The sequence below is a fragment of the Myripristis murdjan genome, chromosome 14 (genome assembly GCF_902150065.1).
Source record: "Myripristis murdjan chromosome 14, fMyrMur1.1, whole genome shotgun sequence".
Lineage (NCBI taxonomy): Eukaryota > Metazoa > Chordata > Actinopteri > Holocentriformes > Holocentridae > Myripristis > Myripristis murdjan.
Genome location: NC_043993.1, coordinates 18,068,703 through 19,191,202, shown reverse-complemented (window position 1 = coordinate 19,191,202; position 1,122,500 = coordinate 18,068,703). Strand labels below are relative to the sequence as shown.

General features: G+C 41.6%; 22 protein-coding genes and 1 long non-coding RNA gene across 37 annotated transcripts in view; 9 read left to right on the top strand and 14 right to left on the bottom strand.

Annotated features, from left to right (window-relative positions):
* The first annotated feature begins 15,764 nt into the window (after positions 1-15,764).
* med13a (mediator complex subunit 13a) lies at positions 15,765-100,220 on the top strand. The gene is made up of 30 exons (XM_030068017.1): positions 15,765-16,169; positions 25,346-25,580; positions 38,530-38,698; positions 59,079-59,224; positions 65,383-65,583; positions 65,781-65,975; positions 66,139-66,301; positions 67,651-67,761; positions 70,675-71,427; positions 74,017-74,233; positions 78,430-78,460; positions 78,943-79,064; positions 79,539-79,623; positions 81,138-81,349; positions 82,010-82,206; positions 85,470-86,392; positions 86,948-87,115; positions 87,715-87,938; positions 88,365-88,554; positions 88,878-89,310; positions 89,716-89,947; positions 90,730-90,921; positions 91,773-91,996; positions 93,096-93,238; positions 93,381-93,539; positions 95,152-95,340; positions 95,917-96,059; positions 96,160-96,324; positions 97,303-97,403; positions 98,503-100,220. Exons 1-30 carry the CDS (start codon positions 16,104-16,106, stop codon positions 98,633-98,635), a joined length of 6,522 nt encoding a protein of 2,173 aa, XP_029923877.1. The 5' UTR covers positions 15,765-16,103; the 3' UTR covers positions 98,636-100,220.
* A 2,418-nt stretch (positions 100,221-102,638) lies between these two features.
* ints2 (integrator complex subunit 2) lies at positions 102,639-133,492 on the top strand. The gene is made up of 25 exons (XM_030068878.1): positions 102,639-103,005; positions 103,711-104,027; positions 104,226-104,364; positions 105,890-105,992; positions 107,327-107,440; positions 109,480-109,610; positions 109,943-110,113; positions 111,551-111,768; positions 112,293-112,418; positions 112,675-112,746; positions 114,164-114,278; positions 114,759-114,827; positions 115,535-115,669; positions 116,470-116,646; positions 119,465-119,576; positions 120,361-120,465; positions 120,891-121,055; positions 122,156-122,357; positions 124,264-124,389; positions 125,174-125,375; positions 127,189-127,470; positions 129,893-130,000; positions 130,236-130,341; positions 130,655-130,831; positions 132,777-133,492. The coding sequence occupies exons 2-25, from the start codon at positions 103,735-103,737 to the stop codon at positions 132,956-132,958; spliced, it is 3,630 nt and encodes a 1,209-aa protein (XP_029924738.1). The 5' UTR covers positions 102,639-103,005; positions 103,711-103,734; the 3' UTR covers positions 132,959-133,492.
* A 177,679-nt stretch (positions 133,493-311,171) lies between these two features.
* On the top strand, positions 311,172-645,030 carry auts2a (activator of transcription and developmental regulator AUTS2 a). Of its 9 annotated transcripts, none has more exons than XM_030069010.1 (18): positions 311,172-311,726; positions 394,319-394,531; positions 459,797-459,898; positions 536,102-536,131; positions 608,398-608,446; positions 630,410-631,010; positions 633,072-633,364; positions 635,531-635,769; positions 636,856-636,900; positions 638,246-638,341; positions 638,525-638,596; positions 639,010-639,039; positions 639,859-639,930; positions 640,289-640,427; positions 640,706-640,786; positions 640,886-640,969; positions 641,882-642,122; positions 642,329-645,030. In XM_030069010.1, exons 1-18 carry the CDS (start codon positions 311,457-311,459, stop codon positions 643,578-643,580), a joined length of 3,909 nt encoding a protein of 1,302 aa, XP_029924870.1. In that variant the 5' UTR covers positions 311,172-311,456; the 3' UTR covers positions 643,581-645,030. The 9 variants fall into 9 exon arrangements, with proteins under 9 accessions (XP_029924870.1, XP_029924867.1, XP_029924865.1 ...); XM_030069007.1 differs by having other exon boundaries at positions 640,286-640,427; XM_030069005.1 differs by having other exon boundaries at positions 640,286-640,427; positions 641,870-642,122.
* Positions 640,197-647,789, bottom strand: LOC115371562 (uncharacterized). Its single transcript, XR_003929374.1, has 2 exons — positions 647,670-647,789; positions 640,197-640,825 (listed from the first exon to the last, which is right to left on the bottom strand). It is a non-coding gene; the product is annotated as an uncharacterized LOC115371562 (long non-coding RNA).
* Positions 647,790-658,805: 11,016 nt separating this feature from the next.
* On the bottom strand, positions 658,806-700,565 carry cxadr (CXADR Ig-like cell adhesion molecule). The gene is made up of 7 exons (XM_030069198.1): positions 700,351-700,565; positions 673,995-674,164; positions 668,926-669,130; positions 663,106-663,261; positions 662,173-662,295; positions 661,509-661,647; positions 658,806-659,341 (listed from the first exon to the last, which is right to left on the bottom strand). The coding sequence occupies exons 1-7, from the start codon at positions 700,400-700,402 to the stop codon at positions 659,056-659,058; spliced, it is 1,131 nt and encodes a 376-aa protein (XP_029925058.1). The 5' UTR covers positions 700,403-700,565; the 3' UTR covers positions 658,806-659,055.
* A 1,533-nt stretch (positions 700,566-702,098) lies between these two features.
* Positions 702,099-707,913, bottom strand: btg3 (B-cell translocation gene 3). Its single transcript, XM_030069744.1, has 5 exons — positions 707,812-707,913; positions 706,399-706,605; positions 705,462-705,599; positions 703,490-703,679; positions 702,099-702,836 (listed from the first exon to the last, which is right to left on the bottom strand). Exons 2-5 carry the CDS (start codon positions 706,569-706,571, stop codon positions 702,630-702,632), a joined length of 708 nt encoding a protein of 235 aa, XP_029925604.1. The 5' UTR covers positions 706,572-706,605; positions 707,812-707,913; the 3' UTR covers positions 702,099-702,629.
* A 1,370-nt stretch (positions 707,914-709,283) lies between these two features.
* c14h21orf91 (chromosome 14 C21orf91 homolog) lies at positions 709,284-730,546 on the bottom strand. 2 transcript variants are annotated; one of them, XM_030068803.1, is made up of 5 exons: positions 730,357-730,546; positions 728,050-728,183; positions 715,520-716,023; positions 714,234-714,296; positions 713,109-713,278 (listed from the first exon to the last, which is right to left on the bottom strand). In XM_030068803.1, the coding sequence occupies exons 2-5, from the start codon at positions 728,174-728,176 to the stop codon at positions 713,109-713,111; spliced, it is 864 nt and encodes a 287-aa protein (XP_029924663.1). In that variant the 5' UTR covers positions 728,177-728,183; positions 730,357-730,546. The 2 variants fall into 2 exon arrangements, with proteins under 2 accessions (XP_029924664.1, XP_029924663.1); XM_030068804.1 differs by lacking the exon at positions 730,357-730,546 and having other exon boundaries at positions 709,284-713,278; positions 728,050-728,176.
* Positions 730,547-738,799: 8,253 nt separating this feature from the next.
* ripk4 (receptor-interacting serine-threonine kinase 4) lies at positions 738,800-749,135 on the bottom strand. The gene is made up of 8 exons (XM_030068802.1): positions 748,851-749,135; positions 745,868-746,159; positions 744,312-744,460; positions 743,429-743,478; positions 742,261-742,419; positions 741,945-742,051; positions 740,996-741,236; positions 738,800-740,838 (listed from the first exon to the last, which is right to left on the bottom strand). Exons 1-8 carry the CDS (start codon positions 749,030-749,032, stop codon positions 739,589-739,591), a joined length of 2,430 nt encoding a protein of 809 aa, XP_029924662.1. The 5' UTR covers positions 749,033-749,135; the 3' UTR covers positions 738,800-739,588.
* A 5,818-nt stretch (positions 749,136-754,953) lies between these two features.
* Positions 754,954-772,968, bottom strand: prdm15 (PR domain containing 15). 4 transcript variants are annotated; one of them, XM_030068105.1, is made up of 24 exons: positions 772,885-772,968; positions 771,969-772,008; positions 771,765-771,858; positions 771,493-771,646; positions 770,599-770,751; positions 770,377-770,479; positions 770,155-770,238; positions 768,973-769,179; positions 768,143-768,343; positions 766,227-766,321; positions 766,040-766,127; positions 765,751-765,918; positions 764,234-764,328; positions 763,968-764,099; positions 762,601-762,741; positions 761,487-761,650; positions 760,825-760,904; positions 760,098-760,217; positions 759,851-759,982; positions 759,630-759,713; positions 759,059-759,234; positions 757,922-758,002; positions 756,868-757,089; positions 754,954-755,723 (listed from the first exon to the last, which is right to left on the bottom strand). In XM_030068105.1, exons 2-24 carry the CDS (start codon positions 771,997-771,999, stop codon positions 755,184-755,186), a joined length of 3,345 nt encoding a protein of 1,114 aa, XP_029923965.1. In that variant the 5' UTR covers positions 772,000-772,008; positions 772,885-772,968; the 3' UTR covers positions 754,954-755,183. The 4 variants fall into 4 exon arrangements, with proteins under 4 accessions (XP_029923965.1, XP_029923964.1, XP_029923966.1 ...); XM_030068104.1 differs by lacking the exon at positions 772,885-772,968 and adding an exon at positions 772,630-772,743; XM_030068106.1 differs by lacking the exon at positions 772,885-772,968 and adding an exon at positions 772,471-772,606.
* Positions 772,969-773,372: 404 nt separating this feature from the next.
* c2cd2 (C2 calcium dependent domain containing 2) lies at positions 773,373-792,875 on the bottom strand. 2 transcript variants are annotated; one of them, XM_030068110.1, is made up of 14 exons: positions 791,875-792,875; positions 791,334-791,429; positions 789,443-789,562; positions 784,229-784,330; positions 783,556-783,672; positions 782,606-782,717; positions 780,350-780,458; positions 780,074-780,138; positions 779,820-779,935; positions 779,506-779,674; positions 778,088-778,329; positions 777,358-777,625; positions 777,047-777,083; positions 773,373-775,934 (listed from the first exon to the last, which is right to left on the bottom strand). In XM_030068110.1, exons 1-14 carry the CDS (start codon positions 792,154-792,156, stop codon positions 775,754-775,756), a joined length of 2,016 nt encoding a protein of 671 aa, XP_029923970.1. In that variant the 5' UTR covers positions 792,157-792,875; the 3' UTR covers positions 773,373-775,753. The 2 variants fall into 2 exon arrangements, with proteins under 2 accessions (XP_029923970.1, XP_029923969.1); XM_030068109.1 differs by lacking the exon at positions 777,047-777,083 and having other exon boundaries at positions 791,875-792,874.
* Positions 792,876-792,909: 34 nt separating this feature from the next.
* Positions 792,910-794,478, top strand: atg101 (autophagy related 101). Its single transcript, XM_030068111.1, has 2 exons — positions 792,910-793,627; positions 793,717-794,478. Exons 1-2 carry the CDS (start codon positions 793,376-793,378, stop codon positions 794,119-794,121), a joined length of 657 nt encoding a protein of 218 aa, XP_029923971.1. The 5' UTR covers positions 792,910-793,375; the 3' UTR covers positions 794,122-794,478.
* Positions 794,479-796,104: 1,626 nt separating this feature from the next.
* zbtb21 (zinc finger and BTB domain containing 21) lies at positions 796,105-815,063 on the bottom strand. The gene is made up of 3 exons (XM_030068866.1): positions 815,054-815,063; positions 803,593-803,685; positions 796,105-801,639 (listed from the first exon to the last, which is right to left on the bottom strand). The coding sequence occupies exon 3, from the start codon at positions 801,635-801,637 to the stop codon at positions 798,575-798,577; it is 3,063 nt and encodes a 1,020-aa protein (XP_029924726.1). The 5' UTR covers positions 801,638-801,639; positions 803,593-803,685; positions 815,054-815,063; the 3' UTR covers positions 796,105-798,574.
* On the top strand, positions 806,223-829,482 carry umodl1 (uromodulin-like 1). The gene is made up of 17 exons (XM_030069152.1): positions 806,223-806,298; positions 806,520-806,762; positions 806,993-807,133; positions 807,228-807,355; positions 808,380-808,566; positions 809,451-809,585; positions 810,919-811,107; positions 811,359-811,616; positions 812,296-812,408; positions 812,681-812,900; positions 813,522-813,659; positions 813,755-814,704; positions 814,934-815,094; positions 826,143-826,379; positions 827,806-827,965; positions 828,278-828,362; positions 829,295-829,482. The coding sequence occupies exons 1-17, from the start codon at positions 806,223-806,225 to the stop codon at positions 829,480-829,482; spliced, it is 3,609 nt and encodes a 1,202-aa protein (XP_029925012.1).
* Positions 829,483-852,727: 23,245 nt separating this feature from the next.
* map6a (microtubule-associated protein 6a) lies at positions 852,728-871,326 on the bottom strand. Its single transcript, XM_030069575.1, has 4 exons — positions 870,310-871,326; positions 858,478-858,694; positions 858,050-858,264; positions 852,728-853,231 (listed from the first exon to the last, which is right to left on the bottom strand). The coding sequence occupies exons 1-4, from the start codon at positions 871,014-871,016 to the stop codon at positions 853,084-853,086; spliced, it is 1,287 nt and encodes a 428-aa protein (XP_029925435.1). The 5' UTR covers positions 871,017-871,326; the 3' UTR covers positions 852,728-853,083.
* Positions 871,327-873,609: 2,283 nt separating this feature from the next.
* Positions 873,610-886,125, top strand: mogat2 (monoacylglycerol O-acyltransferase 2). The gene is made up of 6 exons (XM_030069099.1): positions 873,610-873,710; positions 875,344-875,522; positions 883,818-884,022; positions 884,495-884,669; positions 885,107-885,306; positions 885,971-886,125. Exons 1-6 carry the CDS (start codon positions 873,617-873,619, stop codon positions 886,123-886,125), a joined length of 1,008 nt encoding a protein of 335 aa, XP_029924959.1. The 5' UTR covers positions 873,610-873,616.
* Positions 886,126-891,311: 5,186 nt separating this feature from the next.
* dgat2 (diacylglycerol O-acyltransferase 2) lies at positions 891,312-901,884 on the top strand. Its single transcript, XM_030069827.1, has 8 exons — positions 891,312-891,689; positions 893,825-893,953; positions 894,275-894,382; positions 894,772-894,842; positions 897,478-897,682; positions 898,389-898,563; positions 899,795-899,997; positions 900,314-901,884. Exons 1-8 carry the CDS (start codon positions 891,650-891,652, stop codon positions 900,466-900,468), a joined length of 1,086 nt encoding a protein of 361 aa, XP_029925687.1. The 5' UTR covers positions 891,312-891,649; the 3' UTR covers positions 900,469-901,884.
* A 1,026-nt stretch (positions 901,885-902,910) lies between these two features.
* uvrag (UV radiation resistance associated gene) lies at positions 902,911-1,005,979 on the top strand. The gene is made up of 16 exons (XM_030068716.1): positions 902,911-903,219; positions 907,611-907,728; positions 908,216-908,250; positions 910,141-910,302; positions 912,258-912,332; positions 912,446-912,531; positions 921,074-921,179; positions 925,619-925,745; positions 934,719-934,803; positions 939,858-939,945; positions 940,420-940,480; positions 943,755-943,920; positions 957,734-957,809; positions 984,706-984,797; positions 996,919-999,947; positions 1,005,969-1,005,979. The coding sequence occupies exons 1-15, from the start codon at positions 903,115-903,117 to the stop codon at positions 997,760-997,762; spliced, it is 2,226 nt and encodes a 741-aa protein (XP_029924576.1). The 5' UTR covers positions 902,911-903,114; the 3' UTR covers positions 997,763-999,947; positions 1,005,969-1,005,979.
* A 48,711-nt stretch (positions 1,005,980-1,054,690) lies between these two features.
* On the bottom strand, positions 1,054,691-1,066,234 carry wnt11 (wingless-type MMTV integration site family, member 11). The gene is made up of 6 exons (XM_030068896.1): positions 1,065,992-1,066,234; positions 1,063,790-1,063,988; positions 1,061,415-1,061,659; positions 1,059,243-1,059,520; positions 1,058,365-1,058,657; positions 1,054,691-1,055,773 (listed from the first exon to the last, which is right to left on the bottom strand). The coding sequence occupies exons 2-6, from the start codon at positions 1,063,870-1,063,872 to the stop codon at positions 1,055,599-1,055,601; spliced, it is 1,074 nt and encodes a 357-aa protein (XP_029924756.1). The 5' UTR covers positions 1,063,873-1,063,988; positions 1,065,992-1,066,234; the 3' UTR covers positions 1,054,691-1,055,598.
* Positions 1,066,235-1,073,949: 7,715 nt separating this feature from the next.
* On the bottom strand, positions 1,073,950-1,089,441 carry LOC115371185 (uncharacterized). The gene is made up of 11 exons (XM_030068371.1): positions 1,089,089-1,089,441; positions 1,086,831-1,086,948; positions 1,085,008-1,085,115; positions 1,084,869-1,084,905; positions 1,082,826-1,084,621; positions 1,082,646-1,082,676; positions 1,080,510-1,082,287; positions 1,080,337-1,080,385; positions 1,078,395-1,080,184; positions 1,076,289-1,076,325; positions 1,073,950-1,076,142 (listed from the first exon to the last, which is right to left on the bottom strand). Exons 1-11 carry the CDS (start codon positions 1,089,193-1,089,195, stop codon positions 1,074,614-1,074,616), a joined length of 7,380 nt encoding a protein of 2,459 aa, XP_029924231.1. The 5' UTR covers positions 1,089,196-1,089,441; the 3' UTR covers positions 1,073,950-1,074,613.
* Positions 1,089,442-1,091,717: 2,276 nt separating this feature from the next.
* On the bottom strand, positions 1,091,718-1,096,937 carry thap12a (THAP domain containing 12a). 2 transcript variants are annotated; one of them, XM_030069218.1, is made up of 6 exons: positions 1,096,812-1,096,937; positions 1,095,729-1,095,808; positions 1,095,036-1,095,153; positions 1,094,221-1,094,319; positions 1,094,062-1,094,098; positions 1,091,718-1,093,783 (listed from the first exon to the last, which is right to left on the bottom strand). In XM_030069218.1, the coding sequence occupies exons 1-6, from the start codon at positions 1,096,812-1,096,814 to the stop codon at positions 1,091,961-1,091,963; spliced, it is 2,160 nt and encodes a 719-aa protein (XP_029925078.1). In that variant the 5' UTR covers positions 1,096,815-1,096,937; the 3' UTR covers positions 1,091,718-1,091,960. The 2 variants fall into 2 exon arrangements, with proteins under 2 accessions (XP_029925078.1, XP_029925077.1); XM_030069217.1 differs by lacking the exon at positions 1,096,812-1,096,937 and having other exon boundaries at positions 1,095,729-1,095,931.
* Positions 1,096,938-1,097,796: 859 nt separating this feature from the next.
* Positions 1,097,797-1,102,565, top strand: si:ch211-266i6.3 (cytoskeleton-associated protein 2). Its single transcript, XM_030069219.1, has 7 exons — positions 1,097,797-1,097,982; positions 1,098,644-1,098,705; positions 1,098,856-1,099,691; positions 1,100,322-1,100,655; positions 1,100,758-1,100,818; positions 1,101,401-1,101,746; positions 1,101,933-1,102,565. Exons 2-7 carry the CDS (start codon positions 1,098,661-1,098,663, stop codon positions 1,102,186-1,102,188), a joined length of 1,878 nt encoding a protein of 625 aa, XP_029925079.1. The 5' UTR covers positions 1,097,797-1,097,982; positions 1,098,644-1,098,660; the 3' UTR covers positions 1,102,189-1,102,565.
* Positions 1,102,566-1,103,823: 1,258 nt separating this feature from the next.
* stt3a (STT3 oligosaccharyltransferase complex catalytic subunit A) lies at positions 1,103,824-1,113,889 on the bottom strand. The gene is given in 24 exon segments (XM_030069116.1): positions 1,103,824-1,104,205; positions 1,105,144-1,105,259; positions 1,105,596-1,105,784; positions 1,106,376-1,106,478; positions 1,106,597-1,106,713; positions 1,107,129-1,107,317; positions 1,108,166-1,108,309; positions 1,108,551-1,108,554; positions 1,108,744-1,108,775; positions 1,108,777-1,108,811; positions 1,108,814-1,108,843; positions 1,109,207-1,109,359; positions 1,110,075-1,110,252; positions 1,110,869-1,111,033; positions 1,111,142-1,111,248; positions 1,111,345-1,111,393; positions 1,111,395-1,111,436; positions 1,111,639-1,111,710; positions 1,111,712-1,111,788; positions 1,111,951-1,111,995; positions 1,111,998-1,112,071; positions 1,112,164-1,112,224; positions 1,112,842-1,112,962; positions 1,113,792-1,113,889. Coding segments are annotated over 23 exon segments (2,109 nt in total). The 5' UTR covers positions 1,112,930-1,112,962; positions 1,113,792-1,113,889; the 3' UTR covers positions 1,103,824-1,104,166.
* Positions 1,113,890-1,114,994: 1,105 nt separating this feature from the next.
* The window catches only part of ei24 (EI24 autophagy associated transmembrane protein), an 8,608-nt gene continuing 1,102 nt past the window's right edge, over positions 1,114,995-1,122,500 (bottom strand). Inside the window, exons 2-11 of the mRNA XM_030069373.1 lie at positions 1,122,128-1,122,264; positions 1,120,762-1,120,907; positions 1,120,538-1,120,598; positions 1,119,754-1,119,820; positions 1,119,518-1,119,642; positions 1,118,880-1,118,999; positions 1,117,352-1,117,463; positions 1,117,132-1,117,243; positions 1,116,690-1,116,764; positions 1,114,995-1,116,589 (exon numbers count right to left, since the gene is read on the bottom strand). Coding sequence (XP_029925233.1) covers positions 1,116,427-1,116,589; positions 1,116,690-1,116,764; positions 1,117,132-1,117,243; positions 1,117,352-1,117,463; positions 1,118,880-1,118,999; positions 1,119,518-1,119,642; positions 1,119,754-1,119,820; positions 1,120,538-1,120,598; positions 1,120,762-1,120,907; positions 1,122,128-1,122,169 — 1,023 coding nt within the window. The 5' untranslated portion in view covers positions 1,122,170-1,122,264 and the 3' untranslated portion in view covers positions 1,114,995-1,116,426. The remainder of the gene's footprint in view (positions 1,116,590-1,116,689; positions 1,116,765-1,117,131; positions 1,117,244-1,117,351; positions 1,117,464-1,118,879; positions 1,119,000-1,119,517; positions 1,119,643-1,119,753; positions 1,119,821-1,120,537; positions 1,120,599-1,120,761; positions 1,120,908-1,122,127; positions 1,122,265-1,122,500) is intronic.

The window sequence follows — 1,122,500 nt, the reverse complement described above, 5'->3', positions numbered from 1 at the left end:
CTAAAGAAGAATACTCTTATTTTTATTGAGCAAAATGATGTCAGCTGAAGACATGAACAACTACTGGCTCTCACAGAATAGCTGACTGAGAAATCCTGGTTTGTGAAGGCAAAGGAGGATGCAATCAGATGTTTCTAGGGGTGTGAAGGAGAAGTAATGAGTGGTGTAAAGAATTATTGCATCCCTGGAGGAATCGGTCAAATCCAAACACTGCTCCCTGGCACAGAATTTGCAGGATTTGTTTGGAGGCGTGTGCCAAGGAGAAGCCAGAGTCCTTGAATGGCCCATGTAAGACCAAGGGGGAAAGTGGTCACGCTCCTCCAAGGCACTCTATATCCTCCTGCTTACAATAAAAGAAGAAGTCAAGAAGATGGATGGCTGTTTGTGCCACTGATGCAGCAAAAGAAAACATGGTGGAATTCAGCTTGTGCTCCCCGGGTTTGTTCTTAGTGTTTCTAAATGTTTTGTTCATCAACCTTTGTGTGTATCGACTGTATTCTCTGAATGAGCAAATTACCAAATGAAAGCCATCCAACAGTAATGCAGCTACACGGGGAGTTTCTATTTCGACCAATATTCATCGTTTTCTTCTGACTAAAATCTATACAATAGCGGGTACCTCAGGGGCTGCCCGTTTTTCTACACGACTCAGCTAGCAATTGCAGTGTCTTCTCAGAATACCAAATTGTTTTTTGTTTTTCAAATGTGACAAATGGGGGTTGGCAAAAGGGAATTTAAAGTTCCTTTCTCTCACCTAATTTTTATTTTCTCTTGTGTACTTTCAAGGCCTCTGCTGGCATTTGGGAGCACCACAGCTACACCATATTTCTAAATGTGTCACTAAAGATGATAATCACTCAATTACAGTATGATTTGACCTTTGAAACTTGTGTTGGGTAGGTCTTTTGGGGTTTATGGAAATGACCTGCTAATTCTGAAGGATCAGCTTTTCATTCAGATATGTGAAAGTAGGTCTTTGCATTAAATGTTTTGAGAGTTAAAAAAAAAAAAAAAAGTATATGCCAAGTCTCTTTAAAATTTGCACCAAGGCTTCTTCGGCTCACATGTTTAAAAATATGTTTTGCTGAGGTCAAGGGCCGAAATGCGAATGACTGCGGGCATATTGAACATAGTGGAATTAATTCAACAAGTGAAATTTTCAGCCATTTCCCGAGAGAAACTTTGTTATTTCAGCTGTGTGCCTTGATTTGAATGCAGCTTGTTCAGGAATTTGTCTTCAGTTATCAAAGTTATTGCATGCAACGAACGAGGAGGCTGTTTACACCAATAAAGCAGACATCGCCCATGTCACATTCATGGATTATGTTGCTGATGAGGATGTCAGACTGGAGGAGTTGGTTTGTCCAGAACAAAAAGACTACATCCACCCCTTTAAACAAATTTCCCCTGAATCTCTTCCGCAATGAGCTTTCTTCATCTATTTTCTGCCATTTCCTCAGGGAAATAAAGTATACATTCTCTTTTCAGTAGAAACTCACATCTAAAGATATATTCTTTCCAGTGGGAAAGTGACTCCCCCCTAACACACACATAAAGAAAGAGGGAGCCCCCCTACAGGAAAAGATCTAAACATACATGTTAATTAGTGCAAATCTTTGCTATATCCATTAATAGCAAAACAGTAACAGCAAAACAACATGCTAACCTGCTCCCAAACCTTGCACATCTACATTCTGCTGACGTGAACTTGAGAAAGTGCTGTCATCAATGCTCAATCTCTCCTGTCATTCCCTGTTTATACAGTTACACTACTAAAGGCAAACAAACTGCAAGATTTTGGCCCATTGCCAAGCTGTTGTAACATCATTCCCAGGTGCTGATATTTTGAAAATGGTTTAAGTGTGTATTTTTCCTGGGTGCTGAACCTTCCACAAGTATTTGAGTAATTAGAGCCTCAGCTGTTTTGGATAAGGCTACTAAGAAATTGCACTAGCTACCTACTTGTGTGTTGTGTGGACAGTGTTTCAACTGGCATAGTGGTGAGTAGATAATGAAAAAATATTATTTTTTGGTATAAATATTCAGTTAACATCCCTGAAGAGAGCTCCATTTTGCAGCATAAATCAAGGAAAAGATGCAAAAAAAGTCTTATGTTAAAGACTGGTAAAAGCTGTGTCATAGCACTTTGTCTAACATCCAAGAAGACAGACAATTTCTTTTCTCCTGTGACTTAGCAAGGCCCTTAGAAGACAGAGCGGGGGAAATTTTGACCCTTGAGCATTTATTTGTAATCTCTGTCAGTCCAAGTGATAAGGAGAAAGCAGGCGGGGAGGACGTATACAGGTCTATCAGTGTTTACTTCAGTGCCGATCTGATGAGAGACACCCATACCTGCTTTACTCGCCCGACCTTGTCAAGCGAGAAGCGAGAGGGCCTATCAGCAGTGTTTTTTGAATTTGGTGTGGAGGTCAGATCCCACGCGCCGTGAAGGGTTAATTGCAGGCTCGGTGAAGGTAGAGCTCTCTGACTCTCAGCGGGAGCTCACCCTGATGAATTCAGGTAGTGGATGTTGAGCATGCGAGGCTCCCCCGCCGTGAGTGATGGTTGAAAAACATGGAAATTGCATTCACAGGCTCACTGGGAGCTGCCTTCTTCCTCCCTCTTAATCTGCTCCCATGAGGGCTGCATTAAAACCCCAGGGTCAAGAGGGGAGAGCTGCAAGAGTGCACCCTACGCTCCTGGGTGGCCCCGCTTGTTCAAACGGAGCGTATTACAGCTTCTTTTACCGGTCTGGTTACTGGAAAGACACGCTGAAAGTGTACAAATTCATTGCTGCACCAGTTTGCTGAAATACTGCACCACTGTCAGGCTTTAATTTAACACAGGTTACCTGCCAGTCATTGTTGGTCACTGCTGATATGCTGAAACAAGGGTATCACAGTTTGGGATTTTTTATTTGTTTTATTTTATTTTTTTTATATAGTTTTGTAATTCTAGTTTAGTTTTAGTATTTTTGGTAGGGATGGTATTTTCTGCAAGGTATGATCATTTCAGGGCAGATAGTTGGTATATGTTTGCATCAGATATATACAACATTTTTTGGGGCCAAAAAAAGAGAGAAAAACCTATGTATTTTTACCTCCACAAGAAAAAGACAACTGATAACACTTCATTTGTGTTTTGTTTTATTTTAGTTAGTTTTAAAAGGACAAGATGGTATGACTGTTTTTAACACCTCATTTTTGTCTTAGTTTTATATTAGAGTAATAATAACCATAGCTACCTAACAGAGCTCGTAACCCACTTGAAAGACTTTGATTAGTCGTGGGTTTTCAATGCAGCTTTTGTTGCCTTTTCATCCCTCTGATCATGCAAAGGAATGTCTGCCAAGAAGCGCTTGTATGAAAATATGCCTTCTTAGTTTTATCTACAACAATTGCGGAAGAACAGGCTGCAGAGGTTGTTGCAACACTGTGATAACTGGAGGTTAGATGTGGGTTGGGGAGATTTTTTATAACCACCAATTTGAAGTCCAAACTAAGTACATGCTGTTATGCCAGAAGCATAGTATAAGAAAAATGTTAAATCCAGTGTATTAACTTTTACTCAAAGTAATAGATTATATTACAATTTATTTTCATGCTATATGAGGAGCTCTTTGGTTCCTGCTAACTTGGGTTTTACAACATTACAATAACATTTGATTGTATCCTCAATAAAACTCACCAGTCCAACTGTAAAATACTCACATTATGTAGTTCCTCCTGATAGTTACAAGGTGTGATTATTGGTAATAGTGAAGGGGAAATGCTGTGATGTTGCTGTCAGTGTGAAAAGGCCACAGAGAGAAAGAGAAACTGACCCACCCTCAGCACCCCCATCACCCCCCACTTATGTCCCACTGAGGCCAACTCTGACTCATCAAGACACACAAAGTCATGAATCAGAGAGAAAAGGGCAGAGTGAATGCTGAATGGTGTGTGTGTGTGTGTGTGTGTGTGTGTGTGTGTGTGTGTGTGTGTGTGTGTGTGTGTGTCTGTGGGCAAGCAGGCAGGCAGGTGGGGGGCATCTGAGAGCACAATAAAGGGGTTTTAATATGTCCTAAAAACCACATCAAGGCGCAGCCTCCGAGGCTGGCAATACTGGACGATGCTTATCTATAATCAATATGAACACAAGGAGATTACAGTGGAGCCTCATCACCCGACATCTATTGTAACATGGCCTCAGGAAACATATTGATGTTGTCTGTCATACCTGCCGTGTGGGGAGAAGCTCACTGAATCCAAATGACTGAGCAGGGTTAAGCTTGAGATTGTGCTTTAATGGCAGTAGTTCATTCAATACCAGAATAAAGTGAAGGCAACCTGTTGCGTTCACCCCCCACCCCCCAACCCAACCAAAGCTTTGTAAGTGGTATTATGAAAGCTCTCAAACATGTAAGGGCATATCTGATTTGCAAACCAAATAACCTCAGTCAAAACAGCCTCTCTCTCAGTTGTTCACAAGTGGAGTATATTAAAGAACTCCTTGACACTGAATAATATCACTTACAGTATGTTTACTGCTGTTTTCAAGCAGCCAAGGGCAGTAGATAAATGGACAGAATGAATTACCGCATGGATCTGCAGGGGTTTCAAGATCAGGTCCGTGACGTCTTTAAGAATTAATATTTCTGCCATTGTGTAAGAAAACTACAATGGTGTAATTTATTTTGTTACTTGACTTGGAAGTTTACATACTCATTTATGGGTTGAGTTGAATCATTTGAAGATGACATGGGCATCAACGAAAGAACAAGTGCTCATTGTCTGTAAAACTGAACTGAGACCATGTCCAAACTGAGACGCTGAGCTGATGTACTGTGCATCCCCCTTGCAGCTGGAAATGGTGCAAGCTGATCACATACATTATATGTGATGACTCCAACCATATAGCCCCTCAGAACAAGACACTCCACACAGTAAATATAAGACACAGATGCAGACATGCATAATGCATGAGTGTTGCGCAAGTGTTCACATTGCAATGTGAGTCTGCATGTTGAAGGCTTTTATGGCATATTGCATGGTGAATAACAACAGCAAACACACATTCATACTCATACAGATGCATATGTACACACACACACACACACACACACACTGACAGGGCAATCTCATCTCTGCTGGCAACACAGAGGGATGTCTCCTCAGCAGCTTATAACCTATATCAGACAGCCTGCTTGGCTTGCACTGGGCAGGTAATGACATACACACAATAATATTGCATACATTAAGGGAAATGAACACACCAGTAAAATATAAATTTTATTCAGTGTTAATAATAAGAAGTCATTATTATGCTGTTCTATACATCCAGAACAGATGTATTGAACTAGCACGCTCTGTATCTATTGATGAATGAGCAGTAGAGGCTTTCTGTCAGTATTCTCCATTGGAAGGAGGCTGTTTACAGAGACCTTGGATGCTGCTCTTGGTAAACTTATTGACCAGTAACTAATATGTTCAAATAAGCCCTGCTCATAAATATTGATTGAAATCCTATAAAATATTGACAAGTGTGCTGTGCTGTATCCTTGGCCATGTGTTTTTGTGTTTTCTCTTTTGCAGCTGCACAGAGGGAATAGTGGATGCAGGGATGGATGAGTGGATGGATGCGGGAATGGGATGGTGTGTAGAAGCAGAGATAAAATGATCTTTGCATGTGTGGTATGTGTTGCAAGAAGTCAGGCCTGGTGCATCATGCCCTATGGGAAGCCCTGTATTTAGGGATTGGCAAAGTGGGGAAAACTGTTTAAATTAGTGGGACAAAAAAGCTCCCTTAATATGATATGGTTAAATGAAATAACAGCTTCATTTATTTAATAAGACATTTAATCTAGTATAGAGTCTTAAAATACCACCAACCTGCCAGAAAAGTGCTAATTTATCTTGTTTCATTTCCTAAATGTGTAATTTAGTGGATTTGACCCGACTTTTTTTCCACCTTCTGCTTGTGAGTTTACTTGGCTTAGGGTGCCACACTGGAGTTTCAAACCTGACATTTATAAGCTGGAAATTGAATTGAGATGCGGACCTCATGAGGTAAGTGACTCAAACAAGGGCTGTTCTGTCTCACATCTGCTGTTTGTTTGAAATAGGAGGCAGCGATATCCATCAATCACGGCGATACTTTAATTTACACGTTTCTGCAAGTGTTGCATTTCTCCAGCATGATCGTCTAATGTAATGAGCTCTGATGCAGGAAGCTGAAGGCGAGGCTGGAGCGGGCAGAGGGTTGAGTTGGTGTAGGGTTGGGTGGGGGGTGGAAAAAAAATCCCAGCTAGCACAAGGACCGGAGGCCAACTGGATGGGAATCAGGCGCCTATCAATCAGCTGAAGAACAGAGGAGAGCACATGGGCTCTGGAGCCTCCTCCATCCCACACACAGCCTCCAATTAAACAATTACGGGACAAGGCTGCTCTAATTGGAAACATGGCTGGTCCTACAGTACAAGGGTCTTTACTACATCAACAGCCCTTCAGCCACCCTTCCCCATGCCACTCAGCTTGCCCTTGAGTTGAACTCTAACGCCCCCGTCTCTCTCTCACTGCCCCCTCCTGCGCCCTCCCTCCCTCTCCCATTCTCTCTGTCTCTCTCTCTTTCTGTTTCTGATCTAATTGCAGCAGTCTGTATGGATGGTGAGAAAACTGCAGCGTCTGCAAACCTGGATGTATTTCCTTTGGCTGCTGTGTCCTTTATCGTGGCACCGACAGCCATAATCCAAGGGTAAGGATTCAGGATCACACTGCACCAACATCCTACTGTACATGTGTACTCGCTGTATGACATTTGGTGCACAGTCTGTTTTCTTTGCGGCCCCCGGGTTTAATTTCCCTCTTTTGCACCACAGAAGCTGTTATGATGAAAAGTTATTTATATTGCAGAAATACTCTGCAAAAGTAAAAACAAATTCGGCTTGGTTAATAATCACACTTTTCTGCAAGACAGTTCAAGTGCTCCTTCGTTGGTCGGTGTCACTGAAAGAAAATGACAAAGCACCATGTCATGGAGGAATGCCGGGCATGTTGTAGCCAGTCACCCAGGTCAGCCTCCTGACAGCAGGCCAGTTTTATGGTTTCGCTGACTGCTGCTTTTGATGGTGTAATTTCAACAATGATCTCATTCTCTCTCTCTCTCTCTCTCTCTCTCCCTCTCTTTTTCTGTCTGGTCTCGAGGAGCTCTGTGCTCAGCTTCCTTCCCAGTGGCAGGCAGTCAGAGAGAGGTGGGGGTGCACATTTCATTAGCTTTCAATTCATATTGAATTTATTAATCCCATGCTGGTTCTGCAGGGTGGAAGGCTGCTTAAGGAGGGGGAAAATATCTTCGATATAGACACCTTTTTCCTCCATCTGCTTGCAATGTGTGCGCAAAAGTGTATGAAAAGGAAGGGAGGGAGGGGAGGGCATGGAGGAGGGATGCGGTGAGTGGGGCGTGGGGGTGGGGGGTTGGAGGGGTGCGAAGGAACCAGGAAGGCGGGAAGAGAGAGAGAGGGAGAATAACAACGAGAGCCTAACAACAAGGGCTTGTGAAAAGACTGCAGCGGGAAAAAGTGTGTCAGATCATTTACCAGCGGGGATGCACGACGTCGTCTTTTCAGAGGCAGCAGCCCTGCAGAAAGGCTCTTGTCTAGTCAGCAGTGCAACAAAGGCGCAGCTACGGCTTTATTTGTGTGCCTGGAATGTTCCTGCACAGGCCTCGTGCGCCGGGCAGCACCCGTACAACTTGCCCCCAGCGTCAGCAGGGGAGGAAACATGGCGCTAACCTCAGACAGACCTCACCCAAGCATTGTTAAAACAAGCAAGCTGCCAGGCACTTCAGACCATTTAACTGCAAAAGTGACTCAACAAAGAGCGGCTCTCAGCCCTAGCTGCCTCTGAATGACACTGTCTGACGGGGGTTTTTCAGACCCTGGCCCTGTGACACTGCAGGTCTCGGAGCTGGGCTGGAGCAGTGTGTGTCCAGGCGAGGACAACCACCCTGGCACTTGCTGTAAAGATGGGGAGCTGTATTGGGATTGGCAGAAAGTGCTGTTTATTTTCTTTTTGTTTGTGCTGTTTTTTTTTGAAACGCCAATCCCTTGCTGACCTGCAACACTAACAGGACATTTGGCTGATTTGAGCACTTGGGGTAGAGAAGCTGCATTGCATGTCCCCCCCATGAGATGGAGGGCAGAGGACACCAAGGCAACTTTAGATTGGTAGTAGACCGAATAGTATATCATCAAGTTGGAAGTAGATGGGTATAACATGGCAAATGACTAATTTCCAGCTGCAGTCTCTGTCTTTAATTTTTTTTCATGTCTTCCATATATTGAGAACTGTCCAATGTTAATGCTCAACATTTACTGTTCAACTCAGTGTTGATGCTCAACTCCATATCAGCCTATCCAGTGTAAATACTCAACGTAGTATCAATAGACAAAGAGATGACTTAGGGTTTGGGTTGCTAAGTTGAATTTTAACATTGTACAGTGCAAAAAATGTGTTACCCCCTAAATTTGGGAGCTGCTTCATTAACGTAAAACCTTTCTCCTACCGCTCCAACACCTCCCAAATCACCCATCTACTCATCCTTCTCCTACCATCAGGCCATCATAACAACACCTAGCAACTCTCCACCACGCATCAGTGTCAGATATTCCATTTCATTCATTAATTTATAATCAGGTTCCCTACACAGGTTCCTTGATGGGAGTTTCCACCTCAAGTTGTAACAGCGTTTCAAAAGGAGCAACATTTGTTCTGCGGGGAGATAATCAAGGAGAGGTGACTCTATCTTTAGAAATGAGCATACATCACCTTTTAATGAGGATGGGGATTTTTTTTTTAATCAGGCTTGCTACTCTAAGTGGATAGTGAAATTTCCCTTACTTTTTGGAGTTTGTTCATAGTCATGGAGGTAGGGGGATAGGAGGTGGCGGCTCACTGGTTAAGGGCAGGTGCCACTTGATGGGCCTGGGTCCTGATGGCAGCATCCTGGGTTTGGGTCCGACATCGGCTGTTTGCCGTGTGTCGTCCCCTCTCTATCCCCTGCCTTTCCTGTCTCTCTCAGCTGTGGCTGTCAAGTAAGGCAGAAATGCCAGAAAAAATCTGTCTGTCACACACACACACACACACACACACACACACACACACACACACACACACATATATATATTAAAAGGATATATTAAACATGATGTGTCAAGGCTTTGAGCCAAGTACAGGGAACTCATGTACATCCTCTCTTCCTTACACCATAGATTACAATACATTCACATAGACCATCTATTAACAAGTGTAATTGCAGATAAGCTAAACACTGTAGTAGTTATTTTTCATGGAAATGGCAACAGTGCCACAATGACACAATGATACACAGTGAATCTCCCATTCCAAGTGACCTGCAACACATTCTCTTCTAAAACTCATAAAACACCATTTTTTAAAATGTCTGGCCGTTAACCATACATTGCAAGAGCCCATTAAATTCTGTGCATGATATTCTCTTTTTCGCCCACTTTATGGGTCAGATTTTATTGCCATTGCTTGGCTTGCTTGCTGACTCCTTCATATGTTTTGATTTTGAGATAAATGTTTGATTTACTCTAATCTCTTACTCTTTTCTTTCTTTTCTTAGGACTCAGGTTACAGACTTTACAGACTTTACAGACACTGTTTGGCCAGAGCAGCCTATAGACTGTGGTACATGTGTCACATCGCTCTCCTGACTAATGCATCTGCCAAAAAGTATGCTTTCTCTTCTATATTCTGTTTTTCAGTTTTCATCATTTTTTTCTGTTCACCATCTGCCAAGGTTTTAACCACAGTGTGTTATGAATTAATTTTTTTGAGAGAAGAATTGACTCCTGGACCAAACTGACCAGCGGTGAAGAGCTGAGGTTAGAAAAGCAGAGCTGTTACTTTCTGGCAAAGCTGCAAAGCCTGTGTTATTAAACTTGGCTGGTCTTCATTTTGCTCAGGAGCCCCTGAGACACTCTGAAGCACTCAAGACCCACTAAGTTGTCTCAGCGCTTAAAAGGTCTTCTCCATCTTGTCTTCTTCCTTTAATCTACATCTCCCCTTTAAAGTCAAAATGAATTTAATCATGGAAATTCATCAAGGCATTGTGGCTTTTACTTGGATCCACCTGATCAGGTCTATTTCATAAAAAAAATGCTGGTGTATATATTGTTTTCCTCCCGTGTTGATTTCAAAAGGCCTACTTTAAAACCACCAAAAGGACAGAAAGGAAAATAAGCACTTGAATCTCATGAGATCGTATTTCTCAGGTCAGCCTTATGGGTTTTAAAACATTACTTTACTGAAATGCAAGCACAACCTTGGCTCTGAGATGTTTTCATTCAAGATTTTTAATAACTTTGCAGTCAGGTTGAAGTGCCATTATATGGGCAAATGAATGGAATAAGTGCTTGTTCTCATTATTTTCAAAAGCTCTCCTCAATCCATCATCACAGGCTTGGTTTGTGAATGCTCTGAGCTTAAACAAAAAGGCTCAATGAACAGTGTGTGTGTGTGTGTGTGTGTGTGTGACAGACAGCAAGAGAGAGAGAGAGGGAGAAAGAGACAGAGACAGACAGACAGACAGAGTAAGAGAGAGTGAGAGAGAGTGAGAGAGAGAGAGAGAGGGGCAGAAAGCAAGATATCTGTGTGTGCTTTTTGTGTGTGTGGGGGCTGGAAGGTGGTCCACTTTATCTGAACATGGCACGCTTGTTGACCCACTTCATAACTATTCCTCCTCTGCACAGGCTAAGAAAGCGATATTACCACTTAGCCTTTGTAAACAGGAGTTATGCTGTTGAACTGTAGACCTTGGAGCTGCGCTCTTAAACACTGGATGCCTCAGCTGTGTCTGTCAGCGCAGCGGAGGCTTCCCTGCTTGGATGGTCAATTCTATTGATTTAGAGAAAGCTTTTCAAATATGTCACGTGACCCTCCAGCAGCAGCACTGCTCATTCTATCTCTGGTAGGTCCTATCTAAGGTCATGCCACAAACACACACACACACACACACACACACACATGCATCAGAGGCACGAGCCACACATTCCTCCACACTGCATTCTCACCATGCATGTTTGATGCTCCACTATTTGGTAAGAATGAGCTTGTTAAATGATAGCCTGGTCCAATATCCTGTCCCACATGTTACTGTTTTTCTGCCTTATCTGACCACAGGCCCTCATTAAATTCAGGCCATGTCCTCTTTCTGGCTAAATCTCAGATTTATTATTCACTTTCTCCAGGATTTAGTCACACAACAGTGAGACAGGGCCCTCTGACAAATGCTCTTTTAGCAGAATGGCAGGGACCACAGAGCATGTCAAATCAAATGTCACAAGAACAGTTGGCCAACTCCAAACTTACACTTTGGTTTCCTGCATGTTCGTGAGTGCTGCTTGGATAGAATATATATGACACAATGTCTCTGTGGAACTTAGATAAGAGCGAGCTTCAGATAAAAGAGAGAAAACCATCAGTAGATATGATAGCGATCTGGTATCCCCATTAGTTACTCTGCCACGACAACTGTGCTCATCGGCGGTGCTATTAGATGTTTTTTTTTCCTTTAAACAATCTTATACAGATGCTATCATGCCACAATTGTTTTTCATATCAAGGAGAGCAATGATAAAGCGTGGGAAGCACTGAATGTGAGATTATCAGTCATTCCTATGGGGAGATTTAAGGTTGAGCAAGCTGCTCAATCCTCCAGGATCAGATGAAAGACAAAGCTGATTTCTTAGGGCCTTTGAGACTGCACAATACAAGCACAAAACTCTTGTTATACATTGTGCTGGCTATGGATTCAGCAGTATGACAAAGTGCTGTCATAATTAGTTATGTTGTAACAAATCTATGCGAGATCATAACATTTGGATCTGGGATGTTTGTTTCCTGTCATAGGCAGATGGTTCTTTGGACTGAGAGCAGTCTGAAAAAAATTGTGGAGCTTGATGCCATGGTTCTGTTTTAATCCCTACACAAACAGTGGCAATGCCAGGGCATTTCAAAGGGGGTGGCCAGGCCGGGACCAATGTTTTTTTGTCTGGTGGCATAACGGTATGTGACTGTGTAGGTTTGCTGTGATGGATTCCATGTCTCAAATAAAGAAATATGTTGGAATAAATCTGGAAGAAATTCGGTCCACCACACAAATATGAACTCCACCAAAGCATGTTGACAAAATATGTTTCCTATAATTGCTTGGAATAAATTGCTTTCCTTACCCAGTGTTGTCATTTTTTTCACTTTGGTACATTATCACTCTTTAGGCCACCACACCTCCATGACTTCATCCGGGTGCAGGAGCAGCCAACTATTCGCTGGCCTCAGGATCCACTGTCATCACCAGTTTTACAGCCTGTTTTTCCCAGTTCTCAATATCAATAATTGCAAACAGAAAAATGTACTCATGATCCTATGTGATATTCTAACCTTGGACACAGAAGAATGTCAGGGTGAGAGATTTTTTTTTTTACAGTACAGCCACTATGAATGCATAAGCATTTAAAGCTTATTAACAGAAACTACAAGGTGGCAATGACTTATTAAAGTAACTGTTGATATTAAGAGAGAAATATGGTGTAATGATGGGATTACATGGTAGAAGCTATGGGCTTACTACAAGGTCTTTAAGAAACTACCAAATAAAGATAGCTTAATATGGCAACTTAATTACTCATCAGAGAATGACAGGATAACACAGAAGAAATTATGGGCCAGCAAGGCCTACCAGTTAACAGCGTTTTTTAAAAACAAACTACCATGACTAAACACAGCTTATAATTAGGAAGAATGGCATAATGATGGGAAAATGACTTCCTTAAAACTCATTAATAGCACCCATAAACCTACAGCACTTAACTGTGGAAAGAGTGGGAGAGATAGGGTGGGTCCGAAACTGTAAAAGTGAATAGGCAGTTCTGTCTGAGTGAAATTAGTTAAAATTCCTGCCTTCTCCAAAGAATTGACTGTACAAAACTGAGCATTTGAAGCAATGTGAGTGCTAAAGAGTGCTCAGTGCCAAACATATTGTTAGGTTAGAGATCATCAAGAAAAAAAATGAGATGAAAGTGATGAAATAGGGAAAACTAGGTTAGCCTGTTCTCTGACCATGACTGACAGTTTTGTATTAAGATAGTGTATCAATAAGATCATCATGATAATTATCTCTTTAGGCTATAATAACAGTGACTGTTAATACTATTTGCATGTCCACCAGCAGAGGAAGACCCTTGTAGAAATTCAACTGGCCACAGAGGCCCACTGAGATAATTTACCTTATGATGTTGGGTGCTACAAAGTTTAATGCACACCAAAACATGTACTGAGCAAAGAAATGGGAAAATGTTGGATTTTATGAGGTTTATCTATGTTAGGAGGTTTCTCTGTAACTGAAGCTCTTTTGGCATGGTCAGACAGCAGCTTGGATGCTCACTGTATGAGGTTTGGGTAATGCTCTCAGTTTTGAAATAATTTGTAGAAAAGAATTATGCTCAACTCCAAGAGCATAAAATCCTGGAGATTAATAATATAAACGATCCACTAAGAGTCTGGAATTATTTTGAGGAGAATGTTGGCTGCAGCCAAAACTTGGGAGAAAAAAAATGCAAATAATACCCTAATGCCAAACTTCAGTTCTTTGCTGAAGATATTCAATTTTCCTGCCTCTGGCATGAAACAATGGACGTCTACTACACTTCAAACAGTATGTAATCACCACTGGATAAATTATTCTACAATCTTGCTCAGAAAACATAATTTACATGCTCCGAAGTGTTGGATTGTTGCATTGCCATGGTGCTGAACAAATACTAACCGACTCACTGCACACACAAGGAGGCCTATCTTTATAAACAGCGTCATGGTTAAATGAAATTAACAAAAATTAGCAGTGCAACTAATTTAACAATGTGAAATACTATTTTCCACTGAAATAGCATGATGTTTAGAGAGACTGTCCTTTAACAAGAAGACCTGTACTCACTCCACCATGACTGCAAGTAAAGACCCTGCTGAAGTGTTCTGGAGCAACACATCGAAAACATGCAGGAGTGAGGTGAACAAGAAAGACATGTTTCTTCTTGAGGAGACCAAAAATCATATTAAAGAAGAATACAAATACTTGCAAGACTTGATGAAGTTGAAATAGCAATTCCATACACAAAGTCACAGTTGAGTGACCTATAAAGTAGTAATGATAAACATTAAGCATTACAGTTAGACCAATGATGCAGCACTAAATAAAATGTCGATAAATTATGACATGCAGTTGGTGATGATCATCGGACACCGCAACCATCAATATCACAAAACACTATTAGTTCATGATTTTTACCCTCCACTACAGAACTCACAACCACCTCACCATGATGATGAAATGTATTTCATTCATTGCGGACTTGGTTAAGTTGCCCATCAAGCCTTATCACAGGGTAATGAAGGATCTCAGGGAGCTGCCTTTATTTTGTTTATCGGGATTAAAATAGGTTTGGCCTGTGAGCCTGCGGGTTTGACATTTGAATGTTGCCTATTGGGACACTTGAACAGAAAGTTTTAATTTCTTATCTTTTACATGTGACCATAATTTTATGCATGGTATGACTTGGCTCTTTTTTTTCTCCAACTTGAATGTATTTTGACATAATGAAGGCAAACAAACTTCACGGCCAGATTTACAAGTTAGAAGCACACTTAGCAGCACACTGCTTCTAATCTGTGAACCTGCCAGCAAAGACGGCAGATCTTTATTTTTCTGTTGCTATATTCTCAGTATATGCACTTAATGTAATTGGTTCTAGTATTGTCTTCAATAATGTGCATTTGTTGCATTCTTACAATCCTCTAACGGTTATGTTTGTCATGATGCTGCTCTTCAGGTCAGGTCTCTTTTGAAATAATAAGATTCTTCATTCCACTGGGGCTAAACCTGATTAAATAAAGGTTAAATGGGAAGTAATCAAATAAAATATAACAAAACAAAGGGCGCATCACTGCACCCCTGGATGCATGATTCCTTTTCAAGTGCACCACCACATGCGCTAGGTGGTGCACTGTGTAAGTGAGCAAGTTTACAGGGTTTGATCATTAGTAACAAAATCTGTTGCTCAGTAGCGCCACTTGCGCTGGCCTAGCGGCAATACCTATCAGTCTTGTGTTATTACAGCCCCTCATGACCACGACAGTGTCAAGGCAGCTAGGATAAAACATACGATTTCCGGTTATGACTTTCAAAATAAAGATCCATATTGACAACATTGTGGTGGAACGATTGGGGAGTAAGACACAGCACCAAAGAGAGGATACATAAGTTATTTAGGGGATTTCCTTCTAAATTAAAATAAATTGTTGTATATTAGACAGATCTTGACTGCATTGCGAATTCATATTCATAAAGAGGTCAATTCCGCGCCTTTATTTTTAAGGTAAAAATGCCAATTTTCCTGTGTTTTTCTGTGTGACGCTGTTTAGCTTGACTAAGCTTTGACCACGAATGAGCCAATAGGCTGTGGAAGGCAGAGTTGTCCCTGTGGCCGCCATTAAAGAAAGGAATCCATGAATTCAAATGGAAACCAACAGGAACCGAGACTGAAATAATGGTCGAAATAACCACACAAATATAGAAGGATGGCAGATTTCGATAGGTTTTTACGGGATGCACTTCGTTTTTAGACTGAATTTTTCGATGGAGGAGTGAGACGGGACGTTTTAATTTTTTTTTTTTTTTTTTTTTTTTTTTTTCCTTTTTTTAAAGCAGAGACCGTTTTAGGGCTAAGGGGGAGGGGGAGAGTTGCTTCTTTGCTCTCCTTTTCTTTTTGTTTTATGAACATTTTTCGCTCCCTTTAATTTGTTTCCCCCCTGTGTGCTTTTGAGATGCCGAAATAGAGATCGCAAGGTGTCTGTTATACGCTTTTTATCTTTGACGGGGGAAACTGCAATCGGAAGGTTGTTGAATTAACTATCCTCCAGCCAAATGTTACAAAAATATTTCTCGTTGATTAAGCCTGCAACATCTTAGAAAACACAAAATCCGCAGTTGTTCTTTATTTCCCGGGAAGTGAGACGATGGAGAGTTGGATCTCGCAGTGAAAAAGGATGAGTTCTTGTTTTGTACCAAACGGGGCCAGCTTGGAGGATTGCCATTCCAATCTATTCTGTCTGGTAAGAGATTTAAAACTAAAGGAAAGCAGCCATTTTTAACTAGCTGAACAGTGGCTAAGCTAACGTTAGCCACACAGGCATCAGTTGATAGTAGCTTAGCAAGGCTTACGGCCCTGTCTGGCTGACATCATTTCAGGACAACAATGTATCCCAGTTCGCTAACGTTGCCCTGAAGCCCTGTTTTAGCACTTTCTCACCCGGTCGCAATGAGTTGTGTGTTTATTATTCAGTTTCCATCACATTTCCACATTTGCTGGACTCGCAGACCAAACACGTTAACGTTAACTCGCTTGTAAAGCTTCAATTACTTCATTTCGCAGCGCAGGGACAGCAACACATCGCTGTTTAGCACGGAAACAAGCGTTGTGCATTTTACTGCCAAACGCCGCTTCAGCACAAGTGTTTCCCAGTGAGTTGGTTGTTGTAGCACTTTCTCACTTCAACCCCCGACGCCTTGTTTATTATTAACTTGTTATCTGGGCTCTATTATATTATGACAGTGTGCGTTCGCTTATCAAGCGGTGACCCGTAAACCAAACACTTGATCCTGCACTTCGTTTTGCAGCGACTTGTTAAGTTAGACTGGATAACCATTGTGCATTTACTGCCAAAACACTGGCTTGTGTGAAGGCATTGGATAATAATTCTGGACAAACGAAATGTCAACTTAACCAGCTTGACGACACTTGCACACTTGTCATGTCAGTCTTGCCAAAAAGCGTGTTTGCAAGCAGCAAGTATGTTACACGCTTGTTTGTGGTAATAGTTGTTCCTGTTTTACGGACTCAAATTGTTTATGTAATGTACCGTCGTGTTGTCGGACAATGGCCGGTCTTGTTTATTGGGGACTTCATTTTATAGTGTTCACACCAACTAGGACACAGGCCCCGGGCTGATTATATAATCTCTGGCATGCATTCCTCGGCATTACAGTCATCTAGGTAGCTACATGTCTTTGATGCTTTCGGGTCAGGGGAGCCTACAAGTTGGGATGTCGCATGTAAATCGTTTCTCGGTGGTGTTAGAGTTAAATTGCACATCTTTTCATATTGTACATGCTGTATAAGTGCTGTCAGTCGCCGGCAGTTAAAGTTACCCTAAATAGTTGTGGTTGTGCTCCTCCCCACTCCGAGAAGTTCACCCGTTTTCTTTATTCCTTGTCAAAGAAATGGAGCTGGAGCTGTGTAGTGCACAGAACAAGACAGCACAACAAATGTAAAAGGTGTTCCTTTTAGTGTACTATTTCTTCCTTGGTCGGATAATCGTCAACATGGTCTGTGGATGTTTGTTGTTGCAGTTAATTGGCTTGTCAGCAGGCTTAGGCTACAGTATTGAGTCAATTGTAGGTTAGCGCAGGAGTGTTATGCTACCTTCATGGGCTCCTGTAGTACCAAACAATAACAAATAATAAGAAAATATAACTTGTCTTTTTTTTTGGTTGTTATTGTTACAAATGAAGTGCCACTGAAGTACACTGTGTTGCAGTGGCTTAATGAACAGGGAACATGAGCATTTAATGATGTTTTAATTAATATGTACATGGGAAATTGCAACTAAAAGTTAAACAAGAAAACAATATAGAGACTCCATTATTACTAATTTTAAAGTAGACTCATTAAATAACTTGTTGATAAAATGTAGTGTTTTTTTTTATTATTATTATTTTATATGTTGACACAGTTCCTGTGATTTCTGGCTCCTAAAGGTCTGCCGTTTAACTGTGTTAGTTTGACGTGCTGAACTTGTAATTACTATGTTTACGACTGCACTTGAAGGCAGCAGAGGCAACAGTGGACAGGCAAGGTAGGGGCTGGTAGTTGTAGTGCTGAGCCTGTCTGACTGACATTTTCCTGCACATTGAGACTAAGCACAACACCACTGCTGTTATGACTCACTCATTGAACAGACTCCACTTTGTGGTTTTATGGTGAAAGAATGCGAACACATTGTGGTACCTTTTTCCCCCCCTTCATTTTTCAGCGGCGATGGTCCTCACTGGACATGGATAATTTTGTTTCACAGTTCAAAGCGTGTTGTTGGAATTAGCCTTCCCCAGAGTGTGAGTTCAGTTTAACTGCTTGTCTTGTTCTGCATCTATGACAGACCTTTCATTATATTGTTAGTTTCAGCTGCTGTTCTTTTTTATTGTCAGAGTAGGTTCTGAACTTGCCAGCAAGTATTTAGCAAATCAAGGGCAGTGATGAGATTAAAAGCTGTACAGTGCAGTGATATGTGCTGTGCAATAAGGATAGCAAATGAAACTAGCGGAATTTGCAATCCTCTCAACCAAAAATGCAAAGAGACACTTGTTAGTTTCACACTTGCACCTTGACAGTGTTTTAACAGAGCGAGGGGTGTGATAGAGACGTGGAACTGGAGGAGCATCTGTGAGATGATTTTAGCGGCTTCACCTGTTGCTTGTCTCATAACTTGAAAGGCAGGAAGACAGCTGTTTGAACACAGAGCTTTCCATTGAGACCAAGAGCCCTCAGTGGCCAGAGGGAAGGTGAGCAGCTGGCAAAAGCAAGGGTCATACCCCCCAAATACATGCCGCCTTAAGAAAACTTCCTGCCTGCGTCAAATGGCTTTGGCCTTAGATACCCCTTCCCAAATGCAGCAGTGTGATTTTGGTCTCCTCATAGAAAAGTAAAATTTCTCATGACCTGCAGGTGCACACATACCTGAGCATTTACTTAGATGTAAACTGCAGACACGAAGCAGCGCAATACAGCATGTGACTGCATTCATCCACACATGCACACACACATGCACACAGCTTGCATGTGCAACACACATGCATGGGAAAGCATGAAAGTTGGAAAGAAATAGACAGATATCCTTGGCACACTCTTTCTGCACACAGGCTGCCACTAATTTATTTTGAAAGGACAGACAGAACAACTGCAGAAGGCACATTTATCCTTGATAGAGCAATCTGCCTCTTGGATATTGTTGATGAGGAATGGAGCACTGACGTGTCCAATCTTTGGCAGAGGGACTGTTCCAGCTATGCCTCTTAGAGCTCAAGAAAATGTCAGGACAGAAGATAATACTTTAGTCAATAGTAGGGATGTAATGATACATTCAGCTCATGGTTTGGTTTGATCAACACTATTGGGTCACAGCTCATATAATAATATTTTTGAGCAAAATCTGAATGTAGACAGTTAAAAATAAAAACAAACGGTGAAAACTATAAACATGATAATTTCAGGATTCTGTAAAGTACAGTGAACACTTTTGAAGACCTTTTCAGTGCTAGTTCAGTTACAATCTAAGAATAATTTTTTAAGTCTATAGAGTGTCAAAAAGCAGTTTAAAATAATAAAGCAAAACTACTGTCCTGAAGGTCTGTGCAATGGGGGAAATTCTTACTAGAAAAGTAGGACAAAGAAAAACAGCTGTTTTAACACCTCTGAAACCAATAGGCCTAATTAAAGCTCACAACACACACACACAGCATTTAACCAAATAGGCAGGGTGTACAAGATGCACGTTGCCAGTGTGACCTGAACAGCAAGCCTCTACTAGGGCTGGGCAATAAATCAATTAATCTGTTTGTGACAAGTGAGAGCTTGTGGCTTTAAGAGTAGTTTTTAAAGAGTGTATTTTTTCTCTCCCCTAAACAAGCCTGGTAGGTTTAGAAATGAGTCCTTAAAAATTGGCTAACCATTCAGCCTCAGCTGCAACAAGCACTGTTTCTCATCTTTAGGGGAATCCTTGTTGCTTGTGATTGCTTAACACAAAGTATGCTAAAATGTTAGCATGTGCACTGGGCAGAGTTATATATTGAACGCACAGAGATGATTTTTGCACCAGCTGTCTTGTCACATATTGGGTACAGTAACCAGTAGACCAGTCACCCAAAAAGTCTGTGTGGTCCTTTAGCTGTTTTTCCACCACATGGTACTACTAAAATCCACTGTACTCGCTTATGATACTGGGTACTTTTCTGGATTTCATTTTCCACTGCAGATAGTAGCCCCTCAGTGTAGGTGGTCGCCATATTGACACCTTGAGTCTTGTCAAGTGATTAAATTTAGTTTAAGAAGAGGCTTAAGGCAGCAAGACAAAAGACTACTGAAAAACAAACCAAAAAAAAACAGAGTTTGGGAAATCCTACATCTGCACTCAGATGTGCAATGATGATGAAATGATGCTGTGATGATTCCAGTGACGCCTCTCAGTGATCAGTCAGTGGTTTGCAGTGTTTTCATGTCACCTTTTAGTATTGGCTCAGCTCGCTAGGCACCATGATGGAGGTGATACCAGAAAAAACTATCAGGTACTATCCACAATTTCTACCTGATGGAAAGCCAAAAAACATGCATTGAAAAATCAGCTTTTGAAAACTGATAGCGTCCACCGTTTCAGATTTGCCCACCTACCTGTTACAAAGTCTGTACAGTAGTGAGCTCAGCTGGGCTCACCAGAAATGTGGTGACCCAAAACCTAAAGCCTTGCAAGCCCGGAGGTCACTAGTGTCCAGAATCACGAAAGAGAAAAAAGAGAGTTCCGAATCTCATTTCTTACATATTGTACAGCAGCTGAAATTATGAGCTATTTTTTAATGCCACATTGCTTGTCAGTCTAAGTAGCATCAAATCAACTCTGTACTTACTGGTAATGACCTTGTAACCTAGTCAGTTGTGTGTGCTAAATGTTTCTTCACAGAAAACCTTGTTGTGGGCTATAGACTAAAGCCCTTAGAGCAAAAAGTCTTTGTTTCTTTGTAGACAAAGATTTGCAGCATGAATTTAATGGTGCAATATTTTCTCATTGCACATATGCAGTGTGAGCGCGTTGCTGAGGTACAGTCAGTTGCTCAGATTGTAATTGTCTTGAGTTTTAATGGTCTCGTTTTCATGTAGGGAGGGATATGAGACATTTTAATTTATTAAATTCACCACACATTTCTTATCGTCCTTCACTGCTGATTCGCTGTTATAAGAGATGAAAATTATGTTTTCGTTAGGCAGAACGCTCCTCTGTCACCATGACAACTGAGAGAGATGGGGTCAAAGATCAAGTCAGCTGAGGTCACAATGATCCGCACAACAACAGCCTTGCTTGACGTATAGGCTGAATATCTTTTGCGACCGACCATAAAATGTGATTTTCACTGATGGCAGCCACCGCAAGTTGACAGATGATAAATTGGCCATGAAGGTGATGTTTTAACTGCAACAATTTAGCCCTGGAAAAGTTTAGATAAAAGAATAGAGACGTCATTTTTAATTTAGGTGATTTCGTGCAATAACTGTTTTATGTTATGCATGTACATAAAAATTTGTGGTGAGTTTGGGAACAAGGCATCTGATTAACGACAATGACTGCAGATTTTTTCAGGACAAATGTATTGGATTGATACATGCTTGCAATAATAAACTACATTTAATAATTGAGTATATCATTGACTAACTGAGGATAATTGCCACAGACTATAACATGGGGCCTTTGGTTATACTTTTCGCCACCATTGTAATTGCTATAATGGATTTTTTTTTTCCCTGGGCCACATATTTTTAGGGCAAAGAACCACAATGTATTCAGTTGCCTACTTGGCAGAGAAGCAAACAGATAATGCTCACAAAAAGCAAATAAGAGACTAATAGAACTGTTACAGGCTGAAAAAGCCCTGAAATATACTTCTGTAAGCTGTTGTATTTTTTATATCTTAAGAGCTGTCAAGTTGCAACAAACAATTATATAATTATTGATTAGTCTGTCAGTTATTTTCTCGATTAATCGATTTGTTGTTTAGTCCATGAAATGGTGAAAAGTGTTTCCTGCAGGCCACACTGATGTCTTCAGATGTCTTGTTTTGTCCCAACTAACAGTCCAATAGCCCAAAGATATTCAGTTTACTCTCCTAGAAGACTAAAGAAACCAGGAATTGTTGAAAGATGAAATCACAGAATTTGGAAATTTTCATCCTAAAAATGACTCAGAACGATAAATTGAGTATCAAAATAGTTGATGATTAATTTAATAGTCGACTGCCACTCGATTATTTGACTAATTGTTGCAGCTCTAAACAGCACACACGCATTTCAGTCAGTACTTGACAAATTAAGCAGTGACTGCTTCCTGATAAATCCCAGAAATAGAATGGGTTAAACTTTTCGCACCCACAGGAAGTGGACAGTTGGTTCAAGCTGCCCCTTGCGTATAGTGCTACTGAAGGAGACACGGATAATAACAAGCATGTCAGTGTTTTTTCTGCTTACCATTTTAGAAATGACTTAATTTAATCTTCTCATGGCCACAGACTGCACTACAGTGAGTCAATTTGAGAGAAGGCCATATGGCTTCATGTTGCTTGTTGGAATGGCCTGCACAACAGTACCACCCCACTTAAATAACACCAGCACAGATAACTTGCGTGGTTTTGATAGGGAAGCTCTAGAGGGATGTCTAGCTGGAGAGAGCAGTTTGCATTGCTCAGTTTCTTTTTTTGTAAATCAGACTTCTTTTTTTTTATTTTTTTTATAGGCAATTAAAAATGTTAGCCAGATAAAGAGGCATTTTAAACCTTCCTGGATATGTGGATGTGTGTTTGAAGCGTAAAACATAAGGAAATGCCCCCTATCCCAACAAGTCATATATTGCCATTTATGATAAATGCATACATTTTTCTACATTGCTCCATTAAATTTGGCCTATAATATGCAGTTAAGTGGACATCCCACTTGTCATAATTGTTGGTTTACTGTCAGTTAGTCAATTAGGACTATAGGGATACCTCAAAACAAACTAGATTCATTAGGAGTATGTCATTGCACTCACTGTTGGTCTACCACAGCTCTGATACTGTGTTTTTAGGCTAACAAGTACATTTTGCATAAAACAACTATGTGCTGAATTGGCTCTAGAGGGGCAACAGTTGCTTAAACACGTGCTTATTTGAATTGGTGCCATGTAATGCACACCAAGGCAAGCCAGATCTTGATGCCCTGACACAAACTTGATGCCTGACTGTCTGTTTGCAGCAGATAATTGTGTCTGCAATTGTGGAACTGATATCTTAGAGAAGGAGACAGTTATTGTAGAATTTGTAACACTTAGTAGCCCTCTATAGAGCAAGAGTCAAACAAGCAGCTGCTACTGGGGACTGGAGACGGTCAGGCCAAAGTGGAGTGTGCTCTGTGGCCACTTGCCTTTCCTCATTGCTTATGATCTGGTTTCACACTGAACCGTTACACCCACCCCCCGTTTGCATTATGTGCACAGATGTTTCCTAGCTAGATGCAGGTGTAACATGCTACACCACACACACTCCCGCAGGAAGGAGTAGCCTAACTGCTGTAGCCCTGTCGTTGAAACACAAGCCCTGCTCTAGTGTTTGCAATTTGAATTTAACAGTAAGAATATATGCTCCACATGTGAAACAACTTTTGAATCTCTTAAAAACCAGATTGATCATCGCAGATAATGATTTTATGATCATGCACCCAGATGACTAGGTGAATAATGGTGAGACTACAATGCAAGCTTATGCGTTTGCATGCTTGCTACCCGCTGTAACACTAAAGTGTGGTTATGAATAACAAATTGAACATAAGCTTTGCAAATATTGATAGTGTAGCCACACATCTACTTTATAACATTCCCTGATCCATATGTTGTTGTATATTGTTTGAATAGGAGTTAGCCTATAAATATTGGCAATCATTGTGTATATATATATATGTATATGTATATGTATATGTTTTGCTTTGAATTAGTCGTGATTTCTTCTTGTGATGTACCCTGCCTGGCCTGTATGTGACCACTGTGTCTAATAGCTAACTAACTTGTTGTGATCCAGCTCCGCTCCAGTTGACACCACAGAATGCTGTGTTTTGACAATCCCTAACCCACCCCCGCCCCCACTACCACCATCATGATTAACACCGCAAATCTCCCAGCTTATCCCTAGCCAGGCGAGAGACCACTGCTTCGCCACGACCACGAGTAATCACTCGCTCAGGTTCAGCGCCTCTCCACTTGATTTGAGATATCCCCTGAATTGTAAAGGATTAATTGGTTGGATGTGGAGAATGACAGCTTGCCAAGTCAGCCTGAACAGAAGAGGACTAAATGACATGAAAATGAGTAGTACATGCACTCACAGATTACTTGAAATGTCTACAAGGATAGATAGAGGACTGAGATGGAAGTGGAAGTAGGTGATGCAGACCTAAGGCGTGTGTTTCTGTGTGTGTTTAGGTCGACATGGTTAGCCTGTTGCTGCTTAGGTGATAAGCAGCAGTGCTAGCTAGCAGTGGAGCGTAATGTTCCTGCTTTAACACTTAATAACCCTGCCAGCGAATTACTGCCTATGAGGCTTTTTCCTGTGTGTTTTGTTCTCTCTATAAAAGCCAGACAGCGTTTATAGAAAGGCAAAGCAACCCCCCCCCACCAGCACTCACCATTAATGAGGATTAAGGTGGTGAGATCACATTTACTAGCATTAGGTTGTTTTTTTTTTTTTGTTTGTTTTTTTTGTATATTGGTGTTTCGAACATGTTGTTCATGATAATATTGAAAGCACCTGAGGCATAAGCACACAGATTTTTCTTTCTTTCTTTTTTTTTTTTTTTTTTTTGCAAAAACAAATAAATGTAGAAAGTAAAGAGACAGAGTTCTGCAACATCATTCAGTATGTTGAGAAAGGCAGAAGCTGGAACATGTCCATCATGTAATAAATCAAGAATCTTTTGTTTAGTGGCTGTAGTCTTTTTGGAGTGTGGACCTCCATCCCTTTTACTTTCTAATTGTCATCTTTGGAGAAAAAGCACACTATGATGAAACCTTATTGCAGCGCGAGGTAGAAAGTGGTTGCCTCATCAAAAACAAACATGTTCCATTTTGCACAGGGGCCTTTTTCTTTTGTATTTTGACACAATGCTGCTCCATTGTCAGTTTTTCTTTCTATCTTTCAATCATTGCTCGCATTTCTCTTACACTTTGCTCTTCTTTTCACCACTTCTGGCTGCCCGGGTGTCTCCATTCTCGTCACAAGTGGTTGGTGGGACAACTGCTCCTTAACAGAGGATTAATACGTGCTCTTTAAACTCTGCTCAGCACATGTTTACTCCAGGGTGCTTAGTGGCTCCTGAAGCAGCGGCTCACACACTCACACATTCTCTTTCTGTCTCTCCCCCTCCCTCCCTTCCTCCCTTGTACCGCAGGCTGACCTGACAGGGATCAAATGGAAGAGGTATGTGTGGCAGGGTCCCACCTCTGCGCCCATCCTCTTCCCGGTGACAGAGGAGGACCCTATCTTATGCAGCTTCAGCCGCTGCCTGAAGGCCGACGTGTTAAGCGTGTGGCGGCGGAGCCAGCGGCAGGGCCGGAGGGAGCTCTGGCTCTTCTGGTGGGGGGACGACCCCAACTTCGCTGACCTCATCCACCATGAGCTTGCAGGTGGGGGCACCATGACACACACATAAGGACACACAATTCTAGTAAAAAATAACTGATATAAGTAAATTGTCTTCATGTCAGAGTTGCAAGGTATTCGGTGACTTGTTCACGGACATTTCAGCTGGGCAGATGCTTTCTGACACAGAGGCAGGACCGGACAGTTACTTTATGAGGCCACCCTGCTGCCTATGATAGTTAGGTAGTTGTCACAAAGCCCAATTATATTGTGCTCAGTTGTATTGGCATATGGGGTGATTAAAGGGGAGTTACCATATAAATCCCTGTGACAATGGGATTTAATAGCTTTCAATCCATTTCTATGCAGATTCTATGTCACCCAGTTGTCCCTTGGTTCTCTGGCAAGAAAAAGTCTATGAATATGGAATTCATCCATCCCTCTGATGCACCTTTTGTAGCATTCACTCAAGGTTATAGAGATAGTTAAAAGAGCGATGGCTGTAAAAGATAATAGGGAATGGAAAGGGCTCTGAGCTTTTGTGGAGGAGGCACTTGAACATAGTAGATCTCCCTGTCAAGATAGGTTATTGGTTATACAATGAAAAATAATACATTTTCACTTCTTGATTGTCAGGCAGACACGGGGGAGATTCCCTGTAAGTGAGAGCTTCAGGGAGGTGTTAAAGTCTATGTAATCTGAAGCCTCCCAAATGCCCCCCTTACCCTCTGGCTGAATGATGAGCTAGCCAGCCTGGCTGGTACTGCCAACACCTGTAGGGCAACTCCCTTTCCCTGGAGATACTGGGCATCACGCTTCACCTCATGTTTGTGTGTGTGTGTGTGTGTGTGTGTGTGTGCGCGCGCGTGCGTGTTCACATTCGCGTGTGTGTTATCATATCACAAGTGACTCCTGCCCTCCAGCAGATGAAGCAGCATCCTACAGTTTGCACTGGTGAGGTAGAACAAGTAAGATGATGTCACATCTTGCCATTCTGCAAAGGATGAACAAGAAAGGAATAAGATATAAGACTCTGAGCTCTCTTAACTGAAAAACGAAATATGCAGGAGCAGCCATGCAGAAACGAGGCAAACGCATCACTATGGTCTTGTGCACTTGCACCCCACCCCACAACTATTTTCTCTATTTCCCTCTTCAGCAACGGTAACATTAGTGGTAGACGATGGGGAAGGCCATCTTTATTCATGCTCTCTGCCATTGAGATTGAACTCTGGAGTCTGAGCCACTCACAGCTGGTCTGTGGCCCTCCTTCATTATGGGACATTGTGCCTGAAGTGGACTCAAAATGGGAGCTAAAGGCTGCGCTGGGCAGCTCATTCAGGCCTAACGGGTCCTGGTAATAACCTGAAGCGCCTGGCTCAGACCTTCTAATGGAGTGTGCTAGATTTCAAGTAGGAGGGGGTGGTATGGGGAATCTATATTTGGAAACTGTTGGAGTCACTGCTGTGTTCTCACTTCAGCTTTGGGGAGATTAAATGTGATACCTTTTGTGTTTCGGGGGATAGAAATTAGATAATTGAATATTGACTAGAAAATCTGTGCTGTATTCTTCTTGTAGGTTTTTACAAAACAAAATGATGAATCATCATGTTCTTGCACACCTTTTGGTAGACCTTGTTTATAATTTTAAGTAAACCAATATTAATCAGCACAGCTATTCTTTTATAGGACTGTTCTTAGCCTGGACAGTCACTGCCACTTGACACCTAAGCACTTGATTACAAAGCCTTCAATCTCCCTTTCCCTCATGTTCCTAGTATAAGTGTTTGTACACTGGGACTCAACTGTGTCTTGGTGTGAATGGTTCCCAGCTGGGCGGTGTCGTAATCTATGTTTCCTGTTTTGGAAGCTGCTGCTCCCCTCTCTCTGATGAAAGACGCCCTCCTCCTCTTCCTTGAGCGATTCCCCCTCCCAGAGCTGCTCTGGGGTGCTGCCAGTGAAGTGGAGCAGAGCAGCCTCTCTGGATGGATCTGAGGTCAGCCAGAGGGTCTCTCTTTCTCCCCCTTTTTCTTCCAGCCCTCCATCTGCGGCTGTTGATTTGTCTGTTCAGGATGGTGTGCCCTGAGACCTGAGCACAGAGTTGGGGAAGAGGAGGATGGGTTATCAATACCTCTGCCTATTTGGTCTTAGCTGTGAACCTGTGTTGGAAAGTGCGCCTGGGATGCCATGTGAATGTAATGATTTATATGATAGGATAGAAAGCCAGCAGCATTCTGGGTCCTGAGGACTAGGACTGAAGACCACTGTTCTAGCAGTGTTTGTGTTTGTGTGCAGCACAAGACAACCAGGCTGATGATTGACAGCGTGCTGTATTGGGTGAACTCTCCTGGGTGCTCTGACAGTCGAGGTGAGAATCGACAAACACCAGCTAACACTGGCAGCATTGGCAGTGTGGGCAGTTGCAGGACTGGCCCAGCCCATGCACTCAACTGGAATGTCACAACCATTGTCGCCTTTTGACTGCCATGCTCTTTTTGCCACCAGCTTGATGGATTTTTTTTTGCCTTTGGTCCTACCCTGTCTAGGGAATTTGAAAAAGCCTTCTTTTCTTCTTGTGTTTTCAGTCTCCTTTTTTGTGGTCTTTAGTGCAATGTTGGCGGTAAACATGAAAATCCGCTCTTTTCCTTTCATGTCAGCAGCTGAAATGGCGCTTGCTCACCCACCCCCCTCCTCCCCGCCACCACCACCCTCATTAGATTAGCGGCCTGTGAAAGTCTTTTAATTTTGAGCAAGTGCCATTTCTGTATACCAGTGTGCCAGTAATCCCTTCTCTCTAGAGAGATGAGGAGAGAAGGAGTGAGCTGGAGAGAGGGAAGGGAGAGTGAGAGTGGTGAAGGGTGGAAAACTTGAGGGATCTTTTAACGTCTGACACTTAATCACCATTGAAGGGATGTGAGGGTGGTGTGTGTCTGTGTGTGGTTGCTGTTAAAGGGTGGGGGTGGGGGTGGGGATGTCAAGGGTAGCAAACCACCAAGCCCCTGTTTTACACTATTGGACATCCCGCCTTGCTCTTTCAAACACAACACTTGAGAAAACCAATTCTAATCTTCCTTTGGCCATGCACAGAAATTATTCCCAGCAAGTGAACACCATTGCTAAATTAAACTGCTTGCCTTCCCCCTCCCTGTGGTACTGCATAGGCATGCATTCTTATGCAAATAGGATGCTCTCCTCATCGTCCTCTCCCCTGAATAGCTGGTGGAGTCTCCTGACCAGTGGCATCCAAAGTAAAAGATAAATGGCTGCCTTTTCCTCCCCTCAAAGACCCACTGATCTTTTTTGCATAGGAATTAGGAACGGATGTGTGTCTGCGAGGGTAATTGCTCCGTAGTACGTTTCTCCTGAGTTCCTACCACTTGTCTGCCCTGGCCCATCTTCCCACCCTCCATAACTCCCTTTCCTTGCCCTGCCAAGTCCCACTGAGGCCTCTGCTGTTGTCAGCCTGGCACCATCGTTCTCCCTTGGGTCTTTCTTAGCTCACTATTCCTTCCTGTGCTACTCTCACCTGCAGGTGACTCGACTCCAAAGTTGCAGTCTCGTCTCTGCAGGCTCGCTTTGGATGCTTTGCGCACACCCTTCTGTTTTTGAATAATATTGGTGGAGAAGAAAAAATCAAAAGTAAACAAAACTTGAGGATAAGTGTATCTGGAAACTTCTGAGCTGTATGAATATTTAATCTCAGTGTCTTTTGTCATGAAAGTATATGGGGCATCTATCCCTGCATGTTCCCTGCCTTAAAACAAGGTGCCACTTGCATTATTAGTTTGTTGGTGAAAGGTTAAAAGTGAAAAAGAGTGTCATCAGTGGACCAGAATGTGATATTAGTGTGAAATCTCCACCGCGGTCTCTTGGGCCCCAGAACTGAGCAGCACACAGATCCATTCATTACTGGATGTTGGGTCAGATCTCTGAGGAGAGAACGGGAGAGAAAGAGATGATGGGGGAGGAAAGAGGAGGAGGAGTGCATTTGAAATGTCCATCTCTTCCACTGGTTGATGATCAACAGATTGTTTGGGATCCATCCAATGATTGAGGGAAGAAAAGCTCAATTTAGCATCTCTCTGTGAGCTTGTTTCCACAGTGATCTCCTGGCAGTTGTTGTTTTAGCTGGTATGCAGTAATTCTTGGAATTTTTCTGTCTTTGCCAAGTTCTTTGGATTTTTTTTTTGTTGTTGCCTGACCACTCTCTTCTGTGCCTATTTGAATCAGGAGTGGAATCAAAACAACCGTGCTATGCACCTCAGGGCAAAATAACCAGTTCCAAAGGGCATATTTCAGTAGGCTGTGGGGGCTGTGCTGGCCAAAATTTTCAGTTTTTTTGCAGGTCAACCTATTTTTTTCTCTCCTTTCCACTGAAGATCCTGCTACTTCAAAATTAATGAACTACTGTCATATCTGTGAGAGAAGCTCTCTCTGAACTACTCCTTGCAGAATACATTTCTTTTTGGTCAATAAATTTCTACAACATCTAAAATATCCCTTGCCAAAATGTTCTGCAAAAATTGCTATAGTTTTTGGATTGGCCTTTGTTTGGCTATATACAGTATGGAACATGACTAATGGACCTTTTGATCACATGCCGATATAGGTTACATACTTTCCCCCCACTTGTACTTATTTCCTTGTTACATATTGGAGATAAAATTTAATTATTATCTTGGACCCTTTTGTGCATCTGAGAGCTTAATGCTTATGCTGTAAGTCTTGTCAGAACTTTGTGAAAAAGTGTGTGTGTGTGTGTGTGTGTGTGTCTGTGTTTGAGTGTGTGTTTGAAAGGGACCGGAAGCCTTGCATCTTTTCTTGGCCTTGACGTGAGCTTGAATTGATCAGCCTGCAAGCCTGTTGTGAAAAGTGATGCACCTCTTTCCAGCTCTACATAAAAATCATGAGACAATTTCCTCTTACTGTCAATACAGGAAGCAATTTCTGAATATAAAGTTCACATTTTAAGTACTCTTTCAGTTGAAATGGCTGCAAAGCATGTCACAGGACATCACAGTGCATTTAAAAACGCAAGCAGGCCCTCTGACAAGTGTGGCTATTACAGTGTATCATTATTGACAAGTATATTTTGAAGTCACTCAAGCAAGTATTTTTATTTGTTGTGTGGCACACAAACATGTTGCACATGGTAGACTGCAAATTCAGTGGTAGATAGCCTGACATTGAAAGCTTTGATTTTGAAACGTGTTTTGTATTTTATTCATTAGTTCATATCTATTCAATTTGTGCTGCCAGCATTTGTTCTTACCTTTGTTTCCATTAGCACCTGGTGTTTCTCGCAGGTCCCCCACCAGTCACATGCATTCAGACACAAACCATCTGAGTTGCCTGTATAGTTTTTAAGCCTTAATCTGTTTGCATTGACTGATTTCTCACACAATGAAACTGTGCAATTGTAGTTGGCTGTAACAAAGCCGTCCTCTTCCAGTAAATGTCAAGCCAACAGTTGAACGGTTGTCATCATTATTCTGGTCTTTCTCTTGTAATATCCAAGTTTAGTTAACATCCCTTATGAAACATTGTTTTAATGGGATTTCTGCTTTCTTGGAGAGTGACAGGAGAGATGACATGCAAAAAAGATTGTGAGACAGATTCAGTCCCACCATGATACAAGGCCATTGTATGCACCGTAGCCAGTGAGCCAACAGGAAGCCCCAGGCAAGGATTCTTAAAGGAGAAATGCCACTCACTTTCAGAACTTATAAATGTTATTGACTTGGACAGCCTGTTCAGTATTTGCAAACATGGAACATCTCTGTCCAACAACTAGAAAGTGCAGAATGAAGACTCTAGTCTGAAGGTGTGCCTGAAAATGAATTGGAAACTGACTTTGTGGACCCATTCATGATGCTGATTTGAGCTCCAGTTGACATCCAGTTGAGCTTTACATTGTATTCTTAGTATCAAATATAGTATTGCATTATTTTGAAGTAGCACATTATTGGTCTCAGTCACAGAGCAAAGCATGCACCGTTGTCCTAGAAAATATCCCTGGCAACTGTCATTATCACCCTTTCCATCTTTTTCAGCGAGCTCTCTTTAGAGCTGTGTATTGGTATTGTATCACCAGCTAGGGGGGCGGGCCAAACTCTTTTCTCTTGTCTGAAACAACAGTGAATGTTCTCGGACCTAACTGCGCTGGGGGGGATGGGGATGACATATTTCAAGGCTGAAATTCAGCTGCATTCTTCCTCTGAGTGCCAGCACGTCCCACAAGTGGAGTTGTGCTTTGACTCTTACAAATAGAATTACACAGCAAATAGATGGAAAATTTCCGCCACTGAATACCAATGTTTGGTTTACGGCTGAATGCAATAATCGCCTTTATTAAGTACACATCTTTTCGGTTATGTTTTCACAAATATAGGCCTAAACAACCAAATTAACAAACTACGTTTGTCTGAAAATATAATTTAATTTGAGAAAAATAACCAGTCTTTGTGTGATTTGATGACCAAATGAGTGAGCTAATTTCTTATGTTAATCAAAATGTAGTATCTTTCAAAAAAATGTAAAAAATTAAAACAAACAAACAAAAAAAAACAGGCAGACTGAACATCTGGCAGTTGTTTTGTGAAGAAAAAGAAAAATATCTGTCAGATCTCGACCCTGTACATAATTACTGGATTGTGCCATTCAAGCTAGTGGACGGAAACATACCTCTATGGAATAATAGTTCAGTGGATTATTGATGTATGTGCTGCATATAGGCTAGTATCATCTTGTATTGTTTTCAGCAAATTGCATGTTTTCATTTTTAATACTGTTCCAGCGCTACCGATCAACCCTGGAGACACTCTTTATTTTGCTGGCGGTTTATTTGGCCCACACTTTATTTTCAGTTGGCTGTGGTTGCAGAAGGGCTGTGGATGTGTATCAAAGATAATTAGTCAGTGTTACACTCTGTTAACCTTGGCTCAGGAATTGAGGTGATTCGTGATCACCTTCGTTTTTTTTTTTTGGGGGGGGGGGTGTTAAAATGGTTCTAAGTTTTCAGGCATGCAATGCAGAGAATGATGAATAGATGAACTGGGACTGGCTTTTAAGAGGATGAAGTGGAGGAGGGCGATGGCTTTTGTGCTTGGGGATCCATTTTCCTGGGCTAATCTCCTGCCTGTGAACACCCCCACCCCCCCACCCCCTCCACCATCTCCCTCACTCTCTCTCCCTCTTGCTCTTCTCTGATGGATCTCCATTCTCCATTGGCTGGCACAGCGTGGAGACTCTGCCATGCATGCAGCTCTGGCCCATGGGTGCAATCTCTCTCTCTCCCTCCCTGTCTATCTCTCTTTCCCTCTCTGCTCAGGAAATATTCATTAATTAGTAATGGAGACTTTACAGAGCACCAGTGGTTCTCCCTCTTTCCTTGCAGATATGGGAGAGTGGGAGGAAGAGGAAAGGAGGAAGTGGAAGAGAGGAGAAAAGAAACTTTTGGCCAGGCTTGGTAGAATCCCCCTGAGCACCGTCGATCACAAGGCATTAATCTTGCTGTTTAATGACCGACTGCCACTCTAATTGCTTGTACACTGAGACCAGCTACTGGAGGGACCACCTCTGAAAATTCCTCCTCAGCTTTATACCCAACTCCAAAACTTTCTTGCCTGTAGGACGTCGGTATAGGTCGCAGAACACCTCTAGTGCCATTTTGTGGTTTAGAGTATTCCAGGGCTAAGCAGGGCACCATCACTGCATCCCGTGCCTGCTCAACAAAAAATGTTGTGCTCTTCGGTGTCATAGAGGTGATTGCTTGCTAGTTGTGGATGTGAAAGACTTGTAAGCATTCTTAACAGAGCTGCTGTGGGCCTGAGTAAGAGCTCTTATAAAGGTCAGCTCATTTGGGCCTGCGACACAGAGACATGAAAGTGTCGCAGCCATCAGCTGAGCCCATAAATCTGTGTCTAAACGAGGCCACTCATCTTTCTCCCAGTGCACTGACCATCACACATTGTGCCCCACCATCCACACACACACACACACACACACACACACACACACACACACACACACACACACACACACACACACACACACACACACAACCCCAGCTTGGTTAACAAGCTGAGGTTTTCAGCAACAGACTTGAAGGGTTTGCCAGTGTATGTATGAATTTTAATCTAGACAGTCTTCCTGTTTGGCTTCAGCTCACCCAATATTAGACTGTAACTAGGGCTGGATAATTATGGCAAAAATGACAATCCTAAACCTAAGTCCTAAGAGCCAGTGTCTCAGTAGGCCATGCTTTAACCAGAGGACCCTCGCTCGAGCCCCTGCAGTCTGCTCTGCTGAAGTGTCCTTTGGTGGTGCTCTTTAGCTGACCTCGACCTCTGACCTCCCTGTATATATATGTGTGTGTGTGTGTGTGTGTATATATTCATTCATTCATTCATTCATTCATTCATTCATCCATTTAGAGGAATGCCATGAGTAGCTGCTGTTCAAGTCGTCAAGATATTTCTATGGCATAGAGTAATGTCAAGAACCAAGGCTTTTGTTCCAGCCTTTGTTCCCAGAGAACGCTAATGGCACTCCCTAAGGAGGGTAGCAAGATGAGCGTATGATGTTCCAAGTGCAGAGAATAAGAGCATTCAGCGATGTTCATTCATTGCATTGATATGAATTCTTCCAGTTCCAGTTCAGTTCTGCACTGATCTGCTACAATAAATAGAATGATTTGCTCTGACTTTGGCCTGAATTGGTATGTAATGCTTTGAGTTGAGGCATTCACATTTCTTAACAAAAAAAAAAAAAAAAAAAAAAAAGGACCTACAGTTGCATATTTTGGTAAATTGCAGCTTAGTAGGGGAGATCCGGTATGATTGTAGCAGGGTTATGGCTGTAGCAAGGATGTTATTCAGGATACATGAGAGTCAGAAAATCACAGCACCAGCACATGACAGGTGAGAGTGGCAATATTTTCAGTACTTCAACACATTTGAAGTTGAAGGTATAGTTCAAGTAATTTGGTGGCCTGATTATTTTTCTTTTTTGGGAAGCAAAAGGATGCTCTAACTTCTGCATCTGGTAAATGGATTTAAAGTTTTGGCTAAAAGTACTGAATCGCTGACTTGATTTTTGGTTTACAAACTATAATTCAATTAAGTTCTTAAATAGAACCATCAACTTGAATCTCTGTTGCTCCAAAGATTCATAGCCCTACCTTTGACTGATAGTGTCCCGAGTTCGTCCTGGGGATTCCTCCTTGTTTCACAGCTAACCACCGCTTGTCCCAGTGCAGCAAGACCCAGCCCTTCCCTTGTCATCTCTGTTCTGCCTGAATTCCTTATGCTGCTCAATGCAGATATTTTGTCACATTTTTAAGCCATGTTGCTGTCTGTCTAGTGAGTGAGCGTTAGTTTGTCTACATCCGACAGCGAAAGCTGGATTTCGTCTGCACTGCAATGTTTGCGACTTTGTGTCTGTCTAAAGCAGAGAGTGTCGCTTTTCTTCTGTCTGCAGCAGGCTTGCAAGACCGACATGAGGTCGTTAGGAACACTTGATGTAAACCAGACGCCTGTTTCAGTGCCACTTGGCACTAGAGAGAGAGAGAGTGAGACTGAGGAGGAACAAGCGACAGGGAGGAGGAGGAGGAGGTCCGAGGCAGATGTGATCTCAACAGAGAAAAGCAGATGGGATCTCCATGGCTATTTGTGTAAAAGTAGGTTTAGGGGCTTTCCTGTCAGTTTTATAGAAAAGTCATCATCAACAAAGCACTGAGATAGGACTGCTGGCTTAACCACAAAATGCAAATTGCTTTCGATGTCTCTCTCACCATAGATAGGATCCCTCCTCCCCTCCTGTCATTTTCCCCTTTCCTCCACATGTGTTATCAGACCCACTGATCTGTGTCTTCTCAGCTTGGGTGTGGGGATTAAGCCCATGTTTTTGTTTTCCTTTTCACTTAATTTATAAATTGTCAGAGCCTGGGCAAGCTGGCTTTCTCTTCATGATGACTTTTTGCCCTCTGCGCTGCAGTGTCAGTTGGAGTCAGGATGGTCAGAGCTGCAGCTAAATCGCTCAAAGTCGACATGGACTTTTCTCTCCTATGCATTATATCTACACACTTTCTCGAATAGTCAAATGCTTTTTCCCTTCTACTGTTTATATAATAGTCCTTTTTCCCCAACTGCTGTTCATTTTTAATGGGAAATGGCTGATTTCCTTCCTTTTCCTTGCCTTTACCCTGCTTTTCTTTGTTCCTGATCTTATCCCCGAATACGTGTATGCACCTGATGAATTAGTTTGTTGCTCTATAAATCATTCGGCTTGTAGCCCCCTTTGCTCTGCAGTTGGCCTGAGGTTGTTTTCCTTTGGCTCGATGCGAAATGCTTCTAAAAGCTGGCTCTACTTTCTGTGTGCAGGATGGCTGTGGTATTTTAAAGTGCATTTCAAAATGGTGGGGGTCGGAGGGGGGTTTCTGCATGAGTGTCAAGGGACGTTTTTGTTTTTATTTTTAAGTTGGAAGAACAAGGTCAGCGTGACTCCATCGTGTGTGTGGATGATTTTTTTTTTTTTCCCAAAAAAGTTTAAGTTAAAATCGCTGCTCATTATATTCTACAATGCTCCAGCAATTGTTTACAAGTGTGCCCTTGAAGCTTAGCTGGTTCTCTGCTTAAATTCATGAAAAGCATATAAGCTTTCAGCATTCCCTTAAACAAGCCTTTCAGCCCTGCCAGTCTGGCACAGAGCCCACAGTGTCTGTGTGTAGCTAGGAGGGAAATCAATGCAATTTCCTATTTTGATAAAGGTTGAACTCATCTAAACTTAGAACACCTTTAACTACCTTCCCACTACAGCAGCAACCCAGGATTTCACTTAACAATTCAATAGCTTTTGATTAACCTGCATTTGCGCTGTATCTCTTCTGCGCATGCCAAGCCTTCATGGAGGGCGGGCTGTGTGTGGTGTTTATTTCACATGGGCCGAGGCGCAGATGATGCTCTCGGGGAGATGTTTGCTGGAGACTTGACTGAAAGGAGCTTAAGTGCTGTAAGATGTGAGCAGTGGCTGTTAATGAGATTAGCCTAGCATTCAGGCCAATGCAGAATGTGATCCAGAAACAAACCCCTGTATTAAAACTGGACATGTGGAGACGCAGAAAGCACCTGGAGCCTGCACAGCCTCACAGCCTCACAGCGCACAGCAGCAGGTCTCTACTTGACTCCTTGCACGCGCGCGCACACACACACACACACACACACACACACACACACACACACACACACACACACACACACACAGTCTCTCTCAGTGACTGCACTCCCTTTTGCATGCTCATCTCTTGCTTGCAGTCTTTATGGAGCATGACTTTCAGATGTCACTTCAGATATGACTCACTGTTTTGCATTTCAGGAAATGTGAATTTTCATTTTCTATACACAGATGTGTTGTATTAGTTAGTAGTTCCTTGAAAATACCTTGTCAGGCTTCATCTATCTGCCACGTCATGGTACACTTGCAGTGATTACTGCAGATAGAAGAGCCATACCCAATAATCATTGTTTCCTTTCAGTCCATACAGTAGCTCACAACTGACTCTGCCTTTCTTAGAAGGCTTGTTTGACTAGAAATGCAACCTGACATTATGATAATGTGACAAGTGGCAAATTCTCATTTGTGTAGAACTGATTTCTTTCTGTATAGTAATGTAAGTGAAGATAGTTGTATGTGAATTTGAATCAATGTGTTGAAACTTTGTGTGTGTATTTAGAGTGTGTTTGTGTGTGTTCATGCAGCTGTTTCCTTAGGGGGTTAGAAACACTTCCACCTGCTGGTTCATCTCATCCATTAAAATTATTTACACAACTCATTGCTTTCATACTTAAGCCACAAAGCCTCTTAAATCACTTCTGTGGAGCATTACAGTATGATGGAATAATGGTGGTTTTATCTAATCAGAATACCCTCATTAATATAAAATAAATCTGGGAATGTGTGGCAATGTGAGAATGAATGAAGAAAGAGTTTTTAGCAACAGCCAGCAGCTAATGTAAGTCACTCTGTTTGTTTTGTTATTACCAAAAAATAAACACAAACCACTGTGCATACAGAGTTGCATGATACAGATACAATTCCTCCAAGGTTCCAAGACAGCCCTAGATTGGCAAATGATGCAAACAGAGTTTTACTCAGCAATTCACAGATTGTTTGTATTCTGCTATTTGACATCATCAGTTTAAAAAAAACATTTTCCCCGCTATCATATATGTTGTTCATTAACATTGATTGATGTTACACAATCAAGAAAAGGCCTAAATTACAGTTCTTTGATTATGCCTGTTCATAAACCATGGTTTTCCGTGGCTTTCTGGAGGGCTTAGATGTGGTGTTACTGTGGGGGGTTGGGGGTGGTGGTGAGTGGGAAAGTGAGAGAGTGTGTGTTAGGAGAGTGGGAAAGAGAGAGATACAGTATGTTTGCATGTGTACACATGCAAGCACGTGTCTTAGCAGCTTCCCTTTGATCAATAAGGTAAGTCTGAAGTCAGAGCTTACTTGACTGTTGTTTTCCCGAACATTAGCAAAGGCAGAGCTACTGGACTGCGACCTCAGTGGTCGCATATCAAACCTGTTCTTTTTGGAAAGTCCAAGTTCATATTTGACTTGATCACATAAATGCTAGGGCACCCCTAGGATGCAGTGCATCCACAAAGGCAAAACGTTTTTTTTAGGTAGATTTTTTTAGTTTGAGCGTTCCATATTAAACAACTTTTGTTTTTTCTCCATGTTTCCTGTTCAGCCTACTTGAGCACTGCACAAAAAACATAGGTGGTGCGCGTAAGACTTGCAATTGCAAAGAAAACACAGTAAAAATTGTACAAGTGACTGCACAGTCTACAGGCCTGGTTTAGGCTATCACTTGTCACAACAGATACAATAAAGTAACCTGTACTGATCTGCTCACTGTTTATCACAAATTACATGTTGTTAATGTGTTTGTCTTCCCTGTTTGTCTCCCTCTCGCTCTCCTTCCAGCCGAGGATGATGGCCTTTGGGAGAATGGCCTTTCCTACGAGTGTCGCACGCTGCTGTTCAAAGCCATCCACAACCTGCTGGAGCGCTGCCTCATGAACCGCAGCTTCGTTCGCATCGGCAAGTGGTTTGTGAAACCCTACGAGAAGGATGAGAAGCCCATCAACAAGAGGTAAGGCAGCACATCTCCATTTTCTATTTACCCCCGTCCCCCCTTTTGTATATAAATTCCTATATAAACCTGTTGGATGGTGATGCGGTCGGGTGCAGTTCAGCAGGTTGAGCACTGTAGCAACACAGAGGTGGTTAGATGTTTTATTCCCTGGTGTAGCTCAGTAGGTAGAGCACGGAGCTAACACAGCCCAGGGTAAGGGCTTCTGTTCCCACCGGGCCACACTTGATAAAAATGTATGCATTCTCAGTAGTGCAAGGTGCTCCAGATAGAGGCATACACCAAATGGCATACATGGGACAGTATATTATAGCTGCGATATCAGAGTTTTTAAAGAGACTGAATGGGGTGCTGTAGTGCCAGAGTGCCAGCTCTGTCCGTCCCCTATCTCTCCTCTTGCTGCAAGTGTGTTTATGTACGGCCGAGCCATCCTCCACCTCCTCTCCACTATCTGCTGAGCTGGATTTCGTGCTGTCGGTGTCTGGGTTTATTGATAAGAGATGGAGACACTGGCAGTGTGGAGAAAACGACTGCAGCGGCCCTAGCCACACACCCACGCCCACCAAGCCCAGCAGTCCTTTGCCTACTTGGGGACCCCCTGTCTGTCTTTTTAGACTGTAATATTATATGTCAGTGAAGTGAGACTTTGCAGATTAAATATATGTATGTATCTAACAACTGCAGAACTACAGAATTAGGTGAGGAGGTGGCAAAGCACCTTGTAATAGAGAAAAAAATGTTCTAGAAAACAAGGAAGGGAAGCGTTGTTTTTATGTTGTCTGGATAGCTAGCAGAGTGGATACTCCCAGCTCTCCCCTGTGTGTTATTGTTTCTGTCCCAGCAAAGCATCGGTATTGTTGCCAGGTTTCCCAGGAAATCAGGTGACCATGGGGCTATGCAGCGACATAATCTTGTGTGCATGTGTTTTTGTTTGCAGAGCACTGGCTCTGTCCAGGATAGAAATGGCCAGAGCTGTGCTATCTGCGATCTGGTTGATGTTATCATCACCAGGCTGTGGAGTGGCACATCAGAGAGCTGGCCAATTTTAGGACATGGCATCGATAGCCACAGACACCACCTCTTAGTCCTCAGGACAAGTATGATAGATTTTCACTTCGCTGGGAGAATAACGGACAAACAAATTGGCAAAATAATAGTCCCTTCTTGTCATTTTTTGAAGTTATATTCATCCCCTCTATTTAGCTCAACTGCCTCTCTGTGTACACTGTACACTGATCACAGAGGGCCTCAGTCAAGGAAGACAAAACAATGGTCTTTCCTCAGCTCTGGAATTCAATGGCCACCCTCTGTTCTGTCTATCTGTCTTTTTCTCAGCTCTAGAATTCACTGGCCACCCTCATGTCTGTCTGTCTTTCTGTCTTTTTCTCACCCTCTCTCCCAGTCTCCCTGTGTCTCTCCCTCCTTCCGCTCCCCTACACTGTCACAGAGCAAACTGGGCAGGTTATAAATAGTGGCACAGCCACCCAGAATTTGAGTTGTCGTCGAGGATGTTGTTGTTTTTCCTCTCCCTTTGGTTTGTTCCGCTGTGCCCCAGCCTCGCTGGGATTTCGACAGACAAAGCGCCGCAAAGCTGTGACGGAAATTCACAAGACCCCTTTTGTGTTTTTTGATGTCGCTAGCGCCCCCAGACCAGCTGGCCTGACAGTGAAACATTTCCTCAGCTGTTACTGATGCAAGATCAGGGTGTTGGGAATTAAAGTGGCTCATGTAATGTAATTTTTTTTTATCTTATGCGGGATGAAGGGCCCTCCACCCCCAAGATACATTTTGTTAGAGCTATGTACTTAGCATCAACACCACAACTCAAAGTTGCTATGGTGTGTCTCCTCTGTGACCCAGAGCCTCTCTCTTCTACCTGTGTGCCCTTCTCACCATGGAAATGCTCTAGTTTGTCCTGCAGAGCATCTACATGGGTCCCAGTAGCTTTCATGTCAATACTCACACCTTATATCATCCTCAGTTGCTTCCAGATGCCATAAGGAGTGGGTTTTAAAAGTTCCAGGAATTTCCTTCTTTTATTGTCCAGTGAAAATTCTATGTTGTTTCATGCTTGACATTAGTCAGGCCGTGTCGAGGATGCTTGTCTCTCCCTCACCCCACCCTTTCCTTCCCAGATCTACTAACCACTAGATGATTAGGTAACAGTGTTTGCTGAGATCTCTGCTTATCTGTCCCTCAAAGCACATTGTTTGCCTTTCATCAGAGAACCTGGGTAAACCTGTTAGGGAGCACTAGGTTGGGCAGTGTCTGTGGTCCCCTTTCTTCTGCATCACCTATGAATGTCTTTTGCAACAAATTCATTCATCAAGTATGTAACTCTGTGCTCACATGCTCATGCGGATTGTATTTGTGCAATGGAGGTTTTAGCCTTAGAGTAGAATTGTACTGGATTGCATAGCTTAAAGGGTAATACCACTCAGTTTAATAATGTATGTGCACTTTTGTGTCTCAGTACAGTCCATTCGGAAACATGAACAAACCTCCCAAAATCAGAAATTAGACAACCAGAGCTCAAATCTGTGATTTAAAAAAGATGTAACATAGAGCTGCCATAGAAAATGAAGTGTGGTGTGTTGAAAATGAAGTGTGTTTTTAAGCTGTGGTGGCCCCTAATTGCTGGAAAACTGTCCAACACAGCAACAAAAATTGTAAATACACTGAATCATTGGGCCTTATTGCTGAACCTGTATACAAACAGTAGAAATTGGAACTACATTAGAACAGCCCTTCTATCATGATAAGAAGTGTCCAAATGAGGGCTAGCTCTGTACTGTATCATCTACTGAAACAGATTTTGGAATAAGCCCATGAGCAAACGTGGGTGCCTTGGATTAGTAGGTAGTCAGTAGAATACTATATTATGAAGATCTCATAATAAAAAGTTTGTTGTAACCATGGATGATAGTGATGCTAGCAGGCAGTGGAGATCATTTTGAGGGCAATGCTGTGCTGTAAAAAAAACAAAAACAAAAAAACAAAGAAGTGAACACTGCATACAACAACAAGGCTACAACAAGGCTAATGGCTCTACAACACAGTTATGTCACTATGTTGACATGATGTGGACTGGATTTCCTTGAAAATGACTCTAAGTATCCCACATGAATTTACAGTGATCAAAGGTGCTACTACACCACATTACTAAGCAATTCAGTATTATGAGTTTATTTAAGTATGTATGCATGTGTTAAATTGCTTGTAATGTGTTCATATGGGTGAGAAAATGTCATGATATGTAGATATATCATAGATATCAGAAATATTCCACAATTAAAGTGATCAGTTCTTCTGTATTTCCCCACTCTAGATTTAGGTTATTGCTTGTTGTTGATGTTTTTAACCTGAACCACAAACCTCAGGCTGTTTGTGTGATACTTACATCATCTATCCCTCTCCACTCACTGTGTTGTGTCTGGCTCATTACATGGCTTTGGTAATTCTTCGTCACATGCTGAATCTACATTCTGGTGGAAAGTTGGACCTCACATGAAAGCCTGTTTCCCTGCCAAGTGAGCCAAAGCACCAGTGGGACTGTCTGCAATACTTAGAAGTATTGTATATTTTTGTATGCTGCTGCTCTAGCCTATATGCAGGATACTTTTTTTTTGTGCCACGTACTGTGCCTACAAACAGACATTGCTGACAGAAGTTTACTCTTCCCAACTTTTTCCTTATTGTTGTGGTGAAGACAAACCCAGTTTTGCATTATTTTGCAAAATGGATGCACGCACACACTCAGTTGTCCAGCTGCTCTTGTTGTCTCCTCTTCCTGTGAAGATAGTACAGTGAATTAGCCAGAGTTTTCTTCTCCTGTCTGTTCATTTTGGAGTCTGGAAGAAAAAGAAGTTATGCCAAATTTAGGTTTGGCTGAGCTATTGCAGTTCCCTGCTTTGCCTCATATTCATCTCCATAGCAAATAATGTTTATTAAGTCCTGCAGTATATAACCTAGGAGACATCTTGAAGTTAAAAATAGAAAATTAGCAGTCATGCAGTGCTACTTAATGGTTTAACAGATTTTTTTTTATTGTATCAGTGTGCATCAGATGCTCAGACCTCTTGTTTATCAAAATCACTTTGACAGTGAGAAGGCAATCCGCCGTTATGGTTGACTGACATCCTGCAGTGCTGACAGTACAGCTTTTTTGTTTGTTTGTTTGTTTGTTTGTTTTTTGTTTTAGAGGCAACAGTGTGAACGCAGCAATATGTCTGGATGTATCTGACAGTGATTTTCTTTGTCTGGGAGTAGAGGCGGCTCCAAGTTGTACAGCCTGGTTGTTTCTGTGAATCTGGTGCTGCTAGGTAGACTCGCTCCAGGAAACAGAGAGGGAGAGAACATGAGGGAGGGAGGGAGCGAGTGAGTAAGGGAGAACTCCTCCTGGTTGTCATGGCAGCAGGGAAATGCACCCTGGGATCGTGTGTTTCCAAGGTGAGGGGGGATGCTTGTGCTCTATTGGTCAGCTTAAGTCAGACATTTTTTTTTAGTTAATTTATTTAAGTCATTGACGTGCTACTAATTGGCTGTTATAACTGCTTTGATGTTTCAATTTGATCAGGACAAAACATCCATCTATACTCGTTTGCATCTGTTTGCTATGCATCCTGTAGCTATACAGCATTTACATTGTGTACATTATGTTCTAACAGTGATGCATCTTGCATAGTGTTAGATTACTGCTGTACTGTATTTAAATATGTATAGTCAATTGTGCCTTTTGTTGCTGTTGTCTGGTGTGGAACATCATATCAAATCAGGCTGTAATGAAATGAGGCCAGTGCAGCTCAGCTTGTGTTACAAGACGAACAGTAATGAACAAGTGCAATGCACGGTGTTACACAATAGGACGCATGCCTGCATCAACACATGTGACATGCGAGTCTGCATTGGAGTGCACTTGTCTGCATGTTTGAGTGTAGGCATGTGTGGGTTATGTAGCTGAGCGCGCTCTTTTTTCTCTGGTTTCGGCCAGATGATGGGAGGTGAGTGTGTGAGTCCTGGCGCGCTGTGGCGGGCGGAAGCAGAGAGCAGCGCTCTGTTAAGTAGGACAGTGCAGGATAAAGGGCCGCTGCCTCCAGTCTGGGGCTAAAGCGCTAAATTTATCCTCTCCCTGCTCCCAGCGCAACACAAACACACAGGCAGACAGGCACACAAACATGCTCGTCAACAATCGGCATGCAACCAAGTCCACGCTGATGTCACTTGTTGGAGACAGTCGGGTACACAAGCTTCTCAGGAGAATAATTGGTGTAGCGCACAGAGGCACAAGAATGTAGTCGAGCAGAACTGCATGATTAACGTCTAGCATGCGCACAGACGCTAGCACCCCTGATACAAATATACAGGAGCACCCAGCACCTCTCCTAAATACACCCCCACCCTCTGGTCTTCCCCACACTCCATCAGTCTCTGTAGCAACAGGAACTCTGGGGAGACTGGTCTGCGGGACCATGTGACCCAGCTCTCTGGATATATCATGTTGCCAGAGAGATCCTGTCCAGAAGATAAATATGGCTCTTAAAGGAAAATACCAGTCTTTTTCATTGGTATGGGTCACTTCCTTAATTGCTGCACCGCTATACATTATTAATAGGCGGCTTCCCATTGCATCACTTCAGTGCTACAATGTAAGGCAAAGTTCCTTTTTTTAATTCATGTTATTTGAATTATTTTTAGTTAGTCATTTTAGTTATCAGTCACACTGTGTTAATAAAGTACCAGGTACCTGATTTTTGTTTTTTTGGTGACGCATAATACATAAATGTTGTCAGCCTCAGCAAAAGCCATATTGTCTTTGTTGATTGCATTAGTTCAAGTGACTCGAATCCAGGAACAGGCTGCCAATTGCTAAAGTTACTGGCTGAAATAAATGAGGAAGCGATTTCTCCAGATAAATTGGCACCACTCAGTTGACAAAGATGGATTACAGCTTTACATCAAGGAGAATGTCTGTGAACAAGGTATTAGATGGCGTCCCTAAGTGAACAAGATCCCATGAGCGGCTGAAGTTAATGTGACTTTGATGTACATCTCGCGACACACCGCGCACATTTTAACGATAATCTCGGACTGTTTGAAGTAGTGGGGAAATAAGAGACGATCAAAGAACTCCTAACACCTGATGGTAAGACTATTCCACCCGTTTCTCCTCTTTAATGCCTTCTCCATTTCCTCTAATGGCAGCTAGGGGGCTGAGAGAACTTAGAGTTCAGCTTCCATTACTGAAGTTACACCACATCATTACTGGCCTTTTTAAGTTGTGTGAAATATTGTAGGAATACTGCAGAGAGTTCCAGCACTGGGGATAGCCCACACTGGTGTCAGCGGTGGGATTCTGAGTCAGACTAAGAACAACAACAAGGGTGGCAAACGTGACTATTCATGGAGGGAATCCTGTGCCCTCCCATTTCCACTGCTCCCTCTCAATTTCCCTGCTATTGCCTCTCCCGCCTCCTCAGCCACTCTACCCAGCATTCCTCCCATTCCTCCCATCTTCCCATGTGACCAGAGGCTGTGGCAGGGAACAGGGCTGAGTGCAGGCCTGAAGAAGTCGTCATAGTTAATCCCTCAGGCCTAAAACTCCCTCCCTGCCTGCCAGTCTCCCCCTCCCCTCCTCTCCGTGTGTTTCTGAGAAACTGCGATTCCTGTGTACTGTCTTTAATCCAGAGGTTTGGACAGATGGCCCCATTTAAAGCTAATCCCTTATATGGTGTTAGGCCTTTCACCTCATCGCTGTAGACTAAAAGGCAGCTGCATTGTACCCTGAACTATCTCCAGTGTTAACGGATTTACTGGACCCTTTGTCCAGGGCAAGGTAAACTCAGGTGAAACTGTCAAATTGTGCTTCTCCAGACAGCCAACTGTAAGCTGTACTTAAAATACTTGAAATGTGTAATAATGAAGCCAGAGAGGCCTAAATACACAGGTGAGGGTTGCAGCCTACCTAATCAGTAGTTTGAGCTAAGGATTAGGTGTCTGTAGGTGATGTGGCCTTTGTGTACTCCTGCTGGCCATGTTGTCAATAATCAACAGTGCATACACTTTGCCTGCCATCGGCTAAAGCAACTAGTCACTGGAAGTTCATTCATTTTCTTCAGAGCTGAGCAGCCAAAAAGAAGCTTAGCCAATGTGACAGTGTTGGACTGTTTAGTCTGTGTGGAAAATTTGGGCGCTGTCAAAGTTTGTTGGGGATATGGGCTGCCTGCAGCCAATCAAAGCATGTCTGCAGGTCTGGAGAACTTCTTGAGATCAGCCAGAGTTGAGGCCTTAAAAAATGCCTGGAATAAGTTAAATGTAGCATTAGATGTGTTTTATAGGTCTTTAAATGTGCCGTTTTTCTACTGAGAAAGTCTTGCAGATATATATTCTGGACGGTCTACAGTTGTTAATTTTCACTTTTATCTCATTCGAAAGGTAGGGCTGAGTGATATTACAAAATCCAATATCACAATTTATTTTACTGCGTACCTCAGTATTGAAATTGTGACCATAATGTAGGGATGACTATTGGTGATTTATAACGTTTTTATAAGCAAGAGATTTTTGATAAACTGTCATTAGTAATGTAGAAATGATAACCAAGCTGGTAGAGGCAAATACAGAAATACAGTCTTAATAAGTTCAGAAAAGTGCATCCCTTTACTGTAATGCAGCCTTTAAAACCATGTAAAGACAGCTATGCCAGATCACCATATTACGATATCCAAAATTTCATGTAGTCTCATATCATAATATTGATTATATCCATATACTGCCCAGCCCCACTGCAGAGTAAACTTTAATGTTAATTGTAGCTGAAATTAAGATGTCTCAGATTTAACCTGATCAAACAAAGACATCAGACTTTTGTGTTTCCTGTTTAGTACCACCATAAACCATCTCCATTTAAAAAGAAAAAGGAAAAAAAAAAACCTTTCTGTCCACCTTACCTTTCTGTCCACCTTACCAGCATAAGTGGGCCTCTGAAGTCTCAGTAAGGTGAAATGGGAACTTTCAGATGATAAATCTTAGTACATATTTAGGTTTTAATTACCAGCAGACCAGTATGGTTATACATTTTCATTGCACCCTGAGCTATATCTTAACATGATATTTCATCTAATTTCAGTAGACAGAGACATCAGGCTTCTGGTATTCATCCTGACAGACATTAATTAATATGTCTGCTAAAACAATAGAGATTACGTCCTCCTGTCAATCCCGCATGCTATTTTGTACCCCTGGTGTACTGTAGTTGACATGAGGACAGCTGTCTAGTTGGCCCTGTGGCATGTACTTTTCATCTGTGTACAGAACGTATCTCAGTCGGCAGTCAGAATTTAAAAACCACAAATGATTGTAGCAGTGACTGTAACATGATTTTCAAAAAGTGTTTCAGCTAATTTGCAAGAAAAATGGCAAAGTAGGCCCAGCCTTTGTGAGCTAACTGCAAAAGCTCAGCTCTAATCCAGGATGAGGCTGACTAATTGGCCATGGCTCTGGGTAATGAACCTTTATTATTACAACTGCACAACTCACATTACTAATGGCATGATGACCTAATGACTCAATATAAGCATGGCTTAAAACAGTCTTAAAATTCCATCCGTCTTACATAGCACCATTGATAATTATAATAGGTTTGGTTTTTCACTGGCATTTCATGGAGCGCCTTAAACACTACATGATTTAAGAATACCACTGAGCACATTTGGGATTACAATATGTATTTTGAATAGAGAGCACCTGTTTTGACAATTAATACCTATCAGGCTGCAGTGTTTGAATGAATGCTTTGTTTGTGAGAAAGAATTGACCCAGAAAGATAATCATGTGTGCTAATGAATATAATTATTGAAAATATTTTTCTCAGGACAGAGGTAGTATTTGCCTCAGATTGAGTCACTTGCTTTTTAGCTGACAGCAGGTGCATTAGAGGAACCCTGGTGTGTGTGTGTGTGTGTGTGGTGTAGCCTAAATGTGGAGGGAATTAGGAGCTGACTTGCTGTCAGTGTTATGTCAGTATTATCTTTAGTCGGCTCCAGCTGTATCTAATGTGTGTCTATGATAAACTCGCACCGGATCGGATTTCTCCTCTTTTTGTGGAGTTGTCGTTATATCTGTTTCCATTTCTCTCTCCCTCTCAAGTTTAATCTGACATATATAAAGTGGCTCGCCCCCTCTCCATTTGTGGCAGAGGGAAATCAATTCAAAGTAATAGAGCTTTGCGTGTGTCTAAGTGAATGTGCTGGCTTTAAGAGTTTTAGTGGAGTGTTTCCCCTAGCACCCAGTCTCCTGTGTGAGCTGCGTGCTGACGCTGTTGCGACTCGTAGGTGTGTGTGTGTGTGTGTGTGTGTGTGTGTGTGTGTGTGTGTGTGTGTAGAGAGTGTGAGTGTTTCCTTGGCAGCAGACAGTGCTGTTGTCTCCCAATGGTCAGGTGGTCAGACAGTAGGGAAGATGACATCACCCTGGAAATATCTCCTCTAATCCAACGCAGCTCGCCTTTTCTCTCTGTCAGTCTCTTCACGCCAGACCAAATATGGCACCTACATATTAAAACGAAAACACGGTGCATGTTCATTTTTCATTGTGTTTCTGGTCTCACAGTCTGACTATCTTCCTCTTCAGGCTTCAGCTCAATCCATAGCATGTGTCGTGAGAGGTGCAAGTCAAATTTGCATTGCCTTGCACCACACAGATATCTTGCTGACAGGCAGCTATGTCTATCATGTAAACAATCATATGCAAACATATAAGCTTTGCAAACGGCCTGGTGCTGCTGGCGTGCGGAGAGTTGGCTGCCTTGCTTCTTCCAGGCAACAGTTTGGAGTTAGATCCAGCATTTAATTAGGAAACATTGGTGTCGACTGATGTATCATGGGCAATTTCAGCATGTCGGACAAAATTTAGCATAAGGAAGTGCATTATGGTCAGTGGCAGGCATTCTTAGTTTTTCAGGCTGGTCTCTTTCTACTTCTGCTGTAATTTTTAGCCTTATTAGCCCTCTGCTGCTACCATAGGTCTGGTTTTGTTTCTGTTCTACAAAGTAGGCAGAGCACTGCTACTGTGCCACATTAGTCCAATAATTAAATGTGGAAAAAAAATCAAACAAATTCAGATGCATCTCCATAGTATCCGTTGAAGTTAAAAAGACATAGCCTCCCATAGTTGCCACATGATGATGTATCCCACTGCTTATCATTTGACCGTTGCTACAGGCAACTAGTTTGTTTTCTAGCAACATGTAGTTGTACAGGAGTACGAGTCTCTCATAGTTTTTGCTTAGCATTTGTACTTCCAAATCTTTATAAATATAGTTGCCTTGCTGTGCAGTTTACTGTCCGATAATGCCTTTATGTTCTTTGCATATGAGACAAAGCAATGTGTTGATTTCTTCATCTGTCCACCTGTTGATATTACTGCCATTCGTTATGATGGCAGCTCTCTGTCTGAGGTCAGGGGTCAAAAAGCAACCAGTCCTCTGATTAAATCTTATGCACATGTCCTGTTTTTATTTATGTTTTCATCACCAATTATTGTGCTTTTTTGAATCAATAAAAAGTTTATCCACCTCAAGTGAACGTGTAAACTTTCAGGTCCATTTTGGGAGTGTACTCAATGTTTGCTGTTTCCATAAAGCATTTTTTAAAATTCAGTACAGCAAAATGCTCATAATAAAAAAGTAGGGTTACTGACATAGACTGATGAAAAAGAGCTCAATGTCTGCACATTGAAAAATTCAGGCTCCCACAAAATTTATCTGTACAATGTTGTGACCCACAGGGTCTCAGTCAGGCAAAATCTTAAGTGAAGGTGAGGTGTGAGGTGAGACAGGCAACGTATGACCTCACACATCACTAATTAGGCATATCACACTCAAAATTTCCCCAAAACAGAGAATTGTTTACAAAATAACAATTTTCAATATGTACACAGTAAGTATAAGAAATAAATGGCATATTTAATGCAGACTGCACGTCTTTGTTATTCTTTTATAGGCTATGTCATGCATGTTAACAGCGTTTCTAATTATTGTTTCAAAATTGGTGCTGGAGATCTGATCAGTATCATGGATGAGCTAGGTGAACTGTGTATTGACTAACATGGTAAAAATGAACATAGAAAAAAAAGACAGGTTGTGCTTGCGTTTTTGAGAATTATTATAATAATATATATATATATTTTTTTTTTAATGGGAGAATAGTTTTGGGTGGTGTCTGCTAGTTGGCACTTTGCCCAGAAGTTGACTAGTTTGTTTCTGCCACATGGAGTCAATAAATCAGAGTAAGATTAGTTATTAAGTTTAACTTGAATTTTTTTATTGGACCTTATGACCGGTGAGATTTTTATGTTTCAGACTTTGACAGTTTTTGCCAGTAAGAAAGAAAAAAAGTAATTGCTGGCTAACGGAAACCCAGGTTCTAGCTTTCACTTCTGCAGTCATTGTTAGAGCATTTTAGTATTGTTGGTGCATCAGCTCATAGATGAAACATTGCTTCATCTATCAGCTAATATCAAACTTATGCCACAGTGTGCCCGAGCCAGCATTTCCTGTCACAGAAGCAGCATGTCCTCTCAAAATATGTTTATTTACCCCATATCCTCATAACAAGGCGTTGCAAATAGAAATGCAATGCACCAGGGCTGATTGCGGTTGTTATTGTGCTGAGGAAGTGTACAGCAGCTAAGCGGAAGCTCAGTTCTTGGAGCACGGCCGGCCAAAGCCCAACAAATATCTGTGGAATGTCACAGCCCTCACTGCTCCCTCCTTCCCCTTTTCTCTCGCCATGTCCGCCCTATTCCTGCCAGCCACTTCAGTTTCCATGTCTTCAGTTTCACTTTTGATTTACTGTAAATTGAGATTCATATTCTCGTGAGTGTGTGTACACGCGTATCAATCTGCCTGAATGTGTCTGTGTGTGCTCCCGTCAGAGTTAGAGAGAGTTAAAGAGAGCTTATGACTGTTTTGTGATGATACAGTATGTCCAGTAGGGAATGATAAGTGACAGACTAGAGCCATGTTAAAAGCTTTGACAGAATTTGTGTGGAGTTTATCTACATGATGATAAAACACAGAAGCGGAGTGATTAACAACACAGTGGTACAATACTGTAACAACAACCTAGAGGAGATGCTGAGCAGAAGCTGCAGATGAGATAAAATTCCCCAAGGAGCTTGTAAAAACATCTCTCCTCAAAACAAACAAAACAACAACAAAACGATCAAGGTGACAACTTGAAGACAGAAAACAGAAACAACATATTGCAGAGTAGTAGTACACAAATGAGCTCCATAAACGGACAAGGGAAATACAAAATTAAAATGTCCATAATGCAGGGAAATGTTGTACAATTTGGCATTGCAACCCTAATCTCTATATTAAAAAAACTTATGCCGAATGATTTATAGCAACTCAGGCAGCAAGGGAGGAATCTGAATGATCTGTCCCCTTAGGTTTTACATGGGTTCCATGACAGCAACTGTTTTCATTGCCATTAGCTGTGACAACATCAAGCCGCAAATCCATCTGCTGGCAAGCCTGGGTACAAATAACACATGGAACATATTGAGATGTAGATGCAGATTGAGATATTGTTTGCACAAACACAAAAACAGTTTTTTTCGTTCCTTGTCCTGCATTTGTCCTCCATCTTTGTCATGAAATGCACAGGGTTTGTGGCAGACATTGTAAATAAAAGCTTATTCTTAATGAATGAGACTGCTTATAAAAAATTACAGATGATTCGGGATTGCTACCTATGTGCTGGAAAATGTGGACAGTGTCCAACACAGTTTGGCTGCAAGTCAGACTAAGCAATTTGAAGACATCACTTTGAGCTCTGTTCGTTTTTTGATACTTAATAGATGAAACTGTTAAACGATAAAATGATCAGTTAGTTAATTGACAGTGAAAATAATTATGATTTGCCCTGGGTTTTAATGTAGAAGAATGCTGTAGGTTTGTATTCTGTACATGCTCTTTTTCATCGCGTTAATGACAAGTGTTGAATGCAATGTAGTGTCACTTGGAAGGAAGTGTCTGCCTTATCATACCTTACATATAAAGACTGTTAAAAAACAAGAAAATATAATATAATATAATATAATTCACTTGGATCACAGACAGAAATAAAGAAAATATGATTTATTTCTATCAAGTAAGGCATTGTAGCTTACACTAGTCTCTGTAAATATGATCTCTACGTGGTTTATATAGTGTGATGAAACAGCTGTGCGACGTTTCATTCATGATTTATTTTCTATCGGGAATCAGATCTAGGCGAATCTTGCTGCTATGGTTCGATGTAATGCAATGTATCCAGTGTACCAGGGTCAATTGATTTTAACGGCAACATTCACTCGGTGGCTAATGGTGTAGCTGGGACATTGGTGTTGGTGCAGGTATAGTTAACAGGGTTTCAGATTTAGTAAGAACGAATATATTCTGCTCATGGCCAAGAAACACCGATTATTGTACATGGTTTTATGTGATTTATTTTTGGCGAGATTATTATCAAATTATTTTTTGTGTGTGCACAGAATATGCCTTGAATTTTAAGATGATCAAAATTTCAGCGAGCACAGTAAACCGCTGATGAAGTGAAATGGCTGTTCACCTTGTGCGGCGTGCTACACAGCTGACCGTCCAAGTGACAATGATAGAGGCTGTCAGCCCTGCTCGGCTCTCTCCCTCCCTGCGATCTCTCCCGGCTGGCGCACAGGTTGCCGCTGGCCTTCGGCACCTCATTTCCATGGCATGCCAGCTGAAGGCAAATGTGCCCACCTGCCCTCCTTTGTATGTGGCCCTGCTCCAAATCCTCACTGGATTATCTTATTGTCTCCTTATCCAGCCAAAGGCCACCAAACATTTGCATCTGAGAGGTGGAGCAGGGAGTGTCTCGGTGGACGATCCGAGCGCTGCGCACGTACATGTGTGTGTGACAGGGAGGAGAGAGAGAGGAAAAAAGAAAGGAAAAAAGAGAGCAGATCAGAGAGCGGCCCAGTCCATTTGCCTGTTAATAGATGAAGAGCAGAGGAGCTGCGAGGGAGAGGAAAGGTGGAGACAGAGAGGAAAGACGATTAAAAGATCTCGTTGCTTTTTGTCAAAAGGCTACAATGGAATTTCCCTCCTCCTTGGTGCTCTTTCTCAACATGACAGAGATAGAGACAGAGAGCGAGAGGCAGATACAAGAAAGTGAAGGGAGATGCTGCTAATCTATGTAATGAAGGCAATACAAAGACAAGTAGCAAATTGTTTTGAAGGCTGTATAACCCAGTATTTTGGCAGCTTTACAGCCCCACTGTATCACATGATCTTTTCTCTCCATTGTAATGTTAACTTTGCGTTTAATCCTTCCAATAATAGAGCAAACAAACGAGATGAGGAATATTTAGCCGTTTAGAGAGGGATTTTTGTGTCCATTAGCCCATGCAGAGGTCAGTACACAAGTGACTCACACTGCGCCGCTGACAGGTGGTGTTTGTACACGCGCACGCTGCAGTGATACTCACAACATTGGCCATTTTTGTTTTTTTTGTTTTGCCTTTTTTGAAGTGCAAGTGGTGTCTTACTGCAGGGAAGATTGCTTTATAAAAACCCAGACATTCTCAATGTACTATAATTGTGTAATGTAATTACAGAGCCATAATATGTCATAGTTTTGGGGACCCCCAGAAAATCCGAAAAGGGCTCCATGTGTCAAAATGAGAAGGAATTTATATGTTATTTAATTTGATGGTAAGACACCAAGTAATCTACGAGAAAACATTGGCAAATTGGGGTGTGTGGCTCTATGATGGGCATCAACATGAATATGTTTGGAAACCAACGATAGAGTCCACCACATTGCTAGTTGTAGAGAGTATAGGGAAATACTGCATGTGATTAATCTGCATGTTTTTAGCTTATCCATGCCTACGCTTGCCCTGCATGCCTTACCCTAGCACACACACACACATACGTACCCGCTGTGTTTACCAGCTGCTGTTTGTGTGTGTGTGTGTGTGTGTGTGTGTGTGTGTGTGTGTGTGTGTGTGTGTGTGTGTGTAACCTGCATGCTGGGGTGTATGCGCTCGTGTTTGCCGAAGCAGCAGGCCGCGGATGTTTGCAGAAGAATTGGGTTTGGCATGGCATGATGCTGTGTGTTTGCATATGTCGCACACGTGGACAGCACAATGGATGCTCCGGGGACTGCGTCCCGCAGTCGGACGGACCCAATAGGATTGTGCTGCAGTTCGCAACAGTGACAGCAACGCTAAATCCAGACCCTTTTGTGTACACCAGGGTGTGTGTCAGTGACGACAGAACGTGTCAGGTTGTGTTGTTGTTGACGTTTTTATGTTTACTCAGCTAAGTGCTAACCAAACACCTGTTGATGCCTGAGCCCTCTCCTGTCAGCGATCACTTTACGACTCGGCAGTCCTAAACTAAGCTCTCGGGGGCTTTTATCAATACCTGACTTTGTCTTTTCCAGAAAACTGAGCTGAATTGGGAGATTAAGAATTTTGCCTCTCTATTCCCCGCTCAAGATTACCTTTAATAACCTTTCCAGCCACATGATCTTGGCAAATTCCTTTCCATGCCCTTTTCCATTTCTTTGATAAGACACTTGGAATAAGGCAGGCCTGAAGAAAGCCGCTGCAGGAATATCGCCAGAAGTGTTGCTGTATCTGTGATGCTGGCAAATCAAAAACAATCAAGCTGAAAGAGTTTGAGTCTTTTCAGAAATGCTTTTCCGCAGCTGCAGATTCGATGAATTTATCCATGTTGAATAAAGCTGAAGTAAAGAATTACTGACTGGCTGATATGTTGGCACATTGCTTGGGAAGAGCCATAGCCTAGTCGCTGTTGGCTAGCAACGTGATCATCAGCAGTCAGAGAAATCTTTCAACGTGCAACAATTTCCATGAGAACAGCTGGCATGTGTGTTAATCTTCTTAACCAATCAGCTGACACTGAAAGAGCAATCTGTACAATCAAATTTGTTGAAAAGTGAATTGAGTCTGATTTGATATCATCTGTGTGTGTGTGTGTGTGTGTGTGTGTGTGTGTGTGTGTGTGTGTGTGTGTGTGTGTGTGTGTGTGTGTGCGCGCGTGTGCGCGCGTGTGCGCGCGTGTGCGCGCGTGTGCGCGCGTGTGTGCATGTGTGTTTATGTCTTGATGTGTCTCAGGCTGTACTTCTGCCTGGCGAACCACAGATGGCAGCCCTCCACCTTCAGCTCAGTGGTGTTCTGCAAACGCAGACATGTGTGTGTGTGTGCGTGTGTGTGAGAGTGTGTGTTTTGTCAAGTTTGCTTTGCTCGTGAGAGGAGAGTGGTAGACTGCAGTTCTGTTGATGTCTGCAGAATTCAACAACACACCTTGTCTCTCTCTCTCTCTTGCACTCTGTCCCACTCTCCCTCTGCCCTTCCCTCCATTAATCCTTCCCCTTTTCTGTTTTCCCTTTTCCTTCTCTTCTTTGGCTTGACTTAAAATAATTCATCAAGTTTTAGGGAGAACAGAATGTTGGTCAGTTTACCCCTTTAGTTATGACAACAGAGGAACCAATTTTAATTGTCCCTGGTAGATTATTTGCTGTGGTGCTCCATCCTAAATTGGTAAGTGTATAATTGAGTGATAATAAACAACTAGAATTATCGATAGAAGAATTATCTATAGCAGTGAGAAAATGAGAACTTGAAGCAGCTCTAAATCTCAGGGTTAAGTAATTTTAAATATGTGGCTATCTGGCAGTTTTTTATAGAACAGTGGTAAAAGTAGAAGTAGAAAATATTCACTGTTATGACGCATAAAGGACTACATTCCCTGTTTTCGTGTACCTGAGCATGGCGGTCAGTAATAGGTGCACGTCAAGAAATTACAACACCATGGATGAATACAAAGCTGCTCTACTCAAATAAACCTGGCTATATTCAGTTTATGAAATTCAGTTCTAAAAGTTTCTGAATCAACGAGCTAGATGATAAAAACTTATTAAAGTGTTTCATTACTAAATAGGCCTACTCAGTCATATTTTTTGGATAATTACAGTTGCATGCAAAACTGGATCTGGTTACAGGCAGTGAACTCATGATACAATGTGGGTCATGATACATGGCTCATGATATGGTTAGGGTTAGGTTGTTACATTGCAAAATGTATAAATAGAGCACCTGGGTAGACTAATAAAATCTACAATGCGTTTTTATCCAATTTCAACAATTTAATTCAAAATTCCCATGCCTGTTAAAGCAGAATGAGGTCAATGTACATACTTAAATACTTTTTTTGGTCAGCTCTACTCAACACAGTGTGTGTCACGGAGTACTACAGTAGTTGATCTACTGGGGACACACTGAAGATGCCACATGACTGGCATCGTTATTTTCATCAGAAAAAAGGTGAAATTGATCAGTGTACCATCCCCAAAAAAGCATCACATACCCCCACCCCTGCTAGCCTTTCTCACATAAGGCCCACTACAGTCGTGGGCCGCCTCGTCCCCTCAGCTCCATGCTGTGGTAATGAGGAGGAGGTGGGGTGCATGCCTGCCTGCCTTTCCAGCTTTCCTCCACCTCCTGCACCCTGTTCCTTCTCACACACACACACACACACAAACACTCTCCATGTGGTTGGCTGATGTGCACCGCCCCTGGACTGGACTATGTTTTTCACCGCAGCACACACACTGACATACACAGAACACAGAGTCATAGGAGCCTAGTGTAATTTATAACCTCAGCACCAGAGCAGTCGTGACACACCTCCCAAACAAAAGGCGTCTCTGCTCGCGCTCTGCCAACATGTGGCCTAAATCACCAGTTGTGTTTTCACACCCTCACCTAGCTGCTCACCGGTATCTCTCTGCTGTCCGCTCCTTCTTTCACTGCTCAGATGACTCCTCATCCACTCAGCAGCCTCGGATTAACTACTGTACCCTACTTCTATAACCATTTGCTCCTCGACAATGCTTTTCCCTATCTTTTATCCTACCTTTCCTGCTACAGCTGCCCAGCTGATCCTGTATTTTTGTGTAAAGCAGCTGATTCTGTCAGCATATTGCCAGTAATGAATCAAATATTTCAATGCACTTAAAATCCCATTAGCTAATAATGGTGATAACACAATAATAGAAATTTCCATTTCGGTCATAATTATACAGCTCTCTTTCCTATCGGTTTCTCCTCAAAATGACGTTTTACTTCAGTCTAGCTCCACAAGCCTTTAAAATGAATGCTATTAGTTAAATTATTAGTTAAATTGAAATTAATGCTGTTCAGTTAGTGGTTACAAATATTGTACATGGACCTGTGCGGTCAGTATGTGTGATTATGCATACCTTGTTACTCCTGTTTTTACCAGCATCTGTGTTAAGCTACCTGCCCAGGCATAGCAGATGAACTCATTTACAGAAATGTTTTTAATGTGCAGTGTCCCCATCAAATAAATGAATAAACTTAGCTAAATTGAAAATGAATGCTATTACTTAAAATGCACTTCTGATTTAAAAAAAAAAAAAAAAAAAAAAAAAAAAAACTTGGATGCCACTGGATATTTCCCATAGTTGTTACCATTGTTAGTAACAGTGCCAACATGTGCCAATGCCTTTGCCAAATCATTATCATTAAAATCCTGCTGGAGTGACAGTACAAATCTTTGAGCCATTTGCATAAATATTGGTGGAACGCTAAGCTGAGGATGTCTAATTCCTTCTCTCTCTCTCTCTCTCTCTCTCTCTCTCTCTCTCTCTCTCTCTCTCTCTCTCTCTCTCTCTCTCTCTCTCTCTCTCTCTCTCTCTCTCTCTCTCTGTCTCTCTCTCTCTCCCTCTCTCTCTCACTCTGACTCACCTTTATTAGCCTGCAAGCTCCCAGCTATAGAATATGAACATAACACACTCATAGCCAACCACTGACTAGCGCTGTTAGCACCGCCTTGTTTTCCAGCAAAAAAAAAAAGGCATGTAAGATGAATGTCAAGCTCTGCAGGGCTTACAGCATCTCTCGACTATGTAGGTGGCATTATCTTATTGAAGTGCGCTCTCTCCCTCTCTCTCTCTCTACCTCTCCATCTCTCAGTCTGCCTCGCTCTCTCTCGCTGCTCCTTTTCTTTCTCTTTAATCCTCTGCAGAGTAGGTGTGCCAGAGAGAGGGAGACGGAGACAGGGAGAGAAGACTGATATTTGCTTAACCAAATCCTCAGAGGAGGCAACCCTCTTTGATCCAGTTCCAAATTCACCGCGTCTGCTTTCATTTGGTCATCCGTCAGTTGCTCTGTCTCTCTCTCTTGCACTCTCTCTCGCTGTCTGTCTTTCTGTGCGTGTGTGTTTATGTTAGACGATACCAGGCTGAGAGAGAGGGAGAGGAAAGCCTGAAGACAATGGGCCATTTTTTTTTCTTTTTGCCCCGTTCCTCCATCCCTCTGTCCTTCCGTCTGCCTCATCCTGGCTTTTCCCTTTTCTTCTCGGACTTGTTGCTTTTGTTGTGCACAGTTGAGGTCAGGCTGGCACTGGCAGGCATTGTTGTAAGCAGAGGAGTTGCTGTGTGTGTGTGTGTGTGGCAGAGAGGGAGAGAGAAAGTTACTGTTGTGATCTTATTTGCTAGAATGCCAGGGTAAGTCAGGGCTTGCCCCTTTGTTTTACACACAGGGTGCGATCAGTATTAGATAGAGACACAGACACACACACACACACACACACACTCAACATGAACCACCTGTCAGTGTTGCAGTGTGAGTCACTTGCGTCCTGACCTCCTCACAGGCTAATGGACTCTCTCAACTCTCAAATATTCCATGACATTTGTTTGCTGTATTATTATTTGATTAAATGCACACTTTATTATCATTTATTTATTTATTGTCATTACACTGGAAAGCTGCAGCGGTTTGTTTGTTATAGTCCACAGCAAAACCAAAATGCACGGCTGTCCAGCCTTGAAAACAATTTGATACAGACATATAACGTGTCTCTGTGTCACAGATTAGTGGCATCTTGCTTTACTCGCTCATGTCCGTCTCTGGCTTTATCTTTCTTATCAAGAATCTCTGTCATGTCGAGACAGAGTATGGAGGAGGTAGAGATTCCACTGTAGCCTTTGACAAAAAGCCACAGGCTCTTGTAATCATATTTTCTCTCACTCTCTCCGCCTTTCGTCCCCCTCCCAGCTCTTCTTTTCTTCCTCTACAAGCAGGAAAATGGACCGGGCTGCTCTCTGATCTGCTTCCTTTTCTGCAGCACTCACTTCACTGCCTGCACTCTATCGGAGCTATTCACTGCAAAGCTGTACATCTATTCGCAGGTGCACATTAAAGTGATATAATGCCAAATGACTCATCTTGCGCTCTCTTTCCCCCCTCTCTTTCTCCATGTGTCTCCCTCTCTCTCTCTCTATCTCTCTGCCTGCAACAGTGAGCACCTATCCTGCGCCTTCACCTTCTTCCTGCATGGCGAGAGCAACGTGTGCACCAGTGTGGAGATCAACCAGCACCAGCCTGTCTACCACCTGACCGAGGAGCACCTCACCCTGGCTCAGCAGGCCTCCAGCCCCTTCCAAGGTGAGTCTTAAATTACACATGACGGCATTTGTTAAAGGAAAATAGCCAGTGTATGAAAACGGGAATTGGCTACTCAGAATTGGAATCATTTATTGGTTGCCAAGTATATTGGTGCCAAAAAACACATTATCAGAATGCTAAAATCAAACAAAAGAGAAGTTTATTAAGGCAATAACAAATTAGAAATTGTAATAAAAAAAGTATTAAAGCCTAATAAAGTGTAATAAAGTAAGGGTGCATCATTGCAGTGTGCTTCTAGTGCACCTTTCTTTTGTTTTTCCGCAGCTAACTAGCTCAAAGTTAATCCACTGTGACATTCTCAGTACAGCTACAATAATGTTTAATAATAATAAGAAAAAAAAAATCAGCATTCTAAAACAGAAGTGTAAGCTGTCTGGTTTCAATGTCAACCCCTAAAAACAAATCAGAACAGACTTCTTTGTAGAGTCACTCAATTGGATTTGCAGTGTTGTTAAAAAACATACAGGGTGAAATCCAGAATAGAATAGGGAGAACTCTAGGGAGTGAGCATGGTGGTGAAATGCACACAAATTTAATAAAAAAAAAAAAAAAATGTGATGCCAGATTTTGTGATACATATGGATCAACAAACACCCAAATGCGTCACCACGTTTTTGTATTGTAGCTGCTTTAGTGGATTATTTTGAGGATGCCTTCAAGATGTATTGTTTCCCCCAAGTTTCATTAAAATTTGATAAGTGGTATCTCAGATATTGCGTATGAAAGAGAAACGGATGAATAAGCAAATGGAGTCTGATCCATGTTTTTTGTACCGTTCTAGAAAGTTCACTGAGAGTTTGATCAGTGGTTTCTGAAATACATTATATGACAAACAGATGGATGAATAAGCAAAAGGACACTTTTTGTGCCATTTAAAGGTTCACTTAAAGTTAACAGTTGAGTGCAAACATAAGCAATGTCATACAAAATTACAGATATGTATAAGATGGTGTGTTCATACATGTGTCATACCTCTGGAAAAACACCTAATGCATCTACTGGAAGGCAGGTGTTTTCCAGGTATCAAAGATCCCCTTTACTTCAGTGACTTGTTTGAGTTTGCTAAGCAGTGCACACAGCATGTAACACCAAGGAGATGCTGTGGAACGTAGAGTAAATCAGGTCTTGGAGTAGTGTACTCTCAAAACGGCCCCAAATAATGTTTTTTTTCTCTCTAATCATAATGTAAATGTGAAATGTTGAATGCTCAGCCTGCACTTTGGAGTGTAATATTTTGAATGAAATCTATTAGTAAGCTGGATGTGCTGCGCTCGAGGCTGTCGCCAAGATAATGTGTATGCAGCGTTCTGTTAGGCTATCTTTATTACAGATTGGCATGGTGCCCATTTACAAAAAAAAAAGAGAAGAAAACCCGTTGTATTCCTTATAAATTACGGCAAGTATAGTGATAAAAATCTGTGCCTCTAATGATGTTTCATCATTGGTATTTTATTCATTGCTCCTCTCCTCAAACACCATATAATCACATCGTTAAGCGTTTTGCTTGCTTTGTCACCAGCACAAAGAGATGGTAATCACTATGTACATGCAACTATTATTCTCTATAAACACATTTCCAAACAAAGTTATTGACATTCATTTATTTGCTTAAGGAAACAGTTTGCTTCCAGAGAAAACTTACGGGACCTATAGAACCCTGTTGTTGGCTTTACAACAAAATGCCACCTACGCCAGGGTTTGATGGTAGAAGCATTTCAGTAGCATATGAGTCTGAAATGCATACTACTAAAAAGACATGCGATACAGCCGGTGCACGAATTTCCTATGGTGATTCTCTTCATTTTTTCCATAAAACTTTCAGTTTTGGAACACATGCTCCTTGGAAAAATTGTCACCTCTCATCTATGGCAACACACAGCTCGATTTGATTCAGCCGTCCCCTCTATGTCCCCTCCTGCAGCCTAATAACAGTGATCACTTATCTGATTCACCACACTAACTCCTGTGAATCCAAACCCTTTACTCTCCCTTTCCATTCCTCCTTCTGTCCCTCGTTCCCCAGGGGCATGGTAATAATACCACTTTTAGTTAAAGACTGGTGCTGCTGACAAAAATAAAAGTTGTAAGTTGCAGTATGGATTCAACGTAATGAATCTTATTCCTGTAGGGCTGACAGGTCGATAGCACAGCTCCCCAGTCACTATCTAGCAGATACTTACACATAGCACAATCCTATTGGTCAGGAAATCTCAGCTTTTGCTTAAAAATCTTAGCTCTTAGGTTTCACTCAGGTAGTCTTGAACATTTTCATGTTGTGTACCATTTGATAAAAATCAGGCAGTGGGATTCCCATATGGAAATTTTAAAAATATTTTTTAGATATTTGATTGTGTGACTCCCCACACTCCATGAGGAGATACTAGAGGTGACAGTAAAACCCATGAATAAAATTATTCTTGTATATTCACCAGTTGGGATAATTTCTAGTAGGTTTGATTGATATTATATTAGAATGAAATTAAATTATTCCTCATTTGGCTCGAGGACCCAGTGGAACCCCCTCAAGGACCTTGGGAGGTACTGGCACTTTTTGAGAGTCACCAATTTCAAAATAATAATAATAATTAAATAATAATAGTGTGAAATATAGTATAATACCATACAGTATAATACCAGGTAATTCCAGATCTGCAAATTTTCATGTTTTATTTTAAAGAGCAACTTGTTTTGACAACTCTTGGATTTATGCAGCCTTCTCAGGATTAGTGACATAAACTCAAAGAACTCATGGCTGTCAAGCTACAAAGAAGATAGTTTTTGCTATTGAAAAGTTGACATTTTAGAGATACAATATTTTCACTTGACAGCAGTGATGTTGTCACAATATGATTTGATATGCTTAACAATACAATACAACCACAGTGTGATGTACTAAATAAAAGTTAAGTGACAACAAAGTGTGATTGTGCAGAATTACATACATGTCTGAGCCACAGATCTTTCTAGCCATGGCACTGACTTGCCAAAATGTAGTTTATAAATGATGTCTGTCACAAAGTCTAAATAATGTAATTTCAATGATCTACAAAAGAGTAAAATATTGTGATTATTTTTTTCTTTTTTTGCCCCACAATTTAAATTTTTGCATTGTGCTATATTGAATTTTAATATATTGTGCCATGCCTGTGCAGCAGGCAAGTGTTTCCTTGTGTGTATTTCACTGGCAGTTCAGGGCTTTTTTTGTATTCGTTCAGGATAGTGTGTGTTCCTGCGCAGGTGTGTGTTTTCACCCCTGCAGTTTATCTCTTCCTGGCTGGCCAAGCGTAGCGGCGAGGAAGGGCTGACTTCCATCCCCCTTCATCCATCCATCTCCTCCCTGTCCTCTCCTCCTCCTCCTCCTTCTCCTCCTCTCGCTCCCCCTCACCTCTGCCAAGCTTGGTTTACTGTGTGGCAGAGCGCTCCGGCAGGCAGCCCTCTCCAGGATGTGACCTCATAAAAGGGCGCAGAGTGAATGTAATGAACTCTCAGCCCATTACACTGATCTGAGCACATTTGACATGTCTTCAGGGAGCCAGAGATAGACTCACAGACAGAGGGAGAGCAAGGGAGGGAGAGCGAAAGAATGGAGGGAGGGCAGGGGAGGATGGGGTGACAGTGGGGAAAACAGCAAACCATTTCCATAATTGTGCTGAATTTGATCTCTCTCCCCCAACTGGCCTCGGGTCTTTATATAGCGTGTGTTTGTATGTGTGCACACGCATTTGCTTTCAGCGAGAAATGTAGAAACACAAGAGAAAAGGAGAAGGGTTGAATCTAATTAAAGCTAATATGATCGGCCAAAGCTGGAGGTTGTTGTATACCACAACATAAATAACCCCAGTTGTGTTATTTATTTATTTTTTTCCACATCAGTTTGTTCTCCCTCAGTAGACAGTCCATTTGTGCTGAGCTAGTGGATGTAGGTTGCAGTGAAGTATTTGGCTGGGGGGGATTCATACATGGTGTTGCCTTAATAGTAATAATGAAAAAGCAACACAAGAGGCAGACAGCATGTTTCACGCTTTAGCTACTAAATAAACACTCTTGTATTAACAGTTTTCTGAGTGACATTCCATTAAGTCCTTTTGACAGCATAAAAAATATTGACTTCCTAGGTACCAAGCTCTGTGCTTTTTACTCATCGCCTGAAATAATTCAGTGGTAGTTATGCTCAAGTTAACACAGCGCTCCAGCTGTGCAACCCTTTCCACTTATCTTTCAGTCCCACCAGAGTGTCACATCCTGTTAAATGTTTGGGATTTTTTGAACATTTGATTTCTCTTAAATATACAGGCCAAAAAAATCCCAAACCTTCCATTTAAGATGTTTTAGGACACTGTGTGACTCCAACCCCACCCACATGTCTTGCCTGCAGGTCATCCTTTTCAAAAAAAAAAAAAAAAAAAAAAAAAAAACCAGCACCTGAACCCTTCTCTCCTGGTTGCTAATGCATCTCATCTTCCTTTTCTGTTCTGTTGTCTCCTGCCATCTTCTCATCCTGGAAGTTCCTCTCTGGCCAAGCCACAGGATCAATACTCAGGGACAGAGGCCATCCAGTCAAGTAATGACACACTAGAAGAGCCGAGCGCAGAGGGACATTAACAAATGGTCACTCATGCACCCACCCAGCCACTCTGCTCGTAGCACCATTTATACCACCCCCCTGTTCACATAGCTTTGTGCGGAAGAGAGAGAGGCAGACAGAGTGCACGCATAGCAGGCTGTCCAAGCGTGTAAATATCCACCCTGAGTTTATATGCATATGTCTTGTATGCTCATATGTGTTATGCATGTTCATCCATGGCACTGTCTGCACTCTCTGATGGATGTAAGTCTGTTCTATAAGCAGACTAATGGGCTCTGTGTATGACTCCCACATGGATGTGCAGTGAAGTGTGTTAGCTGTGGAGTGGTCCTTTTTATAAGGCTCTGTTTATGGGCTCTGAGAGGCCACCGCTTGCCAATAATTGGCGTCTGTATTGCTCTATAAGTATTTGGCGAGTCAGATGGGACTGGCTGGTTCCAGTGGCGCTCCAGAAAGGTCAGAGCTCTGCTGTTTTGGCTGGAGATTGAGGGATGACACGGGAAGGGGGAGGAGAGGGGACAAAGGAAGGAAGGCGAGGAATGGAAGGAAAGAAGGAAGAAAATGATGAAGAATATAGAAAGGTGGCAGTAGAATGGTATAAAGTAGGAAGTGGAATCAAGAGGGACAAGAGAATGATGAGGTGGGAAGAAAGGAAGTAGGACTGAGAATAGAAGTGGTGGAAGAAATCCTCTGTTAGCAACTTTACTGTTATCTGCTGCCCCTACTCAGGTGCTGTTGCTATTTCTGACAAACTTTTACAATGGTTGCCACCGCAGATGCTACTATCTGCTTCAGCAGTTCCCCTAAACCTGCTTTTTTTTCCCCTACGTTGTCAAGCGTCAAACCAATGCAACAAAAGCCCTGCTCCAATACTCTTAAGTGCAATGTTGGGCCAGTGTTGGACGTTTTGTAACAGCAACATCTGAGGGAATAAGTGGATACTACAGACTAGTGCAGCTTGGTGGATCGCTGCGTCAGTCATTATTTCACAAAGGGTTAGTTAGAACCTTAGGGGTGGAAGAGGGCGGCTGAAAACGGGAGGGGAAGAACAAAAAGAAATCAAGGAAGTCGGGGGCGTAAGAAGGGAAGCAAGAGTGTAAGTCGGAAAAGAAAGGGAAGTTGGAAGGTAAAAAAGGATCAGGAACATGGGACAGGTGGGACACAGTGGGACAGGTTCTTTAAAACCTGATAAACTGAGGTCTCAGTACAAGGCAGTTAAAGAAGTAGTTAGTTGGTGCCGGGTATGCAGACTTTAACCACCCGCGTCCTAGTTGACACTCGTTTACACTGATGTGACATGTGATGGGTGGGTTATAGGGCAAGACTACAGGGCTATCTGTACAACAGTGGAAACACGCATGCTTTTTGTTCTTACAGATTGAGGCCACAGGCAGCACCATCTCGTGTGAAGATAGCCCTAGTTCACAGTGGCACGACAGTGAAAAGCTGGCTAATGCAGGCTTGCTCTTTTCACTGCCCAACCCTTCAGACTGATGCTGACCAAAATTCTCTTTTCTTCTCCCAATGCTTCCTTCCTACCTTTCTCTCGCAGTGATCCTGAGTCCTTTTGGTTTGAATGGGACGTTGACTGGCCAGTCGTTCAAGCTGTCGGACCCACCCACCCAGAAGCTGATTGAGGAATGGAACCAGTTCTATCCCATCAGCCCCAGCGCCAAGGAAAGCGTGTTGGAGGACAAGGTGGAGGACATGGACTGGGAGGATGACTCGCTGGCCTCCGTGGAGGTCCTTGTTGGTAAGCACCTCCTTCTGCCTGGAGAACTCCCTCAATGAATGCAGTGTTTATCCGCCCAGATATATTTCTATCACAGCTTTGTTTTTTGTTTTTTTTTAATATCTATAAATGGTCACTTTAAATGTGTGGGTCTATGTTTTGTTGACTGCTTTGGTTTTCTGGCTAACACTGTACTGGCCCTGTTTCGGTGTGTCCAGGTGGTGTGCGGATGGTTTACCCAGCCTGCTTGGTGCTGGTGCCCCAGTCTGACATCCCTGTTGTGGCCCCTGTGGGGTCCTCCCACTGCACTGCCGTTTACTCGGGTGGCCACCAAGTGCCTGCTTCCCAGCGAGAGCCCGCCATCTCTTCGGTCACCCTTACCCCTCCCACCTCGCCTGAGGAGGCGCAGACAGGTACTGTTAAACACAACATAAAATTCAAACAAGGGAGAAACAAGATTTTACTGAAGCATATAACATCCAGCCTCAGGTTAAAGCTTGTTCTTCAGTTGATCGTGTCATTAGTACTGCTCATTGTCTGTTAACCGGTTTTTTAACCTTGCTCTACACTCTGCAGTGGACTCTCACTCAGCCCAGAAGTGGGTGAAGCTGTCGTCGTCATCTGATGCCTTCAGTGTGGACAGCACCAGCCACCATGGAGGCAAGATCCCACGCCGGCTAGCCAGTCAAGTGGTGGAACGTGTGTGGCAGGAGTGCAATATCAACCGAGCCCAGAACAAGTATGTTTGCAATTACTTCTGAAAAGTAGCATCAAATAATTAGCTGATGTTAACTGTACTACAGACACACATGGCCAGTACCGAGAAGACTTGCTTGGCTAGACTGGGCCAAGGTTACTCTAGAGTAGATTGAATCAGGTGTGATATTTTTAACCTGAGCAAATTCTGTCCAAACTCAAACGAAACCCAACCACCAGGATAAAACGTTGAACCTGACCCATCTGAAGCCCAGGAAAATTCTGCCTGAGACCTACCTACCTAAACGATGCATGGATTTTTAAACTTGACATTAGGCTGTGTTAGTCAAATCTATCTTAAACACAATCCAAAATTTTGTTTAACTACCATTTCAACAAAATCTTTCATCAATCCATGCCTTAAGGAAATACATATCTAATATCTATTAACTTTTAAAATATAGGAAAAACTTGACATCTGAAACCCAACCCAAATCCTAAAAGTGTGGCCCAGCCCATACAATTGAAATTTTTGTTTGTCTTAACCCGATGGGACCCAAACAGTTGTCAGGTTCTCAGGCTCCCATCGCCATCACAAGCTCTAGCCTAGAGCTTACAGAAAAGAGCCTGTGACTCAGAGGTCACCGGTTTGAATTCCCTCCATTGCATGCTCACTTGACTATCGCTTGATGAATAAATGATTAAAAAAAACAACAACAACTTAGTAGTGTATCATGCAGGCCCATTCAAAAGAACGCGTTTATTAAAGCAAATACACCTCCTGGCTACACATCTATCATGTACACACTGAAATGACTACTTAAATGTCAAAGCATTTTCTATGAGTCTTCATTATTTATACATAAACTGGACAGTAGAAAACGGAGAAACTAAATGGTAATAATCATCACCAGTAATTAAAGGGTGAGCTTGTAATTTTTGTCCTTTGGTCCTTTGTATTTTTCACCATCAGTGAAACTGACACATTGGGAGCACCTCAGGATCCACTGCCCCATGACCAAGCATGGAGTGCCAGTTGTAGTTAGCTGTTGGCTTGTCAGCCCAAATATCATGGCTCCAAGCGGGCCTATGAAACCAGCCTCAACACAAGCTTTTAACATCAACCACCGTGCACTACAGGCAAATGAGTTGGGGTTGTACACATATGAGGATTTGTGTTGTAATTTCAGACTGAAGGTATAAGTTCCGCTCTGCCAATCTGTTTTGTTGAGAGAAATACTGTTGTATCAGATCATCCATGGCGTCTGAAAGGGGGGGTGCCCACACCATCTCATTAGCACCGCATGGAAAAGAGCTGAGAAAGTGTCTAGACTCTCGATCAAAACCAGTCATCAGTGGAATTGTTTTTGATAGTGTTTTTCTCCCTTGCAGGCGCAAGTTCTCAGCCACAACCAACGGTACCTGTGAGGAGGAGCTGACTGAGAAAGTTGGAGCCTGGGATTTTGTGGAGCCCTCGCAAAGGTCATACTGCAGCTGCTCTAGGTAAGAAGCCTACCGTGTGAATGTATGTACAAGTGTTGCTGATATATGAACGCTCAAAGACTTTTCAAAGGGGTTGTACGGAGTCTACAGAGCTCTGAATGTTGGCAGAGAAGCTCTTACTCAGCGAAATGATGTCTGCAAGCTATATCTGCGTCTGGAGTTTGACAAGCGTATTATTCATATTTTTGAATTTATCACTATATTGTACTGGTGACAGCTGTGCGAGGGCTGAAACCTCAGCTTGGTTGTGTATGTCTGGAAGTCAGACATTTTTATTCTCACACTGATGGGAATAATTTCAGGGAGAAAGAATAGTTTGACCTCTGATGGAGTACTTAGAGACATGGTGGCAGTAAAATAAATGTGTGTGTGTGTGTGTGTGTGTGTGTGTATCTGCAGGTTCCTTATGTTGACAAAATGAGCCTGGGACATGTGCACTGGGTTAATATGTGGCAGTCTAAATGTTGCCTGCCATTTAATCTGCCAGGAAGGAGACTGACACACTCATATAGTTTGCTGCATGTTGTCTATAGGGACATGGAGAGGGAAAGTCTGCAGTCAGCACAAATACTATCCTTTTTCAGTTTGCACACACATAAATGTGAGCACACATGCCAGCATATAATTTGCAGTTTGACACCTTACACCTTAAGATTGCTTGCTACTTTGTGTACATTCTTGCACCTGCATGCATGTAATTGTTGGGTATTGCCTGAATCCAGCCCCGTGCAGAGTTCAGTTTGAATAACATTTGCACTCTCTTGTTAACCACATTTTGAATTAATGGCTCTCTTTGGGGCCACACTGCTGCATTCATCAGTGATTCAATCATGGCTTACATGCCTCAGTCGCCAGCAGAGATCTCTCCCCGGCCAAATACAGTTGCAAACTGTTGCTCTCCTCATGTGGATGCATGTAAATATAAGCCAGTGGCATCCAGCCTGCGTTGTCCAATCAGTGAACTTGTTGCCTGTGTGGTTGGATTGCGTCCTCAAAGGGAGCCCAAGCAAAGCAATAAATTGAGTTTAAGGTTTGTGGTTAATGAGCAAGTACAACCGAGAAATGAAAACATGCGTTTCAATGGGCCGGATCCAGGCAAGCATGGCTTTGCCTCGATTAGGGAATTCTTCACATTAGAATGCCTTTCCACCTAGGGAGACAAGTGGCCAGATTTGGCTTACAGCAAAGAGCAGGGCACATCAGGCCATTGGGCTACACTGATGGGCTGCGAGCACCCTTCTAGTGGGCCACAGAATGCCATGGGTATTAACCCTAAGCCAGAATCCTGCACAAGTCCAGTTTTGCAAACCTATGTCTGATCTAAACCTGCAAAGCTCAATACCGCACCCAACCTGTTAACTAGCAGTTTTCTGCAAATCAGTTATGGACCTGACGCAACCTGACCCGTTGGATAACCTGTGTTTGTGGATCAAGGCCTGTTATTGACCTGTTTTTATTTATTTTATTTCAAGGACTTTTATTGTTCCAGTTAGAAAAATATATTTTATAGTGAATGTATTCGAAGTATTCTAATTGAATTTTTTTTTAAATTATTTATGGACACTGTTGATTTTATGACCTACTAGAATTTCAGTTCATAAGAAAAACTGGTAGTAGTTTCAGCATATTAATAAACAAAAGAATAAATTTGCCAAAAGACCTTGTGAGAAATATTTTCTATTGGGCCCTGACACATTAAATCATGAATAGGTGGGCCTTAAGGTGGAAAAGGTTGCGAACCCCTGAACTAGAGCATGCTAATTTGCTGGGAGGCCACCTAGCATTTTGCTTACTCTAAAATGGGAATCCGTGTTTAGTGCCAGCGTTAATGGTCATTAGTTTGTAGATGGGAGCCTCTCTGTTTATCTTGTCATGTAGTTGTCATGACACAAGTGCCCAGGACTATGAAGAGGCATATCCTAGTTGTTGACACCCTACTCTCTAAGCACAGGAGTGGGCTGAGTGGTGACCCTGCAGCAGAGAGAGGGTGAAAAAAACACTGATGCTAACCCAAGAGACTCAGTGGTAGTAGTAGTAGTAGTAGTAGTAGTAGCAGCAGTAGTACAGGGGGCAGCCTGGGAAGAAGTGGTGGAGTTTGGGTGCCTTGTAGAGAACTGTGAAAGGGCCTGTAGTGTTTTTGTTTTTTCATAGACAGGTCAGGTGGTCAGACAGTTTTGTTAGGGCAACAGAAAGCTCCTGATCACCACAGTCCAGCCATTGCACTTTGTGACTGTGGAACACAATCAGAAATGGCACAGTCACAGTCCTTCATTTGAATTTGTGGTAGAGTTAGTGAAATGGAGAGGTTTGCACAACACTTGGTTTATTTTCTTTATTGATTTTGTTGTTGTCTTTTCAGATTATTTATTTATTTATTCATTTATTAAATTGCTGTTGTCACGAATTTGCTTAATGCAGCTTTAAAGTCCTTGTCTCTTTTTGGCAGCTTTATTGCTGTGGCATAAAATGTAAAGGAAAAAAGCGAATGTATCGGCACTAAATAGCTGCTCTGTTTGGTAATTTTATTAGATACAGTTTTAATTATTGAGCAGATTATGAATGCTCCATACCATTTGGTGATTAGATGTTCGTGCAACTTAATTGTTGTTTGTTGTTAAGCATTACTCACTAATTAGTTTGAGATGGATTAGTGGGGCGGCCATGTTGCAGGTGAGAGTAATTGAGGTAATTGATGTTTTCTGGAAGAAGCAGATGTGAGAGTTTAGAGGAAGATTTTACAGAAGCTTGCACAAGAGATCTGATCGGTATGAATATGAAAAAGACTCGTTCCGCATCTTCAAGTTTTGATAGATTGTCTCTGTCTTTGGCATATTTCTCAGCTGCTGTTTTCCTTGGCATTAGCGGTGCTTCCTAGTCCCTAACACATTGCCCCGTTTGTCTTCCACTCCGCAGATACAAGTCAATGAAGCAGCGAACAGGCAGCACCCCAGGCCAAGCCCAGTCAGTAGGCCAGCCCTCGCAGCCTCCCACCAAACACAAAGCGGGGGGAGAGAAGCCAGAGAAGGGTGACAAGCAGCAAAAGAGACCCCAGACGCCCTTCCACCACCGTAGCCTGACCAGCGATGACACGTCCATGGAGACAGAGGCAACGGCAGGCCAGAGGCTAGCCATGCGGGGTCAGGATGGGGGGCGATTCCCCAGCATCCGCCCTGCCGATGTGTCTGCCATACAGAAGCCCCCTCAGCTGCACAGCGGAGGGGTCAGCGCTGGTCCATCAGAGCAGACAAGCTCTCCCCAGCCCCCGCCACTCAGCCCCCACCCCTGCGAACGTGGCGAGGAGCCTAGTGAGGGCATCAAGAACCCTTCCACCCCCAACAGCCAGCACTTCTACCAGCCGCCCCCGGAACCCTGCTTAGTAGGGGTGAAGGGCGGTGAAGAGCCAGGGGGGCCCGAGGGTTTGACTCAGCACTTCCACCCCCACCACCCCAACCCCCACCCTGGGGCAGCAGCTTACCCCGAGCCCCCGGAGCCCACTGTGTACGTGGGTGCAGCGGTCAACCTGGAGGAGGACAGCTCCCACGCCCCATGGAGGTTCTTCAACCTGCCCCGCAGGAAAGAAGCCGAGCTGCCCACACCGCTGCTGCCCGGTGACAAGCTGAGGGATGAGGCTACAGCATCACAGGACAACCTGGTCTCTGTCACAGAGTGAGTGATACCCGTCAATCAGTGTTCAGTGTCCGCCCTCTGTGTGCCCTCTCCTGCACACAGAGGGTGGTACAGGCTGCAGTCATTCGCTGACTGACTCACTAGTTTGGCATCCAAGCCCTCCCACCTTTCCCCCTCTGTAACACAGAGCGGTCCAGGCCTCTTTTGGAGAACTTTCCAATAGTCTAGAAAAAATTGTTTTGAAAGAGTAATGATGCAAAACCTACCCTCTCCCACTTTTTCTCTCATACTCTCTCTCTCTCTCTCTCTCTCTCTCTCTCTCTCTCTCTCTCTCTCTCTCTCTCTCTCTCTCTCTCTCTCTCTCTCCCCCTCTCCCCCCAGCTCCTGAATGTTCTGGGTATCGCTTAGCTACACACATCATGTTAATCTCTTGCTATGTGCCCTTTTGACATCATACATCACCAATGTGCAGGGACAGCACTACGCATTGATTCCCTAAAAAACACACACAGACACACACATACACACATGCACAGACACGCACACACCAGAGCTACAGGAGAATTAGAGTAATAGCAGGGTTAGATAAAGATAAACCTCTGCATTTGTAATTGAAGTTAACTCTTTTCAGCGTATTTGTTGATCGAAATATTATTTTGTAACTTATTCAGGACTGTAACTTTTGAACTCGCACAACTGATAGAAAAGCTATCAGCATGACACACACAGTGCACATAGGAGCCCTATTGGAGAGGCTATCGTGCAAAGAAGAAGCTGTTGGCATGGAAGGGAGTCACAGATAGAGGGTAGGGGTGTTGTGGGGGGGTGCTTGTCCAGTGGGCGGGCTGACAGGGTGACTAGCAGGCCGTAGGGTGGCCACAGTGGGAATTATTGGTGGGGTTATGCAATCCCAAGGGGCCAGCCGCTGGGCAGGGCTATTCTGGTGCGCTGTAATCCTCCCGGCCACAGCTCTGAACGACGGCTAATCTCTGGCCCGGGCCACTGCGCACCGTCGCCTCGCATCAGAGCTGGACAGGCGCGACGAGAGAGGAGAGAGAAATACTGAGAAATCCAGAAGGCAGGGAGAGGGGAGGGGCGGTGCATAAGTCGGGTCAGTCCCTCCTCTCTTGCCAGGCAGCCAGTTGTTTGCTTGTTTTCCCTCCCTCCCTCCATCTCTGTGTTATATATGAGGAACAACAAGTAGGCCACAGTCGTGGCTACGAAAGAGATTTTGATGAGCCACACACCAGGGTGACAAGTGATGACTGGGTCAGTCTGTAGTCTCTGAGCAGTCGCTGCTGGAGTCACCACATTTCCACAAACCTGCCATAAATGTAATTGTTAGACAGCAAACAAGATGCATCCAGTCCTGCTATGTCAGCTGTCAGAATTGTTTGCACTCACTGCCATTTCTGTTATTGTAGATAAGGGTGTTCCAACACTGGCATCTGATACAGGGCGAGTTCTGGGCTGAAACAGAGCAGTTTCAGAAAAATGTTTTCATACTGAAACTGAACAGAGAACCATTTGCAAAACTTGATTTTGTTTTTCCTGAATATAAACTACTCATCTCCATCTTTGTTGTCTGGTAACTGATTAGACCAGTACACTGTAAAGGCCGTTAATCAAATTTTAGTCCTTGGAATTGATCTTGGCGAGAATAAGTGAGAATAAGTGTGTTTTATGAACTGTAGGTATTTGATGATCACCCAACACTGAGGGTTCATACTAGGGTCGCGCATCTCTGGTCTGTGGCCAATACAATACATATCTCGATACACTGCCAACGATCCAGTACATTAAAGATACATAAGCAGCAACTACCAGTGTGATGCGATACTATTCAACCCCCAATTGCGATGCAGTGCAATTTAGCGATTTGATTCAATACAATGTGATGCAATTTTAATAATTTAATAATTATGACCTTTCACAAACGGGTGTTTTCGGTCGTTTTCAAGTGAATCCGAACACCCGGGGTCTGGCAGCGGTCTCCACATTCAAACCATATCACCATCGCACTTGTGTACATTTTGCAAATTGCATTTGATTTGTCAAGTTGTCCGTCTCTCTTGAGAGACATTCAGTTTGTAGTTTGGTGGTGTGTGTATTTGTTCCACCTCAGCCGTCCTCGACGCATATGAGTTTGTTGTGACACGCCGCTAAACCAAAGCAGTGTCAGCTCTGTTAAAGATCGACTGGTTCAAAAACAAACAAAAAAAAGAGGATGAAACCACTGTGGTTTTCCTTCAGTTTGTGTTCATGCTTCAGCTTGTCTCAGTCTAGTGAATGAAGTTAAATCTTAGAGCTTATTTTAGCCCTGTGAGAAAACCAGCTGCAAATTTTTGTTTCGGTTTGGACAGGAGTTATAAAATGAAAAACAAGTACCTAGGTGTCTATCACTTATTTATTCTAAAGCGACTCAGATAACACCGTTTGAAATATAGACTGAATTTCACAAAGTATATAGTGGTAAAACAAGCTGGTAACCCTAAAAAATACTGTCTTTTGGTCATGGACATTTATGGGAGAGGTCATGGTAAGGTCATTGAAAACCATTAGTTACAAGAGTGCGTGAACCCTGAACACTACTCCACAGTCCTCACGTCTATGTTCCCCCGTCCCCAGGCTGATGTCCACATCCAAATGGCCCCTGAAAGTATCGGAAGAGCGAGTGCAGATGTACCGGGCCAGGAGGAACCAATACCTGTCTGCCGCCATAACTGACGGAGACCATGAGCAGGAGGTCGACCCCTATGCCTTTGAGGAAGGAGATGTCAAGTTCACCTTCTCCAACAAGAAGGATAAGATGGGTGGTGAGCGTGAGCCAGGCAAGAAACACAAGGTAAGAAAACCAGGTGGTGGAGTGAGAGTACGTTTCTCAACACAGGTTCACTGGCTCTCTGGTTCAGTTCTAGCAATGGACAAGGACTCTATTGTGCTGCAGTTTTGTTTTTTTGTTTTTTGTTATTTTTTACAACATCGACTCTTTCTGCCTGCTTGCTCATTGTAAATCACCTCGGACAAAAATGTCAGGTAAATGCGTGGTAAAACTTAATTGTAAGGCAGTGTTAACACTGTTCTTTTCTTTTTGATAGAAACTGGGCAGCCTTGACTACATTCTTTTCACTTAAAAGGACATGTTGTGTCTTTCTTGGTATCTGACACATTCCAGTCAACACAGTAATGCCAGAACAGTACAATACAACACAAACAAGTGCCCTTTATGGAGCAGATGATGATCTGATTGAATTTTTTTTTTTTTTTTTTTTTTTTTTTTTTTTTGCATAAATAGGCATATTAATGAGGAAAAAGCAATATTCTTTAAACTAAAGTAACTTCAGCCTGGGCCTCATTTTTTTGCCATCATGGCAAAAACCTCACATATCTTTAGCTCACTTAGAGCCGCTCTGTCCAAGTAAACACTCAGATGGTCAACACAGTCTCCAGCAATTGAGCCTAGAGAGCGATACAAACACACACTGCTGTTACATGTCTTTAGATAGCGGTGATTGACCAATTATGCCATGATCTTTCAGTTTTAATAGTTCATTTTATACATAAAGCATTGTTCACACATGTCCCAGAGTTATTCATTGCGGCCGGTCTTCTCTTGCAGTTGCATCATTTCAGAAGAAGTGACGGACAGGTATTTTGTTAGTTCAACTTGAAAATGTTAAACTTATTAGAATGCCAACAATAATTGTATGATTTCAGAATGAACCATAAACAAACTGTAGCAGATATTTCTTACTTTTCAAGTATTTGATGCAAAGTTGGAATTAAACTTCTTACTCACTTCTTTGCTACTTAAATTGTAACTCTGGAAGTTTGACAGTGTATTTTTGCCAATCAGCAGGTCATATTTATAGAAAATCCAATATAAATGGAATGCAGCATCAACACTCTACTTGCCAAATTGTTTGCCAATTAGTTTACATGAGTTAAAATGACATATTTAATACCACACTATACTCAGGTTTCAGGCAATGGATAATCTGAAAATGTTATTTAAATCACTGTCGCTTCAAATTGTGTTTGCCTTCTGGGTGTCTTTGGTAGAGCAGTGCTTCTGCAAACAGGGGAATAAGTGATGAAGTTCTAAACATAATTGTGATGGCAGAAATAAAGGAAATAAGTCTCAGGTTGAAAATAATTGAAATTCTGCCTAAACCCTACCCATGCGCATATGCCAGAAATGTTTTCATAATTAATTCACCAATTCCCTTAATTACTTAATCAGTTCATAGGCATAAATGGCTATGTTGAATATATCATGCTGATTATTACAGAACATTAGGCAGCCTAAGTGCCTTCCCGTGGATGTTGCTGTAAACTTACACCTACCTACGTACCACCTACCTATGCCTGCCTCTTATTGTCCTAAGTCATCCCACAACAAAACACAGTCCAAACTGAACTTTTGTCATCTTTAGAAAGTGCTCCGCTCTGCCTAAAAATAAGCTAGTCACAGTGCCTTTTCCAAATTGGGATTTCAATTTGGAAAATCTGGCTTGCAGACACACCCCATTGGCTGTGACAAAAAAAAAGGGGCTCCCAATTTGAAAGCAGTTCGAAGAATTGTGTGAACAAGGAGGGTAACCAGTTCATCCACACATTCCACACAGGTTGCCTGAGGTGCAAAGGGGACAACAGGGCTGATTCTTCAGCTCAGGGAGCGGGTAAACTAGAAAATAGGCCATCGGCATCCTCAGCAATACTGCACTAAAAATAACGGCATGACTGCTTTCCATGCGGGTCCTTTTTCTCTGCCCACGTCTATCTGAACAGGAAGTCAGCCCCCATGTTCCCATTGTTACCTGAGCCCAAGGGGTCGCCATTTAGTTAGCCTGTCTAATTTCCTCCGAGTTGTTTTGTTTTTCCTATTCGACCTGCCCTCTCCCCTCCCTGTACTCCCTTGCTCTGCTCTCTTCTGCCTCTGGGGCTGTTGTTTGAGTGCCTGGCTGTATTTCCAGACCGGGGCCACCTGTTAGCCGGGGATTGCCCCCAGCATTTAGAGCAAGACTTGGTGTGTTCGTGTTTGTTCATTCTCTTTCTCCAGCTTCATCTATGCAATAGCCTTCACGAAGCCAGAGTCTATCCGCTGTAACAAATCTAGTGCAACTGGAGTATTATGCCTAAAAAAGGTCTCTCCCAAGACTTTCCCTCTCTTTTTTTTTTTTTTTTTTTTTTTTTTTTTTTTGCTGGTGAGGTCTGAGCTGCCGCTTCCTTCCCAGTGTGTTTCAGAATTGAAGGGTGAAGGCAGCTCCCAGCGGAGTGGAGAGTCCCCAGTGGGTAGTGAGTGCAGTGGAGCCCTTCCACTGCTTGCTTAGGTGGTGTGTGCACACATTATTCCCTCTCTCTCCTGTGCAGTGTTTGACTTGAGTGTTGCAGCCTTGTTCTTCCTTCCTTTTTTTTTTTTTTGATTAGCTGGTCAAGGTTGTCCCCTAACCAGAGGGGCACAGATAAAATCCCCTGTGTCTAAATATACCAAAGCATCTTTGAGCAAGATTCATAACTGCCTGCTGGCTGATGCTCCACGCAAACCAGCAGCTACTGAGAGATTTTCCCCCTTGATGGATGAATAAAGTTTATCAAGACAAACGTGCAGGACACCAGTAATCCTCACCAATCCTCTTTGTTTATTCTTTATTTAATATTGTCTTATGCGAGTTTGGAGCTTGGCAAGCTGTCAAGAAGCCCCGACCAAGAACCTCTTTGTTCCTCACCCAATAAACTACTAAACCACTTACCAGCAGGTCACCTCAGAGCACAGAGACCTACTGTGAACATATGAGTGCATTTCCAGTGATCAAAGTGCGAAAACTTGAAGCCGCCGAAGGCAACTGACTTCGCTACAGACTGTGTGACGTCTGTACAGCGATGGTATCGTCATCTGATTGCCATACCCACATTATCCCATTGCACAGAAGTGGTAAGCCTGTTTTGGAGCCTGCTGCATTAAGTGGCTGAGCCATGGTTGGAGATGGCCTAAGATAGACTGAGGAAAAAAGCCAGAGAAGGAAAAAGGGGGGTGCTTTCATTCAGGCAGCCTTGGAGTAAAATAAGTGCACTGAGGCAGGGTTACAATGTCTGTGTGAACCCATATACACACGCACATTCTTTTCCCACCCAAGGCTAGGATATTGATATGGGGTGAAGGCATCATTAGCACCTATAGGTTGTGGCCTTGGTGTGGATGCTTTGCTTTTCTGTGGATTGGTCCTTTAAGGGAGACAGATTAAAGCCTGTGTTAGACAGAAAAAAAAGCCCTGGAGCATACTGAAATCAATGGGTAGAACATAACATTCCCATTCCCCAGCAAGAGCAGCACAGCACACTGTGTACACACAGCCCATCATAAGAACACATAGTCTCACACACACACACACACACACACACACACACACAGAAGGCCAACCCCCCGCCTCCCAGATATTGACTTCTGGGTGGCAGCATAAAAGGCCATTTCTTGGATCATGATTTTCCTCAGATCTACGTTGGAAATCTCATTTGCCTCTGCAATGGCAAATGAGATTTATTATTTTGATTTTACTTTATTTTGATTTCATTTTATTTACTTTGAGTAGCGCCAAAAATAAGTGTGTTTTCCTTGGAGAGAGCGGCCTCCAGGCACCCCTGTAATTGGACTGGCTTCGTTCTCTGACTGCCTGTTTGTTGGCACTTCTTGTGCTGTGTAGTACTCTGCACCTTCAGTGTTTTATCCCCAGTCAAGTCAAATTTATTCATGTAGTTCTTAATCACAGTTCCAGTCTCACAGGATTTGCCACAGCCACATTTTAACCTGGTAAATGGAAAAAAAAAAAACACATTGTCAACAGGATTTTCAAAAACACTATTTTCTGTCTCTTTGTGTCATATTTTTTTTTTTAGTTGTTGATGTTGTTGTTAAATTCATCTGTTTGGGCTATATATCCTCAATGTGATTTGATCATATATTGAATGTTTGATAAATGTGATCAGGTTGGTCGTGTGTGATCTCTTCATCCCCTAATCCCATTTTCTCTTCTTTCCTCTCAGGGAGAAGATGGAGGAGCAGGTACATCAGATGGTAAGGCTGTTTTCGCACACAGTGGTCTCGCACATAGTCATACTGCCAGCCTCGGTAGCTTTGGACAGTGAAACCAAAGTCTGCACACTTTATCTTGGTTTTCACTCAGAGCCATTAAAAACTAACACAGACTATTAAATCAAACTAGTCAGCAAGGCCACGTAGTTTATCAGTTGAGTCCTTCCTAAAATTCCCATTCTATTATTTTTCCCTTTCAGTAAGAAGTTTGTCATGTCACAAGTGTTTACATAATTGAATTTGGAGGAAAATGCACTTCCTGAATTGACTGAATAAAGTGGTGGGTTCAAGCCGATACTGGTAGTTGGTTAGCGTAACATAGCTCCAAGCTAGACTTTTTCCCTTACATTGATTTTGAAAAATGAATATCAGCCCCAGGAAGACTTCTCCAGATTACAAAGTGTGAGATGCCAAACAATTCTACTACTAATTGGTACCCTGTATGTGTGTTTCTGTGTGTGTAGATGCTCAGCGGGCGGCTGCCCACAACCGCATTGCTTCCACCAGCCTGATCCACGAGACGGACCTGGTGGTCTCCATCAACGACCTGGACAACCTCTTCAATTCGGATGAGGATGATCTGGCGGTCAGTTGGGGCCTCGACTCGCCCTGTAATGAATATCCCATTAAACAGATTGCAGCCTGGCAGCAGCACATGTGTGTGCACGTCTGTTGCAATTTGTACTTGTGTGCCAGTCAGAGCGATGTCTCCACGCTGCCCATCATCAGCTGACAGGTCGTCTAATAGTGGCTTAGATTCCAGACGGCTTTCCCCAGCCTTGAAATGGAGAGCCTCCAAACTTCCACTCTGTCACCACAACAAACAGCAGCACACGACCTGCTGAAACCCAAAGGGCTGCATGTGCGGCGGGGATTGGAGCGCTGAAAAGCACACAACCAAATATGCGTACATAGGATGCTTATAAAATGTATGATACCCACTTTAAGGCCACGTAGGTGTGAGAAAAAAAAATCAAGGTGAATTTCAGGCAATATTAGTTGACTGATCCTTTTTCTTACCTAGATGGTCAGGTGCTAAAACACTTTTTTTTGTCCACAGCCCAGGCGAGCAGTGAATGGAACAGATGACAAATTTGGCACCAAGGAACCAAAGCCAGCCACTCTGGACCCTGTGTCCTGCATCAGTATGTATCTCTGCCGCCATCTCTTCCTGATCTTTCTATCTGTCTCCTCTCTCTGGGCACTGATCTGCTGTGTGTCTGCCTTCCCTGTGTCTACAAGGATGGATTTACCCTGTGCGTTAGTCTAGAATCAGATTTCCCAGGCCTCCGAGCCCTGAAAATTACGAACAGTACACTGACATGCTGCCGGAAGCCACTTGAGTTTTAAATGCAGAATTCTCTGTACACTATTTCAGCTAAGTGGCATGGCATCATATACTTTAATCCACTAATGAAATTTAAACCTCAAGCACCACTGATGCTCAGCCATTGCTTTTGCCACCTAGTGGTGGAGAGTATGGTTGTACTTGGTTTGTTAGTGTATCCGTGTTTAGCTCATAACTGACAGCTTAGAGCCTTGGGGCTGGAGCTGCTGTCTTGTTATCTCCTCTGTGACTGTTAGGCAGGCTTTCTATGCAAACAATGAAGGCTTGCCTTAAAGTTATACTCAATTTGTGGCTCACAAGATATCAACAATTGAAAGATGTGCTTAGGCAGAGTTGTATCAGGCAGCATTTACTGTGAAAGTAGGGGAATTTTTTTTCAGTTTTGAGTTCAGGCGTGCAAAAGCAGGATTAAAGACGGGTTAACATTTCCCTATGGGGTCAAGCAGTGTCAGAACAACTGTACAGCTTCATATAAATAAATATATCTCAGTTTGCCCTTTTACTATGAATTCTGTTTGTACAGCTCCCTGGATGAATCTTCCTATTTCAAGTTGTACATATTTTTGAGAGCTTGGTGTGTTGAATATCCACAGACATACGGTTATCTTTACATAAAGCCTCTATGTCAGGAAACTAGTCAGTGTAATATGTCTACAAATTATGTAAAAATATCAGAAGTGGCAAAAAGGTTAAGTTGCTCTGTTTGTTAGTCACATTTCAGCCTAGCAGCCTTTCCAGACCCTGTAAATCTTCTCTCTAATGTAAAGCCAAAATTGCCTGGTGAAAATGCCAAGGTAACTGTTACAAACCATGCTAACATTTTGTCAGCCACAGGCGAGATATGTTCGTCTCGTCTAATGAGTATTCATCTGTTTTTGTATGGTAGCTGCCCATCACACCACAGCTGCTTATCATATTTCAAGGTTTGCTTGCAAAACAGCAAAAAAAAAAAAAACAGCAGCAAGCATCTTGGCAGAAGCTGCTGTTATGACCAACAAAATGTCAACAGTCTAGCTTAAAATTATATATTTTGTAAAGCCATGCACGAGACAGAAGATGATCGTGATATGAGATGTTTTGTGTCCTGATGAAATGCCGTGTTTAAAGCAGTGAAAGCACATCCCTTCAAATCTGTCTGTCCTCCACACCAGCACGTCCAGAGGTGCTAGCAGAGTAGTAAAAGCTTCAGTTATGACAGTCCTTTTTTGATGCACTGTTTATGGATTACCAGTCTACATTTATTGCTGTGTAAATGCTTTGAAATGGGAATCGCTCTTTCTCTGATTGCCCTTTCTCTCTCTCCCCCTCCAGGTTCAGCAGACCTGCACCAGATGTTTCCCACACCTCCCTCCTTGGAGCAGCACATCATGGGCTATTCCCCCATGAACATGTGCAGCAAGGAGTATGGCAACATGGAGCCCAACCCGGGCATGACCACGCTAGATGGCACCGCCTCCCTGGGAGGCCATTTCAAGATCGAGGTGGAGGAAAGTTTCTGTAGCCCCAAACCCTCTGAGATCAAGGTGAGGCCACAGTCAATAAATCTGCCCAGTGTCAAATACACCTAACTGATCCAATCGATTGTGTATTTACTGCCAGTACTACTGGATGTCATAAGTCAAAGTAATATATATCATCCTCCCTGTGCTGATTTTGCGGCAGCAGGGCAGCCCAGTGGTCAGAAAGACTGTCATTCACACTAAAGATCTACGTTCGATCCCTATGTCAGTAAGAATCTGCCTTATTGAAGTCTGCTTGAGAGGATTCCCACGGGTCATGGAATTTCTGGAAAGTCACTGAATTTTGAAGAATTCAATAAAATCCTGGGACAAGCCATGGGATATCGTGGAATTTTGTCAAGTTCAATTTAAAACAAATTAGTTACTAGTTATCTTCTAAATGCAGTATATATTATTTATATTTTTTTTCCATTGTTACGTTGTGTTTACTTCCCCTGTTTTACACTTAAAATAAGATATTGAATGACTAGTCATTTTTTGTACCCTAGCTTGACCAAGAATTAGAGTCCCTACCAGCTTCTGGGCTGCTGTTCTGCAGCCGACCTTGCACTCTGACCTCCTTAGAGGAGGGCAAGAGCAAAGACATTTTCTCTGCAAGGATCAATAAAGAACCTCATAATCATTTCTCTCCTTTGCTGTGTCTTTTTGCTCTCCCTCCTTCAGGACTACTCATTTGTGTACAAGCCAGAGCTGTGTCAGGCGTTTGTGGGCTGCTCCATGTTCGCGCCCCTGAAGACGTTGCCCAGCCAATGTCTTCCACCCACAAAGCTACCAGAGGAATGCATATACCGACCGAGCTGGACCATGGGCAGAGAGATGCTCAACCCCATGCCTGTCATGAGCTTCCTCAACAAGGACAGGTAATGTTACTGCACAACAGTATGCTGGCACTTTTGTGTAAACGGCCAATTTGTACTTCTACAAGACTACCAGGACTGTAATTGGCCTGCAAGACTGCTTTGTATTTCTTTAGTGCTTTGTGTTGATCTCCACTGACAGTAAAGACGACATTTAGCTGGTCAAAGAGATACGAGACAAATATGTTCTGATGTTCATTTGCACGCCACTGCAAGCTCAGATTGTATTGACAGCAAGATGCCACTAAATGAGAAGTATCCCTAAGCGTTGGCTTGGACAACACCAGTTGTCAAAGAAGTTACTGTGTTTCAGAAAATGTTGATATGATTGCTTTTTATTTGTGATTCATTAGCGCAAAAACTTATTTATTTAGTTGGGTGCTTGTCTAAGAATGGAGTTGTTGTTGGGTTGTTGTTGTGGACTGGCCATAGTAGACAACACTGAAGCTGCTTTGTCTGAGCATAGCTTGACTGCAGCACATATAAGAAACCTCCAGTGATTACAGTGTGCAGTGGCATCCAGGCCTCCTTCACCCTTCCACAGCCCTTAGTTCTGGATAGCTTGTTTCTATCCAGGAGGACTGTGCCGTTTGACTGGTCTCTTTTTGAAGCCTGTGGAACCAATGGAGATTTTTCAACCTGTTTCAAAGATTTCTCACAGTTTACCATGCTGATGTGTGCAGAGGGGTTACTGAGGCAGCACTCTAATTTAGACTTACAGAAGGCATGCCAGGACTGCACTGGCTGGTGTGCAATTTGTGTCCAATGCATATACTCTCACTCTCCAGTCTTTCTCTGTCCACACACACACACACACTGTGGTCTATCCCCAGCCCCCTTGCCCCCCCCAGCAGGGTGCTTCATTTCTCATGCACGGCTGCCTCAGGCGGAGCAGGGAAATGAGTGTAAAATGCCTTCTTGGTTGAGGATGAGGATTATCACTGGAGTGGTGAGATGGGCCCCACGGCGGCTCCATGCCACCTCTCTGCTAATAGCAGCTTGGACCAAAGCTATCCTAGGAACTAGTTTGGCCACTGTCCCTCTAAACTGTAAACTACGCATAGCATGCACATTCCCTATCAGTTTACAGTATTTTAGGGTTGGGGTGTTATTTGAAGGAAATCAGCCTCAGCATTATCCCAGATTGTTTTTATCAGGCCTAAAGATGCTTATCGTATTTATATTTAGCTTTCTGCTCCTGTGAGATGTGTTGACCTAGGGACATGAAATTTGCCAGGCTTATAGCCTGGAGACACTTAATGCGTAAAGATCTCAACTTGGTTTCATGGTGGTCACTGCAATAGTAGCTTCAAAATATTTGTGTTGAAAGTGCAGAGCTTCATCGCCAAACAGCCTAGAGTCCCCAACGTTGATGGAGAAGTTGCACTGTTCACAATTTGCAACTTTGCCATGCTGTTCTGGAAAACATCGTTTTTTTCCCCCCTAACGCCTCAATAGTTTTTGACCCATGTAAACATAAACATCCCATGTATCTTGATGAAGACAACTGCCATTGGTATGCTTTTTAATCTTATGATATAGCCTCACCAATAAAGGCTTTTTAATTTCCATCATCAAAGTTGCCTTGGAGTGTTTTTGCAATTATGCATCCATATTTTCTAACCCTCTCTTCAAAGAGCACCTTTCTTTTCTACAGCCGTAAGTAGGGTTCCCTACTCTCTCATTTAAAAAATGTAATCCTGGTGTTCAACACATGCAGTGCAAACTGTTTTCTTTTTTTTTTTTTGGACAAACAACATAATTGTCATAATCAACTGATCACATGGTTTGGCTGAAGTTTGTGTTTTAAGAAGTGGTTTGGCTTGTGCACATGGCCAAATATAATAGCAGGGCTTGCTCATAATTTTTCATGTAGATGTAAAGAAAGAAATGTTTTTCACCATGGTTGTCTGCATCACCTATAGATCAACATCAAGCAAGACTTCCAGGATTTTGTCTCTAAGGAATGTTTTTTACTTGCCAGGATAATCATGATTGTTTGGCTATATTTCTGCCTAATGGTAAACTTGACGTTATTTTCATGACATTTCATGATATAGTAAATAATATACAATATGGCATGAAAGGAAATTTAGAGGAGAGCAAGCCATAAAGATTGTGTCATGTTCAAAGTGCATTGTAACAAGTATGTTGTGTGATCCATAGCCTGCAGAGCCACCAGGTTACCTAAGACGGTCGCAGGTTTTAGCAGTAGCATGTAAGTGATTGCACAGAAACTAAATGCCTGGTTAATGTGGACCATGAGGTAATTAGCCTGGCCACAAAGTCCCAAGAGTAAATGGTAGTAACACGATAATCTTGTCCTCGTGCTGCAATTGCATCCCGATCCCATCCTCAGCCTGCTTTGGCTGCAGGTTAGAGAGGGAGAGGTGCTGGGACTTCCTGCTAATGGGGCTCTGCCAGAAGTTGTTCCCAACATATCGCTAGCTAGGGACACGATGTGCCCCCCTCGCCCTGCTTCTCTCCCTCTCTCCCTCCTCACAGTCGCTTGCCAACCCAAAAATAGGCCTTACCTCAGAGGGACGCTTGTTGAAATGTTTGTAGAGTGTCTTTCTCTCTCCCTCCATCTCTTTTTCTACCCTGTTTCCCATTCTCTCTCTCCCCCCTGCCTGTTCTCTCATGTGCAAACATGTGTGCAGTCATGGCCCACTCTGTATTCCTTTTGTAGTTGATGTTGTTTTGTCCTACTGCCATATGACTTGACCTGTCTACAGAAATGCAGTGATGCACATGTAGTGAAAATGCACTATTTACGTTTAAGGTAATGCACTGAGTGCTGCTCTTTTTATTATTATTATTATTTATTTTTTAAAGACCTGGGAAATAAAACTGTTTTGTGTAGTACTGCTGGGTCTCTGTTATTTTCATGTTACAGCTCTGCAGATGCATATACTATTTTTCAGACCATGGACCCTCATTTGTTAATAATTTGTTCCAGTGACCCCTATCTGAGAAGATCTTTGTTATCTTTTCATGCTGTACATGAGGAGGTAGTAGTGGTGAGAGTGAAACCTCTGTTTCAGGAGTGATTTCATATAAATGATCATTTCCCTGAATTAAATAATAGTGAAATTGTTAGTTATTTTGTTTGTTTTGCTGGAGATCACAGGACGTTTCCCAAAGATCCCTACATTTCCAGGGCCTCTTTTCAAGAACCTCGAAGGGCATCGTCAGATACACATATTTTCTGAGGTTCTTATATAGGTAATTCTTACTCATATTCCTTCTTTGCTTTCTTTCTCTAGTAACATCCCCAGTGTGGGCAGCACTATGGACCAGGACTACAGCCAGAGTTACACACCCCAGACCCACACACCCTTCATGTCCAACAGCGCCCCGCCAAGTAACAGTGGCGCAGGCATCCTGCCTTCACCCGCCACACCACGCTTCTCCGCCCCCACTCCACGAACACCACGCACCCCACGCACCCCCAGGGGCCCCTCCAGCGTCCAGGGCTCACTCAAGTATGAGAACTCGGACCTGTACTCACCGGCGTCCACACCCTCCACCTGCCGACCACTCAACTCAGTAGAGCCAGCAACAGTGCCCTCCATCCCCGAGGCCCACAGTCTGTATGTCACCCTCATCCTCTCGGAGTCAGTCATGAACCTCTTCAAGGACTGCAACTTCGACAGCTGCTGCATCTGTGTGTGCAACATGAACATCAAGGGGGCCGATGTGGGCGTGTACCTGAGTGACCCTGTTGGTGAGGCCCAGGAGCCCTGCAGCTGTGGATTCAGTGCCGTGGTCAATAGGCACTATGGCAACGGCTCCGGCCTCTTCCTAGAGGACGAGCTGGATATCATCGGCCGTGGCTCAGACATAAGCCGCGAGGCAGAAAAGCGCTTTGAGGAGCTGCGGCTCTCCTCGCTGGAGAGGACTGGCGTCGGGAGAGGGGAGCGCATCCCAGACGAGCTCATTCTCCTCCTGCAGGATCAGTGCACCAACCCTTTCTCACCCATCTTTAACCTCGAGCAAGACATTGTAACACGGGGGCCAGGCGGGGCCCCAGTGCCACCCTGTGTGAGGGTAGACGAGCGGGATTACCACAGCGACTGCTACATGGCTCTGGAGCACGGCAGACAGTTCATGGACAACATGTCAGGTGGCAAGGTGGACGAGGCTCTGGTCAAGAGCACCTGCCTGCACCACTGGGCCAAACAAAACCGTAAGAAAAATACCATACAATACTACACAAACAGTGGTTTTTAGGCTTTTTTCCAAGCACAGAAATGACTAATGCTGATTTACAAGGCCCTGTTGAAAACATAGCAATAACTGGAAGAAGCTTTAGCCTGTAAATAGTCATTATTCCACTGGAAAAAGGGATTCATTGCAAAAAGTAAAACCATGATAACTTCATATCAAAAGTCACTTCCTAGGTCATGTTTCTAACAGTTTCCTTGAAGCAGGTACAAATCCTAATTCCTTGACGCTTGTCATTTTCATCAGTGATCTGCCTTATTTTGTCTTGATTTACTTGCTATGAGAAGAAATTTGAAAGCATGGGAAACAAATATTTTCTTATGTCATTAGCAGGTTCCATTAGCTGTTTAAAGAAGGGAAAATGTTTTAATACTAAATATGAGACTAAATGACTTGCTGAAGTAGACACTTTCTGCTATGTAGTTGGAAAACTGAAGCCTCTACCCAATACTTTTTAGTAGCAACATTGCTTTCTCTGATCTGTCCCTAACTGTCCTCATTCTTATCTGTTCTCCAGCAGTGGACGTGAGTGCGCTGTGCTCTCAGGATGTGCTGCGGGTGCTGATGTCCCTCCAGCCTGTACTGCAGGACGCCATCCAAAAGAAGAGGACAGTGCGGTCGTGGGGCGTACAGGGACCCCTCACCTGGCAGCAGTTCCACAAGATGGCTGGACGGGGTTCCTATGGTAAGGCTGGGAACACAGGGTACTTTGTCTGCTTGACATGTGGTCTAGCTAACCAATTTTAACTTTATAGTCAAAAACAATCAAAAACAGTGGAATAATCCAGTGATTTCATTACTACATTGTAAGGAAAATACTCCATTAATACTAATTTGGTCATTATTGTCATCAGTGGCCAAAGAAATAAAAACGTATTAACCTTATCTTCCAATACTGTTTGAGGGTCCCCATCAGTTGTGTGCCCTTAAAATCATCCTAAATTCCTCCTCGCCATACGGTGCCAGTGTATCTATGGTGATGGTGACATTTGTTGTCTTTGGGTAGAAAAATTCTGTGGATTTTGTCAGATCAATTGGTAGTGTATTCGCCCTCTGCTGTGGTCCAGATGTCAGCGCTGTTAGGAGAAGCTGCCAGGGTACTTGGTGGCCTTGCAGTCTGGTGCACTGAAAGGAGGGGGGAGTTCGAGTTTCTAGCCTTTGTTCACATTTTTCTCTCTCTCTCTTTGTTCCTTTCTGCTATCTTCCCTCACACTCATGCTCCCCCATTTCTGCTCCTCTTCCATTATCATCCCCTCTCTCCTCCTCCCCCTCTCACTCCCACAGGCACAGATGAATCCCCAGAGCCTCTTCCCATCCCTACCTTCCTGGTGGGTTATGAGTATGACTTCGTGGTGCTGTCTCCATTTGGCCTGCCCTACTGGGAGAAGCTGTTGCTGGATCCGTTCGGTTCCCAGCGGGACGTGGGGTACCTGGTGGTTTGTCCCGACAACGAGGCCCTGCTCAGTGGAGCCAAGAGCTTCTTCCGAGACCTCACTGCTGTCTACGAGGTAGGGACTTTGAACAATGGCGCAGACGCTTGAGTGTCAGTAGTGTCCAACTCATAAAATATTCCACCATTAACCCCTAAGGTTGTGCATATGTGTGACCTCTAACAGTCATCAAATTCAATAACATGAATGACTTAAAAATCTAATTTTTTTTTATTGAAAGAGATTTGAGTAGAATGGAGCTGCTATTGGAAATAGAGGTTGATTTGCATGTTTTTTATTTTAGAAAACTCCCACACACTGTACCTAAATAGTAACATTTTGCTCTTGATCAGATGAATGGAAAAAAGTGTTTAAAGCTGTGAATAGACTCAAGGCTCCAGTCTTCACTGCCATCCACTAGTTCACTCACTCACTCACTTACTCATTCCAAGGCCGATGTCTCATTGTCTTTTCCTATTTGTATGTTTCTCTGTTTTCTTTCAGTCCTGTCGACTGGGCCAGCACCGGCCCATTTCCAAAGGCCATCCTGACGGCATAGTGCTTGTGGGCAGCACCGCGGCCAAGAAGCTGGCGGAGCAGCCAGTGAGCGACTGGTTCCTAAAGGCTGCCAGTGGCAGCAGTGACGCCTTCACCAAGCTCAAACTCTATGCACAAGTGTGCCGCCACGACCTAGGTACGTCTTAATGACAGGCCAGTGGTGAATTGGTGTGTTTTTGGCCACAGTTTCATTCCACAGGTTCTTACATGCTTTTGTTGCTGAATGCTTTGTTCAGTCAGCTCTTTGTTCCTGAATTGCCACCTTTGGCTGCACTTGGTTTAGTTGTTGTAAAAAGCCTAGCCAAAGAACTTTGACTGCTTGAAAATTAGAGGAGCTTTAGAGTTTGATAGAGAGATCAGTGTAGAGCCAGTTGAAGTGGTAGCATTTTCATCTTTTTTTGTGATGCTGATATTAATTAAAATTCAACGGGCTTTCTCTGTTTCCCTTTCACCCTGTAGCTCCATACCTCGCATCACAGCCATTGGATGGCTCCCTTCTCACACAGCCCACCCCTCCACCTTCATCCAGCCAGTCATCATCCACACAACTACCCAGCTCTTCCTCCAGCTCAACTAGCCAGCAGGGCTCAGCGACCTCTGGCGGTTCCTCCCTTCCCAACAGCAGCAGCAGTGGTGGAAGCGGTGGGCCCGGAAACAACTCTGGTTCATCCAACAGCGCCAACAGCCTGGTGGCACCTTCAGGCCAGCCAGGCAGTGGGATGCAGTCTGCCAAGCCCAGCTCTTTCCCGCCCTTTGGGAGCATGAGCGGCCAGAGCCAGGGAGGCGGCCCCCAAAGTGGACAGCTGGGACAGCAGGCTGGTACCCAGAATGCTGGCACCTCAGGGGACAACTCCAGCAGCCAGGCCCAGGGACCCGTCGAGCCTCCAGAAAGGTAGCGCATGACGTCAAGCACACGTGCCATCAACTTGTGAATACCCAGTTGATGGGTTGCATCAGTACTGTTGCCAAGCTATGAGCCACAAAACACCATAGTGATTTGAAAACTATCTCTTTTATGTCTTAAAAAGACATTAAGTGGTTTATTACTTGAAATGATGGTTGAAAGTTATGCTAAATAAATCTTCTATTTTTAATGTGATGATATTATAATTAAATGTTTGGCTTCTGCAGAGCAATGTAGTCCTTGAGCAGTAGCTATGCAAAGTGGTTGTTCAGTAGTACTTAAGTATTGGTATGAGTGGGAATTTTCAGTTAGTGTATTTAAATTAACTTTGTATGTGTAAGGTATTTTATAAAAACTGACCGAGTTAATTCCTTCTCTTTCTACCTTTCTCAGCACCTTGGAGCGAGAGAAGGTTGGTGTGCCTACAGATGGGGAGTCCCATGCCATCATGTACCCCCCAGCCATTGTGGTTTACATCGTTGACCCTTTCAGCTACGAAGATGCTGAGGGGGGCCCAGGCCCCGTGCCAGCCCACTCCAGTGTGTGGACGCTGGGTCTGCTGCGCTGCTACCTGGAGATGCTTCAGTTCTTGCCTGCACACATCCGTAACTCCATCTCTGTACAGGTATGTGCCAGACTCATTTTAAGACATTGAATTTTCTTCTGATCAGGTTTTCTTTCAGTGAGATGAAGGTCGTCACAGTAGTGATCATTTAAGAAATTATCATCATCCTACACTAAACTCAAATGAGATGAGTCCAACTGATTTATCTGCTGGCTGATGTTATTGGCTAGATCAATACCAGCATATATGTTGGTTGACATGCAAAAGAAGATGGTACATGCTGTAGTAAAAAGCCCTTGGTTTAATTTAAAAACAGTGTTATCATTAAGTAGTTTGTCCAGCAGACTCCATTGTTTACAATACTTAATATAGTACGTGAGTTGGCAGAGTAGCAAATCACAGCTGAGCAGATGGTTATATGGGTTGTGAGGCCAGGAATTGTATTAATAATAGCATATTGTCTTTATTATGATTCTTTAAAAGTCAATGTACTTGAACAACTTGAAATATGTAATAACTGTTTAAAAAAAAAAAATTCAAGTTGTTCTTTTGTGACACTACTTGATGCCGCTTCTGTACCTTGACTGGCAAAAGACTTCTGGAGCTTCTGTGATAAATGCCATTTTGAATAGAAGAATCATTTCTTCCTCCATTTGGTAGATGTGTGTGTGTGTGTGTGTGTGTGTGTGTGTGTGTGTGTGTGTGTGTGTGTGTGTGTGTGTGTGTGTGTGTGTGTGTGTGTGTGTGTGTGTGTGTGTGTGTGTGTGTGTGTTTGTATGTTTGTGCACGCATGTTTGTTACTTTGCCCTGTCTTTGACAAGACCTTTATCTGTTTACCTCAGATCATCCCCTGCCAGCACCTGCTTCAGCCGGTCCGAGGTGAGGACCGCCACATCTATGCCCAGCACCTCAAGTCTTTAGCCTTCTCGGTCTTCACACAGTGCAGACGGCCACTGCCTGCCTCCACCAACGTCAAGTCACTGACAGGCTTTGGCCCCGGCTTGGCCATCGACACAGCGCTCAAGAGCCCAGAGGTAAAGGCCCTATCTGTTGTTGCCACAGTGGCACTCTGACTGTTTTGATGTAATGTGCTCATTGGTAAGAGCAGCAGTGAGTGTTAGCACTCCCTTGCAACCTCTGTTCAACTCATTTGCTGGTCAGTAGGAGTGACCTCTTCAGGTGTTGGCATTGGCTCGCTGGTGCCGTCCTCTGATCGATAGGCAAGGAAACAGAGGCTGACAGTGCGCCCTTGCAGCGGCGTTTCAGCTCCCGTCAGCCCTCCAGCTAGACTTGACCTGACCTGACCTAGCCTTCTGCCCCGTCTCTGTTCACTCTGCCAGAGAGAAGAAAAGAGAAGGCAGTTAGATATAGAGCTTGTAGTGCTAACCGTCCTCATGTTTTTTTTCCCTGCTGGAACAGCACCAAGGGAACTTGTAACCCTCTGCTTCTCTGGAGTTTTCTTTCCATTATCTGCTTGGCTAGTTCCCTGAGCCCTCCCTAATGGGATCTCGGCTCCAGGTTTAGACAGAGGGGCGCTTCAGACCGGGACCCAATTCAGTTGACTTCCTCCTTCCTGGCCAGCTCTACCTTTCCTTCCAAAACAGTGGCAGACCTTGAGCTGCTTTGCTGGGATGAATGGGAGTAACTGGAATTTGGATGGGACAATGGGAACAGCAGAGTAGATATTTTGTATGTGTTGCTAAATATGAACTCAGCGGAAATTGGGAATTATTTCCTATGGCTGTGAAGGTCCAGCAGCCAATCAAGCGTACCCAAAAATTTACGTATCTGGAGCATCTCCAATTTCTATTCATTTGTACAAAGCCATGGAACATTTTATCCTTAAATACTTTATTCTAATATCTTCAATTCTCTCTGTCTGCAGAGGCCGGAGTGTCTGCGTCTGTACACACCTCCATTCATCTTGGCACCGGTGAAGGATGAGCAGACAGAGCTGGGGGAGACGTTTGGTGAGGCACCCCAGAAGTACAACGTGCTGTTTGTGGGGTATTGCCTGTCTCATGACCAGCGTTGGCTCCTGGCTACCTGCACTGACCTCTATGGGGAGCTGCTGGAGACATGCATCATCAGCATTGACGTGCCTAACAGGTAGGACTGCCAGCGGCAGCATCGTTACTGCCACTTCTCACAGGCGCTCTAATAATACCATCCACCAGCACCGTCATTACCATTGCCAGGAACCACTTAGTCAACACCACCTGTCATCACTATTATCACCACCACCACAACTATTCACATCATTATTGATACACTGTGCTTCATCCATCCCATCATCTGCCATCAGGCTCCCCAGGCTCTGGGACAGCCTTCCTGAGGGGCTTAGCCAAGCTGAATTAGTATCAGCTTTCAAACTACTCCTTAAAACGTATGTTTTTTTTGTTTTGTTTTATTTTTTTATATAGGCTGTTTTTTGTATGATGCCCATTACTTTTTCTATTTCACAGCTACACTATTTGTACCCGCTGTTCTCATCTAATCATTATTATTAACATCATTACGTCATCGTCATCATCATCATCATCAAGTGACACTGTTGTGTTTTAAGTAGATTTTTTAGGGGGTTGATTTTTGCTTTAATTGACCGTTAAAGCACTTTGTAAATTCTAACATTATTCGCATTAATATACATTTGGAAAGCTGTTGTCACAAGAGCTAATTGTGGGCTGAAGTAATACCCATCTGGCAATTGTACCCCAAGGCAGAAGTACATTAGGAAATCAACCAAGTATACCATATGTACACTTGGGATTTTGGAAAGTCTGTTCCAGACAGGGAAAGTCAGGGAATTAAGTAAATTCTTGGGATAAGTCGTGGAATATCATGGAATTTGTCAGCTTCAGTTTAAAAACTCAGTAACCACTTATTCACAATATGTAATATATATTTTCTACTGTTTTTATGTGCTGTTTGCTATCTTGAAAATAATACTTTGCATAACAACTTTTTTGTTCCAAAAAAACAGAACAGGATAATGCAGCTTAATAAGACCTCTGAATCTTGAGTGTGTTTAAATTTTTACTCAAGGAAAACTACATCATGTAACATTCACAATAGACTGAAATTCAACATTTTTGTTACATAAAAATGATAGGAATGCTGACTTTATTTTCCATTGTGTGTTTCTTAAAGTATGTGCTCTCCATGCCCCTGAGCAGTGGTTTTTAAGTGTTCAATTCCTGTTCTACAGGGCGCGGAGGAAAAAGGGCTCAGCTCGGCGGCTTGGCCTTCAGAAGCTGTGGGATTGGTGCTTGGGGCTGGTGCAGATGACATCACTCCCATGGAGGGTGGTGATTGGCCGACTGGGCAGGATAGGGCACGGAGAGTTGAAAGGTGAGAGTGGAGGTCATGTTAAAAAGCTTTTGGTGAGGGGAAAAAAACAAACAAACATTCTGTACTTCGCAAGATTTCTCACACAAGTGTGGTGCCAGTCATTCATGTTTCTCCCTTTTCTTTTGCCTTCTCAATATTGCAGATTGGAGTATTCTGCTGAGCAGGAGAAACCTCCAGTCTCTGAGTCGCCGTCTGAAGGAGATGTGTCGCATGTGTGGTATCTCTGCCTCCGACACTCCCAGCATCCTCAGCGTGTGCTTGGTGGCCATGGAGCCCCAGGGGTCCTTTGTCATCATGCCAGGTAAGCGTGTGTGTGCGTTACATGGGTGAGGGAGATCATAAATCCACTGTTAAAATCTGTTTTAACCTACACTTTTTATCTGGCTTGTGTTATTCCACTTGGAAAGGCAGCTAGCCCTGATGTGTCTCTTGATCTGTGTGTGTGTGTGTGTGTGTGTGTGTGTGTGTGTGTGTGTGTGTGTGTGTGTGTGTGTGTGTGTGTGTGTGTGTGTGTGTGTGTGTGTGAGTGTGTGTGTGTGAGTGTGTGTGTGAGTGTGTGTGTGAGTGAGTGTGTGAGTGAGTGTGTGTGTGTGTGTGTGTGTGTGTGTGTGTGTGTGTGTGTGTTGCATGATGGATGGCAGCAGCATATCACAATGCATGTCCCCTCCTTGTCTGGAGCAGATTGATGGCAGGGAAGATCATGTACCTCTCGCTCATAAAGCACTGCCTCTCAGATGCCCATTGATCTCAGTGCAGTGTGATGGAGAGCCAGATCAATGGGTTTATTTTGGGAAACGGGAGGTGGGGATTGTCAGTGCATCATACCGGGATTGTGTCGAGAGGTGCTGGGCTGAGGACATTTCCTTCCTCAGGCTGAAGGAGATTAGCATGGCAGCGTTGGCCACAGATACATAAACATGCTGAACTGTGACTGGGGGGTTTTACTTTACCATAACATAGGTTTAATGCCAAGGATTCTTAAAGGGCTGCACTGACATTTAAAATTTAGTTTGTGTGTTGCTTGTGAAGAAAAACCCTTTCAACATACTGTAGAACTGCACAATTGTTTACCTTGATTGCATACAGTTACTTTTTTGTGCATCAGCAATAAATACTTAATTTCCCTTTGAATGCTTGCCATGGCTTAAATAGAGGTAATTTTAGCCACACTTGTGAGCATAATGTTCCAGTTTAAGATGTGACATGCAGGAACCGCTCATTAATATGTTGCCATGAAGTTTTTGTCTTACTCATTTTAATGTGAAAGAACTGACTGATGGTGTTGCAAAAAATAGCCCCGGTAATCGTTTTCATGCCTCTGTTCGGTTCCCACATGCTTTTGTTTGCTCTAAATTCCTTTCTGATACACAGCAGACGAGACGCTATGACATCAAAAGCTGTGGGGAGGGGGAGCAAAACAAATGACAAGGGCTACAGAACAGCACCGTCGGCTGTTACTACAATTCATTATATATTCAGGGTTGGTTAATGAAAAACAGTATGATTAGGTTCATCTGGGGAATAGAGCAAGCTGGATAGAATGGGGCTTATATAACTTTCTTTTTTCCCTTTTTTTTTATTGATTACTCATTCTTTAAAAAGGGGGGGAGCGAAGGGGAAAGGAAAAATGATAATCCGGTATGATTTCTTTTGCATTATTTAGTGGTTTCAGTGATGTTTCAATACAACAAACCACCTTAATGAAGAAAAACAAGTTCAAGTATGCTAAGGTATTTCTCTGAGGGTTTGACATCTTTGGCTCAAATATGGAGTCATCACTCCATCAGGGATCTGTTGGAATGCAGCATCCATAACAGAATGATGGTAACAAGAATCCTGAAAGCTTTATATTTGCTTTGGCTCCTCTGATTATTGACCCATCACCCCCACCTCTTCTGTCTGCCTCCTGTTAGACTCAGTGTCAACAGGCTCGGTGTTCGGCCGCAGCACCACTCTCAACATGCAGACGTCCCAACTGAGTACGCCCCAGGACACTTCGTGCACCCACATCCTGGTCTTCCCCACCTCTGCCTTTGTTCAAGTGGCCAGCTCCAATTACACCAACATCGACACCAACATCGACATTCTCAACGCCACCACCGGTCAGTAGATTCTGTGCTTATTGCCTGGTATCCTTTTGGCGTTTAATTTACTCTCAGTTGTCCTAGCTGCCACTGAGCCTAAAACAAACTTGTTGATGTTAAGAGAACAAGCTGAAAATAATCCCCCCCCCCTCCTCATCTTCAGTGTTTGCTTTTCAACCTTTCCTGTTTCCTTTTCAAGTCCATTTAGACTCAGTATTGTAGGTTAGGTTGCACTTCCATCCTTCCATCTGAATACATCTGTAGCACCCTCAAGCCTTCACAGTTTATTTCCTCTGTGCAGATACAATTGCTACCACAAATGTCAAGCATGGTCACTGAAATTCCATGTATACAGTAGCAAATGGCAAAACTGACCCGATAGTGGCATTGAAGGGAAGTCCTTCATTCCTGAAATTTTTACTGAGCAAGTTATTGACAGAAGCAACAGTGATATTGACTGGAGGGGGAAAATGTTAGCAGAAAGTGTTTGAGATGAATTTTAGAATCGTTTGAAACTACAATAGAAGTCACAATATTTAAAATTTTTGTCATAGCGCTTCCAGGCTTTTTTAACTACTCTGCTGTCCCCTCCAGATGGGTCTGACGCTATCGGGATCTTTGACCTGCTGGACCAGGAGAATGAGTTGGTGGACCCAGACATCATCAACATCTCACCCACCACCTCACCAGTGCACTCCCCCGGCTCCCATTACCATCACGGGGGCGATGGCAGCAAGGTGAGATGCAACAGCAAACTGGAAGGAGGTCTTGTACAGTCTGTCAGCTAGTAATGTTGCATGGAACGATGCTGATGTTGATCTTCCTCTCTTGCTGCAGGGCCAGAGTACGGACCGTATGGAGTCTCATGAAGAGGTTCCTAACCTCCTGCAGCAACCTCTGGCCCTCGGTTACTTTGTCTCCACAGCCAAAGCCGGCCCGCTACCCGACTGGTTCTGGTCAGCCTGCCCGCAAGCTCAGAACCAGTGTCCACTCTTCCTCAAGGTACCACACTCACTTACATAATGGCTTTCTGTCTTGTAACTCGCCTGTTATGTTGTGTTTATGTCAGTTCAGTTAAACTTTACTTAGGATTCCACAGTGAAACAAAAACCTGACATTTGTTCTAACATTAACTGGTTATAACCAAGGTGTTCACCAAATGAAAGTTTACACAGTACTTAATCAAAACAGGTTGCACCAGACAAGCTTGTCATGATGCTGAACTTGGCAGTTACCAAATATTTACATCTAGGTACAGTTGTTACTTTAATAAACTAGAATAATACAATAATACTGCTAGCTATTATCTAGCATTCATATACCAACAGTAACAACGTTTTTTTTTCTCTGTTAACTTTGACCACAAAGTGTTGTAACTGGACTAGTGAATTCCCCATCTCTCAAGACTAGGCTAGAGTTACATTACATGACCAACATTTGCCTGAAACACAAATTTATTTATGAACATACACACCCAAAAAATAGCAACCCATACCTGTAGCAACATAGAAGCGGATAATTGTAGCTGAATGTAATGGTAGTTATCTGTCATCAGCCCACATATAAATCTAGAGATGTAATAAATGGTGGATGCTCAAAATGTTTTTAAGAAGTACTGACCGAAACACAATATGATCTCAGTCTTCTGTGTGCAAAGTACAATATGTTTTAGTTAATGTACCACAAAACTGTTTTGTAAAATTGATCTCTCTTCTTTGGCCCTATGGTAACAAAACTTTTAGTTTATCAGGTATGTACGTGTGTCTGTAAACAAATGGCAAATAAAAAAAAGGTCCCAAAGTTTTTAATTAGAGCCTGTGCACAGATCCTGTGCCTCTGTAGTTGTTGTAGTGACTCACCGCTGCTGTCACTCAACTATGAACAGGACTACAATTATTTAGATGAGACGAAATAAAGGTTAATAACTTCATTATGCTGCCACTGACACCCTCTCATTTCCTGCTGTCTCTCTCTTCTTAGGCCTCTTTGCACCTCCATGTGTCTTCAGTGCAATCAGATGAACTACTGCACAGCAAACACTCCCACCCCCTTGACTCCAATCAGACCTCAGACGTACTCAGGTAAATACAGCAGCTCACGCTCCCCTGGTGAATGGAGTGCTTGTTTAGTAAATACCTTTAAGACTGGATCTATAAATGGAACATGCCCCATCCCTACATGCTGAAATACCATCTCTTCACACTTTGTTTACAAAGTGATTCAAGTGAGTTAATAATGTGCAGATTTTACTCAGGGTGAAATGGCCCCTCCAGTGATTTCATGACCTCAGTCCTTGTTAGATTCCTTTCTTAAACATTTCAGTGATGTGTGATTGCCTCCACCAATGATGATCTTAATCAGAATTAGTGTTACCTGTACAACAGGTATAACCACACCAGAGGATTCAGAGCAAGGGAAGAGGTGTAACTCGGGTTTAAATGAAAGAGAGGTGATATTCTCAACAAGTTAGCTGCTGCCGCCCATGTATGAAGTTAATGTTCGCTCTTCATGCTGTGGACACAGTTCTGTTACTTAAATATATCCTGTGACAGTCAGTGTCGTATATTGTGCATTGTTATTATGACAAGAAAATGAATCCCTTTCACGTGATAATTTTACACCAAAATGTTTTAACTTGGCTGTTTAAAACCACAGGCCTACATCATCAAATTGCCCTCAGAAGATATTCGTTATATATCACATATTTCAAATATTTTGCTCAAACAAATGAACTTTTTGTACTTTTAGTGTGACAAATTGCTGCTGTTCATGTAGGAGTCAAGGTGATTTGATGGAATAATCATACAACATTTTCTGAGGTTAACTGCATCAGGAACAGTTTTGAAAATGACAGAGGTCATGAAATGATTGGAACGAGACTTCAAACAGGAATTTCAAAATGTGCTTTTAGTCCGGAAGTGGATTGTGTAGATTTGTAGTTTGTAGAAATGAGGCTAAGAAAGATCTGAAAAAGGCTGACATTGTTTATTTGAGTCATATTCTTTAAGAACACATATACATACACCCAAAATTTAGATTTTCAAATGAATTTTTGATTGTACCTTTGAAAACACACACACCCACACACGTAGGTTTGGCATAAAAATGAAACTGCTTTGCAAGATGTCAGTGTGTCTTGAGTGTAAATCTCTCTCCTCTTGTGAATGTGCTGTTTGGCAGATTTGTTCTGGAGCAGTACAACGCCCTCTCCTGGCTGACGTGCGACCCGGCTACGCAGGACCGGCGCTCCTGTCTGCCCATCCACTTTGTGGTGCTCAACCAGATGTACAACTTTATCATGAACATGTTGTAACCAACAGCCCGTCACTGGAGGGAGGGAGACGGAGCATTAAAGAGACGAGGACAAGGATGACTCCAAAGGGGTTTTATCAAGACAGAGGAAAAGAGCAAGAGTCGGACAGGAGCACAGAGCTGGATCGTGCACCGGGACTGGATTTAGACGGCTGTTTGACACCCAAGGAGACAAAGACACACACACAGATGAGGAACAAGGAAGATGGGAATGCCAGAAGTTGAGCCGCAATTAATTGAAAGTGAGAGAATGACAGATTGGTTGTCATGGCATCGAGCCTGGCAGCACAGTCACTGGCCAGTCTGTATTGGAGAAACACGTCTGTATTTGTAAAGTTATTGGAAGAAAAGGGACATATTTGATCAAGGAAAAAAAACTCAAGAATGGATCTTTGGTTTTAAGACCTGAAATTCCTTTTTATTCCTTTGGATGAAATTGTATCCAAATGAAATGCCTGCATCTATCTTATTTATTGTAAGTTTTTAAATGTATAATTTGTCTTATTTCTTAACCTCTTTTATATATAAAAAAAAAATGGAGAAGGTTTATATTACCTTCCTGCTTTAAAGCAATTGGTCTAAGATATATGTAATCGTCTTAATTAAAAAAACAAACAGGAAAAAAATCCCACAAAAATGAAATAAAGTCGCAGTAGGTTGCTTTTAGAGTATTATTTTTTTGTAATGGAGACAGAATATTTGTATTGTCACAATGTACAGAAGAATTAGAGTGGAGAATTATGTTCCATGCCTTTGAGCATGAAGGACTTACAGCAAAGCTGTAGCTACAGAGGACTTGTACAGCGATGAACTTCACTGTGTTCAAATAAAGAGGTACATTGTCGTATATAGTATTTTATACCACACATTTAGACACAAAAACCAAACGGCAATATATATAAATAATTATATATGAATGCCATGCCAGCAATTGGTGGCGTGGCTTCTGTTTTAGGAATAAAGTGCGTCAACTTATTTCCCTGTGCTTGTGTTTATTGCTTTGGGGAGGGGGATTGTGATGTGCAATTGGACAAGGACACCAATAGTGGAGTGGAAGGAGAACTATTGGCATCTCTTGGAAGTAGCTGACCTCAGGTTTGACCTTTTTTTTTTAATGGAGAGAAAGAATAAGAGATCTAGAATGTCAGAGCAGTGGTCTTAATAATGGCAGACATGCAGTGTCCTTTTTAGCACATCCCTTTAGTTTACTGTACCTCTCCTTACTGTGATTGGCTGAGGTCTGGCTCTCTTGGCACCATTTTCTGATTGGTTATGGATGCATTTAGACCAATCCCATTTTACTTTAATGTGAAAGTAAATGTGTGGTGTAAATGAACTTTAACCAGCTCCAGATGGCTGCCCATTGGATATGCAGTGTTTGTGCACAGAGGAAGATCTACTGTCTGGATCTTCTCCTGTTCAGAAGGAAACTGTACTTTGACTATTGAAAATCCATTGGTATTGCTCTTTACCTTGCATTCTTGCCAGCATCTTGCTGGCTTGAAAAATCTGACCATTAAAATGTATGTGGTCCTCTTTTGGGTGTAGATACATACATTCAATATTTAATAAAACCTGAAAATTTACATTCTGTTGTTAGTCCAGTTCCATGTTATTATCTCTTTTGGGAAATAATGATTGTTTTCAATCTATTCCCAGATGTTAAATTAAAGTTCTGTCTTAACAGTGATGCTTTTTTTTAATGTCAGTCTCCAACTTCATATAAATAAAAATCTGCAAGATTTTATTTCATTTTAACGCCACCAGCTGCTCCTGCTATAGGTCTTGGAGTTTGTCTGGAATTTTCCATGCTCTCTTTATTCACAAGTGGGAAAAGCATTGAAATGCCCCTGCATAATAATTTGAGTCAGATATCTTACTTGTAAATTGTTGAAGTGCCCCGGGGCCAGGGTTGTGTAGAATAGTAATCAGCAGCTGGCAGTTTCATACATTTGACTATTTTCAGCATTTCTCCTTGCTGTCAGCAGCCTTGAAATACACAGAGGTCCTGCTCTGGTGTTTATTTTCAACAACGGCTGTCAATGTGCCCTTGAGAAAGTATACTGGGATTCACACTGGCAGACAGCACGACAGTGACTGGGCAGGTGAAGCTCTCCAGCAGCTATGAGAGAAGTCAAAAACGGCTATGAATCAAAGGGCACTTAGATATTTCTTCTGCTTTGGCCTCTTGTACATTTGCAAAACCAGCTGGACCTTGTCACAGGCACTATTTATACAGTGCACTTTAAAGTAAGGTGAAAATGTGGGATGTTCAAGTGGCTCAATAGGCAAAGGTATGCAACTTCTACATATAATCTTTTGCTGCCACACCGTGTGACTAATGTGTAAATGCTGCAAAATATACATGTGTATAAACAGACACACTCAGTGGCCACTTTATTAGGTATACCTGTACAATCTAATACAAGTCAATGCAAATGTTATGCCATAAAGATTACTTTTATGATGCCTAAAATGCACATGGTTTCTTTATTAAATTAAATTTACACATCCTCCACAATGTCAACACAAACTGAACATTATAAACTTTCTTAAACGAAGAATTTATGGCAGAGCTGTTGCATAAAGCAGCCACTGTGTATGTGTGTAAGAATGCAGTTCGAGACTGATTTTGTGGACTCACGGTGCTTCTTAATTTACATCAAATATACATCATTCTTTGCAGCACTAACAAGTAGCCTATAAAAGAAAGGTCCACACCCCAACAACAGCATGGATACCATTAGGCCATTTGGATCAATAATCTGCTTCAAATGTGGCACAGCTCCACAATTTATCTCCCTGGCCTTTTGTTTTGGGAAAGTATTGAGTAACTTTTACTAATCAGCATAGATGTGGCCTTGAGTCACATGGCTAGAACTTGACTTGGACTCAAGTCACAACTTTGATGACTTAAGACTAAATAAAGAAAGACTAGTGACTCGACTTTGAGTTGAACGTGATTTCTACTTCACATGGCCTTGAGCATTTTGACTCGGAAAGACTTGACATTAGCCTACGTTCACGAAAGCCAAAGGTTAAAAAATTAATCCATGTTTGCAGGCTCCCTATTTACCAGCTAAAACTTATCAAACCAGTCAACAATGAGCTTTGTCTAGCATTAGGTTAGGCATCTGTTATTTAAGCATGACCAACAGTAGCCTAAAATGTTGTGTTGGCATTTTAGGACCTTTTTTATTCCCAAGTGAATTGACAGTTACAATTAACTAGTCGGCTATGTTGAAATGGAAGGGTGCTGTAATGGACCACGTGCAAAAATTTTTGTATAAAGGGTAGGCAGAGGAAACAAACATTATTAAATTAAGATTGGTAACGAACACATTATGACTTGTTAAGGACTTGACACTCACAATTTAGGACTTGGGACTTGACTTGGACTTGTCAGTTTTGACTTGGAACTTGACTGCCTTTACTTGGGGCATGAATTCCAAGACTTCAGACTTATTTGTGACTTGCCAAACAATGTTATTGAGTTATTGAGAAACTATGGACTACATGTTGTTTTTTAATCCTTTTTTATCCAGGGAAGGTTGCTGCCTTTTTCCTCTCGGGAAAAGTCAGACTTATACCTTGTAGCCACTCAGCAGTGGTTAGGGGTTAGGTGCCTTGTTCAAGGGCGTTCCAGTTAAGGCCTTAACAGAATTTGTCCCCTATGTTTCAATTCCATTAAACATTTTCTCTTTTTTCTGTGAATGGCTTGGTCAGAGTGGGCTTGGGGTTTTTCACCCGATGACACTAGATTTAAAGTTAGGTCTTTCCAAAAACTGCTACCACCAGAAGCAGGTCTGTCACTCATTTTTGTTGTCCCCAGATCACTGTTTTAGAAACCAGCAGGGATAATATGGAAACTACTATATTGTGTTATTACCAATGAAACAAGGTTTCCATGGTGTCTCGATGTCAGCCCGGTTCCTGTCTTGTTTCAGCATGCTTGCACACTGAAGGTGTCCAGACAGGGTTGGACTGTTGATAATGCCTTGAGTCACAGTGTCAGTGCAGGAGGCAGTCACTCAGGCGGGCAGTGAATGAGAGCTGCACGCCAAACCGCACAGGCTAGAACATTACTCCCCAGTTTCACCGATGTAATGTTAGCAATCATCGCAGCTACAGATAAAATTCAAATATACCACGGAGCTACGGACACTGTAGAAGCCAGGCTGTGAATAGGATTTAATAGACATTTCCAAAGCCCCATTGGCAAGAGCTAAAATAGGAGTAGGCTTCACACTGAACGGCTGTCTTAGGACTCCCCTGTGCAGGGTATCGGTATCTTACCCAACCCAAGCCCGAGGTCGAAAGGCCTCGACGCGTACAGTTTACAAAAAAATAGTAAATATCAACACAAACGAGGTAAGACAATTTTCTGAGTTTTGGTTTTTATTTTCCACACAACAGTAGAGACAAGCTAGAAAGTGTGGATAGTATTGTCTGTCAAGTTAGCCTAGCATTAGCGTTAGCTAGCGGCTAACTGTTAGCATCGTGCTAACATTGGTTGCAGAGGTAGTGTATAAGTGAAGTGTCAGCTAACGCTAAGCACTAGCGAACGCTATCGTTAAATTGTTGACGTGGTTTCAAAAGGGAAATGTCAGGAATGAAATACTGCTGAATAGTACTAATGAATCGACGTTATGTTTGGCTTGGGGACACTAAACTTAACGTTGACTGGCCTCCAAACCCTTCCTGTCCGGTGTAACGGTAGCTGCAGCCACTATCGCCTCGTTAGCAACGTTATCACTGCTAAAACTTTTCCCTCTCGGCGAACAGTAATTGACATCTGCTTTAATTAACCCTGCCAGCAGTCTAACGTTACTCCATCGGAAAACATCGAGGTACAACAAGAAATACATACTTTTCATGTTCGCATGTTGCTGACGTTTATTTCTGTTAAGCGAACTGTGTTTGTATTTGGTATTGGTATTGTATAGTTGAGTTAATTCCGTACAGTTGCACATGTCCCACAAGATGCCCAGATTAGGAGATGGCCCAGTTCATGTGCTGCTGTGGCATTAGATTTTATACCATTTTCATTATGTGTCCAATCTTTGTTCCCTCAAGGCTTCAGTACAGCTGCACACAGAGATGGCAGACAGCACAGGGCTGCAGTTTGTCAGCCCTTACGCTTTTGAAGCCATGCAGAAGGTAGATGTCGTGCGACTGGCTGCCCTTAGTGACCCAGAGCTGAGGCTGCTGCTGCCCTGCCTGGTGAGGATGGCACTGTGTGCCCCAGCGGATCAGAGCCAGGCCTGGGCCCAGGACAAGAAACTCATCCTCCGACTGCTGTCTGGAGTGGAAGCTGTCAACTCCATCGTAGCTTTGCTGTCTGTGGACTTTCACGCTTTGGAGCAGGATGCTCGAAAGGAGCAGCAGCTCAGGTACAGTCATGCTTAAACATGATGACATGAGTAATTTCACACTTTACTAACTTTTAGATATAGGAGAAGCTTTCTGTTTTGTTGATGGAGACACATAACACATTCAGTACTGTAAAGATAAGGATGTGAACTAGCTCATCCCTGTTTTTTACAGTTGCCATTCTTTTGAGGATAACAGTGTGATTTCTGTCCTCTCAGGCACAAGGCTGGTGGTTCTAATGGAGAGAGCATCCTGGTGTCTCAGCTCCAGCACGGCCTGACTCTGGAGTTTGAACACAGTGACCCCCTCAGGAGACTCCGCCTGACCCTCAGTGAACTGCTGGCTATCATGAACAAGGTGCAGAGGAAATTCCTGCTTAATTCAGTGAATTTGGGTTATTTATGATTTAAATAACATTTGTTCTGCAGATTTTAAAATAGAGTTTAGAAAGTGCTTTAACAGTCAGAAAAATCCATCCATCATCATGCTTTTAAATTAAGTAACAACAGCAATATATTACAAGATCAAAGAGATAAGAAAAAGGTGGTACTAAAAATGATAAATGAACTAGATAAAAAGGTTTCTATAAAAAAAAATTAACAAGTGATGTCAAAATGATTCTGATTCTGCAAACTTAAGCACTTCAGCCTTAGTCATTACAAAGCCTAAGGGCCCTTATGGCAAAAGGCCAGACAGGCTCCGTTTAAGGATCTGAGGCTGTACACCTGCTCATAGGGAGACTGAATGTCTATAATATAGCTTGGGTCCAGATTTAACTGATCTTTAAAAGTGATGAGTAGTATTGTAAACCTATTAAGTAACTATCAAAGATATTGAAGGAATTGGGTTGTTTTGTTTTGTCTGTTTTTATCTGCTGACCTGTGCTGCTGTATTTTGTATAGGGGTGTAACAATTCTCCAAATCAACTGTTTGGTTCAGACATCGATTTTTGAGCTATGTTTTGGTTCATACCTCCTTTTTTGGGTGGGAATTGGGGTGGTGGTGGTGGTGAATATTAAAAATCAACATTTTATTGTATATTTTCAAGATACAATAACATGGATTCATTATAAGATATTGCTTAGAATTAGTGTAAGGAAGTTACACACATTGGAAGTGCCTCTCTAATATCTATTTCACATTGCTGTGAAAACATTTCCAAATTTCTCCTTCAAACAACTGTATTTATTCAAATTTCTTGCCAAAAACTAAATTTTATTAGATTACATTTGAACACATCTTGATAACATAACAATTTACCTTCGCCAAATACTTATTTTTACTGAACAGAGTTTGAACACATCATAATGTAACTCAATGCAACCTCTAATGGTAACCCCATCCACATTAAAAATATGGCATTTACAACTAGCACAGTCAAATCACATTTGTGTCAAAGCAATTATCATTCGTGCACTCCTCAGCAGATTTATAATGCATCACAAGGACCACAAGATGGAAAAAGGAACCGCGTCGCAAGACCGTGGATGTTTGTATCGCGGTTTCGGTCTCAGTTTCAAAATTGTTACGCCCCTTATTTTATATAAGCTGGAGATGTAAAAGCGACTTATGATTGATGCTAGAATAAACAGAAGTAGAGTAGTCTAAATGTGAATATTTAAAAACATTTATTTTTTTCAATTTCTGAATGATTAAAAAAGGCTCAGTTGTGGAAATGGTTCTCAGATGAAAGGAGCAGGATTGCACAACTTTATTTGTTAATCAAAGCTTAAGTATCAGAAATTACTTCCAGATATCTGGCAGCTGGCCTCATATTGACTGACAGATGATTCATTTCTCAGCACTCTAATTGTCCTTTCATCTTCAAGTACTTGCATCTTCACCCTAACAAGAAGATTTGATTGATTACATTGTTTTTTAGGTGGCGGACTCAAATGGAGAGTTTTTCTTGAAGTCCTCTGAACTCTTTGAAAGCCCTGTCTACTTGGAAGAGGTTGCAGATGTGCTCTGTATTCTACAAGCAGGTACACAGCCTCCCATCATGTTGTTAAGTTTTTCCAAGAAATGTCACAAGGATGGTGTTGAATGTAATGGCTATTACACACAAGTGGCCTCTTGTAAAGTTTGAAAATTATAGGACACAGAAAAGTGTAGTCTGGAGCTCGATAACAGGGTTGGCTTTAACAGTTTGTGGTCAGAATTTTATTTAGCTCTTTTAGCTCTTCCTTCACAAGTGGGGATAACATGAGCATGTGAGAGTTTGGGACATAATACTTTACTAGAGATGCACCTACCTTTTTTCTTGAGGCTGATTCTAAAAGCCAGTGTTTCCTAACCATATGAGCTGATATGCATTTTTGCTCTGCTGGCAGGCAGAGCTTAAAGATGGTGGTGTTGGTCTTTCCTAAAGAGACCACATCAGAATGGTCCAGTTGCAGAGCAGCCAAACTGCTTTTACGGGACAATGTGAGACACGTACAAGAGACAACGTGACTTAAATAGGTTTATTTAAATACCCTCATTCACACAGCGATTTCTTTTTAAGTTGCTGTACACACAGAATTAATAGCAAACAGCAAAATAATATTTGTGATTTATGCTGGAATGTTTGGAATGCTATGAGGCATTCCACATAGCTCTCTCTCTCTCTCTCTCTCTCTCTCTCTCTCTCTCTCTCTCCAGTCAAAACAGTTCAGTGTGCTATATGTGTAAAGATGTCATTCATCTTGTCAGTGCATCATGAATGTAAGCTGTTTACAATAGACCTATAGAAAATGAGGAATAATCTAAAAATGTGTCATAGAACACTTGGTCCAACAGTATGTTTTACACCACCAGAAATTGAGACGAATGAACAAAATTACTCCTAAAAATCTCTCAGGAAACCTTCATGGGTTGTTGGAAAAATATACTTGATTGACTTGATTGCTTATGTGAAAAATTGATCTCAAGTACATATGGTTTGTTGCAAAATCCGGTTACATAAGTTATATGCAATAATGTTGCCTGCCAAACCCATCTTAAGTGGACATTTAGTATTTAGGTAGTTTCAGTTGTCTATAAAATTAGTCTTTTCTTGCGCATAAACACCTGGCGATAAAGCAGTTTTGATCTATATTAATTTTAATCTTGACCTACATTAAAGAGAAGGCAAAACACTGTATGACAACTAGTAATTACAAAATAAAGAGACGGCAGCGGTAATAATAAAAATTAAAGCACAAACTGAAATAATAAAGTAACAAAACCCAAAGTGAACATGAGGGTAAGGTGAGTTTTAAGAGTGATTTCAGGCATATCCTCTCTTGCTATCAAAATTAACTGATCTCTGAGAACATGTTTATTTTCTTTTCCCTAGAGCTGCCCTCTTTGCTGCCCATCGTGGACGTGGCAGAGGCTTTGCTGCATGTCCGCAATGGTGACTGGTTTCTGTGTCTGCTGGTTGCCAATGTTCCTGACAGCTTCAATGAAGGTAATTGAGCTGTCTCACAAGGCTGCACACAGTGTCAGCTGATAATAAGAGGTAGAGTCGCTGGTTAATTGCCACCACTAGCTTCATGTGGTTTGTAAGCTGATCCACTGTGGCAGAAATAGGTCTTTACTTAACATAACAGAGGAGGCTGTGAAAGCCTCTCTATAATTATAGGCAGGCAATTACAGACTTTTCCATTCCCATGTTTTCTGACTCAGTTTAGCCCTTTTCCTCCTAACTCCAGCCATGCTCCTGGCCCAGGGGTATATGTATTCGTCTTTGATTGATGATGAACATTATTGTCTTGCTCTGGCCCATGGAGAGTGCTCCTTGTGCTTTGAGAGACACATAATAAGGAAATGCCTGCTGTCTCTAGTACCTTCTTATCACATAGAGGGTCAGAACTGAGTCAATAGCTTATTTGTGTGTGTGACATTGCAGGCAGCGTCAGGTAATCCTTTTGGCTTTGTTACTGGAAAAGACCTTGTTTTATTGAATTGAAAGTGAGATAAATTGATTTTAGAGTGAAGTGCTGGAAATGGCTCTGTCTAGAAGCATCAAGGTCTGTCATGTCGAGCGTGATCTGGTAACTAGGTCTAACTCCGCTGAATCTGTTATGGCATATGAAATTATCCAGAAGTGGCAGAGATGGAAACTAATATCATTTCAGTGCATGTCATAGCCTCAGCCAACCATAAACATTTTGTCTTTAAACTGTCAGCTGTGGTGAAGCACAGGCAAAATGAGATGTGGCTTTGGAAATGTTGTTTTCTGATGGCGGTTTAATCTTATTTACAGGCAAATAAATGAGTCATGATTTTACGGTTTAGGGTATTTATGGAAGAACATGACTGGGCCATGACATTTGAGATATGATGTACTGTCAGTGTGCTACAGAAAAGCAGGAAATCCCCAGGCAAGGATTATATTACAAAAAAAACAAAAACAAGGCTGACATAAAATAGAGGGGGAAAAAAGTGGTGATTATATGGGTCATGGGTCCTTACACTGTTGGAGAATCAAATTCAGTGATACTTAATAGATCGCTGCAGATTAGCCTAATTTACACATTGTTATGTTTCCACTGTTAAATCCCTTTTATAATATTATATAATATATTTTACAACAACCAGTTTAGAGGGTCAAGCTGCAATTTGTACATTTCTATGAAATCTAAAAATAGAGAGGTAAAATAGTGGATTCATATCCAGGAACGGTACAAAGTCAGCATGCCATACTAACAAGCTAACAGTTATTAAGGTTTGCTGAGCCTAGCGGAGGATAACAGGTGCAGCTGAAGAGTCAATCAAAAGGGGACAGGAAGAATAAAAACTGACATTGTGTTCTGATTGGATTGTTCCAGTCTTACATGTGAAAGCAACTTTCAGTCTCCAGCAAAATGATGACTGCTGATAGGCCTCTCTCTGCCATGAAAAGACCTCAGATTCTCACAGTTTCATGATGATTTCTACACCCAATGATGACAATATAAGAATTATAAGAAAAGCTATATATTTTACTTTACCATCCCTTAAATCCTACAGGAAAAATATTGTTAATTGATGGTGAGTAGAATAATTGTTGGCAATCCAATTAGCCAAAAGTAGGGCGCAGTTTTCAAGGACTGCATTGCCTGCATGTGCTCACCCCTTACCCCTCCCTCAGCTGGAGCCCGAGCAACTGTTTTTTGCGATGGGAGCATTGCAGAAAAACTGTCATCCTCGTATTATTTATATACCACCGCTAATATTGACTCACAGTTGTGAGATTATATTAATGGAGGAAGTAAAATACTTTTAAACAAGCTAGCTAAGTATAAGTTGTGTCCTACGTTCCATACATCTTAGAGAGAGTTACTAGTTATATGCTGCACTTTTGGGTTTTGACTCGAATGCAAGATTTTTACTTCACTGTAGCTGGAGGAGAAAGTGGTGCTTCAGTTGTTTCTCAGTTTACTGTAGCATTTTGGAGTTCTGCCAATGCTTAACTGCATGGAAGCTGCAGGTTGAAATGCATTCTTCAAAAGGATTCATCTACAGTTTGCAGGGGTCTGATCAAGAACGGAGAGCGTCAAGACGAAGAGAGTGTGAGCGGTCGTCGCAGAACTGAAGCCCTGAGGCAGCTGTGTCAAATGAACCCCTCACAGGCCCTCAACATCAGAGCTATGGTGGTCAGTTACACTATAAATATTATCCCAGAGCTCCAAACTAAGGCCAGGCTCACTATTGGTACATAAATCCATTTAGTTTATTAATTTCAAATAGCAGAACACCACACTCACTGCTGCTACTTTCTATGCAGATGTATTACAATGCAGATGTTCCAGTTATACTACTGTGCTAGATTTTAGTGATTATTCACATGTTAACTAATTTTTTTTTGGATGGTTTTTACTGTCTTTAACGGTCTACTGATATCTGTTTCCCCAAAGTTTCCCCTTCTGTTGGTCTCCTAACCAGTCCTTGTCTGTCTGTCTGGCTGTATGTTCTTGTGTAAACCCAGGTGGAGGAGTGCCACCTGCCTGGTCTGGGTGTGGCTCTGACTCTGGACTATAAACCAGACACAGCAGATGAGGCAGTCAGTCCCTTAGTCTCTTATGTCAGCGGCCTCTTGCTGGGCACCAATGGCAAAGTCCGAACCTGGTTCAGCATGTTCATTCGCAATGGACAGCAGGTGAGGGATCACTTTGTGTCGCATTTAATATTAGCCATTACTGTCTATTTGCTGAATCATGTCAGTGAAACAGAATAGAAGTATAACAGTCACACTTTTAGATTGTATGTTTACATGCACACATTAAACTGGTCATTGAACAGTCAGGAGGAGACAGTTCTTTGATTAAAACAGTTACATGGTTTGAATTGTCTGTAGTTTTCCTGACTAAACCTGTTTTATATGGATAATATTTGAAGGTTAGTTTAATTTCGTGTAGTGCTGGTGCAACAGATTGGGGGGCTTGTCAAAAACAATAACATTTGCATGACAAATCCCACAGAGAGGAAAACAACAGTTCCCAAGAACAGACTGTTACCACAGTCTTCCTTTTTAATACATAATCCTCATTTCATTGTTTAAAACTGACACATCCTGACATTGTGTCTTAGTCAGTTTGTCAAGGCCAGTCTTGAGAGTTGCTGTCTTCCTCACCACGTGGGATTTTTCACATGTAATTCAGTGAGGTCCACCTCACTATCAGACAAAAAACATTGAGCATTTTGTCATTTCATCCCACTTTTGGCTGTAGCACGTCACACACAACTGTCACTGTATTGTACACATATTCAGCAACACATAGTCACTGCACCTGGGTCAGCTTAGTCTTATGTTTCTTGACATATGCCCTCATCTAACAACAAAAGAAAATTGGGAGTAGATGTTTACATGTTCAAATACATCAAAAGCTTGAGTTGTTTTACATAAGGTTATGCTAGTTGTTTTACATAAGGTTATGCTTACACACATTATGACTGTGCTGTCATTAAAATAATAAAAATAAGTTCTAGCATGACATGCTCTATAGTGGTAGTACTGTCTTAATCAAGTTAAGCTTGGATTATTGATATGCATATAAATATACTTCTATACTCCCATACACTGTCATGCTTTCATTAAGGGCATCATGTAGCTGCAGCATATTGGGTTCAGTTCCAGCCCACACTATCATCTCACAATCCCTCTTGTCTCTAAACTTTCATCAATCAATAATGGTGAAAAAGCCCAGAAAAATCTTTTCATAAAGCTTCAATCTGACTGCTGTCCAATTTGAAGCTAATTTTTGAAATGTCACAAAAATAAAATGCAAATCACATGTCCTTATATCAGCTGGCATTTCATGGAGGTTGTGGAGGGCAGATATTTTACTGTCAGTCTGTAACTGCAAATGTCATCATTTATTCGACAAATGTGTTTCCATCCATTTATTGTTTTTCTTTTATTGACAATAACCCACCCTCTCAGTACTGCCTCTGCAGTGCTGAGGAAATATTATTGAAATTTGCTATTACCATTCAGCTTTTCTCATTCAGTGCATCATTATTTGCATACAAGCACTTGAATGGAAACGCAGCAATTGACTCATTTCCTTTCCTCCATGTCCCTCCACCTTGCCAGCGTAAGAGAGAAAGCAGCTCTGTGTTGTGGCAGATGCGCAGGCAGCTGCTGCTGGAGCTGGTGGCAATTCTGCCGCGCTCACGCAGCACCCATGGGCCCAACGACAGCGACATGGAGGATGTGGGGTCAGGATACTCTGGCCTCAGAGAGGAATATGTAGTGAAGGCCAGCGCCCTCCTCCGACTATACTGCGCCCTCATGGGCATTGCCGGCCTCAGGTAGATAAAAGAAGTTACAGCAGACTGCCTGTAGTCAGAGCCTTAGGAGTACAGTACTTGTTGTGGTTATAATTTGTTGTTTTAGATTGAGTTAGATTTTTACATTTAAAATTACATTTTTGACTCTGTTAACCCATAACTAAGAGGAATAACTTAAATGTTAAATGTTGCCATAATTTTTATTGCTTGAAAGTACACTAGAAGCTAAGTCTACAGATGTTGTAGCAAAAGGCTCATTTGTCAAATATATCTTGGCTTGAGAAACTTTTCACTAAAGTGAAACTTTTACTGTTTTGTTTTTTGTTTTGGTTGTTTTTTCTGAATTCCTAAATTATTAACTGCTTCTATGTCAGATAATTTTCTCAATGAAGTTAATTAGTTGTAAAACCACAGCTGTATGTAACCCCCGAGCTAATAGATGAGATATATTTGATTATGTGGATGACAAAACTGGCCGCTAAGGGCAGCACGTGTCTAAAAGTGAATGTGTTCAATCGACATAATCCTTCCCTGTCCACCTCCAGGCCTACAGATGAGGAGGCAGAGCAGCTCCTCCAGCTGATGACCAGCCGGCCTCCAGCCACTCCTGCCGGCGTTCGCTTCGTCTCCCTGTCCTTCTGCAAGCTTCTGGCTTTCCCCAATCTCGTTAGGTATGTAATCCCTGGCATCATTTATTTGTTACTGTTTGAAGCCTTTGTCTTATTCTCAAAACAACTTGGGTTGGTTTCATTGCCACTGTTTAAGTAACAAGTGGTCCCATGATCTTCACATTTAACTTCTTGCCAATGCCTGTCTCCTGCTGAGACTCTGTGTACATCCTTTGGCATCTAGTGCTGTTTTACACAATATGGAGTGTGAATAGTGTCTTCTCTATGTGTGTATGTGTTTGTGTGTCTGACTGTCCAGCACCCCAGAGCAGGAGCAGCTGATGGTCATGTGGCTCAGCTGGATGATCAAAGAAGAGGAATACTTTGAGAGGTGAGCAGAAGCTCTTCATATTTTCACAATGACAGCAGACATTGTGGTCTTGACTGTGCTATGTAATTGCAGTAATACAGTGGGTTTATGTAACAAACCATGGTTTAAAACAATAAATTTACAATGTCCAGAAAGCAATAAAAGGTTACTGTAAGATATAGCAGGGCTTAAGGTGGCGTTCAGACAGAATGCTACAGTCCAATGATTTGCCGCAGCATTGTCCGGCAGTGTGGGTGTGCCACCACATGGCCGTCTGTCTGCTCTCTGACCCTTCACTCTGGTTGGCGGCTTACACGATTGATGGAGTGTGACATTTGGTTGTGTACGGCAAAAGTCAAATCTGGCTCAACTTCTTGCCAGACAGCCGCTGTGTTTTTTTGCCTCATAACCCTGCTGCACACACTACTGGACTACCCCCTTTCAAAATAAATAGGGATAGTGCCTTTTTGCCAGATTCTGTGTGAAGGAGCCCTCAAGTACAGTTTTCATGGAGACACAAGCTATTTTCCTGTTCCTAGAAGTCTAAACAGACACTGTCTCAGAATAATGAAAACTCTGCCTATTTTGACTGTTTCTACTTAACATGACAAAATAGTGTCTATCCTGTGTTGTCTTCAGCATTGTATTATTGTCCTCACCAGGTTTCCTATTATTATAGGAATCAGGCACAGTGATCTGGTTGGATTTATTGTAAACGGCTGTGGATGAGCACAGCAACTACAGGCTTTAATAGAAACAGACTTTTTGAGCCATTTGATGTTTGCTCATTAGGTGTTTGTTCTTCATGGAAAAAAGACAGACATCAACTTAAAACAACATTTGCAGGCAGGCTGGCAGGCTTTTGTTTGAAGTTAATAAGCCCTTTGAATAAATTATAACTGTAGCAATTCAATGTAGTGTGTGTGTCTTTAGTCCATAAATCATTAAGTTATCACTACATCAGTAGCAGTGCTAAGTGGATATCGGGGGGACAATAGCAATGCTAGGCTTGTAGAGGACTGTGTGTGTGTGTGTGTGTGTGTGTGTGTGTGTGTGTGTGTGTGTGTGTGTGTGTGTGTGTGTGTGTGTGTGTGCGTGTGCGTGCGTTTGTGTGTGAGAGAGACTAAATGCCCTTACTGGGCCCACATACCCAACATGCCTTCGCTGGTTAGGTTGGTTAAGGTTAGGGTTAGCCAATCAGAGGCACAGTACGGGCGGGTCTTCCCTCAAGGCATACTGAGTATTCAGGCGCAGCAAGGGCATTTAGTCTCTCCATGCCTCTTTCTATGTGTGTGTATGTGTGCTTTCGTGTGTGGGTTGATGCAACTAGCATAATCAGTTTATTAATATTCTGTCCTGTAAGACACAGGATTAACGACAAGTCTAAATCTCCTCTCTCTCTTGCCTTGCATGTATATGTGTGTCCTCCTCCTCCCAGTGCTGCGGGCGTATCTGCTTCTTTTGGAGAGATGCTATTACTGGTTGCCATGTATTTCCATAGCAACCAGCTCAGCTCCATTATTGAGTTGGTGTGCTCCACTTTGGGGATGAAGGTAAAGTGGAGGGTGGGAGGGAGGCAGCAATCAATACATCAGTCTGGCTGACCAGCTACGGGCCCCACTCCTCCACTGCAGCAGTGGCACATATAAAGTCTATATTACTGATGAAATACTTACAGCATACACATATCTACAAATACACTCCATACCCTGTAGCCAATTTGCTGTTTTATTACTTATTAAGTGTACTATTGTTTCCTGCCTGTGTGCTAAGTAGTTTTCCTGTCTCAGTGTATTTTCCACTAAGATGTGTAATGTAATTGGATTTAGAGCCTGTTTGTTTCTACCTCCAGGGCAATCCTATCAATTCAGTGTTGTGCCTGCCATGTAGAATTTCTCTTATGAAATATGAAAGGAGGGAATTACTAAATGCTAGTGCTATTGCCTGCAGGCTGTTCTCACTCATAGCAAAACCTCACAGCTACTTCTGTTGATGTTCTTGATCTTTTTTCGACAATGTTGTTCCCCCCACAGATTGCCATCAAGCCCAGCTCTCTTAGCAAAATGAAGACCATCTTCACACAGGAGATTTTTACTGAACAGGTACATAGACTACAAGTCCAGTTTTATGTATTTATATCCACAGGAATCAGCAAGCCTTACTGTATGCAATTTGATTCCCATTGACATTTCTCATTTTTTATGTCTTCTCATTTTTCATGTCGTGTGACTTCAATGAATTTCAGAAATCCATCTAAAGGGCTTCACTATTGTGTAAACCTGTTAACACTTTATTTATTCATTTATCCATTTATTTATTTGTTTATTTATTATAATTGAAGGATTGCATTATTACATTACTTATAACCAGCATAACAGAGGAACATTTTGTTATCTGATGCTGCAAGGATAATTTTAATCTACTCCCATACAGTGATATGCAGCTATTTAGCTTCTGATCATCAGGCACTGCATGCACTGACATTTTATAATTAAGCACTTTGTTGTGTAAGTAGTGCGTCTATGTATATACTGTATGTAATATGCTATAAGCAGTGTTTTCTCATGCTTGAGTTGTTAATGTCAACTTAGTAAGCCTTGCATCACTGTGCTCGCCACACAAGAAATTAAGGCGGCTGATAAACTAGCGAGCCAGTGAAATGAAATTGCATTCAAAGAAACTGACAAATACGTTTCTTCATCGACACAGGTACACCCTGACTATACAGAATCTGTACTTGTTCTTTCTTTGATATCTATTGTTGATTTGTTGATGCCATGGTGTGTATTGTTTACATTGTGTACCCCAGGTGGTTACAGCACATGCGGTGAGGGTTGCAGTGACCAACAACCTGAGTGCCAACATCACAGGCTTCCTGCCCATTCACTGTATCTACCAGTTGCTACGTAGTCGAGCCTTCACCAAACACAAGGTCTCCATTAAGGTAGGAGAGCTGCACTGCATGGCTCATGACTGATTTATAACCATTACTTAGGCATGTTGTCTTTGTCTTTGTTTTTTTTTTTTTTTTTTGAATGACCCTAAACATAGCCACAGGACACATTACAGTACATTACCATAACCCAAGCTCCAGTTAGAGAACATCACCAATTTATTTCATGGAGCATGAAATAAAATACAGTTAATCTGTATTGCTTGATAATTACAGAACAAATCCAAGATTAGATGCTTTAAATGCACTGTGCTGAACTGAGCCGCAAGGAATGTTATGGTATGCTTTAGCCACCAGACAACACATTTATACTTAAAAGTGTAATCTGTAGATACAATACCACTTAATACAACATTGTCACCTTACTCCTGACTTTGTTTACAAAATTTGTTTCTCACAATTGACCATATGCAGCAGTCAAATACGGCACATGTCCTCTAAGGTTGGAAAAAGCTGGATTACATAATGCTTGTCAATAGTGGAGTATAATCATCCCATGAACACATTACAGCACATTAGTATAACCCAGGCTCTATTTAAAGTACGTCACCAATTTATTTTATGGTGCATGAAATAAAATACAGTTGATCTGTGTTGCTTGATTATTTTATACCAACTCATGAAGAATAAACAATGAAAATAAGTGGGGATATACGTCACTGCAAAATTTCAATGATGAAATATATTGTGCATCTTAAAAACAGATCTGAAGACCTGACAACATACTGAAATGTTAAATATGTTTTTTAATAACATTGCCCTCTGGTGCTGCTGTTGTGCCTATCTTCCAGGATTGGATCTACCGTCAGCTGTGTGAGACCACCACGCCCATCCACACCCAACTAATCCCCCTTATTGATGCGTACATCAATTCTATCCTCACCCCGGCTTCCAAGGCCAACCCTGAAGCCACCAACCAGCCAGTTACCGAGCAGGAGATCCTTAATGTCTTCCAGAGCTCCGCTGGGGTGAGTCGGCCCTAACACTTCTCACAGTAGAACGATAATCAAATCAAATCAAAATAATCAAAAACACTGTTAAAGAAGCAGCATTTAGTCTAGCATCTTGCATTTTTAGGTTCATTTTGTTGTTCAGTGGTGTAACATGCTAAATGGTATTTTTGAATTGTGACAACCACAAGTTGTTATTGAGGTTAATGTAGCACTCACTGGTTAGTCTGGTGATGCCAACCAATGATAGAATGATTAGACTAAAAGTGTCCTAGCTAGCATTCACCAAGGGAGTGTTTCTGTGATTCTTACTTTGAATTTGGGGAGGCGATCCACTTACTTTCTTTTTTTTTTTTTTTTTTTTTTTTCTTTTTTTTTGGCATTTCTGCTTTATTTGACAGTCATGGTTGATGGTAGTCATGGAGATACAGCAAATGGCCTGAGGTCAGATTCGAACCCAGGATGCTGCAATCAGGACTCAGCCTTAACATGTAGTGTGCTCTTATCCATTGAACCACCAGGGTGACTTGTCTGTTGGGTTTTAAAAATTAAATTATACATATACTAGCTCAAATTCCATTTTACTCTAAATCAACCAAAGACAAATTTAATTCACAGCAAGGACGCCTTAAAGACCATCTAACCACAATGACACAGCCCAGTTAGCATATGAAAATCATATCACAATATTGGTCTCTTTCTTTCCCATCTTATACCTGTCTTCCACATTGGTGCGCCCACTAACAATTACACATTGCACAAAGCATGCCACTATGGGTGAAATATTGATGCTTGATCCACCTGTTACGGGTAGATGCAGTTGTTGTTTGTTGCTGATACAGTGCAAACATTTGTTCTTGTTCCCGTGAATGATTGGCCAAACAGATAATAAGGTGTCATGTTGAGAATTTTACAGTACAAGTACATTGAACTCATACAGGGAGAAATCCATTGTGAAAGAAGCAGAGATACCAGTTTCTCCACTGTCAGTAGCCTCAATAGAGTAAATGCAATGCAACCAAAAGACATGAAGCAATTTTGAGCTACAGGTGGGACTCTTTTATCAACTGGAAACTCCCACTCATTCTAGGAAATTCAGTAAATCAAACTGAAGCAGAAGCACAAAAGGCAGGTTGAGAGAAAGTGAATACACCAAAAAAAGGAAAAGGCAACACTTCATCACAGAATAGCTCCCGGAGTGCATTGGGTATCATGAATTTGCTGATATCTGACAGTGTTACGGTGGTGAATTTTTCCTTTCAGTAACCATAAGTCATGCATCAGTCTGTTGTATTGAGGGTTTTGCAGTCATGGAAACCTGGAAAAGTCATGGAAATTTTTGACAGTGATAGTAATCATGACAAGTTGAGGTAGAATGTGACAAGGGAGAATAATGAAGATATTTTTATTTCCTCAAAATCAGCTTGTATCATTCTAGGAAACCAGCCAGTCAGAGTCAAGAGATGTGGTGGTTGCTATGAGACATATTTTATTTGCCTTGCGATACAATCATGGAAATTTGGTATGTGCTTATGGAAAAGTAATGGAAGTTTTGCCATTTAATTGACAAATATGTATAGAAACCTTGTGTATTGGTATTTCAGCAGCCAACAGTGAGACAATACTAAATACTAAATAATCTGCTGCAGCTAGATGTAAGATTTTGGCTGTTCGGCATTTATGAATTATCACAAAGTGTTCAGTCTTTCCGACAGAATATGTAGTAAAGTCCTCAAACCAAACACTGTATCAAAAAGGCAAAATAGGTATATAACTGATAAGCTGATCAGTTCAGTTCTTTGGGAAGTATCTGCGGTGCAAATCAAGATCAGGTGGGGTGGGACGGATAGTTATGAAAGGAGCTCCTATCAAGTCTGAGCCGTAATGCTCAATATTTTCCAAATTAAGGGTTCTCTCTCCCCCACTCTCTTTTTTCTTTAACTGTTTTGTACACACCACTCCCATTCTCACTCACACTTACACTCACTCACACTCTGTTCACTCTTTATTTTTCACTCCCTCTTTTTCATGATAATCAATATCCAACAATGGGTGGTCATTTTGTGAACTGCTCTGCCTTCCTGTACGATGCCACTGTTGGCATTCTTGTTAAAGAATTAGGCTGCAGCCGAATTCTTCCAAGTGTGTTTTGGGGGAAAACAGCATGCATGAGGAAAAAAGTAGTGCCGACGCGATTAAACAAATTTTTATGCATAGGATTAGAACCTGGGATCTCTGACAAACATATGTTGTACCAGTTGAACTAAACTCAATTGGCACAACAATTGGTTCTCAGTGGTAGGTGATGAGTGAAGAGGCAGCCAGGCTCAGTGTCTGTATTGTCATCCTGCAGTGATACAGGCAAGGCAAAGTTTTTGGAAATTTTGGCACCAACTGACCAACAGAGTGACTAACACTTAACTAGCTGCTGGTTGCAGCTAAAAATAATGACATGCCACTAGTCTGTGTCAGGGTCTAGGCCATCCTTTCTCTGTGTTGACTTTAATACCTTGTTTCGCTTGGCTTCTGTGCCACCCTTGACATATTTTATGTAATTATGATGTATCAGCAGCACTATATTGATGATCTGTCACATTGTTTTAGCTGCTTGTCATCAGGGGGTTTAGGAGTTCTGAATTTTAAGTGCAGTGATCAGATTACAAAAAATGGAAAACTTAAATGTCTGATAATGTCTGATACATATGGCAGTGAAATGATTCATTTGCTCTGTTAAAAGATCACATGTTAAAAGTCATCTCCAAGTGATGTGGAGTCCTGCACTGCTTGACTCTGACCTAAAGTGTCCCCCCCTCTCTTTTTTTCTGTTGGTGTGCAGGGGGAAGGCGGCCGAGGAGGACGTGCGCGCTACACCATCACCACGCAACTCCTCATCCTCTATTACATCTTGTCCTACGAGGAGAACCTCTTGGCCAGCACGAAGCAACTGGGTACGCACAAAACAATGACTTAAGTCCCGTACCACATGGCACCAAGCCTGGCCTCCCTCTACTGTTGACTGGTTTTCTTTTCCTTTCCTTTCCATTTCTTATTTTCTATTTTCATTTTCTCCCTCTCCGAGGTGCTTCCATTGTCTTCTCCTCTGAAGAATGTATGCTATGTTGCAGATGGAGAGACTTTGTCAGGGAGCCAGAGGAGGAAAGGCTACTTTTGTCCTCTGTTAAGCTGTAGGAAATGCACTCACTGTGGATGTGGAGTGATTCATCCTTTTCTCTCTCGGCACTGACTGTTGGCTCTTTGTCAGCCCTCCATTTATTCTCTATGGAGTGGCCAAGTACAATGGCTGCAGGAGCTAAGCTAACTAGGACAGCTGTAGGTTAGATTGAGCATTAGCAGTTAGCCTAGTCACTGTTTATTCTCTCCCATGATGAGCTCTCCTCTTGCCCTTCATTAGACCAGATTTATGTGAGTGTTTATGCCCATCTCTTTAATTGCTGTGTTTACCCAAGTGCTCCCGCAGCCTTCAAGGAAGGAGTAATGATGCCCATCAGCAGTGGTAATGAACCCACGTCAATGAAAAATCACCTCCGCTCCTCCATGCATTGGCACAGGGGTTTTAGCATCCTTCCACAGCCAAATAAAACATGCAGTGTCTTCTCCTCCTCTTGCTTTATGTTCTCACTTTTTTTGATTGGTCCTCTTTCATTTCCTATTCTCCTGTTTCTCCGCTTCTCTCACCTCCTTGTCCCCTCTCTCTCACCTTTTTTGTCTTAGCTCTGATGCAGAAGAAGCCAAAGTCCTACTCAGCAGCCCTGATGGACCAGATCCCCATTAAGTACCTGGTTACCCAAGCACTGGGACTACAGCAGGAGCTCGGGGGTGAGAAGCGGTGTTGACATACACTTCCATCTCTAGATACACTGTTCAGATTCAACAGTATATACAATATTAATTGTACTGGAGCTCTTCAGTAACATGACAAGATTAGAGCTATAGCCCAAACTTCATTTTGCTGCACTGAAAATATCTTTACTTTTCAGAAATGGGTTAGTTGGATGTGTTCACTGCTTTATATCAAGTGTTTTTCCATATTTCCCTTGGTTTTTTGCCTTCTTTTTCTCTCTTCTTTCTGTTTGCCCTCTCTCCCTTTACTATTTTCTTCCTCTGTCTCCTCCCCAGCCACATTTCCCCATTTCCTCAGCTTCGATCAGGAATCCAAATGAGCTGTCATTCCCCAGTGGAAATGAAATCTTATGTGTCCAAAAAAACAACTAAACCCTCCCTTTTTTCTTCCCTGGCCCCAGGTCTGCACTCAGCCCTGCTGAGGCTGTTGGCCACCAACTACCCCCACCTCTGCCTGGTGGAGGACTGGATGTGTGAGGAGGAGGTGACTGGCACTCTGCCTCTGCTGAGGAGGATGATGCTCACTAGCAACACCTGCAGATACACCCAGAGCCAGCTCCACCAAGGTGAGGAGGTCAGGAGGAAAAGAGCAGGGGTTCTGGAGAAATGGGTTTGGAGAATAGTTCCGAATTCCAGCTGCTGTGCCTCTCTTTGAAGAGTAAATGCTTTGCAGAAGTCTAAAACTATAATATGAGTTTACAATGTACTTAAGAGCTGTAATCTGTATGTGTAATGTAATCTGACTTTTCCAGTAATAAATTGTTATTTTATTCATCTGGTTACTTAAATTGGCAGTATTACGGCGGTAGGAGAGGGTTTCCTCCTCCCCAATTAGCTTAAATAGAAAATAATTAGAAAATAACTGACATGCTAGCTGAATGCAAGATTTTGCCTATTTTCAATACAGGGGTTAAACAGTCATTAAAATTTGCATGATGTAAAAATTATGTATATAACAATCTTCCCATCAGCTAACCCATCAGTCAGTAGTGTGGGTGATGTAGAGCAATTTATTAATTCATATTTAAGCGGTTAATAAAAAGAGGAATTAGGAATTGAAAATTAGAGTTGGGACTGATCCGATCCAATATTGGTATTGTGTGCTAATACGGATGTAATTCACTCATTGGATATTGGACTGATGTTACTCATCCACATACCAATCCAGGCAGAGTACAGGTTAATCCTTGGGGATACATGCTGTAATTGAGGTCTAAGTATTCGATAGAGATCCATGATAAAACGTGACAGTATAACAGTTGATCAGTTTCACACACTGCTTTGCATAGCCTGTGCATTATAGCCTATGCAACTAAAATATGTAAAATATTTTGTTTGTACCACTGTGCCTACACACACTTGTTGTTGTTGGCTTGCAGTGTTACCTTTCCGTCTTTGTGGTTGTTAGTTTTGTGACACTCCTTCTGTTTTGCAGTGGTGCATTTTAGAATAGTCATGGCAGTCATCAGTGCCTGCCAAAAACACTGAATGTAATTTTAGTTCAGGTATATGTTCTGTACATTGACAGTCTAAATCATGTGTTTCTGCTTAGTCTGGATATGCAGGGATGTGGTTCTATTCACTGAACCAAAACTCTTTATGAATGAAACCAACACAAGGCATAGTTCCAGCCTATTAAGACTTATTCAACTATTTATTCCCCCAGCCTTCCAGAAGTTGCCATCCAGCAGTCCCAGGCTAATGCGAATCCTTGAACACCTAACACTGCTGTCACCTGGAGACCTGATTCCGTACGCCGACGCCCTAACGGCCAGCATGGCTCTGCTGCTGGAGCCTGCCGTGCCTCGCCGCATACTCCAGACCCTCAACAAGCTTTGGATGGGCCTCAACACTGTAATGCCCCGCAGGTAGTGCCCTAGACAGGCAGAGATGTGGTTCAGGCCAGAGGCACGTGAGTCATACCTGCTGCTGTACTCTGTGGCTGCCTTAAATGGGAAAACCACTGAATGTCTTTATCAGGGTGTCTGCAGATCCTGGAAAATGTCTAAAAACATCTTAAATCATATTATCTAAACTCAAAGCCTTAAATGGTTGCAGCTAAATATAGCATTTTAAGTCTTAAATCCCGTTTTAGAAGTGATGCGCTGTTTTTCCGGTGAGAAATCAGCTCAGTCACACAGACCTATATTTTCAGTATCTCTGTAGTCTTAATTTTTTGTTTTAATTTCAGTTGTGACATTGGTCTTGCACTTCACTCTGACTAACACTGATTAGGTTTTAAGTTTTTTTTTTTTTTTTAATTAATGAATGAGACACTCTGTTATTAATTTATAGTCTTTTTTTAATCAACAACATTATTCCTGCCCATGCCCCGGACAATTCAACTTGTATTGCTGAACATTCACCCTTCACCCTTGGCCGAGAGTCTGTCCTATTTACTTATAGTTGATGTAATGCAGAGAGAGTGCACCGGTGAGAAAAGAGCACCTGAGCAGATGTCTTGTGTCTCCTACGTTTGAGCTTTAATAGTAATACCATAAATTAATGGCATAATATACACTGAATCCTCAAAACCAATTTAAACAGTACTTACACACTATCTTGACTTTACTTATTAGATGTTGGTTCTGTCTGTTTTTTTTGTTTGTTTTTTTTTTAAGCTTTGGGAAAGTGTTGTGCATCCTCACAAATATTGATTTAGGAGGCCTTAGCCTGAAGAAAAACATAAATATGAATTCATAAATTAAGTGATATTCCCCTGTTAAGTTGCTGGTAGTTTGATTACTGTATGTCTTCTCGTTGAAAGGTTAACAGTAGTACTTTACTTGATGTCGTCTCCCCTAAGGCTGTGTAAAGTTGCTGTGAGACTTGGTAAATGGATTAAAAGAAGACCTGTGGAGCACAATTGTTGCCCTTAACCCCAGGCTGCTTGCTCAATGATTATTGTGTGAATAGATCAGAGGTATTGAGCCAGGCAACTCCGTCAGCCGGCCTGAACTCTGTGGACACAAGAGGGTGACCCTTACTTTGCACCGAGGCCCACAGGAGCGCAGTTACCAAAGCACAGAGCAGACATTTTATCGATTCAGAAAAGGGGAAAGAGAAAGGGATCTGAAACAACAGCTCAGGGCAGGAAAATCGAGGGAGACTCACCATGGGGGAGATGTAAGCCCCCCTCCCCTCCTTTCCCTCTCCCGGTATTGAATGTTGTGCAGGGGCCAGAGGGGATGCTCTGGTGAATCTGGGAGCAGGGCAGCAGCGTCAAATCTCACACAGATCTACTGATTCATGTCAGTGTGCAGGCTGCAGGAGGGCGAGCAGCTCCAACTGTATCCTGCTGCTTATAATTTAGCACTGGTCTGATAAGAGAGATTGAGGGTGAAATGCCACCACAGGAGTTTTCTGTGGGTAACTGAATTATTGAAGTAATTAAACCACTCCTGCAGTGTGTTGTATAACATTATATTAGTTTTTATTAGCAGCTGAATAATCAGATTCCAAAAAAAGTAGAAATGTGTTTGTGAAATTAATGCCTGAACTTTGTGTCAAAATAGAGATTTTGAATCATAAAGATAAAGCAAGGATGTCATTATAGGCTCTATTATGCTTTTAAAAAAAAAAAAAAAAAAAGCTATTTCGTGACAACATCTTTTTTTCTCAAATGGTAGGCATTTAATTTTGAAATGGAAGTCTTGAATGATGAAGCTTCTGAAAGCCAAGGATAGAAAATTGAAATCCAAATCGGATATTATCTCCACTTATTAATTCTCAGTGTGATGTGTGTGGAGGCTTCAAGTTGTGTCTGTGTTGCAGGTTGTGGGTGATGACAGTAAATGCCCTCCAGCCTTCAGCTAAGCTCCTCAGGCAGCAGAGATACAGTCAGAACGACCTGATGGTGGATCCTCTCATTGTGCTGCGCTGTGACAAGAGGGTATACAGGTAACTAATGGGGGATCTCATAGACTAAGACGGTTTGACAGAAAAGTCGGGATTGCTCTGTTTTATTTTTTTACTCAATAATATTTGAAATATATGTGAATGTATAAGTTGCCTCAAATTATTGCCATCCTATATATTTCACTCAAATAATAACACGTGTTGCACAGTGTGAACTGGACAGGTCTTTTAACAATTAATACCAGTTATTGGCAAAATTATTATCATGTTGTCTGTGTTATTGTCGCTACTGCAAGTTCTTTAATTTTGAGTTTAAATTAGTTTTATCTTCCATTTGTTGGGGACAAATTGTTGTTCTGAGTGATGAAAAACTATCCCAGCACCAAATTGGTGTTAAAGTTGAAAATTTTAACGGAACAGTACAGCACACACTGGAGAGATCAGTCATTTTCATCCAAAGTAAGACCAGGCAGACCCGGTATGGCCATCCTATCTGAAGGCCAGCATATCAAGCTGGTCTTCAGATGGGATGGCCATTATTAGATTGAACAGTATATGTATCCAAGATACAAAGCCAACAAGTAATAACCTACTACAGTTAGTAGTAGTACTGTCAAAAGACAACTATCAAACTGCTGCCATTGGGAGAGCAGTTTAGCAGTTTTCAAACATCTTACTCAGTGACAAAACAAGTCTAAACATTTAGCACTGGCTAAACAGTACCAAAATTCTTTTCCCTCTCTCTCTGTCTTTTCCTTAGTGTAGGTTTGTAAACTAAACTGTAACTGTGTCTGCATCCTAACATACAACTTGTTTTTCTCCCCAGGTGCCCTCCTTTGATGGACATTGTCCTTCACATGTTGAATGGATACCTTTTGGCCTCCAAAGCCTACTTGCATTGCCATCTGAAGGAAACAGCAGACTTTGACCGGCAGAGCCAGACAGTCTCCAACTTGGGTCTGCCTGGACAGCCAGACACACCTGAGGTCACCAGGGAGGAGCTGAAGAACGCTCTGTTGGCCGCACAGGTAAATAAGCTAAAGGAAAATTTCACCCTAAAACACCATTTAATACCTTGGATTGGCAATTTGCATTGCATCTCTGATGCCCTTTTGTTATTTTAGCATTTTTACTGTATTTTACAATGAAAGGGATTCTCACCACAACCACCATGGAATGTAATAGGAAAAAGATATTCACCAATCTGAGACAGAAATGTGAGCTCTCAGGTTTCGTTGTCAACCCCTAAAAATAAATCAGCAAGGTCCTCTTCATAGGCCCACCAATTCGCAGCTATGTTAAACAAACACACAGAGATATAGAGGAGGGAGTGCTTCACTTCATTAATCCATAAAGCGCTATTGTAGCTGTGCTGTTGAGAGCTGCAGCTGTTGGTGTATGGCAAGTTTACCAATGAAACTAGAAGAGTGCACTCAGGAGAGCGCAGATCTCCACCTGGTGTATCACCCCTTGTCTGGACTATAGGCTGCCCTATGTGATGAGTGCAGCTTGGGATAGACTCAGCAGCCAGTTGTATCATCGAAAACTTTTCAGCTTACAAATTAATTTGTAAAATATTACTTATACAGTAAAAATTACTGTATAATTCAAATGAAGTACAGTATAGTAACATATACTGTAAAACTCCCAAAGCCTCTTGAGTTTTGCTGTTCCTTGTCTGAGCTGTTGATCTCTCTCTAAGCTGCTTTCTGGCGGAGATGTTGTCACCTTATGTATTTCACTGAAAGGGACAATGAATTCAGGGTAATCAAAGCAGTTGTAAACAATCATAATCCAATGAAACAGAGCCATGTGGACATAGTTTTGAGCACTCAAGATCTATAAAATTCATCAAAGCAGCTGCATTAATATTTTTAATTAAAGGGAGATACACCTGACGGAGAAGGGCACTGTTCTGGTTGAGTACTGGAATATAGTCAAGCTCAAATACAGACATAAGCTGAATATGAGCTGGGTCTGCTATGTGCTGTACGTTTTTTGCATGAGAGAACTGTAGTGTGTTTCACGGGCCATGTTATTAGTACTAAATATTGCATCACTTGCAAATCTAAAAATGTCTTTAATTTAAGCTGGCACCAGCTTCCCAGAAAGCATCACATGGGGTGTTGTAGGGGCCACGTTCACTGGCGTCTCTGCGTGTCACAGTGGTGACTTTGAAATGGCTATACAGCCAGCTGTAAACAACAAATGGGCACCAGAAATGCAATGAAAGTAGCCTGTCCCTGATAATGTGTTTTAGGGTGTAGCTTTAACCACTTTATACACACCACTCACATTCTCACTTTTTACTCTCTCTCTCTCTCTCTCTCTCTCTCTCTCTCTTTCTCTCTCTCTCTCTCTCTCTCTCTCTCACTCTCTCTCACTCATTCACACACACACACACACACACACATTTGCATACTCTCATCTCATTCTCTTAAGAACAACTCTTATTTGAATATTTATATCATGGTATGGGGTGGGGGAACACAGTTTAGCTAAATGAATGTAAAGGAGAAATTTTAATGATCCCTGTAGGGAAATCGGGTCTTTGTAACACCAAATAGTGAGAAAAGGATACAGCAAAGAAAAGCAGAACATAAATAGAGGGTGAGGAATACGGAGTATATACAAGTTCATTGCAAGTGGGGGTTTTATATGTAACAATTTCAGCACTAGAATGTGTTAAGGAGAATATATGAATGAATGTATGGTGGAAAATATGGATTTCAATATTATTACAGTATGAGATCTAGCAGCAGTAGAACTTCCTAAAATATGCAGTGTTTCCCTTCCATATCTAGCCATTATAACCCTCTGTACCCCTCTGTGTGACCTCAGGATAGTGCAGCTGTCCAGATCCTCCTCGAGGTTTGTCTGCCCACCTGTGAAGAGCAGCAGCTGGGGGCCAACACCGAGAGCTTGTTGAGGAGCATGAGGAGCACCACGCCTGGGAAAGTGAAGCCAGGCTGTCTAGGGCCGGTGACTAGGATGGGCGGGGATGAGGCTGAGCCAGAGGGAGGCCTGCTCAGCGACCTCAGGGAAGTCCAGTGCCTCATCTGCTGTATGCTGCATCAGATGTTCATCGCTGACCCCAACATTGCCAAGCTCGTCCACTTTCAGGTGATTACTGGGAAAGAAACCTTCTTTTGGAGTGGTGGAACTGCTGGGAGGGGTCTAGCAGAAAGAAGACTCAGACCAGCAGTGCTATATACACTGTACAGTACGCCTCTGTACAGTACACTGTACTGTACAGAGGCAAAGTACTAACCACTTGTAATATAAGGCAAAGTAGTAACCACATGCAATGTGGTGATTTGAGTTTTACCTGAATTAATTAACCCTCCTGTTATGTTCAAATTTACAAACATCTTTTATGTTTGGGCTCAATTTGACCCCAGCAGTTTAAACCTCCACAAAATTATTATAATTAAAATAGTTACCAAAGTTTATGTCAGGTACTTTATGTTTCTTTGTTGACGACCTAAACAGCCCTTTAAATAAAACATAACCCCACCCCCACTTATACATCCAGTATTCCTATTATGTGACTATGGAAAAATATGTCACCATAAAATCTCACTGATTGACCTAAAATTGGAAAGAAATATTATTTTTTGGTGTTTTAATGGCTTTATATTATTTCTAAGTACAGATTTTTGTTATTTATAACCGATGCGTTACAAAGTGTGTACAGGACATTGAAAACGTATCATGTGAATTTCATGTTTACCCGGTAGTACCCATTACATTAGGAAAAGTCATTAAATATGAAGCAAAAAAAAAAAAAATGATATTAATCATTTATTTAGAGACGTTAAACATTAGCTGGGGTCAAATTGACCCCAAACATAACAGGAGGGTTAATTTATTTTTTCATAGGCTTTCATAAAACGCATTAAGTTGCAGTTCTGATAAATAACAGCAGTACTAATCAAAGCAGTCATAAACAATCATAATCAAATGCAACAGAGCCATGTGAACATATTTTTGAGCACTTAAAATTCATTAAGGCAGCTGCATGAAGATTTTTAATTACCAGCCAATTTGAAATGCCAACACAGAATGCATTGCTACCATGCGGGTTTGTTAGAATGATGAAACAACCTACTGTTGTTTCTTGTTAAATAAGCTCATATAACTTTTTTATGTTAAACACATTAAAGGTGAATGATAAAAGTATAAAAAAAATTAACCAATAAGGCCTAAATGGGCCTAATTCCACTGTCCCTTTCAGTGTTTCCCCTAGATATGTATGTTGGTTTGTTTTGTAGAAGAGCAGCACGGTCTGGGCCACCTTCTTTTTCCCCAGCTGCAGCAAGGCTACTAAATGACTATTGATACATGATGGGAACATTACAGGTGGCAGTGCGTCTGTGTCCCCCTCTCTTTCTGTCTGTGACCACTAGGGGTGTAACAACTTTGATTAGGTTATCTTCATCCCTGTTCTTTCCTGACTCGGGGCTTGTAGGCTGACTTGGGTAAAATGCAGTGTTCTTGGGTTGGTAGGCGGTTCGTGTGTCATCGCAACTTGTTTTCCTCGCCTGACTGGGTAAACAGTCTGTACTGTGGGAATATTTCAAAATCATTATATTTCTCATGGGTCTCACTCCTCAGTCAACTAAGGGGACAGCCAGTGATTACTAACAGTAATGGCAAGAGAAGAGACGCCCAGTTGTAGTCAGCCTCTCTTGACACTGGTTGGAGTCGCTGCAGGTCCCAAAGTTTACACACTTTCTGCAGTGTTTTAGACAAGCCAGCCACTTCTCGTTCTTCTCGTGTTTTCTCTTCCTTCCTTCATCTTGCTACCATAGTTTACTACTTGTGTGGTCAAATGATGTGTTTGTATCACACTCATTATTGTGCATGTGTTCCACAGTCCATTGTAAAAACTGCTTTTCAAATCAGAAAATCTCAGTTGACTGAAGTGTCTTTAAGACGGATGATGTGATGCATCGACTCAGGAGACAGCCTTAATTATGTTGATTATAAATGACTGTACAGTTTCTTTCTTCCTGTTAAATTAAAAAAGCACTACTCCATTCAGAAAGTAATGTTTTCATGAGTGTACCATTTTTTTGTGTGAATAGTTCAGTGGATCGTGCCAAATTGCAGTCACTTGGTCTTTAAGAGCCAAGTTGACCTCATTAGTCATCAGATTTTGTTAGAGTGTTAGTCGTAAGTGACTACAGCATTCCCAGAAGAAGCAGATGGCCATATGGTGGACTTCATCAAACCAATCCTTCCTCTCTGTCACACTAATCCACCCTTGTCCACACTGCCAAGCAATAACTGCCTGTGTGTGTGTGTGTGTGTGTGTGTGTGTGTGTGTGTGTGTGTGTGTGTGTGTGTGTGTGTGTGTGTGTGTGTGTGTGTGTGTGTGTGTGTGTGTGTGTGCGCGCGCGCGCATGCCTGTTTAAAATAAGAGTTTTGGTATATATGTAAACAACAGCTCTGTCAAATCTTATCCCAAACTTGTCATTCCACTCTTTTATTCTAATTTTATTTCCTTTTCTTTTTCTTTGTGTGTCTCTCCCACTGTCAGGGTTACCCTCAAGCTCTGCTGCCTCTCACTGTGGCAGGCATCCCCTCCATCCATATCTGTCTGGACTTCATCCCAGAGCTGCTGGCCCAGCCCCAGCTGGAGAAGCAGGTGAGCCCCCCCGAACCCACACACACATACACACACATACACACACACCAGTCCTCTCCTCTGCTGGCTTGGAGTCCTCGAGCTGCCCTGGGCTTGTGCCAGCACCGTTCATATTGTCATTTTCTTAAAGCAGCTTTACCAGATGCACTCTACTCTTTCGAGTATTTGCGTATCTGCTGAAAATCAAGTTTTAAAAGATTATCTCCAACTGTTTTGGATTTGTGTGTCTCCACAGATCTTTGCAATCCAGTTGCTCTCATACCTGTGCACCCAGTACGCCCTGCCCAAGTCCCTCAGTGTGGCGCGGCTGGCCATCAGTGTCATGGGCACCCTGCTTACAGGTCAGCCAGCAGCTCCTCACATTTACACGTTTGTGTTTTCTGCTCTATTCTTTGGTTTGTTCCTGCATCGAGCAGCAATAGACCCAAGCAGATTCACTACTCATCCTTATCCTGTGTGAAACATACTGTTATCAGCTGTCTTAACATTTTCCCTCTCCTTTTATATCAGGCTGCCACCTTCTGGTTGCTGTGTGTTAGTGCAGTATTTTTTTTCTGTATTACACAAGAGTACAGCTTGTACCAGCCTCCCTACTGCTATATTTAGTGTTTTACACAGTTCTCATGTGTATGTGTTTCCCTGTCCTTGTTTTAGTGCTGACCCACGCCAAGCGCTTCTCCTTCTTCATGCCCACCCTGCCGTGCCTGGTGGCCTTCTGCCAGGCCTTTCCTCCACTTTACGATGATGTGGCAGCCCTACTGGTGCAAGTGGGGCAGGTCTGTGCCTCTGATGTGGCCACCAAGGCCAGGGACATTGACCCTCTCATTGCCCGTAAGTACACTTAGCCCCATTATTATTATAGTTAGGGTTAGGGTTATAGTTATAAAGTTAAACAAGTTTTCTTGTATTTACTGCAAGTCAAATTTCTCAATATGTCAGTATATCCACCTTTGTCTTAGTCACAGCTTGTACTCTCCAAGTGTTTGCAGAAATTGAAAATCCACCTCTTATGCAGCCGTCTCCTCACAAAAGGTCTGAAATTTTAATGTTTTTATTCATTTATTGGATCCCCATTAGCTGCTTCCATGGGAAGTTAGCTGTACTTCCTCAGGTCATACATATACATTACAATACAGATGAGATTAAAAACCGTTCACTCTGTGCTGTTTCAGAGCACCACAAAGAGTCTTGTCATGTTACAGTGAAAGTCAGCACTCCTTGCGCTTCCTTGGACTTCAAATTGACTTGGCATAGTTTTAATGCATGTTTAGTGTCGTTAGCTGCGTTTCCATAAAATATTTTCAAGTGACTTTACCACACAAAAAACAAGCAAATTTAGATGCATTTCACTAACATGTGAATAAAATGTAGGCATGGGCATTTGTTTGCTGGTTTTTCAAAAATGGACAGAATCTTGTCTCTGGTCTAAAACCTGTCCACCTGTACCTGTTGACAAGTCAGATGTCAAAGAGCAACAGATTTTGTGATTAAATCATGTCCTCTTTTATTTATCAAATGTGCTACCATTACAAATTAACATTGAGGGTTTTTTATTATTATTATTATTATTATTATTATTATTATTTTTAGAAAGTTGTAGTCGTGTTTCCATGAAGCGTTTTTACTTAGTTATTCATTGTTTGGCCTGTGGTAAATGTTTACACTTGTTTTGAATAAGTAGTTTGTAAATTGCACTTGGCAAACTGCTTTCCCACAAAGGTTTGCCAATTGTCTTTTGACTGTACTACTAACTGGAGTAGGTTGTTCTTTGTTGGTTTTGTTTTTGGATGCAGGTGCTTTTCTCTCTTGAGATGTTAGCTTAATAACACTGGTCCTGAGATAGACTGACCTCCTCAGGTTTGCCTGTTGTTGCTTTGGCTGAAAGTAATTTGGTCTGAAAATCTCTCCACTGTTTGTTGTACTATCGTGTTTACTTGCAATTTTGTGCAAATAGAAATAGTTTTTTCAATACTCAGCAGAACAATTTAGCCACAATTTGCCCCAACTCTCCTGAAACTGATATTTTTACTTTATTTTGTCAGCAGTGACATTAACACAGTTTAGTCAGGGTGCCGTAGTAGTTGTTAAAACACCTGTGCAATTCACCATATGTATTATGAGCATAAATATGAAAAACTTGCCAAATGTTGTATATGTAATATTACTTTATAACATTATCTTGAAAAGAAGTATCACCTGAGTGTAAAAAAGTTTCAGTTTTTGATACAGAAAAATGTTCTTGGCAGTTGTTCTTGACTTTTGGAATGACACTTTCTCTAACTATACAATGTTTCTGTATGTACAGAAACTGTGTAGGTGGTTTCTACAGAATAGGTTGTACTATATATAACTTCACCTTATGGAATATAGATAACAATGTAGATAATATGTACAGAATGTGCAGATTCAGAAGTGTGTTACTAGCTGTCAGCTTTATAAAACATGTACGATGGAAGTACCATACTGAAGAAATGACAATGTGCATTGTTGTCTGCTCTCATCTCACGGTCATGATCAGACAATATTTATGTATTGAGGGAGCATATGTTTGAGATACGACTCCCATACAGAGGATGCATAAAAATATGGACACACCAGAAGCTGTGCAAGCAAACATCGTATCAGTCCAGCATGCAGGAATGTAAAACAACACAAACATGCAAAAACTCCATATGAAACATCAGTTAGAAGTATGCAGGGCCATGCAAATGCATGAGCGGTTTATCTGTGGTGATATCAGCCTCTCACCCTCGGCCCTGTCCTCCCGTGTACACAGGTCTACAGTATCTGAAGGAGAAGCCACAGGAGGTGCTGTCTCCAGGCGGAGGCTCCTCCAAGCTCAGTTTACCCCAGAGGACGGCGGAGGAGCTGGTAGGAGCCGACCCCGACGTCCAGCTCTGCTACCGTGTAGAGGCCACTTTCATGGACATCATCAGCTCCAGCCTCCACGGACTATAGAACAAACACACACCCAGGGGAGGGAGAGGAGGGACTGGTCTCAAACCGACAACTAAAAGCACTGCCTGTGAAACACATTCACACTCCCGGAAGGTCTACTGTCAACACAGATCCATTCGTCTCACAAATGGATGGAGTAAGACTTGTCGTCACCTTTGTCAAGGGCTTTGAGATGATGTCAAGCCAGGAGTGTATGCTCATGATATTTCATGTCTGCGATGTTGCATGTCCACTCTAGCCTGTTTAGTCTGGACAGAAGCGAGCAGCAAAAGCCACTCTACTCCATCAGCCTTGTAATTAGATGATGATGAGCAAGGTATTTAGGAAATGTATGTTCTTTGTACTCATTGTCACAATTTGTAGAGATTGAATAATTTTAAATGGGTCTGTTTTCTTGACCTGTACATACATATTTTTGTAAGTTTATAGTGTTACCTTTTTGTCAGCTGTTTAAAAAAAAGGCTAAGCTGTTCTTCAGATATGTAGAGCTTTTGTACTGTTTTTGTTTGTAATAAAACAAAGAAAATGTTTGGATGAAGAGGTGTACATTATGCAGTAGGATAGATTTGTAGTGGATCTCCAGCAGATTTTGCTCCGCTAGACTCAGTTTTAGTCCTCATTTGATGAGTTGTGTGAAGGGTGTGTATTCCACTGCATAGAGGTCTGGTGACAGACACCCACTGGTTTGGCTCCACATCACATTTCAGATTATTTGTGCTCTGCTGTACTCATTATGAAGCCCACAGCAAACATGGAGTTACTGTAAGTCTTAAAAAACAACTTATTGCACATATCTGTCTCTGTTCCAATTACCAGGAGGAGGAGTGTTTGTTTTGGCACACTAAACATTTACCTTGCATGTAACTGATAGTTACACCTGCCTGACAAATAATACGGCTTCATCAGACTGTGTGTGTGTGTGTGTGTGTGTGTGTGTGTGTATATATGTGTGTGTGTATATATATATATATATATATGTGTGTGTGTGTATATATATGTATATATATGTATGTATATGTATGTATATATATTGAGATCCAGCGAAATTGCTTTAACAAGAAAAGTTTTGTTTGTTTTTTTTCCCCCAGATTTTGTTTTTTAGATGATATAAACCTTGTGGGGGTGAGAGCTTAGCCTTCCCTGTAATTGTGCCATCCACTGCAGACCAATTATTTCTATCTTTGGGGAACAAATGGTCAGGCTTGGAACTTCATTGCCCAGCAAGAGTGAAGGCACAGAGCGTTTGCCTGCTGTGGAAAGTAGCTACTGTCTCACAGGCAGTGGGGGCACCTCATTAGCTATACACACTGTTGTCCAATCAGAGCACTAATTTTCTTTCTAAATCGGTTGAGTGTTTGTCACATTCCCACAATGCTGACAGTTACAATGCCTTTATTCTGACAGGTCCTCCACTAAATTCTGCCATGAAATCGAGAAATGGAGTTGTCATTGGACCTGGACCTTGAAATACTCTGTTGGTGTGTATTCTTGGTGCAAACCAACTAAGTTATTATCTGGAGAGCTCTTTCCTGAAAACATTTGACAACATGCTTCATTAATTAGAAGTTTCTTAATAAGCTGTATTTAATTGACAGTTCATTTACAGTTCATGATTACTTTGATGAATAAATGTATAAATATTGATGACTAAATCAAGAACTGCCAGCTATAAACACAAGGTCCTGACTGATGTATCAGCCAATAACATGTAACCCTCTGATGCTTTTAAAATGAATGAAAGGGGAATTAGCAGGTTAACTAACTTGCAACCATTTAGTTACAAGGAAATTACACTATAATGTTAGTATGAACACATCTCTTCCCAAAGGTGGAAATGTAATAGCGAACAACATCCTAATGCTGTTAAGACACTAATACTGATTTCATCGCAGTACCAGCATTTTATGCTGCTTCAAATATTAACATTACGGTCACAAAGGGGAAAAGAGGTAAAATCTCAAAACAAATTCTTTTTCATCCCATCACTTTCTCTCCATTTACAAGCTCAAACTTGTCCGAAGCACTTTACTCGTCGTGAATGTTAGTGCTACCGACAGATCTCACCCCTCTACAGCTTTTCCAAACATTTAGATGGAGACTGAGTTGGAGGCCAGCTTGGCTTGTATGCAGCAGGGTGACGCTGGCCCAAGGCTGTGGAGAGCCAGGTTGTTAATGGTGCCTCCTGTAGCCCTTTGAAGACATGCTGTGCCCAAAGCGAAGTGCTGCTCAAAGCAAGAACAAACCAAAGGTCACTCCCAGTGGTTCAGACCTAAATGGACACACAGGAAAACAAACTGGAGCACAAACAACACTAATGTGGGGGAAATGCCGAGGCCATGGCCAAGAAGCCTCAGTCAGCTTCAATCCACTCAACTGGCCAAGATGATGGAAATATCCACCACCATCCCTTTAAGGATTACATGTAGAGTTTTTAAGTGAGGTCTAAATGTCCATGACAAAAAACTGAATTTCACAGCACATAAAGAAAAACACTCTTCTATGGTATACTTCTACAGTACAAAAATGTTCAAGCTAATCACTCGAGTGAACCACTGTAATTTCAAGCATTTAATAATCACTATCACTTACTGACTTCACTATTGGAATCCCATAATCACAGGGAGTGTTGTACCTGAAACCAGAATTTATTATCATTTCAATGGCTCTGCAATAAGTCACAACTAATCTTCACAAGGCCTTTTAAAAACCATTAATGCAGATTTAATTTGTTAAAGCTTGCTATATTCCCATGGAGATGTTCAGTGTAGGAATTCCTCTCACTGTCACAGAGTAATATAAAAATAATAATCCTTCGCCTAAAAATTCAGGCCTAATTAAAATATATATTTACAGACTTGAATGTTGTTTGCTTATTTACATAGCCATGAATCCATCTTATTGTAGCTTTAGAGACAGATGCACCCCCATCCAAGTGGAATTATACTTTATCATTCAGCAGAGGGCAGTCTTGCCACACCGAACACCTCAGTCTGACAGTTCATCTTGTCAGATTAAACTTGTGCTCAGTGAGAACCTTCAAAAGTCAGACTGGAAGAGCCTGACAAGGACTAGTTAGCAGTCCAGGGTGCAAACAGGTGTTGTCAAGGCCTGTCTATATTCAGATTTCAATCTCAATGCTTAAATAATGGTTTAATAATGATTTCTGGAAAAAAAAAAAAATATTGTGTAAATTTGAATTGTTGATATTGACTTTTCCTGTAAACACTGACAGATGGAAGAGATGATTAAACAAAAGGCCTTTCCGCCCCAGCTGCCACCCCAGTTTTGGGCAATCAAAAAAATTTCTTTCATATGAGCTTTTGTGTATCTTCTTAACCACCGTCTTGGCCAGTTTTAGCCAAGGCCCAAATTAAAGACTTCATTGCACTGCCAGACGAAGAAAAGAGAACAGTTGTTTTGTGAAAGGACAGCCGCACCTTTGACACTGCTGTAAACTTAATATATCAGTGTCACAAAGGTTATTGTAGAACGTGATGTTAAGAAGATGCAGCTTTGCAGTGCACATCGTGGGCATTACAGGTTTAGATTATTGTGTCATATGTAACATAATGCAAATTATATGAGTTAGCAGCAGTGTTTAGGAAACCTGTTATATTTGAATTTGAATTTTAGTAGTTGAATTTACAGCATTTCACAAGTAACATATCCCAAAAAAGGGTTAATAATGTAAAAAAAAAAAAATAAATAAAATGAAAATAGCAAAAAAAAAAAAAAAAAAAACAACATCATAAGGGTTGGACCTGGCTGCTGGTCTGTTACTGATTCTATTATTAATTGTGAGTGGTACAGCTCTTGGTGCTAGTTTGGACTCTCTCTTTCTCTTTTTGGACTCTGTCTCTTTCATTGACAGGATTTCTTCATATTTCTTGTTATATGTTATGTTATTATAAGTGCACCTCCAATCCAAGTAAATTAAACTAATGCACATTAAGGTTGCCTGATACATATTCAGCATTTACATTTTAGGGCTTTTGCTTATATATGTCCATTCAAAATGAGTGCAACAGAATAAGGATCATGTACATAAGAAGATACGTACAGGGACAAGAGAGAGACCACATTGCACAGATAATTATAAGAAAGTCGTATTTTCATAGATATATTGATAGATTACATACGTCCAATATATTTTGTTAGAAGACAACGCGCTCTGGGACCAGGTGGCTTGGCTCCAGAGAGCCGAGCGCCTCGCTGTATTGAAGCACTCTGCAGCAGTTTATTGTGCTGCTGCAGTTTCCTGACACTGTGAGAGACGCCTGAAGCAAGTGGGGGTGAAATCACAGAGCTGTTTTGTTTTCACTGGCGTCGCCGCTGTGTTTCTAACACCTAGCACACAAATTACACCCCTCCCCCCCCCCCCACCACCAACCTCCTCTTCCCCTCTCAGCAAACTGCAGCAAAATGAGACAGAGAAGGAGACAGAGGGACGGGGTCTACTCATTTCAAGATGATGCTCTCTATTAAAACAAACAAGTATGGGTCTGTTTTGCTGCGAAACGGGGGAATTTCTGAGTGGTTGGGTAGGGTGTCTCCAATTAAATGCATGTCAGTGAAGCGTGTTGACCTTTAAGGAGTGTGTGACCGCTGCTGCAATCATTTGCTACCCGGGAAAGCCCTGATGATGACATGTTTTGTAATGAGACTCAACGCTGCCACGCCTATTTGATGATATTTCAATATGTCAAAGTGAGCTGCGAAGGTGCACAGAGAGGAGCAGATCTGTGCGTAGATGATATTTCAGGTCAATCAGTTTAGGCCTGTTGAGGGGATTCCTGCACATGAACTCAACTCAGACACATTACAAGGCTACTGATCAAGAAATAGCTGAGCTGATATTGACAGAACGGCTCTTGAATTTTTTTCCTCTTTCAACAAGCTGGATAAGAGGATCGCAGCTTGAGAGCCATGCTTTACGGCGCCCGTTTGTCATATTAAAACGAGCTACAGTGAAAATCATACTGTCAGCACACCGGCACCGCTTTTGTAGCTATTTACAGCCTCACACAATCCAATTAGCATCACTCTCTCTGGCTGTAAACACTCAGTTAGCTGTAACTCCATTTGGAGAGAGTTTAAAACACATCTCCACTCTGCTGGCTGACGAGATGTCTCTAGGCAAGTTCGGAAAATTGGATCTCACAGCCCTGTTGAAAAGTCACCCTAGCACCGCTTTAATTCTCCTTTATAGGAACTTAAAATGTGTCTGCGGCGTTCAAAAGTGTCTTTACACTGACCTCTTTGCCACTCCTTTTCTTTATGAATACAGCATGTAACTTTATGGCTGCGGAAGTGACCTAAATTTCTTGTTTACAATTGCAATTTCATTTAGCCAAGTGGTAATAATTGAAATTCAATACAATGGGCTGCCTGTAGACACTGAGCTGAATTTTTTATTTGCAGCACAACTTTTTCTTGCAAGTTAGCCAAGGATGTGTAAACACCAGGCTTATTGAACGTGCTTCCACAATAATGCCTCTCTACCTTTTTTTAGACATCTCCCCGAGGGAAGCACTTAAATGGTGTTTTTAATGCACTTAGCTAGGTGGACACACTACCTCAAGCTCTTTCAATTCACATTGCAGGTCTATTTGCCTCTGTTTACTTGGTAGCAATAAAAGCTGAGCCCTTAAGAGGCAGTAGAAATCCCACTTCAGCTCGTTACAAGAGTCATTGAGGTTAGCAGAGCATTCTCTCCCCAGTGGCCTCACAAGCTCTTTGAGAGAGAGGCACTTCAGGTATAATACAGTACAACACCCACATACTGCTATGACTACTGCTAAGCCGTCCACAAGGACATTGTTTGTCTTTCTAGTGCTCTTAGGGTATTTGACATTTCAAACCTGATGTTTTAATTTGGAAAAAAAAAAGGTCTCCTGTCCTCCCAGTGTTGTTTTATGCTGCAGCGGCAAAAGCAGCAGATCTCTGCAAAACATTTTCCATCTTGGAATTGTGGGCTCGGGAACATGATCGTTTCACCAGGAGCCATAACCTGAGGTTGATTTAATATATCACAATATGCCAGCTACCTCTGTCTGCCTGTGTGAGTGTCTGTGTGGGCTGCCAGGCGCTGATATGTTGAGTGGAGAGTTTGTATTGGCAGGTCTGTCACACTGCTGGTGTCACATGCTGAGAGGAGAGGAGAGGCCTCTGTTGGTTTACAACCTTGTAGAGAAGAGCAGTGTGTGTGTGAAGATTTACACTGAATGCAGGAGTGTAATGAAGGGTAAACACAGCTCAAGTCAGTTTACACACTGTTTTTAAGCTGACATAAAGCCTCATGACATGGATTCGTCGTACAAATCACGCTAAGTCGAAGTGGTTTAAGTTATATGAATATATTTTGTTTGGGAAACCATCTCTAGCTGTATTCATTTCTATAAACCTTAATGTTTTCCAAGTAATATTAATCAAATGTCATACCAGTAGGCTCATGCATATTAGGCAATATTGTCTTAAGGGACAATTTGGTTTTTGGATTCATACAGTACCTCAAGTAAAGCATTACATACAAATCTTTTTTTTTTTTTTTTTTTTTTTTTTCTTTCAGGAATGACATTTTCTGTTTTTGCAAAATAACTCCTCAAATGATATTTTAAGGGGAAATATGCATGATTTAATACATAACTGAGATATAATTGGTTTGATTGAACTGGTTGTTTGGTGGTCACTCACTGGAGGCTATAGTTTACAAACCTTTTTATTTACCTCTCAATCACCCGCTGACTGTATATTTGCACTGGGCAGTTTTGGTGGGTTTTTGCTTTACTCACATTTCCTCAGTGTGTAAAGAACCTTGTTGTGCCTGATCAAAGAACACAGAAAGACAACTGAGATGGTGGGTTCTCTCAGATCTTCCCTCCGCCCCGTCTTCCTCGGCTGGCAGAAGCTGAGGGAATTGATTACATGGAGCAAGAGCACTTTGTCAGGCCTGAATGTATTTTTCACAATGTGTTGCAGGGAACAAAGGGACACCATTAAAAGCTTTCGTAACACCCTCCAAAACTTTTGATTTCCCCCTCGGTTGAGCAGAAAGCGTCGGAAAGACGGCAATTGAAAATTAATTGGCAGCGTGTCAGCGGCGTATTTACATTTTGTTCTTTTAAAGATGCAATTAATTACAAGAGATGAAGAAATCTGTGGAGAGATGAGATGTGTTGCGCTCGTTGCCCTCCTCCCTACAGACCCTCCTCTGCTCTGAGGGAGTGTAGGCAGGCTTGCCAATTAGCTGCAGACTAAAAAAGACCCGATGCTCCCATGTTTCGGCAGGTAAAAAGGCCCGAGATTTAAATTGCCTGGCATGAGATATAACAGACAGGCAGTAGCATGTGGTTGGCATACTCTGGTGCTTCAAGCTACACTGGGAAGATATTACAAAAATGTTCCCTTTCAAGAGTTTTGTAACTCAGAGAAACTTGTATCGCAAATTAGGTGCAGGGCAGGCCTCAGCTATAAATAGCGAGTGCAATTCATTAAGGGCCACCATGCAATTTTTTTAATGTCAGCTTTTGTAGCCAAATAAGCTTTATTTCAGTCTACAAATAACAAGACCGAACCATCACCTTGTGGATTCTCACATGCAGCCCATCAGTCTTTCATCATCAAGGGAATCGCACCAAACATTATCTCATTGATATCCCAGATTAGTCTGTGGCTTTGATAGAGACTTGAGCTAAACATAATATGGTAGATTGTCAGCAAAAGGAATGCAGCCGTGCAAGCACTCTGTTCATCTGCTGGTGGAAGTTCTTTGTTGATAACATCCATTCGTCTGCATGCATTTTTCATATTTTGATTAAACCTAAGGTCTGGGAATTTGAATGCTTTTCAATTCCTAACACTTCATTTTCTCCTGCAATCTCCCTTTCTAAAGCGTTCAGATAAACGGACTCCACGGTGTGAATTTTTATGTCTAGTGCTTTTCCCTTTTCCTTTGGGGTGCCCCGGCCTGCCCTCGCGCTTATTGTAGTCCCAAAGTAATGGATGATGGTTCAGCTCGAGACAGGCTCGTCTCCCCAGACATTCACTGTGAGCACAAATGTGAGCAACAGTGCCAAAGAGAGACCCTTGTCACAACAAAGCAGGGGTGAGGGGTTTCCTCTTATGCCAAGACATGAAGCAGAGCTGTCAAAAATGCCCCGCAGCAAAATGCTGAGTGTTTTTGTTCCTGCCCCTCTCCCCCTAGCGACCACAAACACAACGACAGAGCCCAGGAGGTGCTGCAGAGCTCCTTTAAAAGAAACATATGCTTTTGTACTGGAAATACATTAGTCATAAGGAGGAGAAAGAGGAAGAGGGGCGGGAGGGGTGGGGGTCCAATTGAAGTTTGGCAATAACATCTCAAATGCCCCACATTTCCACTCTGGCAATGACTATGGAAAAGTTTGAGAAGAAAGAGAAAGTTTGATGGAAGAACATAAAAAGGAATAATGCTAGGTACCTCGGGAGCTTGCTCGCCTCGCGCGTTTCTGTGAAGAGCAAACAGGGCCTTTTAAAAACCTTGTATAATTGATTCTACCCAGAGGTAACCCAAGGCAATCACCTAGCTAACCAAAAACGCACTCTAAAGCCCTGTGTAAAGCGGGCCTGTTTTTGTACCATGCTATTGCTCTCCAGTCCCTCTCCAGTTACTGCTGCTTTCATCTGCAAGTATGAATAACTGCGAACTGAGGCAAAGCTGAATAAACATTGTCTGAATAGGTGATTGATGGATCAATTTGGGTCCCTCGTTTCCCCGCGCTGGTGGTGGCATTCACATTGATTATGTTGCCTGTGGTCGCTGGCCAAAATACAGTCCTTGAAATGAGTATGTCTGCTGGAAAATGTCCAGAGCTGCCTCAGCCAAACAGATGGCTCCCAATGCTGCAGTCATATCCATATTAATGGCATGATTACAATGCATTATAATCGAGAGATCTTGTCATTAATGTTGTGATTTAAAAAGCAATTATGGGTTTTGATTATCCTCAGCCGCAGCAATACAGTGTGAGCTGCTTGGCCGGTGGGCCTATGGAGATGGCAGACTGATTCCCTCGGAGGAGACACTGGTGGGACTCTCCTGACTGACTGACGCCAAACAAGCTGAAATAGCATTTGCATAATGATTTAGGGGAGAGGGGTCAGAAGGTGAAAGTGGCTCAGAGGAGAATAAGAGATTGGTGATATAGGCACGTTCACGTATATCTGTGAAAATGAATGCCCTGTGATCGTGTGTGTGCATTTGTGTGCATGTGCTCATTTTCAGCGGACTGAAATAACAGTCTGGCAGGTCGGGTCCAGTCAGGGTCTTAGATTCAGATCCTTGATGGTGGTAATGTTAGACTAAATAAGGGTATGGCTAAGAATATCAGCTATTCAGCCAAACTTATAAGATTAAGAGCCCCCATTAGTGCTACAGGAGTACATGTAACACACTTCAACAGCTCTTGGCAACACACAGTATCTAGCATTTCAAGGCCCATTTTGTGGTTGGAAGTATATTTTTTTCATCCCAGTGTGTAACCAGCATAGAGAGAAATCACGTCACATTATAATCCTATCAATGCGGTTACAATGGATTTTTAAAAACTGTCATAAACACCAATGGCAAATTTAACCCTTTCACACATAGCGGCCACTACAGTGGAGAGCTGTTTAAAGTCATTTTTTCCTAAATGCAATGGTTTCTATGGTGGAATTGCATATCAGCTGTTAGAATGCTCTCTGCTGCCCCCCCCCCCCCCCCATTGAGGTTTATGCAGAGACTGTCAATTCTTGTTGCTGAAAACATATTAATACTAGTATCATGACATGGTAATACCAGTCTTGCATCCTTAAAGAAGTATGGAGACTCACAAAAATGTTCAGGCCCTAAGAAGAGTAAAAACACATAAGAGAAAAATCTTGACTCAGGCTTTCATAATTCATGCATCAAAGGGTTAACTGTCCGATTTAGGTGTCATCCTGTCGGAATCAAAAAGCAAGGGGGAGAAATTCCCTGTTGAAGAGGAAGGCATTACAATTTCTGAAGCAGTTCTTAATGAAATGCAGCCACAAGATGTGAGGGACCTGCTGTGTTCAAAAACTTACAGAAATTTAGGCAACCTAACGAGACTGCCCCACGTCAGTGACACTGACCTACAATATGAAATGGTTTTTTTCTTGATTCCAAGAAAAAAAAAATTTGACAGGATAGTAAAGTAATTGGGTTTAACTAACAAATCTCAGTCCTCAATTGGTGAATTTAAATTAAAACATGCAAAAACAAAGATCAGTAAACTCTGATTTCCATACTGGCCTGGAAGTGACACTTGTGTGAGCATTTTCAGCTAGTGAAGGAACTACTATGTGCTGTTTCTTTAAAGCTTCAGCAAATCAAGAAACCTAGCCAGGATTGCTTCTTCAGGGTTTTGCCGTTTTTGGACTTTTTGTGAAATCATGGCCTCTCGTGTTTCCCCCTAGACTCCTAGGCTGAGTTTTTGTAGTTTGAGTTCTGTTTGCGCTCTGTGTGTGTCTGTTTCTTTGCTCCTCCACACCTGCTCTGAGTTTAGGGTCATTAGTCCTGGCCCGCTCCGAGTGTCCCAGCCAATGAGCTTGCGTCATGCTCTCCAGTCACATCACCTGTGTCTAATTAGCTAATTGGTTCAGTCACTTTTTAAGTCTCGCTTGTGTGCCTTGTGTTCCTTAGTTCCCAGTATTCTTCACTGATACCTGCATTTTCTCCTGCATTTGGTGCACTTGCTTGTCTGCAGCTGACAGTCCTAAGTGGCCATATTTCCTAAAAATGCTACCTAAGTAGGATGCTTCCTTGTGAATGAGACAGGGTCTTGGTGTTAGAGTAGAGGTCATGGCTCTCGCTTTTTCTCGACCGCAAAAGCTCTCACTCCCTCTTGCTATTCTTCTTCACCTGTATGTAAAACCCACAGCTGGAACACACGTTTCCTGGAGTTTGCAAAAGTACATTATAGAGAGATGATATATAACAGTATATGAGCATCTTGAGGGAGGACTTTTTTTTTTTTTTTTTTAAGGTATTAATCCTGTAGGTGTGTGGTGAATCATTTCTATGATAAGAGAAAGTGTAGCAACCAAACCAAAACCTTCAGCTCAGTCAACAGGGTGACCCCAAACCAGCATTAAGGTCATAAGCCTATCCTTCGCACCAAGTAATCTCACGAGATGGATAAAGGATAAAGGAAGCAGAGGGAGGAGAAGGGGAGTAAGTAAATGTAAGACACCGTGTTGCTCTTTCAAAAGCATGTGCTTGTTTAAACCCTTGCAAAAGGGCGCAACCGTCTTCCCTGATGAAGAGAATCAGACGGTTGGCGGTGTAGGAATTTGATCCCATCTCCTACCTTCGCTCTGTTATTACCTCAGGTGTGAAATCCTCCCCTCCTCACGCCGGCGAGCCAAGCGGGCGTGCTCAGCTGTGAAATTGTATCTTCTCTACACCCCACCCCTCCATCTCCTCATCCCTCCTTCCTCCCCCCCTCCCTCCTTCCCTGCTCCCCTTCCTCTGACAGGGTAGCAAAATGCTTTCTCCTTGGCTTTAAAAAATGCAGCGCTTCCTGTTGTGAGGCAAAGTCAGTCTGCTCCACAGCTGAATAATCAGGAGCCTCCCTTCTATGCAGCTCTCTCACCGGTAATAATGAAGGGCTCAGAAACCACAGAAAACACCCCGACATGCCGGTAGGCCGCTGTCACCAGTCGAGATGGCTGACTTCTTGCATTACCAGGGCAAATGGGCTAATGTAGTCTTGTAACAGTGCTCTGTGGAAATTATTCCCACGCAGCGCTGAAAAGATCCGTCTGGGGACATTTGAATGAGATGTAATGAAATCAGTGCAAAAAAGGTGCCATCTGTTAACATTACAAGGTAGTTTAAGCACATTTTTTAGGTGCACTCCGTGTTGCGCTGAGCTGGTGTAACGAAGTGGCTTGGGGCCTGCTAGTCTAATCCTGTACAGGTCCTCAGTGGCCTCTCACATGTCTTGACAGCGATGTCCTACTTTCTCCGTGGCTTCCCCTGTGAGAGCAGATTGCTCTTCCACACCTCTCAACTCTGCCAGGGGGGCAAGAGAGCAGCAGTTTGCCTGGAGCTCTCTGGTTCATACCGTGCCAGCCTGAACGATGACACGCTCCTCAACACTGCAGACATAATTTGCCATTATTCATGCAGGATATAAAGGGTACAAATCAAATCAGAGCTAATCGTGTTAGTGATCATGCGCAAATTTGTTGCGGGGTCAGGTATAAAGGTGACATGCCATACAGCAGATAGCAAAAATACATCATCGGCATGCAGCCCACACAAGCACTCTACATACAGTAATATCCACGGGTAAAACAAAATACAAAGCGATGTTTTAAAAAAATGTGGGCTCAATTTTAAGGATACTTTCTGAATAAAAATAGGAGGAGTATGAATAATAGATGTACGAGGTGTGAAATCAAGTCTTTAGTGGCGATGATTCACTAAGGTTCAACCTCGAGTGTGTATCATTGTTATCACAAGTCTGATTTACCACCTGATCCTTCTGGAGCGTTTTTCAAGCTATGCCTTGGATCCCACTGGTGGGTCTTTGCCATATGTGATTCACTTCCTCGGCAGCACAAAATACTTGGTGGGCCATAAGTTATAAAACACCTCCTCCAGTGAGTCTCTGAAGCCCTGTTCCACTGATAAATAATATCTTTGCATTTACTGTATTACAGTGAAAGATCCGGGAAGGCATTTTGTATGTGATTATGGGAGAAACAGTAATGCAATAGGAATTTTGATGGAGTATTGTCAGCAGCACCAAATTACACATAATCAAAGTAAAGGGTGTAGAATCATACTGTATGCAGCAGACACCAAAGGCATGTGCACTTACTGGAAAGCTTCCTTTATAAAGGTTATATAAGAATAAAGAAAAAAATCGGCATTAAAGAATACGGACAAAAACAGAACAAAACGTAAATGCTGGTAACAAGTTTCCTTTTAACCATAACCGTTGGCAATAAAATCATGACAAAGCATGATCAAACAATAATCCACAAAGCCTTGCTTGTCTTTATTATTGCAGCATCTTTGGTGCTAAGCAGCGTTAACGTTACATTTTTGTGCTTAGATTTTCTGTAGATGGGGTTTAAATTTCTCTAGGTGGCACTCTTTTTTTCATCTGTTCAGCAGTGGTAGCATGCTTACTACCCAGTTCTTCTATTTACTCCAAACACGCTGTGAAAAACTTCCAAAAAAAAAAAAAAAAAAAAAAAAAAAGGCATGGCTTCGTGTCCACTGGAGGATTCATTTCACAAAAGACCTAATACAGGGTATCTAGAACAGCAGATGTAAAAGCTTTTATGAAATGGTTCTTTGTTGTTCACTATCGTGTTAAATCAACTGGCAGCAAAGTGCAGCAAAACAGACATTTATTTATATGAAAATGTCACCCATTATTACTTTAATAGGGAATATCAGTACATTTGGAATGCGTCTTTGACCTTGGTATGAACCGACATATTCTCCATCTGATTTACTGGCGTAACTTATTTTTGTGAGAGCACTGCAACGAGAGCCTCGGCCCTTCATGAGAGAATTGTGTTTCCCTTCCTGCAGCCCTCTGTGGAGCAAAGCTGAGAATGGGAACGCCTGTAGAATAATTCAACAGGACCGTGGGGAGAGCCAGAGAAAAGACAAAGCTCTCCAGTATGATCTCTGAGGACCCTGCAGCAATCCACTGTTCTCCTCCCGCCATTGCTATTACTGACACTATTGATTATGGCCCTTGGAATGATGATAGCATTCGGCTCTCCCCCTCCAGCGGAAGCCACAATCACACCGCCGTGTTGCCCAAATGATAGACTGTCTGGGAAATGAAAGAGGAGGTGAGGGCTGGAGAGGGAGAGATAAGGGTGATTGAGAGAGATAGGAGAGGGGAGGCAATAGGAGGTGGTGGTGGGAGGCGGGCATTAATATGGCTCAGTTAGTTTTTCATAGCAGCTGAGGAATGTACTCTGTGTCGGCCGTATTAAAATATGGGCCATGGTGTCAGAGTTGCGTTGGAGGCAGCGGGGCCGCGGCTGAAACATGAAAATGGCGTAATTGCCTCTTTGCCTGTTTGAATTGCTAACTAGGGAGCCTGACATTTTCAAATGGTCCTGATTGTAGAGAGGTCAGAGCACCCAGGGAGGCACAGCCAAGGTTTTTATGTTATCGGTTGCTTTTAAATGAGACAAGGGACAGCCTGGTTGTACATATGGAGAGAATAAAAAAAAGAAAAACACTGGAATATCATCTGGAATGTCTATTCTGTATAAATAACATTGTGAAATGTTAGCACACACAGTCATCCACATGCACACACATGCACACGTACAAACACACACACACTGCACATCACATCACATGCCAGGTGGCTCCTTGATTTAATTAGCACAGTGGAGTTCCAATTAGCTGCAATGGTAAATCAGATGGTGCTTTTCATCATGGCGTAGAGCTGATAGGCCCAGTAGGACAGTATTTTCTGTCGACTCCAGGGAAGACAGTGGATCAGATCCGGCCTTTGGTGGAGGATTATGGAAGGATTATAGGTAGATTTCTCTCTTACAGACTTCTTCTTTATCTGTCCTTGTCTTTCTGAATGCATTGTTTGACCTAGATGCCGCAAAGATCGTGAGTTTTGGCCTGATTGTCCAAATTACAATGACAAAACAAACAACCAAAGGTGTCATTTATTTCATTTGTGTATGATTTATACAATGTTACTGACACTGTCCTTTACCTGTGCCATAATACTAAGGTTTCTCCAAAAAGTCTGAGGGGTTTTTGACTGTCTTCATGAAGGATAGGAAGATTATTAGGCTCTAGTTTTTCCACACTGGGTCCAACTTCTTTGTCTCCCCAGAAACCTGTATCACTTACTTGAAATCTTTTTCATCCTCGAATTTCTAAAAGGCTTTGGCAGAACGAGGAATTTTAAAATCATTTAGGAATTCTGCTAATAACTAACAGCTCCTTAAAAAAACTAGTACCCCCTTATTTCAAACATCCTATGGCTGTACTAAAAATAATTGATCCTGTTGCCTTCCAGAAGAGGAGGTTGATTTCCATTCTGCTGTTTTCTCCTTATAGTTTTAGAGAAAGTGTTTTCTTCACAGCTATTGATTTATGAATAGAAACCGTATCTTTGAAAGGTTTCAATCTGGCTTTGTAGTGCTCTGTAGCATGGTGTCTGGTCTTCACAAGGCTACAAAGAACCATCACTAGTATCACTTGCTGCTACTTCCTTTCTTTTCTACGTGCATTGGTTGACATAATAGACCATGACATACTACTAAACTGACAGCTTGGAGCACACTGTTCAGAGCTGGTTTTGTTCATACTTGTCATCTAGAACCTGTTCTCTACTTGTTGGAAATGCCTCCTCTTCTTCATCCTTGATGCTGTATGGAGGCTCAGTTTTTCAGCTGAGTACTATCTCAACTTGCTCTTTGAAACATTATTCAGAAATATAGCATTTCATTCCACCGTTATGCAGATGACACACCACTGTATACTCCTTTTAAACTGATGATTCCAGTAGGTAAACCAAACCCAAAGCCTGCCCATAAGGTTTTAACTGCCAATGTCACACAATTTGGTCAGACCAAACAACAACAAATCAGTTTTTTTCCTATCACCATTAGTGCCTATGAAGAATCTAAATCCATAAGTATTTCCTACAGTCAGAAGCTATTCTATCTGTTCTACTGCAGACTTGCTTGACAACCAGAAGGATATAGACTCCCACTGGTTTTAAAGATTGATTACAAACAACTTGCAGAGTCTTACTTGTGCATCAGCTATCAGTAATGTATTTTTTCCTACATAATGCCACCTTCATAGAAGTTGTGATGAACTGAATGTGAAGAGGTTATTGCACAGCTTCAGACAGACTCCTGCTGCTCTGCCTGAAGTTCAGCTTTACCTTTTCATTGCCAGAGGGAAAATAGTCCCATTGAATGCAATAGTTACCTGTGTAGCAAAGCCATGTTAGGAAAAAATTATAGAAAATAAAAATAATAGAATCTGCCAGTGCAGCTATATATCTTTGAATTTGTGGAGGTCGGGCAAACTTACAGACAGTATAGCTTTTCAACGTGGCAAATTCAAAGGCTTAGACTTATCACAGGCATTAATGGTGGTAGGAAATACATAACATTACATTGTATCACCCTTATCATCCTATCGGCTTCCCATCAGCCAGCGCTGAAAGCAGTTAAAAACCTGAGTGTGATGCTTGACTCTGACCTTTGCTTCAACGATCATGTCAAGAGTGTTGTTCAGTCATGTTTTCAACAGCCCAACATCATCTCAAAACTAAAATTCTTTCTGCTCTTCACAGACCTTGGGAAAGTTATCCATGCCTTTATTTAATCTTGGCTAGACTATTGTGAATCTCTCTACTCTGGCCTCAAAAGAGATAGCTCTCCAGCCACTTTTCAGGTAGTACAGAAACGTATCTGAAAAGCTTCCAGCACACTCTCAGAAACAGGACCATATTACTCCTATGTTAACTTGTCCTCACTGGCTGCCAGATAGTTTTAGATTTTTAATTTTTACTGATAATTTGAAAGGCTTAAGGAGGTGTAGATCCCAGCTACTGTATGTCTTCAACATTTTAATTCAAGCAGACATGCAGCCTGAGGTCATTAGGCGAGGTTCTGCTGGTTGTTCCAAATTCCTGGCTAGAGCGCTAAAGGTTACTGTGCTTTTGGGTCCAAGGATCCTTGGCTGTGGAACATCCCGCTTGAGAATCAAATCTTAGTCAAATCGGAGATAGTCTGTAAAGGGAGATAATCCACATACAAGAATGTGCGAGGCTACCATCACCATTTTGACCTTTTTATTTATCTTGTTTGATGACGATGACAATGATGATTAATATTAGGAATCATAAACAGTTACTGACTAAGCAGCTACATGACTTCTCATTGACTTAGTCACACATTCACAATTTATTCACACCCAGGAGCTAACCAGAACAAATGTACTCTAGTGGTGGCCACTGTCTATCTCAGCCTCAGAAATATGGGTGTTAAAGGCACCTTGCTGGTTATTGCTGAGGGAGGGAAGAATGTTTTTAATTCACTTTCCCAATCCATTTTTTAGCAGCTGGTCTGTAATTCAACCCTGACAGCAGCAGGAATGATCTCCCCTGAGTCAATCATGTTTTCCTAAGAGAGACAAGATCATCTCCACCCAGACTGGAGTCCCCACTGAATAAACCTGAGCCTGTCAGTCCAGATGAGCTTTGAGTGACAGCTCAGTGTGTGTTCCAGTAGCTTTGGTGACACACTGACAGTGTGCCACACACAGGGGCAGTCACTGTGTCTCTCAGTTAAAACGGTGATACCAAGGTCTGTTCACCTGATTGAGCTGCCAGCGCCCTGACTGCTTGTGATGTGTGTGTGTGTGTGTGTGTGTGTGTGTGTGTGTGTGTCACTAATTGAATTCTGGGACCTTGGTGCGATGAAACTGTGTTCACGGTCTCTGTAACCCCGCTCTGCATTTATCATTATGAATCAGGCCAGCGTGTAATTGCTATTTTGACACATACCTCAGTGCGCCGACTCTCCTCTGATTTCCTTCATCCACACTCATTTTGTCCATATTTTCATAGCTCGGGGCCTGTCGTTATGGAGATGAATAGTGGCATAGGGGAAGAACATACTCTAACATGACAAATATAACCTTTATAAACATTAGTCTATTTGCATGCTGGTCTTCTCTGAAATGCTGTGACAGCAGAGCTTTAACCAGATTATATTACCATCGCGCTCGGTGGCAATCATGTGTTACTCAGGGTGCTGTCTGTAAACGTGCTTCGGGTGTGTAACTTTGAATATTAACATGATAATCCATGTCTGACACAACACAACAGTGATTCAACCTATTTCCAGTTCATGAAAGCTTTACATTTGCTGTTCTCAACAATCAAGGACCTGGTAGCTGTTTTTTGTGGAAAAACCTTGGTTGCATATGAAGTGACATGTAATAAATTCCTAGTTTGTTTGGAGTAAATAGAAGATCTGTTAAGCAGTGGCAGCCACTATGGCTGAGCATCCAAAGAAAAGAGTACTGCCTGCAGAAACTCAAACTTCAGCCAAAGAAAGCTAAGGAAAAAGACATTACAGTGCTGGACACAGTGTTTGATTGACAGGTGAAGTTGAGTGCACTTTAAAACACCACAGAAATGGGCAAAAGGTGCACTATGTCAAATTGCCAAGGGCCAATTTAACTGAGGGTGTTTAGACTCCAACTGAGGCCTAGTTTGATCTATGTTGTTCTCAGCATCAGCTTGACTCACTGATATATTATGGGCTTATTCCACATTTTTTATTAGTAGAATTTAAACATCCTCACTTAAATTGACCCTTGGCAATTTTGCATAGTACACCTGGAGGAAAAAAACACTTAAAAAAAAAAAACTAATTTAATCTGCTACAAGTCTTAAAATCTAAATGTATCTAAATCTTCTTTTAAAATCGGTGGAAAAAATAAAACTGGGAAGAGATCATTTCAGTTGGTTACAGGGTAAATGAGCTTGTATCAAGAATTTTCTTGAATGTAATTTTCTTGATACTAGAGCAGTGGTACATATTATATGTGCAAAATCTAAGACATTCCTAAAGAAAAGAGACATTGAAGTGACAAAAGTAATAATCTCACACTATTAACAGAATTTTGACATGCTTTAAAAAACAATAAACAAACAAACAAAAACACAGTAAACTTGTAAGTCTGAATATGGGGCTAAATAAGTTGTTAAGATGGACATTTTTGCAGTAGTGTAACATATGCAGTGAGTGTTTGTGTTTGTTTGTGTGTGTGTGCGTGCGCGTGTCTGTGTGTGTGCGTTTGTGTATGCTATCCAGGTTCTCATCGCCAGCCCTAGTGAGGCCCATCAAAGGACCAGATGAAAGGCTGACCCAGAGAGCGCCGCTCGGCTCGCCAATCCAAACACTGGCATATGCTGCGGGGGCTGCTGGCTGCAGCCGCGGTGAAGGCCAAGCAGATGGAGGGCGGCCTGGGAAGGTGGCGACAACAAGGGGGGCGAAGGGGCTGGAGGAGAGGTGGTGGCACCTCGGTGATACTGGGGCCTCTGGTATGACTGAAACCTCTCTCCACCTCCCTCCATCCCTCCCTCTCTTGCTCTCTGTTCTGTATGTGCATTTTCATACACACCTGCTGTATGGAGCTAGCTGAGCAGCGGCGGGTTTCCAGATGTTCTGCTTTGCATGTGGGTGACGCTATAATGAGCACCGCTACTGTTTTTCTTTGCTCGTCAGGAGTGGTAGGGCGCAGATGTAAACTTTCGTCGTATTCCTCTACGTGATTGCTTTACGTAAATGTTGCCCCCCTTTGATTGCCCCTTGCCTAAATTTAAAGAAAATATAAATTTAAAAAACATCAGGAAGATAGGAGAAGAAAGAGTGGAGGCCAAATGGATGCAGGGAATCTTGAAAGTCTGGAATCTGAAGTCTAATGGTTCAGTCACATCTGAAATCAGTCACACAGTACACCGAATCAAGAAATGTGTGAAGAAGGAAGGGACAGTTTGTCATAGCAACAGCATTTCCATACCTGCACTGGTGCCAGACTTTGGTGCCACTAATACAGAAGTCCATGGGATCAGCATGGAAAATCCCACTTTAGACACTATACCTATGCCAGATGAACCTTGACAGGATAGAGACTCAGTTATATAACACACTCTACATAACATAGACTGGTGTTTTTGTCCAGTGTACACATTAGTGGTCCTTGCTATTGATCTTAAAGCATCAGGAGTCTGGACGTAATGTTAGTTTAAAATGTAGAATCCAAATATGAGCTAGTTAGCAATAGACAAATTACTCATAATACGGACACCTCGCGGGGACACTAACCTGTTAAATAAGGGAAAAAACAGAGAGCACTGCACAGAAGTTTTCGCATTTGGCACCCAAATTTTTATTTGTATTATATGCATGTTGTACCTTCCCCTATACTGTCTGTGGTTGTGTAGCACTGCATAGTGGGACTCTGCGAGAACCAAGACTTTTCCACTGTGTTGCCCATCAAAGAGATCATTAAAGTGAGTTTCTATTGTCTGTATGCACCAGTTTACACTCTGACCTCTGTATACGCATGCTATTGATGTGAAATCATTATGATGCCGGATGAAATTGATTTTATTTGCTGTTTGCATGGGTTTAGTGCTAATGTGACTGCACTATAAGTAACAGGGATTTCCTGCTTGTACTAGACTTCTACATGCATGCTTTCTGTCAGCACAACTGGACAATGACTCCAGGGTTTCTGGTCTCCAAATAGAGGCATGTGTTTGGGCTTTCCCTATGACTCATACAGCAGTAATTGACATAAAGGAAAAAGCTAGTCTTAAACACTTTAACAGCTATTGTACATTGTACCTCTGGGGCTCCTTTGTACTGTGTTGGTGTAATTTTCTTATTCTGACAGGTAACTGGCTGGGACAAATGATGTCATACTTCCACCAATGCTACGGTGGAGACTGATGGCACAGAGGGAGAGCGACCAATTTCTCTAATGCCCCTTTTCCACCAGAAAAAACCTGGTGCTAGTTCGGAGCTGGTGCTAGAGCCGGTGCTTAACTGGTGCCAACGAAGAACCGGTTTGCTTTTCCACCGGTCAAGAGCAAAGTGGAGCAAATTCAGAGCCACGTCATGACGTCTTCGGAAAACGTGATGACGGGTGCACGAGACGCTCGCTCAGAATCACAATAACCATCATGAATGAATGAAACTTTATTAATCCTTTGCAGGAACTTACATTGTCACGCCAGCTTCATCACTTCAACACACATAAAACTGCACACTCATACTATACAGTGGCTGCAGCGTCTCTGTCTCTGTCCGCCCGTCCTGTCCTGAAGCCGGTGAAACTGATCAGTGAATCGGGGATGATGTTCGTGAGCCGCGTCTCAGTCAAGCATATAATGCTGTTTTCCCGATACAGTTTCTGGCCCCGGGTGGAGCAGGATCTGGATTTATTAGCGATGCAAATACTGCGTGTGTCTTTACAAGCCTACATTTTAATACAGAGGCGAAAAACACAATTATTGCCGGCTACCTGTCGGATTCGTGATCGGAACGAATGACAGCTATGTTTAGTTATAAAACGGGTGCTTCTCATCCTTAAATGTAATTTGCTGAGCCGCGTTCCATGCCGTTGTAAAATCATTATAACCCGCGGCTTCTCGGGGATTATAGTTTATGTTTATAGCGTTCGCAGTTCCTGTTTTGTTTTGTAACCCCGCCCACCAATGACGCGGTGGGCCGCATCATCAATTCTTTCTCTGGCTCCTGTTTAGCCCCTGCTCGGAGTCGGTGCTTGCCTAGCACCAGTTTGGAACCAGTTTGGCACCAGTTTGGCCCCAGTTTGGGCGGTGGAAAACCAAAAAACTGGTGCTAAGTCAGGCACCGGCTCCGAACCAGCCCTGGTGGAAAAGGGGTATAAGGAAGCTATAGGCTCAATAGTCCAAAATGCAATTTGGCCACAAGACATGTTGCATTTTGAGTAAGATCCATGCTCCACCTCTCACTTCACCTCACCTGTTTTGTTTGTTTGAATATTTGTACATTTGCATTTTGATTTATTTGTTTGAAGACATTTTATCACACTGACCTTGAATGACAGAGCTCCTGCCATAAAGATATATAAGAGATGAACATGAGCTTTACATTTATTGGGATGCAGTCAAACATTTTGTATCTGTATGGTACATAAACATCAAATTCAAACAGACTTGTCCTTTAAGTTAAAAAAAAAAAAAAAGTTACAAAACCACATTCTGTATCAATTTCTTAAATGAATATATTCAAATCTATAATGACCAAATGGGCTTCAGATTCCGGCTGTAAAAACTGATATGATTTCTCAGATGATGTACAACACATTAATATGAATTACCCTTGTTCAGTGCCATTAAATGTCCATTTAAAGGTTGAGAGGAGGGGATGGGCAAAAATGGGCGATGTAAGGATATTAGATGGGGTGAAAATGGGCAATCATGAGTGATACCATTACCACATAAAGTGGTAGGTTGTCAAAGATGGATGAGTACCCCATACCTGTCTGCTGGCTAATATACTGCCAGAGGCGGGTTTGTCCTTTACCATAAACCCAGGTATGTAAAATCTATCTCAAAAGGTTCTTGCTAAGTTGTTGCCTTGAAAACAGTCCAGTAATGACTCTCAAAGACCCTGAGTTTCAAGTAACATCAGTCACCTCAAAAACACTGTCTCACTTGGTCAAATTCAGGACAAAAATCTACCTGTCAAATGCACTGTGCATACAGTGAAAAGAATGTTAAAGTTTTTTCACAGACTTTTTGACAAGTGTTGGAATTATGCTGTTTTTTGTTCAGGGGAAAGAAGCTTTCCTCAATTTTTCAGCTAAATCCTACTCTCAGCTACAATCGTGTCTGTTTTCCGGTTGCTTTCCAAAAACTCATATTTAAATGGATTAGTTAGTTTCCCCAAAAAACTATTTCGGTGAACAAATGACATTCTGCTCAAACTTGCTGGCTCAAGTGAGCTGGCATAGAAATTACATTTGTATGGTACTTCTCTTTCCACAGCAGCTTGGGTCTTTTGGAAGACACAGCTGTGTGCATTTGCCGTTATTTTTTTATTCTTATTTTTTTGGCTACCTGTTGGGTCTCTTATTGGAACTTCCCTTTACAGAGTTGAACATTTCTTCCTTTTTTTTTTTTACTTCAAGCCAGAATGTGGAACTCTGCCTCTCAAAGTTGCTTCTGTCTCTTTCCACTCTTTATTAAAAAAGACATTTAGCATCACTTTTAACAATTTAAAGTTATGATAATGAAATGGGGGTGGTTTTGTCTGCAAAAGGCAGCCACTCTGTGGCTCTGTCTCAAATGCAAGGATGCTGACCTCATATTTAGGTGTCATTTCGAGGTAACAAGTAGAATTATTTAAGGCTGCATCCCTCTCTCTCTCAGATCCCACAAGGCCTGGCTATGTCAATGAAGAAGAGGAAAAATAGAATTTTTCTAACATCACTTTAAATGAATTGCGAACAGATGTTCCCGAATTTCGTCTGTTCCAAGTTTCCTCATATATAAACTCACATTTGTGAAAAATGACACACATCTGAAAATGTGTGAAAAGTCATCACGTCAATTAATTTTAGTGTGGCCAGTTGTTCCTGAAAAACAGCTGAAATGACTTTTGTCGATCAGTAGAAACAGTGAGTGATGGGATGAAGGGAGATGCTGTGCTCCTAGTTAGTTTAGCGTCATACTTGAATAGAGAAAATAAAAAATGGTGAACGTTGCATTGGGTATTTTTAATGGCTGACCACAAGCCATGCAGCATTTCTGTTTTGCTCCTTTGTGCACTGATTCTGTTGCCAGATATCAAGAATGAATTGTCAACTTGTTGCTCCATTTCCATCTTCAGGTGAACAAATATGCTTTTTTCACGTGCTTGAGATGAGAAATGAACTGTGTAGATGTCTGATATTGGCAGTTCTATGAAAATTGATGGCAAATTGACAATCTGCTCGGGCGTTTTTGGAGTTGAGAACATCCACAAACCGTCCGGCCACACTCACAGACCCCGCTCTCCAGAAACTGATCTCATAGACAAGTGGCTTTATTTACCTGTTGACAGATGGTTTCTTAAAATATTACAGTGAGGTGTGCAGTTTGTCTTGCTCTTTGGGGAGGGGCAGTTTGTAATGGACTGATTGAACTCACCTGGAGTTAACTGTGGGTGCTGTCAGGGCAGGCTGTGGAGCCAAGCACCCGTTTGCTCTCTCTGGGAAGCGGTTCATGGTGACTTTTACTGTCGCCAGCGGTGAAGACAGAACGACAGGGCAGCTGTTCTAGTGTTAGGAGGGCAGGCCAGTTGTCCTCTGTAGGTAGCCGGGTAGGGAATAACATTAGGGAGTGATTTAGCTGTCACCGCTTCCTGGCCAGGGACAGTGTTGGCCCGCCGTGCTGCTGGAGGGCTCCATCCCTTACTGAGCTGCTTCACTGGGGCATCGGATGGCACCTCCAGCTTAGACCCCAGGTGGCTTCACATCGACTACAGCAGTTGAGTGATAATGCGTTCTCTCTTTTGTGAAATGTTTGCCTTTTGTGAATTGTTTGCCTGTGTTTTGATAGTGTATGCTGGGTGTTAGAGCTACTGGGGGTCAAAGTGGTGTTAGGGAAAAGAGCAGTATTCCTCTTACCTGTACTGCCTGAGGCCTTGAAGTAATAAGGTAAAGCCAGCAGTTCATTCTGCATGCTTGGTACTGCCCCGCCAAGGTGCCAGCCCAGGACAACTTGTTTTACATACGGTATAACTTTAAATAAAGTTGAAATGGTATTTTTGTACTAAAAGGTGTGGTGGTCATTTTCAGCGTCTTACCTGGGTTAAAAGGATTTAATTATATTCTTGGTGCAAACACTCCCACCCAAACTTTTATACAATATCATAGCCCAAACGTTGTTATAAAATGAATAGGAACCTGACCACAGATCAATAATAATAACAATAGCAATACACCAAAACCGCACAGGAGAACAAGGTGGACAATCACAGGTTCCCATTCGTTTTATGGACATTTGAGCTTTGATGTTTAACCATTTGTCAACAGATGTCTAGACAGATGTCTTGTCTACGAGACTGTCTCTGGACAGCAGAGTCTGTGAGCATGCCCGGCATGTTTGTGGAGGCTCTAACCTCAAAAAATGGAGATTTGCAATTTTCCATCAATTGTCATAAAACTGCCAATATTTGACATCTGCACAGCTGATTTCTGCCTGGCCAGAAATTAATATAATGATGAAATAGCATACAAAAAATAGGGGAAAAAAAGGAAAAACAAATGGATAAAAAAATAACGTTATTTCCCTGTTTCTCTGCTCTTTTATACTTGGCCTTCGTGTCTATTCGGACTCACAAGGCATGCTGGGTAGAAGTATGTCATTAGATCCTCCAAGTCTCTGTAACTCTACTGGAGGAATGGAGCTCCATATAATGTACATACTGGGATACTGTAGCAGGGCTGCAAGGCATAAAGCCCTCCTTACAAAGACAAATGCACATTTGAGAGCTGAGTGGCACAGGAGAAAAAGATCACCACACCTTTTTTCCATCGAGATGTGGAAAAAACTCATGAGACATTTCTCGCCATATTCTGGAGAAGTGTGTGTGTGTGTGTGTGTGTGTGTGTGTGTGTGTGTGTGTGTGTGTGTGTGCGTGTGGCGTCCACCAAGAAAACAGAACAGGGCTGAATGCTGGACCCCTAAAGTGAGGGGGTCCACTGGCTCTGGTACGCTGTGGAGGGCATTTTCCTGGCATGGTTTAGAGCCACTTGTGCCTTAACTAGTGATCTGTAACCAGCGGTGGAGAGAGTACTACAAACCGCTACTCAAGTACTATTACTTTGCTGAACTTTTACTTAAGTAGAAGTTGAAGTACTGCTGAAAAATCGACTGAAATATAATTAAAATGTAGCTCATTTGAAGTGTACTTGGAGTAAAAGTTACTTTTTGAAAACAGTAACTGTGTCACGTGTGATCTTTTCCATGCAGTTATTAAAGGACATTCTTTGACAAAAAGTAGAAACAACAAAGTCAAACCAGATTCCTCTTCTCACCTTTGCTGACTCAGCGTTCATTGTGAAAGGTTCTACAATCTGTCAATGATCATTAGTACTCATTAATCATGTGTACATTTGTAATGGATATGATTTAAAACGTGGCGAAGTCCAGTACTCAAGCACAAATGTACTTCAGTAAAAGTAAAATTACTTGAACATGAGTAAATGTAATTAGTTTCTTCCTCCTCTGTATGTAACTGATTACATTTCAAAAGTAGCCTTCACAACACTGGTCAAAACCCAATCACACAGCACCTCTGCCAGTTTTTCACATTTCAGTGTCGTTATGTTCAGTTCAGCTACATCAGCATCTGCATCTACTGTCATTACTAAGATGGCCCCAGTCATCAGATGAATTTAGATAGGCCATGAAAAGATAATCTTTATTACTGTAATTCAACTGTTGGCTTAACCTTTTAACAGGAACATTCCTAACTAGGTACAAAGGTGGTAGGAAGCTTCCTCATAACCGAGACATCTCAACACAGCCAGTGACACCTCAACCAACATAATCCCATTAAAACCACAAACAGCGGCTGCTGGCCATATGAAGATGAAGGATGCTAGATTGCCGCATCTGAACATGCTGAGGCAAAACTTAAAGAGGAGCAGACGAGCCTCGAATAATCACATCTGTGGCTACTTCCATTTTCATAGCTATCCATCTTTGATAGCAGAGCCGCGGCTTTGTTTTGACCAGGAGGAGTGGAAAAGCTTCTCTATCAAACACAACGGTTGCTCTCTAAACACAACCAATTAGGATGACGGATGACTTGTGCCTCGGCGAAATTCCCACGAGAGACAAGAACATACAACTCAAATAACAACACAAACAAAGAAAAACAAAGAACGACGACGGGGAGCAAAGTGGAATATTTTTCATCTTGGGAATTTTTGTGCTTTGATTCCCTCCCCTTGGTCGATTGTTCTTTATCACGCCTGACACTCTGTTCTATTTGAGGAGATTTGTAGTGCAGGTTTTGATGCATAATGGATGGGGGCTGACTAGGAGCAATGCCTTGTGGGAAGATGGAGGGGAGCTGGGGAGGGCGTGCCGCTGTTGCTGATTGCCTCTTATTGAGCACAGGTGCCCTCGGGACCGGAGTCATGAAGCGCTCAGCATGCAGAGGCACTATACCATGCCCTGCCTCACGATATGACCTACATGTGTTACACACAGTACATCAGCAACCAAGCTATTACGTCCACCAAGGAGCTCCTTGCCCTAATTTGCAAGTCAGTAAAACACTATCATTCCTTTTTATTTCAGCAGCCCTGCACCTGAGACCTTGTGATTCTCCAGGAGAGCTGAGCCTGCTAGTAAACAACACAGGGATCAAACTCCAGAAAACCAAGAGCACTCTGCCAATCTGTTAAGAAAACTCATTAATGAACTCTCTGTACCCTGGGGGTACAGTGGCAGAATGACAGAAGAATCTTCATTATTGTTTTTTTTTACTGTTTCTATATTTATAAATGAATATTCCTGGGTCAAATGCTGCCCTGAGGTGATGCATGCAGAGCCTGGTAGATAATTGTGGTGAATGGCAGCACATTATCACGCATTACTGTGTTATAAATAATTAATAGATCATGATGCAAATATAAACCTAGGATGCACGGCAAAATTTGACACGAGATTTGGGATGAAATTACCAGCCTCACTTTATTCTAACCCCTCTGCTGCCATGTCGCCCTCCTTTATCTCCCTCCTGTCTGCTTGCATTTTCTTGCTTTCGTGGTGTTTTTGTTGGAGCTGCCACGGCCTACACAAATACTTTTGGACTCTAGCTCTGCTAAAAAAAAAAGGGGGAGTTATGTTCAGTGATGACAAGAATTGATTTCCAATTTCCTCCACAATGACTGCATCATTTCCAGCGACTCAAGCAATTTGGCCTACATTACAGAGGCAGCCCGGGGCTGTAGATCAGGGTGACAGCTGTCTTCACCTGAGGCCCCGCTCACTGAGATTAGAGAGAGAGAGAGAGAGAGAGGTAGATTTAGTCTGTTTTAAGTCTTGTCACTAGTACTGCCCATCTCAGAAACAGGCCTTGTCCTGTAGCGAATTCAAGAACTGCACCCTGTTAACAGAGAAAAAACACATTTGCGTCTTTTGCATTTGCACAAGGGTGTTGCCTATGCAGTATCTGTGTGTGTGAGTGTGTGTGTGTGTGTGTGTGTGCAGGTGATGATGTACCGTTTCATCCTCGCTTTTACTGCTTTCATATGGCGTTTTCCGGTGGCTTCTTTTCTTGAAATGTATTTGTTATTGGGGTGCTGATGGTGTAAGAGATGGAAACGCACAGACATGACATTGATTTGTACATGTGACAGCGCAGACCAGCTGTAGTCACTTGAAGGTCTTATTGAGGTGAACAGAGCTGGAGAATGAACCTGACAGCAACCACTGAGGGAATCGAGAATAAACACCTTCAAATAAAGAAGTGCAGTTTGGTCGTTTGTCAGCTGACCTTATGGATTAGTCGAGAAAATGTAACTCTACAGTTTATTGGCTCATACAAAATCATTATGAATGACATAGATTTAAGTATATCCTGCAAGTAATTCCTGCAGAATTTTTAAAAAATCAGCCCTTGAGGGAGTAAAAAACAAGAAGTGATTGATTTCATTATTGAACCTTGTGTATTGTTGACTTCTGTTGCATTTTTAATTGTATGGTTTGGTCTCAAGGTTATGAGACATTTTCTACACACACGTATTTTTGTGATCTAAACCACCGCTGAGTCTCCAAGCCGTGAAACCACAGGATATTAAATGCTGATTTGGAAACAATATTTTTAATCAATAGGCGATCTATTAGTATGTCTTGTGTACTGGGTGCCAATGTGTTTTTGCAACTGTTCCTACACCATCAGCACTCCTTCTTTCAGCAGGCCCATGAGTTGATGATGAAGGTTTGGGAGGAGAGGTTCTTTACATAGCCCTCCAAACTCCAAAACTCAGTCACAAAATTTGTAGAATTGATCATTTCCCATCTAGAATCATCATCACACTTTGGGTACATTAAAGGACCATACCTGTCCAAATTGGCTTCTTGTCAAAAATTGTGATTGTATCTGTCTATCACAAATATCAGTTGCATAAATGTGTAGAGAATATGCTTTGGTAGCTTAGAAGTCAAAACTAATTTATTCCCATTCACTCCCATTCATTTTCACAAGATATTAAAAACGGCTCTCGCTCTCTCTCTCTCTCTCTCTCTCTCTCTCTCTCTCTCTCTCTCTCTCTCTCTCTCTCTCTCTCTCTGCCAATTCCAGCTTGCAAATAGTCATCACATACTTTTACAACTGATGTAAACCAATACGCTTATGAAAGTAACAATTCACTGAAGCACTCAAAGTGGACCCATAAACCACCTCCAGCTTTGAATGCAGAACACATTTGATGTTAATGTGCAAATTTTAAGTGATTATAATAGAGTAAATTTGTATTTTTAGCAAAAATATGCCCCACCCAAGTATTCACAATTTGAAATTACCTATGTATAGCAACTCTGTAGTTTCATGGAGCAGTTTTTCACATTTTGATAGTGAATTGGGGAAAAATACTTAACTTCTAAGCTACCAAACCATTTTCTGTACACACTTATGCAACCAATATTTATGATGGGCAGATACAATCACAACTGTTGACATAAAGTCAAACAAGGACCAAAATGATCCTATTTTATTTATGCAACCGATACTTGTGACAGACAGATACTACCAAAATTATGCTATTTTGGTCGAGATGATCCGTTAACAAGTGGGCATCTTGTTTGTATTCCTCCATCTCCCCAAATGATATAGAGTACAGTCTAGTGGAGGCATTTCAGTACATTTATCCATAATGTAGCATTGCCTTCACTCTGCTGTGCCAAAATATTGTACCACTACAACCACCTCAGACCCCTCACACTGTTTCTCCCACTTTAAAAATAAAAGTCCCAAAATACTGAACCAGGATATTGTGTGTGTGTGTGTGTGTGAGTCTGTGTCAGGGTAATGGGGAACGGAGTGAAACAGCCTGACTGTATTGTGTTAGAGATTGTGTGTGTGTGTGTGTGTGTGTGTGTGTGTGTGTGTGTGTGTGTGTGTGTGTGTCAGTATGCGTCTGATTGGGGGCTTTATAGTAAGCAGTGACAGTGATAGGTGGAGGTGTGTGTGTGTGTGTGTGTCTGACTTGTGAAAAGGGGAGGTGGGGTGGAGGGGGTCAGCTGCTCGTCAGCAATCAGCCTCCAACTGTCAGCTCTCCACCAGCCTCCTCCACTTCTGCTGTCAGCTCTGCAAATGTCAAACAGTTAAGAGAAGCAGGTCGGTTTTTACAACTGCCACAGACAACACAAGCATGTTTCCTGAGCGGGTTTTTTTTTTCTGTTTTATTTTTGTCTTTCGGTAACTGACACATGGAAAACAATGCTGCAGAAGAAAGTAAGAAGGAGAGCACTGACACCAGATGTGTTTGTCTGTATAGGTGCACACATTCCCAGCTCTACAGTTGCCCTAGGGTTCGAAGTTGCTGTGCAAAAAAAAAAAAAAAAAAATCCTGTAAAAAGTGACAAAACTCAATCTCTCGAAGGTCTCTTTCTAGAGTTGTTCCCATGAGAATCCTTCACTGAAGCAGCGAGCAGACTCGGATCACGCCACAGCGAGACTAACTGGGACTGGGGTGAGTGTCCCCCCATTAGAGAGCCATCATCATTCAATTTACACTACACATTATGTGTTAAATTGGGTCCCTATAAGGTGACAGTGGTTCCTATTAGGCATGGTGTGGGGACGGAGCTTTATCATAGCGCTGGTGCAGAGGGATAAGTGGGAAGCCATTTGTCAGCTGTAAAGCATTGCTCACAGCAGTTTTAATCAAAGATCACTTTGTCCTTTTGACAAATGGTCCAGTGGTGGGGTGTTCAACACCGAAAAGGACTACGAACGTGTTAGATTGTGCAAGTTGTTTTTTATGTCTTCCTATTTTAGCAATTACACACAGGAGAAACAGTGGCAGTGTATCACTGCTGCTGCTGGATGATAACCTTGTATCTTTGAATTGCCCGGTTTTCAGAAATTACACTGAGAAAAACACAGGTTTCCGACTGATGGGCATGCATTTTCACACTGCCAATTTTAATTTTTTAATTTAACAGGTCATTTACTCGTTTATTGTTAACATTTAATTGCCAGTCGGATGAGATAATCCCACATGTTTCCAGTGTAGTTTCAGTTGTTTCAGGATTTCTGCTGGAAACAAGTATAAATATGTTGAAATGCAGGCCACCAGTATGAAGAAAATGACACTTGAATCAAGAAAATTCTGGAAACAAGTTCATTATCACTGGAAACGTGGAATTATCTCATCCCACTGGCAGATTTTTTTGCTTTTTTATCTAGTACCATGCCAGAAAGTGCTCTGAGCATGTTTTGTGATACCTTAAAGACATGAAAGTTGCTCCACCTGCTGCATATAGGACCATGTAAATCTTAATTTTAAGTAAAATCACTGCAAGTTCTCCAGCCACAATAGCCATATGCTGTTTAGACGCTGTGCAGAATGGTGTGAAATGAATGTATTTCAAGTCTCATCGCAGCAGATATTTTGTTCTACTAAAGCAATCACTGTAGCATATCAGTGCCTTTAGTTTTGGTACATTTACATGCTTCACATGGAATTATAATGAGATGACAGCAGAGAGATTTAGTTCACCCACCTTATGGATCACAAAGAGGATGTGATATAATTAAACTAATCCCGAGGTGGCTGTTGCAGCTTATAGGAAAATTCATTACCTCTCATTGAACTGGCAATGGGTTTACAAATTATTTCAGCGAAAACATGATGCTGATGTTTTAAATGCTTCATAAAGCCACCTTGTTTTTCTTGAGTAAGGCATTCTGCTTTTTTGTACACATGCCAAATTGAGCATCCTGTCGTATCTCGAAAAGAATAACATGGCGCACACATGCTGCTTGAGATGCATTGGTTTCATTCCAGGCCTTCAGAGCCTTACAGTATTCATATGAGCATCGCACAACAGTGAGAAATGAAACAGAATATGAGCTAAGGAGTGACATACAGAAAGGATTTGTTTCCCCAACCTGCTCATCGAACTATTTCTAGTCCCTATTCCCCCAAAGACACTAGGTTCTCCATTAAAGTCCCCGCCCACCCATGTAATATTTCAAATGGCTGAAATTCTCTAACACTATTGACTGATGAGTTAGCTAATCCAGAGCATGTGGCGAATCAATGTAGAATGTAGTGTCTGGATGAATGAGAAGCACTGCTCAAAGTGTCTAGGTGCTTTCTGGTGGCCGTGGCCTGTGATTAAGCGCAGAGAGGCGAGGCGGGGGGGAATCAATAGTTGAATTCATCCCCCAGATCACAGGAATGTATTAGCGTTGTTAAACACATTCCACTTAAGGCGGCAGATGAGCGCTTTTCAGACACATAAAATGAGTCATCGTTTAAACCATCTTTTAATAGTGTGTCTCCAATAGCCATTAAATGCTGCCAGACCGTCGTTAAGCTACGTCTCATTTCTTGTCAAATGGTCTTGTCAATGGCATTGATTCATAGCTGCAGACGTCTCCTCCGGGAGCGAGGCTCTCAGCTCGCAGGAAACCACTGAGGGCTCTCATCAATTTAAAGTTAGGCGTGCTTTGACCTCAACTTCCCTTACCCCCTTCACACATAACCACACACACACACACACACATACACCACACAGAGTAATTTAGAGTGTAATAGGAATAGTATTACTCACACAGCAAGCACCAGGAGCAGCTCATCTAAATGAGGTCCCACAGCAGGACTCAGGAAATGATCTCATGTTTTACTCAGGGCGGTCTACACACACTCTGCGTGTCTGAAATGTGTTCATTACTATATGAACACAATCCTAACAGCAAGTCCTATGCATACTAAGCATGCTGTATACTGCTTCATGGAGGGATGTAATGAGACATAAAGCCACCTACAGTGAAGTCAGTGTATTGATCTTTTCATGTGTGGAATAGTTTACCTTCTGTTTTGCAGTATGCTTAAGCAGGCTTAGTGAAACCTGGCCTTGGCCACAGGGTGGGGATGTTTGCCTATAAATATCTCCTGGATTACACTTTACCACAGTGTGCAAGCTGCCATCAACACCTTAATACTGAGGTTTCCAACTACACGAGTGAGCATTCACAGCTCCTGCTTGTTTTCCTGTGTATAATGGTGAGATTCTCTCTTTCTGACACACTCACACTGCATTTTCAACTTTCCTTCTCCAATTAGTGAGTTACTCTAAACCTTAAAAGAAGATGGAAAACAACAGAAGCCTCCTCCTTAGTGCCTACTGTTGGGCTGCATTGCACCAATCCAAAACCTGGATTTAAGTTGTATTAAATAATCCTGTTTGCTCTGAACTTGGAATCTACTTTAAAAGATAACCATGGTTAAATTTCAATCCTCCATTGCGATTTTGGTTTTCTATTCCCTTAAACTGTTAAATAAATCAAAATTAGGGATTACATTTAAAGACATTAATAAGTCATCAAAATGACTGGTGGATGAAGCAAAATGAAAGAGTTACTCACAAGACAATAAGACTCAATAGAGCTAATTTTTTCAACCAACTCATACATTTTCTCAGAATTTGAGAAACTGATACTTCTTTGATGTGACATCACTAGCGACTGTAGTGAAGCTGTCACCATGGCTGCAAAGTAATGGTTTATCCTTTAAAATCCTTGTGCCGTGGTGTTACAGTGTAGGCTACTTCGTTATTATTGCCAGCATATTTTGTTCCAACCCAGTTATTACTAATTTTGGTGCAACCTAATCTTAAACTCTTTCCTCTATTGGTCCCAAAACAGATGCAGATGTCTGCTGCACACACATCCACACTTTCATCTGAGACTCCTGTGCTGTTGTAATCGGTCCAATGCACCCACCAAAACAGTCACTGGTATTTATGGTGCTTTGCCACCCAGGCACTGAGGGTAGTAATACAGAGCAGTGGGAAAACCTCTGGTCCCACTGATGATTCATTGACTCCATGGCCAGTGCCTAAGTGCTCCCCATTTCTCTCCTCCTCTCACTCTGAGCTCAGCCAAACTCCCCGTGTTGCCGTCACAGTGCATGCCAAACAGTGCTCTAAAAGTCTCGACAGAGCATGACAGCCATGGGTCCAGACGCTCCGCTGCCATTTCCCAGCCAGCCACTCTCGGGTATATGCCTTAATTGGCTCTTTTCTTGTGTGGCGACAGGTCCGCCCCTCTGCTCATAAGTCTTAAGTACAGTGAAGCATTAGGATTTGTAAATTTGCTCATGCAAAGCGAGTCTCCCAAAAGCTCTTCCCAGAGAGTGCCACTGATCTTTCCCAGGGTTCAGTTCAAAGGGAGAGTGAGCACCGGCCAGATGGATGCAAGGGAAGATCAGGCGTGCCAGAAGAGCTTGCTTTCTCTCCCTCTAAAACTCTCTTTCACTCTCGACCACCTGCCCAGCCAATACTGCCAATACAATCCCCTCTACCCCCGCTTCTCCTCCACATGCAGCGATTGTAACCCATATCACTGGCTGCTTCATTTCCCGGGTATTAGAACAGGTTTTGACCCAGGGAAGGGATTCAGTCTGCGCTCGCAGTACAGAGATATCTGATCTATGAGAGTTGCCCAACACAAATGTGCCATTATCAATAAACTCCAGTGAAAGATATAAGTGGGAGAAAAAAGAAATAGTTCTGTGTAAAGAGGAGAAAGACAGAGTAAGAGACAGATACAAAGATATGACTGTTGCCAAGCTTGTTGAAATCAGAGGCAGAGCCTTAAATCAAACTGACTAGTTTATTGCAAGGGAGATAAGATGGATCTGCCTGCCAAGACACGTCTTTACAAACTCCGCTCTGATTCTGAAGTACCTTTAGTGCCAGACAGATCAATAGCCACTATACCAACAGCCTTTTGGCACCAGTCGCAAATTCTACAACAGAGAATATCCTATTACCCACTGTTAAAAGTGGATCAATATTTTAAGTTTTTGTTCTTTTTGCTAAGTGCGTGCCAATATGATGTTTCTTTTATATGCAATTTTACAGTGTATAAAAGCCACAGAGCAGAAATAGAGGATTGGTGTAGCAGAGAACGTTTCAGAAAAGCCTAATCTCATCACTGGCATTGGTAGTTGTTTAAAAACAGCACATGCTTAGTTAGCAAGGATGCCAGGTTTGCTATAACTGCTGCATCAATCAGGTGCATTGGGATGGATCTCCATATATAGAGATCATAAATCTTTCTACACTGCATCTACACACATACACACAGGAATGTGAATGGCACACTGCATGTCTACACACACCTACTCATGCATGCTCACTATGCTTACATACAGTATCTACCTGTGTCATTGTGTCCTCCCCCCATTAATCTTGAGCTGTTCTGTGTGTCTGGCAGACATAAATCAGCATTATCTGAACCACCCTGCATGATTCCAGCCATTCACTTCAGATCTATTCCCTGGACAGCTAATTGAGATTGAATGAGTTGAAATCTACTGGCTTTGATGGCTGAGCTGATCCAAACTGGCCTCTTCATTTCCCTCCTTTGGGGCAGCGGAGACTGATCAACTTGGCTTCATGGTTCTAAGAGTAGCAATATCATGTATCTCTTCTCTGTGTAGCATTTGTTTTGAACCCAAGGAGAGAAAACAGCCAACATCAGGCCTCAATAACAGCCACTTACGAATGACAACCTAAGCTAACATGAAGTGGAAACGCTAAAAGACCATGATAGAGGGGCAGAAATAGGATGTGTCTCATTAAGCTTCCAATCCTCTTGGTGGTCAGCCAAGTTAAGAACATTTCTAATTAAGAACCTATTTTGTCCAAAGGGTTTCATGAATTTAGATAACCGAACAAGGAAACATCGCATGACTAGTACAGAATTTCCCACAGCAAGGTGCCACTGGTTTCCATGGTAATCAAGCCTTTCGTAATGCACCTTAATGCAATGTAACGTGACGGAACATGATAAAATGCCACATTACATGACAGAACAAGACACAACATGATGTGATGTGGCATAATGTGAAGTAATCTAATATAATTCCAGTGTTTTTCCGTAACAACTGGACAAAAATGAATTGGTGTGATTAAAATGTATTGAGAATGTCAAGTTTATATCTAGGAAAACCTTTTCTTTAAGTAGGATCTTAATTTAAACTGATGTTGGAGAAATTTTGTCCTCCTGCTTCTTAATTGAAGTTGACAGACACTGTAGGATTTCATATTCTGCTTATAGAGCCACTGGATGCTTCTCTCAAAATTGAACAAAAAGAAGTTTGCTTAAAATAAAGCTTCTTATTTGTCCTACCTGAATGAAACAGTCATACAAACTAAAACTTTCTACTACTTTCCTAGAAATGACACCTAAACTTTCAAAGCTAAATGGTTCCGGTGTTGTGCCATAAAGCAATATCCTTTGTGTTGTAAAGCACTGCAGCAGAATTACTGTGGGACCAAGTGGCCTACCATGTAAAACGCAGTGTAAACGCTGGTAGATGCTTCTAATCTTCTCAGTGATGATCTCATATATTTACAGCAATTATACTAACGTGTCAAAATAAATGCAGTCGTGATTTATTCATCTGTTAAAATGCTACACGCGACACCTTTAAGCACAGCCCCTTAGGCAGCAAGGCAGCAGAGGAGTGAGCGAGGAATGGAGGACAGGACGTGCGGAGGGCTTTACGTGCTTCAGAGGTTTCAACATCCTAATTAGAATCCATTGTCGGGCCTGTGCTTATTAACTCAGCTTTCCTTCCTTTAAGGGGAAATGTTGCTTCCTCTCTCTCTCTCTCTCTCTCTCTCGGCCTCTTTAATCTCTTCCTCTCTGCCTCTGCTGTGCTGTGCTGGGGAAGGTATTGCGTAGGAAGATGTAGCAGCTGAGTGAGGAATATAGCAGGGGGGCAAGGCTGTTGACAGAGCGAGTTATCAAAGGAAGTTGTGTTGATTAGGCAGGAAACATGCCTCACCTTGCACGGCATTACATTATTTATTTGTACAGCTGAAGCCTCTTTCTCGGGGCAAACACGAACAGTAGTATGTCATTTTGGTTTGTATCTTACCTGAATAGCTGATCATCTGTGTGGAGATATGCAGGTTGCCACAAGCATCGTTCCAAGTCAGACATTTTCAGCTCCACACTCTTGTTAAGCGCTGAGGATTAAGTGGTTTTTCAAGAACGACTATACAGGCATACTCTCTTTGAAGCTGGAGATGAAGTTCTTGAGAGATTTGCCACCGACAGTAGCAAAGAAAAGTGATGAAGGCTGGAAAACACATGAATGGGAACAGCCACTTACCAGTTCTGCCCTTCAAAATTAGGGTTTAGATTTCATTGTAGCAAAAATTATAGTGTCCATTAATCCTATTAAATGATATACCATCCACTTCTGAGACAGCAATAATGTTTCTGGGGTGAGGAGATATATTTCTTGGTGCTCACTGCTCATACAGATACCCCTCTCTGGCGTTGTGGTGCAGAGAATGCAGTGTTAAATTCCAACATACCACATTGTCATAAGCATGATATCAGGTGTGATTTTGTACGTCATTAATGGGATATTATCTGAATTTTCCAGGAAGACTGAAAGCCACTAGGGAATGCTGCTCTGGGGATGTCCTCCCAACTTGAACAGGCCAACGCCTCTAGCTTTTTCCTGTGTTGAGTAAGAAGTGGGATTGAGGCTGGCAACATAACTGTATGTGTGCAAGTGCAGGTACAGTATTGTTGTGGTTATGAGCTGAGAGAGTGACAAATAAGCAGACAGTGCCGACAGACAGATAAATGAACTAACAGACTCGCAGGCGGGCTGTTAAAATTCTCCCTCTTTAGATCCCTTAGCAGTGATCCGTGAAAGATGGAGACGGGATACGGGACGATGCAGTCAGATATCATTGTGACAGTGTGCTGCTGATTGATGAGGACTCTAACCCGGCGAGCTCTTCCTGCTGGTCTGTTTCCTGTTGGGGTCAGGACCAGGCAGCAGACAGCCATGATGGATGGCCAGCCTCTGACCAGCTGATCGACTAAAGCCAGATCGCACTGAGTTTCCCGAAAGGATCTTGGGAGTGTGATAATGTAAGGATGAAGTTATAGGATGATACTGTAATTTAGTGTGGTTCATTAAACTGAAAATAGTCTATGAACCAAGTGAAACTTGCCTACATGGTTTATATCTCTAATAGGCATAAAATCAGTACCTCTAATTCTAGATAAGTGGGATTTATAAGATAATCACCAACTGGGTTTTAAGCAGTGAATGTATAGATATGATCACTGTTTATGACTTGAAAATTCATTTCCATGCCTGTGCCAATTTTTTTATGATGGTCATAGTTAACTATATGCAGCGCTGGGTATTAAATTAACTGTAAAACCTTGATCATATAATTAGATTATGAATTAAAATATCCCTAATCAGCCAAGGATACCCTCTAGAGAATGGGTAATACAGTACATAACATGACATTGGTTCACCTTTATTACCCTTATACCTCTTAACCAATTTATTATAACTTCCAAAACTTCATATTAATGATTGACATTAGTCAAAATATAACTGTGATTTCTGAAAAACTTTTTTGCAATCTCATTAAAGGTAATTCGAGAATTACTGTTGCTACCCAACACTGTTCATCCCATTATTGTAGTTGAGTCACCAGATCTCAAGTCTTGGTCGAATCGTGAGCCTTCAGTGCCCAAATCGAGTCTGAGTCACTAATGTTGAGTGTGAGTCATGTTCCCATTACCCTGCGTCTGAGTCCAAGTCACGTCAAAGTCCAGTCCACATTAACTGGGTCTGAGCCCAAGTCACCTTTCCATGTTTGAGCTGATTGTCATGCTGGGCTCGGAGCTGCTCTGCAAAGGTGTAAGTTAAACAACAGTGACAACAAAACAAGAAATATTGTTGTTGTTGTGTTTCAAAACATATTGATAGCCACAAATAGTGCAAATTTGGCTGACAGAGGACAGCATACAGTGTATTCAATGACCTCCAATAACTTCACCAAAGCTATTCAAATGATAATATTAGGAATAGTTGGGAACAAAATGCTGGTAGCACTATGGGGCACAACACTCTGGGAGTTTCCTTCAGCATCTTTGCATGCTGCACGCTGTGAGCAGGTGAGAGGAAGCTGAACACATCTACGCTTGTATTGCAGCATACATTATAAAACTGTAAGAGGCATCAACATCACTACCGCTCCCTCGTTTGGGAAGTAAATCCCTACACCTCTGTATGACAAAGAAGAAAGAAGAAAAGAAAAGAAAAGAAAAGAAAAAAATGTTTGGGTCCTCAACTACAGCTTCCAAATCCAAAGTTAATGCCAAGTCCAAGTCATCAGTGCTCAAGTCCAAGTCAAGTCACAAGTCATGAAAAAAAACCCTCACTGGGCTCAAGTACTACAAATCTGTTTCGTCCTTAACGTCGCATGTTGTCTGACAATGTGTGGCAGACATGTTTGGCTGTCCAAATAAAGACAGTTACATGCCCAATTATGTGATATGGTGTGTGTGAGACATTGAAAATAAAGTGAGATATGTTTGGAGCCGCCGATCAGGCTGTCATTCACTGTTTGGCTCAGTGCATCATCGTCAGCCTAATCATTTCCCCTTGGCAGCTGATTGCTTTTTATTACATACACCTCACTAATAATGCAGGAGAGGCTGTCCACACACACACACACACACACACACACACACACACAGTATATCAAAGAAAGATTTCTGTTGATGTCTGACAGCTGCGTTCGTTTCGGGATCATTCCACCGTGTTGAGTTTCTGTCAGAGGAAACGGAGAGAAAGCATTTGATTTCACATGCAGTGTGGGGAGGAAAGGAGGGTGGAGAGGGACTGGAATGAAATTCATTAATTCCAGCGATTTGCCAGTCAAAGCTTCTTTTTTTCCAAACAGACAGAACATAAACAAACAAAATCATGTGCAAATGAGTCCAAATGAGATGTGACAGTTCTATTGGGCTTAATTTATTAGCAGTGATTATGCAGGCCCCGCTTTCCACTAGCAGCTAGCAGAGATGACTGAGCGTAAATAAAAGAAATCAGCTGCTTTATGAAAAGTGGATATTATTAATAGTGATGGCTAAAGCTGGTGGCATGATGAGATTCATTTAAGCGCTGATATGCTCGGGCTTTATGAAATGAATTGTATTTTTTGTGGCTTTGAGCACTCAATCCAAATTGAAGGCGAGCTTTCCAAGCCCCGCTCCAAATGCTATTGTCACAGCAGGGCGTAAATGGACAATATGAATTTTAATGCGGCATTTAGGGTTTTTAGATAATACAACGCAATGTGAGGCCAGCTAGATGGTGAGCTGTGTAAAAGTTGTTTCTGCTTCAGATGACTGGTCGAGGACATATGATTAAAAAGTTTTCCAATTCGCCTCACACTGAGAATCATCTCATTTTACCTTGTAATATTAAGTTTAACCTTAAATCCTTGTCATTTTCACAGTTGTTACTGAGGTTTCAGTCACTCAACCTTCTTCAGAAAATTCATTAAAGCTGAGAATTAACAAGCTGGTTTGGTGTTGCACTGAAATGGAGCGATGTTTAAACTGAGCCACTCCCTTCCAACAGCGAATTGGAGAAACTGTGAAGACGTACAGATAACAGCACCATGTGTAATGCTTTAGGCCGGCAGTCCTCACCACCATACTGTAGCACCATGACAACTACAACAGATCTTCATCCAACTCTCCTATGAGCTGTCAGTGCTCATTTAAGGTGAAAAAATTGTGACGCATAGAGACCATTGCGATCACAAGCAGTTTATCCACCATGCAAAAATATACAGGAGCGTATCTGTGGTGACAAACAGGTACACGTTATACAAGGGCAACAGCATCTCACATTCAGAGCAATGTTTTAAGACATAAAATAAACAGTGGATTAAACATCTCAGTTCAGGTTTATATACATTAAGCCTCCTATCACTCCTGAAAGCTTTTGAGAGCGATGGTGAGCTTCCAGCAGTGTACTGTGGGATAATTTATACTGATCTGAATGGGGAGCAAAGCCAGCGTAGTGTAACTCCCAAGGCCAAACTAGCACAGCACACAAAGACTTATGCATATACATATAGCACGTTATGTAAAGCTATTTGATTAACATTGCAAATGCGTTTAGGCAGACAACTAGTCATGGTTCTACCTGTCCCAAAGTTTGTCTTCAGGCTACAAACAGGCCCACAATCCCCCTCCGCCACACACACACACACACACACACACATCCTATAATCTAATATTACCCACTTGGGTTTACCGCAAGTCCAAGAGAGAGACAGACAGAACAAAGAGGAAAGGGGTAGGGAGGGGAAAGACATCGATTATGGTGTGTTTACACAGTGCTGACAGTTTGTCGTTAATCTTCTCAGGTGGTGTGGAGGAGCAGATTTCATACAGCATTAGCATGGAGGGGTCTCACCTGTCACATAGTAAACCAAATTCACTGACGCCCATAGGGTCAATATTCGAGCCGGGCGGGACTGCTGTGATGCTGCACTGCTGGGACTCATTTAATCAACCCTGTGGCTGGAGCTGTCCACACCGCTCTGTTGGGAATGAGGCTGATTTCTCCAAGGAGCATGCTCTGCTGCACAGGGGTCAAAGGTTATGGGGGCTGTGGCAGGTTTGCAATGTCATTTGGTCACACAAAATGGTGGATGACACACTAAATAGGCTGTTTAGCCTATTTGGGAAAAATTACTCATGAAACACTGAGGGCTTTTTCATTTTATTTGCTGAGCTGTGTTTATATCAGTAATTGCATTATATTTGATCGGCACACTGCTGTTTGCCAATGGAGGGTAAAAAAGATTAAACCATCAACCAAAGAATTACAAGTGTCTCTTTATATCGGCATCACTTCACAGTCAAAAAAGATTTTTCAGAGTCTGATTTCATACTGGGAGATTTTCCGTTATCTGCACAGGTTTGTTTCACAAGATGTTCAATTTGCCAGATTTGCATAATGTGCATGTTGGAGATGAAAACAAAAACAATAGACAGAACAACAGTTGAAGAGCCTTAATTAGGCCTGTGAAGATGCTCCATAATTGCTGTAGCTGCGGTGTTAATGTAAACAGAGTGTGTGTGTGTGTGTGTGTTTGTGTACATGTGTTTGTGTGTGTACATGTACAAGCAAGGCGAAAATTTGGCATAATTGTGGACATTTAACAAGTTTGCATTATGCGCAATTCTGATCATTAGTCAAGGCACATGCACCCTAAACTTGTGCCTAAAAATATATTAGCTGGCTACATAATGTTATGTAAAACAGAGTCTCTCATTATGAATATGAAGATGTTTTATTCAACTAATAAATTTAAATGTCAGCAGCGTGTCTAATTAAAATATGCATTTTCGTTTAGTTTATCTCTCGAACCAAAGAGCCATCAGGCTTTTGTGCAGGTTTTGTGCTTCCATTTCTACCTGCTTTGCAATGCAAAGGACACTGTAAACACACCAACTGTAAACACAAGGATCAGTAAACACAACTGGCTGTACAGTTTGCACATATATGGTGCATTTCGTGAATTCCCTCATGTTGCAACATAACGAGGTTTTTCCACCAGATATCCTCGTCTTTTTCATAAACCTGGGTGTACTATGTCACGCTATCACATATTGTCCACATTTCAGAGAGAATGCAGCGTATTGTAAACACATTTGCATTACGTGCACCAAATTTCCGAGTTTCAGTGAATGCAGCATCTGATGATGGCCAAACGCGAAAATTCCTGCGCGCCAGTTTTTCTATACACAAATATGTTTCCGCATGTGGCTTGCCGTGTGTTTATAACTTGAGTGAGTACCATTACCATGTGAATCTACACTTTGTCTCGGTCTCTTTAACCCTCCTGTTATGTTCACATTTTTGAACATCCTTTATGTTTGGAGTCAATTTTACCCCTGCAGTTTAAACTTTCACAAAATTATTATAACTAAAATTGTTACCAAAGTTTATGTGTCAAGTACTTTATGTTTCTTTGTTGATTACCTAAATAGCCCTTTAAATAAAACATAACTCCCCTCCACCCCCACTTATACATCCAGTATTCCTATTGGAAAAATATGCAAATCACCATAAAATCTCACTGATTGACCTAAAATTGAAAAGAAATATTAATTTTTGGTGTTTTAATGGCTTTATATTATTTCTAAGTACAAATTTTTGTTATTTATAACCGATGCGTTACAAAGTGTGTACAGGACATTGAAAACATATCATCACCTCAATTTCATGTTTACCCGGTAGAACCCATTACATTAGGAACACTCATTAAATATGAAGCAAAAAAAATGATGTTAATCATTTATTTAGAGACGTTAAACATTGGCTGGGGTCAAATTTGACCCCAAACACAATAGGAGGGTTAAGTATTTACATTTTCACATGAAGCACTGCGTTGCACAAACTAAAGTGGGCAAGGTTTAGCTAGCTAGTCAGTAGCTCTATAGGCTGAATTTGACAGGCTTTACATCAGACATGCCTTTGTAGGACTTGGGAAACAGTGTAAAATTGTAACATTGACAAGATAATACAATGGTTATTGGAAAAGAGTGGGAAAGAGAAGAGGCTTTTCATAACTGGGTTCACAGAAGTCTTGTTATGTTAGCTTCCCTATGTAGATAGTTGATATTAAAGATGGTGTAACTCATTTGATATGAATATAGAATAGGGATTTGTGGGATTGTGATTTTCCTGTAGGCAGGAGGGTCAGCTGCTTCATCAGCCCTGCAGATGAAGCTCTGTATACTCCAAGTTAGCATCACTAATTATATGCCTTTAAATTAACTTTAGTCATCATGCTGTGTTTTTCTTGGTCACAGGTAACAGCCGCTCTGCATCCCACCTCCGTCCTGGGATCCCTCCAGATTCAAGGGGCAGCTGTCAGTTGAGAAACCGTAACATCTTGATACATTTGTGCTTCTTCTAGGATTTCTCCCCATATGATTTGTGGAGGAAAATGGTAAGTCGAGAACCAAACCCTGGCAACAAAATTTGACGTTAACTGCAGATGTTTTGGATCGCTGAAAAGTGTTCTGTAACCAAAGCTCATTGTAGCACATCACAACATGATGTCCTGTTGTTTATATTTGACTGGTTATCTGCAAGAACAAGAAAAACACAGCATCAAAACAGCAACACAGGCCCTGAAATGCAAGATAAATTGCCCCTAGCAGTTTTTTTTTTAAAGTGTTTTTGTCCCTGCTTGTAATCATTTCAGATGTTTTTAAAATAGCTGTAGGTTGCACTTGCCTCAGTGAATACCATCCTCCAGAGCAAAAGTGACAGACATCCAAGCCAGTTCTACAAAAGACCTTTTTGGAAATTTAAAAGGTAGACAGTTGAAGTCTGCATTCGTACCTCCAAATGTGTGATGATTCCAGATGTATTAAATAGAGCCTACAGTAGAAGCAATGCGTCTTACAAAAATAGTCCCATTTCAAAACAATAGAGCGAGACCAAAGGGATATTAGCCTTTCAATTAGCTCTTATTCTTCTTTTGAGTCTGAAGTTCTTTTTCAAGCCATTCACGGTAAGTTAGTGATGAGTGTGTTGCAGAGGCCTTGAAACCCATTACATATTCTGATTGTGTCAATCTAATGCACTAATTGAATGCTATCCCTCAGCCACTTTTCATCAGCGAAGAGCCCACGCTGGTGAACTGATTTGGATATAATTTGCACAGCGAGAGCTTCAATCGCAAGAGACAAACATTTTCCCTCTCATTAAAGAGCACATTAAAGATTATCTTCTCTAGTTGCCACAGTGACTCTATCTAATAAGATTTGCTGGAAGTGTGCAGAGAACAATTTCCCTCTGTGATCCAGTGAGACTTGTATTTTCTCTCCTCTCTTCTCTCGCCTCTTTGCTCCTCTGCAGTAAGTGAGTCTAAAGAGACCTCTTTGATCTTGTCTCATTTCTCTCAATACTCCAGACTGAATTTAAATCACAAGGCGGACTATTTTAAGAACAAAGCTGCCGTCGTGCTGAACAAGGGGAAAGAAGAGCTCACTTTTATTTCCCCAGCTATCCTGTCTGAATGAAATTTGCTACACAGTAGGGGAAGCACTGCTTATTAGTGTATGCTATTTGAATTCATAACGTGATCATGAAAAGTGAGCCTTGTGGACATACTTCAAGTGTGACAGGTGATGTTGGCTTGAGACGGTCCTTTGCTAAGAATGGTGTAATAAACTGTCTCGGTGAATTTTTTAGTGTGTGTCTTCTGACAAGTTTTCTACACGACTAAATGCCTAGTTTGAATTAAGAAAACACGCAAGCAGTTGAAACAGAGCATGTTTTGATCTACAAGAACAAACCTGGTCTGAATAAAAAGCTTGTGAGGATATAAAAGCCATTTGAAATGCTTTATCTAATATTCCAGTAACCAAAATGTTATTTTAAATGCTGCAGATGCCACTTTTCTGCGCCTAAGTGGCTGCATTATTATGAATCTTCCCGGGGTTCTCTGTAAGATGTGGCCACAAGTGCTACGATTAGTTGGGGAAAAAAGCCCTTACCCAACTATAATCCACAAAGTTAACCAAGTGAGTGTATCTTGTCCAGACATCTGGTGAGATTCATAATAATGCCAAGTGCACCACCCAGTGCAATCACAGTAACATAAAAAAAACTAAACTAAACAAAACAACAAAAAAAAAAACCAATAGTGTAACCAACTAGCCAGAGCAAATTCATGTAATCGTCTTGCTGACTACAGACACACATCCGTAAATTTTACTGTCCTGTAGCTCAAAATGGCCATGGTGATTATAGGGTTGTTGATATCAGTGATTGAATGTTGCTATAATTTAACTACAATGGCTGTTGGAATTAATTATATGTCATTATGTCTATCAGGGCCCTGCGATGGACCAGCAACCTGTCCAGGGTGTTTCCCCTGCCTTCCGCCCAATGAACGCTGGGATAGGCTCCAGCACCCCTCGCGACCCTTACGAGGGTAAGCGTTTTGGAAAATGGATGGATGAATGGATGGATGGATGTCTAGCAGGTGAACTCACATTCTTGCTCTGCTCCAGGTGTTCTGCTCTATAATTGTATCTTATGTCCATTTGCAGTTCTATAAAATTTTTTCCTGTGTACGTTTATGAATTTTTAGTATCTGACAGCTAGCTATCCACTTGAACACAAGACAAGGAGCAAGTGTTGCTGATACGTGGTGGCAGGGTTGCTGGTGACATGACTTTGGTGGAGAGAGAGATCAACTGTTGTAATTATGTTAGTCTAATGTCAGCTTTCTGCCTATATCAGTTTTTGTGCATGGTTCAAAAACTGAAGAAAGTATATTGGAGATTATTGTATTGAAAAAACAAAACAAACGTCTAAGTATCATGAGACTTTGTTTGCAACAGAGCTTATTTTGTTAATAAAAACTATAAAAAGAACCCATGATCAGGGTAACTTCTGGGTTGGCCAACAAAAATATGTCAAGGCATGGAGGGGCGGAGTTTTGGGCTATTCCAGAGGATTGTGCAAGAGGGAATACCTTCTTCCAGTATTTTTGAAATTCCTGCTGGTTGCTGGTACAGGGTGCTGGAGGTCAAAGATGACTGAATACCCCTTTAATTAATTATGGAACTGTTGATAGTTACATAGTGCACATATGTTGGAATTGCCCTTACATACTCTTTTTCTACTGCAGCTTTTCTATGCAGCCATTTTGTGGATAGTTTTATGTTAAAGGCTGGATCACCTGGATCAGCTGTGCTGCTCAGGACCTGGAGCCCTGCTGGTTTTGTCCTGTACATGGTGGTTGATTACATTCACCTGGTGCCCCAGGTCCCATTTAGCTGCTGATTGCACAAGGCGAATGTAATTAACTACTAGCTGGAGAAGAAAACAAGCAGGGCTCCTGCTCTTGAAGACCAGGATCGAAAACCAATGCCATGAATATAGATTTTTTTGCAATGAGCGACCCCATTGGCAATTTAGCTCCATCCTTTCCTCGTTCGGCTATACAGCAACATAAACATAAACAGTGTAATTTTTTTCCCCCGAATGAAATATTCTTGTACAAGCATTAGTGAGCGGTGGTGTATGGAGACTTGATAATGCATCCGTCTGGTTTCACCACAGGCCTGGGACAATCCTCAAGATCCTCTTAAGACCTATTTGGATGGGATTAGTTTTTCAGGGGGATGTCAGATAATTTTGTGTATCACAGACGTCCTCAGTGATTTTGACACTGGATTTGACCATGTCTGTGTTTTTTATGAACAACCTCGGTGATTATTACAGAGTAAATTACCTATTGTGTATCGTCAAAGTCAGAGGTCCTCTGATAAATTTAGAAATCTGTAGGGATGTCCCGATCACGTTTTTTTGCCCCCGAGTCCGAGTCCGAGTCATTTGATTTTGAGTATCTGCCGATACCGAGTCCCGATCCGATACTTCTATAAAACCAGGAAATGATATGTTATTAATGATTGAACAAAAATGATAGGAGGATGTATCAGTAATTATTTCACCTGAGGGTTGACAGAGTACTTTTTGCTGTAACAATATGTTAAATTATTATTTGTTTTAACAATGTAAATTGCTTATCAAACAGACCTAACAATTCAGCTACCAATGAATGAGCAGTAGTATGCATGTGATAACATAGATCGAAAAATAAGCCAAAGTGATACCTCTTCTCTGAATAGACAAGCTAAGCCAGTGTGCTGCTGTTAGCCAGCGAAAAATACAGCGGAGTGGCACCTCTTCGCTTTGTTTCACAATCTATGTCAGTGCGCTGCTGTAGCTGGAAAGTTTATCTGCCTTTTGGAGTCGGTTTCCGTTTAATTTGGCTAATTCCATGATTCTGTCCGTGATAGTAGCAGCATATCACCAGAGCCCGTCTACTGTATTAGAGTTTCTCTGATATCACACACCTCAGCTTCAAAACAAACTGCTGCGTGCTGCCGTGTTCCGCGCATGCGCTGGTCAGTGGTGTCTGTCACAGACAGACCCGGCCTGTAAACGTTGGTATTTTATTCTCATTTATTTTTTATCACTAATAGCCCATATATTGAAAATGTGATTAAAAATAATAACAATAAATATACATATGTATATATATTATTTATCCGATACCTGATCGGGACATAACGTCTGAGTCCCGATCGAGTCTTCAGTCATGTGATTGGCCCCGATTTCCGATCACATGATCGGATCGGGACAACCCTAGAAATCTGTGCATGGAATTAACAGACAGGTACATTTTGTCCTAAATTTTATAGCGCTATTTGATTATTTATTTCTTGTTGAGTGCTTCTAGAGCCCAACTAACATATCACAGGATTATGTGTGCACCCTGCTGTATGCTGCTCTGACAGTCTGATGTCATGGACATATGAAACTGGTCTTTTGCTGATTTCACTCGCATGAGTACCCTAACAATACCTACCACTTATACCACCTGTTGGAAGTCTATCTTGAGACTTGAAAAAAAAAAGCAGGAAAAATCTTTGAGGAGAGCCAATCTTGCAAGTTGTCTACATGGATAACTGTAGCCTACTGACAATTTCAGGAATCCACTCCCAAATCTGTGATACTGGGGAGAAATTACCGAGATTCTGATCCTGTTGGAATGTGTACATGAAATACACACGTACTATGTCAGTAATTTAAATTTATACATTGTTTTCTAAATTAATCCTGTCAGAACAGGGCTTCAGAGAAGTTTCCTTTGGTTGTGCCTGATAACTGTTTTATCCAGCCATTGAACCAACAGCTCGATACATTTCATATAATTGAGGCAGGATTTTGACCACTGCTACCAGTTGGTGTTATTGATAGCCTACATATAAGGTGGATGTCATCTGTGTAAAAGTGAAAATTTATTTTTATCTTTTTATGATGTCCCCAGGTGGGAGCATGTATATTGAAAATATTAATGGATCTAAGACTGATCCTTGTGGCACGCCATAGATAAGATGAGCAGTGAAAGATGAAGCATTACCAATTTGACGGAGAATGTTTTGTAGTGGAAATATGATTTAAACCAAGAAAGGGTGGAGTCAGAGATGCCACTGTACTTCTCGAGGCGACTGACCAAAACCGTGTCAAATGCAGCAGTAAGGTCCAGGAGTATCAAAACAGTCGCCAACTTCAGATGCAACCAGGAGATTGTTCTGTGCCATGAGGAGATCTAAAACGAGATTGAAATTTCAATTGCAATTCATTATCAGCATTTAAGTGAGATGATACTACGTTGTCTAAGAGAGGAATGGTATTTTGGAGATTGGTCTGTAATTTCTGAGATCCAGGGGATCAATATTAGGTGTCTTTTAATAGTGGTTGGATAATGGCATGTTTGAAATAAGAATGAACACAATGAGTAGCCATTGAACTATTTATGATATGTTAGATGTATGGGCCAAGGAAGTAAAGACCTGTAATAGGAACTTAGTGGGTATGATATCTACGGGACATGATATGGGTTTCAAGTGTGTAATTATCTCTTTTAAGGATGGAAGAGGTAGTGGTTCAAAGTAGATGATATGAAGAGAGTTCTGGCGAACCAATGATGGGACCAATGAAGGGTCACCACCCCGCTGTGTATATGGAACCTAATAAGAGAAATTTTATTGATGAAGTGCTTTAGAAATTCATCACATTTTTCAGGGGAAGATTCAATCTCATGGCTAGCAGGGGAGCTGGTGACATGTTAAATTGCATTGAATGAAACTCTGGGGTTACGGCACTTCTGAGAAATGAGATCTGAGAAATAGGATGAACTTCCTTCCTTAACCACTGTTGCAGATGTATTCTCTCAAATTTTCTAAGTTACTTGTAGCTTATTTGCCCTACATGATTGTTCGGCCTTTCTACAGATGTGCTTCAGTGCCTGAGTGTGTTCATTAAACCAGGGCAGGGCTTGAGATTTATATTTCTTGTCTCTCAGAGGAGCAATAGAGTTTAAGATAGCTATAGAAGTACTGTTAAAATTACCAACTAGCTCCTCAGTGGTCGGAAGAGATGTAAGAAAGGTGCTGCAGTTTGTGGTAGTGGTAAAGTCTTCACAAAATTTGACCGCAGACTTGTCTGCAGACTCACTCAAGGAAGCGAGATCTAAATGAGGTGCATGACTAGGAGGCAATGACAGACAACATAGCCTTAAACATAAACAATTTTCAGAGTATTCATAATAACTGTACATGGATGTAGTACAGAGTGAAATAGTTATAAATTAAGAATACCCAACTTCTTAGTTGTGGCAATATATTCACCAACTTGAGGTCATCATTTACCCACCTTTTAATTGAGTTATTATTAGCATTTTAACAAAGTGCTCTTCACTTAAGAATGATTACATTTTTTATTTGTTTAAATTACCTTCATTCAGTCATAGTGAATCACTAAAATATTATCTCTTCATGTTAATTTGTAATTTTGTTCACCTTCAGCACAGTAGCTGGTATTTGTAATGACTCATTCAAGGTGTTCTGTTGCTGAGAAGTCAGTATCAGTGTTGTAATCAGCTCTACATGCATTAGTAACACTGTCGGCATTTAAAGGTTTTCATCCGTATGCCTTTGCCTGTATGGAAAGGCTTGCTCCTATTTTTCATGGTTGCCCTTTTCAAAAAAGCCAGCAAACATGCCATGAGAAAGGTCAGAGCGATCTGAATAACATCAGAGATCTTCACAGCCTCCTTCCCTGTCCTTTTTTTCATCCAAAGAAAGACATCCCTCTGCTCTGTTCCCCCACAGGTAAGCCTTTGAAAGGCAGACACTAGATCTGCAGACCAGTATTGCAATGGAATAAACTGTCTTTCTGTCTGACTCAACGCCTGGACTGACTCTTGTGCACCTCTGCTGCATTTTATTTTGCTGACTGACATGATATTTCCTCGCAGAGTGTTCTGGACAGTAAAAACAGAGAATCTGTCAAAGGTTGAAGAGATTGGGATTTAGGTTTGACAAGGGATTCCAGCTGAAAGCCAGCCTCACAAAGCCTCACTCATAAAAGTGAAGCCCCTCCTCTCTCCCCCCAACTCAAGTGTTGAACAAGCAAGATGCATTTCATGGCTCTTTCAGATACAGTGGGAGCTACCAGGAGTGACAGCTATGCAATCATCTAGATCTCCTCACATGGGGGCAGTGTTGCACCACCTGTCTCACTCCCTTCCTCCTCCACCTCCTTTGCCACCACTTGCTGAAGTGCTCTTCATCTGCCTTTACTGCAGAGGCATGCAGCAGGCGTCCTCTGCTCTGAGTCTCCTTATTTCCCCCCTTCATGTTGCTTCTGATAAAACTCAACCACAACAGTCAACCAGAGCCAACAGCCATTTCCACATACAACACCAAGAGGGGGGTGACACCAGTGTCTGTAGCATTGACCGTTTTCTTTCTTTTTTTCCTTAAGGAAGATACCAGTACAGTATGAATACTTTGGGTAGGAAGTTGCTGATAGCAGGTGATTTGTGCCAACATTTAATACCTAGAAATTTGTCTATTTCACTGCCAAAAAATGTCCAGGTTACAAGTATTAAGTGTTTTTCATAGATGTGTAGTCCTGGCAGAGCAGAACAACCCCTGAAACCTTATTTAGACTGTTTCTATCTATCTACTATCAATCTCTATCTATCTACACTATATGGACAAAAGTATTCGGACCCCTATACATGTATGATATCTCATTCTAAATCCATAGGCATTAATATGGAGTTGGTCTCTCCTTTGCAGCTATAATGGCTTCCACTCTTCTGGGAAGGCTTTCTACAAGATTTTGGAGTGTGTCTGTGGGAGGTTTTGCCCGTTCATCCAGAAGAGCATTAGTGAAGTCAGACACTGATGTTGGACCAGAGGGCCTGGCTTGCAGTCTCCATTCTAGTTCATCCTAAAGGTGTTGGATGGGGTTGAGGTCAGGGCTCTGTGTGGGCCAGTCAAGTTCTTCCACACCAAACTCACCAACCATGACTTTATGGAGCTGCTTTGTGCACTGCGGCTCAGTCATGCTGGAACAGAAAAGGGCCTTCCCCAAACTGTTCCCACAAAGTTGGAAGCAGAGAATTGTCCAAAATGCCTTGGTAAGCTGAAGCATTAAGATTTCCCTTGACTGGAACTAAGGGGCAGAGGCCAACCCCAGAAAAACAAGTGTGTTACATTATCCCTCCTCCACCAAACTTTACAGTTGGCACAATGCAGTCAGGCAGGGAACGTTCTCCTGGCATTCACCAAATCCAGACTCGTCCATCAGACTGCAAGATAGAGAAGCGTGATTTGTCATGGTGGTATGCTTTACACCACTCCATCCAACGCTTGGCATTGTACTTGCATGCAGCTGCTCAGCCATGGAAACCCATGCCATGAAGCTCCAGCGCACAGTTTTTGTGCTGATGTTAATGCCAGAGGAGGTTTGGAGCTCTGCAGTAACTGAGTCAGCAGAGCGTTGGCCACTTTAACGCATTATGCACCTCAGCGCTTGGCGACCCCGCTCTGTAACTTTACATGGTCTGCCACTTGGTCCTGAGCTTGGTGGCTGAGCTATAGTTGATCGTGGACTATCTAGGAGGGTGGAAATTTGACAAACTGACTTGTTGCAATGGTGTCATCCTATTACATTACTATTGCAGTACCACGCTTGAATTCAGTGAGTTCTTAAAACAACCCATTCTTTCACAAATGTTTGTAAAGGCAGACTGCATGGCTAGGTGCTTGATTTTATACACATGTGGCAATGGGACTGAATGACGCCCCTGAATTAAATGATTAAGAGTTGTGTTCCAATACCCTCCATTTAGTGTATCTCTGATACAACTTCTGATCAAAATGTCATATTAGAATTAGTTCAGGATAAGGATCTCCCTTGAACAATGAATGTATATTGATGAGTTATAATTTGTAATCAAATAAGCTAACATATTGAACATGTTGTAGACATGACACTATATGACCCATATGCAGTCTTTAATAAAAAACCAATATTGACTCAATGCATTGGCAAAGAGATGTGTTGGTCGAATTGCAATAGAAGTTGTCTCTTTTTATTCCTTTGCCCTCTCTCCTCTTACCATCTTTTTTCCTTTCATCCATCCATTTTTCATTTTGAAGGCACTTGTATCTGGAGGAAAGTTTGTCTGAATTTCTCCCCAGTAAAGTAGAAAATGCCGCATGCATTCTCCCCTTACACGGGTCTGTTCCACAGGTGGCAGATACTTGCGGCAGAATGAGTATAGTCTGTATCAGCCTATCACAGCAGGGCACTTTTCTTACTGGTTCACAATACCCATTGATTTGTGAGCTGATGCTGTGCTGTTCCCTAGGCAGTCTGAGACATTTCTCCCCTCCCCCCCCCCCCTCGCTCTCTTTCACTGCTTACTCACCCACAACTTGGCAGCAGTCATTTGAGGACAACTGCTGCGTGAGAAGTCAGCAATACATCGCTGGTGGGCGGGGTGTTGTTTCATTAAACATGACCTCGCTGCACCGTGGAAGAGGCAGTTCATATGGACAGCACATACATTTATTTCACCAGTGCTAGAGGGAGAGAGACTCAAACAAATTGATTTTGAAAAAGCATTTACCGCTGTGAATCTGAATCCTTGTGAGAAATCTTAACTTAGCAAAACGTACTTGGCATAAAACAGGCAATATTTCCTATAACTCCTGTGTGACTTGAGATGAATTCCCTTTGTTTCAGTCATTTGAATACAATGATTACATCATGTTTGTACTTTATATCTAGTTTATGTAAGTCTGTTTACAAAGGAACATTGTGTTCTTGCATTTCTGTGTGTTTCATGACTATGTAATGCTTGATAAAAATCAATAAGGGGGAGATAAATGACATGGGAATGGTGTAGATTATCCCGGCTGTGCTTGGAAGAGACAGCTCAACAACACAATGTTATCATTTAAGCATTGCTGGCTCTGTAGCATCCTCTTAACTGATGTTTGGCCGGGCTGGAAACACAATGTGGCGTGTGCTGACCTTAAACCTCTGCATGTAACTGCACAAAGGCATTCCTGAGGAAGAAAAAATATCATTACAGTGCAGGATATTGGAATGGGCCATCTTCTACTGGCTCTGAAGAAAAGCGCTATGCCTAATCCACATTTTATTTATTCTCATTTAGACAGACCTCTGCTGATGCCTGGCCAAAAAATAGCTTATTTTCCTGCTGGTAGAGACAATTCTGTTCCTTTTTCTCATTTTCCCCCCTCAGTGTTTCCATCTATAATAGTCTGGTCAGGGCAGCTGAAACTCCAGGATCGATGGAGGGATTTAAAGATTGAAGACATTGAAGACAGACTGAAGGAAAGCCAAGATCAGAAAGCCTACGTGAAGTGAGGGCTCGGTTTAATAGCTGTGCTGTATATCCAAGCTGCAGTGAGGGGCTGACAGCAAAAAAGCGAGCAACTGATAGCCATAACTCCCCCACCCGCCCCTTTCCCTTCCCTCTCTTCTCCACTGTCCTTCCATCAGTTCTTCATTCCTCTCTTCGGGGACCCCAACATTCCTGTGGTGAAAAGTCACTTCTGGATCCCATTTCCTCTCAGTCTCTGTGGAAAGCACATGCAGACAAACACACATGGAGATTGTTACCTGTTCAAAAGGCCGTGTAATCCAACCAGCCTCCTTTAGGACTTTGCTTTTTCCCCCCCGACTGTGAGACATGGGTTATTTCAATCAAGATTCTTTCTAACCGCTGCGGCGATGTCACTCAGTTGTAGAATTTAAGGTTTGTGTATTTAGAGTTAGATTAGTAATCCTGACCTTTTCTAACCTCAAAGTATACTGACATTATAGATCTGGTTTGGAGGCTTCAGTCATTCAGAACTGAAGAATGGAAACCTGAGAGGATTTTCCAGATGGGATGTCCAGGACAGAACAATACCGAGGGACAGTGGAACGGTTAAATCTTCCCCTGGCCGATGATCAAATCCCAAGCTTTGAGGCTGCCTGGTGGATAGGGAGACCCACAAGGTCATCTGTTTTATTCCCACATCAACCCATCCTCAGACAAGTCTGTTGAAGTATCGCTGAACAACCTGCTTTAAGATTTCTGACTGGAAAGGAATGCTAGCTTAGTGTCATAAATGTAATTTCAGGATAAGACAGAGAATCTGGTATTAACTGTACCTTAAAAGACTGCCTACTTTGATAGCCGCAGATACAGAACATTATACGGTGGGTTTTTCAATCAAATCTTCAAATTTGAAAATTGAGGGGTTTTGATAATATGTTGTGTAATCTTTGTTATCCCTGCATGATTTCCAAAATGGTTTGCTGTGATGTAAAACTTGGGTGATTTGTAGTAAGTGGGCCAAACATTCAAAATCGCTGCTATGGTCCTTTAAGCCTGCAGTAGGGACTTTCCTGTTCTGGATGATTTTTTCTCCCTCTTGTGGCAGTAAATTAAATGCTGCTCCAAACATACAATTGCAGGTTGCTCAATCTTTGAATCCTCACATGCAAAGATAATCAGGGGAGAAAAATTGTCATACTGGGTAATTATCCATGCTCTAATTTAAATAAGGCAATTCCAATAGAAATTGTCAAGTGTTGCTGACGAGAAATAAATCACTAAAGATCAACAGTGCACCAGCACCAAAATGTCACCACAGACATTAGCTTTGCAATGTCAGTGATAATGGAAAATACAGTGAATTTTATCAGTGGTGACAGGCTTAATCTTAATGCGACAAATATTTATCTATATGTAAGAGTTCCATACTTTGTTTGACTTCAATCTCATATACAAATTTGACAGATCAGGAAAATCTTTAATCACACACAAAACCCATTGCATCCATTCACAGTTAGGCTGCAACAGTATCTGCAGTGAAAATCCTGGACAGTTTGTGCTTCTGTCTCACCTCCATGATTATTACTACCCTGTTCACAGTTTGATCACTTGCTCAGGTCACTTACTGCCCATTTAATCCTCTTCAATTAAAGCATTAGAAGGTGGAATGAAAACTAATAGACCTCTTGCTCCTTCAGGACAAGAGTAGCCCATCTGCTTCCATAAAACTCACCCCATATAAAAACAGTCCTCACTGCTACCGTGGTGTCGCAGCTCAAAGCCCATTATTATCCTTCCTCTCCCACCCATAATATAAAACAGCTGTTGTTTTGAGAACTCATATTTTGTGTGGGGTTTGCTAATTAGCCAAATAACATCATCATATCGCGCTTGGTTGCCATGGACCAACATAATCAGTTAGCAATCCGGTTGGGATGCGCAGAGCGGTATGCATGTACAGAATGTGCAGGTGTGACATGCTGATTGCAGGTGGATGTGTCTGCATGTGTAGATTGGATGGTGCTGCAGTAGCTGTTGGGGAAGCAGAGAGGGGAGACTCTTTATAACTGAGAGGATGTAAACCAGGCAGCTGATTGCACTAGATATTCTCTAGTATCATCATGCCTGGCACTCTTCTTTACAACCAAAACATCAAAATGACAAGCATTACAAGATGTTTACACTGGAAAAAAAAAATCCATCATTTAATTCAGTACAAAAATCAAATTTTTCTTGAAACAAGTGGGGGAAAAAATGGTATGTGAAAATTGCACTTGATTCTAATGCAGTTTGAATTCAGCTTTACTTGAAATAGAAGTGCAATATCTTGAAATGCCCCCCCCACCCCCCAAAAAAATGCTCAAAAACAAACTTGAAACAAGATTTACATTGGAACAAGTGACATTATTTAACCCCACCGGTTGATTCCTTCACTTATTTGGGGGAAAATAACATTTTAGACCCAATACCATACTAAATTACTTGTTGAGCTGAATACTTTCTGCAGTGCAAACACAAAACTGTTTGTCTGTCTGTATCCCCCACCCCTCTCAGGATGTTTCCCTTGCACTTAATGCCTGTCTCACTATCTCTCACTGCACAGTGTTTTGTCCAGAAAGCCAATTTTCCCCAGGATATGGTGGCTTCAGGAGACCAAAGAAAACCTTTACCCAAGCTAATCCCTTGCACCTCCAGGGACCCTGCTTTTACATGTTGAAGCACCCTGATCTGATAAACCCCCTGCAGGCTTGTGTTGTATCTCTCTAACTCAGCACAGCACACTCATGGCACCCACCCCTCCTCACCTGCAATGGATGGAGTGATTATGACTTTCCCAGTGGAGGGAGAAGGGCCGATAGAGCAGTAATTCCCAAACTGGGATCTTGGAAGCTCCAGGGTTGAATGTGTCCCCAGGGAGGCCCCAGCAAATTGTCACATAATTTATATAGTCCACTATTATATCACACTCTATAGAAGAAGGTGTTCTCCCCATCTACAGGATAGACAGTTATGGAATTGTGCATGAAGTCTTATCTAACAACAAGGTGGGGTTCCATAGGGCAAAATATCATCAAATGGCAGTCTGTGATTTAATGCTAAACTGTTTTTGTTCAGTGGAATGAAAAAGTTTGAGAAGATGTGACTTAAACCCTGTTCAAATGTGATTAGTTTTGAAGAGAGGTGTCAGGTAATTTTGTTTATCAAAGCCCTGTTTGGAAGGGATTAGTTTTCCAAATGAAGATTGAGTTTTAATTGCCAGCATGGGATGTTTGTCATTTCATGTGCCCGTTTGGATGGGATTAGGATCACTGCAGTTTCTCCACAATATCACAGAGATGGAATGGCTACCTGAAGCTGCCAATAGGGTCATGCATCTCAGCAGCTTGTGAGGTCGAGCTCCCTGTACTGCAGACTCCGCTCTGTAAATTTTCCTGCCTTTTGCCAGTCACATGCCTGAATTTATCAGACACGTGTTTTCATGACCATTTTAGACTGCTATTAGAAATATTAGGCCCCATTTAAAGTATACATATATGTGTGTGTGTGTGTGTGTGTGTGTGTGTGTGTGTGTGTCTGTGTGTGTGTGTTTTCTTTTTGAATTCTCCTGCAGTGCAACTAAGGTACCTTTCACCAGAATATCTGTGGAGAAATTATAGAGAATCTAATCTTAAAGGGTACATGAAAATAGATCTCCTTTATTAGTTAGTAAAACTTGGACATCATTTAGAAAATGAATCCTGTCTGAACAGGAGTTTGAAAGAGAGGACAGAATTTCACGTTTGAATGTGTTTATTAACATAGCCAAAAGACGTTTCCAACCTTATCAAGTGAAGAGAGGAGGACAAGTGACCTCAAGTGTACGTGTTGGATTCAGTGTGGTGAGGAAGTGATCCCTGCTTTATTCACCACCTCCACTGATAGTGACCTACACCCTCATGATTTAGCTCTTGTAAATGCTGGAGATATGGATCAGTATTTGAAAAAGCACTTTGTCCTCCATCTTCTTAACAGTTCTCATGATCTTTTGACCTCAGGAGTTTGATGCCTCAGTGTACCTAAAGGATGCAACAGCCCAAGTCAATGTAAGACCTGAAGTAGCACTGTACAACCATTAATCATGTAGACTCTAATAGAAGTCTTGTTACATACCAGAGATTTTACCTGTAATTGCCGTTCTGTTATAAAAGACTATACTGCATTTCATTTTGAAATCAAATTTCTCATTTTATAAAGACTAAAAATATGACATGACATGACTGTTTGGTCTATAAAGAGATGCCATAAGGATAACCTAACACCGAAATAGTGCAGCAATTTGATGTCATTGACAGTAGAAGCTCTCAAACAGGAAATGCCTGTTCTTATTGAGCTATTTACATATTTTTTATGTTGGAATTACCCGTTTAGACAAATTTATTGCTACCAGTTACTTAGCAAATCCAGTCTGGCAGCAGTTCAGCTATAGATGTAGAGCTGGCTACCATCCAACTTTGCTATTATAACACTATCAGAGGAAATATCCCTCCCTCTTTTATTGGACATAAAGTCCCAGCAAAAATTAGGAAACCTTTATTGCAGTTCACAGCAATCTCCAATATGGATATGGTTGACATTTGTCTATTTTCTCTGTTGAGAGTTTAAGCGATAGATTATAACCACTTAAGCTAGTTATACAGAATATTTTTTTTTTAATTGTATGCAGTGATAATTGACCTGATGACTGCCTCATGATTATTTTATCCAGTATTTTGATAAGAGGAATTATTTGAGTTTTGCACCAATAAGCTTGCTTTTCTAGCGCTCTTTTATGGTCATTCAAGTTATATACAGACTAAAACACTGTAGCTAAAACCAGATTTTAAAGGAGTAGGGGGGCTTTCTGTTAAAAAAAAAAAAAAAAAACAGGTTGTTCCTAGATTTGGCATTGATGTTGTAGTCCTGGATGTGGTGGCAGTCCTTGTTGTCTCACCAGGGTGTGCTGAGAGAAAAGCAAGCGAAACATAATTGGCTCCAGTTGCTTTGTCACAACTGGTCTTCGTCAAAAATCAACCAATCGTTTATTAATTTAGAAATTTAGAAGCTGGGCAGGCCCTGTGGGGTAGCAAACACTAGAGACTTTAAACAACAGCTGTTCTGTGGTTAGCTATGGTGACTGAAAATATCCGTGTGTTGATGCTGTCGCTAAGGAAAACAACTGTCATTAAGCAACAATGCTGGTGGGTTGTTCCACAATCAGCTTACTGTAAACACCTTCATGACAAATATATTGTAAGAGCCAGAGATGAATTAGTTTTTTCTTATGAGGATAAATCTTGTATGATGTAAACAAGTCTAGCATTTTAGATTTATCATACACTGCATTGTTTCAGGGACTATCTTGTCTCATTATCTATTGTATAACTAGTTTAACTTCAAAAACAATAAAAACATGGAAAATTCACTCACGAAAACCACACAGTGTGTTGAATGTGGCAAATGTGTAGTTTTCCCGTGGTAGAATGACATGTTATGGAGGGAGGGAGGCAAAGTCAAGTTCTGAACAGAGCAAATTTATTTCCGGTTTCTGTAGCCACCCCCCCAAAAGTGTCAATGCTTGAAGTCCCTATTGTTAATGCCAGAGAGGAGGGCATGGCCACCTATACTACCACTCAATGGTTCATTAATACTGAATGAATGTCTCCCAAACAGCTTGTTAGAATCAAGCTGCAAAGAGCAGCTGTGGGAAATAAGTTACCTAAATAATTTCCTCACAGTTTTCTGTCACTTAAACATCTTCATCATATAAAATTGGCAAAAAAAAAAAAAAGATGACTGCGCAGATGAATCCAGGTTAAAGTTGTCATTCCTTACTGATTTCACCGACTTCAGTAAGGAAGCAATGATGGAGATGAAGGGGAGGACACAGTTGAAGAAGCATTTTTAAGTTGTGAGACAGGGACGGTGCAAAAGTTGGTGCAGCTCAATTTTCGGAATGTGTTACGAATGTTTTATACAGGCAGTGTGTTTACTGCAGTCATTCTCTTGGCACGACACTTATTTTCTTTACAAATATTGTAGGCAGTCATTGCAACACAATTGCTCTTCCATTTGAACAGTGGGTAGTAAATCATCGGGAGAATTTTCCATGGCAACCACGCTGGTTAATGGTTGTGCTTCAGCTTAATGGTGTGCCTGGTGAGAGAAAGAGAGAGAGAGATGATAATAGGAAAGTCCTATGAATAATCATTAGATTAATGTCATCCACATCCACTGCATGTCAATAAGTGTGAAATTAAACTTGACGTCTCTTTTAGCAACCATTAACAGTCAGTCCAATTAGAGAATTGGACAGGGAAATGTCTCATTCTTTAATTTGTTCGATTCCAAATCAATCTGAGCATGAATTGGTGGATGAAGGATGTGTGTGTCAGGAGATGCCTGCTGTTGTTTCATTGTTACAGCAGTAATGATGTGGCATTATCCTGACTGCAGCTTGGAATATAGGTGCCTGGGTGTTTTGTGCCCGTCCGTGTGTGCAGTGTGTACTTTTTCTCTGCGCTGTGTGCAGACGGTGTCTCCCAGTGTAGACTGCAGACTAATCAGGCCCTGCATACTGATCTTCCTGGTTTCTGCCTCTCATACAAAGCTTAGCCCTCCTTCATTGTCACAACATGGCCTGTTGCTCTCAAAGTAATGATCTCTCTCCCTCTTTCTTTCTCTCTCTGTCGCTCTCTCTCTTTCTCTCTCCACTTTTCTCTCTCATAGCTGCACTTAGTTTTTCCAGTTCTTGTTTCTTGTCTCACCTCTTGCTGCACTGACATGAAGCAGAACACGCAGTGCTCAGCAAGCCAGTCTGACAAGTGCTGCTGCTACAGTACATGAGAGTCATTCTGCTCAAATAAATGGCACAAATAAAAACCCTTCAGCAGTCACTGCATTACACTGTAATTTGTGAATTCCTTGTCCCACAGATTAATCACTGATTTTGTCATCATTTGGGTTTGTTATACACAGTGCTCATAAATGCACTGGTAATTTATGAAGGGCTTCATTCTTAGTGCAGACATACTGTTGCTTTTGTTGCCTTCATACTCACTATTGAAAAAATATAATCTTAATGCTATAACGCTAGTTTGGGAGTGTTTTAAGGTTGCAAAAAGGGTGTGGAGTAAGAAAGCATACCTAGAGGTGATAGACTGTTAGATTTGAGGCTTCTCTCCTGATTTCATCCCAGATTAAAATAATTATACTGATTTCCCCATGTTCCATTCACTGAGCTTGCCAGGTGTAACTGGATGTGGTGAAATATGTACTGTTGATGCAAGAATGTTTTATTTGTTTGTTTTTTGGAGGAAATGATGCTTTCTGGACGTGCCAATGTTGCAGATACATGCAAATAATGGTTCCTGTAAAGCTTCCGAACAGTCTCAGTTCATGTTTTATTGTGTTGTTTGTGGATCATCAGTAGGTCTTCATTAAGTGGCAAGACATGATACCAGTTTTCACAATGCTGATTCTGACCCTGTTTAGACTGTGGAGTCTCTACCAGTCTCTACTGTCTAGAGAATATGAATAATATTTACATTTGTTTACCACACAGTTGCTATGCAATAAACAGTTACACAGTTATACCCCCCACCCCACCCCACCCCATTTGCTATCAAATGTTGAGAAAAGTGCTACATAAAGCTGCAATCATGATACACAGCATCTAGTTGAACTTACTTAATTTCAATCTGCCACCCCCCCACCCACACACACACACACACACACACACACACACACACAACATCAACAACATCACAGAAACACAAGCTACTGCTGTAAATGAGTTTACTTGAGGTGTGAGGCATGGCGAGAGCTCTTTGGAGGTGGACAAGGCATGCTGATAACACTGACACTTGAGTTATGTTCTGTAGCACTTCAGCAGGGGTTTCAGATGTTTTTAGCCATCCCTTGAAGCAGGAAGCAAAAACAATTCTTGGAACCTCTGCCTGGACTGTCCTCCATATTTCTGTGTGAAATAACATCAAAAAAATAAAAACTTTACACAGTATTGCCTTGCAGAAAAAGAAAAAAAGATGTCAGTTAACTCTCCCCTGATGTGCCTTCAGACTTTCATCCTCTTTTTCCCCTCCTTCTCATCCCCCTGTCAGTTTTCTTTGGCCACAGGCATTCCACCAAGCAATACAGTATTGAAGCATGCAGGGCACCACAGATGGCTAAGAGTAATTTAATAAACCACAGTTTATGATGTCGTTTCCATCATTTCCTCCCCTGCTCCCCTCATATTGATTGGTTTAAAAAAAAGCCCTTCCCCCAGATTCTTCCATGTTTGCCATGCGTGCAACAATTGTGTGCTTAAGGTGGGCAAGAATATTCATTTTAAAGGGACTTGGGTATAAGACAAATAGTTTTCATCAGCGTTACCCCTGTGTAAAAGCACCTTAAAGCACATAGGGATATCAACAGCCCCCACTCTTCATTGTCAGCATCTTTGTTTCTAATACATGCATATTCATTTTTGGGACCTTGCCTAAAATAATATCTCTTATGTATAAACCATCACCAAACATTTTGATGAAAAGCAGTTCTAAATTAAAACAATCTGTTTATTTTGATCTCTGATGAGAACATAATTGGCAGTCCAGAACCACAATTGTGTGCGGCAAATTACACTTTGATATAATTATGCATAATGCTTAAAAAAAAAAACAAAAAAAAAAAAACACTCCACTACTGTTATACTCTGTGAGTAGATCAGCTCATAAAAACTGATACCTTTGAGGCAGAAAAAAATGTTTAGACTTAAGAATCATTAGTTTTGGCAAGACCTGAAAATGAAATGAAATTGGATTAGGACCTCAATAATAGTGAGAAATGGTCATGCTAATAACAGAGAGTCAGGCCAGTGAGATTGCTTCATACTTGTTGGTGCACTGTATATGGATGTAAGGTAAACTAACCATATTATGGCAAAGTGACATAACACTTTAAGTGAAAATATTGAGTGGAGCTGGGTCTCTCTCTCTCTCCCTCCTTCTCTCTCCCTCTCTATGAACAATCTCTCCCACCCACACACTTCTAACTGTTCCTAGAAGAAACGACACCATTGGGTGTCAGTGACCTCAGGAGCATTTGATTTGCACTCCCCCTCTCTCTGGCTGAGAGAGGGGCCAAAAGTCAAACAACTTATCAACTTGCTACTTGACACTAACTCCTCAGGTGTTTTGTCTCTGTGAGGTCAGCAAGTGCTGCCATCTCCCTATTCATTAGTGCTGACCTTTTGCTGGTTAAGTGGGGTCACAGAGGAGTAGAATGAGTACAGATGTGTGAGCGCATGTCCACTCACACTATATAAACACATCATGGTTTGCCCTCTGTTGTGTGGGCAGCACAGTGGATGAGCTTAGAATGAATAGCTAAAATCATCAGCATCCTGGTCTCTTTTAGCAGTCTGGCTTTTATTATAGACTCAAACAGCAGTCCAGTCAGGACCCTTTAACACTGAACAGGCCAAAGGCACACTCCACTTGGCGCTGAGATTTTACAGTTTCCAACACTGCAGATGCAATGGTCTCATCCCTCCATGACCTTTCCTCGCTATTTGTCTGTGCTTTTAGAAATCCAAAACCTCAACTTGGTAACTAAACAGTTTTTGCAGTTTTCTCTGCCATTTTTTTCATCATTAGATTTTACTAATGAAACCATTAACATAAACTGATTTGTTTGATTTGGCTGTACATCTTGTATTCCAGATATAATGTTTCAAAACTTCTTTTTTTTTAGGCCAAGACCCTGAAAACATGGTCATGTATAAGGACCTTGATAACCAGGAGACATGGTGATGCTAAAAATGGAGAATAGGTTTCATAACTTTGGCATATAAGATGAACCACAAAACTAGGACTGATATGGCCAAAAGCAAATATAATATCTTTGAACAAATACTTCAGTACTTCAATACTACAGTGTCAATATTGTGATGATATTGTAGGGATGACTATCAGAAGTTTAATAAGATATGTCCACCCAAGAGAGCTGTGATAAACAGTCATTAGTGATATGGGTATGGTGACCAAGCAAATAATAGAATAGCTAGAACATTTCTAATAATTTCAGAAAATTGCATATCTTTACTGTAATGTCGCTATTAAAACCAGGAAACAACAACAGTTATGCCATATCATGACATTATGATATCCAAAATCCAAGCCGCTAACTAGTTTCATATTATGATCAATATAATATTGATATATTGTCAAGCCCCATGCATAGCCGTGCATATTTAGATGTGATTAAACAATTTGAACCTCATGGTACCGCTTACAAAGCGAGTCAATCAAACACATACACTAATGGTAGTACACAGGAAGAGAGACTGATTTGCCTGCTAGCAGCTAGTGTTTTTTTCTGTGGAGGGAAGGACAGAGAAAGGAGGGAGGTTTGAGGAGTTGGCCCTGTGTAATGGCCTCGACCCAACCACCTGGCCTGATTTTACAGAGTCATGATGAGGTGAGAAAGAGAGAGAGACAGAGAGAGAGAAAGTGATATTTCCTGGCCTGGCCAGACATGACTGATAGGAGATGGAGATAGTGTTGATAGAGGGTAATGATTGTGATCTCTCTTTCTCTCAGTCTGGCTGGGCCTGTGTCGGGGTTAATAGAAGTCAGGTCAGGGGGTCTGGGGCTCCTGTGATGGTCATCTGGTTATCTGGGCTGACTCATTGTGGAATGAATGGATGCTGATAGTCTGGTCACCTACATCACTCCCTGCCGTACAGGTGTCTGGCTTGGTGGTTAGTGGAGATGCCATGTCCAAACAGAACAGAGATGAAGGGCATAGAGGTGTTGCAGTCGCATCACAAATCTGCCAGAAACCACAGCAGACACCGGCATGGGGGTCCATTGCAGAGCTGCCTGTGTGCACATATAAATAAATATATGGCAGATTATCAAGTGTACAAATGCAAATTCGATGCCTGTGACCTTGTGGAGAAAATTCTTCCCAAGTTGTCTCAGACAGAGTGATCTTCTCGTGAAAGTGAGCACAGAGAGCCTTCCTTACGGCCCAAGATGGACTGTGTGCTTGATGTCACATGTGATTAATCAAGACGCACAGCTGTTCGTTTTCGCAGCTGTTTCAACTGGCTCTGCTCGTACGCTGTAGCACTGCCCTGATGCGATGTGTCATAGCTGCAGTGGATCTTGGGATGTGTCGACGGTCATGTCACCGTCTGAAACATCCTTGGCTGGCAAGTGGACTTCTAAAGGACCTTCATCTGTCCTCTGTCCTTGCGTTCTTTTGTTTTGCAATCCTGCTTTGGTGGTTATTTGTTACGTAACAGGTGTCATGGAAGAATGCACCCCAAACAATAACTGTTGTAGCTTGAACACAGTTATCTCAGTGCAACCTCAGCCAAAAGTTGTTTTTCTGAACATTGTTTGCTTGCTAATAACTCAGCAGAATAATTGAGCAAAGCAACTGATGTTAATAATAACATGTGACTGCTAGCCATTGCTGACACTATCTTCTTTGAGATGCAGGTACTTGTTGTACCTATTCTGTTAGCCTGTTACTCTAACCCAGTTTTGTAAGTTTGACTGTCTTTGCTGGCTGTTTTTGTACTGCTGCCTGATTGGGCTGACTGCGATGTAAGAAAAGAAAATTGATACGCTCCAACAAATATGGCCATAGTATTGTATAGAACTGGATGAAACTGCCAAAATTATAGCTTCAGGGGTTACCGTGACGTTGAAGTCTTCCACTGGTCAAGTGTGTGAATTCACAGGTTAAAGTTCACCAGGGTTGAACTTTTGTTTGGAACGAGGAGATGAAATTTCTCAGCAGACAGATACACATCCTTTTTTTTTTCCTGCCCTCACGTTTGTTTGAATTGGCATTAATAGAACTCAAAAGACAAACCTGACTGCCCCTTTACCCCCTATCGACTCCTGTCTGCAGTAAACAGAAATTATTCTGGTCTGTGCCTGTGTTTGCATCCGAGTCCTAACAAAGTCAGGCTATTTTGAGAAGCTTAATGCTGTGAAGCTTAATAACAGCTGACTCAGCTAAAAATGCTGCGGCAGAGCAGGCAGAGAATTAATGATCATTTTCCACAGATGTTTTTTTTTTTTTTTACCTACCTTTTACCAATGATAATAAACCTTATCAGGATAATTGTGTGATATCATTTTAAGTCACTGATGAGTTCAAGATATTTCAGTTAATATTTGTAATCTTGCCAGCTGCTATTTAAACAAAGTCTTCATTAACCTAGCTTTGATTTTTTCACTTGAAGTAGACTGCACTTGACCGTTTTCTTCTGTTTCCCGCTGATTGCACAAGTTTGACGTTATCTTACCCACAGATGATGAGTGGCTTGTTATGGTGGTTGATGGTCACATGCTATTCTTTGATTTTCATTTACAGAGAAGGCACACCGAGGCAGGTTAGCTTTTCTCTGGCTTTTCTCCTTTGTGGTAGTGGGCTGGCCAATATATTGATAATATATTGATATTGTGATATTAGCCTTATTATCTTCTGGAATTTTGGATGTTAGATATCATAATGTGGCATAATTGTTGTTTTTTCTTGGTTTGAAAGGTGCATTGCAGTAAAAGGATGAAATTTTCTGAACTTGGAGTGCTGTAGAGCTTAGAGGTGAAATCCACATTACTAATGATTGTCAAAAATCTCACGGTTGTAATTATCTTATGAAAGCACAAATAGTCATCGCTACAGTATCCTCACAATATTTATTGTGTATTCAGTAAAATATATTGTGATATATGACTTAGTCCATACCGCCCAGTGCTAGATTAGGTTTTACTGCACCTATTTCCAGCTTGATGCTCGGTCTGCTTTGCCTTCCCATTAGGTGCTCTGTTTAAAGGCAGCTATATTAGACTATGAATAAAATGCAGTGGAGGTGTGCTGCAGCATGCTGTTTGACGACCTCTAAATTCAAACACATTAGAGAAATTAGGCATCCACTTCAGTGAATTCAGATAATTTCCTGTAATAGTGATGTCAGGAAACAAAATGTCTTCATAGGATGAGGGAACGCAGGTGTAAATGTGGTTAGCTCCTAGTTACACTGGTAGCGAAGCAGAAAATCAGCACTCACTCTCTGTATACAGCACCTAAGCACAGAGTCCATGGTACTATTACATTTTTTTTATCCACCAGTGTGCTGAGCATTCCTCTCCTGTCTTATGTCATTAAGAAAACAATTACTCTGCTCTCCATACCTAATCCAGGCCCACAGGCAGCAGTCACAGGCGCCATATGGCATCACTGAGTACTGTATATCATCAAAACATTGATGTCAGCCTGCAGGCATGCTGTCTACATTCTCCCTGTTCATATACTCTCATCTTAGAGCAAGACTCTTGACTGTGTTGTATGTTAATGTATGTACTAACACATGTTTGAAAGATGGTGCAAAACAGTTTCAGTGCTGTGCTATATGTTCCTGTATATACTGTAATGTATTAAGACTGCCACAAAGACAAAATAAAATAACTGAGGCAGCATGGCCACAGCAGCCTGGTGAATAAAACATATCTCATAAAATAGAAAAATACAGCCCTCGTTATTTTCTCCTGAAATCTGTTCCGTCGACATAATTTCCCTTGTTACAGATGTCTAATATCTTATTTTAACACAACTATGAGAGGTATCAGTCGAGCCAAAAAAAATGCATGACTAATACAAGGCCTCGTATCACAGAATCAATTTTAAATCAGTAACCTTTATACAAACAGTTGGAACATATTGAGAGCAAGAGCTCATTTACTGGTGTAAATGAAAATATCAAGATGAGAGAGTGCATCAGCAGAATAGGAAAATCCTTCAGTGGTGCTAAGTGGTTTTCTGTAAACCTGCGTATGTTATTCTTATGAGATCGGGTTTGATTTTGATATTGTACAAGAGATATGAGGTGTTACTGTAACAGGAGTGGAGTGTTTTGTTCTTGTCTCAGTAATTTCATTTCTGATATAATAAAAGTGGATGTGGATTAAGCTGTTTTTTTAGGATTTTATTTACAAACCCTATCCATATGTTGTGTCCTGTCTTGGAAATTGTCTAAAACCAGCGCAGTACAAAGTGTTACAGACAAATAATAGCTGATGTGTTTTGTCAGTTGAATTCACTGTATCATTGGTCGGTGATGCAACTGTATGACCAGACTTATCACACTTAGTAGCAATTATATAGGTCAGTACAATCTTCCACCCCCTGTACGTCTTTATGAAGGGCGAGTGTGTTGGCTGCTGGCTGACTTCCATATCCTTGGGATGGTACCAGGGAGAATAGTCAAATTAAAGATTTGAGTCAAGGCTCTAACTGTCAGATGGGAAGAGATTTTCAGAAGGTCCAGAACAAGGTTATCAGCTTATGTATTTTGTATTTCGCCATCCATTCTACATAATGCGTCATACACTTAACAGCAAAAAATACCGAGGGCAGTATTTGTATATTCCCCTCTCATATGTAATAGTGCAGGATTGCCTACTCTTTTATTGTAGTATTGAAAGGGATGAACATAGGCTGTTGAGTGACATAAAATACTGTTGAAATGACTAAGTTCGGATAGTGCTTTGGAAATAATGCAGGCTCTTTGTGTAACATTTATTACTGGGCTTTCTTTTATGTAATGAACCAGGACTAATTCGGATGTTTTCTTATTGCTTAAGTGGCTTTATATGGCATTAAGAACTCAGAAGGGTACCTGTGATTGTTTTCGTCCTTGAGTCTTAATTTTTTTTTTCTCAATGTTTAGCATGCTGGCTGGAGGTAAACATGGATGAGAAATAATGTGGACTCAGCAGGGAGAGGAGATATAGAAAATGCCAGTCAGATTACAGTGATTTAATTAACACAGACAAGTTTATGTATGACATTCACTAACAGAAAAATCTTGCATACGCTATTTACCAAAAAGGTGGAAAACTTGAAATTAGATTCATTTCATTTTTTTCCTGATCTTACTGTATAATTGCATGAATTATCCATATAGCAAAGTGAGAGCATATGCACGAAGAGGTTATACAGTGTGGTATCACCCACATTACACTTGCAGAGCAATTATTGCATATCAGAAATAAGCTATGTCTTTCTAAATGCAACATATTGTCTTCCTTTGCCTGCCAAACTGTGCATCATCTTTCTGAAATATGTCCTATGGTATCAAAGTGCTTTCATGCTCATTTTCATCATTTCCTGGCAATGTCAGATTTCACTGTTGGATTGTCTGTTTTTTTTTTTGACAAGCTATAAACCCACCATTATCTGCTTCTCTTCCCTCTTCATTTCTCCTCTCCAGGATTCACGAGTGTTCCCCAGTGAGTGTTGTTTTCACTGAGTAAATAACAGCTTTAGTGTTGATGTTCCTTTTAGTAGTGGGTAAAAAAAGCATTAGGCACAGTTTATTTTATTTTATTTTATTTTTAAAATCTAGTTTGATGAAATCTTGGCACTGTTTTTGTTTTAAGATATTGTGGAAGATTTGTATGTGTTGGCTCAGAGACAACATCATCTGATTTTTCCTCAGCTCTCTGACAAGGGACCCCAAGGAGTGTTGGTAGGGATTCATACGCTGGGAGCCCAGGGATCAGAGAGCTCCAGCTGGGCTCAGCAGCCCGCCGGCTCCCCTGTGACAGGCGGCGTAATAGCGAAGCCAGTTAGCTCTCTTCCCTAGATGTGTCCTTCAGTCCCACAGGGTCTGCTCTGGTGAGAGATGGAGTGAGAGAAAGAGAATGAAGGAAAAGAGAAGAGATTTCAGAGCCACAGTAGATCAGACCTCCTCTCATCTTGTGGTCTGGTGAAATGTTTCTGATTGGTGGGGAACAGAGCTTACTCTCTCTGGGTTGCAATGTGTGCTGTGTATGCAGGGGAGGTTGGCTCCCCTGTTGGCCCTTTGAACCAGTGCTTACAGATGGCTGGCCCTAAGCTCACCGCTGGGTGCTGGTGTTCCCTTTAACTGTGGTGGTTAATGAGCGGGCCTGTAGCCCCTGGTGATGCTCTGACCGAAGAACAAAGCTGGTAGTAATTGGCTGACTCTAAAGTGCTTGTGTGCAAAATAGGATTTGATTGGAAAATTGGTCTTTTGAAGCAGACTAAACACAAAGTTTGTTTACAGCATTGCACAAATTAAACCAAATGAATGCTTTCTTGGACTGAAACTAGCGTGTTTGCGCAATAGGTCCAGATGAGGGGTAGGCAAAGAGCAAGTATCATTAGCTGTAATAAAAATATCCCATTCCCATTTAGCTTTTGCTGAGCTCTCAAGAATCCAATTCCCACAGCACAAATGAAATATTCAGTAATGCTTTCAACTCAATTATGGGCAGTGCACCACTGTATCCCACAAGGTTTTGGTGGCATGGTTCCATGCAGGCTTTAAACTCCTCCATCAAGTCTACTGAAGAGAGCCATCCCACCTGGTTCATGCCTCACTTTGGCAATAATACTTGTCAGGGCCAGTGTCTGCTCCTCAGCCTGTCATAAAGGGTCAGCCCTGACCACAGAGCTAAGAGGATCTCCTCTCCTGCTCCCAGGCACCGTGGAGAGAGAACTTCCCTCTTATCCTCTAAAGGCTCATCAGATAAGATGCGGGCAACGGCACCAGAGAGTCTCTCCCTGGAGGAAAGGGATTTCACTTTCTTGTGCACTTTCCCCTCTGCTTTCTCTCTCTCTCTCTCATTTCTCCTGTGTGTGTCTCTCTCTTTCTGTCTCTCAGTCTCTCTCCAGCTGGCTGAGGGAGAATTCAATCCTCCCAGGGGCCTAGGATAGAGACAAATCTCAGTAGTTCAGAGTATAAACAGTTCCTGTTAACATTTGAGATTGTGGGGCTTTGGAGCCTCAAGGAGTTCAGTTTATATTTGAAGAAAATGGTTCCTAGTTGTACTCTGTGTTCTTAACCAGTGGCTGCTTTTATCAGGGTTCATGGATTATTATGTGATCACAAATTGCTGTGATGTGCAGAATTATTTATGGAGTATGTTAGGGCTGAATGATACAGCAAAAATCATATTGCCGTTATATTGATAGATGCTGATTGTGATATGATTCATGATTTTTCCATCAACAATTTGATTTTGAAAATCAAACTGTGTGCATTCGATTGTTTTGGAAAATAATTTGGAGCACCACATTTTGTCACACATTTTACCTCTATCAAAAAATCTCACCCTCGGTGCATGATTTGGTTATTGCACTTGGCTATATTGGGATTTCGGAACTATTTCAATTAATTGCTCAGCCCCACTGCATCAGTGCCTTTTAAATTGCTACTTTTCCATTAATACTGAATACCTGAGGGATTCGCTAATCATATGCTGAAGTGATTTTTTAAAAATGCATAAATGACAGAATTAAAATGATATATCCTCAACAAGCTTTGGCAAAGTATTGGCTCTTGCATCAACAGGAGGCTATGATTGCTCCACTAATTGCTCAGTAATGAACATGGAACATCAAGTTCCATGTTTTCTACGTTTATGTGTTTACCTACCTAAGATGATAGCACAAGGAGCAGTTACATCAGATCCCATTCGTTGGTAAATGTCTCCACTAGATTTCTCTTGTAACTTTTGTGTGTAAAGGAGCTGACAACCAGGGAGAGACCATGTGACAGCTTGGAGAGACAGCAAACAGGAAGAAATTGACCCCACCGGGGCCGTCACAGGCTGACAACTCATGGCAGCAGTATCCAAGTAGATTTGCTACACCCTTACTTTTACAAATACACATAAAGGAAGAATACCCCTTGAGTCTGCAACAGCAGGGGTGAAAGATGACTCACAGACAGCAGCAGACAACGGCATGGTCATGATAACAAATAGGATGAACACAGACCCAGGATCTAGCAGAGTAGCTGGGGAAAGAAACTCCATGTCTTCTGCTGTGGATAGAAGAAAGTAACAGCTCCAAAGGGGCTAAAAATACACCTGGTAAAGACATGTTTGACAATCCATGGACCTTACAGAGGTCTTACAAGGGCCTTGCATTAATTTTTGCCTTGTGATTTAAGTCTTGTCAGGTCCAGTTTATTTATAGTCTACTTTAGCAAACTTGTTTTGCTGGAAAAATAATGTAAAAACAGACAAACACAAGGTTAATCAGAATGAAGAAAGAGGTTGAGCAAGGATAAAAACTGAGATTACTGGACAATATCAGACACAGCACAGCACAAGTAAGAGAATGATAGGTTAAAGCAAAGAGTTATGATAAGTTATAGGCAGTGCTGAATAAATAGGTCTTAACTTTGGGTATAAATACTGTGACAGTTTCTTATTCACTGACAAGTGCAGGAAGCTCTGTCATCAGTGATTGTCTTTTTAATGGATGGAGTGATGAAGAGTCCTGCATCCTGTGAGCAGAGAGTACAGCTATACATCAGGATATCTTTACTCTTGTCACTGAGGAGGTGAGCCTGAACACTGAAACAGAAAAGGATCAAAAAGACAGTGAGGCCAGTTAGTGAAGAATATAATATTATTGACAAAGGAAAAAAGATCAGAGAAAATTTAGAGCAAAATGGGCGGGGGTTACACTGAAAAAGTGGGGTTATATTAGCAATACTTTGAAACAAGCATTAGCCAATTTATTGTGGTCATTTGAGGATGAACAGAAAATGTGAGATATTAGTAGATATTATGGAGCAAGGCAGTTAGGAATAAACAGATTAAGGGAGATGGCACTCTCAGGACCAAAGATGTGAAAGGCAGGTGCAAGAAAGGAGGAACCAACGGAGGAACTCTTCAGAAAGAAAGGAATGAATTGAGGATAGTCTGGGTGTTTGTGACATGACACCAAGCAGGAAGGATTTATATTTCAATACAAAAACAATATTTGTCTACCATGTGACTCCTGAATGCTAGATGGAAAAATTTGTCTTGAGTGTGGATAGGATCACAAACTACTTGAAAAGAACAAGACAGCTACACTGGGTTTCTGAGGGTGCTCAGAATACACAAGTATGATTTGACATAAAATCCGTTTTGTGAAAACACAGAGAAAGAGAGATCTGTATTTTTGGACTCTTGAAATGTATTGAGTTTAGCCCCACAGAGCCTTTTCTGGGCGGCATTTAATTTCTTTAGAGAACCAAACATTGTCAAAATCTTGGCCTACCTCCAAAGTACACAGCTATGGCTTGCAGCACCAGAATTTACCACAGCATGGTAATTTTAGGAAAATAGCATAATGGCAGGGTGGACAATCTCCCATTTCGCATTAACTGTAGTTTTCACTGTGGCAATAATCATCATGGCATTAAAACATTTGTGAGTTGGGTCATGCTGCAGGGTGGGCTTTGCCTTCCATCACTCAAGGCACATATGGATGACAGTCTGTCTTCAAAACTAGCAGGGACAAAATAACAGCCAAGAAGAATAACCTAAAATCAGCTAGGATGGCAGTAAAGTCATGAACATCAAGAAGTGTCTATTGTTAAGGGGGGACAGAGAAAAGATTGAAAAACTGTCTGACAAAAGGCTCTACATTCATGAGGAGGTAATTCCAACAATAACTGAGAAGCCTGTCAAAAGTTTAAGGAAATGGCACAATGTGAACTTTAAATACAAGAAGATAGTACAAAGCTCTATAATGAGTTCTAAAACTGCTTCTAAATTAGTTTTAAAATGAGCAGAATCAAAGGTTAAGGCGAGACATACATCAGTTATGGAGTGTGTTGAAATAGCGCCGTAATGTATGACATAGGGAAAGTAACTGAAAGGAGTAGCTCACCCAAAAATAAAAATTTTGTCATTATCTACCCACCATTATGTCAACTGAAGCAATGGTAAAGATTTTCTGTGGATATAACACACAGCAAGTTTGGTTGTGCTTATCCATAGTAACCTTCTCCAGAACAACTGGAGACCATTTTTTAGAACTCCGAAAAGGGCAGAAATCACCATCAAAAATGATTGCTTTATGCATCCAAAAGTCCAATATTTATCTCATTATTTCAGAGTTCTGGGTCTAGACTTACAGCAGAGCCCTACTGGCCTCATGTGCATCCTGTAAGTCGGAAAATGAATGTTGTAAACACCAATTGCCATGCATCGATTTACTTTTTAGTCAGAAATAACAATTAACCCTGAAAAATGTTACATTTTTGGTGGCTGTTTGAAAATCCAAGTGGTACAAAGTCACTTTGAGGAGAGATGACAATCTTTGGTTGAAAATGTGTCACACCGTGGGTCTCAACAGGAGGAACTAACATGAAACTGCTTGATTTTGTTACACATCTTCAATATGTTTTTCATTACTTTTATAGCAACCTATGAGGTGTCCACTACAAAAAAGGGGAAAAAAAATTAAACCAATATAACCAATAGTGAGTATATAACAGCTGGGGAATTGAAAATGTGTCTTTGCCATTTGTATTTACACTTTATTGGGTCGTTAAAGCATGTCAAGATACAATACTAAATTTCTGAAAGAATTTGATGGCAGCATCTCTGTTATGGCCCTGCTACTGTAGTGATGGCTGGCACGGTGCAGAACAAGGGAGGAAAATATAATAGATGATGAGGTAAATATTGGTGCAAGATTTTGCTTGTATAATGGTGTTTTTAATAATTTTATGGGCATTGTTTACATTTTCTGAAGCTGTAAAGAGGCAGTGTCTATTCACCACAGTTGTTTTGGAGAGGGCTGATATTGGGCAGCAATAGAAAACTTGCTGTGTGTTATTTTGAAGTAAAAACTTCACTAGCTTCAGCTGACATCAGGGTGAATAGATTGTTATGATATTTTTCTTTTGGAGTGGTGGTTATTTCTTCAGCCAAGGAGCAAAGGGAAACAACATTGTAGTGGCAGCTCATGAGAGGCGTGACATCAGCCATGTCATTCAGGTCCACGCAGTCAGAAAATGTACATAAAATTTCTGCCCTGCTTTTCTACGCACAGCTGTTAGAGGACAAAGCCTCCAAGCAGAGCTGGAGAGTCAAAACAGATGAGTGGCCAACTAAGGCAAGCTTGGAGACTCGGTGTCAGAGCAACCTGGGAGTCTCTCTTCCATCTGTTCAGATCAGTCTCATTAAGTCGAACAAGAGGCCCTGCGCTCTTCCACTCAGCACTTTCTCTCTATCTCTCATAGCCTACTACTGTCCAGGGGCAATGATTACATGCAGCTTAACCTTGTAGAAAATGACATTAGATAATGCATAACTATGGTAATGGCTCGGCCACACGGTCCACTGGTTGTCAGTTAACCCTGGCCCAGATGAAAGCATGAGCTAACATGTGTACATGGGCAATGGCTTGTGGTTTGTGCAACTCTTTTTTCTTCACTGGTATATGCATACATTGTCAGGTTTAATGCACGTCTTTACCTGTTTTAAAGTGAAGGAACAAATCTATTACAGGGCTGTACAATTCAAGAGTTTTCATGCTGCAATAAAAAAATAATGTGTTTTTGGTCTCTGTGTGTATGAGATGAGGTTGCACAGTATTGTGCACATTGCTCCAGTACAGTGGAGGGGAATAAAGCTTAATTTATCATGTAATGGAAACCATGTTTGTAGTGACAGGAATCAGCAGCATGCCACAAAGGGTCACAAAGATGCACCCTGTGCACCCTCGCAGCAAAGAGAGTTGAATGGTTGCTACTGTATGTGGTTTCTGAGTGAGAACAAGTGGTCTGATTAGTCAGCTGTTCACAAAGTAGGAAGGCAGGACAAGTGAGTGCAGGAACAATGTTTGTTCACAGACAAAGCCAGGCATCAGAGCAGTCTGTCTTGTGTACGATGAACAGAGTCTTTGAAGAGGTCAGATGCTGCCAGTGATGTGGATGAATTGATTCTCCCTCTGGGAATCCTTAGTGAACTCTAACAGGAGCAAAATGGAGGAGATAGAGAGGGATGTGATTGCAAATGAACTTGGGATGTATTGTAATTAGCCACAGGCTTTGTACTGAAATTTTTCTTTTGAAATTCTATTGATCCCTCAAGGAGACATAGCAGGTTCAGTTATGAAATGGCTCCACAGGAGCTGGAAGGGATTTGCCGTCTTGCTCAAGGACACTTCAGCAGGATGAACGCTTGCCGTCACAGAGGACTGAACCAAGGCCTTCTCCCTCATCAGTACATTGCTGTGATGCAAAGTTCGGAGAGTTTGTTTTTTTGGGGATGTGTGTATTCAAGCTTAGGTTTGTCGCATGAATTGTGTGCACTGGTAGGTTGCAGAAATTGTAATAAGAAAGGCTGGGTCCCCCTGGAGAGTGGAGGAAAGAGTCAGAGGAACAAATCTGAAATCAGGTGTCTCCCATACATCTCAATAGGGTTTAAGAGTGAAGAGTGGGCTGTTTCAGAATACTAAAGCATCAACAATACTCAAAGGTGTGTTACTTATGGATGGAAACAGAGTACAACACTTAAAATTTCAAACAAGAGAACCATGGATGATTTTTCACTGCATCTGGTCTGTTAATATAGGCTACAAGTGTGGATATGGAAAATGAAAAATACACTCTATTTCAATAAATGGCAGCAGTTTAAAGAATGAAGTGACACCTCAAAGCAGGTTTGCTTAGAAAAAAGACAGGACTAGTGTAATAAATGGAAAACTGAAATGAAATCTTAGTTAAAGATGATGATGCAACTAAGGAAATTTTGTGAAACAGAAGACAACTATTAGTGCTTACAAGAATTTAATTTTTGAAATTTACACCCTCACATACAAAATATTTATATGTTTATAATATGTATAAATATTTATAAGTCAGAAAAAAGACTATGTAAAACAAAATAAAGCCCATAAATGCATTTTGAAATAGTTTGTAGTGCAGTGAAATGGACAAAAAGGCAAACTGAGTTCAGTACTTTTTCCTGCAACTGTATGCAGTTGTTCTGACAGAACAACTTTATGGATTAAGTTTTCCAAATGAAAACCATTGAGTGGCATCAGTACAGATATCCAGCTTAGGCAATATTTGTGATTGCCTGTTTTAGGACTCAAATGGATGTGTGCATGTTTTTCTGTCTTGCAAATGAAAATATTCCACTCAAGTAAAATATTGCCTTAAGCAACATTTAGAGTCTGGCAGCATCGGAGCATGATTGATTAGCATGGCTTTGACCCTTGCACGTAGACCAGCAGCTTGGTACAACTAATAAAGCAGTTGGAAAGGCTTGTCTGGTTTCAGTGCCTGTAGACACCTGGCTTCCCACCCAGCACACTGACTTCAGCCAGGGCTGGAACCTCTGCCAGCTGCCCAGGAAATACAACCAGCAAGCATCGAACGAGCTCTTTGAGACTTTGTTGGTATGAAAGGCTTGCGCTGCACAGTGAGAAACTCTCAAGGTCTCAAGGTGAACATCATGCCTGCCAGCCCATTTGGAGCCAGTGGAAACTTCTAAAATCCAGAGGCTGGAGTGAGTGAATACATATGCAAAAAGCCTATTCAGAACCGGTGCCTGTGGTGGAGGCACCATTGGTGTTCTCCAAGTTTTAGAAAAATCCAAAAAAGAAAAAAGACCACAAGGTAAGTTTGAAACCACCATTTATTTTTCTTGTTAACAGCAAGAAGTTTTATTTGTTGAGGGGATCTTAGAATGTGATGATTCTTGCAAGAAATATTAAAACTTTATTTTAGTGAAGCATTTAGTTACATTGAGGGGTTTCAGCTCACCCTTGCATGTGTTCATTGGATGGAGACAATGCAGGATTGGACACATATATGCACACACACACACACACACACCTAAGCATGCACACGTAGGCATGGTTTGGGCAGGCTGCAATGCAGAAACAACACAGCAAAGTGAATGGAATTTTTTGCTCATTCATGCCTGACCCCTCACATATAAATCTGAGCCATTTGAAATTTTATATTATATATTTTCAGAGCTGTGATCCAGCTTGGACTGGGCCGTATTTAGTGGTTTTTATGGCGATTGGATAGCCATGAAGACCTCTTAAAGCAGTGAATGATGGGACTGTTTCTGAATACTAAGCACATTGAGGAATAGGTTAAATACTTCTGCAGCCCCCAAAGATCATATAGGGATAGACCCATCTCACTTATATTGGCCTTGGATTAATTATGTTCTTCACCACCATAATAGAGCAGTCTAAATCTGCAAATGAAATAATTAAAGGGTTCTTTTCTTTTATTCATTCAATTAGTCTTTCATTTAGGCATTTTGCAAATGAAGGTATTATGTGTCCCCAAGTTTCTGCTGTGACTGAATAGGTGCAGTGGATAAAGTGGTAATAGTTTATTAGCCTGGGTTTCGGTTGAAAGTGTGTGCCACGTGATTATCTAAATGCTGTTTCAGAGGTTTTTCCACCCTGACAAGTAGAAGTGGGCGATATAGACTTAAAATATTATGACAGTATTTCATGGTAATATGTGGTAACGATATTCAAGGCGAAAAAAGGTCCAATAACTACAGTGTTTCCCACAGAATGACACTGTACAATGGGGGCTATAGCCTAATTTCTTATTATTCCTTATTTCATCATCTTAATTCTAGTTAATCCTCTTCTGTATTTTAGTGTTTTTACCCTATTTCAGCCTGCTCACCTTGCTTGCCCCCCCAAACCAAGAAACATAACTTGTGAGCTGCGTTTGTTGTTAATGGCATATCAAAACCGTCAAAAGTAGTGTGGTACTGAATGACACTTCCTTTGTCCCATAATCTGTCATAGCGAGGCATTTAAGATGCCATAAAGGTAACAAATTTTGATACCCAGTTCCACTAATAACATGTTTAAGACTGTGAGTCTGGGTAAACAAAAGTGCTGGTTACATGTCGATGGTCACGATGGTGACCACAAAAGGGGAGGGGGGATAATGTGAAACTAATGGCACTAATGGGAAACCCTGAATGGGTTTAATTATATTTGGGCATCTGTTAATATACCTGGGCGGAGTGGAAAACACTAAGCTTATTCATTGTCAGAGGCTGATGCTGCTGTGTTTGTTGGTGTGGTTTCAGAACGCTGTAGGCTGTGCAGTAGGGTATGCAAATGCATCAACATGTCATCATGCTGCTATATCGTTGACATCATGATGCCACTATTTTTTTTTTTTTCATGAACAAATTCATACCGTCAGTATCATGAACAATATGCCCTACTGACAAGAACACAATTTGTTAGAAAACACTGAATTCTTGTTACTCTTTAGCATAAAATGATCAAATTAAAAAATTTATAGGCAAAAATATAGTCATGGAATCAATCCTATAATTCAAACAATACACCAATATAATCCGTTGTGGAGGCTGCAGCTTTGCAAGAAGGAGAACTTTCATGAGTTGGCGGAGGTTCACTCAGTAATGAGTACACTCCAGTTGCTGTATGTGGTGTAGAGGAGCCAGCGTTGATGTTGGATGATCTCACTGTTACATATGTTAGTCATCAATTAATTACATGTTGTGGACTGCTAATGCCATAATGATGAAGAGGACACTGATCTGTTGCATTTTTTTTTCAGTAAAAGAACAGGCTGACAGTATAGTGACATAAATTTTTAATTGCCATACTATGTAATATACAGAATGGAAACACCACCTGCAAATTCCAGTTACAGGTTTCAGTTGTGCCCTCCTCTCTGTCCCCTGCCCCCCTCTCTCTTTTCTGTCATTGTGTCTGTGGTAGAGCAGTTTTCTAATCAAGGTTTAATTAGAGAAGGGAAGCTCAGCGTCTCCCCTCTTAATGATCGACAAAGCAGCTAAATTGTCATGCCTGTGGAGTCTCTAATGGGAAAAGTTGAGGGGCCCTGGGTGGCAGTGCAGCCAATGAACCAACAGCCTTGCAAGAGGGATCATGAATCTTCACTGTGAAGCAATTACAAAAGCTGCCGGAAGGACACTCTTTAAGCATTTGTCCTCATAAAAGCCACGCACAACTCTTAATTGTTATTTCAATTGACTTTGTGGTACACTGTTTTTGTAGGCACCTACCCCTCATTGAAATGTGGACTGTTAAAATCAGAGGAGATGGAGTGAGGTGGAGGGAAAGGACTATGGGATGGTCTCCTTTTTGGTTGAGGAGTCACATGAAACAATGTGACAGATGTGGCTGGAGTGGGGCTAATATCCACTGAATGCCACTGCACTTCGGGTAATGCAAAGTAGCTTGACATTTAAGGAGTGGAGACTGCATGTAATTGGAGCTGTGGCCTTTCTGTGGCTACTCTCCTCCCACTCTGTCAGGGCAAAGCCAACAGGGCACCACTCTGTGAAAAATACAGAGCTCACTAAATGAACAAGTAAGAGCCAAGTCAGGTTAAACTGGTCACATACCTGTTCTTAATAAAAAAGACAGAGCAGAATATGCTGCGACACTGGCAAGCAAGTTACAATGACAACGTGATTTTAAATTATGTGCATTTTTTTTTTTTTAAATCTGCTTTTTGGTGGCTCTTGGCTGTCAGAAATCTGCAAAGCTTATGGAAGATTAAAGAATTTGCTATTAAGACAGATGGACCAACACGCCACTCTTAATGGTTAACTCCGATCAAAATCTCAATTAGGAGGCTGTTCACTTAAGACTTGGCTTTGCTCTGTCCTGTTCAATTTGTCAACCCACATGAGTAAGAACAAATGTAATATCCGTGACATCATAAAAGAGCAATAAACTGACATTAAATGGCATATTCATACATGATCTTGCTCGTAAAATGACTGTAGATTGATTGTGCCTCTCAGAGAAGAAAGGGCAAGGGGCAGCAAGAATTTACTGCCTTAATGACCAAGGTGACATAACACTGTTCTTTCCCCTTGTCCGCAGGCTACCTCTGCCCATATATCATCCCTGGAAAAATGTACCAAAGTGCCAAGTGAGCAAATCAAGGACAATGATCACAGTGATAGCTAAAGTAATAACTTCATGGATGACATTGCACACACTAACACACTGAGACTGCAGGCCAGGATCCGCAGGACGCCGGTCCATCAGCCAGTGTAGTTTTCCTTAAGAACGTGTACCTCCTGTGTTACATGCAGTTTTGTTTTGCCAATATGGAAGGAGCCCGATGGCAGTATTACGTATACAGATTTGGACACTGACGTTCAACATGAATGATTACTTGACACACAGTTTAAAGCAGCGTTCAAAATGCCTGCATAAGCACCTTCTTGAAACTTAAGTTGACTCGTAACTGAATTTTTTATGGAATACTGAGTCAACCTTTAAGCCAGTTTTCATACAGCAGGCTAGTCATGTAATATTTATGACATGTTTGACAGAAATGAATAGTGAGCCAATTTACAAGGGAGAAATTTAAAAATAATAGCCCACTGTGATAGCTAGCTGCAATGGTTATGATAATATGTAGCTTGCATGACCAAACCTCACTGAGACTTCGGCACCACAACGCAATTATGGGCTGCGGCTGAGAGCAAGGTAGCACGTAATTGCACAGATTTTTACTCAGCTATGGTGCAAAATGCATGTAAAAAAAAAAACACCCATCAGGCATTTTGATGGCTTAACCTTTAGAGATTGATTAATTAATTAATTGAGATGATATCAGACAGATATTTAAGTTTCAGTTTCACAGAACAATACTTGTAGCAGCTATGGACTACTATGGACATGATTTTAACTTTTTTGCTTCACATGAAAGCATCAAAATAATTTACTTGAGATTTTATTTATCTGTGCAAACTTTGATGGTAAGGTAAAATGCAGTGTTGGGATCAGACATATTTGGCCCAAAGCTTCAAATGAACATTCAGCTGTTTACTGTATATAAAATGTTATCCACTATAGAAAATTCTTTATTTTGCTTTGCAAAACCTGACCACAGAGTCTTTGCAAAGTATGCTGTGGTCACTCTCTTGATCTTATTTGGAACCAGTTGCAGCTGAACGCCTCAGAAGAAGAGCCATACCATATGTTTAAAGTTTTCTGCTGAATATTGTTTTGAGAACTCATTATCCAGAGAATATGAGTTGGCATGTTGTGTACATTCAAACAAAGAGACGGTAGAGGCTTTCTGCATTTACTCTCCAAATAATTTAATGTGCAAATGCACTAGCTGTGTAACATTTTTCAAAGCGGACTCGTATGGCTTTTATTTTGAAGGCTTCAGTGCCTATGAATGCACAGAAGCAGCTCTCTGCTCACTGATGCTTTATGAAACTGCTGGGTAAAATACACAGTCATTTCCTCTGACTGTCTGGGTGGAGGGGTTGTTAGAGTCCATGACCCTGTAATTCCCCCTCTCTCTTGGAGCAGCCCACCCAATTACACTTTTACAGACTGCTACAGACTCTGCTTGCTTGGCTCAATTCTTCTCAATTTCTCCTGTCTGTCAATATGAATTGAGATCTTGTGCGGATGGCCCCATTGTGGCAGTCAAAATGATATATTATATTCAGCGAGTGTCATATCAAATTACCTGCGAGGAAACAGCTCATATAGCATGCCAATAAAACGTTGACTGTGTCCCAAGGCTGTCACTACAATGAGTCCAAAGGGACTCTGGTAGGAGGATAGATGAACTCTGAGGACAATAATGAGATGTTCTCTGTATAAAGTGTAGTGATCTCCGCTCTGTGTAGCCGTCACATACCTACACCTTCTCACTATCAAATGAAGTGGCTTCAGGCTAATAAATTAAAACAACAGGCAGTACACCCTCCCCACCCCCGCTCCCCTCCCAGCCGTGACCAAATCAATAGTGTCCCCTCTTGGCTGACAGCTTAATCGCCTGTACCGCCTGACCCAACAAAATAAAAGCCCATTGTGCTGGCCCAGCACTTTTTCTCCCCCCTCTCCTGCTCTGACCTTGCTAAAGCCAATAAACTCCACCCCTCCCTCTCCGTCCCTCCTCAATCTACCAACATGTTGTCTCATTCAGAGGACGGAGGCCAGATAACACATGTAATAAGTGCGTCCATCCACTCTATCGATGGAACTGCCGGTCCAAAGTAGATATTAATAAAAGAATGGGTACTTGAGAGAGGCTGGGCAATGATTTTGCTGGACACAGATATCGATAAGAAATTCAATAGAGACTGTTGTCAGAAAAAATCAGGCCCACTATAGCTCCATTGTCTACCAAAGGTCCTATGGCATGCTTCGCCTGATAGCAAGACAGAAGTGACCCCAGTGCAAAATCGATGCAACCGCAGCATTCTTAGAGCAAGGCTGTTTTTTCACTCGACTGCCTTTTTGGAAAACACAATCCAATCTGGCTTTATTGGCTCCACAGTAAGTGTTAAGGTGATTGCCGCTGATTTGGTCTGTTAGCTAATGGACCGCCGCGCCCTTAATATGTTTACTTTCTTTAAGATGGCAGCACTTCTCGTCAGGGCCTCCTGATTTGTGTTTAAACAATGACAAATTTGTGAGTATATGACCTGTCTTGCATCAAATTATCATCTATGCATGAGCGCGGGCACACTGAATCATCATGCGCTGCTTGTTTTGATGACACTCAAGGGTCCCTGAAGTGTGATGGATTAACACACGTCATGAATGCAATTGAGTCCACAGACAAAAGTGCAGTCCGATTAAAGATGTTTACTTCCCTCCGTCCGTCTGCCCACCTTACAGTCTCTCGGCTTGTTCTGCTCCAATTAATGCCACACTAATTCTATAAACATTACAACAGCCTTAATTAGGCCTGCCTGTAATCTCAGCACCGTGAAAGGGTAAAGAAACACTCCACGGTAATGACACCATATCCTGGTGGTAGCGAGTGAAGTGGAGCGATTAAATTGAAATATGATCCCAATGGAAATGAGCATGGGTCTGAAAATATTTATGATCCCCATTGTGTGCAAACAGCTGTTTTTTATTGTTATGTTTTTCCTGTTTTTGTAATTACATATGACCACGACCTCCAACACTGTTGAGAAGCACTGATATGCTGTACATGGGTGCACGCATGCCTTCAGAGATGAACAAATATACAGTAGACAACAAGATGTAGTGTCTTGTTAGAAATACTACAACAAATTTGTCAAAATAAATTACTTTTGGAAGAAATATGTTAATTATATATACAGATATGGTGTGTTTTTAAAATACTGAAAGTATTATCAACATCATGATGTCAGACTAGATGTTGTCTGATATTTTGGATACTGGAATATGGTGATATGACAAAAGTGTTATCTTTTCAATTGTCTGATCTTATTAGACTGTTCTTGCTGGTCTTTTATTTGCCTTTACCTGCTCGGTCATCATACGCACATTGCTACTGACTGTTTATTAAAAATCTCTAGTCATCCCAACGATTTCATTACAATCTCAATATTGATGTATTCAGTCAAAGCATTTGTGATATTTGATTCTGTCTGTTTCACCCAGCGCTAATGCCAAGTTTAAAAAGTGTCTGACACAAAAGAAAGGTATGAAACCAGTGAGTTATGTAATTGTCTTTTTGCCCAATTCGACTAGTCGTGTCTCTTTACATGGAATATGCTATTTAATCCAAGCCTTTGGTCCTGTATGCAAGGCTTTGAATGGTTGCAGAATGAAAACCCAACAATATAAAGGCATGTGGGTCCTGATATTGAATGCACACTAGAGATTAGATGCCCCTTGAGTAGATTGTGCACCATCACACTAGAAGTCTGCCTAGTGTATAAGTGTACTTATTTCTGTGGTCACAGTACATGCCCAATGGTGTCGTGAAGCATAGCTTATCGGTGAAAAAAGGTTTTGCTTATCGGTCCTCTATGCTAGCGGTGAACTATTCAGGTAGCTCCAAAGGGGCATTTTATCTATTTTGTTATCAAACACTGAGGAGAAGTAATTTGGAATGTGAAAATACCAAGCTGAATGCTCAAATGATCAGAGTTGTCTTTTTTTCAGTATTTGCAATTTTTGTCGTGCAAAATTTTAATTCCAAGAGACAAAAAGTGCTTCAGTATGTATTTAAGATAAACTAAGTATGCATAGAGTTATTGTTACAAAAGTGTAGGATCATTGTATATATTTTCAAAGTCTCACTGATGCTTATATACATAATTTAAGAAGTAAGTAACTGCTGTACATTGCTATTGAAATTCAGTGGAACCCTTTATATGAGGATTGTGCAACCTGTGGAGATATTTTGTCTACTTACACATGTACAAAGGAAGGTTTGGGGTGGCACATGTTTGCACTATGAAAACTCTGGCTGCTCACTGGGCTGTGTGGTAAAGTGGGGTATGTGGTCAATGACATGGAACATGTTTGACGGGGTAAACAAAGTGAGTGGTTTGCCTGGGAGCAACTCTGGCCAGAGAGTATCTGCTCCTATTTTCTACTTTAATTGAATTGAGAGACATAATATTCCCTCATTATCCTGGCCTTTTGCCGTTCAGAGTCAATTTAAGTCTTGTTTCATAATTTATCTGACAGACATACAGAACGCATTCAGCATATACCGAGGAGATTCTCCCATGTGTTGTCACCCAAAGATCTTTTCATAAATTGCACATTGCATATTCATCAGTCAGAATTTGCCTTTATCTCTCAGGAATATCTTTTCTGAATAAAATGCACTCACTCTCCTCCTTTCCAGCTGGCTTGTTCAGTCTTATATCAGCTGAGACACAGGAAGGGTTTTCATGCATAGCACATTGCCCTCTGCTCTCTGCATGTTAATTCACCAAGGTCACTGAAAGTCCGTAGCATGTGCTATTTTGATCTTATAGTCCTCCAACAAGACTGGCCATCCTTATTAGGGAAAGCGCAGCTCTGGTGATCATGTGGTGATTAATATTCATGAGCTCAGAGGCAAGCAAGAGCCTCTGACTGCCTACCAGCTATTTTACCTGAGCCTACATGGGTTTTTATGTAAATGCCTTTCCAGCTCTGTATACATTATTGAGATCAACTGGGAAAGTCAGAGGACATATGCTCCCCCACAGATGTTGTTAAGTCTTAATGGGGATAGTGCTTAAGGTCTGTGCTGTCACATTAGTTTTGCCTGCATGTAACAAGCTCCTCACATCCTTTAGTCTACGGCTCAATAATCTTTAAGTGATACTCCACTCAAGGAGAAGATTTTCATTTTTTAACGTTAAATTGTACTGTAAGTTCACCAACAGTCAGCCATTTACATACGTAGGCTGCTCTGACTGACAGACTCTCTGTCAACCCATATATGAGCTACAGGGATGATGCCAGGACAATAGTACTTTTTTCTGTGCTTTTCACAAAGCGTTGGTAAGTAGTTGGGGGAAGAGCTCTGACATTAATGTTCACAAAATTGAGATATGTGTCTGATAACAAAACAAAGATGTAAAAAATGATTTTCCACCAAACGGAGACATCATCATATCCTTACTGGAGGTTTATGGAGCACGACAAATCATCAGGCGAGTGTGTATGGGCACAGGTCTATTCAAATATTAACACACCAGCTCAATAGCTCTCTTAATTGCATGAAATGTCTCACTCTAGCTCTTAATAAGACATTCATATCTAAAATGGATAGTAATGGCCTCAGGGTATGGTACAGAGATCCAGGACCTGTCTTCATCTCCACTGAATGACTAAATTCTCTTGTATGATTCAGAACCTTTTTCAAATTAATATTCCTGTTGCTCTTGCATGGTATTACATATATATTGCACTGTAAGGTTATGTTTCTTACTATGCTACACAAATGAGAATTTAAGTGCAGTATACCCATTTGAGTTTGAACCACATCACCAGCATACTTAACCCTGAAATCATCCCTTGCCTGCACAGCACTGTCTGTATGCATTTCTCAGATGGCCCAGTGATATGATCATGGCCTGAGGCAATACAGTTGTATTTCCTGTTTGTCTATTGCTTTCGCTATTCACCGACATAAACCTAAAGGTAATTATCAACACTACAAGGATAAAGGGTAATATCATCAAATCATGCACCACATTGTATTTCATCATCATATTTCATCATTTCTCTTTCTGCACCTTAATGCATCTGTTACCTTTTCTGTCATTTGTAATTGGCTGACATTACCGCTGTGTTGTGTTTACTGCTGGTGGGTTAATGGGGAGCAAATGATGGACTAGCACACCTTTTTCCAGGGCTCACTTTACAACTGGAGCATGAATCTCAGTTTGTGTCTAGGTATGATTTAACTGGATTGCAATTATACCTGACATTTAAAGCACATCTTTAGTTATGCATTAAAGTCAACGATTTCTCTTTGCATCTCCACAACTGATGTTCCAAAGCATGTCAGTTCCTCTTGTAATACTCAGCTCATAATACAGCAATCACGTCGCCTCGCTTATCCCTCATCCACAAGTATCCAGATGACCCATTTTTGAAAAGCACGCCAACGTTACCGCTGACTAACACGTGTGATTTGCGTGCAAAATTATAGCCTATTATTTCTTTTTATACATTTGGTATGCACTTTGGCGTCAATGTGGTCAAATACATTTCTAGCCATCTCCAGAGGCGGTGGGATCTTCAGTGTGTCTTCGAGGCTTTTACAGTTGCAGTCGATGCATTTTGCTCTTATCAGATTACAATCATGTCACCCAGGATCCATGCACAGTTATGCATCTCTGTGTAGATAAGAGCGGCGGAGTTGGCCTGGCCCCTTTGACTCCTCACCTCCTCTGATTCCCACCTCTGTGTCTCATTATAATGCTGAAAGGGCCACAGGAACAAGCTTCAGCTCAGGACCTGCTCTTTGTCAGATACAGGCTTTGGATAACACATGCAGCAGTGGGTTGTCTTTTTTGTTATGTTCCTTTGGGTAATAAGAAATAAAATACAAAGAGATAGCATGTGGCCTCCTCACTTTGTAACAACCTTCGCTTTTCACAGAAAAGCCTTTTATTTTCTCAGGGGTTTGATCCATTGTTAGTTCATTGTTGTCTGCTGCACATTGGGGGATGTCTTTGTACTGATTTGCAATTGGAGAGTCATTTTCATGCTGGGTGCTGTTTGTGTCAGTGTTGATGCTTGAGGCTAGGGATTATTGGTTTTTGAATTTACACCAAAAACTCTCTTATAAGTGGAGGGAATCGTTTTCACATTATGCTATCTAGGGTCAACCAAAACACAAAGAGGAGTTTAACTGTGGTTTTCTCTTGCCTGGAAGTGTAGATTCCTCAAATTTTGTTCACCCTGATTGTTTTGTCTCATACTGTCTTTTCCCATCTTACTTGGTTTACATTTTGACATTTCCACACCTTCTAATGCAATTTGATCCTGTTGTTTGCTTGTAATGTTCATGTTCGATATTAATTATGCTGTCTTTGTCAGTTTTTTTTTTTTTTTTTTTTGAGATCATTTAAATTTCTTAAAAACTCCACAGTAACTTGACTCAACATGCGTCTGTTTCCAATCTCGTTCTCTGTCTCTACCCCCATTCCCTGTGCATTAACAGCTCTCCTGACCCATAATAACAAATCTTTAAAGTCAAATGGCCCGATGACACTCAGATCCATGACAGCAGTAGAGGTAGCCACAGATGAACAGTCAGACTGACATGTTCAGTCCATATCAAGAATCCTCTGGCAAGGCGTTTTCCCTGTGCGTCAATGGTGCCAAAGTCACAGCTCATTAGTTTGGATTATGGAGCTCTGCCAGTGAACAAGTCTCTTTCTCTGATCTAATCTGACTGCAAATACAGTACTGAGATAAATGCCAAGGCTTATTAGGAAGACTCCTTAGACAAGATGGTGTTTTTATAATTTCATGATCCTCAAAATGAATTTGTTCATTTGTTTTTGAAGGCAAAATGCTAAATTGTATGATGGCTTTTACTGTATACAGTGGCCATTGCATATGTGCTGTTCTTCATGTACATACATAAGAAAGATACATAATAGCTCCTTTGTTACTATAATCATTAGCATAGCAACTGCTTAAGTGCTTTATGGGAATTATCAGCACAGTTAGAAAGCATCTCTGATCAAACAGATGGTTTGCATGAAACTACCCCTAGTATAATGTAGGTTTTTAATTTCAAAGTTGAGTGAACAGTTCCAGAGCAGAGAATAAACCCATATGCCAAGAAAATCACCTTGAGTACTGACAGTTATGAGTCTTTGCTCTTTTGATTCTACCTTTGAGAGAGGTTTCACATTTAAAAACAAAGTGATATGATTAACATACAGTAGGGCTTCTGGGAGTGGGCTTGTGCTTTAATACCCTCCCATTTAGACCAATTACAGGTGCTCAGAATATCTCAGTTTTTCGGCATGAAAAGCGTGTGAACAATTGGAATATCAGAGTAGATTAGTAGAAGCAGCCACAGACTTCATTTTTTGGTTGTTTGTTTTCCTACTCAAAGCCTCATTAAAGTGCTCTCACGGTTGTTTTTTGGCTAAGCTGCCACCGTCAACACTCCTGCACCCAATACGCACTTTTTTTTTTTTTTTTTTTTTTTTTTGTTGTTTTTTAAAATACTGAACGCCAGGTGAAATCATCCTCGTCTCACTCTCCTCATTTTTCCCTAAAGGATTTCACACAGCCGGCTAGGAAGTACAGTGCATCGCTTAATTAACCTTCTGAATACTGTGTTAAAACGCTTAAATTCACGGTTGAAGTTGGCTGGTTTTGCTACTGTGACACTAACTGGCTTCAAAGTTAACATTATATTGTGTAGAGGAGGGGACATTCAAACATGCTATCCTGCAGGGCTTGCCTGTTTTTTGACATTCAACACAGCCTCACCCAACATAAAAACAGCACTTAAACGCTCACCCACATTTATAGTGACAGTTACTATGATGGGAAAGGCTTTCAGGAGGACTTAACGCATTTTTATCACCCATCCTCTGACATCCACTGTGTCAACAGGTGATAGGGGGAAGCATGCTACTGTAGGCTGCAGATTGGTGAGGCAGCTGGCATAGTCCCATGGGTGCTCCTGCTCCACCTGGCATCTCTCTGGGGTTCCACCTGCTGTTCCCGGAGAGAAGACAGAGTGTTGCCATGTATTGACTCTCAGTCAGCTCAGTGCAAAAGATCAAATTGCTGGTACAATCTCCCCGACTTAGAGGGGGCAGACACTTAGTTGGGTTCATTAGTTGCAAGTCACATAAGTTATCCTTTATTAATCCCTGTAGGGAAATTTGTTCTCTGCATTTGACCCATCCTAAATATTAGGAGCAGTGGACAGCCACTGTGCAACGGGAACCAGCTCCAGTCCTGAGCAGTGCCTTGGTCAAGAGCACTGACATGAGACTGACCGAAATGGAAATGTAAGATTTATTATTTTCAGGTTGATGCTGAAATGGTAGACAAACTTTGGACAGTGAAGAGCTCTTAGATTGAGAACAGAGAAAGCTGTGATGGCTTTTAAATAGTCACTCTATACGTGACCTTCTCCCCAAATTTCCCACTGACAGCTCTGTTTCAGTGTGGTGCCAACTTGAGCCAAGTGATGGCTGTGACAGATGGCGGTATATTCGATCACTTAAACTGCAGTTGCAGTGGCTGCAGAGGGGGAGTTTATCGTTAATGTGATGTATCAAAACGATGATATACAAAATAGGCTGTTGCTGGGGGATTTGTATTGTACTGGCACGCTGAGAATGGGTTTAAGAGGAGCTTTATCCAGTTTGTTCATGTTCATTTATTGCCTAAACAGCTGCGGCAGTGAATTTCGATATTGTTACAGAGTGGTTCATTCCCTTGCCTGTGTAAGCTATATAGTTCAGTGCACAACATCTCCACAAGATACCTGTAGACAGGAGCAGCAAAGCCCGAGATGGGTAACAAAATTGGACCAATTCAGATTTTATAGAGCAGCTTTTGTTTTCTATTGTATTCCATTATCGGGGGGCTTGCTTTAGTGGCTCGGTGGCCACTGATTTTCTGCCAGAGCCCATCACATTCAATAGGCTCCAGCTCCCCTTCCTTCCAGATAACAGCAGAAAGCATTTCTCAGGGTTTTTAAACACTTCTTGGAGACTTATCTGTAGCCCTGATGGCCTGTCCACACTAATCCATTTCAGCTCTGCACCTCCCTTACCCTCTTATTGATAAAGTGCTACTATTTTATTAGACGTGAAGCGGGCAAAACAGCTCTTAAGGGAAATGTCTTTTTTTTTTTCTTTTCCTCTCTTTTTGGAATGGGTTTAGAGGATACAGAAAAAAACACTTTAATTTTATGAGCTTTTATATCATAAACTGAACACCCTCCTTCCAGTTCCAAATATCAGCCGGGGTGTATAGCATTTAAAAAGACCCTCATAAAATACTTGTTTAAGTTAATGTAATATTAAATTGAAATAGAATAGATTTTGCAGTGTAATTTTTCTCTGTTGTGGTGAAAGAAAGTGAAGAGGGGCCAAGGCTGCCATCAAATGCAGCGGGGGGTTTATTGACACTTAGCCAGACAGGAGTAATTGGAGGTCTGAAGTGAAATGAGAGAGAGAGAGAGAGAGAGAGAGAGAGCGGGAGAGACAGAGAAGGCAGGAGAGAGAGAGAGAGAGATAGAGGGTCTAATCTAAGGGATGTCAGCCTAGTGCCAGTTGAAATCCACCATTCCTTTGATGAAGAAAGGCCTTGAGGTACAGATCTAATAGGAGAAACTAGTAGAGGGATGGCTCCAATCTGCAGGTCAGTCCTGTCCAGTGCTCCCCACCACTGAAGGAACAGAGATATTATTAGGGCTGCACGTACTGGAGAAAAGTATTTGGCTGAATTTGAAGTATCATGAACACCCCATGTTAGAGGCATGGTACACCTGCATGGGTGGCTGTGGGGCTGATTTTTCAAAAATTGTAACATTCAGACAAATGTTTCATTAAGAAGTCGTCATCCAGGCCCACAAGCTATGGGAGTGAGGGGGGAGAAGAATAGGGTTGCTTTAAGCAGAGGAGGATGGATGAGGATGAAAAGGGTGTCCAGAGCGCCCACATTCAGCAATGTCTTTTAAGAAGCTAATGCTGTTATCTCAGAGAGTGTACCTGTCACTAATCTGATTGTGGTCCTTTTATTCTGTCCATGGTGGATTGATGTTAAATAATGAAAGGTGGTCAGGCCCAGACAAAGCATGAGGCCACAGGGATTAGTTTCTGTGCAGGAGACATTGATTTGGTTTTAATGCCCACAAATATTGATGGACTGGAGGGGCTAAATACACGCTAAATAAGGATGAGTTTCAGGCAGCCAAGGTTCTGTATTCCCCTACTGGAGTCTGCAGTGTTATTTAACCACTATGTATGAGTGTGTGTGTGTGTGTGTGTATAGCGCTGTGAATACAATAACAATATTAAAATATGCATTATTACCACTCAGACACTGTGTCTGTCCATTTCTAATGCCTGCTGATTGTGGGTGGCCCTGCCTGGCCAGAATGGAGTTGGTATGTTGCCATGTTTGCACACTGGCTGGCAGCAAAGTAGGCACAGAGGGGGCAAAGATCTTTGATGATCAGTGGAGCAAAAAAGAGAGAAAGCCCTCTGGAGGAATGGCTTTCATCTTCTCTCTATCTCTCTATCTCTATCAGGCTCTCTTGTTATGATGAGTGGGTAGCAACTAGCAGCACAGAATATACTGAATCATAGAGGGCAGATCTGAACTCAATTGCATGCTGTACAAAAGAGGTTTTGTATTCAGCACGTATAAGCAAGCAACACATCAAAGGTACTCATTCAGATCACTTCATTCGCACTATCCACCCGCAGGCCATGCCTATTTGAGCTTGTTTATGTATCACCTGCATGTGTGGTCGTGTGTGCGAGTGTGCAATCTGTGTGCGTGCTTCACTGTCTCTGCTGTTGTAAAGGAAAACTGCCAGCCTGCCTGGGGAAACCAGTGAGACATCAAAGGTGGGGGGCAATGTAGGTCAGTCCTAGGGAATATCTGAGGCTTTGTGAAGTTTGGTTGCTGTGCCCTTGAATCCCACAGCCCTTCTTTCCTCCAACACCTCCCCAGAGACAAATCAGCCCAGTCATCGCACAGTACAGTCTGGGCAAACCTCAGAGTGACGTGACCCTGAGCAAAGGGCTGTTTAACCTGCAAAGAACTGGCTCATTACCGTGAATTTGCCTCCCTTTCCTTTAAAGTAGGTATAAAGGTATTACATGTTGCAGCTCCTTGATACCTCTGCTGCTGTAGTGCTGTGTGTCTGAGCATCAGCCCCAAACTCTGCCAGCCGTGTGCTCCCAGTCTGTCTCCCATGGCGTCAACGCTCATCTCTAATGATGAGTTGATTGAATTGCGGCTGCGATGACTGATGCCTGTCAGAATCACTGAGCCTGACGTATGGGGAGTAGCTTTTGAGACGACATGGGAGGAATTGTAAGAGTCCCCTGTTTTATTCACCCACAAGACAAAGGGGTCACTACAACTGAAACTGATTGCTGAAAAATATGTCACGGACTTGAATGCACAGCAGATTGGCACTAAATATAACAGAGAATATTTTCTTACAATTGCATTTTTATCTCCTCCAACAGCTGGCACAAAGCTTTTTCCATTCCATAAACTGTGGATTAACATGCCAATTTCTCATGCCTCTGCTGCTGTAAATCCATGGGTTGATGAGATGAGGCACACCAATAAATTACCTTGACTTTGTTTCCGCTTCCTTAAAGCGCTGTTTACTGTGAAATAAATAACAGGAAACACAAGCTAAATTGGTCCCAAAACTAGGGATGCACTGATCAGGTGTTTTGGGGCCAATCCCAACTACTGATTGTATAGCAGTATGATTGCCTCATCAGGAATACTATCACGACTTGATATACGTGTTACCCAGACTTTCAGCTAATGTTGGCATATTGTCTAAATTGCACGGGACAAACAATACAATTTCAGTATTTTATTGTACTTAACATATTGCTCTCGGGCTGCATGATATTCATGGCTTAACTATGTGTAAATAAATCATAATCCAAACATACATCTTATATGTCAGCGGGTGCTTGATGACTGAGGTGCTTAGTCACCTCTTGCTACCCCAGTAGCGCATGAAAAAGGTTTTCACTGAAGCAGCATAGGCCATGACTTCTGCTCAATACAGTAAATGGTTTCTCATCATAATACGCTCTGAAATTTATTACAAAGTGTCAGAAATTAACAGGATTGAGCTGTCAGCTTTGTTACCTGTTTCAAATAGAGAATAAGTACAACAGTTATACACTCTCAGTGCTCCATTCAAAATGCAGCAAATTGAAATGAAATCCATCCATCCATCCATGCATCCGTCCATTCATCTATCTCTTACTTTCGCTGAAATTAAGAACAGTAGTGAAGAGCAGATGGGCCTGTTTCCTATTTAAAAAAAGTAAATGTAAAGAAAATAATGAAAAATAATAGAAAAGCTTTATTGGATTATTGTCAAACAGCATTTAGCATAAATAATTAAGTATATACCTATAACACAACGTACTTATAATATACTAACATACCTATAATATAATCTATCAGCCAGTTAGCATTGGTAGCCAACTAACCAATGTATCTCTACCCAAAACAGCTGATAAGTACATTGTTCAGTTTGCATCATGTTTTTTCCTGCTCTGTCTAGAGGTTATGAGGTCTATACTCGGATTTATATCAAGACCCACTTTCACCTTATACTGTAAAATCTTATTGCTACTTGTATGATGCAAGCAGTCCTGAAGTGTCAGTGTCAATCACTGTCCATGGAGTTCAACCACACTTTTTTCAGATATTAGATACCAACATGTTTTTATGGTTGTATGGCAAAGATATTAATTTGCAAACCTGATCTGGAGTGTCCAAATTCAGGCCTTGAATGTTTCAAAGCACTCTCATTGTCACAGGCATTTTCAGAGACAAAATGTGCAGCCACAGTACCAGCAGTGCTGCAGCGGCTGATGTACATACTGTAAATACCAGTGCCTTGGGTGGGACCTTGTGGTTCTGCATGACAGTGAACTTGACACTTCAGTAACTGTCTGGTTTAGTGGTGGGCCTCTTGTCATCTCTGTGGTGAGGATGCCTTGAAATAATGAAAGCTTCAGCTGACATCAAGGGAAAAAAACTGTGTGACAGTGCTGATATGAATTTCGTTTGAAGATAAAGTTTCCCTGAGGATCTCCGAACTGTAGGAACAGAAACATCCTTTCATTCTGGTGCAAAATGCTCTATGTCTTCTTCCTTTTCTTTGGCAGGCTTGTTCATTTGGTTCCTAACAGATAAGAGGGCATTCATCTTTTGTCTTTGTAGAGTAATAAAATGATTAAGTCAATTAAAAGCCAGCCAAGTTTCTCTCTGTGAGAAAAAAAAGCCTTTATGGCGTTAAATTATCAAGCCGTAGCTTGCTCTCTCTTTCTCACTCCCACACACACTTTGTTCATTCGGCTGTATTAATCTGCCTAGGTACAAGAGGAGACCGTGTCCAACATTGACCTATAAAGTGATATGCATGAAAACAGATAGAGATGCATATTGTTAGAGCTCTGGGCCATCAGCAGTCTTTTCCAGTGCCTTGGCTGTTGAATGGATTTATCTTAACAAGTGATGTATGAATTGCTCCTTAAGTAGAAACTCAAAGAGGTGAACACCTGTGGCTGGTTTCAGTGGAGATTTAAAAGGATTGGTGTTAATGATGCAGTTGTGATAGCCTCGCTTATTTAACTATAAGAAAGTACGGGGGAGTTGTAATATGCCACATCACTAGATAACACCTATAAAACAAATTGGAATGTAATGGAAAGGGATGTTTCATTTTGCAAAGATCATCGTCAGCCTACAACCACTGTATGTAAAGGGCTCTGTCTGTCTGTCTGTCTGCCTGTCTGTCTGTCAGCCTTGGTTCAGTGACAGAGGCGAGGCTGGGAGCCATCACTCCAGATGACAACAAAAGCCATCTGTCCCTCCGCTCATCATTAACCCTGCTGGCTGTGTCCTGGCCACTGTGCTGACACAGATAGAGGATAGATATTGATGAGGCTCCCTGCTGAAATAACTGGCAAAGCCTTGACATATCCTGGCACAGGTGGATGATTCCATCATAGCCGGCACATTTTGTTGTAAGCAGCAATAGAATAATTCTTGACGTTTGCTTTTTCCATAGTGCTCCAATCAAATTGATTGTCGAGAAAGTCCTCCAGGCTGGACTTTATGGACATATCTGTGAGGTTTTAGTGTTTTTCTCTCAAGTGCGTCCTGTGGTGTCTTCCGTACAGGTTAAAGTTGTTCTTATAAATTTATTACACTAAACTGCTGCAATTACATAATGCTCATGATTACATACTGTAGCATCTGTTATTATAAAAATCATAAACTTTTAGCATTGTTCATTTCAAAGTAGCACCCAAGCAGCATGGCACATCAAAATACCAGTACTGCAGTGACAAACTACAACAGTATGGAGTGTGCCGCTCTCCCTTGTAAAACTTATAAGAAGATCTGATATGTATCTAGATATATGCATTATGATAAAGCAACAATATATTTCAACATCTCAACAATTGAGGGAGGATACATAATATCTGCATAATATGGAATGATTTGGTGTGACTCAATTTGGTGCGATTGATGTCATTTGATACAGTTCTTATTTGTTTAATGTACACATTCATTTTTCATTATAAATTAAAATAAACCATTTCTATAAAAGGGGTGTTGCTTGCCTTCTAATAGATATTCTTCATAAAAGAGCAAGGAATCCCAAGTATTTTTGTTACATTATGGCATGGGGGAAAAATGGATGACAAATATATCATTTCAGTATTACATGTCATTGTGTGTGTATTACTTTTACAACAGATACAGTTAGAATAGGGTGACCATATTTTCAAACCCCTAAACCGGGACCCTTAAGTGGATGCATGCGCATGTGTATGTGCTTCATGCATCATAGGTGTTTTAATCAGGATGGGGACAGCATGTTAAAATGTGTATTTCATGTGTGTGGACGTCTTAAAATCCTGGTGGGTTGTAATGATTGTAACAGAATAAGTAAAACATATCAAAATTATGCTGAGTGACTGAATGTGGAGTGAAAATGATTAGTTTTGTGTGCAAAACTAAGGAAGACAATGCATGAATATATTTATTTTTTGATTTATTATAATTTTTATGTATTTAAAAACCTACCCAACTCATAGCAAACCAGCCCAAATCCTGTCCACCCACCCAAGCCCATTTTTTCCCCACACAGTGCAACCCAAAACTGCCCCAAATCTTGCAACAAATTTGTAACTTTAGATTTGTGCCATTGTCAGGTTTATGGTACATTTTGATCAGTCCAGGGGTCTGCATATTGATGTAGTCACATCTTTAATGTTAAAACCAGTTTCCAGATCTTCAAATTGTGTCAGTGAATCATTACACTCCTATGTAATACTCAAGTCTTGTTGGCTTGTGCAAAAATCAAACTGCAATTTGTTTTTTCTGATGGGTACAGTTGCAAAGGGAGTCCAACTGGGAATATTCCCCAATACTCCCCATTATGGTGAACAAGGCCCAGCTAGTGTCCTTTGATGTTTTGTAAGAAAAAATAAATCATGTGGAGAGTCTTATTCCAGGGATGGCAGCCTTTAGATGACTGCTATTTTAAGTAATTGCATTCGTGGCATTTCTGCCTTATCAAGCAGCACAAACTAAAAAGGGGATACACACAACAAAGTTATGGCTTGTGGACCAGATTCAAACCCAAAAGTATAACAAGTACATAAAAAATCTTGTTGCCAGCAGAAGCACCAGAATGCCCACACTTGGTGATTAGTAATCCTTCTTAAACCTTAAGTCAAAGTCACATGGCACATGCACATAGCATTTGGCCACTGAGTTTTGTTAATATCAGCCAGAGGTGGATGAACAACTACTCAACACTTGGAAACAGAAAGCAGCTGGTGTCAGTCCTGGCCAATCAGATCAGCTCTTTGCCTTAACCATAAATACAGTGCATTCAAAGCCATGACACACCGATAATTTTGAGATACAACAGTCCAGAGAGGATCCGCCACCAAAGTTTCTCCTGATGTCCTTGTGTGGGAGGTGCAAAATTCCCACAAGCAAATATTCCACACCTCAAATTAGATTTGCTTGGTAGGAGATAACACATTTGGTTACTGTGTTGCTCTGGTCCTAAGAGAACTGCTGCCCAATGTAGGAAACAGTTCAACTGTGTTAGGCGAAGAGCCAGTAGAAGTTGGCTGCAAACTGCAGGGACAGTTTGGCTAAGAGACGGGGGCATCCACCAGCCAGTTCTGTACATCTATAGAGAATTCTGCCAAAATCCCAACTCTTTGCGTTATGGCTAACAACCAAACAGAGAACTGACAGTTCTGTGCTTGGTTGACACGCATTCAAGCACTAATGCATTTGTGTATACAGTGAGAATGAAAATGGTTATATTATTTCTGTTTGAGATATCTATATCAATGTCAAATTGGCCAATGTAGCATCCATGAAAAGGCTTGTTAAGCTTTTAAATAAGATCTCTTCATGCATACATCGCTTTTTAAAATGATCTTTTTATGCATGCATTGCTTGTTAAAGCCAGGGACACACCAGAGAACATGACTGCACCTTGCAGCATTTGCCTTTTGATATAGCCTGAGTAGATGGGTGATGCAAGAGCAAATCTCAGCAATCCTTGATACCAAATTGCACTGAGCTTCTTGATTGTTTCTGACACACCTCTTACCCAGTCCTCTAACTTGAGCGTAGTCAAGTTCATGGCAAGCCATCAAAATACAAAACACACCTAGGCAAGGAAAATAAAAACCTTGCATGAGCAAAATGAAAATGACACCTAACTCGTGTAAGCTTGGAATGACAGAGACTGAGTAATTATTGAACTATTAATGTGTGACCAATGTGGAGATACAAATAAAAAAGGAGACATGGCATGTTTCATCCCCTTTATCTGTATAAACTCTGATGCGTAAATTATCATGGTTCTGCATTTTGGATTTTGTGCTTGAACTTTTGTTGAATTCTTAGTCTCTTGTGTTTCCCCCAGACTCTTTGTTTATGGACTTTGTTCTTGGAGTTGTGCTCATGCTGTGTGTCCCCCATGTTACCTGTTTTTTTTTTTACCTGCTCTGTCATTCTCATCAATGTCTTGTTGCCTAGTTTATTAGTCCTGCCTCCTGTCTTCATGGCCAATTAGCTCCTTTGTCTGTTCCCTGTGTTTCCCCTTGTTCCTCCTCCATACCTGTTTGGTATCAAACAGGTATGGAGGACGTTTTCTCCTCCCAGCTTGCCACACTCGTCCTCAGTTTGTGTAATCAGCCCTGATTGTTCTGGTCTTTCCATACTGTTTCCCTCAGTCGATCTTTTGTGTTCTCCTGTCTTGGGTTCCCCCCTTCCCCAGGTGTGTCCTGTTTCCCAATTAGTTCCTAGTGTATTTAAGTCCTGTCTTCAGTTTAGCCCTTTGTCTGGTTATTGTCTTTGCTGTGTCTCATGCTTGTGTTCCTAGTATTCCTAGTGCTCCAGTTACGGTTATTAAATATTTTGTGTTGTTATGAGTCCTGCCTCTGCCCCTGCATTTGGGTCCCTGCTCCCACCTGCCTCCACACGTGACTTACATTTTTTTAATCATTTCTTTCATCAAAGACAGTGAAAAATACCAGTAAGAAACACACTCTCAGACAAAAAAGCATTTTTGTAACATTTGAGGATATAGCACATGACACTAGTGAACAGGACATCAACTCCAGCAGTACTGTCATTTCAGCTTTCTCAGTCTAATGCACAGGCCACATGTGAAGCAAATTAATTCCCATGACAAACTCACCTTTTAAAATAGGAGACTAAAGCAAGGCAGAAAGAATACTTTCTGTATGTTCATTAACAAATGAAACTAGCTTAGCATGAATAGAAGAAGTCAAAAATTGAAAAAGTGTACATAGTGAAAAAGTGATAAAAATGTAATTGAATTCATAAATTCATTAATAAATCATAAGCCACTTTAAAAAATAGTAATTGGTATTGGATTAGATTGGAGGTGCATGTTATAATTAAACATGGCATACACAAGCACATATGGCTAGATACTGTATGTAAATAAAATAACATAAATCAAACACTCACCTTATGTGCTTTTTTCTTCATGTGCTTTTGCAAGGAATGTTAAACAGCTCTTCTAAAAGCTTTTGTTGCGCTGACAGCTGCCGAACATGCACAGCTTTCTCTGACATGCTCACATTGTTCTCACTTCAACAGCCTGAATGCTGGGAAGTAGGACATTCCTAGTTTCCTTGTTCCATGTTGTCTTGAATGTACCACACAGATTGACAGAAAAAAAAATATAAAAATAAGAAACACGCAGAAACAACCCAAACACAACAAACAGGCAGAGGAAGTAGAAGCAGGGAGACTTAATAGTGAAAGGTGTTTTTATAGACTACCAGTCCAGTGAAATAGTGATAGTGTGTGTGTGTGTGTGTGTGTGTGTGTGTGTGTGTGTGTGTGTGTGTGTGTGTGTGTGTGTGTGTTTGTGATAGAGTGTGGTCATTTAAAAATATTTTAAAGAGTAAAATTCTGCATAGTATGCCTTTACATTGCCAAACTCATTGCTCATGCTGTGCAGCTGGTTGTCATGCAGCCACTGCTGTTGTCTATGCAAGTCACACCTCAGCATCATCCCAGCATCCACCTGTGGGCTCTGTTTCTTCATGGTTCCCTATGGTGGTTACAATTGATCTTTCCCTGCTTTTGTTTTGGCTGCCTTTAAATTACTCTGTGCAGGGGGTGATACAAAACAGAGCCTTGAAGCCAAAATAAAGCAATTTTTTCCTAAAGTGCTCATATTCAGAATGTGAGTTGTCTAACTGAATTGGTTTTATTTCTGTTTGAAGTGTAGAACATATTAAGGGCATAGCTGTAAAATGCTTTAGTTTCAAATGGCTTGGTTTCAATCAAAAACAAAATATACTCTTAGATAATACAAACTAGAGCACAGCGCCCTTCGAGTGCATCTATCCTTCTTGCCACCCCTGCCAGTCCTCTTAGAAGTGGGCTAACTTGTGCACATGTGGAAATGGGGAAAAACAAATAAAATCAAACATAATGATATAGGCCAAACATTTGTAATCAGCAATCTACCTTATTCTCTACTAATGTCCATAGCGTTAGGATGTAAACAGAATCAGAATCAACTTCATTGGCCAAGTATGCTTTTATATTATTATATTGGCTGCTGTTCTAAGTACTGCCTGGATTCTGTCAAAGAGAGGTCTGAGTATAGCTGGTGGGTTTATTTCCAGGCACTGAAGGATTTGTGAACACCATTAGGTTTTGACTTCTTCTAAGGGAACATGACAGCTTTGCAGTAAACGCAGACAGAATCCATGGTGGGTATTATGAAACTGAACTTCTTCGGTGACTTCTTGCGAAGCTGTCCAGGCTCGTCTGAGGTTAATGTCTTTCTGCCTGGTGTTTTCAGGTGTTTTCCTCCGGCAATCTTTCTTATGACATTTAGCTGAAAAGTGAGATTGTAAGAAATTAGATATTATCAGTGGCTACATGTTGGATCTGGAGAATTGATGTAAATTGTTATACTAAATGCTTAACAAAGACTTTTGACAGTAATTGAGAATTTCATATCTCTACGCATTGTGCTGTATCATTTGCAGTATACATGTTAACCCGCTTCTAAAATTGTGAATTATGTATGTATAGGGGCTGAAAAAATACATGAAATATATAAATGAGGAAAAAGGAAAGCATAAATATTTATCAGTGGCCTCAAGCATCTCCAAAGACCTCTTCAGACCTCATTCTCTGTCGATTGTCTTCACGATGCTCAGCTGAAAAGAAAAAAAAATCAATGTGTTTTTTATGCAGTAAATTAAAATGTGTAACTGTGGTCCATGAAAGGATTGGTTAATTTACCTGTGGCAGCTCCACTGACCTGGTGTGCTCTTTCTCTGGCGATCTTCCTCATGATGCAGAGCTGAAAAGTCAGATTGTTGTGTGAAATAGAAATGCACATAACTAATGTTGCCCTGTGTGGATAAGACATTATGGATGTGTGTGACATTGTGTGTTAATTGGGTCAATATGCACTGATATTGGGTCTTAAAATGAGATGTTTATCACCCAAAAATGTAGGAAATTTACCCACTAGCCTCTGGAGGCTCTAATGACCTGCACAGTCTCACTCTCTGTCGACTCTCTTCACAGCACTCAGCTGAAAATAATATGAAGCAAATGACTTTTTATACACTGATTTGAAATATTTAATGTAGAGGAGTCCATGGATGGAGTTGTTAATTTACCTGTGGCCATGGCAGCTCCTGCGACTTGTTCTGCCTCTTTCTCTGGTGATCATGATCTCGGCACTCAGCTGATTGCTTGAAATTATGCGCATTGAAGGTGGTTGTAATGATATAATAAATATAAATCTGGCCTCATAGTCGTAGGCTAATATGTACCATTAAAATTAAAATCAGTAGCTTGCTAAAATGTTGTGTAGCTGATTGATCTCATAAAAACAACAATAACAATCTGTGTGGCAAGTGTCACACTGTGGACGCACTATTGTTTGTGAAGTTGTTAAGTTACCAACTGCCAGATCTAAGTGAGAATGGCTTTCTAATTTGAGGATAATTAATATACCCAAAGGAAGCATCAAGAATCAGGATCCAACAAATTTTGCGTCTGATTGCCAATGGAGGTGTTGGGTCTCAGTGTTTTCAACAACCCTGCAGAGACTGAGCAAACCCACTGCTCCCTTGGTCCCAGACTGGGAGACACTGGCGTGATGAAACTCGGGGCTTTCATCGTCAAATTCCTTCATTTCAAAGAGAAAGAGAAAGTTTTAAGATAGGCCAGGTGACACAAACTGGTTGAGAGTATACCCGGTCAGCAGTGCCAAAAAACGAGCTGGGTTCAGTGCCATTAAAAACTCTCTGAAAAGCTGAAAGGAATAAAATCCCGTCTTCTCCTGCCCGTCTTCAGGTTTTGTTCCAAAATGACAGCTACTACTTTGACTCTCTGCAAAACGTCCAAGGGCTTCTACGACCAGCGCGTTGCTCTCACCAGCTGGTGGATGCTGTGCATGTTAAAGGGATGCTGGCCTCATCTGCACTAAATTCACGTTAAGGCTAATAGATATTCAAGAGTCAAGTGAGACTCTTGAATATATTAGATAACCTGGTGTGGAATCAGTGTGAGGTATGGATATATTTGACAGCAGCTGCATTGCAATTGCCTTTTCTTTGAATTTACTAGTGTAACATATTTATTTGTGTGTTGGGTAGGGACTAGGCTGTCTTAGGCTGCTGCTCTTGTAATCCAGGTATTTCTTCGGGTGAGCTGTTACTCTCTGCTAATTCCCTTAGTTGCACTGTTTATTTTCCATACAGAGGCATGTGCTCACACAGGAGCCCTGTGTGCTCAGGAATGTCAGAGAGGTTATAGGTCGATGTCATATGGAGGTGAATCCTTCTGTTAGCACTACGTCTTAGAAAAAGATTAGGAATGTTTACAATTTAGTTTGTCTGTTACATCTGCCTTACCAACCATGCACAGAAATGGTCATTTTTGAAGTATTACCAGGTCAAATCATTTGTTAAAAAATGGTGTGTACTTTACATTACTACCAACCATTTTATGTTCCCCACCTTCCAGACAGGAAAGAGATAGGTAATAGAAACACTGAGTATTTTATACAGTTTTTCATATGTATTATTTTTATGTGCTGTGTTCCTCATATGTGCTATATTTTTAACTTGTGCACTTTTTATACATGCCTCAGGTGGCCATTAATTTTTTAATATTCTCTCTGTGTGCTGTATAATGCTGTTTTAAAGCACTTAGTGACCTATGTCTGTGAAGAGCGCTATACAAATAACATAAATTTTACTTACTTACTGTAGTTAATCCAACATTGTGAACATCCAGGATTTATTTTTCGTCAAAGCTGCTTGTTAATTTAGATTAATGCCCGCATTGGTATGAAAAGTCTACATGTCTTTCTGGTGTGTTCACATGCTGTGAGGAAGCTCTCACATCTGGGACCACAAAGTTGGCTGCCAAACAGCATTGCTTTCACATGCTTGGGAAAAGGATGATGTGGATTTGGCTTCTTCCTCATTTAAAAAAATTATGAACTTTAGTCTGGCTAACCACAGTACCAAGACGAAAATATATTTTCCTGATTTATCCAACAGCATGTGAACTATTCCATCTTCACTATTCCTCTCTGTCAAACTGGGAAATGTTTTCCAATGCGGAGACACCCACACAACAGAATGTTCATCTCTGCCAGAAAATACTGCTCGAAGGAATGATTGTTTTATGAACTAAAAGTCTTTTCTAAACCTGGGCATGAGTGTTGCCCACAGCAGCAGAGAAATTTCAAGTACTTGTATCACCTAAAAGTGTGAATGTAAAAAATAGAGAAATCAAGTAAATATTCAAAAAAACATGTAAAAGTATGGTGGAAAACGGGCTAAAAAATGCAATAACACGGTAAAATCCTTAGCTATCTGTCTGAGGACAAATCCTTTGATCAGCCTCCATACGGTGTGAAAAGTCTGGACTTTTTGCTCCAGTAGAAAATGGTGAAAGATCATAAGGAGCCTATCAATATCAGGCTGTCCTTGTATGCATAGATATTAGGGCTGCACAATATTGGAAAAAAATTACATTGCAAAGTCTTTTTTCTGCAATGCATATTCTCCAATTTGAAAAAAATACAGGACATTTCACCAGATACATGCAGTGTGTCAGTCATGTACAGATATACAATTTACAATCATTATTTTCATCATTTGGGACTTGCCCATGGATTTGTCCCCACAGATTTGTAAACTGTGCCCTCAAATATTGAGGGCAAATTCGATGGCACATATGAGTAATTCAAGGGCATGAAATATGAATCCCAGAGCACGGTTTATAAACTGCGCACAGATTTCCAAACTGAGAGTACGGATTAGGCATGGACGGAACAGGTGGAGATGCATTTGGGAAATGTTGCATGTTTCTTAATGAACTTTACAAATGGACTTATGTGTCAGTTGCATTATTTACACGTAATCTACCTTTTGTAATGATGTTCAAATGCATGCTTAATCTGCGTGGTGGAAGATAAACACCTAATTGTGCACACCAAATACAGACAGGCCTCCCTGTGCAGCTGAGGATGGTAAAACTCTCAAACCCAAGCAACAAACAGAATTATCTATACACAGGCAAGATTTAAGTACAGATAGATCTGAATGCTCCAAGTTTTGTGTGTTTTGTGTGTGTGTGTGTGTGTGTGTGTGTGTGTGTGTGTGTGTGTGTGTGTGTAGCGTTTCTTAGATCAGGGCACAGACCAGTCCTGTGACATTAACTTTGTAATTTAACCAGCTGATAACAGGAATTCATGCACTCAGAGGCTGTCTTATGTAACTGATCGCCTGCCTCTATAATCCAGACAACAGTATCTGTGACAGTAGCCGTGTCTCATGCATGTTTACAGGCATGTGACACTCAGGCTCTCAAGCAGCTCTCAGCTCTTGGTATTATATCGAACTAGAGATAAGCATAAAGGCATAGAAAAACAGGCAGAGAACATTATTCCTGCTGTATACTGAAATGCAATCATTTTTTATAGTTGTAGAGGCTGTTATAGAAGCTCTCATCAAAGACTACCCACTTGTCAACCCAAGTGACATGCCTGCATTCACACACTTAACCCTGTAACATTTAGATAACGTGGCTGGTGAATGGTGCCGGCTTGGCTTATGGCTCTCTATATTTATGACTGTGTAGACGGATGTCCTCTGTGGTCACCATTTGTGGGTTAATACATCATTCTGTTGATGTCCGAATTGGACTTCTGTGTGAATGCTTGCCCTCGATTGTGGCACAAAAGACTCACATAAATTTTGTGTCTTGTTTGAGGGGAAAAAAAATGAGATTAAAGATTTAGTTGCTGTTCAAAATTGAACATATCTGACACCAAGCAAAAATGTACAATTTGCACTGTTGTTTTTGTGAATCTGAATTGTCATTTTTACAAAGGTGAATCAGATGAACAGCTTTTTACTCGACTGCCTATTGTCAGACAGCCTGAAAGAAGTAGATTAAAGAATCAGTCTTCCCACCACTACACATAGGATCTGACCCAAGCATTTTTGAAAACATTTGCTGATCATTTAATTTGCGCTGCAGATGGATGGCTCTGCCCTCAGCTTTTGCTTTTGGGCCTTAGATCAGTAGATGCAGTATATACATCAAAAAAGGACCACAGTACAGCAGGAAGTGTCCTTTTTGTACCTTGAAGTTGCTTCGATCTCTGACCTGCAGAGGTATCAGTACATCTGCTGAGTGCGTTGAGTATCTCAGCGGTGTTTGCTGCCTATAGAGGTTTAGAGCACAGCGGCAGTGTGTAGACAGGACGCCTACATGCCAGCGCAGCTTAATCACAGCACAGTCACAAAACATGTTCATTTCTAAATCACCATTTCTAGTAGCAGTAAAATAACAGAATTTTGCGTAAACTGGTAAACAATAGTGTCACGGAAAACACATCGGCACACACACACACAAACAGTCTAAACTGTCTCAATAGCTAGAGGCTTAAATACATTTTATCACATTGGTCAGTGCAGAGTGCTGCAATGCGGGAACACAGAGGCGTTCAGCTTCTCACATACAGGCCTGTTTTTAACGGTGACTCACCTATTTCTCCTTTGTATTTAATGGGCTGTGCGGATTAGAGCACCGACTGGGCTCTAATCAGCACAGCCACTGCTGATTAGAGTTTGCTATTAAGGAAATGACCGGCCTATGTGGAAACAAATTCCAACACAAAGATAGAGACAAGATGATGGACTTGATGTTTAAAAACTGAACATGTAGGACTCAAAATTAATGTTGATGTCACACAGATTCCGATTTGGCATACCTCTGATTTGAACCTGTAAGACATTTTTACTTTATTAATCTGAAGAGAAGCTGCAGGTACAAAGTTTGGTATAGGGCTTCAGTATGTCGACTGGAAATTTACCATTATGTTAAATAGTAATAGGAGATAGGTTTCCACAACTCACAGAGTCACACGTGTGAATGCTTTAGAAAGAAAGACAGAAAGTTATGTTCATAATTACATCTAGGCTATACATCACATATAGCTGTTTATTGTATTTCATTTTTATTTCATTGCAGTTTTCTGTTAAATCTGTTAAAATGTCTACCCACAGGCATTATTAAATGACCCAGTATGTTTATTTTGCTTGTGGGAACATAAGTCATAATTGCTCTTAGTTTGGTGAAGCCTGCATGTTCAGATCTCTCTCAAACTGAGGTAGACTGACAGACTAACATGTTGCTGGACATTTTTTTCAACATTTATGACTTTTCCTGAGGCAGTTTAAAACATGAAGCAGAGAAATTTTTGGCAGTATTTATCTTTGGCAGACCAGATTTCAGATTAGTTTAACATCTTGACCATGGCCTTGCAGGATGTGTCCATCACATCAGATGGTTTGTGATAGACATGCTGAAATTTTTAAACCCCTAGCCAGAATGGGTTGTGAAGTTGTTCGCCATGAAAATTTGTACGTGTACTGTCATGTTTCAAATAATTCATTTCCACATTCAGTGAAATTTTGAGGGAGCCACTTTTTCCTCTTGGCTGCTGAATTTTACCCAGTTATTTAAGGTTGTCTAGTTTGTCTTTTAATATCATGGGAGGAGAAAGGTGGTGGTGATGTAAAGGACAGCTGGAGAGACTCATCAAGTACTCTAATTACAAAGTCAGCTGTCATCTCAGCTAGCATCTACTCAATCACACACTCAATTTGTAAATCCACTTACTCAGCCAACAGAGACTGGGAATCTTTTTTGTTTGTTTTTTTACATATGTTGCTCCCCTCTCTCTTCGGTTTGAATCTCTCACTGTCTCTTGAAGTGTTTGTCATTGTCTGTCTATCTCCTCTCTTGTGCAAACACACATTTCAAGTAGGAAAACTGTTACTTAGATGATGAATTATGTATGTGGCATACTGAATCTGATCTTTCAAAAGAAGCAATGTAGGAAAAAGCAGGAAAAGGAACAACCAGCACTGCCTGTCATGAGGAGAGCCCTTGATTGGCCATCAGTGCAGTGAACACCCAGTGAAGCATTCTCATCATGTTGCCTCTCCACCGTATTGACAGTACTTGGCAGAAGGGCTGGAGAAATTGACTTGCCAGTAAGTGGAGTGAGGTGAAGTGTGTCTGTGTGTGTGTCTGTTTGTGTGAGAGAGATTCATGAACTTGTGTTTGACCCATACCTATATTGTGAGGTTTAAAAGGCATTAGAGGTTGAAGAATCTGTTACTATGATGAACATAAAAGCACTCTTCCCAAGTGACTGTAACTACTGTAGATAAGAATATTCATTCCTCAGAGAATGTTGCAACACATTGCCAGTTATTTAATTAGCTCAGTCTAAATAGGGACAAAAAATTGTCAGGTTTTAATTAATGCACTGATAATTATTCTCTCTCAGAGGGAGGTGTCTGGGTTTTGAAGTTGCAGCAACAAACGAAACTGGTGGTGTAATTCCTTACATCTATTTGTTGTATTTAAAATATTATCTATAATTGGAAACTGTTTATTGCTTCTCCTCCAACAACATAGAAAAGGGAAACATAAAGAGAAAAACGACATGCAAAAATAAGCCTGCACACTTTTTTCTGCTTCCTCTATGAGCAAATGTATTACCACTCAGACCACTGGAGTACTGAGAAATTCATAAAGTCTATCTGGGGAGCAGGATACACTGTACAGGGTCCTGTTTTCTTTGTTCTGGATTCTGACCAGCTCCTATTTTTGAAGATTAGGATCTACAGTAGGTGTTTTTCACTATCCTTAAAAATAATTCATAATGAGAGTATTTTATGCAGAGGAATTCAGCTGCGGTACCAAGTTGGCATTAAGGTCACAATGAAATGAAAAATGACTTTTTCAGCTTGTTAGCTGATTTTTCCTGGCAGAATATTTGCCAGCTATTTAACACTAAGTGCCAAAGAATTGTACTATTTATTGTACTTATATATCAAAATCCCATTACTTCTACATCATGGAAAGCAGTGTATGTTCAGTGGTGATGTCATACTTAACCAGTAGGCATAAACAAAAAATTTAACAAATTAAAAATGTCACATTTTTGTACAATCACACCCCTCCCATCAAATAAAATGCCTTTCTCTCCCTAACTAATGTCCCATTGGTTTTCACTTTTGCCTGTGCCTGTGTATAAAAATGCCTCTCCGTATTAATCCCTACCGTACAACAACCTGCTTCAGAGGGAAAGAAATCAACTTAAGAAGGCAAGATGCTCTGCAGGCACTACTAAATGCACATGCTGGGCGTGTGTATCCATTGGAGCAAGCCAATTTGGAGACCTCCCTGATTTGACATGCATCATGCATGGGCTTAGGTTAATAGTTAAAGTTAGACTATGCAGTTCAAAGGGGAGGGCAAACCACTTTGTTTATGTTAAGGATGAAGCTGAGGAAGCGTAAAACCCCTCAGGTTCGTGTAATAACTCAGAATTAATGTAACACTTTTAAATGCCTATGAATCTAATGTTTTGATGTCTCATATTTTTAGTCATGATATGTACCCATGGTATGTACACCCACTGGATGTACATATCATAGGTGTCGCATAGGATGTAGTTTAGGATTATGGGTGAGTGATGTTTTATATGAAGACTGTTTTAGGCCAACACATTTTCAGACCGATCACAGCAGCTGTGGGCACATCCTGACTAGAACTCTAGTGTGATTCATGATAACACAAGAGGCTGTCAAAATAATTTTTCCTCGTGACTTTAAAGCGAAGCAGTACAGTTGCACCTACACTGGAATGAGCATTTGAACAAATATCTAGTGAATGAACAGTGAGAGAATGAGAGTGTTGTCTTAGTGCACTCGTTGTCACGGGCAGCACTGTGTGCTGTGGGTCCAGTCAGAGCCATGGGGGCAGCACGCTTAGCCCCTTGCAAGGTTCTGTGTTTGGTGCAGTTGGCCCAGTCTCCAGCCCTGAGCTGATCGGGGTAATGACCTAGTTGAGAGCGGAGCAGAAATCAATATGACAGCCCCAGGTGTTTATGAGGTGTGGATGCACTCTCTGGCCCTTGGCTTAGAGAGGCTAGCGTGGATTGGGAAAACTCAGGCTGTTCATTTTTACAAGTCTATCTCTCAGAGGTGCTAGAGCTCCATGTTGTACAACTTTATATCACCATCTTCATAGCACTCTGCACTTTTACTGTGACCGCTGATTGGAGCGAGAGCTTGAAATGTGACGCAGTTCCAAATAACCACAAGTACAGTCGGAGTTATGTCTTTTTCATAGTTGAGCCCTGTGGAAACTGAACTCTTCAGCCTATTTGCAAGGACTTTGCTTCCACCACGTTTGACATTTTGCAATGCTGCCTCACTGACAACACCACAAAATGAGAAGCACATCTGAAAGGAGTATCTGACCCAGACATACATCAACCAGAGAAACCACAAGTCAGGCAACTGTTCCTAAGAAATACAAACAGGGTGAAAAGGTCAACAGACTGTGGGTGGGAGGTAAGTCTGAAGTAAATCTAGAGTGATTTTTTCTTTTCCCCGACTTCACAAAGCTACTGCATAAACAGGCAGTCTGTCCTCAGAGTGCCCTGTGTTAGTGATGTACTGCATGCATGGCCCTCTTTGGCACTTAGCCAATAGGTAGCCACAGGTCCTGCCCCCTGGTGGAGGTTAGGCAGACCTACAGCTGGAGCATATTAAGCTCGCCAAGAATGGCAGTCACCTAGAGGGAAGAGTGATTAATGGAACCAAGAGCTGGAACACCACCATATTACATCCTGGAGAGGTGGAAGAGTGTGTGTGTGTGTGTGGGTGGGTGTGTGTGGGTGTGTGTGTGTGTGTGAGGAGAGAAGCGGGTGTGTGGGGTTGGCGGGCAGAGATTTCATTCCCCATCAGCTCCATCTCGATGCTCAGGTCCACAGTTGTTGGTTCACGGATTAATCGTCTAAAAATAAAAGTGAGGGAAATTCAGTTGAGCAGTGATGCTGTGGCAGTGTGGAGCTGAATGCACATGTGATCTCCGAGAGCCTCTTTTTCTTCAAAGAACAAATCAGACCTAAATCACATTTTTGAGTTGCAAACATGGTCATTTTATTTCAATATATTGATTGACATTGACTCTGCACATCAGCATTTCTCAAATAAAGTCATGAATTCTGTTAATGGTGCAGAAAATCATTGTTGAGCTACTCTCTACGGGCTGAAACTTTCAACCAGCTTGCACTTCTGGCTGTAACTCAATCAGTGACGCCAAGGCAGGTATTTTGCCTTGGATGGCATCAAATGCTTTGCGGTCAGAGAACTGCCACCACCTTGAAGTAGCAGTGAGCGATCCCATTGTCACAGATACAGCCCCCATTCAATCCTACTCTCCACCCCACTTTTTCCACATCTTTTAAATTAAGTTTGGGGCATATAATACTGTGCACTCTTTACATATCTTTGGTGCCTAGCACTTATTGCTGGGGTGTTTCTGCAGTGTACTATACAGAGATCAACCAGTGTATCTCTTTTCCTTGGATTTTCTGTTGATGAAGTTTGACTTTCTGAAGGCAGTACTCTTTTCTTTGTCTGTTCAGTCAAAATGGCTATCACTGCTCATGCTAACTACCAATTTCTTCTTTTGTTTATTCCAATAAACCACCAATTTGCAGTGCATCAGGACATGAGGAATTTTTGAAGAAAATACTACTTAAAAACAAATTACTTTGCAAACAAAACATATGGTTTTCAGTCTGTAGCACTTTATTTTGATTTTTGTGATATTGTGCCATTATTATTACAGAAACTCCACCAGAAACTCCCCATGGCAATGCAATGATTGATGCAAATAATGTCTGTCCTCTTCCTGAACTTTCCCATGTGCACACTGGGGGACGTCAATCATCCTCAGAGTCCACGAAATGCGAAATAAGTAAGTCGAAACAAAAACTCTGATTTTGTTCTCATCACACAGACATTTCCTGTTCTGCTCAGAGAGAGAGAGAGAGAGAGAGAGAGGGAGAAAATGCCCGACTGGAAAGGCTCCCAAAAAGGATTGCAGGATGTATTCTAAACACAGTTATTTCCCCTAGCAAAAGAAACATCTTATACAGGCAGAGTTGCATAATAAGGCAAACAGACTGCAGGCTACATATTTACACAAACAGGGGTCATAAAAACAGCCCTCCTGAGTCATTTGTGCTCAGGGCAAAGTGCTCTCAAGGAAAGAGATTTATTTGGCTTCATTATGTTTGCATGGCAAGGCTAGCGCAGCAATCATTTGTATTAGACACTTTTCTGGTCCATTAAACCTCATTACATATTGATCCTGTTCCTCAAGATGATAACGTACCACTCATTTCCACCGGTTCAGTTTCCACCTTTTTATGCTGCCATTGTTCATTAAGTGTCACTGAGAGTCTGTTATTTGGAGATATATGCAGTAGTTTCTGGATTCCAACACTGTAACAGCCCCTTCTGTCAGGATACATTTGTTGTCCTGCTTATACAGCAAATGCACATATTTTAGATCATCTTTGACCCCCAAAGAAACATCTGTAGTGTGTTTTTGGCTGGTCTCAGTGTGTGCTGTGTTGACTTAAACTTATCTGGCAGTCACCTCTCCAAACAGGCCATAAAAAGTGAACCAACACCTTCACAATGTTCACAGTCATAAAGAGAGGCCGGTAGCCTTGCTGTGTTTGACTTCTTCAAATTGAACAAAGAACCTAGTGAAAGATCGTGTTCTCCTTTTTTTCCTTGAGATAAGAGGAGCTGGACATAATTTGCATTAACTAGAAGGTATCTGGTTTTAAAATGCACGCTCAGCCAAGTAGGACAGAGCTGGAGCATTGGAGTGCTGCTCTGTGCTCAGAACTGTCTTGTCTCCAAATGGGCTGCTCTGTACATCTGGATCTATAACAAATACATCTCTGTATATTTCTGTGCATGTACTCTAGACTGTTATGAACATTATTTTCCTTCATATTTGCAGTTATCCTGCTTGCACAATCTCGACTGTCAGTGCACCTGATCGGCTCATATTTGCTCATATCTCCATACTGTGGTTTGCACAGTATGGAACAGTGGCAAGTTTGCACAGGTGTAGTTATATTCTGTTCATATATTACTCCTGTGTGTGAGTCTGAAATGCAGCTAGAGCAGTTCCTGACAGATATGTACATATTTACATTTACAAAATGATAATGTACTGGACAGTATATTTGGGTAAGTGCATCTTTGCAGTTGTTGGTAGCAAGCCAAGAATACTGTTTATATTTGATACTTTTGTTTATTGTAGCGGTGTTATTGATTGTATTGCTGCCTAAATCCCACTCACTGCTTTTTGCTAGTGCTATCTATACTCTAGTCTTTGATTTGTGTGATTTTTTAACTTTTATTCTCCTGCTGCAACGATGCAGCAGGAGCATTTCCCTGCGGGGATCATTAAAGTTTCATCTCATCTCATTTCATCTCATCTCATCTCATCTCATCTCATCTAAACCCATTTCAACCTCCCCCTTAAATTGCTTGCAGGTTGTCCTTCACAAAGTGCATCACATCAACTGTGTCCTTCACCTAACTTGTTTTTTTTCCATTTTCAGCTTAGGAAATTATGAAATAAACAACTAAATAAAAGCTGATTGAGTTTTGCATTTACAGTATATCTATATTCTACAGTGCATATGCAGTGGCTTTTTCTTCAGGTTATGTAATGTAAATATTTCTTGCATGTGAAGAAAATGTCCCCTCCGAAAATAAGCCCAAATATAACACAGAAGCTGCACATGAAAGGGTCACTTGTCTTGAACTTCGCTGTCATTTCACTACACTGAACAATTACGGCGTGCATACAGCAACATAGCATAATTGGAGTATGCTGTAGCATAGCAGTGCATCACTCTAAAAATATGAAATTTAGTCATCAATATCTCTCTGTGCTTTCACATCCATTTATATTGCTGCTTTTACAGATCAGCTGGTTTGCAAATAGAGTTCTGCAGCTCAGTTTAGGCAGAAAAAAGAACTTTTGGGGTTTCTGTTGCTTATATTCTGCCTTGCTTGTACCAGCTGAGTAGCTTTCTCCTAAGGCTGTCAACTCGTTTCACCCTCAGCCTTTGTTGTTTATCCACTGCATGATCAGCTGCCCACAAAACAGTATGCAGTGATTCTGTGTGCATGACAGGGACATGAGCGCAGTGACAACCCCTCAGTGGTCCTTCTCACTGTCACAAGGGCGAGGTCTCTGTCACAGGCCACCTGGCTTCCCTCGGGGGGACATAATTTATGATGCTAATGAAATGTGAGCATGCATAGGACATCGGAAAGCAAGTGATGAATCCCCTAGACTGAGCTCGTCATCCATCACAGAACTCCCCCCTCCTGAGTGGAAGCCTACTGGATGCCCAAGCCTGTTCTCCTCTGATTAATGTTTGGACTGATGCACCACCAAGATTATCTCTTTTGATTGTGTCATCTCTTTGTTATTGCCGCTGCAGGCTCTCTCCGATTAGATCATGGACTCAGGGCTCGTTTTTTTAGTACAAAGTCATTGGGAGAAACATTTGACTTTGCCTAAAGAGGAATTCACTCATCAAGCAGAATAGCACATCCACTGCTGCACTGCAAGACTGTGCTGTGCAACAGATTTTTTCTGTTGCTATTCTCCTATTATTCAACCTTGCTTATTTTCCATTAGAGGAAAGTTTAGTTACATGCCAATTATGCCAGATAAGTACCATTGTTTAAATGCAGATTGGACCCATTTATTTCTCTCACAGAACATTTAAACAGACAGAACATTTAAACAGACAGTGGGGATTTTTGCAATTACATTTATCTGAAAATGTCCGTTGCTTTGTACACTGGAAAGTAATTTTGCTCAGCGGAGATTTGCGGCTACTGCTACAACTGTTGAATTTAAACAGTCTTTTAGCTGTGTTTGTTAAAGCCCTGCAGTGTTTTCTGTCTGAAAGAAGTTTTTGCCTCCCCAGAATGGCTGCCTCCCTGTTTGCCTATAGACAAATTTCATTCAGGAAGCGATGCAGCCAGAGCCACCAAGCAGTGTTTGAAGCTGTAGGGATAGTTTACTTTTTGCCTTGCGGCTATGTACCAAATTATTTTTGTCATTTATACACTGGGGAATAGCAGTTACATTCCTTTAACTAAGTGGAATGCAGTCATGATGCCTCAGACAGAGAGGCAATTAGAGTGTTGAACAAAAATTCTGATGTGCATAGAAAAAACAAAGTACTGTAATTTTCCATTTTCAGGCCACTTGTTCATTGCCTTGTATGTGTTCTGCAGTTAAATCAGGGACAACAAAGAAAGTGTCAGGTATTTATTCAAATATATAAGACAAGATCCTTGGTGATGACCTCATTGCAGGAATGATTTATAAGAAATATTCATCCATCCACCCATCCATTTCCATAACTGCTTATTCCTGTTCAGGGTCACGGGGGGGCCTGTCCCAGCATGCATTAGATGGAAGGCAGGAAAACACCATGCAGTGGCCATAATGGGGCTCCCCTACTCCCTTGGATTTCCTTTTCTTTTGTTTTAAGTTTTGTGCTTCCTCTTGCACATCATCAACTATTGGATTTGGAACCACTACAATACACACTAACACAGGGGGAACATGAAAACTTTGATGAATGCTCCATAGCTGAACACCATTTTAATTGTGAAACTACATATTCAAATATCATCCCGAGTGCAAACCCATTTTTCTAAGAACATGCAAATTCCACACAGGAATAACCAAGGCTGACACTGAGGACCCTCTTGCTGTGAGGTGACCGTGCTAACCACTGAGCCACTGTGCATTTACAAGGAGTAAAGCCCTGTAAATTAATGGACTTATGAAGCACAGATGCGTCCACAACACTGACACTTACAGAAAAGCGTAAATAATATCCAACAAGCAAGGAAGATCACTGGCTGACAGAAAGTGCCAGCCGATAACTGAGTGTGTTACGATAATTGAGAGTCAGAGATAAAAGCAAAGACAGATGCAAGAAAATGAAAGGGGCTGTCTTCCTGCTTGAACTTGCGCTGAGAGCTTCGTTACATGGCTACAGACAACATACACCAGTCTGCTCAAACACTGATCTTCCTGTAGAGGTGAATATGTTAAGATTTTTTTTTTTTTTTTGGATATCTTTTTGATTTATCAGCTAGTGCACAATAAATGAGGAAAACACAGAGCCAGGGAAGGGACCACAGGTCGCAAAAGCTAAGACCTTGTTTAAGAAGCCACTTTACCACGAGCACACAGCATGCATTTCAACCTGCTGAGCCACCACGATGACTATTTTGATATTGTCAGCCTTCGCATGTGTGTCTGCGACCATGCGCCTGTGCGCCGAATACATTAGGAGTGTTTTGGTAATTGGATCAGAGCGGTGAACTAGTTAGACCGCTGTTTGAACATCCTTCTCCTCATATCAGTGGCTACGGTTATCCAAGCAGCGCTGTTCCAGTTCCCCCAGCACAGAGTGGTCCCTGAAGTGAGTCTGCATGAAATAACCCTGCCAAGAGTACCCCCCCCCGCCCACCACCACCACCCCTCCGTGCCCCCCCTCCCCAACCCTCCCTTCTGCTGTCATCTCCAATAGCTCTCCACTGTGCCGTGATGAAGTGTAGAGCCCTGCCCCCGCTGCCCTCCCCTCATACATGCTGACTGGTGAACCAGCAGAGTAGAGAAAACAGGCAGAGCTGGTGCGAGACATGAGGCAACACTTTCTACACCCACTACAGATGACGTGTTACCGGGCTACACACCATAAAAAGCAAACCACTTCTTAATTAATTAGCTTCACTCGGAATTGTAATGAGTCTGAAAGTGCCAGGGATTTACTGCGTCTGACTTTAAGGAAGGAAGGAGGGAAAGAGAGAGTTAAAAGGAGAGGAGGAGTAGCTGACAAGTACTTCTGTTTATTCCTCACCACTCTCTCAGACAAGTGGTATTCGTGCTTGTCTTTAAATACCAGCCATTTTTCATCTTATCCACCTGCCTGTCTTGCTGCGATTCTGTCCCACTTATCACAGCTTTCTTATCTCAAACCCCCGTGTATATTCTTTGTACTTGCTTACCTACGCTAATATTGTTTCTGAAGATATAACGACCTTGAGGCTATCGCTAATTAAAGACAGTGAGGGAAGAAAATAAAACACACTTTCTCTTGTAAACAAATTTTAATGAATTCCTGTGGAAATGAGATGTAAAGGGAGGGGGGAAAAATCCCTCATCGTTAATTACGCTAAGTTTCCCTTCCCTTTGAGGATCTTGTTTGTCGATAATGTAGCATGCGTAGTGTAAATGAACAGCCCTGATGTAGAAAAACAAGTTAAATGAACAGATTGGCTGTGAATACCAGTGCTGTAGTTGGAATCAAAGAAGAAACCAGTACAGAAATTATGTGATTATTTTACGTTTTAAACAGAAAAGGCTCTCTAAGTGCATATGACTTGTTTGTATTACACTTGATGAATGGGCTGGGTAGTGACATCATGTAAATGATAAGCGAGCTAACAACCCGTGTTGACTTGGAGATATATTTCAGATGTGTTATTTCACTACAATCCTTAATCCAGTGTTGCGTCAGCCTCGGCTTTGCTAGACAAGCTTGTTTCTCCCTTCTCTCCTGGCCCCAGTGGAGGGGTCATGCTGTCTGTCAGCCGGCCTGCTATTCATAACATGTACATTTTTGCTGTGTGGGTGCTTACATGGAGATTTTACTCACAATGACTTGTGGCATAACTCTATTTTCCAGCAGTCAACCACAGTCTGTCACCTTGCACAGAAAGTAACTGAAAATGTGAAAAGTATGCTCCTTGCTGACACATACATAACCACAGCAGATTTGAGTAGCTGTTGCAAAACACATTATTTAACATTTATTATCCAGCCTACATGACCAATTTTATTTCTATCCCCATCATCCACCCTGCCAGTATTTCTTACAGCACCACCAGTCGTGCTATAACCACTGTAGTAATTACAGCCAGTTATTTCCAACACAGACATTTGTACTGTAAGGGTGTTAGGCTTACATACTATCATATTGTCCGCCTGATTGCCAGCTGTGTCTGTGTGTGTGTGTGTGTGTGTGTGTGTGTGTGTGTGTGTGTGGCCAATCAGTCTTCCCTGTACTTAAATACGTATATGATCAAAAATACCTAATAGAGACATTGTTAACATTTCACTTTACTGTGGCTAAATTTGAAATTGCTTTAATTTTCAAGAATCCACCCATTTGGGAATAACACCACTCATTGCATCACTTGGCTGTGTTTGGCTCCCCATGTTAAACAACCAGAATCCTTCTGGTTGGGCCAGCTTGAGGCATTTGGACAAGAGAGCGTCCACTCAGCAGGTTTACCTTATTTAAATTGGAGGAGCTGATGTTTCACCAATGAGGGTCTAGTATCGTGACAGTGAAGATGTTAACAGTCCCTGTTAACTCATGTAGTCAGAAAAATGTGACCAACTCGTATTTGCCAGATGTTTAGGTAGTACAATACATATAACATAGAGCCTGTGCCTGCTGGGATGTCAAGACACCAGACAGATGACATTGTCCCCTGAATAATGTAAACAATAAACACCAGGGGTAACTTATTTAGATCAATATGTCTTGCTTACAGATAGGCCTGTCATGGTTACTGTCATTTACTCACATTATGATTGAAAAAGGCAAGTTGTATGGATATTATTTACCATAGACTTAGTACATTGTTTTAAAGGTGTCCACATGTGTTGAGGTGAGGCCACATCACGTAAATTTGGGTATCATAGAAGAGATTTATGACTTCAATGGTCGTTCGTTTGCAAATTTCCAGTTGTAAACTTAGATATTTCTAGCTTTACAAGTTGACGAGATGTGCCCAAATGCACTTTTACTCTTCTATTTGCAACATATGAGGAACATTACGTTCATCCAGAGACAAAGTATATTCGAAAACCAAATCCTAAATATTGAATAATATGGACCCAATAATTCAGTGCCTGCCATGTTCCAGGCCCAGTCATGGTGGAGCCAGTGTGAAAGCAGGCAGAAAACAGCTACCAGGCTATAGGGCCCACATGTACCTGACAGCGGCCTGTCATCACAGCAATTAATAACACATGCCATATACCGTAACGCATAACTAACATCCTGTATATCAAAATATTATTTTTCACACTCAATTTGCACTAACTCTGAGTGTTGTAGCCCAGAGATTTTCAGGGTCAGGGGGTCATGCAGGCTGTGTAATGGAAACAGATCTTTGTTGAGGCTGAACCCACTAAGGCTTAGAGGGTGTAATGCCACAACGCAGAGTACCTGCATCCAGAAATCTACTCAAAGCTAGGCGGCTAGCCCTCATGTGGTCAGCATGATTACACTAATACGATTAGCCCTTGCTTTTTTATCCTGTCTGGATTAAAATATTGGACAGCTGAGTAGAGAGAAACATATTTCAGACCTGGTGATTTAAGAGATTACTGGCTCTGCCCTCCTACACACAGTCACATACGCTTGCATGCATAGTTGCAATATTCATGCCGACCAGCATAATCTGTTTACAACCCTGATTGATAACAGGGACGTAATATCTCAGCATCAGTCACCTAACTCCTGCTGTTTGTTAAAGACACTCTGGAGCTTTGCAGTGCTCATTTGCAAGACTCTTGTTTTTTCCTGACTCTGGGGTCCCCTGTGTTATACTGTAAGTAGCCATTGCATCAGTGTTTTGCACTCGGTGTCAGCACTGGTCCAACATACTGTAATAATAAAGACATGTTTCTTATTTTTCTTCAACTGTCTTGATTTTTTTCCCCAAACAGCCCACTGTTTTTGCTACTGTAAATGAGTAATGCCTCACTTTCTTTGCAACAGGGGACAGGTATAGTCCTTTAAGGGTCTCTTGTTTGTGTGAGAATACACTATTGTATCTAGGGTTGTGCGATATGGACAAATTCTTTCATCACCATATGGATAATTTCATGGCTTTTGCTTTCAACATTTGCCTTCCATGTAGCTTGAATCTTTTGGCTCACCCTGTTCTGCATCTCATGGTCGTTCTGTAAGCAATGGAGGAGGTTTGTTGTGTTCAAGTTTGACATGGGAACTGGTCTGCATCGTACTCTGAAAAGTGCCGTTTTTCGGCTTGGTGTCAGGATTCTAAACCACATTCAAATAAAAGAAGTGCCCAGCTTTTTCGGTACAAGTTCCTCATCATGTCTTTGGTTATGTTTAGTCCTGTTCTGAAATGCAGTGTCGTAGGGAGTTTTGTTCTGTGTCACCCTCCGCCATCTTTGTTTGTTATTCAAGCCAATTTGTAATAATGGTGCATTCAAGACAGCAAAGAGCTCCAAGTCGATGTCTTTAAATACTGATGTGAAGCGACTTTTGCAAGAGCAGTGATAGAAATAAAGACAAAAATCTCTGTTGATAGACATTTTCCCACAATACGTATTGTTATATCGCACAGCCTGAATTGTATCTGAAAAATAAGGCACTCAACATGGCTCAACATAAGTCCACTTTGTATGCTGCTCCTAAACAAACAGTAAACAGTTACACACATAGAACAATGCAAAAAAAAAAAAAAAAAATCAATACTGCTGAGTATCATGCTATTATTTTTTGCAATACTGTGTTGATTCCCTAACCTCCCATATCAGATATTGTATATGACATCTACATTTTAGTGCACTGAGTTGAGTAAATACATTGTGCTAATTTTGATTAAAAAAAAAAAAACTGTAAGAGGACTTTTTATTGAAGTTGTTTTGAGTGTGTTTTTCATCTGATTTATCATATAACATGTTGTATGTTTTATTACTCTATTATGCAGTATGTAGTTATATTTTAAGCACTATGCATTTTCAGTCAGTTCTGCAGAGTATTGCAGTTTACTGTGATAGAAATCGTATGGTGACCCAGGTACTGTGATATGTACTGTACTGTGAGATCCTTGCCAATACCCAACCCTATACATACACACACAACCTGTATGCTTTATCCCCTGTCCTTGCCCTTATAGTTTGGCAGTGCTGTCAGACCCTGTGCCTCCTTCTCATCCTTGCTGCCCCAAACCAGCTGAGTACAATGCTGCTGATTATTGACTTGACTTTTGGTTAAGAAGAAGTGACAGTGTGTGCAGTTCTAGACAATACAGCAGCAGTGCAGGGTGATGCCTCTGTCTGTAGCCCAGCGGGCCGAGCCAGAGCACTTAACGTTTAATAAGCAACAGCCTGCAGGGAGCCCTGGGGTTATTCATCGTCCAGCCGATTTCTGCTGAACACACGGCACTCTGGTGGAGCGGGAGCAGACCAGTCAGCTGTGAGCTTCACCTGGCCAAGGATGCAATAACAGGACTGGCCTGGCCTTCGTCGCGACGGTGTGGCTGATGGTACGCTTGACTGCATTGCACAGGTTAACCAGTGTGAGGGCCTGTGGGTAGCTCAAGGGTCTGCGGCTGTGCTTGTGTGTATGGGCATGTGCTGGTCTGTCAGTTTTACATATGTTCATTCAGGAATGTTGCTTGTATCTTGAATTTACACCTTTGACAGCTCTTGTGCAGTTTATAGAACAGTCACTGCAACAACTGTATGCCTGTGCACCAGTAACAAAGAGCACATATAAAGTGGCCATCCTCAGGATAAGGTCTTATGCACTTTTGATACCCAGAATGATTAAGAATCTACATAAATACACAAATACATAAAGAATCTACATCTTAAAGGGAATGGCAGTGCTTATTTTTACTGTATGCTAGCACACTCATACTTGTGCCAGAAGTACTTTAGCATTTCCACATAACCCTATATTTTTCTATTCATATTCTATGACAGTATTACAAGTGAATGCAAAAGTTTCTCAAGAGAATGCAAATGTTTCTTAAGAAAATGCATACGTTTTACAAGAGAATCCCCGTTGCAATGAATGAGCCAGTTATTCCTGTTTAGCTTGTGGTGTGCTGTCCATTGTCAAAATGGTGTGTCAGTAGAAAATAGGAAAAAGGATGCAGCCGCCAGCTACCCTCTTTGACTAGGCAGTAGATTATTTTGAATATGAGGGAAATAAATGATGATCTCAACAGAAATAGTACACATTGTTACTGCCATGTTTTCTGTTGACATCCAAGTGTTCCCATAATGTTGTTCCAGTGTTCCAGAGTTTGTGTCAAAAACCAAACGTGAAATGAATAAGACATTTAGATGCCACTATGTCCCATTTATTATTGGACCTGCTTACATGCGTTGATCTAAATCTGTGTTACATGAGTAACGTGGTTAAGAATGGCTCCATGTTGTTGCCAGTTGCCTTACCATAGAATTGAGAATGTAATGTGCTACTTGGGGAAGGCATATATACGTTTCCCAAGAAATCCTTTTGGTTTAGCTGATGGATTATTTTTTGCTTGATTTATCAGTATTCATACCAGCGAATCACTACTCTTAGTCAAAACTAATTTTTTCCTGCATTGTGGTCTCATTTCTCTTTCTGTCTTTGCTTGATGGTCCCCTTATCTCTCTGCCTCTATCCTTTCTTCTTTTGCCCCAGGCTGCACCTCTCTCCTAAAATGTGGATGTGATGGAAAGTACTTGTGCAGAAATAGTGATTGAGCTTTTGTGACGCACCAGATGTAGAGGAATAGCAGCTTGTCAAACCAGGTAGTTTTTCCTCCATAGCAGATGGCAGATTTACTTTCACAAGTCTTTGTCTTCATATCTGAAGAAAAGATGGCTCTTGTCAAACACCTAGGAAAGGTTACAGGTTGCTGTTGGCTCATTTCCCATTGGCGGTATGGCAAGAAATAACTTAATTGTAATTATCTGCTACAGGATCTATCAGATGTACCGATGCAGGATACAACATGCTGACAGAGCAGAGCCTGGCTCCCCTTTATCCTGTCATTTATCCTCTTCTATTTTCTTTATTGAACTGTACTCATGTAGCTAAGTGCTTTCCGTTTCTATCTACTCTAAAACTTGTTATATAAAAGATGCTCTTTTGCACTCTCCCTAAGGCCCAATTCCTCTTCTCTTCAGAGGTTATTAACAAGGATAAAGCACTACTAGGATAAATCCAGCACCACCATGACTTATAGGCCCTAATCCTCCACTTATGCATTGACAAGGCATTGCAAACACACAAAACGTATCTTTTTCTCTCTCACACACACCATCTGAAAGGATGGAGAAAATGGGACTGAATTTTCTACCGCCTTTTATCCTCTATTCTCCTCTATCAAGTTCGCTTTATCCTCGACAGGCTAAGGTGCGCTGTCCTGTTACATTTGTGGCTGAAATTAGATTAGTTTCTTATCAGATGGAGCTTATCCCCCATTGAGTTTCACCTTCCTTGTAGGTTGTGTCAGGTTTGAAGCAGCAAAGCTTACCCAGCGGCTAGGAGCACTCCAGAGAAAAATCTGGCCCGGTCTATCAGTGGAGGTGTGGGTCAGGTGGGAGACCATTCACTTTAGACTTTCGCTGAATATGTGCATACAGCATGGTTTTGTTTTAACAGGACTGACTGAGCCGCACTCCAAATGAAGCACTTCAGTCAGATTAGAAACAGGCTGGAAAGAGAACTAAAGCATCCTACTCAACTAGAAGTGCTGTCACCTTGCTGAAAAATGATTGAAGTAGAGCTGAAACTACCAGTGTAAAAATGTATTTAGGTAAAAAATAGCTAATTTAAAATGTACTGAGAGTAAAAATGACAGTCATAGTTTAGAAAAGAGAACATTGCTACATGTGATCCTTTCCATGCTATTCTGAAAGGACAGAGGGACAAGAGGAGTTCAAGCTCAGTCATTTTAATAGGAAAGGTTGCAAATTACTATAAAAAAAGTTCTCAAACAAAGTAAAACCGGATTTCTCTTCTCTTTTATGATGACTGACTGCTTACTGCGAATGGCTGCACAATTGGCAGCATTACACTTTCTGTTGTCTGGCTTGAAAGAGAATGGAGCTGAAAAGAGGTATTGTCTGGCTGGAAATCTAATGGACAGATCGTTATCCCGTAGGAGTTCAGGACAACTCTTTTACCCCATCAGAACCCAAAATACAAGAGCCTTTCACTCCATTGTTTATATTTTTGTGTTCATTTGACATTAAAACAGTAGATTCAAGACAGGCATTTTGAAGTGTTGCGTTAATGCTATGGGTCATTATTAGTCATGGCGTGAACCTGAGGGGTTTTATCCTTCCTCAGTCTCATCCTTATCTTTGACATTAGTAAACAAAATGCGGTGCCCTCCCATTTGAAACGGCATAGTCTGCCTTTAATTCCCCCTCATTGACACGTAAACATTGTCTTGACAATGACAATTGATTTTATTTTATCACTTTATTCACTGTAGAATGTCAGTCCCTCCTGGTCAAGATTACTACTCTCCAATACAACAGGACTAAGTAATCACCGACAGCTGAATCTAAAAAGTAATTAAAAACATTGCAGTTAATTTATATCTTTAAATAGCTGCAACAGAACAATTGTAGTCCATCAGATACTTTTTTGGCATTGCTCATACACTGCTGTATTTATTTTGCCACCTGTCCTCAGCCGTGTCCAAGTCATGTTGGTGGCACAGTCTTTAGTTGCTGTGAGAGCATTCCTTACATGTTGTACTCTGCACCGTCCACATCCAAAATAATTTGAAGTTATCAATGTAAAACCAACCATTTTAAATGAACTGCAGCTGATACCTCTTCAGGTGAATGTGGTGGTGTTACATATAACTGACAGTTTGTGCTTTTTCATCCTTTTGGACCACCGGCATCAGTGCATTTTCTGCTGTGTTTACCGCTTGTGTTGACATGCTTCCACAGTTTGGGATGCCGGATATAGGAGATATCTGAGTCTCAGTCATTACTTCATGATTATCTGCCCATTAGCTACCAGTGTTGTTCCTGCCCTTAAGTATTAAGGGTAGGGGTGATGCACCACTTCACTAAGGGGGAGGAAAGGAGACTTTGTGACTAATGGACAGGTACTCATAAAGTAATCATTAAGTACTCAGTAAACATTCAGTATGATGTACCACTCTAGCAGACAAAAACTTGCTAAGTAATGAACAGGAAATGATTCAGTGCTCAATATCAACACCGTATGGTGCACCACTTTACTTGTGGAGACAAAATATACAAAGTAATAGGTGCATACTAATGAGATAATGATTTGTTATTGGTTAAGTGCCATTAAGCACACTATTCAGAAGTAATCAAGCACTATCCCTTAAGTAAAGGACCATTATAAGGATTCATAGATATCCATGAACAATTAATTACATATTAGTTCATTAATATAATATCTATTAGTTGTTTCTCAATTAACTAATCATTAGCTACTCTAGTGGTTAAGGAGTTACTCAAGAACTACCCATTAACTAATGGTTTACTGGCAGTTCCTCATTCATTACTTGGTTGCTGCTCAAAATTTTGTGTACTTTATTGTAAAGTGTTACTTGAAGCTGAAGTGAGATTGATCGCTCAGATTGATGACATGTACTCCACTTTTGTCACTGCAGTACACCAAAGGTCTGATTTTGTATTGTGCAGCAGAGAGAAATCCTATCAGACGGAGCTGGATGACATAATAAGGAGGCTTTGCTTGGATTAGACAACCACACAGCATCTCAGCCCTGCTGACATCACCGGGTTTGTCTCCACCAGCTCAGCTTACTGTAACTCCACTGGCTTAAAGGTCCTCTAATCCAATTGTCACCATCCAGTAGCAACAAGATGATACAGCCTATCATGATCATTAAACTTGTCCATGTGTACCAAATATAACTACGAGTACCAGTTTAAAACACATTCATGACTTCTGAACAACAGCAATAAAACAAATTGGTAATGATTAAACCAAAAGTTAAATCTGATGCATGTCAAGTCATGTCTTTATGTTAAGTGTTGCAGGGCAATATATAATTTCAGGCATTCCGTATTGAGTGTGGTGCAGTATGAGTTTAAAGGTAGAGCATATTATAGCATATAAAGGGATACAATTTTGCTGCCATAAAGAAGTTACATTGTGATAAAAGTAACCAAAAGACCAGTTTGAAAAGCACCGGGTAGGAGAGGTGCAGGAGCAAACAGCAAACAGAAACGTTAAAAGTAAGAGGGAGGGAGTAAGAGGGAGGTGAGGTTATTTGACCCAATTTACTTGATTTTTGAAGTTTGGCTCTGTATTGAAGTGCTGAATAGTGATGTTTCAGATGTTTTCAATGGCTGTTTGGCAAGGTATTAAAACAAGTTTATAAACAGAAACACATTTTGGACAATGATTCAGTAGCAGCCAGATACAGAAGATCTATTTGACAGAAGTGCAACCATTTAGAAAATGTAACACTAATGGTCGCCAGCACTTGTCCTACTGCCATTTAAATTAAATTGCTGCCAAACACACTCAGCGTGTAATGCAAACCTTTTAAAAAACAAATAAAACAAAACAAAAAAACAGGGCTACAAGTTCTAACAAAAATGTGAATGTCTATATTATCAGATCATTTGACAAGAATCAGTTAGTTTGCAAGTATCTTGTGGAGACTTGGAGGAATCACTTGATATTAGCAGTGTGACCCTCTGTAACATTTATTCAGTGGGCTCTTTCTCCTTGGAAATAGCCTTTCCATTTCCATAAAATGCCAACTTTGTCCATAACAGTGACATTAAAGCCATTCACAAGACCTTTAGTGATGTGTAGTGAACAGCCTGCTTAATCTCTGTGGACCGAGAGCAAGCATGTGAAGGGAGACTGAAAGAACAAAGCCCACTTGCTTACCCAAGCTTCTCTCTGACACAATTAGATTAGTAAAATCCATTTTGTGTCTTTCAGCACTCCTGAGTCAGATGCCATTAGAGCAAACATGCTGCTGGAAGATAGGTTGAGAGGTTAGAAGATGTGAATGTCCCAAATGAGCAGCAGTGGCTATCCACTGCCTCTAGTTGGATGTCTGGGAGTAAAGTGTGGATGTTGGCCTCCAACCGGCTGGAATAAAAGCAGCTGGAGGGAAAAAGAGCTGTGCTTGAGTAGTAGCCAGGAGTACAAATATCCACATTCTGCAGCATGAATGTGGAGAAGATATAGAACAACTGATCCATCTGAGAGCTAGGAAGCGTGGCACTAGGGCTGCGTGATAAAAAACAAACTACAAATGGCAAAGAATTGCATTTATTTAACAATAAAATCAACTTAATTAATTTCAGTTGTCACTGATAAACTGCACCATCAAATCCATGTAGGGCTGCATGGTTTGACTGGACCATAGGTCTGATGAAGTGGAGTAATACGAGCGATTTTTTCACATGTACATTTGTATAGATCAGGCAGGGTGGTAGCATATATGTGAGGTTGAAAGTTTTCAGCATGTGGAAAAACTCTGGCTTTCCCACTGTAGATATGGGCACCATATTTTTAGTGATATGAAACAAGACTACATCCATAATAGCCTTCCAGGGTGCTTTCTTGTCATACATACTAATGCTGGCTGCTTTTTAGAGATGATCTCAGTAGTAATATTGAGTTTAACTCGGTTATTCTAACCCAGTTATGAGGTTGACATGTGTTGACCCAAAACCTTGTTACCTGAGGACTCACCACGCATATAAATGCAGCCAAAAAGGTCATCACTGTCCCGAGTGCTCTGTCACTCAAGATTATCCGCTAAGTTTGTTCTGGTGCTTTGGGTTTTTTTTTTTTTTTTTTTTTTTGCTGTTGTGGGTTAAGCCAACCTCCACCATCATGCTTAGTGACACACACAATAAATAAAGAAATGATGAAAAATGAAAGTTCTCTCGAGAAAATGGATTGCTTTAATGGACAGCTATAGCCATGCCAGGCTAACAAGAAATAAAATACTCAGTGCATGCTAAAATTTGACCTCCAAAGTGGAAAGAGAATGGTAAAAAAAAAAATACAACAAGCGATGACAAATTGGTTTGGTTACAAAATCAAGGCATAAACTTTAGATAAAAACAAATGAGAGCAAACCTTTGATGGCTTTGTTCCATCAGTGAGAGGAAAGAAATGCATTTTTTTTTTTTCAACATGGGACACATAAAAGCGGCATTGCCAGTCAGGACCACACAAGCTCATCGAGGAGTGATGGTGGTGCAAGTGCAGTAACTTAAAATAGAGATCCATTCTGCTCTGATTATTACAAACTACGTAAACAGTGGCAGTGTTTAGCTTTCACATATTACCAATTGTGTGTATCAAGAGCTCAGTCTAGCCACATGGAGTGTAGGACAAAAGTCTTCACCTCAGTGAAATGAACATCAGCGACAGTCAGGTTACCTTTGCACCAAAGGTGGTGTAAAACTTTGACTCCAGAACAGGCCTTCAAAGTAGTAATTCACTTTTTTAAATAATTCATTTTTTTTTTAACATTCATACAGCACCGTCTGATTAGGAGCCTTATAAAATCCACTGACACCAATGGCTTAGGGGCTTATTTTCTCATTCTCATTACGAACAAATATAAAATGAAAATTCAGATAACACATGCAAAAAAAATATTGTCAAGGTTCACCATAGTTTGTACAACCATTAGAAAGCATCAGGGCCAGTCAGTATTGGTGGTCAGCTCTTATCAAGGTACATATATATACTAACAGTGAAAAATATTCTATAAATACTGGTTTAATTATAGAAAATGTATACAAAAAATATATAGAAACCTAATGTTGGAAATGCTAGGTGCTGAAAATGGCCAGTCTGCTGACAGATAAATGGATAAAAATAGATGACAGCATAATAATGTATTGATGTATTGCAGCCTCTAAATAAAATAGCATTTATAATCCAATTTCATTTCATTTTGCAGACTCTAAACACTCTAAACACTCTACAGTGCAATATTATACATTTGTGAACCATAAAGAATATTTTAAAAATACTACATATAAATAATGATAACCCAGTAACACATAATCCAACCTAGTATGCCCATTTATTGCACATTTCTAACAGGCATTATCTATGTAGCATGCTTGCAGGGTACACACACACACACACACACACACACACACAGAGACACACACACACACACATACACATATGCCCTCAGTGGCTGATTAATAAGAGCACAGCCCAAGGCATTTACCACCACTCCATTATTCAATTTGATTATCTGGAGGAAAAGATAGAGTATTAGAGCTTTTAATGACTTTGGCATCCCCTCGTGTATTACTTGCTGATGAGGACGGTTTTAATCATTGTGCTGCGCTAACTTGGTCCAGAATCACAGCAGCATATTAATGCAATTTGTTGAAAATGATGCACAAACACAGGTTAAGGGGCCTCATAAGCAGAAAAAAGCAACATGGGGATGCTAGTAAATTAAAACACATGATTAATACCCCGATACTAGGCGGAGCTGGGAATTTGTTGTTTTGGACCTCTACTCTCGACTGGGAAAATTATGCTGCCTCCAAAGGTAAATAAACTAACAAATGCTGACACTGAATGCACAGATAATTTCCAAGTCCTCTGGTCTGACTATATATTACACACAAAAACAACACAATTTTTGATGAATAATAGCTACTAAAACAACAAAAACAGTATGGTTTGTGCTTTTTTATGGGAATAGGTTGGACACAAGTAAGTATTTTGTTGTGTTCCTTTTAATCCATGTGTCTCTCACGGGGCACATTGAGCAAACATTTGGTAAAAGCAAAAAGGTATGTGGTGGGAGGTTGGGGTACCCTTTACATTTTTACTCTCACATATTAAAACTTGTCTGGAAATATTAGGATTAGTGGTTGGTGCCACCTCTGTATGTTTTGGTGGAGCCCTTTTTTAAAATAAGCCAGTCAGGTCTTTGTCTGTGATTTTGTTTCCACAGTTAAAGATCAATCAGGCCCGGTTTTGTGGTATTGATTTCCTGTTGTTTGGCACAACCATCCAGTTCCTTCCTCCCCCACTTTGTGAGAACCTTGTTATTTTTGCAAATACAAAAATGAGCTGTAAACAAAACATTTTCATTTTCACTTCTACTCTGAATCCCTCAAGAAAGTCGGTTGTTGTGCTATCATCTCCATCCCCCTGCATCCTGGATTCAGAAGGGGACGCAATGCAAGGGTACATGACATCGATTTGTTGATACCTCATTAAATTTAAGCATATATGCACTTTTGTATACCATGTGGGTGTCCAGCAACTGTGCAATCGCAGCCACTCTCCGGATTCAAATGTGATGGAGGAAAAAAAGTAACACCACAAAGAAAGATAGCAATGGCATGGGATGTTTTATAAGCTAAACCAGACACACTGCGGTGATCAAAGGTGAACAAGAAATTTTGAAAACCTACTACTATATTATCTGTGTTAATGAACATATAACAACAACAACAATAGACTGTGTGTCATGTTTGCTGCAGTATTCCTTGTATGTTAATTTTTGCCAGAATAAAGCAGTAGTTCTGTTAAAAGAAATGCAATATATATTGTTGTGGGCCATAACACTGAATACACATCATTTTGTGTAATGTATAATTTTGTATAAATGAGTTTATCATAAGTTATTAAAAACAAAGATGCAATAATAATTTCAGCTTGCTGGACCCATTAAAGCTTGCTGTAAAATCCCGGTCAGATGTCAAATCTCTACAGACAGACTTGTTGCAGGGCTGAAGAATTGCCAAGAATCTTCTCACTGCTAATTAGCAGATGTGAGCGCAAGGTCACTAGGCACAGTTTAATATCCACTGCAAGAGAAGATGCTCGAGAACATATGCATCCAGAATTTTGTCGCTGGTTGTGCAGTGCTCTGTTGAGTGCTTCTGTTGAGTGACACAGGACCCCATATCCCTTGAGATATCACTGCATACTGAATCATAACAGTGCCTCTTCATGCTCCATAAAAAGGACACAAATCACATTACGGCTTTGGAAAATTTGTAGTGCAGTGCTGTACACAGTGTTTTTGCAAAGGCACGCCAATGTGAGTGAGTTCAGGTGTACTTTCAGTTTCTGCTCAAATCGCAACCTTGGGGGGTTGGGATGTTGATTTTTTTTTTCCTTTAACCATTTATAAATAACAGTCATTTGTCCTGCTATAACTAACATATTACACAAAGGCCCTTCCACAGTGTCCACAATGGCAGTACCTTCTTTCTCCTCTTATAATTTATCTTTACCAAGCATAATAACAACCAGTATCACAGTCATTACCCTTTTTATATGGCTAACTTGTGAAACAATGTAAATGTGGCACTGCTCACAACAGCAGTAATTATATATCAGTTTCATTCATTTTAATATATTTTTTTAACAATCATGTACCACCAATATCGGAATAGATTTTGACTTATATCCTCTTCAAAAATATATTCTTTTACCAACTGCAAGTCTAATTCCATAAATATCACAATCATTTATCCTCCTTGTGTAATCAATGAAACAGCTAACCATGACAGCAGTGTCCATATTGTCCATATTGTTTTCCCCGCATGTTGACATGTAACTGTAGTGAGGATGGTGGCTGTGAATTAATTGTCTTTGCATACAGTAACAGCAGTAGCAGTGTGTCCAGTGGAAACCAACTGTTACCAGGGAAATATGCCTTTGCACTGTATTCATGTTGTCTGAGTGTTGGGTAGATTCTGTGTCTGTTAAGTTTAAAAAGTGTCTAAATGTAGATTTCAAGTTTCACTTTCATTTGCAGCTGAGTGCTCAACTTTTTTCTGACAGAACATAACATGTCATGCGCCTGGGAGATGTCATTCAGATCAGTAAAATCTATCCATGGACCACGAATTGAGACAGGAGTGTGTTAAAGCAGGGTACGGCGGAAACGTAGAGAAACTGTAAAAACACAAACACACACACACACACACACAAAATAATGACAGTAATAATAGCTGGCATTGTTTTCTTCAGCAACGTGAAACTGTGGCTGAAAAAATTAAACTGTGAAGGCCAGTTACAGTTAAATATTTAAGTGGGAGACCTAGAAGTGCAGTTACTTCTGCACTTACTGTATCCTTTGGGATTTGATTGGCTTTTCGGGGGGCCACCATCAATGCGCTGGTGGGCTGGAGTATCCATACTCTGGGTGTGTGCGCATCAGCTTGGAGCTGACAAACACACGGTAGAAAGAATTTATGACAAGTTACTCTGTAATGAAATGCAACAATTTTTTATGCAGTGCTCTCTTTTTTTCTTGATGGAGCTTCCTTACACATCATAAAGGCAAAACTTGGCACATTGTGTTAAGATGCCAGAATATGAAACAACAGCTCATTGGTTCTGATCATAGAGGCTTCACCTCAGCATACCTGCCATCATCATAAACATAGTTGTGCAGCAGTGGAATGATAATGAAGCCTTAAGTGGCAGCATCATAGACCATATTGTCTCCCTCAGGCTACAAGAATGACCACTATGATCTCGAAGTATAATAGCGCTCTTCTAACTGAGCGTAATGGCTTGATAGAAGCCCGATATAATTGACTGAAGGATCCCTTGATTGCGTGAATGTGACATTCATTTACACAGTCAATGTGATGTAAAAGGTCATTTTCACAGCTCAGTCAGGTGGATGTGCAATGACAGCAGAACCATGTGAGGTTAATCCCACCGTCACTCACCGGGATAACGAGGCAGGAATTAATGTGACAAGTAAATGACAGTGGTTTCCTAAAAATGGCTGAGAATCAATTTTCAATATGCAGCAGTCTGATCTGACCCGCACTGGCAGGTCTCCCCTTTCCTCCCAGCAGAGTGTGTTAAATCCAGTCCAAGCGCAGGGCTTGAATAAATCTGCATTCAATTAACGGATTAGCGACTGTTTAAACATGGCTTCCTCTCTTTGCCACTAATCCACCAAGTGGGTGTCTGTGAAAGACACAAAGCGTTGTTTCAATAAGTTTGTATTTGAAATGGTTGGGAATACAGTCAGAAGACTTTGATATCATCAGTGTTGCATGGATTTTGGTGACACTGCCCTCGAATTGACAGACAGGTGTGTCCTTATCAGGCTGTAATCCCCAGTGTCAATTAGAATGGTTTGTGTCAAGTGGTCAGGATGAAAATTGGCAAGTCTCAAACCATAGCACCCTCCTAGAAAAAGGTGGCATATGCAGGTAAGGGGGCAGCACATGCTTCAAGTGGAGTTCAAGTATCGTATTCATCGGATCTTATTCTTGAGTAGGGAAAAAATGGACTGCAAGATGGACTGGCAGACAGGCCTGGCAGAATCAGTGCTGAATCAGTGAAGAAAATTATAACACTATGTTTACCAGTCAGTCTTCATGGCAACCCTCACATTATGGCCACAAGCTCCAAATGAAAAAGGTCATGTTTACAAGTGGCGGGAAAGAGGTATCTGTGATGGGTTGCAGACGTCACCCTTTGGATAAATTTGCAAAGCTTAGTGATCCAGGAGGACCTCTAAGTACATCTGTTGCCCCTCTGCATTGAGAGGCACGTCTGAATTGGATGTGGCATCGAGGCAGACCCAGGCCATGTTGGATGGGTTGTGGCTTTAAGCTGCACGGGGAATGCCTTGGGAACCCAGGAGGAAGTGTTTGAAGATGCCAGGGAAAAATAGGCCTGTGTTTTGCATTGCTGGCCCTGTTGCCACTGAGACCCTTAAGGGTTTGTCTAAAAAATAAACAGATGGATAGATGGATAATCAGGAGAAAAGGTATAATGTTGTAGATATTGTGACAGGGAAGGAAACCTGAATGCGCTGACCTTCCCAGCTGATGAATGACTTAAGACAGCTTTGATGTTGTAATGTGAAGCAGTCGACTGAGACAGGGCAGCAATTACACTGATGAATTTTGGAATAGTTAGTGTGATTGCTGTACAGCAGTCACACTTATGTTGTTTTGCATACTTTTTATTATTTTTCCATACATTTCTTTGCTCATCTGTATCTTTAAAACCATTCAACCGACACATACTGTTCATATATTGAAACATACTACCGTTATATTTATGTCATCCACTGTAAACAATAGAAACTCCATTCAAATTTTAAATGCTCAGTATAGTATACTGATCAAACATCCACTCTCTGTCATATTGATGTCATGAAATACATAGACACCATTGAGATGACATGCTGATCAAACACTCTCATAATGATAAACCAATAAATGCAAAACTAATCAGCTTGCAGAAATCACACACATTTTCTTCAGGGAGCACTCATTTTCTAGTTTAAAGTAATTCCCTTATTGTTTCTTTTAAACTGATGCATTTTCTCTCTGTCTCCCTCTCATACCCACATAGCCTGCAGCATTTAATGGCTATGCATACCATTAGTTGCTGCTCCCATTCCAGCGCGCAAGCTCTTGCTGTGATGACATTTTCACCAGACCTCAGTCGAATATCATCAATACCTGTTCAGGAGTAGATTCACTCCCATCAGAGCTCATCCATGCCGTCTCTCCATCCTTACCAGTAAGCTCATCTTCTCAGAGGGCTGAGGAGGACTGAGGCTGCGTCATCTTGGCCTCTCTTCTGCCCCACATTCATCCATCACCCAGGTCCCTCCTGCCTCCTATTGATTGGACATTACAGTGAGCCATGACACCATTGATCCCCCTCTTCAAGGGGAAAATAGCAAACGGCATTAAGAAATCTGTTATTTTTTCTTCCTGAGTAAAAAAAAAAAAAATAAAGTGTGGGTCAGAATGTTATTTGCCTTCATGTTAACGCGTTGGTTAGCCTGGTTTTTGAGGGAACTACAATGGAGATACAGTTAACTAGCTGTTCTTTTACCATCACTGTGTATGCACAAGGATTTTTTTCAAATAATTTGCAACCAGTGGAGCATAGTCTTTATTTATTTTATGAGTAGCAATGTGTGAGAAGCATTAGTAATATCTTTTGGTACAAAGCAATCTTTGCTGTGATGTTTTTGGGCTGTGTTTCCCAGATGTCACCTGTCAATGTGTCTAGCATTGTGACATTTTCTCCATGGATTTTCTGTTTATTACATTTGAGTTTCTGTAGGTGGCTCTCTTTTCTTTGCCTTTTCAGCCATGGTGGCCGTTGCAGCTCATACTAGTATCCTGTTCTTTTGTCTGCATCAGATGAAATGCTGCTGCTGCTGCAGGAAATGTAAAACAAATCTCTTCCTGTGAAAAGCAAATTTAAAAGATTTCATGGTGTGGCTATGGGTGGCAACAGAGTGGTGTTATACATCGACAAAGAGTCGCAAAACAGGCATTTATTTATGCAATAATGTCACAAATTATTACTTTAAGTTGAGATGTTTGTGATTCAGTGTATTCATATGTGTGTCATGGCAGGGAATGTGTGTGGAGTGTTAATGTATTGGAATCCTTTAATCACCATGCCAGTGTTAATGGAACCTGCTGCTTTAGCCCCCAACTACAACAGCACTCCGGCTTTTCAATAACAGCTAATTAATAGAGCCCCTATCTGCATCCCAGGATGGAGTTAAAAGTGTGTCACATTCAATTTAATTCTTCAGCAAGACACCCCATAGTGTGAGGAAGGGAGGCTGTGTACACACACAGTCATACACTCAGATGGACACACACACATACACACACACACACACACACACACACACACACACACACAAACAAATATATATATATGACTGTGAGGAAACAAACAGAAGAACAAAAAAAGGAAAATCAAAAATACTTGCTGTAAGCTCTGTGTCAGTGTACAAAACACAAAAACACACACATGAACGTTTGTTTAATTATCAAATATTCATACAAAATATACATAGAAATCTAACTCAAACTAAACTAGATACTAGATGCTGAAAATGGCCAGTCTGCTGACAGATAAATGGATAAAAATAGATGACAGCACAATAATGTATTGATGTATTGCAGCCTCTAAATAAAAATAGCATTTGTTATAATCCAGTTGCAGTCATTTTGCTGACTCTAAACACAGGAAGCTATGTAGTATTATATATTTGTGAATCATAAAGAATGTTATGAAAATACTACATATAAGCAGTAATAACCCAGTAACAAAAATCCTACCTGGTCTGCACATTTATTGCACATTTCTAAGAGGCATTAGCTATCTAACAATATAGCAGGGCTACACACACACACATACACACACAAAATACGGTGTACAATACATGCACAATGACACATGCACATGTTCTCAGGCCCTATTGTGACAACCCACTTAAAACAACCCTACAAACATCATTATGCTTGCATTCATGCCATCCACATGCCCATGCGCACACACACACACACACACACACACACACACACACACACACACACACACACACACACACACATGCACGCACATACACGCACACACACTCCTCCTGTCCTGTCCTCGCTGTGAAGACAGATCTCTTGAGCTGTAGCCGACATCATGTACTTAGCGTGTCATACAGATGTCACAGCGATACTGCTCAGACTGCCAGAGTGTGCAGTGAAGTATGAATGGCGGAGCCTGCGATGAATTCCTCTGTCTGCCACAGTCACTGGACCGTTTCACGCCCCCGCACCCCCCATGAATTACTGAGATAAGTGGCTTTCACAGGCCTTGTACACCACAGTGTGTGTGGAGCTCCTCAGCTGATAAGAGGCCATATCACATGCCTGGTGATAAAAGATGCTACATGCTCCACTCTACACAAACATGAAAAACAAGGGTAACGCTACATTATGTCATGAGCAGCAACTTAAGTGCTTAATCTGCGAGAGTGCGCATGTGACATAAAAACACAGAGAGAGAGCAAGATGAAGTAAAGCCCAGAAACATTTTTCAGCAATCCTAAATGGCTTGAAGGTCCCTCGAGCACTTAACTTCAGTGCTGGAATCCTTCTGTATTCAGATGAACTTATTCAGCCTCTTATCTTATTTATACTACAGAGCTGCGGTGAGGCTCAGGCTCTCAATTCTTCTGGCATTTTTCAAAACCCTCCTGTTAAAATTCTCTTTCTAAATCCTCGTAAATGATTGCCCTCACAGTGTCACTCAAATTACTCCTTGCTGGGCTCGGTGCAAAAACAAAATAATCATACTAATAATGATAAAAGTAATTGAAGATGATAACAAATGGTTGCTCGGTGTAAGTAGTGGGCTGAGGGAAGAAAAAAAAAAACACTGTGATGACTAGTTTCCTTCCCTGCCACAGCTCTTGGCTTGCTGACAAGTCTGGTGCAATGACATTGTAATGGGAGCTAATGAACCATTCATCAGGGGAGATAATCTGCCGCCTAGATGTGGTGGTAATATTGATGACGGAGGAGAAGGTAGCCACAACAACACATCAGACCACCCACCACATCCCACTGCCCCCACAGGGAGGAAGAGCCCAATTAATTACTGAGTTCAACGGCAATTAGATCGCTTGTAAACGGGTATCCATTCCACTCCAGTAATTCTTACCTCTCAGTGCCTTTTTCCAAGCTTCCTACCAGGAAAATGATCCAATCTGTACTTGAACGAACCTCTTGGAAAAATACTATAAGCATGAGCTGAAACTGAAGAACAAAAAATGGGGGGAGGGAGAAAAAAATGTGTGCAGTGAGACATAGACAAAAGATCCCAGAGGAAATGAGACTGGATCTGTATTTGGGTAAAAAAAAAAAAAAAAAAAAAAAAAAAAAAAAAAAGAGAAAAGAAAAGAAAAGAAAAAAAGAAAAGAAAGCTATTTAGTCATCCTTTGGCAGAGCAATAGTGGAAACGATGCTGTGGAAGTTTGCTTTTACATTCAGATACATCACAGAGAAATGTCTGTGGCATAACATAATTAGATCATACTGTTGTTGTCTTTTGTTGTGGATTATGAAATCCATCCCGTGTTTACGTGAGAGATTATGGATTGGCTCAGCTTGTGCTTCCAAAAGAGGAGATAAAGGAGCTGCAGAGACAGATTGTGTCTTTTGCCCACAGGAACACCAAGCTGTCCCACCGTAACCTCAACCAGATTTCTAATGAGACTCAGCAGAGCCTGACCAGAAAAAAAGAAAGTGATAGAGCAGTTTGTATGAGTTCAGCAAGTTCACCATAGAACGGCAGATATAATTCTGTGTCTCTCTGTGTCACTCTAAATCTGCCAGTGAAATCCATATATCAGATTTGATTGAATTAGACGCTGTGAATTAGAAAATGAAAAGGTAGCGAGTTCATGTGAGGACAGGCAGAAACAGCAGCACCGACACTGGCATTTAGCATTCTGGCATTTAGCTGATAACCCAAAGTGGCTTAAAATGAGTGAGCAGACAGGTTTTTCAGCATTTAGCTCACTTTAACAGAATGCTTGGTGGTTTATTGATGAACTTTGATGGTGGCAGGGATTGAACCATTTTCCAGATGTCAACAAGTAAACATGTCATCCCCAAAAAATGTTGCAGGAGCCCCTTGTAACAAGTTCCATCATTCATTAAAATCACTCTGGTGGTGTTGTGTGGTGCTAAAGCCTTTCAACATTTAAATGTGACACCCCATTAGGCCAATCAGTGTATTTTTTTTTTTTTTTTTTTTTTTTTTTTTTTCCAGAAACCAGAACACCAAAATGTGCCATCCCTCAAAGTCAAAGTCACACTGCTGGCATCTGAGATATTACTTTCAAGGTTAAAAATTGGGCCAATGTGAATTGCTCTGTACAAGTCGTGAGATGTGTATGTAGATGATACTCCACCATGGTGTGATTCTCCATTGTACTATATAACACGATTTGTATGCATCAGTTTAAGCACAGAGGTGTATTGTCTGCAGTATTGCATGTGCAGTGATTGGCTCTCGCCCCCAGCATATTAATATGGATCGCGTCTTTGTGCCTGTACCTGCACTGGTAGCTTCTGAGTTCTGCAGATGGTCTGTAATCTGTGGCTGTCCTGTCTGTGATGACTGAGTGTAAGACCTGTTTGATCCTGCTCTCCTCCAAATGCAGTTTCTCTTTGAGGCACCATCAGCTCAGCCTCTTATCGTCTGGTTCAGTCACAGCATGAAGGACTTCAATAATCCTCCATAAAGAGCTCCCAGGTGTTAGTTTGAATAGGAGAAGGTGAAACACAGGACTGTTTTTGGCGTAGAGAGCTAGTCTCTGTCTCTGGGGTGTACAGAGAGCAAAGGGATGGAAATGCTGATTAATGAGTACAAGGGTTCAGGCAGAGTGAACAAACATACAGTTGATCCATTTTTGATATGACTCCTGCTGCATATGTGAGAGTAAAAGTTTGATTCATCGATGATAAAAGAATGATAAGTGCTTCAGTTATGTCATCATTTAAGAATGAGTAGAGGAAAAAATACAGTTAGCCACCTCATTACTGTTTCAGACCTGTTTTTTCCATGTGAAATAACAAATTGAAATGTCTGAAATGCAGCCAGGTGGCGTAATGATCCATGAAACTTCCTTAAATGTGCACTATGCAAAGCTGAGGGTTGATTGAGGTGAGGACTGTTCCCACTCCGCTGACAACAAATGTGGAATAAGCACATAAACTATCAGTGAGTCAGGCTGACGATGAGAACCATGTAGACCCAAAGGCTCAAATTTTGTGATTATTCCATGATTTGTCAGTTAACGGGTGTTCACTTCAGTGCATTTTGACAAAACTATTTCTGGAAAGGTATCTCTGTTGACCTAGACAGGGCTGGGACTACATCATCATTTTCATCCTCATTTGTGAGCAGACCTGGGCCTACGTGAGTGAAATCTGCCACTGGCTAATTAAACCACGTGGAACAAGCTGTATACTTTGGTTGGAATGAACAGCGCCACTGTCGGGTCCAGACAACAGACACGATTAGGAACAAGTTGCAGTGTATAAAAAGATGGAATAACAACCATTCTCTATTGCACTAGTGGATGTGACATGCATTGCAATGCAGAGAAAATGTTTTCCTGTGCGCCACGCAGGCAGGACAAATAAAAAAAATGTGGTGAGGTGCAGCAAGAAAATGTTTTAAATTGGCTTAGACAAGTCACACTGCTAAGCAATCCTAGATCAAAATCACCTTGCTGCAGGGAAAAACAGACTTAAGCATTCTAGGGAGGATGCAGGTAACTCAGTTTGCGGTATCTAATGTTTTGTCAATTAAATTATGGAAAACATTTGTGGAAAAAATAGAGCATTTCGTTAGTTCAGGCAGAACACTGAAGTCATGCACGCCATCAGCGGATCATTATCAGTTGTCCCATCCAACATCAGCTGATTAGTATCAGCTGACTCTCACAATCACCAGGCATATTTAAGCAAGGCACTGAAGTGTTCTTTGTAATCTTAACAAAAACTTAACAATTTCTCCACCCCAGCTTCCTCCTGCAATCATTTGCACGCAGGACATTTGTGTGAGCTATCTCTGAATTATGTCTGCTTTTCACACCATGGATTTCATTACATTGAATGATATGCCTACTATGCCTTGGGGGATTTTTTTTGTACTCCCTGCATAATTTCTCACATGTAGCATGGATCCATTTGGCACAAAACAGGAGCAGAGCCTTTCTGCCAAACACAAATATATAAATATATTGCTGTAAATGGTCCAAACTCCTTTGGCATAAGTGTTTCTGACTTAACTGTGGGTATTGGATCAAATGAAAAGATTGACAATTTCAGATCACACAAATGCCCCTTTAACCAAATGGCCAATGAGGCCAAATGAATCCATGATAGTTGTTCAATTATTGACCATGTCCAAGCTGCTGCAGCAAAATGGGAAACACACTGTAGTTTGACCTTAGATATCCTTTGAGATCCTGATAAGTCTTTGGGCAGTGAGTGTGTATCATAATGTCTCGTTGATAGAGAGTACACAGCTCCTGAAATCAATAGACACATTTCCATCCTCCAGGAGACTGAGAGAAGAGAAGGCATGTGACTGAGAGGAGAAGATAAAATCAAAACATTAGCAAAAGTGCGAAGAGAAAAATGGCCACGGGTGAACTGTATAGGAATTACTCTTAAGTTTGAACAACATTCACCCCTACTTAACTGTCATCCATTGAACTCTGAGGCTTAAATGATTAATTCATAACAATGTATTGAAGAATGGGGCACATTGGATGTATGGTGATTAATCTTTGACATTCAGACAGCCTTGATGGTTACAAAGCAGTGGGGAGCTGGCGAGAGGCAGGGAGAAAGAAAGAGCGTGAGAGGGAGAAAAAGGAGAGGCTATCGATTGCTTGTATATTAACTCAACTTCAGCACTGCAAACTGAATTACTTTGCCTGTGCACAAAAAGAAAAACAGATGAAGAGGACCCATTCTGTATTGATTTCATGTACAGCACATGTACAGCTGTCTCATTTGATCTGTAATAATTAGCTGCTGTATTACCATAACAATGACCCCCATCAGTGTCTTACATGTGTGTGGATGCGTGCACACCTATACTACATATATGTGTGCCTATGGGGGTGTCTGTAAGTAATTACATGTAACTGTCTATACCTTAGACACATTTGACAACATGCATGTACCACATAGCCCCTCATTATTAAGATGCTTGTGCTTATGTGCATTTATGAGTGTGTGCGCCCATCAGCATGCTCTCTGTTAGAACGGAGTGCCATCATGATGTATCTGGGCTGGCCACCTGTCTCTGCCTCTGACAGGGGCGTTTTCTAATCTGACAGGTAATCTGCCCAGCAGACACAGTGACAAACGACTCCCGGTGACACCGCCACCTCCCCCTGCTCTCAGGCCAGGATTGAATCAGTCACACAGCCAAATCAGCCCTCCAGTACACAGAAAATCTAATAGAAGCTTGATAGTGTTACCAGGAAGCACATGTGCACTGTGGTGGCCACTGTAGGCCTATTTACCGTTTAGATAAATACCCCTCCTGGTAATAGCCTTATTAGTGGAAGCAAGTAGATCCAGCATGATTATGTTTGATTTATATTGTTCAGGTCTCACAAGAGAGAAAGAGAGAGAGAGAGAGGAAGAGAGAGGAAATATTCTCATGGGATGTTTGATGTAAACTCTTAATTGGATATTTATAGGCAAAACAGTTGCGATACATGACTGAACAGCTTAACAACAGCCTCTTTCACATGGGAGTTCATTCCAGGATTCTCTTTCAATCCATCTTAATGAGGCCACTTCAGCTAGACGTACAGTATAACCTTTAGTTTTTTCCTTCATATTTTATTGAGTAACAATGATCTACCTTGGCTGCATGAATGATGGCCAAGACCTAAACAGAACAAACAGCATGTCGATGCAGCACATAAGTGAGCGCTTGCAAACAGCCTTGGCGAGGCTCCTTTGGGAGAGGGGAAACTATCTCGTGTAAGGCAAATTGAACAAGGGAACTAGCGTTTCGCATACTAAATTCGCACTGGGAAGGTAAATTGCTCGAGGGGAAAGCACAGACACAGGTTCATTTTCCCAATTATAAAATGGCTTACCAACAAAAACCTCCCATAATTTTTTGTTAAAACTTGCTTGAGGTAGCTTTGCAGAAGTTAAAGAAATCGCTAGATATTTTTCTTTTCCTGCACTACCTGAGGCTTAGGGCTGGAATTCAATTAATGACTAATATCTAGGTTGAGTATATTCTAGCGTATTTAAGCTACCCACATCTCACAGCACATGTAAGATGCATAATGGACACGCCAATGTGCTGATGTTGTTTTGTAGTGCCGTTACAGCTATGAATAAGCTAGAAAGACTTGGTTGTCATTAAAGCTGCCTGTGGGTAGCAATCAGGGAATGGGATGTGACAGTAGTATACTTATTAACATCGCAAGTGGGCTACCAATTTCATTGACTCAAAGACAGCTTCAACAATGAGTGTGTGTTCTGAACAGTTTGCAGTCGGGATTGCCATGAGAGACATCGGTTTCACTGAACCAAGTAGACAGAGTGTGATTGCTCCAACACAGCCTTAACAAAATTTCATGAAAGGAGCACAGACTCCATTATATACATGCGAATGCTATGTTCCTCCACCATGAAAGGATGATGTGACAATAGCATGTATCTGGCACATCATTCGATATTGGATGTTTGTGTGTAGGGCTTAAACTGTTAAAAAGTTACAAAAAAGAAAGAAAGAAAGAAAGAAAGAAAGAAAGAAAAATTCAACAGTAACAGCTCCTTCCAACAATAATGACAAAGGTGCCCAGCATAATCCACAACTCTTGAAGAGTTTTGTTAGCTATTTCCTGCCAAAGAACACAGGAAAACTGCATCTATCAGGACTGTATTTTTACTCCTTGGGGGCAGAGAGATACAGTTTGCCAGTATTCTGTGGCAGGAAATAGTTATCAACAAAATTCCCCACCCCCCAGGGCTGTTGATTATGCTGGGTAACTCTGTCATTGTTTTTGGAAATATCCTTTTGCTGTTGAGGTTTTTACATGAACACTTTTGAGCTCCACAAAATGATACCCATCCAGCTCCATTGTTAGTGTGAAGAGAGACGGGGAAGATCACTGCAGACTGAAAACCTCACCAAATCACACAGAAGCTATCTGGGTGATAGATTGCGCTAGGGGTAAAGGGAGACATATCTTACAATAGGCTACTAAAACACAATCTTACTTTGCTGTTGCTGCTTGTATAATACTTTCTCACTATCCTGTCAACTGGCATCAGAAAGGCAACATGAGAAGCAATTTCTATGACTCAGAATTAATCAGAATTGAGCATTCAAGTGAGCCGTTATGCAGCAGGCAGAATGGCAGTCCACAATCTCTATTGTAATGCCTCTTCCTCTTGCTGCTGTATGTGTTTTATCGTAAACCAGCTGCCAGGACAGACAGGTTTAATCCATCAGTTCATTTGTGAAGAAGCCATTACCAAATGTGGGCCTGGCACAGCAGCTTGGCCTCTTTCTCCTCTTCCCTCAATCTCCTCTGCTTCGCTCCGTAAAGGCTTCTCATTTCAGAGTGCATTGCTCTGTCATTCTCTCAATAAACAGTATGGCACCGGCAAAATGAGACTGGTGACTATCTGATCTAATGTAGCAATGCTGCCTGGCTGGGCTGAATTAACGGAGGCCATTACAACAAAGAGTGTCATTCTGCTGGTAGCATTTCTCAACGCTGACATGTGTTGGGTAGGATTACTTCAAAATGCTCAGCTCCGTCCTCTCTGGAAGAAGCCTTAAATTTGCTTTGCTCATCTATCGCCACTGGAAGGTTGGTTATCTTCATTTACATATGTGGCAAGAATATGCAAGCAAATGAGGCAGGAAAATTAGAAGAAAGGGGAGCCAAAGTGGTTCCAGGTGGTGTGCTGTGATTTTAACAGTGGTGGAATAATTGGATGTATTATGAAATCATAAAAGATTCATTATAGCCGCTATGCAGGAAATGGGATGAGAGAGAGGGCTGTTTGTTCTTTGTGGTGTGGATGTGCAAATCAGGTTACATAGAAAGAAGTGTGTGCTATGTGTAACTCAAATGAAAGAGTGCTAAGTGCTTATGTGACAGTTCATTTTAAAGGTAAGCTGGTAAATAATCATTTCTCTGTCATTTCCATTATTATTTCATGCCATGCAGTGGGATGTCTGTCATTTGGTAGACATGTTTATGTAAAGCTCTGTTATTTGAGCGCATGTATTTTTAGTATGGATGGCTCCTGTGGGAATCAAACCCCTTACTTGAGCAGCATTGTTTTCACACTCTATCTATTCAGAAAGAATAAATTTCACTTTTATTCCGGCTTCTTTTATTTACATGTGACCTTTTTGAGTATGAGTTATAGCCTTAAAATGCAAACCAAATCAACTGTAAATCGAGTAAGACTTTTTTTTGTTTTGAAACAATATTGATCAAACCAAACTGCCGGCATGAAATGAACTCTTTGTACCTTGAACAGCAGCATTTAAAGGGGTTCAGGGGAGCTTGCACACAAGGTCTCCCTTGAAGAATGGAAATCTGCTGTTGTCAGGGCTGTGCAACCACTCTTGTCTGTCTGGGAGCAGCGCCGGGGTCATCTGTGTTGGGTGTCTGCCTAATTCACCTGTCAAAATCATTTAGATAGACATGCACCGGGCACCAAGTTCCTGTGCAATATTTTGAAAGGTATAGGAGATGAAAGTTGGGAAAGCAGGCATTCGCTATCATCAGAGGCAAAATGAAAGCTATGCTATCCAAATATATAGAGAAGTTAAATAGAATAATGTGCCAAAAAAAAAAAAAAAAAAAAAAAAATGTAGTAAGCAGTATATGGTGAAAATATATTTACTTTTCTATGGATACACCCTCAGCTTGACTTGTTAACAAGCTCTCGAGCTTGCATTCCTTCCTAGATCCACCAATACCTTCCTGCACGTGATAGCTACCAATGACTGAATACCCACAGTGAACAAGATTAGACTAATATCTAAATATCCGGCATCTGTGGATTGTGAAGAATTTATGAAACCTAATTAAGTCTTGTCAGTTTAATAGGCATGGGGTATGTTCATCATTAGGAGACTCATCACATATTAATTATCGACCTAATTGTGTGTCTTCCTTCCAGCTTCGGTCCAAAAAAAGCTTTTATATGAAAAAATAATTGCACTGCTTTAGTCACTGGCTTATGAAATCTCTTTAGGACGCATGTCGAGACAACTATTATAATGGTGTACCTCTAGGCAGTGTCCATTGAAAGGGCTCTACCTTGTTCCTGCTGACTGCAGCGCTGTACCTTTAGGGGCCTACTTTTATGAATCACAAAGAGGGATCATATACTAACAAGAAATGAATGGTGGAACTTCAGTACATATGATGTTGCTATACATATACACACACACACATATATATATATATATATATATATATATATATATATATATATGTGTGTGTGTGTGTGTGTGTGTGTGTGTGTGTGTATATATATATATATATATATATATATATTAATACAGTAATTTAATGGAAACAGACTGTAATGCTTCCTGTGCACAAGTATAAACACAAGCCAGCACTCATCATTGTAGCAAAATATTGCTAGTGACAGCGCTGCAATAGCTTGTGCTGTTACTGAGGGGGCAAATAAACAAATGGTTATGAGTAAAACCCCAGCTCCCCAAGGTGGGGGTTTGGCCTTTAAATCATGCCTCTAAGGCTAGCTAAAGCTCAGTGTCCCACACTGTTCTGTGGCACACTGATTTTTAAGTTCCCTTAAGCTAGGCTGAAATGTAAAACTCCCCTTCCTTTTTCTCCTTTAAACATGTTTCTGGGTTAAGTAGTTACTTTCTATTTCAAGTGCTCTATCTCCAGTCTCATTGCTGTTTTTAGTTACTTCAAAAGAATAAATTTATCATCCTTTGTAATGCTATTAGTGTAATTCATATGGCAACATATATATATGGTCTATTTCTAAGCACTTGCTCAGGGCAAAGAGCTGTAAACTACTGAGAATCACAGTGTGTTTTGCCCATGTAATTGAATTTGTATTCATTGTATTTTCTAGTGCAGTGTTCACCATTGAGTCATGATTTATGAGAATTGTCATCTGCTTATGGTGCACTTTGCAGCTTATATCTTACCTGTATCGTATTATGAACGCACAATGTTGGACAATGGACCAAGAACAATGGATTTAAAGTAGCATTCCTTCACTGAGGGAGAAGTCAAAACAATTTGGCTGAATAATCTTCAGCTGCAGATGGAAGCTCCTTTCCGCTTAATTAGATTGCTGCGCCACTATTATCTAGCAGGATTGTGTCTGTCAAACATTAGCCTGAAGAATTCAGAAAGTTTTTAAGCAGTACGAGTGCATTTCTCGCCCTCTCTTGGCATCCCTCACTGCATAGGAACGATCCCTGCACATTCAAGATACCTTTCCATTTTTACAGATTGCTTGGTGCTCACAAAGAAGCATTTAACATATGAAAGAAACAGCTGTTGTTTTCATAGAGATGCGTATAAATCCTATTCAATTAGTGGATGTTGATGTTGTCATGCTGCTATGTATCAAAAGAGGAGGTTAAATCCCCCCAGCAATGTGTGCATGTAAATAAACTGTTATTGTATCTGTGTTACTACACCACACAGGTATTCAGACATCATTTGTTTTCTTCTTCTCCATAAGCTATTATTGCATGAGTTGTAAGACAATACATGAACCTTTAGCTCTCGTTCGATGGCATACTACATGATTTTATAGTCTAATGGAAACAATAACTTTGATGTGGGGGTGGTATAAATAATGCATTTCATGAGCGAATGCACAGGGGATTGCAAAAGGTCAGGGAGAGTTTACACAGCAATATGTGGCAGATGGAGGGCAAAAACCAAGAGTGAATTATTTAAAGGGGGAATTGACAGCGTAGTGACAGAAGGACAATTCAGAATTAATCCAGTTTACTAACCTCTGCCAATGCATCTCAGACATCTTCAAGGACCCAGTAGCAAAACTTGATTTGATTTAACCTTCTGTCAGCTTTGTTTACATTCAGTGTAGCTCAATATATCATTCGCACAGTAGCTGATGTACGTGAATGGCTTATATAATACATAGCAAAGCACTGAACCGATAAAAGTGAACGTGGCATCGATAGTGGCAAATGTTAGTGGTAATTGAACCGGCCCGCCCTTTAGTTGGCAAACAGTTATCAAACAAGCACTATCATCACTACTTGATAACGTGCTGAACTATGACTCCAAATTCCCCATTGATTTCAAGTGGCATGCCATGCATAGCATTGAGGAGAAACAAAGCTGTCAGTCACGCGATACGATCAATAGAGACCCACTGATTCTGTTCGTCTGTGCAGCGGCTTAACGTACAAAAAGCACCAGAACAATTCACCAGCAATACATTTAATATGCCAGTCTCTTAAAGTGAGCCCCAAATGCACTGATTCATCGAGCCTTGTAACTTGAATGGAAATCCTGTGTGTGTCTATCTGTGGTTGGACTTGCGTGTGTCCTTGTCTGCTTAAGGCTGTAACTGTGTGCCTTTAACTCCTTTGAAGAATTCTGGACACATGTCAGGTCCTTTCATGTTTTATGAGGGCGCCGGCCGAAGGCTTGTTCACAGCATGAGCTAAAGGCACAACAAGGGCACCTGTCACTTGATAGCACACCTATTGTGCTTTCCTTTCTCCCAGCCATCTTTGAAAGAGAAGCCCTTAAGAGATGGAGGGGCAATGAAGCTGGAGCAAGGAGGGAGGTAGATGGAGGCATCTGGGGTGAACGAAGAAAGGAGGAGCGGCCTATTATCTCTTACCTCTTGTCTCGACAATGGCCACAGTCATAATTGGCTATGTAAAGTAAAAGCACAACTGACTGAAAGGCAGTGCATTTCAGACTAATAGGATTGACTGTCTCAGTTGGCCGGGAGGAGCTTTAATATCATTTTGATTTGTGACTGACTGTTGATTAGCCAGATCTAGGCAGGCTCATTCTCTGTCTTTTCCAGACATGCTTGTGAAGAGCCATAAAAATAAACTGGACTTGACCTAATACCACAGTGTCTTGTTGAATATCTTTTCCCCGGGAGTTCCATTTTAACACTGAACAAAGATGTTTTTCTAACTGCTCGATTTGTAACTGTGGGCAGTATGATTTTAAACCACTGAAGGTAGGACTTTATTTAAATATATTCATATAGGAATTGCAGTTATAACCAGGGGCACCATATAGACCCTGTGACCTGCGTTCTCTTGGCATGTTTCATGGATTTTTTTGTTCTTTTCTTGTTTTTTTAGATGTGGGAATAAACACTGCAAACCTCTACTGGACCAGTATAGCATGAAGCATATCCCTGTTTGAAATATCTTGTCTTAATATTTTTTGAGCATGATGAGGTTAATATAACTGTTCATTTGATGGTGATAATGAAAATGAGCCTGTTTAAAGAGGTTTATTCGAACTCTTGTTTATTCCTGTAGTTCAGTTCATTTGGCAGGTAATGATGACACTTGTAAGTCAGACTCAGATAAGCATCAAATACCTGCACAGAGACGATATGACAGGTTATCAAAACAAATAAACCACTCATGAGATCATGGCTGTGGTTACACTTGGCTTTTCAATGCGACTTTTGTCATCCGATCATGCCAGGATGCATCAACTGTCAAGTCTGTACGGATCTTGCTTGCTCTTGGATCTGATCGGCCAGGCCACATGACGAATACATATAGTGGAATATATCCGTGCTGAATATATCCAATCAGGCACGTCGCATTGAAGTGTCAAGTCTGGACACACGTGCAGACACAGCTGAGTTCTCATGTGGCACATCCAGTGACAAAAGTATAACCACAGCCCCTGTGACTTTGGTTTAGAAGGGGTGGTTGCTGTGTAACTGCAGTATGAACCTAAACAAACTAAACACAAAAATGCAATATAGATAGTAGAAAAGTAAACTTTTCCTCCATGGTCTGAACACAACCTAAAAACTATTTTACCATAATATAAAATAGATAAATATGTACTGTGCTATGCTGCAGTGGTTTGATTGAAGTGAAATGTGTAATAAGCGAGTAATTTAATGTCGAGTCTACATGGTTCTTATTGTCGGCCTGACTCACTGAGAGATTCCGTGCTCATTCCATGTTTTTTTTTTTGTCAGCAGACTCTGTCAGGTCCATACTTCATTTGAACATCTGCAATTCTGCACTGTGTAACTTCAATTAACTTGTAATAAATTACAAAGCTGAAATAATCTGCTTATTTTGTGGCAACTTGAGGAAGCTGGTTTGTGTTTCACTCACACAGGGCAGCCTTCATTGGCCTGATGGAGCCATGCTTGCTCTCAGCAACCTGTCACATTACTTTAGAAATGACACAAGAAAGACTCCAAAAGCCAAAAGTCAGTATCTGAACAGTAGTAGTGTCATAATTCACTGACAAATCACTCTGACATGTGATTCACTCACTGTGACAGTGCCCAAAGGCCCCAAAGAGTAGAGGCCTGATTCACCAACAGAAGAGATAAATCACATCTCGAAGCTGTGAGGCTGGCTCCAGGGCAGCGAAACAATATGCAGGACAACTCTGCATGAACTTAACATGCTCATAAAGCCTGTGCAAATGAGAGCAACAGATTCGCTGGTCTCCTCCTCTTCTGAGGGAGGGGAAGCTCCTTAGGCAAAGACTGAACACTTTTAACAAGAGGAAACTAGATGACACTGATAAGGAGAGCTTTTTTGAGAAGCACTCAAGGGGGCTTTAAATCCCTCGACATGTGTTCTTGTTAGTGCATTAAAACGCTAACAGCTCCATGTTATTTGGAAGCCAGAGAGACGCTGCAGTGGGTTTTGATCATGTCCATGCCTTTCTAACATAACATTATATTATTATAGGGCCTAAGATATACTATGCGAGCGATGCGGCAAGCCCTTGTTATTACTGTGAACACAGCTCCCTCTTGATTGTGGTGTTATCCAGATTGTTTCAAAGCTTTTATTGCAAATCATCTGTTTAGTTATTAGGCTGGGTTGTAACTGTAGCATTTATGGTTCATAAACAGTGTTTTCTCTTTCACACACTAATGATCATTATACACTGTTAAAACAAAGTGTCAAAACACCATCTCTTGGTGCTACATAGCTGCCACAACAAATAGCAGTGTGTGTAGTGGTGTAATAAAACTATGTGTGAAGTTGGATGGTTGTCTCAGGACAATTCATCATATACACAAGTGCCACTGCATGTGTTGCAGTGAAGTATACAGTAATGTGGTTACATTATAACATTTCCTTATTGTTTCATTATCGTCTTACAAAGATTTCACTGCTGTCAGATCCAGACTTATCCAAGTAATCATTTCAGTTCATTTTCATAAATAATTTAAATAAACCAGGGCTTGTAAAGTTACTCTGTCAATTCATGTAGTCAGTTAATTGAGGGTCATTCCCTTCTCTCTTTGGTAGATTTTTTAAAAGTATAAACCTTTCCTCAAAGGAAAGGGATTTTAATAGTATTCCAGCAGCTGAGTGCTCTCATTTGTTTTGATCTGTTTTGATGTGTTTTGGCTTGCAGAGGGAGTGATCTGGTAAAGGGTGTCATCATGTAAAAGTAAAATAAATAAATAAATAAATAAGTCAGCTAAACACACTTTGTGGGTATAAATACTATTTTTCATTAAATTTAAACCTGTGCTTTTAAATCATTTGATCCTTAGCCCAGCCATCTATCAAGCTGGCAGGCGGAGACCTCGTGGTTTATACACAGACAAGAGACACAGAAGGGAATCCAGCTCTTGCTTGGAAGAGTGACAGCTGTAACACTGACACATTATGGCTTAACGCCAAATACCACAATGAGTGAAATATGACAGAAAGCCCTGCGCATCATGTATGTATTATCTCTACACTCATCCTTCATAACACAAATGCACGACATTTACCTCAAGATACAAGTTAGAGAAGGCAAATGGATCCTTTGCTTTTTCTCCTTCCAACCAAGGAAGGGGATTTATTTACTGTGACAGGTGCACATCTTTGTCTCTTTCTTTCTGTCTTCGGCTCTATCATGTTCTCTCTCTCAGCTGTTCACACAAGACTAGGTGTGCCATCAGCTTGCTGCTGTACTATGGGGAAAGCCTGGCGGCAATGGGATCTGTGTGAAGCTTTGCAGGCGTCAACAGGGAGCTCTGAGTGATCTCCTGGAAGAAGATTTAAACTCTGAGCTCTTTAATGTGTTTCTGGGGAGGCAGGCAGGCAGGTGAGTACAGAGGCCCATCATCTCCCTCTGGAGATGGTGTGGATGGTGCCTGAAATGTGAATAAATTAGGAGTGAGGCGCTTTGTTGATGCTCCGGGAGATAACCTGGGAAAGCGGTGAGAAATTTTTCTGCAAATAGTTCCCCAAGGTGGGAGCCATGTGAGCAATAGCAAACTATTCATCTTTGCACGTTTAAGTGAGGCATGGTTGTGGTCTGGGCCTAGGGTGGTGCAGTGGTGATTTATTTTCATCTTCTTTGCTTTGGGTTATTTCTTCCTTGCCTTTTCGCTCTGTTCCTCCAGGTAAATTGCAGCTCTGCCATGGGAGCCGAAAATGCCCTGTGTCAATACAAAGGCTATGGAGGAAAGTTTAATGAAACAGCTATTAAAACTAGCTGTGCAGACACTGAGAGAAAATGAAGAGTAACATATTATCTTTTTATCAGAGAAAAAAAAAACCCAAAAAGTCTCATTAAACTACAACCAAAATGCAAATACCCACAAGGTATGCAGGAGACCTCATCAATAATGCATGAATTGTTCCCATAAGCAACAGTGAAATCAATAATATTCCTCGTCTTCTGATCTCAGAGAGCTCCGTGTATCTACAGTACGGTTCAAAAGAAGCAAACACAAGCCCTGTTTCACAATTAGAGCAAGAATGTAGGAGCATGACTTCAAACTGCTGAACCAGGTTTCTGCAGTGTGACCTGAAGTTGAAACTCAAACATGTTCTGTGATATGCACAAAGTCCTCAATAAATACAGCCTTCAGTCTCTCTAATGTGTCTTGAAGATGATAGCCTGAAGATATCCTCATATTCAAATAGCCGTCGACACAGCAGGTTTTTAGAGTTATATCGCAGAGTGCTACCACCAGTTTGCTCCTTTTAGGTGAAATTCAAAAGTCTTGGCCCGACACTAGCATTGGAAACTCAAAGTGCAGCATAAACATCCTGATAGTAGGATATACTTTCTCTGTGTTCTGAGATATTCATTTTCCTCTTCACTGTCATCACCATCACCACTATGATCCCTCTCCTCAAAGTCAGTAATGTCTTGATTGAGAGCAGCTTGCCCGCAGCAACACTGCTGTCTAATATTAACAGGGTGATCCTGTCGTAGCCATATGCTTCAGATGCCTCACCTAGAGCCGTGCAGGTGTTTAGTATGCATGAGCTCGCAATGCAAGACTGATAGCCGTCTGCCTCGAGCCTTTTAGCTTTTACTGCCTCCTCCTCCATGTGTCCCTATCATCCTTAATGATTCAGTCAGGACCTGATCTGAAAATAAAATCCCACGGCAAGCTGTGGAATATGGCGTTAAACAAGCAAGAGCACATTATACCCAGGGTCAGTCAAAACCATTAGCGGAATTGGATCAGTTTTTAGGTTCATTACCTCTGTGTGAATTGGATGGTCTCATGGAACGCTTTGCTCTCCAGTCTCATCCTGTTTAGACCAAGCAGCACAGGTGCCCTACACATATGCATAATACACAGCACAAATTATTTACTCAAAGCCAGATAATTAATTGAATAGATGCCTGCCTTCACTTCACCTGGGAATGTAGACTCTCAGAGGAGATTGTTTGACTACATGACTCGTAGGTAATAAAACCACACTGTGCATACTGTGTTACGGCTGTATGGGCTCCCTGTGCTGTTTGTCCCTTTTCCTCTCATGTCATCTCTGTCGCTCCACCCATGGGTGCAATATCTGATTGCTCGGCGAAGGGAGGAGGCTTTTGGCGTGGGGAGTGTTGGTGTTGCTGCCTCTCATCCTTGAATTTTATGTTGTGTTGTTGTGTTTTGACTTTGGTTTAGTGTTTGCATGTCCTTACGATAAGGGCAGAATGAGAAGGATTTGTTGTTTGCACTTTGTAAACACAACATTCAAAGTTGGCCCACCCTCCCTGGCTAAGCCAAATGTTGGCCGCAAGTTTTCATTTCCTAGGATGGTGATGGAATGAATACTATCACCGTCCTAGGAAGTAAAATTGACCTGCACCTACTTGTCCGACAGAAAACAGGCCAGTGCCGTGTCGCTCTTCGTCCTCATCCTCTCTTTCAGTGCTTGCCAGCAGGTGAAAGCCAACCCCAGAGTCACTCTCTTTGTGGGACAAGCTTTGTACACTTGGCGATTTGCCTCACTATATTTCCTTTTTTCCCACAATACACGTCCATCATTTTCCTAGCTTCCTATTAGATGTCATACTATTGATCTGGCACACACGCTGTGATTGGCTGGGGGCTACACACCCACTGCCCAAAGGCTGAAGCCCAAAAGAGTCCCAAGCTCAGCAAAACAAGAAAATCCAGGCAGAGGACAGGGTCTCTGCAGAGACACACACCAACACCCACTAATGGGTCATAAGTGCTGACTTAGTGGGGTTATTTTTGTATGAGTCTACACATTGTTTTTTTTTTTAGGAAAATCCCACTCATTTTGCTGTTAATAAGTCCCATGGATTGGGTAAAAGGCATCATTAGAGTTTTACTTTGGGTCTACAGTGGAGTGTTTGACCCATAGAGTGGGGGCGCAACAACTGTGTTACAGCGGTGTCATTACAAGCCTGCACATCATGTCTGAAAAAGTGAAGTCATGCAAGAATATTTGGATAATATATTGAATACAGCACAGTAATTATCTTCCCAGTCAAAGCTGAGGTTTCTAGATTAGTTTCATACATTCTCTCAGTTCTATATCTCGGAGACATCATGAATAATATCCAATGACTCAAGGTAAGGCGAGATTAAAAAGGAATGTTCCATATACAGCACATAGTAATGCAGAGGAATAAAATTTCTCCCTTTATTAAAGTCATGCTCTGTATGACAGATAGGTACTATATCCTTTGAGGCCTGTTGCTTAATGTGTTTGTCCTGCACGGGGAAAAGCTATTACTAACTAAATGAATGAATTGAAATTGCCTTTCTCATTTGTCAGACCTTTAAAGGTGCTTTTATGAAGCATCCCCCTGCTAACTGAAGTTTGTTTTTTAAAATAAAGTTGATTGTGTTTAAAACTGAGACACTGGAAATTTCAGATTTTACCCACTGTTATCTAAACTATTAGCCTATGCTATGCAACAAAAAGAGAATCCAACTGTTAGACATTGATGACATCTATCATTTGGAGCTTTGAAATCTATGAAGGCAATTTCACTTTCATCACATTTTGCTCATAAATCACCTGTCAAGAAAAAGATTCACTCAGCTGAAAATTGAAAAAGTAAATGGTATTGCTTGCACTCTAGTACTAATGGCATGAGTACAAGCATCATTCTTTTTTCCAAAAAAAATGCATTTCAATAGTGGACAAGGGATATTAGAGATATGACTGGCAGTCATAAGGATAAACACAAAGATAGTGACTGTGTTGCTTGCATGTCTGTAATCTGGATTACATCTTGCATCCCTGGTCAGGTCTTGTTTAGGATTCATTTCTATGCATCTTCCATGCTCCACCTATTTAGATCACTGCGCACTCTAAGGAAAAGAAGTGTGAACATGGCTCAGACTTCATGGAAACTGAACTTGCACAGTCCACAAACTACAGCAGTTAACACATTGCGGTGTAGTGAGAATCCCAGCTAATGGCAGCATATCTCAGGTATCTTACTGAACTTACACAGGCAACAAGTGTCAGATATAATGACAATATGCACCAACCCAAAAATGGAATACTAGAGAAAGCTATTATCCCAAATAATACACAGATATTGCAAATCTTTTGGGACCACATGCATACACATTGTTGCAACATTAGGTAGCTCAGTCTGCTTGTTTCAGGCATATTGCATCATGTCTACTGTAACATATCACACAGACAGTATTGCTCACTGAGGGACTTTGGGAGGGAGGGGGGGTCCTCAGTACTGAGCTTTTCCATACTGTAGATTTGTGCACATCTCTGCTGAAACAGGAACCTCGTTAAAAAGTTGTTCGTGACAGACTGGTTCCAAACTTGGAAACAAGATTAAAGGTCTGGGAAAGTTGATTCAAACAGAGCCATAGTCCTCAGAAATCATAAATGAATGCCAGTTTTTAAGATAATCTTCACCATTTTGATTAATTAAAAAGAGTTTGGTTATCATAAGATATGAAGCAGATTCAGATCTGGCCCGTAACATGTCACTTGTAAACACTTCCCCATGGCAACAGTCGCTAACTATGCTTTATAAGGCTAAAAATGGCAAGTGGCAACGTGTGGCAGGTCCAGCCTTAGGGTGCCTGCAGAGCGAACGTGTTCTGCCACTGCCTTGATTATTTTAAAGCAGACTACATGTTGGAACCTCAGGAGCCTGAGATGGAGGACTTAATTTGCTAAATTATATATAACTATATATAAATTTTAGTCAGCATTCTTGCCAGTAGTTTTCTGAATGGCGATCCAGTTATATTTTAAGGCATGATCAGTTGCAGTGTGAGCTGGGAACTATCTTTTGCTGGCTAGTGTCAGTAAAGAGTTGATGGCATGTTAACATTTGACTGTATAATGATCTCAGTGAAGAAGTGAGTGCAGTTACTGCCTCAGTCACTTGTGTCAGCTGTACATCTGCATTATTCTCCATTTAGGCCCACATGCAGTGTCAAAGTGTCAAATGTTTGAGGGGTGTGAACCGTTTACCTAATTGATTATTACTGGTAGAAACAGGTCAAAGATGGTGGAAGATTGTGGGCTGGAATGTGGGAACTTGGCAGCATCTTTCTGGCATCACTGCCTGATCTGGATTGATCCAGCTGCCCCTTGTCCCATTTGTTGTAGCAGTTTTGTTTCAAAGTAACATTAGGCCCCATGATATTTCTCTCAACTGTGAATATCATTGAGACCTGAGAGCCTGTGGAAATCAGTTAGAGTTTAGTATTTTGACAATGAAAGAGACTCAGTCTTTTTTTATTTTTTTGGCCAAAAATAAAAAAAAAGTTTTTTCTCTCTATTTATCACAAAACCATGATTTTTCCTCAGTATATGGTTACTTTCAGCTTTTGAAAAGTTGTGCTTTCTCACATTTTCCCTTCGATGCCAGTTGTCTGCTTTGTCTGCTCTGTGAGTTTCCGCTGTGGAAGCATTAGGTTTCTGCTTTGCTTTGCCAACCCGTTCCCCTCTGACCATTACTCTGACAGAGATGTGTCAGGAGGAAAGCATGGAGTGCACTATCTTTGTTTATATTGGCCATCTTTTTTTTTACTGGGTTTGGGATTTGGGTCCAAACCCTCCTAATAAAAACCTGATGTTTAGACAGACACTGTTAAGTTTCTTTAGGACTAACTGTCAATGCAAACACGTAATAAATTAACTCATTGCAAGAAAAATTACACATTTTGGTATCCCACACATTTAAGATGTTATTTTGCAGCATGTTGATCCAAACAAACCAAAAAAAACAAAACAAAAAAAAAAAACAGTTACAATCCATCATGATGTCGATTCCATAATATTTTGGAAACCATCCCAAATGACTTTTCTTGAAGTTGTTCTTTTGACAAGAAGATGGAAGGAGGCAATGAGGGAAAAGAGAGAGACAGAGAAAGAGATGGGGACGTGGTCCCAGCTAGACAGCATTACTATGTCAGCCCAGTAAATGTATGCAAAGCTATTCATGTGCTGCAGCTCTGCTGATCCACACAGATGCACAGAGGCAGTCACAAGCGCATCAGTCTGAAAATAGCAGATCGACATGCTTACACAAGACGTCCATTGATCACACTTGAGGGTGGGATGAACACTTTCCAGAGTGTTAATAGTGTTAGACAAGCCATTGAGGGAAACACATACATGCACTGTTCATGTTGTGGTCGTAGAGTATCCCGAGACGTTTATGCATCCAAGCAGAAAAACTAATAATTTAGACATGAGAAGAGGTTGTGCTGAATTCAAATCCCAGATTCAGGGGGAAATTTTATGGACACATTAATAGCATCTTACAGGTTTAGTTGACTATGGGTAAAAAATGTCTGTAAGTTGACATACCCACAGGCATTTCTCTATTGTCATTCTCCACTGCAGCACTTCAGTAACACCGCTCTTGGCTGTGTGGGCTCCCCTTCATTGCAGTAGGTAATAGTTTGAGTGACAGTCTCTGATTCCCACCATCCAGCCACTGTATTTATTTCCATATGGTTCATCCAATCTCTTCAACGGTGCCTAGTTTGTGCTTGAGAGCGCTGTTACAGGCTGACATTTTCCTGTGGTTTGCCGCTCAGCAGGAAGCCAGATAGAGGGCCTCGAGATAAAATGATGTGATGAGTTATTATGGGCGAGCACGTGTGTCTGAGTGTGTGTATATTCCTGCTCTTTATACTAATCTCTGTTTTATCTACTTTAGATCCTCTTTGATCTCTGACATTTATCTCTGCTGAATCTTTCATACTTGCAGCACTCGCAGCATCCCGGGTCGGCATCTTCTTCATTTTTTCCTTGTTGATGGGCAAAAACTGTTGTCAGCTTCACCCTATCAAAGCAGGGGTCACTGCGCCAAATAGACAAGGGCAGCAGCCACCTTTTCATTCAGCTCCCAGCAGGTTGTTGACATGAATCAGTGAGCACACAGTACAAGCTCAGCAAAAAAGTACTTGACACATGGTTAGCTTGACAGGGAAGTAGACAGTGGTGGTCCTTTCCTGTTACAGTTCAAACATCCAGTCAGAAGTGTTTATAAAACATATTCCAGGCATCAAAGTTTGACTGCCAAAATTACATGCTATGCAACAGCAAGTGTCAAATAAATGGTTTCCTGAGAAGTGTGTTTAAGGGATGTAAAAAGGGAACCGTTTCTGCTTGTGTTGAGTCGTGAAATTCACCTATTGTGCCTCGTGAAATAGATTTTCATAAGCCTTCAATTGCAAACAAAGCCCCGGCCTCGCCTTTGACAGCTCTAAAGATGTTAGTCTCCTTGTGTTCCAAAGTGATGCAACGTCTACCAACAATATGCATGAGCTTCGTTATGCTGAGAAACCTGGCCTGCTTCCTGCGTCTTTGTTTCCTCCCCGTTCACTCCTCCCATCTCCTTCTCCCTCCCTCTCCCTCGATCTATCTTTTTCTGACATAGCCCATTACTTTAGCAGGGCTGCTTAGTTAACATACACACACATGCACTGTGCACACACACCCACACACACTCGGCACAGTGGGCTATAGCGGTCGTGCTGTCACGCATGAGGGAGGGTAAAGGTTTGACAGCAGACAGCGGGCTGTTGCTTAACAGACAGGCAGTGAAATGCATGGCAGTGTAATTGCAATGAAGGGATAATTTGACATCCGCTTGGTTATGATAGCTCGCAATTCTCTGGTTCTTCCTGCACCCTTACGCTGACACATGCACATGCATTCATGCCCAGCATACAAACAAGGAGCAGAGGCGCTGCTGTCAACAGCGTGTTCCTACAGAGTTGCTTTAAGGTAAAGCCTTACCATATCAATGTGTTTTTCCCTTATTCCCCTTCTTTCTTCTATCAAAATCTAGCTTGTCCACAAGCTCATAATCAGCATCAGGATGCTTCACAGTGGGAGGACTTAATGCTTTTGTCCCACAGTGGTAGATATTGTTTTTCAGAGAAAGGTTTCAATTCTCATTTCATTTACATTGACAGCGCAATTCATCACTCGCAGGTCTATGCGAATTCCTTCTTTAAACAACACCAGTGCATCCTTCCTCAAGGACAAAAAGCACAAACACCAGGTACCAGCCAGAACTACCAACATTTTTCCCCTTTCTCTACTTCTACTTCTTTCTGTCTCATTCTCCCTTTCTCTCCACTGATTTATTTAGCAAAATGAAGCCGTCTTGCTTGTGTCCCCATCTCCTCAGGCTCCAGCTCCACTTTTCATGGATGAAACTGAATAAAACATGACTGACATCTTGTCATCTCAGAGAGGATGGGCTGAGAATCGAAAGGGAAATGGAAAATCTCACCTCTGCACATTTGTCAGTATGGACATAAGAGCAGAAAATAACATAGATGCTGTAATGCATGTAGAAGGAGTTCACACCTACCCATTCCAGGTTCTACTAAAACCAGCCTTGCATGGATTTGAATGTACAGTGAGAGCTGGATATGTGACAGTGAGCTGCAACACTCAGTTAATCAGACTTGTCTAGCAGCTGCCATCCTGCTGTTATCTAACTGATCAGTGGTTTCCTGAGCTTATACATTAAAATTGAAGATCCTTTGATTGTCATGTCTAATCTTTAAATAATAATGCTTGATGTTTTGGTAATCACACTATAATCTTCCTGCAATCTTAATCCGACCCTGATCTTTTGCCTTGTCTCTCTTTCCATCACCAACCCCATCTATCCCTTATTCCCTTTGGCTCTCTCTTCTTCTTCTTTCGCTCATTTTTCCTCCAAGATGCATCAGACTGAAAGGCTTCCCCACACTCACTCCCACCTCCACTCCAGTTGAAGTGCCATGATGTATGGTTTTTCTCGGAGCCTTGTGGCCCCGCTGCCATAGTTGCAATCACAGGGAGCTAAAGTCATAACCTGGGAGGCGGGAATGTGCTGCCAGCATGCTGCATACACATGCACTGGGCCAGTGAGATACATGTAGGTCTGGGTAGGCTGCATGTCTTGGTCAGGCTGCATACAGTGTTTCTGCTCTAAGTGGGCACCTGACAGAGAGTATCTAAAGACATGTATAAGATAAGTTGTACAACTGACCGCATATGTCAAATTGAATTCAATTGTGAGATTTCTTAGAGCATCAGGATCTCTGGTTGACTGGTCTACTTTTGTCCAGTGGTTATTATGATGATGAATGTGAGTAAATAATTTGATAGTTCTATGATGGTTAAAAAAAAATCAGACTTTCAGCCATTAGGAGGGGCTCCTTTTGATATTTGTAAAGATATTTGCAAACTCTCTATTAGCCTCGTGAGATCTTGCAATCTTAAAACGTGCGAGGTTTGGCTGTCTTGTGATGCTATCTTCTCTGTTCTCTCTTGGGACTTGTTGTCAGTCTCATTAGTTGCCTGGACATGACACTGTGAAGGGTTTTCTAAATGTATTCCTTTTATTACAGCCTAAAGGCAGTGAAGATGATGCTTAATTGGTACCTTTTTAAAGTGGGTCAAATCGGCACAGTTTTTGTTCTAAGCCTATTTATGTGTTATCTCGAATGTGTTTCTGTAACGTAGAATAAAATTACATTGAATAACTCATCCTGTGAAATCTTTTTTTTAAAATATGTATTTACATTTATTATTATTGGAAGTGATTTTTTTTCTCCCATAACAAGGTATTACTCCTGAATACCCAATGGCTAATCAACCATGAAAGAAGGATTATGTGCACATCCCTAGTATTTTCCTGTTTTTATGGATAACTGGCCAAATGTAGACAACGTGATGTCATGACGGCTGAAAATGTTTTTACTGACATTTTATTTAATTAACAAAACTTCACTTGTAATTGGTGTCAGCCAGATTTACATTGTGTTTCTACACTCACTTTTCTGCACTGACTCTCAGCAGTCCTACAAGAAATTCATCATAGAGGAGGAAGAGTTACTAACTTCTCCACTGACAGTAGCTTCAAGAGACCAGAATGCAGTGCAGCCACAAGTCGCATGTTGTGTTTTGATTAAGCAACACTTCTCTTGCTATTTTTAAACGGGCAAAAACTCATTCTTCATTTTACTATGCTATCGCTTTGGCTCTCTCCACCTATAACCTGCAACACACATTCTCTGCAAGTTGTCAAAAGGCATGCTGGGAAATGTGGCAAACAACTTTGTGAAGAAGAAATGAATGAGGCAGGTTGAGGGAAAGTGGGTACACCAAAAAAAAAAAAAAAAAAATCTAAATTGCAACACTTGACTACAAAAGTAAGTGCTGGATTGCATTAGACATTACAAATTCATGATATCTACCAGTTTACATGTAAACACCGTGAGACTATCTAAGGGTGTGTTTGCTTCTTCATAAAAAAATAAGATATAGTTTCTCATTGCACATTATGTAAACTGATTTACTGATTACTTAGCTCTGAAATGTGAATCTCTCATATCATTTAAACTCTCTTCAACAGCTGTGCCGTTGACCTTACAAGTCAGACGGAGGGATTCTCTCTGACTAGAGCAATTAAAAGAACAGCGGGACATAGATTTCCGTTGGCTCAGATAAATGTGGTAGGGAGAATTATAATGTGTGTGACTAATGGTATGCTCACAGTATTTAAGCATGGTTCTCATTAATATGCTAAGCAACCGACACTAGCTTTGTCTTCGGTGCTCCCGAGATCCATTGTTCAATATTGAGCTCAAATGATTTGCCCTCCCTATTGTACATATAGGTGGATTGTGCTCATTGAGATTTTCCTCACATTTAAAATGACTTTTCCATGTTGTTACAGGATATCAAATGGATATTGAACATCTACTCAGGCTGCGGGATTAAACACGGTTTCTCTGGTTGATACTCAGTTCAGACACAAAGTTAAAAGTGCAAGATCCGAGGCGAGTGATTTGATGGCATCCAGTGGTTGTCACAGTCATCCTTCAAAATCACATAGGATGAAGCAGCTGTGGTTCTTAATGATGAATGGTTCATTGATAATGTCACACAATCCCTGATCGACACAAGCTGATGGACCCCCTGTTTTCTTTTTTCTTTTGTTTTTTCTTTTTCTTTACAGTCTATACTCAGGACCAGAGATGTAACTTGGCTCTGGCAGGCACATGACAACCTGCAGTTTTTATTAACATATCTCTAGTCTATCTGCCAGATTGGATCACTCTGCTATCCATCTGTCGCCCGCACTCTATCAATTTGTTTTCTAGCTTGCCGTTCGGCGCAGGTTGCTGTTTCCAGCACTCCAGTCAAATAGGATTCTAATGTAACTGTCAAGATATAGCGGGCCAACAACCGATGCCCTCATCCTCCACAACGTATTCATTATGCCGTACGGGGCTATCAAAGCCTTCAGAAGTATCCCATTACCTCTGGGCTTGTGAGATTACAAGCTCTGTGTGATCGCAACCTGCAAGCAGCCAGATAAAGAGCTGAATGCCACATGTATGTAGGATCTGAGACAGATCGCCATGACAACCTTCAGCACTTTTTTTTTTTTTTTTTTTTTTTTTTTTAAAGAGTTGAAACTGCTTAATGAACATCAATTTACCTTGGTAAGTTCAAAACCCATTCACACCAGTAGCACTATGGAGATTGAAGGAGCCGGGATCTTCTGTCAAATGTTAACAGAGGTGATGAGAGATTATTCCAGTGACGATAATTGTAGCTTGGTGGAAGTTACAATCACAAATTACAGTGACCAGTATAGATAACAGACTGAAAATATCCGGATGTTTGGAGTTTTTGCCTGGAATGTGGTGCTTTGTGAAAATGTGAGTTGGCAGGTTGTGCCGTGTGACCTTTGAAAATGCTGTGAATTTTTTTCGCCGTGCTAAGAGCAGACATTATTAAATATGTTAGAAGTGTGTAGAGAAGAGCAAGCTAATAAATAATAAAGTTGAACAGAAGAGCTCATTTGTAAAGACAAAACGAGCTCATCAGCTCCGTCGATACGCTCACTTTGAAGAGTTCCACTTGCATTTGCCCCCCAACATGAGGATCACCTTTGTTTATACAGATTGTTTTCAGTCACAGATTAATTATTGCGTTTATGCAAAATGTCATTTTTTTTTTCCTCGAGATCACAAGCAATTATCTCGTTATCTCGAGATAACAGAAATAGTTTTGTTGAGATGATGTCTTAATTATCGCCGTATCTTGTGATGCCATCTTAGGTTATGGTCCCATTTCAGAATTAGAGTGGCTTGTAGGGAGGCTTTCTGTAGCTGAGTTTACAGACTCGGAAGGAAAGGAAATACCATAGATTTTACTCTCATCAAGGTCTAACACAGGCAGAAATTGCGTTATGCTTCTCTATTATAGATAAGATTCAAATTTGACTTAAACTGAAGTATTCCATTTTCTTACCATCTCGAGATAATGAGATAATTAAGTCATGATCTTGGGAAAACACGGTCTTCTGATATCATCTGATAATTCAATAATGAACGTGTGTGTTCAAGATAACGGAATCAATCGTTCAAATATGGCCGCTCTCATCTTACATAATAGAGCGCTGATTAAAGAGGTTTGTTTCTGGTTGACGTTGAGGATACATCCACCCAGGAGTCACCAGGCTGTAAATAATTCATATGGAGTTCTGGTTGAATATGATCACTGTTTGCCACCAGAGGCCTGTAGTCAGCAAAGCACTGCAAGCAAACAGATGTAGTCAAATAAGCATCAGGGTCTTGGCAGTCTTAGTTGTCAAATAAGTAAAGACGTATCCATGCCCTTGAAATGGTGTTCTGTCACACACAGACAACATAAGTATGTATAATGTATTGATAAAGTTATCTATACTTTTTAACAATTCATTACATATATATTTTATCAATGCGCTTACACACATATGTATACACACACACACACACTGTGTATATATTTGCATTTAAAAAACAGTTATAAACATGAACATATAAATCCTCACTAGTGTCCACCTGAGTTAACAGAAACAGGATTTACACTGATTCAATCTTTTTCCACTAAACAGTATTTTTCTTATTTTTTTTTATATTCTTCAATGGATGTCAATGTCATGCCTCATCTGCTGTGACCACGGCTCTTAACAAGGTTGAACCACTTACATGATGAGAGAGAGAGAGAAAAAAAAAAAACAACAACTGGTAGAGACACTTGAGCCTGCGACTCCAGCTGCCTTGTCAGCCGTTTTACCTCATGTGGAGCATTTGTGCCGATGACGCCACGGTTATGAGAGTAATTTTTCATCTGATTTGAGAATTCCATGCTCGATTCAGTGCGGACCGGCCTGAAGTGAAGCGTGGCGGTGTTCACCTAGCCAGCAGAAACCTGTGAACCATGCACCGGTTTACTCACTCACTCAGCAAGGTCAGGGCAACTTGACTCTGTTACTTTATGACTCGGTGCGCCTTACCTTCAGGGTAAACACGTCATCTTTACTAAGACAGGCGATGGTAAGAGTTGTCCTCTTCGGCCACATGATGATCCATTTAACTGAAAAGTCATGTGCTTATTTTAGGAATCTTCAAGCGATGCCTGTCTGCGCTGACTGATCTGCTTATGGTGACCCTGCTCCCACAATCTGCACAACTACTTTTTGTATCTCTTGAGCTGCAGGCTTTGACTGAACTGAATCTACCAGTTTTTCTTTAGTCTACTCCTGCTCCTCCGCTCTCATAAAGGATTTAACAGGATTTATGTTTCATGATGTCTTTAGCAATTTTTTAGCAGTCATTTTCTGATGCATCAGCCTTGTTTGAACACATGTCGTTTAGGATGCTGGTGTGTTTGAGTGTGTTTGTGAGTGAGTGCTTGTATGCGAGCTGAATATTTACACAAATCCAGTATGTGGGTCTGACAGTGTATGCTATGCAGCTTTATGCAAGCAAATGATTCTTTTATTCTGTCTGAGTCCAATGTAATTGCACAGTCTTTACTGTTGTCAGATGATCTCATTATTCTGTGTTGGAACTAAAAAAAAAAAAAAAACAACACACACACAAACCTTGATAAACCTTGAAACATTTCTGTTTATTAATCCTTTTTTTTAGACTCATAAGATACCAAGCCTATGTCTGGGAAAAAAAGGACAGCTTTGCCTTGAATGTTTGACCTCATTCAGCGATTATCTGACCTCCATTCCACACAACGGGAATGTCAGTCCTGTGGAATGGAGGTCAATCGATTCATATTAGCCAAATGGCATTTTTAAATTTATGCTTAAATTCATTTGTTCTGCAGTCAGCCATAAATTCCACCGTCTCCCCTGCTGACAGCCATTGGTATTCTGCAGCATCAGGATGGGGCTGAAGTTGTAAGCACATGCCGTCATCACAGAGCTGTCATTTATCTCAATAAAAAAAGAAAGTGTGCCTTGAGAGTAGCCCGTCTAAATTGCAGCAAGTAGCAAACTGGCTCTGTTGCGAGAGAGATATTTTCAGCAGCTGGCATATGGAAGAGATCAAGACTGTGACAAACTGAGCCAGTGCAGATGGAGCTTCACATTATTCACCACCAGCATGCACTCTGCATAATCTCCAGGGAATCTGATTGGAGAGAAAAGCTTGGCATGTAATAAAAATTTGGCTTTAAAACAACAATTTTCACCCTTCATAATCTGCTGTTGATTGCGGGGGGGTTAGAGTGCAGAGAATGGGTGAAAGTGTCAAATGTGGAAATTTGAGACTGAAAAAGTGTTGATTTGCTTTTATACAAATGAATTTATTGATGAATTGATAGCTCTAAATTGGCATAACATAGTAAAACAAAATCACTAGAACACAGCTTCAAACACCTCAGAAAAAAACATACCAGTGATTTTGCATGTTTAGTGTAATATCTTCAAAATGTTTATACTTCACATTTCTGCTCATCTTTTTCCAAAGAAGGCAGTTGTATTTTAGAACTCTGTTATCATTTTTCCTACTTTTCATCCAGCCATTGGCTTCCATTCATTCTGCTAAAATATGAAAATGAACTCTCAGAGACTTCAGACTTTCTTCAAGCCAGTACTCCATCAGCATCGTCCAAACGTGTTTCCCTAAAAGCATCAGAACTGTTGGGTTTTGATCACTTGAAATTGGGCGGAGTGAAACGTTTGCTCTCTGCCAGAAAATAGTCCCTGGGGAAACATTTGCTTTACACAGCCAATTATCAGTTCTGTGGTTTATGAATGTTGACGACTTTGTTAGTCACAGAAGGAGAACACTATAGGGAGGGCGTTTCAATCAAAAATTCTACTTTGAAAATCAAGGGGTTTCATAATATATGTTGTGAGATTTTCAGAATCCGAGCATTATTTGCAAAATGGTCTGCTGCAATGTAAAATGTGGGGAAATTTTTGTAAACAGGCAAAACTTTTAATATCCCTGGTATTGACCTCTAAGGTTTGTTACCCTTTGATATCTGGAATTTTCCAGTTGTCGGTTCTGAGTTTCATGACTCTGACATAATACTCATGAGTTCAACTTGCCATTGAAGACAACAAGGCAAAAAATGGGAAAAAAATGGAAAAAAGACAAGAAAAAAATGGGTATTTTCAGCACAGCATTGCTGAACTGTCACATCATTACATTGGAGGCGGGTAGGCTCATAAAGTATATTCAAATGGTTTTATTCATGTGCTATTTGTTGTACACAGGAACATAAACATAATATCCATAACATATGTTTCTCAGTGCACAGTTTCTACAGAACATATTGTCTCTGGTGTGTGTGCTCTTGTGGAGTGGCACACAGCTTTGAACCTATTTAAATGTTTGTTAATGTTTGAGCCTATTTACAGCAAATGTAATTGGCTTAATGTAAGAGGTTTGCCTCAAGGAGTGAATGAATTTTTTTTTTTTATTATTATTTCAAAGATAAGATTTAAATGCATCATTGATTAATCTCACCTAGCCTGCATGCTTTTGTGGTTTATCATAGAGAGAGCTGTGACACGCACACATATAAAGCAAATGTGTAGTACAAAGGGCGAAATGCTCTCAGGAAACTGATATATCACTGAAGTCTGCTTTTATTTGAGCTGTCATTTGATTCTTTACTATTACAAATAGGCACATAGGAGGTGACGGACGCTGAGCGTGTCCATGTACTCACTGGCAGGACCCTTAAACCTCACCAGTTCAGTCATTTTTGTCATGGTCATGGTTTGGACTGTGGGTTTTCTGGTTTCTGCCAGTGTTTTGGCTTTTTTTGTTTTTTGTTTTTTTTGCCCTGCTCTGTGTGTTTCTCATGTTCCACTGTAGCCTGGCACTGCTTGTTCTCTCCTCCTCGCCTGCTCTGTGTTTAGTCTCATTAGCCCTGCCCTGATCCAAGGCTGTGGTCCAGTACTCTTCTTTGCTTAGGTAGGTTCCTAACTGAGTGAAATGACCTGGAAGTATCTAAGTGGCAGCCATGATAAGAGCTGGTCGAATTCTCTAAATGTTAAGGAAAGGTGCCTCGGTGCTTCCTTTCCTATCTCCTTTAGCAGAGGATGCGCTGGACCATCCTTTACCAAAGGAAAGGAGCCAATGCTGTCCCACAATTCCTTCTAAAGTGCCCTTCAGCCCTTCACATTTCAAGGTTTTTACTGATTTTTTTGGTGGTTCTTAAACTATTATATACAGAGGCTATTATCATTATAATCAGAATATTAACCGAACACAGAAGTGTGTCTTTCAAGAAAACAGATATCAGACGTTTTTTTGACCGATTGTTTTTAATTCCGCATGAGATTTATGATGTACAGTAGTAGATTGGTAAGCCTAACATGTTATCTTTTAAGAATATAACAATTAGTTCATACAGTCATACTATTTGTGATTGTGAGCAACCATTCTTAAAGTGTGTTTCACTTTTGTGACCGGTAGCCTATATTTCATTTGCATTTCAATCCCAGCCTTGGTAATGAAGTAATATTTTTCACCATGTTGTCCATGTTTATATAGCCAGTATGAAACAACACAGTAAGAGTGCGCAGGGTGAAATATCTAAGATAGGTTTTTTGTAGTCCATTTTAGGAACATTGTAGTTTCACCACAGCAGACCCACTTCAATAACGTCACATAATTACATAGCCAAGTGTAAGTGCAGTCCAATTCTCCTGGCATTATTATTGTCCTTATGAATTCTCCTTCATATCTTTCCCTCAAGGTCAAGGAAAAGTAGTTAGGAAAGGACATAGGGTGTAGGTTTTTTTTTTTTACTATCTGACTTCCCTAGTGTTCACTTAGCCAATCAGCTTCCCTCCTGTTCTCCAGTCTTGTCACTTGTGTCTTGTTTGCTCATTAGTTCAGTCTGTATTTAAGTCCTGTTCAGTCCTTTCATCAGTTCAGTCTTTGTCCAGTCATTGTTTTGTGCCTGTTTCGTGTCAGTGTCCGGCCTTGATGTTTCCTGTGCTCCTCGTGTTCGCCTACCCACTGGAAATAAATACTTCACTTCAGCCAAGCCTGCCTCGGTCTCCTGCATTTGGGCCCACCAGGTCTGCAACCCAGCTCCACTCGTGACAGTTTTTTTTTTTTTGTTGTGGTTTATATTGTTGCGCACCACATTGTTGCATTTAGCCTGACATTTGGTGTCCTTTTGATGACATATCATACTGGCACCAAATAAAAAATCCTGGGAAGAAGAGTATACTGCAGAGAGCACCAGATCATCCTTCTGATCCCCATAATCTGTCCAAATCCTTGGGAACAATGCCTCCCCATTATGGAAATAGAAAACATGAGCATTACAAGTTTTATCCCTTGGGCTCCCTGCTATTCTGTGTTATTTGTGAGACCACAGTTGTTGCATAGACCACTGTTTTTATCACCACTAACAGTTTCCATATTTATATTACATTGTGTGTTTATGGGCACCTAATGAAACACATGTTGTAAAAGCACAGTCACCCCCGAGGTTCCATTGTGATGACGCCGGCTCCTTCCATAATGGACTGCTCCTGTAGGTGGGCCAGTAAATTAATGGCTGTAAAACGTCTCATCTCCAATAATGCAAGCCGGCAACTCGTTGCAGTGGGAGAGAAATGAGAATCAAATGGAGTCATAGCATATCTACCTCCCTCCCACTCTCTTTTTGCTGTCTCTTTACCACGTCCTCTCAGCCAGTCCTCCCTATAGGACCCGGCACCCCATTCTTCCCCCCAAAACATTTTTCATGTCATTTTGTCTTTTACAATCCACTTCATTTGGAGCCTTACAAATTCTATTAGAGCGATCTTGCATTGCGTGGTTGTGCGAGGGAGGGAAGCCTGGGAGGGGGAACAAGCCCCTAATACTAATAAATGAGCTTGACTTTGCCTCCCCTGCCCTGCGAGATGTGAGGGAGAAGGGCCGAGTAATTGGAAAATATCCCTGTCTCCCATCCCGGAGAGATCCACAACCCCCGCCCCCCCTACCCCGCCGCTTCCCAGCCTTCCTCCTCCCAGAACATCTCACCATGCCTCAATCACCCACTTCCTCTCATCTATGGCAAAATAAAGCAGAGCATTCCTGTTTTTCATTGTAAAATATATTTAAAAAATGTGATTTCAGGATGTGGAGATTTGAGCGGTGGTGGTCCAAGCTTAGCAAAGGGACAAAAGATATTTTATGTGGCTTTTTGTATGTCATGCAATCTGCTGTGTGTGTCTGTGCTGTGTCTCAGCTGCCTGTGTTTGTGCATGCAGAGTACACTTGCCCTGGGCTAATAGGGGTAATGTCAGCGAGCACTCAGCACCCATCCAGATATGGAAATCAAGAAACAAGGGAGTGATGAATTTCTGGCTATCGGTAAGGCTAATGAGAAATAGAACAACTTGTACCTTACATTTACAGCACAAGGTAAAGAAATAAGGAGCTGGCAGGGCAAGTTATCCATGTCCAAGGAATAATTTACACATCAGGTGGTTCAAGCTCAACTCCAGCTTTAATTTGAAACCTTCATTATTCATGAACTTGACATTGTAATAGCAGAAATACTGGAAGCCATCCCCGAACCCTGACAGGCCCTCTGAAGAACCTTCATAACTTCATTATGTTGAAAGTGAAACCACATGCTTCTATTAGGCCCCCCATTATACTTAACATAAGTAACACGCTGAAATCATTCTCTTTTATCTCAGCCGGCTGAACTTGATGGTGAACTTGTCACTTCATGAATTAACTGGAGCTGAACAATGTTTCTGTAATTGAGGTATAGACGTGCTACTCAGCCTAAGAGAATGCTATATTTTGTGGCATTGGAAAAATACCTAATCTTTGCAGTTCATACAATATGTGGTAATGTTATTAGTTTAAAAAAATGCTCTTGTTTTGTAGGTCAGCTATCGTATTCAGTAACCTTGATCTCATTCAGGTGCTTGCAAGTGCTGTTATATTTTGGTTCCACATTGCTCAACACAAACATAGTAAAGTGTCTATGTTAGTCTCTCTCTCTGTCTCCGTTTTTCTTACATGTCATATAAGGTTATATTTGGAGGCCGCTTTGGTTTTGTTTGCACAGATGACAGATATGGAAATTTACATTACGCTCTGTGGGAGGAAAAAAATCACAGTTTAAGAGCATTGAATTATTTTTTGTTGAAATAAAGAGTACACAAGTAAATGATCTCTTAGAGCTGAGATATGCTGTGAAAGGTCATCCCTGGCATTTAAAATGAAGTGGAGTTCATCGAGAGACCTACAGATCAACTTAGATCATGTATTTTAAGCATGTATTTTAACTTTTATTTTTATGCTGCTGTTTGTAACACCACCAAGACATAAAGACGTGAGGATGGACTGGTAGATGTCAAATGCAAATTGTCATTTCTTCTGTCCACTGGGATCAGATTTTTCTCCAGAACTATGCAGTATATTTATTCTCATACATGAAAACTTAACAGCACAGGAAGAGTATGTAACTGGACACTAACGGGATGCTAATTGTTCCCTTGATCCAGCAATATTTTTTTTTTTTTTTTTTTTTTTTTTTTAGCTTTTCAAGACTTGCAGTTGCAGTTGTAAAAATATGAGAATTTTTAGTCAGACTTTGCATAGATGTTACCATGTCTGCTTCCCTACAGCATCTGGTGGCTTTGCATAATGCATTTTGGCCTTGATTTCATCATCATGCATGATCAGTAAATTTCTTTTAATTCCATTTCCTTCCTCTTGTCTGTGATGGGGAATGCAGGTTTCATCCAAAAGGACAATGACTGTCGAAACAGTCATCTGTGATTGATAGTGCAAGCTAGAAGAACTACAGTGAGTAAAAAGGATTTTGACAGGAACCATACATTAAAACCAGAGAGTCTTTTCTGTCCATGCTGTCCAGGTACAAGCCTCAGCCATATCGATCTTGTATAATCAATCATCTTAATTCACATATCTGCTCTTAAGGCAATTTCATCTTCCTGGAAAATCTATCTATCTCACATTTTACAGGGGTATATTTTGCTTCTTTCCTTTAACTTGCCAGAGAAAACATGAGCAACACTTTGGCACTGTTCATAATTTAGGTCAACTTTTGAACAGGGGGTCATGTGGCACAATTTAGCAATTAATATCCCATCCACTTGTCATATATTAACATGCACTTAAAAGACATTAACTACTCGTTAGGCCTTCAGGGACATGTCATTAATGATGAATATTAGACCTCCCACGCATGTGTGTTTGAGCCACTGAAGTCCCTGTTATACACTTGATGAATAGCACGAACAAATCATACCATGCAAAGAGAATATAACAGGGGGGAATGGAGTTTGTGAGGTTTATAGTGCACCGTCTAAGTCTGCACAGCTACAGGAGAGAATATCTAAGGAAGGAGTATTGTTCTGCACTCAGTGCAAATAATAAGGGCTATTAAAGGGCTGGTAGGCAGACCTGTGGTGGGGTGGGGGGGGGGGATGGAATGAGCTCATTCGTGTATTGAGAATCTCTTCGTTGTGGTAAGTGCCAATCCATCAGAAGCAATTGAAATTGCATTATGTTCATAGTGTCATCACATCACACTTGAGTTGCATTCCTGAGAATAACACGAGATAAAACAACAATAAAGATGAACATAAATATATATAAGGAAGAGCTAAAAGATAATAGCAGACAGGCATGAAATAATGTGGGGAATGTAAGCTTCTGTTTGTGAATCTCATTCTCTAATTACCACCATCTGCCGTGTGAGTGAAATGTAGGGGAGAAAAGGGAAATCAAGCAAAGACTGCTATAATAAATAGGTTCTGTAAATGAGGCACGCATTCTGTTTCTTTTAAGGGTAACAGCTCAGGGGTTTGCTTAGCGGCTGCAAATGTTAGTCCGTGAGCTGGCTTTTCCGTAAGGTTTTATCCTACAAGAGGCTGTTTTCAGGCTTGCATGGTATGTGGGGAAATACTGAAAAAAATCAATCTTCACAAAAGGCTGATAAGATTTGTTGGTTTATTGGGAAACTTTGAGGTAAGTGTATTTTCTAACACCTCACCACTTCTTTTTCTTCAAATTTCCTCACTCCCTACACAGTTTATTTCCCTCCACCAGTTATCTTTTCCACTGTAGAAGGCCCACTGTCTAACCTTTACCTTGGTCTCAGATGGAGGTCAAAGGATCGGTATTAAAGCTGGTTGGAAAAGTTACATCTGGAAGGGATTATTTTTGACCCTTTTGTTGTATTGCGAGAGCTGTGAGGGCTGGAAGGCAGAGCTTTCATTCCTAGTGGTCAGCGGTATTGTTAATGTATCCAATTACTTGGCCTGATAGCTCCATTTTCATCACTCACCATGCTGATGAATGCAGAGCATGTGCCAATGCCAAAAGTACATTCCCAAAATTTGACTTATTTAAATAGTAAAATACTGTGATCATTCTTTTTCTCTTAGTGCCAAAAATACCATGCAGTCCTCTTTTTAACAATTGCACACAGATCAAATCTTTCTGACTCAGAGTGTGCTGCAACAGCGAATGAAGCTGTGGAGGCAGAGAAAGTTAGGGCGAAGGTGTAATTAAAGCTGATTATGGCAAGGCAGAGGGGAGGGTAGTGCAGCACATTTGTCTTCCCTACCTAATGAGTGGAGGCCGGGAGAGCTGAATTAGCTGCTTCGCTGTCGTCTCTCCCCTGCCATGCCACTTTGTCAAAAGGACACTCCTCCTGGAAGATGAGACAGGGTCAAGTGTGTGTGTATCCTTGGGCATTATTCTTATAGGCCAGTGGGGTTCCTCTTCCACTGGGCACTGGGAATAGAGGCACTCTGGCAGGCTTTAGCCACATCACCCAGCCACTGCACCATTAAACCAGGCTAAAAATACACAGCTTACCCCTGGTTCCCTACTCACCAAGGGCCAATCACTGATTCCTATTAACATTAAGTGTAATATGATCATTTTTCACTCCCTCTTTTAATTTGATTAGTAGTACTGGGCTATATTAACACAGTGGTAGTAAGTTCAACATCCTATTACTAAGCCTTATGCTGTAATTCATGTCACTATCACTGTCAATGCTACTCTCACAGATTCAAGCTGTTTTGTTAGGTCTACAATACATGCTTTTGAGGCTGTTAACTCGTCCCAAGGGCATAAGTGGACCTAGAAATCAATAGTGTTGGTGTCATGCTGGTATTACTGTATGAATGACATCTGCTGAAAGGCATCCACTTGGTAGTGGTGATGAGCCATACACTGCAAATACTAAAATTGTTTAAAAAAAAAAAAACGCAACAACTGCAAATTAAACATTTGATGATGAAAACGCAGTCAGCAATTATGGTTTCAAGTCAATTTTGAGACATCAAATCAACACAGGTCTTAATGAGAGGGTGGCAGTCTTTGTGATCCAAGCTGAATAGCTTTGCCTCCATAACCCCGTGACTATACTCATTCCCTCCAAATAATGCATTCTATAGATTTTGAATAAGTACAATCTTGCATAATCATGTCTCTCTCTCCTGGCAATAGAATATCAATAGAAGTAGTGAATTAGTTGCAGCATCCTAACTTTACGGTTATCGGTGTGGCCAAGTGTGAAACATCACTGAATCAATCACAGAGCACCCGGACTATCTAATATAAGCAACACTGGGCCTTGGCTTGTGCTTTCATACATTGTAGGCACAAGTAATGTTCTGTGTGATTGCAGAGATGCTGTTTGCATTGCTATCAACTCGTTGCAGAGAATTAGATTTTGTTGAACTAGGTCTTGATTGTGGTTTTCATTCATGGATCACCGACTGCGTGCATTGTCTAATTCACCCTCTTAGCTGTATTGTAGCAATGAATAATAAAACTTTGCAGAAAGCGTGAAATGGATACAGTGAAAATGTGAAATGCTTTATTCAGTGTTTTATTATTCATTGCTACTGTAAGGTCAGGCCTCCCTGTCTGTGTTGGTTGAAAAGGGGAGATGAGGTAGTCGGCCCCCAGGTCTCCCTGAAGCAAAAGCTTATAGTCTCTTTCATAAGCCAAATGATAATCTGACACCTGAGCCAGTGTCTACACAAAGAAAGAGGTTTTCAGTAATATGCTAAGTGGAATGTCTTAAGACCTTGTGAGGAGGATGACATACATTGGGAGCATGGGCTACACTGCAGCATGGTGACAGGGTGAAACCAGATGTTTTTGTGCAATTACACCTGCAATCCAGACATGTATAATCAACTTCAAAATCTGGGTTATTTCTGTCCTCTGTAAATAACAATTATGTATCCCAAGGTGGCGCAGTGGCCAGTTCATGGTGTTACTTCTTTTCCGAGTAATGTGTAATGTAGCAAATTATTATTTCAATTTCTGCTACATTTATCCAAAAACAGCACCTTTCTTTTGTCACCACCCCCTAAAAATAGCAAACTTAAAGTTTTATTTTCCTGCAAATTCTTCTTGCTCCTTTTGCTGTCCAAATTAGTTTATTCTAGAAATATCTGAAAAGTTTAGCAACTGTGTCTGGGTGGAAGTATTCACACTGCCTTTATTTCACTGAATAAAAATATCTCAACATTGGACACAAACATAACATAGTACACGGTTTGGTCTTTATCTGTTTTACAGAGTTATAGAGGGTAAGCGAGGACATCCGAGGACACCAACCTCAAAGTTTGAAAGCTTTGTATACACAGAGAGAGGTTTTGTGGAGACTTTTTACTTGAAAGGAGTAATACGTGCAATTACGACGTTACTTTTTTAGGTAAGTAACAAGTAATCCATTACGTTACTTTGTTGAGTAAGACGTCCAAGGTAAGATAATAAGGCTTAGGGTTAGGAAAGGAAATTAAAAGGTGGGTAAACTATGACTACCGCTGATAATTAATATTACCACCGAGCCTACATGAACAAAAACACATTATACACGGGAACGCGTTTATTAATGCTCACCTCGTCGACACTGGTTACATTAACTTAAATCAAGTTGATACTACTTAGAGCAGCGTGATATATGATTATGTGCACTGTGAATTTATGCCATAACGACTCATGCCAGCCTAAAACCGCTGCGAAAACATTATCCCGCCGATAAAAGGTCGGTAACGAGGCTTTCAGTGGGTTGAATCTTCACTCCGTTCCCGGCGGTGCCTTCGTTTCTCCATAGACTGCACTCATTTGCGCCGAGGAGGAAGCGTGCAGCCTGTAAAGCGGCACTGCGGCATCGCCGTATCACTGCGCCCCGGTCCCCCTTCTCCGGGATCCTGAAGCTCGGAGCTGGGGAGAGGAGGAGGAGATACCCCTTGGTTTTCCTTTGCGGGATTTATTTTGTCAGCTCAATTCCTGCTTGTGTTTTATCTTTTTTTAGTGACCGAAGGCCTGCAACTTGTCCGGACGGTCCCTCCTCACTTGCAAGGGTTTGCATTTCTTGGTTTTGCATGACGTGTCTTGGAGAGAAAAAAAAAGAAAAAAGAAAGAAAAAAAGCTCGCTTTTGTTGTGTGTCTTATAGTGGAAAATGAAGCTTGGAGAGCCGGAGCAGGAGGCAGTGCCAGTCCGCTGCTGCTGTTGTGGGCTGGACTGGATTACAGAGCCTGAGATATCTACTGACAGCACAGGCAGACAAAAAGACACTGTGAACGAAGACAGGAGAAAGAGTCTTTACAGGGCTGGAAGAGCCAGGGCGAGTGATAGAATTTGGATTATTTTTCATAAAACGGCATTTTAAGAGCTATTTGTATTGTATGAGTGTCATTAGATGAGTGCTGGCACGGGGCATCAGGTTAAAGGCATAGGTGCTGGGGGAAAAAAGGCTTAGGACCGTTATTGTAGTAAAGGTGGATTTGCCTTTTGGGTTGTTACAAGGCAAAACAGCTGCATGGAGGGGATATTTTGAATGGTTGCTGCATAGATAGAGGTTGGCATGCTGGCTTGTTGGATGTGTCTTTGTTATGCATCCATGTGAGATGAGCCAGTTTAGTGCAAATTATTGTAATTGTGCATGCTTGCAACATTTACCACTTTGTAGGATGCAGCAGAGTATTTGTAGAGTACATTGCAGAATCCAGATCAGCTACATTACATGGCAACCTGTGTCCAATGAGATAATGTAAAGTTGAAGATGGTGGTTGACTATGACAGATTGGCTTTGGTTTGTCTGCTGATGCAAAAATAAAAGGTGTGTTTCTCTGTCTTTGAAATGTCCACCAGTATTTATAAGTGTGATTATGTTAAAAAAAAAAAAAAAAAAAAAAAAGGCTTCAGTAGTGTCTGTAGTTTGTTGATACAGCTCCCTTCCAATTAGGATACCAATTGTGTGATGTCATGGAAGAAAATTGATATGCTGGACACATACACAAGCCATATGTGTTTTAGACTACAGTGCCAGAGTGACTTTCAGTGGCTCTAGGCCTTGACTGTAGGTTGTGTCTTGAGAAGGATTAAGAATAAGATTGCAAGCTGTTGAATGTTGCATGCTAATGTCATAGGACTAATGTTATTGCATAGAAAAGCAGACAAGTGCCTATAGTGACAAACGGTGTGAGCATGACCTGCTGAGCCCTGTGGTCAAGTGTAGGATGAGGGTGTCTGAGGGTCCTATCATCTGTCTTTGTTTCTTTTTAGAAATTCTCATTGTTAAAACCTCAAGGACAGTGCAGCGCTCAATTAGGCTGGTATTCATTTATGGAAGAGAGAGAGAACGATTACAGTGTTTGATGTGTGAGATGACAGCTGAGTAAGATGAAGGCGATATCCCAAAAGAGATAACTTATTTTGAATTGAGATTATAAGGGTTGTGTAGGCTCATGTGATGAATCGGTTAACTTACACTTGTTTCCATACTATGAATGAGCCTACAAGCATGAATGTTTTATTCAAAGAATGCTTGCACACAACTTACTGTAGACTCAGCAGTTGATAGTTATGTGAACAGTTACTGCAGGAATTCATAAAATTGTTAAACTGAGATACCCAAGATGTTACACCATGCATAATGAGTGAAACTTCATTTTGTATGTGCCATTATGGTCCATGTGTCTGTGAAGTGCTCTTTGGTTTGATTTAGTAATGAAAATTAATACTAAAAAAAAAAAAGGCGCCGATTATATTCACTTGTAATATTTTTGAATGCAACTGTTGATTCTGTTGAACTGTTGGCTCAAAAAATCAGTGTAATTACAGCAATAAGACTAAATTTTAAATATATCACTGATGCACTGTCTCACTTTGCACTTGCATGGACTTTATACTTTGTATTTTACTTAAAATTAGCTGGGACCTTACTCAGAACAGTATTAATTTAATATTGACAGGTTCCAGACAGCAACTAAAAATTGGGATTCCTATCCATAATTAAATGAAGAAAATACTCAATCATTAAAAAAACAGTGTAGGTTACAAGCTTGGCAAAAGCTGTAGTGACACTAGTAAAGGAGCATTTACTACACATAATCATCTCAGTCGAGGGCCTAATAACTTGCCAAAGTGAGAAAACATAATGTAGTCAGCAGATGAGTCTGTTGCCACCTTAATGAAAGATTTATTTTGCATTATCTAGAATGGCAGCAACCTTCTGTATAACACCCAACACCTTTGGAAAATGGCTCATTGACTAAATGTGCACTTGAACTTGCTGAGTGAACAATGTTGCAAATGCATGCTCTCTCTCTTTCTCTTTCTCTTTTTCTCTCTCTCTCTCTCTCTCTCTCTCTCTTTGTCTTGCAGGAGGGAGAGGTTTGCTTATTGTGAGGAAGAAGAGCACATTCCTTGAGAAGAAAGATGTGGCATCACCTGCTAATTTCACCATGGTGGGACGTGTTCACTGACCAGACATTTTCTTTAACTTGAAAACCTTGTTGTCTGGTGGAATTGACAGCTTGGTTACAGTGTTTTTTTTTAATTAGATCGTCTCACATCTCTGTCACGGGATTTGATGGACTGCCTTTCGGGATCTTTGCTCGGAACCTAGCTTGGTTCAGTGACTTGAGGCAGTTTTTTTTTTACGTTTTTTGCACCAGGCTTTATCTGTTGGATATTACATGGTTCCCTGGGATCTAATACACTGATATCAACAATCACTTGGATATTGCGGAAATTCCCCTTTGGAGGTCTTACCCAAGTGGAGGTCCAGCAGTGCCACTGGTTTGGCCCTTGAGGGGCTTTATTCTCTATAAGAGGAGGGTTTATCTGGGTGTTTTCTCTGAAGGACATGGATGGCCCTCGATCCAGTGGCCTCCGCAAAAAGAGGAAGTCCAGGTCAGAGAGGGATCGGGAGCGGAGATCAAATGGGATAAGGAACAACCATGTCAGGGGCTCCGTCTTCCGCTTCTCCTCAGATTCAGAGCGGGAGGGGGACAGGGAGCCCTCATCATCCCGCCCTCGACCCCCGCGAAGGAAGCGAAAGGAGTCTACTTCGGCTGAGGAGGACATCATTGATGGCTTTTCTATCACGGGGTTCATCACGCTGGAGGCGCTGGAGGTGAGTGCTTGCTTACTGCTCTCCAGCTCTGGGCTGAGCTGTGCATGGATGAGTATTCTCAAATCTCCAGTCCCTGTTTTGCCAGCAGGACGTGGCTGGAAATCTCTTAACGCTGTGCAGAGATGTGTTTATTATTGCATACAGCTCAGTGCCTCTCGCACTGCGCCCGCCCAGCGTTTGGCTCTTGCCTGATTTTGTTTTTTGTGTGTGTTAGAGTTCAACAGATGTAGCTTTTTAAATGTGGCTCTGCTGCCAGAGATTACTATCTGTGTCACTGAGAGGCTGTTGTGTTATTGTGATTATTGAACTTTTATCGGATTCATTTATAGTGTTTGGCTCCATTGGTTGTGTGTGCTGCTCTGGATTTTTTTTTTTTTTCATAAGGGTTTGCCAGTAAAGGCTTACACTAGATGAGGGATGTGCAACTCTGGTAGCAGTGGCTGTTACAAATGGGAAAACAAGTTGATCCATGTTAAGAGGTCATCCAAAGTGGGAGTCTTTTTGTGCTCAGCCTTTTAATTTTCCTTTGAATTCACACAGACAAAAAGCTTTCTCTTACAGGACAATGTAATACATATGCCACATGTCTCTGGAGAAGTGTATTATGTATGTATCAGTAATTGCTGCTGCTATTTCACAGTGAACATCAGCCTTTTACATCAGATATCACAGCATAATCTGTTGAATTGAGGACTTCAGAGTTAGACTGGTCTAGGTCTTGTTTCAACAGCACTCAGTGTGTGTCTATGTGTGTATCCTCACAAGGTCAGACTCAATCTAAGATGTCCAGGAATGACACAGTCGTTCTTGCAGTTTGTAATGTTGTATGCAGTATATCTGTCCATGGAATAGCATTTAACACAGATCAAGGTTGCCCCTCACCTCTTGCCATATTTTTTTCACTATCAGTCAGAATGACTCTATTCAACAGTCATGGGCCTGTCTGCCAGGACTTCTTTTCTCTCTCCCTTTGTTTTTGCACAATCTCTTTTGACGTTGTTTTTTTCACCAGTGTTGCCCACTTCAGTCTCTTGAAGCATGGGTATTCAAGGTTTGAGTAGCTTGACAGACAACAGTTCAAAAATTAATGTTTGAATAATTCAAAGCAGTAGGTCTCCAGTTTGAAAGTGCAGGGTCAGTATACATATATGAATAAAGTGATGGAGAGAAAGAGATACCTTGAACTTTCATCAGATTCATTTATATTGTTTGGCTTCCTTGGTTGCCTTTGTTAGTGACCCCAATCTCCCTCTCTTTTAAATATTCTGCACTTTAGTGTTTTAATCTTAATCTTTTTGGTCTGAATCTGATTGCCCATTCATGGGAACCATATTCATGAGTGTGGAGTTCAATGGGTTCAAGCAGTCTTATGCTGGCATGAATTGCCACAAGTTGCACCACTCTTTTGTAAGGTTGGAGATTTTTTTTTCTCCTTTTAATATTATGACAGTTCCCCACTAGATATTACTGATGCGGAGTGCTGTGAAATTTTAGTTCACATTTCATGGATGTTAATTAAAAGACACATAATGCTACTCTGTCAAGTTAAGAACATTAAGTAAAATTAAATGAAAATGGAAATAATGGTTTTTGAAAAGCTGATTGGAAGTGATTTATGACTTTACACATATTAGTTTAAATCAGCAGTGTCAAACTCAATCACTTAAGAGGCCTTATTTAAAAAAATCAAGAGAAATTAGAGGGGCAAAACAAGTTTTTATTGAACACAGTGTTTATTGAATGCTTATGACCAAAAGTGGTCACTCTTTTGATCAAAATATGTTCTGTGTAAAAATAACAATTCATACACAAGTACGAACTTTACATGAACCCTTTCTCTCCAAAATGCCTTTCCATAAAACAAAACAAGGATGTCTAAAATCAAACTGATCAGAGTGGAAAATGATTTGAAAAGAGCCAACTGCATCATTCCTTTTTTCTGGCATAACTTAGTGTATCTGCAAGCCTAACCTGAGTCCTTTCAAATGACAAATACTGTCATTACATGAGACCAAAATAACCAGGCAGTCATACATTTCTACAGTCGTACATGTTTTTACTCATACATGCACATCACTGGCATGTTAATCCAACTAGAAATTAATCATAGTTTCAAGTTAAACCACATGAGTAATTTGGTCAAAATATGCGAGTGTTTCAACAGTCAAATATCAAAATATTGGCAGACTGACCTATAAAAAAACAACCTCCCACCTGTCTTGGAAAATGCTCGTTTTCACTGCCCACTTTTTGTTTTGATGTTGCTTTTGGCTGTCCTGCCAGTGAGCTAGCTAGCTAATAACTGTCTTGATGCAAGCGATCCGCTGGGCTGCTGATGAGCTCGGCAGGAAGAGGAGGACGGTCCTGGTGTTTTGTGGTGTTGATAGGGCAGGATGTTGCAGTGGATGATGGAATTTGTAGTATCCACTATGCGGGAAATATGGAACCGGGCCAGGATTAATAGAAAATCAAACATCATCTCGTGGGGCTTGAGTTTGACATGTGGTTTAAATGACTTTGACATTTTATTGCCTTTTTCCTGCGGTCAATGAAAGAAAAATTCAAGTTCACTTAAGAACAAGATGCCAACAACAATGCATGTGTCTGTGTGTGTGTGTGTGTGTGTGTGTGTGTGTGTGTGTGTGTGTGTGCGTATCTGAGTTTGTGTGAGAATTTGAGAACTTCATGGCAACATTATGGCAGCATCCACACAGAATCTGGCAATCCGGTGATTTGCCACAGCATTGTCTGGCGGTGTAGGTGTGTCACTACACGGCCTGTCTTCTGTCTGCCCTCTTAGGTCTGATCACCGGCTTACGTGATTGGCCACCTTAGTGTGACGTTGGGTTATGTTCTGGCAAAAGCTGAATGTGGCTCAACATCTCGCTGGACAGCTGCTGTGTTTTTTACTGGATAACACTGCAGCACACACTGCCAGCACCCTGCGGAGCTCTGCTGGACACCCCCATTCAAACTACATGGGGGAAGTGCGTTTCTGCCGGATTGCCAGATTCTGTGTGAATTCAGACTAAATTGTTATTGTGAATTCAGACGAATTCACAATAACAATTTGCTATACTTGCTTTATTGGAGAAAATTTAATATAGCAATTTGTCAAGAATCTTGGCAAAATCATATCAGGGTCTGTGTAATGATTCCCATCCCTTTTAGTTTTGTGTGTTACAACCAAACGAAATACTGACCGGTTGTGTTGTGATGCAGCAGTGGAAGGTAGGTTTTTGACTATTACCACGACTGATGTACTCAGTTGCACACTTTCTCTTTGCTCGGGTTGACTTTTTACTTTGCATTTTGCTGATCTTCCTCGTGAACCTTTTCCATCTCAGGATTCAGGTGTTTTCCAAGATCAAGACCGTGCTGTCCACTGCAGCAGTCTGCTTTTCAGACCGAACCTTTGAATCCTTAACACGTTTTGGGTCGAGCAAAATGGCAGCAGCTCAGATAGGCATGATGGACAAGTGATGCCTTTTAAAAGCTGCCTTTTCTTCTCGGTGGAGAGTAGAGGGAAGTGATATCAAACAGCACAATGGAAGCCTAAAGGTTAGAGGAGCGGGTGACTGAAAACTCAGCGGTTCAAATCTCTGTCGCGGCTGGGGAAATTCTGGTGTGGAGGAGGAATGTAAAATCCTTTCCCTCAGTAAATACCTTTAAAGTTCCCTTGAGCAAGGCATTTAACCCCCAGTTCCACCAGTAGAGCTGCAATGGATTAATATTTTTCCACGCAGCTCTCAGAGGGGAATGTGTTAAACTGAAACACGATAATGATGAAAAAGAGTAAGGATGCCCAGCAAGCATCATCTGGGTAAAGAAATTGTTTAAAAAAATTAATAATGATAAAAATCAGCAAATGCTCCCTGGGTAAATGAAGGCAAACAAACAAACAAAACAAAAAAAATATAGTCGTAATAGTCGTAATGCGCTCCCAATAGACATCCTCTAGTCTTCTTGATGTTTGTCTCGATGTCTAATGACGCAGAGAGGACCATTTCTTGAAGAGATTTTTAATGACGAGTGATAAATATCAAGAAGGCTTCTGGCAAAATCACACATACACCCATCCCATCTGGTTTTACATGATGGTTTGAGAGAAGTGTTTTTCTTCTCTTTCCTCTGTTTATCTCTGATCGTGGTTGAGACGTCTGGGAGCTTTTGATATATTTGTCTGCCTTGCTTTACAGCAAAATGTATTCAGTAAAGTGAGTCCTTTTAATTGGAACAACATTTAATTAACTAATAATAAAATGGTGTCTTCCGTTTATTCAGGAATGATCAGTATAACTTTGTAGCCAGGAATTTCACTCTATGTAAAATGCAAAATTCCCCTGACTAAAGACTAAGGATCAGATTTTTATTTAATTGAGGCAGAGGAAATTGCATGATTTTGAAAGACTGTCAAATTTCTTGACTTTTCATGCCTGGAATAGACTTTTTAAAATTCCATGACCCATGGGAATCATGAATAGCTTTTCTCATTTGCATTTAAAAATAATCTATAATTCAGATGCTCTCTTGCTTAGTAAACCTGATTCTCAGCTGGCATGTGTGGCTCATGCGTCGAATACAGATCTTGCGCCGCACCAGGTTCAAGTCATTCGTCTTGCATGCTCTTGAATCCTTAGTGGTCTCTTATCCAACCCTTTGCAATAGTGTGCTCTGGTTTATTGTCGGTCTGACACACGGTTAATATGTTGCATATATATGGAAGTTATCACATATCACAGTGGCTCTCTTGCTGCCTGTGTATAGCTAAATTCTGATGAGGTCAGAGCCCTGGAGGTGTATGCGAGTGGTCTCCATCTGTCACCGCAGTGCTGGAACAACACTGCTCCTCAGCCTGCTTTTCATGTGTGCACCGATAGCTTAGCTCTGCATTTCTCCTATACAATCCCAGGGCAGACGCCTCCATGATACAGCTCTCGAGATAGTTGGAGTGCTTTCGCTAGATGCTTTTCTAAAGGCTCGTTGTTGTCCCACATACTAGACTGTTCATTTGTGTGGTGGTGTAGCCATGTTTGGGCTTAACTCGCCCATGTGGTTTACTATAGCTGAGAGTGGTTAAACAGGAAGTCTTTGTTGCACTGAGACTTGGCTGTTAGTGAGACCTAGTCAGTCAGAAAATGTGTTGCCCCGGCCTGCTGTTGCGTGTTTGCTCTCTCTCTAATCAGCCTCCATCCATGACAAACTCTTGCTGTAACAATGACTTGCTTTCCACTAACATATAAGAAATCAGCCTGTGTGGCAAGGAATAAATAGATGAATACAGCAGTCGTCCACAGACATAATGTGCATCTGTAACTGCAAGGTGTGCTTTTCTGCAATACAGAAAATTGATCTAAAACACAGAAATAGCATCTGCAGAAATTGTATTGTTACACAGTACACATTTCACAGCCAGTGTATTGTGTATGTGAACTGTTTCAGTGCGTATTCGAAACTTGTGACACGCTGTGTTGTCCACATATTGTTCAGTTACAGTTTTTTGATAGATTTTTGTCATAACATCCGTGATCTTGAATACCTCTTAAAATGTTCTCATGTTTGCTATGACAGTTTTACTAGGGCTAAACGAGGACCCTCATACCTGCAGTATTGAGCTTTAATAACAGCCCTGGCATCAGTCTCTGTGACTGCATAAATGTGTGTGAGGGAGGAAGTATCAAGGGCAAGCCAAAGTCAGAGGCTACAGGAAGAATTTGGGAATAGATCAGCAGCAATAAATAGGTTAGTTTCCTTGCTGCATGCTTCACTAGTTTTTGGGCCATCAATAACAGCTGATTGCTTTCACCGTGACTTGAAGAATGTCTGGTCTTATTGTCAGATATATTCATGCATATTTGATCAGTAGTCCCTAGATTCAAGTGTAAGCAGCTGAGGTCAAGCCAAAAGGGAGGGTAGTCATCTATTCTTATTTTAATAAGTTTGGACCTACTCCATCTTGCTTTAAGCCCCTTAGTTTTATACATGGTGCTCAGATGCCTGGGTAGTTCAGGGATAGTAGGGTTAATGTGTTGATACAGAACAATTATACATTAATTTGCTATTTTATGAGCATGTTGGTGTATTAACATGAGGCTAGTGCACTTGTGTCACTTCATGCTGGTTGTGCTGCTGTACTTAACAGACTTGACAGACATTTGCTTTCTGTTTCTGCTATATCCATTGCTAGCACCATAGTTCCCTGCTCTTCTTTGTCATGTTAGAGTTTGTGCCCAGCTTGATGGTTTTCTCCAACCGAAACCCTTTCACTTTCAATTTGAGCAAGAATTGTCAGTTCTCAAAGAAGCACTCTTGGATGTATTGAGGAATTCTCATTCAGTGCATTGAAATCAAAGAGCCCAGCAGCAGCTGTCCTTTTTAAAGGAGCAGTTTTGGAGGCACATTTTATTGAGAGAGGCACAAGGCCAGAGCAGTAGCCTATTACAGCACTTCAAGAAATTACTAAATTATTGAGCCCTTTCTCTGCTAAAACCTTTGCTATGTTTCACCCGTTTCACTTTAAAGGGGCCCCCAACCTCAGGAGACCCCTCCTGCCCAAAATTGATTTCAAAATATTGCCTCAGTTAACCTACTGCTCCATTATTTCCCCACAATTAGTAGTCTCTCTATATGATCCACCACCACACACACTGCTAAATACTCCTTTATCCCCATCTCTGCATCCAATAAAAGCTTGATCAGGCTCTTTTCCAAGCCGCAAAATGCTTTCCCAACCTTCATTTCACTGGTGTTCAATACACCCTGATACAGCCTGATGTCGATATATAAAGGCTAGACTGACTTCTATCTGTTCGCTCCGATAAGAGCACCTCATCTACTTGCTCAGCAGGTTAACAGCAATCTATTACATGATTGACTGCCTATGATAATACGATGAACAACAGGAATGCAATGCCATGTAAATTGGTGCATTTGTAGTGCATATTTCCTTTTTAATTTTGCATAAAAATAGGCCTGTAAAAGATTTCTTCTCTGCTAATTCACAGCGCCCTGCAGAGCTCCTGCAGGTTCTGGTGTCCTTCTAAATAATCTTCCTCTCTTCCTTAATTTGTTACACACCATAAAAGCAGAAGACAACAGATTCACCTAATGCACACGCAGCATACAGAACGACAGTGTGCACATAGCTGCATACCACCAGGTTTGGGCAGGATAGGGAGAGCAGCCGAGTATTGGGATGAACGTGCAGAGCTGACACAAGCATTTTAGAGCTGTTAGGGTGGATTGTGGGCATGGCTCCTTCCCCGTCAAGCCACGTCGAATATTGTATTTACAAATAATAACAAAGGTACAATCAAATTCATCACTTTGATTTGTTGCTGAAGTGTATGTCACGTAGGAAAAAGAAGACTGAAACTGTGCTAAACCTATTATGTCTCTTCTAATATACACTGCAGTAATTTGGGCATTGGCTTGGGATTTGTCATGTCATGCCTGCCTGCACCAAACAGCATACTACTGGCTAAGAATGTTGATCAATTACAAAGAGCCCTAATGCATTTCAGTGTTGGTTTTGGATCCAATTGACAATAAGTCCATGAGGGGGAAATGTCTAAACTATCTGCCTACTGGAGGAGAAATGTTTTCATGAGAGGCATCGAAATCATCTGTCTCATTTTTTGCCTGCCATTTCCATGCTACTTCAGTTTCATTGATATTCCACAAGGATCTTGTAGGTGCCAAATTCTATTTTTTATTCCTGCTGCACCCATCAATCATTTAATTTTAGATGTGAGTTTCGCACCCGTCTTTCACACCTACGCTGGCCTTGTAGATGTGACAGATTCATGCTTTGGGCATACTGGAGCATCATAGCTCATGGAATAAGTTGAGTCATGAGTGCCAGTGAGTGGGTGGTGGATCTGTGGAAAGAGGGGGTTCAGCAAAATGATAATAGGTCCATTGATAAGTTGTCAGACCTTCGAATAACAAATAATGACTGCCCAATTAACGGCTATTGACATTTAAAGTGGAGCAGGAGTTAAAGGACAGGCCTCTTGCCTCAGCTGAGAGGATCAACCACGGTAATTATGTCAACAAGGAGAGTTCTTCTCATATTGCCAAATGAAGATGATGAATTGCAGTTTAACAGTCTGGCATTTTTCTCTTCTTGTGTCCTTTTCATGGGATGATGCTGTTGGCTTGCCAACATTTCAGAAACAATTGATTTTCTTCCCTACAGCCCTCTGAAGTCTGCCTGCAGGAGAAGTTGCAAGTGCAGGGAGAGAAGAACGCATTGATTAGTACTTCATTGTAAAGAAGGGGGCTAATGTGAAATCAAATGTATTGACAGGCTGTTTCCAAAAGCACAGAAAAAAATGCCATTTCAAACAATTAAGAGGCATAAGTATCAAGCCAGGTTGTCTCAAAGCTTTGTTTCTGAGAGAATGGAGGCTGATGAATAAGGGCAGGTTTTAAGGGAGCTTTTTTTTATGACAGCTCTCCTTGTGCCAAGCAGCTTTGACAGATATTTCTGCCTGGTGAATAATACCACTTTTCCAGTCTTTTAATTAATTTTCCACCTTCCACACATGTGCTTATTCCAGCCTTGTGGCGGTAATGGCAGATATTCATTTAGCCACATTTTGAAAGTGTCAGAGAGTGATGTATGGCATGCGTTAATGTGCTGTGACAGCCCAGTGACTGACACATGAAATGAAATGTGCTGTCATCGCTGGATGTCTTCAAAAACACCAGCAGATTAGACAATCCAGCTGTGCGATTCTTTTTTTTTTTTTTTTTTTTTTTGGGATGGGTCCTAACAACCCATGACACAAACACACACAGACACACACAGGCTCACATATGCACACAAACGCACAGATACTCATCAAAATCTCTTGACATTCCTCTGTTAGTGTGCAGTCACTTTAGAAGACGAGAAGGCATTTCATCGGGACATGAACCGAGCCAGGGCCCTATTTAAAGCCTCATTGATCTCCTCTTACCAGTGTACAAATATGGCCGTCTAGTCGACCACTCAAAGAGCAAGCCTACTGCGGGGCTCCTCGGGGGGTCGGGTAACATTATCAACAGTTCCCCATCCCCATCTTCAAGATATTTTTGTACAGATGTTTTTCCCATTGAAGATTAATGTCTTAAACTTCAAGTGCCACAAGCTGTCCTGCAACACAGCCATCATTTTTTCCAGAGATTTTTTTTTCCAGTGGCTGCGTTGACATCCTTTTATAGCTGTCATCAATGTGTCCTATATGGTTGGATTGGAATAGGATATAACAATAAGCCACAACATCCACGGGTAAATGCACCTACGATGCATTCAAGGTCTGATCGCTGAGCTCAGTGTTCAGTGATGCATTAGACAACATTAAAGCTACAATGCAAATTTAAATAAGTGTGTGTTACATTAAAGATAGGGCAAAACAAGTTCAGACAATGATAATTAAGCCCATTCATCATTAATCATACACTTTAGCTGAAAAATTAATAGAAATAGAATCAAAATTATAATATGTCCAAGTGTATTATTCGAGTTGCAGGAGCTGTATTTTTTTTAATAGAGGTAAAATGTGTGGTGTTTTGTGGTGCTACAAATCAAATTCACCAGATGTAAGAAAACATGTTCGCTTGGTACAGACCTATCCAAAATCACATAATCATTTTAACATTTGTTTCAGTGAAAGTAAAAATTCTGACTAAAATAGCAAATTCTCACTAAGATAGTGAAATTATAATCACAGTTGTAATGTCTATCACAATAATTACAATGTGGTTTTCTTATCATATCGTTATGCCTTATCACCCACCAATAAAACTCCTGCATTCGCATTATCGTGGGCACCAACCATGCCTCTCAATTTCTATTATAATTGAATAATTGAAATTGTAGCATAGCTAATTACAGCATCCAACAATTCCATGACTCTCTCAAAGTTTCTTTTTTCTTTTTTTTTTTTTTTTGCACAGGAAGTGCAAAAAGTGCAATCGGATATGTACTTTTCTAGCAGTGTTTACTGTTACAAGAGGGAGACAAATCAAACAGCGTTCAAGTTCCATGCTGCAATTTTAAATTCACAGTGAGAACAGAGGCAGAGATAAACATTTAGGATGTAACCAGAAAATGCATGCAGGCTGAGCATGTTACAGGCAGCTTGCAGGTTGAGATGTAAATATTACGAGAGGAAGTGACATGAGTGACAATGTGTATTGCGAAGGGAAGAAAAATTTGATTTTCCCTGTGTATAGTGGAGATTATTTTTCATATGTTTTCTAATATTGGGTATAAATCCTATCCAGACACATCATCTGCAGACACAACCTGCATATGAAATGCAAAGGAAGGGAGGCTTTGATTGATGTCATAATGCATGGTTCAGCTCATAAGCATTTGCATCACAGGGCCAACACCGACAACCTCGTCTCACATGTTGAGGGAAAATACTGACAACTGTGCATTCGTATGAACTCAGGCAAAGCAAATAGCTCAACAGCAGGGGAAATGTGTAACAAGCAGCATCGATGTTTGGACTTGGCATGCAGGCAGAAGGAATGGGAATGAGGGATGTTGAAGAACGGCAGCAGGATGATCAGTCTGTACACACTCCTCCAAACTCCCAACAGATTTACAATGATGATGTTCTCAGAGACAAGCCTCAGTCTTTATGGTTTATCGAATGGTATTGAGGATGTTAATAGCTACGCTGGGTCATTCTATCTGTTCCATTGTAGCTCAAGTGAATAGTGTCGACTCCTCAGCTCTAGGGCGTGCTAAGTGTTTGTGGGGGATATGTCTTTTGACAATGCTGAATTACAGGCCTGTACAGAATTTTAGAGCCAGTTCGTGTACAACAGGATAAGACCAGACACTATTTTTCCTTTTTGTAAAGTGATTAAATTGCCAAGTATTTATAAGAATACCGCATCACATTTCTTTTCTCTGTTCAGCATAAACCTTTTCATTTCTGTTCAGTTTTTCTACTGCTCAAGGTTTCCATTTACTGTAACAACTCTTGGTGAAAATCTGTTGAAATGGCACCATACAGCTTACTGTGCAATCGACAATTTCTCCAAGGAAGGAAGGAAGAATTTATTTGTTTGTAGACAGTGTTTTCCAAAAGACTGAATGCTGCTCTAGCAGAGGGTGGAGGGACTTTGTGAATGACAAGCAACAGCAATGAATACAGAAGCTCCAGCAGCTTATGTCTACATTAAAGGGTAAAATACTTACCAAAAACGAATACAGCACACAGTGTACTTATTCCTAATCTTTGGCTAATGGCACACCCGGAGCGACTGAAGAACACTGGATTAATGGTTCTGCAGTAGTTTTTGTAAGACCTAAGTCTCCCAGACACTTGTTAATGCAGCACACAGCTATGAAAAAACATCACTGCATATCTTCACCCAAGTATTAGTGCTGAGGCAAATCACATCCTCATTCCTATATAATTGACTTGCCTTGCTTGAGAATAATAAATTTCATAGGCCTGCATGTCACCATCTTGCTGAGCCTAGGACATTTTCTTTTCCATTTCATTTTTGTCTTTATGCTGGCAGGCTCCAGTGAGGGATGGGAGGAAGAAAGACAAATGTTTGCAGAGGCTGATTGTAAAATGCCATCCCTGAAGTAGAGCCGTGGCCGGAGTCACACTGTCTCTTTTGTGTGTAATTGCCCCCATGATGATGCATTTGGACAGATTTTATTTTTTCCACTTGAGAGGAGACCCTTTTCATGCCCAACTGCACAGTGCATACTAATCGTGGTGTACTTAGGGATGTGTTGTGTCTATGTGGGTATGCCTGTGTGTGTGTGTACACCACAGGGCTTGCAGACTTATGGACAGAGCCCTGTTGAGATCTCTACCTGCAGCTTTGAACCTTTGATCCCCTCTCTCTTCTCAGATCCTTCTTTCATAGCGAGCCAACCTACCACTGTTTCCATTTCCATCTGCTTCCATTTCTGTACTCTCAGATAAGCTTTGCTTAATAACTGCAGTGCTTTAGTTTCTTTAAAGAATTGTTGACACACGCCTGAATGCCAAACTATAATCCATAATGACGTTCTTCTGCACTATTTAGAAATTTGGCTTACTTCACAGTGGTTAATACTAAGCAATCTTGCCTTTGGTATTCGTAGGCTGGTCTATGCATCTTTTCCAGGTCAAATGACACTGAAATACTAATTGAAGGCTCTGTGGCTGTGTCTCAGTATGATGTCACTCCCCCCTGCCTTCGCCTGCATAGTGAACCGGTTTAGATGCTTGGTACAAGGCTTCATCTGGACAGGAGCTGCTTTAGCAGACACAATCACGGCGGTCTATTAGATTCAGCTTTTTATTCATGTACATGATGAGCATCTGCTGCCAAAATGCTTTTGTGTCACCCGCTTTATGTTTGATCACTGTCAAAGCAGATGGAAACGTTTGGCTTTATGAAGTGGCCTTTGATACTATACCCAGTGGATGTCTTGGCATATAGTTCAGCTACAAACAGTGTGATATAGCCTCATTTTGGTTTTTCAGTGCTTCTGTACCTTTGTTCTGGATTACATGGGCTTTTCCTTGATTAATGCACTCGAGGTTCTGTAAAAATCAATGTATGACGATTGTCCATACCATAACAGATCTTTTGAGCCATGCAAAGATGTAATGAATGAAAAATGCTGATCAGTATGGCTGCATATAGTCTAGGTGACTTGAACTACAATCAGTTTAATGCACTGATGTAGGCCTGCTATACCATCTTCATTTATTGCCTATAAAATACATTTTCTACAATAGAGCATGAAGGAGCAGGCTATCCCTACGATTCAATTTTCATGTTTACATGGCTAGAATATTAAACATGAAAGCCCGGGCTTAGTAGGAAGAAGTGAGGATGACAGTAATACTTTATTTGAAAGGCATGAATCCTGTGACAAATGCTCTTCCTGGGAATTCCTGACAAGGTTCAGTAGGATAGTGGGGAGGGGGAGCTGAAAGTGCATGTCTGTCTTGAGCTGTGTTTATGTGTGTGTATGTATGTATGTGTGTGTGTATGTGTGTGAAAATGCTTGCAGGTGGTTTGGGCCTGTCATTCATCACCTTGTTATTGTGTGCATAGGATTGTTGCTATTTATTTCATCACTGAAGATGAAAACATAAACACTGTATGCATGATGGCTGGGTGAATAATGCATTAGGAACATTTTTCTTTGTTATTGCTCTAGTTATCCCTTCAATTGATGCTTGAAATGGAATTGAAATTATTTTTTTAATATTCAAAAATGATAAACTGAACCTCTAGCTATGTTACAGCAAAGTATTTTTTTTTTTATTGCCAAACATATACAAGTACCAGTTTCATATAGAGGTAATGGCTGGCCTTTGACTTCACACAGGTATTTTCCCAGTCCCTTTCATGTAAAGCTGTATAAAAAGCCTTGAAGTATGACAAATTGAAGTATGAAAAATCTCCCCCTTCTCCTCATGTAAACCTAGTGAGAGGTCGAGTCCAGTGCACGTTTCATCTCTGTGCCTCATGTAAAAAACTTGGCGATGTGTACATGCTAATGCTTAAGCATTATTACAAAATTTAGGTAAAAATGAAAGCAGTTTCAAAAGACCAACTGAAGCTTGAGGAGCTCAAAGATAGATAGCAGATAGCTGTGATAATATTTGGAGATGGGTCTACATGTGTGTGGGTCTATATATGCCTCTGTGTGTGTGTGTGTGTGTGTGTGTGTGTGTGTGTGTGTGTGTATGATGTGAATGAGTGAGCAAGTAAGAGAAAGGGAGTGTGTGAAGGGGAGAAAAAAATTGCATGTGCAAGGATGTGTAAGTGAGACAAAGACAGACGGAGAGAGAGAGAGAGACAGACAGAGAGACCGAGAAACAGAGAGAGAGACAGAGAGAGAGAGAGAGAGAGAGAGAGAGAGAGAGAGAGTGAGTGCACAGCGGGGACGGCTACGCTCCAGAAAGCCAGATGGATCTGGAGCACTCTACCCCAAATGAAAACATGGGCTTATATTGTTTTCAATAAGTGCCATTCAGCTCATGTGCCGACTGCTGTAAGGGAAAGAGAAAAGAAAGCCTGGATAACCGCAACATCAGATCTCAAACAGCACATCTAAAAAAAAAAAAAAAAAAAAAAATGGATAAGTGCCTGCCTAAGGAAGACTTGGCTTATGATTCCATTACAACAACCACATACTTGTTTAGTGGTGTAATCCCCTCCCCCCCCCCAAAAAAATAGTGAAAGATTTCCATTCTATACAGTAGGTCTTCTATTAACGGGAGACGCTGGAGTGGTCATCTGACAACTTTCATAGGACCCTTTATTTATTGTTCCTGCATCGGCAGCAATTTTAAAGTAGCAAATGCCTAATTTGACACATTTTATTTTCAGAAAACCTTTGCTTCGAAGCAATCACACACAGAAAATGTCCAACAGAATTTTGTAGACTCCAAGAAAGCATTTCTGTATTGTCCAAAATCCCTGTAGAAAATATAATAAGCATTTGCAAGAAACTCAGTGAGTGTTGTGTCTGCATACTTGGTGTAAAGTCAAGCTTTTTAGGGTGAATGCTGGAATTTGGCAACAGTGTTCCTTGTCCCCTTTAATGTTTGTTTTTCATGTACAGGTCATCAAGCTGAGTTCTGGTGGCATCATCTTTTGGTAACAAAAGAATAGCACATCCTGTTTTTGCAGATGATGATGTCCTTCTGTCTTTATCAGTCTGTGATCACCAGCGCTCAGTGGAATGGTTTGCTTCTAAGTGTGACGGTGTCTGGTTGGGAATCGGCACCTCCAAGTCTGAAATTATTAAATTATTATTAAATTAAAGGTGGCATGTCTCATCCAGGTAAGGGGAGAGTATCCAAGTGGAGGGGTTCAAGTATCTCAGGGTTTTCTCACGTGAGGGAAAGAGGGACTGTTTGATTGACTGGCAGACGGATGCAGCTATATGGCCTGTAGTGGTGAGAAAGGAGCTGCACTGAGAAGAAAAGCTCTCTGTTTATCACTCAGTGTTTGTCCCATCCCTCACCTATAGTCACAAGCTTTGGGCAGTGACCAAAAGAGGGAGATTGCAGCTACAAGTGGCAGAATTCTCCAATGGGTTGCAGGCCTCATTCTTCATGATATAGGGTGAGAAGCTCAGAGATCCCAGAGGACCTCAAAGGATATCCGTTGCTCCTCTACACTCAGTAACTCAGGTGATTTGGGCATCTGATAAGGATGCCCCCAGGTCGTTTCCCTTTGGAGGTGTACCAGACTGGGAGGAGGCCTTGAGGCAGACCCAGGACATGTTGGAAGGATTATATCTCTCGGCTGGGCTGGGAATGCCTCGGGATCCTCCAGAGGAACTGGTGGAAACTGCCAGGAAAAGAGAGACCTGGGCTGCAAGGCTGGCCCTTTTGCCTCCAAGACCCCGAGGGATACGCAGCTTGAAGGTAGATGGATGGATGGATGGATGGTTTGTTGCAAATGAAATAAGATAAAATAAAATGTAATTTTCTTTTGGGAAAAGGCACAGCAGTGTAGTTGCAAGCTTATTGCTAGCAACAAAACAAGTGGAATAGAGAACAAGGGAACCACAGTATATAAACAATAACTGTATTAACTATCTAATAAATGCAAGGCAAATCTTTAATTGACCTCTGTGTTAGTGCAGTGCATATGACTGTTACATCAATAGGTTGATAGAGAGTAGCAAAATGAGCACTTATTTATGTGACAATATTGCGGCTTACTTTAAAATTAAGAAAATGTGTGATCCAATTTAGCATAGTTGCACTGAGTTTAAAACTCAGGAATTGAAGGTTTGTGGACGGGCTATCAATGAATTAAATTCCAGTATGGCTAAAAAATTAACATGATTATTATGAAATTTGAGCTCCAGGCCCAAGCTCAACTAAATAAGCTAAGGCTAATTAATAAACATTAAAAAGCAGCCAGCCAAATCTGTGTAATTTCCCAATCTGTGAAGATGTTTGATGAAGCCTGAACATTTCAATTTTGTTGATTTTTAAGGTGATATTTACCCTCTTTAGTAAGGATCCCCTCCGGTTTTTCTTCTTCTGCTCTGCTGCATTATTGGACACTGTCAAGCCTGGCCTGAGCCTGCTGGCTCTTCTCATTATCGCTGAGGCAGGTCAGGGCAGCAGGGCTATAGATGGACTGTCTTTTTTGACCCCTCGGGGCTGCAGTGTATCGTTCACCTGAACCTGCACGCGCTTCTTTCTATGCAGTCTCAGTCCCCCGGTGGGGTTTTTTCATTGAATGCGTGCTAGAGTTTTGTAAATGGCGGTGCACACTGAGACAAAAGGTGCTCTTATGTAAATGCCAGTGCAGTCAGTGTAGTACACCCCAGGCTGTGCGTGAAGCATGTACACACACAGTATGCACACATGTCGGCATGCATTCACAAACATACAAACACAAGTGCACACACACACAAACGGCACACTTGCCCCCTAGCAAGGCAGGGTTTTAGGATGGATTTGGTTTTGCTAGCTAATAGCAGAGTATCAGCTGTACTGTACAAGCAGTGCGTAGAAGCAGCCTGTAGGCTATCCACACAGGCCTTATCACTCAGCAAGCAAACCCCATGATAAGGTATTATGTTTTCACAATAGTCTGCTGTTTTTTCTCCAGTTAGGGCCTGTTTGTGCAGTTTTCCCATGGTGCGTGCTGTAATAACCCAAGGCTGCTATGTAAATAGAGAAAATAACATGTGGCCTAGAGGTGGAACCGAATATGTTAGTTGTGCTAGAACCCCTTTTGTCATTTTGTTTGCCTTGGAAATCTTGGTGAATGATTTATCTGCTGTTTTTGAGCGACAGTGAGTAATTTCTCGAAGGCTGGATGTCTGGGCCCACGCCGTTTCATTCACTGGATTTCACCCCTCTGTGATCTTGAGAGCTCAGTTATTTTGCACCCCTCCTCATTTATCTGCACTGCCTGTCTGATCCTCCATATGGATGAAAAGGCAGCTGTCTTGTCTTCTCGTCATATCGATCTCTTGTACTCAAAGATGTTGAGAAGGACTTTGCCAGCTTCTTGGGAGAAATCTGATGATGGAGTGTTATATTCAATATTGTAATTCCTCTTTCCCCTTCATGGCACAGCCTTGCACCTGCTGGCACTATCAGATTTCTCCTCTTGTTTTTTTTTTTTTTTTGGGATAAACACAAGAAGATCAAAATATCCCAGAATATTTTCAGACAAACATTTGACAGACAAACCACTCTCTCAGATCAACGTCTGTGAGGCTATTTTGGTTTTTGAGGTAAGATTTGGAGTGTGTTAGATTTCAGATCAAGCTCAAGGATGGATTGTGGGTCTGTTGTTATTGTTGGTTTTCTTTTTTTGCCCTTTTCAATTTCAAGGTGCATAATGGGCAGCACATGAGAAAGTGCTGCCCTGCTTTGCTTCTCCTCCTAAGTTAGATCAGCTTGAGTTTTCTGTACGACAAGATCCTGCTGCTGAAGACTGGCTGGCAGAAAAATGTTGACACTATTACTGTTGCTATGTGAGGCAGCAAAATGGTCAACTGTGGCGAGACTCACAGATCGACCATCAGTCTGTCAATGGACTTGTGTTGTTTGTGCAGCCTATAGCTCTCTGTTGGTGATGAAGACATGAAATTCACATGACATTTCACATTGTGATAACTTACTTCAGGTTCTTGCTGGATTAGTCAGCATGGATTGCTAAAATAATAGTAATAATACAGCCACAAGCAGCAATGAGGAGGGTCCGAGCAGCATGAGAACATATTGAGCTTTGATGCTTATTTTAGAGTATGAATTGTGACATTTGTCATCGTAAGCTTCAGTGGAGAAACAAAAGCAATCATTTAAGATGGTTGAAAAGCTTGAAAAGTCGTTGATATAAAATTGACAGTTGTTTACAAGGGGGACTTGTACGAAGATAATTGTGAAAACATAGACTTGGTTATTACAGCACCATCTTGAGATGAAGGAGTGGCATTTTATGTGTCTGTGTAGTGGAAATTTGCAACCCACCTGCCAATTTTCATGTTGTATGTTTTTTGCTGCCCAAACACTTTTAGTGGAAATAAGAAAGAGCGAGAAGAATGAGAACAAAAACAGTATTGTTCCAGCAGCGTCACTGCTTGGACCTCTAATAAAGACATTAGTTATGGCTACCAAGATGCATGTAACTAAACCTTTTTATTAATGGAAGATAAGAAATAAACGTGCACTCCTTGATATAGAGAATTTCTCAATAAGAAGTTCTTATGCATTCCCAAAAATATTTCCATCTTAGCAAGTTGTCTCATATTCCTTGTTAAAATGTTTTTCCTAAACCAAGTAAAAAAAAAAAAAAAAAAAAAAAAAAATCTGCTATTATGATGAGATAATTCCATTCCATTTGTTTCCGATGAAGTTTCACTTTCAGGAACTTATTTTGGAGAGTAAGTATGAATATGCTGAAAAACAATGCAGAAAAAGGCTGATCAGTCCACTAGTATCAAGTAAATGACACTTGATTCAAGAAAATTCTGAAAACAGGTTTATTAGAATTGGAAAAAAGTGAAACTGAAAACAAATGGGACTATCTCAACCCATTGGGAGATTTTTTTTTTTTTACTTTGTTTTGAAGACTCAGGGCCCTATCTTGTGCCACCCGCTATCCGCTGCCACGACCCGCTACCCGCAAATTGCGGATTTAGGAACTTCCGCTATCCCTAAACGGTATCTTGCGCCACCCGGTACCCACTATCCCTTATGCCGACTGCATCATTTGCGCCTGGAGGTGCGTCGTGGGCGTGTTTCATGCGCTATCCCTAAAGTTGCTATCTTGCGCACACACTTTAGGGATAGCGGATAGCGGGTGGTCAGGACCACCCGCTATCCGCTAAGTGTGGGCTGTTAGGAGAGCGCGCCCAGGCGGCTTCAATGCGCGCCCCGACGGAGCCTCGCCACGCACACGGTCGGACTGATACCGGGACGCCGCCGGAATGGACTGAGTATATTACTCATATAGAGTGTTTAGAGGAAAGACTGTTTTAATTGGACACTTACGCCAGCACGTTTTATTGTTTTATCATAAGCCAGCAGCTGTGCTATATTTTTATTTTTAATATTTTATTTGCCCAATCTACCTTGTCAATAAATTAGTTTACACATAGTTCCACCTCTGCCTCTTGTGTGTGTGTGGTGTGACCCGGGATTTTACTCAATCAGTACAACCTTGTGACACGTCCACTTGGACACATGTGGCTCCACCTCCCGAATTAACTCGCCTATAATATAATATATAATATGTATATAAAGCCAACTTGCTTTAGCCTCAGTAGAAGCCCTGAGAAAATCTACCTCCCTCTCTCCATCGCGGGTTTAGGATTTAGGATTTAGGATAGCGCATCCTGCCCTTAAAGGCAATGGCACCTGGCACACTGATTGGTTTAACTGGCGTAACGCCCAAAACACACCTATGCATAATATAGCGGGTAGCGCAGGTGTTTTGCGGATAGCGGGAGGTGCACAAGATAGCAACTTTTACGGGGGAACGCCTCTTCCTAAATCCTAAATCCGCAAATAGCGGGTTTAGGGAGTCTGGCGCAAGATAGGGCCCTCAGTACTAAATTAAATTGTTTGTTATTGTGGACATACGTATGTGAATATATGTTTGTGTGTATGTAGTGATGCCATCCAGTGTTCTGTCATATAACATTCAAATAGCTGATTATGATTAGCATGAGAAATAGGTCAGATTGTGTTTTAAACAAGAAATGTTGATTTATACAGAGGACCTCCCACTCAGTACACTGCATCAACAAAGGAAATGAGGGTTTTGCAGCCACCTGGTAAAGTGAAATAAGGTTGATTTGATGTCCCTCCATGGCTTAAAAACATGGTGCTTTGTTTATTGCCAGTCTTTCCCACTTTCAACACAAGACAAAGCATCTTGCAAATGGATCAAACCACTTGGTTGCTCCAACTCCACTTTTGTTTTGAAGCTATTAATCTAGGCTTTCCTGTCCTGTCTTTGTCTTTTCGCCTTGTAGGATTTACCTGACAGACTTATCCCTTTCCTGTGGAGAAACCTTTGCAGAGATGCTTGCAGCCTTGAACACAATGTATTTTGAGTCATTGTACACTCAGTTTGGCAGCATTCTCAGCTTCACAGCATTTACAATCTCTGTCGGGTGGAAAGTGGAAATGTCCTGGTTTGCAGTTGTTTACAAACCACTTTGAGGTCTATACATAACCTAACACTATCTGAATTTTTCCAGTATAGGCTGCCCTCCATACTTCATAGTTATGGCAGATATGCTTTATGTCTAATGTAATTTGACATCTTTACAAAAGTGTGCACTTAATCTGTATCCATGTAACCTCATGCTCCCTCCCGGGTGGAAAGTGTTTTGTTCCATGCCCTCAAGGCACTTGACATTAGATAAGGCAGCTGGCACAGCTCCATGTGCAGTGAAAGTGATTTAGTGCTGGCTCTGCAGCCTGTAAAAATTCACAGCAGAGCATATATACAGTAGAGTGGTGGAATAAATGCACTGTCGCTCTCCGTGTCTCCCATGGTCTGTACATTAGAATACAGTGTCACAGTGGAGTGCTTCTCTCTCTCTCTCTCTCTCTCTCTTTCTCTCTCTCTCTCTCTCTCTCTCCCTCTCTCTCTCTTTCTCAGTGGTAGCCCTGTTCTGAGGGCTGCACAAATGGCCTTGTAACTGCAGTACTGTGAGCAGGGTGTGTGTATGTATGTGTGTTGGGGGGGGGTTGCTGCTTGTCAACAGCTCCTCGGTGTCTGCGGGCTGCCGTCATCTCCCTCTCCCATAGGGTTCAGGCTTCAGCTCGACACTGGAGACCCAAGCCAGAGAGGAGAGCCACGCTGTCTATCTTTCTAGCTGTCTATCTGCCTGCCACTCAGCCCTCTTTCTTTCTTCTCCTCCTCCTCCTCCTTCTCTGTGCTGCCTTTCCCCCAAAAGGACTGCTGTGAAATGGAGCATTGATTGCACTGGCGCAGATGGAGCATAATGCGTAATATTATTGCTCCCAACCCTTTGAGGGTTAGAGAGAAACGAAATATTGGGCTGATTTTGGGCTTGTAGAAGCAGCGGCAGGATCAGGGCAGAAATTAACACCTTCCAAACACTAAATACTGTTCAAATTTTTCTTTGGCAGATAAACAAATGCCGTTCTAACCCTTGAATGCCGATGATATAGAGTCTTTATTCTTGGTCTGTTCTCAAACTTTGTCCCTTCTGGCCACCGTACACTCTCTTTGGCTATGAACAAGTCCAATAAAAGCAAAACAATAGCTCTCTTGATTGGCTGCCTGGTAGCTGGCTCTGCACAAAGCAGCAGAGTCTAAACTTCTGCCAATTTATTTTCCTCCGTCTCTCCGCTGTCTGGATGGATAACTCGTCTAAACATTAGCTGAAACTTCTGTTATTCCCATGTGGCAACACATAGCAAGTGTGAGGCCACCAAGAAAACAAGTAAGACAAAGACAAAGATCCATTCTCAAAATGAAAATCTGTAGATTTGTTATTTTGGCTGTTAAAAGTTATTCTTGGCAGGTACATTTTTTAGTACACCAGTCTTTGGCAGATGAGCAAAAAAGTTCAATTAAGGACACTTGGTGTGTGGGGGGGTGGGGGCTGAAAGAAAGAAGGGATTTGACAGTTTACACATCCAGCCCCTGGATGAATCTCTCTGTTCAGCTCTGCTCTATTAGTTCCATTACTGATTAGAGAGCTGCTGCTCCTGCTAATAAATTATTGAACATCTCTGTTTCCTGGCATAATTTTAACCTCAGGCAAGCACTGTTGGGTGTTTGTGAAGTGGAAATGGAAAGTGGTTTTGGGGGAGGATGGGGTGGGTCATCTTTTTTGCTGCATTGAATTGCTTTCTCACCTTAATTATTGGAAATCTATGACTCTCAGGATTTGAGGATGCTACTTAAAGGATTCTCTAACTCTTAGTTCAGTTGACATTCCTCATTGTTGACTGAAAAAATACACACTGTGGCAAACAGGAGCCTCAGTGATGTTTCATGCTTTTATTTGGACCAATTTGAGAGCTCCTGAGCTTGATTTCCACCCCAGAAATCCTTTGGGTTGAGGGTAAGCTTGCAGGTTTAATATCAAGAGCAGCAGAGGGAAGAAATGATGAAATATGCTGATGGATCAAATTCTCAAAGCCTTGATATATTTACAAAGTCCAGCACCATGAACATTTAATAATGTAATGAAGAGAAACATTTGTTTCGTGAGGCTTTTGTGCCATTGTGTTAAATTCTAGGACAACATACTGTCTAACTTGATTATCCTATTAATATTGAATTGTTGTTTGAGTTCCATGTTTGGTTTTCTTTTCATTAGAAGTGATAAAGTGTTTACAGTGGCATGTTATTGAATGCTAGCCAACTGTTATGGTTAAATAGCTTATTACCACTCTCACCCACCCCCACCCCACTTCTAGTAAGTAGCCCAATGAGAGGGAATACAGCTCTCTGGGTCATGCCTAGAAATCTGTTAATGATATGCACTGTGCAAAGAAACACACACACGCACACGCACACAAGCATACACATACATTTGCACAGATAACTGCACATACACACAGTTCATTGGATGCCAAGTAAACAGCTCTAATATGAAAATTAAAATGTGAGAGTGCAACTGTACCATATTATTGCTCAATTTCATAATAATCTGATAACTACGATGAGTCACAAGTATTTGGACAGTAAGTTGTGTCTTTGGGCAGTCATTTTTTGCCAGCACAGATCAGGCGTTGTGACCTTCTGCCAGTAAAGTTGCAATTTCTTTGGGCCAAAGCAGATGTTTTTCTGCCTGTGCCCATTCACTAATTTAACGGCTCACTGTGACAGCGCTTAGGACCTTGGTTACATTTATTAAAAACTTGTGCATGTGCCCAGATCCCTGTTATGTGCAGGTAGAATTGAAGTACTCCAGAAGATTAAGTGGCGATTCTCCTCCATCCATAGCTGCCCATAGGCCTTAACAGGGCTTTGCTTTTCAGATTAGGCTATCCCTATTGCCGACTGGAGGCAACAGAACAAGTATGTGCGTTCTATCTTCAGCCTCTAATTTGAGGGTTGTGGTGCCCATTTTAAAATATTGTGTACACCTGTATACCTTGATTAAATCTTGTACAACAAACTCCAGGCTCTTGCAACATAGGTGTGGCGCTTTTCATCAGACTTGTTTGCCGTAACTCTGTATTCCTCAGTACATCTGCTCATCATGGATGGTAACATCATGGGGACACAGAGGATACCATAGCTCACACAATAATTGTATAATTTATTTTTTGGCTTTGAGCTGCCTTCATTTAACAGTTCAGACCAGGGAGACAGGATAAATTGGGAAAAAGATGAATAAGATGAGTGACATCTGTCAAAGGTCCTAAGCCATATTCAGACGCAGGACCAGGACATGGCACATGCTTCAGGCTTTAGACCAGCGAAGCACCTATCTTCAGGACATTTTAATCATCTCTCTAAACTCTACATCACTGAAGTCCCTCTGGACCACCTGTTCTCACCAATCCTCACTCCATATCCTCATCCAAAAATGCTGTATTGCCAGGGGTGTATCAGTTGCATCTGCTCTCTCCTTCTGTCCAACACGTTTCCCATAAGTAGCAACTGAATCATGGCATTTTGTAATTGTAATAAAGATAGGTCTATTGCTGTGATGAACAATGTGATATGGCAATTTAGAATGAGTTCTTTGGGGTAAAATTAGACTGCACAGAAAACAAACAAAAAAAGTCTCATTTTGTTTTCCACAATTGTCTTTGAATAATTCAAGTAAGTATTTCACTTATACAAACGGGATTTTTATGATGAAGTAGTAAACAGCTTAACTGGACTATTGCCGTACTTGCAGTATTAGCAGAAGGTGCCCGTTATAGCAAATATGGGGTGCCGCATTTTCACTCTGTGCAAGTCTGCACTTCCTGGACAAGGAAATACATTTCCTCTTGGTAGGGGCTTTTTTGCTGCAGCTGAGCTGGAGTTTCATCATCTGTAGTCTTGCATATCCACAACCATCTCCACACTTCGTTTTAGCACTGTACCCCTGCTGCAGAAAGGTCTCATTGAGCCCTTTATCATTCTATGTCATGCTATAGGGGAGAAAATGCAATGTAATTCTTTGAACCAATCACAATCATGCTGGACAGTGCAAAGCCTGGGATGCAGTTATGGTGCCCTTACAAAATAGTGTCTGTCAGTATGTTATTGAGGGGAGCAGACTGCTTTTAAAGTAGATGAGAGGAGCATATTTGATTGGCCATGATTGACATCAAATCCTAACATTCCTATTAATAATTTATTCCTCTTAATCCAACCACTTTTACAACTGCATTGCTGGTGTGCCAGTGCTGCACTACTGCCTCTGCTCACAAAAATGAACAAAAACCTGTTAGTCATACATGGCTGCGGTAGTGCCATAAAGTTGTGGTGGCGTCTGCACTGGTGCAAGTGCGAAAACAGCCTGAGATCTGCTCTTTCAGAGCTGTAGAATTAATCTGTTTGGTGTTAAGTTCCTGTTGAGAATTATGGGGAAAAGAATGAGGGGAAAACATCTGCCTCAGTCAGCCATGCCTGGCCTGAGGCTCTGTAGCAGGAGCAAGATGATTTGAAGCGTTATATTGGATTTTACAACTCTGACCTCTAGAAGTCAAATCTCGACTTGAGTAAGTATTCAGCAAGGTTTCCTTTTCCTCTTGGGAGTTTTGCTCTGACCACAACATACGTTGGTTTGTCAGGACATGAAAGTGTGTCACCGGCGGTATGGCTCAGAGATGTGTTAAGAAAACAATCTGGCAAAAGCTTTGTCTGGGCACAGCTGTAACTACAGGATTATCCTCTTACTGCACTCTGTCATCTGTAAGCCAAAACATCTGATGTGTAAATGATCTATTTAGATGAGTTCTTGGGGCCGGAAACAGCCAGGGAAAGTCCTCAGTAGGTTTCTCCTTGTTTCTTGAAAGTAAAGCCCAGTCTAGAAGGGTGTCAAAATGATGGCAGGAAGTGAAAATGATTTTGCCCCTGAGCCAAAACAATCAAGTCTAATCAGTGTAAGGTATCAGTGTTGTTTTCTCATCATATTTAATCAGAAAAAAGTAATTTAGTCTGCTTAGTCTGGATCCTGAAGCTGCTGAAACATGCAGCACTGCTTCCGAGCCTATGCAGTACAGTATGTTTTTTGCTATCTTGTGTTTTTACTCTCTACTGCATTCTGTCTACTAAAACTGAAGTGCCTTAAATAGTATTTTTAAAAAGCGAAACATTTTTTTGACATGAACAGTCCCTTTCTCTTCTCTCACTTTATCTCAGAAAAACATACCTCAAGGGTGAAAAAGCAGACGTTTTGCGCCTGGTTTCAAACTGAGGATCTTTTGTATGCTTGGCAAACATGATAACTATCACACTTACATGCACAAGCAGCATTGAGTCACCACCACCCTCCCCTTTGTGTGAAACTTAAGCCTCTCATCCTGCTGTCAGCTGAGACCAAGGTTTGTACATTTGCATGCTGATTAGGGCTGGGAGTGACTGAGACTGAGGGCGGTGCACAAGTATGTGTGTGCAATGTGCGTGTGTCTGTGCGTATGTGTGTATGTGTGTTGGGATTGTAATTGGGTGTGAGTGTTGGCCAGACTGAAAGCCCCACTGAGCAATTAGTTCAGCAATGAGTGGCACTGTTGGACAATTTTTATTAGTTGTCAAGGAATTCAAGGAGTGATGTAGATCAAGAAACTTGTTTTTTATTTAAAGCAACAGTCAGTTATGAGGTAAGAGGCACCTAGTTTCTCTTCAGGTTTGAAGTATGAAAGCACAGAATGCTGATTAGGGAATTATACAAAACAAAATATGGTCACTCCACCCTGCTTGAGATTCAGAGAAGGGGGGAGTTTTTTTTGTCATTCACTATTTCAAAATGTAGATGTGAAGTTAAGACTGTATGCAAGACTATGTTATATTTCTTAAGTCACACTATCTGCAAATTGTGAGCTAGGGCTAGATGATAGGGACAAAATCAAATCTCACAATATAATTGATAAAATACCTCTATTAATATTGTGACCATACTTTAGGGATGTCTATTAGTGCATTCATAAAATATTTACGCTCAAGAGATTTTTGATAAACAATCAGAGGTAATGTGCATATTGATGACCAAGCAGGTAGAGGCACATAATAGAACAGCTACATCATTCTAATAAATTCCAAAAAACTGCATCCGATCACTGTCATGCAGCCTGATAATATCTAGTCGCATATCATTATCTTGCTACAAATAATGTTGGACATTTTTATGTAAAACAGTTTGCCTTATCCAGGAATAGTTCATTGATTAACAATTTTATGCCAGTTTAGGAGGGAATGTTATACAGTTTTTTACTTTATTTTCTCAAGACCATGGTCACATGCTATGGAACACAAACAGGACACACAATAGTAACAACATTATGTCACACAGCATAGCTAAAATACAACAAATGCTCCATAAAGAGAGGAATTGCATTTTTAAAAAGCACCTAGTTTAAAAATTACTTTGGGCTTCTCTGATTGAAATAACAAAATTAATTTAAACATAGATTGGTGGTTTAAATAATACTTTGGCAAATACCTTTGTCTGTAACTCATTATACTTACATTCTTACATTGGAACAAATATGGTATTCATCTCCCCAGTGATTATCATTACAAAGGTTGCAAATCCTCTGGTTTCTCTACAGTCCTTTATATCTACCAGTGACTTTAGCAATTCAGGCATTGTTCACCCTGAAGTTACAAATAACCTGTCTGTACTTTCGGTGTTCATACAACAGACACTTTTCTATAAAAGGGAACTGAAACAACGTAACAGGAAAGCTAAGTAGAGTGCCAAAAAAGAGTCTACAATCAAGCACTATCCTCGGTTGTGTCTTCTTCCTATGTGATGTACTTGAAAAGCTTAAAAGCAGGTGTGACTGCTGTCTCTGATGGATGGCTTCTAAAATGGTCCCTACCTCTGAAAACAGCATACTTTTCTACCATGTGAAGCAAGACATTGCTCGCTCTTCAAGTCCTAAACCGACATTTAACATCTGTCTTCATCCAGCACCCATGTGTTTTCACAGAACGTGACAATGTTTAATGTCACTAGCTCAAAGAAATATTCTCTTCATCCACAACTCCAAGATATTTCATTATCGGAGCCAACGACTCCATGTTTTTGGGCTCCCTTAATGACATTACAGGAAACTAATGTAGGAAGTGTTGGTTTCTGACTTTTGAAGAGTTGTTGAAGTGCCAAACTATTAATTGAAAAAAGATCACACGACCGGGATTCATAAATTCTGTTTTAGAGTTGCTTCTCTTCTAGGGTTGCATAGCTGCTCTCATTTAAAAGTTGAGCTCTGTCAATTTGAGTCTTTCTGTGGTAATATTATTGCCTATACTGGTATATACAGAGTTTAAAACAATTTACTGTGCATAAATAAGCTCCAGAGTGGCAGTTAAAAGGCAAGAAGTGCCTGCGTTAATAGCAACAGTTAAAGGCCAGTCAAGTACAGTCCGAAATGGGGCTATACAGCACTTGTCTCTTCAAATACCATTCTCTTTTGCTTTTTCCCAGCCATCCATACATCCTTGTGCTTTAGTGCTTCTCGTGCTCAATTTACAGTGAACTCTACGACAGTGTGTTCTTGTATTCAGCCGCCACTGTAGCATTAACCGTAGAGCAAAGTGCTGGTGAGTGACATGGGAAGAGTGTTTCGTATTTGAAGAGTCACGTTGAGTGAGCACTCTTGAATGATTATGTTTAGTAGGGCTTTGCATGAAGAGGGTGAGCCGTAAAGACTTGTCACTCAGCAGACGAGCCGCAAGGATAAATTCTTTACAGAGATTTTGAAATGGATGAAACAAACCTTTTCCTGCACCATACAGTACATTCATTTACAGGACACGTTGTATGCCATCTCTAGACACTGACGTTGACTAGAAGAAAGTCTTTCTTTTTGTAGTTTGTTTGGTGTCTGACGGTGTCTCTGTGACTTCCTGCAAATTTGTGTGCATATTGTGAGTGTGTGTGTATGTATGCACACGCTTTTAGTTGACGTGGTGAATGTCAAATCCAGCAAAGCTAGAGCCTGAAAGCCTGAGTTGTTGAATGTGCTTCTTGTCATAGCCTGGTCTTTCATCTCTGGGTGTCGAGAGCTGCTTTGCAAGGGAAATTGGGGTTTGGCAGACAGATCTGTAAAATATAATCAGAGACGCCAGAGTTGGAACTAGTTAGCTTGCCTGCAGTCTGCCAGCCCACATTCTGTATGCTGTCATCATCATAAATATTTTGTACGCCTCTCACAATATTGAAGAAAGCAGAAGAAATATAGCACTGCTGGCTATTGTTGTTTGCAGTGGTGAGCATGTTTATGCATTAAAGCACAAATCACTGCATGTGGTTACGCTAACAATATGTTATACTAAATGGAGATTAAAGGAGAAGTGCAGTAGTTCATGGAAGTGCTTGTTTGACAAGCATAATGGTTTCATATGTAACCTAATCGGTATGGATCAGAAAGCAGTGAATGGGATACTTCAAGCCTCGGCCTAAAAATTGATTTCAAGGATATTACATTTGTTATAAAGCTGGTTTTAAGAGGGCTCAAATCTAGTTTCTCAGATTTCCTGCATCTTTAAACAATCTGGTGCAGAGAATTTGGATCATGATGTAGCCTATATTGCTTCTTCCAAGGCAGGCTAATGCCAGTTCACGTGGGTTAATGCCTTCATACCCAAACCTCTCGAGACTCTGCCGGTCTAATGATGTGCTGGAGGACTGTTGAACCTCTGTATTAAATTAGCCTGATGGTCTGCCGTGGGAATGTGAAGAATCCTGGCATGCCTGCCTTAGATTAGTGCATACACACTTCTTGTCTGTGGACCCAACCTACGAATCTGAATTGTCATTTGCCTGTCATTTGGTGTCATAATGCCACTTGTAGGTAAATATTACCTCACCCAGACTCTTTGCCCAGAGTAGCCACTAAAAAGCTGATCAATGAAGTGATAAAGTGTCATTCTCATAAATTTGACAAATACAGCAATTTTTTATGTGTAGATTAGGCCTACTGTGATAGCAGTGCAAAAGTTTTGCTGAAACAGTCAAATAATTGATTAGTTGATCAATAGAAAATTAATCGATTATCATTTTGATTATCGATTATTTGTTGTAATCCTTTATCAGTTGAAAATACCAAACATTTGCTTGTTAAGCATCACTTGGTTTTCTCAGTTTCATATCATTAGAAAATGCAGACAGACTTCTGCATGCCTGAGTATTCTTTATGTTGGTGCATGGGAACAAAACTAGATGAAAAGGAGAAAGGAGCTGCTGTAACTTGCAAAACTTCTGATTTTATTAATTTAAAAAAGGTCTCTGACTGAAACTTTGCAGTTCTTTTGTGAACAGTGAACTGTGAAGTTTTACATGTTATAGCGTCCACTCTACATATGATTACAAAATAGAATTTTTTTCCTGTTGGTCAGAGTGAGGAAGCAATTTTAAGACAGTGCTTTGGCTGTGATAGGCATTTGTTATTAGTTTTAACATTTTATGGGTGAAATAGTAAATCAATCAATGGGAGAAAAAGATTATATATTAATTGACAGTTAAAATATTCGTAGTTAAGTTTAGTGTTGTTTTCTCAATCTTGGATTTCTTTGCGATGTAACTGTTTTTTGAAACTGAAACCAGAACTTTATTGAAATATGCAGTATACTTACTATCAATGAAAACTTACACAATTTTTCCATTGCCAGTCACCCATAGAAATTGAATTTGGTAGAATCAGCATTGTAAAGGGAATGTCAGTGGACCTACTGGCAGCCGTCTTTGAGGAACCGATTGAATAACTTTACTGACACTTCCATTGTGAGAAAACAAACATCTGGCCAGATTCGTGGGTGGATCTCTGTCTGTCACAGCAGCAATGAAGGGAAAATGTTACAGCGTGAAATTAATTACAATCATCGGCATGCTGCTGAAGTTATTAAAAATGACTGGAAGCTAATTCTGCTCATCTCAGGCTAACATTAATATTACCTAATTAGATATTGTCAGCTATATTAATCCTAACAAAGTTACTGAATAATGTCATTGCAAAGCGACCAACAACCTACCAGGTAAGGCTGAAATCAAAATTAGGAGCTATGAAGTTATTTTTAGAACGGTTTAATTAATCTTTTTGTGAAAACAGAACCGTTATCTCACCCAATGTAAGCAGAGCCACCACCACATGATTTACCATGAACTAAAGGCCCATGCCAGTTCTACCCCATTCACTTTGTATGCAGTAACCATGGTAAAGGTTATTCAGTTGATTGGTATCTGAATCCTCACTTCTAATTTCTAAAGTATTAGAGACATTTTTTCTTAGGAAATGTGGTGAAACTCAGAGGCAGATGAGTAATCCTGCTGCACAAGAGGAAGTACTCAAATTGGCTTCAAGTGATATTTAATTTTGGTGGAACATTTTTACTTTATTAGCACCTCAGCAAATAGAAATATTGCCTGCCCCAGGTATCCATGTCCACTTGTTTTAATTTTTAAAACCCTGTCTAAAAATTATACTTCTCACACATATTCAAATAACAGCAATGCGGTCTCCGATAAGATTAATTTTGTCTATGCCTGTGGTAGTCATTTTCGACAAGTAATTTCGCCATTACCTGTTTGCAATTACGGATCGAGAGAACTGGGGGGAGAAAAGCTGTCTTTATTGGACAGTCCTCGGGATAGCTGCTGATATTGCCATACGGATTCACAAACTCATCCAGAGATAAGCACGCAAAAAGGAAAAGTGATTTATGTAATTAAAATATTGCTTTTAGGTGTCAGACCAGTGTGTTACGGTTCAATGAAATCATGCGTATCAGATCTAGGTCAGTGTCCTAACAGCCACTCCATTCAGCCAGTTCCCTTTTAGTCTCCTCTCCTTTCATTCACTGCACTGTGCCTTGCCCTGGGTTTATATTCTATTCTTTAAATTTTCATTCAAGACAGGACCGTATGTTGTCACCTGCCTGACACACATTTTGACTGAAGGCAGCCATTCATGACTGTTAGTGTAATTAGATTGCCCAGAGACGGAGGTTGTAAACTAAATAGATGTCTGGCAGATATTTGCCTCCCTTCACTAAATACATCTTTTAGTAGCAGTAATTGATATTGATGTCTGCTGTAGGAAGTACCCCTAAATCACAGCTAGAATTACTGTAGGGAACAGTTGTGGGTTTAGTGATTCTAAATAGTGTAATATGTGTGAATATGTACCTGCCACCTTTAATGATGTGTTGTTGCCATGTGCTCCGGTGGGGGAGCTCTGACAGGCCTGATGGATGAAGTGGTCTTGATGTGCCCTCCTGCAATCACCTATATGTGTTTTCACTCAGTGCTTCATTACAAATTCGGCTCACTCTCCAGCAGCGGTGGAATTTTGGAGGGTTTATGGCTGAGTTTGTTTTTCATGAATTGTAGCACATACCAATATTTGTTTAACAATGAAAACATAATCAGTCACTCGTACAACTGCGTATGTTTAAACATGTCTGCTATTCAATTCCACCTTTCAAATTGGAAAGAAATAGTTTGGCAGAATAAATCCACCCTGTCTACCTACGCATCTATCGCTTGTTGCATTCACTTCATTCCAGTGCTCAAGTCGAGAAGGTACTCTATATTATTCACTGTGAAGCACGCTCTTATTGTCGAGCCCGTTTTTCACACACGGGTTGCAACTATGTGTTAATCAGTCTGCTCAGAGCCCGTGTTAAACAACACCCCCCTCTCCCTCCCCACTTGCCCTCCAAATGAATGGAAAGGCAAATTAATTTGTGCGCTCCGTTGCTTACGGTATCGACTTGTTTCCAGTTTGGCCCTGTCATTAGTGGCTGATAATTTGAGAAGGGGAGGGTGGTGGGGGGAGTTAGGGACCACGGCTTAGGCTGTGCCAACAGATCCATCTCATCTGGTGAGCTGATCAGCTGGAGGAGCAGTGAGTTTGTTCGCTTTGGCCTTAAGCAGAGTATGATGGGCCCTGCTGGGTTACTACAGGTATGTGTATGTGGCTTTCATGCCAGGAAGAGTTGGTTTAGACCTAAGGATTGAAGTAAAGAGTATTTTAATAACCAAGTACTCTTCTTGTCTAACAGAACCGTGTTTGACAACACTTTTTTCCCCATTGTGTGGCAGTTCAGTCTAAGTGAAAGAGAGCACTGATGGCTGAGGTGATGCTTCCATGCCAGCAACAGTAGGATGCTTTGTGTGTACTATTTGTCCCACCCATGTATTTTAAAACAACACTGCATAATTTGCACTTCACAGTGTTCTTGGACTGTGTGAAATTACTCCATGACAGACTGTGTTGGTTCTCTGCATCATCTGCATGGTTAGTAGTACTAGTAAACAAACTATTTTTGGATTAAGGCCCAGTCTCAATGCCCAGTCTCAATCCACTTTGTGGCCAAAGCGCTGAGCGCTCATAGACTGTAACTGACGTCATTTACATGCTCAGTGTAACTTTGTGCGTGCAAGAGGGTACAAGAGTTTCAGATGGTATGAATGATGTATGAGGAATGGGGCAGGACTTTGTGATAGTGTATCTTGCTTTGACAGTGGCAGATGTTGCAATTTCCTATGCAAGATGCCTGAAACGTGCTGCTTTAGGACTTATACAGTGCAACTGTAGGCTTATATTTAGTTACATCCATTGAAAAAATTAGAAATAATGTACGACAGAAAAAAACAGCAACAAACAATTGCACATGTAAGTGCCAGTTATGAATCACCACTTGCAAGCTTTATGTTTACATGTGACCTTTGTCTTTCCAGCTGGAGCCATGTTTATGTTTACATTTTTGTTTTATATTTGTTTGTTTGTTTATTTATTTATTTAGGCTTCCCTTGGTACATTTTTTTTTCCTTGGGTAATTCCCTCAGGCAAAGCTTGCAGAACTGCAGGCTCGCTGAAAGTCTGCATAAAGATCTTGAGAAAGTCCATGAGAAAGCCCCGATGTGGTCAACAGTTGCCTTGTGGATTTCTGGAATGTACCTCAAAGTCCATATGGCTGTGAGTGTAAACATGGGACCCTGTCCCAACTAACAGGGACAGTGTCCATGCTCTCTCTTTTTTTGTAATGTAACATCCAAAGTACCTCATTTGTGGAAATTTGTTTTGGAATTACCTGTGTTTAAAGTTTGAATGGGTAACAACGTACCCAGATAATTGTTTACATCCCTGTTGAGGCCTGTAAGTGGTTCATGGTTACTTTGTCTTACACTTCAGGATGGTTTTGTTTGGATCCGGAAACATTCATACACAGCTTATTGACAGCTGAACCACAATACTGGGAAACAACATGAGGGTGGACTGCCTTTTTTTGGCTCACTGTGGTTGCCAGTGGCTGAACCTTTGTATGTGACTACTGTATCTCATTACAGACGAGTGTTTTCGTCTTCAGTGATCAAAGATTAGGAAGTGGACTATGGGTTGGGTTCTGTCCGTCCATCCATCACATCCATCAGGTCCTGCATTTTGAAAGTAAGCCTTATTGGCCCAGTATCTATGACACTGTTGGGTTAAATTTGATGAACCTCTGGAGAGGGATGTGTTTTTTCATTGATATCCAGTATCCACAAAATGAAACTGATTCACAGTGCCTCGAACAGCCCAAAACGTCCCCAAGCCTCAAGCTGAAATGGCTCAAACATCAAAGAAAAGAAAAGAAAACAAAACCCACAGGGAATTGCTCCAGTCGTGGGGGATATCATTGTCACTACTGACTTGGTTTATCTATCTATTTATCTTTTTATTTATTCGGCAGAGAGAGGATTTCAATTTGGATGCAAATCTATTGGACATTGTTGGTACATGGTGTGCGCTTTTGCCATTGTAGCCACCAGGAATCCCCTAGTTACAAATCAAGTCATCTCATAAATGGTTGTTACGTAATAAGATGTAATAAATGTAATGAGTGGTTGCCAGCCTGTGACTGTTTTTTTTTTTTTTTTATGATGATATTTATAATAATATGCAGTGGGATTATATCTGGGTTCACTGTCCTTGGCACTTTACATTAGTATAACAGCACCATCAGCGTTTGTAGAACATTCAAGATCGTGGGTGTATTGTAGCTTGTTGAGTTACTCAGAAACAAAAGCAATGTTCTCACACTAATGGGCTGAGGTTAATTAAATCACCTCTTTGTATGCCCTAAGGTGCTAATCTGCTCTTAATTGAACGGATTGTCGTAAATCAGAGGAAAACGTGCCCCTTGAGCTCTGAATTACACAATCCTCTCTAATAGTGATTGGATTTAACAAAGTAATTTAACTCTTTGTTGCCTGATGGGTGACACTGTATGAGGAGGACCAAAGCCTGGGCAAACACAGAGGTAATATGTGTTTTTCATGGAGGTGGCTTGTCTTGCACAATTAAGAAGAAGAAGCGGTCCTGGCTTGTGTGATTCTTTATTAGCTTGCAGTGTTTGCTAGTTGGCATGTCAGTGTGAGTGTGAGTGTGCTGTCGGGAGTGGAGCCTGTGCTGGGCTGTGGGCTGTTTGACAGGATACAGAGGGAAGTGAGGAGGGAGGTGGGAGGAGAAGGGGGTGGGGGGGTGCTGTGGTAGCACATGACATTATTTGTTTTGTGGAAGGAGGCTCCCAGGGACACTTTGAGAGGAGAGGAGGAAAAGACTGATGTTTGTTTTCCTAAGAGGCTCTGCTGGGTGTGTATGTGTGTGTGGCAGAGAAGGCCCAGTCAGCAGGGAGAAGGAGGAGACAGGCAGTGAGGCTGGTAGACGGACAGACAGACAAAGAGGCAGGTAAACGGACAAGAGGAGGTAGGAAGGGGAGGCCAAGGCCTGACTGACAAGTAAATGTATAGAGACAGAAAGGCAGACAAACTAACCGACACTCCTGACAATCAGCGGAGCTATGGGCTCGTCTCGGCACGCCTCAAGTACAGTCAGTGAAGATGGACAGCTCATTCTCAGCACCGTCCTCACTGTGATGGACCTATTCCCCAAAAAACAGCAGGGGAGAGAGAAACGTGTTTGTTGCTTTTTTGTCTTATCTGCTGACAAAACAGAGAAAAATGTCAGCTCACCAAAAAACAAACAAACAAAAAAAATCTCCTACACTCCCTCTTAATAGCAGACAATGCAAAGTAAATGTCTACAGCGTAAACACTTAAATCCCTCTCCTGCTCTGAATGACAATAACTGGCAATATAGAGCTGCACAGTATACACAATAATGCTGTTTATTTTGCCGTGATACTGTTTTCCTGGCTATTGATCATGATTATTAACTGATTTTATTAATTATTTTACTTACTGCATCATAACTTTAAAACAAAGAGTCCTACACAGCCTTGGAAAGTCTTGAACAGAAAGAAGTTGATCATTTGAGTTTCTTCATTAAAATAGTGTTGTTCAGCCTCTGTGTATATGATGTGTTCATGATACCGCTGGCATGTCACACATTGTGATGTTTGTTGTTGTGTACAATGATCTTCAGTTGATCTTCTGTGCAAAAAAGTTTTCTGCAAACAACACATCACCATAGCAACCCATCATTCCGCAGTATTTTTATTTATTTATTTTTTTTTGGCCATCCTGCTGTTTAATTGTGTGGTTTGTTGTTTCTCCCATGCTATATTGCCAACTGCCATGTGCTGTCTCATACACATTTTTATATTGTATTGTATCTAACATCTAAATGCCAGTGCCTGTGTGAAGTGAGTGAATTGTGTTGGTTCTGTTTTGATGAATTGGAATGGGAATTTTGAATTAAATTGTTTTGTGTCAGTGACCTGCTATGACCCGTTTAACTTCCTAACACTAATTCAAACCTGTAGCTTATAATACATGAATGTAATATGGTGCTTTATGGATTAAGCAGGTTTTGTTTGGAAAGATAATGTTTTTTGGTAAAATATTGGTAAAATATGCAATTAAAATGTTGATTTTTCGAAACGGAAACAAAGTTGTTTGTTTTAGGTAACCTGGCCCACTTATTTTTTCTTTTGAATTTTTACTGTTGCACTTGATTACTAAAATAATCAACACCTGCAACCCTAATTATGTCACAGATTTTTTTTTTGTGAGATCCTTACCAATACCTAGCCCTAACTTTCATAGTCTACTTTTTATACCGACCGCTGCTGGTTGTCTGGTTGGCCTCAAAGTCAAATCTAGATCTCCCACCAAAAAAATCCTAAGAAACCCTGAGTAGTGTTATACCTTTTAAATCCCCTTTGGTAAATTCTGTTTTCACTTCCCCGTCCAGGGAGGTCAGAGGTCAGACTCAGAAACAAAACACAATCCCTGGAGCTGCTATCAGGATTCATGTACTTGCTCAAGGACACTTCTGCAGGACAGACACTTGAAATGTTGAAATGAAGCTTGAGCTTGTGTTCTCGGGTTAAGACACTCATCACTGAAGCTGTATTTGAGGCTCTACACATTTTCAGTTAATTCTGCAGGGTATAGCAATGTATCGTAATGAACCCATGCATTATGATGATTATTGTATTGTGAGGTGCTCAACATCATCTAGCACTGGGAAACATCTCAACATTGCTGAATGCTTAATTGCTAAAACTACCGTATTTTATACACTACACCTACAGTCCCTGATGACTTTTGCAGCCCTGTTGGATTATTGTAAGTGTGGCTTAAATCATGCAGAAGAGTCTTAGTTCAGTGCAGCGTGACAGCATGCACTCATGGATACATGTGCACAGACATGAGCACACACACACACACACACACACACACACACACACACACTCACAGCCCCTGCACTGCTGTCACAGTGAGAGAGACAAGCACTCTGCAGTATGAGTTTTCCACGCCTTCCAGGTAATTGCAGTATCTGTTTCAACTGAGGGAGAGTGATTTCTGAGATGTGTGTGTGTGTGTGTGTGTGTGCACATGCACATGCATATGTTCTTGCCTGTGTTTGTAATTCAGCTTGTAGGGTCGATGTCAGCCCAAGCAGCATGGTGAACGGTGCTGCTCTTGTCCTGCCGAGCGTTCTGATTAGACTTTCAGATGTGTGATTCAACACTTTCATCGCCATGTCCCAGCATCCATCTGAACGGGGTCCCCTCTCTCCCACCTCCCGCCCCCCGAGACGACAGACTCCTCACGGCTTCTGTCATCACCATCACAGCTCGCTCTGGAAGGGGGAGAGACAGTGGAGGGTGTGTTAGTGGGGTAACGCTGGCCTACACGTTGTTAGTGACAAACATCTATAATATGCTGTGTGCTTTGCTGTGATTACACAGGAATTAGTCCACATATGGTAACGCATTGTAATGACAACTCATAGACTAGCATATGAATTATTACATGCCTATTGCAAGCATATGGGTTTAAGCTGTTTTTTATGCCTAGCTCTTTAAATATGTATATATATATATATATATATATATATATCAAGAAATTAGCCCACCGTCTTTCCCTCTTCAATTCCTTTAATGAAAAGTGGGTCAAAGAAATTCATACTCTAGAGATGCATGTGTGTGATTACGAGCATGCGCTTGTATGCATGTGAGCCCTCGATTGTACAGTAATGCCTAAGTAGAGGAGCACTGGCAGTGGAGCAGACCATTAGCATTATTGCTCTGAGTGTGTGAGTGTATTTGTCTGTGGCTGTACATGCCAGCAGTGGCTGCGGGGATACCTACCTGTAACCTGAGGTTGAGGAGTGGGCTTTCTGCACAATGTGAAGTGCTGTTGCTGTGGTTCCGGTGGAGGTTAGTAGTTGGCTTGTGTGATACCTAAAATTTAACATTGCTCACACTAAACAAATTAATTAATATGTGCACTACTAAAATTAGAAAGCCTCTGTGTATTTATCAGTGACTCAAAAAAATCCCCTAAAAGAAACGAAAATGACACCTTTTCTCTTCCTCCTTCCTACATTGCATGGAAGAAGAACAACCAAAAATTCATAATGAAACATACCTTTATTCAGTGTTCTTGGCTTAAATCTTAAAATTCCTCCTAATTGGCCACTATATTTTCTAAACATATTCAGGTTAACATTCCCACTCCAGTATAACTGAAACAGTGCTTGTAGCTTTGTGTTGTGTAAGAGTTTAGAACAGTTGTAGAACAATTTTTAGCTTAACTTTATCTGAGTAATGTAGATATCTGTATCTGTGATGAGACAATTCTTTCTCATTTGGTGTCAAGATAATATTTTCCTCATTAATGATGTATTATTTCACCCACCCGCAGCCCATCCGGTATTAATCAGAATGTTAATTTTTATGACCCAGACTGCCCGGTCTGAATTATCCGTGGTGCTCACAGATATAACGGCAATCCGCACATCACTAATAACCGTAAAAATACAGACAATGAACAATTGGGGCCTCTGATAAATGGGGGGGCTCATGGTGGTTTAGGGCCCTAGGGCTTTTGCCCCAGTTATCCGTCAATAATCCTGCTCAGTCCTTAACCCTACTAAAATATTGTAATGTAAAAGCTAAAAATTTAAATTACATTTCCTTTACATAGCATGATTGGACATTTCTTTTCCAAGTTGACAAGTAATATGGCAGAACTGTAAAAAGTTTTAACAAATACAAGCCAGTTCCAATTGTTTTGACACAAGGGGGCATCAATAAGTAGAAATGGCCTTTGTACACATACTAAATTGCAATGTAAACAAAATTTATTATGTGTACAATAACACAGGTTTAGCTGGAACAAGGATTCGTGGTCTTGTTTCTTTGTTGATTTTGTTGTTTCCACTAACTGGAAATCGTCATTCATTTGTAAGTGGATAAATGAGGCCCTGACAAAACTAAACAGAGTTGACCAATTGAAATGAAGCTGGCAGCAGGGGATTTATTTAATTTACATAATCTGGGGTTTTGTTAGCGAGAAGCCATGGCATAGAAAACGACAGCACCGATGAAGGACCCTGAGCACAAGTGGCTGGAAATGAGGCAGCCTAACTGCTCTGCACTGGTGGGTTTTACCTTTCTCATGAGTAATGGGATGAACTAAAATGAAACCGTTTTGGAGTGGTCTCACCGTACAGCTGTTATGGCTTTCTTTCCATGTGGTGCTGTTATTCCGAGGACAATTTATCCAGGAATCTACTTTTTTCTTCTTTTTTTTTTTTCCAGTGCCCTGACGACAACCCTTGGAGCACAGTCAAACCAAATAAAATTTTTACTGATGCTGCTTGTAAGTGCATTGACTGTTCAGGGTGACGAGGTTAGCGCAAATCCCAATTACATTTGCTTGTGCTTGGCTCGTAGCTTAAAGTGAGATTAAGCTTTACCGTTGTCTGGAAGGGAGGCCTTCCTCACAGCGTTGTCTTGAAGTGCACAGCTGATGAAATGTGGAGTCATGCCCTCCAGAGGGACACACACTGTAGCACTTGTAGTGTGAATTACACAGTCAGAGACAGAGCAGTTCCCGTATGGGCTGCAATTTCTGCAATCTCTATTCCATAAACTGTTGGAAAGCAACACAGTTGCCATCATAATTAATAAGTTCACCCACAGGTATAGCACTGGCAGAAGCTTCCTCCAGTATGTAAATCACAGGCCTCTGTTAAGCACAGATTGGCTGTATTGATTGAACAAGACAAATCTTTAATATTCTGAAACTGCACAGCAATGCTGTAGTTAGTGCTGTTGCTTTGTATTAAAAAGTGCAATAGTAAGTCTCTAAATCTCCTTCATTTCAAATACTATTTACATTTATTTGCCGTTTCGCAGATGGACTTCTATGCCCACCGGCTCTACAGAGCCTACTTGAGATCATGACTAATGACTTTAATGTAGTTGATGCAAATACAGAGGAAAATGCAAAAAAAGAGACTTTTTGGTCTAATTTTCAACCATCTGTGCTGCATTTGTCACATTAAATTCAAATTTATGCAGCTTTTCTTGAGGAATAAGTCTTGAGATGGTTCATTTTTCTAAATGGTGGTGTTGTGTTTAAATTACCTTAGTTGAAAAAGCTTGGTAAAATTATCATTACCAAGTCAGTGGCTAAGAATGTAAACAGACACAGTCCTAAATACATTTTGTTTTGTTTGTATATTCTTAAAAAGCTAATACAGTATTTTCATTGTGGTAACACAGCCTTGTAATAGAAGACAAATGCCCATGCTTAACATATAGAACACATCATTTATTCATTAGCCTACCTTGGCATTTTACCCTCTAAATTTGTACATTTTTTTTGTATCAAGTTGAGTGAACTCACAGTAGATGTGCACAAGTATTGGCGGGTCTAACATTACATGACTTCTCAACCCTAATTATCTCTTGCTTCTCCATGCTCTTCTCCTTCCAAACACGGTGCGCGGCGTGTCAAGCCGCTGTCGCAGACATGAAACTGTCTTGTACAGTCACAGCGACCTGGAGCGTTAACTCCTTTCTAATTGCAGTGTGATTGTAAACGGTTCACGGCTGGATTGATGGGTCATTTACTTTATTTTGACATCGGTAATTACATACTTCATGATTATGCAGGAGACAAAGCGATATGCTTGAATCACCCCAGCACCCTGTAGACAGGAGTTTTAAATTGGAGTATTTATGTCAGGCTAAAAAAAAAGAGTTGTGCAGCAGTGGGAAAAATAGTTTATTCAAATATAATTGAATGTTTTCTTCCTTTCCAAAGTGCACAGGAGCATCTTCACATGCACATGCCGACACATATAGCACACACATGCAGACACTACAGTCATTTCAGTAGAAATTGGCTGTTGCAGTCCTATCTAGATGCACAAAGGCTTTGACTTTTCTTCTGCTTGCAGCTGCTGTGCTCAGCCAGGAGGGCAGTGTTTGTGCCAGCCAGCCAGCCAGCGGCTTACCAGACTGTCCTTCCTCAGCATTCAATTCACATACTCTCAAGGACAGTGCTGCCTTGCCACCAGTCGTATACTCACTCCCTCTCACTCTTTCCTCCTCTCTCTGTCTCTCTTATTGCTTCCATCAGGTAGCGTGCTGGCACACAAACGAGCCAGAAAGATTATATTCCATTAATTGGCGGCACTGTAATCATTAAGAGCTCATAATCCCTGAGTAACTATTGCTTTTTATGATAAGCATTTGGTTTGCCTCATTAGTTTGCCGCGATGTTTTGCCAGCATACTGCACAGATATGGAGGTGTGTGTGTGTGTGTGTGTGTCTTTGTGTGTCTTTGTGTGTGTGTGTGTGTGTGTGTGTGTGTGTGGTCGTCTAGTGACAATTGTCAGTGGTTAGTTTAATTATGCCTGGAAGGAGCAAGGCCATCCTAACTCTCTTGCCACTGCTCAGTTTAGCCTCTCGAGTTAGAGGTTGCTGCAGTCACAATGTGGTGATATGCGGTCAATGTCAGACAGGATGTCCATTGTTTTCAAAAGGAGAGCCAAGGTAAACACCGCCAACACCAGCACAAAGTACAGCTTACCACATCCACACATAGAAGCTAGTGTCAGAAGTTCTTTTATGGTTGTGTTGAACACATAAGGATATTAAGTGCTCTACAACAGCAACCACATCTATTTGCTCTTTCTTCTTTTTTCCTCTTCCACTGAAGATAAAGAAATGAATAATCAAATAATAATAAGCTCTTTGACAAAAAGATCTAACAGTGAAATTTGGCTTGCCTGCGTGTTTCTAATTCCATGCTTGAGTTCATACTCATTTTCAAAATTTAATAATTTATGCAACACGCAACCTATTGCACAATTTGAAATAAACTGAACTATTGAAAGTGAACAGTGTTGCAATCCTGACATGCACAGGGGCTGCTCAGACTTCTTGTTTATCTAAGTCAACTTGGCAACAAGAAGGCAGTTTTCCCATTGCAGTTGACTGACCTGTGATGTTGACCAAAATGGCTTTTTTTTTTTTTTTTTAGGTCAGTGTGAACACATTTGTACTGCCACATACAATGGTGGCAGAAGTGTCACATCATGACCAGAGATTGCAAGTTGTCCCAATTTGAGTGAGACTAAAAGTTGAAAGTGTTGCCTTCTGCGTTGTGCTGAATGTTTGCGATGGTTTTTTAATAAAGAGCATTCTTGTGGTGCATGGCACGATTCAGTAGTGCCAGAAAACCAAACTCTCATGTCAGATTGACTCAGCCTGCACGCTTCGTTTTAATGGCTGCTTTCGATGTGGGAATGCCAGCTGAAGTTGCCGTCAAATTGCCATGCATCATCAGTTCCTCATGTGCTGAATGCGTTTCAAACCACTGCTGTGTTCTCTCTCTGCGGTGACAAAGGGTCATCCCGTTATGATGAAAACAGCTCAGCGGCGTGAGTCTCCTGTTTCTGTCTCACCCGGGGCTTTGTAACTCTTCTAAGAACACAAACAGCTCTTTCGCCTCATGGGGACATTTTAATGGCTGCAAACCACACATCCATCTCCTCCTACATGTCACCTTCAAATAGGCTAGGAGATGGCGAGGGATGGAGGGGAGCATGGAGCCTGTGTGTGCGTGTGTATATGTGTCCATGTGTGAGGGAAAACAGGGGCAGCCTGGCTAGATTTTTCATTCCTGAGCCCTACACCCCTGGCTGTCACAACAGAGCATTTCATCTTCCTCTTCATTCATCTTGGATACAGAGAACCACGCGGAGCAGGAAAGCATAAATAATGCACATTATACCACTATGCCTGTAGATGCTCTTACAATGCACATGGCTGTCCAGTACATTCAGCCAGCGATGCATTGGTCACATGCATGATTGAAAAGTATTTGCTGTCATAACATACACATATACAAGAGTTTTCCTGAGAAAGCCCCACAGAGTGCAGTGGTAGCTTTGATTTAGAGGTCTTTTACTGTGATAAAGCATGCAATAATCTAATGGTACACTAGCGCTAGGGCTGTGCAATATGACTATATATCGAGCGACGGTAGAAAAAATGTCTATCGTTCCATGTTTTGCTCTATTGTTTATTTTTTTTGTGTGTCACAAATCAATTCATAATTTATTACGGGGGTTTATTTTCTGTAGTTTGTAGTATTTCTTCTGTAGTTTACCTAGCATTCTTTTGCAACACACACATAAGCATAGGCAACATAAACTAAATGCCTCGTGCAATATGTGAAACAAAGCTAGCACGTGAGTCAAACTGGCTGCGAAGGAAAATGCACTAAAATAGAAATACTTAACATATCTTTGCTCAAGTTTTACTAATGTCCAAGTAAAACTACTAGGGCTAAAATCTAGTTTGGTGTCAGTAAAAGTGGCTCATTTAAAAAGTAAAAGTTTGGCTGCTGAGTTGCCACAGTCAAGTTTTCTTTTTCTATTATATTGCAAGTGTCGCTCCATATGGCGCTCATTGCAGCATTGAAAAGCATGTACAGGTCACTTTCATCATCTCTATTCGATTCTGTTCTATTCTATTCTATTCTATTCTATTCTGTGTATTTTATATTTGTTTATATTTATGTTTACTATTGAATTGAAAATTATTGAATTGAAAATTTGCACCAAATTTCCAAACAAAAAGAGAAAAATAATAAAATATGACTACTTATTCATGTGATTTACTGAAAATGTGCTATATTGTGATATATATCGCTATCAGGATATGAAATGACCTATATCGGGATATTAGATGCAGGTCATATTGCACTGCTCTGTGTAGCGCCTTGAAAGCATAGCAAGCAGCTCTTCCGCTCAAGACAGACATGAGGCTAATACTGGCTGACCTGAGATCTAATTACCTCACATCAGCCACTCATTCAAGCTAATGTGCCTATATTTGTATCCTTGAATGTCATCCCGTGTCAATACAGTTTGTGTTAAATCTAATTACAGCCTCTCTGCCTCAAATTCGAGCTTCTTGACATACCCGGTCCTGGAATCCATTCAGCCATGTGGGAGGGATCTTCGCATGACAACTTTTGCAGAGTGAGAATCAATCAATCTGCCAGTCGCTCAGCTGACAGCTTTATTGTGGGGAGGAGAACAGTGTTTGAGATCTGCTCAGATGACAATGATAGAGACAGACGGGCAAATCACAGAAGGGACTGGGTAATGATGATAGTGAGGAGGGAGATGGAAGAGGCAAGGGGGCTATATTTTAGTCTGCTCAGATTTTATTCAACCCCATTTTGTGGGGTCTTTGACTCTTTCTGGCTGTCTGTCATTTGAGGCTGTGTGAGGGCTACCGCTGTATTGTGCTGTCGCAGCTTTTGATCAGATCCAGTTTTGAGCTGACAGAAGTAGTATTCTTATGTATGATGATATTTAACTTATTCCCACGCTGTGAGGAAAGCAGGAAAGAAGCTACAGTGTACAATGCCATGAACTCATCATGTCTAATGAAAGAGATCACAGAGCTTATTAAAGCAAGCAGTGTTTCACAGGATACGTTTCCTTTAGCGTCAAAGTCTGTATGTTTCATTTTCTCCAGGACAGACATCTAATAAGAATCAACATCTAGAGGTCATTTCAATGAAAATTTCATGAAATTAGAACTACATTAAAGAAAAAGACTGTTTTATCTATTTATTTATTTATTGTCAGCATGATCTATAAGAGGATCAAAACCAGTAATGGGTTTCTCATACCTGGGGTTGTTGCCAACATCAGAAACAACACACAAGCGTTGAACTTCATTGTATTAAAATCAAGTGTGTTATTTCAAACACAGATGACTGGCTCTGCTGGTGGCGGTGGCTGCTAATGGAGTGACCAGGATTGACAGGGGTAATCCTCTAGCCAACATGAACGTTGTCACCAAATTTCATGCCAATCCACCAAATAGATTTTGAGATTTTCCACTCTAAACCTAATTGCTGACCAACCGATTGACTGGTGACATGTAGCAACAATGTCCAGAGGTGTCTGACCCACTAGGAGGATCCTACTGGAAGTCCACTCATGATTTTATTGGCTAAGACATCCCATAAAGGTAGCAGAGTTTCTTGACTGATAAAAACTTTGAGGACTGAGATTGAACTTTTTTTTTTTTTTAACCGACTCTTTATGCTGCAAGTTTTAATCAGGATTTGAGTCACAGTAATGGACCATGGTCTATTGGGGACCTTCTGAACCAGCTCACATTGTTTTATCCTTGTTCTGGCCAACATAGAAATGTAACCTGATGAAAAGTAATACCAGAGCAGAGAAACAATACATGAATTGCCTGTTAGAAACTTTGTTACTGCACCCAGCCGCTAGACAATGGGAGCCTCTTGCATCGCCCACAATTGGTCAGAACAGAGCCCCCCATTAATCAAGATGCTCACAGTGTGAATGCACAGTAAGGGGTTGGACCGGCAACCCTCTGCATGTCACGCTCTGACCAGTACTTGCTGGGTTGCTGTGGGTGATGCCTCCACTTATCATCCAAAGCTACATCCTTGCTTGTGCTTGGTAGCTTTTTCCTTTGTGTTTGTGTGTGTCTCCTCAGATGTGGCAAGCTAGCGCAACCCCGGTGGCTGGCACACATTGTTCTGTGGTGGCGAGTGTTTGTGTTTACCTTGGCAGACAGCTCCCCGCTGCAGGCTGATAGGACCTGACTGTCTGGATTTGCAGGAGGGCCTTCCATTTGTCTGCATCAGGGGCTGAACCCAAATAATGAGAAGGGAGCACTGCAGCAGAAGTGATTAGCTGAATTAAAAGGGCAATATCGTGCAATTAGAGAATTCACATCTGATATTTCTGTAGCAGTGGATGGTCCAATAACTATTTGTGAACACAAAAAGCTCCTCTCCAAAACCAGAAAATACAGATCCAAGATTTAATGTATTGTGGTACAGTTTGGATTTCTTCCCTTGACAGTGAAAAACCACGTAATTGCTTGACTTTTGACTGTTCCTGTGTACATACTCATTAAATGTCTATCAGCAGACTGCTGCTCGCCTTAAAATATGTAAAAATGTCTAGTTTGACAAATGAGCAAATGATAGAATATGACGATAAATAATGAAACCTTGCTTCACTGCTGTTTTAATCAAATGATATTGGGATCTGTCAGCTCACTTGACAATTTATCACTCCGTTCCTCACTTCCCATGTATTTTCATCCACTTTTAGCTTTTAATTATTACTTTCAACTCTTGTATAAATGGAAGACTGGTATTGTGGAGTTATTGTGAACTTTAACGTTCAAATGGGTGTTACATTAGAGTAGTACTGTCAGTTTGTAAGCTAGAAAATGTCCTTACATGCTTTGAAAATCAGCTTGCGAGGTGCCACCATTTGTATCTTTTTCAATTCAAATCTCTGTGGAGTGGTTCAGTGGTGTGGCTCAGCAACAGACTCTTCTCTCTCTTTCCTGGTTCAAAAAACAGTGGTGAACATTCAATGAAACAGGCCGATGAGTCCAGGGGAATTAACCTAGATGAACATATTTCAAGGATGAAAGTCTGTAGTGTTTCACTTTGCATGTAAAGAGGAAAAACCTAGCTCACTGTTGAGTTTCAAATCTCACGAATCATAGCAACTGAAAACAGCGATGCTGTTGAAGATTGAGAGTTGAGCTGATGTCATACTACAGAGCAGACATAATGAAATGCAAATGTTGTACTAAAGCTATTTTCCTTTCAGCTGACAACAGAATGGAGCCCTATGCCCTCATAGAAGTGCAGTATCAGTTTATCTCAGATTTCCTACCTCTAGACCCAAGTTTGCCGTCTGTCAGAGACCACGATGACTGTAAAGAACTGGTTACCTTGAATGTTTTCACAAGCTGTTACACTGTACTTTAAAGGAGCTTTAAACACATGAATTGGTGCTTGAAGTGAATTGTGATCTCTCTCACTGCAAAGTAAGCAAATGTTGCCTCAGTTCATAATAGGATAATTCAGCACATGGAGACAGGGACAGCAAGCCTGGGAGTGACTTGACTGTTGCAATCCCCTTTTCTAAAGAAAACCAAGAATGGAAACAGATTTTTGTGTGGGTGCTTGTTTGCATGCAGCAGCCCCTACATCTGTGTGGCTGTGTGCATTCCTGCAGGAGTGTGCTTTTTTTGTGCGCATGCACTCTTGAGAGCCCATCAGCATACCAAGTATCATCATCCCTCCGCTAAGGTCGCGACCCGCAGACTGCATGGAGACTAAAAAGAAATAACAGGCTGCTGAAAGTGTGCGTTTGGCCCGCTGCTCTATTCCTCTGAGAGCTGCCGCACATGTGAATCCCTCCCATTAAAATGTCCTCCTTTGTGTTTGTTTCTGTCTGCTCCAGCGGGTGAACCCTTACAGTTCAGGTTCAAGTGATTTTACAGGCCCGGCTGGATGTAAATTGCACTCCGTTCCAAGACAAACTCAGGTAATGAGCTAGATCCAGCCGAAAGCAGAGACATGGTCTGTGTCGCCGTTCCCACCCTCTCCCTTTTGTGAGTGCTTTCAGCGGCTGCCATACTGTTTGAATGGGTTCAGCTGATGGGGTATTCTCTAGTTAATCCACCCTCAAGACATCCATCAGTCCATCGCAGAGCACTGGATAAATTATCACAGATGGAGCGGCTGGTAGCTACATCTCTCTCTTTCTTCCTCTCTTTCCTTCTTCCTCTCTGTCTCTGATTTATTTTTCACTCCTGTCTGCCCTTAGTAAAATCAGTGATGCATTGTTCGGCTTGCGGACTCACTGATTGATTTCTCCCTCTGTTAAGTTTTCTATTTGTCTGTCAGCCAGGCTTAGCGTTCCTGTTCCTCGATCCATACAGTTGTTAAATTCCTGCTCTCCACCAGCTTATGAGGCCATTTTGCTTTTGCGCAGGAAATAGGCTTTTGGCAATGCAAGCCAAAGGAAGGAAAAGAAATCTTGTCTGATTCATAGGAGTAGGAATGAATTGACATAGTAGAAAAATGACAGTTTTTGTGCCCTCAGTTTTATTTAGATGCATTGATGTCAAGTATTAACATTTTTATTTACATTCAAACAGCTCAAAATGATGCTCTTGGAGCAGACAATAAAACTCTGAAAGAGTTTTTGAAAAGCTGAAAGGCCTTCAGTTTCTAATCACTGACTCGTGTCCTCGCACTCAGCTGTAATCCACTAGGTTTTTGCTGCTTATTCGGATGTTATTTCCACTACGGTTTTGATTGCAATGAAAGAAGTACCACAGTACTGAATCAAATTGCACAGGCACACAACACACCTTGCCCTTGTATCCAGCAGTGCTCTCAGACCAGCAGATAGGTCTAGCCCTTCAACCTGAGCTGTTGAAGTGGTAATGATTCAAGGAAGGTGATGGCTGACAGGCTAGGGAGCTCCTGTATAGCCTTGTAGTAATCAGTGCTTGGTAGTATAAAACTAAAAGATTATAGACCTCAACAGTCAGATGTAACGTTGACTATAAACCTTTGCCCATATGTGGAATTCTATATCCAACACATTTTCCCTATAGACATCTGACCAAATTGGCCAGAGTTTCCTGGGCACATCAAGTTCCTTTATTTTTTTGTCTAAGGCCAAAATGGATATGGTTTCTGGTTCCTGCTTGCCAATAATTTTGTCCTTGAAACGTGTTAAACAGTGCCATCAGAAACAACACAGGTTGGTTTCCAAGCATCTTAATCTATTATTATAATTATTATTATATTTGCTGTCAGACAGGAAATGTATCTTGAGATGGGAACTTCAATGTCAACTATTGTAATGAAATGGATGTGATGGAACCGTAAGATCCAAATCACTTCAGTGGCCCATGGGAAAATCCATTGGGTTTAAACATAATCATCCCCATCACAGTCTTTGATTTATGATGGCATTAAAAATTTCTCTCTTAAATGAGACTGGCCTGGCTGAATTCTAGTGCTGCACTCCAGCCTCAAAAGTCATTTTACTATCAAGAAGCTAACACTGCGGCGCAATTTAGATGTGTTGCTGGCTGCTCTGTTACCAAAACACAAGTAGAATCATTCCTCTTTGATGCTGAGCCACAAAAAATACCTGGTTTGCTTCCTACTGTGTGTATTTTTTTGGCCAATTTGTTACCTTTGTTCAAGTATGACAACAAAAGTATTAAGAGGAGAGAGAAAAACTGTAACTTGTAATAGACCACCATTCCATAATTTTGTCAGAAGGATTGGAAAACGCTTTGGGATACAAAATTGCTGCTTCAAACTAGGTCTGTACTTGATGTTAAATGCTCTTTGTTGTTGTGATATGGAACAAGTTTTTAACTGAAATAAAACTGAACCCTAATCCTAACTCTAACCGAACTGCCTTTTAAACTGAAATATTTTTAAATGAATTAAAAAAAAAAAAGTGCAGTAACTGTATATTTTAAAAATGGATTAACATATTTTAAGGACAAAATTATTGCAGAACAAGAACCAGAAAACCGATACACTTTCACCATTGCCAAAAAACATAAAGGAACCGGTTGTGCCCTTGAAAGCCCCAACCATTTTGAAAGCCTATCATGGATGGCTAACCGCTTGGCTGTGAGCAGTTTGCTTTTTTTTTTTTATTTTTTTTTTTTATTACATAATCATGTTCAGTTCACTAAAAAATACGCATAATGTTCCTTTCTACACAGACAAACATTCAGATGTCATAAATGATTTTGAAGCAATTGGGAAAACTCGCTGATTCATTTCTCCCATCAATTATTATTACTGTTATTATTTTTTGATCAAGTCTTGAAAATGCTCACAAATCAGAGACAAATGACAACATGACTTTGGAGCTCTGTGAGCCTCACAAGGGAGATTGAAGAGTGTGTGCATGTGTGTTGGGAGGGGGGTGATTGTATTTTGTACTGCCCCTCCCCTCACCACACCCCCCTCATTTTTCTCTGGGTCTGTCTCTCCTCTGTCTCCTTGTATCCTTGGACTGCTCCCAAGCCTCTGTGGTGCTTTGGAGAATTTCACAGAGCTCTGTTTTTGTGTGTGTGGGCAGCTGAGGCATGTGTGTGTGTTTTGTTCTGTCAGACCCATTGTTCTACTCACCTTAAGGATGAAGTACAGCCGTGCACATGCATACACACACACACAAATAAGGGGGAACTCAGTGTGCCAGGCTTTGGTAAAACTGCTGAGCCTAGCCTGAGACCCAGACGACAGGGTGCATGTGTGTGTTACCACCTACCAGTGTGCATCCTGTTATGTCTGACACACAGGGACAATGTTTTGTCTTCCGTTTTCCTCCCTAAAACACGCAGAGCAACTTGACTTGAAACTGTTGTGTTCCTAGCACCTCCTACATCACGTTTGTCTGTTTTCCAGTGTTCTCCGTCTTCACAGCCCTTTTCGCTTACTTTGATCTCCACACCACAGCCTCGTACTGTCTGTGTGCGTGTGTGTGCGTGAGTGTTTGTGTGTGAAGGGCTCCTCTATTCATCTGTCTGCAATACCAAAGCAGAAAATGCCTAGCTGCATACAAAACACATAGTCATTGGATTTTGCAGTTCCTCCACGCTCAGTTGCAAATGAAGAATTTTGTGTTCTTTCAGGGAGGCAGTGGCGTTGACAAAGTCTCAGTGTCTAGTTTTTGAGTTTTCTTTATTTTGAGTCATTGTACGGAAGAGTACGGAAAATAATATTCAGTACTGTGATTCCTCAGGCCTCATTATCGGTACAGTCTCAGACCCTCTGTACAGTCTTATTCCCAGCATGATTTTGTCTGCACAACACCATAAACATGGAGTGATCAAAATATCCCATTAACGTCTTGAGATATGATCTGTATTTTTTAGCCATGCAGTAACTAGGCAGTGCCATTGTGAGGAGGCCAGGGGTGGCTAGATCCAACACTCACTAGTGGAAATCAGTTGATAAAGAGTTATTATCGTGGTTGTAATTTCTTACAATTTGGCTGTGATTTGGCTTTAAAGCATCAATTTGATCCTATTTAGAGTTTCTACACTTATTTTTTTTTAAAAAAGATTATTTGTTTGACATTACTGCTTTATTTGACAGTCACAGTAGAGAGAGACAGGAAAGGCAGGGGAGAGCGAGAGGGGATGACATGCAGCAAAGGGCCTGAAGTCAGATTCAAACCCAGGACACTGCGATCAGGACTCAGCCTTAACAAGAGGTATGCACTTTTATCCCGTGAGCCACTGGGGTGCCCCCTCTACTCTCAATCTTCTGAAATCATCACATTGTTCAAAATCTGGCATTTGCTCACATAGTAATTCACTGCTGCTCTGCCATGTTGGACGAGAGCCGTGATAGACTCTCATGTTAAAGCTGTAACGATTCACTGATTCAAATCGATGCATCAGGCTTAATATCTAAGGTACAGGTGCATTGATTTGAACAGCTTGTATGAGGCAAAAGGGAAGGAAACTTTTTTGCTACATCAGTGTGAAATTCCCTCTACTGGAAAAATCTGATATGAGAGGTATAACTTATATATGATGTACAAACCAGCTATAAGTCGTGGGTGTGGACCCACAATGGACCTGCACAGTACTGAATTGCATGTGAGACTGAACTGAATTGTTTGACTGAATTATTGGCCCTTTAGAACATAATCTTAGGTACACTGAATTGCTAATTCTGTTTCAAGATGCATATTAAAATTAGACATGCTCACCCTTAATGCCAGAACATTACTTTTGATTGGTGGAATCATCTAGAGACTCTTACTTCTGATTGGAGGAGCTGACTAGGCTAAAGTTACTTTTGCGTCTTACTGAAGGAGCTGACTATAAGCAAGAGTCGTACTTCCTGATTGGATGACCTGAGTACATACTTGAGCCACTCTTACCTCTGATTGGAGGAGCTGCATTGATTCTGAATAACAGAAACGCCACTGAGCAGGCCACAATAAATTGGTTGCAAGAAAATGGACGCGATAATAAAAGTTGACTTCAGGTTGCACTGCAGGAATGAAAAACTGAGGCTGCATCAATTTCTTGTGTATATCAGAGGGTGATGGGTGCATTGCCCTGTGGAATGCTTTTTGTGGTTTTGTTTGGGGAAGAAAGAATAGTTGAGATGCAGTTCCTGTTCCTGTCACTCGGATTCAAATCCACATTGACATGGTACGGAGTTTGGCCAAGCTGCACGTGTCAGATAAAGTATTTGCTGGAGTTTCTAATAGAGTGTAACCTTGATTCAAATGGCTGGTTTGTAGGCAAACAATCTCAAACGGTCTCATTTTGTAGTTTACTTTCCCATTAAATATCAGCAGTGTCAGTCAACCCATTGTGAACACTTCCCAGACAGACTCTGATCATTTTAGTCTCATTGCCCATCTGTCTCTTTTTTACCATTTCACACAGACACTTTTTTTATTTCTCTCTCACACATTGTCTTACTCACCTGTTCCTTTGTCTCTTTTTCTAGCGCTTTTTTTTTTTTTGCAAACCTCATTCATACTCTGTCTAAGTCTGTGGACTCAGAGTGCCAAACGAGTGTTGGCACGCACCACTTTCCACTTATCTTTCTACTTCAGATTTTCTCACTCTTATCTACAGTAATGCTTCCTGAAGCAAAAGCGAGCTGTTCTTGTCCAGTTCAAGCTGTGGACCTTTTGTTAGTGATAATCATTTGCCTCTGTTTCTACCTTTTCCCCCTTTTACACAGTCCCCAAGCCTTATCTTTTAGCAACCATTTACCTCTCTCCCCTCCCTTTATCTTTCTTTGTCTTTGACTCTTTTTTTTATGTTTCCTTCACACACTCTCTGACTCCCCCACCACACACCACACACTGCCTGTATCTTCTCTGTGTAATGGGTGTCTGACAGGTGACAGGTGGCCCACATTTCACCAAAGACAGGGTGTCACCAGCACAAAGTGCTGTCTCTCCTGCCTGATGTACGGGGGAATCCAGTGCTCCGACAAGCTATTAGTTATGCTCTGACACAAAGCAGCGAGTTCATCAGCATATAATTACTTTGATAGTCTGATATAGGGCTGGGTGAAGGGACAAAATAAAATATCACAATATCTTTGACCAGATACTTTGATATCAATATTGTGACAGCATTTTTGAGATTACTAGTGGTGCTTTTGTAAGACATGTACACACAAATGATTTTTTTTATTTTTGAAGAATCATTTGTATTTTGGATATGGTGACCAAACAGGTGGATGCAAATTATAGAACAGCTAGAACAATTTAATAAGTAATGCAGCCTTTAAAACCGGGACCAGAATATACTTATGCCATATTATGATATCTGAAATCCCAGACAATAGCCAGTCTCATATCAATATCATTTTGACATACCGCCCAGCCACTGTTTGATTGTCACTAACTATTGTGAGGCAAGTTAGCTTGAGATGAACTTGCCAGCTGGGGTAAAAAGTGTCAGGTCAGGTTAGCGGTGACCTGAGGGAAGCCTTGCAGATAGTTCAAGTATGGGTGGGTAGTTGGAATGGCCCACCATCAGGGTCACAGAGCCCTGGCATCCTCTGGTCGTCACAGGGGACGTCCCATTCACAGAGAGAGAGAGCAACACTGCAGGGCAACTTCGGCCTTGCAGGCGCAACAGAGTGACAGCTCCTTAAAACGTCTCCGATTCCACTTCCCTGCAGACGCAGTGGCGTAACCCACAGGATATTGGTTGTAAAAGCCAGCAAACCCATATTTCCTGCCAGTACGCTGTATATCAGGACCCGCAGTGCATTTTCCAGCAGTTCCTTTTGCAAGCAGTAAAAGCCGTCATTTCCTCGGTGTTGCTCAGCTTCCCCTCTTATCCCATGAGCACACTCCCGTGAACATTAGTACTTTGAGCTAAATCAAGCAGCCAGGCATGCATGGCAGAGCCAGAGGGAGAGCCAGGGCTAGTGCACACTGCACTCTGAGTAGTTACCAAGACACCCCCCGCCCCAAACCTCCTCCCCTTCCTATCCAGACCTCCCACATCCCTGCTGCAATCATACTTCTCTGTGGTCTAGTGGAGATAGGGATCAAGCCAATATGGGACCATTGAAGATAAAGGCAATTGCACTGATGTTTTTTTTTTTTTTTTTAATGTTTCCACAAGCCGTTTAAGTGGGTGTTTCAAGTTTCCATTGAGGAGGTTTTAGTGTGCTAGCGGCTGCAGTACAGAAGCTTTTGAGATGGTTTTACACATAAGAAATGTAGTCTCCTCCGCTGGATGACCTTGAGGGTGAGACGACTCACTGTTGAGCTCAATGAAATTACGCCGCATTACCACCGTGCTCCGTCTGTCTGGATCTCTCTTTTGTCTGCGCAGGGGCGAGGGAGACGCACTGAAATGCATCTTTTATTCAACAGAGCTCCACGCAAACATTTGTCACAATGAATATGGAGCCACCGTGTGTCTTTTCAGTCTGCAGCAGAGGGAGATGGTGACAGACAAATGGTGTAATGACATGTTGGATCAGCTTACGAGGGCAGGAGATTGTGGTTCAGCCTATAGGGTTTGGCCTGTAAAATCAATGCATTTTTTTTATAGGCGAGATACTGTAACCTATATTAAGCCTTAAACCAAACAGCCCTGTAAAGGAAAGAGAAAGCATCGTTGTGGGCCCACTAGAAGCAGGCTGCCTCTGCCTGTCTTTGTTCCCTCTTTCTGTCTTTTCATCTCTCTCTCTCTCTCACGCTCTCCATCCCTCTTGCTGTATTTCTGGATCTCTTCCCAGATTGTGTCTGCGGTCTGTGTAGATATATATCACTGTATATACATATATATAACACATTCCTGAGTCGGCATAACCTGTCAGTGTAATTGATTTGGCTGATTAATGGAAGGGAGAGTGGAAACTGTGCCATGTAATAAAGAACCAAGGGAGTGGCATAATGATATTTTCCTCATCTGTAATATTTCATTAGCCAGGCTAATTGAAAAGGAACTTTTCTCGCCTGACTGTGAAGCACTGTACTTGTTGTCTGGGAATATTAATTCCCAGACTTAACACAGATGCCTTACTCTTGTCAAGATTGTTCATGGCCCCATTCTTCAAACAGAGATGTAAGGAGCTGCTCTCCTTGCCCAGCCTCTGTCCTTATACAAGTAATGCTATAGGTGTTCTCATTTTGATTCATTGAATGCTAAATGAAGTGGTTTAAACTGTGCACTTAATTGTGCTGTATATGTCTATTCTGCCTGGAAAGACATATAACATGTCAATCTGTTTGTCAATATCCAGTAGGCTACATCTTGTGCTCTTGTAATTGCATTCTGTTGGAATTTGATGATGAAGGAAAAAAGGCGCAGCCTCTGTGGAGTCTCAAGGGACTGGAGCACAATGGCTGATAGAGATAACATAATTAGACAGACTGTTAACTAATGTTCAGATCTGCTAAGCTTAGCAGTACTATAGTGATTTATTTATGTTGACATAGCCTCTGTTATTAAGAGGAAGAGGAGGTACAGACAGGAAAGCAGCCACATTCAAGCCACATCTACCAATACATGCCTTCATGTGTGCATCTGCCTAAACCATAAATGCATACATGTATTTGGTTGCTTTTTAACATTGATTTTGGCTCAAGGTATTGTCACGTGTATCCCTTTTTAAATAAGCCAAAAAAAGGTTCATAAAGCAGGAAGAGTTAGTGACAGTGCACAAACAAACTGAGCTCGAGTTTAGTATTTAAAAAGCCCTTTCCTCTCAACGAGAACACTTTCCCCAGGAACTATCCCCTTTATGGCTGTAATGGTTACAATGTGGGCTTCATGATGTGGAAAGAAGCTAATATTGACAAAAGGCTAAAACAGATTGGCCTATTATTGAATTTTAATAGACTTATAGGCTGAATCTGACTGGCTAATCAAGATTCATTTTTTCAGATAAGAGGCTTTCATCTACAAGATGGTTTTACAGCAGTTGTAACCCATCACTCATCTCCAAAACAGTGATATCAGGAAAACTGCCAGATGTTATCAGTTTTGTTGTCGCCTTGAAATTAATCATCAGTGAGCAATCAACCTGTATTTCATGCAGACATTTTCCCAGAAGATATATGCCGCTGATGTCAAGTAGCTTGTGTTGTCAAGTCATTAATTAACAGTCTACCCGAGCAAAAACTACAAATCAGCTGGAGGCAGTTGGGGCTCACAGTGTACAAATAAAGCCCACTAACAAGCAGTTGCAGAGGCGAACCAAGCAAGGTGAGGAGTGTATTTCAACAACAGAAATAGATGAAGGGTGAACACCCCTGGCTGCATCTTTTGTCAGATGAGCACAGAGGTGAGAGGAGATCTTGGAAGTGACCTTCCCTCAATATATCCCTTATTTTCACCTATTCATGCTCTGCATCAGCTGTGACCTCCAAGGATGTCACAGAGAAATAAATCCAGCAGTTGGACACTTAGTTCCCGGCAACAAATGCCATCCAGAAATGACAGAAAAGATATGAACAATTAAAAAAGAAATAATATTGTCATTTTATTAGGGCTGTCTCTCAAAGCTCATGAGACAAATCTTCTGTCATAGACCTCTGCAGTCATCATAGTTACTTGGCATTGCAATATGAGAATAACACAAGACACATTCTCTTAAAAATGCACTGAGAATATATTGCAATAGGGAATGGAAAAAATATAAAGTATTTATATCCTTGTAGAACTGGCAGATTCACAGTTAATTGGATTAATTACCTGGAAATTGCAACAATTGTAGGACAGTGTTGAAGCCACTCTGTCAGCGACTCTGCCCATTATGAAAACATGTCACAGGCAAGTATGCAAAATGAAGACATACTGTACCTACTGTACAGTAACAAACAAAAGCTGATGCTGCCCACTGAGCTGGTGGAGGAAAAATGATGACTGCTATTCAATGCTGGTGTGTGTGTGTGTATGTGTGTGTGTGTGTGTGTGTGTGTGTGTGTGTGTGTGTGTGTGTGTGTGTGTGTGTGTGTGTGTGTGTGTAATAATAATAATAATAATAATAATAATACATTTTATTTGTTATGGCGCCTTTCATGGCACTCAAGGTCGCCTTACAGTAAAAATAAATACAGAATACAGCAACGACAGAAAAAAACACAGCATAAAAACATCACAGAAAACACAGCATAAGAAAACATCACAGAAAATAGCATAAAAAGAAAACATCATAGAAAAATACTTAATTAGACATTGTGACACCCACCCCACAATATAAACTACAACAACTATTAATTCACATTTGCAGACCCATGATTGATCACTACCACTGTTGGTCATGTCTTTTACATTATATAAAAAAAAAAAAATGGAACAGAACAGTTACAGAGAGTAGGCTATCTTGAAAAGGTGAGTTTTGAGTATGGATTTGAACAAAGGAAGAGAGTCAAGTGTGTGTTTGGGGTGAGGCGCGGTGCAGGATTAGTCAGTTTGTCTTACTGAAATACAGACGACTCCAGTTGAACTTGTGAATTTGTGAATCACGCTCATTTGTTGATAAAAACTCAAATAATGTAACCGTATGTAAGTGACCTCAAATTGCACCTTTCCACATTCAAGTCCCTTCTTTATACCTTCTGCCATCTTGGGAAATAACATTTATTAGTATCAATTTGGAGGCTGTAGGAGTGGAGAGAAGGGTGTAGGTGGTGAATACCAAGTGTGATTGCATTTTCACGTTGTTCTTACACTCCTCTGTGGACAGCTGCTGTGCAGAGTTCTGTCAAATTGTTTTCAAATACCTAATGGCAATCAGTGAAAGTTTAATGGATCAATAAAATGCCAGTAATTATTCCATTAAATGTTGTGGGCCTGTGTGTTTTTCAGTGCGTTTTGAAGAGTTGCACTTCTGCTGTGAGCTCCTCTGCCTATGAGACTATATTTTGGCATGGCTAAAGCTGATCTAGGAAGTGAAGGTGGATATCTGGTCATTTCCCTACATCTGTATCTCTTTTGCTGTTGTGTAAGTAAGTCCTAGTAGAAACCACTTCTTGAAACCTAACTAATACGAGCTAGCTGTGGTTAGCTGTGAGTATATTGTTAACGTCCAACAATGTCTCATTTGACTGGTTTGGTCAGCGTTGTGTGCGTTCTGTCACGGTTTGGGCCGTTGCTCATATTGTAGACATGCACAGCCAGCATTGCGATCGCCTGGCACAGTTTTGTTTCAGAGGGGAACACATTTTCGTGTTGTTACAGCTTCTGGCTTTGTCTCATACTCAGATTTTAACAGGCGGCAGGACTCTCAGGAGCGTTCAGATATTGTGGAAGTGAGAATCTGGCTTGAGACACGACTGAATTCTTAACCACTTAAAGAAAAAAAAAAATCCTCTGTAAAACACTTGAGCCCTGCACTACTGGTGATGAGCTCTGCATTTATGGGCACATGTTGATTGGTGGTGCATTTTTAACTGTGCCTGTGCAGAGACAGCTAAACATAGGTGATGTGATGTCGTGTCAAAGATATTTCCAGTGTGGCTACAATTACAGCAGCTATTTTTCAGCTATGTCAAACATCAGCGGTAAATGTAAATCAACATGTGCCTTTCTTGACTGGAAAAAAACCTCTCACTCTGCTATCACTGTTGCTGTTTCCACCTACATGTATAACCCAAGGCCCAAATGCTGAGGCATGCTCAAGGCCCATTCTCGAGGGGTTGCCGAAGGGCATTCTGGGAAATATAGGAAATCACTAACTGAGAAAAAAGTAGACAAGGAAAGTTGAGTAGAAGTGGGTACACCAAAAAAGGATATTATGTTCTGCAGTGGCAATGGCCAGCTAACATACACACAAGATTAGGTACATGAACTTCCTTTTTTTGAACACGGGCTTGGGTTGTGACTGGCTGATGGAACTCAGACAGAACTCAGCGCCGGCTTTTATTCTAGCTGACAGCTATCGGTGTCTCTTGTGCTAGCAAAGTTAAAACAGTTAAAAGTGCAGCAAAGGCCTGGCTGTGCTAGATTGCAGTTGGGTCTGTTAACTGTACAATGGTTTCTCTACGCTTTCATCTTCCAATGGCAGAACAACAGTGTTGGTCATAATTGGGCCGGTTTCCCTTAAGGACGTCCTTAACAAGTATGGACTATGGTTTATTAGAGCAGGTTTCAGGCTTTTAGCTCACAGTTGCATGGAGGCAAGAATAACTCTAGTTTGTGGGGTAATCAAAGAGAAAGCAGCATATAGGCTAAAATCCACCAGGATGTATCAGTGATCTTTTAAACATTCATTTCACTGATGAGACAAAAAAATCCTACTTACTCTTACTGCAGTCTGTCCATCCATTTATCTGGTGTTCTTGAGCAGGAAATAATTGTTAACAAAATTCTTTCCCCCTAAAGATTATGGTTGTTATGGATTATTATTTGTATCCTTAATTTTGGAAAGAGTTGTTGCTGTTGGGTTTTTCTCATGTACATTTTGGAAGGTTTGAGCTCCGCAACAAAACAAAAAACCCTCCAACTCCACTGTACTGTGGTACCGAGAGATGGGGGAAATCCTGGGAACCTTATCTGGATGGATAGGTTACTCCAGGGTTAAGTGGGACAATATCTTTTTTGCAGCTTTTTAAAAAATCATTTTATTTTGATTCTTGTGGCTCTGCATCTCGAGTATACCTGTGTGTTTGGAGCAGCATGCCACCGACTAGGCCCTCTCCTGTTTCAGATGTGTTGGACTTGGTGTGAAAGCAGACAGATGGTCTGTGCAAGTGTATTCCAGACTGGTTTATCATATGGAGAAAGATAAAGTTGAAGACTGTTTTGTTACCTCACATCACAGCTTCCCTCCCTCTCCTGCTTGCACTTCTATCTAATTACTTCTCGGTGGCCTCAATTGGATTGCCATGCCATTCACTTTGACTGGCAGGCATAACCAAAGCTACTGTTTTTTTATGTTGTTTATTTAGTCTTCACCTTAGTGCACCCTCATCTTTATACACAACCCACGTGAGCCAAAATCATCGTTGTCTAATGCATTATACCGCTACGGCATAATGGCCTTGATTTTGTAAATGGTACTTAAGCATATTCACCCACCTCTTGTTGTTTTTACAAGAGAAACAGAAGTGGCATTTTGGCTGTGTTGTCGATTAGTTTGTTCTGTCAACTGTGCAAACTATGTGAGTGGATAGCATAACATAGGAGGTCGCAGAAGGCAGGTTGTGCAAATACACTCATACTATTTGAAAATCCCCTTATATTGCACACCGAGGTCTTCTGGTATCATAGAGAAATAACAAGCAGACAGTAAAGGCCACCCCTGGCAGAAAGGGCTGCTGGTTGTGTGTGTATGTGTGTTTGTGTGTGTATAAAGGCATGTGGATGTGTGTACAGTACTCCACACTGCGTTTTGCTACCATTAAGAACTATAATTGGCCTAGACTCCATGGAGAAGTTCATAACGGCGAGAGGCTGTATTTCCTCCATGAGTTTGTGTTTTACTCCTCAAGTGGTTTCATCTGTGTGTTCGCCCTTAGATGAAGGTTTGATATAGAGTCGCTTAAACGTAGTCATTTGAACGAGGTAGCTTTGTTGCTGATGTGGGCATAGAAGGGGAGAGCGAGCCCTACAACAGCTTTGTTCAAACCTACAGAACTTTATTTTAAATTCTAGTGGAGATCCCAGTGTTTCCAAAGAACACACCACATATGTTCTGGGATCTTGGGTTCAATATAATTGTGATGTAGCTTCAAATATGAATTGAAAAAAAAGAAAAATAATTTTAAAAAAATTGAGCGAGACCTGGCTCAAAATTTATGACAGATTTATTCACTCTGACTGGGAGACCGAATGTGCTACCGAATGCACCGCTCTACTGAATGTAGGCATTTAAAAAAGTCATTTTAATGTAAACCAGTAATCCAAAACCAAAATGATTGTAGACCATGAGTGCTTTGATGCTTCTAAATAGCAGGCAATGTGGCTGAATATGTTCCCAAACGTGTTAGAAATAACATTTCAGTCTGTTTTTGTTGGCCTCCTTCAAGTGAATGGCAGATAAAGAAAAACCCACAAAACACTACAAACTTGTCAGAGCAACTTGCAATCCTGGTGAGCAACTTTGTGTTTTACATGGTGGTCAAACGCCGTTTAACCCATCTATTTGAAACTAAATGAAATATTGCTTCAAAATTAAAACGTTCCCATTCAGTACGTGAGTTGACAGACTGAGCGACGATCAAATTCCTTTTGTGTCTATGTCCATTAACAATAGAGAGAGGCAAAACAGACATTTATTTCTGTGAAACTGTTGCTGTAAGAGCTAATAGATGTCTTAATATGGCTTCATTCCTTGTCTTGATGGAATTATTTGTCGCTTTTTAGAGCAAACGGGGTTTCATCCAGTGCATCAGAGCACAGACTTTCACTGCTAATGAGGGGAACTCACTAGGGTCAGACTAATTGTTGGCAGAGCTTTTGAGTGTTGATCAAGGGGCTTGCTTCCTGCTCACAGCTGATATTTTGCATTGAAAACACAGGTAATGCAAGCTACCATTTCAGCTGAGGAAAAGCACAACGCGACAGTGGCTTTTACACGGTGTACATCAGTGTAACTTTCTCAGCTTGGAGCAGTCAGGGATGAGGCAGTAATAATAGCCTGTGTGAGTTTCCCTGCTATACTGAGGGATTTCGCTTCTCAGGCGGCTTTATTGCTCTCAAGAGCAGAGAGTGTAAAAAATACCATCAGTGGCCATAAACTGTGCTTTATCTATGACACTGTTGGACAAACTCTTGTCTGCGCTGATAAATCAAGTGGTTTGTCGGTTAATGTGGAAATTAAAGCGCTTTAGTTGAGCTATAGAACGACAAACTGAGTTGCACACTCTCCTAATGACTCAGGGATGCTCCTAAAACAAAAAATGAGGCATATTATCAACTGTTATCACCAGATGCTTGCAATAAATATTTTAATTGCCTGTTTGTATATCTCTAAATACTTTCATAGATTCAACCACTCGTGTTACATCTGGCTCAAAGTAGGGCAAGACAAGTGCCTTTTCAGAAGCTTCCCATTTTGTATTGAAAAGAAGAAATTCTAATCATACCAGTGATGCAAAAAAAACCTCCAAAAAACATCAGTGACATTATCAGTGTGTTCTGGCGAGAATCCAGTCACAAGATGTTTTATTCAAAGTAATTAGATGATGTTGAACGTGCTTTACAGTCCGACTCATTTTGAAAAGCGTGTTCATGTTTTTTGCGGGTTACATTACAAGTTGTTGCTGCCTTTTCTTTGAGAAACGCTGTGCAGGATTTGCTGCGATCTGTTGGTGGATCATGTTTAATATGCCTTACAAGGGAGACATAAAGTGTGGTGTTATGAGAGCGGGATGCAGATTTAAAACAGTTCAAGCCTGACAGAAAATAGAGTATTTGGAGTAACTGAGGTTAATTGAGTGAGGTGAATTTAAAATTGGACTTGGTCAAACATTTGCTGTGTTTAAATGCTCCTTCTGGTGGTTAAGTCATAAATCTGATAATTGTGATAGTGATAGTCTGTGTGCAGAATAAGGAAGACTGTATTTTACTGTATTCTGAGCACTGAAAATTTATTCACAACTTATCCCAATAATTAATTTAAAGAAAGTGGAATTTTAGTATGTTGTCCAATACGTGATATCTTCCTGTCTGTCTGTAGCCAAGCACACCCTCTCTGTCAGTGTTGTGAGAGCAGCTCAGCCTCTGTCTCTAAGCCTTCAATCAGCCTCCTAATGTAGTTTTGGCAAGAGGGCTCTGTGTAATCAACTGACCTCCTGCTCATAGCGCACACAAGCTGACGTGCCAATACCAAGCCCAGCGCCATGCCTCTCATCCCATTCGCCCAGAGAAGACAAAACCTGATCCTTTCCCATTTCTCATCTTCCAATCACATTATCCTCATTCAATATAGGAACCTTATAATCCTGTAAGCCTGTTGTCTCCTTCATTCAGCTCATCTCATGCATCTCGATGCCGCCCCAGTCTCCTCCTGCACCTCAGATCAGCGCTATAGTACCAGCATTGGAGATATACAACATGACCGAGGAGCACTACACATTTAATGCACATTTAATGGCATTTGTGGGTTTTTGTTTGTTTCATAGAGGTACACAAAAAACCATCCCACTTTATGGACAATTTGTCTTTCCAAAATTCCCGGTCCCCAGTCATTTCTCATATTAGCAGTGAAATGTGTTATTTGCCTCAGCCAATTTGATCTTATTTTCCTTTTCTCTCAGTATTGTTCTGAACAGGGCTCGGTGATAATTCAATATCATCAATTATTGTCTTTCAATTAATGGTATCATGACCCACAGTTATGCCCTCTGAACTGCATTAAACATTTTAAGAAATATGTTTTTTGTAGGTTTTGTTTGTCATCACACCCTGCATTACCTTTCAGGTCAACAGGATGAACATTCATTTTTTTTTTTTTTTTTTTTTTTTTTTTCATTTAACATGTGATTTTGAATACCTCGGTCATATCTGATATATATAGATGTTGAAGAAGACTATTGTGACACTGATGTCAACCACATTGGCTAGGGGGCTAGAGTTTTCACTCTGAACACCTACTGTCTCCTCCTTGAAGATATTCTCCTTATTTTCAGTAGAAATATGGGTGCAGCGACTTTACTTTTTTTTTTTTTTTAGCAACTAGCCAACTTACTTTTCACCACAACAACTAACACAACAGCTGATTTTTGGAAGTTTGGAAAAAGTTCGGCCAGCTATTGACTTCCACATTCCAAAATAAGGTAGAGCAGATGACACTGTGCCCCTTTTTATTGTCATTGCCTTTTATTGCCTTTTGTATTGATTTTTATTATAAATTTTTACTATGATTATTGTGTCCTTTTTACCGTTTACCCGTGACATTTTCATGAGCACTTAACTGTGCTCTTCCATAGTGATAACTACACATTGGAGAAATCATACATAAGAAGCAAATCCCTTGTTTCCAAGTGGTAAATATGAGTAGGAGGAAGATGTTTTTTCAAGTAGGAAGGTCATATTTACCGCTACAACAGTATAGTGTGAACACACTATTAGGTGTGCTATTGTTACTCATAATTTGGTGGGACTATGTAAATATTACCGCAATCTTCTTTGGTGGTTGAACATAAATGGCTCGTGGAGCATTCCTCACATACAGCTCACAGTTTGCTGGACGCATTAAAAATCTGACAACTAAAATGGATTGTTTATATAGTCGTCTTTAAAGCCGCACAGAGCTGCTGCAGCCTAAAATCAATACAAGTGCCAGGAATTCACTTTGATAAACACAGAACATCTCTAACAGATTTGACCTGTGAAACTAGCTGGGGAAGGCTGGAGTGGTTTTCTGGCACTTCCCCACTGTGTCTTTTCTGGCAGCGTCTGTCTCCTCCTTTGTGGAGATGGTGAGCTTTCACTGAGTTTCTAATTACCAGTGGAGGGGCAGGTCTGCGCTCTCTTGTTACACAGTTAGCTTTAATGTCCATGGGCTATAAATAGTGCAGGTGTCGGCTCTCTGGTGAGCAGCAGCCTCTGCTCTCAGTCTTTATGGAGGCAGGAAATAGACCTCTGCTCTCTCACATACTCACACACTCAAACACAGTGTGCTCTATTGATTTAACTCTGTGTTAATTCTGATGAGGTAACCTCTGTTTGGGCAGTGCAGCCTCCCTTTGAAGAGGATTATATAGCTCTATGTTCCCCAAGAGAAGGCGATATGCAGCAGAGTAAAGCCTGAAATCTTTCTTGAGTTTGGATAACTTCATCTGGTCATAACCCAGTGCACTACATTTCATATCATTGCATCCTTTTGTAACATTATCAGATTGATTTGCATGGAACATGTCATCAATCGATTAATTTTGATGGTTTAATTCTTAAATGGTGCAGTGTACAACTCTGTATTTTTAGATGGCTGTGGTTCCTACACTACCTACACTTGGAGGCAGCCCAGGCTTTCCAGGTTGTTTGAGTTTTTGTGCCAGAAGTTGGAGAAAGAACGAAAGAACTTGTGTAGAGCCAAGATGCATCAAAGCTGGGATAAAGAGTTGGGGTTACTCCACCAAATATGGATTGTTGAATCCTAAGTGAAGACATTTTTAATTTTTATAGTTTACTTATGGGTTTGAACTTGTTTAGCCTGTGTTAATGAATGTATAACTTGTATAATATATTTCTGGCTTTTTGACCAGTTGCCATTTTCTAGAATACCGTTTTCTCTGAATGAGAAAGTTTTGACTGAAATTGCAATTAAATGTAGTCAGTAGCTCATAAAAGAGTATCACATCTAATCTTACACATACATATACCCATAAAAAACAAAGTTTTGATTTGAAATGTTTTATTTCTGAGCTTTATATCCATTTCAAAAAGTAATTGGTTCCTTAAATCTATCAGTCAGTATTTAATGAATAACACTCAGTTTCATCTTCAGAAGTGTCACTGCTGTGTAGTCATCAGTTGTTTTCTGCCTGACACTTCAACTCTATTCTGTTATTAGTTGTACTTTTATGCTAGTTAACATTTTAGAGGTTCAGTTTTGCGGTGTTTATCTTACTTGGGGCCCAAACTCTTCATTTCTGAAGAGTCAATGCAGGGTTTATTGGCAGGTGATAAAGAACTCTTGGAAGCTTTCGGCAAACATTGTACTCAGTATTATGCTTTTTATTTTTATTAGTCATGCCCAGTGTCTTTACAAAGTTATGAGTAGTGTTTTAATCACGACATGCTTCTTATTTGCATATTTCAAAGAGCTACATGAAAAAAAACGAGGTGAGGCACAGCGTGTCAAGTGGGAAGTTACAGCCCTCTTATTGCCTCATTATCCATTATTTTTTGGAAAGTTAATTGACTCATTTATTCATTGCTATTAGTATACTATCTCGTTTTTTATAATTTATTTTTCAAGAATACTTTCAGGAGGTTAACACTCTTGGCATCCCGTGCCTCCTTGCTGCTGCGCTGCATTTCTGAGACATCAAAGTTCATCTGAGGGAAGATTCTCATTTGCTGCTGGTTGGAGCAACAAGTACTCAGATACATAGCGAAGGATGGAGTGAGCATCAGTGCAGTTTAATGATCCTCTTTTCTCTACCCAGTTGCTAAGCAACCTCCACCGTTCTGTCTGAAGCTGTGGCGTCCCAAAAGAAGCATCACGTCATTGGTGTGGGGTTGGATACGGGAGAGCGGAGGAATGATAGCAGGGTGTGCAGTGCCGTCGGGTTTAACCACAGTCTTATTTCTGCACGATGGGTTTCTCCGAGTGCCCTCACACTAAGTTTTCAATAGCACCTCTGTACGCATTGAAGCAAATGATTCCATGTAACCATCAGATGTGATAATATGGAGAGAGTTACTTTCCTGCTGCACTGTGGTCTGAGCATGAAAAAGTGACTGTTACAGTAGTCAAGACTGGAGCCTGTTGTGTAAGCCTGCTGGGCTAATCTAACAGCCATTCCTCAGCTGGAGAGCCCATGGCGAGGCCTCTTTTGTTCAGATGCCATTAACCAAACACTGGTGTAGTATGAAGAGAGAGAGAGGGAGAGAGAGAGAGGGAGAGGGAGAAAGAATTACACCAACTGCTATAAGTTTCTCACTCTGAAAGCACTGCCTTGGTGCCTGACAGCAGTTTGGTTTTGGCAGCAAGGAGGAGGGAAACACGTTCAGGACAGGAAGACTTCACAGGAAGACATCACCCACTAGTCACTCCCTCCCCGAGTCAATTTTCTGCTGTGAATCACAGAGGTGAAGGGGGGGGGTGTAAAAAAAAAAAAAAAAGAAAAGAAAACAAAAAAAAGGAGCGAGAGCTGTAGGTACAAAGCCGCAGCTTGAGTGAAATCAAGCATTTCTGTTTCCCTTCTCCCCAAATCCCAGGAGAGGACTGTTTTTCCCTCTGTGGTTGTTGTCCTGGCTCCACCGCACACAGAAGACAAGGCCACATTTTTTTTTAAACAATAATGGTCTACAAAAGCATACATAGACTCTCCAAGTGAATTAATAGTTCTGTACTTGGGAGGTGACAAAAGCCACCATTGCACAATTTATCTGCTTCTCATCTCCTCATCCTGAATTAAGAGGGGGTTCTTAAGATTCAAGGCAGTGCATGTTGCAGGTACAGGTGCACTTGTTATTCATTAAACTCATCTGTGTAATTAAAGTGGTTATCGGCAACACTTATATATTTTTATTTTATTTGGTTTTATTTTAGCAGCATTTTTAATATTAAGTTTGCATTGGTGGGGATTCTGCAGTGCACTCCCCAGAGATCATTTGTCAATCAAACAGTGTCCATTCCTGTGACTTATTTTTCCTTGGATGTTGCGTTGAAGTTTGAGTTTCTGTAGGTGTAGGGGGTGTAGGTGGCTGCTCACCCTTAGTGGCTCTTGCTGCCCATTCAATTCTTCTTGAAACTACTGTTACCTCTGGAAACATAAAACACACCATCTCCTATGCACCATTTTTCCCAGACAATTCTGCTGCTTTTATGAACTGAAAATAGGTTAAATTACTCTTGTGTTATATCAGCTGGCAGCGGAGAGTAGCAAAACAAACATTAATTCATGTGAAAAGACTGCAAGTTCATGTTTTAGTATGACATTAGATGCTGAGACTGTCATGGCTGAATGTTTTCAATTTGATGCTTACAATGCTTACCAGACCAGTTGCACCATGATGGGTGGAGAGGATTTGGAGCTATCATCCCATTTGGTCATTTGCATATTGCCAAGGTTATTCATATAAGGGCGCCATGGTGGAAAAAATGCCACCGGCTCCTTGGCTTCGCGAGTTAGGCAGCATATTTCGAATCTCGAAATTAAGGTTTACTATTTTTAAAAAATGATTTTACTTATGTTTGAACAAATTATACTAAAATATGCCCTTGGGTTTCAAGTTGTTGCTGTACCTCTAAACCTCAGCAGACCTAAATTATTGTATTCGGCTCTATTCTGCATTCTACAGCTGCACATTGTCTGGGCCACAAAAATGACAGCTTCTTATAAATGAGATCCTCGGTGAGAGGAGTGTACTGATGTAAGCCCCTGCTGCCAGTGTGGAATTTGGTCTTCAGCTGAGTTGAATGAAAAGGACACAAAACAGCAGCTCTGCAGCCACACAAATGTTACCTGCAGTATGGAAATTGATGTTGTTACATAACACGGATGACAACAGAGAAGAGTGAGTAACATATTGGCTCTAGATGAACAAATCCTTTTATCATACCACTGAAATATAAGTTCTTTTTTTTTTTTTTTTTTTACTTACAAAACACAGGCTTGTCATTGTCACTGAGTAATGACTTGGTATATTCTTTCTTTTTTTGTAATACGGGGATTTGATATCAAACGTAGGGATACTATCTGCTCTTTCAAAATAATGAAATGTGTAACTGACACTTTTCTATTTTGCTATTGAGACTTAAATGAATGTATGCGTGATCCATTGAACATATAGCACAATGTATTTAACATTTACTGTAGGCAGTGATGTTAACATATACCACAAGCTATTTCACGGCAGTTATGACATGCATGATTTATCAAATGAAACTGTAATTGCAGTTTGAACATGTGTGATATCTAAACTGCATCCAGCTGCATATTTTTCTTTATCATTCTCGTTCACACACTGCCAGGTACACAAATGTGTTAGACTGATCTGCAGCTGTTGGAGAATCCAGTGTCATGCACTTTGCACATAAATAGCTAAGGCTGACTTATTGAGGTGCTTTGCAAAAAACGTTGGCGTAGTCAAAACAGCCAAAGTTCAACGCAAGCTCTGATTCAACATCTGAAACAGCACCTATGTTTTATAAGGTGATTCATAAATTTTAAATAATATAACACAGTGTTTAGTAGAGGTGTTGCTACATTTTGTGCACCAAATGCACAAAATGTAAGGCATGTGTAGCCTTTTCATGAAGAGGTGAACACAGGTAAAAGGCATTATTCTGTATTAATTTTCCTTATTACGGCATAAATTACAAAGGCAGAGGTGTATGTAAAGAGAAGCAGATAAACTTCTAACTTTTGAAAATGCATCAGTGGCTTCAATTTTTATGACGCAGCTGCATCATTTGTTATAATTATTTATGTCTAGTAGAGCGCAGGTGCTGTGCCTTTAAGTCTTACAACAAAGACTAGACAGACGTTAACTCAAATGCTTTATCATTTGATTTGTAATTTTAACTCAAATAATCACAACATAATTTTCTCTCATGTTGTGCAGCCTTGGCAGCAATCACTGTCGTAGCAAATTGAAATTAGTGGGCCACAGAATGCAGTTTCTTTTGTGCCCTATGAATAACCCTCATTATGCCTGGCCAAGAGCTGATTTATTTCTTTGCTTAAAATTAGTGATTTGTCAGTTGGAGACAGCTAAACAAATTGGCCCATTTTGTAGAAAGTAAATTTTCTTTGGTAATAGTGAATGGCAGAATCCAATAAAAGGCGTGACCCTGTGCAGTCACTGTGAGCAATCCCTCTGCCTGTTTAAGCAAATGGTTCATTTGCCATTACATCTGTAAGCAATTAGGTGTAATTATTTAAGCCGATGAGGGCAGCTTCAAAGGGTAAAATCCCCCCACGATGCTGCTTCAGCTGGGATTGTTTCGCTGCATTATTTTCTTTCTTGTTGTTTGTCTTCATTTGATCAGGGCGGTCTGCACTTTGTCTTGCTACGCATTACGCTCTGTTTATTCAAATTGCCAACCAAATGGTCAGTGTACATATTATCTTGGTTTTGTTTGCTTGTGGGACTCTGACAAATCCTTTTATTCATATCCACCCAAACAGTTTCTCAGACGTCACCGCACGCAAAACTGACGCCTCGGTCTGGAATATTCCTCCGCAGGCTTCGGTGACCTTAGACTACCTCCCCGTTATGTGCTCTGAATCTGTAGCGCTGCAACACAAACACTGTTGGATTTATACCCTTCCGTGCCCGTTAGAGGACCACGGTGCCTGCGCTGCTTGCTCAGTGATTAACACGAGAAACCCCAGGCTGACAGGCTGGATCTGCCACTCATGTTTATTTAATCGGGGTAAATGTTGGGGGTTCTTGCGGCTCACACAGAATATGTTTGTTTTTCATTAAGTCCCGAGCTCATTGCAGAAGGTCTGATTTGCGCATTGAAAACGCATGTACAGAATGCACGCGAGCCACAGCCACAAATGCACATGGATGCAGATCTGTTGATACACATGGATACAGATCTGTTAACTTTGGTGCTAGTACGATTTTTTGCAGCCAATATGGCTACTGTTGTAAGGCGGAAAGATACTTTTAGCTAGTTTTAGGACTAACTCCAACCTCCCGTCTGCTCTGGCAGCCTGTGTTGTATTGTCACTCTGGACATGTCCCATCCTCCGAGCCTGCTTATTATGCCCAGCGACGCAGCCGTTTGATCGCTGTCTTTGATATGACGTGCGCGGCCCGCGTTGCTTTGTTTCACTCGGGCCAATCAGTTGATGTGCTTCTCTCAGGACGACTGATAAGAGTGAAAGATACAAATGGAACCTGTTCGCTGAGATCTCTCATTTCCCCAGCTCCCCTCAGTCCTGTCAGCGCTTCCAGAAAGAAATGAACTGACCGGGAATCTGAAGTTGTTGAACAACCAGACACAATCAGGAAATCAGATCACCTTACACAGGATATCCCCTCGTCTGTTTTTTTCATGCACCTTCTGACTCAAATGGAAAAATCCCTGCAATGATGAGATTTGTACCAGGAAATTTGCTGGGTCTCTATGTGTGTTTGGGTGCGTGTGTGCATGTTATAAAGTGGAGGCTATTTTTTGTGCTCACAATTGCTGGGAAAGTGCTATCATGAACAAGGAAGAGGGAAACAAAGGCAGGTGAACAAACATCTTGTAGATGGTGTTTCTGTCAGGGGAATAATTTACTGCTTGCCTGCAATGCTTTGCTAGCGTCAGACAACTCCCCCTCCTCCCAACCCCCCTTCTGCGTACACTGCAGACACTGGCTTATCTGCACCTGAAAGTGCTCACCAGCTGTGTGTGTGTGAGTGTGTGCGTGTGTGCGTGTGTGTGTGTGTGTGAGCACCTGCATGCATTGCGAGACACTACAGAAGCTAGATGCACCTTCAGAATAGGATTATAGGAAGAAAGAAATGCACTGAAAGGGGATCCAGTTTAGAAGTTGGGTTTCAGCCTGCGGTTTCCCCTCCGGCTGCAGCTCTACAAAGATAACAGTATAACAGTGCAATATGAAACACTTGATGCTCCTAGTAGTTGATCTCATCCGCAACTGTTTTTTGTTAACTAGGGCTAAGTAAGCGCCCTGTCCATCTGTTGTATAGAGCTCTGCCTCAGCTGCCTCAGCATCCCCTCTCTTGTTTGCCCGGGAATGTAGGATTTCAAATCATTTATTCTTCCTTTTTTTCCACCTTTTGAAGCTGCCAATGAAGTGCTCTTTCTAGAAATTATATGCCCCTTTTATGTCTGCTGGCACTGGGCGTACAGCGTCAGATAGCCTGCTAGGTAGTAGTATATGACTAAGCAGGCTAGACCAGGAATCTCTTCCTAGAGGAATGTCTATTTCACAGATTGAGCTCTTGACTGCTCCACTTTCAACCATGAAATACTGTTTGACATATTCCTTCACTTTTTTTAGCAACCACTGAGGCAAAGTGGCAAAATGATAATTTACCGTGCTGGGCTTGTCACTTACAAAATAAAGATGTTACAGTTCTGCATTTTCAGCATAGTATTTAAATGTGTAAAATGCTTTGATATGACTCTTTTTTATATATGCACCCTTGCTAGCCAGTAAAAATGTGGTAAGCGATTGGAAAGAGTGTTGAGCAACAAAAACATCAAAGTAGCACCTAAAAGAGGAGGGAGCAAAGCTTAAATGTTGGATTTTACTGATGCCTCTCCCGTAGGACAGCCATAATCTTGGACTAATAGAGGAATGTTTGGCATGATTATTCTGAATGCAAAGCCCGTCCACTGAATATGCAGCGACTGAGCGCAGCTCTCAGTTTGTTTTGGAGAAGAATAGCAGGTGTTACGCTCGGTGTAACGGCCACCGCTCAGAGGGCAGTGTTTAATGTGCAGCTAATAATCTCGAATGCTGTTTTCAGCTGTCTTGCCGATGATATTGAAGGACGATGATGTAAATGCAAATGCGCGATCCAGTGCAGTCATTTTTATTGCCTGCCGTCATGCCAGTAAGCGTATTGGAAGAACAGGTTCCCATTTTTTTTTCTGATACTCGATTGAGTATTACTGGACCGATAAGCCTATGCGTGTGCGAGCAAGTTATATTAGTTTTGCTGCCTGTCAGTGTGTGCTGGCTGTGTTAATAGAAGAGGGTGAATGAATGATTTGACCTGACATCAGGGGGTGGTGGTTTCAGATATAGTATCAATAGATGTATTTTTTCTATGTACTGATCAGCTGTATGTATGTGGGATGTGAACTAGTGTGGGTAGCCTGTTGGCCATAATACTAGGACTTTCCTGCTTGCTGCACTGTAGCGTTTGTGTGAGTGATTCGGCTAAGACTGATGTATGAACATAGTCAGATATCATACTCATTAAATTGCCTGAGGCCTAATCAGCATAGATCTCGCCTTCTCACTTCTACCCTTATGTTGACATTTATTCCACGAAGACCAGTCATTTTCTTAACATTCACATTAGCAAATACACTAAGAAGCACAGACTGGAAACTAGTATGTCCATCAAATACAAAAGGAACAAGGACTATAATTGTTCAGAATCGGCCTCAGTGAGAAACTGAATGCACTCTACGCCAACCAAGTGCAAAAATGTATTTAAAGCCACTAACTGAGGCTTTTTAAGCTGTCTGCCTGGTGTGTGTGTGTGTGTGTGTGTGTGTGTGTCAGTTCTTTGCGGTGACATCTTTTTTTTTTTTTTTTTTTTACCACACAGAGCTTTAATACTTCACTGTCGCTATAGATACTAGTTTGGAAATGAAATTTTTTTTGTGATAAAGCTTTGGTGTGATAAAGCTTTCCTCTCAAAATAATGCACCTGTCACTCCATCATGACAGCACATGGTTTTATTATTGAGGTGATTGATGAAGGTCTCTGTAAACCATCGCAGCGATCCATCGTCATATTATACCTGATTAACATGACGATAAATTAAAATAGTCGATCTAGACTAGCTAATTATCATATTTGCCAAACCCAGTGATACCTTTGCAGATCATCTCACCAGCTGTCAACAGAGTGTTTGTCTTTAGTGATGTCAGACACTTTGAAACCCATACACTGTGACAGATTAAACAGAGTAAATACAATGCATGCATGGTGCAGTTAGGAAAAAAGTGAATCTTTTGAAATCTTGAGGCCCTGGTCAAACACCATCAACACAGTCTTGACATTCCTGACACTCTTGACAGTTTTTCCTTTTTCCTGACCGCCCACCTGTGGCATACAAAGCTACAGGTGGGCGGTCAGGTGGATCTTTATTTTTGGAATATGTTGTGTGTAGGCAGCAGTGGTGTTTTTGTTTTATCATGTAGGTCCTGTGTCATTTTGAAGTCAGTAAGATTTATTACCTCAAACCAAATGATTTGATGATTTTTTTTTTTTTTTTTTAGAAAATGTTAAAACAAGCCAGTTCCAACCTTGGCCAAAGATATTCATAGTCAGTATTCATTAATTTAGTTTTGACAGTGAACATGAACCAGGTAACATGCCCCCAACAGGAAAGTCAGTGGTACTTGTGAAGGCTCTTGGCTTCCTTTGGCGGGCTTTACTTGGTCTAGAATCAGATCTGAAATTAGAACAGAACTACAACAAAGTGTATTAAACCATTAAGTTTATGTATTTAAATTGCTTCATCTAATTCCAGCATCATATGACATATGTGATAAGATAATTATGAACTTTGCTGAACAGTGCTCCAAGATGGGACCAGCACCTCAACTTTGCTGCAACAGTTAGCACAATCAGGCTGAAATTCACAAATGAGATGATAAACGCAGACACAGAACTGACTCATGGATATTTTTGCTTGTTTCCTGCAATTCTCTTCTCTCCCAATTCCTTTCTTTTATGTCCCAGAGCAGAGCTTTCTCCTTCAGCTCCTTGGTGATTATCTCAATCTCGTTCTGTCACCTGCTTGAGGAAGAGTCAGTCTCTGCTCTCTGAACAAAACAGTCATACATGTAGCCTGATCGACCACCTTGGCCTTCAATTATTCAAGGTACTTTTTTTTTTTTTTTTTTTTTTAAGATTTTAAGGAGGCATTTTTGGCATTTTCCTTCATTTGACAGTCACAGCACAGAGACGGCCCTGTAGCACACTGCCAAATGTGCTGCAGGCTCCTGAGCAGGTTGGCTCTTCTTATTAGCAGGAACTTTAGCCGCAGGGTCTTCTAACTCTGCAGACAAATATGGATTCAGTTGTGACTAGTATTGGCCTTAATTGGAGGAAAAGTTGAGTTGTGACCATAAGAAATATGTACCGTACAAGTGCACCGGCGAAAACGGTTCTGTTATGGCACCAACTATTGAACATAGAATTATTTTACATGGTTTTTGAAAGCTAAGCGGTGCTGCATTACCATCAGTGGGTCCCAGTTTAACACAGGTATTTTCCATCTCCGCTGTAGGGAGAACTTTGCCTTTGCTGCATGCTGAACTGTACAGATAACATGGTGTGGGGGCTTGTAGCCTTTTGTATAATGGTCTACGATCAAGGGCCATAAAAATGTACATGAATACTAGAGGCCTTATTGTCATGAGGACACAGGTGAAGCTCAGTGACGTTCCATGCTGGAGGAAACAAAGTGGATACAGAAATTCCATTTGGAGATCTCTCCAAAATCTGACAAACCTTTTTTATGCATGTCATTGTTTGCCTGATTAATGCTGATATAAATTTGTCTTACATAGTGTAGACACTTACACATGCATGTCAAAACATGATTTTAATTAGAGTAAGACAATAATGCCAGTAGGGCTGACTATGTACAGGGATAGATTAAGTGCTGATCCTAACCAGTATCTGTCATCCACGACTGCTTGTAGGATGTATGAAGCACTTCACTTATGGTTGATTAAATCCCTGTGGCCATCTTAAGGCAACAGGAGCAGTATGTCATTCCATCTGTGGCCTTCAATTTTAGGAATGTGTTGCACACTTTCAAAGCACCTCACAATTATGCACAGTACCCAGTGCAGGTTAGATTAAATCTTGTGCTGCCACCACCAAGCTCTTGCAGACATTTCCACAAACGTTTTTGATACACACCAAACTGGTTGAATATAACTTGATAAGCTATTCCACACAACTTACAAGTTTATGCAGTGCAAATTATCATCAACCCTCATCTTATCTGCAATATAGAACAGCCTATGGCTGTGACAAACAATCTGGTATGGCAGCGCAGAGGCATGATGGCAATTAGGTTAAATGTGATAGTGATGGGACAGGATAATAATGGGACAAGTGTGTGTGTTTTAAGACAACTCCAGTGTCTGCATTTCTCTCTGGAAATTGAAATAAATAAATGACTTCAGCCAGGATTTTTATGGGGAGTTGTCAGTGTGTACAATCATGTAAACAGGTGGGTCATTTTGCACATTTAAGTGTTGCCAAATTTGACAAACTGAATGTAATTTTTTCACTTTAGGAAAATAACAGGCAACCAACAAAACAATGGAAAATATAGCCACAAGTGGCAATTCCTGGGTTCAAAGCAAACAAAGACCAACAGCTTCATTAAAAATAACTTCAAGGGTATGTTTCAGGGGATGCCTTGGTGGCTCACCAAGGCATCCCCTGAACCAAGGCTAAGTACCAAGGCTAAGTCCTGAACGGGTCCTTGATTTCGAAGAAACTTTATAGTGCCCCCTAGTGGTCGGTTTGAATGAAGGAAGTTAATTGGTCAATATTTTGAAAATGAAATAAAATATCAACAAGCCTTATGCATTTAGTAAGCTTCAATGATGATTCAGTGGATTTTGGGGGAATCAGACCGACGGTCTAGGAGGAGATGTCAAAAATTTGTTTTTCAAAAAAATTGAAATGGTGGAAAATCCAATATGGCAGACCTAATGGATTGTAGAGGCAAATTTGTAGAGTGAGGATTCATGCATTTCTGTATCGAATTTCATGTAAATCGTACTTACGGCATAGGAGTTATGAATTTTTAAAGTTCCAAATTTTGATCAGTAATTGTAGTACCCCCATTAGGCTGTAGTGTAGCATCAGGGGAGCATTTGCACACAACCTTCAACCAATGTGCAAAATTTCATGTCACTACCATTTACCATCTCATAGGAATTTGTGAAAACATTTCTGAAAAAGAAGAAGGAATAATGATAATAATAATTTAATAATAATAATAACAATAACAGTATTATTAATAATAATAATAATAATAAACCAGTACAAAAACAATAGGGTTTCAGCCCTATGAGCTTGAACCCCTAACAAGTTTAATTATTCTACAAAACACAGACAGCTCTGAACAACATGATGGCTTTCTAATTTTTGAACATTCCCATAAGGGTCTGGTTCCATGACAACTGTAAGTATCTAAAATTCCCACATAGGTTTTAACTCTTGAATTGCTCTTTATTAAAGTTGCTATTATCACATCTTCAATTGATTTCATTACCACAAAAATCAGCATTGGTGCACAAGCAGCACTCAGAGCTTACTTAATGTTATTTCTCACCCGCTGAAAATGTGATCACCAAGTGAAAGAGTCTCTAAAGAATGGCAGAGAATTTACTGCTCAAGTTAACCAGATGGCTGGACATAATACGAGCTGTTGTCCTAGTGTATCCCACAAGGAGAGATTGTACTTATCAGTCTTTATTAGCATTCATTAGATCGTTAATTATTGTTTACTTTGTTTATTGTCTTGTAGAGTTAACTATTGTATTGTCAGCCAGACAGTTGTGAGACATGTTTGTGTGTGTGTGTGTGCATGCGTGTGTGTACCGTTGCAGATGTGCTTTCAGCTTGATGCTGAACGCAGCAGTATCATGGGAAGCCAGATTCATTAAGCCTCTGGTGCTTTTGAGTGCTCTCTCTCCCTCTCACCGTCTCTGTCTATTCCTGTGTCTGCCACCCACTCTCGCTCTCTGCTGGGAGCCTAGTTTGTGTAAACTAATTAAATTGTCTCAGTGAGAGAAGTTGATCAGACTCTTTTGATCAGGCTCTCACAAGCCTGTCTCCTTGGCATCTTAAATGCCAGCAGGCTCTGAGAGACGAGAGAAGGTCCAGCTTGTTAAAGCTACTACTGTAGATTGTGAGTTCAGAGTGCCCCGGCACAAGGAGGGGTGGCGACGGAGGTTCACCAGGCCAGTTTCAAGTGAGAATGAAGTGAAAAAGAAGGAATTACAGAGCTGAGCAGAGAGCTGAAATTAAACCTGAAATGTGGGACATACAGAGAAAGGTAGAAAGAAAAAAAAAGAATGATAGAGCTAATGGTTTTCCAAGAGAAGTTGCTAATAGTGTAATGGCACAAGCTGCCCAAATGGAGATCTTTGGAAAGTTATCGCAGCCTAGTTTGAGAGGGTACAAGGCTGCCAACTCAGTGTTTCATGTGGATGGGTGTTTACTGTCCCATGAACACATGGGAATACATGGGAGATGTTTTTGTTTGTAGGAGTTTGACATGATTACTTTAAAGCAAGCACATCACTGATTGAAACTCAGTGCAGGACCTCACATGCAGCAGTCATTATTGAGCCCTGCTCCTGGACTTTAAACCACTATGTGGCCACATTGTGTTCACTATCCAGTCCTCATCATTATGCACTGACTCATTTCAGCTTTCTTACTTAAAACCATATTTCTGTTTTGGCCGGCATTGCATTTCATTGTTTCCATTCAAACCCTCCATGACTGTGAAAGTGCCTGCGTACAGTCGTCTTGCTGCTCCACATTTATTGCAAGCTCAAGACAAAGCATTGTAATTTGTCGCCTATTCTGGAAGAGCTTCTTCACTCTCTCTGTGCGAATTGTTAATGAGCTGCTTTGGAATATTGGGCAGGAAATTGCATCTAGCTCTCTGTATTAATCTACTGCAGGCAGCTTCTGCCCTTAGATAGTACACAAGTTTGAAAAGACTTCAGCTTGACTTGACAAGCGTATCTGTTTATCTGCTTTGATAACAAATGAGTACTGAAAGTAGTTAAGTAAATTTATTAAGACGAATCACTGCAGCTTTAATGTACGCTATTTAACAGGATGTTTGATTTGGGGAAAAACCTTATCTCATATTAGATGTAATATATTAATTATTTCCACGCAACAAACTCTATGATTTCAACATGCAACTGAAGAAAATCACCTAGCTTGAAACAGCTCTGAATTGACTCATTCTAAGGATACCTGCACACATGAGTTTCCCCTAAATGCCACAGTATAATTAATTTGTACAATGCCAGGCAATCACAGAAATGAAAGCTGCTGGAGAGTGAGCCATATTGAGCAGTTATTTTCCTTTCAATGCCATCACAAGAAGCTGAAATAAGGAATTTGTCTTGCCATTGTTCAGTGAACAAGCAAAACATGTTGTGCATAATTTATTCCAGGCAATCAGTTGGTTTAGCAGCTTAGAACCACACAGAAAGCTGGCACAATGGAACCTCTCTCAGCCCCGTCATAACTTTGTCACTTATTTTCTGTGCTGACAATGCATGTCATGTTGCATTATTTGCGTTGGATGAGTGTGGGAGGAAAAGGCAAACACGATTAGTTGACGCATGCACTTGTTTGCCTATGAGAGAAATGAGGCCTTTAGAAATGGCTTTCTGACTCAGTGCCAGCAGCACACCCACCAACCCATTCTTCTGATAGCACTGCAGAGCCTTAACACTTGCGCTCGAAGGTTGTGCTCCACATGCATGCTAAGGTGGCTTCAAGGTAGTCCATTGGCTTCTAACTATTGCTGCTTGAGACATGGTGGACTTCACACCAGTGTTGCAAACCTTGCAGTGAGGAGTTTATTGTTTTAAACTCTCTTGATTTGCTCTCATAGGTATATTATACACCGAACATAACCAAGCTGTGGATTTGGAGTCTCATACTAATTTTGTATGGCTTCTGTGACACTTCATGCCCATAGGCAAGGTCTTGTAGGTTGGTGCTTACTCCAGCTTGTGTGCTGCCCAGGAAAACTCGGAAGAAGAAATACAAACACCTAAGCACCCCCAAGGATGTTCTTACCCTTTAGTTTACTGCCAAATGGACTGAGACAGAATTGAGCAAAACAAAATGGAGAAAAATGTCTCAGTATGCATGAGACCAGTAACAGGGTCTACAATGCAGTCTAGCTGTTGGGCATTGATCCTAGGCTTCTGATAATACAGAATATAACAAAATAATCTTATCTTAATATTGTATTCCCTTCAGCACAGCTATGGGGAATCTAGAGAGCAAAAATAGTAAGTAAAACTGTGTATGCTACAGTTTTGTTAGACTTTTTCAGCGCCAGAAAGGCCATCCTGTTGATCTTGTTCTGAAGCCAAACAATAGTCAGAGGCATGAGGCCTGCCCACTATCACAGCGTTGATGGCTGTATTCCTCTTAGGCTAAATGTTATGAAACCATATGGTGCAAACTTGAGAAAACACCCAAAGAGGGCAAAAAACAAGCAGTATAACTTAAAAAACAAAAAAACAGTTACTATAGTTTATTATACAGTACGATATGGTGTGATATGACACAAAACATTATGATCTGTTATGATATGATACGACACAGTATGACACAACACAATATAACACGATACACTATGACACAATACGATATGACCAGATATGATACAATATGACCTGATACGATATGACAAGATAATATGACCTGATATGATATGACACGTTACAGTATGATACCAAACAATATGATCTGATACAATATGACCCAATGTGATATGGCCTGATATGATACAAGACAATATGATATGACACAATAAAATGTCATATGATATAAGGACCAATAAAATAAGATATGTTAAGACAAGATAAGATCAGATATAGTAAACTATGGTATGATATTATATGATACAATATGATGTGATAAGAACATCATAGGGAAAAAAAAAAAAAAAAACATTTGCGCAGTCATTGTTCCTGTAGCTTCCACATCAACCATATTACAGGGTATTCACGGCAGATAATTTAGGAAAACTTGTCAAACAGTTTGCATGGGTGTATTGACATTGCATTTACAGTTGTGGAAGAAGTTATTTTTTGAAATCTCACTGCCCACTCGTGTGATAGTTGTTGCTCTTTTTCATGTCTTTTTCATGTCGGATAGCCAAGATAGGAGGTGTGAGAATGACATCAGATTCAAATCCGCTTGCCTCCACAGCCCTCTTGTTAAAACAGTATTTCACAAGGTATTGGCATGTCAGTAGCACAGCTGTGTGAGTTTCATACTGTACCCTTCAACAGTCAGCTGTTGAGCCAACAAGTCAGCCTCCACACTAAAGTGTCACAGTTGCCTCACTGGCTGCTTCAGGAGCTTAATGCCTCCCTGAGGGTATTAGACCGGTGGCGCTTTGCTCTACTGCAACCCACAATGCAACAAAACAAGTTGCCCCGTACAAATAATGGAACTGATACGTTCCATAAGTTTTACCTTGGATGGCTACAATACATTACACAGTCTCTCAGCGGCAGATGAGTTGTTCTATCGATTGCTCCTGTCAAACTGTATAACCCCATCTGTTTAGAAAATATCTTGCAATATTGGAGTCAGGGCTTATCGTATTGGTTTGTTTTCACAATCCAATTTTCTCTATGAAGAGAAATGTTCTCCGGTATTGTGGTTGTGTGTTGACAGGCAAACTGAACTTCACATTGTTGTGCTTCTTGCTGTGCTCATCTATTTCCCTGCTCAGAACATATGCCTCGAAGGTGAATACAAGACCAGTAGAGGTTTCCACTCATCTCTATCATGCCTACAATGCCTCTCTCTCATTCCTTGACTGTTGCTCGGTATCCTCACTGTGCAGTAATGACATATGCAAGACCTTCCACTGCTCAGGTGCTGTTTGAAACTCACACCTTTTTTTTCCTTACAGTAATCTCGGTGGTAACTTGGTAACTAGCACTGAACTCTAAGATAAGTTCTTAGGCAGTGAAACAGTATGCACCCACTCATCAGATAGATTGTGCCATGTTGTTTTGTTTGATGTCTCGGTGTATCCTTGTATTACTTGTATGTGAAATAGCTCAGTGATGATGAGATTAAATAGCAGACTGTTGGGAAGCAACAAACAGGTAACATGGCAGGTTAAACACAGCAGCATAATCTTGCAGCCTAATAGTCTACCACATGTTCATCTGTTTAATTATTTTTTTGTGTAAATGATGAATTATTTTTCTAATTTGCAACTTAAATGCTAAATTTAAAAAAAAGGATTTTAAAAAAAATGTAGTTTAATAATGAATGACATTATCCAAAATCTAGTACAGTCAGCCAACAGGTCAGACCCTTATTTCCATTCCAGTGAATCAGCAGTCCCACAGAATTGCTTTTCTATCTCAGTGGCCCAGGTTGCCATGGTAGTTAACAATGCTCATTTAGGTCAAAGCCAAAAATAAAACATTCTTGACTCTGAGAGAGAAAGACCACTAAATCAGAGATCAATTAAGGTCAAGGCTTTTATATATTTTATACTTCTGGCATGCTTGTGGTACAGACAAACTAAACAAGCTCCAGAATCTCTGTGCTCGGGAGGAGCAGACTGTCTGTGGATGTGAATCAAATTCATAATTAAAGATTAGACGTGCCAAATAGAGGCACTACTTTGCAAAATGTGTGGTTTTAAAGGCAAAGTTTGTGAATGAATTGTGAGAATAGCAAAGATGTTTTGTCGAATTCTGATGAATTAACTTCTTATGGGCCGTTGGTTCTTATGGTTCTTATAGATTGCAGAGCAAAATGCATTAAAATAAGTTTCAATACGTTTTAATTACCTGTCTGTCTGATTAAGTATGCAGTTTCTTGTAGTTAATTAATACCCCAGAGCAGGTGTGGATGTGGCACTTGTGATATTTTCATGTGCATAAATGTCCTTGTCCATGTACATAAATACAGATTCAACCAATACCCAGCTCACAAAAACTCTTGCTTGTGCTGCTCTGAACACTGGTTCATTTACTAGGAAAAATCCGCTGGCCCACAGGCAGTGATGCTTTGTATGTATTGTATCTGTTAGCAGCAACAGCGGGTTACAGACAACATAACCTACAGATACTCAAACTTCATCACCTGAAAATCCAAAGACACTACGTGACAGTACTGACCACCATAGCAATGAATGCTTATTACCAGAGATGTCACCACAATAATAATAAAAAAAATACAAAAAAACCTCCACAAGGATTAACATTCACTTCTCTAGCTACTATAGAGAGGACAGTGATTATTCTTATTTTTATGACTGAACCCTGATCCAAACACATGGATTAATCTTTTAAAGTCTTTGAATTGAAGTACCACTGCTTTATAGCAAAGAAAAATCCAAATGTTTTAATAGATTCCCTCGTACTTAATGGACACAGGCTCTGCTCACTACAATCAAAATTGGCTATTTTGAATGGGTATTCAGCAGTGTTTTTCAAGCAATCTCTCAAGTATCTTAAAGAGGAGGTTTCCTCAGGTATGGCGATTTAATGAAGCTTAGGTTAACTGCCAGTGAACCATATAATTGCAGAGCTGAAATAAAAGCACAGCTATGCTCTTAAATAGGGCTTGTGTTACAGCTGATATGTGCTGTAAAACACAATGGCCAGTGGCAGTGATAACATGCTCTTTCCTCTGTTTTAATGAAGGGTCTCTCTTGCTTTTGTCTCTGCAGAACGACATGACACTGAAGCCCCAGGAGCGGATGGACAACCAGGCGGGGCCCCTGCACAAGAAGAGGCCCTCCAGGGTCCCCAATGGCCTGAGCCTGGAGCCCTGCAAGAACAATCACCACCACCATCAGCCTTCGGACCAGGAGAACAACCCCCGCCTGGTGCACACACGAGGGAAGAGGAAGAAGAAACACCTCCACAAGAAACACACAATGGTAGGTTTAAATTCGTTTATACTGCCTCTGCACAGTTTTGACAAGAGTAATCATATTGCAGTAGATTGTATGTGGCACATCTCGCCAAATCCTGCAGTTGGGATATGAATTGTGATACGTGTGGATACAGTCTTTTTGACACACTGTAATTTCACCACACACTTTCCAAAAACTGAGTGGGAAGAAAATGAGATGCTAATGCTCAGGGTTTAGTCAGTGTGAATAAAATGAAAGATTTTCGCTGACATGCAGCTTGATTTCTGTAGCAAGGGGTTCAGCGCAGCACCGGAATACCTTGTTGTTTTATCAAGCTGAGAAAAGAACACACCATTTGGAAATCACAGTTGTCAGTATAGTGACTTCAATATTTTATTTGTTTTTTTGACTCGGTTCTCTCTGCTTCAGTGCAGCCAGTTTGTGGTTTGTTTGATTAAGTGTATAGTTAAGGGAAATATGAAACCATTGGGATTATGTTTGATGGATGCAGTTCACTGCAGTGTTAGTTCAGTTCACAAGCACTGGACATGGGCCTGCAGTAATGTTTGGCCTTGGTAAAAAGATAGAAGCCAGTTTTGACGTTTTTGTTGTTGGGAAGTTCGGTAGTTGACAGCTGTGAAAGTTTCACAGACTTTTCATTGGCTGCATGTTGTGATTTCCTTAGGTTTCTCAGTTTCTTACAGTCACTCAGTTGGCGGTTTTAGGGGAGATGCCATCCCTCTTGTTGGCAAAACGACCAAAATGCATCCCCTTTGTTAACTTGCCATCCCTCTATCCACCCCCTAGTAGCAGAAAGAGTGCAGGGCAGAGGGGACGTTAAGTTGCATATGTTAGTCTAGTCTGCCTGACTGATTGAGCCTTTATATGAATGAGTTTTATGTAAGTTAGAATCTATAGCCCCAACCACAGAAATATCAGTAACCTAACTGTGTTGTGTATCGATAAATCCATGACACCTTCTGTGGTGCCAGACAGATTCATAAGTGTGCCTTTTTCTCTCAGTCCCTCAGTTTCGTCTTGGATCTATAATATTCTCTAAACTATATACTGTAAATACTCAATTCTACACTATATTGTAGCCCATATAGTGTATGGGCTACAATATAGTGTCACCTTAATGATCAAAGTGAAAAGTAGCAAAGTGTAGTGACTCATTGCTGCCTGTAGTATTCCTGTAACAGTCCTTTAATATCTCTGTGATCATTCAGTAGCACCTGAAAATATACCCCAGACCAAGTCACCTCTACAAAAAAATATTTTAGAGGAGACATGACGACAGATATAGTTTTTACTATAAATATTTGGTCTAACCTGGGAGTGGAGCAGGTAATGTGACTGAGGAAATTAATCTGTGCTGACCGCACATACTCAGCAGCTACAGTTACACAATTTGAGGTAAAGTTTATACCATCAAAACTACGGTGTGTTTTGAAAAGAAGCACTACTAAATTGCTTAATGCACATCAAATAAAAGCATTGGCCTCCACAAAATATTTATTTATCCTAATAGCAGTTCTATTAAATGGAAATTATAATCTCAATTATAATATTAAGGATTAGACCAGGCCTGTTCGATAATCCTGCAGTCCTAATATAAGGTAGGCATGCAGAAGTGGGTTCGGGCAGACGCGGGTCTCTCTTACTCTCTAGCACAAAGGCAGACGAGGGGAAAGAGAAAGTGCAGCAGCAGCACAACAGAGCCCTGGTCAGAAATTAACAGAGCTTGGAGCAAAAGTGCCCTTGAATACTCATAAACAAAAACTTTTTTTTTTTTTTTTTGTCTGCTACTTCAGCACTACAGACAGCAACCCCCACTCCCACCCCCAAATCACCTACTGTTTAAATGGATGTGTGTGTTGGTTGGTGGTATGGAAGCAGGGGCAGCTCCCATTGGGCTATCCTTTTTGTTAAAAAAATATTCAGCATCTATTACAACAAAATTGAATGGACTACAAATATCGCTGATTAAGTGACGGCTGTCTAGCTGAGCAGTTCAATTCAGATGCAGTATGTGGAGTTAATTAATGTTGCTGTCACAGCATGTGCATTAAGTCACAATAAGGCTAAAGATCTGTGCAGAGGATGCTTTAACATTTGCAGGCAAGGGAGGATCTGTGTCAATCTCCTGATGTAGCACGCTGGTATAACAGAAGGCCTATTGATTAGTGGAGTTATTGTTAACAATAGGTGCTTAAACTTATGGTTTGAGTTTTAAAGGTTAGCCACTCTTGCTGTTATTTTCTTTTGGGAGTGTTCAAGCAGTTTAAACATTTTAGGGCACTCTCAGATGATTTGGTAGACGATTTTCCATGCAGCAGCTTTTTCAAGTCTTGTTTCAGATAATTATTGTACAAACAAGTACAATTCCTTGTTGAAAAGAGTGACACAGAATTCAGAAACAACTGATTGTCTAGATCACCTGTATGTATTTTATCACTACAGATACACAGCACAGCTAGGACTTCCGACTGAACCAATAATGGTTAGGTTGACTGCTTTAAAAAAAAAAAAAAAAAAAAAAAAGTCAAAACGCTCTACCAATGTGAAACATAGCTGCAAGGGTACATGCATGCATGTATATGTGTGTGCCTGCATGGCAAGGTCACAAGTTCACTGATGAATATTTATGGTGCAGTGATGCAGTGGTGTCTCTTCACCAGCAAGGGCTATCTGTTACAGCACTTTGCCACTGTTGCCACACACACACACACACACACACACACACACAAATACACACAAACACAGAACAGACAATCAGAGGTTATGGTTTGCCATTTCTCCAGGAGAGGGTCAGTGTTCCTGGGGCTGTATATGCTTCAAGGACATGTTTCTATGGTTCGCTACAGGACAACACAGACATGGGAAAGCAGAGGCACAGGCACACCTTTGGCTTAAACACACACTCTGTAGAGGTTTTGTAGCAGTGGCAATAATAGTGAAGTGTGTAATTGTGTTTTTTTTCGTTTTGGTTCCTGTTTTGCTCCCTGATTTAGCCCTAGTGCATGTTGTAGCACCAAAACTTCTCTATTCCTCCCCCATGATTGACCGTCCGTCACATGCAATTTCTGAGCCTCTGCTGGTCTGAATTTTGACACTTAGGTCAGAGATTTTGAATATAAACCTGATTGGCCCACGTTAGCACCAGCACCAGGCCAACAAGACCCTAAGCTTCACTTTCAATGTCTCAGACGCTGCTGGGTCAAATTAGATGAATTGATTTTACACTGATATCCAGCGTCTACAAAATGAAACTGATTGGTTCACAGTGCCTACATTAGGCACAAAAAGTCACCAAACATCAAGCAGCAATGTGTCAAACATCACACATTACACATGCAAAAAAAAAACAAACAAAAAAACAAAACATCTCTATCTTTGCAAAATTTTCTCCATCTTGATTGTATTATATGCTAGATTTTTACTCCTGCAGTGAAGCAACTATGGTCATGTTCTTGCTGTAGCTGTCGTCTGCTCTTGAATACATGAAACACCACATCTGTAGTCATGAGTAATTTGGAAAACTGTCCCAGCTGCTTTGAAAGGCTCCTATTTTTACCCGGTAAGGTGGAAGAGAACATATAGCACATAGTAGTTGTGTGAATACGGTGTGACCTTTCCAGCAGGCCTCTGTTGTGAGGGCCGTGACTGCAGCCTGCGTGTCATGTCTCTCGCTGTACTGCCTAATGGACAGATGGTGCTGCTGTACCTGCCAGTTTCAAGGTTGTCTGACACTGCTGTGATGGGTATTGTGTGTTTATGCGGTACGTAAATTATGGCATACAGTGTACTGTTGTGGAAGCTTGTGTGCGGAGGCTTCACTGTGTGTGTGTGTTTGTCTGTGGGTCTGTGTGTGTATTAGACACTTTGGCAGATGGGCGTGTTTGGCTGTGGTTGTGTGTGTGTGTGTGTGTGTTGCTCATGAGTGGTGGTTAGTGCTGCTGGCTGAGGTGGGAGCCCATCCCTGCTCGCTGTCTCACTCTCACACTGACACACACACACACACACACACTCACACATCCAGTCACATATAAACTGTATTTTCCCTCCTTCTTTTTTTCTTTCTTTCTCTCTTTTAGTCTCTGATACACTCACACTCACACACTAGGCCTGGGTGATTTGGGATGCTGTGAAACAATACTGCTTTCTAAACTTAAGGAAACAAGCAAAAAATTAAAAAAAATTAGGCATGAAACATTTTAAGGAATGATATTTTAGAATTTTGCAGTTGTGTTTTACATCACAACTAACACTACTATTCTGTTTAACTCTGTTTAACTAATGTTTGATTATTTAACAGAATTTTGCATAAATTAATCATACATATTGACGTGAAACCATAACAGGAACAATGAGTGGCTAAATGCAAAGCGTTCTCGCATCGATGTCATCAATGTTAGCTCCATAAATTGCAGTTGGCCCCCTTAATCTCAATTGTCAAAACAATGGTTATGGTAATACTGAAAGTGATTATAATCACTCATTGTCTTTGGCTCTGAGGGCAACTAAAAGCCCAGACAGCTACATGTTAACCTTTCTCAATAGCGCAGAATAGATTTTGTTCAGGCAAGATGTAGATTTACCTATCAACCTCATTGCTCAATAACACATAATCTGTCACGCTTTATGACATATGCATAATTGAAAAGATCCTCATCTGCGCCCTACGCCGCCCCCTTTTGTCCTTTGTGAGGAGAGGAGAGAAACATGCCGCCGAGTTATCTTGCAGAACTATTATCTTTTCTTTGGCTTGGCTATAAATAATCGTTAAAGCATTGTCCTCCTACAAGGTTACATTTTAAATGTCAGAGGTCCGTCTCAAGGTTTAATTCTCCATTTGGGAAAACTGCAGTCTGGGGAGACTGCTTGTTATCTGCCTTTTTTTGCCTCCAATTTTAAACGAAATGAGGGAGAGAGAAAGAGAGAGAGAGAATTTGATGTTGAATAAAGCAAGAGGTGTTTTTTTTTTTCTTCCCTTCTTCCAGTCGAGCACAGATTGCAGCAAATGTTTTCGATCTCTGGCACTGACCCAGTGTGCTGAACTCTGAGATATTGTGAGCTCTGGGGGAAGGGTGGGGGGTATAAAGAAATGTTTATGAGCGCCTCTGACATATCGCCTCACAGTGAAAAAAGAGCCCAGATAGAGGAAGCTCCAGTGGAAATGGATGAGAGTACAGTAGCAAGCTGCAATTTATATGAGTCTCTAGTTCCTTCTCTTTTTTCAAATTGCAAGGAGCTTTTCTCACTGGTGTGTTTTCCTTTTCTTTCTTTTTTATGGTTTAATGGTCACCTGTGACATTGCATTACTGGATATGCACAACTTGCTTTTGTACACAAGATTTAGGGCTACATTTAGTGTTGCTCTTTAAAAAAAAAAAAAAAAAAAAAAAAAAAAAAAAACAGTCAGAGACCTTGACGGTCACGGGGTATTGAGCTAACCGTTGCTTTTTGAGGCCATTTGGCTGAAGGCAGTGCGTGTGTGTGTGTGTGTGTGTGTGTGTGTGTGTGTGTGTGTGTGTGTGTGTGTATGTGTGTCAGTGTGTGTGTGTGTGTGGAGGTTGAACTGGTTTATGCACAAACAAGCATGCAGCTATATGCATGCACAGACAAACAAATACACTGACATAGGCATGATGAAATTGATGCAGATGTAAGTGCTCTCTATTTGACTTCAGTGTGTATGTGTGTGTGTGTGTGTGTGTGTGTGTGTGTGTGGGGGGAACGTCAGCGCATATCATGAGAACAGTGTTAAGGCAATGTGATGGGGGAGTCGGCATTCAGCTTGTGTGTGTGTGTGTATGTGTGTGTGTTTGCATGCTGTTCGCATATTGCAACATGAGCTACTATATGACTAACTTTGCTTTGTATGAGAGCAGCAACTGCCAGATATACAGTATATATATATATATATATATATATATTTTTTTTTTTTTTTTTTTTTTTTTTTTTCTGAGTCATTATGCAAGTTTGTCAGGAAGTGTAAACGAGGATTGTGGGTATTGCACAGTCTGGCTCCATATGCATATATCTTTTATTTAAATGACGTTTCGGCCTTAAGGCCTTCTTCAGCATTCTTTCCATATGTTCATGGAGGCAGTGGAATTTGCAAGGGTTCATTCCAGATAAAGGGAAAGTCACAGAATTTCTGTGGGTAAGTTATTGAAGATTCTGAAATTTTGCAAATGGTTCACTTCACAGGAATATAGCAGAATGTATTTTGTAACTTAATAACAAAGTATTTTAGAACTTAAAACAAATTAATTGCATTCGCTGATGGTTTTTCTGACATTTTCACAACAGGGAGCCCAACTGTAGTGCAAGCTAGTACTCAGTTGAAATATTTGTTTTCCGATAAATCACAGTCTTAGAATCCTGAGAATTACCTTTCAATATACGTCTTTCTCAACGGATGTGTGAAGATTTTTGCTAAATGTTATTTTAAGCATGTCTCCCAGTCGAGAAGTAGACAAAAGCAAAGCTACATGTGAACTGCAAAATTGCTTTTGTAACTGAAATATCCCTACCTGGATTAGTATGGAATAAAATTGAATGAAAGTTGGTATTGAATCTAATCAGTACCTCCGTTAATCAGAATTTAGTCTAATTGGGAAATCAGTGCCAGTACCCAGCTATAGTGGAAGCTGAACCAAAACCAGTGGCATGTCAGACAACACAGAGGGGATTTTTACAAAACTTGAGGAGATGCTCAAAGTCACCATGGAACGACAGTTTCTGGTCAAAACAAGGTGACACATTTGTTACTGACTGGCCCGGAGACTGCATCACTCATGGGGGACAACATGTTTGCTGTTGCCTTGCTTAAAGATGGATGGATGTTTCCAACACTCGGGCGTGTGTGTGTGTGTGTGTGTGGTAGTGGGGGGTGTTGTCCTGTTCTGGTAGGGCTCTATTCTGCTCAGTGATGTTGGAGTGGTGGCCTGTGGCGTGTGGCGCTTTGTAGTAGAGCTCTGGTGAACAGAGGGGCGTGCTGTGAGGCCCATCTGCTCTCTGGCACTGGGGGAGTGGGAGGCGTGGTGGTATAGTGGTGGTGGGCAGGGGGGTTCAGAGATAGCGAATGTTAACCCACCACCCCACCCCCCCTTCTCACTCCCCAGTCCGCCCACCTGCCTGTCTGTCTGCTTTGTGTCCATCTGTCTGTCTGTCCGTCTGTCCGTCTGCCTGGTGGTGTCTCTTTCTCAGCCATTTGGATGTGATTCTCTGTGACGCTGACACACTTTCCACACTGTCGGGTGCAAGATCGTGAGGTTCAAAAATGAGCAAATCTGTTAATGGCGGCATCTCAGTGTTGCAATCAGTGCATTTCATTGCAATAGTGTAAGTGTAGCATGCATCATATTTTATCTATTATTACCTCAATAATGTATGTGAACATGTCAGTTGCAGTTGCATCAAAAACATATATATTATGTTATTCACGTGGACTACGGTAAATCTGAAATTTGTATGTTTGCCATGGGAGAAGACTCTCTCAATACTCTGCTTTTAGATTCTGTTACTGCCTACATCACTTCATTTACTACGTCTTTGTCAGAGATGCATCAGGATGCTTTACCATTTACACTACAAATAATATGTGGTCAAAAGCATCCCAGACCACCTTGGCAGGTGGTTTGAGTGATCGGATCACAGTGCATTTTGTGGTCCTTTACACTTGCATTAGCGCTGTCCACTTGTGATCTGCTCACCTTAAATGCATGTTAAAACCAAGTGTCAGCAGGATCTATAAACCAGATTAACCAGCCACAGATTCTGATAGAGCTTCATGGTAAGTACTGTTTGAGCAACCTTAAAATACACAGCATGCAAATCAGTTACTCCAGAAAATGATATATTTGTATTTGCATTACTTGGTTGACCGGTGAAATTTTCACTCTGCTAGACGTGAGATTCTCTACCATCTGTAGTCTACCGCCATGGAGTGATAACACGCAGAAAGTTGTGGATTTCATTTTGTTGCACTTGGCAACAATGTCTGCATCTGTGTTACTAATCACCGTCAGCTTCGTTTTTGTATGTTTGCTTCAAGATACACCGGTGGAAAACTCTGCATCTCTACAACTGTATCACGGATTAAAAGCGGTGCAAGCATTAAGAATGGTGAGCAGCTTGTGTTATTATACTAAGTGGTTAGTGTAGAATGCAGTACAATGTAATGGGGCCAGCAAGGAGTTTCTGTCATTGAGCAGACCACTCTGCTATTTCTGTTAATTGTTCTGGGAGCTGAGGAGGTTTTCATGTCCTTTATGAGCCTATTCGAAGTCATTCTCTGGAATTATGATACCTCTTAGACAATTACAACCCCCCACCCCGGCACCACACACACACTCACACACATTCACGCACATACCTCCCCTCTCCTCCTCTTCTTCGCGCATACACATGCACACACATGCACACTTCTTGTCTCTCTGAATTTCACTTGGTATGCCGTTCATGGTTTTGTTTGTCACATCGTTTCGTTATATAGCTGTACTTCCACTGAATGGCACACACACACACACACATAAAAACAGACAGTCATAAACATATACCGTAGGGTGGCTGTTCAAGTGCCACCTATTCTCTCCCACCCCATTTTGGGTGACATTGTTTTCACAGCTCAACGCATCCATAGGTCTTTCATCTCTCTCTCTCTCTCTCTCTTTCTCCACCAGAGACATAGACTGACATAGAGAGCTTCCTCTTTTTTTTTTTTTTTTTTTTTTTTAGAAAACAAGCCTGCAACCACTTTACTGCTGTTCCCATTTGTCGATCACACCTTAAAAATGGGGAACAATCCACATACAGACATACAGCCTCCCCTGATGGAACACCCTTGCCTTAGCCCTGCCACAGGCCGGATTACCTTTCACTGTCAGTTTGTTATCAGTCTGAACTGTCATGTCAGCCTGCTGCTGGATTGACGCCCAGTAATGGCATCAACCTGAAAAACACAAATAGCAGATCTCCCAGGTTGGTCGTATTGTGTGTGTAAATATTTGGACCCAAGGTCTGATTTTGTCGGGACAGGGGCATGCTCGGTGCCTTGCATGCTTTTAAATCTGCTGCGCATATGTAATATTACGTTCAGCAATTTCAGCTTTGCGGGTCACCCTTAATAAGCTTATCCGCTAAGCCAATAAGCAATTCAAAGAAAAGCAGCGTCCTGATTGTCAGATAAGATGCTAAATCCATTCTGGTGGGGGCCTCGGTTATGGGGATGATAATTGTTGCTGTCACAGTGGTGGTTTACAGTACTGGATCAAATCGAATCCAATCATGATGGCTCATTTTGTGGTCTTTGTCTGTTTGTAACAGCACTGCGCAGTATGTTCCTGTTTACTCAGAGAAAGAGGTGTATGTGTGGAATCGAATAGTGTGCACCAAGATGACTTGCTGTGAGTGTCATTACGGCAACGCTGAGGAGCTGGAGTCATCTGTCAGCTGCTGACAGGTGTCAGAAAACTCCAGTGTGTGTCAGCACTGCCACAGATCACAGCTCAAACACACACTTCATGTAGTGTCCCGCTTGTAGCCTGTGTTGGTGTGTAACAGTGATGCCATGTGTGCGTAGGTGCTCTCTGACAAGATGTGATGCCGGGGCTCCACAGCCCGGCCCATCAAACTTAGTACAGTGTCACCTCTCTTTTGTAACGACGGGCCCCCCTCTTTCTGGAGGCCCTCTGAAAGTAGAGCCCCCACACCCACCCACATACTAGCTACTCCCCTGCGTGTCTTACTGACGGCTTGTGTGTTTATCACGTCTCTGCTGCCAACCGCTAGTCTGTACCACGAGCCCCTGATGCTGTTTGACAAGTCTAGGCCAACATGTCTTTGAAAATGGTTTAATGTTTCGTGCCCCCTCCCGGTCTCTACCGTCCTGCCCCACATTGAAAAACCTTTTCTTTTGAAGTGTCACTTGTCACTTTTTTTCCGAGGGAGTGGTTTGGGTGGGGTGTCGGGCTCCCTGCTTGCACGACTGTTAAATGAAGGCGGTGGAGGGGGATGGAAGGGATGAGGCAGGCAGACAGACAGAAAGACAGCTTCTGCTCTCTGTACTCACTGTCCAACCTGATGCTTGCCCCCTGTCTTGACAACCCTCACAGTCATTTTGTGAAAAATTAAGCTGTGGCACTTTATACCAAAGTGTTGGCCACTTAAAGCGCAGGCCCATCTCAGCTGTCAGTCAGTGGCGGGTGGTGGGCCGGAGGTGTTTTAAGAAGCTTTTATCACGGCTGTCCAGCCCCTGTCATAGGCAGGCCACTCCAGCACAGCAGCCAGACTAAGTCTAATCCAATCTGCCGCTGTTTATGACACACAGGCCCAGAGATGAAATGCTCAAGATAGTTCAAGTCTGTTTGGATTTGGAAGTTTTTTTCCTCTGTTTTTTCTCACCAGAGGTAACCAACACTGTGTAACTTGTGAAGTGCTGTCTCCTCCTCCAGCTGCCCAGGGATCTCCACTGGATGAAATAAAAAATAATAATATTGAAACTTTTTGAAAGTTTCCACTAGGTGAAAGAAAACACAGCGTTTTTTCTCTGTTTGTATTTGAGTGTGTGGAGAAGAAAGAGAGATTGAAGTGAGTGAGGAGACAGAGCAAAACCCTCTCATCATTTATGTGTGTGTGCGTGCATGCTGCAGTGGCTGTGTGTGTGTGCGCAGCGGTAGTCATGCACTCACTCCACCTCTGTCCAAACGACTTGAGCTTTGATAACTTATCTCACTCTCACAGTCCTACTCTTTCCTGTCCACACAAACAAGCATACATATGCACACACACACACACACACACACACACACACACATTGCTGGGCCTGTTTTCTTTTGGCCTTAGTGGTTACTGTTAACAGGGAAATTTCAGCAATGTCTGAATTCCCGGTGTAATGGACCACCTGATGGGATTTAGCCAGTGCACACAAAACACACACACACACACACACACACACACACACACACACACACACACACAGACACTCACTTTCACGCATGCACACACAAACACACACACACTCTGCCCTCGTCTAAGTTGCAGTGCACTAATAGGTTTTAATAAGGTGTATAATTGCCATAACCCCTTTCTCTGCTGCTCTTTGATGCAGCCAGCAGACTGCAGAGGCAATTGCTCTGTAAATATCAATTAGGCGCATCCATTTCAGCCGGGCCAAGATACACAGCAGATTGGCTTACATCATGTAGGTTGTGTATGTGTGGGGTTGTTAAGAGGACTGCAGGTTATTGGCTATAGGTGAAGTACATGCAATTACACCTCCTCCTCCCTCTCTTCCTTTCTCCATACCTTGTTGCCCCCTGTAAAACCAGAGCCAAGGGTGCAGGTGCCGGCTGGGAAACGAGTATTTATGAGAGTACCAAGGGTCATTGGAGTAAAATATGCCTTTGTGAGGGGGAGGGCAAGGTTAACATTTTAAGTGTCTGCAGCAACTAATCCAGTTTAAGAGGAGGAGATAGCAGGGGCCACCATTGACCCAGCATGCTCCCATCCCTAAAGCTATTATTCTGTTCCAGCCCAGCCTCGTCTGTGACCCCTTTTCCTCCTCTTCCCCACTAGCCAGGCCTGAACCGTGCCTGAGATTTGGCTGAGTTACAAAGCAGCACCACGCCAAAACCCAAAACACGCCCAGCATTTTTTAAAAGTCTGTATTGAAATAACTTCAAGGGGATTTCCATGAACTGCCCTCGATCTCCAAAGTCCTTCTGATTTCCCGTAATTTAGTCCAGCTCTGGGGACTGGTTGGGTTTACTTGAGTACGGGACTGAGAAAGAGAAGCTCCACTTTAAATTGTGGCCTCTTGGAATTTGTGCAGACAGGAACGGTCTCTTCTCTGCCTCAGACACGCTCTTATAGGCATGGCCCCACAGCCATCTTAATTCAGCCGACATGTGTTTTCCATTTTATCGTGGCGGTCTACCAGTTTTATGAAATTTCCTTTGAAAATGTTTGCTTGGGTTCTGACCGTTGGTACAGGTGTTGAGTAAAATAAGCAAGTGAAGTAAAAGTAAACTCTGTCCCACCGCTCCTGACAATACACACACGCTCTCGCTCGTTCAGTGGCAAAGCTCTGAGAAAGTTGTTTCCACAGTGTTACAGCTATTACAAGCAGTTTAATCTTCCTGAAATGTTAGGAATGATTAAAGCCAGCCGAGGGTTCAAAAAAAGAAAATGTTTCATCCTACTTGGACCGGATCCAGATATTACCAGTGGAAATTTAATGAGGACTTTTTGGATAAAATATAAAGCAAACATAAAAAAGCAAGTTAGAGAGCTATTATTTTCCCTCCCTTTTGCTCTGACTTTTCTTTCTTTTTATTTTAAATCCAGTCTACTTCATTATGTCCCAGTTTTGTACACTACTCATGTGCTTTTCATTTTCCTGAGCTGAAATCACTTTTTGTGTTTTACTCCAGCTGCAAATCCAAAATTGCCAATAATATAATTGGGCTATATATCAGGGTTGGACTGATAGGAGTTTTTGAAGGCTGATACAAGGCCAATGCATGCCTCAGGATTGAAGCTTCCCATAGCTGATATTTTGATATTCACTATCTTTAAATGATTCATTGTTTCTTTTAGAATTTTACTGTTACTGAGTGCAGAAACCACTGAAACAACTTTTAGACCATGATGTGACACAAAAAATGTCCCTGTTGAAACCCATACAGATGATCCTTTCTCTTCTCCTTAGTTTATTAGCAGTTGGTAAAAGTAAAGCAGTTTTCATCACAAGTCTTAAAAACAGCACATTGCTTTGTTGTTATATATATATATTATCTTGGCTTTGAGGACAGAGCCGGAATGAGGAATTACCAATCATTCATCCATCCAAATCTGAGCAGGATGAAATGACCAATCAGTATCTGATTTTGTGAATAAATAGCCAATTTTGGCCCAATATATCCAAACTCCAGTGTATTGTTCTAAAACCTAATCTCCACATCACTGCTTGTATGCCTCTGGACAAGGTAAAGGGCATTTCATTGTTTGGTCGATATACGACGCAGCAAGGTAATCTTCATGGACTCAAGACCAGTTATAAAACTTTTTGTTCACTGATCTCAGTTTACCTGTGAGCAGGATCTATAACCCCACTCCACTCCATCCATAACTCACAAAAATCCACTAAGTTCACCATTTATGTCTTAAAAAAATGAATAGTTGTCAAAAAAATGAGCCCGGTTTTCGTTTTTTCTCAGAAAGTGACTCATGTGCAAAACAAGTGTAGCAAACACAGATGGTGGGGAAAGTGCAATCAAAAGTACTGTCTTCATCACGTCGTTTTCCAGATCACAACCAATTTAAAACATATAAGTTAACTGGTAAACCCAATCTGGCTACATTTTTGCTATAGCTTCATACCAGAGGAAGTTGGATACAAATACTATCCACTACCAGTTCAATAAAAGACACCTGTGTTGCAATTTACTGCCATCTTTGACATAAATTGTGGTTTGTATTTCACATCTTTAATCTTTTTTCAGTAACTTGTTTGTGCAGCACCTTGTCGCCCTTCCCAGGCACCTCCACCTACTGTACTGTCAGAGACCAAGAAGTATATTGTCTAGGAGAGAGGGAGTCAAGTTTTAGTGCTGCTGGCCGTCTTTTTCTGCCTTTGGACCAGCACTCATTGTGTTTTCATCTGGCAGGGACGATCTTCTTATCAGTTCAATCATGGCAACTCCTGTGTTTACTTCTTCTGCTTTGTGTGCCATATGTTTGCACGGCTTCTAGTGAACTGAGGTCGACATACGGCACGCTGCTAACAGGCTGAATAACAAGGAACAGACATTTTGGTAGAGTAATTCCACCTTAAAGCAACGTCAGAATTTATGTAAATATTACTGGAAAAGTGGACATTTTTTGATGCTTCAGTTGTTGAGATTATTGGCTATAGACACATGGAAGATGTGTGAAAAATGGAATGTAAAAGCTAAGTGTTCTTATGTTATTTTTTGACACCCTGTGAAATTCTTGAGCCTACTATTGTAATATTTTTTTTTATTTATTGTTCTTATTCTTGGTTTAACTTCAGGTCACATGTTTTGTCTTTAATAGAATAATGAAAACATCTATTACAAGTTGGCTGCATATTTCCTCCTCTTCACTCCGCTGCTGCAGTACAAAGCAACTCTTTGATTACTGATTTCTAAAATAAAACATTGGCCACTTTTGCTGCAGGGTCAATTTTGTTATTATTTCTAACCAAAACCACTTGAATATATGACAAGTCCTATTTACATCTCCCAAACGTGGAAGCAGGAGCTCACAAGGAACACTTGAAGGCAGCATGAGTAGTCCTTCATCATGCAGGAAATGAGAGCAAGGCTTTAATGAATGTGGTGAGCAGTGGCTGAGGGGGTGGGGGTGGGGTGATGGGGGGATAATCTGAAAGCTCATATTTGCGTGTGTTGAGTCGTTGCTGGAAAGTCCTTATCTCTTTTTTTGCTTTTCATCAGATCCACATTCCCTGACGGCGTAAAAAGAAAATCAATCTCCCTCCACTCCCTTCCGCCTCATTTCCTCGGTTTTGATAACATGGTAGACCATATCCTTTTAGTCATTTGCCAATATAGGAGTTTCTGTATTCCCAGTGAAACGTCTCAGATTTTTGATTACTCCCAGTCCGATGGTGATGGTAACTTAGCACCATTAAATTGAGTGTAATAATGGAGGATAGCGTTCACAGGATGTGAGCCATGCTATCCCTGATAAAGGCCCTCTCATGACTATTGTATCATTACAACATGCCATCTCCGAGCTAATTGTCTGTAATGTCTTCTTTACCCTATTGTCCGATAGCAGATCATGTCAGGACCGGTGCAAAACCATACTTAAGGCAGAGAATTTACAGTAGCACAAAAGGTGGCTCCTCCAGAAATCCTTCTAGACTACCATGACATCAGCATTTGCTTGAAATTGAAGTGGTTTATAGTTTTACTTCCTGATATAAACTGAGAGTTTGCAGAGTCTGATCACGGTTGGATACAGTAGCTTTGATGCCACCTACCCATTTTGTCCAAATTAGAGCAGGATCTTTTCAGGACAAGTCCTCCCACATGTCATGTGAGGGCAGTCAAATCCTGCCTCACGTTAGCACAACAGCTCCCATGCATACATGGACTAGGATACACACACAATGCCTCCCTCCTGCTCCAATGACAGTGTCCTTTCTTGTTTCCTCTTTTCTGGTGGGATAGATTTCATGGGGTTATGCAGCCCTGTGCTCACCTTGAACCCAGAGAAGACACTCTAAATTGCTGTTTTTGATACAGGGTTTAGACAGGAAGCAGAGCCTGAACCTACCATCAACCTACTAGATCAGTGCATCATGTAATCACAGATTGATAACGTATGGTACAAGATGCATTTGCAAGAAGTAATTTCTGATTCTCAGTGGACTTGCAAAATAAATTAAGATGAAACAAGCACAAGATCTGTACATTCCAATATATATATATTTTTAGGATTTTTAGGATTTTTTTTAGAGTTGTTGATTACAGCTAATGTGTGAAGGTGCAAAGTTTAAGTCAAGTTGCTTGCATTAATGATGCATTGTATTATTGATTTATCTAGGTATTTTAGCACACACTGATGCTTCTTTGCCTCAACATAGACCTGCATGCAGACTTTCCCTGCAAGGACAAATAAAGTATATTGTATCATATAGTATTACTGTAAATTGTCTCAATAACCGAATTTCATTTCCCTTTTATTAATTTAGTATGTCTCAGGGCAGACTTCCCTACAGGGACAAATATGTTTATTGCATCAGATTGTGTTGTTTTGTATTGTATCATAGCATTGCAAATTGTCACATTAACAGAACTTCAGTATTCTTTTCTTAATTTATCATCTCTCAGTAAAGAGTAGATATGATTTGTTGATTTTTTTTTTCTCAAGTGCTCTAGACTGTGTTGACATTTGCCTCACTAATAAGGAGTCAAGTGTCTCACTCCTGACTGACTAACCTGAATTTACTTCTTGATGACCATGGGACCATGGGAATACAATAACACAGCAAAAAATGTTGTGTTTATATCTCCGTTCCACCATTAACACACAGTAAAGGCTTCCTATCATGTCAGTGTATTGACCAGAGCCTGTTGTTTTGATTGTCTACTTTACCAATTTCACGGTGGAGCTGAACAAGCTGTTAGGACCAGGAGAGTGGAACTAGATATGAGAGCCCGACATCTGCCAGATAAGATCAGAACACTTTCTTTCCGTTTCATTTGATTTCATGCAGTCAACATGCAAACACCCTGCAGCAAGTTGCTATTATCCCTTTATTCACAGCTCATCAGGCGTTCACCGCTGTCTGGGTGAACGTGGTGCTACACCTCCACTTGAACCCAGACAGATCTCAAAGGGGAGAAGGGATCAGATTTATTGTCCCTTGACCTTAACCTCAACCTCCACTGCCAGTACTGCTCTTTTATCAAGCCAAGCCTTAGTCTTAACCAGGGCTGCTTGGAAACAGCTTGCAACCTGGCACACAGGCAGGGCTCCAGGGCAGAAAATGTAATATTGATCCTCTAACTCTGCAGGCCATTGGAGAGTTAGAGTGGAGCTACAGAAGAGAGTTGCAATGCACTGTCAAAAAACTGCATGTACCTAAAGGAAAAATCCACCCCCGGATACTCATGCAGTGTTACAAATCATCTATTTCTGATGTTTGGTGCATTCTAGGAGTCTGTGATAAAGTGCCGTAATTTATTTTTTTGTACATGCACTTTCCCACAACCTTCCTTGTGTACTTCTACTTCAGTTTGTGATTTCCTGCATTTCCTAGAATAACTTAAGTGGGTGTTGTTGCTTTCAGCTGTGTGTTATATGTGTAGGTGGAGAGAGCAATAGCAGTAGTCAAAGCAGAGCACGAGGTTTTATAGTTGAGAGAAACTGAGTTGTGTATCTTACTCAAAACACCACCTGTCTTGGCTGCATTGCTTTCAGTTCTATTGAGGCTATTGCCAGTGGAGAAATTGATATATCTGCCTTTTCTACAATGGATTTCTTCCTGTGTGATTGTTGAACATCTGGGCAAAATGGTTAATCTACAAAGATTCTTTGATTGTGGACTGGCACCAAAACCTGACATTTACTGCTGATATTTTGGCTAGCTGAAGAATGTTTTGCTATAAAAGGCAATGTAGTTGTACTGGAAATATCTTGATTTGACTTCGTATCATCTACACGTGGCCATGACAATAAGAAAAATACAGCAAATACACCACCAAGATGTACCCAGAAATGTGAGGCACTTCGCAATAGCTGTTTCTTAACAGTGCTTTAGTGTTTTGTGGTGTATTTTTGCCTTAAGTTCAGCACACACACAAGCACATGTAAACTCACACAAATGCACACAGGGAATGCAAATGTTGCTCTCCCCTCCTGAAACACACTGACTGTATCCCCAGGGCATACTTTCATTCACATATAGTATAAAAGGGAACAGTGAAATCTGTTTACTGTCAAACTTGGCCCAGATAAGCAGATGGAGATGGTTTCTCTGAGGTACCCGCAGGGAAGGCCAGACTCCATCCTTTCCTCTCCTCTCTCTGTCCACTTGTCCCTATGCCAGGTCTTTGCCACCCCAGGCTGAGGCAGTCTCAGCCTGGTTTTCGTCCTGCCCCAGGCCAGAGAGAGAGAGAAATGGCCATCTGTGAATTTGTCCAGCGTCTCCACAGCCTTTTCTCTGATGGAGGATACACCAAGTCCTTTTGAAACTATACATACATATCTGTGTGCAGTCCAAATGGCTGGCACATTGACGAATTGTATATTTGGCTGTATATGTGCTCTAGTATTGGACACCTGTTGTTGTGTAACTCCTATATTTTTCTCATGCACAGCAATGCTTTGGGAGTGAATGAGTGATATACAACTTCAGAATACAACTGATCTTGGAACCGATTGACATAGTCCATGCACTCAGACTAAATTTATCCAGGATATAGCTTCCCTCAGTGTGTTGAAGCCACATTAAACCTCCCTTTATGAAAGTTTCAACAGAACTAAAATCACTCGACTGCACACTTTAGTTTCATCACGTCCAAAAGAAACAACACTATAGATTTTTCTGGGAATAAACACAGTACGTCTAGACGGTGTCCTCTCCCAGACACAACCTCTGGAGGTGGCCAGGAAAGATGGAACAATGCATTTGAATCCTGACCAGAATGGAAAAACTGCAGCGACGGTACATCAACAATAGGTCCAGTCTCTCTCTCGCTCTCTCTTTCTTTCTCTGTCTGGTATTTTTAGACGAGTAAACTGGACTTGGAGTCCTCTGGAATGTGTGGCATGCCAGGGTCCTGCAGCGTTTTTGTGATGTGCTGGCACCCTCTGCTGCTAGCCGAAGAGAATGCCTGCGCCTCGGTCTGTGGAGGAATCTCACTCAGCGTGTGCATGTTTTACCACTAGAGCTCTCCTTCAGCCATCTGATCACACAGTGGTATTTTAGATTATGTGATGCATTTTCTTAATTGTTAGGGATGTAAGCAAGGTTGAAGGGATTTGATCTCTGACTTTGCCCAATTATACTCCACTCGAGCCATGCAAGTAATTGGTTGGTAAATTAATTGAGTGCAAGAAGAGTAAATTGGTACCCAAGCTGTCATTTGGGTGAAGGGGCGGGGGTAGTGGTGCTGGCATTACTGAATTATTGACAAACATAATCCTCAAATGCTCTATTGAAAAAGGCCGTGCTCAGGGCAAAACCAGCATTTTCATTAAAGTATGCACCTTTGGGTTTTGCCTTATAAGCCAGTATGAGTTTCCTGTGTGCTTTGTTTGATTAACTGGAAGGGCTGAACGGCACACACATGCTGATATACTGTACACGCACACACACACACACACACACATACAGAATCCTTGTCTCTCTTACTCTCTTGTTACAGTCTGTCTCAGAGCCAATTTGCTGTGATGTTCCCTGATGCAGGGGAACTGGTTGGCAATAATGAAGCTAAAATAAGTAGAGCTTATTATACAGTGGCACAGTGGAACTATACAGGGCTCTCTCTCAGCATGCAGCTGCAGACACAACAGTCATTCTTCCAACAGAAATGTGCCACTCTGCAGGGCTTGACTTGTGGGGACACAGGCTTGTTAGTGTGGAAGGTTGAAGTGCTGTGTGCTTTTGTGTGTATGCAGCAGACACATTTATATAGCGTAGAAATCTCCTGTGCCTGAATGTCGTACTTCAGGATGTACTAGGCATGATGAGCAAAAAATGTAGAGATGCAAAACTAATTGTCTTCAATCACCGAAATGTCCTAGTTGATACTACCTGTACTATCAGCAGATATTTATAGAGTTTGCACAGATGGTTTTGGTGGGAATGGGAAGTGTTTGAATGGTGAATTATGTTCTTGAAAATGCTTTGCTTTCAGAATATTCACACTCCTCCACTCCAATTCACAATCCTCATCCACTTGCAGACAATGATACAGCACACTTTAACAATACAGGTGCTTCTTCCCCTCTCCTTATTATGCTCTCTGCTCCTTGCACTTCTGCTTGTTATAGTTGAACATCATGTCAGGCTCTCATCGATATGCAAGCCACTGCTTAACTGCTATCATTTTTAAATGTTGCTTGTGTTTCAGTACGTCTTCCGGTTATTAAAAAAGCAGATTTGACTGCAGGAGTTGTGGAATGATAATAACAATGTGCTAAACTCCTAGTACAGTTGTAAGTTAGCAGTGGATTGGCAAAAAAAATGGATGAAAATTGATGGATTTTCAATAAAGAAAACGGACTGAACGCCGGAAGACATCTTTATCATTTGTCCTCAAAGACTGAATTCATCTGTTTTCCAATTAACCAAAATGTAAGTCTACATTTCTGTCACAATTAAAGGAGAATGCTCAGAATGATATGAAAATGTCTATGGCTATAAAGCCTCTTGCCAGAAAACTTTGATGATTCACGCTCAAAGGGCTTGAAAACTTCTTAACTTTAGCACATGCAAAGCTGTTCAAAGCCTGTAGCTGTACTGCAAATTACACTTTACAGAGGATTTGAGAATACTTTTGTGCATATTTAATAAGACTAAACTTAGTCTGTGTATTGTGTCATTATATTTCATTGCGCCAAATTCATTTTTTTCACACAAAATACTTGAGGATCACTGTTTCTCTTATATATAACCTCCTCGAGCACATTTTAGTGCCATGTATCACTATAAGCAATCTATATTTACATGCACAATGCGAGTCCCAGCATGGTCTTCAGCTCTACTTTGTGCTGGAGCCGTGATATATCGTGATTCCATAAAATTACACACTGCCTTCATGCTTTTAAGGGTTAAGGGCAACCATCATTAGTTTTGAAATATGAGTTCACCTTTGCACAAAAGGTGAGGATCACGCTGATCAATATGCCAGTTCTAATAGGCTGGATCTTGATTCCTTTTAACTGTGCTTTAGATCACTTTGATAGCCCGCCCTGCCCTGCCGTCCCCCACTCCCCCTTCCCAGCTGCTGTTAACCTTGATTCAAGTGTCTTTGCCTCTCTGCTATCTCTTAAAGTTGACCCGCTAAGAGCCAGGGTGGAGACGGCTGCTTTGATGCTTTTACACTGCATCTGCTGCTTCTCCGAGACTCGCCTCCAGCTATACAATACACTTACACACAAGACTGTCAGAAGAAATGGTGGAGAGAAACAAGGCGAGCAGCAGGGAGGGTGTAATGGGTGTCAGGGAGCATGCAGAGCATGTATGCCTGCATGTGTTTGTGTCTGTGTGTGCGTGTTGGAATTTTTCTTGTTTCTGTGTACTATAGTGAATGATGTGGGAACCTTCAGAAGCAGGCAAAGCCAGAGGCCATGCATAGTACTCATTCACTTTCACTCTCCCCCAGTGCCCCCACCCCCTTCTATATCCTGCCTCTTACCCTGACGCATTCACCCGGCTGATGCTACACATGTAGTTCACAGGTTACAATCAATAATCTGTACTCTCCACCCATCTCAAAGAGATGTGGTCCGGCCTCCGCCAATCCACAGTAATGGCTGTTGCTAAGGAGAGTGGGTAATGGGATGCACTCTATTTTTCAGGCATGTTTCAGAGTTTTTAATGGGGCTGCTCCTACATAAGAGCCCCCGCGCGGATTGCGGTAATGGGCAGCCGAATGAACAGGCATCCTCTCTATACTCTGGAATCGTGAGTGTTATCGCTCTGAGGTCATTATCCTCTGGTCCCATGCTGACTTATCCTCTGCCATGGAAAAAGAGAGCAAGAGAGCGCGCATGAGAGAGAGAAGCAGGTCTAAGAAGTGGATATTATTGTCTCTACATGCATAGCAGCTCTGCTGAAACTGGTACAGAGCAAATGGCGGTGACATTGTGTTTCAGTTTCATGGCAAAAAGTTGTATGTTCAATGTCGATACCACAGCTACATGGAATATGTTAGTGTGAACTTTGAAGGTGCCTTATCTTACATTTGTAAACATCATATTATCATTGTCAAACTGACATTAATTCATCACCACAAACCAGTGAATCTGTGGTTGAGACAATTACTTAGAAGTGATTTTTCCATCAGCTTTTCTATCCTCTCTCCCTCTGCTTTTGAGAGAAACTCTGATAGCTTTAGTCGTGATGAAAGAACAGCAGTCTCTTTCTGTTTTGTGCTTCCTTTTATGTTGTTGAGCAGAATTAGCATCGTCAGCCCACGTAGAATCCACTACTAAAGGTAAACTTAAAGGCCTTCATCTTTAAATTGAACTTGGATTGGTATTTTTTTGTTTTGTTTTGTTTTTGTCTTGTGACGTACCTGAGACTGATGGCTTTGGAATAACACAATGTTGCTAGCAACTGGTATTAGTGTGGGGCATTAGCAAAGGTGGACAGAATTATATGATCATTATCATATTATGTATTATTTATCACAGTTCCTTTTAATAAACAGAATTATTGGGAGATTAATGAACCTTTTGTTGTGTATCTCTCAACCCCAAAAGGGTGACCGGTCCAACTGGACAGTACAACAGGTCACTGGGTTGCAGAGAAATCTCTCAGGAGTTGTCCTGTTGTTTGTTGTGTATCCCACCCTGTCCAGCTTCTAATTACGATGTTATTTATTTTCTGGCCTTTGGTCCAGTAGATTTGTTCAACAGCTTGTGCTTTAATCCCCACAATATTTCTGTCTGGCTCCAAGACACTCTTGTACACAAGGACACATGCACACACACACACACACACACACACACACTCACACACATGCATGCACGCATAGAGAGAAAGATGCACAGCAATCACATGAGGATTTACAGAGGTGGGTCATATTGCATTTGAGTATTATGTTTATATATTGTGGAGTTACCAAAGGCAAAAATGATATCGCTTCATAATGACTGAGTTGAAACTCCTCAGATACTGTTTTAGATATTTTATCCCACATTAACCTTTCAGCTAATCCCATTTCTTCTGTTTTTTCAGGAATCATTTGCCGCTTTAAAACACTATTTTAGGCGATCTGAAAGGAATGGACAGGATGGCTTGTTTTCACTGATGTTAGTGAGTATCTCCTGCGGTTATGTCTAGTGGTTGAGCTGTAGATGACCCGAGTCCACCCTCTCCATGTCCTGTCTCCACTCAGCCTGTCACAGCTGGCTAAACACACCAGACTTTGACACACGTGGCTTGGCTTATCCTCCCACTAGAGATTATTGTATAAAATTTAGGCAAGGAACAATGTGGGTTTATGCATGCTTGTGTGTGTATATGTGTGTGTGTGTGTGTGTGTGTGTGTGCACAAGTAGCCATACATTTTACACAGGACTGCACATTGCCACAGGATTACCTCATAGGCATTTGAAAGCTTACGTCATTATGCTGTGAGTTACAGCTCTAAAACACATGCAGTAGCATTTTTTATAGCCACCAATAGCCAATGTTGTATGTCAATATTTGGCATTTTTCTGTTTGAACATTTTGATGTGAAAGCATTTTGAAACAGTGCAATTATTTAGTTTCTGGATCAGGATCTGGTGAGCATTAAACGGATGGTGAATCCTAAAACTCCCCTTTAGTGGGTTCATCATTACAAATTAATGCTGCATGGCCAGGTTTGTTCAAACCTACAAAACTTTATTTTAAAGCAACTACAAGGAGTTTTTAATTGGTTTTGTATGAACTACAGAAGAAAACAAGACCATCAGCGAGAAGAGGCTATTTTTGTACAGTTGTTGCTGAATGCCTTTCACCAGGTCGCTGTCACCATGGAATCAGACAAAACTTTATAATGTGCATGGATGTAAGAGTGTAAGATTATCAGGTTATATATGCCCATGTTGAGACACATGGGGCTGACATCTGGGACATCTGCCTCTGAGGCTTCGTATTAATTGTGTGTGTGTGTGTGTGTGTGTGTGTGTGTGTATATATATATATATATATATAACCTTTATAACCTTTATAACCTATATAACCTAAATTAATGTTAATTAATGTAGTCAATAAACCTGTGGGTTAGCCTCATGTTAACATACTGACTCCTCACTCCTCCTCTGCCCACCATCCGGACCAAGCTGGTTGGCTAATGCTGCACTAGACTGTGTTTTTTATTCCTGCTTCCTCCCTTGCACGAAATATCTTGACAGCAGGTGTTGCATTTTGCTTTGTCCGTATTGTTGACATCTTTCTTTCACTCGCTTTTAAAACAAATGCACAGCTAGGGCAGATAGATCTATATGACATGAGGCAGTGGTGAAAATGAGAAATGCAGTCACTCCAGGAAACACTTCTGCTTTTGTCCCCAGGGGCTGCCACAACCAGCGCAAAATCTATGTAGCTGTTTTAAATACTAGTGGAGATCCCAAGGTTTCCAAAGTTGCCAAACATTAGGATGGGAAATATTGAGTTGGGAATTACAGGGAATTATTATAATAATAATTATGAAACCGATCACTTAAGACCAGTTTCGGCAAACCAAAATATCTGTCTAAGCCCAATTACCGCAAGGGTTAGTGTGGAGAGAAACACCATCCCTTATAGCTGAGCGATTCTTTTTGTGTGGGCTCTGAAATGAACAGTGGAAACTCAGTGCTTGAAATTCAGCTCATAAGTAAAAGACAGACTTTCCTGTGCTGTCTCTCTCTTGCTTTCACCGGCCGCCAACAGGTTCCCTTACTCGCTTTTGTCATGACTCACTCTGCTTCCACCTCTGCCTTTCTCCTCCCTGAACACGCCGCCCCCTTCCCGCTCCTTCACCCCCGACCCCTCCATCTCTTTCTGTCTCTGGTAACAATTCAGGTGTTTTTGTCATCCAGGTCGTGGGTGCACACGCGAAGCGCCCTGGCTCGCAGCAGACAGCCCAGCAGCAGTCCAGCTTCAGCCTGATCCAAACCTCCGCCTCCTCCCAACCATACTGTTTCTAAACCTTTCACCGACAACCACACCGACACCCCCCCCAACCTTCATCCCCCGGTCTCCGGCCCCCGGCCCTGTCCCAAGTCTCCCTTGTCTGTGAGCAATTAGACTGTGTTTATCTCTGTTTCCTGCTTTCATCTGATCCGGCCGCCTGGCTGAAGCTGGGACAGCTGGGTCTGTGGGCTGCTTCCCGTGTGGAGGAGAGGAAAGGAGAAGAGAGGAGAGGGTGCGTGCGAAGGTGTTTAGGCAGGGAGGAGGTACGCTGGAACATCACGGAGTTGGCATCAGCCCCTGCATCTGAAAGTCATTCGAACGTGGAATTATTTCCCCTCCTTTTTTGGGTTGCCTGTTTCTCTCTGGAGTCTATTCTTCCCCTCCTCATCCAGTCCCCTGTCCAAATCGCCTGCTGACTTGTGTTAAGAAATGAGTTCCAAACGAGGGCCTGGCTCGGAACTCAGACAGACAGACCCTGTATGTGCGTGTGATGCGTGTTTGTGTGTGTGTGTGTGTGTGTGTGTGCGTGTGTGTGTGTGTGTGTCAGCTATATGTGCAATGTGTGTTTGTGTTCTGGCATCCACCTGTAGCTGTCTCCGCCAGGTCACGGTTACATGTAAACACATTGCATCATAGCGCTCAGCTTCCATGTGTATTCTGTTTATACAAAACAGCTCATAACAATACTGTTGGATTGTGAAGTTGGTGGGGGAATAAAAACTCTCCCGTGGAGCTTCTTGTGGAGAAGCAGCTGTGTGAATGTAGCAACATTGGAAAAGACTGTGAATTTTAGGAGAACGTTGGCTGCTAGTGAGGTTTTCTGTTTACATGTATTCATCTTAGCCATTTAAGTGACACATTTACGCAGAATGACTAACAGGTAGAGTGCAGAGCTCAGCGTCTTGCTCAGTGACACATCGGGGTTCATGAGGGCGTGTTGGTGACAAAGATAATGGACAAAAACAACGATAGTGGATTTAAATATGAGAGCCTATCAACATCTACAGTGCCTGATGTTATTTATTTTGAACTGTGAATATTTTCGGTGAGACTCGATTACCTGTGTTAAAACAAGCTGGGAATCAGATAAAGTTTGCCACTCTGACAAGAAAAACATTCTCAGACTAGCATCAAACACCAGCAAATAAAATCATCAACTATTTATCACATCACGATGGTTTTTGTTAAAGGCTTTTAGAAAATCTCAGATGGTGCTCAGATGTTGCTAACAAAATCCACTAGTGCCTCAAGTTTCCCATTGATGCCAGTAACCACGAACGACAAAACTACGCTCATGGGCTGAACCCTCTGGCTTGCCATGCTTGTCTGCTTTGTCTGCTCTGCGGTTTTCCTGTAACAATTTCCATGATGTAGCTGTGTCAGGAGGTAGATGTCGATTCCACTATCTTTGTTTTTATCCATCATCTTTGTTGATCAAACCTTCAGCCTTCGATAGGACTGTCTCGTTTTGGAGTTTTGAGGCTTATAGAGGCCTGTCGTGTCAGACAGGAAGCAACAAGTGTGCCGCTTTTTACTTTAACATTAATGGCAACCATTTTCCCGAAGTTCTACCCAAGGTCTTCTTTCCATACGCCATTTGAACTCCTCTCTCTCCACCTGAGAGTGCTCTTAAACGCTCCAGCTCAGTCCTATACAGAACATGCATGAGTGCTTATGGGCACACATACTGAGCACAGCCACACGAATAGCACGCTACATACAGTCACAAGGATTTGTTATTGTGTGACACATTTTCCCCCAGTCACAACTTGATTGCAGAGTGAGTGCCATTTTTATTGCTCTATCACACACACACGCACACACACACACACACACATGCACACACCCACACACAACTACACCAGTATAAAACATCTTTTCCCTCTCTCTCTTTTCGTGTCTGTTCCTTGTATAACCATCATGGCTCCCCTTGTTGACGTTTTTGGATGGCAGATAATTGATTTTACAGTTGATATTTAAAAGGAACCAAACCACTAGTATGCAAGGATAATCCATTGTTATTGCCTTAGCTACACCATGAATAAATCTGATTATTCCATCTAAGTTTTTATTAAATCACAGTCCACACATGGTTTAAGCATAGATTTTTTCCCCCTTTCCTTTGAGTGATGATTTCAGTTCAGCAAACATTTCATTTCTTGCCAGTCAGCGCCTGGAACGCCCAAAAGAGGAAATTCAGGTTATTACTGTGCCTCATGGACCTTAATGTCTGTCCCTGCACTGCTTTACAGCAGAAGTCATCTGTGCCAAGGCAGCTTGGTGCCATAATCCCTAGTATTAGCAGGGAGCAGGGAGGGGGACTAACGTGATTTCCTGGCTGTGGCCTAGATGGGACTCGAGCCTTGTATTATCTGGCCATCAGAAAGACTCAGCTTCAACTCTAATATCTGTGTGTGTGGAGAGCAGGAAATGGCCTTTGTGGAGCTGGCCAATACAGCCTGCGGAGAGGAAGAAAGGAAACATGCGCTGTGTCGTGCCATGTCGGGCCATGTCGGGCCACTGCCTCTCGGTGCGTGCAGTAACATTAAATGGGAGAGGGCGTAGGTTAAGACACTATCAGACACGTTCAGTTCGCATTACTCCATTCCCTCACTCTATCCCTCCCTTTGTGAATGTTTCCATGTGTAAAACCCCCCAGACCTTTCATAATCTAGGTAAAAGTGCTCCCGGGGTGGGGGAAAGACAGACTGGGAAATGTGGCAGATATTTAAACAGGTTTCACAGAGTTCACCCTGTTCATTTTCTCCCCATTCTCTCCTCTAATCTCTCTTTTTTGTCTCCCTTCCTTGCTTACATTTGATTATGTAAGGGCCGGTGTTACATACAGTAATGTAAAGCCGCGTTAGCCCCAAGAGCTTAAAAGATTAAAGCAACTTCTAAAAGCATTTAGGGAAGTGTAGAGGAACTTTTCTGCAGGAAGGCTCGCTGTTTTCTCCTTGCATTTTTGCTCTTCCTTCGTGGCAGCAGATTTAATGGAAAATCAGAGCGGGGCTGAGGCTTTGCAGGGGGGTCAGACATCTGGGCTGCTGTAGCTATACCTTGTGCTATTACTTTGCTCAGTTTGCCTAGCTGAATGTCACGCTGCGTCTGCTGGCTTTTATAAATTTTATATTTTGCATTGGTCGTTATGTTTTTGGATTGTTGCTGCTTGTGCTGTTTTTATGCAATTATGTACTTAGAGTATGCGTATGTTTTTTTTTTTTTTTTATGTGAAGTTCCCACATGTATGTCCATGCAAGCATTTGCAGGTACAGATCTCACGAATACCAACTCAAGTGCGCTCATACGCAACCACACATGCACACACACACACACACACACACACACACACACACACACACACACACACACACACACGCGCGCGCGCACACACAATAAGTCCCATCTCTACCCCTAGGAGAAGCAATGCCTCCAGCTGGGAAGTGTCTGTTAAGGCAGGCAGCTCCAGGGCCTCTGCAGGCTTCTTAAGCAGCTTCTCTGTTTGGCCCTGTGGGAAGGAGGTGTTTAACAAGGATGGAATCAAAAGGAAACACTTTCCCATCGTTAAATCATGTGCACTTTACCAGACATTTATTCTTATCTTTTTTTTTCTTTCTTTCTTTCTTTCTTTTTTTTTTTTGGAAAGCTGTCCAAAAACTGAAGCATGAAAGCCCCCTCACCCCCCAACTGCTTGGTGATAAATCCAATGCGGAAACAACACTCCTTAACCTTGTGTTCTTTCACTCAGCTCCCCTCGCAGTTAATTGTTTTGATATGATCTTTTTGCATGCTGCGTTAAATTGTTCAATTGCAGATCCAAAAGGATCTGAAGATAACCTTTTAATCTCCAGCAAGTTTGCATTACACTCACTGCATGAAGCAACTCATGCTAACACATTTATTACCATCGGAGCACTGAGTTCATCATCTGCACTTTCTGCCTTGTTCAAAGCTCTGTGTAGAGTCTGCTAATGCACACCAGGCAGTGGAACTGATACTGTGTGCTTTCTTTGCTTTTTTTTTTTTTTTTTTTTTTTTTTTTTTTTTGGTAGGTTTTTGTCCTCCAAGCTCTCACAGCCCTGTGATCCAGGCACAGTCATGGCCATGGGGGACATGGCCAAGCGTAGGCATGTGTGTGGGAAGTGAGCAGGCAGGCAGCCTGTCACTTAGCATTATAGCACTACAGACTCCCTGTGGGTGACATGAGGAGAGAGGAGAGTGAGAAGAAGGGAGACAGAGAGAGAGAGAGAGAGAGAGAGAGAGAGAGAGAGAGAGAGAAAAGAGTAAAGAAGAGGAAAAGGAGTGCAAACAATATTCAGCAGCCCACACACCAAAACACCAACCTCCCCCAAGCACCCCCTGGTCCAAAAGACCTGCTGTTTGTTATTCTTTTGGTCAGAGCGACCACTGAAGATGAGCTGAACCCACCTGACAAGACTTTGTTGCCTGTCTCGGAAAAAAAGAAACTGAAGTGAATAAATGCCAAGAGGTGGGAGGGAGGGGTTAAAGCATACTCTCTTGCTTGGGCAAGACCACAGTTGCTTGTAAAAAATGTTTATTAATTACTATATATGCCAACTCCAACAAGTCTGATTTGTTACTACTCTATTCAGTTTTCAGATAAATATTCAATTCATACTCAATTTAGTAAATTCAGTGTCAATACTTTGCTTGATTCCTCGTGTATAATCCATTTGTAATATGAGAACGAGAGCTTCATTGTCATGGCGTATATAGATGAAAACTGAGCCAGTACTTCTCTTAGCACTGTTTGATCACAGGTTTTTCTTGTAGGTGTTATTCTTTCTGGTGATTCCCACCATCATTGAAAATGTGTCTCACATATCTGTCTCAAATAGATTAACCATCCAGTTATTTTCACTTGTACAATAAAACAATTGCAAATGTAGCACCACTAACACCATCAGTGGTTGGCGGTGGGGGATTCACTGTACATTACAACACTGATTATTATGATTCTGTCCAATAAGAAGGTGAATATCAACAGCTGTTGAAATACGATTTTGTTAGCCTGTTTCCAGACCTGTGAATCAGGATCTGGTAAAAGTTTAATTTAACTTATGAGCAAGCTCCGCTGGAAGGGATCCCCGATCTGTTTCCTAGGATTAGCCTGACTTTGCTGAATTGTTAAATTCCTCCAAATGTTTTTCACTGGCATTTTGGCAATATAGAGCTTTTGCATTTGTTACTTCACTTGGCATCAACAGCACAAACTGTCAACACTTACTGACATTTTTCTATTTGGCTAAAGTAGCAAAGTTAGATGATTTGCAACAGCGCTGTTAGTTGGCTAAAGCAGCTACCACGTCGACTGAAAGTTACGTCACAGCGGCTGGTCAGTCACTAGTGATTGGTTAGCAGGATTCATATCCCTCTGCCTACAGATATTGGCTGACACAGGGGCAATTTCAGACTGAATAATGAATTGGAAGCAGAATGATCAATCAGATCTGAATATCAAGCTACAATTTCCTGTTTGTTTCCTGTGTTTGTGGCATGCCATCATTTATTTGATGACTACGCACAGGCCTAAATGTGCCTTTTTTTGAGGGTGAATGTGTCAATGAAACTTTGGTTTTTAGGACTGTTTGAACTATTCTGAGTCTGATTTACAGGAATATGGTCATTGACATAAGGCCTCTGCCAGCTTCAGGTGAAATGGTCCTCCCCTTCCACTTCCTGTGTGCAGATGACATAGTGCATCTTTAACTTAACATGGATGTTCAGTTTGGCAGGGATTTGTCCATTTTCACAGCATTCACCTCTCATGTACAGTGCAGTTTTCCACCACCGAAAGACTCCAAAACCAAACCCCCAAGCCAGCACCATTCTGAAGGCATTGTTACAGCTCGTCTGTGCCAGTGATTTGGTTGGTTTAAGAAGTACAAATGATCCAAAGCATGTTGTCCCGCCTTATTCCAAACAAAAATGGGCTCTTCCAGACCTCTCTGTTTTTCTGGCACAGCTCAGTGGAGACAGATCTGGACAAGCAACAATTTGTTTCCATGGATGCTACCAAGTTGATTGCTTTTGTTTATAACTTCCTTCGGTCCTGTGCTAGAGGGATTGCCCCAGTGTACCTTCAGGGCTGCCAAATTTGGCTAATTCCCATGGGCTAAAGGAGTCCATTCTAGCTGGCAGACATTTCAAGCCATGGTCAAAGATGACATGAGTATATACACAGCAGTGTAGTTTGTATGGGATCTGTGCCCCGTGTGCCGAGGAGAGTGGCAGAATGTAAACATCGGTTGGGTGGCCAAGTCTCCCCTCTGGATGTGGCCATTTTTAGTCCTTCTTCTTTCACTGAAGGCTGTTGGCTTTTTAAAGGTCTAGTCCAAAACTGCAGTGTGCTACCCCCTGCTGAAACACCACTGCCCTACAGCTGGCTTTCTTTATGTAATGACTTGTTGAATTGAAGTTGTTTTCTTACATTTATATTGGATTGGGTGATAACGTACACCCTCTTCTCAGCTGATGATTACACACTGTATACTGATGATCCCCGGTGATGTGAGATGAGGGGAGGAGGTGGGGTAAACATATGTGGTGACTTAAACTGAAATGCACCTTTAAAATGTTCAAGTAATGGGCATTTTGTGTTTCAAATTAGAGTAGAAGTCTTCATAGCCAATACAAAAAAACTGAATCAAGTGCCAGTGCCCCCTCAATAAGAAACAGTTGCGTGAAACTCTCAAATGGGACAAAATCAGTTTACCATATGGAAAGCTCTGGGAAATGTCAGCTGTGTTTAGGCTCTAAATAACTTTTAAATTGACTTGAGCAGATTTTCTTTTGTCCCTGCATGCCCTTTCCTATTTCAGTGTTGCAGTTTCCTGCAGGAAATGTGGTAATCAAGGTGGTAATGGCTGACTAACAGCACCTGTAAATGCCTAAAAAAAAAAACAAATGTTAATGTTTTGAGTCTGTTTAAAATGCCAGGGTAAATGAACTTGATCAAATCGTTTTTCATTGTTTCTGAAAAGTCAGATTTGCATCAGCTTACTTGTTGGCTAATGAAGTTGGAGGATGGAGCTATTACTTTTTAACAAAGCCAAATAAGAGAGGTTTTGGCTAGAGTACACTGATATTATGGCTAAAACTTAAGCTTAAATTGGGAGAACACAGCTGTACTCCTATTTGAAATGTGCATAATACATCAAACTCAAAATTGTTAGAATCCCAGGTTGAATCTCTAAAAACTTAAATTGCAGAGATGCGAGCCAGTGTTTGCCAGGTTTTGACATGGGGGTACAGCATAGTAACAACAGGTATCTTGTAAAATACTTGTAAATATTTGAAACTATCACGCAGAGTTGATCTGTATCCAATCTGATCTCGACATAACTGGATTTGACAGCGTATTTTCGAGGTGCATTTGTTCAGCCGTCAGAGTTTATTTGGCTTGTGGGAACGCTAAGCCTTTGGGGTCAGACCACCGTCAGGGACTGCTGTCTGTAGAAATAATAAAGCAGACAGTGTTACTTTACAGAGGGCAGAGAAACGTAAGATTGAAACAGATACAGAAGGGGGTTAAACGAGGTCAGGCTGAAAGAGCTTAACGGTGCATAAAAGAGAGAGGGATAGAAAGGGCCAAGGGGGAGACATTGAATGAGCAAAGGGTTAGAAAAAAACAAAAGCAAAAAAGCAGCAAGAGAGGGAGAGAAAGAAAGAAAGTTAGGGGGAAAGTGAGTGAGAGAGAGAGAGGGAGAGAGAGGGCGAAGGGATTGGGCAGTGAGGGGAGGTTGGTGCTTTAGTTTTTAGGAGCTCGGGCAGTCAGAGGGAAAGACATTCTCCTCCACTGGCATCTGCCACCACTGATGAACACAGCTGAAGCCCATCTGAGGAGCTCTGCTGTCAGCCTTCCAAGCCTGTCACAGCACACACACACACACACACACACACACACACACACACACGCACACACTGCACACACACACACACACACGCACACACGTACACTGCACACTCCACCACACCACGAACAAGAGGGAGGGAGAGAAACGGTAGCAAGCTTAGAGACTCGAACTGAGAGCCAGAGCGAGAAATAACAAGCAGAAAGACCAAGAGGATAAAAAAGCAGCTGAAACCTTTTGATGCTTTTTGGGTGTCACTGCATTGTGCGTTAAACGTGCTGCAATCACTCTCTGGAGGAGGCTTTGACTTTCCATCGGCACACTGAATCAGTCAGGGACAGAGGAGGGAAGGATGATTAAGTCCAGTTGGTTCTATGTCAAGTTCAAATACAACGAGAAGGTAAGCCCGTATTTTCCTTCCTGGCCTTACTCCTTTACCAGGAATTTCTTGCCGATTATCTGCCCGTATGATATTGATAGTCCATGAAAATGTTGCATTATTTAGCTGTGCATGAATACTTTGAACGGCTTGGATTTTCTTATCTTCCGCATGCCCCTCTCAGAGGGCTGCTCTAAATTCATAGACCAACTTGTGTTTGTAGGCCTTTGGTAAAGTGGAGGTTAAATACTCATGTTCTCTGTGTAATTTCACCCATGGGGATATTGGATATAGGCTACTGGCTGCTGACAGTTGTATTTTTTTTCCTGTAAATATTTCATTGAAAGGCAGGCTAATATACAGCAAATAGGCCACAGTATGTCTGTTGCAATTAGTACGCTATAGTTTTACTATACTTTTTTTTTTTTTGCTTCAACACGAGCACCTAAAAATTATTGCTTATTTTTAGTTTTTTTCTTCAGTCAGAACACCTTATGGCTCATGCATGTCCTCATTTTTTATTCAAAAATTTCGATTAAGCCATTAAGCTGCAATGTCATTAAACATGGAGCAATGTGGACAAAATATTGTATTCATTTATTTATTTATTTATATTGTTTTGTTTGATACATCATCAGGTTTTTTTGTTTTGTTTTGTTTTTTGTAGTTCAGGAGCTTTGTTGGCAAAAAGTAAACAAGAACCTGATTAAAAAAAAATCTAAAATGATTCATACCAGTGTACATATACATACATATAAATTGGCCTGGGGCATGCTTCCTTTGGCATGCCTTTAAAAACAGATTTTTCTTCAGGTGTTACCTTAATAACATCTTAAAGAAAATGCCCTTAATCCAAAGGTAAAATTATGTAAAGTAAAAGTCTAGAGTGAAACAAGTGTAATTTGTTTTTTGTTGAGGAATAAATGATGAGCTACATTCATTACACATTAACTTTAATTACATAAATTAGATTTCCTATATAGTTTATACACAATACATACTGCACAGCCTCACCAGTTGTCGTGCATAATGAGTGCATGACCCTGTCCTGTGGTGTGGCACAGTGATGAAGTTTTAATGTGGTGAGTGATATCATCGTCTGAACCTTAGATCCTATACCAGGTGTAATAGGATTGGGCCTGCCTGGATATCACTCCTCTGTGGATGGGATTACGCTGTGAAAACCAAGCTAAGAGCCAGTCGCTCGCACTTTCCCCAAATGTCTACTGCTTGGTTAACGAAGAGGGCTACATTTAGACAATTACCCTTCAAGTAAGTCAGTTATTTATCCAAGTGGGCAGTCAGTCAGCCAGGTCCCCAGTCCTGCCTTCGCTTTCTTTATGCCATGACTAACAGTTTCGTCGGTGACCCCCTCTGCCAATTAGGCTCTCCTCTCAGCATCAGGTGTCTACCCTGCAGGATCAATAAAGCTATCTCGTTACCCGAACAAGCCAAAGAGTTGCTCTGTTTACCTTACCTCTTGCTGTCAAGTGGCATCTTTTGGCACAAAAGCAGAAGTCCGGTGTACATGTGTTTTACTGACTTTGCCATAGTCTGGCCTGTTACCGTGGACAAGTGAGAATGTGCCAAGTGGCCTCGTGAGAGCATCTGTCGGTGCCCGAGGTGCTACGTTTCCATCTGGTCTGCCATTTTGTGCTTGAGCAGTTTAAGGTGTAGAAGTGAGAAGATGGCCGCTATCATTCAGAACTGGCCCCAGTTCAGGCATGCCCTCTCATCAGAGTCTGTGAAGGACTGTGTCACCTCTGCACTCAACATGGCTCCATGAAGAGTCAACTTCTTGACCGTGGCCATCCACTGGTATTTTTCCAGTCTTCTGTGTTGCTGACATTAAGCGCAGTCAAAATGTGCTCTACAAAAAGACAATGGGAAATAACCATGTAAGGGACCACGTTCTGCTTTGTGTGTGTTAGTAGTATGGTTGTTTCAAACAAACAAAAGTTATTGAGAGACATCACTAGAGGTAACTGGCACAGCAAACTATTGGCCATTAAATGAGCCTATGCGTGAATGTGTCAAAAACTACAAGTGACACATCAAAGTGATATATTGCTATAAACCCTCACCCCCCAAACACACACCAATGGAGACAAGCTGAGGCAACCATGACAACAGAATGAGTGTGCGGTATCTGGTGTAAAAGTGTAAAAGAAAAAGTGGAGTGCCATGCTCTATTCCTTCCACTCTCTGCTCCTTCCATTAGAGTTGGACAAAATGAGGTGCGAACATTTCCACTCCACAGTTGATCAAAAAAAAAAGTGGGAGGAAAATGGAGGGAATCGAGACGGAAAGAGCCGAGACAAGATGTCTGGGTGATTTATTTCCGAGATCTCGGCAAGTGAAGAGCAGGGAACTAAAGATATAACGGTCGAGCTGATTTGTTACAAGCCTCGTTGAATCAGGGATATCTCCAATTAGCACTTGGATCGATTGCAGAAGCTCCAGATCACATTTTATTCTGAAGAGATGAAAAACTGATGAAAAACAATTTCATCAGCTGCTGCAATATTTCTGCTTAATATTACAGCGCTCAAGCCCATTCCTAGGTGGCTTGACTCTCTTTTACCCCTCTATTTTTCTCTGTGTCTGTGTGCCCAATTGAGAGAGAGAATATGCAAGAGCAAGTTTTGTTTGGAGTTGGGAGGGGTGGCTGCTGAAGCCGGGTGGGTGTCAGAGGAGAATAAAGGCTTATGCAGCCGTCTGCTGCTCCTGCTCCCGGCTGTCCTGCCTCAGCAGTAGCCAAGCCTTCGTGTGATTACGCGTGATTGACAGGCTTGCTTTCAGCAGCATGCGAATAGGAAGTGACCTTAAACAAGCACTGCCAAGCAGTGAGTGCCTGTCTTTCCTTTTTTTGCTGTTGTTGTTGTTTTCTCCCCCTCTTTGCTCTCTGAAGTGAAAGGGTGAGGAGGGCACGAAGCACAGTGACTTCTGGGTCAAGAACCAAGGATCATGCAAGTCTGGGGAAAGGGTAATTGCTACCCCTGTGTGTGGGCTCATGTCCCAAAGTGAGAGGGTATGAGGGAGGGAGGGAGGGATGATGGAGGTGGGCTACATTCCTCTGAGTGGAAAGAGAACACAACACTGTAGTCCCACACTCTGTGTCTGCTCTCAGTTCTTTGTCCTCTAAGTCGATGCCAGGACCCCCCAATGGGCCAACTCTGGGGCCACAGACCCACAGAGGGCAAACAGCGACCTGTGTGACTCAGACTGGACTAATTCAATTTAACACACACTGAGGGCTCTGTGATTAGTGTGTTAACTCTGGCCTCTCTTGTGGCCAGATGGCTGCACTTGGAGAGATACATTTTAGATTTTAGGCATTTTGCTTATGCGCTTAGGTATGTAGAGCCATGAAACATCAGTCCACAACAACTGTTATTGTTTTAGTGAAAGTTTACAACTTTTGTCACATTCTTGCCTTTATAATTTACATGCCTATACATACCTTTAGATAGTTATGCATGCCTACAGTAGACAAGTGATATTTTTACATGATATTTCACATTTTAGTGTTTACTGTTTGATCAAAAATGTATTGGTCATATCATTCTTTTTTGGTCTCATGCCTTATGAGAATGTAAAGCATATAAAGCCATGCTTTAGAATGCAAAATGGAATTTATGCAGGGTAACAAGGGTGCTAATTAACTAACTCTATACCCTCTGTTTCTTTATTCTCTTGTGGGTGCATATATTGTTTGTACTGATTATAGCTATTCACACTATAGAAATTAATATACTACACTGCACCCCGTCTACTTTTATACACACAATGTCTGACACACGTTAATACTGTATTAACACTATATTTATATGTGAATGGGTATTTTTTGGGGCCAGGTTTAATCATTTAGACCTCGTTGTGTCTAAAATGGAACACACAAGGCCCCTGTTATTAAAATCAGACAATCAGACAAACTAGCAGTGTTCATTTCATATGTTGACTTACAAGATCATGAAGCCAAACCCCAATTCAGTGGCAGAAGCTGTATCCAAGACTCTGTTTCTCCATAATATGATGCTTTTTATTTCCTCAGTTTTGAAAACTACAGCCATTGGTCAGTACATGATTTGGTGCCTTTTATGTGCTTATTGTCATAGCTTATTGTTTTTTTTTTTTTTTTTTTTTTTTTTTTTTTCAATACTCAGTTGAAAATTGAAAATGTTTCTTGTTGTAATTATATTGGAATCCCAAAATGTCTGCAAAGACTTGATTGGCAGCTCCCTGATACGATGAAGACCACTGGACGAACTTCTCCCATTTGAACTGGTTCCAGACAAAATGTGGGTACATGGGTAGATTGTACGAAGATTTTAGATTGTAGATTCTTTCCCTCTATTTAGCATGCTTGTATTGCCAGGTTTGGTTTGTTGCATAGTAGGGGGTGACTGTAATGACTATAATGACAGTGAGAACCACAGAGTGGGGCGTGGGTTGTCATTTTGGGGGGCTTATTGCAGTCTCCAATGATGGCATGGTTATTTTACTGGAGAGTCACATGCTGTGGCAGCCTCTCTTGGGTGGCATCAACCATTTTAAAACATCAACCCAGGGAGGTTTAAACCAAATCTATACATTCACATGGACCATTCCCTACAAAGACACTGTAAATATATAATTGTTCATTACAAGTCTGCTGGGAGACGACTGTTGACTGGTTTACTTGCTATTGCGAAGCTTGTGTCTGACTGTGTTCTCTGCTTTAGAGGGTTCCTCTGGGGTAACCATCCCTCTGGCAAAAGCTGTTCCCCTCATGTCAAATAATGAATGAGTTGATCTGCATGAAAATTTTATCCCTATGCCCATCCGTCTACGCTTGGAAGACTTTAATGAGAGTTTATTGAAGCCATTTTAGCCAAGCCAGTTTTAATTTATTTATGCTTAAAAGCTGGAGTGGTAAGAAGCTTACAGAACTTTTGACCCCAGCATCGCTTGTTGCAAAGCGGGCCCCGGCAGCTTTTTTTTTTTTTTTTCCCAGAAAAGCTTGCTTACTTTACAGACACATTGAAATTCTAGGAGAGTGCTCCACAGCTTGCCGAGGGGATTACTGGTAAATCCCTGCAAACTCCAGATGTTTTCCCAGGCAGCACGCAGCGAGGAAACATCGCCCATCCCCTGTAAACATCTGTCAGACAAAAGCCTCCGCCACAGAGGAGACAACAGAAGCTTAGAGGGAGTAAAGTAGCTCTACTAGGCAGATTTTCACTCTGTTAGACCTATTTGTTCGTGAACAGCTAAGTGGTTTTACAGGGCTTCTTGTGCATCTGCTTATCCTAAGCTACAAAGTGCACCAGCGTCTAACTGAGGCATTTGGTGGCAAAACAGATGAGGAGGCTGTCAGGGCAAGACGATAATGACAGATTTCGCCTGCCTTAGATCCAGAGCATCTCTTACCCCGGAACATTCTCTGGTAGACCACCAAGGGAGACAGTTGTCCTCAATAATTTTTGGAATGACATCTCTTCCTCAGGCACATGAATATCTTTTTTTGGTTGTTGTTCTGTAACACAACTCAGACAACCAGACTCTGTTTGAGCTCTCAGCAAGCTCAGTTTAAATGATAGCTGTTGTCCTGTGTTAGGAGACTGAGGTGCAGTGACAGGGCTCTATCTGTCTGATCAGTGGCATTGTGATACTGCTGGATCTCATAGCCCTGGGAGCGGTGTGTGTCTACTGTGTGTGTGTGTGTGCATGTGATGGAAGTGGCAGCCGCTGCAGGGTTCAGGCCCAGGGCAGGATCACATATCCGCCTGCCATGTTTGTGTTAATTTGCTGGATATAAACACTGTGAGTGGGCTGTAACAAGGGAGCGGCTCCCTCTCTGTCTCCAGTCTCCCACCTCCTCAGCGGAAGGCAGAATGGAGAGAGGGAGCGGCTGGCCAGAGTCTGGATCACTGAGCAATCGCAGGGCAGAGAAAGAGAGAGTGAGAGAGCCCTTAGTGTAGCCACTAGAGACGGGCCTGACAGATGGACGGACCAACTGACAGGATGCCTAGCCAACCGGAAAGACCACTTTCGCCCACGCAGGCTGCATGTTTTTGCCTGTCGCCTTTTATCACCATCTCTTTTACGCACCCTAAAGGATGAAAAAAAGACTTGTATCTGTGTATATCTATAGCCATAACATATGTATAAGTGGTAAACTTACAGTCACCACAGAATGATATTTAGATGCTTTAATGTGTCTCAAATTGACATTCAGTGTAATTGGGGGATGCAAAGGGTCTTTGAAGAATGGATCACTTTCAGTTAGGGGTGTAACAATTCATTAATTCCATTGATGCAATTAATGAATTGATTATAAATCTGCCGATTCCACTGCATCAATCTACCACAAGAAATACTAATTGGTTTCACTTTGGCCAGAATCAATGTCAAATGCTCTGAGTCAAATCGCTCACAGTTGTTAAAAGAGAGAAAAAAATCTAATGTTATGGTGATCTAACAGAAAACTATAAATTACAGGTTTTTTGGTAGGGTTTTTTTTTTTTTTTTAAATAAGTAATAAATATTTTTTTTAGCAGGGCTACAGACTAACATTTTACATTAGTTGCACTGGTGTGCCTAACTTTTTAATTTAGGTGCACCAGCGCATATTTTAGGTACACCCACATATTTTTCACTGTGCCTTTTGGCACTCCAGTATTACATTTTAAGTGTTACCTCTTTGTCCCGACTGCTTTGGTTTACCACTGCTTGGCACTGAAACCCTGTGGGGAAGGGGGCCTGCCGGCCACGCACCTGTCATTACACAGGACGTGTTCCTTTAAGAGACTGTGCTTTTTTTAATGCTTCAGTTTGAAATGTCAGTGTTCTGACAGCAAAAGTACTGCTCCCAGTCATCACACTCTCTGCAATAAATGCAATGCATGTTTTATCAGATCTGAGCCACGGAAATTGGACAAGCCGGTCTTTGCAAAAAACATATTTTGTGGTCTCTTTGTATGTGGTAGGCTCTGGCTATAGCTCGAACTCAGATTAGGTGAGCCCATCTCTGCTGTAGATGATGGGTCAGATCAGATTTTTGGTCACATGTGCGATGAAAATGGTTGCACCCTTGAGCCCTGCTGATTAGGTAATTCTGTTAGTAAAATTTTTAAATTATTGTTGTTTAAATTTAAATTTTTGGCTAAGATTACTGAATTGAGTGACTCAATTCAAAGTTTATAAACTTGAATCACTCAAAAAAAAAAAAAAAAAAAAAATCACTCCTGAATTTAATTGCTATCTACTGAATTGTGAATCAAATTGAATCTCTGTTAAAGATGCACTATTGAATGCTGACTGAAATGAGGACTCAAATGACAAAACATGTGAAGTAAGCACATAATTTATCAGTGAGTTGCCCCAATGATGACAACCAGGTAGACTCAACCATCTAATTTTGTATGATGCTCTTTTGACAGGTGAGTTTACAAAGTCCTTGCACTCAGCAGTTTTGTATTTTTGTAGCTGTACCTCAAACCAAAGATTCACACCCCTCCATTCAATGTAAGTTGTTTAAGGAATCATGTCAGTGAGGATCCTTGGCACTAAATCACATTCAAATTTGGGGGCCAGTGACCAAATATAAGTGTATTTTAAGAATGCATGTTATGAAAATGTTTGCCACGGCCTTTTTTACTTGATAGTAGGTGTATGTCTGGCCCCATGGCAGCAAGCGAAGGTGTGTGTTCAGCTGCATAGGGAAATATCTGCCTCATTTTCTCCTCAGAGAAATCCTCCTCAAGCTCATTAGCCCCCGTTAAATTCCCAGTGGAATGTCGAGGCCTGGCTGCCGTCTGCTACCCGGGCCCGCACAGCTCCGGTTTCAGCCTGCTGGATGACTGGGCACGAGGATGGTTCCCATAGTTGAGCTGCCTCAACCACATGGGCAGACCCTGGTACCCTGGCTGAAAGAGCCCTCTGTTGTCCCGTGCATGCGCACACATGCAGGCACGGTCATTTCACACACACACACTCACATACACACACACACACACACACACACGCACACGCACAAACACACAGAGGCAGGCAATCGGAGCTATGGGAAGGTTACAGATTTATGGAAGGATAGGTCACATGCTTGAAGGAGAGCAAGGCCCAACAATCGCTTTTTGTCTGAATGTAAACTTGTGTAACTGTCTGGCAATACCAGTCTATGCTGGCGTTGTCCAAAGAAACAATCCTATGCTTTTCAGCCCCCACCACCACCACCACCACCACCATCGAGCTGGGCTTGGCTGGATATCTGTCTGACTTGGCCAGCACTGTGGAACGGATCTAGACACACTCACACACACACATACACAGTGCACACAAACACATTCAGATGCAAAATGTGTAGATCATTAGTTTCCATCATGATCATTCCATCATCGTTGGGGAAAACATGACACTGTTTATTATACACTACTGTATCTTGCACAAGGCCAACAATTTGACAGTGTGATTGACTTGATTTCGTACGCTTAGTGGAATATACTGTATAATATACCCCAGGTTGGCTCTATCCTGAAACTTTTACCCAAATGGAGAAAAAAAGGAGTGGCGAAAAAGAAAAAAAAAGTGTGAGGGAGAGCGGGCCAGAGAAGAGTGCATATCAAAGAGAGCGAGCCATCTGTCAGTGCAGGCAGCAAACAGCTGGTGGAGGAGATGCAAGATGTCTGAACAAAGACTGACAAGATGGAAGATGACAGGAAACAGATTTCCCTCCCTTTTTACCCCTCCTGGAAGAGAAGACGTTGACCGTCAGAGTGCTGTGATGTCTTGCAGTCTCCAGATGCTGGCTCTTCTCTCGTCTGTACCTCTCTCCTCTCCTCTCCTCTCCTCTCCTCTGCTCTCCTCTCCTCCTGCTGTTGCTGGTAGGAGTGGAAACAGCTCAAAGTCCTACACAGAAAACACCACAGAAGGATGAGTTGGCAGCTTACCGTTGGACCTGCCGCCTTCATACTGTTCACTCTTGTTTTTCTGTTTCCAAGTTTCATTACAAGAGAGACTCCTCGGTCTGCTCCCTCACTGTCCATTTGCATTTCTGTTGCACTGAACATGTACACAAACACAGAATTATAGCATGTCTCCCATAATGATCATGTAGTTATTCATACAATGTATAATATGCTGTAATTGTACTAATTACATGATAGTATTTACTCAGTGTGGAATTTGGTCTAACAATAGGATTTTTGTGTGACCTGAATATCACATTCTGTGAATTATTTAGCTTTAGTAATTGACCTGCTGCAGCTTAAGTAGATACGCATCTCTCCGCTCATTTGCTCAGATAAATGAAGCAGTGTGAGTCGTGTGTAGTTAGTTTTTCGGAAATGAGTACCGGGCCTTATGTTAATTAGTGTTGTAGCATAAGCCTTGTTACATCAGCTCTCCTCTCTCTACTTAGCACGTTCGTTCTATTCCCCTTTGTGCAGATTTTTCCCCCTCCCCCTACACTGTTAATTTGTACAGAAAATGCAGTCTATTTCTAAATGGGGCAGTGGTGCACACTAGAGCCTGGCCGCAATCATTAAGCCCATTTTCTGGCAGCTTAGAGCTGCTGAAATGCCTGTAATGGAGGGAGAGAGAGCGAGTTTTTGTCTGCTCCCTCTATCCACAGTGTAATGTGTGATGTGTGACACTGGCCAGTGTAATACCGTAATGGCCCTAATTGTCTAATCACTCTAATATGTGGCTGCTGCTCTTGGACATGACAAGGGCAAAGCGAGCTAATAAACAGTGATTACTGTCACTTGAAATCAGCATGCCGAAGGGGTGGGGGGGTTAGCTACAGGGGAAGACTGTTTTTTTTCTCCTTCTTATTTCTTCCTCTTACTGTTTTGTATTTGATGAGCATGTATTTGGTGGCATTGTGAAAGGTCAGCTTGTGGTTGCGGTACACACAAGTGATGGAATGAGAGACATCAGAGAGAGAGAGAGAGAGCTGTCATCTCTTTCCCCCCTCATCCCTCTGGCCGCTTAGATTGACAAGCCTTCAGCCTGGCCAGCTCAGACTCTGTGGAACAAAGACTTGACCAGGCAGAGCCTTCACTTTCCCCAACCATCTGTCTGTCTTTCTCCCTCTCTTTCTTTCTTTCTTTCTTTCTCTCTCTCTCTCTCTTTCTCTCTCTTTCTCTCTCTTCAGTGTAACCACATATGATGACTTAGCAAGGGAATGAAAACCCAGCAATGCTCACACATACACAAACAAAAAGTCTCTATTTGCACTGTGTGTGTCTTGCGAGATGAATGTGTTTGTGTCTGTGTGGTTGGAGCTGATGTTTTATGCACCATCTCAAGGCTATGAAGCCCTCATTTCTCAACTCCCCCGGGACCAGTTAACCCCTCATTTCCTCCCCAGAGCAACCAATAAGGACCACAGTAGGTGTGTGTGTGTGCTTTTGTGCATCCGTATGTGTGTGTTGGCATGCGTGCACGTGCGAGTGCCTGCTGTATCATCTGGGTAGCAGGCTTTTCTCCCCAGTAGTCAGGCACTCTGATAGCCTCCATTCATTATTCAGTTCTACTCCACAGCTGCACCACACCATCCCCCCCTGAGCAGTACAGAAAATACAACAAGGTTAAGAATTGGCATGAAATGTGTCTCGATGGATCAAGTGGTGGTGGAGGGAGAGGGAGGAGGGAGAGGATGGGGGTGGTGGGGGTGGGGCGTGGGGGGTATCAGCCTTTATCTGCGCACCATCTTTTATTAATTGCCCCGGCGCTTAGGCTGCGAGTTTCTCCGTGATCATTAATGCATGCGCGGAATAACGTATTTACATGTTCTCATGCATTATGCATGGGAAGGGAGGAGGCTACAGTGTTGTGGAGGACCCTCTGCCCACAGGTCCTGTGTTTTCTTTTGAATATGCGTGTGTCCGTGCATGTACGTGTGTGTGTGTGTGTGTGTGTGTGTCGGCTGATTTGCATTCAGCCATGCTGCGAGCTCCACTTGCTACCAGGCATCTAGTCTTCCCTGCTCTGTTGCTACAGGAAAGCGATGGAGCATTGGACAACAAACAACCTTCACAGCAATTCTCAGAGCTTCCACACAGGCGGGGCACAGGGTGTCACTTGTCTGACGGAGGCCGATAGGTGTCTTTGTCACCAGGAAGCTGCAACTGGATATGTTTGTTGTACAGTACTGTAAGCACACTGAAACATTTAGCTGCCCTCCCTCCTCACCTTTTTTCGCATAATAATGAATAGTACACCACAAAAAATCTCCATCTCAACAGGTCATTTAGTCCCACATTCAGTAATCAACTTGTTCATTTTCTTGCTCCTAGTGGGCTGATCTGCCTTATACTGCCTTCTTCAACGTATTTATACTTGTTCCCAGAAATTTTCCTGAAACAACTAAAACTGCATTGGAAACAAGTGGGGTAGGTCTCAGAAGTCAGACATAACATTGGCTACAAACTTTTTCCTAAGTATGGAATTCCAGATTGAACACATTCTTTTCTCTGGGGAAAATACATTTTTTTTTTTTTTTTTACCTAATGGATCTTTCCATCCTTGTCAGTGTATGATTTAAGCTTGCAGATTTAAGATGGCTTTTAAAACCCATTTCTCTCTTAAAACTGGATCCACTGAATTCTGCTGCCGCTTCCAACTGAAGTAATTATTTTGCTAACAGTTAAATATGTAACTGGCTGTTCTGTGACCACCTTTGCTTGATAATTGTTCAACAGCAATCATTATAGCTCGCTGCTTACCCATGAAAATTTCTGGTTAGTTAGCTACCATGTCTCTCTCTTTGACTGATCTGTCATTGTTGATAAAAAAAAAAAAAAAAAAAGATGACAACAAACGTATTAAGAGAGGGAAGAATCATTACGGCTCTGTTTGTGTGTGGCAGTCATCATGGATGACTAACCACTTTGCCGTTTTTTTAAAATTACATAGATTGTGTTCAGATAATAAAAGTTCATTAAAATTCTTGTGTGTGTGTGTGTGTGTGTGTGTGTGTGTATACAAACAAATGTCCAAATGTGGTAGATTATTTTTAAGGTATTGGAAAAACCTCAATCATTCCTCCCATAGACGATGAGTGTTTTTGTTGTTGTTGTTGTTGTTGTTGTTGTTTTGACCTTGAAATTGCAAACATGACTTCTGAGGCCTTTAATGTTATCCAACTGGCACTTCACTTGTTGAACTTGTTGCTCACTTGAAAAAAAGATTTTTACACTGAATATCAGACTAAATGAATTATAAGATGGAGATTTTTTTATAGTATATGACCTGTCTTCCTCTGTTTCCAGCATACTCAGACATTCTCTGCAGGCGATGTCAGCATTTGGTGCTTTCCATTCACACTATACTGACCGACAGTCGCCACAAAGTCAAAATCCTTCCCGGTGTGTGAAAAGAAAAAGGCTAGAAAAGATCAGTGACAGGTCAGGCAAAGAGCAGCAGCTGCACGAAAGTCAAGCGATCTAGCCTAAAACCTCCCACTCACTCTCTTTTTCTCTTTCTCTTTCACGCTGTCTCTGTGTCGCTTTCACACACACTTCCTCTCTTTCTCTTTGCCGTGGAGGTGGTGATTGATCAAGTCAAAGCACAGCTCCCCGTTGGCCTATTCCCCTCCAAGATCCATCGATCACAGACTCAGTCGGACCCGTAGTTCATGATCTCAACATTTCCGAACCCAAGCCACTTTTTTTTTTTTTTTTTTTTTGCCTCTTATGTATTTCTCACATACTGCCAGCTCCTAACTTCATCATCACACATCCCTGCTCAGTGAGTAGTATTGATCACTGGCCCTCACTTTTTGTTTTTAACCTGTTTGAAGAGAGCGCTGTGTGTGGTCATTTCTGTGTGTGTGTGTGCTGTGTGTGTAATGTGTCTGCTTTAATTGTATCAGACGCCTCCTGATGTGGTTGGTCAGTGTGCTGTGTGCTGCCTTGCATTAAAACCATCCTTGTTGGGTAATTGGAATTGATTTAGTAACAGTTTAATTAATCACACTGTTAAATCTGTGGTACTTGTCAGGAACCAACACCGTGAGCTTGGTGTGTGAGTGTGTCTTTCTGTGTGAAGTGGTTGTACATGTTTTCAGGGTGTTAAGTGGGCAGAAAAGGCAAAGTAACACATTTGTTAAAATTAACAGTGCTACGTAAAGAGCACTTAAAGTCCTTTAATACAAACATAACTTAAATATTTTCTGAATCCTTTCTCAAACAGTATTGATGTTACTGAGAAGAGAGAGGTGCAGGAACTCTGCATAGATTTCCTCTCCCTCTGCCAGTGAGGTTATATTTTCACCTGTTATTTATAGCTTGTCTGCCTGTCCGCAGGATATCTCAAAAATTTATAAATGCATTTCATTGAGATAGGTCTTTTTTTGATGTTGGAGAAATTCCAGATCTGGGATTTGGGATTCGGTGGTGAAATCTCAGATCTGGGATTTCACCACCATTACAAAATAATCTTTGTTTTAACCATAACTATAACAGTAATGGACATTGAGGCTAGATTTAAAATCCTAAAGTTATGTTAGCATTGTCAGGAAATCAATTGAACTTAAAATTTTAAGCAATAGAAACGATGCCTGGATATAATAGCAAGTGGGAGAATTGCTCAGCGTTGGTGAGCTTTTGCACTATTGAGCGCTTTCTTGCTCACCGTGTTTTTGCTAGGTGAGAAAATGCAGTAGAATTAAGCGCTATATGCTGTAATGTTGTCAAAACAGGTACTTAAGCTTGGCGTTCTACTGCACTTAAAGGAAAATTCCACCCTAAAACACATGAATAATGTAAAAAGTTCAGTCGGTAAACTTGACAAATGCTATGCACATACAGAGCTGCTGCAGAGACAATTGAGCTTAATGGAGGAACGAAGTGAGCTCTCCTTGTTCTATGCTGGATTTCTCCATGTATGTGTAACGTCATTGCAACATGTTGAGCCTACAAAGAAGCCCTCCCTCTTTTATTTTTAGGGGTTGACATGAAAACTTTTAGATTGTTGATTTTTTTTTTTCCCCCCCGTTAAAGACCATTGGAGCTTAGCATTGAGTGGATTCACTTTTGGCTTGTTGGCTATGGAGAAGTAAATACACAACATAATGGCGCCAGAAATGTAATGTAAATTGCAAATCCAAGTTTTTAAATAGTGTCAATAAGGTTAATGTTTTAGGCTGGAATTTGGCACAAGAGCATCGTCTACAGTACATGTACAGTATATACCTAAAATGAAAATGTCACATGTGTATTTGTTTATTTTTTGGGTATTTTATTGTCTGAGTGGAGGTCTGCTCAGTTGAATCCACTCACCCATGTACCGTATTACAACAGTAAGTGCCGACAAGGTGAGAGCTGTGGCTGTTGTTGTTGTTCTCTTTAGGTTCATTCATCCTGAAGAGTGCTGGAGTGTGTTTTTGTGTGTCTATGCATGTGTGCGCGCATCTCTTTGCCTCCTTTCCAGCGTCAGAGAAAACAAAGGCGTCCTCGCTCTTGCGGGCCCTGATTGCAGTCATTAGGATGCATGGGCGCTCCTGGTGTGACGGGGCCTCTCCTCCAGGGTATTCAGCTCGCAAAGCGCCGCCGCTCGCCTGTTTTTAATAACAATCATCTAAAATCGCTGCAATTAGCCCGCAGCTACGAGGAGATGGAGAGCAGGAAGAGGGGAACGGAGAGAGAGGGAAGGAGCGAGGGAGGGGAGAGAGGGCGAGAAGCTCAGATTCAGTGAACCCTTCGAATGTCAGCTCCTCTTTCACATGGAAAATTCAAGAGGGCCTTTGTGTTCATCAATTATTAGCCATGAAAGTTAAAAAGATCCATTGTGTATTTTTAATCAGAGTTATATGGGGAATCTTTGAACTGATTCCCAGCCTGGCCTGGGGCTACAAGCAGAGGTAGCCTCCGCCACCCCACACATCCCCTCCACCTCCTCAGGTCTCTTTGTGCAGCTCAATACTGTATTATTCCAGCTAAAGCCCAGGCAAGCTATTCATACTGCTGCACTGGCAGAATCTGCGGAGCCATAGAGGCTGCTAGTACAGTATATACACTCGTCTTTTTAAAGGAGAGTGGGTGAACAAGGATCGGCTCTCCTCAAATATTTAGCTTTCAGGACAGTATGGATTATAAAACAGGCCAGAGGGCAGAGAAAGAGAGAGACTTTATGTGATTTGAATCCATGCGGTTTCACAGATTCAGTTCATTTAGCCATGCACTGATCATCCTCTGCAAAATACAATAACGGGGTATCAGATATCGAGCACTTAATGGAGTGTTTGACATTACATTTAGTGTTTGAGGTCAGTGATGTTCCTGATGTAGTGTTTTTGCCAGAGGCTGAACTGGCCTCACCATGTGGCGGAGGTCAGTGTACGATATGAGCCAAAGTCAACCGCAGCCGGCTGGCTTTTAAACTGCAAAAACACAGGCTGATCATTTAAAGCCACAATGAAACGAAAATAACTTCTTCAGCTTGTTAGCTAATATTCCATGCCAGAATATTCACTTATTTAACCAGGATTGCCAAAGAAGTTTCTTAATGTTTTATGTCAAAAGTACAAAAAAGTCACATTTTTTTTGAATAATCATACTTGTTCCATCAAATAAAACTGCCTTTCTCTCCTGAACTGATCTGCTGTCGGCTTATGCTTTTGAAATATGCCTCGCTGTATTTCATGAGGATGTATATCAAATTAAGGAAGACTTAATTCTTTGTTATTGAGTCTAGGGGTCCAGCCAATGGGTGAGGTTATTTCTTTGGTTCAAATGCCAATCAGTCTGTTACAAGTTTTTGATATTCTTCGCTTGTTTTGTTTGCTTGACACTAATGGAGTAGTTCCACCCCTTGTTTGTAGATAATTCCTGGAGCAAGAACGGTTTCACTTGCCCTCTTGGCAGAATTTCTTCAATTACTTTAAGCAAATCAGGACTTTGAGTCTGACTTTTGGTAAAGATCGTAGTTGTGTGTGTCATCCTGCTAAGAAATCAGCTAATAAAACTCAAACACACTCATTATCTATCCACCTACCCTGTAACATCCAACAGGGGGGCGTCAAACTAAACAGAGAATACATTAAACAAACATCATTACCCTCTGATCTGGTTGTTCTCTCTTCCCTTCAGCACCGCTTTGAATTTACAGGCTCTGTCTCTTCATGTTTGCAGGTTTGACCTCGCTTTAGGAGGGGTGCTTCAGAGGCAGCCATTTAACTCTAATCACCCACAGCTCTGATGCCTAGGGGTTGTGTGTGAGAGAGATTTTCAAAGTGCAGTGTGATGTTTCTTCCTGTCAATAAGGACGTACAACTGAGAATGTAGTACTTTAAATATTTTGCAGTCATTTCTCCTGTCCTCCTCATTCCTCTCTCCATCCTAATGTGTTGTCATGTAGCACCACCTACAGGTCAACAGGAGGGTAACAGGCTGGTCTGCTGCAACTCTGAGACAAGGATATAACTGGAGCAGTGGCAGCATCTCTGGTTGCGGGTTGAAAATGAACTCTGAAAGCTAAAAAAAAAAAAAAAAAAAATGAAAAAGAAAAGAAAAGAGAAAAAAGAAACCTTCCCAGTCACAAACAGAAAGAAAAGTGCTGGACTCATTGTTCCTTCTTTTGGGACGGGAAAAAGAAAGCGCGGCGTACACGAGAGAACCCGGCACTCTCTCAGATTCAGTCTTTGTTCAAGCTGCGCTGAATTATTTACTCGTGTGTTTAAAAGATGGCTCGCGGGAATTTTCGACATTAGCTTTTTCGGAGGGCTGCGCTCAGTCTTCCGGCCTACAAAAGCTCAAGCTTGTCTTTCATGAAGTGTGGTGTATACATGCAAGTATACAAGCAAGCGTAAATGAATTAAAAAAAAAAAACACAAAAAAAAAAACTGGGAGTTGGGAGCGGGGAGGGGGAGAAAGTTTTGAAAAAGCTTTGTTGAAAGTGTGCTTTTAAACGCAGTGGATGCTTGTTTTAGCCTTTGTTTTAGCCTTGTTTTGCAGCTCCCATTTGCTCTCCAGTGAGCGTTGCAGGGAAGTAAAAGCACTTCTCACCCAAACCCCCAGTGCTCCCTGGTACTTTTAAGATTGTACCCAGCTTTGCATGTTTTCTCTGCCTTGCTGCTCTTTTTTGGCTTTTGGGTTGAAAATAAGCCTTGTGTAGTGCTCATTTGCATCCAGCACGCTTCTCCATAATTTATATACAAGTACCTTTACAATGCAAGAAGAAGGTCTTTGGAACTGTGATGCTGTCTGTGGGTGTGTTTTCACTGTTTGTAGACTCAAGCTTTGGAAATGACATTGTTCATTCAGTTGGCGCTATGAAAGTTTTGCTTTTAGGTTGTCTCTCTGTAAGCGGCTCTGGGGTTTCTGAAGGTGTGCAGCAGGCCATCTGGACTTCCTTAGTGCGGCACTTCACAGCCTTGAGACCGAATTTTGTTTTGTACTCGCGAAAAATATCTTTCTGATTATGCAAGGAAGTCATTGATGTTTCTTAGTTCACAGATTTCGCAAAGGCTTTGTTTTGGGTCACAGATTCATGTTTTGTCTTTCACAGAGAGGCTGTGTTTACCTTTCCAGGTTGATATTGAACTCTCAGTGATGGTACTCGACCGACGACTCTGAAAAAGCTTTGATTGGCCTTGAGGGTTACATCACGTATTATCACTGATGTAGGCCAGCTGACAGGAAAACAGAGCAGGTCACAAGTCAGACTCAATACCATTCGCTGACCCATGCTAAATCTCACATTCTTATCAGTGAGAGCACACACACTGAAACAATATCTTTCTCTTGCTTAAATCTCTTTCCAAAGAGCGAGTCATTTTCCCCGAGTGATGAAGAAAACTCACTCTGGACCCATAGTTCATCGTCTCAGCCGGTGTGATGGACAAGGTCTTGTGACGCAGGTTATCCGCCTTTTTAGTGCTCATTAGCTTTAATCATGTGAGGGCCTGCCTCTTTGGCTTGTTTTTTTTGGCAGGATAATTGATTGTAGCTGTGGAATATGCATGCTGTGGCCAGCACTAGCAAATCTGCACTGATGAGGCTATGATCCCTGGCTCCTGGGTTGTTTATGCAGCACTCATCCCAGAGACAGCCTATGAAGTTCAAAGCCATTTAACACAAAAGATGTCACAGTGGAAAGTCACCGAATTGCAAAGCCTAACTCCCACATTCATTTCCTTCAGTCTTTTTTGATTAGGCCTCAGTGGATTCTTACACTGCTTGTGTGAAGTCTTCATCTCATACTAGCCCATTTGAAATAATTACGCCAGTTTTGTTCCAGAAAATGCCTGAAATTTCAAGTGATAAACCTCAGGCTGAGAACCCAATTTTCCTCAGCAAACTCAGAAAGCCACAGGCAGACTCCCACTCCTGCAGAGACTGCCTTTTAGATTGTGTTTTATTCATTTTTTTGTGTGCTTTCACCAAAATTGCCACGCTGAGGGTTACAAAAATAATTTTCAGTGTTTCCTCAGGGGAGGGGGTAAGAGTGGGGGGGTGCAAAAAAGCCATCCTCCCCACCCCACCCTTTATTTTTTTCCAGTCTCTTTTGCTGTGGTGCAACCAGGGGTGAGCACATAAGGGAAACAAACGATTCAGTATCAGCCGTGATTTCCTCAATAGCCCAGTGGGAGCGCGGGAAGTTGGGGTGCACACAGTACATCGGCGTGGCCCTGAAACAGCAGCCACGCTGTGAGGGAGATGGCTTTTCTCCACGACAGTCCAACTGCGAGCCACGGGCCTGCAAATGAAAGAAAGGGGGAGGAGGGATGCCGCCTTTACAGATTTGAGGCCCCTGCTGCCTTGCTGGGCATCTCTGCTACTGTGGGGACACTAAAAAAGGCAGCAACGGATAAACAGACAAAGAGCTGCAGATATTTCTGCTGAAAATACAGAGGCGCTATTTCCTGCTGCTTGTGAATTCATCAGACCTCACGCTGCGCCACTAGTGATTTATAAATGTATGCAGCTCATCAGATGTAGATGTGTAAACTCTGTGTAGGGTTATGGATGGCTGTGCAGACAGATTGTTTGCTCCGGGCCCTCCAGGCTCCTGGTGGGTGGGATCTGCCGGCACTGTCTTACATTGTTTTCCACATGAGCTTTATTGAGTTCCCAATTACAATGCTGGTCCTCTTGTCTTGGGCTCACCGCTGTTGCTGAATTGACCTTGCCTTATCGTGAGGGAGTTTTGTTGTGTATTCAGGCCAGCAGGCCTGTTAGGCAGGCAGACAGTGTGGCAGACTGACTCCCTCTCTCAGGCCCTGCTCCTGCAAGACCCTGTTTAACAGGCGTCAGGCTTACACACTTAATACTTGGGAGGGGAGAGTGGTCTTAGCTTTTAGCTCTCATCGCTGCTGACATTGTATCAGGCAGCCAGACAAGGCCAGACCACTGCACCCTCATTAGCCCTGTCTGGATAAGCTATTCCTCCATCTGACGCTAATGTTCAATGAGAAAGGTTACTTTGAGATTAACTGGAATGGCTAGAAATGAGCTGCATGCTGTACATGAACAGCGATATCAGCCTGGTGTTTTCCCAGGGCTTGCCTGGCTGTCTGAACAAAGGAGGACAGGGCATGGAGGAGGCACTTGCAGTAGGTGGAGCTCTTGTGTTGGATTTTGATGTCGAAGTGTGATTCACCTGCTTGTGAAGGGCAGGACAGCTGCCTCTCTCTCACTCTCTCTCTCTCTCTCTCTGTGCGTGTGCACGGTCATGCCTTTCAGATGGTAAGAATGACATTTATGCAAAATGCAAAGATAGCATGTTACAACAGATTTACAAGCCCTCCGTATACACACACAGGCCCAGCCATATAAATATACAAACACACTTTCAGTGCGGAGCTAATTGACAGCTCTTGATGGGTGGTGCAACACTGCCAACTGTTCATGTTTACATTGGACCTTATTAGAAATTGTAATGGGTGTCTTATGTTCTCCAGCTGGTAATAGTTTGTGTGTGTGTGTGTGTCTGTGTGTGCGTGTGTGAGTGAGTGCATGCACACGCTTTATTTACTGCCTGCAACCACACGCTACATTTCTCTCACTGCTCCCTGACACCTTCATGCACAGGAACAAACATAAATGTCTCCCCCACAATTTCTCTTCCCTCTGCCTGTAGTTCCTCCCTCTCCAGCTCCCACTCCTGCTCTCCCTCCCCTCTCTCCCTTGCGCCGTCTCCTCCCTGCAATCTACCGCAGGCCCTCCATCTCTCCGGCCTGTCAGCGTGCTTTTTCATTTGGCTTGTTGCTACAGGGGGCTCGGCGCTGGCAGATTACAACTCGGCAGCCAGTCATTTTCGATTTATCAGAGCCTCCTCCCTCTGTGCCTACACCTTCCCTTCCCCCCACCCAGCCCGCCACACTCGCTTCCCTAGCCAGCATCAATCCAGACACATAGCAATTCCTCACCCTTCCTCTACACCTCCACCACACCTCCACCCTCCCAGCCTTCTCCCTCCCACCTTTCCTATCTTCCTCTTTCGATCAGTGAGGAAAATTTAGCTTGCAAGCCTCGAGACAAAAAAAAGAAATATTGTGGCAGTGGAAGCATTTAAGTTAGAGGAGGCAGCTAGGGCTGTATTATTACTTAGGCCTCTGTCACTGGTGATGACCCGGGAGAGTGGAGAATATCGATCGCATGTCACTCAAGGCATTCAGCAGATTGCATTGACAAAGCTTGTCGGGGCCTTTAATAGCAAGGTTAGCAGCCTTGGCTGGGGCCCAGGAGAAAACTCTAACTGTGCCCTATTTCATGGTGGCTTTTAACCATTCCCTGGGTCCAGAGCGCGGATTGATAACAGTAAGGAAGTAATTTTACTCTCATAATTGCCTTCCTGTGGTTGACATTTGTGGCCCTCAGCGCCTGTAAGAGCCTTTCCAAGAACAGGAGAAAGAGGTGCCAGCATTGTCTGGCTGCACTCTGTGAAAGAAAATAGCTTCGCTCCAACAAAGATGTGGTACACTAAACAAAACATGGTGGGACAAAGCAAAAAAAAAAAAAAGGAAAAAAGATGAAAAGCAGTGCACAAGTGTGATTTATGGGTTAAAGGAAGTCCATTACTTGCAAGAGGAAGCCCAGACCAAAACAAAAACAGAGTAAGGGCATGCCTTGCAAAGAGGGTCACGGAGTAATTCTTTTGCCCTGCCAAGATCACTGATAGTTCCTGAAAACACAACTTGTCGGCAGAGAAAAAAACTGACAGGATTTCGATCTCGCTGTAATTCTCAACATAAATAAGAGCACTAAACCACCTAAATAGTCTCTCTTTGTGCCAAGTGATGTGGAACTAGGCTGAAATTTAACAGGTCCCCTGTGCGTTGTAATTTGCCTCACACACAGGTGGGGAAGCTATTTCTACGAGCTGCGCAGTCATCGATGGGTGCTGTCAGGTCTTGCATGGCAGGTAGCTATTTTCAGCACTGTATAGGCCTAAATCATAAAGCCGAAACAGATTCTCTTCAGCTGAGTCTTTCATTTCCACAATAAAGCAGGAACTTTGAATAAAGAAGTCAGTGTTTATTTTGCATGCTTGGAGTCGTCACAGCTCAGAGAAAACAGAATGACAGTCTTCCATCTTGTGCAAAACTATCATTCATTGAACTACTACAGGTACCTGCCCTAGTTACTGATAGCGTGTCTTGTACAGAGGCTTTTCAAGAGGAAACTTTAGTTTCTAAAGTTGTTCTAACTTTTTTAAGTGGTGTTGCCGACTAAAATATATACTTTTTTCAGTTGCACACCAGTGTGCATAGTTGTGTTATAATGGAGGAAATAAATCCTCAGCAATTTTTCAAGCACTGAGTGCATATTTTATGACTTAGTCACTTCTGTAGTAAATCACACCTCGATGCTCCTTCTACCAGTCCACATCCCCTCTTTGAATTTTAATATGTTCCCTTAGTTTAGTGAAGATATATTTAAAGTGTTTCTTTCCCTGCTGTAAATTCGGCTTCAGTCAATTCTATCCCTCAACTTCCCCAACCTGCGAACATGGTTAACCTAAGCTCAATTCATAGAAAGATTTATAACATAATTTGCAAATGATAGGAATTTAGTATGTTTTCCTCATCTTCTCCAGTGCTGATAAGTAGAGCCTGACAATACTGTATTTTTGGGGCTGATATTGATATTTAGATTTGGGATTAAAGATCTGAGTCTGAATCTTATGATACTTCTATAGGCTGATTTTTCTTTTTAAATATACATATAATCATGTTAATCAAAAAGTAGCAATAAAAATATGTTCTTAATGTTTGATATATTACAGCTGAACAATAAACTCCTTAGCATCTTAACACAGTCTGCTCAGCTGTGATTCACTGCTCTGCCAACCCATGTCCTGTACAAAGTATTGTAAACAATAGAGTCTGCTTTATAGACTATTTAATGATAACACTGTTTTTAAAATCATACCAAGCGCTTTTTTTTTTTTTTTTTTACCACAGTATGTACTGTCGTCCTCATCAGCCAACATATACACTAATACCAATACCATCATCAGTGTTGTGCAGGTTACTTTTAACTAAATGTTACATTTTTTATTACTTTTTAGTAGTAGTAGTAATCAAAAACAGACTACTTTTGTAACAAGTGTTTTAAATTGAACAATAAAGTAGAAAAGTCCTAAAGATATGAGCTATATCAGTCTTAACTCTACAACTGTACTCACCACTGACTGTCAAACTTTTATAAAAGTTCCTCAATATAACTTGAATTAAGATCGGAATGTTTTGATTTTTAAGCACAACCACCAAAATAAATCACAAGTATGTAGATCACAAGTAGTAAACCACCTCGACATGGTCAGCTGGTCGCAGGCATGGTAGACGAAGGGGCATTGATTTGATTGGCAGATGAGATGCAATGCAAATTCAAAAAAGAAACCCAATCAAAAACAGCACTCAAAATTTAAGCGCATACTGCCCAGTGATACACATACTGACAGCGCATACTGTCTAGACATGGAGACAGCTCCTTGTGAGTTGCCCTACCCTTGATGGTGTTGCTGTCAGATTTGGTCAGCAACAACATTGCTGACCTTCATTGCCTGGTTTTGTCTAGATGGTAAGATACCTAGATTTGCACAACCTTGCACATGCTCACTTCATTCATCACAGTAGCGCTCTAGACTCTGCCCTAAACTTAACATTAACCCTAACCCTTTACCTTACCCTTAACCTATTAACTGCACTTCAAGAGTTCAGACCTAGATTTGCTAATCTAGGGTTACCATCTTGACATGACTGAGTTGTCTGAAAATATGCCACAAGGGCACATTCATGCATGGCAAAAAGATGCAACAGAATGAATGTTATATGTAAGGGATAATCAGTGAGTGACGCAAAGGTTCTTTACCTCCATGTCTTACCTTAAAACTACCAACCTAACATACCTTAAAGGAAAGAGGAGGGAACGGTATAAAAAAAATTACAATGGTGTGTTTTCCTGCCTGGTCGATAGTTTATCAAGTCGATAACTCAGCTCTGCTTGCCACTGTTGATAACAAATATGTTTTGACAGCTGTGCTTTTTAATGTTGCTGTGGGTTACAAGTTGGGTTGCAGAAGACTTTACGGGACGGGAAATGGTGGCTGGGTAAGAAAACCACCACCACACGTCATCCTTTCACTTGAAGAAGATAGCACTTAAGCAAATACAACATGTGCTTTGTGGTGAGGCATGACGACTGGACACATTACTTTTTTTTTTTTTAACAACAGCACTGGTTTGTAAAGATCTCTTGGTAAATGTTAAGATGAAACAGCACAATTAATTTGATGCACAAGCTTTAACATTTTTGGCATTTTTTGCAGTTAGATCATAACTACGATATTTACGACTGCGCATGAAGACAGCACTAAAACAATGAAGCTGACGATTTCGGTCCGATCCCCAGCCTCTCTCCTGCCTACCAGCCATTAAGGCCACATTACAGCTGCCTTTTTATGACTAGTCGGATGAAAGGGAACCAAGCACACCATCAGTGTAATTCCACTGTAATGTTAATGGTAATATTCTGTCATCATCGTGGCTGATTATGCGCTATCATACATCAGAAAATATATGTTGTCGTATTACATCTGAGTTTTTCCCTGTCATTGAAGTCATGATTATTTCAATTACAGCCACATCGTCTGTCTGTATTTTTGTTTTCCCCTGGCTTTTTGTTTTCTCCCATAACCATTCTATTAAAGCAGCAAGAACAGATGTTTGCTGGCATAGCCCTCACAAAACGGGCTAGGTTGCCATTAAAACATCGGTACTGTGGCACTGTAGTGTTTTATGACTTTGTCAACGACAGCTGTGCATTTCAGGAAGGTGGCTAAATGAGGAAGTTTACAACAGGGATTAGTGATAACAGCACTGGCCTTGGACAGACAGCCTGGGTCAGCCAAAAAGAAAATGTATATTCTGACAGTGGATTTTATAGCCTCGTCTAATCCTCCAAATAGCCGCGCAGATGGAGCCAAATGCGGGTAAGGTGAGACGCTATCATTCTTGTTGGTTTACACCACCACGCCAGCTAAAACATGCTGTTTGATAGGCAGGGCAGCGTGTTCCAGAAATGGCCGTACCCACCTGCTAAATGGAGATCGGCTCAAAGCAAATGACCCTTGACCTTGGCTTTAACACCTAATGGCTTATTAGATATAGATTAATGAGTAAGCTCTGCAGACATTCTAACTCTAGTCACATAAGGTTATTCATTATGGTGGTAAATGATGAGTGATGTAATGTTTTCCAAAGTCAGATAGAGGAATTTTATCTCATATGCAGTGACCTTTAAATGTTTGTGTGTGTGCATTAGTCAGTACAGCTTATGTCTCTTTCTGCCACAGGTATCATTGGTACTAATACACGCATAATTCAATTGCTGTCGTTAGCGTCTGTGTTGTTCCAGAGTGGATGTAAATGGATTCAAATTACATGATTATTGAGTGCCCTTTTCTCTTAAGGATTCAAGCGGAATGTCTTTTAATTAATCTCCATTAGCCTATACATTTTTCTTGGCTTATTTACTGCATTACTTCCAGCTAGTGATTCCTGCATGCCAGAGGGTTTAGCATAATGGCACCGCTTTGACCTATTTAGGTCCTCTTTCTTTAATAGCCACAGCCAGGGTACAGCGCCCTGCCATTTTGCCTATGTTTGTATCTTCTTCCTCCCTCTGAGATGCTGCAGTTATGCATTTTCCATCTTATTTACTGCAACACGTGTCTAGCCTAGCACCGTGTATCTATTCCTGTAACATAAAAAACCCTCTCTCCTTAAACTGGAAGCGTTTGTCTATCATATTACCGCCACACATGAGCCGCACACAAGGCTTGACCCAGTGTTAAGTGTCCGCGCTAAATTTCATTGCCTCCATCTACTGGAAGGCCTGCCAATATACTGGCAGTGAATTCCTAGAGGAAAATAAATGGCAATAAAAAAGAGAAATGATAGCCCCTGCAAGCCGATAGGAGAGGGCTTTTTCTCTGCTGTCTTTTTTCCATACCGCTCTTTATTGAGGCTGCCCAGCTCGGGGAGCTGTGACTTGGCACACTGGCTGTGGCTTTAGTTAGATGGGTCTCTGAAAGCCAATATTGAAGTAACGACTCAGTAGCACAGATTGAGGAGCTGGGGAATAATGTAATTAATTGCACGCAAATTTCTTTGATGAATAGTTATGTGGTGATGAGCACTCGACTTGGCAGCTGGAGATCTTAAACTGCTTCTGCCTGTACCAACACCCCCCACCCCACATACCCACCCATATTCTTGAGCAGCAGTTGCATTCTGGGAAAGCATCTTGTGACGCCACGCTCTTGGTCTGCTCTCTGTCTGCTTCACATGGGGGAATGCTGGGGCTCGGCTCAGGGAATTAGAGGTGTGTAAAGTGGGCAGGAAGGTTATTTTACTGCCACGCTGGGGTACTATAACAAGATGTTCAGATATGATCTGAGAGAGTAGAGGTCTCCCGCTGCTCTTATACCCCCACCTCCCCCCCACCACCACCACACACTCTCCCTCCACCTGCTCAGTTCATTATTAAATCTGGGAATTGTCCCCATAACTCAATCCGCACGACTACAGCATTATATGACCATTTGTGAGAAGGGAGAGGGGTGATTGCGACGCAGGGCAGAGGATGGATGTTAAAAGCATATTGATTTGCCTGTAATGTCGTCATAGATGAGAGATTTATTGCGATATATAAATGCAGCCACAAGCTCCCTCCCTCCCCTGTAGCCTCCAGCCTGTGGTGGAGGAAATGGAGTCCTTAGTATGACTGATGAGATCAAGACAGTGCTCTCAACCACGTACACCCCCCCCCCAATCCCCCCAGCCTCCATTTCCCACTTCTCTCCTCTTCTCAGGATACTCACACCCTGAGGCTGCCGTGCCTAGTCCTCAGTGGTTCCATATCTTTGCTTTGGCATCACATTCCAACACAGAGGCCAGAAAAGCCTCCTTTATGGCCTGAGATTGGCCAGAATGGGTGCATTCGGCCTCACTGATCTCCGCTCCCCTAGAAAAATGATGTCTGACAAGGTCGCCAGAGATCACTGCCGCACAGTGATGCCAGAGAATTGAAGGGAAATGGAGCTTTACTGTGGCTGGATACCTAGACGCTAATAGAAACTGTTGCCTCGCCAGTGTGGCATCTTGGCCACATCTCAGTTAGCAGCACGCTTTAGGATAAAAAAAAATGCCAGGAATGTCATAAAGATGTAATGAAATAACACGTGAGCTTCAGATAGAGAGACACACAAGTGTTTATTGAGTGTTATTTTGACGTTGTACCCCTATGTCCTCTTTACCACACACAGAGTGAACAGTAAACAAATCTGGGGCAACAGGAGCGGGGCACTGATGCTCAGTGACAGGCTGTGAGTGAGGGTGGCAGGGGAGGGTTGTAGGGGCTGAGAGCGCTAGGCGGGGATCCTGTCTGTGGCGGTTAGAGCAGCTGGGCCTCAGAGCCAAACACAGGGTCAGAGCCAGGCCACGCTGGTGGGCTCACCCGCACACAGCCACTGTCAGAGAGATGACGCAGGGCCCCTTGTCAGCCCCCTTACGGGCCCTGATGAACCCTCAGCCCCCTTTTCACATAGCAGTCTTGTCAGATGAAGCTGGCTGCGAGTTAAGCTGGCCCAGCAGTTTCCAACTGCTGTTGTCTACCAGCCTAAAGTGCTTTTATTGGACGGGCTCACTATGAGGCTGATGTGACATAAAGGCTAGCAGGGACATAATTAGTGATGCTTAATGTGGTCTAATGTTTGGCAGTAGCGTGTCCTACAGCTATACAAGTCGATAGAAATTCTTCAAGTTGTTCATTTTAACTGCTTAGCACTGAAGCTCTGCGGTACTTTAATAGCCTTGGTATATAGACCTTTGAAGGTAGCATAAAGGAGATATTCAAAGTGTAGTCACTGGAAACCAAGGGGATTTGACAGTGCCGCAGGAAATAGACAATTTATTATAAGCAACCCAGCCTAGCTAGTGGATTATCTATAAAACTTTCATGGTTCTCCCTCAGTGGCAAGCAGCCATAAAACTTCCCAAATGAGGGACTTGTTAATTTACTTGTTAAAGCAAATTAAAAATTTATAAGCGCTTTTAGGTAAATGAGATCCTCTTTCATTGCCGCCCTAGTGGGATTCTCTCTGCCAGATCCTGAGAGGACAGGTTAGCTGTTCTGAAAGCCGCAGAAGAACAATAAAAGCCGTTAAATTGTTCCAGGTTTTATTACCACTGAGCTCCACAGCTGCTGTTGTGCGTAACTAAGGGAAACCAGGAGCTGATGGCTACAGAATCCCACTGAGGCCAGTACAGAAAACTGAGCCCAGTCTCTCTCTCTCTCCCTCTCTCTCTCTCTCTCTCTCTCTCTCTCTCTCTCTCTCTCTCTCTCTCTCTCTCTCTCTCTCTCTCTCTCTCTCTCTCTCTCTCTCTCTCTCTTCCTTTCCTTTTTTTCTTTTTGTGGGATGAGGAATGGGGGTTGGGCTGGAGTTGCTGGGGCACTCTGGTTGTGCATGGCTCTGTTTAAAAAGGCCTTTGTGGTTAGAAATGTTAGCAGGCCTACTTTTGTGCTTGATTGCATTGAGTCTGTAGTGCAGCCCTTGAGAATAGGTCAATACACTTGTAAAATTCCGCCATGGCACTGGTGAGCACTTCTCAGTACGTGAGAAAATAATTGAATCCACATGTTCACGACAATCCTGTAATAGCTGCAAATGCAATTTTAGCTTACTTATTCATAGGACCGTGTTAAACAAGATACATAGTATTTCTTCAGCCCTGATATGGCAACAGATTGTTGATGGTCTGCATCATGTTTTAGTGGCTGAATAGCAGTGTCACCCCTCCACAGCCTCCAACAGCAACACTGAAATGAAAACATTCCATACTCTATTGATTTTTACCTTCTTTCATGAAGCTGTTTGTGCTGTAAAGACATTGCCATCTTTTGCGTTGGGGGGGAATCTCGAGATCAGCTTTTGTGAAACTGAAGTGGCATTCAACAGCACCTTTGGTATTTCATGGTATGGTATTTCCAATAATACTGCTATGAACCAATCTATGGAGGCAATTGTTTAGTTAAGGCTCTGAGCTTGGATACATATGCTCAAAAACGCAAGTTCCAGTTGCTGTTCTTTATATAAGGTGTAATTGAATTTCAAGGTTTTGAAGACCGTCAGTCTCGGGACCTGGTGGCTGACTTAGCCTCTGGGGATGACGGCCAATTTTTCTGGCAATTTACAGTATACCCACCTATCAGCCAAAAAGCCATTAAATATATAGATAATACCTACTTCCTCTTTAGTGATCTACCCATCTAGGCCTACTTAATAATATACCCACCTCATCAACTACCACTAAACCACAGCACAAGATGAACATTCCTCCCCACAGTACAAATGTTTATAGAGATTAGAGGTCAGTGTATGGATGAAACTACTTTAGGTTGAACAAAGACTGAATCAGACAGACAGTTTTTATCAAGGCCAGGCTAGAAATTGTAGTATTTCTGTGTATTTGAATGGGATGAATTATGGCCATCTTTATCTATATTCAAACTGTTTGTATTAGATACTTGCTAATCGGGCTGTTTTCACTCTGTTTACCTATTGCAAACTCATAGTAGTCATTAAGAACATCTCCTTTATTGAAATTTATATCAATTACAAGCATTTAATGTACTAATTTTTACATTAGTACAAACAGGCCACTTCAGTTGTTACAAGTTCTTATTTTGATCTGTTGCTGTTAGGTTTGGTTTGCAGCTCTTCTGATGACACAGAGAAGAAATAGTGAGGCAGCCGTCTTGAAATTAGAAAACGCAAATGAGTTCATATTGAAATAGTGCAGCAACTGTGCAATATCAACAATGGAGTAATTGTGACAAATGTTATGTTATAGCACCTTTTAATAGAATGATATGACAGTATTACGAGAACTTCAATGACGCTATTAAGTAGCATAAATTTGATTTTGCAGCACTTGCTTTAGCCAGGGGTTCAGTGATGAATCTGTTTAATTTGAAAAAAAAATTGTATTCTCAAAAGTTTATCATAGCTGTTGAATAAGTAACAGTGTCTATTAAATAGTTATACTGTTATAATTCAAATTGTTTAATTAGTTAGCAGTAGCTACAATATCTTTTTTTTTTGTAAATAATGATTTATAAGAAATGTTGAATGGTTTCTCATACATGCAGGCTGAATCATGTCATGCTGAGGTTTTGGCTGTTCTCTTCCAAAGCATCATGCTGACTGCTGATTGAAAACAGTTGTTGATTCTCTACTTCAGTAAATTCAGGCTGGTAATTCAGAGAAAGGGAAAAAAGTTGATCCTCTAACATGGAACAGATTGCAGAAAAACAAGACCTCACTGTGTGGAAATTAATGGCAGATGCACTTACTAGTAGTTTAAATGTTTCATTAGATGCTAATGTCTCACTGTGTCTTTAATTGTTGTGAAATTAGCCTCTGGAATATTAAAACCATCTGTTTGTTATCTTCCTGCAGGGCCAGTCCTTACCCAGGCTGTGCAGATAAGGTCATTAAATAAATGTATCCTTATGCCTCAACCTGCGTCTTAATTAATGTCTTTATGTTATTGCATCGGCACAGCACTCCAGTCTGGGGCTTGGCACATGCAGGCATGCTTGAGTGTTCGCGCGCACACACACACACACACACAGATGCACACACTCCTCGTCTCTCTTCCTTAGATCTACGCTAAATGCAGTGAAGTCCTATGGTGTTCGTTGCAGGAGGCAAAACTGAAGCTAAGTTTAAAAGGGCTATTAAATTATGGAAAGTGACTTTTGCAGTGTAACAAGTGGGAGTGATCAGATCAGTGCTGTGCCAGTAGAGGTCATGGAGACGGCCCCCGCACCCATGCACATGGGTTTCTCATTTAAATTTATCATCAGACAGCAGGTCATTAAATTTCAGCTTCACTTTTTGATGGCGCTGACCACCAGCATTCCCTCCATTTGCTTAAGACACCCATTAATCACTCCATTACAAGAAATGAATCTATCATCTGAACCTCGGAAAGGGGAGAGGGGGTGAAAAAAACACAATTCTCTGAAGTAATTTAAGGGAGCTCAGGGGGAAATTAAAGGGAACAAGCTGTGGGATCCATTTTCAAATAGCTGTGTAATCAGGTCCCGAGCTATGTAATAGCCCTGAAAGATGAGCTGCTCTTTATTGGAATGTCTTTATTAGACATGTTCTTCAGACATTATACACAGTTAAATTTGTGCAAGATTTCTGATTTCATGGAGTACTTTCCCACTGATAAGACAGTATGATTATGTGGTTTCACTACCACGGAGTCAGATTGATACCGGTTTGATTAATCTAAGTCAGCCTCAATAAGAATTTAAATCAGCGTGTAAGACAAATCACTGCAGCTCTCCCACTAGTTTCTTATTACTTACTGCATAAGCCGACCATATATGAGTTTGGTTTAGGGGCTGGGAGCATTTGGAGGCATAGTTAGAACGCAGTGCATTTTTCTCTGTGCACATTCATACATGCATGAGTATGCTGGCGCGCTCTGCCCGGTGTTGTCAGCAGGGACGCTGGCTGGTTAATAAATGTTATAGGTCAACATGTTTTGATGAAGGAGCTGCAGACTGGGGAGTAAACAGTGTCCCCTGCCCTTTCCACAGGGCTCTATTCACGGGCCAGGGCGGATGAGATATTATTCCCCCCTTTCTCTCTAAAAATATGTAAACTCCCTTCAGACAAACTGGCATTTAAAAGAAAAAGAGAGAAAATGTGCCCTGGTTTTTGTGGGAATAAAATGTGTTGGAGGTAATTAGTGCTATCACAGCACCGGGCCCTGTGTGTGTGTGTGTGTATGTATGTGTGTGTGTGTATGTGTGTGTGTGAGTGCACACGTTTCAGTGTGTGTGTAGGTGTCTGTGCCGTATCTCCACGGTCCTGTGTGTTCTCTCCAGCCCTGTTACAGCCCTGTGTGGCCAGTATGCCTTGCCTCAACACACACACACACACACACACACACACACACACACATAGAGAGAGAGAGAGAGGGAGCGTCACACTGGCCCATCAAGCATTCCCAGTGCTCTGACTCTCTTATCGCATTCAGCACTCTGGCGAACCCACCCGCCTTCCACCCATCATGCAATTCTCCCAAGGAATAAGATTCCTTTCACACCGCTAATGGCTACAGAAAAGGGAACATTTTCATTGAAATTATATGCTCAACTCGAGAGCTCTTTAGGTATTCCCCCACCCTGTGCCCTTTCATCCCTTTAAATGATGGCCAGTACCTGAAAGGAGAATATTGAAAGAGAAGTAAAAGAAAACAACCCACCCTCCCCCCCAAAAATTAAATAGCATAGCTCTGTCCCTCAAGAGTACAAGTGAGAGGGAAAAGGAGAGTGCAGTCATCTTCAAGTCCAAGTCCTCTGTGTGCGCCGCTCCATGCTCTGCTTTTCCTATTAGGTGGCAGAGCAGCCGTTTACTGCACTGTCCCTTGCTAGCCCATAAAGCCAGCTTTTTATGTGCTTTGAAATGAAACCTGCACCGCTTGTCTGGTCTGGTAGGAGCAGTATGGGAGCTTCAGAGGACATCAATCGCAGACTTGGACAGGGAGTATAGCCCCCTCCTCCTCCTCCTCCCCTCTTTCCCCCTCCACTCCACACTCCCAAGAGTCTTTCATTGTTCTCCAGATTTTGAAGGGCCTCAGATGCTCTCAGATTGGCACGTCCTCCTCTTTATTCTTAGTCTTTTTTTTTTTTTTTTTTTGTCACTTTGTGGCATCTCTGACAGAGTGTCTAGAGGATGACACTTACTGAGCTCCTGCTGCCTCAGCATGTGGTGTCTGTTTGGAAAGGAGAGAGGCTCCATTTGAAGGTTCTGGATGGGTCTTTTGTCCCTGTTCCCTTTTTCGAGGGCTGATAGGAGTTTCATACTGTGAGATCAGATGGCGTTTATCATTGGCAAGCAGAGTGATGGCCGCTCAATAGGCTCAGAAACATGACAGATTTACAGAGACAGCGCTTGCAGCTCCTGCCAGTTCTCACATATTCATGAGCTGATTTCTGTGGGATGCCCTCCCTCACCGGCGTCATTCTTGTAAAACTCAAAAACCGCAAAATTGCCAGTGTGTCACTGCTGCACCTTGTTAACCCACCGTCTCCTTTCGTGTTGTATTTTTGCAGCTGAAGCCAGGCCAGAACAACTGTAAGGACAGCGACAGCGAGAGTGTGAGCGGAGAGTCCAAGCCGTCCATCAGGAGCAGCTCCAGAGACAGACTGACGGATGTGAGTACATTATCAGACGAGTACAGCAGACATCGGTCACTATGTTACAACACACCGCTTCAGCTACGGTGTCCATATTCTTCAAACTGTCTCCCCATTCCTTCCATGTGTTAGTCAGAGATCCTGTCAGGGCTGTCGGTCCAGTTTTAACACCTGTTCACAGTCAAAAATCATTTCAAATTCAAAACAGCTATCAGCACTTCCTCAGCAATACAGAACATACAGTTGGTTTAGCATTTAAAATAAAGATGTTCAAAAATGTTTGGACATGATAATTAGCTACCAAAACCTGAAAGTTTACCAACTGGCAAATTAATGACACAAATACTTTGCCAACCAGCTTTTCCCCAGATTATTTTTATTATCAATTATCTCATTTGTTAGATTTGTGTGTAAAATATAGTCTCCCCAAATGAATCGACCATGTCATCAGTTCTCAACAACCAAGATGTCCGTTAGTTTTATTTCATACAGACAGTTTTGGTAGTGTGACAGTGCTGAACAAACAAGGGAAGGACAGGTTAACAACCCTGAATGTGGTAACAACAAGAGAATTAAGGGGCATTAAACAGTTACATGTAAAGATTGTACAATTGTTCTAGCTCTGAGGATAATCATCATGCGATTATAATGAAAATGACATCATGTGATGAAGAACAGTCATGAGGAAAGGTGATTGGAGTTTTTGCTCAATTACTGTACGCCTCACTGTTTTATATAGTGTGAATAATTTTCTTTTTGAGGAATTTGCTATAGCTCAGTGTTTAGGTGATTTTCAAAGTAAATATTTTGAAATAAACGCTGTTTAAATATTGCTGCCAGGTGCCTCCAGTAAAGACAAGGGTGCCATTTTTATAAAATCAAGCTTTGTGTTCTGTTTGACTTCATGGATTATAGCTGGTGGAAGCATCTTGCTTTGGTTTATATGTTGGCTTGACTATGTTCTTCTTGACAGAAGGCGTTTCCTAACCTAACTGTAGAGAACATAAACTTTTCATTGAGGTTTGTACAAGGAAACATGGAGAGGATCAGAGAAATCAGAGAGACAGAAAACAGAAGTTAGACAGGTCCTGCTGTCTTGTTTCAGCTGTCACCGTGTCCCAAACACAAGCATCAATAGGAAACTGTGACCAGGATTTCTTTCTATATGTAAATTTTTATAGCTTGATACTAGCATTATGATGCTGTGTCTCACTGTGATGGATTACCTTCATCGATTAAATTAAATGTCTTCAGAGTTTATTCCAATGCTTTTTGTCACTGAATGGTGCAAAATGAGCTCAGTAGATATGGCAAAACTGATTTCAAAATATCTTTAATTGTGGTGCATGCATAAACTGGGTCAGTCAACACTTAAATGGATGTGAAAAAAAAAAAATGTTGGAAATCATGCTGGAATTGTCCTTTACCTTACTTTCCCATACAATTATAAGTCGTTAACATTCCAGAGAACTATTCATATTGAAAAATGATAATCACCTGATGATAATAACCTGTCAGCACTGTATATCAACCATTTCGGGGTTTTTTGCGTGCGTGTGTGCGTGCCTGCGTGTGGTATTGCACTTATACCACAGACAAAAGGTAAGTACTGATGTGATATTATCAGTTCCTCAAGACATTGCTTGAGCCTCATACCAGCACGGTTCAGCCATAGTAGCATCTTCTGCGCTACGTCATGAGTATTGTCTTTGTCATATTTCAGGTGAACAGCATCCTGCACACACACACACTCACACACACAGACACACGCACACACATTCCCAGAGGCTTGTTGCAACTGATACAAGAAAGACATCCTACTTACCCAGTTCCTTGCTCCTTGTGGAGGGGCTGAAGGCAAGCGTTAAATGACAGAAGAAAGAGTGTCTGTATGTCTCAGTGCCCTGTGACATATTCCAAGATGTAAAGAGAGCAGACTCGAGGGACCTTACTGCCAGACACCCACCCCTGCTCTTTGATTTGCGTGGAGAATCTACAGCGGAGCGATCAGATATCTGACCATAATTAAAGCTGTCAGCTGGGAGGCGAGCTCGTCTTTGAGAAAGACATGGCCAAGCAAGTGAAGCAAAGCGGATTCTGCATGTAGCTTTACGATGCTTGACCGGGCATGAAATGAAATAAGTAATTTGATGTTGACAACAGAAATTGAAATGATACTTACTGATTTTTTTTTTTTTTTTTTCGTGAGGCTGCACTGTGGCGGCTCTGCAGCAGTAAACCAAGACAAATGTTAGTTAAATAATGGAAGTTAGAGAACACACACTTCTGGATGATTAATGTCCACAGCTGTGACTGCTATCAGAATGAAAAAAAAAAAAGTTTCAGTTTGTCATCAGTTGCGTTGCAGTCCAACACTTGAGGCATGAAGCAGAATACAACTTCAGTTCATATTTCATGTATGACTATTGTGTTTTCTTTATTTTTTTCCCAGTAGGACCGTCATGGAGTCATTTAAATGTTATGTGGTGCTATTACATTATGTCTTTGAAAGGCCTCTGCTTCATATGATTTCTTTTCTCCATGACTGGGATTTTATAATCCTTTGCCTGAATTGGCGATCTAGTGTGTAAGGCTTGGCCTCAAGCGAGCGCCAACCAGTTACCGTCATTTAGACTGCATCACCCTGATGGTGTGTATTTTGACTCCGATTACACACTGATGAAACATGTTTCGCCAATCACATCATGATACAGTCTGAACTGATTGCCCAGTTACTTCCAAATGCCTCTACGAGAACTGTTTTCCACTTCTTCTCTTTCATCTTTTTCACTTCAAATACTGTTTACGGGACCAGCTCAAGACGTGAATTTTCCAAATACAGTGGAAACTGCTTACAATGATCAACTGCTCATATTAATCAAAAAGCAAATGTTGTTTAAATTATAACAGTATTATTGTAATGAAGTAGTCCTCTTATATCCCCACAACAGTCGGTCTGGTTAACACTAGATGCTGCTGTACTTTCTGAACTTCTCTCATAGGCCATAAGTCTGATCTCTGATCTATATGAAACATTCTACATAGCATTTTAAGACCCTCTGGATTAACGGTTATTAGGAGAACTATGATATTCCAATAATTAAGCAAACTGAAGGAGTTTTTTCTCAAAAACCAGATTGGTTTCACCAAACTAGTAAGTAACTTCACCTTCATAAAGCAGGCTTGCTGGCTTGGTTACCTGGTGTGACTTGCATGGGGGGCTTGGGCACCATTAGTACCTGTCTGCAGGTCTATTTAATTTGTAATTTGAACAGTATTTGAGACAGTTGTGTTGTATTTTGAAACAGTTGATAAAATTCATTAAATAGCAAAGCTGTCCATTTAATTACTTTATATTCATCTAATCAATATACAAATGTCAATTAGAATGTCAGGAGCAATAAAGAGAAAAAATGATTCACTTATAAAAAAAAAAAAAAAAAAAAAAAAAAAAAAACCTCACACTGATCAGTTTGGCCTGGACAGACAGGGTCACTGTAAGTGGTTTCCACTGTAGTAAACTGAGTTCATTTTGAAAATGTCACGTTTTCTCAAGCAAAAACCACCTTCTATCTTCACTCTCCTTGCTCTCGGGAAGGAGATATCCCCCTCTCTATAATCACTTCCCTGTGAGTTGGCCTTTTTGCCACTCTGTACACTCTGGAGGATTGAATGAACGGCAGCCCCCACCACACCGTCTGGTCAAGCTACCCCACAGGAGACATGTGCGTGTCTTCAGGAGAGCTGCTGAAAGCTGGGCTGCATGAAGACACACTTTTAAACCCCCCGGCCACTTTAGATGGTCACACTGCGCGAGGCTTCATCTCTGGTCCCCACGGGTCCCTGTACAAGTCCCCTCTAGCCACGCTGCAAAAACCCACTTCACACGTCGTAAAAGGTGAAAGTTGGAAGCTTTTGTAGCAGGGCTGCCCTTCCCCAGCCTGAAAGGAAGGAGGAAAGAAATAGGTTAGGGGGTATCGAAAGAAGAACAGAGGAGGGAAGTGCAAGGACAGAGCAGGTAAGGAAGATTAGAGATTGTTTTCTGGCTTTGTATTAGAAATTAAGCATCATGGATTAGTGAAAGCAGTTTTTTGGTAGTCCTACTTAGATGCTTTGGATAATGTTCTTTTTGTGATTGCATTTCAAATACTGTGTAGTACCGCACGATACAGTGTGGTTTCCATGCTTCAACTGTCAATGCTCTTTTCCTATTGAAATATTAACATTAAAATGGGTGTAAGTATGGTCTGACTTTGACGATATAGACCAACTAGCTTAATATACTTTCATGTATTAATGTGGATAGGTTCCATGCATTGGTTCAGGTGGTTGGTTCCATTTTTATGCTTGCGCGTTAGCCAAATGCCAGCTCGCTTGTCTTCAATTCCACTGCTTGAATTGAATAGTTAGGCTGCCGAGGTAGTTAGCCTAACATGCAAATTATCATGAAAATTTCCAAACATTTACACTATAACTGTAATGACAAAATTGCATACCTAATTCAAGTGTGGTATTATCAGATTAATGACAACAGTTTCTATAAATATTATTTCTGTATTTTTACATATAGCACGTCTATATGTATAGAAGAAATGGAAATACAGCTATTTATAGATGAACATGCATTGGAGAAAAACATACACGCCCCCCATCTCATGTGGAAATCACACAAATCACACGCAGTTGTACTACTCATTTGGTTGAAAATTCAGACAGACATGCAGTCACACAATAAAAAAAACAAAAAACAAAGGGACAGTATCAAAGTCACTTGTTGGTATTGGGAAGCAGTGTAATACAGGAGCTAGCTGTGACCCTGAGCGTTTGTTAGACCAACAATTTGCTAATGGTATTTGCCGAATACCCCCTCCCTCGGAGTGACTCTGCTCTGATGAAGCAGATGAACCGAGTTTGCTGGCCTGGCACTGCCTAGGAGGGAGACAGAGGCCAGTGGAGGTCAGGCCTGGCAACCTCCTCTCTCTCTCTTTCTCCCTCTCTCTCTCTCCCTCTCTCTCTCTTTCCCTGCTCACTCCATCCTGCCAGCTCATTAAGGCCTACAAATGGCACATCAGCTCGGCTGTGTTTGCCTCAACCCCAAACCCCAGCTAAATTGGCAGGCTTAGCTGTATTTGCTCTGAAGCGCCGGGCTCCCTTTTGGGTTCGTTTGAAGCCGACATGGCAGGCCTCCCCACCGCCGCCACCGCCCCCCCTCCTTCCTCTCCACCTCTCCCCATCCTCTCCCTCTGTCAGTCTGGGTGGCAGGCATTCAGGCAGGCAGCAGGCCTGAGCAGAGGGAGCCTGCTGGATCAGGGAGGGCAGGGAGCTTGGGATGAATCACTCCCGTTTAGTCTCTGCGGCAAGGGGTGAAATGCCATCATTACCCGGCTGCCTATCAAATAAATTGGCAATTACGGACCTGGGATTGCGAGTAAACAGCACGTTACTCCTTTTTTTTCCCCACCCAAGGCTCTTGATGAGAGGCGGGTGCAATAGAGAGAAGCCCAGGAGTACAGGGTCAGAGCCTGCCAGTCCAAGCTAGCGAGGCTGATGAGAGACACAAGAAGCAGACTATAATGAATGCACCCCTATATTTTGGTATCCATTTTTACAGCCAAAGCTTCCTGTCCCATCTTGCTTTAGTCTTGGATATTGCATAAATTTTGCCTGGTGTGTAGCCAAAGCAACACTGACACAGAGCCACCTAATGCCTTTTGGACAATTCTTTCATGCTCGGTACAGTATGGATTACATTAAAATAACAGTGGGCAGTCAGCATACATAATATAAAGCGTGCTGTACCTTCCATCCCTCCCGGCCCATGTGGTAGTTCAATTGGCAGTTGTAGACGAGACGCGTTGTAACACTTTTAGTGATGCAAGCAGTCAGTTTATTGGTGTCGCTCCAGACAGTTTTGCATGCTGTTTTTTCCACCAGAAATGAAAATGTGAAAATTGTGGGTTTCTGAAATCCATACTCGTGTGTCCTGGCTCCTCTCACATGAGAAGGTTTTCTTGTGGTGAGGTCTTTGAAAGTTGTTTTGTAATGAAACATCTGGAAGTGATATTGTTAAAAGTCAAGCCCATCATCTTCCCATGCTTTTGAAGCGGTTTCAGCCTGAACGGAGCTAAGTCTCCCTTATGACCAGTAAAGCTGAACTCGGTTATTACTGGCTTTCTGATTAAAACATGACAATCTATTTGAAATCCTGTGTGCATGTGGTGAAACCATCTCAAATACTCAAATTACAGCTTTTGAAAACTGATTAATGCTGTAAAATATAGTTGTTGTTTTAAAGATCACTATTATGATTACATTTGCTTGAGCGGACAAAGACGGCACATAATGTTTTGTTCATAACCTCTGAGTACAGTCTTTCCATAAGCTTCCTGTCTGAAAGGAATCTGGTTGTACCATTGAGCTGCTTATGTAATGTGACTGGAGCTGGTCGGTATTACACTGTGCCCATCCCACCTCCTCAGTACATTCTCCAATTATTTCCTGACACTCTGATGTAAATGAGGTCACAGTCCCCCTACATGTCCAGATATGCTGGCCAATTTGCTCCGACACAGAACTTGTAATTGCTTGCATCAATTATCCATCTCTTTCTCTCTCTCTCTGCCTCTCAATAATTTGAAATGTTCCTTATTAAAGACAAGCATTTAGATATGGAAGTAGGAATGTTGTACCTATAATTAGCTCATTATCATGGGATCGTGGTTCCTGCTCCTGGCCCTAGTGTGTCCAAAGTGACAGTGTGAAAGCAGCAGCAGATGCAGTGCAGGGATTACGTGACAGTCTACATGATTGTTTTGGGTTTACAACAGTGCTTTAAAAAAAGCTACAGAAAAGCTGCAGAAATACAGACACAGTGCATTGCACCTAGACTTGGTATCCAAGTGTAAATAGATGGTTAGGATGGTATCTGGCAGTCACTGTGGAGCTCCACAAGATGGGAATGTGTTCAATAGGTAAGTCAATTTGACATGAAACTGAAATACTCAGAACTGCAAAGTCTTGATTTGAGTGAGAGCAGTTTTGACTCAAGTGACAAAAAATGTGGAGTAAGCGCATCATTTGATGGTTGAGTTTGCATGGTTCCCATCATCACTGGTAAATTACATGCTTATTCCAGTTATATTTTTCTTTGTTCATTTATTTATTTAATAATTTTTGCAATTACAGTTATCTTGATCATCTTGCTTCTGAAAATTTGTGTGTTTCCTTTTGAAACAGGATATTTGGTAGTACATAATGCAGGAAGGAATGATGGGAACGGCAAAGGGCGGGACATTTCCAAAAAATGTTTGACAATATTATTGCTAGGAATTTTTGGTCAGGAAGCAAATATAATTTAATTTTGCTATAAAATAAAAATGTCATTTATTGTGAAATGTGTGTATTATGACTTGTGTTCATTTTTTAATTTTATTTTGGCTTTGATATAGCTTGTTTCAAAAACAAAGATATACAAAAACATACATAATATGTAGAGAAAACACACAGGAAAGCACAGCTCATGTCCACACATGCACACAGCTTCCCATGCATATACACACGAATAAAACAAAAATAAAACTTTAAGTTATCTTTTAAAAGAGGTAGTGTTGAGACACACCTCAGCAACTCTGGAATAGCTCTTAGCTATTACTGGGAATGTAATAGCTAAAACCAAATACTTGAAGCAAATAAGAGCCCAACTCCAGAAGAGCCGCGAGATCTGCTTCACGCATAGCAAGTAGAAGAAACTGAAACAAGTGTTTCTTACCTAAATCTCATGATCATCCACCCCTGTGATTGAATATGAAATATACAATAGTTCTAAGCACTAGATGTCGACAAGATGACTTGCTCATGAATTTATGCCATCTGTAGCTACTATTTCACAAGGAACACCTGGAACAGACGGTAGTGCATGTTTTTCCTATCGGCTTCGTAATTATCTTTCAAATCCTGTGAGCTACAGATCACTACAATAAGTGCTTTGCAGCTTATTTGTCTGATTCATTATGCCAGGCTCTATCAGTCTCAGCACAGCGAGCTTGCTAGGGGATCTGAACATGAGAGATCACTTGAATTTCCTCCACCTTTGACTCTGAATCGGCCTGATGAATAGGACTGTCTCCCAGGAAGTGGCCAGACATGCTTATTACCACCTCTGGCATTCTAGATCAAGCCCCCTTTTACTCTCCTCTCCCTCTCTTTCTTTTCTCTCCCCCATTTTCTCTTTCATTGCCAGGAGTCGGGTTGTCAGGAACAGATTGTGACACTTTGTGACACGGCAGTCGGGCAGAATTATGCTGCGCCTACATCGCACTGCCATTACCGCAACAGCCGAATGTCCGTCAGGGGCCTGTGAGAGGTCCCGCTGGATGGTGTGTCTCTACAAGTGCTGGGGGCACGCCTGCCTACCCGCCTGTGTTCACAAGTGTTTAACATAGACTCGGCTGGATCTAATCTCCAGAAATATAATTAGAATGAGTGCAGCGCTGTGTGATTGTGTGCAGTGACCTCTGAGCAGCCCTCAGGTTGAGAATGCATGGCACTAGATTATCTCTGCTAATTATTTACTGCACCTTGTGGCCTTTAAGACAAAACAGCTCATGAGGCGCTGAATATTGTGACCTTTCCTGTAGTTATGTTATTGTATACCCAGCAAAATAATGCTCTTTAATTGTTGAAACTGATACAGAGTGGGGATGGGGTGGTAAATACTGTACAGGCTGATGCTGACTGAATGCAATCCCTCACTGCTGTGGATGATAGATCTATTCTCATGGAAGATTAATGGGCTGCAGAAGTGGTGTTGAATGTCATTGTTGAAGGTTGAAAGTATTGAGCGCCCGAATCCTATCCATATGTTTTCAGGAATGACATAAATAGGCTCAGCCGGAATCCATTTTGACTTATCAAGCGTAAACCAGTGCCAGAGCCACGCGATACTTGCCAAGTATTCTGGCTCCGAGGCTTCCAATAACAAATCCTATTCCACATAATTTCCACTGAAATTGGCCATGGCCAGGCGCTGCCACCCCGTTTTTTTGCTTATGCCATGAGTCCCTCTGCTCTTGGCTACATATTGCTTCCGCATTCCCTGTAACCCGACCCTGTAGCCCCAATTTTTGATGTCATACCAGGCTCTGGCGAGGGAGTCTCTCCTCTCTTTGTTCCAGCCTTTTCAGCGTGGAGGCTGTTCTGGTGGGGTAAGTTGAATAAGTGGAGCCCGGAGGAATCTCTACAAAGGTCTCACTCTGATTGGATGCACGCAGAGCCCAAGGAGAGAGCGCCGGTTGCCATAGCAATGAGAGCAATCTGGGAACTGGCTGCATGGAGGAGAAAGGGGAAGTGATGCTTTCTTTTGTGATGGGAGGTCTTCATAGACCAACATTCCCTTGTATGAATACACACCGTCCGACATGCGAGTAAACACAAATACACACGGGCAACACAAACGGCATTACATGCACCTTTTACCCCCCTAGGAGAAGCTGAGCTAGAGTGCATACTTCAATCACAATGGCCTGGTGGGGTTGTACTTGGGCCCAAGCTGGGAGCCAGAGAAAACACAATCAGACTCACCAGGAGTCCAGAACCATCTCCCCCTCATAAACATGATTACTGGCCATCAGGGATACATATCGCTTACCTCTCCCGGGCCAACAAATCATCCTTACCCCCTTTCCTGGCTCATCACAAGCACTATAAACACAGAAATGACAGAATTCTCTCTCTCACTTTCTCTCTCTCTCTCTCTCCTTTGTTCTAGTAAATACAAAAATCACAGAGTTTTCTGCCACTTTCTTTCTTTGCTTGCTTTAGTTTCCAACTTTGGATACAATTTTTTGAATTCTTTAGCCTCTAATGCTCTCGCTATATGACTAACCAAGGTCTGATGGCGACCTCTCCAAGGTGCATATGTTTGTATTCATATCTGTGTATATGTGTGCAGGCTTGTGTGTGGTGGTTGGTGTTTAGCTGCGGGGTATAGGAACTGTGTGGGAGGGTTTTGTGTGTGTGCATGTGTGTGTTGAGCTGGGTCTTCTGAAGGGGCACAGGGGCTGTGAATGCTGTGTGTACAGGGATTACACAGGAAGGCCTGCTAGTTCATGACCCCGCTCCTCTCTGTCATGTCTGTAGGCCAAACACAGCGGTCAAACATACATCTTCTCTCATGCATGTGATCCTGCTGCTCTCCCCAAACACTTCTCCATCACAGACGAGTGCACGCTTGGCTGCAGGCAGCTTTCCCCATTTGTAGTGGAATAATATGTGTGATCAAGGCCCGTGCTCTACTTTTCATCACTTACATCAGTCCAGGTGATGTCTCACACTACTGATCTGGTATGGTCTGTGTATATATATACACACATACATACCTACATATACATATGTGTGTGTGTGTGTGTGTGTGTGTGTGTGTGTGTATGTGTGTGTTTGTCCTACAATGATGGTGTTGTAATAGTATGTTCTGAAGCAATATCTAATTAATCAGAGTAAATAAGTGTAACAATGTTCTTTGTGTTTGTCTTTGTTTTTATGTAAATTATTTTTTATGATTTTAAGACAACCTATGTTCTCACTTTTTGAAGTGCATTGCATCGCTGTATCCACAGGCTATGTTTGCTACTGTGGCTTTGTTCTCCATAGAGGAAATTAAGGCAGCTTATCACCTGAGGAGCTGGAGAGCACTCCCGTAAACTAATAATTAATTAGGTTCATCTTACATTTCCACATTATGTGCCTTAGGACGCTGCACAGTCTGTACTTTTACTCGTGTCCTCTCACTTACATGTGGTGATGTAATGTAAAGAGTAGTTTGACATTACCAGATGTATCAAACTACAGGTAGATTGTGAGGACATTATCGCTAGCTACTGAGTTATCATCTGGGTAAAAGATGGAGAAAGAGATATCTATATATCATTATTTACATAATATTATGATTGCATTCATTCAACAGCTAGAGTGAGTTTAAAGGTGAATCCAGACTTAAGATTTTGCAAATGATGTATTTGGACAAAGCACAAATATGTGATAACTGCCTTCTCAAAGATTTTTTTTTTTCTTTTTAAGTATTAGGAGAATGTTAGTTATATGACATAATCGGACATAATTGGAAACTGTAGTAAATAATCTTGCCATACAGTCTACATCTCATACTCAGGTTTATTGTTGTTGAAGTTTTCCCCATGCAAAGTAATGCAGGGTGGTGCAACGATTATCTTTGAAGAAAGATTGCCACTGATGCTAAAGTTAATTTGACTGTCAAAACTTCTGTGTCACCTTATCTTTAAACTACCAGACCATATGTGTTCATGAGTTATCTTTAATGTGGCTTACTTTCATTTAATCCAGAAATCGCTCTTTGCAGCTGTATTTTTTTAGTTTTGTTTTTTTTTTCCCCCTTGCACAGGGAAAACAGGGGAAGGAGAGACAAAGATAATAGTTAGGCATGGAAAAACTGATTTGTGAGCCATAGCATTAAACCAAGAATGGCAGGGAGCGATTTTGGGCTTACAATCTGAGGACATTCAGCTAATATTATGTTTCACATGTGCTTTGAATTGAGCCCATGTTTTTCCTTTTGACAGGCTACACTTTACAACACTGTCTCTGTGCATTAGAACCGCTCTTTTTACCCTGTGCCGGAGAAGGGCATGTTCTGTCTTATTCAAGGCCTGTGCGTCTGACAGGATTACTGTGAGGCATTGGATGTCACATCACTTCTATTTCAGAAGCCAGTGCAATTCCCTTAAACCACAAGGCAACAGCCCAAAAAATAAATAAATAGATAGATGGACAGACAGACAGATGGATAGAGAGAGATAGAGAGATAGTGCCTCTGGAATTACAGTAGCAAAAGATTATTCCAGAGACATTATTTCCCTCAAGTCATGGGCTTAAGTCAAATTTGGAAGAGAAATGAAATTGCCAGCAGTGAAAAACCAGACTAGGTAGGAGTTCATGAGTAGAGAAATAACATTTTCATTTGTTTCTGCTCCCATGGGAGATGAGCAGGCTTTCAGTAAATAGAGACAGCTATGAGAAATGATTTTTTTGGTCGGCGGGATATTGTTTTAACGTGCACTTATCCATCTGCAATCTAGATGTCAGGCTCCAGGAATCCACAGGATGGCCGTTCTACTGTTGTCTTTATGACACACAAGTGTTAGCCGCGTCTCGCCTCAAATTGTCTCTGTTAGTTTCCCATTTCCACCTGAGATTCAGTTCTACATGTGGTCCTTTTTTAACTCACTTTGTTAAGAGCAGCCAGCTGATGCTACTCTTCGGATTTTGGGCTTTTGATATGGAGCTTCGCTGTGAATTGAAATGAGAAATTCAATCCTGGCCCCTGAGATTTTCATCCACCCATGCAAAAGCTAGTGATTGTGAGTGGAGGTGCACAATATTGTTATTTGTTCCACTGCAATAACAGTGTATCAGGTGTGGAGCATTTTACCCAAGATTGGCACTAAGAATCAGCTTTAGTAGACCCCCCCCCCCAATCCTTTTCCGTCGCGTTTCTCTTTCTTTGTGTCTGTGTTGTGGAGCTGGTTTGCCTGAGGTAAAAATGTGTCACAAGCCACTCTTCTTTTGTTTGTGGTGTCAAGCTCTTCTTTAGTTGTCAGATGCATTGCACCCAAAGCCCCTTGTCTTTGTCTTTATTATCATTTGATATCTTCACGTCTTCTCAAATTAGGCACACTGTACTTTCGCCCATCTCTAGTAACAGACAGTATACATGTATTTGGATACATGGCCATGGTGTATATCATCTTTGTTAAGCTTTATCTGGTTTCAAAGAGATTTTCAGGGGGATTATTAGGGGATTACTTCCACTTCTGTAAGCTGCAACTGTCAAGTGCTGTGTGATGTATGATCAATGAATGACTTTCTCTATATTTTGGCCCTCTATTGAAGCTTATTTATGTGGTACATTACAATCCATGATTAATCTCCAGGAGCAAAGCTTTGATCCAGAGCTGTCAACAGTGATGTACTCCCAGGTGATTATGTCTACTTCCTGTCATCCAGTATCAACCAACACATAAAGCACTTGTCACATAGCCCATTCTGATTATGGTCGATATTGACACAGGAATTGAATAAGTGTACGCAATAAGGGGATTAGTGTTTCCCAAGAGGCGTGTGTCCCCCCTCTGCATTCACTCCTGATGAGGCACACTGAGCCCTTTGAGAGACTCGTTTCATACAGGCAAATCCCATCTCTGAATGCATAATGTGTAAATAGAAAAGAGGGATGAAGATTAATCTGCTGGCCATCTTAAATGGAACAGCAGTGGTCTCACATTGAAGCAGTGGTGAAATTGTGCTTGGGCCTTTTGTTGAAAAATGTTCCGCATTAATCAAAAATTCGCTCCACTTTTCATTGCATACACACATCAGTCGACCCTGCCATAATATATTACAAATTCATGCCCTCAAGATCAGGATTTCTGCTCCAATAAACTGACAAATATACGTATGAAATATGTCTCCTTCCTCTCCTCTGCATAGCCTCTGCGATTGCTTCTCATGAGGAATTTGGGAAAATGAGAGTTTCTAAGCCAAGAGACCTGGCATGAATGTGTTCCCGTATTTATTTAATTAATTAATTATCATATCGGTAATATTGGCTAAGGCAGCTAAGCAGAACAGTTTGCAGTACTGTAGTGTCTGTAGAGTGGGTAATGATGGGGTAACTGCACAGACTCCTTATAGTTGCTAGGTGGCACTGTCTGTGTAACATCATTCAGTTGTTGTAGCTGGAATCGGAAGGTGCGATACTGTTTAAAAAAAAAAAAAAGAGAACATGATCACCACTAAAAAGTGATAGAGTTGATATATTCAGTGCAGCTTCTACTGTTAATCACTGTTTAGTGTCTTCGGAGGAACAACCTGATTGATAGACAAGGTGTTTCCTTAATGGGAACACGACCATTGTCATTTAATCACTTTAATCATCCTGATTAGTTTCATCTCTACATGTAAATATTGAATGCACTACAGTGTTCTGGACGTTATGGAAAGCTAGCTTGTACCATCTGCCAACCATAAAATTATGCTAAAAAGTTAACATGAACAACAGGGAATACATAGTGATAGTGACCAGCCAGCGATCTTCCACTGATTTTATTCACCAAAAACGTGCTACTTTTGGTACTTTTCTCGATGTTGGTAGAGTATTTTGCAGATGTTGGGGGTAGAGGAAATATTAGCTCTGAGATCCAGGTTTGGACCCATTTAAGGATTATGTTCAGATTAGTTTATTTTATATTATGATATAAAATCAATTATGCCATCACTGCAAGATTAATTGTTAAGCTTTTTGGAGTGGTTGAGCCATAAGGCCATGTGATTGTCTTTGAGAAAACAGTTGTAAATGTAGTTTCCTTTTTCTGTGAGGGCAATCATGCAGCTGAGAGATGGCCAGCACAGTTAAATGAAAGCACAGCAAAAACTGTATTCTTTCTGTGAGAAAGAAATTACAGCTTGAAAGAAGCATCACAGCAATAAAGGAACATAGTGGTGATCCTTCACCAGCACAATCAACTGTAGTCACTATTGATGGTCTGCTACCCAATAGTTATTGTATATTGTATTGCTATTGTTATTGCTCCTTCAATTCAATGCAGACAATTTGAATAAAGAAACATGTAAGCCAAGGGAAACCCAAACATCATACCAAAATTATTGTATTCATTCAAATAGTCTGTCAAATATGTCGCTGTGTTACTCAAAATTTATAGTGCAGCAGTCTAGGCATACAATAAATCATTGGCTTATGAAATGATCTTTTCTTTGTCTGTCATGTCAATTGTAAATATAGTTTGATTTCTGTTTTGAATATGCATTTCCTGAAAAGATTATAAATGGAAACCATACTATTATTGCTGAAATTATGTAAGCTACTTTGCAAAAGAGAAAAACAAACAACACAAATTCCTTTTTTTTTTCTGTTAAACTGTCATCTGTCCCAGTTATGTCATTCAATATAGCCATATCCCATACTCAGAAGCCCTTGAAAATATTAACACATGGTGTAGAGTCAACATACGGCTTGGCACGGAAGGGTGTGCAGCTCTTTTGCATGCACATGTTATACATGCACAGAAGAAAGAAAGTACATCATTGTATTAGACAGTGTTATAGCGCATGATTGTAAAATCTTTGGTAAACTAATTAGACTACTGGATTTGACCTGTTTAAAGGGAGTCACTGCAGCTGTGTTTGGGTAGCAGTGAGAGGTCAGAGGGCAGGGCTGGGCCACATAGGACAGGGGATTGGATGGGATTAACCTTGGCCTGCCCCCTTGGCCCCAGCCCAGCCAGCCCAGGAAGAGTGGAATTAGCCAAGCCAGGCAGGGCCATCTGATTCCAAGCCCTCATCCAATTACTGCCTTATCTTCTCGCCAAATGAGATCAATGCATGGAGGGCAGGGAGACCTGGCAGGCTGGCGAAGGTGCGATAATCAGCAGCAGGGAGCACGGCACTTAACTCCCCTGTGTCCCTGAAAGAGCCAGAGCATGTGTTAGGAGCACCACTCACTGCCATTAGCTCCTAGCGTCTGCTGGAGCCTGACCTGCACTTTGCATGAGGACAACCTGGTGTAATGCATTTAGGCTTCTTTGCTTTTTGTGCTCGAGTATGGCACTTAGGAAGGTGAATAATGTGCATAATTACAGTTTTAACTCTTCCTCGATGAATCTACCCTGCAGATTACTGTGGCTAAAAGGTAGTACAGAGAGAGAAAAAAAACAGCATAATTGCTTTTTATCTGTATTGCATATGAAAGGCCCTTTTAAGCATTGTACAGTGGTTGAGAACAACCCTCCACGGCTAATATAGTCCACTGTTAATTTTCTTGTCAATTAGGGGGAAAAACAAATGTTTGACGTTTGGAGGTGTAATTAGGAAAATAATTAACCTCTGTGTGCGCCATAAAAGCAGACAATTTAGCTCTCTACCTGCACTTCTTGAAATGGAGTCGTGTTTTGCCAAATGAGATTCTGGTGTAAAAAGAGGTGCTCAATTAAATGGAATACATTTCTTTATGTGAAAGTACATTTTTTCCTGTCGTAATTCAGGTCACCTCATTTAATTACATTTCTCTTCTCTTAACAGTTTTAATAAAATGGAAGCAGCTTTGAACCTTACCAGACTTCAAACCTCATAGAAATAATTATAAATGTTTAACTTACTTTTCATTCTCTTCTCAGACTACAAAGTGTCAAATTGATGTTGCACAGTTGTGCCCTGACCAGGATATTTGATCTAATGACAAACAATTAGGCCCGCTGGGAAGAGCGGATTTGTGTTAAATGTCACTGAATTGGAAGTTTTGATGGGAAAAAAGTCTTTGCAGGCAGAGTTGGTGTTTATATGATTAAGAGCTCTTCATATTTATTCCTGATGCTTCTGCCATGCCAGTGATTGTACTGCACCACTGGTGTGTCCCTTAGCCATCTGGAGGACTGTTCAGTGCCCACAGTACAGCCGAAGAGGGACCCATTCTGGTGGATTTATGTCCAGCTATTTCTTCTCATGCTACTGTCCTGGGCTCGAGTTTCCACTGGAGAGCAATAGGTGGCCCTGAAAGAGTGTCTGTCCTTCAGCTGTGGCCCCATGATTGTACATCCACCACCACCTCCTCCTCCTTCCTGTCCCTGGCTGCTCCTCCTCTCCTCGGCCCAGTTAGATTAAAGTCCTCTTAAATTCACCACAGCAGGCCGGCCGCACAGGGAGAGCTGGCATCACAGGGGCCCTCTGACAATCAGCACCCGGCTAGAAAGCACTAATGAGCACAGGGAGGGGAGCAGAGGGCGTTGGCGGCTCACAGACAGACAGCAGCAGCAGTGATGGGTGGGATTGGGGGGTTTGTTAGAAAAAGGAGGCAGCGGGCTGGCATGCTGTTGGGCCGGGTCCGGCGCAGCCCTGACTAGATTAGCTTCCAGGGGGCAGAGCGGCAGTCAGTTTGGGAAAATATCACAGCCCATTAGTTAGGAGCAATGAAATGGAGTCAACTTCTGGGACTCCATTAGGCACGCTGCGCTTAGGCAGACGGCGTCCCTCGGCGTGATGTTGCTATTCTGGAAGGATTGAGCACAGAGATATAATTGGACTGGGGAAATCAAGCAAGTTTCAGTGGTCCTGGTGGGGCTCTCAGACAGAAAATGAGAACACAGGCCTTTGTATTTTCTCTCCCTCTCCCTGTTAGCTTTACAGCTTTTTGAAAAACAGGAATGAAAAGGCAGCCTGAGTGCTGTTTTTTTCTTTTCATTTTTATTTCTCCTCCTCCTCTCTCTTTCTTTCACTCACTCACTGTCTCTGTGTCTCCATTTCTTCCCCCCTTCTTCTATTTCTGTTCTTGGATTTTACCCCCTGCTTTAAATAATTTTTTTTCCCATACATGGCTCCAACTCTGGCTAACCCTAAGCTAAACAATATGCATTTATTCATCCGCATCTTTCTCTAAGCATTGATGAGACTGAGGATTGTGCTCAATAATAAACATGGCTTAGTCTAAGACAGGCTGCTTGCTAAGCCTCAGAAGGCTGTTTACTATAGATCAGTGCCAGCTAACTCCACTAGTTTGGAATATAAAACTATATGTACATCCATGAAAGTAATGCTCAAGTATACTAGTATACCACTTTTGCCCTTCTTTTTTTAACCCCTCTGAAATGCCTTTCATCTAACAATGATGTCTGAATAGCTAGCTGACATTTTGGTTTCATAAGGGGACATCACAAATGTAGATAGACCAGACAGGCCTCAGTGCTTCAGGTAATTGATGTGCAGTTTTTAGCACCATCATGGGACGTCTCCATCCCTCCAATATCTAGCAGGCATGCCTCGCTTGGTTTGCCCAAAACGCTTGATGTACTCTGTCCCAAATAGAGGACATTTTGACAATTTTCCCAGTTAATATACTTCACAGTAGCAGTCGATCATATCCTTCTCATGCCTTCATCTAGTGGCTGATGAGTAATTAGATTCATGGTGCATTGCCGGTGTCTTCATTACTGCTTTATCAAGCACATGTTCACTGTAGTGAGTCAGTGACTTGTTTCTCAATGTGTTGCCTTTTTGAAGGTGAAGAAAACTGAGCTTGCATAAATGTAAAATATCACCGCTAAGTAAGCCATTTATCATGCACTTCTTTACTGTAACTTGTTTAAGGGATTAAGAGATCAATCAGGATCTATCCATTTAGTCTAATTGGTTTTCTGCAGGATTGATGAGTATAATTAGATTAGAAGGTTAGAAGGGGATATATTCAGTGAGACAAGGAGACTTTCAATCTGTTCAGTCTCCAATTCCTGTGCTTTTCTTCTGCATGGTTTTGGAAGTCAAAAACAAAAACATGCATAACCTGGCATAAAGTATCAAGGGGTTGAGATATGCTAATGTGTGAGTCATTGAGACACTGCTCAACAAAGGCAACACACTGCCTCTCTCTCACGCTCACTCGTGCTCTTTGTCCTCTCTATTCCTAGAATTATATCCCCATAGCGGGAGAGTGTTGACATTTGCGCGCCTCTTGGGAACCCATCACCATGAATGTTATCAGCACCTTAAAGACAGCCCTCAGCCCCCATACATCCCCAGTAGGCGCTCTCAGCCCCTGCCTCAAAGGGCACACCCCACCTCAACCTTCCACCCCTGACCTGTCTGCCGGCCTGAAGAAAGGGCCCATGACAGCTCCTTTGATGGCAGGAGGAGAAGGAAGGGGGTGAGGAGGAGGGGAGGTAGAGGGTGGGGTGACTACATTGTAAAGAATAGGTGAAATGGAGGGTAAAAAGGGGGCCAGCCATTTGAAATGTCTGCACTGAGATCTAATCAGGTTGCGGTGGCTGTGGCCCTTTTAAAGTAGCACTGAGGCATTACAGCTAGCAGTCTCTCCTGGGCCCAGGCCTCACAGGGCGTCTCATGTCAACCCTCTACCTCCGCAGCCCCCCCTACCCCCACCCATCCCACCCTCTTCTTCCCCCCTCCCCTCCAGTAACCCTCTGGAACACATCATCCACCTCAGTCGCGGCTCTGGATTTATTCCCCCCCTAAAGCCGCCTTGACAGGTTTGTTATCTGTTCACCTGGTCGGCGAGCCCTGGAGAGCCACAGCACTGGCAGTTAGGAAGGGGAATGCTACAGGAGAAGCGGGGCAAGTAAATGTCAAGTGAACCGCCAAGGATGGATATTATAGCTTCTGGGTACCACAGAGAGAGAGAGAGAGATTGTCTGTCTCGCCTGTCTGTTTTAGAGCGCGCCACTCAAGATGGCAGTCTTCACTCTTTCCTATTGATTTCCAGATTATCCAGACTTTCCAGTTATGTGCAGGTTAAAATGATATGGTTCCCGGAGAGAAATGAGAGAGTTTTTTTTTTTGTTTTTTCATGACTATTTGGTAAACTATTACTGCAGCTAGTAACTAAATACTGTCTTTTTTAATTTCATGCAGTTGCTTAACCTTAACTGTTCTTATGCCATGTTTGTAGACGCAAATGCTTTCTGGTTACTCATGGGGTACAGCTACCAGTTATGTCCTCTTAGCACTTTCTTTTCTTTTTGCAGTCTGCCATGAAAGGAGACAACCAAATAAGTAAAGGTCAACATGGCTACCATAATGACAGTTTAATTGTGTTTCACTGACACCTAGTTTCGATTGGGCTTTATGAGCAAGTGTGTTTTCCCTGCTTCATCCCACTACTTAGCACATATCCATCATTATTATAGTATGCAATAAAGAAGCTGTACAAGAACTACAGATAATGTCATGCAGCCAAATATTTTGTAACACAAGTGTTGCCATTCAGTATGTTTCATTAATAATGATTACATGACAGGTTGTGAAATTTGCACTCAAATAGATACTAAAGCTAAATTTCAAAATAAAAAAAGAGGTAGTACCCCTCAGCACCGAACTACAGAAATATTCTATTTAACCTCAAACATGTGATGTCTCATTTCCTGAGGTTGAAATTATAACACAACTGATACACTGAGCATCAAAGATTTGACATACCACTTTTCAAAACTGTTATGTACTTTCTTTTTAAATATGACACCTGACAAGGTTCTTTAGAAACACACACACACACACACACACAAGCAAAAAGTAGTATGCAAAGGTTATGAAAAGAGGCTAAGTCCAATTTTATAAAATAAAAATCACTCAAGGCTTATCATAGCCAACATGTTTATTCTCTCTACAGTGGCTAGAAAAAAAATCCACCTCACCTTTTACATGTTATGTGCTCCAATAGTATTATAGAAATGCTTTTAATTGATTTTTTTTCTTTCTGTGAGTTCCATCAAAGTGAAGAGTTCATAACAGGGCAATTATATTTGCATTGATATTGACCTCCTTTCCTTCATCAGACAGTATTTTTATATTGTATTTAGAGGGGATTTGGCGTTTTTATTTCTTGATGACAAAGCTGAGCCCATTTACAGAATTTCAATGAGTATTTCCTGTCCAATAGTAAAGCTGCACCTGTAACATTCATTGCTAAACTATGACAGGTTGCCAGGAAGAAGCTTTGTTAGCTAGCAAAGTTACTTAGTACTTACTTAAGTTGCTTACCAGTGTTGGGTAAGCTACTCCAAAAAAGTTATCAAGTAAAGTTACTCATTGTTTTCTACAGATATAAAGATAAGATATTAGATATAAAATTATGACCCTAGATCAGCAGACAAAAGGTAGACCTTTCAGAACAAAATATCAGCTCACATGATGTTTTGTTCTTTACACTGAGAATTGATGCCTTTCAAAATGTCCCGTGCTCAAGTAACAGAAGTAATGAGCATTTTATAGAACAATAACTGTAATGTAATAACTGAAAATTAAAAGTTAATCCCCTTCATTACCTCATTACTAGGAATGTACTCTATAGTAATCTGAGAAAAGTATTCTTATTACTCCCACCACTGGCGCTTCCTAACACTTAGTGCTCCCAAAGAAGCTCTTACAAAGCCTTGGTGTTTTACTGTTTAATCTCAAGTGGCCTCTATTAAAAAAAAAAAAAAAAAAAAAAAAAAAAGGTTGCTGATGCCTTTTAAGCACATTATTTTCGAAAGTGGATGACACATCTGTACTGCTTTCTCTCCAGACACCATTAACAATTTAGGAAAGTGGAAGAAAGACTTAGCCTTACGGAAAGGGTTTTAGATGTGCTGTCAACCAGTTGAGCATTAATACTGGAGAAATTACATAATGTCTATAAGTGTGCATACTGCAGATAGCTACAGTATCTGACTACACGTTTTAAAAAGCGAATCCATACTTTATACCAGTGCATTGATACTGTGTTACAGGAAAAAAACAGGATTTGGCATCGCATCAGTCTTTTTCACTCTGCCTCTATTAGCTACAGTAGCATATCCACTTTGCAGTATCTACTCGTCTACTTTATATTCTGTTTGTCAGTCACATTCATCACATTTTAGGATGTTGAGTAGTTTAGCTGTACAGAGGGGCTTTTGCTGTAATTTTATGCCTCCAAAATGCTGTGCTATTTAGTAAGTTTAAGTGAATATTGTAATTCAGTAAAGTTTTAAACCCTTCCAGCAGTGTTATTAAACCTGTCTGCCTCATTCCCTCACATCCTCATTTTGACCACGTAATTTGGTAGAGAGGAATCCTCAGGTGTATTCTGGGAATGAGTTTTCTGCACAAAAGGGATTAGATTTTTTTGCCTCTTGATTAACTCACCCGCTAATAAGGCTTGTCACAACAGTTTTCACCCTCCGGACTCGATATCCTTGCTGCATGAGATTCTGGTGTGAGGTGATGTAGAGCCAAAGCCTTGTGAGTTTGCAGCTTTGCATATTTATGATCAGTTTTGTTTGCGTTCATACATTAACTCTATCCATTAAATCCATTAAATCATTTGTAACTCTTTATAAAAACCATCATTAAGTTAATAATTATTTTACTGTTAATACAGAGTGAAATGAATATTAATGATGTTTAGCAGGTATTAGTGATGCTAGAATTTCTGTTACTTTATCATCAGATAAATGTAGTGCAATAAAAAGTGCATTGTTTTGCTCTTAAATGGAGCACAGGAAAAGTCTAAGGTGGCACAAAATGGTAATACTCAAGTCAGAAGTCAGTACCTCAAAGCTGGACTGATGTACGGGCTTGAGTAAATGTTCTTAGTCGCTTTCCACCTGTGTGTAACCTCACTTATGCTACCATTGTAGTGTTCTGTGCTTGTTGATGGTGTGTGTTATGGTGTGAGCATATGAGCAGAGCTAAATCATGTCTCTTTCTGTGTTTAACATTGCTTAGGTATTGTCTGTGTATGGGAAAAGCATTACTAATAATTAGTAAATATCATTATTGCTTCATTGTTTGTTAACTACAAACTGAAGTTTAATTAACTGTCAATTTTCCATTTATTAATGATGGTTATTATAAAGTGTTACCAAATCTTTTCTTTCTCCTAAGACCTCTGATCCTTCTCCCATGCTCTTCAAGGAGAATGGAATCTAAATTGTGAGATAATTTCTCCAGCCTTAATTGCAAGGCTCCAGTGAAAGCCCTGCTGCTCTCTGCAATCCTTTTAGAACTACTTAAACGTTCCGCTTGGGTGTGGATTAGTGGATAATGGGCCCAGCAGGAGGCCAGGTATACAGGCTATTGAAGTGTTCCTGAGATAGCCTCGGTGAGCCCTAGAGGTAGAGGGGGAGGGTTCATTGTTGGTGTGACAGGTTGGCTGAGTGGATTACATGCAGTTTAGGCAACTGTATTGGATTGGGGCTGTGCCCAATTATCCTCCTGGATTGGATTGCGAGTGAGCAACCTCCCATCGCAATTTACAGTGCACCAGGTGAAGCCTATACAATCCTGCTGCTAAGCGTTCCCAGAAACCATTACGCTATTGAGTCCAGAGATAAAGCAGTCATGTTTACAGCATGTGATGACAAAAAAAATCCCTTTCTCTCCTACCACCACCTTCCCTCCTCCTATAACTGTGAGCCCAAACATAGATTAATTGAGAGGAAGAAAAAAAAAAACACTTTTCCAACCTGTCAGAGGTGTTTATTTGATTCATAGTATGTGTTGACCACTGTGTCAATGACTCATCATGTTTAATGGAAATTATGCTGTCTTCTGTCACAAAATTGTTTGCAGTGACAATTACTAACAGAACAGAATGGTTGTCCCAGGCCTACCCCTTATTACACGCAGTTAGAGGGTTGTCGAAATTAATTATAATTAAGTGAAAAGGTCAGCAGGTGCACTAAGCCCGGCTTCTTACAACAAGTTCATTTAATGCATTCTGAGTTTTTTCAGTGCATTTTTAACTCTGTAAGAGGATCGCAGTGTCCTCTGGTGCTTATTTCTTTGCCTTCCACTTTTAGCTTCACACAGAGAGAAGCACATTATCCAAAAGAAATTCAATCCCTTACCCCCAGATAGACTCCTAGGCCTGGTGAGGTAACATTGCCAGTAGTTCATTCAGTTATCATGCATAGGAATCTCAAATGCTGCTCTGAAAACATACATTACCCCCTCCTCTCTCTCTCTCTCTCTCGCTCTCTCTCTCTCTCTCTCTCTCTCTCTCTCTCTCTCTCTCTCTCTCTCTCTCTCTCTCTCCCCCCCAAACCTCCACTGGGGTAATGGAAGTCTGTTTTTTATTTTTTTTTTTTAAATCAAATCATGATTTATGCAGTAATTTGAGCCGCTCCATGTGTCGCTGCTGTGGCGTATGAAAGCACTAAAGAATATTTGCTATCCATTCAATTTATGAGATGGAAAATTCTGTTTTGCCCCTCCTTCTCTCCAACTGAAGCACACAGGGAGTTGCTCTTTAGTGTTCCTCTCTCTTCGGATTCAGCCTGTAATCTGTGAAATAGCTGTTTGACATTGCCGAGCCAGAAAAAAGGTTCATATCTTCGCCTCGCCAAGAGATAATATACATTTTATTTGATACACGGGCCCTCTCTTTTTTCCTTAGATTCGTATTTTGAAATGCATTCTTTTTATTTCTGGTCATTAAAATCCCTCTTTACCTCACATGAATCTGGCAAAGTTTCAATTTATTTGAATTTGTGCATTGTTATGCTCTCTCTTGGTTGATGGTACATTTGCTATAACAATAACATTTGAAGTCTTTGAGGAATGTGCACCATCCTCATAGCTTTTGGAGGGGCACAGCTATATTTTACCACTGTTTCAATTACATTAAATAAAAAGGATTCTTTTAACAGCAAAGTGAAATTGTCCAAGTTTAGCCTCCCGCTTCCAGCCCCCACCTGACGTAGATTCTCATATAAGGAGCTGTCAAAGCTGCCTGTCGCTGTTCTGTTTTTTTCCACTCTTTCTTACTTTTTCTGCTGAAGACTTGCAAGTGGATAACAATGAGTCCCTTGGCTGTGCTCATCTGATTCCATCAGGAAGAGAAGAAAAGCACCATCGCGTCTTGGGAATATGGTGCCTGAAAATGGTAATTTGCCAGCTCGAGCAAATCCTGGGAGAGCAGGGAAGATGAAGAGTAGACAGATTTCACTCGCTTTATTTATTAAATTTGATAACCGGTACAGGCCTCCAGAGAGGGAAAAACATTCTGCTGTGTGTCATTTGGAGGGAGGGAGGGAGGGAGTGGAGCAGAGAGCCGTCAAAGACAGCTTTCCAATCATTCAGTCAGTCTGACGTCAGGCATCATTGGATCCACAACTACCTTCATTTATGTGATTCTGCTCACATACCTCTCTGCCTTGCCATAAACAGATTATTAAAAGGCTTAACATTTGGCTCCCCTGCAGATTCACAGTAAATATTTTTCCAGCTGCCTCGTAAATTGTTTTCCAATAGGATATGGCTCTTGAACTGCTTTGGAACCAAATCTTTTATTGTGGGATTCAATTTGTGAGTCCAATTCAAGCAGATTTGTTTTTCAAACTGGTGGAAAATGGAGAAGTGAGTCGGTAATGTGAATTGATTTGTATAGACCAAAAGCTGAAGCAACTCTCCCATACTTGATGTTTGTTAAGGGACATTACATGGCTTCTGAGCCACATTGAGCTGGCCTTATGGTAAAGAGGAAGCAAGCTAATTGATTAGCTGACAGGCACTGTTTGGTCTCAGGCAAGCAAAGAGGCTACCTCAAGTCTCCTCTCCCTCAGGCTATTATTTAACACAACTGTGTTGTTCTCAGTTTCCACCCTTTGTCCGGGAAAAGCTCTATGCCCTCTCAGTCCTCGGAGGGCTCCTCAGGGACACTTCACACAACTCAGAAAGGAGAGGGGAGAGAGAAACATAGCCACAAAGCCATACTTGAGAGGTATCACTTTGCAATCTGCCTGTCTCCCAGCTCTGGCGTCTCATTTGTTCTGTGTGCTGATGTGCATCGGGGCTTCAGGGCAAGGTGATAGTCTCCAGGGACAAGTTGCTAAGGAAAGTTACCTGAGGAGATAAGATGGTGAAGGGGGAGAAAAAAAATCCTTTTCTAAGCTGTGGATCTTTGTGTTTCTGCTCAGGCCAGAAGCAGCAGTTTAGCAGTACCCCCGTGGAAACTTGACTGCAGAGCAAGAGGTCCTTCAATAGGTTGCCTTTGAATGGCTGGGGTCTTTTGAATGTGCTCCGTTTGAAAGAGAGGTCTTTGACGGGGGAGGTCTTTGTGATTCTCCTGTGTTCCTTCGCTGTTATCAGCAGGGCCGGCTCTGCATGCTGGAGAAGTAACAGCTCCCGTTGCCAGTGTCTCTGATGGCACTTGTTTATGGATGGGCTAGAGGACACCCCTCATGTTTGAAATGCTCATTAGGTAGTGTGTCTGACTCTAGTCTGTGACTAAAAAGCTCTTAGTTTCACAGTCATGGCCAGTCCAGAATACCTCATGAAATAGGACCCCTGGATCTCTGACAAAAGCATGATCTCAGATGCTGTGGCACTATGGCAGCTAAAACTAGACCAGTTTAATATGATCATGTATGCACAGAGGGGAAGAGGACATCGTAGCTATCAGTAGTAATTGATTGACATACCACACCTACAAGCTATAGTATATTATTATATACAGTATATGCACAAGACTTAATCCCTCCCACTGAATTTCTGAGCCTCTTAATTCTTCAAAATATAGAAGCTCATATAGTTTTTGTAATTAACAAATCACAATTTAATCCGCAGTGCATGACAATTCAATTTGTTGATTGCACCCCCCCACACACACACACCCACAAGCCCCCCACCCCTCGTCTATTTGGGAAAGAGAAGGAAAGAAAAATAATCTTGTTGAATGTATTAATTCAACATGATGAATCCTGTATTCAAGTCACTGGAGTGAATAATTAAAATTAGCTGATAAAACTTTCAGCAGAATTACTTTGCCGAAATTGCTGAACAGATGTGTCATTTTAATGAAAATCCACAGCCAAGCTCCCTTCCCTTCCCCTCTGTCGGATAAAAATATTATTCCCACGGCACATTCTTAATTTGGTGGTAAATATACTCGGAGCCATCTCCGGAAGGGTGGGTGGGAGCGGGTGGAGAGGGAGGAAGAGCAACTTGTCACACTTAGTAACTTGATTTCTCCCCCTGCATGCAGTAACAGCTATCTACAGTAATTCACGGCACTCCATTGTTGCAGCAAGTCCCAAGGAGGACTTATTAAAATGCAATAATCTCCCTATTTAAACAGAAACAATAACCATTAGAATTCCCGCAGATCTAAAACAGAGCATAAGCCCCCATCTGCTGTGAATGATTAGAGTCTTGACGAGGGAATTTAATTTGCAGCATTCAAAGATGGGAATCTGAGCAGATCTCTCCTCCGAGGCTCTCACCCTCATACTCATTTGCCTCTCGCTTTATTTATCTGTTTATTTATTTATTTAGCTGCCACTAACTTCACTCTGGAGAAAGGCCATTGGATGCACTCATGTTAGACAACACAATGCTTCATAGGGTTGGAGCCCTTTGTTGAGCCTTCATGAAATGTTTTAATACCACATGCGGCTCTTGTGAAGGCGAAAAGGGCTGTTGGACTGTTGATTCAAACATGAAAGTATTGTATGAATCAGAAAATGTCTCCTTTTGAAACCATGCTGAATGGCTGTATTGCGTGCAAGCACATTTCAGACTGAAGAGATACAAGGTTAATTTCTGCACACCTGACTACGGCTGCTTTAAGCCCTCTTTTTCTATATAGCTGCTGTTTGTTTGGCTGTATCGTGACAGCAAACCCTGTTTATTTCTCATTGCAAGAGGAATGAAACATTTGCCGCTGTGGTGTTGGCAGAACAGACTGGTTTAATCAGGCCCAGTAGTGGGTGAGCAAAGTTAGCTCTCTGGAATACAACACTGTTTGTGAGACGATGGTATTTCCCTGTGGGGAATGTCTAATTCATAGTAGGGTTGGAGCTTTATAATGTTAATTTAGGAGTCAGGCTCTGGCTGTAGGAGACAATCCATCATTCCGCACAGTGGCCCCATACTCCCCAACTTACTGAGGTTTTTGTCAAGAAAGCAAATTCTTGCCTCGGCTACACTTGGAGCAGAGGGAGAAACCAAGAGAGAAGAGAGGCTAGTTAATGAAGTTTGAGATGTTAAAGAAGAGACAGAGAGTTCGTTTCGGAGAGACTCGTGTTACACCTCCTCTCCCTTCTTTCTCCTGGATAATGAGATCCACAGTTGACTGGAATCAATATTCTTAGCAGTCGTGCTAGACTAGAGCTAGAGCCTTCAGACAGACAGCCGTCACCTTACTCACATCACTCTGTGTGCAAAATGGCAGCAGAAATATTAAAAACCAGCTTTAGGTTTGGTATTTTCTTCTGTCCACCTATCTATACTGTGTACTCCATTCAACAGAACTGGTCATTTTCAGATTCATGTATGTGTATTGCGCATGCAATCATGTCCAATATCCTTACTGGATATTGAGTGAGTAACACAACCTCAATGGAAGAGCAATACATTCAAAGGCATTTTCAACAGCTACCTCCAGCCGTACTCTAATGATAATGGATTACATGCCTTCTTTGTGCACCTAAAAGTCCATATATTTCTTTATATTCAGTGATTGTGCAGTATCTCTGAGCACCCCCCTTTGACTGTGTGACTTAAAAGGCAGCTCTCAAATCTTGATGATTCTTGCACAGGTGCACAGCTCACTGTAGATACAGTGCTCCACAGCTCGTTTTTGGGTGGAGATAGCATCAATCCATAGAGGCACACTGGTTCTTTATCATTTCAGATGACTGCCAAAAAGGAAAGCTGTGCCCTCCATACAGCACCTCAGCAGGCTAAAATGTAGCAGGTGCAATGCTAAATATATATTAAAAAGTGCCTTACTCTGCAAGTTGCCATATTCCCGTGGGCTCCCCGCGCTACTGATCTCTCTGCCTGGTATCATCCATTTCTGGTTTTGAGTGTTCCGAGCGACTCCTAATTCCTGTCTCTGGTTAGCAGGGTGCCCCAGAGACTTCTGATAATGAGCTCGGAGGTTAGAAAAAAGTGGAGTGCCAGTCCCAGAAGGTGTTGTTGAGTTATGGATGGGGGAGAGATCCACGGAGCCTCTAGAGACCCAGTTAGGGCCAAACCTTTGGCGGAAAGCATATTATTCCCCAATTTGAAAGGAAAGCTGTGGCATTTTGAAACACAGCTAATTGGCACTCAATAGAAGAAGACTTCAGAGGGAAACAAATTTGTTCATATTTTACTCCCAGCAAAAAAATGCCTTTTTAAATGTGGTGTACACAGCGTGGCATTCAAAAGTTAATGATAAAATACCCTTGACTTTATTTTTATCATCACAACTCAAATGAATACAGAAATGTTTGCTTATTTCTGATACTGAAACAGCACTGGCTTTAGTTCATTCAAATTTGAAATTAATCTCACCTGCATTCTTTTTAAATCGATGCGTTATACTGAAACTGCCAATTACAGTTAAATCAAGTGCCCCTTGAATGCTTGGTTGGAATTGTGCAGCAAAAAAGGAGGAAAAACACAGACCTCTAGTTTCCGTCCCACACACAACAGACTGTGAGTAGGTTCCTTAAAGAGGCAAACCGTGGGGCGCCCCAGTGGCTCAGCGGATAAGAGCGCGTATCAAGGCTGATTGCAGCGTCCTAGGTTCGAATTCCCTCTCTCTTTCCCCTGCCCTCCCTGTCTCTCTCCACAGTAACTGTCAAAAAAAGCAGAAATGACAGGAAAAAAAGAGGCAAACCATTCCATTTAAATGCATCTTATTTTATTTATTGAAGAGCACATGAAGTTAAAAGTGGTATTGAGCTGTCAAGTGATGATAAATGCCAACAATAAATACCGAAGTACATTATTTATGATGATATGATACAGTTAAACAAATAGGTCAACTAGATATTTAAAGTCATATCAGCATCCGTTCTCATTTCAGCAGCATGTCCTAGTTAGCTCAAGTTAATGTATATACGTGTTTGTCATATTTAACATAAGTTACCCTTCTCACATATTCAAAAAACAAGGCATAACAATCCCAGCAAGTCATACCAGTATGATAACGAAGTACGCGCTTGTCTGCTTCTTCGCTGTTGTCATATCTTTGCTCAAATTCTGTGTAATAGTTTGCTGTTGTTGAGCTTTTGGATAGCATTCACCTGTGTGATGTGACCTCCCGCTGTTTGATCGGTATGACTCCTGCTTTTGTTTCCTTTTCATCAGAGGAACCTGTTTTGAATTGAGCTGAGATTTCATGAAGTATTTAACATCATCCAGATTGTTTTTTTTTTTTTTTTTTGAACATAAAGAAATCTTATTATTTACGTTTGTCTGTTTTTCCCCCCTGGGGACTGCCACAGTCACCTCATCTATTTTTTTTTCTAATTCCCTCTGTGGAGGTGTATTAAGAAGATAAGATGAAACTTGAATGATTGCCATGGGGAAATTGAATAACTGATATGATGCAGACTGCAGGACAAGTTATCTACTCTTGTTTCTGATCATTGGAGACAGACTTTACACGCAAATGAATAAGATTTTGGAGTACTGCTAGTCAGTGGCAATTGCTGATTATGTAATTTCAACTATATACATAATCTAATGATTGAGCTCAAAAATATATGCAAGAAACTGTTTTAATAACACGGTGGTACACACAGCCGCACTCCATCTTCTAACTTTGTTTACCAATTTACCATTTGGTTGAGCTGAAGACAGTGATTGGATTTGGCAGAGCTGATGTACTTTGTCAACATTGGTTTTCTCACTGCATGGCGGCGTGGCCTGACATGGCGGTAAATCCTCTGTGTCACAGTCAAACGCTGACTCAGTTTGACGTCCAGTACACGTCACAAATCATAGAAATTACCAAAGTAATGGAGGTGAGCTCAGGTCGCTGGAAACCAAATTCAGTCCCAGCTGATACTTCCCATTATCCTTGAGTTCTCAAGCTGTGAAAACAATAACTACCTTTTCTTTTATTTGTTGGAGGATTTTTTTTTTTTCAATATTTATATCTTGAAGGAATTCTCAGACAGTACAGTGCACGCTCCTGTATAGTCCTTTTATTTTGTGGATGTTATTGCGTGACAGTGTAGCGTAATAGTCTGTTGGCTCACATTCATTATTTATTTTATAAACCTGTCATCTTAATTGGAATATTTTCATAGAGTTTCAGCAGTTTTTCCACAACCACAATCTCAAAACCTCCATTAATTGGTTTAATTAGCGTGAGCACACATTTCCTTGTCATATATACACATACACACACAATGGATGATTTGTTAACAAACGTTACAGCAGCAGGATTGCAAGAATATTTTATCCAGAGTATGATATCCAGTAGTCTTGTTATGCATTTTCAAGTGAGTTTTGTGCTGATTAAGTAAAAGTGTCTTCATACTGTCACTGCAGCTCCATTTTTGTTTATGCCAGCTTACCGTGACAGTTTCAGTATCCACCTTAACATAATTTGGCAAGTCAGCTGATATAGTTAATATGTCCTTGTAGCCCAGTTTTGGTCAAATTTGGTTCATTCCGAGGGTGCTTTTGAGTACCTGCATTTGAAACTAAAGTGATTTGCCTACTGGAATAACCAATACACAGCCTGACAATGCCTGTTTCTGGCAGCAGTATGTAGTGACAAAAATGGTTTTGACTCGTGTCTGAGCCAAAACTGTTGCAGCTTTATTGTGGTTCATCTGAGCTTTAAAGGGAGCGTCAATTAACAGGGAGCTCAGTAATGAACTTTCTTTGATTGTTAAAGATTGTGAATTTGTTTAGCCATCTAGTTTTTGGGTGTATGCACTTATGTTTTTAAGGAACTTGACGTAAACACTGAACTTTTTTGTTAATTTCTTAACACACCATAACTTAAATACATAAATGTTTAGCCATCAAATGCAGTGAGTGTTGTTTCAGAAGCTTACACAGTAAAATTGAGCTTGCAAAAATGTATTAAATCAACAAATTACTGTGTAACAAAACTAGTGTTTACATGACAGTGGCTTGTGGGTGTCTAATTGAATTTCCTAATTTTTTTTTGTAACTTTTGGCAAAGGCAAGCTTACAGTATCACTTTGGTTCATGTGAAAGTCTATGTAATGATCTCAATCTTTGCCAGTTACTTTCACTATTTTAATTTTTCTCACATACTGTTAGGCTCATATAGGACGGTATGTCTTTCTCATTGACTCCAGGTATTACAAGCTTTACTTTCTGACATGCTATAGCAGCTGGATTCCTGGTTTAAGCATTTTATTCATGAAGATGGCCATTCCTTGACCTCAGTATTGGTTCCTGTAGTACATAAATCTATAGGCTGATATTGAAGAGGTTTATTGTACAGCTTGACTTCTACTGTCAATCCAGAGGTTAGAGGGTTAGCCCTGGTTTAGATATTGTGGTAACTTTCCAGCATGATGACAGCGGGATTTGTAAGGCTGAAGTTAAAAGCGATCCCATTGTGAAGAATTTGTGTTCTGTTTCTTTTCTCCGGCTCAGTACAATGACATACCGACCTATTAGCAGCCATGTTGCTTAAATTCATTCCAAATATGAAATTGCTTCTCACATTTCACCCGGCTTGTAGCTTGAAGCCTAAATGCAAAGAGAAAAGAACATCAAAGAAGCGGTCAAAGCATCTGATTTTATAATTACTTAACATGTTTAAAACATGGTGATTGAAGGTTTAGGCATATTAAATTGCTGCTTAGAAGTTGTTGAATGTTTCAGATTTGGATGTGTTCCTTTACTCTGCTGCATTTTTCAGAGAAGTGTCCACATCGGTTTTTCAGAAAACGTGGTTACCTAAATATTACACTGGTTCCTTTGATGAATAATTCTTCTTGAATACCATCTCCCCCTTTAATGTTGCCTCTTCATATTCTACTCATCCTTTCTCTTTCAAGATGAGCAGAACAACAGCACCCAAATCAGATAGTCGGCATAATGGATAAATCGACTCACTGCAGCTAGTGTACCTTGATAATTTATTTCGCAGCTACAAAACAGTTTCACTTTGTTGACTTACCTCTGTTTTGATGCGGTTAATTAATGGAGGAAGGAAATTGGAAGAGCTTTCTGTGAAGGTAATGTAGTGAAGCTCCGTGGTGGCTCTGCCTAATGAGGCTAATTATCTATTGTGGATGTCCAATCCAGACAGGCCTTTCTTTTGATTGCTTTGATTAATTACAACACACTGAGTGCTGCTCTTACAGCCTATTACAATGGCAGGAAATGAAAAGCACTACGGCTAACTGGTGAAGTGGCAAAGGACTTGCAGCCAGGAGAATACTGAAGGATCGTCTGAACCCTCTACATCAGCTCTTTGGATCCAGGTGAAGGACCATTTAGAAGGGCGATCACATACAAATTAGAAGTTATCTCAACCTCATCATATCTTGGGACTATTTGTCTATGGCGAAGGTGTTTGCCTGGAAAGATTTCGGCCATGGAAGTACTCAGGTGGCAGTATCATAATACTGATGTTAACACCGTCTGACATTAATGTGTTGTGCGTTTGTGTGCACAATGTGTACGTTTGAGTGGGGTGGCAAGATGAAATGTGCCATGGCATTTCTTGTACGCTGAAGTTTTTCCACCTCACCAAGCTGGTTGCGTTAGATCCCTGGGTCATTAACTGTGCTGGTATTAGCACCGGCCCTCGTCACTTCCCCTGGCTAAGCCCAGCAGCACATAACACATTACAGCTGGCACATCACTCTCAACTGCATAAATCTCTGCTCTGTTACACTCCCCTGCCTAAAATGTATTGGGGAGCTGTGAGTAATGCGATTGTTATAGTGTCTGGCCACCTTTCTGACATTCAGGAAAGCTATTTTTGAACCCTTCAAAGTCGAACCAACACAGGCGTTTCGATTAGCACATCAGTGGGAATGGTTTAATTCAGCTTAGCCTTTTTCCTTCATGTATTTTTAACTCTGTTTAGATTAATCTCATTTTATTATGACTCATTTTAATTCTGTGTTCTTTATCTATTTATTTATGTGGAGGTTTGTAGCTATTCCCGAGCGTGTTCAATCCCAAGAGAGCTGAGCCAGTTTGGTAATTCATATAGAGATATAGAGGGTTGTTTCTATACTGTCCAGCAAGTAAAATCACACAGGTGTGGACTTTGTTCTACATTGTGCTGCAAAGGACCTGCATAGGTATAGAAGATTGTTCTATGTTTTTTAAACGTTTTTATAAGCATAGAAAGCCATTCCTATGCTGAGATACAACCAGTTTTGTAGCTATGGAGGCTATAGTTGTGTTTCATTATCTTTTTTTCTTGTTCACTTTAAAGTTTTATTTTGTTTATGTGTAAAGTACATTTAATTTGACTGTACAAAATTTGATAAATAAAGTTTGGTTTGTGCCCACTTGTGTAGTTCTCTTGACACTACTTGGCAGATACGCCTCATTCTGACTTGTTTCAACATATTTATACTTGTTCCCAGAAAAAAATCCTCAAACAACTGAAACTGCATTGGAAACAAGTGGGATTATCTCATTTTCACTTGTTTAAAGAAAAACAATACAAAACATGGATTTTAAACTCTGAATTTAAGACCAAAATTTAAGACCAAATGACATGACCAAGTGACCAATGACAATAAATTATAGTGGAATAAATGCAATTCAGCGTGTCATATTGTCGTATTCATATATATCCAGTAATTGCAGCTATATAGTAATTGCCAAAAGGCTTTTTCTGAAACCTACTTCTGTTGTACACTGGTATAAAAAGAAATTAAGACAGTATTACAAATCACAGGATAAATTATCAATCCATATTTTATTCCCTATGTGGACAGCTAGCTGAATGGCTCTACAGTGAGTCATCCATGCATTAAACATCAATGTAGCCGAAAGTGCCGGAAAATGTGTCAAGATTTATGCTTTTAAGGAAAAGACTAACTCCACAGACATTTGGCTCCAGCACAGTGTGGAAAATTGTAATGAAGAGAGGCAAGCGAGGGGAAAAAATTCTTGACCTGAATTTTGTTGGTTTGGTGACAATGAGAAAGATAAGTGGTTGTGACAGTTGTGAATGATGTTCTGCCACGGGCCTGTGAGCTCTGCTGTGGCTAAATTGACACCGTTGTCAAACACACTTTTCACGATGCCCAGACCTCCTGTGAACCATCTAATTCGGCAAATGGGAACCCTAATTCTTCATTAATTCACAGGAAAAAAGAGATTTGGTCATGTAATTTTCTCCTCACTGCCTGTTTTAAAGATTCCAATAACCAAGCATTTACAGTTGACTGAGCAAGAATTGCTCCTCCCCGCCACCCGCTCACCCCTCCACCCCCCCACCTCTTCTTTTACTCCCTCTCTCCTCCACTTTTTACAACCTCGACACGCTGGCTGTGAAACCTAGTGATGCTTATAGCCAGACTTATTGCCATGGTTATCTTTAATGACTTTGAAATGTATTGGCCTCGTTAATAAGCAGTGGGGTTATCAATTCCTCTAATTAGGCCGCGTGCTCCCCAAAGAAATTTCCCATTAAAGAGCCAAAAGATGAGTCGGAGGCAAGGGATGCTCTCCAGCAAGAGGTGGGGGTTACAAAGGGGGGAAGGAGGAAGGAGGTGGAGGGTGGCTGGATGGGGTGGATGGGGGCGATCGTAGCTAAAATTCAAAGTCTTACCCTGTCTGAGAGGATTAAGCGTTAAATCACTGCAAGTCGCCCCCCGCTCCTCCTTTAGCACAACACCCCACTCCCAACCCCAGCCCTCGCCACCGCCACCACACCTTCCTCCTCTCCCCATGAAAATGACTCTTTCACTTACACATTATAGCTATCAGCGAATGTGTGTGTGTGTGTGTCTATGCATGTGTCTGTGCATGCATGTGTGCGTGCATGTGTGCATACGTGTGTGTACGTGTGTGTGCGTGTGTGTGGGTGGGTGGGTGGTTGGGGGTGGGGGGTAATCACAGCCGGGCAGGGTTGGGTGGTGGTAATGGGACATGAGCACTGCTGAGGTGTGTAATACGATCAGGAGTTACTGTCACAGAGCACTGATGTGCATATCTCAGGCTGACATGTTGAGGCCGCGGTGAGGCCATTTGGGTAAGCTTTATGTGGCGTTCCAGGGGAGCTTCAGTCAGCTGCCAGCTAGGAATATTGGCCTTTTAGATGAAATGGATGCCTGCCTTCTGTCTTTGTCACTTCTCTGAGTCTGGGTGTTTGGCAGCTCTGCAATAGTCAGATGTACAGCATATATGCAAGGCTTAGCATGAAAGAGCTTTGTATTTGTGTAGGAATGAGCGCAAGAGCACCAGAAAACAAAGGATACTGTGCTTTTAGTAAGCATTCTAAATGTAGGTATATGCAATGCAAATATGATGATCTGCCTTTTAAATATGATCAGTTCCAAATGGTATTTGGTTTCTGTCAAACTTGTAAGTAGCTTTTATTTACGCGTTAACACAAGTACACAGTTGCTGGTCCGTATTTATTACATGACTAGCTTATTCATGTAGCAATGACTTATCAACCATCAAAGGCATAAAAAGGACAAACCAAAGCAGAAGTCTCAGTATTGCAGCGAAAGGAGAAAAACACAGGCCTCTAAGATATTACTGAACTCCAGTGTGTAGCAGGTCTTGGCAAATGTTAATAACATTTTCTTTCTGACCTAAATCATGTATGCATTTGTGTGTCTGTACTTGCAGCTAGTATGTGCACACGTATGTGTGTGTGTGTGTGTGTGTGTGTGTGTGTGTGTGTGTGTGTGTGTGTGTGTGTGTGTCTTTGCCGGTGTCAGCACACACGCATGAAAATAGAGATTAGCTATAACTGTCCCTGATTTATTTGTGCTGCGGCCCCAGCAGCCAGAGTGAGCCTCCCGCAAATTTATTGCCAAACGTCACTTTTACATGATGGGTTTGTAACAAATATCTGCTGCATATTGTTAAATTAATCTTCCATTTAAAATTAATGGAGTTAGACTCCCCAGGTTCAATGTAATTTGGTGTTCACGGGCAGCAAGCAACGCGGTGTGAATACGGAATGAGCTGAGGCCAAACGGCCTAATCTTCCATCACCTTGAACCTGAGAGGAGAGGACGCCTCATCCAGCAGTGGCTAATGAGATTGTGCTCACCTCCCGGGAGAAAGAGACAGGGAGGGAGCGAGGGAGGGAGGGAAGGAGGGAGAGTTAGATGGAGGGAAAGAGGATGGATGTGTGTGGAAAAAGGCAAGAGGGATATGAAGTGAGAGAATGATGGTCCGAGGATTGAAAAAGGGAGGGATGGAAAGAAGGAAGGAAAGAGGGAGGGAAATATATAGAGCATGTGCATGATAGGAGCTTGTAGTTTTCCACCATGCCTCACTGCTCATCTTTTTTTTTTTTTTTTTCTGTTCCAGCTCTAAGTCCTGCGGTCGGACATGGCTGATGTATGTATGAGAGAGCCAGGGCATGTTGAGATGAAATGAATTCTATATCATTATTTCGCAATCCTCACCCGGCCGTGACAAAGACAGAGGACATATTTCACGGTTAAGGATGCGCCACTCAGCAGGGGTGTCTGTCTCTCCATAATTCATAAAATGAGAAAAGTCCCCCTGTGCAAGCCAGGCCATATTATTGTCAAAGAAACCACAGGGAATACTTTTCTACTGCCACACAGACACAGCACTCTCTACATGTCTGGTGTTACATATAGGTTCGTATTCATGTTTCACTGGAATCAGGCACCTTCTCTTTCCTGTGCCTCAAGATGCTGGAGGAAACATGAACTTGATAATGAGTTATATTCCACAATATAAACCAAAAACACAGACACAAACACAGACACACACACACACACATACACACTGGAACTCTCTAAATCGTAGTTTTGTTGTGGATTCAGTGTTGTGTTGACTGTGCAGCACTTTGCCCTCCAGCAGACAGTGGCAGCAATGTAATCCAGCCTAGGAACAAGCTTGCCAGTATTCATAGCTCATATGGCTGGTTTTGGATGGGGATGCTGCTATGCAGGCCAACTAGGTGGATTAGCAGCTCTGTCCTGTATAGTGCAGCACTCCATCCCATGATTGTCCCACTGTAAACACCATGACAATTCATAACACAGACGTTAATTCAATCTGTAGCACTTGATTGGAGAGAGAAATCCCTCCTGTGGATACTGTGCAGTTTTGAATTCTAGTGTAAGTGTGGGTCAGACGAAATCAGCATAGCAGGGCAAATTGTGGAAAAACCTGACTTCTGGGTGTCTTAAAACCCTGAACTTCACCGGAGATGGAATGTGTAGTAAAACACAGAATACTCATCAAAATTTTGGAAATGGATGCATTGTATTAGACCAGTAATAGAAGTTAATTGCATAGTTAAGTTGCATATTTTAACTTCCTGAAATATGTAATAGAATACAATTAAACTCAGAGTAGTCTAGTTCAGTACAGTATTTACAGCAATGTACCACATATAAAATGTATATTTTGGCTGTTTTTGTCCATATAAAGTGTGAGTCCATCTTGTGTAAAATTAAATAGGATTTTACTTATTTGCAGGTGAGTGATGAGTTTTTCTTGTGAAACTCCAGGAACTCGACTTATGGTCATCCATCAACAAACCACCAACTCTACTATATGTAGGAGTAGTTTGAAATGAACATACACTTACACTTTACACTTAGAACATAGTAGAAGTGATTTTCGGCCCAAACAGCAACAGATATGGTGTACATGTGTAGAACTGTCACTCAAAAGTACCACAGCTGCACAAAAATGACAGAGGAAACATGCTATTAGTAAATTTTACACACTGTTTCAAGATACCCTCACAGTTATCATTGATGCATTTTCATGAGTTGATTGATTAACTTTTTCTTTTAATCACCTGGTCATTTCATCACGCCCTCAACACTTTGTCCTTTGACTCCCTCTACTTGTTTCTCATTTTTCTTTGGTAGTACATACTAATTTACTCACCCACACACTCATTTGTTTGTCCATTCGTTCATTGATTCCATTGATCCGTTCCATTGATCCTGTGCTCCCGTTCTCTTGCCCACATGTAATCAGGCAGCCTCTCTGTTTACCAGTGTTGTTTCGTACTTAAGCAGTAACTAAAGGCCTGAGCTACGCATGATTTTATTTCAAAACAACTCCTCCTTGCCGCTCTGTTATGTAAGGCTGCATTAGCTGGGATTACCACAGTGGTAACAGAATCCCCCCTCACAGCCCCTTTTATTAACACAGCAGCTAGTTTTTTTTTTTTTTTTTTTTTTTTTTTTTTGCATTAGGATGTAATGTTTTGTGTTGTGATGTAATATTTACTTGTGTGGACCCAAGGAAGAGTAATTTCTTCCTTGGTAGTGACTAATGGGGATCCAAATAAATAAATTAAATAGTGAAACCTAAGATGGCTGCTTCTGCTTGCAATCTTTCCAGTAATGTATCCAGCCTCCATGGTCTCCTGGTGCTCTTCCTTGCCTTTAAGCAGTCACTTGGCTCAGATTCATACCTGTCCTGTATGAGCTATGGACTGCCTCAGTGTCTCTCCCCGCCGGGGTTTACATATCGACGGCCCAGGCACCCAGCATTCAGCCAGCGCAGATTGATCAGCAAATAAGTTGCTGTCGACCAGCTTTAAAAAAGATTAAAGATTGTGCGCTTGTCTGTAAAAATGGATCTGCACGCTTCACTCTGATAATCACACCCCTCCCCTCACTTTCATTCTTCCTCCCTGGGCCAAGATGTATTGAGTGGGCTGTGGGGTTATAAAGTTCCAGCTGGCAACGTTTGTTTAATTACTTAAATCCGTTCGATCAAAGCTTTTCAAGCAATTATGTCAGTGCTTTCAAGGCTCTAACATGGCGATAAATGGATTAATTTTGCTGGACTCACACACACCAAACATTCCCCTTTACAGGGTCAAATGGGGGTCAATAACGAGCAAGCTTGATGCGGGGGCGGTGGATTGAATTTACGGGTGAACATGCTTTGTGAACGTATGCAGCGCAACAGTCCCAAGCATTAGGAGAGGATAACAACCCTCAGGTCGTTCAGGTCGTTCTGGGGTCAAAACCAAGAATGTAGAGATGTAACATTCACCCAACAGCTTTTAAATCATATCCTGCTATTTCTCTCAGCCAGTGACGTGTCAGGGAGATGAATACCAAGAGGAAGCTACAGAATGCTGCAGGAATTGGCTTCTCTCAGGCAACAAAGCCTTCGTCAGACTCTTGTCAAACATGTTCCATTACGTTGTTCCTTCATGTGTCTGTCACTTTAATTACCTGTCATTTAATTACCTTTTTCTCAGTGCACCACCAATAGATGCTAAATAAAGGAGTAGATAAGAAACACATAGACTCGATGACATTTGAGATTGCAAGGCATGGTTACCTTTTGCTCCCGTCAGCTGTGCTTGAGCAAAATGTTTATGTACAATTTCCAATACTTTTGTGTATGTGTGTGTGGGTTGGTGGGAGCGTGGTGAACAATGTGTGGGTACAGCCGGTCTGGCCTGGCATTCCCTTTTGATATGAACTGTTTGTTGTTTTTCTGGACGATGATGATGATGATGGTGAATGAAACAAGGACGACTTCTGCTTTGCCAGCTCGATAGGTGGGGGTTATTCTCTCAAAGGTTTTGTAAAACACAATTATATCAATACAGTAACTTCACATGACCAGGTTTCTATATGCACACTTCTCCTCGGCATGGCCTACCACCAAAATCACCAAAGTCATCGCCAAAATGTCAAAAGTCACACAACAAAAATTCAGTTATCAAAATAAAAGCTCCCCCAAAGAAATCTAAATAAAAACAGATATATACATGTGAAAAAATGAAAAGCCTGAGTGGAAATGAGGAATGGATTAATTGTGAAACCTATAACATTAACACATTACATTAATACATTACATTTGCAGCAACAGGAAGCTGGTGCAGGATAGCAAGGTGTAGTGCCTGCTTTGTGCTTTTGGGCCCAAGGACCAGAGAAGTAACTTTGATGTTCTTCAAAGTGGGAAGTTCTGCTTCTGGGCAGTTGAGTCACAGGTAGCACGTAAAGCCCCGCTCCACTCCCATATTTCATGAGGATACTGTATGTTTACTTAAAACTGCACCACAAACAAGTTAAAGGAAAAGATGCCAAGGTGATGCTGGTCTTTCATGGTTGTTAACGAAATCAAATACAGCATGAACATGAAAGTACAACAGTAGTACAAGTACAACAGTTCCTGTGGAACAACATGCTGCAATACAAGACATGCCATTTCATATCGGTTTTATGCAGTTGGATAACAGAAGTAATGTGCATTTGTGGACACCGGTTGTCGTGGTGAACATGTGGACCAGGAGAGGCCATGCTAAAGGCCTTCAGTCTCATTAAGTGGTTCATGTTTTCTCAACTTTAGTGGCTAGTGATTACTTCACATTGCTTCTGATAGTTTGAGTCCAATTTACTCTGAAATATTGGATTCTTACTTACTTCTTAATTCTTAGGAATATTGAAGCATTGTGGCAATGCATTTCCTTTTGTTTTTTGTTTTTTTGTTTTTTTGCTACTTGCTGATGTAATTGTTTCCAGAGTGGATTTCAGAAACTGTGATGTTGCTGTTGTGAAGGTTTTTGCAGTTCCCTAAATCCCTTAAACTGCATTGGAAGATACATAATTCAGTAACTAGTCCAGGCTCCCTGACTTGGTGGGATTTACAGCAAAAGTATCCACCTTATACTGTTTTGCAATAAAACTTTTCTGATGCCATTGCATTTACTTGTTGAGTAACTTTTGTTGTGAAGCACCATGAGCCAGCAGTAAATACAGCCTTGCAAGCAAAATACACCATAACACAGCAGGATGGCACTCTCGCATAGAAATACAGAATTTCCTATTCTTTTTATTATGACAAGTATTTTTTTTTGAAAGAGGAGTTATTACAACTGAAGAATGGTAAGGATGTGAAGCTGCTAAAAAAAAGATAAAATAAAGGAGAGATGAATGGCACCAGACCATTAAATAAGAAAGATGGTGTGATGGTATTAGAAGAATCACACCCATGTTTTTGCATATTGTAGTTCATTGCACGCTTACGTTACAGTTACGACTGACCACTTTCCAAAGTATTCCAAAGACTTCCCTTTTTTCTCATTTCAGATGTGTAAATAAACATTGCACAAAAAGTAAGGAAATTTGTTTTTGGTAGATTATTTCTTTGTGGTAACAATGCTTCTTGGCAATAAATCTTCTGAGTATGTGGGTTGCGCCCATGAAAAATTTGCCAAATCGTCTCTGCCAACGTTGTAAAATATTTTCTTCTTCAAGCAAAATTTCTGGTGGAGATGTATACACTCTGTTCTGTTGGAGCATCCGCATGGAAAACATTTCCAGATTTGACAGAGAGGAACGGCGCCCTCATCTGCTATCCTATAAATCAGAGTAACAAATTTTGTACTTGGCACTTAACCAGACTAATGGTCATAATATCTTTAAAAGAAAAAGAAGCCAAATCCATTCATCTTTTTCTCAGTGTCCATATTTGATTAATGTTTGTCTTCTGGTTTTGATTTCCTGACCAATTAGCATGTGAATGCTATGCTGTTTAGGAGCCAACTTTGGGAATTTTGAAATATCATTTAGCAGGATGAGACTTCTAAAATCAGTGTGGGCATTAAAGAGTTAGTTTGGGCTTTTTGATATGGGATTGTATGAGTAATTGCACGCTTGTGGTGTGATACGAACAAATGCACCTGTGCGTAGAAATACAAAAGTTCTTCAGTAAAACAAAATAGTGCCAACAGGATGAGTGGTCTGAGAGCACAGTAATGACATAAATATGGGAAATTTGGCATACCCTGTCAAGGATATTGAAATTTTGTGAAGTGTGAAAAAAAAGTGTGAAATTGTTTGTGGTTTAATTTTTTTCTGTCCCTGTTCCCTTGTACTATGGCTTGGCTATGCTGCCAGGAGCTGCTACTGAGCTCCCTGAACAGGGCGCGAGCTGCCTGTTCTCGACTCCATGTAATCTAATGTCTCTCTATAAGTTACTCTTACAACCCAACGTCAAAATACCCAAACTAACCCTTTAAATTAAATTACCATGCAGTCATAAAGTAACTTTGACAAAAATAAACCTGAGTAGAAGAAAGTTTCAAGTCTCTTCAAATTGATTTTCATATCATACTGAAATGAATGGAAATGAAAGGCTCAGAAATCCTTAAGCGCATGGTATACTTTGGAAATTGATTGGTAATACTGTAGGGTATATGTGAATTGTAGCAAATAAACTAAAAGATGCAACAAGCCTTTTACAAATCTAGTTCATGGTAGAGCTAGATTTTGAAAGGGTTAAAGGCTTTTCATATTTTAAATTATGTGTGAAACAGTATATTATATTAAATGAGACAAAACCATCAACGCCCTCCTGAGTGGTGACAGCCAAACAATAAACAGATGGGGGAATCACTCTGGCCTCCGTATTAGAAGATATGAGGAAATCTGAACTTGCAGCTTTATGTTCCTTTTGCCAATTGTGTGACACTGGAGATAATGCTATGGGGTAAAGTGAATACTCTAAGGGACTGTAGAGGTGATGATAAATTTCATTAATTCATAAATAATTTCATTAATTATTACACCTAGGGGTACAAGTGATGTGACTTTTACAAAGATGTAGGTGCTACATACAGTCATTAAATGATGCCTCTGCATCAAATATTGAATGAACTTACATCATGGCCTTTTTTAATTTGCAAGATTAAAAATCTTTTGAATGGAAGTCTTTGTTATCACATGTCACATTAGAGCTAACAAAGCAGTGTATTGTTAAGGAGTGCCACATTCAGACAAAGTGTAGGATGATCCTCTTTTATCATCTGATGCACCTGATGCAGCATCTGATACTCTGTGCTGGTGGTAGCTGTTTAGAGGTACAGCATTCATTCGGTTTGGTGTGTCTCCAAAGTGGTTAAGATAGCAGACACTCTTGAATCAGCTGGCGCCAGACAGGCAACAGTTGGTTGCCAAGCAGTTGCCAAGAAATTTTCAAGGGCTCTCATTCTCAAAATCAGCAATGAAAAAAGCCCAAATACTATTAACACTAGAAAAGATTATGCTCGGACTAGTAGCCATGGTTTAAACAGCATGCGGTTGCAAACAGACTCACTCACACTGTCTAAATGACAATTATACATTTATTTGCAACATTTCAGTGCTAGACTTTCATAAGGTCAAAATTTTTTGGCCTGATGAACTGTTTTTAACTTTTGATCCACTCATCCCTCTCTTACTCTCCTGTCTCATGAAATAGGTGTGCCAAGTGTTATTCTGATGAACAGCATGTAAACAGCATATTACCTTCCCTGGGATGTAGTCATCACCCCCACAATGCAAAGTACACAGTCTCATTTGTGATCTTTTGCCTTTATCTTTCTGTGAAGTATAGATGATATTGTGTCTTACATGGTTACATGAAACAAGAGAGTTTGTATGGCAAGAAGAGACAAAGAACTCAGAGTCCAAAGATCATACCAGTGATTTTGTATGTTTGATGTGATATCTACAAAATTTATCAACCTCACATTTCTGGTCATCTTTTTCCAAAGCAAGCAGTGATATTTTTGAATGCAGATAACATTTTCCTACCTTGTATCCAGCCACTGGTTTTCATTCATTCCACTACAATGAAACTGAACTTTCAGAGACTTCAAACTTTCTTCACACCAGTATTCCATCATCGTAGTAAAGTTGTCCACGTTGGTTTTCCTAAAAGCAGAAGCACTGTTGTGCTCCCATCTATGATTTGAAATTGGATGAAATTTCCAGTCATTCAAATTTCAATCAGTGAGTGAAATGGTCCCTACACCGAAAAATAGTTCCTGGGGAAACATATGCCTTACACAGCAAATTACTAGTTTTGTGGTTTATGAATGGTGACAGCTTTGTTAGCCACAGAAACAAAACATTATAAGGTTGGTTTTTCAACTAAAAATTGAGGGAAAATTGATGGATTTTGATTAAATGTGAAATCTTTTGTACCCTGCATGATTCGCAAAACGGTTTGATGCAATGTAAAATGTGGGTAAATTATAGTAAGCAGGCCAAACTTTCAAAATCGCTGGTATGGTATTTTAACAAAGAGGTCATTCTTCATCTCTTTCTCTAAGGTAGACTTAAGAGTGCATATTGAATGTTAGAAAATGTCTAATAGAATTAACAAATCTAGTGTAGTGCATGATAGTTTGACTTGTGATTTCAGTAGTTGTGTTTTCCTTGTTTGAGAAAGCTTTAAGATTTGTGTATGTCAGTTTTTGCTTTCAATTAGTTTTGAAGAGTCTTGAAATTCAATGGAGTACTCAAATGTAGCCCTGAGGTTTAAGCTTAGAGCTATTAACTAGCCTAGAGGAGCTTGGGGTAGCATAGCTTGTTTGTCTCCACTGGGTATATCCAGTCAGCGTTTTCAATACAGCTACCTTTGACGGTTCTAATTATGCAACAGGTATTGTGTTCAAGAACCTCATGAACAAGCAACAAAATATATTAACAGGTTTCTCGCTGGAGACATATACATACATGCATATACACACATATATAGAAATATATACGTGTGTGTGTGTGTGTGCGCGCACACACATATAAAAGGCTCACCTCAAGGGTGTTTTTCAAGTGCCATGTTGGCAGCATGCACCCATTTCAAAGCCAGTTATCTGAGAAGTTGCCAGGTCTGTCCTGGAAGTGGAGAAAATGCTTTTTTTCTCTTATAATGGTTGCAAAATGTCACCACATGCTGTCCATATTCAGCATTCTGCTGTTTTCTGAATTGGTTCTCATGATTTTTGTTTTTTAATTATCTATTTGTATGTTTTAAAAAGAATAGGGTTACCCACATAAAATACAAAAAAGATAGCAATGTTGATAGGGGGCTGATATATGTGTATGCGGAAATGTATATTCTGTCTCTCTAGCAACCTGCCTTGCACTGACACAAATCACACTTAAAAATAATAGGGGCACATTTTTTATTAGTTTATTAGTTTCAGCTTTATTTAACAGAACATTGTTCAGTTCAGTTGAGTAAAAACAGTGGCAAATTTCTGTATGAAACCATGCCAGTCTCAAAAATCCCTGCCACCACCAGCAACAGCAGCATCTGTGTGGCGAGAGTCAGAGGATAAACTTGTCAACAGTGGCTTGACACTCCACAATATCCATGGAAGCAGATTTCCTCTTAGATGCTTTGCCAGTGCACATGGGGACAGAAGGAGTATTGCAGCACCTCGCCCAATGAACATATGACAGTCCCAGGCTCCCATCAAATTTTATCTCATCATTTTTTCTCATTCACTCACTTCATCTCTTTTTCTTTTCCAAGCCTTACAACTTTTGATTTAATGACCTGTTTAATGATAGTCTCTTGAGGGAGTTTCCAAAGACTATAAGTACAGATTCCCATATTGAAATGCAGGCTTAGTAGTGGCAGCCTTCGCTGCCAAGAATGGATTTTCCCTGGTGCCCTGATGCTGAAGTAGTTAAGCTCCTCCTTGTAGCCCATCCAAGTCTTTATGCTCTACTATATCTTTCTCTTTCTCATTCCCTCTTTTTCACTCAGTAATAAAAAGCCAAGAGTGGAATCACACAGCTTTGTGCCCCTTCACATATTAAGTCGTGACTACTCTTATTGTTTTAAATTTCTATCATTGCCTTTCACTGGAAGTGCAGCTATGAAATTCTGGTATTCATAAGAACACATAATATGTCACTCCTTTGCAATATTGAAACCAGTGGAATTCCTAGAGAAGTGGTGAGGAAATATAAATGAGCAGGGACTTGAACACATGGTAGATGTAAACTCCCCATAGAGGAAGAGGGTATTGCATTGCATGACGTGAAGAACTTCTCCTCAGCTTACACTGGGATCAAAAGAAACAGGAGGAAGGGCCTTGAAACATTTATGAGTTGTGACGGATCTGACCTGGGGGAAAACATCCTTGGTCTGATTGTAGAACACTGAGTGGATCTTCTGGGCCCAGAGATGCTTGGAAAGGCAATGATTACACTGGGAGCCTCAGTGGTTTTCTTAATTTATACTGTAAGCCTTTGTTGCTGACGTGTACCCCTGTCCACTGGAAAACACTGCAGCCTCCCCTCCAGTGAATAGCTAGTGGGTGACAAATAGCCCCTGCTTTACACTTCATTTGGTCTGAGGCAGCTGACACCCTCCTCCCTGTCTTCCCCATGTCCATTCTTGAGCCTCCATCATACCCTGCTCCTCCTGTTTCCAGGCACTGACCTTTAGGATGATGTCTTTTCCCGGTCTCCCTGGCCAGTAGCTCCCCTGGGAGCTATAATGGACTCAGTGTTAATTGCCTGTTGAAGGACAGAAGCAGTTCTGCACCGCCTGATTGCAGACTCCCTTGAGAGTACAGCTGTCTGTTTGTGTGATTGTTGCTCTAATGCACCAGGTCTGGCAAATTCACTCAGCATGCACTCAGTTGCACAACGCACACATGTACAAGCACCGGGTGCACACAGCACACAAATAACTAGCAATTTTCACATATGCAAATTCCATGTTCACATTATGGAGGACATATTTTGGGTAGGGTTCTGTCTGTGGGGACGGACAACAGATTGGCCCCCATATGTTTCTCCATGTCGTTTGGTTTCCTTTCCTTTTCCAAGTTCCATGGTGCAGGCAGAAGATCACAGCAAGTCAAGATTGGTGGTGCAGCACAATGCAGGTTTTTAACGTCTCCCCCACAGAAGACTACAAGAGCTCTCTGGATTTTGCTACATATGTAACATTCTTCTGTTTTTGGCTCGCTGTTGAGGTAATGCCTGTTCCTGCATCTCCCTCCCAGTGCCTGCCCGCACATAGTGTAGGCATTTGGGGTTCACATAAACATGGCCTCACCTTGTAGCCTGGGTGTCAGCCTAATTCATAGCCATGGAGCAGAGCCAGAGAGGAGAGATTTATCACCAGCTCCATGGATTGTTTTTGTATCTTTTATTCAGGGGAATTGAGCTGGATGCAAGGTTAACTCCCTCAGACCTCTGTGTCTTGAGGGTCATTGAATAATACTTGTCTACTGTGCTGCCATTTCCATGGATACAGCCCCTGAATGCTACTAGCCTCACACATGGTTCAAGAGATAAAAGCTTACAATAGAGAAATGAGTGAAAGCTGCACTCTGTGGCACCACTTGCAGTATAATAGGTGACTGATGGGTATCATTTCGGCCTGCCTCTATTTACAAGTGTACCTGTAAATAGTCTCAATCTGATGTGTGACATGAGGTCTCCTGTCAGCCAGCGGAAGGGGAATGCAGACAGGCTAAGGGGTGAGCTTTTTAGGAAATGTCGTGAGCAACCAGGTGAAAATCCACCAGTCCTCACCCCTCCACCTAAAGAGTAGGTGCTATGCACATGGCCCAAGGCTGGACCTTGATCTTTGCAGTTTTGAAGTTGAAAGTGGGTCCCATGGCCCTAGCGGCCAGAGAGCGATTCCTGCCAGATAAGGGCCCCCTTTCATCCCCTGTTCATCCCTGAGCTGTGCTGTCATGGTGAGGCTGATTCACATGAACAGCCTGCCTCCCAGACAGGCCAGGCCAGGAGACGATCACCCTTGGGATTTGTTTAGACATGCTGTTGAATTCATATCTGACCACTCTCCATCCACATGAAATTTCTCAAGAGCGATGCATTGAATATTGACTATGACAACCATAAACATCTCTTCACAGTGAACTTTAACTAATGATAATATACATTTTGCTTTGATACAGCAAGTACACCAAGTTGTCACTGATATCCTGTTACCCAAGTGGGGAGAACCATGTTTGTGTGCCTGATTATTTGACTCAATTGAACATGCATTTGTCCCTTTACTCCTTCTCCAGTTTCATCCTGTTTTGATTCAGTTTTCATTATGGCCTCCTCCTATGGTTTGTCAACCCTGTCATAGTTTTCAGTATATCCATTTGAAGAAAACCACAGTAGCTGTCTAAAATGAACCAGAGTCAATTGGAGATGCTTAATGCCTTCGAAATCCATTTTGTTTTCGTGGACATGATAAATCATCTCCATTACACACGTGACTAATTCTTTTGAATTGAGCCGGTGATTCAATTAGCTGGTGTCTGATGGGAGGACTGGGGGAGGTAGACGGGTCCACCATGCTAGATACAGCAACCTAATCACATTAAAAAGGCATGAAGGGGCTCTTGTTAGGACCAAGAAATCTGCTTGAGTTAGGAAATGAATAATTTGAAACATAGACAAGGCTGTAAATTAACTCTGTACACTGAACCTCTCACTTGTGGCCAAGGTATAGACTTACAGCTTTGTTGCTCAAAATCTTTTGATGTGAAGAGGAAATATGTATTTACTGGCGCTGTTTGGTCATGATGTACATTTACCTAGCAGAGTGTTTTACACTCATTTGATACACAGCAGCTAATCCACAGCAGTCAACTGGGTGGCAGCATAGCTCACTGATAACAATGAGTGTGTCATAACCAAAAGGTTGCAAGTTTGATGCCAAGAGCAACCAATGTGCCCTGTCAAACTGAATCCCTTTTTCAGTCAGTCAGTCAAGTTTATTTGTCACATGTCATCATATAAGGTACAATCACAGTGAAATGCAGTCCCACCAGCTCCTTCAATTTATGCATCAAAGAGTTTTAATAGTATAGGAATAGTAATATGAAAAATGTATATGTGTATGACATATACAGGGGGTATCTTAGGCAGAGTCCACATTTAGGATCCTACTGGCCTGAGGAAGAAGCTCTTCCTGAGCCTCTCAGTGCTGGCCTGTCCGCAGCATGGAAAGAAAATCCAGGTGGGTATCCAGGTGGTTGGGATCTTTAATGATTTTCCTAGCCTAGCCTTGATTCTTCTAGCTCTTCTTGAAGCGCCTGCGTAAATATCCTTTCGGCAGGGCTGCCAAATGGTGCTGTTCGGTATTTTAGGACACAGCCAAATCACAGCAAAACAGAAGACACAAGAGTTTCCTGATATCCTGCTGGAAACCGATGTGGAAACTGAGGGCGCCCAGCTCACTATTCACCGCCTGTACACTGGCCAGCAGAATGACAACCAGAGAAGATCTCTTTGGGCAAAAATGAATCATAGGCAACTGGACTTGTATTAGACTAATACAAGTCCAGTTGCCTATGATTCATTTTTGCCCAAAGAGAACGATGACCTGGATAAATGAGAATATCCATAGACAACCAGAGAAGAGCTGCATGGCCAGGGTCATAGCCAATGTTCAATCCCTACCTACCTTGGTGCTTGATGCAGAGATTGTCCCACTTGTCCATGTGGTTGGGACTACAGCTGGTGATCCACTTCACCTTTTTCATAATGTTTACTCCAGTGTTTACACTTAAAAACCCCTTCTGGCCAGCCAAGTAGCACAGTCAGCTTGCAGAGTGAGTTTACAGAGTGGCGAGTTGACCATTTCCCTATCCTGATGAGCACCTTGCAGCCACCATTGACCAACACCATTCACAAAAAGTACAACCAACATTGAACACAAGCATAAATTTGCATAACTTTAGCAGAGCTAACAGAGCAGTGACTGAAAAGATCTGCACCTTCTAGAACAAAGAAAGAAAAATAAGTCCTCATTTTAAGAAGTCTCTGTCCATTGTGTATGTAGCTTGGTGCAAGTGGGAGAATGGTGACCAGGGTACATCCCTATAGTGTGGACCACACCATTGTAGCATACAGAACCTGTGTTAAAATTATTATTATTTATTAGTCAATGAGCCATGTACTGTATCTGCAGAAAGTTTTCAGTAGTTGTGCACTACTGTCTACCAAGTGTAGGCATGGACACTGAATAACACTTTCTTGGTGTTATTGGTCTTGGTTGAGGTTTGCAAAATGACATTATTTTCAATATTCTGTTGTAGACCATTAAGCCTTGCTTGTTGTACAACAGAGAGTTTTAACAGTTCTTGCTTGGCTTGAAATGACAGCGGGGCTGTTTTAAAGTAAAATAGAATATAGAATAATAGAAATCCATCGCCAACCAAGGAACTGACAGATCTCTGGCCCATTTTTGGGCAGTTGATATCATCAATAAAGTTACACTTTAATATTAAAGACACGTAAGATAGTTAATTAGAGTAGATATTTCTCGGTGTTGCCATGTGAAGAGGAATTTAACAACAAAAAATACATTAATAGTCATTACTTTATCTTTTTATCATTACTTAGAAAGAAATGTCTTGGTCATATGGTCATTTTGTGTTGGAGCAGTACTGTCAAATCTCACTTATTTCACTTTTTAATGTGCTTATACTGTATAATGTGTGAAGAGAGAATGCTGAAGAGACCCCTCTTGACTTGCCACACTCTTTGTGTTGGCGTACATCTTAGTGACAGCCGTTCACCATTTGTGTGAGATGACTAACTGGTATCTTCTCAGAAATAATATGTAAAGAACCCCTAACAAGAGAGGGAGGGAAAAAAGGCAAAGACTGCAAAGCAAAATTTGATTTGTTGCTCAATGACTGTATCCTTCAGGCCCTCACTTTTCCCTCTCTCCCGCACACAAGGCAAATTGCTGTAACGGTTGTCGATCAGGAGAAAACGGACCAGGGGTTGGGGAGGGTGAAGGGTTTTTGTCTTCAATCAGCATCGCCACGCCTGTTTAGTTTTTTCTTAAAGCAATGGCAGCCATCAGCAGCCTCCCGTAAGAACTGTAAGAAAGCTAATAGCAGGTGGCTGTAGGTGTGAAATGGGCCTTTGGACACCACAGCCGCGGAGAGGATAATGCAGCCATTCAGACCCTTTCTAGCAGGGGCCCCCTTTGTGCCCAGAGCTGACATGCTACTTCACTCTGGAGCCTGAAAGGGTCCATTTTGTTCAATTTGTCTAAAAGCCACTGACTTATGTGACAATTTAAAGACTTTGGATGTTAAAGTTTCCTTAACCCTCTGACTACTGAATGGCTTTTTTGTGCTGCCCTGTGATCTGTCCGTCATTCTCACATGACCATACGAAAAAGAGGAGGATGAAGAAAAGAGGAGTTGAAAGCAGCAGAGAGGGCACCCTGATGGGAGCTCTTTAGAGATGACCAGGGCTCTCTGGAGCTGCCCAGATGATTTTTGATTTTGTAGAAAGCGTGAGAACAAGAAGAGAGGAGGCTGGATTAGGTTCCCAGTTAGCCCTGGCAAATGTGGCCATTTCCACATGATGTATGCATTATTCAACAGCACTGATTGACTGCACTGACTCCACTGCCGCAGCAAATGTGATTCGTTAAAACGCCTAGGCTTCAATGTACTTTTTATGAGGACAGGAAAAGATAGTCAAGTGTTATGAGCGCACTAATTCTTACAGTTCTCACCTTCAAAAGATGGTTTGGTTGTGTAGAACTTGAATCATTCAGTTCAAGTGAGTCAGGGTCACCTGTCTTCCTGGATCACTTTTACGGTTTGATAATCCTCTTGAATGAGCATTTTGCCATGCTTAATGATTCAGGCCATTATTTACTCACCCTGTCATGTTTGGGGGTGTTTTTCCATTATCAAAAAGTGACATAGTACAGTATGTTAAACAAAGTGATTAAATTAACCTAGATCAGCCCAAGATCTTTCCATCCATTTTCTGATTCATTTATTCTCAATAACCTTCCTTGCTAATGCTGTGGACAAAATGTTGCAGTTACAAAAACAGGTACATTGTCTTAAAAAAAAAAAAAAAAAAAAAAAAAAAAAAACACTTTACACAGTCACTTGGTGGGTTTTTGTACCTTTTGATTTTTGGCCAAATGGCTACAAAATGACATTATACTGTAGATGATTCTATAACTACACATGGCCATATTATTAGAATGTGTATAATCATTAATACTACTACTCTTTCACTGTAGAGGTGTTAATGTGTGCATGATTGGCTCCTACAGTAGAGGGAATCCAGGTCAGATACTGGCACTGTGTCATATTCATGTGAAGAAACCAATGGAAATGGGTGAGATCAGGGCCGAAACCACCATTTCAGCATTGGGGGGGACAGATATCCCGGAATGCCTGAACATTGAATTGCTAATATATTCCAGCAATGTTTTTGGGGGGGGACATTTTTGGAGTGCCTGAACATTGGGGGGGACTTGTACCTCTCAATGTATATGGGCGTTACGGCCTTGGGTGAGATTAAGAAGTGCCTCAGGGACCTAAATCGAATGTATGGTTATTGGCTTACACATTGGTATGACTTCATGTTAAAGATCACATGGTACCTCATAATAATGGCCCCGTTTACCTGAATATTTGCAATGTATGCACAAACCCTTTACAACTAATATGTCACATATGAAATCAAATATTGTCAGGCTATGTAACAAGCACAGACCTGGAATATACCTACCTACCCACATACATAAATAGGTTCAATGAAATAAATATAGATAAAAACCAGTAGTGGGTAGACCATTCTACAGTTCTGGATCAGGCCTTGCTTTTGATGATATTCTCCTCTCCCTCCTCCTCCAGAGTCAACAATAGGACAGTCAATAACGGTTATTGAGGAGGATCCCTGTGCGTCCAAGCATCTTGACATGGATACAGCAGCTTCACACATGTGAAATGTAGATCATTTCCATACAGCCTTGTGCCTCACTCTGGCTTTTGATTAATTATTACTGGCTCACCATGGAACTATCCCTGATGCACAAGCAGAACAAGATCCACACAATGGAGGTGCAGTGAACTGTTAAAAGCTATTATGTCTTTGAAATGAAATGAACATGGAGTCAAGGTAAGGCAATATACTGTGAAACAATGCAGGAGTCCGAGGTTTAAATAGTGCCTAGCACTGGGGGAGAATTTCTGGCTCCCGGAAAAGGGCATCCAAAACAGTGACAAAAAATAAATAAACTGAATAGACTCTCAAGAGTGTGGAAAATTATATTATTTAAATTGGAGCAATTTATTTAGGAAGTAGTTCATCTCCAGTGCATCATTTGCAGCATTTAATAAAAAATAAAAATCACAATTATTTGCATCCATTGTAGCAGAAATTATTAAAATCCTTATTTGTTTGTTTTTGCTTGAGGAATTTCAAAGTGTGAATGCTGTCCATCTGGACATCAGACTGACTGCATGTATCTTTGAAATTCTTTGTTGAGCAGCTGCTGGCATTTGAAAGGATTTCACTTGGCTTTTAGGAATGTTTCACTTTTGGTTGTTTGATTGATTGATCGGTGTTGTTCCAGAATGGAATGGATTAAGTTAAATTTACTTAAGTAATTAATTCAAGTGTAATTTACCTATTGAGTATCTATGGTTGTTAAAAGTCCAAAGCATAAGGGAAAAAAGAAACATCACAAATCCCCAACATAAAGCACTGTGGTACTACAGAGACATGTTGTCCTCTTTCTATTCCTTTTCCTCTCTTCGTTCCCTCCAACCAAAGGTATCCTTCACATAAAAAGTGCTTGTGAGCATTTGATTTGTAGATTTGTAGCTCTCAGAGACTTGAGATGCTAGGGGTACAAAAAAGGCCGGAAGACATGTAGTTGATCCGGGGTACAGTATCTCACTGAAGGACATGTCAACAAGGACGGACAGATTGGCTTGTGGAGATTGAACCTGTGACCTTCCAGTTATGGGATGGTCTCCCTAACCACTAGTCAACTTTATCAATACTTGGAAATCTATTAAGATGCAGAGGCGTTCGTTGATGCATGACAGAGAATCTCAAAGGAAAACACCAATCTCTTCCAAGCCTTTTTATGTAATTAAAGACTATCAATGTTTAAGAAGAGGAGGCACTCAATAAAAACCAGCCCCACAAGTCAAGCTGCATATATGGGTGTAAGCCCCTTGACACATGCACTTCCAGCTACTATTTGTGCAGTTGCATAAGCATAGCTATTATGTATCAGCCAATCTGGTACAAATCTGAAATGAATCTGTAATTTGGTTTGGATGTTTTCATATCTGCAACGTTCAACCATTTCACTTTTCAGTTAATGACTGACAGCTCCGGTCCACCTTGATTTGTGATGATGATTATACCCAGAAATAGTGGTTGGGCGAGAACTTGTTGCCTCTTTCTCCTCTAAGATGTATTTGACAGTTTATCCCAAATCTTGACTCAATGGATTTTCTTGACAATTCATCTGAAAATATAAATGCTTTTGTATTTCTGGCCACAGAAGCTTAGCTAATTAGGCTGTGTACATCCTTGTTTACAGAATAGGGGCATTTTGATCCGTAGTGTGGGGCATTTTCATCAGTAGTGTGCAATGCACTAAATTTCAGCTTGATTCTATTCCAGTGTGCTCAAAACATGTTGAATAACATGTTGCAAAGCAAGATGCTATGAGTTACAGGAAACCACAAATTCCATTGCCATTCCATTCCTTTCTGTTAAAATTTGGTTACTGATGTGCTCCAAATGCTTGATTTAAATGTAACCCTACTTGTATTCATTATAGACTTTCATCTATACAAAGGGTGCAAATATCTGGAGAGGACTGATGCATATGTGTGCATGTGTGTGTTTCACAGTGTGTTAAAATATGCATGTGAGCATGCACTCTATGCATGCATGCATGCACCCTTGCTAAAACCTGGGCCTACTTGGCTATACTTAAGGCGGGCATGAAAGGGTTAACAGATAAAGACAGACCTTGCTTGCTCTGTGGATGTCGCCATTCATCTCACAGGCTGAATTTTTCATGTGGTAATTAAAATTTGTAGGTCAAGTCTCCTATGACACCTATTTCTACTAATATAGGGGGAAGCAGCGGTGCCTCTGTTTAATGTGCCTCTTTCACCAAGCTGAGATTTAAAGGATGAAGGGTGACATTTTCCCCCGTTTTGTAAATTAATGCGATTGATCTGCCTAACAAGAACAAAGTTAGGTTTCCAAATACCGCATGATAAAGAGATTAAGCCTTTAAATGGCTTTCCAGAGGCGATCTTTATTGCAAGACCTGAAGTAAGGGCATTGAACTTTCAATTAGAATTTCTAATAGGCTATCGACTGGAATGTATTAAATGTTGCTACACAGCTATATAGATCCTGAGAGGAGATTTTTTCTCGATCCAGGGTACACGACCCCAAAATCCCTCAGAGCGAGATACACCAACATTCACTGCAGTCACCTGATGGATGTAGTGATTGAATCGAACATGTGTTTTCTCTCTGTAAGTTCACATGGTTCTAATTGTGATAGCTAGATGTGAAGGTGTTTACTTTAAACAGCATTATGTCGGCCCACCTTTGTAATCTATGGTAATTTCAGTAAAGCCTTTTGATCCTTGTATCCTTTTATTTGTGGTCAGGTTTTTCTTCCTTTAACTCTGAGTCAGCTTAATTCATTCTTTTTCTTGGCTAAGCTTTGATGTCGCTCCAAGGCCTTTTGTTAGTCTTAATTTCCGAGGTTCTTCGCTTCCAAGCATAAGGGCTGTTTCTAATTTTCTGTGATTGATCTCAGGGTCTAAATCCGATTTAATTGCCTCTAATGCCATATTAACTGTTGTCAAAATATTTTTACTTGTCATCCTAATTCAGCTTGCTACTCCTAGAACAGCATGGTTGGGGAGAGGTACATCTGTTTTTCATTCTCTCTATATCCCTCTCCTCTTTCCCTCACTTTTTCCATCTCTCAACCACAGTTTTCTCTGTGTCTCTTATTCCCGCCCTCTCTTTCTTGCACAGACATTGTAGCTGCAGGTGATTATAAGCTTTGAGAAAGCTGCATCGGGATACAATTTGTCAGGGCCTAACAGCCCATTCTGTTCTGAGGGGTTAACATTCTGTTTGTGTTACAGTGCATTCAAACTCTAATTAAAACAACATTACATTCCCCATCTGCCAATCTCCCATAATCTTCTTTAATTGCAGTAATTAAACTATATTTACATGTGCAAAATACTTGTAATTTAGCAAATTGCACTCTACACTCTGCACATTTAATCAGTGGCGCTGCAGAGGAATGGAGTGATTTCAGTGTTTTGATTTCAGCAGTGGGCTGGTTCTGATGGGGTAAGTGGACCTCTGCCTGAGGCCTCGGAAAGGTTAGGAAAACAAGCCACTGGAGAGGTATTGTCATTGGGTTCTGATTGCAGCTCATGTGCCTAATTATAAGCCTGAGCTCCCTTGTGAAGCCAGGCAGAGCTTAGGTATGTGTGCTTGTGTACTTGTATGAACTGGTGTCTGTTTAGCCATGTGTTCAACCCAGCATTTGTGGGCTTGTGTATTTCATCGTAGCCCCATTGTTGCTTGCCATATGATTGACATCAGCCCTCCCCTTTCATTTATACAAAATGCAAAGTGAATTTGTTGGGGTGTAATTGCCACCCGAACAGAGAGAGCCAAACTGAGGCGGTAAATACCTGGGAATTAAAGCTGCAGCTGGTTAAGCAACTGCTGCTGTAATGAAAACGTCAAGCACAGGCTCTGGCTGAGGAGGAACAGCATGCTTGCTTTCAGATTAATGGTATTAGATAGGGATTAATCTAGAAGAGGGAATTTGTCAAGCTGTAGCTTTGTATTAGCATCGCTAATAAGCTAGCTTTATAATGCCTCGCATGATGACACTGTACTTCAAAGACTTCTTTGGTGCTTGTGCCGCATTCTTTCATTCCTACTAAACATTAAGGCCTCAGACTGTCATTAACACATGCTGATGTTCATCCTTAGTGTTTTTTGTCACTCTTAAACAAGTCCAGTCATTATAAAAAGCCTGGTTTAGGTTCATACCTTTGTTAGGCAGGCCAGTGCACCAGTAGTTACTGTAAGAAGGTGACTGGCCCTCTCTCTGGACTGTTGCTGAGCAGCTCGTGTTAGCCATGTCCTCTTGGCCTAATTACATTCCTGTCTGCCTGGATGGGAGAAGCCCCAATCAGGCCAGATGGAACCTCTGTAACAGCTCAGCAGTTTAGAGTCAAGGGGTCCTGCCCTGGCCGACCCTCTGCCCCCTCGACCCCCCTCCCCTCTGGCCATTGGCAGGTGGAGGCAGGTGGAGGCCGAGCTGGCAAGAAGAACTGCTGCTCCTGCTGCTGCTGAGGTAATTGGTGTGCTTCTCCGAGAGTTTCCCCCTCCTACTGGAGCTGCTTATTAGCTTCATGCCAGCAGTATGCACATCATTAGGACATACCACAGAGGAAAGTGGGAGAACTGAAGGGGGATTTTGCAGAAGTGAACTATCTGCACCAAAACACAGCGCCTAGATTTAATGCTCTCTTGATTTCAATGAAAAATGTTCTTTGGGTAGTCGTAGTAATAGATGTTTGCCCTGTTTGTCCAACTGAGAATTTAATTGCTCATCCTATTACCGCTAGATTGTGACTGACACACAAAGGATGGTTTCATCTGCCCAGTTTGAATATAAAAGGCAGCTGCGGCTCTCTGAGTTAGAAGAGATTTAAAGGAGAGCAGTAACAGTAGCTGGGGGGTAGCGCAGTGCAAACGATGTCATAAGATGGACACAGCCCCAAATCCTCATTAGTCGACACATAGTTCCTCTTAATTAGTTTCCATTCACTGTAATTAGCATGGATGAGGCTAATCATCTGATGTGAAAGCAATCTAACGCTTGGGATACAACGTCCTTGGCCTCTCTTTCATGTCAGGTTCATAGACATTTTTCTTCAGGTGCTGTTTCTCTTTTATAGAGACTTTTCTTGGAAAAGAGGCTGCATTTGTCAGGTTCTTTGTTTTATATTTTGAAGGCAGCATTTTCTGTGTCCATCTGTATTTTAAGCTACACATCTACAGCCAGACCATTTATTAACGGACAAGCAAGGTAAATTACACGACTTTTTTTTTCTTCTGTTCACTTCAAAGGCAAGGTCAAGCAGGAGGCAGAGGAAGATGATGTGAAGAAGGTCTAAAATTACATACAAGGTGGCCAACATGAAAGGCCTCGCAGGGCTCCCTGTTAAAGGGCCTTTCACCATTGTTATCCTGACTTCATTCAACAACCAATAATTCACTCTGAAGCCAAAGTGTGTCTGTGCATCAGGATTTGGAAGGCTCTCTTTTTATTTTCAACAGACCTCGTATTTGGACAGAGAGATTTCCAAGGCCTTAGATGAATAATACAAAAAAAGAGGATATTGCCATCGACAGTTGTGTGATGCTTGAGGCTGTTTTCTTTCCTACTTTCTCAACTTTCTCCTAAAAAGAGATCTTGTTGTCTGTCCTTGATCAAAAGAAGCATTTACGCTTCTGCCTTTGTAGCACAATGGAGCAAGACCAGGCGAAGAACAAAAGCAAAGTGATCGAGGACTGCGTTGTTGGAAGTGTGCAGCAGAATGATTGATACTTTCTCCTTGCCTGTCAAGCCCTGGAGAGAGATATTCCTCCCACTAATGTTGCATCTGCTGCCAATCATCCGTTGTCTTATCATCCTCCAGTGGTTACAGCACTCCAAGCTCTAACCACCTTCCGCTATGTGTCTCAGATGCTAAGAACACATGACTTTCTTATTTCTACAAACACTTAGAGAACTGAAAACTGTTATATTGGGGGGAGTATTCACAGGATATGAGCTTTTTATTTGATTTTCTCCCTTGTGGATTTTAGTCCCCCACTATCTGTGTCTTTATTGATACCAAATCCCCCAAGTGATCCCTTCAAATCTTAAATGTGTATCCACTCTCCTCAAAATGTCCTTGCACCTAATCTCTTGGCCACAGACAAAAGGATGTGAGCGCAGGCCAATCCTCAGACCCAGATCAGGATTGTGAGACTGATTTTTCCAGAGTGCTGAGGGCATGCTCTCCCTCCCTGGGTCCCTCAGAGCTGTAGATTGTAGCCTGATCTAAAGCAGAACCCTGTTTATCCCCTCCACTCAATGTTATTATGACAGTAATTATTTAAGACTGAGAGGAGCTGGTTGGGCCCATTCTAAATTAGATGTGTACAGACCAGACAGTATCATATTTCTGGCATTTCAACAGCTTTCTGTCATTCTCTCTTTTCTCTGTCTCTTATTATTTCTTTCTTATGCTTTTCTTTTCCCCGGGCTGGTTTTATTTTTTTGTGAAATGGAGTGTTTGGCATGAACTTTTGCCATATGCCTGTAGTTTTGCCAAAAATATTCAGAGCAGCTCTTTTCCTGTGCCAAGTATTTGGCCATCTGCTTAAGTCTTTAACCAGCAGCGTCCAGGGACTTCATCAAGCTTGAACTGTGAAGTCAAATGGTTTTCTTCAGCTCCCAAATCAAGCTATGCAGTGCTGTGCAGATTTACTACACTGGCAATCACAAGCAATCACACATATATTTTATTATCCACTTCATAGTCACATTTATGGGATTTGCACGTTAGGAACCATGGTTTTCCAGAACTGTTTATATGACATTAAAATTACAATATAGTTAAATTAGAGAGAGTAGTCTCTTTTGGATCCTTCTAAATCACTTTTAGGAATAACAGTTCGCAGGCAAGAATTATATTTGTGTTAGTTTGATACTAAGTGTTAAGTATGTGTGAATGTAGGTGCAGACAAATAGCTGTAGCAGCTGCAATTGTCAGTCCCAAAGACCTCTTTACAAGCGTAGACTCTCTGTTTTATATGGGCCACACTGCCGCTAGCAGACCGAGGCTTTTAAAGCAGGAGTGCCTGTGCTGAAGAATGTGCTGCTCTTCAAATCAGCAGAGAAGAGAAGATAGCTTTTGTATGGGGGTGGGGTTCATTATGCAGCGCGCAGGACACCATTATTAGCCCCATTACACACAATGACAGCCACACATTCATTCTCCTCTACCTGCTTTTTAAAGCCGCCCATAAATAATGAGGGCTCCGGCTAGCCTCCTCATGGAGGAAGAGAAAAAGGTCATTACAGCCCAGGCCTCCATTTGTCAAAATTATTTCATAATCTCGGGTCGCGAGGAGGGTTTTTGCTTTAGTTAATTGTAGATAGGACCATTGAACATAAATTTCCATTAGCAATCAATTTGTTACTCTCTGCAGATTTTGACCCGATCTTCTCCAATCTGCTGTGTTTGCCGTGACATTTATTGACAGCTATGTAGACCACAGCAGAGGCACTAAAGTAACAGATTGGTGTCTGTTGAAAATCTAGAAAGATTATATGTTGGCCATCTTGCAGTTACATGTATTGAAGAGTGTGTTTTACAAATGGAAGCAGAAGCATAATTACACTCCTGAGGCAAAGAACTCCACTCAGCATCCAAGAATTTATATAATATCCTGCAATGTCAGTGCATTTCCTGCGGTGCCATATGGATTTTTACATCGATGGGTTCTCGACCGCAGCATTGTCAGTGCAGAGATTTGCTGCCACTCCGTTGTGATGGCGAGGTCATGGTGCAGCCCCGTTTAAATGTGCTCTGACTGGTAATCGGTTGGCGCTGTGCAGTATAATTACCCCAGCTTTTATCAGAACGACCTCTCTGACAAACTTCCCTGGCGGAAGGAGACACCTGAGAGCTTCCACACTTCCTATCTGCCCTTGTTTTATCGAAAAGGCCCCTCCTGAATGGATAATAGAGACTCTGTTCTCCCAATAGACGGATAATGTAGGGTGGAGTGGTCCTCTTTGGCAGACTGCTGCCTCTTCCCTGCACTGGAGAAACCAATACCAGACCTATCGGCTGATATATGACACTAATACACAGGCTGACTGGGGCCCTAAACAGAAAAGAGGGATTGTTCCGACTTTCGACTGGCTGTAGGATCCATGACTCACAGGTACCGCACTGTCTGGCCCCTGAGACCGCTCTAATTGCTTTACATCTGTACAAAGGTTTCTTGTAATCGGGCCTTCTGCCTCCATTTGTCTTCCTTTCAGTCTCCTAGTGAAGGCCTTAATTGGTCTTAGTGGGGCTTTTTTTCCAGTTAGCTCCCGGGCCTGAGCAAGTAGAAGACTTTACCTCGGGGGGCAGTAGGGTTTGCTGGTTGGTAGTGGTTGGGGAGGCTGCTGAGGAGTGGAAGTCAATACTTCTTTTACCTTTAACACTTTAATTAATGTTCTCCTGACAAGCAGTTTTTTCCCATAGCTTCATATGGGGGGAGGAAGGGGGGCGGGTTAGCTCCTGGGATCCACACAAGAATCAAGACTTGTGGAGGTTTGGAGAGAAAACCTCCCGTGCAGTCTCCAGCGGCCAATCGACATTTGCTGAGAGCCCAGTTCTTTTTTTTGTCAATTGTTAGTGCACATTTTTCTGCGTGTGTGTACTTGTGTGTCTGTGTGTATGAGTGTGTTTGTGTACATACTTGCAAGTGCAAATGTTGCCAGGCGGTGGTGGCGGGGGGGTTATTTTGTTTTCTTTATTTACTATGAGCATGCAACCCAGTGCTGTATGTCCGTAACTGTCATCTTTGAAAGTAATGAGCACATCAGCTAATTGTAGCCACACATACAGATATTGCACAATAATTCCAACGTCTCACTTGTGTTTTTGTTTTCAGAGTTTGGGACTGTGTTAGCACAAACATCTTATGAGCCAGCATTTTCTTGGTTGTCATCTGTGCAGACAGTCTGAAAAATATTAAGGATTTGTCTCTCACAATGCATGCTGCAGACCTCCAATTAAAATCTGCAAATTCATAATGTAGTTAGGGGAAATCTTTTTGTCAGTTATAAAATCCTGCCAGTCCCTCTTTTGCTTTCTTTCAACTGCCCAGGAGTGTTTGCTTGTAGTAAAGTGCAGCTGTAAGCTGAGGCAGATTCCCAGGGTGTAATGTGACCTACCACACTTTATCTGACTGGCCCCTGTTCACACTTGTATTTGCCTAGAGATAACATCTTAAGTACACCGCTCCACAAACCACATTTCACATCTTTAAGTTAAGATAGCATGACCAGTTCCTGTTTCTGAACTTGCATCCCGCTCTTGAAACAATTGTATCCAACCCTTAACATAAGAGTTTTTGGACTAGCTCCAGAAATTATTGTATTTTAGAGTACATGCCTGCATAACCACATTTCTACATGTGTAAACAAACTGTAAAGCTGTTTGCAATAAACATACATGCCTTCTTTTGTGCATAGACACATTGTGGTGTTATCTTTTACAGTAATTTAAAGATAAAAGTCACTTTTTTATATAAATAAATGTCTGTTTTGCTGCTCTTTATTTCTGATTTATGTTACACAGTAGTGATTCAGCCAGTTCATGAGCTTTTGCATTTGCTGTAAGTGTCTGGCAGGTCTCTCGTGGGGAAAAGCCTCTGCTGCAGAGGAAGTGATACCAAAAGGGTGCAAAACAGCGCCGCCTCCAGAAACTGAAACAGCATTAATAGGAAATCCCAGGAAAACAGTGTCACAAACTGGACACTGGAAATTTTTTGATTAACAAGTGAAAGTGCACTGCAGAAACTCAGCAATGACCACCCAAGATGTCACCAAAATAAGGTTGGGAAAAAAAAAAAAAAATCTACCGCTCATCATAGATCTTCAGTGTTAAGGTGTGGGTTCTCAGTTGGATATTGCTAAAACACTGGAACAGTGACCCATGCAGTAGATTTTCATGTCATCAAGAGGCAAATTTAGTTCAGTCACTCAGGGGTAAGACACTTAACTCCTCTACACCTGCATGTTAATAAACTTCATCACAGTGTAGAGCACTTGAGAAAATAATTTCCTTCAACTCTGTTTATAGCACGTCTGTTTATACAGCAGTATCGTCTTAATTAAAATGAGTTCTATTGTGAAAAATGTGACCTTAATTATAAAGCCTCACACCTTAGCTGCATTTTTTTTTACACTACTCCCACAATCCTCTTCCATATCCAGAAAGAACCACTGTGTCAACATGAATACTGAGTACTTAGGTTGACAACAGAGGGAAACATCTTTTTGCTTTGGAGGTATTTAATTAGAGATATTAAAATGTAAGAGTTTTTGGCCACAATTTCCAACCCTGACCGGCGTGAGTTCCTTTTTTGAAGGCTGTCAAAATAATTTTCACCTAGCAAGTAAGATCACAAATGTGCAACGGAGCTGTCCAGAACTGGTACTTATTTTCTACCAGTTCTAGCATTTTGATTTGACAGATCTCACTGCTTTTTTCTGTCTATTACAACTCTTTAGGATTTGGCGAGATTACGATAGAGTGGAGTTAGTGTAAGGGCATGTGTGTGGAGTAGGAGGTCTGTGCTGTGCGCTCTCCTCTGCTGTGCTCCGTGCGTTTCCTGCTGACTGACTGATATGGAGCTCTGCTGCCAGGGCTTAAATAGCAGCTGTAAGCGTCCAGCTGCTCCCTGCCACGCTCCACTTCTCCCCAGATGGCTCCGAGACGTTCCAGCAGCCCTCCGGAGGAGCGCTCATGAGGAAAGTGTTATGGAGTGGCTCTCTGAAACACCAGGGAGCCCCCCAAACCCCCACCCCACTCCACCCTATTCCCCCTTCCTCCTCCAACCCCCGGGCCCCACGCCCAAATCAGGGGAGGGCTGCCTGTGCAGTCTTGTTGGCCAAGTTACCAATGGGAGGCTGCACAGATGGTGGTGTCCGCAGTGCGGGCCAACATGCAGCAGGGCCTGGGGGGGTCCTGGAGAGAGCACATGCCACGCCTGGCCTGGGACGCCACTGATATCCCCCAGGAGGAGCTCTCACTGGCCCTCAGCAGATGACCAGCAGAAGTCTGGCGAGCTCTACCCAACTCAGAGATGGCACAGAGATTTTTTTTTTACCCACATGGGCATCTTTGATAAGTGGGTTGCTTCTCACTTGCAGAGTACTGCCAACCCAAGAGAGAATGTGTTGGGTGAAATAAGTGCATTCAAAGTCATTGTAATTTTCCTTGAACACTTGGTGTTAATATATTATGCCTGCTATAGTGCTCCAGGGCAACAGTCTCTGACCTTGGCGGTGTGTTAAAGTGATGAATGGTCCATTTCTCGGCTATCAACCTCACACCACTGGGGCACACCGCAGGGTTCACTTCAGCCGTGACATTGCCCACAGAGATAATATCATGTTTAACATAGTCTGTACTCACACTGCTCAAGTCATAGTTTGTATACCTTCTGAAGTGATGAGGAGAGTAGAATGTGATGACTACTGTGTACCTGGGAAAAGTTTTTTTTTTTTTTTTTTTTTTTTTTTTTAAGTCAAACCAAATCCATCAGTCTCAGCTTACAGTATTAATTTACTCTTTGGGGATCAAGTCCTTATCTTAATTCTTCAGTCAGCCTGTCTTCCACATGTTTGCACTACGACAAGCGAACGATAAAGTCTTGACCTAGCTCAGATGCAAACAATCATCTTAGAATTAACTGATAGTTTTGAATTATGGTAAGTGTTATGGTTTACAGCCATTTTACTTGGGAAGTTTTATCACTATTCGTCACCATCCAAAGTTCAGCAACATGTTTTTTTTAGCTTCCAATCTCTCTCGTCCCTGTTGTTTATTTTCTTCTCTCTTCCTCCGTATCTCCATCTCCCTTTCCTCCCTGTGGCCGGCAAGGGAGACTGTGCTTTAGGGATGGATGGAGGACCCCTGTTGCTCCCAACAGGGGAGGTGGGGGGTGGGTCCCTGCTCTGTTGCCCCCAATGTTATCCTTACCGTGACAGGAAGCATACATCATTGTGAGGCCCCTAATGCGAAACACATTCCACCACAACTTGATCAAAGCCAGGCTACCCAGACAACAAAGTGCCCCTTAATGCCATATTTTGACCATATAATTGGAGAGTAATTACGACTGACAAAACACTCCAGTGCTTTTTCTCTTTCTCTCTCTCTCTCTCTCTCTGTCTGTCTTTGGGCAGTTGTCAGAGAGGCCAGAGCTGGGTTGTCATAAACCATGTGGGATATTGTGTGCTGAGTTGACTTGAAAGCTCTAGAGTGGAGCTGAGGGGAGGTCAGTTTTTATTGGAATACATTCACTTATTCAGAAACACCATAGCAACATGCTTGGGTAGCTATAGCCAGTGGCCGAGAATAACACCAGCGAACCACATGAAGGGGAACCCCCAAGCAGCTGACCCTCACATACTGACAGAACCCCAGACATCCCAAAAAGCAGTTTGCCTGTTATTCTGCTGCAATCAGACTTATCCTTTTTCTTTTTTTTTTTTTTGACAACACAGTGTAAAGACCTGGAGTTAGCCACTTTTCCTTCCCCTTGTATCAAACTCCACAGAGCTGGAACCAGTAATCAACTAAGCTGAGATGTTTGAGGAACTGATCCAAGCAGGAGTCCCCAATAAGTGTAACAACAGGCTGGTCCTTGGCATTCATGGTCAGATATTTGTTTGAGTGTTGGCAGCGCTGACATGGGCAGAGGCATACAGGACAGTCTTTTTAGCCTAAAAATCAGAAGAATCTTTGACAAAGTCAAAGAAGTGGGCTTTATTTGATGCAGATGTCGCCATTTTGTTGTGTTCGTGTTGAAATAGTTTGTCCTAGATTGCAGGGCTATCATTTTTATCCATGTGTAGCAATGACTTTCATTCCAAAGACCACCCCCCTGCTGGGCCAGTCAATATGAACACAAGAGCCTTGGGGGCTGAGCGCTGTGGTATTCTGCTGTATGGCAATCAAAGGGAAAACACATGAAACACTGGAAAACATTACAGTTTGACAAAAAACAGAAAAAACATGTTAGAGAGCAATTCCAAAATGAAATGAAAATAGAACAGCTGACATTGACTCTTTCACAGGACTGCTCACAGTTTCACCCAGTGTTAACATATGTGATCTGAACAAACCGTCAGGAGTTTGGACCCTTAACTCTACGTCTCTTAAACAGACTAAAGAGGGTCTTTGACCAACTCTGCTATCCAGGGGATCTCCATCTGAGCACTAATAGAGCCACACTTGCAGCTGTTATCCTGTGGCAATCTTGGTGGGGTTTAGAGAAGTGTGGTATGAGCTAGCACACATTGTTCACTACCAAAAATTGCCAGACAAAACCCTGGAATGGTTTTAACCCCAGAGAGGCCAGTGGATTTAGAGAATCTGAGAGGAGCAAACTTTTTGAAAGCTGAGATACTTAAGCTCTTAAATTCAAAACAGAAGTCAGCAACTACTTCTGGAACTTCTTTAATTTCTGTGCAGTTCACAAAAAAATTTGTAGCATGTTCCCATGCTTGGTGTTGAGTTTGCTGTGTGCTTTTTGACCATGTGAAACCGGACTGCAATATGATCTTTCATCTTGTGGATTGCGATATGAGCTGGCATCGCCTCTCTGTGCATGTATACCCTGTCTGGCGAGGTTGGATGGAGTGTTGATGGACAGCGGAGGGTGGGTGGTCAAGTTAGAGCCGTAACTGTGCTGCTGGTGCTGTGGGAGGTGGGATGTCAGATGGCTGGTCCATGGCTTGCAGCCTGCTATCGTGCTCTTCCACTTAGCATGCTAATTAATCCCAACCAAAGGGCCGTGTCAGTCACCCCACGCTCCGCCAGGGACGCTCCCACTGGGCTCATCCTGCTTTAATTGAGCACGTTTTTCAGGAGCCTGCTGTCCCCGGGATTACATTAGATCCCTCTAATTCACCCAGCCTGCCACCAGCACGGGCAAAGTGAATGAGGGAGGGAGGAAGAGAGATGAGACGTGGAGCTGGGAAATGTATAAATAAACCAAACAAACAAACAAAAAGCCAGACTGAGTGTTTATTAACACCCCTGGGATGAAAAAGGAGGTGAGTGCAGGAAATCATTAGCGCAGGAGAGTCAAACTAGGCTCGTTTGATCTCGCTGATGGAGGAGCAAATGTAATTTAGCCTGCTGCGAGTAATTTGTTTTAACAGTTAGCATGGGTTCCTTTTAATTTCATTTTGCCTTGCATCAGTCTTTCAAATTAAATATTTTTATTTTGTACAAAGCGGATCTTTGTGAGCCTCGCGGCTCAAAGTCTAGCCCTCAACAACAACTAATGTTTATTCATCTTTGCTTGTTTGCATGTGTGGTAGACAGAATCTTGACAGGAGTGTGCAGCGCCGGCTTTTATTTGAGTACTTTCTGTATAATGAGGCAACTCTGATGTACACTGTGACAGCTAGCAAATCATAATAGGAGAATAACAAAGTGTTTTTGTCACTGTAACTCTAATTATTGGGAAGATAGTGCTGAAACAGCTGCATCTGTTTTGGTATGTTACCTTATGTCTTCGTTTTACTGAAAGCTCTAGACTATGCAGTCTGTTTAATTTTAGGAAATCAACAGAGCTTTTCCCACTCAAGTAACTGAACAGTTTCCAGCCAATGACATCTACCATCCGCTAAATAAATACCATATACACAACCTATAAGTAAACTGTCAAAGTCAATTTTGTCAGTGATTTACTGCACTCAAGGCTAGACTACACCAAGTGCACATAAAGGTTCACAGTTACCTCTTTTCCCATTATGTTGTGCCATGTTCCACATATTGCCATTCCAGGCACTTCCCTGTTTGATGCTCTTCACAGAAGTTTATCTAGGCCTGTCAGGGAGTTGTCAGTTAATTGCTGCTATCACCCATGGCATAGGAGAGGCCTTCCCCCTGCGTTGGGGCCAACTTGTCTCAGTTCAGGTGAATGGGGAAGCAAGAGGAAAGAGGAGTCTTATCAGGCTGAGATGCCTGGGACATTGTTGCTCTGAAGCACCTTATCAGGCCCGAGTTCACATTGCGTGGAGCCTGAGCACCCGCTCTCACTGGCAGCAGAGATGGGAGATGCCCTCATCTGGTAACAGAGAGGCAGACAGGAACTGGGCAGATCGTTTCAGCAATGAGCTGCAATATATAGAAAAACAGGCAGTCATCTTGGATACATGGGAGGTGCTCACTCACAGTAATGGCACATATTTTAAAGAATTATTAAAAATATCTCATAAGAAATCTTTCAAAAAAAAAACAAAAAACATTGCATTTCTCTCAGGATTTATGAGCATTTGTCTTCAGTTATAATTATAATCAACTGGACATTTTTGTTTGTATAATTAAGTGTTCATTCAAAGATGAATAGATGATATCTGTGTTGATTTTGAAATATGTCAGTGTATAATCCCTCAAAGAAATGCACCTCAAAAGGTGCATTTATAGCTACCGTCTCAGGTTGATAAACAATGTACGCTCTAATGTGAGAGCACTGAGGGAACTTGGTGCTATTGCATATCTCAGCTGTGTCCCTGGCAGAGGCTGCAGGGGTTGTTAGCATTGACAGCACCGGTTTTTATGGATGAGACTCCCAGGCAGATTGTTGGCAGAGCTGGGCAGTTTCTCTCAAACTGGTGTCAGCTGGCTCTGAGCCTTGCAGCCTTCTCCTCCTCCTCCACCTCACTCTCCTTCCCATCACAGCAGACCCAGAGAAAGAGCTTTATGGAGCCCATAATGATACTTGGTGAATGTGCAGCATTGGGGCCATTGTTAACGGCAGCAGCTGCGCAGATAGCCTGGATGATGGAAAATCAGTGGGACCTCGTTTTGGTTTGCCAGTATGAATATTAATGGCTCGTTTCCAGGCCATGGCTAATGATGAGGAAAATTCCCTAATAAAAACTTGATGTGATGGGCAACGACCCACGGGGTCACCGGAGACAGTCAAAGTTAATAGTGTGCCGTCAGGTGTGAGGAGTTAAGTGATTAGAGGCACAGAACCTAATCCTGATGTTTTTCCCTCCCTCAGTTATGAGTCAGAGTGTGGAGGGAGGGCTGTGAGGTGAGGGGAGCGGATGAGGTTTATATCCCTTGACAACAGCGGGTTGGAGCCTGTTGTCAAGCATATATCCAAGTACATGCAAGTCATGCATGTTACAAGTTATGCTAGAGGTGGGAGACAGAGCTTATTTTATACATAAGGAGGAAATTGCTACATTTGTTATATTCCCTCAAGGTTATATGGTGAACTGTTTCCACATGAACAGAATGGCACCATTGTGTGTAGAATAATATTATCACATTTCACTGGTTTTAATAGGTTAGCATCTCAAGGGTGAGTACAAGGCAAAATGTCTTTTCTATAGGCTTGAAATTATTTCTCCCTCCATCTTCCAAGTCGTTCAGAGGTCTCTGGTCATAGCACTAGCCCATTTCCCCTGTAGCTCTTGTTCAGAAATGTAGCTTGTCTTTGCAGTGCACGGAACATTCTGCTGCTTGAGGAGTATTACAGAGTACAGCACAGAATTGATTGTTTACGTGTATGGCTAGATTGCTGTAATGAAGATGCCAAATTGCATCAATGCTAATGTCTGGCATGTGGGGTAATTAAAATGCACACCAAGTGGACCCATCTCTGGGGAGTCGCCATAATGGTGCAAACAATGCAATTTGATGTATGTAATTATCTCAAAATCCTTCCATTAATCTTTGATTAATCCAGTATCTGCTTTGTGCCTCAGTCTCCCTTTGGCGTATGGAAACATAGTGAAGAACTGGGATGGGGGAAAATGTGCCTTTGTGGGTGTATACATATGCACCCGCACTTATGTGCTGCAGCTGTGTCTTGTGCTTTTCCATTTCTATCAGATAACCAGTAAATGCTTCCCATCTCCAGGCGCCCCGGAGCCTCGCCTGTAGCTGGGAGAACCATGTTGAGATGTTTCTTGAATCAGAGATATTGAACTTGCTGCTTGTGTAACAAATGGATTTTTAAGAAAGCAGAGTGCTGCACCTTTCTTTTCCTCCTCTCTTCAGGATTATGCTGGCACATCTCTGAAGGAGGCCAGTTTAACTGATGGGTTAAGCTAAATGTCTTACCTTCCTCCCCACTTGTACATAAAGGCACATGCACATATACCACTCATACTCCTTCTGAGCACATCTTTTAATCTCAGGCACCCTAAGTGAGTGCATATGTGCAGCTATATGTATACTGTATCTGCATTTCAAACTGTCTCTTTTCCTCCTCTGAGCTCATGCCTCAAAATGGAGTCCCTTTACAGACGGTGCTGAGCCAGCTCTCTAATTTGATATTATTGGTGTTGTTATAATGTAAACCATTAGAGATTCAACAATATGGAAATACTAATAAAAAGAGTCAGGTCTAGAAAGTTCTCCTTCTCAAATATTCCTTCAATAAGTCTGGGCAGAGTCCAGTGAAATAAAACATAAAAAGAATGCACTCCAGAGTATTGAAACCAGAGGTCATAGACTATAAAGTTCTTATTATTTTATGGAAGGCTTCATTTTTCTGCCCTTCTCCCCCTCATCCCTCCTTGAGCTCTGCTATCCTAGTGACTGGAATCCAGAGTTTGCGGTCAAATTGAATGTCGTCTGGATAAAGTTTTACATTTGAAGGGAAATTGCATTCAGATGTTGGCCTGCTACATTTGGCCGGTGCTGGTCATGTGGATCAGGCCCGTTTATATTAGTCCAGACAGAAGTCTGGTCCTCCCTGACGGGACATACTTGACTGCTGGAAGAGACGTTTGCCTTATGTCACTATATAAAATGTCTCAAGCACTCAAGCTGTGCTGTTTTTGTTTTCCTTTTTTCCTGTGATTTTTTAAAGTTTTTTTTCCCCCCTACCGTACTTTTATATGACAGTTAGACATCAAACAGATGCTGTGGAAATTAGATGTTCGATGTCATCACCACAGAACCCTTATTATTTTAATGATCTGTCCCAGTCAGACATGTCTTGTTGAATTTCCTCTCACTTGCTGAAATTGTAGGTGTTTTTGCAAAGCTGTCTTTTAAAGATGCCTTTTTCTGTGAATTGAAATGCTTTTGCTGGACTCAGAACTGAGGTAATATAATCTCAGGGTTTGTTTGAGGTTCACTCCAATGTGAACCCACTTAAGCACAGTGTGCATTTGGCCCGCTTCATTTAGACCCGGTCTGAGTCTCGTTGAGTCAGCCTGCACAAGCAGTTAACCCTGTCTAGGAAACAGGGGCTTATGACAGGCAGAGGTCAATCCAGGGCAGATCAGCATTAATACCATAATTCACAGTAGGGAACGGGGCTGCAGGAAACGAGTTATTGAGCTTTGCGTGTTAGTGTTTCTGGCACTGCTTACTGAACCGGGCCACATCTTCACTTCCGATCTGCAAGATGGATGGCTCGCAGTCATTGTCAGTAACCCACTGAACAATTTTACCTTGATTGCACGTTTAAAGTCTAAATCACTATAAATGTCTAGGCTAAAATTGAGCTACATAGGGTGTAAAATTTCAAGTTTAGTAGCCATCTGTATGTCAGGCTGTGTTGTCTGAATTATATGACAAAAAGCATAAAGCATTAACCTGTACTTATGAACGTGCAAATGCTTCATATTCATAGCTATTTATGCATCAGTTAAATATGTAGCAATTTGTTTATTGCCATCATCATTGCCATCATTTTTCAGTGCTTTATTTCTATATATAAGAAACTCATTTGTGAGTGTGTTGTCAGGAAGCCTGCTGCTCCAGCTCTGTGTGCCAGGCAGGTGCTTGGTAGCAAACCCTGAGCTCATCAGTCCCCTCCTGCTCGGGTCTATTTGTTGTTCCTCAATTCACAGTGGCGGGACTGGCAGACTGTGTAATGTGTGTCTGGGAGAGAGAGAGAGAGAGAAAGAGAGAGAGGGAGAGATAGGGGAGGGGAGCTGTGTGTGGGGGCTTTGAGAATGAGTATGGCACAGATCCCTATCTCGCCATCCTGGTCTTCCTCTATTCCCCATGAATAACGTGGCGCAGACCCGGCCCAGCGGTAGGCCCGGCATGCCGCCATATCAAGCCGTGGTGCGGGAGGGGTGGAGAGGCGTGCAGCTTGGCGAGCCTTGGCTCAGCCGCATCCCCCAGCCCAACCTGCAGAGAGGAGCGCTGGGCTCCAAGATGGCAATCAAGGCTTGATTTGCCAACACATTTCCAATGATTAAAATGTAATTAGCACAAGCGAGCACCTCCTCCCCAGCTAATTTCCACGCACGCTGTGACAGGCAGGCGGTCGGCGGCGCCCAGGCCCCAGCAGCAGATGGAGGAGGATGCAGCGGGAGAGGAGAAAACCATTTTGCCATGTGACTGTTTGCATCAGAAAACCATCAGGATGCGCAGCTATATCTGGAAGGAGGGGTGAGGAGGGGAAAATGAACAGCCCTTGACGACAGCACATCAAATTGGCACTGTCAGAGCTGACCCTGGCGATGGCTGCCATCCTTCATGCTGTCTCTCCAGCTTCCAGGCATGCAAGTGGGTTGGCCTCCTCCCCAGGTTTTAACCCATTCAGCCATCCTGCAGGACAACCTGGCTCAGGCTGATAAACAGCCACCACCCTCAGTGCAACGGGCCCCTTTAATGACGCCCATATCAGCCGTAATTAATTCTGGGGTCATGGATAGCGACGAGCATAACCTGAGGCTAATGTCACTCATGGGGACGGCAATATGCATCTACCGCAGATCCAGACTTAAGAAGTTGGCATTTAAGAGAATATTAGATCAGAGGCAAGTTGTAACATTAGAGGCAGGGGATTGGAAATTATAATAAGCCTGTTAAACCCACCCGGTTTGCCCTGAGAAATATCGTTTATGCATGCCTTTTTTTTTCTTGATTGATTTAACATCTGTTAGTGTTTGCGGCCCAGCAGATTTCTAGAAGTGCCGAGTTAGGCCATGCTGGAAAAGGGAACATGGCATACTTGTCTTGCACGCATCCTTGTGTGATGTGGTTACCTCTTTAGTACAAACATTTTTCTGTGGGTAGCTTTGGCAAGAGCTGTTGGTGAACCCTGCTGCTACAGACGATAGCATAGCTGCATCATTTAGCATTCGGCCCATGGCTCCTTATGTTCCCCATCTATTGGGCCAATATTGCTCTCAGCTGGAGAGGGTTTAGGACAAGAATAATTTACTCCTACTTTCAGACCAATATAAACAAAAGCCTCGATGCTTGGACAGAGCGTAGGGAAATTTGTAAGAGCACTCAGCCAAAAGGGAGGTCTGGGTGAGAGCAGCAGGGCAATCAGAAGTGCTCCGGATACAGGCCAACATCAACAGCTCTTAGAGCTGAGGCTAATGTTTGACATTCCTGTGTTACTTAAGCTAAACACTGGGGTCTAGCTGTACAGTATAATGCTGGGCCTGTGTAAATAGCAGTGGTCCTTGGTAGAGTATCGCTTTTCTTTGTCAGCCCCCTCCCAGGACTAATGGTTTCCTTATTGTACATGACTGCTGCTTTAAATAAAACCCATTTCCTACCTCGGCCTGTCAAAGAGCTAACTTCACTGATCTGAATGGCACCATTGTTGTGTTTTTTTCTCTTTAATATTAATATGTTCATTTCAGTCAGTCGTTTTAAACTTCTGACACATTTCTTTTCATTAGATATAGCCTCTAAGGGTTGGGTATAAGTACTTTTGACATTACAGTTAACCATAGCTCTGTAGGCCTATTCATACTAACCCAGCAGTAGCTATTCATATAACACATGATCATGGCAATAAGAGAATTTCTGAGCTCATGCTCACTTCATAAAACAATAACATACCCTAGCTATTAATGATTAGGCCTACCAGTCATGCATAGCGCTTCCAGCCGCCAAGTGCAAAAGCAAAGCCAAGGCTGTCTGCCTTGACAGCATCCAGCTTTCCCTCTCTGCCTCTGTTTCTAATGTACGAGTCGGTAAATAGAAAGTACAAGCAGAGAACATTCCAGATTTGCAGTGATTCTTCCCCGCCTCAGGTTGCTTTATGTATGAGGCTGAGCATTAGTTCACTATGATCACTTATCAGTGAGTGACAGCTCTGACTTGTTTGTATGCCTGAGATGTGTTTTTATCTTTTTAGCGTTATCATTATTTGTTGCCTTTTGCTCCATGTTCAAGCAGTGAGTGTGAGGGAGCTTTGGCGTCTGCGCTGTAAGGACGTTCAAATTGCCTGCCCTTGCCTGTCAGGCTTGATCTCGGGATTTTTTACTTTGCTCATTATAAAGGTATTCCATTTTATTAAGTTTTCCCTTTTTTCCACCCTTTGTAGCTCTGGGAAATTTGCATACCTCTATTCTCGGGGAAAAAAAAGTAATGACAGCAATTTCTTTTCTTTTCTCTCCCCCACTAGCCATGTGAGTGCTTCGTTTAGTGGCACCTGCGAAAGCGACAGGCGCAGGGATGAGAAGTGAAAGAGAGCAGTTGATTAAATCATCATCAAGTCACAGCGCAGAAAGTCAATTCTGCTCGCCGTCTACAATGATATCCTTTTATCTTAAAGTAATGAGCTATGGCACTTTTGCATTGGGTAATACGATGAGTTCCATTAGCATGTTCCATTTGCTTCACAAGCAAGGGCAAGTCATTCCAGCCGGCTTCTATCTTGGCAATCAAAGCAATTGGCTGCTCAGGCAGGGAACAGGGAAAAGGCGGGAGAGAGGGGAAAAAATGGAACAAGAGAAAGAAAGGCTGGTACTGTTTTTTATGGATCACAACACAGTGGAAAAAAGTAAAATGTCGACCATTATTTGAACCCCTCACATGTCGGCATTCTTGTGTGTGTAGTGCACACAGGCAGAGAAGCGGCTAATGAGTGCTTGGTCGCATTACTCTTGTCACAGTCTGAGGGGCCCGAATACATGGAAGCAGTTGAGATGGTTAATACAGCTCATCAGATCCCGTGTGCTGCTGTATTAGTCCTGTGTGGGAGGCTGAAAGAGAGAGTGATACATGGGCCGACAGCCCTATTTATTCACATGCTGGAATAAATGTACACAGTGTGCAGCTTTTGTATTACACTGACAGTCACGTGTAATCAGAATCTGTACTCTTCTTCCATTACCCTTATTTATTCTTCCAGCTGACAGTCTATATATGACTGCTGGCTCTCTGCACACTGTATTAAAATGGGGGGTTGAACGTTAGAGGTGGGGGGGGGGGCAAGAGAGAGAAATGGAGAGCAGGGGAGCGTCTGAGGAGTGTTTGCCCAGTGCGTTTATTGCCTCTGCATAATTTATGAGCTGCTGGAGCTGACCATCATGGCAGTGTGCCGCAGGCGGCCCCTGGGGCCGTGTGGGACAGGCCTGTAAATTGGATGCTGTGCTCCTGCTGAGCTCGCAAGGCCCCTCTTTACCGTCCAGCCTGAGGAACAGGCCAGCCATGAGCACAGCCTGCTACCTTTGAGCTCTGCAGGGCCCCGGATCAGCAAAAAACAAGAAATAGAAACGGAAAGAGAGCGAGAGAGGGTGGAAAAAAAAAAAGAGATGGGGCCCTCTGTCACCCACTCCCAGGGCTGTCAATCACTTCACACTGGCAGGAAGCTCTACCCCCTCCCTGCTTTAGTTGACACCCGCCTCCCCCCACTCCGTGCCCCCCCACATACATGCTCTCTCACTCACACACACACACACACACCCTATGCCAGCCCCTGCCCATATTCCCCCCCAGTGCCTTCTTCATTACTGACTCCAATGCCTCTCCGCACCTCAGCCATATGCACAACTTCGAGGGCCGCCAGTCACCCAGCATCACACTAATTAGTTGATAAAGAATTAAGTGGACCTTGAAATTGAAATTGGAACGAAAAAATGAAATCTAACCACTTTTTTTCCTCCTTCCATCACAAAGCCCCCTTACACTTTTCAGCGTTTTTTTCCCCCCCTCAGCCTGAAGCAGGAACGCGCATTATGGAATTACAACCCTAGTTGCGGTTAACGTTTTTGAGATCCCAGCTCCATTTGAGTTTCACGTAATTTTTGGTGTTAACAAGGGCACGGCTGCGTATGTGAAATTCGCCTTTGTTTCACATTCCAGTGCCTGTTTCAGCTCATGAAGGGATCTGATGACATTGAGGCCGTGAATATGGAGGCAAAACTAATCTGTGTTCAGTTCCCCATTAAAGGGTTGATAAGATTTGTCATTTTAAAAGGTAAATTAGATTATGGCGCTCGCATTCATCGGACTCAAATCCAATCTAAAGAGGGGACAGTTACACAACAAGGATGTGGTCAGATGATTGCCTGATTTTAACCGTGACTCTCTCTTCTCTCCTGCAGTGCGACAGTGAGAGTGACCAAGAAGACAAGGTAAGTCTCATTTGAATTCCTCATGTACTGTTAACCATGTGTTCGAAGTATCTTTTATCTGTATGCTTTCAATGAGAATCAGACATTAGACTTTCTTTAAGAATGAGTATTTGATGTAATTAGAATTAAACATCCTGTAAATAACTATGAGGAAACTTAATTAGCTGCGCATTAATTATAAATGACTTAATGATGTGCAAAATCTAAATCGAACTGTTCTGGGTTTTTAGGATTGAGATTGCATTTAAATGAGACTGCAGTGGTTGGCAGGGCTTGGGGTACGGGGATACTCCCAGTTAAAGTCTAGCAGCGGTGCACCATTCGATATGGAGTTTTATATATGAGCTGTAAAGCTCTGGATGTTAGATTCCATTCTGCTTTCACACTTTCGTTATCATCTCATATCTGGTAAGTTGCTACGCTAATTAAGTCTTTCTAATTACGTTTTTTTAATCGTATGTTTAAAGTCATCATTTCCTGTGTCTATGAAACATCAACAACACTCCTACTGTCAGGAGGTATACAGTAGCATATAATTATGGTACGATGCCATCTTTTATTCTCAGGTGTTCACATTGTGGCAGAGCAATCACAGATTCTTGGGGCAGCCATGTTACTTGGTGACTTCTAACTAGAGATCTAGATCCACTCTAATGATTTAGTAATGCCATTTGCTTGTGGTGTTTAGACTGTGCAGCAAATTGAGTCATTACTCAGTGTTGTCGATTTAAATTGCTCCTGTCTCTGTGGCAATTCCTTTTTGTTTCAGGGAGAGAGAGAGAGCATGGTAAGCTGTAATCCCCCCAGCGACTGTATTAATTCACCCTGGCTCACGTTACGCTCCTGATGAACAGCACCGACTACACCTTCCTGTCATTGATTAATTGTGTGTTAAAGTAACAGAGGAGTGAATTAGTAAATAGGGAACCCCTATGACAGGGGCTGACTTGCGTGTTCTTCCTTGGTGTTGGGGAGTAATTGGAGCTCCCACTCAACGCTGTTACCCCCTCTCAGTCCCAGTCACCTCTGCCACTATCTGTTCCTGCCAGGCACCAGGCACGCTACGCCCACTGCCACCGTTGTCATTTGCATTCTGCGGATGATGCGGTCTACTTTACAACACCGCAGCATAGAAAGAGGCGGGAGAGCAGAGTCGTTTTAACGGGTCAAATGTATTCAGATGAGGACAAACGTGGCTTATTTAGTTTCCCTTCAAAAGCAGGAAATGGAAAAAGTGTTCCCGGGAGAAATCACGTTCTGCCTGGTGTAGAAGGCCTCTGCCGTGTCGACGGGAGCTGCCAGCCTCTGATAAGAGACAGTTATTCGCATTCTTTATGTGTGCATATGTGCAAGTCTGTGTGTGTGTGTGTGTGTGTCTGTGTGTCTGTCAGAGTGGTTGCTCATTACAAAGTTACCTGTAGGATGGGCCCTCTCCAACATGACATGTTAATGGCGTGCTGGGAGACAGGTAGGAGGCAGGCCCACTGCAGCCACATGTCATATCACACTAGTATTTTTAGCTCTGTCTGTGTTGTCATTAGCATCTCCGCTAAGGCCCCATTACCAGTGCTCTTTCCTTCTCTCTGCCAGTATCAAGCAGCCCTATCAGACCTCAGATAACGAGAAGGGCAAGACATACACCTCTGCTTCTTAAAAGGTTGATACTATATTAACATATGGCTGTAGTGAACGAAATATATATATATCGCCATGTGTTTAATAGTTAATACTTGAATGTAGCTAATCACTGAGTGTCTGCGAATGCATATGTGCCTATGAAGGGCAAGATGAAAAGCTCATCTCATGATATGATGACATGAACTGTGTATTTGTAAGCCACAGATCTTTTTTTCAAGAATATAATCAGTTTAAAAATGTTTTCATTATAAAGTGAATGTCATATACTTTCAATGGCAGCACTGTAACGGGATAAAATGTAGCAAATTTTAGCACAAGTCGTTTTTCTGACCAAAAACATTTTGTATTGCGAAACTGTGATACATTAAATATCAATATATTTTCCTATCTATCTATCTATCTATCTATCTTTAATAGACAGATAAATATACTGGACTGTATTGGTATCCATAGACACTGCGCTTTCTCACTATTTGCTGGCTCGTCTCAATCTCATTATCCTGGGTTTGATGAATGGGATGGTTTGTCTTCTTTTCATCTTGCACTGTGGGCTGTTTGGGTGCTAGCTCCAGGGACCACATGGTCTCTGAATGGGCATCAGGATGCGAGTGAAAAATGCCAGCTGAGCGGCCAAAAACCTCTTCTAAAAGCTTTGGCTGGCCAGGATGTCCAGCTCTGACTGTGGCTATCGTGTGGCTTGGCCCCAGTTCCGCTCTTGAAAAGCAGACAGTCAGCAAATTGTGTTCATGCACTCTTCCTCCCTCTCGCTCTCTCCCACCTGATCCAGGCAGGATCAGGTGCTTCTTTTTATTAGGGCTAGGTAGGACTGGCCTGTTCATTTGTAGCAGCTTGAGTCCAATTATGTTGCTCCATATTACTGGCAGGAATGCACGTACGAAGGGGCTCCATAGCCTAAGGTGCCTTTCATGTGCATCCCCCACAGCCCCAGTAACATTGCCCTGTTTCATGGTGTAGTTAACACCAACAGGTTTTCCACCATCTGAGACCGTTTAGGGGGGCTGATGAGGGTAAAGTGAATGTGAAATGGCTGCAGTCTTATGGCTTTAATATGCACATGTTTATGTATGGGCTTGTACCATCTTTCAGCTAAGAAAAATATCTTTCCATCCTCTGGAAAAAAAAAAAATGAGATTGCACATGTACAATGCGTTTATCCTTGTTTTATAACTTTCAATGCACCCTGCCTTTTATGAAGGCTTTTTTTTCTAAAAATGTTTGCATTGAAACATTCATTTCATAAAGTTAATCTTGTAGATTAGACCCTTTTAACTGGCGATTTAATACTGCTCTGTGCCTCGTCTTAGCAATCTTTGTAATACTGTCAAGAGCACCCAAGCACTCATTCTGTCCAGGCTTGCTAATACTTAAGTGATGTTTGCTAGTAAGTGGCACCTTGAAACTGCCAGTCAAATCTTTTTGTATAAATATCTGCCTGCACTCAAGTGCTTTTTCAGGCTTTAACCGCTCACCAGATGCACCACTTAGCCATTTTGTGAAGACAATGAGTTGCTGTAATGTACAGGACTTTATCATTCCATAGCCCCTTTATTCCTCATCCATTTTCTCTCGCCTCGGAGTCTTTTTATAGGGACCACACCTTTCCCAAGTATTATTTACTCGCTCTATCAGCAGCCACAAGCTGTAAATGCCATTTTGAAAATGCTTTGCGTCTTATTAATGGCCATGCAAGGGAGTGCTGTAATTTGCTGTGTTTTGCTCTTATTGGAGGCGAGGGATCTAAGTGGGTGCTTTAGAGCAGCTGAGAGAACCTGTTTGTCCTTGACATAAAATAAAGATCTGAACTGGTAATATATTTGCTGTTTCTCTTCCTTTATTGTTTTGCTGTGTTTGCCCTCAGGCAATTACAGCAGAAGAGGCGTGTTTCTCAATCACTCGGCAGCACTGTACATAAAACCATTTTATACCCCCCCAAACCCTCCCTCTCTCCACCGCAGTGGGAAGGATGAGTAATAAAAAGGAGAGAGCGACTTGTCAGCGTTAAAAGATTATGTGTTTTGCCCCCTCCAAAGGAAGAGAGTAGTGTTTACAGGCTTGAGTGGGTGCTCGCTAGGCCGAAGCTGAGGCTGATTGCACTAGAGTACCCTGTCAGCCAGTGATTTGTCATGTACTTTATCATCCTTGTCACTCCGCAGAGCGTTGTCATAGGTAACGTACCGCCTGCCCCCTCCCCCCTCTGTGCTTTGTACCCAGTCAGTGTAGGAAATTTGTATTTACTTTGGGGGAGTGTAATTTGTTCCTCATGGATAATATGACCCTTAGCGGAGCCGGATCACGGGTTAGTTGAAGTGATATTTTCCGGTAATGGTAGTCGTACATCATGGCTGTCAGGCCGGGTTAGGAGGCGAGCACATTACAGCTCCATTTTAGCACTGCAGGCATCTGGGATTATTTTCCATAACCAAGTATGACATGACCGCTCTGCGGAGTGCATTAAATTTTTACTAGCTTTTTTCCCTCCCCCGGCAACTTCTGTGGCTTTTCCCCTGGTCTGGGTCTTGGGGCTGCCATAGTGATGGATACCCCCGGAGTCCCAGTAGCCCTGGCCAAGGTTAGCCGGTGTCACAGACCTACACTGCTCCCCTCCATCCCATAACCGGCAAATCCCTGCTCCCTCTGAGGCGCAAAAACACCGGCCCACGGCTCACCACAGCAGCCCACCTCGCGCCTCCGCTCACCTCCACCCACGCACAACACGCACAGACACACACACACACAGACACAGAAGAGGAACAAGCATTTATTCGCCTTCAACAAGAAGCCATGAAATGACTTGCTGTGGACGTGAGAAGTACAAAAATGATTGCACCTTGACGTTTGTCCCCTCTAGCAATTTTCTCTGAAGACAAAGGATTGGAAAAGTGCTGCCGACAGACAGAAATACAGAAATACAGACACTGACACCGCCTCACCCTCCTCTCCTTCCTGTCTTACCTCACTTTTATGAATAGAGATCGTCTTGGCAGAAATGGCATCTTTTCTGTTCTTTTCTTTTTCTTTTTCTTTTGCTTTCTTTTCTTTTTTTTCTCACCCAAACTCCCCCTTTTTGCTTCCCCTCTCCTTGGCAGCAAGGTCAGCAGTGTAAATGCCACCTCTTGCCATTGACAAATGGTCACCCCCCTGTCTGGTAATCAGTGGGGTCTCAGAGGTGGGCGAGCAGGCGGAGCTCATTAGGGCGCCACAGATGAGAAATTAATGTGGAGATTCCAGGCCTGGCAGAGAGTCGTGCTGATGGGCCCTGGGTTGGAGGGGGGGTGGGGTTGAGTGGATGGATGGACCCTGTCTGATGGATGACCAGGTCAGCAGGCAGCAACACTCCCCCGACAGTCCCTCCACACACAGTCGCACACGCGCCTGTCCTCCCCCTATAACCTCCCCCTCTTCCTCTCTACTTCCTCCTTTCCCAGCCTCCCTTATACTCCCCACCACCGCCAGCCCCGCTGCCCTCCTCCTCTCCGCCCCGCAGTACAGTAATGACACTGCGGAGTGTTAACGCCACAAGAGAGAAGGTCAGAGGAGAGACATTTCACCCCTTGACTGACACACTGGTAATTAAATGGAAGCAGCCTAATTGACACAAATTCAGCATCGCTTTTTTCCCCCTGAAATAAGATGGTTTTACAAGGTGAACCTGTCAGCCTGTCCAACGCATTTTAGAGGTTATTTATATTGCCTGGGAGTGATATCACCATGCCAACAGATTACATGTAAAAATTTCCTTTTTTCCCACCATTGTAATAGATTGTGCACTGGCTTGCAGATATCCTCTTCTGCAGATGTTTGTGCTTAAAGTCATCAAGCTCAGTTTTCAGATATTAAAAGTGAAATTAGCTTAAAACACAGACACATAATGCAGGTTTGCTGGCGTTCCATAATTCATGTTGTTTTTTGAGTTTAAGTTGAATCAAATTCAATTCAATTCAATTCAATTCAAATATTCATGTTTGTTTCCTTATTGTCCAGGTGAAAAGGTGAAATTTCTTGATTTTGTCTGCCTGTAAGGTAATTTCACTATCACTATCTTGGAATAAGATTAACAAATCCAAAAGGATACAAAGCTGGAAGAAAAAAAAAAAAAAAAGCTCAAGCTGCTTTTGCATCAACCATGGATTTGATGAGTTGTGGTGGCAAGCTGAGTGTCAGCAGGCTGGCTTGCCTCTGGGGCTGTGACCCTCCTCTCCATTCACTGTGACCCATTTACAATAGCTAGCTCCAGAGCCTGTCCCCCACGGTCCCTAACACCCCACCCTGACCCCCTTTGTCCCAGCAGGTAAATCCTCATTCTGTCACAGCACATCTCTGCTCACTAACACTCAAAGCTTCAGATGCGGACAATAATCAACATGTCATTAATGTTGCCTCTGAAAAAAAAAGAAAAGGGCTTTTTCTGCCACCAGCAATGGGCTGATAAACCATCAGCTAAAGGAGGATTTAAGCTGTTTTTCCTCTCTCTCATTAATATCCTAAAGGGTATAGGCAAGCACAACTGCCCCCCGCCCCCAGTGGCTCAAGTGCCCAAGGAGGACAGGGGTGACAGCCTATGTGTCTGAAATGCAGTCTTGACTTTCCCTGCTAACACCCCTGCCCCCGTCCTTTGATGTAAGAGCTCTCCTCATATGAATCCAATTCCATCTATGCAGAGGACGACTTACTGTCAGTTGACTGACAAAAAGATGGCACAAATACAGACATTAAAAACAGGGAGAGTAACATTGGCACAGAGAGATAATCATTTTTCCGTTTAGTTCTCGCAGCAGTTTACATGAAAAACTGAATTGCCTCCGCCTATTTACATAATCATACATTCTTGGCAATCAATATGCGTGCAAAAATGGCTCAAACATGATAAGGCATCTAAAATTTGAAAGGAAGCCTTTAGCTCTGCATTTATCAGGCTTGTCTAAATTAAGGTGCTTGCAGGGGTGTCAAACTCAATCACTAAAGGGGCTGTATTAAAAAAAATCACAATCAATTCAAGGGCCAAACAGGGCCTGTATTTACGGAACACTTTTGCCCCTTGTGGTCATTCTTTTGATCAAAATATGTATATGTGTAAAACTAATTACTTTAAATAATGACTTTACATGAAACATTCCTCCCCAAAAGTGTTTTAATATAAAACAAAACAAGTATATCTGAAACAAAACTGATTACAGAGTGGAAACTGACATAAAAAGTCTAGTATACTGCATCATCTTTCTGGCATAACTTATTATATCTGCAAGCCCACCTTGAATCTTTTCAAATGACAGATAGCTTCATCATGCGAAATGAAATATAAGCAGATAATTGATACTTTGCAGAGCATAATTTTTCTGAGGATTTTTCTCAGACATGCACATCACAGGCACACAACTACTGTAGAAATAAAAGTAATATTTTCATGTTAAACCACATAAGTAATTGAGTCAGAATATGCCAATTTCAAAAGTCAAACATCAAAATATAGTCAGGTAGATTCGTGATTACAAAAATAAATGCTAAAAAATAATACATGATACCTGTTTCATAATGTCTCCTTATATTTTGTCATTGTGGCCATAGCAGCTTCACATGAGACAGACAGATTTATCCTTATTTGAAGCGAACAAGTACTCGACCTCCAACCTGTCTAGAAAACGCCTGTTTTCACTGTCCATCATTCATTTTGGCAGTATTTCACAGTGTGGATACTACAAATCCCAACATGCACTGCAACGTCCTGCAATATCAGCACCACAAAATACCCGTGTGGCTCCGGGCCTTAAGTTTGACATATGTGGAGGACCTTTCCCAGATGCATTAGGAATTTGTGAGCTGTGAGGTTTTTTTTTTTTTTTTTTTTTAAATATCCACATCCATAAAGGGCATTGGTATTACCTCTTTTAGAGACAAACTAAATTAGCTGCTGATGCTTCTTGATAGCCTTCAGCATGCACCTTTGGTGTCAGGACTGCAGAAGGTATGTCTCCTACCTTGAGACGTGATATTATACAAGTCCCAGTGTTTTTCACTTGCCTCTAGAGTACCCAACCTGACTATTCATTTATAGCCAACAATAAAAGGTAATAATGCACATGTTTGAATAGGACAAGGTTGCAAAGTCCTTGAAATTGAATGGGGAGGGGGAAACAAAGTCGCTGCAGTGAATCATGTATCAAAGGCAATGATTCAATTCCCAACGCAAGCTGAGAACACAGGGAATGGAAAATAATTCAATCAGCAACAAAAACCATAAATACGCCGTTTGACTGAGATGTTCACTCAGGTGGAAAGAAAAACCTATTTCCATCTTTCCTGACCTGGAAAAGAAAAATGTCCCAGGCAAATTGTGTATATATATCATAGACTTTATGAGATTGGCCACATACAGAGAGGCTTTGCTGTGGAAACAATCTAAAGCAAAATAAATATCAAGTACTGTATATTTACAGTGTAAGTAAGCACATAATGCAGCAGATTTTTGCCACAGTTGTGCACACACAATAAAACAATCAACCCACTTGCAGCCGCACTCCCATTATTGATAGGATATGGATGGCATAGTGTATTATTCTTGGTAACTGATTGAACAGTATCAGTCGCCATCTGTTAAGCACATCGTTAGCTCTCGCCATATTTCATATAATGCCACTAATGTTATTTTAACAACACTGCTCAAATTAGTCTCAGCTCTATGCCAAAAATAACACCTATCCTGCCAAACACCTCGAGTCAAACTAAATGACATAAATTTTTAATAACATTGACCCATGTGATAACGAACTTACTCCATATGGTGTCATTTGTCAGGTGTAGTGACATTAACAAAACGGAGGACTGCTGAGTGCGCTCTGGCATACCGTTTGTGTAGAACCTTCTGGGTCATGTTAGGCCGGTGGATTTGTGGCCGATCAAGAGTGAGCAGCGCCCTGGCTCCTCAGGTGTCTGTCCTCATCTCTATTTATGAGGCAGTGTTGCCAGTTACTGGTCTTTAATAATGCATGGAGTCAGACCTTGGGTTCAAACCAGTGTCTCTGGAAACGCGCTCCTTATGAAAAAACCTGTTGTTGTTATGCAGGAGCCCTTCTCAGTGCCTACCTCTTTTCTCTCGTGCACGCTTGCTGTTCATCCCTCACTCTCTCCTGCTCTATCTGCCCTCTCTCCCTGCTGAGAGTGAGTTCTCCGACATGCCAAGGTTAAACTTTCTCGCTGCGCTCGGCGGATGTCAGTCAAGGCCTGGCTCACCTGCGCATAAGCCCCCCCAGCGACTGGGCCAGTCACTTGCACACAAACCCTCTGCCCCCTCATTGCCCTTTTGTCAAGCCAATGATTTCTGCAGGCAGCTCGCTGCAGAATTGACTGGCTCCTGGCTCTTTCTCTTCCCCCTCTCCACAGCAATCTCAGCTCACCTACAAAAAAATGACTTTATCCCTGCAGCCAAGGCAGCATTTCTGTAGTGGCTTTTTGTGTGGCAGATGGCAAAGGCAAGTCATCGAATTTTTTGGACTAGCAACCTAAAGCAACCTAAAGTGCCATACATGGTCGCCATAATACACCGAGAATACATCTGCAATTGCGGTATATTGTATGATAGCAATATGCCTTGCTCAAAGAGATCCCTCAGAAGAACAGATTTATCCAAATTCATAGTCTTTTCTTATATAATCCATATCCAGATATCATAAAATGGTGGCCTGGCAAGTGTTGTCTTCTCTTGTTTTTAAAGGCTTTACTGCTGTAAATTGATGCAATTTTATGAATTTACTCGGCCATCATAATCACTTTACTAATGACTGTTTATCAAAATGTATTGTGGTTAAATATCTTTGTCACAAATTTTACTGATTAGTGGAATAAATCATCTTTTGAATTAGTCAGTGTATCCTAGTATGATTAATCAACTGACAATGCTTGTTGTCATGCAGAGATCTAGTGTGGTGATATTTATCATGGTACAGCACAGTATTGTTCTGCAAATAGCTCACAAGTAAATGACCGCTGTAGAGGGCCATATCCCTAATCTCCTACTGTGTAAGCCCATGGGAGGCTCTGAGTCACTGCAGAAGAGGATCCTAAATGAGAGAAACTGAGAGCAGGCCTGTCAGAATGACAGCGCTGTCCCAGCATGCATGGCGGCAGCCACAAACAATCCTAACGACATCAGGGGCCCTGAGGAGGGGTTGTACGCTGTCGGCTCTTGGGCTAGGGCCTCCCTCCCTCCCACCCCACATCCTCTCCTTGCAACCGCCACCACCACCACCACAACGCTTGTTAGAGGCAGTGTAATTAGGTGGCTGTGCTTGTTGCAAGTAGCCCAGGTCACAGAGGCATGTCCAACCCCTGTCCTGATTGCTCCTTGGGGATTTATTGACAAAACACAAGGAGCATTGCATGTTGGGCTCTAATTATGTGTACAAGACATAGGCGGCCCCAGGGAAATTAAAAGAAATTCCCCAGCTTGATGGGTCCTCCACCCTCATGGGATCCATTCTGTTTCTTATTAAGCTCAGCCATTGTCTGTCTTTATGAGGCCGCTGCGTTCAGCTAGGCACCAGCTAAATGCTTCTAAGTGCTTCTCCTTTCACAGTGGCAATACATCAATGACTCATGATGGAAAATTGCCTGCCGATTGTGATCTACACTGAATAGACTGTAAGCAATAAAGAACCAAATATATTTAACTAATGCTTGCTAAAATTGTAAATATAGGGTGTGAAATGGAACACCTGCATGGTGTTTCAATGTGTAATCAGTTTCTTGTCACAGTTGCTTGGTTCAGACACATCTAAACACCTCTGCTCTAATTCCCCTGGCCCAGATACTGGACAGGAATTGATAGTCCCGTGCTTGTGCAAATGAAGTGATAAGGGGTCTCACCCAGATTACACAAGGCCTAAGTGGCACTGAGAAAGCTTATGGAGATGAATGAATTCATGAGGCTGCCTGACAGTTTCTTAAGAAGCAATGTAATAAGGGATAAATCAAACAGCTACCATTTTGCCTCTGAATGATTTCAAATTAAAGCAGAGGGAGATGGCAGACCTCCTGGGAGGCCACTGAACTTTGATATGGAACTGTGACTGACCCTTATGTATATTTCTCTGTCATTAGAACACCCTAATGGCTAATGTAAAACCGGGGCTGCATAAGCAGCAAATACTCCATTCCTTTTGATTGAACTTAGTGGGATATAAGCTTTCTTTGAATTGCCAGACTGTGAGGGCAGGCACAATCCCAGAAGTCCGCTCACTGATCATTCTTACTGCTATTAATAATTCAGCATATTATGTTGCTTGGTGGTGGATCTTCCCCAGGACTGTTTTGGAGAAATCTATTTGCCCTAGGTCTAAGAGCTGTATCTCCCTTTGACACAGATAAATATGTAAACTTGTTAGCAAATAACTTCAACAAGAAGGGGAGTACCATATAGGCATATATCCATGCTACTACTGTGATATACTGCACTGTTCATCATCATATAGCCCCAGTGAACTCATACAGCATACAATTAGCCCAGATTTTCTTTACATTTGTCTCCATATTGTCCACTGAGATTATCTTCCATTGATTGCTTATATGAAAGCTTGTCTAAACAGACACCAAAGACTCAGACAAACACGGGCCTTTATGAAACTGGAAACATGTATGAAAATGTCAGGTCATGTCATTGATATGACACGTTTCACAACAACACATTGCTCTCTGGTCAATTAAGCATGGGCAGAGGGAACACTGTATCAGCCCATTCCACTCAGTCCCACATGCCCTGTGGCTATGCAGCCAGCCAGTACAGCTAGTACAGTGAACACACAGACATGCTCTGAAAATGTTACCAAGACCAACATTCAGAAAATAATTGGCAGAAGATGCAGATGTGCTGGCTGGCATGCTCCAAGGCCAGAGAAAGAATGTGATGTGTTTGGAATGGCAAGTGGAGGTGAGTCATTCTAACAGTGCTGGCCGTAATGATATTTCTGTTTGGCAATGCTACACAAGCAGGGGAGGGAGACAGAAAGAATGTCAGTGTACGAACTAATGTGAGGATGGCATTTAGTCTTAGCCTTAGTATTATGTGATTTAGTATCTACCGTCGTGGCCCAGACACCAATTTCATGATGTTTATCAGTGCCTGGCGCAGTGTTCTTCCATGTTCTTATCGTCTGCTTTCTGCCTATCCTCCCTTTCCTAAATCCTCCCCCTTGGCTTCCTACTTACAAACATGTAGTCACACACATGCACTCAAGCATGCGCACATGCACGTGTGTATGTAAACTCACACCATCATACGCATGCATACCATTCTAAATAACAAAGCGAAAGACGTGTGCCCTTTGGGTGGTGAGATAGCTCATTACCTATGAGCGACCTTCCATCTGCACTCATGGCTGCTCTGGGAGCCATTATGATTATGATGGAAATCTCACAAGCCATTACTGGGAGACAGCACAGGGCTCACTGCAGACACACTAATGGACTCATTTGTAATTGGGAGAGAGGGAAATGACTCTGCGAGCTAGCAGTGGCTTTGTTTGATGGAGTATGGAGGAGCGCATACTAGATTTGACAAATGAAACGGGGGTTGTTGTCTTTGTGAACTAAATTGCTGTCCTTCCTTTCCCCCAGCACACATAAACACCTACACACACACACACACACACACACACACACACACACACACGCACACATCCTCCCTCCCTTCCCTGTGTCAAGCGGTGATTTAACCTGCAGGATCCTGTCCATATTTCCTACTGAGGGAGGCTGGGGTTTAGGGCAGAGGCGTGGATGAGTCCTTGGGAGCCATCGAAGGCACAGGGAGAGTTGTTAAAGAATATATTTCTGAGAGGTGATAATAGTGTTGAAATTGACTGGGTAAAAAAGGGAGGGGTCACCTCCTAAATCTTAGGATTAAGGGTGAAACCCTAGCTGAGCCTGCAGCAGGTTTTTCAGTCATCACCAGGGAACAGATGCACAAGTGGAGGCCTCAAAAAGCAGTTGGTCTATACTTTTGTGAGGTATTTTGTGTTGGTTTTCCTTGTTTGGTGAGTCATCTGGGACTAAACATGAAATCCGTATTGATCCACTCTCGCTGTTTACAGAGACCCTGCGGACCATTTTTCACAGCATATCTCTGTTTCCCACAGTTTTTTATTAGCAACATCTGGGAAGTGAACAGCTGTAGTTTATTTCCTATTTCTAATTATTTTTAATTGACTGAGATTCCATGTTTTCTATTTGCATTGTCCCAACAGCTTTTCTGTGTACTTTTTTTTGGGATTTGATTATTATGGCCCAATTCCAGGAAGATTAGAATAACCATGAGTGCCAATGTGGTGAAAATTTAGCTAAGCTGGGAGAATATTTGTTTAAAACAATAACAGTAAATACCCAAAGGGAAAAAAAAGTGTTAGCAAGGAAAATCTCTGGCTTTTAAACTTGGTGAAGTTGTGGAACCGCAAAGTAGCAATGCCAAGAAATGATGCTAACAAAAATACTATGTGCAGTAATTACACACAGTGCACTATGCTGCTATCATTTTCACTATGTGAAAATGATTTAAGAAAAGCAGGAGTCAAACTTTTCACTCCCAAGGCTGTATTTTGACTGGAGTAAAAATTACTTGTTACGATGGTTGTTCATTTTTTGTGTAAGTACCATAATATTTTCTGTTCAGGATCTGAACATGCAAAAGAAGCATATAATGAGCTGCTGCACACTGCATCAAATTCTGTGTGCCGGTATCACAGTGTTGTTTGTCCACATCCTGGCTATTAAACCAGCAGGACATTTAAATGCATGTTTATACAGGGGAGCTCCCCCACCATGAACCTGACAGGGATGAATCAGAGGGAGACGGGAAGGAGTAAGGAGAAGGGGGGTGGCTAATAAGATCGCCCTGACCTGGGTGATTTATAGATTCATTTGTGTGCTTGTTTAGGAACCTGATCTGCATTATTCATGCCCACAGAGGAGCAGTGGTGAGGACATTAGCTGGTTAACCCCTGCTCAGGTTAGGCCACATTATTTTAATGGCCATTGCGAGGGCAGGCCTCTCTGCTCTATTGTCAGAGAGAGACAGAGGGAGAGAGGGAGAACACAACTCATTTATTCTAACCAAAGAGGTATCTCCATATACAGAGAGCAGGTGTGGCCAGGGCATTATTATTCAATTAGGTCTGTTAACGGTAAACAATGCACAACGCTTTAATGCTCACAAGAGGAGGATAATTGGTAACCGAATGCCCGTCGACTTTTGACTGCCGCACGTTCTATTATTTATTTGTCGCACGCCACCTGTCACGCACATGATGCAACCACGGTATATCGTGTTTTCTGCGCATGTAATTACTATTCATCTCTGTAATGATCATGCCTTGTAGCCATAAAATAGAGTGCACCAGCTTTGACACCAGGCCACATTTGTCATCATCTCTGCAGATTGATGTGACAGTTATTAGTGCCGCATCAGCCTCAACGCATGAAGCTGCCACAGGATGGAAACCTTGACTGTAACGCAGCATCAATTGAATTTTGATGTTGTATGCCCTCCACTTTAATAAGTTTCCAGACTGAATGCCTTTATGTTGAAAAGACTATTCATGTTTCTCCTTCAACTTTTCTCACTCTCTCAACACATAGGCACACACTAATTGAAAATCACAATATTCCTACAGATGCACCAGGGTGTCAGATGTATGTGGTAGTCACCAGTGAGTTTATAAAGACTTTATTACACATCATGTATGATAAGGTCTCATCAGTACATTTGTGAAATGAAATTGAATGTCATCAGGGACTTTATATATTGTAATATCATGGACTGTTAAGACTGACTGTTTTAGCTGTTTTGTTTATTGGCCTCTACCTACTTGGTCATCACATCCATGTTAGTAATAATTGTTTATGTGAAAATAAAAAACTCAGTGTCTAAATATCTTATGAAAGCACCAATAATCATCCCTACATTATCATCACAATATCAATATTGAGCTTTTCAGTCAAAGATATCATGATGTTTGTTTATGTCCATATCGTCCAGCCCTACTTTGTGTTCTTTTTATCTCTTATAAGCTATCACTACAAAACTCCAGTTATATTCCCACATATTAAGGCTCATGTTCTGTGATGTATGCACTACATGTTGTTCTTATAAATCATGTTGCATTGTAGCTGTTTTTCGAAACACCTAACACACACACACAAGCTTAAGCAAGGACGAGATGCGATCATGTTCCCTCCGTCTTCCTGTTGAGGATGATCCACCTCTTTCTCTGCTCACTACTCACCCCTCTCCTCTCTCTGGGGAGAATGCCATCATGCATAAAGAGAGACAGGGAGAGCGGCAGCAGCATATGTCTGCGTCGCTGACAGGCCGGGCTTATCGTCTCTGCAGCTCTTCACTACAAGCGTGATTACCGCTGACAGCTCCGACTGCTGATAAAAGCGGGAACATTAAAGAAAACAGAGGAGCCGTGCAGTCGACGCACCAGTGTTTCTTCTCATCACTTCCCCCTCCCCAAACCACCACCACCATCAGTACTACAGCAGCTCCTTCTACTCCTTGTCTTCCTACCACCCCACGCCAGAGTGTCAGAGCTGTCGAGAGCGGGAAGTGACATCACAAGAATTTGCCAGCAGTCTCGAGGCTCATCATGTCAGCGGCAGCCTGTCTTGTGTCAGGCTTCCCCCAGGCAAGCTGTGATCCAGCCCTCGTCTTCGCACATCAAGACTCCTCACGGAGGAGGAGGAGAGGGAGGGGAGGGAGGGAGAGAAAAAATTAACAGAATGTTTTTCCATCTTGTTAACTGACAGCATCGTTTGTTAGAGCGCCGTCCCAGAAAGTGGAGTGTGTGGAAGGGTTTCAGATTGGCACACGGAAGAATTGGCAAGTGAAAGTGTTGTGAATTATTGAGTTTGGATGAGGTGTCGGAGCTACCGCGTTGCTTTGCGTGGGTTTCCAGAAAGCCTCGGAGGTGTGATGGGAGAACAAGCGTGGGGGAGTGCTTGATTAAAAAGCTGAGAAGATTGCGGGGCATCGTTTTCTTGGGCTAGCCAGAATATTTGTATGTGTCTGTATTTGTCTGCACATATAATCGTCTTTGAACATCCAAGTTCAAGAGAATGGTACAAAAGCTGCCGGCATCCCTCATTCCATCCAGCACCACTTTCCAGTCTGCCAGAGTGAGACAATCCCCCTTCGAATCATGGAAAATCTGCTCTATCTCCTGGGTAAATCTCCATCTCACAGATCTGGCCCTCTGTCAGCTCATTTGGATGGAGAGAGGGGCTGCCTCAGCAAAGAATGCTTTTGATTCTCTTTTCATTTATTTGAACTGATCTGCTGTGATTAAGAGCTCCGTGTCTCATTATTCTCTTTTGGAGAGGAGCGGGGCATTGCCTTTTGCCAAAATATTTGAATGATTAGGGCCCAGGCACAGGCCATGCCAAAGCTACGGGAAGCATTCACTCTGCTTATTAGATTCACTTAAATGCTGTTGTAAATCATTGCTGCCAGTGGGCGCTGCCAGTCCCAGGCTCCGGCCCAGGCTCCAGTTCGAGAAGCTTCCACTGCCAGTGCCAAGGCACAGTGTAGAACCACTAGAGGCAGCGAAGAAGGCCGTTGGTCTATGCTGCTGTTTGTTTTAGTTCTGCCTCTTAATATAGCAAAACGGTTGTTTGAGCAGTTTTGGATTCACTCCCCAGATGAATATGCAATGGATCAAGCAGCTTTGAGACATGGTTGAGTTTGAGAAAGCTGATCCCGTTGAACGGAGGTTGAAACCACCAGACAGCAGCTGGAGATGATTTCTGTCTCCGAGCTGTTATTTCTTAAGACATGAGTAATGATGACTTCAACTTCAAGGCACGGAAACATTTATTAATACCAGGACACCATCTCCATTGTTTAGCCAATCCAGATCTGTCATTTAAGCAACAATTGAAGTGTTAAGAACATGGCACATCATCGCCTGAGTGATTGTGGCCCTGAGACTGAATGAGTGCGATTAGCACTCCGGTTGAGCCTGAGTATTATTCTATTGTTATGTCAATTTTTAGATTGCTGAGTGAGAGAAAAGAGGCAAAAAACAGACAGCTTGCTGAACACTAGAGGAAAAATACTGGCTTTGGTCTTTCAAAATACCCCTGGAAGCTCAATCAGGCCTTCAATTTTGGCACATTGTCAAGAAGCAAATGCAACAAATCAGAACATATTGTTCCTCAGGGGGGATAATAGCAGCCTCAGAACAATTCATGAGCTCCACTGCTCTACACATGCCCTCTTGATGACAAATTGACTCCATCTCTTTCTTATTCACATCACTCCAGTCAGCATCTCTCATGGAAAGCTGTCTGTGGTGATATGACATCTTTATTTGTTGTTTTGGATATTTTTGTAAATTCCCTCACAAATAACATGAAGTATGTGTCATCTGCCTGTCTGCTGTGGTAAAAGTCAGCGGGTTAGGAAGGGTGAAACATATGAGAGGGGAGATCTTCAATCCTGAATGGCCTATAAACACTCACCGCTGGCTTTGGCTTCAGCACAACTTGCCCTTAAATAAATGCTGTGGTCCAGAGGAAGACAGATGAGGATCATGAGGTGTGACTGCGGGGGGGTTGCAGCAGGGTAGGAAGAGGAGGGAAAGGGGACAGGCAATTTAACAGGAGCTGTGACTCTGGAGGGGGGAGATATATGGCACCCAGCCAGCAGAGCAGTGGAAAACAGTGGTCCAGACTAATGATCCGCAGCCTGATCGTTATGGCCCCCACAGAAAGGATTGGCACAAGGCGCAGTCCCCTGGAAATCAATTCCCAGGAAACGCATGAGTACTAGCTGTAAATCATGGGAGTATGGAAGGACGGATGGAAGGCACGGGGGATGAAAGAGGAAGGCAGTAGCAAGAGAGGAGAAGAGGGATAGGTGGCGCTTTGGAGAGTAGATAGATAGAGCATGAAGAGGGAACACTCTTTAGATCATAAACCCTGAAGGCAAAATTACTTCTGCACCCCCCCCTTCCTATGGCCTCTTAGCAAAAGCAAACCAATGATGTGGCTGTTCCAGCTCCTTGCCCCTCAGCCACCCTTCACCCACCCCTCTGCTAGATGGCTCCATCGCAGGTTGGGGCTGAGGTTTAGAAAAGTGTTCTCAAATTGATTTATATCACCCAGCAGAACCCCATCAATCCTAATATGAAACTAATGAAATCATTGCGTGTTGAGGGGAGAGGTGTCGGTGTGTGTGGGGCGAGGGGTATAAGTCACTTTAGAAACATATCATGATAAAGAAGGCATTGATCAAGGGGAGTCCAATGATGACAAATGTCACAGCTGTGCAGGAAAACAGCCCAAGCAACACCAGTGTGCTCCATTGCTATCAGCCTCGCACGCTACCGAAGGCTACCTCAAGTACAGCTGTTATCTTGCTTTGGCTTTTGCCTTGGTTCATAGGTCGCATGCGTTTCATATGTTTCGTGACAGAAAAATTCATTTTAACACAAACTTAAAACATCTTCAACACTCCTCATCCCATTGGTGAGTTCATCATTACAGTTGAATGCTGCGTGGCGAGGCTTTGTTCAAACCAAAAGAACATTATATGAAATTCTAGTGGAGATCCCAGTGGTTCCAAAGATACCAAATATGTTCTGCGGAATTACACTGAAATGTGTATAAAATGATGCACAAGACATCTAGATATTTTCTATTTGTTGTAACGGTGCAGGCATGAAACGATGGCATCTTGGGTTTTAATATTTCACTCAATATCAGTGTAATGTAGCTTCAGTAAAGCACTACAACAATTGTTGTATAATATGGGGATTTTTTTTTTTTAATTGACTTAAGGAGAAATTTGAGGAAAAATCAAACTTCAAAGGGTTAAGGTAAACAAATTAGAATTGAGACCCTTACCCTTTCCCATTCACCACATGGACAGTTAATCAGGCAAAAGCTAAATTATGCCTTTCCTCTTGTGTGTAAGCTGAGGCTTGTGTCTGTGTTCAGACTGTGGTGGACCTGCTATCAGTTGCAGCAATAACAGATGAAACCAGTCCCCATTTTACTATTTTTTCCCCTCCTACCATTCTCTTCACTTCATTATGCAGGCAGCCTGACGCTATTTGACAGAATGTGCTATCTGCAACCCCCAGCTGCAGTCCCCCTCTCGCTATCGTCACATCGCTGGCAGCTTAACCCCACTGCTGCCTGCCACAGAAAGGCAGGGAGGAAATGATGATGCCGCTATCTGAAGGAGGGAGAGAGAGGGGAAAGAGACAGACCCCAAAGCACCTCAGTAGATTTCAGCTGCCTTGGCACCAGAGGTGTATTGCTTTGTGGCAGGGTTTTGGCACAGCTGCCATACAGATACTTTCCGGTTACACCTAAATACCTAGCAATGGTGTGATTCTCTGTGTCTGCAAACACTGCAAAATTAATTAATGTGAAAGCATTCTGTTGACAGAGGGAAGAGCCAAATCTGTGAAAGACAACATGGCGAATGGTGTGCCAGGCTAATGGAAATAGATGTGTCCTCATTTAAGATTTGATCGTCAAAAAATATGTGACTTTTATGATAATCCACCAGCTGGGGATGGGAGTGTACATAGGTATGTTTTTTCTGTTCTCCGGGTGTATCAATATCACTACATAAACAGCACACATACAGTCCAATTTAGCAGGTTTATTGGCTTCTTAGAAGTCTAGCATATAATTTGTACACTAGCAGCATCAATCACATATGAAAATCCCAAGAGGCATGTATCCAGGGAGATTGTGTAGAGTTACTTAATGAACACAAAGACAAATATAGTAGTCTTCTCTTGTTTCCCCGGCATGTAGTGATTGTCTGCATACTGGACTGTTGTGTACAAGGCAGGGCTGAGTGTGTATGTGGTCTGGCTGCACATACTTCTAAGAACACTGCCTCCACATCAGTCTCCAGAGAGCTGTAAATGAGCTTAACGAAGAAACAAACAAACGGCTTTAAGGGTGAGCCTCAGAAAGCTGCAGGTCTGGAAGGCGCAGCATATCTAATTTGTAGGTTAATGTCGTTGTGAGCTTATTTATCTGGGTTATGCTCTGTTCTTTATAATTACGGTTGCGCGTGCAGACTTAGGGCCAATGTCAACAAAGGCCTTGCCTGTGTCTAGCAGCTGTGGCTTTTTGCGTTTTCTGTCCATTTGTGACTTGGGACCATATTGTGGAGTCCACTGTCATTGTCAATATTAGATTCATATTGGACAGAGATTGCCAAGGTTGACTTCTATTACAGTTTAATTTGCTGACAGTGCTATAGGAATTAGTCCTTGAAAAGGTGAGAATCAAATAAAGCATACGATGTGCAGTAAATCCTAAACAAATAGCTGCTGAGATTGCCGCTGAGATAGTCGCTGTTTTTTTTTTTTTTTTAACCTTGCTTGTAAAATTTATTTGCTTATCCTACGCACACTGCTAGCACTAATGATGCATGATGTGGAATCAACGGCATTGTGCTGGCTGGTGTATTGTGGGTAGTTGCATAATGAGCATGGTCTGAGATTTGCCAGTGACAGGTCTTCATTCCCTGGACTTGGCTCTGGACTGTCTCTCCATATGCGTGGTAACTGTCAGGTGCTGAGAGCCAGACTGCGGTTGATGTTTTTTTTCCATGCTGTCTGCTTTTGATTCCTTTTCCCAGAGGTGTTTAAAAAAGCGGCTCGATTGTTAGTGACAATCAGCCGCTCTGGCCCTTTTGAGCAGAAGGTTTGATTTAATCGTGAGGCTGTCATTTATTATTCTGGAGCAGCAGCCACCCCTGCGAGGCCTGGGCCTGATCAAGCGCTTCGGAGCCGTCCCCAAGATCTCTCTCCTTTCCCTTTTCCCCCGTTATGTCTAAATCCTCAATACAAATCGCAGTGTTTCTGCTCTCCCAGTGGGGCCTATTACTGCCTGTGGGGCATTAAAGATCATTAATAGTGCTGTCAGAGAAAGAGAGGGAGAAGGGGAGCTAAGACGAGAGGGAGAGGGGGAGCAGCAGTGAGTTGCTTAGCTGCTCATAAATGGGAAATTAATACATCTGCTTCATTAATGCTGCCTCGTGTTTGATGTTTGTTAGCTGGCAACTTTAATGATGTAGGTTTGAGCCGACGGGGCGCTTGACTAAATTTGATTCCTCCAATTAAGTAGTCAGGCTTCTTTTCTTTTGGGAGAAAATGGAAGAAAGGAAAAACTGCTGCCTAATTATGGACTCCAAACCTTCAGTTTTGTGGCTCCTGCTCTTTTTTCCTCCCTCCCTCTTCTTTTTTTCTCTGTCTTTTCCTCACTCCTCCTCTGTCAGCGGCTGATTGCGGCGACACGTTCATCAGCCTTGGCCTTCACCAAGTTGTTTACCGTTCACTAATCAAGGGGAAATATTTTAATCAGCGCCTGCAACTGTCTTAATCATTAACATTAGCAAACGGCGTATGTTAATTGCTATATAGTGCAAGGTGATGATAGTCAATCTTAAGTGCAAATGATGAAATTACCTCTATCAGGGTTTTAGATATGAGCAAATGCATCTTAATCGCAGCCTTGGATATTGAACATGGAGGAAACATAAAAGGTTCTCTTGACAAGCTTTCTCTTATGTATGAATTCATTCTGCCGTGCATAAAAAAACACTTATAGCCCATAAAAGTAGACAGAAGCAGCGTACCAAAAAAAAAGGATATCTTAGATTACAAAAATCATGTTGTTGACCGAGGCTCAAGATGTGATCATTGGTTTATGTGTTAGTACTTCAAATGCAGTTCAAAAAGAGAGAAAGCCATTATTTAAATATATGGGCATTTAAGTTGGTCATAACTTGTCATTCAGAACATATAAGGAGCTTAGTAGGCTGTTAAATTGCAGGAAGAAGCCTTGTTACTCACATAAAAGCAGAAAATTAATTGTCTACTTAACACTGAAAAGCACACACAACACATTTTACACAACCTATCATTATGTATTATGTTATCACCAGATGAAGTTAAATATGGCTTGATCCTGGGGTTCTGCTCAGTAAGTTGGAAAAGAAAACTGCTTTCACGTTATATACACCCCGTAGATAAAATGAATTACTTCTGAAATCCAATGAGCACTGCAGGGCATCAATAGAGGTGGATATGCAGTGTTATTTACTTTTTGTTGTTTTGTTTTTTGTCGCAGACCTAATTATTGTATCTTTTATTATGGTAAGTTAGTTGAACAGCTAATAAGTGTGGGTGAATGATAAATTCACGTTTGTTTTTACATGTTTTCTAATATGAGATGCTTTAGCTTACACTGTTGATCGGCGCTATACCAGAAAACATCATTTCAGGCTGGTATTCAAGGTCTGAAGTAACAAATGACATGCCCTTTGTCTTATCATTGCCATAAATCCGACAATCACTGCAGGTGTCTGGTCGATTGTTATGCCTGTGTTTTGTTCACACCTATTCTTCCACATTTGGCTATTTTCAATTGTCAAGAGTGAATCTGGAACTTTTCTTATCCTGGTACTTACCAGAACCAGTGAAGTTAAAGAGCTACCTTATTTTGTTTTCCAGTGCATGGAGAACCAACTGTGAAGAGTAGGAGGAGCTTCAGGCTTGATCTTTTTGTACCCTCACTTTATTTTTATCCACTGTTTGGCTGTGTCCTGGAAGCCCCACTATGAAATTTTGAAATCCTTTTTTAAACAATGTTTTACTGTGGAACTATAGTTCATTCATTCATTGGCTACACCGCTTATCCTCGTAAGGGTCGCTGGAGCCTATCCCAGCATTCATTGGGCGGGAGGCAGGGGAAACACCCTGGACAGATCACCAGTCCATCACAGGGCAGACAGACAAACAAGCACAAAAAGGACCCTGGCCAGCCGTCCGGGAATCGAGTCCAGGACTTTCTTGCGTGAGGTGACGGTGCTAACCACTGCACCACTGTGCCAATCTATAGTGTTTATTTATTTATTTATTTATTTTTACAATAAATCAGTGTTTATAACAGCCGCGGCGAAACTCAGTCAAATCAAAACAGTGGTGAAGCATCAGGCTATTCAACTAACCTACTTTAATCCCTGCTTGTTGACAGACTATATCAGCCTCTGACACTTTTTACAGTGTTTTTCTCCCATAAGCAGCAGCTGGCTCTCCCATATTCTGCCTGCGGGAGAAAAGCCGTGTCATCTGAAAGCTTCTGCTGCAATATAGCCACTGTGAAAAGACTGTTTTCCTGTCATGTCCCGCTCACTGCAACAGGACAATGGTGGCACTCCCATGTTACTATTATGTTGTTTGTTAAAATGTGCACAGAAAGCATTCAGAGTAGATACTTTATTTCCCCTAATACTGATCAGTCATCTTTTTGGCATTTGTTTTGTCAAGACTACTGTATTTATTTTTTTGCTTTCCCTTCATTTGACTGTCACTGGCACTGGCAATGACAATGACGTAGACCAATGGGATGATTTAATTAGTTCAAGTGTCTTTTGTAAACTACAATGTCTTTTTTGTTTTGTTTTGTTTTTCAACCAAATGGCGCCTGCCAAAGTGGCTAGTAAGAGTGAGTGTTAAATGTCACTGCAGAATTCTGTCCACATTTCACATTTCAGGGGGTGTTAATGCTAAGTCCTGCTGGTATTGTATGAGGTTAGTACTGCTGAAGATCATGGTGCAAGGGGAACAGTTGGTTGATGTTTCCCTCTAACATTAAGCATAGATGGAAGTGCAGACATTTTAACTTGTATTATCAGCATGGCTCAAACAGAATTAGAAATCACCCCAGCTTACTGATCCTCAGAACATTTGTTTGTCTTCAAAAGAACCTTATTTCATGCATGCTTTGGCCCAGATCAGCCCTCCTCTTTCTCACCAGGACCTCTAGCACTCATTAATAGGCCTTTTTATGAATTATTTCATCAGCATTTAAGTGATGCTTTGAGGTCTTTGAGGCATTGCAGGATATAAGCAGTAGGGAGGCAAATGATGTGCAGGTCTGGGTTTGGCCTCAATATACTTTCATCTGACTTAGATAGCATTTTTTTTAGTACACCAACACTTATAGCTGCTTAAACTAATAATCCACAGCATTTTCACTCAGGTAAACATGCCATTGTTACTCTGTATCACTTACTGATATCACAAAATAGTTGTTCAACCTATGAATGGTTAATGAAAGCATGTGCATATGCTGAAGTTAACATTTGGTGTCTTTTGTGGGAAAAATTCTCTTTGATTTTACATTGTCACCAGCAGCTACAAATTGTTAGCATGAGTAGAGATAGCCACCATGGCTCAACAAAGAAAAGAGTTTCACCTACAGAAACCCATAGGAAGACAGAAGGGCACACGTAAGAAAGCATGCTGGCTTCTGCAGTGAATCTGGAGCAGTGTGTAATCACTCTCGTCTCCTACCTACAGAAAGCCAAACTTCATCAACAGAAAATCCAAGGAAAACAGCATCACATTGTGGGATGCACTGGTTGATTGACAAGTGATCTCTGGGAGGTTCAGTGCAAAAACACTGCAACAATAACCGTTTAGCACCAAAGATAAACACAGCTTTAAACAGTGTGGGCTCTATTTTCATGATGGCACATGACAAGGCTTTAAGTAGCATTTTTGTGAGGTACACCCAGTTTTTTTTTTTTCCTCAACATTGTCCATTTGGTGTTTTGATGGCTTACTGTGGCTGCACCTAACTCGTATGAGAGGCATATTAGAGGGTGTTTAAGTAACAATCAAACAACACAGAGCAATTTTGGTTTGAAAGATTATCAGGATTTGTGCTCACATTGTCTGCCTGCTCAGACATTAAAAAACATGACACAAGGTGCCGTCCTGCACTTAACTATTTTTGTGGCTTCACCAAGCAATGCATGCTTGAACAGACCAATAAGAATTCCAAGCTTAAGGAGCCTTTTTGTGGATGATGAGATGGCCAATTTGTCCTTGATGTAAATCTCTCAAGCAAGAAAATAAGATAAAACAATTTTCATTCTAATTATATACACATGCACTAGTGCTTGAATGATTGTCAATCAAGTATAGACCTGTCAGTTTGTGTCAAATCTTTGACGCACAGTGGGGATTGTGGAGGAGGCAGCATCCTCTATAGATGCCTAGGACTGGCTTTTGGATGCCCCTTTCTCTTAGCCAAACTGTCCCTGCAGTTTGCAGCCAACTTCTGTCCTAAATTGGGTAATGGTTCTCCTAGGACCAGAGCAACACAGTAACCAAATGTGTTATCTCCTTCCAATCTAATTTAAGGGTGGCGTATTTTTGCTCATGGCGATTCTGCACCTCCCACACAAGGACATCAGTTTCCTCCAAGGAGAAACTTTTTGGCGGAACTGCTCTGGACTGTTCTATCTTTCACCAAACAGTCAGGGCACTGTGGCACAGAGCCTATATTTAAAGGGAAGGAAAACAGATGATTTAATTGGTTATAACTGCCACCAGATCTTACTACACCTGCTTATAATGTATTCCTCCTGATCCCACCTGCACTGCTAGCCACAAACACATCAGCTAAACATCAGTTGCCATAACCTGCACAACCACATTGCACTGTTGACTACACTGCGCACTGCATCATTGATTTGTGAAAATAGAGCCCTATGTCTTGCCCAAGCATATGCATTTACTTGAATTTGTGTGTTTATGTTTGCGAGAATATAGTAGGACCTCTAGGCCTGTTCGTGTCTGGCCGTTTGCTTGGAGTTATGCATTATCGCTGCATAGGTTACTTTCACCAGTCATTTTCTGTTCCGTTCCCTGTCTTGGTCACCTCTTTTCCCCACAGGGGCCTGTGATGTCACGTAAGCTGGTGGTTGACACCTTCTTTTTGGTCCGCCGCAAAGTAACCGGCTCGCTATGTTAAGATTACGTTTGGTCCATCTGGCCGTCTTCTCCATCCGTTCAATTATTCAGCACATCAATAATCGCAGTCTCTGTTCAATAGGAGCATGTTGGCTGGGGGCAAGGTATATGCAGGCCGGTGAGCTGGGGAGAGCATCACAGGATCGGGCCTCAGGCTCTGCAGACCTGGGTAATGATAATAGTCACTCCTGAACAACCCGCCAACTAAGCACTTTATTCTCTTCTCCTCCCTTTTCCCTCTGATCCTTATGCATAGCTGGTCCATCCTCTACATCAGATAACTAAAGGTGAAATGAAGTTGAATCAAAATAAATGCAAATAAAGACATAATGTTGATCCCCCAACTCCTAAGATGGAAATTATATGCGAGAGCAAAATTAACAAAACAATGCAGTGGTTTTATAATGTGTATAATGTTTTTATGAATCCTTGGTTTGACTTTTAAACAAATTCGCCTGACAGGAACTGATGCTGTTCAGAGGGAATGTATTAGTGAAGGACACCAAAAATTGCCATAGTAAACCTCAACATACAGTGTCTTAATGGAACGTTGGGCTGCCACAAGCCACCAGTACAGCTTCACTGCTCCTTGGCAAAGAATGTACAAGCCTCTGGAGCTCAGCGCTGAAAGAATGGGATATTCTTCCACAAGAAACATGTTATTTGGTGTTTTGTGGGATGATGGTAGAAAACTTTATCCCAGGCGCTGCTCCAGAATCCCCAGAAGTGTTGAGCTGGATTCAAGTCCTGGAGAGTGAGGTGGCTATAGAAAGATGTGCAACAATGCATTATGTAGCACCACATTTTGTACTAACTTTTTCCATCATTTTGTAATAATACCTGAATTTGTTAAAAAAAAAAAAAAAATGTTGGATGCAAAATATAATAAATCTCTTGCATTAATGCATACGTAATGTGGCGGTTGCACTTTTTTGACAAATATATAATAATTTAGTGTATAATGTAATGGCATGCCACAATTGCTGTCTTCATTGACCACACCTGAGCCACACCTTATTATTTGCTGAACTGGACTCCTGCTAGAGTGCAATAAATTACACTGTTCTAAAAAGATAATTTGTGTGTTATGCCCCCTTAAATCTAATTTCTCAGTTGTTTGTTTTGGAGTCCGCATCTCACTGACTCCAAAACCTTCCGAGACACACACACCAGTGTAAGACACACCCATGTCCCCAAAGAAATGTCCAAAAAAACCAAAAATAAAAACAAAAACATTTGATAACTTCAAGAGTTACCAGTTCCATAAAGCCAGATTTGGAAGTACTGTAGGTCCATTCAAAAGCCCATGAAGGCCATCCAAAGCTATGGTCATTAATAAGGGAAATGTTATTCAAATACTTTTCCTCCCATACTATGCTATGAAGGGAGACGTCCACTTTAAACCATCTTTGGGGTTCTCGTGATTTTGCAGTAAATCAGTAAATATTCAACCCACTCACTCAATTCCACTTTGCTCAAAATTCAAAAGATCGTACATGATCTTCTTTCTTAGCACTCAATGGCTCATCAGATCTCCCGCTGCTCCCTTAAATTGTTGGTCATTTTGCAAAACCTTAGGTGGGCTATTCATAATATATATTTCCAAGATATTCAGCAATCTGTGCTCTCTTTGCCTTTTAACTGGAGTCAGTATATATCTGTATGTGACACGACCATTCCCTTTTCCCCCTTGGTCGAAGGTTCTTCCTTGCACCGGATCCCTCGTATCCAGACATTTTTTTTCCACCAGACCAGTTGAACATACCAGTCTTGGTCCTGTGTTGTTACTACCTTCGATTCTGAAGGTTGAATGACCACATGCGTGCGAGCTACAGCAGTTCAGCGAGGCAGCCATCACACACAAGTAGAGGTAACCAGTCTGGCTCAGACATTAGACTTCAAAGCAGCTGATTTTCCTGCACACATTAATCCATCCTCACTGAGGGAGTAGAGGTCTCTACTGGAAGCAAATACTCGTGTGGGGGAGGAAGGCCATGACGAAAGAGTTTCAGATGGCCTCAAAGAGGTTCTGGCAAACCATCAGGTGACAACGGAGGGGCAGCCAGGACCTTGTCCAGGCTGTCCTCAGCAGGGACGGGGAGGTGCTGACCTTGGCTGAGGATGTGCTTGGGTGATGGAAGGAACAATTTGAGGAACTCCTAAACCTGACTGATAGGCCCTCTGTGGAGGAGGCACAGCCAGAGGATATGGGGGGGGGGGTTCACCCATCTCCCTGGCAGATGTCACTGAGGTATTTGGGAAACTCTACAGTGGTAAGGCGCTGGGAGAGAATGAGATCCACCCTGAAATGCTGAAGGATCTGGATGTTGTTGGGCTAATGCCAAGCTCGTTCCTAGTGTGTGTTGGGCCCTGCCAAGGCTGTCATTTGTCCCAAATTCTGCTTGTGACTTTGATGGACAGTATCTCAGGGTGCAGTTGAGGGATAGAAGTTGTCCAGTGTGGTAAACTGTCATCATGCTGTGGGAGAAGAGAGACTCTTGCAAGCTAAGCAATGGTATGAACCCTCTCTAACTGCCCACCTAGTGGCCAGCATTAGATTCTACAGGCAATGAAGTTCTATAAAATAAGTATTACAGAGAAACCACAACAAAAACAATAAAAATGTACTGGGGAAAGTCTTTACAGTTTCAATCACTTTTTATTTACAGAGGACTTTTATAAGTAAATTGTTATTTATGGATAAGCAACTTAGCCATGAAGACTATGAGATGGGGCTCATCTGGTAGATTATGTATCACATATCAAGTTTGATTCCAACCCAATCACTTTGCTGCATGTCATCCCCTCTCTCTTCATAGCCTTTCCCGTCTCTCTTTATTGTGTCAGAAAAAAAAGAGTTGTATTGTTAAATGGTTTACATTGTTTTAAAGCCCATCAAACTATTCAGTCACCACTAGTAGCCTGTGGCTAGCATGGAAGAGTTGTCAGAACGCTTCACCATGGGATGACGGTAATCAAACAGAATGAAGTTCTGTACATTGGTCTTTCCTTGCTCTCTGAATGGCTCAGTGAACCTAAATGAGGCAAGAAAAAACACCACACCTTCTTTTAAACATACTTTATGTCCCTCATTTATTTTGGTGTTATTTGTAGTTTTGGCAGTTACTTGTGTGAGACATTACTATGATGAAATCGGAAAGGTGCGAGACAGCCAATAAACTGTGATTTCTAACTGATGCATAACCCACATCCATTACCAATGTAAATGAGCAGCTAACGTTCCTATTTGAATGGGGACAAAGTGGAAACTGGGCTCCCAGGCAGGCTCAGGGAAAAGGAAGGGAGCAGAGAGGGAAATGAGATCCTCGCATAAACAAGCCATTATTAAACACATTTTTCTTTATGCTGCTTTCTGAAGAGCATCAGGCCTAGAGCAATTTAACTTGCCAAAAACAAGCTTTTTGGGGGGAGTTTTTTTTGTGCTTTGAAATAGGGAGGTAAGATCAGCTCGGGATAAAAAGCTCAACACACAGGAAAGCAGAAGGACGCTTTATTTGTTTACCGTGCGGCAGGCTGAGGGCGATAGTCAGACTTCTCTTCATCCACAGGAGAGCTCCTGCTTGGCGGCGGCGCCGACGCAGCACATTGCCTCCCACCAGCATCGCGCACAGCGCCATCTGCTAGGACCTGTTGGCTTGTTTGTTTTCCAGAGCAAACAGCAAATCACTTCTTTCCTGTTCCTGCTTTTTACCATATGCCACTGCCTGTGTATCAGAGCGAGGCATGTATATTAATGAAGTTAATCAAAGAGACGCACACAATCACATCTGCCAGGGGAATTTTCGAACGATCACACCCGCCAGTTGATTCATCGCATTGCCGCCCCCGCCTGTCATCGTGGCCACCTTTCGATGTGGGTGCAAAAATTATAAATGACAATTATATCAGATATGTTGAATTTTCAGTGTTACACAAACTGTCAGTGCTTTTTAATTATTCCTTATAGATAGTCTACAGTGTATGACATGGGACAGAAATCCTCTTGGTGGTATGTAAAATTGTTTGTGGCTAACCTTGTAATTGATTTGTTACTATTATGACTCCAGAATCATCATTGCCATTTCTGACTGGAATCAGCAAAATATAGTACCAGAGCGAGTAAAAGTACTCATAAGCTTCCAGTCTCAGATTTTAGACTCCACCAATTAACATACTGTAGTGTAAAGGCAGCTGCATAACTGAATACATAATTTCAATGACCTGCTTCTAAGGTCACAACAGCAGGGGCTGCATTAAAATTTGACTTCCAACCAGAAAACGTATGAAAGAGTTGACAAGTGTTCTTCCTAGTGGACAACAGTACGACACGGCCAGACATTACATCCCTGTGCAGATGGCAGATTGTCCTGCTGACTGGCGGGTGAAGCCGACTCAGTCAATCACATTCTCTCTTAGCCCTTATGGACTACCAAGGATAACCTGGAACTTTCTATAACCTGGGACTTTTCAGAGCCTGTGAAGTCCGGGGATTGGCTTTTGTTTATGCTTCCACTGTATGAAGACCCAACTGTGAAGGGTATGAGGTGCTTCATCACAATAATGCTGCAGTTATACTACTAAAAAATGAGGGCATACACCTCTTTGTCTGTTTGTTCAACTTGCAGTTTCCGTGGTGTTGCCATTTGTTCCTGGAGTTTGCTGTTTGGCACTGAATGTGTTTAATGACTGAATTTTGAATGTTTATGAAATTAAGTTCTGTGAAATTTATCTGGAACTGTTTCATAGCAAATGGAAATAATTCAAGAACCGATGAAATAGGCTCCCAGGCATGGCAGGCCTTGCTAAGTTCCCCCAGTTGAAAAGGGCTATATGATTTCCTGATCCATACCTACATATATATTTTTTCAAAAGCAATGATCTAATCTTTGTGAGGCTTTTGGCCTCAACAGCTCCACTAATTGACTGTTTACTTACATGGAATTCATGGTTGGCACTTTTATTCAATGGGTTTTGTCTTGCTGTTTTTTATACTGAGTATTGCAGCAGATGTGGATTTGATTGTGGCTAATATGTCAGCATTATTTATTTGGAAAAAAGCAAACCTAAGCATGAGATGTTTGCCTTTAGCACCAAAATAACCAACCCTCTGAAACCCACTCTACAGCTCAGCTTATCCCACAGCTTTTGTCATCCTCATCATGCAGTTGTTCTGAAGGCGAATTGGTAATTTTGTGTATGAAAATGGTTTTTCAAATGATATATGGAATGGAAAAAACTTTTATCCATTTGGATATCAACACTGAGGAGTAAGTTGTTTGATGTAAATGAGCATGTTTTGTGTTGATAAAAAATACTCCATATTTTTGGGTCAACTTTTGTCCAATTCCAAGAGCATAGGCTTTTAGCATTGAAACAGTTAAGAAGAGATAATGAAGAGGAAGCTTAATGCATTACAACACTAAAGTAATTTACTTTTTCCATCTTAGCGTTGAGTGCCATAGGCCTTCAGCACAATCATAATCTCTCAAATTAGACCAGCTTCGTTCCAAGCTTTTTCCTCCATACAGAGTAGAAAGCAAGGTTCCATATTACTATGGAAAAAGGTCAGCAGCTTCTACGACCCACCCTCGATCCTCTCATTGGTCTCTTGAGTTGTCCATCTAGATGTGACAACATGTTAATTGCTCGAATGATTTGTACAAGTCAACAGCATGATTGAATATTGCCTGTGAGAGCTCCATGTTTCGCCAGCAGCACTTTTTTTTGCCTTTGCACTGCAACCCCTGGGGAAACATACAGTATTTTGCAGGGAGGGCAGAAATGGAAACGGAAACCCAAAAATTCTCTGATCTGGTCAGAGGTTGATTCCTGCAAGGTTTGCTCTAGCCTTCGTCAAGGCGAGATTAGACTTCTTTTCATATTCATTATTAACATTCCCCAAACACAAACCTGAAACTCAAGAATTCAATTTAGTTCAGAGATGAGAAAATGTGAAAGAAGGGACCTTTGAAATGAAATTTTACTGTCAAATCATATCAGAAGCCAAAGCTGTGCTCTTTTTCTATTACAGAAGTTCTAAAACACTTTAATTATCCTTCTTACTCATAAAAAGCGTCTTGTTCCTGAAGTCACTAATTAAAACTGTCAGTGGAAAAAGACAACTGCTCCTTGAATGAGTCTATTCACTTCTGTTCGCCTAACCCTGCTATGTATTGTGTGTCAGTATTACTAATATGCACTGCTTGTGTTGATTTGTTCCTACTTAGTGCATAATTACACTTGTGGGTTTGCTCCGAGGAACTTAATTTGATTGTTCAGCCTGTCACTAATATGACAACAGACAAATATGAAATAATGTGTATGAAGTTGTTTGATCATCAGTTCTGGTTGGACATAATTGAGCACATATTCCTGAAATTCAGCCCTGTGGCTTTCAGTTCTCACCTTGCCAACTTCTCAGCCGCAGCTCCACTCTAATGCATCTTTAATGCGTCTGCCTGCAAGTGGTTAGTTTTGTTTTGGACTATGTTTTGTTTTCGTGCGGCAGCTGTTTTTTCTGAGGTATTTGACAAGGCTTTCCTGTCCTGTCTGGTCCAATAAAGTCTGCTGAAATACAGACAGGGATTCCCAGGGCTTATGGGCCAGTGCTGGACCCACGTGTCGATGCCTCGGGCTGTGTCATGCATGATTTAAGCTGCTTTGTACATGCCTACAGGAATTTTGGAGAGTGGAGGCATCAAAACACAGTACACAAATCTGGCAAGGCTTAACCCCACACCTTGGTAGATGTGGAGCATGAGAGGGAGAACGCTCTGTCTGTCTCAAGGTCTCCTTCTGGGCCCCGGCTGATGAGTCAGTCAGAGTCTTGGCAGGTTTCCAGGAGCCAATTTTACCACCCCTCAAGCCCCAAAAAACACAGACTGATCTCCTCCCACCACCAGGGTTGGCTCTGGGCAGCAGTCTAGCTGAAGGCAATGCTCTGATCAAGCATGGTGTTGGGCTAACATCCCCCGCTCAGACAGGATATACTGTAGGCTGCATGCTGCAGTCTGGGAGCCACTGACCTTTTGTTAACTTGACTGATTGGTTTATACTTTCTCCACACAACATACTTACTGACATCTTCATTGGAAATGCACAGAATACTGACTGAAGTCTCCTCGTGTAATGGTGGAAAACTGTGTTGCCTTGCTTGCAGTTCTTAGTTGTATCACTGCTGAACAACAACGTGCAAGCATGAGGGCATGGCACAGTCTTACACACACGCGCACACACACACACACACACACACACACACACACACACACACACGCACTCTTACTTCTGACTTTTTGTTTGTCTTGGAAATGTTTAGGAAAAGTCTGCAGCCCTGCAGTCTTGGGGACTTTTAAGGACAGACTGATTCACCACATTCACACACAGGCACACATATACACACACACACACACACACACACACACACACATGCACAAACACACTCAAGCACTGTAGAGATTTGGCTAAAACACATTTCCCTAAAGTGTGACCCAAATGAGCTAATCCACTTGAGTGGAAGCCTGTAGGCTGTCAGAGGGAGATAGATAACACCAACTCTTGCCCTCACACCGTTGCCCTAGTCTTTGCCTCCGCCTCCACGGCCAGTATCTCAGCCTGGTTGTCTGCCGCCATCCCACACAGCCCCGGGCTAGGCCACATGGTGAATCAGCCCACTTGGTGGAACCCAGGGCGAAGGGTCAGGATGAGCCTGTCCAGCAGACATTTACGACACCCCCACTGTCAAGACCCTGTGGCATTTAGTCTGCACCACATTAACAACTCTGGCCGTCGGCTAAGAAGTCATGCCGGAACAAAAGAAGGGCATGTGTTGCTGTTTCGGAGAGCATTCATGTCGACAGAGCTGGCTGAAAGTGATGTTTGATTATATAATTCATCTTTCACAATTTGTACTTTTCTGCTGTGCTCTAATAATGCAGTGATAACGAATGAAAATTTCCATAGCATTAATTTTGTTTACATAAAGCCACACTATGACTATGCAATTTTAAAATGGACAATTGTCAAGTGTTATAAACCTTTAATGACGTGATAAACAAAATTTGCATATCTGTAATAGCGGAATGTTACTCAGTGAAAATGTAATTTTTTTCCTACTAAAATTTCTTGTAAACATATGTTGCAGTCCATGTCAATTAGATTGTTATTTATTCGCAAATTGTACTGCTAAAAATACTGCTTCCTGTAACTACAGCAGTATTTTTTTTTTTTTTTTCAGAACTTACTAGCTGATTGCAGGAGATACTATCGTTTCCAAAAGCGAAATATGTAATTTTTTTATCAGGCACTCTCATGAAGGCTCGTGGAGCTGAAATTTGTGGCTCAGCAGCCACGTTTTTAAATCATACTTAGCCATGTCATAATAAAGGCCTTTTAACATTTTTTCAATGGAACAGTGTGCCTTGGATGTTTTTTACGTTTGCTGGTTGCATTTTACATGGGATGTTTATTTAAAAAGACAAACGTAAAAACGTACTTTCTAAGTTCTTTTGAGTTGCTCAAAATTAACAAGAAACATGAAATTAAGATGAAAATGGCACAACAGTGCCACTTGCTGTCTGATGTGATACACATCAGCATAGCATAATCACATAGCGAGTTTTAGAAACAGTTTTTGTGCTTTATAAATACCCAGTGTTTTTGTTTTACAACTTGTTCTACTCTTTTATAAGCATATTGTTTCAGGAAATTAACTCTAGGCTCTTTTTAACACCTTGGTAAAGGCTCGTTAAACAACCCAGATGGTGCTCTCTAATGTCATTCTAATAATAGCATGGTGTTTTAGTTATGATCAGCCCGAAGGCCTGTGCGCCTCTTGTGCACATCTACCCCATCACACACACTCATGCACACACCCTCTGCTCCTGCTTTGACAGGCTGAGCAGAACAATAACCACGCGCCAGCTGATGCATGATCCATGGGTTTGACCTGCTGACCTCGAGACACATTGTTACAGCCTGCTTACATTGTGCAAATTGACAAATGTTTTCACGAGGCCTCTTGGCTGTCTCTCAATATATGTCACTGACACGTCTTCACTTTATTGTCTTTCTGTCCCTCCCTGACTGGATTCCTGCGATCACAGTAAGCCCTCTCTTGAGGTAACTTCTGAGCTGAGGATGGGACCAGTGGGTGAATGCGAAGAGGAAAGGAAGGCAGGAGGGAGCTAGAACGAGTGCATTCATATTCCACTCATGTCCTCAGACATTAGGAGGGCATCAAGGTGCAAATATGAGTCAGACAGCTCTCATAATGAAAGAATCAAGGCACATTATGAAATAAGTGGAAGTGACCAACGAAGAGAGACGCGGCACTAGCTGCTTTGAATTCCAATTACAGGGACCGACAGAGAGCGAGGTGCCTTTTAATGCCTCCCAAGGAGTTCTGAGGCTCGGATACAGAGAGTGAGTCTCTGTTAAAGGTCAGTGTGGCAGAGTCTGGCAGGCCACAGAAAATGGACTCAGGCTTGCCCACTATATCAAAATGGAGAGATCTGCCTACTCCTCACTCAGATACATGAATACATACCAGCTATTCCCTTTTTTTTCCCATCCCCTCGATTATCATAGTATCTTTACATAGGGGTGGCCGGAGTAAAAGGGAGTGGCGAGTACCGCTATTGAGGAGAGTGGATTATCTCATGAAGGGAAATCAATTAGAACGTTACGGTGGACTGTGAACATTTATCCATTTAGCTTGACCACTATTGAATTTCCATGATGGGCTTTGACTCTTCAGAGGGAGAGATCAGAGTTAATGGCGATTGTTCTGCACTCCTCCAAATGTATTATCTTCCTTATTCAATGAGAGACACTTCATCAAACCACATAGGGCCCTGTGGCCTATTGATGGGCTTTGTGTGGGGTTTGAAGAAAAAAAAAAGACGAGGCATGGGGGTTGAAGGCTGAGCGGTGTGGGGGACGGGGTATGGGGGTGGGAGGGGTGTCACAGATGTCCAGGCCTTTGAAAGAAAATTAAACAAGTACCTCATTAGCCAACGCTCCAGTGCTCCCTGGAGGTGGCCACTGAGCCCGGCTTTTTAATGAGCTGGGAACTTAAACGCTGCCAAAGTTTACCCCGGCCTTGCTTTTCTCCGCTAGGCCACTGGGAAGAGCCGTGCCCTCCCCAGCGCCCCTGGTCGCCACCACCCCCCACCTCACCCCGGCCCTCCTCTTCTATTGAGGTCCGCTCATGCAGAGGAGAGAGAGGCACCACGCTGATTCCCTGCCTTTCAGCTCCGGAGAAGGGGATAATGCTGTTTTTGTACCACGCATCCAGAGGAATTATGTGCGCTAATTTGATTAGGGGGAGATTTGATTAACTGGAAAATGAGGGCTTTGCTTAGACTTTCGCACGCTTAATTTATCCCTTGCAAAGCAGACGCAACATTGTGTCATGAAACTCAGAAGGCATATGAGAAGCCCATTCACTAGCTAGATGGCCCTTTCAGACTCAACAATATCGAGGACTGCCACGGTTCAAATTGGGATAATCAGTTTAGAGCTTTTTGCCTGGCCTTAGAATACAAATTGCATTTGGCATTAACAGTGAAAAGGTTCAAAGGATAATGAGATTAATGTAGTAGGGAATTGAGCTAAGGCAAAAAAAATTGAAGAAGAAACTGCAAAACTAGTGGCATTGTTGCATGAGCTGGCAGTTATGATGTTTTCCCCTCCGTGATTTATGTTTGTGATTTTACTGTGGTTGCTAGGCAATTATGATAATCCTCCAGCAGAGGATGTCAATCAAATATATGTCAAACACAGTGTTGATATAATATACTGTAGCGGCATGCAAGACATAGGCAGTATACGTGCATTTACATTTCTGTGCAAAGTGAAAGGGGTCATTATTCTACGATGCTTTGAATTCACTTTGTGGTTTTTCGCTTGTCTCTATGATCCCTTTGTATACTCTGGAATGGCCACAGGGACTGAAGGAGCTGAATGCTTTGCTTTTGCTCCTTTTAACATGCAGCCATGAAGGTCATATTACCGCGCGGTGATGATTACATTTGAATGAAAAGCGACTTCTTCTGGGAGAGAGGAGAAAAAAAAGAGCCACAGGCAGACTTGATCTTTTTTTCTGATCTAAAACCCTACACTGAGTGACCTTCCCCTCTGTCTGGTTGGATCTGCGGTTGGCGGTTCTCTATTTTAAACAAATAGCTCTCTTTTATTTTACACTGGGATTGCCTGGATTACCTTTTAATAAGGGCTTAGCCACTCTCCAGCACAACATCCCAGGCCCAGCGCTGGGCTGGCCAGCACTATCCCAGCCCGTAATTATCCACAGCAAACTAAAGGCACTTGCTCCTTCAAGAGCCCATGTGAGCTGTCTGTCTGATTTTTTTTTTTTTCTTGTTTTGTCGTCTGTCACGCTGCCAGGGTGGAAGCTTTGAATTGGGACATTCTGGAAGCCAAGAATTTATATAAAAAAAGAGCTGAGATGAGAGAGAGGATGGGGAATGATGGAGGGATGGGGAGAGAAGTGTTGAAACCCAGACAGATGAGCTGTCTCCTGTTGGACTTCACTCCATCTTCCCCATCTGTTCACCCCAGTTTTAATTAAATCTACTGAGATGAGGATTTTTCCCTCTCATGCCACCTATCTCCTGCTCGTTCCTTCCCTCTCTCCCTCTCCCCTCATGCCCCTCTCCCTACCTCGCTCCCATGCTGTACTTGAGTGCAGGTGGGTCGATGCCAGCGTCCACTCATCTCCCCACCTCACTGCCAGCTGCTAATGAGAGCCAGCCAGGGTGGCGCGAGGCCACTGCCAGCCATTATGAGCTGTTAATGAGGAGGATTCTAGAAAGGCCTTGGCCCAGGCCTGCTGCCATCAGCTACCGCAGCTCGCCCTTTGTCTCCTGCATGCAGACACACACACATATACACAAAAATGCACACACATTATGTTCTGTATGCATACATACCATGTACTAACAACAGTGAAATTGCACTTGTCACAAATCAAATCACACTGCTCTCTGCCACCTCCAGACACAGCATATTTACACAACGTAACACAAAGCAGCACATTTTAATGAGCTAGTCCCTAGGTGATGTGCTCATCATATTTAGTTGGCTAACCTCACACAACCTCGTGCAGGAGGCCTCTATTCGTTGCTATTGACACGTCCCTGGCAGACTATTCCCCTATTACCATAATGGCTTTCACATCCAGTACATTTCTCTGGGCCAACCCCCTGTCAGCCATTACTATGCGCTTCACCTGCTCTTGGCCAGGAAAGAGGTGTCTGTTGAACCTGTTGGCTGCATGACGGAAAGGGCAGGTTGCAGGAGTGCTGTCAGCACATTGTCTCTTTCCCCGCTTGGCATAGATGCCTGAAGGCTTAGCCTGCCCTGGTAACTAACAGTAATGCAATGCCTAAACTCCCAGTGCCTTCTTCTAATTGAAACACAAAGCCTTCGATGGACTCAGGGATTAGGTGAAGGTGCCCCTGTCCCTCTTTGGTACCACCTCCAAATCTGCTCAATTGTTATCTCTCCAGTGCACGTCTTCCTCTAAGACTGCAATATTCAATGATGTGATGTTTGCTTCAGGTTTCCAGGAGCTAAAAATCCTCTATGTATCTAATTTTGAGTTTGAGGTGGTTAGCTTTTGCACTGGTTACATCCGATAATATTGCTTTCATTCAACAGAGTTTATGTCCGTCACTCACTCCTACAAACAAGTACAAACAAACATCTCTTGGCCTTGTACCTGCTGGTTGTGCTGCCTGTCTCTTTTTCCTCTGATATTATTTTCTGTTCCTCTCCCTTTGCCTCACCTTTCACCGTGCTCTCCACAATCCTCTCTGCCTCTGAAATGCAATCATCTATCTTTTTCTTTGTCTCACCAGCCTACGCCAGACAGCCCTTGTGCTATGGAGAGGTTGTCGCTCACTTAGCGTTGGAGCGCCTATCACTTCATTTGCATGGTGGCGAAGTGTGGCGGCACTTAAAGCCGTGTAAATGCTTTAACAGCTTGCCGTTTGCAGCGCAGATAAGAGAAGTGCCAGGTTTTTAGCAGCACCTCGGGTTAAAAACAGCCACGTCACACCTCTTGAGCTGAGGCCACACTTCTCACAGCGGGTGAGAAAGCAGACACTGTGGCATTATGGGGTGTCACCCATTTTGATGATGTTTAAAGGCCCGATCTATAATCTGCAGGATGGTGCCCTCTGTTAAAAGACTTGCCCCATGACTGACTTTGTTTACCTATTGATGAATTGTTTTTGATATTTTTTCACTTACAAAATATTATCTTAGCTTTTTATTCAAGGACTGAGATTATGGGGCAACTTTTCTAAGACTGTCAGTGTCTTGACTGCCTTGAAAATACTCATCCCAACATTTAGAAGGTGAAATGTGTTTTGGATGGTATTTTTAAAGTGTGCATAATCATGGTTTTATGGGGTTTTGTATAAAAGGCAAAGAACAAAATGCAGATGAACATTTTAAAATGTAACCAGATATTTTTTTTCTTGTTAGATGAACCTGAGATCATTTCATCTATACTTTGAACTGTCAGTAAAGCAATTAAGGCATCCTTGGTGGCAAAGCTGACTTCCCTGTGGTGTTGATTAATATTAAGAGTGACAGGGCAGAGGGAAAGATGCTTCATACTGTAGTGACAATAAAACCCGTGTTTTCATCATTCCACAGACAGGCACACCGGGCCAAACAGCCTGCACTTCACATGATCATAATCACCAATTTATTAGCTGTTGGTGTCGTAGCTTTCTCAGTAAACTCCACACTTCGACAGAAGTGTTGGGCATGCATAATGAAGACGTCGACACAAACGAGTGAACCTCTTGCTTGTTTTGAATGTGAACTAACAAGGAATGCAACAATGTTCATTTACACCCTTTTTGCGTTTCAGCTCACATTTTTTTAAAGGGAGGCTGGAGTTGGGGGGATTGTTAAAACGCTGTTAATATAGTGCGAGGCATCCTTGAGGAAAAAAAAGAGTTGGTTGTCAAGTGGACAAGCTTGGCAACGCTATCATTGCACTCACACCACAAGGGCTTTGATCTACCTGGAAGGCAGCATTTGTGTAGAGCGGTGTGTTTAGACTGAGGATGTGGTCGAACTCTCCACTCTGAGCTCCACTGATCTGCATTACTGGCTGTACAAGCACTTTGCGCCGGCTGAATAGAAAATTAAGGCCAATGCTTTTTTTTTTTTTTTTTTCACATCGACAGAAACTTTCCATGGTTACAGGCATTGGACTGTCAAGGCCTTTCCTCTTTCCGTCCTCACTGTCATTGTTAAGAGCTTATATTGAAAGAGCTATGTCTGCGAGAAAAAGGCAATAGTACTCTAAAACACATACATCACTCCTCTTTAGTTCCATTATTTTTCTCTCTCAGGAGGATTTCTGATTTACCTGATGTGAGAGAGAGAGAAAGAGAGAGAGGAAATAGAGTGCAAATATTGCTCCTATACTTCCCAGTTACTCTGTGACAGCGGGGTATAGAGGTATGTAAGAAGGCAGAAACGCAGAACCCCGCCACCAAGTCTGGGAGTGAAAGAACACAACAATTTCCATGTTTGCCCTGGGCTTGCATTCTGGAGTCGACATTATTTTATTTGATATGTAATGGTTTTAGAGCTACAAAAGTTTAAAGGCCATTTAAACACTGGCATTCCACAGGGCTCCTCTGTTCATGCCTCACAAGTCCTCTTTCGCTCAATACCTTTTGCGCTTTCCGGTAGTTTCTCTCTCTCTCTCTCTCTCTCTCTCTCTCTCTCTCTCTCTCCCTCTCTCTCTCTCCAGTCTCCTTTTGAAAGTGGATAATTGACAACAACAGCGGCATGAACCCCAAACCCAGGCCCATTACAGCTTCAAAGCTTCCTCACGTCCAAAGGGGCTCAGCCTTAAAGCCCTTGTGCTGCGTCTGGGCTGCTTCAATTCCTTTCACACACATTGAGAATCATTGATTCTTTAGTCGATTGTTCTAGTCTAGTCATCGGGAAAAGCTTTGCCTGGTCTGTCAGAGTGTTGTGTGCAGCTGTGTGTGTATGTGTGTGTGCTTGCATATGTGTGTGTGTGTGTGTGTGTGTTCCTCTGTGTAAATGAGTTCCAGCTAGATTTAGTGGAGGGTTTTAGTACTAGACGAGGCTGAGCCCATGGCACAGCCAGAACAGGTTGAGTTTCAAAGGGGCTTATCAGGGGAATTAGGCAAGCCTTTGGAGTTTGAGCGTAGCCTAATTCCTGGTGACCTTTCCCTGGCTCTGGTTTGACTTTTTGTGGTGATCAGCAAGTGCTCTAACAAGCTTTTCCGTCTGTGTGGCTGGGGATTACTGTGGAACAGCCGTGCCCTCCCCTGCACTCACAAGGAGCCATCTGTGGTAGAGAGAGAGAGAGAGAGAGGGAGAGAGAGCGAGAGAGAGCAAAAGAAGGCAATAGCCTGAAGGGGCATTGTCATGCCTGTCTGTGTGTTGGTGAGGATTCTGCGCTTGTCAGAGTCTCCTTTTGTGGCAAATTGGTATGTTTTGTTCTGCAATTTTAAACTGCCAGGCACCGGCAACCCTTTCAGCCTATTATTCAAGCATTCATGGACATTTGAATTATTTTTTCCTTTTTTGAAGGGGGGTCCCTCTGCTCTCTTTTTTGCTGGAATATTCTCTTGATTTTCACTTCACCTTTTCTTCAGCAGAGGGGCTAGGATTATCAATGCTTGTGGAGAGGGCTTAGAGGTTTTTGAGGTAAGTGTTCACTTTCTTTTAGCATTGTTTTGATTAATCTTTCCTTGGACCTGATAGAAATGCACTGCCTTGGCTTGAATGACGAGAGCATCCAGGTGCAGAAACTTTTTCATTCAAGGCTGCATCAGTCCAGAGAGCCTCAGCATGCAGCTTCCTACCCAACATTCCTATATACATATATATCGTAACATTTTAACATAAGTATTTTCTGCAGCAAATATCTAGAGGTCCAGAGGAAGCATACAGTTTAAGTCAAGCTCAGCTTTACATTTCCACTTTGCATTTCAATACCACATATAATATGCTAATGAGATGTTATGTCATCTGATTGCATTCATTATCCTTCAAGAGATGATCTTTGTTCAGAAACCCCTGCTGTGTTAACAATTGAATTGATTGCATTTAATCAGTGCGCTTCTGAATAATTATTGGAATAGTGAATGTCACATCAGTTGTAATTAAACAGTAGATAGGCTGTTGACTAAATGAAATAGATAGCAATACTTATTTCTCTCATTATACTTGTTTGTCTGAAATACTCAAATACATTGGTCCTTGACTGTAGCCTGTGAGGTATTATGAGTCTTAAGAAAGGAGTCCTGGAATGGAAGAAAACTGTCAGTCTGCTTTTTCTTCACTTGACAGCAATCAAGGCTTTATTTAACCCACATAGAGAAGTGTCAGCTGAGAGATGTAGCACAGATTTCCATCATATTTAAAAGAAAAAAAATTGACTCTTAAAAATATAATATTTCTCTCTCCATAAAGATATTACTTCTGTTTACAGTGAGAAATATGACGCTTCCCTCATGGAAGACTCTGACCCCATTCCTGGTTTGGTTCTGTTTTGATTCACTGTATTTCTCATGATTTTTCTTCAAGTTGACTAATTGGATGGAAAGAACTGACAACTGAGGGGTTTTTGGTGTGTGTGTGTGTGTGTGTGTGTGTGTGTTTTAACTTTAGTTGTTATTGTGGGCCTGTATTTGAGTTAAGAAAGTTGTCAATCTCTCTAAGAATATTTAATTAGGAAGCATTTGTATGACCAAATAAATTCTAGGGCTATAACTTTTTTTCAGACTACGTCAAGACATCATCACCTGATTACTTATTTAAACACCATGTGGTAATCCATTTGGGAATTTTAAGGATTGCACAGTGTTGCACACTTACGGTTGATTTAGATTAGATTAAACTTTTCAGAATCCCCACCGGGAAATTTGGTCATCACAGCAGCATAATAGAGTCGCATATTGACAAGAAAAGAAAGAAGCTAGAAAAAGAAAGCTCTCTGGTTAATATAGCAAATAATTAAAATGAGCCAACCTGAGAAGTAGTACAAAACTTCACCGACCAGCTCTGAGGTTTGAGCAGATGTCCAGGTGTGCACCATTAGGTATTCACGTGATCATGTGCACAGATGGAAGGACATGCAGTATATAAAGAAAAGTGTTTCTGCGGTAAATTGAACATTTCCATAAGCAACTTTGTACCTTGTGATCTTTTCAAAGAGAGAGTAAAACAAAGACAGGAGCGAATGAGGAAAACCTTGCCAGAGACGCAGAGGTGGTTCTGTCCAGGTAATTGCCTGTACAGTCAGACAGAGGTGTCTTTCATTGGTCCTTGGCCCGGCGTCTCTGTGGATCCCTATCAGGGGAGGCCGGCCTGTGCACTATCTGCCTTATGCTATGCGTGTGGGGTTCCTGATGGCCATGCCAGGGGGCAGTGTGAGGGCAGCCCAGACCTGGCATGTGGCTTTAAGAGCCCTCCATGCAGGGAAGTGTAAAGGCAGAAGAGCCCTGGCATCATCATCATCATCATCGTCATCATCACCATCATCATCATGTAGGAGGCATCCGGGTTGCCTGTCCTCCCCCTCTACTGCATTATCATAAAAAGTGATTTAGGACTGATTGATGCAAATGGCCCTCTGTTCTTTTCTATCATTAACGGGCTCTTCGCCGTGGCCACAGGCGGTGATTAAAGCTGTCATTTCCAGCTACTCATTAAAGGAGAGCGCCGGGCCGTGGGAGGGATTCAGAGAGGGCTGGTTAGGGAGAGAGGGAGGGAGAGAGAAGGAGGAGGAGGAGGATCGGGGCCATTTTCTTCCCAAAGAAGTGCTGTCTAGTGAAACTGGCTGTCTCAAAAACAAAAAAAAAAGGAAGCCCAAGTGTTGTTTTCACGATTGCCCTCCTCCCTCCCAGTGTGGCTCAGACAGAGAGGCAGAAAAAAACACGGTCGAACGCCATTTTAATAGCAATTTTTATGATTCCCTTATTGCATTTTTAGTTTAGTCTGCTAGCCGGATTGCTTATGAAAAAAGACAAGGAATAATAGCCGACAAAGGGGTTCAAGCCGAAGTCACTTTACAGTTTGTATTAATTTTCACTTTTTGTGTGGAACAAGGAAAAAAGTTCTGACGCACATAGACAGTAAAAAAAATTCAATACAACTCTGTTTTATGTTTCTGTTTGGCTGCTAGCTATAAATCAAAAACAGCACTCTCAAAGAAAGTGAAACTGTTGACAAAACACCACAACAACCCCAGATAGTGAAGTGTGTCTGCAGCCACCCCATGACTCCTGGCAAAGACATTACTCTGTGTGTGTGTGTGTGTGTGTGTGTGTGTGTGAGAGAGAGAGCGAGAGAGAAAGAGAAAGACAGAGTTTGTGTGTTGCTTGCACATACACTTGAACATGTGCGTGTGTGTGTGCGTGTGCGTGCGTGCGTGTCTGTGTGTGTGTGTGTGTGTGTGTGCACTTGCCGTTAGGAACCTTATCTCCTCTAATGGGGGGGTTCTTGGCTGTGAGGCAGTGAGATGTGAAGCTCCAGCTGAGCTCTTCTCTGCAGGGGCCTACAATACCATAGGGTCCTGGGGACCCGCGCTAATGGCCTGGGGAGCCCTTACTCTTATTGTGCAACCCCCCTCCCCCCCCTCCCCAGTCCCCCATCCTCCAGCCTCCATCCCACACATCTCCTTAATCTTTCAGTATGACTCAGTCTCCCTCTGATCACACGCTGGGAATCTGGTCCAGGGGGGCGCCTGTGGCTTATAAGCGAGGGGATTGGAGGGTGTTTTGAGGATTTGAGGAAGACAATGAGAAAGAGAAGATGTGTCTTCTTAGCGGCAGGGCACCGGGGCGCTAAGCTCCAATCAGAGAGGTCCATTGATCGACATAATTCTGAAGCAAAGGTTTCCTGGCCCAACATGTAATACCCTCTCCAGAGTGGCCCCTCCCCTTCCCTCCATCCATCCTCCCAGTGTAAAGGTAAATGGTAGTGAAGGTTAACCCCTCCTTGTGGCGGCTGGCTGATCTCAGAGTTATCGCTGTGCTCTCCCACTGCATCCCCAGCAGGCTGCCTGTATTCTCACTCGGCTGCATCGAACATTATCTCCCACACATGCAAAGATGTGTGGGAGGTTGAAAATGGATTGCTTCTCCGTCCTGCCTGGTGGGGACAAGCTATAAAAGTGAGTGTGGAATTGTGGGACATGTGACCTTTGACCTCAGTCCAGTGAAAGCTGCTGGTGACTTTTGCTTGTGTCAGAAGGCCACAGTGGATGAGCCAGCACTGTGCAGAAAACACTTACCCTCTCATGTGTAGATCTCTTGTGAGATACATTAGGAGCAATTAGTCGCCAGATGAAAGCCCATTAATTACTAGCCAAAGGCAAACAAGCACAAATGTTTGATGGGAAATTACTGGTGATTTAATGGTTTATGCTAGCCGGTCTGGCGTCTTAGTAATGGTGCACATGTTGCCTCCTTTTTGTTGACATCTTGCTCCTTGACTATTGGTTATGAAACTCTGCATACAGTTCTGTGCAATTCCTTTTCTTGTTGAGTGTTGTTTAAAATCATTCTGTTTCATATAAATGGATATTGGTGTTGTCAGCACACTAACTGGACTGGATGTACCTGTGATACACAAAGTGCTACCTTCAGGGAGAAAAGGGGCCATGCTCAAAGATACGAAAGCACATGATATGCCTTTTCACTACTGGATAACACCAACCCTTTGGAGACGTGCTCCAATGTCAGTCTCTTACCTGTGTTTATTGCTCATTAAATCAAACTTTATTTTTTTATGGAAAAGGTTGCTGTAATTGCCTTTTTAAGAGCATTGTGTAGGCACACATGCATCGGTGAAGGAAAACCACTCTGGCATTGTCTATCGGGGGCCTAATGGTGCAATTAATTTTGTTCGGTCTGTTCGGGAGACTTTCAAGGAAAATGGATTTTTTTTCCTCTCCACTTGCTCTCTAAAATGGTTTTAATGAAGAAGATAAAGTGGTTCCTTGGGTATCTCATGGGCTCCCAGCAGTCAGTTCATTTGACATTATTCTAGTGTGGCTGAATGGGGCTAGTTGCCAGCCTCCTCCTTAGCTCCATGTTGACAGGCCAGCAGCTGCCTCCTAGGGCTGCTATAATGAGGAGCTATCTCCCTCACAGGATTAGGGCCTGGGACTGGGGAGGGGCCATTACATAGTCAGCATTGGTAATAGAGGAAAGAGGGAGAAAGGGGCAAGGCATCCATCCTACATTTCCAGGCTGCACCCCACCTTAACCTGGATTATGTCATATGTCAAGTCATGCCACACCACTGCTCCAGCCTTATCTGCAGTGGGCTTAAACCCTCAAGGTGCCCAGGCAGCTGACAGTGGCATTATTACTCTCCAGCATATGCCTGCAGGGCCCACCTCTCCTGGGACCCTTTGCCTGCAGACTGTGGTGCCCACTCAGGGGAGGGGCCGACAGGGTCTTTAGGACTATAGACACTCTCCCCAAGGACCACTCAGGAATAAATTAGCACGGCCACAGCCCTTCTGGCATAATGTGATTGGACATAAGGGAGGCGGCCCCACCCCTCATCTCTCCCAGAGGAAAAGTATACTCAGTTTTCCTCCTTATCTTTGCAGAGCATTAAAATACATGATTGCACCTCCGGGGCATGCACAAAATGTGTCCTTTGTGTGCATTCATCTAGCCATCCACCCTGCAATCATAGATCATAAACCCTGCCTCTGAACTATTCCAAAGCAGGATATTGTTTGTAAGTTAATAAACACAGTAGCTGATCTTGTAAAAGTATTTTTTATTGTGTTTAGACCCATTTGTCTACTGTTTGTTTTGCAACTGAATGTGATCCAAGGGAGAAAGAGAGGAATGGAGGGAGAGAGCAAGAGGGAGAGTGGCTTAGTGTAAGACGCTAAATCCCCAGCTAAAATACACCGCCCTCAGGTGGTGCAGCTTCTTAACCTCAGCCTGCTTGGTCTGATAAGAATGTTCCTTTGTTGTTGGCTGGAGAGTAATGTTGACTAGCCAAAGGCTATTAAACCAAGCTTAGCCCGAGAGTTGTTAATCAGGAGATTTCATCACCGTGTTGTGTATTAAGAACAGAGGAATAGCCTCTTTAGGCTCTGCAAGCTAAACATTGTTCACCAACCAAAAAAAGAGAAATAAACACACAAATCCTAATGTTTGTATGCTCCTATGGCAACATCCTGTAGTAGTTACCTAAAGGCAGCATCATACTTCACAGATACAGATCCATTCTCCGCCTGACACCGTCTGTGACCTCCACCCAGTATTAGAGAAATTGTTTCACAGGAATTCGCCACGGCCTTTTCCAGCTGTTTTTATGCAAGTCAGGCCCCCATCTGCCAGTGATTACTGCTATGGATGGTGCCTGGAGCTTTGCCGACAGTTCCCTTTTGATTAGCAATTATCCCGAAAAAAGCGGAGGGGAAACTCGGACACACAGGAGAGCATGTTCCCAACCTGTTTTTCCAATAAGCAGGGTTCTGTCGGGGCAGGCAGAGGTTGCTCTGGTTCACTAGGGTCCACAGTACCACTTGGCTTTGATTCCCCCATGCTGCCCAGATGTTGGGATCTGGCCCCGTACCGCCCCATATGGTTCCACTCACTCACTGGGGGATGAAAATAAATGGTTTGTTTTTCTATTGTGGTCCCGCTCATTACGTACTTATAAAACTGGCTTTTGAAGATTAGAAACTTGTGCCTGCGCTGAGCCAGATATAAGATGGCATGTTAGTATGGAATGTATGGCTTTTCCTTTTAATCTCATAGCATTTTCCTCATTTCAGTTTTACTCTGACAGGAACACAGATTACTACTGGTCTCCTACATCCTCCATTCATCTCAGCAGTAATTCTGGCTGTGTCTGGTTTGCTTTGAGGGTTCCTGACCCCAGGGCATCAACTCGCTAAACCTGAAAGCTTTGCAAAGCCTGCAGAGTTACAAACTCGCTCATACAAATAAGACTTAAGCTCTCAGAACAGCTGGAGAAATTACTTATGAAAGTCCAGATATTATTATGTAGTCAGTGTGTTAAATTATTAGCCAGGTCACTGAAGTTTAGGGGAAACATTTGTCATGAGTAGTCCCCCGATGAGAATTTCTGTTTTTGTCTGTTTTGTTTTCGGTCTTCCAAATATTTCTGATGCTTAATTTTTACTTTTTGTTATTAAAAGTTCAAGATCAAATTTGGGTTCACTTTAGCTCCATTATATCAAGTGCCACACCATACCATACCCAGTTGACACCCATAACCCAGCCTAGTATCCCTCTGCGGCTCACTGCTCCATGAAAGAACTTTCATGTCCATTTTTCTTCCAAACTGCTGCGTTTAACTTGACTTTTGACTGACAACAGCATTGTTTTGCTCTCTGGTGTGCCTGCCTGTCAGCACCAGCTCCAACAGTTCCTCTAAACACCCAGGGAAGTGTTGGTGCTATTGGCTAGCAGGTGTTCGCAGCTTTCCCTGCCCTGACCTTTCAAGGGTTAGCCGTCTGTCAGTGGGAGACAGGCGTATAAGTAAGGCCCTTACTGAGAGGTCACACACCATACCCACTATGAAAGGAAGAGAGGGACTGGAGATGAGAAAGCGAAAGACTAACTGGAGGAGCCCTCTCTTTATACACAGATCCTCTTCAGTTTTCTTACCTTGGACTTTTCTCAGTTCTTGAACAATGAGAGCACATCTGGCAGCCCCACTTTGTTTTTGTCACTGTTGTCCTTCACTCTTGAAAGATATCGCCTGAGAGAATAACAGGAGAAAGACAGCCTGTGTTATTCTTCACTTACTTTGGCTGGACTCAACAAAGGATTCTGGGGAATGTGGACATTTCCTGGAGTACAGCTGGAGGCAATGTTGTGTAGATCAATAAACATTACAGTGGTGACAGGACTTGCTAGTTGACTGGAACATTTGAAGGATACTGACCAGCATTTTTTTAAAAGTTACTGTTGACACTCGCATACAGAGCGGATACAAAGGAACAACAGCGAGACGTCAAGAATGTGTTGACATCTTTCTTTTACTTCATTAAATCTATTGTTTTTAGACACTGGGCCTTTGGTACGCCCTGCTCAGCCAAATTGACAACTCGTCTCTTGAATTTAGAGCACCTTGAGAGAGGCACAGAGAGGCGGATAGATGTAGCCTATCTTCATTAAACGTTCCTTAATTGGCTTTGTGAGGAATAATCTCCTCATCTCTCTGAGCTCCTTGGTTGGCAGACAGGCCGCATAACAGCACTGCTCATCTGTCAAAACGTCAGCAGGATCTCACAAATGAAAGCGACACATGCCAGCAAGTTGTTCAACACTGTGTACAAACACTCCAGATGACACCCAAGTAGAAAGGCCTGTCATAATCCTGTTTCAAGGAAATTAGAGTTTAGGTAAACACAACTGTCATGAGCTGTGTTCCTCCTAAAACTTGTTTTTCTTTATTTCTTTTTTTTTTTTTTTTTCTTGGGCTCCTAATCTTTGAAGGGCTCCCAGCTCTGAATATAGGTGTATTTCCATTCATCACTTGGCTTATCTGCCATTGTTGGTGAAACACTTGACAGTATCTGAAAAAGTCGAAGACCCCGGAGCGCTTATGTTGTCAAAATGAAATGCGGGAAGCGGTATTGTTGCCCACCTGCGTAGCACAAACAGCGCTTAAGGGTCTTGCCTTGATGTGTGATAGAAGTGGGGTACCATGGAACCAAGCAAAACATACAGCATGCCCTCGTCTCATTAACAGACAGCAGTGTGATCTTCCATGTCCTTCATTGAGGCTTTATGCGGTGACAAGTGCACACCCAGGCCCCAGTAAAATAACAATGAGCGACTTGCCAGCTTGTCAGTCTATTTGCTCCATTTCCTGTCTCGCGGCATGCTCCGTCTCTGTAGGCCACACTGTATCCTGGAGCTTAATAGACTGTAGAGGACTCAATTGAAAATGTGAATGTGCCCATCAGAATGTGTAACCTTGCTCGCCCTAGGTATTTAACATAGGACGTCTGGCGGCGATGGCTTGGCAGAGGCATGTCAGGGACAAATGAAAAGCTATTACTGGAGACATGCCTGTGTGTGTGCGTATGTGTATGTGTTTGCTTGCGTGTCTGCGCTTTCATTTGTGTGTGTGTGTGTGTATGAGTGTGTGTGCGTGTGCCTTCCAGCCTTCCTTACAACTCCCTCAGTTTCCAGCCTGTGTGTCAGTCCAGGCAAGAGTGACATGTGATGGCACTCTTTGTTTATCTACTCCGGGGCCACGCTCTACATGTCTCTTTGTGTTGCTGTCACCAGTACAGTAGTAACTGGAGGAGGGATTGAAACACGGTTATACCGGTAGAGATTGTTTGTCAAGACAGTTCTGGCTCTCCAGGCAAGGGCATCGCTGGATTCATGAAACATGACAGCTGTTTAGATACGAGGAAAAATGGAGAATCAGCTTGCAACCTCCAACATTTCTTGAAAAGAACTTGCTGCTTAGCATTTTGTACACGCTTCCATACACTTTGGTGGCCTTTAAATGTACAATAAGACTATGGACTGTACAAGTACACAATCAGCACTTGACTTTGTGGCAGGATTTTGCAGCTGTTACGGATCACATGAAAGTACACACTAGCACAAAGGAGAAACAACAGAGGTCAGCTTTCATTTCTTTTTTGCTCAGTATCCAGTGTCTGACAGAGGTTATAGAGCCTCCCCACTGAACCATAGACCGCCCAAGAATGCTTAAGAATTTTGTGCAGTCCAATATCAGATGCCCCTTCTGACCCATAGCGGTTGTTTCAGTGTTCCTAAGCACGTAAAAGGCCGGCAGCGTTTTCAATAGTTCATAATAAAGCTTTAGAAGATGCCCGCAGTCCTCTCATGTATAAAGCACTGGATTTTTACAGTCCAATATTGTTGGCTTGTTCATTCCAGCAGCAGCATTCTGCAGTTTATAAGCACTAAAAGGCCCATAAAATAAGAAACAGTCACTAAGGTCAGAAGGCAGTTCTTAATAGCATTTAGCACCATTAGCATTAGCTAGCATTAACATTTTGCATGCTTTTGCCAAGCTGTAATCTCCATTCACTTGGCATTATGTGCCATTTGTGTATTCTGAACAGCAATAGCAAACAAGTAAGATAAAGGACTAATGTGAATGTCACATAATAATGGACAGTGACTAAGGGTAAAGTCGTTTCTGGATGTGGATGTATTCGGCAGGAAACCAGACAGTCTTGCTGGCATGATGCACTCATGTCTACACGGTGCGTCGTTGTCTGTCGCAGACATCATTAGCCCTCCATGGGAATATCAACTAATGGATTTGTGTTAATGTATAAACATATTTATGATCCATCAAGCACTCAGACTCATCGGACCCCTGTATGATTTATCACTACATTAATCATGAGGGCTACAGTGAGGCTTTTTGCTTGGCATTATAAAGGGCCATGCATGTCAGCACTGCCTCCGATGGAGGACGGCTCCGAAGCTGTCAACGTGCACAGTTGCGCATAGGGGGCAGGGGCACGCCGAGCACTTTGCTTTTAATGAGGATAGCATTGAGCACATGCGTTCCCCCGTCATTGCACTAAAGAGCTTGATTGCAGATGCTGAGGCTTCCGACGACAAAAACGACATCTGTGAACATCTGCTTTGGAAATTGATACTGGCCTCGGAATGGAACATTGACTTTGTTTTCTGTCTTGGTGGACCAATTAGGGCTAACAGATTTACACAGCCGGATCAATCTGAAAACAATAACGGCATCACCGTTATTTCTCTCGTTTGATAGCAGTGCGGCTCCAGAGTGCCCATTAGCATTACAGAACAGCAAGCACCCTGACCTCCGCAACATCTTCGCTCCATCTCATACACCTCCCCAGAGACGCCTCTGCCTTTAATCTAGAGAACGCACAAGGCCGTGCATGTGCATGTGTGTTTGTGTGGGTGTGTTCGCTCCCTTGCCTCTTCCTCCCCGGCATCCTTGCTGCAGTTAATTAACAGTTATTAGTGTTAGCGCAGAGCACCGGATAAGATGTCACAAATCATCAAGTCTCTAGGTGCAGTTCTAGCAATTAAGAGCTCTGTCGCACCTTCCCTCTCCACAGTCATTTGGTACGCATCCAGGTTCCTTTTTAGACCTGAAAGCACTAATCAAATCATTTCTGCTCAGAGATTTTGTTGTCATTATTTCAAACCCAAACAACGCAAGGCTCGCAGCTCACCACCTCCCCATCCCCCCAGCTTCAACTTTTATCTGGAAAACAATGCGGAAAATATACTTTACCCACCGCTGTTACCAGGGAATAATAACTTGAAATGCTGTGTTTTTTCCTTCCCGAGAGCAGCAGCTCTATTAAAACCCAGCAGGCTTCCTATACCTGGAGATGAAAATGTACAGCTAGAACATACTGCCAAGTCACGTGCTGACACTGAGTGTGTGTGTGTGTGTGTATGTGTGAGTGCGAGTGTTAGGGAAGCGATCTGTGTGAAACTTGGCAGGGAGAGGAAGCAGCAGATTAGCAGTGTTTAGCTTCTGATTTCAGTGTAAGGTGTGACTTCTCTGCTCTGATCAATTTGTCATCCCCCTAAATGGAAACTTAATTGCATCTGTCTGACGGACAAGGGCCTTGAGTTGTTTGACTTGTTGTCTTCAGTACCCTCGTCCTTGCCCGTGTTTTTTCTACATTTTATCACTCATCACGCAGGGTTTTATATGTTGGCTTTTCTTTTGTGACAGGCATCGGCTCTAGTCTCTTGATGCTCTTGGCCCTGAAGTGTAGTGCAGTGAAGTGGTGCTCAGGAGTAGCAAAGGGGAGCCCTGTTGATTGAACACTAGTCTTTTGATAACTTAGCTGTCCTACAGTTCTTAGCACCACTTTTCATGACTTCTGCGATGCCTGCAGCACTGCTGCTATGAAACAATGTTGCTCGCATAGTAACCCTGCTTTTCTGATGTTGCAGCTGCACAAATTACCAGACCTAATGAAACCCTACTGAGTATTTTTTTTTAATCTTAAGTACAATACATTTGGGAGTGCAGTGAAAGGTCACACTCAACCCACCAAGTGAGACAAGATGAACTTCTTTCAGTGTAGCTGCACAAAACAAATAGTTCAGCTGTCTGCATTGCAGCTACAGTATGTTGTACTGCAGTGATATCATATTTATACATCGTGGGGTTTACAATGGCTTCACACGATATGAGGCATAGGCTGTATGTGTCCCTTCTTTAAATGGATCTTTTTGTAGGAAAACAGAATTATTGGAAAATGACCACACTTTAGTGTAAAGACTTAACAAGACTAAATACTTTTTCGGTTCTTAAAGATTGTGAGAAATAGTTGTTTTTCAGAGATGTTGTCATGTCATTGGACTGGCTTTCAAGCAAAAGCAAAAGTACAAAATTTAGATTTATTTTAGGATTTATTCTAGAATTATTTCAGAACCACATTGTTTTCTACCTCTGGTTGTCATATGACACAAACTTATAGTCCAACCTATTCTGTATATGTAGTTTCTAAGTGTAGGACAAAATGTAATTTTGCTGAGTTTAGTTTAGTCTAGTTTAGCTGTAATGAGATACTAAAGTAGAAATATGATGATCAAATATTATGATAAAGCAGAACGACGAGAGGCAAATTATTAATTTGTGCAGATTAGTTTTTAAAATATCCCAGAGGCTTATTAAACCAGCTAATCCCAAAACAACTAAATAAAGAACAAAAAGCAAAGCAAGAATAACAAAGTGAAGATGACATGCTGGGATACCACAGATTTACATCTGGATCTAAATGATAGTGGCAAAATCATATAATAATCACACAAAATAATAATAATGGTCTCTGTAAAACAACAAGAGAAATTGAAATGAAATGAATTCACTTGCTCCCTAATGCAGTAAATTAAATGATAGGGTAGGTCAGTCCAAGGAATTTTGTAAGAAAATGTAGGGCCATTATAAGACTTAATTTATGTTCTCCATAGACTTACAGACTTTGGTTGTTTATTTTACCTACTAATTAAAACCTTCACAGATTACTCACAGTACTAAACTTCTTATTAAGCTAATTAAACAGGCCAGTCTTGTCCTAAGCTTGTGCCTCCAAAGTAGAGTATTTGTGAAACATCACATTTAATTAACTCAGCATCGTTTGTTTGCATTTGTTCAATAAATGTGGGGTGCTCAGAGTATTTATTAGTCCATTGGAATCTTGTGTTGCGTTGATTATTTGAATGTTGTTTACCTAATTGTTTACCCCTGCTAAAATAGTGTGTAATTGCACATATGGCATGCTGAATTTTCTTACAAAAAAGTATTAAAGCATGATTATACACACATAGACCTACACTTTTAAGACCTGTTTAAAAAATAAATCCTTTAACTACTGCAGGGCTGATTCTGATGCCAACGATACACACACTCCCACACACATACACACCCACAGCGCTTTGTGTTGGCCTTCAGTGTGGGAGGCAGCAGGTGTCCCTCTCCCTCCACATGTCCAAATTCCTCCTCCCCGGGGCCTCTTCTGTCAGGTGTCAGCGAAATAAACACAAGTTAACGGTTGTTAGAGCTGACACGGGAGCTGCCATCGATCAGCAGCCATGAATCATAGAGTGGGCACAGAGAGACTGTGTTTCAGAGAGAGAAAGAGAGAGAGGGAGAAAGAGAGAGAGGCAGAGGGTCGTAGCTCACAGTGGACAGGTCATTGATGTGACTGGACTGGACTGTTGCTTTCGCCTGGGTTTCATTAAGGAGGAGGAGAGCAGGGACCCGCAGGAATGTGTGTGTGTGTCTTTGTGTGTGTGTGTGTGTGTATGTGTGTGTGTGGTGCATGCGTGCGTGTGTGTTGGGGATTGAACACAAAGGGTAACATACGGTGTAGCTACATTAGCAACAATGATAGCTATCAGTGCTGAGAGGGGGTGATAACATGCCTTGGTGCTCCTGGGGGCATTATTATCCTGGAGGGATCTGGACTCAGGGAGTCGGACCCTGACACACACACACACACACACACACACACAATATATGCCTACAATATGGTTTCTGAGCCTTGGCATCCTAACATTTATGAAACATAATAATGCCCATACCCATAGTTTTGTATTTGTTGTGTGTACACATAAAGCCACGCAGAATGCAAATGCACAAAACTGCAGACTGCAACTCGGCGTACTATCACACATAGACCTTTCAATAGATGTGATGTTTTTGCAGAGCAAACCAATATGTCCTCCATTCCTAGCAGGCTGCACTGTGTGGACGCAGGCAGCGATGCGAGTTCACACGGGCGTGAGAAACAGATTTTCAGTCATTTAATGTCCGGAGGTTCTGGCAGGGCAGAGGCACACCTGCGGCGCGGATATGAAAGGGGTTAGATTAGGATGAATGCATTATCAGTAGGTATGGTAGGGGCGGGCATCAATCATGGACCAATCAAATCAGCTCCTCTCATCCCCTTGAAAATCAGCGCACTACCCATCATGACACACTGACAGTTATGTAATGGCGAGGAGAGTCCAGACCGGCTTCTCCCAAAAAGAAACTGATGTTGGTGTGACGCAGATGCAAATGCAAAGAAGAACCCAAAATGAATGAATGAATGAATATTCAGCATCGCAAACCTGCTGCCATGGCCAGATGATGTCCTTTTTCAAGCTTAATCCATGTTTCTGGAGACAGTAGAAGCCCGGCCACCTTGTTTTCCGTGTTTAATGATGCGCACCGATTGTTTCATGTCAGAGGACACACACAGTAACCAGAGGTGCAGTTACAACTAATGTCATAGTCCAATAAAACTATTTTCCATTGCGTGGTTGGTTTCTTGTCGTTGCTTTTGCTTAGTCTAACTGATGACAAAGGTTGCACTCAGTTAGTCATATACATTTACATGCACACAGTAATATCGCTTGCAGTGTGAGTAAAGCAACAGACTGCTTAAATAGTTGTCGGGCAAAGTTCCTAATCCTTCGTTGTGAAATATCCTCCTGAAGTTCAACTCTACTTCTGGTTTCTTTATCCTACTAAGATTTGACATTTATAATATCTTTGCACTATGGTTTACTGCAAACCTCTGACAGACTGACCTTCACAGCTGAACATCTTACATAACTAAAACACAACATGTCATGAACTATCATTGTTTTTGGTAATATCAGCATCAGAAACTATTTACACAAAAATAACCAAAGTGTTTATGCTGAGCTAACATAACTAGAAAAGCCGAAGGCAGCTAGCCAGAGACAGTGCAATCCCTCACGCCTCCACTGGTTGAGCCGTCCCAAGAGTTTCTTTTTTTAGATATTTCTGATTTATGTTTGTATCGTTGCATTTTATCTCGCAGGAATCCAAATTTTTGACTTTCTGACATGTCTGAAACTAATGTTAATATGGTCTTACAACAAAGAATAACACCACTCAGCTCTCAGCTGGTCTGAGCTTACTCCCCGGCTGCTTGTACCTCTGCACATAATGTGTAGATCTATTTCCAGAGTGGCTGAAATGTCGAGGCAAAGTCGACTGAACAGCAGGAGATATTTTTCCCTTCCATTTATACATGTGTAAAGTGAATATTCCCTTGGAGGAACAAGCGGATGGAGGGATTGAATAAGTGGTTACATGAAGGAGGCAGAAGTGAAATGGGGTAGGGTAATAGATGATGGATACACCGATCTGTCTCATTATGATCAGCGGTTGAGACAGCAGCTAGTAATTCCGGGAGCGCAGTCACCTTCATCTCTCCCTGAGCAACACATCAGCACATGAAGATATGATGATACATGTCTTATCTGTGGTAGATTTTAGGCTTTCAAATGGCCACAAACTGTGCATGTTATACATAGCTACTGATTCTTTGTGTGCCATATACACCTAAATATATAGTTTCTATGAATGGTTAAGTTGAGATGCCTCGTTGGTTAGTTCGCTTGATCTGTTCTGTGGAGAACACAGTGACGGTAGGCTGCCTGGGTGGTTAACAAATGAACGTTTAGCAAACAGAGCTTGCAGCATATTGATACAGAGGCACTGCTCATACAACAAAGTGATTTATTATGAAATGCCAAGAATGTACTGTACTGTCCTACAGCCGTGAAAAGATGTAGCCATATTTATCAACAAAGCATCACTGTATCACTAAAGTCGATGCAAACTAATTGTGACAAAGTTCCTTCGGCGTGTGAATTCATTTAAATCAATTTGCATAGAAAGGGATTGTGGAGGTTGTGTGAAAACTTGCAAATAAGGTGTGAAGATTCATAGTTTTTTTTTTTTTTTTTTTTTTTTGTATTCCTACATTTTCACAATAATACAAATGTTGCTTCCTTTTTTAAAGTAGATAGAACAGAATGAAATAGAATAAGAATAGAATATCATTTATTGTGACTGTACGAGTACAGCAGATTTTAGTGATTTGGTCAATATAGAACAGACAAGATTTGTAGAAAATGATGTTGTAGACTGTGTTTAAGTTTGATAACATACAAGTACGGAGCGGTGTTTATTCTGAATGGTGTAAATGTACCACTTGATGATAAAAACACCTTGAAAAAAGCCCAAATGTGCATGCAAACAGAAGTGCACAAACACTGAGCCTACTTGGACTCATGGCTGATGATAGATAGTATGCATTGATGATATTTTGCATACTCTCTCCTTCTCTCTCTCTCTCCTTCTCTCTCTCTCTCTCTCTCTCTCTCTCTCTCTCTCTCTCCCTCTAACTCTCTCTCTGATGAAGGTCTCATCAGAGGTTTTAGTCAGACGCTTAGGGAACGGTTTCATTTTCCCCTCATTACGGCAGGCACAGGAGAATCACGGCGCTTCAAAGCTGCTTGATTGCATTATCAGGCATTTGGTGAAATGCAGGCGTAATCTGTGCCATGTGACGGGGGAGCCGGGCCAACATGACAGCACTGCGCTCGATGCTGAGGTAGACACTCATATACTGGACCTGGATGCACATCAAAACTACAGCGCCGACAAAATGATCCGAACTTATTATCTGGACAGTTTATTTATAGATTGGATTTGCTCCATTTCCAGGCCTGAATTACTTAAAAGGTTGACCTCAGCCATCTTGGACTGCTTAATTATAGGTTATGTAATGCTATGGTATGTATAGCACATCCGGTCTATAATGTCTCATGAGTTAAGGCTTTTGCACACCAAGTCCATATTCTTTGTATGCGATTTTTTTGTTTGTTTGTTTGTTTGTTTTTATCTGTCGTCCGATAAAAATCGTCATGCACAGAAACCTCACACACTCAGTCCAATGCATTTTATTATTCTGTTTGTTGCAAAATTCACAATGCCTTACAAAAAGAAAACATTGGTTCCATACAATCCTGAGAGAGCATCAAGAGCAGCAAGGAGGTTGATAGGTGATAATGCTGTTGACAATCTATTAAATTGTTCCATCAATTTACTAGGCTTGATGCCGAAAAATGCAGAAAATCGAACCTGTTGAAATCTTTGACAAAAGTGTCAGAGTTGGTGTGAAACCGTGATTGACACAACATGAGGTTGTATTTATTTTTAAACGTGCAACAGTTTCGGACAAAAAATCCAGACTTGGCATGCAAAGGCCTTCATCCACTGAAATTATGAGCAAAGTGACTTTACTAAACCACTTGTCACTACTTACTTTAATGGTATGCATTAATGATTACAGGTAATCTGACTCTTGTCTTATCTTGGAGCACTTTGTTTGTCATGTTGGTGGTTTTAGAGGTCAAACACTGATGTACCAATCACTGTTTATCACTAACGATCGTTATCACAATTGGCCACAGATAAAGAGCTATAAAAGAGTTGTAATTATCGCTATTTTATAAACGGTAATTATGGGCACCATTAGCAGCCATCATTATGTTTAAGTGGGGCCACGGTCCACTAAACAAGTGCTCATCCAGCTCCTTTTGTTTTATCTCCTCCATCACTTTCTCAGCTGGAGAGGTGCGGCTGTAGTGGATGTAGTGAGCGGGAACATCAGGGGATGTATTGGTATCACAGCCAATTCAAACAGGGGTATCTCGTCTGCCACTTCCCAGAGGCCGGTGGGACAGACTCGGCACCTTCATACATCTTTAACCAGGCCTCACAAATGGCTTCACCCCGCTGCAGTTCAAATCACTGCAGACAGCCGAGAGAGTGGCCTGGCACTTAGAGCTTTCCACTGCCATATCTGCCATCCTTCTTTCTGTCTCTGGCTTTTTTCTTCATGCTCATCTCAACTGCGGGACTGACACACTGATTCAAGTTAGCTCCTTGATGTTCGTTTTAGAATAGGGCTGAACAATATGGTATAAAAAAAACCATACTGAAATTATTTTACAGATATGGCAATTGTGATATCACTCCAAGTTTAATTTTTTATATCATTATTTATTTTAAAATCAATTATGGTTTTCGTGAACATGTTTTGTTCTGTGTGGTGAATACAATTTTTAGACCAGAGCATCTGTGTAGCACCACAATCCATCATTTATATGGATTTTGTTTTCACACATTCTGCCTTTATCAAAAAACTGCAGCCCCTGTGATTTGGATATTGCACTTATTGTGAATGGATGTTGTGATTTCAATAATCTTTCAATTAACTGTTCAGCCCTATTTTAGAACACAAGCGGCTTTCTTCCTCTGTCCTTTGGGTAAATCAGGCATACCTGGTGCAAGGTATGTATTTGAAGAATAGAAGTACAGGAGGGGTTGAAGGACAGTTCACACTTTGTCTTGTGAAGTGCTGGAAGCAGAGCTTATTGAAGATGAAAAGGAACTAAAGAAAGTAGGTTACATTTTACAGTCCCTGCTCACAGATATCCACCTGTATTCACATAATTCGGTAAAAAGATGTAGCGTGGCTTTGTTTGCATTTTGCCGTATGTAAGAGTGGACTCCTGAACGACATCTCACCACAGTTTTCCTGTGGATGAATTAGTAATGCTCAAAGACTCCACGTTGTCTATCTAAATGCCATGTGCAGCGCTCAACCTGGTTAATCTAAGGAGCCGCTCAATTTTTCATGCCCACGCCAAGTGTAGCCTTCAATTTAACATGTGCTTTTAATCCTCGGAGTGCTAAATTGCTTTTTAATGTCGAGGAACACGGTGTCTGAGGAGTAACTTGTGAAAAATGCATCAGCAATATGCAGAGAAAATCTGATCCGATGCTTTTCGGGGTAAAGGAACAAAGCAACACCACAGCAAAGAGGAGAGAAACCAATATGTTGTTTTGACACTTTCGTCACCTCAGGGGTCTCAGGAGGAGTCCTCCCGCAGGCAACGACAATGTGTGTGTTTGTGTGTGATTAATTGTGAGTCTGGTTTCACACATTTGCACTGTGTGTATTTTTCATGCTACATTCTGTATATCACCCCAGTATGGCACTACGTAGGGAAGGAGGCGAGTATCTGTGTGTGCGTCCCTCCATGTGTAAATTCATAAGCAGTGTCAGGTGCTATTGTGCCCACAGCGCTGGCGGAGGCGGGCTGGATGACAGGTGCTCGCACGCCTGCCTCGCCCTGTCAGATTCCCCTGCAGACCCCAGGCTTCAGTGCGGTCAAAGTCTGGACTCCATCGAGCGTGACTAAAAGACCTTCCTCTAATATCCTTGGTCGGAGAGCTGGCGAACTCTCTCTAAATGACTTCCTGAAGGCCAGCCAAGCGCCCTCTGTTATCACACAACAATGTGGTCATCAGAGCAGACTAATCAGTAGAAAGCACAGCCAACACTGCCTCTATGAACAATTCACTTGAGCTCAAAACCATACTGTCTTGTAAGGGGGATTTGGGTCACAAGCAGAGTTTACAGTGACGAGACATAATGAATGCACATCAGTAAAAAATGTAATGAAAATACAGTGTCAATCACCACATCTCCATGCTCCATTTTTCCATGTGCAAATTTAGCAGTTTAATTGCAGCAGCGAAACACTCCTGGTTGTTTTATTCCGCAGTGTTGACACTTAAAAGTGATACCCAGTAAACTCTATTCAGCTTGAACCTCTGTAGTTGACACATTTTCAACAACTCACCGTTTTTTGGTTTGGATTCTGACTTATGTTCAAGGTGTCGTTGTAATGAGAGACAGCCGGGGTACAACTTGGAAGAAAATTCTAAGTTTCAATTGGTTTGGAAGACTGAGACACTGGTTAACGTGGAGATGAAATATGCTCATGTAAATAGTGTCATCTGATTTTTTATTTATTTTTTTTTTTTAGCAGACTGTTCCACTAAAATGAAAATTCATGCAACACCTGCTTACTTTGTGTAAAAGTGATAATAGTCCAATACTTGCTTGGGTTAGGTTGTGTGATTATTGTGGACCCCAGTATTATTCATGCAGCTTTTCATCAAATTCAATTAAAACCTTTTTTATTCAACAAACTTTTTACTCTTGTCAGTGGACCAGCAACCACAATTCCTATGAGGGGAAATTGTGTGTGTGTGTGTGTGTGTGTGTGTGTGTGTGTGTGTGTGTGTGTGTGTGTGTGTGTGTGTGTGTGTGTGTGTGTGTGTGTGTGTGTGCATTCAACCATAAGTGTCGGGGTCAAGCTGTGCAAGGTGCTGCAGCTTTCGCATTGGATAAGCAACACAGCCTATCCCTACTGCCAGTCTAAAATCCTCTTAAAGGCTGTGTGTGTGCATGTGTGTGTGTGTGTGTGTGTGTGTGTGTGTGTGTGTGTGTGTGTGTGTGTTAGAGAGAGAGTTAAACAGCCAGCAAGCTGCCCCAGATCATCTTGTGGAAGCTTGGTGTTGGTAAACACAGTACATGGTAAAGCCCAGCTGAGACAGGCACTGATGATTGGGCTTAGCGCTCACCGAGTCCTGGGTGGCCCTCAGCACTGACGGCTCCCCTGTGGCCCCTAGTGGGACCAGGTTAGACACACATACACACATGCTGAAAGAAACTGCAGAGCCAGGCCCACTCACTTCATACAGCTTCATTTTCCCATCACACACACTCACACTTTATGCCTCTTCAGGTATCGCGCTAATAGCAAAAACAAACCATAAGCTGGATCATTCAACACAATTACATAAACATAAACAAACACCCATTTACAAAGTGGTGCACAGAGAGAGAACACACTCTATCTTTGCCCTGGGAGCCTGGGTCCACTCAAATAACCCCGTGGTGAATGTGCTGCTGTCAGGCAGCCAGCGGGGCAGCCTCACAATGTGCACATTTAGGACCCAGAGCCCGATGGCAGCGCAGAGTTTGTGGAGGAAAAGCATGGAATGTGTCCCGCGGGCAGATGCAGGCCCCTCTCAAAGGCATCTCTATTACAAGCAGACAAACAGCGCCTTATGTTATGGTCACCAGCCCTGGAGACGCATTTCCAGACTGCTACTCTGCCCCACACCAGCACGCGCCCTCGTGGAAATCTACTGGCCCACGCCACACTCTGCTCATTATTTAAAAAAATAAAAACCATCATTCACACCTACAAGGAAGTATGTGCTGATCTGATAGCGATGATGGATTATATAAGAAGTACAGTCATGCTTGTTTTACTGGGAGCCTGGAAGCGCTCTTTTTGATCCCTTTGACGATAATGAACAGAAATAAGGGTGTGCCATGTTTTGAAGTTCCCCTACTTTGATAGCATCTCCTATAGCACGTACTGTACGTATGACACAGTGTAATGTGCACCATCAAGCCTGCTGTACTTCAAGTGAACCTGGGAGAGATATGAACCAGCAGAACGAGTCGGTGCCAAGCATGACAGCCGCGCTCAGGTCTGTCTTCAGCCGGTGGCCTTTTATAGATACTGACAGATAAAGAGGCCTGTGATCTTGTGAAGCACCAGGCATGAGCGTTGATTACCATCCCCGCTGATAACGCCGCATGTTAATCATTGTAAACATCATGTTGTGGCTTTGAGCAGCTAGGCTTATCTGTAATTGGTGTAATTGTTACTAGCGTTTAACGAGATCGTCCTCCAGATATGCAAAACGGCAACAGGGCCGGGGTGCAGGAGAGGCTCCCTTCAGATCAGCCTCGCTGACGGTGGCGTTGGATTGACACGAACCCTTCGCGCTGTGCCATGAATGAGAGGCAGCTATGGGCCAGAGTGCAAATCCAATGAGAGGGCGCTGGAGATGAGGGGGTCATGAAATATTTAAATGTACAGGGCTTCAAAGCGGAAGAGGCCTCCTGTGCTTGTCAACAGAAAGACCCCCCGCAGCCCCAGCCGCGGCCTCAGTCTCCGGACCACAACCAGCTCCACATGTAGGTCACTAACCACCAGCTTGCCTCGCCGCTGTCAGGGCGCCACCAGGGGAAAAGGAGGGGATTCACACATTAAATCGCTCCCTCCTGTCTCTGGCGCGCACACACACACACTGGCTATCTTCCTCTTGTGCAAACCATTCTCCCGTGCTCTAGTGTTACAGAGAAGGGGAGATGAGCAGCGGCGAGGTCAGGGAGGATATCCCGGCGCTGTCTCCATGGACTCTAACATGTTAAAATGCGCTGTCATATGAGAGAAAGGCTCAAATCCCCCTCTTTCCACACACACACACACACACACACACACCACTCTCCAGCCAGCCACACAACCCTAACCCTCCTGTCCCCTCCCTCCTTTCCATCGCTCAGCCCCCCAGCAGGGAGGCTACTGTAGACAGAACAACGGCCTTATTTAGCTCAGGCCCTGTGAAATGCAATTAGAAACCCCTCCATGGCCAGCGGGGGCCCGGAATGAGATGGAGGGGAGGGAGAGACACACACAGAGAGAGAGAGAGAGAGAGAGAGAGAGAGAGAGAGAGAAATTGAGGGAAACGGGGTGGGGTGATGGGGAGAAGCAGAGACCTCCCTGCTGTCTGTCAGCTTGCTGGCTTTTGATGTCCGTGGCCCATCTCGTGTCCCCCTAGAGAGCCTATCATCAGGCCCCCCACTCCGGAGCTGTTGAGCACAGAGAGAGAGCCTTGGAGAGGCTTGTTTGAGTGGAGGGAGGCGGGGGTGAGGGGGTGGGGATGGTGGTGGAGGGACCGGGGCTGTCTCCGTTGGTGCCTGACAGAATGGTCTTGACGGGGCGTTTCAGAGGCCTAATCCCTCTGACCATACTCCTCCAGCCAGGCGAATCGCTCGGGGGGCTGCAGGAGTCTATCAAAGGTCAGACAGATTTTAATACACCGCCTTACTGGTGATTTCCTCGGCGCTTTCCCCTAGCCGTTTCTTTTTAAAGACACAGCAGGCCGTTTCTGTCCCCTCCTATTTTTTCTTTTTTACCTCCCTCCTCCTCCTTTTCTTCTTTCGTCTACCTCCCTGTTTGACTCTTTCTCACTCTCCCTCTTGTCTGTCTCTCTTTTCTCCCTGTCGCTCCACTTCTTTTTTCCCTCTCTCTCTCTCTCTCTCTCTCTCTCTCTCGTCCATTCTCTTCCTCTCTAGTTCCTCCTCCTTTATCTCCCTGTCTCCCCTTTTCTCCTCACTCCCTTCGCGGTGCTGAGAAGAAAGCAACAAAAGGGAAAATATTATCCCTGCCAGCGCAGTTGCTCTTGGTTGGTATTAAGTCGAGGCCTCGTGGGGGGTGCTAGCGCCATGGTTCTTTAGTTGTTGATGTCTGCTGGGTCTCCGTGAATATAAAGACATGCAGATTAGGGAGGAAAATTAAAGCTGGGGGTTCGTCATGCAGCGGGTATCTGTTAAGAATATTTTTGTCGGGGATATGGCTCCACTGTAGAGCTTCAGAGAGAAAATTGAGGTCAAATTTCGAAGTCTAATAATACCCTTTTTTTATGAATGCTTTTGCTTGATGCAGCAACATCCAAGAAGCCTATCAATGAGTCTGAATAGTTTTCATCTGAAGATTATTTCAGGACAAGGAGTCACTTTGTGAGCAGCGTCCAATGGCGCTGGAACCCATTTGCAGTGCTGTTCCAAGTCATTAGTATACATGGCGGGAGATGTGGAGCCGTCACAAACATAAATAAATTAAAGTCTTAAAAAATACAGCACATCCAAAAATCACGTTCTGCTGTCACATGTTGTTAGTCTTTGTATCAAAAACTCAGACACTAAATGTCCCCGATCCATTAAATCACTATGTAAGCAAAGGCAATATTTGAGTGACGATGTTATTTAAAGGGGGTAACATTCAAAGTGGGCTTTTAGAATAATTTGGCTTGCATGTTTGATTTACTAAATGCATTTTTTACATTAAACATCAAGTGGAAAATGTTAAAGGAAAAGAATGGGTGCCTAATGCATGTGTTTGGTTCATGCGGCACATATGCTCCTTTCTGTTTGAAGGGGAGGGAGTGATTGACTGGCCTGAAATTATCCACGGCATCGCAGCCCACAGCCCACATTCCATTGCAATGTCTATAATTTAGACAAAAAGGTCTCCCTCCTCTCCTGTGACTGGGCAGAATGAGGGAGTGGGGGTGGAGGGGGGATACATTAAGGATGTAACCAAAGCATTTGAGGAAGGGAAGGTTAAACCAATTTTCTTGTCTGCATTGTTTTATAAAGTGAGTCCCATGGTAGCGACATTGGACTGATGGCCAGGAAAGTAGGTTTGTTCCTGCTGACAGGCCAGTTCTTATGCGCCACAACGTCAACTGGATCTGATTATTGCCTACCAGATCCAGATAATGTCTACCATTGATCAGGCCATTTATCTAGAACTCCTACAGCCCCGGCTGCTTTCAGAAACCACGGGGAGATAAGCAGATCCAGATAAGCAGATAACACAGTCTCTACAGGCTTTTAACATGAGGAAGAAATACTTTTCCGCCGTCCCCGGGCTGACATGTGATGTGAGTTTCATATCTCAGCCCAGGAAGCCTTGTTATAACAGAGAGGATCTGCCTTTAGAGGTCTCGTCATCATATCTGATGGACACTTTTATCCTCGCATCCGTCAATCTCCCCTAACTATTCCCAGAATGCCAATCACACCTCGTGTGATAAGCACAGGCTTAAATAAGTGGGGCAAGATATGCAGAGTAGAGCTTCTCCTTTTGTCGTATTTACAGGTTTGATATTCCAAAAAAAAAGCATTTCTGTGGCAATGCAGAAAGAAACTGTCAAATCCCTTAAGTATTCAGTGTCCCAGTCTGAATATTTGACTCGTGAAATACACATAAGCAAGACTGTTAACTTTCCCAAAGGCTTACATTACTACTTTTGGGAGACAACGTTGTCCCATTTTGAAAGCTTGTAAATCTATAGGTTTTTAAAGCGGGATGCGTTTTTCTTTGTCTGTGTGTGTGCATGCGCGCCCGTGTGTCATCCCCACATTAACACTAGCAATGAGTGACAGATTAATTTATGTCTGGCTACGTGTCTGAGGAATTGGGAAGAAAGGGTCTGTCAGTGCTGCTTGTCGGGAGGGGGTAGAGATTAGAGCCAGTTGTCATTGACAGCCCAGTGCAGGCTCTGGGAGATAAGGTCGGATGTAATGACTGTAAAAAAAAAAAAAAAAAAAAAAAAAAAACATCCTCACCCCGCCTTCAAAAGACTGGGAGAAGAGGAGGTGTTGGCAGCTCTGTGTATGTGTGTGTGTGTGTGTGTGTGTGTGTGTGTGTGTTACAAATTTCCCAGTCCTTATATAAGCATTCCAATATTTCACCCCACATCTTAAACAATAAAGAGGGCATGATCTCATCACATCTGCGTAAACCAGCTATCAAATAATATGCTTCAAATCCGTGTAAGGCAGGTTATTGGGGGAAATTGAATTAAATTTAAACATGTCCGTGTTTTAATCAAGTGATCATCTTAATCTTATTAATCCCAATAGTCAGATTATTCTATGTATGTAAACATGATGAAACTCTAATCCCCCCACTCTCTCATCTAGACTTGGCATCACTTTGCTTGCCTGTGGCGCAGTGCCACTCCTAATAAATATATCCATATGGTAAAAGATCCATATGACGTTAATAATGTAGTAGATAAATTTAATTAGTGCTTTTTTCATCTTAATTATAATAACTTAAATCTTGTGGAGCATTTTGCGTGCTGGCAAGAAGTGTTGATTCGTTTTCGGAAGACACACAAACTGTTTTGTCCTTAGTATTTTTGCACTTAAATATAAATATTAGTGAACACTCCATGTTAGCAAGTGACTGTGATATAAGCAGGAAAAAAGCTTTTGAGGTATACTTCAACTGACTTGAAAAATGTCATTTTCCTTCAGTACAATCATTCAGATCAGTAATATACACATTGTTGGGTGTTGTCTTTTGTGTAAATGTATGTATGTTTTGTCCTGGTGACAGTTTTATAATGAAATACAATTTTTTAAGAAATATTTGAGGGCAGTCAAAAGGCTCAAAAAAGCCCCTTCAACCCAGAAAATGAAATTAAAATGAAAATGAACTTAAAATTAAAATGTTTTGTAGTCACAACCAATACTAACAACTGTTAATACCAAGCTCCCACAAGAGTCTTCATGTTTGTAATGCTCTCTCCCCTGCAACAAATATCCTGTATTTACTATTGTTGAAAAGATAATGTCATCTTTGTCAGTGTGTCTGTTTGAATGACAGGAGTTTTCAAAGCAGGTAACTTAGATTTTTCCCTCAGCCCGAGAGTTATCTCATCCTTATTGAGATGTCACGGTTAGGTGAAAACTCTCTCTGAACCTTGAGCACCCAGCCAGTTGAGACAGCTTTTCCTCCTGAGATGACTGTTCAGTTTCATTAAGTAAGATTCTTGTTCCTTTCCCCTATGCCTCCACATCCTACTCTAGTTTGATGAAATGAGGAAAAACTGGTAGCCCCTGCAAGCACAGCACAGGGCTCAGAGTCAACAGGCAAATTTAATAAGAGCTTTTAACATATTACATCGCCAGCACTCATGTTACACTTATCAGTAATATTTTAAATGAGGGGAGATTTGGCATAATGGCAGGAAGGCTCATAAAGGAGAGCCGGTCTCCTGTGATTGTAATCTAGCAAAGAGTTCCTGTAAAATTAAACCATGGTTTGTGGGGGTAGAGGAAAACATGCCTCTGGTTGCTTTGAAGTGGAGAATCGAGGACCAAAAAAGGAATAAAAGATGACAAAATATCAGCGTGAAACTGATGGTCTATAGACTGGATTTACATGCCCAGACAGCAATTACTGGGATATGTAGTATAAATCCAGACATTGTGTTTGATCTCAGCACTTCATTCTCTTGCACCGGCAATGTTTTTCCATATGAAATTGCGCAGGGTTCCCTTTTGTGCATGTTCATCTCTGTCAGAGTTTCATTTGAATTAAAAATAATGTGCAGTGAGAGATCCGGGCATTGATTGCTTGGCGGTGTGGCTGTAATCACAGACTTGCGGTCGCTCTCAAATCTGATAATGACCGTTTAGGATGGGGAGCGGTGAGTCTTTCATGGCTGCCGCTGCACGGGCCTGTGAAACAGACGGGTAGCCATTTTCTGTTGGTGGCAGCATTATAAATACATATTCTGCAGCCAGCCATGTAGTACATTTGAAGCCAAACCGCGATATGCTCTTGATGTTTCATCACATTCACCACATCAAGGATAAGAATCATTGTGATCTAATTACATGTAACCACGGTTAGTGCATCAGTAACTAATTTTAGACGTGATTTACTAGTTTCCTGTTATGCTGCTTTTCACTGCAATGGTGCAGCAGCATTTTGCAGCTGAATAAATACACTGTAGTTATCAAACTTGTTTTCCCATAGCCTAAGGGCATCTTAATGACATGAGATTACTCATTCCATGTAACTCGGTCACAGTCAAATGATTGATGGAGTTAATCAATATCTCCATGTTAAATAATTAATTGGAGGATTATGAAAGCAGAAAAGGGCCACCAAGGCTGGAGACACATTCATTGTTTGTTTCCCAGCCCCTTAAGAATACTAAAGCTGTTCATTGCACAAGGCTTATGCCTATTAAACATAAACATATAGTGACACTTAACAGGAGCCCCTGACCTCCTTCACACATGTTAATGTAGGCTGGCCTTTCTCCCAGGCCCTTTGTGCCCACAGGCTTTATCCTCTGTAGCCGGACCAAGTGGCTGGGCTTTAACTGGCCACCCGAGGCCAACCCCTCCCACCCTTCATGGCACTTCACATTCTTTGTCTTATATGTCATCAATGTGCCTGTGAATGGCCATGTGTGCTGCTGAAGTGTCCTTGAGCAAGATATGGAACCCACACCTACTCGCTCCTCGTGAGTAGATCTGTGAAAAGATTGCCAGCTAAATGCCTAAAATGTAAATGTAAATACTCCTCTACCTTATCCTTTGTCTGGCTATGGCTAAGCTCCGTCTGACATTCAGCAGATACAAAGTGTGTTGAGTTAACCAGACAAAATTATGAAGCCAGACTGAACATCTGACCACAGAGATGGTTTGGAAGGAAGAGTTGTTGTGACTGTTCCCATGCATGAGGATTTATTTTGCCATTCTGGACCTCAACAGTACATCACATGTCCCAGTATCTTCATGTGTATACGGCCAGCCAAGCCAACGGACCCTCGTTCTCTATGTTACCGAGGGACGGATTAACATCCCAGCTATGAGCTAAGACTGTTTTCTGCTCTGTGGTGGCAGGGAAAGACTTTCCAATGTGACTCTATTGTAGATCCAATGACCTCACAGCCAGCGGGTTAATGCTCATTACACAAGCTATAGGATGCGAGGGGTTTGTGCTATTAAGAGGATTTTCCAGGAAGGGCCAGCATTAGATTGCTTAAGAGTGATGAACACTGTCACTTCCCAGGTAAACATTACTTCCAAGCCAATCTTAATCAATCTGCATGTCAGACAGAATAGTGACAGCCCCTTCCCTGCGCCCCCCGCCTCCACCTAAAAATCTGTGATCCTCTTAAATTGCAGACTCTGGGGGGTCAGCACAGTTAAATGACCTGCTAAAGTGTCTTGCTGAAGAGCAAAACATTGAATCCCTACCAGCTCCAGGGGTGCTGCTCTGTAGCTGACCCTGACCTCTGACCTCCTTTTGCAAGGGGGTTAAGTGAAGAGGAAAAATCCCTCCAGGGCTCAATAAAAGCAATATAATTATAATCTTGTGCTTTATGTCTGTAAGATACATTAGTCGTGGAAACTCGATAAGCTGCGGGTCTATCTGGGTGGGCCGTTGGACTGGAAACTCAAATTGAAGGCTATCTCAATGTCTAAATGACCCAAAGTGCTTTTTATAATACCGGGCTTACCTCCCTCCAGGCCAGTGGAGTGGGAGTTGATCCAACAGGAAGACAGCGCCTGTGGGCTGTGAGGAGGTGCATGCTGCTCATAAAGGAGCGTTTTGTTTTGCCTCCCCTCACGGTAGCAGCACCCTACTGGGGAATTCATTAGTGGCTGACATCATCTCACTCAGTAGAGACTGAAAGAAAGAATATCATTCTGTCGCTGCTCCCTCCCTCGTTCTCTCTCCCTCTCCCTCTCTCTCTCTCTCCCTCTCTCACTCTCTGCCTCCTTATCTAGTTCTGGTGCGCCACTGTCGGTGTATTTGTGCGACATTTACGCAAAGGAAAACGCACTGAGGCGCGCCGTTAGACTCGCATTCAGGGGGTTTCGGAAGCGCAAAAACACGAGCGTGTTTGTCTTCTGGAGAAGCCGGGCTGAGGTTGAACCCAAGTCCGGCTGGAATCAGGAAGTGGGAGGACCCGACCGTCAAGGCAGCAGCAGCAGCACTCGGGCAGTCAGTCGTTGGATGAATGGGAGTTTGTCTGGTGATTGGGAGCGGATGAGGAGAGGCTCTTGTGTGTCTGCGACCGGGATCCGTCACAGAGACCACGCTAGACAGGCTTTGCAGCTGAAAACATAACGAAAGCGGGGTTATACCTTACGATTTTTTTTGGTCACAGCTTTTGTGATTTTGTCTCCGTCTGTGCCGCTACAGAGGAAACTGGCTGTGCGCTTTGTTGGATTGGCTCGCTCCGACGGACGCAGCGACGCAGCCCCTCTCTGCGCACCGACACACAAACCCTCACGGATCCTGTTTGTTCCCTCACACGGATATTTCCGACAGGAGAATATATACGAAAAAATTCATATTGTGTCTCGAACAAGGAAAGAAACGTGGATCAAGGGATTTTCCCCCAGTCGTCTCAGTGCAGTTGCTGAAGCTCTCCGTGGAGAGACACATGGTTCCCTTTGTCCAAAAGGCGCAGTAGCTTTGTGAGCGGCTTTGGATTTTTTTTTCTTGGAAAGGCTTCTTCTCTATCCGCATGGCTGTCCTCAATTTAAACGGAGTAGACTTCGCCGCCTCTTGTGTGGATTATATTATTTGAAAAGCAGAATGTGAAACGAGGCCATATTTACTAGACCGCGAAAGTAATATCCTGACTTGTTTTTTGCCTTCTTGCCAACCTTGCCACATCAAAGGTATGCGCGCTGGCGTTGAGCCATAGATAATAAAGATTTATTTTGATATTGTGTGATCATTCTCACGGAATACTGGTTACTGATTGCAAAAAATGCGCTTACTCAGTTAAATTTGTGTTGCAACCGTTTTTGTGGCACCTATTCCACTGTCATTTATTCTGCGGCTTGCATTGTTTACATTCTGTCAGTATGACACTATTGAATAAACCCCACGTTTTATGACAGATTCCTGGAGGTTTTGCTTTGTAACAAAACAACAATAATTTAATCATAAGTATTGGGTTGATTTCCTGTTATTTTAACGTTTTAGTCACAATACCTCTTATCTCCTGCAACCTTATAACCGCTGCCATGCATGCAATAAAAAAAAAAAAAAGACAACACCAGACCGCTGACAAATCACCTGTAGTTATGCACAAATCCGAAATAAATCTGTCGTTTAGGTAATTGTATCACAAGAAAAATAGTCCTGCTGTCAAAGTGTGAAGGCGCATAACGTCATTCCCTGTTATTCATTTTGCAGTTAAGAAATCCGTGGCTAGTCTCTTACACGAATCTCCAAAGCCTAAGAAAAGCATTATATTCACAGAAATCTGTCTATCAGGCCTCGTCTCCTCTCCATGTGCAGGTTAGCGGGTGTTGTCCTGTTTCTTACACATCTTTGCGACCTGTAGTTATTTGGTAATATAATCCCTGACCTAGACGTCGAGGCTGCTGACATAAGCAGTGCTTCTTGGGCTTCACATAGCCCCCTAAATAAGCTTGTACTATTTAATTCAGTTTTAAATCCTATCACTGCACATTTTCTTGTAATGTTGGTGGCCCGTCTGAGAGGTTGTAAGGGGGTGACTGGATGATGTTGGCGTGGAGCAACAGTGCCATCAAGTGGCGTGGATATGAATTGCCACTTGTTTTGCCCCAGTCAAATGGAAAATGTTGTACCTTGTTGAGTTTTTGACCATGAAGCCCTCCTTATCCAAAAAATGGGCACCAGCTGGCTATGACAATGTGTGTGCATTTGCTGTGGCTTAGCCTAAGTGAGTCCAAATTTGAACATGCAGGTTTTCTCATTAAAGTAAAGAACAAGGATCAAGCAAAAATGTCCAGACGTGTATTTGGAAAACCACATCTAATAAAAGCCATCAGGGGAGCATTCAGCACCAATTTTCTTCCCGAGCTGATAGTTTTGTCAAGTAACTTTAATTTATCACAGTGTCAAAATAACATCTTGTCAGTCATCTGTCACTGCCCCACTTTGTCTCCAGAAATTACATCATAAATTACATTGGTATGTGCGGGTTTGTAAGATGGAATGCTTTTAGATGCAAGGTCTTTGCTGTTTTGTGAACCAAAACCCCCTGGCAAGCGTTTTGCTAATTTCATGTTTAACTCTTTTGCAGGTCTCCAATGCTGGCTCAGAGAAATTTTTCAGCACAGCTGCAGTTAAAGGTATGGATTTTGTAAAATGTTTTAAAACTTTATTTACTGAAGTGGGAAAAAATGCTATGTATTGTCTTAGCACAGTGAATGCTCTTTTTCTGTGTTATGATGTTATTATACTGCATTACATCCAATGATAAGAAATACGGGTTTGTCTCAACTCAACGTTTGAAATGAAAAAATGACACGAAATGAATATTTATCTGCCATTACCAAAGGAATGCATACAATATGAAGGTTTCACGGCTTGTAATGGCTTTTTACAGGCCTATCATAATTTAAATACATATAAGATAAAGAGGTGTTTCTCTACACTAAATACATCAGTGTGGCTTTTTGATGACCCTTTGTAGAAAATGTGCAGAAATGCGTCAGGACTTGTGTTGTAGCCAGAGGAGGAGGAGGAGGAGATGGAGGAGGATGTACTAATGCTGTAGGGAATGAAGTGAGGGCAGGAAAGGCATCTGTTTATGGCCTCAGTGTGCCAACACCACATGTGACCTCATTATCAAGTCACTAATTTGCTGTTAAAAGCAGCCCCATTTTCTCTGGCTCAGGGATAATGGAGGTGCCCCGTGTGAATGGACATTCCTCTGTAATGGGGGGAGTTACCAGGCAGGGCAGAGAGGAGGCTCTGAGACAGAGGTTACGACCCCTTCAGAGCAGTGGCAGAAACAGGGCCGATCAGCGCTGATAGGTCCCTGTACACCCCCCTTCCTTTGCTCTTCTTCCTGCACTTTTCCACCACACAAATCTCCAAACACATTTCCCACATTCTGGCCTTTGATTCCCTCCAGGGCTTGATTTGTGGCATCCATCGGGGAGCTCAATGGCCATGCTTGACAGGGAGGTTTCCTTTTGAAGGCGCTTCTCTGTGGCCTGATTTGGTTCCCTTGAAAGGATTAAGGCCCCCTTTGTGCCGCCTAAATCAACACAGGGCCGCCCTCTCTCTCCCTTCGTGAAAGGACCTGACTGGGGAAACAGTACACAAAATACGCTTTCTCTCTGCTGCATGGTAGTCCACTCTCTTGGCCCCTATTTCCATTTAAATATCTCATCTTTTCTTCCCTTTTGCCATCTCCATCCCCTCCTCCTCTCCTGCCATATGCTAATGCCTATTGCTATCGCAAAAGGCGAGTAAAAGAATCCAGGTGCAGGGTGAGTGGGGACCTCTGGTATTTTTATGGAGGGTGGTGTTGAGATTAAAAGAGCTGGGTGGGTTTTTGTTGAAGGGGATTAGCAGCACTCTAATGCAACCAAACCTCAGGACAAGCAACAGCTCTAACAAAAATAGCGAGAGGAGGCTCGTTTGTGAGACGATGAGTCAATATTTGACCAAGGGCAGGTGCAAAGAAAAAGTCTCCATTTGTGTGGTGGTTTGTGCTTTCTTGTTGGTACACATGAAATGCTTATTGGGCTTAGAGTTCAGCATAGTGCTGAGGAAACCATGGCAGTTGGAAAGCGAAATGTCAGGCCATGGCAGCAGGAACAACACCCAAACAAAACAACAGCCAGTTTATTGTGCAGAGCTCTGGAATGAAGGGATAGCTGTACATAAAGTCTGCAGCAGTTAACGCACTACTTTGATGCGGCGGACCAATATGTTTATATTGAGATAATAGAGTTTGCAAAACCTCTAGAGTGTTGAATTGCACAGACAGTGGTTGAGAAATACAGCTTTAATCACAATTCAGGATGATGTAATCTATCATCAGGGTATGAAATTAAATCCCGCCAAGCACCAAATGCTGGTAAAATTTATCGTTGGTTAATAAATCATTAAGGTTAACACTCTCTACCTGAGTTATGCCAGACATTAAAAATGGATGGGATGGCATGTATGCAAAAAATGCATATTAATTATTTTGGCTTGGAAAATGTTTTCTTGTCGGTTGATTTTTTTTTTTCTTACGTTTACCAGCTTTTAGCAGGGGAGCCAAAAATTAAATTGCAGACAGTGTGCCATTATTAACAATATTGCAATTGATTAGAACTTGGAGACTAAGACACATTCAATACACCTTAAGACAACTGAGCGCAAAGAGAGGCCATTGTAATTCAGGTGTTTATGCGCAACTTTGGCAGTGACTGAGAGGTTGTTGTTTTTTCTACCGCAAGACTGGAAATGAGCCCAGGGCAGCATCAGGTCCCTTTGAAGGCTGATGGCTCTTAGTGATCATCTTTTAGTCTCTCAGCCACTTTACCTACTCAGTAATTATGGTGCATTTTCTGTGCTTTCTCAACAGCCATAATATGTGTTGTTTGCCCTGGGCCTGCACTGCATTTTTAAAGAGAAACTCCAACTGATGAGAATGTGTATTTTGTTTTTTCAGACGCTGATGTGTTTCCTCTCCCTCATGTCGTTCTTCATCTCAGGGCCATTAGTGTCTGCTGTGTGTAGTTGTCTTCTGTGAAGGGTAGAGTCACTACCTCTTTCCCTCTCTCTCTCTCTACCCCCCCTTTCCCCAACTACCCCCCACCCCTTTTGCTCACTCTGGGTTCAGTTTTCCCAGGAATGGCTCTCATTAAGTAAGAGTCATTAAATGTTAGCTCTAATTACTGTGGCTGTCAAGGTGCCTGCAGGTGTCAGCTAGCTAACCTGATTCATTTACTCTACGAGAGAAGCCGGGCATAAGCGCCAGTCAGAAAGCTGTGGCTTAGTCTATCGGCCACCTCCGTTACAAACAGCCTTCCCGGTGTCTAAGCTGCTTTTGGGGATGCCACGGGTGGAAATCGGTATCCAAGCCTTGTTAAGGCCAGCACTTTGTGTGAGTGCTGTCTGGGGAGTGGATTGAACTGCTAGGTTGCACAGACACTGATGACAAACCAGCACACTGTGTCACCAGAAAAGCCTGCAGACAGATCTATCAAATGATTAAAGCCAGGTCCCATGGTGGTAATATCTTGTCACCCAGTTACACTCCCATTCTTTACGATAGTGTCAATTCCTAAGCCACCCTGCAAACTCAGCTAAGTCACTGGAGTGCAGAGTCCAAACATACACATGTACATTGTTTTGTTTTGTTTTTGTTTGATTTTTTTTTTTTTTTTTTTTTTTTAGCATAACATGATGGTAGATGACATTTAAAAGGTACTGCAAAATTATTCATCAAGACCAGGCTTGTAATAATTCTCATTTATATTCTTGTAACTGTTTAGAAATACTACCTAGCCAATACTGAGCCGATGGGATGTAAGAAATAGAATTTCTAATGCAATTTCAATATAGCGGGCAATATAGTCATCATACTTAAAAGCGTGTTAATGCCAATAGTTGCCTCTTACATGCGAACACATTATTAGTTACCCAGGTCACATTTAACTCATGGTTGCAATTAGGAACCACTTCATTACATCATTATTTAGTTTAAGGGTGTTGCAAAGGAGCACTTGGGATTTTTTTTCCTTTTAAAGCCATTCATCTGGTTGACATATTGGAGAAGCTTGTCTCTCTTGAGACATCCTCTGCAGCTCTGTGCCTGTGACGTGAGGCTGGGTTCACTGCAGGGGAGAGCTGAAGTGCACAGCGTAGTGATTCTCATTTCCCCCCCTCAGCACAATGCTGATTTCACCGTGCTTTACTGGAGTTAATGTGAAAATGAAGCGGTGCTACAGTGAGACCCGGGGCTGACGCCAGCGTGAAGAGTGCCGCTGGTGAAGTGCATCGGGCTCGAGTGCGTCTGCCACCAGGGGAGAGAATAATGTGCGATGTGGAAGGTATAATTTGCAGCGTTGATGGCACTGCTTTAAAAAAAAAAAAAAAAAACAGTGGAAAGAGAAAAGCGGAGGTGAACTTTTGTGGCAGATATCAGCGCTGAAGAGCTCCCTGGATTGTCATAGAGAGCTCTGCTGGCAGCACAATGGCCTGTGAGCCTATTACTGCTGTGTGGGAAGGAGCCGAGGGCTTGTTTTTCTTTTCCTGCCTCGTTCTCTCTTGTCTCTCGTTCTCTCTATATCTGCCTCGTTCTCTCTTCTTGCTTCCTGAGAGGAGGACTGGCGATAGAGCTGTGTTACTCCTAGGCTGTGGGCTGCCACCTGCTGTAATCTCAAGTGATATAGAGAGCAACAATCACACCACAAATCACCCAGGCAGCTTTCTAACTCATTCAGTGGACTGGAAAGAGAAGGTTAGCCTTTCACAGCACCAGTGTTGGTTTACCGCCCCGGGCTCCCTTCACTGCCCTCATGTTGACCTCTGCCGTCTGTGTGGGTTTGTGTGTCAAGAAATCGGTGCTGCCTGTGGAACTTGACCTGATGCACAGTGGAAAGATGACCTGACTACCACTGGCCTTTTGTGCGTTCTGAGGCATGGCTGCAGTCAAGGACAGTCTGTTTCCCTGCTAGGGGATGGGAGGTCGCCGTGGGGTCACCGCCACCCCCATCCTCCCCCTCCGCCTCGCCCTCCAGACATAACAGTTGGAACAAAGCAATGTTGTTGTGGCTTGAACACAGGCTTAATTCAAATCAAAACGTTCCTGTGATATTTAATAAGCCTGCATATTTTGAGAAATAAGATAGGGATCTGAAGGATTCGGTTAAGTCTGAGTGATATATCACTGAAGCAGATTTCCAGGCGTATCCCGAGCAGTTTTTTCTTCTATTAGTTACCCGTCTCCAGCTAGGAGCGTTTAATGTATCTCTAAGGGGTAAAGGAAGCTCAATATCCTGTGCTGCACGGAGGGAAGACCCTCCACCCCCCCCCCCCCTTCCTTATTCTCCATGGCTGCGAGTACAGAGTGAAAAGGCTGTATTTCATGACCATGAAAGGGGCCGCTCCAGCCATGCCTCATCTGCTGACACAGCCAAACAAAGGTTAACAAATCAAGGGTAGCAGTGGCTGATTTACTGCCTTGCTGCTGCAAACAACAGCCAAGCTCCCATGTCTATAGCTCACATCAGCTGTCTGTGTGTGTGTGTGTGTGTGTGTGTGTGTGTGTGTGTGTGTGTGTGTGTGTGTGTGTGTGAGAGAGAGAGAGAGAGAGAGATGGAGCTGTAGGCAGAGAAACAAATCTCCAACTCTGCATATTTCAAAATTACATTTAGATCACCACAGCTCATTAGCCATGATCTCAGTAACAAGGCATTAGTGCTCCACTCCTGGCTTGTGTTTAAAAACAAATCTGATGCTAAAATATGGTTTTTACTTCAGTTGTGCAAAAGGGGCATTGTGACAGTGGATAACATTGTCTATTGATAGTCTCTCGGGTTTTCATCCAGACTGAAAACAAGTTTTTCATGAAAAATTTGTAAAAATTTCACTTGGTTTCCACTCACAAGACCACAAGTGAATGAATGCTCTTTGAGAGCAGTCTGTTATGATGTTGCTTTGTGTGTACTAACACAAAATATAGCAAGGAAATGGGCAGCAGTGCAGATGCCTAACTTAAGTCATTTCATCTAATATTAAGTCTTAGAAATATTTAAAAAGAAAATTTCAAGACTGCGAGATTTTTTATCAACTTGCAGATATTTATATTTTTTTGTAGTGTGTTGGCAGCAATTTGTCAAGTTTGTAACCACACAAGAATGAGTGTGATCTTGTGATTATATCACTGTTACCACGTTTTCTCCTGACATTGTCTGATAATCACCTGTTAAACACACTGAACTCCGTTTGGCTGCCGCTGTCTCACCCAATGGGATGTGATCGCCTTCTCATGGTGGAATTCTTGGCAAATAGGTCTGGTGGTGCTGTAGAAACACACATACACACACACACACACACACACACACGGAGCAGTTTGGGCCAATCTCCTTCCATCCCCTCCAGCAACACAAAGAGGTCATTCAGAGTTTGTTCCCCAAGTCCTGAGGTTAGAGACTAAGTAAATCCATCCATCTTAATGCACTTATTTCAGCACCAGGAGAGCTGGAGGGAGACTGTGTAAACACTCCTATATCCGACATGCCACGCTAAACCCAAAGAGCCTGGAACCCATCAGGCCAAAATTAAAGGTCTACATCTCAAACACAAACATTTAAATGGGCTGCACTCCAGAGATCAAGGTGAAAGGCCCTAGTTTTCCTGTTGCCCCCCCCCCCCCACCCGCGTCTGCCACACTGAGATATGTGGCGGTTTAGCAGTCAGGGTTGAATGGTGAGCAACTGTATACTGTACATGCCTGTTTCTCTCAGGTCTCTGAGGTAACGGTCTGTGGCATATACTGTGTTGGTCTAGGTAAGGGAGAAGGATTTATGTAAGCATGCTCCGTTTATGCAGAAATCTGTCTTTGGTTACAAAGACAATATTGAGATTGATGACGAGAAAGAAACATAGCTTCTATTTGTCTTATGTGAAGAGTAAAAGCCTGGCATTTACAATGATTAATTGTATAACATCATAGAATTGCCGTAGGCTTTTTCTTACTCTTGGAACAATGTGAAATATCTTTGTACAACATCTATGCGCAGGAACTTTGGAAACATATTAGGGTTTAACCGTGTGGTTTAAAAAAAACTCATGTTGCAATTATTTTGACAGATGATTGCAACATGACTCCTGATTTTAGTCAGAATGATCATGTGAGTTTTTCTGGGGTCTGCACCAAACAAACACTTTTTCCTAGAATATGATTTGTAAGCCAGGGCATTTCTGTAGCACCACAACACTTTTGTTTGTGATGATATGCTGTCAGACATTTTATATTTGTCCATAAATTGCAGCTCCAGCAATTTTGCACTTGGCTACATTGTGATTTTGGTAATATTTTGATTATAGTTACTCACTAATTCATGCTCGATAGGCAGACCTTACAAAGGCATGATACAATTTTTTATATGAGGAGATGTGGGAAAGCCACAGGTAGAGGACCAGTCTTGATAAAAGTAAATTCATTGCAGGTGTTTTAACAGCCATCTTGTGTCAATGTGTTAGTGACGTGTGTGTGTGTGTGTGTGTGTGTGTGTGTGAGATTGACGGTAGAGATGCAGTAAAATGGTAGAGCCGATGAAAGCACCAGTCTCCTATCTCAGGGGAGGTCCTACCTCCATCACTGCCACCAGTGTCCACTGATCCAATGTGACATCAGTCACTCCATTCCCAATGGTGCCACATTAACGGGGTCAAGGCACACACACACACACACACACACACACACACACACTCACACATACACACACACACCTATCAGGACCCTGGCATTCCCAGTGCACAGTTGGTGTGTTCAGGCCAATTATGCCTGTGTCAGTCTTTGGTCCCTGCAGTAGAGGTGACATTGCCAAAGAGAGAGAACAAGCAGATCTTTCTAATGAGGCCTCACGGTGGCTTAGAGGTATCTGTGAGTGTGTGAGTGTGTGTGTGTGTGTGCATGGATATGTGAATGTATGTGTAAATGCACATGTGCCTGAGTAACAACAGGAGTCCTGGTATTGAGTGATCCAGAACTTGTTTACCAGCTGAGACAAGAAGAGCTAGACAGACTTCTTTCTTCCTAAGATCTCCCCCCTCAAGCTGTTTCAATCACCTTGCCTTTTTTTTTTTTTATTATTATAGATAGCAGCCATTGGTACATGATGTCATTCCAGCAAACAGATTAAGATAGCGGTGAGTGACTTGAGCTTTGCAGACAGATTTACAAAAAGAGAGACGGGATTAACACAGTGGATAAGATTTCCATCTTGCGATTATGGTTCAGTTTGAAACTGTTCACCCTTATGGTGCTGCTGTTGCTCTGAGCACTCTCAAGAAGGATTTGGCCTCGCTTTTTATATCATATATATGACTATGGTGAATACAGACCAGACCCTCCCAATGTGGATTATATGGTCTTGGAGAGTTTATTGGGTAGAACGGTACCAGAAGGCCACCCATGCTTAAAAATGTATGCACTTATGGTGCTGTTATGCACTTTGTTCTCTTGGATTTTTTTGGGAACTGCAGGACTCTGCTGTCATATGTGAGCTTTTTCTGCGATGAAATAAATAACCACCGCTGTTCTTGCTGCATAATCCTCAGCTGTGACTGTGGGAATCCCACATAGAGAATCTGAGAGTCAGGCTTTGTGGTTCACATACTGTCTACTGGCGCCATGGTGTTTGTCAAAAAAAAAAAAAAGGGAAGAGGTTTGGTGTAGGAACCCATCTTTCTAGTTTCCTATCCACCTCTTTGGTGCTAGAGAACGGCCAGGAAAGTGGAACTGAAAGTGCAAACACGAGGACATTAAGGCAGAGGACAAAATTGAAGACTGTAAACACTGGAGCCCATATTGAGAGAGAGAGAGAGAGCATGAGGACTGACCAGGATTGATGAAACCAAGACTTTAATTGCTCCCTCAAGAGAAGAGGTTATCTTTTTTCCCCTTCTTGCCCTCTCTGGTTCTCATAAATATGCAGGGCAGAAATAAAGCCCTGATGAGCCCCAGGGAAGATTAGAGCAGACTACAGAGCGGGGTCTTGGTTTGTTAGCAGCAGCCCACAGATCCCTTGCATGTGTTTCTGCTCATCCAGCCCTGCACACCCATCAGTGCACTGCCTTTCATTTGTTCCAGTGTACGTTTCATTAATTTTCACACACTACAGACTAGAGGGAGTTGCGTGCTGGAAAGGGCTGGATTGTTGCGGTGGAGTGGGACATGGCTGTCAGACCTATAGTGTAACACCGCCCCCTAGTGCTGGTGTGATCCTGGGATACATTATGACATCTTAGGAGAGGGCACAGAGGACATGGTTAATTTGCGGTGGGTGATGAGCATGTGTGTGTGTGTAAAGTAATATATGTATACTGGAAAGGAAATTTGAAAGCATGTGCATTTGATATAAACAAAGACTAACGAACTGCAAAATGTTCCATTTTATCACCAACCGTTGGTTCAACATCTCTGGCGTTTGGCCACGGTTCTTAGAAGCCTGCCCAAACCCATCAACGTCCACCGCACTGTCGCCATCTGTTAAAGATTAAGCCGCTCCTGGCGGGGGCTATTTGATTTCAGGGTTCCAACATCCCCTCTTTATTCCACGTGTCAGGTTTTACTGTAAACACTGTCGTACAAAAACCAAAATCCCAGAAGGGATCGCTTTTTCAGGCCTTTCAAGGCAAGAGCAAACGGGCCTTTGCACCGCTATGGGCTGCATGTCTGGTTTAGCTCTTAGCGTGCCGAGAAGGGGGCTCTGCTGGGCCATTTGGAGTTGAAGTTGGGAAGCCGCGCTTGGAAGCTTTCCCCCCTAAGCTCTGTGCTCAGTCAGTGTGCAATGTGGTGTTGTGATGTATGAATCCCTTGGCCATGCCTGACACTAGCGGGCCTGTCTGAGCCCATGCCTTCACGGAGGAGGAAGCTGTGGACAGAGGCCGCATTGTTCCCTCTGCGTAACCCAAGCTCGGGGCAGCCGCTGCCCAAAGGGGGATATCAGGTTGTTCCCTCCCCACCACCGCAAGGCCTAGCTGAAGCTCTGGGGCTTGACGAGGGAGTCGAGAGGCAGCTGACTGTTTGGACGACTCAGCGCAGTTCAAATAAACAACCCAGACCCCCCTCTCTCTCTCCATCAATGTCCTGTACACAAACTCACCAGGGGTTGCAGTCCCACAGCCATAGCTCACCACCATCAAACTTGCCAACAGCTCTTGGCTAATTTGTGGTGTTATTTTGAAAAGTGGTAGATGTGGCTGCACTGGAATGAGGTTTCCAGAGAAAAGAGGGTTGGTGAGTGGAGAGAAGAGGGTGAGAGGCTGACAAGTTAGGCCTGGTTACGTCTCTTTGCCTCCCTCTTTGGGATGGATAGGTTTTCATCAGCCGACGAGACCACACAGCATTTCCAGGACAGAGGGAAGGAGGGATGAAAGTACCAGTTAAGGAGAGAGGAGAGACGACCATTAACAGCTCTGTTTCTGTGCATCCACCCACCCTCTCCACCCTGAGAGTCCCGCTAATCCGACCGCAGTGAAACCTGAGCAGGGGGTAATGAGACAGCACTTGACACACTCACATGCACGCACGTACACCGACCGGCTGTTTCAGTAACGCTGGGGAAGATTTAAGAGGAGAAAAGGCTACATGCAAATCGATACTCCACCAGATTTTCAGACACTTGATCTCCGCATTCATGTTGTTATCCCGCTGGAATGAGTTTTTCTAATATCTCCGCAACACCCTGCGCAGGCTATATTCAATCTGATCCTCACGAGTGGCCTGTGCAGGGTGTGCGGTGCGGTTGTGTGTAAAACCAGTTGGCCCCATTTGGAACGGAGCGAAAGAGGCCCAGACTGATGACTCTCCTGGGACAGATTTCTCTTGCCAGCCCTCCATGCCTCCCTCCCAAGTGAAATCATGTGGTGTCAGTGTGTCAGCTCGAGCTGTCACTCCTCATTGCAGCAAGTCAGTTACTTTTATACTCTGCCCCTCTGGCTAAAGAATTCAAGAGAGGGAGGGGGAGAGAGACGCACACACACAGAGAGAGAGAGAGGGGGTTATTTCTACACTCAACACAACAGATGAACAGAGCTTCAATGCCCCTGAGTGCTAGCGGAGCATCTCAAAAGGAAAAGGGTGAGAGCAGGAGCCGTCCACCACTTCAGAGGAGCCAGCTGCACAATTAGAAGTCACCCCCGCCGGGTGGTTTGGTACAGTCCGCCGGGCTTTAGCTGACATGCTGATAGGGCTCCATGGAGGACAGGCCAGCACTGAACAGACGCAGGCAGCGGATGTAAGGCTGCAGTACACGCACACACTGCGACCAGGGTGGCATTGGACCTGTTGACTGGTAGAGTTTCTGTGTGTTTGGGTGCCGCATGTGCGTGTCACGGGACAGGGGTAGAAAGAGGGAAAGTAGACGGTGTTTATGAGCGCGTGTGGTTTTCTTTCTGTTTTTTATGAGCATGTGACTGCAATTGAGATTTCAGCATGTCAGCGTTTGAAGTCGTTCGCTCAACGGGCAATTGTCTATTGTTCCCCCCAAGCTGCAGCGCTGACTGACAAGGAACACATGTTACAATACCAGTCAGCGCGTCGTGCTGTGCATTAGTTATTTGAGCACGCAGCCTAAATTTTCACTGCTCTGGCATCCTGGAGTTTTTTTTGTTTTTTGTTTTTTTTTTTAAATGCTTGTTGTGAATGAGCAGCAGTTAAATCAGTTTAACTTTTGGATTCAGGTCTAGACAAAGTGATTTGACACGCTACTACCCTTTACAAGCGCTGGACGCCGCTCTGGGAAAGTGTTACTTCATGTCTTGAACGCTGTCGCTGTTATACCCATTCATTATAGGAACGCTTGAGTTGTGATAATGATTCCTAAACGCTGGAAACATCCGTGTTTACATTTCTGCACGTGTACTTTTTCACAGTTTTCTCTCTGCCTGCGTTGGAAAATTGCAGTCCATGTGCTAATGTGATATGGGGGTGCACACTGAGCTTGTGTTTCAGCTTGCCTGATACTGTGAGACTGGCCTGTAAATGCTGAAAGGAGTGACAGGTTTCATGGCTGGCTAAAGAAGGGAAGGGAGACGCTGACTGACACACAGGAGACCGCAGGCCTCTCCAGGACCCCTGTATCTCGCTTTCTGTCTCTGGGGAACAACATACACACAGAAAGAAGGGCCACCTACCATTTCTCACTCTTCACTCGTAGAGATATCAGGCCTATGGAGCTGCCCTATCAGCTGGCTTACTTACACTTGACACGTCTGAGGTCAAATGGTCTGGCTTGCTACACAGCTGCCGTGTCTCACGGTGTAGTTTTACACCACTGTGACAGGCAGCACTGACCAATTGCAGCAGCCTCAATGGCTCTTCATTACACGGTGCTGTTATTTCAAAGCCGAGAGACCAGGCATGACAGCCAAAGCTGCAGTGGATCCGTCAGCCGTGGGCAATGAGCATTCCCCTGAGGCATGCACTGCACTGTCCCCCTGGCAGGAGCAGTCTCTGGCGCTCGCTTGGCTTCCTAACAACCCACAGCGCTCACCTGTGCCAGCACGCCCGTCATCAAGTCCCTGACCCTGGTCTTCTTCCATTACGCCCCCTCCAGCCTGACCTCACACCCTCAGGGATATATAAAGATTTGTTCTCTAAAAGGGCCCTAGCTGGCCTCACTGGGGGGCTGGAAATGGGACACTCCATTGCTACCGATCCCACCGTTACCTCACAAATCCACATGCACAAAGACATGTTGGGTTAAGGGGGCGTCCAGATATCTAAGTTGCAGCAGATTTTCCACACGCTGGTGTGGTGAGAAATGAGGAGTGTGGCACTGTGAGAGCGAGAAGCAGGAGCAGTTAAGAGCCATTATAGGAGCAGCTGTAATCAGAGCTACTGTGGGTGGAGGAGTGTTGCTGCTGCAGCTCTCTATTAGTAAATGGCTTCATTATGACTTGAGAGAGAAGAGACAGAGCACATTGCCCCTAACAGGCAGAATATGAATGGAGTGAGGATGGAAACTAGGAAAGGTAGGAGATAGGATGGAGAGAGTCTCTCCTTCTCATTTCTTTCTCTCTCTCTCTCTCTCTGTGCTCTTAATTTTGTTTTTATACCTGTCATCTTCTTCTACTTATATTTCCCTGTCTCCACTTTTTACTCCTCTACTCTCTCATACTGTAAACATGTGTAAGTGCTTGTCCTCTGTGGTCTGGCAGCCTCTCTCCCACGGCCTTGCATCTGTCAAAAGCGCTGAGAACATTCAGTGGCTTACTAAGCCCAATTACCCCAGATTGCTACCATTTTACCGGAGATCACAGGCACAGACAGCCTATCTCAGAGAGGAGTCAGGCATTTAACTTGGTTAACCACGGACACCACACACCACTGACATCACTGCTGCTCTTACTTGTCATGTGCACATTTGTGTTTCGTTTGGCTTCGCAACTTGTAATACAAAATTCATCAACAAAATGAGACGGGGATGAAATATAGATGTTAAAAGAGGAGGCTTAACACTCTCCCTTGCTTCCTGCCTGCTTTGGCCTTTTGCTCAATCACTGCTTGTTAAAGCAGCGGTTTGTGTTACAGCGAGGCGATATCACCGCCGCTGTGGTATTCTCACTGAAAGACTACACATGTCACGCTCTCATAGGCAGAATAGTTGGGCGGCTCACCTAACCCCCACCTCAATTCCTGTTTAGCTTCCCACTCCCCTTCCCCAGCCACCCCCGGGAGTCAGGCACTAATAAAACAGCTCCAGTCTGGGACCCTCCACACGACGGGGCGTCCAGGCTTTTGTAACTCAACACCCCTCCTGCGTTTAGCTTTAGAGGGCTGCTGACATGATGTAAAGTCTGGGAGGGCCAACAGGAGAGCGTCCATCACTGTCAGGCCATGATGGCCCCAAGCCTCCCATGTGGGACATGTCCAACACACATGCTTCAGTGCTGTGAACAGATCGCTGCGGGGCGCTCGTGACACTCTGGAGACACGAGGGAGCGAGCACTGTGCTGCTGCTCTTGGTTCAGCCAGCGCTGTTAAAGTTTTGAGACCCGAGAAAGGGAGGGATAAGGAGGTAATAGAGTGGGGATTCTCCGGGGGCTTTGGCTATGAGATCAGGGAGAGTGCTGCCCCGGCTAAGGTTACCAACATGGGGCTTTAGCTTCCCAGTTAGAGCTGATATCACAAGACCAAAGTCCAGTTATTAGTGGTTCTACTCAGCACCGTCGCTTTTGTAAACATTCGATTAGCCTGGAGCTTTTAGGATGCAAGCAGGCGAGTTGTTTGAGAATTAACCACTTCCTCCACAAAGCTCCAAACAGCCAGTTATGTAAAGCCTCCTGAGAGGTGCATTGTGGGGCCATATCTTGGCAGATGTAAAAATGAATCCCTTGGCTAATATGTAGACTGTTTTGGTGACACGACCAGGCTCCATGCAGACGAGTATTATGGCATTAGGGATCTCAAACACAGCTTCCAAGCCCGGAGGCAGGGGAGATGAGCTCAGATGTCATCCACTAATATGAACTCCAGGGTTTTCCACTCTCCTTCTGGAGAAAGAGGAGCTCCTGAGGGGATAAGCGCTGGAGGAAGGGACTCCTCTCCTCAGCGTATGGTTCAGACTCAGAAGTAAAGAGACAACCAAAGAGGAACAAAGCAAGACGCCATGTTGTGTAGTGAGGTCTCAAAGCTGGAGCTGCGGGCTTGGTGAGTGTGTGTGAAAGAAAGAGCTCTGACAGAGACGAGCGGCTTGGTGTTTGTTGTTCCTCCTCCGTGTGGGAGAGAGATCTAGTTAAAGATGTGTGCCATTAACGTGACTGCAGGCTTCATTAAGAACAAATAAACAAAGTCTACTCCCTCACCAAGGAGGTCTGTGGGGAGCATATGCTGTCTGCACTACTCCTGAGGTCAAACCATTGTCAACACTTGCTGCTCAATTACAACTCTAATTTTGTTGTCAAACAAAATATGGAGATAGAGGAGGAGTGAGTTTCTGGGGTATTTTCCGCACCAACTAAATGGTTTCCAGACCAAGCCTGAAGCAAAACTGTCTTTGTTTTTTTTTGTTTTTTTTTTTTTTAAATTTGCATAACTGGGAACTGTTTTCGAGAGGGATTTTATTCCGAGAGCATCTGAAAGCGCAGCAGCTCAGCCCAGCCCAAGCCCATCACCGAGGGAGATCCTGATTGTAATTAATGTTTACACAGACATACAAATGCAAGATGGAATTTTCAACGAGGAGGGCCAGGAGTCCCTGTTCAGCACAGTGTGCACTTTAATTGATTCAACTTGAGCAAACAGTCTGCCTCCCTCTATTTATTTTTCTGTTTTCTACGAGGAGGAGGATGAGAGGAGTGCTGAGGGAGGGAGACAAAGTGAAGGGGAGTAAACCGTAGCCTCCTCTAAACAACGCCACCATTGTTTGCGCGCCTGATTGCGAGTCCAGCTGGAAGGCTTGGGGTAAAATCTTCCACCCATGCAAAAAATTTTTTAAATTTGTCTAGACCAAATTAATCGGTTTCTTATGATTCTCCAGCCTCGTGGTGTAATCTTTTGAAAAGGCGTTGTGTTGGCTGCAAAGTGGCAAAACTGTTGCCCCTGGAAGAGCTCAGCTTGAGCGATGTGATCTGTGAGTGGCTTAGGCATGATTTTGCTTACCATCGCACAACAGGGAGCGAGATGGAGAGTACCAGACAAAGACGAAGAATCAGAGTTGGAAGGGAGACAGTGAATGAGTGGGAGTTTTAAGGTCTTTGTCAGCTGTGACAGACAGCACTGGGGTTTAGAATTGTCAGCGCTTCTCCCTGGATAGGCAGGTTTTAGTTTTTTTTTTTTTTTTAATACAGGCCACAGATGCATTGCTAAGCGCCTGTGGGGTACATGCTCCTTTCTCCATTCGTAGATGCCAAGGTAGACTGTTTTTGACTGTCAGTCCCTTGAGATCCATCGAGTATTTTAGTGTTGCTGATATTAGCTGGTTAGGATTATACATAGATATAGCTATAGATATAGATATAGATAGATATATAGATGTAGTTAGGATTCAGTCTCTTGCTCACATCGCTTACACCTGTCTACCACAAAGCCACCTAACTGTTCTTGCTTATGGTTTCTGATATTTGAAAATTGCTAATTGTTTCGTGTATTGCAGTCTGTATTTAGCAGTGACAGCCAAATAAGCATCTGACAACACTGTTAAGATATTGACAGACCACAAATAACACTAATTATAAAGCAGATATTTCTGGTTCTCACTTCTGAGTGGCTCAGTCACTCCTGAAGACTTTGTAGTACCTGATAAATACACGTCTTTGATCTCGCATCAGTTACATATTAAAGCATTATCTCAGCATTACCATTCATACAACTACACGTGTGTTACAGAACGTCCACCTCTTTTGGTACTGATGACACTGATGAAGTGTGTTTCTCAGCGCAAAGTGAATATTTGAATTTATTCATTGTTGATGGAGAACAAAGGGCTCGTTCAACTTTTTTTTTTTTGTCTTAATGCATGGTATTTCTGTGTCGTGTCTCGCCTAACAAGGCCTTTTTGCTGTTCCAAAATCACTGTAAGGCACATTTCTTCTCATGGCTAATTACTTAAATACATGTTGAGTGCAGTTAGAACAATAACCTAATAGTCCCTCTGACTGGTGCATCTGTTATGGGGTCACAAGAGTGAACTCAGCCTGTGGGAAATTTACCAGCAGCACCAGGATTGGTCCATGTGACTCCCTCTGCACTCTCTGCCACATGGTGGAAGTAGCAGGTTGTTTTGCAGAATTGCACGGTCAGCTGCCACAGGTTACCTGTTGTTGCATCATCTCCTTCCCCCCGGGGTCCATAAGGTGTAGAGCAGGCTTCACTGTAGTTGACGTGGGTGTCGTTCCCCCCACCCCCAACACCACAGCTCCATAACCCCCCTCCTTCCCTCCCTCCCTTGTAGCACCTGTTTCCTAGAAGCTCTCAACAGTTGCACAGCTGTCACACAGCGTCAACACTTCCAGTACAGTAACATATACCCGCCTCCTCTTTATGAGCGTTGCTTGGCTTTCATAGCAAATGGAGACATCAGTTAAATGAAAATGAGCATTGTTTCAGCCCAGTGTCTGGCAATGACTTGAGAGGCTTGCTTAAGTATTTTTGGCATTGTTGTGTCTTCAGTTTTAGAGCAGAAAGGACACAGACAGTGATAAATCAAAAGGTCGGTAAGCCATGGCCTCCAGCTGGTGATAATGTTGGACCAGTTTATCAATTTACAGATACACTGCGCCAATATGTGCAGTTGTTTGAATACAGGATATTGGAGTGTCCATGTGTTCCCCCTCCAATATGAAAGAGATTATTCTCCCACTCTTCTTTTTTTTTTTTAAGGATTTTTAATGTATGTTTACAGTACCTCCATCATTTTACAATACATTTACTGCAGTAATAAAGCAGTTTTTTGCTTAATAATGTTTACATTTAAAGATATTGAATATTGGCACAAAATATCAGCTTTTAGATATTTTAGATACTTTAGTATCACCATGGGAGGGGATGCAGCCATGTATGCAACACACATTAAGAGAGGTGTTTCTTGTATTCTGCCCCCCTCATGCATATAAATAGGTAGAACAAAAAAAAAGTGCAAACTATAACCTCAATAATAACACAGCATTAAATTTACACAGTGTCAACAAAAACTGTTTGTAAACTTTCTTAAAAGGTAGAATTTATGGCAGAGCTGTTGAACTGCATGATATTGTACAGGTGGGCCTAATAAGGTGGCACTGAGTGTATATGTATATATAGTCTCTACCAACAGTTTTATCAATTTCAGATAAGCCTTAAGACGCTATTCTCCTATAATATCTGTCAGTTTGATGCTACCACGATGTCTATTATGAATTTACTTTGTTAAGATATATGTCAGCCTAAAAAGGTTAGGAAACACGGACAAATAGGCGGGTAAACTGAGTTTATTAGGAGCACCTGCGTGACATCCTGGGTCAGCAAAGAAACTGCTACTTCCATATCCTGCCTGTAAGCATCCTGGCCTCCCCTAAATGGGCTGTGCTGCATGCTGGGAGTTTGACAGTGAACTGGCCGGACAGCTCCCTCATCTCTGAAGCACTAGCATCAGCATGTCTGGCCCTCTCTGCACTTTGCCTCTGCTCAGTGCACAACACACACACACACACACACACACGGCATGGACATGGGTCAGTTGTCAGGCTCGTGGATCTTGCTATGTTTTGAGTTGTTGGTTTTGTGTGATTGGAGCTATGTGACCCCTGCCTGGATGCAATCCCATAAGTGAGTGTGAGGGGTTAGAATGCGTCAGGGTGCTATTTTGAGGAGGATCAGAGGGAAGGGGTGACGGAGAGGGACGGAGGCTTGGGATGTCCCAGAGGCCTCCACAGCCATCAATTTGTCAGGATGTCTCCAAGGCCCATGGTGTCGCACCCGCCCCCACCAGAAGACCACGGGAGAGATTAGCAGAGCAGTTTTGGCTGGAGTTGGGTGCTAATGTATTTTTCAAAAGGACAGGTGCTGGCCTGCCAGTCGCCCTTTTAAAAGATGAGGTTGTTGGCGCTTGTTTGTTAATCATTTATATAGGCCAGGCCATGTCCGGTGATGACATTGAAATATAATATGCTAAATTAATCCGCTTATGAACTGCAGTTATGACCTAACTCCATATTAAACTCTTTGCCAAGCCTCCACATGTCTCGCTGAGTATCACAGTGTACAAAGATTGAGGGATTCAAGGATCGGAGCCAGTTGTCTCTAACACCGCTGCTCCAATCCAAACACCTCATTGCGGGAGCATCATTAACAAACCAATATACCTGCCTTTTAACCCCGTTGGCTCATTGTGATTGCCAAGCATTTAACGCGTGTTAGCAGTAAATATAGCCGCATGGAATTAATAAGCCATGCTGCAATGCAAGACGGTGAAGACGTCAAATTAAAATGAAAACTGGAGCGTGGATGAGGCAAAAATATAACGTCTGTTGGGTCAGCGTTTAGTGACAAGGTGTAAAACAAATAGACATTTCCTGATCACGCTGTGTCATATTGCAACATATCGCATTGCATTGCGTCGTGTTGCATCACGTTGATTCAGAGCTGTACTGTTGCTGATCATTACATGGTTCAGGGTATCTCTGTGCATTGTAGCTTTAAAAATGTAGCAAGATACAAATCATATTGGTCTGAAGGGGGAGAGTGGTGGTGTGTGGTTAATGCACTGGGTGCGGAAAGAGTAGGCTCACCCAGGGATAATGAGTTGTGCTCTTAAGCCCCTCTCTGGGTCCCCTAATATCCAGCCTTAATGAGGGGCTTTCCTGCACACACACACGCAAACACACAGCTGACCCTCACGAAGCTCTCCTGTGCCCCCTTCACCTCTCAAATCTCGCCTCTGGCTTTTGAGCCCTGACCGACCCACCCGCCCACAGGCCTCATTCCCCATTCTAATACCCAACTAAGCACCGTGTTCTAGTTAGAAACCACGGCAACACTGAGATATCGGGGAGGGGTGGGAAACGGCAGGGGCTCCGCGCTTTGAGAAAACAAACAGGAGTTGCGCTTATTTGTTTCCAGGGAAGAAGGAGACTGACAAATGAACCCTCGCGGGAGAGAACTCGGCATACACTGCTCCTCTCTTCTCCTCCGCTCCGCCTGGCCCCTGAGTCTTCATTATGGCCAGAATAGACACCTTCTTTTTAGCGTGTTAGCACATTCTCAAAACAAGCACTGGACCGCAGGGAGGGAGAAGGTAGAGGGAGGCATTAGAGAATTGGGTATTTCTCCTCTCACCCGTCTGTCATGGTAGGGTTGTTTGCCAGCAGCAGTCTCTGTTGAGCGGTAATGGCATTTGTAAGTGGAGAAGATTGACACGGATGTGTGAGATGGGTTTAAGAACTGCATGGGTTTTTGTCTGTTGTTCATCGATGCGCGTGAGGAGGGCAGTGAGAGAGATGTGCTTTGTGTGCCAACTGCCAAAGAAGAGATTACAGTTTCTGTGTAAGGGTTAGTTAGCCTTGAAGACTGAAGCCTCTCTGATTGCATGCTGAGGGTACTTTTCCTTTGTGGCTGCCCAAAAACAAGTAACTGAGACCATTTGGGAAGAAAAAAAAAACACTTCAATCTGGCAAAGTGTGTCTTTTGTCTCCTGTCAAGCTGGCAGATGTCCCAGCAAGCTCTCCCACACAGAGCAAGAGTCAATAGCTGTTATTGTAGATATTGATTGTGATCTTGCACCAGGAATTACCTCCCCTGACCCTTAAGTACAATATCACATGCACCCGAGGCCGCTAATACCCCATTTAGCATTCTAATGCTAGTGGATGGGGTTTCCATAGAACTTGACTAGCTCCTGCTCCCAGTGGACTTAGCAGGGGCCTGGGCCATAATACTTCCATGGTCTGGAGCCCCAGGGGAGTGAGGGGGAGGGGGGGTTCAGGTAGAGCTAGCCCTGCTGTGAGAGGCCTAGCGCTGCCAGGATGGAGCTCTGCAGTTCTGGCTAGTGCCTCAGCCCCGGGGGAGCTGGGCCCAATCTACAGCTCTCTGCCAGGGAAAGGATTTAGCTGGCTGCGCTCAGGGGAAGGAGGAGCCTTCACTCCTGTCCCTACCCCCCACACCGCCTCCCCCCCGCCTCCCTCACCCCCAGAGGCCCGAAGAGAGTTAATTACAGTTTATGTATGCACTGTCATCCCCCATGAGCCTCTCTGCCTCTGGAGCGCAGAGCAGCCAAGCTGACTGCTGATGTCTGAGCACTTTGTTCTGTTGGAGGAGGTTCCTGCAGAGAAATACTCTGGATGGAGCTTATTAGCTATCATTCTGCGAGACTTCAGCATTGTATGGTGGTTATTATTCATTCTATCTTTGGAAATAATGAACAGAGCCCGAGAGTCTACTAACCAGTAATTTTAGTTAGTTTTTTTTGTTTTGTTTTGTTTTTTTCTGGTGAGTAGAAATCATCATGTAGGAAGGATCATGTAGTAAGAAGTGCTGTTACACTGTGCTGTCCTGTAATTTGTACTAACTCTTCTCAACAACCTAGAATGCATTTTGTGAGGAACAGACAGCAGTGTTTCCAAATGTAAATGTTACTTTTCACCTGTAACTGTTCAGTCGTCAGCTGGATAAAGTAGCTTGTTGACTTGCGGGGAAGGATCTGAATCCTCATCTGTTGCTCAGAAATTGGCTGCGTCTTGGCGAATGTGTGCATACATCTGTGTCTTTCCATTTGGCTAATTACCCTCTTGTCCAAGGTATTTTAGTTTTATATTTGTTTAGCCCCCAGTCTTACCAAATCTTACAATCAAGCCATAAAAAATTCTACCGTTTAGCCCAAAACATGCATAAATGCATTAGAAATAGAGCTGCCCAGAGTGCTAACAGTTTGTCTTACAAACTAATTTCTGCGATCCTGTCATACAGAAAGAATAAACAATAACAAACTTTTAATTGAACATAATGTAGTTTGTGATATGAACTGAATCAGCTTGATTAAGAAAAACAAATTTCAGATTGTTGTCTCTGGGAGCAGTGTCAAAGGGCAGAGCTGGCATTTGTATCAGTGCAGATGCCAGCCCAGAAGGATGTGTCAATGCATGTAGGAGGAAAAAAGTTTTGTGGGGTGATTAGCGGGTGACACAGGAGTGGATTTTCACTTTCAAAAAATGCCATAAAAATGACTCTCTTCCCATCTACCCCTTAGGCAGTGCAATGTTTTTGGTTTGATGTATAGTTTTTTATTCACAGCATTTGGCCCGTGGGTTGGCCCACACTTTTATACAGGCCATGGTTGTTAATCCACACGTCACACACTGGTCAGGTGGCTACAACCAACAAGCAAGCAGCCACCAGAGCAGACAGCAGAGAATAAAAAAATATAACAGAATGACTAGCATTATGTTCAAAACAGCATTTATTCATGTTAGAGCCGCATACTTATATATAAAAATGTACCTATTGTTGTTATGATTCCCGTCCCGCCCATTCCCATTGACTAATTTTCCCTTCCCGTCCCAGTCATGTGATGAATAGTGAAATTAACTACCATCCTGAGGGAATCCCACAGGAATCCTGTGACCCCCAGGATTCCCCAAAAATATGTTAGCCTCTTGTTCAAAGTCCTGCCTCACAAACACATGCACTAAACGCAGCAGCAGTGATAGCAATTAGAAAGACAAGAGTCTACAAAAGGCCCATTACTCACACACACACTCCATCAGCATCCTCATAGGAGCTGGAGACAGTGTTCATCTGTAGACTTGATTTATGCTGGAAAAAACAAGCTCATTACACATACATACACATGACGAGCTGAGCATCTGTGCTCCATGTCTGTACCATTGTTTAAACACATGTTGATGTTTCTGAGAGCCTTGATGCTGTCCAGTGTTTTGATGTTCACTAGGATACAATCCAGCTAAGTGGCATGTATATCACATTCACCTGCTTTCCGTTGTTACAGACTTGTGACAGACACTTTTGTCAGATCACGATATTACAAAATCCTAAATTCCAGACGATATCAAAGCTCATATCACAATATCGATGTAATATGTTGCGCAACTCCACTAATAACCAAATGAATAATTGTATTGCTTTTTTTTCTCTTCCCCAGTTCCAGATTTTGGCATTGATGTGCTCTCCACCAATGGCAGCCAGGAGCCTCACGGCCCAGGCCTCCTCAAGGTGTCAGGCCTAGAGCGCAGTCAGGAGAGGAGCCAGGAGAGCTGCAGGGACTCTCAGCCCCCGGCACCCAGCACCCCAAAGCAACCTCCGCCCTCCCAAATCCTCCCCTTGCCTTTGCCCCAGCCCCAGCCACAGCCCCAGTCCCAACCCAAGCCGCCCGGCCCCCAGCCCCAGCCCTCGCCCCCTTGTCGTACCCAGACAAACGGCCCCACCCAGGCTCAGGCCTCGACCCACCTGCCCCCACATTCAGAGGCTCCCTCGACGCCTCAGACACCCGCAGCCCTGCCTCTCGCCCAGGGCCAAGAGCCCTCGCCGGCCCCCCCTCCCCGGCCCCAGCACCAGCCTGAGCCACTGTCCCACCCTCGGCCTCCGCCGACACCCAACCTTCACCCACACCCGCCGTCACCGGCCCTCCCAGCCCACCACCCTCACCAGCAGCACCCCAGCCAGGCAGGGCCCCACCGGCCCCCCTCTCGCTGCCACCCACGGCCCCTCTCTGCCTACAACAGCCTCAACCTCAACGGACACAGGTAAGACCGATTTGGGTTTTGTTGTGCGAAGTATTCACATTTCAGGTGTCCTTTGGTGCTCTGAGGCTGAAAATTATGTGCAGTGCAGAGCAGTACAGACAAAACCTCCACATTCACATGCACTTGAAAATACTAGACAAACTCTTGAGCTAAAAGTGCACATGATACCCGATCAGTATGTAAATTGCTACCTGGGAGAGCTGAAAGTCCCCGAGCCAAACAGTAGCACTGATTGTTAACAGGGAATGGGGGGAGGAGGGTAAAGGGCTGCGCTGAGCCATAAGTGCCTGTGATTTATTAGCCACCCACATTGTCATCTGGGCTGTGTATAGATTCCAGCCCACATTGGTTAAACAGGCGATAGGCGCCATAGTTTAGTCTAACCCTGAATCAATACCACACTGTCTTTATTTTCTTTATAATGGGGCAATTTTGCTTGAGGACCAGTGCCCTGTGTCTTTCTCATCATGTTCTGATGCAAGAAGTAGCCTTCTCAACTATTTTCTAAGGAAGACTATCACACCATATAATCTGTTTTAATATACCTATATATTAAAATATATTAAACTATATTAAACAACTCTTAAATCTTAAAAAAAAAAAAAAAAAACTAGTCATATCCAGTGTTAAAATCCTGTTTTTCTTCAAGCAAGTGAAATAAGTCACCCAGTCAGACTAGATGATCCCATTTGATTCCAGTGCTTATCAGTTCCAAAAAATGTTTTAATCAAGTGTCTTTTTCTTGATACTAGTGGGCTGATCAGCCTTAATCTGTTGTGTTTTCACATATTTGTGCTTCGCAGAAAAATTCCTGAAACAATTGGGATTATCTCATCCCACTGTCAGATTTTTTTTTCAGGAACATGAGCTGAAAGGATGGGAGCGCTAATGGCCAGGTCTCCACTTCTCCTGTATATGTACATTCCTTTTGGTCATCCTGCATCCACATAGACCTCGTTCAAGCAGAAATAAAACAGTATTACAGTAATACAGTATTTTTCATTTGCCGGTCATTTTAATGCCATGGTTTTTAACAATTAGATGCACTGGGAACTGCCTTCACAGTAGACAAATGTTAGATTCTTAAAACGGGCTCAAAGTTGTAATATTCTTCTGAGAAAATTACTCTGGAGGGCTGTTAATTTTCTCATGTCATAAAGAATCCTCAGTTGGATTACACTTTGCACATACAGATTTACCATTCTGAAAAATAATTACGATGGAGCCAACACGGGGCTAAGTTTAGTCCGGTGTGTCCTATATCTATAGTGGAGCGCTGCAGCCTGTAGAGCGCTCTCCATTAATTCAGGGCTCCAGGATAGCTCCTTCTAAGCCCACTCAGTCCCAACAACAGCTCTGCCTCGCAGGCTCTCAGGAGTTGGCGTTGGCTGCCTGTCTCCATGCCAGCCCTGCCAGTCTGCCAGTGCGCCAACAGGGCCTGGCACCCGCTGCGAATAATCACGGCTGGGCCCACGACGAAGAGGGAGCGGTGCAAATGAGCTTTTAGGCTTAGTGTGTAGAGATGCAGAGACGCGGGCTCTGTGACTACCCCCAGGGAAAACCCACACACACTACAAAAGGCTGTTTGCTTACACATGCATACACACTCTTGCTCCCTTCTCATCTCATTTCCGATGCACATGTGCGCTACCTGGCTCCGGAGGAAGTGCCTTAACAGGAGCTATGTTCAAAGACAGATGCTTGTTCTGTTATGCTTGCCAGCGGTGGTTCATTTGCATCCGAGGGTGTTACGAATGCCGTGTTTTCGCGGATCATGTTTGCCCTGGATTCTGTAAAGCACGAGAGAGAGGGGGAGAGGAGAGGGAGGGTGTTTGTGTACGCAAGTGGAGGATAGTTGAGGTGTGAAAACACTGTATTGGGAATTGGATATCGGAGCAGATGGAGATAAGGGGATGTGGAGGAACAAGTGTTAATCTCGACTGATCACGCCTGAATTAATCTGGTTTCTTTCTCCCATGTTTTTCTCTCCTCCTCTCTCTCTGTCTCTCTTTCTCTCTCTCTCTCTCTGTCTCTCCTTGTTTTCCTCCCTCTTTACAGCAGCAGTCGAAGCAGCACCCCAGGCACCAAACCCCACGGGCCCTCTGCGCCCTCCCTGCACCTTCCCCACCACCCACCTCCTCCCGTGGCGGCAGCAGCGGCAGCCTCCACCTTCCCCCTGCCCCTGGCAGCCAACCAGAGCGCCCCCCACAGCTTCCCCCCTGCCCTGCAGTCCTCGCCGCACCCACATCACCCCAATATGTTCGCTCCTCCAGCGGCCTTGCCCCCACCGCCACCATTGACATCTAGCACCCTGCCTGTCCCTGGACATCCTGCTGCTGGGAGTGCCTACTCAGGTAAACATGCCCACACCGCCCCCATGTGGCGTGGCAGGGAGTTGCACAGCAGATGATAAACAAAAGCAGCAGTGTCTGCTTATTTTAGCGGCAGTTGTGTCAGGTTCACAGGCCAGTCGAGCGATGTGAGACGTGCGCCAGGGATCATTTCAGAGCAGCGTCAATACATGTTAAAGCATTTGAGACAGGCAGACAGAATGTTACCCCGGTGGTAATTTAAAGGACAAGCTACCAGGAGTCATCCAGATATACCCCACGCCCAGGGTTTTGTGTGTTTATAGCAGTGTGAACCTGTCTAACTCTCACTCTTTCTGTCAAGGTTTGACTTATCAAGTCTCTGCACACCAGTAATACACACAAGCCGGTCACGCTGCATTATAAAAGCGATTACAGAGCCCTGTGCGCTCCATGCGGGCACATTGTTGTCAAGCTGAATGTCAGGGTCGGCGCAGAAAGAGGGGAGGGGAGCTTTAGGTACATTCCCAGTACTTCCATTTTCACCTGGAACCGTGTTCATCTGCAAGAAATCAATTTGGTCAATACAGAATGGACCGTGCTGGATTTTGTTCAAAAGACACTAATGAAATTTTTATGAAGAGAAAATTCCATCTCCACTCCCAGCCCAGTAAAGCTTGAAATGAATGCAGAAAATAGTGCAATGGGTCACTGTAGAATAGGAAGGATATGGTTACTCTGGTGAAAATATAATCTCTCGAGGCGGTTATTGCTGAATTTAGAAGAAAAGCCAGTGATTGCTTGACATTCCGTGTTTCTCTTGGCGAAATCCTCGGGCCACACAACGGTTGAATGTTTTATTGGAACAACAGATTTTGTCGTCTCAAAGGGGGTTTTAGCGTAGCAAATCACAGACTATTTGACAATTCCACCACTCAGACATACATAATCATCTTGAGCCCCTCTTACATTTAAAATGATGTGCTGATGACCGCAGGTATTTCCTGGTTATTTCCTTTGTGCGGCTTGATATGGCTCAATATTTGATGTTCTAGACAAGCCGCTCCCAAAGTGGTGTACAGGGGTCCTTAACCGGCCTCCAGTGAGACCAAGAAAACGTGAAATTGCTTAATTTTCCTATAAGTGAATTAACTAGAAAATATCATAATTACACAGTGAGAATGATTTGTAGGTTTCTCTCTTTATTATTTTCCCACGTTCAGTTTAGACAGTTTTAAGTTTCAGTACTAGCAACAATTAAATTAATCCCATATGGGGCTTCCTGGGATGAAATCTTATTAAATGAGGTTCTGTGGGTGTGCATCTGTTTGGAGTCGAGTTCCCACCGATAGTTGTTGTTTTGCATTTTTAGAGACCGATAACTGATTGTTTGTTTTTTTGTTTTTTTTTTAAGTGAAGCTACTGATATTTTGTGGTGACCTTTATCTTTAAATTTAAAAAATTACCAAGCAAACGGATAAATGAGAAAACTATTGTTAGAGTAAATCTCTTTTTAATGAATTGCCTGAATAAACAAAACGAAGAAAGAGCATGTTGCAAATGCAAAATAAAAAGATGCATCCTCAGTGTCAAACTGTCATCGAGAGCGTCAAACTGTCATCGTACTGAAAAGCTTTTTAAGGGTGCACCATGCAAAATTACAGAGGGCCAGCTGAAGTGAGGACTTTTCAAACCCAGAGACAAGAATGTTGAATAAGAGAGGCAGTCCAATACAATGAGAATCATGTAGATCTGTCAGATTACATTCTTCTTCCACATTTTTTTGTCTAAATGGTCATCACTTCAGTTTGACCCACTGCAAATTTAGATTTTTAAGGATAGATTTTATTTTAATGCACAGCAGAACACATACAAATAAGATAAACAATTAAAATGGATTCTGCAGTCGAAAAAAACCCCTCCAGATTTATTAAGGGATTTTACCTAAATAAGTAAATAATAGACAATAGACAATAGAAAACAAAGAAATTATAAAATAAACAGTAGAGGAATTTTGCATTGTGCACCTTTAAAAGAATAGCCACTTTTATATTGGAGAGGGAAGACATGGGCATGCTGATATCTGGTATTCAAAAAGGCAGATATCAGCCCAACGTATCCAATTCAGAAGCTCTGCTCTGGACAGTCAACCTTCCTCTTTTCAAAACCCAGCGTTAATCCCTCCCTCTTCTGTCCTCTACCCCCTCCCAGAACAAGACCTTTTGCGTCAGGAGCTCAACACCCGTTTCCTGGCCTCCCAGAGCGCCGACCGCGGCGCCTCGCTGGGCCCGCCACCGTACCTGCGCACCGAGTTCCACCAGCACCAGCATCAGCACCAGCATCAGCACCAACACACCCACCAGCACACCCACCAGCACACCTTCACGCCCTTCCCCCACGCCATCATGCCCACCCCAGCACCGCCCATGGTGCGTACCCCCGCCAGAAATGTGAGGATAAGTAGAACACAACTGTGGAGGGTCGGGGAGGGTTGAAGGAGGGCAATGGGAGGAAAATATGTAGCGTTTTATATGTCTTTTATAGCGGGGTAATGAGTTTTACATATGTATAATAGTGGGCGGGAATGGCATTGAAAGTGTTTTTTTGTTTCTGTGGTGGTGAGAGTGAGGATTTTACACAGTTACGCATGTGTGTCAGCGCACCCCAGTTTCTGCTGTAGGGAACTGTGGCTTTCTGTGGCAGGCTTTCAATGATGACCATGTGTGTCCGTCCGCGCCACAATGATGCCTTTATTCTCCCAGAAAGCCTTTCTAGTGTTTTCTCTGGCATAATGTTGGGCTCCACTCTCAAATGCAGTTATTTTCTAAATTGGCAATAACTTGCCCCAAGCAAGTTAAAGTCGGAGCCAGCTTTTAGAACATAATACACTTAATTCATTCTGAATTTAATGACATCATTTGGTCCTGTTTGGGGATTTTTCATTACTGTCGAATGCTTTGAGTTAAGAGTCCCGCTGTTTGTCAGGGGAGACCACAGGCAGTGGGGTGGCTGGACCTAAAACTCACACATGCACGCTCACATGACTGTACTGTAACTGCCTGGCCCGTCGAGGGTTCACTTGGCTCTGATGATACCTCAAAGGCAGCATGGCGGGGCCTCTGACAGCTAATGAGGCCATAAAAAGGCTCTTTATGGCTGCAGTGTTTAGTCTTGACTGGGGAAATGTTCTCCCTGAGCCCACATTGCACCACTAAAAGGAGGCCAAATGAGACACAGAGCCCACTCTGGTTTACAAGGGCTTCAGAGGCTCACGAAACGGGTGGGCAAAAGCAGCGGGGGCCCGTAGCGAGGCGAAGGGGTTGGGTTTGGGAAGTGGTTGAAGTTCAAGTCTCAGCTGTCAACATTTTAACTGAATCCTAATGCTGATCTGCGAACATTTCCTTTGTGATGTACTTTTTGTAGACTGAAATGACCTTGAAAGGTGCCAATCTGAACCCTGTCTATTGTGTGTGTAGGTTAACATGTATCTGCTCTACATGTCCCATGTACTTAGCTCTGTTTCATTTCTCCTACAGTTTGAAAAATACCCAACAAAAGTTGACCCCTTCTACAGACACAGTGTGAGTTTGCCTACTGCATACTGTGTGCCTGCAGAGCAGTTTGTTGCTTGCCCATTACGCCATTTCAGCCCATGCCAGTTGGTGTTATAGCTGTGTGTGTGTATATCTGTGTGTGTGTATGTGCTAGACTCCATGCAATCGCTCATCCGCATCTTAATGGATATTGTAAGCATTCTGGGTGTACTATTTCACCCTACAGCCCCAGCAAATGTTGTGATTAATGAAACAATGCTGGATTCTCAGATCTCGTAGCACAAGATTTATCGTTGGTGTATGTAACGGTGAAATTGTTGCGCATAGAGATTAATACTGTGTGCAGAAAAAAAAAGACACAGTGGCTGCATTTCAAAGGAAGATAGTGTTATTGCCAGAGGAATACTGTGTCTTTGTCTTGCTTATTACTCTCCATTTGTATTTGTCTGCTAACAGGAGTGGCTTGCTCATTATTATTACTCACTAAAGAGGACTTATCTAAACATTGTACTGCACTTGCCTACCTGCTTTACTCCAGTTTTCAAGCACCTGCTGTGTGTGTATGTGAGGGTGTGTGCATGTATTTTCAAAATTAGGCTCTAAAATAAAATTGCTATCAGACTATGCAACTATGCAGCTGTTGTACACAGTGTCCATCATTCAGACATTTTAATATCCCAAAACGACAACAGCAACAACAAAAACGTGTTGTATTCAGACTGAAGCTGGGTCAAAGTAGGCGCAGAGTGTTCATAGTTTGCTTTGATCTCTTACTTTCTTGTTCTGTTTCCTTGCTGTCATTAGAGCAACAGCAATTAGCCTGAACCCAGTGACTTTTTAACGCATGATGTGCAATCTATACTGTAGCTAAAACCACCTTTGTTTAAAGTAAAGCACGTGCACATCCTAATCCAGTTTAAGAATAACATTCTGTACTCCAGCTGAATCTTATGTGCTTGACAAGAGCAATTATAAACAGTAGTTCAGTGAATGCAAATTACTGTTTGTAAGTTACACCCTTATTTCTCTATTAAATAGTTATATGGAAACATCAAGCAATTGCGTGAACATTTGTTTTGCTTGTTGCAACATCCTAGTTTTCATATCAAAGGAGTGTTTTTGCTCGTTTAACTCCAGCGGGAATGAGAAGGGAATATTTTATAAGCTGGTGGTTTCTTAAATATGTCGACACTGATTTGTAGATTTCCCATTTAAACAGTCCTGATAAACACTACGAGGTTCATTCATAACCTGCTGCTCTGCCCTGCGCTGCGGCCTGTTTTGCTCTCCACTCATCATGAAGCTGTCTTCCTGCAGCCCGCCAAGCCATCCTCACACCTCCTCTCCCTCTCTTTCTCCTCTCCTCTCGCAGCTCTTCCACTCCTACCCGCCGGCCATGTCTGGCCTCCCCCCTGTCATCCCCCCGACTGGGCCCTTTGGTTCGCTGCAGGGTGCCTTTCAGCCCAAGGTAAGACAGCGTGTTAACAAACACACTCACGGTGTGATCAGTGAGCGGTCCAGAGAGATGGAGTGCATTGTCAAAAGCAAACTGCCCTTCTTGTCTTTGATTTGAAGGACTCCGGTGAGAATCTGAGGCTGACTTTTACATTGAAAACTGAAATAACTGTAAACTGTGTGTCGTTTCGTCCAGACCTCTAATCCACTGGATGTGTCCACAAGACCTGGAGCCGTCCCGCACACACTCCTACAGAAGGACCCCAGGGTAAGGGCCAGCATACACCACCAACACGCAACACTCACAATGTTTAAGTAGCCTTAAGGCTGTGTTACAGTGTCACATCTCTGTCATCATACAGAATTAATACGCTGTTCATTAGTGTGTGTTCATCTCTGAGTCCATTTATCATCAGTTTAGTGAAGTCAAGCAGTGTGTGTTTGTGCATGTTTTTGTTCCTACCCGGACTTTGTCTTCAGCGGTGTCATATTTGTAAGGGGGAGTTGGGAGGTATAGAGGAGGCACCACTAAACATCTATGTGTTAATTACCCCGCAATACTTCATTTTAAAGTGAAATTTTAACATTTCAGTTGGGTAATTAATGAATGCCATGTATGCAGGCTAATTAAAAGAGTTTGACCGGAAAATGACTCAATCTCTTTCTCTCTCTCTCTCTCAGCTAACAGATCCGTTTCGGCCCATTCTCAGGGTGAGTGCTTTATTCGATACAGTCTCTTCCCCTCTAGCACACACACACACACACACAAGCTCATTATAACAGGAACAGTGTCTTAAAGCAGTCTTGCTAGCGGAGTAGAGAGTGTCTTTAATTAAATGAGAGCGGCACTTTGAGGCCGGGCATGCTGGGATGTACCACAACAACAAAGAGACTCATTTTGGAGCACAATGCAGCATCTGCTCACAGAAATAGTGCATTTTGAGATTTCACATAGCCATGTGTGACAGTATCTGTCACTATTGCATTCTGTCACACAAAACTATTTACATGGCATTCGTGTAGCGTATTTAAATATCAATAGAGCATGTTAAATTGTGGTACCTGGGTATAATTTCTGTGAACAAATGAGACCATGGCGGTGAAGACTGGTAGCATCTGTCTCACACTAGTGGTATTGTTTGTGTTTCTCAAAATTAACACCACATTTCCCATAAACCGTGTTGCTTCCTGCCGCAAAAAGTCGCTCCCTGGTTTATTTGTTCTAGAGGAACAGCACCCTCTTCCTGTTTTGTGCTGTAAAGTGGCTTTCCCTTGAAATCTTATCCCGGTGTCACTCAATGTAAAACTCAGTGTAGAAGCCAAAAGAGGGTGCCAAAGTTCTTGGGAATGGTCCGTTTGTGTGCAGTATTTAAACTTTTGTCTCAAATTCAACGTGGTAATGATTTATTGATGCGAAAATGCTACACAAAGCACCTTCAGTGTGTTATTTTTGATCGTTCACGCATTATTTGCATCTTTCATTCTCATTAAAGGCTAATATCGTGACAAAATGTTGTCTTGCATGTGCAGAAACCGGGGAAGTGGTGTGCCATGCATGTCCATATCGCCTGGCAGATATACCACCACCAACAGAAAGTAAAGGTGAGGACTCATCTGTGGTACACAGTCACACACTCTTCTCATACTGCCTTTTCCCAAATCTAGTGATAACACGGTGTAAGATGCTGTCCCGGAAAACCTTCATCAGCATTTCCCACAGCAATTATCGCTTTTGACTGGAGCCTTGGCTAAATGATTAAAAATATAATAAGATACGTGAATCGTGTGGCTTCAGAAGCTATAATTGTTTCATGGAGTTTTAATGATCCATTTTTTAAAAAAATCAGGCTGCAAGGATTGGCGTGTAATTGTGTGTTGCTTGTATTGGTGTTTGATGTATGTGTGTGTGTGTGTTTTTTTTTTGTGTGTGTGTGTGTCCCAATCTGCGATCTTCCAGCAGCAGATGCAGGTCGACCCTCACAAGCTGGACTTCGGCCTCAAGCCTGAGTTCCTGAGTCGACCTCCGGGCCCGAGCCTCTTTGGCGCCATCCATCACCCCCATGACTTGGCGCGACCCGCCACACTCTTCTCCGCAGCAGGTGAGTGTGTGTCAGAGCTCTGGAGGGTGGGATTGATTGATTCCTCTCAACAGAGTGAATTATTTTCAGCTGGGAGGGGTGAGGTGGACTAGATGTTTTTACACAATCTATTCCTCTGAGGGCAGAGTTTGATCTATGTATCATTTTAAGTATTTATGCCAGACTTGGGTCAAATCGATTTTTTTTTTTTCATCTTTGCCTACTAGCGGCAAACGTTTGGGATTTTATACACTGGACAATAATATTCTTTCTCTGACACTTTGTCTTTCCCTCATCAGGTCCAACACACCCATCAGCAGGTCCATTCGGCCATCCACCCCACCATCCTGGAAACTTCCTCGCCCCAGCTTCTCACTTAGGTATACGTTCAGTTCAGTCCAGCTCAGGACAGTGCAAATCTGTAACAGGAGGATCAAGTTGTTACTGTCAGTGTGCTGACACGTCCTGTCTCCTTCCAGAGCCTTTCAGTCGACCTGCATCATTTGGAGGACTGGGCTCCCTCAGTTCATCAGCCTTTGGCGGGCTGGGAAATCCTGCACTAAGTGAGTCTCAGCCTCATGGTCACCTTGAAACTGTAGTTTATTATAATGTCATCATTAATCAGCATACTGTCTTTGTTTCTGTATAATGTATTATCATTGTAGGAGTCTTTAATATTTCATATTTTTGCATCTGTTGTGTGGATGCTGTGACTTGAGTGATAACTCTGGCTATAGTCAATGTTTAGCCCATTTTCCAGCTACCCTCTCTTCCTTGTAAAACACCCTGGGGATATTTAAAGGCTATTATGCACTGCAAACAAAATAATAATAATAATAAAAAAAAATCGAAGATAGCAGACTAAATGCCATAACAATATCCCTTGAGGAGATGTGCACACCGAGCTTTTGTCGTGCTAATAAACCATTAAAACTGGTTTGTTAATGAACTGTAGTCCCCAACCAAATACATGTGAACATTTGCATCTCAAAATGAAAAGTAGGTGTGTGTTTGACGTTACAAGAAAATGTAAACACTATAAACACTATAGCAGCATAGTCCATCCTAACTATGGCAGTTTCTGAAAATAAAGTAATACCCCTGCAAATCCTAATGTGATTAGAATGGACAGCTTCACCTTCTAGTTCCACCCTAGACAGTACTAAGAAGAGGTTTTCTGCCTGAAAGTCCTTGTAAATAACATCTATGAAATCCCTGCAGTTAGATCTTACGACAACAAAAACAGGAATTTCATAAGAGAGGGAGGACACATTCGTGGCTGGTTTCCTGTTTAGTGTTGGACTTGATGTAACTCACTCAAGATAGGACCTTGAGCAAATGAATAAAGATATAATGTACTTAAATGCATGTTTGCTTTTGAACACCTAGCTCGGCACTATACTGCTCCCCTACTTGTGAGATTCGCATTTAACTTGCGTCCTATTGTTGTTTTCCGTGTGTTGAATCCCTAACAGCGCCCAATTCAGTCTTTGGCCATAAAGACAGCTCCAACGCACCGCAGCACTTCAACAACAGCAGCAACAGCAACCATCAGGAGCCGTGGAACCGTCTGCACCGTACGCCGCCCTCCTTCCCCACACCGCCGCCCTGGCTGAAACCAGGAGACTCTGAGAGGAGCACCTCGGTCAGCTCGCACGAGAGAGACCGGGACTCGGACAAACGAGACTCATCAGTCAGTAAAGACGACAAGGACAGGTGGGTCACATGGTCAAGAGGCTGAGAGTTGTTGACAAAAGTTTGAGGTGAAAGTCTACTAGAGGAGAGTTTTCTGGTATTAAAGCAAATTTTGTAGCTACATATCATCTATGTTAACACCTTTATTAAAATATTTTATGGTTCTCCAATCTGTCAGGTAAAACATACTAGACATTGACAGCTGAGCCTTTTCTATGTGCTTTCAGGGACTCTGTAGAAAAGCGCCATCCGAGCCATCCGTCCCCCGTCCCTGTCAATCCCATCAGCCTCCTCGGCCACAGCCGGGCCCCTGAGCACCACAGGAACCACCTGCCCCCTGCCTCCGGAGAGCCTCAGAGGGACAAGGACAACAAGGCCAAAGAAAGGGAGAGGGAGCACCCCGACTCCTGGAAGGACAACGGAACAGATGACCACAAGCTCAAGGACAGCCAACACGGCGACAAAGACACACCCCTTATCCACGATGGCCGAGCGTCGGATGAGAAAGCGTCCAACAGGGGGGCATCGTCACCTTATGTCCGTCAAACCAGCCTGGAGCGTCCTAACGGGGGCTTGAGCAGGGAGGTGCTGGAGAAGAAGGGAGAGCTGCCGTACGAGCACCAGAAGAAGAACAGTGAGGTGAAAGTGAAAGAGGAGAGGAAGGAGGAACAGGACGGGGCACCAGACAGAGCGGTTGAGCACCCGACCCAGGCACCTACAACGCCCAACCTCCACCCTCCCTCCTCCATGCCCGTGCCCATGGGCATGGCTGGCGTCCACCCCATCAACAGCATCAGCAGCCTGGAGAGAACTCGAGTGGTTGCTCCCTTCATGGGTATCAGCCCCATCCCAGGTGCTGAGAGGTTCCCCTACCCGGCCTTTCACTGGGACCCCATGAGGGATCCATACAGGGGTCTAGACATCCACAGACGGGACCCTCTGGCCAGGGATCTGCTGCTGAGGAACGACCCCCTGCACAGGCTGGCAGCACCGCGGCTCTACGAGGCCGAACGCTCCTACAGGGACCGTGAGCCGCATGACTTTAACCGCGAGCATGCGCACCCTCTGGCCCTGGAGCAGCGGAGGGAGCAGGAGCGTGCTCAGCTGGAGGAGCGTGAGCGTCTGCACATGCTCAGAGAGGACTACGAGCACGGGCGGCTGCACCCGACCATGCACCACCCGGCCCTGGACGGACACCTGCCCCACCCTGCCCCAGGCCTCATGGCCCCTGGACTACCCAGCATGCACTACCCAAGGGTCAGCCCCTCAGCAGCTGCAGCAGCTGCAGCTGCCGCCGCTGCCGCCCACCAGAATGGCATTCTGAACAAAACGCCACCCACCGCCTCTCTAAGCGCCCCGCCGCCCCTCATCCCCACGCTGGGCGCTCGGCCCGGCTCGCCCAGACGGACTACTCCCCTGGCCACAGATATCAGAGACAGACCAGCCTCGCACACCCACAAAGACATCGAGGCACGGTGAGCTGAGCCGGAGCCTCACCACACACCAGACTTAGTGCCCCTGCAGCCCTGTGCCTCACTAACACTGAACTCACACCAAGCACTTAGCCTTGGGCAAAGCAAGACTGTAACATAGCTGTGAATAACTTATGTGGGCAGGAACATGCCCACACAATGAATTGTTTTTGTACAAAACTACAAAGAGACAATAATCGTGGAACAAAACAAAACAAAAAAAAGATTTTTCAAAGATTTTTTTCCAGTTTGCTCCTGCTTTTTGTGTGCATTCTTTCTCTTGTATAGTGAAGTGGTATGGAGTAAGTGGAAGAACGAACAATTTTGGAATGTACAGGTACTTTGGCACTGACAGACAGCAAAGTGTGTAGATAATATGTACAGTCGCTGTGCTCACTCCGTATGGATAAAAATCAAGGTACAAATATGCAAAAGGGTGTTTTGAAAGCTTTACTTTGAACAAATGTAAATAGAGGAGTATCAGAGGTGATTCAGAATGTGCTTTTTGCAGATTGTTTTTTTTTGTTTGTTTGTTTGTTTGTTTTTTTGGGTTGACACAGCGGATTAATATTGTACCAGAAACCACCAACCCCACCTTCAACTATGCAACAAATTTCTGGGCTCCCTTTCTGAAAGCTGGCCTTCTCACCACAACTGACTGTGTACCAACAACGGACAACGCTGTATTCTCTCCACAACTCAGACTTGGCAAATATTTGGTCCACCATGACTGGTCCAAGCTTTAATCCACCCAGATAGCAATTTGGTTCAAAAGATAGGAAGTATTGTAAAACTATTAGGGGATTTCTTTCCTAAGTTCGATTGTGGTGATGATCCTTGACAATGTGAAAGCAAGTGTTGCTTTTCAGAGGATTTTCAATGTTTGCAGGCAGCAGCACAAAATATCATTTCCACTGTTATTTTTATTATTGAATTTTAGCGTCAGTCTTCTTGTAGAGAGAATGCAGCACATTAAACAACATGACAGCACATTTGCCCTATTGAAGGAGTGTAAAGTACGTGTTTTGGAAATAGGTTCTGTTGGTCAAGCAGTGTATTAAAGTGCTCTCCTAAGTTGTTGTACCTACAAAATCAAAAGACAAAAAAGCAAGTCTAAACTATGGACAGTTTGTTTCTAACGAGCAGAGATCTATTTTAGTAGTCCACTGAAGGTTTAGTTGTGCGCTTCAAACTCTGTGAGATCATGTCGTGCAGTGTTTTTTAATCCAACATTAAAAATGTTCCACCGGAGCCATAGTGGTTAGTCAATGCGTATTGCAAAAAGATTGTTAAATGAGAAACTTTTTTTGCTGTTTACCATGTACGGGGAAAAAAATGAAGTCTTTCTAGATCATGTACAAAAATGAGAAAAAATGAAGCGACTGAATCTTCAGCATGCTCCTCATTTAAACTTGTGTTATGTAAATTGTGCCATGTTATTAAAAAATGTGTACTAACCTTGTGTATGGCTTTTTATCCCACCACCCACGCATATTAAATTAAATATGTAAATGTCACAAGCCTAGCTATCTCTATTCTAGTCTAAGTATGTACCTATACTACATCACTGAATGAGACATGAATAGAGAATAAAGAACCGCTGGTACAAAGTCTGTTAATGCAAAATGTTCCAGTGCAGCTGTATCACAAGTATTTCAGGTCCTGTTAACTGCATAGCTGCAAGTTAAGTCATCGCCACGTCTTCTGATCACATATGATCAGTTAAATGAAAAACCAAAACATGTAAAATATCTTCCTCCCAAGAATTCAGTGGCACTAACAGATGATGATTCACTAAAATACGACTGGTGGCATTTAAATCTCAGAAAACTCTAGCAGACAATGCTACGCTGTGCATCACGCCACATCAGCTACATGGAAAAGACAGGGCTGGCATTTTGTTCAGTAACTCTGGTTTAAATATCAGCAGCCTTCACTGTTGAATTGTGGCATGGCACTTGTGAATTCATCAGAGGATGCGAGAGTTATTGATGTTCCCATAACACTGAATAACCACAGCATTCACGCACACCACTGTGGCACACAGGTCATGCATCAATCAAATGTTGACTCAGTCTATTACTGGAGGTGAAATGTGTAAGCAACTTTTTCCCATGTGCCAACAAGTGAAAGCCTCCAGCTCCTGGGACCAGCTCTAATTTACCTGTCAGACCTGCACACACACACACACACAGACACAGACACACAAAATGCTGGCAGCTTAGCACATGTCATTAAAGCCTTTGACCAGGAGGGGGCACACTAGTAACAAACTGTCCCGCATAATGATCATGAACAGCGGTATGTTGATGATTATATTATAAGTAGTTGTAGTTTAGTTTTGCGCAGCTTAAAAGGTACATACAAATAATTAACACAGTAAATAAGATACAGTGCTGGGAGAGACAGAAACCCCAATGGGCTAATTTGAAGCCTCCACCTTACTAAAGTTAAAAATTTATCCCATAAAAGTAATGGCAAACTAAGAGCAACAACAATACATAATAATAACATTGATAACAGTAATAATATCAAAATAAAAAGCAGAAAATGTGAGTAGGTGATATGTATGACTATAATTGTAACAATCAGCCCTTTTCCCAAAGCCTAGTCACCAAAAGAGTCAGTAATTTTACTTTTACTTAAGTACTTTTTTTACATGGGTATTGTTCTTCACTACATTATAAATTAGATCCATCACAGAAAACAAATGATCACTGGCAGATTGTGGAACTTTTCACAATAAAACTCACAGTCAGCAAAGATGAGAAGAGGAATCTGATTCTACTTTGTTGCTTCCACTTTTTGTCATTTGGACAAAGGTGGACACTGTTGAGGTGAGGACCATTTAGACTCAACTGGAAAAAAATGTGGAATAAGTGTGGAAAAAGGGGAGTAATGTCAGTGACTTGGCCTGATGAACTGTTGACTCAATCATTATCATATTAGTATTATTATTATTATTATTGTTGTTATTATTATTGTTATTATTAGCAGTAATAGTAGTAGTAGTATTGTTATTATTATTAGCATAATTACTGCTCCTACTACAACACATTTGTGAGTTGAGTCCACAGGGTCATCACTTCAATCAACACTCAATAGTTTTGTGAAATGCACCTTTAAAAGAGTCTGAACTGTGCTCTCTCATCCTGCATGGGAAAGCTCACACCTGACACAGTTAATGTTGTGTAAAAGTAACTAACTTTTACTCCCAGTGCATTTTAAATACTTTACTTTTACTTCAGTATATTTTTACAGCAGTACTTCTACAGAAGTGAAATATCAGCAAAGTAACAGTACTTCTAGCTGAGAAGCAGTTTGTAGTACTCTCTCCACTGGTGCGTAAATTTTACTGCCATAAACCCAAGAGTCTTGAGTTTGTGGAATAAAGGAGCAGATGAGATATGACTCTGAGTGGGCTGTAATCCAAACAAAACATTTCTGGAAGGCCAGCGTTTTCTGGAGAATACTTGTAGTTGTAGTGGAAGTACTGTTCTTATAAAAGTGCTTAGCTTACACCATACCAAGTACTGAAAACAGATTCCTCATCTCTCTCAACAACAAAAACACCATGGGATTACTGACTCCTTTGGCTTTTGCTCTGCTCAGAAATTCAGAAACCGTCTAAAATATGTTAAAATATGTGATGTTTAGTCCTGAGATGAATTGCCATATTTTAGACAGCCTGTTTTCAACCAGTGGCTGCTCCCATCAGCTGTTTCTGAAGCTGCTTTTGTGGCCTGATCTAAGCCCTGGCCAACAAATCCTTAACTCCCTGAGTAAACTGCTTGCAAGTGTTACTACAAATCCCTCTTCCACTGGACATAACCTGGCTTCTCAGCTGCTGCCGCTGGTTTTAGTGTGTGTAAGCTTGGTCTTTTGAAAAGCTTCATCTAGCACATCCTGTGAGTGCTGGACCACACGGTTGGCTGTGTGGGTGTTGATAGGGTTTCTTGGGAGGGGATGCAGACAAACAAGAGCCAGCAGCGAGCCAAACATCACCCACAACACATTCAAATGTTAAAAGCAGCCACTCTGGCATGAAGCAGAGTAAACACAGCTATTAATAAAGACATTTATTGAGGTTACATACCATTTAACTGTTGCAGAGACTTTCCAGCGATCCAACATGAGCCTTCCCCTGTGGGACCTGAATTAAAGTCATCAGTAACACCTGGGTTCATCCTGCTATGTCATGTCAAAATGGCTGCTGTGAGAAAGATCTGTGAGCTCGTCAAATAAAAAAGTATCTAATATTACTGGTATAAATAAGCCAAGTGTACAGAAATAGCATAAAGAAGTACATGAAGTATAATTCTTTTGTTTGTTGTGTTATTTCCGCTGCCATTTTGGTCCAAGTCTCCCTTGAAAAAGAGATTTAATCTCATTGGGACTTTCCGAGTAAAATAAAAATTTAAAAAGGGGTTATTGTTGGATTTACTGCTAAAAGCCAGTAATTGATCATAACCTGCTTTGATTTGACAGTTGTCAACTCATCTCATTAAAATTATACAATCGTACTGAAATGAATATTGCCTGACATAAAAAGTATACTCATAACCTTGGTGAACTCACACCAAATTCAGTCTCTCTGAGCCATACTGAAAGGCTCAGTCATGATAATTAACTCGCTAAATTTAGCCGTCATCGATGAATCAGTTGAAGCTGTTCTCTGAAAGGAACAAGGAAGTCACTTTTTCCACAAAGGAGGCACAGGTGAGTCATGTTGTTTGATAGCGGCGAGTTCTGACCAGTGAAGTCTGAAATGGGATTCCTGCAAATGCAAATGTTGTATTCAAACAGCACACATGAGCAACAGAGGTGTGGGAAGCATAAACAAAAAGTGAAACCTCAATAATGTGTGTATTTTTGTCAGGCAGAAAGCAGCCAAGGTCAGTTATTGATGATTGACAGGTTGAGGGTAATTCCTGCACGTTCAGTTCAGATTAATGTTGTAGGTAATGTCATGTTAATGGCCCTTTGAGGATGGATGGATGAAGTAAACCCTGTAACACTCCACAGCAGGAAATCTTATTTTCCTCCAGTCTTGCAATCTGCTTTTTTAACACAAGGTGGCAACAGCACACAGTCTAACAGTGTGAGGTGAGCCAAAACAACAGGCAGCATCAAAAAGAGCTGGGTGGCCACACACTGCTCTGTCCTCTCCTCCCTCCTGTGACATGAGAGAGGAAAACCAGTTTGGCAGCTTGACATCTTCCCGTCGCCAGTGTGGAACTGAACACCGTCATCAGCAAGATAAATGCTGTCAAACAGGAAGAGCAGCATGGCAAGCATGGGGACAAGCAGACACTCCTAGTATGTCTTGTTTTTTCTGTTTGACAAATATATGCAGCATCCTGGCTCGTCAAGTGTGTAAACTCTGTAAAAGCAGATCATTAGTGAGTTATCTGTGTCGGGACTGGTGGCACACCTCTGACCGCAGAGCTCACATGATATTGGCAAACAAGAACACCTTTCAGCACATTACTGTAAACACAGCCTGTTTCTCGGAAATGACCTGGGATTGTCACTCCAAGAGACGAGTAAAAGAAAGGTGTGAACTATCATGAGAAGTGCTGACATTCAGCACTACTCTATTCCTTGTTTGTCTTACGTTCCCTCCATCACCTTAATCTTACAATGCACTGGCTGCTACACCAACCATTTCTGCAGGAAAAAAATAAAGCAATTACGTGGGCATGCTTATAGTCTTTTTCCCTGCTGACAACAATCCTAATCACATCCAAACAAACGCACTCGGGCGCTCCTAAAAATACTTTCCTGTTTGGAAATGGGAAGGCATCCCATTCTCAGTGGTAGCGCTCCCCTGGTGTTTCCACTCTCCTGAGAAAAAAGCCTATAAAGCTCTAAACACAGGCCTACCATTACTGCTGTCAGCTCTCCTACCAGGATTAAGTTGATGCTGAGGGGTGGCGGGCCTCCAGTGGGAAAGAGAGCCTTCTCATGCCGTGTCCATTCATTCATCATTAGTTAAATCGTTTCAAATGGGGGTAACACATGCAAGTGGGGGAGCGGGGGTTGATATTAAAGTCTGGAAAAGGATGAGATCAAAAGAGCAGGAACTGGCCTCAAATATGAAATGCTGTATTAGCACGAAGTGGATCCACCCCTCTGCTGAACCCAGAGAAATTAGGATAATGCCTTCAGACTTATGTATCCAATAATCTTTCACACTGACTGCTCACAGTGCTGAGAAGAAGATAAGCGAGTCACATGTAGCACTACTGTATTTTAAATCTTGGACCCTTACATTATGGGAGGTTGACTAGACCTGTCCATCCTCTGTAAAACAAAGCATTGTGTACATGTTTTTATTAATAGATTCTTTTGATCCTCCCATATCGGTGCGTGCAGCGTACGTGCATTGTTTGATGTTTGAGATCACTGAGGAGATGATTTAAGCTTCGCGCTCTCAGGATGAATTATTGCTGTGAATATGTGAAGATGTCACACACGACATCGCAAAAGGCAGGAATTACAGTATGGATGCTTGTCCCTGCCTGGAGGTGTATGTCAATATGTTTACAGCCGATGGAGAAGAACAACCCCTGCCTTTCTTCAAGGCAGAAACATAAAAAGGAATGTTCTAGCACGGTCATGACCTCTAAAAAAAATAACACGGCTACAGTTTTACAGTAGAAGGAAATTCTTTAGGGTTCAGAGAGAAGAAAGAGCTGCAAAACATTGTTAATCAGGATGAAACAATGATTCTCCCAAGCCTGGCAATAATAACATTTCTGCTCATGTTATTCCGGGATAGAAAAATGAGAGTTAATCAGCCATGCGTCAAATTAAACCTCTAAAATGATACTATCTGACAGCGTTTCATACATTTTGCCACTTTTTTTTTTTTTAAACAGTTTTCATTTGCAACTAGTTATAAATGAATTAGGCATTCTGAAATGATACAATAATCTGCATGGCTGCTGATGAATTCTTACTGTTTTCATCTTCATCAAGAAGTGGAAACTTCAGAGTTCCAATGGAAAGGGAGAAAAGTATTTGTAGCCTTATCATATCTTCATACCAACAAGATGTGCCACATTCTGCTATTCCCATTTCTTATCTCGTGTTTATGCTCAGAGAAGGGAGTCACAGTTTATCATGCCGACCCAGTTACTTTCTAACAATGCAAACAATGCAGAATAATGCCATATTTTTTTTTTTTTTTTTTTTTTTTTTTTTTTTTTGACTTGATGGTTTACAGTGACCTTCCCACAGTGGACAGCAGCAGTGCATCATTAGCTGTGAGATCCAGCTCCACCAATGCAGACAGATGAACTTTAATAATTGGAGGAGCTGTGTTTCTTTCCTGTGCTAGAATAAGAACAAACTGTATACCACCACCTTCTCTGCTCATTCATAATCATTTCAGGGATGTAACACAGCATACCCTGAATCCCTGTGGAGTACGGAATGAAATCTGTTAAGAGTACAATATATTCTATCCTGGTGGGAAGGCAGGTGTTGACTGCATTAACAAGCTCTCTGACTGCAAAATTCAAGGATTTATGTTTGTCCCATGGCTCCAGTGGGCATCCTGAACCACAAATTCTATCTTTTCTCGCAGGTCTCGCTCTATCTTTATGTCCTGCATGCACACAAACACACTCAAAGAAAACATGTCGGCAGATGTATCATATAGATAAATTTAGCTAACATGGGGGTTTGCAATGATTTTCATATCAAAGACCCCCAAACAGCTCTGGATTAGATCACCAGCCTACATGCACTTGATAAGATTTTGCCCACAGGAGCACCCTTTAAGAAGATTATTGTTGTTCGATTTGACTTGGTGGAGAATTTCACAGGCCTAATAGGTGGGTAGCAGATAACAAAAACCTCTGATCTCTCTTTGCTATCTAGAGTCAAATAATAGTGAAATTAAGCTGTTCCTTATTTTGCTGAGGACCAAAGTGTGGTCCCGGGACAGCACTTTGAACGTCATTGATTTAAAGAGTAACTAAATGCCAAACCGAGATCTCTAGGCACACTAACCTGCACCGTTAGAGGTCAGGTTTCCTAGAGATTTGGGATTTGGGTTTAGTTACTCTTTAATGAACAGGCTACCTATCAACACCACGGCTAGAAAAACACCCCAGAGCCTCTGTATTGACAAGAAAACAGGTAACCTCCACTCCGGAGTCGCTAATCTGATCCATTCTGAGGAATCAAAATTGACAGAAGAGCATGAGAACATGAGGTTAATGTCAAGATGATAAAAAAAATACATAGCACTAGAAAAATTCAATTCCTCTGTCAATTTTGCTCCTGCTTCACAATTCAAGTCTGAGGTAGGGCAACAGCAAAAACACACCCGCCCCCACCCTCCACCTCCTGTGACCCCATCCAGACCCCATCGAGAGTGCCGGCCCCATTTAGAGTGACTGTGATGGCTACACTGCTGCACGGAGGGGAGTTTTCAATCTGCGAAGGTGGCCTGAGCTACGTGTTCAGCATGGAGAGAAGTCCAGGTCTAATTGGTTAGCTAGAAATAGCTTCGGGGGCGGCTGTCGGTCTACTGTGGGGCTTGCAAAGGGGAAAAGGGATGGCCCCATCCCGTTAAATCAGCACCCTGACCTCCGCCCTCACTGTGGCCACTCAGGGTGATGCTACTGCACATGGATACACATACACAGAGTGGCAACCAATGTATATGGACAGACACGCTCACGCAGAAGCACACACACACATATAATTTATCACTGACATCACTGCGGTAGTAACGGAGATGACCCCAATCACAGAGGGAGAAAAAAGGAAACCGAGCCCCGTTCCCTTGCCAAGGCTACATTTTATTGCCGGCCTCCTTTGTACCCTCCTGATGACATGGCACTGGAGGCTGATCACCCATAATGGAGTCCGGCAGAGGTGCAGATTAAAAGAACAAATCACATTGTAAACGACTGAGCTGAGCTACACAATATGACCTCCTAGTCTCCAAGGGTCGAGCTCCATCTGAGTTTCTACTGGCTGCAGTCTCACAGCTGGACTCAAGGAGGAGGCGGATGAAGAGATAACAGAGTCAGGATAAAAGATCAAAGGGATGTGGGTGTGTGAGTGTGTGGTGCTAGACCACTGTGATGGTGTATTAAACCAGGTGTTGTGCCTCTGAACACGTGTGGCTGGTGTGGACCCTTCCTGTGTTCCCTCTTATCTCCTTCAGCGCCATATGGAAGCAACTCTGATGACGGTAATTTTTTTCTCCCACACGCAGAGCATCTCCTGTGGTAATCACTAAGTGCTGCTCGCTTGTTTTACCGCCGCATGCAACGTTCCTGTTTGAGAATAAAATGTCACATCTACTGATGAGTGTCACCTCACTGATCCATGAAACTCAGCGGACAAAAGTCCTTCAGAGAGAAGCGGGGAGTGAAATAACATAATGTTCTTGGGCAAAACCTCACATGGATCCACACACTCCCCCTGCTGCCCTCATTCTCCCTAAAGCACAGTAGGGGAAGGTCATTTATCAAAAGTCACATATTAGTCATCAAAATGTCAGCAGGTCAAAACAGTGACCCAGCCCCATGCTGAGATGCAGCGGGCTTAAGAGTTGGGCCTGTATGACTCCATCCACATTGACTGGTGAATGGAAACAGGGCTTTAAAAATGCTGGTACACCAAGTCTCTCTCCGCCTCCTCCTCCTCTGCCTCCTCCCCGGCTGGGAGATGAGGAGGCCTGGCAAATGAGTGCACAGCAGCTGGGGAAGCCTCTTGAGAAATCTGGGCTGTCTGCAGGCGGGCCAGACAGAGCGGTTTGATTGGTTTGGGTCTGGCTTGCCTCCCTCTTCGCAGAATAGCTCACCTCTCCTCCTGCAGCCAGCAACATGCAGGTTGTTCAAGGTGACGTACGGTTGAGTGCCGTGAGTGTTTGGACTGTGACACATTGATGCCGTGCCTGGGTTTCTCCCGATCCCTTTTGATGTGATATGGCACAGTGACTATGCATTTTAAGTTCAGACTGTCAGCTTTCATTTGCAGGGATTTTCAGCCGTATCGGATGAATAGTTAAACAGCGACAGACCTTGATTTACCTGTCTCACCCCCTCACCCCTCCTAGGCCAGATTATTATATTCAGTGAGGTATGAAAGAATGCTGTAAAAAAAAAACTGCAAGGACACTTTAACAACTGCATGTAAAGGGTCCAGTCTCCTTTGTGGGGTGGAAACTTCTGCAGGTCACTTTGTACAGTAGGATTTTTATTTAAATAAATACGTTTCTGTGTCTGGATGCTTTTGGCACAGGAGGACACGTCTCATGTTCTTCAGTCATTCATCTGATATGGCTGCGAAAGCTTACACACTCTAACATTGTAATCAGTGTCGTTTCACATAAGAGCCAAAACATTTATGAGCTGCTGTGCTGTGCTGTGCTGTGCCAGTGGCGCCTATATGGAGCTCAGTATTCATGCATATGCATATCCCACCACCCAGCCCAGAATCCCTGCACGCCCCTTTCCAACCTGACTGAGGTTTCTAAAAACGGCAAAAGCTTCAGTGTGACAGCAGACTTTGATGAGAGCCATGGCTTTTAGAAGGCCCTTTTGTTAGTGGGGAGCGAATCACGCTTTACAAGATAAATCATCCCGCTAGCAGCCAGCTTAGACTGTGTACAACCAGATAAGGTTGCCAAGGAAACCCTCCTGGAGAACCAATGAGCTCTCCCCTCCACAGCAGCCTCGCTGATCTGTGCAAACAATTAATACCTTACCCAGGCAAATGGGAGGGAACAGAGGAGGTGGGAGGCTCGCACAAATCCCCAGGTGCTTAGCGTAACACACTCTCTCCCTTTCTATGTGAATGAGGACAAGAGGTAAAAAAAAATGTCACAAATGGAGATTGGGGCTGGAGGACACTGAGGGATGATGTATGACTCATTATACATTAATTCAATGAGAGAACAGCCAGCGCATAGTCTATAAATCTAATCTGCACGCGTGCGCAGCAGCACACGTCACTAATGCGTTTTAAATGAATGTTTTGAATGCACAGCCATAAAAGTGCCATTATATCTCCGCCACGTCCATTTGTTGGATGGCTGGGATGGCGCTGGCACCGCCGCAGCAGAGCAGAGCCAGTGCATAACCCCCATGTGTCGAGCTGCTGGGGAGTCATTAGGATCCGTGAGTGACTTCGACTGGCCGCAGATCAATGCTCCAGGGCCCTATCTATTACTGACATCCAATTATAGCTATGGACGGCCGCTTAACGCTGCTACTAAGTGCTTTAGTCTTTTTATTGACCACCTGTCAACTGCCTGCACACTGTGGAGCTATTGGCTAATAATCAACAATCGATCTATCCACACGTCAAGATCACGGCCGTCAAAAGGGAGAAATTTCCTGGGTAAGTGGTCAGGGGAAAAATACACAGACACGAATATGAACACGAAAACACGCCTGATTCCCCCCCACCCCACAGTCATTAACTTGGCATCTCGAGGCATTCGGCATTGTTAATTACAGAGCTAATTTTGTACAAGTTTGATTAGTGGTGGCTTGCAATGAAACTAATTACCAACCATATTAACTAAGCGAGGAAATTGGCTTTAATTGAGGAGCAAAGCAAATGTTTACTGAAATGGCTGTGGTGTGAGGGACAATATGGTACTGTAGCGGAATGACAATGAGTCATTAAAGAGGTGAATAGTAATAGTGGCTGACCTGACCCTGTTGATAGTCAAGCTGGGTCAGCGACCTTTGCATGTTTATGCTGGAGTTGGATGGGGTGGAGGTGGAGGGAGCGCCTGCCCGGTTCATTGATTAATTACACTCATTAGGCGGTGAGAAAGTCACCTCACCTGGTGTTACGAGTGGAAATCACTGCTTGACTGAAATTAATCACAGTGCAGGCCTGCAGGAGGGAATATGAGTATTATTTATGCTCAAGCCAACAGCTGCTGCTGTTTCTAGGGTAAAAAAAAAAAAAAAAAAAAAAAAGACACTTGGTATTTAATTTCATTTTGTGAACTTTTATTATTAAAAAATACAGCACAAAAAATAAACGCACACACAAAGAAAAGCAAGCCTCAAAAGGAAATCTTCATACAGTATTAGTACGCTGATTTAAAATCTAAAGTTAATATCATTAGTAGTTGACATTAATGTTCTGAGCGGAGAGAGGGACGGTACAATAAGACTATCTCCCTAACAGCTCTGTACAGTTTGTCAGCAGGTGAAAGTCTAACTAAAATACTACAGGGGCCCCATCCAGACAGTAAACCCCCTTCCCCTCTGCAATGCACTTGCTCTGACACAAACACGCACACGCACGCACACAAGCATACACACATGCACCAGGGTTTAAGAAGTGACAGACCTGATTCCTCTGTGGTGGCAGGCCTGGGTCTCACTTTCTGTGGTGGAACAAAACAGGTGTGACATTAAACCTGCCACAACCAGGAAGCAGAGTGCCCGAGAGAGTTGTACAACTGTCACCTCCCCTTAATCCTCACAACATACATACAAACAAACACAAACATACAGCAACTCCCACCTATACCAGTGGGGGAAGGGTGGGGTGGGGGTATTTTTTTTACTGTACTGACAAGATCTCAGTGCCACATCTCTCCTGTTTTAGATACAGATTTGCCAAGCACAGCACTGCAGAGCATCATGTATACATACATCATTATTATATCATTTGAGTGTTTTCTGATTAGAGATAGTGTTAACTTTGACAAGATATTTATACATACGGCCAAAACCATTTGTCATTAAAAAGAGCACATCAAGAAATTAAGTTTAAATAAAAAATAATAATAATATTAAAAAAAATAATGATGATGATAAACATGAATCAGTGTTCTGGAATATAAAGTAAAAGCATCAAGACAGTGCGAATGGTTTCATTACACTGGAGGAATTGAATGGGTGAGGGGGAAGCCAAAACTTGATCAGGGATACAGAAAAAACAAAAAAACAAAACAATCAATAGGCTCTTTGCGTACCAATGACAGTGACAGAGGGACTGAGACACCTGTGGAAACGGTGGTATGCTACGCAATCTGGCTCCACTTAACATCACCACTTGGACCGTGGCAGCTTTGTTACTACAACTCAGTCGGGACAACAAGGCACAAGAGAAGTCATTACATGCCAGCCATGTGAGCTGCACAGGGATGAACCGAGGGGCAGTGAGTAAGGCTAGAATTCATGCATCACTGCAAAGACACTCATCGAGGGAAAAAGAATATGCTTTTCCCTCTTTAAGTGTTTGTACTATTTGTCTTAGAGAGTAATTGTCAAGATGAGATGACTGGGCTATTGTTCTGCTGTTACTTCCCTAACAGCAGAAAAATGGGTGTGGTTCATGAATAGTGCAGCATGTTTTTCCCCAAACAGACCGGTTGTTTTGATATGAATCCTTGGTAAAACTACATGGACTAGCCTATGGCAACTGATTCTAAGTGAATAAATACAGACAGACATACTGTAAGGTAAATTCGGACTGTAGTGTGTGCAAGTGGATGTAGAGCACCAGTGATTCCATATTATTGAGCTGATCATATTTGAGAGGCTTACATACCCAGGTGTTGTATCCTTCATTAAAACATCCAATTCATGTCAAGGGAGCCACAAGGGGTTTCATATTGACTAAAGGGAGAAGGTTCAATCAAGATAATGGCTCCTTGTCATGCAACTGCAAATAAGGAGTATTAACTATGTCAGACCTTTGGAATGGAGTCATGGATACTACCGATGAAGAATTAAGACTGGCTGTTGCAGTCCTGCTAATAGGGAGTTTAAGCAACGACGGATTTTGCGGCGGCTACGGCAACCGGAAATGGATCTGCGCTCTGCTGATCGAGACTTCAGCCGTCGCGCCGGCGTTGTCTGCCGTAGTAGCCTGATCTACAACGGCGAAAGGATCATTCTCACGTTGTCGCTACAACGCGTGATATAGGCGTGTCAGTTAAATAGTTTTCCTCATATTTCTGAAATTAAATGTGTTCTTGCACGTCATGCAGGTCACGCACTGATCCCTTCACACTCCGATCAGATGTGTGCTTAATTGTAAATAATTAATTATTATTATTAATATATTATTATTATTATTATTAAATCTTTAAATTATTGTCCGAAATGCACACATCTTTCCGTTTTGCTTTCTACCTGCACTTGGCATAATGACAATACATTTGAATAGCAAAAAAACTATTCACACTCACTATGAGTGTAACACTTTTAATTAATAAAACTGCACAGCGTTGACGCTGAGGAAAACGCTGCCGCTGTCGCGGTAGTTTGCTTAATGACTACTGTGGATTTGACAGCTACGGCAAGAGCGTCGGGTGAGAGCCATTTCCGGTTGCAGTAGCCGCCGCACAATCCGCCTTTGCTTAAACTCCCTAATAAGGTATCTGTGTGGGGGTACCTAGATGCTCTGTGGGGTCAGAGGGGTTGGGGGCTGGTTGGCAGTCAAACACAATCACATGAGATTGTTCGGTGAACCTTGCTGTCCAGTCCCCTGCCCCCAATATTTCCCTATACAGTCCTTATACAAGACCATGAGGCTGGCTGAGTGGGGGAGTCTTTTATTGTTTTTAAGCTAGGCCAAGAAACAATAATCCTCCAATCACAAGATGTGGTGACCTGAACCTCCCCCTCGCCACCAGCCAATCCTGTCCCCACCAGCCCCCGCCTAAAGCCAGACTGGACAATTCAAACAGCAAACGGCTCAACAGCAAATGGCTGACCTAAATGATTCTGGGGCTGGTAGATCTGTCCATTGTGATTGGATATTTACAGCTCTACTCGAGGGATGAATGTGGTCTGACTCCATTTTAAATCGTTTTAAACATTTTCATTTAACAATGAATTCATGGCATTAAAATTATTTCATGAACTAATACCAATGAGTCACAGGCTGAACTATACATTTCCCAAACTTATTTCCACATTCATACATACACATTCATGTGCATGCGCACACACGCACACACATAATTGTTGTTTTATATATACATGCATGCATACAGCTGTACAGCTGGCCAATCAGAGGCCTGCATCTGTTTTGAACACATCTCTACAGGAAGGGCCATCTACATTAAAAAACAAAAAACAAAAAAAACAAAAAACAAAAACATGCATTCCGCTTTGTACAATATAATCAATATATTCACCATTCAGTTGTACATCCACCTCAGAATTACTCTTTTTCTGTGAGAAAGTTCAGGAAGTAAAATAAAGTGTGTGTGTGTGTGTGTGTTCAGTAAAAACTCAGTGTGCTCTGTTGTGATTCCAGTACTGCTTCTCTCCTCTTCTCAGCACCACACCAGAGCCAGGCCATCATAAGAGGGAGTGTCCTCCCATTTGTAAATAGTGAAGAGCTACAAGTCAGCCGAGTCAGCCCATCCTTTCCCTTCCTCCATCTTCATTGGCTTGTGTCCTACCTCACCTCCCCGTCCCCTCTCTTCCTTACGTGGTCCCGTCCCCTTAGTGAGAAGGGGCACACTAGACGATAGAGCCGTCTCTATTCTGGGCAGGGATCATGACGGGGATGGCCCCCATGCGGCTGAGGTTGGGGCCGGCCATCTTGGGAGCAGTGGGCGGGGGCAGTGGGGCATGGCTTGGGGGCCTGTCATATTCCTCTGACGAAGGGATCTTGTCATACTGGGGCTTGAGGGCATACTCATGCAGGTTAGAGGGCGACATGGAGCCCAGGGAGGAGCGCTGGCTGCCCACGCTGGTGAAGCTGCGGGCTGTCGAAACACGACTCTTAGGAGGAGGCACATCCTCCCTGGGGGAAACAGAAACACAGCATGTTCAGACATCAAGACGAGATTTCACACTCACTGTCATTAGCCCACCTGTGATAATGGAATAATGAAAAATATTTTCTTAAAGGCTTAAACTATAATGAAATTTGATCAGTGATATGTCAGGCTCTTGACTGACTAACCTGAATTTGTTTATTGATGCCCATGACACCATGAAGAAGACAGTGAACAGAGATGTGAACTGGGTGGCCAGCATTTAGGAACTAAAAATTCCATTAATTTCTCCAAATGTAATGTTATGTTACGTCTGGCTTGAACTGATATTACAAATACATATTTGTATCATTTCTGCAACTATGGTGTAGTGTTTTGTTCCCAAAGGCAACCACCAATTAGGAATACAATACAACATTATACAGAATAGATTTAGGTATGTTTTACAGCTGTAGCTGGCAAAGTAACCATCAATGAGGCTCATGGATGCTGTAATAATAATATAATATGGTGACATTAGACAAACTAAACTGACAGAAAATGTGATTTCTCAGAAACAAGGCTGATAGAGGTTATGGCTGTAAAATAAATCTATGGTATTATTTAGTTATCCAGGAGACTGTGCAACTGTGATGGGTATAACTGTGGTTGTTGCTACACATAAAATTTTAAATTGGGAAAATATTTCTGAAACCTGCAGCTCTGCCCACTTTGACATTATATACATACTCTCTGAAGTGAACCACAAGTTTGTGAGAGTCAAACACAAGAACTGACTCAATAAAGAGGGACAAGAAATTGGAGTTTGCTTTTGCATGATTGTTGGAGACACTGGTGGACTTGGGGAGGAAGGTGTCTATGGTGCCCCTTCATGCAATAAATAAATAATAACTTATAACTTATAATAAATTAGGTGCTCCTCTAACAGAGAAGCCCCCTCCCAGTGGATAAAATATGATGTAGTGCTGTAAAAGGTGTCCCTACATGTGTGAGAATGTGGGAAGTTTCTTAATGAACGACCCTCCAGTGGAGAAAATGTGATGTGGTGCTATGGGAGAGGTGCCATTACAATGGGATAAATGTGAGGCTCCCTAGGTGCCTCTCTGATGAAGAAAACACACAAGGTGCCCTCTAAGATGCCCTTCCAAGTGAAAAAACATAATGAAGTGTGTGTGAGTGTGTGAAACAAATGCTATTAGCTGCCCCTGTGTTTTACCTCGGAGGTATTTGTGAATAAAAATTTGAAAAGTTACTTCCTTGTGTATTTTCTCAGTGTTGGTCTTTATGGATCACTTAATACCAATGTTAGTCAAAGAGGAAGATTACTTCATCATGTATCACAGTTTTTTGCATGCTGGTGGGACCACCTGTCATGCAGTAGGTACCTTTTTATTTTTTTGCCCCTGCCCTCCAAACAGCCTGAGTCTGCCACTGGTTGGAGACAGTGCCCAGTCTGGTAAGCCACAGTGACTGTGTAATAGCTTGAAGAGGTTGAGTTGAGCAATGCAACACAGCAATACCCTCTACTCCCTCTGCCACCACATTAACAACTAATAAGCAGCAATAATCCAGTTAAAAGCTCAATCAAACTGAGCCTAAGGGGCCCGGGCTTGTTTAGTTCACAGCTTGCTCATACTAAAGTATTTCAGCAAATGTCTGTGTGTATGAGACAGGGCCAGTGGTCTAATCCTCTTTGTCCTACAGTGTTAGCGGTGCCACATTGTGGATACAGTCCAGAGCAGAGTAACAGAGGTTGTGGAGAGGCCCTGTGCTGGATGGATAGTTGATGGCGGGGGTTACAGGGGGAGGCAGGGGTAGGGGGGAGATGGGGAGGGGGGAGCCAGCAACAGGCACGACACGGGATCCACAGAGCAAACAAAGCTTTCAAACTGATTACCACAGCCGTTTATTTGAGGAAGGGTAAAAAAAGAAAAACGCTGATGGAGAAAAAACATTTTCATGGGGCTGATGGAGATGCGTGTGTGTGTGTGTGTGTGTGTGTGTGTGTGATGTCTAGAGGCCAGTTGATGGGATGACACTTATAATGACTTATACCCCAAGGCATTTTGACCCTTGCTTTTTCTTCAACAATATATAACCAGAGGAAAAAATGGTCATCATATAGTGATGCCTGCACATTTTTACACAACACTGCCGCATTTGAGCAAACTCATTTATGCTTAAGGACAGTACCTGATCTCGTTGCAGATCTCCTTCTCATACTTCTTCCTGTGACGGGCACGGCAACAGCAGAAGAGGATGATGGCGATGATGATGAGGATCAGTAGCACTGCAATGATGGCACCTGCAATGATGCCTGCAGTGTTGGGAGCTGAACAAGAAAAAAAGACTTAAGTGAGATGCTTAACAAGCCCAGTTTGCAAGAACTTCAACTTACTGTAAATCCTTACTCTAAATCCTCAAAACATTTCAAAACATCTGAATTAACTTTAATCTTGTTTTCCAAATGTAATGGAAAATTCAGCAAGGTTATTCTTTGTTGGTGCTTGAATTGAGAATAGAATCATGTATTCACACTGCAAGCACCTCAAAAACCCAGTCACCAGACATCCATTCATTTTCTGGACTGAACTGTGACAAACTGGCAGATGTTGCGGTCACCTTCGTCTCCTAATTGTTGGCAAGGAAGGCTGGACACAGCTGCACATGTGCGAGCATTGCTAAATGTACCACCTGTTGTAGCAAAACCATTGGCAATACTACTAATAATTAGCCAACTCAAACTGATCAGTAGATTAAGTTTTAAGTAGTGGTCTGACTGCAGAGCAACAGCTGTCAACATAAAGCAATCTCAATACAAAGTGGCGGCTGGACATGAAGGAAGGTGGGCACTCACGTGGCGTGATGTTAAGCTGTAGAATACACTCCTCACTACCTACACGGTTGCTAGCGGTGCACCGATAGGTGCCGGAATAGATGGCAGATGCATTCCTCACGTTCATGGTGCCTGCCACAGGGTCTGTAATGAAGGATGGACAAGAAAGTTTCAATAAACTGGAATTGGGGCTCAGACTGGTTGCAACCATTATCACTGAGGAGATGACAAATCATAAATCTGGAAAGTTTTTAAGTGACTTTTTTTTTTTAAATCAAAACTAAGTTATCCAGTTGTGATATTTGTGGAGTATTGTTTTAAGATAATATTCTGGGTATAAATAAGGTAAACTATAGCAGAGACACGGCAATAAAATGAGAAGGGCATTAGGATCATTACTGGTAAGCGAAAAATGATTTCACTCAACAAGGCAACATGCTGCTCTGTGGTAGCCCTTGTTGTTGCCATGGTAACTAAACAGTCATTATCAGGCATGTAGTCAAGCTACATAGATTGTTTAAGAAAGACATACATTACCTGTTTCAATTGGCTGTGGTGAGCAGACCAGCAATTTTCTTGGCCCAGTTTTTCTGAGCTTGCAGTGTTGTTGTCATTGAGCTCTTGCCTTTCACTTGAACTATATGTCTTAAATATCAAAGTTGTGCGGCTGCACAAAAGCTGAAAGTGCAATTGGCTGATATTGTGTATTACGCTGAAGTGCCGCCCTCTTTAGCATTTCAAATTATCTCCTTTCATAATAACCGTGTCTCTGGTAAGTTTTGCCCATGGCTTTGTCAAATCTTTAATGCTAAATCTCTCAGAATGGAGCTACAGAATCTTCAAATTCCAAGCTCGGGAAATGTTATATAGAAAACTGCAAGTGATGTGTGAAGGTCATACACACTGATGTCCTAGCTATTTGTTTGGAAGTGTGTGTCTGAGAGAGTCTATTACCCAGCACGGCTGAGGCAGGCAGCAGCTTGGTATCACTGGTCTTCTCCCAGTTGTACCGTAAGGGGTTGGTGCCCTCATTGGATATGCATCTCAGCACAGTATCCTTGCCCTGCTCTGTGGGTCCTTCAGCATAGCACCTGGGCTTGGATGGCTTCACTGTGGAGAGATAGAGTAGAGGGGAGTGGAGGGGGTGGGGGGGTTGAGATGTTGAGAGACTTGAGGATAACATAAAATACAGCAGATACACTGAGGTGGCCACATTAACTTGAAACAACACAGCACCCCTCAAAAAAACGCCCTACACCCCTTGTTTCTCCATCTCACACTCCATGGGAAGGGTGACTGTGTTTGTGTGTGTGCATGTGTATTCTTAAACTTGATTCTCCCTTGCTCATAGCAGCAGTCATCAGCATAATGAGAGCAGTAATCAGAGTAATTGATACAGCTGCTGTCATTACAGGTGCTGTCACTCAGGATAATGGCAATGAAGGAGGGAGACGTGACCTATTGGACACACACACACACACACACACACACACACACACACACACACACACACACACACTCACATCTGCACACACAAAGTGTTCAAGGTAACGAATGGGGGCAGGGCTTTCTCGCAAACACACTCCGTGATCGGTTTGGTGTGTTGGCAAGAGATGAGATGGGGGAATTCAAAAACAAACAGAGCTCCAAATTAAAACCAGACCAACTCTACTGAAATGCAAAGGGCAGACACACAGTCAGCCAGACGTTGAGGGAAGGGGAGGGAGGTGGAGTAGAGGAGAGAGAGAGAGAGAGGTAAGAGCTATGAGGGGGAGGAGTGGATAGAGAGAAACTAAGGCCACAATCCCTAGATCCAACTCTGTGCTGTGAGCTCATTGCCAGAAAACTGACATCATGATGTGGTAATGGGTGCTGTAACAACAAACCCCTGGAGTGGGGCCGCACAGAACTGAACGGGGAGGGAGGGCTTAGCAGGCACAGCCGTAAGGATTAACACCAGACAGACAGCACTGAGCGCTCCTGCTAATCTAATAAACACACATGCGGTTCAGGATGGAGAGAGCGAGACAGAGAGGGAAAGGCAAAAATTAAGCAAGTGGTGATGGACGGACGGAAGAGTGACAGAGGCCAAGGCTGTAAAGCTTCTAATTCACTGGCCTGCTCTTTGCCGCTGTTATGTCACACACATACACACCTACACACACATTCACACACAACACGCAGTAAATGTCAGAGAGCTATGACATTTTGAATGCCTCTTTTAAAGGTGAAAGTCAGCTCGGCACATCCAAGGGCTGTGACACGCAGCTTGTCGTATTAGGACTGCTGTCCAACGAGCAGATTTATTTGTTTGAAAGATGAGGTCAAAGAAGTGAGCCACTACGGAGGCTGGGGGATCACAGAGAGATAAGGTGCAGAGAGATGGGGGCGACCCGGCTCTTTTAGAATATAAAAGAACAGTGGATGGAGATTTATGACTTACACAAGGCTATCCTGGGGACAAGATAAATGGCACGGGATAGCTGAATTGTGCTATTAATTGTGGTTAGCAGGCAAACTGCTTGAGAGAGCGATGGCGGTGACTGAATGATTGTTGAATGGTAAAGTGAAATGTGACTGACCAGCGGGCACTAAAGTCAAGCAGACAGAAAAAAGCGATGGAGTGCTGAGCTCTGCAGTGACATCCTGCACGAGAAGAGGACTGTTTTTACTAATCCTGCCTACAAGTGCAAGTCGGATGCTCTTATTTCTGACATCGAACCTCCTGCTTACAACTTGACTGACATTCAAGTTCTCTAATCGGATATATTGGGTAACTACAGCAACCTGATCAAAAAGCAAAACAAACAACTTAAATGGACCCTGTTTGAAATCTGATTTTGTTACATTATTACAAAATGCAAACATTAAAGAGGTGGTTTTTATAGCCACTTCAGGCAAGTGGCAAAAGAGCAAGTGGCAGCTGAGAGTAAACATGAGGTCCAATCAGAGACAGAAGGTGTGTATCCATCTACAGTAACAGTCAAGTGAATTTTAAACTAACTTTTGAAATATCACAAAAAAGGAAAAGAAAAAAAGAAAAGAATGTGAATTAGGCACATTTCCATCAAAACAAAATAGGCTACACAAAGCCTAGTTTTTCAAGTTGGCACTATAGGCTACGTTACTCATGGCTGTAATAAACAGAATAAAAGAAGTAGAGGTTGGGAACCATAAAAAAAACAAAACCAGTTGCCTTGCCTATCTATGAAAGAAAAATGGAGAGAGGGCTTCAGGAATTTGTTTCAGTTGGGAAAGATGTTGGCCATGTTTCATGCTGTCTGGAGATGAAGACAAAGAAATGCAGTGATTCTAATGCATGCAGCAAGGGCGAAACAGCTGATCAGTAATGCAAGTTAAATGTTCACTATGTCAGAACTTGTTCGGCAAAGGTGTTTCCATATCCCATTTAGCAGTGGTTTTTGCCTTTCAAAAAAAGGCAAAAACTACTGCAAAACGAGCATATAAACTTTTTTGCTAAATTTATTACGTTTTTTCAAATTTTGTCATTTTCATCAACTTTTTCTAATGCAATATTTCAAAATGCACATAAAAATACATCAAAGGAAACACCGCTAGTGAACAGTTGTGAGAGCTGCTGACATGCAGTGCAGGTCTGCAGGTGGGTACTCTGCTCCTGTTAACTTCACTGTCCAGCCAGCAACGAAAGATAATACACAACAGGAGGGAGGCTACCTCCTGTACAGCACCTGCACTTAGGACAGAGTGCACTGTCTCTGTGTGTCAGCATGTGAATACCTGGATGGCACTGGTTGTGACGCCCAGTGTATAGTTTGACGTGTGTGTATGCGTGTGTGTGTGCACGCACAGGCATGCATATCCCTCCTGTTCTTGAGACCATCCACCTCGTGACAAGATCAACCTGAAGGTAAAATGCAGAGCAGGCAACATGTCCTCCTCTCTCCTTGTCACTGTTATTCTGCCAAGAACACCCCTGCCCCTGCGGTCAATAGCTCGCAGCCTGTCAGCCTCTGTAGCCTCCGACTCTCCATCTCTCTCTCTGTCTCTCTCTCTCTCACACACACACACACACACTGCAGTTAGTAAGGTCAAACTTTCTGTCCATAGTTCAACCACAATTGCACTTGCATTTTCATTTACACTTTAGTTAGCTGATGCGAGTTACTGTAGATAATTACAATAACACACATCAGAAGCTAAAACCTTTGATTAACAGATAACCAACATTAAAAGCAACAGCAATGAGTGTTAAAGTCAGGTAATTGCATAATTTTTCAATGTTTTTTTTTTTTTTAAGATTTTTTTTTTTTGGCATTTCTGCTTTATTTGACAGTCACAGAAGAGAGAGACAGGAAGGGCAGGGGAGAGACAGGCGATGACATGCAGCAAAGGGCCTAAGGTCAGATTCGGACCCATGACACTGCAATCAGGACTCAACCCTGGTACATGGTGCGTGCTCTTATCTGGTGAGCCACTGGGGTGCCCCAGGCAACTGCATCTTGACAGTACATAGTACAAAATTTTTAAGTGATGCTTGATTTGACAGGTAAGTGCCTAGAAATAACTGTTGAGGAGAGGGATATGAGGCAGGAATAAGAGGAATACATGGGAAAGGGAACAGGATGAGTTTAGATCTTACAATCTAAGATTGGAAATAACAATTATTGGTCATTTTATCTTTGTCATACAAATCTATCAAGTACTTGCTAGTATGTCATATTAGACATATTAGGTGAGTAAAGTAATAGACAGCATTGATAACTAACGCAGCCCTGCCAATTAACTATTATTTGCTCCTTTGTACAGGATTTGTTTGTCTCAACATGGTATTGTTGATTTCTTTCAATTCAAAATGTTATGAGATCGACTGAATATTTGAAAAGGTTGGGGTTGCACACATACTGGAGGCCCGTGTATTACCTGCCCATAATGGGGTAATTTTATTATTATTATAATCCTAATAGTGGGATTATAATAATGATAAACTTTGTCTTTGTTCTCAAACTAGTGCTATTAACATTGTTGCACTTAAAATGTGCAAAGCGAATGAATGTGAACATTTAAGGGCATGTGGCATGGCATTCTGTAATAATCAAGCATATAAACGAGTCGTGGTGGCACAAATCACTCTGTGAAATGAGATCTACAAAACCAATCACTTGTTGCAGTTTAGGGAAAATAATAAGAGTGGGCCATAAAGTCCAAGACAAAACCTCTTCAACAAGAGTAGGATGTAATGGAATTAAAAATAAATGATTAATTCAAGCAAATGACCAAAATTCTTCATGGAAGAGTGTATGTTCTTTTTAAATCAACAGAGTGTTTAAAACTGCTTAACAGACAGAATTAATAGAATGCAGTGCTGAAACGTCCATATTGTCCACAACTGGATTCCATTGGACAGTACTATGGAAAAGAAATCAATAATCCATCCTCACTACATTTTAGCTCACCCTAAAAACACACACACACACACACACACACACACACACACACACACACACACACACACACACACACACACACACACACACACACACACACACACACACACACACACACACACACACACACACACACACACACACATACACACACAAATTACTTCAAGCTTATGCAGTGACTACTGTTTGGGCAGTGTTTTCCAGTATAATCATTTTTTTCATGTTACATAGCCTCCTCAAGCGCAGTGTTAATGCCTCTCCAGTCAGTTAAACCACTGCTCAGGCAATCTCTAGCCATTCATCTCCTTCATTAGAGAAAAAAAGCTTAGTTGTGCAGCAACATGACTGCTGAGAAATCTGGTTGTTTTTCAATAGCTCAGGTCTTCCTGGTTGAGCTTGCAGTGCCATGACTTTTGCACACATGCCCAAAATGATATCATGTCAACAAAAACAGCTACCATTTTATAAAGCTTGTCAGATCTAGGTGAAACTAATTTGCCAATGACACAATGCAGAGCTTATCCCACACCACTGACTGGTGCATGTGGGTGTTTTTTCTATATGCAAATAGCAGGCGAGTTTCAGAAGGCGATTTCACTTTCTACATCACTGAATCAGCTGACTGACTAGCAAGGCCAGTGTGCGTGAGTGTGTGTGTTTGCCTAGGGAGTGAATCAGCTGGCTTATACAACTCCGATGTGTCACCCGTCTTACCCTGTGCAATAAAAAGCCAGCAGAGCATATAGGTCAAAAACAGGCTCTATCACTAAAGTTCTGACACATTTTTACAAGACAGAAAAATACAGTTTCTTTTTGACACAGTTTAGTGACTACCTCTTACTTTACTTTTACGATCTGTGATGTGGAACAGGGCTGAAATATATCATTATTTTTATTTCCACAATTAATATTATAAAAATATTACCAATATAACATACTGGCATATATTAATGTCACTTTAAATTCCTTTTGCTTAGTTGAACATGGTCAAGAAGTTGAGATGCAATGAAATACTTTTTTTTCTTCAAATCATTAAGACTAATAATCATAGTAACCGTGATCACAATATTTAGTGAAAATAACTGGGATTATCATTTTAGACATTATCATGGAGTGGCTAGTGTAGATACAGACTTGTATCACAATCAGGGCAATGCTGTACTGCCTATGGGAAGGTTAAACACACAACTTTAGAGGGGATTACATCAAAATAGCCAGGGAGGGCAAAGGCCATGTGATTTGGTGCATTTCCTCCAGAGAATTTACCCTGGGACGAAAAAAAATAAAGAAAGCTAGCAGCAAAACACATTTTGTGCACTCCAAGAGGGAAACTGACTGTTCCACTCACCCATGACATTCAGCGCCATCTTCCTGCTGCGAATGCCGGGAGCCTTCTTCACCTTGCACTGGTAGGTGCCAGAGTCCGACGACTTAAGCCCTGTCAGGTTGATAGAAGCATCGCCGTTTTTGGGATCGGCTGAGTTGAAGTGGGCACGACCCTTCATAGGGGGATAGTAGTCCTCATAGACCCTGTCACCTGAGAACAGGATCATCTGGAAATGGAAGGGAAGTGGAGAGAGTTTGAGTTAAGAAAATTTGCCTACTTAGAATGATGAACTGTTTCTGACCTTTCTCTTTATAAAAATGCAAGGCCGTCTAATATAACAAAGACCTTGAAATAACAGGTCTTGCTCAGTGAACCAACAAAATATGAGAAAGAGAGACGGAGAGAATAAGTGCTTTCCCTTTTATCTCCCCAACGCCCTTCATTCTGGCAGCCTGTGCTTTCTGCCCTTTTCATACTGCAGAGGTATAGACCTGAAACAAACAAAGCCACCACTGTGGAGTCAAATCAACACCTGCTGTGTCAACAAAGAGCTGTAGCCCCCAGTTCCACACCCCCACTATGCAAAATCTGCCTGTGCTTAGAGGCAACAAGGAAATGCCAGAAGATGAAGGTAAGGTGGAGCCATTACAGAATTATAGAAGCCTTATAGTAACTGGAGTACTGGAGGAACAAACAAACAAACAAACAAACAAAAAAACAGTAACACCACAACCATAAGTAAATGAAGGGAAGAGAAAAAACAAATAACAATGAAAAGAGTTCTAATTCTCTCTCATGGACATGGACATATTCTTCCCCATTTCCATGGAGACAGTCATCAACGGGCTTTTCTGTGCCACAATCAACATCAGGCGTATGCATCGCGATACCCCTGGGTGGAGTGGAGGAGAGAGGAAAAACTGAACATGGCAGGAGGAGAGGAAGCATAATGAACCCATCAGAGGAGGCAGAGCACTCAAAGGAAGCACGGGAGGAGTAAAACAAAGGGAAACCGTGCCAGTGGGGTTCTGGTGTGTCGAGAGCAAGTTGCCTCGCTGCTCCACTTCCAACTTTAAGGCTCGTTTCTGGATATCCGAGGCAGGAGGTAGGCAAAGACTCCCATATACATCTTGTACATATTAGCCATGTAAACAGGTAATGCGGGTAACATTCCACCTGGTTCTCATGGGAGGGAAACCTATCCCTCGAACCTCAGCGGGGATCAGAACATCAGCAGTAATAACACTGAGATGAGACCATGGAGGGGAGGAAATTAAATTGCTCCAGGCACAGACAGACAAGAACTCGCTCACTCAGACTAATATACTTCAGACACAAAAAGTGCATACATGCATGCACACACACCTCAACAACAAAAACTGCTATGCACAATAACCTTGTGAATCACAATAGTCCCATGAAAAAAAAAATCTCATAAAGAGCCTGTAATAAAAATCAAAAGGGCAAATGACGAGACAAGCTGGCGGGCGTGGAAAGGACAGAGGAGTGTCGTGTGTGTGCTGTGTTTCATAATAGATAGGGCATTCAATGTTACAATCACCACCTGGACTAGGCACTTTCTGTGGACAGACTGTGCTGCAGAGGTAAAAGACCTCTACTGTGACAGGTAAGAGCCAGACAAAAATCGCCAACCTTATTTTCATGGGACACATGTAAAGATGAGGTCATTGTCATGTGATGCCGCGGCTCGCGCAAGTAAGGGGGAGGGGGCGAGACTCATTTGAGAGGCAAAACAGGGAGCAGTGACACCTGTATACTCTAAACAACCTGCTGAGCTAGGAGGGAGCGGTGTTATGCCTGTGCGTTCCCACAGAGGCTTTTAACTTGAATGACTCTGACGTGCAGCTGCCACACACATTCACAAAAACCACTCTGCTCCAAACTGCCTCTCAAGGTTAAAACAGAACCATCACCTGAAAATGGATTACGTGCCCTCCGTTGCTGTGGGTGGAGAGAATGCGACAAAACACGACCATGAGGAAGCGTGATCGTTACTCACATGTGACAGATGATCAAGACAATTTTCCCCAAACAAACATGTCCAAACCCTCCTAAGGCTTTGTCAACACATACAAATTCATGTCACAATAACTTCAGCAAACAAATGGCTCCCCTGCTTTGTTCAAGGACACATCTAGTGATTGCATGACATGGGATCTAGGAATACATTTTGAGATATTTTTGTGAGTAAATCCCCATCCTATTCACACTGTTCAGATTTGGTTTTCATAATTGTTTTCCTCATTGTCATCACAGTGGTGGTAAATATCCAGGGCACACCCTCCTCTCAGCCTGTCTGTAGTCCGCCCATGAGAGCCAAATGCAAATGACTGTTGCTGTAGGCATGCCTGGCATCTCTCATTTAAGCTCAACAAAGCGACCTGCATTAGCTATGCTTCATCACCCTCAAAAAGACCCTTATGATATGTGGGCTATGCCAGATGAAGAGGTCCATGATTCACTACTAAATCTAATGCTGAATAAACAACGCTGCGACGTTATGTCTGACTGCATCAATGCAAAGAAGACACAGTTATGTTGTTCATTACCAAAAGCAAATGTCTTATTTTTATTAGTAAGGCTCTGCTGTGGTAGGGGGTGAACAAATGCTGTTGATTCAGGTGGGACCATCTGCCTTGGGGAACGGGGAACACAAATCTGGGATATGGATGCACTGGTTGCAGTTTTTGGACTGACTGTTTAAACGGCTGACTTCCTTATATCAGTTCCAAAACTCATGTTCTTTAGTTTAAAAGAAGTTACAACTTGCAATAGTTTTTTAAATGTCTAAACTTAATTTCATTACAGATGTTTCTGCACATAACTACAATTTGGATGTTTTAGCAATTAAGGATTTGTCACATTAAAACAAAAGATCGTTCTCTTCCAAGAAAGCTCAAGTGCCTTTGATCGTTAATTAGCATTAACAGTCCCCCCCCCCCCCCTCCCCCCCTCCAAAAAACAACAAAAACAAAAACAAAAACAAAAACAAAACAAAACAAAACAAAACAAAACAAAATCTCAGCCATTAGAAATCAATGATGATCATCATAGTGAGAGGTGCTTTTGAATAGCTTATATGATGATGGGCATAATCTTTTTCTTTTTCTCTCTTTTGGATCTTGTTAAGGGCTTATTTAAAACATTAAAACACAGCACAAGTAATCTATCTAGCCAGGTACACCTCGACTCAACATGATTTGTGGTTACTGGGTATATGGCTATGCCTCTTGATTCGGCAGACTAGCTCTCCACTATGAGGCTGGAAGTGAAAGTAGACGTCTCTTTCCCTAAAGGACAGCTCTACTAGGATTTGCTCATCTTAAGCCATGTAAGCAAGGGTTCATTATCGTTTCTGGGCGTCTGGAACCCTCTGGCTATATATTTTAGCCTTCCTCCTCATTCTCTTGTCCAGCCTAGTAGCCTTGGTCCTAGCAGACCAGCCTAATCCCACTGGGCACTGTCACATACACTAAGCAGCCCCTTGGAATTAATAGGCCACTAATTACTGAGAAATTACTCTGCAGTCTAGGACTATCACTGGGTGAGCATTTGTGTATATAACAAGTGAAATTGGATAGGTCAGTGAGAATGAAACTGTTCAGAGAGAGATGTCCGGTTATTTTACATTTTTTGAATGGTTTGGGCAAATGGGCATCAGTGGTGTTGCAGGAAACAAAATACATACACCATGACACTGGGGTCAATTTTGGAATATTCAATATTGTATTTTTGTTCAGCTGCATGTAGACAAAGACGATGAGGCCCTGACAGGGAATTACCCACAGCGGACTCTGTGTTCACTTGGGGAGTTCACTGAAATGCTCAAAAAAAAAAAAAAAAAAAAAAAAAAAAAAAAAAAAAAAAAACACAAGCAAAAAGTAAAGGCTTAGCTTTATTATGTTTTATTAGTAAAGGTTTATTACATAAACCATTACTAAATGAAGAAAAAAATAAATAAATAAACATAAGCCATTCGAACCTACCCCACTCTACCCTCAATTTTCCAGTTGATGATCAGTGACTCCAATTCTGAATAAAAACAAAGTGGGTCAAAAACAAATGAATGGGTGCAATTGGTGCCCCTTTTGTGGCTCCAGACAATGTAGAGAGGGGTGAGCAGAGGATGGAGGGAGGGACAGAGCTCTGCCTGGGTGAGGACAGACAAGCCTGGGTAGGTCATCAGAGAGGGAGAGGAGAGTTGGGGGTAGAGAAAAAGAGCTAGACAGAGAAGCCTAATGATGAGCTTCTGACCCATTTCTCGCATGCCAACAAAAAAACACTAAGGCCCCAGGACACAGTTAGGCAAAAGGGAGAGGCACAAGGAGGCATGGTGAGGGGTGAGGAGGCATGGTGAGGGGTGAGCCACAAGAGCATGCCACCCCGCTGGAGTGATCCATGGCTAGAGCCTGTCTCTATGGCTATGAGGCCCTGAGGGCATGTGGAGTTCCTGTGGATGCTGTGGCTGCAGGCCATGCTGAAACGGGAAGCCACTGGCTTGGATAAAGAGAGCTCTGGTGGTTCCCACAGTGTGTCTGTGGGAGTTCCGCTGAGACAAATGCTTCATAGAAATACACGTTGCTCAGGTTGCTTTCACCTTGTATATGTTTACTTCGTCGCAATGCAACACATCCGCCTCAATGAAAAACACACCTAGCACAGAGTATGGATTACATTTCATGTCTTGCGTAACATATACACACAAAAACACACAGACACCAGCAGAAAAGAAAGGCTTAGTGCCAAAACAAACACATTTGGACCATGTGAGGGAAGTTAAACATTAACTACTGTTTTTATGGCAATGTTGTGGAGAGTGTGTGAAAGTTTTTCTGGAGCCACACACAGAAGACCAGACTGGAGAAGTTCCATTCAAACAGCCAATAAAAAGGCAAGAACAAAGCCTGACTTCTTCAAACACTGCTCAAATAACCATGCTCAAGAAAAGCAGTTAAGAAACAGCTTACAGCCAAACAGCACCATCAATGCTACCTTTGAAATAACTCTGCATTTTCTACATTTGTCAGGAACAACTTCTCACAAATGTAGTTTCATGATTCTGCACGTACCACTTTATCCTCTTTCTGGTTGTCAGAAGCCAACAAGCTCCATTCTATGTCCAGCGGTCCAGAGTCCTCTGGGGCAAGAGTGAAATGGCAATCGAGCATCACGCTTTGACCGCTGGCCTTCTCTATGAATGTCGGCCCTGTGGACGTGATCTCCAGACCAGAGGCCACACCTGGAAAGACAGAGAGAGAGAAAGAGAGACGATATTAACAGCATGAATAATCAAATATGACTAAAATAAAAATCCATTCTGCTGGAAAGTACCTCTGTGCTTACTGACCTGCAGCATCAGAGTTATTATGTGCTATTTTGTTCAATCATGGGAGCTCTGTTTGAGAGCAGTACAAAATTTAATAGAAGAGATGCATGCATTGCTGATCCATAATTTGGTGATGTGACATGTACCCAGCTTTATAACAGCCATGCTATACAAGTTGAGCTGCACACAAGTGCACTATTGCTAACTATGCAAGTATACTAGGCTAACTAGTTAATTCATTATATTATTATATGGGTATTTTGAATGTGGGTAAATAAGCAGAACTTCTACTGTGAAACTGTTCAGTTCGAGTATGATCTATATCTAATGTGTGAACGATGAAGTTTGGAGTGTGCTATGATTTAATATTGTGGTCTTGCTTATCCTCTCCATATAGACTTGCTTTCATTTCCATTTATGACCACCTACACTATAAAAGGATACTGTTAAGAAGCAGTTATCTTCTTAGAGCTATATTATGTAGTCAATTTGTGGAAAAAGAGTCACAGCATGCAATGTCTTTAAGAACTGTAAAAAACATAATATACTGGCAATCATTTTTGAGCTGCTCTGTAAGGTGATGAATTGATTTGACTTATTTTCAAGTAATACAACAAAAGACCATACCAGCATCAAACATAAAATACAAGATGGTTGTGTCAGAGAAAGAAACCCTTGAGGGTTTGTGAGAGTCCTGCCCCAAAATATGTTACATGTACAATCCACAAGTAATAAGAAAAATACAAAAGAATATGGGACTTCTTAGTGACCTTAAAAAAGTATATGGGAATGTATGCATGTGTGTGAGCATGTGGCCATGGACCATAAGGATCTGTATTGGTTCCCATTGATTCCTATTGAGTCCCAAATCTGGGACAAACTGAAACTCCCAGTTTTTTGTTTAAGATTTTTTTTTTTTTTGGTTTAGAACCCAGGACGCTGTGATCAGAACTCACTCATCTCGAGCAAGAGGTACCCACTCTTATTTGGTGAGCTATCTGGGTGCCACAGAACATTTCAGTTTTGTGCTCAGCCAATGACCATGTTTAAGCTATGTCTTGGCAGGGAGTAGACTGCTTCTTCAATAAAATGTTCATAATGTAAATCATACAGTGAGAAAGAAAACTAATAAAGCAGAACATAGCTGAAACCATAATAATGATAATTTAAGAAGAAGGAAATACTGTAGCCCTTCACCACACTGGAGTGTATTCTTAAGCATTTATTCTTAGAACGAATAAACATAATTTTCTGACACCAACTGAGCTAAGATTCTCCATTCAGTAGGAGACTTAAGCCCCGGCAAGGAACACAGTCCATAGAGAATGGACTTGTCACATGCTGCCTTGACACATTAAAATCCTTCTGACAGTCTGCCACCTTCCACTCAGCGAGTAGGGGGGAGAACAGCTTTTAAAAAATCATATCACCACAATGTGCTGCTGTTGAAGAGTGCCGTAAATGTGTAAAAGACACTTAACACATCACATAAATTGTGCAAAATAGAATGCAACTGTGAAAACGAGCATTTCCACTGCATGCTGCCTGTACTTCAAACATAAAATCCTATGACCTGAGCCAAATGAGACAGTAGGGACACTAATTGACAGATGATGTTGACTCCCATGTGTAAAGATGATTTGTGAACCAGGTAACAAGCCAGTTAATAGGGCTGGGCAATATGGCAAAAAAAATCAAATCTCACAATATTTTCAAACGAATAAACATTGTGAAGATAAAACAAGCATGAGTGTTTGTATTTTCATATGATAGTCATTCACAAGCATTTTTTTTTTTTTTATAAACAATTATTAGTAATACCTTGATCAACCACATAGAGGCACATAATGGAACAGTCTAATAAGTTCAGAACACTGCATCACATCACTGTAATGCAGCCTTTAAAACCAGGAAAAGACAACTTTTATGAAATATCACGACAATTACGGTCGACCAATACTGATTTTTTTTCTTTAGGTCCAACACTGATAATGATTATTAGTAATCAAGGACACCTATAACTAATATTCTGGGCTGATATTAATTTGCAGTAAATCTGAACTGCCATGTCAAAATTTTGAGTATTAGAAACACCAATACAAACCTTGCTTTTAATTAATAAATGTTTAATTAATATTTGGATTTTAATATTAGAAATTATTTGTGAGTAAAACAGGAGGATATACAGTCATTAGCAGCCATCCAACAGCCACAGTATTCTGTTTTGCTTCGCTCAGGTATAAGTACAACCAATCACCTACATTTATCTCATCTCAGCTGGTGAAGACATACTGCTGTGTTTTGTCCATCACTAAAGACCACTTGACTAGGAAATGTTGACCAGCCCACTTACTTTAGTTACCCCAATGTGTTTCAGACAGAGAGGCGGCTGCATCAAAGGGCACAATAATTCGTTTATCCCAAATTACGATATTGAAAATCCTAGATGATATCTAGTCTTTTATCACAATATCAATACAATATCAATATATTGCTCAGCCCTAACTGTAAAAGCATTGTCAATAGAAAAGTCAACCAGTTTGTTTCTTGAAGGTTTACTTTTGGGAGATAACAATGTTTCTGTGGGACACAAACAAATGCGCTTCCATACTGCATGAACAATTGCACTGTTTCTCTCTTGCTACAACCACGCATACAAAAACCCACAAACACAAAAGTGTGTCCACACAAAAAAACACTTACACTGTAAGGCAGTATGCTAAAGTTCAAAGTGCATGGTGGATGGTGCACAGTGTAATCTAGAGCAACGGGTTTGGACTGGGGCCACAGAGAGCCATCAACTCAGCTTGAGCTACCAACAGAGGCCCTCTTCAAGGTCTGCCAGGCCACATGCTCAAAGTTAATTGCACCCCACCCCTCACCCCACGTCCACCACCACCATCATCTTTGTTTTATCATCTGTTGGTAGGGCTCAGCCATGAAAGAAGGCATAGTAGTCAAATGAGAGGATCACGCAGGTGGCTCTCAACTGTGCTTACAAAACTCACAGTGGGAACATCAAGTATTGCAAAGAAAGAGAAAACATCCACAGTCCAAAATACTGTAGAGGCTGAGATTTTATCTAAAATTACTTTGAATTACAGCACTGTGAGTTTTGCAATATACAGTGCTGTTACCACTGAGTTTTATGAATATGGGCCATTGTATTGTGTAGTGATACAGCACTGAGTCAGAGGATGTCTGAGAATGCTGTGTGCCCAGGTTTCTAAAACCTGTTCATCTAGCCTTCAGGGTATGAGGGTGTAAGCTACAGGTAGAGAGCGCTGCCTCATCGCATGACCATCAACTCTCGTTTCAGCACCAAACCTCCCATTCCTCTGGGCTGCGGCAGACAAATCTCAGTCACACCCGCTATTGTTGATCCTCAGAGCCTGGACGCATTTGATATGGTGGCAGCGCACAGGCACAGCTTTATTCCCAGTCTGCTACTGCTGCAGCTGGTCGTCTCAGCCCACAGATTTTGACAGGCGCCCTTGATGAGAGTGATCCATCGCCTTGAGCAGAGGCGAGTGAAACGGGGAGCAACGGAGACAAAACTGAGATACATGGCTGTCATTGTCAAGATGGATACAAGACTTGACATCTGCATGACAGAAAGCTGTGTCAATTCATCAAGCACTTAAAAGAAGCTGGGGCATTTTTGCAAAGTTGCAGAGAAAGGGGAGAATGTTGCATTCTGTAAGAAAAAAGAAAATACTCCACTCAGTTTGTCACAGTAAATGTTTTCCTTGGTGTGCAATAAGGGATGTTGCCTGATGTTCCTATCTAATCAATGATAGACCTGTGAGATCTGAGGCTGCATTTGTCTAAATTACAGTCTACAATCACAACAAAATGAATGGGAAAACACAAAAGTGCTGTTTCATGCTGTCATCTGTTCTACTGGCTTAGAGATTTGTTTGCTGTAAATCTGCTCCGCAAACGATGGCTCAGGTGAGCATGGTGCCAGGAAAAAAAGATACCATGAGGATACTGCTGGGTGATAAAATAAAAGTGTGTTTATTGTTTAGGTTAAAGCTAAAATATCAAATTAGATACAGTACACATAAAAATGACTGGAGATAATATAGTACTACTTAATAGGCTCTAATTAAAATTAGAGTGCAATTGTCCTTTAAAAGAATAGCCTAATTCCGGTTATTTTGAAGCTGGGTCTTGTTTACCTTGAGTTTGACGTAGCCTCAGTTACCTGGGAATGCTGCTGTTGAATGCACACATACAGCAAGCATATCCTCTAGCAGTTGAAACCAAAATTTGTTTAACACACTCTGCCTGCAGTTACATGTCTTTAAATTACTGGAGCTGAACAATTATTGTGACTTTTAGTTATAACGGTCCATTTTATACTTCGGTAGTGTTGCTCACACATTTCCTTCTCTACATTGCTTTACTGCTTGATATGAAAAGTGTAATTTTGATAACCTCTTCAGATACATCACCTACCAGGTTGATTCAACACTGATTCAACAAACAGTAATGTATAAACCTGACTAATCCAGCTGATCCAGTATAATGTAAAGACAGGAGAGGTGTTTTTGGAGATGCATATTTGAGATTGAGTAAGTTCTTCCCCAACAAATGAGACAAGCAGACAATATAAAGCAGCATAACATACATCGAATACCAAAGCATTCTGGTCATGACATACATGCCACAACTCTAAAATTTAAGTTTTTACCTTGATCAGCTTCATTGGCAATGAAAGCATTCGTGAGAAACATGCACCACATTTTTACGCTTCCTGTACCCAGATGGTCATCCTTTTGATGCAATGCAAATAACAATAATGGAGATACGCACTCAGTTAAAATCCCTTTAATCATTTTAATAAACAGGCAATAGAATAGAGCCTGTAATTGTATCGTTTTGAATAGGGGGGAGCAGCGCAGGGAGAGTGAGGAAATGAGCCCTGACAAAGATTATCTGGCTAGATAAACCCAGTCAAATCAATCACCAGCAAGTAAACAACAATGCAACATGAAACAGAATAAATAATGAAGAATGTGAAAAGTGAAATGGACGGAGGGGTTAGGTGTATTCAAACCAGATTAAAAACAAAACAAAACAAAAAAAAAAACAAGTACAAGTCGTTTAATTAAAGATCAACAGTGCTAAATCATTAACTAGCTGTACGGTTTGTAAAAACAAACAAGGGACTTCAGATGGCTGTCCTGTGGCATAAACCCAACAACTGACAGGATTTACACCTAAATGGAAGGAAACATTTTCAACTACCAACAACACAAGTAACTCTAATGGAGTGCTCCAAAAAGACAGAGGGCTAACAGTTACTGATTAACACTAACAATACACTGTACATACAGTTTGAACCTTGGTGCATGCGATTTAGCGGCAGGTGTTATCCTGCTCTGCTCAAAGTCTGTTCCCTGCTGAGAGAGTGCTCAATATAATCACAGGCTTATATAGGGAGGCCTTCACTCTTTTATTTAGAGTAATAGCACCACAGCAAAAGTAAACTGGCCTTCCTCCTCAAAGGCAATATAATGGGCTGATAAGAGAACCCATTATTACAGTCTAAGGGAGAGGGGACAACTATGAAAAATAAGCTGCTGGTTAATGCAGTCATGCATGCACACTGAGACACACCAACATCCTTGAGCTCAGTGCCTGCTGTTGCAATGAAAATGTGCATCCTACGGTGGGTGCGTGTGTGGGGTAGGGGCGCTGAGCAGCGGGGGAGGGTACACTGGCTAATTAAAAAGTCTGTCTTAATAACTATTCATGGCTGCCTCAGTCTCTGGGTGTCTCAATCCCCCCACTCTGTACCACGCTGTCTGACACAGCACATCCCAACACGGTTACTGGGAGACCAGGAATGAACAACAGGAATGTTAGGGTGTCAACACATCCCACCCAACAGCCCCCCCACTGCCATTCACTCATCTACCCACCCACCCCTTCCCCATCTTCTTCCTGCCTGCCTGTTCTCCTAAAACACACCCCTGATTGTGGAGTGCCAGTCCCCAGGGCCTCTGATTCTCTCCAGTCCTGCTGATTGTAGACCCCCACCCCACCACCCCACCCCCTTTGTTGCCATACAATGGAGCGTGAATCCCGTCTCCTGGCAACCGATCCCACTGAGAACGTTGTCGTGGCGCTTGAGAGACAGCATGAGAGCGAGCATGAGAGGGTGAGAGAGACAGAGGGGAAGGTAAAGAGAAAAAGAGGTTGAGTTGGTAGAGACAGAATGGGGATTTCTCAAAGCATGTTACTCCAAGGTTTAAAGCCATTGTGTACGAGGCCAGCCTCCAGCTGCAACTCACCATGGTGAGGTATATTTGAGAACATCCAGGTGGTTGCATTAAAAAAAAGAAAAAACCCACCAAGCCACATGTATACACAGGCATGGTTTGGCAGCAAATTATACTGCAGATCTATTAACACCGTATGAGCAAAGAAACAAACCCGTGAAATGTCTACTGACGATTCCTAAATCAGGACTAACTAAACATTATCTGGCTTTTGTGGTTAGGCCCCTTAGGTGTGTAATAGTCCACTTGAGAACATTAGAGTATAAATTCTGATGTTATACAGCAACTGGTGTAATGTAGTAGTTTTGATCAGTGTAAGAAATTTGTATTTGAACATTTGTTTTATGAAAATTATGCATCTGTAGTAAGAATACAGAACAAGCCCATGTAAAATAGAAAAGCTTTAAAACTTTCCTGAGCCCAACATTATGTTTACCAAACACTGGATTTTAATAACATAATACTGCAGCACAAGTGAAAATGGACTTGAGTGCCATTTACACTTTTTAGTGGCCTCTATAGCTGTTTTGTAGCAGTGGTGGCAGCAGTTGATTTTTGGAGACATGTCCATCGATGTTGGTGCCAGTTTTGGTGTTAGTGCATGCTGTGTAACGGAAAAGTTACGTACACCAAAGAGGTACCCAATTTCCCCTCGGGGATCAATAAAGCATTTCTGATTCTGAGATGTCAATCACTGAAAGTAGACTTGAAAGTAAGGGAAAAAAAGTGTCGCACACCCTGGTTCAATATGCATTTATATTTAGGCAAACAAGATGCTAACCAATCTATCCTATCTATTACACACTGAGTTCTACCTACTGCCGTCATGAAGGAGGTTTAGAGTACCACAGTGTGGACTGAACAGTTTTAAAAACTCTTCTTCTCCTGACTTCAATAAAAAAAATTAAATTGCAGCAGATGATATAAGGTTGATAGGTTTTTTATCTACTTAACATCGGTGTATGCCTTTTCTTTACTTTATGTTTTATTATGTTATAAGATATGTTTTTGTTCCCTGTAGCTGTCCTATCTTTTGTGTGATTTTTTTTATGGATGCAGCATTGTTGGAAACCCAGTCAAAAATATAGCAGCAATAATAACAATAAACTGTTTCTTGCATGGCCAAAAGTCAGAATTTCCAAACCAATCTAGTGAGAACCCATGCCTAAATGAAACACCTCAGTAAATGAAAAAAAAAAAATCATACAAAAAACAAATATTTTACTTTTCTATTACACAGACAATGCTGGGTGTCTTTCAAGCAGAGTCTCGAGGCTTCTAAATGTTAGGAATTGAGAAAACCTGTTTTGAAAGCCAGCAGTGATTAGCTTAGCAGTGACATGCATACACATTTCTACACGTGGATAGTGTTTATGCAAAAGCGATTTGTTGGAGGTCTCGCAGACGGATATGAGGTTAAGCTGTGTGGCAGAGGGAGCAGTTTCAGCAGACAGTAGTAAACCCTGAAGCCAGAAAACAGTTTGACAAACTAACCTCCCTTGCCCCTGGAGCCAGCCGAGCTAAAGACCCTCAAAGCCTTGGCTGGGGCCATACTAGATCCTAAGCCTCTTTTCCTCAGCAGCCCTTTGACCTTAAAGAGCATCCTTGCAAGCGATGACTGTGAAAAGCTAGGTCTTACCAAGGGAAGATAGAGGCAGAGGCTATTTCAGGCTCACAAAGCAACAAACAGCAAACAAGAGAGGAAGCCTGGGTGGCTGGAAGAAAGACTAGGTGAATGACTTTGCACAGATATTTACCTCTCTTTTACCTTCTGTAACATTTGAGTATCTCCTGATATAAAAGCATTGTTGTATTAGGTCTAAGGTAAGCCACAATGACACTAGCCAAACACTAGCTTGGTATTTTGGTCAAATCTAGTAGCTCTGCATACAAACATGTCCAACAACAACTGAGTGCTTTTGAGAGGGGAAAGTGGTTTTGACAATCTGGAAAGGCAACAGCTTGTACAGTGTGATGGTGCACCACACACCAATCCTAATGAGGATGCATGCTGAGTTCATATCCATCTCTCAAAAACAACACTACAAATGGAAGTACTTTTAGTCCTCATTGAAAAAAACACCATAAAATAAACTTGAAAAGGGAGAGTAGAGTTATTTTGGGACAAGCAAAAATAAAGTATCTAGCTGGAGAGAAAAACAAACAAATAAACAAACAAACAAAAAAAACAGTGACAGACCTTTTCAAAAGTGTGGCACATTTTCCTGGGTGGGAAATGATGGTGGGATTAACAGTAGTGGATCATCATTAGAAAATGGCAGTCTGGGGGCCCTTGAGTGAACACATTAAACAGCACTGATAACACTCTTCCACACCATTAACATGCAAACCAATCCTGTGACCATGCCGAAGCGCATTAATTATTTCTGGCGTTTCAGTGTATAACTTCATGACTAGGACACTATTCAAAAAGGAAATTCTGAATGCTCACCCCAGTGCCCCTGCTGAAACTATTCAGTCTGATGCAATGTGTGTGAGAGTGGGGTTGTGGTTTATTTAGAGTTGCATGAGGCTGGGGCTGATGAATCATACTGATTGCACTGTAATGCGGCTTGAAAACTCGCCACACTGAGCTGCCATCAATTACTAGTGTGTATCTCCTAAAGGCTATTTAGACATAACTGAACATTTAATGATGAATGGGTGACGATGACAGGCGTTTTACTTAACTGCTGGAGCATATGACAGCTTTCTGTGAAGCCTGTGGCCAATGTGGTTAGTGCCAGTGTTGTGACAATCCACAGGCAACACGCATCTAACTATGAGACTGACAATGATTCTGATCAAATTACTTTACATGGCTCTAACTCTCCTTGTAAAAGCCTTGACCTATCATTAACCCTGGCATTATTCCGAATAAAATTAAAAAAAAAATAAAAATAAAAATAAATAAAAAACTAACAATACTGCTGCTGCTATAGTAAATTACTTAGCAGGCCACTTCAGGCGCACTAGTTAGACAAATATACAAGTTTGCTAAAACATTGGCCTGTATGTGTTACATTTCACAATATAAAGCCATAGAAAGTCAGTCACTTTGAATGGTTTTGTTTATGGCATCAGTCTCAGTCATCTCTCCATACACTTCAATTTGTTTCACAAACCAAGGCATTAAAAACAAACTTCCACATGCAAAATAAAGAGGGATGAAGTGCAGTTAGATGCAAGGGTTAACAAAAAAGAAGAGAGCAGGTGTTAATCTGAACATACAGTATATCCCATTTTTGTGCTAATTTCAATATAAAAGACGATACGTTCTTCTATAGGCCAACATCACACCGTGCTGAGAATGTAACTAAAGCAAGCAGAATAGCTTGCGAGAAACTATTTAGCACAGAATACAACCGTTATAACCACTAAGCAACAGATTCTGAACAACAACATGTGGTGTTTTCTGACATAGCACGTCTTTTTTGAGCTGATGTATGATGATAAAATAGACCTGATATCAGGAAGTAAAATAAAAACACAAGGTTGATGGTTAGTTTTGGGAAACAAACAAAAAAGCAAGAACCTGTTTTCTGGCAACCTTTGAAGTGTCTTTTAACTTCTTTATATTTTATTTGGAAGTTGAGCCTCAAATTGCAAAACACATTGGAGTGACTGGGGAGATGAATGAGACTGAAATTGTCAACGTTCAAAATGCAATCACAGAGGCGATTGATTTGGGTAAGTGACTTTGTATGGCTTTATATGGAGAAAAGTAACACGTACAAGCAAATGTTTTTACAAACCTCTGCATTCCTTTAAAGGGGATTGTCTTTGAGAAAAGGGGTGTTTCCTCTGGGATCAACCCATTGGCTTGCAAAAACTGATAGCTCTGACAACCTGAAGAGGAAAAGAAGTACAGGAAAGGAAGCAGGGAAAGAGATAAGGAGGCACAAAGGACAGAGAGACAGGAAAAATTCACACTGCCTCATTCCTTAATGGGCAGTTAATCAAAGGTAAAAGGCCTTTACAATACCTTCTGCACAGGCTCTCTGATGCCGTGGCCTTGAGAAGTATACTGGTTATTTATAGATGCATTACCATTTTACAAGGTGTAAGACAGTGGATTTAAGCAGCTGCTGTGTGTCTAACCTCTCTCTGCCGCACTGACTTCTCCTGGACACAAACCTCTACCATAAACCTACCAAACAGCCATTCCTCCCTGCATCCCCCCGTTGCTTTGAGAGAAAAGCTTATTTATCTAAAGCACCCTGAAGAGTTAGATAAGAACGCTCCTTCTCCAGTGTCTCTGAAACCTGTGGAAAAACACACACACAGATACAGATATACAGGCCTATGTCCTATAGAAGTCTTAGGAGCCCAGGGACACAGCGTGCTGGCGACAATGGGTGGCTGGCTGTGCTGTTAAGCTGATAGGCTGGAGGCCAGTTCATGGAGCAGAAGCACAGATAGCCTGCTGATAACAGCCTCATGGGAAACAACAGCAACAAACAAGTCAGTGTAGCTGTGCGAGGAGGAAATTAAAAATGAAAAGACAAAGAGGCAAGAGAGCATTAAGGTGCTGAATATGAGGCGTCTCCAGGGACATGTTGCCTTGCCTTGTTTAGAAAAATGCATGTCTTTGTAGATGTAGTTTGGAGGAAGATACACAAACATGAAACAGCTGGAGTGTTTTATTCAGTCAGAAAAGCCGGTGAAGTAATTACAAAATCATGTCATCCTCACATTGTGGAAAAAAGAAGTTTCCCGCAAGCAATTACTAAATGTTCAGTGCAAGCAATGCACATGATCTGTGAGGTATTAAAAATAGAAATAGTGCATTCACACGTATACATACAGCTTATCATAGTTTGTGAACTGCAGCTTTAGAGGGATAAAGCTAAAGCAATTAGTCAGTGCTTCGAAGTAGTGTGTGAGGCTAATTTCTACCAAAGGTGTGGTTTAAACCACAGAAAGAATTCTAGTTTTAACTGACTGAAAATGATTTCTAGCATACACATCCAAGATATCCGTCATCAAGTTGATCTGCACACATCCTGGCTGGATTCGTGCAACATTTATTTCTGTTTTATGTAGTAGTTGTATGTGTACTGGAGACACAGTGGCATTTACGCTTTGCTTTTGATGTGGCCAAATGTGTGTCTGATAACTTCCAGAGGTGGTTTGAGTAATCATGGTGCCATTTATGCCTGGATTTTTTTGGTGTTTTTTGCTCAATCCAGTTACAATCTGATAACCCAGGAGGCATGGTTAGGACAGATATTGTTGTGGTCTAAAGGCTGAGTGACTGTTGAATTGGAGCTGCTTTATGATGCTGTAAATCAAGCTTAAATTTCCTCTAGGAACTTGAATTCCACCACTGTGCAACAGTGCTGTAGTGGGGAGACATTTGGGCAGCACGTCTTAACACTGACCAATGGCTGTTTCCTATTTACACAAAGTCAAACTTAACAATTTGCCTCCTAAATCTAAAGCTAAGCATCTTAAGAATCTATTCTTGAGATCTATTGTGAATTCATTCCTGCTAACAAAGTACTGTAAAAAAAAATAAAAAAATAAAATAATAATAATAATAATTTTTTGACAGATCAGATGAAAAATTGGGAGTGGGAGAAGCTGTTGAGGAAGATTGTGTATTTTCAGATTTATACTATTTGAAAGCAAGAGCACAGAGACTTTACAGATGGCTATTTGTGTTCGAAGCTTCCAGCACTTAACTCTGAACCAGAAATGAAAGCCACATGTCTCACTGGGGTATAGTCACAGGGTGTCTCTCTCCTGACACAGGAGTTTCTATGCACTGAGAGGGAAGCAGCTATGCCTCAGCCTATCCTATCCACCAACCCCCAAAACAAATAAAGTCTCTGATAGAGGCCATGCCCCTACCAGTGCCCCAGTTCCAGCCTTTGTCCAGACCCCGGGGCACAAAGCCAGCTTTGATCAGGAGGCAGCATCGCTGATCAAATACCGAGACACAAGTGCTGCTGAGTGCAGCTACTCCATTCAGACTGTTGATAGACTTGCACTGTGGTTTTAAATGTGGGGTGGGATGTTTCAGCAGGTTTGAGAGAACATACAGTCTTATGCACATTTACTATGGGGAACGCAGGCAACATGTATAAGGCTACAGAAAGCAAGCAAGGGGGTTCTCATGACTGTGCTTAATTATGTCAGTGAGGTGAACACACAAGTAGCCAGCTTAGATCAACCAAGCGTGAATATCATACTAGAACATTCTCCCTTGAAACACAGGGCTCAATTAGGGATTAAGAACCCTCACTGGAGCTCCTAACAAGCCAGGTTTTCAAAGTCATTAGTAAGGGAAGTTTATGAAAACCTAGAGACAGACCTGAAAAAGAAGAAAAAGAAAAAGACCATTCAATTTTTCTTTAATGTCTGGTGCTCAGCACATTTGCCAGTTCAGTATTGTCTGAAATGGGCCAAATGTTTCGCTGTACCATGTAAACCAACATAGGAATGTCGACAGAAAAGATTAAATGAGGCAAGTTTTGTCAAGGTCAGATATGCCTTTCTCACAGATAAAGAACTTCCTCATTCCATTTAAAACAAATCACAGACTCTGACTAATATGCCATGCGGATTCGTTCAAAGACTTGTCTGGAGACTCTGTCCATGTATCAGGCCCACAGATTTTTATTTAACTTTAAGGTGCCTGGGAGGTCAACACAGACACATATACACATAAAAGTAACTAATGTAAATACCTATGGAGTAGAGACAATTGTGGCTCACCGCCAAACCACTCAAAGGATTGTGGTGTGAGGCCACAGTGCAGACCGTACAGAGGTATGTAGAGGCATATAAAGGATATCATGTGCTCAGCACAAATGCCTCCCAATGAATTCCTAAATTCCTCTGTAGTTTTTTAAGATGGAACAGAGCATCTTGTGAAACTTACACCCAGACCAACATCAGAAATAACCATTTTTATCCTCTAGGTTCATATTTACAAGGGTACTGATTTTTTGCCAAAAAATGAAACAATATCAAATTAATCAAATCAAATCAGAATTAATTTAGAAAAAGAAAACTGAAATTTTGTTTAATGTATTTCTCTGGAATCTGACATTTACTTGGTGAAAAGGTGCCAAGTGATTCAAGTATTTGGGTCACGGCTGATTTTCTCACGTTTTGTGTGGAATACAGTAGCACATTTCCTGCAGATTAAGATATTAACTCAGCCTATTCTGGATGCATATTTTACACAGTAACCTATTTTATTCCATGTATGCCTGTCAGATGGATTGGCTTGGAGGCAGTCAATGATACCCCTTTTCCACCAGGGCTGGTTCGGAGCCGGTGCCTGACTTAGCACCAGTTTTTTGGTTTTCCACCGCCCGAGCTGGGGCCAAATTGGTGCCAAACTGGTTCCAAACTGGTGCTAGGCAAGCACCGACTCCGAGCAGGGGCTAAACAGGAGCCAGAGAAAGAACCGATGACGCGGCCCACCGCGTCATTGGTGGGCGGGGCTACAAAACAAAACAGGAACTGCGAACGCTATAAACATAAACAATAATCCCCGAGAAGCCGCGGGTTATACTGATTTTACAACGGCATGGAACGCGTCTCAGCAAATTACATTTAAGGATGAGAAGCACCCGTTTTATAACTAAACATCGCTGTCATTCGTTCCGATCGCGAATCCGACAGGTAGCCGGCAATAATTGTGTTTTTCGCCTCTGTATTGAAATGTAGGCTTGTAAAGACACAAGCAGTATTTGCATCGCTAATAAATCCAGATCCTGCTCCACCCGGGGCCAGAAACTGTATCGGGAAAGCAGCGTTATATGCTTGACTGAGACGCGGCTCACGAACATCATCCCCGACTCACTGATCAGTCTCACCGGCTTCAGGACAGGACGGGCGGACAGAGACAGAGACGCTGCAGCCACTGTAGAGTATGAGTGTGCAGTTTTATGTGTGTTAAAGTGATGAAGCTGCCGTGACAATGTAATTTCCTGCAAAGGATTAATAAAGTATCATTCATTCATTCATTCATGATGGTTATTGTGATTCTGAGCGAGCGTCTCGCGCACCCGTCATCTCGTTTTCCGATGACGTCATGACGTGGCTCTGACTTGGCTCCACTTGGCTCTTGACCGGTGGAAAAGCAAACTGGTTCTTCGTTGGCACCAGTTAAGCACCGGCTCTAGCACCAGCTCCGAACTAGCACCAGGTTTTTTCTGGTGGAAAAGGGGCATGAGTCTATCTTGCTCATGTTGATCCCTCCGAGGTTTTCTGCTAAATTTAGGTCCCCTGCCTGCAGGACATTGTATGGTGGTGGTCATCTGGACATTAGTAGAACAGATAGACACAAAATGTATGTTTTTATGTCCATATGGATGTAAGTGTGTGTTTGTACCCTGTCTGTGGCTACAAAATCAACACAACATGTTTCAATCAACTAATATTGTATTTCTGTTGAAAGCACCCTAGGGACTTTAGGAAAAATGGTGTATTGATAAAATACTTAAAACTGCAAAAACATCAATGCCATTTTCAATGCATTTGAAGCATCCCGTCTGTCTAAACCCTCTCTTCCTGTCCACAGCTTTACACACCAGGCAGAATGGAGCCTTTGATAATGTGAAAGAACAGCCCCTTCCTGCCCTCTGTGGAAGGGAGACATTAGAGCAGGACATCAAGATAAGATTGTTGTTAAAAGATAACAGGGTGGATAATCCTTTATTTCTTTCCTCTTTATTTCTCTTCGCAGGCAGTGAAACCACAGTGTGATGTATTAAGACCGGAGTATCTTCATTCAGAGGTTCGCAGAGGCAGATGGAGTAAATGTACCTGAGTGTTGAACCCTGTAGGAAGCCAGAGGCAAACACTGTCAGTTATTGTTACAGCTTAACCAAGACCGCTGGGTGTATTCATGCCTCCAGCTCACACTCTCAGCCCAGACATGAAGAGAAGGCTCAAAACGACCACTCTAGTCTACATACAAAGTAAATGACATGAAGTGACTGGGAATGCAAATGTTAAAAATAACTCTACTGCAATAGTTCAGCTATCTTGCATAAAGGCGCAATACTACCACTTTGGTTGTAACATAGCTTGATGGTATTTATGCTTGATTCTGCGTTCTGTTACTGCGCATGAGATGAGGCTTGTCACACTCATATAAAGAGGAGCCAAGAGTCTGGACGGTAGAGATAAATGCAGTAAGCCCTTTAAAGACGCAGAGCTCAGATTCTAGGAGTACATGTGATGAGAAATACAACCAGTGAACACTTGGTTATTTTGACCCTAGTCTGACATCCTTCAGTGGATCTTTAGATCCATCTTGGTGAGCTGATCACTTAACACACTGTGGCAAATTCCCTTGGAAAGGGAGTCTGTGTCCAGGGAAATAAAGTATAATGTACATTGCTGTATGCTATTCCCCTATTAAACTGAACTTCAGAGCATGAAATTGCCTCTGAAATGAAGGGCAGTAGCTGTGCTATTTTGTAATTTACCGAGGAAAAGCAAAGCTGACACTAAGGATGTAGTGAAGAGCAAAAAGCTCAAGTTAAAAAAAAGAAAGAAACAGAATTGGAAACAACATGAAGATTCAGTCTCTGATGAGGGTAGCCAAAAAGGAACAGAAAACTTGTAAGCTTCTCTTATCCTCAGTAGCTGATAGATTAATATTTAAGAAATGTGAGGTTACTCTAACACGTTTGTGCTGTGATAGTCTACATTTTGTGACTGTTTGCCACATTAGGGAGAGCCCAGAGCCCTACACTAATAAGGTCTTTCATATTGCTTTGTGAATATTCAGGCATCACATTCCTTGGACAGGGTGTCACAATGTTGCCTTTCAAAGACAAACAAGAAAAACAAGTTTAACCTTTGATAGTCTCACTGTGAAACATTACATCAGTCAAACTGAAATATTCCCCTGAATAAACAGCTAAATTTGGCTTGAATACTACTGGTGTGTTCAACTCAAGAAAGACCCCTCTCGTTAATACTGTAAGAGGTGTTAGTTTGGTACACCTTCTATTTGAGAAAATGACACACCTTCTAAAACCATATCCTGTTAATTTCATATGCATGACAAAAAGTAGAACAATTTCCATAATCTAACAACACAACCTGACATGTCACCTACAAGGAATTCTGCAAGGTCATTTCTCAGACTATCTGGCTGGAGAGGATATGTTTAGTGGGTGTAGCAAAGTGCTTTTGCCTGAGAACTGCCACACAAGCTGACTCCCCTTATGGCTCTAATGACATCTAAAAGGGCTAAGCCCCGAGTGGTCCAGACAGACACTGCGCCACCGTGGATCAGATTGACAAGTACATAATCTCAGTGAAAGTGACTGAGGTGAAGGAGAATCAAGACTGTTGACCTTAGTTTTAGAGGTATTAGTAGCCTATACAGGTGTGTGGAGCTAGTAAATCTAAAATAAAATAAATAAAACATATTGTATACTAGACAAATATTGTTGAATCAATATGCGCTCCAACACAAAATGTTGCCAGGACATCTGCTGTGGTAATGTTTAGAAATGTTACTGTCCATCTTGAATAAAACATCATAAAAAGCCTTGCAGTAATATCTGTTAACTTAAATTTAGGTCAGGGCTATGCAACCTTCTTATCCCTCTTGATCTCATAGCAAAGAGATCATCAGTGACTTTATATATCCACCCAAATCCAGACATCAGCTTTCATGTCTTTTTGGCAAGGTCTTTTAAGCTCTAGAGAGGTTTCGTTACTGCCCAAGACACATGGTGATGCCTGATTTATAGGGGCTAAGAGACTTTTTAGTTGATAAAATGGCAGGTGACATTGTAGGTGGTCACAGGCTCTGTGTGAGCGTATGTGTGTGTGTCCCCACAGGTCATTAAATATACAACTGTAACTGTTGTACCATTTCCAGAGGCTGTATGTTACAGCTCTCGTTGTCACAGGAGTCAATACATCATCTCCTTATTGTCACTAGGCAGGCACCATGTCTCAGAGGGATTAAATGTGACGCTGATATTCCTCCACAACTTGAAAAAAGAAGACGTCTGTTATTACTGTCAGTGTGACAGGAGAGTGGGGGTGGAGGTGGGAAAGTGGGGACTGCAATGCTTCTCCCTCCAATTATCGGCCACTCAGAAAAAGCCAGTCAGCTAGGCAGCGCTGCGTCTGCCCATGAATTATACATGGGCTCCATTAAGACACTTAACAGCTGGTTCCTCAGGAACCTACATCACCAGCAAGAACTGCAGTCTGGCTGCCCCTTTGTGCCTGCTTATTAAAACAGCAGCACTTGTGATTAAGGTTGTGCAGTAATGTGCCTTCTGACCATCATAAACCAGCCAGTCACAGGGCTATTTTCGGTTCAATCCCATCTCTCTGGAGGCCAACTGGGCCAGCTGCCGATTTCCTCACATGGCAGTGAGATGCACTACAGTAATTAAATGAATGTCTGTTGTGGCTTGTTGACCTTGCTGTGGTTCAGGAGCTCAGTCGTTTCCATACCCAACTCTAGCAGATGTCCCAGTCATTACAACATATAGATCCAACAACTGCCCAGTGGTCAGTGGTAATAAACCAGGTGGCAGTGAAAAGGAGAAGACCTTTCTAATGAAGGTTAAGGGCAGACAGGGGTGGGGGCATACTGCCACATGAGTTTTGGACAACTGGTTGTAAAAGCAGAGTCAGCTAATGGAAATCATTTGAATGTACTGTAGACCAATTAAGAGCTTAAATATCCAATGAGATGATTTGAACTTGTCAGGATAACTCTGATACTGATTTCTAAAATAAGAGACATCCTTTTTTAAGATTTGGATGGTTAAATGGTACAAATTTCACAGGAGAGAGAGCCCAACCTTCCCTATAAGGTTGCCATGCACTGCATTTCTATCTTATGGCAGCAAATAGCCTATCCAGTGTTGCAACTTCAACATACAGCAAGAAAAGAGATTTTGGCTGCTTTGACGGGTGGTAACCAATCACGGAATTCATTAAAACCTTTTGTATGGGACATCATTTACACCACAGAAAATTATTCAAAGAGTAATCGTCAAAATTCCACAGTGCTGACAGCTATAATTTGAGTTACTTTACATAAACATGTTCTTTGTTAAATTTTTCCATAAAATTGAAAAATTATATTCACACTGAACCAAGCCTATACCTGAGAGAGAGAGAGAGCGAGAGAGAGAGGGAGAGAGAAAAAGAGAGAGATAATTTCATATAAAGCAAGAAACAAGACAGCAAATACCACTTCTAGAGTGCCCCACTGCCAAGTGTGGAACCAGCCTCAAAGACACGATTACAGGTTGACCTTGCAGGGACAAAGGCTCATGTCATATATTTGCATTATTACACCTACCATAACCTAATGACAACAGAGTTCAAACAAATGTTATTAATCTAAAAAAAAAAAAAAAAAAAAAAAAATCAGCTGAAGCACATTAAGTATTGGTTTTCTAGATTAAGCGTTGGGAGAGAACACCTCATGCACATTTCAGAGGGAACGATTCATTACATCAACTGCTCAAGATCAGAGAAATAACAAATTGTTCTGGCTTCAGGAGAAGATTTTTCTTTAAAAAAAAAAAAAAAGAAAAAGAAAAGAAAAGAAAAGGACAACCTACCTTTTATTATCTCCAGTACTCACTAGTTTTCTTATTTTTATCTATATCTTATTCTCTGCTGCTGCAATGACCCAGATTCCCCAGAGGGATCACTCAAGTTTCATCTCATCTAATCTAAATCTAATCTAATATAATACTCTTTCATGAAACAAAGTGTTTCTATTCATTCATATTTCCAAAGGAGATGAGGGACACAAATGCTACAGTTCAAATAAAGCCATCTAGTTCTGACATCATTCCACACCTACAAACATAAGTCTGTAGCTCCATGAAATATATTCACATCAGAGGGATGGTGGAGTTCCTACTTGACACCTGCTAAACCACACTAGATAAAGCATAGTCTGTCTGGCTCTGAACACTAACACCTTTATGAATATTTCATGTCTTTCCAGATTCTTTCCTAACTCTCAAATTCAAAGGAATGGCAGTCTGTCTTTGGCCAGGGGTTTTCTTTATAGTGACATTAAATTTAAGGCAAGAAGTGTTTACAGAAATGAGATTTTCTGGGATGATTCATGTATCTCTTTGTATTAACAGTCCTTCAAAAACCTAAAAAAAAAAAAAAAAAGCTTTTATAAAAAATTTACACCACAGGATTGCTTTGCCATAATTTATGATACAGCAAATTATTCCCTGGTGAAAGTGTTTAGAATAGGACTTTGTGCACAACAACAATTATATGTGTCATAACATATCCCCTTTATCTATGCACACAGGAGTGTTTAACATAATGTTCAGCTACATAATTTGCCAAGATGATTAAACATGAGATTGACTTGGATATCAGCACCACAGGGAGCAAGTTCAAGGGGGACTGAATCAACAAAGAGGATTCTTACAGACAACACTTATTTGTCTTTTTCTCCATACCCGCAGTCGACAATGTGTAATGTTTTTCAATGAGATAGAGGTGCTAAAAATGGCTCCTTTAACAGCTGCTGCAACCCCCTCCTCCTCCTTCTCCCAAATTCCAGCCCACCTTCTGCCTATGTCGCTTATTTTCTGAGCCATAATATTTTTCAAGATTAGACACGCAATTAACTCTAATGTTCTTAGCAGACAGGGTGGGGGGTTACTGCTGAAAGAACTCAGCTCTGTGTAAGACAATGCCCTGACGCTGGCTGTTAATAATGTGACATGCACATTTCAATGGGTAAAGCTTATCTCAAAAATGATATGTCCTTGTGTAAAGTCTGTACTGGCAGCAAAAGATTCATTGTCAGAATTAATTGTTGGGTCTGTTTTACATGATAAAGTGAAACAATTTATCATAATACAGTCTACTACTAAACCGAATCGCTTCGTACCACATGGCAGATAGTTTAACATAAGCTGCAGCATGTATAGAGCTGAGCTGACACCTACCTAGCAGGTAGGCAGCAGCAGACTGCACACCAGCACCTGCAGATGCAGCACCCTGGGGACCTGCCTGCCACATTGTGTATCCTCACACTGGAATGGCTGGCTCATGCCGTGAGAATATTATGCAAAAAGAATCAGAATACATAGTCACAAAAGGGGGAAAAAAGAAAAAAAGAAAATGATTTCAAGTTCAGCCCAAATGAAGAACCAAAAGCAGACTAATGCTTTACAGACCTGGATACTAATTACAGAATGTCTTGTAATTTCATATCTCAATTTTGACACAGAAAACCCTCCTTTCAAAAAATAACAAACATAGAGTGCTATACCCCAAAGAGTCCAAGATGAGCAAAATCTGACAAAGGAATTAAGCATTTCAGTCCAGACTGAGGCATATGAATGACAAGTACTCTGACAAAATGAATTCTGGCATGCTAATCAATACCGGTTAATATTAAAACTACGGGTCTTAAAAACAATTGTGTCTCTAAAGACAGCATCCTATCCATTTTGAAGGATTAGCTAACTGGTGAATTTCAGGTTTTTAAGAAATCAAAGGGATCTAGACTTAGCAATTTGAAATGAAACCCTTCAAACACTCACTGTCAGGTGCAGTGTCTCCTCTGGCTGTCTGTAGATTATCTACAATAAAAAGGGTCTTTGTGATGTTCATTTGAGATATGAGGCATGTGAAAAGCCCTATTACCACCACAGTCAACAGCATATTTGTCACTGAGCCCATTATTCCTCATTAGGAGCAGAGGGCATTGCAGGGCTGTGCAGATCTGGGCATCAAGTGGCTAAGTGATGAATGTGCTGTGGGGGTATTTATTGTCCTAACAGACCGATGCCGTGATGATGACCGATGGACTCAGAGAGTGGAGAGAATCAGTGCTGCAGTGACCTTGTTTATACTGATGGGTTACATAGACAGCAGAGGAAATTTCTCTCCCATAAAATCGCTGCTCAACCAGCACTTTAAGAATTTTAACAGGCATGGTCAGACTTCACAGAGGTGTAATCCTTTCTCTAAATTTTAACTACTACTAAATGATGAGTGAAACTAATAATGACGATCTCATAATTAGAAAAAAATGAAACCAACAAATTTCAATTTAACCCTTTCTCACAACTTGAACAGTTACAGCAATTAACCAGTGATTTAAGGACAAGTCTTCATAAGTGTCAGCAGTGGAACTGCCAGTTCAGTTTACTAGTTTCAATTTATTATCATCATTCACACCTAAAAATAATAGTTCTGCCCTCATAAATCTAGTTAGCTATTGTAATTTGTGCAGCGAAGCTGCTTGGCAACATCACCCAGCTTGATGGCTAATAGCCTGCTATGCTATTTCACCAACCTATAAATACAATCTCAATCTTTAAGGCATAGTGGAATCATCAAAAACTACACTTACTCTAATAATTACTTCAAAGCCATGTGTTGTTGCATAAATGTTGCCCTCCATGCATGAACCGGCAATAGCCCACTCAAGTACAGGGAAACAATGGTGACTTTCTAAATTTAATCTATACTAACTGTAACAATTAAATTGGATTTCAGCTCAAGACACTGAATCACAACTGAACATTACACCACTTGCCACATCATAAATACATCATATTGTGAGTGCTAACTTTGAAATATACACCAAACCATAATTTTGTGAATTAACTTGACCCCAATTAGTGTCATTAAGTAATAAATGCTTCAGAACTAAGCTTAAATCTATTTACATGCTACCGAAAAGCCTGCCATGAAGGTCACTGTCACAGTACTACAGAAGTTATAAGGTATATCACCTTGAAATATCTGTCAGTGTAACAGTGGCTTTATGACCAATGGGTTCAAATAAAATCTTGCCAATATATCCGCTCCACAGAGTGTTTTGGCAGCAGCCCAGGAGAAGGCAGTTTTCACTCCTGCTACCTATGAAAAAGGAATGAGCTCTGAATACAAAGTGGCTGCATGGCCATTAACAGGGCTCAGAAACAAGAAGTACTATTAATCATTTTCACTGGTTCTCTGGTTGGCAATTTGCTCATTCTTTCATTTCGCGTGAAAGAGAACAGAAAAGGAAGGGGTGGAGTGGTGTAGTTAGGTAAAGGCCAGGATCAGTGTTTCACACCAGCATACAGGCGAATAGGAGTCGACGAGGGGCTTGTACATCGCTGGCATGTTAAAATATTAACGGCTGGGGTTCTGAATATTCATAACCAGTCGTCCCCATCATCAGATTGCAGAGGACAAAGCACCGTCCCCGGAGTGTAATCCGATTCTACATGTTCTTGCTTTATTTCCAAGGACGGAGGCTCCAGGCAGAGCGGCCGGCTGCCGGGTTGGAGGTGAAGCTGCTGCTGGAGCGTGTTTCAGCCAACAAGAGGCAAAGTGCAGGATTGGATAGCGGTGTCATGACAACTGAATGCAAAATTGTGATCTTTAGCCATGGCTGTCTGCATTGGGGCCATGGCAATAGTTCAGGTTGAGTTATACATGGTTCCACCCATCTCTTTGCTCCTACCACCTTTTTTCCCTTAAGGGCCCACCGTGTTATCAATACACAATGATTTCTTTCACTTCACATAAACTGTAAAAATATTTGTTCCCCAGGTACGAGTTACTGATTCAAACTCTATTTCTTGGGGATAATCAATTAAACAAGCCATGTTACACCATAACCTAGGAGAAAACTTTCTGCTGTAAATAAGGACCTAATACAGACTTTCAAGCAAGGGGGAGGGTAGCTTTTATCTGAGTAACAGGAACACACACAGTCACACTCTTAGGACCTGTCTGTTTTCAAAAGGTATCCAAGCAACCAGCTCCAGGCCAGGGCCTTCGGGTCTAGGCTTATCAGGTAACAATGTTCGGCGCATGCTTGTAGTTTCTTTGCGTTTATGTTTATCCTATAATAGCTTCACTCTTCAATGCTGACCCAAAGAACCAGGAGTGGAGAGGAAGGAGAAAAAATAACAGAGCAGGTTCTGCGATACTGTAGCAGGGCACAAAGAAAATAACTGGCTGAGACTTAGAAGACAAATACACATAGAAAGCAATGGCTAGCTGGTAGATGTCAAGAGGTATCTGTTTGACTGGACAGACTTGCTAGCAAGGGACTATGGGAGGGATAACTACAAGGTGCCTTTCAATGGAAAAATATACAATATTTCTGGGACAAACACTTTGACGACAGACTTGGGAAAAAGACTGGCTGGCATCAAGTTCTTTGTAAACACTGACATAACCTGTTTTTTCTTCATTTCCAAGGAGGGTATTTTTTTTAACCGGGATGTCACCCTATCTCAGGAATTTGAGTAAGGCTTTAAAAAAAAAAAAAAAAAAAAGCACAACCTCTTGAAGAGCATAACAAGAATTGAATTAGGTAATAATACCATTTTATAAATGTTTTCTGTACTTGTTATTTAGTAACATGAAGGCCACTTGAAGACTGTCTGTAGTTTCACAGATTCTTGATTATAGAAATTGTCCATAATTTCAACAATTCTTACTGCCTGTTACAAACATCAGGAGTTTAAGTCTCTTTAGTTTATGTTCCTTGACATATGTCATGAGCAAACAGAAAAAAGAAAATGGAGCAGAAATACCCAAATTATTATTTTGTCATTAAAAAAAGAGGTTAGTGCATTATTGTGTGATTCTAAGCCATGTCAAAAGAATCCTATGAGTCTGGCAAATGCTGTTCTTGTCTGCTGAAGTGGAACAGTGCCCAAATGACAAGGCCACGATGCTATTAAGATGGTAATGAGCCCAAACTAGTGTATGTGCAGCATGAGACAAAAGTAGGCTAAACAACACGCCATCCAGATTCCAGACCTTTACATATTAGACTCACTGCCCCAGCTTTTACATGGCATGGAGAGATGTGCCGGAACAGCCTAAACAAAGCACTTCATTATTGAATGAGTCTTCTCAGTAATCAGCGTACTGGAATGTCAGTACTGTGGCTCAGAGGTCCCTGTTCAGATACTCTGGCAATATTTGTCAGAAGTTCTACACTGAAACTAAAATACAGTCCTGCAACAATAGCTTCATGGCAGTATCTGGAGAGGGAGGAGGAACCTACTAGTTTCAGTGGAAATTCCAGGACAGTAAATGACTGACACACCCATACACATACAACAACTTTCTGCATTTGCTATAATCCCCTGTCAATATAACAGCCTGGGTAAATTTACAGTGAAACACATTTATGATTATGGTGTTCCGAAACTAATGTCATATTGTTTTCATTCATGGGTAATCAATACTAGAGAGATTTGTCTGTGTCAATTGCCCTGATGACAACTGACAGCAATTTGCATTTTGACGGAGTGCCAACAGAAAACAAATCACAACAGCCAGCAGTTTGGAAAAACTAAACAAAACTTAAGATTTTCAAATCTCATCCTAATATCCATCATCTCATCTTTACAGATATTAAATCCATTGCATTATTTACCAAAAGAAGCTTCGAAAGCCATTATGATTGCTCCACACAAACAAATAAATAAGTGATTGCCTGGGGGGACTGTCTGGGGTCCACAGACAGCAAGGTGCCCTTTCACACAGCTGTAGGAGTAGGAGGAATAGCATATATTTTATAACAGTATGAGCAACTTCAGTGTAAATTCATTAACAAAGATTATCTGTAGGACAGAATGCACTGACTGGTCTGATCAAAGGTTTCCCTCTCCCCTCTACTGACCAATCATCTACATTGTAAACTGAAACCAAATATTATCCCTGTGTGCTCTAAAGCTCATCTATCCGGGGGCACTTGAAACTTTGGGAAACTCTACCAGCACAAACAAAGCTGTCAACACGAGCAAACATGTGGTTGTGATAGTTGTGATAGCCTCGGATTTCGGATGGAGTGGAGTGGGGTGGGGTGGGGTGAGGTGGGGTAGGGGGGTAAATAGCATTGCTGGCAGATGGCAGACAAAAACGCAGCACTTTAAAGTCCTTTCAGCTACAGGTTTTAGAGCGGATCAAGCTATTGTGTTAACCTCCAGTAGAGAAAGCAAAATACAGCACGCGAAAACACCTACATTTTAGGCGCCGAGATACAGGGCAGTATAACATCTCTAAAATGTAGTCAGTGTCACAGGACAGCAGGTGCTTTCAACACAATGCGTTAGGATTTTCATGCCCTGCTATAACCTTAACCTTAATGCAAAAAATCAACAACAAAACGTCTGAGAAACCAAAAAACAGAATGCCTCATATTCAATGTGCGAAGCCAATGCAGTCAACACTAGTCACTTAAAATGAGAGCTACACGTGAAAATAAACATGAAATAAACAAACTTTGATTTAACGAATATATTTACTGGGACTGACCTTGCATTTTAAAGGTTAAATTAATAATGCAGGTACCAAGGCGGAAAATTCAAAGAAATCCCACGGCAGAAACTTGTTAGCAATGCTGTCACTAGTAAGATTAACGTAGTTTTTCTTTCCTTCTTTTTTTTCTTTTTTTTTTTTGACAAACCCACATTAACATTTGCCTGGCATTTGCTTGCGGCATGTTAACGGCACTGACCTGAGGCCAGAGTTGGGTTGGCTTAAAAACTACCCAAAGGCAATTTTGAATAGTGCTTACTGGTGTGGCGCGGTTAATTAACTACTGCGTTTTAACATTTTCAGCACAGTAACCTGAACTACAATCGTCAACTAAAAGTTATCACCAATATAGTTTTACTGAAAAAACAGAATTCACTCTCTCGTTTTTCCACTCGCCAGCCGTTGACGTTATTGTTCTCGGTTGACCACACCGGGACTAGCTTACTTCGTTGCCGTTTTCGTGGAAACTGAAGGCAGCAAAAGTAGCCCCGCGGCTCTTCTTGTGGGAAAACTTACCTGCTAAAATGATAAAGAGTGCGCCGTAGGACCGGGCTATCGTGGGCTCCATTCCTCTCCAGCTAGTCCGGGACTTGTCGACTGAAACTTGGCCGCAGGAACTTGTGTTGAGTTGGTGTAAAAAAGCAGCAGCTCCGCTCAGCTCCGCCGAAGCATCCGAAACTCCACTCCTCCTCCTCCGCCGCTCTCGGCAGGTGCACACCGGAGGGAGCTGGAGGGCGTCACGTGACACGCCGTTTTCCCCAAACAAGATGCAACAGCGCCACCTGCCGGGAATTTCCTCCAGTGTTACCTGGCTGTGGACAATGTGACTGTGCTGTGTGCTGCCTTCAGTGTATCTCTCATAAGCTCATACCTCCGACTTTGGTAAATAATTAGTAGTCTATAAATAGGTCATGTTTACCATTTCACTCCCCGTAGGCTTTTTTTTTCTTTTTTGCTCCATTCCACACATTTTTTGCTTGTAATGAGTTATTCAAATCAATGGCTGCTCATTTTATCCCCCTTTCCCCGCGGCTGCTGCACAAAGGAGACTTTATGCCACTTGATTTTTTAAAAGAAATGACAGCCGCCGGACTACTTTTAGCGTTGGGTCTATTTTTTGATAGTATTTCCCATCAAAAGCAAGTTGAATACCCAAGTCATACGGTAAAAACGATCAAATACACCAACGCCCGTGTTCTCCATACCCCCTCTACATCACATCTTGGAAAGTCATGTTAATTCCTGCTTTTGGAGTGTATTTACGACTTTGTTGATCATGCGCGCTCATTCCGTATCACAGATAATTAACGAAGGCAACAATATTACCTGAGGTTTTGGTGTCCATTAACCTCGTAGCATACTTTCATGTGAATAATGTATTTATTTAGAGTGGATGAATGGAAACAGATGTTACGTGTTAAACTGTCCTTAATATCGCAGCGTTTGTTTGAGACTAATAGTAGTACCAAAATGATAAATGACAGACCCGACAATGTTTTCTCCCCCTTTTGCTTTCTACAATAAAAAATATGTGCGAAGTTAATCTCAGGGAGTCTAGTTTTTCGTTTCAGCTCTTGTGATGGAAATTCGTTAAATTGTAACTCATGAAAAGTTGGTTTATAGTGCACCAACAGTGGGATGGAAAAAAGCAATGGCTATAGAGCCGCGCCTGTGTGCCCCGGTACACGGAAACTAACCCTAAACCGGGTTAGCAGCTGTTTTCAAAAAACGCTTACTTTTCCAATGATTCACAGGTGATCGGTGATGTACTTTAACTTCAGTTTACGTGTTCCTTTTTAATCAAACCAGAGAAGTCGGTATATGATGATGAATGACTTTATATGATTAATGTTATTATTGTTGAGGAGGGAGGACGGCAAAAAAATGGCCAGCTAGAGTTTGGCCTAGATTTTATACGGATTAGTGGGGTAGCTTGCCAGTGTAATCAGTCAAACCTGACAGTCTGGCACTGCATCTGGTCATCCCATACGTCCATTCTGACGCAGTACCTTGTGCATCCCAGTTTACAGTGTTGCCTATGGACCCTCATCCATTGTGTTTAATTATAAGACATTTCAGCATGAGTTGGTCTGTGTTCACGGCCTGTGCAAGTCAGAGTTCAGCACGCACATATAAAACAACCCAGCAATATGTAATGTGCCATGTTTCAGCATGACAGCTGTCAATCACTGCTGCTACAGTCATACTGAATAATGAAGCGGTGAATGAAAAAGGCCACTCACTCTGAATATTAGGCAATGACATCAGTGTTACAGCATTTTCTTTAATGAAGTTCCACTTTACCCAAAGGAATGTACCAAATTACACTCAGAGGCTAGACAACCCACTATCATTTTAAAAAATAATAAAAGAATAAACACTCAACTGCACAGTGCATTACGATGCTTGTAAATGGTGTTTAATAAGACTTCATAATTTAAAAAGCCTATAGATCTCATAATTCTACTCTATGAATAAATAAAACGTTTACTCACAAAAGGACGGTAGGTGGCATACATGCAGTTTTCCCATCATAAAAATACAATACATATTTCAAGACTACAAAGTAAGTATGACTTCCAATATAGCTAATTTATTAAAAGTGATAATTGTAGTCAAACTATTACAAATGGTCTAAAGTGCAAGAATAGTTATTGTCTTAGGGAAAAAAAATTAACTATAAAAACTCTTCTTAAAAAAAAAAAAAAGAAGAAAAAAAATTGGTCAGTCATCTTACTGGTTCCTTCAGCCTTTGCTCCCTAAATGTCCAGTGTGAACTATAAACACCATGGTCCCTAACTGTAACAGTGTGCCATATTTTGGTTGTTGTCCCAGTATGCAGGCCCTCCTCCATAACCAGGAGGGATCCATACGTTATGTCTTAAGGTGTGGGGGACTCTGCCGCGGGGCCTGAAGCCATATTGAGGACGAGGAAGGATGTGACCTTTCCCGGGCACCATCTTCTTCTTTGGATGCCATGTGGGAGCAGCTGGGTTCATTGCCTAAAAAACAAACAAAAATAGTCTGTTATGCTGTCTACTGCTACATGAACTATCCTAATCCCAAGTATTAACCTACCAGTCACACAATGTACAACCAACTACACATTTTGGCTTGTGTAATATAAGTAAACCCTAACAATTTACTGTCTCTTATCTCTAAAGTCACAGTAAGGGAAAAAAGGGGTACAGTTGAAAAAGGCACCAGAGTAAAAATGAAAATAGTATGTTAGACTGGTGTCAGAAGAAGGGCCCTCAATTTCAAATGAGATGAGCAGTATTAGTTTCAGATGTAGCTATGGCTAGTCAACTCTAAAATCACAGGCCACAGCATCTGACAGATTGATATGGACAGGTCATCCAGAAAAATAACATGATTCACAGGCTTCAGTAATCTTTCTACCATTACACTGCAGTTTTCATCTTCCTAGTTAAAATGCTCCAGTACTGCAGTCATATTTCAGCTGAAGATTAACAGCATTTTTTTAGACATTTATTTCAGTTTAGGACAGACTCTGATGTCTATGATGATGTCTATTTCTGAAACTTGTGCTCAAATTCCAACTTTCCAAGACTTGGTACTTCTACTTATTTGCATGCTTTTATATACTTCTATGGAACCCTGGTCAGACATCATAAAATTATTTTAAACATACCTGGTGAGTGCGTCGACTGTAGGGAATAGTAAGGGGGGAAGCAAACGTGCTCTCCTCATCGGAAGAAGAACCTGAGTGGTAGTCTGACGTCACCCTCTCCAAAGCGCTGGTCACCTTCTTTGTGACATCTTTGTCCTCATCATCACTTGAGAAACTGGCCACTGAGAAACATGGGTTTTGCTCTCCATATCTAGTAAGGACAAAAGAAGCCAAAACACCATTAACTATGAATGTCTGTTTTTTTTGTTTGTTTGTTTGTTTGTTTTAAGAGCACAAGCAGTTAGTTGTCAAACATTTTATCTGTTCGGATCTGATTAAGTCTTAATCTAAATAAATACTGTCAGACAGCAGTTTGTTAAAAAGCCTGGGTTATATATATATATATATATATATATATATATATATATATATATATATATATATATATATATATATATATATATATAAACACAATGAAGAGCTTGATTTGATGAACAGGGGTGTAACGGTTCTGAAACTGAGACCGAATCCATGACACAAATTTCCACAAATTTCGAGTTGTGGTTCTGTCCTCCATCTCACAGTCCCAAAGATGGAAGGTTATAAGCACGCTGTACAGAATCCTATACAGCAGACTGCAGTGCACATACGATAATTACTGTGACACATACATTTAATTATTAAAACAGTAAAATTTAACACATATCACATATTGTTTGTTTAAAAGTAGTGCGATAAAAATACAGATGCTTTTCCCTAACATGATGAATAATCGTGATTAATAATCGTGATTACAATATTGATCAAAATAATCCTGATTATCATTTTGGCCTTAATCGTGCAGCCCTATCTAGAACATGACAGAAAATGTGTAAACTTTGGGAACTATAACAGCTACAACTTCCACTTCCAGGTGCTGACAACCAAGCGGCTCTTCTCTTGCTGTTATTGTTAGTAATCACTGGCTGTCACCTTTGTTGACTGAGGTGCAAGACCAGTGAAAAATATGATTCTGAAATTATCCTCTGGTACCATTCCCTCTGTCAGGCAAGAAAAACATGTTGCACTATTAGGAAAGGGTAAACCAAGGCACTGTTGCAGATGAAAATGAAACACAAACCAACCGCCAACACAAAGGAATTGTATCTTCAGATCAGAGTAGTCAGGACTGAAGAGAGATCAGGGCGATATCTGAGTTTGAACTGAAACAGGGTCATAATTCCAACACCTGGGTCTCACAATAGTCTACATTTATTTGAAGGGGAATTTTGGGGGAGTAGGTAGTTGTATAGCAGGCTAAGAGGGATTTTATTTTCCACAAAAAAAAAACAAAACATAACAAAACAAAAACAAACACACCTTTGTCATGTGAAAGAGGATTATATTTTAAGTTTGTTTCATGAATTTGTACAATTGAATTTGTCCCTATTCAAAGATAGTGTAAGGCCTAAAATCATGGAAAGAGTGCAGCTGAAAAAATATTGGCATCAGCCTAATTGTTATTGCAAAAATTTAGTTTTCCGTGAGAAACTTGTAATTTGTTAGTGTTTTCACACCAGTACAAAATAGATGAGACTGACCTGTTTAACCTCCAAACACTAATTCTAACCACAATCTTATAATACACAAATGTAATATGGCATTGTATGCATTAAACAGGCTTTGTTTGGAAAGATGTTTTTTTATCATTAACATGCAGTAAAAATGCTGATTTTTTTAGGCACCACCACAAAAAAGAGAAATGATCCAAACTGTTGATTTGGAGAATTGTTACACCCCTGTCGATGAACTAAAATATTGTCATACACTACTGATGTAAACAAACATTTTATAGCTCAAGAAACATTCAGACTCATTTAGTCGCTGTCTACAATCTATAGTTACTTCTTACATCGAAAGCTGTATCAGTTAACTTTGTCTAAACCAGATAATGAAAAGCCAATCATTATCACTCTATTTCACAAACATATGCCAAACACAACCAAGGCCTCACCTGCAACAGACCTCCCCTGGGTCCACCCACAGTGTGAGTTCTCGGGGCAGCCCCAGGTCATTGTAGTGAACTCCACTCTCCTGGCAGGCACGAAGCAGCTCTGGGTCCTGACGCTGGAACCTGTTCACTCGGATGCACCTGGAAACCACACAAAAACAATTCTTTAATGCTTACATTCTTCAGAGGTAAGACACCAATGAAGGATGTGCTACCTTTCCTGAGGACTGACAACTTAAAAGGTCTCAGAAAAATATTAGTGTAACCTCACCGGTAGGGATGTCAATATCATAGTCAATCCTTTGGTCCCAAGTCAATGCCAAAAATTTGTAAATAATATTAGTGCTATCGTTTTTAAATTGTGTGTGTGTGTGTGTGTGTGTGTATATATATATATATATATATATATATATTTTTTTTTTTTTTTTAAAGATCAGAGGTATCAGCACAATTTGATACCTTACTCTGTAAATCACTGATCTTCAAATAGAGTCTTAACCCTATATATGACTTAAGACTTGAAACATTAAGAGTTGCAGAAGTCATGCTTGCAGAAGTCTATCAAACTGAAAGAACATAATGCCATTATGCCACTGGATTTCTTGTTAAATTAGGACATTTCATACAGTTCCTGATGTGAAATTATGTGATGTGAAGTTTTTGGCTGGGTTGCTGTGTTTTCTTCTTGAAGGCTACAAGTTAATACTGCAATCAAAACACAGTCCGCTCACTCTAAGGTAGTCTAAATGTTTAAATGAGCCAAATTTACTTGTTAATATCTAAACACACACTTGAAAAAAAAGTGTGTGCTGAATAAAATTTGTTTCAATCTTCCGTGGTATCAAATCAAGTATCAAGAGCACTGAGATTTCACTGATACTGCTATCAACTAACAAAACTGTAATACTACTTATCAGCAGCACAGAAAAAAGACCAGTACCTGAATGCCTGGCCTCTGCTAGGGTTGTCAGGGTACCAGTGCCCCCTGAATTTCTCCTGCAGTGCCACAGCCAATCTCTCAACAAACAACTCAATTTTGTGTGAATCCAACTTCTCTCTCTTCTTTATCAGCGTCTTCAGGAAGAACACCACAGCTGCAATTTCTTTCCGCATATTTCACTTGTGTTTCATTACGGTCCGGCAGTTTCTGTGAATGAAAGAACCTCAGTCAGACAACATAATGAAAACATTCAACTAAAACACTGTGTGGTTAAATTTTAGCAAGCAATATATAAGTCTTGGAAAACATGTAATGACAGAATAAAATTGCAACAATTTTTACCACACTAATGTGAATGAAAGGTAGGAGAAACAACAGTGAGGTAAACAATAGACCTATCAACTAACTACCAAAGGACATTTCAGTGGCAGTGGACTCCAAACAGACAGCCACCATTTGAGAACACTATTTGAAAAAGAAGGACACTCAATAGGCAACATGACAAAGATACTACACATACGACACGCTACTGCAACAGTAAATATTAGGCATCATCTTAAGATATTTGCCAACAAAATATCGACGTTTTTGAGGAGAAAATAAGCTGTTTAGAAATACTAGGTGACAAAGCACCACCAGTTTCCCTAAACGTAACGTTAAATGAAAACATTATGTTAGAATGGACCTTTCAAATTCTACGGGAGAGATAACACCGTTTTACAAATTTAACGTACGTACGCAAATTTAAAAACACTCATAGATGTGATAACGGATCTGTATTTACCTCGGTAGCTGCTAACTAACGATAGCCAGCGTGTGCAAAAATGGTTTGATGGCAACAAGTGCTAACGTTACGAAAGAAACAACAGCTTCAAAATAATTCACCAAAATCCGCCAATGCTAATGTGGCGTACGTTTCAAAATACACTCGCACGGTATAGCAGTCACAACCAGTTTTCATTCAGGAAACTTAACGGAATCCCAGTCTGGCGGCCAGAAATGTTCCAGAAAGGCGGGCTGACGCATAATTTCCGTTTATACAACCACTAACACGACCAGCCCCATAACACTACAACACTCAGCAGTAATGCTAGGCTAGCTGGTTTCGCTGGCGATGCTAACCCGAGCAGCGTCGAATTTGCGTCGAATGTCTTAAATCAAAATTTATTATAGTTACACCACTGCACGGTGACATCACCGCAGCTCTTTCACTGAACACAAGGAGAGGCTTGAAGCCTTAGCTTGATGGCTAACACGGTAATTTAGGCGTCTCATGTTGTCAACACACAAAGTCTTCAATGAATAACATGTCGAATTGACTTACTTGTTAGATGGTGCTTGGCAAGAACATCTATAATAACAAGTGTTTGGCTTTGAATATCAAAAACTGGAGGAAAATGCAATTTATCTTACCTTTTTTATGTTCTCCACCACGTGGGCAGCTGAATGGGCATCAAGTCGAACAGAGAGTTGCTATACTGCAGCCTAGGCCCGCCCATTATAACACTAGCCCCGCCCACCAAGCGCTCCCATAGGTCCAAACAGGATAATGTGGCGTAATCATTGGCCGAGTGCAATGACTGTCATTTGACTGGTCAACAGTAGGGACTGTTTGCTGTTGTGACTCACAGCTTCAGGTATGTATCTTTATTTGTAGCCACCCGTTAGTCACCGCTTGCATCAGTGATGTGAAATGGTTGTGTTGTAAAGACTGTCATTGTATCCATACTGTATTTTTTCAGAGTACTATGCTTTAATGCGGTCAGGGATATTATTAAAGGTGCAATTATTAAAGTATGCCCCCACCGCTAAAATAAAAACAAAACACTGCTGACCCACCAGTTTTTTCAAAAAAAAAAAAAAAAAAAAAAAAAAAAAAAAGATTTATTGAGGACCTTTTCATTTGTAGAGGGGTGATGCCGACTGACTCACCGACTGGGACTTGCAACTTCATGTAATCCACTTGTAGGATTGGCGACATTGTTTAAGTTTGCTGTCATTATATCAAAGTTCATACATGCTGACAAGTAGCCAATGTGTAAAATAAATCAGTGTAAACACAGCTACCAAATCTACAAAGATTGTTGAAAAATGTGTACTGCATTGAAAGAGGCAGTGAGCATCATTAATGTGCAAGATAACTTATCAAATTCACATTATTATTACATGAGTTAATAATGGCATGTTGTAGGCTATGTCCAAAATGAAGGGAGGGTTAAGTGAAGCTTAATGAATAAACTAGACAAGACCACCTGCACATGCACCTGCAATCATTTTGGCTAATGTACCGTAAATCTAATGTCATGTTTTCATATTATTCTCTAAGGACTTTTGTAGCCGTGTTGTTAATATTCATGTTTATATTACTTATTAGACTGTGCCCAAAATAGACACAGTAGAGGGCACATTTCCTGTAAATGTCAGTTACAGGAAGCAGGAAGAACATTGATAGTTGTATTTATAGTGTCGACGTTTCCCCCACCAGATGGCGCCCAACCTCCATTTAGCATCCCATGTGAGCTGCACAATCACATCAGAAAAGATATATAGTCCTTTCAGCCTTTTAAATTCATGTTTAAACCATCTTTGGGTCATTTTCAGATTAAAAGAGCACTTTTTCTGTCTGCCCTGCTCTCCTTACTAGAATTGCTTGGCAACCATTGTGAATTCATATTATTATTCATAGTATTACCAGGATGGCACATGCATATCCTACCAAAAATAGTACTATAACTTGTATATATCTTTTTGGCTGTGGCAGATCCTTCATTATAATTAGTTGTCAAAATCTGCCTCCCAAACCCTTCTTCATAATAAATATTCATGCCTAAGATACAGTATATCAACAATAGCCACACTGAGAAAGATACAAGCATAGCAGAATATGTATTAAAAATAATTTCATTTTATTGAAATACTTTAGAAAAAATACAAACTTACTTGAGCACAAGTCACACAGGCTGTAAGCTCCGTGAACACACAGGATAAATACAATGTAAAAACATCACACATCACAAATGAAGCCGTATGCATGAATACAAAACAGGTGCATGAGGAGTCAAGTCCAAACGTAGGGAGTGAAAATGTAACGGGTATATTTACGTCTTCAATAAAACATAATGGGACCCGCCATAGACAGAGAAACAAAAACAGGCAGCTTGAATTTTGTGCTGAGCAGAGGCATTGGCCCAGACATGTTTCCACAGTAAACATACACAGCATTCAGACTCAAGATACAAAATTAAAAGCATACTTATTTACTTACCAACTAAGCACACTGATTACACATTTATCCAAAAGTAACACAAAAAAACAAAACAAGCTAAGTTTAAAATGGAGCTAAAACCTTTCATTTAACCCTAAAGGGGTCAAATACATTTAATCTCTTATAAAGAGAGCAAAAGAGATACACTGACTAAGTTGAGTTTTTCAAAACATCAATCTAAGTATATCCCAGGGTTTGTTCCCAGATGTTACGCTTTGGTAGCCCAATGACCACCTTGAAGAAAAACTTCAATACCCAATTTTATTTGAGATGTTTTCCACCTATAAGGCTTCTGATTTGTTTCTAAACGTCTCTTTCTTGCATAGGGTTCCTGAATAGTCAAATAATATCTATTTTTTTTAAATCTTGCAAAGGTTGCCAAATACTCTTTGAGTCTCCAACCCACCATCTGTGCCTGACACTCATCTAACTAGCCAGGTTAAAACCTGAGCCTATCTTAAAAAAAAAAAAAAAAAAGACAGGGAAACCTGAATTTCCTGCCTTATCAAATAAATTAAATTGTCAGGGCTTATATCAGAACCATCTAAAGTTCTCAAGTTCACTGTTTAACTGTTTACTGTTTAATTTGAGGTTGAACTGTAGCTGTTTCCTTGAGGTCAACCCTCAGCTAGTATCCAAGTCATGGGGAGGGGTGGGTATAATCATCAGTAAATCACAGAGTAATCATTTCAACAGCCTCCTTTGTCTCCTCCTGTTCAAGAAACTGTGACCTCAGGAGGCAGAGTAGACAAGGCTATCCTGTTTTGTCCCCATTTGTATTGCTGTGATCTGTGACATCCACTTAGCTCTCGCTGATGGATAAAGAAGGCAAAGAAACAAAACAGTTTCATCTTTAAAGAAAGACTTAAAAGACAAATGAAAAGTCTGATGAAAACATGAGCTGTGGCTATTCCAAATGAGAACAAAATGACGTGGAGTAAAATTTATCCTAACAAGTAAACCACTGAGCCACATTTGAAATGAGTCTGTTATAGTATCTTAATTGCATTTTTGAAATCTAAGACGGTGAAACACTTGTAGGCCATGTGTGAAAAGCTGGCGTTCTGTTCTTCGTACACGTGAAGGCTTTGGTTTGGTGGCTGAACCACAATGCCAACAGTGCACAATTTTGTCGACCAATAACACTCTAAAATCAATCAAAGAATAAATGTGACAGCCGTGCAACACACAACAAGTGGCACTATAATGAGTATCAAGTAGATTTGGACCAGCAATAGCAGCTGTGGTTCAGTTATCTTAATTGAAATAAGACATTACAATAGTTTAAATGCAGTTAAAACATGTTTAAAAGCTAGAAATAAAAAAAGATAAAAATATTAACAGAGTATTTACACTTAAAGAGAAATGTCTGCTGCATTTTTGCTTATATCACGGCAATTTGACAAGGTTAAGATTTAACCCTGATTTTCCGTAGTCTCTCTCTCTCTCTCTCTTTTTTTTTTTTTTTTAGGTGAACTGTTTTAGTAAGTTAGCCACTTTGTGTGTTGCGGCAAAGTTCCCCCTGTAGTGCTTGTTGTGTTTCTAAAATGAATTCATCACACCTATGAACAAAAACCTGTTTTGCTCTCACAGTCTTGTTGCAATTAAGATACTCATTGATGTTTTTCTTACATTATTTACCTTTGATGCAGTGCTGGCTACGGGTACTTTTGGTTTCATATTTGGATGTTTATATGATTGAAAACTGTTCATTGCTGGATACAGCAATAAACAGTTGCATTATTTGGAGGAAACCTGTCTAAATGATGGTTGACTATATTCAATTTCTATTTAAGTGGCAAGAGAGTCCTTTTTAAAACAAGGAAAATGTATTTTTTCCCCTTGTTTTTAAACTGGCTCTGGCAGGCCTGTTAACAGGTATGAACATGTTTCAATGTAAAAGCTGATCAGCTGCACAACATTATTTTTGAGGGCCGCTGTTACCAGAAACTATCACGTCAAATTTGGGCAGTTGAAGGCAATTTGAAAACTCGTTCATTCAAGCCATTATATTGCTAATGTGCAGCTGGAAGAAATAAAAGCTCAAACCTTGTTAGCACAACAAATGGAACGGCAATCAAAAACTTCAGCTGGCGGTGCCTGGTTTATGAACATAATGGACACCTTCCAGCCAATTTGCGTCAAGGATTCACCCAAGCCATCGTATAAAACGCTGTAACCCACTAATGATTTGGCTAACAAGTTACCACAGAATCAAGAGAACCATCTAACCAAAACATAGAGGAGTACAAAGCAGTGCCAATACCCACATTTGAATATCAGCATTTGAACTATTAAAAAAAAAAAAAAGTCAAAACACTTGTAAAATTAAGCTACAATGAATGAAAACTGAAGCTCTCGCCAGAAAAAAATAAATAAAATGAAATACAATATAACACAGCAACCATTTACATCGAAATACATAGACAAGCTCTCCATTCTGTAAAAGGTACATCTAAACAGGCATTCTTGAAAAGACACCATTGTCTGCATAGAGGTAACATGTCCGATAAGAACACTTCCTCATCTTGTAACCAGAGGATCCCAAGGACACTGTTTTACGTAGGCAGGGTCCTTTGTCAAATACAAACGAGAGGTGACAAAGCAATTACCTTCCACAGCTATGTAGCCTGAGGCCTCTAAACCTCTTTCCACTCAGCATTAACATGCATCCTGGGTGACTGGATTGTGTTTCTGTAAATTTAAATCACATAAAATCCATATGTAAATGTATCCCCAACACACTGGAAATCCAATCACCCGAACCACCTCTGAACGTAGTTGGGAAAACATTTGGGTAAATGCAATGCGTCTCTTATATGCTTATACAAACTACACAAACAGAAAAAAATTTTATGCAGTGACAGGCAGCTCAGTTGATAACACACATCCCAAAAAATGGGACTGTCAGGGAGCTGATGCTTGGGAAACCATCAAGTCAAGATGTTAGTGTCAGTTTAAAAAGGTATAAATATTGTGGAAGGGAGTGATGTGCCTGTGTTCTGTGTTCTGGCGTGGAAAAGAAGAGTCAGATTTTAAGGTGTATAGCAGAGATGCATGTTAATGCTGGGTGTAAAGGGAGATTTTAGTTTGGACCTGCTGAACCATTCTGATTTAAACATCAAAGCCATGGAACAGAATGAAAGCCTGACTAGCATCCGAGAACTGAGATCGCATGCCAGACTGGCCGTGTATTTAAAACCGCAAACCAGCACTAATCCTGATATCATGACGTTAACCAGGGGAGGGGAGGTCATTTCAACACCCTTAACCCCACGGCCTAGTGCAAAGCTCAACACCACATCACCATGATGTCTGAGATGTCATTCAGTATACATAAAGGCATGATTCAACCTGGCTGCAACCAGCACGGTGAGGTGGAGGGTCGGACAGGCACAACTGTCCCCCACCCCAGCCCATCATCCCTCTCTTATGTTTCAGGACCTCACTCCACAGGGCCGCTGCTGCTGGCCTTCACTCCGGCCCTGCTGATGTGCAGCCAGGGCAGCTTGGCACAGTTCTTGAAGAGCTGTTCGATGGCAATGTGACGCACGTGCAGCTCGGACGCCAACGAGTCTTTCTCCTGCACCGCCACGGTCAGCTCCTCAAACACCTCTAGAGTATAAGAGAGAGAAAACAGAGGGATCAGCACTTCCATTCACATGCATGGTCAGCTCACAGACAAATACGTCAGGCTAGGAAAACAAACAAAAGAGAAAGGAAAAATCAATAAAACTGATTAGCGAGAGAGCAGAGAGTGAAGACAACATGACAGAAAATGCATCATCTCAAAGACACAAAGAACAAAAAAAAAAAAAAAAAAAAAAAAATTACATGACAGACAATTACAGCAAAGGACTGCAATGTGTCTGGGGAACGCTTAGCTCAACAAGTTCATGAACATACAAATGCTTCCAAAATAACATGTAGACCTTCAAATCTTGGACGTGTGTCCACCTCACTGAATAATTTATGAAGAGCTATAACCTACCCATCTGGTCCGAGTGGCAATATTATAGCCAAGCAGACTTAATTGCTCCAAGAGGGTAGAAAGGCACCACTAAGGTGGAGATTTCTAACAAAGTGATACATTTTTTTTTTTTTTTTTTTGCTTCTGTGTTTGATAGACGAACATTCCTGCAGCCTCAGATGAGATTCTTGCAGCATACCCAACACTGTATGACGCAAACAAGAGCCTTAAAGAATGGACTGAACAAACAAGGATATGCATGAGCCAATAGCACACAGTGCTCAGTTCACTGCAGTTGGTCATACGTGTGGAGCTAATGTGTTCACCAATCTGCATGAGCCCTTTCTTTATTGAAATCAGACAGGGTACATTACAAACTAAAATAGCCTTGACTACTGGACCCTTTTCCTGAGGGTGCCAAGAATCTCAGATGGTACTATTAGAGATGAGATTTAAAGACTGAACATGATGAAAAAAAACAATGTTGATTTTACAATATTCATAACTGAGACTGTTTAGCTCCAAAAGAGTTGAGGACTTCATCATTCTGCTACATCAGATAACTTCACAGTTAAAATGCCACGATAAAAAATGTCTTACTTTGAATCTGCATCAGAAGCTGGCCATTAAGCTGATGGAGCTCATCCATGCTCATTTTAACCACTGAAAGGAAAAAAAACACACAGTTTTGATGTCAGAACGTGAGACTTAGTTGGTTATTTAGGGACTTATTATATTCAAAGATCCTACATCAAAAGTACAAGCTTGAAAACAGCCTTGTTCACTTGGCTATGACTCAAAGTTGATAACCTGGCAAAGTCTACATGCTGGCAACCAGTTTCTGTGTTTGAACAGTTTTTCAGTGGCAATTCAATATCCATTTTCTTAATATTTGTTTGTTCTTCACCACCTTTTTTTGACTGTACACAAAACAATTGTGCGGGGTATTATCTTTGGCAATGTGGTGATTATGGCGCCTCAGCAGGGAAGCTCTGAACTGGATCGTAGCAGAAAAAAACACCACATGGATTCACTGCAACTGCTGTTTAACTAGCTTTGAAGGCAAGGGAACCATTGATAAACAGCATAAAATGGCTGACAAATTCCTATACTCAAACAAATTTAAGAGAGAAGTTGCACTTTTGCAACTTTTTATCAATTAATATTTAAAGAAGAAAAAAGCCTTAAAGTGATACTACAAGCAACATAAAATTTTCAGAGCAGCTAATGTTGGACACTACAATCCACAAGCTAATGTAGAAACATGCATTCTAAGAAGTGAAAATGTTGTATCTGTATGACTGTCATTTTTTTCATTTTAAAAAGCTGAATTTGAAATTCAGGCATGAAAGCCATAGACATGTCCTTGAGAAGGCTCTCTCAAGCTTCCACAGGATCTGTAGATATAAGCAGCCTTGGCAGTGATAAGACATGAGGACATGTTTTGTGGTAAGAAGACAATTATGTTTTCTTTGGACAGAGAATGGCAAGCGGGATGAGGGAGACACCAAGTAGGAAATGTATGAGGATGGTGCAGAATACCTCCTGGCTTGCATCACTGCTTTGTCTGCTGTGTTTAATGAGCCAGAGATCAGAGGTAACCAGAGGATTCTCTGGATGTCAGAGATCACACTCAACAGGATAAGATAGACTAGAGTTGAGAGAAGCAGAGGAGTGATGCATTCCATCTCTCTCATCTCCTACCCTGTCCTTCCTTCAAAAGATCAAATCTTCCACTCAACATCACTCCACAGAGATGCCTCCTGACACAAGCTTTGAAGTGCTTACTTAGAGAAAATGCAGCTGCCCCACTCTAATTAGCTACTTTGATAAAGCCTGGGTTATAACCCAGGAACACAATATCTTTCTGGTAAAGAATTGCTCACATTCGTCTCTAGTGTGGCTGTGGTGTCTGTTCTGTCTCTGGTCTGTCCCAGAAGACTGTGTCCTGTGGTGTCGACCCCTTCTTCCATTGCTGGCCCAAATGTCGCCCTGCGACTCCTGCAGCAGCCCCAGCTCCTCTGCTGTGTGGCACTCCAGCATCCCAATGGTGTAATCAGGCAGGCCTGTGGCATTGCCCGTGTCCCAGCGGGGTGTGTAGCGGGGCACCTGGGCATCTGACTGGGGCAGCAGCTTGTGATCACTCTGCTGGTTGTAGCAGAGTTTGGCCCCGCGTCGGCCAGGGCCATCAGAGGAGACGGAGTCTTTGTTTTGGGCGTATTGGATGATGCGGCTCAGTTTCTGGCTGAGGGCCAGCTTCATGCCCTCGTAGGCACTGCGGGAGACCTTGGAGCGTGACAGCTTCTGGTTGGCAATGAGGTGGTATTTCTCAAAGCAGTCTCTGTGGCCACGCAGGGACTTTGAGTGCAACAGGGAGGCAGAGGAGACACCTGCAACCACACAGACACAAAGCAATGAGTCAATAAATAAAATAAGACTGCAGGCTACAGCCACACAAGCAAAATGCTGTGAGAAAGACACATTTTAAGGATGGGCGAAATCCAGTGAACTCAAAGACCCAGAATGCTGATCTAAAAGGAAACAAACAGTTGGTGAGAAATGCAGCACTGACATATTGAACTTTCCACAGAAAATAAAATAAACCAGAATGAAAGCAAGCTAAAACTGGCAGATTGACCTATTGCGATCTCTCTTTGAAAGCTGCTTAGTGTGTGGTGGATTAGCCACGACAGGACAGAAAGAGAAGGGATAGTAGATTAACCCAATCGCCACGCACATACACATAAGGCACGTTCTGGGGGAAAAAAAAACACTCAGCAACAGAGGGGAGAAAAGTGCACTGAGCGTTCTGTCTATATGAAGCATTATTACATTCATGTAGCAATTTATCAGTATACACCACAAGTAGGTAGTTATGTTATGTGTAACAATTAGTACTTCATTCCTTTGAACTCACTTTATACGGAAGAAAAGTAACTCTTTCTGAATCCAGTCAAAACAGGTCATTCTCTAACCAATTTAGTATGCAGAGAGAACATTAAGGGACAGTTACTTGGACCAAAGTTACAATAACCTTGGAGCGAACTGGGCCAGAGTCTAGCTATTGTGAAGGCTCGATAAACACATGTGAAGGTGAAAGCGAATGAGAGTGAAAAGTATGTGTGTGTGTGCCAGAGATAGAGGATGAGGCGCAAATGAGTGTGAGAGTGTGTTTGCACACGCTTTTGTCTGATGGCCCTCTTCTTGTGGCCTACATTTCTTAGAAGGCAGACCTACATGCTGGAACCTGAGGTGAGGAGATTAGTCACTGTCCTCCATATAGACTAAACAGACAGATGAGTTCACTTAGCGAGGACTGTCTCATCCCCGCCTCAGCGCCTCACCAGAGGGCTAACTAGCAGGAAACCACAGGTCACGACTTGGGCTGCAACAATTACCACACACACAGTGTGACAGTTTGCCAATACCCGCTGTTCTTCTGCCCTGATGTTTTGGTTTGCTGCATCTCTTGCATCTCTTTTACATCTCATAGTCTGTTTGCATGGTCTGGGCTGGACTAACAAGTTACTTGATACATTGTTACTTTTTCATGTGGTTCAGATGGTTTTCATGATAAAGGTGGACCTCCCTATTTAAACCAAAGTAATGTGCTTGCTTCTTATTGGTCAGAGAGGAACATGCACACAGAGAAAAAGGCCTGTTCATAAAATGTTAACTATTGAACTTGACATTTGTTATCATGAGTTCATAACTGCATTATGGGGCAGATGAAAAAGTTATAGTAGGCTACGCTCTAAGGCTCTTACATATACCTGCTATTACTACTTCTTTGCCTAAACTGTCTTCTACTGATCAGATTCAATTAGCTGTAACTTTTTCTGAGGTACTGTGATGCCATGGCAGTAGTAATTTCCATTAATACAGATCATGTGTTTTGGTGATTTCACCTTTTTCACTTCAAGTGAACAGCTCCAGACTTTGCTTGAAACTGATCTCAGGCCATCTTTCAAGTTAACCTGCTTTGAAGATTTGGTATGCATTAGGATTCAATTAGGGAATTTTCACCTGCCGAGACAAATCGCACCAAGGGGGTAAACGCATCAGGGTTCATTTCAACCTGATTAAACATGGCAGGTGTCAAAACTCCCTTGTGCTACTCAACAGAGACTATAGAGAAGTGACACACGTACACTTTGAGTCATTTCTTTGTGTCACATGGGGTCAACACTGCTAGCCAGTAGTTTTGGTTACAATTACATTTGCTTGTTCTTTTTTTTTTTGGATAGGGATGGAGCAGAGAAAAATGCTACATCTGAAATGTATAAGAGAAAAACTTATGACAGTGCAAAAAAAAAAATGTTACACTGTAGAGTAGATTATAAAAACAACTGATGAAAAAGCAAAAAGCAACCAATGATACATGTCCACCACCATCACAGCATGCTGTTAGGACTGGACAAACTTTTTGTTTTTAACTTGCTACAGTGCTATTCTGTGAATACGAAACAAAAAAGTTTGCAAACACATACTGTACACATGCACACAAAGCTCTGGCATCTTCTTTTCTTGGTATTTTAAATGGAAATGACATATGTTTATGAACAAATAATTTCAAGTTTCTGTAAACTGCAGGTCACTTCAAACACATTTTCACACTATTAGCATTTCATCCAAGCATCACTTTAGCACTACCTGATAATGCCTGGTGAACCTAGATGCTGACTGAAATACTAGGCCACTTTGCCCAAGTGCCAAATACTGAGAGATACATTGAGAAAAAGAATTAAGAAAAATGTTTTCTTCAATTTAGAGAGCCATTTTCTAATAAGGATAATTTTGGCAATATTTCTATTATTATTATTATTATTATTATTATTATTATTATTATCTCCTTACGGGTTTTTTGAGAGCTTGCTAAATGGCTTGAGAGCTAAAAGAACAGAGTAAACAACCCATATCTAATGCTGGAAAGTCAACATTAATGGATCTTATTTGTCTCAGTACAAAGAGAAGCTTTAGACCATGACTCCATCCTGTGAGGGAGAATCTATTTTTAGCTTTGTGTGTGTATACCGTGACCCTTGGTGCCTAGAAAAACCAACTGCTTTTCAATGGATTAGTCTTATGAGTGGATGTCGTCATCGGATATGATGGAATACCAACAGCAGACAAAGCTAGCGCGTGTATATACTGCCTAATGCATGGCCCATGAACCATCATGCCCTCCTGTAAGCTTTTCCACGTGCCCAACAAACATACATGTTATGAACCGCTCGGTCTCAGCTCTTGGGCGACCACAAAAAAATACCACTAGCCCAGCGAACAAATTATGTTCCACAACCAGGACAGTGCACCACCAGGCGAAGACCTCAGTCCTGCTAAGCAGCTTAGCAGCACTACTGTCTTTCACAGTCACACACATAAACACAGGCAAACATACAATTACACCATTCAGCGGAGGTGAGTCAGTGTCGCTCAGCAGTGACAGACAGGGACATTAAGCAGCATGACGCCAATGAGCAACAGGCTTGTTCTCCCTGTTCTTTTGTGTCTGAGTGAAGGTTAGCTTGCCTTTCAAAACTAACTAGCAAAACTAACAAAAACAAAGCATAGCCTGCTCACTGTGGCACAGATCACTGCACAGCGCAGTGCATCAGGACATGAAGGTGGGTCACAAGCTGAAATGGAATTCAAGTCAATAAAAATGAATAAGTATCAAAAGTTAGGTGCCATTTTAAGTGAACAGAAACCTTTTACAGGCTGTACGAAAATGCTCTGCAACAAATTTGCAGTCTAAAGACGGGGTTATTTTAGTGAGATTTGTTCTTAACTGCCCACAAAAATCACAACATTTGGGCCACAGGACAAATTTCTCTGAAAAATTTAGATCAACAAAAGAAAAAAACAACAACTCTGAACTACTTAAGGGCAGTTTCAAGAAGTATTTTAATTAGTAAATAGAAGAAGAATGACGCCTGCAATGTTGGATAAGTCTTGGCAGCACAGTAAGTAAGGGAAAGCTCCCAGCAGAATGCAACAGTAATCCGAAGGCTGAGGAGACCCAGTGTCCCTCTGTCTGATCTAATCCTGTTCTCTGTTTAGCATGCACACTTTTATCAGAGAATAACTCGAGACTCTCACTCTGCAGACATGGCCTTGTGGTTGCTGTCATGGAAACAGTAATTTTATCATGTAAACCGCCTTTCCGTGACTCTGCCTATCACATGTTTTACTCTTCTGTGTTTGTCTTTCGCTTTTTGAGACAAAAATAAGAGGCCAGATGCTACAGGTAGCTTAGTGTGTTTTAGGATTAATAAACAGCTGGATCAAATTACGAGCTAACATGAATCTACTGTGAAGATGCAATGCTTACTACTATCTTCAAAAGTTTAAAAAATATATATTAAAAGCTGTTCATTACATTAAACTAAAGAAAATTGGTTTTGGGGTCATATTAGCAAGTTGGGCTTCAAGAAAAAAAAATTATAACATCAACAACACTGGCAAAAAAAAAAAAAAAAATCCAACTGGTGCATCCTTAGTTACAATGCACAGAACCCATCAACACCTTACACCTGCCAATACTAGGATCCACATTCTGCAGACTCCTGTTTTTTTTTTTTTTTGTTTTTTTTATCTCAGCTGTTTGTGTGCTGGGCAAGGACATTCGATCCTTGACACACTTCCAATGGGGCTGAGGGTTGCGAGCTGCTACGCAGGACAAGTAGGACAGGGGACATGGGTGTGTGTGTGTGTGTGTGTGTGTGTGTTAGGGGGGAATAAGGTGTCCAAAGAGAGCTTTTTGGCACAGCATTCTGCCATGTGTCATCAGCAGCTGCACAGCTCAACTCTGACACCAAGGCTGAGCTCATGTGAACAACAGTCTGCAGACCTTTTGCAAGTGAGACTCACGGGACAAAATTAGACTCAACGTGCATTTGTATCTGTCCACTGATTGTCTCTGCTGCACCTGGACGCTGTTTATACAATCCCTATGATATCAAGGAAAAATTCAAACTTGTTTGTTGGGAGCTCTCATTAGTTTATTGGTTTATATACTAATGATGTGCATTTTATTATCATACCCAGCTGTGATGCAGTAGGTTGTATTTTATTCTAAGCTGTATTTATACATTTTCTGTCAATTCTGTAGAGTACTGCAATGTATCGTGACACAAATCATTTCATGACCCGTGGATCATGGTATGTATTATATCATGAGGTTCTTGCCAATATCCTGCTGTAGATTGTAGGTGGGTCTAAATGAGCCACAGGCCGATACTGAATATTCAATGTACAATGATTATTGTCCACCAACTTTCTGGTAAATTGTTTTATGAATGAAACATTGGGCCTGAATCTCTCAACACTCTTCAATTAGAGACAATGATGTGATTCTACTGCTCCATAAAGGTGGGGTGTAATGACTATCTGATAGGGGCAATCTGTGTCACAGTAAAATTTACAGCTACTTATTCACAATATATTGATCATATCAATCAAAAAACAATATTCACATCCTTAATAAACAGCATCAAGTCTCTCCCAAAAATATACATCCTCTGAAACTTCAACCAGCTGTTTTTGAATGCACATTTTTAATTAATATTCAATCTGTGCATGTAGAATATTTATAGTCGACTCACTTTTTCATGTCACCCACTGTGCCTTTGAACTGTATATTTCATTATTCAATGTGATTATAAATGTTATGTCTAATTATGTCCACACTACCTTGAGAGGCCATGCACATGCAGTCAATGACACTCATCCTTCTGGTTGAGCGATGTAAACATAATTTTTCACTGAAAATATTTTGGCGAGCAAATGTTATTCAACCTGTCTCATGATGGCAAACAATGTAGGACACTGTGTACCATAATACCAGAGTGAGGAAATTATGCGTAAGCTCTGTCAGGATGATAATCAGCAAAAATAGAAGGCCTACATACTGTATAGACATTTTCATCTTCAAATTTCTAAGTTATTCAGTAATTTCCTGGATTTAGCCTACCATTCTGTCCACTGCTGGGAAGGAACAAACATCCTGCTTTTGCCAGCAGGTCTGTTCATTAAAATTAATTGCAGTCATACATCAAATGAGGATGGGGAAAAAAGCTGAATCATAGGGCTAAGTAGCGGGAAATACGTTAGAAATTTAAAAATACATTCTGTCCACAGCAGGACAGCAAGTTGGGCCCCTGCCAATCAAACAGGTAAGCTTTAAGGAACTAAGCAGATATGAGAACTGTTGGAAAAAACTGCCCATACTGTGTCAAAGTATGGCTAATTTACCATGGTCTTTATTCTCTTCATGGTCCACTATCTTACAGAGCAGATGAAGTGAAACCTAAATCAAGACTGTAACAGAGATGGATGTCTACTGTCAGACATTACCCTCCTGCATGCACAGCCCTCCGAGGCACTTACAACCTCCGCAGTATCTCAGCAATGATGATGTAAATAACAGTAAAACAAAATTCTAATTATATTTGCTGACAATGACCAAACATTAAATTTAATGGCTTACATTTAATGGCTTGCGACTGAAACGGGTCACAAACATGTTGTTATTGGGTTGCAAAAACAGAGTAAAATGCATACTCTTGATCAAGTGCATGATGTCAATATGAAGAGTTTATAAACATTGGCTTCATCAAAGCCAAAGTGTGTGTGGTGTGTGTGTGTGTGTGTGTGTGTGTGTGTGTGTGTGTGTATGTGTAATGTGGTGGTGACAAGTTTAGATTTTTAATGAAAATATCCTCTCTGCCATCAGATACATTTCATATACATTTTAAATTCATGTGTTCTTGTGTTCTTTATCAGTAGTTTACAAATGTAAATGTTATGGCAATCAATGCTGTATTTTTTAGAAGTTTGGGTCCCATGGAGAGAGCAAATTTCTCTTTTGGGTCTTGAGCTTGGGTTGAGTTTGGGTTTAGACAATTTAAAGACGCTACTGAATACTGCAATTTGGTGCTTCAGGAAACTAGGCTATAAGAACTAATGATTCCTTCGATGTCTGCAATAGAGAATAAATCCCACGAGACAATTTAGTAATAATGGCTGGGCTACTGTACACTGTAAACTAAAATTTGGGGCTATATATCCAAACCCATGATAAATTAAAACTGAAGGCAGCCTATTACTCCTGGCCACCAAAAACCCTCATGGTACTGAATTAAAAAGCTGAGCAGGGTGGAGCACTTCAGCAGCAGAGTCAGCAAATTTCCTGACCATAACTGTGTTCAAACATACAGCAACCAAAGGCAGCAACATAATTAGTCTCTCTATATGGCCTGAGGTGAAGAGTTCACCCACAATGAATGAGCTGTTTAAAGAGTACGTTACAATAGCCTGTGCAGGGCAGCAACAAGAATCAGCGTCACGTCCATCATTCCAGAGCATTGTGCCCCTAGCTGTAGGAATTTTCTGCTTTTTTTCTGCTTGTGATCCAAACCCAGTTGGTAACATCACCAAGCCTCAGCAAAAATTCCATCCGCATTATGCAAGGGGATGAAAACATGGTGCTGGGGTTTAGCTGAACCTGGCAGCGCAGGCAGACATCTAATTTAGAGAGAGAGAGAGCAAGAGACCAAAAAACCAATACAGGAAATCAGCGGCACGGCATGTGAAGGCTGGAGGTTACACTACTTGGTTCATAGAGGGAGATCTCTGAGGTGTTTATACAGCACAGCTTGACACATCCAGTGAGGCCAGTTCATTAAAAGAAGCCTTGTGTGCTCTGAATTAAGCCGTGTACAGCTAATACGTCCAAATAACAAAGCTCCACAGGAGTTTTCCATAGACAGAAAAAATATTGATACAAAAAAAAACACTTAACATTTTACTACCGTACTACAGTATAAAATAGCATTGCACTCAGTAACAATACAGTTATGTAATAAACAGATAACCTCTTGCTGCTTAGAACACAGTTAAAGGCACCATGACTTTCTTGATTTTATGTAGATGAAACATAATATTTGGATGTTTAAACATTTGTTATGGTTTATTGGTTGAAATTTTAATTGACACCCACTAGTGCTGGACGGTGTCACTATTTAAGATACTATGTGCTGCAGGAAGTAGAAGTCATGTGAAGTCATGCCATGGGGACTCAGAGCTTTGGCTAATTTTTGGTGGTTACTCATCTGTTTAGTCTTCTCTATTACAGTCTTCAATTCTGGCTGTGTGAGATCCTGTTTTTTCATATGAATGCTGCCAACATAAACTGAAGAACTTTTAATACTTACAGTTGGCACTGTGCTAACCAGACTGACTGGGGACATGTTTGTTACAGTACCAGCGTGACTATTTAAGATATGGGTGCCATTATGAATGAAGCAATTTAATTCTGATTCAACTTGTCGTCTGCGAGTCAAGCCTCCCGTTACTACAATGTGTATCTCAACATCGACTCAGCTAATGTCGAGAAGGCGAAAATGTCAACAGGTACCAATGTCACAGTTGAATCAATTTGGAAAAGTTTGTGTAAATATGTGGCGGCACAACTTGAAAATAAAAAGCACTTTACAACATGTAAACATTTTTAAAAGTAACAAGATGTGCTTGCAACACAGCTGAATATTGATGTTCACCATGGCACCATGCTGTTAAAACTGTTAAAGCACCCCAAACTAAATTCTGGGTGCTTAGAAACTTAATGACAGTCTACCATAATTTGAATGACATCTGGTAACCAATAAAACTTTATGCTCAAGAGGCTGAACGTATTCCAACTAGAGTGTGTTTTTCTCTCTCTCAGGTTTATACACTGTCATTTTGCAGCAAAACCGGATAGCACAAACATTATCCTATAATCTTTCATATCACTGGTATTTTCAGGGCCGGGAATCACACCACTAAGAGCAGTCAAGTATCATGAAACCTTATTGGTAAATATTAATCCTAAATATTCTGATCCCTTAGGATTGAAACAGCCACATACTGCTGACAGAATACATACTAGAGTGGCTGGACTGGGTGTTGATGGTATTGTGGTGTGGGAATGCAGTGAGTCCAGATGCTGCAGGCAGAAAAGAAAATGTTTGAAAGTCAAAAACACTCCAGTTGGCGAGAGGCTGAGTGGTACATAAACATCCACGTTTCCTGGTAGGTAGCCTCTGATGGAACAAACACATCTACTGTACGGGGCAAAGAGATTTCCTCAGGAAACAAGCACTTTGAGCTACAACAAAGGCTGCCCTTCCTCAACATTCATCCTACGAAGGATTGTGCTGCTCCACTCAAATCTACATGTAAAAACAGACTTTTCTACACTTAGTAATGTGTGGGCTTAAGCCTTACAGGGTGGTTAATTTTTTTAGCTGATCCACAATAAGTAACCCAGTGCTCAGTCAATGCAGGACTCTTGGTCAAAGCCAATAAATAATCTACTGGACTCTGGAGTCCAGAAGATATGAGTGGACCTCGTTAATGCTTGTGTCAATGTATACAGTCTTGCTTCAACTGTCAATATTATGTGTTTCAAAGGCTAACATGTAAACAGATGAGTCAAAAGATTCCCAAATGCATTAAAAGCCTTCAAGCAGTGCTGGAGGAAGTGGTGGGTGGAGACAAAGTTTTCTTGTGTATACAAAGTAAATTCATATGAACCTGTTATCAGCTGCTACATACGGCAGCTGCACTGTTCCAATGTGCAACTACAACTAGAGGTCCGCATCATTTATGGGGGTAGGATATCCTTACTGTTGCTCAGTTTTTATTTTTCCACACTGTGGTGTGGAAAAATAAAACTGTGGTGCCTAGTTTCCTGTGGTGCACTTGCATGCACCACAGTTAGTAAAACATGTAATAAATGAGTTATACTTTTTTGTTACACGTTTACATAATAGCCTGCAGTTAGTTGGCAAACTGAATTCGACTCACAGTACTTTCAGGAAATTGGAAACAATATTAGCCATGCTGATTATTTGTACAGTGCACCAGGCTAAAATTCTGACTGATGCTGGACCTCCAGAAGATTATGTCTTTTGAGATCCACAATGGCCTGACATCAAACAGCAGTGGTAGTAGCACTGGTAAGTTTCAATTTTAAAGGGATTTTGAAAAGTAACTGAATGGATTTCCTTTATAATTTTGTTTTGGACAAGCAACCAGTACAGAGACCCTTTTGTGCACATAATATCTGTTAATTGTTATTAGCTATAATCTTCTAGTTCTGAATTAATGAGTACACAAAAGGAGGTGGAGCTCTATGGCTCTTTATAAATATTCAGAGAAGCATGAAGCAACAAGGTAATGAATGTTCAGGAGCAGTACTTCACCCTTGAGATAGCGTTAAATGGTTTTGGACACAGAGGCACTAGGAAAGTGTGTGTCTGTCTCTTTGTACATTCTACATGGACAGTGAGCAGACTTTTGTTCCTTTCTCTTCTGCTCTAATGAGGGACGGCACAGGACGAGCTATGTGCAGACATTAAGTCTACATGATCAGTCACTGGGCACGCAGCCTGGCCTCGGTTTCCAATCAGCGGGGCCTAAAGTAACCACATTCAGCTCGTCTAGCTCCCTCCTACCAATGATGTATTACTCGGCTGCACCAGCCACACGTGCTTGTCTGCAATCTCCCCCCAAGCATGACGGTTATGTAACGCTAGCTTCATTGCCACACTCAAGCTATTTCAATCTGTACCCCAAAAAGCTCACAATACAGTACAAAATGTCCTATCTGACTCTCAGCCAGGACCCAGGGTACCATAATTTCAGCTAAACCATCAGTAGTTATGAAGATGCAATTACATAACTGTCTCCCCAGTTGGCTATTTCCCACCTGAACTCAGACTGTGGCCAGTGTCGTGCAACATCCTGTCTGAAAAAACTACGCGGATGAGGAACCCCTCCAGCAAAGGAAAAGGAGCACTCCTTGCCTTTGGGCAATATTAAAAGATAAAATCAGCTTATTTTACAAATGTAAAGTCACAAGTTTAGCTCCAACCTGCTAATTTGGTGCTACTGAGCAATGGAAGAAAAACGCAACACTTGAAGTTGTGGTCTTCAAGCATGCAAAAGTTTACATGTCATGCAACTGTGTGAGCTTGAGGCATGACATTAACACACAGTGACCTTTACTTACTACATGGTACTTCCTCCTATAGACTACACCATTAGTCCAGCAACTCATAAATATTTAACTGTACATCATTTACAAAGTGCTGTTTTTTTTTCAACAGCAAATGTATGTAAGCAGGTATATTTATGTGTTTTTTTTCCCACTGAAATCAGGATGCAGTTGCCAGCTAAATCAAAGCCGCAAACTAATTCCCATGTTTCATTATTTTTCCTTACACAGCTTGAGCTCATTAGTCTCACAACTAGTTAATAGTACTCTTAAAATATGCCATTTCTTGGTCTAAGGCTCAAGATAGCCCTTTAAACAATAAACAAAGGGAGAAGGCATTCAGTCAATATTCCCTTTCTCAGTTCCCTTATTCCATGACATAATAGAGCTATAAATCATTCATGCATATGGCTTCCTCCCTCCCACCACCAAAATGATATACCACTCTGAGAATCATTTAGTCAGCTATATGATGCCGTTTTAAAAGCCATGTATGCTCTTATTGTGTGGAGATAAACACCCTTTTCTTCTTCACAAGAAAAAGCTCATGCGGATCTACAAGACAAATGTCGAAAGAAAAGCATATCTAATCCCTTCTGAGCTGCCACTCTTGTTCAAACAGGCCGCTCATTAATTAGGAGTGGGGGAAAAAGAACACTTCAAACACGGGCTCTTGAGTTAGAGTGGCACATCAAACGAGAGAAAGAGCAGTGGTCTGCTTTGGTGAGGAGGTTGGTCCTCCAGGCCCATTACCCAGCACAGAGATATTACACACTGTTCCTGTAGAGTGTGTGTGATAGGCTTTTATAAACAAATCGTCTAGTAAGAGATCAACCTATCTGAAAGGTTCTGAAGCTCAATTAGGTATCACACCTGGTGAAAATGCATAATCACCAAGATATGAACAGATGAATGCAAAGGATCCAGTGTGTGTTATAGTTGTGGAGCAGCACTTAGATATTTATCAGGCAACACTAGTGTTGATCTATCCATATCACAGACTGATTCTAGCCAAAAGAAAGCCAGTGAAACTGCTGGAGACAGAGAAAGGATTCAGGAGACTCAGATTCTAGACAGACTCTTCTGACGACATATCACATCACTGTCTACATAAGGTTTCAACATAAAAAAGCTTCAGTGTGAGAAGCACCAACAGCACCATTTCGATCTGAATATAACCTTGAAATGAAGAGACCACTGCATGATTAAAACATAAGTTACAGTTAGGGCTTCAAAAAGATCCCAGAAGATGCTTTGAAACATTAGCTGACACAAATGTATCGGCTGAACGTGAAGAGCCCATTTGGTTCACAACATCACTATTTGTTTTCTTTTCACTGCCATGAGCAAACATGCCATAGATGCTCTTACCTTCTATGCTGAGTTCAAAGCAGACGTGGCAGAAGGATAAGGTTCCAGTATCTGTCTCCAGCTTGCAGACACTGCAGACGTTGTCGTCGTTCAGATCAATATTCACAAACTGCTCCTCTTCATCCATGGTGCTTCTACGGAAAAACAAACAGTGACAAAGAGCACATGGCTGGACACGAGGAGCGAGACTTTGTTTCAGCAATTAGGCCACACATGAATTAGCTCATAATCAGAGAGGAAAATGTTCACCCATTATTTTTGGTTCATAGCCTAACATAGAAGATGGCTGTTATGTTTATGTAACAATTTTATTCACTAATGTTCAATTGAACTTGCCCCACAACTTGGCAGAAAATATAACAGACTTTTGGATTTTTGATGCCTCTTGATGCCTGCAGGAGAGATTAAATTATTTTTTTTTTTGTTTATGCACCCTCCACAGGGAGTTCAAAACACAGGGTCACCTCCAGAGAAGCAGCTCTGAAGCTGAGGGAATGGCATCTTGCTCAAGGACACTTCAGCAGTGAAGACATTTATTGTCACAGCAGACTGAACCCAGGCCATTCCTTATTACCCCACCCCATTGCAGGGGTCCCCTAGCAATAATGCCACTCCAGCTCAGCAGCACCAATTAGGCCACAATCTAAACCAACATGATTATTTATTTAAGCATCCACACATTCCCAGTCATCTCTTCAATCAGCTGTTATCTCTTTGGAGGCAGTAATTCAACATGCTGACGAAAGCTTGTATATAAGGGTCAGTATTCAGGGTCACTATTCAAAGCATTTAGAGAATTCATCTCGCAACATTGTGAAAGGAATCATTATTGCATTGTCCATCTCTGTTCCACGTTTACATAACAAAGTTTACCACTGGTCCAAACACAAAACATTCACCTGCTCAGGAATGTAAAGTCATTTCAAATAAACATGTTGACATGACTACAAAAATAGATCAAAACATTTTCATACCTGCTGTATAAATGGAAACAATGGCCTGCATAGTCTGTTGTGTAAGTACAATGCTTTTAATCACATATATCTAACACACATGACATATATCTAACTAACTAAACTAACAAACTAACAGATATTTAACTAGCTAGCAGTTTGCCACAGAGTTGTTTGAAAGTGACCAAATCAACAAGTTTACAAACACTGTTTCAAGGCTATTTTAATCCCATTGAAAAAACAGCTGTCAGATTACATAGTTAGTCAAGTCTACCGTAATATAGGCCTGAGACTGAATGTTAGAAAGTATAGTATAGTATAGTATAGTATAGTATACTTATAGTATAGTATAGAAAGACTTAGTTTGTCATTATTCCACCATGCATTCATGCCTAAAAAATCATTAGTGTTTTATTAGACTTTGGAAGGTTTTTATCCACAAATTTCCATGGTGTGTGCATAGTTCAGACAGTCTATAGTAAACCATTTTCACTCAGGTTCGTTTGACAACAACTGCACCACAAAACGAAATCGAAACGGGAGAGGGAGTGGGGGAAAAACGACAACAAAATAAAACAGCTGAGCTATCTGTATTCCATTCAGTGTCAACGGGTTGCTAGAAAAGTTCCACTTCAAGCACAGATATGCATTATTTTAGAGAGCCAGCACTGTCTGTGGTAAAATGCTAACTGACAAAAATGTAAATTATGTTACGGGTAAATATTCAGCGTTATGACTCATCTGAACACCTTTTGTTGTGGAAGCAGCTTGCAGACAGGCCTTCAGCTCTCTCTGGAGAAGTATCACTTTGACAAACAACGACATATTTATCGCCAAGTCCTCTGTATCTAAGCACTGAAGGCTGTAACGTTGCTTATCTATATTTAACACCGTTTAAATCTTTTTTTTTTTTTTTTTTTTTTTTTTTTTAAGGAAAAACTCTGTCTGAGACATTAGAAATTAAAAGGGTAGCCTTAACGCTATTCACAGGATTCGGGTTGCATTTGAACTTTTTTTTTTTTTTTTTTTTTTTTTTCACTCCGTGTACTTCACAGACACCATTAAGTCAGGCTGGTCTAAATTACCAAATATTTCACAACCACGTTTTTCATTTTGGCAATCAACAGTGCGAAAGGTAATGTACCTGTGAAATATCTGTCCTGTTTTGTAGCGGCAGCCTACATAGATAAGGTTAAACAAACGGCTGCTGCCATGAAGTTAAGCTAGCACATCCTCCGAGAGGCTCGCCTGGCTGATTCGTGACCGCTATCTGGTGTTGTGTTACAGCCACCCAGACCAACTCGGGTGTCACCGAAATTTTTCAGGAGACTAGTGTAGTGTGTGTCACGCTTACCTTGAAAACTTGGTTATCTTCAGACAAACGTGTAGGTTTCTTTAACGGCACCGCGGTCTTTCGTCGCTCCAGCAGCGGTACAAACATCAGCTACACTGAGCGTCAAGGGGGAAACACAGAAGCTACAGGAGCCCCCTCCCCCCCTATTAGCGGAATGATCCACTACCTTCCACCAGAGGGGTGCACCGACAGAGCAAGAGTTCACACATTCAAACCACTGCCAGCAGTTACAGTAAACACGCATCTGGTCAAAACCGGTACACAAGTAAAGTAAACATTTTTTGCATGTTTACGTATATGTGGTTAAATTACTTGTATATGTTGGCTATAGCTACCCAGACACCCCTGCAGAGTGTAAGATGGTAGATCTTCTTGGCGTCATCAAAACATTTCCATTTGGTGAGGGAATACAGGACACGAAGTTTCTGATCTTATATTTAAAAAAAAATGCGCAGGAATATGGTGGTGCTGACTAGGATCGTTAAATAATACGTGTTATAGTGTTATAAATGAGTTTACTGTTCTGTTTTCTTTTCTTTTCTTTTCTTTTTTTTTTAAACACAGGTGATTGTTTTCACTGGAAGCCACACGTGGGGAATTCCCGCGGCGGCTCGGGAACAGAGGCCGGATGTGAGCAGCTGTCCGCTGCTCTGGGTTTAGTGGACTGTTTCAGGACAGCAGCCGTCCTTCAGAGTTATCTGTTATATGGTTCATGACTGAGGTTGTGTAAAGTTTGGCAGGCCCCAATAAAGTTTATTGCAAGGTATATGAACACATGAGAAAATGGGGAAACAAAATTGTTTAATACAGTTTCATCATTATTTAACGTCCTCTTTCACTTTTTGTATAAGTCAAAATGTTACAATGTATGTGGTTACCGTTTTATTCTGAAAGCGCTAACCTTGAAGCAACATGTTCTTCAGTCGGCGATTTATTTTGAAAGTTCCAGCCGGGACTGCCACATGGAAATTTTACTTCAGATTAAACATCATGAGTATATATCTATTTTATATACACTACTCACAAAAAGTTAGGGATATTTGGCTTTTGGATGAAATTTATGTAAAATGTTCACACTACAGTGATATTATATCATGAAAGTAGGGCATTTAAGTAGACGCATACACTGGTGATTTCCTCATCTCAAACAATTTCTTGAAACAAAAGCCAACAACAGTGGTGGATATACCACAACAAAAAATGTCAGTGTCAATAACTTGTCATGTGCCCTTGAGCATCAATTGCAGCTTGACAAAGACGTCTCATGCTGTTCACAAGTCGACTTATTGTCTGCTGAGGCATGGCATCCCACTCTTCTTGAAGGGCGGCCCTCAGGACATTGAGGTTCTGGGGTACAGAGCTCCAAGCCTCTACACGGCGACTCAACTGATCCCATAGGTTTTCTATGGGATTCAGGTCTGAGAAAGTGCAGGCCACTCCATTTGAAGTACCCCAGTCTCCAGCAGCCGTTCCCTAATGATACGACCTCGATGAGCTGGAGCATTAAACACCTGATGTGAATTTTGCCATTAAACTCCTTGTTAGAGAACAGCAACGACCTCGATGAGCTGGAGCATCAAACAGCTGATGTGAATTTTGCCGTTAAACTCCTTGTTAGAGAACAGCAACTTGTGCAAAAAGTACTGAAAGATTGAACAGTTGGACATGTGCATTCAAAAGTTTACAGAAGGTCACATTAAGTTCACCTGTAAAGGTTATAATGCATTTTAGGTTCATCCTGAAATTTCACCCGAAAGCTGAATATCCCTAACTTTTTGTGAGTAGTGTATGAATTCTCTCTCTCTCTCTCTCTCTCTCTCTATGTCCATGTGTGTGTGTGTGTGTGTGTGTGTGTGTATGTTTATACACAGTTTTTTATTTTGCTATTCCTCCTAGTGTTGAGAGGTGTATTTTGTGCGGTCTGTATGGTTCCTGTACAATGTCTGAACAGTCTGCAGATGTAAAACAAGAAGTTCTCAATTTGGGATCAATGAAGTACATCTCTCTCTCTCTCTCTCTCTCTCTCTCTCTCTCTCTCTCTCTCTCTCTCTCTCTCTCTCTCTCTCTCTCTCTCTCTCTCTCTCTCTCTCTCTCTCTCTCTCTCTCACGCTAGCACTACACTACAGGAGGCCAAAAGTTCTCGGCCATAAATGCATAAATGAGCATCATTTGAAAAGAGATGCTGTTATATAATGTACTACACAATGATTTTGCCATTGAGCATTGATTATCAGTCAGTGTAATTTAAAGCGCCTCACTGTCTGGGTTCATAGCTCTGTTGGGAGCTGTCGGTTGAATGCCATGCCCATTGGCACTTTAGTGGCAGTTTTGTAGGCTACACTACATCAGTGACTGTAATGAGTCAATGACATTTACCCACAGACAGCCACCAGGCAAAGCCCATTTTTCCAACATAGTCTATTCTGTGTGCCCAACATCTGTTGCATTTCAGGACACGGCAGCCAGTTACAAACATAGAACAAAGCTGCACTGCTGTTTATTTCATGCCATTACATGTTGCCAAGATCATACCATCAACACACCACACCTGTCATTTGACACAGAAGAGTAGCCACTCTTGTTTGAATGATTCTTTGCCATTAAATCATAATTCTGGGTTATGTCAGCCAGCCATCCACACTAAAAAAAATGTACGCACTTGTGGTTCTGTGAAGTGCTTTAGTTTAAAGCATCCACCCATTGCCTTATGTTAGAAAACATACTATGTGAAATCACGGAGAATGGAAGTGGGGTTTTTCAGAGAGTATGAGGATAGACCTGATAAAGAGTGTGCAGTACCACCTCCTGGTCAAAGAATAGTAGTGCATTTGCCCTCTAAGTCTTTTTGCTTGCGTGTGGATTATAAAACACAGGAGCCATAAATCATGATTACATGGGTACTAAAATAAACCAGATTATTAAGTGTGTTTTATATTATTCTAAAAAAAAAAATAATGAAAGTGGTGCTCCAGCAAGAGGAAAGCATGATTAAACAAAAAATCCTCCCTAAAACAGAATGCACATGATGATATTTCCATGAGTGTGGATAAGATCAGTCTTGATATGTGGTTATCAACAAGTCTGTCTGTCCCAAAGCTGTAAACAAGACTTGACATGATGTCATCAAGAGACAAATCCTGCAGCTGCTCCATTAATAGTCAGGAGGCCCTCTTGCTGACACAATGAGAATCTACTGTTTTTGGATGTGGGCATGTTTTTTTTTTTAGTGAGGACTTTTGTCACACCTTGTCACTTACTGTCGACCTGTTTGCCTAGAACACCCATGGAAATGTCTGTTTAATGTACTTTAAAACATAGGATGAAATAATTAGGTTATGTAATATGGTAGTAAGTGAAATTATATAGTCTGGTGATTGTCAAATAATGCCTATGGTAATTGTTTGAATTGGTTAAGTGGACAGTTAATGGGTTGTTTCTATAAGGCTACACAGAAATGTAATTGTTAGTTGTATAAATAATAAACCCTTTCTTTTCCCAACTGTGCCATCATAAACTTTGTCACTGATATAATGAATTCCCTCCAATTGAACACACTAACCTTCTCGTTCTCTCTGACTCTTAGTCTATCATTGGGTTGCTTTCCAAGAGTTCAAAGAGGTGTATTCAGCCTCTACAAAGACAGCCATAAATCTAAGAATTCATCACTGCCTGAATGCGCCCACATCCACTTCTTCACCCCAAGGCTACATCCGCAGGTTGCAGCTTGCCTCACTTCTTCAGAGGCAAGGGCTTAGATCTTGTTCGACTTGTTCTGTGAGGTTAAAATAAGGGGAGAGGGAAAAAAAAGAAAGAGTGGGGAGAAAAACAGCCCGCAGCTCTGTATGATTATTTGATTTCTGTTCTCTGAGCAACCATTCAGTGAAGGTACAACAGATGTTGGTGTTAGGCTGCTACTGCTGTTTTAGATAATCTGCCAGTAGTCTGTATCTCTGCGTGCAGAGTCACTGCTCACCATGTGACGAACAAGGGCAGTGTTTGATGTGGTGTCAGGCACAGAGGTTAATGGCCAGTAAACCGAGCTGAACTCAGTTTATTCACAATTTTATTTGAGGAATAGGGTTGAACTACCCTTTCAGGCTGATAGAAATCTTTATTATCAAAATTCATGGTATACATGTGATCATATGGTATCAAACTGATGACATATTGTCTGAAATTAAAAATAATTTTTTTGTTTTTCTTAGTGTTTTTTTTTGTCCTAATCATGATCCCTGACTGTTGTTCATAGCTTGTCCAGCAGTTATCCACTATATCACTGATGATAAAGGCCTTGTTTCACTTTAATGAATGGACCTGCAGTTAATGAGAGTTTTGAGGTTGCTCTGCCAGAGCAGTAAGGTGTGACTTAGCCAAACTGAAAAGTTTCCATTACAGACACACAGGGGACCAAAGAGAGGCCTTGTCTGCCACAAAGGAAATCTTACAATCTTTGATACGCTCACTGATCATTCTAGAAAAAAACATCAGGCATTCTGGGATGCTAGCAAGATAATGATTAATAAGATGATAAACTTCAAAATCTTCTAAAAGCAACAATACAGCATGGCTATAGTTAGCTCCGGTATTGCCTTAGGGGTGTAATAGTCTTAGTTGGTATTTTGAAACAGCAGTATGTCACTGAGCATTTTGGCACTTAACTTAGATTCCACATTACAAATGCCATATTTAAGTTGTCTAATTTAGTTGCATAAGTCACCACAATGAAAGTACTTAACTTTGTCACAAAGATCTTACTTTGTGCTTATTTACTGGAGCTATAGTAATTGAACACCCATTCAATTTCTGTGACTGCAGGTTTATAAACTCCCACAGGAGTCTGACGATGTTGCTTGAATACAGTTGCCACAGAAACAGAAGTCCTCATGTGATTTGAACAAATACTGAAGAATTTCCATTTTCAAACCAACTGGCCTGCCTCAACATTTCCATAAAACGACACCAACAAAGCCCGGTGTTAAAGTCTTCAGACTGCACCACAGGGAAGTGCAGCTTCAGCTCCTGCTACACCATCCTCCAACATACAGCTCCCCAGGTTAGTTTGCACTGGCATTACATTTCAAAGATATTCTGCCCATTAGATTCAAGATAACCAAACCTGTTTAATGTTGTATAATTATTTCTTTTCAGTTTGTGACACAGATCAGTGGTTGTTGTCTGGTACAGCAGACACTGCTGCCGTGCTGGGTTCTTACATGCAGCAACAGCCCCAGGCAGAGCCTATGCCATATTACACTCATTCATATTCAACTCATGGCTACCTCCTACCTCACCTGGCACCACGCAATTACCCTCAGTGGTTACCCTTGGTGCACCCTGGCCAGCAGACTGTATATGAGCCTGAGGGATACATCATGACCTCTCAGAATTGGCAGCCTTGGTACGGTAGGCACGATTACACAGGACACCATGTGGATAGTATCCTCTCAGCAGAAACACAGACAGCTCACAGCCTCATTCATCATCAGGCTGGAGACAGCACCCATCTGCCTGCTTTTCAGCTTGACGGAAGCACTCCCATGAGTCTGCACCCCAGGATGGCACCTGCTTCCCCAGTCTCTTTGAGCGACATGACTGAGCCAGACCACCAGATGATAGGGATTAACTTCACCCCAGAGGTTGTGTTGCTGGGGGGAAGCTATGAGGACCTCAAACTGTGAGCCTGATGTCCCAAAACAGGCTGAGCTCAGTGGTTTACCGGAGCCTGGATCTGCCCCTGCTCCTATGGTTACAGGTACACTGGGAGGGAAACCCACATGGACTAGTTTGAATAGCTTCGCTCATCACAATACATTTTACCTGAAATAATAAAATAAAGCTGCCCATGTCTAAAAATGTATATGCATAGTATAGGCCAGGGTGACATGGGATTGTAATTGCAGTACTGTATATAATTTATCCGGAGGCTCAGACTATCACAACAGCTGATCAGGTGTAGCGTTCTTCCCTGAGGAGGACAACCTGGAGTGCCAGTGTGACCTGATTCTATTTAGACTGACTGTAGTGAACCTGGACAGGGGAGAGCTACTGCTAATGATGGGCTGAAATGTATCAGTATTAATTGCATTCATAGTGCCATGTAGATATGCAAATTTAAAATGTTTGCTCACTAAAATCATTGTTGCTTCACTTCCCATGTCAGTTCTCTATTAGATATAAGGGGGCTCAGCTATGGAACGCCTATATTCAAATTGCATTTCAATCTACCTCACTCAAGAATTTCAAACATAGGCTTAGGTCCTGTCTGATGTACCAAAATATCTGAACTGACCATGTCTGACTATATAACTGATCCTTCTCTCGCACACAGACTCCCTACATTATTTTATTCATGTTTTTGTTTGATTGATGTTCCTTACTTTATGTTTGCTTGTTTGTTTAGTTGTGGTTTACATTACTTTTGTAATTGCTTATAATGCTCAGTGAGGTGAGATTTCTTCTGCAAGCGTTTAGGTTGTTGTTGTTTTAATCTCACCTGCACAACTTCCTTCTTTTCTGTTGTTGTGTTTCTGCTGCTTTGTTTTATGTATTCAAATGAATAAACAATTTTAAAAATGGTCTTATAATTAGCCTGTAACTGTTATTAAAGGTTACGTAATATTCCAAGTACTATTTTATGATTGAGCAATTGGGAGTGGAGTACATGCTTAGAAGTGTTTCCACATGATGAATAGCTGTGATGTAGTGCACGATTTTAAAGGACCGAGGAAGCCTAACAGGAACAGGAAAAGTACTGTTTATCTTTAATGATTTTTCAAAACTAAAACTGTCTTATAAAAAATGTGATCTACTCTCAAAGGTTACAAATTATACTTATACTTATACTACACTACAACAAAACAGTCTTCGAATGCATCTTGAAAATGTAAAATGTTTGTTTACATGTTGTAAACTATGAAGTAAAAATGTAATATTTATATTTTCAGTTAGGATGTTAAAGCTAGATTATGTTAAAGCAAATTTATCAACAATATATAATGCATTCAGAACTGGTAACATGGTCATTTAAACTGTGAGGGGTGCTTTGATTTGCATGGGGATGAAGGCACTGGATTTGTTGCTTTAAATAAAAAGAAAATTGTAGCCCAGAGGAATACAGTGCAATAAGTTACTGTATAAAGCAACCCTAACCTGTCAATCTATCAATGCTTACAACAGCCTTGACAAGAGAGAGCTGTGATTGGGCAACAGCTGCACATTATCTTCCCCATGAACGAAGCTGGGAGGGATCACCTGGCAGCAAATGAGATAATGTACTCTGCACACAAATAGAGGGGCCTCAGATTACACACATTTTACCAGTCATTTTGTGGGTCTCCGCAAACATGAGCTACAAAAGCAGGACAATTACAAGCGACAACCAGAGGCTCGTTGTCTCAGGTTACGAAAATCTGAGCCCTTAAAGTGTCAGGGATGGTATGTTAGTTTAGTGACTGTTGAAAACTTGAAGTGGTCTGAGGAATTAGCCAACAGGCTGGAACTGCAGGTAGAGTGTCAGCCCCCCCATCCCCACACCACCACCACACACACGCCCATCATCCTGCACCCTGCGATCCCCCTCGGGGGCAATTCCCATGGTCTGTGCCAATCTGAGCGTGCTTTGTGGGGTCTGGGGCAGAGTCATAATAACAACATTACAGACAAAGCTGCAGATGCAGACATGCCGATTCGGCCTGCCATCAAGGCACATAATTCCTAAACACATGCAGGTGTACCAGTGGCAAGAACAAACTCCCTCAGGGACAAAGACAAAATCTGAAAACACTCTATTGAGCTAGAAGTAACCCAAGGCTGGGCACGGTCCCACAGAGACAGAGATTTCAGTTATAACTGCTCTTAGATAACAAAACATCTGTGGCGAATATGACTTACAGCGATTACAAACGGCACAAATAAACTCATTTTTTTCTGATTACTGCAGCAGAAGAGATTGTTTTCACATGCTTGAAATTTTGTTGTTTTCAGTTCAAAACAAGTACTGGCAGAGTCTAGCAATTATTGTGCGTCTTGATCCGCCCACTGGTGAGTGCTTTCATTTAGTTTGGTATAATTCTGATGGTTGGAAAAACTGTGGTCCCATGGCAGGTTTCAAATTACATACCAAACCCTTTGAAAAAAATAAAAGAAATAACAGTTGTGCTTTAAAAAATCTGTATATACTCATAATTTGCAATAATTTGATACTATTTACTATTTTATGACTTATTTTGATGCACACTATGAATTTACATCTGAACTGATGTCAGCCCAAAAACACTGGTAAGCTCAGTTTTGGTGAGATTACCCTCCACTTTATCCTGGTTTGGTTTAGGCACTGCTGAATGCATAGGTGCAATATATTTCAATACAATTTTGCAATTTAGCATGGTTATAGTGTCATGAAACTACACACAGACTCTGATAGCTGAGTATTTTATTATGTTCCATTCCATTTGTGCAGTAAGTCAAAACTGTTTGCTGGATTCAACACCGCCAGTTGACTGGTTGATATGCAAGCCACATTTCACAACATTTGGCGACTGATTTTCTGGTTAAGACAAAAGCAACAAGTTCAAGCAAAATCAGATGCAGAATTTAAAAAAAAAAAAAAAAAAAAAAAAAAAGTGGCATGGTGATATAGCACTGATATGTAACAGGTCAAAGCTTATGGTAAATTTTATGGCTCTGATGATCTACACTCACCTGCAGCTTGTGCTTGTGACTAAATCTTGAGGTTTATTAAATATGACTTCCAGGTATACCAGCTGCAGTATGTTGTAGAAAAAGGGTAGAAATCCCAATAGGTCATGGAAAAAGTCCTAATTACAGCTCTCATAAGTACCATGTGCTTGTTAAGTTAAAAAAAAAGTAATAATAATAACAACAGAGGATAAGAAGAATTCAGTTCAAACAGAACAGAAGATACTGTGCGCTATTTATACTTTCTATTTACAGTGTACATATTTACATCAAAGCTTTTCCAACCCTTACAAAATGCTACAATGCTGAAGGGGTTTTTAGAGGTCCAGTAAAACCACAGAATCATACCGTCTGGTAATTGATGATTGCTGGCTGTTGTAATAACACAATTAAAAAAGTATTTACAAAAAGCTAAACAACAGCTGGTCTTTAAAGATTGGAGCAGCTCCGACCCCTTTCAAGGCACCCATGGGTCAGTCACTAAAAAGTACAGTGAAGACAGTTCTGCACAATGTTCATAGTGTCTCTGCTGATATTAGCAGGATGCGGAGGCGCACTGTGAGCCAGCAGGTTCTGGACAGTCACTGATATCGCGCTCTGTCAGTTTGAGAATGACGACTTTCCTCTGGAGTTGCCTGGCTACTGGTGGGTTGGGCTTTTCGGCGACTGGTTGCACCACACTTTCAGTAATGGAGTCCTGGCAGTGCTCCGGCAGCAGCATAGTGATGATATCTGTGTAACCCCCTTGCACTGCCAGGTGTAATGGACTGAGGCCCTGCTCGTCTGAGAGACCAGCCCCATCTGGGCAGTGGAGGAGGAGCTCTCTGAGAACTTCACAGTGTCCGCTCTCTGCCGCCAGGTGGCAGGGGGTGCGAAGGGCTTGGCTGCTACTGGAAGGGTCTGCCCCCTCCTCTAGTAGCATCTTGACCGTGGGTAGGTGTCCTCGCTGGGAGGCTAGGTGGAGAGCAGTGAGGCCCTGGCTGTTCTGCGCCTTGATGTCCGCCCGATGTTTCACCAAGAGACGAGAGGTGCTGGTGTGACCCGTCTCAGCCGCCACATGCAGGGGTGTGTTTGACCCAGCAGACGTCTTGTGAACATCCGCCCCCAGTTCAATGAGGATGCGTGCCACTCTGTACTGCCCCCTCTGGGATGCCAGGTGCAGTGGTGTGCGCCCATCTGTCGTCTGCCCGTCCACATCGGCGCCGGCCTGCTTGATTAGCAGTTTGACGATGCCCAGATGCCCCTGCCAGGCAGCCAGATGCAGTGCCGTCCAGTTGTCCTTGCCCTTGACTCGAACATCAGCGCCACGGCTCAACAGCACGCGGACTACATTTTCCTGGCCATGTTGGCAAGCAACATGGGTTGGCGTGCGTCCCTGGCCGTCAGTCTCATTGATAGCAGCGCCCCGGTCCAGCAGCAGGCGTGTGATGGCCTCATCTCCATTCTGGGCAGCCCAGTGTAACGCTGTGTATTGGTCCTCATCCTTGGCGTTGACGTTAGTGCTTCGTCGGCCCAGCAGAAGTTCCACCAGGGGCTTCAGGTGTTTCTCGGTGGCCAGGTGGAGTGGTGTGGAGCCACGAGCGTTGGCCAGATTGGGGTTAGCATTGTTCAGGAGGAGGAACTTGACGGCCTCTTCGTTGGCCAGAGTGACAGCATGGTGGAGTAGGCTGCCTCCTCCATCCAGAAGAAGGTCAACGTCCTGAGGCTGGAGGATCTTCATCAGCTTAGCAATGTCCTTGGTCCTGATGGCCTCGCACAGCTTCCGCTTCTGGACCTCAGCAGAATCTGTGCAGCAAGGAGGAAAACGACAGGTTTGAGCCAAAAGTCAAAAGTAACCATCTGCTTTTTTATACAAAGAAATACACAGTGTGATCATGATAAAGCAATATTTTCCTTTCGAAATCCAAGATCATTTCATTTGAGATTAACAGTCAACCCTTACCGCATATGTTTTCCTTCTCAAAGGAAAGTGTGATGGAGTCTTGGGAGGAGAAGGCTGAATCTATAGAAGAGATGCCAGACAGCCTCTTGCAAGTGTTTTCTTTGCTGCGGAAGCCATCCTCCTTAACACGGTCAAAGCTCCTCGAGATCCCAGAATCCACCTGGCTCAGCAGCTCTGACAAGCTATAGTCTTTTTCTGGCAACATGGCCGATTTTGGGCGCACTGACTTGCTGTCTTTAACCTGTAGAAGATAAAGACAGATCATCAGACATCTAAACAATTTCTTACAATGCATGTTGAATGCTGACATTGTGATAAATCACTTGTTTAAGCCAGTCTAAATCATGTAAACAGCACATCATTCAAAAACTGCTTATTGTCTTTTCCAACAGACAGAAATTATTCAACAACACCTGTCCTTCCTCATGAGTAGACTTCTATCCATTTCTTGTCATGTACAACAAACACCACGGAAATGACAAAGCAAAGTAAAATGCCACTGGACTACATTCTTCTTTTCTGATGCAACTGTTTGTCGGGATCAAACATTGACACAACAGCCTTATAAAAACAAGAACATGTCTAGTGCACCTTACAGATAAGCAGTGGGGCCTCTTAAAATACTGTCTAAGTGGGTAGTTATATAATAACACTTGGAGGGAGAATGCATGCACTCTGCTTAAAAGGTATGAGGAGGTGGGGAGACTCAAGTAAAAGAAGAAAAAGAGAGTAATTATTGCTCTTGTGTGAAATCCACTGCAACACTGTTTTTTACTTCTCACTATTCTTCTTTTCCAAATTCAAACAGGAGTTCACTGTCATGCCTGTAAAACTTGTGTACCCTTTTCAAAGCACATTCAATGCTTTTAAAAACGCATGGCTGCCTATTGTAAAAATCATAGCTCCGTTCCTGAAAAGCCAACAGAGAAAAGGTGGTGTCATGTTTTACCTGGTCTGTGCTCAGTCCATTACAGGGCGTGGGCTCTGGCTCTGGGGTTGGAGTCTTGGGCTCCTCTTGAGGTTTAGAGTAGAGCTCCTCAGCTTCAGATGTGATCTCTGAAGGGAGGAAAGGCCAGGGTCAGGTTTCATTAATAGCAAGGATGTGATCAGAGAGCAAAAATAAACATTTGAAATGAAGGCCAGTGTGTCTATTTAAAAAAACAAAAATCACACAAAAAAAGAATATGTATTTCTTAATGGTTTTCTTAGTGTTTTGCCATTTAAAAGAAGGCCCAAGGGCTGCAATCATTCTGTTGGCTACTTACCCTGGAAGCTGGGTCTGGCTTCAGGTGAGGTGGCCCAGCAGCGCTGCATGAGGCCCATGAAGCCAGTACAGGCTGCTGGTCGACAGCGTGGCACTGCCCCCAGGTCTGGACGCACCCCTTTTACCACCTTCACCATGATCTGCAGGATATTGTTCTCTCCTAGGAAAAAAACAATGGAAGACTCTATTTTTATCACTGACCAACTTCTGGACATGCAGTTGTGCACAGAATCAATAACGCCACACAGTCCAAATTCTGATTGTATTTTGTTTAGTTTTGTGTTCAAGGCAGACGTCATTTAATACTTCAGCTGATGAATGTGAGTGCTCTGAAGACAAATTCTAAGGACCTCAAGTCTCTTCACTTAACATGCCACAACACGTGATAATATAAACTAAAGTATTGGGAGGCTCCAGTGCCAATATTGACAGTCAATTAGGCTTGGCTTTATCACCATCTACCTGTGTGCTCAGATAAGGGTGTATGTGCTGTTGTTTCCCACGGGAGCCGAGATGGAAAAGCTTTCAGACTTCCTTGGTTTGGCCTCTTTGTATCTGGCTATGGGATCAGCCAAGTCAATGATTCAGAGCAAACAAGACCGAGGCCTTATAATCACAGGTACTTCAGCTCCTATTGTAGCCATAATACCCTTCACAAGGGGAGGAGGAAGATGTGGCAGGATGGTAAAGAAGCCCTTTCTCTCTTTTTAATTATGTCTGGATCGACCTAGGCAGTGCCAATGCCAACTTGGCTACCCTCATCTACAGTCCACAACTTAAAAGGAGCCACATTCCTTTGACAGAAATGCTACCTGATAGGCCTGGGAAAAATAACACTCCACTTGTCAGTCTAGGCCTATCCACCTGCGTGCCCTGGAATTCACCAAGTAAACAGTCAAACATACACACACACACACACACACACACACACACACACACACACACACACACACACGCTATCTCTACACTTCAAATATTTTTAACCTGTATTCAGGCGCATAAGTGCATGCATAAACTATATATCCATGTCACCTGAGATCTAAGAGTACATCTTACATTACTTATTACTTACAATGATAAACAAAGCCACATTATGGGAAATAGTTTCACATCTGCGGCGAAGAAAAGCTTTGGCACCTGTGTGGGTACATTTTATCTACATGTCTCACCTTGGTAGGGCTTCTTCTGTGTAAGAATTCCCCAGATGACGATGGAAAAACTGGAATGAAACAAAAGTGAAAGCCGTCAGTATAGAGCACATGTCAACAACAATCAATCCAGCTTTTATTTACCACTAGAGAGGGCAAGTCAGGGTAAGCTGAAGGCTGCTTTAAAAATTAGAACTGATATGTTTCAAAATAATCCACCAAGAATTTTCAGAGACTTGCTTACTGTACAAACCAATGTGCGATTTTCAAAGTCACATGAGGAAATAGTAGTTATCACATGAAACAAACAAAAAATCTTCATCTTGCCATTTTTTTTAGTCTTGTTCTTGTTTTTGTTGTTTTTCTGCCAGTGAGATGACAAAATCCCACTTGTTTCAATGCAGTTTCACTTGTTTCAGGATTTTTTTTGTAGGACCAAGTGTAAATATGCTAAAACAAGGCCAAATAACACATATCAGCCCGCTAGAATAAAGAAAATGACACTTGATTCAAGAAAATTCTGCAAACAAGTTGATTCGCATTATAATCAAGTGGGATTATTTCATATTAATGGCAGTTTTTTAAGATTTTAAGAGTGACTATGTGACTAAAGAATTTTTTTAATAGTGTTTTTACCCAGTTCAATTCCCTGCATCAAAAGCCATTAGCCTTTCTATGTTTAACATAGAATAACCCATTCACCCATTCACAATCTATTTTTAAAGGCACAATATATCACTCTATTCCATTCTTTTTGATTTTTATTTACTCACATGACTGAGTACACAACATAGCATACAAATGGCAGGCACAGTTCAGACAGGCAGCAAACACCCATCCAAAAACAAACACACCCACATTCACACATGCACGCTTGTATACACAGACTACTGAAGAGGCCAACCTGTAGACGTCATGCTTGGTGTCGGACACCCTGTCCTTCTCAATGATTCTCTCGGGAGGCAGGTAGGAGATGGTGCCACAGAAGCCATCTCTGCTGATGTCATCAGCTCGCGACAGACCGTTCCACCTGGCCAGACCAAAATCTGATATCTGCAAAGGGGAAAGAGATCAGATAAGAACCTTGACTACAGTAACCCAACCGCCTTTCCCATACTTCCCTGACAACGATGACTAACTTTGCCCAGTTGTGTGAGTAGCAGCTAAGCCCTCATTATGTGCAGTCAGTGGAATGATGAGGGCAACCCAGCCATGTCCCGGCCTGTAGGAGAGGAGAGGCCCTCTGCGCTTGTGTTGAAGAGCGCACGCCCACACTCTTGCATGTACGCACATAGACATGCTCAGAGAGACAGTTAATAGGAGCTGCATGAATCCTGTCAGGACAGGCCCAGCTGAGGTGTTTACATCCAGGTATTAAACCAGTAGAGAAGTGACAATCCCCACCCATCGCTCTCCTTCCAATTTAGCTTTTCAGGAGGCTGGATGGAGGCTAAAGAGACACCTGTCTGCCCAGAGCATGTGCACAGCTGTTGGCTCAAATGGATGAGAGTGGATAACAGACCACCTCACAGTTACAATTCCTCCTGAACTAACCCTAAAATTTCATATATTCCCCCTTTTCTTGAGTCTCAAGGGTGGAGTGGAATAGCCTGTACTACAAATTCATGTCATTGTTTCACTGATAAAAATACCAAATCTGTAACATTTTATTCCATTGATAACTATATGATCCTTTTCCATAGGAATTATATGTGAGCTGTGCCAGTTCATATGTGAGCTGACCAGGATTCAGACATGACAACGCTGTCTCAGACATGAATAAGCTGTGTTGTTTCTCCTATTCATCTCTCCTATTCTCCTATAAGATTGCCATTGTTTTTTTTTGTTTTGTTTGTTTTTAATTGGACATTTCTTGGCAATCCATAATTTGGAATACATTGTGGTTTGTGTTTTGCCTTCTTATATCTAATGAAATGGTGACTTGACAACAAAATGAATGAGACCAAAGGGAATTATGTGTACTTGCACCTCTAGCTGAGCTTGAACTGGTGCGTAAAGTTAAAAAATGGTTTTAAAAGAATTTAGGACCAAAGTATGATGGTCCAGGTATCATTGTGGCTCAAAGACTCACACAAGCACCTGGATATATAACTACAGTGATATTACAACTTTTGGACGAATTTGGCAGATGTAGCCACACTTTTCTGTAGCTTCCACTTTGTACATGTTAACATTTACTTCACTTCATGACTCAACCCGGCTCAGCGTGAAGCAATCCATCACACACACCTGCAGCTGATGAGTCACTAGTCATGGCTGCATCTTCATCAACACACATCCTTTTTCTGTCTGCTCTGCTTGTCCTCAAATGTTATCGACATAGAGGTCAGAACAATAGACAGCAGCATCACTTCCTGCTGTCTCTTGCTCTTACATTTTCAAGTCAATGCCAGCAGAAAAAGGAGCCATGGAGAGGTAAAAAGCATGAATTCGCTCTACCTTGACATGATAGTGTGCGTCCAGCAGGATGTTAGCTGGCTTCAGATCCAGGTGGAGCAGCGGCGGGTTCATGCAGTGGAGGAAGTTCATTCCCACTGCGGTCTCGTGGATGATTCGGAAGCGGAGCTCCCAGGGCAGCGGCTCGGTTGCCAGCAAGGTCTCCAAGGAGCCCGTCTCCATATACTCCATCACCAGGCCCTGAGGATCCCCACAGATCCCATAAACAGGGAGGATGTAGCGAAACTTGGCCGCCTCCATCTTCTTCGCCTCCTCTAGCAGTTCTGCACGCTCCCTGTGATGAAGACAAACAGTGGTTAAAATTCATTATTTTGCTCTGATGTGCTTTCCGCTCTGGTGTCCAGGCAATTTGAAGAACTGCCTTAGATTAAACATTTCAGATTAGGCATTTAGATCTTTTGCTGGTTCACAGAAAGTTCAGGATGCTCTGTCTTATTACAAAATATTAACCCACTGGTTCTGAGGCCATGTTTGCTGAGCCTTAATATTTGGCACAACTTTTGTTCTAACCTGAATTCCATAACACATCATCCTCAGTGAGTACACTGCTATGCAAAATGTTTGGCAGCATTAACCTCACAGGCGGTAAATGTGTGACCTCTGTAGACATGAATAATTCATTGACCAGTGTAACTCCTAATATGCAGGCCATGCTTCAAACTGCTATGTGCACTTATAGCCGAGCAAGGTCTTAATGACATTCCTGCCAAGCCTGGAATGCATCAGCAGAGCGCAGTAGGCTTGAACAAAGCCCTTGTTCTCAGGCCTGTTGCTCAACCTTTGCACAATTCCCGTTATCAGTCTGCCAGCCGTGCACTCTGACATGCCTCAAACAGACCGGTGTGGGTCATGCATGACCTCAGTGTACGGAATTTAGAGGAAATGTCACTTTGTAAACACAACCTTTTGATGACGGCAAGCTGAATTAGCAATGGTTGCAATCACAGGAACGCAGTTCCTATGGTGGCAGAACTCAGTTTACTGAACCGGAAATTGTGTTAAGTCCACCATGTATGAAAACAAATTAGATGCACAAGTTTTAGATGAAAAAAAAAATCTGATGTAAAGGAGTCTCTTATATGGTATTAAGTTACTCAGACAATCATGTTCTATAGGAGGGTAGACTGCCATATTAGGCCCTCAGATGTACTACAACCAAATGAGGCATATGTCAAGAAATCTGACAGGCATGAACAACCCAAGCTGTACATATAAGAGAATGGGCAGGCACTCGTTTGCTAAATCCTCAGCTTAACCCAAAGCACTCTTCAGCAGCTCCTCAGAGCCAAACAATGTCCCTCCTTTAGCACAGAGGCCCGGTAAGACCGGTTCTACAGCTTCAGTCATTGTCTTTGCCACACAGCAGCAGCCTGCAACCCAGGCGGACAAAGATGGCATTGTGTTGATGTATGTGTGGGTCAATGTGTAAGTTGCAGCCAAATTACAGTTTATAAATTTTGCAGATGTTTGGGGATGATAACATCTTTAGGTTTAGAGAATGCTATGAGTCATGCTACAGGTTATGTGTGTGGGGTGGCTGCTTTAGGGCCAGTGCACAAATCTCTACATCCTGTTTATGTGCTGTGCTTTTTATGAGGGCTCTTGTGACACTGGCTCGAGGAGAAATATGACAGACATCAGAAGGTTGAGCCATACCTGTGAGTGACTGCACGTTGCCTAAAGTGACATGAAGGTTAAAAGCAACCTGAAGCACCTCACTGAACATTTTTTAACTATGCACACTCTCGGATGACAAACGGGTCAAAGTGGATTGAGTGCTTTACAATCTATGTCCACAGACTGCAGCTCTCCCATCAGCATAATCTGTCATCTTTGAAGATGCAACTTTATACAGCAGGAAAAATGTAACAGGTGCTCACACAAGTTCAAACAGGCAGGTGCAGTGGTGCCAGTTCAGCTAATATCACCTGTTGGACAAAATGAGAATCATCAATGCATCACAGGATGGACTATGACACATCTGGCTTCAGGTTAAAGACCAGACATAGACATAATCCGGTGAGGTAAGATTTGTTTTACCTCTATGAACTTCCTTATGAGCCCAGTGTGTACACACAGCCAAGGACGATGGAAACTTCCATGTTGACATACATACAATAGGTGACAAGTCATGCAGCCCCCCAACCACCACCACCACACACACACACACAAGCACTTTCAAAATATCAATTTTGAGAGACACAAACAATGCCATAACAGTCATACACACACAAAATGTTACAGCATTCCAAAGTGCTGTGTAATGTCTATCAGTGCCTTGAGAGGAAGACCCACTTTTCCTCCCTCATTTAAACACATATTTATTTAAATCAGCCCCCCCCACCCCCACATGGGACTCATGCATGTGAACACCACTGTGAATTGGAGAAAGCTGCTTTGAACTTTTCTTGTTTGGGTCTGTTGTGTAATGCAATCAAGCAGCGGCCCGAAGCACTGTGAATTGACTCTTGAGGTGCGCAGGCTTCTCAGAGCTGCCAGCAACAGAACTGAACACAAACACACACACACACGCATATATACAAAACAGGCAGAATGTCTAAGAAGTAGTGTGTAATTTGCTGCTGAGAGGGCTTTCTAACTGCTCTGTGTGTACTATGATTGGAAATGAGTGAGTCACGCATTCCACAGTATTCACCTTCCAAGGACTTTTCACCTCGCAAGTCTTCACTAGCACTACTGTACTCTAAACTTTTGTCTGTGCGCCAAACTGTTTGAACATAAGCAATCATGAGATAAACCTGAAAGAAAAGACCTGGATAAGAGTGGATCACTATTTATGCCACTTTAAAAACAAGCACCAAATACAGAAGTACAGACTGACCCTTTTGAATGAGTTCACATGTAAATATAAAATCACAAAGTGCAAATCTAAATTACTTTAGACATATGAGCACAAGGCACAATCTACATGGACGAGCTGCAGACCAACAGCTGGAACACTTACTTGTCATCCACATGAAGGCAGGGAGGGCACTTGATAGCCAGCCATGTTTTCCACTGTACATGCCGGACTTTGTATACTTGTCCAAAGCCACCTGAGCCTATCTTTTCCCAGCTGCCAAATTCAGAGGAATCAAAGGTCCTCAACAGCCCCATGTTCCCATGGGGAGAGTCCGGTACATCCATATCCGTGCCAGGAAAACCTTCAGGAGGGTTAAACTCCTCTTCTTTACTTGTCTCCAACGCACAATCTCTAGAAGTGAACGTACACACGAACCTGACTGAATGTGAGCTCTTCCTTGTTTTTGCCCCTTGCCTAAATCCCTGTGGCTCCTCCCTCTGTTCAGGTGAAGAGAGGGGAGGGGCTTGAGGCTGTGATGTCACATCCTGCTTTTGCAACACAGGGAAGAACAGGCATGCCAGACCACAAGGTGCTCCTCTATTTGCTTTTAGACCATGTTGTCTCGAGAAGCCCCCAAGTACCAAGCTTTCTCATATTTCCACCATGCAAAAGGGAACATAATGTTTTTGACAGGGTTGAATTCAAGAGGCCAGGAATGTGCCATTTCATAAACACACCTTTGTCCCTCTGTGGTCCATTATCTAGCTAAAGAACCCTAAGGACAGAAGGGGGGATATACCTTAACAATGGGTGGGTTATGTGATATTGACAGAGCAGGGAATGTGTGGATTCATGTCCTCAGCACAAATCTACTCATCAGGAAGGGTTAGTTAACACCTGCCGGCACAGCTGATGCCGGTCATAAAGTCTGGAATATGTCAGTGAAGGCTCCAAAACCATCAGCAAACACTGAAATGATATATGAAATAACGACACGTGTAATGAAGTCGTCAAACTTGCAGAGCTCAGGTTCAGTTGGGGTATTAAGAGGATGTGATGTGTCGTTCTTTAATATTGGGTTAATCTATCTTAAAAGGCAAATACATAGCCTACAGTGTTAATACAAATTGTGTGCCTGTCATCTTCTTATCATTACTCATGTTAATAACATGAGCATTCATCCATTCAGTCATTCACACATTCTTCTTAAGATTATTTATTTATTCACATATTCACTTATTATTTTCATGCATATGCTTCATGCTTCATATTACCATTGACAAAATACACATTCATTAGGCATTTGTTTTTTTAATTCATCATCTTATCATTAATATTTAACAATATAATCATTTATGCATTCATTTATTCACTCTTATACATTCCTTTCTTCTTCTTCTTAATAATAATAATAATCATTCAGACACGTATTTATTTATTCATTCATTTGTTCCTTCTATTATTACTATTATTCTCATTTATTATCATTAAAATAAAAGAAGAGCATTCAGCTGGTTGTTAATCAGCTCTATTGATCTATTCTCTATTGATCATTCATTCAGTCATTCACAAATTCTTCTTAATGTGGCTCCTCTCCAGTCGGAGGGATAACATCATTCATTTACTCATATATTCACTTATTCATTATTTTCATCTTATTATTATTGATAAAATAAATATTTATAAGGCATTCATTTGTTAATTCATCATTTTTTCATTATTATTAATATTCATAACATAACCATTCATTCAATTACTGTCATATTCCTTTTTTTCCTATTATTAATATTCAGACATTTATTTATTCATTCATTCATTCATTCATTCATTCTTCCTCTTCCTTTTCTTCTTCTTATATTTATTCACGCCCATAGCGAAACTTTTTTTTTTTCTCATAGTTTGCCTGCCTTGTTATTTATCCCAACATGAACATTAAAATATGATCTCTGAATACCACCCCACTTCATGCTGCTCTCCTGATTTAAATGAGAAACCGGAGGGATGAGGTGTAAATGTGCCACTGAGACAGTAAGTGGACGTTATTGGTTTATGAGGAGCCACTCTCAGTTTCAACCAGAGCTCAGTGTTTGACCCCCGAGGCTGCTAGTCCACGAGCCCGTCACATAAAGCAGGCTGGTCACTGGTGCGAACGAGGGCCCTTTGAGGTGAGAGGACACGCCTCACGTAAAGTGTTAATGCATTCACACACACACACACACACACACACACACATGCATACCAACCCAACCCCGGGGTCGCATCACACCTCTTGATCATTAAAATGAAAGAAGAGCTTTCATCTGGTTGTTTATTAAAATCAGCGCTATTGATCTGGTTCAAAGCTGTCAGATGATGAAAAGTAAAAAAAACAAAAAAAAAAAGGTTTGCCACTTTCCACTGTCTCCCTCTGATTGAAAAATGTTTTGTTTCACATTTTGGCTATGTTTTAAAATGAGGTTTACTGGTATGAAATACACTGGCAAGCATAGCGTGATAAGCTTGACAATAAATTTTAGTAGTAACAACATGTTCAATCATTTCATCACATGTAAACCAACCAATGGATCAATGAGCTGTAAAAAAAAAATCAAGAACCTCAGCATGCCTGGTGGTCATATGTTTTGTGCATTTAGAGGATCAGTTTTCCTACTCTCTCAGCTTGAAACAAGATGTTAAACAACTGGCAGTGATTATTGAACACTTTCCCCCAAAAGTATACGCTATAATTACATATTTGTGGAAATGTTGAAAGGTGCTCTCTGTAACACTCCAGAGAAGTGGGAACCCTTTAGAAAAAGGATGAGATCTGATGTTTGATTCTATATGGTTCTTGTTGGATGGACTACATGATACTTATTTCAAGTGATCCTCAATTGTCTTGTGCACCTTTACATGTTAGACTTGTAAACTTTTTCCTTACTTAAGAGACATTCCTCCATATTAAATAACCTTTATTTCTTCAAGAAAATAAAAGCTTTATTTCTTCTATCGCTTCTTGGACTCCTAAAACAGTGTGAGGAGATCAAACTCGGAGAGATGTGGAACCTTATTGAGAAGTAGAGGTTTATTTTACTGTAATTGCTATTTGTTGCGCTTGAGAGCAAGCCAAATGAACATGTCAGCCAATTAATTATTTTTTATTAATGGCAGATTTTTTTTAATCCTACATTTCCATACTTTTTTTTTTTTGCCTTCTTCTGAGTATCAAAACAACAGACCTAGACAGTGGTGGGCTTGGTCAAAACTCTTAAGCATTCATTTGAAGCTGTGATGAGACTTTAATACACATACACATGCATTTATGTTAATTTGGAGAGTCAGCCTATTTCACCTGTCTAGGCACTGACTGACTGCTTGCCTGATGGTGAAAAAGCCTTAAGAGGCAGCCTCTAGCTCTGATTAAAGTACAAAAAGGCTGGAGAGCAGAACTTGGTAAAAAAGCTCTTTCCTTCTCTGCACCAAAAGGGCATGAAATGAGCTGCAAAATATCATTACGTTAGAGGTACTCTCTCTGAATATTTTTTAGAAACTGCTGTGAAGGAAACATGTTTTTCACATTACTTCCTTGACCTGAGGTGAACTGTGTTTGGATATCTCTGGTGTAGCCTGCATGCTTCCCATCTATTACATGTTGTTTGTGGTCTACTGTGTGTGATTGTTTTTTTTTATTTTTTTATGTGAAACTAATTGTGCTGCTGTCTTGTTTCACATTGAGATCCTCCTGGCTAAATAAAGGATAAATAAATAAAAATACAAAAATCCATCCATCCGTCCATCACAGTGCACAATGCATTAACAGATCACACCTCAAACTCTTGGAAAGTGGTCAGGCTCTCTCTGACTTTGCTCATATGAATATCATTTGCACATCTTTACATGGCTTACATCTTATAGATTAATCAACAACCCAACCTAATTTATGGAGCATCCAACTCAAAAGGCACCATTTTTTTTAAAGATTATTTTTTGGCATTACTGATTTATTTGACAGTCACAGTAGAGAGAGACAGGAAAGACAGCAGAGAGAGAGGATGACATGCAGCAAAGGGCCTGAGGTCGATTTCAAGCCCAGGACGCTGCAATCAGGACTCAGCCTTAAAAAGTGACACATGCTCTTATCTGGTGAGCTACCGGGACGTCCCAAAGGCACCATTCATTAAGTCAAACATTTTATGCACTTCAAACCTCATGATTTCAAATCATATGCAAATCATGCTTGAGCTGGACTCTTCATAGTTTGTACATTTGTTTCTCTGTCTCAGAAAAATGTCACATTTATTTGTCTTGTGTGTGCAGTACACTTTTCATATCTTTTTCCTCTAAAGGTCAAAGTCATGTTGCAACACTTCTCCCATTCTCTGCCACTGTACAAATACTTGACAGCTGTGTTTGAACTTATCCCACATTAAACAATAACTCTAGAGCAGACAAGTGTCAAGGCCACACAGAGGCGGCCTCTGAATTGTAGTACACTTAGGCTCAGAGTTTATGATCAAGTGCCATATCCTATTCTAGATAATCCATCATCTTGCTGCTGATGTTAATGTATATTTTTTTAAACTGGAAATTGGTAGGCAGGTCAAACCTGCTCTTGCAATAAAACTGACATGTTTTAACAGCCTGATAGTAATAGCAGGTCATGAAATACTGCAAGCAGATTACTGCATATCAGTTACCTTACCTTCATGTTTATACAGATGAGCCGGTTCAACCTCTCTGTGATCACTTTGTTTTGGTTGGAAACACACCTTGACTCAGGCCTGAACCTGCAGCTTCTTTGCATCTATTTATATCTGCAAAAATTATGCTCTAACATTTTTGAGATCTAAAAATACTGCTACGTGATGCTGCAGAGAATCAGGACTGCTAGGTCACTGCCCATCTATGGCTGTAGACCAGGCGCAGGCAACCATGTGCCATGGAGCCGAGAGTCTGCAGGTTTTCATTCCAAGAAAATCTGCAGACGCTCGGCTCTCCATGGCACATGGTCGCCTCCCCCCGCTATAGACGGACAACACACTTTCCTCTGGAACAACCCAAGCAACATTATGTGGGTGTCATTTCTGTCATCATCGTTCATGGCTCTTCCTGGCTGAACTATAAGCACAGCCTTGTTTCTCACTGCATTGTTATTCAGCAGGCTGCTGATCAGCATCAAGTTCACAGACTCTGATTTCAGATGCTGCATCCTCGTGGGAGCAGGAATGTATTGGTGGGTAAATCCACCTACACCCAGGTGGCTTACTTGTTGCAAAATGTGAGTTTAGCCACCTTTTCTTGGGCTGGTATAAACTCATATCTGATGCATCACAGAAACTGATACTAAACAGATGTTAAAATGCATGGAAAGTCGAAAAGGCAAAAATAAAAACAAAATATTTTTCTGGATATTTCAGCTGATTTTTGTTCATAAAAGTGGTTTCTATTTTAAGCTGATAAATGATTAGAGTTTATAGTTTACCCCCCTTGTATTTACTGTAGCCATCATAAGAACTTATTCTGTTCTTACGTGATTTCTATAGTATTTACAGCTACATCAGTGGTTCACAGTAATTTGCGGACACAGACACTTATTTTACAGTAAGTATTTGATAATCAATGAGCAACGGCAGCATGAAGAGACAGAGTAGCGGGCCTGAGATATGCAGAGATCTGTAAGAATCAGGAGTAGATGGTCACATTTTATGTAAGTTGATTACAAAAAGAGGTAATTTTGATTTTAATTCAGATGCGAGAAACCATGTTGCTGCAACGATTCTGATCTGTTATCGCACTGGACACAATGACACACAAAATGCAAAAAGATCATTTAAAACAAAAAAGATATTTTGCTGAAAAATAATAGTACAAAATGACTTCCAGTATTTTTTTCCAGACACCTCAACAATAATTACAGTTTACTTTAAAACATTCAAAAGTAAAACATACATTTCATGGGTTAACCAGTTTCTTCTGATTTTGCCAACCATCGCTTATTATGTAACAGATCCTTTTACCTAAATCAACGGTAAAAATCTGGCGAAACTGTTTTCGCATTGTTGGCCGAACCAAATATGTCATCTCTTTCTGATTTGACCATTTTCACATTTGATTTCTCAAGCAGCAAATGTGTGTTCATCTGGAAACATGCACATTTTAAAAACGCTAGTAAGGCATTCGAATAGTCAATATTTTGCTTTGGTTTGAAAAGTAAATCCTCAATAGTGGTGTCAATCCTTTTGGCAAAAAGTACCCATTTCTATGTTTTTTTGTGTGTGTGGTTTTGTTTTTTTAAAATTGTAAGCATTTCATTTCTTTTTTTTTTTTTTTTTTTTTTTTTTTTACAGCTAAGTGTTTTGACAGTATAAAAAAAAATCTTGTGATTTCATTCACTTCCGTAGGACTGGATAGGCATCTGGGTGACAGTGTTCAAGGTTGTATAAAGTTTCATAAAATCTACTCTACTATCTACTAATGTCTGTAAGAGTGAGGTGACCTGCACCTCCAGTCTGTGGTCTAGTAGCTGAACATCTGCTGTGCTGAGCCGCTCTGCTGCTGGGGGGTCGGCGGCTGGTTCTGCTGTCCGGCCCGGCCCGGCTCGGCGCCCTGGCTCTGCATCTCCTGGCTCTCCCCCTGTGCCCCTTCGACCACAGGCGTCACTTGGGTGCCCTCTGCGGCCGGGACAGGCCTCCAGGCCAGAGTTGGAGCCTCCAGCTGGTGGGGCATGGGGTTGACGAAGGTGGTGAGGTTGATGAAGTGGGCCACAGACTGGGGCGCTGCACCACCGCCGGGACCCACTGTCTCCGGGACGAGGTCGGCGGGCCGGTTGTGCAGCATGGCGGAGCCGCTGACGGTGTCAAAGGTGACTGTGAGGATGGAGTTGTCCAGGGTGAGGGGCCGGTCGCCGGGTGTTAGGTGTCCCACGGCAACAGGCTGCAGGCTAGTGAACTGGGCTGGGGCGTGGCTGGTGATGGGCGTGACGGTGATGTTGGTCAGCCCCACTGAGCTGTTTGGAGAGGAGGCTGAGGGAGCGCTGGGGTCGGCCAGGACCACCACCTGAAACAGCAGAGGGTTTCACTTGTAACTGTTTTTAGCTTTGCACAGCTGATGTTTCTTTAGCCAGGACTGAATGACCTGCACACGAACTCCAATAAAGTCTAAGTGTGCCTCTAAGTGTTTAAGTATGCCAAACAAATCTCTCAAAGAATGGTGAACTGACCCTTTCAATATTAAACTGTAAGAGACCTTGTATTCAGCAACCACATCAAACTAGTCTAAAGAACCAAACTACTAAAACTAAAGTGTTCCCCATTATGTTACAGTGTAAGAAAGTACTTATTAATTGTTTACACCACATTTAGAAATGTAAGCTATAAGTTGTCATATAGAAACTGATATAAATGACAAATGATAAAATAGTGTCAAAATGTAATAAAATGTCCCTCCACAATTCAAAAATGTAATAAAACCTGTTTTTATAATAAACTGCTGGATAATGTAATAATTCTTGACCACAACAAACATTACATGGCAATGATTATTTCAGGGTTGGAAGTCATTTTACTGATGATGTAAAAATGCTGATTGAGGAAATAATAAGTTGATTTATGACATGAATCTATATATTGATTATGCAACAAGCTGTTCTATTTTTATTCAAAATTTTCTCTGCCCCCTCCCAACCGACATTTTATTTATTAATTTATCTTACTTTGTAAAGCAATTTTGGAACAATTGATGGGTGCTTTAAATAAATAAATAAATAAAGATTATGATAATTATCATATTATCATATTATTATCATATCAAATTATTTTTATTATCTTTATTATTTCAAAATATGTGTGAAGTCATTATTTCTTGTTAAGGTAATCATGCAAACTTATTACAGTTACAAGTTTTTTAGCACACATCAACAAAAAAGAAAAGCAAAATGCCTCTCCAGGTAAGATAGAGCCAGGGTGATGATCAGATAACTTCACCACAACAGAAATTCATCTGTTTTCAGAGTTCATTAACAATGTGTTACTCGTGTTGGATATTTGCCGGTGCTCCCATCAGCATGATGGGTATCCCGCTCTCCAGCTCACAAAACCTCTGCTTGTTTTGTGATCCGCTTGCTGAGTTTTGAGCTTCAAAAAAGAGACATGTTAACATGATATGACACATACGACGACTTGGTGTAAATGTGCACATCTACCTGCTGAATGCTCTGCACGGCAGAGCTCGTCTCCGTCTCGTCACCTACGATGACAGAGGTGAACTCTGTTATGGATTCGTGCCTCGGCTCGGTGAAGTCGACGTATTCGTCGGATTCGGAGAGATCTGTCTCCGTCGAGACTTTCTGTTTCTTCTTGGGCTGCCGGGACGGTCGGCTAGGCCTCTCCTGAGGCAAGCCGTCTTTTTCCAGGGTCAAAGTGGGCTGATGGAGGAAAAGAAAAAAATTCAAGACATCTACTCTGTTCCCACTGGTCTGCTTTTCACCTTGTACTGTGATGTATCTCTGGAATAAGCAGTGTTTTTTTCCTTTGCTACACAAGCCATTAAGGATATTGTTATCTTTCTTTCTTTCATCCTTATGTATCATGATAATTAGGGTTAGGGTTAGGGCCACAATGTGAACTGCCTGCTGCCTGTTTGTTTACTGGGTTGAATCTGTAAGCAAAAGTTTCTCTCTATTCATAGAGTACATTTACATGTCACTGTTGGTACATTTAAATTAGATTTGATTTGTTTTTGCTCAACCCAAACACAAACCGATCACCCAGGATGCATGATGCATGAAAATGTAACGTTTTAGATTGGTAGATGTCTTGAAAAGCAGAACTAGGATACCATGTTCCACTGATCAGAGCAGACAAAGAAGTAGGAACTGTGAAACTTAGAATGATGAGAAAGCAAATGTATGAACACACAAACATGCATCCAAAGGAAACTCTGTGGTAAGAGTATTAGGAATATGACTTATGCAGCACAATTTAACCATCCAGTTCACAGTTTCTCTATTTTAATCAAACTGAACAGAAATGTGGGAGCTTTACTCAACTGGAACCAAAGGTTTCATGATTGTCATGACATTACCTCCTCTTGTACTGTCCTTCCAGATTTCTAGACAAATCATCATATCAAACCTGGAGTCAGCCATGTTTATACAGCTGGCTTCCTTGGTGATACCTCTAAAGTACTGTGTTTCATCACTGTATGACCAGGTGTACATCCTACACAACTTATAACATCCAGAAGTTTAATCTAACCTGTACAATGCTGATGGACGAATCATCGATTGTCGAAGGTTCCTGAAGATCATCAAACTCATCGATTCTCACAGACACCACCTGGAGACATAAAGGGGAGCGTTAGCAACACTTCAGGGTTCCTCCCATGGCCCTCATGTTTACTTCAGCCACTTTACACAGCTAAGTCAGAGCACTTCCATGACTAATCATCTTTTTCTTCCCGGACAGAAGACATGTGAGAATCACAGCATATAACCATGACACATCACTTCTTCAGGTCTGCCTCCCTTCCAATGGGTTACTCATTCAGCGACCTGCTTTGCAATTTGCAAGAACGTGGTCAAGTTTATTTTTAGCAGGGTTCCTGCGGTGGCTCTTATGAAAAATTCCATGACTTCCTGAAAGTAAGAGAGCGCGACCGAAAAAATTATTGCTTCCTCGTTTGTTAATGTTGCGATTTTTTTTTTTTACCTCCAAAAAGTTAAAAGGGTTAAGTTCTATGAATTAAGGAGAGACTTTGAAGAAAAACAATCTAATGCAATCTAATGCAGAAACAAGTTGGATAACCTCCTGAGTAAAGGTATATTTGTGTAAAGTGAGGCATTTTAAAATTCCCTGACGTTCCCTTTCCTGAAGTGAATCTCTCAAAATTTCATGGTTTTCCACAACTTCCATAACAAGTGGGAACGTGATATCTCTGTCTTCTCAGTGTTGTCAGAGCTTTTAATTCAGCAAATGTACTTTTCAGATTCAACGACGTGGAGGCGGGAAAACAAATGAACAGCTACCCAGGACAAGACAGACCAGTCACTTTAAGCCTTATTTATACTTTCTATGACAGTGAAAGCATTTATAGTTTTGAAGTCTGTCCACTGATTGCCACTGAAATGAAAAACACAAGTGTTGGGATTTATTAACGCCATGCCGACAAAGCAGTGACTAAAATGGAACTGCATTTATATTCTTTGAAACAGAGTCCACTGTCTGTGTTTTTAAAGGAGATCTAGTAGTCTTAATAATTTTGGGATGAGGGATCCTGTCGGTGAACACATCTGTGAGCCTCCTCTGCTCATCTCTCTGGCCGCTTCCATGTTGTATTTACATTCAGTGGATTTCATCTGAAACAATGGGGAGAGAAATATGACCTTGACTTACCTCAGGGTGTTTGCGTCGTATGTGTCGGTTCATGGATGCGCGCGTTGATACCTTGGTCCCACACAGGTGACACGCCTGAGCCTCCACCTTCTCATGGGTCAGGTGGACGTGCTTCTGCAGCATGTACTCCGTCAGGTACTTCTTGTCGCACGTTGAGCAGGTCCAAGTCTTTCCCACTGTGGAGGTGAAGAGTGAGAGAGACCAACAGGGTCAATCAAGCGATAAACAGCACTTACAGGCTGAAAATTATTAGCACTGTATCTATGTATTGTCCAGTTTGTGGTTGCAATGGTGGACTGTGGGTAAGAAATTAGCTTTTTGGTAACATTTTATACAGTTTCATGCTGTGTTCTTGTTTTCTGGTCAAAAAAAAATCTATGTCAAGGAGCACACTGGGTAAAAAGCACTGCTTCACAGACTGACAGAGCTTCTTTTTTCATTTACAATTTCAAGCACAGCCTATGGAAGGGCAAATAGCTCCACAGTGATGTTTCATTCATGTTATCATTTCAAATCGCGGCATGCAACAAACTGGTTGTACCACAGCGTGACCTGATAATGAGACACTTGCCTGTGTGGATCAGCTTGTGCGTCTCCAGAGTCGTCCTCTCACTGAACGTCTTTCCACACAACTCGCACATGAAGTCCTTTATACCTGAGGGATATACAGAGCAATGCTTTATGGGGAGTTTAAGAATTAGGGTGATGACACCATAACAAAATGATCAAAGCAATGATTATGCCTTCTGCTACTTGGAAACTGGAAACAATGCTCAGAGGATAAACACTCACCCGTATGCCTCTTGTAGTGTTTCAGCATGTTGACCTTTTGTGCAAATTTGCGGTTACACTCCTTACACTCGTACTCTTTAATGCCCTTGTGAAGCTTCATGTGGTGCCTCAGAGCGTGCTTGGTCTTCATGCCTGCATGAGAAAACGATACGACGATACGTCACAATCCAAACAACAACCATGTCCGTCATGCCACTGACATGATGAGAGTAAGTGATGAGGCTTGTTGCCAACGTGACGATCTGACCTTTCCCACACTCTGCACACAGGAAGTCTCGGATGTCATCGTGAACCCTGAGGTGCTCCTTCAGCATGTCCTTCCTGGCAAAGGATTTGCCACACTGGTCGCAGCTGTGGCTCTTCACTCCTGGATCAAGACACACACATAGGAATACATATCATTAACATTTAGGGTAAAGCAGACGCAAGACCAAAATCCTGTGCTTTCAGAAAGTTTGGACAACATTTGAAAGAATGTTATTTCTTGCCTTAAAGATGTCATACAGCTGCTACGCTGACAATGTGCTTGTATCTTTGGGATCTTTCTCGTGTGATCTGTATTTCAGGGTCAAAGGAGCAGCTCCAGCAAATGTCGCTTGATGGTTTGAATGCATTTAGCTTTGGGAGAGACTGTTCATGTACAACAGTCATGACTAAACTTAAGGGACTGTATGAGTTGGTACTCGGGGGTTCAAAAGCATCATTTTACTGATATTTATCTGACCACTTCGTAAAGTGAGAATCTACCCATCTGGCTATATGAGGTCTTTGGTGTGTGTGTGTGTGTGTGTGTTTCCTTATCCAAAACCCTTTCTTGGAAAACCCTCCAGCTTGATGGCTCAGAACCATTGAAATGTATCTTGGCTTAGGGTCCATTTTCACTTTATTTCCAATATTTTTGTGCACATTATAAATCAAGTGACCCTCAACCAGACATCAAGAATGCAGTACAAGAATCACCAGCCACTGCTCACCAGTGTGGATGATCTTGTGCCTCTCCAGGTTACCGATGCTATTGAAGATCCGGCCACAAATTTCACATGGATGGATGTACCTTCAAAAAAAAAGGTCGACAGGGTTGGAAATGATGGGCATCATCTTGAACCTTCTCTTTCACCAGTATGACAGGGCTCAGCTGTCATTCTGGTTGCTATCCCTTATCCATTAATTCAGCCTTGTATATACATTATTATATTACATTAATACGTGCATGTTATTAGTCACAATTTATCCAGGTTACATGCACCTTTGACCCTGTCACTGAGTATTTCTCTTGGAATGAATGAACAAGGTAGCAAAATATTCTTCTGCTCCTCTGACAGATCCATCTGCCAGAAAAATGAGAAGACCACTGATCCTCTGACTAACGGTGTGCTGGTCCAAGTTTGTCCACTTAGCAGAAAACAAAAACACATCAATCCGCTTCATATGGGAGTAAATCAGGAGTCTTAACTGGTTTTCTCATAATGAGAGCAGGTTATTGTAATCAAGTTACTCTCACATGTGTTGACAAAAACGCTTTTTAGTTTAAGAAGACTTCTCCATGGATGTGAACACAGCCGAAGATGTTTTCGTTTGCTCTGATGCTCCCAGATAAGTGAGTGTTATCTTGCCCCGCCCCCTTTGCCAATCTTACTTCTGCACGGCGGGATCTGGCAGCTGCTCTCTGTGGATGACCAGGTGAGCGTTGTACGTGGCTTTCAGAGCAAAGCGCCGGTTACAGATCCCGCAGCCGTAGCCTCTCTCCTTATGCTGCTCCATGATGTGCTTCAGGTACTCTTTGCCTTTGGCAAAAGTTAACTAGAGAAACAGACAAGAGTAAGAAGCTCTTCTTTTTTTATTTGTGTGTGTTGGTCTGCAATGAACAGAGTGCTTCACATTGCACTTTTTGAGTTTACATAAAAACAAACCTAACCAGATGATCTAAACTTAGTATCCACACTTTGATGCACATATTAGAGGTTTGGCAGATCTGTCGACTATTAGTCTTTATTTCTGAGCAGCTTTGGATGTGTACAAACTTGACAAAACAAGCTGCTTTTTTTTGGCTGTATTAACCCCGTCAGACCCTGCATCCATTGGAATGGACATGACATATTTCTGTCTCTAAACCAATAAATACTGGGTAATTGAATGATGTCAGTAATGCTGGTTATTGGTTGGATCCTGATTATCCAATCATAATCATGTTATGATTTTAAGCATGCTCTGAGAGAGTGACAGACATCAGACAAGACAAGCATGGCTGAGAGACTGCAGAGAGGGAGGAGTAAGTGCCCATTTTCAATCAAAAATATAAATTTATGTTCATGATGGCCAAACAAATTTTCTGTCAGCATAATTGTAACTGTTACAAGTGATAATATTTTAAGTAATTTTGAACATACGTCATATGGTTAATTTACAGGATTTTTTCAAAGTCTTTCATGTCCATTGCAATGGACATGAAAAAATACTATTAAAAACATGAGTTAGCAAAAATGTGTTTTTTCCCACTTTGCTTTTATGTTGGAGAGGAGTCAGAATCAGTTAATTTTTTTTTTTTTTGCCCAGCAGAAAAAATGCGGGCCTGAAGGGGTTAAAAACATAAAGGGCCAAGATGATTTTTTTTTTAGATCCTAAAACGCACCACAACTTCAATGAACCTCTGGAATTCTTGAATGTTATTACAAATGAATCAGTCAATTGAAATATAAAATTGTGTGCATTAAAAGTGCGCAGTCTGTCCACATGGACACGTTAGTACTTACTTGACATTTCTTGCAGTTGTACTTGTGGTGCTCGGGATCGCACTCCTCTTCGTCGTCATCCGTTTCATCGCTGTCGCCCGCTGAGATGCCGATCTTCCTGATGAACTCCTCCCTCTCCTGCTCGTCCATTAAAGCTATGTCCTGGAAAGAAAATTGTTAATCAAAATGAACAACTTCAATAACAATTTGGGCTGCCGGGTACATTGTTTCATCATCAACGATGCGATGCGCTCATGTGCAACAGTCACACTGCCTTACTTGACATTGCACATCCTACAAACAAACTCGAACACGTCCTGCTACAATGTTATTTACCAGCATGTGTTAAAATCTATTGCTTGTGTTTGTTTTATCATCCTCGGCCAAGCCAGGAGGCCTACTGGTGTGCACAATATGTCTATATACATTTGAAGGTTATTAGAAATGGTAGATAATATGTAAATCACACAACCGAGACACATAAGTCCATTTGTAAAGTTTATTGAAGAACAAGTTTTTCCCGAAATACCTATCCACCTGTTTTCTCTCCACTTGTTCAGGCTGATGTCAGAGTCGTGTACGTGAAACCAAAAGAGGAGGAGTCCAAATAGGTTTTTTTTTTTTTTTTTTTTTTTTTTAAAAGAAGGATAGACTTTTAAATTAGATGATGAAAATTATGACTGCCAACTGTATATCTCTATATGGATAATACACTGCATTTATCCGGTGAAATTTCCTGTATTTTTTCATATCGTGATGGATAGATCAATAGCTCGATAGAGAGAAAGAGCAGGAAAAAAGATGCTGCAGTGTCAGTTTCTTCTATTATTGCGCAGGCCTAATCATCTATAATGAAACATGCATGATGGATAGGAGGCAGCAATTTGACAACCCCCGTGACAAATTTGCTCTCATCCACCTTTGTTGTATCTCACACGTTTTGTGTCATGCTCTCATCCAGGGGGATTTAAACTGAGTGCATCAGTACAAAAAGCTTCAATTGTCAAAACAACAAAGTGGCACGCAATGAATGATAAGAGCAAGGGTTTTTGAAGACGAGCCAAGCTGCAGCACATATGCGTCAACATTCAAGCTGTTTTTCTACACAGCTTTTCTCTTTCTTGTGCAAAAGTAAAACCGTGTGGACTTGCTGAACACAAAAACCATCTTGTGGAACAAGCCTGAGTCAATCCTTCTTTAAGCCCGGAGCACAGAGCAGCACTTTAGACTCAATTTAGCTGTTTGTTTTAGAGATCGGAGTGCTAAAAGTTGTGCATGCTTCCTCCATCTCCTGTTCAGGTTTCTCATGTCGGTGTAGTGTGTTACATGACCTCGGAAGTGTCAGAGTGCTGTGCTGGAAAAGCTCCTGCCTGTATTCATTTTCTCACCTTGAAGTGAACATGAATGTGATCTCGCAGGACGTCCACACGGAAGAACTTGCGGCCACAAATCTCGCAGGTGTACTTCTTATCTCCGTGAGTCAGCAGATGCTTGTTCATGTTACTCCTGCAGGAGAACACCTGTGCACACACACACATACACACACACTATTGATAAAGCAGTTCACACGACCACAGTTCATTTTTTTCCTGCTGGATTTATGTTAAGGCATTTGACTTGCTGCCGTGAGCCCCATTAATCTCGCAGCGCTCACCTTGCCACAGATGGGACAGGGCGAAGGCTCCTTCTTGTACTTGGTCCCCTCCTCTCCGTTGGCCTCCAGCTCCTCTCTTTTCATGTGCTTTGGACCTGTACGGACACATTGTGGCTTTAGTTGAGCTGAGAACTTGAGGGAGAAGAAATATGGTGGCATGAAACGGAGGGTGTGGCCTAATACAAGCTGCAGCCCTGCAAAATACTGGCAATTGACCTTTTTATTATGATAAATTACAGAGCGGTGACATCTGGGTCAAATAGTAAATAAAACCTCCTTCAGTTATTTCTCACTGTTTGAAATCGGTCATGTTAGGCTTTCTGCCATGTCAGTTTGTTAGACTGGATCAACATGAAATGTGTCAATAAAGCATCTATACATCTGTCTCTATCAAGATGATTATGGATTTTAAAATGAAAATAAAAAAAAGGTTGAAAACATACTGAAGGAAAAATAAAAACACAACTATTTAAGCGAGAGTGCAAAAAATGTATTGTTTTTTTTTTTTTTGTTTGTTTTTGTTCTGGTCCAAAGTCAAATGTGGGGAGAGCAGTAACTTCTGCCATGATGGTAAATTATTCTCCCGGTTTAAGGGAATATACCTTAAAGGCAGAATGTGCAGCATTTTCCTAAAACTAACTAACTAACTAAATAATAAATAAATAAATAATCCCTCTCAATCATCACTTATTACACACTTGAGGTGTGTGGCAGTGCGTGTATCTGCAGAGACTCTGCTCTCTGCCTGGATATTCTTGTTTTGCTGAGCTTGAGACTCTTCTGGGCATCAGCCTTTGTGCAGTGGGTGTGTAGCTCCCAGCCAATCACAGTGTTGTTGAGTGTCAGATTGCTAGCACAACATCCAATAGGAAGCAAGGAAAATCATGGCTGTAGACTGCGGAAAAAAGGAAATATAGCGAGGCGAAATGCCAAGCCGACTCCAAGCTTTTCAACAACAAGAGTGAATCTGGGGTTGGCTTTCACCCGCTGGCAAGCGGGTGAGGAGAGGATGAGGATGAAGAGTGACGTGGCATTGGCCTGTTTTCTGTTGGACAGGTAGGTGCTGGCGTGCCAGATTTTTTCCAAGGACAATGACAGAATGTTTTACATTTTGGGTGGTAATTTCATTCAGTCGCTGTCCTGGGAAATGAAAACCCACTGCCGGCGGTTAATGCCAGAGAAGAGGGGCCAACTTTGAATGTTGTAATTACAAACTGCAACTGACAAATCCTACTCATTTTGCCCTTAAGTCATGTAAAATATGGATGATGCACTTAAACATGAAATAAATACTCCATACAAACTGCCATTTTTCCCCTAATTGGCCCTTAATAACAAGAGTTACAATGCAAGTAACAGCTACATTCTGTGGAAAGGCAGTGAAGAAATCTGTGAAAAATGAAATGGCAAACTTAAACACTAAAACACCTGAACATCTCAGTAGAACGAAACTGAAGCGATAAGTGGAACCGACAGCCTGATTCGACGTTGTCTGTCTCCAGGCCCACAGCACTCACCCACACCGTGCCTCCTGTGGTGCTCCTGCATGACGTCTTTGCGGTAAAACATCTTGTTGCAGATCTCGCAGGAGTACAGCTTTTCGCCGTGCTTCTTCTTGTGCTTGGACAAGTTGCTGTTGGTGGAGAAGAACCGCGAGCAGATATCGCACTGGAAGGTCTTGTCATCTGGAAACAGAAGGAGACACAGTGAATGAACTACAAAAATGAATAGACGTGATTAAAATTGATTTCTTGTGAAAACAGAGATGACCTGAAAATTCAAAGAGACATGTAGACTTCCTCCCACCTGTCCTGCAGTTGTGGAACTTTAAGGCATTTTCCAGGCGAAAGGATTTCTCACAAATGTTGCATTTATACTTGTACTCCAGGTCAGGCTGTGGGTTGCAAATAAAAATCAGACATTACCATGACATAACCAGTAGGGTCACTAATGACACATGAGGTAACACTTGCATCTACAGAGGATCACCCACCACGTTTTTGCTGTGCTTGTAGGAGATGTGCTGCTTCAGGCTCTCCTTGCGGCTGAACAGCTTGTCACATTCATCACACTTGAACAGCTTATCGCCTGGGAAAGAAAAAGGAATACTAATATATCCACTCTGAGCTGAGTTTTAAGCGCTTTATGCTACCTGAACTTGACTTTAAGACCAATTAAAAACGAACACAGATGTGCAATAGCTGCGACAAGTTATACACATTCATGTGCATTCAGAATCAGAAATACTTTATTGACCCCCAAAGGGAAATTAGGTCATTCTCACACACACACACACACACACACACATACACACACATACACTAAGTTACAAATACTTGACATCCATGGCAAATTTTAGCCTCATAGGTAGAAAGTTGTGGTTACTATAGTTTGGGCACAGCTTTGTGGACCAATGACAGCACAAATAGACCCATGACAAATACTTCATAAGTTATGAAATGGGACGTGGCTAAAGTCAATGGTGACAGTTAGCCCCGTCCCCAATGAAAAATAAACTCTGCTTAGTCTAGTGATGACTCCTACATGTGCCTAAAACAGGGGTAGGCAACTGTGTGCTACTGAGACCTGAGAGTCTGCAGGTTTTCATTCCAACCAAAAACTGCACCAGGAGATTGAACTAATCAGTTCCTCCTCTCTGCTTGACAGTGAAATCACCTGGTGTGGTTCTTGGTTGGAATTGAAAACCTGCAGACTCTCGGCTCTCCATGGGACATGGCTGCCTATCCCTGGCCTAAAACAAACAGTTAATGAGTCCTGGCTCAAATATAGTGGGCAGGGTTAAATCACACAAATGAAAAATGAGTGTCTAAAAGAAGCGGCTCATGAGTTAGGAGAGAGGGCATGGCTGAAGTGCAGGGAGGGCCAAACTGATAAAAATGAACCTGTCTGTTTGTGTGTGTGTGTGTGTGTGTGTGTGTGTGTTTCTTTCTACATAGCTTGGCCATGTTACAGAAGTCCATTTAGAAGTTATGCGCCTTTTTGTAACAGGCCACTCCCACTGCCACATCCCCTTTCAGCCAATTGCCCCGAACAGTTAATCAGCTGTCCTTTCATGAGTAAAGAAAAACCCCAAGAATTGAGCCCTGAGATGTCTGCTTCCTTCTCCATTTTTGTATAGGTTTGCAAGAGTTAGGAATGCTCAACTATTTTAGTTGAGCATTCCTATGAAATAAATTTTGAAGAAAATTCCTGTTCACAGCCTCTTGTTGCAATGTGCACAATCTTTACCTTCTCCAGTTTACAGCCCATTTCGGATCCTTGCACCTTTTCGTACTATTGGCCTGCATCTGAGAGCAGTCAGCCTTTTTTCTTTTCATCAAGAAAATCAACATGAAGTTAAAGGGCATGAAATTCTGACTATGTTTAGTAAAGCAAATATGATGGGGAGAAAATGTTTGGCATATTGGCCTATGCTGTTCTATTAATTTAAGAGGGAAAACACGGCGCAAAGAAAGCTGTGATTACATGGTGTGAAATTAAAGACTTTAACAATTGTTATGTAGGCATTTTAGTACATTTTAAAATGCCATCACATCTACTGTAAGCTTTGGTGCAAATCATGCCAGAAAAAAAGTACCTTGCTGCTTTTGCATCTAGTTTGGTTAGGATCCACACAGCTTTCTTACAAACAAGCCAAGAGTTGAGAGAAGGCCACATGGACTGAGAGGACTGACAGGCGACTACTTCACTAAACAGTTTTGCTAACATGCCATCCTTTGATCATCATTTTTGGCTCAGAGGAAAATCAAAATAAAGTTTATTCTGGTAACATGAGTAGATTATGCTGCACTTCACTGTGCTTGTAGGTCTTCCAAAGGTATCCCTCTCAGCTGCTCAGGCAAACCACATACAAAGAACTTATTTTCAGACAGCGATATGAGCAGTTACCGTGTGATCGGATGTGCCTGTTGAGGTTGCTGCTGTTCTGGAAGACCTTGTTGCAGAGAGTGCAGCGGTAAACCCTCTTGTGCTCCCGGGTCTTGTGTCTCTTCAGGACGGCCACTCCGTCTGAGCCAATCAGCAGGCTGCTGCTCTCTGCTGCAGCCTCTCCTCCTGCTGGAGCTGAGCTCTCCACTGCAGGTTTCACATCTGCAGGAAGACAGAAGCAACAATCCAGTCAGAAAGCAAATGGATATTCCCTGTTGTGTGCCAATTACTTTTCTTTTACACATTTTTTTTTTGGTCCACCCACTTTCCCTCAACTATGACATAAAATGAACTTTCAGAGACTTCAAACTTTATTCACACCAGTGTCTCATCACCGTAATAAAGTCGTCCACATTAATTTTCCTAAAAGCAGCACAACTCTTGTTTTGATGACTTGGGCTTGGGAGTGAAATGGTCTCTCTGCCAGGGAAAACAGTCCCTGGGAAAACGTTTGAAAATTGGGGGATTTTGGTAATATGATGTGAAAACTTAGCTACCACTGCATGATTTGCAAAATGGTTTGTTTAAATGCAAAATGTGGCTAAACTGTAGTAAATAGGCCAAACATTCAAAATCACTGGCATGGTCCTGTAAGTCTTCCTCTTTTAAACAACAGATTTCCCCGTGTATGACTGCTGAACATCAGTGAGAGATGGTGAATCTAGAAAGAAGCTCTTGCTCTTTGATTTTAAGGGACAGACACAAAAATCTGACTTTCACTGTGCTGAAGTTTTAGGGTGGACTTTTCCTTTCATCATGATGCAGAGCCGCCTGCATTTTCATTTTCTGACCTTTGTTTTTTCTTGTAGTGGGTGTGGCAGTGGGCCTGCGCCCCTTGGCCCTTCTGCCCCTGCCCTGCCCTCTCTTGGGGGCGGGCTGAGCCACAGTGGGTGCATCCTCATCTTCAGGGGTGACCAGGCCGTCCTCCTGGGGCACGAGCGGGTCGTCAGGGAGTGCCGTGACAGTCTTCGCCTCCTGCAGGTGACTCAGCAAGTGGCCTGGGATCAGCAGAAGGAAGTGTGAATGTGCGAACATGACGCAGCATTTCTGCAGGTTCTTACCCAGCAACCTGCTTTGAAATTGGCATAAATATCTCAGTCTTTTAAGGCAAAAGAGTTTATTTACACAGATTGGTTTCTCAATGACTCTTCCTTTATTTATCATAACTAAGTCAGAGTGCTTCCCTGACCTAAAGATATTATTCTTTTCCTGGTTTGTTGTTGTTTGTCAGCTCAGAAAGGTTTGCAAGAGTCGAGCAGCCTAATTTCCACTACAAATATGCTGCTGCAGAGATAAAAGATAAAAACCACCAGCTGATGCAACGTGTGACATTCACTGTGGTATTATCCCATGAAGCGATCCATTTGTTACATTCCTTAAATATCCCAATCTCCTCAAGACAACTGATCAAATACCCCACACTGCTTTCAAGTGCTTCACAGAAAACAATGCACACAAAAGTAGATTAAAGATAAGAGATGTGGGGTGACTCAAGGACAGTGTGAAGGAGAGGTGAATAACAGGCTGCAGCTGAAAATGAAAGCAGCTCATAGACTGTGAGTTTGAGTTTACATACTGAAGCAGCATCTGACCGCCTGCTATACAAAAAAGCAGGCGATAACGTAAGAAAAACAATGTCAGTAGGACAGAAAATATTGTTATAAATCTCCAAAATGATCACTACCCTGAAGCTCACCTCCTTCTTTATAGTGCTGTAAGGTGTTTATGATGTAATGCACAGGTGTCAAACTCGTGCCATGGAGGGCCAAGAGGCTGCAGGTTTTCATTCCAACCAGAAACTCCACCAGGTGAGTTCACTGATTAGTCCCGCCTCTCTGTTCGGAGGTAGGGTGATCAGTGAAATCACCTGGTGGAGTTTTTGGTTGGAATGAAAACCTGCAGCCTCTTGGCCCTCCATGGCACGAGTTTGACACCCCTGATGTAATGAATAGCCTTGTTTTGAATGGCCTCACCTGCGTTATTCTCTTCCACCACTAGGGGCAGGTGTCCTCCAGCTTTCTCTGAGCTCTCTGGTTTAGTGGATGGAGACATGAGATCTGACAGGGAGATAGAGAGAGAGAGTCTAGTGACAAAAACAACTAGATGCAGCTCGCACTGTTGCTTGTTTTCATTACAGAGATGCAAAGTGTTGCCACTTGATGGTACAACGGCATCAGTGCTGTGATGTCACGTACCAGGTGGTGGTGGCTGGACTGGGGGTTTCAGCATGGGCTTCTCCATCTTCTTGGCGTAAAAGGCGCCATACCAGACCCTCAGCTCTGTCCCTGGGAGAACATCCTGCAGGAGAAGCCGTGAATGCAGTGACCTCCCGTTAGAAACAAATGAGCTGCGTGTCAGCAGGCGTCGCCGAGGCTGACTGAGAGGCTGAGGCTTTGGGACAAGAGGACAGAGGTTACCTGGGAGGTGTTGAAGTACACCTCGTCATCCTGCTGGTATGCTGTCAGGTTCTGGTGTTTGTGGTCGGTGGCGGGTCGAACCAGCATCATCCAGTTGCAGTCTTCCTCACTGGAGGAGTCGAAACACACCACCACGCCATCCTTCTGGAAGATCTGCTCATGGAGAGTGAGAAAAATTCAAACTCTAACCCTAACCCTAAATTGAATGCAGTAACCAAAAAGGTGAAACGCATTAAAAGAATCATGAAAAACCAACCTTGTACATAGGGCTTGGCAATATAACATTGATATGGTATTGGTATGGTATTATACTGGTATTATGATGGGATTTTTGATATTATAATCATATAATATCATGATATGGCATAAGCAGCTTTTTCTGGTTTTAATGGCTGCATTACAGTAAAATGATGCAATTCTGAATTGAATGAACTGAACTCAATTTATTAGACTGGTGTAGTTCTATTATTTGCCTCTACCTGCCTGGTCATCATATCCACACTACTATTGACAATATATCACATTTCAATTGTGTGTAAATAACTTATGAAAGCACCAATATTTATCACTACAATATCGATACTGAGATATTCAGTCAATGATATCTTGGTATGTGGTTTTATCCATTTTGCCCAGCCCTACGATTCATGACACATTGTTTTAGGACTGTTATGGATCCCACTGCAGTTCTGGACAAGCCATGGCCACAAGCCCCATGACTGCTCAAAAATGTGTTGCACCTGTTGCCTTTTCGCTAAACCCTTGATGTGACAACTGGGAAAGCCCTGGCTGAACCACGTGATCACATCTTGCCCAGAACTGTGGTGAAATTCAAAGTAAAGGACATAAGTCTTTTGTTCACGTAAGCTTTGCTATGATCTGTTGGGGCTGCACCTTCAGAGGAAACGGTCCCTCTTCGTCCAGGTGGGGGACCCTCTTAGCCTCAAAGGGGCCAAACCTGGTCCTCTTGACCAGCCGACGCTGGACAAACACCCCCTCTATCCCATCAGCCGCCTCTCTGATTTCCAGGCTGTTTGGCAGCGAGGACCTGATTGATCCAGGAGAAGAAGAAAACAATCTTGAGAACAGGATCTCTTGCTTTACAGGTGGACCACGGCACAAACCCCCCGTGGTTATGAGTTTGACAGTGGAGGGCGTTCACTCACCGAGCTCTGCTGAGGACGAAGGAGTCCTGGACGGTCACCAGTGGTCCCAGCTCTGGACACTCGGAGTCATGGTACTGGCCACAGTCCTCACACCCTGCAACAACAAGGCAAGACACCTGTCAAATGTATCATCACATCCTGGTCTGGTCTGCCTCTCTCTGACACACAACACACACACACACTCACACACGGATTCATACTTACAGATAAACTCTTCTGGTGTCTGCTCAGCCATTATGCCCACCTACAAATTGAAGAACAGATAGTTTACATCTAATGGCAAAGGATCAGCAACAGCATGGAGTGGGTCGTGGCTGATGGCAGCTATAGTCATATACAAAATTTCTTTTAAGAACAGGTATTCATATGAAGGAATTATGACTTTCTGAGCATGTATAAAGTATAGAATTTGCTCTTCCAAGCCAGCACACACATTTTCTCTGGGACACCTGAGCCACAGTCACTGCATCACACCTCATGGTTTAAAAAAAAACAGTGGTGTAGTATGACAACATTAAACGGCACTGTGGCATAAGCTATACAATCGGAGGACGCATTAACACATGCAATCCGGGTAGGAGACGGGATCCAGGATTTGAGTGGATTCCCAAACTCTAGCCGGGTTTTAACTCCGATCTCAGAGGCTCCTCTTCAGTAAACTGTAACAAAGAACAGTCGGCATGGCGGATGGACCGGAGACGCAAACCTCCAAACCGGAGTCGCTGCTCTTGGGCGCCGATACATCGGGGAAAAACGCGTTCCGGTGAGGCGCGGAGCGGACTGTTCAAACCAGCTGCACGTTTACCACTACGCTGCGTCACCGTTTTGGGGAAATTCGGTGTAATTAGTTGGGAAAAGACGTTACCTCCTCTGCAAAAGACCACTCATTTATCGGATCCTGACTCCGGGTTCCAATCCGCTCCAGAAACGGCGCAGGACCGGAAACGTGCGGCGCCAAGTGCATTGTGGGGGTTGTAGGTTTATTAGAATTACCGAAAACAAAACAAGGGAGTCAATGCGTTTGGCCATGACACACACACACTCAAAAAAAACTTCCAAAACCTGCTTACAGCATCTGATATTTTTTTGTGGACAAGTTGGACATTGACTGACAACTTACCAAATGTTGCTGCTGTGTTACGTTGAGTGTGATTAAAATAATAGATAAACAGCACTGGCGCTTTTCAGTCCAAACCAGTCTACCTAGCTGATTTAATAATGCAGCACACCTGGAACCAGTGAAACAGGTGTTAGTGTGAGTTGCTGGTGTTTTGTTTAATTGACAAGAAAACCCAAATCCTTTAATATATACAACTGAAAACAAGTGGCTGAGAGCTAATTTTCTTCCTGGGTGCACTCCTAATGTGACTCCTCTGTCTAACATAGCTCCTAAATAGATTTCAGGATTTATTTACTCACTTCCAACAACAACAACAAAAAAGCAAAGCTATGTTAGATGGCACGCCTTCCAATACCCAGTCAGCAAAACGTTTTGCACAAAAGCATCTTTTCAGACAGCAGAATTGAACAACAAACTACAGAATGAAACGTTATGTAATCAATTGGACAAATTTGTTACAGCCAGGAAATTCAAAGGTGGCATCACAGTCAGTAATTCAAACAATATTTATTGCTGGAAATGAAATAACCTGATATGTTTATTAGTAACAATCCCTGCAGGGAAATGACTTGACATTCTGCATCAGCAGTAGGTTTCTGTGTACAGAGCAGATGCCTATTAAAAAACAAACGAACAAACAAACAAAAAAATAAACATCAGGAAGCAGTTTATTAATCACATACAGGCTCACTGCTTACTGAATTTGTAATGATAGCCAGTGCTTGCAGGCTGCCATCAACAAGGGCTGTGACACTCTATGATATAATGAAATCCGCCCATTTGAATCCACCCGAGGTTTAAAGATGTTTCTGTTGTCAATGTTTTCAGTATTTTTTTTCCAGCCTGACTGGGCTTTGAATATTTCCTAAAACAGAGTGCAGTCACACCCTCTATGCCAATAAGAGGAGGTGATGGGCCAGGCTCACAGCCCTGCTATATACCTGACCATGACCACCACAGGCCAAATTTAACACATGGACAGCATGCACGAAAAAAAATCTCAGCCTAATGTAATCACTCAGTTCACAGATATGTTTGCACCTAGGCTTCTTCATTATAGAAACTGCTGATGGTGAAGGAACTCGATGACTCTCGTCTCATTGACGGAGTTGAACCTTTTGCTACCTTCCTTCAGTCCTCAAGTCCAAAACATAGACTGATGGTAGGAAAAAAGCAGTGCTGCCTTGGGACCACAAGTCATATCAAGGAACCACATCTGGCCCAAGTACAAGACCACCCTGACACCATCCTCAAAATAACCATAAGGCAATCTGTTAGGTTTTTCCTCAGTGTACTGCATCACCCGTCCTGCTATTGCAGAATTTCCTAATTCTCATTGGAAAGAAAGAGGAAAAAAAGAAAAAGAAAACAGTAGTGAACAAGATGCACAGAAACACTTCTTAAACAAGCTGCTTTCAAAAAAATAATACAATCATTAGCTGGGTAAAAATAAAAGCAGTCAAACCAACTGTTCCCAAAGGTGTTCATGTTCACACTTTTTTTTTTGTTCAGGTGTTCATTGCTACCATAAAACATTCAAAGAAAGAATGAGGATTTCTTTTAGCTGAAATGATGGAGTGAAGTAAGTTTCATTAGCGAGCACTGTAACAAGTATGGCCTGGGGTAATGTCACAGTCCCTGCACAAAGGTTCACTCAGTTCCCTTTTGACACGTTAGCCCCTCTTGATAACAGTAGTGTAGATGAGGAATCTTACAGGAGGACAAAGAGGAGAAAAAAGTTGCATATCATTTAGAAACACTGCAAAAAGGAGTAAACATTAAAAAAAAAAATATCATACATGGTGAAATGTTCATATTAGCCTCAGTGTCACTGCAGGGTGTAAAGCTATTCACTTTTTTTTTTCCTTTCGTTTTAAATCGGTGATGTTGCATGGAACAAATAAACTGCTATAGCCAATCACAATTGATTAATTGGTAATGGCGGATTTAGATATCTTTGTTACACATGAGGCAGGGAATTTTCTGGATGGCTGTTTTTGTTTTCTTCTACTATCTACATTATATCTGACTTTGAACTAGTCTTTGTATGAATCTTTTAGGAATTAAATGATGGGGGGAAAATGTTGGATGTTTGATATAAATACCATATTTCTTCAAAATCACAATAATATTAGTGTCAAAGAGTAATTTTATTATCTCCCACTTGCATCAGTCTTGCAGTGAAAAAGGCCATCTCCCTTTTGTGAATCACTTAAACACAAATCATAACTGCACAAGCTGTATTTTTTTTTTTTTTACTTAACCTCTATCGCAAGAGTAGCTCTCGTCATTGCACGGTAATTCAAGTTCAGTTCATTTCATAAATGTGCAAATCATACCAACACCACTCTTCTGTTCATCTTTGGTCCCTGTCGGGCCACCATAGGAAACCTCAGAAATAGATTACCCTCAGTATTAGTAGGGTAAAGGGTGACAGCCCGCGCTAGTCATTTCTGTGGTTAAGGCCACAGAAACACTAAAAGATTTCAAAATGTTGCATAAAGTCAAATAAAAGAAACATGCATAATAAAATAACATCCTCTGAAATGGCATGAATGTGAAGAAATTTTCTCAGGATAGCACTGTCCACACACACTTGCTCACATTTGGTGCAATAAGTCCGCTTCCTATAAGTAGAGTACTTAAGCAGGAGAAAGGGTAGTAAGGGAGGTTTCCCTTTCACAAGGTAGGAGACCTGGTAAGCAGGTCTGGCTTTGGGGTGGTGGAGGTGGTGGTGGGGTTAGCTTGCCAGTGCCAAATTTGAGTAGCTGGAAGTTATGATGGTAGTTGTTGCTGTGGGAGCGACTGAGGTGGGACGGGGCATCACGCATGTGGCTCCCCAATGGAGGTAGAGCCGTTAGCTTTGCTCTTATGCTTGGGCAGAAGCTTGCGGTTGAGCATCCGGCTGAGTGTGGCTGTCCGGCTGGCCCGGTCCACTGCTGTCGGAGGCTCCAGGTAAACCAGGTCGTTGTGGGACTGGCTCATCCCCGGGTCCTTGCGCTGGTGCCGCCGCCGGAAGAACAGCTTGGCACTCTTCTGGAGGAAGCTGCCTGTGGTCAGAGGACAGGGAGGAGCGTGGTCATACTGATGCAGGCAACTTTCCTTAGTGATGACGGAATCATATCATTTAAGACAAACAAACACAAAAAACTTTATATATAATTAGTCTTTCAAGCATCTGAAGTTTGATAAAACCTGAGGACAGCAAGAGCAGAGTTTGCACTGATTAGTAAGTGATCAAAATCTGGCAACATAAAAGCCTTCTGAACATGTTGGAGAAAAAAAAAAAAATACAGCCAATCACACCCATAGTCAAACTCCTCTGTAAAAAGGCACTGTCTGGCTTTAATTTATGACAGACCTGGAGAAACTTCATTTAATAAACAGCTACCACATACTTGACGGGCATCAGTCCATACTGGCTAACCTGGGCTGCAGGCATTGTTTCTCCCTTTCAGTACATAAGAAACTGGATGGAAGCAATTAGTCTGAGGCTTGCCAATTATTTGTATTATCTTTCGATTTAGGGCACAGAATGGATTAGGTTAAGTTGATGCAGACAACATACAAACGCAATGGAAGACCAATAAAGAAGAAAGAAGAAAGAGAGGGAGAACACTGTATCCTCCATACGTATCCCTCCATACAACCTAATGACTACACATAAATTCCTATAAGGGAGGGCTGAACAATATATTGCATTTATATTCATATTGCAATATGACAATGCAACATCGACATCATAAGGTTTACAATTTCTGCATTTCTGGTATCCACCTTTATAATGCATAGATTCATAGCATCATGTAGAGAGAATGAGCAGAATACCATAATGTTATATTTACAACCTGTGGAACCACATCAAAGGTCAATGTGAACTTTAAATAACCCAAGAGCTAATGTGGCATGTCATACTGCAAGTGCAATGTCTCTCAAAATATTCACAATATTTTGTCTATATCGTGCAGCCCTGCTAATTTTCAGATCAAAAAAATGATGTGCAGAGCTACATGATCTTCTAATATGTAAAAGTATATTGTATATTTTTGACTGTTAATTTGACATTTTTGGAGTGCGAAGTTATCTACTTGACTTATTGCTAACAGGAACTAGTGGTAGTAGAGCACCTACGATACTACGAGTAACTAATGAAACAACTTACTCATCCGGACATAATGTCTGCTTAGCACTGATTTCTTCTAAGATGATAGGGAAGAAAGTGTAAAAAGGAAAAGTTGAAACAGGAAGAGGGTAACAGAAACAAGAACAAAACAACAGACTGCATCACTGTAGAGCAACAAGTGTCTATGGAAACATCTAAGCAAAGAAATCATGTAAATATATGCCTCTCAAGCAATATATTTTTAAGTACTTAAATTATGGATTATTGAATAAAACTCCTGCAGTGGCCACATCAGGATGGCCAGTTGTGCAAGTGGCTTAGTGTGTCCAGCGAGTCCTTTCTGCTCTTACCTTTGCTCTTCTTGCAGCTGGCCTCAGACACACACATAGATAAAGAGGCATGGTCCAGCTCCTCTCCTGTGTGGCTCTCCCAGTCCTCAGGGGGCCGGCCAATTCCACTGGGGCCTTCCTGGGGGTCCGATGCCTCTGGTGGGCTACTGGCCCCCGTTGCAATCGCTGTGGTCACATCCTGAGTGGAGCTGCCCTCTGACATGGATGCGTCCATTGCTGCAGCGTAGTCAGCCATCATAGCGAGCTCATCATCCTGAGACAAAGGGGTCTGGGAAACAAATTAACACAAAAAAAAAAAAAACATGCATATTCACATCACTTTGTGTATGGAGACCTGTGGTAATCACCTCTCATTTCATGCACCATGGGCAGGAAGGTGGGAAACCTGTCCCTAAACTAGAAGGACCAGATTTAATACCTGATGATAAGTGATAAGATAATTCCCTTCCAGCTCAACATGTTAACTTGGGTTACATCATTTCATTTTGTGTTCAGCGTTATTCAGTATTTTCTTTCTGTTTGTAAACATCAATAACAAGCGGGGGCAAAGCTGTAAAAGCAGTGACAACAGATTCCCACAGCTGCAATTATTGCAGAATGAGCGCTGACTGAGACTTTATGTACAAGGAAATGAAAGTGAAATTGTTGATTGAATGGCAATATAAAAATGCAACATAACACATGATGTGGAGTTCACATGTAGAGTTTTGGTGCACAGCCTTTGCCCTACCTTGGCTATGCCCGATATGATGATGGTGCTTTTTTTCACTGGTGACTTTAGCTTTTGCTTAGCAGACTGGTGAAGCTGTCGGATGGCGGCCTCGGCCACGGGGTCGGTGCCATTGAGCATTAGCAGCTCGGTGTCGGAGGAGGACAAAGCCTTGCTGACTGTGGCCCCCAGCATGGATGCCTGCTCTGAAACACGCCGCTCTGACAGCTTGGGCTTGTTGGCTGCAGCCTTCTGGGAAGAATCTGAAGACACAAAAGGCTGTCATTATCAGTTACTTCATAGAAATGTAATGAAAGAATGCAATTCAAAATCGCACAATCCAAATATTGGACGACAAGTCATAAGGGAGTTGATTTTTTTTTTGGCTTTCATCTGAATTAATATCCATGGGATAGGGGACTGACATAGCTGGTCTACTGAGACAGCTGAGGTGACTACAAGTAACAACCAACAGAAATCCAGCCTTTGTCTAAGAGTAACCATGACTCTCTAATATCCAACCTAATCTCTGAGTATTTTTTTTTTTTTATCTGCGAAAGGCTTTGAGTCACTCAGTGGTTTCATTTTCCTTGGATTTTGTGTTGATATTTAGTCTTTTCCTTATCTATTACACTGATTTGCCTCTTATATATATTCCAAGCGAACCACTGCTTCTTCTGCAAATGTCAACTTCACCACTTCCTGTGCAGCAGAGATTTTTGTCAGGAAAGTCCTGGGGGGCTGGGTGTTTGAAAGAACCAAAAGCTTTCAAGACTACCTGCTGGCTATCAGATCAAATCACTACTATATTGTAACAATCAGTGATAGTGAGAAGCAAACTTGACACTAATCTGAAAAAAAAATGCAATTATTAATTTAATCTTAATATTTAAAAGGGGCAATGAGTCAGATTTTTACTGCTCTACAACACAAAATGAGCCTAATGTATCTGTGAGGGCTTAATAGAGCCGTTGATCAATACAAATGACTCAGTGGTTACTCTGCCAGGTGCTGAGGTTTCTGGTTTTCAAAATTCACTTTCCAGCTCATAATGTGTTTAGGAACACAAACTCAGCACCCATTAACATTTAAACACACTCTCAAGCTTGTCATCGATATTTGGATTTTTATATGCTCAACAGTAGAGAATAGTACTTCATTTGGATACCAAAAAAGCAATGACAAAGCATTATTTGTATTACATATGTTTGTATTGTGATGTATCATCCCTTTTCTTCTTCCTCTGTTGGATCTCCGCTCTAATACAGGTACTTATATATTTGTATTATGAAAATCTGACTTTATTGTTTACATCAATGACAAGTTGATAGCAGTCAGATTACTTAATGTCCTGTCTAATCTAATAGTATCAAACAGCTTGTCTAATTGCGGCTCATCCTTGTCATATCTGTATGCTCCCTCAGTTGATGGTGCAGTACCTATGTTGAGTCCAAGGGGGAGCGGTCGACCTGGCTTGCTCTTCACCGCAGTGATCGTGGTGACCACTGTGCCACAGGGCATGACTGTACGATCCATCTCCACCTTCTTAGTGGGGGCAGGGGTGGGTGGGTGCCAGGACCTCACCTCACTGGGCTCCAGGTAGGTAAACTGGATAAAGACATTTCCCCAACTTAATGCTCTGAATTGTTCTCGTATTTGTAAAATAAAGATCGTGCAAAGTACTATGACTGTCAATATAATGTCAGTGTCAAACATGCATTATATCCAGTGTTAACTTTGACTCTGGCCTCACCTCAGTAGTCAGTGACCCAGTCACAAGGTCTTTGGTCATGAGTGCAAATGTTTGTTGTCCTTTGGGCTGCTTCTTTACGAGATCAAAAGGCACAGACACCTGACCTAGTAAGGAACCTGACAAGGGAGAACACGCCCAGTTCAGTCCGGAAATACCAAAGGTTATTTCTCATGAACAAGATACCTTAGTAGTTATTGCTGCCAAATTTATCCCCATCTACACATATGTAGGGATTGAAAATCAGAAACTCTTACACTCTTGAGGTTGCCCGTCATTCAGCAGCTGAATATTGAGCTCTTTTGATAGTCCATTCAACTCACTGGCAGGAAAAACAGCAAAGATGTTGATTTAGATGTTTATTTAGGGTCCATGTTGTAAACCAAAGCAATTAAACATCCACTTTGCAAAGGCCTGCCAAGATGCCACTAATAATTAAAATATCCATGCAGAAAAATATTATAGTGCAGTTTTTCTTGTTAAAACATTTATAAATACAATGGTGGTAGGCAGTGATGCACAAGTAAACTTACAAAATAAAGGGCTGGTCCCAGGCAGGCCTGGTTGTGTTCTTCAGGACGGAAGTGGAAAACCTCTGAGGCGGGTCATCCAGCTTCAGCACACACAGGGGATTCATGCTGCCTACAAACACAGAAAACACCACAGTGATCCCATATTCTGAATAAATGTACTACAGGTAGTTTCAAATGCAACAATAATCTTTTGACAGCTCACACTTTTGACAGATTAAATAGTCCTTTCGTCACAGTCTCGTCAATTAATAGGCAAATGGAGGGCATTATTCAACATCTGAAATGTTGAATAATGAATGGTTCAGCGGAGATATGTAGTCGTGGCTGAGAGCGCTGCGTCAGAGCACAGCACAGCACAGCACAGAAAAGTCAACCAACATGAAAGAGCACTGGAAATTACTTGCCACCAGCCAGGGTCCACTTTCAGGAAAGAGCCTTGTTCCGTCTTAATGAACACAATTTTAGTAAGGACCTTAAAGATGGAGCATCTGCCTCATCAGGCCCTGCCTTTGGCCTTAAGCCCAAAGCAAATCTCATAAATTATCCTAACTGTATGCTTAACTTTGAGGGGGGCAAATCAGCTGGGGAGAGAGGTGCTGAATTGCATGTCATTTATCAGCTGTAATGTATTCAGAGATGGGGAGATGTGCTCACTGTCGGGGTGACGAACTGCTGTACTGACAGAAGAGTTAAGAGGATTAGGTGATGTCTGGAGTCCTTATAGATGCTGACTCAGAGTAAGAGAAATGACTCATCCAAAAAAAAAAAAAAGTTAATGTGGTTGTTGTCGCCTGAAATTAGTTAAAAATCCACATTAATGGCTCAGACTTTCACTGAAATGCTTTTTGTCTCATAAACTCAAAAATATACTTCTCTGATTGTTGTTTACACCCATACTGCAGGGATGAATTTCTTTCTATTTCTATTTTGACTTTAGTGAAGTACTGCATCTGTGCCAGAGAATGAGCTTGGAACTCCTTAAAAAGAGCTCTATAATGTGTGCCTGTCTTTGAACCAATCACTATAATCCAGAGTTATGATTGGACTATGACACATATGACATCTAGTCTCTTACAAGTTTGTGTTATCTCACTGCTATACGCACACAGAATGAAAAATGATTGGGGGGTGGGGAAATGGCTTAAGGCATTTGAAAGTCTCCAGGTGGACTATCACAGCTCTTTGGCTTCCATGCGCTACTGCCAAAAAAACACCAAGTGGACTGTTTCAAACCAGTTGTTCCATTAGTGTGTTGTTGTTAAGACCAACAGAAAGGTTAGAAAAAAATTGGGTGAAGGGTTGTAAACTAGGTGCAGCCCTAAGGGTGAGCTCATTCCAAGCATGTTTTGGGAGGTTTATTTGAACTCTGGAGCATTTACTCTTTCAGTTCATCTGAGCAGGTGAGAATGATGACATTTAAATTCTGGGGCACTAATTAATCACTCCAAGATGCTTGAAAAGTAAAGATCTCAGTCTCTTCAAAGGGAACAACAGTGCATTTCATTAAACAATTTAATCCAAACCAGCCACAGCAAGCAACTACAAAACACACAGGTATTATTTGGGTCGAAGGAGACAGATGTTGACATCTGATAGCCAGCAAGTACTCATGTTTGGAAAGCCTTGCATACCAACATGAAAGATGGTCTCAGTAGATGATCATATTCAACTATGTCTTCCTGTACTCTTAACTTTGGCAACAGCTAAGACAAGTCCATCATACATAAGTGAGGTTACAGGGACTGAAACCAGATTTGTTTTGAAGCCCACTGTCCGGCAGGATGACAAGATACTAAAACTCTGTGCAGTAAACAAGCTATTTCTGAATCCATCTGGCTTTGCTTTACAAGCCTGAGTTGTAAACCATGGCTTGTAATTCAACAAACCAAATACAAAAGCAAGGAAAACTCTTACATTATGGTTTGGAGCAAAGAAAGCAACTGTCAAAGTGGTAGCACTATTAAATGTACAAACAGTTTAGTTCTTATCAGTGCTGAATGCAGGTATAGAGGAGGGCAGTTCTGGGACACCACATTTTACTGTTGAGCCTTCAAGAGGTGTTAGGACCTAATTCAATCAAGCAGCTCCAGGGAAATGTGCCTGTCTCATAACCCTGAATGATGACAAATCTACTCTGACCCACCCTCTCTTACGTCCCAGAGTAGTTTCTACCTAAGTGCTCTCCTAAAATAGCACAAGGGATAGCTCCATCAGATCCTGTGCCTTCACAAATAATAAAAGTGACAAATGTCCAACCTGCAGCACCATCCTCCTGATTGAGCGTCACTCGTAAGTTCTTCACCAGCAGCTTCCAGTCGTGAGCACGGGGGGGTTTTGGAGGGGACATCATCATTTTGTTGCGGGCTTCCTATTAGAGAGCAAACAATCCAACAATGCTGATCCAAATTGTGCTTTGTTCATGCAGAGCTGACACACAGTTACAACAAACATCAAAAGAAGCAAAAGTGAGAACCAAATCTGAGTCAAAACTGGCCCCATCTCATTTCACCGGTTAAATTTAGAGAAATCATTACTATCTGAGGCAGTGAGAGTTATAAATGTTAAATGTCAGAATGAAAACAAATTTCAAACAGAATTACCACTAGACTGTATAAAAGTCAAGTCTGGTTTATCATTTCTCCATCATTTATTCTCTCATTTTAATCAGCAGCGTGTTCAGTCTGATTTGTGTAAGAAAGACAAATTGATCTAATCATAAGTTTTGAACACCTGGGTAAATCTCTAGAGGATGCTACCCTGACAGAATGCATTTATTTATTACTTGAATAAGTTAGTGTAGGCCTTCTTCGCTGTACTGTGGCTGGAATTAAATGCTGCATTTACAATCTTAATCTTTTGCTGGCTTCTCTTAAATAAATGAGGCTACAGTTATAAATATATAGTAGTTTACCAGGCTTTATAACCTTAGGCGAATGAGAGTCATTAAGAAATATTTTTGGCAGTAATCAGATTCAATATCAAAATGAATCAGACTGATGTCCATCCCTATTAGGTGCCTTGCAACACTCGGACACACAAAATATTCAGTCAAGTCTGTTTTATCAAATCACAGCACACTAAGCATACTGCAAACAATGAGCTGGCATGGTGCCAGACTTGGACACACACTGTCACACTGCAATGCACTGCACTGCAGTGTGACAGATATGAGGATGTCATGTATTTGGCATGAGTCCTCTATTCACCTTGACCTCTGTGGCCTGAGCGGGCCTGCAGCTCAGCAAAAGACAGGGATGCACCGCACACAACAGCTGCTTCAGCTTCTCCTTTACCACTGTCACACTGCAGCCTTTGGCGTTGTCCTGACAGAGACACAGAATGGTATAAAAGCAAATGTGCATCAAATGTTTTCACTGCCTGCAAAAACACAGCAATGTTTAATTGACATTATATAATGTTTTACTGACATTATTATAACCTCCACCTCATTTTTGCTTTCAGATTCCATTCATTTGATTTTCCTGATCTGGTTTAGCACTGTTTTTCACTTTTGACATTCATACCCTCAGATATCTTATGGGTATTTTCAAAATGTTTACTAAGTGACATTGATCTTAACAATATTGAGTCATTGTCACTATTTATATATATTATATCTAAATAATAATAGTAAATAATAATATATTATTAGCAAATGTTATTTAATTATTTAAATAGCATTAAATTGACACAACTGCTTATTGAACCTGTGAATACTGTTTTTTCCCAGGCATTTTCAACTGTCAATTAAAAATACTTTTGTTGTATTATAATGACATGATTTTTCCCATGGCAATGTTTTAGTCTTAGTTATATTTTGGTGTAAGAATACTGATGTCAACAGTACCTATGCACCATGATCTGAGTCCACCAAATTACCTGGGTAAAGCTGGGGGTGAGCTGCAGGTCCCAGGTCTCCAGGTGAGAGACGGCCCAGCTCACCTTGACCTCACCATCTGCTTCTTGCATCTGCAGGTTAAGCTGGAAAATGGACGGAGACAGCAATTATAAAGTTTGTCGAGCCTTTTGATTGAAAATAAATTTGTCACATTTTTGTTCATGTTTGATTTCTACTTGGTATTTGTAAGCAAGTAAATAAGTTAGTAAGTAAGTAAGTTTATTTGTAAAGCACATTTAAACACAGCTGAAGCTGACCAAAGTGCTGTACAGAGGACAATTAAAATACAAAGTTATTAATGAACAATAAATAGATCAACAGCAATAAACAACAAGGGACAATAAATTAAAAAGTTAGTGGGCCAAGAATGCCACTGAATAAAAATGTGTCTTTAGCCTCAATTTCAAAAGAGAGATGGGGGGAACACATCTAATGTCTAATGGCAACTGGTTCCACAATCGTGGTGCAGCAACTGCAAAGGCTCTGTCACCTGTTAGTTTAAAGCATGACCATGAGACATACAAGAGAGATGTGTTGTCAGATCTAAGAAACTTAGGAACCGAGTGCAAATGAATTAGATCTGTAATGTAGCGTGGGGCCTGACCATCCGTAGCCTTGAATGTAATCACTGGGATTTTAAATTGAATCCTATAAATGGACAGGAAGCCAATGGAGAGAGGCTAGGACTGGCATGATGTGGTCGCGTTTTTTAGTATCAGTCGACATCCTGGCAGCTCAGTTCTGGACCATTTGTCAACAACATCTCAAACCGGCACATCGCTGGCACATAATTCAAATTCAAACTTTTGACATCTGTGGCACCAATGTAGATTCTTAGGTTCAGTAACTAATAAAAACATAAAACAATTAAATCAAAAGCTGGCTTTTGATTGTGGAGCTTAAGAGAAATCAGTTCACTGGTATAGGGTGGGGTATTTGATTGGCAGGAAGATTCACTAAATGTGCACGTCCTGGCCTAATACATCAAACAATCACAAAACTGTCACCACCACAGGACTTTCTGTCACATTCGACTTTGTGCATCTCATAGAATTACTTCTTCTAAATTTGTTGTCTTTCTTCTATGGAGACACAAGCCAAGTCAAATTCACTACAGAGAACAAGGTATCTTAATGAAACATGGTGTAACAGCTGAAGCTTTGGATTTGTTTAACAGCTTGAATGTGGATATTTAGTGACTCTTCATGTACATTTCAATAGTACATTCCAAGCCACAATATGTGGCTTGAAATGTACTTTTCAAGTGACAGGGGTGCATTTGGGCAACTTAGTATGAGCAAATCAAGATGAACGACATCTGTAAGGAATTATTTTTTCCAGTAGTGCATGACTTGAATGTTAGGTGTATTTTCAGTTTAATTTCATTAAAGACAGCATATTTTAAAGGGGCATATGGTCTATAGTGAGGGGCGATATGGACTAAAAATTTTATCACGATAATTTCTGGCATTTATTGCGATAACGATAAAAGTGACGATAAAAAATATAAAACAATTCAACTCCATCTTTTTGACTACAAATCTATCACCGCATTCAGTCTTGAGAACCCCACAAATACTGCTCAAAAATAATACTTACTGTAGTCAAATACGCTCCTTTGTAATCACCGCTTTTTTGCAAACTTTGCATATGACAGATGTTTGCTCCACGTCAGACTTACTGTAGCCAAACCAGTTCCAGATAATCGAGCTGAGGGCTGTACTACGAAGGAGGCTCAACATACCCAGGCTTTGTGTTCACTATCAGGCTCAACAAAACCTAAAGCTCCAGTCAAAGTTAAGTGGTATCACGACGGTGGTTATCATCAAGGTTTGTTAAGTCCGGCTGTCAGCTTTGTGCTCTGTGCGTGTTCACAGAAAAGGGGGCGTTTTGGCCTCATATGATTCTACTTCCGTGAAAAATGGACCGTTCACGGGCTGCATATTTCACGCAAGAGGAGCAGTTTGTCCCAATGGAAAGCTCTGAAAATTTTAAAAATAAAATTAACGCTAAGAGCAACACTGTGGCCGCACATAAGGCGAGAGAGGAGTGCTGGCAGAAAATTGCTGACCGAGTGAATGTGTAAGTCAACACTGACTCATTATATTCTATATATTCATTCAGTATTATGAATTTTAGTTTAGAAATATGTAACTTCAGTAGCTTTATGGGAGTGCTGTCAAGGAATTGTAGGTAAAGCCTGAGGTTAAGTCAGGTGACTGAAGGTGTGTGTGGGTGAGCCTAGCAGTGTCGGTTGGTTACCATGGTTACATGACAATTTTGACCTCTATTTACGCTGCTTAGAGCTACTTGTGAGTAGTTTCAGATAATCGTTCGTTACATTTGAAGTTTAACTAGAATTATGGAGCCATTTCTGTTGATGTTTGTTCCTTAATTGTTAAATCTTTTTTTCTAAATAGGAATAAGTGGCGTTTGGAGTGCGTTTGAATCACCACGGGCTGCTCCCGTCCAATCATCACCTTCGGATGCCGTGACAGTCACCGTTATCATATAAGGGGTTTCCTTTAAAAAAGTAGGCTACTATAACAAAGTCTGTGATACAACGGAATATTTATAACAAACGTGAAGGCTACCTGCATTGTGCAGATATACTATTAGCGCCACGCACACCGTTTGCCCTACTGTGAGCGCACAGCTTCTATCTGTGGCATTCCTGACACTTGGCTCAACAAGTGAGCAAATGTAGCGTATTCCCTCAGATGAAAATCTGTACCGCTCATGGAGAATATCGTCAGGGATCCGCACGATCCCTAAATACTAATAAGTCCTGAATAAGTCCTGGCTCCCAGCTCCACCGGATCATCAGTGAACGGTGACGCCATCTCCGAAAGAGTTAAATGGTGAGATAGCGCCGCTTTTATATCCGGACGGGGTTAAACTTAGCTCATAACCTGGTCGGAACAGGTTATGAGTTAAGCATAAGTTACCATGGTGATCTAGCCAGGTTAAAAGAGAGCCACCTTCGTGATACAGGAAAGCCTGGCTTTAGACTCAACATACCTCGTTAACCCACTAAACCTGCTTCGTAGTACAGCCCTCTGGAGCCTCGTTTAGCAACGAGCTCTTCGCTATCAGCCCCGCCTTCCGCCATGCTTGTTATTGTGCTACACGTGTGAGCTGCCGGCTGCCAGCGGCGAGTGCGTTGCGCACGTAATTACGTCATCAACAGGAGTTTATCGTTATTATCGTGAGATGACATATTCTTACCGTGGGGAAATTTTTTGACGATATATCGCAAACGATAACATATCGCCCATCCCTAATGGTCTACAACAAATGCAGCAAATGCATGCAATGCCTCTCTACCCAGAAAGTCAAACAGGAAAAGAGTTTTAGAAGAGAAGGTCAGGCATGAAAACAATTTTACAGTATCTGAGCAGTACAGCAGCACAACTAGGGCCCAAACGAGGGAGCAAGGGAGCAAGAGAGCAAGAGAGCAAGTGAGAGAGAGATAGAGAGATAGAGTGAAAGAGAGAGAGTGAGAGAGCGAGAGAGAGAGAGAGAGAGAGAGAGAGAGAGAGAGAGAGAGAGAGAGAGAGAGAGAGAGAGAGAGAGAGAGAGAGAACAGACTGGACCATCCTGCCCCAGCATGCCTGGATTCCAGTATGAATGTACAGCCGCCTCTGTGATACCAAACAAAGGCCTCATCAGATAGCAATAGAGAATGCCTGGATGGATCCGGTAGCACAATATCACAGTTTGCATAAATTAAGCGCCTGAATCAGTTTATACAAACAAAACTAAAACTGGGAGGGTGTGTTACTTCATACAACATAGAAGATACAGACATATAGACTTTTATTTTCCTTGCACTGTTCTCTCTCACCACTCCCCATGTACCAACAAAACAGAACTATTTTGTGACCACCTATGGTATCATATTGTTTGGAAATAGCCTATACAAGCAAAAATAGTGTAAAGAACAAGGAACAAGAGTCTGTTACATGCCATACTAAAGGTATTTAAATGCTAAAACACCATGTTTGCTCTCATTCACAGAGCAGCTTTTCAAAGATGAGTGTTACCTGTGAACAAAGAATGTCACATGGATTCCACTCATCACATGGAAAAGGCCTTGCGGTACAGTCGTGACATAAGTGTGTTTGAAGACAAATTATATTATGCAACACACCATAATGCAATTGTACGTGTGTTATTTACTCCTAAATACCTTGAACTTCTTCTCCACATATCCCTGCAGTCCATAGCATAAGCCAGGAGCATTCTAGCCTGGATCTGAATCAAAGGCTAACAAATGCTCTAGTGGACAGACGGAGACATTTGAAAAGGCCCTCTGACTTTTCCAGAGTAAGCCTAAACAGAGAGGGTGAAAAATAGACAAGAGGATTCCTCTCTGTACTCGCAACCACAACCAATCAACAACCCAAACAAAAAAGCCCCCAACACTAATCCTGACTTCAGCCTTCTAGCCTCTCACAGAGGTTGTATTTATGGCACAATAAGATAAGGCCCACAGGGGTGCGACAAGCACCTTATTGGCTTAAAATTAGCCTTATTTCAGTTGGGTTAGCTTGCATACACTGCTGGGGGCTTAAAACAAAACCTTAATGCAGGATGAAAGCTTACCCGAGCATAATGCACACATTACCTTTGCCATATTTGGTCCATTTCATTTCAACATTGAATCAGAGTTAAATGATGGAAAATATGCAGAGATAGCAATTGCAAAAGACTGCAGGTGATCCATAAGAACATTTTCTGAGAAATTAGACACTGTTGTAATGTCCAGGTAAGGATTACAGTACTTAGTCATCAGTTGGACTGATTCAGTGCAATAACTTCACAGGTTCATTAGAGCCTACTTTTGGCCATGAAAAATTTTATACAGAGAAAGTGGGCTAACCCTTCCTGCTTTCCTGGGAATGGGACTGACAGTGATTTAAATGAGGTCTTCGGGACATTTGCCAAGCACACAGATACCTCAAGCATTTACTTCAATTCTCCTGTCAGCAGTGAGGCAATGCCAGGCAGCACATCATGTTCAATAAAATCTCCCATTACAGCAACTCAAAATGACATTCAAGGGATGTGACCCTATTCTCCTGACTTCTTAGTGTTCAACAATATTCACCAAAGTAAAAATAATTATTATTTTACTTTTTAGAAGTGAATGTCTTCAACAGATATGCTTCAACCCTCAATAGTGTATTTACCTGCAACTCCAGTGGAGCTATCCTCACTATGTATTTACATGGTTCTGCTGTGGATGAGTTTGTTGGTGCTGCGTTGACGGAGAATCGAAGCTCTTCCCCAACCACCTTGCAGGACGTGGTCTGTTGGCAAGACAAAACGTTAAAAGGATGGATTAGCCTGATACTAAGCTACTGAGAATGCTAGAGTTACAGAGGAAGTGACTACATATATATATATATATATATATATATATATATATATATATATACATATATACATATATATACTTTTTTTTTTTTTTTTTTTTTTTTTACACGATTCGTATCATATTTGTGTCCACACTACACTATTACAGCGTAGTGTGGACAGTGGAGCAAAACGGTGTTTTCAGATTTACCCGGCTTAGTGTGGACATGGCCTTAGTTAATGAGGGAAACCAAAACTGTACCCAAACACAAGGTCTTGTGTGTCTATCTCTGTGCGCCTGCAGGTCTATTAACAAAGAGCACACTTAATTCAAAATGCATTTATGCTACTAAAAACTGTAGTGGCCTTGTAGAATTACAGCATGGACTTTTGCGGCAGCTCCGATTTGCTGACTTCATAATGAAAATAATGAAAACGTCATACAAAAACATTTGTATTACTTTAGACATCCATCATCTGAGCATAAGTACAATAAATCACCTTTACTGATATGGAAGGAACTGGCAACAGAGTGGTACACTGGGATCATATTCTTTCATTTGAAACAAATGATCTGCTGCTAGAGAGTAATACATTCACTGCATCAAGTGCCATCTCTGCCTGGGACATATGTGTGTGTGTGTGTGTGTATCCAGACTGGTATCAGTTCACTGTCAGTGATGGGAAACCTAATCCAAACATAGGTGCTGGTGCATTCCTGCCTGGCGCTCCTTACTGCTGAGGCAGATATCTATGTAAGCTCCTTAAAACACGCGCGCACACACACACACACACACACACACACACACACACACACACACACACACACACACACACACACACAGTGTGTATGTGTTTATCCTCGCAGCCTATGTGAGGATAAGCCCTGTGTTCATTAAACTCGCAGCATTAAACAACAGAGCACCTGGGATCTTGGTCCACATCATGAACCTCCCGACAAAGGAAAGGCTGAGCTTGCACTGGAAGCACAGCCAAGCCAACCAGAGTACGGATGTAACATCCAATGTGTCCCTGTATGAACTCTGTTTGAAAAAACAACCAAAAAAAAAAAAAGTTCCTGCCTTAATTTGTTTCAGAAGCCGACCAGCACGTGGGCTGTAGCAAGTTATGAATCTGATTTACAAAAAAGGTATGAGACCGGTGTTTCATTGCAAGCTGATACAAAATCACCAAAAATAGTAATACCAACTCATGATCCAAACATAGCCATTAATAATGGCTTAATACTGCCTACTCAGTGAAATCTCTACATGTTGGTGAGGGAAAATGTCTGAACGTGGGAAAGTTGGCTAATCAACATTGTACTGTCTCAAATGCTTGTTATCGCAGAATGATGGATGAAAGTAAAAAGACGCCACTGGTTATTGAGTACCCCTCCACCTCATTGAATTAAGGAGATGTAGATTGATTTCAGCAACAGGATATGTCAACAGGTTATATAAGCAAGGAAATGAGAAATCTATAAAAGCTTGCTGTTATAACCCTGATGAATGTTAATAAAGCCCAAGCTGTCACAGAAAAACAAATGCAAACTTTTGTGTGGTTGGAGGAGGAGGATACAGCACTGGTGCTGAACAATAGCTCTATTGATCCTGAAGTCTTCTCTAAGAAATTGGATCAGGGGAAAGAAAGACGCAAAAACAGGCAGGAACACCATTACCTCTGTGTGCGACAGTTAACTGAAACAAACAGACTTAAGTTTACCTTGTGCCCAGCAGACTTCTGGAAGCTGGACACTTGGTTGACCACCAGCTCAGATGCCTGAAGACCATCCTCTTCAAATGCCAGCAGAACAGGACCCTGAATCAACAAGTCAGAAACATGCAAAACAACAGCAGCCAACTAGACAGCATGACATGTAAAAAGTTGTTGCTGATAAATGTGTGGGATGATCAGGCCTCTAAAGCATGAAACTCTGACACTGGGACAGAACTTGTTTTGACTTGACACTTCCAAGGAATAGCAACTGTTATCATATTCAGTGATGTTGCAAGATGCAAAATCTGCACTGTTGAGCGTGCATGTAAGGTGTCTGGTGTCAAGACATTGCACTCTTTTTATTCAGGTTTTTTGACAGCCCTCAAAAGAAATCTGTGCATCATCCTAGATAAATAGATTTTCTGTGGCCATGTTTTACCCCCCGCAGTTGTTTTCTGTGAAAAGAGCTGCAGATGTCTATTGACAACACCTGCCTGAAGTATTACGTAATGCTGTGGAGTGGTCGCTTCGTAGTCATGCGACTTACCCCAGACTTCCTTGATTCGTCATTCAAAGCTCTGCACCAAACTCCTCTCCATTGACTTTTCCAGTTTTTCAGTGACAGCGCCCATCCCAGCAGAGCGTCCGCTTCCTCCTTAGCCGCATTGTCCTCAGCTGGTCTCTGCACATTTCCCACACATCCTTGTTGAAAATACTGTACGAAATACAGTATCAGAGTGACAAGGGATGCGATGAAGAGTGTGACCATGCAAAGCCACTGCGGGTCCTCCACGCCAAAATACGAACTGGAACTTTCCAAGTCAGACATCCTTAGCAAATGACGACGACGCCTAAAGCTAAAAACATCTATACTTCCCCTCTATGGAAATGATCGGGCATCCTCGAAACCTTGAGTTGGTCAGTGAAGTCCGTGAAAGCAACCCCCCTCAAGTGATGTGTCCTCCGATTTAGCGACCGATTGCCAAGAACTCAACCCTTGATTTAAACTATTCTCGTTGTTACCCATGTTGCAGTACTTCGTGGCAGCTGTTACAAGCCGCATAAACGTCCCTCTCTGTGCCAAATGCTGGTCACCGAGACCAACTCGGACTTTGTCATTGCCGGTGACAATCTCTGGAGTCAAATAAACCTGCAAGCGAACAGATTTCCAGTTTCTAACTACCCGGGATACGGTTGTTAGCTTAGTTAGCTAACCTATGCTACGGTTCGTTTTAGCTACCTAGGATACCGCAGTGGCTATGAAGCCCTCAAAGTTTCTTAAAATGAATTATGTCCGTTGACCGCGACTCCGTTCCCTCTGAGAAAATCCAAATACCGACGAGAACTTGTGGGGGAACATGTACAAAGCGAAGACCCACACGCACACACCTCTGGCTCTGGAGTTAGTTTGCAGCTCTGTGTCATTCAGACGAGGTAAAGTTGCCTTTTACAAACTGATATGTGGCACAAACTGTAAGTCCCAGAATGCATAGCGTCGTATCCAAGCTTTTTTGTTGTTGTTGAGGTGCGGAAGCGGCACTGTGATATGTAACTCTAACGTAAGACAATTAAATTTATATTTTCTGCTTGGACCGTACTTAAGGTGCTGCGAAGTAAACTACAAAAGTGCGACTTAACTACAAAGACGTTTCGTTAAATCCTTGAGGGATAAAACGCCCAGTGACAAGGATTTTGGACTATGCGACGTGCCGTAGATCGTCCAGTGTTTGCTACATCACAGTTAGCCCGAGTTAGCCTCACTGGTAGATAGCATCGATTTATGTTCAGGTATTTCCAGCTATCCTGCACTCAATAGGCAACTGAATTAATGTACACGTATGATGGCTTGTTTATGAAGCTATTGTTTATTAATTAAATGACACCAGATTAATACGGTGGTCGCGACAGACCTCGACAAGGTCCGTAAAGGTAAACAAACCGTGCCTTCGCCAGTTTCTGTGGGACGCCTGCCAAGCTAGCTGTCAACGTAGCTCGTCACTGACCTGTATTTTTATGAGTCTTTAAATGGAAATATCACTCGGTTCACCATGAATTGTCGCTCGGAAGTTCTTGAACTGACAGTGGAGGCGAGGCAGGTCGACGAAGCCATGTTGGCCCTGCTGCACACTATCCTCCTGCATCGCAGCACCGGGAAATTTCACTACAAGAAGGAGGGCACGTACTCCATTGGCACCGTGGGCACACAGGACATCGACTGCGACTTCATCGACTTCACTTTTGTCAGGGTGTCCTCAGACGAGCTGGACAGAGTAATCAGGAAAGCTGTGTCTGAGTTTAAGGTAATTTGTAGTTGTGAGATTGTGACATTTGATTATACACTGTCATGCATAATGTCATTTGACGTGTTTACCATGTGTTTTCATTACAGGATGCTCTGAACAACTCCGGCAGTGATGGCATGGGGCAGATCTCCCTGGAGTTCTACCAGAAGAAGAAGTCCCGCTGGCCCTTTTCAGATGAGTGCATCCCCTGGGAGGTGTGGAGCATCAAGGTCAACGTTGTTAACCTGGCCAACGAGCAGGAGAGGCAGATCTGCAGGGAGAAAGTGGGCGAGAAGCTGGGCGAGAAAGTGATCAACGTCGTGGAGGTGATAAACCGCCACGAGTACCTGCCAAAGATGCCCACCCAGTCAGAAGTGGACAATGTTTTTGACACAAGTCTCAAAGATGTGCAGCCCTACCTTTACAAAATCACATACCAGATCACTGATTCACTGGGCACCTCTGTAAGCACCACCATGAGAAGGTTAATTAAAGACACCCTGGCACTGTGAGACACCCTAAGAGGGAAGATATGGGTCTTGGACTGAATCTGACAGCTGTGTTTGTACTCAGATCATGATTTAAAACACCTACACCTGTCTTAGTTGCAATACCCATACTGCTTGTTCCTTGGAATTTTTCATTATGTGATGTCTATTTAGAAAATATTCTATTGCAAGCTTTAATTTCTCCTCATAAATGGTCTGCAAATGCCTTCATCCAGCTAGTGCACCTTTAATACAATAACAGGCAACACTGGTAGTTTTACTTTGTTTTTTAATACAACAAAGTACAGAAATTGTAATGGTCATGATCACAAATAATGCCAGATTTGTGTAAATATTTGAAAATAAATGTTCAATGTGTAATAGACAGTTTTTTTTTCCCTCATAGCAGCCAAAGTCACCCTTCATAGCTTTTTCACACTGATCATTCCTGCAATACATAACCAACCCTTCACATCAGACTGGCCGCCTGGAAAGTTTAACTCCAAGGATCATTTCACTTACACTGGATAACAGTCTGTACATACATTCCCAATTTCCCCTTGGGCATCAATACAGTATTTCTGATTCTGATAATATAAAAGACATGACTGGCTACGTGGACGGATTTCCTCATCTGTGTGAAAACTTCCTCTGTTCACATGTTTTCGTTCAGAGTGTGACCTGACACTAGAGGTGGACAGGATTTCCAGTGTACCATTTTCCAGACTGGAGCAAACACTTCGCAAGTTCACTCCCTAGTTTCCAGCCAAAACTGTCACCATGACCTGTAGCTTGAAAAACATTCTGTACCTACAGAGTAACATTTTTCCTCCTTTCACTTAATTCACACTGATCGACTTTACAAAAATAATGACCTGCAATTAGCTATTAAATGTGAGTATTTTAGTTGTATATAAAGCCAAGATGATGGAAAGCGTAAATATCCACTCTTTGCATATGAAATCCAGACTCGTGATGTAAAGCTGTAACGTGTAGTTGAAAAACTAAGGTGGGAGGGATGACAAACGTAAACATTGTGCCAAGAGTCTCATGATCTGAACGTTGGAGGTCTTCTGTACCACCCATTTCCCCTCTGGGATCAATAAAGTATTTCTGATTCTGATTACATTAAAATAAAGTATTCAGGGTATTTAACTCTATAGTGGGTTTTGGGTGCACCATAACTGCTAGATTTTGGACTTATAAGAGTGAGGCATTAGGTCCTTGTGTATACTAGATGGGGATAAAAGGCCAAAAATATTCTAAATTTGTAAGTGAAGCCCTAAAACCCAAGGCCATAAAAATTTTAAAACATGCAATGACTGTACAAGGTCCCTTTTATGCCTGCTTTGAGGCATAATAGTTCTGGGCAGATCAGGAGGTATTTTTTGTTTGTTACTTGTTTAGAGGACACAGTACATCCAGAAAGAATGTGTTTTGAAGTGATAGTTCAAGATTTTTACATATATAGTGGTATTTGTTGGTCTATGCACATGTAATACCTCCATAAAATTTGGTCCAAGTTGAAAAACTGGTTTCGAGGATCCATAACCCACAACTGTTTTGGTTTCACTTTCAGCGCTCTTTTCACCCTCCTGCATTACGAAATGGCATAACTATTTTCTGCTGTAAAATAGTTATGCCATTTTGGAAGTTCTTGCAACAGGAAAGAAATTAATGGACCAAACTTTGTGGATGTGCAGACCATTAAGTACCACAATGTGTTTAAAAATCTGAATTATGGTTCTAAGTGAGATTAAATGAAAATACACAAGGTAACAGGTTAAGGTCAGTTCAAAGAACTCCAGTGACCACTCTGTTCATCTGATGTAAATGTGATAAAGTTCAGATGAGAAACAATAAGTTACTTACTGAATGTTTGTAAAGTCACATAAATATGGTGAAAAGGTGTTGTGTTAGGGGTTCAAGATGGACAAGCTTTGAATTTAGTTTACCAGCTGAATCTCTCGTTTCAAAAATCAAATAATTGTAACATCTCCCATCACATACTCCATTGTTACTCTTTATTACAGAAATGAAGCACAAAAAAACTGTAGAAAACCCTAAACACAGAGCTGCTGCAAGTCTCCAAAAGCAACAATAATGCAACCAATACTAATACAAATATTTATTATTGCAGTAAGAGCACGGTAATACTAAAAAGATAAACTTTTGTTTACTAACAAAATAGGTACAAAATCGAGAATACAAACACTGCAATATACACAAAATTATATTCTAATTCTCTCCTTGAAATGTCTTTCTTTCATAAAGTTTCTCTCACAAAAAAAATTAAGAGCACTATTATCAATACAGAATTTCTCAAATGAATTTAACATCACAACGCCGCTAGCTGTACTCATTTAGTCAGAAACTGATTCCTATAGTTAGTGTGGAACACTATGAATTTAACATCTCCCAAGTTGAAGCAATCAAAACATTTTATGACAAGTCCACCTCTCCTAATCCATTGTCAATCAAGCCAAAGCAGAATTATACACTTGTACGAGAATACAATTGTAAAACATTTGGAACACATCACAAACACAATCTTCAATAGTAACTCTCGCAATTTAATAACAGGAACACATCCTCACCGTTCCTGGAGTAACATTTTTTCCCCCCACATACCTACTCCTTGACTTCATCACCTCTAAATGCCTGAGTCAATAATAATACTAATAATTATCATCTGAAATCATCTTGTGCTTTTATGTAAAAGACAGTATTGACAAAATCATTTGTTGCATAAGGCCATCAAAGCATTGTAAAGCTCGATTAATTACCAGATGTATTAAATTGCAAAAATGTATCTATGCATGAGTATTTACACAACACTTGTGCCCTCAGTGATTCAAGCCACCCTGCACTGCGTAAAGCATCTTGATTTTGATAATCGCTGAAATGTCAGAAGGCTCGGGATTGTGGGTTGCTTGTTCCTTATTTGAGGATTCATTACGAGTTCAGACCTATAATTTCAAATGAGTGGGGAATGTTCCTTAAGTCATGGGGAGGGTTTTTAGTGTTTAAAAAAATGTCCACATGAGGCAAACACAAATCAGCTTTTTGCTTCCATTTAGCTCAGTGTAAATATGGCTAAATACAGAACTACTGTATTGCAATTTTATTTTCCAAATCTTCTGAAAGTCCGTCAGGTTTAAAAAGTTGAAATCAGTCTCCAGCAGAGGACAGGATAAGCCAAACACTTGAACTAATGTTATCAAGTATGTAGCATTATGTCATATCAAGCCATAAGGTCAACTGAGCCTATTATCTCAACTGACAAGTCTTCCCGTTTTTACTAGCAAGTCAGTCTGAGCACTTTTTACAAATTGATTCATGGATGAAACTGAGCCAAGAGTTTAGAGGAACATTTATAAAATTTAGATAATTTTAGAACAAATGTCATTTTCTAATCTTTATGTATTGGATTACGATGCTTCCTCTGTGTGCCATTCAGTTGCATACACGAAAAAAGTAATGCAACAGGGAAATCACAGGGACGACATGAGCTGCTGAATTCAAATGTAGACTAGAAGTGATTATAAAGCCTGTAAAAATGTGGGAACAAATATGATATGTAGCCCAGTTCTTGCCATCTTCCCATTATAAATAAATCTGGTTTTAATCCAATCAGTGAATTTTCATGCTTCCAGGTCACTACATGCATACTGAAATGCTAAGCTTTTTAAAGCAGAGGGTATTCCATGTGTTTGATCTATGGATTTGTAAGTTTATTCAGTTTTCTTATTCAATTAATAAAAACCTGTTAAACATGAAATGACAGAAAGGCAATAAGAAACTAAAATATAAGAGAAAATATCTTCATTATAAGAACAGAATGATCTATTCCAAAGAATTGCAAAGGAATGCTAAGTATTAAGAAGAAACCACAAGCTATCACGCATTCTCTCTAGCGCAATTTTGGAAACACAAGGATTCTTTTGATTACATCTCCCCCAGTATATAATAAGCAATTTGACAAAGTGCACATTGATTACATTGTTGAGGCCTCAAATATCAACTTACATGATGCCACTCTTCACGATCAACATCAAGAGACCAAAACAGATCTAATACAAAGGCAAAAGTACTTCTCTGATCCTCAATTCTACTACAGCCCCCAATTTAAAGTGTTTTTTTTTTTTTTCCATCAATACACCTAAATAGATGAACAGAAGTGAGAAACAAAACAAAGTTTAAAAGATAAATGCATATCACTAATTTCCAAGGAAAATAAACCATTTATCGAATCATCTCATGTTAACAAGGACAAAACTGGCAATGCATTGCACACATTCACGTTCACACCTCTATTACACATGGCCAATTACAATATGACATGGAGGCAAGCAAATAAGCTATACATTCAAAGTCTTCCTCTTAAAGGCTGACACTTTTTGTAGGCTGAGGTGTGTAATGCTAATGTTAAGTATTGTCTCTCAAGGAAAATGCACTATGATAACCTGTGTGATGCTTACACGTGGCTGTGGCTCTGCTCATGGCTCCAGAGACTAAAGGCTGTCTTAAAAGTCCGGTGACAGAGTTTACACATATACTGCCTCTTAAATGTCAGAGCAGAGAGAGAGGGTGCGTGGTAAAAGAGTGTGTCTGATTCCTGAGGACCAGCTGAAGCCTCCATGCTGTTTGATCTTGACACAGGGCTGTGGCTGCTGGCTTGCCTTTCTGCTTCAGGCCTCTTGCTCTTGGCTACTGTTGAGCTACAAGGCTCTGGGCTGCTCGACTCCTCGGCCACCACTGCAGCCGCTTGCACCGTCTGGGCTGATTTGAGCACAGAGGCCTGAGGGGAAGGACGTCCAGAGACTTGAGGGGTCATGGGCGGGGAGGGAGAGGGAGATGAAGGGCGTCTTTCGACCTCTTTGGCTCCAGCTTCATCAGCAGCTGACATGTGGGACTGGAAGTGGCTCCAAAGGCGGAAGTTGGTCCTGAAGGCTTTGTTACAGATGTGACAGATGAAGGGTTTGATGTGGCATAGCAGCTCCTGGTGCCGTTCCAGGTCTTTGCGAGAGCTGAAGAGATTTCCACATTTCTCGCACGGCCACACACCGGGTTCTTCAGGCCCGGTTTTGGCAGTCTCTGTGTTTTCCCTCTCACTCACGGCCTCTTCTATCGGCTCTTCCTTCACTACCAACTTGCCATGATGGCCCATGCTCAGGTCCTCAGGCACATAGGATGAAGAATCTTCTGAGTCATATATAGGTGGACCTGAGGAGTCACTGTAGTTAATGTTTTCTCTTGAACTCCTGGTTGCTAGAGGCTCATCCCTGTAATGCCCCTGTCCCAGCATGTCAGAGGCTTCTCCGTTGTTCTCTTCTAGCTTCAGGTTCATCTGGTCTTTAACAGTCATCATGTTTTGGTTGTGGACCTCCACCTGGTGGCGCCATATGCTGAAGGAGGACTTGAAAGTCCGCATGCATTCTAGGCACGTCAGTTTCTTGTACTTGCAATGTGCTTCATGGTCTTTCTTAACCGCAGGACTTGAGAATCGGAGACCACAGTATGGGCATACAGTGGCGTGTCGGCAGCCCCTCTCATGGTCACCCTGCTCAAAGAGTGAGGACAGCTTCACATTGCAAAGTCTACAGGAGTAAACACCAGTGTCTGTGTTCTTCTGTTGAATGATCTCATCCTGTTTCTGATAGAGGATGCTCTCCCCTGCTGTGTCCTGCTCAGCTTTTTCAGCAGGATGTGTCCTCAAATGCTGCCTGTATTGAGACTGGAACAGAAATCCTTTCCCACAGTAAGGACATATGAAGTTGGCTCTTGACCTCTTTTTGGTAAGTGTAGAAGATTGCAACCCCTGCTTATTTCTCTTCAATTTCCAAAGCAAAGCTTTCTTTATTTCTCTCTCTCGCACAATATCTATCAGTTTCTTTTGAAACTTCTCATCGAGTACAGAGGAGCTGGAGGATGAAGCTGGGTTTTGTACTACACCATGCTGGGTTTGGCAGTGTGTCCACACTTTGAAGTTTGTATGGAAGCGCTTGTGGCAGATGTCGCAAGCATACGGCTTTTCGGGGTTGTGATACATGTTTACATGACGGTGCAGTCCAGCACTGGATCTGAACACCTTCAAACAATTCCAGCATTTGAAAATCTTGTTCTGCTGTGACTCTCCAGTGTTATAATTACTGTCCGTACTGGCAGTCTGAGGTACTTTTTCTGACATGTTCTCATCAAGTGGAAGGGGATGTTCTTTAAAACCTCTGGTCTTCTTGAATGGATATCTTCTGTTGTCTGACCTGTTTTTTCTTTTCCCAAGGGGGCTTAAGTCTGGCCTGGAACCTTGGTCATAGTTTGTTTGAAAGTCTTTCAGATTAACTGGCAAAGTATCTCCAACTGTAATTCGAATAATCTCCAAGGGGTCAGCGAGAGGACTGCTGGGCTCAGCTTTCACACAAACCTCTCCCTCTACCTGAGTTTCTTCATCATACCTGCTGGGGTACTTTGACCTGAGAACCAGTGGAGATGATCTTTTTGAATTGCCGTTGTGATCTGATGATTCTGGCCCAGATGTGCTTGATGCCATTTTAACAACCGACTGCTCTCGGTTTTGCAGTTCTTTGAGCTCCAGCGTGGGTGAAAAGACTGGAACAGGGCTGTCCATGGATAACGATCTACGAAGAAGGCTTTTTATAAGTGGCCCGCTCCTGTCAATGGTGTGGCTTGTTTCACTGGTTTGACCCTGAATGGGCACTTTGGTGTGACAGACAAGCTCCTCCTGCTCCTCCTCCTTTTTAGTGTCCTGATCACTATCTGGCTGCAAACTGATGTGCTGCACTTCTGCATCACTGAAAGACACTGATGATGTCAGCTGCGGCCTCACTGATGTGACAAGAGATGGATTCCCTTTTAATATGGAGGTATATGGATAGGTGGACTTCCTATCAAAATTTTCACTCGTTTCAGATGATTTCAGATGATCCGAGTTCCTGATTGATTCATGTGAGTTGTGTTCTGAAGGAGGCTGAGCCGCCTCTCGGGTTGAGTGGGGGTAAGACGATATCTCAGACGTCTTCCTTTGATAATGTGAGTGACCATGGACAGACGTGTCGTTGCGAACACGACACACAATGACGCTCCTTGTCTGACCGTCATTCTCCTCCTCCTCTGAGAAGGACAGCCTTTTTCTGGAGACACAGTAGGACACATGTGGCCTTGCTGACACAATGTTGGTAAGGAAGGGGATTCCAAGGCTGTAGCCCAGCTCTTGGATTGCTGCCAGGCTGCCTTTGTCCACAAACAGTGAGGATGAATAAATGTAATTCAGGACTATCTCAAAGGCTTCAGGCTCACAGAAGTCCAAGTGTACAACTTTGAGGGTCTCTGCATCCAGCCGTGTGAAGAGGGACTGGAAATACTCACTGCTGGCAGCCAGAACACTCCTGTGGGCCTGGTACCTCTGATCCGCCACAGCCAGGACTATGTCACACATCTGGCCCCTGAGACGCTGCTCATTGAGAAACCCTAACACTGAAGGGGCATGGGAGGGATTACTGTAATGCACGAGGCTCTCCATGACTGAAAAACAAGACGAGAGGATTATACTTTAATGCAGGAATGTAAATAAAAAGATGATAATTAAGCCTGCACAATCCTGATTTGTAACAGGTTTTAAAAGAGTAATGTATGTATTAGAAGTACACCTTACAAATTAGATATATGTGGGAAATAAACAAAGATTGTGTACACAGGTGGAAAGTTTGAATTTGATTTCCAACAAAACAAAGAATAAATTGAACCTGCTAATCACATGTAATGATACAGCATTTATTCCTATTCTAAAAGATTCTGCAAAGGGAAAATTATCTTGATGATAAATTTTGTCATTACGACTGAGGGAAAAATCACATCTCATGTACTAGATGAACTGAGAGCTCAGTTCAGTTCATTACATAAAAACCCTAAACAGCAAATATTCCTGTTTCATCTCTCATGGCTGCATTAATTTCAGCATTACTGAATAAAAAGGTTATTACAGTGCGAACGGGTGGGATGCTGAACACTAGAACAGTAGTTTTGACACTAAAAGCAATAGATTTTAGTTTTTGGATGCACATTTTTCTGTTGACACATCTAGAAAGCCTAACACAACAATGTGAGATGACTTAAGTACCCACTGAATATACTCAGCTCTATTCATGATCATAGGGGATGTAGCCACTTAAACACAAATTATGAACATTTAAGTATGACACAGACCATCATGATGTAAATTCACAGTAGCATGGCCAAACTGATGAACTTGTATGAATAAAGGGGAAAGCACCTGACACCTAATGATTTTCTGAAGGGGAAAAAGATTTTTGTTTTCAGTGATGGTGGTTTATGATTTGAGCACTGCGTTCTAGATCAAAGATACTCATAATGAAAAACGAGCTTACGGTAATATAAGAGAACATGCGCAGCAATTTTCTTTCCATTGTATGGACGTTACATCATCTTTCTAATCGGAAGATATGATTGTCTGTCACACAGCTGTGTTAAGTCAGCCAGAATTAGCCAGCCTATTACAGGAAGTTGAGAAACACTCCAGATAGAGCATGCAATTAGTCACTTCATGTCTATAGATACACGCCTTGAATGAAATATTTGAAAAAGCAACAGTTGAAATGTCAATAAGCGTTGTGTACATGTGCACTTTGTAATACTCCAAGAGCTGTATTGTGTGTTCCTCGGTCATGTTTACGGTTTTATTTTGAATGGGTTAACCGGAAAGCGTGCATCTCACCATGGCTACCTTAACACTGGTTAAAACAGGTAGAAGGAGAGCGAAGCTTCATTCATTCACTAGAAAAAATGTCAGTGAGCTTTGGCTACAGCTAAAAACTGATAGTGTCGAGAGCAAGACGGATAGTGTTTCGCTCTTTTGGCTTTAGTGTGAGCGAGCGGAGGGGACGCTTTCAGCATTAGATCATCCGTGAGACGTGGCTCAATTTCTGATGACATATAACTTCACCAGAAATGGCGCTTCGGGTTAGAAAACAGTCACACATTTCTTTCTAGAGTGTGCTGGTAAAAGACGAGAGAAGCCAGTGTAAAACCGTGCGACAACAGCGTGAACATGTTTCCGACCAAACAAGACGGGAAAAGTTGTGTCGCCCGGGTGCGTTTCAATGGACTCCACCACGTTAATCCCGGAATGAAAACACAGCGCGGACAGAGAAGCCGTCGGAGTGTACAGACTAAAAAAAATACGCTACACCCGTCAGCCTCTGTGTTGTTGTTACTGTTGTTGTTTTTTTTTAACCCGGTCCACACCTTGACACGGTGCAATAACAGGGTGGAAAACACGGGTTCAACACGGGGTTTGCATGTAGCTGGTCAGGTTTTACACCACCAGCACAATCCTCCTGTTCGAGTTACGTCAGGGAGAAAAGGGGGAAAAAGCTTCCAGCACTCCCACAACTATGTTACAGCTACCCTGCTCATCTCGTTTAAAGAAGTTTTTGCGCGGGGGAGGTCTAAACTTACCCTTCCTCGTCGCCAATATTGTCTTTCCCCGACACAGAAAGGACTTTATTCACTGTTGTGTAGAATGAGCGCTCTGGTCGTGATTCCATCCATCTTGAATTTGACGTCATCCCACTCCAGGGATGAGGTCATCGCAAAGAGCGCTCGTCACGTGCACTGCGTCTTGATAGGCTGTTGAATGACCAGGAGGCGGGGCCAAGAGGCCGACCTATATCGAGGCTAATTTAAAGGGATAGGTCATATTTTTTTTTATTTTAGGTGTCAGCATTTGTTTTTTTTTTTGTTCAGGGCATTGCAGCAGCTAAGTTTGAAAGTAACACATTAGGCACAGTTGTTCTCCATACTGTAGAAGCATAAAAGCTATTTACCTCTGTACCTGTATTTTTTTTTAGGTTTATGGAAGTGTACTCTATGAAGTGGTTTTAACATCCTATTCAAATAACATTCCTTACAGAATAGCCATAAATTTTGTTGGTTCTCCAGACACACCAGTTATCATTAAGTCATGAAGAGTTGTTCAGCAAAGAAGAAGATGAGAAATAAATCTGTCTTTGTTTTGTGTATGAGCGTTCTTTTGTATTTTTAATTTAGACAAATCCATGCGATTTGTTGATATAGCATTACATCGGAAAGATCTGGTATCAAAAACAAATTCATCAACTTTTGGTCTCAATACATTTAAAATGCTCTGCCTTGTAATTCAGCAGATTATAACTTGCTTATACTTGCTTGTACTATTGATTATATACTCAGTGACAGTAACCTATCATGTAGTACATTCTAAAAATGCAACAATTCATCCTGCTATAAATAAATGTGCTTTTTTTTTTTCAGTCACTGAATCCTTAAAAAACTCAACAGGCTTGCCTATAAAGTTTTTATAGGTACGCCAATAAACTTTTATTTGCTTTCCTTTTGAACCTGTTTCTTATTTTTTAATGTCTTGGTTTTCATACCTTTACATAAATTTCTTTGTAAAAACTGCTTTTGGATAAGTACTAAATAAAGTTTACTATTTTGTATCACTTTCCATTTATTTAATTTGCAGTGACTGCTGCCAATGCCTCAGTAGTTTATCACTTATGGAACTATAGAAGAGTTTTGTTTATGGTAGTTTTGCATTTTGTCTCATTATTTATGTGAAATTTGAATGAAGACATGCAGATAGTGTGTTTAGTTGGAGAAGATGCATGCACTGTATCTAAACATGCAAGTACATGTCTCCTAACCCCATTGAAACTAATTAGGCCTATGATTGAAAGGAAGTCTGTGCAGCATGGCAGAGGCTTTGTGTCATGCCTCCTGTCCTGTGGGGACTTGCTGTGTTTATCAGGCCTACAGGCCTCTTCCTGGAAGGCTTTGTCAGCAGCAGTGCCTGGCAACAGTCTTGTGACTTAATCAGGTGTGGCATTAGTTGTAAAAAGATTGAGTGCATGGCCTCAAATGCTGGCCTGTATCATCTTTATTTTCACCAAAAAACATAAAATATATAAGCTTCACGGAGACAATATTGCCTTTTCTGTGGTGTTGCTGTTGTCGAAGTGAAACCCATCAGCTAAATTTGATCACCAGCCTATGTCGTGTGTGTGTGTGTGTGTGTGTGTGGTGAAGCCACACACCTTCCTCCATCATTCCACATGCCTCAGTGCTTCAGTGAATAATCAGGCATTAACACTTATGACTGAAGGAAGTTTAATCAGGCTCATTTTCACACTACATTAGTAAAAAAAAAATAAAAAAAAAAAAAAAAGACAAAATTAAATTAATTAACTGTGAAGGAAGATGTGGATATGGCAAGATTTTATATGAATGCAAAGGACAGGAGATATTTTTTTCACTAAATGTAAAATATACATCATAAATACAAAAAAGCAGTGGATTGAATGAACCTTTTTAGCGCACATCTTAAACAGAAAAAATATCATATTGCACAAACAAACAGAGTTTGTACAGTTTTGAAGAAAAAGACAGATCTTTTTTTTTTCATTCCTCCATAACTGATGTTAATGGCTGCCACAGGCTGATGGAGACGAGCAAGAAGTGCCATGGTTACCTTTGTAGAAACCAAGTCACCAGGGATGGTGATTCTGACTCCTCCCTGTACATGTCTCTCCCTCTGGCATCACAAACATGTTTACTGCCCCCAATGCTGCTGCTTCATGACTAAAATGGCATGTTATGCTTTCTACAGGAATAAAAGTGAGTCCTCAAGCTGCCTCTGTTGTTCTGACTTTGTTCTCTCTGATATTGTACACTGCCTCATCAGGTTGTCACACTGCCATACTTCAAAGCACCCATCCAAGAAATCAAAAGAAATCAAAAAAAAAAAAAAAAAAAAAAAAAAAAAAAAAGTCATGCTGTGATTTCATTTTAGCAGAGAACACACTGCCACATGTAATCCCATCTGTCTAACTTACATACAACACACTTACTAGATTGCCTTATACTTCAGCATGGCCATGGCTTTGTGGTCCATCTGGGGCTGCTGATGCAGCAAGGGGAGGGGAGAGAGACAGCCACAGAGGATTCAGGTGTTGAATACACCCTGAGCAGTTAGCATCACCTCAGTAAGGAATATGCAGGCACAATGTGGTCGTTAAATACATGGTTGAGAGTCTGATCCACGCAAGATGAGTTGGATGCTCTTCATCTGGGCGGCCAGTACCCTGCTGGCTCTCTGCAGGGGATACGGCACTGTGTTTGAAGGTAGGCCTCCTGATGGATGACAGAAGTGGTGTGTAGAATAGAATATAGCTTCAATGAGATTTTATTAATCTTGCTTTACCCGTGAAGAACTTGTTATTTGTAATGATTTCAGGTTTGGTAGATGGACAGATACGCACATTTTCAACAAAATCTCATCCACTTATGCAGCCATGGACTCATTACCAGAGAAACTCAACCACCAATGACATATTTTATTCTAGGATATGGCCTGTCTAAATCTGGCTACCATCTATGTATTCACAATGAGACAAGGCTGGTGAGTTTCCTGGTGACACGTAAGATGCCATACACAGTGACAAGGCCTTGTGGCATGTGGTTGCCTTGGAGGACATGTGAAGTCACGCTTTACAGAATGACCCATCAGACTGAGTACAAGACAGTCACTAAGGAGGTTACCAGGTGCTGTGATGGCTACGAGCAAGTCGGCAGTTACTGTGCCCTGCGTGAGTGTTTCTCATTTGTTCGTCTTTGTTGTATGAGTATGATGGACACAATATCTTCTGTGTATAGTATTAAAAGTTTAAGTACCTTTGCACGAGTGTTTAATCAAGAGTTGACGATACAATACAGCATATCACATATTGTGGACAGACAAGTAGTCACAGTGAGCTATCAAGATTTGGTAGTACATGGTAATGAATGGCCTGTAACATGTTGTTTCCTCTGAATAAAGCTACCAACAGGAGTATGGACTTCACTGCCAAGCCAGGGTCCTGCCCCAGTGCAGATGGGCTGTCCAGTGATGAAGACTGTGAGTGGGACACAGATTGCCCACAGTGGCAAAAATGCTGCCAGAACTGCACCGACCCTGCAAGTTAGTATATATTTTGATTTGTTGTTGGTCTCCCAGAGCAGCTATTTTTTTTTCCTTGAGTAAGGCTGAATGCTCTCATCAAAATAATTTGCAGGCTCACCACATTACTCAGAAAATGGAGGATGGCGTTTCAATGTAACAGTGACAGTGAAAACTGAATACCAGCAGCTGATTTCCAAGGACAGAGGGCTTCTGAATCACACAAGGCTGTTGCACGCAATGGTAATACCACTAATAATGACACTACTGTACTATTACTTCTGCTTCTACTACTACTACAACTACTACTACTACTGCAACAACTAGAACTACCACCACTACTACTACTATTACTACGACTATTCAAACTACCACCACAACTATTACTATAGCCTAACTATTGCAAATACTATTAATACTTTTACAACAACTGCAATGATACTGCAACTACTACTGATATCACAACTAATACTGCTGCTGGTACCTCTACTATTGCACCAACTTTTGAAACTGGTTTAAATGTAGGAGTAAACTGAAACCTGTCTTTGAATCTCTCTCTATCAGACAGTCTCTTTTTTTCCCCCGACAATGCTGTTGTCCTTTATTTAATCTTCTGTAATTTGGCCATGCTGCTCCATTTGATCAACCAAATGTTTTTCTCAAAAGAGAGAGAGAAAGAGATTTTTGATCTCCTGCCAAGCCATGTTGAGTAGACTAAGATTCACTTTTTTCTCTCTCTTTTATACTTCATGGTTTTGTTTTTTTCTAACCAAACATCACAGTCTTAGTTTATCTCTCATTATTAGAGTTTTTATTAGTTAAATTTAAATCTTTAAACTTGGATTCATTAAACCAGGATTAGTTTTGAATTGTGCAACAAAGCTCTGCTTAATTTCTAAATATGGATTTAATCATGTTAAACCAAAACTCTGATGAGAACTATTCTTAGATTAAATCAATCCTTGATGGTGAAACCTAGTATATAATTACTACTATTGATTGATTGATTAGCACTGTGACACTGAGATTAGCTACAAAGAAAATTACTTCCACTGTAACTAATGGCTACAATATCTATTACTACAACTGCTACTACTAAAAAAACAAAAACAATAATTGCACATTTGTACTGGTTTTAACGTTAATTTAAAGCCATACAAATGTAGAAGGAAGTGTTAGTAGCATGTCATATACCTTCCCGTGTTAGTATGATTTACGACGTTTCCCATCTCAGTATTTCACACTGACTGTCCTCTATCACTAACAGGTGGCCGGGGCTCTGGATACCTCCAGTGTCTCAGTGCGCTACCTGAGCTCATGGCCTGTTCATCCCTTCAGAACTGCTACCTCACTGCTCATTGAGTCTAACTTCACTCTTTCACTGCCCAGCACCACGTCAAAGCTGCACCTTCTCCTCAAGCACATAGGGGAGGTGTCGTCCATTACAGTGGAAGGTGAGAAGACATAGTCGACCCTCTTCACAGCCTCACTGAACTCTATGTAGTTTGCTGGTTTCTTTTTTAGAGCGATGAGATCTTGGTAGGGTTCTGTGTATGAATCATGTAGCAGAGGACATGGCGCTGAGGAAAAAATGACTCAGTAGTACCACAGTTCCCCCCTCCCACCACTTGTGTTTGAATGACAGTCATCTGTGGGATGTTTCCTGCAACAGTGGAAAATAATGGCACATTGAGTGCGCACACACACACACACATACACACACATGCATGCATATTTTTACCATGTATGCTTGTTACACATGCACATAGACAGAAGTCAGATACGTGGCCCAGTATACACTCATTCACTCACTCACACACACACACACACACACACACACACACGTGCACTTTTGTAAAGTTTCCATTAAGCATTCTCTATGTATTGTTTGCTCTACAATGTAGTCAGTAATTTAATCCATCAGTTTAAACCAACATAATCATAAAATCAGATTACTCTCGGTTACTGCTGAATTACTTTGTCTGTAAAATGTGTTTAGTATGAAGATTAATTAGACTATGTTCAATTAATTAATTGAATATGAATACACTCCAACTTACACACTTTATTTGGGATTTAAATTTAAATTAAAAAATGAGATAAATTTAAAAAAAAGATAGCATTCTTGTCTGTTATTAACTGCTTTTTAACATTTGTGTCAATCTAACTATCTTTGCCTACCAACTGGTGTTTCTGGGTAAACATCTTTTCTCAGGAAAGTATTTTCTGTTACACCCCTCGCTCCACAGTACAATTGTACAGTATAGAGCGAGAAAATCTTGTGTAAATCGTGTGTGAAGAAAATAAACTGTCCATATGTGTGTTTTTGTTGATGCAGATGTGGATGAGTGTGTGCACGCTGCTCTCCGTAAATGTTCCCTCCAGGCCGAGTGCAATAACACAATGGGCTCCTACTTCTGTACCTGCCGCCGAGGTTATATTGATGTTGACCCCAGCAACAGTGGAGCAGAATGTAAAGGTTAGGATGTCTGTGTGTGTCAATGTGTGTGTGTGTGTGTGTGTGTGTGTGTGTACACTTTATTTTTTTTCCACTCTTGCTTCACAAATTGAAATAAGAAAGTTAGAGCACTGAGCTAGAGAGTGTAATCTGTTCTTGGCAGTGATATGGTGGAAAGGTGTGTGAACTATGACCTCCAGTTGGTGGTAATCATAAGGCATCAGAAACCACCAGTATAAAGAAAAATTGCAAGTGTTTTTATGTGTTTTTTTTTTTATTTTATTTTATTTTTTTTATGGAATATCCCATTCCATAGACACCCTATTATTAAAGTATACCACTTACTATTGATGTAATTACTACTCACTATATTCATTTATATTTGTGTCAGCCTATAAAGGTGGATAAAGTATGTTTAAGTGGGTTTGCTATTGTGGTTGTCAAGCTGTGGTGGGAGCCTGCAACGTGGTCGCAATATATTTTTTTGGGAGTTGAAGATGATTAAGACACAGGGAAAAGAAAAAAATGTAATGTGCAAATTTATCATGATATATTTTTTTTCTTATTTTTCTATTATTCTGTTTTCTTGTGAAATACTGAGTAGTTTTAAAATGCAATACCTCCTCAGACAGTTGGGCAAATGAAACGACCTGAAAAGACTGTCATGTTTTGTCATGTTTGTCTTGCAAATGCAGCCTGCGACAGGGGGTTGTGAGCAGGCATTAGTTTGTTTTAATGGATCACAAGCCAGAAAGATTGAGAATCACTGCTAAAGACTATGTACAATGTTGAGAAAAGAAACAGTCCAGCAAGCACACTTGAAGCACTTAAAAAGGGCAAATGTTGTGAGGCAAGAACATCAAGGTTACACAAGCCCTGTTTCTGGCACAAGCAACCCTGTGTTGAGCAAATCAGCACCTTCAAGTCAGGTTAGATGGGAGATAAAGTGGATACACTGACGAGAGGAGGCAGCAACATGTGCCAACGCAGTTTTCCAAGCGAAGGGCGAGGGTGCATGAACCAGGAAACTGTGGGAAAGAAGAGAGTGAGCCTGAAGTGCCAGAAGAGTAATGGCATGATAGCAACCCATAATATCCTGCAATCACTGCAAACCTCAACCAGCTAGGTGAAGACTCTGCATGCCTTGTATATTCAGATACAGCAATGCCAAGATATATTTCCTTGCTAACCCAGAAGGTGATACATTTGGCAAATACTCAAGGGCTGAATTGTGGGCTAGGAGCTTTCTCAGTCTCAAAAAAAGTAAAATTGTCTAAAATTATGACATAATCAGTATTGTGAATTGTAGCTGTTTTTTTAGAGATTGGCCTCTCTCTTTTATTTTTAGCTGAGCTGACCACCGTCGAGCCCCTTGCACCCTGCAACGCTGCCATGACGCCAACCTCTACCCATCCTCTACCTATAAACACAACCAGTACTCCAACTTTCCACACCGCAGAAGACATCTTCACCTCTGCTGAGACCAACATGCCTACAGTTTTGAATACTACAAACTCTAGCCATTCTTATCCCTCACGTACTCCACAGCTGCACACAAGCACTGCACCTTATACAGACATGGGCTCCAATGTTACCACACCTCTGGATGTGCAAACAACCGTATGCAGTAAGAAGTTTTTTTTTTTAATTTTTTTTTTTAATTAATCTCAGTTGAATGTGATTTAAATCATTACTTTTAGGGCTTTTGATTACATCCATGCTCTAGCTAATGTGGATATTTTCTATTGATTGTCTCTGCTGCACCCCGCCATCACCACCACCTCTCAGCTCCTCCCCGTCTTACCAGCCTGCAATCGGCCAATGTCACTGGAACCTCCTTCTGTGCATACTGGTCCAGCCAATTTCAGAGAAACATGAGCTACTTGGTCATTCTGAGCCAGGGATCAGAGCTCATCAGTCTCTGGGAGACCAATCAGACAATGCTGGAGGTGCTGGGATTGCAGCCAGGGATACTCTACAATGTTACTGTCACGCCTTGTGCCTGCGGACGCCAGGGAGACGCCCTGCATGTGTCAGTCAAGACCGGTAAGAATTGTTGGCTGTCACTCTGGTGTCTTTTTTTCTTTCCTTTTTATTGTTATGCTTACATAAGACAGCATTTTCTCATGTGCAGGTTGTTACATTATACAGTAAAATACACAATAAGAGGCAGTGTTGGATGTCATTGTGTAACAGTAATATATATCCCAGAAATAAGCAGCATAATTAATTAACATTCAGTTTCATTGATAATATTACAGTTGTCAATCAAGACTGTTTTTCCCCATTAATAGCTGCCATTTGTTCACATTACCCTAACTGGGATGAAAAAATGTCAAAGGTTTACTTTCTCTGGGTGGAAGCATTCTCACTACACTTCATTTTTTTCCTGGAAATGTCTGAAACTATTAAGTTTCCCTGATCAATGGGAAAACGAACTGAGTTACCCCGATTAAAGGATGAGCAATTTTAACTAAATGGGGGTGTACTTGAAAAGTTATGTAACAAGTAGTATAATGAATTACTGTCCCAAGGGAGTAATAAGTAAATCAATAACACTGCTACCACCACTACTACTACTACAACCACTAAATGAGAAATGAGTAATGAATAAAAAATTAAAGATATTTTGACTAACAAGCTCCATGTTGAAAAAAGGGGTTTCACATTTATTTGTAGAAAGTACAGCACTGTACCATGTAGCATAACTCTTTTCCCCCCCCAGCTGCTCAGACCCTTGATGCCACAGCTCGGCTGACCAATGTCCAGTTCACCGCTGACCTGCTGAACTCCAGCAGCCAGGCCTATCTAAACCTCACTAAGAGCATTGAAGAAGAGGTGGGTTGGTTACAGAATGTGATCCTTAAGTGAAAATGTGATGAAAACACTTCTCATGACCCTTTCAGTCATCACTAATTGTGTAACGGCTGGTCAATTGTGTGTATGGACAAGTCAAGCATTATTGTTCCATTCATCCATTCATCCAGCCAGCCAGCCATTCCTATTCTTGCTTAATGATTTGCATGTATTTCTATGTACTTGTATTCTTGAATTTGCATATACTTGTATTGTTGTATTATGACTTATGACTCGTATCATGCCACCAACAGATCTACCAGTCTCTTTCTCCAGAGATCAAGGCCATGGTGGCTTCAGGACAGGTGAGAATCGAGATCAAGAGCCTGTCTCAGGGCAGCGTGGTGGTCAACTTCACCATCATCTTCATCCCCAGTCAGAACAGTGACATCAACAACGTCTCCTCAGCTTTGCTGTCCTCTCTGATGAACAGCTCCAAATACACTCTGGATGAAAACAATACAAGTATAAATGGTATGTTTCTAGATTTTTTGTTCTTTGAAACTAGTTCTCACAAGAACACTGAGCACATTCAAATGTCCTAATGGAAGCATAAATATATAATGGCCAAATTAATTGTGATACTTTTGCATCACAATGAACTCATTCATATGCCAGTGGTTTTATTAGTGGTGGTGTTTCTCAAAAAATTAGACCACAGTTATTAACCCAGCTGGTAACTGCAATTCAACCCTGCTGGTAACTCTGGTCACTAACTAATAAACCCTGTTGCCATCCATTGTAAAAATGTAGTTGCTACCCCATTCACTCTCCCAATATGTTATTTAATAGTACTTTAAAATTCAGAAGAAAAGAAAGTGCTCCATGTGTCTCTCGTGAGTGGCAGGAATGGAATGCCATTATTAAAGCATTATTTCAATTTAGCCCTTTCAAGTTAGCTGTCAGTACAGAGAGTCAATTGAAAATCAAATCCTTTTCTCATGAATACCTTACTGGTGTCTGAATAATTGTCATCAAAGTCTCTATTTATTCCCCTAATCTTTACTTTGAAGCTAGACATCTGGAGTACTGAAGCTCCATAAAATCTGACTTATTAAATCTGACTCAAGCCAATATGTTTTGTCCTTCAAAAAGATTTTGATGAATGTGCATCAGGAGAAAATGACTGTTCCCAATGGGCTGCATGCACAAACACCTGGGCGTCCTACACATGTTTTTGTCTGGACAGCTTCATAGACAACAACCCTGCAAGGCCTGGACGAGCTTGTCAGGGTAGGCTCAAACAGTGGCAGTCATTTAAAGGCATTCTATATGCTGATGCTCATTTATTTTTGGATTTTCTAATGTGGATGTTTTTTCTTTTGCAGCAATGGTCTCCACACCACCATCTGAGACAGCTACACAATCACTGACAACCACTTTCCCTTTAATAACATCTTCAACTACAGTGACAGTGGCAACCACAACAGTCAGCCGTCCTGATACAGCTACAGTCACTGCATCAGTTACAACCATACAAGCTATTACCACACCAACAGTTGCAACCACTGCCCCTCTGACCACCACATCTACCCCTATTACCACCACTTCTGCCCCTATAGGTACCACTGCATCCACTGCCCCTATTAGTACCACTGCATCTATAACCAGCACTACCGCCCTTACAGGTACTACTGCAACCACAACTACCACTGCTGCCCCTATAGGTACTACTGCATCTACTGCCCCTTTGGGTACCACTGCATCTACCACCACCACTACTATCCTCACTGCATCTACCACCACCACTACTATTCCCACTGCCCCTATAGGTACCTCTGCATCTGCTGCCCCTATGGGTACCGCTGCATCCACTACCATCACTGTTGCCCCTACTGGTACCACTGAATCCACTGCCTCTACTGCCACCACTGCTGCCCCTACTGCCACCACTGCTGCCCCTACTGCCCCTATAGGTACCACTACTTCCCCTATTAGCACCATTATTACCATGACTACTGCCCCTCCTGCCCCTGTTAGCATCACTGCTGCTCCAGTTACTACCAGTACCGCCCCTACTACCCCTTATACCTCTACTATCACCTCTATTGCCCCCTCTACCACCACAACCACCCACCAGGCTACACCAGGGGCCATCTCAGTCCATTGCAGGGCTACTGCCATCACTGTGACAATTGCCAGGGATTTTTTAGTGAGCAAGCAGATCAGTGACAGCGCCCTCCACCTGGGCTTGGAGGAGTGTGGCGTCAACGGGGGCAACACCACCCATGCCCAGCTAACTGTGGGGTGGCATGAGTGCGACACAATGCTTTTGCATGTGAGTTTTTTTTTTTTTTTTTCATCTTTAGAAAGGAGGTCAGCCATAACAAATGTTTTCAGTTGGAGAAACTTTACCATCTTCCTTCGTTCATGAGTGTTTTTGTGGCACTGTAATCAATATGCTAATGATGTAATTGCTACTTTGTAAGTGAACTTACAAGATGTCCTATTTTAAATGTAGTAAGTCTGAAAATGATCCAAACTGCTTTCAACCTTTTGCATTTCAGAATGAAACCTTCTACACTGCACAAGTGACCCTGTTCAACACTATGGATCCGCAGACTTTGCCCAATGGCACAGCGGAGGTACCCAAAATACGCCTGGAGGTACCCATCATGTGCACCTACAGGAAGAGCATGCTCATCTCCACGGGCTTTGGTCCCATGGGGTATGTTTCACTTGGGGCCATGGTTACCCAGTACACTTCACCACTTTCATTTTACTGTCAAAGCTGGTGTAGCTCAGGCTGTTGCACAGTGTCTTCAGAAACAATCATGGTGCTTCTAAGGGTAGTCAAACTTATGATTAGCAATATCCAAGAGATTACCTTTTGAAAGTGGCTTTTCCAGCCATGATAACTGACCTGGCTGTCACAACCTTAACTATACAGTCACAACATGTACTTAGGAACACTTTCCTACAAAAACACAGCATATGTCTCAAACATAACATAGAGAGAGAGTGTATCTCATAACGTCAGCACAACACCTAGGTACAAATGCCCCTTAACATAGTACATCCTCTTCTCTCAGAATCATAGCTTTATTTCTGGCTTAGACTGAAAAACATTCCTCAAACAACAATCTGCAAAGAATGAGCAGGAGTAGATTGTTGTCAGTAACTCATCATCATAACTGTCATTTACTTGCAAACATAAGCTGTAAATTACATGTACTGAAACAAACAAACAAACAAACAAACAAACAAACAAAAAAAACTCAGCAGAACATTTAATCTTAGTTTCCCATTTTTCTTACAATGCATTAAAAAATCTACTAGAATTTTCATGAATCAAGTGTAATTTTCTTGCTAAAGTAACTGATTTGCCTTCTTCACTCTGTTTCAATATATTATAATTATGTGCTTGCCTTGAAAAGGCAACACATCTTAAAATCTTGCATATTTATTAGTGGGCAAGCTGCAGCTTGCACACTTATGTTATTCCTACTATTTCTTTATTTCTTTATTTCTTTATTTCTTTATTTCTTTCTTTATTTATTATTCCGTACGTTTTTTGGACCGTAACTCCTCCTACAGCTTTCATTTTAGGCCCACACAATGAATTGGGAAAATGTGCGTCCCGATTGGGAATAGTGTGCTATTACTTTTCTAAGGAATCCGACTTACGGAATTCCCAAAATTCCCATTTTCCTGAAAATTTCGGCCATAGGAAATGAATGGCCAAAACTTTGGAAGGCTCCAGGGCCCACAGCTTTGGACCTGCGTCCACGCACCAAATACGAAAAACGTGTGTCTTATTGAGAAGAAGCAGGGTTTCGATTTTCAGACCGATCCAACATTCCGTTTTTCCGCAATTCCAGTTTGAAGTTGGAATTCCAGACGCAATACACACTAATGGAGTTGAGCTAGAGTGGCATTCTTGGCATTCCTGAGCGGCTAGAGTGGAGCAGCCCTGAAAATTCGCCTAAAACTTTTGTCTTTAACTTGCTCTCCTGGCCACAATTTTCACTCCACATGCATAATTTTTTGGAAAGTAGTAGGAAAACTAGTTCTGCTTTGAAAAATGCAAATACAAAAGCAAAGTATCTTCAACTTTTTAAACTGTGACCCTTAACGAGGCAGGAGTGCCAGCTCTCTCCCCCATAGACTCCCATTATATCTGGAATGCAAAGTCTTGGGAGAGAAGCAGGAACACACACGTTTTCAACTCGCCGTTTCTCTGGCATTTTTTGGAGTTGGAAAATAATTTTGACACCGTTTGAAAGCCCAAAGCCTTGCCTTTCTCATGATACATTTTATTTTCTGCTCGGAAACCGTGCGCCGCGGTTACGCTTCCAGCTTGCCCACGCAGTTTCCCCAGAAACTGCACAATCCTCTAGTTCTTTTTAGTGGGCAAGCTGCAGCTTGCACACTTATGTTATTCCTACTATTTCTTTCTTTATTTATTATTCCGTACGTTTTTTGGACCGTAACTCCTCCTACAGCTTTCGTTTTAGGCCCACACAATGAATTGGGAAAATGTGCGGCCCGATTGGGAATAGTGTGCTATTACTTTTCTAAGGAATCCGACTTATGGAATTCCCAAAATTCCCATTTTCCTGAAAATTTCGGCCATAGGAAATGAATGGCCAAAACTTTGCAAGGCTCCAGGGCCCACAGCTTTGGACCTGCGTCCACGCACCAAATACGAAAAACGTGCATCTTATTGAGAAGAAGCAGGGTTTCGATTTTCAGACCGATCCGACATTCCGTTTTTCCGCAATTCCGGTTTGAAGTTGGAATTCCAGACGCAATACACACTAATGGAGTTGAGCTAGAGTGGCATTCTTGGCATTCCTGAGCGGCTAGAGTGGAGCAGCCCTGAAAATTCGCCTAAAACTTTTGTCTTTAACTTGCTCTCCTGGCCACAATTTTCACTCCACATGCATAAATTTGGCATCAAATTGTAGGAAAAATAGTTGTGCTTTGAAAAATGTAAATACAAAAGCAAAGTAGCTTCAACTTTTTAAACTGTGACCCTTAACGAGGCAGGAGTGCCAGCTCTCTCCCCCATAGACTCCCATTATATCTGGAATGCAAAGTCTCGGGAGAGAAGCAGAAACACACACGTTTTCAACTCGCCGTTTCTCTGGCATTTTTGGGAGTTGGAAAATAATTTTGACACCGTTTGAAAGCCCAAAGCGTTACCTTTCTCATGATACGTTTTATTTTCTGCTCGGAAACCGCGCGCCGCGGTTACGCTTCCAGCTTGCCCACGCAGTTTCCCCAGAAACTGCACAATCCTCTAGTTAGTGGGCAAGCTGCAGCTTGCACACTTATGTTATTCCTACTATTTCTTTCTTTATTTATTTCTTTATTTATTATTCCGTACGTTTTTTGGCACGCTACTCCTCCTACAGCTTTCGTTTTAGCCCCACACAATGAATTGGGAAAATGTGCGGCCCGATTGGGAATAGTGTGCTATTACTTTTCTAAGGAATCCGACTTACGGAATTCCCAAAATTCCCATTTTCCTGAAAATTTCGGCCATAGGAAATGAATGGCCAAAACTTTGCAAGGCTCCAGGGCCCAGAGCTTTGGACCTGCGTCCACGCACCAAATACGAAAAACGTGCGTCTTATTGAGAAGAAGCAGGGTTTCGATTTTCAGACCGATCCGACGTTCCGTTTTTCCGCAATTCCGGTTTGAAGTTGGAATTCCAGACGCAATACACACTAATGGAGTTGAGCTAGAGTGGCATTCTTGGCATTCCTGAGCGGCTAGAGTGGAGCAGCCCTGAAAATTCGCCTAAAACTTTTGTCTTTAACTTGCTCTCCTGGCCACAATTTTCACTCCACATGCATAATTTTTTGGAAAGTAGTAGGAAAACTAGTTCTGCTTTGAAAAATGCAAATACAAAAGCAAAGTATCTTCAACTTTTTAAACTGTGACCCTTAACGAGGCAGGAGTGCCAGCTCTCTCCCCCATAGACTCCCATTATATCTGGAATGCAAAGTCTTGGGAGAGAAGCAGGAACACACACGTTTTCAACTCGCCGTTTCTCTGGCATTTTTTGGAGTTGGAAAATAATTTTGACACCGTTTGAAAGCCCAAAGCCTTGCCTTTCTCATGATACGTTTTATTTTCTGCTCGGAAACCGCGCGCCGCGGTTACGCTTCCAGCTTGCCCACGCAGTTTCCCCAGAAACTGCACAATCCTCTAGTTAGTGGGCAAGCTGCAGCTTGCACACTCATGTTATTCCTACTATTTCTTTATTTCTTTATTTCTTTATTTCTTTATTTATTTATAGGTCCGTTTTTTTGGACCGTAACTCCTCCTACAGCTTTCGTTTTAGGCCCACACAATGAATTGGGAAAATGTGCGGCCCGATTGGGAATAGTGTGCTATTACTTTTCTAAGGAATCCGACTTACAGAATTCCCAAAATTCCCATTTTCCTGAAAATTTCGGCCATAGGAAATGAATGGCCAAAACTTTGCAAGGCTCCAGGGCCCACAGCTTTGGACCTGCGTCCACGCACCAAATACGAAAAACGTGCGTCTTGTGGAGAAGAAGCAGGGTTTCGATTTTCAGACCGATCCGACATGCCGTTTTTCCACAATTCTGGTTTGAAGTTGGAATTCCAGACGCAATACACACTAATGGAGTTGAGCTAGAGTGGCATTCTTGGCATTCCTGAGCGGCTAGAGTGGAGCAGCCCTGAAAATTCGCCTAAAACTTTTGTCTTTAACTTGCTCTCCTGGCCACAATTTTCACTCCACATGCATAATTTTTTGGAAAGTAGTAGGAAAACTAGTTCTGCTTTGAAAAATGCAAATACAAAAGCAAAGTATCTTTAACTTTTTAAACTGTGACCCTTAACGAGGCAGGAGTGCCAGCTCTCTCCCCCATAGACTCCCATTATATCTGGAATGCAAAGTCTTGGGAGAGAAGCAGGAACACACACGTTTTCAACTCGCCGTTTCTCGGGCATTTTTTGGAGTTGGAAAATAATTTTGACACCGTTTGAAAGCCCAAAGCCTTGCCTTTCTCATGATACGTTTTATTTTCTGCTCGGAAACCGTGCGCCGCGGTTACGCTTCCAGCTTGCCCACGCAGTTTCCCCAGAAACTGCACAATCCTCTAGTTATGTGCTTGCCTTGAAAAGGCAACACATCTTAAAATCTTGCATATTTCTTCTTTTTATTATTATTTTTATTATTCCACCTTTTTTTCGGCGCGCTACTCCTCCTACAGCTTTGGTTTTAGGTCCCCACAATGAATTGGGAAAATGTGCGGCCCCATTGGGAGAAGTGTGCTATTACTTTTATAAGGAATCCGACCCACGGAATTCTCAAAATTCCAATTTTCCTGAAAATTTCGGCCATCCGAAATGAATGGCCAAAACTTTGGAAGGCTCCTGAGCCCAGAGCTTTGGACCTGCGTCCACGCATCAAATACGAAAAATGTGCGTCTTGTGGAGAAGAAGAGGTGTGTCAATTTTCAAACCGATCAGACTTTAGGATTTCTCATAATTCAATTTTAAAATCGCGATTTTGCCCTCATAGAAAAAGAATGGGAAATCGGCAGACACTCATGCATTTTCAAAGCCTCACAGCTCCCTCATTCTTTGGCCCACAGACTCCATTCAAAGCTTAAATGACTCAGCAGACCTTCAACTTTATGTGTGTCATCTTCAATTTTTCATGTCTGCTTTAGTTTGGCATAAAACACAGTTTAAGTTTGGAGTTATTTTTGAGCCGCCTCTGACTTTTGAATGAGTGTGTATTGCGTGAGCTAGAGTGGCATTCCTGAGGGCTAGAGTGGAGCAGCCCTTAAAATTCGCCTAAAACTTTTGTCTTTTACTTGCTCTCCTGGCCACAATTTTCACTCCACATGCATAATTTTTTGGAAAGTAGTAGGAAAACTAGTTGTGCTTTGAAAAATGTAAATACAAAAGCAAAGTAGCTTCAACTTTTTAAACTGTGACCCTTAACGAGGCAGGAGTGCCAGCTCTCTCCCCCATAGACTCCCATTATATCTGGAATGCAAAGTCTCAGGAGAGAAGCAGAAGGACACACTTTTCCAACTCGCTCTAAGGTGGGCATTTTTGGGAGTTGGAAAATAATTTTGACACAGTTTGAAAGCCCAAAGCCTTGCCTTTCTCATGATACCTTTTATTTTCTGCTTGGACTTACTGTCATTGAGAACAAAGCAGTAGTTTGACCACTACGTTTAGGTGATTTTTCACAGAAGCAGCACTGTCACTCATGCTGTGTGCTTCATAGAGCCTCATTTCTGGCTCCGCCCACACAAGCCCCAGTAGCACAGTGGATAGTGTCTCTGCCTGCCATGCAGGAGACCAGGGTTCAACTCCCCGCCTGGGCAAGAGCCACAACACTACACAGCCCACAAACAGCATAGGGCTGCTGATTTAGCACATGTCCAGGCGCTTGCAAGGCAAGCACATCAAAGTTTCTTCAGAAACTTTATATCCTCTAGTTATGTGCTTGCCTTGAAAAGGCAACACATCTTAAAATCCTGCATACTTATTATTATGTGCTTGCCTTGAAAAGGCAACACATCTTATTATCTTGCATACTTATTATTTTTCTTTTTATTATAGTTTATTTTTCTGCAAATCCTTCGGCGCGCTACTCCTTCTACAGCTTTCATTTTAGACCCACACAATGAATTGGGAAAATGTGCAGCCCCATTGAGAGAAGTGTGCTGTTACTTTTATAAGGAATCCGACCCACGGAATTCTCAAAATTCCAATTTTTGTGGAAAATTTCGGCCATAGGAAATGAATTGGCAAAAGTTTGGACGGCTCCAGGGCCCACAGCTTTGGACCTGCGTCTACGCACCAAATACGAAAAACGTGCGTCTTATGGAGAAGAAGCGGTGTGTCAATTTTCAAACTGATCTGACTTTCTGTTTTTCCACAATTCCAGTTTGAAGTCGGAATTCCAAACGCAATACACACTAATGGAGTGAGCTAGAGTGGCATTCCTGAGGGCTAGAGTGGAGCAGCCCTGAAAATTCGCCTAAAACTTTTGTCTTTAACTTGCTCTCCTGGCCACAATTTTCACTCCACATGCATAATTTTTTGGAAAGTAGTAGGAAAACTAGTTGTGCTTTGAAAAATGCAAATACAAAAGCAAAGTAGCTTCAACTTTTTAAACTGTGACCCTTAACGAGGCAGGAGTGCCAGCTCTCTCCCCCATAGACTCCCATTATATCTGGAATGCAAAGTCTCAGGAGAGAAGCAGAAGGACACACTTTTCCAACTCGCTCTGAGGTGGGCATTTTTGGGAGTTGGAAAATAATTTTGACACAGTTTGAAAGCCCAAAGCCTTGCCTTTCTCATGATACCTTTTATTTTCTGCTCGGACTTACTGTCATTGAGAACAAAGCAGTAGTTTGACCACTACGTTTAGGTGATTTTTCACAGAAGCAGCACTGTCACTCATGCTGTGTGCTTCATAGAGCCTCATTTCTGGCTCCGCCCACACAAGCCCCAGTGGCTCAGTGGATAGTGTCTCTGCCTGCCATGCAGGAGACCAGGGTTCAACTCCCCGCCTGGGCAAGAGCCACAACACTACACAGCCCACAAACAGCACAGGGCTGCTGATTTAGCACATGTCCAGGCGCTTGCAAGGCAAGCACATCAAAGTTTCTTCAGAAACTTTATAAAGTCTAGTTATGTGCTTGCCTTGAAAAGGCAACACATCTTAAAATCTTGCATATTTATTCTTTTTATTATTATTATTCCACCTTTTTTTCGGCGCGCTACTCCTCCTACAGCTTTGGTTTTAGGCCCCCACAATGAATTGGGAAAATGTGCGGCCCGATTGGGAATAGTGTGCTATTACTTTTATAAGGAATCCGACTCACGGAATTCTCAAAATTCCAATTTTCCCGAAAATTTCTGCCATAGGAAATGAATGGCCAAAACTTTGGACGGCTCCAGGGCCCAGAGCTTTGGACCTGCGTCCACGCACCAAATACGAAAAATGTGCATCTTGTGGAGATGAAGAGGTGTGTCAATTTTCAAACCGATCAGACTTTGCGATTTTTCATAATTCACGATTTAAATCACGATTTTGCCCTCATAGAAAAAGAATGGGAAATCGGCAGACACTCATGCATTTTCAAAGCCTCACAGCTCCCTCATTCTTTGGCTCACAGACTCCATTCAAAGCTTAAATGACTCAGCAGATGTTCAACTTTATGTGTGTCATCTTCAATTTATCATGTCTGCTTTAGTTTGCCATAAAACACAGTTTAAGTTTGGAGTTATTTTTGAGCCGCCTCTGACTTTTGAATGAGTGTGTATTGCGTGAGCTAGAGTGGCATTCCTGAGGGCTAGAGTGGAGCAGCCCTGAAAATTCGCCTAAAACTTTTGTCTTAAACTTGCTCTCCTGGCCACAATTTTCACTGCACATGCATAAATTTAGGATCAAATTGTAGGAAAAATAGTTGTGCTTTGAAAAATGTAAATAAAAAAGCAAAGTACCTTCAGCTTTTTACACTGTGACACTTAACGAGGCAGGAGTGCCAGCTCTCTCCCCCATAGACTCCCATTATATCTGGAATGCAAAGTCTCGGGAGAGAAGCAGAAAGACACACTTTTCCAACTCGCTCTAAGGTGGGCATTTTTGGGAGTTGGAAAATAATTTTGACACAGTTTGAAAGCCCAAAGCCTTGCCTTTCTCATGGTACATTTTATTTTCTGCTCGGACTTACTATCATTGACAAAAAAGCAGTTTTTTTTACCACTACTTTTAGGTGATTTTTCACAGAAGCAGCACTATCACTCATGCTGTGTGCTTCATAGAGCCTCATTTCTGGCTCCGCCCACACAAGCCCCAGTGGCACAGTGGATAGTGTCTCTGCCTGCCATGCAGGAGACCAGGGTTCAACTCCCCACCTGGGCAAGAGCCACAACACTACACAGCCCACAAACAGCATAGGGCTGCTGATTTAGCACATGTCCAGGCGCTCGCAAGGCAAGCACATCAAAGTTTCTTCAGAAACTTTATATCCTCTAGTTATATTTTATTATTCCACTCTTTTTCGGCGCGCTACTCCTCCTACAGCTTTGGTTTTAGGCCCACACAATGAATTGGGAAAATGTGCGGCCCCATTGGGAGAAGTGTGCTATTACTTTTATAAGGAATCCCACTCACGGAATTCTCAAAATTCCAATTTTCCTGAAAATTCTGGCCATCCGAAATGAATGGCCAAAACTTCAGAAGGCTCCAGGGCCCAGAGCTTTGGACCTGCGTCCACGCACCAAATACGAAAAATGTGCATCTTGTGGAGAAGAAGAGGTGTGTCAATTTTCAAACCGATCAGACTTTAGGATTTTTCATAATTCACGATTTAAATCACGATTTTGCCCTCATAGAAAAAGAATGGGAAATCGGCAGACACTCATGCATTTTCAAAGCCTCACAGCTCCCTCATTCTTTGGCCCACAGACTCCATTCAAAGCTTAAATGACTCAGCAGATGTTCAACTTTATGTGTATCATCTTCAATTTTTCATGTCTGCTTTAGTTTGCCATAAAACACAGTTTAAGTTTGGAGTTATTTTTGAGCCGCCTCTGACTTTTGAATGAGTGTGTATTGCGTGAGCTAGAGTGGCATTCCTGAGGGCTAGAGTGGAGCAGCCCTTAAAATTCGCCTAAAACTTTTGTCTTTAACTTGCTCTCCTGGCCACAATTTTCACTCCACATGCATAATTTTTTGGAAAGTAGTAGGAAAACTAGTTCTGCTTTGAAAAATGTAAATACAAAAGCAAAGTAGCTTCAACTTTTTAAACTGTGACCCTTAACGAGGCAGGAGTGCCAGCTCTCTCCCCCATAGACTCCCATTATATCTGGAATGCAAAGTCTCAGGAGAGAAGCAGAAGGACACACTTTTCCAACTCGCTCTAAGGTGGGCATTTTTGGGAGTTGGAAAATAATTTTGACACAGTTTGAAAGCCCAAAGCCTTGCCTTTCTCATGGTACATTTTATTTTCTGCTCGGACTTACTGTCATTGACAAAAAAGCAGTAGTTTGACCACTACGTTTAGGTGATTTTTCACAGAAGCAGCACTATCACTCATGCTGTGTGCTTCATAGAGCCTCATTTCTGGCTCCGCCCACACAAGCCCCAGTGGCACAGTGGATAGTGTCTCTGCCTGCCATGCAGGAGACCAGGGTTCAACTCCCCACCTGGGCAAGAGCCACAACACTACACAGCCCACAAACAGCATAGGGCTGGCAGTTTAGCGCATGTCCAGGCGCTCGCAAGGCAAGCACATCAAAGTTTCTTCAGAAACTTTATAAAGTCTAGTTATTATTATTATTCCACCTTTTTTTCGGCGCGCTACTCCTCCTACAGCTTTGGTTTTAGGCCCCCACAATGAATTGGGAAAATGTGCGGCCCCATTGGGAATAGTGTGCTATTACTTTTATAAGGAATCCGACCCACGGAATTCTCAAAATTCCAATTTTCCCGAAAATTTCTGCCATAGGAAATGAATGGCCAAAACTTTGGAAGGCTCCAGGGCCCAGAGCTTTGGACCTGCGTCCACGCACCAAATACGAAAAATGTGCGTCTTGTGGAGAAGAAGAGGTGTGTCAATTTTCAAACCGATCGGACCTTGCGATTTCTCATAATTCAATTTTAAAATCGCGATTTTGCCCTCATAGAAAAAGAATGGGAAATCGGCAGACACTCATGCATTTTCAAAGCCTCACAGCTCCCTCATTCTTTGGCTCACAGACTCCATTCAAAGCTTAAATGACTCAGCAGATGTTCAACTTTATGTGTGTCATCTTCAATTTATCATGTCTGCTTTAGTTTGCCATAAAACACAGTTTAAGTTTGGAGTTATTTTTGAGCCGCCTCTGACTTTTGAATGAGTGTGTATTGCGTGAGCTAGAGTGGCATTCCTGAGGGCTAGAGTGGAGCAGCCCTGAAAATTCGCCTAAAACTTTTGTCTTTAACTTGCTTTCCTGGCCACAATTTTCACTCCACATGCATAATTTTTTGGAAAGTAGTAGGAAAACTAGTTGTGCTTTGAAAAATGCAAATACAAAAGCAAAGTATCTTCAACTTTTTAAACTGTGACCCTTAACGAGGCAGGAGTGCCAGCTCTCTCCCCCATAGACTCCCATTATATCTGGAATGCAAAGTCTCAGGAGAGAAGCAGAAAGACACACTTTTCCAACTCGCTCTAAGGTGGGCATTTTTGGGAGTTGGAAAATAATTTTGACACAGTTTGAAAGCCTAAAGCCTTATGTTTCTCATGGTACATTTTATTTTCTGCTCGGACTTACTATCATTGACAAAAAAGCATTTGTTTGACCACTACTTTTAGGTGATTTTTCACAGAAGCAGCACTATCACTCATGCTGTGTGCTTCATAGAGCCTCATTTCTGGCTCCGCCCACACAAGCCCCAGTGGCACAGTGGATAGTGTCTCTGCCTGCCATGCAGGAGACCAGGGTTCAACTCCCCGCCTGGGCAAGAGCAACAACACTACACAACCCTCAAACAGCATAGGGCTGGCGGTTTAGCGCATGTCCAGGCGCTCGCAAGGCAAGCACATCAAAGTTTCTTCAGAAACTTTATATCCTCTAGTTATAATTATAACTATGGTCAAGACATACTTTACATGTTTTTTTTGTTTGTTTTTGTTTTTGCAGTGTGTTCCAGGTGTATTCATGGCTGATTATCATTGGAGCACATATAAACATATTGTTGTCATCTATCTTCAGGTATGACATGATCAAAGACGCCATCATGGGCTCGGGATCTTTCCATGTGACGGTGCAGCTGATGAACGGCTCGATGGCGCTTCCTCAGAACTATAGCCTGTCCCCTGCAGAGGACGTGGTGGTGCAAGTCAGCCTCAACACCTCAGCAGAGCAGATTAAAGTGGTCATTAACAAGTGCTGGGCCACTCCCAGCCGAAACCCCACTGACAGCAGCAGCTACACCTTCCTGCAAAACAGGTGTGCTGCTACTTACTTACTTCATCTTAAAATATTTCTACTACTATTACTATCACTATCACTACTACTACTGCCTCTATTATTATTATTGCTATTACCTCTACCATTGGTATTACCAGAGGTGGAGAGTAACTACGTACAGATACTCAAGTACTTTTCTTAAGTACTGTTTTTGGTTCTGGCACTTAATTTGAGTGTTTCCATTTTGTGAGACTGTATACTTCCACTAAACATAAAATATGATGCATTATTACAGTGCCAACTAGCCAACATGATGTGGAGCAGTTAGAGCTATAACATTAAAATAGTTTGTGCAGGTTAATTCATCAGTAATTTAAGCAGCACTGTTGTGTTTTGATGACTTGAAATTGGGTGGAGTGAAACGGTCCCTCTGTCAGAAAATAGTCCCCACGGAAACGTTTTCCCTACACAGCTAATTATCAGTTCCAAATTATCAGTGGTTTATGAGTGGCGATGACCTTGATAGCTGCCGAAACAGAACAGCATAAGGTGGGCGTTTCAACCACAAATTCATATTTTAAAATAGAGGGATTTTGATTATATGTTGTGAAATCTTTATTACCCCAAACTGTAGTAGTAAATGTGTCAAACATTCAGAATCATTGTTATGGTCCTTTAAGGTTTAATGTGGTATTTTTCCATTTTGGTATTGCTACTTCTACTTAAGTAAAGGGTTTAAGGGTTGTTTTTTCAACCACTGACTACAACTACCTCTGCTGCTACTACTACTGCTGCAAACATTAAACCTTAAAAATGGATGTCAGTCATCAGTTAATGAAGGATCATGACATAAAACAAGTCTATAAAAGTGAGCTGAGAAAGTATTTTAAGGCATTAGTCAGCCTAAGCTCTGGTGGAAGGATCTCCATAGTCAAGTCTGAATGCTAAAGGCCAGGTTCCCTCTTGTTGTTAATCTAGCAGACAGCCAAAAGTTTTAAATCTGGACTTTGGAACAGCGAATACAAAGTAAACCGGAGATTTGCATTCCTGCAATCTGCCTGATAAGGAGAACATAAAATCTGTGATCTACCATGGAGCCAGACCCATCCATGCCTTTATCATGATCAGTAAAAAAAAAAAAAAAAAAAAAAAAAAAAAAAGCGAAATCAACTGATTTTGCATATTCACAAAAAAATTAAATAAATAGTTAAAACATGTATTTATTAGTATAAAATAAGAAAGACGAATGTGAATGATAAAATCGTCTACATATTGCACATAGTCCAGAATAAATATGCACTTAGCTGAGAGATATAAACAAACCTTACACTGAGTTAATTAGCAGAGTTCTGTTCTTTGATGGCACTCTAATAGATTCAAAGATAAATAAATAAATAATTGTAAAAAATCCAGCTTTACTAACTGGTGGGACTGTTTCCTGACTCTCTGTGTCTGTGCTCTGCAGCTGTCCCCTACCCAACACGTATACCACGGTGCTGGAGAACGGGAACACCAGCACATCTCGTCTGTCTGTGAGGATTTTCTCCTTCGTCAACCTGGATGTGATCTACCTCCACTGTCAGGTCGAAATCTGCGTGCAGATTGGATCTGTCACCTGTGTACCTGTGAGTATGAGAGGTGAAAAATGTGAAAAAACTCCTCCAAGGTGCATGAATTCTGAGGAATGAAAAACGAGCACCTGAGAAAAAAGTGTTAATGTTATAAAAAATACAAACGCTGTGGTAGCCAAAATGCATTTGTTTTTAAGCTTTGTCAGCTGTTTGTTTTTTTTTTTTTTTTACAGTTGTGATGTATGAACATATGTGAATGTGTTCATCTCCTGTCCACTATACTTCCAAAGGTACAAAAGAAGAGATCTGAATTTACTCTTTTGGTACTAACATGTAGGATCATCAATGCTCTTATTTTCCTCTCAGGACTGCACTGAGCGAAGTGGGCGGCTTTCAAACACAATTGCAACAGTTTATGGAAGCTCTGGGCCGCTGCTAAGATTAGATTATGGTGAGTGGTGTTATTATTATATTACAAAACTATGCTATAAAAATGACAGCTTTCTGTAGAGGTGTGTGTGCTTTCTTCTGTTTGAAAAGGAAACAGGTTATAGTGACCAGAAACATGACAAACATGACAGAAGCATAACATGACTTTGGGCTGCCTGATTTCGAATTAAAAACATAGGGAAATGTATTTGTGAGAAATATTTTATTCCAGTTGAAGATATAATGGCACTACAGCTTCCACTTTGCTACTGATGAGCTGACCAGTTTTAAAAGCAGAGATGCGACTGAAGTGTTGAGTATCCATTATAAAGTGGAGAATCTCACCATTTTAAAATTTGAATTGACCACCTAGCTGTAAAATTAGGCCACTCACACTGTCTATCATTGCCCTGTGTATGAATAGGCATGCATTACTGATGACTTCTGGGTCATAATGCTATTTTTGTTAAGGTATAATAACCTTTCATGGACAGCAATCCATTTTCTCAGCAGGATAATAATTGTTTAAAAGGAGAAATACATTCAAGTTGTCTTGCTGCATTTGCGTATAATGGAGTCATTCATTTAAATCACACAATTTAAACATGCTGAACTCGGTAAAACACAGTGAGATCTCTCTAATGCTTGCTTTCACAGGTGAATCTAGTTCTAGCACACAAAAAGTATAGTCTGCTTCGCTAATAATCATTTGTGCCTAAATGTTCTAAATTTCTAAATGTGCTAATTTTCAGCTCTTTTATGAGCCCATGTCTGTAATTTGCTGCAGAATGATGGGTCTTAAGAGCTGCATTGTCAGCCACTGGTGCTGAACCACGGAGTTTGAGCCTCTGCCAAACTCAGTCATTTTTTTGGGTGATGATCTTAGAGAAGCCATTTAAAAATGTATTTGTTTTTTTAGTTCTTCATGATTTAATCGGACACATATTTTTGCAGAGCAACTAGACGAGGGCCTCGACACCCTTCATCTGGTGGGTTTCTCCTGTATGGGAGTAGCCCTGGTGCTCTTCTTCCTCGGTGTCTTCATCTGCCTTTTCTACTACCAAAGGAACCGCATCGGTCATTACAACTTCAGCGTCAAACCAAAGCAGGAGAACTTCAGCTATCTGGTCTTCAACACTTAAGGCTGCAGCAGCACGCAATATCCTAGTCACAGAATCAGAAAAGGCTAAACTTGCTGGTTGGAGATGCATTTTTGTATAATGTGGCAGGTTTCAAGCCCTATCATGCATTTACATCTGCCATCGAGTGGCGCTGTTGCACCATTTTCACATTACTTAATGAGTTATAAACTCATGGTTTTACAGTAGCTGTTTTCACAAGATAGTTTCACATCTAATCACCACTTAACCGTCTCATAAAAAGTGAAGTTTTAAATTTTTTTTTTTTTTTTTTTGGCAATCTTGGTCATTTTTACAGAAGTCTTACTGCAACCAACTGCTGTTGGTTTGCTAGATTGGTTGACCAAATAATATAAGGCCAGCTGACACCACACAAAAGAGTCACTCTACTACATAAAACTCTAGAAAAAAGTTTGATTCGATACATACATATTTAATTGTTATACATATATAAATTGTTATACACATATTTAATTGTAACAATTTAAGCCACAATAGTGGTGCATAATAACAGTCAGTAGAAGCAAGAAAATTAAAAAAAAAAAGTGCTTACTAAAGCATGTTCAATAAACAACAATATAATAATGAAGGCTACATTGAGAATTTATTTACTGTTTGCCAATCACTTTAGCAGTTAAAATGTTAAACAATAAGTCAGAGATCACATTTTATAGAGAATGTTGGAAAGGTACATTATACTGTTTAGTGTCTGCTGTAAAAATAATTTAACTTTACGCAACAGCTACTGGGTAAATATGTTTTCCATATCCCTAAACAGAAAATACAAGGATGTTGTAGTGGTTTAAGAGCAGAATATAAATATGAAAAATAGTACTAGAAATTGAGGGGGGCAAATATTAATTATGCTGTATGGTATGAGTCATAGAATTTTCTGATTAATCAATGATAGAATATGGGAATTTAAAGAAATACTATCCATTCTATCCATTCATGCTGTTTCTAGTATAAGCTGCTATTTTATTGTCATCCATGTCTCAAACCATTAGATATTTTCTGTTTTTCAATATTCTCCATATATTTTCTATATCAAACTTTAAACAGTATGATGTTATGACATCCACAGTATGCTAATATTGGAGAAAAATGTTTAATACTGAAAACACCTCTCTTTTCTACCTGCCTCATGACACTGAATGAAATGCAGATCAGACTTCCACTCTGGCTTATTGGTTTGATCTACAGTAATCAGCGTAATCAGTTTATACTATAGTCAAATATGCTTAAATATGCAGCATGCAAACATTGTTAAAGCACAGGTAGCACTTTATTTTCCTGTAGCAGCTATTTTTCTACTGAACCAACTTAAGAATTTATAGCATGTCATACACCTGAAATTTTATTCTGTTCTCACTAAAAAAAATTATAATCCTGTAATGCAGTTAGTATGTCAATAAACTTACTGTACTGTACTTGAAATAATTTTTTTTCTTTATGTCCTGCATGCGGCTGGACACTTGAGGGTGCTGCTCATACAGTTTTCCAGCATTAAAAAAAAAAAAAAAAGAATCACTGCAAGATGGCTCCCTGCCTACATAGTGATAAACATAATGATGTTACTGTGTGTTCAGGGGACTACATGCATGGAAAAGAGCATGCAAAGATAGAGCTAGTCTAACTCTATTTTTTTTTTTTTTTTAAATCTGTTTGTTATTTGCTCCACATGAAAGGATGTTTTATATACATGTACAGATTTCTTTTTTTCTTTTTGTGGCATGTTTCTGTTCATGAGTAAATTTCTGGTAAGGCTTGCTCAGCTGAACATAACTGAAGTGGAGGATCCTGGCTTCCACACAGTTTCCATAATCCCCTTTGTTGATCACAGGGTCTGTAACCCATCTCCGCGTAGAGGTGAGCCCTCTCGGGGCTGCATGATAAACAGAGGAGGATTTTTTTTTTTTTTTTTTTGTGAGAGGTGGTCCCTGGAGACACTGGCGAGGGGGCGGGGGGCTTACCATCTGGAGAGCTACAACTGCCCCGCCCCTTAATTAACCCATTCAGCCTCGCCTTCTGAGACCTGGCAACCCGTCTCTATGGCAACGGCTGAGTGCAGGGATGGAGGGGAAAATGGATAGAGGGGAGGGAGAGCAACAACGATCGAAAGAGAACTATCAAACAAGAAGGGATGCATTTTGATTCAAACCGTGTTTGTTACTGCCTAAATCTTCTGAAATGTGCCCTCATTATTGAAATCAATGACTGTACCTAGATCCTATTATGTAAAAAAAAAAAAATAATAATAATAATTGGATGTGACTGGAAATTAAGCATAGATGTCCAAATAGTGTTTAGGGACTCTTTCACTTTAGATGCCATTGGATTTACATTCATTTGTGCATCAAAAACAGCAGTGTTTGCGGCCCTCGTTGAGAGCGGTGTTTCATCTTTTGCAGTCTTCACACACAGAGGGAGTGGCTTGAGAAAAAGCAACACTGACTGCACCTCTCCAACCATCCACCCTGTTAAATACAGAAACAAGCATCTGGGGAGGGATGCCCAAAGTCACATGTCAGGCCTTTTGGGGTTAGTATATGTAGAGGAGGTGATATGTGTTTTTTTCATGCAAGAATCTCTTTTCCGGAACCCAAAGGAGCCACATCCTTCGTAATGGCTGGTATATGATCCCACCCCTGCAATCCCCTTCTTTCCTTACATCTGTTTCTCTGTTCATCCAGGTCAGGCTGGCTCTGTGATAGGGCCATTTATCATGCTGTGCGGTGTGAGCATGTGGGTGTGTGTGTGTGTGTCTTTGTGTGTGTGTGTGTGTGTGTGTGTGTGTCTTTGTGTGTGTGTGTGTGTGTGTGTGTGTGTGTGTGTGTGTGTGTGTGTGCACTTACCTACCTATCCAAGAGGGGACTTCGGCGTCGTCACACATTCACCAAGTGGGGACCTCATAGCCAAGTGGGGACATTTTTTAGGTCCCCTCTTGGTCATGCTTTAAATCATACTAAAATCAAGTGTAACACCCTCTGGTGAAGTTTTTTTAATTTTTGCCAAGTGGGGACCTGAAGGTGTGTGAGTGTTTAAGTCCATGCTCAGCTCTGCCCCTGTAGGCTGGAGCAGGGATTACAACGTCTCATAAACACACGTCGTTTTAGACACACTCCTTCAAGGTGTGAATGGCTTGCAGGTAAGGCAGCCTTTCAGACTGTAGAGGAGCCGTTAAACAGGAAACCTGTCTCTTTAAACACGACTTGTCTTTGTTTTTGTAACAAAATATAAAGTCTCAACTTTAGTGGATGTCTTAGGTTTCAAGCGCAACACTATTAAAATAAAGGTCTAAGGGGGTTAGGGAGCAAGGAAGTAATAAGTACTTAGAAAGAAAGAAAGGAAGAAAGAAAGAAAGAAAGAAAGAAAGAAAAACAACCAGAATGAAATTAGATTAAAATTTAAATTATTTCATTTTTGACTAACTGCTAAAAAAACAATTTATTATCAGACTTTGACTAGACTTCTAAAACTGTGATGACAGAAGTTCCCTGTTGGCTGGTAAATACTGACAGGAGTCCCCTCTTAGATAGCATGCAGCGACCTTCACACTCCAGCATGGATGACAAGAAAAAATAAGCAAAATGAGTAAGTAAAATTACAATCTTAACTAGATAATTGTTGTTCAAATATGATGTCTTATGTTTTTTGAGGCACATTACAGAAAAAAAAGGTACTTCTACTGTTTGGAATGACAGAGGTCCCCTGTTGGCTGGGAAACACTGACAGGAGTTCCCTCTCGGATAGCATGGAGCGACAGCCACACTCCAACATGAGTTAGGAAAAAATAAATAAGTAACATGGGTAATTCTTAAGACAAAATAATCTAAACTAAACATAATCCAATCTGTGGTGTTATTTTTCAGCAAAGTTGCACCAGTAATGTTGTCATTGTTGCTTTTTTGAAATGTGGGATGTATTGTGAAAACCACCTATCATGACTTACAGTATGTAAGTATAAAGAAACTAAAATCCTTTAGTACCTAATTTGGATATCAATATTAAGGGTTTGACAGAGAACAACAATTTTACATGGAATGAGAAGGGTTGCCTGTTAGGGAAATAAACTGTTTGGCCCTTTAACTTACTACCTAATAGAGACACACAATACATAAACACTATTTTGCCACAGAGCGTTTAGAGGATATGCCATTGTTTGAAAATAGAAATACAGGTAAATCTGTTTTTGCATATGATAATCACAGTTTTCTCAACTTGAGAAAACTGTGATTGGGTTTAAGTCAGAACTCAGGATTTCCAACTTCCAGTAAATTCCCAGTAAATAATTACTGAGTCCCCTCTTTGCCTGAACAAAATGACACAGGTGCCCTGTTGAATGGTATGGAGCGACGCTCACACTCCTGTATGTATGTAATTAGGACAGAAAAAGATATTATCATTGGCAGTAAGCTGTCACAAAGTTGAACAAAAACAGCATTGTTACTGTTTGATATGTTTTTGGTTTTCTAAAGATAGTTTTCCCTGCTCTATAGAGGGTGATAAATATTTTGCCACAGAGCTTTTAGAGGATATGCCATTGTTTGCAAATAGAAATACAAGTAAATCTGTTTTTGCATATGATTAAAAAAAAAAGTCAGTCAAACATTTTAGTGTAATAAATTCAGTAGTTTTTAACAACAGTTAAGTATTCAGTACTGATACATTTTCAAACCATAAACATTAAACTGATATTGTCATGCCTGCCTGTTAGGGAAATAAACTGTTTGGCCCTTTAGCTTACTACCTAATACAGACACCGAATACATAAACACTGCAACACTGATAAGAGAAGCACATTAAAACATTGAACATTTGTTTTTAAGTCAGAACTCAGGATTTCCCAGTAAATAATTACTGAGTCCCCTCTTTGCCTGAACAAAATGACACAGGTGCCCTGTTGGATGGTATGGAGCGACGCTCACACTCCTGCATGTATGTAATTAGGACAGAAAAAGATGTGATCATTGGCAGTAAGCTGTCACAAAGTTGAACAGAAAGGTAATAGAGGATTTTAAAGATTTTGCCAGAGCCTTTAGTATCACAGAGTATCAGTATCAGTAACACAGAGCTCCAATATTTTCATTTCTATCAGCTCCTCAGATTAAAACTCTAAGCAAGTGGTACATCTGTTATAAAATCAGAGTATGCGTGATATTACATTATCTGCTAATTCAAAGTCAAACATTTTAGTGTAATAAATTCAGTAGTGTTTAACTCAGGATTTCCAACTTCCTAGTAGTAAAAAGCATGCAGAAATTCCTTAAATTGCAGTACTCTTAAGGTAAGGCAACTTTTCTCATTCTCTTGGTCATGATAATTTTACTATGCACTTTTAAACACTTTGATTTTCACCATTATACAGTAGTTCTTTGTTTTAAACTTTGTGATAAACTGTAAATAATTACTGAGTCCCCTCTTTGCCTGAACAAAATGACACAGGTCCCTTGTTGAATGGTATGGAGCGACGCTCACACTCCTGCATGTATGTAATTAGGACAGAAAAAGATGTGATCATTGGCAGTAAACTGTCACAAAGTTGAACAAAAAACAGCATTGTTACTGTTTGATATGTTTTTGGTTTTCTAAAGATAGTTTTCCCTGCTCTGTAGAGGGTGATAAATATTTTGCCACAGAGCTTTTAGAGGATATGCCATTGTTTGCAAATAGAAATACAAGTAAATCTGTTTTTGCATATGATAAAAAAAAAAAAAAAAAGTCCAAGTCAAAGTCAAACATTTTGGTGTAATAAATTCAGCAGTATTTAACAACAGTTAAGTATTCAGTACTGATACATTTTCAAACTGTAAACATTAAACTGATATTGTCATGCCTGCCTGTTAGGGAAATAAACTGTTTGGCCCTTTAACTTACTACTTAATACAAACACAAAATACATAAACACTGCAACACTGATAAGAGAATTAGGATTAGTGGGTTAACAGTTGTCTTGGCTTAACTCAGGTTTTGCACCATCATGAAGCTGCTCAGTTTTAACCTGAGTAGATCACTGTGGTAACTTGTGCTGTATGGCCTGGTCTGGAGCAGGTTAACTTCAGAATATTATAGTATCAAAACATGTCAGTAACCCTAACTGACTACTAGACTAAAGTACTAGGCTATAAGGGACCATACCCACACTTATTTTGAGCCTCAGCCTTATTTTTAATGTTTGGATTTTTAAAAAAAAAATATCTATCTATCTATCTATCTATCTATCTATCTATCTATCTATCTATCTATCTAGCTTATTAAGCGATGTCCAAGTTATGCGATAATAATGTTTACATTTCACATTGGACTTAACAGTTAACTAAAACTAAAGTAAAAACTAAAGCTGGGTTTGAAAGAAACATTTTAGTTAAATAAAAATAAAAACCTACCTTTAAATTAAGAAAACTGCAATAATATTGTGTGCTTACAAAATAAACTGAACAAAACAAATGAATGAACAAACCAAAAAAGAAAAAAACAAAATGTCTTTAGTTCTATATTTTGCCAATTTGGTCAAATTTGTCCACACAACAACCATGAGGAGGAATTGGTATTTATGTTTATTGAGACTAGGATGTCAACATGACTGTGAGGCAGTTGCCTTCACAAAGTGTTATTTGTACTGTAATACCTATTCTAAACTTCCTCAATCTTGCCCCTGACAAATACCCCTATATTACAGTATAATAAAAAGTAAATAAAACTAATACTGAAACTACTAAAAAGTAAATTGAAACTTAAGGGCTTTTAGAGCTTGAAATATTGAGGAGGCGGGGACAATCCAAGGGGACATAAAAGTAAAGATCAGTGATATTAAACACACACACACGCACACAAAATAACTGTTGAGAAACCAAACAAACAAATAACAGAACACATTTAAAATCAGCTGCATTCGGGAGTGGAGTAGTTTGTAATCATGGTTTTAAATTGGCGCATGCTCGTGCAGCGACCGGCAGCAAGCCATGTCTGTCCTGTTTATTGTTCTGTTTTGGGGGGTTTTACACACTGAATGTAGCTGTTGACTGACGAACAATATTTGTGGCAGTGGAGATAGTGGAAACCTACAAATATTCACACTCTAGCATGGATGAAAAGAAAAAATAAGCAAAATGAATAAGAAAATTACAATCTTAACTAGATAATTGTTGTTCAAATATGATTTGTTATGTTTTTTGATGCACATTACAGGAAAAAATCAAGTGCAGCCAAAGACATGGAGACAGGAATTAATTAATTAATATATTTATCTTTATGCACAAGATAAGAGCTTTGTTTTGTATAGCTATATTGTTAACAAATAGAAAGCAGTACAAAAAAACAACAAACATATAGAACTAATAAATATATCACTGGCTCTAGCAAGTTATAATCAAGTTATCAAAATTGTTTCAATGTTATGGCACAGTGATGTGCCGTTACATGAACAGCCACTGCTGCGACCTTTGCACTGAATACGTGTACATGCACACCATATTCCTGTATTATTCGAATAAGACCCCTGGCATGTGCCTGTTCCATCCGGAATATTGTACCATGTAAACACCTTAATCTGAAAATGCCCCGTACCGGAATATTCAGTTACATCTGTGCATGCTCGATTCACAATGAATCCTTGTTGCTATGGTTACTGTAAGCGGGGAAAACGACATGGTGAATTCCAGCAAGAGCCAGGAGTCTGCAGTCTGCCTTCAGCTAATGAAAGACTTAAATATCATGGAGTATATCGATTGGAGAAAACGCAGAAATAGCAACAGAAGAAGAAGAAGAAGAAGAAGAAGAAGACTTCTTCTGCGATCACAGCAGCAGTTCTTTTAAAAATGACACTGCCGGCACAACAACAGGACGTGACTCTGGAAATGATGTAGTTTGGCGGACCAATCATAGCTCTTGTTGTCAGTGGGGGGCCTGAGTGGGGGGCTACGTGGGGTCCGCATAGTTACAATTTTCGCACAACCCCCATAAGCTTCGCACAACCCCAGCCTTGATGCTCCGTTTACATGAACTACCAACGTTGTGACCCTTACACCGATGCTCCATAATGCGAGCTCCCAGTATTAATAATTTTACAATGTTATTTACAGGGACCCAGCATTCCCCCATGAGCAAGCACTTGGTGACAGTGGCGAAGAAAAACTCCATTTTAACATGGAGAAACCTCGAGCAGAACCAGGCTCTGGGTGGGCGGCCATCTGCCTTGACTGGTTGGGTTGAGAGAGAGAGAGGGTCTGGCCTGAATTTTCCTTTTCAGTGGCCCATCCTCTTTTACCTGCAGCTTGCAGCACTTATGATATCTCCAGCGGTCTGTTTTGATGTACACGGCAAAGCAAAATTTGCAAGGCAGATAGTCTGTTGCTGTTGACGGGTAGGTTGCTTGCCTTTTGGGGATGATTTGTCCTTTCCCAGAGGACAGTACTGAACAATTATGGTAGTAATTTCCCTTGTTCCTTACTTTGCTCAAAAAAAGATTGCGCATGGCTGATCCTTGTTTGTGTGCAAGTGCCTGAGCCACTTCAGCTATATTAGAATGCTTTTGCTTGAGGTGTCTCGTAATTTTCACAAAAGGCTTCTCGCAGTAGAGGCAGTAATTCTTCTTGTCATATATTCGCTGATGTGCAGTGTTTGAGGACATTTTCACTTTGATTGAAACTTCTTGTTGAGGGTTACCACCATGGGCTATCTGATCCATTGCCTTTGGTGTTTTTGAAAGTGAATTTTCTTGGAATAGTGCATCAGAACATGTCAGACATGATGCATAAAGCTATTGTTGTGGATTGGGCACTTTCTTACCCATGTCTCAGGAAGTCTAAACTAGACATAATTTGCGTAGGGTAAGGGGACGGGGAGAAGGTTTGTTTAGGAGCCAGAATAGGAGCTGTAATGAGGGGGGTGGGAGTATTGGAGTTGTTAGTGGTTGGGGGTAGAAAACAGATGAGTCAAAGGGCTGATGGGCAGGGGCCATCTTCATTTTTTTAAAAGAACATATTAACCTTGGGAGGCCATTTCTAACAGTAAGATGTGGCAAACATTGGTTTCTATTTATTTATTAAAGCCCTTAACGGCAACTTACATGTGTTGCTAGTAACTGGGTAACACTTAAAGTTCTAAATGTAAACACAAAATTTTGGAAAACTGCTTTTTGTGTCCATGCTGCACACATTTTACAACACAAACTAAAAACTATAGTAACCCAATTGTACTTAAAGGTCAGCCCTCAGGTTGTAAAGGTTGAGAAACTCTGCGGTACAGGTTACAGGTAGGGGCGGGGGAGGGGGAGGGGTAAAGTCGTCAGGTTGGAGAGGGTTTGTTTGAGAGCCAGAGGAAGTGTGAAAATGAGTCTCACTGGGGAATGGGGGCTGTAATGAAGGGGAGGGGCCATTGGAGTTGTTAGTGGTTGGGGGCAGAAAACAGATGAGTCAAGGGGCTGATAGGCATCTTGTCATTTTTTTTTTAAAGAACATATTAATCAACACTATCTGACACCACTATCTATTTGTCAGTGAATCCATATTCTATTCATAATTTGCCCTGTCATAAAAATCCAACACCTGCAAACACAATTCTAATAATTATAAACAATAGACATAACTGCAGCAATCTATCGCCATATTCTGACAGAAACTTGACAGAGCATACATATTTCTGAAGTTTCTTTACATAACTATAACTTGTACAGAACAGAAAGAGTCAGAAGAGGCGGTGGTGTGGCTATATACATTAACAATCAACTCAAATCATTGCTCTCAAGAAAGTCTGGGTTTAAGCCCACACCAATCTGGTTTTAGAACTAAACATACAGTGGTGTGAAAAAGTGTTTGCCCCCTCCCTGATTTCTTATTTTTTTGCATGTTTGTCACACTTAAATGTTTCAGATCGTCAAACAAATTTAAATATAAGACAAAGATAACACAAGTAAACACAAAATGCAGTTTTTAAATGAAGGTTTTTATTATTAAGGCGGAAAAAAAATCCACACCTACATGGCCCTGTGTGAAAAAGTGTTTGCCCCCTAAACCTAATAAGTGGTTGGGCCACCCTTAGCAGCAACAACTGCAATCAAGTGTTTGCGATAACTTGTAATGAGTCTCTTACAGTGCTGTGCAGGAATTTTGGCCCACTCATCTTTGCAGAATTGTTGTAATTCAGCTACATTGGAGGGTTTTCAAACATGAACCGCCTTTTGAAGGTCATGCCACAGCATCTCAATAGGATTCAGGTCAGGACTTTGACTAGGCCACTCCAAAGTCTTCATTTTGTTTTTCTTCAGCCATTCAGAGGTGGACTTGCTGGTGTGTTTTGGATCATTGTCCTGCTGCATAACCCAAGTGCGCTTGAGTTTGAGGTCATAAACTGATGGCTGGACATTGTCCTTCAGGATTTTCTGGTAGAGAGCAGAATTCATGGTTCCATCAATTATGGCAAGTCGTCCAGGTCCTGGAGCAGCAAAGCAGCCCCAGACCATCACACTACCGCCACCATGTTTGACTGTTGGTATGATGTTATTTTCATGAAATGCTGTGTTAGTTTTATGCCAGATGTAACAGGATGCACACCTTCCAAAAAGTTCAACCTTTGTCTCGTCAGTCCACAGAATATTTTCCCAAAAGTCTGGGGGATCATCAAGATGTTTTCTGGCAAAACTGAGACGAGCCTTTATGTTCTTTTTGCTCAGCAGTGGTTTTCGCCTTGGAACTGTCCCATGGATGCCATTTTTGCCCAGTTGAATCATGGACACTGACCTTCACTGAGGCAAGTGAGGCCTGCAGTTCTTTAGATGTTGTTCTGGCTTCTTTTGTGACCTCTTGGATGAGTCGTAGCTGCACTCTTGGGGTAATTTTGGTCAGCTGGCCACTCCTGGGAAGGTTCACCACTGTTCCATGTTTTCGCCATTTGTGGATAATGGCTCTCACTGTGGTTCACTAGAGTGCCAAAGCTTTAGCAATGGCTTTGTAACCTTTTCCAGACTGATAGATCTCAATAACTTTCTTTCCCATTTGTTCCTGAATTTCTTTGGATCTCAGCATGGTGTCTAGCTTTTGAGGATCTTTTGGTCTACTTCACTTTGTCAGAGAGGTCCTATTTAAGTGATTTCTGGATTGAGAACAGGTATCGCAGTAATCAGGCCCGGTTGTGGCTAGAGAAATTGAACTCCGCTGTGATAAACCACAGTGAAGTTATGTTTTAACAGGGGGGCAAACACTTTTTCACACAGGGCCATGTAGGTTTGGATTTTTTTTCCCCTTAATAATAAAAACCTTCATTTAAAAACAGCATTTTGTGTTTACTTGTGTTATCTTTGTCTTATATTTAAATTTGTTTGACGATCTGAAACATTTAAGTGTGACAAACATGCAAAAAAATAAGAAATCAGGGAGGGGGCAAACACTTTTTCACACCACTGTAGTACTGTCTTTGCTAACACTTTGGTTATAAATGCTACCGCATCTGCTGCTGACAAAGGGAAATATTGTGCTGCCCTGTTTGTCAGTTTGACAAAAGCATTTGATAACGTTAATCATGCTATGCTCCTAGAGAGGCTATGTGATATTGCTTTTGATTATAAGTCCTAAAAATTTTTCGGGATGATCTTTCTCATAGACAGCAAAGTGTAACTTTAGGAAATGATTGTTCTGTATTTTTAACACTGTCAAAGGGGGTTCCACAAGGTTAAAGATTGGGCCCTGGCTTGTACTGCTTTGCTAATACTGTACATTCAGCCACTGGAGGCCTACAACAAGCTTTTGACAAATTGCAGAATGCCTATTTTTATTTGAAACTAAAAATTTTACAGCTAAAAAATGCAAACAAGATATATGCTGTTTTCTAGAGGCAGAGATATTGTGGACAATGGCTTGCATATTAAAAAAAATAAACAAAAAAGCCCTCCTGTCTGTTTTGAGTAATAGTGACTAGTGGTGTCAAGAGATTAAAAAAATTGAGAGATTAATTAATTATGATCTGTAATTAATTGATCTAATTAATCTGTTTTTTAATCTCACCTAAAATTGCTGAGAAAAGCCCTCAACTTGAGGTATTTCCCTTTAAATTCATTACATTATTGTAGCAGATCAGTCCGATGCGGGTCGGGGGGACGACCCCTCTTTTTCAAGACCCTTTTTTTGGGGAAAAAAAAATGTCTGGTCTGCCGGATCTGACAGGTGAGCGGCGCACACATAGCCTACTGCCATATCAATTTTTGTTCATACGCGGCTGCAATGACTGCGCAATGCGGCCATTCGCCGGTAATCGCGGCATCAGGCGAGCCTACCTACTGGTTTACATATGCACAATACATGTGTATTTGCTTTGACCCCCAATATTAGACGAGAGCGTTTTTCAGGGCATTTTCAATGGAAAAAATATCGTCTTATATTCGGATGAATACGGTAATGTATTAACTTCGATCACGCAACCTTTTCTTCCACCTCCTCTCCTCTCCTCCACAGTCAGACACACACACACGAGTCGCGACACCCCCTCCTCAACATGCGATGCCTGTTTACAACGGACTCGGACTGTTGGGGCGGGTGTTAATCAAAACAAACCAATCATGTCTTGACCTCTTCACAGGTTGCTGGCCTCTGATTGGCTTGGCCTGTCTCTCTGACTTAAAAAAAAAAAAAAAAAAAAGATCAGACTGGTGAGGCCAGCCGGACCGGACCGACAGCTGATTGGCCTGGCCGGCGACCTGTTTAAAAAAAAAAAAAAAAAAAAAAAAAAAAAAAAAAAAAAAAAAAGACGGGCAGGCCACCGGGCCAGTGACAGGCCGGCGCTTCGGGAAATCTCCCGATGTACAGTCCGGACCTGACAATAGGAGCCTATCAGCTTATGCTAAACAAGCCCAAACACAATGACAGCCAATCAATGTCCACTTCAGAGTGTCACTGACCATTGTTTTCCACAACCAGCACAGGAAGCCCAACGCCTACAAACCGATTTTATAAAAAGTAAAGTTAGAGATTAAAAATTAGATTAACTCGATTAAAAAACATAACGCGCTAAATATGACTGTAATTAATTAATCTCAATTAACGCGATAATTTGACACCACTAATAGTGACATAGACATACCTAACTAGATTCAGTATCACTCTGCCCTAAGATATACCACCAGTGACAGTTATTTTACTCTCAAATGAACAAATGAACAAACATCTTGAATGAAAACCTTGGGAGGCCATTTCTAACAGTAAGACGTGGCAAACATTGGTTTCTATTTATTTATTAAAGCCCTTAATGGCAACTTACATGTGTTGCTAGTAACTGGGTAATGCTTGAAGCTCTAAATGTAAACACTCAGTTTTGGAAAACTGCTTTTCGTGTCCATGCTGCACACACTTGGAACATTTTACAACACAAACTAAAACCTATAGTAACACAATTGTACTTAAAGGTCAACTTAAAGGCGATGGGTTATGTCTGAGGAAAGAAAGCAGCCCTCAGGTTGTAAAGGTTCACAAACCCTGCCGTACAGGTTACAGGTAGGGGCGGGGGAGGGCTGAAGTCGTCAGGTTGGAGAGGGTTTGTCTGAAAGCCAGAGGAAGTGTGAAAATGGGTCTCACTGGAGAATGGGGGCTGTAACGAGGGGGAGGGGAGCATTGGAATTGTTAGTGGTTGGGGGCAGAAATTTGAAACTAAAAATTATGTACCTAAAAAAGTGCAAACAAGATATATGCTGTTTTCTAGAGGCAGAGATATTGTGAACAATGGCTTGCATATGAAAAAAATAAAACAAACAAACAAACAAAAAAGCCTTCCTGTTTGTTTTGAATAATAGTGACATAGACATACAGTGGTGGAAAAAAGTTTTCAGACACCATTAAAATTTTACACAATCTCAAATATTATCATAAAATATTTGTGGAAAAATCTTTTTGGTGTTTCAAAAGGTGTGACTGCATTAGACAGATACAAACAAATACAAATTATATTTTTTTGTTTATTGTTTACAAGAAAAACTAACAAAACTAAATTCTTGACAAATTCGTCTGACCACAGAATCTTCTTCCAGTTCCTGGCTGTCCAGTTCTTGTGTGCCTGGGCCGACGACGCCGGGCTAACCTCTGTCTCTCATTGATCAGGGGCTTCTTGATAGCCTTGTAGGGCCTTAAGCCATGATCTAAAAGTCGGCCACGTACAGTGCGGGTGGAACACTGGACACCAGTTTGGTTTGACCACTGCTGCTGAAGCTCCTGTGATGTCATTCGGTGGTTTTGCCTGCACATGCGGATCAGGATGCGGTCATTTCTTGCTGAAGAAACCCTTGGACGGCCAGATGTTGGTTTGTCTTCCAAGCTGTTGGTTTGTCTGTATTTCTGCAGAGTGGATCCAACTGCTGAAGGACTGCATCTGCACTTCCTGGCTATCTGGCGGCAGCTGTACCTTTCCTGGCTGAGAATCTTTATCTTCAGGCGTGTTTCCTGCGTTAGGTTCCTTGTTTTAGCCATTTTTGTGTCTGAAGAACTTTCAAATGTGCTGGCTTTATATAGACACAAAGCTTGGCAACAAAAATTGTGTCTTTTAATAAAAAGAAGGACTTTCATCACTGGTACCAAAATGACCCAATACTCAAAATTTCTTATGTATTTTTATGGAACCAATCAATTTGAAGTTTTTAATGGCTTTTTTAGGATGTATTTAGTATTTTGGCTGTGACTGTACTAAAAGAAATTGCACTTGAAGACCTAAGAGTGATTCTTAATGCAATATTTGACAGATGCATGGGGTGTCTCAAAACTTTTTTCCACCACTGTACCTAACTAGATTTAGTATCACTCTGCCCTAAGATATAGCACTGGTGGCAGTTATTTTACTCTCAAATGAACAAATGTACAAACATCTTGAATGAAAAGCTTGGGAGGCCATTTCTAACAATATGCCAAACATTGGTTTCTATTTATTTATTAAAGGTCTTAATGGCAACTTACATGTTTTACTATTTATTGGCTAATTTTCCAAGTTCCAAATGTAAACAAAATTTTGTAAAATTGCTTTTAGTTTCTGTGCTGCACACACATTTTACAACACAAACTAAAACCTATAGTAACACAATTGTACCTACAGGTCAATTTAGATAGATAGATAGATAGATAGATAGATAGATCTTTATTATTGTCCCGAGTAGGCAATTGGTATTGCAGCAAGTCATAAAGACAAAACAAAAGACAGGTCATAAGAACAAACTACATAATACAAGCGGTTATGAAGGTGATAGGGCACTGAATGTAGCAGCTGCAAACAGGCGAACAGACCCTCAAGTGTAACAGCGCCTTGTCAACAAATGAAAATACTGAGGCAACAATAACTAATAAATAAATAAACAAATAAATTAAGTAAATTTTTTTCTCCAGTAGGATAAAAAAAAAATACACCACTAAAAACATCACAATCAGTAAAATTTCACTTCACGGGTTCACAGAAGAGCACTGCCACCGTAAAACAGCATAAAAAAGCAACATCACTACCATGAGCCCAACTGCCTACCTATCACTTCCCCTGGCCTGAGTTAAGGAGATAGATAGCACTGGGGACAAATGAGTACTTATATCTGTTGCTCCTCGCTGAGGGAAACCTTAAATATGAACCAGAAGGCAGTAACTGAAACTCAGAATGGAGGGGGTGTGTACTATGGAGTTAGCTTTTTTCAAAATGTGTCTGTCGTACAGGTCGGATCAGCTGCTTTGTGGAGCACCTATGATTTTGCCACTGGCTTTCACGATTTTGGAAAGTGCAGTTTTGTCATCAGCACTAAGATTGCCATACCAGCAGATCATAGAGAATGTCATGATAGACTTGATATAGAATTTATAAAATATACGCATCAGAGTGTTACAATTGGCCTTATAGTTCAATGTTTCATGCATTATCCAATGTATTACATAGTTCCGGACAGCTTGACTGCTAAGCAGAGGACAGACAAAGCAAAAGCTAGATGTACTTTCTCTATCTTGTTAGTTAGGTCTGTTGCATTAGATACACGCCCAGTCAACATTCACACACATAGCATCACACATTCCAGAAACAAGGCATGGACAGTGGTTGGCCTGTCCATGTCCGGGTAACTGGCCAATTATTCTCGGTTGCGTTTAAGTCCAACCTATGTACGGGGCAGGCCCAGCCCAAGAACATCATTTCCTGATATCGGGGCTCATTCTGACTGAGATCCTGCGGGAGCTCTGTCACACTGAGACCAGCGCTGCCTTGCTTTATATGTGACCATAATAAATATTGCATCAGAAAATTGAAGACTGACTCCGGTCTGTTCTTGGGCTTTCAACAAAAGAATTGTGAGCTAACAAGAGTCTTATCTACATTGAATTTTGCCATCTTGCGGAGGCAGTAGAGACATTGCTGGCCTTTTTTGCAAATAATTTCTGCGTTCAAATTAAATTTCAGCTTGTTATCAATCACACTGTCCAACTATTTGTAGGTTTCCACTATCTCCACTGCCACAAATATTGTTCGTCAGTCAACAGCTACATTCAGTGTGTAAAACCCCCCAAAAACAATAAACAATATCACTGATCTTTACTTTTATGTCCCCTTGGATTGTCCCCGCCTCCTCAATATTTCAAGCTCTAAAAGCCCTTAAGTTTCAATTTACTTTTTAGTAGTTTCAGTATTAGTTTTATTTATTTACTTTTTATTATACTGTAATATAGGGGTATTTGTCAGGGGCAAGATTGAGGAAGTTTAGAATAGGTATTACAGTACAAATAACACTTTGTGAAGGCAACTGCCTCACAGTCATGTTGACATCCTAGTCTCAATAAACACAAATACCAATTCCTCCTCATGGTTTTTGTGTGGACAAATTTGACCAAATTGGCAAAATATAGAACTAAAGACATTTTGTTTTTTTCTTTTTTGGTTTGTTCGTTCAGATTATTTTGTAAGCACACAATATTATTTCAGTTTTCTTAATTTAAAGGTAGTTTTTTACTTTTATTTAACTAAAATGTTTAAATATATATATATATATATATATATATATAGTACAGGCCAAAAGTTTGGACACACCTTCTCATTCAATGCGTTTTCTTTATTTTCATGACTATTTACATCGTAGATTCTCACTGAAGGCATCAAAACTATGAATGAACACGTGGAGTTATGTACTTAACAAAAAAAGGTGAAATAACTGAAAACATGTTTTATATTCTAGTTTCTTCAAAATAGCCACCCTTTGCTCTGATTACTGCTTTGCACACTCTTGGCATTCTCTCCATGAGCTTCAAGAGGTAGTCACCTGAAATGGTTTTCACTTCACAGGTGTGCCTTATCAGGGTTAATTAGTGGAATTTCTTGCTTTATCAATGGGGTTGGGACCATCAGTTGTGTTGTGCAGAAGTCAGGTTACTACAAAGCTGACAGCCCTATTGGACAACTGTTAAAATTCATATTATGGCAAGAACCAATCAGCTAACTAAAGAAAAACGAGTGGCCATCATTACTTTAAGAAATGAAGGTCAGTCAGTCCGGAAAATTGCAAAAACTTTAAATGTGTCCCCAAGTGGACTCGCAAAAACCATCAAGCGCTACAACGAAACTGGCACACATGAGGACCGACCCAGGAAAGGAAGACCAAGAGTCACCTCTGCTTCTGAGGACAAGTTCATCCGAGTCACCAGCCTCAGAAATCGCAAGTTAACAGCAGGTCAGATCAGAGACCAGATAAATGCCACACAGAGTTCTAGCAAAAGACACATCTCTAGAACAACTGTTAAGAGGAGACTGCGCCAATCAGGCCTTCATGGTCAAATAGCTGCTAGGAAACCACTGCTAAGGAGAGGCAACAAGCAGAAGAGATTTGTTTGGGCCAAGAAACACAAGGAATGGACATTAGACCAGTGGAAATCTGTGCTTTGGTCTGATGAGTCCAAATTTGAGATCTTTGGTTCCAACCGCCGCGTCTTTGTGAGACGCAGAAAAGGTGAACGGATGGATTCCACATGCCTGGTTCCCACTGTGAAGCATGGAGGAGGAGGTGTGATGGTGTGGGGGTGTTTTGCTGGTGACACTGTTGGGGATTTATTCAACATTGAAGGCACACTGAACCAGCGTGGCTACCACAGCATCCTGCAGCGACATGCCATCCCATCCGGTTGGCGTTTAGTTGGACGATCATTTATTTTTCAACAGGACAATGACCCCAAACACACCTCCAGGCTGTGTAAGGGCTATTTGACCAAGAAGGAGAGTGATGGAGTGCTGCGGCAGATGACCTGGCCTCCACAGTCACCGGACCTGAACCCAATCCAGATGGTTTGGGGTGAGCTGGACCGCAGAGTGAAGGCAAAGGGGCCAACAAGTGCTAAACACCTCTGGGATCTCCTTCAAGACTGTTGGAAAACCATTTCAGGTGACTACCTCTTGAAGCTCATCGAGAGAATGCCAAGAGTGTGCAAAGCAGTAATCAGAGCAAAGGGTGGCTATTTTGAAGAAACTAGAATATAAAACATGTTTTCAGTTATTTCACCTTTTTTTGTTAAGTACATAACTCCACATGTGTTCATTCATAGTTTTGATGCCTTCAGTGAGAATCTACAATGTAAATAAAGAAAACGCATTGAATGAGAAGGTGTGTCCAAACTTTTGGCCTGTACTTTTGGCCTGTACTGTATGTATATATATATATATATATATATATATATATATATATATATATATACTGTATATCGATAGATAGATATTTTTTAAAAATCCAAACATTAAAAATAAGACTGAGGCTCAAAATAAGTGTGGGTATGGTCCCTTATAGCCTAGTACTTTAGTCTAGTAGTCAGTAAGGGTTACTGACATGTTTTGGTAATATAATATTGACAACTGTTAACAACTGTTAACCCACTAATCTTGCTTCTCTTAGCAGTGTTGCAGTGTTTATGTATTCTGTGTCTGTATTAGGTAGTAAGTTAAAGGGCCAAACAGTTTATTTCCCTAACAGGCAGGCATGACAATATTAGTTTAATGTTTATGGTTTGAAAATGTATCAGTACTGAATACTTAACTGTTGTTAAACACTACTGAATTTATTACACTAAAATGTTTGACTTTGAATTAGCAGATAATGTAATATCACGCATACTCTGATTTTATAACAGATGTACCACTTGCTTAGAGTTTTAATCTGAGGAGCTGATAGAAATGAAAATATTGGAGCTCTGTGTTACTGATACTGATACTCTGTGATACTAAAGGCTCTGGCAAAATCTTTAAAATCCTCTATTACCTTTCTGTTCAACTTTGTGACAGCTTACTGCCAATGATCACATCTTTTTCTGTCCTAATTACATACATGCAGGAGTGTGAGCATCGCTCCATACCATCCAACAGGGCACCTGTGTCATTTTGTTCAGGCAAAGAGGGGACTCAGTAATTATTTACTGGGAATTTACTGGAAGTTGGAAATCCTGAGTTCTGACTTAAAACCAAATGTTCAATGTTTTAATGTGCTTCTCTTATCAGTGTTGCAGTGTTTATGTATTCGGTGTCTGTATTAGGTAGTAAGCTAAAGGGCCAAACAGTTTATTTCCCTAACAGGCAGGCATGACAATATCAGTTTAATGTTTATGGTTTGAAAATGTATCAGTACTGAATACTGTTGTTAAAAACTACTGAATTTATTACACTAAAATGTTTGACTTTGACTTTTTTTTTTTAATCATATGCAAAAACAGATTTACTTGTATTTCTATTTGCAAACAATGGCATATCCTCTAAAAGCTCTGTGGCAAAATATTTATCACCCTCTATAGAGCAGGGAAAACTATCTTTAGAAAACCAAAAACATATCAAACAGTAACAATGCTGTTTTTGTTCAACTTTGTGACAGCTTACTGCCAATGATAATATCTTTTTCTGTCCTAATTGCATACATGCAGGAGTGTGAGCGTCGCTCCATACCATTCAACAGGGCACCTGTGTCATTTTGTTCAGGCAAAGAGGGGACTCAGTAATTATTTACTGGGAATTTACTGGAAGTTGGAAATCCTGAGTTCTGACTTAAACCCAATCACAGTTTTCTCAAGTTGAGAAAACTGTGATTATCATATACAAAAACAGATTTACCTGTATTTCTATTTTCAAACAATGGCATATCCTCTAAATGCTCTGTGGCAAAATAGTGTTTATGTATTGTGTGTCTCTATTAGGTAGTAAGTTAAAGGGCCAAACAGTTTATTTCCCTAACAGGCAACCCTTCTCATTCCATGTAAAATTGTTGTTCTATGTCAAACCCTTAATATTGATATCCAAATTAGGTACTAAAGGATTTTAGTTTCTTTATACTTACATACTGTAAGTCATGATAGGTGGTTTTCACAATACATCCCACATTTCAAAAAAGCAACAATGACAACATTACTGGTGCAACTTTGCTGAAGAATAACACCACAGATTGGATTATGTTTAGTTTAGATTATTTTGTCTTAAGAATTACCCATGTTACTTATTTATTTTTTCCTAACTCATGTTGGAGTGTGGCTGTCGCTCCATGCTATCCGAGAGGGAACTCCTGTCAGTGTTTCCCAGCCAACAGGGGACCTCTGTCATTCCAAACAGTAGAAGTACCTTTTTTTTCTGTAATGTGCCTCAAAAAACATAAGACATCATATTTGAACAACAATTATCTAGTTAAGATTGTAATTTTACTTACTCATTTTGCTTATTTTTTCTTGTCATCCATGCTGGAGTGTGAAGGTCGCTGCATGCTATCTAAGAGGGGACTCCTGTCAGTATTTACCAGCCAACAGGGAACTTCTGTCATCACAGTTTTAGAAGTCTAGTCAAAGTCTGATAATAAATTGTTTTTTTAGCAGTTAGTCAAAAATGAAATAATTTAAATTTTAATCTAATTTCATTCTGGTTGTTTTTCTTTCTTTCTTTCTTTCTTTTTCTTTCTTTCTTTCTTTCTTTTTAAGTACTTATTACTCCCTTGCTCCCTTGCTGGTTATTTTTGTTAGATTTTTCTCACAGAGAAATGTTTAAATAATGATAACATTTAAGTTAAATCACCCATTCTTGAAAGAAACCAAGAAAGTCTTTGTGGTAAACGAGCTCTCATTAGGAGTGTGAATGGGTACAGACAGCTCCACTGCCTTATATGGAGGTCCCCTGTTAGATAGGTACACCTCACTCAAGGATCCAGGTCCCCTCTTGGCAATTTCTTTAAAAAAAAATTAAAAGTCACATTTGAAGTAACATTATGGTAAAAGACCTTAAAAGAAAATTTTCTATTCTATTTTTGTTTTATTAAAATGACCAGAAATAGAGGTCCCCTCTTGGTCAGTCTGGGCTGATAGTCCCCTGTTGGTAAGATAAACGTGTATGTGTGTGTGCGTGTGTGTGTGTGTGTGTGCGGAGCAATCTCTCAAGGCTTTCAGACTGGCCTCAGCTCACACAGGTCATTACTAATTAAACATCCTTATTGTCTGTTTATAGACCAGCCAAGACTTTGCTCCAGTCACCTGCACAGTGTAATTACCCCAAATGGATTACACTCCACAATGGTGAAGGGTGTAATTGCACCATTAGGCAGTTGGAGAGACTGTTATGAAATGTTTGTCGCCTGGTATGTGGCTTTTGTTTATGTCCATGAATCATTGTGATGCATTTTATCCCAGTCTCTCCATTCATCACAGTTTGATGTTTGTGCAATTTCAATTCAAAAACTGCCTGTTAACAGCAGGAGAGGTATCCACTCTCTGGGACTGAAAATAGCACAAATATTATCACAGGGGCAAAGATACAGCATTGGAGAAGTGCATTATATGTTTTTTGGATTTCTACTCCTCACTGGCCTGAAATGTACTGTAGTGTGAGATGAGACTCTGCATGGTCCATATTATTCCAGTTAGACCCATTACAACCCCTTTTAGACTTGGAGGTTGATTCCCTATTGCCACCAGGAGTAAACATGGTCAGTAGAAGAGAACTGGCCGTACTCTGCTCTGTGAGCAAAGTGCTCTTTCAGATTTGAATTATTTGTGAGTTCTTTATCAGGATGGCTGCCTTGCTAATGAAGAGTGACAGATTGGACAAACCTTATAGCAATAACAAAGAGAGGCCAGTTTAATGACCAGCAACGTGAACTGTGGCAAAGACACAGCCCCCACAAAAGTCCCAAAACGCTGCCACTCAACCTCATCCACTCTGACTCAGGACGCCCTCTCCTTCCAGAGTCCTTTTAACTCTTCCACTCACACACACACACACACACACACACAACCACTTTTCTTTTCAGAACTGTAAACCATAAATGAAATATGAGTGCCTGCCTTAACAAGACACCCAAACATTTTGCCAAATGTCTTTGCTAAAGTGTTATTTCTGTCTCTTTTTTGGGGAAAATGGGTACTTCGCTCCTCTTTTCTGTTTTGTCAAGTTAGTACACTAAAGAGAAATGGAAGGTAAAGGTTTCATGCCTGGTTTTAGTCCAGCAGGGGTAAATGTAGCTGTAAAAACAGTTTTTCTCAACCAGACAAAAAAATTTGAGCACTTTTTTTGAAGGATGTATGATGACAGCTTTTGTTTATTATGTAATTTCCATAGGGTCTGTATGCTTTTGGACAGTGGCCTACTGTCATTTTACCACAGATTTGAAATGGCAATCAGGCTCAAATGCAGTTTGTGAGTTTAAATTTGAGGGTCTTTTCAGCCAAAACAAATGCCCAGTTAAACTACAGGTGTTTTGTGCATGTCAGCTCATTTCAGGGCATCCAAAAGTATATATTGTGGACAGATTAAAATTATACTCTGCTCAAGGCAAACATAGTCAGAAATCTTTAATGAAAGTGTACCCCCCAGCTCGCTATTGATATGTTATTTTCAAATTCTCTCCTGCCTTTTGGCCCTTTATTACATCTCCATTAGGATTCAGCTGTGATGATTCTTGGCTGTTAACTATTCAAAGTCAGCAATAATTAGACTTAATGGAAACGTTTAAATGGAAGGATTTGGGTTACCGACCCCACTTTAAATCATTAGGACTTTACAAGTGGCTCTCAAGATTGGGCTAAAAAAAATACCTTTTTTTTATTTTGTGTAAATTTTAAGGACTCGAATTTTACATAGTGTGCACTTTAACTTCATGCCCAGATATCTGGTTTATATGCTGAACAACACAGATTTTTTTCTTCCTCAGTTTCTCCTTTGTCTTTGATACTGCTGACATAAAATTAGGAATCATACAAAAACAAAAGCAACAGCAAAAAATGCAGTACAGGTAGGCAATGTGGAAGTTGGGCTTATTTATTTACACTATAACTGATAAATGTACAGTACAGTTTTTTGTAATCATTGTATAAGCACTTTATGGTGTGGTATTTCTAACATTACTGACAATAAAACATATTAAATTATATTAAAACAAGAGCATGTAATAATCAGAAATTAAAGTAGCACCTTTGCAATAATGCCTTGGATCAAACAGCCGAAAGCTGTTTCAAAACATGCGTGGGCTCTACAGTATGTGGGTTTCCTCTTGGATAGCGAAAAGTTCTCAGTGGGATTCATCTCTTTTTCTAGTACAACTTAGTTGCAAATCCTAGATATGTACAGTACAGAGCAGCAGTCTCTGCATATGTTATAGCTGCCTCCACATTGGCAGATCTAATCTGTCTGCTGGACATCTACGGCAAAGCGTACGACTCCACCGCTCCTCCGAGGTTCGGGTCTCTCCACCAGGGGTTCTGGTTCTCCTCCAGCGGCACCCTGGGAATGATGATGACTGGGTCGGAGAACCTCGTCTTGAGCATCTCTAGGAGGCAGCACATAGTTAAGATACCAGAGAAGAAGGAGACAGAGAGAGACACGTGATGAGGCATTTCTCTGAGGTGAGCAACGCAAGGCACTGAGCTGAGCTGAACACCCTGTGACCACCCATTTCAGAGGTAAATATCACACTCCTGCTTCAGCAAAATCCCAGTAGGGCTTCTTTCCATATTTGGCTGTCACAAAAATTACATTAAAATAGCTTAAAACAATGAGCAAGCAGCATCATATTATATATAATTTTGAAAATGTAACATTTAAAATCACATTGTCAGATAAGAGTGGAGATTTTGAAAATCTTTGGGTTTGTTCCAGAGGATGCACTTGGCTGTCTTATGCCCAGATCAATAAAAGCTACTGGTTTAAATGCAATCCAATCTTCTGGTTCATTCGCTTAATTGCAGTGCCACTACAAACTACAGCATACTCACAGTGCAATGAGGGTCTCGGGGTGTTCTGTGAGAGAGAGCTACAACACATTGTAATCTAAATTTATTCTTGATCACATCTGAATCTCAACAATTAAGCTTTTCAAAATGGGAGATTATAAACATGCACTTACAATTTCCTCTGAACTTCCAAAATGGAGACGTCTCCCTCATTTCATTCATACTTACCCCGAGTATAGTTCATCTCACATTCAAGAAAACACTGAACAGACATGCTACATATTGTATAATGCAAAGTCTACTCCAGATTTTTGGTATACTTTGAAAAAGATTGCAGGTCCCACAGAAAACATCTGCAGCATGCTCTAGAAAGAGTGAAAAATGGATAATTATAATGCAAACATAGTATGGAGTTTTATCCAGTGATGCTTTACAACGAGCTAAAACGTGATCAGGTCATATTTTAGTTTTATATCTTGTGATAATGTTCCAGTACATCAAATAGTATGCAGTGATTCCATGGGTATGAATAGCCTACATGCCTCATAAATACAGAGGGAGTGATAATCTCCACTCTACTCATCTGGATGAATAATTCAACAGTCAGGTTTATGCAGCCATGCAGTTTGTTTTTGCCCCATTTCTTTTAACCAAGAACAGAGGGTGCATCACGGCAGCTGGTTCAAAGATGGTCAGGGATGACTCGACTAAACTCCAGGCCTCCTTAAGAGAAGGCCCTTAAGGAACCTTACATGTGAGATGTGACGGCAGGCATTCAGACAGCCGCATTCACTCCCCTACCCTACTGTCCATATGGAAGAGAAATACAGAGGGGCTATGACCTGAGGAGTAGACCAGAGAATGTGGTGGTTCACCAGAAAAACAAAACTGTGCCACTGCAATAGAAAGAAAGAAAATCATAACTCCATGAGCATGTATGAGTGAGAATGAGTGGCATTTGTGGCTTGTGGTCAATTTCTTCAGTTTTTTGTTGTCATGATTACCTGGGATTGGGTAGCGCACAGCCCCACAGGTGTTGCTTTAGAGTCTGCACCCAGCCAATATCTCGGATTGGCTGGCAGAGTTGTATGTAGTGGTACTGTTTTAGCACAACCCTTCAAATGAATCAGAATGTCAGCTGTTAGCGCACTAGAAATTGGACACATCATCATCTAGATTTGACACCCTCAAATACGCTAACCATGACCCCAGACTATATATGAGAAAGTACAATGTGATTTCAGAACACATAGTGGAGAAGATATAACATTTGTGGCTGCTACACGCATTAAAGGAGCACTGCAAAGATAACTACATCATTTGTACATGACTTGGGGCCTGAAAGGCACATGACATCTTATTCTGGAATAAGTTTCTGGACATCCTTTGACATGCATGCTGCTCAACAATTTGGATGCATTCATGGAATATATTAGAGATGCAAAAATAATATATTCTTGGGTTCTCACGTAGCAGACAATATGCAAGACCTGGGAAGGATGTCAGAACTCATGCCAGAATATGGCGCAATCTTAGATAAGCATAAAAAAAGAAAATGTGAGAGCAAAATTCTCTTCCATGTGGATTCATTCTGTCAGTATCATCTGTCTGACAAAGACAAGGACTGGGACAGGAGAAACACTGACAGATACCTGCAACCACTAACCCCTTCCAAACCTCTCAACAAAAAGAAGCAAGAGGACACTGCTTTTTCTGCTTTTTGCATTTATTTGTGATATTTCATTAAATAGGAGCAAGCAGATAAAACACAAGCACGTCACAGTAAAATACTTTTTTTTGCCCAAGACATAACTTTCTTCACCATACTTTCTATTCTTTTTTTCTATTAATCATGAAGATAGCACCGGGTGTGTGGTGTGCTAAGCACTGTTTACATGTACTGCCTTCACAAGTCCCCTCGCTGACAAAGCATCCCCCAACCAAAGGCTGCAAAATGCTAATGAGTTGGCCCTCATCTTGGTGGGGCACACGCTCCGTTTGGACAAACTACAGCATGGTGGTCGTGGTGGTGGTGGTGGTGATCGCTGTGACAGACTCAAAACACCACAGAAAATGGAGACAATACAGTCTTCCTCTCAAAATGGCAGGAGGGATGCTGACTAGCATAACAGATAAGAACAGTGAGCTGGGTGCCTGGGGGGTGGAGGACAGTGATGGGTGACCCGTGACAAGACAGGCCCTGTACTATGCTCTTCTAACCCCAAACAAAAGCCTGACAGGACGAAGCTTCTCTATTCTAACACTTACAAGAAGCAGCCATGTGTCTTGACAAGGCCCTAGGGCTCAGCCAATATGGAGCCCCCGCTGGCAATAGATAAACATATATAAGTTATTTTAAGTATACAAGGGGGTTTTATCATCATTACTTTGAACAGATAAACAATTATAATACAGCTTCATTTTCCCCCTTTTCCTAAACTGCAAGATAAACAAGAACAAAAAAAAGGAGTGTGTACAGCTTGATTTGGTATACTTTGCTATACTTCCTACATTGCCCATCGTATTCAACGTGCCAGACACAACAAAAACAAAACTCATTCAGTGTTAAATCAACATTTTACAAGTACACTGAACCCCATCAAACCAACATACTTCATACACACCTATTCCAAGGCAGTAGCCTTGAGTTTTGGCCGATGTGAGACAAGAAGAACAATAATGCAGTCAAAACAGAGAGCGATGAACAGAGAAGCATTCAAACTTACCATCACGTCACTGTGTTACCACTGGGCTATGTTAGCATAAAAGAGGCATTAGCAGATACACTGCAAGTCACCATTTCTTAGCAAGATAACGAGATCAAATTATATCACTGTAAACAAATTTAAAACGGCAGTGAATTGTTCATGATGTATTTGGAGGAAGAAGCTGTGCTGCTTCCAGATTGGCTGGCCCTCTTTAGAGATGTTGTGAGTATTGGTGTTGAGTGGTGAAGTGAGCCGTCTGCTACTGTCCCAGGGGCATCTAATCACATTGGTTACAGTCACCCGTGGCAGTGTGCATGTCAAAGAGCCAAAAAGAAGTGGGTGTGAGAGTACATTTGTGTGTATGTGTGCCTGTGAAATTGCATCGTGGCTGTGCAGCAATACAGAGAGATCAGTCTTGTTAATGAAGATTGTGTTGGGAGAGATTACACAGAGCTATGGCTATTGAGACTGATAGCTATACATGCTGTGTACTTGGCAGGCAGAAAACAGGCTAGACCACTCAGAGGCGCATTTCCCAGTCTCATCGAAATGTTCCCCTCCTGACTCTAGGAAATGAAGTTACACTGATGCTAAGTGTTGTTACGACTGCATGACAGTACTATCTAATTCAGCAGGGATACTCATCTGCTATGCAAACGACTTGTGTAGTAATGCATAATCAGTTTAGAGTGACCCAGATGGTTCGTTGGCAATGAATTGGGCGTTACAAAATAGCCTTGGGTGACCTAAAATATAAATGTATGAATTAATTTCATATAAACAGGTGGAAATAGTGAATGGATGAGTATGTTGTTTAGACAGCTCTTAATATTCAATTCAAAACCATTACGTGTAGTTGACATAACAATTCATTTTACAAAATGAGACACTGGCTTTCAAAAATCACCTTTAACAAAGCATTATGACAATGCCCATCTGATATCACACTTTGAGCCCTGTGTGCACTACCATGAACAGAGAATAGTACCAAAGACAACAGAGCAGGCGCAAAACAAGCCATGGATCCATACACTGATGATAAACCAAGCAGCACATTTATCAAAGATTTTCAGAACGTCAAGATGTGTATCTTTTGAAATTAATTTAGTGCAGGGACCATATCCAGAGTGCCAATTTGAGATTTCTTTGCTCAAAAAAACAAAACCAAACAAAAAAATCCTTGATAAACTCAACAATGCAATCTGCTCAGTTGATCAAAGCCAACCCTACAGAATTGCTTGTCGGTGGGCTCATGCAACAAGAGCCACCCATTGGCTAGCTAGACAGTCAGTAGCCATGGCAACCTGGAGATGGGAGACGAAGAGAGTGGGGGCGGCGGGTGGCATCAAATGGCAGAGGAAGAGGATGCTCACGCAAACCCACTTCTATAGCGATGTAATATAGTGTGAGGCAGAAGGAGCAATGGTATGTCATGTCTACACCCTGACATTTTACTGTTATTACTGTACAAACTTAGCCAAGAGGTAGTGAAAGGGTGGGGGGAGAGCATAGTGAGAGATTGAAATAAGGAGAGAGAGGGGGAAAGAGCCTAAAGGAGAGAGAGGGGGAGGGAAAGAGGGAAAGAGATAAGGGAAAAGATAGAGGGGCTAGAACAAAGATGAGAACCTCTGATGAATTTTGCAGCCTCTGTGTTCTTTTCCCCCAAAAGAAGAAATAAAAGGAGAAGTAGTGCTAAATGATTTTTACTCTTTTGCCTCAGCCAGTTTGTTGTTCATCTCTTTACTTTTCTCCTTGTCCCCCTCTGCCGGCCGGTTCTCAGGCTGGTTCTCCGAAGTCTTCTTCTTGGAGCCCCTCAGCGCCGCGCTCTGCTTATCTTTGGTTTTCTTCACTGGCTTGCCCTGGCCTGCCGTTGTGCTGCCCGCCTTTTTGGGTTTAGAGCGCGGGACACTATATCTGTCAACCTAAGGATGTTGATATAGTGTAAGTGAGATTACTAAACTGGAATGCCTCATCTGTGGCCATTAATTTCCAAAACTGTGTTGTGCGGGACTGATACTTCATCATTCCCCATAGCACACATGGGAAATTACCCCTTGCGTAAAGACTAAACCCCAATCTAAATTTTCAGCTATATAACAGTGGCCCCATAAGTGACAAACTGAGTGCTGTCTCACCTGCTTGGTGGGGTCTATGTAAGGCTCGCTGTACAGGCTGCGTATCCTCCTCCTCTCCAGGGCCTTGTTGTCAGTGGGCTGCAGCTTAGACTGCTCGCCCCTGAAGGTGGCACTATAGCTGGTCTCCAGGTTGGTCTTCTCATCTGGTGGAAGGTACTGGGACTTGGCCCGGATCATCTTTGCTGGCTTCACATCTCTGTAAGCCTTGAACTCAGTTCTGCATGAAAAGAAACAAGTGATCTATCATCAGATTGTTGACTGTATTGTATTATGAACAGAAAGCTTTGCCACTAATCAGCAACAGTTAGGTACAGACTGTCATCATAACACTGCACAGGTACACTGTACGGTTGAAAAACTACAGCTAATTTATACCTCATAATCATAACTCAGTAGCAATCACTTTCTATAAATGCTGTTTTGGATCCATAACCTCCATAACTTTTACCCCAAAAGCTCTACATCTTGAAAAATATTACTCCAATTTTTTTTTTTTTTTTACTAATGCACTTTGTAGCTATTTCCCTTTCACTTTTATGCTACTTCCTAATGCTTTAATACGTTGTTTATTTTGCATAAACTGCTTTTGTTTTGCCCCTTTGTTTTTCTGCTGGCATCATTATCCGTATGCAAATCGGTTATCACTTTTTGTCTCTCCCATGGTCTGCGGTTTGATTATATCGCTGCGTTTTCTTGTTTATTAGTGTCTGGTTAAAGCCTTGTTGGCCCGAGCATCCCGTTTTTAATATTCTCTATTGAATAAACATTCCTTTCAACGGTGAGAGACAGTGTGCCGCCCACTCCTTCTGTAATCCTTTTCTACAGAAATATGTCAAGCGACTGGTGCAATACTACAGGAGAGTGTGTCAGAGTGCAGGAGAGAGAGGGGCCAGGGAGCAGCACTGCAGCAGAGTGTCATGTTTTAATGTAGTCCTCACACAGCAGTTCAGGAGACGGTCAGCACTTTGTCATTCACACAGGACGGGCAGGCCTGCAGCATGTGCTCTGTATCCACCACATAAGATCCATATATAACAACACCACAGAGGGCAATATAAAGCAGTGTGACTCCAGGTGCATATTACAGTCATTTATTACAATATATCACATGGCATAAGTCTCTTTCTACTTGACACTTTATTTTCCTCTGTAGGTGTATTCCCTTAGCATTGCCATCCATTAGCAGTAAACTACTGAATGTTGTAAATAGCTATAGTATGAGAACCCACTGATGTCCACTGGACTACTCTGGTGAAAGGAGAAAATCACTGGCATTCAGCACAGGAATACCTCCGTACCTATGGGCCTAATCAGCCGGTAACAACCTGAAAAAAGATAGGAGGCTGGAATGCCTCTTGGCCTGTAATGTTAAAGAAGGTTGGCTCCTCCCTGAGAAAATAATAAGTAAATAAAATGGTACAGTACTCTGGTAATTATGTGGAAAAAAAGAGGGATATAAGACACAAATTTGACTGGTCACAACTGGGAGACAGAAAGGTCTTGTTTTCTGCTCCACAACAGTCATAACCATCCAGAATTTAATGAAGCTAAATGGTATATATGTGGCTGGAAGGTACAAGAGTAGCCTACTCTCCCTATATTCTTTCAATTAGTCTACACCAGCAACTTTGACATTGTTGGTACTGCTTTTTCCATATTGCAATATTAAAAACGCTGTTCTCTCTGTTATTAAATTCCATGACATTAGCTAAAAATTATGAGTGCACTGGGTCTGTTTCTATTCTGCTTTCTTTCACGGCCTGAAACAAGTGAAATACTCTTGGACATTTTACCAGTGCACAGTAAGAATGAACTAACAACTACAAGATGGAAAAAGTGACTCTGACAGAGGGCTATCTAGGATGATTTCATAATTCAACTGATTGCATTAACATCTCTGTCTTATCAAGTCTATGATAAAACTAAATCTGCTGTAAACCTGATGAGTAATATTGCCAGACTGTTAGACAAACTCCAGGATGTACACCCACAAAGGCTCGCAGATTACTGTTTCAGTGTCTGGATGACCATAATGTGAATTCATCAATTGAGTAGTTTTTCCCAGCGGCTCAATTTCTTAATAGTCTCCTTGCGTTTAACCAATTAAAACATTCAGAACGTTACAAGTATCATTTTTAGGACCTCAGGGAAGCTCATAACAAATGAAAACAGATGACTGCTTGGCTTTTGGCCAATGAAACGACACCCGTCAGTCCTTCCCAATGGCCCCACTGCTGCAACAAACAAATAAACCCTCCAACCTTCAACACAGCACTGTCCACTGTACACACTCGGAGCCAGTCAGCTGTCTGCACTGTAGCTGTGACCACTGAAAACTGCCTGGTCCTTGTGTAAGAGGCTGCAACCTCAGCAGCCTCATTAGAACAATTATTCAGCCCACATCGTAGGAAATGTCATAAAATCAATAACCGGCAGCTATGGAAAACTGCTACTGTCTGGGCACAGAGGAGGGGACACAGCTTTGGAGACTACTGACCGTTGTCCTCTACTGTAAAACATGTTGTGGGGTGGGTGGGACGGTGTTTCACTGAGACTGTATCTGGATTTGTTTGGATGTCTTCTGGGTAGCTGGATCTTGTCATTAGGTAGCATGTGGGAGTAAAGCATTACAGTGTTAACATAATGTGTGACAAGTAAGCACAAAGAAAAGCTAAAGAGATTTGCGCGGTTTATGGTTCTCAATAATTTTCATTATTGTCAGTGCTCCAAGTTGGGTCCATTTGAGGCATGATTATCATATCACAACTGTTTTTTTCCACTGGTAAATATATCATAAACATCACAGATTTGGCAGATATGCTAAATGAAAGTGACATTCTCAGAAACCATTTTGAAATTATAACCTTCATGTTTTCATGGAGCCATACCACCAGAACATCAATAACGAAAGCTGACATTTACGGTGTTAAGCAGATTCCATTTAAATTTCCAAATGCTATGACACTTGCTGTCTTCCTAATTGTATAATTAGTTCTCACTGATCTCCAGTATTCAGCTAAACGAGCTGTTGAGTATAAAAACATTCCAGGGAGTAAGATGACATTATAACATAATCTACAGCAAACTATATATGACAGCTTGTGCCAACGATGTGCGTCGTTGTCCTGGCTGCAGGACGGAGAGATCCTTCCTGCGGAGCAGAAAGGAAGCGGAAACCACACAGAGAGCGGTTATGTAAAAAGGGCCAAAGTCCACTTTTAATGCTCGACTGGGTCAAGAAGCCACAACGCAAAGACAGGTTATACAACAATGTCCAAGCCAGAGAGAGAGAGTGAGAGGGAGAGAGAGGGGGAGAGAGAGAGATTGTGAGTGCAGATGGGTGGAGGGTGTGAAACGCTGTTCTGTACAATAACATAGTTGCCGGTCATGGACATATGACCGTGCAACAATACAGCCAGTGTCTCTGAGGTCACTGTGTACTTGGTACTTGCTACAATACACATTTAAAACGGGCGTCCGAAAAAGGGCTCTCGGTTCAGTGATTGTCACGTCATGGAATTGCACCTGCAGCATCTAGCCACCCTCTGCTTAATGAAAACATGACAGCTTCTAGAGCTCAGACAAAGCCCTTCCTTTTGGCTCTGATACTTATAATAGCATCTGGGAATAATACATGTTAGATACCGATTTTTTACTGCGCAACATGGAAACCAATGGTTCTCTGAGACTGTGAAACACTTGCTGAAGTGGATAAAAACTTGGGTGTACGGATACCATTGTACTTGTTTCAAAGATGAACTAATTACATTTGCATTAACTACTTGATCTTTGAGAAAAATGTAACAATGTTCAAGATGGGACAATATGAATATTCAAAATCAAAATTATCATGACCAAAATTATCATGGCAGTTGGTTTTTAATCACAATATTCTTAAAACGTGTTAAATGTGGAAAAGGTGATGTTAATGATGTAAATAATCTAATCTCACAACTTCAAATTATCAGCACTATGAATTGTTTGTGTTAAAGTAATAACACAATCAAAGCCATGTTAGCGCATCAAACTTACACAATCCAAGTGAACAATGTACATGAATATATATGGATTCAGATTAAAAAGGCACAACAATAGAGTTTCTCCAATTGGAACAAATTTAAAACCAATTCAGTGATGACTGGATTTAGGAAATACATTGGGTGGCTGATTAAAACGTAGAAGAGTGCTAACAACTAACATGTTATCATGTGTAATGGACAAGGAGAGCAAAGTCTTTGCAGGTGAACAAGTAGGCAGGTGCACAGGAAAACCGACCAGCAGACAAACCAAAGATGAAAACAAACTGGCAAAGACAGAACAGAAAGCTGGGTTTAAATACAAACTGAACTAATCAGGGAATAAAGGACAGGTGGGTGGACTAGGGAACAGGCAGGGAGATGATTGGCTAGAGAGAGTTAAAGAGCAGGTAACACAAGGACAGGGTTAACCAGACAAATGCAGGGCAGGTGCGCTGGAAAAAAGGCTAGAGCTACAGGAAAACAGGAGGGACACAGCATACAGAAAATATCTCAACACAGGAAAGATAACAATCCAAACCGCACAAAAATCTGAGAACTGTGACACTGCTAAATGCTTCATCATGATGCTCTCAAACGTCTGTCTTTAATTGCACACAGAACACCTGTGAGGGAATTTTCTCTGTAGCTGGAGGAAACATTTAGGCCCTTTTGAGCTGCACTGATAAGACGCACTGTCTCCATGCCATCGAGGCCATAAGTCTGGGGCACGCCAGACACAGGGAGACAAGGCCAGGCAGATGGACGCCTCTCATGAACACAGAGCTGTTGACCTCTAGCACACTTTGGTAAGGATTCTCCTTTAAAATAAGGCATGCCAGTGAGCAGCCCTCAGAGTGGGTGTGGTACTACTGTACATGGTGTTCACACTTGAAGCGCTCATACTCTCTTCTCCTCAGCTGAGCATCAATAAACACCCTTTGCATGGGACATCACATTCTCCTGAGATCTCCTTTACTCTAAGAGTTGAGCAGAACCTTACTCACTTTCCATCACAACACCCAGTAAATGCTTTTTCACTCTTAATAATTTATTTGTCAGAGTTGGCTTTACACCGATAAAAAGCACACTTGTGTGGAGGCTTCTCTTCTACAAAAACATGGTGAGGTCTCTCAATTCTATGTACTGAAACCCTAATGTGTTAAGCAGTCCCTTTTTAGAGCGCAGGTTATGTGAGACTGGCTGGTGTGTTACTGTCACAAATGTCCCCTAGGCTCTGGTCGTACTGTCTCAGCATTCACAGCCTGCAGCCACAATTAATGTTAGACAAAGCATTGTGCACAAGGGAAATAGATCTTTGAGTCTGTGAAACATTATATCTTGAGGAAGTGAGGATCAGTGACAAGGAGTTATGGATTTACACCGTGTTTCAAAACAGAGATTACAATCCCAACCAATAGCCGTTGCATTGTTTTTGACCTCTAAAATCACTCTAAAAATGACAGAATATTAAATGTGAATTTTAACATTCACATATACACTAAGGAATTTAATCTACTGATCATTGCAAGTCTCATCACAATTTACACAACATCTACTATAACCTCTCTTTCCTTCATACCGTACTCTTTTATTTTCTTTTTTATTTTCCTACTTTCATGTTTGGGATGATTTCAGACGATGTTTTCCCATAGTGTGAGTCACTGAGGCCTGGGCACTGCTATCATGGTGTTTCATATTTCATGCTGTGAAACTAAAGCTGCTTTGGATGGCTGGCCCTGTTGACCTGCTGGGGTGGAGGAGATGTGCAGTGAAAGGCCTCACCACTGCGACCAAACACTGGCACTGACAGGGGTGGAACAATGCCAGGGTACAACACTGCTGAGCTGCATGCCACCCCGCTCTAACATGGTACAATCTGGTCAACTCCTCTCAACTCAAGGAGGGGACACAAAAACAAATGTCTGCAATCGTCTGCAATAAAACAATACTGAGGACTGCTGAAACAATTAGTTGACCATATAACTTCAATGACCAATTAATATTTTAAATCATTTATCAAGTAAAAATGCTAAACTTTTGCTGATTTTAGGTTAACTAATATAAACAAGATTTTGATAACTTGTAAGGAAGTAATTTGAATATAAACATTCTCATGAGCATCTGACATTATTTTTGACAAATTAAATGATAACTTGATTAAATAACATTAATGGACAGTGAAATCATCATTTGCACCCTTGTACTGAGTTGCAGTTCATGAAAAAATATAGTGTTGTTTACCTCAAACAACCAGAATGATAAATGAGATGTTACCACCAGCAGTTAAAAGCATGATCAGGGTGTTGCTGCCAGGCCACAAAAGATCAATAACCTTCAGTTTTACTGGATTGTGAATCAAGCCTTTGATTGTAAGCTGACCCTCCTCTGTCAGCTCCCAGAAATGTAAAATAGCTAAGGGCATGCAGTGCCAAATAAAACTGCTCAACAGCACATGAATGCCAGTAATATGAAAATCAAAGTAACAAAAAATAATTTGTTAGTGTGTGTAGAGTGTGTGTAAAGTGCAGAATTTCACCAAGGTGAGCTTCTCATAAATGGGCTCATTGAGATTGCTGTCAACATCAATGTTCATATATGTCAATGTAGTGTGATTTGCAAAGTCTCCTGTCTAGTATTTCTTTCTGCGCTGTGTGTGAGGTCAGCTTGTCCTTTTATGCATTTTGTGACCATACATCTCGATAACACTACAAGACAGATTTCTCTACATTTATTGTAAATGCTGCTGATTGTAGTGATTCTGATTTTACACACCACTGCTGACAAGGAGTAAGGATTGAGCACCTTCGCTCACTGTATTCAGGGGAATCAATCTGCCTACGCACAGTGGCTTCACTTCCTGACAGAGCTTCTCAGTGTGTCAGCGGGTGTGTAGAGCCTGGCTGCGAGGCAATACTCCCTCCATCCTCTGGGATCAGCTGGACTCATCTCTATCTCTTAGCCTCTCTGTAGCTACAAGACAGCAGCCGAGTGGAACGGCTCGAACCCAAACTCAATATAAAGGCTGTGATCGTACAATTTGACTGGATGGAAATGGCAATGGTTTGCATAAGACAGTTCCAAGAAAGTTTTTGACAATAGTGCCACTGAAATGAGCAATGGCAGTAATTACTGTCAGTCATTATGTCATATTGCCATGGTAACATGTCAGTTTTATGACTCCCATGTATCAAAACAATGCTAATTTCCATAAGAATTGGGACACTTATGAAACATATCAGCCATCTTAAATTTCTAAGCAAAGGAGTCTTTTTCATTTGACCATTTTTGTTGTTGATCTGTAACCCAGCAGTCAATGTTGCAGCCAGTTTGCTATAAAGTGCACAAAGATCAGCATTTGGTTACAACAATAGCTTATCTTATGCATTCACATCTACAATCAAACCCCGCCAAAATTTCCTTGTGAATCAACTGTAATCGGATATGATAAAATCAGATTATATTATATAATACAGTTAGTTTTAGCTGGCAGAATTGATGCAACAACTGTAAACCGAATATCAGACATGATCCTAGGATTAAGACCAGGCAAAATATTTTGGCTTAACCAAACCGTTCTGGTTCTACCTGCAGGGAGGTCAAAATCTCAGCATAGTGTGAAAGGAAGTGAGTAAGCTTGGGAAGCATAAGCTAACAGTCCACTTTTTCCCTATGTCGTCTTTTTTTTTTTTTTTTTATTTCATAGCTGAAGCAGAATGAGTGTTTCTGCATTCACTCCATGTTAGTGGAAACATGAGGCTTTGCAGGCTCTCTAAGAGGATCATTTTTAAATCCATCAGAATCCGTTGGCCTCTTTACAGTGTTCTGCCTGCTGGTGCCATGAGTGCCGTGTTTGGTAAAGGTGGCATGAAAGGGCAACTCATTTTGGGCTTATCAAGCACCCTGTTTGGCAGAGGGAGGCTTTTATGGCCGCTGCATCAACATGTTCAACATGTGCCCGCCTGAACAACACATAAGGGAGAAAAGAACTTCAAGAGGAGAGGCATCAGTGATGCACGCAGCAGCAAGGCAGGATGAGATTGCTCTGCTGTGAGAAATGTCTATGACACTTGTGGCACAAATTAAAATAAAAAAAATCCCGCCTCTTCAGTCTCTTCCTCTCTCTTCCTGAACTCAATGAACCCACTTCCTAGTCAGCCTTGAAACTCCACCCCCATTCATCATTCTCGCTCGTTTGCTATACAGCACGTTATGCAATTTTGCTCTTTGCAGCATCGAATGTCCTTTTATTAGATTCTACCCACGGGAGGATGGAACAAATAATACTGAGGAGATGAAAAGCGGCCTTTTGTCTTTCATAGTGGTGAAGGTGCTGGTGCCAGCAAAGAAAAAAGCTAATAAATGCAGCATCAGATACAGCCTTATTCTTATGCAAAAAGTGACATTTTAAATATAATGCAACAGAGATTTGCAAGCAGCATGAAGGTGAGATAGGCGGACTCGGGACTGAAAGGCTGTCTGCGCAAACTCCTGCTCCAACTGAGGACATCAGGCTGGGAGAAGTAAATATTCAACACTCATTCATCTCTCAACAACAACCATTTAAAGGCCTTTGAGCAAGGCATTGAACCCCCAACTGTAGTAGAGTGTAGCATCTCTGTTGCTGCACTTTGTATCTCCTTGGTAAGTTTCAGGAAAGCAGCATTTGTGTTCAGCGAGCACTCTGCGGATAAATAATGGTTTAAAACACAGCAGGTGTCCTTGTTGGAAAACAGAGCTGAGGGGCACTGAGCTTCATCTCTAATTGGGCTGATGCAAACCAACACAATGACAAAGGAGGGCTGGATTTAAGTGGATGGTGAAATGTAGTTCCAAAATGAAAGCTGTTTCCCGCTACAGCATCTACGTGCTCCGACTACGTAGAATTAAACTAAAGAGACAGAAGGCAGGATGTACAGTATCAGGAAGAATGAGGGCACAAGATTGGCCCCGGCATAGAAAATCATCAAACGGCCGAGATTAAAAACTCATGTAGCCAAAGGGAAGGTAACTCGTAACTATTTACAAAGGTAAATTTATTTCACGGTCTGTTGAGCATTTTCCTCCGAGAGAGAAGTAGTTTCAACTTTTTTTTTTTTTTTTTAGAGAGGCAATTAGTAGTCTGACTAAGCATGAACTGGGAAGTTGCCTGCCCTCCTTGTCAGGGTCGCTCTTCTCTTTGCTATCTGTGGTTTGTGGTGAAAATGCTTGATATTAAGCACTTTTGCTCTTAGCTCTCAGCCTTAAATTACTATAAGGCCTATTGTTTTTTTTTTAAAAGTTATATTTTTGTCATTTCTGCATTATTCAATAGAAACCGGCCAGGCAGGGGAGAGAAGGGATGGCATACAACAAAGGGCTCGGCCTGTAATCAAACCTGAGCTGCTGCAGTCAAGATTTAGCCTTTACATGTGGCACATGCTCTACTGGGTGAGCCACTGGAGTGCCCCACCTTAAGGCCTTTTAATTTTTTAAAATTGATAATCAGCCTCATTTTTTCTTTCAATTTGGTGAAATCTTTGTTGCTAAGTGCTCACTGCTGTTCTGTTTTTGCACCGCAGCTGTCAGTCAAACAGTGCTGTTGGTGAAGTTGGAGTTTCTGGAGGTGGTTCTCTTTTATCGTCAGTCCAGCCATGGTGCCTATCACTGCTCATGCTAGAAACCCAGTTCTTCAATGTATTCCAAACAAACAGCTGTTTCTGGAAAAGTGAAACTCATCACTTCCTGTGTATTAGGGACATAAGCTTCTACATTTTGGCATCTGTGCCTCCTGTCAAACATCGCCTAACCTTGGCTCTTCCATCTGGGTGCGTGTGTGCATGTGCCCAGTGTGTGCATACTCCTGTTGGTATTAACCCACAGCTGACCTGCTTTGTCTAGAGGCACAGTGAGCTGCCTGGCCTGCTGGATGTCACGGTGCAGCCATTTCATGCCATGTGGGGGGAAGCTTCCTGCAGGCGGCTCCCTGCTGACTGTTCAGTGCTGCAGGCTTGGCAGCAAAACACCAAACAGCTGTAACACTGACTTTTTGTTCTCTTATGGCAGCACTTGCCTTCTGTCAGCCAAATCCTAACTTTCTTTTCCTCCTCAAATCTGTATCCTTTGAAAATGCTGAACCATAATGTAACAATTTACAACTTTCTTATATGAATACAGTGCAGAAGATTAAACCAGAACATTTTTTTTTTTTTATCAAACATATTAATCATGAGATGTTTTTAAGATGGTAATATTCTATATCAGTGCTGAACTATGACGCACTCAGTGAAGGAGTTTGCCCTAAAATTCACTAAAATTTTTATGAGCGTAGAAGCAACATCAACTACAAACTGGCCTGAACAAAAGAAGAACAAGCTGTTCTTGCAAATTCAGAAGCCATGTGGCTCATCTATAAAGATGCACATAGCATATGATTTCACTTCATACAAATGAACCCACAACCTTCCTTGAAATTGACAGTAACTTTTAATAGCGATGCACATCTTGAGGAGTCTGATGGCTGTGAGGTGTAAGACACGATGAATCTGCCAGCCTTTGTCATTACTCATGAACATGCATAATGGGACACAGATTAATGTAGGGGGCTTGAACATTAACAGTATTTGGCAACAGTTCCCCCTTGGCCTTTCCATTTACAGTATATTAATTCTGTTCTGTGGAGTGAAAAAGTTGACTGCTCCATGTTTTTGCATGCCTTGTTTAATCTACCTCAGAGCAGTTTAGTTTTCTGAATAAAACATTCCTCGCCAAGCTCAGATAAATCACATTTCTCAGCATAGGTAAGCTATGCAGTTCTTGATCTTCCCTCAAACTTCTCCATTTCATTAAGCACAGAACAAGATTTTGTGATTATTTTTCTCCTAGGAACACCTATCTGAAAAATTGATTATTCCAGGACCCCTTTTTGGCGGGTATTTCGATTGCATGTAACTATAACAACAGAAATGCGAAACCTCTGATCAGAATAATCATTTATAATAGGGCTGGACAATACACACCGCAGCAAATATCATGCTATCTTTGACTGAATACCTAAATATTGATACTGTGGCGATGATGATTATTGGTCCTTTAGTGAGATACTTACATGCTGAGATTTTTGATAAACAATCACTAGTAATGTGGACATGATGACCAAGCTGGAACAGATTAATAAGTTCAGAAAAGTGCATCCCTTTACTGTATTGCAACCTTTAAACAAGAAAAACACTGGAGCCATACAATAACCTAAATCTCAGATGATGTCTAGTCGTATATCACACTGTCAGTATATGATCCAGTAAGGACTCACTTAAGTGTTGCAATTTTTATGATTTTTCAATAGATTCCCAGATTCTGCTAATTCCATGCAGTTTGGAGCAAAAACTAACAATCTTGGAGTTGCATAAACTGGGTTTGACTGGAAAGCTGAGACTCTTGTGGATTCAACAAGCCCAGTTTTATTCATGTGTGATGATGTTAGCCCCCATAGTAGACATTTCATTGTAATAAGACTGTTTTTTGAAACTTCATCACTGTATAAACCTAATGTGACATCTGGGATAATCGCAACCTATGGAGCTTTGCATCCACAAACTACAGACAACAACACTACAACACTTAAGAACCGCACTACATATCGATTCAGCACTCAAGTACCGCGATAGTGTATAATCGGGAGATAAACATATTGTCCCAGCCCTATGGTCTATTCCTATTTAATATAAACTACACTGTTATTAATCATACAGAGTTAAATCATAATCTTTCCCCCTATGCTGGAGATCAACAGTATACTGTATTGTACTTTAAATGTCAGTGTGTACTACAAGCTCACCTGTATGAGCTGCCTGCTGCCACCTCCTCCTTGATCTGCCTGTTGAGAGCATCCGCGGCCGCCCTCCCTCTGCTCTCCGTCTCTCCTTCCACTTTAAGCGCAACTTTCTTACTCGCCCTCTTTTTCCTCTCTTGTCCTTGAAGAATGTCTTTCTCCTGCACTTTATCGGCGATAGCGCCTTTCTCCACGCCGCTGTCCACCTCCGCCAGCACCGCATGCTGTTTGGAGGGCTTGGACCTCTCCGGGTCGCCGATGGACACGGAGGCGGGCGGTTTGGGTATCCAGGGGTGGTCGCACCTTTTCGGGATGGGCCACGGCTTGTAGTCCTTCTGGTACTGGGTCTCGTTGTTGAAGGGGGCCTCCGGGCCGTGGTACTCGTTCTTGGGTTTACAGCTTGGCTCGGGACGTACTTTCCAATGCTTAAAGTCCTGCCGCATCACGGAGCTGCACACGCGCTCCTCGGAAACGCTCCTCCGTGGCGCGCGTGCAGCCGTCGTCGCCGCCGCTCGGGGCTCTGAGCGAGACGGCTGCGTTTCTATGGCGACGCGGGCCTGGGGAGGGTGGAGAGGCGGCTGCAGCTGGATGTGCTGCATCTCGGAGACGTCCGTGTACTTGGTGAATACCAAAGGCACCGCAATGTCAGCCTTGTCCAGCTGGTTCCAGAAACGGGCCATGCAGCACGCCCTGGTTATACAGGGCCACGCCATGGTGATTTTTGAAAAAGTCTTCCACTACTATACAGTTAGTCACGGATACGGTTTAAGGAAAGAATATCTCTCTGCCCCCCTCCGGTATCCCGGTATGTGAGGAACAAGATGTCGCCTAGCTGTGTGGATGGCTCCAATATTCTTCCAATTAAATTAAATTAGACAGTAAATCCATATCGCGCTTAAACTAAATCAGCATAGACTTGAATTTGACGAATAAAAACCAACCGTATTGACGTTTCTTTCCCGCTTCTCTCTGTGTCCGCTCCGTCCCGTAGCTACATCACATCACTGTAGGGCACCGCAAGGAAAAACGGCCCCGCCCGCCTGCTCAGCATCCCGGAGTCCGCTGGACCAGAGGCGGATACCAGAGTCAAGATAGACACAAGAAACACATGACTTCCTCCAACAGCCTTCAAGATAAAAGCATCTCACGCGTCGCCTCTTCGAAATCAGAATCAAAAATATTTTATTCATCAAATTCTCAAGAGAAGAGTTAAGTTGTAAAAAATCAGGCAAAGAAATAAAAAATGTGTACCTTGGAAATTTGTAAAAACACACACACACACACAAAGTGTGTGCGTTATTTCAAAGTATGTGTCAAAATATTGCAACAATTAATACATGAATAAGCAACTGAACATGTGTGAAAACGTCTACCTAGCTATATAAACCATGTACACAAAAGGATATTGCAGTGTTGGATTCTTGGCAATGTTCTTTGCATAATAAATTGTAGATTAGGCTACCTAAATTATTAAAAACAACCCATTTAAGGTGATTATGTAGCTCAGAAAACATAATTGTTTTTCACAAATATATTTCACGACGAGCACAAATCGACAAATTCAGATTTTATTTTGATGATAAAATCGCTCTATGTCCACATCCGGTGTTGGCCGGGCTAACGTTGGCAACTTGACGTGGAGAGATGGAGCCGCTTTCACGTTCACTGCGTCGTGGTTGAAGGGACGCTTCACAACGCCCGGTGATTGGTTAAGGGAGAAGTTTACCCTCGGGGATTTCGACAAGAGAGCATCACTATTTCCTCCCTGTTTCTGTCGGAAGGGTTAGGGTTAAAATTAGATTAGAAAGCCTGAAGACAAACTTCCCCTACGTGCCCTGCAATCCAACCTCCGTTCAGCCATCTATTGCTTCTGTGCAAGTAAAATGTAGACATTAATATTCTATAAAGTAGGAGGTGTAATAATGTTGGCTGTGTGTTTTTACATACACTACTACAGTATATAACCCAATCTGTTTGGCCCAGAGAGTGTTTCTGTACTATACCCTACTATAAAGTTAATGTGTTATAAAAAAAAAAAACACAGACAAGTCTAATTACCAAAAAACAATACAAAAATTCCTCACTTTACACTGCTAAAGGGTGCGTTTTGGGACACTGATTCATGATAGACAGATAAATTTGTGTTTTTGACTATATCCATTATCTGCAAAGCAGGCAGATGGTGCAAGCACATAGTAGAATAATAGATGAATAATTTCAACTCATTATACACCACAGGGAGCTTTTCACACTGAACAAGAAAACATGAAAAAAGCAAAACAGTTTCCTAATTAGAGCACGTGGCAGCTATTTACAACTGCTGTAGATATTGGCAATCTTTGTCACAGTTTTTTTTTTTTTTTTTTTTTAGTAATAAAGTGCATTAATTCTGAGCACCAGCTGGAAGGAGTTTGTCAGTGAGTGCAGGTAAAAACTGACATATTCAAGCCTATAGTGTTACTAAGCCAATTAGATGAGCTCAAGGTAAATTAATAATTTATGACAGTGTGATCAAAGGGCAAAACAAATTGGATTGGCAGTCAAACACATTATCTTTGGTGAATATCGCACTGCATCTAATGAGAGAAACGGAAAACAAAAAACAGGGCATGTGTCTCAGTGTTGTGATGGGAGGCATGGACAATTTCTCCACCATCTTCAGCTTCCCCTTCATTCTCTCTATCAACACATGACCTCTGGTAACCTTGTACATCCCACCCAGTGTGTGCAGAACTGATTTGACAGGGACTTCATGCACAAACAGAGGAACTTGGAAGTCTACTTAACTCAAGAACCCTCACTTACTTTTAAAGTATTTCATACAGCTTTGCTTTCAGAATATAATTTTAATTTACCAACCAATACACTACTGTATTGTCTGTGAAGGGCTTTTATCATTTGCAATAATTCCAGAAAGATTGAGTTCCGTGATTGTGCAGCCAGATGTGGCTGCCTTTACATCTGTAAATACCAGCGTGAAATAGAGTGGCTGAATCCCCTCCAGTGCAGGAAGTACAGAATCAGTAAAGGCATGATAGAAAGGACATGGACACTCCCCCTTCCCACTGAATCACATTTGTTGTTCATGTTGTAGATTGTTGTTCAAGCAGCTCATTCCTAGCAGGGTCAAAAGTCTGATATAGGAGATATGGATTGGCTAATCAAACCCTATACTGGGTCTCTGAGATAAGGCCGTCAAATGGAGGTGATGGTGGAGAGGGACAAGGACAGACTTTGGACCCACTTCACTCGCTCTTCTTCTTGGCCGCCTGCCGCCCCAGCAGCTCCTTTCTGCTCTCTTCCCGTTGAAAACATGAAGATTGATTTTGCCCCTAGAAACGTGCCGCTTCACAGGAGACTGCAGACAGCCGCCGTGCTGCAGTGGGTCTACTCCTTCTTGGGTCTGGGTGAGTCTGTGTGTATGTGTGTGTGGTGTGTGTGTGTGTGTGTGTTTGTGTGTGTGTGTGTGTGTGTGTGTGTGTGTGCGCGCACACACACTGAACTTCATACATTTTTATTGTCATGCCTCTGTTACATCATACTGGGAAGTAACGGAGAATGTCAATGAAGTGATGTTGCGTTTGCAGCAAAAAAATGATCTAAAATCTTTTATTCTGGAAATTTACAGTAGACATCCAGATGTGTTGGCTCACCTGCTCTCAGGCCAAGTGTTTTGTGAAGTTTGGTTATGATTTGTGCATGTGCGTGTGGCCAGTCACACTGAGAATTTAGAGTAGGTTGATAACTTTGAAGCATGTTATACACACTGAAGTATCTTTTCCTGTTGATACTTTTACATGAGATTGAAAAGCATTTTGCATTGTTTTCTCTAAGGAGCTCTCCAAAAATACCATTTGAAGGCCCAGCATGCCAAAGTGTAATAGCATATCATTCATCTTCAGACTTAACAACAGACTTTTTGTATATTTCACCAAGTTCACATTAAATTCTCTGTGTTTTAATGTGTGTCCAAGTGAACATGCATATATCTGTAACTATCAACAAAACTGTTCCAACTGAACCAGATGTTGTCCTTCCTGGCATTATCATTGGCAAGTGAGTGCTGTTAGATTTCATAGGGATTACCCCAGCTGACATTAGTATTGCAATATGGCCAGGAGAGGGAGCAATCAAGAAACACCACCTCATCCAAAGTTTGTACTCTCAACTGTCCTGAGGATTTTGTTTCACAGCTTCCGGAAACCGTATTGATTTGACCAACTGTTGTTTTTTTTTTTTTTTTTTATCATCTTTGAAATAAAGACATTATAAAACATTCCTCAGTAGGGTTCCTGAACAGGCTTGTGCATTAATACATGTAACACAGCAAATAATCTTGGGCCTTTCAGGACATCAAAGCAGTCATATCATACTGGGGAGCAATTAGATATTCATACACTGATGCTTGCAACATGTTGAGCACCCTAACTCAAAGCCAATGCTTAAGATAATATTTCACTCATGTAAAATATAGTCATTACTTAACCTGAGCATCAGTGTAGTTAGTCATCAGCAGCACATCTTGAATAATATCATAGGGATTATGGATTGATATTTTTTTGAAAATGAGCTAAATATGAAATGAATTACAGGCCTATGTTGCTGTATCTGCATTAAGTATTCTACTACAGTGAAACATCACTTTAAATCACATCCATAAAGACACAACCTCAATTCAGACTTTTCTCCCATGGCATCAATCTGCCATCAATAACCCAGAAAACCTCTGATCACACACATGTGATGTATTCTCCAGCAGAACTGAGTACTGATGCAGTATTGACGCAGTGCATAAGCCTCCCATCCATAACGTGGCTAAGGCTGCTGAGCAGATGATCTATCATTGGATTTTTATGCATTAGCTATTACATATTTGCTGTTTAATTATAGATGTGTGCATACTTTTGTCTGTGCTTGTGATTCAGCTTTGTGTTTGCTATGAGACTGCTACTCACGACGCAAATATACCAAACTACCACTGCTAGAAGTAGTCACAATATGTGCACTATCCTATTTTGTCTGACTGATCTGTCTCCCCAGCACCAACCTGCATCTTTGTGTTCATCTACCTGCTGTTCACACGCTATTGGCTGATCAGTGTGCTGTATAGTGTCTGGTGGTTCATCGACTATGACACTCCTGCACGCGGTGGCCGCAGGGTTCCCTACCTATGTGGCATCAAAGTGTGGGACTACATGAGAGATTACTTCCCGATCAAGGTAAGCTTATAACAAAATATTATATGTTGCAAACAACTATATAAATAGTATATAGAGCACAGTGCCATGAGCTTCTGTGTTTATTGTTTGGGCTATACTGTAAATGCATGTTGCATTCATTTAATTGGCCTCTAGTGCAGAGGGGAGGAGATGATGAAGATTTGAATTCCCCTCTGGAGGTCAGGGACAAGCTGAAAATCCTGCTTTGCCAGTTAACTTTATCTAATCCTCCCATCTCCAGCTAACTGCTATCTGTGGCTCCATGACCTTTATCTCTGAGCCTAGGAGACTGGAAGCAAAAGGGACCACTGATAATGTCAATTATGGAAGGAGGTCCCTTTGCTCCCTATAGTCTTGTATATGAGTCTACATACACTGTTCTTGTCCTGATGCCTTTTTGTTGATTAATGTAATACATATAAGTGCAAGCAGCAGTTATCACTTTTCAGAGTATGACTGTGTATTTTCGTCTGTATAACTAGTCACAAAAGTGTTGCCATCACTGTCAAAAATGTAACACTCAGTAGTGACTTTTTCAGATGCATATTTTTTGCTGTGTAAAGGTGAAAGGATAAAGACTGATGTGTGATGCAACAACTGAGCAACAGAATTATGACTAAAAATGTATTTTTTTTTCCCCATGATGAATGTAGAGCAGTTTCATGATTTTCAAATCACAAACAAAACACATTTTCATCTTGTTGGACACATTTACAGTTTGGGCCGTTATAGGAGTTTGTACTGAGGTTGTATTTGCACTGTAGTTGCTTAATGACCTTGAAGTCATTGCTTGCAGGTTTATACTGTAGCAGCCCACCAGGTGATGCTGCAGAACACTGACTTTATCAATGTTCTTTGGCAGTGACAGGGGGAATACAGAGTGCTGTCATTCCTATTGAAAGCAATGCCTATTAACCCGGATAATATGGGAATACTGAGCTCATCACCACACTGAAACTCCCCTATCCCACCTTTAGAAATAAATCCTTTTCAAGTGGAGGATGGGATGCAGTGAAGTGCCTTCCATAACCAGTGGCCACTGGTTACACCAACATGTAGGCCAAACAGGGCTTACTCATTATACGGGTGACATAGTTTCTTTCAAAAACATTGCTACAGTGGTTTGCAGTCCTGTTGCAAAGGAAAATGCTGTGCCAGTTATACTTAAAATGTTAATGGAGCTTTTAATGTGGTGTTACAAACAGTTTGAATTGAACCAGGCTCCTATTTTACCAGCAGTATTAGTGTATGCAGTTGATGAATACTGCTGAGACAGTGTGTGGGAGCTGGATGCTACCCTCTGGCTAGCTGCTGTGTCCATCTTGTGGTCACGATGGGGTAGTGCATATACAAGAGAGAGGTTAATTTGATTATTCATGCCTGATCATGAAAGGCTTAGTGCATTGTGAGGTTTCTACTGATTGAAATATCAGGGCTGCACATCGTCTAAAGTATTCAGAGTGAACAAAACCTCCATTGAAAATATTTTCCCCATTAGACAGGTCTGCTTCTTGCCCTTCAGCAAGACTTACACTTTGGACTGTGCTGATAAGACCGAGCTCTTCAACAACAAAACAGTTCAACGGCTCACATGTTTTTCAACAGCAATCTGCAGAAATTAGCTGAGGCTTTGCTGCAAACATTTGCGCACATGTATGACATATTTACTCTGCCTCCGGATGTAAGGAAAAGTTCTTATATAAGATGTATAAAAGGCCCTTTTTACAACAGTAAGCCTCTTTCTACGTGCTTGGGGACAGCTTAGCCTAGACATAAGTTCACAAAATACATTTTAAAAGAAATAGATGCCAGAATCTTAAGCACAACATGTTTCCAGCAGATTTTGCATTTTGCATTTTGCAGTGGGTCATGTCACTCTCTACATGACCTTTGCAACCATAGATGATTAAACAATAATCCATGTTGGCTTATATTAGTGATAATTTTCAAAGATATGAAAGATAATAGTGACTATATTTTACAACTATAAAACTGTATAAGCTTTACATGTATATAACACTTAAAAAAATGTAAAGACCTTTAAAGTCAGAGTGATTTATAGCCAACCAGAATAACTGCAGGGAAAAGGAGAACAATGGAAGCAACTTAAGAACAGCTAGAGAAGCACGAACAATAAAACATCAGTCTATAATAATAAAAGTCAAGTGAAGGGAATGTAGGACAGTTATGACATAAGGACAATAAACACAACAGGACATAATAATAAAAGACAAGAGAAAGTAATTGACAGGTATAGACAAATGAGCAATAAAATGACACATACAGTAATTGAAAAAATAAATCAATAAAAGGAAGGTGATTAATCAAGCAAACTAAATCAACTTTTAAATCATCATTATCAATGACACAGCTTTGTATTTAGAGGCAGAGTCTTTAGTCTGGATTTGGACAATGAGAGGAGATTCACATTTGCTGACCCGAAAGTATTGTGTTGAGCATATGGACATCACCTTAGAAATGTAGGCTGTGGTAAAACCATGCATTGCTGTGTACTGTAGGTGATTAATAAAATCTTAAAATCAATTCTAAATTTTATTGGAAGCCAGAACAAGGAAGCTACAATGAGTGACATGTGGTCTGCCATGTGAAGAAATTCATGGCTGACACCATAGTGTAGGGTATTATAGGAAAATACTGTTGGAAATAAAAACACATATCACCATTTTTATGTGGATAACAATGATAAACCTTTGGATGAATAGCTAGAGTGCCTCAAAACCAATTCAGAGTCACAAATGACCACCAGATTTCTAGTATTCATTCATTCATTCATTCATCTTCTAAATCGCTTATCCTCACAAGGGTCCTCACAGGTAGATATAACTGTACACTACTCATAAAAAGTTAGGGATATTTGGCTTTTGGGTGAAATTTCAGGATGAACCTAAAATGCATTATAACCTTTACAGGTGAACTTAATGTGACCTTCTGTAAACTTTTGAATGCACATGTCCAACTGTTCAGTGTTTCAGTACTTTTTGCACAAGTTGCTGTTCTCTGACAAGGAGTTTAACGGCAAAATTCACATCAGGTGTATGATCCATGAATCAACCAATAAATTTCCTGGTTCAATTAGAATTGGTATTTAAACAGTCCTCCTCATCATGCTGTTCACATCTTGACATCATGAGACCAAGACGACACGTCAGTACAGAACTGCCCTACACTTTGTGAATGGTACAGTGACAAGCCCATGCTACCTGAATAACATCATTAATCCAATCATTGTGCCCCTGCATGAGCAACACAGGCCTAATTTCATCTTCATGGACGACAATGCTCCAGCTCATCGAGGTCGTATCATTAGGGAACGGCTGCTGGAGACTGGGGTACCTCAGATGGAGTGCCCTGCACTTTCTCCACTTAAATGCCCTACTTTCATGATATAATATCACTGTAGCGTGAACTTGTTACATTTTCCATAAATTTCACCCAAAAGCCAAATATCCCTAACTTTTTGTGAGTAGTGTATGTCACAGTGTAAACAAACTGGACAGAAATGGACCCAAAACAGAACCCTGGAGTACACCACAAATAGGCTTTGCACAAGAGGGAAAGAGACTGCCCTAAACTAACAGAAGTTGTGTTTTGAAAGATGAAATCTAAGTCAACCAGTGCATAACCATTCTCATATATGGCCCAGTCAGATGCTGTGGTCTATGATTTCAAAACCTGCACTGAGATACAAACAAACTAGGACTGAACAATTATCTGTTTCTGCTGTAACTGATGATCAAAGACTTTGGTTTATCACTTAAAATGTGAGCATATCTCCTCACTGTCTGATTATGTAGTGTTTCTAGTCATCTCTCTCCATTTGTGGAAGGTGGAAGCACCACTTAAAACTGGCCTCTCATCTGGAAGAAAATCTGCTTCTTTGCCCAGTCTGTCAAACTAAGAAATGCAAAAAACAATATAAGATACTGAAATGAGTTGATGCATTGCATAAAAAATGTCTTTTTATAACAAGAGGAGTTACAGGGATCACACTTTCTAGTTTGACTTACTGTTAATGACGCAATCTCTCATGAGGGACCTCATGTGAATGTATACTACCCCGAGGAGCGTGTACTTTCCTTGCTCATAAAAGGTGGTTAAAGCCTGGTTAAACTCTTCCCAAGAGTAAAAACCTCCAAAAATTCCGTGTATCATGCCCATCATGTATCATGTTCAGAATGAATCACTTCAGCTATCATCTGACTGTATGCCACATTAAGCCTGAAAGAAGGAGTCAGTGTTTGGGTGACCAGAAGCAGCATCATTCGAAGAAGTTAATCAGTTTCACTGAGGTTTGCTAACCCACCATCCCTAATTGCACCGTCACCAACCCAAAGTAAGACCTCACCAGCTGATCACATTAACTGTGCTCACTTGGATTTCAAGAAAAGAACATCTATATGTTCACACTGGATGATTGCTCAAGCTTGTACGTGAGGAGTATAATAATACATATAACAAGCTGTCTGCTTCTGTGAAATATAACAGTAAGATATAAAAACAAAACAAAAAGAAAAATAAACAATAACTACAAAAATAGATAAAAAGAGAAAATAGGAAAAAGAAAAAAGATTATGCTGTGTTTTCATAGTAGAAGACAGAAGAGGAGATCATGGTCAAGTGAATCTAGACTTCCTTTGTTTGTAAACAGCTACTGTTCATCAGAGGGACAGGAGCCAATGATTAACCCTGTGAACCAGGAGCTGCCACCAGCAGGTTGTCACAGTGCAAACACTGAGGCCACAAAACAATATACTAGCTTTGTGCAGATCCAACAGCTGTCCTCAGTCTGAAAACCTGTTCAGTCCAGTCAATCACATTCTATATCTGATATATATTTTGAGAAAATACTGGTCCTTGCTCTTCAAAATACAACAGAAGGAAGAAAACATAGAAAAAATAAAACCACAAAACCAGAAAAAGGACTGAAAGAAAAAGATTTTATGGAAGAAATTGATACAAATTCCCTCTGTGGAGCAAGCTAATTTGCCCTTGAGAAGATGGCATGGCACACAGATAATGGGTGTGGATATGGCTCTAAGAACACAGTGGCCTTGAAATACTAATCTCAAACACATACACAAACAGTGAGGGAGCAGATTTGTTTTGACAAGAGGGCACAATGCTCGCCATGAGCTGCAAAACAAGCTATAGCGCATGACAAGTGACTCTTTGCTCCTGACAGTGACCTTTAGTGCCTCTTAATATCTCAGCTCTGGAGACTACTGGTCTGGTGGAGGAACGCAAACAAGCTTCAGGTGGGATATATCCTACCCAGTAATTTACATTTAATGACCAAAACCATTATTTCTGACACTACATAGAAATGTGTAGAAATATGCACCCCATGCCTTGTCTAACAGCAGAATTACTTTAATTGCCAGAGCTCAGCTCAGAAAAATCTTATGTTAATTTAATCCTGCGAGTATTATCATCAACAATGTCCACTGTCATCAGTTAATTTAACATGTTTACACCAGCTGTATTAGCTGTATTATTAGCTGTATATATATCTATATCTATATCTATATCTATATATATATATCTATATCTATATCTATCTATCTATCTATCTATCTATCTATATATATCTATATCTATATCTATATATATATAGATATAGATAGATAGATAGATAGATATATCTATATATACACTACTCATAAAAAGTTAGGGATATTTGGCTTTTGGGTGAAATTTATGGAAAATGTAAAAAGTTCACGCTACAGTGATATTATATCATGAAAGTAGGGCATTTAAGTAGAAGCATACACTGGTGATTTCCTCATCTCAAACAATTTCTTGAAACAAAAGCCAACAACAGTGGTGGATATACCACAACAAAAAATGTCAGTGTTTCAATAACTTGTCATGTGCCCTTGAGCATCAATTACAGCTTGACAGCGACGTCTCATGCTGTTCACAAGTCGACTTATAAGGGCGGCCCTCAGGACACTGAGGTTCTGGGGTACAGAGCTCCGAGCCTCTACACGGCGACTCAGCTGATCCCATAGGTTTTCTATGGGATGCAGGTCTGAGAAAGTGCAGGCCACTCCATTTGAGGTACCCCAGTCTCCAGCAGCCGTTCCCTAATGATACGACCTCGATGAGCTGGAGCATTGTCGTCCATGAAGATGAAATTAGGCCTGTGTTGCTCATGCAGGGGCACAATGACTGGATTAATGATGTTATTCAGGTAGCATGGGCTTGTCACTGTACCATTCACAAAGTGTAGGGCAGTTCTGTACTGACGTGTCGTTTTGGTCTCATGATGTCAAGATGTGAACAGCATGATGAGGAGGACTGTTTAAATGCAAATTCTAATTGAACCAGGAAATTTATTGGTTGATTCATGGATCATACACCTGATGTGAATTTTGCCGTTAAACTCCTTGTCAGAGAACAGCAACTTGTGCAAAAAGTACTGAAACACTGAACAGTTGGACATGTGCATTCAAAAGTTTACAGAAGGTCACATTAAGTTCACCTGTAAAGGTTACAATGCATTTTAGGTTCATCCTGAAATTTCACCCAAAAGCCGAATATCCCTAACTTTTTGTGAGTAGTACATATATCCTGCTATCTAGGGCCATCCGGTGTGCCTTATGGTGTGGATGCATCTGTAGAGAGAAATGTTGTGAGTGACTAACACTGCTCTGGTCCAGTCTTTGAAGTCACAATCACAAAACATAGAATTGTTCTAAACTCATACAAACAGATCCTCCGCACACTGACTCAAACTTTACTTTAACACTTTATTTAGAGGGAACAACGCGTTTCGCCTCAGCGTCTTCAGGTTCACCTCAAATTTGATCTGATTTGAGGTGAACCTGAAGACGCTGAGGCGAAACGCGTTGTAAAGTTTGAGTCAGTGTGCGGAGGATCTGTTTGTATGAGTTTATCGCTAGTTCCTGCTGCCTTCCAGCACCTGACGACCCGTGGCTGTGTGAGGAGTTTGCACTGATAGAATTGTTCTACTTGGAATTGAGTTACATGAATGAAATACACCCTGCATGTTGGAAAGGCAGCATTCATGTGGCTGAAATGTATCCTGAGACACAGACCTTAAATATGCATAGTTGAGTTGTCTTCATGAAGCATGATAGTGCTTGTGTGATAATTATTGTGGAAATACATAGTGACAGTGGTAAGATCTGGAGGCAGATGGTGAGGAGGATGCAAACATAGTGGGAGTTTGCAGGGGAGTGATGGAGGAGTTCTGCTATTTTTGGACACTGAAGAGGACAGAGACAGGAAGGATTGGAGAGGGGGTGTGTACACAAGGGTCCCAGAATGGATTTGAACTCAAGATGTCACAGGAAAATGGTATGCGTCTTAGCCCACTGAGTCACCATGACGCCCGCTTAAAGAACCATATGGGTCCTGTTTTGACTTCTTAATCAAGGCGTGCTCATATCCATTCATCACAAATATTGCTTGTCCAAGTGTGTACAGAATATGCTTTGGTAGCTTAGAAGCTGGTGCTTATTTAACCCAAATTCATTCCTATTCATGTTCAAAAAATGTGAAACTGAAAGTTTCTATGCATTTGTAATTCAGTCTTGTTAATACTTTGGTGGCATGTACATTTGCCTAAGTTACTGTTTTACCCTTTAATAATTAATTCAGAATTAGCATATTAATACAAAATTCTGTCTTCCAAATCTTGTTTTTCATGGAAATGTGGTAGTGCAAAATCCCATTTGTTTCCAGTGCAGTTTCACTTGTTTTAGGGAACAAGGGAACAAGTATAAAGATGTTGAGGCGAAGCAGAATAAGACATGTCAGGCCACTATAAAGACAATGACACTTGATTGCAGAAAGTTCTGCGAACTAGTTTGATTAGCTTTGGAAGCAAGATTTTGGTAGATTTTTTCAACTTGGTTCAAGAAAAACAGGATTTTTAACACTGATTATGTGACTGAATGACTTGCTAATAGAGATTTCTGCAGTGAGTGAAAGCATATTCTGAATACATTTATGCAACCAATATTCATGATGATACAACCATGACTGTTGAGTCAAAATAGGACAGTATCATCCTTTAAGGAGTGTCAGCTCAGTACAGCTCCAGAGGTGATGGATGGTCTTAGAACCAATGAATCTGATCAGTCTCCCAGTGGAAACAGTCAAGCACTAATACACTGCTGTGCATGATGGATGATTAATCAGGTCTGTCATTAACCAGGCACCACGCAAGATCCATATTCAGATTCTGTCATGGGTCGGCATTTATTATTTGAGTTGCATCACTTTCTGCTCTCTTTTTTCCTCCAGCTGGTGAAGACGGTTGACCTTGACCCCAGGAAAAACTACATCCTGGGTTTCCACCCCCATGGGGTGCTGGTGGCTGGAGCCTTTACCAACTTTTGCACCTATGCCACAGGATTCAGACAGCTGTTTCCTGGCTTAACAAGCTACCTGCTCATGTTGCCCCTATGGTTCAGAGCCCCATTCTTCAGAGACTACATCATGTGGGCAGGTTTGGACCATTGATTTAGCCTAAGAACATAGAAACCACTCTTGTGTAATGTGTCAAACTGTGTTGAATTACCACTTAAACGGTATCTAGTGATGGAGTGAAGGTTTTGTATTCACATGACATGGACAAAGGCCTGATGTGGAGTATAATATTCATGAGTCACTATCAGTGTTATAGATACCTGTGTGTGTGTGTGTGTGTGTGTGTGTGTGCATGTGTCATATTAGTTGATGTAACTAATACTCAGTCAACTCACCTTTTTACCTGTGCAATAGTTTACACAGGCTGACATTAATCTTTATATAAATTCATATAAGGTGTTACTTGGAACTTACATGAACTTTCTCTATTGTATTTTAAGGGCTGAAAGCATACCTTATAATTGCTGTTTTCCATACTGGTGATTGTTGACTTCATTTTGAAAATGGAGGTAGCAGATCACTCACTATTGTACCACTACACCACTGCGCAGGTCTGGTTCCATCAGACAAAGAGACTGCCAGCTATCTGCTGTGCCGGAGGGGTGGTGGCAACGCTGTTGTAATAGCAGTGGGGGGAGCCCCGGAGGCCCTTGACGCCCATCCTGGGACTTACAATGTGCTCTTGGCGAATAAGAAAGGCTTCGTCAAACTGGCCATGGAATACGGGTAAGAGCAGAAACCCTTGGGAGGTAGAGAATGTTTTTCTGTTGGATATAGCCAGTTTTTGCCAATGAATGAATTAATGAAGGGCATGCAACTGAATCATACTATTCACCATTAGTTAAAGCTGCATTCACTCAGAAAGGAATACAAACCGTGTAGAAATAATGCAATACCGTTACACCAAATATGGAGGCGAGACAGATTCTCATTCAAGAATCTGTCAGACTGGCAGTCAGGACCGTATGAAACATTATATATCACGGCCCGCCTTTCATTCTTTGTAAATGTAACTATTGTTTCTCGCAGTTCGTTAGGATTGTGACCTCCTAAAACACAGCCTCACTGAAGCCTCTGCCACTGATTTTCCTGGGAAAGCACACAGCCAGTTGTGATACTAATCCAGTATGCTGGTGATATTAATAAAACAATCTTTTCTTTAGTGCCCATCTAGTGCCGGTCTTCTCTTTTGGAGAGAATGAAGTGTTTGATCAAGTGGAAAACCCAAGAGGCACGTGGCTCCGATGGATACAGGAAAGGCTACAAGCCATTATGGGTATCTCCCTGCCTCTTTTTCATGCACGTGGTATTTTCCAGTACTCCTTTGGTCTCATGCCTTACAGAAAACCCATCACCACAGTGGGTGAGTAAACAGCACTTCTGATCTATCAGTTTGAATCAGTCAATATGAATTTACCTCATATAACAGTAAGGAGCCCTGGCTGCTAAAGAACATGCAGTAAACTAGTTTCTGCGCTTACAATATTTGTTTAAAACCACAGAGTCTGTGGAATGACTATAAACATAACCTGGGTCATAGCCTATGTGACCTGAAGAGCCTTGCGTTAGAGTTTAGTTGCCTGGATAGCAAAGATGTAGCTACATTGTCACTGTTCTTATATTTCCCAATGAACTGTTGATTTTGGAAGAGCCAAGTAATGTCAGAAAGTTGGCAGACAGTTTTCTCTATCTGTAAACGTGAGTAGTATTGGTCAAATAAGGGGAAGCAGGATTTGTCAACTTAACAACAGGCCAACAGGCCAAGGAGAGGGAGAGAGAGAGAGTGGCCTTGGGTTGAACTTGTCCTAATCTATACTGCCACCAACCAGTCTGCTGCAACCACCTAGCAACAGTCACTGGCACAGGCCACGGTCTGTCTGGGTTTGTTTGGCAGTTCAACCCCCAATAAATGCCACCATGCTGTAGATACACCACAGCCCTCGAAACAAATCAAACAGCACATATTGCAAATCATTAAGTGCAATGACTCAGAGTGTGATGGCCTGCTTCTTTTAAACTTTTGGCAGTGGGGCGGCCAATCAGGGTGGAGAAGAACGAGAAGCCCACTGTAGAGGATCTTGATGCCCTCCATCAGCTTTACATGGACGAACTCAGCAGTTTGTTTGAGGAGCACAAAAGCAACTACGGCGTGGACAAAGACACACACCTGAACTTTGTTTAAGTTGGACTCTCGTCTCTACAGAGGATGGAGTGGCTTTGAGTGCCTATTTATTTCTATAGCTCAGGTACTGCAGGCTATTAGAGTACCTCTTTCTCAGCATTGTAAACAAGAATGTCAATTAAATAAAGTTAGATAAATTGTAACTGGATACACAATCAGAAACAACGCCATAAGCCTCATGAGGATTCACATTTGTAGGTTTCAATTACAACAGACAAGCAAATGGAACGGATCTGGTGCTACTTTTGGAGAACATTGTAACTCTGATTTATAATAGATGGTAAAATGTCAGTATATGCAGCAATCCGAGCTGTGTGAATTGAGGTCTTGAATGTTTTTTGAACAGGTTGATACCAAATCAGAATCTTGAATCTTCTCTTCAAAAAGACTGGAAAAACAATCTGTCAGTGAAATGAGATAATCCCACCTGTTTTGTGAGCAGTTTCACCAGCTTTGGGATTTTTTCGAGGAGGAGGCTGATCTACACCAGTAACACTAGTATGAAAAAAGTGACATTTGATTCAGGACAAGTCTGGAAACAAGCTGATAAGCATGGGAAAGAAGTGGGAATATCTCATCCAAAGGGTAAATGTGCTTATGTAAAAAAAAAAAAAGAAAGTTCTGAACCCTGAATATGAGACTTTTTTATAGCACGTACTGATTGCTTTTTTGGGCAATATTTATCCACTATTCATTTAGACTACTTGTCCTCACCCAGGGCTGTGTTGTAAATGGTACAGAGGGGACACTAATGACACATTTCCTCACTTGATTCCCCAGTTGTGCTATCTGTCTGTTGGATTTGAATTTTGTGCAAGGCCTGACACTTTCTCAAATAAAGTCAAAGGTTGAATTTGTGTCGCAACATGATATGAAGGCGATACGAAATTCAGTCTTGTGTGCAAAAAAAAAAAAAAAAAAAAAAAAAAAATCTAACAATTTCAGTATTACAGGAAAAGTTCAACAATAATGTCAAAATATGTGAAATATAAAATAATGTATTTGCAAAATGCTATTGGATTTAATTTCTTTTGTTTCTATAACATATCCTTAAATCGCTCATGTCTGCCTTAATATGTATTATTAAAATCACTGTAATATGCAAACTAACTAAAAAAAGGCACACTGTTAGAGATTTTATTAGACACAATTTATTTTTAAGATCATCATACAACAAAAGTCTATATATTATTGTATTTGAAATATTAATTTTTGATTAATAAAGTGCATTTTGATCAAGTTTGTTGGAGATTTAAATGAACCTGGGTTCATGGATCAAAATCCTTCAGTAAATATGAATACGTGTCTCATTTATGAGTTTATTAGTTTTAAATTACTCACAAAGGTGACTGCGTGGTTTTGGAATGGTTCCCAAATGATAAGACTGTCTGTGAGCTTTGGCAGCATCATTTTATAACAGATGGCAAGGCGGAGATATTTCCAAATGAAATGACTGGACAATGTCCAGATGCTTTCAACACACAGTGAACACAGACAGGGTGAGGGTTGGACGCTACTGTATTTGAAGAACAAAATGCTGACTAACAGAAAATCTAGTGCCAGTGGTTTGATGTGAAAAGGGAGATTCTGATATTAGAAATAAATCACTGCAATCATCATTGAATTTATCTTAAACAAAGAGAAACCAAGTAAAAAAGTTATGGGTGCGTCTGTAAGGGGAATACTGGCAAAAACTGGCCAATCAGCAATTAGATTAGTCCGTTATCACTATGTGAATAAAAATATTGTCAGTCCATTTATGTTGACCGAACAGTAGACCAAAGGAAGTATGAAAAAAAATGGAGACTGATTTAAATAAGTAGACAGATAGATACATACATACATCTCTTTGCTCTTTGATCTAACAGAACCTGACTCTAATTAAGAAAAGAAAAACATTATCAGGGATGAAATGTAACCAGAGAGCCATCTTTCATACAGCAACAGGAACAATACCATTGTTGTGACTGACAGTGAGTGTGAATGTGACATCAAGGTTCCCTGTTTAGACAAAGCCGCTTGCAGATGTGAACTGTAAAGTCTCAGATTCCTCCTGGGTGGGTGCGAGTAAGGTCAGAATAACAACATTATTGACTTATTTTTTAGGGAAGTGGCCAAAGTACAGTACAAATCAAGATCGCAGTTCTCTCTGTACAGCCTTCCATCGGGTCTTATCTTATCTTGCCCTAATTGTATTATTTTCTGAAAAGAAAATAGCGCACAAATGGAGTTTCCTGTCCTTTGCAAATATAACAGCAGGAGCTTGACCATTCATTATTAATCTCAGAGACTAAACAAATGAGAAAATTCTCATAAAAAAAACCCAAACAAACAAAAAAAAAACAACAATTATTTATAAAATCCTAATAGGCCAGACTAAATAGGGAAAAACAGACAGGAAGAGGGATGATAACAAAGCCATATCTGTAGATAACTGAGTATCTATGCAAACATATATTTATTATATAATAGATCATGTAACACAAAAACAACTTGTATCACCAGATTACGCAGATTAGGTATTGTGCCATACATGAATAATTCATCTGTGGTCTGTTTGGTTGTGCTTGTATAGAAACTATGTAGACTCAGATGCTGGAACAAAATAATTTATCACTGACATGCAGGTAATATGGTGATCAGTCAGTGCCGAAATGTAAAGTTCAGAAGAAAATAATTGAAAAAAGAACACAGAAATTAACATGTGATTGTTGAGACCTATGAAATATAGCATGGGTTAAAACCAAACTTTCCAGGATTATAAATTTCTCAACAGCAGCTTCATGTCAAGGACTGTACCGCTGATATCATCCAAAAAACTTTTGATTCTGGTCCCGTTGGATATGTGCAATCAGTTCAGCTTTTTTTGGATGAACTGCAAGCATTAGATACAAAGTACAAAAGATAGATTTAGTTATCATTCCTTCAGGATATTTCCAGTCAGCTTTAGGTACACTATTCATTTTGACAAATCATTAGATAGAGAAGATGCAGAGAGGCTTAGGTGACTTAATTACATTTTCTAGGAATTTTCCTCTGATTGCATAAAGTCAAGACATCAGAGTAGACGGTCAGGTTGCCAGAGGACATGGTCTACCTTTCAGGAATAAAATGTGTGTGCTTATTCATTTAACGGTTCAATTGTGGATGCTTTTGTACATTAATTAATCATTTACAGGCTTAATATATCCCAGAGTGATTTTGTGGGCCACCCTGACATAAAGAGCTACTGAAGCTAAAATAATTTCATTAGTCAGGGGTTTAGTGGACAGTTTTATTGTCACATGATTTTAACTTAAATGCCGTATCAGGAGTTTTTTCACCGTGACAAGGTTAATTTATTAGAGAAACACTGAATCCTTGTCATTTTTTGGCATGAAAATAATGAAATATTAAGATACTAATTTTCAGTGTGAAATATCAGCTGTGCTTGACCTCAGTGCAAAAATTGCTTTGGCTTGGTATTGACCATGGAGGTTGAGTTGTACAGGAAAGCTTCAGCTATTTGACAAGCTTTTTTAAAAAATGTATCTAGCAGGCAGCTGCATATTAAGGTTATGGCTTAGTGTTTGTTTCAGTGAGTCAGGTTGGCCATGCCTGGATGCTGGCTGGCACAGTGGCTGTCGAAGGACAGGAAGAGCAGGACCTGCCAAGAGGCAGATGGCAGAAGATGAGGTCTTTACACAACTCAGTCCACTGCTGCTCACATGCTCTCTGATGGACTCAGCTCTCTGCTTCACTGTCAGTGCAAGAGTCAGTATCACTTACAACTCTTTATGGTGTGAAATACACGTTTTTCGGATAATGAATCGCCTCCAGTATATATATATACTGATGCATTGTTTGAGTGAATGTCATCTACATCTGCAAATACATGTTTTTGACACTTTTTAGATATTTTTGAAATGTCCTCATAAAACAAGCTCTGAAATATGTGATTTTATAACATTGATGTACTTTCTTCAGCACAGGGTTGTACACTCCTTGTGAAATGTATGCCTCATAAAACGGACTTACTGTAAAATGAATGAATTTTAAAACAGTATAGCGCACACTGAGACTACAGTATCACTTCCTATGGGAATATTATAAATATTACCATTGTGAGGACAGAAACGAGAGAACAGTTCACATGAAACGATGTCTTCTTTTGCTCTATAATGAGTTTAGGGGCAGCCATGGGAAAAAATCCACCAATGATTTAACTGTGCCTCCAATCATTAATGAGCACAGAGACAAATCTTTTCACATGACCTCTTTCTATGAAATGACGTGATTTTCATTGTTGTTGTTTTTTTCTTCGACATCTTTAAGTTCTCAAAACGGTTTGGGTGCATTCTAGCGTATTTTATTTATTTATTTATTTATCCATACCATTAGTGATTATAATACTATGTAAAGCCCTATGAGACACCTTAAATCTCCAAAAAAAAAAAAAAAAAAAAAAAAATCTCTTAAATATCATAGTGATACCATAGGAGAACCAAATAACATAAACTAATCTAAGCTCACTCCTAAATATAGGCTACTATTAAAATAAACCCAATAACAACATATTAATCATACAGTGTAGGGCTGCTCTAAGATACAACAATACAACACTACAACAACTATACAACAAACAAACACAAATAAATAAAATAAAATAAAATACATCCACTGTTGAACTATTTATTCAATACATGAACTCATAAGTGAGCATCACATACACAACATAGGTCCCTATAGGAATATTATCTGAATATTGCTCAACCACTGCAGAAATATTATACCAGTTGAAAAAATACGTGTTGAGTTCCCCAGTCCATATAATATCATAGGAATATAGCGATACCATATGAGAAAAAAAAACTGTCCGACACAGATAAAGTAAATACCTGTGTAGCCTATTATAAAATTTTCTAAGGAATATTGTAGTAGTCTTATCATGATTTCAGGACTTAAAAACAGTGGGTTTACTGTAAACTCATTGTTGAACATCACATTCACACACTTATTCCAGACATAGGCTATTCTGGAGATATTCATGTCGTTTATCGTTACTGGGGCAATATTCAGTAGTCATATCATAATACAAGTAAAAAGCAGATAGAATCAGATTTAACCAAATGTGATGACCCAGGACTGATCAGTGCTTGATACCGAGGAGCACCGTGCGCCCACGTGACTGTCCCTTCTCTTTAAAAACAGAGTGAGGGGCTGCAGGGAAGCTGCTGCTGCTGTTTCACCCCACAGCCCTCACACTTTGCCTTGGAGTCAGTCACTGTGCCTTGGAGACACATTGCCACATTAATCACAGCTGTATTCTGCTTTTTTTTCTTCTTCTTCTTGCTGAGCGCACTTGCCTCTGTGTCTGACTCCTCCCCGTTCCGATTAAATGCCCGCTCGGAGCGTCAACCTGGTGCAGTTGAATGCAGTCATGATAGAGGAGCTGTAGGCTAGGACCGATATAAACCTGACAGCAAGCAAACATCTCTGAGTCTTCTCTTTCTCCGCTACCTCTATCACTCAAGGATCCGCAGTAATGAAGACCATTCTTGCTGCATACTCCGGTGTCCTAAAAGGTAAGACGCTTTAAAGTCTTCAGTAATTCACATTGATGATGAAGTTGACTAAGGCTGCAGCCAGCAACCAAACACAGCCAAACAAATCAGAAGTTTGCGTGGAAGAGGTCAATGGAACTTAAAGAGTGGTGCAGCTGCAAACTGCAAAATTAAAAAAAAAAAAAAATCACACAGCTACAGTAAAATTTTAGCTTCTTTTGAAATGATCGTAGTTAAAAAAAAAAAAAAAAAAAAAAAAAAAAAAAAAAAACAAAGAAAGATAAGCGCACTGTAAATTAATTATTTAATATCTTGGAGTCACTTTAGGTCCCCATATAAGTATTAGTGATTGTATGGGAGATTTAAAAAAAAACTTGAAACAATGACAGTTTATTAATATTACCCTTATTTATTTATTTATTTATTTATTTTTTTTGGAGGGGGTGAATCCCTTTAGGTAACGTGGGTCTGCTTGTTTCACGCAGCAGCTATCAAGAGGAATATTGACCTGATTTGTACAAGAGCCTTATTGTGAGGTTTTGTGGTTTTATGCATCTGATAAATCCAGAAATCAAATGGAAGATTTCTTCTAGGGAATATTCTACCGTGAAAATAATTTTTCTCTGGAAAGCTGTTGTGGAAAAACTTGATAAACTAACTTATACAGTACTTTTTTTCTTATCCTGATCTGGGTCACAAAGACTTTTTTTTTTTGATGGCACACTTTCGCTTTGTAGGATCAGATTCACTTTAATTTAGCAAGTATATAATGTGCAGGAATTGATCTCGGTGACATTGACGCAGGAGCATATTGACATCTCTCGTTGAGTCATACTGTAAGTAGATACCAGCGGACACACAGAGCCAACAGCATGTTAGTTTTAGAGGAAGGGGACAGCAAAGGGCATGCAATTTAAGATTACCAATACATGTCACTCACCTTATATACAAAACAGCTCATGACTATATGCATGCAAGCAGGAGATGGCAGCTGTTGATGAGAATCCAGCCCTGCATTTGCAGAACCTACCAATGAGATAATTACAGTGAAAAGAATGGAAATGCACTGAATATCTATTGCTCCATGCTCCATATCTATGGAGCAGGGACGTAACACCCATAGCCAACAGATTTAAGACTGTATACAGTGCAGCAGGTAATAAGAAATGCAATGGTGAAATGCAACAGTGGCAAGGTTCTATCAGGAGATAACTTCTGTTGTGATTTGATGCTATATAAATAAAGATTGATTGATTGAGTTCCCATAGGGTGTGTGGATAATGATTAAAAGTCCTGGTCACCTACGGAGCAAAGTTTGGTTGTGTGTCAGGGTTAAATGCACACATTCTACGTGGTTGCTTCACCTGCAGGATCTGGGACAGTTTTGGTTTGCATTCTAATTTTCTGTTGTAATTGGTGTGCTTGGATGTGACTTGCAATGGGGGGAAGAGCACATCAGTAAGGCAGATTTAGGACGAGCCACAAGCTGGTCACCAATCGTATCCATGATCATCATGCTCACTATCTATCTAACAATGGCATCAGTCCAACCAGTGATAGCTGTAAGACACCCTAGCCTCATAGTTCACAGGTATTAGTCTTCAGTAGCACAGTACTGGGTTATTTTCAGTGTCCACAAATGGGATTAGGTAACTGTGTTGTCCTGAAGGGCAGATCTTCTCCTTACCGGCTCCCTTTGCTATGAGCTTGACTAGCTTTAGTCTATCTTAATGTGTCTAACGTTAATGCTGTGCCCCGTCTTCTCACACAGTCTCCTCGCATGTTAGGGTTAGGGATCTGTTTGGCCACGCTTGTATGGGCTGTGGATTGGATCATGCTGATGAGTCTCTATGGTTACTGAAGCTTGGCTGAGTGCCAAAGGGGCCTGAATTGGTTGCATCCTGTGGTAAAGTGCGCTCGATAGTCTTCGTTAGTCCAGGGTCTCAATCTCTCTTGTCTAGTTTTTCGTGTTTGTGGTCCTCTTTACTTGCTTTGGTGAGTATTTGAGAAACTGGAAGCACTAGGAAGAGGGTTTTGGCATTGTCACAGTTTGATTTATTATCTCTGCTTCCACTGGCTGACTGCATTGCCAGTTATCCACTGACATGGATGTTTGACAACTTTAACAGTACTTCTCTTTATTTTCTGTTCTCCAGGCACTGGTTCCAGCATCCTCTCTGCCCTGCAGGACCTGCCATCGGCTGCTTGGCCCTGCAGATCCAAGATGGAAAAACATCTCCAGGCCATCTCTGTGCTGCAGTGGGTCATCACCTTCCTAGCCATGGGTGAGTCTGTGTGTGTACTGCTATGCATTTCCTGGTAAAGAAAAAGAAACCAAGGAAACATAACCGTGTTAGCATGTAGACTCATTAGTTCTATAATAAGGAGGTCAAGCTGCTAAGCTGCATACACACTTCTTGTACGACCTGTGGGTTTTTTCCTCTTAATTGCTTTCCTTATATTTGACAAGAATTGTTTTTCATTGAATTGTGGGATTGTAGCCCTTAGGTAACTTCCTACAGATTCATCAGTGTTACAGAATGACAGCACTGTGTTTCTATTTCCATTCAAATACTTTATCCCACTCTCTCTCCTCTCCCCTCCAGGTGCTGCGTGCACTGTGCTACTGATCTACATGTTTTGCACTGACTGCTGGGTAATCGCTGCCATCTACACCGCCTGGCTCATCTTCGACTGGAACACCCCGAAACGAGGCAAGGCACCAAGCATCGCATTCATCGCATAAAGCATCCTTGCACTGTGTTCCAACATATAAAATAATACACTGACTGACATGATGAGGCTACTCCAATAAAAGTCAATATTTTAGCTTGCAGTTAAAAAAACACAATGGTGAGATATCATTCCCACAATCAATCTGTTATGTCTGAGATAAGACACAAGGATGAATGAACACAGACTATTTGACATGTTTATGTAGGTTTAACATTGATAAATATCAGACAAAGCTCATATTTTGCATATGAGAAGTTTCATATTATACAGCATGTTGACTATTGTAAATGTGTAACTAGAAGAAAATACTGACATTTTTAACACCTTTTTGAGGTTTTATGTTTAACTTGAGAGTTTTTTTTCTCAGGTGGCAGGAGGTCCTCCTGGGTACGGAGCTGGACCGTATGGACCTACTTCAGAGACTACTTCCCTATCAGGGTAGGTGGACATGTCAGCTTCCTAAAGTGCAGTTTTTAATTCATCCAACCCCGTCATTTAAAACTTAAGACCAGCAGGAGAATTGCTGCACCCACAGGCATATTAATGGCAACCGATGAGAAAATCAGATCTCTCCATTTTTACCACCAATCCATATTCCTCCCTTTACTAAACCTCTGAGACAAAATGTACACTTAATGTTTACAACTCATGTCAAAGATAATCTATATGTGTGATTTAGCTACTGGATTGATTCTCTGTTGTGCAAAGGTTTGACGCTATAGATGAAGGCTTATCAGGGGGTGGATCTTGTATCAGCTGTAGGCTCCATGCTGTTCCTTGTCCCGTGTTGATTATGCTGAGGGCTTGACATTGGTTGGGAGTTTTAGACTTTGTCCTACCTGATAGCTTGAGTTTTATCCTCACTTGTCCACCCCCCTTCAGCTTGAGATAGGAAGACAATCCCGGATCAGGTTAAAGAGGAACATGATCACAGTCACACACTGCACCGCGAGCAGTGGGTGGTACAGTAGTTGTGCATGATTAAGCTCTTATTGCTGTGACCTCAAAAATGTGTCAGAGGCCAGAAGTCAAAGTTGGACTGTGGTTCATATGACACTGTGGGTAATTTCAGTCTGAAGAAACTCTTAGTCAACGACTAGTCATAGGATTTTATTGAATAATCGATTTCAGGGAGACGGATCAGTGAAACGATAATGTTCTCACAATACAGTCCTCATTTCCAGTGAATGCAATTATCCAAAAACTTTGATCTTTCTACAACACATAAGATCTAGTGTTTCTCAAAAGCCAGTGTACATTCCCCTGTGTTATTGAGTCACTAGCCATTAGTTTGCATGCTCACTCCTCAGAATACTAATGAACCAGAGGCTTTCATACAGCTTGTGTGATTAATCTCTCATTTATTCACCTAATAAACCACTATATACGAAAGCATTTCTGTGAAAAAAGCCCACTTTGGTCCAGTTAATTTACTGAGTGTAAAGTCAACTGTATTTAGAGTACATTCCTTGATGACTCACTTTGGGAATTCAGCATACTCCTCCTTGCAGCTTGAACTTTGTTCGTCGCTGTGGTCTGTACTTTGAGCACCGTTTAGCTGTGTCTGAGTGCACTGATGAGATCATCCTTTGGTCACCCAGATACGTGATGCCAGCTGGCACTGTGACTTTTTTATGAAATCTTAATGCTGATGAAATACCTTTTATCAGTCAGTTCTATTAGCTGAGTTTGCACCTCCACAAAGACTTAGCTAGCCACTTGTGTTGTTGTCCCAAAGAATTAATTATAAGACTTTAATGTTAGTAGGCTTGTAGAGACATAAGAGGTATCTATTTGACTCTAGTTTTTATCTTCTTTGTGGGAGCCTGATAGGGCTGCTCATCAATAACAATTACTTTGCTAGGCGCAGAGACTTGCGGCTTTTGAAACTCACTTTCTGGTCTGAAATCTCTGTCAAGCTCCCTGAAAACTTAAGAGTGACACCAGCAGATTCAATCATGGATGAAAGAGCCAGTGAGACAAAATGTAAAACAAAAATCAAACTGGCATCATAGGAATAACTATCCTCACAGAACCTAGAGTAACTCTACTGGGCAAGACATCTCTGATAAATATAAATAAAAACAAAAACAAACTAAAATTTAATAGAATTGCACTTGTCACAGCCAATAAATGTATCACCATGCAAAGGGAAGATGAACAATCACCTTCATCTGCTTGTTGGCTTAATGAATTTGCATCGTGGATCTCAAATGAGAGGGTAATGTATAACGTGTAAGGAAAACACGGTTTTGTATCTTATATGATAAGTTTGCAGGGAGCTTGACATATGATTGTACCCTGAATCTGAATTGAAGGGTGGAGGGATTCAGGAGTGTTACAGTGTTAAGATATATTCACATTTGATAATTCTCTCCTGGCACTAGAAACACAGACTGGACTGTTCTGTAATGGATATTTGTAGTAACCTATAACTCTTATATGGTATCCATCTTGTTTCTCTCTCCTGTCATATAGTGTATATTGTTAAACGTCATCCATCTCCATTGGTCCCACCACACAGTACCTCTTTCACATCTGCCATGCCAGCCAGGTGGAAACCCTACTACAGGGGATCTTGAATATAATCTCATCTGCTAATGTGGTTATGCAACTGTCATGTTTGACTAGCCACTATGGGAGCTTTGTGTACACATTGCAGTGGATCTAAGGCTACACTGTAGATCTTGGCATGCACATTTTCATTTTCTTACATGCGCTTGACATCAGTTATTCTGCACTTCTGGAGATTTTGACATGAAACTATTTAAATGTTTCTAACCTAAAGATAAAGAGATATGTATGACTCAGTTTTGTGATGATGAAGATGTAGAGAGCAAAGGTACTAAAAACATTGGGTCATTAGTTTATAACTGTTGTTGAGCAGGTAGAGGAGAGCCATAATAGGGCTGAACTGATAAGGATGTCCTACTTATGCTGATATACAGGTCTTGTGCTCATTTTAGCAATATTGCTTGCTCACACATAGTTTTATTTTTATTAGGTCAGTTTTTAAGTTCACAGACTAAAAGAAAGCACTCACACTTTGGGTTTCGGGGTTTTTGTCTTTCAGCTAATCAAGACCCACAACCTACTGCCCAACCGGAACTATATATTTGGCTACCACCCCCACGGCATCTTTTGTTTCGGGGCTTTCTGCAACTTTGGCACAGAGGCCACAGGCTTCTCCAAGAAATTCCCAGGCATCAAGCCCTCCCTGGCAACCCTGGCAGGAAACTTCCGCTTACCAGTCCTTCGGGACTATCTGATGTCTGGAGGTGAGATGGTTTGAAGGGAGAGGAGGTTTCATTTGAGTTTTTCCTGATAAGGTTGATAACAGTACCTATAAGAGACCTATGAGCTTTGGCCTATTGCGCAGCTAAAATGGCCTCTGTTTGCTTATATCGGCTGATTTCACTGATGTATGGAGCTCAGATGGCCTGTTCTGTTCTGAGAGGAACAGAACAGTTTGCTCTTTGGGCTTTATCTTTGGCCAAATACAGTCTCTCTCTTTTTTTTGGTATTTTAGAATTTGTGTTAACAACCAGTGCAACAATATTCTTGAACCTTTACTCACTGCTTTCTCCTGAATTTTGCAACATTCAAGTTTGCTTGTAAGACTTCTTCTTCTTCTTTTTTTTTTTTTTTTTGGAATCTGAGGTTGCCAGTTGGTTGCAAAACAGATAATTGATTCTTCTGTTTTGCAACATCTTTTGTTTGGGCTAGAAATGGATTTTATGGTATTCAGTATTTTTTTTTTTAAACAAGGTTAATTTTATCCTATTAAAGTGCTAAATTTGTAGAGTTTGCACCGTAAGGCAGTGCAATGACTACCAGAAAGTATTTGTACTTTTCTATGACTGAACTGTTATAATGTGATAAAGTAAACTGTTGCTCCCTGAGGGTTAAAGGAAATACTCAGAATTAATTGCAGTTATTGAACACCAATCATCATGATCCTTACATCAACTCTTTTTTCCACAGGTATCTGTCCGGTAAACAAAAACTCTATCGACTACCTGCTGTCATGTAACGGGACAGGAAACGCTGTCGTCATTGTGGTTGGGGGAGCAGCCGAGTCTCTGGATTGTGCACCGGGCATGAATTCTGTCACCTTGAAGAACCGCAAAGGCTTTGTGAGGCTGGCCCTCCAGAAAGGGTGAGCCGCGTGCACCACATTCAGACACTGGATTTGTTTTCAGCGTGGAAATGTTACTCTCAGGGCATTAGTGACTCACTAGAATGAATAAGCCCTTAATGAACACTCACAATAAGTTAGAAGTTACCTCTCAGAGGGCATGAACAAATCCTGAATGAACGCTGCAGTATTGGTTCTCATGAAGCTCAGAGCTGCTTCTGGCACGCTGCACCCACTCAACAAGGGCCAAGGGATCGATAGATGCTCCTTAAGCCTGAGCAACCTACGTGTGAGCTGGCTTTGGAGTGCCCTCAGCAGTGTCCTCAACACCATAACGATACTGCACTATAATATTGAGTCTCCCAGATTTCATTTGTTTTGCTAACCCAAACCAGCCTGATTCTTTATCAGATCGTTTTGTGGATTATATATTCACCGGTTGTACCTTGTCCAAAGAGGCTTAGAGCTTTTTAGAAAAGCAGCACAGTTATGCAGACTTGTTCATAACAACTAGGTTAGCATTACAACTCAAATAAGCCAATACTGTGTGAATTTAGGTCACGTTTGATCCATTTTCTGGAGCTATTAAGGCATGACAGCTGGTTCTAATGCCTCTAAAGCAGCTTGAAAGTCACTCTTTATTCATTTGGTCTCAACTTCACCTTTTATCAGAAAAATTAAAAGGTGCAAGTTAAACGATATTCCTAAATTTAAACACAGAAAGCCTTCTTGAAGTCTCCCTCGTAATTGTCTGAATCTTGTTAACAGTTTTACAATATACTTAAACTGAAATGGCTTACAAATTGTGCAAAATAATCCAAAAATAATACATACCATGCTAGTAGGGTCTTCTGTACAAGGAAGTTTAGATTTTGTATAATAAAAGTATCAGAAATATAAACTATAGCCAGTTTGTGAAAGTTGTTTCTTTAGTCAGAGGGAAAATACAGTCCAAAAACATTTAGTTAACTATTGGCTTTCGTGTTTGTTTTTGAAAAAAGAGGTGCCTCAAATCAATATTATCCTTCTAAGGTCATAGCTTCTAAAGTATGGCCTCTGGTCTCCACAAATACACACCAGTTATGTTATACATTAAACATTTCCAGCTTAATTGGTCTGTATCATTTTTTTTGTTGTTGTTTGTTGTTCCTCGAAAACAGACTGCTCACTGTACATAGCTGCTGCTCTGTGTAGAAATATACTTGTAGGAGTTATGACAGTTAATGAGTGACCTCCTCTTTTGCTCCTGCAGGTCTGACCTGGTGCCAGTGTATTCCTTTGGAGAGAATGATGCCTACAAGCAGGTGATCTTTGAGGAAGGCAGCTGGTGGAGATTGGTTCAGAAGAGGCTGCAGAAGATCTTGGGCTTTGCCCCCTGTCTGTTTCACGGATGCGGCTTCTTCTCTAGCGAGTCCTGGGGCATTGTGCCTTATTGCAAGCCTATCACCACAATAGGTCAGTTAAATTTAAAATGATTTTATAACGCTGGGTTTCAGTGTAGTGTTCAAATTGGAGTGGTACAGGATAAGATAGGGATGTCCTCAAAAATGTGAAAAATTTCAAAGCCTTTCTCTGATCAAACATTTTGTAAAGGTTACTGCATGACAGTGACAACAAACAGGTAAAGGTTGTTAACCAACCATCCACACTGTCAATATTTGCTTTATCCAGGCTTGAGGGCATATTAATGGTTAACAGTGAGGCTTCTAACATATGCAACGTTTTGGTTGTAATCACTTCTTTGTTTTAAACTTGTGTGTTTTTATTACAGTTGGGGAGCCAATCACAGTGCCAAAAATTGAGGATCCTTCTCAGGATATGGTGGATCTCTACCATTCAATGTACGTCAAGTCCCTCCAGTGCCTTTTTGACAAGTACAAGACCCACTTTGGTCTGAAGGAAAGCGACATCCTGCACATCCAGTGAATGAGAGCGGGGCCTCTAAGCAAAGAACTGTGGCAGCATCTTCAGACCCACCCCATTCACTGTGTTGCCTGGCTCGGACCATCTCTAGACTGCAATCTTTACACATGAGCACGTTTTCTAAATAAGCCCTCGCTCTCTGCATCATCTCACACTCACCCAGCATGAACATGCAGCAGGTCCGCCTCAAGAAATGCCAGGTTTGAAGAAATGTTTGCCTGAAAGAATTGAAAGAATGACCCCTTTCTCTGCTGTCGTCACTTCCACTGACAAGTTAATTGGTCCCGGTTACACTGGCATTAAGGGTCCCACATCAAAAATAATGCCTTTGATGTTGCTGTTTACATTTTCTCAATAGATCAAGGCATGAAGTTTGGACTCTCTTATCAGTGTAATGGGGAATCAGCTCCACTAGATGGAGCTACAAGGTTAACGTGCAGAGCATTCATGAATTGCCAAGGTTTTCTTTCCCGTACATTCGTGTAATTCTCCCCAAGCTCTCAAGGTCCTATTTTATGCATAATGCACAAACAATGCAACTGGAAGGTACCACCTCAATATAGGGCTATTAGTCCCAAAGTTTAATTGAGCCAAAGACCTGAAGTTCTCCCCACACATGCATGTTGTAGTGAAAAATGAGCATGAAGGAATTATCTGGGATGGATTCATATTGTGAATGTGCTGTGCACGGGTACCTGCAATTGCATGATGCCACAAAGTATTATTAATTATATTCTGTAGAGAGGAAATGAGCAATTCTAATGCTTTTCCCCTCCATGGATACTGATGCACTTTTTGTATTGGTTATTACCTTCTGAGTTTTTTTTTTTTTTGTCTAAAGAAAATTAGCCTTTGATACGAGAATTCCCCAAGACAGTTCTGTGCTGCTTAGCTTCATTTTTTGCTCCCTTGTCCTGTCAATGACCAGGTCTAGATGTGTAAGTTTCGCCTGTGCAGCCAAAACTGATGTCTTGTATGTTGAGGCCTTTGAAAAACCTTTGAGCCACAGTTCAGTGACAGAAAGTGCATTTTGTGGGTAAAATTCCTGATGTTTGCTGATTCCAGGGTATAATGGTTCTCTATGTAACCATGCAAAGGGTGATATGTAAATTCAATAGGAGTGGATCACTGTGGGTAGTGCCTTATTATTTTGATATATTTGGTTTAAAGCACATACCCTGGGAATCATCCAGATATATAAGCTTGGGTTATGTTAAGAAGGTTAGCATTGACTGATAGAAATGTCATTTGAAAAGTAATTTCCTCTGACTTCACCATTGTGACTTGTAAAGAGCAATGTACATCCCTCTAATCTGTGTGCAATAAACTTGCAAGCAATAAACAGTGAGGCCTTTCTATACAATGAAAGCCATCATTTGTCTGCCAATATTTAAATTAAACTTTTGTATGTTTTCAGGAGATGTGTGTCCTGTCTCTCTTTTCACACGGCCCAACTAGATATTTGGAATGCAGCATCCTATTTTGAAATTATGACAGCTGTGAGGCCCTTGTAAAACGCTCTGCTGATGCTCAATATCATTTAACATGGTATAGCCTATATATTAACAGATAAGCTACTTCAACAATGTTGGCAGCGGATTGAAAAAGTGAGGAAACTTCACTGTAAAGAAATTAAGGGCAGGTTGAGCATCACTGTTGTCAGTTATTTAAACTGATTTATCTTATTTTATTTTGTGAAGGGACTGATCATGTGCAACCCCTTGGCTTAGTTCATAAACACGTGGATCCACGTGTTTATGAACTAAGCTTTGGGACTATCAATCGATGCAAATTTTATGAGGTGCAACGACCTCCTCTGTGGAAATGCTGCTCTCGCTGTGGCCGATGCTGCCCCCTGGTGCTTAAATCATATTTGGTATCTTTTGGTTTTCCTCAACAGGCTTACGTATTGCACATCACTCCTATAATAGATGATTAATGGAGTGATGCACTACTATACAAGTATAATTATAGGTATAAATGTGATAAAATTGAGAAATGATCCCAATCGGGGCATGTGAATGTATTTGATATCATGGACAGTATGTAATCATAGGCTTCACTTTCACTATTATTGACCTATTCCTTTAACAATATGGGGGTCCATTGCTAAGTGCATGTGTATTTCGGGCTCTGAGACATAACGTTTGACAGCCCCTGGCATATAAGGTTAAAAATCACATTGACCGCCGTTGTACTGCTGGGGAAAGTGACAGACATCACAGTGCGGTATCACCTGCAGGTCACGCTGCGCCGCGCAACTTCCTCATATTTAGCAGCTTTGACAGGTTTTGCTCAAGACCCACCCCTTCCTGCACGATGAGCAGGCGTTTGGACCAATCGTGATGCGAGAATTCCGCAATAGGACCCGCCTCCATATAACTGGCGTCACATTGAACCAATCAACAATCTAGCAGTCGCGCCTCCCAACCGGAGACGGATTTCCTACCAAGTAGCAAAATAGCTTCTACTTTGTTTATGTCCTCTTGGTTAGCTGACAGCTAGTACGGCGCTTTGCCTGCCTAAACATCCATGTCTACACGTTTCATGCTGAGGGCCGGATCGTCGTAAACTCAAACCGAGTGTCCTGGATGCCGGGGATGGGATGTTTTGTTGAATGAGGCGAAGCCGCTAGGAGCCGATAGGAGGATGAACTCCATCACCGGTCGGGATCTTGCCATCCCCGCCGCCTCTGTCACCAACTCTGGAGCCTCATCCTCCCGAGCCTTACATGTAGAGCTCACATCCCAGCAGGTAAATGCAGCATTTCTGGGCTCATGTGTACATCAACTGGATGCAAACCACCACAGGGAAAAATACACCGCGCTCCTTCAAATTGTTGTTTCTTAACTGACAACGTCTTGCTAAACTGCTGGCTGGAGAGCACGACAGGCCCGCCAGGCTAACTGCTAGCTAGCAGCTGTGGCTAGCTCACTGTTAGCAGGCTTGCTCACTTCACATTGGACCTGAACTGACCTCTTTCGCACATAAATAACTCGTTAGGCAAATGTTGGCCATTTTTCGAGCCCAGTCTCCTCTGTACGTCGCCCTTATCTATCTTAAGTGTTTGTCCGTGTATGTATAGACATTTGAGTGGGGCTTGTAATGCTACTCATCACTCAGGTGACAAGTCAGCTGCAAGCAAACATTGCAGATGTCCCTGCTGTGATGATAGCAACTTGACAGTCGTTTTTGTGTGCATTTACAGTACCCCGCTAATGCTAGACTTGGCGACTCTGCGTGGGAAGTGCAGGAATCGTTTTTCATTCATTTAAAAATCACATGAAGCAACAGCTGATACAGTCTTTGTGTTTACCACTCCTGGGTCCAGTCAGCTAACCTCATGGACAGTGATAGCGATCATCCCTTTGGCTCTGACTTGGCTCTCAAACATAAGCATGACTAACATCCCTGTCACGCTATGTAGTAGATAGGGCTTATTGCAAGTAAATGGCTAATTGGTAGCATCCATGATGGACATCTTTATTGGTTTGAATTTATAAAAACCTTGGGGCCAACATCAGACATCACAAAAACTGAAGTAAGGAATCAGACAAGCATATGCTGTGTAAGTGTCCAGTGGATTCTTAGATATTCTTTCAAATTATTAAACCCATTTCTGGCTCAATTAAAGGCCAACGTGTGAATGTTTATCTTTGGTAGGGAACCATATGGTATACTGCTGCACATCCACTACAGAGCAAGCAATTAAACAACTAATATCTCTTTATTACAATGACAATGTTTTGGCATCAAACTTAACAGCCTCACTGCCGTTTATTTGCATATTATTGAAGATCATCTTGAATATGTAAGTAAAATGGCGTGAAATACAGGTTTCTGTCATCTCAGTGTTTTTTCTACGAACCCCGGCTTACTGTGCACAGTATATGTACTGATAATGAAAAAATAATTTTCAGCCTAGGTTATATACTGGGTTTAAAATTTAATGTAGGCTTATTAAAATGGTCCAGATCAGTGGTTGATTGATGCACTATGAATAAAAGATCTTCGTCCCTTGTGCTCTTACTCGGGGTTTTGCCCGGTCATTTTTAACATTGGTGTTAAGAATACAAATTTTATTAGGGTTTTGGTTTTAGGACAGCTGGTATTCTGGTAAAACTGTCATTTTAATGTAAAAAGGTCAGGCTAAAACCTTACTGATGTACAATTCACTTAATTATTTTAGCCAAATATTAGGCTACTTTGTGTACTGTGCCACCTCCCATGATACAAGAGCTTCCCTAGAGTCTCGACTGGCAGGTTAGTGCTGCATTAACCTGTAATAAACAACATCCCAGCGTCACTGCCTTGCTGTCCCAGTGGCCCAGGGCACCATGGTAGTTAACAAAGCTCAAACACTAAAATACAGCACACTCTTAGAAAGATGACATGCTTAACCCAGAGGAGATGCTTTAATGTGGGATTTCTCCATGCTGAGGGTCTATAAATTATTTACCTACCCTTGACCTGAAAACAATTACTGTTGTTTAAAAAAATCTTGAAGCCATGGCTCAAAGCTATAGTGCTACAAGTAACCAGCAATCTTGGCAAGACAATTATAGAGGTTCATAGAAGGACACTAAAAGTCATTTGACGTATAACTTCATGACTTGAATACATTCACTGTGATCAAAGTAGAATCATTCATTTTTTCATTCCTGAAATATTATGTCACCATATAGAGCAAGTAGAATAAAGTTCCCTGTTGCTTCTTGTTTGTACAATTTACCAGCAGCAAAGCTTGCAAATCTTCAATTCTTCAGCATCCTGCTATAGCAATCAGGATTTATAATGGTATGTAAACACAAATACAGAATGATAGACTCATCTTTGAGACTTATTGTGTGCTCCATTTCACAATAAATTGAAGAATGCTTTCCAGTTTACCAAGGAGGCCTCATGGTTGTGGAATTCTTTGCCTGAGGACCTTAGGCCAGCAAAAACAGTAACTTTTTAAAAATGTCTCAAAACCCATCATTTTAAAATAGCTTTTAATTAACTTAATCATTTTGGTTGACTTTTTTAAGATTTTTTTTTTTTTAACATTATTTTGTAACCTTGTGTTCGCTGTTGCTGTCTGTTGTGTTGTACTTAAAATTCCTGCTCTGTTTTGCACTTTGTATTTATTCATCCATTAGTTTATTTTAATTCTTTTATCCATTTAACTTGTGTTTTTTAAATCTTTGTGTAAGCTCTTTGCATCCTTGAGTGGAAGTGCTATAAACATGAAATTATGTGGACTATGACAATGTGGATGTTTCAGCTTTGATATGCAGTGGGATATATGTTCCCACCCAATTTTTCTTTCTATTAAAGAATCCTCTAAATTGGTGTCCATTGCTAAGGGAACAGCACCTGGAAGGGCCACTTGTTGATACCAGACACTGAGTACTTTTTTTTTTTAAGTTTTAGTAGAGGCTTGGCCATGTACATGAAGAACTGTTCGGGATTATAGGAATAATATATGCCAATTTTGTTTCATGGTGGATTTTCAAGTTAGTTCTACTGAAGGGTCTGATTTAGAGAGAAATTGTCCTCCCATAAAATGTGACTCTTCTGCCAGCCCTTTACCCTTTACTTTATGTTACTTTTATTATGTTCATTCATATTGTGGAAGCTCAACAATAGACTTGCTCAGGAATGGCAGATTGTCACCATCTAATCACTTTGTCACATACCACAGAACTTTGGGCCTTTGTCATCATTAATCTCAAGTGACCCTACTTTTGCCCTTTTGTCTGAGTTTTTAGCAAATCTACAATACTCTGCAACAAGAGCTCTGATATTAGTGTTTTCTGGAGGAGAGCCCAACCCAGTACCGCTGCTTCAAACTGCACCAGTATGCTCATAGTTTTTCCTTAGCCCATTCAGAAATGTCCACTGACATTTTTGAGGAGCCAAATGCCCCGTGTTGAACAAACACTGTTTTTGTTTCCAAGACCTTTAATCTTATAGGGAATCCCATGACTTAGATTTAGTCTCAGTATGGTGGCACGGCAGGGAGGCTGGGCCTGCTGCTCAAGTGACGAGAGTTGCACGAGTTGTGCTATTGCTGTGACGATGTTGCCCTGAAGGAAGACCTCCCGACAGTAAATGGCGGCTGTGCACCTCCTGTATTTCATACATCTCTTTGTTTAGGATCATTTGTTGTCATGTTGAAGCCAAAGTCTCAAGTTTTCCATGTTATTTATAGGGGATGTCATTAGATACTCCTGTCCTAAAACTAAAACAGGCTTGCCCTGTTTGGAGCATTTTGGAACCATGGTCCTTGGATTAGGCCTAATATTCAAACAAAACTGGTGTTGTCCACCTTGTTTGCAACCAGGAAGAGAGATTTATTGATGAATCATGGGTATTCTAGCTTGGAAACCACAGTGCAAAGAGTTTTATTGTGTTGCTGGTAAGCCAGCTGCAGGCTCAGCTTATAGACTGACCCACGTGTATGATCTCTGCTTTTAGGGGTAAACTTACATGATTAGAGACAGTAGGCTTTTCTGTGATTCTTTCGCTGCTAATGTGAAAGCTGTCATAGATCACGTCCTTGGTCAAAGTGTTGCTTTAGCTCACATGTGATGGCCTGACTGTCACGGCTGATCATGCCTGTCGAGTTAACAGGCCGTTTAAATCTACCATGAAGACGTCATGCCTTTGTTATTTGAAACGCTGATGTCTGGCAGGCAGAGCGTCACTGTTGGGGTTGACTCTATGCATGTGCAATAGTCCATAATGTACTTAAAACATATATATATTTTGTATTGATATTCTAATATCCAGGCTATTTCTGTATAAATTATGTGATACTGTATTGATCCCTGCAGGGATCTTTTTTCACTTGCCCGGGAGCTGGTAGGGATTCAGTGTCTTGTTCAAGGACACTTCAGCATAGTGGCTTGAGCCTGAGGACAGTCTACTCACTACAACACCCTGCTGCCCCAAGGTGACTTTTATACAGTGTGTATAAGCATAGACTACATGTAAGATTTTGCCGAAATCACATGGTCAGTATAAAACTGAATGTGACAGCCCGGATGTCTGTCTATTATCTATTCTCCATCTCTCCATCCTCACTTCCATCATCACATTTACATCATCTTCAGATTCACTGCATCTCCCCCTCCTCTCTCTCTCTCTCTGCTTAACAGAGACGATTGCGTCACCTCCGAAGCATTGCGGCCAGAAACATCGTCAACAAGAATGGTTCCCCGCTGCTGGACACATACTTCACCCTACACCTCTGTATAGAAGACCGCATATCTAGAGGTGAGTGTTAAACCCCCCCTACCTCCATCCCTCTGCTTCCCCCATCAGTTTCTCATGTACTAATTATCCATGTTAAAAACACACTGACACGAGGATATTTTATCATGCACATTTTTATTTCTTGGCTCTGTGTTTCACTCGTTCACCCTCAAAGGAGTAGTTTCTATCTTATATTAGCTACAACAGCTGCTGCAGCAGAAATAATCAAGGTTATCATGACATGTGGTGTGAAAACACGCATTTCTCAGATTGTCAGGACACAGCTTGTGATGCTTAAATAATTGAGTATATTTCACAGTGTTCACACAAAAATGGAAGAGGTTAGGGAGCATAAATATATTTATGTAGTGGCCATAACACTTGACACACTCAATCACTGGCTCAATCAAAAAAATGTTGTTTTCCCATGAAGGATCTTGATGTGTTTGTGCATGTGCACATGTGTTTTCTCTTCTGTTTTAACCAGCTCTCCTCCATGTCTTTTCAGATTTTTACAAGAGTGAAGTCATACGAGACTCACTGGTGAGTGAAAAATATTTGAACTCTTCAGATCTAGCTCTCTGGGATAGGATCAGGATATTGTCATTGCCTCCAGCCCTTTGTTGGAGTGTGTGTGTGTGTGTGTGTCTGTGTGCATGCGTGCGTACAGCAGAAGTGCTAGCCCAGCAGTGACTACAACTCTGAAAGTGCAACGGTCATTATTTGTAGCGCCAAGCAGAAGGAAGACAAGCTTCCTGTATTTCACCCATTCAGTGACTAGTAACCAAACCAGTGCCCTCCCTGTCCACCAGACACTTTTAGCCATTTTGTTTTTGCCTGTTTTGTTTAATCAAAACCTTTTATAAAAGTGATTTTCAAACTTTAAATTGCAATGTGTAATGGCCGCATGTGCTGGGTAGCATGCTACGGGAAAGTTGGCCTTACATTAGCATGAATATATATCCAACTCCGATACATGGTTCCTCTTTGTGTTTAAACTTTAGAAATTCAGTCTATTGTTTGTATGGTCATGGTGTGATTTTGCCAGTTCCTATTCTTATTGGCATGCTGGGGTCATCCTCCTCCCTTTTGGCACGTCTCGCTTTCCTAGCATTGTGCTAGCCGCTGTTGCTCTGCATGAAGGTCTGCACTATGACAGCAGCCAGGGATAGCAGACCATTACTACCAGCATAAATGCCGAGTCATGAGCTGACCTAAGCTCTTTTACCAGCATACCGTTCATTACCCTCCCTCATGGCACACTGAATGTATAATGCACTGCAGAACACAGTTGTGACTTCTCTTGTCTCTCAGTCCTGCTCCCCCCTGTTGATTTTAATGTCCTAATTGACCTTTGCTCTCCAGCGTTCAGTGCCTTTCCCAATATCATTTGTTGATGGAGACATTTCCTGATGGCCTTCCTGTTTTTGTTCTAAACGCTTTCCCCCTCTGCTTCCTGCAGTGACTCTCACTAGTTCTGTTTTCCCTCTCTTGTTGCCCCACACCAACCCTTCCAGCCTTTGGATTTTTCTTCTGCTTTTGACATTCCTTTCCTGCCTGACATTAAAAGTGACCTGCAGATCAAGTGATAGCATTTCTTTCTTCTGGAGGGAAATGGTACATTACTGAATGATGGGAATGGCTACTTTGGAGGATTAATGCTAGCAGCCAGGCAGTTCAGGGACGGAGAACACAGTAGAGATCGGTCTTGAAAAGTTAGTGTGTAGTGTATGAATAGAATGGTAGGTACATCAAAGGTTCACTCACTGTTGGGCCGAACAACTGATGGAAAAACTATCAAAATTGCAACACTGACTACTGCAAATTATAAATTACAGAAGGCCAAGTCTTTTATCACAGGCAAAGGTCTTTGTAAAGTTTCCTGAGCAAGTTATTCTGCTGCTGTGCACGATCCCTGGTCTACAAATCAAGTCGCATATTTGGGAAAGTATTTGATTGACTTTAAACATTAGAAAAACCCTTAGCATGAGGAACTGACTTTTTTCAAGAGGTGAAAAAGAAATTGTCTTGAAAATGCTTTGTCCACATGCACTGCTGTTCATGGCAACTATCAAGCAAAAGCAGTATCATTTTCTGTGAATGTGCAGCCCTGTGCAGCCCTGTGCAGCCCTGTGCAGCCCTGCACCCTCTAGACTTGATGTGGGGCTTGTAAATGTTTGATATAAACAAGTGAACGACCAGGTCCATGTTTAAAGGGGTTTTCTGAGTGAGAAGAAAGCTGAATTCCTTCATGTAACTAAATGTATTATTATGAGACTGTTGCAAAAGTTCATCTGTGAAAATTAAAAAAAAATTGTTAAGGGTCTGACTAGTTGTTGTGGCACATATTTATGTAGTGTTACCATGACCTTCAAATTTATATACAGTCAGTGCTAATTTTTTCCTGTGTGTGTGTGTGTGTGTGTGTGCCAGAATCCCACTTGGCGGAGTCTAGACTTTGGAATGCTGCCGGACCTTCTTGACACGTCAGTGTCCTGCTTTGTGGTTCGGATCTGGGGAGGACAGAAGGAACAGTACCAGCTCCTCATAGAATGGAAGGTCAATCTGGATGGCCTCAGATACACGGGGCAGCAGGTCAGCACACAAGCATATGAAAATGATCCTTTTAAATTTTCAGTTGGCACTTGCTCTGTGAATTAAAGCCTTCAGATGAACAATTAATTATCAGGTATGATAGACGGTAGAAATACAGAAGATTAAAACAGGAGCAAATACAACAAATATCCAAAAAGTAAAAACATATTTATTTAATGGCCTGTCTATAACAATAATGTATTCATAGTGCACTTTCCAAAAATGCAGTTATAAAACCCAAAGGAGTTCAAAAGAAAGATAAAATAAACAAATAAATCAATGAAAACAATTTAAAAAATGTAAAAGCAAGACAAGAACATAAATCTGTACACCATTTCCAGTTGTAGATATGTACATTTTGCCAGACCATTTTTTCACAGTCAGAGTCCTATCTGTACCCAGCAGGTAATGGATGCTTAACACTGTAGGTCTCTGATACCAAGGACATGATGAATTTTACATTTCCCCTAGTTGCACGAGCAGAAGAATTTTTAGAATAAACAGGAGAAGAACTGGTTTGTTCTGATAGCTGAAGAGAGAAAGAAAAGAGCACTACCTACAGACACAGTAGTGGCCATACTTTGATTGCCAAGTGATTGCCAAAAGCCATTCAACAGTAGCCACTCATGACCAAAAATGTTGCCTTAAAAAAAAAAAAAAAATGGAGGAGGCATCAGGAGTCTCCATACCACACTCTGGCTCATGGGGGGTTAAAAAAAAAGTCTGACTCATTCCCAGCATCCAAAAATAAATAAATAAATAAATAAACAGTAAAATCTTAAAAAGATTTTTTTAAACATTTAGAGCCTGTCAATAAAGTGAATTCAAAATAGTGGAAATATAGACTTGTGTTGTGTGTTTAGTCACTGACCCGGCAGCCAATTCCTGCAGTCTGGAGCTGTGCCACAGGATTATACTAGTCAGTGCTAGTTTATATAAAAGTGCATGTAATGTGTTATAAAATCACAAAATAAATTTAATACCGATCAATTTTTTAGGATTTGTAAGATGGAAAAACATTATCTGAAACATTTCCTGTGCTATCTTTTCATGACAGTGGCAGCGTGATCATCAAGAGGCAAATTTAAGACTTTTAACTTTTCACTGTTCTTTCTGTACTATGAACCTTTGTCACAGTGTGCAGCAGGACAGAGTGTGAATGTGTGCACATCATGTCATGGTTTCAAAAATAAACACACATTAAGCCAAGGAATGGGATTCATGAGACTTTGTCCAAGGAATGTTTATATAGGAGGACATTTATGTTGTCAAGTTAATACTGAATTGTGCAATTGTCTAATTGTGTAACTGTCTTGTGTAACTGTTAGATGACAGTGGTGTAACTGAAACCGATAAATACATGAGGTACAATTTTTCTGCTTCCATGGAGGCTCACTTTTGAAATAAGTGTGTCTGTAACACCTATGTGCTATCCTCCAGGATTTATTGCTACAACTCTTTTGAGTAATTGTGTTTCCTAATTCCTAATCAGTTCAGCACCATAGTAATTTTGATACATTCTCTCCTTGGGATCATTTCATTTGACTTAAATTATGGTGACACTAACCTCATTTTGCTTTGGACCCCATGACAATATCCATGTATTCCTGTGAGCCCCAGGATCTCCCTTTGAAATCTACAGTAGAAAGTAATTTTCTGCTAAGCATGGTGCATAATATCTAATCATAAAAAAAATTAAAAGTTAAAGTTCACTACTCTGAAAAGGTTAAATTAGCTGTAAAAATTCTCACACAATTAAAAATGAAAAGGCAAAAACAAAATATATGGTATTAAAATGAATGCGCGGTGCCAGGACTCTACAGAGACCGTGCTTGTTTTCAAAGCTCATACGCAGATGGGACAGTCTCACACAGACCCAGATGCTTGCTCTCCTTTGTTCTCTCTGTCTTTCTGAAGCTCCACAATGAAACTCCAGTGCTATGCTTTGCCCACAGATTCGCTCCAGGAGTCCAAATGAGATCATATTTGGACTGAATGATGGCTACTATGCAGCTGACTTTGATCATAAGGTACTGCCTTTGTCAATTTTCCAGGCCCTTCTCTCGATAATGGAATACCAAATACTAATCACATTAGCTTTATTCGGACTGTGAATTGAAAAGCTGAAATGTGGCTGTTGCAGGACCAGTCAGAAAGAAAGAAGAACAGTCTGCTTCAGGTTGACCAGAGTTCAGTCAGGAACTCCTACAGTGTCTTCTCTTTGCTCAGGTAAGACCACTGACAAACTGCAGTACTAAAACTCTAGGGATGTCATAAGGTTTTGACTTTGCTCAGATTTATTGCATATGCAGAGAGCATCTGTCTGCATTTCCTTGTCTTTGCACTGTTTGCTTTTTAGAATTTGTTTTTACAAATATGTTCTCTTCCACGGGACTATTCTATCAAAGGTCATGAATTTCATCTGCTGAGATGGGATGTATGTTTTTCCTTGTTTTTCAGTATATTTAACTTTTTGACAGTTAACTAACCTTCATTCTAATAGATTTTCCTGCCTTTCCATATTCCTGGTCATATGATCAGGCTTCCCAGTGCTGCCTCTGTAACTGAAATGCTGCAGTTTTCTGTAGTTCCAGTGAATCCCAGGTCATCCACCAGATGGCGCCACAGGAAAACCAACACCTACACCAGTTATCAGGGAATCTGTGTCGGCCTCCAGTTTTATTTAGGGCTGCCAAGAATAAGTCTACTTTGCATTTCTTGGACATGAAAGGGCACACATGGGGGACATTTTAATCCAGTTAATCAAATAAAGGCACTTTGTCATCATTGGTCAGCTTCAGAGTTGGAATAATAAATTCTGTTCAAATGAATAGGCTTGATGATGCTAAGAGTAACTTCTAATTCAAATTCATATCACTGAGTAAATCACTAATTGAGAGGAGAACCTTGCTTTAGAAACTAAGATCTTCAGATGACATTTAGTCTTTGCTGGAATCTGTTGACAAACATAGACCAGTTTGTTCTATATTTGAATGCGGGAGAATGTAAACACTACTTACACGATCACCAGGGCTTTCCCAAAGGGAAATACACAAGTAACCATAGCCTTATCACATAACATTTTAATTACACATGATTATGGCTAAATAAATCTCTAACTGGGAGGTTCAGGGTTGAGACTCCTATGATAGGATGAGGATCCTGTCATTAGAAGCATTACGACGGCCTCTACTACTGTTTTCTTTCCATAGGAATCAACAAGGTGGGGGGAAATCTATTCCTGATGTGCATCTCAGTTCTTTGCTGTGTCAAGAAAATGAAGCTAGGTCGAACTTTAACAACGCTCCCTCATCCAGCAACGGTTACGGTTTAGTTTATGGGAGAGGAGACCATTGCCTCCCTGCAGCTCACAGGAGGGATAGCCCAGGTTGAATCATACAGCTTTTATGACCCCTCTTCTGACTTCTTCCATTATTGCAGCCCTCTCCCCCATCCTGCTCTTCTATCCACACCCCAACGGGACTCTGTGGAATTTATAAGGCGGTGCCATTGATCCCCCCTCTTCCCCTCAGGTTCCTCTGCCTTCAGCTCTCTGTCTCTGTCTCTGTCTCTTTTTCTCTCTTCTCTATGCTGTGCCTTGGCTCAGCGCACTCATATGTTCATGGTTTATGATCATGTACTGTAGAATGATTCATCAGATACTGTAGGCTCCAACAGGGATTATCCTCCCACCCCCTGTGGTACGTGACCATATATAACATTGAGTCTCTGACCTGCAGAGCTCTAACATTTTCTAAGTGCATTAACTTCTGAAGCACTCAAGTGGAGAGCGGCTTGCAGAACTACCGTGCATAGAGAGGAAGTCTCTGGTTTTGTTATTAGCTCACCTGCCTGGGTTGCATGCACTGATAAATGATCTATAGCATCCCCATTTATATGTGTCTGGCACTTCAGTGTGCTTTGACTTTTCCATCATTTGGTGTTGTGCAAATAGTTTCTCCCTTGGTCAAATCTTATTGTACCTCTTCCAGAGAATGTGGAGTAGACTTCTCTCTCACCAGGAACAGTGACGCGTGGCCACAGAGGACATCCGCAGTCCCAGATATTCTCGCCCAGTTCTCTCACTCTGCCTTGGCCCAGTACACAGCCTCTTCCTCAGTACCGTGCTATAACAGGAATGGATGGGAGCTCCCACTCTAAGAACACTTTGGGATCTTGATTAATGACGGCAATTTGTCAGCAAATGCACTGTCTGCTTTTCTGCCTGGCTCGGGTTGAAAGACCCCTAGACTGTGAGAGGAACACGGTTATGTGGGCTTGCAAATATGAGCAAGCTTGGATAGAGAGATGAAGAGAGAGAATACAGATCATCAATCAGCCAACTCTTGCCTCTCCCAGAGAGATCTCCAGGCTTGGATGGAGGTTGACCCACATTCTATATGGAGCTTGGTCTCTGGGGAGGGAGACAGTGACAATAGTAATCCAGCTTTGTATTTTACTTTATTTTTTTAGGTACTATTGATCCAGGATCAGATGTTCTTCAAACTCCCAAGTGCACTGTTCTCTTTTACCAGGCAAAGCCTTGATTAAGTGTAAGGAGCAAGAGGGGAAGGAAGACTTGATAGGATTAGTGGTAGCCTCGGCTTGCTGTCAGCAGTCTGACTGACTGACTACTTGATTGGATATGGACAAAATGGAGAAGTAGGAAGATGAGCGATTTGCTGTTAAGTTGCAGACTTGGCTATGAGTCTCAGTCTGCTTCTAGCTTATATTGGTTGTTGTTTTTTTTTTCATTTTTGACAGCCTAATATGTTCTTGAATGTAATTCAAGTGCTCTTTAAGTGGATGTACTTGAGTGACTCAGAGATCCTTGCTCATAGCTGGCTCAAACAAAAAGGAATTTTATGCTTAGTTTTTGACACTGAATAATGTCTATAATGGCAAAAATGAGTTAGATGCTGGCTGATTAAGGTTCAGGTCCATTGTAACTGTGACCTGTGTTGGATAAACTCATAACATCATTTTGAGGACACGACTTCCACAGTTTTGAACTGTGACTCTTCGGCTTTACCCTGGGTCAAAGGCGGAATGAGTAGGATTTGTCATTGTGATTTGTAAACACAACATTGACAGTTGGCCCTTCCTCCCTGGCTACGCTAACTGCTGGCCAGCATCTACCTGTCCAGCAGAAAACAGGCCAACACCGTGTCACTCTTCATCTTCATCCTCTCCTACAGCGCTTGCCAGTGGGTAAAAGCCAACCCCATATTCACTCTCAACGTAGTATGAGCTTTGTCTGCTTGATGTTTCGCCTCGCTATGTCCTAGCGTGGACATAGCTTCCTATTGGATGTTGTGCTATCAATCTGACACTGAACACTGTTATTGGCTGGGAGCTACACACCCACTCCCCAAAGGCTGAAGCCCAGAAGAGTCCCAAGCTCAGCAAAACAAGAAAATACAGGCAGAGAGCAGGGTCTCTGAAGATACACACTCTGCCACACACTTCTCGTGGGTCATGGGATGATCAAGTCTATACATTGTTTTTTCTGCCCTTTCTTTACTTGTGTGTGTCATTAGAAGTAGTACTCTGTGATGGTGCAGCTCTGTGTTGGTCTCTTATGCCCCAGGGGTTGTGGAAGTGATAAGCAGCCCCTAAGGTATATTCGCGTGCTGTTTGGACCCTGGGGCCAAAGTTATCCACCACGTGATATTGTTGTGGTCCAGCATCAGACAGACCAGTTTAAACGGCCAGCTGGAGCTAAGTCTTGAGCTGACCCCAGCTTCTCAACCAGCGGCAACCAGACTACAGAAAACAAACTATTTGCCAAAGCTTTAAATCACCATGGAGATATGGATGTGGATGTTCTTGTTTTCATTTCATACCTCTGGAGTAGACTCGGGCAATATCAAAGCAATCCCATATTGAGCATTTGAAGAGGTGGTCCAGGGGTTGTTTTTGAAGATTTGTGGCTATAACACCCCCTCTAAGACCAACCACAGTATTTGGTCTTCCTTTTCCCCCAAATAAAGTTGGTACTTTTTTTCATTTTACACACACATTTCACTTTATGAAATTAGATAAAAAGTATTCAGACACTGGTCTGCCAAATTAGATTCTCACAAGACTAAAACCTCAGACCTTTCATTTTTTCCAGCCTGATCCTTCCTTTGATCATTCAGTCTGTCTCTGTCAGTCCCTCAGTCTTGCTTTCTCTTTCACTGTCTCTCATTCTGCCTACTATGTTACAACATCTTTGGTGCATGCCTAGCAGCGCTGTCTCTTGTTATCTCAGGTTGTTGATCTAGGGTTCATTCCTCCCACATCTGAAATCCTTTTTTGGTCTCACTTCTAAGCCTGTGCCTCACTTTGTATTGACCTTCTTAAACAAAGACAGTAGGCTGTAACTTTCTAATAGAAATTTATGGGACATTGTTGTATGAAAAAACAGTGTTTTGCAGCTAAGCCTCTTTATTGTTTATTGTTTGGCTCATTACACCAGGCAGCTTAAGTAACCATGAGGAACAGTTTGAGAATTTTTAGTGTGAGGCAAGGGCAGGGGGCTTTCTCTTGTGACTAGGGAGGCAAACCTCTATAATCATGTGCAGAGTGCGCAACCTTTTTGTGACCCTTCTGAGACAAAAAAATAATCTTTTCTTAAAATCTCTCTGGCTTCCCACCATCTCTGCTGTAGTTGTCGTGTAAACATGGCTTATGGCATCTCAGCGGAACCCCACAAGAGCATCAGCCTGAAGGAGGAAAAGTGCATAGGCTCGCCAAAAAAACAGCAGCCCGGTAATCTTATCTTCCGTTCCATGTGCAGAGGGAGACAATGGTGAAGTGAGGTGAATAGCAAGTGGGTAAATGTGTTGACATTCCTCACCAATGAGACACAGGCAGAATTTAAAGGTGTTGTTTGTTGTGATTTTTCTTCCATAGTGTCTCCAGGTTTTCTGTGTTGTTGGTTGTTTTGTCTTTGATGGAGGCATATTATTGGGACATTATCCCTCATTTGTTGTCAGAAAATGTCTCAGAGCTTGTTTTGAGTAGGCTAATTGGCTGCCCTGTTCACGCTGTTGTGTATGAAAAATGGTCTCTGAAAATGAATTCAATGCAGTCATTACTTCTTGGGCTTGTTTCCACTAACCTAGGCTTGTTTGACAAGTGCATTGGCCATGCTTGCATGTGATGAACAGCTGAAAACCTGGTCAGGCCAACACATTGTTCAGTACATCCTGAATACCTTCCTTTTCCAACCTTAGCTGAATTGAGTAAAGCATTGTGACCATTGCATTTGTCTGCAGAATGTGGGCCAATTGATGCCCAAGCTGTGATGTGTGATGTCTTTTGTACCAAGTTTCCTACACCTGAGGTATGCAGAATCAACCCGCCTGTGACTATCACTGTGGCCTGACATTGAAATGTTTGTGTCTGACTGTCCAACCTATATCTGTAGATAGAGGGAAACAGAGGTGGTGAGCACCCAAGAAAGCTAAACAAGTTCTCCAGTCTCTTTTTTACATGATAAAAGATCATCTCAGAAACAAAATCCATCATATCACTTGGCCAAGGAAATGTATTTATTCCCTTCCTCTTTTCCTGCTTGCCATCTGTTTTCCTATACAATACCAGCTACTCTGACCTTTTCACTCCATTCCTTTTAGTATATAAAAAAAAAAATCCCTCAAAAAGTTTCCATAACTGGGTCAAAGCGGTCTCTCAGAACAAAAAGCTTAGCAGTGATACTAGGAGATAATTGTAAGAATGCATGCAAACAACAAAGGAAGAAAGAAAGAAAAGTTTCATGCCACCATGGATACAGAATTCTGCTCTCTCATTGCTATGTGAATTGGCATCCCTCCTTCAAACCCCCTGAATCAACCACGTCGGCTATATAAGGCCATGAAATGTGGTTGATTTGATGTGCTCCTCTGTGCTTCTCCCAGAGGGACAGTGGATTTGCTCTCTGGTCTCTTCTTCAGACCCCAGGTCTTTTTCTCGCTTATCTCTGTAAACCAGATGACACATCTGCCTTTGCTGATGCCTGTGCAGCACTGATTGTGCGATTGCAGATGCTGGACCGCGCTACAGCATATAAACTATGGTAAATATTTATTTTAAGGTCATCAGTGAGGTAAATGAACAGAAAACAAAAGATGGGGAAGCTGCCAAGTCTGTTGCCCTCCAGCTCCACTGGAAGGAGTTTTTAAAAAGCTAGAAGTGGTATAAGTTCAACAAATAAGACCGTTTGTTTAATTTTTTTTTCTCCAAATCACATAAAATTTACTCTGTGATTTTATTACACCTATAAGTCTCCCTTTAATGACTGTTTTCTGTAAGTTTCAAAAGCACTTTTATTTGTATTTTATCTGACACCCCTGCATGATCTAGTGCCACAGTCAAAGGAACACGTGTTATTGTTTTTTTTTTTATGTTTATCGACTGAACATCAAGGGCTCAGTGCTTGTGAAGCAGAGGCAACACTCAGTCATAACTTCCTGCCAGTCCCCCGTGGTTTAGTTGTCAGTTACTTCTCGTGCCTTGGAAAAGGAAAGTTGTCATGGCTTGTGAGAATGTGTTCCCTGGACGGTTGCCCAGCGGTCGTACCACTGGCCCAGTGAAATTGTATGGAGGTAGGCCTTCTCCTCCTCCTTTCTACCTCTGATCCATGGGTTGTGATAGGGCCTTATGGGCAGGCCCTGGGCCCAGACTCATGGAGTGATAAGGGGGCAGACATGCGTGAAAAGGGGAGAGGAGATAACTACTCTCACCTAGGGGAAGAGGCCATATCAGATTCCACCATTGCAATCACCTAAACAGATGAAGCTGTCAAAACAGCTTTGCCCTGATGTTCCAAAGGACTATCATCAATGGCTATCGCTGTCACCTCAGACAGACTAAAAATATGAGCTGAAAAAATATGGAATGATGTTGTAGGTCTGCTACCCCAAACTCTACTTACATTGTCATCCAAGTGATTTATACATGGGTTGGTTGCCAGCCAGATGTAGTAATATCCTGAGGTGACCATATGAGTTTCATAACAAAAATCCCTTAGGAAACATCTTAGGATTTGTAAAATTACCCCACCAAGTTGGAAGCCTGTTAAATAGAGCCTCACACACTAAACCCCCTCAAGAGGCAGTTTCTAGAAGGCTCAAAGCAAGTGCATACCTCAGCCAAAACCCTTTTTACAGGAGTGGAATTCAAAGTGTATGATGACCCAAGCCACAGTCCTGTTGTTCTGTACCATAATCACATTCTTCATTTTCTGTGTCTTATGAACACCCCCTCAAATAGGTCAGTTGTTTCATCACAAACTGGAAATGAGACGTTTTCAACCAATTTGAGGAAAGAACGCAACAGTAGAGAAGAGGTATATTACTGCTGTGGTTTACCAGCCTGCCTAAAGTATGTTTCCTATGTGTGGCTTTGTATATACTGGTGTCTCAGTTGGGGCATCAAAATAACTTGCACCTCTGCACCTCAGAGCAGCACCTCAGTGGAGTTTTATGAATAAACAAACTGGTCGCGGATACTGATTGTCCAGTAGAAATACATAGAAGCTGAGAGGAGGAAACCACTAGCCCTCAGAGGTGGTAAAAAGTGCATTATGTTTCAACACCTTTTATTACATCTAAACATTGTTGAATTCTCTGACTAATATCTTTCACTTACTTGGCAGTATTAAGTTCTTTAGAGCATGTTGGTGAGAAATCATGGTGACAGGGAAAGTGCTACCATGAAGAGCGAGAGTTCAGCCATTCCTCATCCCTAAAGCCAGAGAAAGAAAAGCCGATCACTACATCCAACTCTCATGTCATATAAATAACGTTGATACTTTTGGCAAGAAGTGGATGAGCTCAAGCTGTTCAGACAATATGATTACTAATTGCCAGTTTCCCCTTGTGTCTTTCCACTATAGCCTCCCTATCATGTGGGATTGTTGTCTGTTGATGGTTTGTTTGAGTCCCTTGGGCTGTGTTGTGGCTAGTTTCTTCTGTCTTTTCTATGGGCTGGAGAGTTGAAGAAAACACACTTGGAAGTTTATCACCCTTAGTGATTGATGGCCTAAATAATACTCAGACTTGTCATTTCAGGAATGGTGTTGACGTGACTTACTTCAGAAGGGGACAATAACATGAGTCCTGTAGGACAACACAAACATTTGGAAATAGGTCTCCGCCTTTGTGGCCTGAATTCATTAGCTGGTCTTTTGAAGTGTCTATGCACTTTCTGGTATTGATAAGTTGAAGTCCTTCGGGTAAAATTTGGCCTCATTTTGTGGTGAGATTATTGGAAGATAATAATGATTAAAATTCTGTTGGGCCTTCTGCGGTCTATGGTATTTGAGAACTTGATCCGTCTCGTAGGTCTTAAGGAACACATCTAAAAGTAGTCCTAATGAACCTTAGGGTTTTTCCATTGAAAATGCTCTCAGTATCCTTTTTGTCCATTGTTTAATATCAAAACTGTTCATTAACTTTGAGAATTATAAAGACAGAGTAGAACAATACCGGTTTAACCTCAGAGAAAGAAATAAGGAGTCATAGCAAACAGACAGCACAATGAGTCTCCACATGGGGAGTGTAATAATTCACACGCTGCCCTCCAAACAGTTACTGTAAACATGCAAGATAAATAAAATGAATGGCTGTTGTAGTCATAAACACCGATGTTTCATTTTTGCTTAGCTAATCCCGTGGCCTCTTTGCAAACCCAGTTTCAGCATTTGGTTGCTCTTGTGGTCCTCTCTGTGGTCAGAAACAATGTTCTGGATGGTTACTTTGTGTTCCCCTTTTTCTTGTAGGCTTCACACAGCCCAGAGAGCCATCAAGCAGACCCAAGTGACAGTGCAGAGGATTGGGAAGGAGATTGAGGAAAAACTGAGGACGACGGCGACCTGCACGGAACGGGTGAGCACCGTCACCCATCAAAGGCGAATTTGAACTCAGCAGCTTATCTCTAAATCACCATCAATGTTTTGGCAGCTTATTTGATTATTTTCATGAGTAGTCAATCTTTTTGTTCCATCAGTTGTTTCTGCTATAGTGAAAATATATGAAGATGAAATGAGGGGTAGAGTTCACATTTTGGTGTTTTTGGAGAACATCAGTTTCCACCAGAGGTCTTTATAGCTGTAGTCAGCTATAAAGGACTCTTTGGCAATATCCGCTAATACAGTATCTAAGATAGATGGTATTATGCTAAATACTTACCAGGATTATATAGTTTGTATCACTCAGATCCCCAGAGGTAATTGTAATGTAATATGAGATGTAATTCTGCCCTATGGTTAGCTATTATATACAATATTTTTGTTTTGGCAATTTATCTGAGAAGAAGCACAGAATGAACTAGATCCCCAGCTACCAATGGTAATACTTCGACCCAAATCCACTGTTTGTGTTTCCACCTCCTGTCATATCCTCAACAAGGATCCCAAGCAAAAGCAAGAAAGCATATTTAACATTTTTGGAATTGGCAGCCGCACAGCTGTGAAAATGGAGTGCTAATCCCAGGTTTGACATTGTGTTTATTGTAAACATTCACTTCAAAAGCATCCCTTCTCTCCAGTTCTTATAAAAGCCCTGAGGCAGTGACACCTTGGTCTTTTCATCCTCCAGGTAGACTAGCCTATGGTAAAAGCATTTTTGGTTTTAGGATTACATGCCTTTTAGCAGTTAGTACACCCAGGCTTAAATGCTTTCCTGGCCCAGCTGCTTACATGGGGTATTTTGTTTGTGTTAATGTGTGGTGGACCAGGTTTTAGAGTGTGTATGTTGTGCATTAGCATGTGCTGTTTTTGCAGACAGCCAAGTTGAGGGTCTTGAGTGTGTTAAAAATTTGTGAGTGCCTCTTGTTGTTCTCTGCTCCACCTCCTCCTCAGATGCAGCTGTTGCTCTCAATCAGCTTTTGATATGGCTCATCTTTGTTCTTCTCCTCAGACTTCCACTCTACCTATCAAAGCAGCTTCATTAAAGCCTCATGTAGCCTTCACACAAAAACATCCAAGCTCAACACTTTTGCCACAAAGGGTCTTCTTGTGTCTAATATTTCCTCTTCAGTGAAACATTCCTTTGGCCTTTTCAGAGTTCACATCAGCTAATAAATCACATAATCCATGTCCTCTGCCTTCCTGTTCCAGCGTAGATACTTTGAGGAGGCTTGAAGTGAGTGGAGCATTGTGTTGCTTCTATAAGGGATCTGAGAGCTCTGTACTATCCTTATGTGCGCTTCACAGCCAGCGTGGATCAAAGCTGGACAGAGGGGAGGCCACCAACCCAGCGCCTGGCCCTTTCACCCTCTCACCCACACTCTGCCATTAATCTACTGGGTTACAACGTGGTCCCCCCCACGCCTGCTGCTTATTTACTCAGCTGACCCGCTTCTGTTTGATGTTCACCAGAAGTCAGACGGGCTATGGCGGTGGGGTTACAGTCTCTCACACACAAACACACGCTCACAAAAAGGCCGTGACCTACCTGTCAACTCTGGTGCTTGGTGAAAGTGTAGGAGGCTCATGGTTCGTGCCAAAGCCTGTGGTGGTTAACATGTGAGCATCAGGGTCCGACACATTGGAGAGATGGAGGCTCTATCAGTCCTCTCCCTACCCGTTGATTGATACCTCCTCTGTTTTCCCCACGAAGCCCTCAGAAGACTTCAAGAAGAAGCATATCTGTGTTTCCTCTGATCCAGGGTACGATCGCTATCTAGGCGGGCGTGTGTATGTCTGTGATGACACAGGCCCAACTCACAAAATAAAGCAGGAGTAACAAGGATAAACCTGTTATCACACCTGGCCCGCTCCCTTTCAACTCTTCGTTTCACCATCTCTCTATCTCTAGACTATTACACCTCCAGTTCGCTTTCCATCCCTCCTTGCATATTTTTGAATTGCCCTATCTTCTCTCCCCAAGGTATCATTTTTCACTGTATATTTCTCTTCATTTCCTGTATATCCATGTTATCTTTTCCAAATTGATCTCAACCCATGAACTCCCAGCAGTTCTTCATTAGCTGGTTGGTGTCAGGCTCCTTCTCCCTAATATAGATGTAGGGCTTAACAAAGGGACACCCCGTGAAGAGAGCTGATGTTGACAAATGAGCTTCGCTCTGATGTTGCTACATGTGGTGAGAGAGACAGCAGCTACAGCCATAGATAGATGAAGACACTGATGGAGACTCATCTGGTGTTGATGAACTGTTTTGTGGGCTCCCACATGGGTGTGCCTTTGAGGGATTATGTGTTGCTGTGTTGCTTTGTTTTGTGTGTTGGGTGTCTTAGTTATCCTTTCACCCCAAATGTACTAGTAAAATCAACAATTCTTGTATTTTTTTTTTTTTTTAGCCTTTTTTCTTTTTAAAGTTACACTAAGCGATTCCCATCAGGTAAAGAGCTAAAACTCTGTTTGTACTTTAATTATTTTGTTTCTGACCTCCAATTCGAAAATGTGGTGAAGCTGCAGACTTTAAGCCGCAATGTAAGCTACTTTGATTGAACAGTCTCTGGCACAACTGATCTGAGATTTGGATACATTTATCTTCAGAATGTGCGGTATCAGATAAGCTTTACATGAAGCTGGAACCATGAGGGGGCAAAGAGGAAAATATTCTTAGGCGGCAACAGAAGTTAAGTAAGCTCAAACCAAGAAATAACAGCAGGCTGGCTGTAAATTGCATGGTGGAGAGAAGACCCATAGTGATAACTCTCACATTGTAAGGGGTCATTTTACTACAACAAAATTCATATAATATTACTTTCATGTAATTTTATGGTGAGAAGTATGGTATTGCAAAGAAAAATATTTCAATTTTTTGGCCAAGTTTCATGTTTGTACCTCGTTCCAGCTCACAGCAGTTTGAACCATGGCAGAGGACAGCAAATAACAAATAATAAACCAGGATCAACTCAATAAGTTTCTAACCCTTCGGGGTTTGAACCCTAAATAAGCTTTTATATATGAATCTATGCAATTGCTCTAGGCACAGCAGTGCATATCTTCAAAGGTGCTGATGGGTGCAGGAATAAGTCAACCTATAAGTCCATAAAGTTCTTTGCACACAAGGAGGCTGTAGATCAGTTTCTTTAGTAATCCATTTATTTCATTCAGTGTTTCACCAAACAGGCATAAATGAAGAAATTCAATCTACAGGCCTCCTTGTGTGTGAACAACTTTATAATTTACGCAAGAAAGTCTTAGGCTGGATATGAAGTCAGGACATCCCAGGTACTAGATATGCTCCTTAGCCAGCTGAGCCATCAGGATGCCCAGGAATACAGGATTATTAGGTTTTGTGAGAAAAAGCATTATAACACGATATATTGCTTCAGCGACGTACACGTGCAGTAGTCACATGAGACACATAAGTCCATTTGTAAAGTTTATTAAGAAACATATGTTGTTCTTCTGAAACACCTCTTCACCTGTTCTCTCTCAACTGAAATGGAGGAGTCCAAAGTGATTTCTTGGGGGTGGTAGAGGGCTAAACCAAGTGTGGTAGACATAGGAAGGGTTTTTTTTTTTTGTTAGATGTTACCCAAATTATGAAAAGCTGTAGTTAAAACTTAGTGTACTTAGGAAAGAATGAATGCAGAATATGTACTATATGAAATATGCTAAAAATATGAAACAGGCAGTATTTAATGGGTTGAAACATGAAAAATCAGATAAAAATGGTATATTTATAGCAATTAGAAGGATAGATAAAGTGCCTCATTTGTATATACACATGTTCATTTACAGCTGAGAGGGAAGGGCTGAGGTGAGTGAAACATTGCCTAAATGGACAAGTCTGCTATTCTGTATAAACTCAAACTACGTTGAAGTGTCTTGACACCTCGTAATGCCCCTTCTTCTCCCGTTCGCCTCATCTTCTCCTCCCATCGGTGTCTCCCATTCACATGGACCTTTTTTGTCTAAACTTTTTTTTTCTTTCCTGCTGGTAACCCGATCTCAGGATTCAGCCACAGTGTCAGTCCAGGGCTGACACGCAGCCTTCAGCAAAACATCCTCACATCTTAATCAGGACGAGCCCTTTGCAGGACAACAGCCAAAACCCCACACCAGTTAGCTTTAGGCCAGCCATTCCCATGAATTGAGCTCACTTTTGAACCTTTTCACCACTGATCTCAGGGCTTATTGGGATGTTCTGAATAACCACATCATACTCCCTGCAGCCATATAGAGAGTCATTAACTCTGGGCTCTGCAGTGTAAATGGTGAGGTTTGGCTCGGTAAATATGTATTAAATCAATGCAAAAAAGAGATCTCCCCACCGTTTTCTGTTGCCCTTTATCTTACCTTTGTTTTGTTTCCTTGTGCCTCCCTTTTCTCCCCTTTTCACTAAGCAGAAGAAGGAGCGAGAGTGCATGCAGCTGCGTATCGGTGTGCTTCGCAGTGAGCTGGAGCGGCAGAGGAAGGCGCTGGGCAGGGAGGTAGACCTACGGCAGAAGGAGAGAGCACAGCTTCAGAAGAAAGGTAAAATGGCTGCACACACAACAAATCGACTTAGATTTTTAGGATTCACACTTGTCTGTTACACACCACAATAACTAAAGTAACTTAAGTAGGCCTACATTATTTGTTCATTCATTTGTCCTATTGCACACAGTATTTCAGACATCACAAATTGGCTTTTGACAACACTTGGGTAATTATGTGTTGTAAAGATGTTATAAAATGAAAATGCATTGAATGGCCCAATGCAGGTGCCACAGTTTACTAGTCAAAAGTAAAAATTAGAACAACTAGTTAGTTAAACACATTTCAGAAGCTGCCGTCCACTGAGTCTTCATTGTCCAACACACACACACACACACACACACACACAAAATCACAAGGTGACATATGGCACTGATTGGTCCAGATTCGAGCTATATCATTCATAGGAGGCGACATGTTTTCTTTTGCCTTGGTGGTAGAGTGTTTGGTCGTGTCAGCTCTACACACACACAATTTGAATGCCTCTCTCTTCCCATCTTACCTGGTATGATAGGGAAAGTCATTAAGCTCTTTTGATTTCGCAGAGTGACAGGTGGCATTCAGCCCCAAGCAACTGAACAACTGACTAATATATTGTATTGAGAACTTTAGAACTAAATTATTGGTTTTACACCCTTGTTATTGCCTGGGTTGACATGGACATGCCAGTGGCAATACAGTGTGTGGGTACCATGGTGCTGGGATCAGGAGTGGATTGGTTTATCATTGTTGTGGTATTGGATTAGTATTGTAGTATTGGATTAGCATCACATTGGAATGTCTGCCATCCATGCCTACCACAATTCACTCTAATGGCCACTAACATTGCTGACTGATACAAGCCATGCCTCTGTAAGTGGGCTTAATCTAATAGTCTAAAAAACCTTATCCAGAAAATCTCTCCAAAATCCCTCACTTCCCTGCTTGACCACAAAGTCTCAAAGCAATCACAAACTGTAAGGAGAATGTTAAACATTTACTAAAAGTGGACAGAGGCTAAAGATAGAAGCACAATTTTACGTGGGAGGCGAAATATGAGGTAGGAGTAGGGCTGTGTCTTATCGTTTATGATTATACCGGTATAAATTTGTACACGAGAAAAAGTGTCATTTCATGATATCAACGATATGGCAGCATGATGACATGTTGATGCATTTGCATACCCTACTGCACAGCCTACAGTGTTCTGTAACCACACCAACAAACACAGCAGCGTCAGCCTCTGATGAGGAATTAGTTTAGTGTTTTCAAATCAGTTTCACATTATTTCAGTATTGATTGTGATATCGATGTGTTGCAGGTTCCTGTTTGGCTACAACAGTGGTCAGTGGAGTAGATCTAAATGGCTTTGAAAAACTCAGATAATGTTGCGTTTCTGAAACAGGAAGCTTGACGTATATTTTTAGACTGTTGTCCTGAAAAAGGGTTTACCGAACGATCACTACATCAACAGAACTACTTCATTTCACAAACCAGGCACTACCTTTCAAACTAAACCAAGCCGTGTTGTACTATGCGAAAGCAGCCAAAAATACGTCCCAAATGAATAGTACTGCCTAAGCTCCTAACTATTGACAAAATGCTCTGTTTGCTTTGACTTATTTATATATTAGGATTATGCCAGATAATCTATAGGGCCTGGGATCTAAAATTGCCATCTTGTTCGTTAACAGATGAGCTGATTAAAGTTGCAGGCCAGCAGTTGAACTTTAATTACCTCCTGCGTTGGAATATAATTATTGGTTATAATTAGCACATTATACTGTATAATAATGTCAGTGGATCTTGTTTGCGACGATCCATCACATCACCTACATTAGAGAAAGAACCAACAAGGCCTAACAAGTATAGGATTAACGTGACTGATGAATTGCGCAAGGTTTTACTTTTACGTCTTTTTAAAAAGAACATTCTAGACAGCCTTGTCATGAAGCTCAGTTGCACCCCTGTTTGCCCAGCTCACTGACCCCCTGCCTAATGTTTAAAAATGTATTTATTTAGAAGACATTGAAAAAACATTAAAGGAATGTTAATCTCATTACAAAGCTGTCATAGCATAGGCAGATTGTGTCCATACCCATGAAAATACAAAATCAAACTATACAAATTCTTTTGATCTTTTATCTAAAATTTGCATTCAGGGAATGTAGCATTGTCAGTTTCACCGTGTGGTTTTGTTCTAAAGGGTCATCAGTATGCTTTGCTCTAGTTTAGAACAGTGGAAGAACTCCCTGTTCATTGGCTTTTGGACTGTAGTAGAGCACAGGGCTGCACCATCACACACAGGAACCCTCTGTCGCCCTACTTATCAGAACCGGGGGTCACTCAGCCCACAGACTCACATACACAGGCACTCACACTCACATACATACATATACATAGTATATTAAGCCATTTCTGTGGTCTACGTTGTCCTTGCCAGGCCACTAAAGCAGCAACATTTGTGCAACTGTGTCATTTAGTTAATTCTATGGAGTCTCTAACTCTTGGCTCTGTACAATGTCTGAGACCTAAGGAATGTTTTATTACTGCAGTCCAACCCTCTACCGTCCACGGGGAAATAAAAGCTATAGGAAGAGGTAGTGCTTAATACTGCTTTGATAGGCAAGCCTACACACACACATGCACACTCAAATATGTAAACAGGGATGCTTATGCTGAATACAGTTTTCATTAACACAAACAAGGTCTGCAGTATATTGTAATATTGTATGTTGTAGTTTCACTTTTTCTTTTCTCAATATTTGGGATTATCCAGATGGCTCCCTCTGTTTCTCATTCAACAATTCCCTATGTAACACGCACTTCCTGAGGCTCTGGCGCAAATCCACGTAAGTGAAAAGTTTAACAGTAGGGAAAGGTCATGCTGTGCTCAGCAGCACAAAATACCCATTATACAATAAATCACGTAGTTAGCCATTAGATAGCTGCATAACAGTCCACTGAGTCTTGGCTTCTCTTCATAGCTATTAAATGGAACAGATTATTGGAATAATCACCAGCTACGGTCATTTTGACCATAAGCTCCGTTATGTAATTTGCATGATTCCTGAACAGCTTTTTAAAGACTTCTCTTTGCATACATTTGACGTGTCTTCGTCCATCTTGCACAAGTGTTGGTGTTTGTCTAAAAACAGGCCAAGTGTTTTTTGAGGGGACGTGGTGTCTGAGATGGAACAACTCGCTGTTTGCCAAAGGGGCAGGGCACCACACCGGGCCACCACACTCTGATGGCATAGTTAATGATTGGCATTGAGTTTGTGTACACACACATTCAGGCACCTAGAGAAACAGAACGCTAAGGGGGTTCAGGGAGATGTTTTCTTTGTGTCGCGATCCTGACAAATGGCTCTTAATCCTCTGCCTCTTTACCTGTCACCACTCAGTCTACAGCCAGAAGAACTCACTGCCCTCCCTCTCTACATCCCATTCATGGCTTTTTTCCAGAAAGGACAGGTGCTTATTAGGAAACAGAAGGAAAAGTACCTTCGGCTAGTTCAAGAGGGAAAAGGTATTTTTGTATATACTGACATGCCGCAGCTGAAATTGGGGAATGTTGAAATTTTGTTGTTTTTGCCCAGACTCATAACTCAGAAACCATATGCCGTTGAGCTCTGCTGTATTTCCATCTTGTTGTATAACTTTTCTAATTACCCTGCACATATTCATTTGTTTCAGTGTCAGAAAAAAATCCCTCCATTAATTAGTGATTGTTTCTCTAATGCAGGTGATGTGATGGACTGTTGGAGATGGGTGTTTATAGTATCTCATACAGCAGCTAATTCTCTGTCTGATTATACTTGGACGGACCCCAAAGCACTTGTGCATTGTGTCCTGCACATTTTTATCACTTCAAGCATAAATTTCATTTCTGAGTTTACTGCTGAGAAGCTGCTGTATTGTCTGTCAAATATGCAGAAACTCGGAGAAGATTGTCCCCTACCAGTCAAATAGATTCCCCATTAAACAAGCTGCTGTCTAAGAACAGATGATTTATATACCCATTTTTTCTGGGATACATTTTCAAGTGTTTGTGTGTGAGTGTTTAAACAGTTACACATGCGATTGTAGTCAATGTCAGCTGGAGATGAGTGTTAAATTTTCTGAATTTTCACACATTCCCCAGTGCTTATTGAACACAGGCCACTATGCGAGTTTTATTGACAGTTTGACAGTACGTAGAAGCCCTTTGCTATGCCATGTGTCCCTAGAGGGCATCCTGTGTCGACAGATAATCTCCATTCCTTGTCACGCTTTTTAGGATCTCATCTCTACCTGGCCATGTGGTCTTCCTGTCTCTCACACAGCCATGGGCTCCATTAGCAGATTGCTCTCTTATCACCCACCCCAAACCTGCTATTCTCAGGAAACCCTCCTCTCACAAAACAAATGGGCCAGAAAACCCAAACATTTTCTGCAGGTGTGTGTACATGTGTGTTAATGTATGTTAGCAGATAAAGATGAGATGAAGGTTTGGTTTGTTCCTGTATTAGAGGATGTTGTTTCATACTTGCTATGCCTGCATTGTGTCTACGTGTGCATATATGTGCATGTTTCATGCTCTGCCATTGTGGACAGTGTTAACTCAAAGACTATATAGAAAAACACCAGCAGTTAGCATGACAGGTTAACAAGGAGCTGCACTGCCCACTGCACTCAGTGGGAATGTGTATTTGAGGAAACTGAATGCATGGCAAACCCAGTTAAAAACACGTATGCTCTTATTTAGTGTTATTCAAAGTGAAAATATCACGCTTGTTGGAACTGAAACAGCTAAGAGTCGTACTAGTGCTGCAGCAAGATGTTAGCAAATGTAGAGCTCACTTGCTAAAAGCTTTGGAGGCTTGTAGTATGAAATTGATTTCAGAGTCCATGACTGACACCGTCGCTTGCTAAAGCTCCCTATTAGATTGAATTGCTTTGTTAGCCCTCGTCTCCTCTGATACATTGTTAGCCTGTTAGCATTTTACCATCCATCAGCTACCGTTAATACTGTTTGTTTAGCCCAGCAAAGGATAATGGTTGCAGTTGAAGGTTCAATCATCCGGGGGCAGGAGCAATACATATTGAGGTGGTGTTCTCATTCGATTGCTCCTCTCTTACATGTGGAATAAACATTTTAATCCCCAGCAAAACTAACTGCATAGACAGGACCTCAAATTCTCAGTTTCATGATGTTTTCTACCCACAATTACAATAAAAACATTTTAATGAAAAAATTACATATTTTAGTTTACCATCCCTTTAAGCTGTTGGTTTTCACTGCTACTACATGCATACTCAAACTAAGGGTCCACTGCATGTCTCACACAGTATCCATAACAGAAGACAGATGACCATGACAAACATGTTTTTTCCTTCTTTTCATCTGCAACCAAAATTAAAATCTTTCTCCCCTTCTTTCAGAATTAATGGGTTTAGTTTTGGTGGGGTCATACTTGTCACAATTTCCTCTCGGCTAATTTCCCCCCTTCCACTGTGAGCAGACGGCATAAATCAAGCCTGTGAACGGCGTTTATTGTGCTTTATAACGGTAGTTATTCTCACGCTCTGCAACATGGCCAGGGCTCCCGACCAATAAATGTCACTGGCGGGGTTTCCCCAGTGTACAGAACAGAGGTTTGTGAAGAGTGCGGAGGCTTTTGTCGCCTCAGAGAAAAGGTCTCATATTGAAACTATCATCATTAGTGCTTGCTTACCAGCCACTCAGCCATACAGTGTTACATCCTTCAGCTGGCTGCCATCTTGGCTGAGGGCAGGGGTTGACAGGTACTGCAGTCCAGTGGTCTGCCTAATGACTTCCTTGAATGACTTTCTACTTTTCTTCTGCTCTTTCTGTTTAACTCCCCCCAGAGGGAGTGCCCTCTGCCACAAGCAGACCCGCTCCTCATACGCAAGCATGAACAGATTTTATTTAAAACTGTTCTGATGGGTCATTTGTTGTTGGAAATGAATTACAGTCTCTTCAGTGTCCTTTGTTCTGTATTCTCCTTCACACTTTCATCCTGACTTTGGAAAAGAGATGGAGAGAGCCACACAAGGCTATAAAAAACATAAAAGAATATGAAGGGATTACTAACGCCCCATGATACGCATGTTTTCCCCAGACATTAGTGTAGTGTTTCATAATGGGTTTTAGCTCTTTTGATATTTGGGTGCACTGCTTTGTTTTGAATTGAATTCCTGAAACGCACTATTCGCTCTACTGAGTATATAAAATGGCTGAATTACTTAAGCTATATTCAGACAGTATTATAACTATTTTTCAATTTTATTGTTTCACACAGCTGAATTTTGTGTTGCATGAATTAAGGGGCACATGATGATGATGATGATGATGATTTTTTTTTGATGAAGACACAACTTCAAACTCGCAAATTCTCTGTAACCCTGTAATCAGATGTACAGCTATTATCATATTTTTTGCTATGCATCAAACTATGGCCTTTTATATGAAGATGTTTTTGTCAGATTTTCTCATGAACGTATTGCTATGAAATTTATGCCAATGATTGTTTCCCATGCTTGTAAAAACACAGCTAAGGCAGTAATGTCCTTAATGATGGATTTTATTTGACTCAAGATTTATTTCTTTAAAATGACAGGCTTAAGTTACACATCAAAGGTTGCAGCATACTAGAGCCATATACAGTTTGTCAAGACTTAACTCCTCCCCCTTGACTCTTTGCATCTTTCAGTAGCATTGAAAACGGTTTAAAACATGTTTGCATGAATATTTGTATTTACACAAAAATAATTTGAACAGTTTTTTTTTAATGTTGTTGATGCTTAAATTTTTGGCTGAATTTCCTCAGTGGAAACAATTTATTCAACACAGCATCTATTAGTATACTTGATTTATAGGTAATATAATTTCAACCCCCCCCCCCCCCCCCCCCCCCCCCCCCCCCCCCCCAAAGTTAGTTTAATTCTGCCTGTCTTTTTAACAAATCTCAGTAGCCCTCTATCCATCTGTGTAAGACTTTAGGCATGGAGTAGATTTGTTTTCACATTCCTCAAGCGTACTGTAGAATAGCTAGTTCACTTACAGGTGTCATTTGGGCTGAATTTCAGAGATTTCAGAAAAAAAAACAGAAAAAATTAATTGTTTCTCTGAACTTTGGCCATATGTGAAAATCAGCCATATGTGCATGAGTTCATACTTTTACGAGTGATGTATAGTATGTATTTCAGCCACAACCACAGAGTGTAGCACAATGAGAACACATTTCAAGTGGCGTGACATGACCAAACATTTGTGTACAGGGTACACACTCTTATACAAACACACAAATATATAGAGTCAGGGAGCTTTTCTTCTTCTTCTTCTTTTTTTTTTTTTTTTAAATTGCTGTGGTATTTCTTTAGCCTGCATGCCCATGCCTTGATGTACACTGGAATGGGTTAAAAGGATGAAAGGATGAAAAGATGGATGGATAGAGCAAGGCCGGGCAATACATAAAAGCAAAAGTGTTGTCCAGGTCCATGCAGGCAGTGTTGGGCTTTTTTTCTCCAAGTCATCACTTAAACCTGAGGGTTGGCCTACTTAATCTTTATCCTTAACACTATCTTCTGTGGTAGCTAATCTGATTGAGATACATCTCTGAGTCCCTCTGCTTTCCCCTCCCTGCTTTTTTCTTCCTCAGCCTCACTCCTTCCACCCTCATGATGCCTGTCTGAGTGGAACGGCTCTGACAGGCTGCACTAAGCTCACCTTGTCTGCCTTCATCCTGTTTGATGGGCGGTTTAAGGCAGCTTTGTGTAAAACTTTTAAACCATAAATTCAAAAATGTTGCACTCATATTGTGATGATGTAGAGCAGATGGGACACCAGCTATTAATTTTAATTTCATTAAATGATCACAAATAAACCCACCGATGCGTCCATCAAGTACTACATCCTGTGGATTCAGCTGAGCTCTCTCTTAATCACTATAATCCGATATAATGCCCACATTACTGCAGCCACTCCACCTAACTGGCAGTCAGTCAGTGACTGATATGTGAATAACACCCAGAGACACCTGAACTCTCGTTGGAGCAGATAAAAGCAAACCAGATGTTGAAAAATCCAAACGGAAGCACACACATGCCTTTGTCCACCTGCTCTTCATGTCATCCCTGTCAATAAAGATAAAGCTGGCCATTTTAGAGTCGCAGTAATCATTTCTGCAAAATAAAACCTTAAACCTTAAACATTTTCAGATTTAATGAAACAAATGAACAGGCACACAGTGCTATTTAATAGATAAATGTTTATTTTATGAATGTCCATGAAATGTTCCAAATCATTTACTATTGAAATCTCAGAATTAAGGATTTTAAACTCATATTTGCAAGTCACGCCATTTGCTGTTGTATTTGACTAACATTTTAAAATTATTCCAGGTTAGTGGTTTTCGAAGCAGGTTCCAGGGAGATTTCAGCAAAATGATGAATAGTTTATTTTCACTATAATTTGACTCACTTGTGATTGTTATGTACAAAAAATGTGATTATTGTAACATTATGTTTTAATCGAAAATATCTTCCTAGGTCAAAAGCTCTTGAAAGGGGTTCCATGATAGTGTGAACACAGCATTTAATAAATATTCTGTCACTATGCAAAACCACACTACATTCTTTTTCATGTTTTCTGGTTGTATGTGAACATCTGATATTATTGCAGATGCACAAACTTCCACAAGCTGTATTATCACTGATACTTATCTAACTGATTTTATTTATTTGCTCGGCTCTGTATTTATGTAGTCTGACAAATCCTGTAATCAGCATACACATGTTGTGCGGTTTTATGTGGTGTCAAGAGGAAATGGGTTTTGACCTGATCAAAAGAGCTATTTGATGTTTCTAAAACTTTAACAAGGGATGGCAGCCAACCAAACACATGCCCACCCACCTGTTCAGATTTACCAGAACAGAACACGCACCTGGTAATTTGCACTTTTTCTCCCTCTTTATCCCACTCAGAGGAAGCGTTCACCAGTCAGCACGAGAGTCTGAAGGAGGAGAAAGAGTCCTTAACCAAGCTGCAAAAGGAATGCACTGCCAAGAGGTATGTATTAACCTGTTATTAGGTATTACTTTATCTCGGTGTACACACAAACACTCCTGCACTGCATCGTGTAACACTCACCCGTCTGGTAGAAATTACGTAGGGCCCACTGAACGATTTGCCCCATTGTGCTGAATGTTGTGACGATATCACCCCTGCAGCAACTCTTGCAAAATGAGGGGGCTTTTGTGACTGGCGCTGCCTATTTATGTCGTCCTACAAGAGCGAATGCAGATTGTGTTAAACGCCCAATCGGGCCGCGTTCGCTTTGGCCTCCTAGGGGCAGTATGCAGTTGGTGCCAACCCCCAGATACAGCTTTGTTTGTTTGAAAGGTATTTGGCAGTCACAGAGCCCCGGGAAGACCAGCAGGGGCCAAAACAACCAGCAAACAGGAAATTAAGACCGACAGTTGTGCATCTGCCTAACATCTCTTCCATGGAAATATCTGTTTGGTTGAATTTTGTTTTTTGCTTTTCATGGCAATGCCTACCTTTTTATTTTATTTTTGAAAAATTGCTATTCATCCAGGGAAATGTTATGCTGAGCATGCATGCTTTTTTCCAGCCTTGACCTGCTTAATGCCTTGACCTGCTTTCACAGTTACATACATTCACTGAAGGAAACTGCTAAGAATTCTGCTGTTGGCCAGATTTATTTTAGTTTTGCATTTTTCATGAGTTTTTATTTCTATTTCATTTTTAATTTCTGTCTTCAATTCAGTTTTTAGGGGTTTTATTAGGGTTTTTATTATTTTTATTTTATTTCTATTTTTATATCAGGGTAATTTGTTAGGGGTAAGGTGTAACAAGTTTAGAATGGGTATTACCATACAACAACACCACTTTGTGAAGGTAGTTGACTCCCAGTGATGTAGACGCCCCAGTCTCAGTAAACATCAGTACCAACGCCTCCTCTTGCTTCATGGTCTTGACAGATTTGACCAAAATGGACAGACTAAAACTAAAGACATTTTCTATATGTTGTTATTTTATTTTGAGTTTGTTTTGTAAGTACACAATACTGTGTCAGTAAGTTTTTTTTTCTAAAGTCTAGTTTTTATTTTTGTTTCCGCTAACTAAAAACTTTTTTCATATCTAGTTTCACTTTATAGTTTAGGTTTAGTTAACTTAATAACTTATAATAATTTTGCTGTCAGTCTCTAAATTCCCAGCACTGGAAAAATTGGAGTTTAATGCCTTGATCTCTTACTCCAGGGCTATTCAATTACAAATTCAGTTGGGCCAGATTTTTAACCGAGACCTTAAGCTGGGCCAGACATTTTCCAGACATTTAAAACGGCGGTTTTCATCGTCAATTTTTCGTTTAAGGGTTGAAAAAGACATAGGCCTACTTTTGAGCCGCTAGCATCAGTAACTTTCAAGTAGAGTTCTCATATTCTGCCCGAACCCGACCCGACCCGACCCGACCCGACATTTTCGGGTCGGGTCGGGCCTAAAATTTACGTGAATTGGGCGGGTCGGGTCGGGCTTCGGGTTCTGTGGGAGATTTTTTTTTTTTTTTTTTTTTTAATAAAAAAATAGAATTATGTGTTCTGTTATTGATTATGACGTTTCATTTTTATGTGACTGGTGGAGAGAGTGAGAGACTGGATTGGATTTGGGGGCTAAACTTTCAGTGACAGACAGACAACCAGCTGTGCGAGCGCAGCGCAAACAAGTGAGAGAGAGTTGCAGCAGTATCCCGCTGTGCTGGCAGACTCGGCAGCAGGGACGGTTTCTGCTATGGGCAGTGCAACTGGGGGCGCACGGGAAAAAAAAAATCTCCAGTTTTCTAGACTACCGTATTGACCCGCACATGCCGCGGCACCATCAGTCGGTATCAGGCGGGCCAGCCGCGGCACCGTCCGGTACCGCGCCCACCCGTCAGGTCTGCCGGATCTGACAGGTCAGGTGAGCTGCCTGGTGCTGGCTGGTGCGGCGGCCGGCCCGCCTGATACCGACTGATGGTGCCCCGGTGCCGCGGCCGACCGGCTCTGCTAAATAAGGGCGAATTTGGCGATTTTTTTTTTTTCCTCGGGCTTTCTCGGGCTGGCCCAGTCGTGTCCGGGTCGGGTCGGGTCTTAATTTTCAGGCCCGATGAGAACTCTACTTTCAAGACAACGCGCTGCAGTGTGAGTTGGTTGTGTGTTGCTAGGCAACATGGAGTGTTGCATTCACTTTCTGAACTACTGCAGGGATTTCGAGTTCATTCTCGCGAATGTTTTTCTCTGCTTTTTTGGTTGAACCACGAGCTGGGCCACTCGGGAATTGCTTCTGGGCCGCATGTGGCCCGCGGGCCGCCAATTGAATAGGCCTGTCTTACTCTAACTGTAGTTCTTTTGGGTTGGTGAGGATTATTTGAGTTATGGATGAAACAATGTGTTGTTTTTTTTTTTTTTTTTTTTCAGGGAGATACGGATATCAAATATTCCTTCCTGCCCATAACAACCTCAATACCCATTCGTTTAGTTAGTGTTTTTTATGTTACTGAGTTGATAGTTGTAGTAATGACACACTTGTAGAAAAAAAGTCACAAAAATGCCAAATCTCACATTCAGACAAATAGTGGCAATCAAGGTCGTTTTTAGAGTGATACTGGTATTGCTTTTTGAAACTGATAGTGGCTGATACTGTTACTCTGCTGATATAACAATCATCCCTTTCACAACCACAGTCTTTTACTGTTGGATGCTAAGCAACTCCAATCACAAAATTAGGGGTTAAATTCCTGGCTCAAGGGTCCTTTGGCAGTTGTTGCTCAGGGTCATGAGAGCATTACAATTGTTTGTTCACTGTCCTGCCCAGATTTTTGAATCTGCCTGAATATTTGAATCAGCACCCTTCTGGCCACAAGCCAGAACTGGTAGATTACCCCACACCAACAAACATGCAGGGGACAAAAAGTAATTGTTTGAAAGTTTGTTGAGAACAGACATAAAGAAGGATGGGTGCAATTTGGGTATTTTGGTTAGGACAAGGATTTGTCACGGGCTTGCATCTAGGCTTAAGCAACCAGATACGGGAAAGCCTGCTGGAAAGAGATGAGTGATTTCTGGGAAGGGTCAGCTCAGATGGTCAACACACTCTAATCTCTGTCTTCTGTTGTCACTTGTACCAAGTAGCTGCAGACTAGGGACGGGTAGCGATAAGAAACTGACAACCACAGGCAAAGCCAAGTGGGAGTAGTAGGCAAGAAGAATGGATGGAGGAGTGCATTGCATTCAGTAGCAGTTTTCTCCCCCAACTACCTTTTCATCTACATGAAATGATGGGCTATTACCCAAACCATTCCACAAGTAGTGGGGGAAGTCTTGTATTGGATACTTAAGGAGAGACACACTCACATACACACACATACCAAGAACTGTATAGAAAAGTTTATCTGTCAAATAGTGAAACCACGGGCAGCACTCTGGGTAGATGTGCTGTGTTGCACTTTCAGTCTTAGGAATCTTTGTTTTGTAAAGCTAAGAACAGTGAAGTTTCATTCACTCATTTAGATGTAATTATATACATGATATTTTGCAACAGCAGAGTTTGAATGGCATCTGAACTGTGGTAGGTTTCACACAGCCCAATGAATAGTTTAATTTTAGGTTTTAAATATCACATTCTAATGGCTAAATAACCCAAACCCTACATCTGTTTTTTGTTGAAAAGGTATTTTGCAGAGATTTGAATGTCCAATTTCCTCTACAGTACACTAACCCCAACCCTAACCCTTGGCCAGCGAAATCAGAAGATGAAAACTACTGGTTATGTTCCTGCTTTTAATCCTGCATACAGCGTAGTTCTAATCTGCCAGTTCATTGACATTCATTTCAAATGACATTAGCATAATTTCTCAAAAAGAAAAACAGCAGTGTAAGGGACACATTTGTCCTGAATCTAGGTGTCCTACTTTGTTGTATTTGTTGTTCAACATTTGTCTTGGAGGCTTTTAGCAGTACACGTTGTATGTAGTGGTGGTGTGCAAAAATAAATTAAAAAAAAAAACAAAACATAAAAACAACCGCAGATTGTGTTTTTTTTCTAGGCATAACTGCTGATACTATTTTGCTGCAATGAGTCATGAAACATGGTATTCTTTTTGTGTTTGATTTGAAGGATTTGAAGGCTACAGAGTGACTCATTTTTTTATTCAAAAATGCCGCACTCACCTGTTGAGACACCACTCATGTTCATCACTGATGACAGCATTGTGTTGCTGCATCTGATGGACCTTCTTGGTTTATAGTACAACTTACACACTTCCCATAAGTCATTAAGCTTTTGTAAAATTATATAATTTAGGGAGCTTTGCTAAAGTCTCTCGGGAATATCAGGGAGTTGTACGAATGTATCACAGTTTTGCAGCACACATTCATGACAAACCACACTGTTCAACATTTTAGAAGTTTTCTGAGCTGATAAATAACATTATCCAATAACAGATATTTAAAACATTGTGTTGCATTGGAACTGTGCATAAGCTGATGCCACAAGTGCAGGCTGTCCCATAGCCAGTTTTGTTAGCAGGACATGCTGGAGTTGAATGATGCATTAATTTGGCACTGTCCCAAGGAGATGTAAAATGGCTGGTAGTTTGGCAGTTCTAATTTAGTTTCTTTTGGTTTGGAGATGACTCAGTGCTGGGGCCATTAGCGCCCTCATCCAACGAGGGCCTAGACAAACACAGTCTTGGCTTGCCTTCTCCTTAGACCGACATTAACCTACTGTCACACCTCATTACGCTACATACATAAACTCTTTCTCTCTCTTTCCTTTTTCAGTTCTATCATTCATCTTTTCGCCTTTGCAGTCCTTTAATTACCTTTAAGCTTTACTGTGGGTCCCTTTTGAGCACTAACTCTCCTCTATGACTTCTACTGTTCATTTTCTCCTTCTCCAGCTGCCCCCCTCTACTCCCTCACCTCTCCTCTTCTGTAATTCCTCTCCAACGCCCCAACCCTTCCCATCTCCTCCACCCTTGACTGTGGCTTTTGTCTCATTCGGCCAGTCGGTTCAGCAAATGACTCACTGTGTCGTCCGTGTGTCTGGCTTTGTCTCCCCAGAGAGCAGTTCCTCAAGTCCAACGCCCAGCTCACCTTCCGCTGTCGTCAGCTCCTGTCAGAGCTCTCCTACATCTACCCCATCGACTTGGTGAGTTAGACCTGATGTTGCATTGGTGTACTGCACACTGTTCACAAGGCAAGTACAAAAACATCACCCATTCACAGTATCAAGGCTGTGATAATGATACTTCACATGCAGGTTGGTGCAGATATCTTGTATATAGTGAGGCATGCTCAAGGGATTTTCTGTATTCCAATGAAAGTCTTCCTCCAAAGTTCTATTGTACTTTGATATTTTAGGTAAAATTCTAAACTCATCTCCTCCTTTCACTCAGCCCTGTCATATGCTTCAGTCACTCAGTATTTCAAAATGTTCAACAAAGAAACATGATACCATGAAAGCAGACATCAGTGGTCAGTAGTGAAGGATTTAAAACAAGTGCCTCTTCCAGCTGCAAAGCTGGTGCTTTGCCCCCCCTCAGGGATTTCATCTTGTGTCTGTGTCTGTATTTCTGATGTTTGATCATGGCTTTAATATGAAACCTCTTGTTCAAATCCACAGGCGAATCAGTCAGATTACGTCATCTGCGGAGTCAAGCTGCCTAACTCGGAGGACTTCCAAGGTGAGTTATTGCGTGCCCATTTGTGTGGATCTCTGTATTTCAGGGTTACAGGAGGATAAATTGTGGTGAAAACTAAAGAATCACTTTATCTTTGCTCATGCCTCTGGATATACATAGATTTTTGGTGCAACAAAATAGGTGATAGGTGGATTAGATTTGGTCTGTCCACATGATTTTAAAGCTGATGATGTAGAGAGATATCATCTGTATAGGTGGGGTGCACAACTAATCAAAAAACATAGTTATTCTTTTTGCAAATTTCAAAAGGCTGCACGTTATCAGAGATGTCTTAAGTAAGATAACATTGTAGTTTTGAGAGTGCTTGAGCACTGAATCAAATAGCAAATCAGAGAACATTTTCATCATTATATTTTAACAAAATGAATCCTGAACATGTAAAATGACTTGCTTTGGTAGCCAGTGTCTTACTGCCATTTCAATATTGATCTGAAAATATTACATTAAAATTGTATTGTCTGGAAGGTGCCATCCTGCAGTCTGTGGCTGGTTGACCACCTTGCTTTGGCCAGTTCTGCACAATCACAACCACATCTGCCCACAATAATCACTGTCTCTTGTCTAAGAAAGACAAGGTGAGCCAGCAGTAGCTGAGTACTAAATATAAATGCTCTTGTATGACAAAGGCATTGTTTGACACCAGAAGCCTTGTGATCACCACCGTGAACCAGAGATGATGAACTAGCTGTTTAACAGGCAGATTATTTACCCCAATAAGGCCATAAGCAACATGGTGTTAAATTTGAACATGGTCATTCAGTATCTTCTGAATGGATGCTGACTTCATGGGGCCCCCTAAAGTGCCCCCTATCACCCAGGAATGCAGAGATTGCTTCCTGTGTATTTGAACTCTTGAGATGGACAGGACCAGAGTGAAAAGACTGGAAGCTACTGGTTGGATGAGTTACATTCCCCTGCAGAATTTTTCTGTTAATACACAGCCGTGCTTATTGTATTTTTGGCTGCTTATGAGAGCGTTGCTCAGCACACTCAAAGCCATGTACGTAGTCTTATCATAAGCTTACTCTTCTAACCAGCTCCAACGCCTTGGTAAGCCAAAACCACATGCTTTCACATCAAAGAAATGCGTTCGGCACCTGACTATAGCAAGAAGTATTTTTTGCCTGGCTATGATGGCCATGAAGCCTTTGCTGTCATGTTCGTGCAATGTGTTAAGATCAGGGCTCGGCTTGGGCTCTATATATTGTGATAAATGGGATTTGCTTTCACAGCAAGGGAGGCTTGACTTCATGACTTCTCAGGAGCTTGGAAGAGTAGAGGGGGCGGGATTGAAGGGCTAATGAACAGTAAGTTCTGGACTGCAGCACCCCTCTAACGGTCTCTACATTCCCGCCCACCTTACATACCCTGCATTTTCCAGCTCTCCTTCCTCACAGCTGGTGGGACAATGCAAGCCTCCGAGTCCATAATTCAGAAAGCTGCTCCCGCCCTCCTCTGCTCCCCGCTGTCTCTCTCCACCTGCTTACATCCTTTAGAGGAGAGAGCAAGTGTGTGTCTCTCACAGCCGGCCTTTGTTCACTGCCCTGTACAACTGACAGCCAGCCCGTTTGTGTTTGCAGCGGTGACTTGTTCCTCCATGGTGGAGGCCTGTGTGTGCCCCTGCCTCCCAGTCCTGCGTAGGTGGATACCTCGCAGTGAGTAAACCACCGAGCATGCGCTGCGGCACAAGAAAAAAGGGGCTAATAGAGAACATCCTAACACATCCATTGCTAACTTCCCTTTCCATCTGCCCTCCGTGTTAGTCCAGAGGTATTTGGTTTGTGCGATTATAGAGCTTTCAAACAATGCCAGGTTGCCATCGTCCACAGAAGGGCCATGTCCACTAAAGCTCAAGACAAAATATACAGACATCCACATTTTGTATGTGGCTGCCAGCAGAGACATGGCGCAGAAGGATGCCCTCTACCCATGGACTTCACCTCCTCTCTGACCCCTGCTCTCAATTGTGTTTCATTTGGGGGGGGGCTCTGCCCTGAAGGGAGCTTGATCAACTCCAGAAATGTTTGGATGGGTGTCAGAGAAAGGCTAAAAAGACCTAAAGGGGAGGATGTTCCACATTAGAGACCAGGGTCAGGGTTAGTCGAAGTCCTAATCTCATCAGGGGGACAAAGTGGAAAGTGATGCCACTGCAGTGAAGTCCATCAGTGTTTTTTACATTTAACTAAGCTCTCCCTGTCAGCTCAATCTAACCAGGTATCAGCACGTCTCTAGTTTCACCCTAAGGTGTCACTTATACCTGCATGTCCCTTCCTTGACCTGGCATTCTTGTTAGTTTGAAGCAGCATCCAAGAGCACTGGAGGCCAAGAGGCTATTTACTCCAGGTGCTTAGTTGTTATGGTGTTTAAAAAAAAAAAAAAAAAAATGCAGGAACAAGAACTATACAATGCAGGCGTTCTGTGTTAAGTAGAAAAACACATAGCATGAGCCAAGCAGTCTACCACTCACTGTGGCCATGGTCTATTATTTCAAAGCATTAAGATAAAAACCACTATGATTTTAAGTCCGCCTCAAGCGATGTCCTCCTGCTGTTGGAGAACTTGAAACCACTTAGTGTGCTGTCTTGAAACCATTTCTTGTACTTGAAGTGAGATGGTTTGCTCTGTTTCTTGCCCTGTCAGAAATGTGCACAAAGGCATCTAGGTTTCCATCCAGCATTTATTTAGGTCAGAGGGAATTGTTATACGTGATGCTTTTGCTGCTCAGGCACATTTCTGATGGAAATTAGGTATCCTACAGCAGCCAGTGCTTCTTGGCGGTATATGTGCCGTGCCACCAAAAGCCCGTTTTGTATCATTTTCAAAACACTTTTCCCACATGAATGCAATCGTTCTTCTTCCTGTGAATACTTGGTTACCAAAATTGTCTTCTGTTTGATGTTTATATATTTTTGTTTGGACTCACAAGATGTGAACATGGATTATGTACTGACCATTTATTTTTTCATATACTGAAAGCACATCCCAAACAAATAAAACATTGCAGAGGATTGCTGATTGTATGCTTTGAAGCTTTTGATATCATAAAGTACTGACATTTTGAGTGATTAAAATACTGATTGCCATTTTGAAATTTGATTTATATTAGAGTGTAGGCTTTGGGCTTTTGTGTGTTGACGTAGATTATCATGAGAAGTCATTGATGGATTAACAAGCTCAGTGTTTCAGATCCGCTTAACAAAAGTCAACTTCCTTATTGTGTAACTACCGGAACCTGTGTTTTCTTTTTGTCCTGCAGCAAAGGATGATGGGAGCGTGGCAGTCGCCCTGGGTTACACGGCGCACCTGGTTCTGATGATCTCGTGCTTCCTGCAGATCCCTCTTAGGTATCCAGTCATCCACAAGGGCTCACGCTCCTCCATTAAGGACACCATCACTGACAGGCTCACAGAGAAGGAGCGAGAGTAAGTAGGCCGACCGCTCGGGCTTGGAAAAAAAACCTATGGTTAATAATGAGTTAATTAGGGATGTACATGAGCTCTTATTCTCATGGCTGACTCTTCATTACCAGAAATTACAAAGACTAAATCAAATTATGGACAACAAGAGTCACATACTTAACGTTTCTCCGGTGCATGTCTTTAGTGATCATGCTGACACTGAGATCGTCAGTTCAGCTTCTGTCACACCTCTGAGCAGCTGACACACATGCTGTCATTCTAGTGTGGCCATGCCCATTTTCTTTGCTTGTAGAAATACTTGAATGTTTTAGAGATGAATCAGGATTGCTGTCATCACAGCATTGTAAGACACTGGGCCCTATTACATTTTAAGTTAGTCCATACTGGGCATGTGTGTTGCTGTTAAACGATAAACAACTTCTTCTTAAAATAAACCATCAGAAGATGAGCACAAAACAATATGTGAGAGTGCAGAAGTTGGTTTATTTAATATGATTTAGGTTATTTAGTTAATTTATTAATGTAATTATTTATTTGATTGTTTATTAACTTGCAAGAGCAGTGGCTGGACTACAGTCACAGCTCCTACTTAGCCATTTGAGCACAGCAGTGTCACACCATTAAAATGTTATGCTGTAGTTATTGTGTGTGAGTGAAACCAGATTTCATATTGCAAAGTGGTGTGCTGGCAGTACGAAAGAATCTTTCGTTAGGACAAAAAAAAAAAAAAAAAAAAAAAAAAAAAAAAATGACTATCACCCCACCTTTTTATATATTGAGAGGACAGTAACTCTCAAGAATGAGCTTTTTTTTCCAACTCATTAATGCTCTTCTTCAGAAAACATGTTTATCTAGGAATAAAGGCTTGATGAGTTTCTATATTTAAGTGTTTAAATGTAGCTGTATCAAGGCTATATCCTGTTTTTAATTCTTGTTTTAATCAATAAAGAGGAGAGCTCACAATTTAAAGAAACTGTTGCAGTTCATTCTTGGAAGTAGCTGTACTCTCATTATATAAGATTACTTGTTCATGTTCAGATTTCAGATTCTTTTCAGTATTTTTCCAAGGGCTGTGTGATTTACAAAGTGCGTGAAAGTTCTCAATTAAGTCTTGTCCAATATTTAATCATTCTCTTTTTAGGTGGCAAACAGCCGCACACGGCTCTCACCCATCCTGTCTGTCTCATTGTTGACTCCCTTGGGTTGAGGGGCCGCAGGCGTGTCTTTCCTCTTTAATCGTTTCCAACAAGCCATTTATCCAATAGTTCTACAAGTTTGTCAGATTTGAACATTATGTGAGAACGCATGCAAAAGTATTTGCTGTGCTTGAGGAATAGTAACAAGTTAGTGATGCATGAAGCAGCATACTGAATATAAAATGTTGGAGCAGATTGTTGTGCTTACTGGAGAAGAGCGGCTGTCAGGAGACATTTATCATCTCTTCAAACATTTCAGCTGGTATTAATTTTCATCTCTAATCTTGAAGATTCAAAAAAGCGATTTAGCATTTTTAACAATTTTAACCTTAATTTAAAGCACACAAAGTAAAATTGAGAATATATGGTAAAGTTCAATTCTTTGTCATTATTACCTTTTAGTGATCTCCAAATTGTTTTATATCCCCCAATTGTAAAGCACTTCCAGTCATCCATCAAACCAGAGAAACCTTGTGGAATGGCTTTGCATTTTAAGATCATCAATCATCAATTCAGATATTGAATGCAGAGTGCTGACATGTATAGGATGGTGTCCATCCAAGTCCAAGAACAGTTTGTACTGTTTAGCTTCTCTGTGCATCTGAAGTTGGCTTGGGCTGATCATGAACTGTTGTTATATCATTTTTTGGACACGGTGAAAATGGCCCAAATTTCGATCTTATGGATGGTCAAGATCTCTTGAAAGTTAATGTAAAGCTATCCATACAAGTAAACTGTAGCCTGTGTTTGTTGTCAGTTTTTCTTATTTTAACCTGCATGTATAAATCACTCAAAATATATGTGAAATGCATATTTTGAATGCCATTGAACATTGCTGTGAGATCCTTGTTTTTCTTTTTTTTAAGTAGTATCCTATAAATCTTTTTTTTATTGATTTCAATCATGTTTAATTTAAGAGCTCAAAAAGGACATACTAATTTTTTGCAGCCATGCCCCACCACCCATCATGAAATTAATAAAAATACAGAAATACATTAAAAAATAAATAATAAATGACCAGAACACTCATCCATTTTCTAGCTGCTTTTCTTTTTGGGTGCAGTCTTCAGCTCTTTTTATTTATTTATTTATTTATTTTTGGTAGCAACTCAAAGTTTCCCTTTTTTGGATTTGTCCAAGTGTTCAGATAGTGCTTGTTTCTCATTATGGAGCTCAGTGTTGAGACCGTAAATCACATTGCCCACCTTGTGCCAGCATCTTAATGGCACCCTATGGCTGTAGCCACTTTCCCTTCAATCTTCACAGCATTTAGATAGATTTTTGGCTGAATGGTGAGTTATTTACAACAGAGAAATGCTGTGCTGACATCCAGACCAGCAAATGATAAAATGAGCAGCTTAAATCACACCTGGGGCTTTATCGGGGCTGCTTTTGAAAGTCTTGACTTGTGCCTGCACTCTAATTACGGCACAGGCCAATGTAATGAAATTATTATTTGTATTTGTTATGGTCTTGTAACTATGCATCAAGCTTGGGTAAAACTCATGCTGGATTGTGATAATTGCAGGTTTGGGACACACATATGCTCTCAGGTATGTGCCGTCCGTGCATATGTACATTTGTACGTGACGAGACCCCCTTCAACAAGTCAGATAAGGAAAAGGGTATAATGAGTGGTGTAAGTGGCAGAATTGGATGTGAGTACATTTGATTGGCACTTTGGTGTTAGTGATTATTGAAGGTCGGTTCAAAGCCCCTGAAAGAAGAGAAAGGTATAAAGATGAAAGTCCTGTTTCTGTTTGGATTACATCGTGTCATGCTACACATAAACGCCCATACTTGTGATCCTCAGGTTGGCATGCTCCGTTAACAATGATGCTTTTCACGACACATCGTCACGTCCCGTTGATACCAACAGAATTTTTCACTCCCTTTGTAACACACAAGTTTTATCTTGTACCACTGAAGTCTTACCAAAATTAATAGTTTGTAATTTCCATAACGTATAGTTCCCTGGTTTTCTTTACCATGATAATTGCTTGCTTGGAGTCGAACAAACACAGGCCTTTTAAAAGCAGCTGTGGGTCTTTGTATATAGCATGTTGGACAGTCTGCTGTGTTGTTCAGGTGGTTGTAAGGGAGCTGGCTGTGGATCCTTTGAAACCTTGAGTAGGCTCATTATGGTAAATTTTTAAAATTGGGAAGAGAGGAGATCCAGGCCACATGGCCATGTTAAATCAGGTAATAATAATGGGTCTCCAGACCAATAAGCCTCACCAGGCTTTTGCTTAGAATCTGACCTTTAAATGTTTTGAGCTAACCTGCATGTGGACTAGCGTGACACACATTTGTTGACCCTGGGTGTAAGGGTGAACCTCTCTACTGTTTTCCTCTTTCCCATACTGCTCATCCTCAGTTGAAGCACATGGGAAGACATGTAAATAAGTGCTGACACTTCCACATCCACATATGTCATACATTAGAAGATGAACAGCCGGATGGGAAGTGTGTGTTATGTGTGTGTTTTAGAGAGAGAAGAAAGGAGAGAGAGGCACTATCTGACAGCCCTGTGATTCAGTGACTATCTCTCTCTGTGCATGTGATGATGTCATGACCACAGCTGGAGAGGCTCACCGGGAGTCACCTTGCGCATAACTGAAGGCCTGACTGCACCGTACGTATTCCCAGGCCCGCCATACAGGATATTTACACCAGGGTCCATCAGAAAAAATAAACGCGCAGGGTATGTGGCTGTTGGACAGAGAAGCTCTATGATTGAGCCTTGCATGGCCCTCAGGTGTCCCTGAGCAGGGCCAAACGCTCCGGCAACCTTTCACCCCTGCACCGCTCCACACGTTTATGACGCTCTGGCAGGCAGCAGACACACAGCCAAATGATGTGTGGGAAGACGGAAAGCAACTAGCCGTGTACAAAAAAGAGGCAATTAAAGTGCCGGAAAGGGGCAGCCAATGATGATAAGTGAGGTAGCATGGGATCAGTACCTCAAAGCGTGGCAGGATTAGCAAGCAGTCAGTCAATCATAATAGCAGGGTTTTTTTGTTCGTTTTTGTTTGGTTTGGTTTATTTTTTTGAGCTGAATGTTGCACTGTAGGCCTCTGTGAAATGGTAATTGGCCTATCCAGGCTTTTCCTTCATCTAGTTTTGCAATGAGATCAAATGCTGCACTCTGTTTGCTTGAGTCCATTTATCACAGATGCATTCCCAGTCGTACTACTTGATGTCAGTCTAAATTGTGGTTGTTGAAACATTCTAGCCTGTTGCTCCTTGTGTGAAATCCCTCACATCTAGTAGTGATCATGCATAGTTAAGCAAGAAAATAAATTTCCTACCCCCAGCATAAAGAGTTTTTAAGAGCTTGTTAATTGGACTGTAACAAGTATTAAGGCCTCAGTGCGGTGTGATGAATATGAATGTGTCTGACCTTTTGAGAGTGGCTAATACCGCTGTATTCCTCTCCACATAGTGGTGAGGTTGTGGGTTAGGATAATGACTGCCTCATTTCATATAGCCAGCTATTTTACCACAGTAAAACCAGTCAAAGCATGTGTTGAGCTGAACTGTGTTGCCCTCTAGCACTTGGACAAAGGCCAGAGTTTAGAGTGGGGCCTCGAGTTTTTTCAAAAAGGTGTACAATATGACTGGCCTGTTTTTGGCACTTGGCCTAACTCGGCCTAGCACACTGTATTTGGGATCTCAGAAGCATCCTCCTCCCTGTCGAATGCATTCTCTCAAATCAATGGACTCTAACGACATGTTGCGCCCACATTTTGTCCTGCGGAGAGCCCAGTTCCAGTGTGTCTGATTGCATGGGGGAGAGCTTGGGAGATGCGATCCAGATGTCCAATGTATGATTGAGACCAGAGCCTGGCCATTAAAAAGCAAGTTGCCTCATGCAGCTTTTTACCCAAAGTATTAAGGCCTGCCCATTTTTTTCTGATTTTCCTTATCACTGGCAAAAGGAAAAATTGTTATATGCAAGGATTTACACATCACTGCTTGGATCAAGTATAAAGAAACTGCTGGTGGAGGTACTCAGCGTGAATGCCAGGGTGCGGAAGGGAGCACAGGTTAAGAGAAGAGAAACCTGCAAGCTCAAAGGAAGGAGGTTATTGTTCCGCAGCTTGAGCGGTTTCACGTCTCTTAACATGGACCATGTGGACATGAGAAGAGGGGCACTGCACCTAGACAGCCCTGTGCTCCCTAGGGTTACACAGCAATGGGGAGAGGCAGTGCGGGGCTGCAGGGCAGGTTGCACAAGCTGCGCTGTGACAGAACACAGACTTGATGCAGACATCCACACACAAAAGCAGAGGTGGGATCTACAGTGTTCCACTTCTGTAATTTGACTCAAGTATCAGTAGTTTGAGCTTTGCTAAACTTGCTTTTTACTTGATCCTCATGAGTCAAATTCAGCTTGAGGAGTGAAATACTTTACCCTGAAACTTTGTCATGTTAATTAAAAGCTTTACTGTTTTGAAAACTATGAATAAATAAAATTAACTTTAAATGTTCTTATTTTTTAATTTTTACAGTACTTTAAGTATACTTTTAAGTGTGTGTGTGTGTGTGTGTGTGTGTGTGTGTGTGTGTGTGTGTGTGTGTGTGTGTGTGTGTGTGTATTTATGTATGTATGTATATATATATATATATGTGTGTGTGTGTGTGTGTGTATATAATTTAAATAAGTATATGTTACATTTCACTGGTGTTTAAAAGGTGCTATACATAAATGTAAAATGCCTAAAGCTTTTTTGAGTTGATCATTTGCTAGTGAGAAGAGGATAAGGCAGCTGATCAACTTTGAGCCAGAGAGCTTGGATCACTTTCAAATAAAACAGTACATCTGTATGTCAAACACAAAAGTGCCACAGAAATAGACAGTATCTTTACTCATCTTTCAAGGTTTTGCACATCATTCAATTGCAAAAGCAGAAATGGTAACTTTATAATGTCTTTTAAGAGAGTCAAAGAATCTCTTTTAGGTTGACATGGCAGTTGTATAAGCAGCCCTTCATCTTGGAGCCCTGCTGTTGCACAATCCGTTTGTCCAGCCTGTATCCACCCTTCATTGAAGGGATAACAAGAAGCGTCTGTCTTGAAAGACTTTCAAAAAGATGGCGTAGGTTCAGTGGAATGACCAGCCAGCTTTGAATATCAAATTGTATTTAAACTTTCTCATAGATGTGTAAAAATTGGACGTACTTGTAATTCTCTATATGTCAATACCAGCTCTTTCTGTGCCTCTAGTGCAGCTATGGTCATGGAAAATGGTGGTGTTATATGATCTAACACTGCTGTGAGGTTGGAATATTAGGTCTGAATAGGTGTTTCAATCTGTTTGAATTCAGATCAGACATTATTTGATGTTTTAAAAGGCTGTGCATGGGACAAAGTGATGGTTTGTGATGACTAAGAAGGTGCCCAGTCTGTGAGTGCTGTGGAGGTCAGATCCAGCCTGCCCTCTCCATCTCCGCTTGTGATTTAAACAATTCAGGGAAACAAAAGGGAAAGGAGAAAGAGGGAGAAAATGAGAGAGTGGGTTGGGGTCGGGGGTTGCTGGACCACTGGATATTCTTAAGAGCCCTGATGAAAACCCAAGACGACAGAGCACACAACCGCCACATCACTCAGGAGACACTTTAACGGCGTATACCAAGATGGCGAAACGGTTACACCGAGGTCTTAAGTGCAACAGTGGTCATTAAAATAGCATTCACTGACAGATGCTCAGTGTAATCATTTCTCAGATATTGAAAATTACAGCACACTGTGATTTATATAGTAACCACTGCCATTAGGGCCTTGACAGTTGCAAGGCAGGTGTTTTTTTAAAAGCAGTCATAGATGATTTATGGTCCCTTGCTGTTTGAAATTGCACATTAAAGACGTTGTGAAACTCATGAACGGTCCCCCACCACAGCCCTCTAACATGGATGTAAGCACTGGCCAAGCCTCCTTTTTCAGCAAGTCAGCCAGAACTGTTGTTTTGCACATTTGGAGTATTAATTAGGATGTCTAAACAGGCTTGCCGACACATGTGGAGACCCCAGCCTGTGTATACATTACAGCAGGTCAGCCAGTTGCTAGGAATATTCCCACCATATTTTCAAGAACCAGATTAAGGCAGGGCTCGACCACCCACCTCCACTGCTTTGTCCTCCTTTACACTCTCACACTTAATGCAGTGAACTGAAGGGTGAGTGGAGAGGAATCCCTTACCCTATAACACACTCAAATATACAATGTATAGTCTGTGCAAGTAGCACCCACTGACCTTCTGCCCTAGATTTTCTAATAGACTGCTTTTAACAGTCTTCTTATGGAGATGATGGTCATTAAAAGTCAAAGAACAAAACTTAGATGGACTCACTGCCTTCCATTTTGACTCTGCCAGTGCAGCTCGACTCTTGTACTACCTTTTACATTTTAACAAATATCTCAACAGCCAGAATTTATAAATCCAAACATACAAAGAGCTCTCTCTGGATTGTAAAATATGGGCTGTGGGCCATAGAAACCGCACCTTTTCTCCACTCAAACAGACTGCCAACAATAAATGCAAATTTTGCCACTTGACCAGAGGCTGTAAAAGACGTCATGTGCTGTTGCCACCTGCTAGGAGGCCTCTGCGGTGCAACCTAGCAAATTGTTCAGGCATTGGAGGGAGTTCTCCCCGAGCTGAGAGAAACTGTAACACAGCCCTCCATAAAATATCTTCCATCAGCAGGAGTTAAGTAGTGAGCCAGGAATTGATTAAAAGACATACAGGAAGGTAGAGTGGTGGACATTCCCTTTCTTTATCTCAAATATTCATTGTATGATTATTAATTACCTCCTTCTTTTAGTTAGAATTGCTCTTCTGCATTCTAAGGTTGTCTGAGGAGAAGGGTGTCTAGCCCCTGCAGTTAAACGCCTGACAGGCTTGATGGGCCTGGGGCTTGTTTAGATATTCTGGCTTGTAAAGACAGGGGAATTTTCTGCAAGATGCGGCTTTTTTTACGATGTACAGCAAATTCCCTTCCCCAAAGCTGCTCTTATTAATTACATATTTTCATGTCTACACGTGGAGCCAGCACTCGCATGTCAGCTGTCCTATTGGGTGATTGCTGTGAAGGCTAGACAGGAAGAAAAGAGGAGGGGATTTTTTTTTTTTTTTTTATGAGAGGGGGAAAAAGTGACAGATTTACTTCAACTCACTGTCATTCCTTTTTCATCTTTTTGTTCCGCGCAAGCAGAACTGAAGTATTAGCTAAATGAAAGCAGATTTCATGTTTGAGTTATCAGTCTTTTAGATGGATGCTAATGTGAATGCGCGTGTTAATCACTGTGCCTGTCATATGCAGTTTATTGTGTTAGTCTCGTGGACGTTACCATTCAACAGAGCCACCACCAAGGGGAGTAGGAGAGGAGCGTGCTGAGAGAAGGAACAGGTCGATTAGGAAAAGTGAGGAAAATGTGAGGAGCTTAACCAGCGTATGTGACTCCTGAAATGGCTGTTATTCAATATGATCTATTTGCATATAAAAAAAGAAGTAACAGCAGCCTCTAAGTGTGACATCAATTTAAAACGAGGCTAGGAAAGATTAAAAACTATAGATAATCACAAGTCACGACTATTTAAAAAAATCAGAGAAGCATCAAACTGAGCCATGAACAAGTGAAAAATAAATAAAAAAAAAAAACCCCAAAAGAACCAATTACAAGCCAGAGATGGAGCAGATTCTTTACTGCAAGCAGTACCTCTGCAACTTGTCTGTGAATGCGTCTGTGCTTGTGTCTATATTTATGTTGGGCCCTTCGCTCTGGTTGATAGACAGACATGTTACTGATTTGGCTCTGCAAATTCCTCCGGCAGTGACTGTAATCTATTTTGTCCTGCTTTGTGTGAAGGACTGCTTCAAATCACGTTGTTGCCACTGACCAAGCGGTTCAACATGACTTGCCCTCTCTTTCCCAATGTTTCTCTTACCCATGTAAATGTATGTGCACACAAAGTACTGATGATTTTTGTATTTGTAAAACTACTTGATGGAAAAAACTGCTTACAGTGTCAGGAATTGCTTTTGGTATTTGTCTCTAAGGTTGGGAATGAATTAGACAAAAAGTGCCTTTAAAGTGCCTTTACATGGAACTCCCAGCAAAAAGATTTAAGGCTGAAAGAAGCTGGATTTTCACTCTGCTGACATACATATATATGTGTATATATATATATATATATACACACACACAGAGAGAGAGAGAGAGAGAGAGAGAGGAGAGAGAGAGAGAGAGAGAGAGAGAGAGAGAGAGAGAGAGAGAGAGAGAGAGAGAGAGAGAGAGAGAGAGAGAGAGAGAGAGAGAGAGAGAGAGAGAGAGAGAGAGAGAGAGAGAGAGAGAGAGAGAGAGATTTATCAGTGTCTCCACATCACCATTCTGCTTTTGACATTGGATTAGTGTTGTTTGGAGTGCTGGAACACGGGATTTCTGTGGTTTTGATAGTATTTTTATGTTATAAATTGTTTTACCATGGTTAATCTTTTATGTGGCTCTTTATATGACTCTTTTTATGCGTATTCTGACTTTGCACATTGTATGCTCTCGGTCAAAAGTTTGACTTGGTGCTGCTTTTTGGCCACGTCTCCTATGAAAAGTATTCTTAATCTCAAAGGACAACCTTGGTCAAATAAAGGTTAAATAATATAAAAAAGTAAAAAAAAAAAAAAAAAAAAGGGGGCTCATACACCTTCACTCACTGCCTCACAGTGTTTCTTTCCTAATTCTCCATGCTGAATACTCCTTTGCTTCCTCCCCTCTTCCCTCCCTCCTCTGACTTCCTCTCACGTTCCTCCCTGCTGGTGTGTAATAATATATTTGACTTTACTGGACGTTCCCGGGAGGAATTCCTCGTGTTTGGTGAACCGGAGTCTCTCCAGTATGATTTCAGACACAGTGGACAGCGGTCATTAATCACCTTGCCGTGACGGCGCTGGTGTGTGTGTTCATATGTTCGTGTGTGTTTGTTGGAAGTGATTCTGTTTTCTTTTTCATGCGTGTTCATCAGCAAACAAATCCTATCTGTTCATGGGGAAGTGATATTGGGAATGCCAGCGGTGTGAGGGGAATGCCTGTTGTGTTGTTCTTCCCCTCCCTGTTAGTTATTTCCTAGTGCTGAGATATGACCTCTGGCATGTCGCTTTCTCCGTGGGGCCCCAGCTACATGTCGAGGATATGGAGGACCAGCAAGTGTCTGACTGTGTGGCCTTCAGTCTGTGGCGTCCTCTTGCCAACCCTGGCAGCATCATGGCAGTAGAATTTATTTCAGGGATAGTCAGGTCTCATCTGTTAATTGTTGAATACTTTTAGCTCTGAGACTTTAGAGTAACGCTCAGAGTCTGAGTCACTTGGAGTGAGGAGCTTACAGTTTGTGCAAATTCAGGTTTGTGAACAGCTGGCATGACTATTGTTACTATTGATTAATTTTTCCATTTACATTTTCAATTAATTGCTTGATCCTTTAATCTAGAAAGAAATCTAGAAAGTCAAAAATGTTAGCCAGGGCTCCAACTTAATGACCTCCTGTTGTTGCAGGGCCGATAAAATAGGATCTCAGAGGATGTAAATTAATTTTGGAACAAATTTGGGACAAGAGTTGGAAGTGTTATAATGAACAGCAAAAATAAAACTTGCTGCATGTTCTATGTAGCACACACATTGTTAAACCAACATTAAAACAACATATACCCATCACTAAAAAAAAACCCAAAATGTACATTTGATAATAATAGGAGTGGAAAAAGTAACATTTTCTTGATTTTAGTGAAGCTATAGTCAGCAAATTTGCCGTTTTTACTTGATAAATAACTGAAACAATTAATACATTAAATCAGTTAATTCTCTCTTGATAGACTTATTAAGTATTTGTGACCAGATAGTTGTTGGTCTCTAGACTGACTGGAAAAATCTGACAAAAAAAAAAAAAAAAAAAAAAAAAAAAAAAAAAAAACTGGCAACAAATGGATCAGAGTGGATTGAAAGAAAGAAAGAATTCAACTACTGTTGGAAGGCAAAGCTTTAATGATGAAATCCAGTTGTTTTTGGCTATTGTCATGTTGCAGAGGGCAGCCTGATACAGACTATTTCCGCTGAATAAAACGGGATTTCAATAGGAGAGCGGAAATATGTTTTTATGATGATTTAATTGTATCTTAACTAGGGTTGGGACCCGTTTGGATTTTAACAATTCCGATTCCTTAATGATTCCCCCTTAACGATTCCGTTTCCTCTCGGTTCCGATAACGGTTCCAAATATATACGTTATTGTATTTTTTTATGACACCATTATACTTAAAATAAACAAGTAATAAATAACAAGCTGCTGCCAGCTTGAACGGATTGACTCGACTGTTGCTGCTGGTCTTACTCTTATCTGAACTTTCTATAGAAAAATGGGGGTGGGGGGGGGTTACAAATTTATATGTAACTGTATGAATTTGAATTGCTGCAAAAGACCCTGTTTTATAAAAGATTAAAGTAAAGGCATATTTCTGTGATGTCAGACGACAGAGGTACAATGGGTAGCTCAACCCAGTCACAGCTGATAAGAAGTGTGATGTGATTGGAAGCACCTACTGGTGTCATTGTTGCTTTTTCTTCCTTCCCCCTGATTAGAAAAAACTTAAAGCAGGTTGAAGTCAACACACTGTAGTAAGACCTACAGAGTTGACAAGACTATTAGTATGATGTCAGCTGAGTCCAGTAAAGTGCTAGAATTGTGGAAGTTTGTTCTCTACTGTATTCACCCCTGTTCCCCCAGACACCTTAAGGTCCCACAGAGAGAGCAGGCGAAGAGCCCCGTGTCTCCTCTCATATAGGATTAACAGAGGACCGTGACCCAGAGCACGAGGGGTCACACACACAGGAAGGAGACTTGCCGGATGTACATTTGCACCAGCATACACACGCATGCACACACACATCAGCACATATCAGCACACATCTGCTGCTTCTGACAACTCTGTCATGTAACAACTGAGGCGCTTGTCTCACATCGTGAACACTTACTGGTTATACTGTGGTGATACAGAAGGCTTTTGTCCATGTGTTACATTTCTCATATGTTGAATTTCCCTGTTAAGAGATTTGATTTTGTTGATTTGATTAGTTGATTTTCCTATTATAAATTTAGTCTGGGAAAATATTATCTGTATGAAAAACTTGACACAAGCTGATCAAAATTCTTGTTTTTTTTTTTTTTTGTGGATCCAAGATATCGCTTTTGTCTTGTTTCGTTTAAGTGCATCATCAGTCACTCGTCATGGACCGTGCCTTGGCCAGGGAAGAAATTATACATTGTTCGTTTTGTTGATCTGGATGCAGTGGTTTTGGATGTGGGACCTCCTTCATATGGGATCAGTCACTGCTCAACTAGTCCCAGCAGACACGACAATGACACAACAAGCTTCAAAGATAAAAACAGTACTATCCAAGTCTGGCGCAGTAGCAGTGCCTGTTGGCCACCAGCATTACTTCCTTATGCGCCAAGAAGCTATCCAGTCTTGTGATGCACGTCTTTGAACCCAGCTGGGTGAGGTTCTAAGAGTGAAATTATTTGGTGTATTGAAGCGCTAGTGGGTACAAGTTGTTCTGTACAATCTCAAGAACTTTTTCCATTTTTTAAATTTTTTTTTTGTTAAAAATTGAAGATTTTTTTTTAAGTGGAAATATATATAACTTTTTTTTTATAATTATTTATTCTGCTGTTGATTTCATTCTGACATTAGTGGAAACAGCTAAGGTTTACTTTTGTGCATGTGTGCATTGCCTGCATGTGTGAATCTACCTTGCCTCGGTCTTTGTATGTGAATAGATCCCCTGGGACGGTGTGTGTGTCTCTGTCAGTCCCTCTGTGTGTGTGTGTGTGTGTGTGTGTGTGTGTGTGTGTGTGTGTTATAGACGAAAGCCCAGCCCAGGGCTTGGCTCTGGTCCCCAGTACATCCGTCTCAGTGGGAGATCCACAGACATTAAGCACATAATGACAGGAAGGGATGAGTCCAGCCCGTAGCCCCTGGTAGAAGAGTGAATTTTCCCACTGTCAGTGTCAGTACCCACCCCCCACCTTGCGGACACCAGGAGTTATCATCCCTATCTATCATAAGCACTCCCACTGCAGTCCTAACTAAGACATCTGACTGGCATCAATGGGACTTTCCCACCATCATGAAAAGGAAAGTTCTCTTTGTTCCTGGCGAGAAATGGGGTGGACAGGCTGTTCGGACGCCTCTGCTCTTGTTTGATATTTCAGTTTAACAAGGTGCAGAGGTTGGGTCTGTGGGATGGGATCACAGTCTCAGACCAGGCTTCTACAGCCATCTGCAAGTGTTTCTGACTGTAAACGCCGCTGGCTACAGGAATGGACACGTTCAGTTTGTTTTTTATTGACATTTTCAGAATGCTTGGCCCACACCGCATGCTGTATCGTATTCTTCTACTTTTAATGCTGTGTATTTGGCATGCGACTGTTTCTTGAGAGGGCCTCAGCTTTTTCAGTACATCAAGATTAGAGTTTATTGTTTTCACACTCCATAGGTAATAGCTTAACTGGAATAAACCACCTATTCTTGTGTAACACAGAGCTTATTTTCTTCTCCTGTCTTTCACAGATTCCCTTTGTATCCCAGAGGAGAGCGATTTCATTTTGAATATGGAGTCTACTTGCTCAACAAGAACATTGCCCAGGTAATAATATATGAACACACATTTACTGCAGAAAAGATTGCTTCTCACGTCTGGAAAGTATTCAGACAAATTCCAAGACCTTAAATGTACTGGGTGAAAGGATTCAGAAAAGAAATTATAGAATTTCAGGCACCCCGGTGGCTCTGCAGGTAGAGCCTGCTCCTTTAAGCCTGGCCCTTGTAGCCAGGGCCTGGGTTCAGTTACAGTGCAGGCCCTTAACTGCATGTCATCCCCCTCTCTCTGCCTCATCTTTCCTGTCTTTTTCCACTGTACCCATCTAATAAAGAGGAAATGGAGATTCACAGACAAATTTGTCAGTACTTATCCCATTAACGCTGTTAAGCAGTGTAAATCATTTTTAGTTTGTTCATTTGTTTGTTAGTTTGTTGAATTAAATTTATCAAGAATTATATAACACAATTTCTCAAGAATTATGACAATAAATTCCTGAGAATAGCACTTAAAAATGTGAGAGAAACACCTTCCACAGTGGTCCTTGACAGAATTACAAAAATGTACAATAGAGAAATAGAGCTTGGAGATAAAGCTTGTTCTTGTGTTATAATTATGTAAACAAGCGCACAGTGTGAGCTTGTATATAAGGCAGTGCAGTAGAAGTCACACAAGCATCAAAAAATAGACCTTCACAGCGCAGTCTTTGACATAAAATAGCAGGTGTTGTTAATGACATTAATTAAACTTCTGTTCCATTTAGGTCTGACAGAGGCACGGTGCTGGCTCACTGGAAAAGCTCTGTTACACTTGATTGGAACCTTAATTAATGTCATTGCTATCAGCTGTGTTCACCCTGCAATTTTATGTCCAAAGGGCTGCTGTGAAAAAAGCCTATTGGACACTGGTGCACCATAGAACCACATAAGTGTCAGTATGCATAGACACATACAACAAAGTAGCTCTTTGATAACTGTAATGATTAAGTCAATGAATTAATTAAATATTTCATTAATTAATGTGATGTTAAAAGATGACATTTTTAAAGTCAGTGTAGTTTCACTCACTCTAATCATGCACAAGCCCTGCCCCCACCTCTCTACCTCTCGGTTCCACTTTAACACCTATGAAGGGCTAGCACATTAACAATGATCCATGAGCCCTGACTTGTCAAGGAGCAGATAGTCACATAATGAATTCATCTACAGTATGTGCGCCATGTTCACATTTTGCACAAACAAATTGAATTTATACTCTGAATTGGTCTCACTCCCTCTCTCCTCTCACACTCACTCACTCACTCACACACACACACGCACAAACAAACGCCTCAAGGGAGGCTTGAACTCTTGACCTGTCTGTGCTTATTAAAGTGCACCTAATGTGTTGACCTGGGTAACTCCCTCCATTCCTCCTCAAGACTTTTAGCATCAAGTTTTAACAATTTGCATTCCATTCCCTATCTGTCTCCCTTGTCCAGCAGCGAGTGGGCAATGAAGGGCCTCTCCACTGATTTAGACTGGGCAATTAGTGCTAGCAGGTGGCTGACTTCAAACCACTGCACTTGGGAGGTTTTAATTCTAATATGAGACCACAAGCTGCTAGCCGATATCCAAATCTGCCATCTTCCCACCAGAGTGCAAAAACAAGTTAGTGAGGACGACAAGGAAACATTTTAGACTGTAAATGAAAGTAAGCTCAGACTGAAACCACTGACGGAGTAGGGCAGAGGTCTCAGTTGTGTTTTGAAAAAAATGTCCCTGGACGTAGTTTGTCATATTTATAAATCTTTTTTTGCATGTAATGAATCCATAATGTAAGCCATTATTCAAGGTTAGTTTTGATTGTAATAATGTAGGAGCGGTTCAGATAACATGTAGCTAGGGATTCATCGAATTTTTGTCTGGCACTTGTGCATGTTGGTGAGCATCGCCAAACTCAAAACTAATGTGACAGTCATTCCATCATCGCTGGTCACCTGCAGCACTGCCAAGCCAGAGGGGAAATATTAGCTTGGAAGGAACTACTGAGGATGTTTTGTATGATTTGACTTTACTGTGTTGTAGAAATTGTCAAGTATGAACACACAGGCACATATATGATTGTTCACATATGCACAAATGCGTGTGTTTGCACCGTTGTGGCTCATAACATTAAGAATCTCTAAGACCTGGCAAACATTGTTACAGTAAAGCTCAAAGATATTTTTTATACTTCTTATCAGTCCCATAGGTTAAATGGATTGCACTCTTCCGTGATATATTTTTTAGCATGCGAGGTCACAAGGGAATCTGCAGACTGACTTGCTATGTAAAACAATCAGATTAGCTTATCAGCGCTGTGCAATATATGAGTCAAAAATGTTCTGTTTTTATTACTTAGTGTATGTGTGTGTGCACTGTGAACAGTAGTTATGTGTATACATACAGTATCTATGTTGTGTGAATAGAGATGGAGCATAAAGATTTGAAGGTAGATAAAAATAAACATTTCAGTATACGTAACTGTAATTTTGGCATGTAAAAAAATATTGAGAAAAGTAAAACTGAGAAAAGACAACTAACATGATGGATATTTAATTCAAAGTTTTAGAAAAGAAACAAATTATCCCAACTGGAAATTTGCACCTAAAAGAGCTACATTTTTTCCTCAATCTATTTTATAAATATACAATATACAGTGCAACAATCAGCCTTCACTCTGAGCATAACTGAAGTGTAAGTGTGTATGTTTTGCATTTTAACATATGTTGTCATACCAGAATTTGATTAAGATTCATTTCTCACTGCCATACTTGAAAGTGAACTTTATATTATTCACCTTCTGAATGGTAGTTTGTAACAGTATGCGGATGCAATGCGTAGAGAATGTAGGAAATAAGTTTAGAAAAACAGGGAGATCCTGCACCCTTCTAAAAAGACTTTTTTTTTTTAACGACGTTGTGGTCTTTAAGATCTTCAGGCAAAAAATTTTCCATGGGTAGGCTATTTTATGTTCTTTTGTTTACATTTTAATTCATCCCAATGAAAACCTTGGTCTGCTGTCACTGATTCTGCCCCAGTGATGGCAACAAATTCATAGAAATTTTGGCCTGTACCCAAGGCATGTGCTCACATATGCTACGTGGCAAATAAATGATAAACAACACAGGAAACATGCTGCTACTTCTGTGAAATCAAACTTTTTGAGAGTAATTCATTAGACACTGTCATGCTAAAAACAAAACATCCCTTTGTAAACCCCAAAATGCATTGTGTCAAAGTCATAATTTCCCTGCTTTGGTTTGAAATGTATTGAAATGCTTTCACATCACAATTTGATCAGAGGCAAGCCAAGACCTACGTTTTTTTGCTCTAACCTTTTAGAATCGTGTGCACCACTTAGAGTACCTCCACCTGCCAAAATAGTTCAAAGTTTGAAAAAAGTCCATACTGAAGACTGCAGGTGTGAAACGGACCTTAGAATGTCAGCCATTTCGGTTTATTATCCCGTTTGATCACAATCATATTTCATCACTCCTCTTTTAGCACCACCCCCTAGCCTCCTATTCTGCTGTAGTCTGTTTCTGCTTTTGAACATTTGGTGTCCACAGTCACCAACTTAATCCATACTCCTGACGTTCAACTCACATAACCCCCAAATGTAGCCGTCCTCATCAAAGCCACACATCATGAACCTGTTTCATGGCATCTTAAATATTGATCCAACCATGCTTGGTGTTATGCTGTTGTAAAATGTTAATTCAGTCTCCCAGCAATAAAATCTAAAAAGTACTAAATTTGTCCCCATCTACCAAAGTTAAGTCACCATAGACAGAAAAAAAAAACTTTCTTATCAAGTCAACTCTTAGAAATATATAACATGTGTAACTTTCCAGCAACTTGGTTAATCTGAAAAAAAAAAAAAAATACCACAATCACAGCCCTTCAAAGGATTCAGGGGTCACTGCAGATGAAAAGTGCAACCCAGACAGAAAAAAATCACAGCAGATATTTTCACCTGTGTGCACTAAACCAATCCAGAAACATCTGAGCATAAAGTTTTGAAAAAGGACATAAGCCTTCACTATCATAAAGGCAGGCCCATGTGAGGAGTGTTGGATAACTTGTGGAAATGTAATCTTAGGCCAGTTGATGAATGGACAGCATACCTCTTTCATTAAATTGTAGCCAATAAATGTGGGGTGAGTTTTTTTTGGTCCTTCATTATTTACTCTCATACATCCTACCTTCTGTGGAGGCTTGTTTCCATACATTTTGGTTATGGAGCAGGTGCATGGTAACCGATGCCCAAATGACTGTAAGCACAAATGCTGCCAAATGTAAACTGAGCCCACAGAAATAAACAAATGTTCATTTTACTATAGTTTATGCGTGCCTTATGTGTAATGTCTCTAATAGAATTTTTTTCTTACTCGTGCTCTCTGAGACTAACGTGCTCTGGCTTTAACAAATTGGTAGTACGTCAGCATTCTTCTAGGGTGAGATCTCAGCTATTATTCAAAGCACCGTTTTATGCCTTCCATGTGTGACTGAATACATTCACGTAAAGGAAGAGTTACCAGGTTGACTCCAAAACAATATAGTGATGCCACATGAATACACAAGCTCCATATGATAGTGATCTTGGAGCATTGTTCCAAAACTCTAGAAGTGGTAAACATGTCATGACCGATAAAGTGGAGCCCTCCACAAGTAGAGCTTCCCAATAGACCCTCCTTGGTTCATCTCTGAACACTGCCTGGAACTGTGTTTTCCTGTGTATGTCAGATCTCTCAGATCTCACATCACAAGTTCAGATTTTGGGAGTTAAAAGCTGGGAAATGCATGAAGCAACTGAACATGGTTATGCTACATGTGATTTCCTTCTCCTTTAAAATCTAATTGGGTTTCCTTAACCTTGTCATTCTCGACCACTTTACCAGGGAGACTTGTTTCACTCCTGCTCCCTTGACCACAGTATGGTTCTCATTAATTTACTGAGGGTTTTATTAGGAAATGGCTGCTTTGCTGACCCCTGCTCATTGAGTGGGCTTTTCTTCTCCTAATATGATTTACCAACAGACAGTGTTTCAGTTGTGGCCAACTGTTATTATTTTGTTTGCGGTTTTTGGAAATATATTTCCCTTTTTGATTTAATGCACTCCGTTGGCTGGGCCAGGTTTGTCATTCAGCCATGGCGCAGCTAGTGCAGTGTCTAGCTTCCTGACACAAAACAGTGTGAGTTCTGGTTTCACAGTAGAGCCAGCTGACTGGCTGACTGGCTGACTGGCTGGTTTGCTGACTGACTGGAGCCTGGGTGGGAGACATTAGCCGTCCATCTCTTATTAAATTGCCCTGCGTGGCTGTGTTTGAAAGTGATACAGGGAAGCTGGCGAAGGATCACGGCAACAGCAGGAGGGCCTTGCTTTGATGTGGCAGTGAGAGAATGTTTCTTCTATTTAGGCCTGATGTCATGAGGCCAGGAGCAGGAATGAAGAGGCCATTTTGGATGCCCTGAGTACCAGGTGGTTCATTTGTTTGACAAAGAGAAGTTAAGAAAGGCTGCCATTCTCTCTCTAGCCCCATTCATTCCTTGTGTAGTTTTAGAATATGCAGCATCAGCAACACCTAAATGAGTCACTCAAATTGATGTGGAGATATTGCCATTTTTTTTTTTTTTTAAAAACATGTCTTTACACTTATGTCCAAGTTGTACCAGTACCAGTGCATGATGTAGGTATTGCTAATGTGTTGTGATTTACAGGTGGGGGTATGTGTTCCAGGTTTGTCTCAGCCTAGTTGTTAAGTGAGTGGCATCTGGCTGCTCCTTTCCCTTGAAGCACTGGGCCACAGGTGAGAGAGAGTATGTTACTCCCCTCCATGGGGGGCACAAATGTTCAAACTGCCAATCTTCCATTCACACAGACAAATTAGCCACGTTAGTGTGGCTGGCTCCAAGGGAAAACCAGCAGCCTTTAGTTTGGAGGCTTGCCATGTGCTGCAGTGACTGCTCTCCTTCCCTGTGTTATCCGCTGTGCTACATTGTTGTGAAACAGGCATGTGGGGCTGATTAGATGACAGCCAACCCTGCGCAAAATATCTTTTTTTTTTGGAGGCGGGGGGTTGGGGGGGTGGACACAACAATTAGTTCTCAGTTGCTAAGCTTGGGGTACTGTATTTGTTGGCTCCAGGCGCAGGAAAGTAACGATTGGGAATTAAAATGCAACAAATCTGTTGTGGCCAGACGGGACAGGCCTGGTTGCCCCTTTGCCTTTGTCGACTGATGAAAGTAGAGAGCCCATTCAGTCTCCCTGCTCCTAAGCCTCTGGTCAATTTCACACCATGGCCTGCAGGCCCAGTGCCATACTGGTGGTCTGGAGCATACGTCACAGCACCCACTGCCATTAAGAGTGGCAAATGTGGCTCCATAAAACAAGACTATGACTCATGGGGGAGGCTACTGTGTTTAGTGGTTACCGGAGGTGGCAGCAAGCGGAACAAGAGCTGGCTGGCTGGAGGTGTTCTTTGTGGGCTGGTTTGGAAAGTTGGGAGGTGCTCTAGCAAGAATAGGCAGTGAGAATAATAATGAAGAAGAGAGAGCTGTCATTTCTTATTTTCTGTCGTTTATTGTTCATCCTAATCAGCCATGCAAAGACTAGGGCTGTACTACTTTTTCTGGCCTCCATGTCTCCTCTTTCCACTCATCCTCATGTCTTATCCACTTCCTTGTAAATCCCACATGCCCAGCGATTGAGCTTCTATCCTGTACCTTCCACTCTACACCTGCGACAAAGCTGCTCATGAACCCAATCAAGCAAACTGAGATAGTCTTGGAAGAGCCCTTTGTGGCCATTAGTCCATGTGATTGTGCTCCGATAGAAACCATATGACCCAGACACAGACATGCAAAAAAAAAGGAACACTACACAGCTCCCTTTCACCCCCTTCCACCCCTGCTTCCTCTGTGGATCTCAAACCCAATAGCATACCAACACAGAGAAGTCAAGAATGTTAAAATGCCCCTGTGAAAACTATCTCCAGCTATTACCTTATTTCCTTTGTCAGTTTTTTTTTTTTTCGCTATGGATATTGGAATTGGTACAACTGGGTTTTGTGAATAGAATGGGCTCACTATAGTGAAACAAAGGGAGTACAATTTTTGCACATGAACTCAGTTTTTCCACAGTTTGAGTTGACATTCCTGTAAGCAGTTGGGTGTTTACCCTTTGTCAGTCCACAAGACTGTGAATCTGAAATGGCTATGTTTACAACCAGTGATTGTGAAATAGTCATCTGTGGGTTATCAAAATATGTGCTTCCAGTTCCTCCTCAGCCTGATACATAAATGCAGGAGCACTGGTCTTGATTTCCCTTTGTCTCATGTGCTGCAGACTGTGGCCATGACTTTCCTATTCCAGTTTTTCTTGTAATTGAAACATCAATATTATATTAAATTATATGCTAGGGACTGGAATATGGGGTCACTTCCACATATATATGGGAATCTTTATCTGTAAACCTGTTTCTTTGATCAAAATTTTGGCCCTGACCCACTTCTGTCGGCTGAAAATGATCCAACATTAAGTTTTCAAGGCAGTGCATTCAGTACAGAGGTTTACCTGGTCATATACACAATGTTTACTCTCCATTCCTTGAATTAATAGTAGAGAGGAAAAAGAGGAGCTTCAGCCTATTTCTCAGCAGTGGCACACTTTTAGAAGGAACTATTCCAGGTTTTCCCCAGAAGCCTCCTGGTCTCTCTCCTTGTCTGTCTGAGGCTTGTGGTTTGTGAGTCACTCCTCAGTGCGTTCCGGAGAACGTCCCAGATAAAAAAAAAACTAAAACTAAAAAAAAAAAAAAAACTGGCAATTACATGTCCACTGTCCTCCTTGAACAACAACACTCGTTATTCTGTCCAACCGCCTCTGCAGAAACCTCATCTCAACAAACAGACCTCTGTGTTCAGAAATCATAATGCAACCCACTGTACACTGTTTGTTTACCTGAACTCTGGACCACGGTTCCCCAGGCGCTGCCACCACCCCTACACTAAGACAGACAGGGCCTGGAAGTGATCAGGCCCTCACAACCGCCTGCTGCCACTCATTCTCTTCATCCTTCCATAACGGCCACATCCGTTTTTGATTTTAGAGGGATTGATATGGTAAAACACATAATGGTTGGGACAGGCACCAGAAAATGCTGCTCCAAGAAAACGTAGCATACCTCACTTTCACCTCCTGTTGCAGGAAAAGAGGAAAGGTTGTGAAGTTCTCTTTTAGGCCAAGCTATAAACATGTTTCTGTTTTTGTTTTAGCCCAGTGAAGAACAGCCCAAAGCTTTAAGCATCAAGCTTGAGATCTCACATGGTCACATGCAGAACGACTGTAATCATCCCCTTACATCTAATAGAGGGTCGGTTACAGACCCTGCATCTGACAATGTGGTTCATATTTGAATGCCATTAAGGTGCCGCTCTTAGCAGTATCTCAGCACTCCACTGACAGTAAAAGCACTTCATTAGTGTACTTTATTTATCACATTTCAAGCAAGAAATTGTTTTTGGCAGAATATAAGTGGGTTAAGTAAATGGAGAGCGATATAGGCTGTATTGAGAGATTGTTAACAGCCTAACAAGACCGGAGACTGAAGGCCGATGGCTGTCTGGTCTCCCTCTCCATTGACTGATGAAAATAGAGGGTGAGAGAAGAAGAAAATCACTGCTTCTATTGTACTAAACCTGAGATTAGATCTGTCAAAGGATTTTAGTTTGCAACCTGCAGTTCTCAGAATATGTAGTTGTGCATGAAATAAAGCAATTTATGGTTGACTTATCCTTAAATGACACAGTTTGAGATATTCTTTCAACTCCCCACCAATTGCATTGGGGCAGCGTGGCTCAGGAGCTAGAGCGGCCTTTTGGCAATTCGAAGGTACCTGATTGGATCCCTGGCTTGTCCAGACAGCATTTCGAAGTGTCCTTGAGCTAGGTACTGAACCTAACTGCTCCTGATGCTTCTTGGCATCTTGCATGGTAGCCTCTGCCATCATTGTGTGTGTGTGTGTGTGTGTGTGTGTGTGTGTGTGTGTGTGTGTGTGTGTGTGTGTGTGTGTGTGTGTGTGTGTGTGTGTGTGTGTGTGTGTGTGTGTGTGTGTGTGTGTGCGTGTGTGAATTACTACTTTTCTCACTTGTATTAAAGAATTTTCACCACAGGATGAATGTGAGGTATACACTGTAACTGACTTTGAGTGGTTAGTAGACTAGAAAAGTGTAATAGAAAATGCCTTCTATTTACCATTTTACCATAATAAGCAGTGATAACTATTAGCTGTTAAGTAATTTTATTGCACTTAATTATACTGGTTCATACATGGAGGCATCAGTGGGGATTAGTGTGTAAACTATCTGTTCTCCTGGCCAAGGGAAAGCAGGATGTAGTGAGGGCAGAGCAGGAGCTGTGTCAGGAAAAAAACAACTGGCCCACCGCCCAGTGCTACTGAAAGCATCACTATTGAGAGATAACATATATGGATAAAAACTATTCTTCTGGGCTGGAGAAGCAGCTTGTAGGAATCAAGCAACCAGCGGTTTTAAGTATCTTGTGGTTCTCTGGAACTTCTTGTACCAGCAATCTATTAACCAAACCCAGCCCGTAACATACACCTCTCTTTGCCCATGGATTTTCTCAGCCTCATTGTGTGGTCTTGTTTTCCATCACAAACATTTGTTGCTAGCTACATCATGCATCCAGTGCCACTTATTGGCCAAGCTTGGTTGTTGGTATGATCTTTTTACAGCCAGAAGCCTTTTCCATAGTTCCTGTAAATAGATATTTGCGTAGTACTGCTGCATTAGGGCGTTTGTGGAGCTGGTAGTGAGTCCTGTGGTACAATGCTAACAAAGTGATAACTACCCAGCCTCACCTTCTGTTCCTTGTTGATTTGCAAGAAGAGTGGAGTCACTGGATGCTAAGGAGCTGTCCAGAGCAAACCACTGCACTGGCAAGAGTGGTCTTTTTCAGTCTGTGCGTCTGTCCTGTCTATGAAACGGAAGCCCTTACTCAGGCCTTGGCTAGTTGCGATTTATAAGAGGGTCTGGCACCACAGTTGTAAGTCTATGTCACAGTCCTGTGGTTTCCAATTTAGGGTGTGTGTACGTAGTGGGGCCGTCAGTGCTCTGCGATTATGCCTGAGCTCGAGGGTTTTATGGGAATTCCTCTGGACAGCCACCTATGACTTTATGAAACACTTAAATCGTCTAATTGAATTTCCACGTTTTGAGGTTGGTAGCTCAGGGTTTGTCTATCACCGCAAAGAGGTACCAGAGGAGCTAGTTCCACTAAATATATGGGTAGAGGTAAAGGCTAATCCGTGTGTTTGTGTATAAGTGAGCAATAGAAAATTTCATATGTGCAAAAGTATTATGTTTTCATTGGTTATTTGAGCAAGGACCAATGTTTTTAGTTTCTATTAGGGAGTCATGCCAAAATTTTATGCCAGTTGCAGAGATTGATGGGAAGTAAAACACCACTAGGCTGAGAAGGCTGAGAGACCAGTAACATTTTTTTTTTTTTTTTTTTTTTTTTGTCTCATTACATCAGACTAAGTGGGTTGGCTTTTTTAAAGAAAAAAAATGCATTGGCTACTGAAAAATGCCTTCGGCCATTTTTCAAGTTCTAGCGCAAGATCTTGTAGATTATGACAAGTGGCATGTTGCATTCTCTGTCGTTGGCGTATAGCAATTAATATGCTCTAATGTGGTAATTTTCTCATAGTATCTATCAACCTTTTCCTCACTGTCTGATTGTGGCATTTGTTGGCAAACTGTTCTGAACACAAGGAGTTTGGAAAGTGTTGGCTCCTCTGCTCCATCATTTACTCAATAGTGTGACTGCAGTTTCCAGCTGGTTGGAATTTGTAGCCAAGACCTATTTGTTTGGAGTCTGTTCTCTTGTTGTCTCACAACATGCTGGACCACTCTGCTTAGGTACAGAGGCCTCTCTAAAGTCCATCTCACTTACAGATAATGCATCTCTTCCAACTGAAGTCAACTTCAAAAGCCAAGTCCATACAATAATATCTTAAGAATGACTTTTTTGGAGGGGGGCTTAAATAAAAGGAAAGATGAAAATCCATCAGGTATGTCAGGTTAATTAAATTACTTTTTTTTTCTCCACAGGAGGTTGTATCCCATAATCTTATCATACCTGTGTCATAGTGTGTTTAAATGCCTGCCATTTTCATCTTGCTCAGTCTGTTGTTCTCTGGGTAGATTAGAAGGAAATTGGACTGAGGAACACAAAGAGAATTGTCTCTGCTTGTGCGCTTTTTTGGGTTTTTTTTGTCAGCCAAATCTCCCCTCTTCATCATATGAATCGGCAGAGGGCAGAGACCGAGTATATTTTATGTCAGCAAGTTTAGAAAAACTTGTTTTTCTAGTTAATTCATCACAACCTTGTGTGCTGTCATATGGGTGTTCTGGGGTAGAGGCGTTCCATCATCTGCGCAGGCCTTATTCCGCCTCAGTGACATTAAACAGCTCTTGGAATAAAACAATGCTGGCCCCATCTGGTCGATATTTGAAAAAATATCAACCATCCTGGTTCTATGTCAGGCCTCCTCTCCAATACTGTTCATGCTTCCATGTGGATCTCATTACAGCCCCTTGACTCTGGCCAATCGGCAGCTTTTCATCTGACTTAACACACAGCGGATTTGGACCACAGAGCTCTTTCAATGGCACTCATCGTCCAGCAAGACAGTCGGTGTCTCTTTTCCCTAATTTGGCTTCCTCCGAGTTTATCTCAGCTCAGGTCTCTTCTCTCTAGATGTCCTGGCAGTCCAACACTCCGTCCATCAAATAAAATCTCACCTCATTAGCGTTGTGTCTCATATCACCCCTGATGTCAGCCTTCATTACTCCACAAGGAGGAGAGGATATGGGTGGGGCTTCCTTCACTGTCATGTCATCATATCTACCATCCAGCCACAGCTCGCTCTTTATTAATGAAGCGTGTGTGATGAGCTCAGGCCTCTTGTCCCACAGCCCACATAATCGTTTCACAGTTATTGGAGAAGAGGGGCTAAGTGGCTAATGAAAGCAGCTGTTAAATAAACACCAGCTCAAGTTTAAAGGGAGGCTGGGAGGAGGGTTTTTTTTTTTTTTTTTTTTTGCTTTTCCTTTGAAAATAATTACAGTAAGCTGCTTGCTCAGAATCAGAACAACCTTTAATTTGCCAAGAATATTATATGTACAGGGAAACCGACTTGGTGTGCTTGAGGCTGAGACAACAAAATCCTGTAATGCAAAATTCATAGAACTTGCTGACACAAAAGATACAAGAACATACAGGACTGAACATACAGTATAGTGCAAGAATAGACTATACAGTAGGCCATACATTCTCAACCAGTCTATACACTCTCAGGCTTAAAGAACTAGCCTTGCTTTAACAATTTTAGGCACTTTAAAAATCAGTTTAATTTTGAGTAGGTGGTGGTGAGCTGATCAGGGGGAAAAAAAGTCAGTTTCCATGAAAAATAAGCTTCTAACATATAATATCCTGTATTTAAATTCAGGTTTATGTGTAGGGGGAGGTGTGTGCAGAGGGTCATGCATCTCAGCTGTGTTTATTGTTAAGCTCCAAGTTGTTGCTCAAGCACTATGACGCCAGCCGTGCATCTCTCTTAAGTTGTAAGTGGACAAATTATTTTCAATGCTGTTGTCATCTCCATGGAAACAGACCATTTTTGGGTTAAAGTATGTCTGAGCCAGATTGCAGGCCTGTATTTTGTAGCGTAATTGGGATCCTGTCCACAAAAACTGTACCATGCCTTAGCTCAGTATGCATCCAACTACAAATATAAACACAAATGCACATGTTGTAATTATATTATGTCAACGCATGTGTTTGGCTTTTATGGTGTTGGCTCCCTAGCCACACACCATCTGCCACACACAGCAGTTGGGAGTACACCCTTGTTCTTCCCTTGGTTTCGAAGAGTATTGCTCCTCTCTGGGGCTTTAAAAAACTGAGGGGCCGGCGAAGTTCACCTGTCAGCAGCCCTGCCATGATTCATCACCTCCATCCCTGTTGACAAGGAAGTCTGCTCTGCTTTCTCCACCTGCCAAACTCAAACGCCACACAAACTGGCCAGAATCTAGACCTTACAATTATGATTGTTGATTCCAGCTCATGAGCAGAGCCTAGTGAGCAGTTGTTTTGATTTGTTTTGGATTGGTTATCTATCATTTCAGTTGGCTTGAGATTTATTTTGTCATAACTCATGCAAGCACAACTTGCACTTTTCATCATCGTCTTAATTTATTGAGTCACTGATACCAAGGCAGATGATATGGGATAGCTAAACATGTGTTTAATGTAATGTAAAAGTGTAAATTATTTGTTTACTTTGTTGTCAACATAAGAGCCAAACAGACCTGTATTCCTGAGTAGAGGCCAAAAGTTGTAAAGAGATCATTTTCCTTGCCTTAAAAATTCTCTGGGGAATATACCCATTATATAGGTACATAATTGCACGTTTTGGCTTGAACATTCAATTCAATTCAGCAGTGGCCCTCTTCCAGCTCATTAGAGAGTTAGAAACCACATATACAGCCTCACACTCTTTCCCTTACTCTGAAATAATGGAATCTGGATGGTTGGCCTCCAAAACTGTATGGGGGGAAAAAAACTATCAGGGCATGTTTTGTGAGTTGGATCAAACAATAGCTATTTGTATCTTGTTCATCTTTCTACCTCTCCCTCTCTCCTCCAAGTATTGTTCTTATTCTCTCTTGTCCTTTAGGATTAGATCAGGCTTTTGAATAATCTGTTTTGCCAATTTTTATTATTAGTTTTTTTGTTTTGTTTTGTTTTGTTTTGTTTGTTTTATTTATTTATTTATTTTGTAGAGTTTCATAACCAGGTCTACACATAAAGTGCATCAGTTTCAGAGGAAAACAATATCATGGGTCTCTAATCTGGTACAATCACATGGTATAATCCTGAATGGAAGGGGATACCTTTATAGTTAATATTAAAATATATAGAAGTACAGAAAATGAATCTAATCATTCAGTCATAGGTGAACAAATTAGGGTCTGTGATTAGTTATTATGCTAAGTTGGTGAGTTCAGTGTGGGGTGAACTCTGGTCAGCTCTTGGTCTGGAGACATTATGAGCTTGGATTTGCCAGTCTGGTCTGAGATTACGCCTTCTTACCCGATTTAAAACAAATAAAGCAGCAAACACTCAGCATGGGAGTTTGGCTACAAGTATTGTATTGCTCTCTCGGTAAAATCAAATATTGTATACATTAAATTGCATCAGACAAATCCACCAAGGATTGTAATGACCGGCCCTGATTCTAATTGATTATTATGAAAAAAACATTCTTTGTTTAACTATGACTGTGTTTCTATTCCAACCACCCCAGCCCATTGGCAGTGTAAAGAAAGTTTTAACGTCCTTAACACTACGCAGGGTCACAGTTGAACAAACCCAGATGACCAGGGAATGCTCCAGGCCCTCCAAAGTAAACCGGACACGGCCTATAGTCTTCCCTTACCGTGGCAGGTTTTAATTTGATACTTTGAGGCAATGGAAAAGAAAGCCAAAGGATTTTTTGTTCTTTGTACATTGCACTGTTATGCCGGTTTCAATCATCCATTGCCTTTACATAAAGATTATTTTCATGTACTGCTGTAGTTGTTGATGTCCTTTTGCTTTTTGCTTGATATTGTAGTTAGTTCACTGTCCAATTTATGACTCATCAGAGTTTACGTAGTGAGATAATGAGTCTTTGTGTTCTAATATGTTTCTTTATCGAGGTTGAGTCAATACTATTATTTCCTTTTTTTTGCCAAAAACAGCAGCACTCAACCAACTTTGGGTGTAACATAAATCACTTCTGTTTATTTTCATCACAGAAATCTTACAGTAGGTTAACACTGTCTTGGCCTTTGCAAGTGCAACATGTGATGAATTCTGTAATTACTATTACATGTGAAATTCTTGCGCTCCATTTTTCACACATGCCCTCTGCTATTCTCACGTACGAACTTGCAGAGTTAGGAGTTGTTCTTTCTGAGGCATAATGTGGAGTCAGTGTTCTACGCCACTAGTTCTTGGAAAGCTGACCACAATCTCAGAGCTGCATGGTGCTCAGGCAAGGTTGATCTGTCAGCTTATGACTATGAGGCCTGCTAATGCTTAATATGTTCATAACCCTATCCTGATGGCTCTACATGGCTCACAGATACACACAAACAAACATCTAGAAATCTGCGGAGACTCAGACATTCATACACGTACACATAGGGCGTATGCCCACTTTAAAACATATATCTCACAAACATAATCCTTCTCTATGTGGATATATAAAACACCTTGTTTTCCAAATGATACTTTATCCTCGCCAACCCAAATTCCAGTTTAATGCTGCGTATTTTATCCTGGTAGAGTAGCGATGGGATTTGGCTGGAAATCCCTTTGAAGTCTGTGAAATATTGGAAGTCTGAGCTTTAATCTGGGGCTCTCTGGTTACTGTTTTGATAGGGCATGTATTTGGTCAGTCAGTTGTACTGTAGCCCAGTAGCTGTAATGTCAGTATACTGTTACACACTATTGTTGTTCATTTTTCTGTTATATTTACACTTGATAGACTGTAGCTATGAACAAAGCTGAAAGTGGTTAACAGTGTTATTTGTCAAATGCTAAATTTTTCTATTTTTATATTCAGTCAAAAAGTGTAGTCACAAGAAATAATGAGAAATAAGTGGCTTGGCACCCAGAATATTTATTCTCTCTCTCTTCGTTTCTGGTCATTGTCTCAATCACACATTTGACTTGCTACAATAAACACACATAAATTATCTGGATAAATAGCTCTCATTCTCCATCACATTGATAGCGGGAAATTTGAAAATTCTTGGTTACTTGGTGAGAGCAGCAAGAATGTGTGTGGTGTGCCAGCCCAGGCTTTCCCTGTGACCTCTGATCCCTTGGTAATACTAATACAAAACCTCAGTCGTAAAGCCATCCATAAAATAAAGAGGAAAATAAAATAAAACAATATCCCCATTCAGCACGAGTGGAGGAGAGTCAGAGAGAAATTGTGGCTAGCCTGAGGCCAGGACAGACACCTGCCCACAAACCGTATATTCATCCTTCCCAGGCATACTATTTTCCTAGAGACCTTGTGGAAACACGACACACGTTTTAAAAAAGATTTCCCTTGTTAAACACCGCAACACTTTTATTCCAAACAATAAAATGACTGTGATCAGACTCTGGCAAAAATTTAAATAATGTTTTAATGGTTATATTTGGCAGCGTTTTTGAAAAAGCATACTACAACTAGAGCAAAGTTTGTTGTGCTTATTGAGGAACATGTTAATATATCTTTCCATGCTTAGGAGGGAGACATTAGACCTGAGTGGCGTTTTAGGCTACCTGCCCATTCCCTCCAGTCACCCATCACATATCCTGTGCCCTTGGCTGTTTGGCTCTATTTGCTTCTCAGACCACGAAAGTTTGTGGCTTCCCTCAAGAACAAGTTCCGTCTGCTTTGAATTTGGAACTACAAAGTACTGCATTAGCATATTCTCCTAGGTTTGCCTCATCCAGTCAGACCAGTCCTTGTGAGGGCTGTCTGTGGCTCAACATGCAGGATTGATGATAGTCCTGCATGCCAGTATTGCTAACAGGAAGTTGACTTCACTGCTCTGACTTCACCAGCAGGGTCAGTCTGGGTGTTGGGTTACTTGACTGTAATAGCTTGGCTGTAGTGTTACAGTGGCAGGGGTCATTAGCCCTTAGGGGCAGACTGAGAACGGCAGACCGGCTTTTCCAATAGGTGTCACTGTAGCACACCAGTCACATTGGTCTCCTCCACTGACCAGCCCATACACACACACACAGACACACACACACCAAATAACCCCCTTATGAAAGGATCTCATCAAGGCTGTAGGCAGTCCCCACCTCCGACCCTTCCTCCAGTGATTGGGGTCAGTTGGGAATAACACTGGTCCCTTTTCACCGGTGGTCTCCATAACTGAATTTCCCATTCATCTGACACAGGCTTTCCCATAATTATGTAAATCTGTTGACTGAGTTTGGCGGCTATACGATACTCAATAAAGTGGAACAACAAGTAATGCGACGGAAGAATCTGGTTTGAATTAGGGTTGCGTTTGGATCTGACTCAAGTGCAGTTGTGAATATACCACACCTGTGTTACATTACCACAGTGTAGAAGAGAGGGAGAAAGGAGAGGAAGACAAGGGCGAGTAAGGGACAGAGAGAGAAGATAATGCTAAGTAAGGATGGCAAATGAAGTGGTGGAACTTAGAGTAATATTAATAAGTTTTATCATGTGCTTATTTGAAATGGTAACAGAAATATTCAGAGGAAATTAGATTTCACTTGTTAGCATCTTAGTATGTACTGTGTAATCAGGTAATACACATGGGCAGTTGAGTTTGACGTTTGCTTTGGTTCTCAGACACCTTACAGTGATACTGTAAGGCAGCTGCTAAAGTCAATAACTTAGTCAAATACCATAATCTTGAACAAACTGCTCCCGTGTCTAGAATCTAATCTTGTAGAGGTGTGGATATGTTTATAATAGTGAAAAGCTTGCTTGGCTTCATAGCCTGCATATGCTGAGAAGAGTAGAAGACCAATTAATGTTAGAGGGACAGTATATAAGATTTTCTTTACTGTTCCATACCACAAAATGACCACCAAATACTTCTGGCTTTCAAATCTCACACTGTATCAGTTCTCTGGATGGGAAATTGGCTCACATTTTCATTTACATCAAATGACAAAATCCAATTTGCTATTACATTGATTTGCATTGTGACATAAGCCCTCTTTACTAGACTTCTCTGTTGGATCTCTTCTATAGTTAGCTTGTCCACTCCTCTCCTCTCCTCTCCTCTGTATTGTGAAAGTGACTTTATTGTTTATGTCAGTCACAGGCCACTGTAAGCTGTGCCAGAATCCTGAAAATGTTGCAATTCTTTATTCACCTGTAGAGGCTGGTGAGAGTTAGATTAGTTACAGTATTACTCAATGTCTCCTAAACTGTGGTTTTTAAAAGATCATAACTGCATAATAGTTTTATCACAGCATTGGTGGACAGTAGCTACTTGATGTGTCCCTGGCAACTTAAATGCCATCCTTTGTCAGAATATTTTAATTGAAATGGATTTACCTGGTAGCTTCCAAGCTTTGAAACACTTGACATACCTTTCACATACTAATCTCTCCACACATAGTGTTATGTCCCATTGTAACAATGATATAGCTTACCTCTTTGGAACTTATTTCTGCAATTAAACTTTATAAAAAAAAAAATGGTAGTATTTTGTTGTACTGTGTTGATCACTGCAGAGAAACCCTTTTTTCACTTGCCCTCTCCAAGGCTTGAAACCAGAACTTAGAGTTGAATAAATATCTCTCTTATTACTAGCTCACCCACCTACCCATTCATTGCCCTTCAACCTGACTACCGTATGGTGCTGACATAGGTTTAATTTGGTCATTTCTACCCATGTACAAAATCTGAGGAAGTGATCCCAAGTCCCCTTTAACTGAAGGTGAGGAATGTGAAATTGCATTTTAGTCAGTCGACTCTGTGAGGCAACCACAATTTCATGTAAAAGTCATGATTAATGTAACAAGGTGGAAGCTGTAAACTGTAGAGCTAAATGTTAAGTGAAAGCTGAACATGAGAAAATAAATTTGGAAAAAAAGTCAAGTATGACTATTTACACCATTTGTCAGAGACAACAAGATTCTTCACACACAAAATATGTGGGAAGATTTCTTCTGTGGTGAACAAAAACTGGTGTTTATGAACCCTGCCTCTTGGTTTGGCTTCCAGACTTTATGATAATGACCGTGGCATTTTCTTCAAAGCCAGAACAGTGCTTACAGTTTGAAGGCAATGAATTTCTTTCGTGAAAAAATTATATGACTATAACCAGACTCGTACAGCATTTCAGTCCCGGTCTGTATATTTATTGAGATACATGAAAGGCTGCGGTGATTAATCAAGTTGGTTTTCATACCCCGTGTTCTACCACATGATTGTTGAGGTTAGATTGCACCATAAAGTGTTAGGTTTGGACTATCATTGTCCAATACAAAGCTGTTGATGGAAAATGTAAAGATACAAGACAATAACTAGATGTGATAGTTACAAATTCATGATACCAAATTAAATTAAATTAGGTTGCACAGATATAGTGCAGAATAGCCTGTTGAATATTATTTCTATAACCAAATACATACATAATACAATTTTTCTGTGAATCTCACAGTTGCCCTGTCCTGGTGGTTTTCTGGGGTCTCATTTGTCATGATTTTCACACATTTTAAAATCTACCCATTTACCATATTTGTTAGAAATAGTATTCAAAACCACATCAGCCCTCTAATATCACTGCTGTGGCCAAACATTGTGTGGCCTATTTTATTTTTTATAAGTTGCAGTTCCAAATGTCTCATCCTGGACTTTAAGAGTTTGATTTCTTTCTGGTTAGAAATGATTGTCCTTAAATTATTGTTTTCACTTGATGTCACAGTGACCATCTGCAGCCATTTTGTTTTGGCCATTTTGCATCCAACCTGGTGAACATTTCAATTTAGTTAATTTAGCTGATGAGTGAGTGCTTGATGGGTCGGATTTCATTATTTGCTCAGAGCAGACCAGATGGGTGCAATCATGAAAGCACCATGCTGTAATAAAATAACCGTTTCAAATTCTCCAGTGAGCTAGAGAACGCTTCCCAAGGAGGCAATTACATTAAACATGATTAATTTTAAGTAGTGGAAAAACTAGTGAAGGTATAGTACATCAATGATTATGTCAAGACCTGAAAGTACGAGCAACCCAACAAGAAATTTGAAGGAAGATGTTTTTTAGACAGATATTTTACTTCTCTAGAGGCATCTATATATATCACTATGGGGAAGATAGCCAGAGCAATTCCTTTTGTTATCCATCATGGATGCATCAGAGCTCACCGATCGTGTGATTTTATGGTTCCAGTAAGTGTTTTTGTCCAGTTTTCACCACATGCATTATTGTTTTGGCTGTATTTCCTTAAATCTGTCATGTAAACTAACTGTCTTCTAATGAGTCAGTAAATGTTTCAGTATGTCAGTGCAATGGTAAAGGTCTTGACCTTAGTTTTGAGGAGTAGAGTTTGTGATCAGTTCCTGACATCTCTGTGGTAAATGCTGGCGTGGCCATGAGCCAATCTAATTGCTGCCTTTTTGCACATTTTGTTCCAAGTAAGTAAAGCGGCTTTGTGTTAGGGATAACAGTTTTATTTATACATGAATGAGTTTCATGAGTCAAAGCCAAATTTGTTAAATCACCCTCTGGTTAGTTAGTGGTTTATGGCTGACATATCGTATTTACATCTCCTAATGTTAGCAAAAGTAATTAAGGGACACTGTGAGTTTACTGGGTGGCACAGTGGCTCAGTGGTTAGCAAGTCACAGCAACAAGGTTGTGGATTTAAATCTCTGATCTGGTTCTTTCTGTATGGAATTTGCCTGTTGTCTTCTCATGTTTGTGTGGGTTTCCTCCCACAGTCTAAAGATTTGCAGGTCAGGTGAAATGATTATTCTAAATTGCCCATAGGTATGAATGTATGAGTGTATTTGTCTGTTAATGTACTATCCCTGTGATGGACTTGCTACCTGTTCAGGGGGTGAGTGTATGCTAGGATAGGCTCGAGCCCTCTTTGAAAATGGATGGATATGTAAAGTGGCCACTGTGATGCACATTGTACATGACATTTGGAATGGCATATGGCATATCCTGGAGTAATGACAATGCAAACATCATGACTTGACCAGGTGTCAAAGTGCTGTGGCCTTGGTGCCACAGCTGGGTTTTCATTTTAATGGCTAACTTGCAAAGTCAAAATTGTCAGTTGTCAAAAATCAATGAGTGATTAAAATAATAGTTAGACATAGTTTTGTGGTGTGGTAAGGTTTGGCTTATCATCGATATTTAACATGAAAATTATGGCCTCTGTTTTACAGCTTGGCCACAATGTGACAACGCCAATGCTGTAATAATTTTGGATGAGTGAAACTGTTTAGTGAAACGTCAAAACTGTAGACCAGAAAGTAGGCGCAGTGTCTGTAAATATGACTTTGTAAATTGTGATCCATGTCAGCCTGCTGAAGTAACGGAGTTGTTTATATCCTCAAAACTGGACTCAACCTTCTAATAGTTGGCCCTATAACAGGTATGATGGCAAGTAGAACAGAAGCTGTCAATCGAAAGATTTTAAGGTTCATATTACGCTTGTGGCTTACATTACTGTAAACAAGACTCTTGAAAATAATTGGATAGAGCTGCTGTTGTGTGCGTGGCTTGTGCTTCAATATAAAGGGTCATAAAAACAAAAAAGGATGAAAACAAAAAATATGCATGTACAAATAATACCCAGACAAGTTCTGACAAATGTAATGACAGAAGAGTATATCTTGACCTGCTTCCATGTTGAAGGACCTGCTTGGTGAAAGTTGGTGTCGGCTGCTTAACATGAATAATCGCTGGCAGCAAAAAGGTTTGCTAAAACTGTGCTAGTTCTTAGCTTAATAATTTACCATTTCATTTATAGCATTTGAGCATTGGCACATTTTCAAAATAATTGTGTTTGGCACCTGTCAGACAGACATTCCCAAAAGGCACAATGCTGGAGATGCCCATAATCTGCCTGCACAGGCCAAGAAACAGTTACCAGTGTTATCTGCATGTTTCACTCGAAATAACATGCATAACCTTTAACAAATCGCCCATATTTGACCTCTATGGATGCACAGTATTTTCCAGACTGATGAATTTCACATGAGAAAAAAGTTTCTGAAGTTATGCCAAGGTAATTTTACCTAAGAGTGAACCACAGTTTTTGCTAATGCATCGGCCTCTTTTGTATAATGTGCTTTTGTTATTATTATTATTATAAACAATAGTAAGAGCATAATTGCTGTTTTAGTATGCTCTTGTTGTTAATGTAGTTACCAGTGTAGTGAGACCAGTATGCAGGTCACTAATATACTTAGTGCCCTGCTGAGCAGACAATATGGACCTGATACCGTTCATAGCAGGTGTCAATAGATATTGTACAGGCACAGGCACTCCTCCATAAGAATTTGGCTGAATTAATCTCTACTTTGGATTTCTAGTTTTACATCATGGCTTTTATAGTTTTACCATGGCTTACTCATATGTTTGCTGTTCATGACTCAATCAGCTTAATCTGAGGAGACAGAGCCCTGAAATATTGTCCGTGGCAGGATACTCCCATAGTTCAAGTTCTCTATACATGAGGTCCCTGTATGGAGACGCATGTCTGTGTCAACCACATGGTCTTGGCTGGAGTCTCCAGCCTATGGATTTACCAGAGGGATAGTGAAAGGAGGCACACCTGGACAGGCCTCTCTACAACAAGCTGTCAGAGGACCTAATAAGCCCCCTGATTATCCTCTCCAGGGAGTAGGTGAAACCTATGTGCTTGGGAAAATAAGATTTCTATTTTTACCCAAGTGGACAGAGGCACTCTGATTATAAATCACTGGGTAATTGTCTGAGATGCAGGTCAGACATGCACAGGATACTCCAGGGTTTGATTTGTAGAATTTTGACCTCTTGACACATGAAATTGTACACTCTTCATGAAAATATCCTGCATCCCAGATTTCCTGTGCTGCCCATCTCCAGTGAACACAGAGGACCGCTTCTTGTCAAACAACATCCACGAGCTGAACTGTTGTGATGTGTGCGCTGACAAGTAGCTCTTCCAGAGATCTCACATCATGACCCGATGGGAAGGGACACCTCTTTACCTGGGCCACCCTCCCACACCACGTCATCATCAATCAGCCTCAAAACACTAAGCAGCCCGCCCACATTTGTGGTCTGATCTGAGGGTGATTAGTAGTGACAAATTCAGGGAAACAGTAATACGTGGCATAAGCCAGGCTGTGTTTGTTTAGCCGCTCTACAGAACTCAGCAAAAACAAACAGGTTTTGCCAAATGATGGGTGGCATGTACTGTAAACTGAGTGGTTCCCGCTGGCTCTAGACAGCTTTAGTGTGTTTATGTGTGGTCATGGCTCCAGTGGATTGGCAGGCAAGGGCTGTATACAGTGTTGCATTCTTCTGGCTCTTACTTTATCTTTGTGATGGATGAGGATGCATCCCCAACTTCTCAGTCATGACAAGCTGGTTGCGCACATCCTCTATCCCTCACACGCACTCATACCAAGCCTTGAAAGTCATACGAACAGATTTCCTAGTACAAATGTGCCAAAGCCACTAAAGACTTGAGTAGATTTTGTTGAATAGGTAAACAGGGTAGGGAGTGACCAGACACAAAGGTGTGAGCAGCGACAAGGAGCCCCTGGCCGGATCCATTTCAGTGTGTCATCATGTGAAAGAGCCCCAGTTGGGTGCGCCCCCCTCCCCCTAACTTGGCCCTCTCGCCTTACAGCCACTCTCAATGGGACCTGGGAATTTCTCACCACGATCTGGTTAGCCCCATTACAAAGAGCCCCGTGGCCAGGTTGAAAGTAGACGTCCATACCATTTACACAAGCACGTAAAGGACTCCGCCAGTATTCAACATGAGGATGTATGGGAAGGAAATTGGAAATGACAAGCTCTCTCAAGTGCACAGATTTTGAGCAATTTGTATGATCTTGTCTGGAGTTGTTGACATAGAAAAGGTCAAAGTGATTGGTGCTATGTTTGTTCAAAACAAGAGATTTTTAGAGATCATACAACAGTTTTGGTTGACGCCTGCTGTGCATAACAGAAATCTGTCCAGCCTGTTTTTTAACCTCTGTCAATTACAGCTCATTTCCAAACAAGTGATTGGCTTTAGATGCCAGAATTTACAGCCTCCCACTGAGCTGTTTGTTTCCATCTAACATTGACAGCTTTCTGGGTGCTTGCAAATGGAAATGACATCCAGATTCATGTTATTAAGCTTTCTCACACGTTTCACCCTTGTTTACGACTTTCTCCGTTCTTTTCCCCCCCAGATGAGGCAGTCAGCGTATTTATGTTTTTTTATTTATTTATTTATTTTTTTGTATTTGTATCTCGCAAGCAGGGAAGGAGGAGAGGGGTTGCTGTTTGCATATTCAACAGCTAAGGACAAAGATATAATCCTTTCCAGGACCAAGGCCACAGGCAACATACACTTTGCACTGCCACACACATGTACACACACTTAGGATGTACTCTGAGGAGCAACTTAATGTGGCTTTGACTAGGAAGGTGAGACCAGTTTATGAATATTGACAGATTCTGTCTTGCTAAGTGCTAGGTCAGCTGCAGGGCTGCTGCACCCAGTCTTCCAAACAGTCTGGATGTGTTTAACACACCTCATTGCAAAGATAGTGTGAAGCAGCAGCTCAGCCCAGTCCCCCACTGCTGGTGGCCCTGCTCTGCTGCCAGCCAGACACTTAACTCAAGTGTTGTTGGTGCACACTGGCAGAGATTTGGCAAACGCCTTGGTGAGCATGCAGGTAGAGTTATTAGGGCTCAAGAGAAAAGACAAAGCCAAGACACACTTTCCTTTTGTTGCCCTGTCGCAATGTTGGAGACGTAGGTGGTATCCTGGGCCAGCTGCTGTACCTCTCAACATCCACATGTGTGCCTCCCAGTAAGACCACAGTAATGGAGTGTACTCAGAGCAACCCAGTGATGTCACCCCTCACTCTGTTGTCTTCACCCATATCCAGTTTCTGTGTGCTGCACGCTTAGCACACACAAATTCAGACTTATGCCTGCTCTCTCTTTCTCTCTCACTCAGGCGTGTAATAAGACAGAGGATTGCCATCACACAAACAAAGCAGTTATCACGCACACTTCAGAGCTCAGCCCAGTTCATAAATTTAAATCTTGGGTTTATTAGTTAGCGTTGTGTTAAGCCTCACAGCTTTCCCTGAGTTTCACACAAAGCATACAGTATTTCCAACAAATGTCGTTTATCTTTGCTAAAGCCATAATATTTATTCTTTGCTTGATATCTGATTCGTATCTATACTGTAACCCGTTTCCATGCGATCGAGATTTCCCTTTTTCACATTTGGGCGTAGAACATTCATGGCCCCCCTGCCCGGTGTTGCTATGCTCTTTCTGTTTCTATACTGGTGTTATTGATCTTGGCCCACTGTTTCAAACCCTGTTCCGTTCAGCCCACCCTGTGGACAGCGCTACACCGTCATCTGGTCAGACCCCGAGGTTTACTCTGAGCCATGAATGGATCTCTGTGTTGTTTCCGTAGGTTTTGGAGCATTTCATCACCAGGGGGGTTTTGAGGCGACACCCCTGTCTGACTCCCTCAGTCTGACCTGCTTTTGATAAAGCACCACTCTGATACTGCTGTGACTGTTGTTTCTGTGGCTCCCCTAATAATCCCCGAATAGCTTTTGGGTACCAGGGCACACACACACACACACACACACACACACACACACACACACATATAGGAACATAAAAACACGCTGCAGACATATGAACACTTAAGTGCATGTCCATACCGTAGAGTATTATACACACATAGTTCTGACAGCTGTTCAGACTGGAATTAAAGACATTTTGTTACTGTGCTGAGAGATCTGACAGTCACATACACACACACACACACACTCTTGCACTCACACACATGCGTGTGGCTTGTGTGTGCTCTAGTGGCTACATGGCCCCTGGTGTTAATGCTTATGTGCCACTCCTTGTGCCATTAATCAAGCTTTACAAGAACCACTATGAGCAGCAGCAGGGTCCTGACAGAATATTACATGACGCAAGAAAACGACCAGGATGGATGTGTTGTCAAGACTGCTGATACCAAGAAAACCATTTGTCTCCTCTGTAAGTGTAACCAAAAAAACAGGAATAATAGACCTTTGGCCTCTGAGACTCAATCATTTATTTGTCTGTAATTCCTCTATTATTCTTCCCGATCTGTTATGTGTGTATGAGTTGGCGGTGTGTTATCCTAGATGAGAAGTGTGTTGATGGCATACTGTGTCCCTCTTACTCACAATCACATGCACTTCATCACTAGCTTGGACAGTGGGACTGTGTATGTGTATGTGTGTGTGTGTGTGTGTGTGTGTGTGTGTGTGTGTGTGTGTGTGTGTGTAAAAAGAATGGTTGCTGTGGTGCCCAAGTGGAAAGAAAACAGATGTCAGCTGGTGCAGGCAGTGTGTGTGACAGAGGGGCCGAGGAGATAGACGCTGGACGTGAGGCATGATGCTCCTCTGCTGTTGGGTAATATAGGTTAAATAAACTCTCCAGGACATGACTTCGCTTGCTATGACATTGCTCAACTGTCGGGAAGATATTTCTGGCACCAGAGCTGGAGTTTCAAGGTGGCCGAGTCGATTTCTTTTTTTTTTTTTTTTTTTTTTTTTCCAGTGGATTTGATTCTATCATCGTAAAATAAAGCACTGCGGTGTGAGGGAGGCAGTATCAGAAGCCAAATTTAGAAGTGGGTCTGCTGAAGACAGAGAGAACACATGGGAGAACAAGTAAGAGAGTTTCTAGTGTGCTCTTTTCGGCCCATTTCGTCCAGATGTTTTAGCGGTGAGTTTGGCTTTTCTTGCCACCCGCATCTCATCCCCTGTCTGTCCGCACACCTTACAGATGAGCGCGCATGCCTGTTATTAGGGAAGTATGCCCATTGTGAGTCAAAATGAATAATAGCCTGATGGGGAAAGTACAATTATTTAATGGTGAAAGAATTTTGGCTCTACTGCTCTCATGCTGTTGGTGGTATTTCTTTCTTCTCCAAATGATGTCCAAAAATGGAGAATGCGCATATTGTGCCCAATTGATACAGCACTATGTACTGCATGTGGGGAAAGTTGTTAAAAGCTAATATTATGTGTTTTCTTGTCTTCCAGCTGAGATATCAGCATGGCTTGTCCACCCCAGACCTGCGGCAAACACTACCCAACCTGAAGAATTTTCTGGAACACGGCCTGCTGGTCCGATCGTAAGTGTCTGTAGGCAATATTTCACTTTAGAGACAGAAGGAAAGAGGAAGGTAAAGGCCACAAATACTCCTCCAAGGGTCACCGAAGCCTTAGAGATTGTTATAATGTAGGTGAAACTAATGTCTCCATTTACAGGCATGTTTTTCTTTGATGGAACATAATGATCAATCTGTTTAAAATAATCAAAGCAACCTCATGTTTTTACTGATTGATCATTGAATTGATCGTTTTAATGGTATTATTCAGCAGTTAATTTGATTAAGTATTACCTTCTGTCATTGCTTGTTTTCTCAAATTGTCACCACAGTTTGTAATTTTTAGACATACTGTATGACTAGGTTTTCAAAATAAAATTGAAGTATTATGCTGACAACAGAACGTAACTCCCACACAGCGCCTCACTGACTCAAATAATATGACTGTACCCATGCCAACAGTTGAGAATAAGCTTCCAAAACGAAACGTCACTTTTCCAGTGATGCACCGTTATTTGCACCACATAAAATTATTTGCACCACACTTTACTCGTGCCACATAAAGTGAAAGTGGTCATTGATGAGATTTGCAGCGGCCACTTTGTCCCAGTGAGTGGAATGCTTAGATCTCTCTCCCTTTCCCCCTCTATAGTCTGATGGCCTGTAAGTAACCCTTCGCCTAAAACCTGGGAGTTTGTCTGCGTCAGACTTCAGCTCCACTGCCCTATAAAAGAGAAAGCTGTCTTTGATCTCAGCTCCTCTCCCAGGGTCAGCAAAGGGGAAAATGTGTATTACACACATTAATTGAATAATCTTTTGTTTTGAAAGGAAAGAAGCCATGAAAAGCTCAAGCCCTCAAATCAGCCCTTCAATATGCCTCCCATCCCCCTTCTTTTCAGTGGGAAGTGGAAAGGCCCTAAGATAGATGAGATGAAAGCATGGGTCCACTAATCCTGGGGCGGTATTTGTGCATGTGTGTTTGTGTGTGTGCATTTGTGTTTGTTATTGTTCACATGTGGAGGGAAGTACAAAAAAAAAGAAAAAAAGTAGAGGTGGAAATGTAACAATTCTACGGCTGCTTGCCACAGCCAGGATCCTGGTAGACAACGAGACCTCAGGGACAGGAACAAAAGGCGCTCTGTGTCGACTCATGAGTCGTCAACTGAGAATCATGAAACTGTCCATGTCCTTCTCCTGAGTTGTTGCACGGAGATAAAGGCACATAGGCTTAGGTTATACATACACACATAGGACTGTTATAATGTCCCTATACATGTGTGTACATATCACACACCCATGTGTGTATCTACCGTATTTCGTGTTCTACTTTTAACCATGCTTCATGTGGTTATAAGTGGTTAAATCTAGTAAAGTCACTCACTCTCAAGCTGTTTAAGTCTTTCGTAGCTGGGTGTGTAGTCTTACAGTGCACTGCTATTGAGCCAATGGATACTGAAAATTATCTGGACACACTGTTCTTGTTCAGTTGTATTGCTACACTGACTATTTCTTCAGCACTTTCGTATTTACTCTTTTCTGGCTGGCTGCAGCTCCTTGTTTAAATGTGCTTAAGTCCCAGGACACATCAGGCCAACTTCAAAGAACAAGCACTGACCAAGACCAAGCTTGTGCTCCTTCATGTCTCCTGCTTAAAATTGTCCATGAACACACCTGTCAAACTACAGCTAGTGGCCAACATGCATGTGCATTCTGTGCTTACATGAGAGGAAATATTTCTCTGTGCCTGGAGGGGCCAGTGCTGTAGTCTTAAGAAAAAGAAGCCTCTGGGACTCTGAAAGATAAATAAACAAATTAAAAATTTGCCTTTTATTTTGCCTTAGATTTTTGCTGAATCTGCTCAAAATGATTCGTTACATGAATCAAGAATATGTCTGGTGAGACATTGCAACTTCTACTGGTGTTGTCAGCATGAAGGTCTTTTGCTTGTGGAAAAACTTTTACTGCAACAAGGACTCTCTGGTTAGCACAATATCAGCACAACTGTATTTCCATTTCTTTTTTGTGCCCAATCGTCAAAGGGCAAACTACCAGTCAGAATGCATCAAAAGCATCCACCGTAAACTCAACATGCTGAATTGGCCAAGAAGCCACTGAGGAGAGCCAATGAGGTTTAAAGATGTGGGACACACCAAAGCCTACAGGCGATCATCAGCCACAGACGTCCAAACAAGAGCTGACCTCTCACCGTCAGCTTGGTGTGTCAGTAGCTCAAAGTAATGGAAAATGCATAGCAAATGTTCATTTATTCATGCCAGGTCATCAATAAACTAAAAATTAAATATCACATGTTTCATTACATTTGCTGAATGACAGGTGTTGGTTGCTTTTAGGGTTAGTTATTTGATTGTTTATAGAGCAGCTCTCTGGGACTGTTGGACAGCAGCACACCCGGGAAGAAGTGGGAAGTTATGTTGTGAGGAAACTAGATTTGGGTGAGAATCAACTGGTATATAATGGAAAACCAAATTGGGAGCTGAGGTTGGAAATGACCAGTTATACTTGCATGGGCACTTGTGGTGTAGGCCTGTCCACTCCTCATGAAAAGGACTTGGATACTCCATTTCCTCTTGACCTGCACAAAAAGTCTGTGCAGTGTGGCTTCACAGTGAAGTCAAATGAGGAGGACAGATTCATTTTACGTTACATGCTTCTTTTATTGCTCTTTCTTCTCTCCATATCAATTCCGTCTTCCCGTTACTGCTGCTTGAAAAGCCTAAATACAGATACTATTTCCAGCGCAGGGGCCAAACTTATGAAATATGGATACATAAAAATGCTGCATGGCAGCTGCAGGGAGTTAACCCACAGACTATAAGAGAGGGGCTGATATTCACTTCCTCTGTCCCTCCTTGCCACCTCTTTCTTCCTTCAACCCATCCAAAAAGGGATGATGTGATGAAGGATATCGCCAAGGGAACCATTTCCAAATATGTTCTGGAAATGGTTCCCCCCTCCATGTAGAACCAATGCAGCGTCCAATCTGCACGTAGACCCTTTCCCAAAGCATCAAGATCCAAAGCATGGGAATATAGCTGGTTCATCTATGAGATTTTATACAGACTGGATGGAAAGATTGAGTAAAAGAACGTATAAGAGTAAAATATATGGGGAATGGGGAAACCTTCTCCTATCAAGGGCCATTTCAATTTGTAGAACAGCCTTCAAGAGCCATACAAAATTACTGAATAAAAATTTATCTCAATAAGTGTGTTAATATTTTAATTTAGTTGTTAAATTAACATGCTTTTTATTGGTCAAACCACACACTAATCATAATGCGATGGCTGGAACGACTTCTGTTTGGTGAGGCATCTGATGTGAGATGATAGTGATGGTGATGACGATGATGCTATTCATCGCTGATTTTCCAGTTTTTCCAGGTCTGTAAGTCTCAAGAGTCTTTGCCTTAGTCAGGTTTGAAAAGAACTGCTCACAACGGTGGGCTTTCTCAGACAGCTTAGTGCATGTCTCCCCAGAATGTTAAGATCATCAGGATGTTGTTTCATCCCAGGCCAGAGAGAAAAACTGTAAATTTCTTGTGGTGTTCTTGCAGTGTCTTTTCAGTGTCTTGGAGACTAATTGACACTTTGGAACGTTTTTACTTTGTCTGGCGCTAGCAATTCTGCAGTGGCAATTCTCAGAAATTCTCCTTCTGAATGATGTTCCAGCTTCTTAGCCAGTAGTTCACTCACCACAGAACTTGCCTGCATAACATTGTCTCCGTTAGATTCTTGTGAAAGCTGCTGTTTGGGTACCCAAACTCTACCAAAGAGCGCTAAATTTATCCAAATGCATTTGTCCTTGCAACTCATCCAGTTTAACATGTTTCTAGCTGTATTGGCCATGTAATTGGCCATGATGAGTGCATCCCCATAAACATAGGCTCCATTCAGACAGCCAGTAGAAAGTGGCCCAGGTCTGATTTTTTTTTTTCCTCAAATGTGAGACAGATCTCATTTAACAGCAAAAAACACAGTGAATGTGGCATTTTCAATTCTGATTAGGGCCATTTTCACATATTGTCCTACATCAGATATGAATCTGATTCCTCCTGATGTGACGCTGTGTGAACACTCGCTCACATCACTGCTAGAACAAAACAAAGCACAGAGGATTGCAGCAACAATGACAGGGAGACAGGAGGTTGAAAATTTAACAGATGTATGGGAAGATGTTTTAAAAGCCTTTTTCTGCCCTCTTACCCCCAGCCTGAACAGCTGTTAGCCTACCACAGCAAACCACTCAAGAAATGAATGCCTGGACCACGGTTTCATTCCTTGTGGTGATGGAATCTTGTACAAATTACATTTCTGGTTGTTCAGCAGAGAGTTTGTTGTAAAGGTGGGGTCATGGTACAGATCTGTTCACACTGATATCAGATACAGGTCACATACAAAGATGAATGTGAAGAGTCGAGACAAAAAGATCAGATATTAGAAAAAAATCTGAATTGGGCCACTTTCAATCGCTGTGCAAATGAAGCCATTGGCACACTGGCTTGTCTTGTATTTCATCAACAAAATTTTTTTTGTCAGTTTCTCTTGGAAAGCATTCCACATCAACTTTTCTTTTCTTGACAGTAGCCATGATGCACATACGTGCATGTTTACCCTGTTTTTGACCCTGACACCGGGTTCAGACAGGACAAGGAAGTTCTGCAAAGTGCTGCCCACTTCCTTTTGGCGCCCATGTTAACCGACTGGGCTGTTCAGAGAGGACGCACTGCAGCAGGGAACTCAATGGATGGCTCACAATCCAGAGCACCAGTTTCAGTGTCTAGTGTCCACCTGGAAGGACATATTAGTCTACTATTTTATGTTATTTTCTTTTATCTTAGAATAAAGTAATTGCTATCTAAAACATTTTTCAGTTTGAATTTCTGAATTGCGCCCCAAGCCCCAGCCCAACTTAAACATTCAAAAGGTGTGCGTAGATTGTGCATGTCATTTGTGTAGGATGATCGTTAACCAGCCTGATGACATCTTTGCACTTTTCCAAACAGTACTGGCTCAGGAACTCAGTGTCAAAGCATAACATTTCTTGTGTGTGTGTGTGTGTGTGTGTGTGTGTGTGTGTGTGTGTGTGTGTGTGTGTGTGTGTGTGTGTGTGTGTGTGTGTGTGTTTGGGGAGAGGGGAGGGTATGGCGAAGGACAAGACACAAAGGAAAATGGTGAATTTGTTACCAAGGGAGTGAGACAGACAGTACAAGAAACCAATACTCTGTAAACGGAACAGACCACTGAGATCAAAACAAACGCGTTCAACATGCTTCCATTTGCTCTCCACATCCGTGGAGGGCCTGGCAGAAGTTCATAAGGCCCTAATCCCACCCTACTGCATGGAGGCAGGGCTACATACATGAGGGGAGGTAGGGCGTGGAAAAGCTCCTGGCCTGGCTGATTCAATATAGTCATATTCTTGCTGGCAAATCACGCTACAGCAAGAGGATGCACACTCCTCCAAGAAGGCCCCAAGGTGAGAGAAAAGTCATAAAACCACATAAAATAATTAACATAACTTTTTACCCATTCATGTAAGAGGTGGAATAGTTCCTAAAACAGTGCAGTCTAGTTTGTTGTCTCCACAGTCAAATGTGGGAACATGAATCAGACCAGGACAATCCAGTTGTCTGTTTTGCATGATATCTCCCCTTGCTGCATTCTGGCATTTTTTAAAATTGCACTAATTGGTCTACTCAGGGCCCTACACTGTTTGTTACACTGTCGGATGTTCATATTATATGTTGCCAAAGTTTCAAATAATTAGGTAGACTTCTGTACACATAATCCCTGTGAGCAGAAAGCCCAGACCTCAGACTGCTCAGAATACTAGGTTTCCAGTGTTTGAATGTTTGAGCGGAGAGCGCTCGCGAGATAGAGAGCAGCAGTGGTCGAGTGACCTAGAGAGAGAATGAAAAGAGGAAGCTGCAGTAGCAAGAACAAAACAGTGAATCAGAGAAATGAAATATTATTTTCTGATTAATTCATAGTGATCATGTTCTTGAGCGCAAATAAACACACCTGAATTCCATGTGAATGCAGCCTTAGTAGGATTATGGTTTGCAGGTTTTTTGCTTGTTTGTTTGTTTGTTTTGTTTGTTTGTTTGTTTAAGGAGACAGGAAATAAAACAGGTTGTTTCAGACAGATTATGAACTGAGGGGCCGCGTAATGGGCCAGTATGAGATGAAAAAGGATAAGGAACTGTGAATCATGCAAAGATACTTTAGTCCCAGAATAAAACGTTAGACCTGAGCATTATAGGGCACCTTTAAGAAAGTGATGCATCTCAGTCCTACATTCTGGCACTTTTATAATTGCATTGATTAGCCAAAGTGGGTGGGGCAACACAACGTTTTTTAACTGGTTACTGATTGGCCCAAGATGTGTGTGCATTCATAGAGGACAAAATTTTGCTTTGGGTCTTTTGTTTGAGTTCACATTTTTCTTTGAGGTTATTTCACCAGTGTTTTGGTTTTAGTTGGATAAAAAAAAGAAAACTGTCTGGTACGTAAAACATCCACAGAATAAGTCCACGCTAACTCACATATGGCAGAAAACCCCTGCTGCAGTGGTTTCCAGGGGTTGAAACTTTTATGTGTTGTGCTTCTGGCCACACAGTGACGTGACAGAAGCAATTTTTTCATCAGGTTCCAGTGGCAGAGTACCTGCTGGCACATCACTGATTGCATGTAGCCAGAAGATGTGATTTAACGTGGACTTACTCTATAAAATATGAGGTGGCTGACATTCCACACGTGTTGAAAATTTCAACATAAATACGATTTTTTTAAAAAATAGTGTTGATGTCATGTGAACTCAAAGTCATAAATATAGATTGTAATCCAGGACTGTTTTACAACAGAAATGGTCTCCATACCAGAATCTTAAAGCACAAAAAATACAACACATTACATTAGCAGTGGCAGGCAGCCTGCAAGACAGCATGAAAAATAATAATTTTCATATATATTTTGTAAGTAAATAACCCTAATTATGAAAGTTATGAAGTTGTTATGAAAATGATAGCTCAGTTATGACGTTTTGTACATAATAGCATACACTCCACACATGGTTTACCTCTGGTTAAACAGTCCATGTGTGCATTTGAAACTAACACTGATATACCAAAGGGCTCTATTTTTTTTGTTTTTTGTTTTTTTTGTTTCTACATATGCGCGCTGTTCGGCTCCTAAAGTAATATGCAATATTCAATCCTGTTTATTCATTCATTCATTTCTATTCATTTAGAACATATTTGAAAAAGTCCCTGAACTAAACTTATAAAATTAAATAAGGAGACATAAATTGTTTGAATTTTTTGGAAAAATCATTATCAACATTTTAACATGACGCCTTGAATATTATGTATGTTGACTGCAGTATGACCTGTAATTAGGAACTATGTTTTCTCTGTAACGCCCGTTCATATAACTTGTGGTTGCTGAATTTTGCTGATGACCAAAAAAGGGTAGGTACTTAAAGGCACCCAGATATGTATGTATGCATATGCAAAGATAAACACACATAGCCTACATGTCTATCAGATGTGTTGTGGGTGCACATAATTTCTTCCTCCCTAAGAGACAGGTCAGAAAGGTGCTTATAAATCAAACTTTGCGTCAGAGTAACTGTACCTAAATTGTGGCATTTTGCTCAGTTATGTTTGTAAGTGTCACTAATGCTATGTAAATTGAAACAAATGCCCTGTTTTATATTTTGAACATTTACATTTTAGATTTATGTATCAATATTTCAGTGGCACAAATACATTTTATTCAACTTCAGAATCGGTGTAATACAGCAGGCAGCAATGTGAGGGTGTTTATATGGTCAGCTACTTGTTGAGTATCTTACACTTGTGCACTTGTGTCCTGTGCACTGATGTTGTAATTTGGTTATAATAGAAATATTCCCTATCTTCAAAGGCCAGACAGTGAAGAGGCCTTGCCCTGTTAAAACAAAAAGAAAACATAGTTTCTCCCATAGTGCATATCACATTTTTAGTAATGTTTGCTTTAGTAGTTCCAAAGGGATTTCCCTTACCACATCAAAAGACCAACTCTTATCTGTCATTGTTTATTTTGGCATAAAGTCATGGCATCTCAGTAGGATGTGGATATGAACAGGGCCATGTTGTGAAGCCTGTCTGGAGATTAGAAAGTGGAAAAGTTTGGCTTACTGAATTCCCGAGTCTGCCTGAAATATGCCAGGTTTGACATCAGAAACGGAAAAAGAGAGCAGGAGAAACCCTTTAGAAGAGTGAACCTATTTCTGGCTTGGCATGTCAAGTTCCCTGCCTGATGATTTAGGCAGAGACCTCTCAGTAGCTTGTATCTAGTGAAATCGTTGTCAGGGAGATCCACCAGAGATTGGGGCCCAGTAAAACTTAGAGTTACAGTAGAGGAGCATTGCAAAGTACCTTTGAAACTTCCCACTTCTCATATAATGGATATGGTTAGATGGAGGTAAAAAGAAGGTAACTGATCACTGCACAGCAATCATAAAAAAAAAATGAAGGATGACCAATGGGTCTTATTCCCAGCAGTTAAACTAATATCACAAATGCTCATTCACCAAGACTGCCTTTCAGTATCAGCTCTTACAAGCTGCATTCAACATTTGAAATCAAAGCCTTCTATTGTAAAATTGCCACATGTTAAAACAAATACATTTTTGTTAGCGGTAGGGTGCCATAGTGAGTCCAAAGTACATGACACAGGCATTCAAACATAATGAATGGGTCCTATCCCGCGTGCCAGCAAGAATCTACCCTATTGAAGAGATGTTGAGAAAGACACTGAATCCCTACCAGCTCCAGCTGTGCTGCTCTGCTGATGCTGACCTCCAGTAGATTTAGTTGTTGTAATAGTAGTCATTCAGAAAATAGTATTTTCCCCAGCTGTTAAGGGGGACACTGTCTTCACATAACTCACATGGAGGATGGTATACCACTGCAGCATGAACTTGGAGATACTTTAGGTGCTGTGTAAAAGTCAGAATGAGTGCTATAGAAGTGGGATGAGTAATGCTAAAGTGTATAATAACATCATAACATGCACAACGACTTCTACAGAACCATAGCGTCTATAAAATGTCGGAAATAATGACATAAGCCCATTACAAGTTACCAGTGGCCAAACTGATGTCTTAAAATTGCTTACTTGGTCTGACCAGCAGCCAACAAAACCCTAAAGCAGTGATCATCAACTACATTTGTCCAAAGGCCAGAATTTTTCCAAGCAGAGACTGTGGGGGCCAGACTCTCAAATAATAAATTTTAAATTTTTTTAGGCCTGATTAGCCTAATTATTGTTTCATATTTTAACTTTCTTGCGCAATTTATGTTTTTTTTTTTTTTTTTTTTTTTTTTTTGTCTATGTCAGTGTGAACAGACTCCTAAAAACATTGTTTTCTCTGAAGGCAAAAGCCAAAATGTCTTTAAATGAAAGCATTTAAAAAAAAAAAAAAAAGCATGAGTTTGCTCCCATGCTTGCATGAAGATATTGCAAAAGCCACATTCCATTCATAAAATATAGGAATTGATTTCATCTTCACCTGTCCTATGCTGCTGCTATTCAGTGACAACCAGCAAAGCAAGCACAGCTTTGTGAGTGAGATAGGCCCGACTCCAGCATCGGGTTGTGTGGCTACTCGCAGATCATTAATAATAAGCTGACAGGTGGATTTATAATGTCTTCAGGACCTGCAGGATGCATGCAAATATTTGGAGTCACTAAATCATTCCTAATAAAATTATTTCCATCTCAGTTGTTTTGGGGATTGCTTCAATACAGAAAAAATGCTCTATCTCAATTTTTTTCTGAATTCATTAATGTTTGTAGTGGCCGAATGTGGCCTACAGGCCACTAGTTGACAAACACTGATAATCACTGAGAAACAGAGGAAGCAAGCAAACCTTAGCATTTGAGTGTGTGTGTGTGTGTGTGTGTTCCACTAGTTGACACAACTAGTGGAAGAAACTACTCTGAGACAGAAACTCAGTGTAACAAAAATGCAATCCAAATAAAAAATGCCTCATTATTACAGAGATATGTGGCATGCTGGACACACAGAGAAGCTGGTCATATGTTGTCAGTCTCAGTGTGACTGAATAATACATCTGCGTGTGTTGACCAGCTAATACCAGAGCCCCTCTGGATGGATTTATGTGTGGTAAGGGCACAGAGAAAGCCAGTAAGAGAAACTAATGGAAGAACAGAGGGACGGAGACTAAGATGATTGATATTAATTTAAATCAGAGCTATCTAATCAGCTTCAGAGCTTTTGCCATCAGGACATCTGTCTGTCCAGCAAAAACAAAGTACTTGCTTATTAGCTTGTTTTATATTATGCATGGAAACTTTTAACTTTTTGCTTTGTACCAATCAGCTCCGGTTTCCAAACCTGTCTTGGGTTTCAAAGAGTCTGAGCCATGTTTTCCAGTCATTTAAAAGATAATTGACTTCTCATGATATCTCTCGTTATTCCTTTCCACCAAATCAGGGATTTTGGAGAGGGTTCAAAATAGACCATGATGGTTACAGTTGGAAATTCAGTTACATGTTTTAAATGGCAAAACATTTTAACTTTTCTTTAGTCTTTTCTTTTCTTTTGTTTCTCTAGAAAATTAAGTGTTAAAGAGCACATTGTTTCCATTTTGTTTCAGCTACAGTATTAACTATGAGGTTGTTGGAGCCAGGCTGAAGTCAATTGGATTAAATGATGTGTTCTGATGGATGTGCACTGCCAAGTAAAGACAGTTTGGCTCCAGTTCTGCCCCTTAAAGAGGAGCATTCAAAAGTATCAAGTCATTACCCTTACTTATTTTACCTTGACCTTGGTTGACTATCCAACCTCTTCATCTGTATAACTTAGATTAGCTGACATGCTAGCCATGAGGTACAGTATTCAGAGGTTTTTACATTGCACACTGTACCAAAGACTGTGGATGGTTTTCATTTATCATGGGACACTTTGAAGGTAGACAAGTTCCGCTTGAAGCTAGACATGTTTCTCCACTCTTGTCAGGGGGAAATGTCCTGCCTGTGAACTCTGTTAGGACCACCTTGACAGGGGGCCAGTAAAGTCCATGGTCAAGCCCCACTTTCCAAGTTGTCATGTGTTTGGTGATGAAAATGTCCATCAGACAATGAGCTTGTACTCAGTGAATGTATATGACAGCCAGTCCTCTCAACATTGGTCTCTGGTTGCCACTGTCACAAGTAACACACTTGACGTGACAGGAGAAAGGGGAACATCTTCAGGTACATATGTGCTGAATGCATCTCCAACTGAACAAGCAGACTGTAGTCCTTTAGTTTTTAACAAGGCACATGTGGATCTCTGGAGAGCTCAAGGAGGCCCAGCTTCACCCCTTGACCCCATCACACTAGTGCTTTGGCTCCTGAGATTGCTGAACGCTCATGTTAAGCATACTGCTAAGTAGTCTGCTGAGGTAAACATGGCCCTAGCTATTGGAAGAAACCATGGGGCCCCCATTTAGGTAAATTTATGACTTCAATTCGGGGGTGGGGCAGGGTGTCCCAAATTGCGGGTCTGTTATCTGTTATTTGGAGGAGAGTGTCTCACATTCTTGGGTGGACGCCTGCTGTGCACTTCCAGTCAGCGGGATGTACATGTAGTCACACAGGCTGCACAAATGTTTTTTGAATGTTGTAACTTGGAGTGATTTGCAGACGCCTGCAGCTGTCTCCTCTCTGGATCAGTGTAAGGAGGTGGGTGCTTTGGGCGCGGGGCCGATGAGATCAATGCAGAAGCAAGTCCAGTTGGACCCTGGGTGTCTCATTCATTCCCTTGCTACTTCCTAGTCTCTCATGTTGGCTGTGAAATATTATGTCTTGGTGTAGGAAATGGAATTGCATCTCGTATCCATGACACACTCTGAGGCCTACTATCTCTACTCTGTTTTTTGAATCCAGTTCCCCATTGGATATCTCACATCGGCACACGTGTAGTTTGAGTCATATTGTGTAATTCTGTTTTGAGAAAATGAAGCATGACAGAAGTGCCAATACAGTGTGAACCTTTGTTTTCTCTATTTAGCTTCATCTTCCCTTGTGCTTTCCTTGTTCATTCATTCAGTCTCTCTGTCTGTCCCACACAGTGACCGGCACCATGTTTCTAGCTCCATCCCAGTGCCCAGCAAGTCCCAGCTGGGTGTGTGTGCCGTTTCAGAGATAGGCTACCCTTCCCACACCAGCTCCCCAGACCGAGGCCTAAGAAAGAGGGCCAGCTCAGAGGCTGATAAGCTCAAGTACAAGGCTACCCCTCCAACCTGCTACAACGCAGCCATGGTTGAGCAGCAGCCGCCCGATGGCCTGGCACCACCCTCAGCCTCACCCAAACACCTGTCCTCCTCACTAGATGCTGGCATGACTTCACTCAGCTTGGCCAACACTCTGGAAGCCAAGGAGCAGGGAGAAAAGAACGAAGAGAGGGATGAAGGAGGTGAGGCAGCAGTGGAGATGGAGAGAGAAGAAGAGGCTGAAAGAGAAGTTGAAGTGGAGAGAGAGGAAGAGATGGAGGCACAACAGCCCAGCAGTACAGTTAGATCCACGTCCCCTACAGTGCTGGACACTGGCGAAGAAGTGGTGCCCAGCAGCCAGCACACAGGTGCCATGAACGGCTCCTTGGTACCAGGACAGGGGCCCGTCAGCCTGGTCCCAGAGCTGCGCTGCTCGGTGGAGCAGGCCGAGGAGATCATGGGCACGGAGGCCACTGGCCTGGGCCTGGGGTTGGAGTTAGGATTGGGGATTGGGCTCGGAGAAGGGGCCCGGCTGGAGGACTACCCCTGCATTCCTGTGGACCACGCAGTGGCTGTGGACAGTGACGAGCAGGTGCTGGGCGAATTAGATGTTGCTGGCTTTGAGGAGTTCTCCAGGCGCATCTATGCACTAAATGAGAACATGTCCAGCTTCCGCCGACCGCGCAAGAACTCTGACAAGTGAGGCAAAAGACCTCAGGAGAGAGAGAGAGAGTGGCTTCAAAGGCATGCACAGTGGTGTGGACAAATATAAGTCAGGGACATGAACTGAGAAGAGAAGGGTAGAGTCCCCAGGTGTGACTCCCTCTTCCAAGCATTGTAACATCAAAAAACATAGGATTATTCTGGAATGATGACCAATTTGCACTTCTTGTATAGTAATCCTTTAAATAAAATACAATTTAAAGTGCAAGTATTGGGGCAGTGGGCTGAAATGGATATTTAATTTTTTTTTTTATGTGGACTACTGTTTTTTAAAGATGGAAATGAAACAATAGTACAGTTTTTATCCGTGGTCTTAGTATTCAATGTAAACAGTTGCCCTGTGTCAGAACAGTGTCAGTTATTGTATCCAGTTGACCCAATAACCGGTGACCGTTAGTATTAAATTAAATTTAATAAATTACTCATAAAATTTGCACTCTGTCACCAAACCCTTATTGCAATAACAGCTGTACGTTTCTCACCCATTAACTCATTGTTAAAACGTAAGCATTTGTAAACTTCCTGTAAGGTCCACCTCCACACCCAAAATCTGGCCGCCGCCTCCGGGGATTTCAGCTACAGGATGGATTATTCCCCGCAGTACCGCTGTACAATGCGCAATGTATCATACATTGTATATGGGTCATTAAATGTCCAGGCCCTGACACAGTGCAGCAGCTTCAAATCCTTATCTTCACTGTACCTCAAGTTCAACATGAGAGGGATTTATTGCTTATTCTCCTATAGAATTCCACTTCACATGGATATTGAAGTGTACTGAAGTGAGGTATAGACTTGGGGAATGGTGGACATAGCTGTTTTTGCACCATTATACTGCATCAGTGTTTGTATTATAGAAGAAGAGAATCTTTGGTCACCCCCAGGATGGTTGGAATTGGAAGTTTTTTCAGACTAAATCAACTTCATAAAAATTGTCCAAACTGGAGCCCACTGTCCCAGTACTTAAGCTTTTGACTGTAGAAGCAAATGTTTGTGGCGGAGACGCTTCCCAGGCCTTCAATTCAGGGTGCATGACAGCAGGCATGTGTGGAGAGAGGACATGGCCATCTGTGTGGTGCACAACCTGCCTCTACATACCCAGAAATGGGCAGGGGGAGAGTTTCATATTAGCATGCAACCAATAGCAGGTACATTTCAATTAATCCCACCAATGACCTTTGAACTATGTCACATGGCAGCTTGCTATCACAAAGTGAGGTGGGAACTGCAACCAGTAGCCCAATCACTCCCTTGCTGTGACGCACAGCATGTCCAGGCCCTCCTGCTCGACAGGGCAACCATCCCGTCGGTCTCCACATCAGGTTGAGTCCCTCCTGTTGGTCTTTAGGTGAAGATCACAAGAGTGGGAGGTTGGAACTTATGGCACATGGCAGGGATACAGTGCAATTGTTCTTCTGTCTTTCTCTGTCTCCTCTTTTCTCTTTCTCTCTCCTTTTTTTTTTTTTTTTTTTTTATTATTTCAGCATACCCCATCAATATAATTATCAATGTTATGTCCAATGAATCTCATATCTAGTAGACCAAAAAATTTAATTACATGTCTGTACTCTGTCGTAACTTCTCGCTCAGGCTCTGATTCTTAACACAGTATCCGCGTTTTAAATCTCAATCCCATTGTCTGTGATTTAGCCTTTGTCTCTCATGTCTCCCTGTTTTGAACGACCTTGCTTCCTTGCACTGGTATCCATCGGCAATTACTTGCATTATTTATGTCTCTCAACAAATATGTATGCTTCCTTTCAAAGGAAATCAATATTTTGTCTTTCTTTATTCCCACCCACACAGGAAGTCACTCATTGATATTGTCATGTCAAAAATATATCACCAGTGTTTGGGTCTTGAACGGACCACACGCACACGTCCGTATGGATGGAAGCTGACGTAGACAGCTGCTTTGCATCACCTGCGTGACAAAGATGGATTCTCCACCGGCATCCCACTTTTTATTTCAGATCAAGTACTGTGGTCGCTGACTGTTGAAAAGTATTGTATTTAAAATGAAAAGATGAACCATATTCGATCATTTCCATAAACTGCTATACAGTTCAGTAAGTGACCATGTACATATACTTTTGTATGGAGGGTGTTTTGTTATTAAAGACTTACAGTCCAATGGCATGGATGTATGTAGCCCCTTTAAAATCGTGGCCTGCCTGCTTTTGTATTGGTATGAGTGTTATTTTGAGTGTGATGGGACCATTGCAGTGATACTGTATGAACATTTGAGCCCTTTCAATGATTTTGATAGGTTTTCTGCCAAAAATGTTTGAGAAGTTGGCAAATTGCAAGCGCTTGCCTTGTCCTCAAGAGAACTGCTGAGTTTAGAAAAAAATCTCTTGAGATACTGATGAAAGAACTTTTCTACAGGAAGGTTGGACCTATTTTTAATCTACAGTAATCAAATAAGTAAAGTAAACAAAGCATAAGTGCCTTCCTGTAAAACACATAATAAAGTAAAGTTAAAAGGGCAATTGGATTATAACAGATTACAAAGGTGATCCATGTGATCCATCTGGTTAAGTTATTGTCCACAATAGTAGTTTGGATTTAACTGTGTCAGTTCTGGAGTTCTAAATTTGATACTATTTTATTTACATATTCTATAAATTATGCACATATAAAATAAAGTTATATACTATCTACATTTTAAAATTTTATTTTATGTACAGTTACCATTTTTGTGGATAAATAATACTATTATCATGGAAATTGTTTCATGACAGATAAAGAGTCAAGCAGCATCTCCCACTGAATCACATCAAATGTACAGCAGGGCAGCGGGTACGTAAAGCATGATTTTTTTTTTCAAGCCTGTTTAATGTTTTTCATGTGTGGGAACAGTTTCAAAAGCGGCTATCTTAAATATCTGTTTTCCATTTGTCTCATATATGATTTTATCAACATCATCCATGTTTCGTCCGTTCCTGGCCCTTTATTTTTTAATTTGAGACATTCTTCCCCTTATTCCCTGCTTTCCGCCCGGGGCTCAAGTTGTTACAAAACATTTCTAAACTGACATCAAGCTACTGAAATTTTACCCTGAGGACCATCCGTAAAGAGCGAATTTTTTTTTTTTATACATACAAGGGTGTAATATGTACAGTGAACCCTGAAATGCTTGTTTAACCCTTTAAAACAGTAACCCTGTAGGTGTAGTTGAGTGAATATGCCTCTTCCCTCCAGCCTGTGGTTTGCTCTTAAATTTACATAATTCCTCCTGGTACCACTATGCACAGGGCTTATCTGCAACCTGTGGTATCGACGGTATCCTGTAAAATTACTTTTTATGTGATTAAGTGAAACTAATGATCCCAAAGAGGACACTTGATCATTTTACATACATGGCATTACAGTTATTGCCTGATTACCATTATTCAAAGACGGAGACAGAGCTAATGGGCACGCATGGTTCAACATGTGACTAACCTTGCGTTGAGTTCAGTACAGTACCTTAAGCAATCCTCATTCTAATGAAAACCCTCCATTATTCACTTCATTATGTGGTAAATTGAATAATGACTCTGTAATGAATTGAATGTATTACTGTACCTCTGTTGTCAAGACTCCAGATAATATATCAATTTGTTGTTATTAAGTGTTTGAAAACAGCAACGTAATGCATTTGAGGCACAACACATGCTTGTATTTCACATATTCCTTTAGTTTCAGGTAGATTCCAGCGAGCTACTGTTAGCCAGATCTGGGGCCATTAAGCATGACAGTAAACCTTTCTCTTTTATTATCACATTCGCTTATTGGACTTCTCATAGCCTCTCCCATTAGGGCTTTCAATATTGCAAATGTTAAAGCTGTATTACTTTCTGTTTCCAGGTTCACATAAAGCAGTTTCCTGCTGCTCAATCCTATAAGCTCCCCGTCTCACTGTGCAGACTGTCTGCTCTCACGGCTAAGCCTCTACAGGTGCCTGAAAACTCGGCCACAAAGCACACAGACCCTCGGCCTTCTGGGAATGACACTTCATCCAGTGAGAGGGGGGACATTTGTGCCACCGTGTGCCTCAGGCCTGGTAAAACTGCTCTATTTCAATGCATATGCCACTGAACAAGAGCAAGACTTGAAAGTTTGATAGTGAGCAGGCTATTATTGTAACTTTTAATTTATGCGAAGAAGAAACATGGCATTGAGAGTGGGAATAAGCGGGCCTTATTTCCCCATTCATCAAGCCATCTTTGTATTTATTGAGCTCAAGTGTGAGAGCTCAGTGCTGCTGCAACGCAACGTCTACTGTTCATCATCACAGGCACCTCACAAAATACACAACGGCCAAATCAAAAAGCGCCCCTGCCAAGTATGTGTGTGTGTGTGTGTGTGTGTGTGTATACACTGATGAATTAAACCTCAGTTTCTCTCTATACCCTAGGGCACTGTCTCAACTAAGGATACAAACGCTGATTACAGCAGCTGGCGGCCATTTTGATATTATCAGCATGTGCAAGGGAGTGCTTCATTCCACTGCCGATGACCTTGTTGTCATAGAGTTCAGTGCAGCTTAGCACTTATCAAAAGTAGGACTAATAGGGTTCAGTGGGAGAAGAATAGCCTCAGTCCATCAGCAGTCCATTTATACAGCAGCCGTATCATCTAACGCAGTCAGGCGTAGGTCAAAGTCATACACAGTACCCTTGTCATTCTTAGGTCTCAGTGATACTCTATCCTCTTGTCATTACCTGGACTCAGTCACACAACATATCCCCTGTCATCCCTACCATAAGTGCTTGTCATATACCATACTGCCACTCCTGGGTCTTGGTCACATCACCATGCAAATTTATTTTTGGAATTCTGTGAACTGATGTGAAAGAAAATTTTTAAGGAGCATTTGATAGTTATATTGTAATGTTCAGGGTTTTGTCTCATGGGATTCGTAACAAATGTTATATTAAACAATACAAAGGAACACTATGCAAGATACAGGCAGATACTGATAGTTGGTGTGGTAGTGGTGGATCTATCACACACAATACCTAAGACCGATGTTACGCATTAAACATATTCATGAGTTCGGAGTTGCACTGAGGTCATGCAACTAAATATTTACACTTAACATTTTAAATGCAGTCAAAACACTGTGCAGCAACTTGTGAGACTAATGAGCATGACATACATAATACACAACTACTTATTCTCCTTAGTTTTCCATCTAGCCTTCACTGTGTAGCTGCCATGCTGATACGAAGCTACATTAACTGTCCATAATTACCATTAGCTGGAATGTTCTTCCACAAAAACTAGAGGATTTACATGAATTACATGAAATTGAGAAACCTTCAAAATACTCAATAACACAAATTTCCTTGACCAGGGCATGTTGGCAGCAGAAATTTGTCCATTGCAGTCCAGAGATAGGCTAATATGTTTGAAAGCCCAACAGAACTGTCAGAACCAAACTTTGGAGTCATGTGACATAAAATTGTGCTTTGTCTGGTTGTTGCATGCACCTTGTTGCAAAAAGTGGTAAACCATCCAATGAAAAGCAAGTACCGGGTTTATATCACCATTTGGACTGCTCTGGTGACATAGCAACTGTAAATGTTTTATCTGCAACTTGCTGCTAGTTGCACAAATGTCACATGCTGTAAAGCCGGCCTACTTACTCTGTCTTAAAGTGCATTCTGTCCACTCAAGGCTCATCACAGGGGATAAGAAGAAAGTGAGAATCAGATATCAGGCCTGGCCAGTGTTCAGCTCTGTGGTTTAAAGTCAACACATAGACACAAAGTACTTTCTCATTCATTAGTGAGCTGAGACCTCATACTGTGACTGTAGCTCTTTATAGCTGGATTGCAGTCACAATACAAGGATTGGGGGACTGTGTTACAAGTGTGGAGGGAGAGCCAGCAGCTCTGGTGTCCTGTCTGTGAGCGCAGACCAGGCCCGGGTGTATCCGGTCACCTCGGCCTGGCCCGACCTGGACGGCTTGATACTGTGCCGGTCAAAGTTGTGCCTGCGACCCTCCTCAGCTGTTTAAGCCATCTCAGAAACAAGACTATCTGCCTGGAAAAACTCCCAGTGACCTTTCCAATTTTTCTGCCGTAAAATCCTTGTTTCTGACTATCAGGCCAAATGTTTTCTTTTTAAAATGTGAGCCCAAATCTTTCCCAGCCATTCAGCAAACCCAGACTTTTACAGGGCTGACTTGCTCTCTCCACACGGTCCACTTGTCGAGCCTAATGAAATGCAGTGGAGTCCAGCCGATTTCACTGCAGCAATATCAATATTGGGATTGGAGTTGTGTGAGAGGAATATACTTTGTAAAAAAGTAATATCACAAGGACCATGACGGTTTTATTTTGGACCTTGTGAAATTAAAACCACTTGCAAAGGACTGATGTCATCGTGTTCCTATGACCACTTTGTGGTAAATATGTGCTTGAAGACATTGTGCCTTTCTATAATTACCTTTGCAAACGATGAATGATGTAATTGACACCTGACGTACAGACGAGGAGGGGAATACTCCCCACACACACAATGGGCCTTCACAGAGTTCCCTACAGCTAACAGCAGGCAACAATAGTGCAGAGAAGGTGTATTACCACTCTAAAGCAAAGATTAGGTTTTTGCCAGGTGATCATTTCACTTTTGTCCAGTAGCCATTGTACATGATAAAGCAAACATGTTTTGGTGTACATGTACTGTTATGAACAATATCCTGCTGTTGTCTCCTCACTTACTTCATGGGAGTTATTCCCTTTCTCACTATCCTTTTTATGCACAGCCATGCATCGATTCATGGTGTTAATCTCGTGACTGAAACACTGGATGAGCTGCAGTCTTCCCTAACAAGAGCCTCCTGCTGACCTGCTACTAAGGATTACATACCACTACATGGCATCTGTGGCCTCTTGAAAAGCAGTGCCGAAAAGTGCAAAGTGTATTTTCCATGAATAATATAATACATAAGCTGTGTTGATATATTCAGCTGTGGGTTGGCAGAGTTGTGCAAAAGTGACACAGTTTGTAAAATGTCTGTCAACATCATTCTGTTCTTCTTCTGGCAAGAACAAGGGCCAACATAAATATGTATTTTATAGCAGGACAGTCACCATTCAAAAATCTGGCAGTTTAACGTTGCTTTACTTACTGGCAAATTTATCGTGTACAAATTGAAATACTGTAAGATCCTTTATGAATCATTAGGATCCACTCTGCAATTAAACATATGTTAATGAATTTCAAATTCTAAATGTTCAAATGTTGATGGTGCATATTTTCATGCACTATGTCAGTCTTCCAGGTAATCTCCCGCCCTGAATGAGACATTAAGTTCAACATGAGGGAGTGGTGCTGCATTCATGCCACAGTGGACGAACCATGTAAGAATGAAATGCCATCTCATTGCTACAACTTGAAAGCATTGAGGCATTTACACATCTGACCTCACTGGAATGCCCTCGACCTAAGTTTTATTCATGAGCCTCAAATCAACCATAAACAAGCTGCAGCAGACATTACCAACTTTTTGTAAGTACATTGAGAGCATTATTGGGAAAACAACCAATAGTTTTGATTTTGATTTTCTTGGACGGTCCGCATCGCTGGACTCTCTGTGGTGTTTACTGCTTGTGGTGACACATTTCTGCATTTTGTGGGAGAAGCTGGAGCTTACAAAAACATTTTCTTGTAATTACTACTAGGAAGTCTAAATGAGTGTTTTTCCCTTGTTGTGCGCCATATTTGCAGCAAAGATGTGACATGATTCTCACAGCAAATTAAAGCTATGTTGTGTTGACGATCTTGTGAGGGGGCCACAGACACCAGGCTGTGCACACTCAGTCCTCTGATAATGGGACACACATGGACAGCCACTGATAATTGCTGAAACACCAGCTTTTGCGGGGCAGTCTCTCAAGGTTGTTGAATTGAGTAGATGTTCACCTTGCTAACTACTTTGTCATGTGTAATTGCCTCATCTTATACATCGCAGGTGCATCCAGGCCTTTAGATCCAAGAAGCAATTGCACACATCTGACGTTGATTGTGTTAGCGAGAGTGGTTACACAAGGAGACGGAAGAAGTGAAAGGAGAAGGAAGGGAAATGTGTGTGTGTGTGTGTGTGTGTGTGTGCATGTGTGTGTGCATGTGTGTGTGTGTGTGTGAAGGAGAGCCACTTGAGTGGTAAATAGCGGAGGTGAGATTTCCAGGGAAGAGCTCGGGGCCCAGCACCCTTTTTTATAAATCCGCCCAGCGGGGAGAACGCTCCTGCCAGGAGATTTGCTAAAGCTTTCTGGCTGTATCAGGGTATAAAAGCTTTCCTCTGTGAGGAAGGAAGAATGTCTTCCTGGCTGCACTGAAAACTTTGATACACACTGGAAGGAGTGAATCAACCAGAACAGGCCTCTGAAGACTAACAGAGGTTTGGATTATCTCTGCTCTTTGTCTTCCCGCCGGCTGTACGCTAACCTGTGCACGCAGCCTACTAAGACATTCTCACCCTTCAAATATTAATTCTTTAATTTGACTTGCCGTGTGTATGTTGAGTGCAGTCTGACCGCCCTCGCTCCCCTGAGCTCAGAGTTGGTTTTAGATATGTATCTGGCGGTCATATTTTCAGCAAAACCATTCATCAACATGTCAAGTTAATTTCTGCTAAATCATCTCTGGTCTTCCTCTCAAACCTGCCAAAGTTCTGTGTGGAAACGCAGTTTAGCATCTAAGTCATTCTGGGACAGCTCCCAGAATTCCCCCCGGGGCCAGAGAACTCCCTGTCGAGTTTAAGGGAACCAAGAGGGAGTGTTAAAACCTCCTGGTGATGAAACACCATCGACAGGGCTGAACGCGCACTTCTTCTGCTTCCATATACTCATTGTACTAACCAGAATAAACAAAATCATCTGAGGTCTATTTTGCAATAATTGTACTTTTATTGTTGAGTATTTAATACTACATAGCTATAATTACTGATGCCTGACTGTCTGGGCTGGATTTAATTGATTTAAGAGTTTATCAGACACTATAAAGTTGGCCATCAGGAAGTTCTTATGATTCATGTGGACGGTGGTTGAATTGTTCATGTGAGTCTCGTTGTTTTGTTCTTCTCAAGTCAATTGCAGGCACGCAAGTATTACTTCTTGTTGCAATGATTATTCTTTTTAGTACACTCTGAATTGTATGAAGATAATGAAGAATTTGCTGCATGAATTCTGAGTCTCTTGTGGAGCAGCACTGCACAATCACTGATCAATAACTCTCCTCAAAGGCTAGAAATCAGAGAACCAAAACCTTCGTGTTGCGTCACGCTGAATGACACTAAACAGAAGACTGTCTTTGTGGAATTGTGCAGTCTTTATCCAAATTAGTTTTCCATTACATAAGTGCTATTACACGCTAAGCACATTTAAAGCTCCCCCTCCAGTGATTTCACAAACTCAGTCCTTTTCAAAAATCTTCCTGATAGGATGGCCACAGCAGTACTACAGAAACATTTTAGTGCCTTTCACACCCATTCAAAACGCTGCATGGTCCGAAAAACAGAAGAATCACGTCACATCACTCTGACCTGTGAATTTGTGTGACTCATCCAATGACACGTCATGCAGGACTCTCAAACTGACAAAACTCAAAACAGAGGAAGCTTTTGATTGTTGCACCTTCTTCTCTGAACAAAAAGTGAAGTCAGAGCCTTCATTATGCATAATCAGCGGTTTACCTGGTGAAATGGGAGTAAAAAACTAATTGCAGACAGCCAATTTGAGCCCTGGTTGACCTGTCGCACACTGCATCACTTTCTAAGATTTAGGTTTTGCAGAAAGAGTTTTGGAAATCACTGGAGGAGGCCTTTGAAACTTGCAACTGTGAACTCGGGACCTTCACAGACATTTCCAGCTCATTCTCTGTCTGATGTCCCTGATTAGGTTTGGGTGCAAGCTAATTTTTTTAGCAATCAGAGAGAGTAGTGGACTAACCCATTATATGGTGTGGGAGACACACACTTCACAAAATACAACAAACCTCAGGCTTTTCTTCACAGCGCGTCAGGCCCATGGAGAGTTTCCCCCTCCCACTGGTCGACTCCCATCATGCTCAGTCTCCCACCAGCCCATTCCTCATCCAGCTTGGCATTTCCCTCTCTTCCCATTTGTCATATTAGAGGTAGATTCAGTCTGCTTGTTTTCTCCCTCTAAAAATTTAGACTGGCTTTTAATGAATACATAAAAACCTTGGAGCAAATTTGGATTCTATAAAAGTGTCAGGTAGCGTGCCACAGGCGATTCATTGTGCAGATTTAGAAAGTAGGAGACACATTACACACAGCCTTCAAGCTGAATCACACCGCCTTAAGTACATTTCATAACAATAACTCAGAGGTTGGATTTGCAGATGATAAAACAATATGTCATGTTTCATGGCCTGTGCATGTTAGTCCATTTGAAGGCACAGTCATGTGATTCACATTATGTCACTTTCACATCAGTTTATCCAACAAAGAAATCACTCCACTTTATTGTACTGTCTAATGCTCTCTCTCTCTCTCTCTCTCTCTCTCTCTCTCTCCACCACACACACATTTTTTTTTAACTTTAGCAGCACATTATTTTAAAATGCTGCTCCTCTGCTGAGTGATTAATTTGTGTGACTCATCACTTTTAAATTTATCCGTTAGCTTTATAATGATTGTGCTCCATACGTTTTATGTGTGTCTCAGCTGTTTAAAGCACGTTCAGCCCTGAGTTATATGTGTTGTGAAATCCATCACATCATTAAATATATTTTTGCCCTTTTTTTCAAGCGTCAGTTCTGTGATATTTTGCCCTTACTAAAATATCAAGTTCAGAGTTACTGTTTACAAGCATGAACTAGGCATGAACAGATATTAATAGAGATGAGCTCATATTAAACACACAATAAACAACTACATTATGTGTTAGACATTTTAATACCAGTATTTCGTTTGTATTGAAATTGTACTTCTTTACATATTAATTAAACACACACTTTTAGTGGTGTTACCATAATAAACAAAACTGTCAATGATGGAACTTCTTTTAAAAGGCAAGAAGCACTGTCAGGTGTTCAGCACAAAAGTAATTGCAGTTTATTCAATAAAAATTGTATTTAAATTATTATAGCTGAAAAGGGAGGAATTAATTTGTAAGGATGTGCTGAATCTTGCGCTAAACTCACTTTGAAACAGCAACACGGCTGGCACACACTGTGGTTTCTGTGTCCAAACAATTGTGCAAAAGCCAGCAGATTTGAGCGCCTGACTTGGACCAACATGTTTTCCTGGAAGTTAAACACATGCTCCTTCTGAAACTGATGGAAAAAAAATATTAAAAAAAAAAAAAAAAAAGCATTCCTGAAAAATCAGACAACACTTTGTCCCAGAGCCGTCCAGTTGGAGGAATGACTCAATTACTGGCCGTGTTGGTCCATGACACGAGACTCCTCCAACACATCACTGACTCCTCCTGCATTTGGTATCAATAAACTTCTTAAATCTAAACTCCTTAACTCAAGCTGCTTTATTGATGAGTCCGCGGAGATCCTATCACTCTTGTCTAGGCTTTCATCACCTAAACTACACTCAACGTCGCTCTCCGGGCTTACCTCCAGGAATGCCATGGAGAGGGGAAAGAATCAGACCCTGGCAGCCTCCAAAACCCTCACGCGGCAGAGTTTGCCATAACAGTTTCAGACTATTTTTCTTGTCACTGTTTGATTGATTTGCCAAAAATTAACCTGAATGTCAAGATGGCAAGAAGCCAAGGGTGTGTTATGTGTGTGTTGGTATCACATGGGCTTATTAATTATTTCTACACTGGAAAAAGTCTGATCCCTGGTTTCTTCCATGTCCTCATCACCCTTTGAAATAGAAACGTAAACATCACAGGTAAGAAATAAATAATTGAAATAAATAAGTGAATTCAGTCATTGGTGAGCAATCAGAAGTGACTGAATCAGAATCACAACACACACATTTAACACAAAGTGCAGGATATCAGGATGAATTGTACTTTGTGTTTGGGCTCCCGGGGAAACGTCCGTGTTGTTTTTTGAAATTCTCAGTCTTCCTCGCCTGCTTGTCAACGATTTGCCAACTAATGTGGCTTTACTTTTGAACAGGAGTTTTGATTGCTGGATGTTTTGAGGCAGCTGGTTGTATTTCCAGCTGTCTTCTCTTCTTTTCTTGATTTTCACTGCCTTCCACTTTCTGCTTCCTCAACTTTAACAAATAAGGAAAGTGTTACAGCAAAATATTATTAAACATCTGAGTGAAATTTGCCACATTTTAAATTTTTATTGCCTGGGTGTCAGACTCATATTAGATAGTGAGCTGCATTTGTTCAAATGAGACTCGTGGGGGCCCGATTGTTTTTCACTAACATCAATATGACTCAAGTCGACACATGGATATTTTTAGACGACTTTCTGATTTATTTATGAGAAACTGCATGTTGGCTCATGAAAATAACTCATAATGTAGAATTACATAAAGCAGAGGAGAGAAATGCAACAAGTATTTGCCATTTGCCTCCCAGAAGAGAAAAAAAATGCTCTTCCCATATTTTGTTCAAAATTCTACATTCCATGTCAAATTTTTGCTTTTTTGACAGCAGCTTTGTTAAGCAGCAGCGGTGCAAACCTGGTGGTTTCTCCTATTCTTTGGGCTGTTTCTACTTCTGGCCAGTGGATAATTTGTATAATTTGTAGTATTAGGTCTAATTAATTTATCATAATTTATCATTGATTTGACAATTTGTCACATAAACCTCTTTTTTTGCTTATTATACATAGTTGATAGTAATTGGATGCAAATATTTCAGTTTTTAACATTTTGATTTAAAAATATGTTTTAAATTAAAATGGCCTTACAAAGAGTTTTTTTTTCCTCTTCCCCTCCAGAGCATCACGTGGGTCGGATGAGACGTTCTGTCAGGCCCGATTTGGCCCATGGGCCATCTCTGATTTATTGAAATAACCACTCAAATGATCCCTTAAAAAATAACAGCTACATGATGTCAAAGCGTCATATTTGAGTAGAAGCTTGACATATTTAGACAAATAGAGATTAAAACTCCTCACCCCTGCTCCTTCATTCTGGGTAATCTTCACCTGCCTTTTCTCTCTCCTCAGCCACTTGTGTGTGTGAGGTGAACAATAAATATCTTTACATTAAAAACCTGAAAATCTGGCCCTCTGAATTGTCATGCAAAACATCCATGATGCTCGTATTAGACTGAAAAAAAAAATAAAAAATACAACCCAAATGCTTCTAATTTGCAGTGACTTTGTTTTCTTAAAATGTGCCATTCTGTTGTCATTATGTGTTGAATTGCCTTCACAAACAATCCAGAACAATTTTCAACCTCAGAATAACCACACACTCATACACACACATTCATACACATGCACATACACACAATGCCGCACACATCTTTGGATCCAAGTTGCAAGCTGCAGGTAGTTTTCTTCCCAGCATGTGGTACAGAGAAATACCTGCTCCAAAAACAAGAAGCCGGACAGGTCTGATGGAGAAATGCATGAGACAGAAAATTCTCTGAGGATATTGTTTTCATTCAAAACTATACACTTTATTGTAACTCAGGTCCTGAAATTGCACTTGTGTTGTTACTAAAAGCACTGTGCAGCTGAATGTTTTTTTGTTTATGTTTTTAATATATGTCCTGAGAGAAGTGGAATTTCATACTGGTTTGTGTGTATTTTCACATGGATACAGCTGAATGACAAATAAACTTATAAAGAGTCTATACTTCCATTACATAAGTAGCCAGACTATACATCAGTGGTTATTTGACTTTTTTTTTTTTTTTAACAGTTTGTTCTTTGCCAGAAAAACACGGTGAAGCATCACTAATTTAGAAACACGGCTCATCTGTGAAATGAACAGACCCAGCAATAACAAACACGTCTCGGGTGTTAGAAATCTGTCAGGCTCAGTGTGGCGGAGGCTGGACGAGTTCGGTCCGACTGCTCTTTATTACACGAACTTGGTCGCTGTTCATAACAGTCAGTATGGTTTCAGTTACCTGCTCATGATCATGATGAATACACTTAGAGGTATAACTGTCAGGAAACCAGATGGATGGCTTAGTGAGCGCAGTGGGTAAAACCTGTAGCTTTGTTTTTTATGATAAAGAGGCCAATGCTCTTATCAATCTGCACATTTTTCAGAGCTATGCTGGAGATAGAGTACACATACTCCCCTATTGTGTAATACGGAGAGGATTATTTTTACTCCAGGCATTTCGTGTTATTCTAGCGGGCCTCGTGGTCTAGTTTTTCAGCCTCTGTTTTGAAGACCCTTGGAGAAATCTGTTCCAGGGCTCCAGCTCTGCAGCCACAGCACCAACCAGCCCTGACCTTCCCCCGACCAACTTCCTCTGGATCGGACCCCAAGCAAATGTTCTTATTCAAGGCCTTTTTAATATGCTGGTATAAATGGAAATCAGGCTTGCGTCAGCGGCATGGCAGGGGTTTGAAGATTTCTACAATGCGCTAACTCACACAAAAGAGATGGACTGATATTTTTATAGATATTTTATTAACTGCGTGAAGCAAAACTGAACAATTCCACTGGACTCGCTTGTTGTAATCCAGACCAAAATCAAAATGACTCCCAAATTTCTGGCAGTCTGTTTGATATTAATCGCGAGGTTGCCAAGAAATGCTGCATTTGGTGGGCCAAATATAACAGCCTCAGATGGGTCGTAATTGAGTTGAAGAAAGTTTTGAGACATGCAACATAAAATACCTAGCCAGACAGAGTTTGGGAGAACCGAGGCCGCTTGCTTCAGTGGGTTACAACAATAAGATCTGAGGATGCACAGAAGAAAGACACGACTGCAGGGTATTCACAGAAATCCCTCCTTCTGTCTGTCACAGTGGTTTTCTGCAAAAAAAAAAAAAAAAAAAAATCAGCCTCAGGACTCTGGTTCTCGCTGTTAAGAGATGAACCACAGACAGCGCACTACAAAATAAATATGTCCCTCCTTGCTACAGCTCCTTTGTAATTATTATCGATCCTGACCAGAATCATTTTTCTTGGGCATTTCGTTATGTGGCACGCTAGAATTTTTTATTACTTTTTTTTTTTTTCTCTGCAACCATTAAGACCACATCTTTCAGCATGGCTATTGTTTAGTGGCCGTATTTATGTCTGGTGGCTGTAAAATGAAGCCTGGAACATTCCACAGCTTCTTCTGTCACACCAGTAGTCCATTAGTGGCCCTTGAAATGGATATCCACCATTTCTAACATGAAATGACGGTATTATGCTATTAACATTACCGTTATTACCGGTTTAGCACTGAAATCAGACACAGTATCAAAGTCTTGCGTAATGTTCGGATTGACATATAAGACGATGCCATCCTGCTGAAGCTGAGGGAAAGCACATAACAAGTACTTTTAAGGTGTTATTATGCTATTGGAGTTTTCTTTAAAGATTTCTGATAGCGTTGCTTTAATCGACATAATCATCTAACCCTGGAGGGGAAATGACTGTATTTTTGGTGATTGCTGTGCTCTGAAGATATTTTACTTCTGCCCTTTGACAACACAAACTATACAAAACATACAAGTCTTTGATACAGCCCACACATTTAAAAGTCTACTGTACACACACAGGCGTTTTGACCAATATGTGAGGAGAGGATCATCTCTGTGCCTCATGCCTGATGCACATTTGTTTGCACGTTTGTGTGTTAAAGCAGGCAACTACTATTATCCTAGATGAGGGGAACTGAGGATTTGTCCCACGGCCTCGGTGCAGACAAGAGCAGACGAATGTGAAGACACTGATGCAAGTCGAGTTGTTTTCACTAAAAGCCTCTTAAAAATAACAGCATGCAGGATTCTTCCTCTGACTCCCTTACCAGAAACTGGAAGTCGACCTGTGCCATTTCTAAGGCTGGTTAGATAGCAGATTTGTCTAAACCTGAGTTTCGTGAGACACAAAAATAATACACATAAAGACATAAAAATACACATGGCATCAATAAACTTCTTTACTTTGAATACACACTCAGCAGCAGATTATCTCTTTTGCCACGACACTTGAAGTGTAACTTGATTTATTTACACAAGTGAGTGAAGTTAGTCTAAGTCAAATTTTTACACGATCAATTTTCAGTTTAATGATTAAGACTGGGTATTTGAGGACGCTCTGGTAGCTCACCAGATAAGAGTGTGTACCATGTAATAAGGCTGAGTCCTGATCGCAGTGTCAGGGGTTTAAATCCGATCTCGGGACCTTTTCTGCATGTCATGCCCTTTCTCAAATAAAGAAGAAATGCAAAATAAGAAGAAGAAGAAGAAGAATATTAAAAAAAGACTGGGCAACTGAAAAAAACCAACAGACTACCAACTTTGGATTTACATAAATGTTTACCTTCATACTCTGGATCAGTCACTTACAAAACATACTCTGTGCTAAAGTGTTAGCATGTGTTTTGGACAGAGCTGGGCTCTCCGTTCTGTTGTCAGACATTAGCTTCAGTGGCCAAGGGGTCAAAAAAATCAGGCTGGATGCTGCTGTATGTGTAATTCTTCCTTCATGGTGCACTTACAAAACGCAGCCCTGCTTCCTGCCGTCAAGTGTCTGGAGAGCTCTCAAGGTAAACTGATAAGTTGCCTATCAAAAGCAGCAGGGAGGGGAAGGCTGAGATAAGCTAATAACATGCAACTCATCCAGTTTCCTGAATGTAATGCCAACAGTCGATATCATACATTTTGTATAACAATGCCTGGGCCAAATGCTGGAACTTCCCATACAATACCGCGGTCAGCCAAGCAAAAGCATGAAGCAACATCATAACAGGCACACATGGAAAAGCTCGCTGTATGTCAAGTGTAAACAGCATGCGATTTCAGATATTACACACAAATAACACACAGTGGCTGCGGCTAAAGCCAAAGGTATACTTTTCCAGTTAAAAATGGCTGAATCAGGAATGGTGCACAGTGTACCAGGCAGCTGTTACAGAGCTCTTATTCAGGTGCGATAAACCCAAGATCATGTGACGTGGACTGAACTACTCTGGGCCACAGGAAGAACATATTTCAAAGCTGAGATTCATTCGCATGTTCTCAAAATATTCTACGCATCTTGTTTCAGGACATCAGGAGGGCCTGGTCCAGTGACTGGTGGGATAAACGTCACTTTAATTTGTACCAGCAGTGCACTTGGTTTCATCGTCGGTATGTATTAAGTATAGACTCTTTGTAAGGCCTCCTAATAGAGATTGATGTTTTTAATCAAATGTTCCCTCGGCCTTTGCCATTCCAAGGATTTTGCACTGGTTATCATAACAATAATGTCTAATGACGTTCAAATGGCAAGCGTTGGCGCAAAGGGAGAAATCGTTTCAATCTATCAAGAGTACATTAAAGTAAGTGCACGCTGATTAACTGACTAGTCACACATAAGTCACACATTCGCTGTAAAACAACACTGAGACATATTAAAGTCTGATTAGAGTCTAATGAGGAGACCCATTCAAGTGATTGGAGCTCAGATTGCATGTCTTTTCCATTAGGCTGTGAGCAGCAGGTTAGTGGGTTTTCGTGCGTTGGTAGCTGGATGACAAATGTACAGAGGTATGAATGCTGGCCGGCAAATGGCAAACAAATCGGCTTAGTTTTACTGATCGGCTGCAGTGGGTGACTCATTTTAGATTAAGGCGCTGTTATTACACAGAAATGCTTTGCTTGAGTTTTTTTTTTTTTTTTTTTTTTAATTACAAAAGTTACAGTGGAATTTGGTGAGATCATCTCATTTTAGATCATTAAATCAATGTACTTGACGTTTAATTGTAAGTTTCAGAATAAAATTGCTAGTTATCCCATTCATGGTTTATAATCATGACTTCATAACTTGTAACTTATGATGATTAAAGGAATAATCTGACATTTTAGAAACCTTTTTTCCCACTGACCCAGACTTAGGCACCATTTTCCCCTCTGTTCGTCCAGTGGTTCAACATGTTCCTGTGGGTAGCATTTCAAGTTAGCTTAGCATAAAGACTGTAAGTCTATGGGAGTCATTAGCCTGGCTCCATCAAAGTGAAAAAATAAATCTTATAGTAACTCTGAAGATGCCTTATTTACACAGTGTATTGTGTGTATTCGAAATACATGTCTTGGCATTTTAAAAAAAATACAGTCGTTTTAGGAGAAGTTAATTTGTGCCTAATCCTCCTACACCTTCAGCGGTGCTTGGATCACAGCGAGAGACGGAGGGATTCATGTGTTCAGCGGTTATAGTTCCAATATCTAACTGCTCCTGAAACGATTCTCGTTTAAAGAAAAAAAAAATTCCGAGGAAAAAACTTAATGAATTTCCAAGATTAAAGACATAAATTTATGAGAAATAAAAACTCAAAAATTTAAAAGAAAAAAAATTGAAAATTCTTAATTCTAAAGTCACTAATTTACAATTTACTGTCTCTTGCTGTGTATCATGCCTGCAGCTGATGACCTCATCAAATTATACTTTAGATTTAGTAACATTAGTAACATCCTAGTGATTTTAGCCCAGAATCAAAATATTATCAATATAATCAGCAAAATGCATATCTGGATAAGGCTACATGCTGGTTTGCCGAAGTTAATATAAAATTAATATGATCAAAAGTTGTTTTCTTTTGATTCAGCAAGGTCATGGCAATGTCTCTTCAAAGTCCTGATGCTTCTGATAATATTGTGATTCTGGGCTAAAATCACTTGGATTTCCTTCTTACTAAATCCAACAGTATAAGAAAACAATTTTTTTTTCAACGCCAGGCTAACGACTCCCACAGACTTCAAGTCTTTATGCTAAGCTAACATGTAATACCACCCACAGGATTGAACCACTGGACGTACAGAGGTGAAAATGGTATCAAACAACCTGTGTCAGTCTGGGTAAGTTCGAAAAAGAGTATTTTGCCCAAAATGTTGCACATGTTATCAAACTTTCACTAAACTAATCACGTTACAATTTATTAGGAAGCATTGTTTCTTCATTACTGGACTTCCCAGCGTGCTTTGTATTAGAGTTAACCCTCCAGAACCCTTTTCATCTTCCACATGTAATAAAGTTATGGGATGGAGACGTGCCATGAATGCTACAGTGAATCATAGGCCAAAAAAATAAAAATAATTACAACCATGGTGCAAATTAGTCTCCAGTTCAGCTCCTACCGCTGTTCATTACTCTACAGATCTTATAAATTCAATAAGGGGAGGCAGTCATTTTGTTAGACGTGCTAAATGTAGCATCCACCTCCAGAATCAGCTGCATACTTTACGTCAAAGGGAGTAATGATTATGTGACATTATGAACAACTGACAGTAAAATTTTATCACTACTGAAAGACAAGAAAAAAAATATCCCTGGAATGCAATTCATCAGTGAGCGGATTCCAGCTAATAAACACTTGTCACTGTGACGAGACATTTGCTGATTGAAATGAGGTGTCCTGAGTTCACAGCGTCAGTTTTACGACTCAACTTACAATTTTATGACAGCAGCAAGGAAACCTGTGTTTTTAAGTTGAAAGGCCTTTTGCTAGAGCTTTCCTACTTTCTCACAAGAGCAAAGTGTGAGGGAAAATTAATTCCAGGCCTAAATTAATAATTCAGGGTGCTCCTCTATTTTGGGAAGACTGATTCCCAGGTCTGAGGCTGTAGGAGAAGCTCTTCATACAGGAGATAAATCTGAGGTCTGAATACCGATGCGCTCAGTGTCCCTGCTGTGCCGACTCATCTACTGCAGCTCCTGATAAGGGACTCACCATGTTCCATGTACTATATTGGATTTTTTTTTTTTTTTTATGATATCTGAAATGATGATATTGTGCAACTCTTTTGGCCGATTGCCAATGCTGATACTGATTCATGCACATTTTTTTCCCACCTAATTGCAGAGAACATCAAGCCTTACCTGTAGTGGAATCAACATATTATGCCCCTCTTATTATGATGCAGCCATAAAATACAAAGCTTTTCAAAATGTACACATTTAGTGGAGCATCAAGCATTTAGGCATAAGATGGCATAAAGTGTCATCTTAGCGGCCTGCAAAACCAGGAATTTTCATTCGAGGCTGATGGCGATATTTCACTTTAAAGCCTTTATCGTCTGATACCGATGACATGCCTATATATTCCCTAATGTATTGGTGGAAACAGATCAAAACTTTGATCTTAGGTGAGAGTTTATGGAAAGTTTGGAGCTTGGAGGATTGAACTAGTAAAGGCAGGAATTATTTTCTGGGCTGCAGGGAAGGTTTAAGAGCAGCTGTCCCGATAAGATAACTGTATGGCAAACCCGGCCTATAATAAATAATTCCAGTTCTGATCCTAGAGACCCTGTACACGTGTGCATGCATGTTTGTGCTTGTGTGTGTGTGTGTGTGTGTGTGTGTGTGTGTGTGTGCACTCACACTACTATGAAGTTCAGTATTTACTGACATTAAAGGTGCACTATGCAAAACGGGAGGACTTTTTAGACTCAGCTGACAAAACATGCAGAATAAGAACATAATTTGTCTGATGGTCATGCCAACAGTGAGAACCATGCAGACTCCACGATTACAGTTTGTGCTTTTTGTTTTGTCAGTTGAGTCTAAACAGCCCTCACTTCAATCTGTCATGGACAATTTGGCTTGGTGGCATTCATGTACCAGTACATGTTGGTCAGTTACTTCAATCTCCAGATAAATATCTGTAATCTTCATTGAGGTTTTGTTTTTCTCCTTCACAGCAGAACTGTGCTGCACCTCCAGTGAGGTTTAGATGTCAGTGGTTCCACAGGGAAGATGAAAGCTCCCGTCTTCGGCTTTCCTGTGAGTCATCCATCAGCTGAGGTGAGTTATTTGTTGTGTTGGTGGACTGGATGAGGTTTGGCAGCGGTAGAGAGGTTGGGGGGGCGGAGATATGTGGATTCCTGAGCAGGCAGCTGGGCTGGCAGCAGCCGCCTAAAAGCATCGGTCTAGATGAGATGGATGAGATAGAGGCTGGAGTGCAGGCAGAGTTAAGGAGAGTGGAAATGAGGGTGGGGCGGGGCGGTGGGGCTTTTGGGCCTGAAAGCCCAGGGGGCCAGTGAATTGATCGAGAGATGTCTCCTTCAAAGTCCTCACATCTTCTATCTGACCAGTATTGACTCTGCCAGATTTATATCTCCATCTTGTGATGTTTTGTTGGCCTTAGCAACATCAACTTTGACCCCCATTTCCCGCCACCTCTTATTGGAGGCATATGTGGCTACATTATCAGAATTGGTCGTCCTTCCTCATAGGATACGGTACAGCTGCTTCAGTTGTGTTCTTTACTGGTTCAAGGCTAACCGAATTAGCATGAAGACACACGTGACTTTGTTCAAGTTGGACTTCAAACAGGTTGAACTTTTAGCTGCTCTGCCACCGCCACAACATGCATTACATCTACAGGTACGGTTACTATGGAGGCCTTCAGTCAAATCATCAGTAACAATAAATGTGAAATGGATGGATGAAATTAATTATATACATATCAGATCTATTGCAACCTCCATGTCTCCTTATTACTGAGAAATCACTGACATGTGCAATTAAACCTACTGGGGAAACTGTTCAGTTATAAAAATGTAGTGTTATCACAATTTATAACCTCCACCACCATTATTTTATTTATGTATTATTTTTGTTTATTTATTTTCTATCTAATATCAATCTCAAAAAAAATTTTAATCTAAAATGTATATAGTTAGTCAAAATATATCAACAGGGCAAGATAATTTCATCAGTTTCTGATAAAAAATGAAGTTTTTAAAGGAATTTTGGGGGAGAAGTGTCAGTTTCTTGATGTGAGTAATCTGCCTTATTCTGCACTATTTCGAGAAATTTATACTTTTTTGCGTGTAAATTGAACTGCAATGAAACAAATGAAATGAACACACCGAATTGACAGAATTCTTTATTTTGTTGTGCTATTATTATTATTATTATTATTATTATTATTATTATTATTACCATCATCATCATCATCATTATTATTATAATTATTTTACAATGCAGTTCATGTTATTTCCCATTTGAGATGCCCTCACTTTCATACTGGACAAGTCTTATTCCTTTTCCCTTACAGATTTCATTTTCTGGTGCAAACATATATTTTGTTGTGTGGGTGTCTTTGTGCAGAAAGCGTTTCTGTGTCTGACACGAAAGAAGAAAAATGGTGCATTCATGCACTATCAGATAAACTGGACACATTTATCTGGTAGCAAATTTCCCTTTTCCTAATGTTGTCACTTCACCAGATGGTCATCATTTATTTCAGGAGCCAGTTTCTTTGAGGCTGGAGTAAAAAATGAATAGATGCTTTTTGAGCCCCATAATCTACTGTAGAGAATTAACTAGCATTTTGTGACAAGCTGATGTGACATGTAAGCATTTGTTCCCATACAAGTTTGCTGTTATTCTTCTGTGTTTTGTCGACTGTAAGCTTCTCCTTCTCCAAGGTAATAAATACAGTGTAAGTGAAACAGTTCCAGGTTCAGTCCAGCAACCAGTGAGCATTTCTTTATGCATATTAATATTCCATTTATGAGCCTTAACGTGGCTGTGCTCATGTTTCGCATATGCTGTTCATATGGAACTTATATAAGCCGCCTATGCAAATACCTGTTTACACGCAGCGATATATCCTGTCCACAGCCTTCTTGTCTGCCAAGTGTCCTTGAGCAAAACACTGAATCCCCACCTGCTCACTCATTGTAAATCACTCTGGATAAGAGCATCTGCTAAATGACTAAATATGTAAAATACAAAAATGAAACTGTGTCACTGCTATCGAAGAAACCTCCCACTGGTCACACTGGTCTTTTCATCAACAATTTATACATCAGAAATCTAAGTAGTGTTCAAAAGAGCTGTCCCAGGTTTTAATGTTTTCTTTTAGTGTTTTGACAGCAAAGAAAATTAGTCAAGATGCGTTTTGCTGTTATCACATGCTCTTGAAACTTTGATTTGGGTGATTTTCACTCTTAACTTCAATTATTGGACTTCTTGATCCACTCTGGGCTGAGAAATTGGTCTAATGAAAGCCTTTCAAAGCCTTTTGCACAATGTAAAAAATGCGTGGAGGTGAATGTGAAAATGAAGCTGTTTTTGTGGTTCCTGGAAACTTAAGTTTTTCACCTAATAACAACACTTTATTTATTACGTGGCTTTGTTATTTATGATTTTGCTTTTTTCCTGGTGAAATCTTAAACTGCCAGTAAACATTTTACCCTTAGTCTTGATTCTTTTATCTATTACTTTTAAATTTTAGAACTTTGAGATTTGTTTTAAAAGTAAAGCGCGTTACAAATGAAATGTATTATTATTATTAAACATAAATTGATATTTACCTCCACAAACAACATAAACATAAATTGATATTTACCTCCACTGAGAAGGTGAAACCTCCAGCGCAGTGTTACGAAATTGCCCCTATCTGTCTGTCCTCCGTTAACAAAATAACACAAAAAATACTGGACAGATTTGCATGGTCAGCAAATAAGTGATTCATTTTTTTTGGGGCAATCAGCCTTACAGGGGGTGTGGAAATTGGTAGGATTTAGCAGAAACAGATCTATAGTTTCCATATGCATTCAACTAGCATGATGAAACACAATGGTCAGGGTGGTTGTGGGTCAAGGCAGCATTGACCACCTTTCCCCTCTTGTTGGCTGAAAGGGGCGTGTCCTATGACATCAGCATTACCAAAAAGGGGTGTGGCTTTGCACAGCAAGAATTGTAACTTCTCGCTTGATACCGCGCTAATCAGTTATCTTCATCACAGAAAAAGAATAATTTCCTTTAATACACTACTCAACTTAGCTTTATTTATAGAGCACCTTTCATACAAACATGCAGCCCTCTATGCACCATACTTATCAAACTTCAGCAAAACAGCATGTAACCTTATCCACGTGAGCAGTGTGTGTAAGGAGACTATTACCTGTAACTTGCACTGCTTGACCTTCAGTTGTCCTGCGGCGACGGATGCTGTAGGTGCTGCAAGAGCCATAAAAGACAACATGTCACCGTAATCCCAGCTACAATGGAGCTAAGAATAGCAGCCAAGTGGACACTGGAGATGGGGATGAACAACGGTGCAGCAGGATCAAAATACACCTTCAATAGGGACAATGGTGTATTTTAAGCCTTGACAAGGCTTTTACATCCTGATTGCTGGCCTTTGCTGCTCACCTTAATGGCTCTTACAGATTTGTAGCCTCGAGTCGGATCGGGGTTCTCTTGAGATCAAATGACAAGAGATCTGATGTCTGTACAATGGCTGGTGGCTGCCTAGCCTCAGTGTTAACCGTTTGTCAGTTGTTGGCACTTATGTCTCTGTGAGCGGGGCCGGTTGTTGGCGTGACAGCTCGCCAGCTGTTGGTATTTGAGTTGAAGCCTTGTACTTCTTAAGCGACACAAAGACCCTTTATGGCTCAACGTGTTGCACAGCCGATATCTATGTCGCGGCAGGCAGACTGGCTGATTGTAGGGTCAAAAATTCTTTCGGACCTTAACAAATGACTCCCACGGCATTAGGGGCAGTAGTCATATCCGATATTTTGCTCTGTCCATGCGAGACACATGTGCTACAACTTAAGTCAGAGGGATAAATCATCCTGTATGAGGGGAATGAGGAGGATTTCACATTAACCCCTGAATGCCTTGTACTCACATGGGATCTCCCTCTGGCTACAGGGATAAATAACAACCAGGGAGCCCTATAAACTCTTACACGGCCAAGGATTTATTCTTCTTGAATTCCTCCCGCTGAATGGTAACGAGATCATCCGTTTTGCAGGGCATGAGCTAAGTATGAATGTCCAATGACGTCAGTGTGGCAAGGCAACAATGCAGACACGCAATGCTGTAACAACACGCTACCTGCGGTCCTCGTAGCGCCGCACACCCTTCAAGTCGGGATGCCTTCGTAAATCACCCGTCATGACAGAAGCTGAGAGGTGTCAAATAGAAGGATTAGAGAAAGAAGATAAAAAGATAAATGAAGAAGGACGGGGAGTGAGGGAGCACACAGAAGGAGAGCGAAACCAAAATGCAGCCGAGAATGACCCAGGTGCAATGTGGGAAAGCCATGAGCCTCCATTTCCTGTTTGCCCAGGATGTGTTTGAGCAGAAGATATATATGTCTCTCTGCTTTTAATACCTTGCCATATATATGCCGCGGCCGCACAAAAGCAGGGGGTATGTGGAGTAGCTACGAATGTCTCTCCGTACTGCTTTTCCATCTGCTGCTGTAACTTTAACTGTGTCCCATCAACCACAGCGTTCAGCAGCCTGTCACTACAGAGGCAAACCTGTCACTATGTACACATGCTGCACAGTGTGTAACTATAACTCCTTCCTTTCACTGTCTGCCTGTCACTTGGTCAGACAGGTACGCCCAAACTGGCCGGCAAATCTGAGACACTCCAGCTCTGCAAAGTGAAGGGAAGGAAGGAAGGAAAGGGGGGGAAAAAAAGGAAAATTGCTTTCTCCTGAGTGGCTGAATACCTCTTTGTGTCCAAGTGAGGAGGTATTGTTGCGTTGCTAGGCCCGTCTTCAACGGTACGATTTAATCGCCTCCCGCTCAAATGAAAACACACTCACAAACACATCTGCTCCCGGCTCTGTGTGACTTACTTTTACTTCAGCACTTCCATGTATAGAAGAACCATCGCTTTCCCTCCCTCTGCTTTCCCTCTCATTGGAGCGAACTGAGGGAGTGAACGCCGGTGCTCAGCCTAACAGCTTTTGGCATCTCCAGACAGGAATTCATTGTTGCCCCCGTGATCGCAGCAGGCTGGGATTTCAACACAGAGGGAGCTACAAAGGGCCATGTTATTATTATTTTTGTAGGCGCAGAGATCTGTGCTGTCCATCCCACTTCACCCTGTGCAGCTGTGTACATTTCTTGACTTTTTGGCTGTGTGTGTTTCTTGGTCTGAAGTCATTTGGAGTGTGCAAATACATAAACAGTATCAGAGAGGTGAGGAGGATTCGCTATTAGAGCTCTTTAGCTCTCCCACGTGGCGCTGTGCAGAGTGATATATCTCAGCGGTAATAGGGCATCCTCACAGAGCGTAATCCACACAGCTGAAGATGAAAACGCGGGTCATTATCATTGAAGCCATGCCGTATGAGGTGTGTGTGGCTTGCCTCGTATTCACACCCCACCTAGCTGTCAGGAAGGTGACCATGAGCTAATAACAGCATACTCTCTCATACAAACACACACACCAACACACACACACACACACACACACACAGACATCCCAGGTGGGTCACAGCTGTTGAGTGAGCCACTTTAAGTTCACTCTAAAAATAACAGCGCTGACACAGGGAGGAAAACAAAAAAGCAAATTAATGAAGCCCTCTCTGTCTTGATTTAGCGCTGCCAGGCTCGGCCGAAGGTTTTTGCATCCTGTGAGATTTTGCTCAGAGAATATCCCACACTTTTTTTTTTTTTTCACCTCCCGTCGTGCCATTTCTCAGCATTATGAGCTGAGCCGCTCCTGCTGTGAGCGATGAGGCCCTGCAGCCCCATGGCACCCCTCGCTCGTAGCTCATATAGTTGAGGAATGCCATCCGTACAGCTGGTATCTCACCATCCATGGGAGCTCACACTGGTTTTTATGAACATCAGGAGTGGGAGTGTGTGCAAGTGTAAGAAAGGGGGGAGGTGGAATTAATGGTTTTTCGGCTGTACCTCAGAGAAAAACAGGGCCGGATTTTCCATTGTGGGAACACATGGTGGGCTTAGCTATAATACAGTGTAATGAGATCTGAGAGGGACCCTGAGTGTGAAGGGGCTGTCCTCACTACAGGCTGGCTTTATGGGCTGCGAGAAAGACGAGATCAGCCTGGCACCGCAGGTCAACAAGTGGAAGGCCCGTGTGTGTGTGTATGTGTGTGTGTGTGGTGTGTACATGCATAGCCGGTGTGTGGGAGGGTGGAACAACCCATCCTTCTTAATTAAAACAGCATAACCTCATTTTTGGTTATAGGTGGGAAAATGGTTCACCTTCTTTCCCCATCAGCCCTGTTGTAAACACCAATAAAGCAGCCTTTTCAACATTAAGCTTTTATGTGCTGATCACACACACACAAAGGCAAGCAAACACACGTGCACACATATGCATGCCCACACACATATATACACACAGCCAACGGGAGTGTTCCCCAGTCAAAATCCCTACTACGTGCTGCAGGGTATTTACTCGGCTATGGAGAGAGTTTCAGCACACATAAACACACACCCACACACGAGGACATTAAAGCCTGGAGCTCAGTGATAATTAGAGGTCATTTCAGTGACAGCTGGCATAGGGCATACCACAGGGCTGCGGCCAGAGCAGGGGGATCAAACACAAAGCGGCCATTGGTCTTTGAATGCCGAGACACTGTTGCACGGTAAGTAACCACCTTGCTCTGTGACCATTGGCTTTCTAAACAGGACGCTGACCGGAAAGGGTGCTCTACACTGCAAAACCTCTTGTCAGCGTGCAAGTTCAATGACCGACTGTGTGAGAGAGGCTGATGGAGGAAAAAAGATGCTCCAGTGGCTAACAGGTATAGCCTGGTTCTAGACCCCTGAATCACACATTCACTTTAAAATGAATGAAAATGATTCTGCAAGTCTTGTAGTATCCCATCTTACAGCCTCCTATATAGCATCCTGTCCTACAGCATCCTGTCTTAGAGCATCCCGTCCTACAGCGTCTTGTCCTACAGCGTCCTGTCCTTGTGTATTTGAACATCTAAGTGGGACGTTTTGGTTCAAGAATGGGATACACCACCCCGAGAAATCACCTCAAGGAGACAAGTCCCTCTCGGTTTTTTAAAGCTGGTCCCAATCCATGAAGTATATAAACATTAATCACATCTGGCCAGTGAGTGAGACCAACGGTTTTTGCAACCCATTACGGGGAGTATAAATTTCCCTCACAGACAAACAATGGCCTTCTAAGTGGAGTGTCAAAGCCTATAAAATGTGAATGCCTTTTCAACAGGTCATCCATTGGCACTACATTTTATAGTCTTTTTCCTGTTCCAGATTTTCACAGCCAATTCCAGCCTACTTCATTACACCTCCGTTGTGCTCCCTTGTATTTAGTCTGCAGGCAAGGGTGAGAAAAAAAAGAAGACTGACACATCAGATTGGCAAAGGTCTGTTTTTGTGTTGTGTGCTGAGATTAGCAGGTTGTTTTGGATAAGGCCTCAAGTGAGAAAAATGGCACAAGAATTAATCAAAAGAAACTATCTGTGGCAATGAGTCACCCATTTGAAAACTCCATATGTTACACATTGAAAGTGAGTGAGGTCAGGAGTACCAAAGCAGATTTAGCAGATTTTTAATTGTGATATATAAGTGAATTTTGATGTCAGAAACAAACGCACTGCACTTTACTATTCCAGAGCAAGTGTGGTGAAGGCAGTGAGATTGGCTAGGGGGTTGAGTATTTGACAGCTTCTTGCCCTGTTTTCACCTGATCGTGTCGTGAAATGCAGCCCAGAAGAGGGGGAGAGTATCAGAAACCAAAAGTACATTGAGTACAGCCTAAAAATTCTGGGTTGGGGTCATTTGTCCATGTAACTTCATCTCAGTCTGACATTTTATGTTTCTGGAGGTCACTGAGATAAGTGGTTTTAACAGGTCCGTTTATGTTAGAAATCATACCAAAAAGTATTTAAACATTTATGCATTCTTTTTGGTCAGTTTGTGATTAGTAGAATAATTATAGGACTCTTGAATGAGAACCTTATGAATGTTTTAGGATCATATCTGGCCTTTTTTCCCCCCTTGAATGCAATTCCGTACAAATGCAGCCAACAATAGAGCAGTCCAAGCTGGAAATTGAAAAATGACACCTATTGGTGCCATATGTTCTTTTGGTATTGCAATCAGTTTAAATGTATTATAAAGGTATTAAATGTTTAAAAATGTGAGATTATAACGGTGGGATCTCAGGTTTCTGCTAGGTTATGGACATTTTTATTGAGAAAATTAATTCCATGGGTGGTGCCTGCCTTAAGGTTAGTGAAGCAGATTTTTGGTTTTGGGGGTTTTGGTCTCTCCTTCAAATTCCTTGGATAAGTAAGTCTGGGCAAAGTGAATGAGTAAACTTCTTACTTAACTCAAAAGCTGTGTTGAGTTGCCCATCAGCAAGGCATTAAGCCCAAAATGTTCCAGTGGCACTGGGCAGCTTCCAGGTGCTAATGTGTGCAGCTGCAAGAGTGTGGAACAGGACATTGCTGAAAAAACGATCGGCATGCAAAGAGGTGAAAACAAATAGGAATGAGCCTGAATCTATTAAGAAAAGCAAATGGTCCGTGCATCTGCCGCAGCAATGCCCTGACTTCCCCATAGGTATCGTTAAAGTTTCATCTAATCATCTAGTCCGATGTAATATAAACGTTACACAGAAACTTACTGTCACCGTATGAAGCCTGTGTTCACTCAGCATAGAGTGGTACTAAAAAAACTGATCCTGGACAGTAAATAGCATCTCTGTGATGAATCTCCCAACTGGCCTGTAATGGGGGTTTTACATCCCTCATGGCTCCCCCAATGGGACCTGAGAGGCCCCAACACCGAGCAGAGTATACAAAACATGTCAAGGTCCCGTACAACCACCCACCACCTCTTGCCCCCAGTTTTGAGAATTATATACAAGCTGTGGCATTATTATTCCCAATACCTAAGATATTTGAGAGCAGAGTACTAAAAAAAAAAAAAAAAAGACATAAGGGCATGGGGAGCAAGACTTTTACAGTCTGTAAAAATGGTTCACCTCCAGCCTACCTGAGAACCAGACATTTTCCATCCTAATGCATCTCTGCGTTTTAATATGGTCCCATTGAAGCTGTTCTCATTTTTTTCCTCCTTCCACTTCCATTTTCCTACTCAGCAGAAAGCGGTATCAGCTAACACCTGACATGGCGTTTGCAGGACCAGCAACAGGAAAGAGAGGAGGTCACGTCTGGATGTGACCCGCAGCAGTGGCTGACATAGACCAGATCTGCCACGGTGCAGTCAGAGAGGGGTGGGGTGCTCCTCGCCCAAACCCAAGTGACTTCTGGGTAGAGAGAGGAGCGTTGTCTATTAGTCAGCGTCTTCAGGCTTTTCCAGACAGTGACCAAATCGGTCCACATATCTTCACACTTGTTGTTGCCCCTCTCTTGATGTTTAAGGGTGATGTCAGACCCTCGAGTCTCCTCACTGTGGAAGTCAGAATCAGAAACACACCAAGTTGAGGAAGTCTAGAAACTGGGAGGGAGATTGCTTATCATGGTGACAATTTGGTATCAACTCATCTGGCAGTAATAATCCTGATGAGAAAAGAACTGCAGAACTGCATATTTGATGGAATATATTTGATGGAGTATATCACATTTTAGATCGCAAGCCTGTTTCAAACCTTCTCTTTTAAGTCATGAGATCATTAAAACCAAAATCACCCACGGATCCTGGTAGACTGGTTACCCCTCTATGTAAAGACTTCAGCATGCGTCACTTAACAGTGATGAATACACGATTGTTCACCGGAAATAGCTCCCAAAATAGCCTAAATCTACCTACAGCAACAATATTGGATTACTAAAATATCATTTTTACAACTTAAGAATCTAAACCTAATGATCAACCAGGGACACGAGGATGATGCTGCTGTCTGCGCTCTCATTTAACAGCTAAGAAATGATGATCAATTGAATTCTGTGCACCGTGTTCAAATTAGTGGTAAAAATGATGGAGACCTTATCGTCCATTAAGTGTTACTTTGACTTGGTTTGGACTGATTTGACAGGTCTCCGGTGTATCATGTCATGTATTCATCATATTGAATATTGAATACTGGCCAGCGTCAGTGTCGTTCACCTCTGATTTTGTAGAGGCTCCTCCCTGATTATTACACATACATGAAACAGTTGGTAACAGCCATACTTTTCTGTGTCTCCGTATCGGCCTGAACCCTTTTCTAGACTATATGAGACTAGACTAGTGCCTAAAACACAAAATCCACACTTTCTACTGTCAAGTTTTTTTCCATCATCACAAATAACGAGAAAAAAAACGTGACCTGTGACCTTTGACCTCTCTGTGTACCTTAGATTTACAGGAATGCAGCAGATGAATTATTCTGGGAGGAGTGCTGTGGGCTGGTGTGTCCCTCCTGGCTCCGTCCACAGTGTGTAGGGGGATTTTCTGGGCTGAGCTTCCCTGTGCCCTCATTCACTGTAGACCATGTACAGTTGGACCGGGATGAATTAGACTATTATTAATTATCCGACGTGCAGGTCAGCAGCACCATAAATAACCCAGGACTGACTGACAGATTTTAACCAGAAAAACAGGCTGGGTTTTGGGAACTAGTGGGCAGGTGGTGAACTTTACGAATCTTGGATTTATGCACATGTAAGGATATTATTACACTGAAACACTCTCTTTTTGTGGATGGCTATTAAGGCGTTTCTGCTGTAGACTCTTTTCAGTCGGGAGTGACAAGAAACAAAATGGATTGAACACCTGATGTTTTGGTATACACTTTAGCCTCTAAGCTCCCTGAAAAACCAAATTATACATTTTTTTTAAGTCCACATGAGCCTGAAGACATCAGTCATAATACTGAGACATTTTAATGCAGCACTTTTTCTGCAAATAGGTTTTTATATTTAATGGATTATGTAGCACAGGTGTCTCTTCAAATATAGTGAGGACAAGTTTTTTAAAGCTTATCATTCATTGATAAAAGGACTCTTGTGTTGTCTGTCTTGTAACTTTAGCAGGAATTTGTGGCAGCTAATGTGATCATACAGAATCCTGTGATTTTTCATGGCATGTTTCAAAAATAACTGCTAAACAGCGCCCATGAAATTTATACACTAACAACGTCTTAGTGTTGTTGCTCCAAACCACTCCTGGGCCAGCTCTGGTTTTGTTTTTCCCACCCACCAAGGCAAACAGAGAAGGCGTGTGGGACATCAAAGAACTAAGATGCCCTCAAGGCACCCAGGGGCCAAAGTATATCTGTGGATTTCAGAGTGGAGCCGGCCATTTCACCCTTACAAATCACCTCTTTGTCATGCGTATCTTAATTTTCTCCATCTTCGCTGTCAGTCATTTCTCATCAGGAGCTGATGCTCACAAAGCCGCAAAGGTATCGTCTGCACATTGCACAGGGAGGCACAAATAAACCCAGATACCCCGTGTGTTGACTCAGTTCAGGCCATGATTTGTATGCCTGCTCTTGGTCACCTCAAGTCAAATATGAGGTCAGTGTATTTTGAATCGCCGGCCTCCATTTCAGTAGCCCTTGAGCTGTTACAGGGCTTCCTGCACCACCTTCTGCGTTAGGAATCAAATAAACAAAAAACTCTGCCCTTTCCTTTTTGCCCCAAGCTGCTCATCATTCCAGCGCATTCAGAGAAAGACAGTTACAACTTTAATAGGTGTGAGAGGAGAAAGCCGGCGGGCCTCCCCCATGTCAAAACATTTATACAGCAAGCAAAAAGGCCAGCGGTTTCACCGGCGGTCAGGGGAGAAAGCGTTTACTTTTATTTTCGTCCTCAGCCGATCTGCCTCAGTCCTTCCGACGCCAGACAGTGGGAGCATTTAGCGGAAGGGCCGCGTGCTTCAGTCATACATCTGATTGTATGTCTGGGTGGTGGGAGGATTCACACTGTGGAGGAGAGACCAAGGAAACTCTTGCACGGTTTCATCCATGTGCTGCCTCACTTGCTGATAGTTTACTACAGGGTTCATCAAAACCGGTCATGAAACAGCCATGAAAAACCTGGAAAAGTGAAAAGTGAAAACACGATTTCCAGGCCCTGGAAAAGCCATGGAAGATTATCATTTTATTATAATTTTATATCATAACTATTATTGTTGTTGTTGTTATTATTACTATTATTTATTATAATATTATTTCACTCTTTAATCTAATTGATTAATGAGTGAAACTGTGATGCTTTAGCATTATCAGTGTGTGGGTTCAAAACAGCATATTTTAACATTGACATCTTTGGTGAATCCAGCTGCAAATTGTGTTGTTTCAGCTCGGACTGGAACCAAAAAACAAAGTTTATCCAGGTGTATGTCTGTTGCTCATTTGTTCTAAAGAGGCCCATTTACAATAACTTAAATGTAGAGTGATTTTAACAGCATGTACAGTATATAATCTCAAGACACACATTTTCAGTGACAACTCGAAAAGAAAGTTGATTTTCAGTATCGAAGCAAAGCGAGAATCGATAGAGAAGTGTTGGAAAAGTCATTGAAAAGCAGTGGTAGAAAAAAAAAAGTGGGTGAACTGTAAGTATCTCATGTAGGCTTTAGTTTGTTGGATTAAGTGGAGCAGCAGAGCACTGGGTGAGCTGGGTAAGATGGACTAGACACTGAAAATATGACTTTGCACATCAGCTAATTAGAGGTACACTTAAGGAAAACAAGTTTATTGAACAGCCGCAAACCAGGCCTCATGGAGTCCATTCCAGCCTATTCCTTGCCATCGCACGATTCTCTTTCCCTGTGCCTGCATCTTTGTCTCCAGCAGTCAGAAGGGCGGCCAAAAAAAAAAAAAAAAAAAAAAGTGAGAACTCTGCAAAGTGAGAGCACTTGTGTATCTATTGCATACTGGGATATCTTTCTTTTTTGGCATTTTTCAAACACTCCTCCCAGTGAGTCACCGATGTGCTGGCTCCCACCTCTGTCTTTGGTTCCCACAAGCGGATGTAGGTGAGGATAATTAGTCTGTGATTGGAGATAATAAATCAATTAAGGCAGCCACGGCCACAACTTAGCTGCAACAGCATTCTCATCCTTGTAAAATAAAACAATCGGTGCTTAGAGAACTCGGTTTGTGTTTATTTTCAGTGTGAGATGAGCTGAAAATGTTTAGAACAGACCGCTCCAGATGCCTCATGTTGCACAAGAAAATGACAGCTGTTTATGGCATGCAAAGTGTAACTAAATAAGATTACTGCGTTTCATCTCAGTGTGAAGTGCGTTTCACAGTAATCTTTTGTGACCTAGATCGCAGTAATTATATGAAGTCTTGTTTAAAATGCCATCCATCTGCACTAAAATGACAACGCAGACAATGAATTTGATACAGTGAGATACGTCCTGGCAGTTTAATTGCCACTGAATGAAACAAGATTCTGAAATTGTTTTCATTCTATGTGGCTGCACTGCAAATTTTACTCATGGACCAACATTGCACTAAATCCAATAAGACATTCTCAGAAGATGACTTTTTCAATATCCGTAACAGGCTGCACTCATGTAATGCACCCAGTTATTGAGTCAAGGAAAAAAGGCCTGCAGCAGACTCTGGAAACAATGTCAGATATTTTGTCTTAATGATTCAATAAGTGCAATATCTTGTTTTTTATTGTTTACAGTCCTTGTTGATCATTTGTTCCAGTGTTTTCTAATATTCAGTCTTGCTGGCATGTGGCACAAAGCTCGGCTTCATCTGTTCCTCGTGTTGTCTTAAGCAACAGCAGCTCCGCCGGTCAGACAAATGGTTGTGAGGAAAGGATGACATGCAGAGCAGACAAGAAATACAGTAGCTGGGCTCTTGTGGCTATTATCCAACAGCCTGCCAATGGTCACTTTGACCGGCTGTGTTTACCCTAATGTTAAGCCAGTCAGAGAGAAGGATCTCACCGTTATCCGACGTGTATCTCAGTTTAAAATTAGACCTCTTGCAACTGCTCCGGAAAAAGGCTGGAAAATAGAAACCAGGCCAGATAGCTCAAACAAACAAGCCCAAGTGTTGAAAAGAAGAAAACTGCTTTGTTGATACGGGCCTCTGCTTTGCCACCTCTCCGTTTGCTTTTCAGCGGTAGGTAGAGTGTCCAACACAAGGTCACCCCAGAACTGGCTGGCATCGCGTTATCCTGAAAATGTGTGATGTTTGACCGCTGAAAATCAACTGGAACGTGCAAAGCACTCGACGTTTACCCTTATGTCTATCCAACTTTGTCTCTGTATCATAGGAACAGTTTGAACGTTGACATCAACGGGAGGTTTTGGAATTGTTAAATTTTACATGCTGTAGCTGGAGAGGCAAAATGGGGAGTTATTTGAAACTGGATGCTTTTTCTGTTCCATCAAAGAGCAATTATCATACTTTAATGGCTCTATTACTTTGAGTTCTTAGTGATATATTATCATTGTTAGTATATTTTTTCCACTCTATGAATTATTAGCAGATTTAGTTACACAGAAGACCCAAAGGAGGGCTTCATAAGCATAGCATTTGTGTGAGAGCATAACAGATATGCCAGAATCAAGGCCACAAAAAAGCTGCATGTCCACCATATGCTGGCAGCCATTTTACTCGTGCTAAACCCTAAGCTGATTTTAAAAATGTCAAAATATAGCTCCTTAGAAATGGCATGAGGTATTGTTTTGTAAACATTTCTAAAGTGAAAATTTGAACGGAATTAGAGTGGCCTTGTTAGCAGATTTGTATTTGCTTTTTGTGACTATTTTTGTCAGTGCCTTTAAGCCGCAGATAGATCCGTTTTCAGGCTTTGCGTGTTGCACATTTCAGTGTGTTGCCATGTAAGTCGTCTTCAAAGTGCACAATGAAAACCAGTTTGGGGGCTTTGCTGTGCCCACTTTCGCAGAGCAGCAAATCAAAGCCTTATTTGCTGCAGTTAATCTGTTTCCTATAACGCTGCGGTAGAAAACAAGCTCAAGTAACACTTAAGGGAGGCAGGTCTTGTTGAGAGCTTACAAGCACGTTCTAAATGAGACTAGATAATCCCATGGGGTGCTCTCACTATGTTTCATTGGGATCCATTGTCAAGATGCTCCTTGGACCTCTGCCTGCCAACAGCAGGGGAGTCCTGCTGCAGCGGGGGCACACAGGCAGACAGGAGTGGCCAGAGATATAATCCACAGTAGCTGAGCCCCCAGATTAAGGCCGGGCTGATAAGACTGTCTTGGGGCTAACGACAGGCCACAGCAGGTCCCTGACCCATCCATTTCCCTGCAATAAAGCCTAACTTACAGGCTGCTCCCCCGAGGCTTCAAAGACAGAGGCAGCCTGATCCAGGCCAACTCGGCTGAGGGTCAGAGCCGCTGACGAGAAGCAAAGCTGCAAACCCTGGAAGCTGGCCGCCTGTCTGCCTGCCCACCAATCCATCTATCTGCAGATGACACCTGCAGCATGCGCAGCTCCCTCTACTCTCAGGGCCCTGATTACTGCCAAGGTATGGAGGAGACGCGAGGTGCTCTAGGGGTCGAGGAGCGAGGTCACATGGCTGTATTGATGTCACTGACCCCTGACCTTATGTCTCTGGAGGAGGGCAGAGTGCCATTCAGCTCCTGGCAGCATGTGTCCACAGTCTGACCTGAGACCAAAGTCCCGCAATGGCCAAAGGTCTTTGTGAAGCTCCTCCTTATAGCGTGTCCAAGCACTCACGAAACCTACTATTCAAATAAGAGAGTCCAACTGGTCTCAAGACAGCTCTGGTTTGGCACCTCTCTCTCTCTCTCTCTCTCTCTCTGAATAAAGTAAATAGATTTCTGACGCTGTACATAACCAAGGCAGACCTTTGATTCTATGCAACCAGATGGAAAATATCAGAGACAAAACAGTACCATACCTCCGGGACATTAAAGTCATCTATATCTTTTTTGAAAGACTTTTAACCAACTGGATATTAGTTTGCTTTTCTAAACTCAGAACACAGCACTGGCTTGAGAAATAGCAGACACACATTTTGTTATCTGCTTTCTGTGCCTAAAGGTAAAATACGTCAAAGTATAAACTGATAGGTGTCCTTTAAAGCAGACACAAGCATGGCTTCAAATTACACATTGGCTACACATGGCTACAATATCACACATAGAGTTAGCCAGGCATTTTCTTGACACCCAGCTCCTGCACACAGTAAGAAATATTATAGTATGAACCCCCTTCCTCAGGAGGTACAGTTTGAGCTTTTGCAGTATGTTGGCAAAAACAAGAGCCTATTCAGCGCTGTACACACCCAGCCTTTAATTCTGCCGAATCTGCTCCATCACCACTGTGGCATCACTGCAATAACTTGTTGAAATTATAATGCAATCAAAAAGGAAGTGTAGCTCGAAAAACAAATAGAAAACATGCTGCCGTCACGACAGTTTTCACAGGTGAGTGATGCCAGTGTACAGAAAGCCTGCCATACCATACACAGCGGTAGCATTCTTCTTGTGATATGATTTATGGCACATCATTTGGAGCATACAATTAGGAATCGTAAATTTGTTTTGAAGACACTGAGTACTTGTGCCTCCGTGCAGATCAGCGACAGGCTGAGCCTCGGGCGGTGGATCTGAACACTTTAACGGCAGCAGCTTTCCCATAGAGACAGTGGATAGCACACAACACAGCACAACACACCACACCGCAACGGCACTACGACCTCCTGCCTCGCCTATCTGCAGGATCAGGTCACAACAGCCCCGGGGAAGAGTCACACTTGAATAGGCGACTCAGAGTGTCCACCATGGTGTGCGGTCTGAGCCACACCAGCACACAAAGCCAGCTACACATCTGTCTTTGCATTGATGGGATTCTACTTATTCAACTATGAGGGATTGCATGCTTCATATTCACACTGGCTTCCAAACATCTCTGGTATCCCTACACCCGGGACTTGTAAAGCTCCTTGTTGTAACTCCCAGTTTATGTAAGATAAATTCTAGCAGTCTCACTTGACCAGCAACACCTCTTCCTCCTCTGTTTTCCCAAACACCCTGAACATACCTTAAAACATATTAGAGAGAGGAAAGAGAGTTTCAAAGAAATTCCAAGACAGAAACAGAGAGAGAGAGAGAGAGAGAGAGAGAGAGATCAGTCTAATGCGGTGCAGATAGCAGACTCTTAGCTTGGACATCATTTCACAGATACAGACTCAGAGTGGTTCCAGATTGGATCGAGCGGATTTTGACTCGCCAGCTTGGCGAGCACGCAGCTTTGGACTGTGTTCAGAAAGAGGAAAAAAAGCAGAAGAAGAAGAGGAAGAAGGAGAAGAAAAACAGAACATAAGAACAATAGAAGATCAGTGACCATGGAAATATTTGTGAATTCTGTCTGATATGGTTAAGCACCTGATGATTAGGCTCTGTGGCAGATGCTTACAATTGCAGTGCATCTTTGTTTAGTGCGTGAAGGACAGCCTGTGTGTGACCCGATCCTCTGATCAGAGCGAACTAAACAGTGTATTGCAAAATGGCAGCTATGATTGCTCTCGGTGACCAGAACCAGCAAAACTCTGCCAATCTGAATATATCATCTAACAAGCAAACAGTCATGAGGCGACTATAGAGCAAAAATCAAAGCGAGTTAGTAGGTTTTAAAATTGCATGAGGCAAAGATTTTCATGTGAAAATACACCTGTTTTATTCTAAGTCATAAACAAAGGTCTACTGTGGAGAGAAGAGTCCACCCTCACAAACAGAGACCTCATAGATTCGCCATATTTGTTCAAATTACAGTTTAAAAAACTATTTTCAGGGACGTTTTCTTCTCCACCCACAAGAAGTGACCAAACAAACTTTAAGTGCAAAATAGCAACTATCTCTCAAACACCATCCAGCAAGAAATTCAGCAAAGGACTCATCAAAGCTCTGCCTCTCTCATCCCTTTCATACACATTAATTTGATATAAAACAGAGTGGAGGGGTTGATAAATATGAGCATCCTGTATGCAATTTACCAATATCATGTCACGTGATTGATAACCTCTCACTGCCATTAGGAATTGTCTCAGTGCAAAGTTGCCTTGTCCAGCTTTATTTATGTACTTATTTATGTAGTTATTTAATTGCATATATATCTATTTATGCATTTATTTTATAGCCAATGTAAAAACTTTCAAAAACTGGCTCCTTCCATCACAAGTGTGTTTCTATTTGGTAATAGAGAACAGCACAGTGCATATTGATTCATATGGAAATGTCACAAATTTTTACTTTAAATTTGGGCATGGCAATTTGCACCGTGAGACTCACACTCTCTGCTTCTGGGTGCAGCACTAGGAGACGCCGCTGGTTGTATCTGAGAGGGAGAGGGCCAGTCACCTCAATATGCCTTAATATCCTCCAGACTAGACTACTGTAACTGTCTCCATTTTGGTATAAATACAGACTCAGTGTCCCGCCTGCGGCTGGGTCAAAATGTGGCATCCAAACTGCTGACCAAAAGTAAGAAAAGACATCATATTTCTCCAGTTTCGTTATGTTGGCTCCCTATCTAGTTTAGAATGAATTCTCAGATTCTGTTAGTTGTTTTAAAAGCATTGCATGGCCTAGCACTTGACTAAATTATTGACCTTATCACCTCAATATAGTGGAAGAGTCATCCTTTTAACATAAAATCTTCTGTTTTTAAGAAAACTTTTAAAGACCTACTTTTATTCTCTTACCTTTAATTATTACTTTTAATTGCCTTGTTCTCATATGGGTATCTGTCTTTTGTGATGTTTTTTCTGATCTTCTGGTTTTATCTGTATTTATCTAAGATTTTGGTGTGTCTTCTTGTATTTTGCATCTTGGTCTTGGTTGCAAAGGGATTTAGTTTGTTTTTTAAAGCGCTGTCTAAATAAATACACTTAACATTTAAAACTGAAACTTACACAGTCGAGGAATGTAATACGGGCGGGTGGGAGGGTTAACATGCTCTGCAATCCCCTGTGGGCCACCATGCTGGGCCTGCCTGACCTCCAGAGCTCGTTCCAGTAGGGCAGATGAGCCCTCAGCCTGTAATCCCACCACAACAGGGAGCAACAGGGCCAGATCAGCCCGCTCAGCCGCTATAAAGGCCAGAAACTCCCTGCAGGGAGGGACTCCAATAAAATCCCTTTGTTCCCCAGTGACCGCTACATCTCAGGTCCTCATCAATGCTCCGGTTTGGGGTTTCAAGAGAAACTAAATACCCTGTGGCTGCTTTCTCCCTGTGCTCTTTGTTGGTGGAGCGAGGGAAAGAGTGGAGCGGGAACATGCAGATTTATTAGGCTGCTCACAGAGTATATTAAAGGAGCACTGACTGCTGCTCATAAAGATTTCCAAAGACAGCAGATATTTCATTGGTCGCAGGCAAGGAAATGCAACGCAGTGGCCACATTATGGAGCTTTATTTATTTTAGCTGATTTATTATTATTGTTGGTTTTGGTACACAAAATCGATTTGTATAGGATTTGTCTCAAAACAAAGGAAAAGCATTCAAAAAGCCTTTATTTTACCAAGAAATGTACACACACACACACACACACACACACACACATGTGTATATATATATATATATATATATATACACACACACACACACACATATATAAGAGAGAGCTGGCTAAGAGGTAATAAAAAACTTTAAGGACAAACATAAAACAATGAAATTTAATTTCAAACACCAACTTAAAATAAAACAGTGTACATAGTGTGACAAAAGGTTTACTTATACAAGAACTTATAGTGATTTAATTTACTTTTTAAATTGGCAGCTCATTCCAGGACCATGGGACAAAATAAAACAAATTCTAATGAATAAAAAAACAGTGCCTAACTGTAAAAAAAAAAAAAAAAAAAAGGAACATAAAATGAGCAATTCTTAAAATTACAAACCTGACAAAAAGCCTGTGAAACACCTCTTCATCCTCCAGTGAGTTCTAGTCTTGAATCAAAGATCATACAGGCAGCAAATAGTAACTCATGCATGTAATATCTGGCATCCATATATATGTATGTATAAATGACTAACCATCCTGAACAATGACTACTGCCCTGTTTGAGATTGTGCGTGATGAAAGAGAAGCATGAGTGGTAATTTTGAAGTGCTCTGTTTGTTTCGGTTGCTATGGAGATAAAAGGTGAGTGTTTATCGGCTAATTCCAGCGCTCTGGCCCTATCAGCAGCACACTTTGCAGACAACATGCCACAGCCCTCTAATTAGTATTTCCGCCTTTTGGAAGCACGTTTGATGCTTTGCAAATCTGAGAGGAATTAGGTGTTGCCGGCGTGGATTATGTTAATATTTGCTCTTCTTCTGAGCCGTGCGTGCGATCCAATAACGACCCTCTGGATGCCAAACCTCTTAATCAGCTGTGAAAGAAACTCTGAACGTGCATTCCCATCTATATCACTTTCATGGAAATTTATTTTAAAATGACAGGGTTGTAAGCGCTATTATGACAGAATGACTGAAGCCGGGGAAAATAGCCTCGCACGCTGCCAAATCCCATTTGTTAATGATTCCTCAGATGAATCTGTTTACGTCCATTGGATACCACAGCATGTGAGAGAGGAGAGGCCACCAAGAGAACAATGGGGAGAGTAAATATTTGATCCGTCTTTCTTCTCTGCTGTGTCTAGCTGTCATTACAAATAGAGGGTGAGATGCAAAAGATTCCATGGCTTGGTGTATAATGATGCATAAACAACTTGTGTGAGAAATGAAATATGGTTTTAATTGAAGTATAAATGTTTACAGCAGTATAGGAAACATCAAAGCTGTGGCTGAAACTCTCTGTATATAATTGTGGAGGCTATCAGAGTCTGCTAATAATGTTTACCTGAGTTGATGGCCGAATATTCATTGTTGCATTTTGCAAGCAAACAAACACAACTGCCGAATTGCTGAATTGAATTGCTGTCTGTCGTCGGAGAGCGTCTCAACATCCACCTCACATTATTCTAGCCAGCTTCCACTGAGAAGCAACACAGTTACACAATCCGAGATGGCCGCTAACCCCAGCCTAATGCAGAGTAATAGCCAGACTGACTGAGTGGGAAAGCCATGCTCTTAACTGCGTGCAGCTTCTAATAGCGCCAGATACAAAAAATTAAGTAATTTTGTTCCTGCTGTGGTACAAATCCTGCAACTCCAATTCTGTGATTTTCATTTTCGTTTTAAATGAAAACAATCAAAACAACAGATCAGGAGGTTGGCAAATTTTCTCCATAAATTCTTTCACTTGAAATGAAAACAGCAGTTGAGAAACTTCGACTCCGACCCTCTAGCCTTATAAAACCTTTTCAAAACTATTGTTCATAAACTCAAAAAATGCATCTCATCATTTCAAAGCAAGGCTGTTTTTCTTGAAAAAAAAAAAAAAAGTGGAGAAAAAATTATATGTAAATCTCAATGCGTCCCCTAAACAATATTTATGTGACAGTGTCCAATTCAGTAACACTTCACAACACTGACAAATAAGATCCTTTGAAGGTGGCATTAAGAGTTTGGCTGTTCAGATAAGGCTGCTAAGATGCAGAGAGTTTTCACCGTGGAATCTCAAGTCCCCTCAGAGCACACTTCGATTATAAAGCAACTTTCTGGTGCTAATGTGAAGTGTGTGAGGAGTGATCTTACGGCTGACGGATGCCACTTTTGCCTGCAATCTGTGACGGAGAAGAAACTGGATTTTACTGACTTTGGACCTCATTGTTTTCTGTGAATGTGGCCTGGTAAGACAGCCGGAGCAGATCCCTCTGTATACATGTACACTGTGATGTCCGAAGATCATGTCACACACACATGTCGTACAGAGATATGAGGGTGTTTGGATGTGTGCTGTTGTACTTTTCACTTTTGACTTTTCTTTTTGGCCCCTATCCTCTTCCCTCAAGAGGCGGCTCTACCTTTTTTTGTAAATAAAAAAGTTTCTTGATGACTTGCCTGCTTAAAGAAGGGTTAAAAAAAAATGGTGCCACATGCATTATCTGCTCATATGTTGTATCTACTTGTAGGGGACACGAGGGAGCACCATCACGATTATATCCTCTCTCTCTCTCTCTCACACACACACACACACACACACACACACACACTGACACTGTATCCAGATGTAATTAAAGCATCCTCTCTGCATGTAGTGTATTCCTCTCAGTCTAGCTCTTGGCATGTGTGTAGGTTCCATGTTCCCATGTTCCCAGAAGTGCAGGATTATTTCCATGGCCATGTGGAGAACCACGGAACCACAGGAGAGCTCAGATTTCTGTCTGCAATAACATCTCAATTTGTTACTTATTTTAATATTGTAGTTATAATTTCCTCACTTCTTAAACAATATATGATGCTAATAGTGAAGCTATTATTACAGAATATTAAACTACTATGTTCTGTAATATTTTATTTTCTTATGTTATGTTATGTTATCTAATGTTATGTTATGTTAAGATATGTTATAGATTTATAGCAGTAGCAACTGGAAGTAACTGGAGGTACGTGGAAGTATTTATAATTAGTATTTTAGTAGGTAAGTAGTAGTAGTAAGTATTTTCCTTCATATAGTAAAATATTAGGCCCTATTTTATATTATTTCCAGGTTGAAGAACAACTCAGTTTAGCAGTGCCGATGCCAGTTGTGTATCAGGTGATTTTCATATCTGTTCATTGAAACCAACTGTCATTATCAAGGCTAATCCTATTTCAATAACATGCAGAGGGCACTGTTTTGATTAAAATAAGCCATCTCTTCAAACTGCTTTGCATTTCTTCATACATAATGTAAGCCGAACATAAGCACCTGCAATAGCACATGGATTTTATTAAAATCTTGGTCAAAGGAACGCATGGAAACAACAACTTTTAATAGACGTTTATTAGGTAGTAATTTACGTTTAAAAGTTGTGTTTCCCACTGCTGCCAGCCAGCCAGCCAGGCAGGCAGAGTGCAGCCAGAGGGATTAGAGCCACTGTCAGCAAGAGAAAGGGCAGAGGGGTGCACAGGAAATGATCTCGGCCCCATGGAGGCAGGAGGCCAGCGCCGCCAGTCCAGCTGCTGGTATATCAACCTAGTGCTGAGGGAAACAAGGAAAATGCAAGGTCAGTAGAGCGTTCAGAGAAAGAGGGAGGCCGAGCACAAAGAGCCGCAAGAGAAACACAGAGAGGAGAGGCCAGCACGTGGAAAGAGGAAAGGGGTTGAAATAAAAACAATTTGAAAACACCAGTTCTCCAAAAAGCACAAATCTGAGAGCAAGGTTCCATCGCCTACAAGTTTAGAAACTTGGGTTTTGACACTTCAACCAAAGGATTTCGATGGCTCTTAAGAAGGCTTCTCCTCTTGTACGGCGATGGACAAAGGCAGGCAGGGGAGATGTGTGCATAGGCTCATAAATCATATGTGGCTGCCCAGAGACATTGCTCAAGCATGTGGCGAAGGAGGAAGCATGCTAGTTTGACTTCCAGGTATGTCATCCCATGTAGAATCAAGGTGTTTTCTGATTCATTGGGCTTTCATTAGCAGCAGCCCTTCTGAATCTGGTAATTGATTCTGGCAGAGGAGCTATGGCTCACAGTTAGACCAACATCTAAATCAAAACAAATGGAGCCTGGCTAATGTGGAATTTCTTTAAAACCCGATATGGCCATTAAAAGGATCAGTGCCACTCCAATAACAGAGAACCAAGAGACGGTCTCCAGGTCTTTCTGCCCGCCTACCTCCTACCCAGTCGATCCAGGGCTTCTCAGCCGCCACAAATTTAGCATGACAGCTACGTCAAACGTGAGGATCAGACAGAAATGGAAACAGCCACAAGCTAACCGACTATCATCTATCAAAACAAAAACAGAAAACAAGCAAACAGAGATGCAATTTGAGACTCCAAAAGGGCAGGCATGGAATGGACGCTCCCAGGGCCAACAGTGATTAAAGCAAAAGCCAGGCCGTGTCTTTCATGTGGCAACCATCTCATGTGCCCCTCACCGCTTCAAGGCCAAAGCATCTCTTTCCTCTGACTGGCGGAGACAGAGACAGATAATTTCTTCCGCTGCACCCCCACCGCCAGTTCAGCTTAGGACTGGAAGTGTCATTGCAGATAATTGCTTTCTCTTGTCTTGGCGCTGCCACTGGCAAAATACCACACTCGGCATCCTCAATAACCTTACTCTTGCTTGGCAGAGAGCAGCGACGATCTGAGAGCAATTGAGCTGTTGGCGCTTTGTGGAGTTATGGCCCAGACAAGATTGCCGACCTGCCTCCTCTTGGAATCTTGTTACCTTCGCACAGACAATGCCTGATTTGCAGTGAAGGATGAAGCAATCGCGATGATTTCCGCGGGCAGATGTTTGAATTTAGAATTGCAACAAATGCAGACTGACACAGCACCAACCAAAAGACAAAAAAAACTCTCACTGGTCCATATGGTGAGGTAGAAAAGGACTCCATACTAGAGAGCTGAGCGTCTAGGTTTGAGAGTATGCATGAATGGAGAAGAGGATTACGAGAGTCCAAATGATCTCCAGCCCTCTTTTTGTGCTCTGTTAATCAGCCTTCCTTAAAGCCATTTAACTGGCATCTGTACTCTGACCCTCGCCCCATTAGAAACCAGGCGATGGAAAATGTGTGCATGTGTGAGAAAGAAAGGCTTCCTTAGCACAAACTCAGAATTTTAAACACAGACGACTCTGAGTGTAACAGTTTCCACTCCTTGAAACACCTCCCAAGCCGACGCGTGGCCACACCGCTTCCAAGATCTAAAATATTTTATAAAAACAACGATTAAAAGGCCTGGCAGCTCCTCCTGATAGCGCGTATCAGTCTGAATCTGTGAAAAAATATTGTGAGGTTGAATGATTCAAAGTTTCATTCCGCAGTCCTCATCAAAGCTTCATCAAAAGCCCCAGCCAAAATAGAGGCGGACACACAGCTGCACCTCATTGAGGAGCTGGGTTGATTTAATCTGCGCTTAACATGATCTAATTAGAGCTAATATGGCCTTTGTGTGGTCGAAGTGCAGCAAAACTTCATAAAATCAGACTGTTAACAATAACTGACCCCTGTTGAAAAAGAAAACATTTTTCTGAGGGCACCCTTGAAGGCCCCTGAGGGCGAGATTCCTCCTGTCCATTCTCTGCGACACACCATTGCTTAGCCCCCCTCCCCCTTTCCCCTGACCTGGGTCTGTGGCTGTCCGTTTGCTTGGTTTTGTTTTTGGTCCTTTACAGGGCAGTGACCTTTACTCACTAACAAGGATAAAATGTGTCCTTGTCCGTGTAACCAAAACCAATAAAAAATAAAAATGACAACAAAGACAGGCAGCCTCCCCAGCGAGCACTGAGCTCGAGGAGCGGCACCTCCAAGCCGGTCAGAGGAGAGCGGGACGATTGATGGGACGCCCATGGCCGTCTTTCCACCTGTCACGGCCGGTGATTGTTGAGCAGCAGTAATTGTGGATCACAAGTGCCACACTGGCATGAAAGCCCACAGGAAATCCCTCCAACAAAACGCCCGCCAGGCTGGAATGTTGGCACTGCATTGGTACTTGAATCCCTCTGCCCCGGGCCGCAGCAGCACCACGTGATGCTGGGAGGAATGCTGCAGGCCGATGTTGGGTCGGCAGGGGAGGGAGGAGACAGAGGGCTGTTGGTTGGAGGACAGTGATGGGGAACCGCCAAGGCTAGGGGAGGATTTGAGGAGGGGATTTGGGGCCAGCAGCCGAGGCTGTAGTGCTAATCCCCAGTTGGCAGGCTGAAGAGAAGTGTGAGGGCCTCTGTGTTGAGGAGGCCGTCCATCACGGGCTGAAGTGGTCTGTGTCCTTTCTGTCAAATGTACTTAAGGGCTTGGGGGTGCTCTGCCTGGGCACCGGGTCCAGGTTTGCTGTTGGGAACCTATTGTTGGAGAGGTTTGTATAAATCCCATTCACTTCAAAAGGGTTTAACTGAAAATTAATCAGCTCATGCATTAAATTCTTTTTCGTGTGAAATCTCACGGGTGTATTTGATTGATCTCTCACTTTTTGACAGAAAGAAAACAGAGGCAAACTATCATCTAGTTTTCCAATTAACCCCATAACCCCAGTAATATCCAACTTTATGTATTTGGCTTCTTGCGGCAAATAGAGCTGTGCTTTCAGATGTCTCTGCCATAACATAAAAGCTGTCATCGAAGACGTTTAGACACAAGCTGCTCGTCCGCCATTGGAATCTGTGATCAGAGCTTGTTACTTTCCAGCACAGCTGTGAATTATTGAACGAAGAAGACAGTAATGTCCATGAGCGTATCTGCACAAATTCTCAAGGGGAACAGATTCGTGTCGGAATGCGCTGTGCGCCGTGATAAAACCTCCCCAGCAAATGGAGGCAATGATCTGGTTCCACCACAGAGGAGGAGGAGGAGAGTGAAAGAGCGAGTGGAGGAGGGACAAGAAAACGACAAAAGAGAACAGCCTGGTGGATTTGAGTTTATTTGTCATATGCCTTCATCTCCATTTGACAACCTTAGCTGCTGTTAATGTATGGGAGGAGGGTTTGCTGTCATACTGTAGTAATACTGTGTAACACACATCAAAATTGCGCACCGTTTACACAAACTTTGATACACAGAGAGACTATGGAGAGACTTATCGCTGATACGAGGCCTCTGCACCGCTCAACAAGCAGATGGCTGTTGTACCGCCTTTGTTTGTCTGTTACCCTTTAGCAATGACAGAGGGGGGAAAACGGTCCTTAATCATTTACTTGATGTAGGATAAACATTAAATGTGACTCCATTGCCGCACTGCACCAAATGGCTAACTCTAAATCCTTTGGAAATTCAGTTTTATTGTCCTTTCACCTTACACATTTGCACTGTGAAACAAAACACAGTTCCTCGGATTGACAGTGCATTCCAAACAAGAATAGCACCAAAAACAAGGGTGCAAAGACAGACAGTACAGGACAAAACAGTATATTGCATTATTAACAATGACCCCCAACATGTATGTTTGACTGTGAGATGTCTGCTTTTATAAATAAGCATACACACTGCAGTGCGTATGTACCAAAGTAACACAAACTCTCATGCTGGTCTCCAATTTAGCTGGATCACTTCTTTCACTAGTTAGCAGGCAAGCCCAGGTCACTCCGTGTCTCTCTCTCTCTCTCTCTCACACACACACACACACACACACACACACACACAGGGCTTCATAATACAAACATGAACCCGACAAACAAGACTGCCGCTGTCAATCTACGGCTCCCCCCTGTCGTTCCCCTGCCTCCCTCCCCTCCGCAAAGTCACACAAGGGCCTGAAAGGACAAATGTTTGTTTCCCTCTGCAGAATTAATGAGGGCATCAATTTCTGCCATCTCTGCTCTGTGGACTGCGCCTAGCCCCTGCTGCGCCTGGGCTTGAAAGGGAGAAGTAAATATTAGGACGTGACTATTTAGAACGAGCAGGAAATGTGCTGCCCACAGCCGGGCCACGAGAGGGGCAGCAGGGGGAGCGAGGGAGGAATGACGGGTGTGTGGGCCCGTATCTCCAAGATCCCAGACCTGCACCCCAAGATGATGTGACAGAGACGGGTGCTAATGGCCTTGACCCTTCACACATACTTGCTCCTTGTAATGGCCCTCCTGGAAACCACCAGAAATCAACATTCATTTTGCCCCATTCACACGATATTTGTTTCAACCTGACATGACTTTAACTGGGCAATTTTGAGAGCAGCGGTGTAGTAACAGCATGTTTGGTGTGTGTTCAACTTCTCAGGTTTACTTGGCTTTAAAGTGGTTATCTGGAACTATATTTTTTTGCTCTTGTTTTCTTACAGTTGCCATGCATCTTTGCGTAATGAGTGAAGGACAGCCTGCATGTGACCCCGTCCTGTGATCAGAGCTAACTAAACAGTGCATTGATTAATGCAAGTTCTGATTGTTCTGGCTGACTAGGAGCAACAATGTCTCTGTTAATTAGAATATATCATGTAACAGGCAGACAGTCGTGAGGCAGCTGTAGAGCAAAACTGGAAACAAACTGGCTAGGCTTTGAGTAGAAATCTGCAGCTTCCATGTTTTTGCCAGAATGCTCGAGCCAGCCGGCCAAGAAAATTGTATGTTCCCAGCCGAGGCCTTGTCCGCGCTAAGCCGGGTGAATGAAAATGAAAATGCCGTTTTGGCGTTCTGTCCACGCTAAGCCACACTACCGTTTTCATGTTCATCTTCTCAGACTGTTTTCCAAAAGTCCACAACGAAACGCCTGAGAACGCTTAACATCACCTATGCACATGACTGCATGTATGACCTGCACAGCCTCGACTGCAGCCTCGATGTCAGAATCCTTGGTCAGCGCTTTCAGAAGGTTAAGTTTTCCCCGTCCTGACTACAACGTCAGTCTGGCATTTTCATAGTCACACACATCGGAGAGCATTTTAAAGAATGCTGTAATTTTCTCGTGTGGAAAATGGCTTAGTGTGGATAAAACAGAGGGGAAAAAAGATGTTTCAGATTTAACTAATGTGGTCATTATGGCAGTATTTATCGTGATCGTATGGTTTGATATCTTGAGCTTTTGTTGATAGACTAGCTATAATTAGTCTACCAAATTCTTTCAACTTATCGTTTGGTGTGCGTGTTTGCTTGCATGCACGCATACAGTGGAGGTCCTGCTAAACTTGCCGTTTATTTGCCAGTTATTGGCTTTTTTTTTTTTTTTTTTGGTCTTTTTGTTGGTGTTGTCCTGGTAATATCATTGGTGCTAAATGTCCACTGCTGTGGTGTTTTACACTGCAGTTCCCAAAAGTCACCTATTTATCAGTGTGTCCAATATTGTGATGTCTTCTTTCTGGAATCTTCTATTGATGAAATTTGAGTTTTTTTCCCTCTGTGCGGCGATACTATCACTGCCCATGCTCAAAGTTCTTCTATTTATTCCAAACAAACTGCTGTCGCTGCAGCCAGAGATATAAAACTCATGTGCTCTTGTGACTATATTTCCCAGGAAAGAGCTTCCAGATGCAGTGTGTTTACAAAAGCAAATGTAAAAGCTTCCATGAACTGGCTACAGGTTGAATCAAATCATTATTATTGAGTCTTGTTATGTCATTCTGCCGGGGAGAGTAGCAAAATGGACATTATCTGAGAACGCCGGGAGATATTACTCTCAATTATGGGCATGTGAAGCTCACAAAACCCTGTGACCACACACACCGACAATCGTAATTATAAATCACATGTGGGGATCATTTGCTGATAAGGGCTTGATGAAGCAGGTTGGCGGGGAGAAGCGGGGATTATCCAGGAGTGAAGCAGAGACTTGGTGTTGCAGCGCTGGTCTCCCTTTGGTTATAGCGGAGTGTGGATTTAACAGCCCAGCCGGGGGTTGAGTCCATTCCAGCTCTGACAGAGGCCAGTAAATCAGGCTGGCGTCAGACAGCAGGTATGATATAGTGGACCTGAGGCCTGTGGCTGAGGTCTTTGGGTCAAATGCAGCTCAACAGATCGGCGTCTGCTCCAAAATCTGTCCACAGAGCAGCACTCCAGAAATCCACAGAAGTCGGCCTCAGATTTTAACGCTACGTTTGCTTGGTCATTCCCATGCTGTAGGAAACGTAGCTCAACTCTAATTACTCTAATTAATTCATTTTTTTCCTCGTGGTTTAGAAAACACTGACATTAGCTTGTAATAAAAAACTGAAAATATCAGATGCCTGTGACAAAATTTCATTTTCATGGTACGATATTTGTTTTCATTTGTCTAATAATGTTTTTTTCTTGTGTGTGTATGTGTGTGTGTGTGTGTGTGTGTGTGTGTGTGTGTGTGTGAGTATAATTGAATGAATCTTTCAAAATAACATAATGGATCACTCTACCTTTAGGAGCCATTAATCGACCCAAAAATAATGTCATTGTCTGGATTTTAGTGTCACATGATGATCTAAATTCTGTCTAAAATAAAATTAGAGGGGTGGAAACACTGAAAACTTTTCCTTTTTGGTATGAAAAAAGATAATGAATATCAGTGCAATATATTGGCCATCAATAGCTCAAATGTAAAAATATCAGTAACCTATCAGTGTTGGACTTCCAAAAACTTCCATCCTGACTGAATCCATTTTTTGCTCTGCACCTGTTTCATTTTCTGTAGCTGTTTTTTGGTGTTTGATTGTGGCACATACTTTTAAAGAGTAAACGGTATGTTCTTACCTTGTAAGAAAAAAAAAAAACACTATCTTTTTTCCAGTGGGTGCGTCTCCAATCAGACATTCACAAATCAAATCAGCGCTGCAAACAGTGCTAATCACACATAATGGCTTAGCTGCCTGCCCTTCCCACTCACTTGTTCGCCAAATAAATGGTATTACCTCATCCAGCCTGAAAAATATGGAAGCAATTAAAAAAGAGGGGGGTAATCTGGCTACCATTCAAAATTACCCCTACACTACAAATGGAAGAGAGATTGAGACAAATATGTGGGTGTACATCGCTGATTCCCACTTCAAATCCATTACTTTTCCTCTAAAATGAGAGCTCAAGTTGAACGATTTGCGAGGGCGGGAGATTGATTTACTGTGATGCGCTTGAGTTGCAGCAAGAGAGGAGACGTCTGAATCGTATACCCCGGCCATTCATTTGGGCAACTTGAGAGAACAGCCATGTTTAACCGGATCAGGGAGGATTTGGGCCGTGCAGTGAGCTCATACGGTCTATCTGCTGTAAGCCGGGGCTGTGTGCATGCTTCAGCCATTCAACAATTGTGCACTGTAGTCGAAACTGGAGGTGCAATTATAGCACTTAGCCCTGAATTTGTTCTCATGTTCCAGTGTTCAACTTCAGTTGTCTGGGTTAAAAAAAATAATAATAATAAAATAAAATACAGAAACAAAGCTGAGGTACTGATCGCAGCCTCCTAAACTACCTTAAGTTAAATAAAAACTTTAATCACAAATTATTCTCGTGAATAATCTTAAGGGCACAGTCAGAATTTATTTTCATCCCTGAACTCTGGAAAAAAGCAAAATGTTCTTTGTTTTACAAATGAAGATCCACAAGAATAACAAACAAATTTCTGCCTTATTTATCACCCGCTCGTTTAAACAGAAACATTTTGAAACATAGGAAATAATTTTGAATATGTATCTCCTGAAAACAAATAGAAACTGAAATCAAAATGTACACACAAAAAAGAGAAAAAATAAAGAAAATAAAGAGGTAAAAAGCATGAATCAGTGCCGCTGGAGCAGACACACTGACACCTCTGTGGAAGCAAACGGTGCTTTTGAAGGGATTTTGCCTTGTCTTAAGCGATCTGCATCACTGCTTTGCCCTGAAAGCTTTTTTCCCCTTTACTTCCTATCCCTTATTGGAAAAACACAGAGTGAATAATCCTCCTCCACATGTGCCATGAACCAGAATCATTTGGCGCGTTCGTACCGTGACATCATGTGACAGTTGACTGTCAGATTAGGATGTCAACGGGAGAAAAAAAAAATACAAATAACTTCACGCAGAGTGATGAAACCTGAGGGCAATTGGCCTGATGCTTTAACTCATCTGTGGTCAGTGTGAAGCCAGGCCCCTCCACTTATCAGATCATCACCACTGATCTTAATACCGCTGCGAGTGACTGTTTTTCATCACTGGACCACGGACTTTGGCCTTAAACAGTGGGAGGCTTCATCTCAGGAGAGGATGAAATAGTCCACGCTATATTCCCTAGATTATGTTTAATGGCTACGGCTCACAGGAGACGCATACAAACACACATCAGACGAAAACCTCTAAAATTGTGACTAAACATCTTTACATCTCAGGCCCTGAATTATATCCTTGAATTATACGCTGAATTTTATATAGTTGGACTCGGCCAGACACTGGGTAAACACGAGGATGTTTTACTGGTCTTCATGTGAATAAAGCAGTGCCACTACCCTCTTTAACCCCTCTCAGTGATGTCAATTAGCTGGCTGTTTTATTCCTGGGTTTGTTGACTCCTCAACTCGGGGTGCAGGCTGCTCTGACGGCCCCGCGGCCAGATTTACTGTGATTACATGGAGCGGTGTTTACTTTTCCCAGACTACTTAGCTCGCTGTTTCTTTTATTCATATTCCTTCTCTCGCTCTCTCTCATTCCAGTGCTCTTTTCATTCACCCTTTGATAGCTTACACCAAATGTCTGCCATCGAGATAGGCGCTGATTCACTGTATGTTGAGATTATGAAGTATAAACTTATCTTTTTAAAGCTGAGTTTAGTTTAAAGATGAACAAATGCCTTTTTTCTCCAAAACAGTTTGGCATGTTGTATAACTTATATGAGTTAAAGCGCTTCCACCCTCATGGGAAGGTGAACGGCTCAAAAACTGAAAATGAGTCAGCACTATTTTGTGTTACAAAACCATGACATTTTAAAAACATGACCGTCATAAAGTTGTTTATGTGTAGGTGGGAGAATTGACGATCCACACTGAATGCCACGCTAGTTTTCAGCAGCGATGCTCCAGTTTCCCTCATGTTCCTATATATGGCCAGGTTGTCCAGCTGTTCAATATGCCGACCTCCACATACACTTGATATACTGTGCTGTATTAAATTATAGGCTTATTCCAATTACCAGATTAGATTCACTGTGACCAGCCACAGAAAACTGAAAATTTGATTTGTAGCCAAGCACTTGTTCAAAGTGTCCGACTATAACTGGTGGAAATAACAGGTGATGTTATTCTACAGAAAAAGCAGCTTTGGGTTTGGGATAAAAGACAAATCTGTGTGTGTGTGTGTGTGTGTGTGTGTGTGTGTGTGTGTGTGTGTGTGTGTGTGTGTGTACGTGTGTGCCTTCTTCAATTCAGTAACTTATGAAATCCCATTTCAATTTGTGATAATTAATATTTATACATGGTTCTCATCATCAGCAGACTCATAGTTATGTGGATATGAAATTTATTTATTTATTTATTCATGTGTCAGCTGAGTCAAAATAGGTCTCACTTCAGTGTACCTCTGGAAATTTTGCAGAGTGCACCTTTTAAGACTTGTGCTTTCATTTATCCTTTTTGTAAAACATCAGTTAATCTTATTCATATTAATTAAGGATAATTCACATGTTCCAGGATTATAGTTTAATATGCACAAAACTCAAAAGGGAGCAATTCAAAATCAAAGATTTTAAAACTTTACTTTTTCTTTTCTTTTTTTTTTTAAATGCTGAACCTACACGCTCTCGTTTGGTCTTTGGCCAAATTGATTTAATACTAAACACCACCGCTCTCAGCACCACCGCTATCTCCTCCTCAGCCATCTACTGATGTGTCTTTATCTGGGAAGGTGCATGCTTTGCCTGATCTGCTATCTCCCAGCAACATGCCTGAGGACACACACACACCAAACACACAAACACACAAACACACACACACACACACACACACACACACACACAAAATAGCATTTAACAGCACATATTGCCGGGGTCCCGTTTAAAGGCTGGAGGGTGGAGGTGTGGCCCACAAAAGTCCATTTACAGTACGGGTCAGTACATCTGAAAGCCTTTACCACTCCAGTCAAATTCTTTGTCTCCCTCATTCACAGCAAGTTATCTCGACCAGAGGTTACACAAAGGCGACGGGCATTATATTGTCCGGGCTGACATTAACCCCTGATATTTTCACTGCTCTCCATTAAACTCCTCTTTCCCTTCTCTATTACCAGGCAATTCCCACAGAGCCAAGGGTCACACCGACCGCCGCTCTGCCACGCCACAGTACTTAGATACTTTCTAACAAAGAAAGAAATAAAGAATGAAAGGAAACATAAACTTCACTGACAATTAGTTCCGTTTTTATTGTTTTCTTTACTTTTGTCTTCATTTCGGACACAAAGCTCTTTAACGGGCCGGGTGAAGGGTGCTCTAAAGCTGTTTTTTTTTTTTTGTTTTGCCCGATCCCAGGCAATACGGCAGCCCATTCGCATCCCCGTTGTTCACAGTTCCTCTTCCGCTCCTCCACAGCCACATTATGTTAAAAAAAAAAAAAAAAAAGGAAGAGTGTGCACCACCAAAGTAATGGTAAACTCATTTTAGGGTAAGACATTCAGTTCTTTTCATACATGAAATAGTTCTGCTGTGCGGATCGTGTCCAATAAGATAATTCAGCAAGGTTAGACAGAGTTCAGCTGAATAGTTGCACGACCTATTGATAACAGTGGTTGCCCATTGTTAGTCAGTTGGCCAGCTTCAGCGTTTGTATTTCAGGGAAGGCATGTCCTGCTTCAAATCTAATCTTTTGATGTGTGGTGCTACTACTTTAATATCAAACTTACTTTCTTGTCGTGACAATTTCAACGGGGTAACGGTGCGTGACGAATTCCGCTACAGTTTCTCAACTTGGCTTAAACATTTACATAAGTAGAATACTGCAAATTCCTATGCTTGATTTACACTGGCTGAGGAGCAAGAGAAAAAAAAAAGTGGATCGGTAATTTTGTCAGACATTTTCAGTCAGGGCTCTTGCTATCACTCAGAGAAGGGTCAAGAGTTCAAGCTGCCCCCTCTACCTCCCTGAATGACAGCAGTTGCTTTCTAAAGTGTTTTCAAAGTTAAGGAGGGTTGTTGACACTTTTAAAATTCATTTTATCACACACTTTGACCTCTTGTTGCCTGCACAGTTAAGGAGTTGTATCGTCTGCTAAACGTGACATCCACCATAAGCCCTGGGTCAAAAGTCAAATCATGCTTTGCAGAACACTCGACTGCACTGACATGATTTTTGGACCAGTAAAATCTCACTCCTTCACTCTGGTTAAACGCCAGTTACAGCCACGAGGAGGAGGACAGTGTGCGAGTCATCAATCAACTGGTTAGGCTTCGCATTTCTAGAGCAGACACTAACAGCCTATTCTCTGCAGCCACCCCGCTGAGGAATGCCAGTAACTGAAGGGTCCTTGAGGCTGTCGATGGACAAGGCTGTGTGCAGACCCCCGCTCACCTGCACAGAGCCGACCCTCCCTGCCCCCGACCCCAGAAAACACCACAATAGGCTGTGTTCGCCCTGCCTGGTGGTTTCTGCTTGTAGACAGCTGCTCTGTGGGCCCACAACAACATCCATTGATAGCAGCTTAAACAGACTCCTCAGACTTTACCGTTCAATTACCCCACTCTGTGATTGTGTTACCACGCGCCATCTTTGGTTCTCTGTTGGAGCATTAAAAAGGTTTATGTATCCGGCTTTGCGGCTGGATTACAGAGTAATATTGGATCTGGAATCTGGAGTCACATTTCTCCTCATTACCTGAAATAGAAGTGGCTAATCAGCTAATCTTAACCTGTGCCTTGGCAGCTAAAAATTAAATTAAATTAAATTGACAGCTGCGGAACAAGCCCCAGCATCGTAAAAAGGGTTCCCTAAAATCTAATTGAACGGTGATAGCATTCCCCCTGTGCTGCGGTGTTGTTTTGGCAATGTTTGTGTGCATCTACAGGGCCAGGGTCAAGTGTTACAGCTACGATGCAACAGTGCAGCTTAGTGCAGGCTGGTGCTGCGGTGGATCATGTGAGCTCACAGCATGGGCCCGACATCTTCCCCGGCTATTTCTGTCGGCGCAGAATCATGAGAACCTCTTTAGCCAACACAAGGCTGGTCAGAGGGCAAAAACCTTCACGCTGCACAGTGCCAAGTCTGTTCCCTCCAATAACAGTCTGGCTCTGTGTATCAAAATAAATGAGTTTTTTTTTTTTTTTTTTTTAATTTAATGTTTGGCCATTGGAGGTCTGGCCCTCAGTCAGCTGAGTGTTTGAGTGTTAAAGCCACAATAAGAGTGATGAAAAGCCCTTTACAATGGCCTTTGTGAGGATGTGGAATGTCCAAACAAACACTTTCCCAGGGTTTGGGTAATTCAGAGGTTGATCCCAATAGGCTTTCAGGTTGAACCCTGCAACTCATTACCGACTGCACTGAGTTGATTTACAGTCACAATGTGCTATAAGTTCTGTTAAATTGTTGTTTTATAACACTTAGAGGCTTAATCAATTACACTAAAAGTAGCTTAGTCCAAAAATAATTAACCTTGGAGGTTATGGATTTTTCTTTGCCAAGTTTCTTCAAATAGACCTATATTTCATTTTTTAAAAAAAGGTGTGGTTCCAGGAAAGAAAAAAAGCCATTTCCATGTAAAGACCATGGTGAAGATTATTTAATTACTTTATAAATATTTCTTTCTTTATTTCAGTATACAAAAAGACAGTATGTACATCCACACAAAAGTGGTTTACAAAATGGCATTGTAAGAGATCCATGAGTTCAGTTCATATGCTCTGAAAATAGAAGATTTTTTTTAACTGCCTGCATTTCAGACATAATGGAGATAATGCACCATTTCACAAACTAAACAGTTCTTTATTTTTCTTCTCAAGATCCACAGAGGTGCAGACGTGACCTAAGTAAAGCTCCGCACGGGACACATGTCGAGAGTCAAAAAACGCCAACCACAAAAATGTTCCACAATTTAAAAGTACTTGAAGTTCCCTTTGTTGTGTTCCTTCTCCTCTCGTCCATCGCTCTGGTGGGGGGCGGGGGGTGGGGGTGGGGGGAGTCCCGAGTGTACCGAAGAAAGTACCGTGTGAGATTCATGGATCCATCCGAACCCTCTGCATCCCGTGGAATGGTACTGAAGCCAAGACACTGGTCTCTGTCTAGTGAGGAGACAGCAGAGTCCCTCTCCTCCAGAATAAAATCCAATAGCATTTCTTTTAATAAAGATATAATAAAAATAGACTTTCAATATCCCAGTAGGGTGAATGTATGCTCATTAAAAAGAACAAAGGAAAAAACCCAGGAGGACGGCGGTCTTTGCGTAAACCGACTGGCGTTCTCACAACACCCCACATTCAGACTCGTGAGGCGAATAAAGAAGCAGAAAAAGTCCAAGTGGCAGTTCAGAGATTCACTTAAAAAAATGATAATGACACAAGAAAAGACTGCGTCTTGTTGAAATACACATGCTAAAGCTTAAGACAAAAGTAAGCCTTCTTGGTACTGTAGTGCTTTGGTTATCTGTAGCCCCGGGTGGCTGGGTAAGGGTAGGGGGCCGCTGGGAGGCGGAGGCTCATTTGCAGACGTATCTCTCAACCATCCGCTCACACTTCTTACAGGTGACGTAGCAACACCAGTGGTACTTGCAATGGCAGCGCTCCACCAGCTTCTCCGTGTAGGGGTTGTAGCCACGGCCGCAGCACATCAAGTCACAGCTGTCACTGCCGACGGACGTTTTGTTGCACTGCCTGAAGGTAGCAGACACAGAGAAACAGAGAAATGGTAAGATCTAAATTTGACATTTTACTTTGGGCTACAATGGTACATTTTCTTCCTCCACTCTAGGAGAAAAAAAAAGGTGAGGGAGAGTTGGCCAGAAGGAGCAGTTTTTCTTGATCATAGTCACAGCTATGAAACCCGACATATTCCCGCTTGCAAACACAATTTGGTTTCCTGCCCAAGACAATTAAGTTTACAACGTCTTTCTGAATCATTTTGTGCAACAGTGTACAATCTCACAGACCGTGAGGAGCCCCACAATAGTCCCTTAAAAGTGCAATGTGCTTTTGTCCATTGATTCAGCCATTTTCCCATTTTTTTCTTTTTTGTCTTTGGGCAGTGGATGCTTGGGAGCCTTTCATTTCAGAAGCCTGGGGCATCTTGAGTGAGCAGAGAATAGCCCCACCATAAATCATACTGAATACACAGGGGAACCCTCCCTCTATTTAGCTTGCCCTCTCAACATAATTGCATTGTTTTATGATGGCAACAGTGTTAATGACCAGTATGGCAAGAGAGACACACGGGGCTGATGACTGTTGCTGGAGTAAAAGAGGAGGAGGAGGGAGAGTGGAGGAGGAACTCGTTACATCCCGGGTAATTGAAAAACAACAAAACAAAACCCTACACAGCTACGTTTTGTTGGGAAGAAGATCTACCTTGTATCACTCCTTGGGGCTGAAAATGGGGCAAGAGGTCACATCTGCTATTTTAAGTAGAAACACAATAATGCAATTTAATTAAGACTAAATCCCAGGCATCAGCGGTGCATCTCCTCACCAGGCCATGACACTTTTTGTTCCAGTGGTCATACATTACTCATTACGGCTGGGTTTGCTGCTAAGATTCAATTTGCCTCTGCCCCAAATTCTCGAGTTCTTCAAAACCACAGAGAGAGAGCCCAAGTGTACATGACTCTAAACGTGTCACACAAACATTGTTAGTCTTTGCTGAAAACTACTAGTGTTTTGTCCAGTTCTTGGGTCAGAGCTATCAATGTTGACGGGAACAAGACTAGAAGCCATTTCAAGGGTAAAGCCAGATAACACCATCCTGAAGTAGCCACCGCTAAAGAAAGGACTCCCACAATGCACCAGCTGCTTTGGTGGTCTTGTAAAGGATTGTTGGATAGCAGAAGATGCTGTGCTCATGTGATCAAGTGTTGTGAGATGAGCTGGCCTGAACACCCTCCTGATCCCCTGAGTCTCAAGCCTTATGGAAACAGTTATATCACATGTGAGCGCTCGCACACTTACTCATACACATACAAACACACACACACACACACACACACACACACACACACATCAGTGTCACACATTCCTCTGATGATGGTCACCAATTGGGTGCCTTGTGACTTGGCATAAAGCGCTAAATATCCTGCAGACTGTGTGTAGCTGCTACATTATCAGGCAGAGACAAGGAACGCATGGGGCACGGTGAGTGAACTTGACGTGAAGCATGTCTTCTGGCTATCTGTGGAGTGGCCAAGGCCTGAGGGACACATGATATGACCAAGTCATATGATGTATGACATTTACATCATGCAACAGTATCACATGCCAATCAGTGGTGATTGCTGGCAGCCTACAGTGAGTTACCCACCGAGGTGGCTGCAAGGGCACAAAAGTGGTGCATATTTCTCCACTGGAACTACATATTTCAACTGACAATTTTATTATTCCTGTCTGCCTTTATTATTACAGTACTCCATTTTACCCTTTTTCTTTATATAGATGATTAGATGGGTGATGTTGGTGGAGTTGCATGAAATAAAAACTGTATATGTTTGTGGGAAAACTTCAACGGCTACACACTGCTAACTCTTTAACTTTGCCATGCGTGTCCTGTCACGCATTTCTTAGAGATAGATCCATAAATTCTCTCTCCAGGGTATTAATGGAACACTGGAAAATTCAGTAAGCTGGCAAGATAGTCATGCATATTCGTGCCGTGTTTTTGACGCTGGTTGACCGCATCTTTTTCTGTGTCGGGCGCTCAGACAAAGGGGCTCCTTGCTGCCCACTAAGCTCTCCCAAATCACATACCAACAACACAAAACACAGTCCCAACTAAAACACTGGAGCTGAATGGAGTGACTCTTTCTTTATCTTTTGGGGGACCATTAACTATTTCCCATTTGTGTGGCACTCTCAAATCGATATCAGCTGAGTGCACTCAGTCCCAAGAATAACTGCATTAGTCACTGGTTCAGATAGCGGCACAAGGACCCCAGTTACAATGGCCTTGTCAGCGACACGTGCTTAGACATGCCACAGACAGGCCAATCTCGGGGACTAGTGGTTGTTATCAGCCATCCTCCAAATTGAATGGTGCCACCTGGCAGACCAGCACTTCACTAAAGTAAACATCCTGGACGAGCAGGCAAACAGGATCAGTCACTTCCTATTTGTCAGCCGGGTGGGTCAGTTCTGATAATCTATCTCCAAACACTGAAGAGCTACCATTTCTACCAAAAGTCTTAGAGACTTTCCAAAATCTGCCCCATGTCATACACATTCAGAGATACACACAATGGGTTCTGAAATGACAGTCTCACCTGTCCTGTGTGCCGGCGGAGCCGAGTTTCTCGTTCTTGAGGCAGAAGTCTGCGGAGCTCTGCAGGTAGACCAGCTCGTTCTCCCTCACTGGCCTGATGTCAATGTCTTTGGGCACCAGTTGCTTGCGAGTCCCCATGGGTCGGTGAACCACCTTGGTGGCAGACAGATACTTGGTCTTCAGGTCCATGGCGATATCCCTCAAGTCTTGCAGGCCTCTCCAGCAGGTCCTTATGGAGCAGGAGCCAGACACACCGTGGCATTTGCACTTCATGACCAGCGCGTCTCTCAAGGCCTGGACAGCACAATCGAGGACACAGAGGTTAGACAGAGTGTGGAGTGTAAGACTGACAGACTGAACATTTGGATAAAAATGTATCACAAGCCAGACATGCAGAAATCTATTACACAAAGCATTAACAATGTCTACATTACATAAAATGCCCAATTTAATGAATCAGTTACCCTTGTAATGAGTGTTTTTCCTTAAAACAAGATAAAACATACTGCCAAAAGGCTGAGATTACATGACTTGTTTCCACAGCAAATCAGCCTTTTTGCTGTAGAAAAATTTGATTATGGAGAAGTGACCTGCCTTATTTCAACAGGCTGTCAGATGATTCAAGAAAAATGAAGTAAGTCAAATTGTATTGGAAACAAACTAAGTTATCAAACTGACATGAGATATTTTTTCCTTTGTTTCAAGACAAAATTTAAGGTCTCAGTATTAGATTAAACGGACATGTAATGCATATTAGATTATTATATTAAATGGCTTGTTAAGATGGGCCTTTTTATTGTGTAATTACAATTAATTCATTAGGAATTTGCAAAACATTGAAAAACCTGTGTGCTGTGTTCAAGGCAACTCCATGCTTACCTGCCTCCCGACTTCACTGTTGTGGAGGTGCATCAGCTTGTTGGCATGGGACCCTGACCTCTTCATCTTCATGGGGGCATCGGAGAATTTGGAGCCCATGACCAGCCCATAGTGCAGGTTGTCACCGCAGCCCCCCCAGCGGTAGCCGGGCTCTGGGATTTCCCCAGGGATGGGACCGCATGAGCACAACCTCAAGTCCCCTGACGTGCACGCCCGTGCTATGGTGTGGCTGATAGCTGCTGCTGACAGGGCGTAGACGAACGCTGTCTCCCTCGTTCCTGATGAAACAGAACATAAATAAATACATATTATTTAAGTAGTAAAGGAACATGTCAAGTTTTTGGACGCTTGTTTGATTAATAAACTTGCTATTTAGCACATCAAATTCATCCATGTGTCTTCAGTAGGTCATTCCCTCTGGTGCTTTACGCTAACACTTCAGCCGACACTATGCTGAATGATGGTAGGTCATTAGCATAATCCAAAATTAGACTGACCTCTCAATAATGTGAATGATGTCAGTTGTGGACGTGTAGATTCAGGAATTTTAAAAATTCCACCAATAACTCAGTATAGCAGATGTGCGGGTTCATTTTTGGCATATTTCAGGTGAGCAAAATAAAAATAAATATAAATATAAATATAAATATAAATATTCTTCTACTGTTTCAAAACACTATGCTGTTTTTATGTAATTTTGTGCATATTTTACAATTCTCCTACACAAAACTGCTGCACTCATTTAAGATTTATTTCTCTTTTCGCTTTAAAGCTGCTTGAACTTTAAAATTCTCACACCACTGAGATAATTCTCATCTTATACTATCACTCAGCATAGTGTGTGTTAAAACCTTAGCCTGGATTGCTGGAGTGAACGCTCCACAGGGACATATGGATGACTTTGGTGTTCATATTCTCATCCTGAAGAAGGAAGTTGACTCAGAGGCCAGTCTCCTAAAAACTATGTATTTCTCTTTAATAGTCCTCGACAGCATGTCTGTTATTGTCAGAACGTCTCTTAAGTAGTCTCTAAAGAATTGAAAACATAATTATCTGCACTCAGAGCCGGTATAGCAGTCAAGACCGCTTAGTCTGGAAACACATGTACCCCCTTCTTTCTCCCAAACGCTGTGATGTACCGTCTCAATGAAGAGTAGAACTACTAAGAGAAGTGGACTGCCCGCGCAAAATGTAATTATCAAACACAGTCCATCAGGGCTCTTGCTTCACCGTAGACTGACCACTGATGTAATTGGTGGTGACGTGTGTACATGGAGAGCACATGTTTAAGGCTGGAGAGCAAAAGGAGGTAAGGGAAGAATCATGCATGACCAAAAGGACTAGCTAGATCAAAGCCAACCCTGGCCAGAGAAGAGCCATTTCCTGTCTCCATAAGCCTCAGGAGACACTGTTCATTTGGCAAATAACTGCTACGTCTTTTCTGGGGGGAACTGAAAAATACCCCCTCCTTCCCACACACACACACACACACACACACACACAGACACAGACACACATGTACGTGCGCATGCTCCAGCCACTATCTCTGGCATATTCAAGCTCCTTTTGGCAATAGAGATACATAAGTCAGAGTCTGAGACTGCAACACAGAAAGGAGTGCAGTCAGATAATAGTGAGGATTTTGGAAACAGAGAGACAATTATTAATCAAATCAAATGGCTTGTACACGTATGTTGAGCGGGAGATTTCTCAAGTAATAGCTTTGCTGTCCCTACTGCAGGCTCCCAAGGAATAAATGATATAATAATTCAGCTGGCAACAAAAAAAATGAAATAGATCAGTCAACATATCATATTAAAAACAGATAGGATTCTTGTAAATGAGTTCTGAGCTCTGTATCAAAGTTCCTTTACTATTACTCATGTTAATGCTCGCAAATAAATCTCTTGTTAATGCTCGCAAATAAATCTCTTATGGTGTGTGAGCCCAGACACTGTAAAGAGGATTGAGGACCCTCGCACCGATTTCTTAAAAATGGAACAGAAAAAGATGCAGTGGTTGAAATTATGACTTTGGTTTGGGGGATTCATTGACCGTCAAGCCCACCAAGCATGACCATAAACATTATATTTGTGTGGCTAAGACCGCTGGAGCAGCTCTCTGGAAACAAAAATGCCCCTGCTGTGCTGCAAAACTGTTTGTGAACCGTACCTCTGTCAAGGTCTGGACGATACTTTGGTGCATCAATGGGGATGTCGATGGAGGAGCAGTTCCAGCGCATATCAGCAAATGTCTTCTGGCAGGTTTTCTTGACTTCTCGGGCAGCTTGGATGATGGTCTGCATAAGCTCCAGGTTGGTGCGACATAGCTGGGCTTGAGAGGACACCAGGCCAGGTAGCAGCTTACAGTGCTGGGTCTGGTTGATGTGTAACGATGCAGGTGTATGCGACAGTGCTCTGCAATGGCAAAGAAAAACAAAAACCAAGTGTTAAAAGTCAGTACACATCATACAGTATATGTTCTCTTAATTGCAATAACACTGAAGCTTCAGCACAGACGAAAGTTTTGTTTTAAAGGTTTTGAGATATGTGAAATAACCACTTATGGGAATAATCAAGCATGTTGGATGTTGTGAACTGTACTCAGTTCAATGTTTGCTTTTGTGATTCTTGTGTACACACATTTCTAACCTCTGAGTTGGATCAACTCAGAACAAACAACGGAAAAATATAAATTGAAACAGATAATGCTGGAAGCAAGAAAAAAGTTTTGGCACGGCGTCACAGCAGAGAGCCATCTTATCTCAGTGAATCCCCAAGCAAACTTGGGGATTAATAACATACTGTTTAAGTGACACCTTCTTGGCACAAGATTTTTCTTTTGTTTTCAGTGCAGAGGAGACTTCAAGAGACACCAGAAAAAATGGAGGGAAAAACCTCACTGAATCCTGATTCACTTCTAGCTGAATAACTACACAGATCCCACACGATTTGAATTTTTCACCACTGAACAGTTTTCTCCTCTGAGACCTTACTCTGACATGAATCAGCTGATTACAGACCATTAAAGTGTGCACAGATTCCATTTAAACAATTTGAACTTATTGAAGATTAACTTAATAGAGAAACCACAGGAGGAGCAGGTCGGCTCTGATCTCAGCTTTCTGTGTCTTGCGCTCTGCTGAGAGTTCGTGAGAACCAGGCAGCTCCGCCTGCACCTTGGCCTGTTTCGGATTAGGGGCCGAGGGGCCGCCACTCTGTGCCCAATGATAAGCTGTGACTCCCCTGTGCTTGTGGTAACCCGGCACTTGCAGGTGTTTACAGCCGCATCTGTTTTGCATCCTGGCTCGGTGCATTATCAAGACTTTGAGAGTCCTTGCTTAGATTTAGCACATGCCATCCCGTCTCTCTTAGGCACATCTGCTGGAGTGTAACCGCTGTGAGTTTTACAACAACTCATTCTGATAAGGAACCTGTTAGTAAAGCTGATCCAAAACATTATGTTGGTCCACTTGAACTTGAGTTTGCCATGCATGGTGATGAAACATAGAAGCAATAAAACAATGTCTTCAAATATGAGTCTAAAGATGAAAAAAAAAACAGAAAGAAGACATGTAATTCATCAATCTGTGCTGCAATTCCTAAAGGACTGACATGAATAATTCATTTCCAAACAAGTAAAAACCCCAAAGCAAAAAAAAAAAAAAAAATCCACAAAGAACTTGTTTATCAAAAGCATTTTCCAAACTTGCTCCAACTCGTTTACTTTTATCATAATCAAAGTAGTGTGGTGCTGAGTACAAACGAAAATCAATTTATCTAAAAAAAACAAAACAAAACAAAACAAAACAAAAAGCACTATTTTAACAATGACATTTTGTCTCACTGGACAACACACCAATGTCACATGGCATACAGGCCAGTTCCCCTGCACCACCACACCACCCCATCATTTCTTTCGCTATTTCCCATTCTCATCTTGGTCAGTATCAAACAATAGAAATGAAAAGTCAATATGAGATCTCAGGAATGAAATAAACACACGGCTTCTCTTCACTGAAGCCTCATTCAGAAAATAAAACAAAAGGAGTTTTCCATAACCTGAAGAACTGCCAGCCGCTCTGCTCTCTCTTTCATTACATGTACATGCAGCAAAGCTTTTCCATGATCAGAGGCAACTTGAACACCTAATTTTAGCTCATTTCAAAAGCCTTAGGCCCTCCACTAAACTCATAACAACTCATTTAACATTTTAACATTGATATTTCAGCACCACCAAATGGTATAATATACCTTTTGGCTGGCCTGCTGGAGCTCCTATTATACTGTTGGTTAACGCTGCAATGCCTGAGCTCTCTTTACAGATATTGAACAGTGAACCCTTCCAATAATTCCTCTAGTTAGTGCCTTTTTCATTCCCCACACGCAATGCTATTCCTTAATTATAACACATGGAAACATTCAGAGAGGAGCCGCATAATATTGTGAAACTTCACTGTTTGAATGTAAAGTTCTGCAAAGCTGTGTACAGATGAGGAAAGGTCTAGGGGAAAGGATGGGAGAAGTTTGGAGTGTAACTATACTTACAGCCATTTGATGCCAGAGCAGAGCTGAGACAGCAGCAGAGCAGTCAGCACACCGAGAGGCAGAACATGGGAGCTGGTCCTCATGATGACAGACAGGCTCCGGCTCAGATGGGACAGAAACTCAGTGGGGATGTCGGGTTTCTTGGTGCAGACGTACACTCAAAAGTCAACTGTCATGGCACGGCCTCCTCCTCTAAATCCTGCAGGATAGCTGTGATATAAAAACGTGTTTAGCTGTGGCACATAGTTTTTTTGTAAGCTGTAGTGTTTTCAGCTGAGCTTTGGTTTCAGCATTCTCCGCCGCGTTTGCCTGATAAGAAGATGAATAGCGTTAAAGAGCCTCTGTGAAAGTCATTACGCAGCCTCTGCAAACCTTTAAAGACAAGTTTCAGATCTCGAGATAATAACAAAACCAGATAAAATCTGATGAAGCTGCGTTATCTTAATTCTTTTAAAGTCAAGAATCTCATGAATGGATTATAGCTACACAAACTAAAAGAAACAACAATGAACATTAACACTGCACCTTTTTTTTTTTTCAAGTAATAAATGTTGATAAGCAAGCCAGTTTAATAAAACCGAGAGGTGAAATGAATAACATAGCTTCATTGTAGACAAAACAAACAAAGTGCTTAAATATGTGGATGGATTCCAGAAATCACTGTTAATACTTTAATTTTCCTAAAGTGTGGTACAAACTAACCCCAGCACTCACAATAGTTTCTGTAGTGAGCTTTTAGTGACTTTATCATACTTTATTTTTTAATCTGGTACCACGATAATATTCCTTATAATATAGTTGAAACTTTTGCTGTAGTATGTGTATAGCACACAATTGATTTATTACAGTATTCGCCTAAGAAGTGGTTTAAAAAAAAAAAAAAAAACAACCTGTGTATTTAGGAAAGGCTAATCTCCACTTTGACAAGAATTGCAAAGTTGGCTGAGACAAAAGCGGCGAGGCTGGACCAGAAGGCCCATTTCCCCTCAGTAAGAGTTGTGAAACTCACTGGTTTCTTTCCAGCGTTTTGACATTTACTGCGAAAGTTGTTAGTAAGTTAATCTAGTATCACCTCTGCTCCACGTCGAAAAATGCCAGGAATTTGCGACAGTTTGACAGTGCTCCTGGGAGGAACTGCCGCACATCAGCGCCAACAGCCCGCAGTGGACGCAGCTTTGCATCAGAGGTGCATTATCTGATAGTGCTGTCGATAACAAATCTCTTTGAAGGACTCTTACACATGTGTCCCTTTAAACGCCCTGATGGCTGATATATGCCTTTATAAAACAAGATAGTTCCGGTTCTCGCTGCTGATTGCCCGAAACCGCTGAAATGTAGGTGATAAACAAACACCTGTGACCGCAACACTTATCGCTAATTTAAATATTAATACGCTGACCTAAATAATTACTCTAGGCCGTTGATGCTTATGTGTCGCTTATAAATGACAACACTGTCGAGGAGTAACATTTTAGCCTAATTACTAGTGTCCAATCATCATAATTAAATATTTTCCCTCATATAACGTGTGTTACGGCCGAGCGTCGTGTCTCACAAAGCCTCTTGAGCGGTTTGAATTCACCGCAAAACTTATTGTCTAAATTAACATTTGCTGAAAGTGGCCCAAATGGCAGCCCTGTTTCTCTCAAAGAAGATGGGCTGAAAGTCTGATGTCCCGACGCTTAGGCTACAGTCCATCCGACAGGCTGTGTGTCTCTCAGCAAGCCATCAGACAGGCAGGGCTACTGACTGGCACGTCAAGTAACGCTATTAATCATATGTGATTTCCCAGTGATTAGTGCGAATCTCATGCAGCCTAATTGAGAGAGATTAACAAGATAAACCACATAAAGTGGACAGCTTTTTTTTTTTTCTTGCCATAGCCTGTCTTGAGCAGTAGCGTTGACTACAGTCACATGCCAAAGTGAAGATGATGAAATTATCTTGAAATTATAGTCCGACTGACCACAGCGGAATAAATGCACTTTTATTAAATGCAGATCCTATAGCCTGCATCCGACTACTCTAACAAAATTTTCCTTACTTATGCAGCCGATTACTGTGATATAAGTCAGCTTACAAGCAATTCGGTAAACTTTTTTGTTTTAAATATCTCGCTTAAAAACCTCTACACTGATATAGGGATGTGAAAACAGGATCACAAACAAGCTGGAGCTTCAAACTTCAAAAGTTGCGTCTCACCTTTTCTCGGAGCGCGCTCAGCCTTCAAAGTTGAATGAAACAAAACAAGACCGAAAAAATAAACAAATAAACACACACACATATACAGCTATTTCAGCAAAAGGGGAATATCCTTTAAGAGAACTGGCTGTGTTGCTCTATCAGCCAGAAGCGTGAGTAAAATCCAGCACGGGGTGATTGAATAAGTCCAGACAGGTACGCATGGTGTGTGCGTGTGTGTGCGGGGCTGCTGTGTGTCTGAGGCTTGTGCAGCGCAGGAGGGAGTGGGATTCAGTGGGGGCAGACTCAGCTCTAAGTACCCCTGCCCTGCTTTGATCTCACTGCTGATGTCAGACCAGCATTTGCATAAGAAAGTGGACTGCTCTGGGACCTAACTCGAGGTATTCGGAAATGTGGGAAAAGCACTCAATAGTCCCAGGAATAGTCCTGGAATACTGCTATGGGGAATATTGGTGTGCCAAAGTATGTCTTTGGTGCTCACTCGTGAGTTAATAGTCGCTGCATTGCACTTTTATTGTATTTTTTCCATCTAATGTTGTAGGCTATGATTGCAATATTCCTATGAAATCCTACGGGGACTGGAGTCTGCGGGTCTTCACAGTGAGTCTCTAGTAAATTTAGTGAACTTAACGACGCTTTTTGTGTAGATTAAATCATAGCACTGTAATATTCATATGTTATAGTATATATATAATACGTAGTATATTGTTGCACATAATTATACACAAAAATATAAAGTTGTGCTGCATGGCACAATTGCAAAATTTATTGTCGACGCACTTGTAGTTGTTAAAGTAAAAAAAAAAAAAAAAAAAAAAAAGTCCCATTCCTTTATTTTCTCTCTGCATTTATCAGTTTACTAACCTACCTTTTTCTTAGGAAAATAGGGGGCTTAGTTTATGAATCTAAAAAAGCTTATTGTCATAAAAACATGGAATTAGATTTTTTTTTTTATTTTATTTTATTACTATCTTTTTTTTTTTTTTTTAATTTAACCTTTATTTATACAGGTAATCTCCTTGAGATACGGGATCTCATTCTCAAGAGAGACCCGTCCAGGACAAACACAACAATACAGCACAGAGTCACAGACAAACAGCTCCTTCAGTGCAGAACACAACACATTAAAGGGAGTGTGTATATATCACTGTTAGTGTTGCTGTAACGAGAGTAATGGTGATTTACAAAGTTTATGGTGGGATATGAATCAATGATTTTTTACATTTAAATATATTATATATTATATTTTAGATTTAAGACATATACATACATATATTTTTCTGTATAGATATTTTATATGTATACAAAGCTAAATAACAACTGCAGCAGATAAAAAAGATCCTCCCCGGTAAAAGCACTACCCTGCTGCAAGTGCTGCTCAGTAAATTTGGCAAAGTTGCACTCCAGCTCATAACACTGACATGAAATAAGAAATGTGACCTCTTCAGTCAAAATGACACCCTTGTGAAATGATGAAGGCAATAGGAGTTATTGAGTCTGCATTGTGCTGTGTGCATCCAAAGCCGTTCAGAGCCATGTTTTCCATTTAGACGTGTGTTTTCCAGATACACTTTTGTTTGCTCTTGTGCGCTCAAAGCACGCCAAAAGGACTGGAGCCTAAATTCAATACAGTTTCTGCTTTTCCTGCGGTTAAAGTCCAGTTCACCTCCTTGTTTGTAAGCAAGTTGCCTTCATACACAGTGTTTGCACAAGTAATATGAAATGCCGTCGGCCAGTCCTGGTATAGTCACACTGGTATTTACCCTTTGTCTGCACTGAGGAAAAAGAGTTAAGAAGTGACGGTGAATGATTTCCAAGATAAAAGTTAAATTAAAACTATTCTGGCACTATAAAAAAAATCCAGAATATTTTCTTTGTTATTGTGAACATGATATTAAAATTTACAATAAATTGTAAATGAGGTGAGATATTTTATGGTATTCAAAGCATACACACACACACACACACACACACACACACACACACACACACTCAAGCACAAGTGCGTGGAGTGATATTCAACATATGTTCTGTAACATTTTCAAATAAAACCTTCCTGCTAGGTTACATCTACTTTTTTCCTGCACAAGCTGTTTTCCTTAAGCATTAACCACACTGTAAGTGATATGTTGCAGAGCCAGCTGTGGGAACGTGATGTATCGTTTCCCTGAGAATCTCCTCCACCTCCACCACTCAGACAAAGGCAATAGTGAGCTGTTGTCCAGGCCTTGACCTTGCAGTTCGTACCTAACACTGCTGGCTGGCTGCTCCACTGGGAGCAGCAGATCAGGTGTTGTCGTGCCGTCTCTGGAGCACACACACTCTCAAATACACACACCAGAGCATGCCCGCTTCCTTTGGGAACACGGGATCCTGTGTCCAAACCTGTGTCGGCTCCAACACTTCACGCACGACAGTGCTATATGTATACATCTTATTTAATCTTATTTACAGTGCGGCTGTGATCCCGGTTCCAGAGAGACTCAATGTGTTTTATATAGCAGTCAACTGTGAATGGGCATAGGCAGGAGTGTGTGGGCGTTGTGGTGCTTCGAGTGGAACCAGGTTTGTCTGAGAGAGGAGCTTTTTACACTCAGGCTCTCCATTCCTGACTAAGCCAGGATCAACACGCAGCTCCTTGATCTCCCATCTCACCCTCCAAGCAGCACAGAGGGTGGGGCAGAGTGGGCAAGCCAGCCAAAAAAAGAATGAAATCTATATGATAATGAAATACTGCATCTGCCACTTATGTCACAACGGCAGAGTCACAGCTAAATTATGGCAGGATTAACACAAAAATTTTTTCAGACAATTTAATGTTTTACTTCTTTGATGTAATTGTAATCGGCTTGTAATGTGGTAAGAACGAGCTGCAATCTGCCCTGTGAAAAGATGCCCAGTTATGTTACAATAACACAGAATAAATGACACTCGAATGTTCACAGTTATTTCACGTTTAAAACTTATTCTAAGCTGCTAATCTTCAGGAACATGTCAGCTAAATTTATGAACTTTAAATGCAGTTCCCCACCCCCACACAAACACTTTGTTTAACCCAGAAATAAATGAATCACGGCTTTACTTTAAAATTCAGTCATGTTTTAAATTTTATAAATAGGATACATTTCGTGAGATGAATCATCTTGCTTTCAAAGAGGCAGTAGAGCCACTAAAGAGTCAAAATGCAAATTCAGCATGTGAAGAGAAACTGCACCTCATTTGCTTGTGATAAGAATGTTTTTAAATTATTTCACAACAGGCCAGATATAACAATATTTTCATTGAAAAAAATATCACTGTTAGGATTTGCTGAATGAAAAAAAAAAATGCATTTCCTGAACTGATGGAATAAAGGGTGAACTGAGCCCAGCTCTGGTTGAATACAGTGCTATGTTTGGGGGGAATGACTCCTTTGGCTCACAATGTTGGGCCATTGTCCTTCCTATCTCAAGAGGATCAGAGCAATATCAAGAGTCTGGAGGCTCACCGGGGGAAGATAAGGACACTCAACTTTCACCCACGAGATGTGAACCTGAATGGGTGCTGAGTAACAATTATACCCCCTGAAAATACTCCCATGCTCCCATCAGGATGCATATGAAATTGTACTGAGCTGAGACAAACAGTTGGCAGGAATCTGTGTGGGCAAAAGAGAAACTGTTTAGTGGGAAACATGCTATGAATGCTAATGTGACTCTGTTTTCTTTCATTCTTTTTTTTTTTAGTTTTTTTTTTCATACAGTTGTCAGTGTTTCAAAATGATTTGACAAGGAGCTCGTAAAAACTATGTCAAGCTTATAGTCTGTTCTTTTTCTTTGAGTTTTTATTATAAAACAGTGAAACCAAGACCAGTGCTTATAATTGAACTTATTGATTACATAAGTTTTATTTTGACATTATTTGCAAATGGAAATCCGTGAAATATTTCACAAGGATGATAAATGATAAAAAGTTCGAATCTGTAAGATATGTGCGTGCATTTCTTGTTCAGAAATGCCACACACTCTGTTTTCTATGACCAACTAAATCCACTTGGATATAACAGAGTTCTCAAGAAAAACTCATAAACAGGAGACTGATCAGCAGTCATAATAAGTCCAGTCAAATGAGAACTTAAAAGGGAACAGATGGAAACAACATGTGAATCCAGATCCATAACGGGTAGTTTTCATTTTTCATCAAATATCATCTATGAAACATTGAACAGCACAAGGGTTGTACTGCCAGCCGTACTAACAAATAATAAGAACATTATGCATCCTAAACAGCGTTCTCACATCCTAAAAATTGCCAAATGACACCGGCAGTGGAGTGCCATTCCTGGGCAGCTGAAAATCTCATCAGCCTCTGAGAGCTCTCTGGTGTCCCTCTGGTGAAAGCTGCCATGGCTCACAGCGGGGATCACCACAGAAACAACAACCTCCATCCAATCCATGCCCTGCAGGACGAGATTGGACCCGCGTCTTTTGTATACCATTTGTTTATAACCTCTCTGCTATTGTGCTTTGAGGACAGAGCTCTTTCAAGTGACAGATGGGTGGTGCTTTTGAACATATCATGTGGTCTTCAAGGAGTGCTCAGACTGCAGAAACAGCCTACACTGTGCACTGTGTGGGACTGTTTATCCATTTATGAAGCCTGGGGCAAATGCACTGCCCAGGAGTTTAATAGCACTCGAGGATTGTTTCTAAAAAAATACACACAAAATTATGATGGCTGCTCCGGCTCAAGCTGAGTTTATAAAAGTTCCAGCCATTATAAGCTTGCCCCCCAAGTGGATTCCAGTAATGGATGCAACTAGTTGAGGGCATTAACCTTTTGTCAGTCACATGAAATAAGTCCCTGCAGTGCCTGGAAATTCCAAACATGCTTCAAGATAAAAGAGACATTTCTTCCAACGTCGAGGATGGCAGCGGTGTTTCACACAGGTCCTTCGTCAGATTCTATGAAGTCGTATCACCGTGTCTGACGAGGTGTTGCTGAAAGAAGAGCAAAAGGGTGGGCAGGTGTTGAGGGCAGAGAGGGCTGAGGTGACCCGTGTGGGTGGGGTGATGACTTGAGCAGGGGTGCTCCTTCTCTCTCTGCTAGCACCCCTTGGTAAACACAAGGCGAAAGAGAGACATGGAGGAGTCACGGGGACAGGCGCCAGCAACACCACGGGCTTACAACCAGTGCAGGGGATAAATTATGCACATATATATGTCTCTTATGATTTTGCCCCTTTTCATAGAAGTTGGTTAGAGGGTTGAGAGCACCTAGGCAGTTTAACAAAACAACCGATACTGATTTCTATAAGGATGACAAAAGCAGCAACATTACTGAGTCAGATCACAAGTTACTTGTGTCATCTGTGAAAATGGAACATTTATTCTGTTTTGAACAGTCTCTGATTGATATATCTAAAAAAAAATGTGTCTTTCAGTATATTGGTCACTTTCATGTTCTTGAGTGAGTGAAAGAAAAAATAAATGCCAGACTATAAATTGAAATGAACCTCATATACACTGTATTGCATTTTATTAATTAATGGCATTCCAACATACTTCACCCAATTTTCAGTGGTTTAGCTTTACAATAAAGAAAGTGGAGCTTAAGATTAAATTGACATCTGAATAACTCAAACCAGTCCATTTCTAAGAGGAACTGAAGTCTTGCCTGCCCTGCCATTTTTCCCTGAAAGGGAACCCTGAAATAAAATCCATTTAAGCCCCCTGTCTTGCCTCTGTAGTTAAATTTGGCTGTGTATGGACATGATTACAGAACGCCACAGGTCTTACATCAGTGCAGAACCTTGACTTCCAACAGGAAACTTGGTGCATGGGTCAATTATGGCAATACTTTGGTCTGCTTAGAGGCAAAAGATGTACTCCCCTTGGAAATACACACAGGCTGATTTATACTCTGAGAGTGTTCGCCCCTCCACCTAAAGTGGAAATACAGCAAAACCTGTACAAGGTAGTGTATCACTTTTGGTAGGGAGTGTCAAGATGGGATTTCAAAACAACACTGGTATGCTCCTCTGCTGCATATGGCCACAAAATGGCCCAGGCTGATCCGTCTGCAAACAAGGCTGCTGGCGGCCCACAGCGGAGACAGATCCGTTTGCTCAGCAGCTGAGCAGGGACATGGAGATGCACCTTTCACACTGAGCTGAGCACCAACAATCAGGGCTTTGTAAGCGAGGGATCTGCTGTTACAACTCACAGGAAGAGTAGCCTACATGCCTCTTTAAGTATACCCATCACTGGGGTTATCTGTGCTTAAGACAGGGATGCATCACATCAACAAACAAATGAAAAATGTCTGACATTTATCCACAAAACTGAAATTTATCCAGCACTATCAGGATCCTGTAACTTTATCATGTGACCTTGTGAGTGATGATAAACCATCAACCATGGTACAATATCACGGTCGTTTAAATTCGCAAACCCAATAGCAACTGAGTAGCAATTTTAGCATTCATCTAAATCGATTGAAAACTCATCTCAGCATGACTTCCAAAGAAAAAGAATACGCAACAAGTTATTCAGCAGAGCTCTATAGAGCAATACCACTTTTCAGCTGCGGACGAATCCATTTTGTCTCGATATGATTGTTCTCCTTAGAAACAGACTGTGAACAGCAACAATCTAACTCAAATAGGCCTACAATACAAATAATTTAACACATGTGGAAACTGTGTTCAGTTCTTTGCTTGGAATGATGGCGCTAAGAAATCTCAACCACACATGAGAAGCTATTTAAGGATTTGGTGCATCTGTTCAACAAAACAGCTCTGCCATAAATTCTACCTTTTAAGAAAGTTTAGAATACTCAGTTTTTCATGACATTGTGGAGAATGTGTAAATTTAATTATGTTTCTTATTGAGACTGTAGTTTGCAGAGTTCTTGTGCTGCATTACGTTATGTTGAGAGGTTTTTCTAATTTTTTGTCCTCCCCATTTATCTACATGAGGGAGACAGAATAGTAGAAAACAGCTTTCAATAAAATGCAGTCCAGTACAACAGCACCAACTACCACCTCAATGCCAAACATATAACTGAATGAGCACCTCTATTACTGTGACAAAAAGAAAACCTGGGCATTATTGGCATCATAAGAGTAAACTCTATGGCAGACCATTTGTATTGAATTGTGTTAGATTGTGCACGTGTAATTAATAAAGTGTCAACTAAATGCATCCTGTGATATTTCTTATTGGCGGTGGCTGAAGAGAGTTGGAGACTTTGTGTGAAGGCTCATAAACTTGACCGGGATTCATAGCAAATTATTTACAAGGAACACAGAGCCCTACAGCAAATGTTCAAAATACACTCGTCTTAATAAATGACACATTAACCAGGCCACAATGTAACCATGTCAGTGGTGCCACAAGGTGGTGGATTCCATTACTAACATAGAAATATGCAAAAGGCATCTAAAAAACCTGTCACACATACATATGGCCATATACTTCACTTGGTGAGGTCAACACAATTGTGGTAGCCTATAGTTCATGCATGTATTGACATGTATATTAACTGTATTTTATTATTCATAACCAACTTCTCTCTTGATGATACTGCAAACATTAGAGGCTCTGCTTTCACTTAAAAGACACAATGCAGTTACTAAGGATTGTGTCCTTCATTCACATCTCTATTTAATACCAAAACAATTTTAACTTGTTAAAATTGGACTAACTTGGCTGTTAGTAGCTGTTTTGGGTTGGAAAGAATATACTGAAACATTACTCTTGTATTAACACTATTCGTGTGGATATAATGGATTAAAAATAGTTTTTCACAGCCAGAATTCACAGGCTGTCACTGTTGAGATGGCTGATGAAATGATATGCCAGATCATTTCTCCAATGGCAATTCTAGGCCTCACTACGCCATCTTGTGTTATAATAGAGCCTCTGCCACACAAAACTCAAAACTTGCACTGATAAAGACACAAACCAAAACAACTCTTTTTGGAGGATTTTATTACTTTTTTTGACAAATATATATATGAAGGTTTTCCTCTTAAAGGAAACATTCTTTCGAAGATACGTTTACAGCAAATTCATTCCTGCCAAGAGACAGGAAGCCTGGGAAATCATTAGAAGACATGATGAAACTAACCATTTCTATTTGTGCCATAAAAGGTAATGGTGCAATTTAATATTTGACATGAACTTAAGAAAGTGATTTTATAGTAACTCTAGTCATTTTTGGTAATGATAAAAACAAACTTTTTTTCAAATGCCTGGTGGGACTGTCATTTTTAAACCTGCATTATGATACATGGGGTGAATTATTAGTTTTGCATAAAGGCACACAAGCTTGAGAACCATCAGTTGAGCATTGCTTTTTTGGCAAGACATTGGTCCCATTGGGCAGTACAATTGTTCAACTAGAGAAAAAAAAAACAAAACAAACAAACAAACAAAACAGGCCTTTGCTCGCAGGAAAACAACAAAGGAAATCTTAAAGAATTTAGATCAATAATATACACTGAGTAATATCAGGCAAGTTCAGAACTTGGGACCTAACCTAGGGTTGAGGATACATTAGGTCAGAAGTATGATGCTGATAACATCCTCTAAAAAGTTTTGCTTAAGTATGACAACCATGAGGGAAGACCTTCAACTATTACAGAGGATACAGTTCTTTGAGGGATCTCTTCCCCTGCTGTCTGAATTCCTGCAAGTTCCGCTTTCCCTGCCTGAAGGTGCTCTCCTTCCTTGAAAATGGCAAGATGACTTGCAGCCGGAGAAGAGTTTCAATATTACTAAAACTTCTTATCTGTGATGTCTTCAGGGTATCAAGCACAGTAGTCGGGAGATAGCCTGCCAAGGGATCCAACCATTTCTCTTTCCAGGACTTCATCTCGGCATGAAGAGAGACTTGATCTGGCAAGTCCTCCTTGTACAGGCGGAACACAAGACCGCTAACAATGCTGGTTTCTACTTTGGACATTGCGTAAGGCACAATCTCCAGACACCTCAAGGTATCCATTACCTTTTCTGTGAAGAGGTCAGTGACTTCAGTAATTGAGTGCTCTACCACCTTTATGCTTACAGATTCTTTGTAAAACTCACTCAAGGGCTCTAGAAGCACTGAGTGCAACATGGTAACCTGGAGTCTGGAAGCTAATAGGACAGCTTCCTCAAACCATTCCCTATGATGGGTCTCAATATCACTCTTCAGTTTACTGAGGGATGCTTTGAGATCAGGCAATGTATTCACAGCAAGCAACATGTCTAAGGGTTTGCCCTGAAGAGACTGACTCAGCTTTCTGGTAACACTCAAGACATTTTTCTGCACGACGGCTGCAAAGATGAACTCAAAGTGTCTGACTGAATCGAAAAATTCCAATGCTTGGTGCTGGTCTGAGCTACTCCCTTCGCCTTTCAGCTCATTCAAGCAGAGCATGACTGCTTCCAAAAGCTCTACCATCACCTCATGCATGTCATGACTCTTATCCCAGTTTTTCATGAGCTTGTCTCTCAGTTCGTTACCCTTTCCCTCATCATGTTGGAAAACGTGAATGATCATGTCTTCCAGTTTGTTCTGCCGTTGCGTGTCCTCTGTGAGCCAGTGCAGCATTCTCTCTATCAAAACTGTTCCATGAGCTGCTTCTTCTACAGGAGAGGATCTGGCCAACCATACATTAAAGGACAAAGCAGAGCTAACTGTTCGTATAGCCTGGGGGTATTTCTCAGCTATTGCTACACTTACAGCCCTCATCTGAGCTCCAACTTCACCAACACTCAGGAAAGCCTGTCCTCTACAATATTCCATGTTGAGCCCCCAGTTCTCTGACAAAGCAGTCACAATAACATCTGCGAGGGCGACCGGGTCTTCAGTAAATGGAATGAATGCCAATGTTTCCTCACACTGGATGTCTTCTTTGTTCAAATACCTGATGCACAGGGGGATATAGAGCTCACTGTCAATTTCAAGAGCTTGCTCAGTTATAACTGTGAAGAACTGAGAGTCCCAGAGTTCCTTGAGGATTTCTTCACGTAGGGGTGGGTCATAGAAAGATAATGGTTTTCGTGATCCTTGAACAGCCTTGATTATCACATCAGCCGATTTCACCTTTCCATCACAGGGCTCCTCTGCTACACTGGAGGGATGTGATCCTGTTGTCTCCATTGGTTTTACCTCAACAGCTCCTAATTTTAAAATAAAAATGTACAAATATGAATACTCTTTATTTATAAAACAAGCATGCTTCTCTGCAATCCCTTTGTTGGCCTTCTTATAATCATACATACAATGATGCTCATTAATAAGTTGTCAGCTTTTTAAATTGACTTACCATTGTCCAGCTTCAATTTTTGAAACGTTTCCAACACCTAAAACAAAATATGAAAGACAACTTTTTCTTTAGCTTTCTTTAGCTATGAAATGCTGATTGGAATGACAAAAAAAATAAGTTATGGTTAGCAACAAGCAAGTTCCCATAATTTTGTTTTCTTACACTGCATTGTGTACACAGCATTTAAGATGTTGATTAAATCAGTTATGAAAATTCAGCAGTCTGTGGTCAAAACCTATTAGACCACAGATTCCCTTCTTCAGTTGATACTCTGAGTCATGTTTCATGAAGTGACCTAAAACTTTATGAGGTTTTTCCTGAGAGACCACAGTGTACATTTTAAGACATCCTTAGACCTCAGACAATAAGGCATCATCACTAGTCTAGGGCCTGGTACAATAATTCTCTATGACCAAAATCCCTCATGGAAAACTCCTTCAGGCTAAATGGTATATTTCATTCAAACTGCGGTACATTGAGATATTGTAGTCCGTGGGTCTTCAACTGGCGGACCGCGGTCCACATCTGGACCAAGAAAGAGTGCAGTCCGGACCCAAGCCCTATAGCCAAAACCAATGAGTTTCTTTCTCTCTTGCTCTCTTGCAGTGCAGGAAACTGCATGTGCTGCTTCGAGTAGTGCATTACGTCACTTGTTTACTATATGGCGGGACGCTAGCCAATCAAATCAGACCTCTGGCATGACGCTAGCCAATCAAATCAGACCTCTGACTCGACACACATGGCCACGAAGCTTACTGAGCATTTCTGAAGTTGATTACTGACTGCTACTGCACGACAAGACCGAGAATGAAGCGAGAGAACAAGAAAGACACTGATGGAAGACAAGCAAAGTAACAATAAACATGTCGTGTTCTAAAATGAGGAAAATCGATGGCGAAAATAGGGTGTTCCATGAAGAGTGAACCGAGTTGTAAATGTTCATTCTGCCCGTGGGAAGCACACAACCTGTGGTGTACTTTCTTTGATTATAAAGTACTGTACTGCCAAAGTGATGGATATTTCAAATGAGTATTGCACAGTAAAATTACAACAAATGCAATAATTCGATAGGAATATTCAAGGGAACACATCAATTGAGGGCGTAAAAAAACATACATCTTCACCGGACCCAGGCCTGTGGCCATTTTGTCAAAGTGGACCTCTTGGAATTTTACTTAATGACCCCTGTAGTCTATATTCACAAGCAATTTGAGATACTGTAGTTTATATTCAGCCTTGCCAAGCAAACATTTTTAAGTGGGGATGTCACAACATTACTAAAATGTTAGTCTTAATCAGTTGAAAATTTGATGATGAACCTGTGATAACGCATGACATTTGTTTATGGCAAGAGAAACCAACTGCTGCTAATAAGGGACAAACTAAAAAGTATGAGGAAACAAATTCATTAAAGCAAAGAAAAAAGGCAAAACCCGATGAAGCTGTATGTTTGACACACTGATATGTGTCAGGCTGAATGCATGATGCTTGATGTCATTTTATATGCAAGTATTTTTTTTTTCCCGTTTTGCTTCGCTTTTGTTTCCTCGTGTATTTAGTTTGAAGACAGTCCTTTAGCTGCAAACAATTCTCTTGCCACAGATAGCAATGCAAAACAGCTTACTTGAGACATCGTGCATTACCACAGGTGAGGCATCAGATTTTCTGGTAATTACCAAGTGATTAGGAATATAGGCCACTTGAGTAATGTCGTAGCATCTTCACTTATAAATGTTTGCTTGTATTGTCTGAATATAGACTAAAATATCTCAATTTACCTGTGAATATTGACTACAATATCTCAATTTACAACAGTTTGAGTGAATTATACCATTCAGTCTGAGGGACACTTCCCATAGGGAGTTTTGTCTGAGGGCATTTTGCCTGAGGGAGTAATTATAGCAGACCTGAGACTTGACAAGTTTTTTCCTGAGACAAGAAACCTTTTAGTCTGAGGAACGATGCCTATTTGTCTGAAGTTGTTCTAAAATCTGTAACGTACACAAGGCTTACTGGTGACAGAATATTGATTTATATTGAGTTCAAAATCATATACTGGTTTCACTACACATCCACATTATGACACAAAGAACACTTTCACTTTACCTGAGAAAGACATGGATTGCTCTCTGGATCAGCTTCTATACACTTCTCGATGACCTCTGGCAATCTTTGCACAGTCGCATAATGAGTGAGGAGCATCACACGATCTGTTCTGCTGCCCTTGCACACAGTGTTTTTCAAGAGATCCCTCATGGAATTCAAGGTGGATTTCATCAGGTCACATTCCATACTAATGCTGGGTAGGACAGCTACTAGCCTAAGCAATGAGGTCACGGTTGGGTGGCTCTTTGATTCAGGGTGTAGTAGTACCTCAGAGATGGATGTTGGTGGAGCAACATCCTGGTATTTCTCTCTCCAGACTGTTGCCCAGGCATTGATTTCTTGCTCAGCTGTGTCAGGCTCAGGAAGATCTGTCAGATAGAGACTAAATGGTTTGTCTGTGGACTCTGGGAGAATGGACTGTGGATTACAGGAGGGCAGCAAAGACAGGACAGATAAGGCCTTCAAGTGGCTGTCTGAGAAGCTGTACTTCATTTCATCAATGAGACTTCTGAGGAGAGGAACACTGAGATTTTCCCTGTAATATATTTCTGGAGACTCATAGCTGTTGGCTTCCTCAGAGAAGCATGCTTGCTCAGGAGCTACCTTGGTTGCTAGCTGGAATGCCTGCTCAAACCATGGAGTGTGCACAGTGCCGATGTTCTCCAACATTTTGTTAAGTGTCTCTATGATTGAAGGGATTTTTTCAACTTCACACAGAATATCAGCAGGGTTACCACAACGGAAGACAGTGCTACAGTTACGAAGAGGAGCACAAGCATTCTTCAGAATCACAAGGGTGACAATGAAGTCCATATTTCTCAGAGCAGTACAGAGAACTTGTGCATGCATTGACATGGCACCTGTGGCAGTAGAACTAACAACATCTAGGCAGCTAAGAATTCCCTCCAATGTGTCAGCAAGGATATCAAAGAAGTCCTCTCTTTTTTTCCACCTTGAGCAACAGGTTTCTGGAATTTCCTCCAGGGCCTCCCTGGGTGTATTCAACAGCCCATCAACAGCCTGTGCTAACTGCCCCTCCAGTTCAGGAGATTGGTCAAAGAACAGTAGCAGGTCTTCTGCGATATCCAGCATCTTTGTTACAGAAGGGCAAGGCACACTTCCAGCCAGCCAGTAAGCAAGGCCACAGGACTCACTGGGTGTCACAAGAGACAGAGGATAGCTCTTGAGGAAATCCAAAGACATTTTCTTCAGGCATTGGCAACTTGAGCCTGAATGCATGAATGCTTGTCCACGACACTGAGACATAGGCAAGCCCCAGTCTTCAATGAGAATTTTTGCAAGACTCTTTGCTTGCCTTTCAACATCATAGTTTTCATCAAATGGCAAGAAACCAATTAGCTCCACTTTTGGGGCAGACTCTCCCACATACCTGACAAATACAGGCAGATGTGTCTTGTCAGCAATTCTAACAGGTTTGTCTGTGATTAGTGAGAAGAATGGAGACTCTTGTATTTCCTGAAGTATAACATCTCTGATTCCTTTTATGAGCATTTTCACCATTTCAGCCTCACTTGGTGTACATTTGCTCTCACTTCCAAACCAGTGGCACATGCCAAGTTCCTGGACGAAAAGTTCTCGGTCCTCATTTGAGATTTCAGAGAGACTGCTATTCTTTTTTCCCAGGAGTGCGGCCATTCTGAATACTGTCTCCAAGCTTTGAAGATTATCTCCTGTGTGTCCATTCTCATCTCTTGGTTTTATGTCTTGGTCCTCATTGTGGTTAGGAGATTGCTGAGGCTTAGCTTCCTCTGCATCCTCTTCATAGTCAACTAAAATACCACAGAAAAAAAAAAATCAGTATAAACCCATACATTTTGAGGAAGAAAAATTTGAACAAAACTGGAACATGCTCAAGTCATGGTAACTATTATTACTTTGACTTATTCTTTAATGGAGTAGAAAATTATCTCAAAAACCATACCTTCCATGTTATTTTCAGAGTTCCTTGTGATACTTTTTGATTCTTTGTCCTGTTGAAAAATAAATAAATAAATACAAATACACAAGACCAAGATAAAAATTAATCACTCATTTGACATCAGAGGTGCATAGTTAAAAGAAATGCCGTATTTAATTTAGAACAGTATGACTTACCAAACATATACCCTCCAAGGCTTGGGGAGTAACCTTCAAGCACTGGGTCACCATGCGGTCTAGGTCTCTGCTGAAGTCTGTGCCCACCTGCAGCATAGCCAAACATGGGGACCTGTCTTTGGGACTTGTATTTCTCAGGTAGTCTTGGAACCTCTTATGGCGCAGTACAACCCCACAGTCCTCAAGTGCTGTGCTGGGTAACACAGACATAATCCTCAGCAGTGTATTGATGTTCCCAAAGTACTGCATAAGCGGCAGACGCAGAGTATGAAATATAGAGTCTGGGATAGTCACTGATGCAACTTTGGTCTTCCATGTTACCCTCCAGCAGCACAGCTCTGTGAAAAAGTTGTCAGCATCAGGAAGATCACTGCTATAAAGCGGCGGCTTTGACTTCAGACTCTCAAACATGTAACTCACTGTCACAGAGCACGGAACCAGGGAGAGAAAATTGAGGGCTTCTTTGTGGTCATCAGAAAAATGATCTTTCACTGCATTGATGAGGTTATCTACAAGGGGCACACTTAGCCCATCTTTGTAAAATCCAACCGGCTTTATCATGCTGTCTCTTGGTAAAGAGTTTTCAGGCACTTCAATCTGCACTCTTAGACTCTGTGCCATAGCACAAGCTTCATCAAACCAGTTCTGGTGAAAAACCTTCATATTTGTTTTCACTCGGTTCAGTGTGGCCACAATACCGCTGATCTGGCAAAGCTGGGATGCAGCACTGAAGTGGTCCTTCTGGAGACCTGCACTCAATTCTCTGGTGAAAGAGGAAGTGTTCTTCAAGACTACCATGGCAATGATAAAGTCAAACTCCATTACTCTGCGCAGAAGTGTCCCAGCTTGTTCAGACACAAGAGGTTTCCATCTCTGTGGGTTATTCTTGACTTTCTCTAGACATTCAACAAGGGGCTCCAGCATCTGCACAAAGACCTCATATGAATCATGCTTTTCTTGCCAAAGAGTGCAGAACTTTCCTTGTAACTCTTGGACCTTCTCGTAGCTCTCTCTTAGACCGTAGGCAATTACATGGTCAAGCTGTTTTTCTAGAGAGGTACTACTGCCAAAAAACATCAAAACTTCCTCAAAGGTGTCCAGGGCTCTTTTAATAGCAGGCACTGGGATGGATTTGGACCACCATGTGTTGAAGGAGTAACAAGAGCAGTGTGTGCTTATAGCAAGGGGGTACTTCTCCTGAATTTTGCAGGCAAAAGCTTTCAGCTTGTAGGAAACATCACCAGAACCCAAGTAAGCCTGACCTCTGCAATACTTCAAATCAAGACGCCACTCCTCTGTAACAATTTCCAGGAGGCGCTGTACCAGGGTATCGCAGTCTAGATCTGCATCGACAAATCCCATCAACTCCAATCGCATGACATCAAAGCTGTCCACAAATCTAAGAAACAGTGGAAGATAGTCTCTCTCTCCCAGTTTCACAACACGATCGATGAACAAGGAAAAGAAGGAACTTCCTACTTCCATAAGAATTCCTTCCCTGACAGCATCCTCGCACACAGCAAGTACTTCTTTCATTTCAGATTTGGACACATACTCAACCTCAGCATCTTGAGCAGCAGGAAACTCACTAGTTTGCCTGCTATGGCTGCTGTACGCAGCAGTTACTGCAGCCTGTAAAGCAGATTTGAGAGCTTCTTTATCCGTCTCTGCACACTTCATCTCCACAAGCCTCTCAGCCTCCATTTCTAGGGTTATGAGTTGCAATTCATCTTCAGGGTCTTTTTCTGTATGGTTTCCATCATTCTTTAAGGCTGCCACTGAAACAAAGGTGAGAATGATCTTATGAGCCAAGATCACATTTACCCAAATTTAAAATAGTGTGCCAAATCCACAATCCAGTTTCAGGATGTAAAACTAAAGAACAGGATTTAACAGTAGTAAAAACAATATTTTTTAAACACATTTCTACTCAACACATGGTCAGTTTATTCCAAGGTTTTGAAAGAATGTACACATAAAAATAAAAATCACATTGTTCAAAATACAGAGAACTACCTAAGAGATTAAAACGCTTCATATAGTATGTTTAGATTTTCTGTGGCAGGGATAGCACAGAAGCCTGTTCCAATATTTAATAACAATAATAATGGTATTAAAATAAATGACGTCTCTCACCTGGGGTATGCTTATCTTTTATGTCATCATCCTATTAAAAAAAAGATACGTCAGTTGTCTTAAATTAAAACTTACAACAACAATGATGAAGTTACTAATTAACATTTGATATCTATGACAACATAAACTATATGTACACTGAGATATGCAATTTCAACAGCATTCTTCAAAACTACTTACCATCTGCAGCAACTGCAGTATGTCAGGATGCTTTTGCACATAGGATTCCACCATTTGTTCAACGCTGAAGTGCACATCTTGGTTTACAAAGACATATGCCATGCTGCATTGTCTTTGGTCCTCTGGTGTGGCTCTGAGGTATGAGTAACACCGCTCCAGTACCATATTGTATTGCCCATACACATCTGCCTCTGCATTCACACATGGAACAGTCCCTAAAACCCTCAGCAAACTCTGCACATTTGGGTAAAATCCAATATCTGGAATCTTCAGGGTAGCAAACACTGTGGTTGGCAGGATCCTGCGCTTGCTAGCATGCCTCCACTTCACTTCCCAGCAACCAAGCTCTTCATAAAATGTGTCAGGCCTTGCAAGGTTGTTTAAGTTAGCATCTGCCACTTTATCCCTGCGTATACTGAAATTGTGGTCAGCCATGTAAGATGGCACCAAAGAGAGCCACCGGAGAATCCTCACCATCTCTGTGCTGAACACCCTCTTCACTTCTACGACAAGATACTGCAAGATAGGCCGGCTCAGAGTTTCTCTGTACAAGTCCTCCAGTGGTGTTTCAGTTGTTGCTCCTTGGTCCATCTCAGGCTTAGTGACTTCGACCCCCAGCTTCTTTGCTCGTCCCACTGCATCTGAAAACCATTTCCTGTGGAATATTGCAATCTCCTGCTGGTATTTGTTTACCAACTTTAAGGCATTTGAAATTGTGTACTGCAAGGTACTGCTGATGCTAATTATTCCCCTGAGACTTGAGTTGAGTATGCTCACACAACAGAGGGTGTTCTTCAGAACAACAAGTGTGATGATGAAATTGAAATTCTTCAAAACAGGCTTCAGCTTAGCCATCTGCTCAGCAGTATCTTCATCTACCTTTGAAATCATCTCATTTATGCAGTTCAAGAATGGCTCAAGAATATCTAGCATGGTCTGGAAAGCGTCAGTACCATACTCCCAATTACCACGGATAGCTCCTTTGACCCTATCCACTTCTCCCTTAATATGTCCATAGGTCATCTGGATCTTTCCATCCAATCTTGTGCAAAGCTCTGGTGTTCTCCTGAGTAATGTGGCCACCTCCTCTACAGTGTCTGCGACTTTCTGGATGGAGGGCACAGGCATGCAGCGAATAATCCATATGTTGAAGGCATATGGGTCACTCGGTGACAAAACTACCTGTGGAAACTCCTGAAGAATCCTGCAGGTAAGTTCACGCATTTTCTGACACATACTGCCTGTAACCAGATATGTAAGTCCCCGACAATGCTCCATCCTCAATCCCCACTTGTTTCGTAATTCTGAGAGAAGCATGTAAAACATATTCTCAGAATCCACATCACAGGGCAGGAACCCAATGAGATGCTTTTGAGGGAATCCAGCTACAGTGACAGACCTTATGAAAACTGGGATCTGCTCCTTTCCCTCTATATTTGTCACATCTTGAAGCAGAATGGAGAAGAATCGTGCCTGCCGCAAGCTATTCTGTATCTCCTCCCGCATGAGATCCTCACTGAACTGTAGGACTTCTTTCTGATCAATTTTCTCCACACAGATCGGATTGAGAATCTGCTGACCCCTTGCACCTCCCATTGGCTCATCTGCGTTCGCACCATTAATGCTGAATCCAGTGAGCGCAAGGATTTCCTTAAAATGGACTTTAAGAATCTCTTTTGCTTTGGAGCTGGCTACATCTTCTGGCGCTTGGCTATCTCTTTGTGATTCAGATAATACACTGTTCTCTCCACACACTTCTTGTTCCTCCTTGATTGCTGCTGGTGTTGATGTGCTTTCTGATGAGAGAGGGGAAATATTGTTGTGAGAGTTGATCTGTTAAAACAAAACAAAACAAAAACCAAAAAGAAACAAAGAAACAAAAAAACAGATTCCTTCAAGGATCAATGCATTATGCCGACTAATACATGCAAAAAGAGCTACTGAGAAAATGCCATTGGTAATGGAATGCGAAACATCACTTGTCCATCATGCCTTGTCATAAAAAATTATTTCTTCAAAAAAGAATTGAACCAGTTAATGTACCTTTTGTTTTCTTCACAGAAGCAGGTTCCTCTTCTGTCTACAAAATAGATTATTGTGAAATGTTTGAGCTACAATTTCTTGTAACCACTATACTTAAAAACACTATAATGTGATTTGAAATGTCGAATCAAACACTTACAGGATCTCTAGGTCTTTTCCTGTTGCAGGTTGCTGGGTTGTTCAACGGTGTTGTAAAATCAAATATTGTTGGAACTGCATCCTCCCTCAGAACACAATGGGAAGCACTCTGAAACAGAAATCATAAGAAGTTAAAAGTATAGTTTTACTCTATGCTGAACATTTAAAATCAGATACACTTTATGGACAAAAGTATTAGGCCACCTACACATTGCACCTACAGGAGCTTTTATGACATCCCAGTCTAAATCCATAGGCATTAATATTGTGTTGGTCCCCAGGCTGCAGCTATAACAGCTTCCACTCTTCTGGGAAAGAATTTTTAAATTTTTTTTTGAGTCAGCAGAGCACTGGCCACTTTTACGCACTATGCACCTCAGTGCTTGGTGACCCCGCTCTGTAACTTTACATGACCTGCCACTTGGTGGCTGAGTTGCTGTGGTTCCTAAACACTTCCACTTGGCAATAATACCACTTACAGCTGATAGTGGAATATCTATCTAAGGAAGAAATTTCACCAACTGACTTGTTGCAACGGTGGTTTCCTATCACATTACCTCGCTGGAATTCAGTTAGCTCTTTAGAACAACCCATTCTTTCACAAATGTTTGTAAAGGTAGATTGCATGGCTAGGTGCTTGATTCAATACATCTGTGGCAACAGGACTAAATCACACACTTGAATGCAGTGTTTAAGAGGTGTGACTCCATGCTTTTGTCCATACAGAGTACTTCCCAAGTCAACAACGTAAAGCATTTTTTGATAATTTGTGCAAACGCAATAGTTTCAATTGTGTGATTTCTACAACCTGAACTATTTTCTTCAACAAACAGAGTAAATATAATAATCTTTCATAAGAAAATGTTTCTTACAAAGCATGTATCATCTTTAGAAAAAAAAACACTAATTTAGTAAGTAATGTCATTAAGAAATATAAATCCAGACCAACTGCTAAATGACACTAATGCTGACAGGTTGCATTGAGATGGAACAGAAGAAATTAGTAAAAGAAATTTTACGAAATTACACAGTTTACTTTCGATGTAAATCAAAAAAGAAATCTACACACTGGCATGTTGTTGTCAGGTCCTATTTAGCCCTAACAAAGAAAGAGAGAAAGAAAGAAAGAAAGAAAGAAAGAAAGATAAATAAAACAAAAGGAGGGGCTGTAACTAGGAATACATCAATTCGATACTACATATTAGAATCCGCCTGATATTGACCCAAATGCTGGATTGGACAGTGGTGAAACTAAGCTGTAATAATCTGGCCCAATGTCGATGTAATTTGCAAAAAGTGATACAACGGATGATGATACAATCAGCTAAAGCATCTTTTAGGACTTCTGAAATTTTCCCAGTGCCCACTGACTTGCTTGTAAAGCTGAGGGATGAACTCAGGCCCTGGTAGTTAAATAGATACAGATTCACTACACAATGTTTGGCATAGAATCTCAATAGATTTTGAATGATTTGGCATATTGATATGAAAATGCCAGCAGTTATGGAGGTAAAAACCTACAGAATAATGGGCAATAATTATTTTCCCCATTTGTGCCAAGATTCATCATCATCATCGGTTGCCTTCAATGCAAGTGCAGCCTGGAGCTCAGCTGGACAGTGCAGAAATTCAGCTATCAGCAACAGGATTTTCTTAGGGACCATCAACAAACAAAATAAGGGAGGTTCAATAACAGATCAGTACTCATATAGGCCAATAGTCACAGTTCTATGATTAGAGACTGTAACAGAAATTAAACAATTATATTACTGCATCCCTAGCAGTTATCAATAACAGTATCCTCCATCTGTGCTGTGTTCTTACCTGGGAGATCAGAGATGGCTCAAAGTGTTTCGCACAAAGACTGTAGAGCTTATGCAACTGTTCAGGAGCTGTTGATGCCAAGTCTTGGCGACGACAGTTGTTCAACCATTGTTTGCACCTGCAAATTAAAGTTTTAAAAAACAAATTGTTTCAGAGTCATGACAACTGCTTCAACATTTTACAGAAACATAAAATCAAAAGTTTGTATCACGTCTAGAAAGCACACTAATTTCACCATTAATTTAGTAGAAAGGAATGAAGAGCTAATACATGTTAGTGAATAAACAAACAGTAATTCACACTATTTAAAGATGAAAATATTTTCTCCATCCTCAGAGCAGTTGTCCCTCCACACAAAGAGGCAAAGAATTCAATGTCTCTGGCATAATCTTAAGTAAGTCCAATACTGTCTCTAATTGAAGATTGATAATCACTTGGCGCATAGGCAATGATCATTAGGCTACCACAATGATATAATCAAATCAATTTCCAGGCAAAGAGGGCATCCATACACATTTGTCTGCTTGTGTGTGCTGCCAGATTTTGATGCTTCAAAACACTGCCATGTGCTAATATGTAATTCAAGACCACATGTGGAATGATATGCTGGATTTGACGCATACACAGATACATTTAACTGATCAGAGTTTACATAAATTCCCTGCAAGTTGTTTTAAATTTGCTACACTTTAGGAAACATCTTCACCATCTTCCTACATGTTGTTAACAGGGCACAAGTGCAAAGCCAACTTCCTTGTTTTTTCCCTGCCTAGCTCTACACTATCTATGATTACAAAATATGGAAGTTGTGACTGGTTGCTGACAAAAGCTCATTGTATTTTCACATTATTCTTCCAGTCCATATCCCTGTTCAGCGCCACTTCACCTCTCCTCTAAAAATCACTAATTTATGGATGTATGAGCGACATTTTGACTGACTTGTCAGCAAATTTCGTTTTTCAGTGTAACCAAATGATTGGTGAAATCAAAAAAACAAACAAACAAACAAAAAACACTAATAGGTAGATAGGTCTCTCTGCAAATAACCCATGTGTCCACAGATTCAACAATAAAATGTAACCAAAAATACTTAGGTGATGTGGTTTAAATGCAGTACTTTTTCCCAGAACATCACTTATTAATGTGAAATGGTCTCTATATAACCATACATCAAAAGGAGACACAATATCAATGTTGTCCCAATATTTACAAGCAGCACAACTACTTTGTTTTAGTTATTGCAACCATCTGTATATTTCATATACCATATTTAGGCCTACCATCTGTATATTTCATATTGTTAGATGATTATATTTTTTACTGTATATAGTCTTTATTGTATATATTTTTGCATTTATTCTATTTAATATAACTGCTTTATATTGTACAGTGTGCTTTTTTATGTTTCCATTGATGCTGCTGTAACATAATTTCCCAGTTTGGGATCAATAAAGTAAATCTATCTATCTATCTATCTACTTACTTCAGCAATGGACATCCTTATAATATATTTACATCAATGTTAATGTTATCAGCTATTCTTGTATCAATATCTTATACAACTGGCAGAAAAACAAGAAAACTGTCGATTTTAGTTTTCAATCCAAGTGAAAATGAAAAATAAGGCCAGGCACTGGAGAAGAGCAGCTCAACAGGAGGCGCAAGACTGCAATTCCCGACTGGCATTTTTACACATATTCAAATGTGTAGCTAGTAGCCTACCACTAGTAGTAACATCGTGTATTTTCCAGGGCATGCGTTAAAGTTTCAATTTGTATTACCACGAATGAGTTGTACTATAAAAAGCATGTCCAGTCGGTGCATGCAGGCTGAAAATGGCCGTAGTAAGTCGAGCACAATCAATGAAATGTAATTCTCTTTACTTTGCTAGCTAGCCTGACGTTACGACCACACTAGTCAGACGGTAGGTGTCGTTTACTGATGGCGATTTAAATACAGTACAAAAAAAGTTTCCAGGTCATGCTTTGGTTTAAGTCTCTACGGAATTGACTCATTGAGGAACAGTGTTAACTAAAAACACAAGTCAGCGGCAATGAATGCGCCTAAATAAAGAGGCTATTTCATGTGTACTTTTCTTTCAGGAATAGTCTGCGCCATTTTCAACAGAGTTGTGTCACACAGCTAACATGATGTTAAGCTAACGGTAATGCTAACAGTGAGTAGCCACCACACTCATTTTGCACACTCAGTGGTTGATTTATAATCCACGTATTATGGAAATAAACACAGCTGCTTACCGCTCCGGGTCCAAAGGAAAGCTGAAAAGTGGAGTATCGCTGTCGGATTCATCTCGTTTAAAACCACAGTTCGTTGCGGCACAGCAGTCAGTCATTTTGGACTGCATGTAGCTACCTAGCAAGTGAGCTAGCTGGCGGTTGCAACCTCACAAGCCTCCTGTGTGGGCAAACCTGCGGGACTCTACACAGCCATGGCTTGTGCAAAACCCGCAGCCGACTGATTTCACTTGTACTCTGCTGAGATTTCGCGGAGAGTCTCTGGGCAAAATCGTGAGACGACTTATTCCATGCTTTGAAAAGTTGATGTTGCGTGGTGTGCCGAGAGCGTGAAATCACATAAACCAGGAACTAACAGGTGCAGTGGCGCTTGTTGACCTGCAGAGGGCGGAGTGGGGCTGCCAGGCTCGGTCAAAGAGTCACACTGTCAAGATCATTGCCACTCCAACCTACAGGGGCCACATACGCGTCCGTGCAACTGTACTAATAACAATAATGAGCGTACACTTGGCTGGACAGCTGGCAGATTATCTATTATTGATTTTGAGGTCATGCACAGTTCTTTATAGTTGACAACAGTATATGTTAAATATCATGGTTACTGCATGGATAAGAGTACTTTGTCCAAGGCACAGAATGGTGGCTGAAAGTCATGTTTCTGAGCTGACGCATAGACAATCGGTTTTGTTCATAAAGAAAATAATAGTAATCAAGGCTTTTTTTTTTTTTTTTTAGTAATTCCATGCTTTTATTAATCCATATGTCAATCAGATGGATGATTGCAAACTACAGGTTTTTGGATATAACAAATTATTAAGGTCTCCAATACAACAGAATTTTATGCAGAGCACTAACTCTAAAAGAAAAGCAATGAGGTTAGAGAAAAGGTACAGCTCCAACAAACAAACAAATAAATAAATGTATCTAATATCTATCTATCTATCTATCTATCTATCTATCTATCTATCTATCTATCTATCTATCAAGACTGACAGATAAAAGTATAAATAGATTTATGTTTAGGTAATAGGTAAATAATTGTTGCCACACTTTTGCAACTACTATTCTTTAGTGGTGCAAAGTTGAGACTTGAATTTAACTTTGACTTGAGTTAACTGCATATCACAATAAATTAAATGTGGATGCCACAGTTTTGGTTAAGTTGGTGAGCTGGTCAGGACCTTTGAAGATTACTTGTATGGGCTTCAAAATTGAGGTGTTTTTTCCCCAATTCTCTGAATAAGAGATAAAAGTGCTCTTAAATTCTGAAAGGTGATGAAATTTAGCCCACAGCATTTTTTTATTTTTTCATATTTGCGTTTTTCTTGAGTGTTTTCATGCCAGAACGTGTAATGCCTTTGTTAGTGCTGTTCAATTAAAAATGCTGTTTAACGCATACAGCAACGTTTTTAATGTAAAAATATTTGTAAACAGACATTGCTGATATTAAAAATCATACAACACATGCATGAGAGGAAAATGTGCTCTTTGGCAAAATAAAAAAAAGCCCCATGCAGAGAAAATACTAAGCAGGAGAAACTTGCACTGACCCCCACCTTAAAACAACAACAACAACAACAATAATAATAAAGTAATAATAATAATAATAATGATAATAATAATAAACAGTGGCGTAGTCTGCCCGGGACTGAAGCGAAAACGGAAGTGGGCCCGCCCGAGTGAAGCCTCTTGTTTCACTCAAACTCTCTGACTTAGATGTGCCTCGTCTTCTTTGTGAGATCTACATCTCTTACACACTGCGGCCCCCTACAGGAACTTAATGCACACAGTCCTCACGTTACTATAATTCAAACCCACCGGCCTGCTGGTGGTCCACCTCTCCGATCCTGTTTGTTTGTTTCTGCATCAGTTTGACCTGAAACCCGTCGAGGGGTCTCTGTCCTGTCTGCTCCCTCACACACGCTGACTCACCTGCACTGCCCTTCACCTGCAGGCCTATCTCACCATGTCAGCTTCTTTTATGCTCACGTTTTTAAGAAACAATATGATGTATACTTTCATATAAGCCAATTTACTTTCCATTTGTTGGACTGCACAATTACTGCAGTCCCTGCCTGGTAAGTATTGTTTGTACTGGACAGATAAAGCACAAACATTCTTACTCACTGCATTCTATGGTCCTATTATGACTTCACAGTATTTGCAATACTTATACATTATATTGCAACAAATGCACCCACTTGCCCTTCTATGCAAGGTCAAGTGAGTGCATTTCTACTGAGAAGGTCCCAGGTGATCTCTCCTCTCTTTGTTTTTACAACTGAGCAGAAACCTCAAGTGGCATACAGGAGACTAAAAACAATCCCATGAATCATAGTATGCCTATATTATATACAAAATATTTTATTTGAAAATATCGATTTTAAAAATAAACATACTTTATAATATCCTGCTTACTTTCTGATTTTTTCCTCTGCCGATTTGATCAGTGGATTGCAAGTGAGGTAAAGTTTTCTACATTTCATCAGATGGAGGAAAAACAACGGAGGACGAGGATGTAACTGGTCCATTTTCACATCAAAATAAGAGTGTAGCACAGAATAATGAAGAGGATGGCACATGTTAACCCAAATCAATGACATTAAAAGAACTTTACAAGACTACACTGTAATTGATGTCAAACACAACTTTAATAGAAATTGGACATTTCTAGACTAGTTTACAATTCATTCATATTACACTGTCATAAAAAAAAAATAAAAACCAAAAGCTAAAATGATGACTAGAAATAAAAATGTGTGAGGTTATCTCAACATGAGGATTAAATATGCACAGGAATGCATTTCTTTATGTCTATCGCCAAACTGTGGAAAATGTGTAATCTGGAAGCAATCAATAAACAGAGACTTGCATCCTAGACGCTCTCCCTGTTCGGGTACGTCTTCATGTAAGCCTCAACCATGGAGTCAAGGTCATGCTTGGCATCATAGTTAATATTCAGAAGTGCAAGACTTTTGGATCTGAACTTGTCGGGTGTGTTCTCCATGTACATCTTGTAGCGCCTGTAGGCCACATCACAGCTGCTCTCAAGAGTAAAGGTAGGGAGCGTGCCCATCACCCTCAGGACTGCCAGCATGTTTGGGAAGAACTTCACGTCGGCCAGCTGCAGAGTTTCATGCAGGGTGGAGGGCACCGCTTCACCCTTGCCCTTGTGGCTCCATTTGACCCACCAACAGTGCAGCTCGGCAGGGAGAGTCCCTGCATTTGGGATGTCATTTTTGTACATCTGCACGTTTTCCTCCTCGGGTTCGGCAGATTTATTCTGCTCTATGACAGCAGGGACCAGCGACAGGCATCGCAGGGCCTTCAGGTGATTCTCACAGAAGAGGTCATTCATTTCTTTCATGATGTGGTTCACCAAGGGGACAGACAGGTGCTCCTTGTAGTAGCTCTCTGGCCGAACTGTGGCTCCAGATTCTGCCTGCTTTCTCAAGAACGACCTAGGAACCTTGCATGGGATCTCCAGTGCAGCAGCTAGGTTGACAGCCTCATCGTGCCAGAACTCATGATACACGTCGATGTTGTCAGACACTTCAGTCAGGCAGTGCAACACAGCTTTTAAACTGTTTGCAGCCAAGTGAGCATCAGCTGCAGACCCTTGCACATTCTTCCCGAAGGCCCGAGTAAGTGACAGAGTGTTTTTAAGCACAACTAGGGCCATGACGAACTCAAAATCTGCCAATGCTTTTGAGAGCTCAAGGGCTTCATGTGTGACGTGATCGCTCCACCTCATATCTTCGTTGTCATGCACACTGTCCACACAGAGTAGCAGTGACTCTAAGATATCGACCGCCACCTCAAAGGCATCATGCTTTGTGGTCCAGCTGGTGCGACAGATCTCTTTCAGTTCATTGGCTTTGTCCTCCTTGTCTGGGTAGAAAATGGAAATGGCGTGCTCTAATTCTAATTGCAATGAAGGGGAGTGACTGAAGAATGACTCAATCTTCTTGAAGGTGTGCATGACAAGCTGAACCCCTGACAATACCATACTACTGGCCAGTGATATATTTAACGCACATGTAGACCTTGGCGTGAGCACGGCCATTGGGTATTTTTCTGTCAGTTTAGTGGCAAATGCTTTTATTTTGCTGAAATGTGTGTCAGAGCAGGAGTGGGCCTGACCTCTGCAGTGCTCCATATTCAAACCCCACCCGTCTGTCAGCTGAGACAGCAGTCTCTCTGCCAAGGCCTCTCCATCTCCTTCAAAAGACAAGAATCCAAAAAACCTTTCCCGCTGGCAGTTAGTTTGGTCCACGTAACGCAAAAAGACGGGGAGGAGCCACTCTTCAGAGATCTTCACCAAATCATCAGTCACTAATGAAAAATAAGTGTTTTTACTGACTTCCTCCAAGAGCTCCTTGCGAATGAATTCTTCACACACTTCAATCAACTGATTGAGCTGAGCGGAGGAGCAAAACTCCTTTTTCTCAGGATCTGATTCATACTTCTTCTTTAGGCCTTCGTCTCCAGCATTCATGCGATATTCTAGCAATGCCTGAAAGTTGCTTGATGTGAGGCTGTCCTGTTTATCATCAACAGATCCTTTCAAAGGGATGTTTTGCCCCCCTAATAGTACAAGAACTTCAAATAAAGTTTTAAGGTACTCTTTGTATTCATCATCCTCTGGAACTGTCTGAACATCATCTTTCTTTGTCTCTGCTTGGGTCTTTCTGACCTCTAGAGGGGAAACAGACATTGTTGCAAGAAGGAAATCAGTTGAGCAACAACAAATGTGGCTGTGAGAAATCATTTTTATAGCTCTCAAATAATTACCATGTACGCATAACCACACTGTCATGATGAGGCGGTTAACTGCTCATTTATAATGACCCACCTTCACCGTTAAAATACATTGACAATAGCAAGCCAAATATCATGAAAATTATGTTAAATTACTTGAATTAAAGAGACACTATTTAATCAGCATTTATTCAGCTACTTCATATGCTACTCACTTTTCTTCACTTTGCTTTCCTTTTCATCATCTTTAGCCTGCCAAAATAAAAAAAGACAAATGAAATTACATTTTTTGGTTACTAAAGAATACATAAATCAATTCATATTGATTTGTATCTTCAGCATTAAAACTGATGCAGATATCTTAAAACCACTACCGTATCTTTGCCACGCTTCAACTGTCCATTTTGAGGTTGGCTTGGCACATCAAATATTGTTGGTATGGCATCATCCTTCAACACTCTATTCTGTAGATCCTGAAAACAAACACCACCAAAATAGTTTATACATACAGATCAAATACTACAGCATATGTTCATGGAATGACAGGTGAAAGAATACGCTGGACGAATTTAATCCCTGGTGTTATCACTAATGGCACCAAGAAAAATGCAGAAACTGAAAACTAGAGACACTAAGCATTAACTTAAGATAGAAAAAAGAGACCAAATTCATATTGAGACGCTTTGTTTATGAAGACAAATATTTGACATGGCAACTAATGTGGGTTTAGTTTAAAGGCTCCCGTTAGAAGATCTTTTATTCAGTATTCATGCATTATTTGTATGGACTCCTGCTCATTAGCTTATATTTTTAATATGATTCCTTTTTTATCCAGGTTAACAGTCCAGTGTTTACAGTGATTAGCTCTCAGAGTGGAACAAACATTTTAGCATTTGTCAAATATATGACTGTGAAAATATTTACAAGACTTTCCAATATGAAAACTACTATTGTGGTGGTGATGCAACCAAAAAAAGTAACGCAAACAAGTGACGTGAAAATAATGAGCCAACACATCTGGTGTGAGTAAAGGTAAAACAATGAGCGTGCAATACACTGACGTCTTGTCAATTTAAATACCCCCAACTGTCTGCAGGACGAAGGATTGGCTGGCTGCACACACACACACACAGCATTCTGAAGTACACGTTCCAAAGTCGTGAGATCACAGCTAGTGACCATGACTTACACCATCAATCAAAGATGCTTCAAAGTGCTTCCCACAAAGTCTGTGGTATCTGTACAGCTGCTCGGGTGATTTGTTCTTGAGATCCTCGCGGTGGCATTTCTCTACCCACTTCTTGCATCTGAAAGTAGACGTAATACCAACAGTGAAGATATTTTAAAACATACATGGAACGTTAAATATGGCAAGATAATTCAGCATAATCAATGACACAGTGGTGGAGACCAATACCTTGAAATACAATGAAACATACAAAATCATAAAACTGCCCTCCACAGACAGAAATCTATTCAAAACCATGTAAATTAGCTCATTGGTGCTCACTTAGTCCCTCATTTAGAGGCGTTATCAAAGTGGTAATGTTTCTTTTGAACATATAATTTGAATCAGGGACACAATGGATGACAAAAGTCCAGTGGGTAACAGTTTAAATGACTGACTAATTGATGATTATTATTGATTATTGGTGTTCAATACACAGTAAAGGACATGTAGAGTAGCGGGTCACATTCAGGTTTGTTATCGCCCATTATTTTGACAAAACACATCAATTAATGTCTTTATACAAAGTATCCACCCCTTGAGAAACATTAAATTTAACCTCTAACAACAGCTTTTCTGTTTTATGTGACTGGTTCAAGCTGTGCGGCTCATGTTGACTGCCAGGGCTAGCATTAGCATTAGCATTAGCATTACCTGTCGGGATCCCGTGGAAACCTGAAGAGAGGCTCACGGTTAGCTCTGCCGCTAGCGCAGCTCGGTGCACCGCAGTGGTTCTGCATTATAAATGAAAAGCATAAAACTAGTGAGTTCAACCAAGCGATAACCTGTAATGTTAACTAGTACAGTACACACCACAACTGTGAAAACGGAAACAAACACAAGACATGACTTCCGGTCCTAACTTTCGAAATAAAACCGACATCAACAAAAAATACTGATGTGACTGTGCAGTTTAGAGTTTAACACCCGTACAAAAACGTCTCAACCAAAGTAGTTTCTGCTTGTTATCAGCGTTAGACTATCAGAAAGACACAAAAACCGAAGTTGGAAGAGTGTTTATTAAAGAAATGCAGTTTGAACCCTCCAGTGTCATGGCAACAAGCCAACAAGAAAGGTAAAAAACAACAAACTGACGCTACCATCCTGTGTACAAAGTTATTTCACGGGTTAAATGGCCCTACTTCTAGTCTTTTCCAAATTATGATCTTTATTATTATTGGAGATGTGATTATTATCAAGCAAAACGAAAAAGGGCGCGGATTTGTGATCCTTCCCATAATCCTTAGCAGTTCTGTCAAAGAGTACGGCGCGACAGAGAGCTTCAACCACCGCTACTAACACCCACGTGTCCGCGCAGTGAATCATGGGAGAACTCCAAAAAACACACTTTAAACACACCCAAATCACAAACTGGCAAAAACTATTAAATTACGTAGACATTTCACACTTTCTCCAAACAGTCAGCAGAACCTTATACTTTATACTGAAGAGCCTTGAGATGACTTTTGTTTTGATTTTAAACTATACAAAAAAAAAAAAAAAAAAAAAAAAAAATGAATTGAATGTACATTTACAGAATCTTTTCTGATGAGAATTGTTTGTAACATATATACTTAATGCACTTGAATTTAATCAAGTAAGGAAAAGGAAAGAGAGAATTTTTTTTTTTTTTTTTTTTAAAACTCTCACTCACTGTTTTTAGCCTCGGTGACCGCTTTTGAGAAGTTTTCCAAGCACTAGGCTTCCAAGAATTTTCGTCTTACTATGTTTACAAACCATTAGTTTTGTGCGCTATCAGCGGTTTTCAAACTGTGGTCCCAGCACCCCCAGGGGTCCTGGACGAGCTTCCAGAGGGTCCTCAGCAAAATGAGGAATCGTTAAATTTAATTCTGTAGAGCAGGGGTCACCAATCATGTGCCATGGAGGGCCGAGAGGCTGCAGGTTTTCATTCCAACCAAGACCTCCACCAGTTGACTTCACTGATCACCTCACCTTGTATCAGAAAGGAGCTAATCAGTGAAATCACCTGGTGGAGATCTTGGTTGGAAAGAAAACCTGCAGCCTCTCGGCCCTCCATGGCACATGATTGGTGACCCCTGCTGTAGAGATTGCTGCTATACACACATGTATGGATGATTATTTTAACACTTTTTCAATTAAACTGTTTTAAATCAATTTGCCAGTTTTAAAATCGGCATGTGACTTCCTAACAGTTTAACATTTAACACAAACCAAAATATCTTAGTATCTTAGTATAGATATTCATATCAGGGGATGTGAATGTTCATGTCCTGAATTTCCAAGTTACCTTGTCATACTGCATATATGGGCTCTTGAAGGCAGTGGAGGGTAAACCAACTCAAATCCTGTTTTAACCCTGCTTTATTTCTGCAAAATACATTCTGGCTGACATAAATGTTGGTCTTATGCTGCAAATGTTGACTATATGGTCTTTTAAGAAAGGTAACAAGGGGGGTTGAAATACATTATAGCCTATGTACATGTGGTGGTTATTTCCCTGCTGATGCTCACTGATGCAGTTGACACACATCTCCCCTCCCTGCCATGAGGTATATAGCTGTAAACATACCGCCATGCTCTGGGTGTGTGTGTGTGTGTGTGTGTGTGTGTGTGTGTGTGTGTGTGTGTGTGTGTGTGTGTGTGTGTCTTGTGGACCAGTATCCCAGGAATCCTATTTAGGTTCAAACATTCAAAAGAACAGTTGGAGCCTGTCTTCTCCTCCAGTTCCCGTTGCTCATTTCTTTTGGTTGGATTTGTTTGTCTCGCGATAACACGTTGGCCAATCGTGGTGCCGCAGCGCCAAAAGTCAAATCGGATTGTTGCTCAGGCAAAGTCGGTGAAGAGAGTGTTTTGCTGTCGGAGCGGCGTGTCAGACATACTGTAGCTGCTTTCTCCACCGTAATCTATCACCAAGGACCGCCGTAGGGTAAGTTAGCATCGATAGATACTTCATCGATGAACCCGATTGATAGTACGATCGATGCCTCTAGCAGTTACAGCTGTGTAACAAATTATGAGATTAGCTAGTTTGTCAGTTAGGTTACGGCCAAGTCAACGCCGCACCAGTTCTCATGTGCAGAGTGGAGCTTAAACTTGACGTTACACAAATTTAATGTTAATGTTGGTTCGACAACATCACCGAAGACATTGAACGAATTGAAAAACGGTGCTAAAAAATTCGGCGTAGAGTCAGTCCACTGATAAGCCGTTAAATTCAATTAAATCCCAACTTTTAGCTAACGTACTTACTGTTAATTTGGCTCACACGCTCTTCATTGCGACGCCTGATAGCCGTTGTTTGGTTTAACGTTATATATGTCGAGCTGCAGAGAGATTTATACAAGTGGCTTAATTTAGTTTTACGATGTGAAACGTTATAACGTCTGTCAACCGAGCACGTTTGCCAGATATTTTAAATGGAGTTTGGCGTGTTGGCTTGGCCGTAAGCTGTTGATGGATTGGCTGATTTCAAACCTTAAGTAAACACGAAGGCGTTTTAAACAACGTGTAACTTTGCATAGGGAGATCATATATTAAATGCAATCCTGATATTATTGCTCGTTTTAAAAAAACATTCTTTTCAACAGCTGGTTGAGACAGCACAATGGATAACGTCTCAGTTTCAAGACGGAATCACATCAACAAGAAAGTGAGTTTTCATGAAAATCGCAATAAATGTTTGTGTGTCACTGCCTTTGTGATTCCTAAGTTGCATCAGTGTTGTCATATTGAAAATCTTTTTATTTTATTCATTTATTTATTGTTATTTTTTTCCATTTCTGTGCCTTCTTTATTATAGGGAAATAAAGAGAATGCTCAGCCTGCATGTGGGAGCAAGACTTTTTCCAAAATAAATGTTTCCAAAACGACCACTCTGGCTCCACTGCACCTGAAAAGCAATGAGGAAGAGACCGTGGCAAAAGATGGCTCTCAAAAAATAAAGCTGAAACAAGTGGGTGTCAGGGTAACATCTGGAGAGGCTCTGAAGAAGGCCAAGCAGACTGATGGAAAAGTAGGTGCGGCCGCTGATGCAAAAAAACAACAAACGCTAAGTCAGGCGTTTCTCACAAAACAGGCAGTAAGACAAAGAAAAATTGTTGCAGAAGCACCAAAGCCACCAGCTGCTGTGCCTCCAACCAAGTCTGCTCCAGGCATGTACAAAGGCAAGATAGTCCAGTCAAAAATTGGATCCATTTGGAAGTCTAGTACCGCAGTGGGAGTGGCTGACCCGAAACCAGCTGCAAACCCATCAGCACCCAAAGCAGAGAGCCAAAGGGTTGGAAATTTGGCAAAGATTAGGTCCAAATCTGTTGCTGACTTGCCTGGGCGTGGTATGCAGAAACCTAAACCTACAAGGTCAAACTCGGTGTCAGATGGACTCCCTCCAGTCTCCAAGCGCCCCATCACTGGCCGTCCCATGACTGGAAGCCGCTCTGCTCTTCCTCCTGCCAGAACCGTCCCAGCAACAGTAGCCGGTCCTAGCTTCAGAAACACTACTGCAATGCGCACCAAGGCAACAGAGACACAGAGTAACAAGCCCAAGAGGCCAGTTACAGACAAGAAGGTCAACAAGCCTCCTGTCTCTAGTACCATCAGCCAATACAGAGTTACCATGGAGACCGCTGATGAGAGAAGGTAGCTTTTTTTGTACAGCCATAGTCTTAAAGAAGCAGTTTCCCCAAAACACAGCAAAACATATTTTCCCACTTACAGTATATCCATCCAGATAGTTTTGATTTGGCAAGGTTTCCAGTCTGCTGCAATCTTTCCTGTCACCAATACAATGGAGCTGGATAGGTGTTGTTTTGTAGATTCCAAACATCAAAAAATTTACATGTGAAAAGCTCTACAGTAACAGTTCTTTCTAAAAACAATGAAACCAATACCCACCGTAATCCACAGCCCTTGGGAGATGAAGAGTATCGTCTGGACATATTCCCTGCAAAAGAAACCTCACAAACTATCCTCACACAAGCAGTCTGAACTGGGAGGGGATAGATTGTTTGCCAGTGTTGTTTGGCAGGAAATAGTTCCCAGTGAAACTGTTCAGTATCCATGCCATTGTTTTTGGAAAGGGCTGTTGAGGTTTTTTTTCCCCCTTACATGTAGTTTTTTAATAGCTTAAATGGATACCCATCCAGTTTCATCAATCATACAAACTCTGGACAGACAGAATGTACCAAGGGTAAACAGGAATATATTTTTGAATTTACCTCATAGTTGCTTTATATTAGAAATGCTCAAAACTTACTGTTTCTTCCTCAGAGCTAAACTAGCAGAGTGGCTGGCTTCCAAGGGAAAGACTCTGAAGAGGCCGGCCATGGCAGCAACACATCCCAAAGCCAAACTAGCAACAAAACCTGAAGTTCAGTCTCATGTTGAGCCTCAGCCTGTTGCCCAGTGTAACCCTGAACCTCAAGCTGAACCTGAACTCAGCATGGATGCGCACAGTCCCGGTTCTACTGCTGTTCAGCTCGAAGACAACCAGAGGCAAGAGGACACGAAACACCACTCACCTCCGCTGATCATGAACACCACTCTGGAGCTGCTGGATGACTCCGACATGGATCTGCCTGAGGCAGAGCCCCAAATGAATGATGTAAGGAAACAGCCAGTATTTCTCTGTGTTAGTTGGATTACATGGAGAGAAAAGCTGACCTGTGAAGTTAGTCACCACAAATGTTTTCTTATTTTATGGCAGATTGTGGTGAACCTGTGTGATGCTTTGGAGGCCATGGCGACACCCTCTAGATGTGAGGATGGTAAGTTTACAGATTGCCTGTGTAATCTCTAAGTTAGGGCTGAGTGATATATCGATATCACAGCGATACTGTGATTTGTGACTAGATATCGTCTGGGTTTTTGGATATTGTAATATCTGACGTAAGTGTTGTCCTGTCGCGATTTTAAAGGCTGTAACACAGTAAAGAGATGACATTTTCTGAACTTAGACTGTTGTAGATGTTATGTTACTTACCTCTACCTTATTGGTTATCATATCCACATTACCAGCGACTCTATCAAAAATCTTGTGTTAAATATATTATGAAAACACCAACAGTCATCTGTACAATATTGTCACAATATCATTAGAGGTATTTGGTCAAACGTATCGTGATATTTGATTTTGTCCACATCACCCAGTCCTACTCTAAAATTGGTTAGTTGTGTTTTGCTGTGTACTTGTCACTTGGATCTCTGATCTACAGATTAATTTGAGATTCTCAAAGGCATCTTGTCTGATAGTTCACAGGATTATTTTTGCCTGCATTTTGGTCAGTGTTGCTCACATCAGACGTGCTTTTAATTTACCTTTTCATGTCCTGTCATTATTTGTCCCCAAGAACCCTCACAGACCAAAGACAAGTGTAATGATGTTGAAATGGAGGACAGCACACCAAAGGATGAGTGTCAAGACCATGTGGAGAATGAAATGCCTGAGGAATGTAGCCGTGAGCCAGAGGATGTGGAAGTGAAGAACGAAACAGAAGATAATGTGGAAAAAAATGAAAGTGATGATGAAATTAAATCAGAAAGTGATGATGAGGAAGACGATGTTGATGATGATGATGAGGAGGAGGAGGAGGAGGAGGAGGAAGAGGAAGGCAAAGATGTGACTAAGACCACACCAAAGATGGAAGGAGCTTCTGTTGTGAAATACAGCGTGAAGACAACTCCATACCTTCAAAGGTGAGGTGGTCGATTTTTATCCTACAAAGTTTTATATTTTATAAGTATTACCCACCCACCCAGATGCTCCGGGTGAGCAGTTTCATCATGCAGCAATTAATCTGCCATTTTACAAAAAGAGGAGTCTGAATTAATCTTAATCCTCACCTTTCTGACAAATTATTCTCAATTATCTGTCTCAATCAGTGTTAAGAAGACAATCGATGGCGAGGTCATTGCAAGCGGATCTCGGCGAAAGAGCAGCATCAAGGATCTCAAGTTTCTCACACCAGTGCGCCGGTCCAGCCGCATCCAGCGAAAGTCCTCCCGTTTGCCTGGGATGCTGACTGACCACGACACCTGTGTGTCTTCATTGGCTGAGCTGGTGAAGCTGGATGATGAAGCCAACGCTTACATTTACAGAAGAAACCCTGCTCTCCTTGAAGATCTGCCAGACCATTAGAGCGTCTGAGTCATGGTGGTGGTGCTGTTGGAAATGTATGGGACTGGATTTAATGGGCACTTTATGTGAATTCTGTTATAAATTGTTATTACTCTCATTCAGACAAGTTTATGAAGATCTTAAATAATACTGAATCAATCTGTCATATCGAGGAAAGTCTGTTTGAGTTGTTATCACTTCTTAAGTGGACATCTTTTGAGGGCTGTTATGCTTTCTTGTCTTCTCACTATATGGCTTTTCTTCACCATGATTGTGTTAATTTTTAATATTAAGTTTTTAACAACTGAGACGAGTGTGTTATATACACTAAAATACAAGTATCTCAGCTTCCATGTGTAAGCTTTGCTAACAGGACAATAAAGCTATGATAAAACAAAGTCTTGTGTCTAGTGTTTTTATAACCATAACACATTAACAATATTCTGTGCTTACTGGTGAGTCAGTATTTCAGTACTACTGGTAATTTGACCTGTTTCCAAATGTATTAACTGCAAAGCCAGCTAACAGCTATAAGTAAAGTCATCCTTCCAACAATAAGGTATGTATTACAGTGGCTGAATACACATTTCATAGTATGTGTGTTTGAAACAAGCATGGATGAAATGCAGGAATCCTCATCTCTCCAGCAATGATGGAAATCCAATATTTCCTCTATTCATTTAGCAGAGACCCACCACTGCAGCAACAGAAAGTTAAAATTTAAAGAAATATTGAACAATATTGTATAATTATCTAAAACTAAAGTAAGTCTAGTCCAAATGTTTTAGTTATTGATTTCATAATTAAACATTTTTAGAGCTACAACCTTAATGTAAAAACTATCCAAACTGACATGTGACAACACCAGACACGAAATGCTTGAGTTTGAATGATTATAAAGAAATGCAGCAACTCGCAGCCCAGTTTAAATTTATACTAGGTGTATGCTAGAGCTCTTATACCACATTTTCAACAGATGTGACTCTCCAAATGAAGTGAGTGGATAGCACAAAAGGCAAGAAACCATACTTGTTGAAATACAGTGGTCCCTCGCTATAACATGGTTCACCTTTCGCGGCCTCGCAGTTTCGCAGATTTTTTTTAGTGCAATTTTGCATTTTTTTTTTTTTTTTTTTTTTTTTTTTTTACAGCGCATTGTGTTCTGCGTCCTGATTGGCTAAGGGACTGTAGACCATTGTCAATCAATCTCCTCCGTGCCGTGTCTCCTGTACAGTACAGAATGCGTTCATTCTATAATACTGGACTTATTTTTCTACGAAGGTTTGAACTTTGAGAGTGTTTAAACAAGAGAGAAAAGTGAGAAAATGTTAATGCCTGTCTGAGAAAAGTGTATAAAGTGTGTAGTGAGGGGTTTTACAGCCTTATAACATATAATTGTAAAAAAATAAAGCTGACTACTTTGCGGATTTCGCCTATTGCGGGTTATTTTTAGAACGTAACTCCCGCGATGAACGAGGGACCACTGTATTGCACATTCTCATCTAAAATCTCCATGAATGCTGTCAACTGACTATATGGATTTAGATACAGTTCCTCTTAATACTCCTGTTTTGTTGATTCACCTCAGAACAGAATCAAAAGAAATTACCGTCTACTTTCTTTAATGCACAAACAAAAGTTTACAAAGACAGAACGCCATTTTGTCACATTTAATCCCACTTTTATTGACCACATTGCAAAAATCCAAACCTCTCTTAAATGAACATCATTTCTGTTGGCCACTTGATTGCAGATATCACCTCCTGATATCAGATTGGACGTTTTAACACCAGCTCCCCCTGATCCCAGATGAGACATTTCATCGTAACAAATAAAAAACAAAAATTATCCACAAAAACAAAATCTCTTTGCTGCAATTCACTCCCCCCCAGAACAAAAGTATAAAAAGTATTTGTTTCCCACTCATCTGCTGACCACAGGGGAAGGCGTTCAGTGCTGTGTGCTAAAGGGGTGCTGGACTGCTGTTCGATTGAAGGTCTTATGTCCTTGAGAGCCCTCGGTTGTCCAGGTCTTTCACCTGAGAGGTTGAACACAGGATTGAGTTAGAACAATGTTTATGATGCTGCTGTCCAGAACACATCTGCACTCTCTTAATGGACACAAGGCAAATATATAATATATGTACACACTTCTCCTTTAAGCAAAGTACAATGAGCTACTTACTAAAGAAAATATTCACTCTTCACTTCCTGATGATCTAACTTTCCCTCAACCTGTGTCGTGTACTTAACGATTGATTTTATTTTTCACAATGACCTATGTTCTTTATTCAAAATGCAACACATTTTGTGGTTGTATTGCATTATTGCATTCTGGTTTGTTGTGGGTACTTTTCTTGGAGAAACTGGTGACTGCCTCCTCTGCACTTGATTTCTCCTTGTGTGATTTTTGAATATTGGTACAAAATAGAGAGAAGTCCTTGTTCTTTGATTCTGAGACTCTGACACCAAAACACGGTGCTTATAAAACAGAAAAAGTGGGAAGCTGTATAAGGGACAAAAATCAGTAATTCATTTACTTTCAATATTGGTGGCAAGTATAAGCACTTAAAGCAAAAAACAGACACAAACAGGCTTGGTTTAGCATCTGCTTGCCTGCAGCACTTTTGAAGCTTGGTGCTCGTGGTGCTTGAAGTGTGTTCCAACTAAGCCTGCTGCCTGAGGAAAAGGGCCAACACTGTAGTACTGATGAATATACACTAATAGAAATTTAATAAAATGCCAAATACCAAACAAGACATCCGCCAGTCTAAACTTGATCAAGACAAAACAAAATGATGAGGACTAAATTAGAGTAGTATAGGTAGAAGTGGTTTCAGGAATTTACCTGAACCACTACACCAGTTCTGGGCACCTAATAATCCTTTGAGAGAACTGATACTGATACTGATACTAAACAAACCAAAAACAAAAGTCGAGCAGAGGAATAAGTTATCTAAACAAACAGTCGTTTTACCTTGTATATCCTAACCAGCCAGTGTTCTGTTGTGTAGGCCTCCTCCAACACATCCAGTTCAAAGTCTTTGTTCCCAATCTCGGCGTTTCTCACTCTGTCATAGCCGGGTGGGCGCTCTGAAGGGAACATCACAACACTGAGATTAAGGCAGGTAAAAACAACTGCATTTGCATGTGTTTGCTACCAGTTTGTCCAAATGATGCTTAGAAGATAGCAAATCACCAAAATGAAGGTTGCTGTTTCATATTTACATCTATCACATCTTAGTTCTGGAGAGGAACAGCAAGGTATTTGAGGCAAAAATGATCCAGAGCACTGTCTCTAATAATGATAATAATAATAATAAGAATATTAAATGTTTCTTCCTGTAAGACAGTCTCAGTATGCATCTTACTGCCAGGTAAAAGCAGGCAGCGGTGACAGGCTGACATGACTGGGCTGCAGGTACTCACTGGCCTCTGTGTAGACCTGGCCAAAGCGGTAGTAGCACATCTTGTACATGAGGCAGTTGAGCAGCACAGGCGAGCCCTCGCGGTCCACTCTGAACTCCCCGGTTGGGGTGTAGTAGTCATGCTCCTTGATGTGCTTGCCTGTGTCTGTGCTGCCCCCGATACGCACCATCCACAGGAATTTGTTGATGTCTGAGGAGAGACACAGAGAAGACATAGACTGGAGACGTGCTGACAAAAACAACTAAAATATTTTAGAAAGCAAAGAAACAGACATTTTTAGCAACTGCTACAAGGCTTATTTTTGGAGGTTTCCCATCATGGCCCTGAAGTCAAATTTGATGACTTTTCCATATCTTTCCATATTAAGTAAGAGTGCCTCTGTGGCCTAAGAATATCATTCCTTCCTGTTTTGTTTTTCAGCTAACACAACTTCATTTAAGGGGTAAACTGGTCTGGTTTGGTTCCTGTGCAGAAAACCAGCTGAAGCCGATCTAATGGGATTAATATGTGAACTAAGCTGTAAAATACAGATAATACAAAGACTCCCACATGTATCCTGACTTCCTCAAAGAATTTATCAACTTCCCTGTTTATATTACACGTTTCCATGATATTCCAGGAATTCCATGACCAGTCTATGGCTCTTATGCAAGGAGGGATGATACGAGACCAAAAGATGCTGAATTACATCCAGAACCACTAATGCGTGTTGCTGGCACACATTAGAAACCTAACCTGCTGACCCTTCCAGATGCTCATCTACTGATATTTGTTACATACCATCTGAAGAATATCCCGTCAGTCCTCCAAATATGACCAGGACGTAGCTGACATCCAGCTCCCTCATGATCTCGTACGCCCTCTCCTCTGTGGACGCCATGGCCTGCAGAGCAAGAAAACAACATCCAATGCAACTGGAGTGGCAACGTTCTAAACTAGGGAATCTCCCAAGTTACCCTGAATGTCAGTTTACTTTATCTAGACTGGAAAGAGCAGCTCACCTGTCCCACTCTAGAGATGTGTGTGTTGTTCCACGTGTTGTTGTCCACTAATATGGTTCGATTAGCCATGGCAGTTATCTGATAGCCGTAATCCCACCATGACATGACTTTGGCATCCTGGGAAAACAATGAAACAGTTAATGGAAGCGCACTCTATAGTCCAACATTGGCCCTGATTTCACACAAGACACAAACAACAGCGCGCGTGATGGCACATCTGCTGCCAGATCGCTCCAGGGACTGAAGCACCACAACTGCAGCAGGAAATTCATGCATGTTTAAACTGCTCTGCCCCCAAACTCATATTACCATTTATTTTCAATGTTTCAGTGTTAAACTGATTTTTAAAAACATTTTTTTTTTTTTAAATTTAACTTGACAACCTATGCACTGGCTAAATAATTTCTTCCTTTTGATATTTCAAAGTTGAGACTAGTGTGAGGAGAAGCTTTCACCACCTCAGTAGAAAGTGTTTGTCTTCCTTTCTGCAATTTGTCATATTAAAAACAAAACGTCTTAAGGCATGCCTGACCTCAGGGGTGTTGTGGCGGAGCCAGTAGTACGCCTCTCTGAAGTCGTCGAAGATGATGCGGCTACCATCGCCTCCACGGGCTGACAAGACAATGGAGGGAGAGGAGTAGGCCTCGCTGGTCACCCAGGTGGAGTGAAAGGTGTACGTGATGAGGAAGAATGCCATGACCAGAATCATCCCACTGGCAACCTGGTGAACACATGCAACACAGAGTGAACAGTTATGTAATCAAACGATACAAGATGACAGATGGCACTGTCTATCAGATTCTGCATGTCAAGAATCATTTTTGTGACAGTGACTTAATCCAACACCAGCTTACCCACCTACAATGTGTTCCTGCGTAGCTAAATATGAATTCATGTATCTGTTCCCCAGAAGCTTGTTGTGCCAACCTTGGGTAATCTGTAGCCTAGGTATTCATTTAGGACTGTATCAATAGTGTAAACCTAAGACAATCGTCACTGTTACAAGCACAATGAGAAAGATTCAACACAGTCACTCAGCCGAAAAAGTCTACCCTCAGCCCCACCCTCTATCATAATATTATCAAATTCACTAACGCACTGCTGTTTATCATCTGCCTGACTTGGGAGAGCTGAAGAAAAATCCAGACCAGATCAAAATGATGCAATATAGCTGCAGTCAAGCCAGTGGGGATTTTTTTCTATGCCTTCAGTTGTTTTGTTCCTACACAACTGCCTCAAGACTAATTTTGTTGTGTCAGAAATATTTTCTCCTTCTACAATGAACTTCAACTGCAAAATCAGATCTGTAAAATGGTGAGTAAATTACTAGCAATTGACTTTGAATTTGCATCTAAAATGTTTGATCTTTGTCTGGTTATTTAAAACAGCCCTGTTGTTTAAATAACCTGTACATACAATGTCCCTGTTTTGTGGTGTAAAACAACCAGTTTACTAAAACATATCAGCAGTTGGTAACCTGCAACCAAAAATGAAAGATGAAGAATATAGATGATAGCAGCCTTAACTGCTACGGCCAGCACACTGTACCAGACTCTCTGTGCTTATTACCTCATTTTTGATGGGGTAGGTGGAAGTCCTGCTGTTCTTGCTCTTCTGTCTGGCCGATGACATCCAGGTTCTTCATGTAGGGGTTAGAACCTGGGACACGCCGATGCCTGACAGGATGCACATGACTGGGGACCAAAGACCAACCTCAGACGCACCTGAGGAGGCAGCAAACATGGAACAAATTACTGATGTCAAAACAACTCCTTCACGCATCAGCCTCGTTTAGTAATCAGTGGATCTGTGCATACAGGAGCAGGCCAACAAGCACAAAAGAAGGAGGTCTAATGTTCTAATGTTTAACGTCTAACTAAGGAGGACTAACACTTTGATACAGACTGCATCTACATCATGAACTGTTAGTCTTTTTGCACCTTAAATAAGAAACTAATCTGACTGCATTGCTCCAGAGACTCCTCTTTTCATACAAGTGGATGCACTTCAGTGGGTTAATGTGTACGGTGTGCTCTTACAGCGACTGATCATGAGGCATGACAGCACAACTACCTTGATATGTTATCAGAAATAAAACTGGGCCTCAGTAGCAGAGGGTGAGAGTTGATTTCAGAGACAATGAAGACCTTACCATGACAGCTGAGAAGTACATGCTGGTGGACTCCATACATGATGATGAAGATCCTGGCATCGACAAGTTGTTGAAACAGTAGTAAAGACCCACTGTAACAAGTGTAGACAAAATGTCAGTCAAAGCTTTTGGTAGGGAACTGGAAACCTCATATCATAACGTTATTATATTACAAGGCAAATACTAATTTCACAGTCCGCAACACAGTGAGTGGCATTTCAAAATTTTCATAGACTGTTAAGTTACATAATTTAACTACATTTTTTTTTTTTTAATGAATCACAAACTAGTTAAAATAATGTAGGGATCTGCTCGTCACAAGTTCATAAGTCACAGTAGTATTAGGTTTTCATTCTAAGAATCTTCTGCAATGCACTGTTTGTTTGGCTCAATGCACAGAAGCTAAGCAAGGGGGAACTTAAAACATGCATGCGGATATTGTGTCTCTACCTCCCTGGGGAACATGAAACCCAGCAGCTGCAGGTCAACGTAGTAGGAGGACCAGGTTGTGGGCTGATGCTCAGAGACAGAGGCGATGATGGGGAGTTGTTCCTTAGCATAGGAGGGGTCCAGTAGGGAGTAGAAACGACCCTTCCATGGAGAGATCTTACCTGAGGGTCAACATAGAGATACCACTGTAGGTACGGCTTGGGCACAAGGCACAAAATCATTTCATCAACCCTCCACATGGCTATACAGTTATCATGTGGGCTGCAAAGGTCTTCACAGAGGCTGACTGCAGATTTATGTAAGTTACTGCAAGATTGTTTAACATATTTTAATTTAAGACAAATTAACCCCTGAATACAAGCTGGCAAGTGGGGGAAAAAGCAGCAGGTTATCATTTCTCACTACAATAGTACTGTGCTGAGAAAACATTTTTAGGACCCCTGAAATTTAAAAGTAATAATTCATTAAATTTTAATACCTTATAAAGTTTTCAATTTAGATAATTCACTTTGAAACTCTTAACGAATATCAAGGGACTGGGTACCCTACACTGCCATAAAATCAAAAGGTTGATATACAAAAATATAAGGAATTGAACATCATTAAAAATAAGCTGTTCCTAGAAAACAGAAAAAGCAAAATATAGGCATGGTAAATACATATAGATGCCTTTTTTTTTTTTTTTTTTAAGTAAATCAGATTTTAACGTCTAGATATATTTTTCACTAGCAAATGAAGCATTACCTGGCTCATCTTATATAATATATATCTCTTAATCCCTCTAAGGCAACAAGCCATTGTGTATGCCCTTCATTCACAGGGAGGTCAGAGGTTAGGCCTGCACCAGTTTTTGTGCAACACGTCGCCGTCTCTTACCAGTCAGCATGAGAACAGCTCCACAGAGAGCAGGATGAAGCAACCAACGAGATCACGCTCTGAACAGGACCTCAAACTGCTGGGCGTTGAGTTTGCTGCGCAGGTAGTCCACAAAGGCATGGATCTGGCACAGTCCAAACACACCGAAGGCAGCCATGTGCTCTGACGACTGCACCGGCTGAGGAGGGAAACAAGAGGGTTAGCTGTGCTTAACAGAGCAGTGTTGCATCAATCAAGGGCCATAAATCTGAAGATACTTTTTTGGGCTGTACCTTCTCAATAAAGTGACCATGAGACTCAGTTTGGGGTAACTTTGATGCCCAAAACTCTTTTCCCTGAAATGTGACTCAGCTTTTGTAACTCCTTTCAACCAGATGTATTATAGTTGCTTTTCCCCAAAAAACCTTGATCATGGTAGGCCCAAAATTGTATGGTTTTAAGTGAAAACAGGCAAGTTGAGGGAGAGTCAAGTGAAAGTGCACAAGGATGCAATTGGATGCAACACAATTCATTTTAAATGGAAACATAAGAAATGTGTCTTAGTAGTAAGTTCAGTAAAACATTTATTGTGAAGGTTCATAGGGAGCCGCAAATTCATGGCAAACAAAAATGTCCTTTACATGCTTTTAGTGAAATAGTAACACAGGCAAGATTACTTATATTATGGTCATCTCATATAAAAATGCCCTGTGAGCTATATCACTAGTGATAAGCTGGAAAACACTACAGCCAACTGCCCTATTCATTCCAGAACAAACAATATGCAATGCGACGAGTATGTTGTTTATCCTTACCTGGAAACCGACAAAAGAGATCTGCATGGAGAGGATGGTTCCCAGGCAGTAGACAGTGCAGTAAGCCACATAAATGCGGTGGGAGAATCGGCCAGTGAGCATCAGGACAAGCACATGGAGGGGGATCAGGTTGATCAGGAACACGTAGCCACCCCAGGAGGAAACCTACATACAACACATGCACACCTCATCAAGACCTCTGAACACGTTTAATACACATGTGACATATCCACCTGTAGATCTCCTCCGCTCCAGTGTGGATTAGTTGCTCACCATGTAGAAATAGGCCAGGGCACACATGGACGACCAGTACACTGAGCCTGTTTTGACAGCCTTGATCCACATGTAGTAGGTCAAAAGCATGCAGAAGATGGCGATACCTAGGTAGAGCAGGGCAGTGGTATTTAGATTAATGTATTATAACCGATGGCAGATATTTTCTAGAAATAACAAAACTGTACATTTTAGGCGTATACCTTCATTATCGTAGGAGCCGGCAACGGAACGAGAAATATAACCGGGCACCCACTGCAATCATCGCTGCAGCCAGAAGCCCAGCACCTGCATCCTGCATGGACACAAAGACCATAAGTGGAAGTGAGTGCCACACTAAGCCAGTCAGTAGCACACCAGAATTATACACTACATTTCAAAAAACACTTGAAGGCAGCAGAAACTTCACTTCTTCACAGGAACTGAATGAAACAACAACTTGCTTTACACTGAAAACCTACAATAACAGTGTATTGTGCATCTTATATCAGTTATACCTTGAGCTCCTTTGTGAAGTGGTAGGTGACTATGGCAGTGAAGGAAGAGAACAGGTGGGTTGCCAGGAAGACCACAGACGTTACGGATGTCAATAGTGATGTGGAAAAAATGTAGGATGTGGTACAGGGCGGCAGAGGTAACCATCAGTCCTGGTGAGGGACAAGAGGAGGAGACAAAACGAGACAAATTCACGTAAGCTTTGTAAAAGTGCTAATGTTGGAAAACTCCAATTAATGAGGTAAAACGGCATCTCTTGTCTGAGACTTGTGCTTTTCTCCCCATCTTTATGCACTGATCATTTCAATTCCTACCTGGGTAAATGGTACCACCGATGATTCTCCCCAGCGGATACCATGCCTGTCATCAAACCAGTTGTGGAACTTGTAGAACCCTTCCTCTGCCAAGAAGCGGGTGGTACGGTAGTTGAAGTACCTGAGGATGAGAAGCAATAAACATGGCTTTGGGTGAAGAAAATCCATTGGCAACACTCGTGAATAATGATGGAGTAAATAGCAGGGACTTACGGATCAAACTCATGGATGACGCTTTCAAATCTCAACACAGAAAAGAGTCTTGTTGAGAATGCTGAAGAGGAGAAACAAAAGAGCAGATTTTACACATAGATTGACACTAAGTTTTACAGCCAAAACAGAATACATCTTTAAAAAAGCAATGCTAGTCTTGTATCTCATCACAAAATTGGATTCATATGATATATTAACCGATGAAATTTTAGAGACTGTTTACAGAAGTCTTGTGGAAAGTGTTTTAATACTTTTGATACGTGTACATGATATGAGCACCTTGGGTCTAAGACGAAAAATAGACCTTCTATAATTATACACACAGGCAGTGAAATTGTTGGCAAAGAGCATGGCCAACTTGGGTGTATATATAAACTACAGGAGAAACAAAAACCTGGATAAATAGTGTCAGATCCTGTTGATCCCCTCTTTAAAGAATTCATAAAACTGCACTCAGGAAGACTCTCTAGAGCCCCTGCAGCACTCACGTACATGTCATACTAAATGCAATAACACTGCTAAATTCAAGAACACCATTGCACTATTGTATGCATTGTGATTTACTGGAATGTGTTTTAACTAACTTGTGGAGCCAAAGACAAATTTCCACACCCATGTACAATGCTGTAGATTCAAGCAGCACATGCTTTCTTAATGTCTAGGTGGTGGGGGACTCACAGAGGACAGCAGCCATAGACAGGATGAGCAGCTTCAGCAGTGTGTCCTGTTTCTCATAGGACAGACGCAGGAAGCCCAGCTTGGTCATCTTGAGGAGGTTAGGGAGTGCTAACCGTACTACCTGTGGGGAGGAACACTGTCACTGTAAGTCTCCTCCATTAAAGTGTAGGGAAGCAGATGCACCTTCTCTGATAAAGTCCAAAATGCAATTCTAAGTAAGCACTCAGCAAAAATGGAAATCTGATTACAAAACGAGAATCTTTTTTTTTTTTTAGATGTATATATCTAATGTATAATAAATCTCAGAGTGTGATCGGAGAGTTAACTATGCGTCCAGCCCAACCAGATAAGGCCACGCACAGTCTGATGTGGCGAGAGGAACCAGGAAGTGCCCACTCAAGGAAAACCCTGATAACTTCCAGAGGAAAGGGAAAAAAAATCTCTGCAGGAACATTTTTATCCTCACATTTGCATCCCCAGCAAATTGACCATCATGCAAAACACAAAAGCCCATCATTAAACTAAAGTCAGCTCTAATACTAGCTAACTTCCCCAGCAGCACTGGAGCAAGCATGTTAAATAATGACAGCTAGTCGCCTCTACAAACATCACACCGGCGAGGAAAGATACTAACTTGATATGCACGTTCAGAGTGAGTGCAGACACTGTTGTTTAATCACTACGTGTGGAAACCTGATCATATTCAGTGAGCATCAGGCCGGCTACTGCTGATGCTGCTGCCATTCAATGTTAACGTTAGCTTAAAGTGTGACAGTGGCTGGGTTAGCTAGCAGGCTAACAGTTACAGTGTAATAAACAGCGCGGCCCCGCACTCTTACTCTGAAAAGACCAGCCACTCACTCAAATGCAAGAGAAGAACATCAGGCTAATGGTGCAAATAGTTGTTTTCAGCTGGCAAAGTCAGTTATTTTACATTCAGCAACACTCACCCGCTCTGCTCCTGTTACTCATACACTTTTCACACACAACCTTCGCCGTGCACTAATCCCGCCCCTAGCAGACCTCGCTTTACGCTTATTGGCTTGAGCGTAGACGCCGCACGCCTCTGATTGGTTAAGCGGCTGTCATTCAGACGTGTTCCGTGCCTACCGAGGCGCTCGCTGCAGCTGAGGTGTAGTGACGTGTCCTTAGTGAGTGCAGGAACGAAGCGTGCTGCCCCCTGCTGGTCCAAAACTCCGGGACATGTTTGACTGCAGGAATTCAATGTATAAATGCTGTCAGAAAACAATACAGTTCAATACTAGCAATCAATAAATCAGCTACTCAGTAGTCAAATGCGCTGTATCTTAATAAATACACTCTGCAACTCTAATATATTTTTTTTAACTCGTTAATGTTCCTGCTGTCTGAAATTGTGAGAAGTTAGTATATACTTTGCTGCTTGTCCCTCCAAGGATATAGTCCCATGGTAAAGTTTCATTTGAGCAATGGGTTTCAAAACTGCAACAAACTGATTTGAATGGAGGTAGTTTCTCATCTTAGTTTCTGTTACCAGGCAGTGCAGTCTTCCTCCACTGATTGTGGTAAACCCAATGACATTGTAGGGCATTGTTTCTAAACTCTATTAAAAGAAATGCCACAATGTAAATTTAACTTAGTTACTTATGCTGCATTTTAAAATGCTTCAGTTATTTGTATTTGTTTATTCATTTATTCAATCAGCTTATTATTTTTTTATTGTGCTCCATCTGTAGTCTATCAGGAACTTGGATGTCCAGCTGGATGTTTAATTTTCTGTTTCAGTAAATTATCACTGACATTTACAGGATGGAGGATATTCTTTGGAATTTTCCACATCTTTTCACCTCTCAACTTAAGCTGTTATTACACACTCAAAACATTTCAGTAATGTTACATTACTGGCAGATATTTACAGCCTAAGTAATCCTGGAAAAAAAAAAAAAGCAAAAGCACATACTCACAGGACATCACATGACAGTTTTACAGCCAAAACAACACAATAAGTCCAGGCGACCTGTGTGAGAGTTAGGCCTTAAAGGGTTAAAATAGGACTTATATTTTATGTTTTATAGCTTTCTAATCTTGTGGATCTTGTGATGGTGAGCTTAGCACTGACACAAACACCTGTCTAGTCTCTACAGTGGCAGATAAAAAAAACATCAACACACCGGTAAAATTTTGAATACTGACCAATTTTTATTGAAATTAGACGTATTACTTTTACAAAACCTCACTCACAAATATCAGTCTGCACAAACACTATGCACTTCTTACAATTACATACCGTTTCAAAAACATGGCCCCTTCCCATGGCCATGAGCGATCAGTGAGAGAAAGGTTGGTGACGGGTTCACCTCATGGTGGGAGTCTGGTCAAACAATATGAATGTAGTAACATTATATACAGCACAAAAACCAAGAGGCCCGTGGTCTGTACAGACGACTTAAGATTTGCTTCTGCTCTCGGGGGAAAACCAGACCAAGCAGGCCAATGCTGTTTCCCTATCCGTTAAGGTATGCATCGCCCTCAGAGGGAACGCCAGACGTCAACTATGCGACTCCTTCCTATATTATAGAGCTGTGTGTTATACTGGTTGAAGTGAATTAAACAAAATGTAGATGAAGCGGTTTGGCAGTGTCATCTGACCCAGCAACAGAGTCATGTAGCTTCACCTACCAACTACACACCAACTGAAAACCCCCACCCCCAAAACTTTTATTAAATAGACAGCTTTTCCTTTGCCTGGATCAGCCCCAGAATTGCTACATTTCTTCATGCAGTGAAATGAAATGTAAATTCAGGTTGAAACTCCAGGCAAATCTTTATCACCGCATGAAAAGAGTGATTTAAATTGGATTCAGTTAGTTCAGATGACCAGTCCTTTTCACTGGATGTCTCCCCCCACCCCACCCCCTCTTTTGCTTGACTTGTAAAATCCACTAAAAACAAAGCACTTTCAGGATAAAAAAGCCTCCCTTTTTTTTTTTTTAAACTGTACAGTATTATTTATAGAACTCAGAGGGAATTGCACGGACATCATCAGATGACAGAGAAACCAATATTCAAGTGCAAGCAAGCATTCAATCTGTAAGGAAGGAATGTGACTTGCAACATTGAAAAAATGTAAGTGATAGACAATATTGTCTGTGCTTTGCTTCTGAATGCAAACAAGCCCCATCAAAATATAGCAGAGCTTCCTTCTTTAAGTCACATTAACTGGATTTAATGTATTAATAAACTGAACATGACTTCTTGTGCTGTACTGGATTAATGGAGGGGGCACTCAAATGGCACATGATACATCAACAAAAACTCAAAGAAAAAAATCTGAAAGCAAACAAGAAAAGTACTCAGTATGTGTGTGTTTTGAGTTTGAGGCACAGGGCAGTCAATCAATTTTTTTCTGTCAGAAAACGTATCTGGTGGGCAAACGAATAACCAAAGGGCCGCAGATTAGTTAAAAACATGTAAACCCCTTCTGCTTAACCACACATCATCTTCATTAAGTGAAATCCTTCTTGAAGAAACACTTTTTCACATTGAGTGAGGCTGCTCGTCAGCTGCTCTCCTGTGTCCTCCCAGTGGATGAGCCTGGCGGGGCGGTCACTGGGTGGGCAGGAGTCTCTGGCGGGTCGGGGAACTGTGGGGAGATGGCAGCTTCTCTGAGGAGGCGGACGAGGTCAGGGACGACTGCAGGTGGACAGTCTTGTGGAAAAGCTTGTTGCTGATCAGCACAACCAGGGAGAAGAGACGCAGCTGGAAGTGGCTGAAGGAGGGAAAGGGAAAAAAAACACACCAATGTGATCACCGACTAATTAATGGAAACGAACCAGCATTTTTATTCAGTGTCATTATATTCCACTCACTAGAGCTTTGTTGGTGTCTTGGCCTCGTTAGCGCTGATGATGAAAAGAGGGAAGAGGATGGAGAACAAGCAGCCACTACATAGAGAAGAAAAAAACAAACCAAATGAATTCAAAAGTCTCAAAAATTCATGTCTTTGTATTAATGATCGTTCTGGCAATCATGGATGTTGGCCCACTCTCCAGAGTGCCTCTCTCGTTCATGTTTTTGGGTAAAATGTAGGTAGAGGGACTTCTTAGATGTCATATATGTTTCTAAATTTTCTAAAAGGTACAGTAGTGCATAAGAAATAAGTTTATGCTAGAGAAATTGGCTTAACATTCACTATGCCAAAAATTATCTTTGAGATCACATTTACACCACTGTTGAAGTTTTTGAGCTCTGTTGGGTTTCACCACACAGCAGAAAATGTGTTTGAATGGTCTTGGGAGTTAGCCATCTTACCTGATAATATATGAGGAGGGCAGGGCGGTCAACAGAGCCATTGGCAAACCAAAGCCAAAGTAATAGGGCCAGTTCCTCTCAATGTTGGACAGCCGTTGGTGCATTTCAATACCTTCAGATTACATACAACAGAGACACATTTGATCGCATCCTTCTGTGTGAGCACAACACCTGGTCAAGATAAATCTTTGTGTGTGAAGGAACAGATGGAGTGTCTCACCATGGTTGAACCAGCGATACTCAAAGCAGTACAGGGAGTAGAGCAGAGACATGTGGAGGAGGCTAATCATCTGTCCAATGGCATCAATGGGGAAGAGGCTAACAATCATACCCTGCAGGAACACCACATAAACCACAAACTTTAAAACACCAAGGTCTGGACTGACGATGAATACATTGTGAGGGGGGCAATTTTGTGCATTTTTGCCTCTTAGCTACTTGAACTAAACAGAGTAGAGGCTATCTAATTTCTGAAGAAACTGATTCAAATCAAGTTGTTGTGTAAACAAGCTCTTGAAATGAGAACTGCAGGAGAAAATAGCCACTTCATCACTAATTGCACACTTCTGTCAGACAGAAGCTTTCAAAACGAAACATGGTTTGATTGGACTTGAAAATCTAGGATGAAAACTCCGTGTGTGGCTTGCCTGACTTGCTGGTGACGATGCCTGCGTCTTATAGAGCTGATAACAGCCATTCTGACGGTTCAAAGACTGTACAATGTCTTAAGGGCCCTTTTCAAATACAAGTTACAGTAATTTAAGGAATTTGGTGATGCAAATTGTTAGTGAAATGGGTGCTAACATTGTTTGGATGGCCTTATCTCTACATAAAAATAGCGCCTCACTTAACAGCCCACAAATTACAGTCTAACTACGATATCTACACTGTAACTATTGTGAGTATGACGTTTGTAGTCAGAGTATGAACTTTTTTGTAATTATGGTGTAATTACAGGATAACAAAACCAAATTCTAGGAAACCAAGGTATAACAACTTTGTAATTATGAGAAACTTATGAACTACATACTGTGTAATTCGGGCGTAACTCTTTTGTATTCATGAGGTATAGACAATGTGATACGGCGTAACAAAACCAAATTCTGGGGAACTAAGAAGTACCTATGTAATTATGAGGTACTTATGAAATAGTTACTGTGTAACTGGAGAGTAACTTTTTCTTTCCAGTAACTACAGGTTTTGCGGGCTGTAAAACCAAGCTTGTTACTCTTTTGTTATACCAAAATTTACACAAACTACTTCCTGAGTCCCTCATAACTACAACTTTATAAACTCTTAGTTCCAAAGAACTTGGTTTTGTTACCCATTATTTACACCATAATTACAAAAAAGTTTCACTGTAGTAACACCATAATTTGCGGACTGTGCAATGAAGTGCTACCCAAATGTATGTAGGGCAAACCATAATGTTTACATATATTTTACATATGCATGACCATGACAACAAAGAGGCTTCACTTTTTGACCTGCACTGTTAAGCAGCTTTGCACCAGACTAGTGAACAGCGTGGCTTTCTTATTCAGTCATTTTGATGATGCAGGGCGCTAACAGCTCTGACTGAACCTAAATACTCTATGACATTTTGGCCCCTTGGCGAAAAAGATAAAGCAGCACTAGGTAAACATACTATGAATGCAAATCCAACATGACCATACTTGGTAAAGAGACTATGTAAACAGGGAGAGTTTTTAAAGCGAAAAATGAGGTTATGGTGTGCAAATATGTACCTGAATGAGGAAGAGTGCCTGGAGGAGGAGGTTGAAGAGCATGTCTGCGATGATCTTGCTGACGCTGGGGAAGGGCTGGGCTTTACAGCCAGACACCTCAAATGCCAAGTCAGCTATGTCCTACGACAGAAAATAAGACGCTGATATTACTGAAAAGATACTCATATATTTATGTGTGTCTCTTTTCAAACTACAAAAAGCATGTGAAATATCATGTGGATACATCACCGAAGACCCCAGTGTGATTTTTAAGTTTTTCTGGTTTCTGGTCAGATTATGTGATAGGATCCATGCACAGCATTATTAGACTGTTGTAATGTCACAGTGACATCATTGTTGTTTATTTTCTGCACTGTTTTGCCAATATGTTGTCACTGTTGGCTTACAGTGTTATAACTATGACACAGCACAAGCCACATTACAATACAATGCCAGAAATGTTCTGACACTGCTAAAAAAAAATGTCAGAGGCTTGAAATCTGAAGTCAGCAACCCTTCCAATCCCCAACGCATCGTTCATGAACTAAAGATTTGCAAGTGTTGATTCTTCTGGGATTACAAAATCATAAGCAGCAATAGCTACACTTATTTAATCTGCCAGAGGGAGACATGACAAATTTATGCAATTTCTGCCTGACCTGGAACCAGATGGCGTTGACTATCTTGCTGAGGACAAACAAAGGGAGAACCCAGAGAGCACTGAAGACTGAGGTCAGGATGAACTCTAACCAGGACCACACGCTGCCATGGAGCGAGGGGTCACCTGTAGACAAAACAAAACAAAACAAAAACAAAAACACAACAGCTGTTTGACAGACTGGTTCATAACACTGATCAGAGAACCTGCCCCAGAGCTGAGAGAAGGCATACATACCGATGATTTTTGCTGTGAGAGTCTGCAGCAGTGGGATAAACACCCGATAGAAGAGAAACAGACTGAGCTGGAGAGAAACACACAAAATGCTATAGTCATTCAACCCGTCAACTCTTAGGGGATATTATACCAGTAAGACATATACATGAACTCAAGCTGCAGTTTGTAAGATTTTAAGTGCTGAAATATCTTAATTGTTTAAACAAATGGAGCACGCTGTCCTGCAAAAGGCATATTTAAGAAATCTGGCATCTCGTGCAGCCACCACAAATCCAGCATGTAACTCATAACTGTCACCATGTTTCATCAAGCTCTTAACACCCTTTAAGTGACACAAGATAGCCAATTCTGCTGGGGAAATGAAAGTGGATGTGGAGGACAAAACTGTACACCTATCGACTATTACACAGCAGGAGTTTCAAAGCTTTTAAACTGCCTTTGCAAGCTGTATTTAACAATGTTCAAGGACATTTGAGGCCTTGAATTATGATAAGACTTTTTCCAAACCTGCATACACCCTGTGTTACTCTGTTAGGGACAGAGGCAGTTACAAGCACAGAGCTCTGGCACAGCTGATTTGTTTATCAGAGCTGTCATTTGTTTAGATTTACGTTTGCAGGAATGAGGTAGCCCAAAGACTGCAGACTAGCCAACAGAAACAAACAACATATAGTCCAAATCGAGAAGTGACGTCATGGAAACGTGCAAACTGCAGGTGTAGCATCCTCAGTAGAGTATGTGTAATTTGGCTTTACTGTAACCGCAGTGAGTCAAAGCATCTTACCCAGAACACTCCTCCATTCCAGGCACAGCATTGAAAAATCCTACTCGCTAATTTGGGTTCACTGAGAGAGAAGACAGAACAACCCGATGTGACAACCACCACAAGAGCATTATGCAAGTGATCAAAAGACAGCATGCACTGGGTTGAATGACTGCTACTCATATTAAAAATGACTGGGTGTCTAAACACTGCATACAGCACATGTAGCTTTTCCCTTTGCCTACTTGTCAGGTCTGCGCTCCTCACTCTGTGCCCGTCTCTGTGCCAGGGCCCCACTGGCCCTTCTCCTCCGCTGCTCTTCCCTTTTCTGCTGGATGCGGGCATCCAGCTTCGAGATTGTTCCAATCCCCAAAATGGAGTCCTTGATCCCCTGGGAGGACACACACACAAAAGAAAATATACATCACCTGCTGTTCCTGACATATTAAATGCAATCTGAAATAGGGCTGTGAGACATTTCAGGATGTGCTGGGTAATGACGTAGTCAGCAGGCTATATTTTGGGACACCATTCAATTTCTTCAAGTATGAACATTATGATGACCAAAAACAACAACAACAACAACAAACACAAGGATTTATTGTTATCTCAGTCCTTTTCTCAGCAGTGGGTGCAAACCCTATAATATCAGATATTTTTTTTCATGACTGGCTGACCTTTACTATTTAAATAAAAAGCAAACACTGGCCAAATTCACTGTCAAACCAGTAGAACAGTCCAACCCTGCAGTAGAAATTCTTAATGGAAGAAAACTCCACAAATGACAACTAATTTCTGACAGTGAATGAGACGAAAAACTTTGAGATTTGGAACTATTCCACAGAAGCACATTATGCTTCAACTGCTCTTGCAGTAGGGCCAGGTTGCTTACAAAATTGACAAACAATAAAGTTTTACATTTAAACACAACTCACTTCCACAAAAAAAAAAAACAACCAACTAAATAAATAACCCTGCTTCATCAAAATATTAGTCTAGTAAAGTTTATCCTCATACCACTATCGATAAAACATTGATATCTAGACTGTGTATTTAGTTAGACTATTTAGACTTTTTATTTACTTACTTGGTTGCCGACTGTTATGAAAGGTTTGTATTCAGTGGGGAAATTACAGAGCTGATTTATTAAAATTGGGCAGCATACTATCACTAAGAATGTCAATAACAGAAATACTGGTCAGTTCAATTAAAATGAATCTGAAATACAGAGTAGCCACAAGAAAGCACTTAATCTCCATGGCGTATCAAGGAAAAAAACTTTTATAATTCATATACTGCACTGCACATCTGTGTCAAATTTATTTTGGGAAGATTGCGTTGTTTCTGGCACACACAATAAAATCAAGTTTCTCTGTTGGCGTCTTACTGCATTTAGATTAATATGTCAGCTGACTATATGATTTTACATTTTCAGTGAAACTACAGAAATTCCATTGCTAATATTCGAATATCTTCATCAAACACCTCCATTAGACAACAAACAGAGTTATATCTCAGTGTTTAATCCATGTGTCCAACTGTACACTCCATGCATATTTTCATGTCAGTAATGTCAGAGCCTGTGTGTGAGTTTGTGGTGCGTCTGCTGACCGTCGCAACATTGCGGAGGAAGGCCCTGACGCTGTCTGTCATCTCTGGACCAGCTGCAGATCCATCAACTGCAGAAGGAGGGGGGGCTGGTGACCTGGTGGTCAGCTCTCATGGCAGGGAGGGGCTCACCCAGTAACCTGTCCCAACGCAAAACCAAGGACACATCGTGAGGACAAGAGCAACAGGTTCAACTCTGCACTTTTGAACTTTCATGAAGAAAAACCATAGAGTCCAGAGAGCTAAGACTCAGACACTAACAAGAAGGTGACTTTGTGTACTCACAAAACTTGTGACACAGTAGCGCTACACATATTAATAAAACTGCCTTGGGTGCTTTTCACTGTGTATAAACATTTTGCTTCAATGAATCAAA

Excerpts from the sequence above, each read along its gene's own strand:
- dgat2 (XM_030069827.1), top strand. The coding sequence starts at position 891,650 with ATGAAGACCATTCTTGCTGCATACTCCGGTGTCCTAAAAG. Across the intron at positions 897,683-898,388 it reads GGACTATCTGATGTCTGGAG|GTATCTGTCCGGTAAACAAA; the intron begins GTGAGATGGTTT and ends TTTTTTCCACAG. Across the intron at positions 898,564-899,794 it reads AGGCTGGCCCTCCAGAAAGG|GTCTGACCTGGTGCCAGTGT; the intron begins GTGAGCCGCGTG and ends TTGCTCCTGCAG.
- c2cd2 (XM_030068109.1), bottom strand. The coding sequence starts at position 792,156 with ATGTCTGACTTGGAAAGTTCCAGTTCGTATTTTGGCGTGGAGGACCCG. Across the intron at positions 783,673-784,228 it reads TCACCCCCAGCTTTACCCAG|GACAACGCCAAAGGCTGCAG; the intron begins GTAATTTGGTGG and ends TGTCTCTGTCAG. Across the intron at positions 780,139-780,349 it reads TGGGACCAGCCCTTTATTTT|TGAGTTGAATGGACTATCAA; the intron begins GTAAGTTTACTT and ends TTTTCCTGCCAG.
- c14h21orf91 (XM_030068803.1), bottom strand. The coding sequence starts at position 728,176 with ATGGATGAAGAGGAGCAGTTTGTGAATATTGATCTGAACGACGACAAC. Across the intron at positions 716,024-728,049 it reads CTTTGAACTCAGCATAGAAG|GTGTCTCCTCTGCCTCCCTG; the intron begins GTAAGAGCATCT and ends GTGTGGTTGCAG. Across the intron at positions 714,297-715,519 it reads CAGCCACACTAGAGACGAAT|TGGTTAAAATGAGCATGGAT; the intron begins GTGAGCAATTCT and ends TTTTCCTTTCAG.
- ripk4 (XM_030068802.1), bottom strand. The coding sequence starts at position 749,032 with ATGGATGTACCGGACTCTCCCCATGGGAACATGGGGCTGTTGAGGACC. Across the intron at positions 746,160-748,850 it reads TGCCTTCATGTGGATGACAA|GGAGCGTGCAGAACTGCTAG; the intron begins GTAAGTGTTCCA and ends TCTTCATCACAG. Across the intron at positions 742,420-743,428 it reads ACAGAAGAAGCCCTACCAAG|GAGAGAACAATATCCTGCAG; the intron begins GTGAGACATGTA and ends TTTTTTTCCTAG.
- umodl1 (XM_030069152.1), top strand. The coding sequence starts at position 806,223 with ATGAGTTGGATGCTCTTCATCTGGGCGGCCAGTACCCTGCTGGCTCTC. Across the intron at positions 811,108-811,358 it reads TAGCCATTCTTATCCCTCAC|CTCCTCCCCGTCTTACCAGC; the intron begins GTACTCCACAGC and ends ACCACCTCTCAG. Across the intron at positions 814,705-814,933 it reads GCGACACAATGCTTTTGCAT|AATGAAACCTTCTACACTGC; the intron begins GTGAGTTTTTTT and ends TTTGCATTTCAG.
- si:ch211-266i6.3 (XM_030069219.1), top strand. The coding sequence starts at position 1,098,661 with ATGGATAACGTCTCAGTTTCAAGACGGAATCACATCAACAAGAAA. Across the intron at positions 1,099,692-1,100,321 it reads GAGACCGCTGATGAGAGAAG|AGCTAAACTAGCAGAGTGGC; the intron begins GTAGCTTTTTTT and ends TTTCTTCCTCAG. Across the intron at positions 1,101,747-1,101,932 it reads ACAACTCCATACCTTCAAAG|TGTTAAGAAGACAATCGATG; the intron begins GTGAGGTGGTCG and ends TGTCTCAATCAG.
- map6a (XM_030069575.1), bottom strand. The coding sequence starts at position 871,016 with ATGGCGTGGCCCTGTATAACCAGGGCGTGCTGCATGGCCCGTTTCTGG. Across the intron at positions 858,695-870,309 it reads GCAGCAGGCAGCTCATACAG|AACTGAGTTCAAGGCTTACA; the intron begins GTGAGCTTGTAG and ends CTTTTCATGCAG. Across the intron at positions 858,265-858,477 it reads ACATAGACCCCACCAAGCAG|GTTGACAGATATAGTGTCCC; the intron begins GTGAGACAGCAC and ends CAACATCCTTAG.
- prdm15 (XM_030068104.1), bottom strand. The coding sequence starts at position 772,728 with ATGCACTTGGCGCCGCACGTTTCCGGTCCTGCGCCGTTTCTGGAGCGG. Across the intron at positions 769,180-770,154 it reads GGTGGAAGAGAATAACGCAG|GCCACTTGCTGAGTCACCTG; the intron begins GTGAGGCCATTC and ends TGCTGATCCCAG. Across the intron at positions 757,090-757,921 it reads CGTCCATCAGCATTGTACAG|CCCACTTTGACCCTGGAAAA; the intron begins GTTAGATTAAAC and ends TTCCTCCATCAG.
- wnt11 (XM_030068896.1), bottom strand. The coding sequence starts at position 1,063,872 with ATGAGGACCAGCTCCCATGTTCTGCCTCTCGGTGTGCTGACTGCTCTG. Across the intron at positions 1,058,658-1,059,242 it reads ACAGTGAAGTCGGGAGGCAG|GCCTTGAGAGACGCGCTGGT; the intron begins GTAAGCATGGAG and ends TGTGCTGTCCAG. Across the intron at positions 1,055,774-1,058,364 it reads TCCGCCGGCACACAGGACAG|GCAGTGCAACAAAACGTCCG; the intron begins GTGAGACTGTCA and ends TGCTACCTTCAG.
- uvrag (XM_030068716.1), top strand. The coding sequence starts at position 903,115 with ATGAACTCCATCACCGGTCGGGATCTTGCCATCCCCGCCGCCTCTGTC. Across the intron at positions 908,251-910,140 it reads AAGTCATACGAGACTCACTG|AATCCCACTTGGCGGAGTCT; the intron begins GTGAGTGAAAAA and ends TGTGTGTGCCAG. Across the intron at positions 912,532-921,073 it reads AGTGTCTTCTCTTTGCTCAG|GCTTCACACAGCCCAGAGAG; the intron begins GTAAGACCACTG and ends TTTTTCTTGTAG.
- LOC115371185 (XM_030068371.1), bottom strand. The coding sequence starts at position 1,089,195 with ATGCAGTCCAAAATGACTGACTGCTGTGCCGCAACGAACTGTGGTTTT. Across the intron at positions 1,085,116-1,086,830 it reads AGCCATCTCTGATCTCCCAG|AGTGCTTCCCATTGTGTTCT; the intron begins GTAAGAACACAG and ends TTTCTGTTTCAG. Across the intron at positions 1,080,386-1,080,509 it reads CCTTGGAGGGTATATGTTTG|GACAAAGAATCAAAAAGTAT; the intron begins GTAAGTCATACT and ends ATTTTTCAACAG.
- zbtb21 (XM_030068866.1), bottom strand. The coding sequence starts at position 801,637 with ATGGAGAGCCTCGTGCATTACAGTAATCCCTCCCATGCCCCTTCAGTG.
- atg101 (XM_030068111.1), top strand. The coding sequence starts at position 793,376 with ATGAATTGTCGCTCGGAAGTTCTTGAACTGACAGTGGAGGCGAGGCAG. Across the intron at positions 793,628-793,716 it reads AAGCTGTGTCTGAGTTTAAG|GATGCTCTGAACAACTCCGG; the intron begins GTAATTTGTAGT and ends TTTTCATTACAG.
- cxadr (XM_030069198.1), bottom strand. The coding sequence starts at position 700,402 with ATGGAGCCCACGATAGCCCGGTCCTACGGCGCACTCTTTATCATTTTA. Across the intron at positions 661,648-662,172 it reads ACAGCTTAACATCACGCCAC|CTCCCAACACTGCAGGCATC; the intron begins GTGAGTGCCCAC and ends TTTCTTGTTCAG. Across the intron at positions 659,342-661,508 it reads GAGATCTGCAACGAGATCAG|GGAGGATGTGCCTCCTCCTA; the intron begins GTACTGTCCTTA and ends TGTTTCCCCCAG.
- mogat2 (XM_030069099.1), top strand. The coding sequence starts at position 873,617 with ATGAAGATTGATTTTGCCCCTAGAAACGTGCCGCTTCACAGGAGACTG. Across the intron at positions 875,523-883,817 it reads GAGATTACTTCCCGATCAAG|CTGGTGAAGACGGTTGACCT; the intron begins GTAAGCTTATAA and ends TTTTTCCTCCAG. Across the intron at positions 884,023-884,494 it reads AGACTACATCATGTGGGCAG|GTCTGGTTCCATCAGACAAA; the intron begins GTTTGGACCATT and ends ACCACTGCGCAG.
- thap12a (XM_030069217.1), bottom strand. The coding sequence starts at position 1,095,814 with ATGCAGAACCACTGCGGTGCACCGAGCTGCGCTAGCGGCAGAGCTAAC. Across the intron at positions 1,095,154-1,095,728 it reads TTTCCACGGGATCCCGACAG|ATGCAAGAAGTGGGTAGAGA; the intron begins GTAATGCTAATG and ends GTCTACTTTCAG. Across the intron at positions 1,094,320-1,095,035 it reads AAGCATCTTTGATTGATGGT|GATCTACAGAATAGAGTGTT; the intron begins GTAAGTCATGGT and ends GTTTGTTTTCAG.
- btg3 (XM_030069744.1), bottom strand. The coding sequence starts at position 706,571 with ATGCGGAAAGAAATTGCAGCTGTGGTGTTCTTCCTGAAGACGCTGATA. Across the intron at positions 703,680-705,461 it reads CCAGGGGAGGTCTGTTGCAG|ATATGGAGAGCAAAACCCAT; the intron begins GTGAGGCCTTGG and ends TGTCCTTACTAG. Across the intron at positions 702,837-703,489 it reads ACAGTCGACGCACTCACCAG|GCAATGAACCCAGCTGCTCC; the intron begins GTATGTTTAAAA and ends TTTGTTTTTTAG.
- med13a (XM_030068017.1), top strand. The coding sequence starts at position 16,104 with ATGAGTTCTTGTTTTGTACCAAACGGGGCCAGCTTGGAGGATTGCCAT. Across the intron at positions 81,350-82,009 it reads CCAAACCCTCTGAGATCAAG|GACTACTCATTTGTGTACAA; the intron begins GTGAGGCCACAG and ends TCCCTCCTTCAG. Across the intron at positions 95,341-95,916 it reads CATTCTCAACGCCACCACCG|ATGGGTCTGACGCTATCGGG; the intron begins GTCAGTAGATTC and ends TGTCCCCTCCAG.
- auts2a (XM_030069003.1), top strand. The coding sequence starts at position 311,457 with ATGGATGGCCCTCGATCCAGTGGCCTCCGCAAAAAGAGGAAGTCCAGG. Across the intron at positions 638,597-639,009 it reads TCCTACAGAAGGACCCCAGG|CTAACAGATCCGTTTCGGCC; the intron begins GTAAGGGCCAGC and ends TCTCTCTCTCAG. Across the intron at positions 642,123-642,328 it reads AGTAAAGACGACAAGGACAG|GGACTCTGTAGAAAAGCGCC; the intron begins GTGGGTCACATG and ends ATGTGCTTTCAG.
- ints2 (XM_030068878.1), top strand. The coding sequence starts at position 103,735 with ATGGCAGACAGCACAGGGCTGCAGTTTGTCAGCCCTTACGCTTTTGAA. Across the intron at positions 105,993-107,326 it reads GCTCTGTATTCTACAAGCAG|AGCTGCCCTCTTTGCTGCCC; the intron begins GTACACAGCCTC and ends TCTTTTCCCTAG. Across the intron at positions 107,441-109,479 it reads TCCTGACAGCTTCAATGAAG|TTTGCAGGGGTCTGATCAAG; the intron begins GTAATTGAGCTG and ends ATTCATCTACAG.